General features: G+C 43.6%; 5 protein-coding genes, 1 non-coding gene and 1 pseudogene across 26 annotated transcripts; 3 read left to right on the plus strand and 4 right to left on the minus strand.

Annotated features, from left to right (window-relative positions):
• Nucleotides 1–20530: 20530 nt before the first annotated feature.
• YPEL5 (yippee like 5) lies at nucleotides 20531–37737 on the minus strand. Of its 3 annotated transcripts, none has more exons than XM_066378597.1 (3): nucleotides 37594–37737; nucleotides 24020–24184; nucleotides 20531–22412 (listed from the first exon to the last, which is right to left on the minus strand). In XM_066378597.1, the coding sequence occupies exons 2-3, from the start codon at nucleotides 24158–24160 to the stop codon at nucleotides 22188–22190; spliced, it is 366 nt and encodes a 121-aa protein (XP_066234694.1). In that variant the 5' UTR covers nucleotides 24161–24184; nucleotides 37594–37737; the 3' UTR covers nucleotides 20531–22187. The 3 variants fall into 3 exon arrangements, with proteins under 3 accessions (XP_066234694.1, XP_066234695.1, XP_066234696.1); XM_066378598.1 differs by lacking the exon at nucleotides 37594–37737 and adding an exon at nucleotides 36540–36898; XM_066378599.1 differs by lacking the exon at nucleotides 37594–37737 and adding an exon at nucleotides 36268–36323.
• Nucleotides 37738–240656: 202919 nt separating this feature from the next.
• On the plus strand, nucleotides 240657–934079 carry ALK (ALK receptor tyrosine kinase). The gene is made up of 29 exons (XM_066378600.1): nucleotides 240657–242191; nucleotides 431937–432056; nucleotides 451191–451355; nucleotides 601407–601608; nucleotides 744892–745019; nucleotides 816263–816394; nucleotides 823765–823896; nucleotides 826565–826665; nucleotides 844097–844266; nucleotides 862285–862379; nucleotides 862549–862677; nucleotides 880950–881112; nucleotides 891224–891374; nucleotides 897135–897266; nucleotides 898025–898169; nucleotides 900692–900874; nucleotides 902084–902182; nucleotides 902688–902840; nucleotides 903866–903970; nucleotides 904226–904415; nucleotides 905103–905193; nucleotides 905311–905375; nucleotides 906678–906807; nucleotides 913657–913754; nucleotides 917546–917638; nucleotides 920332–920433; nucleotides 924847–924981; nucleotides 925765–925855; nucleotides 929849–934079. The coding sequence occupies exons 1-29, from the start codon at nucleotides 241519–241521 to the stop codon at nucleotides 930530–930532; spliced, it is 4857 nt and encodes a 1618-aa protein (XP_066234697.1). The 5' UTR covers nucleotides 240657–241518; the 3' UTR covers nucleotides 930533–934079.
• On the plus strand, nucleotides 248034–251210 carry LOC136397450 (4-hydroxybenzoate polyprenyltransferase, mitochondrial-like; annotated as a pseudogene).
• On the minus strand, nucleotides 790406–790481 carry TRNAT-UGU (transfer RNA threonine (anticodon UGU)). Its single transcript has one exon. It is a non-coding gene; the product is annotated as a tRNA-Thr (tRNA).
• Nucleotides 934080–939369: 5290 nt separating the features above from the next.
• On the minus strand, nucleotides 939370–1009926 carry CLIP4 (CAP-Gly domain containing linker protein family member 4). Of its 6 annotated transcripts, XR_010750447.1 has the most exons (17): nucleotides 1009793–1009926; nucleotides 992834–992981; nucleotides 985894–986033; nucleotides 984362–984455; nucleotides 983185–983346; nucleotides 981333–981451; nucleotides 976674–976910; nucleotides 972698–972833; nucleotides 966598–966735; nucleotides 961957–962049; nucleotides 961036–961179; nucleotides 957765–957899; nucleotides 954165–954288; nucleotides 948325–948389; nucleotides 943303–943375; nucleotides 942460–942595; nucleotides 941518–941630 (listed from the first exon to the last, which is right to left on the minus strand). XR_010750447.1 is itself a non-coding variant. In XM_066378604.1 (16 exons), exons 2-16 carry the CDS (start codon nucleotides 992964–992966, stop codon nucleotides 941315–941317), a joined length of 2076 nt encoding a protein of 691 aa, XP_066234701.1. In that variant the 5' UTR covers nucleotides 992967–992981; nucleotides 1009793–1009926; the 3' UTR covers nucleotides 939370–941314. The 6 variants fall into 6 exon arrangements, 5 of the variants coding, with proteins under 5 accessions (XP_066234701.1, XP_066234698.1, XP_066234700.1 ...); XM_066378604.1 differs by lacking the exon at nucleotides 942460–942595 and having other exon boundaries at nucleotides 939370–941630; nucleotides 961990–962049; XM_066378601.1 differs by lacking the exon at nucleotides 942460–942595 and having other exon boundaries at nucleotides 939370–941630.
• A 22375-nt stretch (nucleotides 1009927–1032301) lies between these two features.
• PCARE (photoreceptor cilium actin regulator) lies at nucleotides 1032302–1052209 on the plus strand. Of its 7 annotated transcripts, none has more exons than XR_010750449.1 (5): nucleotides 1032302–1036301; nucleotides 1040562–1040828; nucleotides 1045086–1049115; nucleotides 1049719–1049949; nucleotides 1052153–1052209. XR_010750449.1 is itself a non-coding variant. In XM_066378607.1 (2 exons), the coding sequence occupies exons 1-2, from the start codon at nucleotides 1032598–1032600 to the stop codon at nucleotides 1040725–1040727; spliced, it is 3870 nt and encodes a 1289-aa protein (XP_066234704.1). In that variant the 5' UTR covers nucleotides 1032302–1032597; the 3' UTR covers nucleotides 1040728–1043990. The 7 variants fall into 7 exon arrangements, 1 of the variants encoding a protein (XP_066234704.1); XR_010750451.1 differs by lacking the exon at nucleotides 1052153–1052209 and having other exon boundaries at nucleotides 1045086–1047492; nucleotides 1048949–1049115; nucleotides 1049719–1050183; XR_010750448.1 differs by lacking the exon at nucleotides 1052153–1052209 and having other exon boundaries at nucleotides 1049719–1050183.
• An 8-nt stretch (nucleotides 1052210–1052217) lies between these two features.
• TOGARAM2 (TOG array regulator of axonemal microtubules 2) lies at nucleotides 1052218–1103169 on the minus strand. Of its 8 annotated transcripts, none has more exons than XM_066378608.1 (23): nucleotides 1103104–1103169; nucleotides 1101803–1101877; nucleotides 1095091–1095175; nucleotides 1094448–1094646; nucleotides 1093278–1093424; nucleotides 1090399–1090512; nucleotides 1088249–1088530; nucleotides 1087925–1088136; nucleotides 1086887–1087077; nucleotides 1083243–1083289; nucleotides 1080737–1080903; nucleotides 1077787–1077937; nucleotides 1077409–1077573; nucleotides 1074872–1075025; nucleotides 1074069–1074174; nucleotides 1073099–1073334; nucleotides 1071088–1071246; nucleotides 1064991–1065108; nucleotides 1064201–1064295; nucleotides 1062614–1062794; nucleotides 1061542–1061758; nucleotides 1056631–1056717; nucleotides 1052218–1052482 (listed from the first exon to the last, which is right to left on the minus strand). In XM_066378608.1, the coding sequence occupies exons 5-23, from the start codon at nucleotides 1093303–1093305 to the stop codon at nucleotides 1052226–1052228; spliced, it is 2967 nt and encodes a 988-aa protein (XP_066234705.1). In that variant the 5' UTR covers nucleotides 1093306–1093424; nucleotides 1094448–1094646; nucleotides 1095091–1095175; nucleotides 1101803–1101877; nucleotides 1103104–1103169; the 3' UTR covers nucleotides 1052218–1052225. The 8 variants fall into 8 exon arrangements, 6 of the variants coding, with proteins under 6 accessions (XP_066234705.1, XP_066234707.1, XP_066234706.1 ...); XM_066378610.1 differs by lacking the exon at nucleotides 1103104–1103169 and adding an exon at nucleotides 1102786–1102848; XM_066378609.1 differs by lacking the exon at nucleotides 1103104–1103169 and adding an exon at nucleotides 1102097–1102130.
• Between the last annotated feature and the right edge of the window lie 9835 nt (nucleotides 1103170–1113004).

Raw genomic sequence — 1113004 nt, forward strand, 5'->3', positions numbered from 1 at the left:
AAAATAGTCTCAGCCCAGAGAAAACTGCTTTACTTGGGTGCTTGCATTTCTTCTAGAAATTTCTATGCACAAACAAACAAAAGCAAGCTATAGCAACAGTTCTAACTAAGCCTCAGTTAAAAATGTAATGCATTAAAAAAACTGTCTCCACATGGTCCAGATCCGGTGTCCTAACCAAAGAAATATCCTCAATAACCAAAAGTTAATTAAAAATGATCTCAAGTTCATAGCGGTATTCTTGGAACCACATAAAAGGTCAGTCTGAGAAAATCTGGCTTTTCTCTCCCATCTACTATGCCTGCACTTTCCTGCACCTCATACTTCAAAATTCCCTGAAAAGCTCTCAGTATGAGTCCTGGTTCCTCTCCCTTTTCTCTTGTTCCTTCCTCCTCTCACATAGAAAAAGCTCATAGAAACTTCCCTGGCAAGGCAGGACCCTTCAGAGCTTTAGCAAGAGCAGGAAACTGAGTCTCTTTTAGGAGTGTGGGTGGGGAAAGGCTGGTGGCCTGCTATATACGGGAGATTACTTGATTTTCAGTAACAACAACATGAAGATGATGTTTCATGCGCCAGACTCTGTGCTCTCCTTGCATGACCTAAGTTAACGCTCACATAGACCCCCTGGGAGGAGTACTGTTATCATTCACATTTTATGGATGAAGGAACTAAGGCTCAGACAGGTTAAGTAATTGTGTTCCATCCCTTGTAATTTTAAAAGCTAGCTTATTCCAGAGGCCAGTGTTAAACCCTGGACATTAGAAGGATTCCTGCTCACTCGCGAATCAATTTTGTCCAGTTCACCTTCTCCCATTTTGATCTTTTGTGGAACCTTCCCAAAGAGATGTCTAGAGTCTAATACGCCTCCTATTAAGTCTCCCTATTAATAGCTTAAAAACTCCCTTCTTTACATCATCAGCTCCTTGGGACCATATTTAATTCCCTTCTGGGAATTCTTTCGGTACTTCTGGCTGGAGCCTAACTGAATCCATCTTACCTCCTTCTCAGCGACTAGGCTGGGAATGGAATGGCATCATGACAGTGAAAGTCTGAATGAAATCTTTCCATTCCAACCCTCTTCAAGCTTCTACACCTTAGTTATGGGGAGGAAAAGGAAAACTGGGGGAGCAAGCAGCCCTTAAATGCCCTATTTGTCATAATCCATTAACAGTGAGGTCTGCCACAGTTTAAAAATAGATCTGCAAATTCTTTGACATCCCTCTCGCCATGGAATCTAATCCTCTTTTTAACTATGGATTTAGTGACTCACTTCTAAGACACAGAATGTGGCAGAAGTGACAGTATGTGGCTTACAAGGTTAGGGCATAAAACCTGCCTGGCTTTCTCTATTGGGAGCCTTGTCCTTGGAACCCAGTTTTCCTTTTCTGAGGAAGCCCAGGGCATGTGGCGACACCACACGTCGGTTTTCTGGTCAATAGCCCGGCTAGTCCTTCAACCAACAGTCAGCATCACATCAGCCATGTGAGTGGATGAACCTGCAGATGATTCCAGCTCCAGCCTTTTCTTCGTCCTGCTAAAGCCCCAGACATGGTGGAGTGGGGACAAGCCATCCTTACTGCTCTCTGTCTGAATTTCTGAGCCATGGAAATTGTGAGAGATAATAAATTACAATTGTCTTAAGCTGCTAAGTTTTGGGTTAATTTGTTATGCAGCAATAGATGACTTATACAAAGTCACTTCCACCCCCACATCCAGTTTTTAGGGTTGTTTCACTCACACTGTGAGCTATAAGAGAGTAAATGACTGGAGTACAGTGTTCTCATTTGTTGACTGTTCTAGAAAGCAAATTAGAGACTCCTGACCAATGCTTGAGAGTCCTGGGCATGGAGCCTGCTTGTCTAGACCCCTGAGACCCAGAATGCCAGGGATCGTCCTTAAAGGGCGGAGCCAACACAACCTCCAGCTCTGACTGAGGCCTACATCTCAGATCTGGGCTCCTTTTCTCAGTCCTGGTTCTCGCTGGCCGCTAGAGTTACTTCTCTTTCTTCCTCGGTTAACTGGCATTCACATTAGATGGTATCTCAAAATAAAAATGACAGCCAGCCTGACCAGGCAGTGGCGCAGTAGATAGAGCATTGGACTGGGATGCAGAAAGACCCAGGTTCAAGACCCCGAGGTTGCCAGTTTGAGCACAGGCTCATCTGGTTTGAGCAAAAGCTCACCAGCATGGGCCCAAGGTCGCTGGCTCGAGCAAGGGGTCACTTGGTCTGCTGAAGGCCCACGGTCAAGGCACATATGAGAAAGCAATCAATGAACAACTAAGATGTTGCAACGAAAAACTGATGATTGATGCTTCTCATCTCTCTCTGTTCCTGTCTGCCTTTCCCTATCTATCCCTCTCTCTGACTCTCTCTGTCTCTGCCAGTACCCTTTGGCTTGCTAATTTTTGGCTGCATGCCATTGCAGCAAGAACTCAGTGAGGGACTTGATAGCCTTGTTCTTTGGGTCCCAGGCAGAAAGCACTTGATAATCATTTGGGAGACATTAACACTCCCCAAGTCCGTGCTGTAAGGTTAGGAATTTGACAGATCCATCCAGTTGCTATCTACCCTGCCATATGCTCACTTCAGAGCAGTGAGGACGACCCACCCAGAAATGCCCTGCTGCCAACTCCCCATTGGGTGGGGCCTTGGAAATGCTCATATGGGCAGCAGCAGCTCCCTGGCTTGGTGACTATTCCCCCTGTGCTGTTTCTGTAGCATGTTTAAACCCCTTCCCAAACCTCTTCTCTGCTCCCAGTACAACAGTACAAGGCTCCCTGCAAATCTTTCCAGAGGAAAGGAGTCTGTTCTGGTGCTTCCCAGATGTTCAGTCCCCAAGGCAGTGGTGGGGGGGGGGGGGAGCAGGTTGCTGGCCCCGAACCAGCCCGAGCAGCCGACTCTGGTTCCACATGGGAGTCTCAGAGACTTCCTCAGTTTAGTGACTCACATAATCGCTCTCCAATTGGAACATCCAGTTCTGAAACGTGCCGTCACCCAGAAATGGTCATTCCAGCCTCGGCCTCCTCTCCACAATGTCCCTTTGGCTTTCCAGTGGTGTTCCAGGAAATCTGTTCATGCGGGGTCCTCTCTCCCTCCCCTTTTAGGTGGCCAGGATGAAAATGCAATTTTGGCTCAGATCCAGGGGGATCATTTTAATTCAGGATGGGCATTGCACCTTCGTTCCAAAATCCTCAACAGCAGTCCTCTTCCCCCAGGTTGTCACACTCGCAAAGCCACCCATGTTGCAGTGTTAGAGCGGTGTAATAATTAATGAAATACAGTGTATGGTTCTACTTCATTTAATTTAATGGCTGCATCATGTACCATGGCTGTACCATAATTTGTTTAACTAATCCCCTATTGAAGAACATTAAGGTAATTATTATTGTTATTAGATGAGCTGCTGAACCTTGGAAACACACTCTTAAATGATTTTCCTCTGAAAATGAAGAAGCTGACTTTATTTTTAATCAAGCTAACCCTGCCCTTGGGATCCTGATACCCCAGCCTGAGGTTCACTGGTGTCTTCAGAGGTTGTCACAGATAGAGTGGGCCACCAAGGGTCCTGGGATGGGAAAAGGTTGACAACTCGCATGGCTTTTGAGGAACAAATTTTCAAATCAAGGAGAGTGAAGGGCAAATCTCTGAAACATCCATTGCTGAAAAAAAGGATTTGCCTCTGATCGTGATCCTCAGAATCCTTCTGTACCCAGCCATGGAATGCCTTCCTGGGCATGCTTGGGGCTGACGTTACTTCCTCTTCGATGTTCAGAAGGACTGCTTGCTATAAACAAGAGAAACCAAGAGACTGGGAGTGTCTGCACAACCACAGCCACACTGTGCTATGTGACAGCGCTTCTTAGCTAAAGGCAGCCATGTCTAGGCAGACAGGAGGGAAGCCAGAGGCCTGTGAGAACTCTCCATCCTGGGAGGAAACACTGGGCAGTGACAAAAGACCTAATCAGAGCCCAGGCCTGATGGGGAGACCACAAATAGACGGCATAGAAGCCGGACAGCTGTCAGCAATGATTGCTACGTGCCGGACACTCTTCTAAATACTATACATGTTCTGACTCCTTTAATTTCATACCAGCTACACAAGGCAGGTGCTATTATCCTCATTCTACAGATGCAGAGACTGAAGCACAAAAATGTTACTGCTAGGTAATCAGCCCAAAGTTAGTGCCTGGTGGCATTTAGACATAGCCAGGCAGTCTGACTTCTGCTCCCACCATGATGACACTGGCTGTTTTTCAAACACAGCCAAATCAGAAGCTGTGGAGAGCAGTTCAGACTAGATACAGAAACAGAGTTTCGTGACTGTCAGGGGGATTTGAGTCAGGAACTAAGGACACACCCTCTAAGAAGGGGAAACCAGGTGAGCAGGTCACCAGGACAGCCAGTAGTCCCCTGAGGACAAGGAAGCCCTTGTTCCCTGCTACCCTGGATGGATGGGACATAGCTTTGATGGGTTCCCAAGCTGCTGCTCAAGGCTCAAGTAACAGGAGCTAGTTTTTGTTTCCTAGGGCCTAAAAGAGCCTAACTAACTTGCTTTATTATGCTAATTGTGCAGATAATTGTTATGAACTAAATGGACATGAAAATAAAAAAAGAAAAGATTAGGGAAAATAAACCAGGAGCTTCTGACCAGAAGAACAGCAGATCAAAAGACAAAGGAACTCACATCTTGGGACCTTGAAGCAGACAAAGCCTTCTCTGTAGCTACAGGAGTCTGTGCATCACCCCTGCCAACTTCATTTCCATTGTGTTTCACAGGTTCAATAGTTTTTTTATGTCCTCTATTTACTTAATTGTCACATCAGTCCTATTCGGCATAGCAGATAGGTAATACAGCCTCCATTTTACAGATGAAGAAGCTGAGGCCTAGGGAGGATGGGTGGGTGGGAATTGCCCAGGGTCATGCAACTAGAGAGTTGCAGAACCAGAATTAGAATCCACTGTTTCCCAGTGGGGTGTGCGAGTCTTATCAGCTCTCTAGTGGTGAGTGTTGCATATCTTCCCAAATCCACATTGAGTCATATCACTTTGGTAGCTTGAAATCAGCCACAGTGGGAATATTTCCACCCATAGAAATCAGCCAACACTACCAATCAGGGCTCCCTTACTCCCCGTGCCACTTGTTAAACATTTATCAGTACACCACTGAAAACATCCACATCATTTCTCATTGGTGCTAAAGATAATGTTACGGCCTTTGAGGTTGCAGTTGGTGCAAAATAACCAAGGTAAGAAAGTTCTATGTTCCCAGACCGTTCAAGTTCCCCCATTTGTGGCAGCAGAAATCATAAGAAATAACATTTGTTTTGTGCTTGCTAAGTGCCAGGCTCTGTGCCATGTGCTTTATGCATTTTCAAATTTATTTTTCATCACAACTCTTTTCCATGGATGAGGACATTTAAGAAGTTAGGTAAACTGTCCCAAGTGACACACCTAGAATATGGTGAAACTGGAATTCTAATGTAGGTCTAGCCGTGTTATAAAGTACCATACCCCAGATTCTGAAAGGCACCGTGCTTCACTTCCTTGAGTTCATGTAAAGACACCCAGTCTAGATGAATTTTAAAGAGTTTTATTAAAGGAGGAGATTTATTAAATATGCTGGCCGGATACAGCTGACACAGGGCAGCAGACCCAAGTCGTGCAGTCCAAAAATTATTTCAGGGGCTGCTTATATACCCTTGATCACACACGGGTAGGGGAAAGCATGACATCATGGCAGGAGCTGACAACATTTGTTTAGGGGATACACAGAAACATTAGGACTTTCAAGGTAACACAATCAAAGATGTTTACAAATCTTTTAGGGTTCATCTTTCCTCACTAGCCTAGAGGTATTTTACTCTCAAGATTCCAGGAAGGGGGAGGAAACACAATCAATGTAAGATGGTATGTAAATTCTGCCTCCTATTGAAAGAGAGGAAGTTTCTCAGTTAACCTTTATTTTAGATTTAAAACTAAATGGCCCAGCCTGACCAAGCGGTAGCACAGTGGATAGAGCATCGGACTGGGATGCCAAGGACCCAGGTTCGAGACCCCGAGGTCACCAGCTTGAGCGCAGGTTCATCTGGTTTGAGCAAGGCTCACCAGCTTGGACCCAAGGTCGCTGGCTCGAGCAAGGGGTTACTCGGTCTGCTGAAGGCCCATGGTCAAGGCACATATGAGAAAGCAATCAATGAACAGCTAAGGTGTCGCAATGCGCAATGAAAAACTAATGATGGATGCTTCTCATCTCTCTGTTCCTGTCTGTCTGTCCCTGTCTATCCCTCTCTCTGACTCTCTCTGTCTCTGTAAAAAAACAAAACAAAACAAAAAAACAACTAAATGGCCCATTGTTCTTACAAGCCAGAAACTTCTACATTCTTCTCCTTCCACTCCCCAAAGGAAGGACGGGACAGGAAAGCCTGACAGGAAAGCCTGACCTTTCCTCCCAGAATATCAATACTAATTTTCAGCTTTTTGATACCTTACAACAGCTGAATTTCTTAATCATGGTGCCACCATCTTAGTCACCATTATTATTTCATAAGGAGAATAGACTTTCTCAGTTCTATGCATGCCTCCTTCTCCCACCTTTAAACATGTAACAGAATTATAAATAAAATCAATCAGGACACCTACTAATTTCTAACACACAATGAATATTTTAAGGGCCATCACAAATCTCAGTAAAATTCCATAACTTATTAGACCATTTCAGAAATTTATAGTCATGGCTTAGACTAGAGAGAATGTCAGAATTAATATTCTGCTCTCTTATTATTTTAAGCATTAGAGATATCTTACACGATAATTGGCTTTTAGTAGCCACAATCTAATTTAATTTATTTATGAATACCTTGTATTTATATTTCACAGATATTGTTTTAAATATTAAATCACTACATCTTGGAAAGAAATTAATTTTGTTATAGAGCAAATGATCTTCATGTCAAGGACTATAATGCTATTTTAAAAGGATATGAGGATAAAAAGATTGCTTAGGTTTCAAAGACAAAATTTGTTACATTTTGTCAGAAAATACTATAAATGCAGAACTATTTAGAGACCTAAAGTAATTATTTTGATTACTTTATCCCTGCCTGTTAATGCCCTTTTAACCTGTTGTGTCTAGAATTCATAGAGATGAGCTGGCTTGAATTAGATAACTAAGTCAGGAGGGCAGTATCACCGAGTCAACAGAGCATGGATTTGGGGTTGGTAGCAGGGACCTGGCTTCAAATACTGGATCTGCTTTTTTTCCATCTGTATGATGTGGGGTAAGTTATTGAACTCACTCTAAATATCAGTTTCCCAGTTTCAAAATAGGATCAACATATCTACCAAGCAATAGTTATGGTGAAGATAGGACTGCCTATCTAATTTGCAGGGTACAGTGCAAAATGAAAACACAGGCTCCCTTGCTCAAAAGTTATTAAGATCTGACTGGCTAGCGCAGTGGGTTAGAACATCGTCCTGATACACCAAGGTTGCGCGTTTGATCCCTGGTCAGGACACATACAAGAATCAACCAATGAGTGCATAAGTGAGTGGAACAACAACTGTTTCTCTGTCTCTCTATCTCCTTTGCTCTGTATCTAAAAAAATCAACTTTAAAAAAGTTATTAAGAATTTAACAGTAGAAGAGTAAACCAAGCGTGGACCCTTTTGAGCATGTAGCCCTTTGACTGCGTGGGTAATATGTGCCCACGCAGCTGGCCACAGGTAAGGTTTACATTAAATGCCATGGGCAAACTGTGTCCCATCTGGGAGATGCCTGAAGAATGTCCCCTATTGTGTTTTGGTTCAGTTTGCCACCATATTTTTATATAGCATGGAAAATAAATCTAATAATCACTTTTTTTTTAAGGTAGGTCAAGTTTGGCAGAATAGGTTCATAAATATCTAGCACTGACAGGGTTCAAAAGGCACAGCAGTCCCAGGCACGTGGGGCACAGGACCCAGGAGAGCCGTCCCGCCCCCAGCCTCCCTTTAGCTGTCTGTCAATGTTTGGAAGAGGGAAAGAGAACACGGGATTCTGTTTCTTAGCAAGAGGTCTTGAAACCATAAAGCTAATCACATTGAGCTTTGCACTACATTGAATTAAACTCCTAATTCTAATTTCACCAAATAGGGTTACTGGGAGAACAGGAAGTGGAGCTTGATAACTGAGTTCCTCTGTCCAGAGGGAGTCAAGAGAGAACAGAAAATCAATTTCCTCACTGCGGAGAAGTGGGTGAAGCTATTTCAAGCTGTTGGAAGCAGTCTGTTTCTTTGTAAGGAGGAGACGACCTTTCTGACCGAGACTTTTCACATAGAGAGGGGCCTAACGATTTTCTAAACATTTTTTCTTTGGAGATTCTCTTCACTGTGGGCTGCTGGAGCCTCCCCTGGTTTTCCTTGTTCTTAATCTACTTCAGGTGAGAACACCCTGGCTAGACTAGGGATTGGAGAGTGTCCCTGGTGGTGGAGGCCTTTATTAATCTCACTTAGATATTTGAGAGAGTTCTTTTTGGGGTTTTTTTTGACAGAGACAGAGAGAGTCAGAGAGAGGGATAAATAGGGACAGACAGACAGGAACAGAGAGAGATGAGAAGCATCAATCATCAGTTTTTTGGTTGAGACACCTTAGTTGTTCATTGATTGCTTTCTCATACGTGCCTTGACCGTGGGCCTTCAGCAGAACGAGTAACCCCTTGCTCGAGCCAGCAACCTTAGGTCCAAGCTGGTGAGCTTTTTTTGCTCAAACCAGATGAGCCCGCACTCAAGCTGGCAACCTCAGAGTCTCAAACCTGGGTCTTCCGCATCCCAGTCCAATGCTCTATCCACTGCACCACCGCCTGGTCAGGCTTTCTTTCTTTCTTTTCTTTCTTTCTTTTTTTTTTTTTAAACATAGGTGTCCAGCTTCTCCTCAAAGCCTACTACTTTGCCTCTCATAGCTCCTTACTTTCTTCCTTGGACCAGAAGGGACCACCCCAGCGTCTCAAGCTTTTGGGATGCTTCTCATTTTGCACACTGCTATGCACCCCCACCTGAATAACAACTTAGAATTGTATCCAGCTTCAGGGTTTTGTCACACCTCGTCCAGCTGGTAGACAGACCCAGGTCTTCACTTCAGTCTGCGCGTGTTGAAAGTGGGTGACAACAGAGGGTTGTTTTAGAAATTACTTTCACACGTGATTTCCTGGAGGGTATCTGCTCCTCCTTTACTTTTAGACTCCTCCGCAGCGGTAGCACAGTGCCTCATGTGTAGCAGGTGCTCAGTCGTTTACTGGGTGAATATATTCCTATGGCACTGTTTCTTCTGTCTATTTACTTTTAGACCATCTAGACCACAAGCCTATTGAAGCATTCATTTATAAAAATATTTATTGGGTGCCTGCCATGTGACAGGTGAATTCAAAAAACAAAAGGAATGAACATGATTAACCCCATCACTCAAACACGGGCTCTTCTACAATGACAGCATGGCCTACCCAGAGAGGAAAAGCCATTTCCTGAGTTGATGACTGTGGGTTCAGTCATCTAACAACATATCTTCCTGGAGATGGGAGTTTACTGCACTGCCGGGACGGAGATCTGGGAAGAGCAAGGGTCCTAATGCAAAACACAGGGCCGAGATTAGCTTTCAGATACTTGGTGACAATAACTACAAATCAGACTTGTTGTCAATGGGGAGCTTTCCCAAACAAGGTATAACCTGGCATCTTTGTCCATTCCGACTGCTATAACAAAAATACGATAGACTGGGCAGCTTAAACAACAAGCACTCCTTTCTCACAGTTCTGGAGCTAGAGAACACCAAGATCAAGGCGGCGGTGGATCTGGTGCTTAAACATACCACATCAGAAGAAAAAACATGCTTTCTCACAAGCCTGCTGGAAGGTGGTCCTGCCTCCCATCCAGCTCTACTGGCAGGGGAGCAGGTACCAGGAATCATTCCTGGGGTTTGGATCAGCCCACTCCCGGCACATTGATCTTTACCCTCTGAACCCTTCAGGTGACCTCTGTCTCCCAGCACCTACTGTGACTTCATACACCAATAAGAAATGGGGTGAAATATCCGGGATATGTTCTACCCCCACCACCCTCCCCTGCAGAGCTCTGCCTCTTCTGGGCCAGGGAGATGTTACAGAAGGACGTGGAAGGCCTTTAATACCCCGAGCCTCTCGCTCAGCAGAGATGAGGGCCACCAGGGCTCTCTGTTCTTTCTGCAGGGCGCAAGGAGAGCAGGCAGGCGTGCTCAGCCATCTCACTCGGCCCCCTGGCCTCCCACCAGGAACCAGAGCCTGCACTCTGACTCCGCCATCTCAACCTTGCTGTCTGGCCTTCATCAGAGCTGGCTGTCGGGTCCTCCGTTGTGGTCTCGGGCTTCACAGCTCTTCTAGTTTGGGGCAGACCCACTTATCAGGCACTTGCTCTTTGATGCTGGGCCTGGCTTTGCTAGTATGTGACAAGGGTCCCCAAAGTCTCAAGCATGTGATGGAGAGTGCCAGCTGCCCTCCTGCTGCAGGACTCTCTCGCACGCTGATCGTGAGGCAACCACAGGTTGAGTACTGACAGGGTAGGAGGCTGGGGTGCACCAGGACACTGGAGGTTACAAGACTTGTCATTCCCGCCAGTCTCTTCTTTTGCTCTTCTCAGGGGCAAATGAGTCACTTGGAAGAGACATAGAAACCCTTTCCAAACAGTACCTCATGGCACAGTGACCAGGGTCTTTGCTCAAGCCCAAGAAAAGGAGCTTCTCTGGCCACTGGGGAGTTGCACTCGAGCTTGCCCCCAAGCTTACAGCTGTGACACAGGGCTGAGTGGTGCTCTGGGCTTCCTGACCACAGAGGCAAGGGCCCGCTCTGAGCTCATCATTGCGCCAAGCTATTCCCCTGGGACCATCAGCTCTGCCTAAGAGGAGCAGGGACGGGAGGTGGCTGGCCTTTTCCTGACAGGTCTGGCATTTCCTCTGGCCCAATCCAGGTGTTCCCACTGCTTGAGGGACAGAAAAGCCCGCACAGCTGGATCAGAAAGTGGTCCGATGGTTCCCCCTGCTGTTCACATGCAAGTTTGCATGGATTTGCAGTGGAAATGCCAGCCTATTTCTCAACTGGAAGGGAGAGGAGACTAACTTTTTAAAAGCAATGCATTAGTTAATTATTGATGCATAACAAAGGAGTGGCTTAAAACAACACTAATTTATTATCTTTCCCTGTTTCTGTGGGTGTGGAGTTTGGTTTGGCTGAGCAGTTCTGGCTCTGGGTCTCCTACGAGGTAGCCATCAATGTCAGCCAGACCTACAGTCAGTCCCCTCAAGGCCTGGTTGGGCCTGAGGATCCCCTTGGTGTGTGTGTGTCGTGTTGTGGGGGCTGGGGGGACACTCGCATGGCTGGCAAGTTTGTGCCGGCTGCTGTCAGGAGGCCTCAGCGCCTCACCACGGGGCCCCTCCACAGGCTGCTTGTGCGATCTCATGGCACGAAGACTGGCTTCCAGAGCAAATGATTCAAGAAGCTAAGTGAAAATCGCAATGGCTGTTATGACTTGGCCTTGGAAGTCACACATTGTTACTTGCACTGTATTCACACAAACTAGCTGTGATTCAATATGGGAGGAAATGACAGGAGGGCATGGATCCCAGGGGATCATCATAGAGGCAGGTTGCAGCGGACACCTACCATGTGCTAGGTAGCATACAGATAATATATAACCACAACACCATAACACATAATTGGTCATTATTTTATGCTTTTGATGTATCCAGATGCTAAATACGTTCCCTGAGTTATTTCATTTACCTTCACGACAACCTGACGAGTTTGGTCCTGTTATTACACATTGGAGAGGTTAGGAAAGTGGAGCTTAGGGAGGTTAGATACTAAGGTCATACGAAGAGCAAATGGTTGGTTGAGCATTTAAGACTTTGTTCTGTGTTCACTATGCTTGAATGTCCCCCTAGGCATTTAGAGCTAACAGCCAAGGAAGCAGGTGGGCGCAGATGAGGAAACTAAAGTTCAGAGAGATCAAATATCATGATCAAGGTTACAGAATTAGTAAATGGCAAAGCCAGGAGTTGAGCAGCAGCCTGACTCCATTGTTCATGCTCTGTCCACCCCGCTGCATTGCTCCTGAACAGAGGAGAAAGACATGAAAAGAATATAAAGAACACCTAGCACCTTTGTACCTATCAGAAAGGAGCCCTCTCCTGGGCAGCTGTGGCTCTGCAGGTGCTGGGCTTGGCAAGCTCACTCCCCACTTTCCTCCTTCTCCAGGTGCTCTGGGCCAGGGCAGACACAGAGTGTGCAAGCCCCGGAGCGGGAAGGAACAGGTAGATAAATGGGAAAGGAGAATTGGTGGTAAGCATAAGAGGATGATTACATGGGAAAGAGAAAGAGGGAAGAAAAAATAATAAATGGGGAAAAAAAGGAGAAGAGAGAAAAATGACAAGATAAGGAAAGACAGGAAAAGAAAAAAACAAGAAAAACAGGCCAAGTGTGTGGGGCCAGATTAGTCCTTCCAGGCACAGGCTTGGGATCTCGGCATGTGGCTGGGAGTCCCAGCACAGCCAGCCCAGGACACAGAAAACTAACCAGGTGGCTAGAGGCCTCCTCTGACTCCTGTTCCCCATCTCCTTCCCAACTGTTACTAGTCAGGGGAGTGGGGAAAAGAAAAATGCTCCAACGTGGAGCTGGCTGGAAGACAATCTAGTTTCAGGTAAAACGGGGTGGCAGCAGGGTGAGCAGCCTCCCGGGGGACCCAGGAAGACCCAATCCAGAGGATAATCCCTAGAGTATCTGAGAGCTGATTAAGGGATTGATTAACTAGAAGATAAAACTGGAAAACAGAAGTGGTGGTTTCACCATTGTGCTTCTCTTTGTGGTTGGATCCCCAGAGCTAACAGTTTCATTGGCAGGTTCAGCTCCGACTGTTAGCAGTCATTAGTGAATTAATGTCTGCTTGCCTGTGCGTTTCAATTTGTCCGGTTTTCTTTTTCACAATAGGATTGCAGTCAGAAACCACCTGGAAATGCTGATCACTTGAAATAAGTATGAAGAGTTATGAGACTTGGAAACAGAAGGACTAGACTTGAGCCTTCATTTTCCTAGCTGTAGGTGAGGAGTCTCCACCCCACCCCGATAGCCTCAAGTGCTCCCACGATCAAGCCTCCCATGGGCTGCCTCTCCTGAAAGCTCACAGCCTCCCAGAGGCCAGTGCCTGGCCAGAGAGCAAAGTGGAAAAATCACTTTTCCTGCCTTCAGCCTCTCCCTGCTGAAGTGACTGGTCTGAAATGTATGCTTAGAAGTCAAAGCCTCCCTGGCAATAAGATCTCACATTTGCCAATTGGTTTTCTAAAAATATGTATTTGTTTATTTCACTCTTCTACTTATAACCTTTCCATGGTTTTCATCTACCTAGAGCATAAAATTCAGATTCCTGAGCATGAAGTCAGGCCCTTCAGAGACGGCTCCCTCACTACTTTTTTAGTTTTATCTTTGACCAGTTCCTGTGTACCTTATTATTTCTAGGCTTTTATTCATGAAGTTACTTCTCATTGAAAACACTTCTCCCTCTCTTCTTTACTGTCCTATTTAACCTTCAATCTGATTATCCATTCATCTGACCATCCATCCATCATTCATCCATCCTGCATCCTGAAACTACTGTGCTGTGCTTCCCTTGCTTGTCTGCACATTGAAATAACCTGGAGAGATTTGAAAAAAATACTGATCCCCTGTCCCACCTTCAGAGATTGTGACTTAATTTGTCTGGAGTGTGGCCTGGGCTTTGGAATTAATTGACCACTGCCCTACTCTGTACCAGATATTGTAATAGTCTCTGAGGACTTAAGAGATAAAAGTTGATCTAGACTAGAAATCATACTTAGAAGGGGAAACAGATCAGTAAATATATAATTACCCAACAATGCAAGTGCTGGGAAAGAGGTAAGCCGGGCTATTCTCAGGAAGGTACGGCGGGGGTGGGGGGTGGGGGGGGCACACATAACCCAGACTGGTGGGACTGAGGGACAGGTGGCCAGAGCTGCTTAGTCTTCAGGGGCAAGGAGGAGTATTCCACACAAAAAGTGGGGTAGGCATCCTAGTCAGGGGGACAAGTGAACACAGCACAGCAAGTTGGACAAAGCATGTCACTTTTCAAGGGTGGACAAGGAACTTAGCGTCATTGGAGCTTTGCAGAAGCAGGTGGGTCCTTGAAGGGAGCGGGGAGTGGGGAGCCGATGATGGGCGTGTCAGGGATGTGACAGGGGCAGACTCAGTGGCTGTGTCCGCAGGGGAGGTAGGGCAGCTGGAGAAGAGACGGCAGGAACCAAGAGGAAGGCCTTCTCTCCTCTAGGCAAGTGTCCCTCGCATCTTCTCCGCCTGCGCACTCCACCCCACAATAGAGACCCTAAATAAAGTTGACTTTGACTTCTTTTTTTTGTGTGTGTATTTTTCTGAAGCTGGAAACGGGGAGAGACAGTCAGACAGACTCCCGCATGCGCCCGACCGGGATCCACCCAGCACGCACGCCCACCAGGGGCGACGCTCTGCCCACCAGGGGGCGATGCTCTGCCCCTCCGGAGCGTCGCTCTGCTGCAACCAGAGCCACTCTAGCGCCTGGGGCAGAGGCCAAGGAGCCATCCCCAGCGCCCGGGCCATCTTTGCTCCAATGGAGCCTTGGCTGCGGGAGGGGAAGAGAGAGGCAGAGAGGAAGGAGGGAGGGGTGGAGAAGCAAATGGGTGCCTCTCCTATGTGCCCTGGCCGGGAATCGAACCCGAGTCCCCCGCACGCCAGACCGACGCTCTACCGCTGAGCCAACCGGCCAGGGCCGACTTTGACTTCTAAGCATACATTTCAGACCAGTCATGGTCAAGCACTTCCTACATACTAACTCATTTTTACCCTCACAACAGCCCTATGAAGTTAAGTGTTATTATTAGCCCCATGTTATGGACAAGGGAACTGAGGCACAGAAAGGTTAAGAAACTTTCCCAAAAGCACACAGTTATTAAGAGTCAGAGCTGGGATTCGGCACAGGCCCTCTTGCCTCAGAATCCATGCTCTTAACCAGTCTGCCTTCCAAGGCTGCTCTGAAAGCGTTATAAACATCAAGACTTTTAGCATACTCTGTTGTGGTGAGACCCCGCGCCCCAGTCTTCTCTCCGCTCCATACAGAGAGAACTTGGCTTAGTCACTTCATCTCTCCAATCCTAAATTTCCAAATGTTTAAAGTAAGAGGCTAGACTAGAGGAGGGATAGAAGCTGGGGTCCCCGAGGCCCAAAGGATAAGCTGTGTTTGGCCAATTATTTAGTTTTAAGTTGAAAGCGTCTGTCTTTAAGTGGCATAGGCTCTCCCCCTTTACGTGTAACTACCATTTTCAGCAGTCCTACACCTGGCCCACTTTCCTTATTTTAACAATCTGGCATCCAAAGGCATTTGGGGTTGAGATCACTACTCAGACAATGCCTAAATTTCAGGTCCAACGAGTACACATTTCTTTCACCTTCACTTTTCTTCTCCTTGCCTCCCCACCAATCCAACTTAAAGAACACTTTACCTGGGATGTTTCTTGAGCACTGGCTCTGAGCCTTGGCTCCCCACCTGTTAAGGAAATCCTCTACTTGGCATGGGAGTCAGATGTAAACTGGTGTTTTCTGATTGCCCTGTGCCCTGAAAATGCTGATTTATATTTGCTTCTGAAAGGGAGACAGATGAAACTTGTTTTAGAATATAAGTTTAATCCAATTTCAGAACCCACCGTACGTGGAAAGATGACTTCTATTATTTGTACTTAATATGGAAGGTTTCTTTTCTGACTTAAAAATTAATCAATTGCTGGAAGGATGAGAAACCCTTTTATCATGCTTCATGAGTTTATGTACCCTATTGGAATGTCTTTCATTTCCTGAGGCAATAATATATTCGGTATTAATACAGCGGCTCTGGAGTCTTACTGGGCTTTGTAAACATCCTCATATGGCCTCTGGGAAGTGCGTGCCAGGTGCTGTGATTAGCATATTGCCTGACATGCATCATAGGCACTCAGATATTGCTGAATAAATGATTGGGCAAATACTTTGTAGCAACTGGTACCAATCCTAGTTAAACACTCATTGAACCTCACTCAATTTATAGTAATATATATATTTTTAGATTGGCAGGTTTATAAATTTTTATACTTCTCTAAAAATTATTTTCTGTATTTTAAAGTTGAGAAAATGAGGCTTCCTGAGGTTAACCAACTTCAAAGTCACACTGTGACGTTAAATTTTCTATAATCTCAGGTTGTCATTATCAAAATAAAAGCCATTGAGAAAATGTTGAAAAAAATGTTTTTGATGTAATGGAAGCTAAAGCTTGAGATACAAAAACAAATATGGTAGAAAAAATAACATCACAATAACTAGAAACTTCTATTATTTATAGTTTCCAAAGCATTTCTTCACATCTGATTTCACATGGCTCCCACAACTCTACCCAGCTGGAGTAAAGTCATCTCACTTCAGGTTAGTAGCTAATAGCAACAATAACAGACTACCCCATATTATTCTTTTCTTAAAGACAGGTCAGACTCTCAGTTAAGAAGTAAATTTCTTGCATACTCATGCCATCTACTGGTACTTTTTTGGCAGCATGGGTTCCAGCTTATTTTATATTAAAAATCTGTTTTTCTTCAGTGTAAACTTCAGAACCACTCAAATGTTTCATTCCTCGTTACTCAACTCATTAAAAAAAATACCCCCATCCCAATCTTTGAAACTTGTTTTCTAAGAAGCGTATTCTAAAATGGCAGTCAAGACTTTCTTAGGAAAGGGACTGAAATACTTCTTCCTTCTGGCATACTGACAGGTTTTAGAAACACCTCTGAGCACTTTCCAATTGGCTTAGAACCCAGGGAAGGGAGATGGCTTAGCTAGGGACAGAAAACACTCATGGGGTTACCACGTGTTCAGAGTAACACTTCCATGTTGCCCAGTAGTTCCTGGGCGGGCTTCAGGTAGAGTGGGTTAGTTGAGAAGGTAAGAAAGGCACTTCATGGTGCCTCAAAGCCTGGAGGAGCAGGACCTTCTGGAGAAAAGATGAAGCCAACCTCCTAACTCAGGGGGGCAGGAGTAAGGTTTCTTAAACTGCACCCGTCCCTGAAAACCTCTGGTCAACCCTCAGAAACACAAACACCTTTTCTAAAACTTGCGTATTGCTATGGATATGGACCCTGAATTAGGTGAAATTTGTCTTTGTACTTTGCTTTAAATCCAGGGCCAAGAAATGACTTATTTAACTTTAGGGCAAACTGGCAGGGAAATAAACTGAGATGATATGGTATGTAAACCATTTCTCTTACACCTTTAGGGTAAACCATTTCTCTTACATCTTTAGGACTCTTTAAAAACTGAACTATTAGAGTGGTAGTGTGAAACAGGCTGAGATAAACACAGAATAAAATTGGATTTGAAAAGTAACTAGTCAATCTTAGTTAAAACTTTTTGTAGGATTCTAACTGGGGGTAAAATTAAGCTTCCTTTCTTTAAAATTTACATTAAGATTGCATTCAATGAACCTTTTACATGTCTTCCTTTGGCTCCATGGTAGTAGAAAAATAGAAGCTTCTACAATTTTTAAAAGCAAAGTAAAATATCGATTGTAGTAGATTATGAACCTTCTGTATGGCAAAAGGTCAAGGGTAACATTTTTTTTTTTTTTTTTTTTTTTTGCATTTTTCTGAAGCTGGAAACAGGGAGAGACAGTCAGACAGACTCCCGCATGCGCCCGACCGGGATCCACCCGGCACGCCCACCATGGGGTGGGGCTCTGCCCACCAGGGGGGCGATGCTCTGCCCATCCTGGGCGTCGCCATGTTGCGACCAGAGCCACTCTAGCGCCTGGGGCAGAGGCCACAGAGCCATCCCCAGTGCCCGGGCCATCTTTGCTCCAATGGAGCCTTGGCTGCGGGAGGGGAAGAGAGAGATAGAGAGGAAGGCGCGGCGGAGGGGTGGGGAAGCAAATGGGCGCTTCTCCTGTGTGCCCTGGCCGGGAATCAAACCCGGGTCCTCCGCACGCTAGGCCGACGCTCTACCGCTGAGCCAACCGGCCAGGGCGCAAGGGTAACATTTGATACACAGATTTCATGCCCTAATTTGCTTAAAGGCTTAGCAAGCACATATCAAGACTAGGAAGAACTTTGAAAGCATTCTGGTCATTCTCTCCTTTAGAGCAAAATTAGGTTATTGTGAAGGGTTGTTTAGGATTACTAAAAGAGGAATTGTTAGACCATATATTTTCCCTAAAAACACCTTTTCTAAAACAGGTTTTCAGGGCAAATATTACACTATATTCTAACAAGAACCATTTAAATGTTTTTATAATTCATACTTGAGAAAACCAAGTTTCACAGGTTAAGTTACACACTTCCCAAAGTCACCTAGCCAATAAATCACAATCAGCATTGAAGACAGGTCTTTAAAGTCTATTGATAGTTTTGAAACTTTTTCCCAGAGATATTTTTTCTATCCTGAAAAGTCAGTTTATCTCTAGCCCTGGCTGGGCAGCTCGGTTGATTAGAGCTTCATCCTGATATGTGAGTTGGGTCCCCGGTCAGGGCACATACAAGAATCAACCAATAAATGCATAAAAAAGTGGAACACTGAAACTGTTTTTTCTTTCTCTCCCCTTCCTCTTTTTTCTCTAAAAAGTCAATATATAAAGAGTTTTTAAAAGTCAGCTTATCTAACTGTTGTACTTACCCACTTTTAAGCTGTTTTACCAGGTGGAAATCACATTAATCCGTAGTTTCTTATTCACACTTCTAAGACTGTGGCCCTCTTGTGACAAATTCCTTTTACCAAGTGGTAACACACAACCAACCACACACTGAGTTTGAATAACCCTATAAATAATGATTTTCATGTACTAGCAGATAGGTTTATCTCTACCTGAGTGACTAAGTATTTGGGGAGAAAATGGGGGCATAATTCACGGTTTAACAAGGCTCCCAAGTGGTCAAATTGCAGAGGATTTAAAAAACCTAAATAGTTAGTGATGTCAAAGATCACAAAACCCCTCATGGAGCTTTTGGAATGTATATTTTACTAAATATAGCAATTTCAATTTGGAAAGTCTCAGTATATTAAAATAAAGAAGTTATATATTTCATATCCCATTTAGGATGAATATCCACCCTTTTCTCATTTCTGCTTTATTTCTATAACGTATCTTCATATCAGTGCAGAGTGCTGGCCAAACAGGTTTTCTCAGTTTAATCTTGCTGTATTCCCAATTCATACCTTCCCTAGATTAGAAATAGTTTGGGTTTTACATGGCTCCTGGTGGGTAGCTGGTCAGACATGAAATTAGTGGTTATCTGTTTAAATTGAGATATTTTTATAATTGTGGAAATGAACCATCATAAGTATGTCTCTGAATAATTTTCAAAATCGGTAGTTTCCCAGTCCTGCCCAATTAAAAATTGCCTGTGGACCAGTTTAGACTTGCATTTAAACGTCCCGTATGACGTTTATGAATAGGTAAATTTAGAAAACAGACATGGTTACTGCTATTTTTCTCCTCCAATCTCAAAACAGCTATTCACAATTGTAATTTAAATCATTACATAATTACTAACAATTTTTAAATTTAGGTTATTTAACTTAGGGTGCATCTAATATATAAAAGCACTCATGATGTTTAAGATCAAAACAGTTTACTGTCATTTACCTAAAACTAAGAGGAACTCTAGTTTTCAAAGGAAAAAGCTTATCAGTATACCTTTTAGTAACCCACTTATTATGCAGTACATTTACCTGTATTTGGTTAATCTTCCCGTTACAAAACAATTTTTTTTTTTTTTTTTTTTTTTTTTAGGCGAGAGGAGGGGAAATAGTGAGGCAGACTCCTACATGCACCCCGACCGGGATCCACCCGGCAACCTCCTCTGAAGCCAATGCTTGAGTACCAAGCTATCTTTAGTACCCGAGGCTGATGATCTAAGACCAAGCTACCCTCAGTATCTGGGGCCACACTCAAACCAACTGAGCCACTGGCTGTGGAAGAAGAGGGGGAGAAAAAGAGGGGAGAGAAGCAGATGGTCACTTTCCTGTGTGCCCTGATCTGACTGGGGATCAAACTCAGGATGTGCATACAGTCGACTAACACTCTATCCACTGAGCCACCAGACAGGGCCCCAAATCATTTTCATTAGTGGTTTCGCACCTCAAGTAAATGAGTTTGCTTTTCTGTAGAGAATCCAATCTGACTGGATCTTCCATATTGCTTGCTATGGTACCTGCCTCAGTCACTTATGTTAACCTAGCGATGTGATATATTATTTGTAGTTGTCAGCATCTGAAGCAAAATCATCTCAGAGACATTAATATTGGTAAATTCAATATCTCCAAGTGTAAATAAGGTAGCATTAACTAAGCCAGAATGTCACCTGGCACCAACTGAAGCAAGATATAGCCACTCAAAGGTATGATGTATATATTCATAGCTATAACTAAGATAATTACTAGACAAAGATCAGTAGCAGGAAATAAGTAGCAGTATTGCACCAATGCAAGACAAAATATACTTTATTGTGACAGCAAATGCACATAGTGCTATAGGTAAGACATGCTACTCGGAATCTGCATATAACAAAGGCCAGTATGAAAATGAGTAGGAATGAATATTGTTTCTTAATGCTTGAATATTTAGTCCATGGTGAAGGAAAGACAAAATTTGTGTCCACTTATCTCAAATGCAGTATTATACACCTACTTAATCAGATCCCTATGCCTCTAACCAAGAGCCCAAAGGCAAGTAAGAGAAACCTAGTCTTAATTGTACTCAGAAGTTACTTCTTAGATTAACGACAGATTTTGCTGAGGCAAATTTTCTCTCTAGACAAAAACTTAGAAATTGAGCACTCAAACATTCATTCAAATTAATCAATTTTAATGTCATTTTTTCCACAGAAACAAATACTAGACTATCTAGAAAGTTTGGATAAAGAAACATTTACATTTTAATACTTCATAATGCTGTAAATTTTGGGCTAAAATAACACCCTGAGTCAAATTTGATCCCTTTCCACTTGAAGGGACCAAGTACAGTCTCAATTTCAATAACTGAATTTCTTAGGGAAGGGCTGAGAAAATAATGCTAATGAGAGCTACTTCTTTGTTGAAACTATTAGGCTCTACAAACTTGTCAAAATCAAAGCAAAACTGAGGATAGGCTGAAATGCTTTGCAAAGCAGTATTTTTAGATAGACTGCTTCATTTCCCCCTTCTTTTAGAATAGATGCAGATGAAATGCTTTCTGCATGAATGCACAATGACATTCTGTTCAGCTGTTTTCTAAATACAATACTGTGGATTTAAACAGTATAATTTAAACAAAGTAGCATCTTACAGTCAATTTAGTGTAAGAGATGAAAAGAAATAGTACTAAGAAAATTACTTATCAAATACTCTGCTCTTTTTAAAGGTGTTTTTTAAAAGCAACACAGGACCAAAAACATTCAACTATTACTTTATTTATATTACTATGCTTAAGTTACACGGAAAGGACAACCAAGCAGTTCTGCCCCATTTCAGGAAAAGTTTCCAATCAACACCAATTACATGGTGACAAATAACCAGGAATGGTGACATCTTTGAGTCAAGACTGACAAGGAAGAATGGGCTCTGGTGCTCCAGTTCATCTCCAACAAGAATATGGCACAACGGCCAGCACAAGCCATACTAACACTGAACCTTGAGCGCTGGTCACAAATTCGGATCTCTTCTCTGAAGCTAGCAAATCAAATGAAATAACTGGGTCTAAAAAAAAAGGTTTAAAATGAAGCCCAAATAAATTTAAAAACCATGCTCTTGACCTATTTCCCTTTCAAAATTTACATAAAACACACTTTTCCACACTAATAGCCCAGATTTTTTCCCCACATAGCCCACCATGTAGCTGCAGATAGACTATTCTGCCTCGAGATGTAAGAGTAGGGAAAAAAGTAACATCATCTGCATAATATTCTCTCTATACACTGTTGTTGGATGGAAAATACAAAATTAAAAAAAGAAAGAAAGAAAGAAAAGTTCCATCTCAGATTCTCATAACCTCTTGTTCCGCAGTTCATGAATCCGACTCTGATGCTAAGGTGACAGTGTATGTAAGTAGGTTTTTGTTTTCAGTGAAGGAGACCTGGGAAAAGATGAAGTTATCTCTTTTTCTTCAAGAGTTATCAGATGGTACATGCTCCTCAAAGCCCTCACTCTCCCGAACTAGAGCGCGTTCCAGGATCACACGGCCTTCCTTATAACGCTGGCTGTCTTCAGTGGCAAACTCATAGATCCATCCCAGTTTGCTATTGCAGTTTTTACAGCTCACGTCCCGAACCATGTGGCGGCCAGTGAGCATGACTCGGTCTTGAACTTCACTGTACTGCAGATTAACTACCTAAAAAACAAGTGAAAACAAAATTGCAAAGGCGAGTCAATTATTTGCCAAAAGGTACACACAATAGTTGGTTGGTGCAGTAATAGCAAATTCAGAAAAGCAAACAGCAGTTATGTTTCTGGGTTGTAGTGAAGAGTCCTTGACTTGGAGACAAAGCGTAAGGCTGGGTTCAATTTTTATTATTCTCCATTTTATGATGAGTGCAAACCAAAGTAAAAGAACTAGTACACAACAGGTATTCCATTAAAAAGTTTGCCAAATTTGTTTCTGAAAATACAGTTTATAAACAACCAGACTGGGGAGAAGCCTATTATAGACCATATATTGCAATACAATGTTTTCAAGTGGGTTCAAAGAAACTCTAAAGAATTTCCACTGATTCTGAATACTCAACAATCCTCTATACTTTACTTTTCTGTAAAGGTCAGATAGTAAATATTTTTGGCTTTGAGGTCAATATGGTCTTTGTTGTAACTATTTAGCCTACTGTTGTAGCACAAAAACAGCCACAGATAATACATAAATGAATGAGCATGGCTGTGCATCATTAAATTTTATTTTTTAAAAATGTCTGACCTGTGGTGGCACAGTGGATAAAGCAGCAACCTGGAACACTGAGGTCACCAGTTCAAAACCCTGGGCTTGCCCAGTGAAAGCACATAGGGGAAGCAACTATGAGTTGATGCTTCCTGCTCCTCCCCGCCCCCCTGCCTGCCTTTCTCTCTCTCTCCTCTAACTAAAATGAATAAATAAAATCTTTAAAAAAACAAAGCAAAACAAAAAACAAGCCCTGGGTGCTTACTCAGTTGGTTGGGGCGTCACCCCAGTAAAACAAACAAAAACAAAAAGAGGAAGCTGGCCTGTCATAGTGTGCCAAATCCTGCCCTACACCTATCAATTCTCTGAGAGAAAAACTTGTTTCTAAATTGAACTGGGGAAGTTGAGCTGACCTGTGCACTAGTTCTGTTCCTTAGCCTAAAAGATTTGGAAATTCAACTTCGCTAGTACACATTAGACTCCAGAAGGCAGAAATCACATCAACCAATCTCAAAGCAAACCAGAAATTAAAGAAGCAGGTAGACTAGACATTTATTTGTAAATCAGGACATACTCTTCCTATTGGCAAACCTATGTAATAAACTAAATCATAATCAGAGGGATAATTGGTGACCATAAATTAGAGCAAGGCCAGTTGGTTAGACGATCCTTTTTCATTTGCATTGTCAAGCTCTGAGAGCTTAATGTAGCTATTTCCTTATAAAAATAAACCAGTGACATGGGTATGGGGACGTCTCAGCCCTTCCATAGTGTGTGAAGTCACTACAGTACTAGATCCTGAAGTCACTACTAAATCCTTAACACTGAATGTTTTTTGAATAGAGACCACTCTTCTAATTATAATCGTGGTTCAACTTCCAAGATTAAAAACTAGTAATGCCTTCCTGAGGTCCACTCAAAGACAAATTAGTGGGCAATTATTTCTATAGTTTGCAGCTCTCATTCTGAGTCTTCCTAGTATCTCCAAGCTCTGTGTAGTATTCTGGACTAATTCCAAATGTATCCACCACTCAACCCACTTAGGAAATGAAACTGATTTTCCCACAAACCTTGTTAAAAAGAAATGCTCTGCCAGTGGCGCCTGTGAACCGAGTGGAGATGAGTTCTGAGCGGTTGGTCAGAATTGTATCACAGTTTGCACAAGAAAACAGACGGGTGCCACCAATATGATCAAGGAAAATTCTGCCCATTTTTATAGCTGAGGTTCTAATGACCTAGGAGCAAATGGAAAAGGACAATAAATGCATTGTGATTAAAAAAAATTGTTAGTCTCTACTTGGTGGGGGTCATAGAGAACCATTTATGTATGTGATCTCTGCTTTGGAGTATTCAATATGTGAAATAGCTGACGCTGAATGAAAGGATCCAAAGGTCATGCACTGAACAAATAAACAGGCATACACCAGCTAAGATAGTTTAGAAGCAGTGAGCCAATGAACGAAACATGCTTAGGCAGGAAAAAGAATGGTATTACCTCTCTTTTGGTTGGTATGAAAAAAATAGGTAGAATATGGAATATCAGAAACTGATACAAAGCACAGGTAGAGAGGTGAGAAGAAAGGTTTAGCTTAAGTGTTAAGTATATATTGAGTATGCATAATTTAAGAAAAGAGTTGTGGGACATGAGTGGGATGATCAGGTAAGACTAGAAAAAGGGCAATCAGAGAATGAGTGGGTTTCTGGTCGGCACATGTAGCTATAGCCATTCAGGGGTGATGGCACTAACACTGTAGTAAGTTTGAGTCTGTGGAGCACTGTACTAGGTGATTTCAAAATCATAACTCTGTGAGGTTAACACCCCCACGTCATACATTATCCAAAGATATTAATAGGTCCAAGTTTATACAACTTTCAAGTAGAGAAAAATCGTAACTGGAATGCAACTGACCCAACTCAAAGCCAAACTTCTTTCATTACCCTATATTGCCTCCTCTTAAGAAGAGGACACAGAAGATGGTCTAAGCTTGACAGAAGGCTAGGAAAACAAGTACAGTGAAGGGAGAGGTGAGCCATTATTACATAACTTACAGTCAATAAATCATACTGATTCAATAGGTCACAGAAATGAAGAAACTGGAGGTAAGCTCTGAATCCAACTTAGATATAGATATAGTCAAGAATACACTATAAGCTTTCATTAAAAAGAGAATTTATTCCTGGGTATAGTTATCAGCTCCTGTGTTTTAAATATTTAATACTACATGTCTTTAAATGGCGTGCAGAGCTGATATAGCTGCCATTATGAAAACAAAATATAGATTCCACCTTTATAATTAGAATCCACCGTCATCTTAAATTTGGGGAAATTCCATTACAATTTTTTTTTAAAGTTCTATTCGTCTTACCTCTGTGAACTTTCTCAGCCATTAGGCAGTCCTAATGTCTTCAGAACTGTCGTTATCACAAAGGTCATTACGATTCCCGTTACACATTATAATATAAAAGTTTAATAAGGAATGAAAAACAAATGGTGACTATAATTACAATTTATAGCTGGCAAAAGGAAAACCAGTCCACAATGTCAATGAATAAACCCCGGGTAAAAACGCCAAGACCTAAGAAATGACATGTAGCTTTTCGATTACCTTTCTGCAAAAGGACAATAGCTAAGACTCACTGCCTATTTTTTTGGCTCTTAAGATGATAACATTACTTTTTCCATATTCTTAAGAACACAGTACTGTTCCACAAAGGGCAGAGGTTGCAAATTTGAGGCTCACAGGCTGAATTCACTTAGTGGTACAGGGATATAGCAGTGAACAAAACAGACCAATAACCCTTTCTCACAAAATATAAGTGGCCAGGTTTCGCCCACAGTTTTTTATTCTTAATAAAAAGCAGTTGAGTTGCCACTTAATATTTGAGAGTTCACTAAAGGACCTGTATTTTGAGTCCCCCCCCCTCAAACAATGGGGAGATCCAGCAACACAGGAATGTATTCATGTAGGTCAACAACTGACTTGAGTTGAGGTAGCTTTAACTTTCCCCACAAGGTCATTTCATTGCTCACTCTCTACTCTGCATCGTCTAATTACCTTTGACTTTTCAGTTTCAGACTTTTTTTTTTTTTTGTATTTTTCTGAAGCTGGAAACGGGGAGAGACAGTCAGACAGACTCCCGCATGTGCCTGACCGGGATCTACCCGGCACGCCCACCAGGGGGCGACGCTCTGCCCACCAGGGGACGACGCTCTGCCCCTCCGGGGCGTCGCTCTGTTGCGACCAGAGCCACTCTAGCGCCTGGGGCAGAGGCCGAGGAGCCATCCTCAGCGCCCGGGCCATCTTTGCTCCAATGGAGCCTCAGCTGCCGGAGGGGAAGAGAGAGACAGAGAGGAAGGAGAGGGGGAGGGGTGGAGAAGCAGATGGACGCTTCTCCTGTGTGCCCTGGCCAGGGATCGAACCCGGGACTTCTGCACGCCAGGCCGACGCTCCACCACTGAGCCAACCGGCCAGGGCCAGTTTAAGACTTTTTTGTGTGTGTTTTTCAGAAGTGAGAAGCGGGGAGGGTGGCAGACAGACTCCCACATGCGCACCTGACCGGGATCCACCCGGCATGCCCACCAGGGGGCGATGCTCTGCCCATCTGGGGCATTGCCTCGTTGCAACTGGAGCCATTCCAGTGCCTGAGGCAGAGGCCATGGAGCCATCCTCAGCGCCAGGGCCAACTTTTGCTCCAATGGAGCCTTGGCTGTGGGAGGGAAAGAGAGAGAGAAAGGAGAGAGGGAAGGGTGGAGAAGCAGATGGGTGCTTTCTACTGTGTGCTCTGGCTGGGAATCGAACCCAGACTTCCACACACAGGGTTGACACTCTACCACTGAGCCAACCAACCAGGGCCCAGTTTAAGACTCTTGATGTAAATAAAGTGTTGGGCAACTCTGTGAGCAGTTGATTTTAGTCATGTTTCTTAATATTGGTCCTTTAGAGTAATTCAGCCTCCAGTGTGGGTTTCTGAGACTTGTGACTTTTTCCTTCAAACTTAAATAGTATTTATATTGTAGTTAATTTCAACCATAACGTAGAACTAACTAGATGTTTTTAAATTTACAATGGCAGATATAATTCCGTGGAAAATGTACTGGATTTCAAAATGAACTTTTCCTATGCTTCTACCAACGTTCTATCTTTGGTTCAAAATTACAATATAGCGTGACCTATATTTGCTACTAGATACAGGCAAGCTCTTTAGTTCTCAGTGGGGTAGGTAGATTTAACATGATTTCATCCCCCTGCTTCAAATCCAGTTGATCTTTTACTCTGTTACCCAAGGATTTTTACTGGGTTCAATGATATGATTCATTACCAAGACCAAAAATATCAGTGTGGAATCACCCTTCCTAGTTGTGGCTGCCATTTACAGAGTCCTATATTCATATGTAAAATGTAGTTTTTATTTTATTTATTGAATAAGACTGTAGACTGTAAAATGTTTTCTTTATAAGAAAACTGTTCTTAAAGAGAGAAGCTAGAATGGCCATGGAACCTAGCAAAAGGAAGCAAAACAACACTTGCTGTCAAAGTTATTGAGAAGTATGAAAACCTCTGTAGGGTCTTTCGCTTCCAGGTGTTAAGCCTTAGCTTTGCAGGGCTATTTTCAAAACCTCCTACTGATTCACATTAGCTATGCTCTCAGGAGGCTGACATCAACCAGAAAGCCACTTTACTATGTGAGCAGCAGGTCATTAAAAAAGCAAAGACATAATACTTGAATCAGGCTTCCCTGAACCCGGATGATATAATAAACTCTTCCTTAGGCCTAGTGATTATTTAGTGTCTATACTGTATGGGACATTGCCCTTAGTATTTTACATACTTAATCTTACAATTTCTAAAGTGGGTATTTATTACCCTACCTTTGTAGAGAAATAAAGATTGTATGACTTTCTGAAACTGGTATCTGAACTACATCTTGCTCCAGTTCTTTGCATTCCTGCCTCCATGCTGACCCTGTATTCCCTATCTTGGTGGCAATTCCAATCACACTCTCCTAAACTAGAAACCCTGGCAACTTCTTAAAAGAAACTGCAAAAGCAACAATATCTTCCAAATCACTTTTGGAGGTCTTTCCTTTCTCTCCATCCTGAATGTCAATTCAAACTCTCATCACTTTTATATAAAATTCTTGGGTCAGGGAGTGTGTACTACATTATTAAATGCATCATACAATCATAGGTGCCACTTACTTTTGTGCTAAAGTAGATAGTGCTACAAAAATATGGGCAGAGACGTGTTTAAGACACCCCTAGGAGCGCATACAGAACACGAACTTTGAAACGTTTTCTTGACTGGATAATATGAGTATAGCTGATTTGTACAAAATTTTAAAAAAGCCAAAAAAAGTTTTGTTTTGTATTTTTCTGAAGTGAGAAGCAGGGAGGCAGAGAGACAGACTCCCGCATGCACCCAACCAAGATCCACCAGCCTAGCCCACCAGGGAGCGATGCTCTGCCCATCTGGGGCATTGCTCCGTTGCAACTGGAGCCATTCTAACACCTGAGGTGGAGGCCACAGAGCCATCCTCAGCACCCGGGCCAACTTTGCTCCAATAGAGCCTTGGCTGTTTAAGGGGAAGAGAGAGACAGAAAGGAGAGGGGGAGAGGTGGAGAAGCAGATGGGCGCTTCTCCTGTGTGCCCTGACTGGAAATCAAACCCGGGATGTCTACACACCAGGCCGACGCTCTACCACCAAGCCAACCGGCCTGGGCCGCCAAAAAGTTTTTAAAGGAATAACAGGCAAATTGTAAAAATTAGCCACTGTACATGTAAAATCGAATATTTTTTAGTAAATTTATGAAGCTGTGCCACCATCATCACAAACCAGCTTTAGAATCATTTCCATCATCTCTCCCAATTTCCAACAAACTCTCTGAAGTCAATCCCTCCTCCCACCGAGTCAAACATAACCATTTATCTACTTCTGACTTTTTAAAATTAAAAATATATCCCAAATATGCTAATCACCTTGCTTGAATTTAGAAGAGTTCCAAATCTCTTCAGCCATGTATTTCTAAAACATCTTAAGAGTGCCCTGCTTTCACAGATGACTAAAGTTCTGTCTTGATTCTATGGGCCACCTAACTCTATCCCTACATAATAAAATACACTTTGGTATGTATCAGTGAAGTTCAAGTTTATAATCAAAGGCCAAACTCATCACAGTTAAAGCTTTAACACGTTTTCTTCCTTTTCAATTTTCAAGCAAAAGCCAGTAATTTAATAATCTGAATTTTTATAAGTACCATTCCCAGATAATTTTATAAATATGGCCTCTTTGGTACTGCCGTTTCTTAGATCCGGGTTATTAAAATCCTTAAAAGGTTGAAATAAGAGAAGTACAAAACTTGGTTATTTAGCTGGGATCCTATTATCAGTTTATTTAAAATTACTGGGAACAGTGAGGGGTCAGGTTGAAAATACAAATGAAATTCATAGATGATATGTAGATATTTTAGTAATTTCCAACTTCCTCCACCTTCAACAAACAGCATATTTAGCAACCTAGAACTTTTAATTTCTATTTTAATAAGAGACTCTGGGAAGCAATCACAGTTTAGGACCTCTATCCTTTCACAATTTTTTTTTAAAATTTATTTAAAGGATTTACAGAGAGAGAGAGAGAGAGAGAGAGAGAGAGAGAGAGAGAGAGAGAGAATGTATGTGTGTTTAAAGGCAAAGTGTCCATTTTTTAAGGGAGAGGAAGGGAGATAGACAGACTCCCACATGTGCACCGACTGGGATCCACCCAGCAAACCCTGCCTGTGTCCAATGCTTGAATCAGCCCAGCCATCCTCAGTGCCTGGGGCAGATGCTCAAACCAATCAAGCCATTGGCTGTGAGAGGGGAAGAGAGAGAGAAGGGGGAGACAGAGGAGATGAGAAGCAGATGGTTGTTTCTCATGTGTACTCTGACTGGAGATTGAACCTGGCATGTCTGCACCTTGGGCAGATGCTCCACCCACTGAGCCAGCCGGCCAGGGCCAGGAATGTATTATTTTAATTAGACATTACAGACTACATAAATTCCTACTCTGAATCCAAACAATTTCTAAAAAAGACTATTTTTTTTAATAAATTGAGTTAATTTTTTAGAGTATGTTTAGGTTCACAGGAAAATAAGGTAGATTTCTCAAATATTCCCTGCCCCCACACATGCATAGCCTCCCTCATTATCAACATCCCTCACCACAGTGGTCCCATCTGTTACAGTTAATGAACCTACAATGACACATAATCATCCAAACACCCTAATTCACATTAGGGTTCACTCTCAGTGTACATACCATGGGTTAGGACAAATGTATGACACACACCCATCATTATGGCATCACAGTATTCTCACTGGCTTAAAAATCCCTTGTGCTCTGCCTATTCATCTTTCCCATCAACCCGATTTTTTTTACCATTTCCATAGTTTCACCTTTTCCAGAATGTCATGTAGTTGGAATCACAGACATCCAGTATGTAGCTTTTTAAAATTGGATTCTCTCATTTAAAAACAATTTGTTCAAGGTTCCTCTATGCCTTTTGATGTAGTTTACGTATCTACCTACTGAAGGACATTGTGGTTGCTTTCAAGTTTTGGCAATTGTAAGTAAAGCTGAAATGATGATTTAATTATGGATAAGAAGACATCCATGTCCAGGTTTTTGGGTAGACATGTTTTCAATTCCTTTGGGTAAATACCAAGGAGTGCAATTGCTGGATCATATATTTTGTTAGAAACCACGATACTGTCTATCAATAATCAATTAGAATTCCAGTTGTTCTCCATCTTCATGAGCATTTGGTATTGTCAGTGTTCTGGATTTTAACCATTCTAACTGGTGTGTAGTGGCATCTCACTGTTGTTTTAATTCTTATTTCTCTGATGACATATGAGGTGAAGCATCTTATCACATGCTGTTTGCCATATGTACACCTTCTTTGGTGAGGTGTCTGTTAAGGTCTTTGGCCCCCTTTTTAACCCTTTGAGTAGTATAAACCTTTATGTACGTCCTCATACCTCCTGACCATCCACAGTAAAAAAAATTTTATTCTAAAAATGTGTAAGGCAACATTAAAAAGAGGCAAATGTATGTTGTTCTTGTCTCCATAAATTGGTTATCAAACAAACATGATTTTGAGTTAATAAAACTGGAACTAATTTTATTTTTTGGAAAATAACTCACTTCTGGGAGTCAGCAAGCATGAAAAAAGCTCATTACTCAAAGGGTTAAGTGGGCTATTTTCTCATTGTTGAGTTTTGGCAAATTTTTATGTTTTGGATAATAGTCCTTTATCAGATACATCTCTTGCAAATATATTCTCCCAGTCTGTGGCCTGGCTTTCTCATTCTCTTGACATTGTCTTTCATAGAGCAGAAGTTTTAAATTTTAATACAGTACAGCGTATCAATTATTTATTTCATGGATGATGCTATTGTGTTGTCTTTAAAGTCACTGCCATACTCATGATCATATAGGTTTTATCTTTTAGGAGTTTTATAGTTTTGCATTTTTCATAGTCCTGTTATCTATTTTGAATTAATTTTTGTGAATGTGGTGTAAGGTCTGTGTCTAGGTTCAATTTTTTGCATATGGATGTATAGATATTCCACACCATTCAGCACAAAGACTATCTTTGCTCCAGTGTAATGCCTTGATTCACTGTCAAACATCAGTTGACTATATGATATTTACGTGTATCTGTTTCTGGGCTCTCAATTCTGTTTCATTAATCTATTCTGTCTATTCTTTTGCCAATACCATTATTATCTTAATCACTGTCACTTTATAGCAAGTCTAGAAGTTGGGTAATGTCAGTCTTCCAGCTTCTTTTTCTGTGTTGGCTACTCTGGGTCTTTTACCTCTCTAAGAAACTTTAGGGTCAGTTTATTGATATTCACAAGGTAGCCTGTTGGGATTTTGATTGGCACTGTACTGAATCTACAGATCAAGGTAGGAAAAACTGACATCTTGACAACACTGAGTCTTCCTATCCATGAACATGAAATCTCTCTCCATTTAGTTAGTTCTTGATTTCATTCATTAGCATTAAGAATTTTATATTTTTACTCATAATAGCACACAGTTTGTTATATATGTATACAAAAATATTTGGGGGGGGGGATGCTAATATAAATGGTATTGTTTTTAATTGCAAATTCCAATTGTTCATTGCTGGTGGTAATGCACGCAAACAAATGAAATGTTATGGTATCTTATTCTTTAGTTTGTCTTGTTGCTAGATATTTTCCTTAAAAGCAGGGGTCAGCAAACAGGGCTGTGGGCAAAATTCAGCTCACCACCTGTTTTTCTACTGTCCATGAGCTAATAATATTATACTTTTAAATGGATAGGGGGGAATAAATCAAAAGAATATTTTTGTGACACATAAAAATTACATGAAATTCAATTTCCAGTGTCCTAAATAAAATTTTATAGGAACATACCCACGCACACTTATTTATAATTAGCTGTTCTCTCAGTACAATGGCATAGTTTGGTTAATTACAACTGAAACTTAATGGTTGCAAAGATTACGATATTCACTATCCATCCACTGAAAGCGTACCAACCCCTGCCTAAAAATCTGTTCGGATAGTAAAAGCACCTTTCATTTAGAAAGCAGACAGTCTAAAAATAAACTTGGGTGGCATTCAGATTTAAGGATCAACAGAAGTATTTGAGAAGGTTAATTTAATCCTGCTCCCTTTTCTTTATGGTTTTTACTAGCTAAAATCTTTAACTCTCTGTAATCAGCTCAGCAAGTTGAAGATCAACTATAAAAAGATTATAAAAAATAGATAATATATATCCAGCTTCTGCTTTCTTCTCTCCTCACCCCCAGGATTTAAACAATATAGCTCAAATACTTGAATTTAGGAATTAGATTGCCCAAGTTCAAATCCCAGCTCTGTCCTTTAAAACCTGTGTAAACTTTGGGTAAGGTGTCCTTCCCTTCCTAATCTGTAAAATGGAAATAGTAGTATCCATCCCTGACTTGTGAGAACTGGACATAATACATTCTTAGAACAGTGCCTGGCATACAGTAAATGCTTTATTAATCTTTATTTAGGTTAATCTAGTAAAACAGAATACCTTCTTCAACATTCACCACCCCAACTTCCCTCTCCTATGAGAGATGAAGAAAACAAGGCTCAGAAAGTACATGAAACAAACAACAATCAACTGGCTTTACCACCTGTCAATTACTACAAAGCTAGGTGACCAGATGACAGAAATTACAAGCAGGAGGAAAGTCAGAAACCTTCTAAAGCACCTCAAATTCTTAGTGTCGCAGTTCTAGGTCTTAAAATATGTACTTGTCCTACCTGTAACTAATAATCTAGTTCACGTAGCCTGGCTGCTAGCTCAGTGGCCCGTGTGTGGATGTCCCAGGTTCCATTCCTGGTCAGGACACACAGGATAAGAGTTCATCTGCATCTCCATCCCTCCCCCCACCCCATCAGTCTGTCTGTCTCTCTCCATCCCTTTTTCTCTCTTCTCCTCTCCTCCTTGCAGCCAAGGCTCAATTAGAGCGAGTTGGCCAAGGGTGCTGAGGAGAGTTCCTTGGCCTGCCTCAGACGCTAAAAAAATGGCTCCAGTTGCAACAGAGCAAGGATCCTGAATGGGCAGAGCATCGCCCCCTAGTGGGCTTGCTGGGTGGATCTCAGTCTGGGAGTATGCGGGAGTCTGTCTCTGCCTCCTCTTGCCTCACTTAAAAAAAAATAGGCCCTGGCTGGTTGGCTCAGTGGTAGGTAGAGCGTCGGCCTGGCATGCAGGAGTCCCAGGTTCGATTCCCGGCCAGGGCACACAGGAGAAGCGCCCATATGCTTCTCCACCCCTCCCCCTCTCCTTCCTCTCTGTCTCTCTCTTCCCCTCCTGCAGCCAAGGCTCCACTGGAGCAAAGTTGGCCAGGGCGCTGAGAATGGCTCTATAGCCTCTGCCTCAGGCACTAGAATGGCTCTGGTTGCAACAGAGTAACACCCCAGATGGGCAGAGCATCGCCCCCTGGTGGGCATGGTGGGTGGATCCCAGTCGGGCGCATGCGGGAGTCTGTCTGACTGCCTCCCTGTTTCCAGCTTCAGAAAAATACAAAAAATAAATAAATAAATAAAATCCAGTTCACATTCATCACTGGCAAGTACAATACCCTGAAAGAGGCAGCACATTTACCAGCCCTAAAAATACCTGGGAGAATAGTAGGTATTGATTTGCATTTCTAAGGACCCTCCCATGGGAAAATACCTACTTCATAGACGTTTCCTTTGTAATAGAACAACTGAGCATTTCCACAGACCACAGGAAACACATACTACCAGAACTGAGAGGGGCTTTTCCACTGCAACAGAAGGTGGTGGTGGACAGAAGCAGGGTACAAGCCTCTTCTGCAAGGAACTAACTGCAGAAACCTAGTAAAGAAAGGGTTTTAAAGTAATCTGTCATTCAGGGGAGGTTGTTTTGCAAACAGTTCTGCTGAAATGGAAACATGCGGAAGCATGCTTGTATTTCTGGTTTTCAGTCTCTGCTCTTTCCAAAACAAAGAAAGGAACAAAACCCAAAGAACTTTTAACAGTGCTGGGTTGATTACTATAATTGATTTTAATGTTATGGTAACCTCATTAACTATTTTTATACTGATTTGTGACTAAATTCTATAAAAAACCTACACAAGAAAATAAACGAGTTTTCTCCATAAAACTAGTTTTCCAATTTTTGTACAAAAATCTCATCAAGCCAAGCTTCTGGTTACACAAGAAAGCTGTGCTTCCTTCTGTAAATTCTTTTGCAATACCTGACCAGTTTCCTCTGCTAAGTCAAATGTTATTCTGGTTGTGGAATCAGGTTTTCATTTGACAGTAATTTTATATTTTTGTTCTTGACCCTCAAATAATGCCTTTGTTGTTGTTAGATGTTTTCCAAGTTTACTGTATTTCTATAACACTTTTTGTTTAGTCATCACTAGAAAATAAGACTAGTCATGTAATTCAGTGAGTCATCTAAAACAATCCAAGTTGATAATCTCCCCAGCCTTTTGGCAAGACAAATTCAAGATCTCTTGTTTGCTGAGATGTAATACCATGGGTCAAAACAGTCTCAAACTGAATAACTGAAGTATAATTTAACTCTCTGGTGTCCTGATTCAGGTGTCAAGTAAATTCATGTCATATCTAAGATCAGTTCCTACATTACCTTTACTATGCAGGATTACCAGAGAAACTGATATCGACTTATATAGCCATTTAGTTTATTTTAAAACTTAAAATATTCTGGGCACAAATACATTTAGGATTGTCTTCACAATTCATGATTATATTTAGGATGAGCTTCATGTCTCATGGACTGGTTTTTTTTTGGAGGCTGGTAGCTAAATTCTTCTTTTTGACTTAATTTTAATCTTATTTCTCTTCCCTTTTTACTGTTTCCAAATGTTATCCTCTCTTCTACCACTTAGGTAGAGCAAAAGAAAAGGCAGATAGGTCTAGGGATAAGTCCTTAATGATCCAACCAGATATTATTTTAGAAAAACACATATGGATTTTACTAATATTTTTAGAAAAGTTGTTAAAATCTAATTTACTTAGTTCCCTATGTATAGTTAAATAATATAATTGAACACATTTCATCACCCTCTCTATAGATAAGATGGTTGTTAGAGACAATAACTTTTTAAAAAGAAAGGAAAAAAGAAAAAGTCAGCCAGTAAGTGGGCTTATAGGAGCCCACTGAGCTGGGTGAGGGCACCCTCTTAAAAGGTAGACATTAGTCCTTTCCAAAGAGCTATATTCCATCTGTGCTCCAGTGCACTCCCATAAAGATAATGGGATACGTGGAAAATATTTTGTGTGCCAAACTGCACAAGCTCCACCTTCTGTTTGTACATGCTCCAGGCCTGTTTTTGCTCCTAGCCCTGTGTCTGCCTGATAGCAATCCAAAGCCTCTTCATCTTCTAGGCCTAATCAATACCAATCCACTACATAACGTTTCCAAACTTACCGTCATCTTGCCCCATTTTTCCCCCTCCCTCCCCTCTCCAAAACATTAATATTTAACTTTGCATTGTTATTCTCAATTTCAATTGTCTATGACTATTCACTAAACTGTAAGCTTTAAGACAAAGATTCAGGATTCTTTGCAATTTCCTTCATACCTAACACAGTACAAGTATGCAATAAACTTTTAGGAAAAGAATACACCAAGACACTTCACATCTGGCACAAATATGTACACTGGAAACACTTCATGCATTTTGGTTCGTCTGTTTGAAAGCAGCTGCAACACCGCATATGTGGCTGTGCGAAATTAGCCAATATCCTATTACCACCAGTTACTTCAACAACAAGTCTAATTTTCCAGAAACACAAGGTTAGTCTGAGGTTACTTCAGGTTTTCCATCTGTCAAGGAGACCTGGAATAAAAATCCTCAGATTACCAACAGGGTTCTGTAAACAGAAAAAGTTTAAAAATAAATGAGCTGTACACTTTCCAGACTCTCCTTTGAAGGAAGGATTAATAGGCGGTGTCAGGATTAAACAGCTCTCGGTAGTAGTTCAGTTTTCCAATTCCCACTGTTCACAATACTCATTGTCCTACCTATCTCCACAGGAGCGTAGAATGAAGGAGTTGCACGAGCACGCCTGCGCTCCCACCAGCCGGGGGAAGGACGGCCAGGCCAGCCCGCAGCCCGCAGCCCAGGCTGGCCCCAGCTGATTGCGGGCACGTGACAGCGCGGGCCAATGGGGAGGGGCTGGGGCGCGGTGCGGCCTCCGGAGGCACAACAAACACCGGCCGAGACAGCTGAGCCGCCGGCTGCGCGGCCCCGCGGTCTCGCGGCCACCCAACAATCGCACCACGCCCTCCGCCAGGCGAGCGGGGACTCCCTCCCTTGGTTCGGGTGTCAGCCGATCAGGAGGAGGGCTGGGTGGCGAACGTTCATCCGGCAGGGCAGAAAACAAAAGCCCACACCGCCCGCCGCAAATGCTAGACAGCCGGGAATACAGACTGTTTAAGAGCCGGCCCCGACAGGGCGTCATCACCGCCCCACAACTCTAAGTCGAGTTCGCACTTCACTTGGGGGACAAGGCTGCAGCGATGCGACCAAAGCAGGAGGCCTCCTGCCTACCATCGCGGCGCGGAGCCTGGGGCGCGCCCCCGACACTGCGGCGGGGACGCGGCCCGTGGGGGCGGGGCAGCCGAGGGGGGTGGGGGTCGCAGGCCAAACTGTCCACGGAGGCGGCGCCGGAGGCCTCCGCCGCGTTGTGCGGGGACTCCGAGGCGGCGCCGGGGGGGAGTGGCCAAACGGGACGGTGCGGACGACGAGCTGAGGGTCGCGGCTGTGGCGGTCGCGCCGGTCGTCCCGGCTGCGCCGCGGGGGCGGGCCGACGGCGGCCGCAGCTCCCGGGCCTCACAAAGAGGAAACAGCCCAGCTAGTCTGCCCGCAGCCCCCGCAGGCCCCCCAGCCCCCGCCGCCCAGGCCCGCCCAAGGTGGTCGGAGCGGCTGCGCTGGGACCCCGAGGGTAGCGCGATGAGGAAGAACCACTTCCTTCCTGGGCCCCCGCCCCGGACCAGATTCCCGAGTGCTTCGAAGTCGCCGACCTAGGGGGCTTCCCAGCAGGCCCCGAGCCCAGCACCTGCCTGTGTTACTCACCCCGATCGGCTGTGAGCTCCGCGGCTGCCTGCGGCTTTTCCCGTCTCAGCTGGGATGAAGCCCCTCGGCCACCCTAGATTCTAGGTTTAGTCAGGCCCCGGCCTTGGCCCCGCCTCTCCCTGGTTGGGCCTCGACGTCAATCATCCACTATGGCCCCGCCCCTCGAAGCGTTGGTTCTCCCGGTTGGTCCAAAACGTTCTTCATTTTGTAGGCTCCGCCCTCTCCCCAGCACCCAGCCCCTTCCGCTGGGCTCCGCCCCTTCTCTGGTTCACCCAACCCCCATCTCCAACTCTCTGTTGCGTTGCTGCCCACCCCTCCCAGAAGTCGCAGACCCGGGGCAAGCCCTTTGCAGTTAGCCCCGCCCCTAACCCAACACCTCGGACTTGTACAGCCAATCAAAGGATAACTCTGTTCCTCTCCTGAGGCGTCCAATGTGAAGAGACTTAGGATCCACCCCCTCCCAGCTGAGAGCATACAACAAGCGTCCACGTGAGTCAGCTTCTTAAAGGAGAAGGCTCAGTCTTTCTAATTGCTGCAGCTGTGAGACCTCGCGCGTCCTCAGCGTCACCAGGTGATGGTTACGGCCTAGCTTCCTGAGGCCCAGTGATGACGAGTGAAAACAGGCTGTTTTCTAAACTAAGAAATAGTTGTCACGCACCGTGTAATTAATTCCTTTGAACTTGTTTACTTTTGCCACTTCTTATGGAGGGTCAAATTTTATTTCCAGACCCCCAAACCCTTTGAGTCTGAGCATATAGGTTGAAGTCCTGAAGAATATCTACGGAACACATGATTTTTCAAGTGTGCCCAGCTTTATTTACAATTCACTGAGTTTTCTCTTGGTAGTGGGAACTGATTATCAAAAAGAAGAGAGAAAATTCGCTCTCCTGCATGGAGAAATGATTCCTTAGGAGAGTCTGAAATTTGTTTATTAAAAGGATAGCTATTCCCTGAACCCTAATGTAAGGTTTTCCATTTCCATTCCATTAGAATTTTCCAAGTAGATACATTAATGATCTTTGGCTGACTTTCAGGATAAAGCATAAATATTGATGATACATATTTCTCAGGTAAAAAAGACTAACATTTGAAATTAATCTGCAAGGTGTATAAAGCCATCAGTAGTGGGATAGAGGTTTTGAAGCAAATCCATAGCATTTGACTCCTCATCAACCCCAAATTCACCAGTATTGTCACTTGAACATCAAAGATAAAAGGAATAATTATCTTTTGATAGGTGGAGGTTCCCGAGGGAAAAGGAAGTTTTAAATCTTTAAAATATTTTTCTCCTCATTTTTTTATTTAGCTATAATTACAAGAGTAACACATGTTCATTGTAGGAAGCTTATTCAGACTCATTCTGAACAGAGACCTCTGTCCTCTGCTTATAGCTGCATATATATCCTTCTGTTCTTCCCAAACATGCATGAAAGCATATTATACCTTTATTCTTCAACTTGATTTTTGCATTCAATATGTTATGGCCATCCTTCCACATTATATTTATATTTTCTGTACAAATTTACCTTTTTCTCCATTGCTTTCTATTGAAAAAAAATGGCTTCACCATTGTTGGGCGGATAAAATGTATCATGCTCACTTTGTTAAAGATGGCGCTGCTCACGTGGAGGCCGTTGCCCAGGTGATATTAATGTGTGTCTCTGTGGGCTGTGGGCAGGCATAATCCTTGTAGCCTGGGGCTTAGTTTTGGGATTAAGCCTTTCCCACCCTTTTTGATGTGGGGTGGTACAATCCCATCATGCCCCAGATAAGTGACTTTGTATTAGAAACTTCCCTATTTTGTATATTGGATTAAAGGTTATGAATCTACACCAGGGGTCCCCAAACTTTTTACACAGGGGGCCAGTTCACTGTCCCTCAGACTGTTGGAGGGCCGGACATTAAAAAAAAACTATGAACAAATCCCTATGCACACTGCATATATCTTATTTTAAAATAAAAAAACCAAAACAGGAACAAATACAGTATTTAAAATAAAGAACAAGTAAATTTAAATCAATAAACTGACCAGTATTTCGATGGGAACTATGCTCCTCTCACTGACCACCAATGAAAGAGGTGCCCCTTCCGAAAGTGCAGCGGGAGCCAGATAAATGGCCTCAGGGGGCCGCATGTGGCCCACGGGCCGTAGTCTGGGGACCCCTGATCTACACTATAAAATAGGGGCAGAACAGGAGCTTGCTCTCTTGGTTCCTGAGATTAGCAGAGCGGAGAGAGCAGAGAGCAGAGAAAGGCCATGTGGAGGAGGCCAGGAGAAGCAGCCAAGATGGCAGAGTGTTGAGTGAGAAGCCAGTTAGTGCAGAGTTTATGCAGAGAGAAGGAAGGAGATGGGGAACAGAGGTGAATAAGTCTGGTGAGCTAGAAACCTTTGATTCTAGGAAACTCGGATAAGTCAGTAGCTTTGTGAGCACTGAATGTGAGTGGGTTTTGGAGCCCAGTGTGTGTTTTTACTTGCCCGCCGGGTGCAAGCTAGGATTAAAGAAGATGGCTCATCAGTTTTTGGCTCCGTTTTTTCTTTACCGACTGTCCGAATCCAATGCGAACCTGCATGGGCCAGGCGGCTGTGATAGTGGCCGTGGCCACTGGCTTTACAACCATCTTTTATTAAACATTGTTCTTTTTACTGGTAGACACACAGAGATCCCTTTGTCCTTTTGTTACCAAAAATATTGCTGTAATGAACATCCATGTTAATCAAGAAAATATTTTTCCAGAATTTCTATGTATAATCTTCTGTATATAATATAATGCCTAAATCCACAGAAATGAGTTTTTCTCAGTGAACACTTGAAGTACCAAGTAAAATAATGTGGAATATTTATTTAACAAATGCATATAAAGTGTTTACTTTTACTGTCTTCAGTGCTTTAAAATTATTAACTCATTTAATTTTATAACAACGTCGGTACTGTTATTCCCATTTTACATATGAGTAAACTGAGACACCATGATTAACTTGTCCAAAGTCACACAGTAGAGTTATTGAACACATTTGTACACTTGGAAGAGAATAATAAAAATCATATTTTAGAAAGATTGAATTACATGATGGTGATGTGCACAATTAGAATCCAAATATGAGGTAAGGAGGTATTGGGCAGATAAAATATATTATGCTCACTTTGTTAAAGATGGCGCTGCCCACGTGGAGGCCATCGCCCAGGTGATATTAATGTGTGTTGGGGGCGGGCTGTGGGCAGGCAGGATCCTTGTAGTCTGGGGCTTGGTTTTAGCACTAAACCTTTCCCACCCTTTTTAATGTGGGGTGGTACAATCCCATCATGTCTCTGATAAGTGACTTTGTATTATAGACTTCCCTATTTTGTATATTGGATTAAAGGTTTTGATTTCTACACTATAAAATGGGGGCAGAACAGGAGCTTGCTCTCTTGGTTCCTGAGATTAATATTAGAGGAGAGAACAGAGAGGAGAGCAGAGAAAGGCCACGTGGAGGAGGCCAGGAGAAGCAGCCAAGATGGCAGTGTGTTGAGTGAGAAGCCAGTTTGTGCAGAGTTTGTGCAGGGAGAAGGAAGGAGTTGGGGAACAGAGGTGAATAAAGTCTGGTGAGCTAGAAACCTTTGATTCTAGGAAACTCGGATAAGTCAGTAGCTTTGTGAGCACTGAATGTGAGTGGGTTTTGGAGCCCAGTGTGTGTTTTTACTTGCCCGCCGGGTGCAAGCTAGGATTAAAGATGATGGCAACCATCAGTTTTTGGCTCCGTTTTTTCTTTACCGACTGTCCAAATCCAATGTGAACCTGCGTGGGCTAGGTGGCTGTGATGGTGGCCCTGGATACTGGCTTTACAGGAGGGCAAATAGGAGTGGAACTGAAGAGGCAGGTTTAATTTTTCCAAGAATAGCTGCACAGGACTATTTATAAATGGACAAGAAGAGAGAATTTCCAAAGATAAACCAGAGACTATCTGTTGGGCGAATAAAATGTATTATGCTCACTTTGTTAAAGATGGCGCTGCCCACATGGAGGCCGTCGCCCAGGTGATATTAATGTGTGTTGGGGGCGGGCTGTGGGCAGGCAGGATCCTTGTAGCCTGGGGCTTGGTTTTGGGATTAAGCCTTTCCCACCCTTTTTGATGTGGGGTGATACAGTCCCATCATGACCCAGATAAGTGACTTTGTATTATAGACTTCCCTATTTTGTATATTGGATGAAAGGTTATGAAGCTACACTATAAAATGGGGGCAGAACGGGAGTTTACTCTCTTGGTTCCTGAGATTATCATTAGAGGAGAGCAGAAAGAGGCCATGTGGCCAGGAGAAGCAGCCAAGATGGCGGAGTGTTGAGTGAGGGGCCAGTCTGTGCAGAGTTTGTTCAGGGAGAAGGAAAGAGATGGGGAACAGAGGTGAATAAGTCTGGTGAGCTAGAAACCTTTGATTCTAGGAAACTCGGATAAGTCAGTAGCTTTGTGAGCACTGAATGTGAGTGGGTTTTGGAGCCCAGTGTCTGTTTTACTTGCCCGCCGGGTGCAAGCTAGGATTAAAGAAGACGGCTCATCAGTTTTTGGCTCCATTTTTTCTTTACCGACTGTCCGAATCCAATGCGAACCTGCATGGGCCAGGCGGCTGTGATAGTGGCCGTGGCTTCTGGCTTTACACTATCCTAGATGACTGGCAGGTAATGATCTCCCATTGTTAGATTTATGTGGTTGGGAAGATTGATTTAGGGTGAGATGATGGGTATGAACTAAAGGTGGCATGCCCATTCCAAATAAAGAATATAGAGTTGAAGGTAACATAACAAACAGAACAATGAAAAAGAAAGGGTGAGAGATTTGAAAAATATCTTGGGCTTTTGGTTAAAGTTGTGTTACATCTATTTAATTTGGAATAAATTGGCACTTTATAATACTGACACTTCCCCATCAACAAAATAGTTCCATTTATTCAAGTGTTCTTTTATGTCTTTCATTAAAATTTCATGGTACAGCTGCCTTTATGTTTTTCATATATCTTCTTAGGATTAAATTAGGTAATATAGATTTTCTGGGGATATTATGGGTTGAATTGTGTGTCCCCTCCATTCCAATTCAGATGTTTTTGGGTTTTTTTTAATTTTGAAGAGTTTTATTGAAGGAGGAAATTTGTTAAATATGTCAGCCGCATATGGCTGACATGGGGCATAGCAGGCCCAAATTGTGCACAGAGTATATTTCAGAGGCTGGTGATATACCCTTTGACTACATACAGGTGGGGGGGGGGCATGACAGCATGACATAATCATTAACAAGATTAACATTTGTCTAGGGGATTTACAGAAAACATTAAAACTTTCAAGGTAATACAATCAAAGACATTCACAAATTCTTTCAGTATCTATCTCTCTTCCTATGCCTAGAGGTATACGTTAATCTTAGGATTCCAGGAAGGGAAGGAAAGCTAAGATTGGTGTAGGGTGGTACGTTAATTTTCCCTCTTACTGAAAGCAAAAGGAAGTTCTTCAGATAACCTTAGTCCTTTCAGAGAACTTAAAACTAAATGACCCTAGTTGTCCTTGTAAGTCAGGAGACTTCTATATTCTCCTTCCTCCATTTTCCAAAGAAAGGACAGGAAAGCCTGACATTTTCTCTCAGAATATTAATATTAATTTGCAGCTTTTTGGTACCTTACAACATTCTCCACTGGTTTTATATCCTAAGTCAAATTTTTTACGTAATTTACTGAAAAGCATGGGGCTGTTGTGTAGGGATATTAACTTATAACATGTAACAAATATTTAACAAATAGAATTATTAGCAATACAGTTTACTAAAGAAACAAATGTTACTGATCAATTTCCTATAAACTGTACAAACCTTTTGCAACTTACATAGAACTAATTGACTTTTATAACAATTTACTTTTAGTCAGAACTCTTAATTTTAAAACCTTTAACCTTTAGTGACAATTAAGCTGGCTTTTGTTTTACCCTAGTTTCCCTCTTCCCCAAAGTCTGATTAAAAAGGAGTCCTTAGTGAGCTTCTTCATTCTTTAACCGTACATAGACCAACCAGCGTCCAGTTTGTGGTTGGAGTAGGGCACACCATCTACCTTGGCAGCAGTGGGAGTCAGTCCTTGGGTGATGTACTGGATCTCCTGGCAAATGCTGGAAGTGCCTCTCAAACAGTCTGCTATTGTAAAGCCAGCAGCCAAGGCCAGGGCCAACATCAGAGCAGCCCAGCCCATGCAAGTTCACATTGGATTCGGACAGTCGGTAAAGAAATAAAGGAGCCACAAACTGGTGGGCCATAGTCTTTAATTCTAGCTTGCACCCAGTGGGCAAGTAAAAATACACACTGGGCTCCAAAACCCAGTCACATTCAGTGCTCACAAAGCCACTGACTTATCCGAGTTTCCTAGAATCAAAGGTTTCTAGCTCACCAGACTTATTCACCTCTGTTCCCCATCTCCTTCCTTATCCCAGATACAAACTCTACACAAACTGGCATCTCACTCAGCACTCTGCCATCTTGGCTGCTTCTCCTGGCCTCCTCCACGTGGGCCTTTCTCTGCTCTCCTCTGCTCTCTCCTCTAATGATCCCAGGAACCAAGAGGGCAAGTTCCTGTTCTACCCCTATTTATAGTGTAGCTTCACAACCTCTAATCCAATATACAAAATAGGGAAGTCTCTAATACAAAGTCACTTCTCTGAGGCATGATTGGATTGTACCACCCCACATCAAAAAGGGTGGGAAAGGCGTAATCCCAAAACCAAGCCCCAGGCTACAATGATCCTGCCTGCCCCCAACACACATTAATATCACCTGGGCGACGGCATCTTTAACAAAGTGAGCATAATACATTTTATCCACCCAACAGCTATGTAACCTGTAAATCCTGCAAATACTTCTCGTGTCCCTTTTTGCACAGCAAAGGCATGTCCCTGGTGGAGGTCAAGAAGCCTGGCAGGTTTTAGTTCAATGACCTTTCTTCCACTCTTGAAGGCCTTTCAGGACGCTGGAGCCTTTAAGGGTATGAGCCAAGAGCTGGTATTTTCCTGATCTCTTTTAGGCTCTATTTGCCTCTTCTGTTCCTTTCTTGGTCATTATAGACCTTAAAAGCCATGCTCAGAAGATCTTGCTGAGGGACTTGAGGGCCCTTTTTCTGTCTATATAGATTGCCAGTCCTCCATCCCAGAGGCTGAGGAAACACTTCAAACTGTCCAGAGAGGGGGCAGGAATTAGCACACTAATAAAAAGCAAGAAAAATAAGACAGACAATTAACTAGCACCCAGAATAAAGAGTTTTTGACTATAGAGGACACAAAACAAGAAGTAGGAGCCAACAGAAGAGAATAATTTCTTCAGGGGAGTAATCAGACAGAGTGCCCTGAATCTAAAGAAAGGTCTTGGATCCAAGAAAAGAGATTTTATAATTGTTGGGCTTGTTTTACAAATTTCCTTTTACTTTTGCCCAGAAATTTCTAATTTTGCATGCAAAAATTCAATTCAGGCCTTAGAAACAGACACAGTTACACATTAAACAAAAGACTTCACATACATAAATTATAAATCAAGAAATCTAAATGAGCATGCTTTACTTGTTCCAATTAAAATTACACTAGAGATATTCTCTGACAAAGAGACAAACAGATTTCTTACACAGCTCAATAGACAAAAGAAGGGATTCCACTTTCAGGGTCTTCTCAGGTGTTCTCCTAGCCATGTTCCTGGAACTTTGGCTTAGGAACCAGAGATCCCCATTCACTCAAGGGTTTTAGACAGAAACAATAAAACAAAGAATGAGATCTCAACAAACACAAAGGTGTCCCTGGAAGTCTTGAGACAAGACTGATCAGTTCAGTATTAACTCAGTCCCTACTTAGATCTGTTCCTGAGAGCACCCCTAATGTGGCACCACCAAATGTCCCCACTTAGGTCTCTCTGAGAGCACAACTAGATGCCTCCAGAAGTTTGGGGTCTCAACTCAGTTTCCACTAATTGTTTTCCTAGACAAATGTACAAATGTGCAAACAAAAATAGATGTCTCTGAAAGCCCAAGGCAAAACTGGTCAACCTGGTCAACTCAGTTCCCACTAATTGTCTCTCTAGAGTATGACTAAATGTGCAAACACAAATGGACACCTCTGGAAGCCTGCTTTCCAGAGTACAACCAGATGTATCCCAGATAACCCCAAGGCAGGATCCAAAACTCTCCACTGACTTCTCGGTCTTGGAGAGCCCAATGTGAGAGTATGACTGTGCCCAGTCCTCTACACACCAGTCCAAACTGACTAGTCACAAAACCAAACAGCAAAGTAAAAGTTCTGCTCCATCTATAAATCTTCAGAATCCCAAATCAGCAAAGCAAAGGATATGCCTTGCCTACTAATATCCGAAGTCACAATTCAGTGGAGCAAAAGATTCACCCTGCCCCAAAACCCTCGGAGTCCCAATTCAGCAAGGTAAAAGATTTTGCCTACCTACAAATCCCGGAGTCCCAAATCAAAAGATCTGCCTTACCTACTACTAATCTCTGAAGTCATAAATCAGTGAAGCAAAGGTTCTGCTTCACCTACAAATCTTCGGAGTCCCAAATCAGCAAAGCAAACCTACATAACTCCAAGGTCACAAATCAGCAAAGCAAAAATCAACCCTACCTACAAATATCCAAGGTCCAGAAACTCCTTGATCTCTCTGCCGAATTGTCAAATTTAGGAACTGGAGGTATCTGCCGAAAGACTGTCTGAACCCACTGGAGAACCAGAGCCCTGAAATGTTTCAGGGGGTGCCCCTCCTAGTAAACCAGCGAAGTCAGGCAGTCCTCCGGAGAGACCAGCCGATTCGGGGTGTCTCTACCCGGTGACACAAACACAAGATCCCAGACAAACCCCCAAATGTTATAAAGTACCATATCCCAGATTCTGAAAAGTATTGTACCTCACTTAAGTGGGTTATTGTAGAGACACCAAGTCCAAAAATGAATTTTGAGGAGTTTTATTGATTAAGCTGGCAGCATACATGGGGGATTTTTCAGACCCAAATCATGCAGCCCAAATTCAGATGTTGAAGTCAGAATGTGACTATATTTTAAGCTATTCATTGAGAGGTGATTACATTAAAATGAGGTAATTAGTGTAGGCCCTCAAACTCTGGTATCTTCATTAAAAAAAAAGGCATTAGGACACACAAAGGGACACCAGTAATGTGTGTGCATTTAGACTATGTGAAGACACAGAGAGAACACACCTGCAAGCCAAGGAAGGAGTGAAGCTTCATGGAAACCAGACCTGCTGATATCTTGATCTTGGACTTTCAGTCCCTAGAATTGTGAAAAATAAATTTATTGTTTAAGCCACCCAATCTGTGGCATCAATTTGTTGTGTCAACACTAGCCAACTGATACAGGGGATTACTGTAAATGAGAACTTCTAGTATACATTATATAGCTAGTTGGTTATTAGTTATTTTATAGGAAAATAATGATTTTATAACTTATTTACTGGATATAAAATTCTTCCGTCTGAAAATAGTCATACGTTTGCCTTTGCTTTTTATTTCTGTTTAAGTATCCTTGTATGTATATCTTTGAGTACATGTGTGACTATTTCTATCAACAAAATTCCCAGACTTTATTGCTAGTTGGTAAGCTTTCTTTTTCTTTTTAAAGAATGAGTATTTCATTTTATCAAATATCTTGTTAGTGTCTCTTGAGATAATCATGTTTTTCCCCTTATTTAATTTGTTTATATGATTTATTACATTAACCCATCTCCAACATTAAACCAGCTTTGCATTTTGGGGATAAAAAGCTCCTTCATCATTGATAGGTACTAACTCTGACATTCTTTGAGTGCATAAAATCATAAACATAGTAAACCAATACAGTTTTGTGAGATAAAAAAGTTCTGGAAATTGGTTTATACAACAATAAATATATTTAAAATTGAACTGGTACCCCACCCCCAAATGATTAAGATAATAAATGTTTTGTTTTGTGTATTTTACCAAAATTAAAAATAAACTAGGTTTTTTAATAATGAAAAAAAAGGAGAGAGGAGAGTCAGACAGATGTGATATGATGATGGAAAAGGAGGGAGAGTCAAAGTCAGACAGATGTGATGTGAGGATGGAAGCAGAGACTGGAATGACGCAGGGCCGTGAGCCAGAATGCAGGCAGCTTCTGGATGCTAGAAAAGATGAGGAAACAGAATTTGCAGTAAAGCCTCCAAAAGGAACACAACCTTGCCAACACCTTGATATTGGCCTCAGAACACCCATTTTGGACTTGTGACCTCCAGAACTGAAAGATGACAAATTTGTGTTGTCTTTAAGCCACGAAGTTTGTGGTAATTTACAGTTACAGTGGCAGCAGAAAATTATACATCACCTGATTTTCCTAAAGTCACAGTTTATATTGAGTCTTCTTATTAATTGCTTGGTGCTGTTTATAATTAGTTTTTTTTGTTTTTTTTTACAGAGACAGAGTCAGAGAGAGGGATAGACAGGGACAGACAGACAGGAATGGAGAGATGAGAAGCAGTCAATCATCACTTTCTCATTGCGCATTGCAACACCTTAGTTGTTCATTGATTGCTTTCTCATATGTGCCTTGACCGTGGGCCTTCAGCAGACCGAGTAACCCCTTGCTGGAGCCGGTGACCTTGGGTCCAAGATGGTGAGCTTTTTGCTCAAACCAGATGAGCCCGTGCTCAAGCTGGGGACCTCGAGGTCTCGAACCTGGGTCCTCGGCATCCCAGTCGGACGCTCTATCCACTGCGCCACCGCCTGGTCAGGCTATAATTAGTTTTTATTTGGTTACTGCACATAACTATATTCTTTCTAATGTGCATTATTTCTACAAGCTGGACTCACAAATGTTGAAGTGGTCAGGGAACAGAACCTCAGCCCACAAATCCCTAGCCTTTACTTGCATCAAGTGACACCAACCAAGAGGATCTTAGAATAGTCTCCCCTAAATTTATTTTAAAACCAATAATAAAATCTGAGTCCTGAGGTAAAGCTAGATAAATGTCACAAGTCAGGTGCGGCAAGTTAGCAGAATAAAATAGTAGAAAGGAACACAGGCCTTAGAGTTGTTTAGTATAAGGTCAAATTCTAGCACTGTTACTTTCTAGCCATCTCTGACCGTGATTGAGTTTCAAATTAATCACTAAAAATTGTGATAATCTTGGGGTTATTGTGAGCATCAAATAATATAACTTGTGTCAAGTGTTTAGTCAGTGTCCCTGGAACCTACTAAGTACTCAATAAGAGTTGCTGTTGTGTTATTATTATTATTATTTTAATTTAATTTTATTTATTTATATTTTACAGAGACAGAGAGTGAGTCAGAGAGAGGGATAGACAGGGACAGACAGACAGGAACGAAGAGAGATGAGTAACATCAATCATTAGTTTTTTTGTTTTTTGGGTTTTTTTTTTATTTTTTTGAAGCTGGAAACGGGGAGAGACAGTCAGACAGACTCCCGCATGCGCCCGACCGGGATCCACCTGGCACGCCCACCAGGGGGCGATGCTCTGTCCCTCCGGGGTGTCGCTCTGCCGCGACCAGAGCTACTCCAGTGCCTGGGGCAGAGGCCAAGAAGCCATCCCCAGCGCCCGGGGCCATCTTTGCTCCAATGGAGCCTTGGCTGCGGGAGGGGAAGAGAGAGACAGAGAGGAAGGAGGGGGGGGGGTGGAGAAGCAAATGGGCGCTTCTCCTATGTGCCCTGGCCAGGAATCGAACCAGAGTCCCCCACACGCCAGGCCGACGCTCTACCGCTGAGCCAACCGGCCAGGGCCAATCATTAGTTTTTCATTGCGTGTTGCAACACCTTAGTTGTTCATTGATTGCTTTCTCATATGTGCCTTGACCGCGGGCCTTCAGCAGACCAAGTAACCCCTTGCTGGAGCCAGTGACCTTGGGTTCAAGCTGGTGGGCTTTTGCTCAAATCAGATGAGTCCGCGCTCAAGCTGGCGACCTCGGGGTCTCAAACCTGGGTCCTCTGCATCCCAGTCTGACACTCTATCCACTGAGCCACTGCCTGGTCAGGCTGTTGTGTTATTATTATTTCCATGACTCTTGATTATGAAACTGAGTCCAAAGTGAGCAGGTTATGCTGTTTCTCCTATACTGTCCACATTAGAGAATGTTAAGATTACCTCACAAGCTGTGAGGCAAATGCCAGAAAACCCTCTTATGTGAATAGAGACAGTACTGAAATACTGCCAATACTCTGGCATGATTTATATCATGGGGGTGAAAGATGAGCCATTCAACTTCTTTCAAAACCTATCTGCACACAAAATGTTAAAAGCAATGGTTTCAGGGCTCTAAGCTAGATTCCTATCAATGAGATAACACACTCCAACCATTACTAATGATAATCATCTAGGAGGACACACTTCAAATGTAAAATAAACATTTAACACACCACCAAGCAGAACTATATGAAATGATATATCATAGTTACTGCAACAAGCTGGGGTTCAAGTTGCCCATCGCCACTGAGTCATGAAACTAGGGTCTGAGTGATATAAAAAGTGTTTTTTATTTAGATTGCCAGCAACCCAAGAAGGCAGGTGACTCGTGTCCAAAAGAACTGCCTCCTCAGTCTCAGGTGACTGGCCCGTGTATACATTTTGGGGAGGTTAGTGATTTATCATACAGCATGCAGGTAGTCACATAGCAGCGTGTGGGAGGTGGGAGACGGTCTGCTGGAGTGCCGCCCTGGAATGTTCTTCTGACACTGTCACAGGTCTAGCTGACGTCCTTGACATTGCTCCAGGATGGCCAAGGTCTGTGCCTCTGGGAACTTTCTGCAGGAGAACTCCCTGTATTTCTTAGACAACAAAATAAAGATTAAGATTTGTACACTAAGCTTCTAGTTATCTATAGTGCCCTTACCCCTTACAGGATATTTTGTGACTGAGCCCTTACAAGAAATTATTATAATTTAACCCCTTACATAATCTCCTATTGATTGCAACTGAAAGCTACTATTACTGAAGCCAAATTTCTAACTTTTGGGTTTTCCTATCATTTTCATGAAGAAAGGCTTTTCCCTGCAATCTCCAGTCCCAGAGAAGGATTCCAATTGGTTTGGATGGATAGGGACCAGTCACCATGACCAGATGTGCAGAGTCTTATGATTGGCAACCCCCTGACCTTTTCAGTATCATAAGGTTGGAGTTGGGGAAATGGCTGTCTTAGTGTGAGCCACTAAAACAAAATCCCATAGACTAGGTAGCTTATAAACAACAGAAACTTATTTCTCACAGTTCTGGAGGCTGGAAGTCCAAGATTTGGGTTCCAGCATGGTCAAGGGCTGAAGACAGCCCTCTTCTGGGTTGCACACTGCCAAAATCTTGTATCCTCACATGGCGTAAAGAGAGTGAGCTAGCTCTCTGGCTTCTTTTCAGGGAACTAATCCCATTCATAAGGGCTTCATCCTTATGACCTAATTACCTTCCAAAGGTTCACATCCAGATACTATCACATTGAGTACTGGGGCTTCAAAGTATGAATTTTGGTGGAGGGTGACACAAGCATTCAGTCCATAACAATGGCATTCCCCAAAAGAAGGGTGGTCCTGTTCCTGGCAGACAGAACCATATATTTTTATTGCTAAAGGCATTGTCAGAATGTATTTTAGCATCTGTTATAAAAGTTCCTTGATCAATTTGCCCTTATGCAAATGCTTAGAGACAGAAAGTGTCAATGTGCTTGGAGAAGACAGGAAAACTGAGGGACTCCATGGTTAATAGTGTGTGTGGGCAGTCTCCAGGGACCAGATTGGAAGCCTGGGCAGAGAATAGCTAGTAGATAGAGCATAAGTGCCGGTCTAAGAAATTTGGCTGAATTAGTGCATTTCTTTTAAAGTTTAATTACAGATAAATTTGTTTTTAATCTCAAAGACTTTAAAATTTTAAGACCCTTAATTCCGGCCCTGGCCGGTTGGCTCAGCGGTAGAGCGTCGGCCTGGCGTGCGGGGGACCTGGGTTCAATTCCCAGCCAGGGCACATAGGAGAAGCGCCCATTTGCTTCTCCACCCACCCTCCTTCCTCTCTGTCTCTCTCTTCCCCTCCTGCAGCCAAGGCTCCATTGGAGCAAAGATGGCCCGGGCGCTGGGGATGGCTCCTTGGCCTCTGCCCCAGGCGCTAGAGTGGCTCTGGTCGCGGCAGAGCATCGCCCCCTGGTGGGCAGAGCATCGCCCCTGGTGGGCGTGCTGGGTGGATCCCAGTCGGGCACATGCGGGAGTCTGTCTGACTGTCTCTCCCCGTTTCCAGCTTCAGGAAAAAAAAAAAAAAAAAAGATCCTTAATTCCAGGTCATTTGAAACGTATGTGTTCAGGAACAGAAACCTCACTATTGGAAAAGGAATGATTGATATATGCAATTTTATATTGAATGTTAACTCAGTGAGTCTATTAAGTCTATATTGGTGACAGGACTGGTTGGGGACTGGTGGGTTTAGGAGTTCTATCAAGATATCTGTATTAGTCAGGGTTTTCCAAATAAAGCAATAGGAGATTATATATTTATGTATGTATTTATTTATCAGTCTCTAAAAATAGATTTATGTAAGGTATTGGCTCGTGTGATTAAAGAGGCGGAGAAGCCACTCATTTGCTGTCTGCAAGCCAGAGACTTAGAAAGGCAGGTGGTGTAGTTCAAAGGGCTGAGAGCCAGAGAGATGACAGTGTGTATCCCAGTCCAAGTCTGAAGGCCTGAGAACCAGGAGTCCCGAGGACAGGAGACGATCGATGTCCCAGCTCAAACAGTAAGGCAGAGACAGGTTGATGCCAACCTTCTACTGCCTTTTTGTTCTATTCAGGCCCTCAGTGAATTGGATGATGACTGCCCACATTGGAGAGGGCAAATTGCTTTTCTCAGTCTACCAATTCAAAGTCTAATCCTTTCCAGAAACACTGTCACAGGAACACCCAGAAATAATGTTTAACCGGGTATCTGGGAATCCTGTGATTCAGTTGACACATAAAAGTAACTAGTACTTTTACATTCTTATGGTAAATCTGAATTTTAACTGGGACCAGCTGAATAAGCTTTGATCTGAAAAGATTTTATTCCACAGAGTTCATAGAAAGCTTTTTGTTTTGACAAAAGTTGTAATTATATCAGTAATCTGGGAAATGGCTTATGGCTAGCACATTTTTTTACCTCTGTAGATGTGTCCTCTGGCTCCAAAATGGACTTTGGAGAACGGGCAAATGGAGAGAGAGAGAGAGAAAGGGGGTGGGGGAGGACAGAGAGATAGAGAGGAAGGGGTGGGAGAGGGGGGAAGAGGGGAGAGAGAGAGAGAATTTCAAAGATAATGACCACATAATAAATAAAAAGATAGATCAATGCTTGTTTACCACATTGTAAATAGCCTTCTCTTTCTCCCATGCCATGGCCACTGTGTTCAACTGTATTCCTGAGAAACCTCACATCATTTTAATGAGTACCAGGCAAAGAGGGTTAACTGTACTCATGATAGCAGCTCTGTTTCACCTAGTGTGGCTTAGCTCAGTGAGAATTCTGCAGAAAGACTTCAAGCAGGGCTGAGCTTTGTGTCTTCCATGGATGTGCCATCTGAATTTCAAGACGAACACACCATGAATAATAACCAGTGACTTTTGATGGCAGTACAAGACAGTAGCAGCCTTAAAAAAAAATTCTCAGAGCATTACTATGTTGCTGTGTTGTTTCCTAGAAATCATTGAGAAATATGAGGGTTTTCTATTTTTTACCCAGTTTTTGAGTGACATATAGAATGTAGAGTAGCATTCTGTGTGACATGAGAACAAGATGAAAAGGGCTATAAATTTAACAAGGGGTGAGAAACCTCTTGTAAAGGGAAGGAAATAGCGAGAGATTTCTACAGGTTATGAAGATGTGAGGACTTTTGTAAACCAAAACAAGTAGCAAGAAATATTTAGTTAGCTCTGTTCTTTATATTGTAATGGTTTAAAATATACTCCCAAGTAAATCACAACAATGATAATGATAGCTAGTGCTTACATAGTATTTACTATGCGCTACTCAGTATTCTAAATATTTTACCCATATTTTAATTTATACAATCCGTATGAGAACTTTATGGGATGGATACTCTATTATCCCCATCTTATAAAAAGCGGCATGGGGAGGTTAAGCAGCCCACCCACAATACCTAGTAAATACAGTGGTGCCTAAATTTGTACTCAGGCACCATGGCTCCAGGCCTGTGCTCTTAACTGCTATGCCACTCTACCTGATTAGTAATTTTTCCATTTGTACAGAACTTTGAATTCTAGAAGATACTTATACACCCATTATCTAGGAGATATATCTCTATATTGAGAAGATATTTATACACATATTTAAATTCACCTTATGTATAAACAGTAGGTGAATGTTTGCAGGTTAGGACATTTGAGTCTCAAAATGATTCCAAATATCACAAAGCAAGCACCTGGCAAAGATCAGATTCAAATTCAGATCTTCTGAAATTAAGCTCACTCTCCTTCTCCTGGTCCACAATCTTCTTTTAAAATCGAGCAAGATTCTATGCCCTAGTTGGATAGCTCAGTTGGTTAAAGCATCATCCTGAAGTGCAGAGTTTGCGGTTTGATCTCTGGTCAGGGCACATCCTGTCTCTCTCTTTCTCTCACTAAAATCAATCAAAAAAAATTTTTTTTTTAAATCAAGCAAGATTCTAAACCAACAACACTATTTCTTGGAACTTAGTTTATGACAATAGTTATCCACAGATATAAGAATATATGTAAAAGAGAGTTCTTTCAAGCATTCTTTATAATACCAACAAACAAACAAACAAACAAGAGTCTGAAATGACCTAAGTGACTATCAGTAGGGAAATGGTTTGATAAATTATGGTGTAAATATAGTATGATGTCTTTTGTTTGAAGGTAGGCTTAGATGCATTGACATAGAATATTGTCTATGTAATATTTAAGTGAAATGAGCAAGTTGAAAAGAATAAATAGAGCATGAAACCATTATTTTAAAAATCCTGGCTATGTCTGTATGTTTTTATTCTTTCATTCAATAAGTATTTATCAAGCACTGACAATGTACCAAGCACTATTTTAGAAACTCGGGATGCAGAACTGAGTAAGATCAAGTCTGTGCTCCTAGTGGGCAATGGATTCTAGTGAGAGATAAATTGAACAAGTAGTTAAATACTTACAGATCATTGGAGCTCCTGAAAGAAAACTAAGCAGTGTGTAGGGTAGGGGTGGCTATTTGAAGTTGTATAGGAAGGGCTATTTGAGAAGGAGCACCATGTGCAGATGCTGAAAAAGAGTGTCCCATACAGGGGGACAGAAAATGAAAGGTTTCTGTGTGGAAGGAGCTCTATGTAGGCTAGAAGGGCTAGTGGCCTGGGACATAGGGAGTGGAAGAAAGGGTTTAAAATGGCTGGATCACAAAGGGCTAAAGGGGATGAAGATGATTCCAAGTATAGTGGGAAGTTCATGCAGTCATTTAAACTTCATTTTCACTTTGCCTTTTAAGACATTTTTTCTGACTTAGTACTCCCACATCATTAGTCATATATGTGGGTCATCCCGTAAAAGGATGTGGCCTTTGGCAAAGCAGTTTTCTTCACTGAGGTCATCTCTGGAGGGGGCTAACTGCCTGGAATGGTCTGCCAGCAGTGCTTCCAGCAGCTGGGAAAGATGTCCGTCATCCTGAAGGGTGTTCTGGGTGACACAGCCCAGCTTCTGCCACATTTAACTTTCTGTAGTGGGCTGGTGCAGAGAGCTCTGATCGCTATCTCTAAGTTGTGGACTGACCTGGGGGTTTTCGGTTCCTATTGATTTTCTGTGCTTTTGATTACTGTTTTCAAGGAAGGGGGTAAGCCTTGGATATGGCATGTATTCTTTGGCTACACAAGGCTAGATTCTAGCAATGAGAGCAAACTTCTTATCCTGTCCTTTCCCATTGTGTCTGGATCCAGCCATCTTTGCCTCAGTTTAAACTCTGTTGCTTCAAGACAGGGCTACCAATATTTAAAGACATTATTTGTGAACAGTATGAATGATATTATTGTAATTTATTGAGCAGCACTATGTCTCTGTCAATTTGTATATTTTGTTTTATTGGGAATGCTCACAACCACTTGATGTAGTAGGAATTATTATTTCTCACCTTGCAGATAAGGAAACTGAGGCTCAGAAAAATTGACTAACTTGCCCAAGCTTCCAAGAAGTAGAGTCAGAAGCAAACTCTTGTGCTTCTGCCATTGTGCCATGCCATCTGCCTCCTGCTCTCTGGGGTCTCGGGCAGCTTCATAGAGCAATTATTATGTAGTACCTTCACTCTCTGCTCTGTACAAAATGAGGCTGTCATATGCAATTTTAGTTTTGAAAAAGAATTTGGGAAAAATATTTCCAAATATTTACTTTGGTTATTTCCAGATTGTGAGGGTTTGGGGTAATTTTCTACCATACTTTTCAGTGTTTACTTAGATTTTATAAGAACCCATATTACATGAATAAAGAGGAAACAGCCTTAAAAAAATAAAGAGACAATAAAATGTTCAAAAGTGAAGTCAGCTGTCATGGTTAAGTGTGAAAAGAAAACAAAACACAAGAGTCTAAGAATAGACACAATTTATATATCCTGCCTTCATTTGTAGAAATGATTCCATTTATATATTAGATGAGTTTATATATTGCTGATTTTAAATCACTTTTTTTCTAAGTTGTAGAGCAGGGGTTGGGAACCTATGGCTCACAAGCCAGATGTGGCTCTTTTGATGGCTGCATCTGGCTCACAGACAAATCTTTAATAAAAAAAATAATAACATTAAAAATATAAAACATTCTCATGTATTACAATCCATTCATTTCCTACCGCTCATGTTCATGGTTGAGGGTGGCTGGAGCCAGTCACAGCTGTCCTCCAGGACAACACCAAATTTTTATTGGATGATGCGTAATGTACACGGGTTGTTATGAGGTCAGGAAGTAAACTTCCCTCCTTTTAATCAAGTAGTCAGCTAGCTAATTGCAGAAACCCTTTTGACAAAGAAGATGGCTAAAAGAAAAAAAGATGAGGAATATCGTACTTTTCAGCAGGAATGGACAGAGGAATTCACCTTTGTGGAGATAGCAGGTTCTGCAGTGTGTCTAATATGCAATGATAAAATTGCATCAATGAAACGGTCAAATATAAAATGGCACTTCGACACATGCCATACTACATTTGCATCAAAATATCCAGCGGGGGACAGCAGGAAGAAAGCATGTCAAGAGCTACTGTGCAGAGTGCAAGCTAGTCAAAAGCAACTCTGTGTTTGGACCCAATAAGGTGAATGGAATTCTGCTAGCTTTGCTGTTGCTTTAGCAATTGTGAGAAACGGAAAGCCATTCACGGATGGGGAGTATGCCAAAACATTCATGCTTGATGTTGCCAATGAACTTTTTGATGACTTTTCGGATAAAGACAAGATAATCAAACGAATAAAAGACATGCCTCTGTCGTCAAGAACTGTTCACAATTGTACCATCATGATGGCAAATCAAACTGAGGCAACACAAGTGAAGAACATAAATGCAGCACCATTCTTTTCTCTTGCTTTGGATGAGTCAACAGACGTAAGCCATTTATCCCAGTTCAGCGTGATTGCAAGGTATGCTGTCATTGACACACTATGTGAGGAAAGTCTTGCTGTTTTGCCTATGAAAGAGACAACAAGAGGGGAGGATTTATTCAAGTCTTTCACTGAGTTCGCTAAAGAAAAAAAATCTACCCATGGATAAACTTATTTTGGTGTGTACTGATGGTGCTCCGTGCATGGTGGGGAAAAACAGAGGATTTGTAGCACTTCTTTGTGAACATGAAAAGAGACCCATCCTAAGTTTTCACTGCATCCTACATCAGGAGGCACTTTGTGCTCAGATGTGTGGCGAGCAGCTTGGTGAAGTGATGTCGCTGATCATTCAGGTGGTCAACTTCATTGTTGCCGGAGCTTTAAATGATCACCTGTTTAAAACACTGAAGTTGGGAATAATTATCCTGGTCTGCTTCTGCACAGCAATGTGTGTTGGTTGTCAAGAGAGAAGGTGCTCAGCCGTTTCACGGCTTGTCTGAGCGAAATCTGGACTTTTCCTGAAATGAAAAACGTCGAGCATCCTGAGTTAGCTAACACTAAGTGGCTCCTGAAGTTCCACTATCTCATGGACATGGCTGAACATCTGAACCAGCTCAATGTGAAAATGCAAGGCATTGGAAATACAGTCTTATCCCTTCAACAAGCAGTGTTTGCATTTGAAAACAAGCTGGAACTCTTCATCGCCGACATTGAAACAGGTTGTTTACTACACTTTGAAAAACTGGGAGAGTTTAAAGATGCATGCACAGCAAGTGACCCTGCTCAACATCTTGATCTCTAGCAGCTAGTAGGCTTCACATCTAATCTCCTGCAGTCATTCAAAGTGCGCTTTAGAGAATTTTGTGAGCACACTCGTCTTTTTAAGTTCATCACCCATCCACATGAGTGTGCAGTGGACAGCGCTGACCTGAGTTACATCCCTGGTGTCTCCGTCAGAGATTTTGAGCTACAAGCTGCTGACCTGAAGGCCTCAGACATGTGGGTGAATCAGTTCAAGTCACTGAATGAAGATTTGGAAAGACTTGCACAACAGCAAGCAGAGTTGGTGAGCAAACACAAGTGGGGAGAAATGAAAAAAACTTCAACTGGTGGACCAGCTGATTGTCAAAACTTGGAACATGCTTCCCGTCACATACCACACACTGCAGGGTGTGAGTATTGCTGTACTGACAATTTTTGGCTCTATGTATGCATGTGAGCAGTCTTTCTCACATCTAAAGAATGTTAAGACCAACCTACGATCACGTTTAACGGATGGAAGTCTCAACGCCTGCATGAAGCTTAACCTCACCACGTATCAACCAGACTACAAAGCCATCAGCAAAACCATGCAGCACCAGAAGTCACATTAATGGTAAGAAGTACTTTATTCATCATTGGTTAGCAACAGCATAACAACATTATTAAAAAGAATTCAGAGACTTATTGTACTTTAAAAGTGTTGGTCTTACATAAAATGCACACATTTACTTGTATTTAGTGTTAAACATATTGTATGGCTCTCACAGAATTACATTTATTTATTATTATTATTTTTTCTGAAGTTGGAAACGGGGAGGCAGTCAGACAGACCCCCGCATGCACCAGACTGGGATCCACCTGACACGCCCACCAGGGGGCGATGCTCTGCCCATCTGGGGCATTGCTCTGTTGCAACCAGAGCCATTCTAGCGCCTGAGGCAGAGGCCATGGAACCATCCTCAGCACCTGGGCCAACTTTGCTCCAATGGAGCCTTGGCTGTGAGAGGAGAAGAGAGAGACAGAGAGGAAGGAGAGGGGGAGGGATGGAGAAACAGATGGGCGCTTCTCCTGTGTGCCCTGGCCGGGAATCGAACCCGGGACTCCTGCAGTGCCAAGCCGATGCTCTACCACTGAGCCAACCAGCCAGGGCCAGAATTACATTTTAAAATATGTGGCATTCATGGCTCTCTCAGCCAAAAAGATTCCCGACCCTGTTATAGAGTGTTTTCAATTCCCTGTGTAAAGTTATAATAATACATTTATTTGTACTTTACAGTTTACAAAGCATTTTATATACACTCTCCAGTTTGACCTTCCCGAGATCAATGTTCAATAGCACTGCTTGGTTTCTATTTATAAGCACTGAACCAGCTGAGATTCAGAATTTTCAGTACATTGATCATCAAAAGCCAGGGGAAAAAATCCATCTAGGACTTAAATTCATGTCTTATGACTGCTTAACCTGGTCTTCTTTCCATTGTACCAGCTTTGAATTTAGTTACTTACAAATAATTTCCATGGCTATTTGAAGTAAATTTGTTTATATAGTACTTTATTCATTCCAAAGCTAATAAGTATCTGCTATGTGCCAGGCCTCCTCCCTTCAGTGGGAGAACACAGCAGTGAACGAGACAGACAAGATCCTAGTCTCTTGTAGTTTAGAGAGTGCAGGCCAGTGGTGGGGGGTATAGGAGAGAGAACTGAATGGGATTATGCCACATGGTGGCTAGTACAATAAAGATGACAAGCACAATGCTAAGGCAGGGAAACACTATTGTGTGGGTGTAGGTTTACTTCAGGAAGGGTCTTTCTGGGGCCTTTTCTGGGAAGGGTGTTTGCACTGTACCTCGAAGAGGAAATCAGTTAATGACTGGGGGGGGGGCAGTTAGAGCATTCTAGTAAGAGGGAACCCTGAGATAAAAGCAGACATCCTGAGAGAGCAGGAATAGATTTGGTTTGTTTGAGGAACCAAAAGAAGGTCTATATGACTGGAGTGGGGGCTTTTGTGGGGACAGCGGCAGCTAAGACTTTGGCTCCTCACTTACTCTTGGCCTCCCACAGAACAGCCTCTTCCCAGAGGCTTCTGTGTGAGCCTCATGAAGTACAGAGATTGTCATTGTCCTCTTCTACTGAATTCACCACTCTTACAAGATTATAAACTCTGCCTGACTGGTGGTGGCTCAACGGATAAAGTGTCAACGTGGAATGTTGAAGTTGCTGGTTTGAAACCCTGGGCTTGCCAGGTCAAGGCACATATGAGAAGCAACTACAAGATGATGCTTCCCGTTCCCCTCCCCCTGCCTTTATCTCTCTCTCTCTTCTCTCTCTAAAATCAATAAATAAAATCTTTTTTAAAAAGATTATAAACTCTGAGAAGGCTGGAATGAGGTCTCTGTGTTATATCTAACTTCTCCACAACCCCAACCCTCCTGTCTACCCACACCCAAAAGGATTGAAGCCACGATAGATCAACAGACACAGAAGACAGGATTTGAGAAAAACATGGAGGTTAGAATCAGATGGATTTGTTGACAATAGTAAAAACTAGCAATAAATTTAGCTATGAGAAGAAAAAGGAGGCATGTGTAGACACTGCAGCTGGCTCGCTGCTGGCTCCCAGCCAGCCCTCACCATCTGGGGCCTGGTGAGAACCCCCATCCTCCAATGCTCTCCCTCATTCAGCTGAGGTGCTGGAGAGAAATGTACTCTCTTGCCGGATAGGCTGTTTGTCCATGACCTTCCTGGTTTTCGTACTGAAAGTCCTCTGTCCTAGGTTCCCATTCGGTCGCAAGTGAACTGGGATAGGAAGTCACTACACAAGGAGAGTGTAGGAGAACTTTTTTTTTTCATCCACACACTATTTCTTTAGCTCTTAATGTATGCAGCCTGTTGGATTGTGTGGCATCATCGTTCCCAGAAATTAACAGGTTAGGAGTAATGTGCTTTTGCAAACATAATTTACTTCTTTTATTCGTGCATGTTCCCTTTTGGACATTAGATGGCAGCCTCTGACCCTATGATATTCACTACAAACACTGGGAATATCACTTAACTGACCTTTTGGAAGTGCTAGCCGTCTGGGAAAACTATAAACCAGAGAATTAAGAGAAAAGCAGAATAGAATACATGTTCATAGGACAAACCAGAATAGGCACATCAGTGTGAAATGGCAAAGAGTAAAAATAAAAAATAATCAGATTTGGCTTAAAATCCTTCCAGCATATAGAATTTAGGGTGGGGAAAAAAGGCGTGTTATTTTACTGCAGAGTGGGTCTACTTTCATAATATGATCCGAATAACATCTCTGTGGTGAATAAACTGTGTAAAGGAAGGAAAATGCTAACTGGAGTTAGAGAAGCCAGATGCAAGGAATAGAACATCTTCTGGAACGATTTAATTACAGCTTTGGTTCTCTGGATGACTGAATAGCAGAATATAGGAGACATCCCTTCAGGTGTGTTTAACCAGGCTCTGCTGACTAGCTGAAGACAGGCTGACAAGCTTGGGAGGAGAGGCCTGTCTGGAGGCTGAATGACTCATACCACCTGCAGAGAGCACAGTTGCCATGAGCCTTGATCAACCTCCTTGAGGAGCTAAATTTATATTCTGAGAAAAGAACACTGGTGTTGGAGCTGGCAGGAGGGAGCAGGGAGGAGTTAGGAAAAGAGAGTGGTATTGTCTTGGGGTAGGTCCCAGTTCTTTTTTTTTCATTTTTAAAATTTATTGGGTTGACTTGATTTGACAAACTATACATTTTTCAAGTGTACAACTCAATATAACACCATCTACACCCTGCCTCATGCCCCCACCTGCCCCAAAGTCTCTTTCTGCACCCACTTTCCCCTCCCCCTTGTCCTTCTCCCTCTGTCTCTATCTGCCCTTTCTCTCTGACTATTGCCACTTTGTTGTATATCTCTATGTACTATGTGTATATGTTTTTCGGCCAATCTCTTCAGCTTTTTTGACCCAGTCCTCTCTTCCCCCTTCCCTCTGAAAGCTGACCATCTGTTCCATGTGTCCATGCCTGTTTATAATGTGTTCCTCAATTTATTCTGTTAGATTCCTCATATAAGTGAGATCATATGGTATTTGTCTTTCCTTGCCTGGCTTATTTCACTTTTGTATAATAATGGATGTTCCATCCATGCTGTTGCAAAAGGTAAGATTTCCTTCTTTTTTTATGACTATGTAGTATTCCATTGTGTAAATGTATCACAGGGTTTTTATCCACTCGTCCACTGATGGACATTTAGACTGTTTTCACAGCTTGACTATTATAAATAATGCTGCAATAAACATGGGGATACATATCTTCTTTTGAATTACTGTTTTGGGATTCCTAGCATATACTGTATTCCTAAAAGTGGAATGACTGGGTTATAAGACAGGTCTATTTTTAATTTTTTGAGGTAACTCCATACTATTTTCCATATTGGCTGCAAGGGCCTGCGTTCTTACCAGTAGTGCATGAGGGTTCCCTTTTCTCCACATTCTTGCCAGCATTTTTTGTTGGTTGATTTGTTAATGAGCACCATTCTGGCAGGTGTGAGGTGATATCTCATTGTGGTTTTAATTTGCATCTCTGATAATTACTGACCTTGAGCATTTTTTCATATGCCTATTGGCCATTTGTGTGTCCTCTTTGATGAAGTGTCTATTCAGGTCTTTTGCCCATTTTTAAATTAGATTGTTTGTCTTCCTGGTGTTGAATTTCATAAGTTTCTTACAGATTTTGGTTATTAACCCTTATTAGATGTATCAGCACATATGTTCTCCCATACAGTAGATGTCTTTTCATTTTGTTGGTTTCTTTTCCTGTGCAAAAGATTTGTAGTTTGTTATAGTCCCATTTGTTTCCTTTTTTCCCTTTATTTTGCTTGCCTGAGGAGACATATTAGCAAAAATATTGCTATGAGAGATGTCTAAGAGCCTACTGCCTGGGTTTTCTTCTAGGATTTTAATAGGTTTCCTGACTTACATTTAAGTCATTTATCCATTTTGAGTTTATTGTTGTGTATGGTGTACACAATAGAACATGGCTATAAAAAGAAGATGACAAAGAATTTCAGAGTGATGTGTATTGTTGGAATGTCTTCCAACATAGAATGTGGGCACAAAGGAAACACAGGGTTGATGGGTGGTGTGGCCAAGCAGAAGGTAGCACCAGACCAGGATTGAGAAGGTCAGGTTTGGGTAGAAAGAGCCAGGAAAGGCGTTCATGAGGAGGTTCCGAGAAAGAAGCCAGTAGTCCAGAACCAGACAGGCAGCAGGACCAGGGGGGAGCACAGCCAGGTGTTACTATTTTATTTTGAGGGAAAAGGGACCATTCTTCAGGTAGTGAAGCAGATTAAAGAAATTTTGTATTTAATCTTAGCTGCTTCACAGGCTAACAATTCAGGAGAAAGTTTAGAATAGATTAGGCCAAAGATACTTCACATTTTATTTCCAGAAGGAAATTCTCCCTCCCTCCCTTCCTTCCTTGAGAGGATTGGAGATAGTGAGGCAGACTCCCACATGTGCCCCAACTGAGATCCACTGTGGAAACCCCGTCTGGTGCCGATGCTCAGTACTGAGCTATTTTTGCACCTGAGGCTGATGCTTGGAGCAACCAAGCTATCTTCAGTGCCTAGAGCCACACTCAAACCATCTGAGCCACTGACTGTGGGAGGGGAAGAGGGAGAAAAGAGGAAGAGGAAAGGGGGAGAGAAGCAGATGGTCACTTCTCCTGTGTGCCCTGACCAGGAATGGAACCTGGGACATCCATAGGCCAGGCCAATGCTCTATCCATTGAGTCACCAGCCAGGGCAAAGGAAAACATTGCTATGCAGGACACCTATTTTATTTTTCATTTCAAGACAATCTAAAGTCCTTTAGACTAAAATAATTTATTGCTTTGGGTGCCAATTTAGCTTGCACAGATATTTGTAGAATAATTTGTGAATGAAAAACACTAGTTCTTTCTCAACCTCCTATTATAAAAAAAAAGTAAAGAAATAGAGTCAAACCCTTTTTGGTAAGTCAGCTTGTTCCCCAGGGTGAAAGTTCTTCCTTGGTTTTGATCCCCTATTCAAGCAAAGGCATCAGAGGTAGGTTTTAAGTCAGCTGAACACTGAGTTTTTATTATAACGGCTGCTTAAACATCCTTCTTAGACATCTGTATCATCTTGATGTTGGTATCTGTTGACTTGTCTTCTCTCAATGAAGTTGAGATCTTTCTGGTTTTTGGTATGTTGAGTAATTTTTTTTTTTTTTAAATCGGAACTACAACATTTTGAGTATTATTACATGATGGAACCGGATCTTACGTACTAGATGAAATCTTGTGTTAGCAGATCTTTTCTGACACTGCTTTGGTGGAGGAAAAAGGGACACTGCCTTGTTACTGCCAGGCGGGGCTGGAGATTCAGGTCCTCCTGCTTCTGTGGAACCCTGTGAGGTAGAGAGATTCCTCAATACTACTGGGCAGTGGCGGGAGTTAAGGTTCCCCAGGTGGCTTCCGCTGACACCACTGGGATGTGGGATGGGGTTGGGAGTTGGCCCCATTACCACTGAGTGGTGGTCTAAGTCCCAGCTCTCCACCAGGCCTCATCTGTTCCTTTAACACCACCCAGCAGGAAAGGGAGGGGTGCCACCTGTTGGAGGAAGAAGTCAAGGATCCCCATGTGGTCTCCAATGACCACTCCATGTGATCAGGGATGCTTGTTACGTCTCAGTGAGAATGAAAATTCCAGCTTCCCACTTAGCCTTCTCTGGCACCGCAACATTTAAGGGTAGGGCAAAAGAAGGCAGTTGGGGTGCCTTATTACAGCCTGACAGAACTGGAAGTCTAGGATCTTTTCAGCTTTTACTGGTGGGATTGGGGATGGGGCTGCAACTTCTCTGGTGTCAGGATGGAATTAAGTGGTGCTGTCTAGAAGTTTTCTGTCTTGCTGTGCTGCCCCTTTCCTAGTCCTTTGGCAAGAGAGAACAGGCTTTTCTGGGAGGTTTTTTGTCTATGCCTATTGCTGTTTCCAGGTTGCCAACTTCCCCAGTATACACTCTTGAGGCAAAAAAACAAAAACAAACCAACCCAAACAAAAACAAACAAACAAAAAAACTCCAACCAAACAAAAACCCCCAAACAAACAAAAACTCAGAGAATTCACCATTATGTGGTTATTTGGGCCCTGAAATCCCTAGTCTGTCTACCTTCTCTAACTTTGAGTCTTCTCTTACATTTACTTTAATGTCTAGGGTATTTATCTGTATTTAGCAGGAAAAAAAGGGAAAAATCTATCTATTAATATTTCGTCTTTCTGGAAATGGTAGTCCTAAAAGTCAGTTTTAACTCTAGCAGGCTATGAGTCTCTGATTCTGGAGGCCTGTGGAGTTAGTTATGGATTCAGTGTTCCAGTGGTACCTAGTGGTAGTTCAGCCCAAATGATGACTCTGTCCTGACTGCTGTGTGACCCTGGTCAAGTGATAGTCTCTCTCTGATTGTGAGTTCCAAATGTCCTGACCTAGGTTACTATTGATAGAAATGTAGGGACCTTGAATTCAGAGCATTCTTTTCTCTTCTTGCTTTTATTTACCATCAACACTGGCCCTCTTTTTTTATTATTTGTCCTTCTCTTTTGTCTTCATTTCCTTTTCTTCTTATCTTGTTTTCAATCTTTTTTTTTTCCTTGTTTTTCTGACTTTACTTGTAATGTAGGAATAAAATATCTGGCAAACCCTTGAGAGTACACCTTTTTTCTTTTGGGGGTGAGGGGAGGTGAAGGACACTGTTCTGTCATGATTCTCCTGTTTGTTCTGGCCAGTGTATTTCAGGATAGTTACTAGAGTGTTTTTCCTTGCAGATGCTTAAATAAGGTTGAAGGATTGATCGATATCCTTAGGAATTTCTGCTAAATACCAGTTGCTTTACACCCAACTTTGTTGAATATTGCCACCTTGTGGATTGAGAGGGAAACTCAGATGAGAGTAGGATACTCAAGGACAGAAGAATATTGGATAGTGTGGAAAGATGTCTCTGGAGTAAACTGCCCTTCCCTGGATGATGACTTTCTTTTCCTGATGTTATATATCAATAATTATTCTAACAAGTTTGTGGTCCTGATTCACATGCATTCTTTTAAAGGAGAGTGCTGTGGAGAGGATAAAATATAGACTTTGCAGTTCCAGAAAATTAGGGTTGAATTTCAGCTAAGCCTTGTAGGAGCTATGTGACCTTGAGAAGGTCCCCTGACATATCTGAGCCTGTGAAGGGAGTAATCTCAGGGTGATTCTTAGAAGGGCCAGGTAAGAAGAAAGTGCCCTAGGAATGTTCATTTCCTTTCTGTAGTGATGAAGGAAGAGGGTCCACTTGTGAAGTATTAAGAGAAAGGCTTCCATCTGGTCTAGGGCAGTGGTCCCCAACCTTTTTTGGGCCACGGACAAGTTTAATGCCAGAAAATATTTTCACAGACCGGCCTTTAGGGTGGGAATGGATAAATGTATCACGTGACTGAGACAAGCGTCAAGAGTGAGTCTTAGACAGATGTAACAGAGGGAATCTGGTCATTTTTTAAAAATAAAACATCGTTCAGACTTAAATATAAATAAAACAGAAATAATGTAAGTTATTTATTCTTTCTCTGCGGACCGGTACCAAATGGCCCATGGACTGGTACTGGTCCGCGGCCCGGGGGTTGGGGACCACTGGTCTAGGTGTCATGGCTGCAATTAAGGGCATTGAGTGAGAGGAGGAGGGGAACTGACATTAACTGAGGTACAGGGTGCCAGGTTCTATGCTAAGTACTTAAATGATTTCCTTTAACCCACCAACAACCTTTGTAAAAGGTATTATCCTTACTTTAGAGGTAACAAATCACATGGCAAATAAGTAGTGTAAGTGGTAGAGTCAGGTTTTGAACTCATCTGCTTTTTTATTCCTTTGTCACATTCATCTATTGAATTCTGGTTTACTCCATAACATCAGTTTAAGAGTCTGCTAAAAGGTAAAGGTGAAGGAGCTAATAATTTGTCTGCTGTCCACCAGGTTTCACTTCTTCCTCCACCATCTATCTGGTAGGAGGGTGAAGGAGGGGTTGTCTAAAGAAATTCGAGTCTGGGCTGAAGTGGGAAGCAAAGGGTGCTGAGGAGCTAAGCTGGGCTGGAAAAGCCAGAGAAGGTGAGGTCCTCAGTGAAACGTGTCTGACTGGAGAGAACTCTTTTTGGATCAGGCCTGGTATATATTCCCTGAGACCTGCAGAGGAGAGGCTTTGGGGCTGAGGTGGTCCTAGGAAATACTGGCAGACTAAAGATGTCGGGAATATTGTGACTTAGGTAGTCTTGGAGATCTCAGCTATGCTGGAGGATGTCAAAAACACTTGTCCTTAACTATGAGCTTGTTTACTATATAACTGGGGACATCACACTGGCAAAGGAAGCCCAGGAAAACTTTCAGATTGAAGGATGGCCTTGTTACAGCGGCATTGCTGGAGCAATAGCAGTGTGGGGTAAGAGGGAAGCATGAATCAGAAAAGGAACACTTTTTTTCCCCCCCAGAGACAGAGAGAGAGAGAGTCAGAGAGAGGGACAGATAGGGACAGATAGGAACGGAGAGAGATGAGAAGCATCAATCATCAGTTTTTCGTTGCGACACCTTAGTTGTTCATTGATTGCTTCCTCATATGTGCCTTGACCATGGGCCTTCAGCAGATTGAGTAATGCCTTGCTCAAGCCAGCAACCTTGGGTCCAAGCTGGTGAGCTTTGCTCAAACCAGATGAGCCCGCACTCAAACTGGCGACCTCAGGGTCTCGAACCAGGGTCCTCTGCATTCCAGTCCGACACTCTATCCACTGTGCCACCACTTGGTCAGGCGGAACACTTTAACATTTGTGTAGTACTTGCTAATTTAAATCCTGACCTGTGGTGATGCAGAGGATAAAATGTAGACCTGGAACGCTGAGGTTACTGGTTCAAAACTCCAGGCTTGCCTGGTCAAGGCACGTATAGGAGTTGATACTTTCTGCTCCTCTCCCACTTCTCTCTCTCATTCTCTCTCTTTCTCTCCTCTCTCAAAATAAATAAAAATAACTGTATAAATAAAAAGCTGTCACACATCATTTGAGCTATCATTTAACCATCAATGCGGGTTGAATTTACTATGAGTCTAGCATTGTGCAAGACCCAGAGGTTAAAATAAGGAACCTTCTGTTTTCCTAGATCTTACGGTCATCATTACAACTCTGTGAAGCGGGCAGATCAAGTATGATCCCATTTTTCAGACAGGAACACTTGTCTCAACAAGGATGTGAGATGTGCCTGCTAGTGTGTGGTAAACTGGGACCTGGACCTAGGTGCACTTGCTCAGGGCAATGCTGCTCTTTCTAGTCCTGCATGCAGAGCCTATCCCCATTCGGGCCTGTTGTGACTTTCCATTGTGGAAATATACTCAGTTCAGGCCACTGCAAAGGAGTAATCCAGCAGTGTCTATTAACACCCCAAAGACACACTGAACTATGTTCTCACAACCTGGGGAGAAGCAGTGAAGAGTGGTGAAGAGAAATAGGGTACAAGTGAGTCCCTTCTATTTATTAGCTGAAGTCCCTTCAACTATGTTTAAATAGCCTTTCTGGAATGCCCCAGAGTCCTGAAAACAAACCATTCATTCTCTTTTTTTCACTTGTCTTTTAGCATGAGCTTGGTGTTTCTTAAGCTGTCAGTTTGCTACAGAAAAGGATTGAAATCCTAAGAAGAAAGAAAAATAACTAATTCATAAACTATGTTTACTGAGATCATAATTACAAAATTACCTATATATTTATATATATTCTCACACAAACACTATCAACCTCAGCTGACTTTCCACCCTCAGTTCCTTCTCCAAATTTCATGATGAATCAGCATCCTTAATCTCTTCCATGGGTTCTAAAATACCTTGCCCCTCTTTTGCTTTGTAATATTTTCAGAGCAAAACTCTAATTTTGGTTAAATGTAATTTTCTGTCTTCTCTATGGCTGTATTTATGCAGCCAAAGATGGTTGAAAAAAAAAAATCAAAACTATGCTGATTAGTCTTATTCCAAATTCATTACTACAAAGTTCAACAGACCCATTGCTCCTGCTCAGCTGTCCTATCATATTTTCATAGTGCTTTTGCTGTCTCCCAATTTCATAGGTGATCTTTTGTTCATATTTTCTATTACTGTTTAAAAGAATATATAGCAGCTCTATTTGTAATAGTCCCAAACTGGAAACAACCAAAATACCCATCAGTTGGCAAATAGATAAACAAGCTGGTACATCCATATAATGAAATACTGCTCAACAATAAAAGGAATGAACAATTGATATAGGCATAAACATAAATGAATATCAAAATACTTAGGGGGAGTGGCAGAAGCCAAACAATAAAGAGTACATACTGGGCCCTGGCCGGTTGGCTCAGCGGTAGAGCGTCGGCCTGGCATGTGGGGGACCCGGGTTCGATTCCCAGCCAGGGCACACAGGAGAGGCGCCCATTTGCTTCTCCACCCCTCCCCCTCTCCTTCCTCTCTGTCTCTCTCTTCCCCTCCCGCAGCCAAGACTCCATTGGAGCAAAGATGGCCCGGGCGCTGGGGATGGCTCTGTGGCCTCTGCCTCAGGTGCTAGAATGGCTCTGGATGCAATAGAGCGACACCCCAGAGGGGCAGGGCATCGCCCCCTGGTGGGCATGCCGGGTGAATCCCTGTCGGGCGCATGCGGGAGTCTGTCTGACTGCCTCCCCGTTTCCAGCTTTGGAAAAATGAAAAAAAAAAAAAAAAAGAGTACATACTGTATGATTCTATTTATATAAAATTCTAGAAAATACAAATTAATCCATAGTGTCAGTGGTTGCCTGAGGGGTTGGGGGAAAGCGAAAAGGGCAGGAAGTAGGTGTGACAAAGGGTCACAGAAAATTTTGGGGAGTGCTGATGTTCACTATCTTGACAATAGGGATGATTTCATGGATGTACACAATATATCTTAAAATTTATAAAACTGTACACTTTAAATTTGTGCTATTGATTGATTACATATCAATTATACTTCAACTAAGCTCTTAAATTTTTTTTTTTCAGAAGTAGAGGATAGGCCCTGGCCAGTTTGATCAGTGGTAGAGTGTCCACCTGGCATTTGGATGTCCCGGGGTTTGATTCCTGGTCAGGGCACACAGGAGAAGTGACAATCTGCTTTTCCATACTGCCCCTCCCCTAACCCTTCTGCAGCCATGGCTGGCCTGGTTCCAGTTAGTTGGTTTGGGGCACTGAGGGTGGCTTCCTGGCGGCTGCCTCAGGCACTAAAAAAACTGGCTCAGTTGCTGAGTAACAGAGAAGGGCCCTAGCTGGGCAGAGCATCGCCCCCTAGTGGGCTTGCCCGGTGGATCCTTGCACTGGGCACATGCAGTCTCTCTGCTTCCCCTCCTCTCACTAAAAAGAAAAGAAAAAATATAGAGAACAATTTAAAATATATTTTTATTTATTGATTTCAGATAGAGGGAAAGTGAGAGAGACAGAAACCTCAGTCTGTTTCTGTGTGTTCCCTGACCAGGGATCAAACTGGCAATCTTCGAACATCAGGATGATGCTCTATCAACTGAGCTGTCTGGCCAGGGCTGAAAATAGAGAATAATTAATAAAATTTTAAAAAATCTGTCTAACCAATATAAAGACTGCTTCATGTTGACTCAGTATTTTCCTTTAGAATCTGGACAAACAGCTGAAAGACCTCCTCAAAATTTGATCTGCTTAGGAGTATCAAAATGCATGTTCAAGTCTTAGAGCTGAGATCCTCTGAATTGTTCTACATTTTGAATCTACATTGGAAATGAAACTTCACGTAATTCTGATAAAGGACACTAAAAACTGTTTCAAAAAGAAATGGTACAAACGAGGTCACTATAGAAATCATGCTAACATTTCTGGTCCTGCACTTGGGCAACCATGACTGTACCCATTCCACAGCCTGCTGAGGATAGCAAGTGCAGCGGACTGTTGTGTCACAAGAACAGGTGGTGGGGGCATGGGGTGGGGTGCACTCAACACTAAGACCTGTTCCCATAAGTCACACTGAGTACAAATAAAGAAACTTCCCATGGTTTTCCATTTTCCTACCATATTGTAGATGTAAATAGAATGCCTTTCGCATCCTATTTATATTTGAAGGTTTTTATCACCCCAATAAATTCAATAAAATATTTTAAAAATACATTTGGAGGTGTCTTCCTCTGTACTCTTCTTGTTCTCCAGTTGACCAACACCACAGATATTTCCGATTATTTCTCCCAGTGGTGTTTTCTGTAATGGCGTTCACTGCACATACTAGCCTCAGTTTACACGCAGTGAAAGATTATAACTAGTGGCCACCTCAGGTTGGTTAATAGACTCAAGTGATGTTCAACGCCTGAGGGGAGACTTGTGCTTGAAAAGAAGACGGACAGACTGCTCAGCAGCACCGCGGCCAGGACGCTGGCGCCGGCCCGGAACTTTCACGCAGGAGCTGTGGGTGCACATGGGGCGGGAAGGGCCTGCTGCACACCTCCCAGGGCCTGGGCCTCGGGCCTGTGAGCTCGGCGCATCATCCTCCGGAGGCCTGAGGTAGGGTACACGGGGATGAGGTGGACCAGCCCCGAGTGACCCTTATGACCACGCTGGAGGCTCCAGAGCCCAGCAGAGGTGAGTCGGTCGAACAGCAGATAGCGCCCTCACCCCCGAGGTAGACGACACGTGTGTTAGGGGCTTTGGTTTCCGTGGAGGAATGTTCCGGAGACCTCCAGAAGTCACTCCAGTCGTCCTCGGTCTGTTTGGCTAGAGCTGCGTGCGCCACTGGCGTGGACGTCAGAAGCGACCAAGTTTGGGGGCCCGGCTTCCGGTTCGTGCCGGTTGGGGTGGCGCTGGGCTTTGAGCAAGTGGTGTGCAGCGTGCAGGCGGCTTGGCCATTTTCTCTTCACGTCGTTTGAGCGATGTCGCCTCAGCACAGCTGCGCCTCAGCAGGCCGGGCCTGGCCCGGGTGGCCCGGTGTGGGCAGTGAGGCGGCGGCGACCTCGGTGCGCGGCTCAGCTGGGTGACCTTCCCAGTTGTGTTGTCGTTCTCTACCATAAGCCACGTCAGGACCTTGTCACACGCGGTTGAAGACCTTCCTCCTACTCCTGTGAGCCGGTGGCAGCAGGCAGAGGAGGACCGCCGCCGGCACGCGGCCCCCCTGCCCTCCGGCCGCATGTCCCCGCCGCTCCGTCGTCCGCCCGCCCGTCCGCCCCTCTCCCTTTCATCGCAGGCGCCTCCGTTTGCCGTTCTTTCTCTCCCCTCCCCTCAGTCTAGCCCGTGGCGTTGCTTCTGCAGTTCTCCTTCATTTCCAGCCCAGTTCTTTCCCCATTTTTCTCTTAACCTGATCATTCTCATTAGCATGCGAGCACGTTGGTGTACGGCCACTGACTGTTATTGAAAAACCCGCTTTTGACCCCACGTTCTCCCTTTAGATACTGTCCCATTTCTTTGATTTCATAACAGCAAGTCTCCAGAACTTTTCTAGTAAAAGAATTCATGTTCTCCACTTCCCTCTTCCCAGTCTCTCCTACACCCGAGCCGGGAAAGGCGGTGTGAGGAAGTGCTGTTTTCTGAACCCTGGGGTCAGTTGTCAGCCTTAGCTTCCTTGGCCTGTGATCAGCATCCCCGTGTCCGGAGCTCTGGTTTGTCTTCGGTCTCACTGCCTGTCCCTCAGAGCCCTCTCTCATCAGCCTCTTGATGTTGAGACACCCAGGGTTCAACCCTTGGACCTCTTGTCTTTCCTCACTCTCTGTTCTGTTCTCATGGTTGTCCAGTTCCGTGTAGTATGACAGTACTATTTATCTGCTGATGACTTACAAATGTTGACGTCCAGCCTAGACCTCTCCCCTGGGCTACATATTTGTTATTCAAATGAGGACAAAAATATCTCTATTTGGATGTCTAATAGGCATTTTAAATTTAATATGCCCGAAATAATTCCCCCATCCTAAAACCGGCTTTTCTTTCAGTCTTCTGCATCTTAATTAATGAGAACTTTGGTCTTTTCAATTCCCTAATAAAAATATTTGGCAGTCACCTTTGATTTCTTTCTGTCTCACACATTCCATTTTCAATGTCAGGACAGTATATTGGCCCTACCTTCAAAAGAGATCCAGAATTTGACCATTCTTACACTGTGACCTCTCTGATCTAAACCTTCAGCTCTCACCTTGCTTATAACAGCCTCTTAACAAGTTTCTCTTTGGGAAACCTTGTATCCATACAATTCTCAACACAGCAACCTCAGTGATCCTTTAAAACATGAGTAAGATGATATCATTCTTCTATTCATAATTTTCTAGAGGCCCCCCAGTCTTCTTCCAGTATAAAGCCAATGCCCATAAAATGGTAGATGAGGGTCAATACCATCTGCCCAATTTTACCTTTCTGTCTTTATCACCTATGCTTTCCCCCATCTTCTCTGAACCCAGCCACACAGGCTTCTGCCTTTTTAAAAAGATCTAATTGTATTTTTTAAAATTAATTGAATTTATTCGACTGACATTGGTTCATAAAACCATACAGGTTTCAAGTGTACAACTCTAAGACGCCACCTGCATACCACATTATTCACCTTCCACTCCAAGCAAATTCTTTTTCTGTCCCCATTTCCTCCTACGTTGCCTACCTCCACCTACTCTGACACCCTTTTCCCTCTGGGTATTGCCACACTGTTGTCTGCATCCATGTATTTTTTGGCTAATCCCTTCACCTTCTTTCATCAAGCCCCCTAGCCTACCTCCCCTCTGACAACTGTCAGTCTGATCCATGTTTCTGTTTCTATTTTGTTCATCAGTTCATTGTGTTCATTAGGTTCCACATATAAGTGAGATCCTGTGGTATTTGTCTTTCTCTGACTGGCTTATTTCACTTAGCATAATAATCTCCAGGTTCATCCGTGCTTTGTAAAAGGTAAGATTTCATTCTTTTTTATACCTGCATAATATTCCATTGTGTAAATGTACCACAGCTTTCTCATCGGCTCATTCACTGATGGACACCTGGGCTATTTTCAGATCTCAGCTATTGTAAATCATGCTGCAATAAATATGGGGGGACATATATTCATTTGCATTAGTGTTTTGGGATTCTTAGGATGTATTCCCAAAAGTGGATTGCTGGGTCAAAAGGTAGATTTATTTTTTATTTTTTGAGGAAACTTAAATATGCCAGGTAAGCTCCCACCTCTGAGCCTTTGCAGTGGCTCTTCCTTCTGTCTGATGTGCTTTTCTCCAGATAATCTATGTGGCTCATTTCTTTTCCTCATTTAAATCTTTGCTCAAATGTCATCTTCTAAGTAAGCCTATTTAAAATTACCACTCTTTCTTCAACTCTGATTTCTGGGACTTCTATCTTCATTGTCTACTTCTGCAGTTTTCAGTGGATATGCCACAAGAATTTTTAAACCATGCAATACCTGACACTGTTTAGTCAGGGGCACTAACCTCTTTTCCCTTAGCTTGTCAAATAAAAAAAAAAAAAGATAACAGTCAACACAACAATCATCAAAACTATACCCATTTATTTATCAGATTGGCAAAAAATAAATAAATAAATATTTTTGGGCTTGATTGGTGGTGGTGCAGTGGATTGAGCATTGGCTTGGGATGCTGTGGGCCCCAGTTTGAAACCCCCAGGGTCATGGGCTAGAGTGCGGGTTTGTCAGCTTGAGCACGGACCTGCCAGCTTGAGTGCAGGCTTGCCAATTTGAGCACAGGGTCACCGGGCTTGAGTGCGGGATCATTGACATGATCCCAAGGTCACTGGCTTGAGCAAAGGGTCACTGGCTTGGCTAAAGCCCCCTCATCCTCTACCCCCATCAGGGCACATATGAGAAACAATCAATAAACTAAAATGAAGCAACTCTGAGTTGATGCTTCTCATCTCTATCTTCCCCCTCTCTCCCTTCCTGTTTCTCTGTCTCTCAAAAAAAAAATATATATACATACATACATACATAGTGCCACAGAATTTTAGTAATTAGTTTATGTGTGCCACGAGATGAAAAAGGTTGTAAATCACTGGTTTTGTTTATTATAGCTCATATCATTTACCATCTTCTGAAATACTCAACATGTTTCTTACTTATTTTGTTCATTTTCTGTCTCTGTTAGAATATAAGCTCTAGGAGGGCAGGATTTTTATTTGTTTTGTTAACTATTGTGCCCAAGACTAGCACTTATGCCATGTAGGTTGTGTACTGCAAAACTTCCAGGTAGCTGTTCTGATGGGCCATGAAGCCTTGGTGTGGTGTTATGTGACATTCCAGGTTATAATCACTGTTAGACCACAGTGAATTGTTGTGCTGGAATTTGTGCCACATAGCACCTTGGCTGTACTAGCAGGACTAGAAAAATGCCAAGTCACATGTTAACTGCTCTACAAATAATTGTTGAATGAAAGAATGACTAAATCAGTTAATTTATTGAGGTTTCCTTTATGGTCTGATGCAAGGTCTATTTTTGTAAATGTTACATGTATGCTAAAAAATTATATTCTCTATTGTTGATTATAAAGTTCTAAATACATCAAATAGTCAATATGACCATATGATTTATTGTCCAAACTATGACATGCTTAAGAGTGAAAGGGGGGGACACTATTAATAATTAGCTAGGACAACAGGCATTAGTCAATACTATTTGGGGCAAATTAGGACATAGTGTCATTCTACAGGTAGCTCCAGTTTATTAATTGTATTGTTTTAATCTTCAATATCTTTTTTCTCTTAAAACCTGTAATGACAAATGTTAATTTATTTATTTATGTTTTGATATTCTTATATTTCACATAGTGTTTGGTGATTCTCAAACCCTTTCAAACTTGTCATTTTCTTTTGTTATAGGAAATTTATCTCCCTATTTCTTTTTTTTTTTTTTTAGATTTTTACTTATTCACTTTTGAGAAAGGAGAGAGATAGAGAGAGAGGGGAGAGGAGCAGGAAGCATCAACTCCTATGTTCCTTGAGTAGGTAAGCCCAGGGTTTTGAACCGGCGACCTCAGAGTTCCAGGTACGCTTTATCCACTGTGCCACTACAGGTCAGGCTCCTATTTCCTCAAGCATTTCATGTTTTCTTTTTTCTGAGGCCCCTATTTTCCATATGTTGACTGACTGTCTACTATCTACTTTATAGATAGTTTTTAAAAAATCTTTTATGTCCTTAATTTTTTTCTGCTATATTTTGGGACAGTTTATCAATCTAATTTTCTTTATTAAGATTTTTTTTTTGGATTTATTTATTGATTTTAGAGGAGAGAGAGAGAGAAAGGAGAGGGGAGGAGCAGGAAGCATCAACTTGTAGTAGAAACTTCTTGTATGTGCCTTGACTGGGCAAGCCCAGGGTTTCGAACTGGTGACCAGAGCATTCCAGGTCAACACTTTATCCTCAGCGCCCCGCCAGGTCAGGCCAAGCTAATTTTCAGACTCCTTTTTTTTTTCAGCTGAATTTATCCTTTCATATATTTCATCTATTGTGATATTTTTATTTCAACTATTATAATTATCAAACCTAATACTTAACAAAGTATTAAACTAATACTTTGTTTTTAAAATCTGTTTTGCATTAGTAACATCTTTACTAATCTTTACTTTTAATGTTTACTTTAAAAAATCCTTAGTTCATCTGTTCTAATATTTCTATTTCAGCTGGGTATATATTTCTTCAGTTTGTTTATTTTCTTTTGAGATTGTTGTAACTCTCTAGTGTCTAGTTTTTTTGCCTCTGGACTTACGTTCCACTGGGGATATCAGCTACTACTCTATTTGGTAATGTGCATTTTTAAAGTGTTTTTGTTTGTTTGCTTTGAGTCCTTTTGAGTTAATTATATTGTGATCAGAAAATGTGAACTATTTCATATTATATTTTGAGCTTTATAGAACTTGCTTTATGGCCTTCCTAACATGTGTCTAATTTTTATAATAGTTCAACATGAGATTGAGAAGAATGCATATTCTATCATTGATGGAGGAAGGGTTCTATAACTGTTAGATCAAGCTTGTTAATGTATTGTTAAAATTTTCTGTAATTTTGCTATTATATGAGTGATTTTTCTAATAACAGAAAGATAGATTAAAAGATTTCACTATGTTGTTGAATTTACTAATTCAGTCTATTTTTGTTTGACATACTTTGAAGATAGGTTATTAGTTGTATACAAGTATAGAACTGTTATATCTTCCTAAGGATTGAAATTTTTATCATTACATAGTGACTTTCTTTATAATAATGTTTTCTGTTAAATTGTATTTTGTATTATATTACAGTGGAGCTATCAGTTCTTCAGTTAACAGGAATGGTGTATCTTTTCTCAATTTTTTGCTTTCCAATAGTCTGTCATATTTTGGTGAATATCTTATAAATAACTTATAGTTGAATTTTGTTTGTCATCCAAAATGGCAGTCTTTTTAGCTGCTGTGTGTAACCAACTTTTATTTATTTATTTATTTATTTATTTATTTATTTATTTATTTATTTATTTGTATTTTTCTGAAGCTGGAAACGGGGAGAGACAGACAGATTCCTGCGTGCACCTGACCTGGATCCACCCGGCACACCCACCAGGGGGTGACGCTCTGCCCACCAGGGGGCAACGCTCTGTTGCGACCAGAGCCACTCTAGCACCTGGGGCAGAGGCCAAGGAGCCATCCCCAGCGCCCGGGCCATCTTTGCTCCAATGGAGCCTCGCTGCGGGAGGGGAAGAGAGAGACAGAGAGGTAGGAGAGGGGGAGGGGTGGAGAAGCAGATGGGCACTTCTCCCGTGTGCCCTGGCCAGGAATCGAACCCGGGACTTCTGCACACCAGGCCGACGCTCCACCACTGTAACCAACTTTTATTTTTATAATCACTATTATACATTATATATTTATGTATCATTTTTGGGCTTTCTATTTGCCCACATTTTAAATGCTTCTCTCTCATCCTTCCTTAGTGAGTTTAGGATACATTTACTTTTTGTTTAATTCCATTTTATCTATACTGTTTTGGAATTTGTATGCTTTCTTTATTTTTAATGATTTAATTTTTCATAGTTGCTCTTCACATTTTAGTATACATGTTTAACTTTAAATCTAAAATTATTAAACATTTTTAGCCAGACTAGGTGGTGGTGTAGTGGATAGAGCATTGGCCTGGGGTGCTGAGGACCCAAGTTCGAAACCTTGAAGTAGCTGGCTTGAGTGCAGGGTCGCTGGCTTGAGCCCAAAGGTCTCTGGTTTGAGCCAAGGGTTCACTAACTCGGCTGCAGCCCACCGGTCAAGGCACATATGAAAAAGCAATCAGTAAACACCATGGTGCCACAACTCTGAGTTGATGCTTCTCATCTTTCTATTTCTGTCTGTCCCTGTCTGTCTGTCTTTTTCTCTCTCTCTAAAAAAAAAAAAAATAAATAAAAATTATTAAGCATTTTTAGAAATTCTCTGGAAAAATACAAAGATATCATTCCACCTTAACTTTAGTCACCCTGTCCTCTATTAGATGTTTTATGTAGTGTTTTTTATTATTTTAAAATTCCACAGGTTGGATATTATTACTATACTTATACACAATTAATAGTTGTATAAATTTACCCCCATGTTTATCAGTTGTTTTTCTAACTTTTCCTTCTTGCAACACAGATGTTTTCTTCTTGAATTATTTTTAGGGGTTTCTCTAGTGAAGATAGTTTATGATAAAAACTCTTAGTATTTACTTATCTGAAAGTGTATATTGTATGAAATATGAGTTGGACTTATTTTATATGTTTTTGTATATGGATGCCTAATTGCTTCAGTACCATTTGTTGAAAATGCTTTTTTTTTCTTCATTGGATTACCTTGACAGCTTTGATGAAAATCAATTGATCATATATGTGAAGATCTATTATGTCTCTTTGCTGTTTCACTCATCTGTATGTCTAATACCAAAATATTTTGATTATAGCTTTATATCAAATTTGAAATCTGGTAATGTGTGTCCTCCAACTTTGTTCTTTCTTTTCAAAACAGTTTTGGTTAACTTGATTCCTTTTGCCTTTCTATATAAATTTTGGGATCAGCTTATCAATATCTAGAAAAATAAACCTACTATGATTTTATGTAGATTGTATTGAATATATAGGTGAATTTGGGAAGAATAGACACCTTAACAATAATGTTCTTCAGTCTACACTTACTCTTAGCCAAAAGTTGGAGTAGTGATCCTTCAGTCCTTTAATTTAAAAAGTGCCATTTAAAATACACAAATGAAATAATTAGATCTAAATTTATCAAAGTATGTGTAAAAGTTGTATGCTGTAAACTACAAAACAATGAAGAGAGAAAATCAAAGAAGACGGTTGATTAGAGATATATGCCAGTTTTTTAAATTTAATTTATTGTGTTTACATAGATTCTAGTGTTGCCCCGATTGCATCCCCCTCCATATTCCCCTCAACATATACCAGTTGTTTTAACAAAGATAATTTAATATGAAAAATTATTAACCAGATATAAATTTGTTGACTAAGTTTCTGAAAACAAACCAAAACTCTCAAGTGTTAGAGAGGCAGGAAGTACAGATACCATTCCTAAAGCTGGGAAGCAAAGGCTAGATTACTAAATCTTACAAGTTTGGAGGAGGGGCCTCATGAAGCTTAAATTTAGACCTTTGGGGAGGGAGTACCACTCATCCTCAGAGAAAGGGGCTATGAGTCTGGGATCCAGCTCTCTGGCCAGTGCTGATGTCTCTGAAGGTATAAAAGAGGCTTGTTCTGCTAGAGCTGAAAAATTGCAGACTGAATTCAGCTGCTGCCATGGGAAAGCCCTCCTGCCTGGGTGAAGAAGATGGTCATGGGAATTGGAAGTAGACAGGAAGCCAACAAGATAAAGTCTCTTCTTTCTCCATCCTTGCACTCTTCCTCTGGCACCTCCTATTGACAGAGCTGAACAGGGAACCATCTGGTAAGGCAGAAATGTGGTTTTACAGTCTCAGCCATAGCATCAGAGACCCTAGTATAGAAAGTTTAGCTTAATAACCAGAATGGTCAGAGAGCAAAGCAAATCAAGTACTAGAGTATTTATAGTATAAAAATCATGATTTTGCAGCAATTGAACTATTGACATCTATATTAAATAAAAGCAAGTTTTATATAACTCAACATAGAAAAGACTCAAGGGAAACCATGCAAGAGAAAATTAAGGGCAATTCAAAAAATTTAGAACTGTATACAGTTTATAAAAGTAGAGACATGGCACAAATACAAAGCCTTCCACTAAGTTAATAGTAAGATAGTTGTAGATAGTAAGATTAGATTTTGCAAACATTTTCTAGGCGATTTCTCACAAAAAGTATTCATTCCTTTTTAGGGTACCATTGATTGATATGTACAAGGGTACAAAATTTTTGGTTTGTGCTCAAACTTTTAATACTATGTTTTGGCAATAAATTCTCAAACCTGTGCAATTTTGATCTAGAATATTTTGTTCATATAAAAATTTCTGTGATTTTAATAAGATGTATTTAATTGTGATTATTGGACTTGGATTTTCCTCTAAGATGGCCATTGTAAATAGAGCTGCCTCAACATCCTTGGACAAGTGTTTTTGTTGAAATATGTCTTCTTCTATTTTTACTTATTTTATATTTTTTATTTGCTGATTTTAGTATCTGAGTCATTTGCAATCTAAATCTTTGCTTTTTTTAATTCATCCTTTCCTGGTGGATTGTTTTTGGTACTTTTTGTAAATTTTAGTCTGATCATATTTTGCTGACTTTGGGAAACCTGAGGGGTTTGAACAATTTTGCATTTGCATCATCTTCCAGGTACCCAGGGTGATTTTGGTTGAGTAGCACTTGAAATTAATCTTCCCTTTGGAGTTCCCTGCGTATAGATACAGTACTGTATTTTCAGACTCCTTTTAGGGGAGGGAAAGCTCATGCTTATAAATTTCTGAGTCTTTTCTTTCAACCTCAAGCTATGGCATGAGATAGACAAATTTTCCTGTCAGCTCCCATGTTGACATTTTCCTATACCTCACCCCTCCCCAAGGGTGTAGCCCTTCAGAGATCCTGGATTCAGCAGAGGTCTCACTTTCAGCTTCCAACTTGGGTCTCTCAGTGCCTGCTCATGTGTCTTCAATGGGACTATTAAAACATCACTTCTAGGGCAGTCCAAGGCTCTCTCATCAGTCTCATTTCAGTTCCTCTTTTATTTTTAGATCTTGTGGATTTCCCTTATTTTCCTATGTGCTTAGCGATACGTTAAAAGCTATTTGTTATGTCAGTTTCATACTTTTAGATATTTATAGCATGAGCTCCACTCCTGTACTCCTCAGTATACGATCATCTTTTTAGCAGAAGCACAAGTCTTCAAAATACTTTTTCACAGATTGTGTTCTGCTTTCTGCAGAGGGTATATCTCTGCTTCATGCTGCCCATTTTCCAAATTCCTATTTTTGGAGCAAGCAGCAAGTTTGCTTACTTATCAAAGAATCATGCACTGTCTCAGGTTTCTTGGATAGAATTTTAGCATTTATTTCTTTTTGGCTATCTTGGTCAGACACAGCAGAGCTGTTTACTGCCTGGTCTTACCAATAGCTAGATTTGTGTAAAGATTTCTTCCTTCTCCCCATTTCTTTTTGTTGTTGTTTTTTATGAATCTTTTTTTTCTTCTTTTTATTTATTCGGTTTTTTTTTAGAGAGAAGAGAGTGAGAGAGAAAGAGAGAGAAAGGAGGGGAGCAGGAAGCATCAACTCCCATATGTACCTTAACCAGACAAGTGCAGGGTTTTGAACCAGCGACCTCAGCATTCCAGGTCGACGCTCAATCCACTGCACCACCACATGTAAGGCCTTGTTTCTTGATGACGCCTACTGAGTTTTGAGATGTGACCCCTTCCTCATTTAGGCTGATGTTAGCCAATTTGGCCATTTGTGATAAGTGCAGACTTCTCTAGAATTGTGCATTACCCAAGGCTCTTCTCTGCCTCCACCCTTTACTTGGTCCAGTAGGCAGTTATTCTCCATCCACTGGACTTTGGGGTTTTAAGTTTTCCTAGTTTCACTGAAATTAAATTTTCTTTTCCATTTTCCATCCTTTTTGGAAAAGCAGTGTTGTGTAGCGGTGGTGTGGTGCACAGGAAAGAGCACTCCCTGAGCTGACTGTGGCGAAGGCCCTGTGCCGGGTCTGGAACAGATGTGCTGCCCTCTGGTCTTCAGTTCTCCTGAGAGAAGCTATGCTCCTGCAGTACCCTGGACCTGCCTGTCACAGCCCCATCCCATTCCATCTCTTTGTGCTTGTCTGCTTCCCTGGCTAGATTAAAAACTTCTTGAAGGCTGTTCTTACACATAGGGTGTCTGGCACAGAGGGTGCATTTTAGAAGAATTTGTTTACTGACTGACTTCAGGATTGCTCTAAGTCTGTGCATTAGGAGTTTTGGCTCCAAATGTGAGACTCTAGATACCCATCCTCTTTCCTAAGGCATCTCCTGGCTAAATCCGGGCGTGGTGTTAAGGAATAAACATTTGCTTCAGGATCAGAAGATCCACGTTTGTTAGATAAATATTAACTTCTCTATAGTTTGGTCTCCTTTTCATAAAATAGGATTGTGATAACTCTGCCTCATAAAGTTGAGTGAGGATCAAATGAGGCAATGAATGTGATGGTGGTTTAGAGACTGTCAAGCTCTCTCTTTACAGGTCTCAACATGGGAAGGAAAGAGCGGATCACCTGATCATTGTATGTTTCTCAGGGGTTAACTAATTCACCAACTGTCACTTAGCTCTAACCACCCAGCAGCCCGACTTGCCCTCCTGACCTGGTAAGCCAGAGGCAGCCCTGACTGGGTGTTGCCTAGGGTTGGTCTATCTTCTGTGCCCTGTTGAGAGGGTCAAAGTCAAGTTGTTGAGAGTCTGTAGTGATCTTCATGACCACTGGGTGTCACTCTTGGCCCTAAAATAATGTATTATCTGTCCAGTAAAATTTTCTCTTCCTGTCTTTGGTTCTGGGCATTGAGCATGAGGGGTTCAAATGTCTCGTATATTTCTAGTATGTGTCCCTTAGAGCAGTGGTCCCCAACCCCTGTGCCGCGGACCGGTACCGGTCCGTGGGCCATTTGGTACCGGTCCGCAGAGAAAGAATAAATAACTTACATTATTTTCGTTTTATTTATATTTAAGTCTGAACGATGTTTTATTTTAAAAAAATGACCAGATTCCACTCTGTTCCATCCGTCTAAGACTCACTCTTGACGCTTGTCTCGGTCACGTGATACATTTGTCCGTCCCACCCTAAGGGCCGGTCCTTGAAAATATTTTCGGACATTAAACCGGTCCATGGCCCAAAAAAGGTTGGGGACCACTGCCTTAGAGTTTTTAAATTACTGGCATTAACACTGTGAGCCCTCCTTTAGGCCTTTGCTTTCAGGTGAAGGGTGCTGTGCAATTTCAATTTATTTTTAATTTTTACCTACATTGCATGATCAGAAAGGTATTCCTATGGCCAAAATGTTTATAAACTGAATTTCAGGACCAAAAACTAATACATTTTTATAAGCCAGCATATTTTGGATTGGTCATGCCAAGTCTCCTATATCACTGTTTTCCTCAGGTTTTTGCTGTTAAAAAAATATTAAAAATTTGCTGCCTCAGTGCTACCTAGGTATTCCACAAGTAGGACGAGGGAGGAGAATCTCTGATTTTACCTTCACCACAGTCTTCCAGATGGACAAAGCCAATAGGTGCTCCATTTTAACTTTTATCTTTCTGAAGCTCTCTGGGGCATTTACTCTGCTGCTTACTCTCCTCCTTTAAAACTCTCCCTCAACTTTTGTTCATCATTTTCTCCTGGTATACTTTTTAGTTTTCTAGTTGTTTCTTCCCAGCTATCTCTCTGGGCTTCTCTGCCCTCTCACTGTTTCCTGGGTGCTCTCTTTGACTTTTGTTTTTCTACTCTACAATCTTACAACCCATTGGCTCCAAATCCAGACTTCTGACTGTTGCCATCTCCACCTGGGTGTCTCAGCTTTACATGCTAGAGGCTCACCTATTGCACTCAGAGTGTTCTGACCCCTGTTGTTTCCCCAAATGTGGGAAACTTGACTGCATAATTTGTGGTAGTTGGGGACTGCATTCTTGCCTTCCCCTAAAAAGAAAAGGAAAAAAAAAGTAGCTTTATGACCTGGCCGGGTGGCTTAATTGGTGTCCCAATACACCAAGGTTGCTGGTTTGATTCCCAATTGGGGTACAGGCAAAAATCAACCAATGAATGCATAAATAAGTGGAATAACAAATTGATGTTTCTCTCTCTCTCTCTCTCTCTCTCTCTAAAAAAATAAATTGAAGCCTGACCAGTGCTGGCGCAGTGGATAGAATGTTGACCTGGGACACTAAGGGCCGAGGTTTGAAACCCAGAGGTCGCTAGCTTGAACGTGGGCTCATCCAGCTTGAGTTCAGGCTCACCAGCTTGAGCACAGGGCTTGAGCACGGCATCAACAATATTATCGCATGGTTGCTGGTTTGAGCCCAAAGGTCACTTGCTTGAAGCCCAAGGTCACTGGCTTGAGACTAGGGTCATTGGCTTGAGCAAGGAATCAGTGGCTCTACTTGAGCCCCTGGTCAAGGCACATATGAGAAGCAATCAATGAATAACTAAAAGTGATGAAATTTGGAATTGACGCTTCTCATCTCTTTTCCTTTCTATCTCTCTCTCTCTCAAAAAGTTTAAAAATAAAATAAATTAAATCTTTTTTTCTTTTTTTATTAAGTGACAGGTGGGGAAGCAGAGATAGACTCCCACATGCACCCTGCCCAGGATCCAACTGGCATGCCCACTAGGGGGTGATGCTCTGCCCATCTGGGCCGCTGCCGCATTGCTTGGCAACTGAGCTATTTTAGCACCTGAGATGAGGTCATGGAGCCATCTTCAGTGCCTGGGGCCAACTTTGTTCAAACCATTCGCACCATGACTGCGGGAGTGGAAGAGAGAGATAGAGATAGAGAGGGGGAAGGATGGAGAAGAAGATGGTTACTTCTCCTGTGTACCCTGAATGGGAGTCGAACCCAGGACTTCCACATGCTGGGCTGATGCTCTACCACTGAGCCAAGCAGCCAAGGGCCATAAATAAATTTTAAAAAGTAGCTTTACTGTAGTATTTTTATACAATAAAATTTATTCATTTTAGGTATATAGTTTCATGAATTTCAGTGACTACCACCTCAATGAAGATATTGGCCTTAGAAAAGTGTACTATCTCCCAGTCTGTAAAATTTCTTTTTCACATTTTAGCTTTGGCTATTAGTATCCCCTCACCCTAAAAAGTTTCCTGTTGGCCATTTGCAATTGGTCCCCTTACTCTGACCCTTAGCTCCTGACAACCACTGATCTGCTTTCTGTCACTATGTTGCTTTGCCTTTTCAAGAAGTTATGAATGTAAAGTCTAATGTTATGTAGTCTTTTGTGTTTGACTTCTTTCACTTATCCTAATCATCACTTTTGACATGTGTTAAAAACCAAGCTCATCTCATGCTCCAAGCTTCTCTTGTGATAGTCCATTTATCCTGATTTCAAAGCCAGAAACCTGGGTGTTATCCTACTGAGTCCAGCTCTTTTTATTCCTCTTCCCCAACCTCCTGTCAGGGAGTTCAAGAACTTTTTTCTCTTCTGTATCTCTGATCCACCCTTCTCTTCATTCTCAAGGTTGCTGACTTAATTGACATTACATTTACTTCTTGCCTCTCCTACTGGTCTTCAGGTCTCCAGCCAAGACCTCTTCAATCTGTCCACCTCCGACCACCAGGGTAAACTTCTAAAACACAAATCTCATTGTACCACTCCCTTACTTCAGTGGCTTCTCATGGCTTCTTAGCTAATGCCACCCTCCAAGATTTGATTTATTTCTGCCTAAATCTGTATATCTTATTTTCCAGTACTTCCTCAAATACAGCCTATGCTTAGCTGTTACTTGTGATTTTCTTACAAGGGTCGTGCTCGCTCATGCCTTCATATCTTTGTACATGCTGTTCCCTTGATATGTGCTGCTCTTTTCTTCTTCATCTAACTAACTCAAACTCATTATTTCAGAACCAACCCATGTGACTTTCTCTGAAGGGACTTCTGTAGCCACAGCCCCATACTGAGTTAGGTGTCCCTCCAAAGTGTTCTCTTCATCGCATTTATTATCAGTCATGTCAGATTGTATCAGTCTATTTGTTGAGTCAGAAATCTATCTCTCCCACTAGACTCTTAAGTCATCATCGCATTTATTATCAGTCATATCAGATTGTATCAGTTTATTTGTTGAGTTAGTAATCTATCTCTCCCACTAGACTCTTAAGTTCCTTGATGAGTTTTTATTCTGTTTATCTCTGTATCCTCTGTTTCTAGAACAGGGCCAGGCACATACCATAGGTGGCATCTAATGAACATCTTCTGAATAGGGAGAAAGGAGAGAGAGATCTAGAACTTTATGAGGAGGCAGGGGTTAGGGTCAGAAAGAATTAGTGTGGAAAACAAATTCCCCTTTGTATTTGGTCTCCTCATTGGTAAATCTGCCTGTTGTGAAAGGAGGAGGAGAGGAGGGTGGGAATCATGGAGGAGAATCCAAGGGAAATGAGTATGGGAAGGCACATTCAAGTGTCTGGATCTTAGGTTCTAGCAGTCACAGTGTCCAGGGAGAGGGGACAGCTTTTTCATTTTTTAATCAGAAAGTTAAAAAAGATTTTGAGTGAAGAAAAGTGAAGAGGGAGAGTCTAAACTATGATAAAAACAAAAATAAGTATACATTTTAAAACTTCTATGAGTGAGAGTAACACCACCAAGTCCCAGACAGGGTTCTTTTGACAGCGTCTCACAATTAGATGGGTCACAAATGTCGTTTCTTACTGTGAATAATGTTTTTCAGGTTCACAGTACTTTTCCCAGCATCACTGTAACTGCACACTAATCCCAAGAAGAAGGTGGAGTTGATGTGCTGAATCCCATTGAACCAATGAAGAATAAGAAGCTGAAAGAGTCTGGCTCACTTACTCATGCCACAGAGCTGGAACTTTCCAATTACAGCTTCTGACTTCAAGCTGAAACCTTGGGCTGAGTTGCCAATATCAAGTGTATTTAGAGATGATGTGCCTGAAAAGACCTGTGGCTATTTGCAGACTCTACAATGAGGCAAGAGAGACCTGACAAAGAAGGTCCAGAGGCAGAAGCTACTGTAGGTTGGAGAGCAATCTCTGAGTCAATGAAATGTTAGGACAATTTAATATCAGATTAACAGGAGAACTGTGAGTTCCCTGAAGTCTTAATGTCTTCTAGTCACACATTCGGGCAATTGGCCAAGGAAAGTTTTGATTAGCTGGAGCTTCATGAGATGAAACATTTCCTGTGATAGTGTTTTTTTTCTTTTTAATGAAAGAGAAAAGGAAGGATTCTTTTTTTAAATTTTTCTGAAGTTGGAAATGGGGAGGCAGTCAGACAGACTCCCGCATGCGCCCGACCGGGATCCACTGGCATGCCCACCAGGGGCTGATGCTCTGCCCATCTGGGGCGTTGCTCTGTCGCAGCCAGAGCCATTCTAGTGCCTGAGGCAGAGGCCATGGAACCACCCTCAGCACCTGGGCCAACTTTGCTCCAACAGAGCCTTGGCTGCAGGAGGGGAAGAGAGAGACAGACAGGAAGGAGAGGGGGAGGGGTGGAGAAGCAGATGGGTGCTTCTCCTGTGTGCCCTGGCCGGGAATCGAACCCAGGACTCCTGCGCGCCAGGCCGACGCTTTAGCACTGAGCCAACCGGCCAGGGCCAGAAGGATTCTTAAAGGTAAAATGGATATTTATAAAAGGAAGCATTTTTTTCTTTCCCCTCTTTAAAAGATATTCTTATGTTAAGTAATGTTGAATCTTTATACTATAGTATGAATCTATCACAACATGAAAGTTTTTCTTTTGAGCAAAAGATCAGCATTTTTCTTAGTTTATAAACCCTAGATGTTAAGAGCACAGGCTTTGGCCTCACACTGGATTCAAATCTTTGCTGTACCACTTAATAGTTAGCATGATTTGCTTAATCCTTTGGTGTCTTAGGTTTGTTCCTACCTCATGGGCTTATTTAAGTATTAACTGATATCCATAGAAAACACTTAGTATATTATTAGTACTGGTAAAGTAGTAACAATGGCTTATATTTGCACGAAACTGGTTTTAACTTTTTAAAAACCCTTCTATTTCATTCTTATAACAACCCTATGAAATAGGCAGGGTGGGAATTATTGTTACTCTTTTGATGGAGGAGAAAACTGCAGCCCAGAAAGGTTAGGTGATTTGTGAAAGGTCATAGCACTAATAAAGCCTGGATGCCAGCTCAGGCTTTTTACAGAGATGATGGAATTGGGAGTTATTGCTAGGAAATGAAAAAATGGGCATGGTGGGACCTTAGCCCATCCTCTTCTTCCTGATCTGGAGTTTGCTCTAGATCTTAAGTAAGAGTCTGAACATCATCTAAGCCTCTACAAATTAGATTGTTCTGTGTCAAATCCTACTGATTGATTTTAGAAATGAAACCTTTTTTATTTTCATTGATTTCCTTTTGGGATTGTTTTGTATACATTTCTATTTTAAAGTCTTAACTAATTAGAGCTGCAGCCCAGTCTTTCAATAAATATTCATTGACTACCTACTATGTACCAGGAAATGGGCTAAGTGATTTTACACATATTTTCTCATTTAACTCACATAACTATCCCATACATTATGGCACATTGTCTCAATTTTATGAAAATGAAAATAAAAGCTGACAGATGTTGAGTAATGTACACAAACCTATTAAGGACTATCACAAGAAATTACAGGTAAATCTCTTTGATAATGATACAAAAATCCCAACAAAATAGCAAGCTGTCCCAGAAATATGTAGGAAATATATTATGACCAAGTTGGATTTATATAATAAACCAGGATTGGTTTAACATTCAGAAATTAGCCAATATAATTTACCAAATTGATGCAATAATGCAGAAAAGTCATATGGTCAGTTCAATATAAGAAGTACAACATTTGATCAAGTTCTATACTCTTTCATTACTTAAAAAGAAAACCTCTCAGCTAAGAATAAAAGGAAACTTTCTTATTCAGATAACATAAATTTACAAAAAATAATAAAAATCTATAGGAAACATATTTAATGGTGAAATTTTGAAAAATTTCTTGATACAATCAGGAAGGAAATAATAATGCCCTAGTACCACTTCTTTCCAGCATTGTACTGAAAGTCCTAGCTGGGAAATCAGTTAAGAAAAAAAAAGACAAATGAATGGAAAGGAAGAAATAAAACTCTCATTTGCAGATGACACAATTGTAAATGCAAAAACTTCAGATGATTCCACAGATGTGGGATTCCACAATTAGGTGAAATTTATAAGGTCACTGGATACAAGGTCTGTGGTCGATAGAAACTAACAATTACAAAGTGAAAATTAAAAGGCACTATTTGCAATAATGTCAAAACATCAAATACACATTAGGAATAAGTTTAAAGAAAGGCATGCAAACGTTATGTCAGATCTACTACCTCTTCAGTATGTAGAATTCCATTTAATACCACTTTTCACCAAGGTACCTGACCATTGTTTTCTGATAGGTCTGGTGTGTTCAAGAGAGAGCCTCTCTAGTTGTGTTATACTAATGGCAACACGTTTTTTCCCAAAGTAGGGAGGTGTAGTCGCTTGGTTACTTGAAAGTGGGGCTTTTAGCTGCTTTCAGTCCTCTCCTTTACAGCCCCATCCCTTACCCCAGGCACTTGAGTTTTTTGGTTTTGCCAAATTTGGAGCTTTTTGGTAGTTCTGACGTGTAAGTTGTTTTGCTTCTTGATAGCTGCTCCCTCTCCATGCTTCGTTTTCAACTCTCTCTATATTAAGTTAATATCACTTTATTTTCCAGTTTTGTTGATATATATGTATTTTTCTCTGATGTCATTCTCTTTCCTTTTTGTTCTTATGGATTCACATTTTTAAAAAATTCCATTACTGTCATTTTACTAGGGTTGAAAGAATGCATGAGTTTATTCTGCTATTTTTAACCAGAAGTTTCACATGAAGTTATAAAAAGCAAAACTAGGCAGTGTTTGTTATCTTTGATTCCTGTACAAGCCACTGAACACCTACTGTCTAATACCCTGCCTGTTTTCACAGTCCTTTTGGCTGCTCCCTCACAGGCATTTGAATTTGTTGCTGCTGGACCAGTTGATCTCTGGGGCTGAATCCACCTTGAAAGCCTGTCTTGACATTGTGTCCCAGGTGGTATTCTAAGCCTTGAGGATCTGGTATTGACTGACAGGAAGGAGACTGCAATCCCTGAGTCCCCCATCTCTCACTTTATTCATGAGGTTGTCTTTTGGGGCTTGAAAGAACACAGAGCAACTTGAACAATGCCATTAATTAAAGCATATTCTAATTGATTGGATAATCCCTAGGTAGGTAGCTGAAGTTTAGGGAAAGAAGGGATAAAGAAAATGAGAATAGGTCCAGAAATCTAGGTAGAAAACTTTCTCTCAGGCTCCTCCCAAATCCAAACACCTGATAAAAAACTTCTTATCCTATTATTTGCTGAGTGAATGGCTCTCTTTTCACCTTTCTTTGCCTTTCTTCTACCCTCAAACAACTATAGTGTTTTTTAACTGTGAGGTTGTTGAATGCAGTGACTAACTGGGGATATTTGCATTCAGATTATGCTTCTACCTTTTACCAACTCCAGTCTACCTCTCTGTACCTCAGTTTCCTCGTTTTCAAACTTTGTCAATGATAATGCCCACTCCTTATGGTTTTTGTGAGAATTAAACATAGTATAAATATATAGCCCTGGCCAGATAGCTTGTTTAGAGTGTTGTCCCCATACCCAAAGGTTGCAGGTTTGATTCTCAGTCAGGGCACATAGAGGAACAGATTGATTTTTCTGTCTCTCTCTATCCCTTCCTCTCTCTCTAAAATCCATAAATAAAATTTTAAAAACATATTAGTATATAAAATTACCTAGAACTATGCCAGCAAAATGACCTACAATGGCTCAGGGATGCAATACCCAATGTCATTAGACTTGTAACAGGTTTGCCTTCACCATTCCTGTGTAAGTTGTCCTTCTCTGTTTTGTGATGGTTAGTAGGGCAACCAGAACACTAACTCCTTAGTGTTGGCAGTTGAAATTTGTAAGTATTGCTTACCTTCAGAAATAAATTTATTGTTCAATGTTTATCTACTTTGAACATTCATAGGCTTCTGAGAATATATCTACATATTTCTAGTTTTAGAGATCCTTCATTAAAAGTTAAGCATGTGTAGTTCTGGGTAATTACTTGGTATCAATGTGATCAATACCCATTATAACACTAACATTGAATTCTCATGGCAGTATTCAGTTATCAGTGTCCATCCATGAGATACAGAATAAACTTAGATTAAATTTTTAAAAGGTTTTAATAAAAATGGAAATAGAAAATAATTCTTACAGAGAGCTTCAGATTTCTGAGGGTATCTCTGTAGACCTCAGTTTGAGAAACACTGATGTACTCTGTCAAAGGAAGGACACGAACTCCCATGTTGATTGGCATAATAGATAAACCCATGCACAACCAGTCTGCTTTTGGATGCATCTTGATAGGTAAGTAGGTTATGTTTTAAGTTACATTCTTATAACACCTGTTGACTACAGGGGAAGCTTTTGGAAGTAGAGGGTGGATAGCTTAGGGTTGCAAATTGTTCCTGGATAATCTGTGAGTAATTAATACCATATTAAGTCAAGAGACCTGTCATTTGATCCCCAGTGGAATTTTATTTTAGATTCCTGCTTAAGAACTGTGAGATAATCAATTTTTTCAGTCTGAATGCCTGGTAAACAAAATGTTTTAGTTTTTACTTTGTTATTTCTTTGGTCATTAAATGACTTCATCTGACAGTTTTATCATGTTTGTTCTAACATATAAAGTGGGGTTAATTAGCTTGTTATGACTATTAGAAGGATTCTATCCAGAGAGTCATGGAATTTCATAGTAGTATAGAAAAGAACCAGTATTTCTTAGCTGAATTGTTGCAGCAGTATCCTAACTTGTTTCCCTGCTATCACTCTTCATCTGTTCCAGTCCATTTTTCACCTAGATCAGAGTTGCTTTGTGTTGGGTTCCCTAGTAGCTTAGCCTGAACTGGGCTTTAGGTGTGCTGGTGCAAGTGATATATTGAGAGTGTTCTTGAGAGAAGGGGATTGAGGGAAACAGGAAGTGGCAGGGGGGAAAATGCAAGGACATGGTCTCAGGCCCTAGCTGAAGCTTGATCCTATGAATGATAGGGAGTGGAAATCACACCACTCAGGTGATCCAACCTTGAGGTAAAGGGCCAACCCTTTGTATGCTGTGTCAACCAGTCATTGGCTGTGGGCTCTCCAGGCTAGTGAAAAGTATGCTAAGGGCAGTTCTTCAAAGTAGGGGGAAGCTGTGAGCATTAGCAGCCAGTCCTCACAACACTGTAGGATGGGTGCTGTGCTAGGAAAGACTTTCTGGGCTGGGCATCAGCTGCACACATTATATAGTAGGTAAACCTAAAATACAAATTTGATGCTGACAGCTCATAAATTCACTTGCTTAGGAGCACACATCTAGTGCTTTGCAGAGATATATTGCCTGCCTGCATTCTTTAAAGTTTAGCTTAGCTTATATGGTATTTGGTGATTTGTCCAAAGCTATATGGTTTATAGTTAAAATGAGATTAGGTTTTTTTGGGGTATAACAAGAAAAAATATCTGAACATTTCTCATAATTCATGCAGATGGGTGGTAAGATACTTTGGGACTGGACTGGCCCTACTGGAACTGACTAGTTATAGCACAGACTCTTGAGGAAGGTAACTTGTTAATTCCCAAAAGACTATCTAATCCAGTGAGTTGGACCTAACAATGGGGTCTCTAGAAAAATGTCAATTTTATAGTCAGCTGAATAATAGAATAATTCTGGAATAGGACACAAAGGGCTCAGGCATTATCCCAAACTCTGGCCCTGTGTTAACTCACTTATTTAAACCCTATTCACTGAAAGCCATGGACTTGATAGGCTCTGTCTTGGTTAGGGTTGGCTCCTGGACTCTGTGAGGCAGGGCCCCAAAGACTTTGTTGAATAGGGCAGGGGGTGGAGGCAGGAGCTAATGGAAACTAAACTTTGAAACAAATCTTTAGTTAAGGATAGTCTTTTCAATTTAAGAAGCTTAAGTGAAGAGCTAGGTCCCAAGGGGAACTGTATTATTTTGTTACAAACTAGTTTTTCTTCATTTTGTTGAGAATTAAGCTTTTTCCTAAAGTTGCTGGATGGTTTGAATGATCTTGATAGCAATGATAGATGTGATCTGGAAGCTGGTGCCAGATTAAAGGAGCTGTCCCTGTGGTCTATATACCTGTGTGCTTTACTGGCTGGCAAATATGGCACAGAGAATTTCAAGCATAATGATTACTCAGCCAATTATCAAACCTCATTTCTAAAAGCTGTTTTCTTCAGAGCTAATATGTTTGTTCCTGACTCATTCTGATCAGTAGGGCATTGAGTTGTAAGGAACAGATTGAAAATTATTTTATTGATTTTTTTCTTTTTTCTTTACCAAAGGTGAGAATGAATTTCTCCTCCCTGAGTATTGTTTAGATACGAGTAAAACGAAGGACATTAGGAGGTTTGGGGAGAGTTGATTTGGAATCATCACTGTCTGACTTTGCTGCCCTGGCACATAATACTTGGGAAACTGCCTTGTGGAATGAAAGAATGACTTTGCTATCTAAAGGGCAAAGTCAACTTTATGGCCCCAGCTGCCTTGATCATTGGGGATTTTCTTTTTTTAAGCAAGAGAGAGAGAGACAGACCAGACAGAAATGGAGAGTGGTAAGTATTAACTTGTAGTGCAGCACTTTCTGGTTGTTCATTGATTGCTTCTCATATGTACCTAGATTGGGGCTCCAGCTGAGCCAGTGACCCCTTGCTCAAGCCAGCGACCTTTGGGCTCAAACGAGCAACATTTGGCCTCAAGCCAGCGACCATGGGGTCATCCCTGTGATCCCATGCTCAACCTGATGACTCCATGCTCAAGCTGGTGAGCCTGTGCTTAAACTGGATTAGCCCATGCTCAAGCTAGTGACCTTGGGGTTTTGACCCTGGGTCCTCATTCAGCATTCCAGGTTGATGCTCTATCCACTGCACCACCACCTACCTGGTCAGGCAACGGGAGATCTTAACTGCCTTTATAATGGGTATCCAGCAGAGGTCCCAGAGCCTCCCCAGCATCCTTGAAATTATGGTATGAGACTGCAAAGACTGCTCTCTTGGCTCAGGTTCTTTGGAATTTTCTGAATCAGAATTATTCCTTCTTCCCTGGCCCCCAAGCTTTCATCAGGAGGGAGCACGAGAAGAGCTGAATCCAGAAGAAAGCTTTCTTTACTCACAAAAGAGACGTTTGTTTCTGTTCCCTCAATTTTTTATTTCTTAGGACTCTTCCCATTTCCACTTCTAATTTGTTTTAAAAATTAACAGTGAAAATTATGGTTAGCATGTCTTTACAGGGCCCTGTTTTTTGTTACCCTGAATGATTTCTAAAGTTATTTAATTGAAAACTTTAGGTGCACTATTAGCAAACAATTACGTAGCATGCGCTGTGCTAAGTAGCTTTATACGCATTACTTCATTTAATCCTCAGTAGAACTCTGAATTAAGTTATCATAACCACCTACAATTTACACAACTGGGAAGTATTGAAACTAGAATTCAAACAAAGGCATATTGCGTAGCACTTCAGGGTTCACACTTCACTAAGAAGCTGCACTACCTCCTACCTCACTAGGAGTGAAGACATACCTAATCAGTGTGCTACTGTGGGGGCCTGGCTTTATATACAGTAGAGTCCCCAACCCCCACAATAAAGCCTTATTGTGAGATCACCATGGTGATCAGAAAAGGCTGCCAGTGCCAGGCAGCCCTGCAGAGGTTCACGTCTGACTGTTCATACCACCTCATGTGACATACCCCATTCACTGAGAACAGGTGGTAGAAGAAGACAACTCTTAAATGTAAGGAAGGATGTACTTTGGATTACAGGGAGCACTTCATCATCATGATAGAAGGAAGATGTTTTATTATCATGTTGGACTTCTGGATTACCTCTTGCTTCTTTTAGTTATAGCTGCTTAGACCTCAGCATTCTGGAAGTGGTAGAGACCCTGGAACTAGTGTTAAAAAAAGTACCCTGCTCTCCATCCCCTGGGTGCTCAGACCCCTGGGTGCTCAGACCATGAGTACCACAAGAGCAACTCTTCAATGTTATAAAAATGTTAAGAAGTGCCTGACCTGTGGTGGCGCAGTGGATAAAGCGTCAACCTGGAAATGCTGAGATTGCCGGTTCAAAACCCTGGGCTTGCCTGGTCAAGGCACATATGGGAGTTGATACTTCCAGCTTTTCCCCTCTTTCTCTCTCTCTCTCTCTCTCTCTCTCTCTCTCTCTCTCTCTCCCCCCCTGCCCCCCAAAAATGAATAAATCTAAAAAAAAAAAGTTACAGATGTACTACATTAGGTTTAATCAGTATCAGTTAATTTTGTTAGCTTGTATGTGTTTAATGTGGCCTATTAAATTCATAAGCACCCCCTATGCCTCACACATAGGTAGAGACATAAAGATAACAAAGCAGTAGTTCTCAACCCTGAATGCACAATAGAATCACTTGTAAAGTATAGCAATGCCAGGGCCCTATTTCAGACCAATTAAATCAGCATCTCTGGGCATGAGGTCCAAGCATCAGAATGTTCTCAAAGCTCTCCAGGTGATTCTAACGCAGGGGTCCCCAAACTTTTTACACAGAGGGCCAGTTCACTGTCCCTCAGACCGTTGGAGGGCCGGACTATAAAAAAAACTATGAACAAATCCCTATGCACACTGCACATATCTTATTTTAAAGTAAAAAAACAAAACGGGAACAAATACAATATTTAAAATAAAGAACAAATAAATTTAAATCAACAAACTGACCAGTATTTCAACGGGAACTACGGGCCTGCTTTTGGCTAATGAGATGGTCAATGTGCTCCTCTCACTGACCACCAATGAAAGAGGTGCCCCTTCCGGAAGTGCGGTGGGAGCCAGATAAATGGCCTCAGGGGGCCACATGTGGCCCGCGGGCCGTAGTTTGGAGACCCCTGTTCTAACGTATCCAGGCCTGAGAACCACTGTAGGCAAGCTAAGTCAACTGTGAAATTGTGCTAATAACCATGCCCTGAGTAAACTATGATACATATCGGAGCTTAAGCATTAGTGTGCAATTCAGTTGACCAGCTGGGAAGAGGTCTTGGTGGCAGAAGTTGGGTTACCCATGAAGATAGCTTTGTGGAAGCAACATAAGGGAAAGGTTGAAAAGGAGGGATAAAAGTATTGTCTGGCAGAAGGTGTGCAGTGGCTTTGAACTCGGGTGGAATAACCAGCTGAGGCTCTACAGGGGATGGTGTCAAGTGCTATAGTCCCAGCAAGGTGGTAGCATTGGTGGTATTTTTCTGTGAAGGTTTGGGGATGTAGGGGTTCAGGCACAGAAGAGTACAGCAGCTATTAGAATGATGGCAGCCTCATTGAGCAAGATCTTGCCTGACCAGGCAGTGGCGCAGTGGATAGAGTGTCAGACTGGGATGCGGAAGGACCCAGGTTCGAGACCCCAAGGTCTCCAGCTTGAGCGCGGGCTCATCTGGCTTAAGCAAAAAGCTCACCAGCTTGGACCCAAGGTCACTGGCTCGAGCAAGGGGCTACTCTGTCTGCTGAAGGCCTGCGGTCATGGCTCGTATGAGAAAGCAATCAATGAACAACTAAGGTGTCGCCACGAAAAACTGATGATTGATGCTTCTCATCTCTCTCCGTTCCTGTCTGTCTGTCCCTAGCTATCCCTCTCTTTGACTCTCTCTCTGTCCTTGTAAAAAAAAAAAAAAGATCTCAGGCACTGGAGACATAAAGGGCAATGGCAGTGAAAGCAGTTCAAGGCCGACAGCAGTAGATATGGAGCTAAGAAGGATTAGAAAGCACAGGCCTCATGGTTTTTCCAGGCAGGTCAACACATATAAAGACATCTGTTTTACCAGAATCTCTGTTGGATACTGTCTTTTGCTTTTAAATACTTTTAAAAGCATCTCTTAGAAACATTTAAAACTGCATGTGTAAGTTTATATACAATGGTAACAAATTGAGGACATTGTAGAGGATGTGGTATTCAAAATATTTGTTTGCTTGCTCTTCATAATTTATGCAACCTCCATACTATCCTCCTCCAATTCCTAACAAGAATAACAATACATTGTAATTAGCTCAGAATTACAGCCTAGAAGGAGGCAGACTATTGGAAAACTCCTAGAGGCAAAGCAGGATTTTTTGCAAAAAACTTTCATTTTTGAATCTAGACCTTGTGTCTTATGGAATCCTGACTTGTTCAAGCAGTAACAGACAAAGAAGCTAGAACAGAGTACAAAGGTATGGCTGTGTCTTCTGCATATGAATGGAGATTGTTCATTCAAGCACTTGCTTTGCTTTGAAACTTTTATGTCTGAGAGGGTAAGGAAGGCTCTATGACATTTCATGACATGGTCCCATCTCTCATCACCACATAGCTCAATGGGTGTCTCTTAATGGTCTCCAGTCCTTCCCCTCAAAGAGCCCACAATTAAGTGAAGTGAATAGAGAATGTACACAACTGTCTGTGGGACAATGCAAGTTTGTACAGCAAGATAATACTTCCTCATAGTAATGTATCTCACCATGTTGTTATGAGAATCAGTTAGCTAACATAAGTATAATGTGTAATAACAGGGTGTTAGTGTTATCAAAATTCAGGATATTGGCCTGTGGATAGAGCATCGACCTGTGACGCTGAGGTCTGAGATTTGAAACCCCAACATCACCAGCTTGAGCGTGGGTTCAACCAGCTTGAGCATGGGATTGCTGGCTTGAGAATAAGATCATTGACATGATGTCATGGTCTTAGGCTTGAGCCCCAAGGTCGTTGGTTTGAGCAAGGGGTGACTGGCTTGGCTGGAGCCCCCCTTTCCCCACCCCCCACCCTGGTCAAGACACCTATGAGAAAGCAATCAATGAACAACCAAAGTGTTGTAATTACAAGTTGATGTTTCTTATCTCTCCCTTCTTGTCTCTCTGTCTGTCTGTCTGTCAGGATATTAAGCTATATTTCAGCTGTATTGCCATATTTTTTATGTCAGAACCTGATGTCTAATGCAAAATCACCTACACTTTAGAAATGAAGTGAAGTCTATAGGAACAGAAAGTTTTTGAGCATTATGCCGAGAGGATGCTATTATAATATTTATACATGTTCTGGTTTAAATAAATTCTTTAACTATAGTCTTCTTCTATGCCTCCCTCTTTCAAGTAAAATGATGAGACCAACTTTGACATATGGAAGAATTTCTGCAGTGCAAATTATTCTGGAGCAGAGAAACAAAACATGATTTGCAAATGCTGTCAGGGAAATGATGCTTTCCAAAGGCCACAAGCTCAGCAGAGCATACATTGGTGTGTGAGGATTGTCTTGTGACTGTGCATGGCTATGAATGAAAGGACCATGGTCATGAATGTGTAAGGTACTCTACCCATGTTCTCCACCTGAATCTTTTTCTGCAGTACTCTTATGACCCAGCATTGTCACCTTGAAGTCCTCAAGAAATCAAATACTACAGGAAGCCAAATTCCTACACTCTGTCTTCCATTTGTAGACAGGATGACACCTGGTCATGCTCTCTGTAGAGCTCTCTGTTTCTGGATGCCCTGCTGAGTAGCCTAAAAAGCATCCTTAAAAGGAATGTTTGAATTATGAAGACCCTCTCTATTATGAAGAGCCACAGGCTCTTTTCTAGTGAATCTTTTTAGTCTTACTGAGCAGAAAATGACATTGGAGCAAAAAGATAAACAATGATGCTTTTATCTCACAGCACTTACAGATAGATGGACACCATGTAGGGAAATGAATCATTGCCTTGGTGACACCTTAACTAGTATTGCATAGCAGCACTGAAACAAGGATCAAACACACTACAGAACAATTGGGTATAAAACATACAAGCAGCATAATGGATAGCAGCATAGATTCTGAAGTCTGACAAAATTTGCTCTGTCACTTACCAATCAGATGATTTTGAGTAACGTATTTAACCTCTCTATACCATGGTTTCCTTAGCTGTAAAATGGGGGATAATGGTACCTATATCAGAGATATTATAAGGATTAGGTGTAATAATGCATGGAAAGGGCTTTGGCACAGGGCATGGTGTATTGTAAGCACTTGACAAATGTGAATCAAATTCTACTGAAGACCTGAAGATAGTGAAGGTAGAGCATTTGCTTTACCAACTGATGAAATAAGTAATGTCATGTCTGTAGCCAGATGGGAAGTTATAATACATAAATATTCATGTATGACTGTAGCAAGGGATTCATCTTCCACCTTCTACACCATATACAAGAATAAATTCAAAATGGATTAAAGACTTGAATGTAAGAGCTGAAAAAATAAAACTCCTAGAAGAAAACATAGGCAGTAAAATCTTGGACATTTCTCATAGCAATGTTTCTGACATACCTTCTTGGGGAAAGAAAATAAACAAAAAAATAAACAAATGGGACTACATCAAACTAAAACATTTTTGCACATCAAAGGAAACCATTAAGGCCCTGGCCAGTTGGCTCAGTGTTTAGAGCATTGACCTGGTGTACGGACGTCCTGGGTTTGATCTCTGGTCAGGGAACACATGAGAAGTGACTATTTGCTTCTCCTTCCCTTTCTCTCCCCCTTCTCTCTCTGTGTTCCCCTCTCATAGCCATTGGCTCGATTGGTTTGAGCACTGGCCCTGGGCACTGAGGAAAGCTTGGTTAATTCAAGCATCAGCCCCAGATGGGGGTTGCTGGGTGGATGGATCCCTGTCGTGGCACATGTGGCAGTCTCACTGTTTCCCCTCCTATCACTTTATTTATTTATTTATTTTTATTTTTTTGTATTTTTCTGAAGTTAGAAGCAGGGAGGCAGTCAGACAGATTCTTGCATGTGCCCAACCGGGATCCACCCGGCATGTCCACCAGGGGGCGATGTTTTGCCCATCTGGGGTGTTGCTCCCTTGTGGAAGGAGCCTTTCTAGCACCTGAGGCTGAGGCAATGGAGCCATTCTCAGCACTGGGGCCAACTTTGCTCCAATGGAGCTCTGGCTGCGGGAGGGGAAGAGAGAGACATATAGGAAGGAGAGGGGAAAGGGTGGAGACACAGATGGGTGCTTCTCCTGTGTGCCCTGACCGGGAATCAAACTCAGGACTTCCACACGCCAGGCCGACGCTCTACCGCTGAGCCAATCGGCCAGGGCTTCCCCTCCTCTCACTTTTTTTTTTTAAAAAAAGGAGATTATTAAAAGTATGAAAAGACAATTTCCTGAATGGGAGAATATCCTCACCAATTATACATTCAATGAGGGGTTAAAATGCAAAATTTTAAAGAATTCAGACAACTCAACACCAGAAAAAACAAACAATCCAATTAAAAAGTGGGCAGAAAACCTGAATAGACACTTCTTCAAAGTAAACATACAGATAGCCAACAGACATATGAAAAGGTGCTCAACATCACTAATCAGAAAAATGCAAATCCAAACCAAATGAGGTACCACTTCACTCCTGTGAGAATGGCTATCATTAATACATCAACAAATAGCAAGTGTTGCTGAGGATGTGGAGGAAAGGGAACTGTGATTACTGTTGGTTGAAGTGCGGATTGATGCAAATGCTATGGAAAACAGTGTGGAGGTTCCTCCAAAAATTGAAAATGGAATCCCCTTATAACCCAGTGATTCATTTCTGGGAATATATCTGAAGAAACCCAAAACACTAATTCACAAGAATTTATGTCCCTCTGTATATTATTTTTTGCAGCATTATTTGCAAAAGCTAAGGTATGGAAGCCATCTAAGAGCCCATCAATAGATGAGCTGTGATACATTTACACAATGAAATACAACTTGGCCATAAAAAAGAATGAAATCTGCCTGACCAGGCAGTGGCGCAGTGGATAGAGCGTCGGACTGGGATGCAGAGGACCCAGGTTTGAGACCCCGAGGTCACCAGCTTGAGCGAGGGCTCATCTGGTTTGAGCAAAAGCTCACCAGTTTGAACCTAAGGTCGCTGGCTCCAGCAAGGGGTTACTCGGTCTCCTGAAGGCCCGCGGTCAAGGCACATATGAGAAAGCAATCAATGAACAACTAAGGTATTGCAACGCGCAATGAAAAACTAATGATTGATGCTTCTCATCTCTCTCCGTTCCTGTCTGTCTGTCCCTATCTATCCCGCTATCTGATTCACTCTCTGTCTCTGTAAAAAATAAATAATAAAAATATATAAAAAATTAAAAAAAAAAAAGAGTGAAATCTTTTGCAATAGCATGGATGGACCTAGGGGGTATTATGCTAAGTGAAATAAATCAGGCAGAGAAAACCAAATACCATATGATTTCACTTTATGTGGAATATAAAAGACAAAATAAACAAAATAGAAACAGACTTATAGTTACAGATAACAGATAGATGGTTGACAGAAGGGAGGGGTTTGGGGCCTGGGTAGAAAAGGTGAAGGGATTAAGATGTACAAATTGATAGTTACAGAATAGTCACAGAGATGTAAATTACAGCATAGTGAATATTGTGGTGACTATGTATGGGGCCAGGTGGGTGCCTGAAATATCAGGGCACTCTGTAGAGTGTGTGATTGTCTAACCATTGTGCTGTACACCTGAAACTAATATAGAATATACTGAATGTAGACTGTAATTGAAAAATAAAAAAATAAAATGGAAATAAAGGGCAATAAGACTTTAGTGAGATTGAGACAGAGAGTTTGAAAGAGAGAGAGAACAAGAGAGTCAAATAACCAGTATCAGAAATGAAAAAAGGGACACAACTATAGATTTTACAAATATTGAAAGAATAATGATGTAATAGTATGAAAATTTTATGGCAACAGATTCAACAATTTAGATAAAATGGATAAATTTCTTAAAAGATACAAATTACCAAAGCACACTCATGAAGAAATAAACTGAATTGTTAATTGTTTTATTTCTATTGAGTACGTTGAATTAATGTAAACCTCAAAACCTTTGGGTGGTGAACACACAATACAGTATACAAATGATGTAATATAGAATTGTATACCTGTAACCTATATAATTTTATTAACCAGTGTGACTCCAATAAATTCAATAAAAAAAGAAGTTCAATGAGTAACACATTGAAATAATAATCTCTTTTAAGAATTATTATCGGCCTTTTAAGATGAGTAAAAACTTAGTTAACTAATGTTTATGAAATTACTATAGCTTTTAAGGAAAATCTAAAAATAGTTTATAATACTAATTTTGTATTTATTGGTGAATAAAGTATGAATATATAACAACTCATAGTATAAATATTTGGGACTTCTAATGAGCACTTTTTTGTCACTTGTGTTGTACTGTACTGTATGTTCAGAATTAGTAAATGTATGGTTTATGATATTGAATACTGAAATATATGTATCATTATAGTTAATTTTTAATTATGGTAAAAAAAAAAGGGGGGGGCACTGATAGGAAAAAAATTAAAACAGCAGAAACCTTCCATCCCAGGTAGTTTTTTATTTATTTATTTTTTTGTCTTTTTCTGAAGTGAAAAGCAGGGAGGCAAAAAGACTCTCGCACGTGCCTGACCAGGATCCACCCGGCAAACCCACTAGGGGGCGATCCTCTGCCTATCTGGGGTGTTGCTCTGTTGCAACCAGAGCCATTCTAGCACCATTGATTTTAGAGAGAGGAGAGAGAGAGAAAGAAAGGAGGGGAGGAGCAGGAAGCATCATAGTAGTTGTTTCCCATATGTGCCTTGACCACGCAAACCTGGTATTTTGAACCAGTGACCTCAGCATTCCAGGCTGCTTTATCCACTGTGCCACCACAGGTCAGGACTTATATTTCCTTATTTCAAGAATTACACTAACCAAAACAGACACAAAGACCAGTGGAACAGAATAGAGAGCCAGGAATAAAATCACAGGTATATGGGCAAATATTTTTTTGATAAAGGGGCTAAAAACACAATGGAAGACAGAATGCCTCTTCAATAAATGGCTCTGGGAAAATTGGAAAGCCACATGCAACAAAATGAAATTTGACTAGTTTGGCCCCATGCACAAAAATTAATTCAAAGTGGACCAAAGACCTAAATATAAAATCTGAATAATAAATTACATTGAAGAAAACATAGGTACTAAACTATAGACCTTGGCCATAGAGAACATTTTATGAATTTGATCCCAAAGGCAAAAATAAATGAATGGGATTTTATTAAATTCTACACAGCAGAAGAAATGAACAAAACACAAAGGCAGCCAACCAAATGGGAGATGATATTCACAAACAACATATCTGATAAAACATTAATATAAAAAATATATAAAGAACTCATAAAGCTCAACAAGAAAAAAAAAAACAAATGAGGAGAGGACCTGGACAGACACTCTCTCATAAGGATATACAAATAACAAATGGATGAAAAGATGCTTATCTTTGCTAACTATTAGAGAAATGCAAATCAAAATTACAATGAGATACCACCTCACATCAATTAGATTGGCTGTCATCAACAAGACAGGTAATAGCAAGTGTTGGAGAGGTTGGAGAAAAAGGAACCCTTATTCACTGCTGGTGTGGTCAAGTATACCGTGACAGAAAGTGCTTTGACTTTGGGTGATGGGCACACAATGGTGCAGAGGTCGGGAACCTTTTTGGCTGAGAAAGCCATGAACTTCACATGTTTTAAAATGTAATTCTGTGAGAGCCATACAATGACCCATGTACCTTACACATTATCCAATAAAAATTTGGTGTTGTCCCAGAGGACAGCTGTGATTGGCTCCAGCCACCCGCAACCATGAACATGAGTGGTAGGAAATGAATGGATTGTAAAACATGAGAATGTTTTATATTTTTAACATTATTTTTTTTATTAAAGATTTGTCTGCGAGCCAGATGCAGCCATCAAAAGAGCCACATCTGGCTTGCGAGCCATAGGTTCCCGACCCCTGCAATAGTGAATAGTTCACATGCTATGGAAATGTACACCTGAAACCTATGTTTTCCTATGGGCCAATATCACCCCATTAAATTTAGTTTCTAAATTAAAAAAAAAGAATTACTCTAAAGTTATACTGATCCAAGTCAGTATGTTATTGTCATAGGATAGATCTTTGGCAAAAAATTGAGAGTCCTGAAACAGATCACTCTTATGTGGTCAGTTGATTTTCAATAAAGATGTCAAGGTAATTCAATGATGAAAGAATGGTCTTTTCAATATGTGGTACTGGAACAATTGGTAATTTATATGGGAAAAATGGACTTTGACCCTTCAAACCATACACAGAAATTAATTTAAATGAATTAATAAGTATTAAAATCACAATATTTTTACAAGCAAACATAAAAGAAAATCAGAATTTGGGTTAGGCAAAGATTTCTTAGAACAAAAAACCCATAAATATAAAATGGATTTCATAAAAATCAAACACTTCTGTTAATAAGACAATTAAAATAAATGAAAAGCTATAGTGAGAAAACTATATGTCTGATAAAGAACTTATATACTAAAGTGTGAAGAATGCTTACAATTCAGTAAGACAAGACAATTTAAAAAATGGGCAAATGATTGAAATAGACATTTTACAAAAGATCATTTAGAAATGGGTAGGAAGCATATGAAATGATGTTCAACATTGTTGGTTACTAGGGAAATGCAAATAAAACCATAATCAGATATCACATAGACTCCCAAGATTAGCTGAAAAGATTGACAATAGTAAAGTGTTGAAAATAATATGGAACAACTTTAATTATCATTGTTAGTGAAAATGAAAAACAGCTTTCATCAAAAAAGCTTGGATTTGTTTTTTTAAATAAAATTTAAATGTACACTTACCATATGACCAGTCATAAGAAAAGATGACTACTTACTATCTATCCAAGAAACAAAAACATGACCATGCACAGAGGCATTATTCCTAATTGCCTACATTAGAAATAACCAAATATCAACCAACTGGTGAATGGAGAAACAAAATATGGAATACCCATGCAATGGAATAATACTCAGCAATAAAAAGGAAGAACTACTAATACACACAACAACATGGATGAATCTTAAAACCATCAAGATAAATAAAAGATGCCAGACACAAAAGATTCCATACCATATAATTCCATTTAGATGGAAATCTGGAAACAGCAAAACTTTGGTTGCAGAAGGTAGGTCAGTGGTTCCCTAGTACCCCCGTGGAGGGGATTGACTGCAAATAGGTACAAGGGAACTTTTTAAACAACATACTCAAAGTGGATGAATTGTAAGTAATTCATACTTTAATAAAATATTAAAAATATTACATAGAGCCACTTACACAATTACTTTTTTTAGGACTCTTACATGTTTTAGGTATGAATGCCAATATTTTGGCTACTCTGTGGTTGATTATTATTTTTAGAGAACCTTCTAGAGATCTAGAGCTCAACAGTGAGAAGAAATAGTAAACTTTTTGTGTCGTGGGCAAAGAAGAGTTGGTAAAAAACAGGAGTTGGACTAATGTTGCTTGTACATAGTTTCTGATTTGATTTCTTTCAGCCTTTTTTTCCTTCTCACTTTCCATCTTACTCCCTGTCTTTTATACACACACACACACACACACACACACACACCCATTAATAGCAATTTTGACATTTGAACCCAGAAATGAAGAGATCAAAAAGAAGTAAAACAAAACAAAACAAAAAAGCCAAAGGAAAAACTATAAACAATCTAAATGTCACTAGGGATTTTATTCAATACACTGCTTTAAGTTTATACAATGGAATAGTATGCAACCATTAAAAACCATGATATATATATATAGGGAAATGCAAATAAAACCATAATCAGATATCACATAGACACATGGATATATATATATATATATATATATATATATATATATATATATATATATGTATATATATATATATATAAAACCATGTATGTTATTAAGATTTGCACCACATGGGCAAATGTTACTTTGCTAAGCACAACATTGAGTTTGTTTCCATGACCGTGGTGGGTCCTGGTCAGGTTTAATGTGGTACCAGTAACCCTCTAAGAAATAGAAGACAATATATGTAACTGAAGTAGGATGGACCTATGAGTGCTGGCAACTTCCAATGCCAGGGGTCCTTATACTACTTCCTTTTTAAAATGCAATTCATGGACCAACCTGTCACCTGAGTCTTGTTAGACATACAGAATCTTAGTCCTTTCCCCAGTCTTACTGAATCTGCCTTTTAACAAGAGTCTCAGGTGGTTTGTATGCTCATTTAAGTTTGAGAAGGCCTGCTCTAACCTGAGTCTGTGAGCATGGCACAGAGCACCTCACTTTGGACACCCATGGAGAGCTACACTAACTCACTTGTGCCCTTTGTCTTGTGAACAAACAACTTTGCTCTGCTTGACTAGCTGGTTTGGAAGGCAACTGGTCAGTGAAAACAACATTAATGAAGTTTGAGCTACTATTCTCTCCCATCTTTGAAACAGACTAGCCTTAGTTGTCTGGACTAGCTCATATGTGATGATTCTTGATCAGCAGTTCCTAAAATGTGTCCACTGGAATACTGGTTCATTCATTTCCTCAATAACCATTTATTAAACCACAACTGTATACCCAGCTCTAGTACAAGACTAGATTTTTTGTTTGTTGTTTGTTGTTTTTAAGTGAGAGGAAGGGAGATAGATACCCACATGTGCCTCTACTGGGATCCACCGAACAACCCCCGGCTGTGGCAGATGCTCTGCCCATCTTGGGCTGATGCTTGCAACTAAGCTATTTTTAGTGCCTGAGGTGGAAGCGCCAGGGAGCCATCATCAGCACCTGTGCACCGCACTCCAATCAATAGAGCCATCACTGCAGGAGGGGAAGAGAGAGAAAGAGTGAGAGAAAGGGGATGGGGAGGGGAGGAGAAGCAGATGGTCACTTCTCCTGTGTGCCCTGACCAGGAATTAAAACTGGGACTTCCACATGCTAGGCTGATGCTCTACCACTGAGCCAACTGGCCAAGGTCAAGACTAGGTTTAAACTCAGGAACCAAACAAAATCTGTGCTTTCTTGGGGCTTATGATCTATTTGTACAAGGTATGAACAAACTTAAGAAATAGAGATGAGGGATTTGTGACCGCATATATTTATTAACTGCAGTTTTTCACATTCTGCTATATTATAGTGCATTATAAATCACCATGGGGGTGGAGAGGGTAGGGTGGGCAGAGGTTGAGACAATGTGATGCAGCATTTTTTAAAAATTGATTTGAAAAAAAATTATTTTGACAGTGGAGCATCTTTATTAAGGGGATCCTGGCAGGATTCGGGTTCTGCAGAAAAATACTTGGAAAAACAATTCCAAAATCTTTACAGTGGGTTTCTCATTGTTATTCAAGAGCTTAGTAAGATAGAAACTTATTTTTCATAAAATTCAGAAATATTTCTTCTTTACTTTCAAGTGATAATACTTTATACTGATTTAACAACTAACTTTCACTGATGCTCAAAACATGCTGACATAATGCTATGATGATGCTATGGCCAAATGAAATGAGAGGCTGGTATCTTCACTCACATGTAATAGATAATAAAATGGTGAAAGAAGGAGAAAAAAATACTGAAATAATAACTATAATAGAGTGTGACAGCAGAATTCAAAGGTGGCCCCATAACCTTCATTCCTCATGTTTCTTTTGTGGTTATGTATCTTCTATGGCAAAAGGGATTTTGCAGATGTAATTAGCTTTATTGTCAGTTGACCTTAAGATAAGTAGATTATCTGTGTGGGCCTCACCTAATCATATGGGCTTTACTAAAGGCAAAGTTTTCTCTGATTGATACCTTACCTTGATTTTAACCTGTAATATTTTAATGCTGGTGGCCGAAGCCAGGCAGGTTCACACTGGATTCGAGCAGATGGTAGAGGAACTGCAGAGCCAGAAAGCGTTTGGCCATTCCTGTTTATTAGATTCTCACAATGGTGAGAAAACAAACAGGCAGGGAAAACCATTTCTCACAATGGCAGACAAGCAATCTGCTAAAACTGCCCTGAGGGAAAGTACCTGTAGCCTTATGGTGGCTGCATACATGTGGCTTTGCCATGTGCTCATGCACTAATCATGCAAAGTGCAAGTGAGCAAGCCTAACACAGTTGTTTTCCCAACGATATCTCAAGTAGAGAACCCACCCATGCTGGCATGGATTTCTTACCTGCAGAACTGTGGGTCTGATTTTAAGCTGCTAAATTTGTGGCAGTTTGTTGCATAGCAATAGAAAACCAGAACACAGAGCAAGAAAGCAACCATGCCTCTCATTTGACAAATGAAGGAAGTGAAGCCTATGGTTCACCTAATGTGAGTGTCTTAGACTTAAAGGGGTGTCTGATGCCACTTTCTGAGGCCATTTACAACTTGAAGATGCAGTATTTCAATATTCATCTCTGCTCCTGGGAACTTCTCTGGCAGAGTGTTTTTATTACTCACATGGTATGCATTAGTCACTCCCTTGAGAGTTCATGTGTCTGATGAGGGCAGTGACTATGTCCATATGTGTATATGGAATGCTGTACAAAGATATGCACAGAAAGGAGGGGGTGGCCTCTGCGTTTTTTTATTGGAAAAATGTATGCTTTTTATTAGGATTTTGGTGATATGTGATATTATGTAACCCTAATATAACCTGCAAGGACTTCTAGGATGAGTTCATGGACTTAAGGCTGGAAGCGATTGCTCTTTTTATTAGTGAGGAAACTGACAGGAGGAGAGGGCTTATGACTTGCTCAAAGTCGCCTTGTGGAATAGTTCAGAACTTGCTTATGAATTCTGACCCACTGACTCTTGGTATACTTTTGGTATACTTTCTCCCCCCCCCCCCCTTTAAAAATAAGCCAATTATTTCTTCTCATCTGTAAAACTCTACAAAGTAGAGGAATGTAGCAGAGGAATGTTCAAAGAAAATTTCCACAATTTACTGATCCAGTAGGCTTTTATTCAGCAATTCATGAATAAGGCAGCATCCAATCTCACAGACAGAAAGGAGGTCTGAAGAACTATATAAGATGGGAGATCATATAGACCAAAGTGAGCTGTAACAACGAAGTTACACTGGTTATTTTCTGAGTGGTTAAAGCAGGGTTACTTTCTTTATATGGAACAAGGGGGAAGGCTTGGAAGCAAGTCAGGTAACTTGTGCTGATCAGCCAAGTGCTGATAGGTTGACCTAGGCTTGTCTGTTTTGGTAGAGCGGAGCATAAAACTTAGTTAAGTTTTGGTTTGCTGACCTGGGGCTCAGCATGAGCAACTCCATTTTGGGCCTAATCTGGCTACTATAAAAGGACAAAACTCTTAGTAGAATTATTCCATTTCAAGGAAGAGAAACTCATTCAAATGAACTCAAGTCCTAGGGGAGCTCCTGATAATCGAACTTGGTTTCTCACTGGGCGCAGAGGAAGTTAATGCTGTCAGCCTGTTCTGTTCTCTGCCTCTGGGGCTGCATGGGCCACTTTCTCTGCCTTTCTGAGCATGTGTTCCTATGTCTGTCTGCCCAGAGTTTGTCCTGGCCTCCAAAGGCGGAGTCTTTTAACATAAACAACCCCCACCTTGGATCCTCAGGGCTGATTGGCTGTCTCTGATTGTCCTTATTTGGTATTGCTGGGCTTTGGGTTTAGGGGGGTTGGAGGCACCTGGGATCAGGGGTTCACTCCTGGCCTGTGAGTGGGGCAGCATCTTTAAGAAGTCTATTATGGTGATAACTTTTGCAAGTGCCAGGTGAATGTGGCTTTTGTTCTGTTAAGAAACTGCTTCTGTCCTGGCAAGATACACCATATTATAAAGACCCTTCTGTTCCCGCCTGTTCTCTATAAGCCTTGTTGTCCAGAGACCATTTATGTCATTTCTTTTGTCACTTAATATTTAATTTTAGCTCTTTCCTATTGAAGCTTTTGTCTCTTCTTCTTGGATTAGAATATCCAGAGGACCTTCAGGGACAATCATTTATTTCATGGCTCTATGTGATTCCTTGAACTGTCCCTTTCTTCAAGTTTCCAAAGAGCAGTCCCAACCTCAGTATGTCCTGGCTTTGAGGGCAAGGGCCAAACAGCCATGGATGGAATGATGGTGACCAGATGGGATGATACTGGTGATATTTGTTCCAAGGGCCCACCCAACTGCTGGGCTGATGTGAATGCCAGGTGATGTCCATGAATATGATGACTGCCTGGGCTCTAGGGCCACATTCAGCCTTCTAGCTCTTCTTGTGATTCACCTTCACCGGGTCTGTTGAATCACTACAATCAGAATAAGGTACCAAAATTTGGCACTGAAATTAAGTAGCTTTCCTAGCCTAGGGACTTCATTAACTGAAGAGAGAATCAATGGCAGACCCTTTATGACCCAGGACTTCCTACTTAGTGCTCCCTAGGTTATACCATTGAAGATCAAGAGATGCTGAAATCTGGAAATGGAAACAAAAATTGTTTTTTATTGTTATACATCCCAGATACATATCTCTACGACCCAGACATATAGCTTTTATGTCAAAGTGATTTTAATCTGGTCTTTCTTTGGAAGATAGGAGAGAAACTAATGACAGATATTGTCAGCTGACTGACTTTGGTAAGTTAATAGCTATGATGTTATTAGACTCCTCACTCTGTCTTTGGGGACATATTGTATTTAGTAGCCTTGTTATTCTGTATTCACTTGCTTAATTGTATTACTGAGCAACCTAGTTTATTGTGACAAAAGTGTTCCTTTGCTTTCTCTCTTTCACATTCCTGTTTAACTTTTCTCAATTTCAGTCAACTCCTCAAAACATTGCCTGACAAGAATTCAGTTTGATTACTGTAGATTAAATGTCTGGGTTTGCTTTAGATAATCTGAGTTCTAAGCCTACTTGATTGGTAACTCATTGTGAGCTTGGGCAAGTCCCTCTGAAGAGGATAAAGATAACTTGCCTTGGCTATCACTTGGCATCAAAAGAGGCTCAGTGGTGGAGCGTCGGCCTGGCATGCAGAAGTCCCAGGTTCGATTCCTGGCCAGGGCACACAGGAGAGGCGCCCATCTGCTTCTCCACCCCTCCCCCTCTCCTTCCTCTCTGTCTCTCTCTTCCCCTCCCGCGGCTGAGGCTCCACTGGAGCAAAAGATGGCCCGGGCGCTGGGGATGGCTCCTTGGCCTCTGCCCCAGGCGCTAGAGTGGCTCTGGTTGCAACAGAGCAAAGCCCCAGATGGGCAGAGCATCGCCCCCTGGTGGGCATGTTGGGTGGATCCTGGTCAGGCGCATGCGGGGGTCTGTCTGTCTGCCTCCCCATTTCCAGCTTCAGAAAAATATATATATAAAAAAAGGGAAAACTTATCAGAAGTTACTTTACTTTTATGATTCATTGTCCTTACTTTCAGGAGTTGGCACAGTTATTACAAACAAGGGCTCTGGAGCAGACAGACATGGACTCAAATCTCAACAAAAGCATTGATTAGCCATGTGGTCTTGGGAAGTTTGTGAGTTGAGTCTCATTTTCCTTTTCTTCTGAGAAGTAGTATTGCTATTGCAATACTACTTTTTGCCTTCATGCATTGTGTTGGGGTTCAATGAGGTGATTTAGATAAAAGATAACATTCACTGTATTGCAACTTCTCTCCCATTCTATCACCTCCAGCCCCCTTACTCTTTTTTAACAGCATTCATCAATTTTTAGATTTGATATAACTTATTTATTTTGTTTAGTGTTTATCTCCATGTGCAAGTACCACAAGAGTAGGTTTTTGTTTGTTTAGTTTACCACTGTATTCCTCATGCCTAGAACAGTATCTGGCATATAGTAAGCATTGCATAAATAGTTGTAAAGTGAATGTTAAAGGCATGTGATTCTTATGGAAGAGAAAAAGATGTCAATAGACTTTTTCTGTAAAGGACCAGATAGTAAATATTTTAAGCTCTGTAGGCCAGATAGTGTTGTAACAACACAACTTGGTTGTGTAACGTGAAGCAGCACATAGCCAACACATAAACAAGTAGGTGTGGCTATGTTCCTATAAAATTTTTATTTACAAAAAGCAGGCCTTGAGTTGGATTTGATCTGTGAGCTATAGTTTGCCTGTCCCTGCTCATGGACCCATTTAGTAGCTCTGCATTCTAATGCTTCATTCCTATAAATTATTATTACAAGAACAGCCCTTGTTTGGCTTCCAATGGTAAAGAAACAAGAAAGTTGATTCATCCTGGATATTCTTTCTTTGTCCCCCAGATGCCATGTCCTCCCTTCTCCATACAATCCCTAGATGGCTTTATCCAGTCCCTTTGCCCTTTAGCTTCTGGTTGATTTCAGTGCCTCAGAGACAATGGCAGGACTCCAGAGCCTAGGAGGAGAGTTGGGGTTCTTATTCCCCCGCTCTCTCTCTGCTGGCAAGGGTTTGATTAAGACTGAGTTTCTTCCCAAAGCCCCAGCTATTTGTAGATTCCAGTTCCACTGTTTCTAGACCCAGGATACATTGTCATTTTTTGGCAAGCTCTCTTTGGTCTTTTCATACTTTTGTAAACAGTGCCTTCATTAAACTGGCTTTTCTTACGCACTTTAGAAGGGGCCATCTGTTTCCTGCCAGATCCCTGACTCATGCACTGTCCAAAGGAAGAAACACATTATGGTAGCCCCCTGCAACCTCCCTCACTCCCCGTCCACAATGGCCTGTGAGCCCTTCTCTAGCAGCAGCTTCAGAGCTCTTTTTTTTTTTGGCTGAAACCTTGTGTTTCCTCTTTTCCTGGTGGGAAGGACAGATGAGAGAGGAAACAACTTGTTATAGGTTGACAAAGAAGTGAGAGATCCTTCTTGTTTCTCAGATTCAGTGACCTCTTTTGTTGTACATTTATCAAATGTACAACATTTATTAAATGCGAGAACAGTGTCAGGATTTTTAGGTTCTAGACTCAGCCTTTTCACTTAGTACTGTATTTTTAGGCAAATTAACTTCTTTAAGCCTCATGTTATTCATCTTTAAAATGAGTATAATAATCCCTGATATACAGATTTGTATATTTGGTATGATTATAATTTAATAAAGAGAGAAAACCCCAACAAATCTAATTAATTCATAGAACGTGAAGTCTGATTTAAAAATCTTAAACATGAAAATCTGTAGGTCGTTTTTTCCTTTATTTTCTTAATTTAATTAATAAGTGTTTATTATTTTTACTATGAGAAGAAGGAATAGCATAGTCTCTGTGAACTCTACAAAGTGGCTCAAGAAGTAAGATAAAACGTATTTGAATGCACTTCGAAAACTGCCAAGTGCTATGAAGATTAGAATTATTCTTATTAATTTATTCTGTGGGTTCGAAACACTGGTTCCATGGGTTTCCCTTTTCTTGCCCAGAGGTGGACCTTTTGCCAGGCCCTTTACTCTTGGGTCCCCAAAGCTCAAGGGGATAGTACTGGAGGTTGGCAGGGACCCTGATGCTCTATCTTCTGTAGCAGTACTACTCACCCCTCAGGCGGACCCTTTGGTCTTGGGCAGCACCTATTATTCCACCAATATCTTTAGCTCCAGGCTCCAAGGTCTTTTTGCCTTCTTTGTGAGCTCAGATCCTGCTAGAGAGAAGTACCAGGCACCAGTGTCTCCTCACTACCATGTTCCTTTGCCATAGCTCTCCTGTGCATGTGCTGTGGCCCTCTGGTCTCTGAGGGAAAATGGGAGAATGGGGCACCATGGGCATTTTTCAGTGACCCTCTTTTGTTGTACATTAAAAAAATGAAAAAATAAAAAATAAATTAAAAAATGAAAGAAATGAACTACTAGTATACACAACAATATGGATGAATTTCACAAACATAATAGTGGACAAAAGAAGCCAAACTTGAAAGAGTACATACTATATGATTCCATTTACATAAGATTTATTTATTGATTTTAGAGAGAGAGGATGAGAGAGAGAGAGAGAGAAAAACATTGATTTGTTCTACTCTATTGATATATTCATTGGTTGATTCTTGTATGTGCCCTGACCAGGACTCAAACCCACAACGTTGGCCTATCCTGATGACACTCTAGCCAACTACCATATTTTCTCATGTATAAGACACACTTTTTTTGAAAAATTTGGAGTCTAAAAACTGGGTGCATCTTATACAGTGGTTGTGGCATTTCAAATGCCATAGATGGAACTGAGGACAAGGTAATATGTGAAGACAGTGATTCGTGATTAGACACAGATGAGGACCAGCTAATGGATGGGAGTTTTATAGTGATGAGTAGTTGTATGAATTTTATGATGAATAAAACTTGAGTTCAATAACTTTATGCAATACATTTTTTTTTCAAATTTCAGGCCCTCAAATTAAGGTGCTTTTTATACATGGGAGCATCTTATACATGGGGAAATATGGTAAGTTGAGCTACCTGCCCAGGGCCTCATGCAGTTTTGGATGAAACTTTTTCTTTGTGCCTGTACTACATGACGTTTTCGTATTTGCCTTCACTTATACCTCCCAAAGAAATGACTTACATATTGGTGGCCCTTGCCCCAGAAAGTTTTCTTTGTATTACAGATAAAGTTGAAGCTCCATTTTCCCTCTTTGGAGTTGGCCAGTGTCATGAAATGAATTTATGTTGTCTTTTATATTACTGTAATGTTTTCTGATTTACAAGTATGTTGTTACATTTGTGTTGTTTGATTGTTGCCATGAGAAATTTAAACATTTTTTGAAGTGTAACATACCTACGAATGTTGTACAAATCATACATTTGACAAATAGTGGTGTGTAGGGGTGCTGGTGGGAGCAGTCCACCACAGCTTTCGGCTATAAGAGGGGTTTACTTGTGGAGAAGGTAAAAATCAGAAAAGCAGTCATTCTGCTTTTAATTATCACTATGCATTGGCTAGTATAAACAGTGTCAGTGATAAAATAGTCATTCCTGCTGGGGGTGACCACTCCCATGGCCCCTCTACTTTGGTATGCCTCTTCAGTAAACACGTCTATGAACCACTACCCATCTCTAGAAATGGAATCGACCAGTGCCATGGAAGACTTCATCTGTAGTACCACAGATTTACTGTGCATGCATTTTTTTTTTTTTTTTGTATTTTTCTGAAGCTGGAAACGGGGAGAGACAGTCAGACTCCCTCATGCGCCCGACCGGAATCCACCCGGCACGCCCACCAGGGGCGACGCTCTGCCCACCAGGGGGCGATGCTCTGCCCCTCCAGGGCGTCGCTCTGCCGCGACCAGAGCCACTCTAGCGCCTGGGGCAGAAGCCAAGGAGCCATCCCCAGCGCCTGGGCCATCTTTGCTCCAATGGAGCCTTGGCTTGTGCATGCATTTTAATCTTATGTAAATGGAATCATATAGTAGGTACTCTTTCAAGTTTGGCTTCTTTTGTCCACTATTATGTTTGTGAAATTTATCCATATTGTTGTGTATACTAGTAGTTCATTTCTTTCATTTTTTTATTTTTATTTTATTTTATTTTATTTTTTTACAGGGTCAGAGAGAGTCAGAGAGAGGAATAGATAGGGACAGACAGACAGGAACAGAGAGAGATGAGAAGCATCAATCATCAGTTTTTTTTCATTGGGACTCCTTAGTTGTTCATTGATTGCTTTCTCATATGTGCCTTAACTGCGGGCCTTCAGCAGACCGAGTAACCCCTTGCTCGAGCTAGCGACTTTGGGTCCAAACTGGTGAGGTTTGTTTTTTTTTTTTTTTTGCTTAAGCCAGATGAGCCTGTGCTCAAGCTGGCGACCTTAGGGTCTCGAACCTGGGTCCTTCCACATCCCATCCCAGTCCAATGCTCTATCCACTGCGCCACCACCTGGTCAGGCTATTTTTTTATTTTTCTAAAGTGAGAAGCAGGGAGGCAGAGAGACAAGACTCTTGCATGTACCTGACCGGGATTCACCCGACAAGCCCACTAGGGGGCGATGCTCTGCCCATCTGCTCTGTTGCAACCAGAACCATTCTAGCGCCTGAGGTGGAGGCCATGGAACCAGCCCAACTTTGCTCCAATGGAGCCTTGGCTGCCAGAGGGGAAGAGAGAGAAAGGAAAGGGGGAAGGGTGGAGTAGCAGATGGATGCTTCTGTGTGCCACGGCCGGGAATCAAACCTGGGACCTCTACACACCAGGCTGATGCTCTACCACTGAGCAAACCGTCCAGGGCCTATTTCTTTTTTTGTGTGTAATATCTCGTTTTACAAATATATGGAAATTATCCATTCTTTGATTAACATTAAGGTTCATTCTGTTTGGGGGCTATGATGGACAATTCTGCTGGGATTGTTCTTATATATGTCTTATGGTATATATGTGTAGGTATTTCTATGAACATATACTTAGAAGTGGAAGCACTTAGTCACAGGGTATGTGTATCATCAACTTTAGTAGATATTTTCATTTTCTTAAAGTGGTTATGTGAATGTACATTCCCACCAGCAGTGTATGAGAGGTTCAGGCACTTCATATGCTCACCAACATTTTGTATAGTCAACTCTGAAAGTTTTAATCATTCCAGAAGTATAGTGGTATCATGTTGTGGTTTTTTTTTGTTGTTGTTTGTTTGCTTTGGTTTTTTACAGGAACAGAGAGAGAGTCAGAGAGAAGGATAGACAGACAGGAATGGAGAGAGATGGGAAGCATCAATCATTAGTGTGGTTTTTTTGTTGTGACACCTTAGTTGTTCATTGATTGCTTTCTCATATGTGCCTTGACCATGGGCCTTCAGCAGACAGAGTAACTTCTTGCTCGAGCCAGAGCCCTTGGGTCCAAGCTGGTGAGCTTTTTGCTCAAGCCAGATGAGCCTGCGCTCAAGCTGGTGACCTCAGGGTCTCGAACCTGAGTCGTCCGCATCCCAGTCCGACGCTCCATCCACTGCGCCACTGCCTGGTCAGGCCATGTTGTGTTTTTAACGTGCATTTCCTTGATCTCTAATGAGTTTAAGAAACTTTTATATGTAACCATTTGGATATCTCTTTTTGTGAAGTGCCTATTCAAGTCTTTTGTTCCATTTTTTAAATTGTGTTGTCTGTGTCATTGGTTTGCAAAAGTTATTTCTGTAATATGGATTAGATCTTTTTTCAGTTATATGTAATATCTTTTCTTCTCTCAATGTTGTGTTTTGAAGGACAGCAGTTTCTAATTTTAATGTAGCTCAATATATAATTTTTTTTCATTATGCTTAGTGCTATTTGTGTCTTGTTTAAGAAATCTTTGCCTACCACTGAGGTTAATTCTCCTATGTTATGGTCTGGAAGCTTAATTTCTTTTGCTTTTTATATCTGTAATCCACCTGGAAGTGATTTCTATATATGGTGTGAGAGAGGGATAAATATTTTTTCATGTGACTATCCAGTTTACACAGTAATTGTAAAGTGTTGATAATAACTATCCTGGTTTTGCTCTGAGTCTCACAGTTGTGAACAATTCACAATTAAATGCAATGTTTGCTGTAGCATTTATCTTTTATCAGATAAAGTTCCCTTCTGGTGGTAACTAAGTAGTTTTATTTTTTAATCATGAATTGATGTTTTTCAGATGATTTTTTTCTCATTTATTTTCCATTTATTTCTTTTCAAAGATTTTATTTATTGATTTTACAGCGGGCCAGGGAGCAAGAAGTATCAACTCATAGTTGCTTCACTTTAGTTGTTCATTGTTTGCTTGTTGTATGTGCCTTGACCTGACAAGCCCAGGGTTTTGAACCAGCAACCTCAGTGTTCCAGGTCGACGCTTTATCCACTGTGCCACCACAGGCCTGGGTCAAGCTGATTGTATTTAAATAATTTTTTAATTAAATTGGAAAAATTACATGTTTAGATTTTCAAAATGTTAAACCAGCCTTCCTTTTTGGAATAAAAGTGATTTGATTTTTTAAAAATGTTTTATTTAGACAATTAAATTTAACAGGGTGATATTAGTCATTCAGAGTATATAGATCTAGAGAAAACATCTGCACATCCTTTGGAGAGTCGATTATGTTGTATACCCATCACCCAAAGTCAAATCATCTTCTGTCACCCTATATTTTCTCTTTAAGCCCCTCCCCTTCCCCCACCCCCTCCCTTCCCCCTGGTAACCACTGCACCCCGTCTATGTCCATGAGTCTCAATTTTGTGTCCCACTTATGTATGGAATCATACAGTTCTTAGCTTTTTCTGATTTGATCTTAATGTATATTTATTCTTTGTGTGTATTGTATATTAGTCATTTAATGCTGTGGATCTTCCCCCATTTCTTTGAGGACAGGGGTTTGCCTTGCACAGATTGACACTTCTCCCCCGATAGCGCTGAGCCCTTAGGAGATGCCCAATGAATTCTTGTAGAGGTAAAATGCCAATATTCCAAGTAGAGTTTTTTCCCCTTCCTAAGATTCTCCTAGTGGCTAATGAGCAGCTCAGGAATGCTAATGAAGGGCTTCCTTTGGTTGTCTCTTGTGAGTCAGCAAATGAGCTCTGTAACTTGGAGAACCAGAAGTTAATTAGCAAGTCAGGATAGACAGACCCTGATGGAAATAAGGGAGTTTTGGTTTGTCAGAGCACAGCACTAAGAAGCTTTGAAGGTGAGACCAGGATTGAGGACATGAGGCGAAAGCAAATGGAAACCAGAGCTAGGGTTTATAAATAAACGTCAGTGCTGAAGCTCTGTAAAGGAAGCCAGAGAGACCAGAACTGTGGCTACACAGGAAGAGGAGTGGGCCCAACATCTGGGTATTGCTGACATCAGACGGGCTGTTGATTCACATCTCTCCCTTGTAGCAGAAGAGAGAAATGCAGATGTGTAAAGGTGTAAAGTGTGAACAGCTGAAGCAGATCACCTGCTAGTGGGTGATGACGGATGAGGGATTTTAGGTGCCTTATGCTCCTTGTTCATTTTTCTTCGAGACAGGATAGAAAATCTAAAACCCCATCTGCTTACAAGTTTGCTAAAATAACTCAACAGATAAATAATTTGCCAAGCAATACCATGGATAATGTTCTCCAAATGAAGTTGAATAGACTGTAGACATCAGGAAAAGATGAAAATTTTGGAGCCTTGGTTGTTGAGCTGCATAAGTGATGTCTACCATCACTGGACTGGACATGCGCTGGGTGTGCTCAGAATCCTGGAAAGGCAACTGCAGCCGGAAAAAGTATCACTCCCTTGGCTTAGGCAGATACCTAATTAGGTTAGGAGAAATGCCAAAAAGCAACCTATTGAAAGCTAACGTATTGCAAGGCAACATAAGTAAAATATGCAAAATGCCACCGAGGCAGAAGTAAGGAAGGAGTAAGGAACAGGTGCGACATAAAACGAACTTGCCAGAGAAATTTAGTTCTGTTTCCTCTTGAAATGAATTTAATCTCTCCCCCTCACCCCCACTATAGAACCTCTGTCTCCTTTACCATTTAAGACCCGGAAAATAGATTCTCTCCCACTTGGATTATAATAGTAGGTGTTTTATTAGTAATTTTGCTACAGATCTGAGGCATGGTGAGAAGCCGTGGGATGAGAAGTGTGGGGGGATTTGTATTCTGTCATAGCCTCGGGCCATCTCCCTTGCCCTCCACTCTTCTCTTTGTCTCATGCTCTTCTCTGCCTTTTCTTTCAGAAATCCTTTTTTTCCTCTTGTAGAGAAGTTTCATCCCCCTCTCTGAAGCCCTGGCACCGGTGATACCCATGTGCTATAGATAGTACATAACTAGGGGGAGCTCCTCAGGGAAGTTTACCTACCAAGGAGTCTCTCTCCCTAAGAGATTTGGTACCAGTGAAGTGGGTGTCATTTGCTTCCATTTTACACTTGAGGAGACTGAGGCCTGGAGTGAGTTTGTGAGTTGCTTAACACAGCAGAGCCGGGGTCCTAAAAGTGGTTGCTTGACTTTAAATCTCATGCTGTTTCCTCTACTCCATGCTGCTTTTCAGGGCCCCTTATAAAGATTTCAAAGCTCTTTATCTATATGATTTCTCTCTTGTAGTCAGATAGGAAGAGGGTACACTTTATCAGCCCTCATATCATATTGTTCCATAGTGTTTCTGCTTACTTTATTTAATTTAAGTCTTCCAGTAATTTCTGTAACCCCTTTCCTGAAAATAACTCTATTTTAAAAAAGAGAAGGCTGCAGCTTGGTGAGGGAAGTGGCTTGGCTAACATCCCACCACTACTAAAGAGTGGACCTGAGTCTCAAACCTAGGTCTTTGCCTCCAGTTCCACTGCTCCTTGTACCACCACATGGCAGACACTCAAAGCGAAGGGTCTGAGCTTCGTAGAGTCCTGTGATTTCCACCTGGTGTTTCAAGTTGGGTTTTAGCCTAGACCAGAAAAGATAATTAGCTCAGCCACAGATTCGGGTTTATCCTGTCCCTGTACATTCTGAGGTACTTGTTAATTGCTTTAATTGTATGATGTCAGTGTTTCAGAGGGCTGGGGAAAGGATGGAGTCTAGAAATTCAACATGTACTCATCGTATGGGTTTGAACAAGGCTTTTCATCCAAATGGGACCTATGAGATTCTATCTTTAGGAGTGACCATTAGATCATCCTTCTTGAAATACTCCAGCTCAGTTGCTTGCAAATACTCCAAATACTTCAGCTGTTTTTGACTTTGATGGTGAGTATTAATTAGAAACATAGCCTTATCCAGCCAGGAGCAAAGTTGGACATGTTGTTTGTACAGTAGAACAGGATGGAGGAGAGTAGGAAGCAGAGGATATTATTATTGTTCTCTAAGGCAGCTCCTAGAGGAGAAAACCTGGCAATGAGAGCACAGGAAGCAGTAATTGGTGATTATAATCCCGGCAATACGAACACCAAGAAATATTGTTCAGTTATTTCAGTTGAATTGCAAAATAAAATCCTAGTGGACGGGGACGCTGTTTCTATGCACTCATACCCTCTTCTTTCTTGCACTGCAGTGTTCACAGTGGAGTGCTTTCACCCTGCTTCCGAATTAATTTTCCTCAGGTACAGTTCTGACTGTTCCTCTCTTGTTTAGGAACCTGCAGGGACTCCCTCGTGTCTATAGAGTAGAGTTAACTTGGCATTCAAGTTTGCTTTACCATTCTCTCCTTCACTTGTCCATTCCTGCTTTTTCTACCTATTGTCTACACTTCCCTCTCCCACCTTGCATTTTAGCTACATGGAACCACTGGGCTTCCCACACCAGCCTTCTTTTCTTTTTCAGCTTATGCCTCTCCTTTCTTTTCTTCCTGAAAAGCCCTAACTCTTGTTTTTGCATGCTGCATTCTTTCCATGATTTTAGAACCCTGGTGAAATTGATACCTCCTTTGATTCCTTTCCTCCAACTGGATACCCCCTCTTCCTCTTCTGGACTCCCACAATACTGTGTCTTTCTTACCATAATAACCATCACCTTTTACTTTGTACTATAGTTGCTTGGTAGGGTTCCTTTTCTGCATGCTTTACCTCACATGGTCTTTGAAAGCAGGGTTAAGTTATTCCTTAACGCCTATTCTGGGGTCAGGCAGGATGCCTTGGGTAGAGTAGGCATTCACGAATGTTTGCTAAATGAAGGAATGAAGGAATAAGAGGTTTATTGAGGCAAGGGTTAGCAATCTTCGGCCCAGGCTGGCACCAAATAGTGTCAACCTGTAAGGCTGAGGTCACCAGTTTGAAACCCCGGGCTTCCTGGTTCAAGGCACATATGAGAAGCAATCAGTGAACAATTGAAGTGAAGCAACTACAATCTCACTCCCTCTCTCTAAAATTAATAAAACAGAATCTTAAAAAAATAAAAAAAAGAAAGTATGCCTTCGTGGAGCATTTCCTTCTCCCCTCTGGCAAGCAGCAATTGCTCTTTCCTGGCCAGTGTCTTGGCTTATATCCCGTGGGGGGTTATGCATCCAGGAGGCTGGTGGACACAGCACTGAATAGCAGCCAATCCTCTCTGTTTTGCTAAGCTGCCTCTACAAACCCCGCCTTCCTGTGAGGCCAAGATTAGCAGACATAGTGGTTTGGGTTAAAGAAGCAGGAAATCAGCAAGGCTTTAGGGAAAGAGCACCAGGTTGGACTTGACTTTGGCTCTGCCACACACTGGTTTGTGAGGAACATGCTGGCATCTAAGGGGCTCAGTTTCCTCTCCTGCACAGTAGAGAAAGGGGTTGGATGATCTCTGGGGTCTTTTTGAGATCAAATATTCCAGAATTCCTAATTTGAGATTCCAGATCTATGGCAAATGCTGTGCCATATCTTAAGTACCTTAAACCAGGACCAGAGGAGGCAGCTCCTGCCCCGTTGGAGCCCACAGCCTCAGCTGTAGGACTGGGCTGGATGTCATGCTGTTCTCCAGCGGGGACTCTTCAGTTACATTCCATGTCCCACTGCAGTTTGCTTTTAGTCTGCTGGGTCATGACTGCCGGCAGGACTGCCAAGCCCTGTGCACAGGAAGCACTTAATGGTCCCTCTCTGCCCGAGTCTGACTTCACCTTGCATGACACATACAGATCAGGGCACACTCATCCCCAACGAGGCCCCAGTGACCAGCTCATATCCGGGCAGCTCACTGGAGCTCCTTGATGCAGACTTGAGTCTCCCCCAGGGCAACTGAGAGCTGCATCTGTGAGTAAGCGCCTGTGTTCGCCCACTCTGCACTTCTGTCTCCCAGGGATCCCTGCACTGTTTCTAATTGCTGCATTTGCTCATGGCAAAAATGGAAATGCCTGATACCAGGTATTAGTGATCCAAGAACGAGAAATTGACTTGGGGGTTTCCATCAACTTGTGGGAAGCTTTTATTAAGTGGAGATGAACATAGACACTTAGAATTCAATAGAATGTTTGAATTGCAAGGAACCTATAAGATGATCTGGTTCAGTCAGTGGTTCTCAAACTTTTCAGGGCATCACCCAGGAAGCTTGTTAAAAATATATATTCCTGGGCCCAGCTGCAGCCCCAGTGAATAAGAATCTCTGGTGCTGGAATCTAGGAATCTGTATTTTAACAAGCTCCTTTGATATTTCTAATGTAGCTGTTCTGCAGAAAGGCATTGAGGAGCCACAGTCTAGTTTATAACAATACATTTTGGGAGCTTATTAGAAATGCAAATCTCTGGGGTGGGATCCAGCACTCTGTTTTAATAAGCCCTCCAGGTGTTGGCATGGCCAACCTGGTTAACCTGGGACTTGCCTGGTTTTAGCACTGAAACTCTGATGTTCCAGGGCCTCCCTCAGTCCTGGGAATACTGGGATGGCTGCTTCATTTTTTAGGTGACTTCTATGCCTGCTAAAGTGTAAGAGGCTCTGGAAACAATTTATTCCCCAGCTGAGGAAATGAGGGCTAGAATCTAAGCAGTTTGCCCATGGTTATGCAGTGAGTTAATGGCAGAGATGGAACAAAGCTTCCAGCCCAGAGTCCTTGCTACTCTTGGAAACATTTTGCTCTAAGTAGCTACCTCATTCTTTCCTACTTTCCAGTAGGAGCTAACCCTGGAGGAGCTCATTATGAAGTGGCAATATTTGGGGCAAATAATATGTATTCTGTGACTGTATTAAGTGAGGTGTGCAACAGAGACAGGTGTAGGTGCAATCAAACTTTAATTAATTCTTCCAGGACTTCTCTTAGCCCAGGTGGGGAAGGTGATTTACAATTTAGTGCATTCCCATTTGGCTGTAACCCCCAGTATAGCAGCATTCCTGAGATAAGAGAATCCCTAAAAAGAGATTACAGCCCAGGGATTGTGGTCCAACCAAGTCAGGATTCTTGCCTGCTTTGTTACCTCCAGGGTTTCCCCCAGAGACCCTGAGATAAATTCTAGCATGGATCCCTTTGTTCTCTCACCATTGGATGCCAAGACTTGCCAGGCTATGCCTGATTATCTACATCAGGTTTGATTTATTTATTCCAGAGTGCATTGCAATACCAATTAGCTAGGAAGGACCAATTAACAGGCCAGAAAGCTCTGTAATACAGTGGTTCTCAAACTGAGGCATGCAGCAAATTTACCGGAGAGGCTTGTAAAAAAGCTCAGATGGCTGGCCATACCCCCAGAGCTGGTTCATTGTGAGCTCCCAAGTGACTTGATCTTGTGATACTCATTATTGATGTCACCAGGCTGGCCTAACTATATAAGGCAGGGCACTAGATGATTTCTAAGGGCTCTTCTAGCAAAAGAAATTTTACTTATAAACGAAGTAGATACGGCTGTACTTTCATCATCCGTTTCCCCTTCCCCTAGACATTCTGTATGCAGGCTAATACTTGAAATCTCACAAATAGAGAACAATTGTTTTGATGTAAAGGTTTTACTTTCATTAACATATAAATATCTAAGGGTGGGGCAGGAAAAAAACTTAACATTTATTTAGAGCCTCTTTTGTTCCAGTCATCATAAGAGCAGAAATATTAAGACTTACCAGTCATTTGTACTTAAAAATCTCTCAGTCTTGGTGTCTGTGGTCTGAGACTCTCCTGATTTCCTTTCTACCTCCCTGGCCATCCTTATCAACCCCCTTCATTAGCTTCTGCTCTTCCTGATTTCTTTCTTTTCTTTTTTTTTTCTCTTTCTTCCTTTCTTTTTTTGAGACTAAGATAGGGGGAATGAGAGAGAGAGAGAGAGAGAGAGAGAGAGAGAGAGAGAGATTTTTCTTCTGGACAGAAAGAGGAAGGGAGAAAGACAGGAATTTTCATATGTGCCTTGACCAGGGGGCTCAAGCTAAGCCAGTGACCCCTTGCTCAAGCCAGTGACCTTTGGGCTCAAGCCAGTTACCTTGGGATCATGTTGATGATCCCACACTCAAGGCCTGCAACCCCACGCTCAAGCCAAATGAACCTGTGCTCAAGCCAGCGACCTCAGGGTTTCAAACCTGGGACTGCAGCATTCCAGATAGACACTCTATACTCTGTGCCACCATCGGGTCAGGTTGATTTCTTAATATTGGTGTCTCTAGGGCTTGGTCCTGGGCTTTCTCTCCTGGAGGATATCATCTCTCCCCTTAGTTTAAAACTTCGTCAATATGCTGATGACTCCCAAATTACACTCTCAGCTTGGACCTCTCCCCTCAGCTCCTGTATATTTGATGGTGTCACTTGGATGTCTGCAGATACCATAGATGAAGCATGTCTAAAGCCATATTATATATGAAAATGAAATCTATACATTTCTTTATCTCTGTGTCCTCTTCCCTAGTCTATGCCACCAACATCATCTATCTCTTGGACAGTACAATGGTCTCCTGTTTTATTCCACAGTGGCCAATGATGTTCTTAAGATGAAAAGCAGCTAGTCTCTCCCATACTGAAAAACATTTTAGAGGTTCCCTGTCCACACTTCTCACCATGGCACATAAGGCCCTGCAGGATATAGTTCTGCCTATCCCTTTAGCCTTATCTCACAACATGTTTCCCTATAAGACTATACACTTTCTTTTGGTTTTTGGAGCACAATAAACTTTGTCACATCCTTGTACATATTTTTCCCTGAGCTTGGAATCTATGTTCTTTCATTGTCTTGATGTGGCTGGCTCCTTCTAATTCTTCAGATTTCAGCCTAAACATTAAAATCTTAAAACATTCCTCTCGATAAGTATGTGCTTCATGCTTTGTCATTCTATTTTAGCATCTTGTTTACATTTGTCTTTGACCTTACAACCTGTACTTATTTTATGCTTCCATTTTGATGACTTGTGTCTTGTCTTGCTTCCCTATTGGACTCTATGCTTTGCTAGGGTGGTGATAGCGGGGAAGAAGCTGACTTCACTCCTCAGTGCACAGAGTAAACCTTTAAGAGAGTGAGTGTGAATGTATCAGATCCCTTCTGGACAGTACAATAATTCTTCCTAGGGCTACCAACCATGGGTAAGAAGGAAAGAGAGGAACAGAAGAGAAAGAGGGTTTCAGACACAGGAACCATGAGCATTGGCAACAAACAACAGGACAAACAATTCTGATTTAGACTGACATGCTATAGGTTTCTTGACTTGCCTGGACCTTTCCCAACAAGGTCCAGTCATGAGCCTGCCTGGAACATTTCACAACCCTTATTCCTGTGGGCTTTACTCTCCCATGAGCATCTCAATGGCCTCTCTTGGGGTTCTGCATGAGGGTGGCAGTAATTCAGTTCATGCTCAGATCTGTGTCTTTCCGAATAGGTTTGGGGGAAGGAAGACCTTACTTGTGGTAGAGATATGCTTATACAGAGTAGAGAGCCACCAAGAATTCCCATTGCTTCTCCACCAGTTTGCCTCTCTTATTCCTGGAATACTCATCTAAGAAAGAGTCCTATGTCCCAGCAATTAGAAAAGGCAGGAGATGTGGAAGGTAGTGTTATATATTTGAAGACTAGCAGGAAGTAGGTTCTGAGTGTGAGGGGTAAGAAAGAGTGGTGGAAACAGAGTTCTGTCTTTGAGGATGACATATCAGCTTCTTAGCTAGGCCTCGTCCTAGGTATAACACAGGTATCTTCTCATTATTTATTTGTTCATGTATTCATTCATTCAGCAAATGCTTATCTAATACTTGGAATTGGTGCTTTTCTAGGCACCACGGAGATGAAGATGAATAGGGTAATCTCTGCTCTCAAAAGTCACAAATATTCTTATATATATTATTATGGTAGAAGTAAGAAGAGTGATCCTAACCCAATCTAAAGGGTCAGAAGAAGCTTCTGGAAGGAATTACCATCTGAACTGAAACTGAAACTTTGAGTGGAAGTTAGCTAAGTGAAGAATAAGGGAAGGAGGTGTAGAAATTTACTCATTCACTCTACAAGCATTGATTTAGCCCTACTCTATGCCAGATACTGTGTTAATCATTTATCTTATTCTTTTGCAGGCCACCCAGCAAATTACAGTTGTGTGGTAAGTGCTAACCTTGGGGATGAGCAGGAAGCTATGGGAGGAGCATAGAACAGTGATTTAAAGCATGATTCTGACCAGACAGAACTGGAATTGGTTTTATATCCAACTTTCTCCACTCACTGCAACCATGAGCCAATTGCCCAAACTTCCCTTACCTCATATTTTCATCTGTACAGTGGGGGCAATGATAATACCTACTCTTGTGAGGATACAATGAAAAATATATATTAATATATTAAACATGATACCAGCATATGGTAAACAGTGATAAAAGTTATTACTATCATCATTATTATTATAGTAGATTGTGTAATTAGCCTCAATTATTTTTCCTTCTTTCCCAGTAACAAGTTAAATTTAATGGGATAACATTGGTTAATAAGAATACATAGGTTTTAGGAAAACATTTCTATAGCATTCTGAACTGTTGATTGTGGTTGTGTGCCCATCACCCAAAGTCAAATCATTTTCCATCACTGTATATTTGTCCTTCTTTATTAGATTTATATATAGGTAGCTTATAGCTTTTGTTTTTATTATAAGTAAAATCTCTTTTCTAAAATACTTTGAATTGATAAATGTTAGTTTCTAGAAAAGCCATTGATTTTTGTGTAGTTATTTTACATCTGAATACTTGATGAACTCTCTAATGAGTTTCAATAATTTTTCAATTGACTTTCTTCAATTTTTTAGTTATATAATCATATCTGTGGGTAATGATAGTTTTATTTTCTTTTAATTTTTAAAATAGCTTTTATTTCTTTTTTTTGCTTTTTTATTTTTTGCGCTATGTTGAATAATATTAGTTGCAGTGAATAATTTTTCTGCATGATACTGAAAGGTGTCTTTACCAAATTAAAGACTTTAACATCTGATTTTCTAAAAGTTTTAAGAATAATAAATAGGCCTGACTGATGGTGGCTCAGTGGATAGAGTGTCAACCTGGAATGCTGAGGACCCAGGTTCAAAACCCTCAGCTTGAGAATGGGCTCATCTGGCTTGAGTGCAGGCTCATGAGCTTGAGTGTGGGGTCACCAGCTTGAGCATGGGATCACAGACATGATTTCCTGGTCACTGACTTGAGCCCAAAGGTAGCTGTCTTGAAGCCGAAGGTTACTGGCTTGAACCCAAGGTTGCTGGCCTGAGCAAGAGGTCACTGGCTTGGCGGGAGCCCCCAGTCAAGGCATATATGAGAAACAATCAGTGAATAATTAAAGTGCCGCAACTACGAGTTGATTCTTCTTGTTTCTCCCCCTTCCTGTCTGTATCTCTCTGCTTCTCTCTTGCAAAATAATAATAATAATAATAATAATAATAATAATAATAATAAATGGATGTTAAAATGTATCAAATGCCTTATCAGAAGTTTCGGTAGTAATCAGTTTTTAAATTGAATTTATACATGTGCACATGTTAAAAAGGGAAATAACATATAAATCTTCTAATAAAACATAACTTTTCTTAACTTTATCCTCCCTCCTTTCTGCTTCCTTGAATCAACCATTTTGCAATTCTTTTGGCTATTTATTCTGAGTGTTTGCTTCTATAGTTTTTAATTATATGCTTATGCTGCTACTTTTTACTTTTGAAATATTTCCTCCACTGATTAGAAAGTTATAAACTTGGCCTGACCTGTGGTGGGGCAGTGGATAAAGTGTTAACTTGGAATGCAGAGGTGGCCAGTTAGAAACCCTGGGCTTGCCTTGTTGAGGCACATAGGGCTGTTGATGCTTTCTGCTCCTACCCTCCTTCTCTCTCTCTTTCTCTCTCTTCTCTCTAAAATGAATAAAGTTTTAAAAAATGAATTAAAAAAGAAAGTTATAAACTTTATCTTGAGTTTTCTAGGTCTTTGTTCTATTCGGACATACTAAATAAATGCATATTTTTCTAATGAAGTGTAGAGTTAATTAGTACTTACCGTATTTTTCGTTCCATAAGATGCACATTTTTTCCCCCAAAAGTGGAGGGGAAAATGCCCATGCATCTTATGGAACAAAAAAATACAGTATTTTATTAAATATTTTAACACACCATTTGGCTCAGAATATTTTTTTCCTTATTTTTCTCCTTAAAACCCTAGGTGTGTCTTATGGTCAGGTGTGTCTTATGGAACAAAAAATATGGTATATTTTTTCTCTAAATATGACAAAAAAGCATTTCTTTGCTTCACCATTATCCAAACCCCATGGTGCATGTTACTATTGACTATGATTTTGGGTTCAGATTTTTATTAAAAAAAAAACACGATTTCTTTCCTTATTTTAGAGAGAAAGAGAGATAGAAAGACAGAGAAGCATGAACTTGTTTTAACTTTGTTGTGCACTGATTGCTTCTCATATGTGCCTTGACTGGGGATTAAACTGTTGACCTTGGGCTCAAGCTGGTGACCTCAAGGTTGAGCCAGTAATCTTGGGCTCAAGCTGGCAATCCTGTGCTCAAGCCAGTGACCCTGGGCTTGAGCACAGTGACCTTGGGTTTAGAACCAGCAACCTCAATGATCCATCAGTGCTCTATCTATTGTGCCACCACTGGTCAGGCAAAATAATCAATACCTTGATTAGATTTAACAATAAGCTTTTCTGATTTCTTCCCATTTTTTATAAACATTATTTAAAATTGTTTTATTAAATATTAAGTATATGTGAAATATTTATAAAATATATATAAGGTGCAAAATAAAAATACAACAAGCACATATTAACCAAGATCCAGTGTAAAAAAAAAAAATATATATATATATATAGCCCCTAGAGTCCTATTCTCTTTGTTCAAATCCTGGGTGTACCTTTATTGACTCTGTGACAGTGGGAAATTACTTAAACTCTTTGTGCCTCAGTTTCCTAAGATAAGCATAGCTTATAGGGCTTTTATGAATGAGCTCAAAATGTAGTAGTGTTTATTTTATTTTTAAAATTTTTATTTATTGATTTTAGAGAGAGAAAAACAGAGAGAGAAACGATTTTATTTCACTTATTTATACATTCATTGGTTGATTCTTGTATGTGACTGGGAATCGAACCTGTACCCTTAGTGTATTTGGACAATGCTCTAAGCAACTGAGCTGCCAGGCCAGGGTGGGTAGTAGTGTTTAGAATAGTACGTGGTATATATTATAAGCACTATATAAATATTAGCTATTATTGTTATATAAATATACTATAATTTATTCATTTGATGGATTATGAAGATCTTTTACTGTCTCAGTGCATTCTCCAGGCTGGTGCTGTAACAATAGGAGTGCTTGACCCTGGGAAGATGGCATCTGGGTCTCTAGCAGACTCCCTTCTCTCCTAGGTGGACTGAATCCCCACTGATTTTTACCACCAGATGGTGCCCAGGCTCCTTTTCCTGTCTCTGTTGCCCGGAGTTGAAGATCTCTGCATGGGGTTCAGATCCCATGCTCCTGGGGCATTAGTTTTACAGCTGAGATATCTTTCTGGCTTCTCAGCTGCTGCACATGGGTATAGGGGCCAGCCCCTTCCGTGACTCTGCCCCTCTTACCAGTCTTTATGTGGCTTCTTCTGTAAATCCTTGGTTATATTTCAGTTCAGCTAGCCTTCAGCTGGTTATTCAGGTTGATTGCTATATAATTTAGCTGTAAGTTTGGTTTGGTGCTGGGAGGAGGTGATTACAGTGGTCCCTTGTCTATCGCAGGGGTTAGGCTCCAGAACTCCCCGTGATAGGCAAAAATCTGCGAGGTAGCAACCTTATATTTATTTCATTATTTATATATATTTTAAGGCTTAATAAACCCTCCCCACACTCTTATAAACCTTTCCCACACTCTTATAAACACTTCCTATGCTCTTAAACACTTTCTACACTCTCAAACCTATGTAATTTTAACAACATATAAAATTCTCTATGGGTACTCCCCAGTGAATATACTACAGCTTGAATGATGAAGAGGATAATGAATTAGCTGTGTACTGATGACAGTGAAGGTGATGACAACGAGATGAATGTACTGCACAGGCAAGAAGAGCACTACAGCTCATCTACTGTATGCTACATATTTTATTTTTATTTAATATTCTAATGTCTTAATATTTTTTATATTCTCTCAATTTTTTTAGGCTAGAAAATGCTATTTTACCACAAAAATAATTAAAATAATAAATATATAAAATACCTGTATACCACAGAATCCCACAATATAGCAAAAAATCTGCGATACAAAATTAGATATATATAATTTAAAAATCCGTAATACAGTGAGACTGCGAAAAATGAACGATGATATGTGGCGGAATAACTGTATAGCTTCTCCCTAAACTGCAGCCATCTTGGAATTCTCAGGCAAATCAGATACTTCAAGAGGATCTTAGTTTCTTCATCAACAGATAAGAGGTTGTATTATTATCAGTCCTTTCCAACCCCAGCATTCTGTGTTATAGAAAGCTAATATAACATGATATGAAGTAAGGAGAATTACTTCCTTGTTATGTGTTGACTCAGGAATTGTTATAGTACAGTCATGCATCAGCGCAGCTGATCTGATCGCTGTAGTTCATCCAAGGTCATCAAGCTAGCCTGTCTGCAGCCTCAGTGAAGGTAAGTGCTTGATTTCATGATTGTGGAAGATGATTGATCATATTCAAGAGCAAAGAACTCATATTAAATTCTCTGTGAGATTAAACAACATTCAAATGAGACAATTGACATGTAAAAGCAAGCTTAAATAGGTCAAGAAAAAGAGCTCTCTGCTGACACTGAAAGATTCATGAAGGTCAGATAGACTTGTGAAGAGGGGGCCCATCATCTGCGGACTGATGAAAATTTTAAACGCTGAGAAATTTGGTTTGTACAAATAGACAATTATGTGTGAGAATGATGGTTGAGTACTTAAACTGAGATGAAAGAACAGATTCATTTTGGAGAGAATGCTTGAGAAGGAAAGTTTCTGTGCAGATCGTGCTGTGCATTTGATTAACAAATTTGATTTGAAACTGCCAGAACTTGGCATTTGTCTTGGGATTTTTCGAGGGAAACTGGACATAGTAATGGAAGTTTTAGGAAAACAGCAACTGGTTAAGCAATAATACCTTCTGTCTCTGGACTACCTCTCTAGTCTACTTCATAATCACAATTCTTGATCTGGAAGCACCTATTAAAAATATGGATGATACTTATTTTACAGGTTGTTGTCAAAATAAAATGAATTTATGTTTATGAATAGGCATTGAAACTTGAAAAGCCCTCAACTTATATGATTGTTGTATTTTAGGGAGATAAGAAAAGGGGGTGAGGAGGCAGTATGGATTTTTTATCAGGTGTCATGGGTTCTAACCCCTGCTCTGTCACCCATAAATAAATCACTTAAATCCTGGAGTCTCATATTCCTTATCTGTAAAATGGGAATAACAAATCCCCACTTGCACAGGTGTGTGACTTAAAGCCAAAATGAATAATATATGGAAAGACTTTGCAAATTCTAAAGCACTATATAAGAGTGAAGAATTACAAATATAGTTGTTATTGTTCTAGACCCCGTTTTATGAAACTCAGATGCTCCAATGACAGATGAGTGGGAATACATGGATGATTACCTGCAAAGTATAGTTTTTCTTCTTGCCATCTCTCACCAATAAATACTTGATTTACATATAAAATATGGCAACCCTGAAAGCCATTAATCCAATAAATACTCATGCTGCAAAGCAGAACATTTCCCAGTCAGAGGCTCCACCTGCTCTGTGATGCTTGCCTTGTGCATGTGCTGACAGACTCATTCACTGTTCGTGCTATCTATAATGACCTTCCCCTCAGTCAGTCAACACCTGATGTAGGTGGCCACTTGGAGCAGCTTGCAGGATCTGTAAGAAACTGCAGAGAAAGGACAGACTTTGTCCTAAAGAGCTAATAAGCTAACAGTTTTCATCAGGATGATTGTCGTTTCTGCCTTGCAGCCTTCAGGTACCCTCTTCTGGTAAGAAGACCCAATTTTCCTTTTGTTAACCACCATTCCCCAACTCTTGCCAGTGTGGTGTTTGGGAGTGGCTGACCTCAGGCTCCTGCTCTAAAAGTGGGCACATAACCAAGGCCTTCTAACCATAGAGAGCCTTGACACTTGGTTCTAGGAGGGGCAAGCCAGTTTAGCTCATTGAATGTCAGGTCCAGAGCTCTTGCTCAAATATGGAGAAAAAGTCTTCTCTGAGTCTCAAGAGAACTAGAAATAGCTTCCTGGTGATATTACTGAGCACCTAGATCTAACTGGGCCTGAAGCTTACATTAGACTTTGAAGCTTAACCTGGACTTTGAAGCTTACCTCAACCAATGAATTCCTTTTATTTCCTTACTCATTTGTTGGCTCTAGTCAGAACTGAGCGTAGCCACTTTACCTGCTATGGTTGTGTTCATTCCTTCTGCCTACACATTACTTACTGGATGCCCTTTGTGTCAGGCCCTGTGCATAGAGTTTTGATGACTAAGACATGGGCTTTCTCTTCATGGAGCTATGAGAGACATGGTATTAAAATTCAATATAGTAAATATTTATATAATTAGTGATATATGTATGAGGTATTAAAGAGCATAAAGTAGAAGGCCTTAACTTATCTAAGAGTAGTAGGTTAAGTATGGAGGATCTGATTAGGTCTTCTACCTTGAGGAAGTAAACTCTGAGAGGCTACTTAAGAGTTGAGTAGGAATATCTAAGAAGTGATACAGAGGAAAGAAAACATACGCTTGTTCTTACCTTTGAGACTTGGAGTAAAATGCAGTCTCACTGACACACAATGGAAGTGGAAGAATAGTGAAAGTGATGGGATAACAGAAGGAATCCATTATCCCATGTGAGGAGTTCTCTTATCTGTGGGCTTCTCTTACGTTTTGACTTCATCTTGTAGGTCAGCGTGAAAATGTATAAAGCAAGAGAAAGTTTTCGAAGATCATACCAGCAGCTATATGGAGAATGGATTTGGGACATACTTGGAGGGAAGGAAATTGTTAACAGGCTCATCCCTACCTTCATGAGAAACCTAATCTAATTTGGAAACCAAAGAAATATTTTGCAGGTAAAATTTTAGTATTGGGGTGTCTGGATGAGAAAGAGAAATGAGTTGTCTTTTTTTTTTTTTTTTTTTTTTTTTTTTTTTTGCTTGTGTGACTAGTAAAGGTAGATGGCCAATTGAGATGATGAGTTTTATTTTGGACATGCCGAATTTAAGGTCCATGAGGGATGGTTAGACAGACACACCCACAGGGAGTTGGATATATGACTTATTAGAGAGGTCTAGTTTGGAAAGAGCATTTAGAGGTCTAGTTTGGAAAGAGACATTTAGGGATCATCAACATATAAGCCCTGGCTGGTTGGCTCAGCGGTAGAGCGTTGGCCTAGCGTGCGGAGGACCCGGGTTCGATTCCCGGCCAGGGCACACAGGAGAAGCGCCCATTTGCTTCTCCACCCCTCCGCCGCGCTTTCCTCTCTGTCTCTCTCTTCCCCTCCCGCAGCCAAGGCTCCATTGGAGCAAAGATGGCCCGGGCGCTGGGGATGGTTCTGTGGCTTCTGCCCCAGGCGCTAGAGTGGCTCTGGTCGCAACATGGCGACGCCCCGGAGGGGCAGAGCATCGCCCCCTGGTGGGCAGAGCATCGCCCCTGGTGGGCGTGCCGGGTGGATCCCGGTCGGGCGCATGCGGGAGTCTGTCTGACTGTCTCTCCCTGTTTCCAGCTTCAGAAAAATGAAAAAACAAAACAAAACAAAACAAAAAAACCATATAATTAAAATCATATCATCTAAGGAGAAAAGTTGGGTCTAAAAAGCAAAGCTTTCTGGAAGAACCCAGGATACATTAACAGTGAAGCATTGTACTAGGGTAAAAGAAGCCCTGAAAAAATGGTTGGAAAGACAGAAGCATAACCAGGAGTGTGTGCTTTCTCAGAAGTCAAGGGAATAGAGCTTCCAGATGGAGGGAGTGATCATCAGTACCACATGCAGTAGAGTATAGAAAAAAATTTGTTATCCAAAACTGCCTATGGTATTTGAGGGTCAGTAAGTCATCTAGTTACTGTAGAGAGGGTTCAGTAGAGGCAGGATGAGACTGAGAGTCAGAGCCAAGTGAGTAGAAGTTAAAAAAATAATTGTGACCACTTTTTCAGAAGTTGACCAGAAAAGACACACAAAAAATGAGATAGTAAATATACTGCTTACAAAAATTAGGGGATATTTCAAAATTAATATGAAGCTATAAAATATCCCCTAATTTTGTGAGCAGTATACAAATGGCCCTAGTATCGAGGAAGTTTTCCTCTTATGGACAGGAGGCATGTGAGCACATTTCAAGGATAACAGAAAATAGAGACCTGCCAGAAAGGAGGAAGTTGAAGGTATAAAATGAAAGCTTTGGGGATGTACTAAGAGCCTGGAGGGAACATATTTAAGGGCATATGTATAGATTGGGCTTGGGAAGGAGGAGGGCATTTTATGTCTCAATAATGGGAGGAAGTTTTTTTGAAGATGAATATGAACTTTAATAATTGGGTGGGGGAATCTTCAGAAAGAACACATTATGTCTCCCTTTCACAGAAGTAGGAAGCAAGGTGAGGCAAGTTTGGAAAGTTGAGGAAGTAGTAACCACTTAACACTTTTTTATGTGGTCGGTTGAGTCTAGTTGGTTAGGAATGGACAATGACAAAGAGATTTTCTCTTTTATTGAGATATAATTCACATACCATAAAATTTATTTTTAAGGGTGTTTTTTTTTTAATTTTTATTTTATTCATTTTAGAGAGAGAGGGAGAGAGAGAGACAGAGAGAGAGGGAGACGGGGGGAGGAGCTGGAAGCATCAACTCCCATATGTGCCTTGACCAGGCAAGCCCAGGATTTCGAACTGGCGACCTCAGCATTTCCAGGTCAACGCTTTATCCACTGCGCCACCACAGGTCAGGCAAGGGTGGTTTTTAGTATAATTGCAGTTTTGTATCTATCACCATTAATTCCAAAACATTTTAATGATTCCTCAAATAAACCCCATACCTAATAGCAGTCACTACCTATTCTCCCACCCCAATCCCTGGAAACTGCTAATATACAAATATTTTTTGTCTCTATAGATTTGCCTATTTTGGATGTTTCATATAAAGGGAATCATACAGTATGTAGTCTCTTTGTTACTGTCTTCTTTCACTTAGCATAATGTTTTCAAGGGTCATTCATGTTGTAGCTGAATAATAATAGTCTTTTAAAGTGATATTCCACATTTTGTTGATTTATTCATTAGTGATGAACTTTTGATTGGTTTTACTTTTGGACTATTATAAATAATATTTCTATAAACATTCACGTACAAGTTTTGTGGGGGCATGTTTTCTGTTCTCTTGGGTATATTCCCAGGAGTGGAATTGCTTGGTCATTTGATGCTTATATTTAACTTTTTAAGTAACTGCCAACCTATTTTCCAAAGCAAGTGTACCATTTTATTTTCTTCCTAGCAGTATAGGGTTCCAGTTTCTCCATATCTTCACCAACAGAGCTATTAATACTTTAAAAATAACTATCTTTATGGGTGTGAAGTGGTATCTCATTGTGGTTTCTGTTTGTGTTTCTCTGCTGGCTAATCACGTTGGCATATTTTCTTGTGATTATTGGCATTTATATATCCTCTTTGTAGAAATATCTATGCAAATTATTTTCATATTTTAATTATAATATGTTAAGTAATATAATTTATATTGGGTTTTATATTGTTTTTATATTGTTGTAAGAGTTATTTATATAGTCTGGATTCAAAAACCTCATCAGATATGATTTGAAAAAATTTTCTTTGATGTGGATGGTTGATATTATCCTTAGAAGCACCAACATCATTAATTTTAATATAGTACAATTTCTTTACCATTTCTTTGGTTGCTTGTGCTTTTGGTATTATATTTAAAAAGCCCTTACCTAATAATTCAAGGTCATAAAGATTTATACCTACATTTTCATCCAAGGGTTTTTATAATTTATTACCTTTAGATATTTTATTCATTTTAATTTAACTTTTTTATATAATGTGGGGTAGAGGTGCAACTTCATTCTTTTCCATGTTGATATCCAAGTGCCCTCACTTTCCCCATCCTGTACTATCTGTTGAGAAGACTGTTCCTTTCCCCACTGAATTGTCTTGGCCCCCTTATCAAAAATGAATGGACCAAAAATGGTTTCTCTCTGAATTTTCATTTCTGTTTAATTAATCTTTTTGTCTATTCTTATGCCAGTACTATAATATCTTGATTGCTGTAGCTTTGTATTAAGTTTTGAAACTGGGAAGTGAGTCTTTCAGCTTTGATCTTTATCTAGAATATTTGGGCTAATTTGGGTCCTCTACATTGCTATATAAATTTTAGGATCAGCTTTATCAAATTCCACAAAAAAGCCATCTAGGATTTTGCTAGTGGCTGTGTTAAATCTGTAGATTAATTTGGGAAGTGTTACCATCATAGTACATAATACTAAACATTCCAATCCGTGAACAAAGACATTCTTCTATTTATTTAGTTTTTTAAATGTTCAATGGTATTTTATAGTTTTTAGTGTACAAGTCTTGCACTCTTTTTGTTCAACCTATTCCTAAGAATTTTATTATTTTTGGTAAAAATGTAAATGCAATTATTTTCTTAGTTACATTTTTAGGTTGTTTATTGTTAGTATATAGAAATATAATTAATACTTATATATTGATCTTGTATCATGCAACCTTGCATGTGTATGTTTGTCTTTCTTAGCATTTTAAAAATATATTTGGTTGATCATATCATCTGCAGATGGAGATGGTTATTGTTCCTTTCTAATCAGGATGCCTTTCATTTCTTTTTCTTGCCTCATCGCTTTAGCGATAATGTTCAGTACAATGTTGAATACAATTGCAAGGATGACTATTCTTGACCTGTTTCTGATATTAGTGGTACAGTTTTCAGTCTTTCACCATTAAGTATGATGTTAGCTCTGGGTTTTTCATAGATGTTCTTTGTTATGTTGAGGAGATTTCCTTCTATTTCTAGTTTGTTGAGTGATTTTATGAAAGGGTGTAGAAATTTATCAAGTGTTTTTTCCACATCTATTGAGAAAATCATGTGGTTTATACTCTATTAATATAATATATTACATTGATTGATTTTCATACCAATTAATATGAATCAACCTTGCATCCTGGGATAAATTCTACTTACTTATGATGTATAATGCTTTTTAAAAATGTAGTTGGATTTGACTTTCTAGTATTTTATTGAGGATTTTTATGTCTATATTGCTGAGAAATATTGGTCTATAGTTTTCTTTCCTTGGGATATCTTTGTCTAGTTCTGGTGTCAGGGTAATATTGGCCTTAAGTAATGATTTGAGAATGGGAAGTATTCCCTTTTATTTTACTTTTTAGAAGAGTTTGTGAAGAATTGCTGTTAATTTATCTTTACATGATTGACTGGTAAAATCATCTGGTGCTAGGTTTCTCTTTGTGGGAAGAATTTTTATTACTAATTAAATGTCTATACTTGTTATAGGTCTATTTAGGTTTTTTTTGTTGTTTTATTTTTAGTTGGTTTTAGTAAATTTTATATTTCTAGGAAGTTTTCCATTTTATCAAGTTTATCTAATCTGTTGGCATTTGATGTTTATATTTATACTTCTTTTATTTCTATATGGTTTGTAGCAATGTTCCCTTTTTCATTTCTGCTTTTAGTAATGTGAATCTTCTTTTTTTCTTGGTCAGTCTAGTTAAAGGATGTCAATTTTGTTGATCTTTACAAAGAACCGATTTAGTTTTTTTAAATTGTCTCTATTGTTCTATTGTCTCTATTTTAAATTGTCTCTACTGTCTCTATTTTTCTATTTCATTTTTTTTGCGTTAATCTTTATTTTCTTTCTTTTGTTTACATTGGGTTTAGTGTGCACTTCTTTTTTTCAGTTTATTAAGGTGGAAATTATTAACTTAAGATCTTTTTTAATAAAGGTGTTTAAAGCTATGAATTTCCTTCTAAACATGACTTTAGCTGTACCTCAATCATTTTGTTATATTATAGTTTTGTTTTCATTTATCTGAAAGTATTTTCCCTATTCTTCTTGTGGTTTCTTTTTTGACCCTTTGGTTATTTAGGAATGTATTTTTCAATTTCCACTTATTTATGAATTTCCCAAATGGGCTTTTGTAATTGTTTTCTGATTTCATTTCATGTTATCAGAGAACATACTTAGTATGAGTTGAATCATTTGAATTTTATGTAGGCCTGATTTATGGCCTAATATATAGTCTATTCTGGAGAATATTCTTGTATATTTGAGAAGAATGTAAATTCTGCTGTTGTTGGGTGAATTGTTCTACTGATGTTTCCTTTGTTTAGGTGGTTTATAGTATTGCTCAAATCTTCTATTTTCTTGTTGATTTTCTGTCTAGTTGCTCTGTCCATTATTGCAAGTAGAATATTGAAGTCTCTGTTATTTTTGAATTGTCTATTTCTCTTTTTACTTCTATCTGTTTTTGCTTAATATATATTGAGGCTTTGTTGTTAGGTGCTAATGCATTTATTATTGTTGTATCCTCTTTGATGAATTGACTCTTTTATTATTATAAAATGTCATTTATTTTTGGTAGCAATTTTAATCTTAATATTTATTTGCTATTAGCATACTTACTCAAGCTCTCTTTTAGTTGTATATTTTTTCTTCCTTTCAACCTATTTGTATCTTTAAATTTAAAATGTGTAACGTAGCCTTGGATTATGTTTTTATATCTATTCTGTCAAAATATGCCTTTTAATTGAGGTATTTATTCCATTTATATTTAATATAATTACTAATATGGTAATTTTTATAGCTTCTGTTTTGGTATTTGGTTCTAAATGTCATGTCATTTTGTTTCTCTATTCCTCCATTAATAATTCTTTGTTAAATAATTATGGTCTAATGTACCATTTTAATTATTTATTTTTTAGTTATTTTCTTAATGGTTACCCTGGGGATTATTAACATCTTACTTTATAATAATCTATTTCAGATTAATACCAACTTTATTTTAATTATATATGAAATCTTTACTCCTATATAGGTCCATTCCCATCTCCCTCCTTTATTCTGTACTGTCATACAAATTGAATTTTTACACATCATCTGCCCTGAAACATAGATGTATAATTATTAATTATGCAGTTGTCAGATATGGTAAAAAAAAAAATAGCTACAACAAAACACATTTATTTTTCCTGTCATACTAATCAATGTTGGTTTCCTTACCATTGTTGTTAATTTTTTGTATGTATTTGAGTTATATTCTAGCATCTTTCCATTTGAGCCTGAAGGACTCTCTTTTGTATTTAAGGCAGGTCTGCTAGCAATAAATTCTGTTTTGTTCACTATTAGTGAAGTTTGCTAGGTTCAGTGAATTATTTTCAACTTCACTAATTTTTCCTTCTGTATGCTGCAATCTGTTTGAGAGCCCCTCTAGTGAATATTTTTAATTATTCAACTTTCTTTACCTTCAGAAATTTTTTTTGGTTCTTTTCATTGTGTTTGTTTATTTATTTATTTAATTGTATGGCCCCATTCTCATTCTCTCCTTAGTTCCTTAGACATGATTTTAATTTTTAAAACATATTTAATGCTTTGTTTAGCAAGAACAATTTCTGAGCTTCCTTTGGGGCAGGGAAATGGAGGCTTATAAGACTTTTACTTATCCAAGGTAATGCAGCTAATAAAAAAAATGCAGCAAGGTTGTTATTCCAGGACTGACCAACTCAAAGTTTGTTGTATTTGTTACCTATCACTTCTTTTCTTCTTCTTTTTTAAAACTCTCTGTCTTCAAAGAGCAACTTTATATCAGGTGCCAGTGATGCAAAGGCTGCAAAGATAAATAAGGTAAATAAGCCCAGATCCTGGACTCAAGGAACATTATTGAGGGGAAGAGACACACAACTAAATGAAACAGAGTAGCATAGTGTGGACCAGGAGGCCTGTTCTGGCGCTGTTGGGGTGCAGAAATGAGGGTGAATGGTGTGACCTGTGAAGGGGGGAAATTTACTTTACTCTCAGGTACTATCAGTAGGATCTGAGTTTTACCAGGTGAATAGGATGCTGGAGGTGCCTAGCAATTATGTGGTTATGTATTTTTGATGTAAGATGCCTTTTTTCTTTCTGTAAGGGTCATAACTCCTTCTTTTTGGTTTGGGAAAAGGGAAGAGCATTTGAACTTAGTTTCTTCTCTGTCTCTATTCTGGGTGCTTGACACAGAGCACAACCGAGTTTCATTGCTAGAAGGAAGGGCTGGTGCATTTAGATGGAGAGAAAAAGAGAGGTAGAAAGTGAGAGATACTTTCAGGCATATGGAGGAACTAAGGTAGCAAAAAGATTTACTGGGCCCTGGCCAGTTGGCTCAGCAGTAGAGCATCTGCCCGGCGTGTGGAAGTCCTGGGTTTGATTTCCGGCCAGGGAACACAGGAGAGGCACCCATCTGCTTCTCCCCCCTCCCCCCTCTCCCCTCTCCTTTTTCTCTGTCTCTCTCTTCCCCTCCTGCAGCCAAGGCTCCACTGGAGCAAAATTGGCCTGGGTGCTGAGGATGGCTTCATGGCCTCCACCTCAGGTGTTAGAATGGCTCTGGCTGCAGTTGAGCAATGCCCCAAATGGGCCGAGCATCACCACTGGTGGGCATGCCAGGTGGATCCCAGTCGCACGCATGCAGGAGTCTGTCTCTCTGCTTCTCCCCCACTTCTCACTTTGGAAAAATACAAAAAAAAAAATATACACACACACACACACACACACACACACACACACACACACACACACACTGGATTTGCCTTCTCCACTGTGGATTGTGGGCACAAAGCTATCACAGGTCACAACTTCAAATGCCCATAGTGCCCTGGTAAGTCACAATGAGAAAGGCCAGCAAAAAACAAAAAACAAAACAAAACAAAAAAAACCCCAAACCAAATCAACCAAACCAAATCACAACAAAAAAATGGGAGAAAGGCAAGCAAGATAGAGAAATCATGTGGCTCACTTGCACAACCTTGGTTTTCTCACTTTTGGTTTACACGTGAGGGCAAGAGATATTTTACTGTCTTCTCTCTAAATAAATGACAGAGCACACGTGAGGCTAAATGGCAACTCTCGGCTGCATTGTAGGGAAGATGATAGGGTGAGGTGGGGTATGCAATGATGGGAGAGCAGGTATCCCACCTGAGGTCAGCAGGAGTATTGGCTCAGGCAGCATGTTAACCTGCAGAAATGAGGGCCTACTTTTTCTAAATCTTCTGATTTTTCAAGAGAAGCTAGAAAGCTAAATTTTTAAAATGAAACCACTCAATAAAGATTAGGTGGGCTATTGATGCTCAGGCAAAATGTAATAAATCTGCAAGCCACTAATTGCAACTCTCATCAAATAATTTTGCAACCAAAGCCTAGTGATTTTTGCTTTGGAGATCAGTTTTAAAAGTTTATAGGAACCCAGGAGACTTTTATCCCTTAGGTAGCAAAGGAACATCTGTGGTGGAGTGAGCATCCTATCTAAGGTCAGACTGACATACCCTTACTTGGTGATCCTGGCTCCTATGTTGCACCATGCTTTATGCTCTGGTTTCCCCAGAGCCCCTTCTAAATTATTTGCTTGTAACCCTGAAGCAGATATCTTTAGAATGACTAGGGAACTTAAAAGAATGTGCCTCTCTGAGAATCTATCAGGACCATGTTGAGCAACTGAAATGTGGCTAGTTTGAATTGAGAAGTGCTGTAAATGTAAACTATATATAGGATTTCAAAGCCCTTGCTATGAAAAAAATAAGTAAAATATCTCAATCATTTTTATAACTTATATGTTAAAATGATATATATTAGTTTAAATAAAATATATTATTAAAACTAATTTGCCTGTTTTTACATTTTTTAAAATGTAGCTACAGGAAAATTTTAAATTACCTATGTAGGTCACATTATATTTTCACTGGTTGCACTGCAGTGGGTCTTCCCCATTTCTAGGATAAATTGGGAAAAGGCATTTGATCATTTCAGTCCCATCCTCATGTGGACAATCACTGTGAAGGTCATGGGAGATGATGGGGCTATTGTGAGGGGAATAACCAGGCCTATCAATGTAGGGTGTCACTTCAAGCTTTGCCTTTAATATAGGCAAATACTACATATGCCATAGAGTGGCTACTGAACCCTCAAAAGAAATGGCAGTCTAAGGGGACAACTACAGGCTGATTGCATCTTGACACATCTATTAGTTGTTATTTCCTTTTATTTTGGCCTCTGACCTTGGATTCTACCTTTCGCTACTCTCTCAGGATCTGGCACAATTTTGGACCAGGGTGGTGACCAGGGCCATTTGGGTAACAACTCTTCTGTTCTACAGTCATCGTAGAACTGAGCCAAACACTGAGTGTGTGTGAGCAGGTTCAGGGATGGTAGGATCCATCTATCACCTCATGGCCAGAGCATCAGCACGAGAGTCCCTTTACCTGGCTAGTGTTGAAGGCTGGATGGTGGCCCTAAATTTCTCTGCCTCTGGATGAGAGATTTATATTCCATTAGATCCCTGGCAGAAGTTAGGAATCTGTACAGTAGAAAACTCCTGACCCTGTGGGCCAAGGGTTATCTAGAGCAGTGGTCCCCAACCCCCGGGCCGCGGACCGGTACCGGTCTGTAGAGAAAGAATAAATAACTTACATTATTTCCATTTTATTTGTATTTAAGACTAAATGATGTTTTATTTTTTTATTTTTTTATTTTTTTTTCATTTTTCTGAAGCTGGAAACAGGGAGAGACAGTCAGACAGACTCCCGCATGCGCCCGACCGGGATCCACCCGGCACGCCCACCATGGGGCGGCGCTCTGCCCACCAGGGGGCGATGCTCTGCCCATCCTGGGCGTCGCCATATTGCGACCAGAGCCACTCTAGCGCCTGGGGCAGAGGCCAAGGAGCCATCCCCAGCGCCCGGGCCATCTTTGCTCCAATGGAGCCTTGGCTGCCGGAGGGGAAGAGAGAGACAGAGAGGAAAGCGCGGCGGAGGGGTGGAGAAGCAAATGGGCGCTTCTCCTGTGTGCCCTGGCCGGGAATCGAACCCAGGTCCTCCGCACGCTAGGCCGACGCTCTACTGCTGAGCCAACCGGCCAGGGCGATGTTTTATTTTTTAAAAATGACCAGATTCCCTCTGTTACATCCGTCTAAGACTCACTCTTGACACTTGTCTCAGTCACGTGATACATTTATCTGTTCCACCCTAAAGGCCGGTCCGTGAAAATATTTTCTGACATTAAACCGGTCCGTGGCCCAAAAAAGGTTGGGGACTACTAGAGGATACCCATGGGGCAAGGAAAACCTAGAGCCAAAGCATGCTGTGTCACCTGGGAGTGCTTGCTGAACATGAGTGCTCAGCCCTGGGTGTGCCAGCAGGAATTTTAACCAGCAGCAGAATCAAAATAGTAGGAACTAGAGTACAAGTGTCAGAAAAAACCACTAGAAGTCACTTTTTAAATCACTGTGCTACATGCTACCACCAGCAATATTGTAGTAAGGTCCCCCTTTTTGCTCTTTCTCTCCCTTCCATCCTCTCTTTCTTTTTTCTTTCTTTGTGCTGGGCATGAACCTGCCAACATGTCTTTGCAATTCATCAGAGCCCTGATTTATACCACTCAGAAGTTTTGCATGGCTGTCACCTTATTAAGATATTTATATCCTGGCAGAGTCTGAACTTGAATCTACCTTGAAGGTGTAATTGTGTGTTGCTAATGTAATGGCTGGAATTGCCCATGCAAAGAGCAACATGAGAAAGGTCACTGGAGGAATGCAAGGTCACAGAGCCACCTGAAGGGTGCTCACGGTTGATTTGCTCATTTCCTCCAATCCCAAGGAGAAGTCTCATGACAGCAGGTAGGGCTTGCAGTGGAGAATGACTCTAGCATGGGTTTGTGCGGATGGGAATGGAGAGGAGTTTATTGTGCTTTCCTAATGGCTAAAAGCCTCAGTGACAATCTGAGCACATGCACAGTAATAGCCCCAACCCAGATGCCCATAAATATGGATGAATCAATGGGAGAGGTGGTTGCTTTTCCCCTGAACACGACTTGCTATTTCCCCAGCATTAGCAAATTTATTGCAAAACAATATAGATTTTTTTTTCAGAAATAAATACAAAATACAGTTTAACTTTCTTGCATTTGATCTACTTCTAGATTCCTTGAGGTATGTAGGGTGAAAGATGTGGCTAGATCGACCGCTGTGATGCTTTTCCTCTGTCACATAGGGAAGGGTGTGCCACAGGGACTTCTGGCCCCATTGATTATATTACATTTATGAACTCAGTCAATATTTATGATGCACCTGCCATGAGATGTACCAGGTGCTAGAGGTGCAGCAGGAAACAAGACAAGCATGGAGCTGGCCCCCATGCTCACTGCCTAGCCCAGGATGTAGGCAATTGGAAACAATATACAATAGTAAGTGTTGTCAGGAAGGACATAGCATGATGCCACTGAAGTTCCCAGTTCCTCTATGAGACAATGGCTCTCCTGGCTATTGTGGGTTTTTTTCCAAAGTCTATGCTCCAAAGGGGCATGGACAAGAAAAGGGAAGAAGGTAGGGGCAAGTGTGAGCCATCTGAGAGGCTCAAGATGTTGAGGCTGCTATAGAAAAAAAGAGGATTTTAGAACATTCTCTAAGACTGTGAGGGTAAAATGTTTTCATGTTCATAAGGTAAAAGGCACCAGTGTTTGGCTCCTGAAGGTACTGCAGGGAGTAGCAGGATCTCAGGAGAGAATGACTCCTTGGGTGCCCCCAAGGAGACTGGATGTGGTACCCTGGACACTGAGATTGCCTACAAGCCCAGGACAAAGGAGACGCTCACCTTTGTGATGTTTTATGTACTTGTACAATGACCGTATCAGTGATGAACTATGGACCAGAAAACCGTTTCTCAGTGATGCACATTATGGCAGGTCCCTGGGTGAGGAAAGTATGCTCCAATAGTGACTAAAGTTAAATTTGCTATTATACCAGTGGGATGGGGGACTCAGAAAAGATTAAATTTTTATTTGAGGAGATAAAAATAATGTGAAATTTCTAATGTTCCATGTTGTAGAATAAAATTTATACCTACTACTTGTGGGGACCTCATCTAGGACCGCTAGGAATCCCAGTACAGAACATAATCTGCCCACAGATTGATTACTGTCCTAGCAGTGGGACCAATTGGTTTAGAGAAAATGACTGTTTCCCTATTGGAAAACTGGTGGGTAGAGATGAGTGTGAACTCGCAGAAGTCACAGTTGATTTGGAAAACACCATGTACTAGTGATGAAACTGAGTTTGAAAGAGTACTATAGAATACTTTAAACCTCTGTGTTGATGATACAGGGTAGTAAGTTTATACAATGTTTGGAAGGAAGAAAACACAAGTGTAGCTTTGTTAGATTACACTGATAATATTAATTCTCTGAAATTCCCAAGAGAATGCAAAGATATTTCAGACTTACAGAAGGAGAAATATAAGGCCCTATCACTGATATTATTTTAAAAAAACATAATTTATCCTCTATCCAGAATAGAAGGACATAAGACACTGATATCACCAGAATTCTAGTAAGAGAAATCTGTATTTCCCAAGGGTCATAATGACTGGAGAGCAGACATCCATGAATGATTTTAGTGGCAGTCTTTTTAGCTGGGGTACATAGGGTCTTAAAACAAAAGATGAAATGCTGAGGAGAATTAGAGGCCTGCACCCCATTTGAGGGGCCACTAAGAAGATGTGGGCTGAGTTTGCATATGACAGCTACCTCATGCTGTGCTACTTAATGGGAGGATTTATAGCCTCAGGCTCTAAGTTCCACCAGAGGGGCCCAGAGAAGTCCAAATTAATATAGGATTCCTTCCCCACCTTCCCAACATGCATACAATTTTGGTTCAGAGCCTGGGGCAGGGTGATGATTTAGATGATATAGAATGCATGGTTGGACCTCTGATTAGAAAGACTCACTTATTCATGCAATAAAAACATTTATTGAGAGCCTATTGTGTGCTGAATACTCTTGTAGGCTCTGGAGGTACACCAAGTACACAAAATCTGCCCTCATGAAGTACGGCAGATTGTATATTCCAAAAGTGACTCAATATTGTTAAGATACCTGTTCTCCCCAACTTGATCTAAAGATTTAATGCAATACAGATAAAAATCTCCAGAATTTATTTTATGGATATTGACTCTAAAGTTTATATGGAGATCCCTGGCCGGATGGCTCAGTTGGTTGGAGCATCGGCCCAAAACACAGAGGTTGCTGGTTTGATCCCTGGTCAGGGCACATACAGGAACAGATCTATGTTCCTATCTCTCCCCCCTCCTTCCTCCTCTTTTCTCTCTCACTAAAATCAATAAATAAAAATATATTTAAAGTTTATATGGAGAGGCAGAAGACTCAAAATAGCCAACATAATACTGAAGAAGAAGAAAGTCAGAGAACTGGTACTACTAATGTTAGGTACAGTAACTAAGACAGTGTGGTATTGGTGAAAAAATAAATAGATCAGTTGAACAAAAGAGCCCAGAAATAGACTTACACAAACACAGTCAACTGATCTTTGACAAAAGAACAAAGGCAATTCAATAGAGAAAGAATTACCTTTTTAACAGATGGTGCTGGGAGGACAGGACAACCACATGTTAAAAAAAAAGAATCTAGAACTGATCTTACACCTTACAAAGATTTATTCAAAGTGATTCATAGACCTAAATGCAAAATGCAAAACTATAAAACTTCTAGAAGTTAACATAGAAAATCTTGATAACCTTAGTTTTGTTAATAGTTTTTAGATATTACACCAATGTACTATCCATTGAAAGAAAAAAAAATGGATAAACTGCTGAAGTTCACTAAAATTTAAAACTTCTGCTCTGTGAAAGACACTATTAAAGAATAAAAAGATAAGCTGAAGACTAGAAAAATATCTATCTTATAAAGGACTTGTATCCAAAATATATAAATAACTCTTTAAAATCAACAGTAACAAAAACAAATAATTTAAAAATGGGCAAAAGATTTGAACAAACACCTCACTAAAGAATACATATGGCAAATAGTATGTGAAAAGATGCTCAATGTTGTTATGTCATTGAGGAATTACAAATTAAAACAACAATGAGATACCACAACAAATCTATTGGAATGGCTAAAATCTAAAAAACTGACAACACTAAATGCTGGTGAGGCTGTGGAGCAACATGAACTTGCATTTATTCCTAGTGGGAATAGAAAATGGCACGTTTGCTTAGGAAGATACTTTGTTAGTTTCTTACAAAGCTAAATGTAGTCTTTGCATATGATCTAATAATTGTGTGCCTAGGTATTCACTCAGATGAGTTGAAATTGTATGTCCACATGAAAACCTGCACATGAATGTTTACAGCAGCTTTATTCATAACTTCTAAAAACTGGAAGCAATCAAAATGTCCTTTAAAAGATGGATGGATAAAGAAATTGTGGTCCATCCATACAATGGAATATTGTTTGGTAATAAAAAGAAATGAGCTATGAAGCCACAAAAAGACATGCAAGAAACTTAAATACCTATTGCTTAGTGAAAGAAGGCAGTCTTAAAAAGCTACATATTATAAGATTTCAACTCTATGACATTCTGGAAAAGTTATTATGTTCTAAAGAAGTCCCAGCTATGTGGAGACATAATATGTTTCAGTCAATAGTGCCAGCTAATGTCCTGGATAACAAACAGCATCAGCTACTAGATATATGAGTACATGAACCTTCAGCTAATTCTATTTCTCAGTTTTCAAGATACCTTCAGCCTCCTAGTCTTCCAGCTGAGGACCCTGGTATCGAGAGCAGAAGCAAATCATCCCCACTAATTTCTGACTTACAAAATCCATGATGAGCATAATAAATGCTTGTTTGCTTTTGTTTATAACTTCATTTATAAAATAACTTATTCAGTTCACCTATGCTGAATGCCAGTAACCTATACTGAATACCAGTAATATAGCAGGCATAGCTGAGGCAGTGGACATGGAAAGTCAAGAGATACTTTATGTTAGACTTGTCATATTAAATTTTAAAAAAAGAAGAAAAAAATACTTTTGTACCACTAAATGGTGGGTGTAAAGCCAGTATCCAAGGTCAGGGCTACCATCACAGCAGCCCGGCCCATGCAGGTTCACATAGGATTCGGACAGTTGGTAAAGAAACAACAGAGCCACAAACTGGTGGGCAATAGTCTTTAATCCTAGCTTGCACCCAGTGGGCAAGTAAAAACATACACTGGGCTCCAAAACCCACTCACATTCAGTGCTCACAAAGCTACTGACTTATCCGAGTTTCCTAGAATCAAAGGTTTCTAGCTCACCAGACTTATTCACCTCTGTTCCCCGTCTCCTTCCTTCTCCCTGCATAAACTGCACAAACTGGCCTTTCACTCAACACTCCGCCATCTTGGCTGCTTCTCCTGGCCTCCTCCATGTGGCCTCCTTCTGCTCTCTGCTCTGCTCTCTCCTCTAATGATAATCTCAGGAACCAAGCGAGCAAGCTCCTATTCTGCCCCTATTTTATAGTGTAGAAATCCAAACCTTTAATCCAATATACATAATAGGGAAGTCTCTAATACAAAGTCACTTCTCTGAGGCATGATTGGATTGTACCACCCCACATCAAAAAGGGTGGGAAAGGCTTAATCCCAAAACCAAGCCCCAGGCTACAATGATCCCCAACACACATTAATATCACCTGGGCGACGGCCTCACGTGGGCAGCGCCATCTTTAAAAAAGTGAGCATAATACATTTTATCTGCCCAACAGTGGGTTAATTTGTAATAAATATTGGACCATATATCTTTTTAAAAAATGTTTATCTTACTGATTTTAGAGAGAGATAGAGAGAGAGACAGGAATATTGATCTGTTCCTGTATGTGCCCTGACCAGGATTAAACCAGAAACCTCTGTGCTTTGGGATAATGCTCTAACCACCTGAGCTATCTGGCCAAGGCTGAACCATATATCTTAATAGCAATGGATAACTAGGACATATATTTTAGCTACCATTTTGTAGGTTGATTGGTTAGAGCCTTGTTCCAATAGGCAAGATTGTGGGTTCAATCCCCAGTCAGGGCAGATACAGGAACAGATCAATGTTTCCATCTCTTTCTCTCCCTTCCTCTCTCTCTAAAATCAATAAAATAAAAACATTAAAAAAGAAAACTAATTCTTACATGGATGGCTATCAAGGAAGACTCAGAGACGAAAAACATGTAGAAAAGAGGTTTGTTTGCAAAGAAATATAAAACAATCAGAAAGACCGGTTCCCCAAATTACCAAAACAAAAACAAAACAAAAAAACCAAAACCCCCTGTGAAGCCAGTATTCATGGCCACCATCACAGCCGCCTGGCCCATGCAGGTTCGCATTAGATTTGGACAGATGGTAATGCAACAACGGAGCCACGAACTGGTGGATATTAGCTTTAATCCTAGCTTGCAACCGGTGGGCAAGTAAAAACACACTGGGCTCCAAAACCCACTCATTTAGTGCTCACAAGGCTACTGACTTATCTGAGTTTCCTCGAATCAAAAGTTTATACCTCACCAGTCTCATTCACCTCTGTTCTTCATCTCCTCTCTGCACAAAACTGCACAAACTGGTTTCTCCTTCAGCACTCCACCATCTTGGCTGCTTCTCCTCTCCTCCATGTGGCCTTACTGTGCTCTGCAACCTGCTCTCTACTCTAATGCTAATCTCAGGAACCGCAAGAGCAAGCTCCTGGTCTGCCTACTTTATAGTGCAGAAATTCAAACCTTTAATCCAATATACAAAATAGGGAAGTGTCTAATATAAAGTCACTTATCTGAGGCATGATGGGATTGCATCACCCCACATCAAAAAGGGTGGGAAAGGCTGAGTCCTAAAACCAAGCCCCAGGCTACAAGGATCCTGCCTGCCCACAGCCTGCCCCCAACACACATTAATATCACCTGGGCGATGGGCCTCCACATGGGCAGTGCCATCTTTAACAAAGTGAGCATAATATATTTTCTCTGCCCTACACCCCTCACAAATAAACTGAATTCTTGCATTAGTATCCCATGGCTGCTACAACAAAATTATCAAAAACTTAGTGACTTAAAACAACACTGATTTATTATCTTGAGTTCTGGAGGTCAGAGATTTAATATAGGTCTCATTAGGCTAAAAATCAAGGTATTGGCAGGACTGTATTCCTTCTGGAGGCTCTAGGGGAGAATCTATTTCCTTGTTTTTTTCTAGCTTCTGAAGACTGCCATGTTTCTTAGCTCACAGCCCTATTCTTCCACTTCAAAGCCCGCAACATCAGGCCATCTCTCTGGTTCTCCCTCTTTGGCGTCATAAGGACCCTTTTGATTATATTGGACCCATTCGTATAATCGGGTATAATCTTCCCATCTCAAGGTCAATTGATTAGCAACCTTCCCCTTTGTTGCATAACTTTACATATTCACAAATTCTGGGGTTTATGACATAAACATCTTTGAGGGCCATTATTCTGCCTACCAAAGTTTCAAACTAGCTTTATTATCACTTATGGGATAGAAATTTTGGTAGGTTATTTTCATTCCCTAAGGTGGTTTAGAAGTACGTTTCACACCTTTTGCATCCCTCTGCAAACTTTTTTTTTTTTTTTTTGTATTTTTCTGAAGCTGGAAACGGGGAGAGACAGTCAGACAGACTCCCGCATGCGCCCGACCGGGATCCACCCGGCACGCCCACCAGGGGCGAGGCTCTGCCCACCAGGGGGCGATGCTCTGCCCCTCCGGGGGGTCTAGTGCCCCAGGCACTAGAGCTACTCTAGTGCCTGGGGCAGAGGCCAAGGAGCCATCCCCAGCACCCGGGCCATCTTTGCTCCAATGGAGCCTTGGCTGCGGGAGGGGAAGAGAGAGACAGAGAGGAAAGGGGGGGGGGTGGAGAAGCAAATGGGCGCTTCTCCTATGTGCCCTGGCCGGGAATCGAACCCCGGTCCCCGGCACGCCAGGCCGACGCTCTACCGCTGAGCCAACCGGCCAGGGCCTGCTCTGCAAACTTTGAATGTAGATTCTCAATAAATATATATTTGTTGACTACCTCTGCCTCAAAAAAAGTGCAGGTAGGGAAAGTTAGCATATTCATATACCAATTACATTGTTCTGTGGAGAAAGAATAGTTAAGACAGTGTGCAGAGCAATTTGGGATGCAGTAACCTGCCCTTCCTGTTCTGGTTTATCTCACTGAACTCTTAGCATAACTTTGTAAAATAGATGGGAAAGGAAGTTGCAGGGAGAGTGAATGACCTCTCTGAAGTCACCCAGGAGTCACTAGACAGGCAGTCTTGAGCTCTGTCTCAGGTTTCCAATGTTTTTCTCTTGTCCACTCCAAATGTTCCAGCATTCCCTTGGCTTCTTCTTGGGCAGGTGAATTTCCTGCATGTGTCAGAATTTTATAATTGCTTGTGTTTTCTCCTTTTCTTCCTTTCCTGGCCTAGGAGATTTTTATATTCCCCACTCTGTCCTATGATTTCATTTCCAGACTGTTCTTTGTATGAAGCTTGATATTTTCAGGCATTTGCCAGGGGCCAGCCAGAGCAGCTGGGTGAGCTTTTCATCTTGCTCTCCTTTACTGCATGCAGACTCTAAATTCTGTGCTTTTATACCAGTGTGTTTGGACTGGCAACAGCTGATGAAGTCTGAACTCATTCTTAAGTCATGATCAAATTTGCAAGTGTCTTTTATCTAAAAGAATTGTCAGGGACAGAGAGAGCCAGTAGCCAACAGCCCCTTCAGTTGAGAGTTCACTAATTTAAACATTCATGTAGCTATTTAAAAATGTTTATGTAGGCCCTGGCCGGTTGGCTCAGCGGTAGAGCGTCGGCCTAGTGTGCGGAGGACCCGGGTTCGATTCCCGGCCAGGGCACACAGGAGAAGCGCCCATTTGCTTCTCCACCCCTCCGCCACGCTTTCCTCTCTGTCTCTCTCTTCCCCTCCCGCAGCCAAGGCTCCATTGGAGCAAAGATGGCCCGGGCGCTGGGGATGGCTCCTCGGCCTCTGCCCCAGGCGCTAGAGTGGCTCTGGTCGCAATATGGCGACGCCCAGGATGGGCAGAGCATCGCCCCCTGGTGGGCAGAGCGCCGCCCCATGGTGGGCGTGCCGGGTGGATCCCGGTCGGGCGCATGCGGGAGTCTGTCTGACTGTCTCTCCCTGTTTCTAGCTTCAGAAAAATGAAAAAAATAAATAAATAAATAAATAAATAAAAATGTTTATGGATATCTGTGGAGAAGTGGAATTTTTCAAGATTACTTAGCCAGTTAGCAGCAGAGGTAGGATTAGAACCTGGTCTAGTTTTCAGCACCATCAACAAACCATTGACAGAGGACATCATGGTAAGGTAGTATGGTCAGTCTATGGGGGCTGCTCATCTCCATCAGTTCTCAGATACAATTTTCTAAGCATTCTCAAATTCAGGGGTTGGTTAACACTGGGAGATATCAGGGTACAGAGGAAAGGGCAGAGCTTGGAGTGAGACCGGGGTTTGAATTCCAGCTCTACTGGTTGTTAGCTCTGTGCAAGTCAGTTAAATAATTACGAACCCTACTCTTCTTTTTTATGTAGTAAGAATATGATAACTATATTTCTAAGGCCATTGTGAGGAATAAATGATATGGTTCTGTTTTCTTTTTCTCTTGGCTATAACAGTTCATATGAAAACGTGACCGAGTATGTGACACATAGCAAGTGCTCAGTAAATACCTTCCCTCTTCCTGTCTGTAGTATATTCCTTGGCCCTGTCTCCAAAGAAAAAGGCACTGAGGACAGGTGAGGTATAACTGAAATTGTAGTTTTGGTTCTGTTGTTGTTGCCATTGATAAGATGTGGCCTATTTCTGTACATTCTGTTTTGTTTGTTTCTATCCGTAAAACGTAGGTAGCCAGGCCTACCCCTTCTAATTTCATGAGGCTTGGTGAATGTGCTAAGCTCCTAAGAAATCTATAGAACTTTGCCCTGGCTGGTTGGCTCAGCGGTAGAGCGTCGGCCTAGCGTGCGGAGGACCCGGGTTCGATTCCCGGCCAGGGCACACGGGAGAAGTGCCCATTTGCTTCTCCACCCCTCCGCCGCACCTTCCTCTCTGTCTCTCTCTTCCCCTCCCGCAGCCAAGGCTCCATTGGAGCAAAGATGGCCCGGGCGCTGGGGATGGCTCCTTGGCCTCTGCCCCAGGCGCTAGAGTGGCTCTGGTCGCAATATGGCGACGCCCAGGATGGGCAGAGCATCGCCCCATGGTGGGCAGAGCATCGCCCCTGGTGGGCGTGCCGGGTGGATCCCGGTCGGGCGCATGCGGGAGTCTGTCTGACTGCTGACTGTCTCTCTCTGTTTCCAGCTTCAGAAAATAGCAAAAAAAAAAAAAAAAAAAAGAAATCTATAGAACTTTGAGAAAAAAGAAGAGGTTCATCCTCTGATAATCACTGTACCAGTGAATAGAAAATAAGCAAATAGAGCAACTTGCCAATAATTGAGAACTGTAAATATTTCAGCATGAAATGAATTTACACTTGGTCAAAAAGCATTTGATTAATAGATTCAGGGATTTAAATCCTTTATCAGCATAATTATTATTGTTAATACACATGTATTGAACAGTGGCTATGCTCTGGTCAGGCTACAAAGAAGAGTATTTAAATACAATGCCTCCCTAATGTCTGTAGTTAAAGGAAATTGGAAAACAAGCCAAGCATGAATAAATGAGATTTACTAAGGGGAGAAGGGGCTAGGGTTAGACTCACTGCTCATGGCCCGGGGCTCAAAGTCTTAGAAATAGATGGGGAACTGGACCAAAAGAAAGCAGTGAAAATGATAAATGAGTTCCAAAGGAAAGTTAAATGCTTAAAGTTGATTCCCCTGCAGAAGAAAGGGTTCAGGTATATGAGACTTCAGCTGTCCATTGCATACTCCTCTTCTCAGCTGTTTCTTGCTCTTCCCTTCTGGACTCTTTGTGGTCAGTTTCTAGTTTACCAGACTTCAAGTCCTCTGAGGACAAGAACCATATCTTATTTGTCTTTGAATCCACTGGTGCTTGTGCCAAGTAAGGCACTTACTGCATGTTTGTTGGACCATTGAGTCATTAATTGGAGGGGAGAACGGATGTTTAGTGGTCAGGCCACAAAGTTGGCTCAGAGGAATGAGAAAGCACAGGCCATTTTTCATTACTTAAAAAAATGCCCCAAAATATTGGTGAGGGGTTGTAGTTTAGATGTTCTAGTAGACATCTGCTGGTTGCTCACCTAGCATCCATTCCTGTCCTCCCCTCTTCCTACTAGCACACTGCTCCTTCCTGTGGCTGAGGGAAAGGCTACCTCATCCTCAGCTAGTCAGTGTAATCTCCTTTTGCTTGCCTGAGTGATAACCCACGCCTAAGCTAATCAGCACATGGACATCTCTTGGCCACTCTGATTTTTTCAGGTTGGTCCAATCAGAGTAAAGCTTATTAGTCTGCTCCAAGTTTTGGTTCATGTATCTCTCTTTTCTCTGAGTGATGTACAGCATGAGTATTGTGTTGGAATCACTGCCACCACTTTGTTTCAGTCAGAGATGGAGTAAGTACGTGGATAAGGAGAAATAGAACACAATCCTGAATCAAACTGCACTGAAGACAGCTCTACATTATGCTTTTCTGTGTGAATCAATACATTCTCTTTATGTTTTCATCAGTTTGATTTGGATTGTGTTAATATTCGTGACACAGTGATTCTAAGTGATGCAGCTGTAATGCTGCCATCAAAGTTGGAAACTGAAAGGTAGTGGCATGGTGGTTAGCTCCACTGTGCTGTCACCAGCTCTGACACTGGGCAAGTTCCTTGCACTTTCTGAGGTTCAGTATTTCCCATATGCAGAGTAAGCATCATTGCTTTGTGAGGATTAAATGAGATAATGCATGTACTCTGCTAAGTGTAACGGCAGCTCAGAGGAGCGTAGCACGACAGTACTGACATAACTACACAACCTTGGAGGGCCCTGCCTGGGATTCCGAGTATAAAATGGCATAGACTGAGTTATAATTAAACTTTCTTGTCATATTTCTCTTACGTAGGCTCTGCCACCTTAAGTTCTAAGTGTCTACATCGTAGGTCAAGTTATTATTAGTAACACTGTTTATTTTATTGTGCTTTACTAATTGTATTTTAGTCAAGGTTTTCCAGAGAAATAGAACCAATAAGATGTATATGAAATAGAAACAGAGGTAGAGATATTTATATCTCTATCTATCCATCCATCCATTCATCCATCCATCCATCCATCCATCCCTCCATCTGTCTCTCAAGAGATTAATTATAAGGAATTGGTTAACAGAATTATGGAGGCTGAGAAGTCCCAAGATCCACAGTTAGCAAGCCAGAGACCTAGGAGAGCCAGTGGTATCAGTTACATTCCAAGTCCAAAGACCTGAGAATCAGGAGAGCTTATAGTATAAGTTCCAGCTTAAGGGCAGTAGAAAATTGATGTCCCAACTTAAGCCAATCTTTCACTGTGATGGGATGAGGCCCACTCACATCAGGGAGGACAATCTGTTTTACTCAGTCTATCATTTCAAATGTTAATCTCATCCAGAAACACCCTCACAGGTACTCCCAGAATATCGTTTCACCAAATATCTGGGTACGCAGTGGCACAGTCAAGGTGACATGTGGAAATTAACTATCACACTCATTAATCCAAAATATTTATTTAGTACTTCCTGTGTGCCAGGTATTGTTCTAAGCATTTCTATGGGAGAAGGAAGGAAGAAGGGAAGGGAAGGGAAGGGAAGGGAAAGGGAAGGGAAGGGAAGGGAAGGGAAGGGAAGGGAAGGGAAGGGAAGGGAAGGGAAGGGAAGGAAGGGAGGGAGAAAGGAAGGAAGGATGGAAGGAAGGAGGAAGGAAGGAAGGAAAAGGGGGAGGGAGAGAGGAAGGAAGGGAAAGAAAAGGAAAGGAAAAGAAAGGAAAGCAAAGCAAAGGAGAAAGGAGAGGAGAGGAAAGGAAAAGAGAAAAGAAGGAAAGAAAGAAAGATTCCTACTCTTATAAAGGTTTTTATGAGTCTTTTCATAGTTTAGCCAGTTTAGTTTTCTATATTGTCCCATTTAATCCTCATAATACTTCTATGAGGTTTTTGACAAGTATTATATCTTTACCATACAAAGGAGAGAAACACAAAGAAATTAATTTGTTGACTTGGTCAAGGTCACAGAACTCCTACGCAGCAGAAACAAGACTAGAATTGAAATCCCTTGAATCCAGTGTAATGCTATTTTAACTATACTGGATTTTTTTTTTAATTTTTTTATTTATTCATTTTAGAGAGGAGAGGGAGAGACAGAGAGAGAAGGAGAGAGAGGAGAGAGAGAGAGAGAGAGAGAGAGAGAAGGGGGGAAGGAGCTGGAAACATCAACTCCCATATGTGCCTTGACCAGGCAAGCCCCGGGTTTTGAACCGGCGACCTCAGCATTTCCAGGTCGACACTTTATCCACTGCGCCACCACAGATCAGGCCTATACTGGATTTTTTTTATATACCTTTTTACCTGCAGAGAGCTGCAGAGGTGAGAAGAATCAATTTATAGAATTACCTATCTCCATTCTGCAATGTGTTTAGGGACGGACAGTGTAATAAGAATGTCAAATCATGTCTAATTACTATTACTCATTTGACATCACAGTCCAACAGCCTGTTAAGCCTTTTTCCAACAGGCAACTGCATTTGAGAAACACACTTGGGCTGGCATCAGTTTACCACTTAATTTTCAACCTAATACAAGATCTTGCTTCATATAATGGCTTTCAAACATTAACATGCATGGGAACATAAAACAGTATTCTTTCTTGTTTTCCCTCCTTTTAAAATCACAAGAAAATTTTTAAGGAAGTTTTAACAAAATGCATTTGTCACTTATTAAGATGGATGGCTGGAGTGCAGCTTTCCATTACTGGAAATGGCAGAATCAAATTAGGAAATAACAATCCTCAGCATCTTCTCCAACTAGCTATTGCATAATGTGTTGGGGAAAATGCCACCTCGGCAGAAAACTGCTATTGTGAGGAACAAGGTTCTTTCCTCAAAGGAGTGTGCTTACCAGTAAGGTTCCCCTTCAGTTTGGCAAATGAAATGGCTGGGCTTAGAGTGAAGCTTCCTTGCCCAGGACACTGTTTTGGTGTTTGGAGCTTGGAGGCTGTTTCACAAAGAGGCTAAGAGAAGCTCTTATGCTATATATTTACCTAAGTCAAAGACTGGCTTTTTTATTTGGCTTTCTAAATCTCAATTTTCTCATTTTTTATTGGGCCTAACAGCACCCATTCAGAAAATATTGGATTTTGACAGCACTCTTTTGACAGTGGGGTTACCAGAAAGAACAAAACAATATGCCTGCCTCATGTTGTTACAATGCTAATGGGGACACAGTAAATAAAATTCAGAAAGTGTTTTATGCTCTCGTGATAGTAAAGCAAAGCCACAAAGTATAGAGTAGGTGGAAGAGGGGTTTATTAGAAGGAATAAAATCTTTTTCACAAGTCATGAAACCCAGGGCTTTCTTTTAGGATAGCCATTGAATTTTTATGTCTCTCGGGGGAACGCTGTACACTTAGCATTTTTGTTGTTAGAAAGGATTTTTGAGATCATTAAATTCCTCTTTCATCTAAACATAGGAGTCTGTTTTTCAATAACCCAATTAAGGATAGTGGACTAGTCACATTTTCCTAGATACATCTAGATTCAAATTTTATTTTCCGAGGAAGAAGTCAGATCAATTCAAAACATCTGTTAATCCAAGTAAATCTTTCAGCAAACATTTATTGACCCTCTACTGCAAACCAGGCAAGGTGCGAGGCACTGAGGAGAAAGCAGTGAGCGAGGTGCAGAACACCAGCAGCACACCATTCATTTCCACAGCACGTTATTGTTAGGAAGAACTTCCATACACAGGATTTTATTCTCTCAGCCATCCTACATAGTAGGCCGGACAAGTATAGTCAAGACACTTACGTTTGTCATTAGAGCTTTTCTCTAAGTATTTCTGGCTTTCTGCCTTCTGAGCATAACCCTTTTCAGGAGTTGTGCTTGTATGACATATTGTGGCTAATGAAATATGAAGGATCTTGTCACCTGTGGACAGAGGCTCTAAGAGAACCTTTCCTTCCCACTTTTGTAGTGATCATGGATGCTTGTATGCACATCATCAGCTCACTGAAAAACCACAGAGAGCAAAGATCTCTCCTGCTCCACACTGGATGTATAGTGTGAATGAGAAACTAAACATTTGCCATATTAAACTACTGAATTTTGCAGTGTTGTAACTACCTCATAACCTCGTCCCAACTAATACAACATTTCATCTGATCATCTTTACTTACTGGAAGCTATCTTTTGAAGGAATTTAATATCTTGGAGGGAGGTCCATCTTATTGCTAGAAAGTTCTAATTTTTGAGAAGTTCTTCCTTCAAAATTAAAATAATATAAGCTTTCCCATCATTCCTCCTGACTCCTCCCTTTTCCCTCTGAGATACCAAGGGAGAAGCCTACACCTCTTTCTACATGAGTTCTCTTCACATAACATGACAGCTTCATGTCTTCCCTCAAAGCTCTTCTCCAGGAGAAATGTGACAGATACCCTCAAACTGGTGCTTTGATGACACAGTTCCCAGATGCCTCACTTTTCTTGTTTCTAGTCTCTAGATACATCCTAACTTATCAGTGTAGCCTTTTGATGGGGAAACTATAATTTCAGATGTTTTATGACCATATCTCCTACAATGAAACTTCTATTTTTTATGCTCAGGTACTAAAGCTAAAAAGATTATTAAAAGAATTAATAATCTTTTAAGACAAATTCAATCATATACTTTCTGCTTAAAACCCTTTAAAATTTCCCCATTGTGTTTAAAACCTTAAATGATCCAACGGGAAGCCTACTTTTTCAGTATCTTTCCCGCACATCCCCATGTTAGTCATTTGCCTGTTTGCCCTCTGATCTATTCCCCAACCTCCCCCAGCCACACACAAACATTTCAGGGTTCCCTTGTTGGCTGGATTCCAGCTAGGTTTGGTCACTGAAGGAACCGGTGGTGGAGGAAGGGTGGAAGGGTATTTCTACTTCACCACTCTGCCTCAGATGGTATCTCCAAAAATGGCTTCATTTCTTCTGTTTCCTTGTGGCTCCAGCTCCCACCACACTGCTGTATCGTTTGTGGCCCCACTCCTGTCAGGCAGTCACCACCATGCTGTGGCCCCTGACAGATGGCTCCAGCTCTGGGCTCTAGTAACGCCACTCCTTTGTTGTCCTGGATCTCTGAGTTGCTTCCTCATCCTTTATCTTCTTAACTCTTTCATTAAAGTTATACAATTTTTTCCCACTATTACATGTCCTCTGTTTGAAATATCTTGATAGAGTTCTGTTTTCATGACTGACATCTTTCTAGCATTCTATTCTCTACCACAATAAACATTTTTTTGTTTCTTGGAATAAACCATGTTCTCTCTCACATGTCTGAAACAGTTTTATCCCTTCCTCCTAAACATGAGTAACATCCAATCATTCTTCAGTTCTGAGTGTAGCTATCTTCCCTTTGAGTGTCCTAAGCACTCCATGCTTATTTTTATCAGTGCATTCTTTTACTGTTAATTTGTGTTAACTTGAACATTTCCTTTGAAATTATGTGCTCATGGCAGACAAAGGCCCTGTCTGCCTTATTCAGTGTACTCCCAGAACCTAACTTAGTGTCTGGCTCATAGAAGATCCTCAATAAATAACTGAAGACTAAATGAATTAGCAGTATATGTAGAACATGGTTATGAACCCAGCACTATGTATTTTGAAAAGTAAATTGAGTTCCTTGGTAATTATCAATAATGTCTGGAACTTTGAGAGTGATGAGTATTTTGGTGAGGATTTGTATTGTAGCATTAATGTGCACAGAGACACGTGTTACCTTGATTTGTATTTTAAATAACTGAGAGGCAAGAAATTTCCTGACTTTTTTTGTTGTTGTTGTTGTTTTATTTTGTTTTTACTACAAAGCAGATAACCTTGGATAAAGAGTTGTTCTTGCCATTGGCTGTATCAGATGACCATACCATTGGCAATGATCTAAGATCAAGATGGGACTCGGTAAATATGTGCAGATGGGACTGATTATTGGCCAGGGGGCATCCTTTAGTACTAAGATGACTACTGGAAGTGTGGTCATGTCTGACCTGGGGTGGTACAGTGGATAAAAGCATCGACCTGGAATGCTGAGGTTGCTGGTTTGAAAACCCCGGCTTGCCCAGTCAAGGCACATATGGGAGTTGATGATTGATGATTTCTGCTCCTCCCCCCTTCTCTCTCTTTCTCTTCTCTGAAAAATTAATAAAATCTTAAAAATATATATATATAAAAAAATATAAAGGAAGTGTGGCCAGTTTTGCTGACCTTTGTTCCCACTCTTGATCAAACATCAACCCTCCAAAGGGCTCTATCACATATGGTAGTGCCACTACCATACATAATGTTTACATACTCCCTTTTCTGGTTACTCAGTTGATTCCAACAGGCTCTCCAGGGAGCCAGTGGGTCTAGAAGAAGCATGACCACCTCTGGTGCCATTGCATCTAGAAGGGATTAAGGACAGGGGAATCTATTTCCTCCTATAGGCATGATACGCCAGAGGGCCCAGGTTTGGCTCTAGCCTGTAGTATCAGTTTCATTTCAATAAAAGGTGTCTAGGCTGAGCCATTGGTGTGCTGCCTCCATGACCCAAAACATAATGGGCAGTTGGGCAAAGACTGGTCTGATAAAGTTGGGTAAAGGCTTGGCCCAGGGACTGTGAGAGCTGCCATCCATCTCCAGAGGAGCCTAGTATGTGGCCAGCCCTTGCTGTTTTAGTGGTGGGTTGTGTGAAGCTGAAGAGTTTCTTGCATTAGTAGCCCATGAGCAATTTATGGCCATCACAGGTGTTCCAGAGACTTCAGGAAGCATAAGAGGAAGTTGCTAATGCCTCTACATATTATATTTAGACATATTTTAGAGACTGTTGTTGTGGGGGGCACTTAAAGCAGGTTGATTTGCAAGTAACAACATAAATGGGCTTACGCAGAATTTGTTAGTAAGGAATAGGTTGCCTTCAAATTCAAATAAATTCAGTAAATGTTGGGCCTGCCTTAAAGCACTGGGTAACAATAAGGTAGGAGGTTATTTCTTGATCAAATCATGTCCAGAAATGTTATAGAAGTGATATAGCCTTGAATCTTATGGGGAACAATGTCTTAGTCCTAACTGGCAAAGTTATATGGCACACACAAAAAAGTTATATACCTTGTGTCCTTTGAATCTCCTGACAGGAGGGTGTCATCAGTGTGATTTCATACTTGTATAATGAGAAAATTGAATGCAGATAGGATCTTGCCTGCAAAGACTGAGTTTGATGGCAGGACTGTTAAAATACTGCATGAGGAGGTAAGTACTGTAGTCATTCAAAGATGAGGGTCAATTTTGCCCTGGTTGGTTGGCTCAGTGGTAGAGTGTCAGTCCAGCATGTGAATGTCCCGGGTTTGATTCCTGGTCAGGGAAAACAGGTGAAACACCCATCTGCTTCTCCACCCTTACCCTTCTTGCTTCTCTCTTACTCTCTCTTCCCCTCCTGCAGCCATGGCTCAATTGTAGTGAGTTGGCCCCAGGTGCTGAGGATGGCTCCATGTTCTTTGCCTCAGGTGCTAAGAAGAGCTTGGTTGCTGAGCAATGGAGCAATGCCCCAGATGGGAAGAGCATCTCCCCCTAGTGGGCTTGCGAGGGGGATCCTGGTTTGGGCACATGTGGGAATCTGTCTCTCTGCCTCCCCTCACTGAAAAAAAAAAAAGACGAGGGCCAATTTCAACTGAGATGTTGTTGAAATAAGCCCTGAAGAGAAAGTATTAGCATAATCTGTAACAGCAACATACTTCCCAGTTGCTAATTAGATGGGGTCTGTAATGTCCATATTAGGTATTGGGACCTCAATTAAGGATATCATGACATTAAGGATATGATAAACACTGTTAGGTATCGTTTATTTTCAACAGGTTTGAATACTGGCCAAATTGAGTTATTAAAGAGGAAAACAGTAGAAACAATGACTTCTTCCTTCAGTAAGTCTTTTATAATGGTTCTTAATTCCTGTAGGCATTGTTTCAAAACATATTGGACTATATTAACTATTTTAACCAGGTAGGAAGGGGGTGTGAAGTAGCTCTATGGGGTCCCATTTTGTGAAATTAATTGTAAGACTTAGATCTTATTTAAATTTTTACTCATTAAGCCAGAGTGTCCATGCACACTATAGGATATTTTAAGGCAATGAGCACTATGATCATGGGGAATTTAGATAAAATAATATTGCAGATAGTTAAGATAAGGTATACTTGTTTTCCCTATATCTCGTCTTGTAATTCCCCTAAGAGTATAGGGGGTACTTTGTTTAAATTTTGTGGGATCCCAGGTATAACTACAATTTGAGCCCAATATTGTTAAAGTTCATGAAGATTTGCCAATTTTGGGGAAACCAGTGAACCAGCAGAGAGATATAGGGGCAGTTGTTCCCAGGTGGTGGCTAGTGCCCCAGGGGAGATGCTGAGTCTCTAGCAGGCTTGTGGCAGTTGCCACTGCCTAAAATCAGGATGTTGGGTGGTGGGCCCTTGGGGTGGCAAGTGCATGGGAGTCACAGACGTCTAGAGGCAACTTGCTATATATCTGATGTAGCCTAGCAATGGAGGCCTTGCAGCTTCCCCATAGTCAGCTGTAATAAAGACTGTAACTCTTCAGCGGTTGTGCCCAAGATGAAATAATTTGAGAAATGCAGTTACTGGAATCTCCAATATTAGGCCTTTTCATAAAGATCTTGTTTTTGGAGAGACTGATTGCCTACTCCTTTATAATTCTTATTTCTTTGATTATTTTCATGGTAGGCAAACATTTACTTGGGTTTTATCTTGTTCTATATGAGCAACTAATAACTCTAGGCCATCCAGTGTTTTCTTAATAGTGGCAGCCTGGCTAAATGGGGAGATAAGGCTACCTGATAATTTTGGGGGTACACTTCTTTTTTTTTTTTGTATTTTTCTGAATTTGGAAACGGGGAGGCAGCCAGACAGACTCCTGCATGCGCCCGACCAGGATCCACCTGCATGCCCACCAGGGGGCGATGCTCTGCTCATCTGAGGTGTTGCTCTGTTGCAACCAGAGCCACTCTAGCGCCCGAGGCAGAGGCCATAGAGCCATCCTCAGCTCCTGGGCCAACTTTGCTCCAATGGAGCCTTGGCTGTGGGAGGGGAAGAGAGAGTCAGAGAGGAAGGAGAGGGGGAGGGGTGAAGAAGCAGATGGGTGCCTCTCCTGTGTGCCCTGGCCAGGAATCGAACCCGGGACTCCTGCACGCCAGGCGCTGATGCTCCACCACTGAGCCAACCGGCCAGGGCCGGGGGTACACTTCTTAAAAGTAATTGCCTTGTATAGGTACTAGCATCACAGGTCCTTCTTAGGACTAGTGAGAGCCTCTGGTCCATTGGAATAGTCAACAAAATAATAAACTCATTGTATCACATCAATTTTTTCCTGTAGCTGTTGTCCTTCCTTCAAGGTAGGTATAAGCATTTATGATGGTGGTAGTGGGATGGGATATTTTCCATGGCATGAACACTCAGTGATTAGGGGACAGACAAGAAATAGTTCTAGAATGCTGCAGACATGCATACTATGGGCTATTTCAAGAGATTAGGTGGGTTTCTTAATAAATTACTAATTTGGGGCTAATGAGTTATGCCTACTGGTTGGTATATCTCAACAGATGTTAAAGTTAATTCTGAACTACTGTTATAGAAGTACAAAAACCAATTGGTTCCCTTTTCATCTTCCCGTTGAATAAACTCTTTTAGTTAATTTTAGATTTCCAGTTAGGTCAAATCATAGACCTTTGTTTTAGTTTTCTTTACCTGAGAATTTTTTGAGTAGTTATGGGAGCACTTCAGGGCAGGTCTTGCTCTTTCCTGTCTTTAACCTTCTTTATCCAGAGAATCCCAGTCAATGTCACCAGGGGCAGAAACTCCATCCTCCACATAACCTTGCCCCACAACCTGTTTTGTAGCCATGGTGGATTTAGAGTGACTATGTAGCATCCTAATAGGTGGTGTCACTCAGAGTCTTCAGTGATCACTTTTTTTATTTTTTCAGTTTTTTTTTCCAATTTTTCAATAAATTTGTAGTCTTTTTGGTCCCTTTGGTGAAACTGGGGTGAACCATATTTGTCCATTTATTTAGGGTCTGTGCCTTGGAGCATTTCCCCTCCTATAATGCTGAGGATCAGATTTTGTGTGTGTGTGTGTGTGTGTGTGTGTGTGTGTGTGTGTGTGTGACAGAAGCAGAGAAGCAACAGTAACAGAGGCACTTTCAACCTAAGAGTCCTGGTAAGCCAGCTGCCCTTATGGAGCTTGTACCTCAATATGCCACATACTCTTCCTCACATGAGTGACCAGCTGATGGCACAGGTACATCAGTTTGTCTTTGAGTGTTCCATGAAACAGGGGTCAGCACCTGGGTGGTGGTATACACAAACAACAGTCACAGGACACAAGTCACTCACTGGGCCTAGAGTTAGTCATGGTGTATTGTGAAATCAAGACTTGCAATTTAATCTAAGACAAATACGTAGATCTGAGCCATGACACACCACTCAGGATGACTTTAAAGAGGGCACCAGTCCCATTTAGGGACTCCTGTTCTTTAATACCAATTATCAGAGCCTCTGATTTAGGTCAGTTAAATCTATAACAGAGTCTCAGAAGAACCTGGTAGATGCAGCTAGCCCAGCTCAGAGTGCAAGCTTGTGAGCAGGCAGCAGCATAGGTCAAAGGGCATACTGGCCAGTAGGCAGCAGCTCCAAGTGCATGTTTCCCAGCAGACAGCTGAGCTGGTTAGCAAGCAATAAACAAGAGAAGACCCCCAGGTGATGGTGGTCATTATTTAGCTCATCTTGCTCACAATGCCTATTGTCCTGTGGTTGTCCAAAGAGGGTAGGATCAATTCCTTATGCAGAATTAGATCGAATGTCAAGAGCGATATCAAGAGTCTACACAGACATATATAGACAATGTATTATAGAATTGTACACCTGAAACCTACATAAGTTTATTAATCGATGTCACCTCAATAAATTCAATAAAAATACACACACACACACACACAAAGAATCTACATATGCACCAAGAGAGTGGAAAAAAAATTATTTTTTATGTAATGAAGTTTTTGGGAAAGAGCAGGGTATGCACCCAAGCTGGTCTAAAATGACTTGAGTGAAACAAGGGGATAGTGGCTTTGGTTTTTAGTGTTGTTAGGATCCTAGAGCAGAGTGAGTGTGCTTGTGCATGACCAGGCTTGTGTGGTTGGAAATTCTCTGTTGAAACCCAGTGAGAAAGCAGCACTGGGGCTTTCTTATCAGCTTGCCCAAAAGGGGGGCAACAGGGAAAGAGAGAGGGGTGGGGCCCATCAAATTTAAAATATGGAGTCAAACTTTTTATTACATTAATACAAAATGTTTTATAAAATTCTAATTTTGGCTTGAAAGCTCAAATTGTATCAGTAACAATAAGTATTGTTAAGGTGTTTTCTAAGAAGTGACAGTCTCACTTTGCTTTTGACAAAGTGTCTACTAAATACTAAAGTCTGAATAATCATAGTTTGTTAGTCATTCTTTCAAGTAAAAATGGTGTTCCATGGGAAAAGTAGTCAGTGCAGCTTGCAACTCAATCACACAAGTGCTTGTCCTAAAGATAATTCCTGAACTTGGGTATGTGTCACAAGGGCTTTATTCTGACTTCCCCTTCCCTCACACAGCCTATTAAAAAGGATGTTTAGTCAGGCATCAAGATTTAATAAAAATAATCTTGTTTACTACTTTGTCAAGGAAATTTGTGAGAAACTGGCATTTTCTTTTGCCATAAATGCATGGCTATGAAGAACACAATGATTCCTAGCACAGTTTGGTAGCACAGCCTTGATTGATGGTTAGGTAGCAGTTTTGCCCCCTGTTTTCTCTGCACTGTCAGTGAAAATGTCAACTCAGTGAAAAGAGAAGGTGATGTTTCAGTATTATTATGAAACCAGTTTTGACCTTACAGTCCACCTGAAAGTTTCTCGGGGACAATCCTGCTCCCTTTCAGATGTTTGTATTCCACACTTTGAAAACTTCTGGACAAGATCAAAATCAAGTGGCAGTGATGTACACCTTGTTCTTCCAGAGGCCACAGTACAAGGATGCTATTGCATGGGACCAATAATTAGGACTAAGTGTTCAACCTAACAGCATGGATGATTTAGTAATCTCAGCTTGTCTAACCAAACTCACTCACTTAATTTGCATTATGTTCCAAACTCTATTTGGAGGAATCAATAACAAACAGTAAATCGTGGATCCTGATATGTTCCTAGATTAGTAAAGGCTGCAATAAATGATCATAAAACACTTATCAATAGGTCCTATGATAAAAGTTGTACATACTATGTGCTAAGGAGCACAGTGACTAAATTTGCACAGTGGGTTCAGGAAAGCCTTAACTAAGGATGTGATGATGTTTGAGCCAAGTTTTAAAGGAGAGTAGACATAGGTCAGGTGGGGAAAGAAAGATAGGTACTTTCAGGTAAGGGAGTGACCTGTGTAATGACATGAAGGCCAGAAAGTGAAACCTGCTAATATTTCTTTAAAAGTAACTCCAAGGGGAGATAGATGGTGATGGAGGGAAACTTGACATGGGGTGTTGAACGCACAGTGCAGTATACAGATGATGTGTTACAGAATTGTATACCTGAAACCCATATAATTTTATTAACCAATGTCACCAATAAATTCAATAAAAAGTTAAAAACAAACAAAAATAAAATTAGCTCTAACTCTGGGCTTCTATGACTTTCTCTCAGTGACCCGTTTAATCACCCCAGATCACAACCTGAGTCTTATTCTTATCTCAGCCTTTTCTTCTTTGGCTGTTCATTCATTCTTATAATATTTTCATTATATTCAATACAAGAAAAGGAAGTAGGATGTCATGAAGAAAAGAGGCTTTCTTTGAGCCTGGTGGGATGGGAGTAGCCCTGAACCAGGCTGGAGAGGGCTGGTTGGGCATGGTACGACAGTGTAGGGCTAGGTTAGGCAGGGCTGGCTGGGCTGGCTACGTAGGGTTGAGCAGAACATGAACTGAACTGAGCAGGGCTTAGCTGGGCAGGGCAGAGTTGAGAAGGACCAGACAGACCTAGGCAGAGTGAAGCTTGGCTGTGTTGTGCTGGGCAGGTCTGGGCATGGATGTCCAGACTGGGCAGAAGTCATCAGAACTGAGCAGGACTCAGCAGGACTGGGCAGCTCAGGGCAGAACTGGGCAGGGCTGCGAGGGTGGGTAGTGCAAGGCAGAGTAAAACAGAACTGGGCAGGGCTGGACAAGACTGGGAAGGTCTGTGCAGGGGAGAATGTATAGCAGAACAGGATCTTGGATTCTGGAAGGAGTTTATGAAGATGACAAATGTCCTCTGCTTCCAGCAGTCCCTAGAAACTGCAACCCCAGAACTCATCCTTCTTGAGTATCAGGAGGCTGCCTGCCCTGTTTCCATTGTGCCCATCTCATTCTAGTCTGACCTCTGCCTGGAAGACCCTTATTTTCTAGAAGACTTCTCCTTGTCCTTCAAGACCCAATCCAAATGGCACCTTGCCACCTTCTTGATGCCCCAGCTCTGCAACCTGGCTCTTCACCCACGTCTACCTTGCAGCACCAATCATTTGTATCTGTGTCATTCCTAGTGTTGGTTGAAATTCAGTCCTGTCTTTCCTGCTCATTCATTGTCATGATTGAGAGTGATCTTACTTGAATGGTCTCTCATTTGGCACACCTAATATTAGTAACAAACTATTTGTAATATGCCTCACAGTTAACATTTCAGGACACCTCTACTGGGAGCCACTTTCACAGACTAAGATAGATTTAACTAAGATTAGGGAGTAGAGTTAGAAGGGTTATTAAAAGGTCTTATTAGAAAACTGAGGCCCAGGGAGGATATTTGACTTACCAGAAGTCACCCAGAGGATTTGGGGGAGAACCTTGGCAAACTTAGTCTGACTCTTGGTCTGCTGTTTTCCCCTGCAGGACTTTTAAAACACATGTGACTTTATATCTCCAGGCACTTTAGGTAAATGACTTGGAAATCCAAGATTCTCAAAATGTGAATCAGTAACTCCCAGGATTTAGGGATTTTTAGAAACTTCCCTGGAATATCCCTGCCCAACCTAAACTCATGATCTCTTTCCCCTTAACTCTACGGGATCTCCAGGGGCTTCTTCTACTTTCAGTGGTTTTGTGTGGGCACTATTGGAGTTCCTGAAGTTGAATGAGAATCACCAAAAAACATATCCACATCAGCCTGGCCAAAAGAGGTTGGACACTGGAGTCAGGTGGACCTGGCTTTAGATCTTAGGTTCATAACTAGAATAAATCATTTACAATCTCTGAATCTCAGTTTTATAATCTGTAAATGAGATAAGCATATTTACCTCATTGGACTATCATTAGTAATACCAGAGATAGTGAATGCAAAATGCCTAGCACAAAGTAGGTGCTCAATAGACACATTTTTTGCCTTTTGCCTTCAAAGAGCCTTCAGATATCATTGAGTAGAGCCTGTTCATCCTGGGTGAGAGTTCAGAATAGCAGACTATTTAGGAATATGGGCTCTGAAATCAGACTCCAGGCCTAGTTCAAAGCTTTGCTGTCACTTACAGGCTGTGTCAACTTGCATAGATAAGCTTGTTTTCAAATTGTCCCACCTTTATATAGAACCATTGTGAAGCTTAAATGAAATAATGTATGCAAATGATTTAGCAGTGCAGTGCTTAGTACCAACCAATGCCAGCCATTACTGGCAGTATTATTACCTCATTGAAACATTGTAGACAGATGACAGTGAGAATTTTCCAAAGGCTGGGGTGCCCTGAAGCAGACCAGCATTTGCCACTTGGACCCAGCTATCTTGCCAGGCCTGCTGAGCCCTGCAGACAGCTCCCGTTTCTAGGCTTGGTCCAGTAGCAATTATGAAAACAAAGAGGGCCTCCTGAGAGCTGCCTCTCCCTCGCTGGGCATAGTGAGCCCCAGATCTGTAAAGTGCTCAGAAACACGTCTAAAAACTATGTATGTAACAGTAGCATGCTGTTAAAAAGTGAAGAGATCCTTTCCCTGCCCCCTCCCCTAACTCTGGACTCAGCCCCACTCACCCAGGATTGCTAGAGCTCTGTCGCCCTCTACCCCAAGTTCATGGGCCTTGATTAGCTTTGCAGGTGATCCCAGCCAGGATCTGCCTAATCCAAGGTTTGAAGCTTTGCCCACATGAATGTTTAATGACCATAAAGTATAGTAGACTGTCCTGAGAGGATCAAGAGTTGAGGCCACAGGCCTCAGAGGCCACAGGAGCTGGAGGAGCAGCTGCTGTTTGCATCTGCATGCTCTGCACCTACCCTTCCCCCTGTCAGTCTTGGCTGCCTCAGTGGGCTCCAAGGGGGCATGTGCTGTGCTCGCCCCTGGCACCTCATATCAGTTCCTGACACCCCCCCCCCCATGGTGAGGCAGGGGTGAGGAGGCAGGGCCACATCCATGGAATAACTGGGGAGCCACCGGCAGGACTGGGCTTGACAGGAAAGAAAGGGCCCCTATAGGAACGATGCCCTTGGCCAATTTCTGAGGAGGTCAGGGTACCAACACTGCACTTTCTCTCTTTGAGGTTCTATTCCTGGCTGGCCTTTTGAGAGTTTAGGGTGACTGAAGAATGATGAGGTCCCAAGGCATAAATTTCAAAAGAAAACATCTCTGTGGGCCTGTGAAGCACAATGAAATGAAACCACCACCTTGGAAACCATTTTTGTGCACGTTGTGTATGTATCATGTTGAGTTCTATAGCATGCCTGTGAGATAGGCAGGGCACATTTACTTCCCCAGTTTATGGATGGGGAACTGAGGTCTAGACAAGATGAGTGAAGAGCCTGATGTTGCTAACTGACTAAGGCAGGGCCAAGAGCAGAACCAGAATTTAGGTCTTCAGACTTGGTCAGTGCTCTTTCTAAGGGAGCTGGTGCCCCAGGCAGCTCTGCTAGAGGTCTCCTCTGCTCTGGGGAAATGCCCTCAGAAAGGCCTGTGACATGTGTGATGGGAGGTTGATAGGGGAGCGTAAAAAAACTCTCCCCAGTCAGCTGGGCAGCCTGGTGGTCAGTTACTCCACAGAACCTGTTTGGTCCTCTGAAGAGGGGGTACAAAAGAGCCGCTACCCAGATGTCCTGGGATATTGTGAGAATAAAATGTAACGAGTTGAGTGTGAGAGCGTTTTGTAAACTGTAAACAAAGAAATGAAAAGCATAATTACACAGAGTCATGTAAGTTGGCAAAATTTACAGAAGAAAACAAGATAAGAAGAAAGAGTGTGAAAATAGGGCTGGTTTTCTTTCCTTCTCTCTTTCCATTCTATACCTACAGGTAATCTATTCTTTTGTTTTGGAAGGTACTGAATGTTTTGTTTTTTTGGTACTGACATGTTTTATTTGATCTAGAAATCTTAAGACCAGCTGTAAGATGAAAATGATTTCCTCTAGGGTAAAACTATAATATAATTTTCTAACTTTCTTTGAACTTCAGACTTTAAGCATGTTATTATATCGATATATTTAATACTACTTTCTCTACTCCCAAGAATACAAATTAGGTATTTGTTTGCCACTATGAATTAAAATAAAAACAATTTAATGTGCAAGTGCTAATGTAATTTGCACACAGATACACTTAAAAATCACGTCCTAAAAATGTCAGACTTACCTTGAAAAAGTTTTAGTGGGGATATATTGCAAAGCAGAGGGGGATAAATGCATTATATATAAAGTTGAAAAATAGAGAAACCATATTCAATTGTAAGTGCAAGTTTAGACTCCAATAAAGGAGAATGATTATATGTTAGTAAATAATTGTTTTAAATATAGGTGTAATTGGGATTACCTCTTGGCTCACACAAAATATCATAAAACATGAGTTTTATGCAGCAGAGACATTTTGTCTCTGTTCCCATTATTCCTCATAGAATAATTTTGGAGGAAGACCTTTGCCAGTGACTGCTTGGAAAGATGTAAGGGAGTGTGGGTCAATTTCATTAACCCTTACCTGAAGAAGTAACTGAAACCTGGAGAACTTGGGTTATCCACTCTAGGTCATGCTGTTAATCAGTAGCAGAGAGGATTGGGCAGCCCAAGTGTCCTGACTTCCCAGCTTGTGCACTGGTCTCTAAAGTTTAAACACTGCTTTTCACTATTAGTTTTTGTTAGGAGTGTCATTTGGTGGTACAATCTCTCTCTCTCTCTCTCTTTTTTGTCAACCCCCTCCCTGGTTAGTTTCAGATTATGTTGCGAGGAGATCCAGCATTCTGTGAATGTCTTCACCCCAGCATGTGGGTGTGTGGCAGTAGAGAGGACTGGGGCAGCAGGTGGTGGTCAAACAGTAGGGGGGGATAGTCAATCAGTTTACCCTTACCTCCCATTTATCCAGAACTTCTCACTACATGTCGTCTAGTCTGGATTTCAGAAAAATTTTGAATTTGAAAAGAGGTTTCCATTGCCAATAAAAGAATATGAAAACTACCACTGGGAGGAAACCATGCCCGCTAGGGGAAGTGAAGGGCAGGGGCAGCTGTTGTTTCCAGCTGAGGGCAAGGAGGAGAGCCCTGTAAAGAATGGGGCAGAATGTCCTCACTTCAGGTGTGAATCTGGAGGAGTCAGGCAGCACCTGCCTCTCCCAGCTGCACTGGGAGGTTCTGTTGGCTCAGGAATCCAGAGCAGCCGCCAAATGCTGCCTCACAAACAAACAGGCTGTTTTCAGAAAATAGGACATTTGGTGTTTTAAAGGCAGCATACCCCAGCTCCCTACATGGTATGCTTACTTTTAAAGGGCACAAGATTACAGAGATGTTCAGGGCTGAATGAAAAGTTCAGACAAGTACCATCAAGCAGTTTCAAACTCCATGTTTATGAGCCTAAATCATTTATCTGAGGATCTCAAAGCACCTTACCTGGCATTAAGGGTGATTACTTCAGCTGCCCAGAGAGAAAATGGAGACAGGAGAAAGAACAGAGCCTGCGGGATGTGAGAATGAGGGCATGATGAGTCATGAATAAATCCTGGGGCTGGAGGAGAGAGACCTTGAAGCACTGTTGGAAATTTGATGGGATTTTTTCCATCCCCCCATCCCCATTGTGGAGCTTAAAACTTAGAGAGAGGAGATTATATGCCTTTGGATCTGAATTTCATTTCTTTTTCCTCAAAATATTGCCAGTGCAATAATCCTAAGGTGGAGGTTCGATGATTATTAAGAAACTTGAAAAGTAAGCACATTGCACCCTTTGAATAGTTCCTGATAAAAAGAATAAAAACTATACTGTGATTCATTTTTTACACACTGATTCTAACCTTAAAGAATTCATCGACAAAGCATCAGCAACAGATTCAGCAGCTGTAGCTGTGATGATAAGCAACAAATCTGAAATACAGGCACACCTTAGAGATACTGTGGGTTTGGTTCCAGAACACTACAATAAAGCAAATATCACAATCAAGTGAGGCACATGAATTTTTGGGTTTCCCAGTGCATATAAAAGTATGTTTACACTACACTGTGTTCTATTAGGTGTGCAATAGCATTATGTCTAAAAAATGTACATACTTTAATTTAAAAATACTTTATCACTAAAATATGCCAACCATCATCTGAGCCTTCAGTGAGTCATAATCTTTTTGCTTGTGGAGGGTCTTGCCTCATTTATTTTATTTTATTTATTTTTATTTTTTATTGACTTGAGGGAGAGAGTGAGCAAGAGAGAGAAATAGGAAGGGAGAGGGTGAAGAAGGAGAGAAATGAGAAGCATAAACTTGTAGTTGTATCACTATAGATGTTCACTGATTGCTTCTCATATGTGCCTTGACTGGGGGTGGGGAGCGTGGGGACAGATCTAATAAAACCAGTGACCCCTTGCTCAAGCCAGTGACCTTGGGCTCAAACCAGCAACCTTTGGGCTTAGGCCAGCGACCTTAGGATCCTGTCAATGATGCCATGCTCACGCCAGCAACCCCACACTCAAGCTGGCACACCCACATTCAAGCCGGTAACCTTTGGGTTTCAACCAGGAACTTCATCATCCTAACTCAGGGCTCTATCCACTGTACCACCAGAGGTCAGGCTTGATTCATTCTTGATAGCTGCTGACTGATCAGGGTAGTGGTTGATAAAGGTGGGGTAGCTGTGGCAATTTCTTAAAATATGCCAACAGTAAAGTTTCCTGCATCAATTCACTCTTCCTTTCACTTGAACATTTAGAGGCCATTGTAATGGCCTGTAGAATGTTATTAATTGACATTATTTCCATACGATTATGTCTTAGGGACTGGGAAGGCCAGAGCAGAGGGAGAGAGATGAGGAATGGCCAGTCAGTAAAGCAGACAGAACATATACAACATTTATCAATTGAGTTTGCTGTGTTATATGGGTGTTGTTTTTGATGACCCCAAACAATTACATTAGTGATGTGTCAAAGATCACTGATCACAGATGATCATAACATGCATAATAATAATGAAAAAGTTTGCAGTGTTGAAAGAATTACCAAAATGTGAAACAGAGACATGAAGTGAATAAATGCTGTTGGAAGAACGGTGCTTATAGGCTTGCTAGATACAAACCTTCAATTTGTAAAACTCACAGTATCTGCAAGATACAATATAGTGAAGCACTGTAAAACAAGGTATGCATATACATAAAAATGAAAGCTGAGAGTCCAAGAATCAATGATCACATCATAGAAAGAGGTTAGTGGGGACAACTTGTGTGCATTTCTCTAGGCTATACCAGTGGTTTTCAAGCTTTTTACACTTGGGGACCACTGACTTAGCTGGCCAAAAACAGAAACATGTAACAAAGTTTTACCTTACCATGCATGACAGTGCAACATAGTACAAGCTGATGCTTGATTTCTGAACTCCACATGTACCATGCATTGAATACTACATAAGCTTGTCTGAATGATTTTTGTCTATTGCACATGATTTGTAAATGCTCTGAATGGTGCAAAGGTTTTTTGAACGAGCCTACAAGTAGCAAAGATATCTAAGACAACCTTTATAATAGTATTTTCATTGATGATCTAGGAGACTGAAGGAGAGAGAGAGAGCATGAGCCCTGGGGAAAGAAGAGGTTGGGGAAAGGAGGCACGGGAACATGCCACTCTGGGCCATTCATCCTTGGGGTTCTATCTGGAGGTCTCAGGGGAGGATCTCAATAGAATATTCATCAGTTTTCCTCAGGATCATGGTCTCTAATGATTGGTTGGCACCAATGGAGGGGGTCATTATCATTGCAGTTGGTCCTGATGTCAGCCATGGCATTGTGCCATCTAGTTTTGCTTCTCTGGACCTGGAGCTGAAACACAGTTGAAGCCTAGATGTCATCTTCAGGGGTTAATGCTTAAGGGAGTGGCTGTGCAAGGGCTTGTAGTTTTGCCAGTTGCCAGACACATGGGACTTTCTGCCCTGGTGACCCTCTGCACCTGCTCATTGTTACTGCTCTACTCACACTGCTCTAACTGCATGCTACATAGCTTGAGACAATGAGGGAGATTTCATAATATATAAGGGTGAGTACATGTTTAATAACAGAGCCCCAAAATATATAAAACAGAATGCGGCAGAATTGAACAGAGAAATAACTCAATAATAATATTTGTAGATTTCAATACTAAATATAGGCAGAATTAATAAATATATAAAAAACTTAATCAGATATTATAGAGCATGCCGCCAAACATAGCAGAGTACACATTATTTTTTAAGTGCATTTGGAATATTCTCTAGGATAGAATTTATGTAAGACCATAAAATAAATCTTAATAAATTTATAGGATTGAAATTATACAAAATATGTTCTCCAACAATAGTGATAAATTAAAAATATACAACAGAAAAAAAATTTTAAATCCCCCAATTTTTAAAATAATCCATAGGCCAAAGGAGAAATCACAGGTGGAATTAGAAAATATCTTGAAGAGAATGAAAATAAAAAACAACATATAAAAAGTCTTAGTCTTCAGCTAAAGCAGTATTTAGAGAAAAATATATAATTTTAATATGCTTATATTAGAGAGGGAGAAAGATCCCAAGTCAACCATGTAAATCTTTACTTCAAGAATCTAGAAACAGAACAAATCAAAGTAACTGGAAGGAAGGAATTAATATATTCTCAATGTAGGAAACAGAAGAGCAATAGAGAAAAATCAATGAAACCAAAAGTTGGTTTCTTGAAAATATTTTTTTAAAGAAAAGATAAACCATTAAGCTAAACTGACCAATAAAAAAGAGAAATCACAATTTGTCAAAAAATCAGAAATGAAAAAGGGACATCATTAGAAATGCCAAAGGAATAAAAGGAATTATAAGGTTATATTCTAAACTATTTTATAACAAATTTAACAATTTAGAGAAAATGAGCAAATTTCTAGAGAGACAGAAATTGTCAAAACTGACTCAAGAATAAATAGAAAATTTGAATAGCTATACAGACAGTAAAAAATTTGAATTAGTTAAAAATTATCTCCTGAAGAAAAGGCCAGACCTAGATTAATTGAATTCCACCAAATATATGCCAATCTTACACAAACTGTTTAAGAAAATAGAGAAGGGAATACTTCTCAATTTACTCTTTGAAGCCAATATTATCTTGATACCACAGCTGGACAATGACATCACAAGGAAAGAAAACTAAAGCATTAGTCTTCATGAAAATGCAAAAATCCTTAACAAACTAAATCCAGTAACATGAAAAGGATTATGCACAGTGACCACATGGAATTTATTCTAGGAATCCAGATGGATCAGAGACTACACAAGTGCTAGAATAAAACATAGTTGAGCCTGACCAGTTGGTGGTGCAGTGGGTAGAGAGGTGACCTGGAATGCTGAGGTCCCAGCTTTGAAACCCCATGGTTGCTGGCTTGAGTGTGGGCTCATCCATTTTGAACACAGGATCACCAGCTTGAGCATGGGGTTGCTGGTTTGAGCATGGGATCGTTGACATGATGCCATGATCACTGACTTGAGCCCAAAGGTCTCTGGCTTGAAGCCCAAGGTCACTGGCTTGAGCCTAAGGTCACTGTCTTGAGTAAGGGGTCACTGGCTCAGCTGTAGCTCCTGGTCAAGGCACATATGAGAAACAATCAATGAACAACTAATGTGATGCAACTATGAGTTGATGCTTCTTGCCTCTGTCCCTTCCTCCCTCTCTCATTCTCTTCCTCTCTCTCTATAAAAAGAAGAAGAAAAAAAGGCTGAATTCTACTATGACCTGGATGTAGCTTACTGATTTCTGTTTTGAACTTTGATTATAAAATTCAGATGCACTAGTTATCTGGCCAGTTACCTCAGTCAGTTAGATAGTTGTCTGGAAACACCAAGGTTGCAGGTTTGTTCTTTAGTCAGGGCACAGAAAGGAAGTGACCAATGCATGCATAAATAAGTGCAACAACAAATGAATGTTTCTCTCTTTTCTCTTCCGTTCCTCTCTCTGTTTCTCTCTAAAAAGAAATCCAGATGCACTAAAAGAAAAGATTGATAAATTTGACTACATCAAAATTAAAAATGAACAAAACCCACATGTAGCTTCACTCATAAGAGAATTAAAATTAAAATTATGCTGCTTGACCAGGTGGTGGTGCAATGGATAGAGCATCAGAATGGGATGCAGAGGATCCAGGTTCGAAACTCTGAGGTTGCTGACTTGAGCACAGGCTTAACTGGTTTGAGCAAGGCTCACCAACTTGAGCCCAAGGTCACTGGCTCGAGCAAGAGGTCACTTGGCATATACCATGCTCATAGTTAGGAAGAATAAACATCATTAAAATGTCTATATTACCAAAAGCAATTTATAATTTCAATGCAATACCAATTAAAATACCAATGACATACTTCAAAGATATAGAACACATATTCCAAAAATTTATATGGAACCAAAAAAGAAAACGAATAGCCTCAGCAAGTTTGAAAAGGAAAAATAAAGCAGGAGGTATTACACTTCCCAATATCAAGTTATACTACAAGGCCATTGTACTCGAAACAGCCTGGTACTGGCATAAGAACAGGCATATAGATCAATGGAATAGAACAGAGAACTCAGAAATAAAGCCACAGCTTTATGGACAACTGATATTTGACAAAGGAGGTAAGAGCATACAATGGAGTAAGGCAGCCTCTTTAATAAATGGTTTTGGGAAAATTGGACATCTACCTGCAAAAAAATGAACCTAGACCATGAACTTACACCATTCACAAAAATAAACTCACAATGGATAAAAGTCTTAAATGTAAGCCATGAAACCATAGCATCTTAGAAGAAAACATAGGCAGTAAACTTTCTGACATCTCTCGCAGCGATATATTTGTCTATTTATTTCCACGGGCAAGTGAAATAAAAGGATAAACAAATGGGACTATATCAAACTAAAAAGCTTTTGCACAGCTAAAGACAATGAGAACAGAATAAAAAGACAAACTACACAATGGAAGAATATATTCCACAATACGTCTGATAAGGGGTTAATAACCAAAATTTATAAAGAACTTGTAAAACTCAACATCAGGAAGACAATCCAATCAAAAAATGGGCAAAAGAAATGAATAGACACTTCTCCAAAGAGGACATACAGATGGCCAATAGGCAGATGAAAAAATGCTCAACATCACTAGTCATTAGGGAAATGCAAATTAAAACCACAATGAGATATCACCTCACACCAGTCAGAATGGCACTCATCAACAAAACAACGCAGAATAAGTGCTGGCGAGGATGTGAAGAAAAGGGAACCCTCCTGCACTGCTGGTGGGAATGCAGACTGGTGCAGGCACTGTGAAAAACAGTATGGAGATTCCTCAAAAAATTAAAAATTGAACTGCCTTTTGACCCAGCTATCTCAGTTTTAGGAATATACCCCATGAACACCATAGCACTGTTCCAAAAGGAGAAATGCACCTCCATGTTTATGGCAGCATTGTTCACAATAGTGAAGATCTGGAAGCAGCCCAAATATCCATCAGTGGACAAGTGGATTAAAAAGCTTTGGAACATATATACTATGGAATACTACTCAGCCATAAGAAATGATGACACCGGATCATTTACAATAACATGGATGGAACTTGATAACATTATACTGAGTGAAATAAGTAAATCAGAAAAAACTAAGAACTATATGATTCCATACATAGATGGGACATAAAAATGAGACTCAGAGACATGGACAAGAATATGATGGTAATGGGGGGTGGGAGTAGAAGGAAGGGGTGGGAGGACAGAGGGGCACAAAGAAAACCAGATAGAAGGTGACGGAAGACAATTTGACGTTGGGGGTTACAAATTAATTTAGGAACAATCAGCCTGAAAAACCAACTCTGGACTACAAGAACAGCTCTCACAAACCAAGGAGCAAAGAAGAAGCCACACCAAGCCTGGTAGGGTGCGCCGAGGAGCGTTGAGTCTCCCCTGCTTACAGGAACAGAGGGGGGGTGAGGTTGAGAGCCCAGAAGGGCTTTCACTCCAAGGAAAAGAGCAGAAAATATTGCTTACAGCCACTTGCCTGGGGACCTGGGAACAAGGTGTGTTGGAAGGGCTGGCTAGTCTTCCAAAAGGAAAGGGGAGAGAGAGAGACAGACAGTGAGGGGCAGAGGAATGCATTGGATGACCTGAGAAGCTGACTCATCCAGTGCTGGAGGGGGCCATAGCTGGGGGAGGGGTTGATCCTTTCACATAACACAAGATTAAAGTGGTTCTAGGTCACCCATCTCCAGACATCTCTCCAGCTTTAATCAGCACAATAAGACACAGCTGAAAACAAGAAGTGAGGTGGAGGGGCAGTAACTCAGGTACCATGGAGATCTGAGATACACCTCCCCCTACAGATGCGGAGAAAGCATCCCGCCCCCAGAGAGAATAACTGGCATGTCAGGCCTTCAGAGTCTCAGGTTACACCCACAGCATTCCTGGATACAGTTTCAAATAAGCCCCCTGCTGAGATCAGTAAATAAGACTACCACCCTGTTAAGAAAACTGAGAAAAAAACAAAGAAATCGAGACTTCAAAGCGGCCCTACTAGAACAGCCAAATCCAACAGTGGATTACAAATAACAGCTGATGCCAACCCAAGAAGACCTAGAAATAACACAACTGAAAACTGGAGGCAGACAACACCAAGCCTAGACTCAACCAGCTCTACAAACAATATACCCAAACACACAGTCATAATGAGAAGACACAGAGGTGCAATCCAAATGAAACCCCAAGAGAAACCTCCAGGAAGTGAACTGAATGATATGGAAATAACCAAACTTCCAGATGCAGAGTTTAAAATAATGATAGTAAGGATGCTTTGGGATCTTAGAACAACAATGGATGGTCATTATGAACACCTAAATAAAGAAATAGCAAGTATAAAAAAGGACATTGAAATATTAAACAAGAATCAGTCAGAGATGACAAATACAATATCAGAAATGAAGACCTCAATGGAAGGAATTAAAAGTAGGGTGAATGAAGCTGAGGATTGAATCAACGAGTTGGAGGACAAGTTGAAAGAAGGCATGGAAGCAGAGCAGAAAAAAGAAAAGAACTCAAAAAGTCTGAGGAAACTCTTAAGAGAGCTCTGTGACAACATGAAGAGAAATAACATCTGCATCATAGGGGTTCCTGAAGAAGAAGAAAAAGAACAAGGATAGAGACTTTGTTCAATCATATCACAGCTGAAAACTTTCCTAAATTAATGTAGGAGAAACTCTCACAAGTTCAAGAAGCACAGAGAACTCCATTAAAGAGAAACCCAAAGAAATCTACACCAAGACACATCATAATTAAAATACCAAAGCTAAGTGATAAAGAGAAAATATTAAAAGCTGCTAGAGAAAAAAGGGCTATCACCTACAAAGGAGCCCCCATAAGGATGACATCTGACTTCTCAACAGAAACACTTGAGGCCAGAAGGGAATGGCAAGAAATATTTAAAGTAATGCAGAACAAGAATCTACAACCAAGACTACTTTATCCAGCAAGGCTATCATTTAAAATTGAACGAGAAATAAAAAGCTTCCCAGACAAAAACAAACAAACAAAAAAATTCAAGGAATTCATTACAACCAAACCAATGCTGCAGGAAATGTTAAGGGGCCTATTGTAAACAGATCAAAGTGGGAAAATAATATAGCAAAAGAGGAATACAACTTTAAAGAATAAAATGGCAATAAACAACTACATATCAATAATAACCTTAAATGTAAATGGATTAAATGATCCAATCAAAAGACATAGGGTAGCTGCGTGGATAAGAAAACAGGACCCATACATATGCTGTCTACAAGAGACACACCTTAAAACAAAAGATGCACATAGACTGAAGGTAAAAGGATGGAAAAAAACCATTTCATGGAAATGGAAATGAAAAAAAAGCTAGGGTAGCAATACTTATATCAGACAAAATGGACTTTAAAACAAAGGCTATAGTAAGAGATAAAGAAGGCTACTACAAAATGATAAAGGGAGCAATCCAACAGGAAGATATAACCATTATAAATATCTATGCATCTAATATAGGAGCACCTAAATATATAAAGCAGACTTTGATGGACATAAAGGACGAGATCAACAGCAATACTATAATAGTAGGGGATTTCAATACCCCACTAACATCACTACATAGATCCTCAAGAAAGAAAATTAATAAAGAAACAGACTTAAAGGACACACTAGATTAACTGGATTTAATAGATATCTTCAGAATATTTCACCCTAAAGCAGCAGAATATACATTCTTTTGAAGTGCTCATGGTACAGTCTCTAGGATAGACCACATGTTAGGGCACTAAAGTGGTCTCAACGAATTTAAGAAGATTGATATCATATCAAGCACTTTCTCTGATCATAATGGCATGAAACTAGAAATCAACCACAACAGAAAAACTCAAAAATTCTCAAACACATGAAAACTAAATAGCAGGTTGTTAAATAACGAATGGATTAACAATGAGATCAATGAAGAAATAAAAAAAATTCCTAGAAACGAACGATAATGAGCATACAACAACTCAAAATTTATGGGACACAGCAAAAGCAGTACTGAGAGGGAAGTTCATAGTACTACAGGCATACTTTAAGTAGCTAGAAAAAGCTCAAATAAACAACTTAGCCCTGCATCTAAAAGAACTAGAAAAAGAACAGCAAGTAAAACCCAGATGTAGTAGAAGAAAGGAAATAATAAATATCAGAGCAGAATTAAATGACATAGAGGCTAAAGAAACAATATAGAGGATCAATGAAACCAGGAGCTGGTTTCTTGAAAAGGTAAACAAGTTCGATGAACCTTTAACCAGACTCACCAAGAAAAAAAGAGAGGGGACTCAAATTAATAAAATTAGAAATGAGAGTAGAGAAATAACAATTGACACAACAGAAATACAAAATATTGTAAGAAAATACTATGAAGAATTGTATGCCAGAAAACTAGACAACCTAGATGAAATGGACAAATTTCTTGAAACATACAATCTTCCTAAAATCAATCTGGAAGAATCAGAAAATCTAAACAGACCGATTATAACAAATGAGATTGAAACAGTTATCAAAAAACTCCCAACAAAGAAAAGTCCTGGACCTGATGGCTTCACAGGTGAATTTTACCAAATATTCAAAGAAGAACTAACTCCTATCCTTCTTAAGCTATTTCAAAAAATTTAAGAGGAAGGAAGAATTCAAGCTCCTTTTATGAGGCATACATAATTCTGATTACAAAACCAGCTAAAGACAACACAAAGAAAGAAAATTATAGGCCAATGTCCCTGATGAATATAGATGCTGAAATCCTCAACAAAATATTAGCAAACCGGATCCAGCAATATATGAAAAAAAAATCATACACCATGATCAAGTGGGATTTATTCTGGGGAGGCAAGGCTGGTACAATATTTGCAAATCAATCCATGTGATTCATCACATAAACAAAAGAAAGAAGAAAAACCACATAATAATTTTAGTAGATGCAGAAAAAGCATTTGATAAAATCCAGCACACTTTATGATCAAAACTCTCAGGGAATACAGGGAACATACCTCAACATGATAAAGGCCATCTATGACAGACCTACATCCAACATCATACTCAATGGGCAAAAATTAAAAGCAATCTCCTTAAGATCAGGAACAAGGCAGGGGTGCCTCCTTTCACCACTGTTATTCAACATAGTCCTGGAAGTCCTAGCTACAGCAATCAGACAAGAAGAAGAAATAAAAGGCATTCAAGTTGGAAAAGAAGAAGTAAAACTATCATTATTTGGAGATGATATGATATTATATATAGAAAACCCTAAAGTCTCGGTCAGAAAACTACTGGAGCTGATAAATGAATTCAGCAAGGTGGCAGGATATAAAATTAATACTCAGAAATCAGAGGCATTTTTATACACCAACAATGAACAGTCAGAAAGAGAAATTAAGGAAACAATCCCCTTTACTATTGCAACCAAAAAAAAAAAAAAGTACCTAGGAGTAAATTCAACCAAGGAGATTAAACACTTGTACTCGGGAAATTATAAAACATTGATAAAAGAAATCAAGGAAGATACAAACAAGTGGGAGCATATACTGTGCTTATGGTTAGGAAGAATAAACATCATTAAAATGTCTATATTACTCAAAGCCATTTATAAATTCAATGCAATACCAATTAAAATACCAATGACATACTTCAAAGATATAGAACACATATTTCAAAAATTTATATGGAACCTAAAAAGAACATGAATAGCCTCAGCATTCTTGAAAAGGAAGAATAAAGCGGGAGGTAGCACACTTCCCGATATCAAGTTATACTACAAGGCCATTGTACTCGAAACAGCCTGGTACTGGCATAAGAACAGGCATATAGATTAATGGAACAGACCAGAGCCCAGAAATAAAGCCACAGCTCTATGGACAACTGATAACTGACAAAGGAGGTAAGAGCATACAATGGAGTAAGACAGCCTCTTTAATAAATGGTGTTGGGAAATTGGACATCTACCTGCAAAAAAATGAACCTAGACCATGAACTTACACCATTCACAAAAATAAACTCACAATGGATAAAAGACTTAAATGTAAGCCATGAAACCATAAGCATCTTAGAAAAAAACATAGGCATTAAACTCTCCGACATCTCTCGCAGGGATATATTTGCCGATTTATTTCCACGGGCAAGTGAAATAAAAGACAGGATAAAAAAAAGGGACTGTATCAAACTAAAAAGCTTTGCACAGCTAAAGACAATGAGTACAGAATAAAAAGACAAACTACACAATGGGAGAACGTATTTGACAATACGTCTGATAAGGGGTTAATAACCAAAATTTGTAAAGAACTTGTAATACTCAACACCAGGAAGACAAACAATCCAGTCAAAAAATGGGCAAAAGAAATGAATAGACACTTCTCCAAAGAGGACATATAGATGGCCAATAGGCAGATGAAAAAATGCTCAACATCACTAATCATTAGAGAAATGCAAATTAAAAAGGTGATATCTCTTTATGATATTAAGGAAACAATCCCCTTCACTATTGCAACCAAAAAAAATAAAGTACCTAGGAGTAAATTTAACCAAGGAGATTAAACACTTGTACTCGGAAAATTATAAAACATTGATAAAAGATATCAAGGAAGATACAAACAAGTGGGAGCATATACTGTGCTCATGGTTAGGAAGAATAAACATCATTAAAATGTCTATATTACCCAAAGTAATTTATAAGTTCAATGCAATACCAATTAAAATACCAGTCAGAATGGTGCTCATCAACAAAACAACACAGAATAAGTGCTGGTGAGGATGTGAAGAAAAGGGAACCCTCCTGCACTACTGGTGGGAATGCAGACTGGTGCAGCCACTGTGGAAAACAGTATGGAGATTCCTCAAAAAATGAAAAATCGAACTGCCTTTTGACCCAGCTATCCCAGTTTTAGAAATATACCCCAAGAACACCATAGAACTGTTCCAAAAGGAGAAATGCACCTCCATGTTTATGGCAGCATTGTTCACAATAGTGAAGATCTGGAAGCAGCCCAAATATCCATCAGTGGACAAGTGGATTAAAAAGCTTTGGAACATATATACTATGGAATACTACTCAGCCATAAGAAATGATGACACTGGATCATTTACAATAACATGGATGGAACTTGATAACATTATACTGAGTGAAATAAGTAAATCAGAAAAAAACTATGAACTATATGATTCCATACATAGATGGGACATAAAAATGAGACTCAGAGACATGGACAAGAATGTGATGGTAACAGGGGAGGGGGGGAAGGAGGGGAGGAGGGGAAGGGCACAAAGAAAACCAGATAGAGGTGACGGAAGACAATTTGACTTTGGGTGAGGGGTATGCAACATAATCAAATATCAAAATAATCTGCAGATGTTTTGTCTGAACATATGTACCCTGATTTATCAATATCACCCCATTAAAATTAATTAAAAAAAATAAAAAAGAGGCCACTTAGTCTGCAGTAGCCCCCTGGTCAAGGCACATATAAGAAAGCAATCAATGAACAACTAAGGTACCATAACAAAGAATTGATGCTTCTCATCTTTCTCTCTTTCTGTCTGTCTGTCCCTCTCTATTCCTCTCTTTGTCTCTGTTACAAAAAAAAAAAAAAATTAAATTATGCTGAGATACCATTTCTCACCCTTCAGAAATAGGATTGGAAAACAGGGACTCATTCATTGTTGGTAGAAATGTGTGACCCCTGTGGATGGAATTTGGTAATATCTAACAAAAGTTATACATATTTACCTTTGATTCAAATATTTCTTAATATGTACCTCCAACAATGAAGAATGTATGTATGAGGTTATTCATTATAGCATTTTTGTAATTGCAAGATTTTGGAAAAAGGAGACTGGTTGAATAAACTATTATACAGTACACTCACATAATATAGTACTATGCAGTTTTAAAAAAGAAAGATTTCCATAAATGGATGTGGAATGATTTCAAGGCTATACTGCCAAGTTAAAAAAAACAAACCCGCTTTTGGAAGGGAAAAGTAAGGAAAAACTTTATGGGTTTGGTTGGAATAAAGTTGGAGCATTCAATATATTTCCCATTGGTTTGAGAGAGAAAGAGAGAGAGAGAGAAGGGAGACACAAAGGAGGAGGAGCAGGAAGCATCAACTCCCATATGTGTCTTGACCAGGTAAGCCCAGGGTTTTGAACTGGCGACCTCAGCTTTCCAGGTTGAAACTTTATCCACTGCGCCATCACAGGTCTGGCTAATTGTTCCATTTTTTAGTTGTGTACTCATTGATTGCTTCTCATACGTGTCCTGACTGGGGTCAAACCCATGACCTCTGGAGTGCCGGGTTGGCTCTTTATTTCCTGAGCCAACGGACCACAGCTAAACTCATTCTCTCTCCTTCTTTTCTTGCTCCTCTTCTTCCTTCTATTTCTCTCCTATGTATGTATGTATCTACTTGCCTACCTACCTATCTACCCATCTTCATCTATCTATTCGTCCATCCATCCTAGCTCTGCCTGCTGAAGGGGCCTGAAAACAATGACTCCCAGAACCAATTAGTACACTTAGAACCCAGATATTATATTTCTTAATATTATTTTCCATCAAAAGTAACTAAGGCTCCTTGGAGAAATGACTGATCCCAGAGTTGGGACAGGAAAGGTACTAGATGGCCTGGAAAATCATGTTGTGCTAGAACATTAAAAATTGCTAATAAAAGAAAAGATGAGGACATGAAAAAGACACTGAAGGTTCCATTAACTGATGATGAATGGATAAATAAATGTGGTATAATTATACAGTGAAGTATTATTTAGCAATAAGAAGGAACAAAGTACTGATTCATGCTACAACATGGATGAACTTTGAAAACATTATGCTGAAATGAAAGATGCCAGGGGAGGGCGATGGGGGGAGGGGAGTAAAGAGGGACAAATATATATCGGATGTAAGTGGGATATAAAACTGAGACTCATGGACATAAATAAATATGAAGTGGTTACGAAGGAGTGGGAATTTGATAAACTGTGCTATGATTTTTATAAGAGGGCATTCCTGTTCTTAGGAAAGATATATTGAAATATTAAGGGAAAAGGGACAAAATATACATGACCTATTCTCAAATGGTTCAGAAAAAAGTACTCTTTCTTTCTCACTCACACATACACACACACGGTACAATGTTAAAAAATATGGGTAAGTATATAGAAGCTTTTGTTTTTCTTTAAGCTTGAAATTATTTGAAAATATAAAATGAACAAAATTAATGAGGCTAAGACTAATATCCAAGCTCAGTTAAGGCTTAGACTGAGTTATGTGTGAATTAGATTGCCCTTAGTCAAAAATCAGGGATATACCACATTTTTCATGGACTCTGGATTTTAAGATTTTGAATGACATATTTGGAAATAATATTTCCTTTAAAATAAAAAAATAGCAAAAATTAAGGTATATATGTAATGAAGCCAGCCCTCCTGGTTCACTTCCTGTCCTTCCCATCCTCAACCTCACTGCTGCTCAGAAGCAATCCTTTTGAACTTTCCTGGATTTAGTCTGGCTCGTACCATTTGCTCTATGACACACACTGACACTACTCTCAAATCAAGAAAGTGTTAGTTGACTTCCTCCTGCGATGAAGATGTAGTTATCTGCACTCTCATTATACTCTTTCCCTACCTTTAGAAGAATGATGTCACTACTTTCACTTCCTTTAGTTTACCCCCCACCAGCTTTATTGAGATATAACTAACATATAACATTGTGTAGATTTAAGGTGTGCAACATGATGATTTGATACACATATTATTGTATCGTATTGCATTGTGAAATGATTACCACATTAAGGTGAGTTAGAACATCCATCATACCTCATATAATTAATTACCTTTTGTGTGTTTGTGGGGGGGAGGACATTTAAGATTTCATCTTAGCAACTTTCAACTACCTGTATATGATACAGTATTGTTAACTATAGTCACTATGCTGTACATTAGATTCCACCAGTCCCTGGCAACCACCATTCTACTTTCAGTTTCTTTAGCTTTGAAATTTTAAATATAATCTTAATCTCCTGATAGTAAGACCATACCTCTTAACTTCCACTTTTGTAAAAGAAATACATTAAGACCCACCCCCTCCTTTTACTTTTTCTTCCTTCCCCTCTCAATTTCTGTGAGCCAAATCAAAATTTACATTGCAACAGTTGAGAGTATCTATGTTATATTTTGGAATTATATTTAAGAGTTTATTTGCCTTGAATAGGTAAGTTGATTCTAGAAGTAGAAGCCAACACAAAGCTTTGAGGTTGTTCTGAGGATGTGCTGGCTGTTTGTTGCCGAGCCAAGTACTATGCTCTGATTATATTTCTTTCTCTGTGGTTGCAATGTCTTTACTCTTGTGCAACTCAAAAGAAAAATCCTCAAATGGATTATTCTTTCTTACATTCCAACAGTTGCTCCACATAATGCTATATATAAGCTGATTTTATATTTGGGCTTTACCTTTCTTGTACTTGCCCCTCCTCGACCCCCATCCTGAAAATACAGATTGCTTTAACATTTTTCTTGTTCAGGGAAGACATGTACTACTTTTCACTTTATTTCTTTACCACTCAATCTCTGTATTGTTCAGAATCTTATTTTATTTCTTCTTCAAGGACTGTGATCTTCTGTTCTGTGTTGAAGCAGCTGCTTCATATTTGGACCATAACTTTCTTGAGAGCTTTTCATTTTTCTTGGAGTATCTAGGTGCCTACCTTTATTTCCCCATGCTTTTATGCTTTTATTATTCCTAATGTGTTTTCAAACTCTGTTCTATTGAGTCTCCATTCCCAGCTCTCCTCCTACTCTTTTTTCTTTCTTTCTTTTGAATCTTCCTTCTTGGAGGTCTCAGTCTCTGAACCATTCTTCGCTGATGTGAGACCAATTTCACAGCTATTACACTAGGACTTTTTTTTTTTTTTTTGTATTTTTCTGAAGTTGGAAACAGGGAGGCAGTCAGACAGACTCCCACATGCGCCCGACCAGGATCCACCCAGCATGCCCACCAGGGGGCAATGCTCTGCCCATCTGGGGTATTGCTCTGTTGCAACCAGAGCCATTCTAGCACCTGAGGCAGAGGCCATGGAGCCATCCTCAGTGCTCGGGCCAACTTTGCTCCAATGGAGCCTCGGCTGTGAGAGGGGAAGAGAGAGACAGAGAGGAAGGAGAGGAGAAGGGGTAGAGAAGCAGATGGGTGCTTCTCCTGTGTGCCCTGGCCGGGAATCGAACCCGAGACTCCTGCATGCCAGGCCGATGCTCTACCACTGAGCCAACTGGTCAGGGCCCACTAGGACTTTTTATATTGTTATCCTGGATTGTATCCATTATTTTCTGGATCCTGTAGTTTTTTCTACCTCTCTTTTTTATTTTCATCCCTAATTTGTTGAAGTGCATCCTAAAGTAACTTTCAAAGAGAGGATACATGAAATACTAACTTTCTGAAGGTTTGCATGTATCAAAATACTTTTACTCTTCTTTCACACTTGATTAATCAATTTTCTAGTTATAAAATTCTAGATTAAAAACATTCTTTCTTAGCCTTTCAGATATTCTTTCATTATATTCTAGAATCCAGGGTTCCTGATATAACCTAAAAAAATCTTCTTTGTACATAAACTTTCACTCTCCCCACTCTGGATAGTTTTATTAGCTTCTAGATAGGCTTGGTGGTCATGTGTCTGGATGTGGGTCAGTTTATTTCATCCTCTTTGATACTATGCTATCTCTTTTAGGAATTCTCTCAGTGCATCTAGCCTTTCTGAATTGACCACTATGTCTCTTTTCTCTCTCACATTATACATGCCTTTGGTGGTTTATTTTTTTGTTGTTGTTGTTCTCCATTCTGAAAGTAGTCTCTGACTCTATCTTCTAATGATTCTTATTTATTTATTTGCTTTGGGAAAATTATATATATATTTTTATTTCCAAAAAATTTTTATTATTCTCTAATACCATACAATGGAATACTGATCCTGTTTTATTTTCACAGTATTTTCTTGAATTCCACATGAGACAATTTTTTTTTTTTAATTTTGATATTTCTTCAGTATGCTGAAAGTTTTGCTTGTCCAGTCATTTTTTTATTGAGACTGGGAAAAGGCAGATTGGAAACTCTTTGTACTTGTCTGGATTTCTTGACTGGCAGCTTTCCTCATGGTGTGGAGTCTTGAGAACCCTCATCCTGGGGGTTCCCCAAATGCCCGAATGAAGAGGACTTTGTTTGAATGAGATGTGTTCTGTCCACTGTCTTTGGAAATAAGTTTTAATTCTCAACAGTTTTATTAACAGGGATCATTGCCCAAGCTTTCTGTCTCCAGGGTTATACAGCCACCATTATTTTGTTCTGGGAAGTTTGGACTTACCTGTGTTTTAAAATTAGACGTGACAATTTCACAGACTTTTTTTTAGTGAGAAGAGGGGAGGCAGAGACAGACTTCTACATATGCCCCCACCAGGATCCACCCAGCAAGCCCACTAGGGGGTGATGCTCTGCCCATCTGGGTCCCTTGCTCTGTTGCATCCAGAACCATTTTTTTAGCACCCGAGGTGAAGGCCATGGAGCCATCCTCAGCACCTGGGGCCATCTTGCTCATGAGCCATGACTGCAGGAGGAGAGGAGAAGAGAGATAGATAAATAGAGAGATAGAGAAAGAAAGAGAGAGAGAGAGAGAGAGAGAGAGAAGCAAGAGCGGGAGGGGTGAAGCAGATGGGTGCTTCTCCTGTGTGCCATGACCAGGAATTGAACCCGGGCACAGACATTTTTTTTTTAATGCTCTAGTAATGCATTCTGTTTTTTAACTTTTCTAGCTATAAAACTATTTATTTTTGAATTAGTGATTCTCCTTTCATCAAAAATCAGTATTGACTATTTGATAAATAATCTTGGTTTTCAGGAGCTTTCTAAATCCCTGACTTTCCTAAGGCCTAACCACAATCACGTAATCTAGGGCGCTAGCTTTGTCCTGAGCACTGCTGTCTCCGAGCCTTTGCCTTTTGTTTTCCTACTGGAATATTTCCTCCTTTCTCTTGAACTCCACCTGTTTTCTCCTCCTATATAAATTCTATCCAAGTTTCAAGGGTAGATGGATAGGCTAGTCAGACTTTTTGCTCTACCCATAGACTCTTTTTAACAGTCTCTGCCCACACCAAGCTGAGGAAGGTGGTCATTGGAGGTTCCTTAAACAACATGTACCATGTTGTACCTTGTGATACTTTTCTTCTCCCCCATCACAGCTGATTGTATGGGGCTGGAAAGGAACAAGGAAAACCAACAGATGTGATAGCAGCCTATAATGAGGTTACTTTATTTTACTTGATCAGACTGACGGTGACTAAATTGGATTCATTACTCTCTATTGGTAGTTATTTGCTAGCTAAGAAGGGTAGACAGAGTAAAACACACATGGAAAGAAGCAAACACAGACAGAAGCTGAGTCATATTAATGAACAAGTGGCCAAACAAGACAAGGAGAGTGCTTGCAGTGTCTTGGACCCTAAGTGACCTTTATCTACTCCCAGACTCTATTATCTGGGTTGTACCATGGGTCTTTCTCCCCATTAAGTCTAAGTGGAAAGTACCATATTTCCCCATTGTTGGTCAAATAAGTTTGTAAATATGATATATATGTTTACTTGCTTATAGTTTGCATTGGGTGTGGGAGACAGGCTGTAAGCTGGCAAGGTCCTTATAGCCTAAGGCTTAGTTTTAAGACTAAGCCTTTCCCACCTTTTATTTTATTGATTTTAATTTATTGTGCTTACATAGATTCTAGTGTCCCCCCCAAATGCATCTCCCCTCCCATGTTCTCCTCAACATTCCCCTTGTCCCCCTCTCCCAAAGTCCTCTCCCCTTCCCTCCAGGATTTGCTTTTCTGCTCTCTATAACGCTGAGTTATGTGTATATAATTTCACCAATCTCTTTCCCTTCTTTTATTCCATCCTATCATCCCCTTTCCCTTTGCCTGCTTTCCCTCTAGTCCTTTTGATCCCACCTCTGTCTCTATTCCGTTCCTCAGTTCACGTTGTTCATTGGATTCCTCAAATGAGTGAGGTTATACGATATTTTTTTTTCTCTGCCTGGATTATTTCACTTAACATAATAGTTTTCAGATCCATCCATGTTGTAGCAAAAGGTAAGATTTCCTTCTTTTTCATGGCCCCATAGTATTCCATTGTGTATATGTACCACCGTTTTTAATCTACTCGTCTACTTGGGCTGTTTCCAGATCTTGGCTGTTGTAAACAATGCTGCCATACGCTTATCAACAAAACAACACAGAATAAGTGCTGGCGAGGATGTGGAGAAAAGGGAACCCTCCTGCACTGCTGGTGGGAATGCAGACTGGTGCAGCCTCTGTGGAAAACAGTATGGAGATTCCTCAAAAAACTGAAAATCGAACTGCCTTTTGACCCAGCTATCCCACCTTTAGGAATATACCCCAAGGACACTATAGAACGGCTCGAAAAGGAGAAATGCACCCGCATGTTTGTGGCAGCATTGTTCACAATAGCGAAGATCTGGAAACAACCCAAGTGTCCATCAGAGGACGAGTGGATTAAAAAGCTTTGGTACATATATACTATGGAATACTACTCAGCCATAAGAAATGATGACATCGGATCATTTACAATAACATGGATGGACCTTGACAACATTATACGGAGTGAAATAAGTAAATCAGAAAAAAAACTAAGATGAATCCATACATAGAAGGGACATAAAAATGAGACTCAGAGACATGAACAAGAATGTGATGGCAACAGGGGTGGGAGGATGGGGGAGGGGGGATGGGGTGAAGAAGGAGAGAGGGGTTAGGGGAGGGGAGGGGCACAAAGAAAACCAGATAGAAGGTGACAGAAGACAATTTAACTTTGGGGGAGGGGTATACAGCACAATCAAATGTCAAAATAATCTGGAGATATTTTCTCTCAACATATGTACCCTGATTTATCAATGTCACTGCATTAAATTTAATAAAAAAAAAAACACAAAAAAACAATGCTGCCATAAACATGGGGGTGCATTTCTTCTTTTGAATTAGTGATATGGTGTTCTTGGGATATATTCCTACGAGTGGGATGGATGGGTCAAAAGGCAGTTCCATTTTTAATTTTTTGAGGAATCTCCATACTGTTTTCCACAGTGCCTGCACCAGTCTGCAGTCCCACCAGCAGTGTAGGACAGTTCCCTTTGCTCCACATCCTCGCCAGCACTTATTATGTGTTGTTTTGTTAATGAGCACCCTTCTGACTGGTGTGAGATGATATCTCATTGTCGTTTTAATTTGCATTTCTCTAATGACTAGTGATGTTGAACATTTTTTCATCTGCCTATTGACCATCTGTATATCCTCTTTGGAGAAGTGTCTATTCATTTCTTTTGCCCATTTTTTGATTGGATTGTTTATATTCTTGGTGTTGAGTTGTCCAAGTTCTATATAAATTTTGGTTATTAACCTCTTATCAGAACATATCAGAATATGTTCTCCCATTGTGTGGTTTGTCTTTTTATTTTGTTCTCATTGTCTTTAGCTGTGCAAAAGCTTTTTAGTTTGACATAGTCTCATTTATTTATCCTGTCCTTTATTTCCCTTGTCCGTGGAGATAAATCAGCAAATATATTGCTGCAAGAGATGTCAGAAAGCTTACTGCCTATGTTTTCTTCTAAGATGCTTATAGTTTCCCGAATTACATTTAAGTCTTTTCTCCATTTTGAGTTTATTTTTGTGAATGCTGTAAGTTGATGGTCTAGTTTCATCTACCTTTTTTGCAGGTAGCTGTCCAATTTTTTCAATAACCTTTGTTAAAGAGACTGTCTTTACTCCATTGTATGCTCTTACCTCCTTTGTCAAATATCAATTGTCCATAAAGGTGTGGGTTTATTTCTGGGTTCTCTGGTCTGTTCCATTGATCTATATGCCTGTTCTTATTCCAGTACCAGGCTGTTTTGAGTACAGTGGCCTTGTAGTATAACTTGATATCCGGAAGTGTGGTACCATCCACTTTATTCTTCTTTCTCAAGATTGCTGAGGCTATTCGTGTTCTTTTTTGGTTCCATATGAATTTTTGGAATATTTTTTCTGTATGTTTGAAGTATGTCATTGGTATTTTAATAGGAATTGCATTGAATTTATAAATTGCTTTGGGTAATATAGACAGTTTAATGAAGTTTATTCTTTCTATTCATGAACACGGTATATGCTTCCACTTATTTGTATCTTCCATGATTTCTTTTATCAATGTTTTATAATTTTCTGAATACAAGTCTTTAACCTTGGTTAAATTTACTCCTAGGTACTTTGTTGTTGTTTTTTTTGTTGTTGTTGTTGCAGTAGCGAAGGGGATTGTTTTTTTATTTCTCTTTCAGACAGTTTATTGTTGGTGTATAAAAATATCTCTGATTTCTGAATATAAATTTTATATCCTGTCACCTTGCTGAATTAATTTATCAGCTCCAGTAGTTTTTTGATTGAGACTTTAGGGTTTTCTATGTACAGTATCATATCATCAGCAAATAATGATAATTTTACTTCTTCTTTTCCAATTTGGATGCCTTTTATTTCTTCTTGTCTGATTGCTGTGGCTAGGACTTCCAGAACTATGTTGAATAACAGTGGTGAAAGGGGGCACCCCTGCCTTGTTCCTGATCTTAAGGAGCTTGTTTTTAATTTTTGCCCATTGAGTATGATGTTGGCTGTGGGTTTGTCATAGATGGCCTTTATCATGTTGAGGTATGTTCCCTGCATTCCCGCTTTGCTGAGAGTTTTTATCATAAAGGGTGCTGGATTTTCTCACATGCTTTTTCTGCATCTAATGTTATTATCATGTGGTTTTTCTCCTTCCTTTTGTTTATGTGATGTATCACATTGCTTGATTTGTGAATATTGTACCAGCCTTGCCTCCCTAGAATAAATCACACTTGATCATGATGTGTGATTTTTTTCATGTATTGCTGGATCCAGGTTGCTAATATTTTGTTGAGAATTTTAGCATCTAAATTCATCATTGATATTGGCCTATAGTTTTCTTTCTTTGTTTTGTCTTTGCCTGGCTTTGGAATCAGAATTATGCTTGCCTCATAAAAAGAGCTTGGAAGTATTTCCTCCTCTTGAATTTTTTGAAATAGCTTGAGAAGGATAGGAGGAGTTCGTTGTTCTTTGAATATTTGGTAGAATTTACCTGTGAAGCCATCTGGCCCAGGGCTTTTGTTTGTTGGGAGTTTTTTGATAACTGTTTTGATCTCATTTGTTATAATTGGTCTGTTTAGGTTTTCTGATTCTTCCAGATTGATTTTTTTTTTTTTTGCATTTTTCTGAAGCTGGAAACAGGGAGAGACAGTCAGACAGACTCCCACATGCACCCGACCGGGATCCACCCGGCACGCCCACCATGGGGCGATGTTCTGCCCACCAGGAGATGATGCTCTGCCCATCCTGGGCGTCGCCATGTTGTGACCAGAGCCACTCTAGTGCCTGAGGCAGAGGCCACAGAGCCATCCCCAGCGCCCGGGCCATCTTTGCCCCAATGGAGCCTTGGCTGCGGGAGGGGAAGAGAGAGACAGAGAGGAAGGCGCGGCAGAGGGGTGGAGAAGCAAATGGGCGCTTCTCCTGTGTGCCCTGGCTGGGAATCGAACCCGGGTCCTCCGCATGCTAGGCCGACGCTCTACCGCTGAGCCAACCGGCCAGGGCCAGATTGATTTTTGAAAGATTATATATTTCAAGGAATTTGTCCATTTCACCTAAGTTGCTTAATTTTTTGCTGTATAGTTCTTCATAGTATTTTCTTACAATCCTTTGTATTTCTGCTGTGTCAGTTGTTACTTCTCCACTCTCATTTCTAATTTTATTTATTTGAGTCCTTCTCTCTCTTTTTTTTTTTTTCTTTTGGTGAGTCTGGTTAAACGTTCATCAATCTTGTTTACCTTTTCAACAAACCAGCTCTTGGTTTCATTGATCCTCTGTATTATTTTTTTAGCCTGTATGTCATTTATTTCTACTCTGATATTTATTATTTCCTTCTTTCTACTTCCTCTGGGTTTTACTTGTTTTTCTTTTTCTAGTTCTTTTAGATGTAGGTTTAAATTGTTTATTTGAGCTTTTTCTAGCTTCTTGAGGTATGCCTGTAATGCTATGAACTTCCCTCTCAGGACTGCTTTTGCTGTGTCCCATAAATTTTGAGTTGTTTTATGTTCATTTTCATTTGTTTCAAGGAAATTTTTGATTTCTTCCTTGATCTCATTGTTAAGCCCTTCATTATTTAAAAACATGCTATTTAGTTTTCAGTTACTTGAGTGTTTTTCAGTTTTTCTTTTGTAGTTGATTTCTAGTTTCATGCCATTGTGATCCAAGAAGATGCTTGATATGATTTCAGTCTTTTTAAATTTATTGAGACTTGTTTTGTGTCTAACATTTGGTCTATCCTAGAGAATGTGCATGAGCACTTGAAAAGAATGTATATTCTGCTGCTTTAGGGTGAAAGGTTCTGAAGATATCTATTAAATTCAGTTGATCTAGTGTGTCCTTTAGGCCTACTGTTTCTTTGTTAATTTTTATTTTTGAGGATCTATTCAGTGCTGTTAGTGGGGTATTGAAATCCTCTACAATTATAGTATTGCTGTTGATCTCGCCCTTTATGTCCTTCAATATCTGCTTTATAAATTTAGGTGCTCCTATATTAAGTGCATAGATATTTATAATGGTTATCTCTTCCTGTTGGATTGCTCCCTTTATCATTATGTAGTGACCTTCTTTATCCCTTACTATAGTCTTTGTTTTAAAGTCTATTTTGTCAGATATAATTATTGCTACCCCCGCTTTTTTTTATTTCCATTTGCATGAAATATTTTTTCCATCACTTTAATTTCAATCTGTATGTATCTTTTGTTTTGAGGTGGGTCTCTTGTAGACAGCATATGTACAAGTCCTGTTTTCTTATCCACACAACTACCCTATGTCTTTTGATTGGAGCATTTAATCCATTTACATTTAAGGTTATTATTGAAATGCAGTTGTTTATTGCCATTTTATTCTTTAAATCTACATTCCTCTTTTACTAGATTTTCCCCCCTTTGGTCTATTTACAATAGGCCCCTTAACATTTCTTGCATCATTGGTTTGGTTGTAATGAATTCTTTGAGGGTTTTTTTTGTTATTATTTTGTCTAGGATGATTTTTATTTCTCCTTCAATTTTAAATGATAGCCTTGCTGGATAAAGAAGTTTTGGTTGTAGGTTCTTGTTCTGCATTACTTTGAATATTTTTTGCCATTCCCTTCTGGCCTCAAGTGTTTTTGTTGAGAAGTCAGATGTCATCCTTATGGGGGCTCCTTTGTAGGTGATTGACTGCTTTTCTCTGGCAGCTTTTAGTATTTTTTCTTTATCTCTTAGCTTTGGTATTTTAATTATGATGTGTCTTGGTGTAGGCGTTTTTGGGTTCCGTTTTAATAGGATTCTCTGTGCTTCTTGAACTTGTGTGACTTTTTCCTGCATCAATTTAGGGAAGTTTTCTGCTATGATTTCTTCAATCAGGTTCTCTATCCCTTGTTCTTTCTCTTCTCCTTTAGGAACCCCTATGATGAAGTGTTGTTTCTCTTCATGTTGTCACAGAGCCTTCTTAGAATTTCCTCAGACTTTTGATCCTCTTTTCTTTTTGCTGTTCTGCTTTCGTGCTTTTGCTTATCTTGTCCTCCAAATCGCTGATTTGATCCTCTGTTTTGTCCAGCCTGATTTTAATTCCTTCTAGTGTAGTCTTTATTTCCGATATTGTGTTTGTCATTTCTGTCTGTAATGTGACTGTAAATGAGGTTTTCTGTGTGGTTCCTTTAAGATGGAGCCTGGGTCTTAGAGTTCTGTCTCCCTCTCGCAAACAGTAACCTGGCTCTTCTTTCAGCTAAATACTGTCTGTATGCCTACTCTAGTCTCTGGGCCTCCAGGCTGTGGCTCCGGTCCTAGGGATGAGGGTCTAGAACTTTCTTGGAATCCCACCCTGCCATGAGAGACTCTCTGGGCCACCTCTCAATCCTGGGAGCAGGGCAGCCCTTTCTGCATCTCTGCTTTTTCTGCCAGCTCAGTGTGGTTCCTTCTGTGATGCTTGGTTATAGATTCCTCTTAGTTTATTCTAGAGTTGGTTTTTCAAGATGATTGTTCCTAAGTTAAGTTGTAATCCACTTTGGTTCTGGGAGGTGGGAGTTGTAATGTCTGCCTACTCCATTGCCATTTTCCCTCTTCCCTCCCACCCTTTTAATACTAAGATCTTCTCAAAGCTAAGCTTTTCCTCACACCCTTGACTGTTGCATGATGTGGGGTAGTGCATTCTTATGAGGAATCCCATTTATGCCTCATATAAGTAGCTTTGTATCAGAGACTTTCTTATTTGTATATTGACATAAAGGCTTTAATTTTCTATACTATAAAATGAAGCAGACCAGGGGCTCTCTCTCTCTCTCTCTCTCTCTCTTGGTTCCTGCTATCAGCATTGCAGAGGCCTCCATGATCCCTTGCCCTCTATGGCTTTTCTTGTGGCTTGCCTGCCTTGGTGAGACACCAATAAATAGAATGCCCACCATCCTCTGATTCCTTGATTTCTTTATCGTCTGCCTGAATTCAATGAAAACCTGCATGTGAATGGCCACGATGGCAGCCCCTGGCCATACACCCATGTATAAGATGCATCTTAATTTGGCGGCCTGAAATTTGGGGGAAAAAATGTATTACATAAAACTATTGAACTCAAGTTTTATTTATAAAATTCATACAACTCCTCATCACTGTCAAAACTCTCATCCATTAACTTGTTCTCATCTGTGTCTGATGACAAATTACTGTCTTCATATATTGTTTCATCCTCAGTTCCATCTATGGAATTTGAAATACTACAACCACTGTATAAGATGCACCCAGTTTTTAGAACCCAAATTTTTTGGAAAATGGTGCATATTATACATGGGGAAATATGGTATTTCCTGGTTATAGTGAGGCCTTGCTGATAGCTGGAGGTCTTTATTCTTTAGGCTTGCCTGTATTATTCATAATCACTAGCCTCCCATTGTTTGGTAGTACTGTAAGGAAGTTTCAGAACCCAGGCCAGGGGGAAACAAACCCAAAGGTGCTGTACAAAGGTCTTGTGCTCCATGAAGCTGCCACTGCAAACTTAGGGATCTCTTCTTTCTCTAAACTTGCAGAATAGTTTGAACACTGTAGACAGTCCTTACAGACAAGGCTAATGCTTCATGCTCTGGCTATCAGACATGTGCTATTATTTCTATAGGACCAGAAGAGTATGAGGACCATGCCTTGTGTACTATTATATCCTCCATTAAGCCTGGAGTGGCAGTGACCCGTGAAAACTATTCACTGAGTGTTTGCCTTAAGCAGTGATAAAAAGATTGGCAAGAAAAGGAAAGAGAATTGGAGAATAAGACTTTAACCCTTTGAGAAGTATGAACATTCATGTACATCTTCACTCAAAGGATTAACAAAAAAACTCACTACTCAAAGGGTTAATTAAATACATATTTCTGTCTGTATTCCTCTAAGCAGATGGATGCATAAATTTATTTAATGAACTTTTGGGGGGCACATTTGATGTGTATTAAGTGTTAGATATACAAAGAAAAGTAAGAATGTTATAGTTTTCTTCCTAAAGTATTCTAGTCAAATGGGAAAGAGGGAGTTATAAAGTAAAAATTACAATACAGATGTTGTGTTAACATAGTTCTCAGAAAGTAAGAGAATCCAATGTATAAACAAGGCACTTTTCACCCAAGTGGAGGAGAGATTAAGTTCCTACTACGTGTCTGCCATCTGCATAGATTAACTTAATTGGTTCTCAGAGTAAAGTGTTCATGATCTGTATAATCCAATACATCCTCTGTGCATCTTATAGGGAGCACATGGGCTCAGGGAGATTCAGGCTATGCTCTGGGTCCCACAGCCAGTCTGCAACTAAGGCATCACTTTATCTAGCTCTCCTGACTTTAAACCCTCTTACTCTTTCAAGTGTTGGGTACCTGCCATAGGTAACCGTGTCCCAGAGCTTAACCCCACTCAGATATAAAATTTGAGGCCAGAAAGTATAGGGTTTGATTTAAGACGATTGTTCTGACTATAACTCATACCCTTGGGGCCATGAGCGGAAAACAACTCACTGGTTATTGGCCTCACAAGACTCTTTTAGCCTCACAGCTAGCTTCTGTTATAAGGAGACCTGGTTTTCTCATCTGGCACCTGGCCCTCAGACCCACATGGCAGGGCCCCGGCTGCTGGGCCCAAAGGGAGGTGCATACACAGGCTCCAAACTGCAGCTCACCCGGCTGCACTAGACCTGGACTTTGCATCAGCGCTGCCTGTAAGGCTTTGTTTAATTATTGCAAAGTTGCTGACTCTAGTTTTTTATTTTCTTTTCCTTTTTTAAATTTACTTTTCTCTCTCTTTCTTCTTTTTCTTTTTTTTTTCTCTCTCTCTCCTTTTGTGTACTGGACACTTAAATTCAGCAATGGGCCTGGAAGAAGGAGTAAACATCTGTTTATCATATAATTATCAAAAGCAGTTGGCAGTTTTCAGGCCAGGGTTGTTCTGAAGCCCTTGGGAGCTCAGCCTGGCTCCAGGACAGAGGAAAATGGGGACAGATGTAAAAGGAAGGGGGCTCTGGGAGCTCTGAGGGACTGCAGAGCCACCTATTGCTACTGATCAGCAAGCCCCCAAACACCCGAACGTAAGGCAAAGGCCTGGCAGTGGTGGGGAGGGCTACACAGGCCCCAGCTGCTAGTCTGAGGAGCCCTGCAATGATGCCAGCCTTTGCAAAGTGTGGCAGCGAGGGAGGGCACGAACATGTTACATTGCCCTGAGCACAATGTGCCTTTCTTGCTATGCCACAGAGCAGAGAGAGCTTCCCCGGGAAGGCATAGCTACCTGTGCCTTTCTTGACAATTTTCCCTCAGGTTCATGTAACCCTCTTGAATGCATCACATTTGATCCCCAAACCTATCTCTTGTTAATGCTCTGAGTCAGTGGTCAGCAAACTCATTAGTCAACAGAGCCAAATATCAACAGTACAATGAATGAAATTTCTTTTGAGAGCCAATTTTTTTAAACTTAAACTATATAGGTAGGTACATTCCTTATCGAGGTAGCACCCACACGTGGTACTTTGTGGAAGAGCCACACTCAAGGGACAAAGAGCCGCATGTGGCTCGCGAGCCGCAGTTTGCCGACCAGGGCTCTGAGTGAATGACGGGTGAGTATGTCCCAAATTGGAAGAGAGAAGCTCATATTGTTCCAGGAAGGGCAGAGTGTAGGGTCAAGAACATGGGCTTGAAAATCAGAATAAGAACAATTTCAGCTCCACCTCTAACACTTCCTATGTGCACAAAGTTGGGTAAGGAGCTTAGTTTCTCTAAGCCCCAATGATCTATGCAATAGGATTTATGCTACCTACCTAGTAGTTTGTTGTGAAGATTAAATTAGATAACATTTAAGAGCACAAGATAAGCTTAGATGCTTACTAAATGGTGGCTATTATATGAGTAAGGACTCTTGGTCTTATGCATGAATAGGCTCAAGAGATATTTTCATCCTCAATGGGCCCCAGACTGAGGGTTCATGCCTGTTAGACCCTGTGCATGAACCCACATCTTTTTCCCCTTTCTGGATTTGGATAATCTTAATGATCCTAAAATACTCAATTTAAGAGTTTCTCTTTGGAACCTACCTTGACCCCTACTAGGCTGAGCCAAATGCCCTTCCTTTGGGCTTCATGGCTTGCATCATATACCACATTGTTTTGGAATGATATGTTTATATCTCTCCCACTAGGTGGTAAACTTTTAGAAGACAGGGACTATATTTTTCTCTTTGTATTTCAGCATCACTGATAGTTCATGTCAGAGAAAGGTCCATTATAAACAGAACTGATTTCAGGGTCCAAGTTCATTCAAGGTGCCTGCTGATAGCATAAACTGCACCTTTAACAGAACAGGATCAAAGGGGAGTGAAGTCTTACTCCTGCATCCCTTGTCTGAGCTGTCCATACTTGGGGCTTTTGGCAGATCTTAGCCATTAAGGGGAAGAGAACAAAATGAGAGGAGAGAAAAATAAGAAGAGAAGCAGGAAAAGGACAAGCAGATTTGTAATAGGTCCATTATAGATCTTTGCTGATTGAGCAAAATAATTGTTACTTGATTGAGCATAAAATGAGGAGAAGAGAAAGAGAAGAGTATTGGGCAGAGGACAACCAAGTACATACAGTTACCTCTGTGCCATATAGTAGGTAAGCTCCAGTGAAGTTTCAATGATGGGAGGAGAAGAGTGTGGGAGCCAGGAGCTCCAGCTTTGGAGTCATATTGTCTGATTGGGATCCCATTTCCATCAAATGGCCACTCAGTTGGCTCTTAAAACCATATTTTCTGAGTTATACAATGTGGTTAATATCTATTTTGTTGTTGTCAGGATTAAATGAGATGATCAGTATAGATCATAGTGTTTGGTACATAGTAAGTGCTCAGTAAATCATATTAATTATATAAATATTTATGATTTTTTCTGAATGTTCTGGACCTGACTCTGGAATTTCAGAAAGTTGAGGGTAAAGTGCAGTGAAGGGGAGTCCTTGGATATAGGATAATATGGCCTAGAAAAGTTCTCTTCTCCCAGTTTCTATTCATTAAGGTAATCAAAACTTTTACGGTGGACACAAGGGAATTAGCTATATGGAGAGAAAAAAATAAATACTACAACAGTGGAACTCCTAAACTCAGGTCTAAATCCCACCACTGCTCAGTTTTGTGACCTTGGACAAGTTCAATAAACTCTCTGGGTCTTCTCTCACTCATCTGTCAAATACCTGTAAAGAAATTTATCTATTAGCTCTCTCTCTCTTGCTCTCTTTGGCTACAAGAATCATTGATTCCAATATCCAGCCAAACTGAGTTGAAACATTTTTTTCCTGCTTGTCTTCATTTACTTGCTATCCTACCCAGTTGGCTGGGAGTTATAAGCTGATTAACAGGCAAAGAAAACCTCACCAAACAGGCTCTTCATAAAGGAAATTGATGGCTGAATAAATATGTTATATCCAGCACTATATATGTTTAAGTTCTTAAGTTTAAGAACCCAAAGGTTTCTGGGGCAGAGGTGGGGGAGGGACAGGTGTGGGCATAGAAACTGTAGAGCTTCCTCAGAATGCAGCATGTGGTCAGGCATGTGTGTGCATGGGCCCCTCTAAATACAAGTAGTGACTAAATAAGGCAGGGGTTTTCATCTCAGAGAAGAGAGAACCAAGAGCAAACCAGAATGATTTATTATATATACATAACCAAAGGGTTGCCTGATGGAGGAGGGTAGAGCTTCCCATGCACTCTAGGGAAGAATGATGACCAACAGGGAAGATGGCAGATTTCAGTGTAATGTAAGAAAACCCACAATTCCCTTAAAAATGGGTTGGAAAACTTTTCTGTAAAGGGACAGATAGTAGAAATTCTATGCTTTATGGGCCATAGAGTCTTGGTCACAATTACTCAATTCTGCTACTGCTGTGTGAAAGCAAACAGTACATAATAAGCAGGGCTATGTGCCAATAAAACGTTATTTACAAAAGCAGGTGGCAGGCCAGATTGAACCTATGGCCCTCATTTGCTAACCCTTGCGTTAGAGGAGCACCTGTGGGATTGGCTGGCATATGGAAGTAAGTGGTAAACTCTCCCTCCCCAAACACCACAAGAAGGACAGTGCTGCAGTAGAAGTTGAAAGGTCCTCTTAAAAGGCCAGGGTGCATACATTGCCTTGGGTGGTCTCTCCTTTAATACTAAACTCCACAATACTTAGAGGATGGACACAGGGTGAAAGCGTGGGGCCCTAAGTGTCTGTGAGGGGGCAGAGGACCTTGGAAGGAGAACCTGGGCTCATAAAACAAATTCCACCATTAGCCTGGGGCTGCTGCAGTCTCCTTTTTCACTTTTGATTCCTCTCTCTTTGGACGAATATTGTCTGAGAAGGATTTTCTCTTCTTACAATTTTAGTGATATAAGGAGGATCTCATGGAAATGGTCAATTACTAATAGAGCAGATGGGAAAAAGTTTCTTCTCTTTTGTTATTTTGGTTCCTCCTCATCCAATTTGCCTAACACACACACACACACACACACACACACACACACACACACCATCATCATCATCATCACTCACTAGTTGTGTTTACATGTTCCCGCAGACCAGCTGAATACAAACCAGATGTGTAAGAACCCAAAGGAAGCGCAGCCTGCGTGGAAAGCTGCAGCTCTGTCTCATCTCCAAGGCCTTCTTTCCATAGTTTGCTCTCCCAGGATATCATACCCATTTTGGGTTTTCTTCATAATCAGTTCAGTCTTCCTCAAAAATGTTACAGGAGTCAAAGCAGAAGGAGGGATTTCGGGTTGCTGGAAGGACTATTGTGTGTATATGCCCCACACTGCTGTCATCTGACTCCAGGCCGCCAAACCCTGCTGCGCGTGGAATGTTAAGATACCGGGCTCCTCCAGATGGTGCCAGCAGCTCCCTGTAGATCCTGTAAGAGGCCACTGATAAATCTAGTCCTTGTCAAGTTCAGCTTAGGTAGAGCCAGGCAAGATTCTAGGTTTTATCTGGCCATGCCCTTAAGTCAAGAGCCAGCTAGGCACCCTTGCAGACCCCAGCACTGAATTACCTCTTAGTCTCATGGAGTGGCTGACTGCATATTTCTAAGGCCTGGCCTGTGGGACACGGGCATTTTTGCTGTTTCAGCACCTGCAGTGTTTCAGAGTAGAATACGATGGGAGGAGAAGTCAGATCATTTGCATTCTAGTTCTGACTCCGTCATTCAGTAGATACAGGGCCTCGGGCAAATTTCAGCCTTGTGAGATGTAGGTTTCCCATCTGTGAAATGGAAATTAAAAAGTAAAAAAACAAAGTCATTACAGTACAATGGGTTTTTTTTATTCATGGGTAGTTATGTTTTATAAAGTTACCATGAACATTGAATTAGTGAATCTTGTACCAGTGTGCATAAGGGAAATAAAGTTAGGTTCCTAAAAACCTCTGGCTGTAACAGTTTAATCAATCTATTAACACATAACCTTGTCTTATATGTTTCTGTTTAAAGACATTTAATATATATTGTTGATTTGTTAATATTAAACTCATGGCCAACAGCACTGTAACTCATGCTTGAATGAAGCTAATCTAACATTAGAATTTTCTTTGTAAGGCACATCACAGCCTTCTTTCTGTGTAGGACTCCGGCACTATACTTGGGGGCTATTTAAACAGTGAAATCACCAACACAAAGCACAAAAATGAGAAAAATGTGGCACTAAATAGATGGCAACAAGGGCACTGGTTTTATAGTAGGAGAGCTGAGACAAATAGGCACCTTGTTTGACCTCAGCTGGGAATGTGTGCAAAAATTTTTGCTGCTCTGCGCATGTCTGTGAATGACAGCAAAAGTGCTGCAATAAATGATTCTTAAGGTTATAAATAAGATTTAGTGAGTAGTAGAATTTGCAAATATCAAATCTGAATAATGAGGATCCACAGTACTTCAGAGAGTCGTGAGGATCTATGGTAATCAAGTCCAAAGGATCCCGTCTAGTGTGCAGAGCCCTCAGAGACCTGTCCCTTGCCTGCTCTTCCAGCCCTTTCTGCTGCTGCTCTCTGACACATACCCAGCCATCCTGCTGCTCACTGCTCAGGAAATGCTGTTTCTTGCCTCTTTGCCCTGGCATACACTTCGATTTTTTTTTTACTAAAATGCCCTCTTTATTCTATTATTCCTCTCAAGGGATACCACTACATAGATAACCTGGTCTTCCACACAATCTGAATATTTGTCTAGAATAAAAGTATTTTATTTTTAAGATTTATTTTTTATTTTTATTTTTTGTATTTTTTTGAAGTGAGAAGCCGGGAGCGGAGAGAGATAGACTCCCGCATGCGCCTGACCAGGATCCACCCGGCATGCTCACTAGGGGGCGATGCTCTGCCCATCTGGGGCATTGCTCTGCTGCAACTGGAGCCATTCTAGCACCTGAGGTGGAGGCCATGGAGCTATCCTCAGTGCCTGGGCCAACTTTGCTCCAATGGAGCCTTGGCTGTGGGAATGGAAGAGAGTGATAGAGAGAAAGGAGAGGGGGAAGGGTAGAGAAGCAGATGGGTGCTTCTCCTGTGTGCCCTGGCCAGAAATTGAACCCAGGACTTCTATACACTGGGCCGATGCTATACCACTGAGCCAACCAGCCAGGGCCTAAGATTTATTTTTTAAGGCACATGTAAATCATGGGGCAAAGAGATGAGAATCCTCCTCTCTCCCCCAAGGACGTGTTTTTTCTATTTCTCCTAATTATCAGTCACTGGTGAATGCTGTCAGTGTCAGGGTTTGGCCGGGGGTGGGAGGAATTCCTGCTCCATTTTTTCAGGTTTTTATACTTGAGATTGGGAAACCCTCACTCCTAGCCGGTGGCTTCAAATCTGGACCTAAGTTTTTATCACATGAGGGCTTCAGAATGTTGAGGTTGGACAAGCACCATTAAAATAACATCAGAAATGTAGGCCAACCCTTTGTGTCTCAGAATGATAGTCCAGCCCTCAGCCCTTACCACCCCAGGTCCGGGCTGAGCTTCTTAGAGATATAAAACCAGTAATGCAGTGAGCACCAGGTCATTGCCTCTGAGAAGCTTGGCTAGATGCCACACCAGTTGGGTTTGGGCTCCCATCTCTTCAGCCTCTCCCTTGGACATGCTGGCTCTAATTCTACCTTTATCTGGTCCTGGGCTTGTTTCCTCTTCATTCCAGCCAGCTAATTTCCAGCTGCTCCTGGCTTTTCCTATCTGTATGAACTGCCTTTCCTCCACCCCTCCTGCCAAGGATTTGACAGTGCCATCTGACTCCAAGACAAGGTGGCTGGGTAGCAAAATAACACTGGGTTGAGAGTTAAGTAGACATGGGTTCTGGTCGTGTTCCCATCTCTTATTATCTGAGTATTCTTCTGCAAAGCCTTTATTTTCTGTGCTCCAGTTTCCCTGTCTGTTAAGTGAAAGCACTGACTAGGTCTCTGAGGCCTTTCCAACATTTACATTCCATGATGTTATGAGTCTTTGGAAGGGAGATAGGTGGGATGCACCTAATTTGTTCACAGGTGGATAAACTACCTTTGACTAGCTCCAGGGCTAATGGAAAATCTGCTCTGTTACTGGTTGAAAAAGTCCAGCCTGTGGAGATACATTTCTCCAGGCTTGATGGTGACACCTGTGTGAGTGCTGTCAACAAAAATGAAAGTTAGGCAAAGGCAAAAACAATGTAAAGGGCACATTATTTGGTTTTCAAAGTAATCTCACTTCATTTATTATAACCTTTGAAGGAGAAAAACATCTCTCAGAATATCAGAGACTGCCTTACTGCTTACTTTTCTTTTCTTTTTTTTTTTTTTTTTGTATTTTTCTGAAGTTGGAAACGGGGAGGCAGTCAGACAGACTCCTGCATGCGCCCGACCAGGATCCACCTGGCATGCCCACCAGGGGGCGATGCTCTGCCCATCTGGGGCGTCGCTCTGCCGCAATCAGAGCCATTCTAGCACCTGAGGCAGAGGCCACAGAGCCATCCTTAGCGTCCGGGCAAACTTTGCTCCAATGGAGCCTCGGCTGTGGGAGGGGAAGAGACAGACAGAGAGGAAGGAGAGAGGGAGGGATGGAGAAGCAGATGGGCGCCCCTCCTGTGTGCCCTGGCCAGGAATTGAACCCGGGACTCCTGCACGCCAGGCCAACGCTCTACCACTTAGCCAACCGGCCAAGGCCACTGCTTACTTTTCTAATGTTGTTTGGTGGTTTAGAGATTGACTCAAAAAGGAAACACAGATAGACAAATGCCTATGAATCAAGTGAAGAAAATGTTCATGAATTTGGGGCATTATATTTAAAACTAACACCACTTGATGATAGATGATAATGATAACAATAGTCAGCACACACAGAGCACATATATTGTGTGCAAGGACCTGTAGTAAGTCTATATGTATGCCATCTCATTTAATCCTCAGATACATTGTATTATTCAAGGGCACACTAATGAATAAACAACAATACAGGTACTATAAAAACCACAAACTCAGACCTGCTTAGGAGACGATCGTAATGTTAGTAATAGTATCTTACATTTATTTCCACTTTACAAGCCACTTTTCATCTATGACACCTTTTCTGTTTTGACTTTGGCAAGTCATGGAAAGGGTGGGTGTATCTCATGTTGTAGATAAGAAACTTGAAACTTGAAAAGGTAAAGTAATAGACCAGCAAACACGTAAGAAAGAACTGATGAAGAGTTCTTCAGGGGAATTACATTGGGGATTCAAGAAGGACAGTCATCATTGCAATTTCTACAACACAAAGTAAACAAAATATTTAGTCTTATATTGCAAAAGCATTTGCTTAATTGCATGCCATTTGGCTATATTAAACCTGATTTGAAAATATTTGAGACTGTGAAAGTTCCCAAAGTTCTTTAAAGAGAAATTGGTCCCCCTTCCCCTCCACAACCTGGGGCTGGTGGGACCCTGTCTTTGCCTGCCCAAAGCTCATTCCTTACGTTAGTTAAGGGAGGGGGGTGCTTTATCGTTGCAACTACTGCTAATCTCTGCCTCTAAGTAATGGCTGCTTCCTCTGCTGTGTGTGTCTTTGAAATCAGTGATCTTTGAAATTTTAGGCATGCTTGCCTAATCTTCAGCTTCTGTTACCTCAGCTGCAGCCAAGCCTTCGCCCTGGAGCTGTGAGGAGCGGGGGGATGCACAGTGAGTGGAGTCTGAGACTGAGAGGAGACTGAGATCTCCTCTCCGCTCTTCCTTTGTTCCCCCAAGGTCAGCTGCAGGGATTAGAAAAGAATAAAAGATGATCTCAGTGTGTGCACCTCCTGTTTCTGTATTCAAGAACTTTATGAACTCATTCTTTTAATCTTCTGTTACATTTCTGCTTTGTCTCAACTTGATGCCTTATGCCCTTCTGAGTAACTTTCTTCTTATTTCATCTTCTAGGTCATTCATAAGGATGTTAATCATTCAGAAGGATGGGAGTTTTCCTTACCTGGAGAATGCTTTTTCCTGAACTCATTGAAAATCTCTTTGATTTTCCCAAGAACTAGGAAAACAAAATCTAGACTAAGTGGGAAAATATCCTGTGTGAATAACATATTTATAAGCTCTGGTGTTACATCAAATCCCCACATTGTGGAGAGACCTGCTGGCCGCTCACATTGGCAGAGTAGATGATTGCCTATATAGTGTATTTTAAAGTTTGCTAGAAAAAGCTTCCTGTGTCTAAATATATTATCTTGGATTTTGCTATTACAGATATAGAGCTTAGTGTTAAATATTGCTCTCTAATGTTTGTGTCATGAGTGAAAACCTCTTTTGAAATAAGAATACTCCTACGGTGGTCTTCAGCTAGAATTATTTGTGTGGAGTCTGGATTGAGTTTTAGCAGGTACAGTAGATGTTGTTAGTAACCCATCCAGGTATTGATACAAGATTCTTACTGCTCTGCACATACTCTCAAGTTGGTCCGAAGGCTCTTTCAGGCTGCAAGAGCAGGCTTGGTCTATCTCTGAGCAGGGCAAGTCCGTGTGTGGGATAGTTAGTGCTTCCAGGAGCAGCCCTCTCCCGAGGATGGATGGGATTTCATGGGTGCACCCCCAGCCCCATCTCCCCTTGCTGGGATAATTCTTCCAGCACTTAGTCCCAGTACACAGTCTCCCAGACTTCCCCAGGGGAACAAAGCTCCAGTTTTCCACTGTGGTAATTAGTTTGATGACACACCACTCGGCTTCCTTCCCTTTCCTGTGTCTCTTTCTGTCCCCCTACTTGTGTTTTTTGGGGGTTGCTTCCCAAACTACAGTTTATTTCTTAACTCAGGGCTGCTCCTGGGGAAGCCCAAGCCTCGCCACCAGGAAACAGCACGTGGGCACACTCCATGAGGCACGAAGGACGCAGGCTGCGTCTTTCAGCTCCACTGCTCACGTCTGGGATTTTCAGTGTCATGGTAGCAGGAGACCTGCTGCCCCTCCAGGTGCTAGATCTATATTTGTGAAGGGAAAAAAGGGAAAACACCAAAAGCCAAGAGCTTCTTCACCACAGGTTTACCATTTTAAACAGGAAAGGATGCTTTCTTCAGAAAGTTCTGCCTGCACCTCTTTTGTCAGAATTGTATCACTCCACTTCCACTACAGTGGAGAGTGAGCATAGTACCCTGCCAAGCAAAGCTGGGACTCTATTGTAAAAATAAAGGGATAATGGATATCAGATATTTGTCACAGAAGTTAATGACTTATTATGTATTGCTAACATCTTAGTGTAGTGTGGGTTTATGAGATATATACTGCTCAAAGTATCTGACTAGCAGCATTGGGATTACCTGGGGCTTGTCAGAAATGCAGGATCTCAGGCCAACCCACACCTGCTAAGTCAGCATTCCGCCCCCGCCCCGAATGTGCTTTTAAAGAAGATCCTCCCCCACCCATCAAATAGATAATTTGTATGCACAAATTTGAGAATCTTTGTTTTAAATCACTTTTCTTGGTGTCAAGACAAATAAGGGGATCCCTGGCTCTTGATACCCTTGCCCAGGCCTTGCCCAGTACCTTGTCAGTGGTAATTTCTGCTGAATTATTGAATGTCATGCCAACCCAGGTTGGGGGAGAAGCTTCCTCCCTAGTCCCTCACGATCAAAGTGGTCCCCTCTCCTTTGGACAACCCCTGCTCCCCTCAGTGGCCCTTGCAATCTCTTCTCTGTATCATAGTCAGTTTTGAACATCTCTCATTGTTCCCGTGGACCAAAAACTCTAGGATCTTATCTCATTCATCTTCAGCATCATTACCACTTAATCCACTCCAAACATCCAACTGGGTGCTTTGCTAAGTTTAATTGAGCTGAATTAAACTTTCTTCTATACCTAGTTCTACCATTTTTTTTCATTGCTTTGATGATTCAGTTCTATGTTTCTTTTCTTAAAATAAAGCAACTACCACAACTAACAAAGTAGTGTTTTCTTTCTGGATTTTCCTAACATTGTTTTAAATGGCTGTGGCATTTGAATAAATAGAAAAATGTAGTACAGAGATTTCAGACATTTTTTGGCAGCAGCATTCTTTCTGCAATTGTAGAAGCTCGTTGTCTGCTTAGATTTGAGGCAAACTGCTGTGCTTTCATGAAATGGTGTGAGGGGCCTGGACCCCCAGCTATGGACCTCCCCTGCAGTGCCCCTCCTAACCCTATAGTCCTTAAATGTTTTTGATCACTGTCCACTTGCATCACTCACCCATTCACTCTTTCAGTGATGAATAGAAGTTGGTGAGGATAAAAAAAGAATTGGAGAAAAACAAAATCAACAAATTATGATAAACTTGTTGCTAGTAACACATACATATTGCATATTATTTACCTTGTAAAAGAAGAAAGTGAGCATACACAAGTCTATGTTAAAACGGAGCTGTGTGATCTTAAAACAGCCCACTGATTTTATTACACTTTGACAGAAGGTTCAAGTTATTCCAATGGCACAAATTCACAGGCAGAACATTACAAACTAAGTGTCCTTATGAAGGCAAATTAACACAGGATATAGGTGATTAATAATAAACTTTAATTATTTGAAAAATTATAGGCCTGAGGTACCATTAATGCAACTATATATCACTATATACTGTAGAGTTAACCAAATAATTGATAATATTCTAAATTGATAATAATGAAGCTAAATGAACAGCAATTTATATTTTAACAAGTCAAAAGTGGCAGCTCTTGACAACCTCACCAACTCAAAATATATAGTTGTGGTAATCTTGTTGCTAGTAAGAAATCATAGGGAGTATTACTGGCATTGTGAGCAAAACCCGGTAATACTGACGAAGACCTGCTGGTAGAAAACCACTTCCTCTAGGTTGCTGGGAAACCTGGGCAGGTTTTGCAAGGCATCCTTACTTTTCAGTGGATACTGAATTAAACTCCTCTGCAAACTTTAATGATGAGCTATTTTTAGTTTATGAATGCCAACATTTAATAACCTCAATAACTCAATTTAAGTTGTTACTAAGTAGCCCATAGTCCCATATCATGATTAAAGTCCGCAGAACAGCTCATCATTCCCTGCAAGAAAGGGAGACCTCTTAACGTTCGCCAGGCTTTGAAAATCACTGCTGTAAAGAAGGCAGAGAGACTGGCTGGAAAAATGCTTTGCTTCCCTTAGAGGAGCCTCCTTCATTATGTCCTGCTGCTGGAGATAGAAGCTAAACTCGCCAGATGGACTCCCTTGATGGGCCAGGCACACATTCCTGTCCCCAAACTTGCCTTGATGTGGTGTGACTTGCAGGGAAGTAACTGGCTGCAGTGCTGGGGCTTCATTAGCAGTCCTGGATGGCCCCAGGAGGCATGTCAGCAGGACAGTTTCTGAGTGAGTGCTCCTTAATGGGCCGAGCTCCTTTACTCTTTTTGCTTCAAGACCAATTTAAAAGCAGTTCAGCAGTTCTGTTGCTTCTCGCCACCCTTGACCCTAACCACAGGAACTGCCTGTGGGTCTCCTCATTGTTCGAAAGCCACTTTCCAAAGTGGCCCCGACTCTGCACATGTGAACAGTGGACAGTTTTAAAATATGGCTGTTTGTCGCCAGGGATGCTTGTCCTCGTGTGTGGCTGTAACTCAGGTAGGCAGCAGGTGAGACCCATGCAGCATTGGCAGGCTGTGGGGAAAGGAGGACACAGGAAGAGGGCAGAGATGAGTACAGGGTAACCAACTTTCTCTCCCCAAAATGAGAGCCAGCAGATCAGTGATGGGGCAACCAGGACGTGTGCCAGATGCCGTCTTAACTCCTGTTAGTGTTAGTATCTGACACAGTGAGGAGCAGGCATGGTGTTCTAGGACACTGAGGAATTAGAGACAGACTTGCTTTGCGCATATGGGGGTTACAGAGCCAGCCTTGGGCACAAGACTCTAGGGCTGAAAAGAACCTGTCTCCTTGTCATAGGCTCTCATAGCCCATCCCAGTTTAGGCTGATTTCTCCAAAGAAGGTTCCAAGTTACCTCATCTAATTAGTGGGCATGTCTTGCCCACTTCCTTCAGAATGTCCATTGGAATCTACCCAGGGATCATTTTTATGTGTCTCCATTTTCCTGTGAATTCATGGGAACCTGTGGAGACTCTGGGTCAAAGTAGTTTAGAAATAGTATTTGTTCCTTCTAGGGTGTCAGAGCACACTGAAATTGTTCTGGTGACAGCTTGTTGATTTAACTTGGATCTGAAAGAGTTAATGAGGAGACGTTGGACCTTCTAGGCCCCGGGGTGAATTTCTTCAGCTCTTGTGACAGCGATGGAACTGTAGGGCAATGCTTCTCCTTAGAGGTTGGTTTGCGGGTCTCTACAACCCAGGATTCTAAAGTTTGAAGCAAGCATCCCAAGCTATTCTTATGTTCATTGGGAAACACTGCTCTGAACTTTGGCTTTACAGCCTACGGAGGGATGGCATTAGCTGGTTTGGAGTCAGGATATAAAGTACGTCTGAAATGACCCTGAGTCCAAGGCTGGGATATGCTTTGTGAGTCAGAGACAGGCAAGAATTAGGGTGCTCAGGGCAGAGACAGAGCTCAGATAGATCAATGGTGTATGAATAGATTTGGGTTTGAAGATTTTCCAGGCACAGTTTTCTTTCCTTAAATGTTCCTTGAAAAGTAGCCAGGCCCCAATAATAACTTCTTTCTCAGCACCCTAAACTGAATTTTGTGTAGTGCTTCCTTTTCACTAATCCCTTTTAGAAGGAAAATGTTTAAAACATTTTATCCTGGTATTCAGGCTAGAGTTTACCACCCAATTCTGCACAGCAAACTCATTCCTCCAGTTTGAGATGTACACACACATTGTCTGGCAGGGACAGGATTGGGACCACAGTGATTGATTGGGGATCTGAAATTTTGATGGGAACATGGAGTTTGGAAATGTAAGAGTTGTAATTCAATAAAAAAGATGTATTTCTCAAGGCAAACCTCAGCTTCAGGCTTAATGGTGAGATATTAGAATCATTCCCATAAGGTCAGGAACAACACAAAGCTCTACTCCACACTCACTGTGATTTACTTTTGTTTTTGGAGAAGCTAGCCAATAAAATTTTATGAGAGAAGGAAAGTTGGTGTGAAAACCAGAGAGAATGAAGCAAAATTATCATTGTTTGCAGGTGATATAGTTGTATACTTGGAAAATCCAAGGGAATCAGCTGAAAAACTGTTGTAGGTAAGTTAAGTGTATCTAGTTAAGAAGGCTAGACACAACATGAATAGAGAAAAATCAATAGCATCCCCATATACATTGCCAAAAACAAGTTAGAAACTATTTGAAAGAAAAAACATCCCATTTACAACAGGAAAAGGAAAAAAGAACAGACATTGCAAGGAATATTCAAGAAGTACATAAAAAAATTATTAGATGTTACTTAAGTTCTTGAATATAAAGACTCAACATTATAAAGATGCAGATCTTCCTATGCTAATTTGTTAATTTTCAGTGATCTCAATAAATAAAATAACAGGATTTTTAAAAACTAGTTGAATTGGTTCTAATATTCATATGGTAAACTGAAGTAGTGAGGATAGATAAATTCTTTAAAGGGAGGATCATTGGAAAGTGGGAACAGCTTTTTACCTATTATACTCCTGGGGAGGGGTAGACAGATGAGCAGAATGTGGGAACCAGAAAGATCCAATTATAGGCAAAAAATTATTTTATTATAAAGGTGGTATTTCTATTCAGTGAGGAAAAGATAGTTTAATGAAATGAATATTGATTTTATTCAGTGAGTTCCATATAGAAAGGAAATTAAAATTTAAGTTGGATTCAAGTCTATTTTTTTACCAAAAAATCCAAATACATTAAAAAGATTAAAATTTAAAAACATAAAAATACTAAAAGAAAATATAAGATACATTTAAAAATATTCTGTGTGTGTGTGTGTGTGTTGGGGGGGGGGGAGGGGAGCTAATAATCCAGAAGCCATAAAAGAGATTGCTAATATAATACTTGCAAAATTTATTTTGCATGGTAAGATAAAATAATCAAAAGATAAAAAACAGAAATGTGCTACTTTTCTTAATATGTAAAGAAATTCTACTAATAACTAAGAAAGAACCAACAAATCTAAAGACACATGGACAAAGCACATAAGCAGAGACTTTCCAGAAAAGATACTAAAGACTTTTCAAAATAGGAAAATATACTTGTTCTATTGTTTTTTTTTGTTTTTTTGTTTTTTTTTATATAATAATTTTATTTTTTCAATGGGGTGACATCAATAAATCAGGATACATATATTCAAAGATAACAAGTCCAGGTTATCTTGTCGTTCAATTATGTTGCATACCCACCACCCAAAGTCAGATTGTCCTCTGTCACCTTCTATCTTGTTTTCTTTGTGCCCCTCCCCACCCCCTTTCCCTCTCCCATTCCCCCCTCCCCCCCGTAACCACCACACTCTTATCAATGTCTCTTAGTTTCACTATTATGTCCCACCTACGTATGGAATAATACAGTTCCTGTTTTTTTCTGATTTACTTATTTCGCTTCGTATCATGTTATCAAGATCCCACCATTTTGCTGTAAATGATCCGATGTCATCATTTCTTATGGCTGAGTAGTATTCCATAGTGTATATGTGCCACATCTTCTTTATCCAGTCATCTATTGATGGGCTTTTTGGTTGTTTCCATGTCCTGGCCACTGTGAACAATGCTGCAATAAACATGGGGCTGCATGTGTCTTTACGTATCAATGTTTCTGAGTTTTTGGGATATATACCCAGTAGAGGGATTGCTGGGTCATAAGGTAGTTCTATTTTCAGTTTTTTGAGGAACCACCATACTTTCTTCCATAATGGTTGTACTACTTTACATTCCCACCAACAGTGTATGAGGGTTCCTTTTTCTCCACAGCCTCTCCAACATTTGCTATTACCTGTCTTGCTAATAACAGCTAATCGAACAGGTGTGAGGTGGTATCTCATTGCAGTTTTGATTTGCATTTCTCTAATAGCTAAAGAAGATGAGCATCTTTTCATATATCTGTTGGCCATTTGTATTTTTCCTGGGAGAAGTGTCTATTCATATCCTCTTCCCATTTTTTTTATTGGATTGTTTGTTTGTTTGTCGTTGAGTTTTATGAGTTCTTTGTATATTTTGGATATTAGGCCCTTATCTGAGCTGTTGTTTGAAAATATCATTTCCCATTTAGTTGGCTTTCTGTTTATTTTGTTATCAGTTTCTCTTGCTGAGCAAAAACTTCTTAGTCTGATGTAGACCCATTCATTAATTTTTGCCTTCACTTCTCTTGCCTGTGGAGTCAAATTCATAAAATGCTCTTTAAAACCCAGGTCCATGAGTTGAGTACCTATGTCTTCTTCTATGTACTTAATTGTTTCAGGTCTTATGTTTAGATCTTTGATCCATTTTGAGTTAATTTTTGTACAGGGGGAGAGACTGTAGTCCAGTTTCATTCTTTTGCATGTGGCTTTCCAGTTTTCCCAGCACCATTTATTGAAGAGGCTTTCTTTTCTCCATTGTGTGTTGTTGGCCCCTTTATCAAAAATTATTTGACTATATATATGTGGTTTTATTTCTGGACTTTCTATTCTGTTCCATTGGTCTGATTGTCTATTTTTCTGCCAATACCATGCTGTTTTGATTGTTGTGGCCCTATAATATAGTTTGAAGTCAGGTATTGTAATGCCCCCAGCTTCATTCTTTTTCTTTAGGATTGCTTTGGCTATTTGGGGTTTTTTATAGTTCCATATAAATCTGATGATTTTTTGCTCTATTTCTTTAAAAAACGTCATTGGAAGTTTGATGGGAATTGCATTAAATTTGTATATTGCTTTGGGTAATATAGCCATCTTGATTATATTTATTCTTCCTAGCCAAGAACAAGGTATATTCTTCCATCTCATTATATCTTTTTCGATTTCCCTTAACAATGGTTTATAGTTTTCATTATATAAGTCCTTTACATTCTTTGTTATGTTTATTCCTAAGTATTTTATTTTTTTTGTTGCAATCGTGAAGGGGATTATTCTTTTGAGTTCATTCTCAGTTGTTTCATTGTTGGCATATAGAAAGGCTATTGACTTCTGTATGTTAATTTTGTATCCTGCGACCTTACTGTATTGGCTTATTGTTTCTAGTAGTCTTTTTGTGGATTCTTTGGGGTTTTCGATGTATAGGATCATATCATCTGCAAAAAGTGATACCTTTACTTCTTCTTTTCCGATATGGATGCCTTTTATTTCTTTGTCTTGTCTGATTGCTCTGGCTAGAACCTCTAGTACCACATTAAATAACAGTGGAGAGAGTGGACAACCCTGTCTTGTTCCTGATTTAAGGGGGAAAGCCTTCAGTTTAGTGCCATCTAATATGATGTTAGCTGATGGTTTATCATATATGGCCTTTATCATGTTGAGATATTTTCCTTCTATACCCATTTTGTTGAGAGTCTTAAACATAAAATTGTGTTGTATTTTATCGAAAGCCTTTTCTGCATCTATTGATAAGATCATGTGGTTTTTGTTCTTTGTTTTGTTGATATGGTGTATTACGTTAACCGTTTTACGTATGTTGAACCATCCTTAGGATTCTGGGATGAATCCCACTTGATCATGATGTATTATTTTTTTAATATGTTGTTGTATTCGATTTGCTAGTATTTTGTTTAGTATTTTAGCATCTGTATTCATTAGAGATATTGGTCTGTAGTTTTCTTTTTTTGTGCCATCCTTGCCTGGTTTTGGTATGAGGGTTATGTTGGCCTCATAAAATGTGTTTGGAAGTATTGCTTCTTCTTCAATTTTTTGGAAGACTTTGAGTAGAATAGGAACCAAGTCTTCTTTGAATGTTTGATAAAATTCGCTTGTATAGCCGTCAGGGCCTGGACTTTTATTTTTGGGGAGGTTTTTAATGGTTTTTTCTATGTCTTCTTTACTGATAGGTCTGTTTAGGCTTTCTGCTTCTTCTTGACTCAGTCTAGGAAGGTTGTATTGTTCTAGGAATTTATCCATTTCTTCTAGGTTGTTGAATTTAGTGGCATAAAGTTTTTCATAGTATTCTACAATAATTCTTTGTATATCTACGGTGTCCGTGGTGATTTCTCCTCTTTCATTTTGGATTTTGTTTATATGAGTTCTTTCTCTTTTTTCCTTGGTAAGTCTTGCCAAGGGTTTGTCAATTTTGTTGATCTTTTCAAAGAACCAGCTCCTTGTTCTATTAATTTTTTTCTATAGTTTTTCTGTTCTCTAATTCATTTATTTCTGCTCTGATTTTTATTATCTCCTTTCTTCGGCTGGTTTTGGGTTGTCTTTGTTCTTCTTTTTCTAGTTCCTTAAGGTGAGAAGTTAAGTGGTTCACTTGGGCTCTCTCTTGTTTGTTCATATATGCCTGAAGTGATATGAACTTCCCTCTTATTACTGCTTTTGCTGAATCCCATAGATTCTGATATGTCGTATTGTCATTTTCATTAGTCTGTATATATCTTTTGATCTCTGCACTTATTTCTTCTTTGACCCATTCATTTTTTAAAAGTATGTTGTTTAGTTTCCACATTTTTGTGGGATTTTTTTCCTCTTTTTTGCAGTTGAATTCTAGTTTCAAGGCTTTATGATCAGAAAATATGCTTGGTACAACTTCAATTTTTCTGAATTTGCTGATGTTGTTTTTGTGGCCCAACATATGGTCAATTCTTGAGAATGATCCATGTACACTGGAGAAAAATGTATACTCAGTCACTTTGGGATGAAATGTCCTGTAGATGTCTATCATATCCAGGTGCTCTAGTGTTTTGTTTAAGGCCACTATGTCTTTGTTGATTCTCTGTTTGGATGACCGATCTAGAGCCGTCAGCGGTGTATTGAGGTCTCCAAGTATGATTGTGTTTTTGTCAGTTTTTGTTTTAAGATCAATAAGTAGCTGTCTTATATATTTTGGTGCTCCTTGGTTTGGTGCATATATATTAAGAATTGTTATGTCTTCTTGATTCAGTGTTCCCTTAGCCATTATGAAATGGCCATTTTTGTCTCTGAGTACTTTTCCTGTCTTGTAGTCAGCATTATCCGATATGAGTATTGCTACACCTGCTTTTTTTTGGATGTTATTTGCTTGGAGTATTGTTTTCCAGCCTTTCACTTTGAATTTGTTTTTATCCTTGTTACTTAGATGAGTTTCCTGTAGGCAGCATACAGTTGGATTTTCTTTTTTAATCCATTCTGCTACTCTGTGCCTTTTTATTGGTGAGTTTAATCTGTTTACATTTAGTGTAATTATTGATACTTGTGAGTTCCCTATTGCCATTTTATATCTTGCTTTCTGTTAGTTTTGTGTCTTGTTTGATCCTTCTCTTTCATTTTTCTATCTTTTGTTTTTATTTGGTTGTATTCCATACATCTTTCCTCTGTTGCTATCTTTTTTATCTCATGTGCTTCTGTGGTGGTTTTTTCAATGGTGGTTACCTTTGAGTAATGAAAAGGGTCCCTACCCTGTTCATTGTAGCGAACTATTTTGTGAGTACTTTTGCACTCCATCGTCCTTTGCTACTGTTAATCTCCATCTTCTCCCCCTCTTTCTTTTTGTTGTTGTCACAGTTTAAATTTGGTTTTATTGTGTTCTTCTTGGAGCTTTTACTTGTGGCTCTGTTTTTTTTTGTTCTTTGTATCTGATTGGAGAACCCCCTTTAGTGATTCCTGGAGTGGGGGTTTTCTGATGATAAATTCCCTCATCTTTTCTGTATCTGTGAATGTTTTTATTTCTCCTTCATATTTGAAGGATAGCTTTGATGGGTATAGTATTCATGGCTGAAAGTTCCTCTCTTTCAGGACTTTAAATATTGGGGTCCACTCTCTTCTAGCTTGTAGAGTTTCTGCTGAGAAATCTGATGATAATCTAATGGGCCTTCCTTTATATGTTGTATTCTTCTTTTCCCTGGCTGCCTTGAGAATTTTTTCTTTGCTGTTGGTTTGTGTCAATTTCATTATGATATGCCTTGGAGTAGGTTTGTTGGGGTTAAGAAAACTCGGAGTTCTGTTTGCTTCTTGAACTTGAGGCTTTAGTTCTTTCCACAGGCTTGGGAAGTTCTCATCTATTATTTGTTTGAGTATGTTCTCCATTCCATTTTCTCTCTCTTCTCCCTCTGTTATACCTATTATTCTTATGTTATTCTTTTTGATGGAGTCAGATAATTCTTGTAGGGCTATCTCATTTTTTTTAATTTTTGAGTCTCTTTCTTCTTCTCTCTGCTGTGCCTCAAGTTGCTTGTCTTCTATTTCACTAATCCTCTCTTCTATCTGACCTGTTCTATTAGCTAAGCTTGTTACTTCATTTTTCAGCTCGTGAATTGAGTTTTTCATCTCTGTTTGATTTGTTTTTATAGTTTCAGTTTCCTTGGACATATATTCTTTGTGTTCGTTGAGTTGTTTTCTGAGCTCCCTAAATTGTCTTTCTGTGTTTTCTTGTATATCTCGGAGGATTTTTAGGATTTCTATCTTGAATTCTCTGTCATTTAGCTCCAAGGTTTCCAATATATTAAATTTTTTCTCCATAGATTTTTCCTCATCTAGCTGTGTTACCTCTCTTTCTTTTGTATCCATGATATTTGATTTTCTCTTCCTTAATGGCAACTGAGGGTGGTTTTGTTGATAGTATTAATGAGATTTAATAAAGAATAAAAAGTTAAAAAAATAATAAAAAAATAAAAAATCAAAAATAGTTGTTTTTTTTAAAAAAAAATTTAAAAAAAATTAATAATGAAATAAAGAGAAATAAAATAAAATAAAATTTTTTTAAAAAAGGAAATTATTCCCCCCCTCCTTTTTTCCTCTCCTCTCCTCTCCCCTCTTTCTTGAGAAAATCTTGTGGTGAACACTGAATTATAACAAACAATGCCTGTGATGGAGGGCCTGAATTGGGGAAAAGTAATAAAGGGGCAAAAAAAAAAAAAAAAAAGAAAAACAAGAAAAAGAAAAAAAAAAAAGAAAAAAAATGAGCGTATGGACCCACAAAAAGCAAATAAGGAAAAAATTTGGGTCAAGAATAAAATGATTTGCTTTTAGGTGTTGGTTGTCTAAGAGTTATGATGAGAGGAATAAGAGGAAAATGGAAAAATGGGGAGACAAATTAAAAAATTACTATTGTATTTAGTGGAACAAGAACTAGATAAAATGGAGAGCCAGGGATGGGAGCACTGCTAGTGAGTTAAAAAGGTGAAGTAAACCCCCCCAAAATGCCACAAACATAAGTTTGAGTCCCAGATAAGATAATTTGTTTGTTATTGAGGTTTGAATGAGAGGAGATGTAAAGGAGAAAGGAAGAAACTAATATAGAGGGAGAAAAGAAAGAGAGAGAGAGAAAAAAAGAGGGAACCACTAATAGAAGAAAAAAGAAAGGAGAGAGAGAGAGAGAGAGAGTTAACGGTTTTGGAGTGCAACCCTCATAGAGAGAAAGGAAGAGAAGAGAAAAGATAATGGGAGATGTAACACTTATGGGTAGTGTAGTTCAAGGAGAGGAGAGAGTAAGACCGGCAGAGAGTTAATCGGCCAAATTGGAGGAGGAAAAAAAGTATCAAGAATGAAGGTAAGAGAAACAAATGAACAAATATAATAAAATGGGATAGATTATAAAGTCTGCAGATTATTCTGGATTTTGAGAGGTTATCTTCTTGCTTTTTCTTTTCTCTCCCTCTTCCTGGTCGGTGACTCTGTACCCCGGGTTCTGCCCCTTTGGCACGCTCAGGTAGAGGTTTCAGTTGATAAGTCTCTATGGCAATGTCATGTATTGTGCTTTAGTCTCGTTGGCAGTCGAGGCTATTAGCATTTATAGGCTCCGACAGTGAGAGAGTCCGTGTTCCTGGAGCCTTTCTCCTAGTCTTTCCTTCCTCAATTAGTAGCCTGATAATCCAGCTATGGGGTTGCTGCTGCCTCTGCCTGGATAGTAAGAGGCTCAAAGAGCTGGCAACTCCCCACTCTATTTCCACTCAGCACAGGGCTCTGGGTAAGGCTCAGTCAGTCACAGCTGCTAGCATAATCAGGCGGGCTTTCCGCCCACTCAAAGACCTCTGGTTCTGTCTGCCACTCTGTCCGGTAACACAGGCGGGCGCCCACTTCCGGGGCGCTTGGAGGAAACTCTCACTCACTGGCTGCGCGCGCAGACCAGGATATCCGGCCAGCAGTCTCACGCTCTGAGTGAAATCCCCAACCGCAGGGAAAAGTTGCAGTGTTGGAACTGAGTCTGGCTCCGTCCCCGTGTGCGGCTTTTGCAAGGCGCTGGGGCGGCCCGAGATTCCACTTTGGCCCACACAAAGGCCCCTGACTCTGCCCCTCTGTGCGATAACACGGGCGCACACTGCCGAGGCACTCGGAGGAATCTCTCATTCACTATCTGTGCACGCAAACCCGGATATGAGGCCGGCCGCGTTTCCCTCTGAGTGAAACCCCCAGCAGCACGGGAAATTTCCACCGTTGGAATTAGTTCTCACTCCCTCCGGTGCGTGGCTTTCCCAGGGCGCTGGGGCTGCCCAGAGACTCTGCCCTCGGCCCACAGAAAGGCCTCTGACCCTGCCTCTTCGTGGAGCAACACGGGCACCCACTCTCAGGGCCTAGGAAGAAATCTCTTGCCCACTAACTGCGCACCAACCAGGAGACCGGGTAAAATGGCCGCCCCGCTTGTCTTTCTTTGTTTGGGTTTGGCGCGAGTGTTAGCTTGTATTGCCCGGGTTGCCACAGGATCAGTTTTTCCTCGGCTTGGATCTCCGTGCCACAGCCTGGTTCAGCCGTTTGTGCCGTGGCCTGAATCTATTCACCCCCTTTGCCCGCCTCAGTTTCTATATTCACAGTTACCAGAGAAAGCCGCCCTGTTTAGGTTAGTGAGGAAGGCGGAGCATTTCTTACTCCCTATTTCCTTCGGGGTTTGGTTATATATTTAGCCAATTTTTCACTCGACCATACCTTTGGGTGTAATGCGAAGCATCTGGAGGCTCCAAGTATAGGTTTTTCTGTTTCTGGTTGAAGATCTTGTTGAGTTTTGGGGGAGATTTATCGGAATCACTTCCTACCCCGCCATTACTCTGACGTCATCTCCTTGTTCTATTGTTAATGGGAGAAATAGAATTTAAAAAGTACAATGAGGTACCATATTTTTAACTATTGAATGTTATTGACCAAAAGTTTGATAGCATCCTATGATGGTAAAGTTGTGAGGAAGCAGTCACTCTCAACTATTTTGGGTATAAAAATTGATATATTTTCTATGGAAGGCAATTTGGCAGTACCTATTTTAAACATTAAACCTCTGAGCCAGCACGATGAATTTACTATAGAGATATACAGCAGCCCTCCCTTATCTGCAGTTTTACTTTCCACGGTTTCAGTTACCTATGGTCAAATGCAGTTTGAAAATATTAAATAGAAAATTCTAGAAATAAGCAGTTCATAAGTTTGAAATTGCACACCATTCTGAGTAGAATGATGAAATCTCATGCTATCCCATTTCTTCTCACCTGTGACATAATCATGCCTTTGTACACTTTTCCTATGGGGGGGGGGTGAGAGAGAGGGCAAAGCCACCTTTATATAACTTTCATTATAGTAAATTGTTATTTGTTCTATTTTCTAATTAGTTATTGTTTTTCATCCCTTACTGTGCCTAATTTATAAATTAAACTTTATCATAGGCATGTATGTATAGGAAAAAGCAAAACAATATGTCGAGTTTGTTTCTATCTTCAATTTCAGGCATCCATTGGGGTTCTTGCAACATAGGCTCCCAAGATAAGGGTGGTACTATTTGCATTTGAACAAAATGAAGAGAGACAACGTTATTCTATTCAATATTTTTATATAAGAGTAATAATAACACAAAGATTTGGGGGGAAAGCTATATTTTATCAATAGGAGCTGGTTGAATACATATAAAACAATTGTAAAATTGAATGAAATACAGTTAGTTAAAAACACCAAGGCTGTTTTATAGGTGTTGAGATGAAATAATCTCAAAGATATTTTATTATGTTTAAAAAAGCTACAGTATGGCATGCTATCAATTGTGTGAGTGTGTGTGTGTGTGTGTGTGTGTGTGTGTGTGTTTTAAGGCCTGAACCAACAGATCTCAAACATTTTGATCTCAGGAGGCCTTTACACCCTTAAAAATTATCAAGGATTGTCTTAGAAAATTCTAGAAACCTTAAGAATATAAACCACATATTCCATTAATATCAAAGTGATACTGTCATCACATGTCATACAGCTTCTAGAAAATGCCATTGCACACTAGTGAGAGAATAAAAGTGAAGCAAATGAATAATGTCTTTGTTATTATAAGAATAGTTTTGATCTTATGGACTCTGTGAAAGGGTCTGAGGATTCCTAGGGTTCCACTGATCTACACATATGTGATTGTATGTACATAGTAGAGTTCTGTATGAATACCTCAGAATGGGTAACAATTATTGCCGCTGGAGAAGGAAACTGGGAGCTCCAGGGAACCCCAGTGGGAGGAAGATACATTTTCACTACATAACCTTTTTTAACTTTTCAATTCTATGCGTGTGTTAGTAATTACAGTTTTTTACAAAGAAACTTAAGGTTCTGAAGAAATGAAATGCAAACAGATTTATGAGCTATAGAATTAATCAGAATCATGGACTAAGATTGATGTACATGAATATTTGTCTCAGAATTATTTATAACAGCAAAGACTTAGAAACAACTCACATATCCAATAATAGAGACTGATTAAACAAATCATGGTATATCTATACATTATAATTCTATAGTCATTAAAATAATAAATTCTTAGAATGTCCTGTGAGGTGGGAAAATATTCACAATCTAATATTAAGTTAAAAAACATAGCAGGATATAACTTTGCATGAAACAAATTATACTAATTTAAAACAACCCCAGAAGGAAATATACCAGAATTTTGAGTTATTGTTTTTGGGTAGTGAGATTATGTGTTATTTAAACCTCCATTTAAATATACTTTTGAATTTTCCAGATTTTATATAATTAATATATATCATTTTTATAATCAGAAATGAAATGCCAGGAAAGAAAAATGGAAATGATTCATTCCCAGGGCCATGAGGGATGTATAACATCGGTTACAGGTGCTGACAGAACACTGACGTATTTTTCAGGGGTATCCTGCTCCTGGCCGCTGAGGCTGAGGGGCTGTGTTTGGCCTGCAGTGATGAATGCTATCTTGGGGATGTTTGGGTCCAGGTAGCACCAGCTGTGGTGGATTGGCCTGCAATGGCATGGCTTGGCTGGAGATGCAGGTAGTGGGGAGATAGAGGAACCTGTGAATTGAAAGGAGGTGGTGATGAATTCATTACCTATTACCACACAAGTTAACACCAAATTTAGCAACCTAAAATAACAGTAAGCATGATCATCCCATAAGTCATATGAGTCAAGAATTTGGCTTACTTAAGTGGTTTTGGCTCAGTGTCTCTTATAAGGCTACTCTGAGGATACCAGTTGAGGTTACAGGCAATGAAGGCATGACTGGGGCTGGAAGATCCACTTCCAAGGTGACTTATTCACCTGCCTGGCAAGTTGTGACTGGCTGTTGGCAGGTATCCTTTTGTTCCTTGCCATGTGGACCTCTTGATAGAACTTATTGAATATCCCTATAACATGGCAGCTGGCTTCCCGTAAGCAAATGATCCAAGAAAGCCACATGTCTTTTATGACTAAACTTAGAAGTCATATACTATCATTTCCACATATCCTATTGGTGATACTGGTCAGCCCTATTCAGTATGGGAAGGCAATGCACAAGGGTGCACATATAAGGAGATGGGACCATCTTTGAGGCTGGTCACTACTGGTGGACACTTGTTGTTCAAAGTAATTGGCAAGGCTCCCGAGATTGGGTAATGCCCAGTGGCCTGGTATCCTGGACTGGTGGTGGGCTTGAGGGTCTGTTTTGCAGAGTGGATACTGATGTTTTGGGTTGTACTGAGGCTGCTAAACCACCAGGAACCATCGTACAGGTTTTGGTAGTTCGAAAGGGGAAGAATGTATCAATGAGGCTCTTCTCTTTTGGAACTAGATGGCTCTCCCTGTTTATAGGACTACTGTTACATACTGGAGGTCCAAGTATTGGTCACATATAACCTTGCATCTTGGATGCTTTGGATCAGCATGATGTAACTTTTTTTTCTCATAAATCCTTGAAAGATCTGCAAAATATGAACATTGTAGCATGCAAATTGCTATATGGAAACCTTTTATACATGAGATCACATCAGACCACATGTCCAGATTTATGGTTTTGAAATATGGTCCTTGTGGACCATAAACTGTAGGTTTCTCCAGTGCTGGCCAAATTTACCTGGGTACTCAGTCCTCATTCAGCACAGAAGTGGACTCTGGGGCTTGGTCTTAATGGGACAGACCGAGTCAGTCCTGGATAGCAAGATGAGCAGTGTGGGGTCAGATTCTCCTGACTTTAGAGAACAATATCCAGATAGGACTTATACAGGGAGTCATTGCCAGGAGGGACCAGTGAGAGGGAAAGGGCAGGCTCTCAACTTGTCTTAGTTTGATTTGCCAAGAGCAAATTCTATCCCAAAATTTCCCCCAAAGTAAGGTATTTATCATAAGGCCACAGATCTGATAGAAGCCACCATCCCTTAGGGAAGAGGACATTCTGGTGCCCCACTATTAACATGACCCAGATGTCAGTTTCACACAATGTCTTTGATTTCTAGTTCAAATTCTGGAAATGGAAGCTCAACCTAGCTAGTGATTGTTCTCTCTAGAGTCAAGTGTTCCTCTTTGGTCCAATCAGCCATGGCCTGTATCCCATGGTAATTAATGATGCTCCCTCCTAGGTGTGGGCCCAATTAGAAGAAGGGGAAAGAGAGGAAAGATGGGCATCTTTAGTTCACATCCCTGAAAAAGAGAACTAGGAATTAGCATATCTACACCTGGGCCCACAAAAGACTCTGGCCTCAGGGAAGTGAGTCAGTGGAGAACAGACTTCAGAGAAAGGTTATTGCCTGGAGAGAGGGTCCTGTAAAAACAAGGCTAAACCCAGCCCTTTAAGAAATTAGGGATAAGGTGTTTTGGTCACAGGGCAAGACAAAAATATCAGTTATTTGAAATAGGATTCAAAATAAATGTTTAGAATGAGAGTCAATTGATGCAGAGCCTTCTTATCTTAATTCTTCCTATGTAGAACTAAGATTGGTCCCTGAATCTGGTAGGGCCAGGTTCAGTCAGCTCTGGGTCTGAGTAAGAAGAGAAGGTAGGACTAGAAGGCCAGGCAGGAGAACACAGATGTGAAATGATGGATCAACTAGAACTGGCTAGTGGGAACTGTCTGTTATTTTAATCATTAAGACAACTGGACAGGTCAATTAGATGAATCCATTGTTTAGAGATTGATTTGCCTACAGTAGATCTGATTCATCACATATACATGATGACTAGGTCACAGGCCAGTGCACTAACCTGTGTTGGCCTTACATCAGAAAAAACTAAATGGAATGGATACTGTGCATTGGCTTTTCAAGAAGACTATATTGATAAACAAATCACCCTAAAAGTTTTACTCCCATTTTCCTCAGCCAAAAAGTATATTTAAAAAGACAAGAAAATATTAGGATAGCAGCAGGTGATATGATGAACACATGCTAGTTACAATAATAGTTCATGCTCTTTTTCCCTAATGTACCATGCTTTGGCAAACATAGGAATTGCTGTGAAATACATAGTGGTGTATTGTTTGCTTTGATCTCTCTTGTTTCTTCACTCTTCAGTAAATATGAGATTGTTTATAGTGTCTGAGAGAGAGCTGTCACTGCCCAGGTGTTTGAGAAGGGCTTTTTCTTTGGCTGTGTGACCTCTTATCAAGCCTTAGAATTATGAAAGTAGACTGAGCTCTTTCATTGTTTTCATGAAACACATATGCACTGATTGAGAGGCTATGGCATCTGATGGTGGCCTGGATCCTTAGTTGGCATTGGATCTCAGGGGAATTAAGGTCATTGTCTTCTGGGTAATTCCAGTCCTTTAGAACCCTCCTGGTGTAAGTTATCTAATGCAACACTTGCAGGTTTTCTCCTTTGGGAGTCAGTAGGCTATTTGCTAGATAATTCTGATTGTCTGCCTTGTGGGCCCTCTCATGAAAGGTTAGGATCATAAGAATATTTACAGTCAATAGTTGTGAGTGGAAATAATGTGCCATTTCCTGGCTGGAGTATTTTTAGTTGTCAGAACCTCCAACTTCTCAACAGTGGCTGCTCCATCAGCGTGGGTTCCTAAATGATGATGATTATAGCTCTCTGTTCATCTGAAATGAATATGGATAAATATATTTCATTTAGAAGAATATATTTCATTGTTTTTAAGTTACTGAGATTTGGGGTTTTTTGATTGTTTATTATTACAACATAACCTGGCTACCCAGACTAATACACTTTCTTTATCAAATTCTATAATAGAAGTCAAATTCTATTATTATTTATTTTATAAAACCATTAAAATTACTCATAAAGCCTGACCAGGTGGTGGCGCAGTGGATAGAGCGTCGAACTGGGATGCAAAAGACCCAGGTTTGAGACTCCGAGGTCGCCAGCTTGAGCATGGGTTCATCTGGCTTGAGCAAAAAGCTCACCAGCTTGGACTCAAGGTCGCTGGCTTGAGCAAGCAGTTACTCGGTCTGCTGAAGGCCCACGGTCAAGGCACATATGAGAAAGCATTCAATGAACAACTAAGGAGTCGCCACGAAAAACTGATGATTGATGCTTCTCATCTCTCTCCATTCTTGTCTGTCTGTCCCTATTTATCCCTCTCTCTGACTCTCTCTCTGTCTCTGTAAAAAAAATAATAATCAAATAAAGTAAAATAAAAAAATAAAATTACTCATAAAAAGAAAAAATCACCCACAATTCTGCTACCCCAAGAAGTCTACCTTTCAGTGTTTTCCTTCAATTTATTTTTTATATCTGTAATTTTTGCTTACTTGGAACCTAGACATGCATTCAATTTTGTGTCTAAGGTTATTTAATTTAATTTTATCAAGGCCTTGACTGTTTTATTCATCACAATATCTCTCCTTAGAATTTCATGTAATTTACAATAGATACCTAATAAATAATGTGTGAATTAATAACTACAAGTACTTTCTTTTTAGCTTGATGATTATTAGAAGAGATCTATGTATGACTGGTCAGCAACTGCAAGTTATAAATTTAGAGCTCAGGCCTGTCTACTAGCAGACATATCCCGTATTTCCCATGTATAAGACTCACCCTTTTGTGAAAAATTTGAGGTCTAAAAACTGGCTGCATCTTATACAGTGGTTGTAGATTTTTTAACTTGCTTTTCCCACTTTTTCATGCTTATTGTATTTGAGGTCATTGTTTCACACTTGTTACTAATATATTATGGTACGTTATGTTTTGCCATTTTCTGCCTAGAAATGGCTCAGAAAAGATTTATATACAGTGCTGAATTCAAGTTAAAAGTGATCCAGTTTACAAAAGTGAATGGAAATCGTGCTGCTGAACGTAAGTTTGGTCCTCCTCCAACTGAGAAATCAACGCGAGACTGGCTACGGGAAGAAGAAACCCTACTGAAAACACTATGGCAGAAGAAGGCCATGAGAGGCAAGTCAGCAAAATGGCCTGATTTAGAGAGGGAATTGAAGATATGGATTGAACAACAAAGGGCAATTGGAATTCCTGTGTCCACAGAGATGGTTCAGCATGAGGCAAGAAGAATTGCTGATGAAAAAGAAGATACTGATTTCAAAGGACACAATTGGTGCTTCTGGTTCATGAAACAGAATGGACTAAGCATGCGTACATGCATCAGACTTGCCCAAAAGATGCCTGAAAGCTATGAGCAGAAGGTCCTTGAATTTCATTGTTTTGTCATTCAATGTCGGAAGACACATCAGTTTGAGTTGGGACAGATTGCAAATATGAACAGAGTCCCCCTTCAATTTGATGTCCCAAGTAACAGAACTGTTGTTAAGAAGAGGGTGAAAACTAACTGTGAAGAAAAGTGGATGTGAAAAGAGCTATTATATAGTTGTTCTGGCTTGTCCTGATGGAACCAAACTGCCTCCTATGCTGATTTTCAAATGTAAAACAATGCCAAAAGAAGACATTCCTCGAGGAATGATTGACCATGTTCATGACAAGGGTTGAATGGATCAGGATGGGATGAAGATCTGGTTTGAGAAAGTTTGGAGAAGGAGACCAGGTGGCCTCTTACACAAACCCGCCCTATTGGTGCTTGATCAGTTCAAGGCACACATAACAAAAACCACAAAGATTGCTGCAGAGCAAAAAACAAAATTTGCCGTCTACCTGAAGGCTTGACATCCCAGCTTCAGCCGCTTGATGTCAGCATTAACAAACCCTTCAAAGCTGCCATGAGAGAGAGAATGGAACCAGTGAAGGAAGTCTTCTGGGGACAATTTGACACAAGCAGGAAGAGTGAAGAAACCAACTATAGGAGAAGTTTGTACCTGAATGAAAAGATCCTGGGATAATATCAAGATTGAGATAGTTGTTAGTCACTTAAGAAGTGTGGCATTTCAAATGCACTAGATGGAACTGAGAACAAGGCAATACATGAAGACAATGATTCGTCATCAGACACAGATGAAGGAAGACAAGCTAATGGATGTGAGTTTTGACAGTGATGAGGAGTTGTATGAATTTTATAAAACTTGAGTTTGATAACTTTATGTAATACTTTTTTTTTTTTTTTCAAATTTCGGGCCCCCAAATTAAGGTGTATCTTATACATGAGGAAATATGGAATATATATTTTTAAAGAATTATTTGTTTCCTTTTTCCTCTAATATTAGATCCAGGCTCTTTTCCTGGTTCCCATAGAAGTTATAATCTTCTTCTAGACCTGTCAACTCTGGTCTCCAGTCTTGGATGAGATATTTGGCTACTTGGAGAATCTCACAGTGGACATTGTTTTAAAGACTATACCTGATCCTTCTTTCAATTTGGTAGATGGGCCCAGAAAAATTAAGGGTTTTCCCAATTATAGAGCCTCTGAGAAGCAAGGTTGTGATTAAAATCCAATTTCCTGAACACAAATCCATGGTGCCTTTGAATGTTTCTACTGGGTCCCAATTCCTGCTCTTGGCTCAGGGTAAGCTACTCAGATTGTGGATTTCCAAATATATTAGTATTAAGTATCTTCAAAGTCTAGCTTCTAGGTTTTTCTCTTGCCTTTTTTTCTTTCTCCTTTTTCTTCCTCTTTTTCTTGCTCCTCTTTCTCTTTTCTTTCTTTATTTTTCTATGTCCTCTTCCTCCTCCTGCTTCTTGACCAACTATGGATGCCTAACTTAATTAACCCTATAGGACTCAGTCTGATTTTGCAGTTGCAGGGTGAGTTTTGCCTTAAGTCACACTTTCTTGATTTGAAATGCCATTCTTTTTAAACAATTCTATGATACATCATCTTTATATTATACTATATGTTCACCACCCCAAGCCAAGATTTCCATCACCATTTATCCCTCTTTCACTACTCTCTTCTACCTCCCTCACCTTCTTATAATCACCATACTGTTGTCTGTGTCTATGAGATTTTTTTTTTAATTTAATCCCTTCACTTTTTTCACCCAACTCCCTTCCTTTTTGACAGCTGTTAGTCTGTTCTCTGTATCTGCTATGTTTTCTTCTAGGATTTTTATGATTTCTAGTCTATGTTTCTATTTTGTTTGTTAATTTTGTTCATTAGATTCCACATATAAATGAAATTATATGGTACTTGTCTTTCTTGACTGGCATATTTCACTTAGCATAATACTCTCCAGATTCATCCATGCTGTTGCAAAAAGTAAGAGTTCCTTCTTTTTTTTATGGCTAACTACTATGCCATTGTGTAAATGTACCACAGCTTTTTTATACACTCATCTACTGATGGGCACTTGGGCTGCTTCCAAATCTTGGCTATTGTAAGTAACACTGCAATGAACATAGGAGTGTATATATTCTTCTAAATTAATATCTCAGGTTTTCTTGGATGTATTTCCAGAAGTGTAATTGCTGGGTCAAAAGGCAGTTCCATTTTTAATTTTTTGAGATAACTCCATACTGCTTTCTACAATAGCTGAAGCAATCTGCATTCCCACCCACAGTACAAGAGATTTCCCTTTTCTCCACATCCTTGCCAGCACTTGTTGATTTACTGATGATAGATAGCCATTCTGACAGGTGTGAGATGATATCTCATTGTGGTTTTAATTTGCATTTCTCTGATGATTAGTGATGTTGAACATCTTTGTATATGTCTATTTGTCATCTGTATGTACTCTTTGGAGAAGTGTCTATTCAGGTCCTTTGCCCAGTTCTTAGTGAGATTGTTTGCTTTTTGATGTTGAGTTTTATAAGTTTCTTATAAATTTTAAATATTAACCCCTTATCCAGATGTATTGGAGAATATGTTCTTCCATTCAGTGTATTGTGTTTTATTTTAATTTTTTAAATTTATTTATTCATTTTAGAGAAGAGAGACAGAGAGAGAGAGAGAGAGAGAGAGAGAGAGAGAGAGAGAAGGGGGGAAGAGCAGGAAGCATCAACTCCCATATGTGCCTTGACCGGGTAAGCCTAGGGTTTTGAACCGGCAATCTCAACATTCCAGGTTGATGCTTTATCCACTGCGCCACCACAGGTCAGGCCTGTTTTTCATTTTGTTGATAGTTTTCTTTGCTGTGCAAAAGCTTTTTAGTTTGATGCAGTCCCATTTGTTTATTTTTCCTTTGTTTTCCTTGCTCAAAGAGATATATTATAAAAAGTATTGCTATGAGAAATAGCTGAGATTTTACTGGTTATGTTTTCTTTAGGATTTTTATGATTTCTAGCCTGACATTTAAGTCTTTAATCAATTTTGGGTTTATTCTTGTGTGTGATGTAAGATGGTGGCCTGGTTTCATTTTTTGCACTTATCTAATTTTACCAATACCATTTGTTAAATAAACTATCTTTACCCCATTGTATTTAATTGCTTCCTTTGTCAAATATTGACTATAAAGATATGGGACTTTATTTCTGGACTATTTTGTTCCATTGATCTATATGTCTGTTTTTATGCCAGTACCATGCTTTTTTGATTACTATGACCTTGTAGTATAGTTTGATATCAGGCAGTATGATTCCTCCAACTTTGTTTTTATTTTTCAAGATTACTATGGCTATTCAAGGTCTTTTGTGTTTCATTTAAATTTTTTGGAATATTTGTTATATATAAGTAAAATATGCCATTAATATCTTGATAGGAATTGTGTGGAATCTATAGATTGCTTTGGGTAGTATGGGCATTTTAATGATGTTAATTCTTCCCTATTCATGAACACAGTATATGCTTCCAGTTATTTGTACCTTCTTTAATTTTTTTCAGTGTCCTATAATTTTCCATCCTTGCTTAAATTTATTCCTAAATACCTTATTCTTTTTAAAGTAATTGTGAATGAGATTTTTCTTAGTTTTCCTTTCTGATAGTTTATTATTGATGTATGAAAATGCAGCTGATTTCTAGATATTAATTTTGTATCCTGATATTTCACTGAATTCATTTATCAGTTCTAGTAGATTTTTGGTGGAATCTTTAGGGCCTCTATATACAGTATTATGTCATGTGCTAATAATGACCTTTTATTTCTTCCTTTCCAATTTGAATGTCTTTCATGTCTTCTTCTTATCTAACTTCTGTGGCTAGGATTTCCAGTACAATGCTGAATAAAAGTGGTGAAAGCAGACATCACTGTCTTATTCCTGATCTTGAGTATGATGTTGATTGTGGGTTTGTCATAGATAAGCTTTGTTATGTATGTTTCTTCTATTCCCACTTAGCTGAGTGTTTTTATAATAAATGGGTGCTGGATTTTATCAAATGCTTTTTCTTCATTTATTGATATGATAATGTGGTTTTTAACTTCTATTTTGCTTATGTGGTATATCACATTTATTGATTTGTAGATATTGTACCCACCTTGCATCCTTGGAATAAATCCCACTTGATCATAGTGTATGACCTTTTTAATGTGTCTCTGGATCTAGTTTGCTAATATTTTGTTGAGGATTTTAGTTAGCATTTATGTTCATTAGGGCTATTGTCCCACAATTTTCTTTCCTTGTAGTGTCTTTATCTGATTTTGGAATTAGAATAATGCTGGCCTCATAAAGTGAGCTTGGGTGTCTTTCCTCATCTTGAATTTTGTGGAACAGTTTGAGAAGGCTAGGTATCATTTCTTTCTTGAATGTTGGTAAAATTCACCTGTGAAACCATTTGGTCCTAGACTTTTGTTTTGGAGGAGGTTTTTATTTTTTGTTTTTCTGCTTCACTTTCACTAGTTGTAATCTGTTTATTCAGATTCTCTCATTCTTCCTGATTCAGTTTTAGAAGATTGTCTATTTCTATGAATTAATCCATTTCACACAAGCTGTCTAATTTTTTGGCATATACTTGTTGGTAATATTTTCTTACAAAATTTTTATTTCTTTGGTGTCAGTTGTTACTTCTCTTTCACTTCTGATTTTATTTACTTGAGTCCTCTTTTTTTCTTAATGAGTCTAGTTAAAGTTGTTTCAATTTTGTTTATCTTTTCAAAGAACCAGTTCTTGATTTCACTAATCTTTTATATTATATTTTTCAGGCTCTATTTTGTTTATTTCTTCTCAGATCTTTATTATTTTCTTACTCCTGCTCATTTTGGGCTCTATTTGTTGCTCTCTTTCAGATTTCTGTAAATGTAAAATTAGATTATTTATTTGAGATTTTTCTTATTTCTTGAGAAGGGCCTGTAATGCTATGAATTTTCCTTTTAAGACTGCTTTTGCTATGTCTCATAGATTTTGGGTTGTTTTGTTGTCATTTTCATTTGTTTCATGATATCTTTTGATATCTCTCTTTATCACATTGCTAACCCATATATTGTTTAGTAATATGTTTTTTAACCTCCATGTTTTTGCATGTTTAGGTTTTTTCTGTATGTGATTCATTTTTAGTTTCATATTATTATGGACAGAGAAGATAGTTGATATGATTTCAATCATTTGAAATTTATTGAGAATTTTTTTGTGTCTTAACATGTGGTCTATTCTAGAAAATGTTTTATGTACACTTGAAAAGAATGTATATTCTGCTTTGTGATGAAATGCTCTAAAGATATCAATTAAATCGATCTGATCTGATGTGTCATTTAAGGCTGCCATTTCCTTGTTGATTTTCTATAGGAAAACCTATCCACTGATGTCAATGTGGTGTTGAAATCCCCTACTATGATTGTGTTACTGTTAATCTCTCCCTTTATAGCCATCAAGATTTGCTTTACATGCTTAGGTGTTCCTATGTTAGGTGTATAAACGTTTACAAGGGTTATATTCTCTTTGTTGGATTGCTTTCTTTATCATTATGTAGTGTCCTTCTTTGTCTCTTACTATAGACTTTAGGTTTGTTCTTTCTGTTTTTGTTTTTGAGAAAGAAAGAGAAGGGAGATGAGAAGCATCAACTTACAGTTGCATTACTTTACTTGTTTATTGATTGATAGTCTTTATTTTAAAATCTGTTTTGTTAGATATAAGTATCGCTACCTAAGCCCCCCCCCCCCCATTTGCAAAGAAAGAATCTTAAAAGTCACAAGAAAAAGACAGTTACCAACAAGAGAGCTCCCATAAGACCATCAGCTGATTTTTCAGCAGAAACATTTCAGGCCAGAAGGGATTGTCATGAAATATTCAAAGTGGTAAAAAGCAAAGACTTACAACCAAAACTACTTTATCCAGCAAGGCTATCATTTAAAATTGAAGGAGAAATAAAGAGCTTCCCAGACAAGAAAAAGCTAAAGGATTTTTTTTTTTATCACCAAACCAGTATTAAAAGAAGTGTTAAAGGGATTGCTTTAAGAAGAAGAAGGAGGAGGAGGAGGAGGAAGATAAGGGGAAGAAGTTAATGGCAACAGAAGAACAAAGTTAAAGTAATAAAATGGCAATAAATACATACCTATCAATAATCACTTTAACTGTAAATGGCTTAAATGCTCTAATCAAAAGAATAGGGTAGCTGAATGAGTAAGAAAGAAAGACCCACATATATGCTGTCTATAAGAAAGCCACCTCAGAACCAAAGATAAAACACACAGACTAAAAGTAAAGGGATGAAATGCCATTTTTATTATTGCTTCCCTTACAGAGAAGTCAACTGCATCCTGAACTGGATCCATGTCTGCATTTCCAGATATTAGAATTTTTTTGAGGATTGTCTTGGTGCTCTCAGTGTCCAATTTAGTCCTTTTCCTTCTTGGTAACATTGTCTACTCATTTACCTCCTTCCCCAACTTAACTGCCCAAGTCTTTGGCAGATTGACTTGGTGCTGCCCACCTCATTAACTGTGTACTCAGAGCTTCCAGTATGTTGCATGCCACCCTCCCTGCCACTCCTACCCCCTCTCTCTCTTTTTGAGTTGGGTTTTAGTTTCTTTCTCTGTTTACCTCTGCCATATCATTTTCTGTCTTATGAGGTTGCCCAGGATCAGAGAGCTTGAATTTTTTACTCTGACATCCAGGTTCAAAGAATTTAAAATATCTTGTTACCTGTGTAGTCTTGTTGTTAGGAAGTTAGTCTCTCTGAGCTTCCATCTGTGATCTATAAAATAGCGATATTATTACTTCCTATCATAGTATTATTGTGGATATTAAATAAGATAATGCATGATTATATTGAAATATGCTGGCTTATAATAAGTGTACAAGACTTGTTAGCTATCATTTTTTCTCACACTTTTCATCTTTCTGTTTCTATGTCCCCTACCTGCTTCTAACTGTACTTTTGCATTGCCTGTTCTCTAGATGGCAATAATATAGAACTATCAAAATTATAGCTATCAGCATGAGGAAAAGGCCTAATTTATTCCAGCAGGATGTGCAAATTTTGGAGGAAAAGAATCACTGGTTTGAATTCAAACTCTGTTATTTATCAGGTCTACCAGAAAGTTCTTTCCGTTTCTATGGCAACAAGTTTCGACACATAAGCACATGTTTATTTGGCGCATGTGTGCCTCTCTATTTTTATCACTTAATGTATACATACTGACGTAGCAAATTAACTAAAACAAAGTTGATTCACGTTAGTCTTATGTGTGAAGCCATAGTGTACCCATGGCTACTGATAAAGTTCATTTATGCCACTGTATTTGATGCGAATTTCAACAAGAAAGAAATGCTACAGAAGCATATAGAAATTTATTGAAAGTGTTTGGTGATGGTACAGTTTCTGATAGGACATGCAGAAGATGGTTCGAAAAATTTGAAACAGGTGATTTCGACCTTTCTGATAAGCCACGTTCTGGGCGACCATCTTTGATCAATGACGATGTTGTTAAGACCATGTTGGAGCAAGATCGTTTTCTGACAACATCAGAGATCGCAGAAAGGCTTAATTCAGCTCAGCAAACCATTTTGGACCATATTCGGAAGATAGGATTGGTGTGGAAATATTCAAGATGGGTGCCACATGAATTAAGTCAGAAGAATTTGGATGATCGAGTCGTCATATGCACATCTCTGCTTGCTCAGAACAAAATTGAGCCCTTCTTGAACCGGATGATAACTGAGGATGAAATGTGGATTACCTACGAAACCATCGTAAGTAAAAGGGTATATTGTGAACCCAGAAAACCTAGCCTTTCCACCTCTAAACCAAATTTGACTCTGAATAAGAGAATGTTGTGTATATGGTGGGACATTTGAGGACCAATACATTATGAGCTTTTAAAACCGAACAAAAAGCTCAATTCGGAGAAGTATTGTCAGCAACTGGATAATTTAAAGACAGCAGTCCAAGAAAAGAGGCCGACGATGTTCAATAGGAAGAACATCATACTGCATCATGATAATGCCAGGCCACATGCTGCTTTGGGGACTCGTCAAAAATTTGCAGAACTAGGCTGGGAAATTCTGTTGCATCCACCATATTCCCCGGACTTAGCACCCTCTGACTATCACTTGTTTTTGTCCTTACAAATTTTTTGAAGGACAAAAAATTCAAAAATGAAGAAGATATCAAACAAGCACTGGTTCAATTTTTCGCATCAAAAGATAAAACATTTTTCAAAAATGGGATATACAAATTGCCCTCATGCTGGCAAGAAATCATTAATAATAATGGCAATTATATTATTTAGTAAAGTTTATTGACAGTAAGAAAAATTTGTATTTTGTTTTATTCCAAAAATGGACAGAACTTTCTGGTAGACTGTATATTTGTTGTTTGACCTTGAGCAGAATATTTTGCCTCTCTGAGCCTTAAATGTTTTGTCTCTCTAACAGAAATATTATTAATAATATATATCTTTCCCTAAAGGGTTACCATGTGACATGATACACACACACACACACACACACACACACACACACACTTTTACAGATACATATGTGTAGTGACTGATAGACTCTATCAATATTTATTTCTGTCTCCTTTTTTAAATGAACAAAAAGGGAACATTTATGAGATCTGGTGTGATTTAATCTACAGGAAGAAGCACTGTCTTTCCTTGAGGGAAATTTGGGAGAATTTAGAAAAGCATGAGAATTAATCAAGACCTCTGTGTTTACTAGGTGCAAAAACAATGAATGATCCAGCACATTATTCCATAGAATGCAAAAACCCTGGCTGCTCAGCATATCTGAAGTTTCAAGTCTCTACAGCCCCCTAGTGGCCATTGATTGTAGCAGAAGAACAAAGTTACCGACAATTATATGTAGACTAAGGGATGGAGTGGGGAGTAAAGGGACATACATTTTAGTCTTTTTAACATTTTAAATGGAAAATTATTGTTTCATCAGTGTGCCTGCCATAAAAACCTGATTAAAATCCAAATATATATGCTCACATACTAGGAAAGTATCAACCTCTTTACCACTTCCTTCCTCTTCTCTTTCTCCTCTTGCCTCCCAGCCTTCCTCCACCTTGGTAGGAGCATAATTTCTTCTCCTTAGGTCAAGTCAATATCGTCCCTTAAACTTGTAGACTCAATGTACCCAGTTTGAGTTCCAGGGAGAGGGCAGTTGCCTGTCAAGAGAGTTGCCAAACATAGAGCAGAAAGCAAGTCATTCCTAGAATTTATATTATTATTATTATTAGGTCTTCTAGTTGCCAAAAGCAATACTACAATGCTGGAAAGAACCCGGCCTGGAGAGCATGAGCCCTGCTTGACTACCACCTCCTATGGGGCAGTAGGCAAGTTACTGCAGCCTTTTGCAGCTCAGTGAGGGAGATTCAACTCTGCTCTGTGCTCTGACTCCACGAGGAAACTCTGCTACCTGCCAGGCGGTGAGCTCCTCAAGGGAGGACATTGCCTTAGCTTTAACTCCCACACTTAGCACAAGGCCTGACCATCAATCTTTGAGAAGAAGTAACTGAGGGATTTGTGTGAACCAAAGATTGTCGTTTTGCCTCTGGTTCTAGTGAACCACTTGTTATAAACAGAGCCATTATCTGAGTTGTGTGTTGGCAGCTATGAGAAAGATGAAGGGAAATAGAGACCAGAAGTTCAGCCCTTACTTCACTGAGAATAAAAAAAGCCTGCGATTCTGAACTCTCAAGGCTGTGAGCAAGAGTATTAAATTATTATTCCTTCCAGCTAAGTCACCTCTAGATCTTCTTGGCCTGTTACTCAAGGGTATGGGGGTGATGGAGATATGATCGAACAGTGGTTAAGAGCACATGTGTAAGGACTTGCGTGGCACATATGACTGTGTGATCCAAGAAAAATCAATTAAGATTTCTGCGATTCAATTTCTCATCTCTAAAACTGGAATGTAAAATATTTGTCTTGCGCAGACTGAAGGAGGTGACACATGTAAGCACTATTCTGAGAAAATGCGGGGGGACCGGCAGGCCTGAAACGTATTTATCGTAGCTGAAGAACTCTGCGAGATCACTGTCACTCCCCACCCACAATCCTGCCAACTTTCCCTGTGTAGATGGCAGACTGCAAGGTTTTCAGGAATGCGTTCAAATAATAGAAAGGTCGGAGAAGAATCTCTCAGGGCCCTAATCCAAGCTGTCTTCTGATTTGGTAATGTCACCATGCTCCTTCTTCCCCTACTTCCTACCCCTCGCCTCCAGTTTTATTTCAGAATCTGGTTTTCTGAAATCGGACCACTTAATCTCTTAAATGCATAATTAGGGAGAGTTTTTTTATTGCAAAGGCCTCTCCCATCCTCCCATTTATCTAAAACAAGCTCCTGATCACACAGAAGAGAAATAGGGCAGGGAATCTGGAGGAGGGAGAAGGAAGGAGAGGGACGAGGGGTAGAGGGAAGGCGGGGCGGGCTCTCTGCTTTTCTCAATGAATGCCGAGTCCTCTGCAGATTTGCATAGGAGCCGACACCGCCGCTCTATTGGTTGGCGGATGCAAAGGGGCGGGGCGGGCCTGCGTGGGTCTGGCCACGGCGGGAGTTGGCTTTTGAGTCCCGCCCCCGCCGTGTCCCCGCCAGCTCCCCTCGCGCTTGCGGCTCTGCCAGCTAGCTGCAAGTGGCGGGCGCCCAGGCAGATGCGATCCAGCGGCTCCGGGGGCGGCAGCGGCGGTAGCAGCTGGCACATCCCGCCGCTGCTGTCTGGAGGGTCGCGGGACACCGTGACGCCTTCCGGCCGCCCTCGGCCAGCCTACCCGAAGCTGTGGGATCTGCCGATATGTGAGGTCGGGGCAGCAAGATTTCGGGTTCTCCTGCCCTGAATGCTTTCACTCCGCTGCTGCCGCTGGGGCCGCTTCAGTGGTGCCTGAGAACTCTGAGAAGAGACGCGGGAGGAAAACAAGGACGCTGGTGCAAACTTGGCGCGGCAGCGACCTGAGCCTCCAGTTCACAGTGCCAGGACTCAATTCAAGCTCAGAAGTTCAGTGAGCGGTGTAATCTGAAGACTTCTCACTGCGGCGGGTCGAAGGAGAATACTCGAGAAAGCAGTCCTCAGCCTCGCCACACACTCCCCTTCCGCCAAGGGGTGAGGAGCCGAAAGGAGTGCAGCAGCCCTTCAGAACAGCGGACATCTGGGAGCCACGGTTCCCAGCTGGAAAGTTGCAGAGCATTGGCGACCAATCCAGAGCAGACAGACCACAGCTCAGGACGCGGGCAGGAGCGGACTGTACCCATTTGCCACCTCCCTTCAACCGTAGTAGTTTCTCTCCTACAGGAGCGCAGCGAGCTACAGAGGGGGCACGACACTCGGCAGGGCGCACAGGAGGCACAGAGTCCCAGCTGCTCAGCCCAGTGCGCTTCAGGGTCTCATGACACGCTCTGAGCTCCCAGCCCCATTTTATTGAGACTCCTGCTGGCTTCCTTGCAATTCAAGGAAAGCGAGAGAATCTAGTGCACGCGCAATTCCCCAGAGGTCAGGTGGAAGGAGCGGTTCAGGACCAAGGTCTGTTTGGAGCTACTTCCCATTTGGGAAGCGCAGGGTGAGGCTGGATTCCAGAGAGTCGGAAGACTAGTATAAATAACCTTTCTCTGGCGGGATGGGAGCCATAGGACTTCTATGGCTGCTGCTGCCTCTGCTTTCAGCAGCATCTTCGGGCCCCGGGACTGAGACCAGGACCGGCCAACGCTTGGGTTCACCTGCCGTGGGGCCAGCACTGCAGCCCCGGGAGCCGCTTAGCTACTCGCGTCTGCAGAGGAAGAGCCTGGCGGTGGACTTCGTGGTGCCCTCGCTCTTCCGTGTCTATGCCCGGGAGCTGCTGCTGCCGACGTCTCCCTTGCAGCCAAGGGCTGGCCGGCTGGAGGCGCGCGGCTCGCTGGCTCTAGATTGCGCCCCATTGCTTAGGCTAGTGGGGCCACCATCCGGAGTTTCCTGGACAGCGGGCGCCAGCTCACCAGCTCCTACACGGACGCTGTCCAGGGTGCTGAAGGGCGGCTCGGTTCGCAAGCTCCGGCGGGCCAAGCAGCTAGTGCTAGAGTTGGGAGAGGAGGCGATCCTCGAGGGCTGTGACGGGGCCCCAGAGGAGGCAACTACAGGGCTCCTCCAGTTCAACCTCAGTGAGCTGTTCAGCTGGTGGATTCGCCACGGCGAAGGACGGCTGAGGATCCGCCTGATGCCTGAGAAGAAGGCGTCGGAGGTGGGCAGAGAGGGGAAGCTGTCAGCGGCAATCCGCGCCTCCCAACCCCGCCTTCTCTTCCAGATCTTCGGCACGGGTGAGCAGCTCCCACCTGAGCTTGTCGGGATTTGGTTTTCTAGACATATCAGTTTGCAACTACTGTCAACTAACTCCCGTTTCCGAAACCTCAGCTCTGGTTCTTAGCCCCCTTTCTTCCTTCCCCACACCTTTCCCCCCATTTAGACAATATTTTCTTATTTCCTCTATGAAGGCAGTCATTCCCCAAGGGTCTTCCTTCCTCTTCAGCAGCCAAATTGGGAGAAAAGTTTTCTGCTCTTGACAGAATGTTTCCTTCTCCTGACTTATACAGGGTCCCAGCCAAAATTGGATGCCCTTCTTTGGGGGCCTCTGGGACAGTTGAAATGCCCCTATTACTTCTGTGTTCCAAGTTTAGTTCTATGATAGATCCCAAAAACTACTGCTTATCTCACCTTCCTCTTGTTCCTTTTTCTGGCCACCACAGGTTTGGGTGACGTGATACACTTTCTCAGGGAATATAGAATTCCTTGCCATATTATTGAATTCCACCCATCTCTTTTTTTCAAATGTTGGGTTACCTAGGGATTGCTTCTTCTTCACTAATTCACCCCACCAATCCCCCTATTCCAGTCTGCTATCTACTCTTAAACTCTTGTTCTTCCTCTCAAATGCCATTGGGAGAGTCCCAGAGGAACTAAGGGATGGGGACAGGAGGGAGATGAAGAGAAAGGGAGTCAAGTTGCCAAGATTGTCTTCCTTTGGGGAGTCACCATGAAGCCAGGGAGAGACATAGTTGATTTCTCATTCTCTCTCTGTCCCCTTCCTTCCCTCCAGTTCTTAGCTTGAATGTCTGTAGCAGCAGCTTTGGATGACTGTCTTTGGCAGGCCTGTTTCACTGCAGATCTCACTGCTGGAGACTCCTGAAATGAGATTTCTGTTTCATTTACTCTCATTTTCTTTCCATATTCACTGAGATTGTGTGTGTGTGGGGGGAAGGCACTCACTTCTGTCTCTTCCCACAGTGTCTTTTGACTGAAAAACCAGGTAGTTTTGAATGGGTATTTCTCTTGTAAGACCACTGGGGAAAGATTTGTGAATAAAATACACAATGTAATTGAATGAGAAAGCACAGAAAAGAAGCTCTGCCTTTTGAAAGCCTACACTAATTCCTTTGAGCAAACCCAGCATCTTTTATGTCATTCTCATCATCAGATATAAATGAAATTCTTATGCTCCACTGGTTACTAATGTCTAGTATTAATTGGATGGAAAGCATTAGAAAAAGCCCACTGTAGAGCTACAAGTATCACTCATGCTTGTCCCAGTGCACACATATATTCCCACATACACCCAGATCTCTCATGCAGCAGGGATATTCAGAAGCTAAGGTTCATCAGTTATTGTACAGTAAACATACTTGTATGTGGTCCTCAAGCAAAATATAGTCTGGATGCATATTTCAGCATTAACATTAATGGCATTGGCATCTAAAATGACCTCTTTGTGCTCAATGTTGGAATATATATTAATCCATAGTAAGAGGCAAGGTCTGATTAGTTTGATAGTGCCTTCTGTGAACTGATATAGGAGACTAATACTGTTGTCTCACTACAGGTATTTTAGTAAAGAACAGCTGTGCTTTAATGTCATCATGGCTTCTGTGGTTTATACATGCAACATTCTCTTTTAGTACCTAATGTTTTTTGTAATGGATATTTAAAAAAAAAAACTTCTCTGGGAATGTGGATTTTTTCCCCTCACTTTCCTGTCTATGAGCATGTCTAGAGCTTTCCCATCATCTCTTGTTAAATGCCCATAGGCCCTAACAATCAGATCTACTATTGTTAGGTGTTGGTAACAGGCAAATGGTGTCCTGTCTGCAGCCCTGAACTTACCTACTATAAATAGGCAGGTTGCATGAAGTTATTAGTGGGTGTCTCTGAAGAGTCACGTGCTTAGTGCATTTGAAGAATATACTCTAGTTGAGTCTTAGATAAGAGCTGAAACTGCAGAGTGGGGGAGATTCATGTAGAGAGGAGTGTGCTTTGAGAGCTTCTTTGATACTGACAGGAGGGAAGCAGTGTGAGCATCCCAAGTAGCATAGTCCATTTGGCAGCTGGACCAAGTCCTTATGCATCATTTGACACATCTAGCAATCCTGGTTTCAGAAAGAGCCAGGATTCTGCCATTAAAAAGCTGGAAATTTTGGCCAAACATTTTTCAGCAGGATGAGATCAAATGATAATTGATGAGATCAAGTAAGACACTAAGTGTAACTGGATGAGCTCCCCATGACCTCCCGAGAGACAGACAACTTATTGAAAAGCACTTCAGGCCTTGTGGTGGTCACACTTGGAACAGACTGGACTCTATCGTTCTGAGACATATGCAGTCTTCAGTTAGGCAGTTGGCCATGCAGGACTAGCCTCTTGTTTTACTACTGTCTCCTCAGCCTCATTCAGATATAGCCTCTACTGCAAGACCCTCATGGAGAGAATAGATGCACCTTGTTGTCATGGGGAAACATGATTGTGGTTTTACTTATTTTCTTGTATGAAAATTTAAGCTTAGATTTTCACACTTGGTTCGATTTTACTATTTATCATGCCTGTGAATTACAGAAAAGGCATTTAGCTCTTCTGCAACATAGATCTTCAAGTAAACAAAGGGAAAGTAGGCACAACTTAGTTTATTTCTCCCTGCTCCCGCCCAAGTGACTGGTGGTCTAGTCTTAAAGGGCACAACCATGCTGATGGGGTTATCTGTGGGGAAGGAAGAGGAAAGTATGGGTGTTCTGCCACCCCTTGTGGTTAGGGGCCTGGAGTAGCCCATTTGTCCAACTGAAGATAGCCTCCTAAATATGAGCAGGACCATGACTAGGAATGGGGTAACAATGGAAAAAGTACCTAGTCAGGACAAAGCAATATCTTTATATTGCTTGTAGTTTGGGTTGTCTGAGAGGACAAAAAGATGTCTGTGAGGCCCTATGATACATGACATGTTAATGTGTTTTTCTCTGTGAGTTGTTCTGATCTCATAATTGGGATCAGCATTTCAAAGTCTGATGCAGCTCTCCTGAGCACCCATTCATGGAAAAGAGGTAGAGAGGCAATTGTGAAGACTCTACCAATGGTAGTGCACCATCAGCCCAAACCTCAGAGAAGATGTCCACGCTTAGTAGCCTAGTCTGTAGATGGCTTTAACACCTTCTTTCTGCCATCCCCTAGGCAGAGGCCTAGAGGATGACAACTTGTGGAATGGGAAGGCCTACTTCCCTGTAAGTGCTCTCCTTCTTCCCACTCCAGGAAAGGCAATGTAGGACTGGGAACTTTCTGTGTATTCTATAGAGAGGTCTGAGCAATTTAAAATAGCTGTATGCAATCTAATACGCCTGACTCTTGACCTCACAAATCTGTCAGTCCCCTTCCCCTTTCATTTCTGGAGAGGGCAAACAAAGCGAAGGAAGGTAGAGAGGAAATTGGAGCTCCCAGAAGGTATATCAGTTATTGGAAGTGAATTGCAAGAGTTGGAACCAGTCCAGAGAAGAGCAGAGAGCTGATTTAAGAGTTGAAGGGACTGATTTATGATGAAAGATGAAAATAATTAAATATATATGACTGGGCTAAGTGGCGATGAAGAGAAACCTATGGTAACAATCTACTGGTCTCTGACGAGTGGCAGAGAAGGAGAGGAGTTATTTATTGTGTCCTGTAGAAGTAATAGGATGATACTTGCAGAAGGAAACTTCAGGTTGGGTATCAGGGAAACCTTATTTTCTGAAATTGATACTCCCCTACTATGGAATGAAATTCCAAGGGAGCAAAGAGTAAGGTGAGATGTGGGTCAGACAAGCCACAGAGTTTATAATTAATCAGTTCTGTATTTTCAAATGTTGAAAACCCACATGGACAAGGAGAGCTGGGATAGGGAACAGTGGTAGAAATCAGGATCTTTTGGAATACAATTCTTTTGCTTTTTTCAGTCTTATTCATTTTCAATTTTTAAATTATAGTTAACATGTGATATTATCTTAGTTTCAGGTGTACACCATAGTGATTAGACATCTATATAACTAACGAAGTGATCACCATGATGGGATATAACTCTTGAGAGCCTTTGAGTATTGGTATTTCCAGGGAAAAAAGAAAATAATTTCATATGTATCTTTGAAGTTGGTGGGAAATGTTTACAATTTTTTTTTTGAGAGAGAGGCAGGGAAAGAGAAACCAGTGAATTGAACTGTCAACCTCTGTGCTCTGACAAGAAAATTGTTAACGAAAAAAATATTTTGAAATTACTGGGTTTATTCTTCTCTGCTCCTGGATTAAAGACAGAGCATTTTTCTGAGGTGTCTGCATATCCAGTGGAGGAGACACATTCACCAGAGCATTAAGATGTGTGCATCATCAAATCATTGGGCAGGGCAGAAGGTACCAGGGTCTAGAGAGGATGAGATCGGTTTTAGATTTGGTGGACTCCTACTCATGACCTGAAAACACTTTGCAATGCTGAGAGTTTATATAGCTATTTGAAAGGTGAAGTTAATCTAAATCCAAATGATTCGTTCACAAGTTTATAAAAGAAAAAGAAGGAAAACTCATGAGGGGTTTGTGTGTGGGGAGGAGTGTGTTATCATTAGCAAAATGAAGGTCTTGGCAGTGAGGTTTGTCTGCTGAAGGTCGGAAGGAACTAGCCTGCAGGGAGGAGAGAGGGAGAGTTGGGTCAGCCGAAGTTGCAGTCCCTTGCCACTCTTTGGATTACTGCTTGATAAACTCACTATATGGGAATTCATCCAGCCTGACTCCTAAAGGACATTTTGCCTTTACAACCATTATTACAGTGCCATTACATTTGTATGGGACTTTACAATTTATGAAGTACTTTCACATTTTTTTTTACCAATTCTATGGTAAGCAAGGCAAGTATTTGTTTTATTTTTATAAATGGAGTAACTGAAATCTAGATGTTTGATAATAATTTTTCTAGGTGCTACAGGTAGAAAGTGGTACACCTGGAAACTTACTTAAGTATTGAGAGGTTATGAGATGCTAGATACTGTACTAGGTACTAACTAGGAACACCAATCTCCTTTTCTTCAAATGAAGACTCTGTACACTTAGGGAATAATCTCAGGGTACAGATTTTGAACAACCAAGACATGTAATAGATGAAAAACTTTAATCATTGTTAGAAGACCATTCAACAAATATTTGGTGTTCAATAGCCATGACTTAGAAAGTTTCTTAAATTTTTTGAAGCCTAGTTTCATTATTAGAAAAATAGGAATAGTAAGAGTTCCAATCTCAAGATGTTGTTAGGAGATTAAGTTAGATGATATGAACAAGTCCTTAACCCAATAAAATACATGTAATAAATATTCCATCAATATGAACTATATGATTTTCCCTACCAGAAGTAACACCCGAGCATTGCATATACCATTAGTCTGTTTGAATGGTGCCATCTGGAATTGCATAGTTCATATTTGTGGCCATATTTGGCAACCCTGGCAGCAGTGGTTACTGTGAGTTCTCCTGGTAACTGACTTCTAAATCCTAATTGATAAGAGGTGGGACCTGGTGGAAATGGGAAGAGTGACCAGGGTGGTAGTTTCTGTTTTCTTGCTGTGGGAGGCCTGTCTTTCCCAGAATTGTGAATAAGAAGAAGGATTGAGGTGTGGTATTAATTTCTATCAGCTTGTATCCTCTTGTAGGTCTTTTGACCCTGGATTCAGTCCAAAGATTTTAGCACCATATTCACAGTCCAATTCTTTTTCTTCAAGAGAAGGAAACCAAGGCTTTACTTTATAAAAGTATGAAATCTCATACTGAGAAAGAACAAGAAAACAGCATTACAGAAGAACAATTTTTCAGACAGTGGAGCTTCCCTGAGAGTGATCTATGCGGTTTAAGCTCCTCCATGCCCAGGGAGGTGCTGGGTCCCTGGCCTCAGGTAACTCCTTTGTTGTAATTAGCTGGAAGACTATACTTTCAGGGATCATTTCTATAGTTTGTAATTAGCTGGAGCTGTGCTCTTTCATTTCTAGCCTCACCATTCATTGTCAAAGTGGAAGGCAGGAGAGAAATGGAAAGTTCTAACTGGTTAAATGAACATGAGTCCATTAAGAACAGTAACCTTTGAAATTCATCATGGAAACACACAGCCTAAGGATTTGAGTGGGAGACTGCCTCAGCAAAGTGTCTCAATCTAAAAGAAGCTGGTAAGCATTGATGCTGCATTTTATAGGTGACGTTTTTCTATGAGCCATGGCTGAGCAGTTGCCTCCAAAAGAAGCACATGAACATCATGTCTGCTTGGGAGCTGATGAAGAATAGGGTGTGTTGGTGAGAATGATTATAGGTGTCCAGAAGTCACATGGAGAGAGCTGAATAAAGCTCTCAAGGAGCCCTTTTGATGCCTTCTTCCTTAGAGCTATCATGCTTCCTTCTGTCTAGGATGTGGCCAGTGTTCCATAACCTAGTAATGACCTGGTTCTTTCACACAGGTAGGAGAAGTTAAAAGAGGGTTTTGGCCTCGTGGTGAGTTAGTAAAGGGATGGGAGGTAGCATGGTACCTTTTTGGTGATACACATTTCTTAGAATAACTTTTATTTCTTCCTTTGGTAAATATTGTGATGGATTTTCCAGCTGGGCTATTCTAAGCTTCAGGTTTTTTCTCAAGAAATTCTATCAGAATCACTTGGTGATATAAAGTAGGCATTCCAGAAAGTGGAAAGTCCCAGACTGGACAGGAGAGCTCCCTTGGGGCAGACACACCCAACCACTTGTTTAATTAAAAGTCTTTTTACCTTGACCCTACCTTTATGGTTATGTAACAACCACATGCAGGTGTATGCAGAGGTAGGCAGTTAGAATTCTCTGGGATAAGGAAGAGGCTAAAGGGAGGTAACTAGTCAAAGGAAAATTTAAGCCATTGACTATGTTTTTCTTTTCTTCTTATTTATCTTTTATTCATTTTCATTGGAATATGGTTCATGAGGGTGGGCATGGGCAGGCCTTCTTTATAAATCCTTTCCACGTTCTCGGCTCAGATAATTAAAGTAAGTGTTCTGTGGCAGAGAGGACACTAGAAAAGAAGATGGAAGATTTATATTATATTTTCCTTTTATTAGCTTTGAAATCTTGTGTACCTTATGTAACCTTGTTGAGCCTCAGTGTCTTTGTTCCTAAAGGAAATAATACAAAACTTGTCTTTACTACCTCATGGAGTCTCTGTGAGGATTGTATGAGATAACTTATGTGAAAGGCTTCAGTCTGGATTATTCAGAAGTAAATATGTAAGGCAATAGAAAAGTGAATATACAATATCATAACAAATGCTAAGATTCTGTTTTATCTTCTATGGTTTCAACCATCCCTTGGCTTTAGGAGTAGCAGTACCACACCCCAGACTTGGAGGCACATCTTGGGATTCAGCAGTCATGAAAAGGGGATATGTGGTCCCTCCCCAAGGTTTCTCAAAATATGGTTTTTCTTTTTCCATTGAAGTCAATTTTCTCAGTTATAGACTTTTCTGGAAATGAATCTCTGGTATTGGGACATAAGAACCTGCATTTAACACTGGAAAATTATTTTTTTTAAAATTGAAGGATGAAAAATATAGTAAATTGCATTGACTGCATTACTCTTGTGTATAGCTTGATGATAATTCACATGTGCAACATCTAAATAATCACTGCTCAGATAAAGATACAGAAAGTTCCCTTCTGCTCTTTTCTAGTCTGTATCTGCCCCTACCCCAGGTAACTATCCTTCTGATTTTACTTTTAATTTTAAATTAAAAGTAAATGAGGCTATTCCAAATAATGGCTAGCATAAATTCTAGATTTGAGACTGAAGCCCTGCTTTTCCATTTACTGGCCCAAGGCTATTTATTTTCTTGTCTTGTACTTCATTTTTCTTATTTGTAAAGTGAGAAAAATAATACATATCTTGCAGGGTATTGTGATCATTAACAGTTGATATTCAAAACCATCAGTTTTTTTCCCTTAGTTCTTGATTATATTTCTTTCCCTTGGTGGCCAAGATGGAAACTTCAGAAATTTCTTGAAGCGGGAGGGGGGGAACATTTTTTATAAGTGAGCTCATTAACTCACAAAGGTAAAAGTAATTACATGTAATAATTTTTAGTAAATGCTTTTACTTAAAATTAATAAAATAATGTTTAATAAAACAAATATTTTTATACTTTCAAAATTAACAAATAAACTATTTGATAAATAAATAAAAATTTTTTAAAAAACCCACCAAAACCCTCTGGTCTTACATTGAGAGCAATTAAGCAAGAGAGAGAACCCCCCAACGTGCTGGGCACCAGGGCATGGGACATGCATGGGGCCTGCTTGGGGTGTTGCAGGTGTGGCTGTGGGGCTCATGAGATGGCTCCCTGGCCCCCTGGCCCTGGCCACTCTCTGCAGGGCGGGGCCCATGCTGGCCTCAGCTCAGCTTGTAGGCCTCGGTGGTCCTGGACTCAGTGCCCCGCCCACTGTAGCCCTATTTGCATCTTAGGCGGTTGGACAAGCCCTTTGGAACATGACTGCTGTATCTGCCGTGCATCTGGAGCATTGGTTTGGTCGCTGAACCAGGTTGTTTCCAGATTGGTACATGTTATCCCTTTTGGCACTGGAGCTGTTCTGATGTGTGGATCAAGCTATACTATTAATGACATGTGGGACTGGAACTACGATTAAAAGATGACAAGAACAACAAATTGCCCAATAGTTACTGGAGACATTTCAGCTTTCAGTCCTTCGTTTTTCTTGGGGGACAGCTGACCTGGCACTGGGTGTTCTTCTGTGTCTGAATTACTACAGTATAGCTCTTGAAGTAGCATGCCTACTTCTTGTCATCCCCTACCCTCTACTGAAAAGAATTACATACTGGCCTCAATTAGCCTTGGGATTCACTTTTAATTGGGAAGTATAACTTGGATGGTCTGCTGTCAACGGCTCCTGTGATCCATTTGTTTGCCTGCCTTTTTATTTAGCAAATAAAGTTAATCTAGGAATTTTTAAATCAAACTTCTATAAAACACTCTCAGGTCTTGTTACTTCATAATTAGATTTGAATGAGAGTCTTACACTATGTTAAAGAATTAAGACTTGGAAGATGAAGACTCTTCAGGATTTGAGATGACCTTGAGTATTTAAGTTGCTGCATTCTTCTGCTCATTATAATTCTTATTTGTAGTTAGGGAATTGTATGAGTTTTGGCACTTTAAAAGAAACCTGACATGTATCTCATCTAAATGAATGTCTGTAGTAAAAATAGAGTCCTTTTAGGGAAAAATAAAAACTGCCATGGAAAGTTGGGGCTTATTGTTCTTTATTGTGACATTTACTCACTGCCAAAAGCTTTAATTCAGAAAACCATTCTAGTTTTAAATATATATATAGTTATATTAGGAGAATTTAAATAGATAAAACTTTTTCCTGCTACAATTATTAAAATAATAGACAAAAAAATATAGAGAAGACAGAAGAAGATGAACAGAAATACAACCACATTTAAGAAAGAGATAAAAATGACTGAGAATGACAAAGATACAAGTAGAGAAGAAGAAGAATGTGAAAGAGGAGGCAACCCAGCAAAATGTAAGGCAGGAATTATCTCCTGGGCACTGAGATGCATAGATGCTGGAAAAGAGACCAAAGAGAATGGGGGAAAGGAGGGAAGGAGGAGGGAGGGAACATTTGATTATTGTTGACCTGGAATGATTCTGACCCAGTGTCAAAATCTGCACTCTGAATCTATGGCCAACATTATATGATGTTTATTTTCCATTTCATTGAAGTATAATTGACATACAGTAAATGCATCTATTTTAGATGTATAATTTGATTTGTTTGATAAATGTATATACCTGTGTACCCACCACACTAATTAGGATATAGAACATTTCCAGAAGGTCCTTCTTGACTTTTTGCAATGAATCTACACTTCCTGTTTTAGGCAACTTCTGATTTGATTTCTATCACAATAGGTTAGTTTTGTCTGTTTTGGAGGTTCATATAAATGGAATCATATGGCATATTCTCTTTATGTCTGGTTTCTTTCACTTAGAGCAACACTCTTATTTGTGTTTTTATGTGCATTAGTAGTTTGTTTCTTTTTATTGGTGAATAGTATTTCATTTTATGACTACACCACACTTTAAAAAATCCATTTATCTGTTGATGGACAACTGCTTCTAGTTTGTGTCTCTCATGAATAAAGCTGTTATAAATATTTTGTGTAAAAGTCATTTGTGGACATGCATTGTCATTTCTCTTAAACCAATTATTGAATTGCTAGATTGTATGGTAAATGTATGTTTAACTTTATTAAAAATTGAAAAATGTTTTCCAAGTAGTTGTACCACTTTATACTCCCAATGTATGAGAGCTCTATTTGCTCCACATCCTTGAGAATACTTGATATTGTCAAAATATGGTGGTATTTCATGACTTTATCTTTTTTGTATTAGTTATCTAATATTGCATAAGATATCAGCATAAAAGTGGCTCAAAACAATAACAACAACAACAACAACACTATATTAACTTTTATAGTTCCTATAAGTTAGGAATTTAGGAACAACTTGACTGGGTATTTTTTGCTTGACCTCTCATGAGATTGTAGTCAGATACCAGCCACTGCTGCAGTCATCTTAAAATGAGTATGCTGCAGGGTCTACCTACAATGTGCCTTGCTCATGTGGCTGGCAAGCTGATGCTGGCTATTTGTAGGAGGTGTCAGTTCTTCAGGTGGTGTTCTCTATGGGGCTACTGAAACATCTTTGTAACATGGTGTCTGGCTTCTCTTAGAATGAGCATCTATTGAGATGATCATATGATCTTTCTTTCCCCTCCCTCCCTCCTTCCTCTCTCTTTCTCTTTTCTTTTCTTTTCTTTTTTTTGTAAATATATTGCTCATAAAAATTAGGGGACATTTTAAAAATTAATATGAACCTATAAAATATCCCCTACTTTTTTGTGAGCAGTATATGATAAATTATAGTATTTGATTTTCAAATGTTGAATGAGTTTTACATTCCCAGAATAAATTCCACATAGTCATGATGTATTATCCTTTTTATGTATTGCTGAATCAGCTTACTAATATCTCATTGAGGATTTCTACATCTTTTACTCATAAATATTATTGCTTTGTAGGTTTCTTTTCTTATCTTTGATAGGCTTTAGGGTCTGGGTAATGCTGGGCTCATGAAATGAATTGGAAACTGATCCCTCTTCTGATTTTCATGGAAGAGAATTTTAACTTTCTACTTTCTTGAATTTTTATTTAGTAGAATTTGCCACTGAAGTTATCTTGGGCTGGTAATATAGTCTTTGTTGGAAAGTTTCAAATTACTAATTAGATTTTTAAATATAATTATAGGATTATTCAGATGATGTATTTTTTTAAGTGAACTTTAGCAGTTTGTATCCTTTAAGAAATTGGTTCATGTAAGTTGTTGAATTAATACAGGTTAAGTTGTTCATTATATCCTCTTATTATTTTTATGTTTTTAAGGTCAATAGTGATGTTCCCACTTTCATAATAGATATTACTGACTTTTATATCATTTCTCTCTTTGTGGTAATTCTGACTAGGTGCTTACTGATTTTATTTTACTTTTAAAATCAGCTTTCTGTGATACCAATTTCTTTTTTTTATTTCAATTTCATTGATTTCTACTCTTATTTTATTATATTTCTCTCACTTTGTTGCCTTGGATTTAATATGCTCTTCTTATTTCTAGTTTCTTAAGCTGGAAGCTTAGGTAATTGATTTGACACCTTTCTTCTTTTTCTAATATAAGCATGTAATGCAAAAATTTCCTCTAATAACTGTTTTAGCTGCATTGTAAAAATTTCATTATGTTGTAATGGAATTTCATTTATATTCAATTAAAATATTTTCTAATTTTCCATTTGGCTTTCTCTTTGACCCATGGTTATTCATGTGTGTTTTAGTTCAGGATGTTTGGGTATTTTCCAATTATCTTTCTCTTACTGATTTCTAGTTTAATTCTGACACTGTCTGAGAATATACTTGTTTTGATTTTAGTTAATTAAATATTTTAAGGTTTATTTTATGGTCTAGAGTATGATCTGTCTTGCTGAATGTTTTATGTACACTTGAAAAGAACATATTTTCTGCTGTTGTTGGGTGGAATGTTCAATCAATGTCAATTAGGTCAGTTTGGTTAATAGTGTTGTTCAGATCTTTTGTATCCTTACTGACTTTCTGTCTGTTACAGGTATTACCTATAGAGGAATACTCAAGTCTCCAAATTTTTGTCTTGCTTATTTCTCCTTGCAATTCTGTCAGTTTTGATTCATGTATTTTGAATTATTAAGTGTCTATACATTTAGGATTAAGTCTTCTCTCAATGATTTGACTCTATTATTATTTTCCCATTTTTCTTTGCACCTTTCTCCCCTCCTCTGGGACTCCAATTACACAACTGTTAGACCTTTTGATATTGTCTCATAAGCGCTTGAGGCTCTGCTAATTTATTTTTTATTTTTTCTCCTTCAGATTGGACATTTTCTATTGTCTATCTTCAAGTTTATTGACTCCTCTGTTTCCACTTTGCTGTATTTCAATTTTATATATTATGGCTTTTAGTTTAAATTTTATAATTTTAAAGATAATTTCTATTTACCTATTTAGAATTAACTTTTTGTTTATTTTCCAGAATGTTTATTTTTACCTCATAGAACACAGTTATAATAGATAGCTTCTTTAAAGTCTTAATCTGATAATACCAACATCTGGATCATCTTGTTGTTGGCATTTATTGACTATATTTCCTCTTAAGAATTAGTCATTTTTTTTTGTATATTGGTTAATTTTAAATTGTATTCAGAAAATTTGGAACATTATATTGTTTGGTCTGAGACTTGAGTGTGTTTCAAACCTTAGTTTTTTTCTTAAAGCATTTCTTATGCTGCTTTGAGTCTGTCTACACATCTACACATGCTGCTCAGAGATGAGCTGGGACCCTGGACTAGTTTCTTCACAGAATTAACATATTTCCTTCTATGGCTCTCTCCTCTTTGGGATTCTCCTTGAACTCACAATTTTACCTAGCTATACAACTTCTGCACCAAGTTCTGTTACCAAGGTTTCTCTCAGGTAAAACAGAAAGATAATAAGGAGAAACAAAACAGGGATTTTTGTCATAGTCCTCAGACTGAAGGAACCTATTTTCCTAGTCCTCTGGCCTGAAAGATGTGTTTCTATTATTAGAATTTTGGGCCCTGGCCAGTAGCTCAGTGGATAGAGTGTCAGCCCAGCATATGGACATCCCAGGTTTGATTTCCCAGTCAAGGCAAACGGGAGAAGCACACAGATTCAAGAAAGAATCTGCTTTCTTTCCTTTTCTCTCCTCCTTCTCTCCCTCTTTCCCTGCCACAACCTGTGACTCAATTGGTTTGAGCGTGGCCCCAGGCGCTGAGGATAACTCCATTGGAGCGAATCAGCCTCAGGTGCTAAAACTAGCTTAGTACTTGAGCATTGGCCCTTGATGGGGTTGCCAGGTGGATTCTGGTCAGGGGTGGGTATGTGGGATAATACTTCACTATCTCCCCTCCTCTCACCTAAAAAAGAAAAAAAAATAGAATTTTAGCTGCTAATATCATCAGCCATGCTGACTCTCCTGAGGGTTCACCATTATGAGATAAGAGAAAAAGAGAGAAGAAAAACAAAGAAAAGGATATTTTCCTTCATATTCTATGGATCACAAGGCTCCTGTTCCTTGCCTTTTTGTGGAAAGAAAGAAGCTACCCATGGCACCACAATCACAGTTTTTCTAGGTGCCCACACTTGACTCACAGATGCAAGAGAAAAGAGGTAAAAAAAAATGGAAAACTCACTTTCATATAGGTTAGTTTTTTAGATTTTGACTCTTTTCCTTAATATTCCTGGTTGTATGTACTTTTCAGAGTCTTTATATATATATATTTTATTATATATATATTTTATATATATATTATATATATATATTTTATTATATATATATATTTTTGTAGTTTGTACAGAGTGTTTGGTTGTAAGCAGCAAGAGATGTAGGATTTAGTGGGCTTACTTTATCTTGTTGCACTGGAAGTCCTTCATTTTTTTTTGAATCAGTTTCCACCAATAATATTTTTTCAATCTTTAATATTTAATGTACTATTCTTCTGTTTTTAAATTCTCTCAGTTTTTGTCTGCTGAAAGTGTCTTTATTTTTGCTTTTATTTCTGAAGATTTTCACTGGATATACTTTTTGATAACACTTTTATGATATTTTTCCATCGGTGCATGGTTTGCATTGTTTCTGGTCAGAAATCAGATGTTTCTTTATTTGTGTGTTTGCTCTCTCTCTCTCTCTCTCTCTCTCTCTCTCTCTGTATGTGTGTGTAAGAAAGTAGGACAAGCCAGAGTCAGAGGTAGGGCTGGTTTATAGAGATAGGCATTTACATTTGATGCTAAAGAAATCAGAAAGTGTTTGATTCTTGAGTAAGAGAGGTGCATGTTGACTGCATGTAGACTATAGATTCTTTAGGAAATCTTGTTTGGTCTGGGTCTCAAGTCTGGATTGTAGAGAGTTGGTAGTTGGATTAAAGCTCTAAGAAGCTGTTGTACTCGCACAAGGATGAGGCATTTAGAGCTTGGTCAAGAAATGCCCAGATATAAGAAGAACAAAAAGAAAGGAGTCAAAGGTCTAAGGTTTATGGCATGGGGACTCTGGAGATTGATGGTATTACTGATAAAGAAGACATTGGGAAAAGGGTCTAGTTTGGGGAGAGAGTGGCTGACATAATAACAATCGTAGCTGACATAATAACAATCATAGTGAGCATCCATCTGAAGATCAGGTTATCTGGTATGCACATGAAGATATGGAATGAAAGCAGGAAGAGGTGAGAGGCCCAGGCATGGGAGTTATTTATATGGACCTGGTGGTTTAATTCTTGAGAACAGATGCATTTTCCTTAGATGAAGAAAGGGGAGGAAAGGTCACAACTTGGATTTAGGAGAGTTTATGATTAGACACTGGAATGGAGTCAGTGATGTCACCAGAAAGAACTTGCTTACAAGAAGGAAGAGAGGCCATTGGATCATGTGGATCATAGAAGTTAAGGGAAGCAGATGTTTCAGAGATGGAATGGAACGGAAAGTCCATTGTGTTTGGCCCAGGGCCTTATGGAGAGCAAACATAGGCAGAAAGAAGTTTAGAGGGAGGGCTGAAGAAATCAAAGTGAAATGTGCTTATGTAATTGTTCAATCTGTGCAAGGAAGAAGAAAAGAGAAAGAAAATAAAATATCAGTGATGTTAGAGAGTTAAGCAGAATGAAGAAAAGATGTATTAAAGCTAGATGAAACTTCTTAATGTCTAAAATCAGAAGAGGAAAAGCTAAAGAGAAAGTATGTTTTAGGTGTCAGAAAAGGTGGAGATAGTTGTGTAGCAAGACCACTCAATCTGGGCATTTCATACTCTTAGGTCCTAGATGCATTCCTGTCTGCTTATGTAGTCCCTTTGTAAAATAGAGTTCCTGCCATCTCATATTTTAAATGTTTCTGGAAGATGGGAATCTCTGTTTTATGAGGCTGCTCTGTGCTTGCTGGACAGATCTGTTGGGAAAATATTTAATACTAGCTTAATTCTACTCCTCTGTAATGGTATTAGTGATAACAGCTACCATTGACAATTTCACACAGATTACTTTATTTAATCCTCACTGTAACATGGTAAGGTTGATATTATTATTCCCATTTTCCAGATAAAGAAACCGAGGCTCAGGGAGGCTAAGTAACTGGCCAGAATCATATTGCTAGTAATAAAAGCAACGGATATTTGGATATCAGCCTGTTTAACTCTATACCTATAATCTCTATAGGTTCCTAGTTCTGACTGTCATTCTGCTTCCAAGTATTGTCCTTTTCCAACCTGAGGACCCTTTAAATGTTTAAAGTCAGTTATCCCACATATCCTAAATCATTTCCTTTGTCTCCACCTTCCTATTTCCCCCCTCCTCTTTTTTTATTTGCCTTCTTTTTCTCTTCTTCTTTTTTTGCTAATTTAACAAATTGTAATTATTGATTGGCTTCAGTATATCAGACATTGTGGTAGGAGCTGCACAGATAGCAATGAATAAAACAGACCAGAGTTTTGCCCTCATGGGGTTTACAGACTGGCTAGGGAAGCATATTAAATGTGCAAATTAACAAATACATATATAATAGGAAACAATGATGAATGCTGTGAAGGAAATGAACATCTCTAGCCCGCCTTATCAATAGTCATCATATACTCTGAATTTCCAAGTGCTTACTATGCTTGCTTCTTTCCTCCTGACATCTTCTCTTAAGAGGTGGACTTCAAATGAGGACAAGTTTCCACCACTTCAATCTGATAATCTTGGTGCACAATGAGGCTCTTAACCTTGTGTTGCTATAGCGTACTGGTAGGAAAGGGCAGAAACACAGCAGGAGTGACTGGAGAGAAGGAAAATGACTCCCTTCTCTGAGACAAGAAGACAAATGTGCAGTCAAAGGACAGATTTCTCAGGAGTGGGGCCAGATGGTCTCAATATGTTTCATAAAGTATGACCAGAGGTCATGCTAAATAGGTCACTAAACCATGCATTCTATAGACTCTGCCTTTCTCTTCATGCTCCAGCCCTTCTGTACCCACACATTTTCTTGACAAATGTAGCCCAGGAAGGAAACACAGAGATTTACTAAATACATATATGTCAGCTAAGGTAGGAAGACCCTCCCCTCCGCTCTATTCCCCTCTATTCCATTCCCCTCCCCTCCATTTCTTTTCCCTCCATTCCCCTCCCCCTCCGCTCCCCTCCCCCTCCATTTCTTTCCCTTCCCCTCCATTCCCTTCCCCTCCACTCTCCTCCCCTCCATTTGCTTCCCCTCCACTTTCTTCCCCTCCATTCGCCTCCCCCTCCATTCCTCTACCCTCCATTCCCTTCCCCTCCATTCCTCTCCCCTCCATTTATTTCCCCTCCATTTTCCTCTACCTTTATCCCCCTCCCCTCTATTCCCTTCCCCTCCATTTCCTTTCCCTCCATTCTCTTCCCTTCCATTCCCCTCCCTTCCATTTCCCTCCTCTTTCCTCTACCTTCCTTTCTCTCTCCTTTTCTTTTTCCTTCCCTTCCCTTTCCTTCCCTTCCCTTCCCTTCCCTTCCCTTCCCTTCCCTTCCCTTCCCTTTCTTTTCGTTTTTTTCATAGTTTTAGTCTCAATACCATAATTTGGAAAAAATCTGGTTGGAGAAAAATATCAAGAAGTACAAATGCAGATTTGATACACCTGACCTTTCTTTTCTTCAGAATAACAAATGTCAAATAGCTTAAAATGACAGCCAGGATGGCTAGAGATTATTTATGTGCTTAAATATTTAGGGTAGAAATGTAGTTTAGATTTATGTCCAATTTACGTGAAGAGTCTGACCTGTGAGAATCATAAGCCCTATGGAGGAACCAGTATAAGAATTGATGTTTACATTTTAGAAAACAGAAAATGTGAAAAATCAGACTAGATTGAAGTGATAAATGATTCCTGATAGGCAAGAGAACCTTTGAAAACATCAAGAAAGTATTTTGCAATGCAAAACTATGTTTGGGTTCTGTATAGTGTGGCATTTCAGAGAAGGAACCACAATCCACGTGTTCTCTCGTTTGATAAAATACAAAATACTTTGTAGTATGTGCATGTTTACTTGCATCTCTTATCCTCATTTTACTGAAGACATTTTATTGTTAAAACGGAAGGAGGAAGAATTTTCTTGCTCCAGCTGTGTAAATCCTGATAGGAGCATAATCCTCCATCCTGGAGTGTAACTCTCTACTCAACCTCCTACTCAGTTATCATCAGAAGCAGCTGAGTTCCTCTTAGCGTGAAGGCTCTGAAAGGTGGTTTTGTTTAAAAAAACAAAAAACAAAAAAAAAGAACTGTGAACATTAGTTAAGCCATTTACTTCTGAAAGGACACAGTATTGCATTGTGTTAAGAAAATAGAATGGGGAGTTAGTTCTGGGTCTGGTTCTCAGTTTTAGAACTTACTAGTTAAAAGTTCTTAAGGCTGTCAGATAGTAACTGAATTTTTATGTTCTTGGTATCCTCATCTATAAAATAGAGGTTATTATAGCATTTACTTTATAGGGTTTTTTGTGTTTGTTTGTTTTTTGTTTTGTTTTTTTTACAGAGACAGAGAGAGAGTCAGAGAGAGGGATAGATAGGAACAGACAGACAGGAATGGAGAGAGATGAGAAGCATCAATCATCAGTTTTTCGCTGCGACACCTTAGTTGTTCATTGATTGCTTTCTCATATGTGCCTTGATGTGGGCCTTCAGCAGACCGAGTAACCCCTTGCTCAAGCCAGCAACCTTGGGTCCAAGCTGGTGAGCTTTTTGCTCAAGCCAGATGAACCCGCGCTCAACCTGGCGACCTTAGGGTCTCGAACCTGGGTCCTCCGCATCCCAGTCCAACACTATCCACTGTGCCACTGCCTGGTCAGACACTTTATAGGGTTTTTATGAGGAGTAAATGTGATAATTTTTAAAAAGGGTATATCACACCTGCCACATGGATAAAACACTGAAAATATCCCCCATTATCTTCTATTTTATTATTGTTTTTTATTAATAAACGGGTTTCTCCTAATTATTTTTGTGGCTTTCTTTTCATCACACCTTTGCTAAAATCTAAGTATGCTCAAAATTAGTATACCTTATAGAAAATAAGTTAAACGAGTGAAGGATTCAAAAGAAATATTTAAATATTTTAGACTAAATTAGCCTATTTGCTCAAAAAGCTAAAGTCATCAGAAAATCAGTGCCATCTCATTGTGCCTTTCCTAAGAATTCCATATGGAACCAGTAAGTCTTATTTATTTTTTAATGTCAAATAATTTTAATTAAGCCATAAGGATTATTTCTAAACTTCTTCAGATATTTATGATAAGATCTTTTACTTTCATAGCACAAAAATTCTTATTTAATTAATTAGCTATGAAATTTGAGAAACTGTGTGAGTGGAAGCAGTTGAGGCAGGGAAGAAAGTTCTAGACCAGGGGTCATTGTATAGGTTTTCATTTTAGGGTATGCTGAGTTGTTCTGTTCGAACCTGGGCAAATCAGCTAAACTTTCTAGAGTCTTAGTTTTTGTCATATGAAATAAGTGAGTTCTGATCACTATGACCCCTTTCATATGAAAATTCTGTAATTTTAACCTATTTCCAGATTAGTATTGAGGCATTATTGGGAAGATTGGATAGATGCTATTTCTGCAAATAGTTGAGAAGAGGGTCAATTAGAATTTCATAGAGCAGTGATTAGAAATTATAACCTTCTTTTATTTTTTTAATTTAAAAAAGTTTTTCTGACAGAGACAAAGAGAGAGATAGAGAGAGGAACAGATAGGGAGAGAGATGCGAAGCATCAATTCTTTATTGCAGCTCCTTAGTTGTTCAGTGATTGCCTTCTCATATGTGCCTTGATCGAGGGCTACAGCAGAGCAAGTGATCCCTTACTCAAGCCAGAGACCTTGGGTTCAAGCCAGTGACCTTAGGCTTCAAGCAAGTGACTTTTGGGTTCAAGCCAGCGACCATGAGGTCATGTCTGTGATCCCATGCTCAAGCCAGTTAACCCTTGCTCAAGTTGGTGAGCCCGCAGCTCAAGCCAGATGAGCCCACACTCAAACCGGTGGACTTGGGGTTTCGAACCTGGGTCCTCTGTGTCCCAGTCCACTGCTCTATTCACTGTGCCACTGCCTAGTCAGGCTAACCTTTTATTTTTATATGTTTTGTAACTAGCAAATTATGATAAGATCTGTTTAGCTCTAACTATTATAGGTAGAGACTATAAGATGAAAGAAATTTATTTTTATTTTCACCTCAAAGGAAAACCCAGGTATTTTGGTGCTTTTCTGGATATATAGTAAACTCACTCAAGATGCTTTGTTCTAGTTTTCTGTTTTAATCATTATAGCCAGTCAGGGACCAATTGTGCAGACAGAGATAGATAGATAGATAGATAGATAGATAGATAGATAGATAGATAGATAGATAGACAGATAAAAACTGTACTTTTTCTTCCTTATTTGTATGGTTTATCTTAGGGACAGGATTGAGGGATTAGGACATATTTGACTCATCCATGTTAGTATGAAGGACACAGGAAGTGTTCAGTAAACTGTTGCTGAATCAATGAAGAGAAGAACAAAGAATGGCTGGGGAATGAAAATGGGCTGTATTGAGAGGTCTACTTGAGCAAGTCCTGTCCATCTTTAATAACTCATGCTCCAGCGAACAGAGTGTGTATCTTACAAGTTCACTTGCTTACTTCTTACTGGCTCATTGACTTTTTCCTTAACTTCAATTCTCCTTTTAACAGATAATCATAGAGACTTCTTGTGTGTTAGGAACTTTGTAAAGTTTTATAGGGTAAGGGACAATAATTCCAAAATGTGGTCCCTGACTTTAAAGAACTTATATCAATAGTTAAATAAGAAAGACCAAAAATACAGAATTTAAAATAAAAAATTGGGGATTCAGGGCTTGACACCAGGATCAGTTAGCTTCATAATCTTCATTTAAACTCTCTTGAGTCATAGTGAAGTACAGAGCATGATTCCATCCTCACAGGGTTACTGAGAAGATTAAGTAAGATTATATATGTAGAAGGTGCTTGGTAAAATAGAAAGCACTATGAACATTACATTACCTATTTAATTAGAAAAGCGAAGAGATTATGGACTTAAAGGCTAAGTATGTTGGGGTAAAGAACATTGAGTAGGGAATGTAAGCAGCAACTTCCTGATGGAGCTGGTGCTCTCTGGGTCCTGGAGGATGAACAGCGTTTGGATAGTCAGGGCGAAAGAAGACCAGATTTCCAGCCAGGGAGAGGGGAGCATGCAGCATGAAGTGAGGGGTGCTGTATTCAGTTAAAACCAGTTCTGAAGTACTTAATATGAGCCTCATGTTTTTCTGGAACATCTTTGTTTGAAGATGAGATTTTATGTTAGAAAGTACAGTTGGATGGAGAGGATGGGATCAGGACATGACAGGAGGACCTTAAGAGAGAAAGCAAGAGTGTTTAACCTTATCATAGCAAGAAGTAGGCAGCCATCAATAGGTCTGATGTGAATAGCTTTTTAGGAATAGAATGGGTAATGGTTCATGGTCTAGATTAGTAATGTAGAGACAGGAGTCAGTCATCTGGGTTAGTGAGATAGGGAAGATTTGGAAGTTTGAAATGGCAGAGAAAAAGATGACTCCAAAGAAAACTTTATAGCCCTTGGCATCAGAGGCAGGAGAGGGAGGATTCCAAGATTTTCTAGAACTTTCTGCCTACAAAGTTAGAAAACAATAATTTATTTGATGGGAAAGAAGAATTGGGAGAGAAATGAAATTTGGGAGGAAGAGTTAAGTTCTGTTTGCACCTGGAGAGCGGATAGCTGACTCTGTGCAGCAACATCCTATAGGCCAGTGATCCCCAACCCCCGGGCCGCGGACCGGTACTGGTCCGTGGGCCATTTTGTACCGGTCCACAGAGAAAGAATAAATAACTTCCATTATTTCCGTTTTATTTATATTTAAGTCTGAACAATGTTTTATTTTTAAAAAATGACCAGATTCCCTCTGTTACATCTGTCTAAGACTCACTCTTGACACTTGTCTCGGTCACATGATACATTTATCCGTCCCACCCTAAAGGCCGGTCCATGAAAATATTTTCTGACATTAAACCGGTCCGTGGCCCAAAAAAGGTTGGGGACCACTGCTATAAGGAATTGATAATGTGAGACTAGAACTCATGTAAAAAGTCAGGACTGGGATTTAGGAATCATCAGCACAGAGACTCCTCATAAATTATGCACTTTGCTTGGAACTTAATTTCATGTTTTTTAGAAGATAAGAGAAATGAAAATCTTGCTGAATTATGGATTATACAACCATATTAAAAGTAATCCTCTCTTTCCCCCTCCCCTCTGCCTCCCTGGTGATTTTTGTGTTCTTTCTTCCCTCTGATCCACTCTCCCTTCCCCCAATACTTTATAAACTGAGAGATACACTAACCTTTATTTCTGTCAGATCAGAATATTGTCAATGAAGAGATTAAGGTGAAGGGGAATGTTCCCCAGAAGATGCTACGACCCTCCCGGCACCCTTTCCAGTCCTTCAGAGATCAGAGGGATGCAAGCTTCCTCTAGAGGAAAGCAAGCATTTGTATTTCTGGGAGGCAGTGTTTAAAAATCCAGACTCTCAGTTCCCAGGACAGTCCTGTTGTTTGATTTGCAGCTTGTCTTAAGTAAAGCACCGATTCTCAACAAGAGATGAGCTGCTTAGCAGACACTGTGATCAGATGAAGTGGAGCTTTCGGGCCTGGTGGATGGCCAGAAAGCTGGGCCTTCTCTCCTGGCACCAAGCTTTGATCTGTGGTTTGAACTGAGTTCAAACAGTGGGTACAGCACCTCGAAGTCGGATTTTCTTTAGTTTAATCTTCTTTCTCTCCCTCAAAGAGAACATTTACCCAGCAATTTGCTTAACTGTTCTCAAGCATTACCTGGCACAGAGAGTATCGGACTTGACACTAGATAAGTTAATGATGGGGAGGGGAAGTTGGAGAAATAAGATACATGGTTCCAACATTTTTTGAACATTATATGCTAGGCACTTTACAGACATTCTTTTCCTTAATCTTTATAACTGCGAAAGACAGATATTTTAATCTCTGTTTCACAAATGAGCCTCTGAGGGGTTATGTGACTTGACCACATCAGAGGGGTTAAGTTAGTTGGGATTTGGTTCCCCTAACTGGGATTAGGTTTCAAAACCTGAAGATCTTCTTGTTCCAAGCTTGTGCTTCTTTCCCATCCCTTTAGAAGTAAAAAAAAAATCTATTTAAAAAAATCTTGGTTGTGATTTTCCAGAGGCCTATGGAATGGGATGAGAATCCAGTAGTGCATGTATTCATCTGCTTCTCAGCTATGTCATTCATTTCCTTCGTTCCTCTTTTCTTCCTGCATTCTCCTGTTTTACCTCCGTCTGTCATGATGGAATGCCCTCTTTGAGTTTATCTCTCTCTCTTTCTCGGTGAGTGGGTTAATGGTGAAGGCAGAGTGGCGAAACAGTACAGTATCAAGTTATTTATTTTTCGTGGTGTCCTGTGCACCATTCATTTGACCTTCTGTGGAACCCAATCAAGGATGGGTGAATACTATAGTTTGGTTGCATTATGGATTCTGATTTTTTTTTAAAAAGACAGAGAGACATAGAGATAGACTCTTGCATGCGTCCTGACCAGGATCCACCTGGCAAGCTCCCTATGGGGTGATGCTCTGCCCATCTGGGACATTGCTTCATTGCAACCAGAGCCATTATAACACCTGAGGTGGAGGCCATGGAGCCATCCTCAGAGTCTGGGCCAACTCGCTCAAATTATTTGAGCCATGGCTGCAGGAGAGGAAGAGAGAAAAGAGAAAAGAGAGGGGTGGAGAAGCAGATGGTCACTTCTTCTGTGTGTCCTGACTGGGAATTGAACTCGGGACTTCCACATCCCAGGTCGACACTCTACCACTGAGCCAACCAGCCAGGGCTGGCTTCTGATTTTCATTTTTAACTGTGGACAGACATTGAAAGAAGTACCTACTATGTACAAGGCACAGTGAGTACAAGAAAAAAATTAGTTTGAAGTGACTAAATTGAAATTTTCTTAACATAAAATAAAGTGCTTAATGTTTGCATATTTAAGAATTATAACCCAGAGAGAAAAGGAGTAGGAAATAGAGAGAGCTTAGAAGCTAACAAGTTCCTGGGAATAAAAGGCAAGGACATTGGACCCTGGCCACCCTCCCTGGTCCACTACATCGTTCAGGTGTCCATGGCTGTCTATTAGGCAGCCTGTTTCCACAGGCAGCCCTCAGATGGCTATCCATGCAGATTCTCTACTACCCTTACAGTTTTCTTCTCATCTGAAATATAATACTTGAATGAATGGATGAATAAGCCTATGCCCAGGGTAGAACTATCTGTGCTTTCCAAGACCCCTTAATCTGGGCAAATAGGGAAAATGGAGTGGGCCAGGGCCCCTCAGAGCACACCCAGGTCAGTCAGTGCATGTTAACTATAGCCTTCCAGAAAAAATGTTGCTAGTGTGAGGATTTTACGTTAATGAGGCAGTGAGGCCAGCTGTGAAGATGAATTGAGATGATGCACATGAGTCACCATAAGTCACCACAGCACTTGGCACATGTTAAGTGCATCATAGATGCTATTTCTGCTGTGATTGTGCTTGTTTTAATCAAGATCACTCAGAATGCTTTTGGCTGCAAGTAACAAAGACCTAACAAAAAGTAGCAAAACAATCTCATGTAATAGGAGGTCCAGAGTGTGGCTCTAGGGTTTGTTAATTCAGTGGAACATGACAAACTCAAGGACCTCAGTCCTTCCCTGTCTACTCTGCCTTTCTCAGAGTTGGTAGCTGAAGAAGCTCCAGGCACCTTCACACACAGCTGTAAAGGAGCAAGTGTTTGCCCTTTGCTCATTCTTAGGAAAAAGGAATTTTTTTTACCAAAGACCTCCAGTAGATTTCCCCTTGTGTCCCAGTTGCTAGGACTGCTTCACATGACCACATAAATCCAGAGGAAATAACACAATTTACTTGGTGTTAAACTTGGAAGTGCAACAGTATCACTGGCAGGACTTGCTAAACAGACATTGCTGGGCCCCATCCCCAGTCTCCAAGTCAGGAGGTCTAGGGTAGGGCCTGAGAATTTTCATTTCTAACGAGTGCTCTCTTGGTGTGGGGACTACCCTTTGATAAGCATTGGCTAAACTATTCAGCAGTCATTCCCCAGGTTTAGGACAGTGCCCTTGATGTATATAGATGCCCCAAATCTGATCGAAGTTGAGTTTCTGTTAGCAAGAAGGTTGGAGTTATGCAAAGGGCCACCGGTTCCATATAAGGCTCTTGTTTTTCTCTGAGTTGTATCTTGTAGGGAGTTTTTCCTTCATTTGGGTCAATCTGTAGTGTCTGGATTGCATTTCCAACTCATCTGAAGATAGGAGAACTTTTACTGTCGCTCTGGTGCATAGGTTGTGGATGTCAAACATTTAGATTAGCAGAACACTGGAGGTGTTGGTGATAGTGTTTTCTTCCCCCGCTCTCTGTCCCTCCCCCATTCCTTCTCTTTCTTCTTTTTCTGCCCTGCAAACTGCAGTGTCATATGGGAGTTATACTTTCCAGATATGATTTTTTTGCCCTGCAGTGGATAAACTCATAGCCCCACCTTCCTTTGGGGGCAGCTAGGGTTGAGGGCCTTTCAGCTGGAAGCTGAGCAGCCGTAGATTCAGCCTTTACAGAGTGTGATGCTGCAGTTACTTCTAAGTGAATGCTCGTTATTGATGCTAATTGAACTTGTAGTTAATGAAAAAAATTACTTTACAGGGCTAAGTCAAGGCCAAAATTGTTATTACAGGTTAATTATTCTCCTTAAAAGGTACCATTACATCCATGATTGTTTTTTATCAGCCTTTTCTCTGGTGTTGAAAGAGATTTCTTCGAAGGCAGATTGCTGATATCATTAGTCATCTCATCTAATTCTTAATCACCAATCATTTTCCTCCAGATAAAGGTTAATCAAAGGTATGTAATTTGGATATTCTGCCTTAATTGCATTTGATCAGTTTCAAAGAAATGCTTTCTCTTCCATTTTTGGTAAGGAATGTGGGCTTTCCTGTGCTTTCAAACCTAAAATTTAGAAGAAGCAATCAAAATGGGCTCACTGAAAGAATGGGCCTGTCTGCTCCTGGTGGCAGCAGAAGAGGGACATCTCTGGGTGTCCCCAGAGCTGGGGGTGGGAGCAGGAGAAAGATTCTCTTTGGTTCTGTTGTTGGGAATCAATGCCTTAGACCAGGTAGTCAACCTTTTTATACCTACCGCCCACTTTTGTATCTCTGTTAGTAGTAAAATTTTCTAACCGCCCACTGGTTCCACAGTAATGGTGATTTATAAAGTAGGGAAGTAACTTTACTTTATAAAATTTATAAAGCAGAGTTACAGCAAGTTAAAGCATATAATAATAATTACTTACCAAGTACTTTATGTCAGATTTTCGCTAAGTTTTTGGAAAAATAAATCTTTATAAGACAACTTACTACAGTTAAATCTATCTTTTTATTTATACTTTGGTTGCTCCGCTACCACCCACCATGAAAGCTGGAATGCCCACTAGTGGGCGGTAGGGACCAGGTTGACCACCACTGCCTTAGACACTGAGTCTTCTGCTAGCCTTTCCATTCACCCTTCTCCCTTCTTTTTTTCTTTCTTTTCATTGGGAGGGGGAGCAACAACATATGAATTTAGGAGTAACATAATTCATAGCAATGCCCAATTTACCCTCACAGCTGTGTTTTTGTCACTGTGGTCTTCCCAGCACATGCCTATTGGCTGAAAAAAAGACTTTTGGGAAGAGCGATTACCTGTCTGGTAATTGACTAGATTGAGTCCTACAATTAACTATTACATTGAGATGATAAATGACTTCCTGAATTAAGCCACTGGAAGGACTGTTAAAATGCAAATATTATCTAGAAGGAATAAAATAAGAAACTATGGCCAATCATGCAACACTCATGTACTAAGACCATGAATTCTTTTCCACACTATTTAACCAGCCACCCAGTAGGTCTCTGAAGGAATGATGCAAGAGCCAGACCATGGTTGAGTCAGGCTGAGAGCCACAGTGCAGGGATTCTTGGAGCAAAACTTTCTGCTTCCATTCTCAGCTTTTTGTCTTTCAGCCAAGACTTTTAGTCATATAACTCAACTCACAGCCCATTTCCTTTTAGAGAACAGCTTTGTCTTTTAACCCTTGTTCACTTTCAGTGTCTTTCAAAAATGAAAAGATTTTTTAATGGAATCCTGGTTCACTCCAGTGTGGTCTGCTTTCCCAGGTTGTCACCCATTCACAGTGCAAAATTGTGCAGAGGAGGCCTTTCCAAGTAATAACTTTCAGGACTAATTAAGGTTTTAAATCATTCTAGAGAATTAGGATCAACCAGCAGCCCCATGTGTAGCACTGTAACTTGCCAACTCCAAATCTCATCTTATCTCCAGGCATAAAAGCCACATTAAGTTTTAAGACCTGATTCAAAAACGCATTATGGATAATGATGACACCTTGATATTAAGTCTATAGAATGGAGCCTGAGCATATGACTTGACATATTGAGATCTTACAGCTGATAGAAATGTTCAGGGTTTTACGATTTCCATTGATTGTTAAGCAAATACTACATCTTTTCATAGGACATATTGACCCCCAAAGTGCGTGCTAAGAGGAATCTATGTAAGTGGTGTGTTGTAGTGGTGGTGATGATGGTGGTGGTGGTGGTGGTGGTGATGGTGGTGGTGGGTGTGTACTTGTTTGAAGCATCACCATTCTCAGATATTGACATTTTCCCTTGTCTTCCTCTTAATGTAAAAGCAAAATACCTGAGAATTTAAAGGGAGTCCAGAGTCAAAGAATATACTGCTTTTAAAAAGTGCTTAGGGGTAAAGAATGAAACAGTATATAACATTATAGCACCTTGATGTTTTAAATTTTTATTTTTCTGCAGTAGAAGAAAATACTTTGGCTAGAAGTTATGCCTCTTGGATTCTCATTGCTTTCTCATTAATTTACTAGAAGATCTTATAAAGGTTATTGAAAGTTTTAAGAGCTAACACTTTATTGTTTTTTTGTGTTTTGTTTTGAGTTCAGTTTTGCTTCAATTTCTCATATAATTCTCCTAGCAGCCCTACAAGGGAAATACGATGACTTTTTCCATTTTACAGAGTCTTAGAGAGGTTAAGTCACTTGCCCAAGTGGGCTCCTGCTTGGAACTTGCAGACTCTCAATACCTGCATTAACCACCCTGTGCTGCTATCTTTAATCTAACAACACCACCCACAACAGCAGCTCATACTCATTGAGTACCTACTATGAGCTAGTCACTGGGAAGCGGATGGAGACAGATGTGGTCCCAACTGTCAGAGCTTGCAGACCAGGACAACTAAGTTCTTTCTGGGTTTCTTGATCTTCTGCTTAATAAAAGAGTTCAGATCCTCGACATCCCTTTCATTTGATAGTTTATGAGCATTTAAGCTGTTTGCAATGACTTCCAGTCTTCCATTTTTTTTATTAATAGTATTAGCCACACACTTTTATTGGATGATAGGCACTGTGCTAAGGGTTTCCATAGGACTACTGAATTTAGTCCTCAAATCAATCCAGGTATGAATGCAAATGAGAAATTGGAGACTCAGAAAGGTATCTTGGCCGAAGTCATTCTTTTTATAAATGGCAGAGCTGAGATTTGAATCCAGCACTATCAGTCCTAAGATTTTCTCCATATAAGCAACTTCTTGAGCTACTGCTCTTAAAATTTAATAAGCTCCATTTATTTAAATTTAACTAATTACTATTCCTACAAATATCATGGAAATACAAATCAAAGTAACCAAGTAATCTTGAAGCCAGGCAGCATTGTATACTAGAGAATTCAGACCTAGAAAGCCTCAACCCTAGCATTTGGTTTCTTTGAAGCTGAGAATGTATCCAGGCATTTCCACAGCAATAAGAATTAATATTTCACCATAGTGAATTGAACTTGGGAAACTGTTAGTTTTAAAAACAGCAACAAGAAAGAACTTGTAGTTATACACCTCTTTATATTTTCCCAGGCCCTTCCACATCTATTATCTCATTTGGAAAGAGGAATAGAATAATGGAATGAGTTGGAAGCCTGAAAATATATAAAATGATATTGAATCTGCCAGGGAGGAACTTGGAGCAATGAGAAAAAGGAACAGGGTCACTCGTCAAAAGAGATGGGCTTATCTTTAAATACCTGATCAGGAAGGCAGCTGAGCAGTAGATAAAAAAAGGCCTGTGAAGCTGAGAATAATGGAGCAATCTTTTTCTGAATGGAAACTAGCTGAAATTCCAGGGCCAGGGAAGAGGAGGGGTGGAAATATTCAGAAATTATGGCCTAAGAAGAATTCCTAAAGCTGTCAGGCAGTGGGGGATGAGAACAGCCCATCAGGGGTGGCCCAGAATAGATGGGGCTGTAAATCAAAGGGAGAAGCATTATGGCCATCACAAGACACCGCTGTGCCCTAATGGGGAGTAGGCTGAAGGATTTTATAAAGCTGGGCCTGCCTGGCTCTGGACATGATGGAATTGACTGTGTCAACCTTGGGAAGGCTTAAAATCCAACTTCTTTTTAAAAATGGCTTGGTGGGGTGCTTAGATCATTCTGAAGATCTACAAGTCATTTTCCTCCTCTCCCAAGAGCCTATTTAAAAAAAAAAGATTGTATTCTGTTGGAAGGTGGTATGTGTGTTGGAGCAGCAGAGAAGTTCTGGGTGTTCAGGCCCCTGTGTGTTCCAATTCCATCAGTGACTGTAGAGGCAGTCTGGAGTGATGGTGGTAGGAACCTGGTCTCTGGCATAGATGATCTTGGTTTCAAGTACCAGATCGGTCACATATCTGTTATGTGACCAGAACCGTCACTTCTAAGTCCTCAGGTTTTCTCAGTCTCAGTTTTATTGTGTAAAATGGGAACAAAATATCACAATTATAGCTCATTGTGAGGATCAAATAAGTTAATGATTGTAAAGGGCTTAACACAGTGTCTATTCTAGTATAGAGTAAGTGACCAGAAACAATTATGATAGGGGAAAATAGGTTCATCTCTTCAGGAGCCACAATCCAACAAATGGGAGTGTAATAGAAAGTTGTTTTTGGGTAAGGTTACATAAATGACCTCCACCTCTGGTTGTTTTATAACACTTCTTTTTCTCATTCGTCTGCTGTTGGTGCCATAGGATGGCTGCTGCTCCTCTGCTCCGGGCTGTCAGTGGGTTCATATATGCTCCACGCATCCTTCATTCTGGGATTCTGGATGAAGGGGCGTTTCTTATCTGAGCCTCGATATTTTCATGGCAAAGGAAACTGACTCAAGAGAGCTCTGAGATCCTCTGCTTGGGTTTGGTATCTTGGTATTTCTACATACATTTTGTTGCCAAAGGAAATCCTGAGGCCAAGGCCAACATCAGTGGGGCAGGGAAGTATATCTTTCAATGGGCGGTGGGAGGAGAGACTGAATATTTGCTGGAGAATAAGAGTCCATGTTAAGGGATGTGCTTGGGACCGTGACTGTGTGTACAAAGTCATTTGACAGAATCGGGGGGGGATGAGCTGAAATCAGTCAAACCACAGTTTATCCAAGCAATGGACATGCTGTCGGAGAAGAGGCTTTTGTCGAATCTCGCTCTTGGCTCTGGCATTGTGTGGAGAGAGGCTGAATATCAGGAGGACTGTACCCTAGTTGTCTCCACCACTGTTGCTCTTAGGTGTTGCTGTATCTGTGCCTTACCCTATGATATAGCAGTGACCAACTCCTTTAGCTCAGCCCTCAGGTGGCAGTTTCTGGTCTGTGTGAGTTGATGGTGAGTCAGGGCTCCCTAAGCAGTTGGGTGTAAATGTTAACACTTGTGCCAGACAGCATCAGAATCCAGCAGTTTCTTATAGTTCTCCCCAGAATCATAAAATGGCCTTCTTTATAGGCCTCAGACTTGTCATTTTAAAATGTGATGTGGTAGAGTGATTTCTAAAGCCATTTCCAGTTTCTATGGTCTATGAGCATGATGATTTGACAAGTGTTTAGGAGGCACATATGAAATACTTGATCTGAAACTTCCTAATGTATATGTGATAATTGCAACATTATATGCTCATTAGAGTTGCATTGCATTACCCACATTACTATAAAAGGGTGATTGCCACCCAGCATCCTCTCCAGGTCTCTTGTTACTCTGGGATGCTTGTTTCTCCTACGTTCACCTCTTTCAAAAACATCTGTAAGGTATACATGAGTGATCATTATTTCATTATTCTTAAAGGTGATGAGTCTATACACCCAAAGGTATGATTTTCAAATACTCATGATGTGATAGGTAAATAGAAGAAGACATTTTAGGGAAGGAAGGCCCTATTTCTTCCTTTTTAATTTCTCCTCAATATTTAAACACAGATTTATTGAAGTAGAATTGAAAGCAAAGTCCACATATTTAAAGTGTACAATTTGCTAAGTTTTCACATATAAATAAACTTGTAAAAATCATTATCATGTGAACATACCCATCACCCCGCCCCGAAAAAAAGTTTCCATCATACCTCTTGGTAATTCTTCACCTCTACTCCCCAGTTTCCAGTCAGCCACTGTTTCTGTCACAAAAGATGACTTTGCATTATCCAGACTTTACATATACTTTCTGCTTATTAACTATATTCATTATTATTACATAGGTAAATTCAAATCCCAGATATAAAAGAGTTAAATAAATCTAAATAATTCTTTTTTATTTTATAATGAATGTATTGGGGTGACATTGATTATATAGGTTCAGGTGTACAATGCTATAATACATCACCTGTACACTCTATTATGTGTTCACCACCCCAAGTCAAGTCTCCTTTCATCACCACTTATCCCCCTTTACCCTCTTCTACCTCCCCCTACGCTTCTCCCCCTGGTAATCACCAGGATGTTGTTTGTGTCTAGGAGATGTCTTTGTGGGTTTTTTGTTTGTTTGTTTTTGCTTAGTGCCTTTACCTGTTTCATCCAGCCGAGCCCTGCAACCCCTTCCCTTCTGACAGCTGTTAGTCTGTTCTCTGAGTCTGTCTCTGTTTTGTTTGTTAGTTTATTTTGTTTATTAGAGTACACATATGAGTGAAATCATATAGTACTTGTATTTCTCTGACTAACTTAATTCACTTAGTATAATGAAATCCAGGTCTAGCTATGCAGTTGCAAAAGGTAGCTGTTCACTTTTATGGCATTCATCCATTGGGATCTTAGGACTTCACTTGATCAAATGTTCTGATACAACCAAGTGGCATGAAAATTCTTCTTTTACACCAACAGTGAGTCTCCAGGCATCAAGGAAATAGTGTACTAGATATTAGAGTAAGAGTTTTCTATGGTCAAGGAACTATCTTAGAAATTGGCATGTAACTTCATATTTTTTTCCAAATGTTTTTTGAATGAAAGTGTAAAAGGTGCAAATATTGTGGGTATGTAGAGTTAAAAATTCCTTTTTGGGAAATATAAAGGAAGTCACTTATATGACTCAAACTTGACTTGTGAATTAGAGTGCTCCAGAGCTAATATGATATACTGAAAAGAAGCATTAGTAATTTCTGTTGGGTAAATTATGTCATGTTTCAAGGCCACTGGTGCCATGTGCCTCTGAGTTCTGAACTAGGTTCAGTAGTTGGAGTAGCACAGCTCCTGGGCGTTCTATATAAGACCAAACTTTTACTTGTTTTGGTTGAACAGAGGGAAAGTCCCTCTAAAGAAAATAGGTGCTACAGAGATGGTAATTTGTAGTAATTGAGATTCCAGAGGTCACTGTATTGTATCTAGAGGTTTATTATTTTTTTGACTTCTGGGTTGAATAGTATTTATTCCTTATATAAATAAGCAAAAAATAAAGTTGTATTAGCATTGATCATTAGCTAATACATAGGTTCCTTTTTAATAAAAAAATATAGTTGGTTGAACTATGTACTCTGTGCCTTTGGGACCAACCCTCAGCACCCCAGAAATAGCCTTGATAATTGGGTCACTGACTTGTATGACTAGAACACAAGGCATTGACATTTATTGTTCAGCGACTAGCTGTGTCCAATTATTGTTTGAGCATCCAGGTGATAAACTTCCAATGAGTCCTCTTCTCACAATTATCTTTTGAAATGTGTCTCTGCTCAAATGGTTAGTGGAACAAAAGATACCCAACAGGTTTTAATGATTACCTGACCTGACATCTTCATTTGCCAAACATTTTCTCTTTAGCCATTTTAAACTCCCTTGTGAAATCTAAACACAGGGATGTTTCTTTCTTTTGAAATAAAGGCTTTGAACATAGCAGTCCTTCCAGCAAACCTGAGAGAAGACTGGTTGGCTGAGATGAAAAATAAATGAAGCTACAAGGGAATAAGACAACAGAAAAGTAAGAGGCAGGATTTTGGTGCAATGGAATACACAATATAATGGGTTGCTGAAACCTTTCTTACTGAAATAGTAAGCTATGGAATGGCAGTATCAGCATCACTTGCAAATTTCTTAAAATATAGAATCCCAAGCCTTACACAGACCTGCTAAATTAGAATTTGTATTTCAACAAGATTTCCAGGGTGGTAGTTTAAAAAATTGGCTCAAATTCTTTGATACTCTTCTTACTGAGAGTTGGACATTCTATGTCCCCTCCTTTGAATCAGGGCAGGCTTGTTACTGTTTTGACCAAGAGAGTGCGGCAGAAGTGACTCTGCATGACCTTCTGAGGTAGGCCAGAGGTGGTTGTGTAGCTTTCTCCCGATTTTTTTGAGGTACTCGCTGTGGAAGAAACCCGCTGCCACACAGGAAATCTGAGCATCCTCAGCTAGCCGTGAAGCGCTTTGGTAATCTGTTCCTCCTGAGCCTAGACTTTGGCTGTGCTTACCGAAGTGCTAGACATGTGAATAAAGCCACCAGCAGCCCTCCAGACCAGCCCATCTACCAGCTGAATACCACCAGATGACCAAAGTGGATGCCACATGGAGTAGGAGAATCATCCAGCCCAGCCCTGTTGAATTTCTTAACCACAGAATTTGTGAGATATTAAAAAAATGGTGTTTTAAGTCACTATATTTTGATGGTACTTTGTTAGGCAGCAAGATACATGAAATGTATCTGTGCCAGGTGAACTATATGCCCAATAAAAATTTGGGAATCACTAAAGAAAATAACAATAATAAACCACTTAGAGAGGCATTGAGAGAAATGTGCAGAGTAGTCAAAATGCTAGGGTGGTTTATGATGTTCCTGATTTCTAGTCAGAAATGTTTCCTTTCTGTCTTTTTCTTCTCATTACTGTGCCAACCATGGCAAGTCTTATCATAAGAATTTCAAAACTGACATCTATTAGGTATTTACTCTGCCAAGCATTGAGTTAAGTGCTTTGCTGAGTTATATCAACTATTCTTTATAGCAACCTTATGAGTTAGGTATAATTATTCCTATGTTATAAATGATGGAACTGAAGCAAAAGAGGTTATATAATTTCCCGAGGTCAACCACCTGGAAGTTAGACGTAGGTCTCTCTGATTTGAATGCTTCTTCTTTTCATGTTGTACTCTCGATGACATAAGGTTGAGCAGCATTTGCCCTCAAGCCAGACAAGGCACTGTCAGCTAAGGGCACTCATCCTTCCTTCTCTTCTCTCCTGAGGGGGAATGAGCACCACTCAAAATTAATACCACTAGTCTGAGGTTTGAGTTTCATCTCTTTCTTTCTTTCTTTTTCTTTTCTTTTCTTTTTTTTTTTTTTTTGTATTTTTTCAAAGTTAGAAGCGGGGAGGCAGTCAGACAGACTCCTGCATGTGCCCGACTGGGATCCACCTGGCATGCCCACCAGGGGGCGATGCTTGGCCCATCTGGGGTGTTGCTCCCCTGCAATTGGAGCCATTCTAGCACCTGAGGCCATGGAACCGTCCTCAGCACCTGGGCCAACCTTATTCCTTGGCTGCGGGAGGGGAAGAGAGAGACAGAGAGAAAGGAGAAGGGGAGGAGTGGAGATCAGATGGGTGCTTCTCCTGTGTGCCCTGGCTGGGAATTGAACCCGGGACTCCTACACGCCAGGCTGATGCTGTACCGTTGAGCCAACTGGCCAGGGCCTCATCTTTTTCTTTTTTAATATCCCGTCTCTGATGGAGGGCTAACAAAGACCAAGATACAGGTAACTAGACAGGTACAGGACCAGGGTGCTGCGCATATGTGATGGACATTTCTTAAGCAACAGGCTCAAATGTAATTAATTGACCTAAGGGAAAATTCTGTCTTACTCTTCAAAGAATGAGTAGGTCTGAACCTAGGTTTACTCCACTGAGTATGAGTTACTCAGCTTGTCTGTATTCATCTTTTGGGAGAGAAATGTATTTTAATTTAGCATTTTTTTACAGAATATTACCGTGTGTTTGCTGAGCACCCCCACAGTGCAGTGCTGACTCTGCGGGGGGACACAGTGGTGAAAAAGACATGCCCCCTCAGGACTTCATCACGCACTAATAAATGTCACTGGGCAGAGGCCGGAGGGTGGACAGTCTGGGAAAGACAGGGAGGTTTTCTAGAGAACCTGGTCTAAGGTGGTCCTCTAGGAATGTCACAGACAAAGATAGGGGCAAGGGCGTTCAGCCAGAGGAACACTTAAAGTGCAGGCCTACAGTAAGGCAAGGACAGAGGGGTGAGAAATGGCAAAGACCTCAGTGGCTGAAGTTAGCCCGGGCTTTGTGTTCTGTGTGTAGATGGGATGAAGTTGGGGTGAGGATCCCCATTCTGTAGACCTTTCTAACAGGTAAGTAAGGGATCCTTGAATGTTTTTTTGGTTTGGTTTGGTTTTTAGAAAAAAATTCCCTGTCATTATCAACAGTAAGCTTACTTGTTTCTTCATTTATGACAAAGAAAAAAATGTTTGGGTGCTAGATAGAGTTTCTAGATTTAGAAAACACACATACATGAGGCCCAGCTAAATTTGAATTTTAGATAAACGTGTTCCCAATACTATTTGGTATATACATGTGCTAAACATTTATTCATTTATTCTTTATCTGTAATTCAGATTTAATTGGGCATCCTGTATTTTATCAGGTAGCTCTAGTAGTAGGAAAATATAAACAGCCCTTTTGACTCCTTATGTCTATTCCACAAGTGAGGTAAAACCTATTTGGTATTATCTAGGTTTTATAAATAGATGACATTTTAATTTAACCTGGTATAATAGTTTATGTCAGACATCATGTTTTGTTTATACATTATTTTGTTTCCTTTTTAAAAATGACCTGTTTATAATTTATCGCTTAATTTCATCCTCTCTGTCTTTGTTCTCCTGATTTTAACACTTTCAAGTCTGACGACCAGAGTTCTGGAAGGTGTTCTGCCTCAAACCAAGGTTTGCTTTGAGAGGGCACCAAGGCTGTCCTACTTAGAATCCTTCACAACCTTTTGCATATCATGACAAACTTAGAAAATATTCTGTTTATTTAGCAGACCTCACATAGTACCCCAATCTGCAGGTGGACAGATTGAGCGAGGGCTGTGGTGTTGGTGAGGGTCCTTACCAAGGCTACCGGAGAGCTGAGGATCAGAAATGGCAGGCGTAGCACAGAGGGGCTGCCTCACTCCAAGGACCTTTTGGATCGAGGAGCCTGTAGTTGATTCTCCCTCCAATTTCATAGAAATTATAGAGAATTTGAAGTTTCAAGACTAGGGAAAGGGGAAGAGTACACGCAGTGAAAATACAGTGATATCTTGGTTTTCCTCCATAAGCCTTCCGAAAACAATTGGCGAAATCCGAAACCAATGAAAACCGAGGCAATTCTTTCCATATGAGTCAATGTAAATTCAATTACTGTATTAGCATTCGCAATCAATAAAAAAATTACAAAAACACTGGAAAGCAATGGAATTGTTTGGCTAGATGCGTGGGGTGATGCTCACACAACAAGAAACAATGCCACACTGAGCAGGAGAACGTGTGGGTTGCCCTTTGTTATCGCAAAATTAGCAGTGAGGTCACGTGGGCACACCGACGAAACCTGAGGCAACTGACGAAAACCGAGACACATTTTTCGTGGAAAAAATCAACAAAACCCCAAACCAATGGTAACCAACGTCAATGAAAGCCGAGGTGTTATTGTAATGGTGAGAGAGTATTCCTTTTGATGTGGAGAACATGTAGGGGTTGCAAGCAGGTAAGGGATTAGGGCAAGTTTCATGGGGGGAGGTGGCATTTCATCTGAGCCTTAAAAGAGTTGTGTAGAAATTTGCCCCATTCTTGCCCCTGTAGTTTCATCCACTCTTTCAGTCCCATCATGTTACTTTGTGAAGTACAACTGCCCAACTTGTAGCAGCACACAGAGGAGCCAGGGAGACAGCCAGCAGCCTGTTGTGTCTGGATGAGCTGGCAGGGAGCCTGGTCCACAGGCACAAGTTCGCTGTGCCCACAACGCCACCATGCCCTTTGCTCCAGTCAGAACAATTGAGCTCCAGCTATCTCCCTTACTTCCTAGAAGATTCAGAATGCTGCTCTTTGAAACGTAGTAAAAGCATTAACCTGCCAATCAGAAGAAGGAAGATCACAATGAATAATAATAGCCCTGTTTTAATTATAGCTGTTTAGCAAGTTAGCAGAACAATACCAGTAACACAGTTCAACACTGAATGGGTTGGTGGCAGCTTGTTGTTTTCTCTCAGCATTCACATGGTGCCCCTGGAACTTTGCAAGGCTCAGCTCCCTTTACTGGAGGGATTGCAAGTGAGAGCTAAGCAGTCTCCATCTCTCCCTTCCCCAGCAAGGCCTTTTTTCCTTGCTGTCTTCCATGTAGTGTTTATCTCAGGCCAGGTGCATCTAGCTGGAATAGGTGGCTTCTAAGGCCAAAAGGTTGAAGGTGGACCCACATTCCATTGGGGTAGAGGCAAGAGCTAGGGTATGGAGATCCCAAGGGGAGAACCTGTTAAGCTTTTCATCCTTGGCTCATCTCTCTGTCCTGGCTAGACCTAGAATCCTACAAAGTTAGCTCTGGAAGGGACCTTCGAGATCCTCTAATTCAAAAACTTTTAAACTTTTAAGACCAGAAGAACTGCCTTCTGATCAAAAGGGGGTGGAAGGTTAGAGAAAACACTACTACAGAGCCTCCATCTTGCCCCTGGCTATAGTTGCCTGTTTGCTCATGGAACCCTTAAGACTCCTTGAAAAAATTGTTCATCATCCTCATTTTAACGTAGAGGACTAGACAAAATGCATTTTTTTTATACCCAAACAATTAGATATTGGAAAAATTAGAACACAGATCCCATCCATCCCATATATATGCCCTTATAATAAACCCACTTAGGTTATTTTTTTCAGTGCTGAAAATTTAAACCCATCTATTCATAGACTCCCAGGAATCTATAAAGGAAGAGCCTAGGTAGGTCTTGGGGTGGGGGAGAGCCCCTACATCAGTAACTTTTAGGCTGGGGTCTCTAAGTGATTTGGGGAATTGTGTATATGTGTGTGTGTTGCACGTATGGGCACTTTATTCCTTTGTTGAGAAGAGTGTTCATAGTTTTCATCAGATTTGTAACCCCTAATATTTAATAACAACTGTCCAAGGTCACTTAGCAAGTCAGTGAAGGGCTCTGACAAATCCCAAGCTCCTGCTTCCTTCCCAGATCAGATCATCACATCCTCCTGCACTGGGGCACATCCGCCTTCCCAGCTGGTTTTCCCTACTTCACAGCTAATTCCAAATGACCACAGACACAATCAAGATAAAACCTGACAGGTAGCAAGGGCGTGAGGCAGAATGGAGAGAAGCAGGTTCTTCCCCAAGGCAGCCAAGGAGAGATTTGCTCTGAGAGATGACAAAGTGGTCTTGTCATTAATGAGGCAGACATCTCTCCAAGGATGGGTCTGCAGAATAGATGGCATTTCTCCAATCCCTTTTCTGACATGACACAGCCTTTAACAGTTGCAGAAGAAATCTGTAGGACAAGGTTTCTTGGATCTGATTTAAATCGTCCATGGGACGTTGGCAGTCAGAAAAAAATCATCTCGGAAGGTAAAGAGTTGGATTAGCTTCAGATGACTATGAAGTAATACTGTACCTGTTTGAAATAATTAAGGTAACCTTTCTTTTCTCTGGCAGATTCAGCCCATGAAGTTTGGGCCTTCATAGTTATCAGATTTACAGTAAACTTATTGGCTACTTCTTACCAAAGGGAAGAGAAATTTCTCTCGAATAGACTTTGGCTTGGCAATCTTCCTTCCACTTCTGATTCATAAGTGGGCATGCCCTCCTTTGTTTCTAAGGAACAATAACTGTTGCTTTTTGGAGCAAAGGGATAGACTAAGCTGGTGCATTACAGCCACCCCATCTTTTGAGTCAGGATGAATAGACCATTGTCTAGGAGGCGAGTCCTCAAGGCCACAACTTTCCACACTGTCAGTCTGCGGGGACATGAGTGGAATTGCAGAATTGGTTTGGGAGAGAAAGGGCATTAGACCAAGGAGCTGGAGCAGAATAGTTTAAAACAGGCTGCCTGTTCACACACTATTACCAGTCATTGATGAGATAAGGATCTTGCACCAGAATGTAAATTATCTTCATCACTGAATTTGAGGGTTAGTTCAGTTGACACTTTTTTAAATTGCAAAACCTTGGAGGAGGATTCAGTGTGGTGCTGCATGCTTGGTGTGAAACCCTTATTTTGTCATAGATCAACACTTTGAGGACCACTGGTTGAAAATGAAAATATTTCTGTAAGTTTCTGGTGCCATGAAAACCAGGATGCATGTGGACAACAGCCCTCTAGGACCATGCAGGGGAATATGGGGGCCCTAGTTGACTGAACTTAAAGGATTTTATGGTTCTGGAGTCACTGTTGGCAAACAACGCTGGTAGAATTGCCTTCCCCAGGTGTTCTTGGGCCCACCAAGGTGCCCATCAGTCCTATCCTTGCCTGCTTACTGCTAGGCCCCTCTGCCTGGTTCTGCCTAACCAGCCTGTTGCTTTCCTGTGCAGCAACTTGCCCTGGCCTCTCCCTGCTCTGTCTACCAGCCTTGGCTTTTTGACTCTGGATTCCAGGCTGATTTTGTCTCCTGATGCTACTTTCCTCATTGACCCTGGGACCTTATACCCCACACAGCTGCCAACTGTAATACTCCTCAGGCCCTCAGCCCAGCTCTCTATTGGGCCTAGTGCCACTGTGTTGGCCCAATTCCCCTACGTTGGAGTTCTCTTTGCTCCCTAATCCTATGGCCAGGAAGTTCATCGTAATGATTGGCAACTGGTTCATTCTTTAGGGTGGACTGGAAATGCCAAGACCCCAGTTACCAAGGATGTTACCTGGGCCTGCTGGTAACATCCAGAATCTGAGCTGAGTGAAGTTGTATGACAAAATGCCCCAGTAGGACAGTTCATCGTATTTGCTTAGGAATGGTCAGAGATCAAAATTTAGGCTTGGAATTAAATATAGGGTTGATGGTTACCAGTTGTTGGAATTTAGACAACTCATGTGACCATGGAGTCTCAGTTTATCCAAGTGGATATGCACTTAAAATGAGGCTTGGCTCTTACAACAGTTTCCATTATAATTTCTCAACTGTGTGGAGACCTAAAGACACATGATTTTCTTCTCTGTCCTTTCTCTCCGATTTCTGCACTCTTAAACTCCTCAGTGGGTGACTGCAGCTCCACACTAATATTTCTCAGAGGCAATCAAGTCCCTTTACAAGTGGTAAACTGGTAGCTTCTTGGTAAACAAAAAGCTGTGTACTTGATTTATCCTGCAATCCAACAAAATGAAGAAGGCTTTTCATTCTGTACAATAGCAGAAAAGCCATTCTTACCAAACAATACTCTTCTCAGCTTGTCTGCCAAGTTTGGGTGGGTGGGATAATGGCTCTCACAAGGGCAGTCAGCAGGTGGGCCCCCACCCTCTGATCTGGTAGTTATGTCTTTCCTCTGGGTCTCAGAAGGAGGCCAGTGTCCTGGTGCTGGCTAGTAGGAAGAGGGACTTCCTTGCCTCACTGGGAGCCCCATGGCAACAGGTCATCTCTCAGGGGAGGCAGCCTCCGGTGTTCTCCCACCAGGGGCCACCACAAGGGGCAGCCCCAGCCCTCCTGCTCTCAGGACCTGGTTCCCAAACCACAGACGGCAGAGCCTCCATGTGGGAGCAGTGGGAAAGTGAAGGTCTTGCCCATGATTCGCCTTTACGGTCTGTGAAATTGAACCAATTATAAATCAGTGGTTCATTAAGTAAACAACTGACTGACTTACTGACCAAATGAATAAATGACCAATTAAAAATCATTTATTTAATTCCTATTGTGTGTCAGACATCATTTCAGGCACTAGGAATATGGCAATAAATGAAATGAAAAAAAGTTTCTACTCTCATGGTTTTTATATTCTAGACCAGTGGTAGTCAACCTGGTCCCTACCGCCCACTAGTAGGCATTCCAACTTTCATGGTGGACGGTAGCGGAGCAACCAAAGTATAAATAAAAAGATAGACTTAACTATAGTAAGTTGTTTTATAAAGATTTATTCTGCCAAACAGTGAAAATATGACATAAAGTACTTGGTAAGTAATTATTATTATATGCTTTAACTTGCTGTAAGTCTGCTTTATAAATTTTATAAAGTAAAGTTACTTCCCTACTTTATAAATCACCATTACTGTGGAACCCATGGGCGGTTAGAAAATTTTACTACTAACAGAGATACAAAAGTGGGCAGTAGGTATAAAAAGGTTGACTACCCCTGCTCTAGAGGAAAGAGCAGACAATACGCCAAAAAATACGTAGTGTTTTAGGAGGTGACAAGGGATGGGGAGAAAATGTCGCCTGCCTGGGAAAGTGTGGCAGTGAGGTGGGAGGTGCTGTTTTACTTGGATGGCAGGACACTTCTGTGACAAGTGATGTTAGAGCAGGAAGGGGAGTGATGTGGGAGCTGGGGCTGGAGCTGTGAGGGGCCTGCAGGAAGTTTCTCCAGGCCGAGGAGCAGCAAGTGCAGACGGTCTGAGGTCGGAGTATTTTTTGACCTACATCAGCCTCCAACTTTAGCTTATAAACAGACAAAAACAGTTACCTGCCTATTTCTGACATGTAAGGGTTGACCCCTCACGAGTCCAATGAGCAGTGACTTCATTGGACCTCTATGATTTTGCCTTATCTAGGATCTTCATATAAGTGAACTCACACAATATTTGTCCTTTTGTGTCTGGCTTATTCACTTAGCACAATGTTTCCTAGAGTCATTCCTGTTGTAGCATGTGTCAGAATTTCATTCCTCTAAGGCTGAGTCATATTCCATGGTAGGTGTATAGCACATTTTATTTAACCATTCATCAGGTGATGGACATTGGGGTTGTTTCCACCCGTTAGCTATTGTGAGTAATGCTGCTGTGCATATTGGTGTGCAAGTATCTGTTTGAGTCCCTGCTTTCAATGTTTGGAGATCTAAACTCAGAAGTGGGGTTGCGGATCATATAGTAATTTTATGTTTAACTTTTGAGGAAATACCAACTACAGGTGTGTTTTTAAAAGCTCCCTAGGTGATTAATGTGCAGCCATAGTGATAAGGGCCGACCAAAAGTGAGGACTGCTGAAAGAGTTTCATTGAAGCATAGAGAAGGACAGAGCTAGGAGTCAAGGCAGATCTTGGTAGTTAAGTGGAAGGTATTTGTATCTGTGCAAACTCACCCTCATACCATTTACTATATTGCATATCTCTGATATGAAAATTAACTGCTTGCTAGTTCAGATAGAATCCATTCTTGGACTCCCTGTTGGCTTCCTGCAGAATTTTCTGAAATGATTTCCCCTGTGAATCTCAGTTTCCTCATGTGAAAACCCCTATTATGTCTACTCCCCTCCTCTCTTCCTGACATGTTGAGGAGTGACACTGGTCATGTAGGGGCAAAATGTCTGAAGCATTCTTGAGTAATTTAAATAGTATTTTCTGTAGATGCATGTGGGCTGAAAAGTCTGTGATGTGGTAACTGTTGTAGATAAGGACTCCAGCAGGGTTGCTCACTTTCATCGTCTGAATTTTCTCATTGATTTCTGGTTCCTCTCAAGAGAAAATGTCTCATCTGATGTATCTGTTATTTCACTTAGTCCCTTTGGATGCAGCTTGTCATTGCCAAGGTTTCTTTCTAGTATGTCAGCTTTTCTTTCTAGTATGTCACACCAACAGAGCATTTTTTTGGTACTGGGCTTCAGTTGACAAATGGCAAATGTTGTTTGGTCCTGAGTGGTGGCAGTGGAGTAGGATACACTGAAGGAAGCCATACATAAGGAAATAATCTCACAATCTTTTAAAGCCACTAAAGTAATCATATCAGCAAATGCTTTGGGATGCACAAACTCTGGGGAGAAGAGGATTTGTATGTACTTTTTTTTTTTTGTATTTTTCTGAAGTGAAAAGCAGGGAGGCAGAGAGACAGACTCCTGCATGCACCTGACCCCAGCAAGCCCACTAGGGGGTGATGTTCTGCCCATCTGGGGCATTGCTCCATTGCAACCAGAGCCATTCTAGCACCTGAGGCCATAGAGCCATCCTCAGTGCCCTGGCCAACTTTGCTCCAATGGAGCCTTGGCTGTGGGAGGGGAAGAGAGAGAAAGGAGAGGGGGAGGGGTGGAGAAGCAGATGGGTGCTTCTCCTGTGCGCCCCTGTCAGGAATCGAACCTGGGACTTCCACACACCAGGCCGATACTCTACCACTGAGCCAACTGGCCAGGGCTGTACATTTCTCTTTTGTATGTAGATTTTGTCAGAAGCTATGACATAGAACAATTTTTTTTTTTCTTTTCAAGAGAGGGATAGATAGGGACAGACAGACAGGAACAGAGGGAGATGAGAAGCATCAATCATTAGTTTTTCATTGCGGCACCTTAGCTGTTCATTGATTGCTTTCTCATATGTGCCTTGACTGTGGGGCTACAGCAGACCGAGTAACGCCTTGCTCGAGTCAGCGACCTTGGATCCACACTGGTGAGCTTTGCTCAAACCAGATGAGCCCACGCTCAAACTGGAGACCTTGGGGTCTCGAACCTGGGTCTTTCCGCATCCCAGTCCGACGCTCTATCCACTGTGCCACCGCCTGGTCAGGCAACATAGAACAATTTTTATTCGTGGTTGGAGAGGTCAATGTAAGAATGATCTCTTATGGAATCTATATTTCTCCACTGCTAAATCTGGGCCATGCCAAAAGAGAGCATTACTCATGGGGAAATATCTGCTTTGTTGGGGACATTTAAAAGGTCAGGCTTTTGAAGCCCAACCTTAGAGTGGAAGTGCTTATCAGGCAACTGTGGTCTGGACTGTGAAGAAACAACAGGGTTCTGATGGTTTGGGTGGCATTTCCATCTCCAGCCAAGTGACTCCAGCTCCATGGTCTGCTGCTTTGCCCAGGAAGAGCTACTGGGAGGCATCTGCTAGCCTCCTTGCTCTCCACCCAATTCTTCATGGCCTGCACCATTTCTGTCCTCACCTTCCAGTGGGAAGTGGGGGCATGGCTGTTTGGGCAGCCACACATTCCTCCATCCTTACCAACTGTGGCTGTGTCATCGTCTTTTACCACACTCTGCACTCAAGCAGGGCAAGGACACTTGGTCCTCAGGAAAATCCTAAGAGGCAAGAAGGCCAAGTATGGAGGCCCCTATATGCAGATGAGGAAATTGAAGATCTATGTAGTATGAGACCTTGCTTAGCAGCTGGAGCTAAGATGCCTTGACCTGGAGTCCATTAATTTCCATTTATAGACCTTAGTATCCTTCTGATGTGGTGACTGTCTGTGACTCTGGGCCACTCTCAGTCTCTTTGTTTCAGTTTTCCCAAAAGGGAATTACAAAACATCCCAAGTTGTAAACCTTCAAGTTGTCAGAGACAAAACAGCATTGTTGCAATTCATGAAATCAGTTCAATAGCATGAATATAGCAACAAAATGGTTGAATATCTCTTTGGGACAAATGAACCTTGCAATTTGATCAAATTATCTTCCAGAAATATCATTTTGACTATTTTTAATACAGAAGTTACATGCTGAGTAAATGACTGTTTTTGTTATGGTACTTCTACTTCTGATAATCTCTCTCTCTTTTTTTAAGGACTAAAATTTTTTGAATGGATGTGAGGACACAAGAAAGTAACTTAATTTGGCTTCTTTGACATGCTTATTTGAGCTTTGGGCCACTGTAAATTGGGAATTAATTTCTTTCTCTCTCTCTCCCTTTCCTTCCCTTCCTTCCTTCCTTCCTTCCTTCCTTCCTTCCTTCCTTCCTTCCTTCCTTCCTTCCTTCCTTCCTTCCTTCCTTCCTCCCTCCCTCCCTCCCTCCCTCCCTCCCTCCTTTCTTTTCTTTTCTTTTCTTTTCTTTTCTTTTCTTTTCTTTTCTTTTCTTTTCTTTTCTTTTCTTTTCTTTTCTTTCTTTCTTCTTTCTTTCTTTCTTTCTTTCTTTCTTTCTTTCTTTCTTTCTTTCTTTCTTTCTTTCTTTCTTTCTTTCTTCAGTGAGAAGAGGGGAGGTAGAGACAGACTCGCATGTGCCCCAACCGGGATCCATCTGGCAAGCCCACTGGGAGTGATGCTTTGCCCATCTGGGGCATTGCCCCATTGCTCAACAACCAAGCTCTTCTTAGCACCTGAGGCAGAGGTCATGGAGCCATCCTCAGTGCCCAGAGCCAACTTGCTCCAATTGAGCCATGGCTACAGGAGGAGAAGAGAGAGACAATTGAGAGGGGGAAGGGTGGAGAAGCAGATGGGTGCTTCTCCTGTGTGCTCTGACCAGGAATCATAACCGGGACATCCACATGCCAGGCCAATGCTCTACCACTGAGCCAATTGGCAGGACCAGAAACTATTTTCTAAAAAGTTCTTCTTCAACTATCATGGATTGGAGTGTCCTGCAGAGTGTGGAGGGGGCTGGAGGTTTTCTTTATGTAAATATATTAATCCTTCTCCTGCCCTGAAAACTGTCATCCAGTGCCAGTCAGATAATGAATTTTGCCCTTCAAATATTTAGTCAGTGTATATATTTCATCCAAAAGGTAGAAAACTGGTTTGTTTGTAAGTGGCCAAAAAAAAGGCCTAGGAATGTAGTTTTGACAGGTGCACACTGCTGTCTATGAACCATAGATCAGAGTAAGCGGGGACAGAGAGCCGTAAGGAGCCTCACTGGGGTGCCTGGTGCATGTTTCTTGCTGACGTTGTTGCAAGAGTTTCAGAGTTTCAAACAGGTGACTTGTACTCCATGTGGCACATTTTCAACAGACCTTTGAAGATCTTTTCCTCCAGTCCCCTCTCTGTTTCAGTCTCTCTCAACCTCTTTAATCATGGAGTTGTTTTCATCTGCTAATTCTAATTCCTCCTTACATAGGTTCTCTTTAGTCATCACTAGTCCCTGGTAAATCTGCATATCATAGTGATTAGCCTGGGGCATAGGGATATAGCTCATAAGTTTAGCCTGTAAATAGAACTGGAGTTTAATCTCCTTATTACCATAGAAATTAAAAATTCTTCCACTCCCATGTAGGTTTGGTCCTTAGACAAGGTCTGCTAAACCCACCAACTCCTAGCAGGCTGGGAAAGCCTTGTGCTTGCTACACACTGAGCTGGCCCCTTCCTCTGAAAGGCTTCAGATGCTGCCAGCTGTTACTACTCAAGGTCCCTAGTGTATTGTGCTGGGAAATGTTGCTCCGTAAACACCATCGAGTTCCACTGCCCTTCCTTTCTCTCCAGTTACCAGTCAGTAGGAGTGAGTTCAGCTTCTGGAGCTAACCTGTAGGTGAGGGGTGATGTGGAGGAGGAAGACCCCGGCCTCGTTCCACTTCCTGAGGCATGGGATGCTGTTTGCGGGCTGGCCAGACTCGGCCTGAAGTTTCCCCTTGCTTTCCCTCATTCCCTTGTCTGTGCTGTCCTATAGAGAAAGACATTGATATTGCTGTGGTTCTGGAAACAAGTGTTAATTTAGTTTAAAAAAAATTAAAGAACACACTCCCTGCCAAGGACCAGGCTAGATGCCAAGGATCCAATGTTGATTGACTGGTCTCTGTTCCCAGAGACCTTAGGGCTCTAGGAAAGATGTCTTGGACATCCAGGGACCTGGTTTTAAGTTTTGAGTCCTCTCTTACGGGCAGTATGACTTCAGACAATAATAACAATATCAATAACCATAATAACTCCTGTTTGGAGCACTAGCTATATTCTAGGCATAATGCCAGGTGATTTCACACACATTGTCTATTTAAGTAAATTTGCCTTTTCAACTTGGATTTTTTTTTTGTATTAGATGTTTTGTCAGCCCAGCTTTTCATCCATCATAGTCCCCACACCCATGTCTTCATGGTTATGAGCAAAGATGGGCCAGCAGTTCCCTATCCTGGAATTTAAGGAATGAATTGTGTCAGGAAGGAGGGTTGAGGACAGAGAGAGAGAGAGAGAAGAATAAGAACATGAATCTGTGAGTTTCTGGGTATGTAATTGTTGCACTTCAAACTCAGCAGTCTAGGAGCAGGAGTCCGTCCATGCATGAGAAACGAATAAAGCAGATTGGTGGAGACAGAAGGTGAGAGGAGTCCAGGCCCGGGTACCAGTGTGCTGTGGATAACTAGCTGTTGACCTGTTCTCCCTTCCTGGCTGGAACTAGTAAGAATTGGCCTTCTAGTCATTATTACAAAACATCCTAAATAATACATTTCTTCTGTGCAAGAGGGAATTGTTGTCAAAATTAAATGGAACCATGTCTCTGAAGATGCTTTATAAGCTGAAAGGATTTATCTAAAATGCAAAGGATTGTTGGATGACAACGGTGGCCATGATGATGACAATGATGATGGTGATTAATATCACATGATGATAGACAAGTTAAGTAGTTTATAAGATGAGAGGTGAGGGGAGTTTTCTAGTAGAAGTCCATTGATGCTGGTGTGATCTGGTGTCAGGTGGAGTAGATTTGGATTTGGTGCTGAACCCAGTGGCTTCCATGATAACTGAGTTGCTGATCTAGAAGTTTGAGCTCAGTGAAGGTAGAACTTGGGTCAGAGAAGCACCCAGGTTCTCTCCTAAAAGATCCTCATGACCTATTGCCCTGGATCTGCCAGAATGGGTCTCCATCCTCCTTCTCAGGAGGAGAATGTGTTTCCTTCTCTTGCTCCTGGCAACCTTCACTCCTAACATTAATCCCACTATCTTGAACTAGTTCTGGCCAGCTGTTCAATAAGAGTAGGGGGTTAATTTGCAGTCTCATGGAGTACATGTTCCTTGAGCAGGTCACCTTAGGGCAGTGAGGAGGTCATGGCTATGTTGCAAAGATATCATTGAATAAAGTCACTCCAGCCATTATTTTCATTGTCAGCAGCAGAGTTCTGCCTTGGGATGACAGGGACAAACTCTTTGAACTCAGTAGCATTAGGCCAGAATGTGGCTGAAAGGACTTGGCAGATACCTCTGATATCCTTTGATGGATATCAGCCCTGCTTGATCTATGGTGTCCTTCAGGACTTAGGATGGAAGGTATTTGTCATCATGATGTAACTCACATTTGAACTGCTAACTTTATACACATCTATTCTAGGAAAAGATGGGATGTGTCCTCATAGGCTGAAGACTCTCCCATTATTAGAGATACCCTGGCACTTGAAGCCATTTTGGAGATGTGAGGAGTAATCTTTTTACCATCCAATGGATTTAACCTTTGTCTTTTTTTTCCTTTGTGTTGCTACTGTCATTAAATGAAATATTCATGGGAAAATGCCATGTAAATACATTCATTATTCACCCATTCATTCATTTATTCAACAAATGTGTGTTGACTATGTGTCAGGCACTATACTAGGATTTGTTAATACAATAGAAAGAGAAAGATAGGATTCTTGGTGTCGTATGACTTGCACTCTAGAGACAGAAACAGACACAAACTATAGCAGTAAAGTAAAATAATAATCTTATATTGAAGTGAGTGCTGTGAAGGAAATAAAGTAGGGGCAGAGACAGAGAAAAACAGAAAGGATCGACTTAAGGAGGTCAAGGAGTACTCCTCTGCCAAGACCTAAAAGAGCAGAAGGAGCCAGCCCTTCAAGAGAAGAACATTCTAGATAGAAGAAACAGCATGGGCAAGGGCCCAACGCAGGAAGAACTGGGTGTGTTCAAGACATGTAATATGCCCAGTGTGCCTGCAGTGATCTTGGGTAAGCACTTAATCATTCTTTACCTCATGTGGAAAGTGGGGATAGTAGTACTTAATATATGTTGGGTAATTATAATTATGAAATGGAATAAAGCATTGTAAATCAGGTTTTCTGAGAAGCAGATGCCAAGATAGGAGTAGGTGTGCAACATATTTATTGGGAGAAACGTGTTGAAGGATAAAGGAGAGAAAGCGAGAGAAGGTTAGAGGGTCTTTAGACCTTGGTGCAAGTCTGTCATCTATGAAGGAGACAGGGAAGGAAGGTAATTCAAGAAAGATTTGGCCAGAGTTGTCTGTTGGATAAGTCTCACATCTCAACAGGAATGGGCCTACAGTGGTATCACTGCTCTCTTAGTCACTGGCTTGGTACAGCCCAGGGAAGGGCAGGACCTTGCTGTGGACTACACGGAGCCAGAGGAATGGCTGCTAGGTTTTTTAGTCAACTGTGCTTCCTAAGATCTGAGCAATGTGTTTTCATGGCTACCATCAGTAGTGTACCTAATAGGTGTTAAAATTAAAGTGTAGCTTCTGTTATTCCCAGGAAATCTTAATAATTACTGTTTTTATCTTAACTTTGTTTTCCTGATTCCTTTTCTGTTTCCTTCTTTCCTGACTTGGCTGTTTCCTAGCCAGCCACCAGAACCTCTGGACATTACCCATCCTCATGATTAAGTTCTTAACAAGAGAGATAGCCATGTGTTGGGAGTTAAGAGATACTACTAAATTTGCCCTTTGTTTAAAAGAAACTACCACACTACCAGAAGTTCCATCGTTAAAAATTTCATCTGTTAGGATATGCCTGAAACCACAGTTTCCAAAGGGAAGATTTCAAAGACTTTTCCTTGTAGGTCTTCATTTCTGTTCTCTTCAACCCTTTGGAAACACTCAATAAATATTGTTTAACTTCTTGAAATTCTCCTCTTCTCTTTCATGGGTCTCAGCTGTTCAGATTATCTCAACCATCCTCCCCTTCCTTTGGTCCATTTCTATATTCTTTGCTGACTTTTCTCTTTCTCCCATCCTTTGGGAACCCTAAATTTCTCTTAACACTCTTTCCCTCAGAAATCTACTATGACTTCAACTAGGAACATGATTGCCAAATCAATAACTCTTAACTTTTACCTCTTCCAAGCTTTGTACCACATCTCTCAACTTTTCCATGATCACTTCTCCTAGAAGTCCTCCCAGTAACTCAGTCTTAACACGAGCAAACCATCTTCTCCTACCCCCACTGTTCCCCCTCTTGGTCTCCTGTTCACTCAGGCTGGAAATCTGGGTGCTTCCATCTTCTTGGTCACTCAAGCCTCAGATCTGGGGTACATGTTTGGCTGTTCCCTCTTCTTCCCTTCCACTTCCAATCACTCCTGAGTCTTCTATTTATTTGTTCTCCAGCTTCTTGGCCATTATTTTAGTTCAGGTTTTCTCCTTCCACCTGTGGTTTTGCCTCCTCACCAGTCTTCTTTCTGCCTGCCCCTGATTCCTTCATTTTGTTTGGAACCATCTGTTAATTATTTAACACATAGGGGTGAAGTCAAAGTGTTTTTAAATTTCTTAAGAAAGGTTTGTTCTCAGCAACTTCAGCCACTTGAAGCCTTCTTTACACATATCACTTGTGCGTAGGTCTGGGCCTCAAGTAAGAGCAGAGAACAACTTCAGCTATGAGGCTTTTTTTCAGGCCCAGCCTGGCTCCCATCTGAGACTGGGCCAAACTGCAGTCTGCACCTGACCTTTCACACGCTAAATCCTTTTGTCATTCCTGGTATCATCTTCAGAGGGATCTTATTCCCAGGGCAGTCTCCTCTGGTGGGCCAAATCTGGTTCCTAGTCCATTCCCTCCCTCCCTTACATCCTGCCCTATCCACTTAAGTTGTTAAATAAGACAAGGTGGCCATTTCCTGAGAATGTCAGAAGTTCATCTGTATCAGATCCATTGGCTGTCTAGCCCACTGTTAGTGCAAAAAAAAACCCAACAAAAACCCAAAAAACAAACTTTGTGAAAGGGTAGTTCAAGTTTTGGGTCTCAATTATTCTCAAGGAATGTTCCTCATCCTTAATTATTTCCTGTTATCCATAAAATGTTAGCAGTCCTATGATTCCACTTATATAACATTATTGAAATGAAAAAATTATAGCACTGGAGAGCAGATTAGTTGTTCCTGGGTATTGGGGATGAAGGTGGGAGGGAGGTGGGCATGGTTATAAAAGTGCAACAAGAGAAATACTTGTGATGGAAATGTTCTGTATCTTGACTGTGGTGGTGGATACAGGAACTAACATATGTGATAAAATTGCACAGAACTAAATATGCACACACATGTAGATATTCACATATAAGTACAAGTAAAACTGGGGAAATCTGACTAGGATGGTTGGATTGTATCATTATCAGTATCCTGGTTGTGCTATTGTACTATAATTATACAAGATGTTACCACTGGGAGAAACTTAGGTAAAAAGTACACCACATGATCTCTATTATTTTTTACTACTACATATGGATTTATACTTACCTCAAGATAAAAAGTTTAATTAAAAAAATGTTAGCACTCCTCGTTCTAATACTCTGTGGTGTTCGTTGAATTGAACCATTTATTCTTTTAGCTAGTTCTGTCTCTTGAGAGCAATAGATTTCATGGGATTTCTGTTCACCTAATCAGAGAATATTCTAACTTTCCAAATGTGCCTCTGGCTTCAGCTTCTCCAGTGTTCTCTTTATTCTTATAGTCACGACTTTGTAGACATCATTCACACCTCCCTCGGTGCTCTGGCCTGTGGACTGAAGAATCCCAGTAATTGTAGTACAATCTCACTGTTCCTTTGGTTGTTTATACTACTCTTCTCTGGTTTCTTACCTGTGCATTTTTTGCTTTCTAAAAGTCATGGGATCAGATCCCTACTCAGCCACAACCCAGTCATGAGTACACCTTGATTTGGTAGTCATTATGGAATGTTCTGTTTGATTTTTATTCCCCCCCTCCTCTTTTTCTTTCTTTCTTACATGTTTGGCTATGGAAATACATTAAATGGAAGTCTTTGGGGTCCAGTCTGGGACAGACTCCTAGGTGAATTCTGTGGATATTAACTGAGAACTGAGCCTTGACTCCTTTAAGTGGGAGAAAACTCCATGCTGCCTTCCCACATCTATTCAGAATCTTACAGGAGCTTTTGGCTTCTATCAGTTTGCCAATTTAATATCAAGAAAAACTTAGTATAATCCTGAAAAATCTGAATGCATACTGCACATTCCATACTCTGGGTAGTTCATAAATAAGGTAAATAAATGTAAGTCCAGTTCTAATTCCACAGAGACACACATTCACCCCTTCCAGATGTTTCCTTACTCTAGGTCAGGGTTCTGTATTTGTCAGATCCCATCCCCATAGGTCACTGCCCAGCCCACAGAGTTACACAAGGAAAACGAAGATGACTTGTCTAAAAAGTAAAACTAAGAACTGTGATCTAACTTATAACAAAATCTTAGAGGCAAAAAAGATTGAGATAATCTAATTTCTAATTCAGTACTGTACCCAACTCAAGAACTTCACTTGTTAAACAAGTGGTGAGTTCATAGCTCTTGGCCCCCAGGAGAGACACAGGTCCCTCCAACTAATGTATTTCTCTTCTAATTGATCCCCTGTCTCCTTTAGTGTCACACATGCTCATTTTTCCAGTCATTTTGTGCATGTCAGGGGTAGAAAGATGACATCACCAGTTCTTTTTGCCCACTTACATGTGTGTGTCTCCATGGAAGTATGCTTTAGTGAAAGGAGGCTGAGTTACATAAATCTGGGTTCAAATATCTATTCTGTACTTAAGAACTGGGTGACCTTTAGCAAGTGACTAACACACCTGCAGACTATTTCTTCATGTGCAAAACCTATCTCAAAAGGTTGAGACAAGAAGCGAGGTCATGTATGTAAAATACCTAGTACCTAGTAGGTACTTTATTATGAAGACGTACATTACTAGTAGTAGCTATAGTAATCCATTGAACACTTACTATATGCTAGGTACTGCTTTGAGCTCTTCACATGCAATATTTATTTTTACTCCTCATGACAACCCTATACTAAAGTTGCTATTTTTATTTTCAACTTTACAGATGAAAGAGCTGAGGCTGGGTTAAGTCACTTGCCCAAGGCCACATAGCTGGAAAATGGTGGAGACAAAATTCAACTTCAGATTTTTCTGACACTTGCAGAAGGAGTCCTAACTTACAACTTCGTGTCCATTTTCCCCTTCCTCCTTTGGAGAACCGCAGTACATTAATCAGGCAGTCGCCTCACATTTTTCTTGGGAAGAGACAGCGTATCAGTGAAGAAAATATGCATATTTTAACTGGAAAGAGCCACAATACCTCTCACTTGCTGTTTATGTAATTATTAATGAATTTCAAACTAATGTCATTTGAATTAATGGGGTCACGCATTAAAGAAACAAAACATGATTTTTAGGGTAGTTTTGACTTTCAAACTTGATGATTCTGTACACATAGCAAATTATAGGGAAATAAACAACTAAATAATTGAGAATTGCAAAGACAAAACAGAGGTTAGTTCTGATCAGGGTTATTTTAGGAAGCACAGAGCCATGACTATACTAAGATAAAATGGACACGGCCTCCATCTGGTCGGTTCTCTCTGACCTGGTGGTTTGAAAGCAAGAACCAAGGCATATAGATTTCTGTTACCATTTATTTAAAAGAAGCATGGAGACTTTCGTCAGTGTGTTGATTTCTGCTAATTAATTTTTAGAAGTTGTTTGTTCTGTTAATTTTTCCTAAAGTTCAAGGTGTAACCTTTGAATATTGACCAATTAATTAAAGGTCATGTATGGCTCTATTAATCAAGGTTTTCATCTTTACATTTCCCTTTTCCCAAGAATGTGAAGCAGCAGTCTCTTGGTAGAAAGAACAGGGGATAACTCACCTAGTATTTTCCCCAGGAAGTGAGCATAAGAGATGGCTCACTTGTGCATCTAGGGAGCAGCATTGTGCAGCATGAGCCAAGATTCAGACTGACTCTTAACCTGTGAGCTTTGGTATATTCAACTATGGAAAGTTCACAATAATACTATTATAGGGCAACTGTGAAGATGAGATGAGATTATTTATATTAAGGGCCACAGTGTCAGCTCCTTCACTGGTTCAGTCAATAAATACTCATTGAGCCCTGTGTGTGTCAGGCTTATGCCATGCACCAGGATTACAATGGGTCACATTGTTTACATGACAAATTAAGGCAGGTTTTTTTCTACCCTCAAGGACCCCACAGTCTAATGGAAAAGACAGAAAAATAGTCACAGGTAAAATATATAATTACAAAATATGATAAAGGACATGGAAAAGAATACAAATATAAAAGAATATATCAATGGGTATAAAGATTCTATTTTGCAAGATAAATCCATTCTAGGTATCTATTGTACAACATTTTGCCTTAAAAAAATCTGTTAATGGGTAAATCTCAAGGTAAGTGTTCTTAGCACAATAAGGTAAATGCATAAATTAGTGTATGTAACTACAAAAAAGTATGTATATGCATCAGTGACTTGATATTAATAAAGCATTTAGAATATTGACTGGTACAGAGGTATTTTACTCAACATACATCAGTGTATGTTGAGTAAAATAGATAAGTTCAAATATTAAGGCTTTATTCTAAGAAAGTAATCGTGGGGCCCTGGCCGGTTGGCTCAGCGGTAGAGCGTCGGCCTAGCGTGCGGAGGACCCGGGTTCGATTCCCGGCCAGGTCACATAGGAGAAGCGCCCATTTGCTTCTCCACCCCTCCGCCGCACCTTCCTCTCTGTCTCTCTCTTCCCCTCCCGCAGCCAAGGCTCCATTGGAGCAAAAATGGCCCGGGCGCTGGGGATGGCTCTGTGGCCTCTGCCTCAGGCGCTAGAGTGGCTCTGGTCGCAATATGGTGACGCCCAGGATGGGCAGAGCATCGCCCCCTGGTGGGCAGAGCGTCGCCCCTGGTGGGCGTGCCGGGTGGATCCCGGTCGGGCGCATGCGGGAGTCTGTCTGACTGTCTCTCCCTGTTTCCAGCTTCAGAAAGGTGCAAAAAAAAAAAAAAAAAAAGAAAGTAATCGTGGGATGAACAAAATTTTTTTTTTTTTTTTTTTTTTACAGAGACAGAGAGAGTCAGAGAGAGGGATAGATAGGGACAGACAGACAGGAATGAAGAGAGATGAGAAGCATCAATTATTAGTTTTTTGTTGTGACACCTTAGTTGTTCATTGATTGCTTTCTCATATGTGCCTTGACCATGGGCCTTCAGCAGACTCAGTAACCTCTTGCTCGAGCCAGCGACCTAGGGTCCAAGCTGGCGAGCTTTGCTCAAACCAGATGAGCCTGCGCTCAAGCTGGCGACCTTGAGGTCTCGAACCTGGGTCCTCCGCATCTCAGTCCGACGCTATATCCACTGCACCACCAACTGGTCAGACATAAACAAAGATTTAATTTTAAGGATGTTTAATACCAGGATTGTTAATCTAACATTGAAACCAGCCTAATGGTCCAATAGTGGATAATTGACTAAGTAAATGATATTAATCCATAATGTCACCTCAATACATTCAGTAAATTTTTAAAAGAATAAATAAATACTAGAGAACCTAGAGTGTTAATACAGATAGCGTGGATAGTGAAGGCCCCTTTGAGGAGGTGTCAGTTAAACTGCTCAGTAAGAGACTGATCCTGTGTAGGATGTGGGGGCTTTGGGGTGAGAGGGGACTATTCTGGCTAAGGGCACAGTCAATGCGAAGGCTGGGAGGTGGGGAGGGGCTTGGCAAGTCTGAAAAGTGAACCTGAAGTGAGGAGAGAACGGAAGGAGGAAGGAGAGGAATCAGAGAGGCTGGAGGGCCAGGCAGGGTCTGATCCTGCTCGATCTCCCAGGCCATCAACATGAATTGACAAGGATTTAGATTTTATTCCAAACATGAGGGGAAGCCTTTGAAGAAGTTTAAGTGGGAGAATGGCATGATCTGATTTACACGTTAAGAAGACTGCTCAGACGGCTGCCTGGAGAGTTGATGAGGAGGGGGAGGAAGGCAGAGCCTGCTAGACTAGGCAAGGCTGGGTGAGAGCTGCTGGAGGCTGGGCTGGTGTGAAAGTGGGGGGAGCCAGATGGGTGCCTTTGGGATGTTGTTTGGAGTCAGAACCAACAGTACTTGCTGATAGGTTGGTTATCCAGATGAGAGAAGTTAAAGAATTGAAGATGAAACCTGAATTCTGGTATAAAATAGGAAGAATCAAAATGTCATTAACTAAGATGGGGAAGACTGGCTTGTGGGAAGAAGCACAGAGTCCTCCCCATGGACATGTGGGGTGTGAGGCATCTGTGAAAGTCCAATGGAGAGAGAAAACAGGCTGTGGAGAAGTTGGGGTTGAGGTAGGAGTTTGGAAGTCATTATATTACTATTTAATAAGAATAGCAACTTCTAGTGTTATAAGTTTTCTCTTTAGTTCTTTAGGTATAGCCATCAAACACACCCATTAAGTGGTGTTTTATCAGGAATTGTAACTAAGTTTGGACAGTAGGGAGCATGTGTGGAGGAAGATTGCAGAGCTGTTGAAATTCCCTTCCGGGCAGGCGGCTCCTCCAGTTCCAATTTACAACTAGGATTTGAAAAATCTGTCCCATGGTGTGAGACCTTCTTGATATTCCAGAACGCACTAGCATCAGCTGTCATACTCCTAAACCTACCTGGGTTGGTCCGTCTTGGTGAACCAGGGTGATAGTGGTGAGGTTGCTGGCCTATTTTTGAGTTTGAAGGGTTAGGGAGAGCCACATAGATTACACTGCGAAGGAGACTTAGCACTAACGTATCTCCTTTGCCTGTGAGATTTATCACCTGGGTGGAAGGTTGTGATGTTTGTGGAAAGGAAGACACTGAATAAATTATTGGTCCGTTGCTGCCTTAGATCCCTTAGCATACCCCTCACCCCCACCAAGGAATCAAACTTTGTGCCACAGATCATGGCATAAATGCTACATAAATGGCCTGGAGTTGTTATTCCTGTAGAGGCACCTACGGGAGCAGAAGAGAAAACTTAGTAAGAGTTTCTGTTCTGTTCTCTTCCTGCCCCAACAAGGCAGAGGTAGCTAGAATAGAGTAATAACATGAAAAAGTTATCTTGGGTTGAAACATAAGAAAATCAGGTTCTAGCTCTCATCCTACTGCTTACTACTTGTCTGACCTTTTTGTACAAGTCCCCTGAGCATTCTGAATCTGAGCTGGTGCATCTGAGGAATAGGAGCAATCTATGCCTGCTCCTCCATATATCTAGAGCTGTATTAAGAGCAAATGAGACATGTTGAAGGTTCTTTGATAACATTAAAGTGCTAAAAAGCAAACTTTCAAAAAACAGGGGATACCTGTATTCAGCCACATTCCTGCCCTTGTGGAAGGTACAGTCTGATGAGGAGGATGAACACCAAACAAACAGTGACAAAAATGACAATAAAGGGGATAAGAAGAGGTATTATTGGAGACTTTTACAAGGGTACTACTTGGTCTTGACCAGTGGTTTTCAAAGAGTCCCCACGCCAGTAACAGCATCACCTGGGAACTGGTTAAACATACAAATTTCCAGGTTTTACCCCAAACCTACTGAATCAGAAAAGCTGAAGGCTTGTGTATTAACAAGCCCTTCAGGAGATTCTGATTTATATCCAAGATGAGCACCACTGGTCTAGGCATTCAGGAAGGCCTTTCTGAGAAAATGACTGCACTGAACCTGGAGAAATAACTAGAATTTACTCAGACAAAGAGGAGGGTGTGGCATCGCAGAGGAGGAAGACCTGAAGGAAAGTGTAGAGGCAGAGATGTGCAAGGAATTTCTCTGGGTCTGGGGAAACAGGCTGGACAGGAGTTTCAGATCACAGTAGGAAGTACTGGAAAATACTCTGGGAGGAGTGGCTGAGGCCAGAGTGTGCAACCAGGCCTAGGAGGAGGAAGCCCCCCCATCTGGCCATTTAGGGTCCCAGACTATTTGGACTCCAAATGAAGCCTTCCTGGGGTCATTGGCAAGGGCACTGCTAGAAGGCCTCAGCAGGGTAATAGGGGTCATTTTCTGCAATAGCTGCTAGAATTTTTTCTTCATCTCTTTCCCAGACTCTTGGACATCTTTGACAGTTGGTTGCTTTGCACTAATTTTTAAATTCATTTATTGAAATATGCTAATTACAGATCTTAAGTTAACAGCATAAAGAATATATATCCCACATAGGTGGGATATAAAACCAAGACTCATGGACATAGATAAAAGTGGAATGGTTACCTGGGAGGGGGGTGTTAGGGGGAGTAAAGAGGGACAACTATACCGTGACAGAAAATGATTTGACTTTGGGTGACAGGCATACAGCAAAATCAACAGTTCAAATGCTATAGAAATGTTCACCTGAAACCTATGTACTCTTATTGATCAATATCACACCTTTAAATTTAATGTGAAAATAAAAAAATCAATCAGTAAAAAATATTTTTAAAGGAATTTTTTCCTATGAACACACAGTTGTTAACCCCACCATGATCAAGAAACAGGATATTTCAGCACCCCAAAGGCCTCCCTCCACCATCATTCCCCTTTAGGTGCCTGTCTTCTACCGCTCTGACTGCTAACTGGCTTCTTTTTGTACTTCCCGGGCTCTGTTTTTGGCTTTCCAACTTTACGCTCATGAAATCTGTTATTGCCTGTAGTTGCAGACCATTCCTTCTCATTGCTGTAGGATATTCCATGTGTGAATACAGGACAGTATACTTACTCATTCCTCTGTTGATGGGCAGGTAGTTTCTAGTTTGGGGCTATTATTTTGTTGTATTTTAACCTTTGATCTGGGTCTTCCTTTTCAGTTTGCTCAGAATCCCCTTATTGTCACTAAATTTATCTCCTCTAAAACTTTGTATGTGCCTTTGGCAAAGTACATAAATATGAACGAATTCTAAATAAAGAATGAAGAGCAAGACACTGGTCATTCAAGAAAACGCAAACCGCCTTCCCTCCCTTCTCCCCCTCCCCCCATCTCTTGCTCAGGGATCCCAGGTTAAGCGAAATTGCTGCAATCTGCCCAGCAGGGCTGCCAGCCAAGCGCCTGCACAGTTGGGCCAGGTAGGTTGTTCTCAAGGGCCTGTGGAGGGTGGGAAATATTTCTTGTTCATTTTTACAAACAGCTTGGTATAGGCACTTTGTAAATGTTTCTTGAATGAATGAGTTTCTAATAAAACAAAGCACGCAGTCGCTGTGAATCTATGATGTGCTGTGTGGGCCCTGAGAATAGAGCAAGGTATGGAAATCTTCTCTTGAAGAGCTTTAAAAAAAATGGTCAAGTACTTCTCCCTATGCCAGGCACCTTAGGTGCTTTGCATCCTTGGCCTCCTTTAGTTCTTACACAGCTCTGTGGGGTAGTTGCTCTTCTAACCCCCAGGTGCGGAAGGGGAAGCTGAGGCACAGCTGACCTAAGCAGTGTGACAGGCCCAGACTCACAGTGTCATAGGTAACATTCACAGCCACAGCCAAGCTCACATCTGTGCTCTTAACTGCTATGGCTGATGTCAGATGAGCACAGCCAGCAGACAGGGTTAGGGGAGGAAGGGCAGACAGAGAGCCGTTCCCAGATGGGCCGTGAGAACCCCAGCTTTGCAAGGGAGGTGAGATTTGGGTGCGACCTGGAAGAAAGGGTAATGCTTGCTCTGGTGGAGGAAGAGAGCAGGCAGGCCCCGTGAGAGGGGGGACCAGCCTGAGCCTGCACTCGCCTGGGGCAGGGCTTGGGGATGGGATGGTGAGAGGCCCAAGGAGGTTACCGGAGCGGTGGGAGAGGCATATCCTGGTCGTACACTGAATACACACACTAGCAGGATGCTGTGGCAGGTCAGTCCACCCAGCACTGCCTGAGTCATCATTTCTTGCTCTAGGATCTCTGCGACTTGGCCGCAGTTTGGCCATCTGGCTGTCAGATCTCTGTGGGCCTGACTTCTGCATTTTCTGTGAACTCAACTTCCTCCCCACCCAGTCTCATAAGTTAGCTGCTGTCTACTGTCCCAGGACTTGGCCTTCTTTAGGGCTTCACCCGGACCCTTAGAACAAGACTGCCCCTTGCAGGATCCCAGCCTCAGGGAGCTCAGGCCCAGACCCGCCTGAGTCTCTCCCTTCCCACAGACCTGAGAGCTTAACCTGCATTCCCCATCTTGGAGAACCCCTGGACAACAAAAAGTACCCATGAACATTTATTAAGGCTTCAGAGGCTAGGTATTAAACTGCTGTGCAGAAACCCTGCCAGCTGGGAGAGCACTTCAGAATTCTCCACTCATCCCCCCTTCACCCCCAGCAATTTGATAATTATCTTGAAGACATATGGTTTGAAGGCCCATCATCTGCACAGAGCTGCTCCTTTCCTGCCCCCCTGTAAGTCTAGTTCAGTGGTTCTCAAACTAGCTCGTGAAAAAGCTTTTCTGAAGCATGTGGTAAACATGAAGCATGCATGCTGCACTTTATAGGCAGTTTATAGGCTCTTCAAGAAGAGTTTTGACTCTGATGTTTAACATTTTTCTCTGACTTTCAAAGTGAAGTCCCACTGTCCTTCTGGTTGGCTGGGAAGAAGAGTCCTATCACCTTCCAGGGGAACAAAGGCTCACTGCGCATGAGCCCCCAGGGACCCTGGCAGCTGCATCCCCAACTTTACCAGCAGCTAAGAGGACACTTCCTGAAGACTTGGAAATCCCTACCCTTAGGGAGGGATTTAAATCTGGTTGGCTCCTGTGCTGAGTCTATTATTTTTGTAGCCAGGAGTCTGTCTCCACAACAGACAGTGAGCTCATTAAAGGCAAGACTGTTTCCTCTTCTCCACTCCTCTTCTCTCTCTCCTCCTCTTTCTCCTCCTTCTCTTTCTCCTGCCTTTCCCCCTTTTACTCCCTTCTCCGTCTTCTCTGTCCTCCTTCCTCCTCTTCCCTTCTCTTTCCCTCCTTTCTGTCTTTCTCCCCTCCGGTACCTCCCCCTCCTTATTCCCTTATTCCACCGTTGAGCACAGTGCCTGGCACAGAACAGCTATTCCGTGAAGTTTGATAAATGAATGAATGAATGCCATTATTGGCTTCAAAGGAAAATTCACTTTTTTTTTTTTTTTAGTCTAGGATGCTTGGAAGTGGGTTGTCATATTCACCTTTCTGTCTTTTTCATTATTCTCTGAAAGTACAAACTCAATTTAGGCTTTAGTGAAAAATGAAGAGCATTAGACCAGCCTTTTAAAATTGCTTGGTCAGTACTTCCTGCTCGCCTGTACTTCACGGTGCTGTCATCACCCAGTAATTATAACATTAAGTATGTACCTGATCAGCAAGTTGTTTTAATTAAAATCCCCTGTTGGTTTTCTAGCACCTCAGGGCTCCGAGCACTTGTTCAGCATCTTGGACTGCTGGCAGAGTTTCAGCTCCCTGGGGGCAGAAGTGGTCTTCCAGAGGTCCTGGCCATCATGCTCACCTCTAGAAGGGACGTACCTGTCCATAGACAGGGGATGCTGATGCCCTTCAGAGAGAGGAAGCAAGCCCTGGAACCAGAGCCACTGGCGATTCCTAAACTGCCTGCAGTGAGGTCCTCCCTGTGCCGTGGCTGCTGGGGCCACCCAGCGCCTCTGCCCACCTCCCGTGCAGGGAGCCGGCAAGCGTGGCAGAGCTCCTCTGCTCCCATGCCCCTCACGTGCACGTACAGTTCACGCTCAGCAGGAGTCTGGCTCTGGAGGCAGGCGGGCCTGCTTATAAATCCTGGGCAGGGGATTTCTGCTGGGCTTCATCTCATGTGTAAAGTAGAAAAATAATAGAACCGATCTCTTGGAATTCTTGTGAGGATTAAATGATATATGTAAAGAGCTTTACATGTTTATGTGTTCCCGTCACATAATCTCTCAATAAGTAGTCTCTCCAACTACCACCACCGCTACAGTGGCAGCAGCAGGAGTAGTGTTTCCTCACAAATATCCAATAAGGAGGTTGCCCAACTTCTGATGGTCCCCAGGGGAGGATGTTGTTAGGTCGCCAAAGGAGGGACGCACGAGGCCTGATGAGTTTTATAAGAGATTTATTTATGCATCTGTGCACAGATGGGCTGAGACCCAAGCAGTGTCAGCAGCAGGAGGATGAAAAGCCCCAGCCGATATACGATGGGATTTGGTGGTATTTCCTACTGCAGGGGGAAATCTTCTGTTACTTGTGGTGGTTAAATAATGGGAGGGGGTGGTGCTGACTGAGTAACAGGATGTTCAGATAAATGATGGAGGGGTGAATAACTGGCAGGATGTTGAGGGTCGGGCAGAGGTAAGATATCCATCAGGACTGCTCAGGTGGAGAGTTACTGGAACTGACCTGGTGCTGAGTCACCTAAAGTTCAGCCTGGCTAGTTGAGGCTTTTGGTAGGAACCTAACAGATGCATCACTTTCTCGTAGTGGAGCGTGTCCTTCAGTGCGAGGGGAAGGAGATGGGTCTTGGACCGCTCAGAAGGTTATGGATGGAGAATGAAAACCTTTGTGAGGATAGACGGAACAGGCTGTGGAGATGGAGAATCTAAATATGGAGCAGTATCAATCTTTGAACACCAACACTGTGCCAGTAAAATCACTTAACGTGAATGCCTATTTCTTTCTCCCAAAGGATTATATCCTCCTCATCTATATAAACAAAAAATGATATATTACTGTTTTATTTCAATAAGTGCTTATTGGGTACTCATAGCTTGTTTAGTAGATATGATAAATATTTATTCAGCCGCTCAGTGACCTTTTGTATGTCTGCTCAAAAGATACAGTTGTGTGTAGGTGTACAATGGTGAATAGCTGAGCTGCTACACAGAAGGAGGAGACGAGGCACAGAGAGGTTGAGAGCCTTCTCAGAGGGACACAGTGGTAGAACTGTGATTGATCCCAGGCTTCTTCTCATGTACCCTCACTTCCTTTCTTCTGCACTGCACTGATGACAGTAGTCTTCACCTTCAAGGAGATTGCAGTACTTCCCTAAGGGACAAAAGTTATAAGTAACAAGTCACTGAGTGCATTCATTCATTCATTCAACAAATATTTAGTATACCTACAGAGAGCCAGGTTCTAGGATGAGTACAAGAGACAATATTTTGTTCTCATGGAGCTTATATTTTAGAGAGGAAGACTCACAATCAGTAAGCATATAAAGAGATGAACAAGGCACTTTCACATAGTGGTAAGTACTGTGAAGAAAATAAAATAGGTCCTGACCGGTTGGCTCAGTGGTAGAGCATCGGCCCAGCATGTGGAAGTTCCAGGTTCAATTCCCAGTCAGGGAACACAGGAGAAGCTCCCATCTGCTTCTCCACCCTTCCCCCTCTCCTTCCTCTCTATCTGCTTCTTCCCCTCCCATAGCCAAGGCCCCATTGGAGCAAAGTTGGCCTGGGCACTGAGGATGGCTCCATGGCCTCCACCTCAGGTGCTAGAATGGCTCCAGTTTAACAGAGCAACACCCCAGATGGGCAGAGCATCACCTAGTGGGCATGCTGGGTGGATCCTGGTTGGGCGCATGAGGGAATCTGTCTATCTGCCTCCCCACTTCTCACTTCAGAAAAATACAAAAAAATAAAGAAAAATAAAATAAAATAAAATAGGGCAACAGAACAGCAAACAGTGTGGAGAGGGGCATTGTTGCATTACACTGGCTGGTGAGAAAGAGCCCCCCAGCATGGTCTGGCTGCTGGGTAGCAGAGCAGGCAAATGCAGAGTGCTGGAGGCAGGAGTTAGAGGACATGTTCAAGAAACAGACAGGAGTCTACGGCCGCATTGTTCTGAACACGCCTGATCTTGTCTTATCAGTGAAGAAACAGACAGGAGTCAGGGTGACTGGCCTAGGAGAGGACAGTGCCAGGTGAGGGCAGAGAGACTGGCAGGGTCAGACCATGGCATTTACAAGACATCACATTCCCAAGTCCTAAATTACATTGTTTATAATCATGGTGCAAAATATATGTATGGTCCAACCTATAAGCAGTAAATTTAGACTGGACCATTGGAGAAGGCTTCCTTCATGAAGTAGGACTTACTATGAGCCTTGAATGGAAAATAAGAGTAGTGTGTTGTGCTAAAGAGAGCCCTGGCATGAACGAGGGTGTGGAGGCCTTTGGGGAGCACTTGAGAGAGCCACATTTCCCCAGATCTGCCTGGGGGCGCAGGTGCTGTGAGATGCTCCTGAACCAAAGGCTTCTGTGTTGGTCTCTAAAAATTTGGGGGAAATTATAAACTAGATTTCTTTCTCAGTTTAGAAAACTGCCATAAAGGGTTGGGGAAGTCTTGCAGCAAAGATACCTGTTTTACTTTCTGTAATCTAATGTATCCCAATCTTATTTGACCACGGAATCTTACTTATTTTCAGAACTCCTGTTAACAGCTCCTACAATTAAAGTACCAAAGAACACCCTTTGGGAATCACTGCTGAAGGAAAAGCTGGGGTTTGTGTGGGCCTGTGGGATCAGTAGTTTCAGCCTCAGAATCCGAGGATGAATGATTCACCACTTGTGCTTACGACTCTTCATGCTGATGATCCCCTCCAGTGACTCAAATCATTGAGTGTCAACTGTGCCTCTGTTGGCTCAGCTCCACTTGCTTTATTTTCACTTTGCTAGCAGGACAAGGGAGGGCCTGGAGAGAGGAACTGAGTATACATATGCATTCATAATCCCCTGGACTCAGCTGTGACTGAGCTGGTTGTGAAAATGCTCTTGAGCCTTACACAACAGCTCTGTGAACCCCCAGTGGCAATCTTTTGAAAAGGTCAATATCCACAGGCAGTAAGGGGCCTTTCATTAGAATGGGCAGTGCACGTGCGCACACATGTGTGTGTTTGAGAGAGAGAGAAAGAAGGAGAGAGAGAAGAATCAATAGGAAGATGAGTGTATTCTTTACTTTGATGCCAGCAACATCAAACTCATGGTTTCTAACTTTGAGTTGCTATTTTCCACTGGTGACAGTGACCTTTAGTTTGTCAGTTACTTAAATGACTTAATGTTGATTTTTTTTTTTTTTAAGTGAGAGGAGGGGACATAGTGACAGACTCTCTCATGTGCCCTGACCAGAATCCACACTTCAACCCCCATCTGGGCCAATGCTTGTGTAATCAGCTGAGCTATTTTTAGTGTTTGAGGCTGACGCTTGGACTAACTGAGCTATCCTCAGCTCCTGGGGCCAATGCTCCAACCCATAGAGCACTAGCTATGAGAGGGGAAGAGGGAAGAAAGCGGGAGGGAGAGGAGAAGAGGGAAGAAAGTGGGAGGGAGAGGGGAAGAGGGAAGAAAGCAGGAGAGAGAGGGGGGAAGAGGGAAGAAAGCAGGAGAGAGAGGGGAAGAGGGAGGAAGAGGGAAGGAGAGGGGAAGAGAGAAAAAAGTGGGAGGGAGAGGAGAAGAGGGAAGAAAGCAGGAGATAGGGGAAGAGGGAAGAAAGCAGGAGAGAGAGGGGAAGAGGGAAGAAAGCGGGAGGGAGAGGGGAAGAGGGAAGAAAGCAGGAGAGAGAGGGGAAGAGGGAAGAAAGCAGGAGAGAGAGGGGGGAAGAGGGAAGAAAGCAGGAGAGAGAGGGGAAGAGGGAAGAAAGCAGGAGAGAGGGGGGAAGAGGGAAGAAAGCAGGAGAGAGGGGGGAAGAGGGAAGAAAGCAGGAGGGGGGGGGAGAGGGAAGAAAGCAGGAGAGAGAGGGGAAGAGAAGCAGATGACTTCTCTTGTGTGTCCTGACTGGGAATCGAAACCTGGACATCCATATGTTGGGCCGATGCTCTATCCTCCGAGCCAGCCAGTCAGGACCTCAGATTGATCTGAGGCTCATGAGTGTTAGAGATGGAAGGGTCCCTAGTGAGAAATCATTCAGTCTACTCTCCCAGTAGCAATGAGGACAGTGGTTCTAACCTCTGGAGGATCATGTTTTTTATTCCCGTGTTGCTACACAAAACCTTCTTATCCTTTAGATAGTACTTCAGGGGTAACTTTTTCAAGAACGTTTCCTTAACTTTGTTTACCAGGTCCTATATGTCAGATTACTCATTCTATGTTCTGTTAGCACTGTGGATGTTTCCTTATAAAGTGCCTGTCACTGTTGAGTTTTATCTCTCTTTGTGAGAGTAATTAGTTGATTGATGTCTGTAGGGGTTACCCCCACTAGATGGTAAGCTTCAGAAGTCAGGGATTGGGTCTTTGGTGTCTAATGATGTGACTGACACACAGCAGGTGCTGGTTAGTAATTGTGTGTGGGATGAAGGTACGTTTCTTGTCATCAGTGTGCACTCTATCTCGAGGTAACTCATTCCATATTCCAGGGGATCTGTTGGCTTCTGGTTTTGATAACTGGCAATTTATTGATTGTGTTCATTATACTGACAAATTATGAGAGGTTTTATCCTTCTGTAGGTAAATCAATGAGCACTTCAGTTTTCACAGAGCTGTTTGCCAGGTCTCTACAATATAAATTTCCTTTAATGAATACATCTATAGGCAAAACTTGGACTTCACTCTGCCTATTCTCAGGCTGTAGGAAGGTACAATAACCACATCCATCAACAACCTCCTTCCTCCCTCCCTCCTTCCCTCCCTCCTTCCCTCCCTCCCTCCTTTCCTCTCTCCCTCCCTCCCTCCCTCTCTTCCTCTCTTCCTCTCTTTCTTTCTTTCTTTCTTTCTTTCTTTCTTTCTTTCTTTCTTTCTTTCTTTCTTTCTTTCTTTCTTTCTTTCTTTCTTTCTTCCTCCCATCCTCCTTTATGCTAGAAGTTGCATAAACATCTTCTGAAATTAAGACATTGTCCATGCACACACACACAGACACAGAAAACTCTTGAAGGAAATTATGTGTTTATGTGAACCTTGTGGGTGGGAGTGGGTGCAAAGTAGGGCAAAATTTTACTACCAAGAATTTCAATTCATAGTTGAAACCAACTGTGCATGGAGGTAGAGCACTAAGACCCCTTGCCCTCCCCCCATCCTATTCCCCTCCTCTCCACCAATACGAATTCATTGTGGCAGTATTACTCAAATCTCAAGTCCTAATATCTTTGTCACCCAATTATCCTTACATGCTCACATTTCTCTTGCCTCTGATCAAGCTATGTCCTGGGGACTTCCCCCAGTGAGAAGGAAAGATCAGGAACCTAGCTTCACAAGAAGGGAGAAGCCAATGGCCTTTCCCTTTCTCATTTCCTGCCCATAATGATAGAACACTTGCTAAAATGTTCTAAAATGTCCCCTTTTCCTCAGCCTCCCACTACTCAAATATCAATAGCCTTTGGGCCCATACTTGTCCAAGTGAAACTTACTTCCCCGCTATAAGGGAGGAATCTGGATGGAAGTAGACATGAAAAGGTATGATACCACAGCCCCAGGTGCTCAGAGCACACTGCTTGTGTTGAGACTACATAGTCGAATATAGCACTTGGCAAAACCGCTATGATGGAAATGAGCCCTGCTGCTCAGTACCTCTTCACCTTCTTCCCCATGTGGCCCAGCCCCAATGTCTGGTCTATCGTGTGGTGCCTGGAAGCTGATAGTAACCAGAGCTGCTGCCCTATTGCTATTGGAAATGTCCAGAGCCTTTACTGCTCCTTCCCTGCAGCTGCGCCTAACCTAGAAGCACAAATGTCTTCCTTGAAGAGTTGAGTATTAACCATGTGGTATAAAAAGTCCATTGTTAGAGGAAACTCCATTGGTAAAAATGTTTATTGTTAAGTGAAAAAAAAAATCCAGACACATGGAATGTATTTGTGTGCCCTGGTAGAGCACTAGAATGACGAGTGAGTCCCTAAAACACCTAATACTGCCTGAACAGTATGGTGTTTCTGTTACCTTGAGTAACAGGTTCAGACTCACCCTTAGTTGTTTTTTTTCTGAAGTGTTATGGTTGGGCTCTTGAGTTCTTATATTCATGTATCCTTCCAATAAATCCCTTGCTACTTGAGGTAACTCACTACAACCGTGAATCAATCTAGCTGGAACCTCTCCTAGCTTCCTTAATGTCGTTTCTTTTTAAAGAGAAACAACACAAGTCAAATATACTTGTTATGTTTTCCCTATCAGATTATAAACTCCTTGAGGCAGGATCCAATTCAGAGTTATCTTTCTAGCTTCTGATAAAATTTGTTAAAATAAAGAGTGAAAGGAAAGGAGGAAGGGAGGGAAGGAGCAACAGAGGGAAGGAAGAAGGAAGATAAAGGGAAAGAAAGAGGGAAGGGAGGAGAGGAGAGAAGGAGAGTGAGTAAGAAGGAAAGGGGCAGGGAGAAAAGAATGGAGGGAGGAAGGGAGCAGGTCAAGTTAGTCTGTAGTGGGCGTGTAGTGCCTACTCATCACTCTGTGCACCAGGGCTGGTGTGAGAATAGGGGGGAGGTGAGATGAGGGTGAAGGACATTTTCCATTAAGAAAGGCCAGACAAAGTCTTGATTCAGGGTTTGTTTTTGTTGTTGTTGTTTGTTTGTTTTTAGAAATTAGTTTTGGTAGCTATTTTTGGAAGCTGAGAAAATAGAAGTTTATTTTACTGCCAAGTCTGCCTTATTTCAGCTTGGCAAACACAGATTTCTTCACCCTGTTAAGTATTTGAGATGGTACTGAAATGAGCAGCACCGGCTGGGCTGCATTGACTCTGCTGAGTGCTCAGTTTGTAGAGCTCCCCACAACTCAATCAGCACAGCCCCCAGCAAAGACTTCCTGCTATTCTCCAGAAGGTCAACAGAGGGCTCCCAAGAACATTGAGCAAAATTGGGCAGAAGTCACCAGAGAGGCTCAACTATATAATTAATGGCAGTGGTTATTAATGGTTACCTAACACACAAAAGGATAGAATTGGATTCAGATGGTAAAGGTAAAAATGAAGAAAATCTTCCATTAATGCAATAGAATAATTTGCAACAGTGGGGGAATATTAGATTAATTTTTATACTGAATGAATACAGTATGTTGGATATATTGAAACCTTGAGTCTGTGCACTGTTATCTTGGGAAAAAAATCACTTAATTTCTCTAAGCCAGTGGTTCTCAACCTGTGGGTCGCAACCCTGGCGGGGGTCGAACGACCAAAACACAGGGGTTGCCTAAAGTTATCGGAAATACATATTTTATTTAAAAATATATTGTGTAATAAATATGTATTTTCCGATGGCTTTAGGCGACCCCTGTGCTTTGGTTGTTCGACCCCCACCGGGGTCGCGACCCACAGGTTGAGAACCGCTGCTCTAAACCTTAGTTTGCCTACTTAAAAAAAAGATGGAATGATACTGAAATAATGAGAGTATGGCTTTCTGAGGTCTTTTAAGGTATAACCTTTTATTACTACAACTTATAGAAACCACATTCAGAAATGATCTAACAGAAATGGCTTACTCCAGTGGTCCCCAACCTTTTTTGGGCCACGGATCAGTTTAATGTCAGAAAATATTTTCACGGACCGGCCTTTAGGGTGGGACAGATAAATGTATCACGTGACCAAGACAAGCGTCAAGAGTGAGTCTTAGTCAGATGTAACAGAGGGAATCTGGTTATTTTTAAAAAATAAAACATCGTTCAGACTTAAATATAAATAAAACAGAAATAATGTAAGTTATTTATTCTTTCTCTGCAGACCGGTACCAGATAGCCCACGGACTGGTACCGGTCTGTGGCCTGGGGGTTGGGGACCACTGGCTTACTCCAAGGCCCTGGCCAGTTGGCTCAGTGGTAGAGCATCGACCCAGTGTGTAGAAGTCCCAGGTTTAATTCCAGGCCAGGGCACACAGGAGAAGCATCCATCTGCTTCTCCACCCTTCCACCTCTTCTTTCTCTCTATTTCTCTTTTCCCTGCCTGCTTCCAAAGCTCCATTGGAGCAAAGTTGGCCTGGGTGCTGAGGATGGCTCCATAGTCTCTACCTCAGGCGCTAGAATGGCTCCAGTTGCAACAGAGCAACGCCCCCTAGTTGGCATGCTGGGTGGATTCCAGTTGGGTGCATGCAGGAGTCTGTCTCTCTGCCTTCCTGCTTCTCACTTCAGAAAAATACCAAAAAAAAAAAAAAAAGGTCTTACTCCAAAAAAAAAAAAAAAAAAAAAAAAAAGAAGGTTAATCCTGTCTACCAACACTACCAACACTAAGCTAACAAAATGGTCACTTATCTATTATACACTTAGAGTGATAGTTAGATAGAAAATGTTGTCTTCAATGACCAATAAGCTAGATACAGCTTGGTGTGGGTGAAATATTACATTAACTATAGACAAAAAGCTTAGAGATCTTGACTTTATTTACTAGCCAATCACTTTACCTCTATGAGTCTTAGCTTATCATCTACAAAGTTGGGATAATCCAAATTGCTTTACCTACTCCCAAGTGTGAAGGTCAGATAAGATAATCTAATGGAAGTACTTTGCCAACTGCAGTGTGGCACATGAACATTCAGCTATTAATAGAAGCACTAACTTATGTGGTCCAAATTTAGTGACATAGTATGTGGGAATGCCTTAATCCTTTCTTTCCTGAACCTAAGATCCCTTTAAACTGCATTATAGCCATAGTTTTGTTTTTTTTTTGTAATCTTCCAACAGAAAACAAATTAGAAAAGAGATATAGAAATATTTCTGAGGTGCAGAAACTGGTTTTGCAGATCTTAGAACTGGAAGGGAATTCAAGAGACTGGGTAAAACCAGGTGATTTGTAGCCAATATTGAGACTATATTGGAAGTAGGAACTAAGATTTGTCTTCATTCATTTATATTCATTTATTCATTCACTTCGCATTGCTTAAAGTTCTAGGAATACAAATTTGGAATTGGGGAAAGAATTAGAATCTTGCAATGATTTTTTCTATCTATTCATTCCTTCAAGCATATGTTGATATGTACCTATTTTTCAGACACCATGTGAAATGCAGAAAGCAATACAAGGTATGCAGACCATGACCCCTCCCTTGAAGGAGCACCAAACCCTGCCTGTCACATAGTAAGTGATAAAGGGATAGAGATACATAATTTTGGGTTTTTGTTGCTTTAGGATAAATGAGACATGATTTCAGGAGGTAGAATAGTGGTTAAAAACAAAACAAAAGGTTCTGGAGTTAGAAAGCTTTAGAACTAAGCCTATATCTGCTAAGTAGACTAGCTTTGTCCTCGAGCAGGTTATTTGGCTTGTTTAAACCTTGGTTTACTCTTTACTGCTGCCTATCTTGAAGAGTGGCTGTTGGCATTAAATGAGCTGATGTGTGTAAAGCACTGTGAGCAGCACATATTAGAAAACCCATAATGCATGGTAGTTATTATTGGCATCATCATCATTATTATAATATTTTTATTGACCACAATAACAAGCCAAGCTAGATTTCCAAGATAGCCACTGGGAGCCATGGAAGCTCAGAGGAAGGAACACTCAGCAAAGGCTTTGTGGGGAATGACCCTTGGGCTACAAGGATGAGAAGATTTTCCACAGACAAATGCAAGGAAAACATCATTCCAGGAGGAGTCAGAGAAGGAGAGAGATGAACAAAAGAGGGAAGCAAGAGAAAACGTGGCAAGTGTTGGGAATGGTGAGACATTTATTCTGCTATGAACAAAAAGCTCATGTTGTAATCTACTTAATGTATTCATTCTGATTTTGAAATTTCCATAAAGATATGTCTCTCTGTGTAGGAAATTGCCTCAATTATCCTAATGTGTGGCTGGTCTGAATTGGAAGGCAGTTATGTGAAATCTTGAAGATGATGAATTTTTTCTTCTGGAATTGTCAGCTACTTTTTTCTCTTTGCCAGTTTTCCATCTGGCTGGAACCTCCCACTCTTCCTAGTCATCCAGGATCTCCTTGTACTTAAAAAACAAACAAACAAAACAAACAAACAACTTCATTCATTTTTCTTAAGACCTATGTAAAATATGTTTATCGAGAAAAAATTAGAACATACAAGAAAAAACTATCTCCTTTGACCCTGATGATATTTGACCCAACCATTCCTTTAAAAACATTCTTAAAAAGGACCTGATAAACTAATTTGTAAAAGTAAAATGGTTTTCAGGGTGACCTTATTTAAGGGTCCTTTGCTTTTTGAACAGGCATAGAGCTTCAGATAAATGAATTGGAATTTCTGGCTTTCATAGTCTCACAGGAAAGCCATTTTTGGTGATAAAAGTGATACCAGGGTGTACTTAAAAAATGAAGGTATATAGTTGACCACTTACTTATACTAGATGTTGATTTTCTTTTTACTTTAAAATTTTTATATTAAAAATAATATACATACTATGAGATACACACACTTTTAGTGTACAGTTCAATGAGTTTTGACAGTTGCATGTATCTGCATAGACCTCTCTCATTCTGGTCTAGATGTAGTTTCATCACTACAGAAAGATCCCTCACACCTGCAGAGGCAACTGTTGTTGTTTCCTCAAGATAGGTTTGTTTTTCCTGTTCTAGAACTTCATACAAATAGAATGGGATAGTATGTGTTCTTTTGTGTTTGGCTTCTTCCACTTAGCATCTTTCACAAAAGTATCCTTCTGTGTCTGGTAGCTTTCACTTAGCAGAATATCTGTGCATTTACACATGTTGTGTGTATCGGTTTGTTCCTTTTTGTTGATGAATAATATTCAGTTGTATAAGGATATTACAAATTGTTTATACATTCTCTTTTTGGTGGATTTTGAGTTATTTCCAATTAAGAGTTATTATAAATAAAGTTGCTATGCACAGTCTTATACAAATCTTTGTCTCTCTAACATTGTTTTTCTATTTTTTTAACAACTTGATTATGATATACCCTGGTATAGCCTTATTTATGTTTATCTTGCTTGGGATTCATTGAAATTCTTAGTTTGTATTGTAGATTTGTATTTTTCACCAAACTTGGACAATTTTTAATCATTATTTCTTCAAATTTTTTCTGATCTTTGTGGCAGGCCTATTACATTTAGGTTATACTGCTTAATGTTTTTCATATATCATTGAGGCTTTGCCCTTTTTTTTTGTAATTCTCTGTTTTTTCCTACTTTTTAGTTTGGGTAGTTCCTATTGGCTGGTTTTCAAATTCATTGATCTTTTCTTTCACAATGTTGTCTGCTGTTAAGCCCATCCAGTGAAATTTTTATTTCAGATATTGCATTTCTTTATTCTAGAATTGCCATTAGGTTATTTTTTTTAACTTACCATTTCTCTATTGTGATTCTTTTTTTCCCTCAAGTTAATATTTTTCTTTAAATCTTTGAATATGGTCATAATATCCATTTTAAAGTCAGTGACTGCTAATTCATTCTTGCTTATTATTTTCAACCTGTTTTTACTTACTTTTCTCCTGGCGACGGATCACATTTTCTTGCTTCCTTGCCTATCTGGTTATTTTTATTGCACGTTGGATATTATTGATGCTATTTTGTTGACTGCCTTGGTTTTGTTGTCATCCTAATAATGAAATTTTGTTCTGGCTGGCAATTAATTTACTTGAGGATCAATTTAATACCTTTGAGGCTTGCTTTTAAATTTTCTTAATTAATACTTAGAGTAGCCTTGAACCTAGGACTAGCTTAGGCCTACTTGTAAATCATGGACTCAAATCATTGGGTTTCTACAGAATTAATTGAGGCTTTTATACTGTTATTGGTGAGAACTCTAATGTCTCCAAGTCCTGTGCAATCTTTAGTAGATTGGGATACAACCTCTAAGTAGATATGGAAACAGTTATTCTCTGGTACTTTTTTCTTCCTCTGGTAGATATAATTTTCCTGATCTGTGAAGTCTTACCTTGAACATATGGAACATAGTGTTCAGCCAAAGACTAAAGGAGGCTCCTATGCAGATTTGGAGATCTCCTTATTTGTATAGTTCCCTTCTATACATGTACCATACCCCACAAATTTCAGTCACCTCAGTAGCCCTGAATCACAATTTCTTTCTCCTTGGTTCAGAAAGATCTTGTTTGGGTTCCTTCTTGTGTTGCCATAGTCCAACAAATAGCTCCAGATAGAAAACTGAATCAATTGCATAACTTGTCTCATATGTTTACCTTTTCTCAGGAATCAGTTTTTTGCTACTTCCTATACAGTGTCTGAAAACAGTTATTTTGTATATATTTTTCTGGTTTTATAAACATTTTTTTAAGACTTTATTTATTCATTTTAGAGAGGTTAGAGAGAGACAGAGAGAGGGAGGAGGAGCAGGAAGCATCAACTCCCATATAGGCCTTGACCAAGCAAACCCAGGGTTTTGAACCAGTCACTGCAGCTTTCCAGGTCCATGCTCTATCCATTGCGCCACCACAGGTCAGGCTGGTTTTATAAATATTTTTATTAGAATGTATAGCTTGGTACCAGTTACTCTATCTTGAACAAGTAAAAGACCACATAGAGTAGTTCTGTTAGTCTGTTTTATCTATAGAGAAGCCAGGGCCTTCTCTAAAGATTATCTAGGATCACCATATTACCAACAGTGGCAAAGATAGGAGGATGGCAACAGTTTGCAGCACCTGGTTTCTCTCACGAACCACACAGTCCCTTGTAAAAAGGGTCTTTAAGCTGATTCTGGGGATGAATTGATATTCATAGAAACCAAACTATATTTCAGAGAGGCAACAGATCTTGGGGTTCTAAGCTTTGATTTGCTGCAATAGTCATTAGGAAAGTTTTAGTTGGATGAGGGCATGAAACTAGTACAGGACAATGAGTTGTTAGCAGAAGTGATTTGTGTGAATTCTGAGTGTAGTATTTCTTTTCATTATGTAGTGGTAACTGGCTGTGTTCAAGTTGATGGCTCAGTCATCCTGGGTCTCTGAGTGACTAAGGTGAGCAGGGACTGCCACTTAATTATTAATTCTCAATAGACAGGGAGCATGAACAAGAACTGCACCTTTGTTTTTTGTTGTTTTTTTGTATTTTTCCGAAGCTGGAAACGGGGAGAGACAGTCAGACAGACTCCCGCATGCGCCCAACTGGGATCCACCCGGCACGCCCACCAGGGGGCGATGCTCTGCCCCTCTGGGGCATTGCTCTGTTGCGACCAGAGCCACTCTAGCGCCTGGGGCAGAGGCCAAGGAGCCATCCCCAGCGCCCGGGCCATCTTTGCTCCAATGGAGCCTCGCTGCGGGAGGGGAAGAGAGAGACAGAGAGGAAGGAGAAGGGGAGGGGTGGAGAAGCAGATGGGCGCCTCTCCTGTGTGCCCTGGCCGGGAATCGAACCCAGGACCCCTTGCACACCAGGCCGACGCTCTACCACTGAGCCAACCGGCCAGGGCCTACACCTTTGTTTTAAGCCACTAAAATAAAGTGGCTTAAAACACACAACTGGGGGTTGTGTGTTTTAATTGTACAACTTCGCCTATCCTAAATTATAGAGAGAATTTAGATAAAACTTGATTGTCTTAGGTTGGTTCCACCAAAGCAGCTCCTAAGATGAAGATTAGTGTGAAAGTGACTAATTAAAGAAGCACACCCAGGGGAGGCTGCTAAAGGAGTGGGGGGAGCAGGATAGGGAAGGGAAGAGAGGAGTGTCTCAGATAACATTTCCTCGGGTGGCATGCTGCAGCCTAGTATTTCAGGGGAATCCTGGGACTTAAGTTTTGCTTAGGCGTTGTCTCAACTCAAGGCAAGAGGGTTGGGCTTTCTTATGCCCCCACACAGCCAGTGTTGTGGAGGGAAGGTAGTGCACAGAAAATGGGCAGAAGATGACACAGGGGATTTGGGTAAAGCACTGGCATGGCTCACTACTGTGGTCACGAGGGAGGAAGAAAAAGCTCTGATCTTCATTTCAGTTCTGTGCAACAGGAAGACCCTAATTTCTTACCTTTTATGAAAATGGCATGGAATACACTAACTATTATTATGTGAGGCTAGGAATGCTGGTGGTTCCAGGAGTCTCAGATGGAAAAGCCTTTTCTTATATCAGCATGTTTTGATTGCCCATAGTACAGCCACGGAGTTTTCCCCCCAAATCTTTGTAGTTTCTTCTACTTTCTCAGCCTCTTAATCAATGTAGAGCAAAAGAGAACTTCAAACTTGACCCTCAACTCCTGTTATTGATTATTTGCTCTCTGCTAGCAGGGTATGCAGACCCCTGTGCTATACAAAACAACATGGTTCACAGTTGCCTGTTTCCTTGTCCCTGCTTGATTTACTTCCTCATCAGCCTGAGTGATGCTCCTTATTTGACTTAGCTCTCAAGGCTTTGGGGAGCTTATTTAGTGGAGATAATGAAGAGCCTTTTTTTTTTTAACTAAAAGTGTTGAATGAGTTACACTGCCTTTGTGCTCCTTTGAAAGATAAAGTAACAGGAATTTTGCCTGCCACAGTCTGAAGTGGAGGTGTGTGCTGCTTTTGCAGTGGTTGATGGTGTTGTCCGTGCTGAAAGCAGATCAGGGAACTCTGGTCTTTGTATTTGGTGTGCGTGATGTGGAACGACTTCTAAATCAGGCGCTGTAAAGTGCTTTGGTACCGACTGCCACTTCGGGAATATAGAATCATAACTCTTTCCCTCTGTTTCTGGTGCTCTTCCCTCTCCATGCCCCTTTTACTTGTTGGCATTTCTGGACAAAATATTTCCTGTTGTAATCTCAGTTCTTCATCTTGATATTTAACCCAATAGAATGTCTATCATATAGGCATTATCGTGGTGTGTCAATCAACTTCATTAACTTTGGGAAATCTTTATTGGCCCCTCCCATCTGTAGAGTTTCTCCATGTTAGTTGATTCTTCTATAGAATTGTCAGCCTTTAGCTCTGTCAACCTATTTGTCAAAATAACCTGTTAAATACGTTGAGAAAATTGATGAGACTGGCTACTTGGCATTGTGTCAAGCCCATGAAGCCTGGCCTTCTCTGCTGAATTTTTCATTTTTTTTACTAATTGGGAAGGTTCTCTGTAGACAGTAAACATGCCATTTAAATTAGAACTCTCAGTCAGAAAGAAGCATTTTTCTTACATTGCCCTCTGCATAGCTTTGGCCGAAAAGTTAATGGTTTTGACCTTACCAGATGTGTGACTTTGCTGGATACATTATCTAATTTCACTAGCATTTTGGAGTCCCACCTTCCTGTTGTATATCTTAGGATATTTTAAATTACATGTCAACCATTTGTATGGCCCTTTGTAGTTTACCAAGTGCTTTTATATACCTGCCTTCATTTTATCTGCCTAACTATGTGAACTGTTGACTTTAAATTATTAAACTGTGCTCCCTGGATTAAGAAAATGAGGGCTGGGTTGGGCTGGGAAGTATAATTGATATTGCTAATGACAAAATCAATAAGGGGTCTCCAGAAACCATGTAACTAAGCTTCCAAGGACAATGGCACCAATACTGCCTAGAACTGGAGGCTGTGAGTTATGTTTGTAATTCTGAGGAAAGGGAGATGTAGGGAAGGCCTTTAGAATCAGGTGGACTTAGGCTTCAGTCCTGAATCCACCACCTTAGGTAAATTCTACATTTTAAGTCTGTTTTTCCTCATTTGAAAAATGAGAGTTAAAAATGCCTATAACATTTTAAGTGTAGCACTGTTGTGAAAATTAAATGAAACAATTCATGTGAAGCATGTGTACTATGCCTGGTACATAGTAAGTGCTTAATAGAAGGCAAGTATATTATTCCACTTACTGGATGATCCTTGTTAGGGGGACTCCTTAATTATGTTTTACTTCATTCTCTTTTAAAGAGCTCAGAATATGGTGAATGACTCTAAATTCTTCAACCTAACTGGTGAAAAGTCAGACAATAGAGTATGGCAGACCATTATGTCCAAAGACAGACCTGTTAACATGAAGAAAGCTAGATATTTTTTGTCTAGTCTTGCCCAGATTCACGGCCAAGCCTCAAGCCTGCTACATTATTTACTGGTTGACAGTTTGTTCTCACAAGGTGATGTGAGGAGTGGTGGAGGAAGATATAGACATAGGAGTACAGAGCTGTTTTCTTTCTTTCTTTTTTTTTTTCTTCATTGCTCATTCCGTCAGATACCTATAGAAATTCTGAGAGAGAAGAAGAGAATAGGGGCTTGGTGCTCATTAGCCTTCAGGGCATGAAGACTTCTAAATGGCTGAAATATAGTGGCTGCCCTAGAGGTCTTGTCTTCTAGTATACCTTTCTGTCCTGTGTAGTGCGGCTCTGCCTCCCTGCCTCAAGTACTCCCTGGTAGCTCCACCCCACCCACATTAGCCTTTCTATACTTTCTGCCTCCATTGAACATATTCTTCCTACCCTGGCACATAGTGGGTACTCCTTAAATATTTCTAGGATGGGTAGATAATGAGTGGGTGGGTGAATATTAGGAAGTTGGCACAATGGTCTATGGGTGGCCCAGTATGCTGGAGAAGCAGGGGCTGTAGCTTTCCTACTAGCTCTTGAAGCTGATTTCAGAAACATTAAGATCCCTGGGCAGAGCAGCTGCATATGTAGTACACTGAGGCATGACAGGGAAAGCTAGGGCATTGTGTAGTCCCAAGTGTGCACATACCTTACTTTCATGTGCGTTCTTCATAGTTTGCCTCTCCAAAGACAATTCATTTGGGGTTTTTTGATTGTTGTTCCCTCAGTTATCCCTTTGAGAGATTCACCTTTTCTCTTTACTCTGGTTCCTTGGTTCTGCTACGTCAGACCTTTCTCTGCTTCTTGGAGATAGTCCTGTTTGTGAGACCTCTTGCCAGGGATTGGTATGATAGGATTCTCCACTCCCAGCTTTCTTAAATTGCCACCTACTTGCCCCATATTTCTGATTTATACCTGCTTTCTGGGTCCTCCACTCTCTCCCTTCTTGTCATTAGGCCATGCCTATGGAGTTGTCCAGAATTCCAATCCAGTCTTTCCATTATGTTGAGTAAAATATCCCACATTACCTTTCCTTGCTTGTCCATGGATAGTGATAATGCAGAGGAGACATTGCCATTCAGTAGAGTAAAGATTCGCCCTTACTCAAGATTCCTTTCCTGATGGTTCTTTATAAAGTCTGTTATGTACACTGAAATCTTTGAATGGTAAGACCTTATGTAGTTGGAAAGCATTATGAAACCCCAATGTTTCTAACAGTCTCAGAATTTAGCATGTTAAAATAAAAATGGTTAGCCTTTGTAGGAAATGGTGACCATTAACCCAGATGCTCACAGATAATGCCTTGCATTCATTGTATAATAATGAGCACTGTTAAATATGGATGACCTCATTTGTCCTCCTGGCATGTGTGTCCCGTAGTTCCATAGAGAGTGACACATACATATATTGCCATTTGACATCTGGAGAAACTGTAGCCTAGACAGGTTAAATGGCTTGTATCAACAACGGAGGCTAACTATTATGTATTGAACCTTGGGAAGACACTGCATTTGATGGACTGACTTGGGTCAGCAGTTTTGGGACTGAGTCATCATGGGACACAGTGTGAAGAGTGAAAACAGAGATATTGCTGATTAGAAACTATGAGTTCAACCTGTATGGAGTCTTATACCTAAAGGCACAGGGGAAAGAAGATCTAAAATGCACTTCTCAGAGTTTCACATAAGTAAACATATTCTAGGGATCTTATTAAAATGCAAATTCTAATTCAGGAGGTCAGAGGTGAGGAACAGGACTCTGCATTCTAACATGATCTTAGGCCATGCTGATGCTATAATTAGTTACTGGATAATCTTGAATAGCCAGGGTCTCAGGAGCCCTTGGCTGGGACTGGAAAAGACCTTGCATCAATAAGACTGCTCTTAACTCAAGTCTCTTTTGAAAGCCAGTGAAGTCTTCCTACATCCTAGGTGTGGGAAGGTAGTGACTGTCAATGGAGCATTTGGTGTCCCCACATCCTGGAAATTGACCAGTGATTTTTCTCCTAGACTACATTGGCAGCAACCCTACTTTTTGGAGATTGGGAATAATTTCACCCTGCAACAATTAATTCAGTTGAAAGGATAGAGAACTCATTGCCGTTAGTGTCTGTGTGAAGGACAAAGCATGTATTTGTTCACAGAGATAAAAAGAATGATTGAAAATAAGTTTTCCTGAAGGTATTTACAGCCAAGAGCCTCACTAAAACATCCACACCATATTGGATAGAGGGGATGAGAGGCTATGTGAACACTCTCTTCAAAGTCAGAGCCAAGTCAATATTAAACTACTTGTTGGCAGCCAGCAGCTCCATGCCATGCCACTTTGGTGTGCCAAGGGAGTGATGAAGAATGTCCAGATTGGAAAGCAAAGCCTTGGGAGAGACAGCAAATTATGGCATCAACTTAATGGAAATCTCAAATCTTTACCCGGAGGCTGACAGCTCCTGTGTCCTCATAGGCTAGAGTGTTTGCTGAAACTTATAGCTCCTGAGAAGAGAGATCGAAGTCCAACAGTGAGAGGAAGCCTCACAGATAAGGGTCATACCAGACTGAAGAGCAGGTAGATGCTTGCATCCATAGTTTGGATGAACAAGCTTCAGAGAATCTAGGACACCTTGCACTGGTACCCTGGGGTTTTTCTAACACCAGAACTCAGTAGTAGCGGGATGGGTTCACTGTTCACTGATAATTAATCTAATGAAGAATGTACTTCCCTTTGTAGGTGGAAATGATCTTATTAGTGGGCCCACCTCATTCATACAATTGCAGACCTATAATCTGATTCTAAATAAACTGTCCTCAAAACAACTGTGACAAGCCTAAAGACGTATAACCTTGCTTGGTAATGATCTTAAGTATTAGGACTGAGAATAAGACATGTTCTTGCTCTCTGCTTTACAAACAGCCACCTGAGCTGCTTCCCACCCAGCTCCCTGGTCTTGTGAGGGATGCCAGAATCTACAAGTTCAGCTTCAGCCATCCCCAAAGAGTATCACTGGGTTAGTTTAGCCATATCCACCCTTCATCCCAGGGCCCCTTGCAAAGCCAGTAGTGGGAAATTTTCTTGGGCTGTGGGACTAGTTTCTCGTCAGGAACACTAAATCACTTTAGATAGGGTTTGATTCTTTCATTTAAGTCCCTGACCTTGCCCTCAGCTCACTAACAGATTGGACCAAGTACTAGAAATAATAACGAGAAAGCATCTCTAATGTGTGAACTCTGCAGAGAACTCATTGTTTGATAGCAGCTCATAAACAGAAAAGACCTGTGCATTAGAGAGCATCACGCCATTACAGTGAACCACAGGGAGCAATTGTGTTTCTTATAGGAAATGTCTGGCTTGTCCCTTCTTCTTCATAGGTCAGTGGGGTTTTGCATTAGACAGTGAACCACAAACAAGGGATTTTGAATAAATTCCTTAACCTCTCTGGACCTTGACTCCTCACATAGAAATTGATCTTGGAGGCCTTCCCTTCCAGCTCTGATGTTCTAATTTTCTTGGATTGGCAAAAGCTGTGCATGCAGACCTGCTTCAGAACTGTATGCTGTCCTGAGACTTTTACTGGTTCTCTCCGAGACTGATTTCTCTGTTAGTCTCCAACACTCAGATTTCAGTTAATATATTTGGAAGTCAATCTCCTACAAGAGTGCAGCAGCTGAAGGCAAACCTTTCTGAAATGTCCCACTATTAACATGGCCTCTTAAATGGGTTTAAAGTTTGACATCTGACTAATATCAGCAGAGCAGATGCTTGTAGAATTGTAGCCAAGAGCTTAGAGAAAAGCTTCTGAACGCCAGTTCAGTTCTGGTCCTTACGGCAAAGAAACCAGGCAGTGTCCTCTCTTCAGTGCTTAGTCAATGCTTTGGGGTCCCAAGAAGGTGGCAGGTATCCAGGAGAATGAGATCTGATTTATGGTTCTGATTAATCTTGGAGGGCAAGACAGGAATTGCTCTGGTGTCGGACTTTCTCCTGAGAGTGTAAGAGCATTATCATCCTTAGTCCTTGCACACCAGGAACGTTTGCTGCTGCTTCAAGTGCAGAAAGAGTTGCATAAACATTTTAATATTGCATGAGGCTTGTATAAGACCGACTGAGTATGTGAATGCTAAATCCTTTCACAGAAAGAGACAGAAAGGGAAAGGCTTGGTAAAGATCTAAGGTTGTCTTTTTTTTTTTTTAATCAACCAAGAGGCTGTCTCTAGTAACTCAGAATGTTTTTGTTTTGATCGTTCTTATTATAGAATTTTGTCCTAGTGATATAGCAAAGCCCATGATAAATCAAGCCCAAATGCCAAAAACTACAGGGATAATTCCTGTTTTTGCTTGATTTTTGCACACACAAAAGTTCTGTAAAATCACAGCCACTCTATCTTTCTTTTTCTTCAAGAGTTAGCGGTTTTCATTTGGATTGCGGGTACCCCAGATGAAGAGGCAGGCTTCTTGTAGATTTCAGAACTATGGACTGTTTGTCCTTTCTGCAACTATAGGGTCATGACAGAGCTTCTGCGGAAGGGGCGGCAGGGCAGCACAGGGCAGGCCAGTCCCCACTGGGTGCCTCTGCCCAGAAAGGGCCCCAGGGAGAGCAGTTGTGTAGGGAAAACTTACTTTGTTTGATTTAGCACAAGATTGAGCCATGGGTCGCCAGGCATTTTTTTTATTATTATTTATTCATTTTTTTAAGGAGGAGAGAGAGAGGGATAGAGAGAGACAGAGAGAGAGAAGGGGGGAGGAGCTGGAAGCATCAACTCCCATATGTGCCTTGACCAGGCAAGCCCAGGGTTTCGAACCAGCGACCTCAGCATTTCCAGGTCGATGCTTTATCCACTGCGCCACCACAGGTCAGGCCACGCCAGGCATTTTTAATCATGATTCCCCAGCCTCTAGAACATTTCTTATAATTACTCTCTTCCAAGCCCACCACCACTACCACCACCACCATTTATTGGTGAAACACCATTTTGTGTTTCAATTCTAGCTTCTAAATTTAATTTCTCAGATGCTTCTGCCTTTCTCCATCTTCATCCTAATCCAAATTCAAATCATCACCTGTCTGGAACACTTCACTGGTCTTCTAGTTAGTTCCCTTTATCTTCATCTAACCAATCACTGCCACACAATAGTGCTTTGTTTTTTTAAACACAAAATGATCTTTTTAAAGAAAAAAACATAGTTGCATTACAACCATGTTTAAAATCACTCAATTATCTTCTAAGGACTCCTTTCGATAGAAAACATCGTCCTCAGACTGGAGAATCAGTTTCTTTCGATCTGCATCCTGCTGTTCTCCAGCTTCAACAGCCCTCCTCCCCTGCCCTGCACTTCGTGGCCCAACCCTATTGACTTTTTTACATTCCTTGCTCTCCATACACACTTTGTGATATTTATTTAATTATCTGCCTTTCCTCCTTGACTATAGTGAGCACATCTACCAACCCACGCCCATCTTTCTCGTTGTTATGTCCCAGTGCCTAACAGAGAAACTGGCCACATAGTAGACACTCCATGTATATACATGACAAATCAATCAATGGACAGGTGAAGAGATGAAGCAGAGAGGAGTCAATGTCTGGAACAGGCACTTTCTATTGTAGCTCCTTCCATGTACAATTAATAGAGGCCATAACTGGGAGGGATCTTAGGGAGAGTATAACCAACTTTCTCATTCCATAGATTAGAGGATCAAGGCTCTGACAAGTCAAGTAATTCACCCAACATCACACAGCCCACTAGTATACGAAGACCAGAATCTAGGTCTTCCAATGTCTATTCCAATAATTTTGTATCCCTTGCTGTATAACTCCAAATATTTTTTTTATTAATTTATTGTGTTTACATAGATTCTAATGTCCCCATGTTTCACAGTACATCCCCCCTGTCCCCCTCCCTGTAACTCCCTCCCCCTTCTTTCCAGGATTTGCTTTTCTGCTCTCATCCCATCCTATCACCCTATTATCCTCTTTCCCTCTGTCCGCTTTCCTTCTGGATCCTTTGATCCCGCTTCTGTCTCTATTCCGCTCCTCATATTGTTCGTCGGATTCCTCAGATGAGTGAGGTCATATGATATTTTTCTTTCTCTGCCTGGTTTATTTCACTTAACATAATAGTTTCCAGTTCCATCCATATTGTCACAAAAAATAATATTTCCTTCTTTTTCATGGCCCCATAGTATTACACTGTGTATATGTAACACAGCTTTTTAATCCACTCATCCCCTGACTTATACTTGGGCTGTTTCTAGATCTTGGCTATTGTAAACAATGTTGCCATAAACATGGGGGTGCATTTCTCCTTTTGAATCATTGATGTGGTGTTCTTGGAATATATTCCTAAAAGTGGGATGGCTGGGTCAAAAGGCAGTTTGATTTTTAATTTTTTGAGGAATCTCCATACTGTTTTCCACAGTGGCTGCACCAGTCTGCATTCCCACCAGCAGTGCAGGAGGGTTCCCTTTTCTCCACATCCTCACCAGCACTTACTCTGTGCTGTTTTCTTGATGAGCGCCATTCTGACTGGTGTGAGGTGATATTTCATTGTGGTTTTAATTTGCATTTCTCTAATGATTAGTGATGTTGAGCATTTTTTCATCTGCCTATTGGTCATCTGTATGTCCCCTTTGGAGAACTGTCTATTTATTTCTTTTGCCCATTTTTAAAAATTTATTTATTAAATTTAATGCAGTGACATTGATAAATCAGGGTACATATGTTGAGAGAAAACATCTCTAGATTATTTTGACATTTGATTGTGCTGTATACCCCTCCCCCAAAGTTAAATTGTCTTCTGTCACCTTCTATCTGGTTTTCTTTGTGCCCCTCCCTTCCCTAAACCCCTCACTCCTTCTTCGCCCCATCCCCCCTCCCCCCACGCCCCACCCCTGTTGCCATCACATTCTTGTTCATGTCTCTGAGTCTCACTTTTTATGTCCCTTCTATGTATGGATTCATATAGTTCTTAGTTTTTTTTTCTGATTTACTCATTTCACTCCATATAATGTTTTCAAGGTCCATCCATGTTATTGTAAATGATCCGATGTCATCATTTCTTATGGCTGAGTAGTATTCCATAGTATATATGTACCAAAGCTTTTTAATCCACTCGTCCTCTGATGGACACTTGGGCTGTTTCCAGATCTTCGCTATTGTGAACAATGCTGCCACAAACATGGGGGTGCATTTCTCCTTTTGGAGCCGTTCTATGGTGTCCTTGGGGTATATTCCTAAAAGTGGGATAGCTGGGTCAAAAGGCAGTTCGATTTTCAGTTTTTTGAGGAATCTCCATACTGTTTTCCACAGTGGCTGCACCAGTCTGCATTCCCACCAGCAGTGCAGGAGGGTTCCCTTTTCTCCACATCCTTGCCAGCACTTATTCTGTGCTGTTTTCTTGATGATCGCCATTCTGGCTGGTGTGAGGTGATATCTCATTGTGGTTTTAATTTGCATTTCTCTAATGATTAGTGATGTTGAGCATTTTTTCATCTGCCTATTGGTCATCTGTATGTCCTCTTTGGAGAACTGTCTATTTATTTCTTTTGCCCATTTTTTGATTTGACTGTTTATCTTCCTGGTGTTGAGTTTTACAAGTTCTTTATAAATTTTGGTTATTAACCCTTTATCAGACGTATTGTTGAATATGTTCTCTCATTGTGTGGTTTGCCTTTTTATTTTGTTCATATTGCCTTTAGCTGTGCAAAATCTACTTAGTTTGATATAGTCCCATTTGTTTATCCTGTCCTTTATTTCCCTTGCGCGTGGAGATAAATCAGCAAATATATTGCTGCGAGTGATGTTGAAGAGCTTATTGCCTATGTTTTCCTCGAGGATGCTTATGGTTTCATGACTTACATTTAAGTCTTTTATCCAGTTTGAGTTTATTTTTGTGAATGGTGTGAGTTGGTGGTCTAGTTTCATTTTTTTGCAGGTAGCTGACCAGTTTTCCCAACACCATTTGTTAAAGAGACTGTCTTTACTCCATTGTATGCTATCACCACCCTTCTCAAGTATCAATTGTTCATAAAGATGCGGGTTTATTTCTGGGTTTACTGTTCTGTTGCATGATCTATATGCCTGTTCTTATGCCAGTACTAAGCTGTCTTGAGTACAATGGCCTTGTTAAGTATAACTTGATGTCCGAAAGTGTGATACCACCACTTTATTCTTCTTTTTCAAGATTGCTGAGGCTATTTGTGTTCTTTTTAGGTTCCATATGAATTTTTGGAATATTTGTTCTATATGTTTGAAATATGCCCTTGGTATTTTAATAGGAATTGCATTGAATTTATAAGTTGCTTTGGGTAATATGGACATTTTAATGATATTTATTCTTCTTAGCCATGTACACGGTATATGCTTCCACTTGTTTGTATCTTCCTTAATTTCTTTTATTAATGTTTTATAATTTTCCGAGTACAGGTCTTTAACCTCCTTGGTTAAATTTACTCCTAGGTATTTTATTTTATTTTTTGTTGCAATAGTGAAAGGGATTGTTTTCTTAATTTCTCTTTCAGACAGATCATTGTTGGTGTATAAAAATGCCTCTGATTTCTGAGTATTAATTTTATATCCTGCCACCTTGCTGAATTCATTTTTCAGGTCCAGTAGTTTTTTGACTGAGATGTTAGGGTTTTCTAGGTACAGAATCATATCATCAGCAAATAATGATAGTTTTATTTCTTCTTTTCCAATTTGGATGCCTTTTATTTCTTCTTCTTGTCTGATTGCTGTGGCTAGGACTTCCAGAACTATATTGAATAAGAGTGGTGAATGGGGGCACCCCTGCCTTGTTCCTGATCTTAAGGAGATTGCTTTTAACTCTTGCCCATTGAGTATGATTTTGTCTGTGGGCATGTCATAGATGGCCTTTATCATGTTGAGGTATGTTCCCTGTATTCCCACTTTGCTGAGAGTTTTGATCATAAATGGGTGCTGGATTTTATCAAATGCTTTTTCTGCATCTATTGATATTATCATGTGGTTTTTGTCCTTCCTTTTGATTCTGTGATGAATCACATTGATTGATTTGCGAATATTGTACCAGCCTTGTCTCCCCAAAATAAATTCCACTTCATCATGGTGTATGATTTTTTTCATGTATTGCTGGATCCGGTTTGCTAATATTTTGTTGAGAATTTTAGCATCTAAATTCATCAGGGATATTGGCCTATAGTTTTCTTTCTTTGTGTTGTCTTTGCCTGGTTTTGGAATCAGAATAATGCTCGCCTCATAAAAGGAGCTTGGAAGTCTTCCTTCCTCTTCAATTTTTTGAAATAGCTTGAGAAGGATAGGAGTTAGTTCTTCTTTGAATGTTTGGTAGAATTCACCTGTGAAGCCATCTGGCCCAGGGCTTTTGTTTGTTGGGAGTTTTTTGATAACTGTTTTGATCTCATTTGTTGTAATTGGTCTATTTAGGTTTTCTGATTCTTCCAGATTGATTTTTGAAAGATTTCATTTTTGAAGGAATTTTTCCATTTCACCTAGGTTGTCTAATTTTTTGGTATACAGTTCTTCATAGTACTTTCTTACAATCCTTTGTATTTCTGCTGTGTCCGTTGTTACTTCTCCACCCTCATTTCTAATTTTATTTATTTGAGTCCTTCCTCTTTTTTTCTTGGTGAGTCTGGCTAAGGGTTCATCGATCTTGTTTACTTTTTCAAAGAACCAGCTCCTGGTTTCATTGATCCTCTGTATTGTTTTTTTAGCCTCTATGTCATTTATTTCTGCTCTGATCTTTATTATTTTCTTCCTTCTACTTCCTCTAGGCTTTACTTCCTGTTTTTTTTCTAGTTCTTTTAGTTGCAGGATTAAGTTGTTTATTTGAGCATTTTCTAGCTTCTTAAGGTATGCCTGTAATGCTATGAACTTCCCTCTCAGGACTGCTTTTGCTGTGTCCCACAAATTTTGGTTGTTGTATTCTTATTTTCATTTGTTTTAAGGAAATTTTTTATTTCTTCCTTGATCTCATTGTTGACCCATTCATTGTTTAATAACATGCTATTTAGTTTCTAAGTGTTTGAGTGTTTTTCAGTTTTCCTATTGTAGTTGATTTCTAGTTTCATGCCATTGTGGTCAGAGAAGATGCTTGATATGGTTTCAATCTTCTTAAATTTGTTGAGACTCATTTTATGCCCTAATACTGTGATGATGAACCTATGACACATGTGTCTGCACTGACACACATAGCCATTTTTGATGACACGCGGCAACATGCAGCCAGGTGCAGTAGCAGAGGATAAAACATTTGCTGTGTGTAGACACTCTGTGCTGGAGGTCTGTAGGACAAAACAACAGAACTCCAGCACAGAGCATCTAGTTCTGGGACTTCCTGTTAGGCCGTTAGGGAATCTTTGACCTCACTTCCGGCCGGTGGAGCAGGGAGCAGCGGAATGCAGCAGGGGATGCATCTCTGGGGGCCCTGTGATCGCCATTACCAGCAACCACATAACCACAGCAAACATCATCCAATCTACTTCTGGGGTCTCGTGGATTTCTAATCGACCATCATTACTGAGATAAATGAGGGGTAGGCTGGGAGAGGCGAGGGCTTGTGCTATGGGTGCCATTTCCCGCCATTAGAAATAGCGGCAGCCATCTTAATTTACATAAGAAGCAACTTGCAGATTTTTTTTTTTTTTTTTTACAGAGACAGAGAGAATCAGAGAGAGGGATAGACAAGGACAGACAGACAGGAACAGAGAGATGAGAAGCATTAATTATTAGTTTTTTGTTGTGCATTGTGACACCTTAGTTGTTCATTGATTGCTTTCTCATATGTGCCTTGACTGTGGGCCTTCAGCAAACTGAGTAACCCCTTGCTTGAGCCAGTGACCTTGAGTCCAAGCTGGTGAGCTTTTGTTCAAACCAGATGAGCCCACACTCAAGCTGGGGACCTCAGGGTCTTGAACCTGGGTCCTCGGCATCCCAGCCCAATGCTTTATCCACTGCGCCACCGCCTGGTCAGGCCAACTTGCAGAATTTTTTTTTTTTTTGGTATTTCTCTGAAGCTGGAAACGGGGAGAGACAGTCAGACAGACTCCCGCATGCGCCCGACTGGGATCCACCCGGCATGCCCACCAGGGGGCGATGCTCTGCCCCTCTGGGGCATCGCTCTGTCATGACCAGAGCCACTCTAGCACCTGGGGCAGAGGCCAAGAAGCCATCCCCAGCGCCCGGGCCATCCCTGCTCCAATGGAGCCTCGGCTGCAGGAGGGGAAGAGAGAGACAGAGAGGAAGGAGAGGGGGAGGGGTGGAGAAGCAGATGGGCGCTTCTCCTGTGTGCCCTGGCTGGGAATCGAACCTGGGACTTCTGCACGCCAGGCCGACGCTCTACCACTGAGCCAAGTGGCCAGGGCCAACTTGCAGAATTTTAAGACAGCATCTGGGCTCAGGTGTTTGTCAACTTGAAGTCAAAGCTTGAGAATCTGGAAAGGTGCCGCTTGGAGAATCAAGAGGAGTGCCACTATGAAAGGGAAATTTGGAGTGCCTGGAACCGATTACCAGACACTTTTAGCACCCTGAAAAATATAACAGTGGCTTTACTCACAATATTTTTCTCTATGTACTTTTGTGAGACCTTATTCTCAGCATTAAATAATATCAAAACCAACAAAAGAAACAGATTAACAAATGAAGTTAGTAGCACTTGCTTGGGTTTGAAGTATACAAAATACTAACCTTCAATTGAAGATTTAGCCAATGAAATTCAGCAACAAAATAGTCACTAATAGGCAGGTTAGTCAAAGAATTCCCCCTCCCCCTCACTTATCTTAGTTCATGGCACCCTACACAAGTTAAATAATATCAAGACCAACAAAAGAAGCCGACTGACAGATGAACAAGGAAGTCACTAAGCAGGTAAGTTAAATAATTAGTTTTTAGTTTATTAAATACAGTTATATGTTACAATTATACATTTTTGTTATTTAAACTATAAATATCATGAAATTATGGGTTTTTTCTCGAAGTGACACACCACCCGAGTTATTCTCTGTTTTTTGGTGAATTTCGACACAACAAGCCCAAAAGATTGCTCATCACTGCCCTAATATGTGGTCTATCCTAGAGAATGTACCATAAGCATTTGAAAAGAATGTATATTCTGCTGCTTTAGGGTGAAAGGTTCTGAAGATATCTATTAAATCCAGTTGATCTAGTGTGTCCCTTAATTCTGCTGTTTCTTTGTTAATTTCCTTTCTTGAGGATCTATCCATTGATGTTAGTGGGGTATTGAAATCCCCTACAATTATAGTATTGCTGTTGATCTCGCCCTTTATGTCCATCAAAATGTGCTTTATATAATTAGGTGCTCCTATATTAGGTGCATAGATATTTATAACAGTTATCTCTTCCTGTTGGATTGCTCCCTTTATCATTATGTAGTGACCTTCTTTATCCCTTACTATAGTCTTTGTTTTAAAGTCTATTTTGTCAGATATAAGTATTGCTACCTCAGCTTTTATTTTTTCATTTCCATTTGCATGAAATATTTTTTTTCCATTCTTTTACTTTCAGTCTATTGTGTATCTTTTGTTTTGAGGTGCTTTTCCTGTATACAGCATATGTATGAGTCCTGTTTTCTTATCCATTCAGCTACCCTTTGTCTTTTGATTGGAGCATTTAATCCATTTACATTTAAGGTTATTATTGATATGTGGTTGTTTATTGCCATTTTATCCCTTAAAGTTATATTCTTCTTTTACTATATTCTTTTCCCCCTTTGTTCTGTTTACAACAGGCCCCTTAACATTTCTTGCAGCATTGGTTTGGTTGTAATGAATTCCTTGAGATTTTTTTCTTTTTGTCTGGGAAGCTTTTTATTTCTTTTTCAATTTTAAACAATAGCCTTTCTGGATGAAGAAGTTTTGGTTGTAGGCTCTTGTTCTGCATTAATTGGAATATGTCTTGCCATTCCCTTCTGGCCTCAAGTGTTTCTGTTGAGAAGTCAGATGACATCCTTATGGGGGCTTCTTTGTAGGTGATAGCCTTTTTTCTCTAGCAACTTTTAATATTTTCTCTTTATCTCTTAGCTTTGGTATTTTAATTATAATGTGTCTTGGTGTAGATTTTTTTTGGTTTCTCTTTAATGGACTTCTCTGTGCTTCTTGAACTTGTATGACTTTTTCCTGCATCAATTTAGGGAAGTTTTCAGCTATGATTTCATTGAATAAGGTCTCTATCCCTTGTTCTTTCTCTTCTTCTTCAGGAACCCCTATTATGCGGATGTTGTTTCTCTTTAGGTTGTCACAGAGCTCTCTTAGAGTTTCCTCAGACTTTTTCAGTCTCTTTGCTGCTCTGCTTTCATGCTTTCACTTATCTTGTCCTCTAAGTTTCTGATTCGATCCTCTGCTTCATCCAGCCTGCTTTTAATTCCTTCCAGTATAGTCTTCATTTCTGATATTGTGTTTGTCATTTCTGTCTGGTCCTTCTTTATGATTTCTGTGTCTTTTTTGATGCTTTCAATTTCTTTATTGAAGTGTTCATTAAGTCCATCCATTGTAGCTTTAAGATCTTTAAGCATCCTAAAAATCATTATTTTATATTCTGCATTTGGTAATTTGATTACTTCTGATTCATCCAAGACTTTATCAGAGGATTTATCTTGTTGAAACATATGACTTATGCTTGTCTGCCTACCCATTTTTCTCTATGACTTGTAGGCTTCTTCCAGCTATGATCTTCTTACCAGTAGAGCCTCTTTGAAGTCTTGATTTGTTTGTTTTCTTCTCAGTTTTCTTAACTCAGTGGTAATCTTGTTTACTGATCTCAGCAAAGGGCTTATTTGGAGCTGTATCCAGGAATGCGGTGGGTGTAACCTGAGTGTCTGAAGGCCTGATCTGCCAGCTTCTCTCCGGGGGTGGGGTGCTTCCTCTGTTTCAGTAGGGGGAGGTGTATCTCAGATCTTCATGGAGACCTGAGTTACTACCCCTCCTCCCCACTTCCTGTTTTCAGCTCTGTCTTGTTGCTCTGATGGAGCTGGAGAGCTTTCTGGAGGTGGGTCACCCAGAACCACTTTAGGGTTTGCCATGTTGAGGGATCAACCCCATCCCCTAGCAGCTATGGCCCCTCTGCACTGGATGAGTCAGCTTCTCAGGTCATCCTATGTATTTCTCTGCCCATCACCTTCTGTCTCTCTCTCCCCACTTTCCTTTTGGAAAACAAGCCAGCCTTCTCAGCACACCTCGTTCCCAGGTCCTCAGCAAGTGGCTGTGAGTGATATTTTCTGCTCTTCTCCTTGTGATGAAAGCCCTTCTGGGCTCTCAGTCTCACCCCACTTTCACTCCTGGAAGCAGGGGAGCCCCCCCACTGTGGCTCAAAGCTCCCTACCAGGCTCAGTGTGGCTTCTTCTTTGCTCCTTGGTTTTTGAGACCTGTTCTTTTAATACAAAGTTGGTTTTTCACTCTGATTGTTCCTAAATTAACTTGTAATCCAGTTTGGTGGTATGAGCTGGGAGTCTGTGCATCTGCCTACTCCACTGCCATCTTGGTTTTCCATATCTCCAAATATTTTATATTTTCCAACTTCTTTAGAACATTGGAGATGGGAGGAATCTGTCATTTTGTAAGTGAAGAACATCACTGAGGCTCCGAAAGGCAGAGGGACTTGCTCCAGGTCAGTTTTTGCAAATTGTCAAAATCTTAGAAAACAAGAAACTGGGTAGACATCAGACAGTCAGTGGTAGCTGCTTTCAAGCTGTGGTGAGGCAACCCATGAGCCAATAGCATGTAGCTTTTGATTACTTATGAGGCCAGGAGAAATGGTCAGAATTCAGATTCAGCCACATTATCTTCACATTTTCTCCCCCTCACCCCCATCTGAAGGTTTTTCTGCCTTTGTCTGCCCTCTGCCTAATTTCTCTGGCATTTAAACTCCTTAGGCTGGCTCTGTAAACCACCAGCAGATGGTAGGTAGTGATCCTACCAACAAGGTGGAATTCCAGATTTCCCCCTTGGGCTGTGGGAGACATGCTTTGGTTCCTCCATCAGCTGCATCAGAAGACACCCAGAGCCTGTGAGCTGACTTATGGGATTGCTGGGAAATACGGAAAAACTCCTTTGGACTCTTTGGGGAAAAGGACTGTGTAAATCTCAGACATCATTTTTATTTCTTCCTGTAGAAGGACTGACTTCAGGCTTAGAAGCTAAGCAAAGAGAGACTGAGAAAACTTCCCAAGATTCTTTTACCTCCTACTAGGCCATGAGGAATGTCAGGGCAATGTATGGGGTAGCCACCGTGGGGTGCCCATCAGTCCCCAAGTCCCACGTCTTTGCACATCTTTAGAAGGGCAACTGTGGGGAATAGCAGTTCACACAAGATTGATTTTCCTTTTTTAAGACTTTCCTTTTTTAAGCAGGCTGGTAGGCAGGAGATTGAGTTTCCCTCTCAGCACCCAGTGCCAACTTTGCTTGAACCATTTGAGCCATGGCTGCAGAAGGGAAAGAAAGAGAGAGAAATGGGGGCAGTGGATAGGGAGAGGAGGAGGGGTGAAGAAGCAGATGGTTGCTTCTCCTGTGTGCTCTGGCCAGGAATTGAACCTGAGACTTCTACATGCTGGGCTGACGCTCTACCACTGAGGCAGCCGGCCAGGGCACAGCAGAGTGGTTTTGGCCCAGGCAGTGTCTGACTACTGAATTTGGATTCTTAGACCTAAGTCCTAGTGGCTTTACATGCAGCCTTGGGTGAAAAAACGTGCCTCAATCTGTAATGTGTGTATGAATCCCTGGAGTCCAGAGGAACTAGTTTAAATGAATTCTGATTTAGTGGGTTCCTGTTGGTGGTTGAGATTCTGCATTTTTTCAACAGGTTCCCAGATGATGTTCATGGTAGTGGGGTGGGAACTACACTTTGAATGATGAGATGCCCCTTCTTCCTTTGGAACAAAGGTTCTCCATCCAGGTGGGACATTAGAATCACAGGGGTAGGGATAGAGTGGAGTATGGAAATATTAAAGAAACAAAGTAAAACAAAACAAAAACTCTTCTGCCCATGTTTCACCCTCAGATGTTCTATTCACTTGGTCTGGGACATCTTCCTGGGGAGGCAGTATTTTTCAAAGCACTCATTCTCATTTGCAGCTAGAGTGTAGAACCAAGGTCCTAGGGGTAAATTTGCAGCAGGACCTGACCCGTCTCATTTCCCTTTGTGGAAGCTGTGGGATGGAGGTCCCATGATGAAATCCAGTAGTATTTGGTTCAGTGTGGGATGACCCATGCTGAGGCCAGCACTATCAAACCCTTTATCTGCTGTCTAGCTGCTTGAAGGGATTGGGGACAGAGCAGCTTAGAGCTGCATCACATAGCCAATGGAATATTCTTGAAGCACTAATGGGCTTCCTTGCGTTAGGGGAGAACAGCAGGTCCTAGCCTGGAAAGCCTGCACGCTGTTCCCAACCAGCGCATGTTGGAGATGCTGCGCACGTGTGCCCAGCCAGGCTTCCTCTAACGTCTCATTTTGCATAACAGTCTTTGTTTTGTTATGCCTAAATTTGGCCTGCCCAGAAAGCGTGATTAAAATGAAAACCTAATTCTAATAGAGCTCAGAAAATGGGAGAAGGAATCTAAAAATAGGCCACAGAAAAGGGAAAAACTCAAATGGTATAATGACCAAGTTGGTTCAAACACACACACTTGCAGTAATTTCTCCTGGAGAGAGAAAACAGCAGTGACGTCCACGCAGGTGTTTGTATAATCCAGGTCACATCAAAGCTCCTGTCTGTTTTACAAATTTAAAACCCTGGGGAAAATGGAAGCAAATAGGAGATAATAAGAGGAAAAATAAGTCTTATTCCCTGCCTTTTGCACAGCAGAATTTGGTGACCCAGGAGGGTATCTGCAATGCACTTTGTACTCTGCAGAGACATGCTGGCTGGCGAGAGGAAACATGTTAATCCTCTAACACAAAGCCTGAGGAGGACTGGCCAGGGGCACTTAGGTTTGGGTTTCATTCTTTGCTTTCTGTATAATTAGATAACCCACACTTAAGAGTTCTGTTTAAACTTAACTCCATGTAAAAGGCATCCTCTATTCTCCTGGACCGTTAAGTTTTCCAGATCCAAGTTCTCAGAAATCCCTCCATTTCCTCATTAGGAGACTCTTTTTCTCTTTCTCATTTTTGTTTAATCTGTGTTTAGCTCAGCCCTACATCTCCATGGCCTTGCACAATACAAGACACATAGGAGATGCTTAGTATGATGGATGGATGGATGGATGGATGGATGGATGGATGGATGGATGGATGAATTCCTGGGAAAGTCACTTAAATTCCCTGGGCCTCTGTTCAAGTCAGTGAAATGTTGGTGGAGAAGTTTTGGGCAGATGTCCTCAAAGTTCCCTTTGTCATTTGATGTTCCATTGTGAAGGCTTTAGTTTTTCTGATTTAGCAGTCTACTCTGTGGGGATAGTGGTAAGGTGGACAGACCAGTGGTAGAAGACATGGCCCAGCCTTGTTGCTCAGAGGAGCAGAATTTGTAGTCACATTGCTTACTTATCTCACACTTTGTCCCCCCTCCTCATTTATGCCCTATGATCTATAATTTGTTCTAGCGGTTGAGTGCTGAGTGTGTTGGATCTGGGATCTTACTGCCCAGGTTTAAGTCTCAGGCCTTGCACCTTACTAGGCTATGTGACTTTGGGCAAATTACTATTCCCCCCCCCCCCCCCGTGCCTCTATCTTGTCCCCTGTAAAAGAGGGATAATAATTTTTTTTACCTTATAGGGTTGTTGTGGGGAATTAATGCATTAATACACATAAAGCTCTTTAGAACAGGACCCAAAGTAGGTACTCAATAAATGTCACCTTTTTTGTTATTACTCCCTTTCTCTTGTATATTTCTGTCTCTGCCTCTGCACCTTTATTCATGAGCTCCCACTCCTCTGCTGAAATCTGATTCATCTTTCAAGGCCCAGCCCCTCCTGGACCATAGATCACAGCCTGTCAGGCTGGGAGGAGCCATGCAGATAATTGAATTCAACCCCCTCACTTTACAGATGAGAAGTCAGAGGCACAGAGAGGTGCAGCCAGTTGCTCAAGGTCTAAGAGCCAGCTGGTGCAGCAGCAGCCACAAACCCATGGGGACCAACTTTGCAGCCAGAATTTTCCTTCCTACACTGGGCAGCCTCCCTCTTTGGAACTCAGAGCTGTTCTTTCCTTCTGGTGCTTGTCCTCTTATGAAGCCTTTTTACTACAATGTGATTAGAAATCACTTGTAGTTGAGCCTTTTTTGATTAATCTTACATCCTCATGTGCTGAGCATGTTATTTTGTCCACAGTAGGTATTTGTTATATTGATGAGCTATATTGGATTAAGAGTTCATTATTTACAAAGTACTATAATAAGATATATTGCTATCTTATTGATATAACAATGCCAAGAGGCAGGGATTATTTTTATCTCCTCTAGAGAGGAGGAAAAGGTTTAAAAAAAAAGAGAATTGCTTAGGGCCACTCAGAGGGGAACCCTTTTGTCTGCAAATGGCTCTACTCTTCCACTTGCCTGAATGAATGAATGTTACTTAATGTTTTATACAGATTGTCCTGTTTTCTTCTCTAGAAGGCCTGGATCTTATATTAAGAATTCTTTTGTGTGTGTGCGTGTGTGTGTGTGTGTGTGTGTGTGTGTGTGTGTGTGTGTGTGTGTGTGACAGCGACAGAGAGAGATAGACAGAGAGAGGGACAGGACAGACAGGAAGGGAGAGAGATGAGAAGCATCAATTCTTCGTTGTGGCACCTTAGTTGTTCATTGATTGCTTTCTCATGTGTGCCTTGATGGGCTGGGGGGTGGGGAGTGGCAACAGCTGGGGTTTCGAACTTGAGTCCCCTGCATCCCAGTTCGATGATCTATCCACTGTGTCACCGCCTGGTCAGGCACATTCTTTGTATTCTTAAAGACTCTACAGTAGCCACAGGAGGCTCACGATATGTGTTTGTTGAAGAAATTAGCAAGTTTTTACTGCTACCTCCAACCCTGAAGAGTTAGGGTCTATCTAGATACAAATATCATTGGCTGAGTGGCCTTGATCCACTTATTTACCAGACTGTGTTTCTCTTTCTTCCTCTGTACAGTGTAGTTGAAGCTATAGGCCTTCTCTCTAATTCTTGATGATGCTTTGACAGCAGGCTGGTAACTAAACGTTTATGGACCCCTCAGACTGTTTCAGCACAGAGCTGGGGAAAGAGTGTGTGTGGGCTTCAGAGGCTCAGTCTTGGGACAGAGTGTTTCAGGATTACATCAAGAAGCAAAAGTTGGGGGAAACAAGGGCAGGAGGTGGGAAGGAGGTATGCCCTGTTCCCTTGATCTTTATTTCCTTTTTTATTTCATATAGAAATGATGATACCACCACCTTAATGTTATTAAAGCAGTTGATTTCATGCAACTCTATGTGGCCTCCTCTGTGAATCCCATCAGAGAGACCTCTCCACAGTCTAACATCAGAAGGTGTCAGGACAAACCTCTCTGCTGTTGGAAGGGGACCAGCCCTTAGATGCCTCCCTCACTTCTGAGTCCCAACAAAGAGCACTGTTTAAACAGACCGTGGACCAGGAATAGTGGGCTCACTCAAAGACTTGAATGAGCAGCCCTTACTCCCTCCCTTTTCTATTTTTCTATTTTATTTATTTATCTGTATCTCTATTATTTATTTATTTATTAGTGAGAGAGACAGAGACAGAGAGAGAGACAGAGAGAGGGACAGATAGGGACAGACAGACAGGAAGGGAGAACAGATGAGAAGCATCAATTCTTCGTTGTGGCACCTTAGTTGTTCATTGATTGCTTTCTCATATGTGCCTTGACCAGGGGTCTCCAGCTGAGCCAGTGACCCCTTGTTCAAGCTAGCAACCTTGGACTTCAAGCTAGTGACCTTTGGGCTCAAGCCAGCAACCCCGGGGTCATATCTGTGACCCCACACTCAAGCCAGCAACCCCTCGCTCAAGGTGGTGAGCCCATGCTTAAGCTGGATGAGCCCACGTTCAAGCCAGAGGCCTTGGGGTTTTGAACCTGGGTCTTCTATGTCCTAGGCCAATGCCCTGTCCACTGCGCCACCACCTGGTCAGGCTATTCATTTATTTTTTAAGTGACAGGGAGGGACAGATTCCCGCATGTGCCCCAACTAGGATTTACCTAGCAACCTTTGTCTGGGGCCAATGTTTGAATCAGCTGAACCATCCTCAGCGCCTGGGGCAGATGCTCGAAACAATTGATCCGCTGGATGCAAGAGGGGAAGAGAGAGAGAAGGGGGAGATGGAGAGGAAGAGAAGCAGATAGTCACTTCTCATGTGTGTCCTAACTAAGGATCGAACCCAGAATGTCTGTAACCGGGCCAACACTCTATCTCTTGAGCTAACCATCCAGGGCCCTCCCTTCTTTTTATTTTAAAATAAATTGTAAAGTTCTATAATTGAATCCAAAAGGCTCACAAATTTAAATACCTTCTATTGTAGGTGTAGGCAATCTGTGCAATGAAATGAAAGAATGAAGAGGTAAAGGAAAGAGTCAGGGCAGGCTTAGATCTAGTCTTGTCCTGTGAGAATGTGGAACCATAAATGAAAGCTTACTATTTTTTAAGTGTCAGTAACTTATTTAAAAGAAAACAGTAAAATGTCATGTACAAACACAAAACATATAGGATAAACAGGACTGACTGCGGGGCAAAATGCAGCCTGAGCTACTGGTTTAAGTCTTTAAGAGACCCAACAGGGTGACTACATTCATGTGACTGATGCCAAAGGACCCAGCTTTGTGAGGAAGGGAAGCTTTTGAAGGTGTTCGGGGGACCAGACAGTATTTGCTACTTTGTTTTTTTTGAAGCATACACCTAAGTGGTGTTAATAGTGACTCTGTAAAGAAATACCAGGTACTATGTTAACTATTGTACAAACTTTGGCTGTTATCCTCACAACCCTGCAAGTTGACTATTATTATCTACTTTGGCAGAGTAGAAAACAAGGCTAAGAAAGCCTAAATAACTTAGCTAAAGTCACACAATTATTTTAAGTGACAGAAGTAGGATTTTATTCCAGTTTTGAATGCTGCACCAGAAATACCTAAGATTCCAGAAACAATGCACAAAACAATACATTTTTACAATTCTCTGCTCACAACTTGCAGCATGCCAGAAAGTATGTTATGCTAAAACTGGGCCTACGTGCGTCTTCATCCTTTCCTGTGTTCCAGATCGGCCCAGAGGGTCTCGAGGACTTGGCGTTCTATGGTTCCGAGGCACACCACCACTGCCGCCACTCCCATTTCCCTGCACTGACTGCTTATAGTAGTCAGGCTCTGATGTGTTCTAATTGCCTGTAATTCTCATACCAATCCTATCAAATGTGTATCAGTCCCATTTCATAAAGGAGGAAGCTGAGGCTCAGAAAAGGTGAGTGATGTGCTCAGCTTCATGCAGCTGATAAGGCAGACCCAGGATTGGGGCTAAGACGGGTCAGACTGTAACCCCTGAGCAGAGGTAGGGTGGAGGGTTGGAGAAGGGGCATGCCCTGTCACAGCAAAAGCACTACTGACTGCCTGATTTGGGCTCACAGCTCCACCACTTAAAATAAGTGGAGTGTGACGTGGACGAATCCCTTATCCTTGCTAGGCCTCAACATCTCACCTGTAAAATGGGATATCAGTAGTTCACCTACCTCCCAGGGTTATTGTTAACATCGAGGGTGGGGCAAAAGTAGGTTTACAGTTGTTCAATATAGAAAATAAGACAGTAATTAGAAAATAATAATACAAGAATAAACTATGTTTCACAAACTAACAAATGTAAACCTCTTTTGTCTCACCTTGTATATAAAGTGCTTGGAGCCAAGTTTGACACTTATTGACGAGTTCAATGCTTTATTCATTTATTTATTTTTTTAGCTCCAAACCTGTGTCTCACTCACAAGGAGGTCAGCTGCACCTTTTCACTCCCTTGCACCACTGAGGAGGGGAAGAGGCCCTAGGCTTCTGAGGGAGGCTTGAAGAGAGTCTCTCTGATGTTAAGGAAACATTAGCTTCTCCTTTCTTTCTTTCTTTCCTTAAGTTTCTTTCAGCCATGACAGCCACAGACTTAATAGAATTTAATTCACTAAAGGGTATTAGTTCTGGATATGAGTTCTAGGAGGAGTTTTTCTAGGAAGCTGCTTATGGACCTGGCAGAATAACAGCTATTTGTCACACAATTATGGATTAAAGGGTTCCATAAGGAGAACAGGCTTGAACAGTTTAGATGAGAAACTCAGAATGAGCAGGTGTGGATGCTGCAAGAGTGTGCTGTCGAGTTCAGCATCGGGTATAGGGCACAAGTCGGTCTTACCATAACAGTGTATTATTTGTGCAGAGGTGAGAGGCCTCCCATTTTTTGAGGAAACATATGCCCATATCCCAGTAAGTTCTAGGAGGTTTATTTTTTATTTTTTAAATTATTATTATTATTTTTTACAGAGACAGAGAGAGAGTCAGAGAGAGGGATAGATAGGGACAGACAGACAGGAACGGAGAGGGTTGAGAAGCATTAATCATCAGTTTTTCATTGTGACACCTTAGTTTTTCATTGATTGCTTTCTCATATGTGCCTTGACTGTGGGCCTTCAGCAGACTGAGTAGCCCCTTGCTCAAGCCAGTGACCTTGGGTCCAAGCTGGTAAGCTTTGCTCAAATCAGATGAGCCTGCGCTCAAGCTGGCAACCTCGGGGTGTCAAACCTGGGTCCTCTGCATTCCAGTCCGATGCTCTATCCACTGTGCCACCGCCTAGTCAGGCTATTTTTTATTTTTATGCTTCTTTCTTCATCTAAGTAATGAATTCATTAGGCTGTTTTGAGGAAGACATTGTCTTTGTGCTTCCAGTATAATAAGAATATTCAACTTTGAACCCTTGACACGGTTATTTTCACAACCTGCTTCCCTCCTCCATCATCCCCTTTCTAATTCCTCTTACACCTATGACCTTAGTGCCAGAGATTCTAGCTTGTGATACATCTGCTGTGATCTCCTTTGATGATTGCTGGTCAAACTGAAAGGGATGATTGGCACCTTCAATGAAATACAAGAAAGAGTACACTGACCAGAGAGGGTGGGGAGCCCCAAAAAGACATCTTTTATCTCCTTTGACATCTGGCCCAGTGTGGAACCCTTAGGAGATGCTCAGCGAACACTGGCTGGAGGAAGGCATGAACGTTTTATGCTCAGAATTGGCCACATTTACTGGGATGCTCATCAATCCTCCATCACTTCTTCAATGAAGTTTTGCAGATTGTATCTTCATCCAGAAACAATGTCTTCCAACCTGGTATCCCAAGACTTTTCTCTCTATCTCTTAAGAGAGTATCATGCTTCACATTGTGTCAGGTGTAAGTCCTGGTTTCCTGGAAGAACAACCTGGTCTTCAAGTCAGGACCAGGTTGCCCCCATCTTCATTTTCTATATAGTACCTAGCATGGAGCTTATTACTGAGGTGTGTGTGTGTGTGTGTGTGTGTGTGTGTGTGTGTGTGTGTGTGTGAACTTGAAGAGCATTTTCTCTACAAGGGTGGTCTGCATTGTAACTCTGAGCCTGGCTCTCCCACCAGATTGTGAACTTTTCCAAGCCAGTGATTGTGACTTACTCGTCTTTGTCTCCCTAGACCAGGGGTTGGGAACCTATGGCTCACAAGCCAGATGTAGCTCTTTTGATGGCTGCATCTGGCTCGAAGACAAATTTTTAATAAAAAAATAATAACGTTAAAAATATAAAACATCCATTCATTTCCTACCACTCATGTTCATGGTTGCGGGTGGCTGGAGCCAATCACAGCTGTCCTCCGGGACAACACCAAATTTTTATTGGATAATGCATAAGGTACACGGGTGGTTGTATGGCTCTCACGGAATTACATTTTAAAATATGTGGCGTTCATGGCTCTCTCAGCCAAAATGGTTCCCGACCCCTGCCCTAGACCATGGCAGAACCACACTCTCCTCACCCAGCCTTGTTCATGCCCACCCCACCCCATGCAACTGTAGTTGTCATCTCTTTAGCAGGAATGTACATTTCTACTCATCTTTCAAGACCCTGCCAGTTGCCTTGTTATGAGGTTTCAGATTAAATTTCATTTGCCTTTGGGTGAGTGATGCAAAGAAGATACTCAGCTTTTGTCAGTAGCCTGCATTTCCCTCCCCCGAGTGGTGTGTTGGAGTTCAGTTCACATGAGCCCCTGAGAGCCAATTATGCATGTCTCTTCCAGACTCTGTTTAGTGACTTTTTGTTGGTAGCTAGAAATGGACAATGGTGAGAGTATTTATACCACAGAAACTTTAAAAATCTTAAATTTATTGATGAGAAAAAGAGAAGAGGGAGAGAGAGAAATAATGATTTGTTGTTCCACTTATTTATGCATTCATTAGTTGATTCTTATGCGTGCTCTGACCAGAGATCAAATTCACAACCTTGGCATAGTGGGACAGCACTCTAATCAACTGAGCTATCCAGCTAAGGTCACCACAGAAATTGGTAAACATTACAAATCAGAGCTTATCTTTTCTCTTCTCAGTGTTGCTAAACATTTGCCAGCATACACCTCACCCTCCTGCCCTCCTACTTCCCCTGACCCCACTGTTCCTGAAGGCTTAGCCTGTGCTTACCTAACTTGGTGTGTGGAGCTGCGATGGACCCAGCATAGTGAGATACATGAAGAACTGGGTGGATGTGGACTGTGCTGTAGCCTTCTGGGTCTCATACTTTCTTCTTTCTTCACCTGTGTTCCCCTGGCAAACACCTGGTAGGCACAAGGCGGCAGGGAGGACCTGAATCACTGCAATTTTCTTTTCTTTTCATTTTTCTTTCCCTTCCCTTCCCTTCCCTTCCCTCTCTTTCCCTTCCCTTCCCTCCCCTCCCCTCCCTTCCCTCCCCTCCCCTCCCATCCCCCTTCCCACCCCTTCCTTTCTTTTCTTTTCTTTTATTTCCTTTTAATTCAGTGAAAGGAGGGGAGGCAGAGAGATAGACTCCTGCATGCACCCAACATGGATCCAGCTAGCAAGCCCACTAGATGGCGATGCTCTGCCCATCTGGGATATTGCTCTGTTGCTCAGCAACTGAGCTCTCCTTAGTGCCTGAGGTGGAGGCTGTGGAGACATCCTCAGCACATGAGGCCAACCTGCTCCAATCGAGCCATGGCTGCAGGATGATGGGAAAGAGAGAGAGAAATGAGCAAGAGAGGGGTGGAGAAGAAGCAGATGGGCGCTTTTTCTGTGTGCCCTGACTGGGAATCAAACCTGGGACATCCACACACCGGCTGACACTCTACCACTGAGCCAACTGACCAGGGCCATTACTGCAATTTAAAAATGGGGATTTTTACCTTGTCATCTTTTATATTTGTCAGGTTTTTTTCCTATTTCTGTTTTCTTTTTCCTTATATCCTTAAGTTTTTCAAGTCTTTTCTCTATTTGTTCTGTATAACTTTGCCATTTTAGCATCACGGAATCTAGGAACATTTCAACTAGAAGAAACTTAGACATTATCTATTACCCAGGAAGACAAATAGATTTTATTTCTTGTATCAAATTGAATCCATGGATTAAGGCTTACCTGTATTGTTAATCTGTATTGAAGCTCAGTGGGGATGAGAACCAGGATTGATTATTTTTTTTGTCTGCCATGAATGTGGGGTGTACAAAGCAGGACTGGCTCTGCACATGCCATATACTTGCAGACTTGGAGTTCAGTTCATCTCATGAGGTAGGTAAGAACACGGAGGATCAGAAGAGTTAAATTTCTTGCTAGGGTCATATAGCTCATAAAAAACTATCCTAGGATTTAAACCCAATCTTTTCCCAGTGCCTTATGTTGTACTTCATTTATGCAAAGACTTATGCAGCCTTAAAGGAGGAGAATAGAATCACCAAACATTTGAATGTTAAATCCAGCTCTGATCAGGAATGGAGGAGCAGAGAGATTACAGAGTTTATACCTCACCACCTTCTGCTTGGTCTTCTTGCCTTTGTGCTTCAGGGTCACCTTGTGTGAAATTAACCTGTGTTGAGAGAAGAACAGGATATTTCCTCTGTAAGGCAAACATTTAGTACCATCTCATACCCTGTCATTGAATCACATGCCTGAAGATTTGAAAGCCCTGCTTTTATGCATAGCTTTTGGAATCAGGGAACTCCCAGTTTGGAAGGACTATTACATTTGGTTTAATCCTCTTCTCTTTGAGAAATGGTTTGATCTCACAATGACCCATGAGATATTTTAAAACACCTCATGGTTGGTAATCTCCACATCTCCATTAAGAGCTATAATCTCTCTGCTTCTCTATTCCTGGTTCTGATCTGTATTTAAAGTTCAGGTATTTGCAGGAAGGACCTTGACCACTTCCTACCAAACTTCTGTCCATGGTGCTACCTCCTCATTCTACTCCTTTGTCTCATGCTCTTATATTGCAATGGAGGAGTCAAAATGTGCCTTGTCAGCCTCTTCACCTCACAACTTGGCTTCAGAATATGTGAATGTTCCTCATTTGTGTGTCACTTTACAACTCTTTTCATACCTCATCTTTTTAGACTCTAAGTTGTTCTGACTAGCTGCCATAATAAATACCTCAGATTGAGTAGTTTAAAAACAGAAATATATTTTCTCACAGTTCCAGAGACTAGAAATTCAAGATCAAGGTCCCATCTGGGTTGGATTCTGGTAAGGGTTTTCTTCCTGGTTTGTGGATGGCCACCTTCTCACTGTATTCTCACATGGTCTTTCCTCTATGCATGCACAGACAGAGAGATCTCTGGTGTCTCTTCCTTTTCTTATATAAGGACACTAATCTTATCAGAGTAAGCCTCGCCCTTATGACTTTATTTAACCTTAATTACCTTCCTAAGGGCCCTATCTCCAAATATAGTCATATTGGGAATTAGGGCTTCGACCTATGAATTCTAGGGAAATACTATTCAATCCATACCAGACCTTTAATATAAGGCTCAGGAGGTCATCAGGACAGCATTGTGATTGCCATTTTATCAGCATAGGATTTGAGGCTCAGAAAGTTGACAGTGGAGTCAATTGACTTGCACAAGGTTGCCAGGCTGATCAGTGTAGAAGCTAGGGAGAGAACCTGAGCTTCCTGACTCTGCTGTTGACCTCTTCCCATTGTTCTCCCAGATCCTCCACCACAAGTCATTCCCAACCAAAAGTACCACAGTCTTTTCTCAGTCGTTGTCTCCTTGATAACATTTAACAATATGACAATATACCCACTATTTTTTAATGATGACATCATCTCAATTAATTTAAATTGTAAAGAAGAACATTTTACCCAGAACATCACTATCTTGTAAGATCACTGTTGTTCTTCGTCTGTGTACCTTTCAGGTTTTATCCATATGTATTCATTAGCTTAGTAAGTTGGACCAGGAAATCCACAGGCTTGTCAAGCTCTTTTAACCCATCACTTGGGAGGATTCCAAAGCTGCTCACAAATGCAAGCCCATGCAGTAAAAACTGGTTACATATAGACTGTTTTTTTCCTATAAGGCCAGAATGTCCAGCAGCTACTTTATGGCTGTCTTCATGAATCAGCTGGCTAATACTAGTTGTTCTCTGGAATTTTCTGGCTTTTATGTATGTCTGTGGGAAGTAATAATTTAAGTTCAGGACAGGCCAACAGAAGACACATCAAGAGCCCAACGAAGCCTACATTCTGAGTATATCTCAAGATGGGATGTGGGTGTAATTAGAATTTCAAACACTCTGCCAAATGTCATGTACCCCTAGCATTAGGATCAGGGACTGGTAGGATGCAAGGCACCAGGAGAATATATCAAAAAGAAACAGCCCCCTCCTGCCCTTAAACCCAGCTTTGTCACTGGGAAAGAAGTGGTAAGGTCTAGTAAAATGAGTATGGATGGGGTCAGACCAACTATAGCGCACATGCCACTCTGTCATGTAGCCATTCATTCTTTCATATCCTCTCTTGTTCCAGCACAAGTTTTAAATGGCTTGCTGCCTTGCTACTTGCTATTGGGGTGACATTCATAAAATACTCTACTGATTCTCATTCTCAGTATAATGGAGATACCACCAGCCACCTCGTAAGGCTGTTTGGAGGATTAAACAAAACAATGCATAAAATTTCCAAGTAAAACATGTGGCAGATTGTAGATGCACAATAAACAGTATCCATTACTTAAGAAATGGAAATGTGTGATAGTCTTGTGTTTACAGAACCTTTTATGAGAAAATGTCCGTCATTCATATTCTTCTTTAAAATTCATATGCTCCTCGATGCAGTTTAGCTTCTGCATAAACTTTATGCTGCCCGGGCATCATCAATAAGGGACTTATCATTTCATTGGTTTGGTGAAGCAATCCCTGGAAAGGCATTAGGATTTGGGAATGGCAGGTCATTATGGATAGGGCTAAATTATTTACTTCATCAAAGTGTCTCTGGGCTTTATCATGCAGAACTGTCATAGGAAGCTGTTCATAAAGATGAATAATGGTCCCTTTAACTCAGGGATCTGAAAGGTCACTGGGGCTGTGGCAGACATATAGAGTTGTGTTTGCTGCATCCATCAAGATGCAATTGTGTATGGATGTGATGCATGGCAGGCAGTGTGAAGGTGGACTTCTGCTTCCCACTCTGTATTCTGGTCACGCTGGGCTACCATATGGAAAGGCAGCGATTAGCCCTCCAGAGGCCCAGAATTCTGTACTTATACCATTCTGTGTAGCTACTACCTCCCAGGGTGGACCATTCAGAACAACAAGGTGTTGGAGAACAGACCAGTGAGTATAGGGCAATGGCAAGCCTGTTTTTCCATTTGATGGATATCTTGGCTTGCCCTCAATTGTTATCTCCCAGGGATCTATGAAATTAATGGAAAAGGAAAAGAAAATACACCACAGTGACTTATTCTGTCATCACCATGTGACATACCCTACTTGACTCTCAGTTGTAGGTTTCTTGACCTAAGAAGGCCCTCCTGAAGAAAATCTTGGGATCCAGAAATTCAGAGAAATTATGTGGCTTCTCTGAGTTCCATATGCTTTTGGACAAGGCTGACTCTCACCTGCACTATTCCTTCAGAAGATTCCAGTGCAGGAGTGGAATACACCAACCCCATGTGCCTCTGTGGGCAAGTCATTTCCTGCTCTGGGCCCAGCATTTTTTATTCTCTAAGCTTCAGTCGTATTTGTGCCACCTCCATTATCTGTGCCCCATCTGTGTGACATGTGCTTAATATTTTCCCAGTGCACTAATATTTTATTTCAATAAATTTATTTTAAAGAAGAAACTTATGTTGTTATAGTAAGTGGATATAGAAAATATATAAAAAAATAAAATGGAAACCAAACAATGAGATTAAATTCTTGCTAGATGCTTTGGTCAAAGTCTCAACGTTTGAAGCTTGCTCTCTTTTTCTTAAAAAGAGAATTGGCAAGTGTTAGAGAAATGTTAAAGACATTGCAGCACCCAATTGAGACTATCTCTTTGAGGTACTGGGAAGGGATAAGAGAATTGAAACAAGAAGGAGCAAAATACTGACAGTGTAACTTAATGTTATTTAATAACCCGTACTTATCTCATTACAGCATTTTCTGAACCATCTACAATCATAAGTCATGTTAACAATGGCATGAATACTGTACTTTGGGGAAAAGTATATTAGGAACCTCTAGTTCTCTTCAACTCCAAAATTGTATTACTTTCATCTATTATCCCTACTGATCACCTCATTTAACCCTTTCTATTTCTATTTTCACTTCTACTACTTGCTAAACTGGCCTGCATTGCACTGGTATTTATTTAAACTGCCCACCTAGCACTTTGCACCTTCAAAAATCTTTCAAGTGCTAATTAAAAACCATTGCCACTTAAATCGGCAAATTACTGGAGTCTGGCTGCAGGCCAAGGACTGAGACTGAGAATCCCTCTACCCACCTTTCCTGGCATGCAGTGGGCTCCTGAGCACAGAGTCCTTCCTAGAGGAAGGAAACCTCCTGCACTCTTCCTGAGGGCTGCCGCCATTCTGATGAGTAATGTTTTGAAACAGATGCAAAATCAATAGCACTAGACTCACACCGCTCTGGTTATCTTCCATTGTTTTTCATTCAACCTCCCTTGGCTTCCCAGATGAGGGTCTGGGGAGAGATCCATCTCTTCCCTTGTTTCTTGTTATATCACTGTGGTAGCCACAGGGACAAGACTGACTGATGCTTCTGGGCTGTCAAGGGAGAGATAGGAAAGATAAGCTTTTCGCAGCACCTGCCAACTCACTATAACGACTCAAAGAGCTATTTGTGGATTTAAAAAAATTAACATTTTAACTGTCCTTTTCAATCTGCACGGATTGTAATCCTTGCTAAAGATCGCTCTGGAGTGAAGTTTGAAAATATTTTAGGTGGTTGGGTTATCTGAGATCTCTTTAATGTAGATAGGGGTGGTGTGTGTGTGTGTGTGTGTGTGTGTGTGTGTTCTCTGACAACCGTCTAACACAGGCCAATGACCTTTTCCTGTAAGACCCCTGCTGATTCTTTTCACCATCTTACTATAGACATTCCTCAAGTGATTTCCTCATTCTGTCTCTTAGGCACCCAGAAATGCCCCTTGCCCAGGTCTAGATGCGCCCCCTGAAGAGGGGAGAGCTGTCATGAATTAGTCTATCTCCCCATCTGATTTCTGATTGCTTCATGGTGTCACCAATTCTTCAGTACCCCCCTGGGCAACTTTAAATCCTTACCTCTCTTCTGGTCTCAGAGTTCACCTGGAAATGTCCACATTACTTGGGTAGAAATTTTGCCAGGAAAGCACATGAGAAGGATGGACTCATCCCGCCTAGGTCCCACCCAGATCAGCTGGTCAGCCACTCTGCAGTCTTCGGGCGGGTTTGTGTTTGTCCATGTGGACCTGCAGCTCTTCCCTCTCACTCCGATTCTGCCATTTTGCTGGGATGTCCCCCACTCTCTATCTCATCTTCTCTTTTCTGAACGATTTTTTTTTCTCTACCCCGTGGACATTTTCTCTTCCAATATATAACAATGTTAGTCTTTTTCAAATATTGTTTACCCTTCTAGTAGTATGAACATTCATGCACGTCCTGTTGTCTCCTGACCATCCAGAGCACGATTGTACAAAAATTTTTATTTTAAAAATGTGTAAGGCAACATTAAAAAAAGGCAAATGTATGTTCTTCTTGTTTCCATAAATTGGTTATCAAACAAACATGATTTTAAGTTAATAAAACTGTAACTGGAACTAATTTCATTTTTTGAAAAAAAACCTCCCAGGGTTCAGCGAGCCTGAAAAAACTCACTGAAAGGGTTAAGAAGCTGGTCTCAGGCTTTCACATTCCACGCCCCTCCCCCAACAACATTTACAAGAGCACGATGCACACAGTAGCTTCAGGGCTTCCCCTCAAGCTTCTGCGACCCTGCCTTCCACTTTGAAACCTCCCTAAAGCATTCAGGTCTTTTCATATGGTGACACAGCTAGAAGACAATGGAAAAGTATAGCAATACACTAGGATTTTTAATTAAACATCTGCATATTTGAAAGCCCCTGGAAGTTATTTACCTATTGAGGGCTGAGGTGGTATATAATACGATTCATGGTTAGTATCCCATGTTGGTATGGTGGGCATGCATGTGTGCATGTGTGTATATGCACACACACAGTCATACACAGGGCCCCTCCATTTTACCTTTTTATCTGCTCCTACACGCCTTGCCCAATATGCTAAACTCCTTGCAGACTGGGCTCTGTACTTCCCAGCTAGTGTCTTTGTCTAACTAAGGCAGCACTGTGAAGAGGGTGTTCAGATAAAGAATGAAACAGGAGGTAAAGAGACAAAGACAGAGGGGTGGGCGAAACCAGTAGCTTGATACACACAAACAATGGCTGAAAAAGGTGGTAATGGAAGAAAATTGCTCCCTGGAACTAATGCCTATATGTACGGTTCCTGTCTTGTAGTCCTTGATGTGTGTGAGCCTCCTTATCTGTTCTCTCAGCTACTTGCCACAGCCACTCTGTGAAGTTGAGGAGTGGGCACTATTCTTGCCTCTTTTTATAGGTGATGAATCTAAGAAACAGAGAGCATAGACATATTCTGGAAGATCAGAGGTAGACTAATGGGCCAGCACTCTTGCCCCTGATGAGCACCTTCAACCCAGTGCTGGCATTTTCTTTTAGCAAATGGAAAGCAGCAGAGGTATGGTGGGAGCCACAGGCCCTACCTCCCTGTCAGGACGCTATTAGCGCAGCAGCCACTCTGAACTTCTGTTGCCTTAATGGCTGAATGCAGACAGTCATCCTGGCCTGACCTACCTCATATGGCCATGGTCATAAGCCACGTATGAGGTAAGGGTATAAAGTTCTTTGTGACTTAAAAGAGTTCTGTGCCAATGTAAGGCTTTGGGGGATAATTCATCACCTGCGCCAGGTCCACCCCAGTTCTCAGAGACCTCATTAGTTGCAAATGGAATAGAATGGCATCAGGGAACAGGGTGCTGGCTGCTCTGTCTGTACCCAACCTGTGACCCCGTCCCATCTGTCTGTGGAGCCAGGAGCCACAGGCAGGCACCTGTAATGTTCACTTGGAAATGTGTCTGTAAATGCAATAGTTAGCTCTTGGAAGATGAGATTACTGTTCTGAGAATGTTCTAACTGCTGGCTTCATAGATAGGCAGTCTTTTAAATTTGCAATGCAGTAATGAGGGGAAAAAAGAAATTTAGTTTTCCTGGTTTGCCTCTGAGTATTGCCTAATTGTCTTGAAAAACAATTGATGTGGTATTTCTTACTCAGCTTCTAATACTAAGCATTACATATGTTATGTCTCCCAGCTTACTTATCTGCTGTTGCTGTTGCTTAGGGAAGGTTAATTTCTCCTCAGTCTGAGTTGCTTGTCTCCTGAAAATGCTGCCTTTAAGGGACATTGAGGCTGAGCCCATATGGATGAATGGGGACATGGAGAGCTATGTGATTTACTGAGACAGAGAAAATTTGGACCCCCGTGCCCCATCCTCAACTTCCAAGCTTGGGATCCCATTATCTATGTGTATAACTGTCTTCAATCTACATTTCACTATGTAGACAACCCAAGACAATGTTTATTCTCCATGAATGAATCAACCCTGGTACAGTTCATTTATTTCTCTTATTAGGATGAAAGACGGTTTCCACATGATGGATCTTATCAAACATACAGCAGTCTGAATTAATAATCAAACAGGTGAAGACCAGCACCCTGACAGCCAAGGCTATTTTTCTCTTTAAACAAAGCCAGAGACAGTTAACACTCTCTAATTTTCCACACCTTGGCTGAAAAATCCCCCAAACACGATAGTAGGGGTAGTGGACTTGTGCAAACAACCAATTATTGTTTTAAAGAAGTTAATAACCAATTACTGGTCATTTAATTATTATTAAACAACCAGTTAAATTCAAGCAAACAAAGGTTTGCTTGACTATATTCAGCTTTTCCATAATAGCTGTGGGAGCTTGATCTCTTCTGGCTCATTCCCTGCCCCAGTCAGCTGCCTAATGAGCTACGCTGTTCAGAACCTCATGTTAATGGAGTTGTGGTGATGGCAGATATCTTTGGTCTGAATTATGTGGACATTTGCCCAAACTACCACTTTGTTTTGCTGGCACGGACACAGCTCATTGAGAATGAGTACTGTATCTCCCTGAGATTACTTTAAAAAAAGATTTGGCATTTAATATAAGCAATTCCTCACTTGCATTACAGTTTGAACCTTTTAGATAATTAAGAAAAAATTCCTTTGAATACCTCTTAACTATTTTTAAAAGTTCTTTTTTAAAAAAATAAAACCATTTCGGTCATTTGCACATTCAAGGGGAAACGGAGAAACTGGACGTAAGCCAGAATGCATGGTCTGGGAGTTGGCGTAGGGGGATGGCTAGAACCGTTTCCAGTGTGCTTTGGATCTCTGTATTGGTTTTCAACCCCACCTCCTTCTTTGCCACTGTTACAAACCACAACTGCTAACCAAACAAATTAGTTTCAGTGTTTTGTTTCTTTCCCTCTTTCCAGTGTAGGTACAAGAGAATAGAGCAATAATCCAAATACCATATTGGCAGAGGGAGATGGGAAAAGCAGAGATCCTGAATAGTCTACCAACTTGATAATCAGCCCCTGAATACAGAATTGGCTATAAAGCATTTTCCTTGCCTCTCTCTTCACTTTTCTCTCTCCTCTCCTCTCTTTCTCTCTTCTCTCCTCTTTCCTCTCTCTTCCCCTTTCCCCTCTACCTCTCCTCCCCTCCTCTCACCTCCTGTCCTTCCCCTTCCCTCTCTATAAAGGAGAGATACCCACCACAACAACCAAACAACCAACTGTAAACTTTCTCCTCTCATTCAGTCTTCATATTTGACTGAGCTTAAGTGGGTGACTACTTTGGGAGACATGTGTGGGTTTCTTATGTGCCTGAGCAAAACATATTTGATCTTTTTTTTTTTTTAATATTTTATTTATTGATTTTTTAGAGAGAGAGGAGTGAGAGAGAGAGACAGAGAGAGAGAGAAGGGGGAGGAGCAGGAAGCATCAACTCCCATATGTGCCTTGACCAGGCAAGCCCAAGGTTTCGAACCGGTGACCTCAGTGTTCCAGGTCGACGCTTTATCCCACTGCGCCACCACAGGTCAGGCCAATATTTGATCTTAATTATGTTTGGGAGATTTTATTTTTTGTTTCAAAAAACCAAGTAAACATTCAAACCAAGTAAACATTTAAAGCAGAACTATTATCTTTGGTAGTACAGTTTACCTTACAGCACTAGGGGTAGGTGTTGATTTGGAATTTAATTATCATCACTTTTATTGCCCTTCTAGATGTGAGGTTCAAAAGTTGTTAACTCTGTCACATTCTAAACTGGTTTGCCCTGCAACCATATTAACAGTGCTGTAGTAAAAAGACGATGGATATAGGAATCAAGCGACCTGGATCACAGAGCTAGTACAATAAATAGCTGTGATTCCAAGCTATGATTTCTCCACCTTGAGTTCCTCAATATGAAATGATGGGTTATTGGAAGATTTCTAGAGAACTCTTAACTTTAATGGTGTATACACCCAGAAAATGTGTTTCTTTCCTGCTGGAAAAAAATAATCAGTAAGAAGGAATGAAAACAGAAAATGAAGAAGTTAAGGGAAGAAAAGAAGTAAAAAAGAAGGAATAGAAGCACATTTCTATTGAAGTGGCTGTGTGGTTCCTCTGATCCCTGAAGGCTGGAGGTAACAGCAACATACACAATACACAATGCAGGGAAAACCTACATTCATCTTGGAGCTGAATTCACAATCATTAAAAGTAAATGAGAAAATTGAAATGTTGCTCAGAATAGGTAGTAACTGGAATGCTTTAAAAAAACAACAAGCAATAAATGACTAGTCATTGAGCTTAAAAATTCTGTGAGTTTTTCAAATTAGGTTCAATGAAGGGGAACTGGAAACTGGGAAAACAAATGGGTTATTGTTTCCCATGATTCTTGTTTTTTTCTCTTACTCTTAATGGCAGATATTTCTCACACCACCTTCTAGTTATTATATATAGTTCCTTTTCCTCCATCATCCAGGTGGGGGAGGGGTCTCCCTGAACTCCATAGTCTTCACTGAGTTAAAGGTTGTACCAATCTTGCCATATGAGGGTTTGTGGGTCCTTGGGAGAGCTGCTTCAGAAGCAGCAGCTTCTCTGGGGTACCAGAAGGCAGCACATGCCTTTAGGTTGTGCTACCCCTAGCTGTGAGTAAGACCCACCTGAATCTCAATGTGTGTGTGGAGAGAGAAGAGGGGCTTCCGGGGAATATGGGAACCAATAGCATGGACATTCCCAGCTGCAAAGTTCTGCTCTGTCACTACATAGGAGTTTCAAAAGGAATAAGCTGTGAGTTAGCTCCCCAGGTTGTCTTGCTCAGGACCTAGAGGCCTCAACCCTTGAGGGAGGTCCCTTCTGCCTGCATTCCTTGCTGTTAGGAGCTGAAGGGACCAGAGTTGATCTAAAAGGACTATTTATTTATTTTAAAGAGAAGTGGAGAGAGAGAGAGAAACATCAGTTTGTTGTTCCACTTATTTATGCATTCATTGGTTGATTCTTGATGGGTGTCCTCATCCTTGGTGGTCATCATTTTTAGAGTACTGATGGCACCACTCACAGTGGATACAGTTATTGCTTTGCATATTCATCTCTCTTATTTGGAGGAAGGGCCTTTGTCTTCTTTTTCAGCCTAAGGCTACACAGCACCTGGCACTGAGAAAATTTTGAACACAAGTGTAGTGAGTAATAGGATCTACTGGCCCCAGCTGAGACCATTGGCATCATTCCATTTTGGGTCTACTGTTGCATTTCTGTGCAGTTAAATTTGATTTGTTAATGAGTTTCTTTTCCACCATTTTGAAGTACTCTTTTTTTTGTATTTTTCCTAAGTGAGAGGAGGGGAGGCAGACAGACAGACTCCTGCATGCACCTGATCGGGATCCACTTGGCATGCCCACCAGGGGATGATGTTTGGTCCCTCTGGGGCATTACTCCGCTGCCATCAGAGCCATTCTAGTGCTTGAGGTGGAGGCCATGGAGCCATCCTCAGCGTGGGCCATCTTTGCTCCAATGGAGCCTTGGCTGCAGGAGGGGAAGAAAGAGACAGAGAGGAAGGGGTGGGGGGAGAAGCAGATGGGCGCTTCTCCTGTATGCCCTGGCTGGGAAATGGACCCAGGACTTCCACATGCTGGGCCAACATTCTACCACTGAGCCAACTGGCCAGGGCTGAAGTATTCTTTTATAATGATTTCTTATCCATTTCTCTATTTCTTTTGCTTTCTGGCGAACTGCTCTCTAACTTAAAAACAAACAAAAAATAAACCTCAAATACTAAGGTTTTTAAAGTGATGCATGGTATTCTTCCCAACCCATCGCTTCCCTACAGCCATGTTCAGTAGCCTCTTTGCCACCCTGGATGGACCATTCAAGAGGTTCCTTTCTTTTCTTTTCTTTTTCTTTCTTTCTTTCTTTCTTTCTTTCTTTCTTTCTTTCTTTCTTTCTTTCTTTCTTTCTTTCTTTCTTTCTTTCTTTCTTTCTTTCTGGTTCCTTTCTTTTCTTTCTTTCTTTCTTTCTTTCTTTCTTTCTTTCTTTCTTTCTTTCTTTCTTTCTTTCTTTCTTTCTTTCTTGTTCCTTTCTTTTCTTTCTTTCTTTCTTTCTTTCTTTCTTTCTTTCTTTCTTTCTTTCTTTCTTTCTTTCTTTCTTTCTTTCTTTCTTTCTTTCTTTCTTTCTTTCTTGTTCCTTTCTTTTCTTTCTTTCTTTCTTTCTTTCTTTCTTTCTTTCTTTCTTTCTTTCTTTCTTTCTTTCTTTTCCTTCCTTCCTTCCTTCCTTCCTTCCTTCCTTCCTTCCTTCCTTCCTTCCTTCCTTCCTTCCTTCCTTCCTTCCTTCCTTCCTTCTCTCTCTCTCTTTCTCTCAAATTAGTCTAGAAGTTTCTGAAATGTTTATTCTTTAGTTGAAAGATAAGTGAAGTGAAAAAATATATAGAGAATATATATGGAAACTTTGTTGGTTCTATTTTAATCTGGCAAGTGAGAAATGACACATCAAAAATAGCTAGCTGGGCCCTGGCTGGTTGGCTCAGCAGTAGAGCATCGGCCTGGCGTGCGGGGGACCCGGGTTCGATTCCCGGCCAGGGCGCATAGGAGAAGTGCCCATTTGCTTCTCCACCCCCCCTCCTTCCTCTCTGTCTCTCTCTTCCCCTCCCGCAGCCAAGGCTCCATTGGAGCAAAGATGGCCCAGGCGCTGGGGATGGCTCCTTGGCCAATGCCCCAGGTGCTAGAGTGGCTCTGGTCGCGGCAGAGCGACGCCCTGGAGGGGCAGAGCATCGCCCCCTGGTGGGCAGAGCGTTGCCCCTGGTGGGCGTGCCGGGTGGATCCCGGTCGGGCACATGCGGGAGTCTGTCTGACTGTCTCTCCCCATTTGCAGCTTCAGAAAAATTAAAAAAAAATTTAATTAATTAATTAAAAATAAATAAATAAATAAATAAAAATAGCTAGCTGGCTTGCATAAGAAAAATTAACATTATTAAAATGTCCGTACAACCCAATGCAATGTATAAATTCAATGCAATCCTTATCCAAATACCAATGTTGTTTTTCACAGAACTAGAACAAATAATTCAAAATTTTATATAGACCCCAGAAGGTTACAAATAGCCATGGCAATCTTGAGAAAGAAGAACAAAGTCAGAGGTATCACACTACCTAATATCCAGCTACACTACAAGGCCATAGTAATCAAAACAGCATGGTGCTGGCATAAGACAGACACAGCTCAATTGAAGAGAATAGAGAGCAAAGAAATAAACCTATGCCTATATGGTTAATTAATATATGACAAAGGAGGCAAGGGCACACAATGGGGTAAAGATAGCCTATTCAATAAATGGTGTTGGGAAAATTGGACAGATGCATGCAAAAATAATTAAAAATAAAAATAAAACTAGACCACCTTCTTGTACCATATACAAGACTAAATTTAAAGTGGATTTAAGACTTAAATTTTTTACTTGAAACCATAAAACTCCTAGAAGAAAATATAGGCAGGCTCTGGCTGGTTGGCTCAGTGGTAGAGCGTTGACCAGCGTGCGGAAGTCCCAGGTCCGATTCCCGGCCAGGGCACACAGCAGAGGCACCCATCTGCTTCTCTACCCCTCCCCCTCTCCTTCCTCTCTGTCTCTCTCTTCCCCTCCTGCAGCCGAGGCCCCATTGGAGCAAAAGATGGCCCGGGCGCTGGGGATGACTCCTTGGCCTCTGCCCCAGGCGCTAGAGTGGCTCTGGTCGTGACAGAGCGACGCCCCAGATGGGCAGAGCATCGCCCCCTGGTGGGCGTGCTGGGTGGATCCCGGTCGGGCGCATGTGGGAGTCTGTCTGACTGTCTCTCCCCATTTCCAGCTTCAGAAAAATACAAAAAAAAAAAAAAAAAAAAAAAAGAAAGAAAAGAAAATATAGGCAGTATAATCTCTGACATTTCTCTTAGCAATATTTTTTCTGATATTATGTCCTTGGGCAAAGTAAACAAAAGAAAATGGGACTACACCAACTAAAAAGTTTTTGCACAGTGAAGTAAATCATTAACAACCTAATGAATGGAAGAAGCTATTACCAATGGTACACCTGATAGGGAGTTAATATTCAAAAGGTACAAAGAATTTATACAACTTAACACCAAAGAAACAAACAATCCAATTAAAAAATGGGCAGAGGACCTGAATAGACACTTCTCCAAAGAGAACATACAGACATATGAAAAGATGCCCAACATCACTAATCATCAGAGAAATGCAAATTAAAACCACAGTGAGCTACTACTTCACACCTGTTAGAATGCTTATCATCAATAAATCCACAAAGTGTTGATGAGGATGTAGATAAAAAGGAAGCTTTGTTCACTGTTGGTGTGATTGCTAAATTGGTGCAGCCACTATGGAAAAAGTATGGAGGTTCCTCAGAAAAAGAAAAATGGAACTGTCTTATAACTCAGGGAATAGACTTCTGGAAATATATCTGAAGAAATCTGAAACACCAATTTAAAAGAATATATGCACTCCAATGTTCATTGCAGCATTATTTACAATAAGCAAGATAAGGAGGCAGCCCAAGTGCCCATCAATGATAGATGAGTGAGTAAAAAGTGGTGGGGACATACATACAATGGAATATTACTTGGCCATAAAAAGGAATGAAATTTTACCTTTTATGACAGCATAGATAGACCTAGAGGGTATTATACTAAGTGAAATAAGTTAGAGAAAGATAAACACTATATGATTTCACTTATATGTGAAATCTAAAGAACAAAATAGAAACAGAGTCATAGACACAGAGATCAGACTGATGGTTGTAAAAGGGGAGGGAGACTAGGGGGACTGGATGAAAAAGGTGAAGGTATTAAGAAGTACAAATCGGCACTTACAAAATAGTCACAGGGATGTAAAGTACAGCGAATAATGTTGTAATAACTATGTATAGTGCCAAGTGGGCACTTAAAATATCAGTAGGGCCACTTTGTAAAGTATATGATTGTCTAACCCCTATGTCGTACACCTGAAACTAATACAAAATAATATTGAATGTAAATTGTAATTGAAAAATTAAAAAAATATAGCCATGGGTTCAGATTTCAGACATTTTTACACCCTCTCATTTTACTGATTTCTTACAATAGCTCTGTAAGGTAGGTGAAATAAATCTTTTTAATATTCTCATTTTACAGGTGGTGAACCTAAAACTCAGAAAGGCTTAACGATTCACTCAAATTCTCAGGGATAGTAAGCTCAGAGGCAGGACTAGAGCCAGGGCCCCTGCCTGAACACATTATTCCCAACACTACCCCAGGTGGCAACCCCACACTCTTCGGATTTCTCCCTCTCTCCCCCCCCTTTTTTTTTCCAGATAAAGGGTGCAGGAAAGTCATCATTCTTCCCTTGCTGGGACCAAGCTTTCTGAACACAATCTGCTTAGGGGAAGGATAAAGGTTTCTTTACGTAAGTGGAGTTTGAAGGATGAATGGAGTTATTTGAGTTATTATCATTCCACTTTTGGATGTCCCTGAAGGCATGGCAGGTTCCAGATATGGTGGCAACTTATAAACATGATCAAGGATCATCTCCTGCTTCTTGTGAGCTTTATTATTCCTTAAATACATAGGAAAGCACCTTCTAGAAAGAGCTGGCACTAGAAACAGGGAATTTTGTAATTTGTGACGGGAAGACCAAATTCTACATGTTTTCTGTCCAACACAAAATCTATGTCATGTGATTTCTAAATCCTGACTATTCTCATTCCAACAATATTTGAATCTACAATTTTGTAACTTCAACAAAACAAAAACCTAATTCCTTAGGTTTCCTTTTAATGAGACTTATGTGGATTACTATGTATGAACCTATGGCTGAGTGCACTTGACTATCCCAAAATGAAGGGGAGCTGGTAAAGGCACTGATTTAACAATAACACACCCACAATACTTTCACACATGAGCACAGAAAGGGGGATTTGGCTATGTTGTACTAACCAAATTGGGTGGCAATAATTCCACCTTTGAGCTTGTTTCCTGGTTAGCTATAAAGGCTACTGGGAGGTGTGGGAAATCTCTCTATTCGCCCTCACCTTCCCAGATCAGTGTTTGATGGCAATACAATGCAATGCTCAACCTCAAGATACCTGGTTACTAACCCTCAGGCAGCTTGCCCTGCTGTAAGTCTTGCTCACATGGAGATCCAAAAACTCACTACCTCATTGTCTTCTGCAGACAGTCCTATTGTGCCCCTTAGTTGGCTGGGACTAAAGCCATACTTGACTCAAACTCTTAGACGAGGGACTGCATGAATGAACAAGTCTAGTCCTTTGATGAAAGTGAAAAATACTTCACATTTCTCTGTTCTTTTTTATATTAGATTCAACAGATATTTATTGAGCACCTACAGTATACATGGATATAGACATAAGTATGATTCACTGATCTTAAAAAGATTTAAAATCTAAGAGTAGACAAATAACTAGTCAGTACGTGTAAGTAGTTCAATCACTCAATTGTAAGTACTTCTATACCAACATTGTTCTAGGTATTTGGGCTATATTAATGAATGAGACAGACATGGTCCCTGCTTTCAGGAAGTCTATTGTCCAGAAAGAAAGTGAGACAATTAAACAAGTAACAGTAGTAAGAAATAAATGAGTTAGTGGATGGGGGGATGAGAGGGTGGTCTGGGATCTCATAGACAGGGTGACTATTCTAATCAATGGGTTCTTCAGAGAGTTTCAAAGGCAGGAAATCAAATATAATTGGCGATGGAGAGGCAGAGATCAGAGGATGCTTCAAGGAGAGGCATATGAAAAGAATCTATGCTAGCTCAGTGAACAGTAGCAGGAGGACAGCATTTCTGATGGAGGAGATAGCAGGAAAGAAGGCAGAGATGGGAAAGCGGAGAATGTGCTCAAAAAAGAGTATTAGCTATACTGGTTAGAATAGAGTATGTACCCAGTCATGGAAACAGGACTTAAAAGAAGTTACAGGACAAATTGTTTTTAATTTATTTAAAAATGATTCAAATTTAAAGAAAAATTGCTAGAATAATGTGTATAAACCATCATATGCACTTTCACTAGAGTTTCCAATTCTTAACATTTTGCTATATTCCCCCTCTTACTATATATGTACACTTAACTATATACCTATATATTATATGTATATATGTGTATCTGAATATAATTTTGGTTATTACCATTGAACCATTTGATAGTAAGGTGTAGACATCATTACCCTGTGTGCAGCTCCTAAAATCAAACCAACAGGATTTTATTTGCACTTACTATTTCACATTAAAAAAAACAACAACTTACTGAGAGACAACTCAACTGCCTTTCCCTCCGCTATGATATCCATCATAAACTATTTCTACTTCCCTACAGCCTCACCCCAACACCCTCAGGTTCCCTTTAAAGCATTTTCATCTCCTCCTTCATCCTTCGGAGCCTTGAAATGAACAGCTGCTGAATAGCCAGGTCGCTTGGAGAAAAAGAACAAGTTTAAACAACTCCCGAGTAGTTCTCAGTCTCTGCTGGGTCGAAGCAGACAGGGCCATCTGTGCTTTCTCTCATATCTCAGGACCTGAAAGAAAATATTCTATGGGGCTTAGGAGAAAATGACATAAAATGAATCCATTCTGCTGTCAGAGATCATAATGAAACTGAAGAAGAGGTACAAAATCAATTCATTCTTATTATAATTTTCAGATTGCCATCTTTCCGTTTATTCAATGTGGGTCTGATGGCTCAAATTGGTCTTTGGGATATTTAAGGTGTTTTTTTGGTCCCTTAATATTGGCTTATCAGTTCTAGTAATTTTACCTCCCAGAGCGAAATTGGCTGCTAGCATTTGGAGGAAATCTGTGCTGTATTTTTTCATAAGTTTTGCTGATCGTTACCCACCAGGCTACAGTAAATGTGCTTCTGGCTTATTAGGAAGACAGCTATGGAAACTGGAGGCTTTATCACAAAAATCTCTGGTCATTACAGGACCTCTTCCCCAGCGGAGAGAGCCTTTGTCAAGCATTTATTTATTTTTCTTTCTGCATAATACCTCAGATTTCCTGTTTAGAGGAAATATTCCCATTTGGCTGCTAGGATAGAAGGGGAAAGTGAGGCCTGTGACAAGTGATCCTTTTATTCCCCCTTCAAGACCATGTGTGTGGACTTCAGAGAGCCAGTAAGCAGAAAAAAAAGAGAGAAAGGATGTCTGAGTCTGAAAACCCAAACCCGTTTTTCTTGCATTGCAAAGTAATAACTGGAATGTGCATCTATGTTGTTAATTATAAAATAATATATAGTAATTTTAAATAATTGAAAAAAATAGAGAAGAAAACAATTATCAATAATTCTACCCACCAAAAATAACTACTTTTTAATAAGTTATTATTTCCTGTCAGTCTTTATTTTGTGAGTTTTAAACAGAGTTGAAAATACATTCCACATAACATTTCTAGGGTATTTTCATCTAATATTACATAAACTCTTAATAGACATCTTTTTAGAGGTTACATAATAACATCCTGTGAATGTCTATATTTACTTAATAATTTTATTTCAGGCAGCTAGTTTGCTTCCTAATTGTTCTGGGGTTTTTCTTTGTTGTTTTGTTTTGTTTTCCTACAATTATTGGAGCAATGAATATCCTTATGCAAAAAGTTTTTATGTGTATATCAGATCACTTTCTTGAGATTGATTTCAATAAGTTAAATTACTGGGTCAAAAGATGGGCACATTGTAGGGACTATCTCTATTTGTCTTCAGAGAGTTTTTTAAATGCTCTGCTACAACAATGTTACTCCCACTAGCAGTGTGTGAGAATGCTCATAGCAATGAACACTTACTGGAACGATTACTTTAAAATATATATGTTAATTTAATTAGTAAAGAAAAGATACTATCATATTTTAAATGGCAATTTGTTGCTTTCTAGTAAGTTTGAAGAAATGTTTATGATTTTTAGCAATTTGTGTGTATGTATACATATGAATTTTCTACATATTCATAGAATTTTTAACTGCTAGCTTTAGCTTTTTTCCTTTTAAATTATTTGGATAATATCAGGAGTAACCCTCTGTCTACTATGTTTGTTATAGATTTTGTTCAGTTCAAAACGTTTTAGATAATTTTTATGCAGTTTAAAAATCTTACATCGTCAGTTGTGTTCTTTTTCCTTTTCTTTTTTCCTGGCATTTAATCTTATAAAGCCCTCTCTTATCTAGAGATGCCTGAAGTGCTACTTTGTATTTCTATTGAGTTTTGTTATAGATTAGCACTTTTTTTTTTTTACACTTTATTCTATCTGCCTTTTATTGTGGTGGATGATTTAAATTGAGGTTCCCCAAGTAGTTAACCAGTGGTTCCAACTATACTTATTGATTACTCTTACCACACTTCTAAACTGAGCTATTCAACTTATTACATATCAAATTCTCTTATGTAGATCTGGGTTTGTTTCCGGAGTCTCCATTCAAAACAGTCCCACTGGTCTGTTTTTGTGTCAGCATCAACTTTTTAAGAATTCAAACTTTACAGAATATTCTAATGTATGGTAAGAAAATCCCTCATCCATTAATTTTTTTTCTCCCCCAAAACGGTTAAGACCATTTAAAACTATTTATTGCAACAGGAATTTTAGAATCCTTTTTCCAAGTTCCAAGGAAACCTATTGGTGTTTCGGTTAGAATTGCTAAACCTGTATATGAACCCAGCTTTCTTCAAGGTTCCAAGTTCACTTTTATTTCTTCACTCATATTATGGTGAGAATTGCTGACTCCTAAACACGAAATACTAAATACTGATTTTCAGATCACTTGGTGCATCTGAATTACCCCAGTTGTTTGGAGAAAGCTCTGAAATGGAATGTTTTAATTCCCTAGAATTTCAATGATTAATTATTAATTACAAAATTAAATTATGAAAGTCTGTCTTTGGGTTTATATTGTACAAAACATAAAAACTAGTTGAATGTAAGTCAAAGGATGATGAGTTGCGGGGGGAAAAAAGACCTGGCTTACCAGGTGCCTTCATTCCCACCTGGGCAGAGTGACTGTGACTTGGAAATCCCTGACATTAAGTCTGATAATATCAACCAATGGTTCCCCATTTATGGTACAGAGATTGGAAGCTAAATAGTTATTGAGCTATGGTAAATATTTTACTAGCTGCTTTTTTATGTGTTATCTAATAAAAGAAAATAAGGTTCAGGAAAGGAAGATACTTGCCTGGAGGTCACGGAGGTTGTAAAAGGTGAAGCAAGATACAAATTCACATTTCCTAGTCTCTAGAGTCCTTGTGATCCATTCCATTTCCCATCGCCGGTGCACTGGCAGGACTAATGTGTAGGTTCATAAACAAAGATTATTTCGCCTGTTCCAATTTCAATGTATCAGAAGTAGCACAGAGAGTAATATTTTAGAAATAGAGCCCCACTGATGACTATTTACTCTTGGAAAAGGCTCACAAGATTTATCTTTTATCTCTGTTAGATGGAAGTAAGTTCACAAAGACTCGGGCCACAAAGGGTTCTACTGGCATGTGCTTGAAGACCAGAAAATTCTGCATAAATTAACATTTTTAAGTCCAGTCCATGTCAGCAGTGATTGCACAGACTTGTCTCATGAAGTCTTGACCTGGCATCTAGTCTTAAGAAGAGCAGATCTTCTTTAATCTATTTTCCACTCTGCTGCTCTCCATACAGGCTAGATAGTCTAATTATGGCAGATGCAGGGTTGTGAACTGTGGTTTATTCTTCCTAAAAAAATGACATTAATGTTGCTGTAATCATTCTTTAGCTGCATATATTAGAGATGCCTTCCCCAGAGCCTCAAACACTTTGCAAATATGATCTCATTAACCCACATGCCAACCTTCTGTGGTAGGTCAGACATCTTGGTGGCATTTGGGTATTGAATTATGCAAACAGAAAGTGGTCTTTTCAGAGCTGTTCTCCAGCTTGGGATGGGATCAAGATTAACAGGGAATCTTAGAATTGTGCGGGGCCCTTGATATGACTTGATCCAACATCCTTGTTAAATTAAAGGGAAACTGAGGTCCAGAGGGGATTATGTCACTAAATTTTTCAATCATGGCTATATGTTAGTATCACCTGGGAAGCTTTAAAAATATATTCTATTGTCCAGGCTCCACCCCAGACCAATTTAATCAGTGTCTCTGGTCTCTTATTCCATCAATGATTTTGAAAGCTTTGTGGATGATTCCAGTGAGTAGCCAGAGTTGAGATTTAGCTAGACAAAGGCAAACTGAAGGGTTGTAGTCTAAGGATCTGCCCAAGGCTTCCCTTTGTCATTCTATGTCATACAGTTTGCCTTGTGACAAAAGTTTTTGAGATTAACAATCCAGGCTGGTGTCTTGGATATAGGAAATATTTGGAGTAATTTCTTAGTTTTTCACTTTGTTTCACCAACAGAGGCACATTGTAAAGCTATGGTGACATGATGCTGAAGTAACTGTGTTATTCTGCCAACCTAGTCAATCAACTGGTCAGTTTACTGGATGGACTCAGTCAGATCAGTTTGTTGGCTGTCTCAGTCATTTCATATAGAATGATCTTCCTAGTTGTCTAAGTGTAGACATTAGTTTTCTAGACCTTGCCTTTTATAGAACATGTGAGGATATTTATTTTTTATTTGAGGTCAGTGCTAGGGATTCTCAGCATTAGCCGTGTAAAAGAATGAAGTCCAATTCTCTGGTACTTTATGGGTTAAAAATTCAAGAGTTTATCACAGTGCCCATAGTAGGTGTTTGACAAACGGTAACATATATTATACTCTCATTGCATTGGGATAGTGTATGACCTAGACACAGACCCAGACAAGTACACAGACTATACCAGTAGGATGCTTCCTTTTAGACTTGGCTATTTGCAAAACTTGGCTAAAGTTCAGTGTGGGAAGAAGAAGCAACCAGATTAAAAGTAGTTGTACAGAAAGTGAAATTAGTTGAGGAATGGGAAAAACCAAATATATAAACAAGAAATTTCAGTTACTCTTATTTTTTAGTTTTACATGAGGTATACTCCTGCTCCTGAGCTCTCTAGCTCCTGAAGTGAAAGCCCCTTGACCCTGAAATTTAGAATCACTTCTAACCCCCAGCTCAGTAGCTCTGTGTGTCCCTTTTCTTTTATTATTTTTGATAGTAAGCTGGTGTCATTGAGGTCCTGCCTGGACCTGTGATCTGTGCCCAGTAACTTCAGTGTCACTTGGTCCCGATGAACCCTCTCCTGTCTCTTATCCAGGAACTCGCCTTTGTCTCGTACCCCACCACCCCCCTTTCCCTTTCCTGTCAGCTCCTCAGTCCCTACACAGTCTACCGTTCTCCTGGCCCAGGAATCCTGCCTGTGCATCACACAGGCTCCCCAAGGCAGCCTGTCGGAGGGGCCTCTCTGTTTCAGCAGTTAGACCTCTTCCTTCCTTGATGAAGAATATGTTAATGTGTCTGCAGGAACATGCCCTCACTGCCTGCCTTCCACGGCACTCTAGCCCTTCTTGTTGTGAAACCTGTCATGACAGGTGCTATGGCTACATGACTAGATCCTGAGCCACATCACTGAGGCATTTGACAATTTATCACTAGGCCCCTTAATCTAAACAGCTCTTTCACCATCAGATGGCTGGATGAGCTAAGACAACTCTATTTGTTGTCCCTAAAGACAGGTCACAGTCTATAGACCAGGCAGAGCTACGAAGCAGATCTCTTATCAACTGTAATCATTGCTTGCTTTCAAGAAACTCTCTTGCCTTAGTACAAATCCTTAATGTCTACAGCAGATGATGACGTGTTTCCATTTCACAAATAGGCTTACATGCCACACCTAACCCATATTTTCAATACAAACACTTTCATTAAAGTCATGGATTCTAATATCATTTTACCTGGATTAATGCTTTAATGGGAGTGCACCACCATCAGATGGATTACTGTGGTGCCAATTTGCCCTACCTTAGGCCTGAGTACCAAAGGCGATCATTGGTGACTTTGATACCATTTTTTCTTTGGTGCGGGGGCATTGTCAGTTACTTTCTGCCTCTCCCTCAGAGAACCATTTAAATGTTGCCCCCCTTTTTTATGATTTTAATTTGTGTTTACATAGATTCAAGTGTCCCACCGAATATATCTCCCCTCCCACCCTCTTATTCCCCCTCAGCCCCCCTGGCCTTCCCCCCTTCCCTCCAGGATTTGCTGTCCTGTTCTCTATAATGCTGTGTTATGTATATATAATTTCATTCATCTCTTTCCCTTCTCTGATCGATCTGATCTTCTCTTCTGCTTTCCCTCTGACCACTTTCCCTCTGGTCCCTTTGATCCCGCCTCTGTCTCTATTCCGCTCCTCAGTTCACATTGTTCATTGGATTCCTCAAAATGAGTGAGGTCATATGGTATTTTTCTTTCCCTGCCTGGCTTATTTCACTTAGCATAATAGTTTCCAGGTCCATCCATGTTGTTGCGAAAGGTAAGATTTCCTTATTCCTCATAGCAGCGTAGTATTCCGTTGTGATTATGTTGCCCCTTAGGGAACCTACCCTGTTCTCTCACAGCACTATATTTTTACAGTTGCTCCTCCCTTTCTCTGGAATGTCCTTTTTCCATTCTCTTCCTGGCCAATTCTTACTCATCTTTCAAACCTTAACCCCAATTTCAACTCTGCCCTAAAGCCTTGCCCAGGCTGTCCTCCTCCCTATGCCTGTACCTTTCATTTGCATACATCCCATGGCCCACCTGTATTTCTTTGAACTCTTGAAGGAGAAGCATCACTTGGCTTCACATACATGATATATACAGTATGAGCACAGAAAGTGTTTTGATAACAGGGAATAAATATAAGTGCAAAGTAACAAACACCAGGCCTTGTATTACTGTCTGTGGCTTCTGATTCAACCATGGAAAAACATTAAGTGGCTTAAAGAGTGAAGCACTAATTTATTCATCTTTGTGTCCTTCATCTGACACCTCGCACTGTAGCTAGTACATAGTAGTACATAATGCATGTTTTCTAGATCAGTGGTCCCCAACCTTCTTTGGGCCACAGATCGGTTTAATGTCAGAAAATATTTTCACGGACCGGCCTTTAGGGTGGGACGGATAAATGTATCACGTGACCGAGACAAGCGTCAAGAGTGAGTCTTAGATGGATGTAACAGAGAGAATCTGGTCACTTTTTAAAAATAAAACATCATTCAGACTTAAATATAAATAAAACACAAATAATGTAAGTTATTTATTCTTTCTCTGTGGACCAGTACCAAATGGCCCATGGGCCGGTACCTGTCTGCGGCCCGAGGGTTGGGGACCACTGCTCTAGATGAATGGACCATCATCAGATGGATTACCATGGTACCAGTGTGTCCTACCAGAAAGTGATAAGTTGCTTGGGTTAAATTGAACCTGATGTGGACTATGCAGGAAACTGGACTTCAGGAGACTTTTCTTTTTGTTAGTGGGTGTCCATCCCTTTTGAAAGCTCCCAGAACAATCCTTGGGGCATTTGTCTTACAAACTCAAGAAGAAGGAAAGAAAGGATCTTTCACTTGCATTTAGTTTTCACCTGGACTTCATGCTCCCACCACTGAGACTCTTAGTCCTCCAGTTGGTGTCTTTGTGTTATTCTCATTGAAGTCTAATTTCCTAACTGCGTGCCTGGTACACACTCAGTGCTTTATAAATGTTTATTCAAGGAATGCCCATGTTATGATCTCTACATCACTCAAGGAAGCCTTCTAGCACCATCTCTCCTAATACACATTTTGTTTAACATCGATCATGATGGATGCCATTTCCTCTCTAGACAAAATTATTTGTTTGGATGTAACTCACTTGCCTTAGGATTGTCCTCAAAAAAGAATTCCTGATAGTTGTGCTAATGTTCAGTTAAATGGGATGAGGTGGTTTCCATGTTCATGGGTTGGAAACTGCTGCTGTGTTGGTTCATGGGTAATGGTTAGAGCTGGGGGTGCAGCTCTGTCCTTTCAGGGTTCTATAGAATTTTCAAATAATGTGAGGGAAAGAAATGAAAGATTGGATGGAAGGCGGGGGGGGGGGGAGGGGGACTAAGTGAGGCAAAGAAAACGAATATGAAAAAACTCTCCAAAGGACACAAAACTGAGTGGTATTCATCATTAAAGAGAGGAGCATCAATCATTCCCAGTCTCATTTTATTTTTATTGTATGTGTGAGTGAAGAAGCAAGTAGAAATGACAATGGTGAATAACTTTTAAAAGCCACTTTATCCAGAAACAGTGAATAAAAAAAGATATTTAATTCTATTCTTACAGATAGAGTAAAAAGAAATCTATCCACTTTAATAAAACATTGTCCCCCTGGGTGGATGGAATTCCTTTGAACCTTTCCTGTGCTCCGTAATATCAAGGGAATGAAAGATAAGCAGTAGTCAGAACCCGTAGGGAAGTGCCCGTGGGGAACCGGAGTGGGGGCAGGGTGGTTCCTGGCTGCAGTTCGGGCTATATTCTTTATCCTGCTGCAATATTCATTTCATCCTCATCTGCTTTCTTTCTGGGTCTTAGCCTCTTCGGCTGCACAAATTTGCATGCTTTGCTTCTTGTTTTACACATTTTCCCAAATCACGTGAACTTATATCCATGTAACTCTCTTTTGTTAATGCAAGGCTGGGTGAAAGTCTGTGGGCAAATGGAGCTTTTGTAAATTTAACCATCTTTTAAATGTACTTGGGAGTTTTCTATTTAACAGAAACCAGGTTGGAGTCTTGCACAAAATGAGAAAGACTTTAACAATCTCACTCACACACTAGTTTGTCTGCTCAGAGAGGCTTTTTCTTTTTTAAATCACCAATTTTCTGAAAGCTGAGGCTGACTTTCCTGAAGCTATGAATAGGTGTCTGCAGTTTGTAAGACATCAGTGTACTCTTCTGAAACAGCTCTGATCTCTCCCCTCCCCTCACTTACTGTCAGGAAGTGCCTGGGACAGAACTGTTTCTTCCTTATATCTAACACCTTCTATCTATTAACACATGTGCACTCAGATTTTCTGCCGTGCTTGGAGGCAGAGCAGGTAGGGCCCATGGAGAGCCATGGGAGAATTTGTGGCAAGAGTCTAGACCAATGGTTTTCAACAGCTATTCCACGGATCTGTGCCTATCCACCAGAAATTCTTCATACAACATCAGAGTGGTTAGCTCTTTCTCAGACTGGCAGCAGTCCTCGGATTAGTGGTTAAAAACAACTGGTCTAGACTGGGCTCTCCATATTACTAAGCAAGTGCTTGTCCCTCTTTTTGCCATAGTGGGATTCATCCTAAAACATGATATTTTGGTCTATGATTTAGGGCAGGGGTCCCCAAACTACGGCCCACGGGCCGCATGCGGCCCCCTGAGGCCATTTATCCGGCCCCTGCCGCACTTCCAGAAGGGGTACCTCTTTCATTGGTGGTCAGTGAGAGGAGCATAGTTCCCATTGAAATACTGGTCAGTTTGTTGATTTAAATTTACTTGTTCTTTATTTTAAATATTGTATTTGTTCCTGTTTTGTTTTTGTTTTTTTTACTTTAAAATAAGATATGTGCAGTGTGCATAGGGATTTGTTCATAGTTTTTTTTATAGTCTGGCCCTCCAATGGTCTGAGGGACAGTGAACTGGCCCCTGTGTAAAAAGTTTGGGGACCCCTGATTTAGGGTATGTTCACCTTTATCCTCTCCTTCTATATTAAGGGTACATTCAAAACTGCTAATGGATGAGGATGATGCCTTTGTGGATTTTTGATAAGTCCTCTACTTGAACTACACTGTATAAACTGAAGCACTGGTCTCCTTCTAAACAATTGGGAGAATGGTTTAGGAGGTAGTATACTATCACAGTTCTTGGATTCAAACATGGTCTAATTAATTATTAGCAGTGTGAACTTGGACCAGTTTCTTAACCTCCATGAATCTCATCTGTAAGATGGATATTTAATACTAACCTCAGAAAGCTGTGGATATTAGAGAAAATGTATATATAGCATGGTAGGTAGGTGCCAAATAAATAGAAGCGACCATCGTTACTATTTATTAGCACAAAAGTTATTTTGACCTCATCTTTGTTTCATCTTTACCACCCTGCTCCGCCTTTCCATTTTCTGTTATTATACTTCTCATGTGTTTGCCGAAAGACATCTTCTATTTTGCGTCTCCTCATTAATAGTTTCTCTCTCTCTCATTCTCTCTCTCTCACTCTGTTACTTTCAGTCTTGCTCTTCTTCACATCTAATGTTATTATATTCGCATTCTTTCTTCTAAGAATCTCAACATGTCAAAGCTAAAATAGCCTCTGGAGATTTCTAGATCCAGCTCTTGCGTGTCAGCTAAGACAACGGAAGGCCAAGGAAATGTACATATACACAACACCGGGTGGTGGAATCCTGGAGAACTCGGGTGTATGCTCGTTTTACCTGCTCCTTTATGAGGCTGTCCCTGGGGCTGGCTGTGTGAGAGACGTCCGTCCCTGAGGAGCCTGGTAAGGATGGGGATATTACAGTTCTCAGTCTCCCGAAGGGATAATGTTTTTTTCTCTTTATTTTCTAACCCCTCAGGAACATTTTATATTTCAAAGCTCTTTGATAAAATAACTAAACCAGCTCATCTCCTGGGGCAGCAAACCTCAGCTGAGATTTCTTATGAAATTCTCTTGTCGGACTAGGGGGTATTTACTTTTTTTTTTTCAGTTATATAAAGGTCTACAATGCTCAGCGTGGATAGTACATCATGAATGAACAATAGTAGGCCTTTGATCTAATTTGTGTGTGTGTCTGCTTTCTTAGTAATAAGTGTGCTTTTGTTATGAGACTGGTTGACACTTACTGAGTTTGCTTTTCAGAGGTCCATGCTGAGTTGGGAGCGGCTGAAGATGTGTTCTCTTTTCATAGTCCTATAGCAGAGCTGTGACTTGACACATAATTGGATATTGTTGCTTAGGCCCGTTCAATATTCTGGGCATTGAAGAGAGAGAAAATTGTGTTCTATCTGGGAGAATAGCAGTATCCAAACTATGTGTCAGGTGACAATTTAGCATAGTAGTGCCTAATATGATCCATCACAAAGGAAAGAAGAATTATTGATTATGATGCTGAAAAGAGAAAACACACCCTGGGGAAAAAGATAGAAAAAAAGGGAGCTTATAATATAGCGTGCTGTCTTTAAGTCATTGCCCTTGAGTAATGACATATGCTTTGCACTGATTCAGGTTTCTCTGAATCGGTCTGGAAATGGAGCCCAACACCTCTACCATCAAAGGCATCGGGACTGGTGTTAAAGAAATCCTCGGCCTGCCATTCAAAGCCTTCCATGTTTTGTCCTTTTCATAACTTTTTATTCTTATTCTGAACAGACGCTCCCTTGCATCTTGTTTTTCAGTCTTCCTGACCTATGAACAGTCCTCCAACACTCCATTGTAATATCTAGCCTGTGGGCCTTTGCCCCAGGCTCCTCTACATAGAATATTCCCTTGCCTCCATATAAACTAAAAAAAAATTGAGTTTTGCAAATTCCATTTAAATTCGTCTCTAAAATATTACTGTCTCTGTTATTCAGACTCCCTTATTTCTCCATTTATTTCTTTTATGCTTTTTTTGTATTTAATTGTTTTAAACATAGTAGTCAAATGAAGAGCGATAGAAAAAAATAAAATATAGACTAGTGTCTGTGATAGAGAGTCTCAGGAAATGGTTACCAACAAGGTTTTTCTACCCTGTACGTACTTGCTACTCCAACCCATCAAGAAGTCGAGTCTGTTTTCCTTTCCTTACATCTGGACAGACTTTGTGATTTGCTCTGACAAACAGAAAATAGTGGAAGTGACAAGCTCAGACTCCTGAGTCCAGGCCTAACGGAGACCGGCATCTTTTTCTGCCTTCTGTTAAAGCCAGATACTTTGTATGAAAATGAACTACTGGCCACCATATTGTGAAGAAGCCAAGCCAGTCATGTGGAGAGATCACATGGATGAACACAGCTAGGGAATCCCTCTTAGAATTTGCAGGCTGCCTCAGCCATCAGCTAGCTGCTGTGATTTCCTCCAGCCAGTGACATGTGGAACAAAAGGACCTCTTGATGAAGCTCAACCACCCATCCTAAAATCTATTACTTTGTAATTGTTTTAAGCCATTACTACATTAAGAAATGGTTTCCTCCTCAGTAGTAGAAAACCAGAAAATTTTTACCTGCTTATTATATAATTTAGAAAAAGAAAGTTTTACACCTGAAAGATTGGAAATAGCGAGCAAACAAGTCAGTGATTACCTATAAATACATTTTTAAAATACTATCTTTTACTATTAACTGATCATTATTACAATTTATTATTGGTTGATTGAAAATCCTGTCAACACTCCTTGTAAACCTAAATGACCAGTCAGTTTACTCTGTGCCTTATTTTAATTCTCATTGAAATGGGAATATGATAATACTGTCTACCTTGCAGATCAAAAATAATAATATTGTCTACCTCATAGATCTATCATGGGGGGTTAAATAAGTTAGTGATTGTAACATTCTCAACACAGTGCCTGATTGAAGTGAGGTTCTATTAAGTGTTTGCAATTATGATTATTATATAAAAATGTCTAATAGGAAGAAAGTGGCTAGGAAATCATCACTCCAGGTGAGGCTCAAGAGATTAAGCATTCTTTTGATATCTAGTGCTGAAAATTAACCTTGTTTGCTTCTCTGAAGACCTTCTATAGTTTCTCTCATGTTTTTCCTTTTGATTTGCCATTAAAAAAATTTCACAATCAAATTTATATTAAGCTGTTGCAACTGTATGGAATCTTAAGGCCTGGTTATCTTTTTTTAGTTTGGAAGGAGTTTGCAACTCGTAAAAAGCAAAAAGTGTGAATGGTTGGATTTTAAATAAATTTTGGTTTTGAATCTGTCCAAATTGTTTCTTTTGCAAACGGTATGCAAATATGAGCTAAGAGTTAAAATATGTTTATATAACATATGCAGACGAAGCTTTCTGGTTTATTGGATAATGTAATTTGTAAAATGTTATATGTAGTTTTCTCATTAAAATCATATTGCTAATTATAAAAAAAAAAAGAAAGCTGTTTTTAGTCATTTTAATGAATAGCAGAGTGGCTCACACAGCGGGACACCCCTCTGGAATGTGACTGAGGGCGCTCTGCAGAAGGCCTGGGGGAAGGAACTGGCATGGGCATCAGGCAAGCCATTCTTCTGTGTTCTGGCAAAGGGCGGTGCCAGAGCGGCTCTGGGGAGTGATAGTGGTTGTTGAGACTCTCACTTCAGTGCAGGTCACTGGTTCAATCCAGACCCTAACTGTTGGAAATTGTTACAGCTTGATGTCTGATGGGAAATTAGGTCCAGGCCTTCAGTCAGCTTCCTAAACGTGTTCGCTGTAATTGGTCTCCCTTCCTGAAAGACTGCCGAAGGCTGTGAAGGGCAGTGGGCGCAAACTGCTCTGAGGCCAGGAGGGATTCTGCTGGGATGGGGAGGGGCCGACTCGGCGCAGCACAGACACTCAAGGAGGTGTAGTGGAGGGAGGAAAATGCCTCCTTTGTTCCTCCGGCTCCTGCAAGTGGGAGGGCTGCAGGGACACTGGGGCCAGGCTTCAGGCAGACCAGCTTGGGGACATCAGACAGAGCGTTGGACTGAGCTCCATGAAGAAACTCATGCCTGACCCACAGGCCTCCTTGCCTCTTTGATTCACCTCTTTCCATTCCCCCTTCCCCTCTCCTGACTTCAGAGAGTCCTAATCTAATTTGGGGCAAGGGAGCATGTTTGTGAGCTAGCTTCTGAATCCCTTTCTTTAGCCTCTAGCCCTTCGGGTCTTAGGTTGTTGCAAAGCCCAAGCTCTTGTATAGCAAAACTTTGGCTCTCAGATTTTAACCAGCCTTCCTGTTTTTTCTACTATTGTCCCCCTCCCCTGATGCAGGAAATAGGAATGGGGAGTGTCAGTTGGTAAGAGGAAAGGTATAGATAAAAAGCCCATCAGTCATTATCTTCAGCTGTCACCCTGTTCTGCTTCATTACATGTTTCTTTCAACACTTACCATATTTCTCAGGTTTTGAAGCCTGCACCCGGGTTAGCAGGTGGACCCAACTCTGAGTCCTTCAGCTTCTTGTCAAGAAGGAATGCTTTCTGTGGCAATTCACAAAATCCAAAGGCTCTGCGAAGGTCTATTTTATAGAGTGAGATAGGAGATAAAACACAGGAGGCGGAGGAAAGAACCCATGATAAACCTGGCTGGGTCTAATATTTTATGACTTTACAACATTTTGGTCATAAGCATGTGAGATGAGAGGGAAAGAAACTCAATACAGCTCCTCTCCCATCATAACAAGTAGGCAGAGTCATTTTTATCTTGGTACGATAATTTATTTGTTTGCTTTTCATATTGAAATGTCATGTCTCTTTGCAGATGACCTGTTTCTAAAAAGTGTGCCTACCATGTCAGTGGTGTGATTGCGGGCCTGTTCTCTCCCCTCCATGGAGGCGGGGAGCCTGGTTTCTGGCCTGGATGGCCCACAGAGGCTGGGGAAACTAGCATGCTAGAGCAGTTGGTGAGCCTGTGAGAAACCAAGACCGTGGCTTCCACCTTCTTGGTTTACAAATCTCTGGAGTACAGGATTTGTGCAAAGCTTAAAAGCTGAGGTACAGTTTTTTGAGAGAATGGCCCTGCCAAGACAGAGGATGGGATGGAAAACAAAGATGGTGTTTTCCGAACAAGCTGCTGCATTTGTACTCAGTCTCAGAAGGAGGCGGATGAGTTTTAAATGTTTGTGTGTAACTTTCCCCTTCGTTACGTCTTGAGCTCCATGGAGGCAGTGTCTGAATCGTTTGTGTTCCCTTCATTCCTAGCAGCTGCCAGCCACACAGTAGGTGCACAGAAAACACCTGCTGGAAGAGTAACTGAAGGGGCAGAACACGGTATGGGCAGTTCTATCTTTTCTGAAGATGATGGTTGGCTGCCGTGACATATTTTTTAGTCATTTCCTCTCTGGCCTTTTCTTCAAACTACACTTAAGCATGCAGAAAGTCATCTAAGAACATTTTGCTGAGTAGGCAAGAAACATCTAAAAACTTAGAACTTAGGCTATCATCTGATGATAAGGCCAAAGCTTAGTCAACAGAAAGGATGTCAGAGATATTTGGAAAGCCTTTTGCCCACGCCACCTTCCTCGAGCAACACGGGCTCTTCCTGTGGCGTCCGTTGTGCTACAACCCACGAGTAGTGCTACATGGCCCGTCACCTTCAGCGGAGGGTGCTCTCAGACCTCCCTCAAGTGTCCAGGGATTCGTTTTCCCTAGCTGGCTTCCTCTCGCATAATCCTGAACCCCAGTGACCCTGTCGTGATGCTGTTAGGGCCAATTAATAGTCTTTTAAAATAAGCTTTGCCCTTTGAAAGCCAACCCCTAAGTACTTTGCATCCCTTTTCTGTTTGAAAAGTTCAGTTCTGTTCAATGCTGAAGTCTAAAAATACCCAAGTGAGTGGGAGGCCCAAAGCCTGCAGTTCCAAGCTGCTCTAGGAGGTGAGGGTCTCTGGGGCTTGACAATGAACTCATGTGCTGAATTAACTCATCATCTATCTCCATACCTTCAGGAAATGGTCTTCGTGAGAGACAGAGTAGGAAAGTGAACGTTCTGTCACCTGGCAAGCTCAACTCCACAGAGGGCACTAAGATCCTGAAAATTGTTGAGATGCCGAAGTCAAAAATTGCTGCCACATGACTCAAATTTCTTTTTTTCTTCTCAAGATGGATGCAGTGTGTAGACAGTATTGACTGCAGATCAATTGATAATCTTCAGTCTGTGTTTCTGAATGTGCTGTGGAGATCAGGAATCAATACCCATTGTCTTCAGGGCTGGAATGCTTGATCCACAATTGACTCTGGTTATCTGGTTCTCAGCATTACCAAGATCAAGGAGCCAGAACCGAAAGCCCCATAAATGAAAGACTGTTCCTGAGTGTGAGTGAAGTAATATGCTTGTCACCTTTGCTTATATAATTGTCCCCAAATGGGTAGCAGAGGCCTAATTGCTGCTTTGACTCCATGTCCTTGGAGAATAAAGGCATAGGGAGTTAGATGCATGCTCTTCAAACACTAAGCTTCTTACACTCTGTTTGTTTCTTCTGTCTAATTAAAGTTACCTTCTACACTTGATTGGTTTTTAAGGCCTGATATTTGGTGATTAAATCTTTATTCTAACAATTGGGAGGCACTTCTCTGAGTGACTTAGCATGTGATATATTATTTGCAGAACCAAAGGCTGGCTTCCCTGGAGAGCTGCTCTTGCAGGATTTAATGTCTGAGTGACTATTTGGACCACCCACCACGGATTCTGCAGATAGAATCATGTGGATTCATATCAGGAATCCATGGGCCTGGTATGGGAGAGCCTTGGTTTGAATTAGGATTCAGGAGGCCAGGTTTGCTGCTTAGCAAGGCTGTTCTTCTAGAACTCCTCAAGGTCTTCAAAGATGCAGTTGATCCTTGTCTACCTGTTATAGCCAAAGAAGCACGGCAGTGTTAGTATTAGAGAATGTCCTGCCCCCACCATCATAGTGGACACTGAGATCAGTCCCTGGGCCTCTGCTAAGCCTCCGTGGTGCAGAGAGTGCTTGACGGTAGGATGCTGGAGGATCTTGGGATGCACACAGCTTTCAAACTGGACTTGCAAAGACTCCACAGGTAAATCATCTCCACTTGGCCTTTCCTGGTAGCCCAGTTGAACCTCCATGAAACTTTGCTCTATTGCATGTGCTTTCAATCAGGAAAACCTGTGGCAGGATGCTTTGGGGAGGGGGGGGCTACCAAAATGATTATTGTAACCCTTCCCCTTACCTCATAAGAATAGGCTCTCTTTCCTATTCAAGTTTGTTAGATTTTTTGAAGGATGGAGTTTTAATGTGATATTTTCCAGGGAAATAGAGAAAAGGTGGTTGTGATACCTTTCAAGTACCATAGAAAGGTGGCTGCTAGGGAGATGGCAGCCATTTTAAAGAGGGAGATCACTGTTTTACCTCTTCCTTCCTGCTTTACTTCTGCTGCCCTCCCAACACATGCACGCGCACTCGCGTGTGCACGCGCGCATGCACACACACACACCCACACACGCTGGCACACACACTTGCATGCACACACATAATCTGCAAAGCCAGTGAATCTCAGCTGACTAGGAATACACACAGTATTGTCATTCTGGTCCATTCTTACTCTGATGGGAAGACATCTCCAAGCCTGACATTTGAACTGAAATTTATTCAGCAACAGTGGCCATTTCTGGCAGCCTAGTCCAACTACATAAGACATTCTTTATTTGTTTGAGAGTGTTTTCAGTCTTTATCCTCACATGTGAGTCCAGAGTGATGCTTATGAGAGGCTAAATTACTGCCACCAACCTGATCTGATTTACTGTGAGGTGATTAGCTCTGCCACCTGACACTGAGACTGTGGAGAGCATCCTAATGTGTTTGTATTTCCGGTACTGTGAATGCAAATGATTTAGGGGGATTCTATCTAGACTTTTTATCCTTCCCCGAGGACTTCCCTGGGAAGGATAACTGGAGCTACTGAAGACCAGCTGTAGTCATTCTGATGGGTTCGTAAGCTTCATCAGCAGCACCACCTGACTGGAGCTGAGGTGTCCTCCTGCCCCAGGAGTCCTTCCGCATCAGAGCTTCATTGATTTCACCAGGTGGAGGACTGGGCTGGTGTTTGGGGCAGCAGGAAAAACAAGCAGCCTATAGGAATGACTCCCGAAACTGTATTGTTCTGGAAGCTCCTGCTGAGATGGTCAGCTCAGATGCGTGGGGCAGTCAGAGCTGCAAGAGTCTCTAGTTATTTCCTACACTGTTGCAGTCTGAGGACTGGAGGCATCAACATCAGCCGGGAGCTTGGGAGCATGCAGAATCTCGGACCCCAACCTAGACATGCCATGCCGAGTGAGCCTGCACTTTAACAAGGGCCCCAGGTGGTCTGCAGGCGGGTTAGAGAAAACAGCCAATCAGCTCCCTCATCTTAGGGGCTATTCTTTTTTTTTTTTTTTTTTGTATTTTTTTCCTGAAGCTGGAAACGGGGAGAGACAGACAGACTCCCGCATGCGCCCAACTGTGATCCACCCGGCACGCCCACCAGGGGCAACGCTCTGCCCACCAGGGGGCGATGCTCTGCCCCTCCAGGCATTGCTCTGCCGTGACCAGAGCCACTCTAGCGCCTGGGGCAGAGGCCAAGGAGCCATCCCCAGCGCCCGGGCCATCTTTGCTCCAATGGAGCCTTGGCTTCGGGAGGGGAAGAGAGAGACAGAGAGGAAGGAGGGGGGGGTGGAGAAGCAAATGGGCGCTTCTCCTATGTGCCCTGGCTGGGAATCGAACCCGGGTTATGGGCTATTCTTTTAATAACTGTCCCTCTGCAGCATGTTGCACTGAGAAAACATACATTTGGGGAACAGAAGGAAGCAAGCCTGCAGGAATCTGCAGCGTGGGTTTCTGACTCTGGGGTCTCGGTGGCAGAGGGACCAAAGAACCCAGCTGTAGGCAAAGGAGTAGATGGTGACTCGACAGGGTACAGTGAGAGGTCTGAGTGGACAGAGACTTCTTTGACATCCATTCTCCTCTTTTCCTACAAACCAGCTGCCACTGACCTCATGAGTACCTACTTCTAGGCTGGGTGATGATTTTAAAGGACCCTGGTCCCTCAGAAATTTATGGTGAATCCATTTCCCTACTCCTGCCATAAAGTTAAAAATAAAATAACAGTAAGCTGTAAAACAGGTATAAAAAATACTGAGAAATCCTAATTTTTCCCTTAGTAAATATTTTGGTCCTTGTTTTAAAATAGCAAATGCAAGTTTTGTGTGATGCCCAGCATTGTTGGTGCCCAGGCTTGCCCACTGCACCCTTGTTGTACCCTCACTGCACTTTGAGGTGATTCATTCCAGATACAAGATGAGGAGACTAAGGTCCTAGTTCTGTGGCTCCCTCCCCGTGACAGAGCCAGTTAATAGTAGATAGAGGTCCAGAACCTGGTTTTGGGGGTTCAACCTGGAGAGATGTTTCTACTCGGGTCACAAGTAATCCTAGGCCCACCTCGGCACAGCTGGTGCCCTGAAAGAATCATGAAGATACTATTGGTTTCCAGGGCTTGACACACACTTGGATCTGTTTTGAATTGATCCACATCTTAGTGTTTGGATGCTGATGAAAAGCAGACCTGGAAAAAGCCAACTAGTCATTTAACTGCTAGCATTCACTATGCACTTGACAAGGATCAGAGGGACAAATTGGCTCCCTGACAGACCCACAGGGGGCATGTCCCAAGGTATGGGTTTCTGACAGATTCACTCAGAAAGTGAGAGTACCCTGGAGGGAAAGGGAGAAGCTGCCTTCCTAAATACTGTCCTCAACCTCTTGTCCACTGCTATGTCCCACTCAATACCGAGTCAGGGTTGGAATTGAAAGGACTGGAGAGGGAGTTAGGAGTCTTGGCTGCTTGTAGACTTGTCAGTATAATTTTTGATGAACATATTTCTTGCCCATGATTAAAGGGCCAGCTTACCTATCAAATGTCTTGTTGGCAATAAGCTCTCTTTTCCAAAATTCCACTGCTTTTTTAAAATTCCAGCTAAAGGATATATACCTACATATATATTACTCACACAGAGACATATATATAAGGTCTACCGGAAAGTTCTGTCTGTTTTTATCACAACAAGTTTTGACACGTAAGCACATGTTTATTTGGTGAATGTGTGCCTCTCTATTTTTATCACTTAATGTATACATACTGACATAGCAAATGAACTAAAACAAAGTTGATTCACGTTAGTCTTATGTGTGAAGCCATAGTGTACCCATGGCTACTGATAAAGTTCACTTACGCCACTTTAATTTTTACAAATTTCAACAAGGAAGAAATGCTACAGAAGCATATTTGTCACATCCACCATATTCCCTGGACTTAGCACCCTCCGACTATCACTTGTTTTTGTCCTTACAAAATTTTTTGAAGGGCAAAAAATTTTAAAATGAAGAAGATATCAAACAAGCACTGGTTCAATTTTTCACATCAAAAGATAAAACATTTTTCAAAAATGGGATATACAAATTGTCCTCACGCTGGCAAGAAATCATTAATAATAATGGCAATTATATTATTTAATAAAGTTTATTGACGGTAAGATAAATGTGTATTTTGTTTTATTCCAAAAATGGACAGAACTTTCTGGTAGACCTTATATATTATACTTAGCACCTCCTTAAAAAGTATGATATATAAACTTTGTGCCATGCCTAGCACCATGACTGGCAAGGAGAAGATGATCGACATATATTTAATTTAGTGAAGGGTTTGTGATACCGCCAATCATGTGGTTCACTGCTTCAAAAGTGGAAATTTGAAAATGTCCTTCTCCATACCTTTCACGTGTACTCTGTCAGACCTGGAACTTCTCTGGTCTTTGAACAGTCATGGGACTTTTTCAAAATGATCAAGGATTTGTGAAACATCCCATGACACCAAGACTTATTTTGGTTTGACCTACATGGTTCTATGGTTCTTCTTCAATTCATCTTCCTTCCTCCCTTCCTTCCTTCCTTCCTTCCTTCCTTCCTTCCTTCCTTCCTTCCTTCCTTCCTTCCTTCCTTCCTTCCTTCCTTCCTTCCTTCCTTCCTTCCTTCTCTTCCTCCCTTCCTCTCTTTCTTTCTTTCTTTCTTTCTTTCTTTCTTTCTTTCTTTCTTTCTTTCTTTCTTTCTTTCTTTCTTTCTTTCTCTCTCTTTTTTCTTTCTTTCTTTCTTTCTTTCTTTCTTTCTTTCTTTCTTTCTTTCTTTCTTTCTTTCTTTCTTTCTTTCTTTCTTTCTCCCTCCCTCCCTCTTTCCCTTCCTCCTTTACTTCCTTCTTTTTTTTTTTTTATTCAGTAAGAGGAGGGGAGGCAGAGAGACAGACTTCCACATGTGCCCTGACCAGGATCCACCCAGTAAGCTGTCTGGGTTGTTGCTCCGTTGCTTAACAATTGAGTTCTTCTTAGCACCTGAGGCAGAGACCATGGAGCCATCCTCAGCACCCGGCACCAGATTGCTCCAATTAAGCCATGAATGCAGGAGGAGAAGAGAGAGAGAGAGAAGCGAGAGGGGGAGGGATAGAAAGGCAGATGGTAACTTTTCCTGTGTGCCTTGACCAAGAATTGAACACAGGACATCTACATGCCAGGGTGACACTCTACCGTTGAGCCAACTGGCTGAGGCCAGTTCAACATTTTTTCAATGAAAACTTTGAACTACAGCAATTACTCATTCTAATATTCATTGGGTGGTTACCACATTCCAACAAGGAGGCTAAGTAACTCTACTTAATTTAATTCTACACTAGCCAATGGCTCAGTGCTGTAATTATACACATTTTACAGATTAAATAACTGTCTCAGAGTCACCCATTTAGTAAGTGAGGAAGCATGGATTTGAACCCAAAGAAGTCTGTCTAAAAGAGGAAAGTTATTAACCGTTGTGCTTCTATAGGTGTATGGAACCCTTTTCTCTCCCCCCCTCTCTCTTTCTCTCTTTCTCTCTCTCTCTTTTTTACCTCCACCTTTTTTGCAGGGGAGGGAGACTACTTACATCCTACATGGTGGGCCAGGTTTCCAACTATGAGGAAGAGACATAATATTTTAGTCCTTCATTTCATCCCTCCATGTGGTTTTCAGTTGGTTAGGAAGGCTTTTCTTATCTCCTAGTGGCATGGTTATCTCTAGTTCCTTGGGTTAGCAAACTAATAAGACACTGTCACTTTCCTTTAGGTCAACTGTCTTGGTAACAGAAATAGTGAGCTTCTGAAACAGTACCCTGACTTCCAAGTTAGAGAATGGTTTTTCTCAGAGTTAATCAAGACCTGAGCATTAGAAGGGATTTTAAAGACCCTTGTGTCCAAATCCCCATATAATATATGAGTCCCCTTTATAACCTTCCGCCAAGCATCATGTTGTATTTTGGTTTCTCTTTTAGTCATACAAAAGTGTCCTTGTGCTTGTTGGCACTCCCAATGATTATATGAGCATCTAGCTTAATTACATCTAGAAAGAAATCCCTTCTTTTCAATTATAGAATGATTAATAATGTAAATTTAAATTAACCCATCCCCAAGTCAAAATTTTGAAATTATCTTTTTTAGCAACTCTTTAGTGAAGTTCATTTATTGATTTTTCCTGAGAGTACAATTGTGTCATCCATTTTCAAAAAGAGGACATGTAAACACAATCAAAACTGTTTAATTGATGTCTCCAGTTTTTATACTTTTCTGGTTCACAGAGTGGTGCCTTTTGCATTCTGTTGGAAGAAATTTCTCTATTTTTACCTCTTAGGCCTGTTTCAGAGTCCAAGTGTCAGCATTTTATGGAAAGAGCACTAAGCTAGAAGCCAAAATGCCTGAGTGAGTCCTAGGTTGAATTCTGCCCTGGGACCTTGGTTAAGGCATTAACCTTTGGGAATCCTAGTTTGATTCTCAGGAAAATGGGCATTCTGCCAGCTCTGCCCTTGTCATAGCATTGTTGAAAGGCTCAAAATGCACGTAAGAGCTCTCAGTAAACTGTAACACAGGATGGCAAATACAAGGCCAAAGCCCTGGATTCCCAGAATGGTTACAAAGTGGGTAAGTATGGAGATGGGGGACCAGAGAGCAAGAGAGCCTCAAACTCTCAACCTGACAGTTGACTCTTGTCTATTCAGAATGTGTATCTGCAGATGTCTGGGAGGGGTTGAGGTTAAGTTGCCTCCGAGAGGAACATTCCCATCACTCAGAAATATGTCAGCCAGGAAATTCAAAGCAGCAGGGGGGAGAAAATCAGCTGAAAGCAATTTGTACCAATTTAATGAACACTAATTAAGAATCCTGTTTGTGTAGCATAAACCTTATCTGGGCCATTTTAGGAGGGGCCATTGGCTAGAGAGGTGTGTCACTCCAGCCATCGCTGTACATTGGCAACTTATTTGTAACTTTTAGATGTTTTCCTCAACAGGACTAGTTCTTAGTTGGCTATTACATATGAGATCGTGCTTTTCCAAAGATTTTTATATCTGGTGCCATCTTAGTTCTAATACCTTCTCTTTAAAGAAGTCCTCATATTAAAGAAGTCCACAGTTCCTCTTCTTTCCCCTTGTTTCCTTCAAGATTTTAAATTAATATTTTCTTTCTTTTGAAGTCCTATTTTTTATGATGCTTTTTAAAAAAGAATAGAATTTCATAAGAAAATTCATGAAACTAAATTTAGCCAAAAAGGCATAATGCTTAATGCAGTAAATCATTCAGTTCTTATTTCCATCACCTATCCCAATGGATGAATGGTTTACTTGTATTTCTTTAAAAAATAACTAATCAGTTATCAATTGTTTAAAATTCTATGCCAAAGGAATACATTTTATATAGTGAGTTTTGCCTTCTGTGGGCATCAATGCCAGTGTCCTTTGGGAAAACCCATCAAATTGCTAATTGGTGAAGTCAGAGCTGAGACTCACCCACTGGCCAGAGGATTCCTCTTCTCAAGTAGCAGAGAATAAAGAGGTGATGATAGAGGTCACTTTCAAGAACATAGGCCCTGAGGAATTATTGGTCAATCCTCTGTTTCTAGTTAGGATTTTTATTCCTCAATCCTGAGCAATAGCTATAGGTTCAGTGTTGTGCTGAACCTATAGTTTAAAGTTGTAAATGTTTCACTGCTGACACTCTGAAAAGAAAGAAAAAGAGAGAAAGAGGGTATGTCCCTGAATATACACAAACATTTACTATCAACTTTACTGATCTAAAAGATGTATAGTGCATACTTTTCAAATAATAAAAAAATACTCTTTTTCTTTGTAAATTCACGTTGATTTTCACAGAATGCTTGTGTTGCTTTTTGCCAAAAATTTTATTTGTACCCAACATATGGTTGTAATTTAACAGCAAATGGTGTAGTTATGACATCAATGCTGTTTGATATTATTATTTATATTAACAAGTAAGACAAACAGGAAATGATAAGATGTAGGTTGGAACTCCAGCACACTGTTACATGAATCCCACTGTTCTTGAGCTCTGAGAAGGAAGAAGCTTTCCCAAGTCTAAGTCAAAGCCCTCATATTGCATGTTAAGCCAGTCCTCTGCTTTGAACATGAGAACAGGGAGGAAAACTCTATTATCACCTGTGAGAGTGAAGGGCACCTAAATGGAGACTCAGTCTTTATTTTTAACATTCTAATATTTTATCAAACTTTATACATACCCATAGTTTTAAAAACAGTGTGCAAGCCTTGTCATGAAACACAGCAGTCCACTGTCCCCCGCTCTCTGTTTCTTCTCACCAGAGAGACTTCCTTCAACTCATTTAGCTGATTTTGGGGGACAGATAGCTCTATATCTCTAAATAACATGATTATATTGTTATTTCTTGGTTTTGTGTTTAAAATAATCTATTGGCTTCCCACTATGATGGGTGAGGAATGGATTCTTTCATGCTCCAATAACCCCGCCACCCTCCCCAACTCCCCTGCTCTACTATACGTGCCAAGATGTACATTTCTTTCCCCTCCATCCTCCCAATAGTGTTACATTTTAATTTTGTCCAAATCAATATTCACTGTTTATATTATATGGCAATGCAAATGATATTGATGTCTTAGCCTTTACTTTTCTTTCATGCACACTCTTATTTTCCCTGGAGGTTTTGTTTTGTTTTATATTTACATTTAGATTACATTATATTCTTTTATATTTGCTTAGTTTCCTCTGAATTTATCACCGTTTCAACCCCAAACTCTCTGCTAGCTGTCTAAACGTGCTCTCCATATGTCAGAAGCCCAGACTCTGTAGCCAATCTCATTTTTTTTTTTTTTTTTTTTAAAGAAATCTCTTCTGGAGCTCTCTACCCTGCTCTGACCTGGATGGATGGGTTACCCATCCCACCCCCCGGCACCCGGGGCCCTCCCTCTGCCTCATTCTGGGAATTCCCTTTGTCTCCACTATGTCAGACCTCACTGACACTGGTGGAGCACAGCCACACGCAGTTTCCTGAGAATGGTTACAGGGAGATGGAACATGAAGCCTTGTGTATCTGACAGAGCCATTATTTTACCTTTACATTTGATTAGTAACTTCTCTGAGTGTAGAATTCTAGGTTGGAAGTCATTTCTCTCCAGATTTTTAAAGCCATCATTCCATTATTTTCTAGCTTCTAGCATTGCTATTAAATTCAAAGCCATTCAGAATCACAATCTTTGGAATGGGATGTTTTATTCTTCTCTCCCTGGAAGTTTATTTGATTGTGTCTTTGTGCTGTGTTCTAAAATTTCACGACACTGCGACTTTTGAGTTTATTTTATCTATTCTGTTATATGGACCTCGTTACTCTGGAAAGCCATGTGTTTCAGTTTATGGACATTTCCTTGAATAATTTTGTGGTTCATTTGTTTCCTCCATTGTGTGTGTGTATGTGTGTGTTATTTTTTCTTTTTTGTTGTTTGCATGTTGGGTATTGTGGACTTGCCATTTATTTTTATCTTTCCTCTTCTATTTTCTGTCTCTTTATCTTATAACCCTCTGTTGACTTTTTCCATTTCTATTGTAATATTTTTAATTTCACCAGCCTTGTTTTATTCTGTTCTTTTTTTATATATTATCCAGTTTTTCATAAATGCAATATATCTTCTTTTGTATCTCTCAGGATATTAAATAATTCTAAATATAGGATAGTTTTTAGCATAATCCCTACTAGGTTGCATTTGTCCTATTTGTTTCATTTAATTTCCATCTTTCATGTTAGAGACTTTCCTCAAATGTACATGAACTCTAGTTTCTGTGTTTTTTTTTTCTTTTTAAAATATTTTATTGATTTTTTAGAGAGAGGAGTGAAGGGAGACAGACACAGGAACATTGATCTGCCCCTGTATGTGCCCTGACCAGGGATCAAACCAGCAACCTCTGTGCTTTAAGACAATGCTCTAATCAACTGAGCTATCCAGACACGGAACTAGTTTCTGCTCATCTTAAGAGAAGTGCTCAGATGCTGTCTAGAAGTTCCAAGCTTGCCACTGGGCTCAACTGTAGGGTGTGGCTGGGCTATTTTGCTGGATAACCTCAATTTCAGTGTCTTTAGATCTTTCCTCTTGAGTTGTGTAAGTGCTTCTGGAAAATTCTCCCAGTCTTCTGTTTGCATGTTTAGGCCTAATGGCCACATTTGTAGAAACCTAATAAGGAAGAGAGCTGGAGATCTCAGCATTTGGGGCACCAATACTCACGTTCACACCTTCTCTCTGCGTCCAGTACTCTGCCCTCTTCCTCCTGTTGTGCCTGGTGTCCACAGGCAGTGACCTCTTCTCCCAGTCCAGAGAGCAAACACACCTCTTGCTCCTGATGGAAATGGGGAGGTAATTTGTGGATCCCATTGCTTCTCAGGTAGACTTGGATCAATTTCTTTACATAGTTCCCCTCCTTCCCATACCCGCAGAGGTAGCAGAGTCACTTTTTCAGGGGATCTTCTGAGAAAATAGGGCTGCTTCTAAGCCGTCACACTGTAAATTGAGGATACAGCTTTCTCACTTCTCTTAAATCAGTTGGATGCTAGTCTAGTCATCCGTTTGCTGCCCAGTTTCCAAAATGTTTCCCTTTCTTTCTCATTCTCTTTGTCATTACACGGTTATGCACCCTTTTCTTCCCCAGCATTTCAGTGTACATTAATTTCATTGTGCCTCTTTCTGTGTTATAGTTCATTGTAAATCTGTCTTATCTCTCCTCTGAAGAGGAAGTTCCTCTGAAGGAAGAGATGCATCCCACATATTTGATAGCCCTCAGTACTTAGCAGGGAGAGATAGCCGTGCTGAAGTGTTCCTACCCTAAGGTCAGCTCAGTGACCCTGCTTGGCCGGGGCTGGGAGTGGAGGCTCAGACACCAGAGGGCCCATTCTCTGTCCTCAAGGAGCTTGCTATTGGGTAATGTTTTTCTCCCTTTGCCCATAGGGAGTCTAGTTATGACTGTGGGCATCTCAGTGGTGGAAGAGGGAAGTGATGGCTCTAGTCACAAGCTTTCCTTGCCTCCCTTGATCAGAAGAGAGTCATAGCAAGAGGTGAAAGCCCAGACAAAGAGACACAACACTCTGTAGACTGGTCAGAAAAGGAATGGCTGAAGTGACGATGAAAGTTGAGAGGCTCCAACCCCTTTCCATATTCTCCTTTGCCTTTTTTATATGAAAGATGGTATTCTGATTAGAAAGTAATACAGTTCATCTGGGAAATTTGAGAAATAAAGTATAGAGAAAATATTTAAAGTATTAACCTTACCACTTTTAAAAATTTTGGTATAATTATGTGAGTGTATATACACATAAATATACATAATATATATTATACATAAATATATACAAGGTTGGGCAAAAGCAGTTTTACAGTTATTTGTATGGAATATAATACAATAATAAATAATAATAAAAAAATAAACTGTTTTGCATACTCATAACTGTAAACCTACTTCTGCCCCACTCTCTGTATATACATATATACACATATATAATTTAATGAATTGGGTATCATACTGAATACAGTATTAAATGCTACTTTTTTATACTCAGAATTTTTTTATATCAGTTTCCTTTGAAAGCATGATACTATTTATTTATTTATATTGAGAAAATTAAATTTAACAGGGTGACATTGGTCAACAAGAATACATAGATTTTGGGCAAACATCTCCACATCATTTGGAACAGTTGATTATATTGTATATATCCATCATCCAAAGTCAAATCATCCTCTATCACTGTATATTTGTCCCTCTTTACTCCCTTCCCTTCACCCCATCTCCCACCCCTCCCCCCCTGGTAACCACTGCACTCTTATCTATGTCCATGAGTCTCAATTTTATATCCCACCTATGTGTGAAATCATACGGTTCTTAGCTTTTTCTGATTTACCTATTTCACTCCAGTATAATGTTATCAATGTCCATCCATGTTGTCATAAATGATACTATGTCATTGTTTCTCATGGCTGAGTAGTGTTCTATTGTATATATGTACTGCATCTTCTTTATCCAACCCTTTATCGAAGGGCACTTTGGTTGTTTCCATGTCTTGGCCACTGTGAATAAGAAAACATGATTCTTAATGAGTGCAAAATTTTACTGTGTGGATATTTTTTGCATTTTAAACTATTAAGCTTTTGCCCTGTCCGGTTGGCTCAGTGGCAGAGCATCGGCCCATTGAGTGGAGGTCCTGGGTTTGATTCCTGACTAAGACACACAGGAGAAGTGCCCATTTGCTTTTCCACCCTTCCCCCTCTCCTTTCTCTCTATCTCTCTCTTCCCCTCCTGCAGCCAAGTCTTCACTGGAGCAGGTTGGCTCAGGTGCTGAGGATGGCACTGTGGCTGCCGCCTCATGCCCTAAAATGGCTCTGGTTGCAATGGAGCAGTGACCCCAGATGGGCAGAGCATTGCCCCCTAGTGGGCTTGCCAGGTGGATCTCAGTCGGGTGCATGTGGAAGTCTGTCTCTGCCTCCCTGCTTCTCACTTAAGAAAGAAAGAAAGAAATAAACTAGGCTTTTAAAATTTTTCATTATTATAAATAACGCTTTAATTATGTTTATTTAGAGATTATAGAAATGGAGTTACTGGATTATAGGGAATGGACAGTTTTAAAGAGGTTAATTTATATTATCAAATTGCTCCCCCTTAAAGTTGCACTCATATATAGTACCATTAGTGGAAGATAAAAGAAACTATTTCTCTAGTCCCTTACACAATGTGTGTGTGTGTGTGTGTGTGTGTGTGTGAGTGTGTGTGTATATTTCACAAGCAAATTGCATTTTTTAAATTTGAAATTTCATATTTGGTTAAACTATTGCCATTCTTATATTTTTAGATATTAGGTAACTTTTTAAAATTGCTATTTTATTAATTTTTCTCAATTTAATATTTCATGGTTTATTATTTTTAATTTATTATTAGGAACTCTATATATCAATGTTATTAACCTTTTGTTGTGCCTTTTCCTGCAGTTGTTTCCTGTTTTGCTTTTGACATCTCTGACATAGAAATTAGTAGATTTGATGCAATCAAACCTATCATTTTGCAATTTTTTCTTGCTTTATACCAAGAAAGTATATCGAGTAGATTTTCTGAACCAGACACAAGTAGCTCTATTTTTCCAAAAATCATCAGATTTTTCTGCAGTTGTTCAATTACCATTTATTAGGCTCACACCTACTTGGAATCTGAAGGCTGGTTTGGATACTGAATGGGAAGATCAGGCTTTTTAGAGCTCTGGGTCCCTTTGTTAAATCTGTTCATTCTCCCCATGCCACTGTTCAGAGAGAGGACTTGCTAGCTTCTGGAGGAACCATAGACCTCACCACAAGTGTCTTCAGATATTTAAACCATGAAAATTTACAGGTAGCCCCTTGGGACACTCCAGTCTATATTTACCTTAATTTGAAAGTCTAGGATCCTGCAGAGAAGACATACTGAAACAAGAAGTAGCAAAGCCTGCTCCAGGCACCCACTGACAGGCTGACAGTAGCAAGTCATTTTGCTCTCCTGTAGCTACCTAATGAGTGATCCTCGTGACTTCCCCAGATTGGGGCCAGGAGATGAGCAATGTTCTTGGGAGTTATGTCCTTTCATCTTGCCTGTTTGACATCCCTGTTGACAGGACACGAGATGCTGGGCCAGATGGCACTAGGCACATTCTACAGATGAGTGGCAGGAGTCCAGGTGTGCTGAGCTGGGGGAGGAGGCAGGGAGAAACTGGGCATTTCATCACTGGAGCGTACCAGAAAGAACAGTTCCAGCTGGGATCTGTCTCTTCTCAAGAGCCTGAGTGATTGATGTTTTAAACAGAGTCTGAGATGCCTGTTTCACTAAGGGTTCAGGAAAAATGAATACATGCATCCTAATGACTTCATCTGCCATTATGAAGAGAGAAAGCACAGTGTATGGTGGAAAGAATCCTATGCTAGGATTCAGAGGCCCTGGATTCTACTACCTCATAGAGTGACCAACCATCCTGCTTTGATGGGTTGCCCAGGACACAGGACATTTCATTTTAAAATTGCAACAGTCCTAAGCAAACCAGGATGGTTGGTCTGCTTATCCAGCTATGTGGCCTTGATGATGTCATTTATCCTGCTTAGCCTGTCTCTTGACGTCTTTATCCCTGCTCTGCTGTTAAAGAGTTGAAGAAAGGATCACCAAGGTATGGAGAGGTAGAGCAATTTACAAGTTGTATTACCTTGATCAGGTTACTTAACCTCTTTAAGTCTGACCCTACTTCTTGGCCTCTACAATGAGGGTAATACCTCATCAAATTACTGCGCGAATAGAATGAAAAAAAAAAGTGAATTACTGATGATAGTGCCTGGCACATGGTAGGCCTTATTAAGTGTTAGCTGTGGAGCTTATTTTCAGTGCAAGCAGAACATTGCAAAAGTAGACTACACTTACAAAATAGAACAGACTCAGAGATACAGAAAATAGATGGCTTGCTGACCGAGGGGAGGGGGTTGGAAGGCTGGGTGGAAAAGATGAAGGGATTAAGAAAAATGAAAACTAATCTCATAGACATAGACAACAGTATGGTGATTACTAGAGGGAAAAAGAGTAGGGGGTAGAAGAAGGTAAAGGGGAGATAAATGGTGATGGAAGGAGACTTGACTTGTGGTGAGCACACAGTGCAATATACAGATGATGTGTTATAAAATTATACACCTGAAACCTATATAATCTTATTAACCAATGTCACCCTAATGAAGTCAATATATGATATATATATATCATATATGGATATATATATTTGTGTATATATATATATTTAAAGTAGGCTACACTTACATCATTATTCCTGGAAGAACCCTTGGATTTAGGAGAGTCCGCTCCACCATCTGGGTGAATTGCTCTCATCCTGTGGAGTCGGGATTCTCAGAAAGCCAGGGTATACAGTGGGTTCTAGAAGAACCTGTTGGAGGCTGGGCTCGAGGCAAGTTATTAGCCACTCTTAGAAGCTGGCATTAAAGATCTCCTCCTCTTCCCTGGACATGTGTTCCAGTTCTGTCAAGGGAAGTTCCATTCGTCTCATTAGAAAGTAAATGCTACGGGGGAGATGGGAAGTATATATAGCAAGGGTTTTACTTAACAATCATTTAGTAACTCCAGTTCTGCTCCATGCCTGATACAAGTTGTTATGCACACAAAAGTTGAGGAATGGGTTACAAAGAAGGGTATAGAGTTTCCACATTTCATTTGAAATGACATGTATATTTTACAGTGGTGTGTTAGAACCAGCTCATACAAGCTAAAAAGAACCAGTTATTAGTATCTCTTCCCAAGTTCCTGTTCAGTGACATTATTCTGGTAGCTTGAATTCAGCCGAGTGGAAGTATTTATTAAGGAAATTTGCAAATACTACACATCAGGGCTTTTTGTTATTAATAGAGAGCAACTTGTTCATTTTTTTAGCACATCACTATGTATATATATATTCAGAGGAAAGCCTAGGCATCACAGGGCAGTAAGATTAGAGGTGATTTCTTATCTGTATTTTTCAAGTTTTTTAAGTCAGCATATATTACGCAGGTAATTTTTTAAAATTAAAACAAAAAAAATGGGCTTAGTCTGGCAGCATTGTCATGATGAGGGAAGGGAGAGGGAAACTAATTAGAAGATTATTTTGACAATCCTGGGAGAACTCTTGAGAGTCTAGGATAAGGCCCTACTAGACGGGGAGTGTTGCATGAAGATTTCTGAAGCCATCCTGTAACTTCAAAGGCTCTCAGTCATTTTCAGGTGAGAAACTACATGGAGAATGGATACTTGGCCAACATTTTTATACAACCAACCCAAGGAAAAATCAGAAACAAATGTCATGAAAATAAAGCATCCATAGCTTTGAATGTAATTACTGACCTTCATTCTAGCCCAGAATTTCAAATCCTCTACCAATTACATTATTATTGAAACTGATGGCAAAAAGCAAGTTGGCTAGACTTCAATGTCTCTGCTCTTGGGAGTTCCCATGGACCCTACAGGAATAGATCAAGCCAGTGACAGAACAAAAGGCATAAGCAGACAAGGTCCATTATCCATTTTTACATCTGTTGTGCCTTGCCCAATGCCTGGCACAGCGTGAGTTCTCAAAGAATGTCTGATGAATCCATGGGTAAAGGATGGGCCAGCTCCTGTGCTGTGCTGGTAAATGTTGAACAACCAGCTCACTGAAGAAAAAATTTCCTAATTTGCCATTTGTAGTATAAATACTCTTATCATGGCCACTTTCAAGCTATAAGTGCGAAGTCACTGAACTTGGGGTTGGGAAGAGATCGGCACGGTGGGCTTTTGAGGTCCTGTGGGAGCAGGCTCCAGCACACCACTGCCCACTTTGTACTTAGGCCTCTAGTCACTGTGACCAGGAACCTCTCTGGCTGGACCCACCTTTCCCTGCTTTCTTGGAGAGCTCTGCTTTGCTCCCAGCCCTGTAGTCATTCCAAGGCCTCTTCCTGACCTTGAGAAAACTTGCAGTGAATGGTGTGTTCCCTGAATAGAGTCTAGAAGTCCAGGGATTGACACCAAATAAGGAATCCATTGGAAACATTGGATTAGGGTTGAGAGAAATCTGGGTTCTGGTCATAGCGGACAAAAGAAGGTCAAGGAGGTATCTGGTTTTGCCTGTTCCTCGGTGAGTAGTGGTTTCTACCTCCCAAGGTGGCTGTGAGGACAAAATAAATAAGTTCCTACTGGAGGGAGTTATTGAGGAGCCCTGAAAGTGGGTAGGTAACCCTGGAAGTCATTTCTTTCCCTCTTCCTTTATTTTCTCCTTCTCTCATTTGCATCCTTCTCCCCAAACTGGCCCAGCTCTTACTGTATGGGAACAGGAGCTAAGATTTCTATTTTAGTGTCCTGGGATTAGGGTACCTGGGTTAAGGTTTCAGGGATCTCGGGAGTCTGAGACAAATCATACACAAGGTGTGGAGCATAGCCCTGAAGACTGATGGGAAAGGAACAGCAGGACAGAGCTCTCAGCCCTTCTGCTGCAGCCAGTGACCTGTCAGTCTGGCCAGCTGCTGTGAAGACAGCAGAGGACTATGAGCTCCTCCAAGGCAGCTGGTCGCCAATGGCCAATAAACATGGGGCTGAGCCTGGCTTATGGAGAAACATTTAATTTCCTGATTTATGAAGCACTCATTTTTATTAACTGTTCTATTTTATTAGGCCTCATTCATGATTTGGGAAAATCCCTATCCTTATGGTTTTTAATGCCAACATCACCATTCAAGCAGAGTGATGTTCAAAGGTCACATGTCTGGGAGAAAAGATGACTCTCAAAGTACTAGAGGAGATAATGGCATTTATGATCATTGTAATAACACTGTTTTGATGCTCACCATGACCTAACCCTGGCATTTATGATCATTGTAATAACAGTGTTTTGATGCTCACCGTGACCTAACCCTGGATTGGTGCCTTATATTGTCATCTAAATCTCAAAGCAACCCTATTTGATGGATAGCACTACCTCCATTACACAGATGAATAAATTGAGGTTTAGCGAAGGTATGCAACTTGCCCGATACCACACAGCTAGAAAGTGCTGGTACCAGGCCCATTCCCACCCCAGAGCCCATTATTGAGGCACAGCCTGATATTCTTGGAGGCAGGCAGGGGCTTACAGATCTCCCCTCCAGCCTGCTGTGTGGCACCTCTGGCCAGTTGCCTTAGCCTCCTTGTATCCTCATTTCCTCTTCTGTTTCACAGTTTAGAGCACAGTGGGATATGTCTCCAAGAGCTGCTACATTTTTAGGGCGAAAATCATCTCAACCATGACTGAGTCCTGAGTCTTTATTTTTTCCCTCTCTCTCCTGAAACATGAATCTGGCCTGATGCTTTTCTCTTGTCAGGTGGATTGAGGGCTACAAGTCGTTCTGCTATATACACTCATGGGGAGACCGCAAAAAGCAACCCTCTGCTCAGCTATTAAAATAACCTTCCCTCTGTAATGGATTAGTTATTTCAGCAATGAGGCCCATTTGAAGGGAGATTATGAGATAATTGACTGTCAAACAGTTGAGCAATGTTAAGGTCAATTGTAGTGGAGGTCAATTCATTTGAACAATGGGCTTGCTTCTGACAGGCCTCATAATGTTGATAATAATAACTTTGGTTTAATGGAAGTGTTCAGTGATGTTAGAGAAGAATGACCTATTAGATGTTCAGATTAAATATTGTCTAAACTGAGTAGATTTTGGAGATGGTTTGGTCATAGCAAATGCAAAATCTTCGGCTAGGGAAAACCAACTTTAAAGAACAGCTGGATTTCATATTAAAGGCAAATGATTCTCTTTCTCCCTTTACCTATTGACTTGAATTTATACTGTGCCGACCGTAATTATTCCCCAACTCTATATTTATAGCTTCTCATTTGCATTTTCCAGAATAATTAAGAATTTAACCTAGAATGGGCCATTTTTGAGTAGAGGTGAATGCTTTCTGATTTTTAAATGAACCGTCTAAATTAGATACTAAATATACATTGTATTCTCCTTGCCTCCTGCTTAGAGTCCTTCTAAACTTCCGGACTCATTACTGGGACCAAGGGGAGAGATTGCTCACCCCATCCAGAGTCTGTCTCTGTCTGGGAGAGTGACTCTCATCTGCAGAGGACGAGCTGTTTTACAAACAGGACCCTCCACCTGTGGCTGTGTAGGGCCAGAGGACACGCCCTGCAGTCTCTATGATGGGGTCACCGAGAGACCGTGCAGGGAGTGCGCAGCAGACAACGGGGGGGGGGGGCAGCTCCGCAGTCTTTGCCTCAGTTCCCCTGGAAATCACTGCCAATCCCGTGTGCTTTGCTGGCCAGTCCTGGCTCTTCCTTGTGCTATTAAAGGGTGTGTGTCTCCAGGGGTCTAACTCGGCACACCCCTTGAGTAACACTGCCCTGCAGCTTCAGCTGAGAAGGAGGGCCTACTTCTCTGTGAGGAATGACAGTCTTTGTTATGGTCCCCTTTCTGCACAGGAGGTCTGAGGTTCCAAGGGGTAAGAAACATGCCCACATCACAAGAGGGCCAGAAAAACACATTTCTCTCTGCCATAAATGTCTGCTTACTCTCCCGCCCACATTTATAAACAGATGCCTCGTAGGGGTGTCGTCTCCCTGAGTTTGGTTTTTGTTAATGAGTAGGGTGGGGGACCACTAAGGCCAAGCTGACCCTGCAGCTGCGGGATTCTGTAATGTGACAACAATGTTTCTAAGAGAAGGGAGGTGTTCTCTCTGGGCAGGTGGGCCCTGTGCCCCCAGGCTGGCATGATCAGTGCTGCAGAGATCATCCCTCAGAGCTTTCCAGAAAGCAATTATCAAAACAATTTTCTAATATCAAGGAGGAAAAAAATAATACTCATACATGCTCAATGACTAGACCTGCCCTGCAAACCTTCTAGGTCAGTGGTCCCCAACCTTTTTTGGGCCACGGACCAGTTTAATGTCAGAAAATATTTTCACAGACCGGCCTTTAGGGTGGGACGGATAAATGTATCACGTGACCGAGACAAGCGTCAAGAGTGAGTCTTACATGGATGGAACAGAGGGAATCTGGTCATTTTTAAAAAATAAAACATTGTTCAGACTTAAATATAAATAAAGCAGAAATAATGTAAGTTATTTATTCTTTCTCTGCGGACCGGTACCAAATGGCCCACGGACCGGTACCGGTCCACGGCCCGGGGGTTGAGGACCACTGTTCTAGGTGACTCTCCTTTAAAATTCATCTTCCCACTTTCTGGCTGGACAGACTGAGGACAAGCATCCTGCCTGGCCTGACACATCTTGGTGACTGAGTAAAATACCTGTAGCTTAACCCCACTTCCTGCAGTAGAAAAAGGGTTTACCTTCCTGAGAATGACAGGCAGGGGTTTCCAAAAATCCTGTAATACTTCCTTTGTTTTGGTTTCAAACATGCTGTTGATAACAGCTGTTACCAATGTACAGTGTGTTTACTGTTGAGTAATTATGTTTGCTTTCATATTGGCAAAGTTATTATTTGCACTCTTAGGAGCGGTGGCCATCTTGTGTGCACAAATGATTTAATGTGACAATGACTTTTGATTTTGAAAACAGTGACTTATTGGTACTTTCATCTGCAATATTGTTAAGTAAATACTCAGATCGGTTCATCATTAGTGGCTTTTTCCAGCTACAAATTTCACAAGATCATGAAACCCAAAGGACCAGATTAAGAAAAGAGAGAGAGAAATTATGGACATCTCTCTTATCATGACTTTGAATTCTTTCCAAAAGCCATAGAATGTTTCTGATTTAAAACAGCCTGATTGGTCAGGTATCTTTCATTTCTCTAGAACTTCCTAAGTACCCGGTGGAGGGTTCATTCCATAGCGTTGCTTGGCTGTTTTGTTATTACTTTCCGTTTCTCATACACCAGGCACCACGCAGTTAGCTAAATCACCCACTAAATTGCTTAAATGGAAAGGCAGACAGAAAACCTAAGTTAGGTGAAAGATGATGAATATTCTCAAGGAACAGAAAGGTACAGTAATGAAGAGAAAGGTCTGGTGTGAAGATTCTGTAGACTTGCATTCAAATTGGTTAACTTTAGAAAGAGATGAGGCTGGCAAGCAACGAGGAGACGGCTTCAACACACAGGGGGTGGCACATGAAAGAATTCCACTGGGCAAATATTCTAGTGCCTTCATTATGTACAAAAAGAGTGGGTTGAAGAAAAGAGGGAGACCTGCTTTGAATCCTTGGAGAAGTCAAACTGGAGGACAGTGCACACCAAGCATATAAAGAGGTGGTGGTTTCTGAGCATATGAAAGGGCCTGGGAAGGCATGGTGAGAACAAAAGGGAAACGAGGCTTCGCCTCTGAGGCTTTTCCAGGCAAATCTGCAGTGCCTGGAAAATGGAAAACTTGATGGTCTGACTGAGGAGGGGTTGCATTTTTTGCCGAAGCCTTTTTATTTAGGAGGATAAGAGTGAGAGAAGGAGTAGAGGCCAGGAGGGGTCACCCAGGGGGACAGGTGATGAATGAGGCAGGAACAGAACCCGGGGAGAGGAAGTCCGGGAGAGTGATAGGGACCTGGACGCCAGCACACAGGGGTACAGGAGAGAAAGGAGCCAGGGAGACTGGTCCACAGGTGCAAATCCCGCTTATCTCTGATACATCACACGACGTAGAAGCACTGGGGTCAGTTCACGATCCCAGATGCAGCTAGGGCGAGCCTGGTCCTCAGAAAAGGTTGAGGACCGCTGTTCTAGATCAAGGATTAGAAACTGCAGTTGGCATGCCCTGTGAGCTGAGATGGTTTTTACGTTTTCATAGAGTTGTTAAAAACATGCAACAACAACCAAAGGCAAAGAAGAGTATTTGCCAAGAGACTGTATGTGGCTTTCAAAACTCAAAATATTAACTAGCTGATCCTTTGAAGAAAACGTTTACCTACCTCTGCTCTAAAGGATTTTGGCATGTTTAAGAAAAGCCCAAAGTCTATTATGGCTTATAGGTAGTATTGACAGATCTGGCATAACAGTTGGTATAGCAAGAGCATGGGCTCTGGAATCGGACTGCCTAAGTTCAAATCCCAGCTCTGCCACTTACATAGCTGAGTGGGCAGTTGACCATTCTATGCCCCAGGTTTGTCATCTGTAAAATGGGGATGATGGGCACCAGAATAGTGCCTGGCACTAGTAAGAGTATTGGGAGCATCAGCTGTTACTACGTCATCTTGCTCCAGGCTACCCCTCTGACTTCACCCCTGCTGCTCTCCGCTCCCAGACTTTACTCCAGCTACAGTGATACTCTGGCCTTTCCCAGACCCTGCCACATGGGCTCCTGCCTTAAAGCCTTTGCACCCAGTATCCTGTGCCTCGAATTCTCTCCTTTACAATATTCCTTGGTGGCCACTTGCCCCGTGCATGCAGAATTCTGCTTAAGAGGCCTCCCCTGGCCCCCTATCCCTCCCAGCCCTTTACTCTGCTTTCCTTTGTCGTTATAGCTTTTTACACTCGCTGACATTGTACCTCTATGCTATTGCTCTGGTCTATGTCCCCACTAGAAAGCAGTTTCCTGGGGGCGGGATCCTGCTGGTCATTTACTTGCTCCTCACCCCCAACACTGACATTTGTATCTGACATTTATTTGAAGAATAAATGAATTAATAAATAATGGATTGTACTTCCATGTGGCACTTAGTTCAGCATTCCAAGACGGTTAAAGCAGTCAACATGTGTTTAGGAGGGTCTTCTACCACGGGGAAGAGAGCCACGGTGTTCTTCCACTGACAAACTGTGGGCAAGTTAGTTACCCTCAGTTCTTTCATGTACAGAATTGAGAGGTGGGTATTAATATGTGCCTCATGAAGTTAATAAGAGAGTTATATGAAAAGGGGTATAATGTGCTAGGTTTGTTGCCTGCCACAGGCGGGGCCCCCAGCAATGGTGAGCACCCATCTCCCACATCCCACTTCTCAAACCCAGCCTTCTCCTTCTTGGCAGGATCCATTCTGATAAGAAGGAAGACTTCAGCTTGGCATTTTCCATTGTGTGCCCTTTGAGCCTCAGTACTCTGGGTAGTCTGCAGAAATAGAGGACATGGTAAAGTAAGTCTCCAGAGAAGCCTTCTGCTAAACCTCAAGGTTCCTTCCAAAGCACCAACCAGTGAATTTGTCTCAGCACACAGCCTTCTGGTGAAGTTGTTTTGTGATGCAATATAGGTCCTCATGTAGGGCCACTCATCTGTGGAGAGTTGGCCTATGAGTATAGGGTTGAGGTGTTTTGGAGAGAAGCAGGTTCATTTTTTTAAAAAGTCCATGAGGGGAGGCAGGGCTAAGAAACTGACATCCCATGGACAGGGAGTTGGCTACAACTTTGGAATGAAATCACCTCGTTGTGGACAATTACCAGAAGACCCCTCACAAACCCTCCCCACTGGCCCACGAGAACCCCCATCCCAAAGTTAAAGCTGTTAGAGAAGCTCCAGTTGGAGAAACTACTTCATAAACCTTTCTTCAGAGGTGACCAAGCTCAGTTCACCTGTTCACACACCCACCATACCAGTTCTGGGGTAGAGTCTGGAAGAGAAGACCTTGCCATTTGTACATTTTTCCTGGCCCAGAAGGAAGGTGCTCAGTAGCTCCTAGACTGAGGGAATAGTTGTCCTGCACATTTCTGTACTACTGCTCCTCAAATCAATTTAGAAGCTGCTGTGGTTAGGAAAATCTAAACTCATTTAGTTTTGTTTTGTTTTTATTGGTGAATAATATCATTGACTACAAACATACACTTTTCAACATGCATGAGTTGACAAAAATGTTTAGCCTTAGAATAGATCTTCATTCCCAAATAGGTTTGGAACGCTGCTTTAGAATATTTAGTATTCTCTCCTCCGAGATGAAGAAACGGTCAGGGAGTGGCTGGCTTCTGCCCACAGTCAGTGAGGGTGAGCAGGGAATGTATGTCTTAGTTCATGGCCAGTGTGATGAGTCACCCTCCAAACTGCTCTGTTCTCCAAACCTCCCTTTGCAAGGAGTCGCACCTGGGGAAGAAAGGGTGCTGTGCTTTGCACTCTGCCAGGCTTGCTCATGATTGCCTCAGTGGCCTGGACTCAGTGCTGGGCTGCGTTCTCTGATAAGCCCTCTCCTTTGGTTGGGTTGGCAGCATCTTGCAAGGTGCATGGAAGAGCAGCAAGAGCATTGCATTAGGAGTCAGACAGTCTGGGTTCTAATCCAGCTGAGCTACTTGTTACCCTTGTGGCTTGGAGCCAGTCACTTAGTCGTTTTTGTTTGTTTGTTCCAATGCTCACATCTGTATAATGGGGGGGTGGGGGCTCTCCCTTGTGTTCCTTACAAAATGCTGTAACAGTAACAAAATGTCAAACACTTTGAAAACATTTAAAGCAATTCAGCCAGCTTCAGGCTGTGACTGTATTTAGGTGTTAATGCCATAAAGCAAATGTTTTCATTTCTTTCGGTGTGTTTAGCATCAGATCTGTGGCCTGAAGTTATCAAAAATTGACCAGAAAAAGTTTCTTGGAGTCTTTCAAGGGCACCCAGTTATGGTTCAGTTGAGTTTAAACCTTGGGAAGCTGCAGGATGAAATTGGAAATCGCCCTGGGTAATGTAGAGCCAAATTGGGCCTTAGAGCAGGTAGCAGGGTGACTTATTTTTTAATGTTTCCAACATGAAAGAACACAATTGATTTTTTTCCTCTCTAATCCTTCCAACTCCCTAGCTTTTATTGTTTCTAAAATAAGATAAACCAAGCAGGTGTTATTTCAGCTCTGTAAACAATCTTTATTTTTCTGGCAGATAGGAATAGAAATTGAGATGGAGACCAGGCTTGCTGGAGGGGGAAACAAGGTAATCAAGGAAATCATTGATCTCCAGACTCCTACCACTTCTGCAAACGTTGGCAGTGGTCGTGCTCCCCTCCTCCCAACACACCCTGCAGTCTTTGTGGATACTCCGTGAACCCTCGAGCCTCTGGCAGCGAAATCTTCAAATGCTCTGGTTCTTACAGGGATCAAATCATACTCATTATTTTCTAAGATTAGTGGCTGCTCCAAAAATGACTTCACTTTCTCAATCCAGGCAAATAATTGTCAGATGATTTTATTTTAATGGTTCGGTGCTAGGAACACTGCAGGGTTTCCATTTTATTGCACGTTCTGAAATTCTCAACCTGTTTCTCCTCTTTTTGTGTGTTTCTGCCATGGGCGGAACTAAGTTAGCTTCAATGGCCTTTTCTGAGTCGGCAGACCCTCAGCAGTATGTTGACAAGAAGAGGAAGACGGAATGGGCCTGGCAGAGGGGACAGGCGCTTTGTCGTGGGCATGGAGCACACACAGCCCCACTCCCTGTATCCTCAGGACCAGGGGCAGCTGGACACGTGTGACACGGAGGATATCCCCTTAGACTCCACCTGCAGGCTCTGGCAGACACCCAGCGACCAAGCCTCAGCCCCTGTTCCAACTCGGAATCCCCTTGCTCAGCCTTGGGTGTCTGTCCCTCGACTCTCGGGGACTGAGGTTGGTGTAGCTGGCTGGATAACAATACTGATTTTCTGTATTCCTCCCTTGCAGAGCCATTGTACATGTTGGCAGTATATGAGGGAGAAGCGGCAGGGTATATAGCATAGGTAAAGTCTACAGCGGCAGGTGAGGTGGTGGTCACTTGGGGCAATTACCTTAGCTTTCCAAGTCTGTTTCCTTATTTCTACAAAGGGGAGAGTATTGCCTATACCACACGAATCTCAAAAATGTTAGTTATGTTTATCATCATTGTTATTTTATGGTTTTTTATGACAATATCTCTAGGATTTATACATATTGTCATCAACAAAAGTTAGAACTTGTGGACAAACAAGAAGACAAATCTGTATATCTACGGTGTCCGTGGTGATTTCTCCTCTTTCATTTTGGATTTTGTTTATATGAGTTCTTTCTCTTTTTTCCTTGGTAAATCTTGCCAAGGGTTTGTCAACCTACTCAATGGGAGAAGATAATCACTTCAGTGTTTCATAATTGCATGATCACTCAGAAGAGATTTTAACACAGTGATTCTCAAAATTTGCTTCATGTTAAAATCATCTAGGGTAGGGGTGGGGAACCTATGGCTCGCGAGCCAGATGTGGCTCTAGCTTGCAGACAAATCTTTAATAAAAAAAAAATATTAAAAATATAAAACATAAAAAAAAAAAAAAAAGAAGACAAATCTGAAACCAGAAACTGTCCCCAAAGAATCTAGAACACAAGGACAAGATGAACATTCCCTCTGCCTCTTGGCTACATGTTACCTGATGGATGGCAGTTCCTGCCTCAGAACTGTCTCTAAGCTTTGGCAAATTGGGGCCTCACCCAGGCAGGGCCTGGCAATTAGAATCTTGTGCTACCTCGGAACCAGTTGTCTGGTGTAATTCATCAACTCAGGGCAGCAGAAGGCAAGAGGAGCAGAAAGTGCAATCGTTACCCAGATATAACAAAGAGGCTGAGATGCTCATATCCCATAAGCACGAGGCCCAGTGCTTTCACCACCACCGAGGTCACAGGGCAGGCTGAACCCAAATAAAACTACTTCACCTGTTCCGCTCCATGTCCACGTGTTCCCTGAGGTGCTCTCTGTCAGGACAGCTGTTCTCTGGAAGCTGCCTCTTTCCTGAAATACTTCTCAAGACTAGTTTTTCTTGGTAGGGAGCCCTTATTTCTTCTGGCTAAGGCTGTCCTTAAGATATCAATATGAACCTGCTTTCAAGTGTCTGGGGCTGTTTTAGGGGAGGGGGCCCACAGCTCTAAATACCCCAGGTCCTAGGGAGAATATATTCCCATCCCTTGGAACAAGAGGACTCATTTATCTTGTTCCCTCGTCTTGTTGGAATCTGGGGAAGGACTCAATGAACTTCAAAGTGTTATCTGGTTTCCATATAGACAAGCTGTTGGGTTAAACCAAAATTTCCCTTATGTGGGTTAATAAATGATTGAGCTCATGAGGTTGGAGGTATTTGGGACATAGAGGAAGCCATGATCTCTTTTTCCCTGGAAACTGAGAGGGAAAATGGGGTCCCATCACACTGGGTAGGAGCTTCCCTCATTCTCAGCATAACTGATCATTCCTTGGGTTATTATAGGGATTAAATGTGATAATATTCATGGAGTGCTAGCAGAGTATCTGACTCATAGTAAGAATTTCGTTAAGATCATTATTATTATAAATGATTCTTCTCTAGTGGGGCTTGAGGGTGTAGACCTATGCCCCTAGCATCCTAGAGGTCAAGAATTGATCTTAAGATAGTCACAGTCTAGGATCATTGTTTCATTCATTCATTTGTTCATCCAATATTTAACACTTTCTCTGTACTAGGCACTATTTTAGGCATTTGGTATAAATGAATAAGATAGTGATTGTCTTTCTCCTCATGGAGGTTACTTACAGCCTAGGAGAGGAAACAAACAATGAACAAGTGACCAAACTGATTTGTAATTACAGATTGGGATGAACAATGTGAAGGAAACAGACAACGGGCAGTGATAGAACATGCGTTGTTCAGGAGCTCCTTCTGATAGGGTGATCAGGGCAGGTCTTTTTGAGAAGGGGACATTTAAGCCTGTCCTGAATGATGAAAAAGATCCAGCCAAGCAAAAGTCTCCTGATTACTTCATTAGACAGTTTCGCCAGGAGTACTCCATCCAAGTGGAGAGTCCCAGTTTTCTTCTTGTCTGACAAGAAGTAGACTTCGCCAGCAACTGTGACAGTTTTGCTAATTTTATTGCATATCACATCCCAAGTTAGGATGTTGCACCATGTATTTAGTCAGAGTTCACCACAGAAATAAAACCAATAGGATATGTATGAGATTCTGATAAGGAATTGGCTCATACAGCTATGGAGGCTGAGAAGTTCCATGCTCTGCCAACTGCACATTGGAAACCCAGGAAAGCCGGTGGTGTTAATTTCAGTCTGAATCCTAATGCCTAAGAACCAGGAGCACCCTCGATGGTAGAAGTTCCAGCTCAAGGGTAAGAGAAGACTGAAGTCTCAGTTCAGACAGTTAGCAAGAGAGAGAAAGTATTACCTTCTTCCCCCTTTTTGTCCTATTCACTGGATTGTATGATGCCCACCATATTGAGGAGGGCCATTTGCTTTACTCAGTCCACCAATTCAAATATTAATCTCTTCCAGACACACCTGCACAGACACAACCAAAATAATGCTTAATCAAATAGCTGGGCGTCCCTTGGCTAGGTCAAGTTGACACATAAAATTATCCATCGTTCATCACCAGGATACAGTTACTGCCCACTGATGAAGTGCAGCTTGGGAGGAGAGAATGAGCTTTAGACTCAGACCTAGAGTGGAACCTTTCTCTGCCATTTCCTAGTTGGGTGAGCTTAAGCCAGTTCATTCTCAGGGTCTGAGTTTCCTCACCTGTAAAACCAGAGTGTGGTTTCTGTTGTCATTAGGAATGAAATTGAAATGAGATAAGGCATATAAAATGTTTACTATAATGACTTTTATAAGGCAGGGACAGGTAAGCAAGTTTTTCTATGGGGTTATCTAAAATAGTGGAAACCCTCCCCTATTCGCTAACCTATGTGGCAGTGGAAGAAGTCTTTGGCTATATGGTGGCTTTAGAGCATGTCTGCTGACTCTTTGACACTCCTGCCTTCTCCTTGAAAGTGGGCTTCCTGGGTAACTTACACCTACTAGACTGCACAGAAGTAACATCGAATGACTTCTGAGGCTACATTGGGAAAGGTTAGAGCTTCCAGCTGGCTTCCTCTCTCTCTTTTGGGATGGCCCCACCCAAACCTTGGAACCTGACCACCAAGCTGTGAAGAAGCCAAGCGGCCACATGGAAAGGCCACTTCTAGGTGTTCCAGCCACTGCCCTGGGTGATGTCCCAGCCAAGAGCCAGCACCAACCACCTGACCTGGGAGTGAATGAGCCTTTGGATGATTCCAGCCCCCAGTCTTCGAATGCCCCAGCTGACTCTGAGTGCAGCAGGGATAAGCTGCCCCTGCCAAAGCCTGCCCACTGACAATTTGTGGGAAAAATAGATGTTCTCTTTGTTTTAATCCCTGAATATTGGAGTGGTTTGCTACATGGCAACAGATAACTGGAAAAACACACTTCCCTGTATTGGTGCATCCTGCACCCTACTCAGAGCCTTTACCATTTCCCTGGGTCCAAAGTAGCAGAGATATTAAGAAGGACACTGTACTGTAGTGGGATCTTGCTTCTTTCACCAACACCCTGCAAAGTTTCAGGCAAATAGTTTCTCCTCTGTGGGCCTCTGTTCCCTCCATTGTGGTGACTTTGGATTAGATACTCTCTCAGGAATTGGCTAGTCCCAAGATCATGTAGGAAACTGATAAGGAAATAGGAAAAAATGATAGCTTTTGGTATTTTGGATTGCAAGCCTAAATTTTACATGCTGTAGTATAGAAATCTACTGTTCTCTTAACAGTTTTCTTTGTGAATTTTCCATCAGAGAACGCAGTCTAAGTAAGCACTTTTGATTTGAGAAGGAGATTTTGCCTCTCTCAAGACCGCCACATGAACCATGAAATGGGCTCGATGGGAGCCTCATGGGCCTGTCCTGATCCAATTGTCTAGTAATTCTCATGGAGTCCCATTGGAACCTGTGCCCTGAAGAGGCCTGCCATCCCAGGGTCCCATTTCACACCTGTGAATTCTCTTAAAGTTTAAACCAAGTCTGGCCAACAGAGTGTTCAGCCGCATCTGTTGAGTGGTTTCTGGCAGATGGTCTCTAAAAGGGTGCTGTGTGGTTTATCATTTCAGTTTCTTCTGAAGAAGGACTTAAAGTCAATTTAGGGGTCATGCTCAAGGATTCTGTCAAAACTACAGGCTCCTAGTCAAACAGGAATCAGTCCTCAGGGGCTCTCTAAGGACAGAGCGAGAGAGATCTGGGCCATTCCGAGGCTCCTTGTTCTCACCCTCCTCTTCTGTCAAGGGGCTGGCTTTCCTTTTGAGAAGTCTGTCGTCTCCTTCATTTATTCTTGAATTTCATGCCGCTGAGGTAAGCTTGCTCTATCCTCCATACGTCACTCCTGTTGTGGGCTGGCCTCTGCGATAAACAAAAGCGAGCCTGAAAAGAGATGCTTTGAAAACCGGGTCACCACGCCTAACATCACATCTCTAATGAAGCAGAAAGAGCTGTTGTAATTAAAGGAAACTTCTGGGCAAGCTTTGGAGGCAGAGGGGGCGGGGGAGGGGGTTGTGGAGGCTTCAGTGATCTCAGCTAGTTTATCCATATGAAAAAATGGGTTTGTTTGTTTCTCTCTCCCCACCCCCGCCAACCCCACCCATGGATAGGCAGCTCATGAGACTTCCTGTCAGAAAAAGTTAATACTAAGAGCCCAGCAAGAACGCAGCTTGTTTTTCTTGGTCTGTTTAAGGCTGCTAAGATTGGATTGTATCCCTGTGACATGGGTTTTCTCTCCTTCAACTGCCTAGAGCTTGGCCATTGGTGTGATACTGGCAGAGATGTTGCCAAATTGCAAGACTTGCTTGGTGTTGGGAGTCCTTAACTGAAGGCTGGCCCATGTATGTGAAGGGCTCTGTTCAGCAGCCAGGCTTTGCAGCTGTCACCCTGGAGGGGGCTGCAGCTGTGTATAGGGTTGGCCCTTGTTCTGGGATGCTCTATCTGTCACAGAGCAAAGGAAAGGAAGAAACATGCAGTTCTGCTCATATGGCTGGAATGAGAGAGTAGATCAGGTTTGATATGCCAGCAGTCTCTTGCCAGGGGTCCCTTGTCCTAAGCAGTGGTTGTTGGCTTCTGTTGGTTGGAGAACTAGATTAAGGGATCAGCATCCCATGATGGATCCCTAACTGGGTGAAGGATCTAAGATGTGGATACAAAGGCTGTAGGCAAGATCAGTGCCGGGAGGAACCTTGGCAACCAGTTATTCTAGCCTCTCTGTATTACAAATGCAGAGTGTGAGGAAGCACAGTCTGAGATTTATAGCCAGGAAGTGATTCGCCCACAGCCTGGGACAGAGGCAAGGCTGCTGGCCTCCACTCAACTCCAGCTCAGGTCTCAGTTCAGTTGCAGCCTGTAAATGCAGGCCCTTGATCACAGGGGTGACTGAGGAGTAGTTAGCACCATTACCTCATACCTGAGTGTTTGCCCTATGAGTATTTGTCACCAGTGACACCTTACTATTAAAGATGGCACCTCACATAATGAACCTTGCCCTGCGGTCTCCTCCAGCAAAATACCCTTTCTGCCCAGTTCATCTGTAGCCACGCAGGCCCTGCTTGTGGTGAGGCTGAATAGAAACAGGCTCTGCCATGTGGTAGAGATGTCTTAAGTCCCAGGGGAACCCTGTGTCAGTGAAGCTGTTTGTGTGGAGAAGCCCGTGTGCTCATTGATACGGGAGGCAGGTTTTAGGTTTTGTTGCAAAAGTATTGTGTGTTTTTTTCATGGATGATGAAAGCTTCTGAGTCCTGGCACTCTGGGTAAGTGGTTCTCCTCTTCACTCCAGTTCCTGCTCCAAACCCCCTTTGGACCCAGTCAAGTAACTGTCAGGCTTTGCCAACTTGAGTCCCTCTGTAGCTACAGAGGAGCCCTGCAGCTTGAATCTGATTCTATTGTAGGGCACCTTCAGCTTGCCCTGGAGATTTTTGTAAGAGGATAGAGGCCAAAGAGGCTTTTGTCTGGAAAGACTTACCACAAATGATTCTCTAATTCTAAGACAGGGGTCAAGCTTGACCCTTACGAGTTTCCCAGTGACCAGGTAAATGCCACTAGGGGAAACATGGCTGATTAGCTTTGTTAACCAAGCAGCTTAACTTAAAAGGCTCAGAATGGATTGGACCTCTTTTTCAGATTTTTTTTGTGTGTGTGTATGTGTGTGAAGATTGATTGACTTCAGTATGCCAATTATAGAAATATTTTAAGATCAAATATACTATGTTAGCATAATTTGTCTATTTTATTTGACATTTAATATTGACAGTTTTCATTACCATTTAGAACCCAATACTTTCTCTCATTTTTAAAATGCTTGTTTCACTAGCCCATCAAGTCAGTAAGATGTTATCATGATCTGAAGAGAAGAGAACAGTCTTTCTGTCAGTCTGACTATCCCTCTGTCTGTCTTACTAAGTGTCCATCTGTCTGTTGTCCCTTTGTCTGTTCTTTCTATCTTCTATCTGTCTGAAACTGTCCCTTTCCTTCCCTGTCTTCTTCCAACCCTTCCTTCGCTACTTACTTTTTTATTGAATGAGTATTTGATCTCTTACTATGCAGAAAACATTATCTTTTGTTAATTCATGAAGCTGCTAGAACTCCTTTGTACCAATGTGGAGCTTAGTGGTCAAGTAAACTGGCACTTCAGAGATGAGGCCAGAAAACTTCTCAATGTCAGTGGAATGAGAGACTTGAAACACCAGTCTCTAACCTCACACCAAAATGCGATAGCTCTCTGAAGTTCTACTGAATTAGAGAATAAATATGGCTGATGTGGGCACTCAATAAATGTTTGCTGAATTGAATATAATAAAAATGATAAAAGATGTTCCAAATGCATTTTTTAAAACTTTATTACATGTACTGAAAGATTTTTTTGACATTTTATCTCTGTTCCTCGTTATATTTCTAGCAGCAGACACATATGATGATAGGATTCCTTGCATTGCCATGTTGTGAATCAGCTAGCTTGCAGAGTCAAAGCCCGTGCTGGCCTCCAATAATTTGATTCTAATGAGAGAAGAGAGACTCACATTAAAGCAAGCATTGATATGTGCTTGGCATTTCCAATACACAGCTCATATAATCTTTTAATAGTCATATAAGGCAGACTTTTCATCCCCATTAAATTTTTTAACAGACAAAAAAAATTGAGACTCAAATATGTTCATTAATCCACCTCAATCACATACCTAGTAAATAGTCAAATAGAAATGTAAATTCAGGTTTATCAAACTTTACAAAATTGGTAACCATGTGTTCTCCACACTTTTCTGTGCTCCCTTGAAATCACATGTCACAGAAATTATTTTTTGGTATTTTTGGATTTGTGTTATCAATAGAAAATATCTTTTCATGTTCTAAGTTAGAATTATTTCATTTGAGTCTCATGAAATTTTAAGTATAAATCTTTAAATATAGCGAATGGCTCATGGTATTCTTACCATGTTTTAGCTTTAAGTCCAAGTCACTCTTTAATGAATTTATTTTCAATAGATAAGTGAGTTTAACAGTCCCTATTTGATCATTTCAGTTTTTCATTTGACAGCTTTTCTTTATGTTGAAGAGTCCTAAGATCGTACTTAAACTTGAGGCATACTCAAATCATGCCTCAAATTTTTCTTGGTCTTAAAAACCTGGGCAACCTATTCTAAATAATTAGGGTTGATACATGAGCTGCTTTATGGTCACCCTATAATTCAGGAGTGACAACAAAGTAGCAGATGACCCTGCAAGTTAAAGAATTTGCTCAGTGGGCTTGTGAGCTAAATTATGCTGTCAGGACATGAACATGGAAGCCTATTTTATGATAAAAAGTAATGATACATAGAATTTGAGCATGATTCTTCTGCAAAAAGAACATGTAAATTTGTAATGTGTCATTTATTTTTCAACAAAATCCATTTAACTGTTCTTTTTCTATTGATGCTGGCTCCTGGCTCTATGACGGCCAGGGCCATTTGGATGTGAAACTTAGTTTTAGGTCTGCAGCACCCAAGTATTTGGGCGGTATTGATGAGTAAATGAATGGGTGTAATACAACGTTGAGCTCCTTCTTGACCTGAGGCACTTTAGAAGCTGCTGCCAAAGCCATCTCTCTACTTTGCTATTGCTGGTGATCTCTCAACTTCTCAGTTCCTCCCATGCCAACATTGGGGCTTTAAGGCTGTCCAGGCTTGCACTTTTGCCCTTGGCCCTGCTTGTGCTTGTTTTTTGTCCTCTCACTCTCCTCAGGACCCTTCTGTTCCTCCTGGGGCTCACTCCAACTCCAACCATTTCCCACCTTCCATGCAGACAATACTTTGCTATTCTGGGGAAGTAGCCCAGGATATTTCCCGGTGGTAGATACTCAGGGAGGATTATGTAAAAGGAAACAGATACGAGGTTGGGAAGGATGGTAGAGGTAATGCCTCCCAGTAAACTCTTCTTTTCTGGGCAAACTTTGCTCATGACAGATGTCCCTGCCACCTGCTGCTTTGCTTTGGACTCCCTAGCTTGTCGATTCTTTTCCTAAAATAATGCCAAGAACTGAATGCAATATTATCTATGTACTTTGCCCATTGCACAGCCCAGGGGAGTCACTGCTACCCACAGTCTGGTGGTTTTGCTGCTAGTGGTGTCACTTAAAATTGGAATTAATGTCTTTTTAGCTGCCATGTTGCATTGCTGCTATGTAAGAGCTTAGGGCGCTCACACATCCAGACTTGTTTTTTTTTTTATTTGATACATAAAATGTTGTAAAATCAGCACCAACTGCAACACTCCAAAATGCATTCTAGAGTTGTATAGAAGATATTTTTATATTAAAAAAGTGACTCACATTTAACAGAGTATCATGTAAACAAACATATAAAGCTACCTATAATTACATCATGCAAAAATATCTGCCACTAACAGCTTAACGTATAGCCTTTCAATCTGTATTCTATGTATTTATCTCTAATTACCACTTTTAATATTTTTTCCCAAATTAAAAGCATACTGTATTGTTTTATAACCCACCTTTTTTATTTAATGTATTATAAAAATATTTCTATATCAATAAGTAAATTTCTACAAGATTCTTTGGATAATATTCTAATTTTAAGTATAACCACAGTATACTTTCATCTCCTCTTATAGATCTAATTGTTTCCGATCTTTAGGTGTTATCAAGGAACATCATTGGGGCTAACCTTTATGCACATTTATAGTTATTTCCTTGGGGTGTTTCTCAAATCAGAAATCAATAGATAAGTCATTTTAAGACTTTCGTTACATAGACAATTGATACTTTGGAAACTTTAATGAGTATTACATTTTATCTGAATTTGGCTTAATTTCAAATTTTGACTGTTTTCTGTTTTATCAGTTATCACTACAAATTTGATAAGCAATTCTTTCATGTCTTGTCATTGATTTTTTTCAAAAAGATATTACATAAGATAAGGTCACTCATTCTGCAAATATTTTTCAAAAGTTAACACTGAATAAGGCACTGTTAGATTCTGGGGTAAAGCAATTAGAAATTCAAGAGTGAATTAGCCTTAATCTTGGTCCTTTTTTATTTACTTAATACAAGAAGCATTGTTCCAGCCTGACCAGGTGGTGGTGCAGTGGATAGAGTGTCAGACTGGGACTCAGAGGACTCAGGTTTGAAACCCAGAGGTCACCGGCTTGAGCGCTGGCTTATCCAGCTTGAGTATAAGCTCACCAGCTTGAACACGGGGTTGCTGGCTTGAGTGTGGGATCATAGACATGACCCCATTGTCGCTGGCTAGATCCCAAAGGACGCTGGCTTGAGCCCAAGGTCTGGCTTGAGCAAGGGGTCACTCACTCTGCTGTAGCTCCCCCCTCCCCCATCAACGTCAAGGCACATATGAGAAAGCAACCAATGAACAACTAAGGAGCTACAATGAAGAATTGATGCTTCTCATCTCTCTCCCTTCCTGTCTGTCTATCCCTATCTGTCCCTCTCTCTGTCACAAAAAAAGCATTGTTCCAGTAATAAACATTTGAGACTTTTACATTGAATTTTTCCCTTTCTTAATGCACTAAATGTTACTTTGTGAATTTTTTCTTTTTTTGTATTTTTCTGAAGTTGGAAACAGAGAGGCAGTCAGACAGACTCCCACATGCTCCCGACCAGGATCCACCCAGTACGCCCACCAGGAGGCGATGCTCTGCCCATCTGAGGCATTGCTCTGTTGCAACCAGAACCATTCTAGCACCTGAGGCAGAGGCCACAGAGCCATCCTCAGTGCCCGGGCCAACTTTGCTCCAATGGAGCCTTGGCTGTGGAAGGGGAAGAGAGAGACAGAGAGGAAGGAGAGAGGGAGGGGTGGAGACGCAGATGGGCGCTTCTCCTGTGTGCCCTGGCCGGGAATCAAACTCAGGACTTCCACACGCCAGGCCGACGCTTCTACCGCTAAGCCAACTGGCCAGGGCCTACTTTGTGAATTTTTAAAAAATGATTTAATGGCTTTTACTTGGTTTTAATGCTGCCCATTCTTTTTTTTAAAATTTATTTATTTTTATTTAAAATTTCTTTTAACATTTTATTTATTGATTTTTAGAGAGAAGAGAGAGAGAGAGAAAGGGGGAAGCAGGAAGCATCAACTCATAGTAGTTGCTTCTTATATGTGCCTTGACTGGGCAAGGCTACAGTTTTAAACCAGTGGCCTTAGCATTCCAGGTTGACACTTTATCCACTGTGTCACCACAGGTCAGGCTAAACTTATTTATTTTTTAATTGATTGATCTTAGAGAGAGAGAGAGAGGCATTCTTTTGTTGTTCCATTTAGTGTGGTTAGCTCAGTGTTGTCCTGAAATTTTTAAATACATTGTCAAAATGGAAATACGTAAGGGTAATTTGACATGAGCATGACTTCCTTTTTTTCTAAACTGGATTTTTTTTTAAAGGCACATGCTTATCTTAGTAAATGAGAAAAATTCAGAAAAGTATAAAAAAATAAAATAAGTGACCAGACAATTGATGTTAATTGGTATATTTTCTTTCAGGTATTTTCTTTGTATATATTTTTTACAGAGCTGAGATTATATATATATATAATTTTCCAAACATGTAATATAAATATTTCCTTATGTTGTGAAAAGCTCTTTGAAAACATTATCTCTAATGGCTTCATGACATTCCATCATGGAAACAAATTAAATATATAGAGTTTGGTGGTTAATAGTGAAAACTCTGGAGTAAGGTTGCACAGGTTCTGGTCCTGATGTTTCCATGGGTTAGATTAACTTGTGATTTCAGGCAAATTACTCAACTTTTCTGTGGTTCAGTTTTTGTTATGCAAAATGGAATATTCATTATCTCTATTTTTTAAGGTTTTTATGAGGAATACATAAGATAATTAAAGTAAAGCTTAAACTAGCACCTGGCACATAATGAGCATGTACTAGAAGTTTTTACTATTATTTTCCTAATTATTTTAACTATTGCTAGATATTTAAGTTGTCCACAATTGAGATAGCATTTCTTATTGTAAAATTACTGAAGAATATAATTGTTCACAAAAATTTTTATTTATAACTTCAGAATTTCTTTTAGGGTAGAATCAAAGTCAATGGTATGAACACTCTTCAGATGCACTTGTCTACGGTACAGTACAGTTTGTTATTCTCAGCGGGGAGACAGTCACGCCCAAACTAAAATCAACTGTGGGACTTTCCAGCTCTGCTCTCCTCCTCTCCCTGCCCATCCTCATCCTCCCTCCCTCAGACGACAAGAGAAAGTCAACATCTCTAGAGCTTTTGAAACTCTTATTCTCCTAATATCTTCATATGTAAACTGAGGATATCACTATGTACTTCCTAGAGTTATTGTGATAAATAAATAAAATGATGCATGTGTATAGGGCTTTATACACAGTAAGCACTCATTGTTAGCCTTTATTACATTATGTTATAAATAAATAAATTTATAATTTATATTCCTTCTAGAAATGTGTAAAATTATTTATTTTATGACCCCTTTTGTATCAGTGTTGGGCATGATTATTTTAAAATGTTAGGAGCTCTGTGTCTTTATTTTAAATTAATTGAAACTGTTTAAATTATTAACTATTATTTTTAAATGTTTTCTAGTTCAGTAAGCAAAAAGTAGTATTTCAAAGTTTTGATTTGCTTTCCTTTGGTTACTGTTGGAGTTGAATTTTTCTTAAAAATTAATTAGCCATTTGTATTTCTGTATGTGAGTATGTGTCAGAAAGAGGGAAGTTGAGAGAGAGAGAGAGAGAGATCAGGATTAATTTATTTTACACGGGTCTTGATTTTGTACTTTCACTTTTGGGGGGCAGGGGATGTGGCAGAGTATTGCTCTTTTGATAATAAGGATGTTGTTCTTAGTCTGAGCAGGCTTCCCCAAACTACGGCCCGTGGGCCACATGCGGCCCCCTGAGGCCATTTATCCGGCCCCCCACCACACTTCCAGAAGGGGCACCTCTTTCATTGGTGGTCAGTGAGAGGAGCACTGTATGTGGCAGCCCTCCAATGGTCTGAGGGACAGTGAACTGGTCCCCTGTGTAAAAAGTTTGGGGACCCTTATTATCACTATTGAACTAGTTTTGTCTCCTTATGGTCAGTATATGTTTCTAAAGGTTTCTAAGTCATCTGTTTAATTATCCATTTTAGAATTTTACCAGAGATCATTGTGAACGTTATAAGTCAGTGGTCCCTGAACTCCATCTTATTTTCCCATTAAAAAAAAAAAAAATCTGAGAACATTAGTCAATTTTCTATCTCTGGCCCAACTTGAAACCTTCATGATTATTCAGAGCTTCCCAAAGGTGATGGGATTTTCTGCAGCACTTTTTGCTTGGACTTGAATGTGGGTAGACGGGATGACTATAAAGAGCACAGATAACTGGATTACAGTCAATGAATCTGGGACCCATGATCAGAAGGAGGCTGACACCTGGGCTCAGTCTTTGTTCTATGTGCTTTGCCCCTTCTTGCTCTTCAGGTTTCCCCCACTCACCACTACACACACACACACACACACACACACACACACACACACACACACACTTGGATCCCTAACTTGTTTTCCCATGACTGAGTTCTCAACTTGGTAACATGATTTATCTTTACTGGCTTCCAGACTGACAAGGTAGCTGACACTCTCCGTTCCTTGTGAGCATCAGACCTTCAAGTTCAGGCCATCTACTGTTAGCCTCTCTGATGTTGATTGGCCAAGGGTCTATCAGGATCTGTAGGCCAAGCTCCCCCTGCCACCTGTCCTGAGAGAGTACCTCTAACTCCTCCGGTCCTCTCCACGTAGCCTTCAAAAGCTGCCCCATCCCTGTAGCTATTTGGATGCCCACAAAACTCATATTCTCCCTTGCAGGGATCATGTGGACTTCTACGTGAAATTTTAGAATTCAGACCACATAATGGCTAGGCCCAAATTTTGTCCAGCATTTACTTAATTTACTATAATGATAATAAGTTATTATTTATGGTAATATAAATAGCATTTACTGAACACTAACTCTATGCTAGGTGTTATGCTAAGATGTTCATAAGCACTCTCTCATCACATCTTCAAGGCAAGCATGTAAGGTTGGTTCTATTATTGTTCCTGCATCAGAGAGGAAGAAAGCAAAGCTTAGAAATATTATAGCTCACCTAAGGTCACACTGGTGGCAGTAAGTGTTGGACCTATGAGTTGATTTCCAGTCAACCTTATGTTTAAGCCCATGATCTAAACTCCAAGATGATATGGCACCATCTGGGATTCCCCATCTGACTTCCTCTTCCTAATCTAGTTTATAACCCCTTCTATTTACCTATTTGTCTCTACAAACAATGACAGTTCAAATCTGGGAGAGATGCTGGCTGCCATTTTATTCTGCCGGGGTGATATCAAGTTTTCTCCTCCCTGATCCTACTTGTAATTCCTGCATGACTTCTGGGGAACGTAGCTGGGTTACTCTTCATCAGTGGCCCCCTTGTAGGGAGCCAATTGCATGTCTTCTCTTTGGTGTCACACTCTCCTATTGGCTCTGAGTGCATTTCCTTCTGCTCACTTCCTGGCTTCCTTGCTGCTGTCCCTGGAAGTCTGCTTCACACCCTAGCTTCTCTCTATTTCTCTTATGTTCATTCCATACTGACAGCTAGCCTGTGGGTTAGGAGCTCTGTGTTTTTAGCTTTGGGGACTCTCTGACATTAGCAGCTCAGAAGCATGCCTTCCTCAAGTCTTTTCACTTCAAGAGTCGCATAAACCTATTGTGGATATAATTGCTACTGATCTTGGATAGGAAAACTGCATAGATTAGATCTATAAATGTAGACAGTAAGGAAACCATATATAGAGCTTCTAGGGTGAGTGCTAACAGTTATTGCATCCCATGCCCCTGTCCAGTTCAGAGTCTGCACCTCCAATATACTCTCAGTGAATTTCAATATACCTCGAAAAGTAAGTTTTATATCTGGTTATTATATTCCTCTAACTTTCATATTCTGATTACAACTTCTCAGTAGTGGCATATTTAATAGTAATGGTTTCTACTATTTGCAAATGTCTCCAAATTCATGATATGCAGCAAATTGTCATTTTGCTGAAATAAGAATTTGAAAGTCTCATACTATTAGGCTGGGTGTGGTCACAAATTACTTAATGAGTGATTGTTATTTTATGCCTCCTGTGGCAGTTTTATGAAGGTAACGATATGTAACAGCACTATTCAAGGATGTAGGGATTCCAGAAGTCTACACGTATCTGCACAGGAAACAAGTGTTTACCCCATGTGCAAGGCCCAGGGCAAAGTGATGCTTCCCCTCTCAACCCAGTGCGAATCTGCTGTCAAATTTGAACAATTAACAGGGAAGTGACTTCACCTTTCTACAACACCTTTCTACAACACCTTTCCAGGTCATTGTCGGAATGTTCCTGGAAGTCAGGCAAGCTCTCTATGCAGTTGTTAGCAATAAAAGTAGTGTTATCCAATTAGCCCATGTTTTATTCACTTGCTCCAAATATTTTTAATGCTTACTGCTTCTCTTGAGGTAGATTGGTATAGGGCATGTTATCCTGATGATAATGAAAGCCTTTGGTTTGCATTTGGAGATACAGTGGTACCTTGAGATACAAATTTAATTCGTTCTGTAACCGAGCTTGTAAGTCAGTCAACTCGTATATCAAGCTGCCTATACTGGACCCATGCACCAACACACCAACTAGCGGCAGCTTCCTGAATCATGACTCGTATCTCTGAATTTTGCTTGGATCTCAAACAAAAATGCAGACCGAGTCACAGCTCATATCTTAAAAAAAAATTTGTATGTTGGTCTGTTCATATCTCAAGATACCACTGTATTTGGGAACTCTGGAAATATTTAATGTTCTGTAGATGCTACTTGAGTATAACTTTTACATTTCAAATATAACCTTTTATTCAGCAAGCAAGAAAGCTTAGTTTCAGATATCCCTGGTAGAGCAGCCATAGCGCCCCTGGGCTCCCAGAATTGCCCAAGACAGCAAGACCTGGGAAGTCTTGGGGAGATAGAGTGTCACTTGTGGAAAAAGAGTCCATTATCTTGAAGCCACTCCTGGAATCATTGTCAAAAGCAATTTCTCAGAGTTAATGCTCAAACCTTAGAAGGCTCCTCCTGCCATTATGATTGAAGGGGCAAGGGAGGGAGCCAAGCCATCTTGGTCGGCAAGTGTCATCAGTCATGATGAGCCACTAATCCTGATGAGACTTCTGATAAGACTCTGGTATGATGACAGATGAGGCCGTGGATAGCAGTTAACTCAGTCATTTGTAATCATTACTTTTTGGCCATTCAGTAACCATCCTGTGAAATTATTTTCTGCATTTCTCAGAGTAGAAAAAGGAGCCGAGCTGTTACCTGGTGAAGCAGCCCAACAGCTACAAATGCTTGAAGGGAATGTTCTAGGCTCCATCAGATCCAACTTAAAACCCTTCCTCACCCAGATTACCTGCACTGTCTCTTGGCAGTGTGTATTGGTTATGCATGTGCTACAGATGACCAGCAGGTGTGGACGAGACACCAAACTGTTGAACCCTTCTGCACTCTGGGAGGCTGTGTTGGGCCAGGAGTGACTGAAGCACTTGGTCCAGTTGTCTCTAACTAGATAGCTTCTTTTAGTTACCCCAGTGGGCCATACAAGTATTACTATTTTCTCTGTGTGTCATAATATGAAAAAAGGTTAGGAAGCACTGACTTAACCTCTTTGGTTTTCGTTTTCCTCCTTTTATTCAACAAGCAAGACAGCTTAGTTTCAGATATCCCTGGTAGGGCAGCATTGTGCCCCTGTGCTGCCCCGAATCACTAATAAACCTACTGTGGATATAATTGCTACTGATCTCGGTTAGGAAAACTGCATAGATTAGATCTACAAATGTAGACAGCGAGGAAACCATAGATAGAGCCCCTCTGTAAGTGGGGCTTTTAAAAATTATCCTACAGGCTTTGGCTGGTTAGTTCAGTCATTTTGAGTGTTGTCCTGAAACACCAAGGTTGCAGATTTGATCCCTACTCAGGGCACATATGGGAAGTGACCAGTGAGAGCACAACTAAATGGAACAACAAATGAATGGTTCTCTTTCTCTCTCTCTCCCTTCTTCTCTCTGTTTCTCTAAAATCAATCAATCAATAAAATTATCTTACAAGACCATTGTGAGGATCAAAGACTTAAATGCATGTGAGGGGGCTTTAAGAGCTTCCATACTTTTATTAGGTGTTATTACTGGCCACAGAGAGATAGGACTGTGTCTCCAGTTTACCGTCTTTGGCTGTGCCTTTGAGAGTGCTATAGAATACCACTTGTTTTTTAAAGTTTATTTTTAAATTAAATTTATTGGGGTGACACTGGTTAACACATTCATATAGGTTTTAGGTGCCCAATTCTACAACACATCTCTGTATACCGTATTGTGTGTTCATCCCCTCAAGTCAAGTCTTCATCCATCATCATTAGACAGACTTATAGATAGAGAGCAGGCTGACCACTGTCGCAGGGTGGGCATGGGCTGGGTCTGGGGAAGGGGGATGGAGGGATTGATCAGAAAAAGACAATGAAAAGATAAAAAAATTATGGACATGGACAACAATGCAGGAATTCCATCTTTAAAAATCTCAAGTCATGAAATCAATGCACTGCATCTTTTATTGAAGTATAGATTTTGTTTCTTGTGACTTCCTTTAAGGCATCTACTAAAGCAGAAATTCCTTGCCTGCCTGCCCAGTGATGCTGAGGATATAGAGCATCTTCCTTCCGTGGTCTATCTGCATTTACTCCCCAAACTCTCTCAAGTCTACCCAGGCTCAAGCCTTCCTTCCCACTAAAAACTGGCTTTGCTCCCTCTTAGCCTGTGTTGCCTTTAAATGCAGGTCCATGCCCCGGGCCAAGAGCATCTCTAGTTTCCATGGTTTCAGCATCTGTGCTGTAGGGTATAAGCTGGGTGGTGTTGACCCCTCAGCTAGTTCTGAAGAACGACTACGCCTCTCTCCTCTCAGCCCTGCAGACAGAGAGATCTCATGGACCGAGAGGAACTCCCTTCTGTCCTTCTCACCAGGCCTTAAGCCAAATGTTACCTTGATAAATGTGTGAAAACCAAGTCACAAAACAATATACCATAAAATGTAACACTTGTTTTGTTGGTGCTGGAGGTATGAATCATATTTGATTTCTTCTTTAGGCCTTCCTGATTGTTTCAGATTTTCTATAGTGAAGCTGAGAATGTATTAAATTATATTTTTAAGGGATGCACTCAAGATGTGTTTCATGAAGGCAAATAATAGCCTGACATGCCTTCATACTTGCTGGCTCAAAATTACTGCCTCTGCTTCCAGAGCCGGGAGATGGGAGGGGTGGACGGCGGGAGGGAGGGAGAGAGGCAGCAACGTGGGCCATTGAATCTCCTCTCTGCAGACATTGCTCTGGCAGCAAATTCCAGAGAGCTTGTCTATGTGGGGGCAGCTGGACTCCCATGCTTTCCCCAAGGTGTTTTATGGCCTTTTCACAATGGTACTTTGAATAACTTTTTAGTTATTCAAAGATGATTTCTCTCTCTGCACTTTTCTTCTGTGTTTCTGCCCATTCCTTATCTTATGGTTAGCTTCTTCATTATCTCTGCTTTTAACTTCCTCCTTCTTTTTCTCTCTTTTCCAGCCCCCTTCCTTAATGCTCTTCACCTAATATTTAAAGCCAAATAAAGCATGGCGGTGAGAAAGAAAGGATTTGATTATGTTGGATGGGCCATGGGGGTTAGGGGGTGGGATACAAAAACAGATTTATCATTTGGAGCTAGGTGGCTGCAAGAGTGGTTCCAGGGCCAGTTTTATCCCTTTACTTCTCTAGAAGGTAATTTAATTTTCAGATGTGTAACAACTGACATATATTCATTTAACTTCATCTTTAAGGTTAGGGAGGATTGCCTGAGAAATTGATGCTTAAGCTAGGTCCTAAAGTAGATAAATAGAGTAAACTAGTTAAAGAGAGTGGGACGGGATGGGAATCCAGGGAGGACATTTGGCCTCAGCCAGGAGGATGCTGCAGATATCTGTGATCTAATCTGTCTTTCTGCTGTGTGTAATTCAATGTCCCTGTACTCCGGGGAATCAGCATCATCTCTGAGAGCTTCTGAATTAATCAGTGGCATCACTGCTTAGTCCATGTACTAGGGATCCTCAGTAATACCTCACCTTTTTTGTTGGTGATTTAGGAGCAGGTGCTCTGGACTGAGACAGACTTGGGCTTGAATAACCCCTGCCCTGTCTGACCTCCTGCCTCCTCCCAAACCCTTTGAATAGTTAACTCTACTCTTTAGGACCCCAGCTCAAGCCTCAGTTTCTCAAGCAGTCCTCCCCTAGCCTTGATGATGGAGTCATATTCCACCTTTATACATTCTCATAGGATGATAGGTCTAGCCTTTACAACACATCCCAACATTGGGACGCTGCAGGATTTGTGAGGTTGGACTGCTGTCTACCACCCTACCACACTCTAAGCTTCGCAGCTTATCAGCTCTAAGAGGGCAATGTTTAATTCTGCTCATTAATGCATCCTAACTGCCAAGAACAGAGCTTGGCACATAGGAGATACTCAATAAGTACTCATCAAATGAATTAATTACTCTTAGCTCCATACCTTTTGACTGTAGGACCTTAAGCAAGTTATTTAAACTCTCTGAGCCTCAGGTCCCCCAAGGAAATAGGGATAATTATCCTTCATTCAGAAAACTGTGAGATTTACATGGACAGTGGTTGTAAAGCACCCAGTATGGGGCGTGTATACCTAATAGGCACACACATGAAGTACTTCTTTCATCCCTGAGTCATCCAGAGTAGAAGTTTAAAGATTTAAAGACTAACTACACATGTACGACTATTTCTTTCCCATCCTCCCTTCCTTGGTACGGTGAGGCACAGAATGAAGGGTCAGATCAGATTCTTGATTTTTCACTAATGAAGATGACCTTGGTAAAGCATTGGTCCTTCCTGTGTTTCAGCTTCCTCATATATGTGATGAGAAGACATAGATAAATGGTCTCTACAGTCTTTCCCGACTCTCCCCCTGGGTCTCTGCACAGGGGTCAAGGGTAACATTGACCATGGTTATTCTTCTCAGTACAAGATGAATGGAAGCCAAACAGAAATGCAGCATCAGAACAGAGAGAAGGAAATTAGGTTATTGGCCTATCTATTTTTAATACAAGCCGAGTTTATTTTAGTAATACAAGTGAAGAATGTTTTAAAATATTTCATCGTGACAATGCCCTTTGGTAACAGCGCAAGGATTTCTGGTGTATCTTCCTTCAAAAGAGCCTGAGGGCTTTGTACATCCTGTCTCATTAATTCTCAGAGTGTCCCTAAAGTTGGATAGGAAAGCATGATGAGTTCTGTTTTATATGCAGAGAAACAAAGCTCCCAAAACGTTAAGTAGCTTACCCAAGGTCGCATGGTAACATCACTGTTCCCAGGAACCCAGGTCCCTATCTGGCACACCAGCCTGTTAGAGCATTCTGCTTCTAGTCTCTGGAAATGTGCCCAGCCATGGGTGAGGTCCTGGTTCTGAGCAGCGTGATATTTGAAGTGTGGTTTCCTGGAGGATAGACGACTCTTTTCTGAAATGAGAGGGGTGACAAGTAGATAAAGGGGGATTGAAAAGGCTAGAAGTTAGTAGAAAGTTTTCCCCTCTTTTTCTCCTTCCATCCCAAACATTCTTTCCCTGGACCAGCTAAGGCCCCATCTCAAGGGCCAAGCGTTAGATTTGGTTTCCATGGTAACAGTGCTAGCTGAGCTTGAGGCTCCAGAGAGCCAGGTGCATTGACTGGAGGTGTGCGATTCTAGGTCACCTTTCTGGCTGACCTGAAGGGATTCTGTCTTCCTCAGTTAGGAGAATGTTGCAGGCATTTGCAATCTAATCAATCTTTCTGCTGTATTTAACTCGGTGTAGCTATACTCCGGGGCAATCAACATCATTTCCCAGAGATCTGTGTGAGAGACTGGCAATTCTGGTTGGGCCACGTATCAGGGCTCCTCAGCCGTGTGTCCTATCCTGGTTCTCACTAGCTCTGTGACAGGGCAGTTGGGCTTTCTGGGCCTCAATCTTCCCGTTTATAAAAGGGGTCAACTAAGAGGACTGTTGTGAGGATTATGACAGTGAATGGCGCTGAAAGGCCTCTGTGAGTCATCGGTCCCGATGAGCGTGTAATGGTAGCTACTCTTCTGTGCTCGCTTATTCTTGGGAAAGTGAGCCATGACCTTCTCTTTGGTCACCTGGTAACTGTCTTTTCCTAAATTGAAACATCAAGTCCAGAAAAGGCCAGTTGTTTCTGGATAGCTTGTAGCTTCTTGTCTGACTTCCCCAGAGACTGGGGGTCTCGCTGGCAGATGGTTATCCCCACAGGCACTCCCTTGCTGAGAAATGTCTTTCACTGATGGACCTGGTTTTCCAGGCTGCCAGGTCTTTGTGTCACTTGCAGTATATTAATTATTTAGTGCCTGGTGAAGCTCTCTGAGATCACAAGATAAAAGGCCTGGTGGCAGTTCAGTGTCTTCCTTTTGATTATTATTCTAGTCAACATATATTGGGGGGAGAAAATAGACTTGAGGTGACAGTGAGGTGAATTTCTTAAAGAGTACAAGCAAGACACAAAAATGAACCCTGAACTGATAGTCATGTTGCCCTGCTAATGGAGACATTCTGGCCTGGTGTGCGTGTGTGTGCGTGTGCGTGCGTGTGCGTGTGCGTGTGCGTGTGTGTGTGTGTGTGTGTGTGTGTAGAATCAGGCTACCTGGAGACTGATAGCCTCTTAAGTGCCCTCTTGGGTCAGTACAAGTGTCAGTTAGTCGTCCTTTACTGCCACCCAGACACCCTGAGACCCCCCCTGGCTAGGTAGGTAAGATCAGTGACCAGGAATACTTGGAGCAGAGTTCTAGTGCAAGAGGGGACACTGCAGGGTTCACAAGCCAGGCAGAAGCACTTGTTTGGGAAAGTGAGGTCATCTCTACATAAGTAAAAAGGTAGCAACTTGGGACACAAATTCTGAAGGGGTGGCATCAAATGTTACATTACCTTTATTATCTGGTAGCCTATGTAGACATAGTCAAGAGATGCCTCTGATTTGACCCTGACCTTGATCTTGGGAAGTATATTTTATATGAGACTGAACAGTGGCCCCCATGAAAAGTTTTTCTCTACTTTCTTCTAAATATGTGAGCTTGAGATTTGTAAGTGAAATTAATATGCTATTATACTCCATTGTATCGGGATCAACCAAAGTAGCTTGAACAACATGTTTGATAAATGGCTTAAATGTCACTGTCATAAGTGACAATAAGCAGTGGCGGTTAAGGAGGCAGATAGGCCCAGTTCAAGTTTTGCTTTGGCTCACACTGAATCCCAGTTTGACTACTTTGATGAGGCTTCAGCTCAGGGAAAATGGAGAATCTTGGAGAAGGTAGGATTTGGATTGGCCTTTAAGAAAGGGTAGGATTTAGGAAAGCCGGGGATGAAGAAGGACATGTTAGGCAGAGATCAGCTTGGCCAAAAGTTTGGAGACTAATGAATAATTGAAACCATAGAATGTGACAGATCCTGAGTGGGGAAAAAAGGCTGAAAAAGTAAGAAGTGGCCAAAATGTGAAGCTTCCAATTTCAGCTATTTCCGCTATAACCACTTTGTTATTCCCTCTTGGTGTGGGTCTGGTCTACCCTGCAGGTAACCCTCCTTTCAAGGGGCCATGGTAACAGTTTCCTTCCTATCACCCTCAATAGTCCTTAATGCTGAGCCTGGGGAGGAGTGCTGCCTTTATTAGCTGACAGATGTGGCTCACCATAGAATGAACTCAGTAGGTATACACAGGTTCTTTTGGGGTTGGGGAAGAGGCAAGAAACATGTCAAAATGATGACTTTCGACTGTGTAAAAGAATGCTATACCAGATAATTTTGCTTCAGGACTTGAACTACTGAAAGAGTGCAGCCCTTCCCTGGCAGAGCAGGAGTAGGGCTTGGAGGAAGGTAAGGTGAGGCAGGCATTTAGTTCCATTCAAATTCCGCCCCTAACACTAATAGCTCCTCACTGAATGAGCCAGCTGTGGGAATGTGAAAGCCAGCTATGGAGACCTGACAGTGCGTGAATGGGAGAATGGGAGAGGACCCTAGTGAACAGCTAGCTCAGCTCCTCATTTTCCAGGCCTAGAGAAGGTGTGGGAGGTCTCTGTGTTTAGGACAAAGGCCACATCTGCTAACTCTCCTTTTTTGTTCATTCTGAAAATCATCTCTCTGTTTTTCAGACTAAATCAACAACCTGTTACAACTTCAACATCACTGCTGACTCTAGTAGTCATATAAATTTACTGAGAAGGTTTCTTTGGCTAAACAGGTACAGGCTAAACATAGTGAATACTGAACTGGTTCCTAGGGCTGCCAGCCCCAGACGGGAGGCCCGCTCTGTGCACCCGGCCTCGCTGCGCCTGCTCACCACCACCGTTTGCCGTTCGGGCTACTATTTATTTGGCCACATTAAGCTTTGCTTTGTGTGACACAAAATCATTGTACAAGAATGCATTATTAAGTGTGTTTTCAAATATGGGGGAAAACTAGCAGGCTGTCACTGATTGTTTTATTGTTGGAAGGAAAATAAATAATTAAAGTGTGTACAAGGCAAGGCAGGAGCAGTTCCAAGGACTGTTTAGAAGAGAGGCTTTTTTACATTTTATTGATGTAGATTTGTAAAACATGCTTACTAGTAAACCCAGGGCATTTGTGTAAATAACCATCGCAAACCCATAACTTTTTATTCTTTATGCCAACACACGTATGATATATTCACTATATTATGTACATTGGCTTAGGACTAAACAGACACAGAATGAGACATGTAAAAATAAAGACTTGAAATAGAGATATTGCCAACTGGCTTGACATTGGGGAGCAGAGATGGTGGACAGTTGGCAGAGCTAAGAACTAACTACTAAATAATAGAGAACCAGCTTTTTGGGAGCACTTTAGATTTCTGGATATTGTATTCAAGATCCCAGATATAGGATATGAACCAAGATTCTCATTTGTTTTAGATTCTGAAGCAGAGATAGGAGCATAAAACTTGAAGGATGGCATGACCAATATTTGAAGAGTACATCATGCACACATTCTCATCTGGCCCTTATAAAACCTTGAATGTTAGTCAAAAGCACATTGTTCTCATTCTTATCTTTGTCAGAGCATTGGGGTTCCACAGAATATATGATTAGCCTACAGTTCAACAGCTAATTAGTACTAGAGCTAATAATTTTCTCAAGGGCTCTGGTTTCATTCATTTGACAAGTATTTATTGAGTGCCTACTATGTGCCAAGCATGGGTTGTAGCAGTGATTAGTAGAGAAGATACACAATACAGAAATTAATATAAATATTATATAAGAAACAATAACTGCAGCACAAGGGGATAAAGAGTAGCTAGCTTGTGGAGAGTGATTTTTCCCCACAGGGTGAGAAGGAAGCTATTTCTGAGGAGGTGACACCAGGCTGAGACCTGGGTGGAGCGAGGGGAGGCTCATGTGTGTCTGGAGGAAGGAGCTTTCCAGGCTGGGAGCAGCGCCGTGGAGTGCGCTCACGAGTCTGAGGGACAGCAAGGAGGCCGTGGGGCTGGAGCGCCATGAGCAAGGGGAAGATGGTTAGGAATGAGGTCACATGGAGACTTCAAGGGGGAGGCAATGGCAAGAAATGCAAAAGCTGTTCAGGGCGGAAGTGTCAACCTAACTGCTGAGCGGAGAACCCCCTACAGGTGAGCAATAGTAGAAGTAGGGGCTCCCATAGCAGCAGTCAGGGTGAACGGTGATGTGGGAAGGATGAAAAGGGGTAAAATTCAGGGAAAGCTTTGTTGGTGGATTGATGTGGGGTGTGCGAAAGATTCCCATGAGGTTTTTGGCCCAAGCAATCACTTTCTGAAATGGGGAATACTTGAGATATAGGTGGTGTGACATAAGTGTTTATTTTGCACGTGTTAAGTTTGAAATACTTATCAGGCAATGAAATGAAGACTCCAAACTGCAGTTGGATATCCGTGTTATTGTTCAGGGGGGAGAGGTTGGGCCTGGAGATAGAAACGTGGTAGCACTAGTATTTAAATTCTACTTAAATTTGTGAAACTGAATGAGATTATTTTGGGAGTGAGTTTAGATAGAGAAAAGGCCCAAGCTTCTCAATTTTTAACAATTATCTAATAATAAAACAGAGGTCCTCCCATCCCCTGAATAAAAAAACAAAGCTGAGTTTGTCTACATGTCAGGCAAGGAGAAATTCACTGTGAGTAGTTCTCTAAGGAAGAGAAGTCAGAGTTGTAAAGCCATAGGAAGGGGGTTACATGATGGTTATGCTAATTCAAACTGAACATCAGCACTTTGGAGAGGAGAGAGTGAGTTTATAAGTCTGTATCTGACTGGTTAAAACAAGTCTCTTGTTAGTTGCAGTCCACGAAGAGTCTTGTTTCCTGGGGTCACTTGGAATTCATGGTCTTGGATGTTTGTCTGCTGGTTAAAGCCACTGTAATGAAATACAACATTCAGCCATGAAATCTCCTAGACACTTGCAGCTGGAAAGTGGAGAATGTTCGTTTCGTACAGCCTGGAAAGTGGGAAGGACCTGGCAAAGAGTAGTAAAGAGGACCTGGCACCGAATTAGGAGGCAAGGACCATGGCAACCAGAGACCATGTGGTCACCAAGACGCGAGGAATCCAAGAAGCAGGGTGGTTGGCAGGGTCCAGTGCTGCTGAGAGGTCTAGTCAGATAAGGACTGAGAGGCGGTGTCCACTGTATCTGCAACTTGAGGTTGCTGGTGACCTTGACGTGGAGTAGTGGAAACAATATTTTACTGAGTAAAATGGAAAATGGGAGGGAAGAAGTGGAGACAGGAGCGTAGACAAGTCTTTTAAGAGATTAATCTGGGAGAAAGAGCAGGGTAATGGGACAACAGCTGAAGGGGACTACGAAGGTCAAGGACATTTTTTCTTTCTTTTACTTACGATGCATATGTTTGCCGCCGATGAGACTGACTTAGCAGAGAGGGAAACTGTTGATGTAGGAGAAAGGGAGGACTATTGCAAGAGCAGATTCCTTGAGAAGGATGAGATTAGCACCCAGTGGAGAGGCTGCCACTACTCCCGAGTACACAGTATAAAACAGGAGAAAGGGTATAGAGAAATTGACACCTGTAAGTTGGTAGATTTGCTTCCCTTTTCTCAATGAAATAAGCAAGGTTACTGGCCGAGAATGTGAAGAAATGGAGGGAACCATAGGTTTGAGGGGGAAGGGGAAGTTGGAAGTGGTGGTACAGAAGAAAAGGAAGGTATATCCAGCTCATCGGGGAATGCGGTAGGATTTCTGGGCAGTCCTGAGAGTTCTCGTAAGGTTTGTGGTTACGAATTTAAAGCAAGACTTGTCAGCATTGTGACATGCAGATTCCTCCTCCCTTTCTGTTTCCCTCCTCTCCCACCACCACATTCAGCTGCGCAGGACAGTTGTGAAGGAGGAAAGAGGCTAAGGAGTTGCATTGTTTGCAAGGGAATTGTTATGGTGGGGAACCCCGGATTCTACTGAGGACGTGAGGAGGTGGGGCACTGGGGGAAAGAGTTGTGTCAGGAAGTTGGGGTTTCACCCTGCAGTGCCAGGAAAGGGCTCGGGGGTGGGGGAACCTACAACAATGTTACCTAGCCTATCAATAACGCCCTCAAGCCAGAGTACATTTCTTTGATTTTCTCACCTCCAGTGGTGGTGGCAGCGGCCTCAGGCCTTGGAGAACCTGAAAGCTCATGCTTCCACTTCCTCCTTTGCTTTCCTTTCTCCCCCCTCTTCCCTAACAGCCGAGATACACCCTGCTTCAGCCAGCGGGTCTTAATTCCCACCTGCATCCCATACGCAGTTCCGGTCAGGCCCATTGCGCTCTGATAGTCACAGTTTCAGAGGGAGGCACCAAGAAACAAGCCTTTCTCTGTGCACGTGGCTGCATCTCCCGGCATCCCTTTCTCTACGCCGGGGTGGAGATGGGAGGGTATGAATGTGAAGGGACCACGAGCCCCTTGCCTGCACTTGTTACCTACAGAGGTACTTCCTTCTTTATATTCGAAATTTATAAATACTCTATGAACCTTGACTAGAACTCACATCCAGTGGTTTTCAGCCTTTTTACATTTGGGAACCAGTGAAAACAGGAGAATTATTTCCAGGACCGCTAAGGCAGAAATCACCCTGTGCATAGTGAATTTGACTAAGATCATTGGTTAACTCTTTTGTGGATGGGCACAAAATTTCTGGTGTACCGATCCATGGGCCAGCAGTTGAAAGACACTGCGGCATCTGTCTCAGTGATTCTGATATTGGAAAACAACTTCTTTCATGCTGGCGTGTTTTCCTCGCGCGTTTCCTTATCGGGAGGCTTTGGTCGATCTCTCTGTTTGTACCCCAGCCTCATCCAGTAAATCACCACTTACCTTCCTCTGAGGATCATGTGAGCTCAGCCTGCTGGCAGAAATTCTAGGAGTTCCTGTAAGGGCGAGATAAAATTTCTGCTTTCTCTCCAGTATTCAACTTTGAAGAGGCCCAATAATTTATTAGCATTTTTTGATACAAAATGCTTTAAGCTTATCTTTAGGGATGACCCACAGTGACACCCATGGTTTTTTACTGGGCCATGATTCAGTCCTCAGAGCCCTTTCTTTTGAATGATTTCAGATATTTTTCTTTTATCCCTGAATATATAACCTGGCCCTTGTCCATATTAAAAGTCATCTGTCATTCTGTGGCCACTCGCAGATTCATAACTGCTTCCTGAAGTCTAGCCCCATCTGCTTGGTGCTTCACATCCAGGAAGAAGTCAATACCATTCCCAAACTATAGTTTAAGAAAAATGACCTCACTTGGAAATCAGGAAATATAGCTAGGCTTGGTCTTCCTGTTGCTTCAAAATTACTTAAAATTTGAGCTATACTGATGACTCAGGCATAGAAGTGCGAATTTTTATTCACATGGAGGTCATTGTGGAGGTAAGTTGCCAGTCTTCTCAGACCCCTCACACTGTTGTCCTGTTTTGGAGCTCAGTGGTGACCTCTGACCTTAGCCCTTGCCCTGTAGGGGCCCTGAATGTCCCTAGGGCTGTAGAAGAACACCCTGCACTAGTGTGTGGGGGTCCATGAAGGGTGATGAAAAAGCTGTGGGCAAGAGCATCAGACCAACCTGATCCCTTGCCTGTTTGTTGGATGGCCGTGGTCAGAATATCAAACCTCTATCCACAGTTTCCTGGCTACAAAATGAGGACCAACAATAGTACTTATTCACAAGGTGGTTGTAGGAAGTGAATGTAATCACACATTTAAAGCACTTAGCATAGTGCCTGGTCTGTATGTGTTCAGTTCATATTGTTAATTATTTTAAAGTCTAATAAACTCAAGCCTGCCTCCAAGTAGACCTATCCGGCCCCGGGCCTCACCTCTCAGCCCCATTGCCCAGTTTCTAAAACAGACGTCTGCGAGAGTGAAATGAGGCGGTTTCTCTCCGAAACTTACTGGCATAGCTCCCAACCCCCTTCAGTGCCTTTCCTCTGAGCCATTTTGTAGAAATGCTACCAGAAAGATGTATCCGGGCTACACATTTATTTACTAAACAGAACTTATCCTCAAACCCTTCCTTCTTTAACAGAAAAAGCTTTGCCTGCCATAAACATTAGCAAATAGTGATTGAGTTGGGGATTTCAGGGAAGAACTGCATAAGAGCATGTAATGCATGGTGATTTGATTTGTAGATTAATTTAATTGTTTAAAATTCTAATAAACTTTAGCCTGCCCTCAAGTAGACCAATTTGGCCTTGGGTGAAATTACTTTTCACCACACAAACCCACTTGAGGTACTGTTATGCAAAGGGATAATATTGCCTTTGCTCCTTTCCTCTCAATCCTTTTTCTCTTATGCAAATGAGAAACTGGAATCCTCTGGGGCTTTTTGGACTCTTGGCTCTGTGGAAAAACCCATCACCTTGCTTTTTTTAAAAATAATATAATTGTCAAAAACTCGTAACTTCTGAGTGCTGTTTCAACCCTCTCATTGATAAAAGAATAACCCAAGCAAAGAACATTTAATGAAGTTACAATTCTGAACATAGAGTAGAAGCATTATTTGCATGAGATGAATTGAAGTTCTCTATACAGTTTCACAAGTTCTTACAGGCAGGATAAATAACCTTTGGATTGGACTAGTGGGCCAACCCATTAAGTAGCCTGGCTTCTAGTTCATCTCCCAGAGATCTTCAGCATGGTCTCGATCACAAGATTCAGGCTTCTTGGATTTGGCTACCCTTGGTAGAAATGTACATTAGGATGCTAAGGTCAATTCAGTGTTCTAGTGGCTCAGTCTTTTTCCCCTCATTTCCCAATGGATGTCATGAAAGCCTTTTATGAACTTTTTTTTATAAGAGTGACAGCTAAAAGACACATTCCCGAGTACATGGATTATTATTCTCTTTGTTTTTATGTCCAGGTCCCAGCTCCTTAGAGTCACCAACAAATCTGCCTTCTTTTCCTCCTGATTCTTTTGCATGGAATCTGACCTGGATAATGAAAGATTCCTTCCCTTTCCTGTCTCATCGCAGCCGATATGGTAAGTAGAATTTTGATAGTTATTTGTGATGCACAATCGCCATCTTAAAATTAAGGAAGCTGTGAATTTCAGTTTGTTATACATCTTCTTCATGGATTCCTCAACCCACTCTACCCAAAGGGAGTCTTTCTGTGTCCTTCGTCTTCCATCAGCACCAGACTTGTCCTCTCCAGACTCACATTCTATGTCCTGAAGGAAATTAATGGCTTTGTTGCTGCCGTATCTCTTTGCTCCCAACCTTTATGGTATTCCCAACATCCCCTTGCCAATCATTAGATGTAATGCTTATTTGCATTTTACAGTGATTTTGCAGATAACAGGGTTCTAACCCATGAGTGTTTCTAATGATGATGCTTTCTTGATAGGAGATTGTTATTATGAGGGTTGCAGGTCTTCTGGGCCCCAAGATACCTTGAAGGTAACTAACCTGTCCCTAGATATTATTTCAGGTCACTTGATTCCGCAGCAATCTCAGGGGTAAGGAGGCCAGGCCCCATTTCGTTTTTACAGATGTAGAAACTAAACTTGATAAGATCACACAGAGTAGATTCTCTAACTACAGAACTGGAATTCTTCCCTTATGCCCACCTTGTCCCCCAGGGTCTGCCTGCTCAGCCAGGTTTTATCCTAGGAGCCCGTGGAGAGCCATATTTAGGTCATAATAGGATTCTTTATTCTCTGTGCTCATCCTGACAGCTTATAGGAGCTGGGCCTCTACAGAGGAAAGAGCAGCTTTGGAGGAGAGCTGATGTATTTCCAGGTGGACATTTTTTCTTTTCTTGAACTCCTCTAGAGTGAGCCCCATGAGGGCAGGCCCTAAGCTGTGGTTGTTCCTCACTTTATCCCATCACATAGAAGATATTCATAAAAGTTGTGCATGGGAAATAAAAGTAGAAGGCTTCCAGGGATGGAACTCACTCATCAGGCCAGATTAAATTAAGTTTTTATGAACCCAGTGCAGCTCTGAGTTCTAGATCCCTTCTGGGCGTGTTGGCTTATTCCTGAAACTCAGTCTCTGCCCTTGGGCCTGAACTTTTTAAAATGCACCTAACAGAGATCTTCCACTTGCTGCTGTCCCTCATCCATTATGCAGTTAGTCTTGGTTAATATTAGCTATACCTTTCATTTCAAATTAAAAAAAAATAAATACATCAAATACCCTAGGGCAGTTTAGGATTATACTCTGCTGGGATGTTTCCTGCTAGTCCAAAGCCTCCCTCGTGGGAGAGGAAGATCAGTAGTTGTCAGGAGATCCAAGATAAGAATCACTAAGTGATTTTATTTAAACCAGACACTGAATGTCATCTTATAATAAGAGCAAGTGTCTATAAATAATTGAAATCTGGTCCTTTGTATCGTTATTGCCTTTTAACCAGATTTGTGATAAAACTTGTCTTTGGATAAAATGTTTGAAGTCACTCAGTATCTCTACAAGATGACAACTTTTATAAAATGCAGACTGTCCAAAAAAGGCAGGTTTACCTCCTGCATGACACAGAGGACATTGCGCTGGTTCTCGGTGGAGTGTCCAGAGAGAAGTTGCAGGTTGAGAGGAGAAAGTCACCAGAGGTTATCTAGCGGCTGGCCCTGATACCTGCTTCCTCTCCCCGGGCCTCATCTTCCTCATCTGTAAAGTTAGTGTGGAGTAGCATGCCGCCTTGGGGCAAAGGAGTAGATCTGGAGGATTCCCAAGGTCCCTTTCAAACACTTCTTGTCACCTAAAATCCTCATGATCTCCCTTCTTGAGAGAGGGGAGGACCCAAACCATTGGCCAGACATAGCCCAGATGCTCCATGGGGATGCCAGAGTCGGCACTGCCATTGCTGCGGACTCACAGGGAGGGAAGAGCTAAGTGTTGGTTGGTGGTTCCTTGACTGAGGGCAGTGGTGATTTCAGAGCCTCTTCATCATCTTAGTATATTTAATGAGCTGAATTAAAGACCCACCTACCCCCACCACCATCTCTGTGAGCCTGTTTAATGCCAGATACTGGAGGCAATATTAATACCACACTGAGTAAGACTTACTCCTGCTCTCTCAGAGCTCAGAAGAGAGAAATAATTCTGTAGGCAGCTAGGCTCATTGCCACAAAGATGCCCAGAGCACAGAGGTTGAGGACTCACCCTGAGACCTACTGCAGAGCAAACAAGGCTGAGACTCCTGTCCTTTTAAGGCTGTTTGTGGAGGCTCAGTGCATATGTCTCTGTAACCAAAGAGGCCACGAGGCTGGGTCAGTGGTGATAAATTCATACCTTTCAGCTTCCTACCATGAAAGACATTTTAAGAAATGTTAACAACTTCATTAATTTTAAGACCTCAAACTTGGGCAGAGAAATTTGACTGGAAAATTGCCGCCTGAAGGGATAGTTCTTTAGACAGTGAGAAGTAACTAAATCTCACTGCGGGCACTTGTGTGATAATGTTTGGTGCCTGGCTGGCTGTCTGCACCTGCATTCTGGGAAGGAGTCATGAAGGTTGACAAGAGTAGGCATCAGCAACCTGACCACAGGCATTGAGACGGACAGCGGCGGGCCAGCCCTCTCCGGCAAGCTGCCCCATCTTGAATTGAGTATAACTTTCTTTTCACCAGTGTTTTATGAGGAGAGAAGACGTGGAAAGAGGCTAATAAGATTTACTCACCCCCAGCTTATAATTATCTGTTTGAGGAAAAAATTTGACCTTCCTTTTTGAAGTCTCCCTTTATTTCTTCTAATTTACTTTGGGCCTTTTATGTTGTGTAAAATATATTCTCTTCAGTGACATTTGGTATCAGATTTTAGTTCTTTCTCGCCTCTTGTCTTGAATGACAGGAGCCTGCTAATTTTATCATTGACAAGCAGAGAGCTGCACAGTCATCCCCCTAGGCTTTGAAGGAGGGAGGACATCTGAAGAAAGACTTTTTTCCTTTTATCACCAGTTCTTATGCCTTAGGACCTATTTATAGGCTTGACTACAAAGATTGGTCCCTAACTACCTACCCAGATAAAAAGCTGTTCCATCCATCCAGTAGTTCCAGGTGCTAAGAGATTAAGGCTACTGTGTGTATGTGTGTGTGTGTGTGGGGGGTATCAATAACTCACTGGGAACCCCTGAGATCTAGAGCCACAGAACAGGTGGTATCCTGCCCAATTGTAATTCATGTTGACCCACTCTGGTGTGGGAAGAATCAGATCAACATTTAAAGAGAATAACATAAACCAAAGTTTATGGCCCAGATGAAGAGAAGAAATAATTTTCATGTATATAAAAAAAAGTTTAATACTTTATGAAACTGTTTTATACCCTCTTTCTCACTTAAGCTTGTTACAAAATCGTGGTGGGTGGACATTATTTTATATAACATTTTTTATAGAAATGTAAATTGAAGGCCAAAGAAGTTTATTGATGTGCCCCCAAGTTATGGAGCAGGTGAACAGTTAGAAAAGACTGAACTCATATTTTCTAACTCCGAGTTGAGTGCTCTTTCTACCACATCACAAAGTTAATTCAAAGTAAAGTCTGCTATTAATGAGAGGACTCTCATTTCCTAGATAACCTATTGTTTGTACCAAATGACAAGTTTGATATTTAAGATCTGGGGTGCTATAGGACCAAGACTTGATGACCATAAATTGAGACTGTCCCAGGCAGGCTAGATAATTTACCTCTTCCTAAATATAGGTATAGGCCTTTTGGCACCATGGTCCATCTTATATCCTCCAGCATAGACTATGGTCTCTGTTATTTGTTGAATTGTGGCCCCCCAAAAAATATATTGAACTCTGAACCCTTAATACCTGTGAATGTGATCTTATTTGGAAATAGGGTGTTTGCAGATGTAATAAAGTTTGTTCATACTGGATTAGAGTAAGTCCTAATTCAGTATAACTGGTGTCCTTATAATAAGAGTAAACAGACACAGACACACAGACACATACACAGAATGAGCACCATGTAAAGATGGAGGCAGAGATTAGAGTGATGCAGCTACAAGCTAAGGAATGCCGAAGATTGCTGCAGGCACCAAAAGCTATGAGAAAGGCATGGGACACCTTCTCCCCTAGAGCTGCCCAAGAGCATGGACGTGGCGATACCTGGATTTTGGACTTCTGGACTCTGGAACTGAGAGAGAATAAATTCCATTGTTTTAAGTCCTCCAGTTTGTAGTACTTTGTTATGGTAGCTCTAATAAACTAAAGCAATTCTTCATTCCCTAGTCCTCCAATATCCAGAGCATTAACTCCTGGAAAAGAAAGCTCCCTCTCAGCACCCTAATATCAGAGTACAACAAAGTCACTTTTGGACTTTAAATAAAAGTTCTATTAAAACTTTCTCTGCTTTCAAGCCCATGGGACCATCCAATTTAAGGACTGGTGCTTTTGGAATGAAAGAAATATTCGACTTTTTAATTACTTTCGCTGCTGCCACTACCATCGTCACCAGTCCTGTTAATATATCAATTCCTTTTACTGAAAAGATGGGGTAAATTAAATATATTTCTCCCTCAAAAAATAGTCAACCTACCACAGAATCAAAAATGGAAAAGAAAAAGGCCCATCAGTCCCTGGTAGGATTTGTTTCAGAGCTCTGACGGGAAGTCAGCTTGATCACATTTCTGAAATTACCTATTTAATGTGGCTGGCGGGATCAGCCATTCCATCCTCCAGAGCCTGGCATTGGGGCAGAGCAGCTCCTAGCTCCCTTGCGGACCACTGTCAGGGCTCAAAGCTTTCTTACCACTTCTTCTGCGCTGACAGGCCAGGACTCTGTGTTCTTTTCCCACCCCTGTTCCACTGAGCTGGGAAGTCAGCTTCTTTCCTCGCCCCTGCCTCTGTATTTTTATCTACAGCATGGTAAGCAAAAGGCCTGTGAATGCATTCACCACAAAAGCTGAGTCCCAAAAGGGACAGCAATGCAGGCAGTCATACAAGACCAAGGGCAGGAAACATCTGTCACCCTGAGGACCTCTGGCCTGCTGGGAGCCAGTGAACTCAATCCATGGATATTAAATAAAAAGCAGTTGGTTTAGGTGTTTCAAGGAGAGACTTGTTTAAAATGTTGCATTTAATCATATCTCTTACCTTTAAAATGAAGACACATAGATTCATTCAACAAATACCAACAATTTATCTCTATGTTAGTGGCAGATTGAGTAAAAAGAAGCAGAAAGGAAACAAGTCAGGTTAAAACATAATAAATGGCTAACCAGCTGATACAAGGACAAGAAAAGCAAATCAGAAGAGATCCATTTTAGCAGTTGTCACAGCCAGAGAGGCAAAAGCATTGACAAAAGAGAAAGAAAGAGAGAGAAACTGAGAGCAAGAGAGACAGGCCAACAAGCATGGAAAGGATCAGTCAGGGCTGTCTGGGCTTCTGTCCATGAGTTCTTTCTCCTGCCCACATGGTCTCAGCTTTCAGCCCTGGACAGGCAAATCCCTAATGCTTGGGCCAATTTTGACCTCCCTCCTGAGGGTCATTTTTGCATCCCTACCTACATGCATCATTTCCCCCTTAGTGTGTCTCTGGCACCACATAGATGGGAGGGTGGATATATAGATTCTTTGAGTACCAACTGTGTGCCTGGTTCTGCTCTAAGCATAAGAGTGACAGACAAGTAGGACACACTGCCTTCCCTCAAGGAGCTCTCAAGGAAGAGGCAGACCTTCTCACTCCATGACAAATGCAGTAACGGAGGCATGTGCAAATCTCCCTTAAAACACGGAGCCAGGCAGTTCTGCAGAAGACATTCTGGAGACGAGAATGGGTGAGCTGGGCCTTGGACCCCAGGATCCACTGAGAACAGTGAGAACAGCATTCAAGGCAAAGAGAATGAATGTGAAAAATGATGGCATTTAAAAAATAACACTAGGGTGGTATCATCCCCCTCTTGAAATCAGAAAAGATTCTGATTTGTGCAGGGAATGGTCATTTCCTGAACATGTCAAATTCTCCAAGAGTCCCATTTGATGATGCCCGTTCTCACAAAACCTGGGACTTCCCTGAGTATGTCTTTTCAACCAAATCACTTTACCAGTTTGTATTTTATTCCTTTTATGGCCCAAGTGTAAACTAGGTCACCTGATAAAACAATCATAGATGAGTCTAATTTACCTAACTGAAAAGCAGAGATGTTAAATGTCACTTTTATTAAGGTGACCAACTTTTTTACAATGAAAAGGAGGACAAAAATAAATTGAGGAAAACAATATCATAAATAAAAGAAACATTTTATTCATTGCAACAGTAATACACTATAATATGATAAATGCATAATAAAAACATTGATAATATTTTATATTGTAATTATGCCTGCATGCCTATTAATTTTTAATAAAAATTATAAGAGAAAAGTACTCATTTAGATGCAAATATGTCACATCACATGCAATGGATTGATTCTGCATCGATGGAATACGGACATTTACAGATTAGTCAGTCTTTCCAATATCAAAAAGTAGGACATGTAGGAGGACACTTTTCGAGGGAGGATGGAATTTACAAAAGAAGGACTGTCCTCTCTAAAGGAGGACGATTGATCACCTTACATCTATCTACCCATCCATCTATCTATCATCTATATATCTATCACTCATACACTCACCCAATGGGTGTTTACAATTTGCCAAACTCTTTGCCCCTGCCTTTCATAGAGATTACAGCTTATTTCACTTTTATCACAGTTCTAAGGTGGTCCCAGACACCTATCTGGAAGGTGCTTTTTAAAAACTTGACATGTGATTATTTTAATATGTGTGTGCAGTACTCCTGGGTCTGAGGAACCATCAAACCTAATAGGGAGATTTGCTGGGGAAATAAGGCTTTTCAATTTTGGCAGAGACATAGTATGCCTGTTCATTTTAGTGGAGCTCCTTTTTGGAAACCATGTAGGGAACATTTATAGCCAGCAGCTGGTGACCACATTAACCCCAAATTATAATCGCCTGCAAGGTTGTGGACTTCATTTATCCCATTTTACACCAAGGAAGGTTATATAATGTATCTTTCTGCAGTACTTCAATTATCTGATGCCACAGTTTTTCTCATATCGTAGTTATTCATGGTCTTGAAACATCGTGATTCCTTTACTATAAGCTCTTAGAGGTCAAGGAATTCACGTCTTGATCCACTTTGCATCCCTAGTACATAATCCAGTGTTTTGTCTTCAGATGGGCTCTTAATAAATATATACTAGATGGAATTGCAGCGTTTGCTGAACAATCCAGAGGCAAACTAGGAGTTTATGCAGATCTCCCAATTCCCAACCTGGAGCTTTACAACCCCTGAGCGTCTCTGTTTTATTAAAGGATAGGGATGTTCCCAACAGCCTTCTTATTCCTAAAGTCATATTAATTGGTTTTGGGAAAAACCTCTGTCTAAAGGGAGATTGGTAACTGGGCTGGACATACTTTGGTTTAAATTCAAAGCTGTGACCCTTAACCACTTTGCAAAAGCTTACCCTTTCTCTTAACCTAAAAGAAACAGATTCAGTAGACATGAGTGAGCTGAGGAATTTTTGTTTTGACAGCTTTGGGACATCTGAGATATTATATACCGAGCATTTCTAACCAGCCTATAAAGACATATGTCCAAGACATATCCAGGAAAATGGCTGATCAAAAGTGAGAAAAATGAGAGGAAATCCTCTTAAAATGAAATGTTTTGTCAAAAGCAACCTTGGATACAAAATTTTATGTCAGAAGAGACCTCAGATTAATAGGACCTTTGTCCATTTGAGTAGATGACTAGAATAATTTGGTCTATGAGAAATTTATCGACATAGTGAGCTGTCAGGATCCACAGCAGTCTGGTCAAATAGCCTTATCCTACAAAGAGGAACATAGGCACAGAAAGGTCAGTGATCTGCCTAGGGCTGGTGGCAAAGCTGAGATTCAAACCCAGGCCATCTGTTTGGCAGAGCCCATGTGTAACTCCTCTATAGCAGAGGCACAGGAAATGGCTCATATTTTCTCAGTAATTGAACTACAAAGCACTTCTTCACATGCTGCTTTACCCATCTCATCACTTTATTCCTCGGGTCTCCGGCAGCCCTGTGGGTTTGTGCTGTCTTAAGGATTGCATCAGTGTCATGTCAATACCATCCTGGTGTGGGTGGGCCCATGTCCAGGCTCGGTCTAGTTTCCTCATTATTACTGGAGAGCTTCTTTAAAAATAAGATTCTGGAGTCTGGGGGCTGTAGGACTATGTTTGGGAACCATAGGTCTTTCATTCAACTCTTCATTGCTTATTTAAGTCTCCTTTGTAGGACATCCAAGCCAGTGGTCATCTAGCCTCTGTCTGAAAGCAAAGCACAGAACAGTGGGGGAGACACTTACATTGAGATTTGAGATGTGGAATTCATTCCTAGCTCTGATTCTTGTGAGTTATTTATTACCTTTAGCTAGTAAAACCCTCTTTTTGATTCTGTCACCTGAAAATGGGAATGTTCATGCTTCCTAATTGACAACATCACTGTAAAGACTGTGAGGACAGATTTCCATGAGCCCAGAGCACAAGTGCCTTCTAAGAGGAATGAGACCCATTCTAGTCAGAGGCCAGTAGCCTGCATTTGGTGGCATGGCTCTTTTTGCTAGATGTTTTTCCTTTAAACTGTTTAAGCCCCTAATTTTTTCCCTTTGCAACCTGAAAGCACTTTATCTTTAACCATAATAGTATCCAAGCTAGGATTTAATTCTGTGCAGTTCAACTTCAAAATTTATATAACTACAAAATTTGTATTATTACAAAAAATAAGCAATACTAGTTCCCCACCTGCCTGAAATAACCTTATTTTTTCCTCTGTCCTTAACAAACGACCTAGCTAAACCTTTACCATCTATAGAATTTTTTTTCACTCTTTGAGATGCAGTCCATTTAACCTCTGGTCCTCCCAGGCAGTAAGTCTCTCTTGTCCTATGTCCCCATGGCCTCACTGTGTCTGCTTACTATAAGAGTCAAGTGTAAATAAGTCTGTCTCCTCCATTGGAGTGGGAATTCCCATAAAGCACAAGGTCTGTGCTAGGGCAACTTGGTATCTGCTTGTTTTTTGAGATTGGCATCAGAGAAGAACTCCATATTCACCTCCAACCCCCAGCAGCTCCTCACCGGCAGGAACAGAAGAGTAAGTGGGGAGGGCCATTTCGCATGTTTTGAGGTGAAACCTATGACTAACAGCCTCCTCTGGTTGTTGTGGATGTCCCATGACTCAGAGCTGTCTTCCAGCCTTCTGGTCTCAGGAATTATCTCATTTGGATGGTGGTCATGCTGAGCAGTAAACATACTACTAGGGTTTCTGTCATGCTCTCTGGAGCCCGCTTCATTCTGTTAGAGACCCCACATGGACGGTTGGGTTGCTTCCATGGATGCTTTCTGGAAATCCCAGGCAGAGAACTGGACTGGAAGATCAATCTGAGTTGTGGTCTCCACTCTCTTACTTCTCCAGACCGTAGGCTATTCCACTTTGGCCAAATCACTTCACCCTCCTAAGTGTCAATTTTTCCATCTGTAAAATGAGAAGGCTGGGCTAGTTACTTCAGAATGCTTACAGTTTTAATTTTCAGTGTTCTGTTCTGGGATGAAGAGCAAAATCCCACTTGTTTATTCTGCAATAATGTTATGGAATAACACTGTTATGGCCACAGATAAGAGAAACGAGAATTAAGCTTTGGGTGCCTATCTCCCACCATGTGGGCATGCATGCTCTAGCCTCTTCCAAGGCAGTTTCCTGAGGCGGTGTTTATATCATTGATTCATTGAAGGAGACTTGGCCCTTCTTCACTGCAGCTTGATTATAAGTGAGCTAAACAGATGTCTTGAATTGGGTGATTGGTTCGCAGATGCATTCTAGGGAGCAAGCTGATGGAAAGAGAATGATTTCAGTTCCAGGGCCCCATGACAGATGAATAGTGGTTGTGGGAGGGGCAGGCAGGGGCTAGGTTTGCCACTTAGTTTTTATGAAGTGACTGACCAGATGTTGACGGCAGCTGGTGTAGTAATACCAAAGGTGACTGGTGGGCTAAGTGCCCCTTTAGGAGATAACCTAGAAAGGGGACTAGAAGCCCCTAATTATTTGAGCCTGGGCTGAAATCAGGACTCTTGGGATTCTGCTGACTGGCTGGAGCTAAGTTGGAGAGCTTGTTTCAGCCATCTGCTCAAAAGGTGAAACTGGTCTTAGGATGATGGGGATGGAAGAGACTTGAGAATCATTTTATTTCCCCATTTCTTTTTTTCAGATGAGGAACTGAGTCCTAGAGAGGTTAGATGATTTGCATGAGTCACGCCACAGAGCCAGGGTTAGAGTCCAACTCTTCTTACTCCAGGGCTAGTGTGACTTCAATTCCAAAGAGAAACTTTGATCAGCACATCAAAAAGCAAAGAATGAGTAAGGAATTTCAACAAGGTTTGACATAGTCAGGTTTCTGCCTTCAGTGCTGGGCACACACCCCTTTAACTCTCCTATGTCATGGCTGAGCTCTGATGCCACCTGAACAGCCACTGTGATGACGGCTGTCATTTCATAGTAAAGCATGTGCGAGTCACCGCACGGGCACATACAGGTTTGATGTATGTACTGCGTTTAATCCTCCTCACGATTCCCTGAGCTGGTTCCTGCTTTAATCTCCATTTTACAGATGCAACAGTGAGGCACAGAAAATTAAAGTTATTTACCCTGAGATATGCATCTAGTAAAGTGACAGAGTCGAGCTTTCACCTTAGGCAAACTCCATGCAGCATCTATGCTCCTAGTTACTCCCGGACACCTGGGTGTCCCCTGCAGGCTGGATATGAAACAGAGCAAGGGGGGGATACCTGTTCTAGTCAACGTCTCCCTGGGTCTTCCAGGGGTGAGTCAGCTTCTCCCTCAGTTCCCAGTGGTAAATCCGAAGCTCAGGGAGATGAAGGTGACAAGGACATCCATACACAGTATCTCATAGTTAAGAAACCACTTCCACATTCATTTCTTTATTTGGGCATCACAGCAGATATTATTTTTATTAGCATCATTATTCTGATAAATATCTCATGTTTATACGCAAGAAAACCAAAACTGAAATGGCTAAATGAATTGCTCAATAGCTTAGGCTGTCTGGCCCAGAATTGGAAAAGTTTCCAAGAATTCTCTAGTGATCTTTCTCCTTCACTCCTAAGCCACTGCTTCCCCCTCTCTCTGTCCTCACTGAATCTTCTGGCCTGTGCACAGACCTACTCTCTAGCAGGGAGCTTCCAGTAACCATCAAAAAGCATCCTGTTGGCAGAAGAGTACATAATTCTTTCATGTATTGTTTGTCTGTTACCCATAACTTTGGTGATGATGATGATGATGATGACAATTAAAATCACAGGGTTAGGGCCCTGGCCGGTTGGCTCAGTGATAAAGCATCAGCCTGGTGTGCAGAAGTCCCGGGTTCGATTCCCGGCCAGGGCACACAAGAGAAGTTCCCATCTGCTTCTCCACCCCTCCCCCTCTCCTTCCTCTCTGTCTCTCTCTTCCCCTCCCATAGCCGAGGCTCCATTGGAGCAAAGTTTGCCCAGGCGCTGAGGGTGGCTCTGTGGCCTCTGCCTAAGGTACTAGAATGGCTCTGGTTGCAACAGAGCGACACCCCAGATGGGCAGAGCATCGCCCCCTGGTGGGCATGCCAGGTGGATCCCGGTCAGGCACATGCGGGAGTCTGTCTGACTTCCTCCCAGTTTCCAACTTCAGAAAAATAAAAAATAAATCACAAGGTTAGGAACCAGATTTTATTACCAATTTTGTAACCCACCCACTGTACATCTTTGGACGAGCTCCATCATGTCTCTAGGCCTCAGTTTCTCAATACCAGGTGGTCCTCAAGGTCTCTCGTGACCCTGAAAGCCAACAATTAGGAAGTTCTGGAGAATTGCTTAAGAAAAGGAGACCCTGACTTGTGCCTCAGGATTGGTGGCAGCCTAGGATGTTCCCTTGAACTGTATACAGTCTTTAAGGACTGACAGTGTTTTGAGAACGCTGATTTCTGGGGCTCATTAAAATGGTCTTTAGCTTCAGAGATGAAGCTCTAGCATATGGCTTATAAGAGAATTGCCACATGTGCATGATGCTTCATATGGCTCTTTGTTGAATACACAAATTAGTCTTGTCTGGGGCACATCAGCATTTGTATATGCCAACCATGAGGCAATCCAGCCTCAGCTTAAATGTGCCAGTGAGTTGAGCCTGAGAAGTGAGGTCTGGTGATTTAGTAACTGATGTTCAGCCTAGCTCAGGCCTGGTACTGCCTGGAGCCGTGGCATTTGGCAAGGCCTCCACGCTGTGTGTGAGGGACTCTGACCAGCCACCTGGCCGGAGAACAGCCTTTCTTCATGCCTGGGTCTTGTTTTTTTTTTCATCTGTCTGATGGGAGAAGCAATTGACCTCAAATGTCATTTCAAGTTTTAAGAACCTCTGACTCTATGAATATCACCTAAAGGCAGACATGCCAACCTTCCATGGTATAAGAGAATACTCAGGGAATGGTCCTCTGCCATCGGTTGAAATGCTGTATGTAAATACAGTTTCTCATGGTAAACTTGACATTGTGTTCAGAAAGGGCATGACTGTGCGAATTCTGAACCAGCTAATGTGCACTGGGAATTTCTCCATTCCAAGCACATGCATCATTAATTGAGTCCTCCCAGCAGTTCTGGAAAGTTAGAGTTATCACTGAGATGACTGAGGCTCAGAGTGAGAAAGAGAGCACCCCCCCCCCCCCATACCAGACAGAGGACAGTTGGCAGAATTGGAGTCAAATTTTAGGTCTTGTGCTCCATCTCTAAGAAAGAACCATGATGATATTAAGGTCACTTAATGAATTAACACAAATGGGTATCGATACATTGGAAAAGATTGTAAGGCTGGGTGGTACCATAGAGACCACCATTTAACAAACGAAGTGGTGTCAGGCCCAACATCAAGGCCATCTGCATCTGGCCGTTAAATTTCAGGTCAAGGAAACTAGAGATAAATAAAATCACAATCATGCTGCCATATTTTAAACTAGCAGCAAACTTGAGAGTTCTCTGGTTTCAGATGTAGATCCCATAGCCAAGTATCCAGTGAGAAGTTCTGTCTGGGGCCCATGATGGCCGTACAGACCTTGCACACTCCACCCTCAGTTTCTGCTACTGGGGCCCCTAGCCTTACCCAAGAAACAGAGCAGATACCCTGGAACATGTCAGGAAACCGAGGTGGGAACTTGGACCCTGGGCTTTACTGTGCATGTAGCCTTGGCTTCCTGAGCCGCACAACCGCTGGGGTTAAGTAGGACCTGAATTGTGGAACTGTGTACTCCGACTCACTGCTCGCTAAGGCATCTCAGGTTCACCTTGTACAGGTGGTATCAGGTCCTTTAAAGCTAGCTCAGATGCTCTGGCTCCTGTCCTGCCTCCAGCTTGATCCTGCTTGTCCCTCCATGGAGACAAGCCTGTCCTGCCTCATTGCAGGTCTCAACCCCTGTTAGTTCCTGTGGCTCTGAATGAGGGGAGCTATTTCTGCTACCGTCTTGATTCATAATTCTATGTTTGTGAGAAACTGACCTCAAGGCCTCGGGCATCCCAAAGAGGAAGCAGATCAGTGATATCCTACTCACTCACTTCCTGTCTTGGTAACCTTAGATGTCGCTTCACTTCTCAAAGCCCCAGGGTCTTCCTCTGTTAAATGGGGACAAGATTCCTGCCTAGGTCGTAGGGATTAAATAAGGTAACGGTGTAGGGTTCCTGGAGTAGCATCTGGCCACAGAAAACTCTCAGGAAAAGTTAGCAGTTCTGAAAATATTCTCCAAGACCTTTATGGGGCTCCTCCCCTCATGGCTTGGGGCTCATCTATGAACACACACCCAGAGCTGACAGAGACAAGAACTCATGTCTGACTCAGGCTCCCCTTCTGAGACACTTGTAATAAGAGACAAAGTAGAAAAGGGTGAGTATCCATGGGATTGATAAACCTGAGTTCCTCTCTTTTTTTGTTACTGGTTCTCACTCTATAATATTTGCTTCCAAATCTTATTATAGGCTGAGACTGAAGGACATTAACCAGTGGGTCCCTGGGACCTTCCCCAGGGCAGCTGCTTTAAAGGCGCCTGCCACCTGTAGTCATCTGGAAACTGGTCAGCCTTTGAACGAGCATCTTAAAAACTAAAGGGGGTTGCTTGTCCTCTAACTTCAAATTGACCAAGGTGATTGAAGATACCAGCGGGAGGTCTGTGGGTTTCCAGGGTCAAGATCAAGAAGACACAAAAGGCCTTAACTCAAAGGATATTTTGGAGCACAAGGCTAGTCTGGAAACAAAGAACTGTTGGGTTTTCTAAGCCTGACTAAGGGAAGATCTGTGTGTCCCGAGTGCACCTCATCGCCCCACTATCCTTCCATGGTGTTACGGACAGTGCCTAGAACCTCGTGCAGTCTCCTCCACGTGGGTCAGGCTGGGACGGCCCCCATTCTGCCTGGGCATAGGCCTTGGGTGTGCCTGCTCTGATAGCCTCACATATACTTAGAGGGTAGATTTCCACCTGCAGACTCAGTGTCAGAGTGGGTGGTCACTGCCACCTCTGCAGCCAAGGGGATTTGATAAAGGAACTGGGCATCTCTCTGGGCAAGGTCACCCCAGGGTTTCCTGACCAGTTACCATAACAGCCCTATAAATAACTGCATTTTATAGTAGGACAACGTCTGAAGCTGACTGCTAATGAATTCAGTTTTTTAAATGTGACTTATACTCTGGAAGGGATTCAAAATATCCTTTAAATATAGGTACAGACTGATAAAAAGGCATGAAAATACACACACACACACACACACTCACCCTGGAACAATCATCTGTAAAACTTACCTGAACTTCCCTTCATAATTCTCTGAGAATTTTGAGATAAACTGAGTCCCCACTGAGTGTGATGCCCGTTAGCCTCCTCCATGGGGAATCTGCTTCTAGGGATGGGAACAAGCCCTCATTTAGAGGAACACAGTGAAAGTGCCTGACTGACAGTCGAGGTTTTGTTGTGCTGGCCCAGAAAGAGTCCTTAGAAAAAAATGACCTTCTGAGATGGAGAGCACCGTAGAGGGCGTATGCTTGGCTTCTTTCATTTTTCAAATGCACGACGCTGGGGAGCAGACCTGCTGAGGCCCCGCAGCTGCTGTTGGCAGGTCCGCGCCTGACACTGTCCTCACTGCCCTGCCAAGACCTTTCCCTTCACAGCAGTTGACTCCCAGCAGGCGAACTGTTTGTTTCCAGGAGATTCCTTCGCCTTATCTTTCTTTCATGATGGGCGTGGCTAGTAGGAAGGTAGTTGAGATTTCAACCATGAGATCAGCAGGTTTTGGAAAGTGTGTCTTTTCCTCATTGCATTTTTCAATGGTTAGATTCTTCTGGGTCGTAATGGGTACATAATATAAGGTTGAGTTCTCTGTATTTTTCTCAAGATCAAAGTCACTTTGCAAAATGGGCCTGGCACAGAGGAAATATCCATCTGTCCCCCTAGGGTAGTAGAAAAGCCTTTGCAGACCTGAAGAGAGGTCGCAGACTTTGGGCCTAATAACCAAAATGCAACAGTGGGCTGAGAGTTTAAAGCTGTGGAGGTGTGATGGAAAATGCCAGGATCTTCGTCATTATCCAGCCCTGGGCCACATTCTGGTTCTGCCTCAGGGAAGTCCTTGGATCTTTGGGCAAGTTGAACAAACTTTCTGAGCCTCAGTTTTCTCCTTTCTAGAGTGATGTCCTTCACATCTCATTGTCTTTCTGCATGGAAGATAGTGACGTAAGGAAATACCTGCGTTGTGACTGGCAGATAGCTGGGACTCAGTGAATGTATTTCCTATCCCTCCCCTTGGGAGTGGACCTGCCTCTGCCGTCGGGTTATTTAAGGCCAGGGGTCCCCAAACTACGGCCCGTGGGCCACATGCGGCCCCCTGAGGCCATTTATCTGGCCCCCCGCCGCACTTCCGGAAGGGGTACCTCTTTCATTGGTGGTCAGTGAGAGACACAAAGCATGGCATCGCTCACATACAGTACTACTTCCAGTGATGTGGGATGCATGCCTCACGGCTCCGGAAGCACATCACATCACTTGTTACATCTAGCAGTGACAAATATGGAACCAGAGATTGACCATCTCATTAGCCAAAAGCAGGCCCGTAGTTCCCATTGAAATACTGGTCAGTTTATTGATTTAAATTTACTTGTTCTTTACTTTAAATATTGTATTTGTTCCTGTTTTGTTTTTTTACTTTAAAATAAGATATGTGCAGTGTGCATAGGGATTTGTTCATAGTTTTTTTTATAGTCTGGCCCTCCAATGGTCTGAGGGACAGTGAACTGGCCCCCTTTGTAAAAAGTTTGGGGACCCCTGTTTAAGGCTAAACACTTCACTGAAGCTCTGATCCCTCGGAGACTGAGGGACTCTCCCTGAGGGACTGAGTCAGAGGAGGGTTGAGGAGAGAGATTCAGGAAGCACCCAGGCCTAGAACCTCAAAAAGATCCAAGGAAAATGCGACGTAACCTGGTGTTTTTAGGAAAGACGCACCCCAGGTATGACAGTGCGAGAGGCACTAGGGCTGGCTCGGGAGAAGGAAACCCACTCTGATGTTTTACGAGAAATTAACTAAGAATCTAGAAAAGCCCAATTTAATTTCACCCCAAATGAACATTAATGTTAACTACATTTCTATTTAAAGCCAAAGAATACAGCTTCGATAGCTAAAGGAAGGCCTCCTTGGAGGTTTATCAAAATAAATCTATTTCGTAATTGGAGTGTCTGCCTACCCTGTTTCACTGGGCAGGGTCTGGTCTACACACAGCCAATCGTTAGACTCTCCAGAGTTCAAAGATCTCAGGATTGGTGACACTTGAAAATGGGATTATATATTCTGTTTCCTGTTTATCTAATATGCACACAAGACACATGTGTGGCAGTGCCTGGGAATGCACACCACACCTCTGTCCCAGATAGAAATAGGATGATTTTAATTGGAGGAAAAAAATTAAAATAGAGGATGGGCCACAGAAGTAGAGGCTTTGCAAAAGATACCAATAATTGTCAATGTGGTTTGGGGGTGGCCAGTAACTTTCTCTCCCGTCTTCTGACTTGATCATTCCCAAATGTGAATGTGTCTTTTTGGCCCTTCCCAGAAGAGCCAGATTTAGTGGCTAGCCCTTTCATTATGAGGATGATTTTTTGTGTTACAGAGGACAAAATGTTGGATCAGTTTTCTTCTTGCACTCTGCTATCACAATTAGATGCCTGGCAAGAAAGTCTTGAAGATTAAGGCAGCAGCCTACAGGATACCAATTCAGAGCAGCAGCTCAGCTCCCAGAGGCACATAGAAAGCCTTAAAGGCTGATAAAATATGTAGGCAGCATGTGTTATGTCAACTCAAACAAGGCTAGCTCTGCCTGTTTGAGCTTGCCATTATAAAGGTGAACTGTCTGAATTGTGAAAGGGTGAGTGGTGTTAACCTTCGGACCAGAAGAATAGCAGCTCCCGGAGAGCAGCTGGTATGTAAATCTCTACTGGCCAAGAAGAAGAAAGATACTTAATACAAGTGTAATTGAAGAGTTCCACCCCACCCACCCCCAATTTATATAGTTTGGCTGGTGTCAATGGGAATTATTTTACTCCCACTCCAGGGCAGGGCTAGATGTGTATGGGTTTGACAGTCCAGTGACCAGCTGCCTGCACTAGACTTGGCCCCACTTCTCTGTGTCCTCAAATTCTCAACACCAGACTCATCTTGGAGAACAAGATGGCAGTAGCCCCAGAATCAGCTCTTAAAATGCACAGTGATAATCGGGACTTAGCACTCATTAGTACCATCACACAGATTGATTTCTCAGAACGTCACATCAGTGTGGCGCTTTAGAAGACAGCTAGTCTGGGTCTCATTCTGAGGAGCTTGAAGCCCAGTGAGGTTAAGTGGCTTATTCAAGGTAACCAGCAAGTCAGTGGCAGAGCTGGAGCTGGAACCCAGGTTTCACTGGGTTCTTGTTTCTAGAATCGTGTGGTTTAAACCCCTTTTCCTGCAGTTGAGAAAGCCAAGTTCCACACATGAGAAGATACTGACCCGGCCTGGACACCACCAAATTCCCCCCAAATTCCAGTCCAGTGGTTTGTCCTTTATATCACATTCTTTCTTTTTTTCGTGTCTCCACGCTTAAGGGAGACAATCTTAAAGGTGGATGAATAATTTACATTTTGGCATATTTCTATTGATGTATCAGCTAGCATTGAGCTCCTTCCAGGTAGAAAGGACTTCACCCACTTTGGGTAATGCACAACAAGTAAGGAAGGGAAAGAGAAGGTCAGTGTACCCTAAAAGTAGGGCAAACATGGTTGACTTGCACACAAGGGTGATTCTCCCCTAAAGAAGCCCAGAGAAAGATTCATAAAGCATCCTGGGGAATGACCTCTTCCTGCCTCTCTTCTCTCTTTCTCCTTTCCCAGGGCCTTTCCCCTTCCCTCCTAAGACAGAATAAAGCTGAATTAGCTAGAGAGCCTTGGCCCTCTTCTCTGGAGAGTGGTTGAAGGGTAGACAATAGGGCTGGCAAGCAGGGCAGGGAGTAAGATTTACATTCCCTTTGGCTTCTCAGATAGGGCAGGACCTAACCAGGACTTTTCCTGAGCGTGATGGACTGGGCGCATGTATATAGATGATGTATTATTCTGCTTCTTCTTACAGCAAACTCCAGAAGTAGATGTTATCATCCCCAATGTACAGGGGTGGAAAAGAGGCCAGAGAGGTAAATTTTATTTCCTAGAGTCACCCAGCTGGTAAATGGCAGAGCTGGACTTAGACTCGGACCTATCTGGATGCAAAGCCAAGCTTTCCCACTCTGCCTCAGGCCGTCTCCGTGTCAGCAGGTGGCCTCCTAGGCTGCAGGGCTTTTCATGGTCCAGCCTGTTAGCTCTTTTTTTTTTTTTACCTGCCTTTTCTGAGGATACCTCCCATAATCTGAGTCATACAAAGAATGCCTTTTTCTGTCTTAGTCCCCTTTGCACCAATATGGAGCCCAGCCGTCTGTGAAGTTGACGACTTGCCACCATTGGATAGGGTGAAGGTTTGTGTGAGATGGAGGTCAACTTGCTGGAGTGGAGGAGTGGGGCTGGAGGGTCACGTCTGGGAAACATTCTGCACTGACCGCCGGCTGTTGTTGCAGGTCTGGAGTGCAGCTTTGACTTCCCCTGTGAGCTGGAGTACTCTCCTCCGCTGCACGACCTGGGGAACCAGAGCTGGTCCTGGCGCCGCGTCCCCTCCGAGGAGGCTTCCCAGATGGACCTGCTGAATGGGCCCGAGGCAGAGCATTCCAAAGAGATGCCCAGAGGTAAGGGCGGAGGCCACCACAAAGTGCTCTAAGTGGGCCAGGATGGGGCTGGAATGTCAATTTCTGTTTGAAATTCTAAGACTTCCCACCCCTGCTCTATCCCATTTCCTTTGAAACCAGCTTTTTTTTAATCTATGCCTCTTCGTGTCTTCTCGGGCTGTGCAAAGAAGACGAGGGTGCAAGTCCAATTTCAAGACCAATCCAACCCTTTATTCTCTTACCAACTAAAGGAAACAGGGTTGCATGACTGTCTTTCATGCAGATTTCCCAATGTGAGATGTAGGAAAGTTCTGATCTATTTGTCCATTTGGAACAGGGTTGCCAGATAAAATACAAGACAACCAGTGAATGACTTTTTCATTTATCTCACATAATAGTTGGGACTGACATACTCTTTAAAAGTTATTCCAGTTATACTAAAAAATCAAATTTAATTGAGTGCCCTGTACTTTTATTTGCTAAATCTGGCAATCCTAATTTGGAAGGTATTGTTAACTGGGTTAAGTGTTCGTTTCAAAGCTATCAATGAATATTAGTAGTTTTCCAAGGTGCTTCTGATAGTCCTGAGCTATTTATGAACATCCCCTTCTGAATTATCAGAGACTGGAAAAGGTAGGCTCTGGAAAAGCAGTGGCTGCTTGTTAAATATTGGCTGAGTTTTTAAAGGGATGTGGAGGCACTAAGCCCTACTCCGCCATCAGGTCTCTCTAAAGCAAATCTTAGAGCTCCTAACTCCTTGGACACAGACAATTGCTGACTTGGAATTGACAGCCTATTTCTGGCTCATAGGGAGAGATAATAACTGACTCGGTTCTTTCCGTTTTCACAGCCCTTTCCCCTGTACCGTCACACTGGATCCCAATTTTATGAGGGGACAGTGAAGATGAAAAAGCTAGGACTCAGAAAGAGGAAGTGGCTCACTAAAGCTCACACAGCTTGTATGTGTGGGTCCCAGTCTAGATGTCTGTTGTGATGTGTCCTGGGCAAGATCAATTTCTACCGCATTTTGTTTCTTCTTTATAGAAAATGTTATGACAAGAGCCTGCCCTGGGCCCATTTTTTGGGGGTGATTATCTCAGGCTCATGTTATTGGGGATCTAACAGGAACAGGGCTCAAGTAAGCTCATGGGAGGTCTTAGGGTCAGGCTTCTTCATCAGCCTTGAACCCTGAAGTGAGAGACCTTTTTTTCTGCACACTGTCCCAGCCTGACCTTTTCTTTCTTTGTGACTCTCTAAATTGCCAGACCTTGATTTATATTTTAAGCTGCTTTCACCTGGATATTGATGGGGGGGGGGGGGTGTTTGTTATGTAGGTGAGTGGCTCTTAACCCATAGTGCGTCCAAGTCTTCTGGAGAAAGTATAAAAATACTGCCTAGGTCCCTCAGTCTGAGCATCTGATTCAGTAGATCTAAGATCGAGTCTAGAAATCTGTGTATTTCTAAATTGTTATTATAAAATGTAGCATATGCAAAAAAGTAGATATATAAACATGGATTAAAGATTACAATAAAATCACCACTTGTATTCTCACCACCAAGTGTAAGAATTTGAATGTGGCCCATCCTTTACAATCTCTTCTGCCCCCGCCTATATCAAAAATCTCTTCCTCTCTCAGAGATAACCACTGTCCTGCATATTGTGTTCATCGTTCATTTGCTTTAGTTTATGGCCTCACCACTTATATATGTAGCCCCAAACAACATATGGACTAGGTTATGAACTGTTACATTAATGGTATGATACTGTTTTATGATTTGTCCATTTTGATGTATGTCACGGTGGTTCATTTGTTTTGCATCCATTGCATGAAAATACTACAATTTATCTCTTCTACTCTCATTAGATACTTGGGTTGTTTCCAGGTTTTTGCTATTACTAACAACACTAATGTAAGCATGTTTGTACATGCTTTGGTATATGCGCATGTCTAAGAGTTTTCCTAGAGTATAGCTCTAGAAATGGGATTTCTATTCTTCCATAGGACTGTACATCCTGACAAGTGTCTGGTATTATCAGACTGTCATTTGGTTCATGTGGTAGTTGAAATACAGTATCTCATTGCAGCTTCCATTTCCATGGGACTGTTTTATTTTATGTTTTCATAAAATTGATGTTATCCTCTGTTCAGATTTACTCCCATTCAACCTCCCCTAAGGCTATCTCTGGATCCAAATTCCCAAACTCCAGAAATAGTCCTGGCAATCCATGCATTTTTCATCATTGTAGGGTTTTTGTTTGATAACTATTGAATTGTGATCACAGTTCAGTGAGATCAGGAGAGAGAGAGAGACAAGTATCAATTGTACATGAACTTTGTGGACTCAGACCTTATAACTTTGAAATCTAGTGCTTTAAAAATTTTGAACAATCTTTAAAAAAGTGCCAATAGATTGTATATTGATACTCTGTGCCAATGTGATCTTGTGATTTCTGACATATGCATGTTACACTGAATTCTGTGGACAATGAAAGGGAGAAGGAGTAGAAGGAAGAACACTCATTTATCAGTATGAAAATATATCAGTGTCTTTAGGTTTTTATAAAGCTGGGTTCCAAGAATCAGGGCATGTACTGAATGTGAACCTTTTTCCATTAGATAAATCAGTCAAGATTGGAATGTCCATTTTTTAAATAATTGTTGCCAACTTCTATCTCCCTGAAAAATCATTGCTCTTTCCAACATGGTAGTATGTCATATCACTAGGATTATAATGTGAATGACTATGACAAACACCGCTATAGATACACCAGTCTTCTTTGTCAAAGTCTTTAGTGAACAAACATCCAAATACAATTTGGAGAAATCTCACCACTGTCAGAAACTTGTGTTTATTTTTCCTGGGATATAACAAGGGGATCTTTGCTCACACAGCCTGGATCAGTCTTAGAAACAAGGGACATAGCCTCCCAGATTTCATAAGTACACTTCTGGAATGTCACTGAGAGGTATCCAGAACTTTTAGTGATGGGCTGCTCATTTCTTTTGGAGTCAACTAATTACATCACGACCTGTCCCCTGAAATAGGCTTGTTCCTCATGAAGCAGGCTGATGTATCTTAATGTCCCTTGATCTTCAGAGAAAGAGGTAAAAGTGAAGGGAGAGAAAGTGACATACCCAATCTGCACAATGGCAAAGCAAGGATCCACGTTCCAGTGCTAACTCCCAACTCTTTAGAATCTCGTTTTCTCTGTCATTTTGGTAGAAAGTATACTGGTAGTAGAGAGAAGGAGTGATGGGTGCCCTTCGGGCTAGTGTTGTCACTAGGGTTCTTTTAAACTCAACATTTATTGGTTAGGTGGTATTTAGACTCTATTGCCATATTTCTTGTCAGGTGATATAGAATGACCAGAAAAAAAAGCAGTGAGATAATACCAATCATAGGTAATAAACTTAAGATTATAAATTCTGTATGATTTTAATTTATGGCCCTAGTGGATGAGAATAATAAGGGAGATACAATTCAAAGCAGCAAGATAATAAAAAAATGACAATCTTGATGGAGCACAACATTATAAATTAATAAAGTCTTGAGGAATCATCAGATTGAGGCATTCTATGACTTTTCAAGAAGTCCCAGGGGCATACTTGATTTCTGCTTCTTCTGGTGTTTCGGAATGTAGTCAAAGGAACATATTTTTCTTCTCCAGAAAGATAAGATTTTATCTTCAGCATGCACCCTAATTTTAAAATAGAAAACGGATTAGTATTCCCTCCTCAAAATCCCTCCCAGCCCCTCACTTATATGCATATACAAGAAGAATCGAGTAGACTCATTCGGCAGGGGCCTGACTCTTCCTGTATCAACTCAACTTTCTTCCAGGGCACTGATTCTCAAGGTTTTTTTGTTTTGTTGTTGTTGTTGTTGTTGTTTTTTGGTGGAGGGCTTAGTTGGAACTCTGCTACTGAGATTCTTCTATTTATCAAGATTACTTTGTTTCCAAAGGTTGAGAAACACTGTCATAAGGCTCTGAAATGGCTAAGAATGCTGCCACAGAGGAGTAGGGTCCTGCCAATGCCAGATTGGGGTTATCCAGACTTTTGGTCCACTCCTGTTAGTCCTTTGTGTGTTAGTTCCTTGTAGCAGATAAAAAAATTAATATAAACTGGGTGGCTTAAAACACCAGAAATGTATCGTCTCCCAGTTCTGGAAGCCAGCAGTCCAAAATCAAATGTTGGAAGGGTCAGTATTTCTGAAGGCTCTGCAGGAAAATCCATTCCATGACTCTTTCCTGGTTTCTGTTGATTGCTGGTAGGTAGTACGTGGTGTTCCTTGGCTTGTAGACACAGCACTCCAATTTCTGTCTCTATCTTTTCATGTCATTCTCCTCTATGTCTCTGTGTTTCAAATCTGTTTCCTATGGGGCCTCACCTTCATTAATTGTCTGGCAGTACATTTAAAAGGTTAGGGCATTGCTCACATACCAGTGATGCTGAGGAGACTTGCTCTGCTCTATGGCACAACCAAGTTGTATCCACTATGGTATCTGTTAAGGGCTTTGCCTTCAGAGGAGTCTTGGGAAGCCCACTCTCACCTATATCTTCTTTGTAGATGGAGAGAGTGAGGGGTCCTGCCTAAGGCGCCACAGCATGAAATATGCCATCCAGGCTACAGAGTAGTGCAATTAGAGTGAAAAGGTGGGGTAAGGTTATTCTAACCAGCACTGCCTTTTTAGAAATGGGGGAAGAAAATAAAAAGCTTATTTTGCTTAGGATAATTATCTCTAGGTCCAAAAATAAACTAACAAACAAAATAGAATCAGACTCACAGATACAGAGAACAAACTGACAGCTATCACAGGGGATGAGGGTTGGGGTATGTGTGGAAAAGGTGGTAAGATTAAGCAAAGAAAGAAACAAAAACTGACTGACACAGACAACAGTGTGGGGAGTGCAGTAGGGAAAAGGGGTGTGGTAAGGGGAGGGAAGTAGGGGAGAGTAGATGGTGATGGAGGGAGACTTTACGTGGGGTGGTGAGCACACCTTGCAGTGTACAGGTGATGTGTTATACAACTCTGCACCTGAAACTATATTATTTTATTAACCAATGTCACCTCAATAAATTTTATAAAAATTAAACAAAGAAAAACAAACAAACAAAAAAACCCACAAGAAATAAAAAGAGTACTGTGCTGAGTCAGAAGTATGTAGTGCATCTGCCACTGGCTGGCATGCGACTTTTGGCCTCAGTGTTACAATTGGTAAATTGAGTGGGTCAGACTGAATAAGCTCTAAGAGCATATGAATCTGTCTTTTTGATTTCCTTACTTTCTCATTAGGAACCTATTCTTAGTGTTTGTTATCTGGAGATTTTAGCCTCAGTTGTGAGTACATAAAACAGAGTTTATTCTTGTATTATTATTTATTATTTTCCATACGAACAACTGCAAACCTACTTTTGCCCCACTTGGTATATATCAAATGGTTCAGATAAGACATATCTTAAAGAAATATGGGCTCTAAGAAAAGCCATGAACTGCTCTGAAATTCTACTTGAAAAGAATTGAAGGAAAGCTCTGGCCTTGCAAAGAGAAATAAATAAAATTCTCTTGAATGGGGATAACTACAGTGTAATTCTACTTAAAATGGAAAGATAATCTTTACTCATTCAAGATGGAAAAAGACCGGTTCAGTGTAAGTTGAGATCTGTGGGTAATTTTACCTCTGTGGCCCTCTTTCCTGATTCATTATAAATACCAATGGAAATAATACCCCAGAGCCCACTCCGTAAACAGGAAAATGGCATCATAGTGTAGCGTGTAGCCCAGTCAGGCTGCAGTCACCCCAGCCATGGCAGACTGAAGCAAGGTTTCTGCTCTGTTTCGATTTAAGAAACATGACCCTATAAGACTGGGGTTGTATTCATCCCAGGTATCCATGTACAACATTTCTTGGAGTATTTTTCAATTTAGGACTCTTTAGGCATGACAAAAGAATTTGTTGAGAATGACCGAACCCTCACCCACAATGGTAACCGTACACATTCCCAAATGGGATTATAAGCACTGCAGATTGCATGTGTTCAGATCTCAGTGTCCAGGTCTCCCCACTAAACGGATGGTAAATCCTTTAACCTGGTTGGCTATGGTGATAGTCCAGGTTACTTTTATCTAATGCAGTATGATTTATTTTGATTCTTTCCACTTCTTCCTTTAAAATTTTTAGTACTAGTTGCTAGTCATGCTTGATTGATGCACATTTCTTGGATATTGGGTCTTTCTTAGTTGATTTATACTGAAGCTGCTTTTATTTGGGAATATGCTAACACTGGGTTTACTTGTTAATGAAGCTGGTTGCTTGCATGGTGTGGCAGCTCCCTGTGTCTCCGTTACGGAGTGAGTTCCTTGGCCTGAACCTTTGTTGTCTTTGGCAACTGTCTTCTCTCTGATGTGATCAGCATTTTTGTACCTGCAAGCAATGGAAGAGGTATTTGAAATATGCTGGTAATAAGGAATTATTTATTCCTTACACATAAAATGAGAGTGATTTTCTCATTGTAAAGTAGGTAGACATTAAATTCACTTCGGCAACAACAGCATAGCATGCTCTTGTTTAATACCCTTGTCTCCAATATTGCTTGGGCTATGCAAATATAAAGTATTATTAATGTATCATTCCTTACATCATATACTCCCCCTCTCCTGAGGACTCTTTTCTTTATTTATTAACCCGATGTGCTTGTGTGTTTCTGCCTGAAAGGTGACCATTGCTCAGCGGTGGGCGTGCACTCAGGGAGCCGAGCGCGGGGGTGCTTAGGGCAGCTGCTGCTTCCCCCACGTCCAAGCTCTTGCTGCAGATTATACCCTATTTAGACTCTTAATTATAAGTTATATCAAGAACATTGAGACTATAAAAATTGGAACAATTAAAAGCATTAAAGCTCTCAAAATGAGGGCCAGGGAGAAGGTAAGGGTCTCAGTGCTGGTGTGGCAGTCCTCCGGAGCACCTGCATAGAGCGCTTTAGTTCCTCCTCTTACTTGTTCTGTCTCTTGCTTTTCCCTCCTTCTTCTATCCCTGTGTCTTCTTTTTCTCTTCCTTCCTCAACCTCCTTTTCTCCTCAAAGGCCAAATGCATCCTTCCCATCTACAACTCTGGAAGCAGACGGCTCAGCAGGACTGGCCGGCACATAGGCTGAAAGTGGGCTTCCCTTACCTAAAAAGACAAAGTCAGACTTGGTGGTCTTTTGTGTGACATGTGTATAAGGACAAATATGAGAAACAGAACTTGCTAGAGAAACAGGAGAGTTAGGCAAATTCTGTTTTCTTGTCTTTTCTTTGTTTTTTTTCTATTTTCTTGTCTTTTTTGTTTGTTTCCTTTTAAGCAAATTCTGGAAGTCCCCTGCTCTATGAGGAAATAATTTTTAAAACCTCACGCATAGAAAAATAAGCTGAGTTGATGGGTTTCTTTATTCCTGAGGTTGAAAGCAAGACCAAAAATCAGTGTCCTTCAGAAGGAAACCAGGAGCCCAGACTGAGTGAAAGGAGGACCCAGAAGAGGTCCTGTGTCTTTCAGAGGCTTTAGACATTGAGTTTCTGCAGGAAGCCTAATTAGCAATATTCTTCCCAACACTACCAGCAGCAGCAGCAGCAACTTTTTAAAACAACCTTTTAAAAATTCACTTTTCTATAAACGTATGAGTAAAGTCAAAGAGCCCATTTACCTGGAAAATAGAAAGAAAAAATAAAGTGAAAACAGAGGAGGAAAAACCAAAGAGCATGAGACTGATATGGAACTTTTGTGTGAGCATGTTGGGCCAGCCCAACATAAGGCCATAGCCTGAACCGAGAAGAGCTTGGATTGCAGGGAGGGAAGGCCACAGGAGCCGATGCTCAGGGACCTACTAAGCTGTCTGGCACCTCTATGTTGATGGGGAAAACCTGCCTCCTCTAGGTGGATGTAGCCAGTGCCAACTCAAGCAGAGCATGAGCTGAATCGCAGCCCCACTCACCCATTCACTCAGCGTATTTGTGCAGGGCACACATCACCCAGCTCTGTGCAGTGACCCTGTCATGTTTCTCAAGGGTTTACGTTATGCCAAGCACTTATCGTACATTGCCTTATATCAGGGGTCCCCAAACTTTTTACACAGGGGGCCAGTTCACCATCCCTCAGACCGTTGGAGGGCCGGACTACAAAAAAAACTATGAACAAATCCCTATGCAACTGCACATATCTTATTTTAAAGTAAAAAAACAAAACGGGAAGAAATACAATATTTAAAATAACAAACAAGTAAATTTAAATCAACAAACTGACCAGTATTTCAGTGGGAACTATGCTCCTCCACTGACCACCTATGAAAGAGGTGCCCCTTCCAGAAGTGCGGCGGGGGCCAGATAAATGGCCTCAGGGGGCCGCATGTGGCCCGCGGGCCGTAGTTTGGGGACCCCTGCCTTATATGATTCTTACAATAACTCCATAAAATAGTTTCACAAACAGCGATAGCCATGTTCCAGACTAATGAGATTCAAAAGAAATAAGGTGAGAAAGAACTTTCAACTATGGCCAAGTGAAGAGATTGGCAATTCTCCCCCAAAAAGCAATTAGAAAGCCGTATAAAGTTACAAAAACATAATTTGAGCGCTCTATACATTGGCCAAATGATTCCACATATGAGTGTTGTGATTGCCAGAGGATGGAGAGATGGAGAAGGATATAGGGAGACTAAATGGTGATGGACAAAGATTTGACTTGGGGGATGAACACACAATACGTTAAAGAAAGATGTGTTGTAGAATTAGGAACCTGAAACCTGTATAATTGTGTTAAACAGTGTCATCTCAATAAATTAAATTAAAAAAAACTGATCAAATGAATATAACAATCTGAAACACATTTGTGCTTAAGAAATTGCTGAACCTCTATCTTCCCTGTAGTGTGTGGTTGTAGATAAGATCCAGGAAGAACCATCGGAGGCAATATCATTCTGACCTGGTGCTTCTCCTGTCTACCTCACTCAGTCTGCAGAGTAGAGCATACCATGAAGATCAAAAGCTTCTATGTCACAGATGAAGAGGGCTCACTTGATTTAAAGGAGGAGACAAAGTATATGCCAAGTAGAATGTGGGTGAAGGTGATTTCATGGTTGAGGCAGGCATATTCAATGAGATTATATATATTTCCAATGGAGATGGGAAAGGGTCCAGCTAGCCACAACCTTCTCACTAACCCTGACTGTGTGTTTATGCAGAGGAGACATGAAAGAGACTATTGGATGCACTTCTTTATCTATATACAGATTTATTGGTGAAAGACAGAAGTCTTACCGGTACAAGGTGATGGAGCACATCCTCTTTCGAAACACTGTAGACCACTAAGCTACACACAGATGTCCTGTATAGGAAACCAGGCTAAAAAAAAAAAATCAGAAGAAAAACATATTTAAAAAAGATGCAGATATAGCTCAGCCAAGTTATTAAGCCTAGAAACTTAAGAAAGAAATAAAGCAAAAGAGCAACAACAAAAAGATCAACAACAATCTTTTTTTTTTTTTCTGTATTTTTCTGAAGCCGGAAACGGGGACAGACAGTCAGACAGACTCCCGCATGTGCCCGACCAGGATCCACCCAGCACGCCCACCAGGGGGTGACGCTCTGCCCACCAGAGGGTGATGCTCTGCCCCTCCGGGGCGTCGCTCTGCTGCAACCAGAGCCACTCCAGTGCCTGGGGCAGAGGCTGAGGAGCCATCCCCAGCGCCCGGGCCATCTTTGCTCCAGTGGAGCCTCGGCTGCAGGAGGGGAAGAGAGAGACAGAGAGGAAGGAGAAGGGGAGGGGTGGAGAAGCAGATGGGCGCTTCTCCTGTGTGCCCTGGCCGGGAATCGAACCCGGGACTTCTGCACGCCAGGCCGAGGCTCTACCACTGAGCCAACCAGCCAGGGCCCAACAACAATCTTTAGAGGAGAAGATTGAAATAGAAAGTTGCTAGCAGAATTGGCTCATAATAAATACTGAAGTAAGTCCTTCAGGCTGAAGTGAAATCATACCAGGAGAGAACTTGAAGAATACCAGAAATAGTAGATATGTGGTTTGTGTAAAAGACTGAATAAATATGTTTTTTCTTATTTCTTTTCTTAATATCTTTGAAAAACATAAAATTATATAAATGTACAACTACAAAGCTATGATGTTTGGCTGACACATATATAGAAGTAACGTATATGGCAATAATAGCACAAAGGGTAGGAAATGGAATGCAGTTATATTGGAGCAAAGCATCTATATTTTACTGGAGTTGAGTTAGTATTAATCTGAAGTACACTGTGATAAATTCAGATGCATATAGTATATAGCAGCCACCAAGAAAATAACTCCAAAAAATGTTAAAAAAAAGAAAAAAATCAATAGAAGTTATTAAATGGTACACTGAAAAATACTTGGCAAGTAGGAATAACAGAACAAAAATGATAAGAAATATATAAAAAATAAATAGCAAAAAGACTAAATGCAAAGCCAACCAAATCACTAGTTATTTAAATACATATAAAGAGTCCAAACAGTCCAATCAAAAGACTGAGATTATCAGATTAGATTTAAAAAGAAAGACCCAATTATATGCTTTCAACAAGAGGTGCACCATTGATTCAAAGATGTTGAAAGTAAAAGGATAGAAAAATGATACCATGCAAACATTAACCATAATAGAATGGGAGTAACCACATTACTATTAGACAAACAGACTTTAAAACATGAAATATTACTAAGGGAGAGATGGACACTTAATAATGATAAAAGAGGCCATTACCAAGAAGATATAATAATTATAAATATATATGTATTTAACAGTAGAGCCTCAAAACACATGAAGCAAAATTGTTATAACTTAAAGGAGAAATAGAATTTAACAGTCATAATTGGAGATTTCAATTACCCATGCCCAACAATGAATAGAAATGATAGAAGACTTGAACAATACTATCAACTAACCGGATCTAACTGAAAAATATAAGACATTCTACCCAAGGACTATAGGAAACATTCCTTTTAAGTGTAAGAAAACTTTCTCCAGAATAGACCACATGCTAGGCTGTAAAACAAATCTCAATAATAGAATTCATACAAAATATGATCTCCAAACACAATGGAATAAATTAGAAGTTAACAACAGAAGTTTGTAAAATTCATGAATATTAGGAAATTAAATAATCAATGCATAAAAGAAGAAATCACAAGGGAGATTAGAAAATAGTTTAACTAAATAAAAATAAAATATATCAAAACTTATGGGACAGAGCTTTAAAAATGCTTAGAGAGAAATGTATAGCTTTAAATGCTTATATTAGAAAAAAATAAGTCTCAAATCTAAACCTAAGCTTCCATTTCAAGAAACAAACAAAAACCAATGGAAACCTGAAGCATGCAGAGGAAAAGAAACAAAGATTAAAGCAGAAATCAATGAAATAGGAAACAGAAAAAGCAGTAGTGAAGCTAATGAAACCAAAAGTTGGTTCTTGGAAAAGATTGACAAACCTTTAATTAGACTAACTAATGAGAAAACAGGAGAAAGAAGACAAAACAAATTTCCAAAATCAGGAATGAAAATGATTCATTGCTCACCCTAAATAAATTAAATGATTATAAGGATATATTACAAATACATTTTTGCCAATATATTAGACAACTTAGATGAAATGGACAAATACTTAGACACAAATTGCCAGAATTAATAAGAAACAAAAAATTTTGACAGACCTAACACAACAAATAAATAACTTATTTTAGTAACTAAAATCTTCCCACAAAAAAAAGCCCAAACCCAGACGTCTTTGATGGTGAGTTCTATCAAGCATTTAAGGAACAAATAAAACTAATTCTTAATATACTCTTTAAGAAAGTAGAGGAATGAACACCCAACTCATTCTGGAAAACCACTTACTTTTCCCCGAACTACAGCTAGAAAAAGGCATCACAAAGAAAGAAAGCCACTTCTCAATATTCCTTATGTGCAAAGATACAAAACTTCTTCACAAAATATTAGCAAACAAAATCCAGCAGCATATAAAAAGGGTGATACTGTGGTGAACTGGAATTTATCCAGAAATGCAAAATTGGTTTAACATCTACAAAGCAATCAAGGCAGTACACCATATTGATAGGATAAAGGACACAAAACATATGATCATCACAATAGAAACAGAAAAGGTATTTGATAAATTCCAACACCCATTTATGATAAAAACTCTCTCTACAAACTAGAAAAGAAAGGAATTTCTGAAACCTGAAAAACAGTATCTTTGAAAAATCTCTACCTAACTGCGTGCTCAGTGAAAGACTGAAAGCTTTCCCCCATGTCTGGGAACAAGGCGAGGATTTCTGCTTTCATCACTTCTGTTCAACATTAAACTCAGCCAGTGCAATAAGAAAAGGAAAGAGAGAAAGATGAAAGAAGGGAGGGAGTGAGGGAGGGAAAGAGAAAGGGAGAAATGGAAGGTATTAAGATTGAAAAGAAAAAAAGTAAAACTTTTCCTTAGCAGTAAACATGGTCTTTTATTTAGAAAATCTAAAAGAATTAATAAAAAACTTAACAGAACAAATAAATGAATATATCAATATCATAAGATACAAAATCAATACACAAAAACTCAATTATATTTCTTTGTTTAACAGCAGACAATTTCTAAAAGGAAATTAAGAAAATGTACACAACAAAGGCATCAAAAAGAAGAAAATAGGAATAGATTTAGCACAAGAGGTGTAAGCCTCGCACACTGAGAATTATAGAGCATTGCTGAAAGCAATTAAGGATAATATAAACCAAAAGAGAAACATTACATTTTCATGGATTAGAAAACTCAATGGTGTACGATGGCATTTCTCACCAAATTGATCTGTAAATTTAATGCAATTTCTATCAGAATCCCAGAAGGCCTTTTCTTTTGTAGCCTAAAATGTGTATGAAAGTACAATCTGACCTAGAATAAATAAGACAGTCTTAAAAAAAAAAATTGGAGGACTTATGTTACCTGATTTTAAAACTTAATATAAATCCAAAGTAATAGAGACAGTGAAATACCAGGACAAGGAGAGGTATATATATATATATATATATATATATATATATATATATATATATATATATATATATATATATATATATATATATATCTCAAATGGAACAGAATTGAGAGTCCAAAAAAAATTTTTATGTTCATGATTATTTGATTTTTGATGAGGGTGCCTGGGCAATTCAACATAGGAAGGATAGTCTTTTCAAGAAATAGTGCTGGGATAATTATATATTCATATACCAAAAAACAAACAAACAAAACCCTTAGACTCTTACCTTATAACATACACAAAAAGCAATTCATTGTAAATCGTAGATTTACATCTAAGAGCTAAAACTAGAAATAAAAATCAGGAAAAAAATGTTTGTGATTTTATGTTGGCAACATACTTCTTAGGTATGACACTAAAATCATAGTCAATAAATGAAAATTTGATAAATTATACCTTCTCAAAATTCAAAATATTTGTGTTTAAAATACAGCATTAAGAAAATGAAACAACAGGCCACAGGCTGGAAGAAAACATTTGCAAATCACATATATAATATAAAGGACTTGTATTCATAATATGTAAATAACTCATAATTCAATAATAAGACTAAGACTCCAATTAAAGATGACAGTCATCTCGTGCATTTCAAAGGGTTTTAGTGAGAATTAAACAAAATAATTTACTGATGCTTTTTTTTGACATGTTTGGGATATAGTAAATAGTAAATGGCTGCAATAGTTATGATCAGAAAGGTTATAACTATTTTATGAATAAGCTGAGTTCTAACAAAGTTACCTTTACATAAAAATGAGACTAAGAGACATGGACAAGAGTGTGGTGGTTACCAGGGGTGGGGGGAGGGAGGACAGGGGGAGAGTTAGGGGGAGGGGGAGGGGCACAGAGAACTAGATAGAGGGTGGCGAAGGACAATCTGACTTTGGGCGAGGGGTATGCAACATAATTTAATGACAAAATAACCTAGACATGTTTTCTTTGAATATATGTACCCTGATTTATTAATGTCATCCCATTACCATTAATAAAAATTTATTTTAAAAAAAAAAACAAAACAAAAAACAAAAAACAAAAAAACAAAGTTACCTTTACAGAACATGTGTTCCCAGAACAAGCTGGAATTGTGTTGTCTGTTGCCCTTTTTTACGAATATCACAGGAGACAGCAAACGAGTAGGTATAAGAGCATCTTTAATTCAGATTGCAGCAACTTGAGAAGGCTGGTAACTCCCGTCCAAAAGAACTGCCTTAACACTCCTGGCGCTGGTGGTTTTTATAGGGTACAGAGGCTGTTAGTAATTGTGTAAGGGGGGGGGGGGAAAGTGCGTGTAGTTAGTCATGTAACAATATGCAAGAGGTGGAGGTTCAGTTGCAGGATTGTCTCTTCTGCAAGTTCTTCTGATGTAACACTGCTACCCAGCATGGTCCTACCTGGTGTCCTTGACATTGCTCCGGAACAGCCAGGGTCGTCATGCCTCTGGGAACTTCTGCAAGAGAACTCCCTGTATTTCTTAGGCAACAAAATAAAGATTAAGGTTTGTGAACTAAGCTCCTAGTAATCTTCAGAACCTTAACTCCTTGCAGGAAATTCTGTGACTCAGTCCTTAAAAGAAATTATTGTGATTTAACCTCTTACACTTGCCAAAGGACTACTTAGGGTATAAGCAGTAGCATGAACCAAGTTCAGCCTTCAATGTCCAAAGAGGATCTAGAAGATTCCACAGTGAATGTCGTGCAGGGTAAGTGAAAGGTGCTTCTCTGAGCCATTCTGTCATGCAAGATGACCAAAGATGAGGCTTCCTTCAGTGTCTGTCCCATCGAGTTCTGCTCATAGGGGAGTTTGGGGGGCGTGGAAGAGGAAGAAGCAACCTGCTTTTAGTGGGCAACAGTCGTGGTCTGACAGTTCTCACCCGTTCTCTCACTTGTTTTTTCACTGATTGTTTAAGCATTATTGTCAGTATTATTAGGCATAGAGAAAAATTGAAAACTACTTTAAATGTCCATTAACAGAGACCAACCAAATTAGGATTTATTCATACAAATGTAATTGCAAAATTAATACATATTTATTATGAAAAAAATTTAGAGATATACAGGTACTGACATGGACGATATTGATAGTTAAATTAAGAACATAGGTTATAAAACAGTATGCATATCATAGCCTCATTTTGGTTTGTATTTTTTTATTTAAGTATAGAAAATATCCTGGAAGCATATACATCAAACCATATCACTAGTTCCTTCTGGAAAGTGGAATTTTGGTTGGAAAGCCAAGGGGAGAAAAAAATTCTGTGTCATTAGAATGTTTTCATATATTTCTTTTGAAATTAGAAACTTAAAAAAAATGCATAACATTTAAAAATATTATTTCAAAATTCTTATTTATTTCCCATTAAAAAAAGAAATTTAAATAAAGGGACTTACTTGAAGTCACATAGCTAGTAAGGGGCACACTCAGGATTTGAACTCAAATTTGTGCCCTGTCTACCATACCATCCTCCTTTTGAAGGGACCTGGATCAGAAATGAGGAAAGTGCTTCCTGAGCGTAAGGTTGTGAGTTATTGATTCAGTTACCAAAAGAGATCTCAGCTTCTCTTGTTTGGGAGACAGTGAATAATGGACAGTAGTCTCAAATAGCTCAGGAAGGTGATGAGAGCCTTGTGAAGAAATAAGGGCATTGACCGAGTGACTCCTGGAAGCCCCTTTTGTATTCTTCTGTGATTTGACAGAATAAGGAAATATCATTTTGTTGATAGTATCAAATTAGGTAGCAGACTTTCAAAGCATCAAGGGAAAAAGGGACCTAGAAACGACCATCTAGTAATTCAATCCCTGTTAAAATAGTGGAACAAATATTAAGAGGAAAAAATACTATCTAGGATAATGGAATTATGAGCAATAAGCATTATGGGTTTTAAAAGAACAAATCATGCCAGACAAAGTTGATTGCTTTTTTGATTAGTAGACTAAGGGAATAGAGTAGATGTAATATATCTTGATTTTAGCTAAAGGTTTGATAGTGTCTCGTGAAATTTTACTCAGGAAATTAATTGAAAATGGCCCAGAGATGGGCACTGTTGCGTGAACCTCAGCATGGCGGCGGGATGCGGAAGGGAATGAGATACGAGGAAGCGTCACAGGGGGGAGATGTGGGGCGGGAAGGTTCAGGTCAAGGGTCAGTTCTATTTAATTATTTCATTACTTCTCAGGAAGAAAAGGAGGCAGCTCTTTACGTGAGTGAAATTTATAGTATGTCTTATCTGTGTGTTTTAATGAAAAAAAATCCTTTGAAAGCTAGCAGGTCTACCTTGTTTCTAATCACAGGTGTAGCCTCATTCTGGGTCCCAAGAGAAGTCCTGTGGATGTAAACAATATCATAATGAACTTTAATTCTAATTCTGAGTGATGAGTAAGTGCAATGGCTTTAGCTAAGAGCCCCACCTACCTTTGTCACCACAGCCTTACCCTGCATAGGCACCCTCTCAACCCACAATACCTAGGAGGCCTCCAACACCTTGGAGCCCAGCACTCAAACCTATAATCACATACTTAATACCTACTATTTGTCAGGCCTGTGGTAAACACAAAGAACAAAGATGTCATAAATGCATAAGACATAAAGGATAGTTCATGGTTTAGAGTAGGGGGCAGAAACATTAAACCAGTAATGATTATTGCTGTGATCAAATTTTAAACAACATTTTGTGGAAATACAGAGAAGGCCAAAAGTAATAGTAGATGGAGGAGAAGGAGAGTTTGGTAGAGTCAGAGGTTGCTGAGGCTAGCTTCGAAGAGGAGTTGATATTTTATCAGAGGCTGAAAGGAAGGGTAGATTTTTATATAAGATAGAGAAGGAAAGGGCCATTTAGCCAGAGGATGGAAACTAGTGAGTGAACTTGGACATGTTACTAAACCTCTGTAAATGATCTTTAAAACTCTAACAGTAATCACATCAGTTTTAAATGTTTTGTGAGATGAAGTAACAGGTTGTCTATGTAGAACATGGCACTGCGCAAAGCAGAGTAGAGATTCGCAGTTGGAAGCCATTGTGGGAGGGGACAATGGGCAGTGTGAGGTGTTGTAGTGAGACGTGAGGATGAAAAGACAGGTTTCATCTTGTGAAAAAGTATCTTAAAGGTCACATTAGGGAATCCAGACTTTATGAGGCAGACAATAAGTAGAACTTTAATGAGCTTATATTTATAAAATGAGCTCTGTTTATAGTGTACTTTTTTTTTTTTTTAAAGATTTTATTTATCCATTTTTATTGGGGAGAGAGAGAAGGGAGAGAGAGGGAGAGAGAGAGGAAAGAGATAGAGAGAACAGGGGGAGGAGCAGGAAGCATCAACTCCCATATGTACCTTGACCAGGCAAGCCCAGGGTTTTGAACTGGCAACCTCAGCATTCCAGGTCGATGCTTTATCCACTGTGCCACCACAGGTCTGAGCTCTGTTTATAAACAGAGGGTTGACTTTACCAGATCTTGTTTTACCAAGATCACTCTGACAGTGATGGAGGAGGAATATGAGGAAAGAGTGGCCAGGTAAGAGGCTACTCAAGTAGTCAGCTGACAGATGAAGACCCAACCAGAGCTGTCACAGTGGAAGTAGAAAGAAGGCTTTGAATCTGAGATCTGTCTTGATAGCTGAAGAAAAGAGAATCAATATTGATTTAATTATATAGTTCAGGCAACTGGATATTTAGTATTAGTAATACTACAGTCTACAAAGTGGAGCTCAGACACAGCAGACCATGAGTGGGTTTTTTATCAACCCAAGGGAAGTTTCTCTGGACGTATGCAAATCAAGGCTCTGAACTATGGTGGAGATGTGGTTCTCATCATCACTACCTTTGCTTGTGGGAGTCAAGTCTTGATAGGCTGACCCTGGGCTGTCTTTCCTGGATCTCAGAAACATTGGCAATTTGAGCAGCATTTTTGTAGGACAAACATCTGGAGGTTTTACCTGGGGAAGAATTGGAAAAGCTATACTAAGTAAACAAAGAATGAAGAAAACAAAGGAGTTTTCAGAGATATAACTCTCCTCTTTTTCTTCCAATCTTATTTAGTTGTTTCAATTAATGAACATTTTTTAAAATCAGTCTCAGGGTGCTTTTAGCCAAACATTTTATTATTTCTCTAGTTCACATATAGGCAAACACAGGAGAGAAGCCTTATAAATATCCTGACCTGAAACATATCAGATTATAGACTAGACCTATTGTATTTGGTATGATTTTCCTCATCTTAAATCTTAAACAAAAGAGAATGAAACTAGTTTAAGATACTGCCTGATTCATTGAAACCTGTTGTAAAAAGATATTAAATATCTTTTAGAACAGCAATTTTCAACCTTTTTCATCTTATGGCACACATAAACTAATTAATAAAATTCTGTGGCACTTCAAAAATATATATTTTTGCTAATCTGACAACAAATAGGTATAATTTTGATTCATTCCCACCAGGCAGCTCTTGTTGTACTGACTGTCGTCATTTTTTTATTTGCCAACCTAAGGGAAAAGAGGTCAGTGCCCCTCACTAAATAGTCAGCTATAGCGTGTTTTAAAAATTCTTGCGGCACTCTGCTTAGAAATCACTGTCTTAGATCTATGATACCACTGTGAATCACCCAGGATTCAATGCGATCCTCCGGCAATGGTCCTCACGGGTTAAACTCAATGCAGTGAGAGTGCCGGGATGGCCCAGCTGTCATCACTGCCTGTGCTGTTTTTTGGGTAAAAGTTGCCAGGAGAGTGGGGGAGGGAGTGAAGGAGGACAGTGGAAAGGAGAAGGGGAGGGAGAGCAATCATTTTTGGACCAAAATTTTTTTTTCAACCTCTTCCTTTAAAGCTTTGACTGATTATGTTTACTTTGACTCACCTGAAGTGATTAATAAGAGCATAGCTTCATGAAAGAATATTGTGTCAGTGTAATCAAGACATTTTTACTTAAACTTTTTCAATGTCCCCAAGATATAATCACTAGGTCATTTTGGAATCATGTTTTATGGTTGCTCAGGAAGATGAATATTATGAGTTTCAATGGGGAAATTAGGCCCATAGTTTAGTCTGCTCTGATTTATGAATTGCCCTTTAAGAAAATATAGTGGGAGCTGTGCATGGACTTATGCAAAGTCAATGTTGTTCAGAGATGTGCTCAGTGCAGAAATATTAGTCTGACAGTCAAACTTCCTATGAGTCGATGTATCAATGTACAAATCTCTAGTTTCTTGTCGGTCATCAAGCTCTTAAGCACCTTGTAGCTACTGAGCAATCTTCTAGGCCAAGGATCGGGAACCTTTTTGGCTGAGAGAGCCATGAATGCCACATATTTTAAAATATAATTCCATGAGAGCCATACAATGACCCATGTACATTATGCATAATTTGGTGTTGTCCCGGAGCACAGCTGTGATTGGCTCCAGCCACTCACAGCCATGAACATGAGCGGTAGGAAATGAATGGATTGTAATACATGAGAATGTTTTATATTTTTAACATTATTATTTTTTTTATTAAAGATTTGTCTGCGAGCCAGATGTAGCCATCAAAAGAGCCACATCTGGCTCGCGAGCCATAAGGTTCCCGACCCCTGTTCTGGGCCTAGTGAGAAGTACATCGTAGTATAAGACATGATTCTTGTTCTGAGGAGTCATCAAAGTGATGTATGTTACAAACATGTGATAAGGGTCAAAATTGTATTATGAAAGCTGCCACACAAATTCCTCTGGGGAGGAAACTCTCTTGATTTGGTAAAATACCTTTGAACGGATTGCTTGAAGGGTAGGTAACAGATCTCAAGTCAAGGCTGTTCATATGTTCCGATGAAAATAATGAGAGGACATTTTCTGAAAAGAGAGGGAGGGGAGGGATGACCACTGAAACCATATTATTTTTCATTGCTCAGAACTTTAAAATGTATTTATTTAATTTTAAATTTTATTTTTCAATGACAGTTTATATTAACTTATATTAACTTTTATGAAGTTTACATTCACTGTTATTTGGTATTAGTTTCAGGGGTACAGCATAGTGGTTAGACAATCATATATTTCACAAAGTGGTTCTACTGATATTTCAAGTACCCACCCAGCACCATAGATAGTTATCATATTATTGACTATATGCTGTGCTTTTCACCCCATGACTATTCTGTAACTACCAATTTGTATTTCTTAATCCCTTCACCTCTTTTACCCAGCCCCCCAATCACCCTCCCCTCTGGCAGCCATCAGTCTGTTCTCTACGAGTCTGTTTCTGTTTTGTTTGTCCAGGAAGAGCCATTCAGGAAAAGACAGAAAATAATGGGAAGGAGAAAATTCCAAAGGGAAAAAGGGAAGCGCCCTTTGGTGTAGTTGTGCACACTCTTGACCAGAAGGAAAGTTCCAGCCCTCCCTGGCTTCCTGCTTGCTGCCTTCTCCCCTCTCCCTCAGTTCTATCTCTCTATTTCTGCTCTTTTTCTTTTTCCCCAGTCTTCTTCTTGTTTCTTTCATCTCCCTTTTGCTCTTACTTCCTCCTATGTGGCTTTCTTCCTTTGCTTCAACATCATACCCCATCTCTTGGAAAGAAAAGAGGGGAGACCAGTAAGCACTGGTCTGAGGGTTGACAGAGCTGGGTGGATTGCATCCAGGGGGTGGCCCTGCTTCCCCTGGGCATCTTCTCGATAAGAGGGGCCTCTGGAGGGAGCAGCTGAGACCTGCGTTGGCCACTCTTCTTGAACTATTTGTTCCCGACTCCTCTGAACAAATTGGGCACAGATGACTCAGACTTTAAAATGTTCTTTGGTCTGTGTTCACAGTTAGTCTGCGTACTTTCTTTATTCATCTGGTCCAGCATCTCTGGGACCAGAGTTTAATCATAACAACCAGTCAGCATGTTTTGGGGTCTGTGGCCAGAGCCCAGGCTGGGCCCCAGACTGGGAAGACTCCTGATGCCTCCATTTTCTATGGTACATCAGAGACATGCTTGTTCAAGTCAACTCTTCCTTCCAAAATTGTACATATTAGAGGACTTAAATTTATGATGTCCTAGGATGGCAGTGTTGAACTTTTTGAAACATATATTTTACATATAGATATATGAGATATATTCTATAATACAGAAAATGAGGATATGTAAGAAAGGGCCATGTGAAGATGAGGAAAAGGGAGAAGGCACAGAATAGGAGAGAAGAAATGAGACAAAGTGAGATGGAAGAGGAAGAAGGAGGGAGGAAGGGGAAGAGATTAATCAAGTTGCTTATATTAACTTTTATGAAAATTAAGACCCCAAAATAAAAATATGTACATGCATTTATAAATACTTACATATATACATACATACATACATACATACATACATAGATTAAATTTTTATAAACAGCCACACCTACTTTACAAATGAACATTGAGTTAGAATGAATTGTTCCTGAAGACAGGTATTATACATGGAAAGATGGGTTGGTTTTTATTTTGGTGTCTACCTAGTGGGCTGGTGGAATTTTTTTGTTTGCTTTCTTGCTTGCTTGTTTAATATCTAGATTCTAGTATCAGCCCTGAGAGACTAGGTAATTCACTTTATCACTCTGAATGTTCAGCTTCCTGAAGTAGAACATGGCAGTTTGAATGTGTCACCTTCTGAAGGGGCTGCTCATGTAAAGCATGTGGCCAGCTTTTGTGAAGCAGTCCAGGCCCTATGCAGTGCTCAGTCACAGACAGCAGTGGCAGAAGAGACCCCAAGAATAAGTCCCACCCCCAGAATAGACCAAACTAAAGGGCCGGCATCTCCTTGGTCCACTTTCCCAAAGCAGAGGAGCCTGTTCCCCGATGCAGCGATGCTTAGCCACACAGACTTGCCTAGCCTAGGGACTGTCAGCAGCTGATTTGTCATGGGACATGAAGTGCTGTCTATAAATGCAACACTTATTTCATTAAGTAGCATTGTTCTGTTCAGACTGCAAATCTCCCTTTCAGCCACTAGTTCTTTTGTTTGAATGGGTTTAGAGGATCCCAAACATTCCTGTAACTACCTGCAGCAGACTTGACAATGAATGTATGAGCTGGGGGAGGTAGGAGGGGGAAACCACAGCTCAGGAGCACATGGATAGGCATTAAAGCTTAGGCTTTGAATTCACAGTCCCTTATTCAAGAGGAGGTGGAGGGAAGGCAGTTCTGAAAGCCCAGTAAGATGTATATGGTCACTTGAGATAATGAGTCCCTCCCCAATTTTATTTTTTCTTTTTGCTGAAAACATTATAATTTTGAATAAAATATAAGCAATTTGAAAACCACAGCAGCTAAGCAGTAGCTTAAACTGGCTCAAAGAGGGGATTAAACTTACGGTTCCTGCGTTAGTGTAGTTTGAGTCACTTCATCTTGGTCTGTTCTGAGGGTGAATATGTAATAAATATTATATATGTGTATCACATATTATACAGTGCACATAATTAAGAAAATTTGCATCAAATAATCTACCCTAGAAAGTAAATATACTACATGAATATACATGCTAAACAAAATGACATTCATCGATCTTGTGCATTACATGTCTTAAAAAAGAAAAAAACGCTAATATTTTTGAGGCCAGGTCAACCTCTGTACAAATATGTGGGTGTTTTATTCGAGCTCTTTCTTAGCCTTGGGCACCGATCTCTGAAGAGGTTCTAAACCAGGCCTCTGGTTTCTATCTGAAAGTACATTCAGTAGTATTTGGCAAATGCCTGACATTTCTCCGAGAAAGGATATATTTATTAACTCAAATTTCCTGATGCTAGAAGCAGTGCCAAATGAGCATATTTCCATGCAGGTAGGCGGTTCAGGTGAGCTAGGAGAAGCCTGAAGAAGGTGAGCAACTTTACCATAGCTCTAGATCTCTTCACTGGGGGAGATGGGCCTACAGTCTGGACTAGAACTTCTGCAATCTCTACAGACGTCGTTGCACCATAGCATTCTACTTCTCTTTTGAATGATGGACGTAGAGGTGGACATGACCTCATTCTAAGTATTTTGGTTTTCTTTGTATCTCGTGGAATTACAGTTTTTGGCCAGGCTAGAGGGCTCATGGGAGGAAGGGACAGAAAGAGTGTGGCAGCTCATGCTTTTTGGCCTTGTAGTTGTCCCTACTTAATCCCAGAACCAGGACATATGCATGGACCTGGGACACTCCTATCATCCCTCCAGCTGTTCATCTGAGTGAGACAGATGATCCAGCCTGCAAGTGACCTGAAGTGACTGGCAAAAATTAATTAACTTGCTGCGGAACTAATAATAAGCTGCCGGTTTGTTTTTTCTTTTCCTAACACCAGTTGCCAAAGAGTTTTTCATTAGAGAGCTGAATGCTTCCTTTGTAACCAGAATAACCTCATTAGTTACAGTCCCATCATGGCTGAAGAGTTAGACAACAAATCACTGTCTCCTCTTCAGCCACTGTGACCTAACTTGTCATCTTTCATTGTCTTACTGGGAGGAGTTTCTCTCCACCCCCAACATTCTCCATTCCTTCCTCAAGGTCCCTTTCAGCAGTGACTTTCAAACATGTCTGCTTACAGTTTTTTCATTGCCAGCGGAGCTGTTTTGTGTTTACTGACCTGGGCACTTGCTCCATGTTCATATTCCCAGACTCCTCAGCTTCCTTGCCCAGCCACCTTTGGTTGGTGCTCTGCCATTTTCATTCATATTTACAGGTTGCTTCACAATGTGCACATTAGTTTGAAAGACTTCTTTAGTCTTCACAGCAACCTTACTACGCTGTCACCTTTCACAGATGAGGTCACTGAGGCTCACAGAGGTCACACTTCTATTGGAAGGGGAACCATGTCTGAAGAACAGGACTTCTGACTGCAAGTCAGTGCTCTCTCTGACCCACCACAGTGGCCCTCGGCACTTTGTTTCCCTGTGTCCTTTGCAGTCTGGAGTTCCCGTTCCCTGTCCCCACTTTCTTTTACCTAGGGTCCACTGCTCCTTTCTGTAAGACTTTTGAGGCAACTGTCCCAAATGCACCATGACTAGATGGCAGGGCAGGGGCACTGGATTGCAAAGGATCTACCCAGTTGGCTCATTCTCCATAGGACTTAAGAAATCTTGCTTTAAGCTGGCAGCTTACCTAAACTGACATCCTAGTCCTTGGTGGATACTTTGTGTGAGTGCACAGTGAGGACAAGAAAATGAGGAGGCCACCCAGGAAGACATTGTGCTCTTTATATAACTGGGAAGAGACTCCTAAGATTTCTTTCTTGAACAATTCTATCCCATGCTAAAAAGGGCTGGAGAAGAGGACCAGCGACAATGGTGTATGTCTATGATGGGGACTCATGGGCCAAAACTCCAGATCTTCCTTTGCATAGAGTTCAGTGTTGTTCCTCCTCCTTTACTGGATGCTGAGTCTCCTCACAAAGATTGCTGACTTGGGTTCAGACGGCCAGCTATAATTCCTGGTTTTACTGTTAACTTGTTTGAACACATTAATTAATCTCCCTGTGTTTCAGATTCCTCCTGTGTAAAGTTAAGACAGTATTAATCTTGACCTTATAGAGCTGTATTAAATAAATTAATATAGTATGTTGCATAGAAATGCTTGGTATATAGTAACTAATAAATATTAGATAGTATTATTATATTCATTAGTAATTGAGATACTAACTTTTTTCTTTTACCATGTTCACGTGGGTATGGGACAAAATGGATGTACGTATGTTAGCCAAGTTTTAAAACATGCTTAATGGTCATTGGTTCTCCTCTTAGTGCTCTGCAACATAGAAATATAAAGTACTTGATTTAGGATGGCTTAAATTTTTTTTTTCTAATATTAGAGTTGAAAGAGGCTCTAGGCTCTCTCTCTTTATATACATCTCTGAGACTGTTATATATCATTCACTCAATCCCTCTACTATTCCAATAAGGACATGGGACTTTTGTCTTTAAGAACTTTATATGTAAACTTTATATTTATTAGGTTGGATTGTCTTTAAGTAGTTAATGTAAAAATTTACATTTGTAAAATTCGGTTTTTGTCATGTATGTTCCCACAAGTTTTGATAATACATGCAACTGTGAAACCACCACCACAAGCAAGAAATAAAAGTTTTGCACATTAAAAATTCCTGTCATGCTTGCACTATTTAAATCTGTACATATACATATGCTTTAGACCACCAAACGAAATTATATGGTCTTAGAGGAAGAAGTCTATTGCTAGAGGTAGAAACAGAGATAGAGAAAAAGAGAGAAATATAGAGTTAGAGATAGAAATAAGAAGTGAAGATAAAGTTAGAGACAATTTGAATAGAGATGATAGAGGCATTTAGTAGAATGAACACTCAATTTCTTTGACCCAGTCTGCAGTTTTTATATGATTATATGTCAATCAGTAGAGAAATGCAAGAAGTATTGAGAAACTTGAGATTCAATCCAGCATTTTTCTAAATTGTTTAAACTCAATCCCTTGGGAAAAAATATAGATACAAAGAGTATCTATTTTTAATGAACCTGATCTCTGAAACTAGTCGAACCGTTACACTGTACGGTGAAGGTAATGGAGTGCAAGGATTATGGCCAAAGAACCCAGAGAGCTATCTTTTTGCCTCATGTGATTATTGCTGAGCCTCCTTGGACACAGCTCAGAATAACCAGAGGGAGGACTTTTTGAGTTCTTCATGGAATCTGTTTTTAGAATTATGTGGATCCTCTAAAATATTATATACTTATGTTCAGTATCTTTTCCAGCATTCAGGAGACTGGCTTAAAGAAACACCCTCGTGTATTATCATTTACTTTTTCTTTAGACATCTTGATATCTTTCCAAAATCACGGAAGCTCAAAACAATTCAATTAGGTCCACAAAATGCAGTTCCCAGTTTTTCTTGATGTCCACTTTATTAAGTCTACCATTTTTGGCACCTACCAACATTTCTACAGCATCCCAAAGTTACCACTTTTCCACCTACAGGAGCATTCTGAGATTACTTTTATCTAATCCAGATATAAACAACCTTCCTAGACTTTGAAGGGTGACAAGTCAGAGACAAATATGGCTTGTTCTCTTTGGGGTTTTTTATCTTTCCTTATTTTTATTTTTTGCACTTTTAGTACTTTTTAACGTTTCTCTGAATTTTATTTCTGGAAACCCATATCTAGTTTTTAGCAGCTAAGATTCATTAAACTTCTTGAAGATGTCTCTAGTTGGTGGAACAAAAGACCTTGTTTTATTGGCCTATAGTAAGCTAGCAATGACAGAGGCAGCCAGTTTATCATCTTTTCTTTATTAACAGATGTCAAAGTAATTGATGAAGGCTTTTTTTCTCCCAACCTCTAGTAAATTTTTTAAATTCATTGATTCTGGGACATTTCAGTTCACTTGCTGACAGTGTCTTAAGAAGTAGAATGTGACTATAATCAATTTTCATTATCATTGTGTAGCTAATAGGGCTAAAAATAAGAACTCATAATTTGCTATGGCATGATTGATTATCCAAGAAGAATATGGAAATAGTGTCTTTTAATATGCCTGGAGAGTTACATTAGACCATTAAAATTTTTATCCTCAAAACATATCACTTCCTATCATTTTCTGTCTACTAATAAAACAACTCAAGGCTCATAACATCATTATTTTTCTGGCTCTTAATGTCAATGGGTGATCTCCAGTTGCAATGTTTATATTCGTGTTCCCAGTCTACAAACTCTTCACCCAAGCTTCTTTTTATTTTCATCATCCTTGTTTCTCTTGGAATAATTGAAAGAAGCCATGCTACACTTGGAAAACCCAAAGCAGCTTCATAGTGTCCTGACTCTGTTTTTGTAAGTTCTCCCTAGACCACAAGTAGGTAGTCCGGAGGATGGGATTCATCACAGAGTCCCTGGGGTTGTGTGGTACAAACAGAAATTTGAAGATCACATGGTCTCATGAACAAAGTACTGGGCTGAGAATAAGGTGACATTGGGTATAGTCCCAAATCTGTTCCATCATTTAGGCCAACTCTTTTAATCTTTGAAACCTCAGCTCCTTCATATATAAAATGAAAACTAATACCTGTCCTGTCTCACAGAGTTGTCGGGATATGCCAAGGATACAACATTCATAAGTTTTCATTATAACTGAAATTCTATATATTATTTATACTACTCCTCATATTCTTTCTCTCCCTTTTCTGCATCTTCCATTCCTCACATTGTACATCTTCCCTGATTCCTTCACCTTCCAATAAAACTATTGTTAACTTTTGCTCCTGTCTAATATTTATTGAACACCTACACATATCTGGTCCTTTGGGATGTTTTGAAGCATTTAATCCTCACAATAACTCTGTGGAGTGCTTATTACCATGGTCTTTTACAGACAAGAGATGATGTTTGAATTAAGTTAACTTAGGTAAGCAAGTGGCAGAGTCACGATTTGAATTGAGACTATCTATGTGAGGGCATTGTTCCTCAGTGAGGTTTTCTCAAGTTTAAAGAAATTTCTATTTCTTGGCCTGGTCTAATTAAAAGATGAAATGTGATTCACTCAAAGGCAGAGATAGACAAAGGAACAGAAATTAAAGAAAGCTCCACATGTGTGAATTGGAGGCTTTCCCCTCCCTCTTTAGCCTTGATGTTTCTTGTGCCCTTTAAGCTGTCCAGGAAACTTTTATTATGGGTCAGGGTAGCTCTCATTGGGACACCTTTACCTTTCTCCTCTTTGATTTTCAATTACTCTTATACAAAGAAAATTTCTTATCACTTATTAACTGCCCTCGACCATTTTTCACTCTGCTATGGGAAAGAAACCCTAAGCCAAGAGTTTCTAGCTTGAGGACTCCTTATGCCTGGGGAGCCACGATAAGGAATCCCAAAATCTGCCTGTGGACTAAAAAGAAAAAATACCTTATACCTCTAGGTGCTATTTTTCAAAAATTATATTGAAGCAATAATTAAGAACAAAAATACAAACTTATTTAAGAGCATCACTAAATTTACAGGACAGAAACTCTCTTAATTCACTTCCACTTTACCAACTCACTGTATTAAACCACTCCCTCTGTGAGGCACCCTGATTGATGACTGTAGTAGCCGGAACATTCGAGGTTGGCTGGCTTTTTTTCTACTGTACCTGTCTGCTGCCATCAGTTAAGATGTTAGCTCCCTAAAAGTCCACTGTATTTGTTCTCAAAGATATTATGGTAATTATAAAATTCAATTACGATGTGGGAAAAGAGCTATTGTTTCTATGAAAATGCAGTTAATACTTTGGAAAGATTCAATAAAGGCAAGCCACTAAATAAATAAGTTGCTGCTGACCGAGGCAGGGCCACCCAGAAAGGCTCTGCAGTTGTCACTGCGCAGCTCTGAGGAGTGCTCTGGAGGATGCCCCTTGAGTCGCACAGGACACAACTGCAAAGCAATGCACAGAGCCTTTGCTTTAGGAGTGAGATGACGAAGTTTGGGAAGAAGAGTATTCATATCTTTAAGAAGTCTCTACTTAAAATGATCTGCAAATCTTTTTAGGTTTTTATTCCTCTTTACATAAACCCAAATGAGAAATTATAGACAACATATTGTCTTAAGGCTATGGTGAGAAGCTAAGAAAGATGACTCATAAACAGAGGTTTCCAAGACCTTGGCCTTGGTCCTACATCAAAACACTGGTATATGAATATATATAAGTGTTTTCTAGTTAAGCTAGAATGTTTAATATATCTTATTTTATGATTCTTTGACTTAACTTCCTTTTTTGATTAATACATGAACTGCTAGTCCCTGGGGAACCTAGCCTTTGCTTGTTTTACATATTCTCAACCAGCAGATACCCAAAGAACAGCCACCATTATGTTAAGAAGTATGGTCTGTAAAAAGTTTTGAAGTTACAAAGGAAGTGTGTCTTGGTAGCACTCAGCTGGGTCTTAACCGAGTACAGTTTTGAAGTTACAAAGGAAGTGTGTCTTGGTAGCACTCAGCTGGGTCTTAAGCGAGTACAGGGCTGGATGATGCTGTCATTGTCAGAGGGGACTGAGATTCCTGCAAACACCCATAGCAGTTTCTGTGTATGCCACACACTCCTGAGTGGCCCAGCCCACTGTTGTTCCAAGAGCTCCAAGTCACTGTGAGGCGACCAGCAGACTCTGCATTCTCCATAATTATACCCAATTTTCCAATTGAATTATTGCATGATTTAATTCGTTGGCTGCATCTGGAGAGCATCAGCACTGTGCAGCTGTTGCAGCTTCAAGAGCTAATTGTTGCTAAGCACATTAAAAGTAGCCCTATTGCAATGCACTGGAATCAGACGGGGAGGGGTGCAAACTTTCACTTCCCATTGTTTCTGTGGTTGAATCATCACCCAAAGAGCCTGAGGGGGTAGAAAACATTTAAGCCCTGTTAACATGGAGACCTCATCTGGTATGGTTACTGTCACTGGATGAATGCCCTTAAGTGAATCAGACATATCTAGATACCAAAATACAGAGAGACCTGAAAGCTTTATTTGGTATTTCTCAAAGCATCATGATAAATAAGATTAGGTCACAAACTATGGACCTTGGTAAAGAGGAGGCAGTGCATCATAAAAAAAAAAAAAGTATTAGGAAGCCAATTTTGATGAGGCACTAAGGCATCCGAAGACCCTAAACCTTAGTTTCAATGAGAAGTAACCCATATACCTGCCACCATACCCATATGTTAAATTTACCTTTATATATCTCCATAGAGCATCTACTATGTGTATACTCATGTGAAGGCTTGCTTCAGTCTAAATATTTCCTAATGTTCATTTTCAATCTATTGTTATTTGGTATCTGAAAGACATTGTTTGGACATTGCCTTTCTTTAGTCCCTTCTCTGTAGTTCTAAGGATGTGTAGTTTGATTCCCAAAGAGTCTCAGTCTTCTGCCGAAAATTAGGAATTTACACATAGTCTCTATATCTTATGTGAAAGATAAAAATTATGAATTTATTAAAAATATCAAAGATATAACATTTTAACTGAAGGCTGGCAGGGAAAGAAAGCAGGTATTGGGGGAAACATATGTAATAGCTAAAGGATACAGTGTATCCTTTTTTCAACTGAAAAAAAAAATAGAAGGATCCAAAATAGAACTTAAGAACAGAATTCAGGAGACAAGCAAAGGTGAGATGCTGGGTGGATTAAGGGAGAGTATGTATCTGAATGGTGAGATTCTGGAACTGGTTCCTCCCCCACTCCTCTAGGCTTGAGAATAATGCCAGTCAGGCTTATGCCCTCCTACCCAGGAATGAAAGCAGAAGGTTTCTCTTTTAGAAGCCCTGTCAAGCTCAAGAGAAATATCTAATAGTATTGACATGGGGGAGCCTTTATGCAATGGTTAGATCTTGGCCTGATCACACTCCTGTAAAATTTACAAGGCAACAACCCTAACTCATGCACACAGAGATTCCAATTGGCTTTTATTTTTTTCTCAATATTGAAAAAGAAAGGATAACTAAAGATCACCAGACATTTAATAATAGTTTTGTTAAAATAAAAAACAAAACGAAAACAGACCAAAACCAAGTAGAAAATCAAAACAAAGAGTTTTCTCAGAGTCAATGAAGGAAGAGGAATAAACTTTGAACACTCACATGCATGCACATTATAATCTCAAAAAGTGCCCAGCATTATTAATTCTAAAATATAAAAGTCATATATAATAGCACATAATTGTAAAATTTTGAAACACTAAAGAATAAGAAAAGATTGTACATCTTTTATAGGAAAAAAATACAGATCATATACAAAAAATAGGGAACCAGAATAGTTATGCCTTCACATCTGTAATTTTGGATTCTAAGAAGTCCAATGAACAAATGCCTTTAAAATATTAAAGGAAATGATTATCAGCTTAGAATTCTATACCCAGCCAAACTGTCATTAAATGTGAAGTTAAAATAAAGATACTTTCAGAAAAGCAAAGTCTGTAGAAATTTACCTTTTATGCACCCCTAATTAAAAAGGTACTGGAGGATGTGCCACATGGAAATAAAGGAATAAAACAAGGAATAAGAAAACATAGGAACCAGAAAACAGAAGATTCATTGCATAAGAGAGACAGAGAAAATTCCCAGAATAATGGTGAAAAGAAGTCTTGGGGTGTACTGAAAGTGTAGCATGCTACAACACAGATGAACATACAGTCATTATACTAAGTGATATAACCTAGTCACCGATTGACAAATACTGTATGAGTCCACTTTTATGGGATCTAGAGTAGTCAAGTTCATAGAGACAGAAAGTAGAATGCTGCCTTCCTAGGGCTAGGAGGATGGGGAGATAGGAAATTATGTGTTAATGAGTATAAAATGGGAATTTCAGTTTGAGAAGAAGAAAAAATTCTGGAGGTGGATATTGGTGATGATTGCACAATTGTACTTAATTGTACTTAATGTCACTGAAATCTGCACTGAAAAATAGCTAAAGAGGTAAATTTTATATTGTGTATATTTTATGACAATTAAAAAGAAAAAGAATTGTGTTTGCTCTGGGGAGTGGGAATCAGAAGGGAGGAGCAACTGCTTACTGTTAAAAGCCTAGAATAGTAATTGACTTTTTTTTTTTTTAGTAATTGAGTTTTTAAACTGTATATGTATAATACTTTAATTTTAAAACCCCTAAAACTAAGTTTTTATTGCAATAGGCATTGTAGGCAAAGAGAACTATGTGAAAAAATCATGCAGCCATGAAACAGCATGGAGTGAACCATAAGAGTTTCCATTTTCCTAGAGGGTATTGAATGGCCATAAGAAAGAGCTGGGGCCTTGTTCGCCAGGCTAGTGTTTCCCCCAGCATAGTGGGTACTTACAGATGTACAAAATGGTCTTTGTCATTTGAATAGTTATATATTTAATTTTAAGGTTACCTTCTATTCATAACAAATGACACTGGTTTCCAGTTTATGGTGGTAGTAATAATAGTACTATAGATTTCTTAAACTAGATTTAAGTTTATAAATGTGAGGTGATTTTAAGAAAACCATTAAGTGAATAGGCACACTCACTCATTCATTCCTTCATTCATACCACAACTATTTATTCAACACATACATGCGGCAATCTGTTCTCTGCACTGGAGACCCATCAGTGCACAGAGCTGACATGAATTTCTGCTTTCCTGATGCTCAGATTTTCATGAAAAGAGATTTAAAAATATGTAAAATATAAATGTGTTAAAAGAGAGTAAGTGATATAAGGAATAATAAACCTGGGTGGGAGAGGGAGAATAATAAAGCTGGGAAGGCAAGATTGGTGGGTATAATTTTTTAATGGATAGCCAGTTAAAGCTTTGTGTAAGGGTTGACATTTGAGCACACTTGGGGGAGGTCAGGTAATGAGCCATGCAGACATTTGGGAGAAGAACATTGAGGGAGAGGGAATAGCAACACAAAGGCCTTGAGGCAGGAGAATCAGGAATGAGGAATAGCCAGGAAGCTTATGTGTCTAGAATGAGGGTAAGCCAGCAGGAGAGTGGCAGGAGTTGAGTGCAGGGAGGTGTGGGGGCGGCAAGTGTACAGGGTCTTATAGACCATTCATTATAAGTACTTTGGCTTTTACTCTCAGAGAAATGGAAGGCCTTTGGAGGGTTTGGAGCAAAGGGGTGATATATTCTAACTTAAGTTTTAAAAGGATCCCTTTAGCTAGTATGTTGAGACTAGACTACATACCGTGCAACTAGGTCTGAGCCAGCGAGATGTGTAGAAGGTATTTGCAAGAATGCAGGAAAGTTTAAAAGGTAACTTGAATCAGATGCTAGCAGGACAGGAGGTAAGATGTTATTAGATTTGAGGAATATTCTGGAGGTAGAGTGAGTGATTTGAATGTGGAAGGTGAGAGAGAGAAAGGAAACAACTGAGGCCAATGCTTTGGGCCTGGAAGAATGGGGTTGTAACTAAGTAGGGTTTTGAAAAACTGAATAGATCAAGTTTATGTGGGTGGATTATGAATTTAGGTTTTGTCTGAATTTAGAAAATTTAGACATCTCTTAGATGTCCATGTGGAGCTCGTAGGAAGACAGAGATACATGGGCCTGGAATTCAGGGGAGTGGTCTGGGCTGAGATCCAATTCTGGGGTCTTCACTAGGAAGAGGAAATTCCTCGGGGAATGAGTATAGCCAAACAACAGAGATCCAAAGGTTGAGCCCCAGGGAACTCCACCATTAGAAAGTTGGGGAGATGAGGAGGAACAGCTGAAGAGATTCAAGAGAGAGGACAGTGAGGGCCTGACCTATGGTGGCGCAGTGGATCAAGCACAGACCTGGAACGCTGAGGTCGCCAGTTCAAAACCCTGGGCTTGCCCGGCCAAGGCACGTATGGGAGTTGATGCTTCCTGCTCCTTCCCCCCCTCCTGTCTCTCTCACTCTCTACCTCTCTCTCTGTCTCTCTTCTCTAAAATAAATGAATGAATGAATTTTTTTTTTTTTTTTTAAAGAGAGAGGACAGTGAGGTAGGAAGGAAACCAAGATGTTTTCCTGTGTTCTGGAAATCAAGAAATGAAAGTATGGAAATGGGAAGATCTTCTGTGAACTAATGCTGCTGATGGCCCAAGGAGAGGATCTGAGGACTGACAACACGGAGATGACTAATGACCTTGACAGCTGCAGCTTGGGGGAGAGTGGGGCCAGGCCTGACTGAGATCATAATTGCTGACTCAGTCCATGAGCACTGGGTCAGTGTACTCATTTGTCAGGTGAGGAGGTTTGAACTAGAAGATCTATGAAGCTCCTTTTAGCTCCAAATTTGTAAGATTTTATGATGATTCTAATGGTACAGGTTTTATTTTTTTTTTTTTGAGAAACATACCACGAAAGTGTTTGGAATTGGAAATGTGTGGGGCTTTTCTTTCCTCGGAGTGAGGAGGAAGTGAGTGGAAATGCAGGACATTCTGCAAGCTGACCATTGGGTCTCATGTGAAAAAAGCCAAGTTAGTTCCTAGTTTGTTTCAAACAATTTCACACACACACACACACACACACACACACACACACACACACACATTTTCTGACTTTTCCCACAAGGAAAGATACCTCATTTACATTTGTATTTTTGTGTTTGTTTTGTGTGTAATAATGATCCCATTTAATTAAGATTTCCAGACTCTCATTAAACAGAGTTGGTCTGGGTGATTTCCTTGAAGGAAGGCTTTGCACTTCGGTAACTCCACCTCTCCCATGGATTCACCTACCTACTACCACCTGGTGGTAGCAAAAATATTACAAAAGAGAGCAGAAGAGGAAAAGCAAAGAGCCTTTCTTAGTCTTCTGCTTTCAAGGATTTGTCCTAGGTCTTTCCAGGCTATATTGACCTGGTGAAACCTCCAAGGCTTCTGAGGCAGTGGTATCTGCCTGACCCCATGGAGATCTGACCCGTGGGGCTTGGCAGGGAGCCCTTGCACCTACAGTCAATGAGATCCACACATGCAGAATATTTACCGAATATTCTTGGAGGACTGAACCATGTAAGTGAGGGCCATTAAAATTAATCCTGGCTTTCTGAAACCACTTTAACTCTCTGTTTAAGAAGTTATCTCTGCAAGCAGGGTTTTTATAATTACCTTTATGAAGAAGTACTTTTAGAAAACTTTTTAGTAGAGGTTGAGGTTTTATATTTTAAGGTCTTTCTTTTGTATCAAAAACAAACTGTGAGCATATCTGGTTGCTAAGGGATATAAAACTTCTTTAAATTATCAGGAAACATTAGCTAACAACTGGATTCCTACATGAATGGAGAAGATTCTGCTATTCCTAGAGGAAAAGAAACAAAGCAAAGCCAAAAAAGCCTTTAATTTGGAAAAGAAAAAAAGTTATTACGATTTACTCTGCTGATGCAAAGACATATGAACATGACTATAATCTCTCTGTGCTTCTGAAACCACAGGGAAAACTGGAAGCAGCTCTCAGCGAGAAATAATAAAAGATAACAGGAAACAGCCAGATTTTATCACTGTAGCACCCACATCCCCTCCTCCGCTGATCTTCCTGAGCCAGCTCTGTCTGAGCTACAAGACAGAGAGCCAGTTATGAATGACATTGAGGAGAAGGGAGACTTTCCCTGAAGAAGGCTATGTTGTTGTCCTGAACAACCTTAGGATTCAACACCAAATCAAATGAGTGGGATAAAGATATCGGAGTTTCTCTTAATAAAGGAAGCGATTAAATACCACATGTATTTAAGATCACTTCAGAAGATAATTTTACATTGGATGTTTATTTCTTGAAATAGTTCTGTATAAATACATGAAAGCTTTAAATTGCACTAGGTAATATTTGAATGGCAGTTTCTCTAATCGTGACAGTGGATGAGAGGAAACAGGCAGGCTCATACTAATGATGGAGCCCTAGTCATACTACAGTGCAATTTTATAATTTAATATGGGAAGAACTGAAGCCGCAGGCAGGCCAAGGAAATTAGTAGGAGTGCCAAATTATCATTTATTTGGCATTGGAAAGGAGAAGATGTGACATATTTGAGTGATGTCATAGAGAGTGAAACTGCTGGTCTTCATAATCTCCTTCCTGTCACAGTGGAAACTCATAGAATTCGACTGTGGATCTCCTGGCCTGCTCCTCTCTAATTTAGATGCAAACTCAAGGCCAGAGAAGTAGGATTATCTACCCTAAGTCGCAGGGAAATTAATACAGAACTAAGACCAGAGTCTGGGTTTCCCAAGCTAGTGTTCTTCCTAATTCTTCAAGGGCATCTTTAAGCCCTTTGTGAAATGTAAGACTGAAAGGGATTGTCTGAATGAGAAGTTTGAAAGAGATTGGCAGGGAAAACTGTTGAGAAGGATGGACAGGTGGGGAGGGTAAGTAGATGAGATAGAATGTTCAGTGCCGCCGTATTGATTTTAGAACTTCCAGCATCACACCCTTGCTGCTGTCCTCTTCCTTATCTCTCTCCTGTCTCTTTCAATCCCATGGCCCTAACTCTCATCTTTAGAATGGTGGTCCTAAATCACTGCCTTCAATCTTTTCCAGTCTCCAGTTAGATATTTCTAATTGCCTGCTTTATATTTCCTCCCGGACTGCCACTGGCATCTGAATTTACTGAATTTACTGCCTTGACTTCAAGATGACAATCTTGATTTCCTAATTAGTACCACCATCCTGCCAGACACTGAGTTACAAACTTTTAACATTACTGTGACTTGTTTTTCTTCCTTGCAAACCCCTAGTGAACTGCAAGCTAGTTAGATGCTGGTTGTCGATCTTGTGACCTTTATACAGTGTGTCCGTAAAGTCATGGTGCACTTTTGACCGGTCACAGGAAAGCAACAAAAGACGATAGAGGATACTTTTCAAGGGAGGACATAACTTACAAAAGAAGGATTATCCTCCCTAAAGGAGGATGGATGGTCATCTTAGTAATGGGGGATGGGTGGTTGAGGTGATGGTGTTATATTGAGTGGGACACTCGAATCCATGTTAATACAATAAATTAAAATTAATAAAATTTTAAAAAATTAAAAATAAAATTCACATACTACCTTTAAAAAAGAACAATCATGACTTCTGGATAAGAAAGTTCAGAAAAAGGACTACAATAACGATGGGATTTTTCATAGCATGGAAGCCTTGGGGAAAAAAAATGCCTTACGTCAATCTTACTAAGCATAATTTTCTCACCTACCATTCATCTTCCTCAAACATTAGCATGTCCTCCTTTTTGATATTGGAAGACTATTCTGTAAATGTCTGTATTCAATTGATGCAGAGTCAATCCATTGCGTGTGATATGATGTATTTGTATCTAAATGAGTACTTTTTCCTTACAATTATTATTAAAAATTAACAGGCATGTAAACATAATTACAATATAAAATATTACAAATGTTTTTATTATGCATTTATCATATGTGTATTATTGTTGCAATGAATAAAATGTTTCTTTTATTTACAAAAAAAAAGACAATAGAAATGTGAAATCTGCACCAAATAAAAGGAAAACCCTCCCAGTTTCATACCTATTCAGTGCAGTTTGATGTGGGCTCACACACAGATTTTTTAGGGCTCCTTAGGTAGCTATCCCGTATAGCCTCTACAGACTCGTCACTGACTCATGGCCTACCAGAACGGGGTTTCTCCACCAAACTGCCGGTTTCCTTCAACTGCTTATCCCACCCAGTAATGTTATTCCTATGTGGTGGCGCTTTGTTATAAACGCGCTGATATTCACGTTGCACTTTGGTCACAGATTCGAATTTAGTGAGTCACAGAACACACTGAACTTTCCTCTGTACTGTCCACATCTCGACTGGCATGGCCGTGGGCTGCTCTGCTGTATACACAGTGTTATTTCATCATCTGTGCATGCGCACATGCTGCCACATCATCTTACAGAAACTGAGAGGGTTTTCCTTTTATTTGGTACAGATTTTACATTTCTATCATCTTTTGTTGCTTTCCTGTGACCAGTCAAAAGTGCACCATGACTTTCCGGACACACTGTATCACTGTATTTCTTGCCCCTATGCCCTCTTCATTGCCTGCCCTTAGCTCATGCCTTCATAGCCCTAAGCCTTTTATATACCCTTCTGGGCTTTCAATACCCAATGCCCTATCATCAGGATTTTGCTCCAACATCTCAGACTTGGCTGAGTCACTTCCCTGTGGAGAAATCCAGTTTAGAGGCTCCTATTGCTAATAAAATAAAAAATTAGCCTAACATCTAAAACACCCACAATTGTTCCAGCAGATTTTTCCATCACTTTGTCTTCATACAGGGGCCACTTAAGTCAACTTTGCTAGATTAGCTGTTCTCTAATTCTAATGTGGTAACCACCAGGCCTTTGGGGTGCTGTTCTCTTTGTTGCTGATGTCTTTCTTTTCCAGTGCCACCCCTGGAAATTTAAAGCCTACCTATACCCTTTTCAATATGCATATTTCAAACCCACTGTGACCCCCCCCCAAGAAATTATTAGTCCAGAGCAGGAGCTCTGTGATCACACAAGCTGGGTTCAAATCCTAGCCAAACCACTATCAACTGTATAACCTGAGGAATGGTCTGCGGTTTAAATGTTGTTTCACCAAGTTTCTGAAAAGAAGTGAAGAAAGACCCAGCCTGCCAGGAAGGGGTGCTGTGGAGGCAGCCCCCAGTATATCAGGGCTCCTGCCCACTCCTTACTCTCACATCAGAGAAGGAGCACCTGGCTCCAGGCCCCACAGAGAAGCTGGGGAGGTCCTGGAGGAGGTGGGTCACATCAAGGCAGGATCTGGCTGGCTCCAGCACTCAGCTTTGAGCAGGCTCTGGCCTGCAGGATCCTGGAAGGCTCCAAGTGGCCTGCATGGCTGGCGCCCAGGCTGGGTGAGCTCTGGTAAATGGGGCTGCCACAGTGCTGAACAGTCCCTGCATTGTGGCCCAGATGGGGCCAAACACCTGCATCTCACTGCAGGAAGTCTGGACGCTAAGAAGTCCAGAAAGGGCTGGCTGGCCATTGAGGCCACACTCTTTGCCTTTTGAGGTCGTCTCTTCACACATTAGACTTGAGTGAGCACCTTTCTCTGTAACGTGTCCCAGGGGATGTCACAAGCACCTGCCTGAACAGTTAGTTCAGTGCGTACTAGACCTTGAGAGGAGTCAGAAGCTAGGGAGAAGCTCTCCCTGTTTTGTACTCTATTCTGTTTGTTTGGCACACAGCCGGCTCTATATGGGCCATATGCTTTGTAAGTTGTGTCTCTCATCCCACTGCTGTCCTGTGCCCATGGCCATCAGCCAGTGATTTTTTTCTGTCTGCTGTGATGATGTCCCACCTGGCCAGGACCACCCCACTGCCCCCACGTCTGCCCTCCACTCTGGTCACAGACTGTTCCACCAGGATGGTATACTTTTCACAGCTGGCTTTAACATCAAGCTGAGGAGGTGGCATCTAATCTGCAGGCCACGTGCTCCCCTCTGGGGATCCTCCTCATGGTGAATTGGAAGGACCCTCCAAAGAAGGTCATGCTGTCTGCTTGTAATTGCATGATGTTTGAACACTCCAGAAGCATAAATAGCCCTCCTGCAGGGCACAAATTTATTCTCCCACGTCCACCACCTAAGTAGGTAGTCAAGGCTGTGAAGATGGCACCATTCACTGTCATCCCACTTTCTTGCCCAAAGGAGATGGATGTGAAGGTCCAAGAAGATCTCTAAAAAGGGAGGGCAAAGAACAAAAAGGATCACCTAGAGGCCAATGGACAGGATGATTGGAACAGCCCCCATAGCAGTAGGAATATACCACTGATATCTAGGCTCCTGAGTACCCGTGAAGTCCTCACTCTCCTCCAGAGCAGTCCTGAGCCTCTGGGCCTCCATCCCAAGTACCCATGGGCAGCGTGAGTGAGAATGCCCAGACGTCTCCCATGTGCTCCTTCTCCGAAGGCCTGGGGTCACAAGCTCATACAGCCCTGTGAGTTGTCCTGCCTCCTCTGCAGCCGGACTGAGAAGCAGCAGTGCTCTCTGACTCAACCGCACACTGCTCACTGCTGCCGGAGAGATGCGTTAAGGAAGTGCGGCGTGAAGACCATCTGCCCAGCTTTCTAGGGTCACTGATGCTGGGTGAGGAAGTGCATGGTTGAAAGCCTTCACACATCCCATTAGGAAGATCCTCTCCACTAGAATCTGTCAGCAATAAGCCCTGCAGGTGCAAAGTTTCCACACCACTTTTGCTGCCGCTGCGAGTGGGGTTGAGGTGAGCGGCCTACACCTCCTAAGCATAGCTGTTAACAAGAACCTGGGCACCTCGGAGGACAGTGAGTGTCAGCGGGACAAGAGGGCAAGGGGAGGGCATGGCTGCCTGCAGTGCCGTGCGGCCTGCCCCTTCTTTCTCTCCACCTGGCTAGGTGACTGCAGACACCCTGCCCCGACCACTCACGCTTGGCAGGTTCCTGCTACTACTACCAGCTTGGCTGGCCTATCTTCCTGGCCCCAGACCGTTTGTCCTTCCACCTCCTCTGACACCGTGTATTGATCAGGAAATGAGCAGCACTCTCCTCTTGCTGCTTTTGGAAGCTCTTGCTCAGAGTAACTTATGTATGTGCTCTGGACATGACAAATGGTAGCCTTACATTTGGGACACCTGCCCAGAGATTCATAAGAGCCACCAACAAATTCTACCACAAATCTCAATGAATTAGGAGCAGATCTTCCTCTGCAAACTGTGTATGACCATGAATGGACTTTGCTCCACTGCAAAGGGCCTAAGCCCCTTTAAGTGAAACTCAACCTGCTATTGGTTAATCTACTGATGGTCACATATCAGACCAGAGGAACACATCTTGGGGTTCTCTTGTGTTGTATGTGGTGGGGGGTGGGGTGAGTGTGTGAGTGTGTGCATTGGAGGGCTCTTATATTTCCCACATTGTGTGTGTGTGTATGTATACACACAATATATATATATACATATCTATAAACACACACACACACACACACACACACAATCTTGTTCTTGTTTTAAAAAAAAAATTATTATTTTTCCCCAACCAAAAGGAATCCCTCCTTTGGCTTTCTCCCAAATCATTTTATCTCATTCTCTTTTGAAATCTTCACTTTTCACTTTCTATTAGGTATTATTGTTCCTGAAGTTTAAATCCCTAATAAAGTGTGAGCTCCCTAACAGCAGAGACAGGTTTAATTTAATCTCACCTAGTCCGTTACATGAGACTCACACAGTAGGTGCTCAATTAATGTTAGTTGAATTAATGACCCGATGAATGCTAATGAATAAGTTTCTGAAGACAGGCAAATTGATGCGAGTAGGGACATAAGAATGGAAAGAGATGGAGTTTATTCGTATACTACTGACAAAAAGGTTATTGTGGTTGTTGTTGCTTACTTAATTTGCCTTTTTTAAAACAGTAGATGAAAAGGTGAGATCCAGGTCTGAGGGGGGAAACTGCGGAACATAGCCCAGGATGAGAAAGACCCAGTTGAAAGGGAAGTTGAAAGGCAGAAGAATATACAATACCCCTTTGGAGAAATTTATGCGGACCCAGTTTCGAAGTCAACTCCTGATTATCTACTATTTATATATTTTAAAGAAATATGCACAGATTTTAGTGCTTCTTGTTTTATTTGTCTCCCAATATATGCATGAGCCAGCACAATCCAGGACTTGATTTACCTTTGCTGATTCGGCTTCTTTTCTCCAAGCTTATTTATGGCCGTGAGAGAGGCGTTGTGTCCTTGCTGATAAAGGACAACCAGTATTCTACGCTCGGCTGCCAAGCTCTGTACAACTCCTAGAAAGTTGATTTCTTCCCCAGCGGCCGAGTTTTCCTGAACTTTAGGGAATGAAGACCATGTGTGGAAGGTAGAGTCCTAGACTAGAGCGTCTACAGTTTTAATGTGTACTTAATCTCCTGGGACTTTGTTAAAAATGTAGATTCTGATTCAGCAGACCTGAAGTAAGGACCTGAGATTCCGTGTGTCTAACAAGCTCTCCCCCTGAGTAGCTTGGTAGTAGGGTCCTAGACTTTTGAAAATAGAAAGAGTCTTAGAACTCAGCCAAGATTGATTGTAGGACTGATTGTTAGAGTCCCTGAGGAACATTGGAGAATACAGATACCCGGACTCCATACTCAGAGTCTTGGATAGGGCCCCGGCAGGTGAGTTTTTAATAAGCTCCCTAGTTCATTATGATGTACAACAGATATCATCTGCTCCCCTCACCCAATGCAGTAGGGGTGGCGAAACTGAGGCCCAGAGACTAACTCCTTGAATTCCATGAAGAGAGTCTGTTAATATGGAAGGGGTTTTCCTGAAAAAATAATCCCTGTGCATCTTGCTACCCCGAGGGAAAGTTTCCCTTTAAAGCCACAGAAGTCACTGCATCCTATATATATTTTATTTCTTAAAATCTAACACGCACACACAAACAATTATTTTCTGACTCTTTTAGAATGATAAATACTCTAGAATATTTTAGTTTCATCATAATGGTAGGGGTTGGCAGTGGTGGTGGTAAGGAATGGCTATTAAGCAATTATGCTATTCAAACACATCATCATTATTATTACCGTGATGAGTGGACTCATTATAACTGAACAACAGAAGCATGAATGACTTTGCATTGTTATTAGTGTCTGTCTCATGGCCCCTGCCTTCCCCAGGGGCTCTTGTGTTCAGCAGATATGATTCACGATGTACCGTACTTGCAGTGCTAAACTTGCAAGCAATTGGATTGATATTCGGAATCCAATGTAGTCATCTTTTCTTTTCTGGTGCTGACCTATTTATTATTCATTCAAGACTCTTCCAAGTACCCTAATGTTAGGGAGACTGTGGTCCTTCTGCCTCATTCTTGTTGTCCTCCCATCCTTTCCTTTCACACAGCAGCTAGTGATCATCAGAACTGTGAACTGGCATTATAATTCCCTTGCTCCAAACCTGCCAGTGGCTGCCTGTTTCTCTCAGGATAATATAAAAGTCCTTGGCGAGGCTTTCCAGGCACTTAATAAACTGTGCCACTTCCTATGAACAGCCTCGTTACCAGCCACTCTCCCTCTCCCTCTCGCCATACTGTTTTGAGCTTCTGGAATGTTCTCACATCTCTTGCCTAGGAACTTTATACATGCTTGTCTTCCCGTTTCTAAGATTCCTTCCCCCGTTAGGTCCTTTTCATCCTTCAGTTCTTAGCATAAATTTCTGTTTCTCCGGGAGCCTTCCGTGACCACCAGCCTAAACTAACACTCCCGGTCCATCCCTTCCACAACGCCAGGTGCCCCTCCACTGGAGACAGTACACCAGTAATTACTTACTCAATGTCTTTCTTCTCTCACTCATGATAAGCCTCAAGAGGACATGGCTGCCCTTTGAAGCTAATTCCCTATGGTTTCACACATATCTGGCTCAGTAGTTATTTGTTGGAGGAGTGAGTGTAAGACCAGGCACCGGAATTGACCACACAGAATCACAGGAACCTACAAGGAAACAGAGGCATTGGGCTTGCCCCTGTCTGTTCCCGAGTTTGGTTCTATCTTCTTTTTTTTTCCAGTATTTACACGTCCCCCTAATATGTTTTAAAAAACTCTTAAGTGGGCCCTGGCTGGTTGGCTCAGCAGTAGAGCGTCGGCCTGGCGTGCGGGGGACCCAGGTTCGATTCCCGGCCAGGGCACATAGGAGAAGCTCCCATCTGCTTCTCCACCCCCCCTTCCTCTCTGTCTCTCTCTTCCCCTCCTGCAGCCAAGGCTCCATTGGAGCAAAGATGGCCCGGGTGCTGGGGATGGCTCCTTGGCCTCTGCCCCAGGCACTAGAGTGGCTCTGGTTGCGGCAGAGCGATGCCCTGGAGGGGCAGAGCATTGCCCCCTGGTGGGCAGAGCGTCGCCCCTGGTGGGTGTGCCGGGTGGATCCCGGTCGGGCGGATCCCAGTCGGGTGCATGCGGGAGTCTGTCTCTCCCCGTTTCCGGCTTCAGAAAAATACAAAAAACAAACAAACAAACAAACAAAAACCTCTTAAGTGATTAAAATATTTTATTATTAAATTGAACATCAAAACCCGACATATTGGATATATGTTTCCTGGAACGGCTGCTTCAGTGTTACTCAGAATACAGGGGTGAGGCTGTGCAGAGCCCAGAACTAGACTCTGTGGACATGTTGTTGAGGATGCTGTTTGCTGTGGCACTTGGTGTCCCGTTATCGAAAGGCCCGCCCAAGAAATGGCTCCTTTAGATTTGTGTCAGGAAGAACTTTGCCTCCATCAGAAATTGTTGAGTATCTTCCTTATGTCCACTGAATTTGTGCACACTTTTTGCTCTTAACTTCCTGCCAGGACGTTCAGAGCCAGTGTCTCAGCTCAACTTTTGTAACCTGTGGAAACCTACTTGCTCACTTACTTGCAATATAACTTTGCCCTGGTCTCAATTTTCTATTCTAAATTTATTTTCTGTGGTCTTGATTTTTTAAATTATTTATAACTTTTTACCTTAGAATATGAAGCCTTATTAGCTTCCTCAGATCCATAGTGGAAGGAGGTATTGGATATATGAAAGAAAGAGATTCATGAAACTCTGAGGTGCATTCCCTTTAAAGGCAGAGGCTTGTTTTCTGCGGGCCGCATTGGCAGGACCAGTGAACAGAGAGAATCCTGCTGGTAGGAGTGTTCCTTAGCTATGCAGAGAGACGTGGCAGGGTTTCTGGGAGAGGGAACCCTTTGGGAACAGCTTATCGAGGTGGTTTTGTTTCTGATCTCTTGCCAAAGCTATCCTCAGGTGACCCACTTCTGTGTGAGTAACTCTGTCCTGTTTGAAGTCAGAATCCTTTTCTGGGGAGTGTTTAAATAGGGTGAGTCTTGTAATCTCTCCTGAAATTCTGTGTGAAAGCTAGATTTCCATTGGTATAAAGGTCCTCTACTATAAGGTGAGAATTAGGGTGTTTTTGTTGGCAAGTGTCCAACATTGCAGTGGAAACCCTATTTACTCTATGAGGGCATTCCTTGGCTGCACGGCTCCAAGCTCTCCTCTGCTGTTAACCACCTTTTCTGTATGTGAGTAATTACCCTCTACCACTCTCCTAGAAGGACTCTTGTGATTTCGGATTTATGACTTGGATAATCCAGAATAATCTCACCGTGTCAGGATCCTTAATTCAGTCACGTCTGCAAAGACCCTTTTTCTTTGTAAAGTAATATTTAATTTACAAGTTCCAGGAATTAGAACCTGATATTTTGGGATGGTCATTATTAATTTCTCCTATAAATCTATATATCAATTTGGAAAAATTGACATCTTTACTATGATGAGTCTTCTATTTCATGAACTTGCTATGTCTTTCCACCTACATATTTATATCTTCACTGATATCTTTCATCAGCATTGTCAGTTTTCACCACACAAGCTCTGTACAGGCTTTGGTAGATTTACACCTAAGTACTGAACTGAGAAGTATACCTCTTCTATTTTCTGGAAGGAATTATGTGGGCTTGGTGCTCATTCTTCTTTAAATGTTTGGTAGAACTCACCAGTGAAACCATTGGGGCCTGGAGTTTTCTTTTTTGGGAACTTTTAAATGATGAATTCAATTTCTTTAATTATTATAGGGCTATTTACATTATCTATTTTATATTAGGTAAGTTGTGATAGTTTGTGTTTTTAATAATTGGTCAATTTAACCTATATTGTTAAATTGATTTGTGTAGAATAGTTTGTAGTACTTTCTTACTACCCTTTTGATGCATGTGGGGTCTGTATTATCCTTGTTTGAATCCTCATATTGGTAATTTGCATTTTCTCTTTTCTTTCTTCCTTATTCTTGCTTAGAAGTTTATCAATTTCATTGATATTTTCAAAGAACCAATTCTATATTTTATTGATTATTTTTTTTAATTATTTTTTAAATTTTTCTTCCGTCACCTTCTATCTGATTTTCTTTGTGCCCCTCCCCTCCCCCCACCTCGTCCCTCTCCTCCCCCCCCATAACCAACATACTCTTGTCCATGTCTATGTTTTTTTGTTTGTTTTTATTTTTATTGATCTCTACCCTTACATTTATTATGCCCTTCCTTCAGTTTGCTTTGGGTTTATTATTTTTTTTGTTTCTTGCATTAGGAGCATAGATTATTGATTTAAGAATTTTATTTTTTTCTAATATAAGCATTTGGTTCTATAAAATTTCCTTTCCGCACTGCTTTAGTTGTCTCCCACAAATTTTGATATGTTGTTTTCTCATTTTCATTCAGCTCAGTATATTTTTAAACTTCTGTTGAGACTTTATCTTTTATCCATGGGCTGTTTTTGACATGGGTAACACTATCCTATACCTTCTGAACACAACCAAGTGGAGCCTCTTTATATTCTAAAGATCATTTTTAACATGATAATTGTTATGACTATAATTAAACAGATTTTACCAGAGGAAGAAATGAGAAATGAAGCCTATTAAACCCATGAGTTGAGTCATCATGAACTTAATTTATCCACAGCCCAAGGTGCAGTATGTACCCTTGCTGTATTGGTCTGCTAGGGCTGCCATATCAAAATACCGTAGACTGGAGTGGGGTGGGGATGGGGGCTTAAACAACAGATTTTCTCCACAGAGAAAATAAATTTAAAAAATAGAGATTTAGTTCTGTCATAGCTCTGGTGGCTAGTAGTCCAAGATCAGAGTGTCAGAATGGTGGGTTAATGATTAGAGCCCTTTTCCTGTCTTGCCAGGACAGGAAACCTGTGGCCCCCAGAGAGAGATACACACACACAGAGATCTTCCCATTGTAAGGCCACCAATCCTATTGTATTAGGGCCCCACCTTTAATTACCTTTTAAACCTATTTATTTAACCTTATTGAACCTTACTTATTTAACAGTAATCACCTCTTCAGTTACCTAAATTTAACCTTACTTGCATCCTAAATTATCTAAATTTAACCTTAATTACTTCTCCAAAAACAGTCACAGTGCAGGTTAGTTATGAATTTGGAGGATGACACACAGTTCACTTGGTGGGACCTGCAGTCTCTCCAGCACCACACCCTGAGCGGAGAGCCTCCCTCTCTCTCAGCTCTCACGGGTTCAGTTTGGCATCACTTACCTTTATTGACTCCGTACTCTGTGCGAAGCTCTGCGTCGGACGGCAGGGAGGTATGAGAGGAGCAGTTCCGGCCCTGTAGTTTATCACCAGTTCCAAGGAGAGACGTGCAGAAACTCTATCCAGGAGGCAGCACTAAGAGACAGACCTGGACTCAGCTGAGGGCTCCTCCACTTGGTGTCAGACCTGTGCAACTCACTTATTTCCACTTTTATCTGCTAATTAGAAACAATCTCTATTCTGCTTGCCTCAAATGTTAAGATGATTAAATGACAAATGCATGAAATATGTAGGTGTAACACACTAAAGCATTATGCCAAGTGGTCATATGGGAGAAAATGGTGATTTGAGTTTTGTTGCTAGAGCAGAGGGTACGTGGATCAATGGAGAGGAAACTGAGGCAGGGTACACAGGATGAGACTAGATGCTGGAGGGCACTGAGGGCTATGTTGCAAGAGCTGATCTTCATTCTTAAAATAGGTTAAAGGTGAAGTTAAATGCATATCTATTATAACAGCTTTTAGAAAACCTTAAAGTCCATTTTCTGTTGATGCCCTGTCCTTTTGCACATGTTTAAATCTCATTTTTAGAGATTAAAAAAAAAGAGAGAGAGAAAAAGAAGCTCAGAGAGATTAACTAAGGTCAGACAGCTAGTAACTAGCAGAGCCGGGATTTCTAACTCCTATTTCAGTCCTCAGTCTGCTGCCCCACCAGATACTCTGGGAATGCATGAGCATCCCTACATGGAATATGGACTTAAAGCTCATTTTCACACTCATGGATTTACTCATATTAACAGAGTCACAAGTAAGGGCTCCCCTGTGTCAGCAAAACTTCCCTGATTGATCTGAATGAACTCTTCAACTTAGAAAGAGTTCACAACTCCTACCCAGAGTGATTATGAATGCTGGGTTTCCTTTTATTTGTCCAAGTTTTAGAGTTTATCTGCATCACCCTCATCATAAGATATGGTGCAGCCTGACCTGTGGTGGCGCAGTGGGATAAAGCGTCGACCTGGAAATGCTGAGGTCGCCGGTTCAAAACCCTGAGCTTGCCTGGTCAAGGCACATATGGGAGTTGATGCTTCCAGCTCCTCCCCCCTTCTCTCTCTCTCTGTCTCTCCTCTCTCTCTCTCTCTCTCTCTGTCTCTCCCTCTCCTCTCTAAAAATGGATAAATAAATTAATTAATTAATTAAATTAAAAAAAAAGATATGGTGCAAAAGCATGTCATCATTGTCCAGTGACATCTACTAATGAAAGTTTCTGAAATGAATCTTAATGAACCACATTTATGAGGCAGAAAATGCATAACTGCTTTTAGAACTTTAAAGCTCTGTATATAACTGTAAGAGCTTGTTATTCTTTTACATTTCTACCTAGTTTCTGTATATCTAGTGAAGTTTCATTTCATCTATAGACCTGTAAATTGGGACAGACAGACAGGAAGGGAGAGAGATGCAAATCATCAAGTCTTCATTGCTGCACCTTAGTTGTTCATTAATTGCTTTCTCATATGTGCCTTGACCTGGGGGGGGGGGCTGCAGCAGAGCAAGTGACCCCTTGCTCAAGTCAGTGACCTTGGGCTGCAAGTCAGCGACCTTTGGGCTTGAGCTAGCAACCATGGGGTCATGTCTATGATCCCACACTTAAGCCAGCAACCCTGTGTTCAAGCTGGTGAGCCCACGCTCAAGCTGGATAAGCCCACACTCAAGCCAGCAATCTCGGGGTTTTAAACCTGAGTCCTCTGAGTCCCAGTCCTATGCTCTATCCTTTGCACCACTGCCTGGTCAGGCTGAACTGGCATTTTTATTTGAATATCTTGAAGATTTACACTGCTTGATCCTCATCTTTCATAAAGAACATAAAGTACCATGTATTACACAAAGCACACCTAAATACATCTATCTGAGGAGAGATTAGTAATGGATCCTCGATTAATAATAGCCATTGTGATGCTGGTCTTATAAAATTAGCCCACTAGAAAAAATAGATATCAATAAGTAACTAGCTCGTGAACTCTGCAGTGTGAATGCCAAAGCTCCTCCAAGACACAGATAACCAAATTTCAAAATATAACCTGTGATAACTGCTGTATATATTTCCTGTGAAAATGGATCTTTGTTAAGATAGGAAAGCATTAATCTAGGAGGACCACTAATAGTGGGTGGTTTGTATAACATATTTTTGTGATACTGTTAAGAACAACATTTAAAAAATTATATTAAAATTGTAAATACCTGGTACAGTCAGGTACTTAATGATTGCCAACCTTGATTCCATCTCTCTTTTCCTTCTCTGCTTTCAGTAAAACCTTAATAGTTTCTTCTCATTTATACTAGGTTTTGGTGTCAAAGTCCCTAAGCAATCATATAACTCCCTGGCGCTTGGAATTAGAGGCACTGTAGTTAGGCTTAATATTACTTGCAAAAAAAAAAAAGTGAAATAAATTTTTTTTTACTTACGATGGCTCTATTAATACCAGAAAACTCCTAAGGTCACCTTTTAGCTATTGTTTTACTTCCTCTTTTTTTTTTTTTTTTTGTGAAGAGGAGGGAATTAATTTTCCCCCTAGTGGCTTTGAAAAAAGCCAGAGAGAAAAGGTACCCGCAATCCTCTCTGGTTACGTCCCTGTGTATCCCCAAGTACTGTTCTTCAACCAAGTGTCCTTTCACCTCACCCTCGTCCATGCCCGTTGCCAGCCCTTTAAGGTACATATGGCCATTCACGTTCACTCAAGTTTCAGTCTAGATTCTGAATTGTAGTTGTGGTGTCTGAGGGAAACAAGTAACATGAGCTACCTAAAGAAATAATGTTTTATTATTTAGTATGAAAGCGCTTTTATTGGCAATGGTGGGAAATAGAATGAGAACTGTATTTTGGGTATACTACTGCCTCTAGGGTACACCATCATTGTATAGGTCTAGGAATGTGAGGCAGCACCAAATGGGTTTGGAGTCAGGCTGACTCACATTCAAGTCCTGACCTGTCACCTGCCATGGTATAACTTACTGCTCTAGGCTTCCATCTTTAAAATAGGAATAATAATATATTCACCTCAAAGGGTTATCAGGATTTACCAAATCATGTATGTAAAGGACTTAGAATAGAGCCAGGCAACACAATAATATTAAACATTGTCGTTGTTGTTGAAAGACAGATAGTGATTACTAAGTGGACAGCAGTGCCTTGTACCTGGTTTCTTGGAATCTACTTGGTTTAACAGGAAGACTTATGAGAGCAATTTAAAGTTATTCAATTTAAGATTCTTCTATAAACCTTAGCTTTGAAAATCCTAAAAGAAAAATCGGACTACTATGTGGGCAAATTTAATATTCCATTTCAAGAAAGATTTAAAAAAACAAAACAAAACCCTCCTGTTGTAGTTCATTGTATATTTGTCCACATTATCATAGATGTCTGCTTGATAAAACACCTGTAGTTGGAAAACAGTTCTCTGCTTAACAATTCTTTCCTTAGACTCTTGAACTTCCTGGCACGTCTATGTATTATTGTTACTTTGTAAAAAACAATAAAGGTTTAAATATTTGATATGACAAATTAGTTTAATCAGAGTTAATAGACTGTAGTCCCATGGATTCGCTTTTAAAGTGAGGCTTCTTTAGTACCCGGAAACACATGTCGGGGGGCAGTTCTCACATGGTGCCCAGTCTAGGTCTGACTTCACTGCACACATAGCTACCCAGGGAGCCCTGTGCCCTCTTGAAATCACAACTTACAGCTTTCCCTTGGAGCATATAACTTTGCCTTCCAAACACTTCCACGACAGTCTTAAGCTCCATTTCTATTTTGGTTCCTTGCATCTTCTCTACATTAGACAGAATAACTGCTCCTTGTACCTGGGGTCGTATCTATTTGCGGGTTGCTCCAGGTGTTGTGGAGAGAAAAACCACAGTGTTGAACATCCTAAATCTGTATCATGCAACTCTTTTATTATGTATGGTACTTTTTATGGTATTTTTTTTAAAGAACAGATTTTTCTCTTTTAAAGCTTTATTAATTTAAAAGTTATTTGCATTTAATTCCTTGGGATTATAAATGAACTATTTTAGCAAACAGGTTTTGCTGTCTGGTCTCTGTCAAACATTTGGTTTTAGTAATTAAGGTGGCCAGACATATTTTTCTGACTCAAGCGTTTTAAACAGAATGTCACTAAGTTTTCAAACAGAACTGTAAACCAGCTTCTTTATAACACAACCTAGTATTTGCTATGCAACAACAAGTAGCTACAGTACCATCCTTGTGAAGCAGCACAACTGAACTCTGGCCAAGAACACCCCGCCATATGGTTCCTCCAGCTCGTGAGTTCAGCTGAAATCCTGAAGCATTCTCCCGGTAACTGTGGCTGCCTGTACACTTAAATCCCATGAAGTCATGAAAAATTGAAGTGAAGGGAAAATTAGTTATATAACATGTTTTAATGGGGAATGTATGTGATTCATCCTGAATGTACTAAGATTATATAGGAAAGTGTACATTTTTCTTACAGTTTTGTAGGACGATTTAATGCTCAAAGATTGCACGTTGACAAAGGTAGAATGCTTGCAGTGAATCATAAGAGGCCTAAATGGTGCTTTTATTGTATTTTGAGGTCTCCAGGAAACATATCTCTGAAATCATAATGGAAGTCAAAGGGAAAAGAATGTAGCTTAATGCACACTTTTTAACTTAACACATAGCTATTTGGGGACTGCCTGAGATAGATAAAGTAAGATCAAGCTTTACTGAATTTACCAATTTTTCATCTAAAGAATTCTTAAGCTAAGCCCTGTTGATTTCTCAACTGAATGCTGAAAAGGAATTAATGGCATTTCCCAACCTAAATCAAGGTTTGATGCTTTAAAGATTATTTCGCTCCTTTTCCCTTTTTCAGCACTTTCTTTCAACTTGGGCCCTTGGCAGTGCCATCTAAAACGGAACACGCTAAACTTTTCTGTCTTTGTACACGCGAGATCTCTTCTTGCTTAGATGGTAATGAATAAATTACTCTCTGCAGCCTGACAGAAGATGAATTGTTTAGCACTTATTATGCAGCCATTTACTTTAAGCCCTGATTACAGTTCAATTCATATTTGATTCATAGAACTTGAAGTATTCATCATTCCACCCTCTCCCCCTCCCTTCAAAGGTCCTGAGACATCTTCCTGTTGTAACAAACAAGACGTGACTCATGCCTTCTCCTTCCTCCCTCCTGCTGGGGGTCTTAGCAATAAACCAGCTGAGGCTCGTGTGTGAGAAATGAGACTTAAGCTGGATGGATCAAATGCTTCACAGTTCCCCGGCCCCCACCAGTTCACGCAACCTAAATACAATAATCATCCGCCTTTAATAAATCAGAAAGTGGACGTGGGCTACCTGCCATCTAACGCAGAAATGTAGAGAAAACACACTGAGTGGTGTTCTGGGGGAGAGGGAGTGCAGAGCCGGCCAGTATTCGTCCTTGCAAACAGCCCTGCCTTTAGAATGCATGAAGTGATGTGTTGTTCTCTCTGGTTGCTGTGTAGAGGGCGGCCGGGGCCGGAGAACAGAGGAGAATTTTCTGTTGCAATTGGGCTAGAAAGAAGTCTTTTATAAAACAGAGCTGTGTTGGTCTGGGAAAGGCTGCTGCACGCCTTCCCGAGAGCGTCTCGCCCAGCTGAGCCTCCTCGCGTCCGCCGGGCCTCAGAGCCTCGGCGGCGCCTAGTGTTAAGCATCATTAGGGGATGATGGGCATGATCACCTGACGCTGGTCTCTTTTGGAAATTGTAGCCAGGCTCCTAGAAGCAGGCCTAATAACAGCAGTGGGTAGCTTGCAGGTGGCTTGGAGGAGCCCGGGCTGCAGGGAGGTTTGCCAGCTGTGGAAGGAATGAGAGGAGCTCTTTCTTCAACACCTCCACCATCATCTCTGGCAGAGATGGAGGCCCATCTAGGTAGAAGGCAACCATGTTCAAAGCAGAAGAGTAGAGTGGAAAAATCATACTATCTTTGTCCTCTTGGAATGCTATAACAAAATATTACCGAGAGGGAGCTGAACAGCAGATATTTATTTCTCATGGTTCTGGAGGCTGGGAAGTCCGAGAGCAGAGCACAGACTGGTCAGGGTTGGGGAGGCCCCTTCCTGGCTTGCACATGGTTGCCTTCTGGCCATGTCTTCACATGAAAGAGAGAGAAAGAGCTCTGGTCTCGTCTTTTCTTTTCTTTTTTTAAAATTAAATTTATTGGGGTGACATTGGTTAATAACGTCATATAGAAAACATTTATTTGCAAAGATATATGCACCTCCTCTTCTTCTCAGAAGGACAATAATCTCTTCATGTGGGCCCTAGTCTCATGACCTCCTCTAAGTCTAATTGCCTCCCAAAGGTCTCACCTCTTAATACCACCACAGTGGGGTTAGGGTTTCAACATATGAATGGGGGCACACACATTCTGTTCCTAACACATTTCATCAGCACTGCTCCAGAGCCCCGTGCTACTGCGCACAGCTCTGCCTTTGTATGGGTCGTTTCCTCTGCCAGAAGCACCTTCGTCTACCTGTCCTCTTGGCAAACCCATGTTTTAAGATGCAGTGTGAGGGGCCCTCAAAGCCCTCCCAGCCTGACCCTCGATCCCAGGTGGAACATATAGCCCCATGTGTCTGGGCCCGGCAGCAGTCAGAGGTTTGCAGGGCAGAGGAGTGGGTGCAACAAGATGGCTTGACAGTCGGAAAAATGGGTTCTCACACTCGCTCTGCCGTTTACCAGTTTACTTAGGTCTCCTCCTCTAATCACCACTTTTCTAATCTATTACATTAAGGTAATTATTGGTGCTACTTTTCCGGGCTGTTGAGAAAATCACATTAACACCTAAAGGTGAAGAGCTTTGTAAATGATCAGATATTTGACTCAAACCATTTGGAAAGTTTTAGGAATACATAAATATGTACGTATGCATCCACATGTATGGGTAGTCTTCCTCTACTTATGGATTTTGAAGTCAGAGTTACTTTTGAGGTAGAATTCCCACTCCTTTCTAGCTATGTAATCTTTAATGATTAATTTTCTCATTTGCAAAATCAAAAATATAAATACAAGTTGTTGGTGAGGATGACTTAAAGTAGTGACGTAGCCTAGCACAGGGCCTACAGACTATCAATGCTCATCCTTGTATCCCACACAGCCCCCAACAGGCCACTCCGACCGGATGCTGCTCATGTCCAGACCACTACACTGGTGGCCATACACCCCACACAGTGCGGGCCTATCTGTTACCTTTTTCCTGGGTGTCGATCTCATTACCCCTGCCTCATCTAACACCAGCCTCTGCCTACAGTGAACACTCTTCCTATAAGTATCAGTTGAATGGATGTCCTATTTATAGTGCCTTGGAGTGGAGGCTGGGAAGGAACACAGGAGCCATGAGTCTCAGGTGCTGAGTAATGGTGATGGCATCATTGGTGTCCACCTCACACTGCTCGGCAGGAACCAGTTCCTCCAGAGCAAGGTCTGCTCTTTCCTCTGCAGGTCTGAGCGCCAAAGTGGCACAGGGGCCCTCCTCATCCCACCTTTCCTGCCTCTCCACAGCCCTCACTCCTCTTAGAATTTTCCTCACTCATCTACAGACATTAAATCTTCCTTTGCAACACAGAAACATTTTTGTGCTAGAGCTCAAGGAAGTCTGGGTGGCTGGTTCTGTTTTCATAAAATACCTCAAGTCAGATGGATTTAGAAGAAACTTAGGGGTACCCTTCCCTGTGTCCCTGAAACAGGCACAACACTGCCTCTCCTCACACAGCCCCACCTGAGCAGTTCCCCCAGGACTTGGCTGAGGGTTCCTACTACCAGGGAGCCAGAGCGGGCCTGGTGTTGACCACAGGGTGAATCCTTGTCCCTCGCCCCAGCCCTCCAACACTGAGTGAGAATATTTTGCAAACTGAAAGCAGGAGACATGGTTTGACAAAGGATTTTTTTTCCTTTCTAGTGAATTGATTTCTTTCTATGAAGAGTCTTGCTAAGGTATAAACATCCAAACCCATATGTTGCACATTACAGTGAATACACTTTATTGAAAAGGAAAAAGAATACATGAGCAGAAATACAATTTTGGCTTTATGTGTATCTATCTGTGTGTGCATCAGATAACTTAGTATTTAAACATTTTTATTCAAGACAGCTCCAGAATATTTAACCCAACAACTGTTGTAAATATGGTTTGCAAGCAGACATTTGAAGATTTATATATTATGATTAATGTACAACCTTTCTATTTAAAATATTTTTCTGTTGTAAAGGTGGTATAAACACATTTATAGAAAATTTTAAATAGAGAAAAAAAGTCATTTGTGTATTTGTAATGTTAAAAAAAAAAGCAATAGCAGTTTGTTTATTTTCTTCAAAACTCTGGATGAATTTTATACCATAGTGGCAAAGAGCACAATCTCTGGACACAGACTGGGTTCAAATCCAGGCTCTGTCACTTACTAGCTATATGATTTAGGACAAGTTACTCAACCTTTCTGTCATTCTGTCCCCATGATATATAAAATGGAGGTATTAATAGCACGGTTAAAAGAGGTATTCGTGGCATTTGCTAAAGAACAGTAATGCAGACTCGATCAAAGAGATCCTACTACAATGGGGTTGGTAGTAGTGGAGGGAGATTGGGCTCAGCTCTGAATACAAGAAAAAGTGAGACTTCACAGCCAAGTAACCAGGTGGGGGTCAGTGAATGAAAAGTTATTAAGAGGAAACGTCTGAGGTAAAGGAGAATTCTGACCTAAAAGGATTCTTGCTGAAAGCAGGTCAGGGCGATCAAACATCACCTGGGAGTTGGTGGAGAGTGAGGAACTGGATCAAATATTGAGGGTGAGAAGATTTTAAGGAGTTCTGGCTAAGCTGACTTAGCAGGGTTCTTACTAGAATTGGACTCGACAAAGAAGGACATAAGAGCCCAAGTTTGGGCCCAGTTGAAAAAAGAACTCAGAAGGAGAGAATCTTTGTGAGTACCTACCAGAGAGCATTGTAAGAATTTAAGAAGTTAATATATGTGAAGTATTAAAATGGGCCACCAATATGTGTTAGCTATTATTTTTACTTTACATAGTCATAATCATTCAATATATATACATTTTTCATCTTGTTCACCCAATGTTTTATCATAATTCTTTTCCACATTTGACATAGGTTTTCACAACCATGAATTTTAATGGTTGCAGAACATTGTATCAGATTGCAATTGGACCATTCCTCTATAATTGGATATTTAAGTTCCTTGCAGATCATTTCTATTTTAAACAATGCTTCCCTGACTATTGTATGGTGATCTCTTTTTCATGGTTAATATTATTCCCTGAGACTAGATTCCCAGAAGAGAGTGCCACAGGGTCAAAGGCTGTAAAGTTGCTATTGCTCATGCTACAGCGTGCCAAATGGCTTTCCAAGGGCCTTAATCGATTTATAGTTCCACCACAAACTAGAAGGTGAGTGCTTCAACTCACCCTTACCAGAATTGAGTTCTATCATTTTTTAATCAGCAAATTTAACAGGTAAAAAAAAAAAGGTTCATTCACAATAAATACTTTTTTTATATCTATCATCTATCTATCTATCTATCTATCTATCTATCTTTCTATATCAGTGTTTCATAGGTTCAGGGACTAGGTCTCACACTGGGGATGCCAACATGGAGACTGCTGATTCTGCCTATGCTCTAGAGGAGGAACCTGGATACTAGACTAACAGTTACAACCAGAATGACAAGTGCTGCAGGGTGCAGGGGCGGGGCCCTCCCCTAACCTGGGAAGTCATGGATGTCATGGAAGGGGTGGGCTTGAGTTTAGTCTTGAAAGAATAATAGTGGTTAGCTAGGTGGAAAGGCCCACGAAGGCTCGGTAATCCCACACCAAGGAATCAGCATGTGGGGAGCAGGTGTGGGGGTTGGCACACTTTGGGAACTACAAGAGATTGGATAGAGGTATGTTTGAAGGAGTGTTGAGAGATGAGGCTGGGACCAGCTCATGCAGAGAAGCCAGGCTCTATGAAAGTCACCATCTTTAAAGCTTGTTTATTTGTTTTGATAAGAAAACCAGTCTCAGCAGAACCCTGCAAGAGTGTCTGACTGCATATGATCAAGTTTGCCAACTAGATCACAGTATTAAATGGTAAAGTAATTCAGCCATATTGATGTTTCATTAAATAAAGTTAACCTGTAAACTGCGAGTATTGCTGCTTCACTAAGTAAGGTTAACCTGTATTGAGGCCCATGTGGCAGAGTCGTGAGGCAAGCAGAAATGATATTCAGGGTCTTCCCACCAGGGTCTTCCCACCACGCCATCCACCCCTTTCTTGTCCCTCCCCTCCTGCCTGATTCCCACCACAGATCTGGCGACATGCCCTGCCCCATTCCTCATTACGTGATCTCTCAGTACCATGGAGGATAGTCGGGACAAATTCTTTCACACTGAGACGCTAGTGACTAGTTAAGAGCTCCAGTCCTCACCTCTCCAGAAACACTGAATTTTAAAAGAGGTCACTTGTAGATAGAAATTTCTGCACCCCCAAAATCTCCAGTAGGAGAATTTTAGGCCAGGAGGCAGGCCATTGGAGGGCTATTTAAGGTCCGGCTGGGCAAACAGTGCTTTCTCAGCCCCTTCTATCATCCGACAGAAGAGAGAAACTGTGTGCAAGTCCTGACTTTCTGTCTCGCTGCTCAGGGCCAACTTCAGCCTCAGAATACCAGCCTTCATTGTGTCTTCTGGGTGGAGTGTGGAATCAGTGTGCTGGGCTAGAGTGTGCCTGGTGAGCAGCTGTCTCTGAAAGCTGGTCAGAACGAGGACAATGACCAGTGCCTGGGAGAAGGAGGTCTTCTGCAAAATGGCCGCATTCTGTAGTCTCAACCTCACCTATATTTTAGCCCTGGAAGAAAAAACCTGATATTTTCCCACATCTTCTAGGTAGCAAAAAAGAGAAGAAAAAGGAATCATCTCAGATAGTACTTTTTTTCTGACTTCAGGAAAACAGTGTAATTCCCTCCCAAAAGATTTTCTGGATCTTAAATATCAGCTCAAACATTTATGCATGAAAAATTAGAGGCCATGAATGATGCATGCGTTCTGGAAGGCCTGCTCATAAATCTCCCGGCCCCCTTGGAAAGCCCCAGGACAGAGCCAGAGCCTCGTTTCCAGCGCCTGTTTGGCAGCCACCCGGGGTGAAATTTTCTGTTTGTTTCCGACTTGCTGGCCTTTGCATATCCAGCCCTCCCTTGTGGCAGATAAGTCTGCTATTATCTTGTCTGAGATATTGTTCTTTTACTTGACCAGATTATAGCACAATTGTTAGTTTGCTCTTTAATAATACTACTTCACAGGGGATTTGTAAGGATTAATGAAGAATGTTTGAAAACCACTTTGAATTTGTATGCACTCTTCCTACAGAGGCTCTGGGGTTATTATTTCCTAGTGTTTATACTGTATCTTCCGTGTAAGAAGTTTTAAATGCTCAGCAAACATTTGGATCCATTTCAATTAGATAATGAAGCTATTGACAGTTAGAGCTGAGGGGACCCTGGAGAGATCTAGTCCTACCTGCAGACTGGAGAGATGAGGGGAAGCCTCAGGCCTCAAGGGCTGACTCCACATGCCCAGAAACACACAGCTGCTTAGAGGTAGAACGGGTGCCCCGACACCTTGTTCACTTCTTCAGGTTGGTTACGGATTGAACTCTGCCCCTCCAAAAATTTACATGTTGAAGTTTTAACCACCCAATACTTCAGAATGTGATCTGATGTAGAAATACGGCTGTTGCAGATGTAATTAAGATGAGGTCCTTTTGAAGGAGTGTGGACTCTTAATCCAATATGACTTGTTTCCTCATACAAGGGGGAAATCTGGACGCTGGCAAACAGAGGGAGAACAGCATGTGAACATTGGGACGGCCACTGTAGACCAAGGACAGAGGCCTGGAAGGGATGCTTACCTTATAGCCCTCAGAAGGATCCAACTCCTGTCAATACCTTGATTTTGACCTTCAGCTTCCAGAATTGTGAGACAATACATTTCTGTCCTTTAAGCCTCCCAGTTTGTGGCACTTCTTTATAGTAGCCCAAACAAAGAATCACAAAGTCTTCCCTACTTTTAATACTAATTGTTGCTATTTAGCACATTAAGAAATCAAGACAGGAAGAAAGGGAGCACTTGGTCCAAGGCTGGAAAGCCGAGGAATGAACCTGGAAACCCAGCCGCTCTCCCCAGGATGTCTCTTGGGGCTGCTGTAGCTGGCCTGCCGAGCTGGATGTCCTTTGGAGGCCTTCACCGTGGGTATAGCACATGATACAGCCCCTAGTGATGTGCCAGGGGCCAGGGGCCCCTTCCTGGCAGTCCATGGAGTTTCTTCCTCTCTTTGGAAGGCAGCAGCACAGCAGAGCGGGGCAGCAGCCTAGGGATCCTCACTACGTGTTTGACAATCTGGGAGGGATCTTCACCTCTGAATGGATGGAGATAGTTTCTGAAAGTCTCCGTGTTAGTGAGACACTAGGAGTTCAGAATCCATTCTTCTGGGATAAAGCACACCATACATTAGGGTAGGTCCCCAGGCCAGTCCACAAAGCCCGTGTAAATCGTACTGTTCTAGAAGCTGTATAGTGGCCGCAGTGCTTTCTGCTGAAGAAGTCACAGTGTTATTGAAGAGGGCTTTTTCAGTGGGGCCATCAGGCTGGCAGGCAGACTGTGAGGATGTAAAGGAGAGAAGGGGTAAAGAATGAGTTTCCTCAGAATCCACATTCATAAAAGGAGGAAGAGGAGGGTTCAACAAACCCAAGGAAGTGTGAGGAGTTTTTGTTTGTTTGTTTGTTTGTTTTGGTTTGGGTTGGGTTTTTTGGGATTTTTTTAACCATACTGGAATAACTGGAGCACATTTGAAAACTGGAAAAGTAGCCAGCTCCATGAAATCATGAATGAACCCAGAGGAGGCCCAGAAGAGGACAGCATTTGCCCAAGGCCACAGGGCAAGTGCGTGTCAGAAAGGGGGCTCCTGGCTGCCAACCCAGGCTCTCAGCAGTGCAGAGATTGAGCCAACTTCAGTCCATTGCCTCCAAAGGCTCCTAACACTTACTTGGCATTATTATAAGTCAATTAGCTTTTTAGAAAAAAACTTAAATATATTTGACCTCATCTAAAACAATAATATTAACAAAATTATGGGTTTGATGTGCTAACTGTGTAATTTTATTCTTAATACATACTCAAATAAATGCATAACAATTTTTAGAGTGTTTTATTTTTCAATCATCTTGCACATCGCTGGTAGTAACCACTTACCTGTTCCTTAGTCTGGACAACTGAACCGGAGACAACAGGTGATGGGCACAGGAGAACTAGGGGCAGGAGTAGTATCTTCAAATCCTAGAAGAGAAAGAGTACACAGGGTAGGAACATAGGGGGAGGGGTTAGCTCTGGAGAGGAGGAGGGACCCTCTTCCCCCAAAACGAGGGCAGATGAGTTCAGGAACAGAGCACCATTGAAATGGTGGTGGGAGAAGATGACAGAGCTCATGCTCACTGACCTTGATTTTTTCAACAAAGCAGTATAACAAACTGATGACAACTTGAAAGGAGCACCGAGCTTTAGATTTTAAATTAAAATTGTATTTTAGTCCCCTGATATTCAACCTTGTTTGTCAAAGGGCAGAGGCAAGCTGTGTTCAGAAAAAAATGGTTGGACTTTGAACTTCAACTGTGATTCTTAAAACTCTACTGTAATTGCTTCTGGATTGGATTTTGAGGTTGACCTTTGATCGGAAACATTGGTTTCCTAAGATGAGGCTTCTCCCTGAGTAAACGCTTGTTTGATTGCTCTGAACTGGGTTGAATGTGGGTCAGAGACTAGGAGCAGCTGCTAAGGCACTGGCCCAGCCCTTACTTGGCGGTTTACTATGTTGACCCTGACGAAGGAGAGTGATGCATGTACTGGGGCAGACTCTCTACCACCTCTTTCATTTGACCCAAACCACCCACCTGTAGTCACCATAAAAGGGCAGCTCTTCCTGGCCCTATCATGATGCCAGGAAGGAAGAGTTATCACATGACTGTGCAAGCACTGCCTTTTCAACCAGGATCTAGGTAGCCAAAGTCCACAACCTCTTTACCCCTGGAAGAGAGGAAAGATAATGGCAATAATCATTGGCATGTACTGCTAAAGAGGAGTGATTCTGACACTTGTTAAAATGGTAAGGAAACTGTATTTAAGACTTGTAATAGGGGCGAGAGATCAGGTTCAATTCTGAATACAAGAAAGGCATATGGGGATTTACAAGCCAAGGATCTGGGTGAGAGGATCAGTGGAGGGAAAATTACTAAGAAGAGACATCGAGGGTAGAGGGATTCTTGCTAAAACTGGGCAAGGCAGGACCAAGACAGGATAGGGCCCGAAGGAGGCTTTGTCAGGAAGTGCTCAGAGGAGCCTGACTAAAGTTAGGTTAGGTCAAGGAAAGTCCTTGTCAGTACTGAGCACTCCCTGGCACTGGGCAATGTCACATCCAAAAAAAATATTGCTAAGCTCAGTATCATCCAGCAGCCCCTCTGTGGGTATATAGCCAAAGGAGCTGAAGTCAGGATCACAAAGAACTGGCTTTACTCCCATGTTTATTATAGCATGATTCACAATAACCAACATACAGAAACAATCTAAATGTCCTTTGATGGATGCACTGATAAAGAAAATGTGTATATACATTCAATGAAATATTATTTTCAACCTTAAAAAAGAGGGAAATCACTTGTGACAGCATGAATAGAGCTGGAAGACATTATGCTAAGTGAAATAAGCCCGACACAGAAAGACCTATACTGAACCATCTCACTTATAAATGGAATCTAACATAGTCAAACTCATAAAAGCAGTGAGTAGAACAGTGGTTGCCAGGGACTGGGGGAGAGGGAAATGGGGTGATGGTGGCCAAAGGGTACAAGTTTTGATTATGTAGAATGAGTTCTTCTGGAGATCTAATGTACAGCGTGGTGACAATAGTTAACAATATTGTATTGCATACTTGAAATTTGTGCAGAGGATACACCTTAAATCTTCTTGCTGTGTGTATGCGCGCGCACACACACACACACACACACACACACACACAGAGCTAACTATGTAGAGGTGATGAATATGTTAATTGCTTGATTGTGGTGGTCTTTTCAAATGTATACATATGTCAAATGTATACATATTTAAAACATCAAGTTGCTCATCTTAAATATATACAGTTTTTATATATCAAAGATATCTTAACAAAGCTTGAAAAAACACAATGAAACTGAAAGAGGGCGTATTAAGCCATTAGCACTCATCAGCACCTGCTGTGAGTCCTCCATCAGCCTTGTTACCAGCCCAGGTCCTGAGTGCACCCTGGGAGCCATGGTGATGTGAAGCTGGAGGGAAAGAAAGTATGAAGATTAATGAGACCCCAACTCTGCTAGTAAGAAGCTTCCTGGTCTAGGATTGGGGGTGGGGGCAGGGCAGAGAGTATTGACGACAATGATGATTATAAAATACAACAAGAGCTCTGATAATAATAATAAAATTTATTAGCATTTACTATGAGCCAGAAACTGTTTCTAAGCACTTAATATAATTAAAGCATTAGTAAAACATCAGTGTGGTAAGTAGTATTATTATCCTCATTTTTTGATGAGAGAACTGAGGCACAGACAGATTAAATAACTTGCCTAAGGTCAGAACTTGGAGAAACATGGAATTGGAATTTGATCCCAGGCTGTCCGGTACTAGAGCACTGCACAAGACCGAAGTTGGCAATGAGAGTGGGGTTGGCTAATGAAAAACACACAGAGGAGGTGACATTTTATCTTAAAAAGTGAGTATCATTTAACCACATAGGAAAGAGGAGAACAGAAAACAGCATTCTTAAAAGTCCTGAGCAAGAGCACAGATGCTTGGGGTCTTCTTGAAGAAAAAAATTATTTGTGACACTTTATAAAAAATGATAAGGCAGACTTTATTCAAGACTGTTGCAATAGGGGTTTTACAGTAAGGGACAAAGATTGGGCTGAACCCAGAATACAACAAGGAAAATTATGAATTTGTAACCAAGGAGGGGGGTTGGGAGAGATGGAAAAGAGGAAACTTCAGGGATAAGGGGGGATGCTGCCTGAACAGACATGATAGGGGTCTTGCTAAAGGCAGGCCAGGGTGATCAGATATTGCGGAAGAGGGATTTTGGGTAAACCATCTTAACGGGATTCTGACTGAGTTGGGCTTTTGGAGGATGGGGTCCTGTTGAGCTCAGAGGAGCCTGACTAAAGTTTGGTCAGGGAGAGGATAATCGTCAGCCTGAATCGTTTGGAGTAGATCAAATATGTTAGAGAGGAGAACCTTGAAGAGAAGAGACAAGCTAGGTGAGTCTGCTGTGGGGAGGGGTGTAGAATGGAGAGGGGAGGGAACTGACTCTAACTGAGTCCTTACTGATGGCCTGACACTGTGCCAGGCCTTGAAATAACTTAAAGAGTTGCGTTTTTTATTAAATTTTCAGCTTTATTGACACATAACATTGTGGTAAGTTTAAGGGGTATGACTTGATTTGATACACTTAATGCATTGCAAAATGATAGTGCAGTAGTATCAGCTACCACCTCCATTGCACATGATTACCACTTCTTTTTCAGTGGTAGGCACATTGGAGATCTACTCTTTTAGCAGCGTTCAAGTATATGATACAGTATTATTAGCTATAATCACATGCGGTATATAAGATCCCCAGACTTTCTGAATTGTATAACTAAAGTTTGTACCCTCTGAGCAACATCTCCCCACTCCCCCCCCCCAACTCTGGGCAGCCACTACTCTACTCCCTGTTCCTCCAAGTTAGTCTATTTCAGATTTCACATGTAAATGAAATCATACAGTATTTGTCTTTTTCCGTCTTATTTCACTTAGCATAATGCCCTCAAGCTACATCCATGTTGTCCAAAATGGCAAGATTTCCTTCTTTCCCCTGGCTGAATAATATTCTATTTTATATATACACCATATCATCTTTATCCATTCATTCACTAATGAACACTTAGGTTGGTTCCATATCCTGGTTATTGTGAGAAAGGCTGCAAAAAACATGGAAATGCAGATGTCTTTTCAATACTCTGTTTTCATTTTGAAATCAGATAAAATTTGATCAAACGGTGGACATTATTCTCCCTGTTGAGCAAACCCAACCTCTAAGAGGTCGAGTGATACAGAGCTGGCAAGTGACAGAGCTGGGATTAGGAACCAGGTCCATGATTCCACCCCGAGAACCTCCTACAAGGGTTGCTGTCAGGGAGGGTTTGGGGAGGAGGGTGGCCCTGGTCAGCAGGTGTCTAAGGATCCAGGGTCCCAAGAATAAGAGGGCACTGGGATAGGGAAGGAACCACAGACAGGCAGAAGGAAACCACCACTGCTCCCGGCTCCTCTCCACTCCCCGATTCCTGGCATCCTGGTGAGTCTCCTACAGCTTCGGCTGCGTGGGCTGGATCAACACTGGTTGGATGGTGGAGTTAGGCAGCAAATACCTCCTGGCTTCTGCATCACTGCCCTTCGGTCCCTGAGCTGTAGAGCTCACCTTCTCCCTGACTGGCTAGAAGTGGCTCTGTCTTTACTTAGCCAGAGGAAAGAGCAAGTCCAGCTGAATCCACACAAAGCTAAGTCACCAGGTTACCCCAGGGGAGGAGTAAATCGATCTTGATAATCGCATTTGGCTGTATTCGAGCCATTTTGCTTGGACAGTGCAAATTTATTTTATGGTATAAAATGCTGTTTATTTGTTGTGAAAAAACATTGAACTTCAGCCTACTACCTGGGGTTAAGAATCTCTGTTCCGTGGAGAACAGGGTTTTATTTTCTTAGTGGAGGGGATGTAGGTGTGTAAGGTGCTTATGTACTTATGTGATACATGCCTCCGCTGATGTCCACAACAGGGACGAACGGTGTCCAAGCCAATTAACTGTTTCCACTTACATTCGTATTTCCAAGCTAAATTTTTTTTTTTACAGGAAGGGGTTACTCTTTGAAAGGAAGTGTCAACATCTGAAAATATTAGCTAATTTGACTTCCTGAGGAGCAGTGCAAAAGAGATTGAAGTGTTTTATTGTGTTAAGTCTCAAATAAACCTGGACAATTAAAAATAGACAGGGAGCCAAAACTAATTAAAAGGAGAAGAGAATGAGAAATGCCAGGCATCTGGGATAAATTTATTATTGCAGTTGAGCACTAAATTTAGCTGGAGGCTTCCTTTTGGCTCAGGCATTCAAAAAATAATTTGGGTTAATAAAGTGATTTAGGTTCATTTACTGAAAGTGACCAATGACTACAATCATGACAGAACACTTATGACTACACAACGAGCTTGGGAAATTGAAATGTAAACAGGACTAAAATTGGATCTCCATGTTCTTTCTTTCTGCTGAAGGTTGTGTTTAATGCTGTACCCAATACCCTCTGTGCTCTGACCACCACTGTGTGAGCACACCCAGAGTGAGAGGTCGTGCTCCCTGAGTTTTATATTTGTTTTGATTCCTTCCTTCCCCAAATGGTCTATCCTTGTTCTGAGGGAGATGTGTGTTATGGAACTCTAAAATTCCACAGGCATTCGTGGGAGTGTCAGAGAGAGCCAGAGCTGACTAATAGTTATAGTAGGAAAGGCCGATTTCACTCAGGGACACAATTGCAATAGCAGGAAAGAGACCTCAGTATACAACTGGGCTCAATTCCAAACTCGACAAGGAAAAGTGGGGATTTGTAGCCAAAATCAGTTTGCAGGTGGAAAATTACAAAGAGATAGGATAATTCTTGTTACCCTGACCTAACAGAATTCTTGCTAAAGGCAGGCTAAGGTAATCACATATTACCTGAAGGACAGTGGGGATGAATAATTTGGTCAGCTCATGTGGGTGGCAGATTCTGGCCAAACCGACTTGATAGAATTCTTACTAAAATTGAGTTTTGCAGACCCGATAGGGATGGACACGAGTGGTCATGGTCTAGAGGGCTTCGAGGAGCCTGATTAGAGGTAGGTCAAGGAGAGTCAACCCTCAGTGAGAACACTGTGGCTCTCTCATCCCCACTCCCCTCCCTCACTTGGTGAGCTAAACAGCCTAGAGCAGTGCCATGTGGACTCCTCCACAGCAGGGCCAGCCTTCAGGGCTTGGGCTGGGGACGGGGAGGGGAGAGATGAGAAGAGCAGTGGCTGGAGAGAAGGACCACAGAGAGAACTGTCCTCCACACAGGTGATTCCCCGGCAGCTGGCTCAGTGCTGGCCGATCCCATGATAACTTTGGGAACCAGAGAGAAATTATCCTCATTGGAAGTAGAATCCCTACTTCGTCTTCAGTGTAGAAGCCTGAAATGTGGGCATAACTGCCATGAATGAGTGAGACCGAAAAAGCAGTGAAATGAAGCCTATCAATCATCCCGATAAGGATTTAAAAAGGCAAAAACAAAACTTGGAGCTGAAATGACCGGGCAGAGCACTCCTGAGATGATGCCGACAAAGGTTTTATTAAAGGCACAAGGCATTAACCAGACCATTAACAGGAAGGCAGTGGGCGGGGTAGGAGGAGGAAGCACGGTTCTGCTGTCTGTCAAGTCCTCGTGCTGCCTTCCTCAGCCACGCGCTCTTGGGCGAGTTGTCCTGCCGGGGTCTGCTCCAGTAGGGAGGTATTGGCTCTGATGCTGCAGTGGGAGGACCTATTGTCTGCCTGCTGTTTGCATATTTACTTATTTACTCAATCTCTACCTTCCTCCAGGTAAGAGTTAAAATGGTTGACATAACCATTTAATCAAACTGCCAACTTCAAACAAACAGACAAAAGCAGGACATTAAAACCCCACCTATATCACATGGTTATAGTAAGAATTGAATGAGTACTGTTTTGAGGATGTTTACTTTTTTTCTTTTATTTTTTTGTATTTTTCTGAAGTGAGAAGTGGGGAGGCAGACAGACCCCCGCATGCGCCCAACCAGGATCCACCCAGCATGCCCACTAGGGGGTGATGCTCTGCCCATCTGGGGTGTTACTCCGTTAAACTGGAGCCATACTAGTGCCTGAGGCAGAGGCCATGGAGCCCTCCTGAGCGCCCAGGCCAACTTTGCTCCAATGGAGCCTTGGCTGTAGAGGGAAAGAGAGAGATGGAGAGAAAGGAGAGAGGGAAGGGTGGAGAAGCAGATGGGCACTTCTCCTGTGTGTCCTGACCGGGAATTGAACCCCGGACTTCTACATGCCGGTCCGATATTCTACCGCTGAGCCAACTGGGCAGGGGTGAGAATGTTTACTTTTTGGATGGGCACATACTACCTACTCGGTGAATGTGTATTCTAGTCTGAAGTGAAACACTGTGGCTTCTGCCCACAACACCCCAAAGAGAGCCAGGGAAAATGGCTCTTGCAGCAGCTCCCCTTCCCTATGCATGACACATCACCCCACACTGTCCCCCTCGAGGCCTGTGACTCTGACAGGGCTCTTTGCTGCCATTCCTCTGCTGCCCACCCATCCCTGGAGGCTGTCCGGTGAATAGTGTTTGGTCTCATGGGCGGCCTTTTCCCACCAGCCCCTCTCCCACACTCTACCATTGTTAGTGACTCAGGTCACATGAAGGAAACTTCTGTTCTTCCCTAGGAGCTGAAGCCTGAGAAATGGGCTCCAACAGGGATTTGGGAGAATCAGTTAATGCTTCCAGACACCTCAAATAAATTTTTCAGTGGGGTCCTGGAGAAAGTACAGTGTCAGCAACTCCAGACTGATTTTAGTATAAGTGAAATGTATTCAAGTAACAAAATTCACAAGCAGACCTAGAGCGTGATTTTAGCTAGTCATTTTTTAAATTATTGTTGAGAGGCAGAATCTAGTTACAGAGAAATGATTTGGTGCCAAAGCCCAGGCTCTAGCTGTAAAATGAGATACAGGGCAACATTTGCCCAATGACCTTTTCCTTCCACAGGACAATTAATAGATCTTATTTTTGTAGCGCTCTGATCTTGTCAGTTTAAATCCAGCTTGCTGACCAAACTGGAGAGAAACCTTTGTCTCCAGCAGACCAAGCGCTCTCGCCTGCTGCTGCCTGGTGAGTTTGCTGGCTGGTGTGAGTGGAGTTTTAGTTTTATCAGGCCAGCAGCAGAGTGGAAATAATAAACACGAGATTTGAATGAAGGGAAAGCAGAAAATAGAACTCATCTAATAAGAATGAAATCCTTTAAATGAAAGTGCAGCTTTCTCAATAATAGGAATTCTAATGTTGTTGGAGTCATTGTTATAATAGCTTTCTCCAGAGTATTCAGTACATTAGGGGATCCAACTCAGAGCAAAGGACCAGCAGCCCCGAATCATTCGCCCACTGAGCCATCTGGGGAGTCAGTCATCCGCCATCCATTCACTTGGTGTCCCCATCCATATCCATATCCTGGTAATGGTGATACTTAGACTCCTATTGAAATCTGTGGGTAAACAGAAATATTTACTAACTTATGTGTGGTTCAGCAGCCAACAGAGTTATGCTGGTATCTAGGTCCAAGATTAACGGAATAAGTAAAATTTTTTTTCCATGCTCACAGGCCTATTGAAAGACCTGACAAATGAAAGGGGAGACTTACATGAAACTAGGTCTCAAAGACAAAACCAGGACCCACGTGTAGAGGCTTTAGGGCCGGTTTGGACTCAACCTGAGGAAAGGTATATGAGAGTGAATATGTTTTGTTTCTAAAGGGCTCAAGTGGAGATGATCCACATGCCACAAATATTTCAAGGGTCACTGCATTGGTGAAAAATAGTAGAATTATGACATTCAAGATACCATCTGAAACTAGGTTCTAAGATGTTATCCACTTTGAATGTGTAGATGACTGAAGGAAGACTCCTGAAACAATGGTGCTTAACATTTTTCTTCTGTGGGCCACCAGGATGGGGTAAAGATCTCTACGGGGCCCCTTCCCTTCCCTGCTTGTGGGTGTGTGACAGAATTCTCTCAAATTGGGAGGGTAGGCTTGCAGTGCTTTGGACTAGACACAAGTGAAGATGAACAAAATTAGATCTCTTTGCTTAGATAAGTATGAGCATTAAAAATTGGAAATGCAAATATGAGAGACCAGCCACTAGTTACTGGGGCTTCTCCTAAGTCACACAAGGTAACCACTTGTTAACAGTTATAGTTTAGAGAGCCAAAGAAGTTGCCTTGAATGTGAGGTATAAATTCATTTCCCACTGCAGAATTCTTTAAGAATTGTACCAAACAAAGGATTAATAGCTATTTAAAAACAGACATCTTCTCGGTCTGCAAGGGTCATTATGATGGTGGTAATAAGGGGCCATTAAAAGAACCTCGCCTAGAGATCCAAGGACTGGGTTGCCGTTGTCTGTTCAAAGTAAGTCTTCTCTCCTAAGGACAGAAATGGAGCCTGTGTCCCACCATCCATTTCAGTGCTTGACACTTAGTAGACACTCAATAAATGATCAGGTTTCTAATAATTGCCATGCAATTTGAGGCAAAAAGACCCTTAGCTATGAAATCATGTTGAACTCTATGACCCCAAGATGGACAAACACACCTCTATTCATTATCCTAAAATATATATTTACTCAGTGCCAAATGTGTGTCTTTTAGGGTTCCAGGCCCTGGGATTAGACCAAAAAAGTCCCTGTCTTCATGAAACTTATGTTCTAGTGAGAAGAGATAAACAACTAACAAATAACTAAACAGGTATAGAGGCTATCAGACGGTAATTGTGTGCTAAGAAAGTAAAAAAAAAAAAAAAAAAGACCTTGGCTGGTTGGCTCAGTGACAGAACATCAGCCCAGCGTGTGGATGTCCCAGGTTCCATTCCCAGTTAGTGCACACAGGAGAAGCGCCCAACTTCTTCTCCACCCCTCCCTCTCTCGCTTCCACCCCCTCCTTTCTTCTCCTCCTGCAGCCATGGCTCAATTGGACCAAGTTGGCCCCAAGCATTGAGGATGGCCCCATGGCCTCTGCCTCAGGCACAAAGAAGAGCTCGGTTGCTGAGCAACAGAACTACACCCCATATAGGCAGAGCATTGTTCCCTAGTGGGCTTGCCAGGTGGATCCTGGTTCAGCTCATGCGGGAGTCTGTGTCTGCCTCCCTTTCTCTCACTGAAAAAAAAAATGGTAAGGGAACAGTTGTAGGCAGGGATGATGGGATAAGGGTTGTTATTTATACATAAATTCATGGAAGGTGATCAGGGAGGACCATACTGATAATGTGAGAGTTTAGAAACATGAAAGAAGTGAATCAAGCGAATTTCTGGAGAAAGAACCTTCTAAACTGAGGATGGGGATGGAAATGGGGGAGTCACTGGAAGTTAAAGTCGTGAGACAAGCTGCGATCACCTAGAGAAAGTGTAGCCAGAGAAAAGCATTCCACTGAGGGGTATTGCACACTTCAGCACTTAGAGGTCAGGGAGATGAGGGTGAGCCACTGAGCAGCTGAGAAGGAGGTGCTGGTGAGGTAGGAGGAGGACAAAGGAGAGTGGGATCCCACAAACCAAGAGAAGGAAGTGTTTTGGGGAGGGAGGATCATTATCTGTGTAGAATGCTACAGATATTTTAAGTATGGTGACTGAACCTTGACCATTGGGTTTAGCCACACAGAGGTCATGGTGACCTTGACAAGAACCATTTCAGGGGAATGGTGAGGGCTAAAGCCTGATCAGAGTACATTCTAGAGTGAGAAGGATGGGGGTTGGGGAAGGGAGTACAGACAGTGCTTTAGAGGAATTCTACTGTAAACATCTGCAAGGAAGTGGGTGGTAGCTGCGTGGGGTTCCGGAAAGGGTTCTGTTTTATGTTGGATATGAAGATAGTATGTTCTTTGCTCATAAGAATGATCCAATAAAGAGAAAATATGATGACCTTGGAGGGACAAACCTCTGGCCCACTGAGGCTTCTCCCCAACTTTTGGTGTTGCCACCTTCTCAGGGAGACAGGCACTACGCCCTTGTACCACGCTGGTCTAAGGGGAGCACCACAGCCCTCCCCTGAGATTCCATCAGCATAACTGTCACCAGACTGGAAAATCCAAGCAAGGCTCATCCACAGGCTTGGAAGAAAACTAGAAAGAAAATCAATTCAAAGACCTGTAATAACAAGATTGGTGCTTCGCCGGGTGTGCTCCTTGCGCTCCAGGGAATGTTGATAGGGTCAAGTGAGTCTGAGGAATGCTGAGTTAAACAAAGTTAAACAGGCGCGTGCTGCAAGACTTCTTGGAGCCTTTAGAAAAGGCCAGGGAGTCTGGTGTGAAGAACTCCCCCAAACCTATTTGGGGGAGTATCATATAGGTAATAGTGTAGTAGATCAGGGGTGGCAGACTTCTGTAAAGGGCTACAGATGAAATATTTTAAGCTTTGGGGGCCACAGTCTCTGTGGAAACTACTCAACTCTGCTCCTGTTGAACAAAAGCAACTATAGACAATAGGGAAATAGATGGGCGTGGCTTAGTTTCAAAAAATTTTTATTTATAATCATCAGCTGGATTTGGCCTGAAAGCTATGGTAGTTTGCCAATCAATGAATCAAATAATCTGCCTCATAAGATGAACTCATTCTCCTTCAGTGTAACTACCCACAGGGAAGCCCAGTTCCTAGCTACCTCTATGTGGCAGAGGCTATTCTTTCTCTTCCACTTAAGAGCATTCTCACACAAAATTTTTAAACTTTAGCATGAAGATACAAGACCCGAAATGGCCCATCTGGATTCTGTTTTCTTTCTGGAGTCCTGCTATTTCCATACGATTGACCAGGAATATCCACTCTTTATGCTGTGTCCACAAGACAACTGTTGTCTTTAAACTGAAAGCAGTTCTTAATGACTCAGTTAGTGGCTATTCAGGAGGCAGGCCTCTCACCTCCTTGCCTCTCCTCATGTCTTCCTTCCTGGGAGCAGGCATGGAAGGGAAGGGAGTGAGCACCTTCCACGCCGCTGCCTGTTGTCTCTGTTGAAAGCTTAGTGGAAAAGGGAGACTTGGAATCATATCATATGAAGAATGTTTAGAAAATATTTGCTTCTTGCATCTGAAAAAAGAAAACTAGTAAGGTATGGGAAGGTAGCAATGTGAGTGGGAGGTGGGGACAGGTAGAATGGTGGCGGGGCTGTTTCAAAGGAAAATTAAATTTTTCCTTTGGGATCCAAGGGATGGAACTAAGACCATCAGGTTGGACTTACTGGGAGGAAATTTCAGCTGATTATCAGGAGTCATCTAGATTTTGTCAGAGGTGAGGAGGTGTCATCAATGGGTCATTCAAACAGAGGCTGTGGAGAAGATACACAAATTCCTCTCCACAGATTGTGCAGATTGGCTGGTGTCTTAGCTTGAGATGCTACAATAAAATATCATAGATTGGGGGACTTGTACATATACATCTGTTTCTCCTAGTCTGGAGGCTGAGAATCTAAGATTAGGGTGCTGGCAGGTTAGGCATTGGATGAGCACTTTCTATCTGACTTGCAGTCAGTCACCTTTTCTCCGGCTATGTCCACAAATGGTAGAGAGGAAAAGAGAGCTCTGGTCTCGCTTTCTGTTCTTTTTTTTTTTTTTTTTTTTGTATTTTTCTGAAGCTGGAAATGAGGAGGCAGTCAGACAGACTCCCACATGCGCCCGACTGGGATCTACCTGGCACGCCCACCAGGGGGCGATGCTCTGCCCATCTGGGGCGTGGCTCTGTCGCGACCAGAGCCACTCTAGCGCCTGAGGCAGAGGCCAAGGAGCCATCCCCAGCGCCCGGGCCATCTTTTGCCCCAATGGAGCCTCGGCTGCGGGAGGGGAAGAGTGAGACAGAGAGGAAGGAGAGGGGGAGGGGTGGAGAAGCAGATGGGCGCCTCTCCTGTGTGCCCTGGCTGGGAATCGAACCTAGGACTTCCGCACGCCAGGCCGACGCTCTACCACTGAGCCAACCAGCCAGGGCCTTGCTTTCTGTTCTTAAAAGGACACTAATCCCTTCATAGCAGCCCAACCTTCATGACCTTATCCAAACCTAATTAAAAGGTCCCACCTCCTAATATCATCCCATTGAAGGGTAAAGCGGCAACATAGAAATTTTAATAGGAGACAAATATTCAGTCCATAATGGCTGGATAACCTTTTAAGGCCCCTTCCAATCCTGAGAGTTTATGAGATCAAAGTTATTAACTCAAGCTCATTTTCCCTGTGCTATAGATTATTGTCTTTCCCATAGCTTCTTCAAAAAACTACCCTGGCTCCTGTTGTCATTAAACATCACCTGTATTTATTAGTTGTAGTGAAATATGCCAGAGTATCGCCTCAGCAATGATTGACAGGAGTATTCACTGACATTCAAGAGATTTGAATTAACACCAGTGTCGCCACCTTAACATTGTTCTGGTTTGAGCAGGGTGAGCTGAAGCAAGGCACTCTAATCCAGGGACGTTTGTCTGCACAGGACTGTAGTTTTGTTCCCATGTCAGCGATGTAAGCAGGGACAAAAGCAAGATCTGAAGGAAGAGCGATGTGGCGTCAGAACATGAAACTCCTGGGGTAATTGCATTTTGTAATAGAACGGTCACCAACCTCAGCTTCCCCACAGACGTAACACATCAGGCCTCTTTTCACCAGAAACGCGCTTATCCCTGTAAGTGTCTTTTCTCAGGGAGGGTGTTCAAAGTGGCTTTTCACAAAGCACCTTTAATCCCAGGTCCTTGGGATAATTACCTATGTGGATACCCTGAAAACCAGCTGAGAGGGGGCTGGGTTAGATTCTGGACCATGGGGTGCAGTTCTGTTACACTTTGGGGAAATCCAATAAGTGGAAACCCTGCAGGACTTTCCAAGGTCTGAGTTTCATCCCTGACACGGGCCTGAACTTGAACATTCCCCTTCTTTTCTTTCTCTGTCTGCTGTAACTCCCCAACTCTGCCATGGTAATGTGAGAACAGCCAGAGTTGATATGCTAATGATAAGAATGGCTATGCTACAATTTACTTCTTGTACGAAATTTGGATTTCTTATCATTTTCAATGTCGTGAAATACTGTTCTTCTTTTGATTTTTCCAACCATTTAAAATTGTAAAACTGTTCCAAGGTCTTGGGTCACACAAGAACGGATGGGGGCCAGATTTGTCCCGGCGGCTGCACTTTGCCACCTGTGTGCTTGGCTTGGGTACACCCAGGTGATGGCGATAGACTTAGTCTCAGCCTCAGGATACTTATTGTTGGTGGGAGAGGTAGATATTAAACAAGTAATTCAAAATATCTTTATGTAATTACTAGTTGCATAGGAAGGACAGTAAAGGATGTAATTAGGAAATATAACAGGGAAATATTTAAATTGAGGAATCAGCAAGTGAAATGAGAACCGAGACCCAAGGGTGAGTGATACTTAGCCAGGGAAGAGAGGATAATGGAGGAAGCATTCCAGGCAGAGTGCAATCATAGCTCAAACTGATACACTGAGTAGTGGCCTTATCCTTCTAGCAGGCCTGTCAGGTGAATCAATGCTCTGGGCAGTTTTCAGAGAGAAAGTGGTGCCCCGCTGTGAAAGAATGTTGTCTCAGAATGTGACACAGGGGAAGATATTCCCTGTTACTTTCCTTATTGCTATCGTGTATTTTCACAGAGGTGCTGGCCTCTTTATCCTGATCTTAGCCCCATTATTCCTCCTCTGGGAGACACATGGGGGGCAGGGACATTATGAAGCAGAACAGGAACTTTGTACAAGTGAAGTCAGGTGCCCGGAGTTCTAGATTCATTTCCGCCACACTCGGTCATGTGGTTCTAGGCACATCACTAAACTTTGCCTGAACTGAAAAATAAAGGACTTTCATATGCAGTGTCTCCGAGCAGATGTCCTAGGACTTGCTCCAGGTTTCTTCAGGGCAGCCCCGTTTGTATCTGTTTTATATATTAAGGAGTTCTTTCAGAACTGGAGCTCCATAAATGGTCACTGGACTTGATGACTGCTGTGTCCTCCCAGGCCTGCCCTCCTTGATTCTATGATAAGAGTCTCTTCTCCAAGGTTGTCCATGTTGGATTCCAAACTAGGAGGCAACCTAGGTTTGGGGGCTCCCTGGGCAAGTGTACTGTGGGAGCGCCCATCCAAGCTCTCTGCAGTGAGGTGCTGGGGAAATCAGGGAAACTATAAACCCCATCCAGCTGGCAGAGTATTAGGGAAGGAACTAGGATTCCTATCAGGGTTGTTCAGCTTTGTATGACATCAGTGGCACCACAGGCAGTTAGTGACATCAACTGGGTGGCAGGCCTTTACCTTCCCAGTAAATCAGCACCGACGGCAAGAAGCTTATGCCCCAGAGAATGTTGAGTCAGGCTGAGTTCCTGCCCCCTCGCACCTCCGGGTGCCATCAGAGCTTCTCTCCCCCTGGGTCCTGAGGGGCCAACAAGCTTCACCTTGGGGTCTGGTGGGACATCAAGCCAGCAATGGCAGGACAAGGTGCTGGAGCCTGTTTCGTGAAATCTGCAGAAACCGTGTTCTGAGGCACCTGAGCCCAGCATTGCTCCTCTGGACATTTTTTCTTTAGAGGGTCTCTTCCCAAGCTCCCCTCACTCTGCAGAACACTCGAGAAGCTAAGTGAGCCCCGTAATTCTGTCTTCTCCCCATGCAGCCATCACACTGAGAAAACCTCCCTGGTACCTGTGACGCCACCACCCAGAAGAACGAAGTGTTCAGAATCCAGGCCTTGGGGTGCCGCTCCTTCCCCAGGAGATCCCCCACCTCGGCCCCCACTCTGGCTTCACAGCACAGTCAGCAAAGTCTTCTTATTCATATCCTTGCAGTGGAGACTCAAGCTGACCCTAACAGGTGGGCCGAGGAGGCATGATTCTCCCCACTGACACATGGAGAAACTGAGACACCGGGATCAGGTTATTAAGCAGGGATGGAGCTACATGCAGTGTCCAAGGTCTTTTTTTTTTTTTTTTTTTTTTTTGTATTTTTCTGAAGCTGGAAACGGGGAGAGACAGTCAGACAGACTCCCGCATGCGCCCGACCGGGATCCACCCGGCACGCCCACCAGGGGTGCCGCTCTGCCCACCAGGAGGCGATGCTCTGCCCCTCCGGGGCGTCGCTTTGCCGCGACCAGAGCCACTCTAGCGCCTGGGGCAGAGGCCAAGGAGCCATCCCCAGCGCCCAGGCCATCTTTGCTCCAATGGAGCCTTGGCTGCGGGAGGGGAAGAGAGAGACAGAGAGGAAGGGGGGGGTGGAGAAGCAAATGGGCGCTTCTCCTATGTGCCCTGGCCGGGAATCGAACCCGGGTCCCCCGCATGCCAGGCCGACGCTCTACTGCTGAGCCAACCAGCCAGGGCCCCAAGGTCTTGATTAGGTATGAAATTCGTATTTGTGAAGTGCTTAGCCCCAGTCTGGGGCCTGCTGCTACATCTTGTCCCCCTCCCACCCCCCGATGATTTCTGTATTGCTCCGGAGGCCTTTAGCCAAGCTCTGAATTGCCTAGTTTGAAATTTCTCTTAGAAGGAGCATCAGACAGAGAAAATTTCTCTACATACAGACACAACTATGTGCAAATGCAATTCTGGTTGTTTTGAACTATTTTACAGTGAATTTGAACTTCAGAAATAAGTGCTTTCTGAGGAATTATAAAATAGGTCACAAACTCAATTCTGAAAACTTTAACCAAATATAATCAGTGACCCAAGCAGCCCTCTCTCTTTCCACCTAGATGGATGTCCCTCTGGGCCTGCCTTTTAAGGAATTTGCCATTATGCTTTAGTAGAGACACTTAGCCCTTGCTTAATTCTCCATGCTCAGCTACCTATTTTCAGATATGTGACCTGGCTCCTGCCCGCCTCCCACCCACCACCACGTCTCCCTGCTGCACTGATTTCTGTTCTGTACATTTACTGCCTCAGCTCTGAAAGTGTCCTCAGCCCCTCCTTCTGAATCATCTTATCCTGCTGTTCCGCTCCCACCAAGTTCAGTCCTGCCTGAATCCTCGGAGCTCCTGGGGACACCACATAGTGCAGCCTACACTCTCACCACGGGGGCCTTCACGTGGCGGCTCCACGGCCGGCGGGGCAGCTCCGCTCTGCTGCCAGCGCGTTGCGGAGTCTGCTGCCCTCCTCCCCACCTCTCCTCTGGTTTCTCCTCAGACGCCAGGAGTTATGCCTTCAGCCTCCACATTTACAGTATTTCCCACAGAAATGGTGATTTAATTTTCTTCTTCTTTTACAGCCTGTATTTCAAAAAATTTTATATATTTTCTTTTTTGGAACCACTTCTTCATATTCCATGCTTTGTATTTTCCTCCACGGATGAAGTTGCCTCTTTGGTTTGACTCCCCTTGGATGTGTGGTGTGGTTCTGAGCCCTGTGCTCACGGTGCGATGCAACTTGGGCCCTGCTCTCAGGTGACCGGAGCTTGCCTAACCTAGATACAGATATTCAGCCCGACATCACCACCACCCAACCTGGGGAAGATTGGGGGCAGGGGTAGGCGACTACACAAACTTAGTCCTGTAACAGGATGAGGGCTGTGACCCAGCCCCCAGCCTCATGAGGATGGTCTTGGCTCGATGTCGGTAAGAAGCATTGACCCTATTGCTTATGATGGGTTTCCTCTGTCCTCTTCCTTCTTGAGGTTTACATAATCCCTATTTTAGTCTAATGAAAACTCTCTTTCTTGTTTTTGAGTATGGATTTATGTTTGTTAACTCTCATACACAAGTATATTTCTCCTTTCCTGTGTTTGGTGCGGAAAATGAGGAGTCAACTTATGTTTAGTTTGCCATCTTGAACAGAAAATTTAAGTTCAAGTTCAAATTCTACCCTTCTGGTCCAGGCAGTTCCCTGAGAACCTGCATTTTCCTGTAAGCCACGCAGACAAAGTTCTAGTCACCTCCTTGTCCCCCAAGAGCAGACTCGTTCAACAGCTTAATCTAAAAGCCCCCTTGGTACGTCATCATTCCTTAATGCTTCCTTAATGACAAGTCCTTAGCCTCTGCTAAGGGATTTTTCAGCTAAAGACGCGTCAAGTGAGGGAGCTGCCGTCCTGCTCCTTGCTGGCAGTCCCTCATTGACTTTGGAACATTAAAAAGTACTTAAGAGCTCACAGTTTTATTTTATCTCATCTGGGATTGTCCCTTATACTAAGGATGTTCTTGTTACACCATAGGCTTTCCAATTACATAGCGCTCCTCTAGGACAGAGTGTAATATTTTTTTTTGCAGAGTCAGATATTTAAGTGAATTTTATTGTCAGGTTCTCTTTGTAGTCATTTTAAAGCCAGCCACTGTTTCTTAAGCTACCTCTGAGGGTAACTTATCTACTGATGACACAGCTATATCTTTTTATAGTGTTCCATACCATACAGCTTAAGTGCCTGGACATCGTTATTTTAAAATGCAGATGATTTTTTTTTATCTGTGATTTTCTCTGTCATTTTATATGTAGTTTAAGGTGTTTATATATTTTGTAATAAGGAACAGGAGACATGGCTTAAGGTACCTTATCATTTAAAACATAGTATTTATTTGTATAATACAAATGATATGTTTGTATTCTGTTATAAAAGCAATTCATGCCATTAGAGAATGTTCATAAACCACATAAAATGTATAAATTAAGAAAATAAAAATTATTAATAATCCCATTAATCAGAGGTTATCAATTACTATTTATATTATAGAACATTTCCTTCCAGTCTTTGAAATCCATATATCTATGGTTTTTAAATCCAGAGACAGATACCCTTTGCTCTCTAAATCAGTTGATGCTCTCTTCATTTTTTCTAAGGTGGTGAAGCCAGACATTCTCCTAGTATCTCTAATAAGAGGTATTAGGATGAGAACAATATGCTTTAAGATAATGTAGTGCCTAGTGTCACCCCAGTATTCTACACTGGGTCCTGATGCTCTTGTCCATGTCTGAAAAATAAAAACAAAAATGTGTTCCCTACTTATTTTTTAAAATGCATTTTTCAATTGCAGTTGACATACAATATCATATTAGTGCCAACATAGTGATTAGACTTATAACCCATGTGGTCACCCTATGAGTCTAGTGACCATATGACACCATACAGTTACTACAATGGTATTGACTACTGTTTCCTTTTTAAATACTACCCTCTGAACCACACATTTTTCTATATAAAGTGAGGAGCCAGAGCAGGTGGTAAAACTTTGGCCCAGCCTCCCCCGTGGACACTCATTGGTACCACCACTCTTCTCACACAAACAGTGCTCAGCCTCCCTCCTGGCCAGCCCCCCAGCCCTGCGCCCTGCCCTCCCTGCGCCCTGCCTGCCCTCCCCTGCCCTCCCTGCGCCCCTGCCTGCCCTCCCCTGCCCTCCCTGCGCCCTGCCTGCCCTGCCTGCCCTGCACCCTGCCTGCCCTCCCCTGCCCTCCCTGCGCCCTGCCTGCCCTGCACTCTGCCTGCCCTGCACTCTGCCTGCCCTCCCCTGCCCTCCCTGCGCCCCTGCCTGCCCTGCCTGCCCTGCACCCTGCCTGCCCTCCCCTGCCCTCCCTGCGCCCCTGCCTACCCTCCCTGCCTGCCCTGCACCCCTGCCTGCCCTTCCTGCCCTGCGCCCCTGCCTGCCCTGCACCCCTGCCTGCCCTTCCTGCCCTGCGCCCCTGCCTGCCCTGCACCCTGCCTACCCTCCCTGCCTGCCCTGCACCCCTGCTTGCCTGCCCTGCGCCCCTGCCTGCCCTGCCTGCCCTCCCCTGCCTGCCCTGCGCCCCTGCCTGCCCTGCGCCCTGCCTACCCTCCCTGCCTGCCCTCCCCTGCCTGCCCTGCGCCCCTGCCTGCCCTGCGCCCTGCCTACCCTCCCTGCCTGCCCTGCGCCCCTGCCTGCCCTGCGCCCTGCCTACCCTCCCTGCCTGCCCTGCACCCCTGCCTGCCCTCCCCTGCCTGCCCTGCACCCTGCCTGCCCTGCGCCCCTGCCTGCCCTGCGCCCCTGCCTGCCCTGCACCCTGCCTGCCCTGCGCCCCTGCCTGCCCTGCACCCTGCCTGCCCTCCCCTGCCTGCCCTCCCCTGCCTGCCCTGCACCCTGCCTGCCCTGCGCCCCTGCCTGCCCTGCGCCCCTGCCTGCCCTGCACCCTGCCTGCCCTGCGCCCCTGCCTGCCCTGCACCCTGCCTGCCCTGCGCCCCTGCCTGCCCTGCACCCTGCCTGCCCTGCGCCCTGCCTGCCCTCCCCTGCCTGCCCTGCGCCCCTGCCTGCCCTGCACCCTGCCTGCCCTGCGCCCTGCCTGCCCTCCCCTGCCTGCCCTGCGCCCCTGCCTGCCCTCCCCTGCCTGCCCTGCGCCCCTGCCTGCCCTCCCCTGCCTGCCCTGCACCCTGCCTGCCCTCCCCTGCCTGCCCTGCACCCTGCCTGCCCTCCCCTGCCTGCCCTGCACCCTGCCTGCCCTCCCCTGCCTGCCCTGCGCCCCTGCCTGCCCTGCGCCCCTGCCTGCCCTGCACCCTGCCTGCCCTGCGCCCCTGCCTGCCCTGCACCCTGCCTGCCCTGCGCCCTGCCTGCCCTCCCCTGCCTGCCCTGCGCCCCTGCCTGCCCTCCCCTGCCTGCCCTGCGCCCCTGCCTGCCCTCCCCTGCCTGCCCTGCACCCTGCCTGCCCTCCCCTGCCTGCCCTGCACCCTGCCTGCCCTCCCCTGCCTGCCCTGCACCCTGCCTGCCCTCCCCTGCCTGCCCTGCGCCCCTGCCTGCCCTGCGCCCCTGCCTGCCCTGCACCCTGCCTACCCTCCCTGCCTGCCCTGCGCCCTGCCTGCCTGGCTGTCCTCTCACTCCCTCCAGAGCTGTCTGCCTCTCCTCATCTGCTAAAGAGAAGAGAGAGCTCTTCAGGAGCTTTCAAGGTTTTAATTAAACACGACTCCAGTCGAGCAGCAGTACATATTAAAACTTTTATTAAAAACACTGCTAAGGCTCCACGTTAATCAGGAGCCGCATCTTCCCTTAATGGACAGAATTACTCATTAGATCATTAGAATCAGTTGAGACCTCTCATCTGTCAGATTTTTTCCCCTTAATGCAAACTCTGTATGAGTCACTCTCATGTTACGAATTAATAAATTTATTATTATTTGATTGGTTGTGTAATTTTAAGGAAAGGGCACCTGGCTTTGTGGAGAATTCTGACCACACCATGGCAAATGGAGCGACTCGGCACCAAATTAGCAGCATTGATTCATATTCTTATTTGATTTATCGTCTCTCACATGCTCTGAAGCACAACAGATATGATGGCTCTGGGGATGAGCACTAAATCTCCTCTCCCTCACCACCTTGTTGACAGGAGCTCCTTAAGCAGAGTCTGATTTGTGAGCCTGGCCAGCCTTGCTGTCCATTACTTCTGTCACTGTGAGTCAGGGGGTGGGATTTCCAAGAGACTGCCCCTTTTCTCCCAATTTCCTTCGTCTAACTTTTAATAATGGTCTCATACTTCCCAGGCACTTTTCTGTGGCTTTAAAGAGTTTCACTGATCTGTCTTATTCCCAGTCTTGGAGTGAGTGGTATTTTCCTGTCCATTTTGAAGTTGAGGGATGCTAAGAGATATAAGGACTGACTGGCCCATAGTGATACAAATTAAAGATCCAGTGACCTAGACTGAAATGTTCCCTCTGTGGAGGAATTCGGTACCCGGCAGGGGCCTTCAACCTCACCACAGGGCGATGGTGAAAGACCTCAGGGAACCCTTCAAGAGGTCTGACCTCACTCAAGGCACAGTGGTCAGTATGCACTCCAGAAGGATTCCGGGGACGGTTCCCACATGCTCTCAATGCTCCTTATTAGGATGGAGGGCCTGCCCCATGTGCCTGGGCAATTTTCAAATGGCCAGAGGCTTTGTCACCGTGTCAGCATTCTTCTAGAGTCTGTTTTCTCAAACACTCTGTTGCCTGCAGCCAGTGCCTTATTGTTAGAGTTTCCTGCTGGTTCCATGATCAAGTCATAAATCCTTAACATGGCTGAGTTCCTCAGAAACTGGCCCTGGTCACCTCTCTAGACCCCCTCTCTCCTCATCTCCCAGCAATTCTGAACTTCTGTCATTTCTTTAGATGTCTATATTTTCCTCTTCAGTCTTGCATGTTACTTCCCCTACCTGGAACACTTTGAGATAAGGAAAGATGGTTTGGGGAAAGGGATAGCTGTTTTGGACACGCTGAGTGAAGGTGAAAGCAAAACATTCAAGATGCCTACAAACTACTAAAAATATAAGACATGGGGAATTCAAGAGATTAAGATTTAAGCTGTGGACTTAAGACTCATTTTCAGAGATAGGAAAATTGAAGCCATCAGTTAGAATATAAGGAGAAGTGCATAGGACCAATAACAGAGCCCCTAGTTGGGTTTGGGGGAAGAAAAATTCTGTCAGAAAGGTAGGGTAGAAACAGGTCTAACTGAGGGAAATCAGAGGTAAGAGAAAAATCAAAGTAATGTGTGATCTGAAGCAAGAGAGTGGAGCTAACATTTGTTGAGTGTCTGGTAAGTACCAACACTCTGTTAGGTTATTTGTATGCATGCAGCTGAAATTCAAACCTAAGGCTTATGCTTTCTCCAACATATCACCTGAGAGAGCATTCCAGTGCAAATATTACAGAGAAATCAATAGGATGAAGATTGAGAATAGTCATTGAATCTAGCTAAGGAAATCATTGATAATTATCAACAGATAATTATCTGTTGAAATGAAGTCTAGTTTTCATTAATATTTATCATCTTTGGGATATACCAGAAGCATTGGACTAGAAAGACATAGGTTTTATTCTTAACACTTTCATTAACTGGAGAAGTAACTAATGCATTTGACCTCAGTTTTCAGAGCTATGGAATGAAGTATATTCTTTTTTTTTTTTTTTTTCTGAAGCTGGAAACGGGGAGAGACAGTCAGACAGACTCCCGCATGCGCCCGACCGGGATCCACCCGGCACGCCCACCAGGGGGCAACGCTCTGCCCACCAAGGGGCGACGCTCTGCCCACCAGGGGGCGATGCTCTGCCCCTCTGGGGCGTCGCTCTGTTGCAACCAGAGCCACTCTAGCGCCTGGGGCAGAGGCCAAGGAGCCATCCCCAGCGCCCGGGCCATCCTTGCTCCAATGGAGCCTTGGCTGCGGGAGGGGAAGAGAGAGACAGAGAAGAAGGAGAGGGGGAGGGGCAGAGAAGCAGATGGGTGCTTCTCCTGTGTGCCCTGGCCAGGAATTGAACCCGGGACCTCTGCATGCCAGGCCGACGCTCTACCACTGAGCCAACCGGCCAGGGCCAAAGTATATTCTTAAAGGATTTGGTCCTTCATGTCTTAGTGGGATCCATAATACTAATTTATTAAATTTTCCTAGAAATGTATGTACCTGGCATACTACTATGTGAGGCAGACACAGTCCCTGTGTTTTTCACTATTGTGTCCACAGAACCTAGAATGGTATCTGGAATATAGTAGGCATTAACTATATACCTGTTAAATAAGTAAATTCAAATCATTTCTTATTCATCTAAAACAAAAGTATAGGCATTATCATATTGGAAACCTGTATAGTTTAAGGGAGTATATTAAAATCAAACTTTAAAAATAATAGGTAAAAATTGCTGAAATTCTTACGGTGAATATTCAGATATAATTTCATTCCAGTTATAAAAGAATGTGAAACTATAATTGAAGTTGAGGAGTTGAGCAAAGAAGTGTGAGAATCACTGGCCTAAACTGCTGTACTTTTGAGGTATTAAAAATCAGAATGATGTAAGTTAATCTAAGTCTTTGCCAATTATTGATAGTGCGGTAGGGTGCCGAGACTATTTGGAAAACAAACTGCAATGAGAATAGGTTGGTGCTGTGTTTGGGCTGAACATTTTATATGACATATACTACAGCCCGGAAGATACAGATCACTTACCTGTACTTACTAATGTTCGCTTTCTCTTTGTAGAAACAACTTATTTCTGGATATATATATATATATATATATATATATATATATATATATATCTTCTGTTTGTGATAGGGCATTTTGAAAATACAGAACTAAAGAGAGAATAAAATAGAAATTCCCTACAACCCTAGCTAGTAGCGATGTCCTGTTTTACTATTTTGTAATGTTCTTTCCGTCTGCTCTCTAGGATACTAGTTTTTCATATAGCCCCTCAGAGCTGAGGCCAACTTGTCCATTGGTGGTAGACTGACAACTGGGGGGCCAGCTATCTCTGGTGAACTCTCCGCACGCACCTCCACCCTCTGGTCAATAAGGACTGGGCCGTTCTCGAGGCTCCCAGGGTCTGAGTGAGGGAACGTTCTCTTTTACCCACACCTCCTGCACACAGTCCTAGCCCCATGTTCTCATTGTCCAGTCAGCTCGTGGCTCCTGGAGCACGAGATACCTCATTTTAGACCATGGTTCACTCCTATCAGCGTTCAGGGCTCTCTCATCAGTTCCAGAATTCTCTCAGCTCCAGAGAACCTTTTCCCTGTGCTTCATTGCACTCTATACCTCCTCACTCTACCTCACATTCATTTCATGCATGTGTTCAGTTTTAAAATGTATAAATTTCCTCTTTTACTTGAAAATGTTTTGTTTTCTCTCTCTTCCTTTTCCTCTCCTCCCCTCATTTTTTTTTTTTTGTTGTTGTTGTTGTTGAGAGAGACTCAAAGTCTGTTACAACATCACAAAGTTACCTCAAACTCTTCACGAGGTAAGTGAATTATGAATGAGGTAGCCACCGTTCAGTGTCCTAACTTGGCTCACTCTGAAACCAACATATACTTTAGCAAAAGCAAAATTGCTTTCAAATATCTGAACAGCAAAATGAAAAAGGAAAAATTATCTTAATATTTTCTAATATTGAAATATTATGCTTCATGTAATCTATATATTCAAATGTTCATCTACTTGGCATCACACTGAAAAGATATCTGGATAAAGGATAGATTGTTCACTTTTCCTCCAGATGTTTTGATAATGTAAAAAGAGATTTAGATGCATGACTTCTTTTCCATTTTAAATTATTTCTTGTAAAAACTCTATTCCTTCAGTTTCTTCCTTTTGATTTTTATCAGGGACTTGTTTTTTTCAGTCTCTTCGGTTCCCTGTTTTTGATTAGAAAACTAGAAGTCCCCACTCCACTGTGTTTTTTTCTAAGAGAAGCAAAGAAGAAGAAAAAATCCCAACTTTTCAATAACTTGTATATCCATACCTCCAATGCTGAGCTGGTGATCGTTTAATAAGTGGTTCTGAAAAGAGAGGGCAGACCTCATTTGTAGTGCTTGCCTATTTCCATGGTGTAAATCCTCTCACCACAGCTAATTTTAAGCTACTGACATGATTTTTACTGAATGTGGAGTTGGAAAGATAGGCCCCATTAATGGTATTTCTCCATACAATATGTATGTAAATATATAACCTCAAAAACACAGGAACTAATAAATAATTAGGAAGTGGTTAATTTTGATATTTTGATCATTTTTGTTTTTCATTTAATTTATTTAATTCAGAATTTCTCAACCTTGGTACTGTTGACATTTTGGGCTAAACTGGAGGCTACCCTGTGCATGTAGGATCTTCGGCAGCTTCCCTGGCCTCTACCCATAAGAGACCAGTGGCACAGTCCTGTGTGACAACCAAACACTTCTCTGGGCGTTGCCAAATGTCTCCTGGGTTACAGAATCACCCCCAGTGAGAAATAGTGAATTGTAAATTTACACTTTTTTATTTTAATAATGGCTGTATTTCACAGTCTTTTTTTCAAAATTCCTAAAAATTTAACAATCAACTCTTGCTCACCCACCATTACTTCTCCCTTATTCTGAGAATTGATGGTTCACCACGGTCACATAGTCTATGAGGGGGAATAAAAGCGGCTCTACTCTCTGACCATTTGGGTTTATGCATTTAACCACTGAGTTCTTCTCATCCCTATATGCAGAGCAACATCTTTCTTTCATCATGTGGTTGGTTTTCTTTGAATGAAAGGAAAAAGAGCGTCTTGGCTGACTGCCTCCTTTTCTTCCAAACTGGACTTTGTTTAGTGCACCGCTTTAGAGTTCCCTCTAAGGTGAACGTGATTTTCTGCTCAGCCAAACTTAGGACCCTCCCAGAGGTCCTTATGTGCTTTCCAAGGAAGCCAGCTTTGGAGTGGGAGGCGAAGGGCAGAGAATGAATGGGGAAGAGGACGCTAAGACAGTGTTGGGCGGTGATTGAATGATAAAGGGCCAACTCCCATTTTCAAGAGAGACTATGTCCTGGAATAAGAAATTCTAGCCTGTCCCCATCTCTCTACCATAGGGGAACTGGAGCTGGATTGTGAAAAATGTGAACTAAGCTCTGCCAAGCTAGGGGATGAAGTGGGAGTTAGCAGTGTGGGGCAATTCCTGTTTCATCTATAGTCAGTGTAGTCAGTGAGGTTAGCCTTTGCAGATATATGAAATCATCTCCAACCATTTCCCTTTCTGGGCTCTTCCTGACCTCCTGAGGTCTTCATATTTTGCTCGCACCAAATGCCTGCTGGCCCTTCTCAGACTAAAGCTACCCATAACTCCTACTGCACCTGCCAGCCAGGCACAGAGCAACATAACCTGTGGACTAATGCGTCTCAACCTGTGAGGGACGATTTATAACCCTGCTGTCCTCTATGTGTCAGTGGTATTTATTCCATTACTGGTACACTTTGCCTAGCCTCCTAGGATATATTAGTGTCTTAGAGCTGCTATAACAAATGGCCACAAACTGGGTGGCTTAAAACAACAAAAATTGATTTTCCCATAGGTCTGCAGGCCAGAGTCTGAAGCTGAATTGCCAAATAGGCTGTTATCTCTTAAGGCTCTAGGAGAGAATCCTGTCTCATAGCTTCTGGCGGCCCCTGGTGTTTCTTGGCTCATGCCAATACAGCTCCAGTCTCTGCTTCTGCCATCATATGTCTTTCTTCCCTGTGTTCCACATTCCCCTCTCTTGTCTCTTAGAAAGGCACCAGTCATTAGATTCAGGGTCCAACCTAATTGCATCTGCAAAGACCCCATTTCCAAATCAGGTCATCTCCACAGGCACTGGAGTTTAGGACTAACACATACTTTTTTTTGGTATTTTTCTGAAGTGAGAAGCAGAGAGGCAGAGAGACAGACTCCTGCATGCACCTGACCAGGATCCACCTGGCATGCCCACCAGGGGGTGATGCTCTGCCCATCTGGGGCATTGCTCCATTGCAACCAGAGCCATGAGGCAGAGGCCATGGAGCCATCCTCAGCGCCCAGGCCAATATTGCTCCAGTGGAGCATTGGCTGTGGGAGAGGAAGAGAGAGATAGAGAGAAAGGAGAGAGGGAAGGGTGGAGAAGCAGATGGGCACTTCTCCTGTGTGCCCTGGCTGAGAATCGAACCCGGGACTTTCACATGCTGAGCCAATGCTCTACCGCTGAGCCAACTGGCCAAGGTCTAACATGCATCTTTTTGAGGGACACTGTTCATCCCACGGCAGGGGGATGAAGACTAAGAGTTTTTTCTCCTGCTTCGTAAGTCATACAATTTGGCCACCCAACTCAAAACTAGCCATGGCGTGAAGAGAAGGTGACTGTGGCTTTTAGCTATCCCTCTCTCTGGGTGTATGGACACCTCCTTCTCCTACCAGTCTCATGTTGGGGAGGTAGTTCTGATACTGCAAGGCCTGTTTAAGCCAAGGAAGGGTAAGAAGCAGAGAGGGCTTGCAGGGCTGGCTCAGGCCTGACCTGAGAGAAGCAAGGAGTGGGATCCCAGGGTGCACAGTGCCTCACAACCAAGTGCCAAGAGCAACAGGGTGATGTGTCTGCACTGGAGCCGGTGGCTGTGGTGTCACAGGAACAAAGGATGGGGATTAGGAGGGATATACAGATAAGGCAGAGACGTGGAAAGAGCAAACGGTACTTTGAGATCCCTCTGAGCACCAGCTCTTGTGGACTCAGGGGGTCTTGGCCTCTTTTCTACCCTCATCCATTCCCTCTGGCCGTCTCAGGGCTGGTTCTCCAGTAACGACTTCTCCAGCCTTAAATGTTGATAGGTAAAAGGATCTGAAGGCAAAAAACGATAAAGACCAACTCATGAGAAAATACGGCAGAAGGAATAAAACCCAGAATAAATTCAGGTCCTAAAAATGCTAGCAACAGGCCAAGAGGTTTGTTTTAGCTCTAATCACAGTGAAGTGAGGGGGCCCAGGCCACCTTGGGAATACATACAACTAACATTCTGGGAATTGATTACTTTTGAAAAAAAAATTCTTTTTCTTCCTTCTTCTACTAGGTTCCCTCCTTCCTTTTCTTCCACTTCTCTCTCTTTCTCTAATTCTCTCTCTGTGTCTCTCCTTCCTTCCTTGTCTCCCTTTTTTCTCTAACCTTTATTAAGAAAAATCCAAAACACAGATACTAGGGGTTGCTTTGGAGCCCTATGTTTAAATTCTGTCTCTAAATTCTGACAGAGCCCAGCCGTCACCTGTACTCCTCTGGTGTTTTACAGTCTCCTGTCTCTCTGGACCCCACTATTAATGACCCCGCCCCTGCTTCTCAGTGTAATCCGAGAGGTGGCCACAACCACCGTCTGAGCCCGGCCCTCCACAGGCCTCTCTGTCTCCTGTCTATGCTTCCCTTTGTTTCCCATACTGGCTGTGGCGTGCTAGGTGCTTTGGAATGTAGGCCAAATATTCTTTGAGATTCCAAATTTAAAAGAAGCTTTAATCTTGGAAATTCTTTCCGGTGACTAAAAGATATGAGAGAAGAATTTAGCTTGTCAGAATGAGGAATTCCATTCTGACCTAATAAATAAAGCTGATTTAGATGACTTAGGTGTTTTGTTTCAATGTGAATGTTACTGAACATGAACATGAGTTTGGATGTAAAAAACTCAACCTTTAAAACTAACCAACTGAAAACAAACTCTGGAACCAAGCATGACATGGGGCATGCCAAAGTGGAACAGCGATTTAAAATAGGTTTGCCTCAGGAGGTTTTTAAACCATGAAACACCTGACTATTTAGTCAGGGGCACTGCCCTCTTTTCCCATAGATTGTCAAATAAAAATCAGTCAACACAACAATAACCATACAGTGTGAATGAATCAAAAGAATGCAGGGAGACCTGAAGATGGCAGCGGAGTAGGTAGATGCACAGACTCCCAGCTCACACCACCAAACTGGATTACAAATTAATTTAAGAACAATCAGTGTGAAAAACCAACTCTGGACTACAAGAACAGCTCTAAAAAAACCAAGGAGCAAAGAAGAAGCCACACCAAGCCTGGTAGGGAGTGCCAATGCATGGTGGGTCTCCCCTGAAAGTAGGAACAGAGGGGTGGTGAAGCTGAGAGCCCAGAAGGGCTCTCACTCCAAGGAAAAGAGCAGAAAATAACTCTCACAGCCACTTGCCTGGGGACCTGGGAATGAGGTATATCGAAAGGGCTGGCTTGTCTGCCAAAAGGAAAGGGGAGAGAGAGAGACAGATGGTGAGGGGCAGAGGACTGCATGGGATGACCTGAGAAGCTGACTCATCCAGTGCTTGAGGCAGCCATAGTTGGGGGAAGGGTTGATCCTTCCACACAATACAAGACTAAAGTGGTTCTGGGTCACTCATCTCCAGACATCTCTCCAGCTCCAATCAGCACAACAAGACACAGCTGAAAACAAGAAGTGGGGAGGAGGGGCGGTAACTCAGATCTCTATGGAAATCTGAGATACACCTCCCCCTACTGAAGCAGAGAAAGCATCCCACCCCCAGAGAGAGTAACTGACAGATCAGGACTTCAGAGTCTCAGGTTATACCCATGGAGTTCCTGGATAGTTTCAAATAAGCCCCCTGCTGAGATCAGTAAACAAGACTACCACCATGTTAAGAAAACTGAGAAGAAAACAAACAAATCAAGACTTCAAAGTGGCTCTACTAGAAAAGCCAAATCCAACAGTGGATTACAAATAACAGCTGATGCCAACCCAAGAAGACCTAGAAATAACACAACTGAAAATTGCAGGCAGACAACACCAAGCCTAGACTCAACCAGCTCTACAAACAATACACCCAAACACACAGACATAATAAGAACACAGAGAAGTGCATTCGAAATGAAACCCCAAGAGAAACCTTCAGGAAATGAACTGAGTGATATGGAAATAACCAAACTTCTGGATGCAGAATTTAAAATAATGATTGTTAGGATGCTTAGGGATCTTAGAACAACAATGGACAGTCATTATGGACACCTAAATAAAGAAATAGCAAGTATAAAAAAGGACATTGAAATATTAAAAAAAATCAATTGGAGATGACAAATACAATATCAGAAATGAAGACCACAATGGAAGGAATTCAAAACAGGATGGATGAAGCTGAGAATTGAATCAGCGAGTTGAAGGACAAGTTGAATGAAGGCATGGAAAGCAGAGCAGAAAAAAGAAAAGAGACTCAAAAAGTCTGAGGAAACTCTAAGAGAGCTCTGTGACAACATAAAGAGAAATAACATCTGCATCATAGGGATTCCTGAAGAAGAAGAGAAAGAACAAGGGATAGAGACTTTGTTCAATCATATCATAGCTGAAAACTTCCCTAAATTAATGTGGGAAAAACTCTCACAAGTTCAAGAAGCACAGAGAACTCCATTAAAGAGAAACCCAAAGAAATCTACACCAAGACACATCATAATTAAAATACCAAAGCTAAGTGATAAAGAGAAAATATTAAAAGCTGCTAGAGAAAAAAAGGCTATCGCCTACAAAGGAGCCCCCATAAGGATGACACCCGACTTCTTACACTTGAGGCCAGAAGGAAATGGCAAGAAATATTCAAAGTAATGCAGAACAAGAGCCTACAACTAAGACTACTTTATCCAGCAAGGCTATCATTTAAAATTGAAAGAGAAATAAAAAGCTTCCCAGACCAAAAAAAAAACTCAAGGAATTCAATACAACCAAACCAATGCTGCAGGAAATGTTAAGGGGCCTGTTGTAAAGAATAAAATGTTAGGGGGCCAGCTTTAAAGAATAAAATGGCAATAAACAACTACATATCAATAATACCCTTAAATGTAAATGGATTAAATGATCCAATCAAAAGACATAAGGTAGCTGCATGGATGAGAAAACAGGACCAGTACATATGCTGTCTACAAGAGACACACCTTAAAACAAAAGATGCACATAGACTGAAGGTAAGAGGATGGAAAAAAATATTTCATGCAAATGGAAATGAAAAAAAAGCTGGGGTAGCAATACTTATATCAAAATGGACTTTAAGACAAAGGATATAGTAAGAGATAAAGAAAGCCACTACATAATGATAAAGGGAGCAATCCAAAAGGAAGATATAACCATTATAAATATCTATGCACCTAATATAGGAGCATCTAAATATATAAAGCAGACTTTGATAGATATAAAGGGTGAGATCAACAGCAATACTATCATAGTAGGGGATTTCAATACCACACTAACATCACTAGATAAAACCTCAAGATAGAAAATTAACAAAGAAACAGCAGACTTAAAGGACACACTAGATCAACTGGATTTAATAGATATCTTCAGAACCTTTCACCCTAAAGCAGCAGAATATACATTCTTTTCAAGTGCTCATTGTACATTCTCTAGGATAGACCACATGTTAGGGCACAAAAGTGGTATCAACAAATTTATGAAGACTGAAATCATATCAAGCATTTTCTCTGATCACAATGGCATGAAGCTAGAAATGAACCACAACAGAAAAACTCATAAATTCTCAAACACATGGAAATTAAATAGTAGGTTGTTAAATAACGAATGGATTAACAATGAGATCAGAGAAGAAATAAAAAAAAATCCTAGAAACGAATGATAATGAGCATACAACAACTCAAATTTTATGGGACACAGCAAAAGCAGTACTGAGAGGGAAGTTCATAGCACTACAGGCATACTTTAAGAAGCCAGAAAAAGCTCAAATAAACAACTTAACCCTAAATCTAAAAGAACAGCAAGTAAAGCCCAGATGTAGTAGAAGGAAGGAAATAATAAAGATCAGAGAGGAAATAAATGACAATAGAGGCTAAAGAAACAATACAGAGGATAAATGAAACCAGGAGCTGGTTCTTTGAAAAGGTAAAAAAGATCAATGAGCCTTTAACTAGAATCACCAAGAAAAAAAGAGAGAGGACTCAAATAAATCTAGAAATAAGAGTGGAGAAATAACAACTGACACAACAGAAATACAAAATATTGTAAGGAAATACTATGAAGAACTGTATGCCAATAAACTAAACAACATAGATGAAAAGGAAAAATTCCTTGAAATATACAATCTTCCAAAAATCAATCTGGAAGAATCAGAAAACCTAAACAGACCGATTACAACAAATTAGATCAAAACAGTTATCAAAAAAACTCCCAAAAAAGAAAAGTCCTGGGCCTGATGGCTTCACAAGTGAATTGTACCAAATATTCAAAGAAGAACTAACTCCTATCCTTCTCAAATTATTTCAAAAAATTCAAGAGGAAGGAAGACTTCCAAGCTCCTTTTATGAGGTGAGCATAATTCTGATTCCAAAACCAGGCAAAGACAACACAAAGAAAGAAAATTATAGGCCAATATCCCTGATGAATATAGATGCTAAAATCCTCAACAAAATATTAGCAAACCAGATCCAGCAATATATGAAAAAAATCATACACCATGGTGAAGTGGGATTTATTCTGAGGAGGCAAGACTAGTACAATATTCACAAATCAATCAATGTGATTCATCACATAAACAAAAGGAAGGAGAAAAATCACATGATAATTTCAATAGATGCAGAAAAAGCATTTGATAAAATCCAGCACCCATTCATGATCAAAACTCTCAGCAAAGTGGGAATACAGGGAACATACCTCAACATGATAAAGGCCATCTATGACAAACCCACAGCCAACATCATACTCTATGGGCAAAAATTAAAAGCAATCCCCTTAAGATCAGGAACAAGGCAGGGGTGCCCCCTTTCAGCACTCTTATTTAACATAGTTCTGGAAGTCCTAGCCACAGCAATCAGACAACAAGAAGAAATAAAAGGCATCCAAATTGGAAAAAAAGAAGTAAAACTATCATTATTTGCAGATGATATGATATTGTATATAGAAAACCCTAAAGTTTCAGTAAAAAAACTACTGGACCTGATAAATGAATTCAGCAAGGTGGCAGGTTATAAAATTAATACTCAGAAATCAGAGGCATTTTTATATACCAACAATGAACTGTCAGAAAGAGAAATTAAGGAAACAATCCCCTTCACTATTGCAAGCAAAAAAATAAAGCACTTAGAAGTAAATTTAACCAAGGAGATTAAAGACTTGTACTCAGAAAATTATAAAACATTGATAAAAGAAATCAAGGAAGATACAAACAAGTGGAAGCATATACCGTGCTCATGGTTAGGAAGAACAAACATCATTAAAATGTTTATATTACCCAAAGCAATGTAAAATTCAATGCAATACCAATTAAAAATACCAATGACATATTTCAAAGATATAGAACACATATTCCAAAAATTTATATGGAACCAAAAAAGAATATGAATAGCCTCAGCAATCTTGAAAAGGAAGAATAAAGCGGGAGGTATCACACTTCCCGATATCAAGTTATACTACAAGGCCATTGTACTCAAAACAGCCTGGTACTGGCATAAGAACAGCCATATAGATCAATGGAGCAGAACAAAGAACCCAGAAATAAACCCACAGCTTTATGGACAACTGATATTTGAGAAAGGAGGTAAGAGCATACAATGGAGTAAAGACAGCCTCTTTAATAAATGGTGTTGGGAAAATTGGACATCTACCTGAAAAAAATGAAAAAATGAAACTAGACCACCAACTTACACCATTTTTAAAAATAAACTCAAAATGGATAAAATACTTAAATGTAAGCCATAAAACCATAAGCATCTTAGAAGAAAACATAGACAGTAGGCTCTCCAACATCTCTCGCAGCAATATATAATATTTGCCGGTTTACCTCCACGGGCAAGTGTAATAAAAGACAGGATAAACAAATGAGACTATATCAAACTAAAAAGCTTTTACACAAAGACAATAAGAACAGAATAAAAAGACAAACTACAGAGTGGGAGAACATATTCGATAATACATCTGATAAGGGGTTAATAACCAAAATTTATAAAGAACTTGTAAAACTCAACACTAGGAAAACAAACAATCCAATCAAAAAATAGGCAAAAGAAATGAATAGACATTTCGCCAAAGAGGACATACAGATGGCCAATAGGCATATGAAAAAATGCTCAACATCACTAATCATTAGAGAAATGCAAATTAAAACCACAATGAGATATCACCTCACACCAGTCAGAATGGCGCTCATCAACAAAACAACACAGAATAAGTGTTGGTGAGGATGTGGAGAAAAGGGAACCCTCCTGCACTGCTGGTGGGAATGCAGACTGGTGCAGCCATTGTGGAAAACAGTATGGAGATTTCTCAAAAAATTAAAAATTGAACTGCCTTTTGACCCAGCTATCCCACTTTTAAGAATATACCCCAAGAACACCATAGCACTGTTCCAAAAGGAGAAATGCACCCCCATGTTTATGGCAGCATTGTTCACAATAGCGAAGATCTGGAAACAGCCCAAGTGTCCATCAGTGGACAAGGGAATTAAAAAGCTTTGGTACATATACACTATGGAATACTACTCAGCCTTAAGAAATGATGACATCGGATCATTTACAACAACAAGGATGGACCTTGTTAACATTATACTGAGTGAAATAAGTAAATCAGAAAAAACTAAGAACTATGTGATTCCATACATAGATGGGACATAAAAATGAGACTCAGAGACATGGACAAGAGGGTGGTGGTTATCGGGGTGGGGGGGGTACAGGGAGGGGCACAAAGAAAACCAGATATAAGTTGATGGAAGACAATTTGACTTTGGGTGAGGGGTATGCAACATAATCAAATGTCAAAATAACCTGGAGATGTTTTCTCTGAACATATGTACCCTGATTTATCAATGTCACTCCGTTAAAATTAACAATAACAAAAAAAGAATGCATATTATTTTTGTCAGATCAGCAAAAAATATAATTTTTGGTGTGCCACAGAATTTTAGTAATTAGTTTATATGTACCGTGAGATGAAAAAGGTTGAAAATTGCTGATATAGACTAATTAATGCACTACAAATTAGTGCCCAATTTTCAAGGGATTAAAATATAATAAGACTACCAACAATATTATGTTTATAATAATTAAATTGTTACATGATGAAGAACGCTTGTGTTTATTTTAGAGTGCCTCTAGTCATAATTATGCACATCAGTCTCCATTGCCTGTAGATGAAGGCATATGTCGGCTGGTGAAATAATCCTGTCGGTGACGAACCCGACAAGCTAGCTATGACTGTGGCTGGATGGTGTTCCAGGGGCAATTCCTTTCTAACGTGCTCAATAGTATCTTATTTCCGGCACCTAGAGAGTTTCACTCGATGGCCCCCAGTGTCCTTGCAGAGTTGTAATTTGAGAGGCATGCTACAGGGTACTTGGCTGTTTATGTTCTGCTAGAGAGCTTTTACCTGGCACAGAGATAACCATCCACTCCCTGGCCACCAATTCTGTCTTTGTAGAAATACTGTACACCAGTTCTATGAATATGTTTTGGACTCTTGATCTGCATTATGATCTGAAAATAGCTAATTCTTTCGTAAAATGGAGAAAGTGCAACTTTTGGTGTCTATATCGTAGCTCCAAGTAAGTACAATGATGGCAGAGTTACCCAGGGCTTTGGGGTATTGTTGTCATGGTCACAGCCTGAAGATAGCAGGCTGTGAGGTTTTGATGTTTCTCTGACACCTCTGATACTAAAAGTTGCATGGTGTAGCAAAACCGACAAATTTCAGGAGTCTGAAGCTCTCCCTTAGAGTCGCAGCTCTACTGCTTGAGCAAGTAGCTCGGTCTCCGCTCCTCAGTGGGCTGCATGTGCAAACTGAGGACCATCACATTTTTCCTGAACCCGTTCTTATGCACAGTTGTTGTGAAGACCTTTCCTCACCTATAAAATGATGAGGATAGATTAGGTTAGAGGTTTTTCATCTTCTCCCATCAGGCAGGTCTGGGACATTGGTGACAATTTGTTCTACACGCAAACTTCACCTGTCATTCATGTTGCAGCAGACTTTCTCTCTAAGAGAGCAGATCAGACTGCAAGTGAGGCAGAACAGCATTCTTAGAAAAGCATCAAATCTGATCTAATATATAAATAGGCATAAATCATTGCAAGCTTTGGTTGTTTATCATCAGTAGCAAATTACTTAGGTTACACCTCATCCATTGCCGCTCCATGGTTGAAAACAACAGTGATAAGATTTCTTCTACCCCTAAAGATCTCAAGCCTCATGCCTGTGCTCAGGTTATATAACGGTAAATGCTGAAAATGACGATACCAAATGTATACAAAGATAAGGAATCTAATAGAGCCCCCTCCTTGAGGAGACCAAGGGGCTTGCCACCAGCACCCAGGTATGTTCATGTAGGGGACAGAATAGCGTAGGGTCAGCTATAACCTGCAGTCCAAGTCTAGCCCACGAGTGAAGGATGGCTGGCTATTACATTGCAAATGATTGGGGGGGGGGGATATCAAAAGAAGAAAACTATTTTGTAACTCATAAAAATGATATGAAATTAAAATTTCTTTACACATTAAAAAGTTTGGTTGGAACACAGTCAAGCTCATTTGTGTCTATATTGTCTATGGCTACTTTCCCTGCAGCAACTGGGTTGAATAGTTGCAAGAGACTGTCTGGCCCATAGGGCCTAAAATATTCAGTCTAATTCATTTTAGAAAATGATTTCCATCTCCTAGAATACAATGTAACTCACCTACTTCATCTCTTCCTCCACAGTTAGGGTAACTGCATAATTTATTAACCAAACTGAGACCTTTTTTGAGAATGTCATAGTCATATTTGGGCTGCTCTAACAAACGCCACATTAGTAGTGTATAATGAACAAAAATTCATTTCACAGAGTTCTAAAGATTAGAGGTCTGAGATCAGGATGCCAGTCCAGCATGGTCAGGTGAGGGCTTTCTTCGTGGGTCCAGACTCCTTGTTGTATCCCTACAAGGCAGAAGGGGCTAGGAAGCTCTGTGGGGTCTCTTTTAGAAGGGCACTAATCCCATTTATGGGGGTGGAGCCTTCCTAAAGGCCTGCCTCCTAATATCATCCCGTGGAGCATTAGAATTTCAACATATGAATTTTGGAGAGACACAACTTTCAGATCACAGTAGAGAGTGACAGAAGAATGATATGCATAAACTAAGACAGAACTGGGAAATCTGGGACACATGATCACCCTACTTGAAATCTTCAGTATGAACAAACTAACATAAATTTGTCCAGGGCAGGGACAGAGAGCTCTGTCGGCCCAAACCCTAAGGAATTCATTCTCTGGCTTCCTGAACAAAAAGGGACAGTTGACCTTCCCTCTTTCCCCTATCCCACACCCTCATTGTTTAAGCAATATTTTGATATTTCTATATGTTATTGCTTTTGGAATGATAAGCTACTTAAAAAAAAAAAGCTTTTATTTTTAACACATAAGAGAATACTGAACACAACATAAACACAGTCTGTCACCTTTATTCAAGTTTTTGAAGTTTACTAAAAATATGTCCATCACCCAAGCCTCTAGTAATTTGTGTGGACAGGAATGAAGGAAGTCAAAGAAAGAAGTGTAAAGCTGCTGACAGTTATGCATTTTCAAGAAAACCAAAAGCAAAATGCTAAGTATTTGCCGCAGGTCAGCAAATTGACAGATTAACATGTGGTTGAACTGAAAAGCGAAGTGGTTTTCAGAGTCTGGGACTTTGGATCCTGCAACTAGTTCATTTCAGGGAAACAGACAAAGAAAAACCTGATTTATTTGGGAGAGGTAGAAGGAGAAGTGATCTCTCAGAAAAGTCCTATCACCCTGGGCTTATATTTCATTTTGAAGTCAGTGCTTTGAATTGTACTTAAAAATAAGTTATAGCTCAAGCCAGTTATAAAAGATCAAGCGACAGCCAGGGGTCAGAGGTCTGCTGTACCGGGAGACCAGGGACGTGGTGTCTGAGCCCTGGTCTGAAGTTTGGGAACATCCTGCTCCTTCTCTATGTAAGAGGAAACATAATACTGCCCCTCCAGTTGCCCTAGAGATCGCCTAACTCAGTGGTCCCCAACATTTTTTGGGCCACGGACTGGTTTAATGTCAGAAAATATTTTCACGGACCAACCTTTAGGGTGGGACAGATAAATGCACAAAATAAAATTATGTGACCGGCGTAAAAACTGTGGTATTTTTAAATATAATTGTCGAACTTATGAGACAAGCATCAAGAGTGAGTCTTAGATGGATGTAACAGAGGGAATCTGGTTATTTTTTAAAAATAAAATATCGTTCAGACTTAAATATAAATAAAACGGAAATAATGTAAGTTATTTATTCCTTCTCTGCGGACTGGTACCAAATGGCCCATGGACCGGTACTGGTCTGCGGCCCGGGGGTTAGGGACCACTGGCCTAACTCACCACTGGTCTGTGGGAGGGAGGCTGCCTTGCAGGCTAGGAGAGGCAAGAACAGGAAGACACAGGTGCAAAGCGCTAATCTAGGCCCTATCCTCATGGGCAGGTAAGCCTGGACCCACCTTAGCCTCAGGGATCGCCTGTTGGAAGACTCCTCTATCCTAGACTTTGTCTCATTGAGTCTGGGACACTTAAAGTCTGGAATAATAATCACTCTAACTCTGGGAACAACTCAAGGATTTCCCTCCACTGGCTTTGGGTTTTGTTTGTTTGTTGCAACCTAGTAGACAGAAAAGGGATACATATATAAGGGTGAAATTTGGTTGGGTCCTGTCTATAGATGCTGAAGGCATTGTCTATTTTTTGAGAGATGGCGATGAAAGGATTCACTGATTCACTTCCAGTCGTCTTCAGAAGGTGTTACCAGTGTTACTTTCTGCAGAGACACCAGCCTACATGAACAATGGCAGTGTCCCTATTTCCCAGGTTAGAGAACAGAACCATGACCCCCGAGGGGCTTGGAGAGGACCAACACATTCCCATGGGCTCAGGCCTCAAGCCTTCAACACAAGATCAGTATATACCAAAATAAATTTTACCTAAGTTTAGTTAAATTTAAAACATCAAAGCATTTTTTTGAAAGTTCAACATATATGGGTAGTTATTTTATCCTCAAATTATATGAGAATTAAAATAAATTGAATAAATGTGTTGATTACATAAGAATTAAAATTCTGTAATCTGAAATTATAAAAAATTAAAACATATTTTCCAAAAATATACAGTAAAAGAGTTGACATATTTAATATATATAAAAAATCTCACATAAATAAAGCATTGATGCCCCCAAAAGAAAAATGGGCAATTAATTGGAAGCAAAGTTCAAAGAAAAATACATGGAAAATATTAATAAAGAGTTTTAAAATAATTCAGATTCTAGTAATCAAAAGTGCAAATTAAAAAATAAATTGTTTTTGGCCCTGGCTGGTTGGCTCAGCGGTAGAGCGTCGGCCTGGCATGCGGGGGACCCGGGTTCGATTCCCGGCCAGGGCACATAGGAGAAGCACCCATTTGCTTCTCCACCCCCCCTTCCTCTCTGTCTCTCTCTTCCCCTCCTACAGCCAAGGCTCCATTGGAGCAAAGATGGCCCGGGCGCTGGGGATGGCTCCTTGGCCTCTGCCCCAGGCGCTAGAGTGGCTCTGGGCGGCAGAGCGACACCCCGGAGGGGCAGAGCATCGCCCCCTGGTGGGCAGAGCATCACCCCTGGTGGGCATGCTGGGTGGATCCCGGTCGGGCGCATACGGGAGTCTGTCTGACTGTCTCTCCCCGTTTCCAGCTTCAGAAAAATACAAAAAAAAAAATAAAATAAATAATAATAATAATAATAATAAATTGTTTTCAACTCTAAAATAAGCAAAGTTTTTAAAAAGATACCAACACAACAATGTCAGTAGACTTATGATGAAATAGGCATGCTTCCTGTTCTGCTACCAGGAACGTGTACTGCGACAGTAATTTTGGAAAGCAGTTGTACAGTATTTATTAAAAACATTAAAAATGTTTATATTCCTTAACCTATAACTTCTCTTAGAAATCTATCCTAAAATAATAATTAGAAACTTGTAAAAATAAATATTCTGGACAGATTTTTAATACATATTATTTATAACAGCAAACAAAAAAAAAACAAAACTCAGAAAACATGCTAAAACCCCTCAAATAAGTGTTAAATATAGAAAATATTTAAGGTCACAGAATATTAAATATTGTAAGTGAAAAAAGTAAGATACAAACATGTATTGTCCTATGTGATTCCAATATTTTTTAAATGATTGACAGGAAATACAGCAAAACATTAGCAGTGGGTAACTTTAGGTGTTGGTTGACAGTCAATTTTTACTTTCTTTGCATTATCATGTAAAATGAGCATTTATAAAGTTTTTAATTATGCATTTATTCCAAAAAGAACTTGGAGTTTAAAAATATGAATAAGTGAGCCTGGTAAAATGCATTAAAAATAATTAAACATTATGATGAAGTAAAAAATGTGAATAAGAAAATTACTGTGGGTCTTGGAATGTCCCTGGTACAAAAACAATGTCATGTATTACAATGTACTTGGAAGCCACAGCTTTGCCTGTAGGCGTCCTAGCAGCCCTCACAGAGCAGGACGTGCTTTCAGTGACAGGAGTCACAGTATTTCTCAAGTAAAACCAAACCAATTGCTTAATAAAGATATGTGTGTTCTGAAATTGACCAAATAGGAATGTTTTACACGAGTCCTTAAAGAGACCAACAAGTACTGTCATCTGAATAATAATCCCAGCAATGCATTGAATGCAGCATTATTTACTATTTAAATATGGGCTGATGTCACCACATCCAGGTGTAAATCAGAAAAGCAATTCTAACTTCTTTGCAAAATTTCTGTTAAGATCCAGATGGACCAACCATTAGTCTTTCTCAGATTTTACCTGGGAAAAACTCCCAAGGAACATTTATTGCTTTTAAAAGCAGAGAAAAATAATTTAACAAATAATAAAAGAGGAAGCTCCCTGTATGGTGGAGTGACTGCGCGTGTGTGAGGCTTCTTGCGGATTCACTATGTCCTTGTCCTTGCATGGAATCCTACTAGATTTGACTCCAGGATGGTTCTTAGGGACCCATTCTCAAAGACCCCACTCAGATTTGGTTTGGGGGGGCAGCTGTCTTTTGAACTTCTACCCCTCTAACCCCACCCCATCTTGGCTGTGCGGTTAGCACTCTGCTTCCTACTGCTCTGGGGCCAAAGTCCAACAAAGACACAACTACTTTTATTGTTATACCATGGCTGGAGTTGCTAGGATGCAGAGCTTGGGAACGTGGTGAGACCTTGATAGACAGAGAGTAAATAAATCAGATCTCTAATTAAATTTACATGAGAAATAAAGAGGTTGTCTCATTTATTTAGTAAACAAATTTAGGCAGATAATGAGATTTCCACTGGAGGTCTAACAAAGCCCCAGAGGCATATGCCAGCACTCACCCTGTTAGCTTTCTGTGTTCTCTGTACAAGAGTTTATCCTGGCTGTGTGTGCAAGAGAGGGGACAAGTGGCCAGCAGCAAGGAAGAGGCATTCCTGGTACGTACAGGGCTCTGTCCTTCCATTTGTGGCCACAGAAGAAAGCAGAGAATAGCACTCAAGAAAGGGTTTTTTTAGGGAAGAAGGATGCAGGTTTCTCATGGGAATTGGAACTAGAAAAGGATGAGAATGGATGCTGCATTTTTACCTCAATGTTAAAATCAGAAAAGTAAAGTCGAGAGAGGTTGGAATTAAAATCCAGATGTGACTGAGTCCGTGTTCCCGGAGCAGGGCTCTGCTGTGAGTGCAGGTCTAGCAGAGAGCCAGGACTCCTATTGCACAGCCAAAGCTTTCTTGAATGAACAGAGAGGCAGGCTGGGGGATTTCCCACTGACCAGCAGCATGACCTTAAGCAAATCATCCCACATCTGTGTGACTTAATTTCTTCATCTTTAAACAGAGAATAATAATGGTGGAAGGATCACTATATTGTGAGACTTGGAATGCTGTTGAAATGATAAAGAATGATGCAAATGTTTGGTGTTAATATTGTAAGTAACAGCAGGAAGCGGAGTGCAGTGGGAAGAACAGTTAGTTTCTCTGGAGGAAGAAGAGTGCTGGGCCTGCATTCTGACTTTCTGTTTTTCGCTTGTGTGAACATGACATTGGAAAAAATTCTGTTTGTCCAATTCAGTCTGTCTGTCTTTCTTTGTACCCATATCTTGTCTTCTCTCTCTCTCTCTCTCTCTCTCTCTCTCTCTCTCTCTCTCTCTCTGAAACAAATGCCTTGGAAAGAGTCTGGATGCCAGACTTCAGACAGTCGTATTCCCCAGAACTTCTGTGCAGGTGATCATTCTTTAGCACCAACAAGGAAACTAACAAAATAAGATGGCCTCCCAGTGTCCCTTTAATTTGCGAGCCTCTGTAGCCCTGCAAAAGCCTAGCAGATACAGGACAGGCAAGAATGTCCAGGAATGAGCATCTGAAAAATGTAGCACTTTCATGTCTATCACCAAAACCCAAGGCCCCAGCTTTAGGTCCTAGTTATCGACTGGTCCTATTGCTCTTCCCTCAAACTCACCCCGTTATTAAAATACAGGACAAAACCCCTTCTGCATTTAGGGAAACACACACACACAGGAGGCAAGTGAGATTTACATTCTTCCAGGATTTGGGATGGAGTTCCTAGGGTCTCCTCGAACCTCCCCGCCCCTCCACAAGCCCTCCAGCTTGTCTCCGCAAGTCCATTCCCTTCTGCTGCACCTGCGCAGTGTTTTGTGTCGACCACTCTTAGGCACTCTTCCCGTTCTCTCCTCCAGATAGTTTGTGCAGATCTTCTCTCTAGAAAGTGCAAACAGCCCACAGTCAGGGATGGCATGCAGACACTTGTATGTCTTCACCACACTGGCCCTATGCTTTGCGAACAGACAGGGACTTTTTCGGTGAGTGTTTAGACTTGAGTCTGGGAGGAGGGGGAGGGACAGAATTGCACAGGGACCAGTAGCTGCTCTGCAGGGGCACCACACATCGCCCACACCCATGCCTCCCTCATCCTGGCCCTTCACCCCTCTCTCTGCTTAGTGATGAGGAAATGAGGCAGGGTGGGCGGTTAGGCCTCATTGGCCAAAAACTTGGCAGAGCCAAATCTACTGCTCACAGAAATTAGGGGATATTTCAAAATGAATATGAAGCGATAAAATATCCCCTAATTTTTGTGAGCAGTGTACCAGTCTTCTCAGGAATCATTTCATATTGGAAAGAAGAAGAAACAAGAGACCTCTAATGCTGGTGGTAGAGGCCAGGCAGGTTCTCACTGAATTCGGGCAGACAGTAGAGAAACTGTGGAGCCAGAAAGCATAGGGCCATTTTCATTTACTGGAGGCTCACAGAAACAGGCGAGCGAATAAACAACAAAAGGAAAAGAGCTAATAAATGAAGGAAAATCTGCTTTTCACAGTGGAAGGCAAGGGAGCAGAGAAAACTGCGCCTCACGGTGGCAGGAGAGCGATCTGGGAGCATCAGCATCCTGGGGAAGCACCCCCGGCCTTCGATAGGCTCTGCACTCGTGCCTCTGCCACGTGCTCACACACTATTCGAGCAATGCGCTTGCAGCCAGTAAACCCGCGAGCAAGCCTAACACAGCTGTTTTCCTGAAAAGACTCTTTCCTGATTTGGGATTCCAGGGGCTGGGCTCCCTGCATCACCCTCACTGCCTGGTCATTCTAGACAGGCATCATTTCCTGGAGCTCTGGGTCTTGGTCCTAGTGACTCCCACCTCTAGCCTTGACCTGCAGCCTCTGGACATCATGGTGCCCCCAGCCTCTCCTCCTCAAGTGTTCTGACAACGGGGTGGTAAGCACAGGCTACAGGCTGCTGAGAAATGGGTATAGCAAAGTGGTCCTAGCTGCTGTTTCCCAGGCTCTGAGGCTACGGTTGGATTCCACCAGGTAAGACCCTCTGAGCTGTGCTGTGCACGGGCTCTACTCCACGCAGCTCTTGGCAGACGTACATGTGAGGCCTCAGAGGTGTGTGGGAGACTCTGACCTTGGGGAAAGGCACCAGATGTTCTCCAGTACTGATTCATCCCTTAGTCCTGCCCTGACCCTCCTTTCTCTCTGCCTGAGACGTGAGGGAACTGAGACAGGAAAGGCATTTAAGGCATCAATCACTCAGCAAAACACGACAGAGCTGACCACGGCTGAGCCCGAGGCATGAGCTTGCCGTCCAGCCTCTAACTCATCACTGCTGCTGGACAACAGGATGGCGTAGCAGCCCCAAACCACGTCAGGGCCTGTTTTTGTTCAAGCTGAACTGAACTGTCGCATGCATGGCAACTTGCCCCTCCACATCTGTTTAGCGTAATTTAAAAATCATAGCCCCTGCACCTACACTGATCGGCACCACATGTTGTTCATCTTCCTCATTATCCCAAATTAAAGTGTGGCCTGGCGTCTGGATTCTCTGCATTGGCTGTAATAACGGAGCTCTAATCTAAGAAAGCTTACGGAATCGGAGGGGAATCATGTAAACCCGATTTCCACGTGATCGCAGCAAAAGAAACCTTCACTGTGTCTGAGCCTGAAATCCCAGGCTTTGGTGAAAATCTGCTCAGCCGCCAGCGCTGGCCTCGCGGTTTGGCTCCCGTGCGTGATGGAGAGCGAGCAGGAGCGAGAGAGGACACCAGAGCGAGTGCATCTGGGCTTCATTAGTTGCAATGTAATTTACAAAAGGCAGCTTTTCAGATGTTGGGATAATCAGCAGGCTGTTATCGAGGTAGCGCACGGTAATCACGGGTTGACATGAGCAATCCATGCTCAGTGAGATAAATGGGTTTGACTGGCAGAGCAGTGGTTGGACTTTAATAAAAAACAAATTGAATTTTTTTTTCCTGTGGCTTAATATAAGAATCATCTGGACATATGCATAAAACCCAGCAGCACAAACCTCAAGCAGAAAGAAAATGCCCCAGTGCAGGGTCTCCGAGCCAGTTCCTGCATTATAAATTCTATGGATGTTTGGGCAGTGGTGAAACAGGGGTGGGTGGGGTGAGGAGGAGAAAGCAATGCAGGGACCTCTCGGCCCAATCCCAGCATAAATCACATAATAATGGACAAGTAATTTAATACCATTCTGAAGCCTCAGAGTGAATCATTGCTTTTTCCTACAATGAGTCTGGGCTCTGGTGAGCGAAAAACTTGAAGCTGTTGACTCCGAGAATTATGCCCGCTTTGGGGGTGATATATCCATGTGCCTAGCCTGGTCAAGACTGAAGTTTTGCTGAGGGGGCTGCTACCCTTCCCTCTACATGCCCAGTATCCAAGTACAGGGAACTGCCTTCAGTCTGTCCCAGGTGCTGTCTCCACACCCCTAAGAGCTCCGTGGGGGCCCTCCCATTCCTCGAAGCAGCTGTTTCATAGCCTGACTGGGTGGCTCTGTGCATGGTTTTCAAGTCTAGCACGGGGCAGGTGCTCTTGGATAAACTGCCTCAGAATGGCTTGCATAGCGGAGTTTGTTTGCAGGGCAGAGAGGAAAAGAGCAAAATGCCAGCCAAGAGTACAGAGGACATTGGTGAGATGTACAGGAGGCTACTGAAGCTTTCTTTGCATGTAACAATCAGTACACGTGGTCATCAAAGCTGGGCTGAACATTTTTTATGATGTCATGCCTGTGTGGATCAAAATGTTACCTTTTTGAAGGTCAAATTAAGCCATAGGATCTTGAAGTCACCTGAAGCTAGCGAAGATAGAAAGGGGCAGTGAGAGACCTATTTTTAAAATATAGCCATTCGTGCAAGGATGAGGTCATTGTTAAAGATCAGAGAGAGAGCCTAGGAGTCTAAAGCTGGAGGGATTTTGGAAATAATCTGTCCTTATATGAGGAGACTCAAAGACAAAATTATTTGCTCAAAGTCACATGACAAATTTTCTGCGGACTCAGGGCTAGAACCTTGAGCTCTGGGCTCTTTGGTGGTGTTTTGTATCCTGTAGTCCCAGACCCGCTCATCAGGGCTACCTACAGATGCTGAAGGAGGGACCTGGCAAACCAAGCACTCCCCGAACATTACGCTGCAGGTAACCGCTGCTTCTCCAAGAGCGCATTTCCGTATCTACATTAGACTCCCTCCACTTCCCACGTGGCTGACCATGACTACACGGCCTGGCCTCTCCAGCCATGAAAGCACAGAGAGAGCACTCAGACTTCCTGAAGGACAGGAGGAAGAGGAAGAGCTCAATTAGCCTGCTGGGATCTGCACTAACCAGTTGAGTGACCTTAGGCAAATCTCAACTCTCTGGACTTCAGGCTCCTTTGATTAAAATGTGGACATGGAATAAACCATCCCTGGGCCTGAGTGGCAGTTTTTGTTTTGCTGCAGTGGAACCCTTTTATTCTAGGCGAACCCATCATTGGCCACCCACCCCAGCATTAAGAAAGAGATGGAGTGGAGTGGTTCTGGTTGCCTTCTCTATCTCCTCTGCACCCCCAAACAGGCCCTGTGGTCCCTTCTCAAGCTCAGGACTCTGCAGAGCACGGTTAGAAAAACAATGGAATAAACTGTCTCAAAGCCCTATCAGCTTTAACAGTCTGGACTCAGGTGTCTGAACAGAGACCATATTAATACAGGGTACAGTACCCTGCGAGCCTACCCTGAGCTATTGCAGATCAAGAGTCTCTCTTGCTTCTCTTGCCCAGAGCAAAGAGCCCAGTGCAGCTAGGGATGCCACCCTGCACCTGCCCACCTCTGTCTGCCTCTCCTTGGGGACCTGCTGCCTCTCGCTTGGCTAGACCCTGAATCAAAAGCAGCACAGCTCCAGGATTGCTAGCCTGTCCTGTAAGGAGAGAGGACTTGGGTGTCTGGAGAATTAGGTTAGACAGGGGTCCCCAAACTATGGCCCGCGGACCGCATGTGGCCCCCTGAGGCCATTTATCCAGCCCCCGCCACACTTCCGGAAGGGGCACCTCTTTCATTGGTTGTCAGTGAGAGGAGCTCCTGGAGTACTGTATGTGGCGGCGTCGCTCATGTACAGTACTACTTCCAATGACACAGGACACACGCGTCATGGCTCCAGAAGTGCGTCATATCACTTGTTACGGCTAGCAGTGACAAATATGGAACTGAACATTGACCATCTCATTAGCCAAAAGCAGGCCCATAGTTCCCATTGAAATACTGGTCAGTTTGTTGATTTAAATTTACTTGTTCTTTATTTTAAATATTGTATTTGTTTCCGTTTTGTTTTTTTACTTTAAAATAAGATATGTGCAGTGTGCACAGGGATTTGTTCATAGTTGTTTTTTTTTATAGTCCGGCCCTTCAACGGTCTGAGGGACGGTGAACTGGCCCCCTGTGCAAAAAGTTTGGGGACCCCTGGGTTAGATATTTAAGTTGCTAAAAAAAACTCATCATCACCTGCCAAGTCTTGTGAGAACTGGGCCAGAGATTCTCCAAGCACATGATTTGCTCTTGGATCGGTGTTTTGGGCCACCTGGGAACCAAGTGGTTGTGAGGAGCCCTCCTGTATTTGCAGGGGGGTTGCACGTGCCAGAACAATGGGCACAGGATGGGCAGTGTGCACAGAGCTGCAGCTTCCCCTCGGACCAGGTCCTGCTCTCCTCTCTCTACCTTTACTGTTCTTCCTCCATCTCGGCCCCAGATTGTCTCTGGGTGGACTCGCCAACCCACCCCGACACCCATATATTATTAACTTTGTTATTTTAGGCAACTAGGCATACTCCTAGCACTAGACTGCTCACTAAATCCCTTCTTGCCTTTTTTCACACCTCAGGAAGTTAGGGGGTGTGGCTTATTCAGGGATTGCTGGGCGCTGGCACAGGGCATAAGGTGACCACCACAAATGCCATCTGCTTTAAGCTCATCTGAAGTAGATTATGTCTAAGCGAGGAAACTGAGGCTCAGAGGGGTAAAATGACTCAAAGAGAATAAAGGGTAGGCCCAAGATTTGCACTCAAATACATATACCAGGATTCTTTCACAAACTTCCACCGCCACCTTATGCAGGCACATAGATGAAGTCTCTATCTTCCCGGAGGTGAGGGTGCTGACAGGCAGCTAGGAAGTTTGAACCCCGACAGAGCACCTGCTGAGGGCGCCTGGCCCTCCCTCACCGCGCTGGCACTGACTGTGGGGGGGGGCGGGGCTGCCGGGCTGGCCTGCACTCTGAGCAAGCGGAGCGCGCAGGGTGGTAGGAAGCTGGGGGAGGAGGACAGGGAGCAGCACCCGGACTGGGGCCCGGAGCGCGCAGGGTGGCGGGAAGCTGGGGGAGGAGGACAGGGAGCAGCACCCGGACTGGGGCCCGGAGCGCGCAGGGTGGCGGGAAGCTGGGGGAGGAGGACAGGGAGCATCACCCGGACTGGGGCCCGGAGCGCGCAGGGTGGCGGGAAGCTGGGGGAGGAGGACAGGGAGCACCACCCGGACTGGGGCCCGGAGCGCGCAGGGTGGTAGGGAGCTGGGGGAGGAGGACAGGGAGCGGCACCCGGACTGGGGCCCGGAGCGCGCAGGGTGGCAGGGAGCTGGGGGAGGAGGACAGGGAGCGGCACCCGGACTGGGGCCCGGAGCGCGCAGGGTGGCAGGGAGCTGGGGGAGGAGGACAGGGAGCACCACCCGGACTGGGGCCCGGAGCACACAGGGTGGCGGGAAGCTGGGGGAGGAGGACAGGGAGCGGCACCCGGACTGGGGCCCTGAGCGCGCAGGGTGGCGGGAAGCTGGGGGAGGAGGACAGGGAGCACCACCCGGACTGGGGCCCGGAGCACACAGGGTGGTAGGGAGCTGGGGGAGGAGGACAGGGAGCGGCACCCGGACTGGGGCCCGGAGCACACAGGGTGGTAGGGAGCTGGGGGAGGAGGACAGGGAGCGGCACCCGGACTGGGGCCCGGAGCGCGCAGGGTGGCGGGAAGCTGGGGGAGGAGGACAGGGAGCGGCACCCGGACTGGGGCCCGGAGCGCACAGGGTGGTAGGGAGCTGGGGGAGGAGGACAGGGAGCATCACCCGGACTGGGGCCGCAGCCGCAGCTACAGAGCCGGCAGGAAGAGGATGTGGAGATGGTCCCTGGCTCAGAGAGCTTAAAGGGCAGGTTGAGTTTGGGGAAAACACACTTGTAAACCAGATTATTTCTAAATATTTAGGGATTATTTAGGGATGTATAGGCAACCCCTGTTTCCTTTTTTCAGCCCATCAATATCTCTGTTTCATTTCACAGTCTGTAAAGTGTCCCGCTATTTCAGCTTAGTCTTGAGCAGCGAGTCCATCAGCCTCAGTGCCCGACCCTGCACCCTGTACATCATGTACCTCTAACAGAAAAGGGGCTCACTGTAGGCTCTGGCCTGAAGTTTCTCCTCATTGAGGTGGATGAAGGGAAGTTCAGTGAGACAGGTGGGGGCCTTTAGGCATGTCTTGTGTGGGCAGGCTGAAGAAGTGTGCTAAGTGTTCTAAATAAACCATTCTCCTGGCAGCCCCAGTAGATTAGGGTACGCCTTACAGGAGAACATTGGCCAGGCCCCCTGATGTGAAGCCCTCTGGACTCCATTCTGTTTGCTTTTTGGTGAGCCTGGCACTAGGCGGACTGGACCACCAGAAACTCCATTTCGGGCCACAGCACTGCAGAAGAGCAATCTTCTGCCCAGAAACTTTCCGGAGGGCTGGAAACTCACTTATCTGCTGGCAAAATTGCCAGCTTGGGGATTCAGCGCTGCTTCTCTGCAAAAACAGGCGCTGAATTACTCCACACTTAACAAATGGTTGCCCTGCTCTACTAAAGCTGCCAACACAAACTGAATTGTATTTTTTCATTGGTGTGTACAGTGGGTGTGCTCTAAAGCCAGCACTAATTTCCCCCAAGCAAGATAAATGCACAGACCCGAGCCTTCCTGCTTGCTTTCTGTCTCATTCTAGCAAATTAAAATGTCACAGAGCTACAGTGATCCTTTAGGAATCCCAGTCAATGGGGGGAGGGGGTATTGTGGGGGAGGGGAGGCTAGCATTTGATCCCATGCCTTAACCACCACTCCAAGAACTCTGGGGAATGAAAAGTGGTAAAACCTGGTTAAAACGCTCCCAGCTTGCTATAAAGTAAGAGTCTGTAGAAGGCAGTGTGGGTGGAATACTGCAAGAAGCAAAAAGCTATTATTCTGGCAGTGTTCTTAAGAGTTCTTTTTACTTCCCTGGTATCCTCTCATGGATTTTTCCCCGGCTCACTCTTCTAACCAACCACAATCGATTTTGTTTAATTGAGTTCTATGAAAATTTTCACCCAGAGTGGCCACTTCGTGAATCAGAGTTCATCAGCAAACAAAGTTCACACGATCAGAAACAGTGTTTGATTTCGAGAGGCTCTCAGAGGGGAACGGCGGCCGGGAACTAACGAGACTGTGTGCAGCTGGCGGCTGCCGTGTGTGCCGCCCCCCACTTCTCTGAAGTCGAGAAGGACGCGGCGGTAGCATAGCACCTGGTTTTCACACGCTCCCTTTCTCACGGGCATTAAGGGGCACTGCCGCAAGCTCGCCCCCATCCTGAACGTGTCCTCCCGGGCGTCCCGTGTTGAGAGCAGAGACACAGGCCCATAGGAAGCTCCTGAGGACCTGAGCAGCGGCTAAGAGAGAAACCAAGGCCAGCAGCCCCTCCAGCCCCCGACCAGCAAAACGGTAGGAGCGCTGAGCTCAGAGCAGATCTGGGGAGCTTTCCCTCTTCCTGCCCACGTGCCCAGAGGTCAGGCTTCTCTCACCAAATCTTCATTAGCAAGGGTCTGCAAAGGGGCATTTCCTCTGAAAGCAGTCAGGAGATATAGTTTAGAGGCCGAAATGAGATTTCTGGGACATTTCAATGGTTAATAGGTCCAGTGGGACCAAAGAGATGAAATTGTAGCTTCCCTAGGAAATTCAAGATAAATGGTGGCCAACCACGCACCCTTACGGTGAAAAGCAGAGAATGCCAATAAAAGCAGGCAGGAGCCCATCATAAGGATAGTCAACCCCTCATGCATGTTTCAGTTTAAAGGACTTTTTTTATATTTACTTTTACTTTTTACATCTTATTCATTTCTAGAGAGAGAGGAGAGAGGGGGAGAGAGAGATAGAGAGAGAGAGAGAAGGAGGGAGAGGGAGAGAGAAAGAGAAGAAGTGAAGAAAGCATCAACTCGCATATGTGCCTTGACCAGGCAAGCCCAGGGTTTCAAACTGGCGACCTCAGCATTCCAGGTTGACGCTTTATCCTCTGCACCACCACAGATCAGGCATGCATGTTATAGTTTAGAGAGAGCCTTCATAGTATTGATCTCATTCAACATCCTGGGACTGGACCAGGAGGAGGGTGTCCTAGCCTTGCTTTACAAGTCAGAAGGCTGTGGCTCAGAGAGATTGAGCAGCAAGAGCAAGTCTCTTGAGCACAGCTGGGGTCCAAACATAGCTCTCCTAATGCTACTAACCACTGCACCACACTCCCCCCTCCGCACAAGAATCGAAACAGTGGTGCTTCTTAGCTCTGCACCAGCATTAATGAGTGCTGAAGGAAGTTTTCACATGAAGTGTTTCGTCCACGGACTCCACTCCCTCAAGGCCTTTGCACTTGGCGTTCACAGTGCCTGAAATTCTCTCCCCCATGTGTCCAGTCTGCCTCCGGCCATCCCTCAGGTCTCTGCTCCAGTGCCAGTTCACCAGTGAGGTCTTTCCTTACCAGCCCCCATGTCCACCGAATTTATCCTCCTTACTCCCTTAAAGTTTCCCCTAGCATTTCTCACTAATTGTCAGTGGTCAGCGTCCCTCCTCTGAGCCCAGCCTGAGAGCTGAGACCTGGCCATACTCCTTCTATCCCAGCATCTAGATTAGGAGTGGCGTTTTCTATGCAGAGCTGGGTAAGTAAATGTTTTAGGCTTTGGGGGCCGTAGAGTCTGTTACAACTGTTCAACTCTGTCATTGTAGCATGAAAGCAGCCATGACAACATGTATGCACATGGGCATGACTGTCTCTCAATAATACTTAATTTATGAACACTGAAATCTGAATTTCCTACAACTTTTATGTGTCATGAAATATTCTTTTCTCCAACCCTTTTATTCTAAAATGTAAAAAGCACTTTTACCTGCAGGCCATACGAAACGGTGTTGGGCTGGCCCCGACCTTCCAGCCATAGTTTGCTGACCTCTGGTCTAGATCAGTGGCTGGCATAGAGGAGGCATGTGGTAAGTAATTGCCGAATGAGGAACTCAACAAATACAGAACAACCATATCATGCAATTGCTTTAAGTAGCAAGTGATCGGCCATCGGGTGTTTCTGAAGCAGTTGGGTGCCATGAGGGGTGCTGTGGAGCCACACTTGGCCCTACACTCAGAACCCATGGTCTTCTTTTACGTTAAGGGAAGGGAGGGGAAGGAGGGAGCTGTAGAAGCTGTCCATCAATTCAAGAGGAAGCCAGGGAACTATCCCATCTTCCCTGAAGCTAACCCAGAGATTGGGCCCCCTTAATAGAAACCTCTTTGGACATATGGAGAGACAATGATGACCTCAGAAGCCATAGCCTGAGGGGAGCAGTGTCATCCTGGGGGCCTGGTTCTCTAGAGAGACATGGCAGAACACTTCCCATTGGCGTGCATAGATAACTGCAGTGCTTGTGTCTGGAGCTGAGCCAAGGAACGCACCAGGCACTATGGGAGGGCAGGGGTAGAGGCCCCTCCCACGGCCTGCAGAAGCAGGGTGGGTCAGAGGCACTTTGTCAGTAGGAGATAGCTGAGAGAAGCCTTCATTCATACATTCACCTACCATGTGTTGAGAGGCACTGGATTGGATAGGAGCTAAAGATAAAGACAGGCATGAGCTTTGCCTTTGAAGAACTCACAGTTTAATAGACATTAACTATCCTGTTATTAAATAGGTGGTAGGTGCTATGGAGGATGCTATGAGAATATGATAGGCACCCAGGTTAGGTGCCAACGGGGGTATGGGTTCATCTGACAGACAAGGTGGGGAGGGACAGGTCAGGCATGAGGACATGTGCAAATACCCAGTGGCATGAAGCAGCCATCAGTGTGGCTGCACTGTGAGCTTTGTGCGGGAAGTGGGAGTAAGGACCCTCCCATGAGGGGGTGCCCAGCTCACCCAGGACCTTGTGTACTGTGCTGAGGAGTGTAGGTTCAATCCTGAAGTCTAACATTTTTTATTTGAATGGTGGCCAGTCACCTCTCTGGATGGGCTAAAATCTTGAGTTCTCTCCATCAAGGGCAGGAGACCTCTCGTCAAATCTGCCTCACAGGTCTATTTCCAAGAAAAGAAATCCCTATCTATACTTAGGGCTGAATAAACCCAGAATGGCTTTAAGTGACATCAGCCAAGTTATTCTAAACAAAGTACCACAAATTTGTAAACAATACTCTCTACCCAGGCCTTTAAAATGGGATGTGACTCTACCCACTTTGCAAGATGAAAAGTTTGGAGTTGTCTCCAGTGACTGTGAGGATGAGATGATTTCCCTCACATGGCCTCTTAACCGTGTGTCGCTCATTCTGGTAGGGTCAGCCTGTTCCTCGTGTGTTGCTCATTCTGGTAGGGTCAGCGTGTTCCTCGTCTGGGTCTTATTCGTGTTTGCCGGTGTTCTTGTTTATAAAGCACCCCTGTGTGGCTGAGCCCCTGTGGGCATTCCGGGTGGCTCTGCATAGGCCTCCCTTGGTCTGTCCCTCTGCAGGGTATTTCTTTTCGTCATTCATCCTCGGGGTGGAAAGGACGCAGGTGACGTCATCCCTCTCCCATGGCTGTGGGCCTGCAGCTTCCTCTGTGCTCCTCTGTTCCGCCTGTTCTCCCCTAGCTATCTCCTCCCTCTCTTTTTTGCCCTTCCCTCCTCCCTGAGTCTCTGCTTCATAATTATACAAACTACAAACAGAAGATTTTATTATTTTGTTGTAATTTGGAAAGATTTTATGTTTCCTGCTTCCAGTTTAAAAGGCTGATGGGAGAACAGAATTATACTCCTCTCTCAGAAACAGGTAAATAAGTTTTTCTTTGTTGATGAGCCTTCATTGGATAAAACATTCACCATCTGCTCTCTGCACGAGTATGCCCTATGCCAGGGAACTCCGTTCTCATCAGAATCACTCTGAGCAGCCAGCTGGCCTGTTGAGAGAGTGAGAAGTCTGAAAGAGTGAGCTGTGTTCGTCAGAGGCACCGAGGACATTACCCTGGCATCGGGGTTACCAAGTTCTGAGAAAGCTTTCTGCAGGGGCCCAGCCTGAGATCCCACTGCCTCTGAGACTGGTTCCACCTCCACGGGAAGCCCTGTGGTCTGGGACTGGGTGACCTATGAGCCCTTTCATCCCAGAGCACTTCCACAAGCACAGACACTTTCTGTTCAAATGTTTCCCTCTTCACACACGACACTCCTAGAATTTTCACATCCTTGAGCACCGGCTGTCCTATCTGAGCAAACTCACCAAGCTCCCTGGAGAAGAGGTCCTTAAAAAAGAAACCAATTTCATATGCAAAGATGGCTTCATGTGCATATATTCATTCTTCCTTAAGCATCATCTTCCAGGTCTAATATCTCTCTCTGTAATATCTTGAGGATCCATCTTAGTTGTTTATCTTCTCTCTCCTTTTAGAAATGTTAGAATCCTAGGTTTTAATAGTTGTTTCCTTGATATAAGGAGTTTAATTGTGCAGCTCTTAGCATGCCCTAGAGAGTCTAATGAGAAATAAATAATCCTGAATAGCCTCCCTTAGGAGTGAAGGCTAAACTCTTTACCCAGAGGCTCTTGTTACGGAGATTCGCTAATTGTTTCAACAATGGTAGACTATTCCCCAATTAAGTAGGAAGTTCCTTCAGGGCTGGGGTAATTTCTTGTCCCACTAGGGTATTCCCTTCAGGCCTTAGCACAGGGCTTGGGCAGAGAAAGGATTCCGTGTTGGCCCCGGGAGGCCCTTTCGTTGCCCCTGATTGAGCAGTGGCTAAGGAACTCTACCAGTTTTCTTATTGCCTCCATGTCCTCAGTAAACAAAGACACTGTCTCTGGACTTCATTTGGGGGAAGAAAAAAGAATGGAAGTCACATTTACTGAGCGTGAGTAACACCCTGTGCTAAGTACTTTTGCATCTGCTATTCCCCCCAATCTCTGTGAGACACATTTTAGTATCCATCCCATTTTGTAGACAAAGAAACTGAGGCTCAGTAAGTAAAACTGAGTGACTTACCCAAGTAACATAGTTGCTACATGATAGACATGGGCTAGCAACAGGGAAGGATCTAGAAAGGCAGTGGTAAGGACACAGTAGGTGGTAGTCACTATTCCTGCCCCCGCTGTGGTTATAATGCTAGGCCTTTTGATTTCCAAGCTCAGGCCCCTAGGATGAGTGAGAAGAAACATGCATAATTAAAATAGGAAAAGGAGCTTCACACACACATGAAATTTAAGTACCACATTTCCCCATGTATAAGACACACCCTTTCCCGGAAAATTTGGGATCTAAAAACTGGGTGCATCTTATACAGTGGTTGTAGATTTTTTTTACTTGCATTTTCTGCTCTTTCACGCTTGTTGTCTTTTTTTTTTTCAAATTTCAAGCCCCCAAATTAAGGTGAATCTTATACATGGAAGTATCTTATACATGGGGAAATACGGTAGTTTAAGCCCTATCAGGTGCCAAGTCAGCCCGTGTCCAAAGTGAAGCCCTGTGGCCACTTAGCCTCTGGCCTTCCCCCCTGGGGTGGAAGGCGGGGTCCTGCGGAGTGCTTGGCCTATAGTCTCTAGAGAAAGATTCACTCCCCCTCCACTCTCCATGACAAGGAGTGGGAAGAACCAGCATAGTTTTGGAGAATGCTCGGTGGGCCCCATCTACAGGCTGCACATAAGAGCCAGGATAAGGAGAGGTCACCCTTCATGGCCATGCCACTGCCAAGCAGTTGCCTTTCCCACCTAGCTCCATTGAGAAAATATTAGCAACACACATCGATTTTAGGACCCAAAGGGAAGAAGGGCTTTCCCCTAAATTCAAGCTAGCTTTTTCCTCTCTTGACTGTTTCAGCCCACCAGGAGCACCACCCACATTGTCTCTTCCTTTACATCGAGGCTGTGGGATCAGTGAGCAGGTAGTACAGGGGCCGTCAGGAGGCACTTGGTGCCCAAGTTCCAGTGGCTGGGCTTTGCCTGTGGACCAGGAGGAGCCTCAACTGGACAGGCCTGCCCTACACTTTGAGTCATCCACCAGAATTGCCGAATGACAACCAGTTCACCATTTGCTTTCCCCTGCCCCCTCTCGTTTCTAGACTTAGGCAGTGACACTAGTTGCCACTACAAGATGTGGCAGTGGAGCCTGACCAGGCAGTGGCGCAGTGGATGGAGCATCAGACTGGGACGCAGAGGAGCCAGGTTCGAACCCCAAGGTCACCAGCTTGAGCACGGGCTCATCTGGTTTGAGCAAGGCTCACCAGCTTGGACCCAAGGTCACTGGCTTGAGCAAGGGGTCACTCAGTCTGCTATAGCCCCCCGGTCAAAGCACATATAAGAAAGCGATTAATGAACAACTAAGGTGCCACAATGAAGAATTGATGCTTCTTATCTCTCTCCCTTCCAGTCTGTCTGTCCCTCTTTCTGTCTCTGTCACACACAAAAAAGAAAAAAACAAACAAAAAAAAATGTGGCAGTGGAAAAAAAGATTTCTGTGCTGTTGACAAAAGAGGACAGGCACTGTGTTCAGTCGGCTGTGGGAGAGACTGAATTATGTACACTGCCTTTGTCAGTCATTGTGAAAGGTGATTTCATTGCTGAGTTTTACATTTTCCATTAATTAATCACTTTCTCAGTTCAGTGCTCCTCAGCTAGGCGTGAACGCACGGTAGAGCCATTTTGGAGGGGCTGGTGGGGGACTTGACTTTGGCCCTGCTGCTCCCAGGGACATATGGATGCTTTCGTGTTTCTGTTTTCCTGTGCTTTCTTTGGCTGTGTGCTGGCGCAGATATTGGATGTTTCATTTAAGACTCGAGTCTCACCCAAACTGTCTGCAATTGAATATGTCACGACATATGTATACATGAGTAAATCACCTCTGTGTCATCTTTCTCAACGTTCTGTTATTAAAGCCCATTGTTCACGGTAAAATATTCCTCCAAGAGCTGGCAGGAGGTGCACACATCCCAGAGCCTAGTATTTAGCACTAGTAGGCTGAGCCTTCCTCTGAAACTTACCTAGTAGTTGAGAAAATGTAGCAGAATGAATCAGAAAAGTGCTTTCTTGGAAATGGAATGAGATTTAGACTAGAAAGGAGATTCTGAAAAAGAGCTGACATTTTACCTGAACTCTCCAGATAATTGCTTCGTCTTTTGCACTTCGCTTGGGAAGTAGAAACCTGGCTAGACTTGCCAGGGAACAGTCGTAACTTGTTTCTGGGAGTCTGTGTGGTACTGCATAAGGAAGAGATGTGCAAATTTTCAGAACTTCAGAACTTCTACAAGTGCAGCAGTAAGTTGATGTTATGTGATTGTGAAACTTCCGTCTGCAGACGCTGGGGTAAGAGTCTTTGAAATATCACTCCTCCTGGAAAAAGTGTCGATGTCAAGGAGACACCCGAGTGCCTCCCATGTGCCAGGCCCAGGACAGGTAGGTGCAGGGCATGCGGAGAACGTGGGCTTGACCCCTGTCCACTGATGAGTGACTGCACCGAGATGGAAAATGTCAGTATGTTCCGCTTGTTGGCTCTCGACAAGGCCAGTATTTCTGGACTCTGGTCACACGATCCTACCATATCAATAAGCAATAGGTAATCAAACTGTCGGCAAGGATGTTCTGAGCATCTGTTGAGTCCTTAATGCTGTGGGAATACGGAGACAGTAAGACAGCACAGTGGTGTTACCTAGTTTCTGTTGGCCTTGGTCACTGACAGGCTGGCTTTTCCTAAGGCCCCTCCTACACTATGACTTCTTCATTTACATCAAGCCACACCAAGAGTTTGTTGCTTTTTTTAAAAATTGCTTCTATAATTTATTTTGATTAAAATAACATATTCATTTGTGAAAAAAAAATGAATAAGCATAAAAAAAGTACTCCTAACTTTATGACCTAAGGATTACCATGTTTAATATTTTGGTGCCTGTCCTTCCAGGCCCTTTTTCTATGTGTATATTTACATAGATAGTTCCTATATCATACCACAGTTTTGTGAACTTTTTTATTACATAAGGATATGTCACAACCATCCTCCAGGCCACTAACTGCCCCTTCCAGCCTTCTCTCCCGTTCCCGTTATATTCATGATTTACTTCACTTAATCGGCCCCCTTTTTAGGCTGTTTCTCCTGTTTTTCTTTGCTAGGATAACCAATATTTTTTTAGAATATTCTGGAAAATAAATTTTTACTCATCTTCATATGATTTCCATTAAATAAATTTTGAGGTTTGAATTGCTGGGTCTAATAAGCGTGTTGCCAAATTTTGAGGTTCTTTCTAAATTTTCCTCCGGAAATCTTCAGCCAATTTACGTTCCTACCAACAACATATGCAACAACTTGTTTCTCCACATTCTTGCCTTGGTTTCTTGCAAGGATTAATTTCTTAACAATTTGAGAGTGTTTGGAGGATACCCTGTCCCCAAATATTATCCGAGTTCTGTGTAGATCCATCGGTATAGCAAGAGCATTTTATTTCTTGTACTGGGATAAAGCATGTTGATTTTGCTATTACAGTTTTCTTAAATATAATGAGGCAAGCTAGCAGTGTTTGCTTGATGCTCTAGGGAGGTCAGGGTAAACCCAAGATGTCCAGACAAAGCATGATGCAGCCAGTCATCCTAATAATTGATTAGGATTCAGCAGGGTGAGTGACCAGCATCTACAGGCCAGAATAAATTGGGTGGCCCATGAAGTGATTCCGGCGGGGTGGCTCTGGCTCGGTCCTTCTCCTGTTTTCCTGGCCTAGCTTTCCTTCCTGCAAGCTTGTAGCTCCAGCAAGGGACACCACACTCACTTTTCTGTAAAGGGCAGTTTCATTATCAGAAGAATTTTCCCAGGCGGAAATGCTGACTTGGTGTTCATACACAAAGTTTTGATTAATAACAGGTTCCACACCTGCCTGTAGGCACCATAGACTTTCCCTCTTTCCTTCCTTCCTTCCTTTCTTCTTTCTTCCTTCTTCTTCTTCTTCTTCTTCCTCTTTCTTTTCTTCTTCCTCTTCCTCTTCTTTCTCCTCCTCCTCCTCTTCCTCCTCTTCCTTCTTCTCCACCTTCCCCTTCCTCCTCCTCCTCTTCTTCTTCCCCTCCTTCTTCTTCCCCTCCTCCTTCTTCTTCTTCTTCTTCTTCTTCTTCTTCTTCTTCTTCTTCTTCTTCTTCTTCTTCTTCTTCTTCTTCTTCTTCTTCTTCTTCCACTCTAATTCAATCTCACCAAGTACTGAACTCATATTGCATAAGGTAATAAAATCCTTTTAGGAATAAAACAGAGTTTACTTGAGAATAACAATCTATCAGTTCTGCAAAGTGCTGTGTCATTGCCACTGTGCCCTAGTGATGGGGGGAGGGGAGGCTGGCTGCCTCTGTCCACGGCCCTGATTTTCGAGGTGGTGAACCAGGGAAAGGTGATTAGGAGAGCTGGGCACCGCCCAGGGAGTTCTCCTCCAAATTATGGCCTGGGCAGGAGATCCCCAGGGCTCCTGTCATTGTTTAAACTCTGTTGTTTTTCACTCAGTAGCTGTCAACTACTACTTTTCCATAAGCCACTTGCTTGATGCTTGGTTTTTAACACCTCATTCTTTTACTCTGCCTCCCTTTGCTCTGACCACCCTCCCCTCACTAACCCTAAGTTTCCCTTAGGCTTGCAAAGCAGCTAAGGAGGGTTTTAGGGTATCTAGATCTATATATCTATATCTACATTTATATCTTGATATTTATATCCACCTCTATATCTATCTATCTATCTATCTATCATCTATCTATTTCTATCTATCTATCTATCTATCTATCTATCTATCTATCTATCTATCTATCTATCTATCTATCTACCTATCTATCATGCTTACTATCTAACTACTTTCATGTTTATCATTAGGAAGCTACCTGCTAGTAAGACTTAGGTTCAGTCTTTCTGTCCTTAGACTTGTCTTTGCCTCAGTTTTGTCATTTGCAGAAAACTGGTATAATAATCTCTCCCAGGGATTTATGTAAGGATTACATGAGACTATATTAAGTCATCCGTCATGCAGGGCTACAACAGCACATGACCCCAGAGGGCACAGTTCACATTATCACTAGAGTTGTGTGGTACAATTGTCCCTCCTCCAGCTTCATGCCTGGCCCAGAGTAAGCGATCAGTAAATGGAAGCTGTGGTTATTATTGTTGTTATTATTATTTTCTATTTCTTTCTGAAAACGGCCTCAAGTTGTTAGGCTAGACTATTATCCCTAAAGGGTGTTTTAATGAGTACCCGTGGTTATACATAGCCTACAAGCCTGGGGCCCCCCTGTGAGGTTAAGTGTCCTGCTTCTCTGGAAAGATCCATGAATGGTAGACCCGAAGGCAGACAAAATCTTCTAAGGAAGAAAGCAGTGTGCCTTTGAGGGCTCATCATGTGTTCATTGTTCAGGCAGAGCAGCCTTGTAGAAATGGTACTTGTACCTGAAAATGAAACTAGTTGCCTTGTCTGAGCTGCCCTAGAATTCCCATCAGCAGGGTGCTGAGGCTTACCTGGAGCCCTTCGGTCAGATGCTGTGGTCAGAGTTTGGAACTGTTCTATCAAAATGTACAATCCCGGACCTCTTGTAGAAACAATGCTTTTCAACACTTCATCCCAGGGGTACCCAAATATATCTGTATGTTAGGATTTCCTGGAAAAATTTCCCAGGACACACCCACCAATTAGTCACAATCTTGGAAATGGGACACAGTCACCAGTGCTTTTTAAAGCCACCAGGTGATTCCCACAGGAGACCAGTGGGGAAGCACTGGTTTAGTCTAAGGTGGAAAGAAGGTTTTAGGAGCCCACCATGGTCCCTGCCTGCCATCATCTGGTTTACCATAGTGCTTCCTCCCCTAAGTACGGTTGCTGGGAAATTTCCTGTAATGTTTGTCATTCCATTGATCATGATACCGTTTTATTTTCCTCTAAGGCCACCTTGTCACATGCTTCCTGGGCACAGCATCTAATATGTGTTCTCCTGGTGTTGGGCAAACAAGTATGTTAGACTTCCTTGCTTGTACTTGGCCTGATTAGAGCACGGGGCAGCACCACGTGTGTATAGTCTACGTGGGGCTGCAGGTGCTGGCCCTCAGGGCAGCAGATTGTAGATTGCTGATTGCCTGCTGCCACTGGGAAGGGCCATTTTTTGCTATTGTTAGCAGGAAAAGGGGTCCCTGGCCCCGGCCTGCTTCGGCAGCCCAGAGAGAGAGAGAGAGAGAGAGAGAGAGAGAGAGAGAAGTGGTTCCGCCTGCCTGCTTCCTTGTCTGCTGTTGCAAGACTCTAAGAAACAGAGCGGCTCACCATCCTTTGGCTTCGCAGTTCCTTTACTGTCTGCCCAAATCTAATGTGACCCTGCATGGCCAAGGCTACCAGCCCTACACTTGGGCGGAACTCAGAGGAAGCTTTGCAAACACCATAGTCAGAGCCTTAAGAGAAACTAAAGGAGAGTAGTTTTCAGTCACTCTACCCTCTGCAGGCAGGACTCCTTTCCCTGGCCTCTGTGATAAAGCGAGAAGGCACAGGGGTCATCTCAGATCAAACCCTGGAAGAACCATGGAGAAATCAAGTATAGCAGCACAAACGCAACAGAACACAGAGCAACACCCAAAGATGACAAGAGTCTCTGACATAGAGCAGTGCTTCAGATGCGACCTCTACTCTTGGGGCCTGATCCTCGCTCGTCATAGTCATGCTCTCAGTGTTCTGCCGTCCCCGCGTTCTGCCATTCATTCCAGGCCTCTGCAAATATGGGTGCTTTTTATTATTTTCATTTAAGGGGAAAGTGGAGAAAAAAAGAGTAGATAGGAGGATAGGCTGAGGCATCCCCTCGAGATGACTGTGACAGTGTCAGGAAATCTTGAAAGAGATGGACATTTTGCCACATGGTTTTATTAGACCTAGGAAGCAGCACTCCGCCCCCTTCCCTAGGGACAGGAAGTGGTGGAGACCTCCATGCCAGGCACAGGGCTAGGTGTTCTTTGCTCCTTTGTTTTTTTGGAACACCCATTTCACAGTGTCTGCTTTTCTGTTGATTTCATTTTATTTTGATTTTGATAGTTAATATGTAGGTAAGTAATAGAAAGTGCCTGTCACTCCTTGAGATTGGCCTCTGAGAGCCCAAGTTGGAAAAGTCTGTTTTCAGTGTTCAGATGAATTATCCCCTGGAGGTTGTATTACCTGGGGGAAAGGAGGGGAGGGCAAGCATGCCTCACATCAGAAAGGGCTGTTTGTTTGCATGTTACAAAAGCATCAGTTGCTTTCCCTGCTTATCCCTTCGAGCCTCTGGTGTCTACCTGTGGAATTTTGTTAATTTCAGAAGGAAGGAGACAGGATCCATGTGAGCATTGTCACTGTGGAGGCCATGGGAGAGGTTTTGAAAATGGTCCCAGTCTATAAATAATCTCAAGATCAGACAGGAAAACCTAGTATTCCTCAGTTTTTCTGGTACTTCCCAGCCCAACCTCAAGGCTCCATCGCCCTGGAGTCCAGAGATCTTTTCTGAACAGCAATCAATGTCCCCCCTTCCACTTTGTAATTCAAGTTGCCTCATTGTAAAAAATAAATAAAAAGTGTTAAAATGTTAATGATAAACCATATGCAGTGGCACCCTACCTACCTAGATATCTAGCACAGAGTAAGCATTCTATGTACATAAATTGAATTTGAAATAAATCGTCTTTGGAGAGAGATGTGTGTAATTAAGCTGGCTAAGAAGCAACCACCTTCTACCTGTGTTCTGGGCCCTGTGCCAACACAAGGGAGTCACACAGGTGAGCAAAGCAACGTGAGACCCAGTTTCAGTTCACAACGTGGAATTTCAATGGCCTCTCCAGGCAGATGTGATTTGCATTTGATCTGGGCTTATCTTTGGGAACCAAGTCATTTCCCCAAATAGAATGTACCATACCCAAGACAGACCAAGCCCTTTCAGATCTGCTAAGCTCTTTGCTGAGTACATTGTCATTTCGCCAATGTCCCCAAACTTTGATCCCTGGAACACTTGATGAAAGGCTGATAGTGAAGAAATAAGTTAGAATAATGAGAATTCTTTTCTCTGCCCACAATCCCTCCATTCTCATAAATTGGGTCCACATTCACTCAGATGAGAATTTTGTGAAGTGCCATACTCAAACATGAAAATTTTGCAGATGAAAATTTTCAGAAACCTAGCTTTACTTCTTTTTTCCTCTTCCCTCTCTACTTTCCAATTGTTCCGCTATTGAGCCAATGCAGTGTGGTGATTGCGGTACTAGGAATATAATGGCCTTATCAAGACATGTAATCGTCCGGCTGGACTCAGCCCTAGGCAGACACCATCTGGAGGATGAGCACTGGGAGCCTCCACATTTTAAAGGGGATATTGACAAACTTGTACAGAGATGGTTACAGGCCTGGGGAGGGGGCCAAGCCAGGAACAGATCAAGAAACTGGGAATATATTAAGGTGACCAACTTTTTTATAATGGAAAGGAGGACAAAAATAAATTGAAGAAAACAATATCGTAAATAAAAGAAACATTTTATTCATTGCAACAATAATACACTATACTATAAATGCATAATAAAAACATAATATTTTATATTGTAATTATACTTACATGCCTATTAATTTTTTTTATTTTTTTTTGTATTTTTCTGAAGCTGGAAATGGGGAGAGACAGTCAGACAGACTCCCGCATGTGCCCGACTGGGATCCACCCGGCCCGCCCACCAGGGGCGATGCTCTGCCCACCAGGGGGCGATGCTCTACCCCTCTGAGGCGTCGCTCTGCTGCGACCAGAGCCACTCTAGCGCCTGGGGCAGAGGCCAAGGAGCCATCCCCAGCACCCGGGCCATCTTTGCTCCAATGGAGCCTTGGCTGCGGGAGGGGAAGAGAGAGACAGAGAGGAAGGAGGGAGAGGGGTGGAGAAGCAAATGGGTGCTTCTCCTATGTGCCCTGGCTGGGAATCGAACCCGGGTCCCCCGCACGCCAGGCCGACGCTCTACCGCTGAGCCAACCGGCCAGGGTGTCTATTAATTTTTAATAGTAATTGTAAGGAAAAAGTATTCATTTTGAAACAAATACATCACATCACACACAATGGATCAACTCTGCATTGATGGAATACGGACATTTACAGATTAGTCTTCCAATATCAAAAAGGAGGACATGTAGGAGGACACTTTTTGAGGGAAGGTGGAACTTACAAAAGAAGGACTGTTGTCCCTAAAGGAGGACGATTGGTCCCCTTAATATATGGTGTAGAAAAGAGAGAGCTTAGAGATCCTGATAATTGTTTTAAAATAGTGGAAAGATCATTGTGTGGGAGAGGATAGATTTATCAGTCTTTTCTAGCTGGCAGAATACAACCCATAAGTGGACATTAGAGAGCAGCAAGTTTGAGCTTGGACTAGGAAAGACATCTCCCAGTTAAAGCTTGTCCAACACAGAAGGAGCTGTCTCGCAGCTGAAGGGACTCTCCAACAGCAGCTAGACCACACCAGGGAGAGCAGAGGGGACTCCTGCCCTGGCTGGAGGAGGACCACAAAGTTCACATGGCCAGTAGGAGCTCGTGGTTCCTCTTGTCCATCTCTTCCTCCTTCTCTTTCCTTGAATCCAGAGTTCATTGTTAGTGCCTGTGGAGCAAGGCCCTGGATCTGTGACTCTAATGCTGGCCTATATTAGAATCGCTTTGAAAATCTTTCAAAATATTATTTTTGAAACTCTACCCCAGACTAGTTAAATAAAAATATCTGGGGATGGGGCCCAGGAATCCACGTGCTTTTAAAGGTCTCCAGGTAAGCCTAATGAAGAGCCTGATCCGGGAACCAGACGAGGAGCGAGTGTGATACTAACCCTGTTCTCCTCACCTTACCCCAGCCCCTAACATCCACTAGTGTAACGAGGAGCGAGTGTGATACTAACCCTGTTCTCCTCACCTTACCCCGGCCCCTAACATCCACTAGTGTAACATACTGTATGATAGTATTTAAAAAAAGAAAATTTAGTTTTGTCTCAATAGATCAGTAGTACTTAAGCTTAGATCCTCCTAGATGGTTTTGGTATTTTATATCCTTATATTATTTTAACAGGTAACACTAGCATTGAGAGGTATAAAGGGTATGTGGACATGTGAAGGTACAATGAAGGCGACCCATCTTCAGACATGCTGGATGCTCTACTGACCCTGAACTTGGTTTCCCCTTTGACCTCAGTGCCTTAACTGGCAAAAGGCTCTACCTTCCTCCATGCCCAGCCCAACACCTCTCTTCCAGTCCCCAGAGTACTGTTCTTTAGTCAGTGGCCCAAACAGCTGCAATCCAAGCAGTTTGCCCCTGTTTTAGAGTCTATTGAAGGATGCAGGCATTCTGTTTACTTATGAGAGTGGTCGTGAGCTGGGAAGAGAGAAAGCACATTCTATGAAATTGAATAGAGGTGTGTATGGGGATTGCTTAGTTTGGTATCATGGAACCTTCTCATAGATATACAATGGAAGCAACATATATAATTTGAAAGTTTCTAGTAGCCACATTTTAAAAAGTAAAAGTGAACAGGTGAAATTAGTTTTATTACATTTTATTTAACCTAACATATCTCAAAAATTATAGATAATGGAGTATAACATATTTCAAAATTTCCTATTTTAGGTATAAGATTCAATGATTTTCAATAGCATTACAGACTTATGCAACCATCACCATAATCTAATTTTAAAACAATTTCATCATGCCAAAAAGAAGGGTTAGGCCATTTGTAATTATTCTTGGTTCCCATCCCCAGCCCCAATTAATCACTAATGCATTTCTAGTCTCTATAGCTTTAAAAGTAATCATAAAATAGGAAGTGTTTTGGCACTAGCGGGTTGGCTCAATGGTAGAGCATCAGCCTGGCGTGTGGATGTCCTGGGTTCCATTCCCAGTCAGGGAACACAGGAGAAACAACTATCTGCTTCTCCACCCCTCCCCTTCCTCTCTCTCTTTCTCTCACTCTCTTTTTCCCTCTCTCTCTCTCTCTCTCTACCCCTTACCGCAACTATAGCTCAATTAGTTTGAGTGATTTGGCCCTGGGCACTGAGGATGGCTCTGTGGCCTTAGCCTTAGTTGCTAAAAATAGCTCAGTTGCTGAGCAACAGAGCAGCAGTCCACATGGGCAGAACATTGCCGCGTAGGGGGTTTGCCCGGTGGATCCCAGTTGGGGTACATGTGGGAATCAGTCTCTCTGCCTCCCCTGCTCACACTTAGTTAAAAAAAAATACAGGTGGCCTTTTGTGTTTGGCTTCTTTTACTTAATATAATGCTTTTGACATTCATTCCTGTTGTAGCATGTATCAGTACTTTGTTCCTTTCTATTGCTGAATAATATTCCATTTTATGAATATGCCTTACTGCATTTATCCATTCATCACTTAATGGACATTTGAGTTATTTTTAGTCTTTGGCTATTACATATGAATAAAATTGGTATGGACATTCATGTACAAATCTTTGTTTAGACACGTTTTCAAAGCTCTTGGGTAGGTTCCTAAGAATGGCATTGCTAGGTATATGTCGACTCTATGTTTAACATTTTAAGAAATTTCAAAACTGCTTTTTAAATAATGAAATATTTTACATTAAAAAAAAAAAACCAAAGTCTTCAAAATCTGTTGTGTATTTTACACTTATAACACAGTTCATTTTGGACTAGCCACATTCCAAAAGCTCAATAGCCACATGGGGTTTGGGGACATTGCATTGGACAGTATAGATCAAGAGTGTCTCTGCACAGGCATTCTATTCAAATCCCAAACCAGGTCAGAAGAGTGTGTTTTGCAGATTAACACTCGCACACACGCATATATATACTCACACGCATATATATCACACACGCAAAGCAGCTCCACCCTCATTACTCTTTTTCATGATTTATTCATTTGCCTTTACTGAATGTTGCAATAATTAGATTGTGCTAAATAAATATGTTTTACAATAATTTATCCATGGCTTGCTGAAATTTCTCATGGAACCAAAGGTGATAAATTAATGGAAGTATATCCCCCAAAATGAAGATAAAGAACCTCATTAAAGGTTTGTGGCAAATATTAAGAATGTGGAAAGACAACAAAGATTAGAAAGCTGAACGTATTAAAAATCGTGTCCTAATTCTGGAGATCTCTGTTACTTGTCGCTGATAAGTGTAAGGCCAGTGATTCTCTGTTGCTCCATTGGAAGGAGTTTGGGGATACTTCTCTTACTTACTCCATCACTCCTACCCAATTATCCAAGATCCCAAGATGTTTGGTCTTTGGCTCTCTGAATCCCTAACAAATAGCCTTGGGTATAGTTCTGAGTCTTTAAAACCACCTACAGATACAGGTCCCAAAGCCATCGGATGGGTCCCCTTTAATATACAGATTCCTGGATAGGCTGCTTGGGGTCTTCTGTACCACTTCAGGTGGCTAAGCTAAAGAACATAGACTTTTCAGATTCTCTCTTTGCTTTCAGATCTGGGTAGACCTGCCTGAATCCTTCAAAATGTATCAGGTACTGGGTGTATATTGCCTAGATAATTTTCCCACCTATACATGTATATGGTAGTGTTTATGGACAGAAATTTATAAGATATTCTTTTAAAATTTTCAACTTTGATTTATTAAAGCAATTAATAGATTATTTCACACTTCTAAACCAAAATTCTATAAGTTTAATTCAATGTCACTTATGAGTATCTGCTGTGCCAGGACTGGGATAAATGTTTGGAAGAATGAATAAATAAATTAAGGCTGAATAGATGAATTGTTGATTTCATACCCATGGGTTGAATACAGACTAGTTAGAAACATGGTACACAGTTATAATGCACTAAGTTTTAAAACATATTATACACAGAGTTATAGCCATAGGAAAGGAAAACAAGACTAACCTTGTTTGAGGAAGTTGAAAAAAGCATACAGAAGAAGGCAATCTTTGAATAGGATTTAAGCATGAATAGGAGATTTCTGGGTGGAGAAAGGGCAGAGAGGATGGTCTGTCGAGTTATAGGAATGACACCTTGGAGAGCAGCGACCAGCTCTATGAATTCAGGGCTGGGTCATGGAATCAACTAATGGAACTGAGGTCAGGAAGGTATGAAAAGGATGTTAAACCAGGCAAAATTATTAGGTTTTATTCTAGGTAAGGATGGGAGTAAAAAAGCCTCATGGAAGAGGCAGAGTGAAAGCATTTAACCAAGGACTAACCCTGAGATGAGCAGGAATGTGTCAGCATGGAATCAGACATTTCCAATTCTAAGAGTCCTTTTAGATCTAAGGTTCCCTAATTCTGTGAATGATCTGACGTGTTATAATACACCATAAGCAGACAAACATAATGAAAACAAAGACGAAATAAGCCCATGATTACGGATACATGTGTAGTATTTATAGGTGCCATAAAAAAGGAAGAACTTTTCATGTCAGATTTTGTTGGCATTAGTTTTTTCCAGCAACCAAAATAATTTTTGAAACCAAAGGACTCAAGTGGGGAATCCAGTACAGATATTGCTGGCCAGCCAGAGATGGAGGAAAGAGATGACCTTTCATCCCTTTAAAGGCGGTGAGGACTCCTTTCCCAGAGGGCACCTTAGCCAGGGGTTCAAAACAGAAGCGTATGTAGGCTCAGACTCCCTGAGTCACCTCGGAGTGAAGACATAGGAGACTGGACATAAGCCAGTGTCTAACCTTAACTCACAGCCTCAGATATCAGCATCCATTGCTTTACAACTCTTTGGCATCTGTGACCTGTGCCTTTTGTTTTGTTCTTGCTTTTCTTTTTACTATACTCTGTGTTCCCTGAGGACAAGGAGGACACATTCATGGCTTTAGAGATACCCCCCCAACACATACACACACAGACTCAAAATAATGTTGTGTATAGTAGATGCTTAAAACTATTTCATGACCTAATAAATGACGGAAACTGCTTTTATTTCAGGGCCTTTGGTCAGTTTTGTCTTGTGCCCAGCTGTTAGTTAAGGGATTGAAGTAAAGGATGCTGATATGCCTTTGCTCCTCATTTTTAGTCTGTCAACCTACTGAAACATTCCTCTCGCCATGTACCCCGGGATCTGAGATCAGTGAGCTCTGAGCCCTGATGATCTGACTGGAATTATTTTAAAAGTAGTTTTCTAAGAGAGTCAGCGTCCTGGCTAGATAGAAAATGCCTACATTTCTCATGACCATTTGGTTCCTGAAAACCAAGCAGTTTCAGTATGTCTTAGTGTTCCAAATGGACTATTTGATGATCTGCTCTAGGCTACTTACAAGCAGAATTTAGAGGATATGTATCCATTTCAGAGTTATTCTGTTTCTTTATTGTCTTCATTTTTCTATTAAAAATGGCTAAGTTTGCTGGTTTATAGCCATCAATCAGTCAGTGAACAGGTACCCGTCTAGAACCTACACAGTACTTAGAGAACACAGTATACGCTATTTTATCATGTCTTTGTATGATAAACCTTCCTATCAGTGAAATAGACCACATGCTGCATGAAATATTGTGAGATAATAAAACTGAAACTCTTCTAAATGTACTTCTGATTTAACCAGTTAGTATTAAAAGAAGGAAGAAATCAAAATATGGAAATGTAATTTATTATAAGTTATCTGGAAGAGAGATATTCACAACTTATAACATAAGCTAAACTGTGTAAGTTTAGACTCCAAATGGAGGCTAACTCAGGTCCCTTGAGGCCTAGTAACAAATGAGAAGCCTCACAAATGTCATCAGTGTAAACCTGTGCAGGTAGAATGTTGATCAGAAAACCTTAAACTGAACATTACTTCCAGGTTTAAATGAAACCGGGATAGTTCTTATAGGTCCCAAATCACTTCAAAACCTGAGGCTTCTTGATAATAACTTTTTTATTTAAAGAATGAAACTATGAAATCACAGTGGCTGACTTTCTAATCCCTCTACCTGGCCCACCCCCATTCAGGTCCCTATTATAGTGACTGTGACCTTGAGAATTTGTCCCTGCTGCGTTTCTTGTATCCCTCATCATTGAAAGTTGTCCTGACAGCAACACAAGTGCTCAGGACACTCTTGTTTGCAGTAGTAATAACTGTGTTGACAGTAATAATGAGAGTGAACTGTTATAAGCCCTTGCTGTGTACCAGAGAGTATGCTAAGTGCTTTTACATGGCCTTCCTCTGTGAATCTTCACCACAGCTCTCTGAGAGTGTCCTATTACTGTCCCTATTTTATCAATGCCATAGAGATGCTGTGTACCTCATCCTACAGTAAGATCACACAGCAAGGAATCAAGCCGGGATTTGGCCCAGATGATCGGAGCTGTAAGCGCTGGGCCATCACCAGCCGAGGCTACAACATCTCCCAGGGACGTTCTCAAGTACTAGCTGGGCCATCCCAGGTATGGAGCTCCGATGCCAGGTTCCCCTGGGGGCCGATGTAGACCTGTCCTCACCGTGGGAACACAGCTGCTCAGGATTCCAATCCCCCTCTCCTGTGTAAGGATTCTTTAGCTTGGCTCCTCGGACAGTTTCTTTCTGTACAAACCTATACATTTAATCGGTGGGAAGCCACTTTTTCATTTACAACCAAAAGCTTTTTGTTCTAAATCTTATTTAGAAATATTTAAAAGTATTTCTTTAATCCGAAGAGAACTGACTGATCTTTGGTCCTTCTTGTCTTCTTCTTTTGATTTTTGAAACCAAAAGCAGATTGTCTGTTCCCAGTTCAGAAGCACTGGGCTTAAATTGAATCCTCATAGTTCTGTGGCTAGTGAGATTACCAAACAGATTCCAGGAGCCCGATCTGATGTCCTAATCCAAAATCAAATCCCTGCAGCAGCCTGGAGGACGAAGTAGTGGAGGGAAGAGGGCCACTGCCCCCATCCTCAGTGAGGGGCACTGGGGAGTGTGAGAGCACACGGCCCCCTGAGGGCAAAGCAGGTACTCAAATCCAGCTCATTATTGCCACCCAAAAAAACAGGCCTGGTGTTGCCAGATCTCCCTCTTCCCCCCACCCCAGAGCAGCTGGATATGCGGATATTTGTGTGATTGACGTTTCCTGACTTTTCAGCACTGACTACCAATCCAAATTTAAAAGCTAGTGCTGGTCAAGACTTGGGCCACAGGAAAGCCCTCCACGGACAATGGGCACTGAGGGCTATTTTCAATCTTCTTCCTAAGCCTTCTACAGGCCTGACTTTTTTAAAAAAGATTTTATTTATTTATTTTAGAGAGAGGAGAGAGAGAGAGAGAGAGAGAGAAAGGGGTCAGAAGGAACAGGAAGCACCAATGCATAGTAATTTCTTGTATGTGCCTTGCCCGGGGTTTTGAACCTGGGACTTCAGCTTGCCAGGTCAATGCTTTATCCCCTGAACCACCACAGGTCAGGCAGGCCTGATTATTGTTTTGTAATTTAGATCTCACTTGAAATTTAAGGCTTTTTCTCTCCCTAGCTCTAATAGCTAAAAGTCCTAAATAAAGCTCAATTTATAACATAAAATTCAGTGGCTACACTTACTTAGTTTTTCCTGTTTTATTTTCTTACTTTATGATTTATAGGAATATAATTATGCTTGTAAGTTCCATCCAAAGATCCATAAAGCAACTGGTATACCTTTACATAAAGTGATTATTCTTATCAAATAGTATTGAAAGCAATACTATTAAAAGCCGTTATAGAGCATTCAAGTTCATAAATATAAAAAGGCAAATTGGTAAACCTTATATATAAGATTTAAAAGCATAAAATTGCACAAATTTTTTGCATTAAAAACAAAATTAAATGACAAAGAAAAATGGGAGTACTTTCTTTTAGCAAATATAATGGACAAAGGGTTAATGGCCTCACTTTAAAAAGTTCTCACAAATCAGCAAGGAAAACACTAAGCCTCCTATAGATTACTGAACAAAAGAAATGAACAGACAATTTACAAAAGAGGAAAATAACTAATTAAGGAACATATGGAGAAAAGACTCAACTTCACTAGTAATTAAAGAAATGCAAATTGAAACAACAAATGTAATTCCCAGTGCAGGCAACAGCGCAAGGAAACAGGTAGCTCTGTGCATTGCTAATAGACGGTATAGAAAGCCTTGTTGGTAAGCAGTTATTTAATGTAAATCAAGAGTTGAGTTCTATTAAGCTAATACTGAGTTCCTTGTCTGTGCTAGGAATGGGTGTATGCAGATGACAAAGGCCCCACTTCCCCTGGTGAGTGAGTGAGCATGTCCTGTGCTGGGGAGACACAGGCCATCCTGTCAGGAGGTGGTGAAGGCAGAGGCATCCACAGCATGTGGCAATGCAGGAGTAGGACCATAGCTCAGCCTGGAGGGTTTGGAAGGATTATTTGAAGAAATGATCCTGAGCTGAGTCTTAAAGGATGACTAAATTTAGCTGGATGAAGAAAAGCAATGAGAAGGAAGAAAAGAAGAGAGGTAATGTCTGCAAAAGGGGTCTGAAACAAGGTGGCACCTGCTGCAGAATGGAGGTGAGGCAGAGGCCGGGTGGGAGGCTGCGGAGGGAGTCGGCTGGCGGTGTGAGCTCCCCCCCAGAGCCAGCTACAGGTATAGAAGCAGGGAAAGGACACAGTCAGAGAAGTGGGTTGTTTGTTTTTTTAATTCTGCATAAAAGTTAGTGTGGTTATTTTTCTAATTTAAAATGTAACAGATGAAAACAAACAACCCAATTAAAAATTGGACAAAAGACTTGAATAGACATTTCTCCAAAGAATAAAGAAGATATACAAATGGCCAATCAGCACATGAAAAGATGCTCAACATCACAGTCATTAGGGAAATGCAAATCGAAACCACAGTGAGATACCACTTCATATTCTTAGGATGGCTATTTATTTTAAAAGTAAAATAACATTGGTGAGTGTTTAGATAAATTTGAATTGTTGCACATTGTTGATGGGAGTGTAAAATAGTGAAATCACCCCGGAAAACAACTTGTCAGTTCCTCAAAAGGTTACACTTAGAATTACCACATGAACCAGCAAGGTCACTTCTAGTATAGACCCAAAAGAATTGAAAGGAGGGACTCATACAGATACTTGTACACCCATGTTCATGGCAACATTACTCACAATAGCCAATAAGGTAGAAAAACAACCCTACTATGAACCAGCCAATGAAAGGATAAATGTTCACATATAAATGTGATATATATACATTCATAAATTTGAATATTATTCAACTTTAAAAAGAAATAAAATTCTGACAGATAACATAGATAAACCTTGAAGAAAGTATGCTAAGTGAAATAATCCAATCACAAAAGAACAAATACTGTATGATTGCACTTATAGTAATCAACTTCCTAGACAGAAAGTAGAGTAGAGGCTTACAGGGGGGAGCAGGGGAAGGAGTAATGGGGAGTTTTTATTGGGGATGACGAAAAAGTTCTAGCATTGGATAGTGGTGATAGTTGTACAACGTTGGAAATGTCACTGAATTATACACTTAATAGTTAAAATAGTGAATTTTATGTTATGTTTATTTTACTACATAAAAAAATACAAAAAAGTAACAGATGTTTTGGAAAATTTGGAAAAGGATATGGAAAAACATTTTACCATCCAGAGTTACCCATTTTACTTTTTGGTGACTACTCTCAAATGTTTTATTTTATTTTTTTTAAGAGAGAGAGAGAGAGAGAATGACATACAGGGACAAACAGAAAGAAAGGGAGAGAGATGAGAAGTATCAGTTCTTCGGTGTGGCACCTTAGTCCTTCATTATTGCTTTTTTATATGTGCCTTGACCGGGGTGGCGGTGGGCTCCAGCCGAGCCAGTGACCCCTTGCTCAAGCCAGCGACTTTGGGCTTAAGCCAATGACCATGGGTCATGTCTATGAGCCCACGCTCAAACTGGAGACCCCGTGCTCAAGTTAAGAAGCCCGTGCTGGAGCCAGATGAGCCACACTCAAGCTGGCAACCTCAGGGTTTCGAACCTGGGTCCTCCGCATCCCAGACCGATGCTCTACCCACTGCACTACAACCTCAACAGGCATGTTTTCTTTTTCAAATACATATTTTTATATATGTTATATTTACTAAATTGAAGTGATACTATCCAAGCTGTTTTGTGACTGCCTTTTTCATCTAATGATAGTGAACATCCTAGGTGTGTATACAACAGTGGTTAAGGGTGTAAGCCCTGTAGACAGACTGCCAGGTTTGTGTCTTGGTTCCACTGTTTATTGGGCTCCCAACTGTGTGGCCCTGAGAGGTCACTGAACCCTCTAAGCTTATTTTCCCCTCAGTAAAAAGGAAATGACAATAATAGTACCAAACACATTGGGTTGTTAAGGATTAAACTAGATCCTAAGTATGTATAAGCACAGTGACTGGTACTCAGTAACAGAAAGCTATTGTTATTATCATTTATGGTTAATATTCATCATCCTTGCCTATTCTTTAAGACAACGTATCTTATGGTGTACTATCGCATGGGTACACCGTACATTCCTTAGTTAATCTCAAATGTCCAACATTTACCATTTCTAAATATTTGTTCATATAATTAATGCTGAAAAACTTTGCAAAGAAGTATTTATAGAAAGCTCTTAAAAAAAAAGCAAATTCTTAGAAAGAGAATTGTTGGGTCAAAAGTAAGCACAGTTTAAAGCTTCTGATATATGTTGGTAGACTGCCCCTCAAGGTAGACTGCATGTTGAAAAGAACAACTTTCTGTGTAATAGCAAAAAAATTGGAAACAACTTAGTTGTCTAAACTAAAGAAATAGTTTAAATGTGATGTTCACTTATAGGAATATTATACAAGTATTTATAAATATTTTTCAAAGCATAAAGCATACATATAAGAATAAAAATATGCTATGACATTATTTTAAGTAAAAGAATGAGTAAAAAGAAAGTATTTTTAATGTAATAATAATTTTTAAAAAATCCATGAATATGGAGGAAGAACAAACAAAAAGTTTGAGTAATACAGGTAGATCTAAAATGGTATTTTATCATTTTTTTCCTAAATTGCATTTAATGTGTATACAGTGTTGATAACAAAGGAACAATAATTTAACTTGGAATTATGATTTGTTTCTGTATTTTAAGACTGTTACTGAAATTTAGTTTCACATTGCAAATAGATATTTAAATAATAAGCACCCATAGTAAGGAAGCCCATATTTCACTTCCCTGGTTGGAAGTTTTTTAGATACAGAGTCACCTTCTTGAGCCTTATTTATATATTCAAAAATAGGAGCTTGGAGATTTCTTCTGTGTTGTGTGGCATCAGCAGCAAGGTCAGCAGCCATTATGGTATTTCCCAAAGGAAATTAATCTAACAGGACTTTGGGAGATACAGCTAAGTGTTACCTAAACAGAGCACAGCTGCTTTTGTGAAGGCCTCAGTCGGGGTAAGGCCCTAAGTGTGCAGTCATCTGCATGGACTTCCTAGACTCTGGGCTCCTCAGTCTATGCCACCTTGAGGCGATCGGCAGGTTAACAGATATCTCTGAGCCTCAGTTTTCTCATCTAAAAGGTGGGTATAATAATCCTATCCACACCTTATTGGGTTGTTATAAAATCGAATGCAGTAAATCTTATAAGATGTAAACCTGGTGTCCAGGACTTGTTAATCATTCATGGAATGTTAGCCAATAAATGTAACTGAATAAACATTACTATCATCCAGTTCACTCACTGTTTTTCAGGGACAGTAACTTGTAATTCAGGGGGAAGAGTAATGGATTTGGAGTTAAATGACCTGAACTGTCATAGTAGTTGAAGGATTGACTCATTCAGTGGCCTATGGCATGATACCTAATAACCCTTAGAGAAGCATGTTTGTTTGTTTTTTAAGTAAGAGGATGGGAGGCAGAGACAGACTTCTACTAGTGCCCAGACCGAGATCCACCCGGCAAGCCCCCTAGGTTGATGCTCTGCCTGCCTGGGGATTTTGCTCCATTGCTCAGCAACCTAGTTTTTCTTAGGGCCTGAGGTGGAAGCCATGGAATTATCCTCAGCATCCGGGGCCAACTTGCTCCAATTGAGCCATGCCTGCGGGAGAGGGCATGTGAAAAGAGGAGGGGTGGAGAAGCAGATGGTTATTTCCCCTGTATGCTCTGACTAGGAATCAAACCCAGGACATCCACACACCAGACTGACACTCCACCACTGAGCCAACCGGCCAGGACCGAGAACTGCTTTTAAAGAGAAACATACTATAACCTAAAAATCTAATTTTGGATTTTCTAGAAACCATATACAAAAAGTAAAATGAAACAGGTGAACTGAATTTTAATAACATTTTATTTAAACAAACATCCAATATTATCATTTTAAAGTATAATCAATATAAAAATTATTCATAAAATATTGTATCTTTTCTATACTAAATCTTTGAAATCCAGCATGCATTTTATACTTACAGTATATTTCAATTTGTAGGTGGAAATGAAAAAAAACCTTCCAAACCTGTAAAAAAAAATTTTCTGAGTTTATTTGAGCCAAACTGTTGACAGTTGCCAGGAAGCAAAGTCTCAATGGATTGAGAATATGCTCCAGCAAATGGAAGTTTCACCACTTATTTTATGTTAGAATCAAAGGGGAAGACAAGGGGGGGTTACATGAAATTGATTGGTGATAGATTAGGGAGGTGGGAGAAATGAAAGCAGGGAAATCTCTGGGATTGGATAAAAGTGAAAATGTATCCTCTAAAACCTCTCTTACCTAGGGAGGCACAACACAGGAAAGTTAATTAACATGATAGTAATAACAGTGAAAGGGTATATTGGTCCCTGCTCTGGTGGGATGCCTGTCCTGAGGGGGCAGAAAAAGATTACCCCACACCTCAAAGGCATGTTGTCAGGTACATTATTGCAGATGGCAGAGGCAACAGACAGGCTTCAAAGCAAACATTGACCTTCATTAAGATAGAGAATAACTCCCTAGGATATGACTAACCATAAACTGCATTTAGTTGGAAAGGTTTGATTTAAGCCATCCTGTGTTTACCTTAGTTCCTTGAGTTCACAAGGCCATTGTAGGCTTTCCCTGAGCTTGTCAGGTTCAGTTCTTGGCTACATCTTGATTTATTTAAAAAAAAATTTTTTTTTTGTCCATATAGGTTATTATTTTACCTGAAATGTTTGATCTGTTTTTTTTTTTTTTTTTTTTGTATTTTTCCGAAGCTAGAAACGGGGAGAAACAGTCAGACAGACTCCCGCATGCGCCCGACCGGGATCCACCCAGCAAGCCCACCAGGGGCAACGCTCTGCCCACCAGGGGGCGATGCTCTGCCCTTCCAGGAGCATCGCTCTGCCGCGACCAGATCCACTCTAGAGCCTGGGGCAGAGGCCAAGGAGCCATCCCCAGCGCCCAGGCCATCTTTGCTCCAATGGAGCCTTGGCTGCGGGAGGGGAAGAGAGAGACAGAGAGGAAGGAGGGGGGGAGGGGTGGAGAAGCAGATGGGCGCTTCTCCTGTGTGCCCTGGCCGGGAATCGAACCCGGGACTTCTGCACGCCAGGCCTATGCTCTACCACTGAGCCAACCGGCCAGGACCTGATCTGTATTTTATAAACTTTATAGCTGAAAAATTAGATTCACATGCTCAAGTTGTTCCAAACATATTTGTCTGATAACCAAATCAAGTTTCAGTGTTTTCATTTAAATTAATTAAAATTAAATAAAATGAAGAATTCAGTTACTTAGTTGCATCAGACACATTTCCAGTACTCAGTAGCCACATGTAGCTAGTGGCTGCTAGACTAGACACAGTTACAATGGGGGATAACATCTATTTCACCGAGTTATTATAAGATATAAGAGTTTTGTAAATCATATAATGCTGTCCAAATAGATTACTTCTCCCAATTTACCTAATCAGAGGTGGCTCAGGGACCCAGTTAGGCCAGTGTAATTTCCATAAAATACATTTGAAGTTTGAACAATACTCAATGAGCCCTTCAATTTTATTTTTAAACTGTGATCCACAGTGAGAAATAGATCTTACATAAAAACATGGTATATGTAAATTTCTATGTGTGTACATGTACATATGAGTTAGCAGCCATTATTTCCCAAAGGAACATTACAATATGGATATTTTAAATTTCATTTTATTTTTTTTGTCCTCCCAATCCCCTCCTCCTTCCCCTTCTCTTCCTTTTTGTTTAATGTTGGTCATGACCCACTAAACTGATTTCATGGTCCACTAATGGGTTACAAACTGCAATTTGAAAAACACTGATCTTAAGAGTCTTAAACTTACAAGCATTTTAAAAGTCGATCTGTTTTGTGTTGCAAATAATGCCCCTTCAATAGATACCCATCAATTCAAAAGGGAAAAATATTCTCCTCAGTATAAATAAGAAGAACGATTATAGATAAGATACAAGGAAGCAAGCAAATTACCCACTTTTTTGGTTAAGTATCCTTTCTTTATCCTTTCAGCAAATGTTTATGAAGGAAGCGCTGTCCCTGTCATTGTGTTGGGCACCAGACAGCTGGCCCAACGCAGACAAGATCCCTGCTCACAGAGCATCAGCTGCAAAACAACTAAAGTCCTCGCTACAGTGGCTGAGTCAAGTAGAAATTTTGAGTGTTTTTGTTTTATTTTTCACATAAGATGAAGACCAGAGGCACGCAGTGGTGCAGATGTCCAACAACACCATTAGTGACTCAACTCCAATTACCTTTCTATTCCATTTGCTCACACTTGTCACTTCATGGTCACAAGGCAGCTGCCACATCTCCAGGCACTGTGTTCATGCTCTAGGCAAGAGAAGAAAGAAGCAGCGAGGGGAAGTTTCCCTGAATTCTTCAGCATATGGGGTTACCAGATAAGATATAGAATGTCCAGTTAAATGTGAGTTTCAGAAAAATAATGTTTTTAGTATTATTCATACTGAAAAATTATTCATTATTTATCTGGAATTCACATTTAACTCAGTGTCCTGTATTTTTATTGCTAACTCTGGCAACCCTAAGAGCACAATTCTGCTTACATTTCACTGGCCAGACCTGTGTTATATGGCCAATCAAATCAATTTTTAATATCCAGTCTCAATAAGAGAGAAAGGCAAGAGAGAAGGAAGTTGATCAGGAAGTTGGGTGAGCCAACCCATGGAGTCTGCTACTGGTCAGTTCCCCTCTGATCTTCCTTGTAGACCAGAGTAAGGAATTGAGATTTTAATCTATGACCAGTGGGAAGCCATCAAAGAGTTTAAAACAATATAATGATTAAATTATATTTAAGAAGATGGGTCTAGCTACTGTGTGCAGAATACAGGGGGTCCTCAGGTTACGACAGTTTCGTTCCTACTACAGTGATGTAACATGGATTTTGATGTAAGTTGAAACACACCCTAGCCTAACACAAACGGAACACTTGTGCTTTTAACGGTTCGGAATGGCATAGGTAAGCCAACTGGGGGACGCTGACTCCCTCCATTTTCCTGTTACTGCATATTCTTCCACCACGCACAAACCAGTTCTACACGTAGTCCATAAGTTCAACTCTAACTGCATAAGCCGAAACACTCACATTTCAATTTTTAAAAGTTTTTATGGGAGTGAGCATCATAAACTCAAGATGTTGTATGTCAAGACTGTCATAACCCAAGAACCCCCTGTATATGGGAGAGGGTAAGTAAGAAGTAGGAAGACCAGTTAAAGGAAGCCCAAATCGTCCTAGAACCTTTGAGAACTCAGCCTCGCCATCTTGCCACGCCTGGCCGGCACATACCTCACCTTCCTATAAGTGATTTTCTTGTTCTAAAAAAGAGTTGAGAGGAATGGTGTACTTACTGGTGCTCCATGCTTTCCCAGAGCGGCATGCTGGTGGACAGTGGTGTTCCCTGGCTCTTCAGCTGCATGGCTCACTTGTCAGTGTTTGCACATGTTTTGTTATCTTTCTTAAACGGGGGGGGGGGGGGGGGGGGGGTGTCTGAAAGCCATGGTACATGGAATGTCAGAACTTACTGTTACAAAGCTGAAATCTGTGAGGCTCCCACAAGGAATACGGTTTTAGCTCTGGTTTCCTTCTATTTGTGCCTTTTATTTAAAAATTGTTTTTTAATTTAAAAAAGTCAATAAAATTCAAAAAGATAATGAAGTCTGCTACCTCTTAGCAAAATTTAAAAAGTAACATGGAAGATTTTTAAATCCTGATGTCTGAGACTTAGAGCAAAAATTGAGCAGTCTGATTCCAGAGCTAAGAATCCATATGGGAAGGGGAAAGCTCCACGCGTGCTTCTTCCTCTCCCGTGGATTCTGTTCCGCCAACGGCAGGCTGGTCCCTCCTTCCTTTCCTTCCCCCGCCACAGACTCTGTCATCTCCCCCCTCCCGTTTTTCATTGAATTAAATCAATTGTGTAGTTTTCATTCTGCTTCTCCTTTCTCCCTCTAGTCAGATCAAGTGCCTTTCTATTTTCCTTGAGGATTACTAAAAGGAGCTCTTAAGGAAAGAAGGGTTTCCCAGCATTTTAGCTTCTGTTTTCTTCTATTTATTTGCTTTGCCTATTATTTTTATTATTGTTGCTGTTATTGCTGACACCCCAGGACACACATGCAGTATTTAGAGATTATTGGCTTTTTCCCTTTATCCTAAATGAGATCTGTTGGCTGAAAACACACACACACACACACGCACACACACACACACACACACACACACACCATACATATACAGTTGACCTGTGAACGAGTGAGGGTTAGGGATGCTAACCTCTCACGAAGTCAAAAATCCATGTATAACTACAGTGAGCCCTGTACATATGTGGACTCCCAACCACAGAGTTGACTCTTGAACAAGGAGGATTTGAACTGCACAGGTCTATTGAACTGCAGTCAATTGAAAAAACTCCCCATATAAACGGACCTGTACTATTCAATCCCATGTTGCTCAAGGGTCAACTGTAAATATATGTAGGTGCATATATGTAATAGATATAGCTATAACACATGAAACACACAAATATACATGTATTTACCATGTACACACATAAACATATTTTACCATTTCTAGGAAAATTTTTCTCAGGTAACTTGAATCTGAGAGGTGATTTACAGAATACCAGCAAACATGTGAATGTACTACTACTTTCGGCTGCGACTGAACTCATTATGTTAGGATTAATAATACTGTCAGGAAAAATCAACCCCCTCTGTTTCTCTTTCCTCCCTTAATGAACACACTTGGTTTTTCTAATCATTTGATTTCAAACACTGATACCATTTCTCTTTGACGTGTTTCCCAAAGAGGGTGTAGAAAAGCGATAAACCAAGGTCTTGGTGGTAGAGGGCAGCAGGACTCATTCCATATATTTGACATCGCGGCAGAGGGAGACAGTAAACTGCACAGATAAGACCCGAGGGACCCAGTCCTAATGTAGCTCGGCTACCCAGGCGTATTTCTTCACCTCATTGGCCCGAATGTCCTCACCTGCAGGGTAAAAAGGTTTCAGTAAATGATTCCCAGGACCTCTAGGTCTTTGAAGTTCTGGGGTCCTTTCTGAGTTACTCCACTATTAGGCAAAGCATGCCAATAAGGATCAAAATTCTACTCTCAGATCTAACGCCTGAATTGAGGCTACGTAGGTAGTAGAATTAGAATTTGTAAAATAAACAATAAAGGAACACTTTCAGTGGCCCCAGTTTGCTCTGGCCACTTCATAAGACCACATGAACAGAGGAGACACTTAATACTGCCTAGCCATTGAGGGCCACACTAAGATCCTGAGAGTGATCTCCAAAGGAGGACTACTCTGTCTGGGTCCTACCTGCCCAGACCTTAGTGTGATCTCTGGGGACAGACAGATGGGTAGCCAGGGGACCTACAGGGACTGTTCATCAGAGTTGTGAGACTGCAGAGAAAGGAAGGCGATGCTGAGGCAACTGCGGATCAAAAGCATGGGACATATGGCTGGAAACGTCATCGAGTTCTATCACAGGCAGGCAGAGACTGGGCTTTCCCCTGAATAGGGAATGGAAACCTTGCTTCTAAGCCCAGATCCACCACTAATGTGCAGTATGACCTTAAGCAAGTCCTTCACTTCTGTGCTGCTTGGTTTGCTCCCCCATACAGCAAGTGGTTAGGCTGTGTAACCACTGCGTTTGTTTCTAGCTCTGACATTTTCAAAGTCAGATATGGAATGGAGCATTTTTAAGCCACCTCCGGTAAAGAGACCACTGCAGTAACTCAGAGGGGCCTTTCCAAAAGCATTATTCTGCCATGGGGAGCTTTGCCATTGATGAGAGGACAGTTTGAAAGTCAAACAGAGAAGACTTAAGGTCTAAGAGATGATGTAAATGTAGATATACATGTAGATATATTACTCCCCCCCCCCCCCCCGAATACCCTTTTTTATTCATGATATTTTTTTCCTGTCTTTCTGCAAATATTCCCTGGAGCAGAAATAGATTAGAGAAGGGTTTCCAAACCATATTACATGGTACATTATACATAATGGCAAAAGAGTTCTGTGCCCAAAGGAGTTTGGGAAATCTTCATTTTATATTCCACTCTTGAAGAGTCACAACTCTTACTGGTATATTAAGGTTCTAAGAAGTCCTGCAGTAAAAGAGCCGATTTCCTTTTGTTAAACCCAGTAATCTTCCAACTTGCTTGATCCCAGAGCTTTCTCGTGATACCCATTCACGTCTTGTGGGCTGGTGCTCTGTGGCGCATGCTCTGGGGGTGGCTCAGCACTGTTTCCCATGCCTCACACTGCGTTCCTTTTGTCCGCATCCAGCCCATTAAACTTCTGCTGTTCCTTAGTTTCCACCTGACATGAATGGCATGACGATCACTTGAATAAGTAATAGCTTATAGTAACGATCTAATAGTTTAATTGCAATATGAACAATTAGCCAATAGTACCAGAATCATGTGTGATTTATTAAGATGGAAATAGTCCATTCATACATTTGTTTATTCATATTCTCACTCAAAAAATGATTAAGAGGCTTCTGGTTCTGAATGGGGGATTGAGCACACATTTGTCTCCTCTCCTGCAGGCCCGCTCAAGCGATAATAAAGGATTTAGGGGAGGAGTAAATTCTGAATGGCAGACAGAACAGGAGGGGAGCCGTGAGTGATTTCTAGGGCACAAAGAGGAGATGGAAGTGATGGATGGAGCAAATATAGTGGCTAGAGCTGCGAGGATCCAAAAGGGGGTTCGAGCAGAGGGGGAGCCCGTCTGCCGGGAGGCACTAGAAGGAGCCCTGAGAAGGCACCTCCGGAAGAAAGTCTGAGACTGAGGAGAAAGAATGAACCGCTGGTGTGGTTAACCCCTGTGGGCTCCAGCACCTTTTCAAGCCTGGTTTTTCAGACTAAAAGATAGCAGGATGCTTAACCACAGAGGAAAGAAAAAGGCAGATGTTCTGTAAAAATCCAAGTGGACTGAAAGAACTACGGCTGCTCGGAGGAGCCGAGTGTGCCCAGAGTGACGCACCCACCGTGCTGGTGTTGGAGAGCGGATGCCTGTAAAGTCACCTGTGCCTGATAGTCACTGTCAGGCCAGTTCTGACATAGGGACTGTGGGTGATGTACATGCAGAGACAGATGTTCCATCTGCATTCCCAGTCTCTGCTGTGTAAATATAAGGGGCTGATCCAGAATATCGAACATGTGGTTAAAAACTAATTCAACTAAGAAAACGTTAATCTTACTGGCTTTATTCAATGATTTATGAATTAGGCGGCATCTCATCTAGCAAATAGAAAGGACCTCCAATCACTGTACGAAATGAAAGACTGTGATATTCAGAAGGGGGTGGGACAAGGAAGTTGTACTAGGCAAAAAGCAGACTGGTTGTGAAAGGTCACTTTCCTTTAGGAGCCAGCAGGGTCATTCAGACAGATGACCTTATCAGTGCTGACCAGACAATTCCAGAATGACTAAGATTCCATTCCCAGAGAAGCTAAAGCTGTTACTAACTTAGGAATTAAGTCTCAGTTTGGTGATATGGAGCTTGGCACAAGTGACCCCATTTGGGGCCTGTTGTCTCTTTTTTAACAACATGAGTAGCCCATCAGCATGAAAAAGAAATATCAACATAAAAGAATGACCCCAGAGAAAACAAAGATAAATTAGGTGGCAGAGGTTAAGGTGAATGATAAAGCTCCTCAGAAAGACTCAAGACTGAGAAGGGGGGGGGGGGATGAAAATATCAGAGAAATAATAAAATAAACTTAATCAAAGATGGAAGATGTATGTGTTTTCTGATCAAAAGAGCCCACCAAGGCCCTGGCCGATTGGCTCAGTGGTAGAGTGTCAGCCTGGCGTGCAGGAGTCCTGGGTTCGGTTCCCGGCCAGGGCACACAGGAGAAGCACCCATCTGCTTCTCCACCCCTCCCCCTCTCCTTCCTCTCTGTCTGTCTCTTCCCCTCCCACAGCCGAGGCTCCACTGGAGCAAAGATGGCCCAGGTGCTGAGGATGGCTCTGTGGCCTCTGCCTCAGGCGCTAGGATGGCTCTGGATGCAACAGAGCAACGCCCCAGAGGGGCAGAGCATCACCCCCTGGTGGGCAAAGCATCGCCCCCTGGTGGGCGTGTCGGGTGGATCCCGGTCAGGCGCATGCGGGAGTCTGTCTGACTGCCTCCTGTTTCCAGCTTCGGAAAAATGCAAAAAAAAAAAAAAAAAAAAAAAAAGCGCCCACCAAATGGCACAGGAATTTCTATAGAGAGGCATACCTAGACACATGATAGTGAAATGTCAGCACCTCGGTATTACAGATCCTGAAAGATTCCAAAGAGAAGAAAACACATCGACTACAAAGAAAGTAGCAGTCAATCCAGCCTCAGACCTCTCAGTCACTGATGCTCTAGCCAGCACTGAAGCCAGGCTTTCAAACTTCTGCGGCATATTTTCTAGTCTAGAAACTATGGCCAGCAAAGCTATCAACCAAGTGTGAAGACAACATAGAGATATTTCAAAGATTCAAATATTCACAAAGGAGTTTCACCCTGAGGAAGTTTCCTGGGGATGGTGGGACTAATGGAAGTGTCCCAGTGAGAAAAAATTCCGGAATAACAGCTGTCCTGGAAGCCCAGAAAGCAGCAGGTACAAATGAAAATGGGGAGTGAGTATCTTCAAGAAGGGAGAGATTTTCAAGGAGTACATAGAAGCGTTCATGATATGGTGAAAAAGGCAAATAGAAAATAAAGAAAAAGGAAGAAAGAAAGAAGATAGAAAATAAAGAAAAAAAACAATTAGAAATTTTCTGGAAAAACAAACTGTACAAGGAAGTTCTGATTCAAATATAAGGCAAGTTAAAATGTGCCGCAGTTTTGACAAGTGGCTATGTAAGACAGAGAGTGGGGGTGGGAGGGTTTTCATTAGACTTTGATCTTGATGCTGGAAACACTCTCCATGGAGTGGGATGTATTATTGGACCTATAGAGAAGATTATAAATATAACCCTTATTCACTGTCATGCAAAAATATAGTCATCAGTGTACAAGATCTGCATATTGATTTTCAATACTTAGAATCAACCTGTACACAAACACAAAGCTGAGCCATACCTCCACGACCTTGACAATGGAAAGGAAAAGCACAGCTGGCTTGGGAGGTAGACGGGGAAGAGGAAAAGTGCACGAAGGACAGGAAGACGAATCGCTTCATTTTCTAGTGTGGAGAGTCAGTGATACTGTCCAAAGCTAATGGAACAAGTAATAAATTTGCCATGTGACATTAAAAAGGTAAGTAATTAAAAAGTACAAAGGAATTTAAAAATCAAGTATTAGAAGGATTTTTCTTATTGTACCATCAATGAAAGGAACCTAAAGTTATTGCACCACCAACAAATAACACTATGATCATAATATATAGAGTCACAAAAGCCAAAGAAATTAGAAATCTTTGGAAATGTTGGCGAGACTTGGTGAGAAGAGCATGATTTGGGAACATTTTTAAAAATTATTATTATAAGCTATTCTGAACAATTTTATTCCTTGCCGTGTGTATATATTACTTTGATTTTTAGAAGTTGTTGAATACTTGCCATGTGGCAAGCATTGTATTGCTCCAGACATTCAGAAGTGCTGGCCTTAGAGCAGGAACACCCACAGAAACAAATGAAGCTAGTATAGGACCTCTTCCCAGGGATGTATCTGTGCAAGACATTGGAAGCGAGCAAGTAGGGAAGAGAATCACAGTTCACAGAGAATTTGGCCAATTGAAACTTTTGGTAAAGAATCCCCAGAGAGGTGAATTAGGAGAGGAAGTCTTTAGGACTTGGGGGCTTGGAGAATTGACCGAGTTCCTTTAGATTAATAACAGTCTAGGCAGGCAGATAGAATTACTGACAGTTTGGAGCTGTAGGGTCCTTAGAGACACTCCATCCAGTCCTTTCATTTTACAAACAAAGGAAGCTTGGTAGTGGTAGAGCTAGGGCTCAAATTCTGTCCTGATTCCAAGTTTAGTGATGGATAAAAGGAGCTCCAGATTAAGGCATTCCTTGAAGAAGGAGATCACCATTTATCAATGCCTACTGAGCACCAGGAATTTTATGCATATTATTTAATTTAATCTCCATAACAGCCATCTGAGGTAGGCTATACCTATATTGAATTTGAGCAAACTTTAAAGAGTTTAAGTAATCTGCCTAACGCTTAGAACTAGAGAGAGACAGACCCTGGATATACTAATAGAGTCTCTGACTTCAAGGTTCATGGCCCTTGGCTTCTGACTTATAATTTGAGCCCAGTTGGCTGATATGAGAGCAACACATCCCTGTATTGGTGACCCAAGGTAAAAATAATAACCATTTCATATTTGATCGTCAAACACAAGAACACCATCCAATTACGAGGGAAGCCCAATCCAGGCCTAGCACTGTATAAACAAAGCTTTTGATCTGCTTCCCTGTTCCCCTGTGGCCCACAGTGGGGGAAGGTCTGTGAGCTGCCAGGCCATCCTTCTTAATTAGAAGGGACCCCAGGAGACTTCAGGTAACCCCGAGCTATTCTGAGCAAAATAAACAGGAAACAGAAAAGAAGGAGAGGAGAGATAAATTCTCACTGACTTTAAAAGATTTATACTGACATTATTCCAAGGAGCTTATGAAATGTATATATATATATATATATATATATATATATATATATATATATATATATATATATTTTTTTTTTTTTTGGTAGAGGAAAGCTGTTGACGAAGAGATAGCTCCCCACTATAAAGTTCAGTCTCTTATTGATAGTCCAGTTGCACAAAATAAAATTCATATAAACATCATCTCACATATTAGAAGTGAAAAAATCATCCATCTTCCAGCCAGCTTTGAAAGAGTCCCATTATTAAGGTTCTGAATTACAAGGACAGAATTTACATGTTTGCATACCCAGGAGGGGGGCGGTGGGGCAGGAAGACCATAAGCCCTAGTGCCCTCCACTTCATTTTCTCCGCAGGAACTTGAGTTTCCAGGTGTGTGGGTGTGTGGGTGTGTGTCTGTCTGTCTATCTGCACGTGTCTGTGTGCACACGTGCACATCCATGTACTCTTTCTGAGAAGGGGGATACCTCCTTTCCTTCAGGAGCTCCAAAACTGGTTTCAATTCAACTTTCCACCAAGTTGAATACATCAGAGTACGATCTCAGACCAGGGCACCTTTTGTGGTTTTATCCTAACTCCAGATCATGCCCCCAAAGTGTCTGAAGCAAGACTCTGCCCCAGAGGGGTGTCCAGAACACTCACCTGCTCTGGACAGATCCATTAGTACAATATTGAAAACCCCAGTGAGTCCCAGAGTCTCCCCAACACAGCACTTTTGCTTACAACAGTAACATACCAAACACATCATGTTTTACATTTAGTCACAATCTAGCCTGCTGTGGACTGGTGGAGTAGGATGAGCCTCAGTCGGTGCTGAGCCCCCCTTTCTCCCACTGTACCAGATTAATCTTCCTGAAGCATCACTCTGATGAAGTCACTGTCCACAAAATGAAGATGAACATCTTCATCCAGGAATTAAATATTCTCTGTGGTCCGGCCCCCTGACCCCACCCCAGCCTGTCCCATTTCTCAGCCTTCTCTTCATGTACCTTACTCTGTAGCCAAACACCACCACACACTTTCTGCATGTGTGCCCCTCTATTCCTGCACAGCGGGTTCTTCTAATACCTTTTTTTTTTTTTTTTTTTGCCCTTGAAGACCTAGCTCACAGGTCATATTCTTTATGAACCTTCACAATTGAACTTAATGTCTCTTTCATGGAGCCTCACAATGTGCTTTCCCTGTACGTGTCTTCTGACTTCAGAACCGTTACTTTTGATGGTAGTTACTGCAGACATCTCATCACCTCTCCTAGACCTGAATGAAGGTCATGTCTGTGTCCCCAGGGCAGAACCAGGACTTGAATGTTTGCTCAGAGTAAGCATCCACTAAATGAAATTTGAGGGCAGAAAAGAGTGAGTAAGGAAGTCAGAAAAAAAGTGGGTTCAGTTCAGTACAATCTGCCCGTCCATTTCCCTTCCCACCCTCTCAGTTCCTGAGCTGTACAGCTTGGCCACAGGGCACCCTGATCCATAGTTTAGGATTAAGGGTACTGTGGGGGTAATGGGAAAGGTACAGGAGAAAGAGCACTGGGTAGGAGTCAGAGATCTGGAGTTTGGTCTGGAGTTTTTCCATCCTGATGTCCAGTCTGCTTCTGTAGACAATCAAGGGGATTATATTACATGATCATTAAGTCCTTTTTAATGCCGAGTCTTTGATTCTAATCCTTTTATTTTACCTCTGTACCCATGACAAAAATGTTTCCCCATTGTATATAAAACAGGGCCATAATACAGATTATTTTACTCAGGGTTATATAACACTTTTCAAAAGCCCATATGCCATGTTAAAACTTCCTCACAATTACAGAGGGTTCAGTTTTCAGGACTGACCTATGTCCCCCGTCCAGCTCAGAAACAGTCTTCTGCTGACCTCATCCTGGTTTTACCCAGAAGTCACATTTCCCTACTTCCAGAATATTGTAAATCTCCAATCCTGACACAATACCTTCTCTTTGAAAACTGCTTTGCTTCTCATAGGAACCCCACCCCCCTTTTTAAATCTACATGATTCTCTGTTGCAAGAGGAGCGGCATCTAATGGTCCAAAACTTCAATGCAGAAGTGTGGCAAGTAAAATTAATGCATCAGAAGGAATACCTGGAACAATAAAATGGTTATATGCTTTTATGCTGACAGTAATCCCCATGGATATAAGTGTCTTACAGGTCACTTGGCCAGTGCTCCTGGAATCAGGGTTGGCTTTCCCCAGAGGGAGACTCTCACAGGCATGGCACCGGGGGGATTTGTAGGGCTTTCTTTGTGGAGACCAGTTGCAAATTCACATGGCTCATAGACTCAAGAGCAGAAATGAATCTTAAGAGATTACTATGTTCACCCAACCCTTCTTACCTTGTTTTATAAATGGAAAATTGAAAACTGAGAAAGTCAGCTCTTTGCCCAAGATCACCCAGCTAGTAAGCAAAAGCATAGAAGCCACGATCTTAACTGCTACATAATAAGTGACCCAAATACTTCTTTTCCAAGCCACCCACCTCTCAAGGAAAACCTTGAACCTCTCATAACTGTTTGAGAGCCTAGAGCCAACCCCTCCATTACTCTGAATGGTCCAGCAATGATAAATTGAGTCTCAAGTTTGCTTGACCATGATGTGGAGCACTCAGGTCAAAGCTCTGATTTAAATTGTGACCTCCGGGGTGGCTTGAGATGCCTGGAGTGTCCTGGTCTGTGGGATGTGAAGGTCCCCTACATTGATGTCTTTATGGCACTGATGTCCTGGCTCCATTATTGTTATGCTTATGGAGGGAGTGACCCTGTTAGGCTGTTCCCCTCCACCAGGATGTAAATCGATAAGAACGTCTTAGTATAAGACATTGGGTTGGGTTTCCGATTCTGGTCATCACTCTCTGGAGATTAGGTAATGAACGCTCTCCTTTTCCTGTTTCCTATGGCTCTTTGTTAATTGTGCCTATTGGCTGGCAGGCATCTGTGAGCTGTCATCTCTAGTTTAACTTAGAAGAGAGTTGAAATCAAATAATTGGTTATTTAACAGGGTGCTTGCTTCTTACCCAAAATGGGGTGACATGCTCTCCATACTTACCTCACATAATCCTCACGAACACCCTTCGAAATATATATATTCCCATTCTGTAGGTGAAGAACCTGAGACTCGAGGACATAGAGCTAATCAGTAGGGACACTAAGGGAGAACCTTAGTCTGCCTGACTGTCAGGCCCAAGTCCTCAGTCACTGTTCTCTTGCTTCGGGTTGTAGTTGTTACAAAGACAATTTAAGAGCGGGGAAGGGGCTGGTGTGTGCAAAGAACAATAAACACTCCCAGCATGCGGGAGAGCGATGAACACTCCCAGCACGTGGACTTTGATGCCGTTGGTCTCTGTGGTCTCTAAATGCTGCCTCAGAGCCGCTCCGGATCAACCTGCCTGGGCACACCCACAGTCACTTTCCCCGTCTCTCGGCAGGCTCCTTCCTCCTCCTCAACACCTCAGCGAACTCCAAGCACACCATCTTGAGCCCGTGGATGAGGAGCAGCAGCGAGCACTGCAGGCTGGCCGTCTCCGTGCACAGGCACCTGCAGCCTTCCGGGAGGTACGTTGCCCAGCTGCTGCCCCACAACGAGGCCGGAAGAGAGATCCTCCTGGTTCCCACCCCGGGGAAGCACGGGTAAGTCCTTTCCCATTCCAAAATCCATTGCGTCCAAGGTGATTTGGCTTTTGGCTGCAAATTTCCAGTCTGTGTCATGTACTTAAAACTCACAATTGCCCTTTAATAGGTAGGGACCAGATTGAGCCATAACTGCTAATATTCCCTGTATAGTGTCTCAGACACTGGTCTGTGGGGCCCTCTGGCTACCCAGGCTGGAGGCCCTTCCAGAGGCCAGAGGACCAGCTGGCAGAGCGGATATTAAAGCTATTCATTTCCCAAAATCGAGATGGAGCCAAGGAGAGTGCTAAAAGGCTGAAATAAAAATAATTTAATATGCTGGAAAGTGGGTTTTTTTACCACAGAACTTTGGCTGGAAGGGAAAAAGCAAACTATTGTAGCCACCCAAGCAGATTCTACAGGAGTGTGGGGCCCCAGAGCAGAGATGTTCAGGGAGACCACAATGGTGTCGATTCAATAGAGATTGGAACAACATTGAAGTCACACCCAATACTCTGCCAGCGAACCCCTCTAGGCTTCCAGAAGATACTTCCAGAAGATCTATAACTAACCTGCTTAGTTAATGATCCATCATACCTCTAGAAATGATGACATTGGAAAGCCAACTTGAATCTGGACAATTCTGTGCCTGCCTTTTCTTCCTCATTCCATCAGTGTAAACACTTTAAGATCCCAGTTTTAATGTCCCCAGATCTGATTAATTTATAATCAGTAAGGGTGAGAGATCCCTCTTTATTTGCAGGAGAAAGACCTCTAATTTCTAGCTAAGCTAGACTTAGCTTCTCTCTAAGAAAATAGCTTTCAGAAGGGTTCCATCTGAACGATGATGTTACCTGTACTCCACCTCCATGGTGTGCTGGTTGGGGGAGGGGTGATTCTGCCTGCTGCTTTTTCAGTAAAGCTGTATGGCCTTCTTAGTAATTTCTTAAAGGTCTCCACCACACTCCCCAGCTACTGACCCATCTGTATTTAGTTGTGCTTCAAACAGCTACAAGCGGTTACAATCCCAGCAAGAATGAAATTTTGGCTTCAAGAAGGATGCTCTTCCCACACCTAAACTCATATCCATCTTCTTGCCTCTGAAATGCCTACAGGGGCTGGCAGGGAAGACCCCCGCCACCAAAGACCCCTTGCTCTGTTTATCAGAAGTCAGGAATGTTGGGTGTCTGGGCTTCCCATTGCATTGAGTGAGCTGTCTTCTGGGGCCAAGCCTCCCTCTAGCCTGGCCTCCCTTTCTGGTGAGAAGCCCAGGTGGTCAGCCCTCCCACCCATGGGCGGGGCTGCTGGTGGCCTCAGCTACAGTGCCACGCCATAGGTATTGCTCAACCTCATGAGCTGTTTATTCTGACTTCTCCATCCAACACTCCTGCCCTACTAAGCCCACCAGAGACCAGAGAGTGCTGCTTAGGGCTCTTGGGACGTCAGGCAATTGATCAGTTGTTGAGTTGCTGAGTCAGGGGTGGGGGGACTTACCGAGATCACAGGGGAAGGTGGACTCAGCTGGGAATGTGTATGAGTGTGAGAGGAAGATGCCAGGGGGGTTTCAGCACTTCTTGGGCAGCAGGGCCTGGCCTGCATGGCACGGTCAGAGAGACAGTAGCTCCTCAGCGTGACAGCTCTGGGGGCTTACTAAGAGCTTCCCCTCTTTATTCTCCTATGCTTATCCTGCCAAGTGAGTTCTCACTTAACAGATGAGAAAACTGAGATGGAGAGACAGAATGGGAAGTGAAATGGTCCAAGATTGACTCCAGGTCTCCCCTTTCCTCACTGGTGCTCTTTCCAGGAGAGCCAGGGCCTCTCAGCAGAAGCTCGGGGGGAAGGGCGGCGTCAGGAAGGAGGAACCGGAAGGTGAAGAAACCTTGCAAAAAGAGATGATCTAGCTTCTTTGGCTCCTTAAGACAGATGGGCCCAGGGGGTGTGTGATGGCAATCTTTCTTCCATGTGTGGTGAGAACAAGGAGACCAAGACTGTATGGGATGGGCAGGCTGTGAGTTCTCCTGAGGCTGCCTGCCCCCTGTCTCAGGGTCTATCCCACTGGACAATGCGTTTCCTTCCCATGGTGTCTCTTCCTTCACCAGGACTGCTCTGCCCTCTGGAAGGTGGGAGTTGAAGCAGGATAATGGGAGCATGAGTGCTAAGGCGAGGCCGCTAACCTGATGGCTTTGCCTGGGGCTGCCCCTACATTTATAGAAGCTTTGCCTGAGGCTGGGTTCTGGGCGTGACTGTGCAGAGGTGTTCTCCCCTAGCCACCTTGGAATTGTTGATGAGCAGTAGTGATTCTACATTTCATTTAAAGACGCCTGAGCCAGTCTCCTTGTGTCCAACAAGATCTGCCCCCCACCCCGGCATCTTGGCAAACTGCAGGACACAGGTACTCGTCCAGCAATTCAGAGAGCTCTGGGCATTTGTGTTTAGCTGGATCCGGGTTGCTCAGCCTTGGCATTATTGACATCTAGGGCCAGACAGTTCTTTTTGTGGACATTGTCCTGTACATGGTCTCCAGGTTCTTAGGCCTCTACCCACTAGATGCTAATAGGACATTCCCTGGTTGTGATAAAAAAAAATGTCTCCAGACATTGCCAGATGTCCTGGGGGAGAGGGGGAGCAAAATCATCCTCATTGAGAACCACTGAAATAAACAGCATTTTAGAGCTGAGAGAAACCATGGGATTTACCTGGTTCAACTTCGTCAGTTTACAACTGTGGGAACTGGAGCCCAGGAGAAAGAAGGGACTTGCTCCATGTAACATGGTGAGTGTCAGTGTCGATAGGCAAGTGTCCTTTGCCCTGCACTCACATGTATGTGCCAACCACTGGAATAAGTCCTGGGTTACAAAGATATGGAATGCCCAATCCCTACTCTTGAATAATAATAACTATTGCTAACACGTAATAAGCACTTCCTAGATGTGCTAGCCACACTGCTGTGCATTTGACATGCATTTTCTTATTTAATACTCAACAACACAATGAAGCAGGTACTGTTCTTAGTTTCCAGTTTATAGATGAGGAAATTCAGTGAGGTAAAAAAACTTGCCCGAGGTCACTGGCTAGATAGGTTAGAAGGGTCTAACCAGCCTGACTTCATACTATTTTTTACCCATTGCTGGAAAAGCTCAATTAGCACTGCAGAAAATATTACTATGCTATGACTGAAAGGCTTGACTCTAAGTCACGGTTCACTATTTACTCATCAGTTCAGTGAACAACATTTATTGGCTGTCTTCTGTTTATTAGGATTATAGAGGGGTGCGGGACACAAAAGGCCGGCTTTTGATGCTCCACCACAGGACGTCCTATGAAAGAGTTCTGTGACTTTAGGTAAACCCCATCTCCTCCCAAACCTCAGTTTCCACATCTGTAACGTGGGGATATGCTGGTCCTGATCACGTGGTGCTGTGGGGCCAATGCAATAAAGATGTTTGGGGTCTGCACACTCTGAGCTGGATGCGAACGTAAGAGGCCATTAGTACTTGATCAGCTCTGCTCTGCTCACAATTTGGGCACAGAAGATTGAGACTCATCTGCTCTCTGATTATGGGTCAGTGTCAGTCTCAAGAACCCTCTGATTTTGAGATCCTGGGCTGTTCGTGTCTCTGGAAGCTCGTCCCTTTTAATGTCAGAGATGTCTCCAACAGCACAGTCCTCCGTGTGGCAAGGGGGACACAGTGAAATCCTGGTGGTGATGACAGTGATGATTACAAATGAGGCTGGCTTCTCCTCAGAACAGAACATGGTGGTTTGGGGACTGCTGTTTGGAAAATGACATTCAGTGTTTATAGTAATAAGGGAAGAAGTTGTCATAGCATAGTCGGCTGGGGACATCCTGACGCAGAGAAGTGGGCTGAGGAACAAGCCAGAGAGGCCATCTAGCCCTCAGAAGCCTGGCGTCGTGAGCAGGTAACGTCAGGCGAGCAGCAGTCTGCTGGGAGACGCTAGCGGCAGGCAAGGCGGCCGGGGAATCCCAGCAGCTGCTCCCGTCCTTCTCCTGGAAAGCAGTAGCGCGTGTGAGGGCTAATGAATCACAGGGAGTGAGTGCACTTCTGCCAAAATGGCCTGGCTTTGGTCAGGGACTCCCAGGGGACAGATGACAATGACAAGTGCCCAGCCTGTTCATCTGCTCATCTAGCCAGCCAGAATGGCCACGGAAGCTAGGAAGCAGAGAAATGGGATGTCAAACAGCCCAGCCCCACTCGCCCCAGAATCCAGCAGGCATAGCACAGGACATCTTAACTAGAAATTAGAAGCTACAAAGTTCCCATGAATTAAGTGAATATGATAATACCTTTTTTATATAGTGAGTTATGAAATGGCATAAGGAAAATGGCTCACAATTTGCCCAATTGTAGTAGATACTTAATACATGCTAGATCCTTTCCAGTTCATGCATTTATTTAACAACCATGGATGGAGCGCCGCCCATGTAATAGGTGCTGGGAGTACAGTTGAAGACGACACAGGCACGACTTTCAGGGAGGATCCAGTAAGGAACAATACAGACAGAATAACAAGAGCACGTGCCTGTGCAGTGTTTGAAGTTGGGTCTCAGAGATGTGAATGGGCCGAGCAGAGATCCCTGGCCAGCAGAGCCAGCCCGGGCAGCTTGGGAGCCCGGCTCCCGCCTCTGCCCCCTGGGCTTCCCTGCCTTTCTGCAGAAAGGTGTTCTAGAAAGAGCAATCCAGTAGCAGTTGGCAGTGTGAAATCAATGCCTTCCGAGACTCACAGACACAAGGTCGAGGGCTGGTGTGTCCGTCGGGAGGAGCAACCCTCCAGAGCTCCTTCCGGGACACCCATGGCAAGTTTTCCTTCCTCCCCGAGCACGCGGCTTTCTCCTGCAGCCTCAGGTGTCTGGGGACTTTATTATGTGTGACCAGAACTGCACAGCGTGTAGAGGGAAGAATTGGGCCCTGAGGGGATAGAAGTTGCCAATCATTGGAATTAACAATACTTGAAAAGATGTTTTAAACCTGGAGGATTTGGTGATGCTCAGGCTTGAGCCAGGAAAAGCTGTCAGGGCATTTCATGGCCCAAACAAGGCTCATTCCGGAGGGGCAGAGAAACAGGCAAATCCTCAGCACAAAGCTTCACCTTTCCGCTCTCACGGTAGACTTGAGTTCCATTTCCCTGCTGACTTCCTGATTTGGGGGCAGGGGGTCCAAGCCGGGAGGCCTGATGTGATGAAGGTCAAAGCGCTCCCTCCAGGCTCAGCTAGGACTCCTGGCCCAGCCCTCCTGTGCTCTGTCTCCCGCCAAACAGCTGTATTGAGACATCCTGAAACTTACTGCTTTTAGATTAAAATCTGTGGACAACCACCCCAGATGAAGTAAAACCAGTGTCAGCGTTGGGACCCCACATGGCTGCCACGTGTAGGTAAACCAGTCACTGCTGATCAAAGATCCCAGGTGTAAACAGTAACAATCCTAATGGGAGACCTGCCAAAGTAATCTAAGCCAAAGTAATTTAACCAGTGGTGGGATTCAAATACTTTAACAACTGGTTCTCTGCCCTAATGACCGTTTTAAGAATAAAAAAACAATATACCAAAAGGTAGTTTATTATTTCATGCATTCGATATTTAAATAAGAATAATAAAAGAGGTACACAAACCTAGATTATGTTATAAGAAAGAATTTTAAAATATTAATGAAAAAATATTAAATATACCTGACAAAAAACAATACAACTGTTATTTAAGGTATTTCCATATTGCTTCTTGATTGGCGTCCTCACTTGCTATTTTTTTTCACCTGTGGACGGAATGAACATTACTACGGGCACTTCGAATACGCTGTTGCGCAGATGGACTTGAAAAAAGAGTAAGGAATATAAATTTGTGATTTCCAAATTGGGCGGTTGCCTAGGCGCCCACCTTAGAGAGAGTCCTGATTACAAGTGCCATTTTAACAACCAGTTCGCTGAACTCAACAAAAAATTAGGTGTCGGTTCTGTCAAACTGGTGCGAACTGGCTGATTGCCACCACCGAATTGAACCCAAAGTGTGTCAGGAGGTGTGGCTTCAGTCTCGGTTCCACCGCTAACTGGCAGCGTGCCTCTGGATCAGCCACAGCCCCCTTCCCAGCCTCGGCTCCTTACCCTGTAACACAGAGCTTCCAGCCGCTTGCTCCCTCTCCCTTCCTTTATCCTGCAGTCCCCACCTCAGGTGCCACTCAGGTCTGGGGCAGCAGGGCCAGGCTCCTGCTCTTTGCCCACCGTGCAAACTGAAGTTACCCACCGCTGACCCACAGAGACTTTCTGCCACTGATGTACAGAAGCCTGAATTTTCCTGTAAATAGGCCAGCTGGTCTCAGCAGGCCGAGTGAGGAGGAAGCTCAGGATAGGGCAACATAGAAAGATGCCACAAGGAATCTGCTTCTGAAAAAGTGTCTGACTGCCTTTGCCAAGCCACATTGGGTTGAACTGCAGGCGGCCCAGAGCGATGTGCATGTCCGGCCAGGGTGGGGAAACCAGCAGCCTCTGGCTTCGACATTGCCCAGCCGAAGCTCTCCTTGCATACTGCCTGCATGACAAGCAGATTGGAAATAAAAAAGGTGATCACTTATTGAAATTGATGCCCTCGAGTGGCAGTGTCGCAATGATTTAATTTCAGGCCCAGCGTTTTCTCACTTTCAAAGTCGTTCATAGTGTCGGCTTCTCCCGTTTTCCCCTTGGTCTGAGTAACATACCGATAAATATACAATAAGGGCTTTAATGTCTGGGTGATTTACACTAAAAAGAGAAAGTCACTCAAAGGCTTTAAAGATAATTTTTAAAAGCCTTAAAATGCACACTTAGGTTAGTCAGGGGCATATTTCCCAGGCACGGGAACAGTTGTGAAGCTAGGAGTTCTCTGAGCTTAGTGCAGTCATGAGGCCTGGGTCCTGAGCATGCTAGGGGGTAGCTCCCACACACAGTGTGAGCTTGGGCAAGTCTGTGAATCCCTATGAGTCTCAGTTTTCCTATCTGTAAAATGGTAATGCTTGGCCCACCCCACAGGTTTGTTGTGAAGATTAAATTAGATAACACACAGAGTGGGTGTTAGTTGTGCTTCCCCCCACCCAGGGCCACTTCCCTCCCGGTTGCCCCCCGAAGGGGTCTGGGCCGGCCTTCTCCAGGCTGCTCTGGGTGGTGGAAGAATGGGAGAAAGGAGAACCAAATTGACCAATCTTACACCCCATTCTTGGAGTAACCACCTGTGTTCTCTAAGTATGACACCAAAGTACCAGTCCCACTAACTACACCTGGATTTACCATATTTCTCACTCCTATAAGTAGTAACACTGAAACCACTACTAAAATGCCAGTCCTCCCTAGAGCACCTGGATTTTAAGCCATTAATAGGGTGGTTCACAAGCTTCGGAGGTACTAATCAGAACCATGCATTCTACAAAATTCATATGACTAAGTCTCATCCCAAGTGATCTGATCTTATCAGCCTTGGGAAGGGGCATGAGCGTATGCATTTTCAAAGGTGCCACAGGGATTCTGGTATGCATTGAAAATTAGGAACTACAGCTAACATCTCTGCTTTAATTGGTCAATAACAAAAGCTGGTGGCTTCATTATAGCCATTTGCTAGATAGCAAGGAGAAAGTCGAAAAGAAAGCTTGAAGAAGCAAGATGGACTTGATTGCAGTATGGAGAGTCACACAGGTAGGCAGGCTATGACAAATTTTTCCAACTCTTGCCTGGTCCTGCCTGTGCAGCCCCCAGGCTGGGTGGCTGGGATATATCTAAGGCCATGTGGGACTGGTCTCTACTTGTAGGTCTACTCAGGACCTACCTGTTATTTTCTTTCTGAAAACACTGTGGCTTTTAAGGCCAATGGGGTCTGAGAGGAATACAGATAGACTAGAGAGACCAAGATCTTTTAGTGCAGAGGGAGCCTCATCTTCCCATGCATCCATCCATCCATCCATCCATCCACCCACCCATCCATCCATCCATCCACCCATCCATCCATCCACCCACCCATCCATCCATCCACCCACCCATCCATCCATCCATCCATCCACCCACCCACCCATCCATCCATCCATCCATCCACCACCCACCCACCATTCATCCATCCATCCATCCACCACCCACCCACCATTCATCCATCCATCCATCCACCATCCACCATCGACCTTTGTTTTTCAAAATGTCACATGATGACTCTCATCTAGGCCCCTGGTTAACAGAAGGGCCATTGCACTCCTCCTTGTTCTCATAAGACAGCCACTATGCTAATATTTATGGTGAATATCTGTATAGTGCATGTTCAGGTAGCTAGGTGCATCAGTGTCTACCAACTCATTTCATCTTCACTGATATTCGTTGCATACATTATTGTCCTGATTTTACAAATGAGTAAACTGAATCTCAAAGAGTTTCCCTTCATTTCCTCTTATACTTGCTTATAGTCATGGGTAACACATAGGGGAACACACATTTTGGGAGTCTTTATTTTCTCATGTCGTTTCCTCAAATAGGCCTTACCATTGAACCCTGATATCATGCCTGGCCCTGAGAAAACTGAGACCTGTTGTCATCAGTCAGGAAAAGCTCTTTGTAAGAAGAATCATCTGATTCTGGTCATCTAATTCTAGACCATAGGCCTTGAAGGTAAAGACCTCGGCTTGTATGTCTTATTGCCCACAGTACCTAGCACATAGTAGGTGGTCTGTGTTAGGTGAATAAACACCAGATCTATTTATAGTAGTTCTACAATGCTCTTCTCGAAGCTAAGCTCTGGTCTAAAAATGAAGTCCCAGTCCAAGATCACAGAAGAGTCTCCCATCTATGACAAGTTGAAAATTATTTTCACCCGCCCTCTGCCCAAGCCCGGGGATAGATGTATAACCTCCCCAGGGCTCAGGAAGCAGCTGTCAGAGTGCACCTGAACTGTGAAGGTTGCCACTAAGTACAAAGGACAATTCCTTCCCTGGCAGGTACAACTTTTACTCACGGTTGCTTTCATTGACGGGCGTCAAGAAAAATAAATGAAAAGACCATTGGCTTCTGCCAGCTTTGACCTTCGAGATTTGACAGCCCAGGGATTGGAGTAGGGCTCTTTTGAGCTGGTTGCTTTCATTTTCCCACTCTGCCCTGGATATTTGATGGATTGTACACTAGGAAAATGAGAGAATTGTGAATACCTGTAACCCCTTGGCTTGTCAGAATGACATGTTGGCAAACCCCATAAAGATAAATATATGTTGTATACAAAGAGAGGTCAAAATGCATAGAGAAAACCACTTCTCATCTCAGCAGTATTTACTAAGCCTCACTTTGTCCCAGTATGGAGGGAGATATTGAATAGAGGTGGAGGAATTTAGGCAGGAGACCACTGGTATCAAGGAATTCACTCATTGATTTCAGCATGTGTTTTGTCAACAACTGTTTATGAGTCTTAGGCGCTGGTTGGACTCTGATGACTCATCTTGCTTTAGGAGTGCACAGTGAAGGTTGGCATTGGATGACAAGGGACAGTACGATGCTATGCGGGAAGGGCTGTAACGAGTGTGTGTGTGGGTGTCACAGGGGTGCACGGGAGAACGTGCCTGAGTGCACTGGTGGCTGGCAGGCACGCTGGTGCAGAGAAGACAGCTTGAGCTGGCTCTGGCAGGAAGAGGGGAGTGGTCAGCTGCACGATGAGGGAAGGATCCCACACTGGGCGGGCGTGCGTGCCCAGCTTGGCAGCCCAAGGCAGTGGGGACACGCCGTGTCTGCACCATCCTCAGGATTGTCTCTCAGCTTCTCTGCCCCAGCCCAGTTTCTCAGAGTGCTCACACTTTCTTGTGGCAACAAAACCTGTCCCCTCCCCACCAAGGCAGTCTCCAAACAGAAAAGTCTCGTCCCTGGACCCCCCACACACTCCCCTTCCATATGTCTTCTTGTAGCAGATGTCCTGCGACAAGTGCTGAAAAGATTTCACGCTGGGTTCAGGGGCCTTTTCCAATTGCTCCTTCTCTCTGGTAGGACCCTCCTCCCAGATAAGGACTCCAGTTCCTATAGACCAGGGGTAGTCAATCTTTTTATACCTACCGCCCACTTTTGTATCTCTATTAGTAGTAAAATTTTCTAACCACCCACCATTCTGTGTGTGGTGATTTATAAAGTAGGGAAGTAACTTTACTTTATAAAATTTATAAAGCAGAGTTACAACAAGTTAAAGCATAGAATAATAATTACTTACCAAGTACTTTATGTTGGATTTTCGCTAAGTTTGGCAGAATAAATCTTTATAAAACAACTTACTATAGTTAAATCTATCTTTTTATTTATACTTTGGTTGCTCCGCTACCGCTCACCATGAAAGCTGGAATGCCCACTAGAGGGCGGTAGGGACCAGGTTGACCACCACTGCTATAGAAGGTCCATGTATGCAGATATTTTCCACCCCCCCCACCCCCCACCCCCCCACCCTGCACTCGCAATTTCAGCGTACAAGCTAGTCCCACTTTTTGGTTACAATTGGCCTAGACCCCAGGACTCCCTGTCCCTCCTTTCCTCCCCCTTTGCAGGAAGAGTAGCTGAAGTTTGTTATTCTTGGTGAATTGCCCTTTATGCCTTTTCCACAAAAACCTTTATCCATTTTTCAGTACCCAGTTCCATGTCCCCTTCTCTGACAAGCCCCTTTGGGGTTTCTCAAGTGGCCTTGTCCCTGTGGGTCTTGTGGTGGCCCGGCTACCAGCCTGCGTCTCCCGCTAGCCAACAGGGACCCAGTGGCCTTTCACTGCTGGCTTCTGAGTGCCAACACACAAAGGACAGGGAGAGTGAGGCGCTGGCTGGGGATTGGCCTGGACCTGCAGCCCCAGTAGGAACCCTGTCCTTTCCTGAATCCCCCTTCATCTGAATAATAATAACAACAGCAGTGAGGAGGCGGAGAAATGTCTTAGTCTGCTGGGCTGCTCAAACAAAATACTACTGACTGAGTAGCTTATAAACAGAAGATATTTACCTCCCACGGTTTTGGAGCCTGCAAGTCCAAGATCACATGCCAGCATGGTTGTGTTCTGGTAAGGACCCCCTCCTGGTTCTCTGTGGGTACCTCTGCGCGCAGTCCTCACATGGAGGAAGAGGGTAGAGCTCTCTGGAGCCTCTTTTGTAAGGATCACCCTCAAGGATCAATTCCCAAAGGCCCCACCTCCTAAATCATCACCTTGGGGATTAGGTTTCATATGAATTTGGGGGACACATTGAGACAATAGCAAGGGAAAAGGGACATAGTTAGTGCTTTCTCTGTGGTGCCAGGAATTGTTCTCAGTGCCTTCTGTGTGTCCTCTTACGTACTACTGTGCTTACCGCCGCTCAGTGAGGGAAGCACTTGTCTTACCTGCGTTTTACAGACACAGAGCTGAGGCTCAGGGAGGTTACGTAACTTGCCCAGAGTCACACAGCTCGCAAGGAACAGCCTGGACTTGAACCCAAGACCGTCTAGCTCCACAGTCCAGTCTTAATCAGTATGCTGTGGGCCCTCTAATCACCAACCAAAAATTAATAATGTATTATTATTTATGTATAAGTATTAATTATCGTTTATTCTTAAAAAATACCCAGCTGCATATTTTCTATGGTGTAGATGTAATCATTTCCACCCTAGATAAAGGGAGAATTCTGAGGCCCCTGACCCATAGAAGAAGCACATTCTGGTGAGCAGGCAGCCCTGAGAACAGGGAATAGAAAGCGTTATGCCTGGACCTCCAGAAAGTTATACAAAGGTCAACCAAAGAGCATGGTGTTGGTTCCCCTGTTTCCTGAAGTTCCGAGGCAATCCGGCTCCCTCCCCTGCAGATGCAGGTCTCTGTCTATGGCCAGGAAGCAGAATCAGGTGATGGAATCATCAGCTCTTTTATTTATAATGGAAAAAGTGTAGGCAACCAGTGCTGACGGCACGTGAGTAAGGAGACACCATGACCCGCTAATGGCTCAGCTCGGCCGTGCACTCGCTCCTCAGAGCACCCTCCTGGTTTCCCTTACCTGGCCTGCTCCTGCGTTTTCTAGTTTCCCCCTTGGTTTTGTTTATAGTACCGCACTCACATATCTAGCAAAATTTTTTGCTTTTTATAACAGAAATGCATTTTCTTATGGTTCAGAGCTTTAGTTAAAAGCTATATCAACCATGGGATTTCACATTTAAAAGGCTTTACAAAATCTACACACGGATTTGGTGCAGTGTTTATTCTGAGAGGATTTTACATCGCTGAGCTCCTAAGAGGAGTATTCCCACTACTATACTGCTCACAAAAATTAGGGGATATTTCAAAATGAATATGAAGTGATAAAAGAAGCATTTGATTTTTTTTTATTAAACAAGAACATCAGAAAAGCAAAAAAGTCAAAGAAAGTTGATTATGCAAATGAGATGCAAAACCAACTTTTATTTCATTGGTGAAAATGCACTATATATAAATATATAAAAGGCTGAAAGTACTGGAGTATCTACATGTTCCCTGATCCCCTAATTTTTCTGAGCAGCGTACTTTCAAACTACTGATAGCTTTCCCTTGCCAGTGGGTCAGTCTTACAGTGGGCAGATGGGGGACAGCATTCGGGAAGCCACTGCTTATTAACTGAGCGCAGGCTGAGCCCAGGCACCGGAACTGGCCTTACTAGTAGGCTGGATATGGCTCGAGACCATTTGCAGAAGAGCACAAGGTTTCCTGAGGGTCAGGGCCTTCCTCCACCTAACAGGGCGGCATGATGCGACTGACTGGTAAACACTGGGGATCTGGGAGAGGACTGGGTGCTGTGCTGTCTCTCCTTGGCCTCTTTTCTTGACTCAGATTTTCAGTTTATCTGAAGGATTGTGAAGCTCTTCTGTAGTGTTCATTCTGTGACATGTTCCTTGAAGTCTTTGAGAATGATACCTTCAGTGACTCTTCCTGGGCATTAGGAAGTCCCAAAATGGAACAAACCAAGGCCTTGATGAGAAAACTGGCAGGTGAACATTGTACACTATTAGTCTTCTGCTTCACACCCTTCAGTGAACCTCTATGAAACAGAAAACGAGGCTGAGCACCTTATTATCATATTAGCATGACACATAACCCTGATCTGACCCCACCCCTCTTGAGGCTGGCTTACCCATTCCTTTGGACCCACTCTTCATTTATATCAAACTACTCACAGTTGCCCCAAGTGAAACAAGTTGTTTCCAGCCCTCTTGCCTTATCCCACCTCCCTGACCACCAAGTACAATTCCTCTTCTCTTTCAAGGAACAATCTCTTAGCTCTCACACCTTTTCCGAGAGCCCAGCCGCACTCCGAGCAGGGCTGATGGCTCCATCCATGTGCACCAACTTCTGTTGGCTGTTCCATGTCTCTGCTAGAGCTCTCAGCTGCACCACAGTTGTTCCTTCATGGGTCTTCCCTACTAACTAGGCTCCTTAAAAATAGAGTTGGGCTTTATTTATCACTGTATCTCTAGTGCCTAGCACAGGACCTAACTCATAGCATGTGTTTAAGAAGTGGTTGTGGCCTGACCAGGTGATGGCACAGTGGATAGAGTGTCAGACTGGGACACAGTGACCCCAGGTTCTAAACCCAGAGGTCACAGGCTGAAGCGTGGGCTCACCAGCTTGAGCACAGGGTCGCTGGCTTGAGCATAGGATCATAGATATGACACCATAGTCACTGGCTTGAGCCCGAAGGTCACTGGCTTGAAGCCCAAGGTCACTGGCTTGAACCCAAAGTCACTGGCTTGAGCAAGGGGTCACTTGCTCTGCTGTAGCCTACTGGTCAAGGCACATATGGGAAAACAATCAATGAATAAGCAATCAACAAACAACTAAGATGCTGTAATGAAGAATTGATGCTTATCTCTCTCTCTTCCTGTCTGTCTGTCCCTATCTGACTCTCTGGCAAAAAAAAAAAAAAAAAGAAAAAGAAAAAAAGAAATGGTTATGAAATGAACAAACCTCCAAGTTAATTAGACCAGGGACTCTTTGAGAACTTGAGATATGGTTTTAAGAGACAAAATGCATCTAGAAAGCTCTTGACCAAAATTTCATCCCCATCCTCTATAGAAACCCACTTCCTTCTACCTATTCCCTGGTAATGACTGTCTGCGTCACTTCCATTTGTAGCTGTAATCATTCACACTGCTAAGCAAATGCTGGATACTTTAGCCTTGAAATAAGATGGTTCCCAGGCTTTCTGATTGCCCTCTCTGTTGATCCTTTTAGCCCCTCCTATTTTCCAGGTAATTTCATATATATATATCCCCTGTATAGTTTCTATTCTTCCACAGGAGACTTCTACTGTGTATTTTACCCTAAATTTCTCCCTCTCCTTACTCTACTGCTCTTTACATCCCCACTTAAGCACACTGATTCCTGTTGAGTTCTTTATCTTTTCAGACAAGCTAGAATGCATTCCAATTGCATTCTCTCCAACTGTTTCTTAAATATTCCCTCATTAGTTTTTTTTTCTCTCCCAGGACTAAACTTCCTTCCTAACTGCATGAAATTCTACTCATTATTCCACTGGCTGTTTACCTGCAGGCCTCACAGTGACAGCTCTCTCTGGAGGTTTCCCGCCTGGTCACTTTCCATAGGGATCCTCTTGGTGCCCATTGAGTGGTCGTCCTCTCAGTAGACCCAGATGGTTTCCACTTCTAAAAATCCTCATTTGCCTATCAACCTTCTTTTTTGTTTGTTTGTTTTTTTGTTTTTGCTTTTGTGTCAGAGGCAGAGAGAGACGGAGAGAGGGACAGATAGGGACAAACAGACAGGAAGGGAGAGAGATGAGATAAGAACATTAATTCTTCGTTGCCGGCTCCTTAGTCTCCTCAGTTGTTCATTGACTGCTTTCTCATATGGGCGTTGACAGTGGGGACAGGGGTGGAGCAGCAGAGCAAGTGACCTCTTGCTCAAGCCAGCGACCTTGGGCTCAAGCCAGCGACCATGGGGTCATGTCCATGATCCCATGCTCAAGCCAGCAGCCCCGCACTTAAGCTGGATGAGCCCACTCTCAAGCCAGTGACCTGCATCCTAGTCCGACACTCTATACTCTATCCACTGTGCCACTGCCTGGTCAGGCTTAGCTTTCTTGACCAACCTTCTGATACCTTATCTGACTTAAGGCTGGTGTCTAGGTTTAGGGAGCTGGTGGCAGCAAGTTCATTGTGTATGGAACTGACCCAGGAAATTCAGTCATAGGCAAAGCTGGAGTTCAGATGAAAATAAAAACTCCTGTATTTCACTGTACGTTCATGGACCTTGAGTCCTCGGCCTTCTTCTGTGGCTGCCTCTCCAGTTTCACATTCCCACATGACTGTTTGCATGAAGATGGGTTAAGGGCATAGTGTGTATAGCTAACAGAACTTGAAAAACTAGTTGTCATAGAATCACTGAGCAGAAAAGAACCTTAGAAGATTAACTCCTTTACCCCCACCAAACCAGTGCAGGAGTCTCTTCCAAAGTTAATCAGGCCTCAGCTCACCGGGCTCCACCAGTAGGGTGCTCATTGTCTTGCAAAGACCATCCCACCAAGAGGCAGCTTTACTTCTTCCATGGGTAAGAACTTGCTAATAGCCCACTGGCTTTGTAACCTTGCGGAGAGTTACTATCTCTAAACAGTTATTTAATTTCTTCAAGCCTCCTGTGTTTCATCCATAAAATGGGAATAGTAATACCTACCTTGTAGGAGTCTTGCAAGGAGATTTGCTTTTAACATTGGGTAGCTAAAATGTACCGAGTGTTTACCATGTTCTTAGCCCTAAGGCATAGAATTGCATTTAACACCACAATTTCCCTATGAATACTATGATGACGGGTACAAGGCTCCTCAAATAATTTGAGCAGACAACATACCTTAGTTCCTTCTCCTGTTTCATCATTCTCCCGTTGGTCCTCTATTTCTCCTCTGAAATCACATAGAACAATCTGCTTCATCCCAACAGGGCAGTTTTTCTTTCTTTTGAGGATACTTATCATGAATCTTTTTAATTTTTTCCCCTGGGGCTAAAAAATTTTAATTTCTATAACATTTTCCAGAGCCACATTCTTCCAATGTGATCTTACCAGCGAAGAGGTCAGGAGTCTGTTCTTCAGTGACTGGAAACCCCTACCCCCTGCCGAAGCCTCAGCTTGCTCCATCCTGCTGTCTGAGCCCAGGCCCCCTGAAGTTGACACCATTAGGAACCAGGGAGGCTGTAGGAGCATTTCACCAGAATCATGTCTTACAACATTTGCATCTTCTCTTCCTGATGGAGAGTCCTCAAGTTTCTTTTGCAAGCAAAGGCCTTTTGTGTTCGCTGTTGACATTCCCCAAAACGTCTGAGTCAGAAAGAAATTTAATTCTGTCCCCAGCTTTCACGTCATTTTGCTTTGTTTGTCATCCTAGTGGCCCGCCAGCTTTGCCCCTTTGTTCCCCTAATTGCCAGAGACATTTTTCTACTGGGTAAATTGCATCAGGCCCACTGCAAAATGAATCAATTTGGGAAGAGTATGAGCTGCACTGTTGTCTTAAGTGTGCATTAACATTTAGATACGTTATTTAAAACGGGCCTGGGGTTAGTGCCAGGGAGACAGCCTCATGACTATTCTGACTCATTCTCTACAGCCAGACTCCACAGCAGAAAACTGGGGAAGCCTGTGACCCAGCCCAGCTCTGTGTAATTTTCCGTCTGTCTAGGGAGGGCTTGAACTAGGTGAGATCTTTTAAGAGCTCAGATTTGGGAACTTGATTGACAAACTGAGATTGACTTGGTGATCTCAGAGTGAAACACAGCCAGGAGCCGGAGACAGTGAGGAGGAGAGATTCTCTTTCTCTCTCATCGTATATCAGGCAAGCCATGACATCTAGGTTTAAGTACAAATCAGACAGCCAGGAGTCTTTGACAGTAAAATAAAGCACACACAAAGAGACAAAAGACTCCAGCCAACATTCTCTAGTATAAAAATTAAACAATGTCCTGGAAACCAGTGAAAAAGAGGAGCTGCAATCCAGATGATTATGTGGTGATTCAATGAGCCAATTCTTTTATCATCCAGAAAGTCAGGTAGTATCTCTCTTGGTAGAGCAGAAGGTTTCGAAATCGGAGAGTGGCAACACCAGGACAATTGCCTGATTTATGCTTTTTCAATCACCTGGGCTCATGGCCTAAACTGGTAATGGACTCCATCCATCAAAAAATTATTCCATCTGGCATCCTAGTTTCTGAAGAAATCTGGACGTCTTCATAGAGAATTGGCTAAATGATATAATGTGTGTGAAAGCCCTTCGCACAGTGCCGCAGTAAGAGGTGGTTGAATCACTTCAGTCTATTTTAATTTTATGTTCAGAAATATAATGGTGCATTAGATACATAAGAGAAATAAAACATCAATTGTATAATGCCATAATTAAGGTCCCAAAGCCCTGAGATGCACAACTATGAGGATTGTAAAAATGGCATTAGCCCTGGCTAGTGGCTCAGTGGATAGAGTATTGGTCTGGCATATGGACATCCCAGGTTTGACTCCTAGTTAATGCTCACAGGAGAAGTGACCATCCGATTCTCTCCCCCTTCCTCTCCCCCTTCTCTTCCTCTTCTCCTCCCATAGCTGGTGGCTCCACTAGTTCAAGTGTGGCCCTGGGCACTGAGGATGGCTGTGTTAGTTTGAGTGTGTCAGCCTCAGGTGCTAAAAATAGCTTGATTGATTCAAGCATCAGCCCTAGATGGGGTTGCCAAGTACATCCTAGTCAGGGTGCATACAGGAGTCTGTCTCACTATCTTTCTTCTTCGGGAGACTTTCCTGGACACCTCTGTCCCTGGACATCTCTTCTGTCTTAGTCTCTAAGGCCCTTAGGAATAGCTCTAATTCATGGAAACTCAGTAACTGTGTACATTTCTGCTGATTTCTCCCAACAGAGTCTGAACTTCATGCAAGCATACACTGTACTTTCATTTTGGTGTCCCCCAAATCCAAAACAAGTGCCTGACAGAATAGGTTCTCAATAAAAGTTTGTTGACTGAGAAATTAGAACTTAAAACATATTGCTGCTATCCAAGTTGAAGTAGATGATGAGGAAGGGTATCTTACACCATCATGCTGGGTAAGAATAAAGCAGTAGGGTCCTTGACTAGAGACAGAAAAAAACACATAGAGATTATTACTACCCAGCTTGTTGCCTGAAAATAACAGTAACTGTGACTTATAGCACTTACTACATATATGGTGAGCATTATTCTAAGTGCCCTTACCTATATTTACTTATTTCATCTTCACAACAGTCCCATGAGGTGACATATCATTATTATCCCATTTTACGGATGGAGACACTGAACTTGCCCACAGTTTTATAGCTGGTAATGATCAGAGCTGGAATTTGAAACCACAGGGTCTGGCTTCAGAGCCCATGACCAGCACACTGTATGATATGACCTCTCTAAAAGAGATCTGAAGAGGTGACTCCCCGCTGCCCAAGGGAGTTCACCAGTGGCCCTGTCAGGCGATGTGTGAGGTGAACAGAGGCAGACACCAGTGAGAAGAGACTGTATCTTCTACATGCTCCATATAAAACAGCATCTTCGCTGCCTGCCAAGGACCACCCCACTCCCTGCGGGATGGAGAAGTGGACCCCTTAATTCAGCCACATTAGGCCCTGGGAGGAGGATGCTGTGCTTGGAGCTGCTTCAAATGGAGAGCAGAGCTCTTGGAGGGTTTTGTTGCAGCTGGAGAGAAGCTTCCTGCATAGCCCTGCGTTCTGAGGATGTGGGGGGGGGAGGGTCAGGCCCACGCTCCACCCAAACTCCCCGCGCTGCACTTAGTCATTTCCTTCTAATCGTAGGTGAAATTAAATAACAAACTACTAAGAGGAGGATACAGACCGTATTATTGGATAAACTGAGGCAAGATGGGAATAAGAAAGTCTGCGTGCCTTCCGCTGCTGTGTGGGACTCAGGGGACCCAGGCTCCAGCTCTCTCGTGGCAGGGCCCCGCTGAACTCACTGGGTCCTGCTCCCTGCTCGGCCCTGCCCTTCACAGTCAGGCTTGACCTGGTCTTTCACATCTGTGGGAACAGGATTTCCAAAAGCTGTAAAGGAAAAGTGAAAAAAATCCATTTTCCAATTGGCTTATGAAAAAATCCTCCCCTAATTGAACTTTGCCCTCTTGCTTTTGCCTTCTGATGCCTGAACTTAATTGCATTTAAACAGGAAGCTGCTATGATCAGAGAATTCAGTTACATCTGCATCTTCTGTGCTAAAGCGTTGTTACCATATGCTCCTAAAGCTGTAGGTTGATTTTGACGAGAGCAATGCAATTCCCACCAGTCTTGCTATAATTAGTTGTCTGCTTACCTGATCGAGGAAAGAAAGTTATTTATTAATTTCCAGTTCGTAAGGAAAATCAACAAATGTGTTTCCCACAACCACATGATTGCACCCGACCTCGCTGCCGTGGGGAGATCACGCCCCTGGGCTTGCCCCCTTTCCTCTTTCCTTCCAGGTGGCCCTTGTCTTGGTCTTCCTTTACTCATTCAGTGAATACTAATCACGATGAGTATTCCTCTATTATGTGCCGGAAAAATGTGTTGGGTGGTTGGAATAGCGCGGGGAACAACCAGAAACAATTGCTGTCATTCTACAGGGGGAGTGACCATACATTACTGATTGCGTTTATAATCGTGAAATTACCATAGTGATACATAATGGAGGAGTGCAGGCTTCTGTGGCTCGTCTAAGAGGGCACCTGACCCAGACTGAGGAGTCAGAGAAGCCTTCCCAAAGAAGGGCATTGGAACTGAAGTCTGAAGAGAGAGCTGTTGTAAGACAAAGTGGCAAGACTCCTTCTGGGGTGGGAGAAGCATATAAAGACCCTGAAGGGAAAGAGATGACATTTTTGAGGAAATCAAGGAAAACCGATGCATCTGGGCCTGGAAGCAAAGAGAGGCCCGCTGGAGACGAGGATGGGCTGAAAGACGGGCAGAACAGGCACGGTTAGGGTCACAACTAGGGTTTCCTTAAGAGCCAAGGAACAGCTGATGTCGTGTTTCAGGGACAGGACTGAGACTGAATTGGAGATAGGACAGCAGTTGGTACGGAGACCCCAGATGTTGGCAGCAGCCCAGAGGACTGGAGAGTGAGGTATAGAGAGACATGAACAGGCTTGCACTTACTTATGTACGATGTGTAATAGACAGGTCCATTGTTGGATATAGGTGAGAAAGAGAGGAAATCTTTTTTGCCTTGATCAGTTAGATAAATGTAGCCATTCACTAAACCAGGCAAAAATGAGGGAGGCACAGCCAGGGAGAGGAAAGGAGAAAGTTCAGCACGTACGTGTTGAGTTTTTAGACGTGGATGTGCAGGTGGACATGGGGGACCTGGAGCTCAGAGAAAAGATTTGGGCTGGACAAAAAGAAATAGGATTTGTTGGCATATTGGCATGACCTTGGGGCTAATGGAAGGGTTTTTAAAATGCCTGGGAAATTAACTGGTAATAAGTCATAGACCTAAGTGTAAAATCTAAGCTATAGAGGGTCCTCAAATAACGTCATTTCTCCATAACATCGATGAAAGAAAAACTTGCCTGCCATCCTGGGCCACTGTCTGTGTGGGGTCGGCGTGTTTGCCCCATGCCTGCATGGGCTTTCTCCAGGGACTCTGGTCGGAACTGGGGGTGTATCTGGTGTACCTAAGTTGTCCCAGTCTGCGCTTGTGTATGAGTGGGTGGGCCGGCAGTGGGAGGATGTTCGGCCAAGATGAGTTCTTGCCTTGTTCCTGAGCTTCGGGGACAGCCTCCTGCCACCCACTGCCCTGAAGAAGAATAAGCATGTTGGAAAAGAATTATCTTATTTGTTTCTATTAATCTTTCTCAAACGTATGCATAGCTTACATTTATTTCAGTTTTAATATTAGAAGTATTTGAGGTTCTTTGTTTAGAAGATTGGTGATATTTTTGTGACCAGACAGATGCCACAGGAACTTAATTCTCATATCAATTAGCCTAGGGTACAGTTGGTTTTGTTATATTTCAGTTCTCATATAGTCACAGTTTCCAAGAAACAATTGATGATGTTAAGTGAGGATCTAGTGTATAAGATTTCTAGAAGAAAATTTCTGCCACTTATGTAAGCAAACATTTCTTAGCATACAAAAAGCATAAACAATAAAACAAAATACTAATCAATTAGAAATCATCAGAATTAAAAGCTTGCTCTCAAAGGATTTCATTTAAAAAATGAAAAGTTTAGCCTTGGCCGGTTGGCTCAGTGGTAGAGTATTAGCCCAGGTTTGATTCCCACTAGGGCACACAGGAGAAGCGCCCATCTGCTTCTCCACCCCTCCCCCTCTCCTTCCTCTCTATTTCTCTTCCCCTCCCACAGCCAAGGCTCCATTGGAGCAAAGTTGGCCTGGGCACTGAGGACAGACAGCTCCATGGCCGCCACCTCGAGTGCTAGAATAGCTCCAGTTGCAACAGAGCAAAACCCCAGATGGGCAGAGCATCGCCCCCTAGTGGGCATGAGGGTGGATCTCTGTCAGATGCATGCGGCAGTCTGTCTGCCTCCCTGCTTCTCACTTCAGAAAAAATACCCCAAAAAAAGAAAAAAGAAAAGTTCACAGAATTGGAGAAAATATTGAGAAGCCAGGAACAAAGATCATATAATCTGTGCTTCCGTTCACATAAAATTCCAGAAAATGCAAACTGATCTACTAATCTCCAGTGACAGAACACAGGGCAGTGGTGGCCTGTGGAGTGGGCAGGACTGATGGCCGAGAGGCAGAGACCTTTTACAGAATGGTGGGGAGACAGTGGAAATGCTCTATATTTTGAATGTGGTTATGGTTTCATGGTATAACAACTGTCAAAACTTATATTGTACCCTTTAAATGGATGCCATTTATTGCATAAAAATTATACCTTAAAAAAGCTGATTAAAAAAAGAAACCTAGTGAGAAAATAGAGTGGGAAGACGAGGTGGTGAGAGGAAAAGCGGGAAGCTGCTTGCGTGTGGGCAGATCGAGGAGCTGGAGTGTGAAGCGTGGTCAGAGGTGGCAGCGGAGGGACAGAGAGATCAAGGCCACTTACTCATGTCCCATTTGTCCCTCTGTCTGACATGCATGGCTCATATACAGCAGTCAGGATGGAGCCCCGGATTCACCAACTGCCTCCCTCTTGAAGGGTTCCCAGGATGCTGTACTTCAACCTACTCAGCTCTCTTTTTTTCTCAACTCCATAAAGCTGTCTAGACTACAGAATAACACTCCAGTGTCTCATCTGATCAGATAATGCCTCTAGGTTGCTACACTCGATTCTTTGTTTCCTTAGCCTATCAATATCCAGTGTGATCTTTACTTACAAATTGTTTTTGTAGGTGTTTCTGGGTTCCCCCAAGACTTCTCTCACTACTATTATTGAATTTTTGGTATCAAAATATTGTTCATATTGAGTACTAGTAACATCCTGGGAAGTGAGTCTTATTAACCAGTTTACAAGGCAGAAAACAACCAAGGCTCAGGGAAATTAAGCAACTTCCCAAAGCAGTAGAACTGGGATTTGAATTTAGGTCTTTGTGAGTTTTGCATTATCGTTTCTTTCAGAGTTCTAAGGCTAGTTTGTAGACACCATAGTCACTTCCAATTGGGGCATGTTTTGTACTTATTTTGCACACCTTTGCAACTGGTATAGCGCTAAACATGTTGCAGATGCTAAACAAATATTAATTCATTGCTTGATTCCCACAGCTTATACTTTTATGGTTTAAAATTGCAACCATTTGCCATCAGTAACTCTACAAGGGCTTTAAGAGTGGCAATTAAACCCTGGCCGGGCCCTGGCCGGTTGGCTCAGCGGTAGAGCATCGGCCTGGCGTGCGGGGGACCTGGGTTCGATTCCCGGCCAGGGCACATAGGAGAAGCACCCATTTGCTTCTCCACCCCCCCTCCTTCCTCTCTGTCTCTCTCTTCCCCTCCCGCAGCCAAGGCTCCATTGGAGCAAAGATAGCCCGGGCACTGGGGATGGCTCCTTGGCCTCTGCCCCAGGCACTAGAGTGGCTCTGGTCGTGGCAGAGCCCCGCCCCAGAGGGGCAGAGCATCGCCCCCTGGTGGGCAGAGCGTCGCCCCTGGTGGGCGTGCCGGGTGGATCCCGGTCGGGCGCATCCAGGAGTCTGTCTGACTGTCTCTCCCCGTTTCCAGCTTCAGAAAAATACAAAATAAAAATAAAAAAAAATAAACCCTGGCCAGTTGGCTTAGCAGTAGAGTATCGGACCAGTGTGTAGAAGTCCTGGGTTCAATTCCCAGCCAGGGCACACAAGAGAAGTGCCCATCTGCTTCTCCACCCTTCCCCCTCCCTCCTCTCTGTCTCTCTCTTCCCCTCCCGCAGCCAAGGCTCCATTAGAGCAAAGTTGGTCCGGGTGCTGAGGATGGCTCCATGGCCTCTGCCTCAGGCGCTAGAATGGCTCCGGTTGCAACAGAGTGGCGCCCCAGATGGGCAGAGCATCACCCCCAGTGGGCTTGCCGAGTGGATCCTGGTCAGGTGCATGTGGGATTCAGCTTGACTGCCTCACCGCTTCTCACTTCAGAAACACATACACACACACACACACACACACACACACACACACACAAGTGGCAATTACTAGGTACATATCCTCCTTGCTGGAGCAGATTAAGGAATTCATTAAAGGGGTCCCAGGCTTTTTGTCTCTGCAGGGATGGGAGAGGTCAGCTTCCTTCTTTCTGCTCATCTCAGCTGTCATTTTACCTTTCCTGGGACTTCTTTCCCTTCCTTTCAAGCAAAGCCACAGTACTATTGTGGCCAAGCTGTCCCAGACCAGTGTGGGAGATTCCATTCACAATCATGATCCCATAGGGAATTCTGGAGCAGAGAGTGGTGACTGGTACTGTTTCTTGGCCTTTCTTCTTCTGATTGGAAAGTCGTAAGTCCCAAATTTTAAATACAAATTAATCATAATTGCTAAACATAACAACTACATTTTGGCCCTGGCTGGTTGGCTCCATGATAGTCGGCCTGGTGTGTAGCTGTCCTGGGTTTGAGTCCTGGTCAGGGCACATAGGAGAAGTGATCATCTGCTTCTCTACGTCTCCCCATTCTCTTTTCTCTCTCTCTCTCTCTCTCTCTCCCCCTCCCACAGCCATGGCTTGATTCAAGCAAGTTGGCTCCAGGCACTGAGGATGGCTTCGTGGCCTCTGCCTCAGGTGCTAAAAAAAAAAAAAAAGTGGCTTTGTTGCTGAGCAATGGAGCATCAGCCCCAGATGGACAGAGCATCGCCCACTAGTGGGCATGCCAGGTGGATCCCAGTCGGGGCACATGCAGGAGTCTATCCTTCTGCCTCCCCTCCTCTCACTTAAAAAACAAACAAACAGAAAACAACAAAAAAAAACAACTACCTTTCAATGCCTTGCAAATAAAGCCCCTCTCCAGTTCTTTTCCTCCTTCTTGCCCTCCCTCTCTTTTTAACTGTCTCTCTCCAACCCTACCTTCTTTTTGGTTCTCTAATGTCCCCAAAACTCAGCATTATAATTGCTTACCTAAAAGGCTTTTTTTAGTTGTAAAAGGTATTGTATTAGAAATGCATTGGAACTAGATTCCAAATATATGCCTTTGATTTTTGCATAATTTAGAATGAGTCACTGTTCTTTGATGAATCAATGGGAAAGGGGGGTAAGGATTCATTCATGAATGAAGGTTTCCAAGGATTCTTGAGGACTCAGAGTGAGACACTTGCCTAGAAGATAGAAAAACCCTTTTCTTTCAGATTTCAGAGCTTATATTCAGTGACAAGCATAAGAGTAGGAGGGAGTGAAAGGGATTGGACAAGTGAGTACAGAAGATTTTTCTATCTAATTTACTCTCAAATCAGCCTTCTCATAGTTGAAGGAATCCCTGTTCTTCTTAAGCCTTTCTATATTGGCAACACTTTTTAAAAATAACCTTTTTTAATGGAAAGAGGAAAATCAAGGATATTTTGATGATGCTTCAGAGAGAGATGAAGCTGAAATCAGTAATGCTGGTAAAGGTCAAAGTCCAAATTATATAAATGCCGAATACCCCATGTTTGGCCAGCAGTGGCAGCCGTCGCGACCATGCACATGCAGGTTCTCATTGGATGCGGACAGACAGTAAAGAGACAGTGGAGCCAAAAAATGGTGGGCCAATCCTTTATTCAAGTCTCGTACTGCTGATGAGCAACACACAGGGAAAACACTTCCCTTTCACTCAGGGCTCCCAAAGCCACTGACACATTCTCCAGTTCCAAAGGCCCCACCAGTCTCAGCGGAGCTCGCAAAAGCCCCTGACCTCTAGTTCCCCATCTGCGCACCTTTTCCTTCTCTGCCAATGTGCTTTCCTCCTCAGCACCCTGCGTTCTCTCTGTTCTCACTCTGCAAACATGGCTTCTCTCTTCTCCTCCTCCTTCTCTCTCTTTTCAAAACTTTCTGGCAGGAAAACCTCTCCTCCAATAAACATTAGCAAAACAATGGCCCTTCCCAAGCAGGGAAGGTAATTTGCAATTTCACAGATCACATATACCTGGCACTGCCCAGCCCCCAATGCAAACTATAAGCGAGCAAACATAAAAATCGTATTTTACAAACTTATTTGACCAGCACCCCCAAATTGCTGTAAGTTGTTTATAAACATTCACAAAAAGCAGTGCTTTTTTCCCTAGATGCTTTCATTACAAGGAAGCCTCCTGCACATGACCATCGGCCCTGTGGAGTGTGTGTGTGTCCCAGAAACATGGCTTGACTATTTCTCTTCCCTGGTGGTTCAGACATGAAGGTATCAGCACATACTACTATATCACATTAGGAGCTTTTTTTTCTTTTTATGAAAATAAAAATACCGACTGAATCAGAAACACCAAGGGAGGAGCTGGGAAGCTCTTTAATAATGCGCCCCAGATGACTCCTTGGGAAACAGGCATTGGATGGTCTAAAGCAGAGCTTCTCAAGGTTTGTTGCACATATGGATTACCTCGTTAAAATGCAGATTCGCTTTCAGCAGGTCAGGGATGGAGCTGAAAATCTGCATTTGTAACAAGTTCGCAGGCAATGCTGATGCTGCTCCAGCCATTCTGAGTAGCAAGGGTCCAAAGGAAATGCATCTGAATGTCCACACACACGCAGTAATTGAAGCAAGAGGTGAACAATTAGAGAGAGTCCAGTGCACCTCTGCTCTCCTGGCTGAGCTGATGAGTGAGAGTGGAAATGAATCTCAGTTCTCTAAAGGGCCAGCCAGGCCCTACAGGGCGACAGTTTTTTAGTGCATTCACCAAGTTCAAGATCAGCCCTTCAGTTTTGCAGGGCCAGACATGCTCAGGACTCAGGCTCATTGTACTCCCAAAAGACATATGTAAGTCATATACGCTAAGTTTTAAATGCCCAATAAAACATGTAGTGTGCCTGACCAGGTGGTGGCGCAGTGGATAGAGCGTCGGACTGGGATGCGGAAGGACCCAGGTTCGAGAACCCGAGGTTGCCAACTTGAGCGTGGGCTCATCTGGCTTGAGCAAAGAGCTCACCAGCTTAGACCCAAGGTTGGTGGCTCCAGCAGGGGATTACTCGGTCTGCTGAAGGCCCGCGGTCAAGGCACATGTGAGAAAGCAATCAATGAACAACTAAGAAGTCGCAACGCGCAACGAGAAACTGATGATTGATGCTTCTCATCTCTCTCCGTTCCTGTCTGTCTGTCCCTGTCTATCTCTGCCTCTGTAAAAAAAAAAACAAAAAACATGTAGGGATTGGTGAGATCCTCTTTGACCACCAGTGTATTCTCTGCCTACAGCCAGATCCGTATGGGCAGCCAAACATCAGATTATAGTCAGTACAGTCAGCAGGTGGTTTGGCACGTGGGCCTTCAGAAGTGTCAGCTGAGTGATTTTAGTGGCCTCTCACTCTACCATAGGGACATACCTAAGTTATGACTCAATCAGCATGGCCTGCCTTTCCTGCTCCTAATTTGAGAAGTTTTTGCTTTTTAGTTTTTGGGTTCAACTCATTTCTTCATCCCTCAAACACGACATCTTCCTAGGGTGCCAGGGGCTGTGTGGGACAATGAGGTCACAGAAATGTGAGTGAAAAGTGAGTCCCACTCCCCTGATTTGCCTCTCAAAGCCATTCTGTCTTCTCTTTTCCAAAAAATAATTTTTAATCTTTAAAAACATTAACCCTTTGAGCAGTACGAATGTTCATGTGCGTTCTCATGCCTCCTGGCCATCCAGAGTAAGATCGGTTTATTTTTAAAATGTGTAAGGCACCATTTAAAAAGGGCAAATGTATGTTTTTCTTGTTTCCATAAATTGGTTATCAAACAAATAAGGTTTTAAGTTAATAAAACTGGAACTGGAACTAATTTCATTTTTTGAAAAAAAAAAAAAAAAAAAGAACACTCCTGGGGGTCAGCAAGCATGAAAAAACTCACTACTCAAAAGATTAATAATGGTAAAATATGCATAAAATCGACACCTTAAATATTTTTAAGTGCACAATTCAGTTGTGTACTTTGTGTGCATTGTTGTGCAACCATCATTACTATCCCTCTCCAAACTTCTTCATCATCCCAAACTGAACCACTGTACCCATCAAACACTAACTCCTCATTCCCCCCACCCTTCCCCAGTAATCACCATTCTACTTTCTGTCTCTGAATTTCACTCTTCGGGTACCTCATATAAGTGGAATCACACAGTATTTATTATTTTGTAACTGGCCTATTGCACTGAGCATAATGTCCTCAAGGTCCATCCATGTTGTAGCATATGTCAGAATTTTCTTCCTTTTAAAGGCTGAATAATAATTCATTGAATGTATATACCACATTGTGTTTATCCATTCATCTGTCAATGGGTATTTAAGTTGCTTCTAGATGTTGGCTATTGTGAATAGTCCTGCTATGAACATGTTTATATTAATATCTCTCTGTGACCTACTTTCAATTTTTTGGCATATAGACCCACAAGTGGAATTAGTGGGTCATTCAAATGCTAATTCTATTTTTCATTTTTTGCAGAATGGCCATCCATACTATTCCCATAGTGGTTGCACCATTTTACATTTCCATCAAAAATGCACAAGGGTTCCAATATCTCCATTTCCTTGCCACCAATTGAAGTCACTTCCTCAGCTATAAACTGGGTCATTGCCACATGTCCCACCTGAAATACTCTCTCAGTCTTCTCTGCTCGTGCCAAATCCTTCTCAATATCTGAAGCCAAGTCCCACATTTTCTGAAATGTCAAATATCAGCAGCAGCTGATGCACTCACCTTGTCTCTGCCTGAGACCACATTCCCTAGCTGATGAATGTATCCTTCTCTAATCACCTCCTGTTGCTCCAGATAGAGATCATGTTCCATGCTCCTTGGCTAAACCTAGCAGTAAAAGCATTTACTGTGTGTTGTAACTTATTTAAGAGAATAATATAAAGAAGTATACAGACTCTGAAAAGAGGGATCAAATGCTCAAAGCTTGGTTCCTGATCTGAGAACCTAACGCGGAGAAAAGAAACTGGGTCCAGCTGTCCCAGACCATTGTCTCTGGTGGAGACTTACTAGGACTCTCTCTGCCTCCTGCTCAGCCAAACATCTTTCCCACAGCCCCGTCCCCTTGGAGGGCACTGACCCTGACGATCATCAGGAGAGGAGAGGTACTGCTGCAGGAAGATTGACTGGGGTGGAGTAACCACAAATGGCCGCAAACCAGAATTTATTAGTTCCAAGGATTGCTGTGAAAGCACATGTGGGTTTTGTTACAATGTCTACAGCTACTTACTTACACAGGGCTCAGTTTCCTTCAGCCTGTGGTGAATGTCAGTAAACGGCCCCATCTGGGCTGGCTGCCAACCAAACAAATGTTTCTTTATTTCCCAATTAATATACCATCCTTTGAGCTTGAAATCCTCCAGACTTCTCACTGTGTTCTCTTTCGAGAGGCTACAGGACCCCTTGGCTGCCTTCTATTCTATAGAAGGATCTGAACTGGACTAGGGTTGACCTCTTCAAAGGGTGGCTTCTCTTCTCTGACATGTGTCATGGCTGTTGGTGTGCCTGGTTTTCCCTGCACCCCTTTATCAGTGTGAAGTAACAACCTGAAGCCCGTAGCCACCACAGACAGGTGAGGTGGTGGAGGGCCCAGTTCTAGTGTCCTTTCAGGCTCTTCCATTTAGAATGGAATTCCAGTCATGTCAGGAGTGCTGCCTGACACAGAGCTCCTCCCAGACTCCTCAGGACCGGCCAGAAGGAGACGTATGGGACATTTAGCACAACTTCCAGCCCTTTGAAGCCCCTGCCAAGTGGTTGTCAGTCTATTTGAACTTAGGTGACAGAGAACTCACCGCCCCCAAGACAGTTTAATCATCTCTAGACAGCACATTCATTCTGGGGCCACTGATGTCCCAGGTGTCTACTGAGAAGGACTGGGGACACACCCAGGGAGAAGCCACTTGCTCGGCTCCTGTGTATCAACAAGTCTCTGGACACCCTGCCCCTTCCTGGTAGCCCTGAGAAGCTATGCTCAAGGCAGTGTGTGGCCTGGGTGCCCCAGATGGTTTAAAACACTGCCATCAGGGTGCCCACCTTGTAGGGAATTCATCAACCTTCCCACCTTGAGAGCCAAAGAGCCTCCCAGCTGCTTTCTAATTGTGCCCCATCAAAGACCCCAAAGGTTCTGGAGTTACTCTGGGCCTAGCTGGCCTTCCTAACCCTGCTTTAATTATTAACCCCTGGCCCTGGCTAGTTGGCTCAGCATTAGAGTGTCAGACCAGTGTGTGGAAGTTCCGGGCTCGATTCCTAGTCAGGGCACACAGGAGAAGTGCCCATCTGCTTCTCCACCTTTCCCCCTCTCCTTTCTATCTCTCTTTCCCTCCGCAGCCAAGGCTCCTTTGGAGCAAAGTTGGCCCAGACTCTGAGGATGGTTCTGGCCGCAACAGAGCAACGCCCTAGATGGGCAGAGCATTGCCCCCCTCCCCCATGGGTTTGCCGGGTGGATCCCGGTCGGGCGCATGTGGGAGTCTGTCTGACTGCCTCCTTGCTTCTAACTTTGGGGAAAATAATAATAATAATAACCCCTTTCAGACAGGAACCACTTTTTTTTTTTTTTTTTAATTCTGACAGAGCCGGATACCTGAGGTGTCAGCAGCCTAGGGACTCTGCCTAGACCCTCATCACTTCTTTTCTTGACTGTTACAGTCATCCTGCACTCTCTCCCTGACCCCACTCTCCACCCAATGTGGCCATGTTCTTCTACTCGGCATCACTCAGTGGCTCCCATCCTCCTGTGGGATTATGGCCAGTCCTGCTGCCAAGCCTCTAGGGCTTCAGTTTCCCCATGTTACTCGCCCCGGGCTGCCTTTTCCACCATCTCAGAAAGAGGGCACCATCCAAACGTTGCCCAAGGCTGTAATCCTCATCTCTTTCTTTCAGCCTCTCCTCACATCCACCCATCAATTCTGCCTCCAAAATATATACTTATCTACTTTCTTCCTGTCTCCCTGCATCCTGGTCCAAGTCACCATCATCTCGCACCCAGATCATAGCAATAGCCTTCTAACTGGCTGTCCTGCTTCCACCCTCACTCCTTCTAATTCACTCTCTACACACAGGGTTTACAGCTATGAGTACGCAAAACAGAGCTTATGCTTGTATTATTATTTATTAAGTATTATATTTATTATTATTAGCCTACTTTTGCCCAACCTATAGTAGCCAGGGTAAACTAAAAATATAGATCAAATTATGTTATCTCATTATAAAATTTTTTTAATTTATATTTTTAAAATTAATTTTAATGGGGTAACATTGATAAATCAGGGTACATATGTTCAGAGAAAACATCTCCAGGTTATTTTCACATTTGATTATGCTGCATTCCCATCACCCAAAATCCAATTGTCTTCCATAACCTTCTAACTGGTTTTCTTTGTGCCCCTCCCCTCCCCCAAACCTCTCCCTCTCCTTCCCCTCACCCTGTAACCACCACACTCTTGTCCATGTCTCTGAGTCTCATTTTTATGTCCCACCTATGTATGGAATCATATAGTCTTAGTTTTTTCTGATTTACTTATTTCACTCAGTATAATGTTATCAAGGTCCATCCATGTTGTTGTAAATGATCCGATGTCATTATTTTTTATGGCTGAGTAGTATTCCATAGTATATATGTACCAAAGCTTTTTAATCCACTCGTCCACTGATGAACACTTGGGCTGTTTCCAGATCTTCGCTATTGTGAACAATGCTGCCATAAATATGGGGGTGCATTTCTTCTTTTGAAACAGTGCTATGCTATTCTTGGGGTATATTCCTAAAAGTGGGATAGCTGGGTCAAAAGGCAGTTCGATTTTTAATTTTTTGAGGAATTCTCCATACTGTTTTCCCACTGGCTGCACCAGTCTGCATTCCCACCAGCAGTGCAGGGGGGTTCCCTTTTCTCCACATCCTCACCAGCACTTATTCTGTGTTGTTTTGTCGATGAGTGCCATTCTGACTGGTGTGAGGTGATATCTCATTGTGGTTTTAATTTGCATTTCTCTAATGATTAGTGATGTTGAGCATTTTTTCATATGCCTATTGGCCATCTGTATATCCTCTTTGGAGAAGTGTCTATTCATTTCTTTTGCCCATTTTTTGATTGGATTGTTTGTCTTCCTGGTGATGAGTTTTACAAGTTCTTTATAAATTTTGGTTATTAACCCCTTATCAGATGTATTGTCAAATATGTGCTCCCATTGTGTAGTTTGTCTTTTTATTCTGTTCTTATTGTCTTTAGCTGCACAAAAGCTTTTTAGTTTAATATAGTCCCATTCGTTTATCCCGTCTTTTATTTCACTTGCCCGTGGAGATAAATCGGCAAATATATCGCTGCGAGAGATGTCAGAGAGCTTACTGCCTATGTTTTCTTTTAAGATGCTTAGGTTTTATGACTTACATTTAAGTCTTTTATCCATTTTGAGTTTATTTTTGAAAATGGTATAAGTTGGTGGTCTAGTTTCATTTTTTTGCAGGTAGCTGTCCAATTTTCCCAACACCATTTGTTGAAGAGGCTGTCTTTACTCCACTGTATGCTCTTACCTCCTTTGTCAAATATCAGTTGTTCATAAAGCTGTGGGTTTATTTCTGGGTTCTCTGTTCTGTTCCATTGATCTATATGCCTGTTCTTATGCCAGTACCAGGATGTTTTGAGTACAATGGCCCTGTAGTATAACTTGATATCCGGAAGTGTGATACCTCCTGCTTTATTCTTCCTTTTCAAGATTGCTGAGGCTATTTGTGTTCTCTTTTGGTTCCATAAAAATTTTTGGAATATATGTTCTATATCTTTGAAGTAAGTCATGGGTATTTTAATTGGTATTGCATTAAATTTATAAATTGCTTTGGGTAATATAGACATTTTAATGATGTTTATTCTTCCTAACCATGAGCAAGGTGTATGCTTCCACTTGTTTTTATCTTCCCTGATTTCATTTATCAATGTTTCATAATTTTCTGAATACAAGTCTTTAATCTCCCTGGTTAACTTTATTCCTAGGTACTTTATTTTTTTGGTTGCAATGGTGAAGGGGCTTGCTTCTTTAATTTCTCTTTCTGACAGTTCATTGTTAGTGTATAAAAATGCCTCTGATTTCTGAATATTCATTTTATATCCTACCACCTTGCTGAATTCATTTATCACATCCAGTAGTTTTTTGACTGAGACTTTAGGGTTTTCTATATACAATATCATATCATCTGTAAATAATGATAGTTTTACTTCTTCTTTTCCAATTTGGATGCCTTTCATTTCTTTTTCTTGTCTGATTGCTGTGGCTAGGACTTCCAGAACTATGTTGAATAACAGTGGTGAAAGGGTGCACTCCTGCCTTGTTCCTGATCTTAAGGAGATTGCTTTTAATTTTTGCCCATTGAGGATGATGTTGGCTGTGGGTTTGTCATAGATGGCCTTTATCATATTGAGGTATGTTCCCTGTATTCCCACTTTGCTGAGAGTTTTGATCATGAATGGGTGCTGGATTTTATCAAATGCTTTTTCTGCATCTATTGAAATTATCATGTGGTTCTCTCCTTCCTTTTGTTTATGTGATGAATCACATTGATTGATTTCAGAATATTGTACCAGCCTTGCCTCCCCAGAATAAATCCCACTTGATCATGGTGTATGATTTTTTTTCATATATTGCTGGATCTGGTTTGCTAATATTTTGTTGAGGATTTTAGCATCTAAATTCATCAGGGATATTGGCCTATAATTTTCTATGTGTTGTCTTTGCCTGGTTTTGGAATCAGAATTATGCTCGCCTCATAAAAGGAGCTTGGAAGTCTTCCTTCCTCTTGAATTTTTTGAAATAGCTTGAGAAGAATAGGAGTTAGTTCTTCTTTGAATATTTGGTAGAATTCACTTGTGAAGCCATCAGGCCCATGAATTTTCTTTGTTGGGAGTTTTTTGATAACTGTTTCAATCTCATTTGTTATAATCGGTCTGTTTAGGTTTTCTGATTCTTCTAGATAAATTTTTGGAAGATTGTATGTTTCAAGGAATTTGTCCATTTCATCTAGGTTGTCTAGTTTTTTGGCATACAGTTCTTCATAGTATTTTCTTACAATATTTTGTATTTCTGTTGTGTCAGTTGTTATTTCTCCACTCTCATTTCTAATTTTATTAGAGTCCTCTTTCTTTTTTTCTTGGTGAGTCTGGTTAAAGGTTCATCGATCTTTTTTACCTTTTCAAAGAACCAGCTCCTGGTTTCATTGATCCTCTGTATTGTTTCTTTAGCCTCTATGTCATTTATTTCTGCTCTGATCTGTATTATTTCCTTCCTTCTCCTACCTCTGGGCTTTACTTGCTGTTCTTTTTCTAGTTCTTTTAGATGTAGGGTCAAGTTGTTTATTTGAGCTTTTTCTAGCTTCTTGAGGTATGCCTGTAGTGCTATGAACTTCCCTCTCAGGACTGCTTTTGCTCTGTTCCATAAATTTTGAGTTGATGTATGCTTATTATCGTTCACTTCTAGGAATTTTTTTATTTTATTTTTTATCTCATTGTTAACCCATTCGTTATTAAATAACATGCTATTTAGTTTCTAAGTGTTTGAGTATTTTTCAGTTTTTCTGTTGTGGTTGATTTCTAGTTTCATGCGATTGTGATCAGAGAAAGTGCTTTATATGATTTCAATTTTCTTAAATTTGTTGAGACTGCTTTTGTGCCCTAACATGTGGTCTATTCTAGAGAATGTACCATGAGCACTTGAAAAGAATCTATATTCTGATGCTTCAGGGTGTAAGGTTCTGAAGATATCTATTAAATTGAGTTGACCTAGTATGTCCTTTAAGTCTGCTGTTTCTTTGTTAACATTTTTTTTTGAGGATCTATCTAATGATGTTAGTGGGGTATTGAAATCCCCTACTATTATAGTATTACTGTTGATCTTGCCCTTTAAATCCATCAAAGTCTGCTTTATATATTTAGGTGCTCCTATATTAGGTGTATAGATATTACAGTGGTTATATCTTCCTGTTGGATTGCTCCCTTTATCATTATGTAGTGACTTTCTTTATCTCTTACTATAGTCTTTGTTTTAAAGTCAATTTTGTCTGATATAAGTATTGCTACCCCGCTATTTTTCATTTCCATTTGCATGAAATTTTTTCCATCCCTTTATCTTTAGTCTATGTGCATCTTTTTTTTTAAGGTGTGTCTCTTATAGACAGCATATGTATGGGTCCTTTATTCTTATCCATGCAGCTACCCTATATCTTTTGATTGGATCATTTAATCCATTTACATTTAAGGTTATTATTGATATGTAGTTGTTTATTGCCATTTTATTCTTTAAAACTGTATTCCTCTTTTCCTATATTCTTTTTTCTCTTTGATCTGTTTACCACAGGCCCCTTAGCATTTCTTGCAGCATTGGTTTGGTTGTAGTGAATTCCTTGAGTTTTTTTTTTGTCTGGAAAGCTCTTTATTTCTCCTTCAATTTTAAACCATAGCCTTGCTGGATAAAGTAGTCTTGGTTGTAGGTTCTTGTTCTGCATTACTTTAAATATTTCTTGCCATTCCCTTCCGGCCTCAAGTGTTTCTATTGAGAAGTTGGAAGTCATTCTTATGGGGGCTCCTTTGTAGGTAATGGCCTTTTTTTCTCTATCAGTTTTTAATATTTTCTCTTTATCACTTAGCTTTGGTATTTTAATTATGATGTATCTTGGTGTAGATTTCTTTGGGTTTCTCTTTAATGGAGTTCTCTGTGCTTCTTGATCTTGTGAAACGGTTTCCTGCCTTAATTTAGGGAAGTTTTCAGCTATGATTTGTTTGAACAAAGTCTCTATCCCTTATTCTTTCTCTTCTTCTTCAGGAACCCCTATGATGCATATGTTATTTCTCTTGATGTTGTCACAGAGATCTCTTAGAGTTTCCTCAGACTTTTTGAGTCTCTTTTCTTTTTCCTGCTCTGCTTCCATGCCTTCATTTATCTTGCCCTCTAACTCACTGATCCGATTCTCAGCTTCATCTATCCAGCTTTTAATTCCTTCCATTATGTTCTTCATTTCTAATATTGTATTTGTCATTTCTTACTGATTCTTTTTTATTATTTCAATGTCCTTTTTTGTATTTGGTATCTATTTAGGTGTTTGTAACAACCATCTATTGTTGTTCTAAGATCTTTGAGCATCCTAACAATCATTATTTTAAACTCTGCATCTGGTAATTTAGTTATATCTGACTCATTGAGGTCCTTTCTGGGGATTTCTCTTGATTCATTTTTGTTGCATTTCTCTGCCTTCTCATTTTGTCTGTGTAAAAGAAAGTTTTGGCCACTGGAGTCCACTGGGTGTGGCCTCTGTGTTCCCTAGGTGTGGTCTGTCTGCAGGCCCTCTACCCCCTCTGCTGCTGCTGCTGCCTAGGGCATTCGGGTATGGGCATTGCCGGTGCCAGCCCACTGGGGCTGTTGCTGTGTTTTCTGCTTCTTCTTCATGGGAGTGTCTGTGATCATGTGCTCGGGTGTATAAGCCTTGGTGTTCTCGGCCTTTGCCCCATACCCGCAGGTGGGGTTATGCACTGCGCCTGGGCTGCAAACCTCGGCCTGGAGGGTTGGGGTAAGCATCTTTGCTCAGCTGTAGGGGTCTCCCTTATTCTGGGCTTTCGCCCCGCCCCTGCAGGAGAAGCCCACTTGTGGGATGGCTGCAAGCCTTGGCTCCATGGGCAGGGTGGGGCTGCGTGCCCATGCTCAGTTGTGGGACTCCACCTGTTCTGGGCTTTTGCTCCACTCCTGCAGGAGGAGCTGGCTCCCATGTCAGGCCACAAGCCTCAGTTCCACGGGCCTCATTATAAAAATTTTTAATGGCTTCCTATTGGCTTTATAGTAAAATCTTGCCCAAAAGCTCTGTCTGACCTAGTTTCACCCACATGTCTGACCCTCTCTCTTAACATTCTCCCCATAGTAACTGTCCATCTGTGTCTCCTGACCACAGGCCATTTATACTTACTGTTCCCCTCGCATGAACCACCCTTTCCTTGGTTTGAAACTATCATCTTCAGCTCATCCTTAGGCTGGAACATCTCCTCCATCGCAGTGCTTGTTCTGATCTGCTTTTCTCTGTCATAGCACATGTTGAGTTCCTTCCCACAGCTCACAGTTGGGTAATTTATCAACGTATTTGGTTCCTTGCTTGCTCTCTAACTCCCACACTAGAAAGAAAACACCATGAGAGAAAAGACTTCCTCTCTCTGGTTAAAGCCACTGCATAAACAGCACCAGACACAGTTCATAGTACTCAGTCAGCGCTCCAGAAATGTGTTAATTTAATGCTAGGTGACTCTAGCCCTGCTACTTCTCCAGTCTTTCTTCTCAGCCACTCTCATCCCTATACCCACATTCCAGCCGTGCTGACAGGAAGTCCCTGATGATGCAGGCTTTCCACCTCTGTTCCTTTGCACATGTCCCTGGGCTTGCATTCTTAAGCCACTGCATTTATCTAGAAAATTCCTTCAGCCATTATTCCACAAAGCCTTTCCAGCATCACCAAGAAAAGTTAGTCCCCCTGACCTCCATGTGCCACAGTTTGGTGCCCATGCCACTATTCTTGCTTTTGGCAACGTTGTCGTCCAGATTCATTTCCATATTCTTATCCTCCATGAGCTGTGATATCCCTGAGGAAAGAGCTCATGTCTTCTCCAGCTCTTCAACCTTCACCCAAATCAGCCACAGAACCTGTACAGAACATATTAGTAAATCAACAAACATTTGTTGAAAAGATGAATGAATTAAGTAGAAGAGCAGCCTCTGCATATAAATTCAATAGTCCAGATGACTAATCCCAGTTCACTGGTAATTCAGTTGACTCACAGTGTTACTGTGTGTCTCAGCTTCTTCACCTGTAACTTGGGAATAATGATTCATTATCTATCTATCTTGTAAGATTAGTTTAAGAATAGAATAAAACAAAGTAGTAGAATAAAATAAAATAGTAAATTTGAAAATAGTTTGAATATTTTAAGTTTCCTGGACTTCAAAAATATTTATCGAGCCCTTATGCAAATACAGAGACATAATCCCTTAAAGGGTTCTAATTCTTCAAGAGGTTATTAATATTCATTTCCTGCCCACCATAAAGACATGTCTACCTCTTGCTGTCTCGGTTCTTGGTCTCAGCATCTCTGCATCTTTGGTCAACCCTTTGCCTTTGGATTCACTATGTACCTGTATCAGCTGTTTTCTTGGCGACTTCCGCATGCTTTCCAGCTGTAATCATGGCTTAAGGTTTTCCTTCCTGATCCTGGTTCCATTTCAGGAAAACTGTCAGCAGTACACATAGTATCAGGCTCATCCGTCTGTGTAAGAGATAATGTAATTCTAAGACAATATTTAACAATGTGGGACAAGGCATAAACTCAATATGTTTTCAGGCAGAAGAGAAAAAAAGTATGTCCCCCATCTCATTAATCACAATAAGAATGAGGGATGGGGCAGATATCCAGGCCGGTGCTGTTCCCTCCAAGTTAATCTGTCTTAATACTAGGTCCTTGATAAAAGAATGCCCATGTCGTTGTTCTGCTTGTTCAATAGCAATTTACATTGGGGAGCTCAAGATTTATGGAGTAATAGGAGCCTCTCGGTAATAAAAACTTGAGTGATCCATGCTGTGTTTGGAGGCAACTTCTACTGCAAACACTCTCTGGGGGTGAAATTTCAAGAGAAAGATTTCAAAGTATGTATTTAAAAAACTGATCTATTCACAAGTGCGTGTTGGGTTCATTCATTCACTCCTTCAACAAATTTTTACTGGGCACCACCTCTGAGCAAGTTCTGTGAAGGGTTTGGGGTTGCCAAAGGAGCCAGCGATGGTCTGTATCCTGAAGGGAGTCTCATTTGGGTAGATGCAACTTATACTCAATAATGAGAACACCACATGGACTGTAAACTCCACAGGGACGTCGTTCACTTTTCAGTGTATACTTGTGAAACTGGCACAGAGAAACTCATTGTAAATTTGTTAAATGACAAGTGCCTATCAAGAGTTGAATGGATAAACAAAGTATAGTACATACATGCAATGGAATATTCAGCCTTAAAAACTAAGGAAATCTTGACACATGTCATAGCCTGGATGAACTTGACACCATTATGCTAAGTGAAATAAGCCACTCACAAAAGGACAAATACTATATCAGTCAATTTATATGAGGTATCTAGAGAGGTCAAATTAATAGTGACCCAAAGCGGAATGTTTCCCAGAGGCTGAGAGTAGAAAGAAATGTGGAGTTTGTGTTTAATGGGTATAGTCTCCGTTTTGCAAGATAAAAAAGTTCTGGAGATGGACGGTGGTGATGATTTTATACCAAAGTGAATGTACTTAATACCACTGAAATGTACACTAAAAACTAGTTAAGATGGTAAATTTTATGTTATGTATATTTCACCACAACAATAACTACAAAAAGTTTAAGAGCTAGCAAGAAGTCCAGAGAGAGCTAAGCAGGAGAGGCAATGGAGCATTACACAGAGAAGGGTTCATTGAGAGGACACATGCTTTTCCCAGAGAGAGAGGAAAAAGAGGGCAAAGAATTGTGCTGAGTACACACTCCACAAGTGTCAGGGAAGGGAGGCCAAGAGAACATTGGTCAGAACTTGAAGGAGCAGTGGGCCAATTAGGAACATGGGAATGGAGGGTAGAGAATTCCAATGAGGGTCTTTTAGAGGATGACAGCAGTTGACCAAAGCCTTTGCATTTGACAAATAGGAGGTAACAGGTGACCCCTGGTAGAACATCTTCAGGTAACTGAGCATAGCAATGAGGCTGCAGAGGGTTCAATATCAGGTAAGTGTAGAATAAGACATTGAAATTTAATAATGCAAAAGAATGATGGTAAAACTTGAAGGAGGCAATTGTGAGGGGGTGGAGAAAAAGACTTAGCAAAAGACAAAGGGATTGAAAGAAAAGGAGAAATATTCAGGAACTATCTAGAATGGCTGGAAAGGAAGGAGGAGTTGGACAACTTGGTTTTTTGCTTTAAAACAAGAGTGCAGGATAAGAAGATGGAGGACGTGTCAGGAAAAAGTAAGGGGGATGAAAGGAGCTGAAGGGCTCCTGGTGGGTAGCCCGGTCTCGTCCGGGAGGCAGGGAGCAAGACCGAGGGCTGAGGGCGGGAAGACACAAGTCCCATGGAGCAGAGTTACCGGGTTCACAGCTGAGTTGTAGGGCATGGGTCAGGCACAAAGAAGAAAGCATTGGATCTAGCTGGGGTTAGAGCCCCTGTGCAAATAGGGAGACTGGTGTGCCCTGAGGCATGAGTGCCGAGCTGCTGGATACCTGAAGGAAGATTGGCCCAGTGGAGATGGGTGAGACAAGGTCAGCATCAGGCCAGGCACAGACCTCCTCAGGATAGGCAAGAACATGGATAAAGCCAATGTCCATGAAGACCAGGCTGATAGAAGGAAATCAGGATCCAAGGAAGCTAAGAGGATGTGAACTCAGGGACTAGAGTTCATGATAAGTGTGCAGAGATGGTTCTGGATGAAAGAGAAGGTGGGCCACGATGAAGGAAATGAAGAGGTAGCCTCGCAGTCCAAAATCATGGTTGAAGAGTACCAGGGTGTAGGAGAGTGGTGCTGACAAACCGGCAGCATCCACGTTTAATTCCAAAAACGGTGAGGTTCGAGTATTTGTGGAATGTCATAATGTCCCTAGTGATGGTGAGGGGGTGATGAGGTGGAGACAAGTGTTAGATGAATAAGAAAAGCAACTATTTGGGAGAGAAGAGAGTGTGAAGAGGAAGGTTTATTTGGTTGGCAAGGACAGAAAGCAGAAAAGCTCACTGATTGAGTTGTGGCAATGGGGACATGAGGACACCAGGAGACCTGGTCAGTCAGCCCAGAAGGAGGAGATGGGCCAGGAGCATGGATCGGCTTCCACTAAAGAGGAGCTCACTGTGGGATAAGCAGAGCTCACTCATGAAGGAAGAAGGGTTGGAGGGAGAACGCTGGAATTTGGATTTAAGACTTGAGCAATAATTATGAATAAACCAGATGAAGAGTCAGGTTGGAGGGATGAAAGAGGATTCCAGAGGGATGGAGTCATTGCCCTGGAAACCTGAGTTAGGAAAGCATCAAAATTCCAGGCGTCCACGAAACTAGGTTTGCATGAAACTAGGAAGTCAACCTTCAACCTGAATGTGGAGAGGACTTCTGGGAAGGAGATTCCAGAAGATGTTGGATTCTGAAGAGCCACAAAACTGGCATGACAAGCATATATCTTGAGAATGGATGACTCCTGCTTTTAATGCACAGGCCTGCCAGTCAGATACCAGGATTCTCATCCCAACTGCCACCAGCCAGCTTTCTGAACTTTATAGCAAGCCTTGTTTATGAGAGTAAATGGACTTATTGTGAGTCTTGAACTCCTTTTCCGCAAAAAGGGTATTAGGAGTAGGTAGGTTCTCTTCTGGCTTCAAAATTCAGTGATCCCGTGAATCTGTGTCCTTGACCTCTTCATGCCACCGTTTCTGCCTGAGTTCATTTATAGTGATGATCCAACTGTGCTCTCTCCACTGGTGGGAGGGACAGACACTCAGTAAGAAAAAGTGGAAGCCCTTGGCTGAAAAATAATGTCGTTACAGACTTATCTCAATCGGGGTAGCTGCTATCACAAACACCTCCTTCCTACAAATTGGACAGATGAGCAGAAGGCTGTGGCATGGCAAGTGGAGCCAGGCTGGATTGAGGGACTCCTCCCCTCAGCAGGGTGTTCCACTGAAGTTCCCAACCTGCACGCCTGCGCCCCTGGTGTCAATCCTCATGGCATCAGATGTGTCATTGACACTGAGTCAGCACTCCCATAGTACAGATGAAGAAGTCAGAGTGCAGAACGCCTCAGCGATTCCCCTATGTTTAGGGGCTCTCCACACACACATCCCAACCCTCCATGCTTAGATTTCTGAAAAGGGTTGCACATCAGAACTATTCTGTTTTGGTTTCTGTGTATTTTACATCAATGAGTATTTCCTTACCTAAATGGTTTATCACTGAATGGAGTCTATCGCCCTCTTACCACCAGCCTGATAACCATGCCCCCCTTCCCACTTTTCAAACCATATTTGAACATTAATCATATTACCTACAGTCAGAATGCCATCTACTCTGGAAGGAATATAGCTGCAATATTAGGAGAGTATACAATAAATACTGAAACCCATAATTCTTTATCATCCTCTCGGCTCCTAGATGCACTTACTGAAATGCATTTGGCCAAATAAGAAGGGGGTCGGGGGAAGAAAAATGAATCCTAAAGAAGTTAATAGTAATAGCATAAAAATTGCATTTTGACTTATACTATTATTATTTATAAATGATAGTATTATAAAGCTATCAAGAGCTCTTAATTAGGTTTGTGGAGGAGTGTTTTTGTGTTTGTTTGTTTGTTGTTTTTTGGACTTAAGAGAGAGAAAAAAATGTAAATTTACTTTCTGGACCAGGAGAGCAATAATCATTTTATGACTATATTCATTTTCTTAGACTCATATGAAAAAGGTGACCAGGGACTAGTTATAGCAGATGATCATGCTTTATTTGTCAAGGCCCCCTCCATGACCAAAACAATATGGTTTGTGGAGTTCCCACGTGAACCTAGTATTGAACCTAAACAGCAGAAAAAGATACTGTCTTCAAGGGATTTGCCTTCTTGATGGGAATACAGGACCTAGACACATAAAAGTTATAATTAGTTTTATAGAGACTTACAAATCACCAACTGCTGATTAGTTGTGAGCAACAGAGCACGGGTCTGTGTAGAGTGCATAGAAGAGAGAAGAGAGAGTCATGGTGGATTAGTGGGGTCTGCTGTGACAGGGCAGAGAATGTCATGGTACCTAAGGCAAATACTTGCCATCTCTAGTCTAAGAGATGCCCACTGATTAGGTTATTAAACCAGGGTTGAATTAAAGAACTTCCATAAACTCATATTGTTGTTTTTGGTGAAGCTAGAAGAGGATCATATGAGGAAAAGGGGTCCCTCAAGACATTTTATTTTCATCTGTTATAACACTATCATAATATATCAATTTTAGCAGAGCAAGCCACTCTACCACCACCTTCTAGAAAATCATCCTGAAAAAAAACAAAGCTCTGTAGCATCTATGATGTAAATGCCTTAAATGTGACATCCTTGTGCAGGGTACATACAGACTGCGCAGCTACATACAGTGACCATGAACCAGGCTTTGAATCGAGGTGGCCTGTGTTAGTGAGGGGCGGCACAGAGGAAAGCCAGTGAGGGTGAGAGCGCCTGGACATCTTGCCTAAAGAGCTTGGATCTGACATAATAGATAATGAGCAAAAAGGCTGATTATATGCCTATGCTCTCCTTAAATCAACTATTTATAGGTTGAATACCAAAATAGTTTCACATCCTGTGAAGCACATTACACTTTTTAAAATACTTCAAGTAAGTTATTTTATTTGATCCCTGTGTGTGCATCTCTGTGAGATCCCAAAGCAAAGAACCATCATCAGTTGGGAGGTGGATGTCAGAGCCGGATCTTTTCAGAAAAAGCATGTAGATTGGGCTCTTTTCTTCAACTAAGTTTGGATTCTCTTCACTGAAACTTAAATGTGCATTTCATTATTGAATTTATCAGCATCTCAAATAGACGTGCTAAACCATAGCTCCATATATTGTATGTACCAGCATAATTAATTACACTGGGACACCTCCTGACAACCTTTTCTAGGGACTGAGAAAAAAAAAAGACTAAACACAAGAAAACAGGGAAATCTGGGACAGTTTTCTATGTGTTCCTCATGAGCTTCTTCAGTTTGAATTCTTTTTATAGCTGAGTGGCCTTGAACAAGTCACTTGCTGCGTTTCCTCCCCATTGAAATGAGGATGAAATAAATGGCCTTTATCATTCAAGGTTGCAGGAGGAAATAGATGGCAGGTTCAAACTGGATAATTTAAGGTGTTTAAGAAAGGAGAGTCTGTACAAAGCTGTGAGCAGGGTCGAGCCGCAGCCCAGGGCCAGTACTCATGGGACATGCCTGCCCCAGACCTGGAGGGACGGGGTGACGTGGTTCCTAGAATGCAGAGGGAGAGCACTGTGGAGGGAAGGCTGCCATAAGTGGGGCAGTGACCTTTGCTGGGTGACAGACATTATGGCCACGCTGCAGCTGGGGAGGTAGAGAAATACGTTCTCTAATGCCACTGTCCCCCCTCATCCCTCTGTGATGCTGCCCACAGCCAAACCCACCCAGAAGCCAAAAACCAAGGGAGCTGGGTATGCTCCATGCAGCTCAGCCTCTGGCAGCTCAAGCAGGGAGGAGAAGGACAAAGAGCAGGTCTGGCGGTAGGCAGGAGATACCAGTGCACCCCACACGTCCACCTCAGCAGTGTGAACCTACTTGATGTACATCAGCCATCGCCATCCTGTCCTCTTATGCGTGCCAAATGGAAGTGTGTTAGGAAAATTTTGAGTGGAAGATTGCTAGTGACTTGTGGAAAATATAGCAGAACACATGGAGTTCTTTTTATTAGATGAGCGAAATATGTTTACAGAATGAATAAATAAATAAAAGAAAGAAAATATATACATCCAACTAGTCTAACAGCAAGGAACTATGAGACCACACACACACACACACACACACGCACACTCACACACTAAAGAGATTTAAGCCTCTCACAATAGCACGGAGTGTACCAAGCACTAAGTAAATCCTGAGATTCCAGTCTTAGGACAAAATTACTGAGGTACCTGAGCGAAGAGTCCAATGTCACAAGTCCAGGCAGCCCTGGAATCCTAGGATTGTCGATCTGGGAAGGGCTTGAGGGAGCAGCTTTTCCACCCACTGCTTTCTGTCCCAGGTTGGGGTGGCTCAGGTGGCAGAAGCACCTGGTCGGCACCCACTTGGGGAGAACAGAACCCGTGCTGGAGCCATGCCCGGCCCCCACGTTCACCAGCCCTCTTTAGGACTCGGTGCTTCACTCCAGTGTCTCAATCCTTGTGGCAAACTCCTAGCATTCGCCTCTCATCACATATTTCTCCCTCAGCTTCTGGTCAAGTTTTTTTTTTTAACCTGTGTTCCCCTCAACATTAATAGAGACCCCAAATAGATCAATACTGGGTCTGAAGACTTGAAGACTGAGGCTGTTCTTGATGATGTTATTGCTATAAATAATTTTTTTTTTTTTTTTTTTTTTTTCATTTTTCTGAAGCTGGAAACGGGGAGAGACAGTCAGACAGACTCCCGCATGCGCCCGACCGGGATCCACCCGGCACGCCCACCAGGGGCGACGCTCTGCCCACCAGGGGGCGATGCTCTGCCCATCCTGGGCGTCGCCATATTGCGACCAGAGCCACTCTAGCGCCTGGGGCAGAGGCCACAGAGCCATCCCCAGCGCCCGGGCCATCTTTGCTCCAATGGAGCCTTGGCTGCGGGAGAGGAAGAGAGAGACAGAGAGGAAAGTGCGGCGGAGGGGTGGAGAAGCAAATGGGCGCTTCTCCTGTGTGCCCTGGCCGGGAATCGAACCCGGGTCCTCCGCACGCTAGGCCGACGCTCTACCGCTGAGCCAACCAGCCAGGGCGCTATAAATAATTTTTAAAACTGCCATTTCTTCAGCCCCTCCCGAGTGCTGGGCTCGGTCCAGATGATCTCACAGACCTTATCTCAGCTAACCCTCCCCAGTCCCATCAGCTTGATGCTGCTGCTGCTTCCTCAGACGAGGACCCTGGGACACTTCCCCCAGACGCTGAGCAACCTGCTGAAGATCCCATAACAACTTGGTGGGAGACCAGTGATTCTCTCTGCACTGTCCCCGCTGCCTCCCCTGGGCTCTGCCGAAGTCACAGACCTTCCAAGGTGGAAAGAACCTGCCGCTTCCCCACATGTGCGGCCAGTTTATCCTGGCAGTGGGGCCTTGCAAAGAGGGGCTCTGTGGGCTGCATCACTTACCTCTGCATGGCACCTCTCAGGGAGCCTTGTTCGGCCTCCTTACAAAGCGCACGCCCGAGACTGGGTGCTGAGGACGGGAGGCCACTGCGTTCATCCGGAGCTTACTTTGTTCTGTGCTTTAGATGGGCCACGTTATGTAATCCACTCACAGTCTTGTGAAATAGGAGTTATTCCTGTTGTACAGATGCGGAGTAAAGAATGAGGTCAGTTCTGCTTTGAAAGCTAGTGTTCTTCTCATTGTCTACTGCTCCCTCAGATAATGAAAGAAAGAAAAAAAAAGGGCAAACAGGAGAGCTTTGGAGATCCTATCAGTTAACCTTCCACTGATTCAGGGACCACGAGAACACTCCGACTAGAGCCACCCTGCCCTTCCAAGGCAGCTCATTCTGCTATGGGACACCTGGAGAAAACATTCTCTGATACAATTCACCTCTGGCTTAGGCTGGTTTGGGGGACAGAGTTTTGGAATGAGAGGAAACCAGGGCCTGGATCAGAGGAGTCCTGGAAGCAACCGGAGACACCAAAATCTCAGGAGTGAGCTCCTCGGGAAGAGCCATTAGAATCCTGACCGGCAAGCCTTCCGGCCCTCATCCAGTGTTGGATAAAAACCTGCAAGAGGACAGGGCAGAGGACAGAGAGACATTAATCCACACTCCTTTGCTGTTGACGCTAAGTAACTGTAAATCCACTTAATGCTGTTATCAACCAATCCACATCTATCTTATTACTTGGAAGGGTAGCAGGAAAGATTTCATCAACAGCTGAAATGAGATGCATGCTCTTGACCGCATTACTCCCAGCCAGCCGTGTGCCAAGGCTATCAGAAGAGAAAACAAAATTGGTTTGCAAGCCTGGGTCTGAGTTTACCCGTGGTGGCTTTTCAGTGGTTCCTACATTCTTTCCTGAATCCTCCCAAACCATCCGGTTAGAAATCTGTTTTAAATTTTGGCCAAGGATCTATGCCAATATTGTGACTATGAAGTTGATTTTTTTAAAAATCCAAACACTTACTTAGATCTAATCTGCAACAGGCACCTATATAACCAGATAGCCTTCGGTAACTGCCAGATCGTCTTTGAGAACTTTTATAATTAGAAGTTAGTCTCCCATTTGTACTCTTTGCTTTGTTCTGAGGCAGAATCACTGGACCAAAGTGAAGTCATCAAAAGGTTTGCTAAGCGCTCACCGTGTGCCACACACCGAGCCAGGCACTAGGGAAACCCAGATGAATAGAAGCCAGTTTAGGCCAATGCAGTGTCTCAGCCTAAGGCCCTAATTTCGTTCCATGTCTAATACCTTTCCCCACTTGTTTAAAACCACCAAGGACCTGCATCGTTGTGCCTTCTTTCCTCAAGGGCAGAAGCTGCATTTTATTTCTCGGTGCATCCCTAGTGGCGAGCCTTCATGTCATCCAGTACACCAGTGTGCCTGTAACAATGATGGCAGTGTCGATGATGGTTGGGGCAAGAAGGCACCGTCTAAAGACAAATGAATTTCTGATTCAGAAGGAAAGAGTTATGGAAACATATTAAATATAGTGTTGCCAATTAATATGATTGAGTATTAAAATAAATCCTGCAATACTATAGCCTGGAGTGATAACTGTAGCATATACTTCTAGTCAAGACAAGGGTGAAAATTTTCATGATTAGCTTTTGATTAATTCTACTAGATAGATATTTCATCTATAGCCTATACATTTGTTCTTAAAGATTTAATTGCTTGTGCAATTTATAAGAATTAGAATTGCTATTATGTAAATTAATTTTCAGCATTCAGTTCACCTTTAAGGTAATTAAATTAAGTGTGGTTAGTTAAGAATATTGGCTATCTATGAAAAGCCCCTGAGAAATTTTGGCTTGCTCAGATGAGAAGGCAGCCTTCTATGTGTCTTCTCCCTCCTTTTGTATTTCTCTTAGGGCCTGAGTCCTCCATCTTCCCTCCCCTGCTCCTCCCCGCCTCTCTCCTTACTGCTGGCTCTCCCTAAATTATCAAGGAAAGAAGGATACATGTTGAGTGGAAGAAACAACCTGTTTCAGAAACAAGCTCCATTGTTTCCAGGAGAAACCGGAGGAATTCATGTTCCTTGCTGAGATGCTCCTTCCTCTCTTCAATTACTTGATTTTCCAATTTTGATGGAATAATGTTGCTCATGATATGTGAATTCAACTTGAAATTTTGAATCAAAGCTCAGCTGTGTGTCTAGCAGGTCAGGAAACTGACCTTCCCCTTCCTGTCTCCTGGAATAAATAAGAAATGTCCCATGTTAGTAGTAGCATAGGATGGGTGGCAGTAGACAGAGTTTGGACTCTTGAGGTAGACAAGCTTGGCTTTCAGACAGTCCAGTTGTATTTATTCCTTCATTCAGCAAATGCTTACTGAATACCTGCTATGGTCCTGGCCCTATTCTGAGCATTGGGGAGAAACTAGTGGATTACTCAGGAAAACCTGATTGCACAGTGGCTTTGAACCTGCACTGCATATCTTACTAGCTGTGCAGCACATTGGACATGTGTCTTCAATTCTCTGAGCACCAATTTCTTCATCCATAAAATAGGAATATTAAGAATAAGATTGTTAAAATAATAAAATAAGATGATGTTTACCGCCTGACCAGACAGTGGCACAGTGGATAGAGCATCGGACTGGGATGCAGAGGACCCAGGTTCGAAGCCCTGAGGTCGCTGGCTTGAACGTGAGCTCATCTGGCTTGATCATGGGATCATAGACATGACCTCATGGTTGCTGGCTTGAGCCCAATGTCACTGGCTTGAAGCCCAAGGTTGCTGGCTTGAGCCAGGGGTCACTTGCTCTGCTGTAGCCCCCCAGTCAAGGCACATATGAAAAAGCAGTCAATGAACAACTTTGGAGACTAAGGAGCTGCAATGAAAAATTGATGCTTCTCATCTCTCTCCCTTCCTGACTGTCTGTCCTTATCTGTCCCTCTCTCTATTTCTCTCTCTGTCTCTGTCACACACACACACACACACAAAAAGATGATGTTTATTAAATACTTATACCAGAGATCTTAATCCTGGGTCCATGGAGCCTTAGAAGACTATGGATAGAATTGAAAGGTCTATGAACTTGTATGGAAAAAATTATATCTTTAATGTTACTACTTGTAATGAAGTTTAACATTTCTTCCATTGTCAATGTAGGCAACAAATTTATAGTTGTAGTAGTCTATGTGATTTTGTCACAAGTACAAATCTCATTACAGTTGTTGCAGAGCCATGAAATACTGCTTAAGTTCGTCACTTTAAATTTACAGATATTAGATCTGCCATGAGATATTATTATTAAATGTATTAAGAGGCATACACAGTATTATAACTTTTTATATATTGATAAATATATATTTTGGTATAGTTGGTTTCCTTTGTAGCCCTATGTATTTAATTTTATATATTTGAAAACATTACTCTATGAAGGGGTCCATGGGCTTCAGCAGACTGCCAAAGGCGTCCATGGGACACATGACAAGAGAAAGACACCTGTCTTAGTGCCCACGATAGTGGTTCTCATACTTGACCGTATGTCAAAATCTCCTGAAGAGTTTGTTAAAACACAAATCGCTGTCCTCCACCTCTACATTTCTGACACAGTAGGTCTGTGGCTAGGCCTGATAATTTTCATTTCTAATAAGTTCTCAGGTGAAGTTAATGCTACTGATTCAGAGACCACAGTCTGAGAACCCTGGCCGAGTGTATAATAAGTGTTTAAGTGTTGTTTCTCCCCCACATTGGCCTAGCACGTGAACACTTTCAGGGCATTGGAATGCTAGCAAATACTCCAGAGCAACACATGAATGCACCATCTGACTGCCGGACATTAGCCCCTCCTTTGCCCATGGCTAGGGTCATATGACCCTGCTGATTGTAAGCTCAATTCCTTCTCTGCCTCTAGCTCCAATTCTGACTTAGGCAGGGGCAACTTAAGAGGTATTGAATATTCTGAGATTTAGTATCAAGTCATATTTGTTGCCTAGTCAGCTCTAACCCTTTGTCCCTTGTGCCCTGTCCCCAGGGATGATTCCAAGCTTTTGCTTTATTCTACACAAGGCCCTGACTCAGAACCTAGGCCCTGTTAGACAAGTTCCTGCCCCCACACATTCATTGGTTGGCTCTTATACGTGCCCTCACCAAGGATCAAACCCACAACCTTGGTGTACAGGATGATGCTCTAACTGAACTACCTGGTCAGGGCTTCTAATTCTTCTTTAAGTGGACTTAAAAAACAAACAAACAAAAAACCCAGAAGATGACCAGTTGTGAGTTTTTCTTTGGTGCATTTTTTCTTCTCAGAGCACTAATCCAGTGACCCCAGTGATGATTGGTACTGAATTGGCTAATAATGTGATATTCTTTTCCTTTGTTTCATGAAACCAAAATCTGAGCTTAGACAGGTCAAGAGCCTTCCCAGATGGAGGAGGTCCAGGCTGTGATCAAAAGTGCTCAACTCACTTCACTTTCCTGCTAAGTCTACTGGTATTTCCACTTCCAACTTCCTCATCTCCCTTCAAAGATAATCATGGTTCTGGGACTCCACTGGGTCTAAACAATTTAATGTTCTCCCTATACCATTATTACTAAATAAGAAGTGAAGATCTGAGTAAATTATGAAGAAAACATTTTTAGGTGTCTTTTTCTCTATTCTTTGCTTTTTCAACCAACTTAAGTATATAGTATAATTTATAAAATATGACCATGACAGCTATCTGGATTCTTACCAATATTATGTGGCCCAAACTAACTGTACAGCTCCGATGTGATCAGTCATGCTGGGGGAACTGCTTGACGTACCCTGAATTAGTGCTGCTCTGTTCCAGTGTGTCTGTGATTAATTAGATGTTTAGGAGAGCTGGGGAGTCACCCATGTTTGGAGTCTCAGGTTGGGGAGATTAGGAAGTGATCCCAGAATTTTGCTGAATATAACAGCATGATGAAACACAACTTATGTAACAGGAAGTAGCAAGTGGTAGATAGAGCATGGTGACAGATTATCAGGGAATGAATGACAGGAACTTGTCAATTACCCAAGAAGCAGCCTACAAAACTAAGAGAATGCACATAGTTGAACCTTTTACATAAGGATATATTGGATGTGAGTGCGATCTGGCTGCGACATCTGTCACCCCATTGATCGCCAGGGTTGATTTGGCTGATCTGGCTGGCTAGGCGGGTGTCCCCTTCCTCCCTCACCGCTCCATGTACGTCTCTCCCGAAGCTGCGCGCTCGGTCGAAGAGGACGACCTTCCCCGCTAGAGGAGAGAACCATTCTTCGGTCAAGGGTATACGAGTAGCTGCACTCCCCTGCTAGAACCTCCAAACAAGTCTCAAGCTACATAAGGATATATCGATAGCATCTGTTTTGCCTGGAGTATGGTCCTGGGATTTCCTAGAACTACACATAAGAAGATTCCTACTGCTATGAAATCTAGTCTAAGCAGGGCAGGCAGAATGTGGAAGCTGTTGGTATGATGTGTGTCTATGTGTCTATGCATGTGTTTATAACTACAGGAGGTGCTCAGGTTGACACAGTTCCATTCCTACAACAATGACATAACCCAAATTTCAGTGTAAGTCAAAACAGACCCTAACCTAAGTTGCTTACCTATCTTAACACAGTTGTAAAATCATAACCAGAACATAGAAACACAACTAAGCCACAGAAAAAGAATACTGTGTATTCTTCCACCACACGCAACCAAACTAGTTCACCCACATAATCCATAAGTACAATTCTAACGGTGTAAGCCGAAACACTTACATCTCAATTTTAAAAAGTTTTTATGGAAGTGAGTGTCGTAAACTTGAAATATCATATGTTGAGACTGTCATAACCTGAGGACCCCCTGTATTATGGAAGAGTCCAACAGAAACAAAAATGGCAATTAAAGTGAACACCAAAATATCTTCAACTGAGTGGGTCTCTCTTGCCTTTGAATATGGACTGAGCTCTAGGAACAAGCACAGGGTAGCATGCAGCCCAGAGGGAGGGGGCAAGCACATACTGTGAGTGACCCCATCTGTGACCCTGATTCTGTCTCAGGTTACGGACAGTTGGGTTAGCAAATGGACAGGAAATTAAATGAAATAATTTTATCTAGTAAGGTGACTAACACATAGTAGGCACTAAACAAATTAAACAAATGTCTCCCTGTCCCCTGAATCATCTACTGTGAACCATTTTTCAGATTAGGAAACTGAACCTCAGAGAGATTAAGTGATCCGCCCAAGGTCACAGAGCTATTAATTACAGAGACAAGACTCCCAGCGTTGAATCTGGTGCTGTGAACACTAAACTACCTTGCCTCCCATTTTCCATTTGTATGGATGAACCATCCTAGGTAGAGTCCTTGCTTCAGCTACAGTTGGAGTTCGTAAATAGCACCATCCTAATCGGTGCAATCACCTTTCCTCAAAGTCCAAACTGGGACTTGGACAAACAGTCCCACCTTATTATCTAACCTGAATCCTGGCCCCTGAGTTGCAGATTCAGTCACAGCCGTGACAGCTGTCCTGGGGTCGGCCACTCCCTCCCACACCGCGGCCCCACCTCATGCTCAGCTGCTGCCCTCCATGGGGCAGAGAGCTGATCCGAAGCTCCCGCACAAGCTGATTTGTTTATTTCTGTCCCTTTGGGGCCTTTATGCTAAACCGGCAACCTTAGAAATCCAATTTTTGTCTACTTTTTTTGATGACTCCAAAGATGAGATAGTTGAAGTATTGCTTTTTAATTAATTCTACTACTCTGAAGCTCAAAACACATAGTCCTGCTAATAACTGTCCACTCTGACTCTACCAGAAAATGGATATGGACCTGCTAGTTGGCATTGTTTTTGGTCATTGTTATTCTCTTAGGACTCTGCTTTAGAAAAACTTGCATTTAAAAAATATTTCTGTCATTTAATTCCATAGGCAGTTGATTTAAGCTTCCTTTTTTTCCATTAAGTGAAAATTAAATTAAGCTCATTATTGTATTAGACAGGCATTGATTGTACTCACTTTGGTTTTAATTAAATGCTACTATTCATTATTTCCTCCTGTGTAGTGCTTTTAATTTTCTTTGGTACATAATTTGGGGTAACGACAATATCAGTAAATTATTTCCCATAAATAATATTCAAAGAGAAAGATGTACAAAACACACTGTGAAAGCCATTTGAAGATATTTGCTTATTGTTTTAAATTTACTGGCAGGATATATATCAGGGGATATTTTTCCATGTTGCTCCTTTGTGATAAAACAGGGCATGCCCATATCTCTCTAAGCAGGTCCAACTTTTGCAGTTAATGGCTGACTTCAAGATGCCATTGATCTTAAAAATGTGCTGACTTTATGTGTAACACTGAAGTTATAGGCCAGGGGGTAGATGTTTGAATTTAAGTCTAAGAACATTATCACAAAGGTTCAGAAAAATGTCCAAGAAAGCTTATTTAGTTTTTCTATGACATTTGCAAAGCACTCGTTTCATACCAAACAGTCTCCCAGCCCCTGGAAATGCATGGAATTAGATAGCGAACCACCGGCCTCGTCCTTCAAGTGCTTGTTCTAAAGGGCAGAACATAATATAATATGTACTGACTTCAGCCCTCCAGGAAAACGAGAATCCCCACTAACCTGCTGACAGTGGCTACTCTTGCTATCCTAGTCCAGTTCTCTTTCCAGATGCAAGTGTTTATTTCTTCCTAGTTCCTGCCCTTTGCGTTTCCTCCTGGAGACCAACTGTGTAGTCATAGCTGAGTGAAATAGAAGTGGGCGGGTCCAAAGCACGGCTGTAAAACTAGCCGGGCTGCCAAGGGCACTCCTCAGCCGCCTCCATCCCTATCTGTGTCCCCTCCAGGCATCAATGGACACACTCCTGGGGAGCTTCTTTTTGTGGGCTATCATGCAGAAATAAAGAACTTGGCTTCTCCAAAGACCGGGTCTCGCCCTGGCCGGTTGGCTCAGTGGTAGAGCGTCGGCCTGGCATGCAGAAGTCCCGGGTTCGATTCCTGGCCAGGGCACACAGAAGATGCGCCCATCTGCTTCTCCACCCCCCCCTCCTTCCTCTCTGTCTCTCTCCTCCCCTCCCGCAGCTGAGGCTCCATTGGAGCAAGGGTGGCCCGGGCGCTGGAGATGCCTCCATGGTCTCTGCCTCAGGCACTAGAATGGCTCTGGTCACAACATAGCGACGCCCCAAATGGGCAGAACATCGCCCCCTGGTGGGTGTGCCGGATGAATCCCGGTCGGGCGCATGCGGGAGTCTATCTGACTGCCTCCCCGTTTCCAGCTTCAGAAAAATACAAAACAAAACAAAAACAAAAACAAAAAAACAAAGACCGGGTCTCTGGGCTTTTCAGGTTTGGTTTGGTTTTGGTTTGCCTTTTGCTTTGCTTTCCCTTCTCAAGCAGCTCCTGCTGTCTGGTGCTCCATCTCAGCGTAGGTTTAAAACATAAGGCGAACTTTTCCTAGGTGTTCCCCATTCTCATTCTTCATTTCCAGCCTTGACTTCTGTTCTTTCTTACTAATCCACCCTGATTCGATAGTTTCTCCCTCGGATATAGGCATAGACCTCTTTCTCCCCTATTTCTCCTTGACCTTGAAACAAGTAGGATTTATGCCTGTGCTCCAAGTCCATTTTCAGATACAGAGTCCTAGAACTATATACTGTTAGAAGTAAGAGACTAAAAACTCTCAGAGACCAATACTTCCCTTTTATAAACCAAGCCCTGAACAATGGGGTAAATTCTCCCCACCCCTGGCAATGCTGGTCTCAAACCACGTCTTTCTCAAGGAAGGAGGCAGTGGCTGGTCAGGATGAACCCAGGGTTTACACTAAAGGTTTATACTCTGTCCATTGAGGTCTGTGGTCACAGGCAGGAAGGGAAAGTCACACTGGCTTGATTAGGTTTTCCAACAGCTACTGTGCTGAGCATAGTCCTTCTTCTAAGGCAGGTAGGATATGGGGCAATTAATTACTTCCTCTTTTTTATGCAAGGGGGGGAGAACTGAGGCTTTAGAGCCTTTGAAAAGGAATCCACAAGTCATCCCATTGCTAAGTTTTAAAGAATACTTGACTCTCTTTTATGCATATAAAACAACAACTATATCTATAATCCTTCCTTTTACTTATTACTCTCCTGGGCAGGAAAGCTGTGAACCATGTAAAAAGTGACAGCTGGAGAGAGATGTCCAGGAAGCCATAGTTAAGCTGCACAAAGAAGGAAACTTTAGAATCAAAAACTAGGATAGACAATGAGGCCAAAACCATTTTTAGGTGAAGGAATTGAAGTCAAACAAAGTAGCTTTACCAAAGGCAGAGATTCTAGAAAGCTAAAGAGAAGATAGGACCCCAGGTCTGTCAGGGACAGAAGAATAGGGGAAGGCTGGCCTTTCTTTATGTAATGTGTGCTAATAAAATAGTATGTACTGGTATAAGTTTGGGCTTTTTTTTGTAAAATCATATGATTTGTGAAGTCTGTTATGTGAGTTTACAGTTTACAGGAATCCTGTGATAAAGACTGAAAACATTTTCCCCTTTCCCATTGCTTCTTTATTTTAAATCTGAGTTTGTCTACAGAGGAGTTGCTTAAAGCCAACAATATTGGCAATACAATGAATTCTTACTTGAGTTTGTTTTCTTATGAAGATGCAATGATGAAATGGTAAAATATTTAAAGCACTGAACTACAGATCAGAAATTCAAGTTCTAGTCCAGATACACCACAAACCAGCTGCATGGCCTCAAGGGAGTCACTGAGCCTTCATGGGCAGCTATAGTCTCACTAGCTATTCTAGAATAATCTCTAAGATTATTCTTTATCAAATCTGAAGCTTCTCTTCAGACATAGGAGCACAAGCTCCTGTGAGAGGAAGACACCTAAGTGCTGTGTGGGGTGACTCAAGGGCCACACTGAATCTCTTTTTCCTTCTTTGAGGCCTTGCCACTCCAAGTGTGGTCCTTACACCAGCAGCAGTGGCATCACCTGGGATCTCATTAGAACTTCAGAATCTCAGGCCTCACCCAGACCTGCTGAATCAGACTCTTCATTTTAACAAGTCCTCTAAGAGACTACGCCTCACATTCAAGTTTGAAAAGCATTGACTTAGGATACCTCCTTCGGCTTCCCAGATGACAGATACATGGCTTTCCTTAGAGCGTCCTCCGTGCCCACTCTTGCACCCACCTGTGTGCAGGTGAAGTGCCTGGTGGGCGCTCACCTGACCCAGCAGCCCCCATTCTGCTCACCTCCTGTGTCTGACTGGGCCTTCCTCCTGGCCGGTGAGTACAGTAAGTGTATCATTGGCTGACAACATCCAGGAACGTTAAGGTGTCCCTGGGGTCATGGGACAATAAAAGGCAGAGGCAAGAACTATTAAAAGACAACCTAACATCACTTACTTTAGGGATGATAAATAGTTCTAGACAACTCAGCAAACTGGAATTACTTCCAAGAAAAGGGTTAAGTTATGTCTAAAGAGTTGTTATACTAGTTTTTCTAGTTTAAGAGTGAAAAAGATAAAAGGCAAATAAAAGAATAAGTATATGGACAGGCAATTCACAAGAGAAAAGGTAGAACTGTCAATAAATCCATGAAAAGATGTTCGACCTCAGGAAATTTGAATTAAAGCAATGGGATATCATTTAATACCTCTCAATATAATTTTTATCCTTTTAAAAATAATATTTTACTTTTAATTGTAAAATATTGCAGACATACAAAAAATAATATGTCAAGTATAACAAACACCCTTGCACCCACCATGTAGAATTAATAGATTTAACAGTTTGCCCCGTTGACTTTGGTTTTATCCCATTTAATAAAGTGAAAGGCTCATTCCATTTCCCCCTCTGTCTTCTCCATCACTCTCCTGAAGTTGCTGGGTGTCATTCCAATTGGACTTTTTACTTCTCCTGTATATGAATGTGTCCATAGTCAATGCATAGGCTTGTTTGATCACACATATATGTATTTTGGATCTTGTATTTCTTCAGTCAATATTATTTTGGGGACTTTGTGTGTTGAAGTATATAGAGTTTATGCATTCTTTTTTTCTTCTTTTGTGTATGTGAAAGAGAGAAGGACAGACAGATAGAAAGGGAGAGAGATGAGAAACATCAACTCATAGTTGCAGCACCTTAGTTGTTCATTGATTGCTTTCTCATATGTGCCTGACTGGGGGGCTCCAGCTGAGCCAGTGACCCCTTGCTCAAGCCAGTGACCTTTGGGTTCAGACTAGCAACCATGGGGTCATTTCTATGATCCCATGCTCAAGCCAGCAACCCTGTACTCAAGCCAGGTGAGCCCATGCTTTAAGCCAGCAACCTTGGGGTTTCAAACCTGGGTCCTCAGCATTGGCTGATGCTCTATCCGCTGTGCCAACACCTGGTCAGGTTATGCATTCTTTATAAACTGCTGTTTAATATTTAACTGAATGAATAAAATTCTTAAGGACAGTCAAGGTGAACAGAATGAGAAAGTCTGTTTAGAAAAAAAAAACACAGTTTAGTTATGTGTCTACTGCATTTTAGGTTAAAGATTTTCTGTACCAGATTCCAAGAATCCCATGGCCCTGTGCCTCTACCACTATGAGAACTGAAAGAATGTTCTCCTACACATCTTCTTAACTTCTCCCAAGATCATTGCCAGAGCAGAAGCACCCATGGGTAGTGACAGAAGGACCGAAGACAAGGCAGCCCCCAGGGCTACAGCCAGGCTGCCTCCACACACCCTCTGTCTCACCCTGTGGTCTGCAGTCCAAGTGCGTGGCTGGAGTAGGTGCAACTCCCGGAATCCAACCATACGTGAAGAGAATGCAAACACTTTATTGCTACAATTTATCCTAAAGGAGGTTTGCAAGGCCACCTGCTTTAGATTTATGATGCGACACCCAGAAATTTCATGTACTGTATTTCTCATTTATGGGCCTCATTTTAGTTAAGAGAAAAGAAGCTTTCTAGTGCAAAAACACCCTAAAGCTTTGGTAAAATGGGGTAGTTAATTGATTCCAAAACCACTTAGTGGGTGAAGAGTGAGTTTCGATCTGCATGTTCAAGTGTCCCCTGGACCTGCTTCTCAGCTCCCTCCTAGATCTCAGTGACAAAGCTATGCAAGGAGAAAGCTGTAGGATTTGAGCCCTTAAATCCCACAGCTCTCTCAGGCAGGCCTGGGGGCTAGAGAGCTCAGGGTGGAAGCTCTTCCCCCAATAACCTAATGGCACAAATTGATTGCACAAGCCAATGACTCATTCTAGTAGGTCTTTAAGAGCCCTTAAAGCACGAAATAAATGCTCTACTTCAAAGTCTCTCACAGGTGGGCTTGGAGTAAGGGGGCAGTGTAAAGAAGGCTGCAGCCACCAGGCAGCCCACACGTCCATGCTGCTTGCACACGTCCACTCTTCTTCACACGTCCATGCTGCTTGCACATGCACACACAGAGGACAGCGTCTACCCTGCCTTTCTTGGAAGGGGCTTGTGTGACTCCTGGCAAACAAAGAGTGTGAGAGCCATTTTGAAGCTCTATTGAACTTTGTACGAGATAAGGATCATTATAGTCATGTGTATAGTAAAAACTGGTTTGTTGATTGAGTCTAAAAGGAACATGGAGTGAGCTGTCTTCCCCTAGAGCAGGGGTCCCCAAAATACAGCCCGTTGGCCGCATGCGGCCCCCTGAGGCCATTTATCCAGCCCCCACCGCAATTCCGGAAGGGGCACCTCTTTCATTGGTGGTCAGTGAGAGGAGCATAGTCCCTATTGAAATACTGGTCAGTTTGTTGATTTAAATTTACTTGTTCTTTATTTTAAATATTGTATTTGTTCCCATTTGGTTTTTTACTTTAAAATAAGATATGTGCAGTGTGCATAGGGATTTGTTCATAGGTTTTTTTTATAGTCCAGCCCTCCAATGGCCTGAGTGACAGTGAACTGGCCCCCTGTGTAAAAAGTTTGGGGACCACTGCCCTAGAGATTACAGAAGAGACATGCATCATATTCATATGTATTTTTCAGTTTTGTATTTATGAACTTAATATTAATGTCCACATGTGTGTTTGTATCCATCTTTGTGGTTATATTAATATTCATATTTCTATCTATTCGGTCTGGAACCCAAATCAAGGGACCTGGGGAGTTCTGAGAAGATGGAAACGAGGCCTCTTCATTTCCTAATGGACGGAGGAGCGTACCAAGCAGGGCAGCACTTTACCCAGCTTATGAATACTGAGCTTGTATTTGGGAAAAATAGTCTTTTTCTTTTTTGTTTAAAATCAATGTTTTATGTGCTAGCAAAAGGTCTTCCTTTGCCTTGCCAATGTGCTCCTGCACAATTACTCCAGCTAGAACCCGAGTGTGTGGGTTGTAAATCACATTCAGATTCAGCTTCTATTTTCTCACCACCATCCTTGTGCCAGCCGGGTAACCAATCTGCCCGAAGTCATCCAGCCACACCTGAGGTCCCCACACTTCTCACTGCCCTTACCACACGGAGCCCCTCTCTCCTTCGTGTCTCTTCACAACCCCCATGCCTGCCATCGGCCATCACACACCTCTAACCCTGGTGGCCCGTCGGGATCTATCGCCCTCACAGCTGCTCAGCCCCAGAGCAAAAAGAGCTGGAACCTTTGAGGTCATCCTTTCGGTTTGTGACCTTCAAATTCTGGGAGCCGCTTTGGGTTATTAGGAATCATATAATGTCTCTAAAGAAACAGCCTGATCCTGAGAGGGGTACTTACAGACTTGCTTAGCCAGGAAGGAAAGAAAATCTATATCAATTGAATATACATTGTGTGCCAGGCACTCTACTGGGTAATTTCATGGTTTCTATCTTCCTAAATCCTCACAACTAGAGGGGTGGATACTGTGGTTTATTTTGTGATATGGCATCGTAGAAATGTTAATGGGCTTCAGACCACAAGGTGCAGAAGTCACAGAGCAGCTATCTCTGTTGCAAGCTGCTGCCTCTGGCTAGTCGGATAAGGTGGTACTAAGCATATTGATGACAGTTAGGTAATTTCCAGTCTCTGTCACCCACTCAAATTTTCTGTGCCAAGAATGATCTCCCTGCTCTTGTTCATATACCCAAACCTTACCCAACCTCCACTGCTCAGCTCAACTCTCCCTCATGGGTCAACTCTTCCTGTGGACACCCACAACCTTTAAAAACTGGGTGTCCCTCCTGAATCTTTTGTCCACCACATGGTAAATGGGAACCCTGCCTACCCATTACTCTGTCAAGCCCCTAAAGCAGGGGTCGGGAACCTTTATGGCTGAGAGAGCCATGAACGCCACATATTTTAAAATGTAATTCCAAGAGAGCCATACAAAGACCTGTGGATGTTAGACATTATCCAATAAAAATTTGGTGTTGTCCCAGAGGACAGCTGTGATTGGCTCCAGCCACCTGCAACCATGAACATGAGTGGTAGAAAATGAATGGATTGTAATACATGAGAATGTTTTATATTTTTAACATTATTTTTTTTTATTAAAGATTTGTCTGCGAGCCAGATGCAGCCATCAAAAGAGCTACATCTGGCTCGCGAGCTATAAGTTCCCGACCCCTGCCCTAAAGGAACTTTAAGTATGGTCCTGATGACATTCATCTATGGTCCCTCATTTGGCTGGAATTCCATTATTAGCATTCATTTGTTTGGCTCAAGAGTTTATCATCACTAATATGGGGAGTAATGCACCAAGTCTTAACAAGCATTTACAAGTGATCTCACTTTATGAAAGCAGTTTTGGTAAGAAGAGTGCCATTGACATTGCTCAAGGACAATTAGACAGAGAACTGCAGGCGGGAGGAGGAGGTAGAGCTGGAGTGGTGTGAGGAAGGTCAAAGTTGGCCTCACCCTCTTCTCAAGTTTGCATAAAGACCACGCAGGTAGTTCCTGACTGACTAGTCAAAGATTCCAGAATAGAAGAAATAGAAGAATTCTTAAGGATCATCTAGTCCTGTTCCTAGAGATTACAGGAAAAGAGACTAAGGCCCAAAAGAGGCAGCTCTCCTCTTTTTAAGTCACAGATCTGACTATGCCATTCCCAAATTGCAAACTCTCAGCGAAAGTTTGCTATTGGCCACGAAAGCCAGCCTCGAGCCAAGCCTCAGCCTCATGCATGACGCACACCCATCAGCACGTGCAGATTTGACTTTCCCTTCCATTCAGTACAGCTAGTGCTCAACTTACAACCACAGTTGGTTCCGACAGACTGGCCGTAACATGATTTGGTCGTAAGTTGAGTAGGCTATATGTACAGTACTGTGAAATGATGTTATAAAAATCTTTAAGTCATATTTTATCATAATTTTCTTTCATTATTGTTATATATCATAATTTTCTTTGTTCATTTTATGCCATTTATATCATCTCTACACCATTTTGTTTCTTATTTTTACATTCATCAGGTTTAAGTAAAACTCTGCATTACCAGTACAACTAGTTTAATATTTGCAAAACATACAAAACTACAAAATACAGGTGCATACAAAAATACAAAATACAGGCATAAAAAATACCATAGGAAACATTTTCCCAATTGCAAAACATATCAAAATATATATCCAAGACACAAAACACAAATTGCTGTACCGAGTCTGGGATAACAGTTTAAATGGTGGACGTGGAGATGGTAGTGCTGCCAGAAGCTGGTCGGCACTGTCGTACGCCCAGCTGGGCAACACTTGTGCTGCCAGACGCGGAGCAGTCGTGGCTAGCGATTGTGGTCGTAAAGTCAAATGGTCGTAAGTTGCATAAGTCGTAAGTCGATCAATACCTGTACATACTTTTCAGTACCTAGTATCTTCCAGCTCCTTTAAAAACCAACTGAAATGTGATTTCCTCAGCAGTTTCTTCATTATTCCTAGTCTAATAAGCCCTTCCCACACAGAAACCCCTGTACTATTCTTTTACAGTATTTGTCACCATTTATAACGAAACATTATTGTTGTATATTTCTATTAAAGTCTGCTCCTTCCACCGGGACCAGACTATAAACTTCATGAGACAGGGAAGTCTGTTCACCATAGAAAAATGTATCAATTGTCAGATACATAGTAGGCATTCAATAAACACTTATAAAGTGAATGAATAAATGGACTGTGTTAGGGGCTGCAGGTCTAGCAAACATTAAGCCAGGCATGGACTCTGGCCTCACAGAACTTACAGTTCATCAAGGTAGGAAGAGGAGACGAAGCAGAGTTATCAGTGGGGCTGGAGGGGAGACGCTGCTGCTCACCACTGGGGGAGACACCACCCCTGCTCTGCCCTTCCCCTTTCCCGTCTACTCCTGAAGCAGATTAGCGTGTGGATGAGTGAGAGTGGGGTGCTTAGTGACCGATTTGAATCTACTCCAAAGTAAATTAACTATAAAAAGGCAGATCAGTCAATACATGAAGAGTCATTAGTAATGAATTATTAGAAACCCATCTCACAACTAATTTCTGCAGTGTGACAACAGAGGGAAGAGGCTACTAATGGGATCTGAGTACTGCCGAGGGCCCACGGGCTCCTTTGCAGTCTGCATGCTTGTCTCTTCAGTCCCTCTCACCACCTCCTCCCCCTGGACGCCCTCATGCACAGAAGTTCCAGCCCATGTGCCGCACTTTCCTGTGCCTTCACTCCCTCCCAGGGAGGCCTGCCTTAGCTTCCACCTGGCCTTCCACCTGGCCTTCCACCTGGACAGACCTCCTGGCTTCCACCTGGCCTTCCACCTGGATAGACCTCCTGGCTTCCACCTGGCCTTCCACCTGGACAGACCTCCTGGCTTCCACCTGGCCTTCCACCTGGATAGACCTCCTGGCTTCCACCTGGCCTTCCACCTGGACAGACCTCCTGGCTTCCACCTGGCCTTCCACCTGGTCTTCACCTGGATAGACCTCCTGACTTCCGGGGTGGCTCCCTCCCTCCCTCTTCTGTGCTCCCACTTCTGCCTGCCTGTTCCATGGCCTTGGTCACTAGGGTACAGGAGCTACATCCATATACACGATTGTTTCTGGATAGCGAGATTATGTGTGGTTTTTATTTCCTTCTTGATACTACTTTCAGGTGTTTTCTCTTTTTCTACAATGTGTGTTTCCTACAGTTACCTCTATAAATGGAAAAAAATTGCTGATGTTTAAAGAATATTTTGGTTATTTTATATCTGCTACTCCCACTTTACTGTGGGATCATCAGGGCCAGAAACCAGGTCTGTTTTGTTTTATCTTCAAGGCTTAGAACTTACCATGTGCTCCTTGTGTGTCAGGTGAATGGGTGAATGAATGCTTGGGTGGGATGCAAAGGGCAGCAGTGGCATCGACAGCTAAAGACGTGGATGCGAACCTCTGTTCATCATCTGGAAAGGGAGGGAAAAATCTGTTGGCCTCTGCACCATAAATTAATATTGTTCCCAGGGCGCCTTGTGACCATTCTCTCACACAGCAAACACTGGCGGGCATGCAGCGGGCCCGCAGGGTGTCTGCCCCACTGTGCCGGCCTGTCTGTCTAAGGCAGTTCTACATAGAGCAACAGAGACTTCCCTTTCATTGTAGTTGTGAGACTTGATGTCACCGGTCACATTTGCTGCCTGTCTGGAATTTTATAGACATGCTTTCTCTGTTTATTGTGATGTCAGTTTGCACAATTTCTCTTCAGGCGCTCAGAGCCTTTCAAGCATGAAGCTCCCGGAGATGAATGAGCCTTTATCGGGGGCTCAGTACTCTCTACGCAGTGGGAGCCGCTGTGCTCTCGGCGGTCTTCAGTTTCCAGCCAGATTTTCCAAACCTTTGACTGAGAGGCCAGGGCCAAGTGGAGGCTGGCCCCGGGGGTCCACCCTTATCTCCATAGTGCCAGCCCTGACTCAGCCAATAAGATGGAAAAGTAAAGGTGGTGACAGTCAGCAGCTGCCCTCCCTGCCCCGTGCTGGCTGGAAGGGCCTGGAGATGCCGTCTCCTGCAGCTGACCTGCTGCAGCCCATCAGCGTGGGGGCCTGGGGAACAGGGAGCTCTGCCCAGTGGGGGAAGTGGGGGGCTCTGGGATGAGACTGAAGAGGCAGATTCTGCCACCTACATGGCACTGGGTAGGAGACAACCTCTGGGAGCCTATTTCCTCATCACTCAGATGGGCCAGTGTTACCTGAGATGATGTGGAGCGCGTGCTGGACCTTCCACACAGGAGGTCCTTGTCTTTCAGTGCCTCCTCTGGCTTTCCGAGTCCCAGGCTGTCCCGGATGTGCCTCTGGCTCGGCAAAGGAGGGGATTTCTCCAGGACCCGCTGCTGGACCTCCGATCTTGCCTACCGATTTCTTTACTGTGCCTTTTTTCATTTTTTAAAATTGATTGTTGTTGACTTACAATATCATCAGTTTTAAATTTATTTAGTTGATTAACAATATTAGTTTCAGGTAATTTAACATAGCAACCAGACATTTATATACCTTACAAAGTGATCACCCCAATAAGTCTAGCACCGATCTGGCACCGTAATAGTTATTGCTATATTATTGGCTATATTTCCTATGCTGTACTTTACATCCCCATGACTGATTTCATAGATGCTTCTTCGCCACTCCCTCCCCTCTCGGGTTGAGGTTGGGCACTGGCGCTTCAGGGAGTGAGCTGGAGGAATCAAAGCTGGAGTTGATGGCGAGTGGGATGGAGAGGGGGGGACTTCCGACTAGGCAGAGGAGCCGGGGAGGCTGCTTCTGCACAGACTTTAAGGGTTCCATAAGGTCTCCCTTCAAAGTGACACCAAAGCCTGAGCTCTGACAAGTGACAAGATTGTCAAAGCGCTTTGAAGATAATTAGTTCAGGCTTTTGTGCTCTTCTGTCTTTGCTTTTCAGCTTGATCTAATGAATCAGCCCTCCCTGTGGCCATCTTTCCCCACCCCACCCCCAGTTTTGTTCCTCTAGAAAAACCATCTGAACTAAACTTCCCCAAATCTAATGGAATAAGAAATTAATTCAGGAGTAATTTTCTATGCTGCAGTGCTGTCTTATGAAAAAGCATATTCCTGAATTCACAATTTTTCCCCAGAGGCAAAATAGTCAGATAGTGTTGCTGTAGAGTTAGTTACATGGTTGTAAGTGGAACCCTATATATGATACTTGCATAGAGTCCCCTCCCTGGGCATTTGGGCAAACACACACGTCTGCCTAGGAACAAAAAGTCATCACAGTTGACCCCCGAGCCATCACTCATTTTTAAAAACATTTTAAAACTCAGCCCTGGCCGGTTGGCTCAGCGGTAGAGCGTCGGCCTAGCGTGCGGAGGATCCAGGTTCGATTCCCGGCCAGGGCACACAGGAGAAGCGCTCATTTGCTTCTCCACCCCTCTGCCGCGCTTTCCTCTCTGTCTCTCTCTTCCCCTCCCGAAGCCAAGGCTCCATTGGAGCAAAGATGGCCCGGGCACTGGGGATGGCTCTGTGGCCTCTGCCTCAGGCGCTAGAGTGGCTCTGGTCGCAACATGGCGACGCCCCGGAGGGGCAGAGCATCGCCCCCTGGTGGGCAGAGCATCGCCCCTGGTGGGCGTGCCGGGTGGATCCTGGTCGGGCGCATGCGGGAGTCTGTCTGACTGTCTCTCCCTGTTTCCAGCTTCAGAAAAATGAAAAACAAAAAACAAAAAACAACAACAACAACAAAAAAAACATTTTAAAACTCTTTTTATGAAATGTAATATATATACACCAAAACCACACACCAGTGGATGAAATTTTACAAAATGAAATCATTTATATAACTACCACACAGACCAACACCTATAACGTTGGCAGCGTGTAAGAAGCCTCCCTATTCCCACTCTATTCATTACAGATCCCTTAAAGATAATTATTACTTGGACTTCTTTTCCTTTGCTCAGGTTTTTCTGCTTTAAAAATGTATTTAACTTTATATGAATAAGTATATAAATAGTATGAATTATTTTGTATTTGTGAGATATTTGCATTTAGTTGCATGTAGCAGTACTTCAATTTTCATTGTTGTGTAACTTTCCATTGTATAAACAGACCGCCTCTATCCAATGAATTTGGTCGTTTTTGTACATGTCTTTTGCTGCACATACGTATGCATTTCTTTTGCATATTTACTTAGCAGGGTCAAAAATGTGTATGCATTCGGCTTTAATTGATATTGCCACACAGTCTGTCAGAGTGGTTGTACCAGTTTACACCCCTCTAGCAATGTATGAGATGTCCAGCTGCTCCATACTCTCAACAACTTGGTAGGGTCAGTGGTCGGTTTGGGGGAGGGTGTAGTTTTTTCTGTTGTGATTGTTTGTCTTTAACCATTTTGGTAGATGTGAAGCAGTATTTCACTGTGGATCTAATTTGCATTTCTCTGATGAATAAAGATGTTGACCACTTCTTTATATTGGACCTGTGCAAATCTTTTGCTCTTTTGTTGTTATTATTGTATTATCTATATTTTTCATATTGATTCTAGGAGTTTTTTATATATTCTGAACAAAAGTCATTTATTAGATTATGCATTGTAAATATTAAAAATATTTCCTCCAGTTTGTGGTTTGCCTTTCCATTTACCTAATAATATTTTCTAATGAGAAGTTTTTAATTTTTAGGAAGTCCCACTTACTATTTTCCTATGATTAGCACATTTTGTGTCCTGGTTAAGAAACCTTTACTTATGTCAGCATCATGTCATATTCTCCCATGTCCTCTTCAAGAAGCTGTATTGTTTTGCTTTTCATATAAATAGTCCATATATCTGACACAATTTGTTGAAAAGATCATATTTCCCTGTGGCATTACAATGGCAGCGTTGTTATTAAGCAGGTGATTGTGAGTGTGGGTTTGTTTCTGGACTTTATTCAGTTGGCCTCTGTGTTTCTGTCTTTGCATTAATAGCACTGTTTTACTTAATGTAGCCTTATAACCTATCTTGATGTCTGGCACTCTAAGTGCTCCCATTTTGTTCTTCAAGATTATCTTTGCCATGTTTAGCCCTTTACAGTTCCATGTACATTTTGGAATCATCTCACATTTTTTAAAAACCTGCTGAGATTTTTCATTGGAATTGCATTGAACCTATAGATTAATTTGAGGAGAACTGACATTCTTAACAATATTGAGTCTTCCAATCCATTAGCATAATAGAGGCTTCCATTTATTTAGGCCTTCCTTAATTTCCCTTAGTAATATTTTGTAGTTTTCTTTGTGTTCTTGCCAATTTTCTTTAGATTTATTCCTTTGTGGTTTTTAAATGCTTTTGAAAAGGTGTCTTAAAATATTTTATTTTCTTTTGTGACTAGAATTTAAAAATACAGTTTTTTGTACATTGGCTTTGCATCCAAAAACCATGCTAAATTTATTTCTTGATTCTAGAAGTTTATAGATTATTTTGGATTTTCTACCCTATTTTATGCCAAACTTGATAGTTTTATTTTCTTTTCTAAAGAGTGTGCCTTTCTTTATTATTATTATTATTATTGCCTATATTTTTGGCAAAGAAAACCAGTAAAATATATTTTAGAAGTGGTGATAATGAGTAACATTATTTCATTCCTTAACTCAAAAGGAAGCTTTCAGTGTCTCATCATTAGCTATGATGTTAGCTGTGGATTTTCAAAGATGTCACTTATCAGAGTGAGGAATTTTCCTCTGTTTCAGTTCCTATGATTGCATCCCAAAACCTAGTGGCAAAAGATAATGATTGCCTATTTTCACAGACTCTGAGGGTCAGAAATTTAGACAAGAACAGTAGGAAAGGCTTGTCTCTGCTTCACAATGTTTGCCTGGGGTCTCGGCTACAAGACCAAAGGTTAGGGGATGCAATCATTTGAAAGCCAGTTCATGCATCTGGTGGTTGATGCTAGCTGTCAGCTAGGGGCCTCTGCACTTGAGCTTCCCTCTGTAGTCCATCCATACAGACTAATTGAGCTTTCTTGTGCATGGTGAATGGGTTCCATGGTGGGTGATTTGTGAGACAGCTGGTGGGAGCTGCATTCCCCTTGGTCATCTAGTCTCAAAAGTCACATAGTGTCATTCCCACTGCATTCTTTTCAACAGGATAGTCACAGAATCCTGCAAGCTCTGGAAGAGCCTGTGGAAATAGAAATGTTGCTGTGGCCATTTTTGGAAAATACAGTCTGCCACAACTTCTATTCCTACTGTGCTGGGGTTTTAATCATGAATGGGTGATGAATTGTATCAAATACTCTGCATCTCTATCTAGTCATCTGTATAATATTTTTTTCTTTTTTAAAGCAATGTAGTGAATTATACTGATTGAATTTTGAGAATTAACCAACCTTATATCCTGTAATAAGCCCAACTTGCTGTGCTGGATTCTCCATTTTCTGTGCAACTCACATTGCCTCGTTCAGCTTTTGTTTATAACTTTTGCATCTATGTTCATGAGACAGATTGGCCTGTAATTTTTTTTGTGTGTGAGCCTTCTTAGCTTTTGTTATTGAAATTATACTAATTTATAAAAGAAGATAAGAAGTATTCCTTTTTATTTTTTCTGCTATAAGTTTGTGCGAAATTGGTCTTACTCCATGTTTAAATATTTGGAAGAATTCACTGATCAAGCCATCTTGGGCTTGAATAATCTTTGCAAAAAAGTATCCTATTAACTTGTTAGTTATATATTCTTTTACTACTATCTGTTGTTACCTAGGAATCATTAGAATAGATCTTAAGTTAGTATGTTTATCATTCCTGAACAACTACCTAAATTCCATATACTGGATGACTTTAAATTGCTTTGACATTTTATAGCTCAGTATGGGCTATATTGTGTAACATTTTAATGTATTCTGCTGTTTTGGGTGAAGAGTCCTGTAAAGCTGAGCTAGGTCACACTGAATGATATTGTTAGGCACATCAAGGATGACACTGTTATTGTTATCTTTTGTCCTTCTGTTGTCATTTATTTTATTGCTACAAATATTTTCTCTCAAGGCATATTACTGTGTTAAACAGTCAAAATTCATTTAAATGTTTCCCCATATTTTCCCTTTTCAATGCTTTTTGGTCCTTTGTATTACTGTGCATGCGTCTGGGCTGTTTGCTTGCACCTCATTAGCCTCCTTAACATTTCTTTCAGTGAAAGTCTGTAGGAAAAACACCTCTCAGCTGTGTCTTCTGAAAATTTCTTTATTTTACCATCGTTTTTGAAGACTATTTTCACTGGGTAAATAATTTTTAGCTGACAGTCATTTTCCTTCTAGATTTAACATATTCACTCTCTTCCCTTCTGACCTTCATTGCTTTTTTAAAAAGTCAGTTTTCAACTTTGTTGATGCTTCTTTGGAAGTAATGTATTTTTCTTTCTGGCTATTTTAAAGATTTCTTTTTGTCTTTGATTTTCAACAGCTTTATCATGATGTGACTGAATGTGTGTTTCTTTATATTTACTCTGTTTGAGGGTTATGAAGAAACTAGATGTTTTTGTTAATTAAGAAATATTGTCAGCCAGTATTTTTTCAGATATTCTTGCCTTTGGCATTTCCTCTCTCTGTCTATTTTAGACATTTTTTGTGTGTCTTATATGTCTCTTGGACTCCTCTGTATTTTCCATCTTTTTTATTCTCCCTGTAATTCAGTCCGGATATTTTCTACTGACCTCTCTTCTAGTTTACAGATTCTTTCTTCTGCTATATCTAATCTATGAAACCCATCTATTGTATTATTTTTCACATATTCTATTTTTCACTTCTAGAATTTCCGCTGTATTCTTATGTCAAAGATTCATGTTCTCAGATGAAATCCTTTATATTTTATCATTACCTTGAATATATTATTCAGGTATTTATTTTTAAAGTGTGTATTTGATAACTTCACCACCAGACTTCAAAGTCTGTTTTTCTATGTTGTTTTTTTTATCTTGGCTTTGGGTCACTTAACTCTGATTTTTTTCATTACTGGTAATATTTTCTAGAATTCTAGAGGCTCTGGATGACATTGTTGCTCTTCAGAGAAGTTTTCTTTTGGCAGGCATATCACATTGATTCCATCAGTTAGTAGATGATCCAGGGCAGTGGGGTCTCAGTGAAATGCGAGATAGAAGTGGCAGGAGTCAGCAATTTATTGAAAACCAGGGACTGGAGGAAAAGGGTGATTAAGATTGACAAGAGAAAAGAAATCAAACTAAGCTGGAAACCTCAGCAATAAAGAGGTTGGAGCAATTAAGAAAGTTGCAAGAAAGGCTCAAATTAGAGAAGAATAAGAAGGGATTTGATTGCCGTGGAGTTGGGGCATGCATGTGAAAGGGTGTTGGAGCTGGACAGAACCAGTGATTTTAGCTTCTTGGGAAAGAAACCTTGCAATACAAGTCAAAAATTAAAGTGAGAGGGACCTTATCAAAATACTTAGGCTAATAAAAGCTTTCTATCCTAAGACCACGTGCTACTTTTTTATTTGCTATTCCTGTAAACATTTCTGGCTCTTTTCAGTCCCTGTCCGTTTCGAGGCTCTGGGTATTGAGAAGTCAATTGGACACAAGATAATGACTGATGGTCACTGTTTCAGATAATTTCCTACATTAGCCCAGCATATCCACAGATGTGGATAGAGTGAACACTCATCTTTGCACCATCTTGTTGATGAGTTGCCTGCTCCTTCCCTCGAACTGACAGTGAGAGTCGCTTCCTTAAGAAAGCTTTTCAGCACAGTCTCCATCCTCTCAGGCCTTGTTAGTGCTACCTACTCCCAAGGCCCTTCAGTCTGTGCCGTTAATGTTGAAGCAATTACCGCAGGTTGTTTCATGCCAAGTCTGTTTGAACCAGGAACTTTTCATCTGGACAGACAGGTATGTTCAGGAACTTGTATTGTGCTCATATCTCCAGCAAGCTAACATGCTTCTAGTCTGTAGCTCCATGATTCCCGAGTTTCACTCCAAACTGTATCTATATACCCACCAATGCTCAGCACTGATCTAGATTGGCAGTTCTCAATCATTTTTGTCTCTGGATCACTTGACACTTTTAAAAATTAATGAGGATCAAAAATAAAAAATAATAAAATAATAAAATTTTAAAAATAAAAATTAAAGAGGATCCCAAAGAAGTTTGTTCATGTGAGTTAAAGTTATTTATTTTATCATATTAGATATTAACTTGAGAATTTTTTAAATTTCTCTATTAATTAATTTTCAAATAATGATAAGCCCGTTGAATACTAACATAAATAACACATTTTAAAGAAAAGCAATTATATTTACCAAAAATCTAAAACAAATTTGTATTTTTGCAAATCTCTTTAATGTCTGGCTTAGTAGAAATCATGTTGCCTCTAGAAAATGCTATTATATTCTCATGAGACAATGAGAATAAAAAAGGCAAATGATATCTAAATACCATTATAAAAATATATTTCATAATTAAGAAAAAAATAACAATTTTTGCCTCTGCTAACCCCCTGAGACTCAGGAACCTCCAGTCCCTGAGTCACACTTTGAGCAGCTCTCATCGAGCTGATAGGCTTTTAGATCAGAAAGAGTGAGAGGGTTCGAGTTCTGGTCTTAAACCTGGCTCTTCTTTTTAAAAGGTCCTCTTAGCTTTTTAAAATCAGAATTATTAGTGTATTGGAACTCTTTTAAGTGACAGCAACCTCAGGTAAACTAAATAAAAAAGGAAGATTAATTGGTTCATGTAACTGAAAAGTCTAAAACAATAGAACTGGGCTTCAGACTCTACTGGGCCTCAAGAATTCTCTAGAACGTGGACAGTAAGAGGGCTTGTTCACTGCATCTCCCCAAGGCCAAGCATAGTGCTAAACACAAAGTAAGCACCTGATATATGTCTGCTGATTTATTAAACAATACATTGATTGCTGTTATCAGGACTCTGTTTCCATTCTTCAGCTTTGCTTACCTTTTATATTTTCTATTATCAGTAAGACTCCCTGGCAAGAGAGCCCCTGGTAGCTCTGGTCCAACATGGTTCTTAGTTCTCATAACCCCAGAGAAAGTCATCCCTTCCATCACACAGCACCCATTTTATACACTGAAAGGAAAGTTACTGTCTCTTCTTGGGCCATGTGCTCAAGCTGAATCAATTATTGTATGTTAGTGGAATGGGTATTACCAGCTTAGAAGAAGAGGAGGGGTGAAATTATTAACAGTCCCACCAGTATCAAATTAAGTGAAAATGTGGCAGTTCCCAAAAATAAGGCACACTGAGCATACATCACACAAAATTACAGATGTTCGCTAAAGATATTATAATAATCTCTCAACAAATGGCTTATATAATCAAGTATAAACTCAAATTATGTATAATTTGAGGTCTGGTCTCTTCAGTAATCCAAACAGAGAACTGTCTGTCGGCCAAGTTAACAATTGAGGGATTGACTTGTGATTATTTGATTTAGTTTTAGTCACCGAGCCTCAGAACAGACCGCAGGCTTTTTCTACTTCACTTTTGCCAGATGTAAAGTGTGTGAGAGCTTTGCTGTTATCTGCCATGCCCTTCAGAAATCATCAGTGATTGCTTGTTACCTAAAGAGTCTCAAATTCTCAAGGACTTTAGGTCATCTTAGTGGTTCCATGGTTCCCAGCCTTTTCAAAATCGAGTAGCCCTTTTAATGACTCCCATGTAGTAGAAGTTAATTGTTAGTCACAATATTAATTGGTTAAAAAAAAAACATAATGGTTAAAAAAAACTCATGATGTCCTATAATTTAATAACACTCTAAATTAAATGTGCATCACTTCGTTTGGGTAGCTCAGTTGGTTAGAGCATCGTCCCGATACACCAAGGTTGCAGGTTCAATCCCTGGTCAGAGCACATATGAGAATCAAGCAATGAATGGATAAATAAGTGAAACAGCAAATCAATGCCTCTCTCTCTCAAAAAAAAATTAAGAAATCAAAATTTAAAATAAATTTGCATTATGAGAGCATACACATGTATTTGAAAATTGTTCTACATATATTTGAGACATTTAACATTCAAAAGAAGTTTGGTGTGTGTTATCCATAACTCTCTGGGCATAGAATGACAACAACTATTGAAAACTAAGATATCAGCATTGTTATAGGGGTTTGGAAATTCTTTTCTGAGGTCTGTACTAATGTTTTCATGGCTTTCTAGAGAGTAAGGAAGACATTCACATGGTCCCCAGAAGCCCTGGGATCATCAACAGCTTTGGGTTACCCGAATTTATTTTATTCCATTTTAGTTCCACCTGTGTTTTACTAGCTATACTCTTTGTTTTTATATCATAGTGGGTATTCTAGGGTTTTTCTTAAAGTTATTACAACATACCTTTAAATAACATTAATTCACATGTTATGTAAAATTGTTATATTGGTGTATGTCCAATCTCCACCCTCCAGCGTTGGTGCTATTGTTTCACATTTTAATTCTACATATATTAGAAACCCCACAATATTATTGTTCTTATTTTTGCTTTAAAACAGTCAAATCTTTTACATTGAAAACGAGACAAAATATTTCTTATATTTACCTGAATATTTACCCATATCTGGCATTCTTCATTCCTTTGTGTAGATCCAAATTTTTATCTGAAATCAATTTTCCTTCTGCCTGAATAACTTCCTTTAACATGTCTTTATATCAAAAATCTCTATCAGCTTTGGTTTGTCTACAAAACTCTTTATTTTGCCTTAATTTTCAAAATGTTTTTGCTAGATATAGAATTTAAAGTTGACAGTTTTTCTTTCAGCATTTTAAAGATGTTGCTGTATTGTCTTTTGGCCTGAATGACTTTAGACAAGTTGACTGTACATAATGTATTCTTGAATCTGATGCTTTAATGATTGTCTTTTTATGACTGTTTTTAACTAATTTGAGTATGATGGGTCTTGATGTAATTTTCTTTGTGTTTCTTCAGTTTGGAGTTCCTTGAACATCTTGGATCTGTGGATTTATAGTTTTCAACAAATTTGGAAATCCTACTGCTGTCATTTTTTTAATAGTCCCTTTCTGGGACTTCAATTACACATGTTAGATTAGACTGTTTGATAACTGTCTCATAGCTCACTGATGTTGTGTTAATCGTTTTTTAGTCTTGTTCTCTCTGAGCTTCATTTTGTATAGTTTTATGCTGCTTTACATCATTGAGTATATATATAATAGCTGTTGTAAGATCATTTTCTACTAATTCTATTATCTCTATCACTTCTGGGTTTGTTTCCATTGACTGATATTTCTCATGATTATGAGTAATATTTTCTTCATACTTGAATGCCTGATAATTTTTGGTTGGGTGCTGGACATTGTGATTTTACATTGTTGAAAGCTGGATATTTGCTCAATTCCCTTAAAGAGTTTTGGATTTAGTTTTGATGGGCAGTTAAGCAACTTGCAGATCAGTTTGATCCTTTCAAGGGCTGCCTTTAAGTTCTGCTGTGTCAGGTCCAGAGTAGTCTTTATTCCGGGACTAATTTAATGCTACCACTACTAAAGTGTAATTTTTCTGAGGACTCTAATGAATGGTATTATTAGATCTCTCCAATCTGGCTGATTAGGACACAGACTATTTATAGTCTTGGTTCTGGGAATTGTTCATCCTATTGTTTTCTGGTGGTTCTTTCATTGTCCTGTGTGATTTTCTCTCATGCATGCATGAATTAGTACTCAGCCAAAGATTCTAGAGGAATCCTCTACAGACTTCCAGGGCTTGAGCTCTCCCTCCTTCCCTTTCCACCCCACCCCTCAGCTTCCTCACTAATCTCTTTCTTGAAAACTATAGGTATTTGGGCCTCCCTAAACTCCCATTCTGCCTTCTCAATTCAGCAAAGTCACCATGCTGTTTGGGTTTCCTCTTTCTGGACTGCAACATGGAAGCTGCTGGGGAAATTATAAGGCTCCCCTCATTCATTCTGTTCTTTCATGGAGCACAGTCCTATGCTGTATGTTGTGAAATGTCTGATGCCCACCACTTTATAAGGACTTTCAGTTTTTTAATTGGTTATGACAGGAGGCAAATCCCTGTAGTAGGGATTAATCCTAATGGGCAAAGTAGAAGTCTCCATGAGAAGCTTAAAATAAACCAAAGCAACATAGACATCTACATTAAAATGTTTTTATTTCCATATGAAAAATACCACTCCTGCCATTGTGAATTTCTGAACATCAGTCATCATTTGCTATGAAATTTCAAGTGAAGGGAATATTTGGAATAGCTCTGCTTGCTATAGGAGTCAGTCTAAGACCAGGGAGTGCATAAGTACTAATTTTCTTAGATATTTCACACTTAGAAGAGGAGAGAGCCTCTAAATTTCCCGTTAAACTTCATCTGAAATCTTAAAGAAGCAAATAAAATTTGCTCTCATTACATGTTCTTGGTTTATTATTGTTAGCATGTTAGTTTTAGGTCAAATTTATGGTGTAGATTTTTATGTTTATATGTTGTATGACTACGTTGATTATACAGAAAGCCCAAATGTGCTATAATATGTTCAATATATTTATTCTCTTTTTAGAGAACATGGGTCATCATTTTATTATTTCAAATGTTATGTCTTATTCTTGTATCTTGTTATTGTCTATATTTATAATCAATTGGTTCATTTTTATGACATAATCTTTATGGGGAAAATAGGAATCATTTGGTAATAATTTGTTTTAGAACATTTTTTAGGGACATATTTTAGCAAAAAGTAGCCTTTGCTTTAAACAGTTTTAATCTAACCCTTGCATTTTTTCTCAATATGGTGTGTCTATGTCTTGTCTATTCAAGTAGGTAACAAATAAGCTGAGAACCATAATCAAGTGTTGTTATTCTTTGTATCTACAATGCCTTACGTATAAGAGCAAAGAAATATGGCATAATGCTATTTTATTTTAAACTGTTTTTGAATGAACAGAACCCTTTTCTTTAAAATAGATCTTATATTGCCTGACCAGGTGGTGGCGCAGTAGATAGAGTGTCGACCTGGAACACTGAGGACCCAGGTTTGAAACCCAAGGTCACTGGTTTGAGTGCAGGGTTGCCTGCTGCTTGAGCGTGGGATCTTAGACATGACCCCATGATCGTTGACTTGAACCCAAGGTCACTGGCTTGAGCAGAGGTTCACTGGCTCAGCTGGATCCCACCCTCCAATCAAGGCATATATGAGAAAGCAATCAATGAACAGCTAAAGTGCTGCATCAACAAATTAATGTTTCTTATCTTTCTCCCTTCCTGTCTGTCTGTCCTTATCTCTCTTTCTCTCTCTTCCTCTTAAAATATATATGTATATCTTTTTTTAAAATTTTCTTTTTTTAAAATATTTTATTTGTAACTTTATTCAGGTTTTTTTAGAGAGAGAGACAGAGAGAGAGAGAGAGAGAGAGAGAGAGAGAAGGGAAAGGAGCAGAAAGCATCAACTCTCACATATGCCTTGGCCAGGCAAGCCCAGGGTTTTGAACCAGCGACCTCAGCATTCCCAGGTCGACACTTTATCCACTGCACCACCACAGGTCAGGCTATATATGTATATCTTATATGAAAGTTCAATTTTTAAAATCAATTAACAAGAATTCTTCTGTTGAGGTGGAATAAGGAGCCCAGACCCCAACTCTTCTACTCCCATTACCAGGTAGTCACTGGAACCCCACTATTGTCAAATGAGGCTTCAGAGTCAATGGTTTATAAGTCAGTCTGAGTTCAAATTCAGGATCCACTAATTTCTTGACAGATTGTAAGCAAATTAGTTAACCTCTCTGAGGCTATTTTCTATAAAACCAAGATCTCAATAATTTTAATACTTCTGTATCAGTTAAGAACGCTTTTAGCTAAAAGTAGCAGAGAAAGTACAATTTATACTGACCTAAATAGGCTTATTTTTCTTAATTAAAAAGAAGTTCAGATGTAGTTGCTGAAGTTTTATCCTTATGCTTGTTGCTTCAAGGTCACAGATGGCTGCTTATTTGTGAGTTCCAGAAAGAAAGAATAGGAAAAGGCATCTGCCTAAGGAAGTTTCTTTATTTCTTCTTTCTTTTTTTAAATTTAGGAATGGAAATTCTCCCCAGAATACTTCTTTTGATATCTTATTAACTAGAAAATGCCCATCTTTAGCCAATTATTTGCCAAAAGTAAGGAATTTGAACCAATCAAAAATGTTCCCTGGGGATGGAATAAGGGGTCCACGCTCCCGGGGTCCGTAGGCTCTCTAGCCCCACGCGTTAACACACCAGGGTCCTGTTGGCAGGGAGAAGCGGCAGAAGAGGAGTGCTCACTGGTGTCTGCCATCTCTGCCCCCGTATCTGCCTCGTGGCTGGTGTCAGCTTCAAATGGGGGTGTGTGTGAAAGTGATCTTTACTCTATATCGGCACCATAGAAATTTGGTTTTTCATCATGTTAACCTCTTAATGAATGTTTGAGAAATGAATGCTGGGGAAATTTTCCATTGAGAGTAAGAATGGTATTGAAAGTCCCACGTCAGTGCTTATCAAAGTGTGTTCCCATGATATCCCCATGTCCTACATTAGAACAATTGATAATTAAAAATATAAAGTTCACCTGAAGGTGAACTTTTAGGTGGGTCCCAGGAACCTATAAGAATCACATTTCCCAAGTGATTCTTACATGCTCTAAAATGGAAAAACATGGCTCTGCATGCCTGGGAACAGCCCCATGAGGTAGAAGCAGGTATTCTTGGGTAGCTGTGCACCTGCAGTGGGCATTCAGAGACACGACAGGGAGCAACACCAAACAAAGGAGCAGACTGCTGAACAGCCCCTTCCACAACATAAGCGCTCAAGAATGTGACAACTTTTAATATCAATATTATTGACAATATTCTCCAGCATCAGGGGACCTAGATCTTAATGGATGCCTCAGCTATGGTTCAGTTGCTCAGTCACCATCTGTGAAATGAAGTCACTGTCACTCAAGTCTGCTAGCAGTAGACAACACTGAAGTCTCCTAATTCAATCCACAGGGGACAATAGGAAGTTTCCAATGCATTCTATAAGTCAATAAGAAATTTTAAGCCTCAGTTTGTTTTGAAGGTAAGACTGACATACTATCTATAAAGGGTATAGAGTCCCTTAAAAGAAAGACAGCCTAAAACAAATGTAAGCTGTAATGACTAGCGTCATCTCCTCATTCCGGAGTGTTGGGAAAGCCAGATGATAAATTACTACAAAACCCTTGGCAGAATGCTGGAAAGTTCTACATAACATAGCGTAGCATATCTAAAGCTAAGTGTCTGTGTGATTGAGCAGATGCTTTCCTGGCTGATTTCAAAACAAATTAATCAGCTTAGAGATGATCATTCTAGCTTATGTATCCCAAGTTACATAAATGAGCCTGAAATTATTGGTCAAATGCAAATATGTATACATGCACATATACACATACACATTTAAATTTATGTGTATGTGTGTGCATATACATACACATTTATACATGTATATGTAAATTTATTTTTATATATACACATGCACATTATAAAAATACTATGGGTGACACATGCTCAATGTGGTTATTGGTTTAAAAAGTAAATTGCTTGTCTCTATTTGTTATTCTTTGAACCTTTTTCCTACAAGCTGAGTACACCCCTAAGGCTTGCATAAAGGCTATTGGTAAGTAGAGTGTCTAAGACCTTCCTAAAATGTTGGTAGTACCTTCAAGATGCTGAAAAGTTAAAATTGGGCAGGGAAGAAAGTATATGAAAATACAGAGGATATTTTTTTCAACCTTGGACAAGTTACCTAACATCTTTCAACCTTAGTTTTCTCATTCATGAGGTGGGAATAATAACACCAGCATCAAAATATTATTATGGAAATAGAACAGAATAATGTATAGAAAGCACCTAGTGCAGTCTCTAACAATATAGTAGGCCCTTTATAAACCACTGTCATTTTACTTTTATTACTCCCCACTTAGACATGGAGTGATGTGAGCCCAGGTTTCCTTATTCCTAGTGTTCAAAGGCACCATCTGAGAAAGAGGGACATGGTTAAGATACAGCACATCAGTGACAGAATTCCAGTCCACCCTGGCAAGATGCGCTGTAGGGCTCAGACCAGGCCTGGGCTGCTGCTGGGAGAATTCTCCTTGAGACCCACAGGCTGCAGCCTGCCACCCAACATGATGTACTGAAAGCTGGATTTGGAAGAAGCCCTAGATGAGCACTCTTTGGCATCATTTCTTAGAAGTCCAGGAGCCTGCCCTTCAATTTACCTCCTCCCCCTGTTTCTGAAGGTCACCTGAGCATTCGGTGGGTAGGTGTAGTGACTCTCCACCCAGAAACATCCTTCAGCAAGGTGGGTGAGATTCTGGTTCCCACGCTTGAATCATGCTGGCGCTGAAACACTGTTGGCCCCGTGGTCTAGGCAGGTGAGGATACTTCCCTTCTCTTTTGAGACCTTTTCCATTTTAAACTCAAGCTGTGCCTTTCTGCATTCAATTTGCTTCAAGAAGTGGGTTATTCTTAAAGCATAAGATGAAAAGAAGCAGGGTCTCAAGACTGAGCTATGACTAATGTTGTCCCTCCTTGCACTGATTTTTTTAGAAAGGTAGAGAGAGAGAGAGAGAGAGAGAGAGAGAGAGAGAGAGAGAGAGAGGAATGGAAAGAGAAGGGAAGGGAGAGAGAGAGAGAGAGAGAGAAGCATCAACCCATTGTTTCTTGTTCCATTTAGTTGTGTACGTTATCCCTCTCTCAGTGTGATCATCTTTGTGTAGAAATGTTATTATTCTATATCATGTCCCTCTGTGTAGCCACTTTGTAGTTATATTCTCCTGACTAAGAAGCCAAAAAGAGGCTCCATGTAAATTTCTTGGAGAAGGAAATCCATTTGTTGAATGACTACTATGTGACAGGCATTGTTCTAGAAATTTTGCATGTGACATCTACTTTAATCTTTAAAATGACCCTGCATGGTAAGTGGTAATATTCCCCCCCCCTTTTTTTTTACAGAGACAGAGACAGAGTCAGAGAGCAGGATAGATAGGGACAGACAGTAATGAAGAGAGATGAGAAGCATCAATCATCAGTTTTTCATTGTGACACCTTAGTTGTTCATTGATTGCTTTCTCATATGTGCCTTGACCGTGGGGCTACAGCAGACCAAGTAACCCCTTGCTCGAGCCAGAAACCTTGGGTCTAAGTTGGTGAACTTTACTCAAACCAGATGAGCCCGTGCTCAAGCTGGCGACCTCGGGGTCTCGAACCTGGGTCCTCTGCATCCCAGTCCAAAGCTCTATCCACTGTGCAACCACTGGTCAGGTGATATATTCCCATTTTTTTATTGTGGTAAAATATACATAACATAAGCTTACCATTTTTACCATCTAAAGTATAAAGTTCAGTGGCATTTCTATTTTTGTGCAACCATCACCATCATTCATTCCCATTAAACTCTAACCCCTTGTTTCCCACTCCTCCCAGTCCCTGAAAACCATCATTCCATGTCTCTACAAATTTGACTACTCTAGGTACCTCATATAGGTGGAATCATACACTATTTGTCCTTTCATGATTGTTTTATTTTACTTAGCTTAATTGCTTCAAGGTTTATCCATGTTGTAACTCGTGTCAGAATTTTTTTTTACTTCTTAAGGTTAAATAGTATTCCATTATGTACTATTTATCCATTCATCTATTTAAGGGCATTTGAGTTGTTTCCACCATTTGGTTTTGGTGAATAATGTGATGAACGTTGGTGTGTAAGTATCTGCTTGAGTCCCTTCTTTCATTTATCTTGAGTATATAGCTAGGAGTGGAATGGCTGGGTCATATGGTAATTCCATGTTCAACTTTTTGAGGAACTGCCAAACTGTTTTCTGTAGCAACTGCACCATTTGCCATGCCTACCAACAATGCACTAGGGTTTCGATTTCTCCACATCCTTGTCAACACTTGTCATTTTCTGGTTGTTGTCATTTGATAATAGCCATCCTAATGAATTTAGAGTGATATCCCCATATTATTGGTGAGGAAGCTGAGATTCACAAATGAGGGGTAGCTTGGTTAACAGGCTGTTAGTAAGCAAAAGAGACTCAATTCTAATCCAGACTCTCAGACCTTAAACTTTTTGCTGTATTTCTTGCATCAACGTGATACTGGGAACAGAGGGCCCTGGGGAAAGCCACAGAGCAGAGGGTCCATTTAAGAGAAGAACTTAGGCCCTAGCTGGTTAGCTCAATCACTTAAGAGCATCATCCCAAAACAAGGTTGTAGGTTCAATCCCTAGTCAGTGCACACATGGGAAGCAACTAATGAATTCACAACTGAGTGGAGCAACAAATGAATGCTTCCCTTCCCTCTCTCCTCTCTCTCCATTCGTGTGTGTGTGTGTGTGTGTGTGTGTGTGTGTGTGTGTGTGTGTGTGTGTGACAGAGACAGAAACAGAAGGACAGATAGGGAGAGACAGACAGGAAGGGAGAGAGATGAGAAGCATCAGTTCTTCGCTGTGGCACCTTAGTTGTTCATTGATTGCTTTCTCATATGTGCCTTGACTGGGGGCTACAGCAGACTGAGTGACCCCTTGCTCAAGCCAGCGACCTTGGGTTCAAGCTGGTGAGCCTTGCTCAAACCAGATGAACCTGCACTCAAGCTGGTGACCTCAGGGTCCTCTGCATCCCAGTCCAACGCTCTATCCACTGCACCATCGCCTGGTCAGGGCTTTCTCTGTATCTTAAAAAAATAAAATTAACCCCTGGCCAGATGGCTCAGATGGTTGGAGCATCTTCCCAGAGCATGGAAGTTGTCAGTTCAATTTCCCAGTCAGGGCACATACAGGAGCAACATGATGTTCCTGTCTCCCCTGCCTCTCTCAGAGAGAGAGAGAGAAAGAGAGAGAGGGGGAGAGAGAGAGAGAGAGAGAAGAGCCTGGTTGACGCTGTTTTCATTTGAAGAGCCACCCAAGGGTGGACAGGCTGTTTCCATGATGTAATTACCTGGTTAAGAGCACAGCTAAGAACTTTAGTTTCTACAGTTATAAAGAGAGGCTTGTGGATTCCCACTTCTGTTACTTCTTTTGATCAGTCAAGTGGTGTTTGACCTTTTCTTTCCTGCATCCTGGCTAAGGTTCCAACATTGTGCATGTTTGTTTCTGTGGCCAATTAGATTTTTTTGATTGTGGAGCTAACAAACAGTTCTTATTTGAAAAATCAAGACTGACAAAAAGAGGGACACAGAAAGAAAAACAGTCAAATTGAAGCAGTGAGGGAGAAAAAGAGGATTGTGAGATTGATGCTATTAGCATCCAGTTAAACAGCTCTCATGTCTCTCCCTGGTACAGAGGACAAGAGACTCCAATAGGAGACCAGACTTATGGCCCCACCCTGCCGCCCTCCCGGGGTTGAAGAGGGCTTCCATATCTTTATCCTCTAACACAGGGGTCCCCAACCCCTGGGCTGTGGACCGGTTCTGGTCCGTGGGCCATTTGGTACCGGTCTGCAGAGAAAGAATAAATAACTTACATTATTTCCGTTTTATTTATATTTAAGTCTGAATGATGTTTTATTTTTAAAAAATGACCAGATTCCCTCTGTTACACCCGTCTAAGACTCACTCTTGATGCTTGTCTCGGTCACGTGATACATTTATCTGTCCCACCCTAAAGGCCGGTCCGTGAAAATATCTTCTGACATTAAACTGGTCCGTGGCCCAAAAAAGGTTGGGGACCACTGCTCTAACAGATGGCTCAGCTAAGGCTCAGACAGGGCAAATGTCTTGAATGAGATCCCACAGCTAACACTGTAGGCGAGGCAAGCCAGAGTGGCAGTCTAATGACAGCCCTGTGGGCTTTCTGCACCCTGTGTCCGCTGGCCTCCTGCTTTTGAACTTCGTGAAAGAGACCATGGTTAAGGGCTCCTTTCTCTTAAAGTCTAGTCTGTCTTACCTGTTATCAGCAGCATGAAAGAGGGGTCAAAGCAGTGTAGAGTTTAGATTGGATGATGTCTGAGACCCTTTTCAAGAACTTGGAGAAAGAAGAGCTAGGCTTGAGTTTCTGGCCTCATGACTTTGGTACTGCGCAAATTAAGACCAGTCACTTCACCTCTCTGAGCTGGAGCTGCCTCATCTGTGAAGCATAAATATTAACTTAATGAAAAAGGAAGTATATAAGTAAGTGATAAGCACACAATTAGCAGTTGATGTAGAATTAAAATACTACTAAATAATGAGGTTTTGTTTCTTCTATGGGAAACACACTCCAAATTTTGAGCCCTTGTTAATATCCTTAGATTTGGAGGACAGCACAGCAAGTATTCTAAGATGGGTTGTTTCACAGAATTGATTTTATTCCAATTTCCAGCAATCTATAGAAACTCACTTCCCCACAGCCACAAGATCCAGACCTTAAGACCGTGTCACTGGTATTCAGTGGTTATTAACCTGCCCACCAAAAGCTGAATAATTCTCTTGGGAGGGCATCACATGGGTTAATTTAACCATTTCATTTAATCTAATCATTGACTACTTTAGTTAAATAGAATTCAGTAAGTATGTTTGGAATACCTAGAATGTGGGCACTAGGTTCTGGGGACACAAAGATAAGTAACTGCAGCCCCTGCCTGAGGGAGAGCCCATGCCTTTGTGTTGTCATGGCGTGTGATGGTGCTGGGAGTGAGCATTTCTCCTGAGCAGACAGGAATGTTGTGTTTCACATCTTCTTCTAAGGACGCCTCAAACTTCCCAAAGCTGCATGTTCCCTTCTTCCCACACATCCTCCATCTCTTCTTCCTCCCCTCACCAGTTTCTCTTTTTCTTTATTCTGTTCTTTTTTCATTCTTATCCTTTCTCCCATTCACAAATATACTACTCACAAAGATTAGGGGTTATTTCAAAATGAATATGAAGTGATAAAATATCCCCTAATTTTCGTGAGCAGTGTAGTTAATACCAACCATGTAGGAGGAACTGTTCTAGAACAGGAGCAATAAGCCCCTGCTCTCAAAAAGCTGGTAGCCTGACCTGTGGTGGCGCAGTGGATCAAGCACCGACCTGGAATGCTGAGGTCGCAGGTTCAAAACCCTGGGCTTGCCCGGTCAAGGTACATATGGGAGTTGATGCTTCCTGCTCCTTTCCCTTCTCTCTCTCTCTCTCTCTCAAAAATGAATAAAAAAAATTTTAAAGCTTATATTTTTAATAAAACACTTAATTTGAGATAATGTTAGACATATAAAAGTTGCAAAAATAGTAGAATTCCAACATGCCCTCCACCTAAGTTCCCCTTTTGCCAACATCTTATGTCACCACAGTATAAATACTGAAACCAAGAAATTAACATTGATACAATTCTATTAGCTCTTCTGCATAGAAAAAACTAGGCTTTTCCCAGTTTTCCTTACCCCTTTTTTCTGATCCAGGACCCAGTCTAGGGGGTTCTGTATCGTGTTTGGTTGTCATGTCTCCTTGGTTTTCTCCAGTCTCTGTCATGACCTGACACTTTTTAATAGAACTGCTCAGGTATTTTGTAGAATGTCACTCAATTTGGGTTGTTCTAATGTTTTCTTGAGATTAGACTGAGGTGCTACAGTATTGGGAGGAGATAATATTATCCTTCTCAGGGATAATATGAAGGGGGACATGATGTCAAAGTGTCTTACCACTGGTGTTGTCAGTCCTGGGTTATACTTGGAGAGGCTCACACTTGGGCAGGGTGGTGTCTGGTCGTAATTTTTTTCTGACATGATCACTGTTTTCTCCTTTGTAATTAATTAATATTTTGTCAGGCAATATCTTGGGACTATGCAAATGTCCTCTTCCTTATCATGCTTTCGCCCACTGGTTTTATTACACACTTTTAGTGCTTCCTTACTCGAGTAGTTTACCTTTTATTAAGAGGAGTTAGATAGTAAAAATGTAATCAAATAAATAGGATGATTTTATATGGTGAAAGTTGTAAAGAAAATATAATATGGAATGACAGAATGAGAGGTCTACTTTAAATGGCACATCAGGAAAGTCCTTTCTAAGGAGGTGACATTTGAGCTGGGACCTGAATGACAAAAACCCAGCTGAATGACATCTAAGAGAAATACACTCCAGGCAAAGCACACAGCAAGAACAAGAGCTGGTACGCCAGAAGGAGCAAGGCCTGATGGACGCAGGAAATAAACCGGGCACGGCTGGAGTGGAGTAAATAGGGATGAAGTGATGGGAGCCAAGGATACAGAAGCAGGCAGAGGCAGAGCAGGTGAACCCCAAAGGCAGAGAGAGAGTTTGGAAGTGTCTGGCCAGTGGCTGCCACAGTCGTGGCCATGCAGGTTCCTACTGGATTTGGGCAGATGGTAAAGAAACAGTGGAGCAAAAAAAATGGTGGGCCATTCCGTTTATTAAAGTCTCGCACCGGCAGACAAGCAAGCAGGCAGGGAAGACCACTTCCCTCTCGTTCAGAGCTCCCAAAGCCCTGACACATTCTCTGGCTCCACAACCCGGAAGATCTTCTCCTGTTCCTCCTGGAACCAAAGGCCCCCACTGGCCTCAGCGGAGCTCCCAAAGCCCCTCAGCTTCGGCTCCACATCTGGTCTCCTTCTCCTCTTCCTACAGCACCCAAACTGGGGAAAAACCCTTCTCCAGCAAACATTAGCAATACCAGGGCCCCCACAAGCACAAAAGTAATTCTCAATATGCAATCTGCCGCCCTGAGGGCAAGCACCGCAGCCTTTCACAGACCTCAGACAGATGGTGCTGCCCAGGCCAATGCAAAATATAAGCGAGCAAATCTAAAAAACACATTTTACAAACTGATTTGCCCAACAGAAAGTTTTCTAAGTGCAGTGCAACTTTCGTCATTAAATGTGTTCTCTTTCTGTGTTGTCCCGCATGGAATTCACTAGCCACATCAGCCACTTAAATTTAAATTCTGACTCATTGATATCAAATCAAACAAAAATTGAATTGAGCCCCTTAGTCACACTAGCCACATGTTTAAGTGCTTCGTAGTCACCATTGCAGCACAGGGCTGCCCTACTGGCTCACAGATATAGAGCATTTCATTCATGGCGGAAAGTTCTGTTGGACAGTGCTGCTGTGTACGCCTTCAGGGAGCCATTCGTTATTTGTTTCTAAGGGAGAGTGAGTTATGGCCCCTGCTCTCCAATAACTTCAAGGTTAGTAGACAAATATGCAAATAAGCACAACACCAACTGGCATGTAGTAAGACAAGAAAAACTTCTGTAGGATTTGGATGAAGCATTCACAACTGGAAGGTCAGAAAAGGCTTCACGGAGAAGCTGCGCTTGGCTATCCATGGGCCCTATAATTGAAAAAGGCCTTGGGGCCAGGCTAAGGAGTTTTATCTTTGTCATGTGAGGAACTGTTAATGGTTTTTACCAAAGGAGTAACCTATCAGAGCTGTACTTCAGAATGATGGGTGGGTCTGCGGTGAATGAGGAGAACTGTGGCTGGGGAGAAGGACCGCAAGCAGAGGGCTGGAAAGTCCTTGTAGGAGAGCAGGCGTGAGGTCGTTCCTTTTCCAGCAAACATTTTTCTACAACCGAGAAGCGTTCTCAGGCACAGAAAGATAGTCTTCTTGCAATATAACAGTCAGTATTAAACTTTGAGATGGGAAAATATTTTCTCTTGATAACTAGTAAACATCTTCTAAAACCATAGTGTAAATACTGAAACTATGGAATGATTATTAACATACAAGACCATAGGATTTGATTCTGAGAGTTCATAAACAGGTGCTCTTTGTGAATGTTTATTCACCCAAAGCAGAGTTTCTTAAACTTTAGTGTTCATAAAAATTGCATGGACAGTTTGTTACGATGCAGAGCACTGGGCCTCACCCAGAGGTTCCGGCTTAATGGGATGGGGCTTAGGGACCAGAATGAACAATTGTCTGAAAAGCACCCGAGAAATACTGCCCAGTCCCATTTCCTTTTAAGCCTCTATCCTGAAATTAAGATTCCCCTTCTCATTATTTATAGGCTGTAGCTCTGCAGATATTAAAAAGAAAAAAAGTGTTCCTTTCCCATTAGGCCCTTTTCTCCCACACCCTTGAAATAATAGATTTAAGAGAACTGTAACATATTTTGCCACTTATAATTTCTTTTTATTTTACCCACTTATAATAGGCTTACAGAAGCATCCTTTCATTTTCCTCTTCTTTCCTAAGTGCTGATGGCCAGAGCTTGATCTGTCTCCCTCCACTACATAGCCTTATGCTGATATTTATCTTGCTTTGCCCTGTCTTCCCTATACAACTGAAAACCCTGTGAGGACAAGGACCCTGCTAGAGTCACTTCCATGAACCCTGCAGGGCTTGGCAAGTGTCTGCAGATCACCAGTGACACATGTGTGGTTCTCAGACCTCTGGCCCAACTGGTATCACAAGTGTTTTTTACTATCCTTGCCAAACTGGAGTTGTTATCAAAGCCATTTCACAGATGAGATGATCAAATCTCAGAGGGCTTAAGTGTCATCCTCAAGGGTGCATACACAGCAAATATCTGAGGGTTTTTGAACCTAGGACTCTGAGCCCAGGATCCCACAGTGTTTTGCTTTTCTTCACTACATGGTCCCAGACAAAGTAGGTGTTTGGTGACTCTGATGTCCTTTCCCTGGGGTCATAGGAGCCCTGTTGCCAAGGTAGGAGCAGGGAGAGTGACAGCATCTTCCCCTTTGCCCTCTTTGGGTTTTGCTTGCTGTCATCCACTTCCAATTCTGGCGCTCTCTCTTCTTATTTCTCCAGTGCCATCTGCCCAGCACAACCTGCACTGACAGGCAGCTGTTCCATTAGCCCATCTTCAGGAGGAGAGTTCCCAATTCACAGGTACATGGGGAGTCCAGAGAGTGATAATTATAGACCTTTCTTCCAATGCCACACGAGTAGGGAGCTTTTACAATTTAATGTGGCCCCTTTCTTCCAAATATGTCCTGTTGCAGACAAAATGCTTGCAAAAAGAGCCTCCAGACTTCCTCTAGTAATCCATACCTCTGTGGAACAGATGCGGCTTTGACACAAGAGCCTCATTTGCTCAGACAGCTCCTGTAGGGAAGCAACTGGGGAGGGAACCAACATCCGAGAGCCTCCAGGTCCTGCACCCAGATCCTGCTCCAGATGAAGTGCACTCAGGTTGCATATGCAGGTGAAGCGATTTAGGTCTGGGTTAAGAACAGAAAAGTGCCTACCTCTTGACTGTCAGACCCTACATTAATGGAGACCCCAACACAACGGCTAGGCAGACACCAACGTGCATATCTCTTAATAAAGAATTTGCAAAACAGCTTGAAGAAAATGAAGGAAATATGCAGCTCTTAGGGACTGACACCAAAGCCACCACTTTAGGAGGACTGCTCTGCTTCCAATTACCCACCCACCCACTACAGATGCTTTCCAGAGGATGTTGTTCTCCAGGGCCCCCAGATGACCTTGTTTAGACCTTCATTTACCATAGTAAATTCAAATTAGTTGATTAGGTGCCTGGTTCCTTATGCTGTGAGAGCAGGTCCCAGATCTTATCCACGTATTTCTAGATCCTGGTTCTGGCACCTAGTAGGTGCTCAATATTTGTTCAGCTAATTAATGTACAAATAAATTAATGGCATGGCAACTGTCTGCAACTGTTGGAAGATTGTCGTGCAAAGAGGGATTGTTTTTAAAAAAAAAAAAGAGGGATTGTTTACCTTCTGTGCAGTAGTGGGCAGTACTAGGATCAAACAGCAGGCGCTATAATTTTAACAACATAAAGTAGAGGATTTTGTTTGTGTTGTTTTGTTCTGTTTTGTTTTTTAACAATCTGGACAGTGAGAGTTGACATGAGTTAACTCTCTTGGGGAGGCAGTGAGATCCCCACTATGGAAGGGGTTTAAGCTGGAAACTGGAAGAGAATATGCAAAGATGCCCGTGAGAGGATTCAGGCATGGGTGTTTGGATGGGTGGCTGGTCTAGACACCTTTAAAGTTTCTTCTAACCTTGAGACTAATTTCAGGATTTGCTTTCATTCACCTGCAGGGCTGCTTTATTGGCCTGAATATATATGGGGATATTTTTCATCTTCCAAAGTAATTTGAAGGTAGCCTTTCCACTTACCTAAGGAGCTTTTGGTGGGTAGCATGGATTGACTTATTGTGGGGCTGACTTGCATGTTGCATGATTCACTGTGCTCTATCGATGCCCCCAAACACGTATATCATTGTGTCTGCTGTTCCAAGATGACACTGTTATTTCCCACCTGTGCAAATACAGCTGTAAAAAATGATGCATGGCCAGCCATCCCTTCCCCAGAGTGTAGACAGAGAGCACACGCCCTCTGGCTTAACACACCCATGAGGCACAGACACCATCTCCTGAATTTCAACAGTCATTTTCAAGCCCGGTAAGAAGAGAGAGAATTGCAAATGAACTCACATTACCACCACACCAAACCAGCCTCCCTCTTAAATTACTTTGTATATTAAATCTGTGGACTACAGAAGGCCCTGCATTCTCTGTGGCTTCCTAGAAAATCAAAAAGGTTTCCAGCCATTTCAGCAAACAAGCAAGCTCTGAGCCGTCTTTCTTTGTTACAAATTTGATTCAAACTGTGTCCGCTAGCAGAGAAATACAAAGGGAAAAAAAGGCAGTGTGGTATAACTTTGAAAATTATAACAAGCACCATGGGAAAGAATAATAAAGCATAACTTGCTGCATCTGGCCTAAAATTTATAAAGAAAACAATACTGCAGGGAAACAAAAATGTTACTCTTCTATGTCATTAAAAAAATAGTTTCACCTCTCTTTCATTTTTGCTCACACTTTTACTTGGCCAGTTGTGAAATTGTATCAAAAGCAACATCAATTTCTCCCCATCCCTCTGTTAGGCAATAAATACACTTGTGCTGAAAATTCCCACAAATGTAAGCAGCCCAGACGTTGAGGCAGGTTGAGAGCGGTCAGACCCTCCGTCCCAGACAGTTTGTGTGGGGGGGTTTCCAGCTAGGAAGCCAAACCAGCACTTTCCCTGGAGGACCTGTGCCATTGAACCTGACATTTCAAGTGGCCCCTGTGTTCAAGGTGAAACCCTCCGCCTCTCCCCCAGCCACCCTCTTTTTACCAAAGGGGCCTCTGAGTTGTGTCATCTCCTAATAGAAACAGACTGTGGAGAGAACAGGGCCAGACTTCATTTTCTTTTCTTTTATGTGTGCTCAGCAAACCAGGACCAGTTCTATTATATTTTGTTCATTCGGGGCAATTATCTTGGACTGCATGATAATAAACACATTGGATTTCCCCTCTCCTGAAGACACTGCTTGCTGTGCTGCTCAGAATAATTTCCCAGCCTGACAAAAGCACCACATGTCAGCAGACCTGTCCTGTGCTCACTCTCCATCCCCATCCTACTTAGATACTCTGGTGGCTTCATCTGAATGCTCCCTGCCCAAGAGTGGGTGTACCTACCAGAGAGGTTTCTGCAAGCAATCGTAATGGGCTGCACTCACAAACAGCAGCAGGTGACCTCTGGACAGGAAACGGGGGGCTGCCCCCACAGGGGCTGTGCCCGTTCGCTCCTTCAGCCCAGTGTGGCAGGCAGGAGGTGGCCGGGTAGCGTATCAGGGTTGCAGCTGTGCTGTGTCCATGAGGAGTGAACCAAACAGGGGGCATCTTGGTGGCAGAGTCAAAGGACACTGGGTTTCGGGGCACAGCGAGAGAGCCACTTCACCTCGCTTTTCTATAGCCGGGCTCCTCCAGGGATGTTAAAAGTACTGATGCCTGGGCCTCACCCCCCCCCCCAAGATTCTGTTTAATTTGTTGGGGTGAAGCCCAAGCCCTGAAAGGTTTCAAATCTGCCCAGGTGAGGTGAGTGTGCAGCGAAGGATGAGGACCTTTGTCTACACTCTGGTGGAGTGGAAGGAGGCTGCACAGCGCCCAACCCGGAGTCAATAGACAGTATGCATGCGATGCTCTCATTACTAGTATTATTGTTAATCCAAAGGCTGGGTGTACACCCTGGGAGCATCTAGACTGTAATCCAGGGGTCCCCAAACTATGGCCCGTGGGCCGCATGCGGCCCCCTGAGGCCATTTATCTGGCTCCCACCGCACTTCCAGAAGGGGCACCTCTTTCATTGGTGGTCAGTGAGAGGAGCATAGTTCCCATTGAAATACTGGTCAGTTTGTTGATTTAAATTTACTTGTTCTTTATTTTAAATATTGTATTTGTTCCCATTTTGTTTTTTTACTTTAAAATAAGATATGTGCAGTGTGCATAGGGATTTGTTCATAGTTTTTTATAGTCTGGCCCTCCAACGGTCTGAGGGACAGTGAACTGGCCCCCTGTGTAAAAAGTTTGGGGACCCCTGCTGTAATCCCTGGAGAGCATGGCCTTGTTCCAGACTTTAGTGTCCCCTTACTAGTTCCCCCCTAAGGTAGATGTTCCATCAACATAACATGATTTGTTAAAAGAAAAATATCCATTTTTTCTTACGCTTATGGCTGTGAGCCATGACCTATCTCCATCTAAAATAAAGAGTCGGAGAATTGGGGCAGGACACCTGAGTTCCTGTGCTAGTTCCACTCCCCTGATCAAGTTCCTTCCCTTCTCCTGGCCTCATAAACCCATTTATAGAACAAGGGTGTTGGATTATGTGCTTATTTACTAATGACTCACCTGCTCTGTCTGCCTTTGGAAGCATAAGTTAACAAAACACTCCTGTTTATTCGTCGCCAGGAGCAATGATACAGAGCTCTATGTATTTGGGAAATAAGCAACATCCGAGGCACAGAGCAGGAGACAGGGTCAACGTATTTGGGATAGTAAATAGTACATACTAAGCACCTGGGAAAAACAGGGATTATGTGAAGAGGGAAAGGGGGAAGAGTCTGATGGAAAGGCCAATTAGATCTATGTTGTAAAGTCTTGAGTACCTCGGTCAGGTATTTGAACTTTGTTCAGAACCAAACCGGACACCCCCCATGAATACGTGCCTAGAAACTGATGCCCCAGCTGTGTTTGAACAGCCAACTCTGGCATTTGCATTATCAGGGAGGCGCTTAAGGGAGGGCTCATACCTCACATCTCTTCCGGTCCTTCAGTGCCTGCACCACCATTGTTGAGCGGTTGATGAACGGAAGACTTTGTGGAAGTGATGTCACAAGACTGACAAGAACAGGAACCACACTAACTGTAGGTTCTCTATATTTTTAAAAGCATCTGGAAGGGTCACGAAGTTAAAAATATTCTTATGCTTATATAAACAGCCTTCGGCCACCAGATTTCTAAACCAACACAGGGACACTATTTGCACATTATTTTGCATGGAATATAGTCATTTACATACATTTGCATAGTGCTCTCAAAAAGCCTTAATTCCAAGTAAGTCAAATAAAATAAATTAGTGTAATCCATTGCCTTTGTATGGCAGCACAGCTTGGGGATCTTGGTAGTGACGTCACTAGTGGCTGGAAGAGCAAAGAGCACGCTTTTAGGAAGCCATGACCACCCCTAGCTCAGCATATCCGGGGGTCAACAGACACAAGTCTGAGCACAGGGAACTCTTTTGGGCAGGTTATAGTCTCAAACCTCTGGACAGCGCTCTGTAGTTCACATGTTCCATTTACATAACTTATTTAAGCCTCGAAAAAATCTGTGTGCTTGGTAGGGCTGGATGGTTATGAGCTTTTAATAAGTAAGGGGATTAGCAAAGTGGAGTGACTCGCTCATGACACACAAGTAAATGGTCTTGGTCCTCAGAGTCCTGCTTCTCTGAAAATTGATCTGGAGTTCCCCTGAGAAGGGGTGAAATGTCCCCATTTTCTGCTAATCCGGCATCTCCTCTTGAGCCACCACACTGCCACTGAGAAATTGTACAAGGAAACCCCTAATGGCTCCGGGACGGCGTTGCCTCGCCTGTGATGCAGCTGGCCTTAAGTAATTACTTTTTTATTGTTTGAGACAGTTATTTGAAAGTTATGGTAATGGGGTGAACATATAAGCAGCTTACAGTTTACTAGGACATTAATTCTCTGGGGATGATTTCTTTTTCCTTCAGAGCTCTATGGGACCTTTCCCATTGCATTATGCAGAATTTGTTTTTACTTTTTCTCCCTATGATCTACTACCACTGATCCACCCTTGTCTAATTATTAACTTCCATATTTACTAAGATATATTTAGGCATATATATATCTGGATGTATCTTAGCAAATATAGGAAAAAATATATAGGGGTGGGCAAAAGGAGGTTTACAGTTGCATTGTGACATTCTTTTTGAGTTAAAGCTATTGTAATAATCATAAACTGCATGTCTTTTTCCATATGGACAACTGTAAACCTTCTTTAGCCCACCCCTGTATATAGGTGTATGTATGTGTGTACATATACACACATATATGGTTTCTGCTGCAGATCTCACACAGGACGACTTCTGGTCTGGGAAGTGGTGTTCAGCAGCGGCCCAGATACACAGAATGGGAAGTCGGAGTCAAATCATAAGCTTTGGACAAACAGAGCTCAGCTCAAATCCTGACTCCTTCATCTCTGATCATGTGATCTTAGCCTTTTTGAACTTCAGTTTCTTCATCTGTAAGGTGATGATATATTTGTACCCCCTAGAAGCTCACACCCATTCTTTGCGGTTGATCCTGTGAGTTTGGGTGAGCCCGGCCTGGATGGGCTTGGGCAGACTAAGGGGTCAGCTGCTACAGCCTGCAGGCCTGGGAGGCAGAAAATGCTCCTCGAGACACAGTGCCTATGGCCCGCAATGAAAACATTTTAATTTCTTTTAGAATCAGAAGGAGGAAAAATGAACTTTTATGTTGAATAAAGTTTTAGTAGAATATTAATATATTTGTCTGTATACCAATGCAATTCATTATAAGATAGGATTTTTAACATTTGTGTGTGTGAGTAGAGCAAGGGTTCCATGAAGGCATAAGTACCTGTCCCTTGAATGCTCCTGCCTGACCCTCCGCCCTGGGCAACCATTCTTCATCTGTTCATTTATTGTACAAAGTGGCGGCCATGAATGACTCGGCCCCTAACACCTCAAGATGCCTAACAGGAACCATCTTTCTGAGAATGTCATTTATATCAAAATGACCACTGGTTTTTCCACACTCAGCTACTTGCTTGCCCTGCCTCTTGCTCCAGCAGGTGTCATCCACCTTCCCCAGCGTCCTTGCGTTCCTGCCCACAGCCCCTAACTTCCCCAAGCCAAGCAAGAGAGTGGACAGAGGGGAGTTGCTTGGGTAACCAGAAGCTCTGACTGTTATGTTATTCCATGGCACACCTTTGCTCCCTGCCCTCTTCATTCAGGAACTGTTTGAGCAGCATAAGTAAATACTTTAATAGCAACCACACTGTTCTTTACTGTGGCTTATTTAACACAAACTGTCGAGAAAATAGGAGAACCAAAGACATTTTATAATGTGACTTTCTCCTTTCTGTGACTCCACTTCTCCATCTGCAAATTGGGGTTAATAAGAGCAGCCTTGCAGGAGCAAGAGCAAAGAGAACAAAATTACAATTGAGGAGGTGCAGAATGCCGGCAGAAGGAACATTCTAGCTGAAGTAGAAGTTGTTATTACCTTGATTCTCAGTGAGCTCAAGCTTCTCGGAGTGCCCGTGGCATAAGGACGACCTGTGTTTATAGGACTAAACGTCCTCCTCCACCGCCTCCCTGAATTACCATTAATTAATTTCATCACGACTGACAAGGCTGATTTTCAGTTGCTCTCAGTCCATACCCATGACCTGGGCAAGGCAGAGTGAGCAGAAACTGGTTCAGCATGGAGACTTAGCAGTGCCCCTTCCCAACCATTTCTGAAATCCTTGCTCAATCTTCTGGCAGTCCTGAAGTCTAAGGAACAGGAGGAGAAAAGGAAGGTAACGATGTCATGGCGAGAAAGGACACTCTCAGCTGTCTGAGTGTCACTTCAGGACTGCACCCTCATTCTCCACCGCAGGGTCATTCTTCGAGCAGGATGCAGAAAGGGCTACCCAACCCCCTGCATCCCTGTTAAATTGTAACTACGATATGGCACCTAACCTTAGCCAGTGGTGGAGTCATAGCTTTTTCCCTTTCGTGTTCTGAGTTAGAATCAGAGGTCTTTGACCTTGGAACGGACATGTAAATCATTTGTCCAACACTGTCTTTTTATAGATGCAATTGAAGCCCAGGAGCTTAAGAGGCTTGTCTAAGTTCATGCAGTAAAGAAGTCAGAACTAAAACTCGTGAGCGCGCACACACATGCGCACACACACACGCACACATACATTTCCATGAGCTTGGGAGTCTAGGTGTGCGTTCATGACGTTATTCATCCTTACAGCAACCAGACCTGGAAAACAAGGAATGAAGAAGCTGAAACTCAAAAAGCTAAGGTGGAATATTCAAGGTCATCCAGGTTGTTGTTGCAAAGCTGGTATAAAACCCAGTCTCCTAACATCAGATACTACAACCCCATACACACATACACACTGACTTCAAGCCAACTGTCCAGAGCTCATGGCAATCACTGCTGTGAAAGAGCCAGGATTCCCATCTATATTTATAGGAAAACTTCTGGCTTTACTGCATTCGTGCTTAGGAATCTCAACATTTTGTGTTAATTTATCAGAGGAGAGAGGGTAACAATGGAGTTGATGGGCAACCTGTGTAATTAATACCCCAGAATTCCCAGTACTATAAGGTTTTTTGATTCAGTGCATTCTCCTCACAGATGCTCTTTTTACTGGTCAAGTGGCATTGCCACGAGGATTATAATGGAGGGAAAAGATTCCTGCCGGGGAGAATAGAGGGTGGGCATGATTTGGGTTTGTCATTTGTGATCTTAGGTATGGTTTGTTGTACCTACAAGCCTGCCTCCTGTAAAAATTTGAATGATGAAACCAGCAAGTTCCAGACAAGGAGTAGGACATCTGCTTCTCAATTAGTGCTAATTTAGCTTGTTTGGAAATGATTTGTGCCTCTACAAGACTGCATAACTGAAAGTTGTTTTCTTTCCTGTGACCGTAACCTTTTACTCTCCTCACAATAGGCCAGATGGAGGCATCGGAGGGGCCTTGCTGGGCTACAGAGGAACGATGGGTATTCCCATTCCTGCCAATGTTCAACAAAGACATTGCTACTCCTTAATCTTAGTACAATCATGATAACAAGACTGAGGTCTTGAGAAACATCCAGACCCTTCCAAAGCACTTCATAGAAGCACATAATTGGCTCTTCTGTGGTGGTTAAAATAGGGCTGATGTTCAGATGGTACACGTTACTATGACTGTGCTGGTTATCAAAACATTGTTGTATTTCCAGTCAGTGAGGAAATAGCCACTTCTCCAGGCCCTGCAAGTGCCCCATGACTTCCCCGTCTGCCCCAGACTTGAGAAGCCCAGGTGAGGACCAATAAGGAGCTGTCCTGGCCCCTCCACTATTCCAGTCCAGCCCTCCTGGCGGCTCTGCACCTGCCCCATTCCCGCATGTCCCCCAGCCAGAGAGGCACTCCCCCACTGAAGGAGGGAGCATCCCTGCCAGTTCGAGTGGGCCCCAGCAGGCAAACGCCCATTCTGTGGGTCCCCCTGAGGCACTCTAAGTGACTGGTTGCTAAATGATTTTAATGTCATACTATGTGTTCAAACTCCTTAGTGAGGTACACGGGGAAGTCAATGCTTTTCATAGCGGCCTCTGCAGGTGTGGCGCCCTCTTACTGGCCGTGCAGTTGACATGGGTAAGCCCAGGAGCACGGCGTGCTAAGCTCTGCCTCTTACAGTGATTGAGTGGATGATGCTAGAGGCTTCCTGCCCAAACAAGGCCAAGCTGAGGTCAAGTGTGATGGGGAGTAAAAGTCCAAAGTCACTACTGAATCCATAAGCTCTTGATCCAAGAGTTACCAGCCAGGGCTCCAAGCCAAACAGGAATCAGAGGAACAGGGGAAGCCAGAGGGAATGAGAAATTAACAAAGTCTCATTGTTACTGCCCCTCAATCAGAGTCCATGGACACACAAGTGTCTGTGAGTTCTCTATAAAAATTTGAGTGATTTATTTTCATTTTGGTAATCTAATAGAAAGTTATTTTCACTTCCACTTTTGGGCTTATGAGTTCAATCACTTTGGTATCAAAGAATGGTACTTTAATTGTCATGACGTGAAAAAAAGAAGTGAGGCAAACTTGGTGAAGATTCACACCCTTGATAGCCAAAGGACCACAGGGCACCCTGAGAAGAGAAGGGTTTGCAGCAGCTGACATAGCAAAAACCCAGGAGAACTGAAGCATCACACAATCCATGCAGTGCGTGCGGCATGTCAACCCGAAAGCCCTGTGTGCGTTTCCGGGGCTGCTGTAACCAAGTGCCGTGGAGCAGATGGCTGCTCCTCCACGGTATTGCAGGCCGGATCCTGAGTCGAGGTGTCAGCTTGCTGTGGGGGCTGTTACCCTTGGCGTTCTTTGGCCTACAGCTGCATCCCTCCAAATCTCTGTCTCTGTCATCCCCAACCTTCTCTCTGTGTGTCTTTACTTTTTTCTTCTGATAAGGACACCAGTCATAGTGGATTAGGGCAGTGGTCCCCAACCTTTTTTGGGCCACGGACCAGTTTAATGTCAGAAAATATTTTCACGGACCAGCCTTTAGGGTGGGACAGATAAATGTATCACGTGACTGAGACAAGCGTCAAGAATGAGTCTTAGACGGATGTAACAGAGAGAATCTGGTCATTTTTAAAAAATGAAACATCATTCAGACTTAAATATAAATAAAATGGAAATAATATAAGTTATTTATTCTTTCTCTGTGGACTGGTACCGGTCTGTGGCCCAGGGGTTGGGGACCACTGCATTAGGGTCCACCTAATGACCTAATCTTAACTCAATTACATGTGCGGAGACTCTATATAAGGTCACATTCACAGGTACTGGGAGTTAGGACTTCAAAATATCTTTTTGGAGGACACAATTCAGCTCATAGAGAACCTGAGTGGGAACAATCTGTGCTCTAGTTGTCTTGTGAGGAATGATATTGTTTCAGCACATAGCACCTTCCATCCCACTGAATTGATCTGTTCGTTTGAATTGCATGGGCTTGTACATTTATTTGTATTTAGCTTGTAAGTAATTATTGGGTTGTTTGTTTTTTTTTTTGGTTTTAATAGTCATGCAAGAGCTGTAAGTGTAAGTATAAGGAGTTTTTACCCGTTTTTATGTTGGACATTTTAACATAACATTATCATACCAATAGTTTGTCAGCTCAGGTAGTCCTTGACAATTTTCCTTTGTCCTTTTGAAAGTAGCTGTATGTTGTTTCAGTACTAGAGCCCCTGGGGTCTAGATGAAATCTAGATGAATTCTAGATGTGAGAAGAGACAGTGTCCTTTTTCCAAAATGTGTATATATGAGTAGATATATTAAAAGTAACTTGCCTGGGTATATGATCAGATTTCAAGTTCTCTGAAGGCCTGTGTACCTCATGTGACCAGCATATGCCCCCTAGATAAATGTTGGGTTTGGCATGGCCTGGAACCAAGGTCAGTTCCTTTAGGGTCTCCTCCCCTACCCCATGCCTCTCAGTGGTAATAGCTGGGTCAGAGAGGAGGGAGATTCTGGCTTGAGTCCCACAGGAAGAGATCCTCTGGAGATAGCCAAGCTCCAGAAAGCTGAAGGTCTCTGGAACCCTAGAGAAGAACTAGTGTCTAGGACAAGTCCACAGCTCACCTCCCCCAGAATCAATAGGAGTCCCAGGAAACACTGACCTACTCTATTGACCATCGTGGCCCTGAAGACAACTTGGCTCTCAATGCTCCAAAAAGAGAACCCAAATGTCAGTTCAAGGTGTTCGCTTCATGCTTTTTGATCTGGAAACAGATAGATAGACTGTAGATGGAATTATCAGCTTCAACTAAGTATGCCTATATTCAGACCCCGGGGTGTGGGGATTGAATTTGGGAGAGTGGACTTATGCCACTTGTAGCAAATCATGAATTTTATTTTGCTCTCTTTCTGTTTTTATTTATTTATTTTTTTAGTTTTAACTCCAAAATATTTAAACCCTATTCTTTAAAAAATATTAAACTAACTTATTTCCTCAAAAATCTGTGATTAAAATGGATATTTCTGAGAAAGATAGTTGAACCTCTCATTTCCTTCTCACCCGTGTGAACAGAATGTAAGTCAGAAGGTTCAACTAGAATTAAATGACAGTTTTATTCAAGAGTCTTAAGATTTACGAAGCAGAAACACTTCCAAATAACACCCGGAGTGGTTCAAAAAAAGAGAGAAAAGTTGAAAATAAAAAGCACATTCTCAGGATGAATCAGTCCTGCATTCTTGGCCTCCTCTGGGTTGGTCTGAAATGGTAATCTTCCAGGTGTCAGGTGGTCTGGACACATGAACACTTTTTCCTAAATTCCTCACATGAACATTCTTTTCTGACTTCTTCAAAGGATTGTCTCTAGGATATATATAATCTCCAAGCATTGATGCACAACTGAAAAGTTCAAAAGTTTAAGTCTTCAGGCTAAAATAAATTTAAATCTATTCCTCATGTTTCACCCCATTCTGATTGAAGGAATTTGTGTCTTCACTCTATCCTCAGCTGTAGTCTGCAGTTGAAGATGCACTAAGTGAAAGTTGAAGAGCTTTTTTCTTCTATGACCAGTGAAGGAGGAAAAACACTGACTAATTGTAACAGAGTCAAGTGCATAGTTTCTCTTCCTCCATCTTTTTCAAGCTTGTTTTGTTCCCATGGCTTCAGGCTAAAGGCTCCTGCTTTGTCTTGTATATAGACATGCTAATCATTAATGGAACTGTGCTTGAAGCTTGACTCTTTCAACAATAGCCATTCCACTTCCCTTTCCCTTGACATAAAAGAACCCTGAACTCTGTACTTAAATGGATTTGAGGGGATTAGGTCTCCCATCTTCTTGGTTGATGCCTTCTCAATCAACAAACCTTTCCTTACTCTAAACCAGGGAAAGTCAACATTTTTATACCTACCACCCACTTTTGTATCTCTGTTAGTAGTAAAATTTTCTAACCGCCCCCCCCCTCCCCCGGTTCCACAGAAATGGTGATTTATAAAGTAGGGAAGTAACTTTACTTTATAAAATTTATAAAGCAGAGTTACAGCAAGTTAAAGCATATAATAATAATTACTTACCAAGTACTTTATGTCGGATTTTTGCTAAGTTTGGCAGAATAAATCTTTATAAAACAACTTACTGTAGTTAAATCTATCTTTTTATTTATACTTTGGTTGCTCCGCTACCACCCACCATGAAAGTTGGAATACCCACTAGTGAGCGGTAGGGACCAGGTTGACTACCACTGCTCTAAACTCTAATGTTTTGAGTTTGGGCCTTCTGAAGAGTCAGGCACATAGACTTTAGACCTATAACATAAGGAGCAAGAAGACTTGGCTCAAGACTCAATTCTAGTACTTAATAGACCTTTGAACTAACAATCTATCTAACCATACTGAACTTCAATTTTCTAATCTGGAAAATGGGTATAATAATACCTGCCTGTCTTCCAAATTGCCATGAAGATCAAAAAAGATAATGGGTATAAAAGCTTTTTAAAATGTGAGATATTTTTGCCACTTATCAATATCCTTTATGCAAATACCACCAGGAACATACCTGTAGTTGATTAAACAAGTTGGCTTTACTACTGGTTCAGTGTTGTAGAACAAACATCATGGGAACCATGGGGTGTCTTAGTAAGAGGAAGTTAGAAAGAAACTATTGTAGGGTTTGGGCTGTGGTTGGATGATTTGATGTGTAGGATTTGATGTGGTTGGTCTAGGGAAGCAGGGATTTGCTTTAAACTGGATGCTGACAGAAAGTGGGACCATATATTTTGGTATCAATAAATATTCTCTGTTGGGAGGAAAAACTGGAATGAATATAAAGCTGTAATAGTAACTGTTATGGAGAAATTCATCTGGGGTGTTTGGTATTTTGTATGCACCACAGTGATTTTGTTTGTTTGTTTGTGCTTAGAAGTGGCCTCACTTTATCTCATTTTATGGTGGTCTCACAGTAACTTTGAGCTCAGTATTATGTATTCAAATCTGACAGGAGAATAACATGGCTGAGCTATGAGTGCCAGGCCAGCTTCTGAATCTCAGGGGCTGCTTTGTAATGCTTTTTAACATCATACATGTTCAAACCAACAGATTCTCTGTCAAACATTGGGCCCCCATAGGGTTTCAAGAATAGATGTACTCAGAGTAGGTAAGAGAATGAAGAAGGGAGGGACAAAAACAAGGAGGAAGAAATGAGAAATCTAAAGGGGGAAATAAGTTGTTGTAAGACTGTAGTATGTTTGCACGTCCACCAAGGCTCCAACGATCAGAAGAAGAACTCAAATGGATTGAGCTGATTTCATTTTATAATCAGCCCAAAGATCATCCTAGAAAACACCAAAGCCACATCTGTTTTCTTAAAGGGGCACCAGTTTAATCAGATCCTGGGATTAACTATAGATTTGGCCCTAACTTCCTTTCCCGTTCTCCCTGAATTCCATGTCACATAGATTGGGGACTGTGCTTCCTAGACGGCATAAGGAGGATTCCAGAGCCATTTTCTCCTCTGGCTGGTCTATGATCAGAGCGCACAGATGTTTCATAAAACTTAAAATGACTAAGTCATTTACCTTGGGAGTCTAATCAAGCAGGTTTAAAGAATTTCAAGGTATCGAGGAACCACAAGTGCAGAGTGAAAATTGAATTGCGGTCAGAAATACAATTTGGCCATTAAAAGCTGAACTTGATGGGCTAATAGAGAGTTATCAGCTGATGAGCGGATATCAATATGATGGCAACAAAATTGGCCTCTGTTGAAACGAGCTCTACTCAAAGACCCCATGATGCCTGGTAGAAGATGAACTCTTGATACCTGCTATATCTCAGTTAATAGCTTCAGTTGAATCAGAATAATTTAAAGGGGCTAATGAGAATGATGTAGGAGAAGAGTTTGGAGGTGATCATTTGATTTGGAGATATCATTTGAAAGATGATGACATTATGAAACTGGTCCCCTGGGGAGCAGGCGGTAAGAGCGGGGAAGTGAGAAGGAAGCAGAGGTTTCTGCCTCCTTTCTGTAAGTTCACCATGTCCACACAGACAGGAAGACATCACAAAATTGGTTGACAGTTATTAATAAAAAATTTTAAATGACTATCCGATTTCTCAGGAGTTGATTTTATAATGTATGTATTCTGCACTTTTCTTGTATTACTAGAAAAGTTCTCTGGCTCTACTTGCTATACCTTTTTGGCCCCTTGTTACCATTTCTTTTTTGGACCAAAATTATACTCAAAGCCAATCTTTGCATTATTAAGGCCATGTCTTATACAGAAAAAAAAAAAAAAATGCCTAAGGCAGGTGGGAAATTAAGTGGTGAATGAGTAAGAGGAAAGAATCTTAATGGCCAAATGGATCCTACCTCTGTACTTGTTTTAGTCTGCTCAGGCTGCTATAAATAGAATACCACAGGCTGGGTGACTTAAACAACAATTTCTCACAGTTCTGGAGACTAGAAAGTCCAAAATCAAGGCACCAGCATTTCCATGTCTGATGAGCGCCCACTTCCTGGTCTGCTGATGGCTGCTTTCTTGCCCTACCCTCAGATGGTGAAGAGAGGAAGTTCTGGTCTCTTCATTCCCTTGGAAGGCCTCCAATCTTACTATAATAGCTCCATCCTCATGTTCTAATCCTCTATATTGTCTCTAGAGTCACCTTCACCTGTATTCAAACCTTAGCTCCAGCTTTGATGACCTCTGTGACCTTGGATTGACTTCATAAAACCATTCCAAACTTCTGTATTCTTATCGTTGTATGGGGAGGGGACAATACTTCAATCTGTTACTGCCAGCACTAGGTAAGATCATGGATATGAAAGCACCTGGCACCTGGTACTTGGTTCAAATACTTTTTGATGTTATGTTATTCTCAGTAATCCTTTTGTTTATCGCTCTCAGCAGGGCCACTTTTGACAGAAGCATAAAGTCATTACTCTTGAAGTAGATTCAACAGAGTGGTTTTGATGGTGCTGAACATTCCTGTGAGTCTTTCTCTTGAGAAATGAGCTTTGAAGTTCTGGGTAAGAGAGTTCAGTGGCTCCTCAGGATTTAATCATTTGAGTATCTGGCACAGAGTAAGCTCAACACATATATATTATACTATTTTGTATAATACTAGAGACCATTTGTTTTCTTTAATTGATTAGTTCGTGACCACTATGTTTTGGGTGAAAGCCACAGAAATCTGTTGATAGAAATGGTAATGGCCTGACCTGTGGTGGCGCAGTGGATAAAGCGTCGACCTGGAAATGCTGAGGTCGCCAGTTCGAAACCCTGGGCTTGCCTGGTCAAGGCACATATGGGAGTTGATGCTTCCAGCTCCTCCCCCCTTCTCTCTCTCTGTCTCTCTCTCCTCTCTCTCTCTCTCCTCTCTAAAAAAAATGAATAAATAAAATAAAAATAAAGAAATGGTAATGGCTCACTAAATTGGGAGCTTCCAAGGGCATTGCTTGGTATAAGGCAGGTGCTTTCTTGCTGTACTGGCCTACCAACCAAGAGATCTGGGTGCGTCAATAGTTGTGTGAACTTGGGTAAATCAGTTCAGTTCTGTAGGTCTTCGTTTTCTTATCTACAAATGACAGCTTGGGGATGAAAGATTTCTGTTATTCTTTCCCATTCTAATGATCTGTGATCCAAAATTGACTGTTCCCTTGTAAGTGGATTCTCCAATTACCTAATAGGAAAAGATACAATTGCCTCATCACTCAACCTTAAGCCCACGAATGTCCATTAGAATTAGAAGGCAAGTCTCCATTGTAAGTGGGTGTTATAATGTTGGGGACTGATCGATGCCTTTCCTTTGTGGGTGAAGTGTTATTTTGATAAATGCCTATCTCATGAATTCAATCATGTGGTTTGTCAGCACTCCTCAAACTCTAAAGACTAAACTACTGTTATTACTTATTGACTGATTTAGAGCCAGGTCAAAGAAACAAGTCCCAAATGTTGACCACTGAAATATTTATGATGCAACTAGTGTTGCTTCCAAGTAATGCACACTATGTTCAGGAAGAAATACATTATGACTAGGCAGTACTTAAATTGATGACCACACTTCCATTTTAACCATGCAAATCATTCATCAGAGAGCAAGCAATATAAATTTGATATCCCTAGGAGACAAAGCAAGTGTGGGAATAGGCTTTTGGATGGATTCTACTTTCTCAGCTTTCAGAAGAGGAATAAGCTATCCCAATATTCCATCATAGCCCAATCCCATTCTCCTTATTCCAGTATGTTTCTCCATCTTTTTTTTACAGGTCAATGTGCCTACTTGAAATGTGTCATATAGGTATATAAGATTGAGATTAGGAGTTTAAAAAAATATCCAGTTTAAAATATTATGCATTTCCTTTCTAACCAAGGATAATACATTGGCGATTCTTATACAGGTGCAAGTGACTAAGTCATATGGAAAACATCCCTTACAAAACTGCAGGCAAAAGCATGTGTCCTTATGCCTGCCGCTTTTCCATGCTTTACAAAAGCACGTTGACTGGTTCTGACTATTGGGAGGTTGGGGTCAAAAAAGCTTTAAGTTTTAAAATATCTTGTAAATATTCCATTAAACTTTGCCTAAGAAATCCAGAAATTCTTGATTGGAATTGCCAACAGGATAGGGTTGATATTGCAGGTAGAAGTCATTTGGGCTATACTGCCCTAAGTAATGAAGAAGGGAAAAGATGCATTTTCTTCTCACCTTTAACAAAAGAGTAAGGTTCATCAGTTCGTGAGCAAGCACTTCCTAGTCACCTGCTTTGAACAAGGCCTCTGGGTAAGCACTTTGGGAAAACGTAGTTAGTTGAAATTTGATATTCTCTCAGATATAGTAATAAGCCTCCTAATACCAGCCTTAAATCTCTTAATACAAATTCTCTAGAATCTTGCTACTCAAAGTATGATCAATATCAGTATTTATTGGGAGTTTGTTAGGGATACAAAAAAAAAATCTCCAGCCCCACCCTGAACCCACTGAATCAGAATCTGTATTTTAACAAAATCCTTCTATCACCCACATGTACATTAGAGTTTTTTTAAAGATTTTATTTATTTATTTATTTTTAGAAGAGAGAGAAAGGGGGACAGAGGAGAAGCGGGAAGCATTACCTCATAGTAACTGCTTCTCGTATGTGCCTTGACCGGGCAAGCCTGGGATTTCAAACTGGCGACCTCAGCATTCCAGGTCGGCCTTTTATTCACTGAGTCACCACAAGTCAGGCTTTTTTTTTAGGTGTTTTTTTTTCTTTAAGATCTTATTTTATTGATTTTAAGAGAAAGGAGAGATGGTTGGGAGGGGGGTATGGTTCAAGAAGTACCAACTCATAGTTGCTTCACTTTAGTTGTTCATTGGTTGCTTGTTGTATGTGCCGTGACCATGCAAGCCCAGAGCTTCAAACCAGAGACCTCAGCATTCTAGGTTGATGCTTGATCCACTGCGCCACCACAGGTCAGGCACATTAAAGTTTAAGAAGCACTGTTGTAGATCACAGGAGTCCAAGAAACAGCACTTAGCCAATCAGTGAGTACCAATAGGGGGCATCCTGGAGTTCTACCGTGCACCCAGTATTGTCATAACAGCCTCTTCCAGTGATTAAATATTGCCTGGTTGTTTGGAAAATAATTAGGGATTTTTAGGGTCCAATAAAGAAGACATTTTTTGTAGATTATGTAAAAATCATAGATGATACAGTGAGGAAGATGCTACTGACTACTATTTCTTTGTGATAGAGATAAGGAAACCTCATAGGTAGTGAGTAGGAGAGCTGGGGCTAGAACTGAGTTTTCTGAACTTATTATCTATTGCTTATTCGCCTCCACTTCATTGAGAAATGAAGACAGAGGCTGAAGGGCATTTGGATGAGTCACAAATCAATTGCTACACAATGGATCAGAGATGTCAGTAAAAAATAGACTACATCTATTTACCATTGAGCAATCCATTGCTTAGAGATAAATTCTTCAGTGGAGAAAACAGAATTATGAGAACATGGCCATCTTGTACCATAATTAGTGCCATGGTGAGTCAGGGACAGCATGGACACTGACCAAGTTTAATCATCAAATGAATGACCTGGTTATCATACAAACTAAGATTATTTGTCCCCCAGGAAATGTGTGTCAGACAGAGGCCAACCTGTAACCTAGGCCCCAGGGATTGAGGGAATCTTCTTAAAGTCCTTTTTGTGCTAGAATGCAACTCCATCCTTCAAGAGCCAAAATGCTGCCTCCTCATAAATGGGCCAGAACATTCCCTTCTCTATTGGTCTAGAAGCTCCTAAAGACAGAATGCATATCCAACTTATATTTGGGTCCCCAAAACACCTCGGACCTAGTAAACCCTTAGTCCCTCTTTGCTTGGTGGAACATTTAGGAGGATTATTTCATAATTCACATATTGACTCAGCTTCCATCACAAGAATGGCTGTAAGAACTCTGGAGAGCCCTAAGTCTTCTAGCAACCATTACCAGGGGGACACACCTACCTGAACACCTCCCAAATCTCTGATGTTCTTCTTGCTTGCCTTTGGTGTGGTACACACACTTGTCAGTTGGCTGAGTCAAGAGACAAGCGGACAGCTTACACAGAATCCTAAGCAAAAATAAAGGTTTGACCAAAGGTTTGATTTGTCAGTTCTCATATGCCTAGAATAAATCATTATGAACAAAAATAAATAAATCACTTCAGTGGTTTTTATTTGTGATTTGGTTTTGGCTAAAATTCAGAGTGGTTGGTTACAGGCATCAAGAGGGTTGGCTCCCATATCCCACTTAATCCGTTAGCCTGCAGGTCTGCTTTCACACTGTGTGTTCTGTCTTGTAGACATAGCCTTAAATACACATTAATGACTCTTCAGGGATGTAGCCTGAGAGCATGTTATCTTCCCAAATTTATCATGTGGTTTGAGTTTCCAACTGCTTAAGTCCTTTCGGGTTTGATATCAGAAATCATTTGATTGAATCACCTAAATCAAATTTCCTTCACTTTTTTCCCCAGCTTATTGTTGTCCTTTCTGGTTCGTAGCTTATAATGATTCTCTTGTGTCTAGCATCTCCAAATCTGTCCTTTGTGGGAATGATTATGTTTCCAAGAACTCTTAATTTTATCCCCCAGTCATGGAGCAGGGGGTGGGGGGGCTTCTCTTTGCAGTGCAGCCTCCTTGCTTCACCTTGCATGTCAGCCCGGCCACAGGCAACTGGATGCTGACAGCGTCCCGGTTCTGCCCTGGCTGCTGCTTTCCTCCCAAAGCCCTCAGCAGAGGGGCGCTGAGACACAGGCCTCAGGAGCTTTGTCTGGAAACTTGCATCAGAGTACATGGGAAATCACACACCATATGTGGCCTATGACTGGCCCCCTTCATGGTTTTTGTCCATTCCTTAAATAGTACTCATTAATTGCTCTCTTTATGTCAGGCAATGAACATCTATCATAGTCTGGGCATGCCCGTAGATTCCATTTTATCTTCAGAATTGACATCTTAGCTTTTCTTTTCTCTTCATTTTATTTTTCAGAAGTTCCTCTAGTGCTGGGGTTTGGAAAACTATGACCCACAAGGCAGCCACCTGTTTTTATAAAAAAAATATATATATATTACTGGAACACAGCTATGCTTATCTATTACATATTTTTCTATAGCTGTTTTCATGCTGTGAATGGCAAAGTTGAGTAGTTATAAAAGACTGCTTGACCCTTAAACTTAAAATATTTACTATGTGGCCAGGAAAAGTCTCCCTATCATTGGCTTACAGCATGTTTTACACATGCTGTTTATATGTGTAAAATTGGTTTATATGTTTTATTATTGAGTTGTAAGAGTTCTGTATATAGTCTAGACACAAGCCCCTTATCAGATACATGATTTGCAAATATTTTCTCCCACTGTGTAGGTTATCTTTTCACCTTCCTGATGGTACCCTCCACAGCATGAAAGTTTTTAATTTTGATGAACTTCAATTTCTCTATTTCTCTTTCTTTTGCTGCTTGTACTTTTTGCATAAGATCTACGAATCCATTGCTAAATCTGAGGTTATAAAGAATTCCCCATTTCCAGAAATTTAATAGCTTTAGCCCTTATGTTTAAGTCTTTGAACATTTTGAGTTAACTTTTGTGAGGTAAGGGTGTAACATCGTTGCTTTTGCATTGGATATTCAGTTGTCTCCACAACATTTTTTGCAAAGACTATTCTTTCCCCCATTCAGTTGTTTTGGTACCCTCTTTAATTAGCCATCAATGTTAAGGTTGCTTTCAATTCTATTTCATTATTCTATGCATTTATTCTTATGCCAGTACTGCATTGTCTTGAATACTGGTGCATTGTAGTAAGTTTGAAATCAGAAAATACAAGTTCTCCAACAGAAACAAAAACAAAGGTTTGACCAAAGGTTTGATTTGTCAGTTCTCATATGCCTAGAATAAATCATTATGAACAAAAATAAACAAATCACTTTAGTGTCTTATTTTGTTTATATTAGAGACTTTTTTGGCTATTCAGAGTACCTCGCAATTCATATGAATTTTAGGATCACCTTGTCATTTTTTTACCGGAAAGTCATCTGTGATTCTGATAGAGATAGCACTCTGGAAAAGAATGTATAATCTGATATTTTGGGATGAAATGTTCTGTAAATGTCTATGTCTATTATGTCCATTTGGTCTGTGTGTTGTTTAAGGCCTATAAATCTTTATTGATTTTGTGTTTAGATGATCTATCTAAAGCCATCCAAAGTTTATTTAAAGTCAATGGTGTGTTGAGATCTCTAACTATGACTGCATTTTTGTCTGTTTCCATTTTTAGATCTGTTAGTAGATGTCTTATATTTTTTGGTGCTTCCTGATTCGGTGCATATATATTAAAAAGTGTTATGTCTTCTTGACATAGTGTTCCCTTTATCATTATGAAAAGTCCATCTTTGTCTCTTGAAGTCTGTATTGTTAGATATAAGTATGGCTACACCTGTTTTTATTTGGGTATATTTTTCCAGCTTAATTTTAGTGTGTTGTATTTTTGAAATTAAAGTGAATCTTCTGTAGACAACATGTAGATGGATCTTGTTTATATTTTATTTTTTTATCCCCAGTTTGATCATCTCTGCCTTTTAATTGGATTGTTTAATCTATTCACATTTAATGTTGTAATTGTTATACATAGGTTTACATCGAGCCATTTATCTTGTTTTCCCTATATGTCTCATGTATTTTTTGTTCTTTTTATCTCTTACTCTTTTTTATTAAGTGACTATTTTCTAGAGTAACATATTAATTTTACTTAATACTTTTTCTTATATTCTTATATTTTTTCTTTGATTTGAAGGAGCAAGAGAGGAAAGAAGAGAGAGAGAAGCATCTAGTCATTTCACTTAGTTGTACCATTTAGTTGTACTCATTGATTGCTTCTCCTACATGCCCTGATGGGGCGTCAAACCCAGGATGTCTGGTGCACCCAGTTGGCATTATTCACCAAGCCACTTGGCCAAGGCCTCTTATATTCTTTTGAGTTATTTTCTTAGTAATTGCTATAAGGTTTACCATATGCATCTTAATTTATCAGAATCTACCTCAGATTTATAGTGACCTAATATCAGTGAAATATAGAAATTTTACTTATATAGGTCTATTCTTCCTTTTTTCTATGCTGTTATTGTTATACATATTATATATATATTTATGTTGCAAACTTAAATACATTGTTATGATTATTACTTTATATAATTTTAAAAGGCTGGGAGAACTAAAAAGCAAGTCTGTAATCATAATGTTAGTTATATTAATCTTATTTACTATTTCTCTTAATTCGTTTTTGTGAATTAAAATTACCATCTAGTCGCATTTTGTTATTCCATTACGACATTGTTGCACCATCTCCTATGTATTTTGTACTGTTATCAAAAATATTACATCTCTATATATTATAGGCCCAACAATATAATTATATACATATTGTTTTATACAAGTGCTTTTAAAATCATTTAAGAGAAGGAAGGAGAAAAATATTCATTTGTACTGTCTTTTATAATTACATACTTACCATTGTCAGCATTCTTTGTTTGTGTGTGTGGAATTACTGTCTGGTGTTACTTGTTTTAAGGCTGAATAACTTTCTTTATTATTTCTTGTAAGGCATGTCTACTAGCAACAAATTTTCTTCATTTTTTTTTTTAAATCTGGAAAGGATTTTACTTAACCTTTACTTTTGAAAGATAGTGTTGCTGTATATAAGATTCTTGGTTGACTTTTTTTCCCCCCAGTACTTTGAATATATCTTTCTACTGCCTCTAGATTTCATTGTTTCTGATGAGAATGCAGCTGTTAATTTTATTGGGGCATTTTTTTTTAGGTAATGAGTCATTTTTCTCTTGCTGCCTTTAAGAATTTTCCTTTGTCTTTTGCTTTTAGCATTTTTACTGTAATGAGCCTGTATGTGGATATTATAGGTTGAATTGTGTCTCCTTCAAAAAAGCTATATTGAGGTTCTAATTCCCAGTATTTATTTGGCTTTAGTGAAGTCCCCCCCCCCCCCACTATGTGAAGCATCTGATGTGACTTTTTAGAGGGTATTTTCTTGGTCATGCTAAGATGACATCTTACAATGACAGTGGTTTTAACAGGGTGCTCTTTGTCACTTTCCCTGTTCTCTGTTAAGCTGTTTGCCTTTGTTGACATCACATCCAGCTATTGGCTTCCACTAATTATTAGTTGATTGTTCTATTATTTCTGGCAAAGCTCTGAGGCATATATTTTGCTCCAAGTCTGATCCAATTCAATTTGGGTCCCTTTTCAGTGTTTGAAGTTTCTTTTGAACTCAGATGGGAGTTTCTTAGATGTCTCTTTCCCCAGTTATCTATGGTGAAATAGCTGGCCTCCTGTTTAGTTTCTTGCTCTTATGATTCTACCAGTCTCCTCTCAATTATTTGCCACTGAAATCAGCATTAATTTTGAAAGCATCTTAAGGCTTGAATTTTTCCACAGTATTTCAATAGAGTCAGTTCCTTTGCAGAAAACTTTAGAGATCTTTCTTTTTATGCTTGCCATTCTTTGGAGTTGGGGGCATAAAATAGTGCCTATTTCTCTTAGAGTGATGCTCTGCTTTATGGTCAAAATGCTGGATGAGGTTAGTAGCTTCTCTTCTTCTCAACTTGATTCTCCCAGCTTGGAACTTCTATCGTAGAATGAGCTGTGGTGAGCCCAATTGGGACCCCAGTATTATCAGTGTGCCATACCTGATTTAGAGCCTCCCACACTCTGAGTGGGGGCTGGATGGAGTAAGGGAACCCTGACCTATTGACCAGATTCATCTGGAATGTAATCTCTGCCACATGTCGCTAAGGGAGATAAAAAACACTGGTGGCTTGCATTTTCTGGGAAGGTACCAGAACCTATATTGGAAGCTGAGAGGACAGGGAGCCCTGTCTTAACCTGCCTGGAGTGGAGTTTTCATCATATTGAATAGGAGGGAAGGCAGTTCACAAGTCACAAGTTCTTACTGTTCTTACTTAGTTTTAGTAGATTTTTTTTTTTTTTACTAAATGTTTTGTTTTCCCATTTGCTATATGCCCTTAAAACAATTTCTAGAGACTTTAAAATGGTTGGGTTTTTAAAAATAAGTTTTACCACTTCCGTTTGATTCACTGGGGAGCAGGTCTTCAGAGCTCCTCATGTCACCATTCCAAAGTGGAACCCCTCCGGCATTGTTTATTTCTCTTTCTCATACCAGATGGTGAGCTCCTTTAGAATAAGAGAGGTGTCCAAATAATAATTGCTATCTACTTTTGGTCTGTTCCCAAAACTATGTTGTTCTGTGAATATTATTTCTAGTCCCCTCAATAGCAAGTTGGTTATTATTACCACTTCACAAGTAAGGATAGTGAGGTTTAAGAGGTGAAGTAACTTGCCTAAAATCTCACCATTAGTCAGTGTTGGAGTCAAGCACCTAAACCAAGTGTCTCTAAAGTCTGCTTCCATTGTATTTCTAGCACCTGGCATAGTGTGTGGGAGCAGTACAGTGCTGGGTAAATAAATGAAAAAAATATGAATGAATGAATCAGTGAACTCTTAGGTACAAGAAGCCTAAGAATATATATATTGGCACACAGCTACTCTCAGCTCTTTTCACATTTTGCTTTCAGGCTAACTGATGTACCTCAGTGACCTCTCTGACTTTGCCAACTAGTTCATTTGCCTTAATGGCAATCATAATGTATAAGAACAACTTTAATCTTAAATTCATTAAATTATATCAATGGATATTATATAGCTGCAATGTTCAGGAAGTATAATACTAAGCTCTCTGGAATTTGCAAAAGGTCTTTGCTTCAAGTTTATTTCAGTGACAGAGTACAGTGGTATATTTTTGTACTATTGGATTTTTTGCATAATTCATCAGTTTGGCTATTTTTAGTTCAGTCATCTTTAAAGCTGTATTGTTAAGAAATTCAGGTCAGATATACCATTCACAGAATTATATGTAAGTCTCTTTTTGACAATTATATTGCTCTGGTGGACACCCTAAAAATTGAGTCAGTAGCTTCATTCCTAAAGTGAGCTTTATTTTCAAGTTCCACTTTTTCTTTTTTCCTCCTTTTTTGGTTTTGGAATTAAATTTTCATTACCCAAGTAACAACATGAATGTATTCACCTTGTGAAAATCTCTATGGCTGTGTGTGTGGGGGGGGGGGGGGGGAGAGGTGGAGGGAACAAAGAGAGGGAAGAGAGAGAGTTATAAAAAAAAAAGGCCTGAAAATATATATTACAGACTCAATATATTAGTTGCCTCTTGGGATGGAAATGAGAAGGAGAAGGGAGCCTGTGGTCAGAGAGAACACTGGGCTTATCTGCAATGTTTTAATATTTTACAAGGAGGAATGATCCTCCTCCTCTCTTGTTCCCTTTCCTTACTGATTCTTAGTTCACGTATGTGAAATTTATTTCAGGGGTGGGCAAAATTAGGTTTACAACTGTGAGTAAGCAAAACACGGAGTCTATTCTTGTTTTATTATTTATTAACTATTGTATTATTTTTCATACTAACAACTGTAAACCTACTTTTGCCCACCCCTGTATATATACCACCACATGTGTATGAGGTAAAATCAGCCCAAACCTACTAGTGGACTCCCATGTCCTAAAGAATCGTTCACCCCTTCTCAATTGTTCTCTCCTGAGTAGGAGAAATAAGATGTTGTTGCCCTTGCCTATGCCTTTTTCATCTACAATGCACATTTTCTATTAGCTTGGTCTGTTGCAGTTTATGGCAGTTTTATTGCTTAGATTATTTGCCAGCAAACTCCAGCTTGGTCTTGAAGAAACAGAAAGACTTGATGAGGTACTCCTACAGGCATATTCTGTTACCAATAGCAAGCTGCTTCCTTGCTTGGAGACGAGCTGGGGCAGCCTGGGGAAGACAGATTGGGGCATGGCACAATCCAGGCATGCATTTCGGCCATCTCCTCAATTGGCATTAATTGCTCCTATGTCATTAATCACAAAAGGATGCAGACTGTTGATTAGGTCAATGGAGTGCGGTGGAGAGAGCAAGAACTTTGGGGTTTCACTCCTGATGCTACATCTCTGGCTGAAGCCTCATTGGCAAGTCACAGTTTCTTTCAAATAAGTTTTGGTTTCTCCCTTCGCCTCCCCCTCCTCACACTCTTTTTCCTCCTCCTCTTCTTTCTTCTAGAATTAAATGAAATCCCTTTGAAAGAGCCTAGTTCCATTAATGCTGGGGCACATAGAGGTATTCTGTGATTGACTGCCAGATCTTTCCCTGTGCTAAAAGGGAGATTTTTGTCTCTTTCTGTCATTAATGTGCCCTCTATTTCTCCTTCTAAAAATATGGCAGCAGTCTTCACCTGTGCGCATCTCCTATGGCATTGTTAGTGACACTTAACAGGTTAGGTCACTTAGATCGAATAGAGATTAAATGCAGGAAAAAAATAAAGTACCAAATGCTGTTCTGATTGAGGTTTGGAGTTGTTACAGACCCAGGCACCACTTCTGAAGCAGTTCCTGAAAAAGCTTTTAAGATGAAAGATTTCTACTATCTGTAGGAGGAGTAAGATAGGACTCCTTGAGGAGTAATAACCCCAGGCCATGCCAAATGTTTCCATTCTTTAGAATGGGGACTCTTGTAAAGAAACATTAGCTGGCAAGAGATGTTATTGGCATTTCTTATTTCCATATGCTATAAAGGATATCTAACAAGTCTCAAAAAAAAAACTAAACTAAATAAAAACTTTTTGAGTGGCGTGTTGCTTTCATCAAGTATTCCCTCAGAAGCTACGCTGGGCAGCTGGAGAAGGGAGTGTCACCCCCATCTAGCACCTCAGGAAACACCCAACCCTACTGACACCTACCAGTGGTCTCAAACTCATTAGTCAACAGAGCCAAATATCAACAGTACAACGATTGAAATTTCTTTTGAGAGCCAAATTTTTTAAACTTAAACTGCATAGGTAGGTACATTCCTTATCAAGGTAGCGCCCGCACATGGTATTGTGTGGAAGAGCCACACTCAAGGGGCCGAAGAGCCGCATGTGGCTCGCGAGCCACAGTTTGCTGACCACTGACCTAGGCAATGCTCACTATTTGTGTAAAAAGCCTGGGACTAGACAGGCCTCCAGAGGGTCAGAGCCAGGTTTTCTCTGAGTGAGTAGGTCCCTCCCAGTGGGGCCTGCAGTCAGTCATTGTTGAGGCAGTCCCTTTGCCAATGGGGACAGCATTTTCCATTAGTGAGAAAGTCAAGGGACACTTGTAACCTTCCTGGATTTCACTTGATTTTAAACTTGCTGGGTAGTTTTAGGGTCTTCTGAAATGAACTTGACTATCATTGGAGTCAGCCTTTAACTTCTATGCTCCTAGCCTACAGGGACAGAGACACCCGCCTCCAGGTTTCTAACAGACTGGCCTGGTTTTTATCCCAGACTCTCATTCCCTCACCTTTCCTCATGGACAGAGCCCAGAGAGCCTTATCAAAACAAAGTTGTCTGGGAGAATTCTAGAATGGAGTTCTCCTGAAAGCTAATCCTAAATAATCTTAGCAGTTAAGAGAAAGGAGAAGTTGTCTAAAAATGAATTTTTTTTTCTAAAATTTCAAAAAAACAAAGGCTCTTCCTCAAGAGTTTACAGTAGGGTGTTTTATAGAGTTTATGCTGTGCAGAATGGAGCTTTGCAAAGAGCTTCAAATATAAGGGCTCTTCTTTATGCCGACCGTGACCATGATCTGGGCAGAGGTTGCTCAGGGTGCCTGACCACAGCCTGGCATTCAGGATTCTCTTGCCTGTTTCACACTCTCTGGCTTTCTGAGACATAGAGGCAGCCAGGCTGAGCATGAAACAGTGAACCAGGAGTCAAGATCCTTACCTCTAATCCAGTGCCCTTCTCTGATGGGGTCAGAAAGCCCAGTCACCCACTCACAGACTGTTAGAAGGGGAAGGCACCTTAGAAATAATGTGCACAGCCCTGTTTTTTAAAGGAAACAGGCCCAGAGAGACCAAATGGCTTCCCAAATGCCTCATCCCCCACTACGTCCCTCAGGGGTCACGTTCATTTTAATGTTCTCAGCCACCAGCATGCTTCCTGACAAACAGTAGGTGCTCAACTAATGCTGAGTGAATGAGAGAGTATGCACTGTGTTGGTGGCTCAGTGGTAGAGCTGAAATGAGCATACAAGACTCTTTCCTACCCCCAATCACTCCTCAGCACTACTTATCTGCACATTCAAGCACAGTCCCTTGGAGCCAAACAGGGACTCACAAATGGTAGCCTCCTGGCTGCACTCAGTCTGGGCAGCCCACCCCTCGGTGCTCTGCTCACTTCCAGATTGGGGGGCTGCGCCTTGCAGCACCAGCAGAAGATACCCATTGACTTAGGAAATGGATTGGAGCCACTTTCCCCTTTGAACACCAGCCAAAGGCAACCGACAGTGCATTTCTGCCCGAGCCACCCTGGGCTGGACATGGACTAAGTGAGTCAAGAGGTGTCCTGAGCCACCAGCAGCCCCCTTGGTCATTGCTTTCTTTTTTTTTTTTTTCTTTTTTTCTTTTTTTGTATTTTTCTGAAGCTGGAAATGGGGAGAGACAGTCAGACAGACTCCCGCATGCGCCCAACCAGGATCCACCCGGCATGCCCACCAGGGGTGATGCTCTGCCCCTCCAGGGCGTCGCTTTGCTGCGACCAGAGCCACTCTAGCGCCTGGGGCAGAGGCCAAGGAGCCATCCCCAGCGCCTGGACCATCTTTGCTCCAATGGAGCCTTGGCTGCGGGAGGGGAAGAGAGAGACAGAGAGGAAGGAGGGGGTGGGGGGTGGAGAAGCAAATGGGCGCTTCTCCTATGTGCCCTGGCCGGGAATCGAACCCGGGTCCCCCGCACGCCAGGCCGACGCTGTACCGCTGAGCCAACCGGCCAGGGTGGTCATTGCTTTCTTGATAAGTTCCTGAGGGAGGAGGGTGTGCAGCCTCCATATCACTCCCGCTGCTTCTGCTGCCCTTCTGGGCGTGTCGTCGCAAAGCAGAGGGGGCAGGTTTGTAGGTATAAAAGTAAGGTCTGACCAGCATCCCATTTCCCCAGACTTTTTAATAACAGGCTGCAGGGCTAGCATTTCTCCTCTCTGTGGTTATCGGTTTCTTTTTGCAAAGCAAGACATTTCCGTGAAGGGCGCGGAGACTGTAAGGCAGGTCATAAAGGGTGACAAAGCAGAAAGAGCCACCCGCAGTCTCCTCTGCTGGCGATTCACGCTGCCTGGTTATTCATCTGCACAGGAGTCGCGGGCCTCACTCTTAAATGGCTCCATTCATGATGATTGACTTTGGAAATCTGCCTGTGCCTTTTGCAGAATGTTAAGCAGGAGAGGATTTTTCTTCTTCTTTGAACCAGCTATGTAAGGAAGCTCTGGTCTCACAGGCTGGCAGGAAGAATCAACCCGCAGGGGGAATGCTCCTCGATTGAGAAAAACCACTGAATAAATATGGTAATGAACCTGAGGGCAGTTGTGTCAGGGTGAAATGGATGACTTTCCATACTCAGGTATTGTTCTGAACAATTTTAAGCGGCATCTAAAACCTTCAAATACCAGTAAAAGTTTGTTTTATTAACATAACATCACATGTCTACTGACTATCTTTGGTCCCTTCATTACAGAGGCTGAGGAAGAGCTGAACTTAAACACTGCTTTATAGAAGTGCAACAGCAGGGGCATTAGTATAATGCCTTGAAGGCCTTTCCAGTGTGGGCCCCACCTTCCTCGTCAAACTATCACCACCCTAGTGCAAGCCTTATTATCCCCCCAAAGCCTGACCTTCGGTTTCCCATCATGGATCTGTCTCCACTCTTCTCAGTCCCCTTATCCCTAACTATCTTTATTATTGATGCCAAGACACTTTTTTTCTTATGGGCCACTTTAATTACGTAACTTTCTTGATGAATCTAAACCTTCATAAACTCCCTACTGACCCAATCAAAAACCCAACCCCTTCATAGAGCAAGTAAGATCTTTTGCTTTGTTTCAAACTAACCTTCTACAATCTCCATGCCAGATAAGCAAGTTCACTCCTCATTTTTAGCCAACCTTCACACCTTCCCACTCTGTGTGACTTTTATTATGAATGGTCCTCCCCCTGGAAGGCCCTCACCCAGCTTTCTGTTGGATTGGCCTATAGCCATTCAGGCACCTGGCGCAGATTGTGAGGTCGGGCAGAAGAGCTGGTTCTGCACCCATCCCATTCTCCCACTGCTGACCTGTGGTCTCTGGGCCAGTGTCCTCAACACAGTAGTCCTGATGAGGGAGTCTGCTCATTCCAATCCTATGGGATTGAAGCAGCACCGTACCATCCTGAGGTAACCCCCTTGCCCACTGTCTCCTGAAGGGCAGCAGGGTAGAGATCCACAGAGTCACAGGCATCAGGGTAGAGGTGGGGGAGGCTAATGACCTGAGTTTAGACTTCGTCTTATGCTAAAAGGATAAAGAGTTCTTAAGGAGAGTATGCCAGGTTAGGTGACCAAATAGAGCTTCAGCAGAAGAAACTAGATTAGGGATAAAGCACACACTTTGGGGGCAAGGTGGAACGGTAATGAGTTTGAATCAGCTCAGCATACTAACAGTGTGCCTCGGGTTGTTAGGCATTAGTGTCTTTCTCAATTGATTGGGGACACTTCCTCTGGAAGGCTGTGATAGATAATTTGAAACATAGAGCAAAAGTCTAGTTTACAATAAAAGGTACCTATTATATATATATATATATATATGTGTGTGTGTGTGTGTGTGTGTGTGTGTGTGTGTGTGTGTGTATGTGTGTGTGTGTGTGTGTGTGTGTGTGTGTGTATTCAGACCTAGCATGTCAGCACCATGGCATTCTGGGTAGTCATTTATTAGCGAGGGAAGGGGAAGCTTAACTGTGAATAGAAACATGATTTTGTTTTGTGTATATGTGTGAGTGGGTATGTCTGCATATGTGCATGAGCTCATATCCTCAGTATACACATATCCTATGTATATATGCATGTATGTTCATGCCCCTGGGCCTGGAGCATTTCCTGAAGAGACTGGAGGTTTGATAACCTCCCTTCTTATACAGCTTGCCTTGAATGTGGCACCTTGAGAATCCCAGTTATAGACTCTGGTCTCAAAACCATCGGGAAAGACAAGCTTCACAAACATTGTCTCATTAGTTCTGTAAAACCTTACTAATTTACCATAATTGTGGGGAAGGATTGTTTGTATGTGGGAAATGTCTGAAAGGGTCCTGCTTTAATAAATAGACAGGACTTCTTTGTAATTAGTGATGCTACTTGTACACAAGCAGTCAATGTGCTCAAGTCCTTAAAAATAGTTCTCCTAAGTGGGTTGCACATTCTCACTGTCATCTTGAAGCTGCTAAAGCTAGGAGTGACCTGAGAGCAAAGGTCCTTTATTTGCCTCCTTATATCCAAGTAAACAACAATCTAACAGATGGCCAGAGGGACTGAACTAGACAGAGCATGGAGAGAGGGAGACAGCGGCATAGCTGAGAGTTTTTGCAAGAGTCAGGATTTAAAAGACCTAAATTCTAATCCCAGTTTAGTACCCAAACTGTCAAATTACCGTACCTTTCTATGTGTTGGCTTCTCATCACTCAAATGAAATTGTTTAGCTAAATGGTCTCTGAGTGCTTTTAAATTATAGCATTTGAGAACTGTAAGAGTTTCTAGAGACCATCTGATTCAACTCCTTGATTTACATGTGAAGATAGTGAGGGATTCTTTCCATACTAAGATCCTCGAGGGTTCCTGAATTACAAATTAGGAAGATTGAACATATGTTTAAAGATGTGTATAACTGAGATAAAGGCTCAGGCAAGAGAGTGGGACTGGAAGAACTTGACCCAGGTAAAGGTTCAAGCGAAGAATAGATGAACAGCTAACAGGGTACGTGGAGAATGGACAAACAGAGAAGCCAGAAACTGGGTAGAGAAATGGGCAACAGAGCAAGAGAATCCAGAGCTCAGAAAGCAAAATAGGTCTGGGGTCACCAACAGAACAAACAGGCAGGCTGGAAGCTCCCTAGGAATCTAGGACCCAGAGAAGAGTCTTGGCAAAGAAAAACAAAACTCAGAAAAAATATTGAGCTACACCCAGGGCATCAAAGAAGAGGATGGGGCTCAATTGACCCATCTAATGGTAGTAATTACAAGGCTAGAAGTCCAAAAGCATCTTCTCTGATTAAAAGGAAATCAAAGAAGTCCTGGACTTGTGAATTATTTCCTACTCTCTGGAAACATGTAGAATAATGGATGGAGGATTGGCTGATTGATTGAAGGGAGCTCCATGTGGTGGAGGGCACTCAGGTAGAAATGGCTCAAAGGAGCAGGAAATGCAGTGCTGACAGTCCAGGTGAGTCATCGGATCAGAGCTAAAGCCAAAGATCTGAAAGTCATCTCCACAGAAGCAGTGTTGAACCTATGAGAATGGCCAAGCTCTCTGCAGAGAGAGAGAAAGAGAAAGGTCAAAGATGATCTTGTGAGCACGCCCATTCTAGCTGGGCAAATAAATTAAAAAATGACCTATCCTTTCATCCTTCTAGAGACTAATAGTGAAGTATATATTGAAGACGGGTGAGATAAAGGATAGGTGGCATTTTAGAGGACACAAGAATAAATATGGGCTTTCCTTCTTAAGTTGCATATTATCAGATTCACCTGTCTGTGCCTCTCCTTCACTTACATTATTGTTCATGGATGAGATGGTATTGCCATTGTCTTCAAAATGCAAACAACAACAAAACAAGTCTCAAGTTTGCTTTTCCTTCACAGAGTGTGGGTTGCGATATGGAAGCCACAGAAATAAATCGGCCTCTCGATATGGAGCTTTGTTTCCTTCTACCTGGGCAGTTCCATTCCAAAGAAGACACCAACAAATCCAACTTTTTTCTTGATTCAGTTTTCTAACAGAATCTTCATGCTCAAAACTGGTGACCTTGAGGTAGTCAGCTAGTACAGCAATCTCAGAAAGGTCTGCATGCCTCTCTTCTCAGCCTAAAATTCATGGCACTAAAAATTACTTACCCATCCCCCATTTTGTTGGGTTCTTTTTTTTTTTTTTTTTTTTCCTTTTCTTTTATTAATAAAGAACTATTCCAGGAGAGATGAAATAGCTTGCTCAAGGTCATTAGTGGATGTATAATGGACTATATAGTATTTTTAAAATCACAGTATTGTATGAGCCCCTTCTAAAATAGGATATTTCATGCATTCCTATAATATATTCTTATCTCTCTAGGGAACTCCAAACTCCAGGTTAAAAGTGCAGACTAGTTCCAGGTGACTGGTGACAGGGACTTGTCTCCTGACGAGCCTGGTTGAGGTGTGCTGTGCACTCCTGTCCCATTGGCACACATCCTGGGCTCCGGTTGCCCTCATGGCCCCTCCCACCCTAAGTGCCATCTAGGTTCTATATAAGAGGTTTTTTCCTGGACACCTTTGCTTCCAGGAATCTTCCCAGATCCTACCTCATGGCCTACACATTTTTTCTCCTTTGGCCATGCTGCTATCTCTCTCTGTGTCCAATTGTAAGGGTCTATGTGGATTTTTGCTCTCCAAGGCCACCCCGCCAAGAATTGGCCTTGATTTGGTTCACCTCCTTTCTCAGATCCACACTCATCTAGAAGGTAAGGAAGACAAAGATAGAGGGGTTTACCAGATGATGTGATGGCTGGGCCACCATGACATGGCACATGGGGAGAGAAGTGACTCAGCAGTAAGAGGGCACACCCCTGAGAAGCTCTGAATAGAACATGGGGCAGAAAAGGCTACTGGGTCAAAAAAAGAAGGTGTGAGGACTTGATCCATAGCATGTGGGAACTGGGAAGACCTAGGTAGTCCTAGATCTACCCCCTTATTTTACAAATAAAGGAGAGACCAAGTCCGAGAGACCCAAAGGGTCTCATCTGGTTCCATGTGGATCAGGAGGCAGTACCAGTCATGGTTAAGAGCAGTGGTTTTAAGTCAGGTAGATCCAGGTCTTTGGTCAAAAACTCCACATCTGTTACTAGCTGTATCACCTAACTTCCCTCAATTTCTGTTTCCTCATCATGATAGACCTCCCTCATATAGTTGCGGTGAAGGTTGAATGAAGGAATCAATATAAAGTGCTTAACATGTTATTTGACATCTAATGAGAATTCAGTAAATGTTAGCTGTCATTAGGAACAAAGGTGGAATTAGAAACTCAGGTCTCCTGAATACCTCATCTAAGATGTTACATATCTACCCAAGGAAACGAATTCAATTCACAGGTTTATCAATGGTGGAGAATATGTTCTGCTAAGAAGATAAAGAACTGCCTCAGATCAGAAAATTGTGAATTCTAGTCAATTAGAAATACTGGCTGGAGAGTTTAGGGACAGTTCTGCCTGCCCAGGATTGAACATGGTGCATAGGTGATGTGTGTAGACTCCACATGCAAAATAAGATATGCATCTAACAGGGACAACTGACCATCAGAGTGTGCCTGGGTTGGGGGAGCCTCTGTATCACTATTCAAGCCAGTTTTCTCTGCTATTTCTTGAAATTCTGTTACAACTTCTTCATGTAGGAGGTCCATGAATTGGGCAGCCCTCTCTGCTCTACACAGCCTCCATAAATCAGTAGAAGTACAATCAGTGACCAGTGGCCTTAACTTCAGAGCTGTTTTCATCCCCCAGGCTGAGGCCTCTGTGCCAAAGAGGATCTTCATGTTTACTGAAGGCAAATGAGAATGGGCTGGGAATTGATTCAGCTTAGAGCCGCATAGATTCTTGTTCCACCTCAAATTTTAAGGAGACTCGGTGCAAAGGAGTTCTGGGCAAGAGAAATGAAGAATGGAGAGGTGTGGGAGAGGGGCTTCAGGGACTCAGAGTTTCCTGGGGAAGATAGGAAGACACAGGGTGGCAAATTTTGTGGACTAATGGGTTTCTTCCTTTGGCCTTTTCTACGGAAGGTGCCCCAGTCTTCCCTAAATTGCATCCCAGAGAACAGTAGGGGTTGACTTGTCCCAAGGTCATACTCATCAGTGACAGGGGTGAAGAAATATCACTCTGAGTCTCATTGGCTGTGTAATTATTCAAATGCTTTGCTTATAATACAATCACAGCTCTTAACTCTGATTATTGGCATCATCAACATCATCTATTAATGAATGTTGAACTCCTCTGGGTACAGGGCATTGTACAAGACACTAAATGGTGCCAGATGCAGATTCAGAAAATGAAAGACAGCAAAGAGCAGCAAGTGGACCAAACAGGGCGTCCTTCTGAGTAGCAAGATCTAAGTCAGCCTGAAGCCATTTGTGTGAGCTAATCTGAAAGGGCCAGGGCCTCCTAAATTCTGGAAAGATATTAATTATTCCAGAAGTCTTCTTTATTATTTCTGTCTTCATTATTTCTAGCTGCCTACTTTTAAGCAGAAGTATTTAAACTTCCATTCATTTTCCTCTTGATCCCTTCTGTTAAATAAACTTTCTCTTCATCACCTATCAGCCTCTCCCGGTGTGGCCCTCAGCAGGGGGAGAACACGCAGAAATCTAACAGCACAAAATAAATAGGTAAAAGAGGACTTGCCTCCAAATTGGCCAAACCTTCAGTGTTTGCACAGTGGTGCCTTGCTACCTGGAGTTTCCACATGATGCTACCTTAGGAACTCAGCACAAAGTGAGGAGACAGACTTTGCTGAAAATGCCGCCACCCCTGCATGAAGCGCGTGCAACACGCTGCAGAGCTCCAAACATCTGTTCTGCCTCTTTTTGTGCGTGTGCTTTTAAGCTGATGGTGGGAGAGAGCCTGCCAGAAACGTCTGAGTTTTCACCAAAGACATATTGTAGGTTAGAAGGCAGACGGCTGCTGTTGTATTGAAAACCTGTTCGTCAGAGTTTCCGAGAAGAACAGATATGAAAGGTTCAAACGAACCCTTCAGGGTTTCTCCATCCAACTAGACCTGAAGCGCTGCCTCTCATTAGTCTGTAACGAACAACAAAGAAAATGCGTTGCTGGCTAATTATTGTGTAGGATGGCAGATGCCGAGCAGAGAAAAAGCCCTCAGAGTCACGTCATTTAAAGGGACACTGTCAAAAAGAAAAAAAAAATTTGACGTTTTGACCTGTAACAATATCTACTTTTTGTTAAACTTGAATTACCATTGTTTCTGTCTTGGGGAGTTGAACTTTAAACTCTGGAACGAGCAGGTGAGGGAATCTGATTTTTGTTCCCCCACAAAAAAATGATCATCCCTGCTCCCTGGAGCTGGAGGAAAGGACTTGCGAGCTGCTTTTCCACGTGTCACTATGTCTGTCAGGAATGTCTTTCCTCTGCCCCTCCTCCCTTCAAATTTCCCTTTTACCAATTATAGTCTTGCATCACATGACATCATGGTCAATGCTGCATCGCATATACGCCAGTGGTCTCATAAGTTAATAACGGACTGAATGAACTGAAAAGGGAAGAAATTTTCCCCCTGTTGGGAGCAATACCTAGGGCTTAGCAGTAGATTTCATCTCCCAGCACCTCGGTTTTGTGTACACAGGTTAAATCCCGTCGGGCAGCCACTGACCTGTCCCAGTACAGAGGATCTTGTCCCCACTGTGCTACATACCCAGAGGGCCCCCCAGCCCTCCCAGATCTAGCCTGATGGGTTCAGAGTGCATTGCATTCTTTGTTGAGGAGCTGAGGTCCTGTACAAGGACACAGATCCACGGGAACTATTTTAGCAAGTTTAAGTGCCACTGCCGCTTTAGTAAAAGATTTCTGTGGTTGTGCAGAGCCGGCTTGTCCCTGTACCTTAGAAACGTTTTCAGTCTGTAATGATGTAAAGCATAGATATATTTTATTCCATCAAGTTAATGTCAATAGTCAGTGGAATCAAAACTCATTTACAAAGTCAAAATATCGAGTACGCAGTTCTACACCCTCTCCATATTACACACCCTCTTTTTCGGGTGTGTGAATACCACAAAATTCTTTAACCTGACCATTGCTCCAACATACAATAGCCAGATGCCCTCTGTTCCTTCATCTCTCCGTCTTGATCTCCCATTCCTCCTGATCCTCAGTCCCCCTTTACGTCCTCCTGACAGTCTCCGTTATGGTGATCTACACCTGACCCAGTCCGTTTCTCTGACAGTCTCCGTTATGGTGATCTACACCTGACCCAGTCCGTTTCTCTTCAGTGTGTCCAGTCAGTCCAGCCCACATCTCTCTTCATGGAGCAGAATTGACAGCTTTGATGTTCTGCTTCTGGCCCTGTCAGGGGCGGGCTTGTGGGACAGTATTTATGAAGTCCACGGGTTTGTAGCTTAGGAGCAGCAGCCTATCCCATTTCAACTACCTGTGTAGGCTATCCCATTAGGTTTGTGTGAGTGCACTCTATGATGTTTCCACAATGGTGAAATTGCTAACAACGCATTTCTCAGAAGTTGTTGCTTTTTTAGTGACTCATAACTGGAGTTAATTAATCCTGTCCCATGCTAGACAAAATCCCGTAGTTTAAAATTTCTCAGCACATGTGAATTCTTGACTATAAGTTCCTTTGGGGCAGGAACTATGTCTCGTCATCCATATCTAGTACCTACCATATGCCTGGCGCATACTATAATCAATAAGTGTTTGTTGAATTCAGTAAAATTGCTGATACGTGCCTTGGGCTTATATGTTTCTTATTCCATACTGCCTCTTTAGTCTTCACAAACAAAAACTCCTTAAGGGTAGGACTCTTGTCTTACTTTTCCTACTGGTAGAAGACTTGCGATAGATTTATATAACAGGTTTTCTACATACCAGATGGCCATGGTAATTGTTGATTAAAGCCAGTTTTTTATACCAACTCAGCGTGAACATTAAAGTGTCCTATTGGAGTAAATAGTTATATGCTCTCTATATGCAATGGAACTAGGCTAGTCTGTGAGTAGATTTTCTCTTATAACCAATTTAGCTTTATTAATTTAAATGCAAGGATCTTAATACTGTATTTTTAGGATTCTCTTTACTTCAGGAGTCAATCAAAAACTGTTTGAATGTAAAAGTGTTAACCCCAGTCAAATTCTAAACAAGGTGCTGAAGAAGTGGTTTTGGAACTTTTAGAAAAGAATGCGGTGATTCCAAGAGCCGAGAGAGGCTTACCACCTAAAACAAGTCCCAGGAAACACCTTCTCCACTGAGGTCTGGAGACGAGTAGGACAAGGGAATATGGCAGACACGTACTATCTCAGCTTATGAAACATGAGGCAGTGCTTCCCCTTGATATTCTGGAAGGTGGGTGTGCAACAAGGACACTTGGAAACAAAGAGACACAGTGAGTGAGCTTTGTCCATCTGGAAGGGGTCTCTAATAAAAACAGTAAAGGGCTCTGCTTTGATCTTTGCCTCTTTCATGTTCTTAATGCATGTCTGAGATGCCAGCAGAGAGAGAACCTAACATTCGTTCAGTTCTACCACATCCCAGCCACTGTGCTAAAAGCTGTGTGTTCACTACCTGGTTCCACAGGAGGCTTGGTCTGCTGATGGCGCCAAGCTTGGTAGGAGAGCTAATTCCTCAGATAACAGATCCTAAATTCCAGAAACTAAGTCAGCTAAAACTTGCTGCAAGAAATGTCATTGTTCTATATTCAGGTTCAAAATAATTAGCTGCTTTGAGCCACAACCTCTAAGGTCTGGAACTTTGGGTTTGGAAGCAGTTTGTGAGAAAAGGCTATGGGTAAGCTGAAGAAGGGTAGGGAGAGGGGCTGCAATTGATCACACATTGACATAGAGCCACGCCTGAGATGATGATAGGCAGAGCTCGAATCCCAGGAAGGGCTGACCCTAGTGTTTCCTGCCTGGCCAAACCCGCACACTGTCCTGCATCAGCCTAGCTTCCAGGTGCTGCAAGGAGTGTCAGGAATCACCGAGCTATATTGTTGTTAACAACTTTTCAGGGAATCAACTTGAAGTCCAAAGAAGAATGACCACATCAAGACGAGTACCAGGAACCAAAACAATAGAAACCTGTTGCAACATATATTTTCAAAGCACTCTCCTATTCATTCTACCATTTAATTCCTCCAACAATCCTAGGAAGGGGCTAATTAAATGGAGGAACCATCCGCAGAGGTGGAATGACTTGCCTAACGCTCCCCAGCCAGAATCTCTGGACTGTCAATGCTGTGCTCTTGCTTGGCGCCCTGCTGTCTGTCCACAACAGCTCCAGCCCACCCCCCACCCGGCCACTGCTCCCTGCATGGCCTGGCCTGGGGCACCCACATAGCAGGCCAAGGCCATGTGCACCTCTGACTTTCAGCAGCACTTGGGCTGGAGTTGCTGGGGAATGGCTCTGCCAGGTTTTCGCTCAGCACGTTCCCTGCCTTCACTCATCTCTCCTGAGGTGAGGGATGTAAAACACAGCCCAACGGGAACCTGCAGCTCCTCCTCCTCGTGGTTCCGCCTCCCCTTGGTTCTGCCTCCCTGTCCTTCAGAGCTGCCCCTACTCACAGAAACAATGCCCTGATTATCATTCATTATTTCTACTTCTTCGTATTAAAACCCTTTTAATATGGCATTGCAGACCATTGGGGAGTTTTAAATTTCATGTCAGACCAGGATTTATGGGCCTGTTTTGAAATTTTACCTCTGGGCTCCATAATTGCAATTCCCTTTTAATCGTTCTCTTGGACACCTTTGTTAAAAGATTTCAATTATTGCCCTGGCCAGATAGCTCGGTTGGTTAGAGTTTTGCTCCAAAGCACAAAGGTTGCCAGTTCACTTCTTAGTCAGGGCACATACAGGAACAGACCGATATTCCTGTTTCTCTCTCTCCTTTTCTCTCTTTCTAAAATCAATACATTAAAAAAAAAAAAAGCCTTCGAGTATTTCCACACAGTAGCCCCTGGGATTGGGCTGATCTGAATGTCCTAACTTGTGTCTCCTCTTTTGGAGTCCTGCTCGGGAGACTTTAGCCACCTGTCTGGTTTAAAGATACCAGATCTGACAAGCAGTCCCACCAAGGAGCCTGGGCTTCTTAGAAAAGGAATCTTCCCTCGCAAGGAGCTTTGAGTCTAGGAATTGCCCCCTCCTCGCTCCCCAGTAGGAAGCAAGAGATTAATGCATTAGGATGGACACATTTGCCCGTGCTTGTTGTGAAAGCTGTACAGTTCTGAGAATGTGCAAATGCATATTGGGAATCTTTCCCTGGAGAGTCGCTTCAAAGAATATAATGCAGAGAGCCAGGCGGGAGGCGCAGAGAGGGTTGAGTCCCTCCTCTGAGCCTTCAAGGGCCCTGTGATGCTTTTGGGAAAGTAAAAGCGGTCTGAGGTGCTGTGCAGTGTAGGAAAGGGACCCCTACCATCACCAAGGACAGGGTGAGGATGTCAGCTGGCACCAGCCTGCGAAGGGCAGCTGTGTGACAGAGGGGAGGGAAGAGCTGGAGTGGCTGCAGGCTCCCGGAGATGCAGGGGATCGGGGTGCCGTGGAGGGGGTGGAGGCAGCGTGCTGGGGGTGCGGCGTAGCTGGACGAGCCACCTTGGAGACGTCATTCAGTGCGGGACAACAATTTGCATGGGAAGGATGCGTAACCCTGCATCCAGAATCACCAGCTGCTGAAAGAGGTTTAATTATGAACCAAAATCATCTTCTGCTGCATGGGGGAGGCTTGGGAGAGAAAGAAAAACAGAACAAAACAAGACTAAGGGCCTCAGACATGGATGCTCAAAGTCCTGTCCTTAGGTAAAGGAGCCAAGAGGGAACGAAACGCCCGAGCCTTGGCAGGGAGATGCCCTGGGCTCTCTGTCAACAGCCCTTCACAGGCAGCACAAGGGCTTGCTCGCGCCGGCTGGCATGGCCTGTTAGAAGGTGGTGAATGGGCCGCACCAGAGCAAGAAGAGCCTTCATCACTCAGTGTTCTCCTGCTCTTCTAATGCGACCAGACTAAGCTGGTGCATCTCCAAACTGCCATCTCCCCACGAGCATGCAGAATGGTTAACATGGCTTCTTATTAAGGTATTACAGTCTACTAATATTTAGTATCAGATTAACAAGATTACATATGCATGCTCAAAAGATTTTTATAATAGAGGAAAGTAAGTGATAAAATCTTTTAGATTTGATGAGGTACTTAATACCAAAGGACTCGGTGATATAAGGTTTCATTCAGCACGGGGCCCCAGCCCTTGTCCTACCCCAACGCACATACCTACAAACATATACAGAGTCTCTGCTCTTTTCCTGTCTACCAAACAGGTTCCATTTCCTTCTGCTCCCCATACCTGTTTCTCATTGTAAGATGGTGACAGTCATGTGTCATTCCTGTCCTATAAGAACTGATGTTTATTCTTACTCATATAAAAATGCCAGGGAAGGAGGACACTCCCAATGCCATTTGTCCCAGCCACACACATACATGCTTCTGCCAAAAAAGATGGTTCTAGAAGGTCAAGTTCAACATGTACCAACACCAAGCAGACTATGGCAGCCAACCAGATACTTGGAGGCCTTTCCTGCTTCCAGTATCTTCAAGAGATGGATAGGAAAGCCCCCGCCTTGGAATCTCAAGACCAAGCTGTAGCACATCCTAGCGAGTCCTCTGAGCAAGCCCTGTGACCCTTCGCTCCGCACTGGCTGGCTCTGTGATTAAGGGGATACGAGCACCTGTGTGCTTATCGCCCAGGGTGGCTGGAAGAATCAGATGAGACGGAGTGTGGAGACACGGAGCCCCCTCAGAGGGAAGCCAGTGTGCTGAGGCAGAGGCCCCACAGCTGTCCCATGGCACTTGCGCTGTGACCCTGAGCATGTGGACTGAGGGTCCATCTTTGCCCTGAGCCCATCTCAGGTTTAAATCTCCTGATGCATGTAGTGAGTCCTGGACTCTGCACATAGTGGGCCCTCAAAACTACTCTGTGTCCACTGTCTCTCAGATACCTCTCTGCTCTGAAGTTGTGGGACTTCTGAGTATCTGAAGCCATCCTCCCTACAGTTCAGCAGCCCAGACTGCGTTCTGCTCCTTTGGTAAGCTGGGGCATGCAGGGACAGCTATGGACTTAGAGTCTGACAGGCCTGGGTTTGCCTCTCAGCCCTATTACTTACTAAGTCAAGAACAAGATAACTCCTGCTGGAATCTCAGTTTCCTCATCTGTATAATGGGGTAATAGCTTCTATCTTACAGCTCCTAAGAGGTTAAGTGAGATAGCTGTGAAGAGTTCATTCACAGTGTCTGGCACATCATTGGCCTCCTAGGAGTGGTAGTAGTTATAATAATTAGAATGATTCAATAACAATATTACAGTTTATTACCATCATTGCTTGATTTCCAAAGCCAGAGATGCTTGCAGACCACAGGTCCCTTCCACACTTTCCAGGATCTATCCATAGCAGCACCTGCGAGCATGCAGATCCTGTGAGCATGGAGATGTATGTCCACCTCCTACATGGTGCAGAGGCCACTAGCCCCTTGAATCAAAGGCTTGGACTGTTTTGAATGATGTCTCTGAACCTGCTCTGAGCTGTTGGCACAGCTTTGGAACCACCCCCAGAGCTCGTACAATCCAGAAGGCTCTTCTTAGCCTTTGTCACAGGCCGTTCCTAAAGTCCTCTGTCCTTTGAAGATGCTAACAGAGGGAGCAGAGGACATCTGCCCTCCCTCTTGACTTCAGGAGAAACGTGCCACACAACTGGATAGGGTCCAGATTCCACGGTCTGTCGGTAAACGCCCTGAGCCAAGAGGTGGGTTTTACTGCCTCATCCCCAGCAGTAAGCTTTTGTTTACTCTTTGGAGATTTCTGCTCGGTTTGGCTTTACCAATACTGTACTGCAGGCTTTCCAGTGAACACTTATAATACAGTGGGTACCAGGCAGCCCTTCCTAAGATACTTTGTGTCCATCTCTTGGGAGGCAGGTAAAGGAAGACGGGCTGTTCCTATCTTGTCGGGAACAGTTCCTCAAGCCTTTAGTGATTAAATACAGGGTGCGCAAAAGCAGGCTTCAGTTGTGAGTACGCAAAACAGTTTATTTTTCGTTTGTTTGTTGTTGTTTTTTTGACAGAGACCGAGTCGGAGAGAGGGACAGATAGAGACAGACAGACAGACAGGAAGGGAGAGAGATGAGAAGCATCAATTCTTTATTATAACATCTTAGTTGTTTGTTGATTGCTTGTTCATTGATTGCTTTCTCATATATGCCTTGACTGGGGGCTATAGCAGAGAAAGTGATCCCTTGCTCAAGCCAGGACTTAAGCCAGTGACCTTTGGGCTCAAGCCAGTGACCATGGGGTCATGTCTATGATCCCATGCTCAAGCCAGCGACCCCACACTCAAGCTGGTGACCCTGTGCTCAAGCCGGATGAGCCCTACTCAAACCAGCAACCTCAGGGTCTTGAACCTGGGTCTTGTCCTGTGCTCTTTCTGGCCCCAAGAAAAATGGGGTTCCTTTGTGAGAAATGACTTATAGTCTCAGCAGTCTATGGGCTGCCTGTCATGAGCTGGTCCTCACATAGAAAGATGATGCCATTCATCAATAGTGAGTAATAGGGCTGAGAGGCAGCAACCTCAGTCTTGAACCTGGGTCCTCCATGTCCCAGTCTGACACTCTATCCACTGCGCCACCACCTGGTCAGGCTATGCTTGTTTTATTATTCATTAATTATTATTCTCCATATGAACAAATGTAAACCTGCTTTTGCCCCACCCTATGTATTACTGAAGGAGTGAACCAACAGCAACAACAGAAACAAAGAACAAAACAAAACAGAAAATTGCAACTTCCACTCTACAGGGTCAGGGATAGTGTCGAAGAATTCTGAGTGTTCAGGGCTTTCTTACTGTAAATATTCAAAGTCCAAGAGGAGTCAGGAGAGGGAGTGAAGGCTGGACTCCTGTGTGGCGATTCTTGCCCAGCATCCCTCAAAAATTCTAGCTCATTATTTTGAGCTCACCCTCTAATGTCACATAAAAATTGGTAGTGGCAGTTCTGGCCCAGAAATTGGCTCCCAGGTGAACACATCGCTGGCACCATCGCAGGGCTCTGCAGCAGCGCTGTCTGCTGCGTGCCGGAAAGCTCCCCCGTGGCTGGCCTGGCAGAAGCCTGCGGTCCAAACTGCATTAGCTTCCTGGAGCATGGACTAAAGGTCCCAGCATCACCTGGGCGAATCGAATGGAGCGTGGTTCCTGGGCTTCAGCAGACGCTTTCTCGCATCGTTCTGCCGTAGAGCCTCCCCAAAGGCGACGGTGATATATTCACCTGGGAGGCAGAGATGACTGTGTAGAAAAATGTCCTGTGCTCTTTCTGGCCCCAAGAAAAATGGGGTTCCTTTGTGAGAAATGACTTATAGTCTCAGCAGTCTATGGGCTGCCTGTCATGAGCTGGTCCTCACATAGAAAGATGATGCTATTCATCAATAGTAAGTAAAAGTAATTTAAAATGTGTTTCTCCACTTAGTGGGGATGGTTTGGAACTAGGCACCAGTATTAGTTTGCTAAGGCTACCAGAACAAAGTACCACAAAGTGGGTGGCTACCCAGCAGGGCTCTATTATCTCCCGGTTCTGGAGGCTGGACATCCATGTTCAAGGCTGTGGCAGGCTCAGTTCCTTCTGAGGGCTGCGAGGAAGATGTGTTCCCTCTTTCCCGCACCCCACCCGCTTCAGTGGTCTGTCAGTGGTCTTTGGAATTCCTTGGCTTGTAGCTGCACCCCCCAATCTGTCTGCATCCTCACATGGGTTCTGCCTGTGTGCACATCTGTCTATACGCCCACGTTTCCCCTTCGAATGGCATTGTCGTACTGGGTTACGGCCCATTCTAATGATCTCATTTTAACTTGGTTACCTTTATGAAGACCCTATTTCCAGGTCACATTCTGATGCACTGGAGGTTAGGACCTCAACATATCGTTTTGGGGAACACTGTTCCGTGAGGGGAAACCATGTGGTTTCCAAGATTCACGCGAGTCGTACGTCTCTCAAGCACACAGTAATGTCAGTATAGGAGCTGCGTACGGGCCAGCGAACCCCTCTGCACCAAGGGGCTCAGGACATGATCCATCGGTGCCTCTGCAGTTTCCTCCACGTCCCTGATGGCCACACCAGCAAAAAGGCAGGAGAGAAGCAGCATGTGGAATGAGGGGGGGAGGTCGTCTCTGATAGGTGCCAGCCTGTGGGCTGTCTTTACCCTCCTTCCCAGGCCCCTTCAGCCTTTTCCAGCTCAGCTGACCACTATCCAGCCCCAGGACTTGCTTACAGGGAGGGCTGCAGTTTATAGCCAGGTCTGCCCTACCATATAAAGTTTTAGCACACTTGCTTGACTTGGCCAGAGATTTATGACTGAAGCAGACCCTCTGAGCTGAGCATCAGCATTTTGCTTGGTTCATAGGCTTGCGTATTGAACCAATCAATACATTAATGCATTAAATGGCATTTAGGTTAGCTCTTTAGGGAGCAGGATGGGCGGCTGGATATCATTTAAGCATGAGCAGGGAGGACTCCGTGGAGGCCTGGGGAATCCTGGGCGTTGAGCTCTGAGGTGGGGTGCAGGATAAAAGCTGCCCGTTCAGCCTCACTCAGGACTCAGGGCTGAAGCTGGAGGCAGGCTGGGATGAAGGAGAGGGATCCTGCAGGAACAGCCACATTTCAGTCTCGATATTGTCTGCCTCCTTCTCCCTGAGGAGCGTGTACTTAAGTAATAATAATAAAGAACTGACTCATTGAGGGGGCTTGAAAGAAAAGATTGTATTTGAAAAGAACAGATGATGCTAAGAAGTTATAGGAAGGAAGAGAGTTAGGAAGCCAAATTTCAGGTTCCCCCTGACTACTGGGGGGTGATGTGCCCAGACCTTCTTATGGGAAGAGTTAGAAAGGCAAATGGTCACCTAGAACTTTTGAGAAAACTCGCCACCCACCTGCTGGAGAGATTGTCGGACAAATCTGCAGAGTGGAGACTCCTGAGAACTCTGTGCCCACTTCTGTAACTTTAAATAATTTCTGGTTTGCCATCCCTAACCAAACCCTCTCTCCTCTCACTTCCCTGCCCAGAATTCAGCTGAGTCCCCCTCCCCGACAGCCTCCCACCCCCGATAAGGGATGGTCCAGTGCTGCTGGAGGAGACCGTGGCCTGCATGGGACCTAATCCAAGACTCAGACAAACCTCAGGGTTCGCAGGGTCGCTGCTCTTGAATTGAAGATTTCTTTTTGTTCACTTTGGCCTAGATCCCTGATCGGCAAACTGTAGCTTGCGAGCCACATGCGGCTCTTTCACCCCTTGAGTGTGGCTCTTCCACAAAATACCATGTGTGGGCGCTACCTCTATAAGGAATGTACCTACCTATATAGTTTAAGTTTAAAAAATTTGGCTTTCAAAAGAAATTTCAATTGTTGAACTGTTGATATTTGGCTCTGTTGACTAATGAGTTTACCAACCACTAGCCTAGGTGATCACTGTCCCTTCCTTTAAAAAGAAGAAGTACTAGTGAATCCTCTATGTATTTCTTTATACAAATGAGAACAAAGAAGAAGCCCTCCTAGACAACAAGCTTAGGAGCAATAGTCACTTGGGAATCAACTTCCAAAAGACTAAGACCTTTACTTCCAGTGTGGGTCTGTGGATGGAGTTCTGCACTGTCTTTCTGTGTAAATCACATTCGTGATACCACCACATCCAGGATTTTTAGTTTTAGTTTCTCTAAAACGGAATTTTAGAACACTTATGAACTAATTTGAAGGCTTTCTAGATTTTTAAGACTTTTTTTCCCTATCTTTTCTATTGCCCCATTCATTCCTAATTAAACAATAATTATCCTTAGTGACTTACCACTTTGAGTCTTTACAAAATAATTCAAATTTTTCTTGCTCATGTCACAGCAATGTAATGAGTACAACTGTCATGAAGAGGCCGGGGAACAAGCGTAAGTGCCTCTCAGTAAGTGTAGAACTGAAGTGGTATAAATATAGGGGCGGAAGGTGTCGGAGGACTAGAGAGTAACCTGGATCATCCAGTTAACCTCGGTACTCAGAGGGCACAGGGTGCTTTCTGGAATATAGAATGTAGAGATTGTGCTAACCTAGCAAGCACATTGGTCAGACGGAGGCCAGTAAAGAACACTTGGACTGTGACTTTTCCTTACACCTGTAGCTCTGATAAGTCTACTCCTACCCACCCCCCTGATTTAGGGGCCAGGGCTGTAGCGATGGACTCTCAGTTTCCTCTTGCTGGCCTGATACATAGAATGAAGGAAAAAATCCCAGCTGGGGACCAGGTGGATGCCTGCCTCCCACAAGCCTGTGGACTCCGGCCTCCGTTATGATGATGTGGAACTGGAGCAGAGAAGCAACAGCGTAGCCTGGGGCAACACTGGGGAGAAGCCAAAATATTTCTTAAACGGATCCTTTTCGGAGTACTGCTCTTTTTCAAATACCCACTAAAATATTCTTCTAAAAGTAAATAAATAAGTGAAGTATTTACATCTAACAAATTTCTACCTTCCCACATAAAAAGTACAAGAGTTTTGAAGATAAATAGCCTTAGGTTCACATTACCTCTAGTAAATGGGTACCTTTTGCCACATGGGCAAGTTATAGAAACTCTCTGAGCCTCAATTTTCTTGTTTATAAAATGGGAATGATAATATCTGTCTCATACATTTATTATAAAAAATTAAATGAGATAAAGCAAAATAGCTGCCTTTAACCCTTTCTGGAATGACGTGAAATGTAAACATACACAGACAAACAAGTTGTGTTTCAAGAGCCTGATACAAAGTTCCCTGGGGTGTCTGCATCTTTACATCTATCTTTATCTCCACCTGAGGGAGTGAAAGGAGTCCCAAAGGTCTGGGTGCTCTGGGGTGAGTGGTTCTTCCCAATCCCTGGAATATCATTGTATGTTCCCATTTCACCCTCTTGTAAGGTCATCTGTCACTCAAGGTTTAGTAATCAAAAGTAACACTAACATCAAAACAGCATTAGCTAATGCTTATTGAGTGTTAGCTAAATACTCTACATGGCTTAACCCATGTAGTCTTCACAACATCCCTCTAAGTTTCTATTACCATCCCTGCTTCTTAATGACAGAACACAGGCACAGATAGGTTAGGATAGGCAGCTGACCAGAGGTCACAGCCAATAGGAGGCAGAATTAAGATTTTAAAGTAGGAAGTCTGGCTCCAAGGTTTGAGCTCTTAATATATTTCTCTTGAAGGAAGGAAGGAAAGGGGAAGGGAGGGTGTTACAGAAGAAAGAAGGAGAAAAGTTAAGAAGAAAGGAATAAAGGGAAGGAGGAAGGAAGGAAGGAAGGAAGGAAGGAAGGAAGGAAGGAAGGAAGGAAGGAAGGAAGGAAGGAAGGAAGGAAGGAAGGGAGGGAGGGAGGGAGGGAGGGAGGGAGGGAGGGAGGGAGGGAGGAAGGGATGGGATGGAGAAAGCAAAATTAAAAGTTAAAGAGAGGGGCCAGGGCAATGAACCCAAGACCATTCATTCATTTTTTCTTAGCTCAAAAGCATGAGAAAAGAATTAGGGAAAACGCACTGTGGGAGCACCTTCTTAGCCCCCCGCCCCAGGGAGGCCAGGCTATGTTCCAGGTCTGTGTAGCCCATACAGCATCTCTGATGAAAACCAAACCTGCTTCCCAGCAGCCCGTGCTCAGGCCTCGCGGAGCCCACCTGTGCCCCGCCCGCCGTCCCTGTCTCAGAGCCCCCTGTGCTCCCGCTGCTCTCCTCCTGCAGAGCCAGAAGCACCCTCCACCCAGGGCAGCTCTCTCCACTGGGAGCCGCAGCCTGAACCAGCCTGGAACTCCATCCAGATTTCATCCTCTCCAGGGCACATTTATCCAGCTCCTGGGAAATTTTGAAGGGTGAAGGAATAACAAAGTCAAGGCTGCTTGGATAAAAGACCCTGTGCCACATACCAAGTGTTATTATTATTACAGAAAATTAACTAGCAACAAAGAACTCCACACTAGAATTTACATTGATCTGGCTTTTTTTCCTCCTTGCTATCTCCCATAAAAATGCTTTAAATGCAGGCTGATTTAATGGAAACAATAAAAAATAGTGCTGAATGGTTTATATGTGCTGCAGAATTACTACAAGGTATATTTTAAGAAAAACTTGAAATTTATGTGGGTTTTTTTTTCTCTAAGATAAGATCAGGGAGAGAAGTGTGATTGCCGTTGTGTATTTCCCCTGTGTTGATCTAGAGGAGCTCCCACAGGCTCAGCTTCTTGTTTCTAACAGATCTTTACAACTTCACACTCACATCTGGACACTTGTCAAGAGAGGGTCTTACCAAAGAGACGCAGAAGAATGTCAGCTGTGTGGCCCGAGCCTTAACAGGATTACTCCCGGTCATAATGATAATCGTGCGACAGAGCTCTACGTGAAAGGGATAAGGCTGCTTGTCTAATTTATGTGGGTCCCATCATCCTCAGCCTAACCCTTGAGCTTGGCTGTCCTGGCCAGGTAGTTAGGCACCACCTGAATGACTAAGTTATGGTGACTACTTCAGCGCATGAGAATGGCCACATCTTTTAGTTTCAGGTCCCCTACCTTGTTCACCGGGGCTAGAACTTGAAACAAAGCTTCAAAGAGATGAGGTTTCTCAGCTCAAGAAGCCTTGAAAGGCAGTTTAAGACTGTGTTTATAAAGGCTATGGAGCCATACTGACCTGGGTTTAAAACTCAGCTAAAAGCAGAGCATACAGTAGGTCTTCAATAAATTTAACTGTTGTCAATCATGTTATTAATACTGTTATTATTGGTATTGTTGCTACTGTTAATATTCACTTTGACTTGGTTCACAGAAGACGTGCCTTGTAGAGAACAACCATGCATTAAGCGGGACCACACCTAGTTGAACACTCAGATTGCCTCCATGTCTCAGTCACTATGATTCCTTTGCTGGGTTCTAGGTAGACAAATAAGAACTGATCTGATGGCCTTGCTTATTGTTTAAAAGGGGGCTGTGGATGAATGGGGAGCCAAGAGCTGTGTGATGAACCAACTCCCAAGCTTCCTTCAGCTCCCAAATTTCCCCAGCCCTTAGGTTCCTCCTAACAGGGAAGCCATCATTGTCACTGGAATGGATAAAAGCTACTGATAATGAATTCACATATACTTTCAGATTAACTCAGCTTCACTACAATATAAATTTTGGCCAATAATGTCAGAATCTTACCTGATTTAACAGAAATCAGTTTATGCATTTGCTCTCTCATTCAACGTATATTTATTGAGCATCTATGATATATCAGGCACTGAAGGCACAATAATGAATGATCCACCAATCCTGGCTTTAAGGAGGTTGGAAGTGGATGGGTAAAACACAGGGACCTCCTTCCTATAAAGGCCAATGGAAAACATAGACTCCTGCCAGACTGGACCGCCTATTCTCTGAACACAGCCTGTTTGTCTGTTTGACCTCTGCTCTTGTGCTCACGCCATCCTATTTTACTGCATTGCCCTTTTCCCAGTTCCTGCCCGCTCTTCATAACCCATTCATTGTCAAGGGTCACCTCTCCTCCTCCCCCAGTCTGAGACACTATTTTGCCCTCTAGTATATAGTATTTAAGGAACTTACATAGCTCTTCTGTACTGCCATTCACTATACATTTTGGTAAATACTTTTACTCTTTCTCACTAGTCTGTAAGCCCCTGGAATGCAAAGCTAAGTCATAACCCTGTAGGATCCTCAGAGCACTTAATACTTTTCTAGTATTAAGTAAGAATGCACCAATCAAACCTGAAATTGGAATTCACCAGGATGTAACTGAGATCTAGGCAGGAAGCATCTTCCCACCTGCTACGGGAAGACGCAGAGGCACACGAGGACTTTGCTATAAGCAACGTGGGTGCTTTGAGGATCTGGCAGAAGACTGACCTGCGATTCCAGTCCAATCCCAATACGTTTCATTGTCAGGGTATTTCAACACAGTTTCTTGGGGTTGTGCTTAACCTATGAAGATTCTTTAAGAATATCTTTGGACTAAACAAATAGGTTGGCTGCTGTTCATAAATTACAAATGTCTCTCTCACTTCATTTTACCCACACTCCTTTCCCCCCCCTGAATCTCTTAAGTGAGTGGAGATGCGGTCGTTCATGGACCCATGCCATTTCATGAAAATAGTTGTGGTCTTCTGTAAGAATAGCTCCTGCTTATTGAGCCCCAATGAAGATGTTCCTCCGCATATATCCTTCTCATAAATCCTCACAATACAGCAAGCTAGGTCTTAGGACTTCTACCTGAAAAATAACGAAACTGAGGATCAGAGAAGTTAAATCATTTGCCTAAGGTCACTTAGCTAGTAAATAATGAAGCTGAGCACGGAACCTCAGCCTCGTGGTGTTATAACAGCTAAAACCATGTCGGCGAGGCGTTCATTGAAGAGCATGAAGGGTGTGAGGCTCCCTTTTGTGGGCTAGCCCTACATTAACAGTATGCCTACTGGAATATCACACAGCCACAAAATAATACACCTTCCTCTCTATCTTGTCACCTGTTGTCTATGGCCCTCACATGCTGTCAGAAGTGCTCATTTCATTATGGGCTTGAAATAACTTGGTGCCTTTGTCTTCCCAAGACGACTGCCAGCCCCTCTGTCTCATCGGTAGCTTGCCTCACATCCGACTGCCAGACAATTTCCTTTGTGTTCAGAGACTAACCCAGTGCTGGCGGTGGGAGCCTTAAAGGTGCTTTTTGTTTCCAGGTCTGAGCTGCTTCTGATGTTTTGTTCTGTGTATGCGTTTTCTGATACTCTGTTTTCCTGTCTGGCTGACCTACCTATCCTCAAACCCCAGCCTGGTGAGCCCTCTAGCAATGCTAGGTAGACCTCTCCTTTGCTATCTCTGCGATTCCAGTGATATGAAAAGCAACCTGGTGCTTAGACTGGTCCTTAGTTTGCATTATCCCTCATTCTGGCAGTCTGGGAGCAATAATATACTTGATTTAAATCTGAGTTCTGCGGGTAACCAAATGGGTGACCTTAGGCAGTCTCTCCATTTCGCGGAGGGGCTGGGAGTGCATCTCTTTGCAGAAATAAATCTGTGATTTTTTTTTAACTAATAACTCTTCTTCCACCTTCTGTGGAATATTATTTGTCCATTGCAGCTTTCAGTATTTCATAAAGTATTTTGTCACTAGGACTCCTGCAATCTGTAAGAGAAGTTATAGGCATCAGATAAGCAAGGGACCTTGGAGAACTTTAAATTCAATGCCCACATTTTGCCAATGAAGACACTAAATCCCAGGAGGGGCAGGGCCATGATCTAGCCCATACACACCCAGGATGGAGTCTGTGCCTCACTCCCAATCGAGGGCCCTTGGCATACTACTTCTGGCCTCTGGGTCAGAAATGTACCTTGATATTCACAAACCAACTCTCTTGCTTTTATTGGCGGCTTTCATTTATTCATTATGTTTGAAACCACTCAGCAAAAATGCGGGGCCGGCCCTGGCCAGTTGGCTCAGTGGTAGAGCGTCGGCCTGGCGTGCAGAAGTCCCGGGTTCGATTCCCAGCCAGGGCACACAGGAGAAGCGCCCATCTGCTTCTCCACCCCTCCCCCTCTCCTTCCTCTCTGTCTCTCTCTTCCACTCCCGCAGCCAAGGCTCCATTAGAGCAAAGATGGCCCAGGCGCGCTGGGGATGGCTCTGTGGCCTCTGCCTCAGGCGCTAGAGTGGCTCTGGATGCAACAGAGCAATGCCCCAGATGGGCAGAGCATCGCCCCCTGGTGGGCGTGCCAGGTGGATCCCAGTCGGGCACATGCAGGAATCTGACTGCCTCCCCGTTTCCAGCTTCAGAAAAATACAAAAAAAAAAAAAAAAAATGCGGGGCCAGTTTTTCCCCTCAGCAGATACACACAAAATTGAAGAAACTTTTCTGACTACTAATACAATTGGTCAGAAAACCCCGAATGCCAGGCATTTCAAGTGCCTTGTTCCAAGTCATCAGACAACTGAGGGACAGAACGGAGCTGGAAGTGGAAGGCTTCAGGGAGACGCTGGAAGGTAATGGATGGCTACAGGCTGTCCATCCATGCAGTTTCCGTCTTCCCAAAGTCCAGAGGGAAGCCCACACTGTCAGAGTGATTGAGTGAAGTGTCATTGCTAAGAAGTTCTCAAGTCCCAAGCACATGGATGTGGCCACACACTGGTTTCTAGGAGACTCTAGGTCAGAGCACAACCTTCCCCTTTTCGAGCATTGGTCCAGGCAGCCAGCTAAAGAGGAAAACAAAACCCTAATGAGCAACTTCCATGACCGCCGGGATGTAAGTAAAGAAAATGGAGGCAAACAGAAGAGAGAACTTGGGTTTGTTTTTCATGGGGGTTTTGGCTGTCTCTTAAACAAATCTGACCCTAGGTATAAGCTTGCCCTTTTCTGGTCCCAACTTCCCCGGTTATAAAATACATGTTTGGCAACTGCTCTGAAAGTTATTAAAGTTGCAGCAGTAAACTATGGGAGGCCAGAGAATTTCAGACAAAAGTTATTGCATCAGTAACTCAGAAACTGTTTCTAAAACTCCTGACACATTTATCTAGAGGGCTAGGGCCAATACAGAAATGGAAATCATTGTCAAGGGCCACTGTGTACCTGGAGTTAAAATCCATCATTCCTCAGAGCAGAGAGCTAAGATTTTGGCAGAATATGAATAGTCAGTCATGCCTTTCACCATCATCTTTCCTCAAAAATAAGGTCCTTTATTTTTTAGAAGAACAAGAAAAATTCTAATGTCTTTGTTTGTTTGTTTTTTCCATAAGAACCGCTTGTTTACTTTTTCTTTTCAAATATCTCTTTCTTTGACAACCCCACATTTAAACCAGAAGGCCTCCTTGTCCTTATTCAATTTCCCTGGTTTTATTTTGGATAGAAAACCTGCTGGGTACAGTAACAGAGAACAAACTTTACAATAGCAATAATCTCTTCCACAGCATCCATTGTGGGGAAACTTAATACACTTTTATTAAATGGCTGCGGATGGGGCTCCGGTGGTCTGAATTAACTACAGAGGAGGATAGCCAGGGAACGGAACTACCCTCTTCACTCGGCAGACTCCCAGGGCAGCCCAGCATCAGGGCAGGGACCAGAGACTTGAAACTGCCGTCCAGGAATGCCCACTGACAGACCATTGATTGTCTCAGGTGCCTTTATCACCGAAAGTTAGCGAAGGCAGAAAGGCTTAATGGATTTCAGGGTTGCGAGTAAATGGAGAAATGGGCCCTCAGATTCACTATTGGAGGGTTGGCAACATGACTCAGAGTTTTAAATGTACGTGCACTTTGACTCAGGTTGCAAGAATTTGTCCAAAGGCAGTATCTACAGAAGTATACAGGGTTAGCTTCAGCATGACCATAAAGAGGAAAAGTCAGGAACAATGCACAAATCATTAAAAATGCAATCATTGAACTGATCCTGTAGTCTATATTTATTGTCTCATAACAATAAAACATGACGAGACATGCCATTGAGTAGGAAAGTATAGTCAGAGAGAGCATATGTAGTATAGTCTCATCTGCATACAACTAGGGCTGAAAGGCTGTTCACAGAGATGTTGACAGTGGTATCTCTGAGTAATGAACTTCTAGGTGACTTCTACTTTTCTTTATCAACTTTTCTGAATTATTGGACTATCACCATTTTTTTAATAATAAATATCACTTTTTACTTCTGGGAAGGATTCTTTAGTTCTTTAAATAAAAAAAAAGAAACCTAATCTTTCCTTAAATTCTTCACACTGGCATTGCCAGACCTGAGCCCACCCTAGAGGTAAGACGATATGAAACATTGACGAGTCTGTGTGTGGACAGTCATGCCCGTTATCTGCAAGGGTTGTGTTCCAAGTGAATGTCTGAAATTGTAGATAGTACCTTATATATGGGGGGTTTTTTTGTATGTTTTCAAAGTGAGAAGCGGGGGCGGGGGGGAGGCAGACAGACTCCCTCATGTGCCGACTGGGATCCACCAGCATACCCACCAGGGGGCGGTACTCGACCCATCTGGGGCTTTGCTCCACTGCAATCTGAGCCATTAGAGCACCTGAGGTGGAGGCCATGAGGCCATCCTCAGCGCACTGGCCAACTTTGCTCCAATGGAGCCTTGACTGTGGGAGGAGAAGAGAGAGATAGAGAAAAAGGAGAGGTGGAAGGGTGGAGAAGCAGATGGGCGCTTCTCCTGTGTGCCTTGGCTGGGAATCAAACCTGGGACTTCCACACTACCAATGAGCCAACCAGCCAGGGCTGTATGTTTTTTCTATACATATATACCTATGATAAAGTTTAATTTATAATCTAGGCACAATAACAGATTAACTACTTTAATAACATACAATAGTTATAACAATATACTGTGATACAAGTCTTGTGAATGGCTTTGGGCAATTATTAAATAAAATAAAAATTAGTGGAACACAAGCACTATGATACCATGACAGCTGGTCTAATAACCTAGACGGCTGCCAAGGGACTAACTGGAAGGCAGTCACGCAGGGACACAGGCTTCTCAAAGGGATGACTCACACCCTGGGCGGACAGAGGACAGTGTGGGATTTCATCAAGCTACTTAGATCAATGCACAGTTTAAAACTTATACATTGTTTATTTCTAGAATTTTCCACTTAATATGGGTAACAAACTACAGAAAGCAAAACCGTGGCTAAGGGAGGACCACTGCATACGTATATCAAAACTGATCCATTTGTACGCTTTACGTCATCAAATTGCGCACTTTTAGTACATGCAATCAGTTGTACGTCAAGTACATCTCAATAAAATTCTTTTTCTTTAAAAGGAAAGAAAATAGGAAATAGTCCATATAGTTTCCATTCTCTACACAAAATTGTCAAAATAACTATATATTTATTTTAAAACCTGAATCAATGTTGGAAAGCAAATTTGATGTTCCAATCAGTGACAGGAGGCTATTCCAAGAGGTTAATAGTCTGAGTGGGGTGCAAAAATGTTCATTTAGTTCACTCTCTGTTATCCTGTGGTGTCAGTGTCCTTGGTTATAGATGGTGCAAAGCTCGCCGTCTGACCTGCTTGTGTCTTTTCCTGTTTGCACCTTTTGCAGAGTCCATGTCAATCTCGGGTACCTTTCACCCCAGGATGCATGCTTCAGTGCACTTTAATTTACCTGCAGTCTAGAAGGAGCCCTTGCAAGCCTCCCTTAAGTAACCGTATAGCAGATCTGAGGATTCCAAGACTTTGGGATCAGATAAAATTCTGAAAACCAAGCATTCTTTCCAGATGCAATTGTGAATAGTCAGATAAATGTTTGAAAGACTGTTCCTTCACTCTGCTGCCAGGTTTTCTCAAGTACATATATTCTTTTCCTGTAAGACTGGCTACAGAAATAGTCCATAGGTTGGTAATGACCTAAAGAGAATATGACAAAAAGAAAAAAAGAAAGAAAAAACCCACCAGTGGCCGCAATGGCTTTGAAAATTGGGTCTCTGAGTTAGCTGGCCAGAGGAAACTAATGCTTGTGTGCTGGTCTCGGGGCCTGTCTGCTCCGAGTCATTTAGGGTTCCACCTCTTGCTGGCAGGTAGGTGCCCTTGAAGAACATGGGCCCTGAAGTCACTGCAGGAGCAGGCGCTCTCTGCAGGTGAAGCCTGCTTCTCATCACTGTCTTTCTATGCTTTCCCCCTCTGCTTCTCGATGCCACCAGCTGGACAGTGCTGCAGGGAAGAATTGGGCGCCCAGAGAACCCCTTCCGAGTGGCCCTGGAATACATCTCAAGTGGAAACCGAAGTTTGTCTGCAGTGGACTTCTTTGCCCTGAAGAACTGCAGCGAAGGTATCTTAGTCTGGCTTTCCCTTTTGCTCCTTGGTAGCTTATTGTCTTAAGTGTGTCAGTAACCTGTCGCCATGATGATTAGCTGGGAACATGCATCCCTATATAGAAAAGTCAACAGTGCGTAGAGGCTTGTTCTGCATATCATCAAGTGCTTCATAGCCCAGAGGGTCAGTTCTCCAAGATTGAGTATGATATTATACTGTACTCCTTAATTTAAAACTTCATCCCATAGAACAGGGGTCGGGAACCTATGGCTCGCGAGCCAGATGTGACTCTTTTGATGACTGCATCTGGCTCGCAGACAAATCTTTAACAAAAAACATAATGTTAAAAATATAAAACATTCTCATGTATTACAATCCATTCATTTCCTACCGCTCATGTTCATGGTTGCTGGTGGCTGGAGCCAATCACAGCTGTCCTCCGGGACAACACCAAATTTTTATTGGATAATGTGTAACATATACGGGTCGTTGTATGGCTCTCATGGTATTACATTTTAAAATATGTGGCGTTCATGGCTCTCTCAGCCAAAAAGTTTCCCAACCCCTGCCATAGAATATAGTCTTTATTAGATAACGTATTATCTCAAATTCTCTGGCTGCTGAATGAATTACTTGTTTTTGTAATTTTTTTATTGTGGGAAATTTAAAATGTATACAAATAAATAGTGATGCAAATAATTCTCATATACTTTCAACTCAGTTTCAGTAATTGTCCACATTCTCCCATTTTTGTATCACCCATATCTCTACCCACTCCTTCCCACACACCAACTTGATAATGATTATATGATTATATACTTTGTTTTTTTCCAAGGCAAAATTTACAACTAAGGATTTTTAATGATTTATTTTAAGCTATTATTAAGGGACACCACAGGAAATGGTTATATGTCAAATTTTTCACTTATTTAGTAAAAAACCATTAGAGCCACTGTGTCATCAAATTCCTTTTGCGTAAGTCTCAGATTGTGAATTTATTTCGAGACGGCATCTCTCTCCTGAAGCATAGTTTATTGTTTCTTTTTCTTTTGGCCTTTGTTGCCAGGGAACTCTGAACTGAATCACAGTAATTATATCTGTGTAGTTTTTTGATAAGTGTATTTCCCCCTCCCTCTTCAGAATTTTTGACCTTCTGTTCTTGTTTCCAAGATCATATTTTTAATGTATCTTTTTACTACATATTGCCTCAATTCTGATTAGTAAGCAAGACGAAATGGATCATCAGTAGACATATGAGGCTGATCTTCCCGTGAGCCTTCAGAAGGCTTATGATTGTAAACACCCTGGGTTGTTTCCCAAAGGGTGCAAGAGACACATCTAGGAGGCTCTTCAGGAAGAAGTTGATTTCTTGACTGCCGTTCTCCGGCTGTGCTTGCTCTGCCCAGAGGTTCACTGGGGAGCAGGCCCTGACCTGAGCCAGGGAATCTGTGGTGTGAGAGGCTCATGAATGAAGTGTGGACAGGAAGGAAACCTGTGGCACTCACAGAGCTAAATTCTCAATTTAACTTCTCATCACCAGCCATGAAGGCCCGTGACACACGGCCATCAACAGTATGTAGAGGCCTGGGTTTAAATCTTGTGCTCCTGGAGCTTGTATATGAGAGACTTCCTCAGGCAGGGAGCGGCTCTGGCCACCCAGCTCCTTAGGCTGCTGTGAAGAAAATTCATTGCTTGTTTTGCAAGAACTTGTACAAAGTGTGTGTGTTTTTTATTTCTTTAATCAAAACTGATTTATGTGTAGGGGAAAGAAAAATCACCATAATGTGATCGATTGAACTTCAGTTCAAGTTGAAAAGGTAGTTAACCTGTGATATGAGGCAATGTACAAGAAACATGTGGTTTGGGAGTAAGCCAGGAGCTTGTACAAATGTTTCCGCACTCATGAACTGGGGGATTTGTGAGCGCCTCTGGACGCCATCCATCCTCGCAGATGTCGAGCGCCTGTGTACCGTCCAAAGAGGCCATGTGTTGAAATGGAACCAGTTAACAGGAATGTGACAAGGAGAAGGTATCAGTTCACAGGATTGCTCTAACCTCATTTGAACAAAATCAGAATCCCTTCTGATGAGCCTACCAATCTCCAAATATCAGGCTTAGCACAATTATTCCTGCAAAAATTATTTGTACTTTTGATCAAGGATCTCAACCAGTTGTGCAAGTATTTTTCTTTCTTGCCCCTCCCTTTTTCCTACAAAATCCTTCTTCTGTAGCTTATGTTGCAATTTCAGTGAGTCTGTTGTAGAGTTTAAAAGGCCAGTTTCCTGTCTGCCTCTCTACTCCTATGAAATCAAGAAAGTTGACTTCTCTAATTTTCTCTAATGGTCCAGAGAGTGTTTTTTCTGACTGGACTTTTTCTTAGTGGAGGGAGAAAAGAAGTTTGCCTCTGATTCTCCAGGGTAGGTGGATTTCCCAGGAGACCTGGGAAGATTCCAATGGTCTAGCTACCTTCCTTCAGAGGTCCTAGGTCTAAGAACAGCGGGGGTCATGGGGAAGCAGATGTTCTCTGCACTGCTTCTCTGGTGTGAACTCTTGTGGCCACCAGGGCTGTGGAGGGAGGGCTCAATGTGGATGTGTAAGGCAGAGAGCAGAAAGGCACCAAGTGATCCCAGTGTTTCCTGAGTATTTCTAACTCTTCCTCCCATGGCAGAAAAAAATTCAGGTGCACATCAGTTAGTGTAGAAAAAAAAAAGACATAAGAAGCATCCTAAAATTATACTTAAAAGAAGGAGTTATTTTGTAGACACACTCAAGGCCTATTTGATGTAGGCAAATGTCTATGTTTTCTAACTTTGGTTAAGTCATGAAGAGGAGGTGAGACGTATCTCTGAGAAGGGTGAACAGGGCCGGTGAAATGCTAATGAGGATCGTAGAGAGGTCTACAAGATATCTGGTCTATTTTCTGATGGTAACTTGGTCTCCTCGTATGAGCACAGACAGAGCATAGAGGGAAACACATCTGTGGAACTCTACAGCTCTCCCTTGGCTCACATGAAGAGACGGACAGTTTTAGTTAATCCACAAAAACCCTTACAGGTGATGCAGAAACAGTTCTCCCTGCATAGGAGACTATCTGTGGGTATCATCAAAGCAGAAGACATGCCTCTTTCTTCTCTGGATCCTGACACCTGTCACAGTGTATAACAGTTAATAGGCGTTCAGTTAATAAGCAACAAAAGCTAACATCAACAGAGTACTTACGATGTACAAAGGCAAAGACAGGTGAGTTATCTCATGTGAGCTTTACAGTAATGCTATGTATTCAGCAGGGAGGCTGTCATAATCCTCATTACCTATAAAGGGTTATTGCACTAACTTTTCTAGCTTAGGAAAGAGGAGGAATCCAAGGTATGAAATACAGTCTCACCTCCATGAACACCTTAAAACACGTCTCAAAAGAGTTAGAGATTCACAGATCTCTTAACCTCTCTGGGCCTAAAATGAGAGCATTTGAATTAGATTTATGGTCTTCAAATATTTTTAGAGCCTGAACCCTTAATCTAAAGTCTTATATAGAAGTCCATTATATAAAATTACAGGAGCAGAGCTGCCCTAGGGGAGGTGAGAGCAGGGAGCTTCGAATCCACTTATTCCACGGCCCTTGACATCGCTTACACACACAGCGTTTTATGAAGTACAGTTTGACAACCCCCGGACAGTTTGGTTTTCAACCCTCCTATTAACTCCAGCTTTTTGAACTTATAATTCTGGACTTACATAAAATATGAAAGCCAAAAATAGTTATATTAACCATTCCTCCTTTAAATGATCTTACTAAGCACAGGGCTATTATACTTTGAATACAGGCCATTTTTCAAGGCAGGTTCTTGTCCCAGTGGGTCCTGGCTTTGAAATGCTAGGTATGGAGCTAATATGAATGTTTCCAGTAAAAATTTGTAGCACTTCCCAGTCTTGTCCCCTCTCTCGCCCGCTCCACCATAGACAATGATAGACAGTGGAGGATATCTGCCTTAGGCCAAGAAGAGACAAGAGGAAATGAATGAAGCTGAACAAACAGATTCTAACCTTTGGCCAGCCACGTGGAACCAAGTAGCATCTAGAGCAGGCTCCAGAATCCAGCTGGGCAAAGTCAAGGATAACCTCAGATGCTCCTGGCAGCCTGGTCCAAGGTGGGCATTTTCTGTTCCTACAGCAAGGCACCAGCAGAATCCTCCATCTGTACTTGTAAAAGTCTCTTACTATGGTACCCTGTCTTGGGGCTGCCAGCAGAAAAATCTGTATGTAGTAGGCTCATCCATCCGTCCACCCACCCATCCATGCATTCATTCATTAAATAGACATTTACTGAGAAAATACCAAGCTGAATGCATATGGACAATAATAGAAACGTGTTGCTTTAAGAGTGTTGTTATGGCTTTAAGATCTCCATTCTACTCTGCACAGAAATTTCTCCCCAAAGGCCATCCTTGGCTTACAGTTAGTTTTCCCTTGAGATATTGAATAGTTGCTCCAGTGGTAGAGATTCCTTCTCCCAACTAGTGTCTTTGTACCTTTTCTTTTTTTTTTTTTTATTGTATTTATTTTTAATGGGGTGACATCAGTAAATCAAGATACATATATTCAAAGATACCATGTCCAGGTTATCTTATCGTTCAATTATGTTGCATACCCATCACCCAAAGTCAGATTGTCCTGTCACCCTCTATCTAGTTCTCTTTGTGCCCCTCTCCCTCTCCCCCCTCCCCCCTCCCCCCGTAACCACCACACTCTTATCAATGTCTCTTGGTCTCACTTTTATGTCCCATCTACGTATGGAATAATGCAGTTCCTGGTTTTTTCTGATTTACTTATTTCACTCCGTATAATGTTGTCAAGATCCCACCATTTTGCTATAAATGATACGATGTCATCATTTCTTATGGCTGAGTACTATTCCATAGTGTATATGTGCCACATCTTCTTTATCCAGTCATCTATTGATGGGCTTTTTGGTTGTTTCCATGTCCTGGCCACTGTGAACAATGCTGCAATGAACATGGGGCTGCATGTGTCTTTACGAGTCAATATTTCTGAGTTTTTGGGGTATATACCCAGTAGAGGGATTGCTGGGTCATAAGGTAGTTCTATTTTCAGTTTTTTGAGGAACCACCATACTTTCTTCCATAATGGTTGTACTACTTTACATTCCCACCAACAGTGGATGAGGGTTCCTTTTTCTCCACAACCTCTCCAACATTTGCTATTACCTGTCTTGTTAATAATAGCTAGTCTAACAGGTGTGAGGTGGTATCTCATTGCAGTTTTGATTTGCATTTCTCTAATAACTAAAGAAGATGAGTATCTTTTCATATATCTGTTGGCCATTTGTATTTCTTCCTGGGAGAACTGTCTGTTCATATCCTCTTCCCATTTTTTTATTGGATTGTTTGTTTGTTTGTTGTTGAGTTTTATGAGTTCTTTGTATATTTTGGATATTAGGCCCTTATCTGAGCAGGTGTTTAAAAATATCATTTCCCAATTAGTTGGCTATCTGTTTATCTTGTTATCAATTTCTCTTGCTGAGCAAAAACTTCTTAGTCTGATGTAGTCCCATTCATTAATTTTTGCCTTCACTTCTCTTGCCTGTGGAGTCAAATTCATAAAATGCTCTTTAAAGCCCAGGTCCATGAGTTTGGTACCTATGTCTTCTTCTATGTACTTTATTGTTTCAGGTCTTATGTTTAGATCTTTGATCCATTTTGAGTTAATTTTAGTACAGGGGGACAAACTGTAGTCCAGCTTCATTCTTTTGCATGTGGCTTTCCAGTTTTCCCAGCACCATTTGTTGAAGAGGCTTTCTTTTCTCCATTGTGTGTTCTTAGCCCCTTTATCAAAAATTATTTGACTATATATATGTGGTTTTATTTCTGGGCTTTCTATTCTGTTCCATTGGTCTGAGTGTCTATTTTTCTGCCAATACCATGTTGTTTTGATTGTCGTGGCCCTATAATAGAGTTTGAAGTCAGGTATTGTAATGCCCCCAGCTTCATTCCTTTTCTTTAGGATTCCTTTGGCTATTCGGGGTTTTTTATAGTTCCATATAAATCTGATTATTTTTTGCTCCATTTCTTTAAAAAATGTCATTGGGATTTTGATGGGAATTGCATTAAATTTGTATATAGCTTTGGGTAATATGGCCATCTTGATTATATTTATTCTACCTAACCAAGAACAAGGAATATTCTTCCATCTCATAATGTCCTTTTCGATTTCCCTTAACAATGGTTTATAGTTTTCATTGTATAAGTCCTTTACATTCTTTGTTATGTTTATTCCTAGGTATTTTATTTTTTTTTGTTGCAATCGTGAAGGGGATTATTCTTTTGAGTTCGTTCTCAGTTGTTTCATTGTTGGCATATAGAAAGGCTATTGACTTCTGTATGTTAATTTTGTATCCTGCGACCTTACTGTATTGGCTTATTTTTTCTAGAAGTCTTTTTGTGGATTCTTTGGGGTTTTCGATGTATAGGATCATATCATCTGCAAAAAGTGATACCTTTACTTCTTCTTTTCCGATATGGATGCCTTTTATTTCTTTGTCTTGTCTGATTGCTGTGGCAAGAACCTCTAGTACCACATTAAATAAGAGTGGAGAGAGTGGACAACCCTGTCTTGTTCCTGATTTAAGGGGGAAAGCCTTCAGTTTTGTGCCATTTAGTATGATGTTAGCTGATGGTTTATCATATATGGCCTTTATCATGTTGAGATATTTTCCTTCTAAACCCATTTTGTTGAGAGTCTTAAACATAAAATTGTGTTGTATTTTATCAAAAGCCTTTTCTGCATCTATTGATAATATCATGTGGTTCTTGTTCTTTGTTTTGTTGATATGGTGTATTATGTTAACCGTTTTACGTATGTTGAACCATCCTTGAGATTCTGGGATGAATCCCACTTGATCATGATGTATTATTTTTTTAATATGTTGTTGTATTCGATTTGCTAGTATTTTGTTTAGTATTTTAGCATCTGTATTCATTAGAGATATTGGTCTGTAGTTTTCTTTTTTTGTGCCATCCTTGCCTGGTTTTGGTATAAGGGTTATGTTTGCCTCATAAAATGTGTTTGGAAGTATTGCTTCTTCTTCAATTTTTTGGAAGACTTTCAGTAGAATAGGAACCAAGTCTTCTTTGAAGGTTTGATAAAATTCGCTGGTATAGCCGTCTGGGCCTGGACTTTTATTTTTGGGGAGGTTTTTAATGGTTTTTTCTATTTCTTCTATACTAATAGGTCTGTTTAGGCTTTCTGCTTCTTCTTGACTCAGTCTAGGAAGGTTGTATTGTTCTAGGAATTTATCCATTTCTTCTAGGTTGTTGAATTTAGTGGCATAAAGTTTTTCATAGTATTCTACAATAATTCTTTGTATATCTACGATGTCCGTGGTGATTTCTCCTCTTTCATTTTGGATTTTGTTTATATGAGTTCTTTCTCTTTTTTCCTTGGTAAGTCTTGGTTTGTCAATTTTGTTGATTTTTTCAAAGAACCAGCTCCTTGTTCTATTAATTTTTTCTATAGTTTTTCTGTTCTCTATTTCATTTATTTCTGCTCTGATTTTTATTATCTCCTTTCTTCGGCTGGTTTTGGGTTGTCTTTGTTCTTCATTTTCTAGTTCCTTAAGGTGTGAAGTTAAGTGGTTCACTTGGGCTCACTCTTGTTTGTTCATATAGGCCTGAAGTGATATGAACTTCCCTCTTATCACTGCTTTTGCTGCATCCCATAGATTCTGATATGTCGTATTGTCATTTTCATTTGTCTGTATATATCTTTTGATCTCTGCACTTATTTCTTCTTTGACCCATTCATTCTTTAAAAGTATGTTGTTTAGTTTCCACATTTTTGTGGGATTTTTTCCCTCTTTTTTGCTGTTGAATTCTAGTTTCAAGGCTTTATGATCAGAAAATATTCTTGGAACAACTTCAATTTTTCTGAATTTGCTGATGTTGTTTTTGTGGCCCAACATATGGTCTATTCTTGAGAATGATCCATGTACATTGGAGAAAAATGTATACTCAGTCACTTTGGGATGAAATGTCCTGTAGATGTCTATCATATCCAGGTGCTCTAGTGTTTTGTTTAAGGCCGCTATATCTTTGTTGATTCTCTGTTTGGATGACCAATCTAGAGCTAACAGCGGTGTATTGAGGTCTCCAAGTATGATTGTATTTTTGTCAGTTTTTGTTTTAAGGTCAATAAGTAGCTGTCTTATATATTTTGGTGCTCCTTGGTTTGGTGCATATATATTAAGAATTGTTATGTCTTCTTGATTCAGTGTCCCCTTAGCCATTATGAAATGGCCATTTTTGTCTCTGAGTACTTTTGCTGTCTTGTAGTCAGCATCATCAGATATGAGTATTGCTACGCCTGCTTTTTTGTGAATGTTATTTGCTTGGAGCATTGTTTTCCAGCCTTTCACTTTGAATTTGTTTTTATCCTTGTTACTTAGATGAGTTTCTTGTAGGCAGCATACATTTGGATTTTCTTTTTTGATCCATTCGGCTACTCTGTGCCTTTTTATTGGTGAGTTTAATCCGTTTACATTTAGTGTAATTATTGACACTTGTGAGTTCCTCATTGCCATTTTATAGATTGCTTCCTGTTAGTTTTGTGCCTTGTTTGATTCTTCTCTTTCGTTTTTCTATCTTTTGTTTTTATTTGGTTGTGTTCCATACATATTTCCTCTGTTGCTATCTTTTTTAAATCATGTGCTTCTGTGGTGGTTTTTTCAATGGTGGTTACCATTAAGTAATGAAAAGGGTTCCTACCCTGTTCATTGTAGTGCACTATTTTGTGAGTACTTTTGCACTCCATCGCTCTTTGCTACTGTTAATCTCCATCCTCTCCCCCCCTTTCTTATTGTTGTCACAGTTTAAAGTTGGTTTTGTTATGTTCTTCTTGGAGCTTTTACTTGTGGCTTTGTTGTTGTTGTTTTTTTATTCTTTGTATCTGATTGGAGAACCCCCTTTAGTATTTCCTGGAGTGGGGGTTTTCTGGTGATAAACTCTCTCATCTTTTCTGTATCTGTGAATGTTTTTATTTCTCCTTCATATTTGAAGGATAGCTTTGATGGGTATAGTATTTGTGGCTGAAAGTTCCTCTCTTTCAAGACTTTAAATATTGGGGTCCACTCTCTTCTAGCTTGTAGAGTTTCTGTTGAGAAATCTGATGATAATCTAATGGGCCTTCCTTTATATGTTGTATTCTTCTTTTCCCTGTCTGCCTTGAGAATTTTTTCTTTGCAGTTGGTTTGTGCCAATTTTATTATGATGTGCCTTGAAGTAGGTTTGTTGGGGTTAAGAAAACTTGGAGTTCTGTTTGCTTCTAGAATTTGAGGTTTTAGTTCTTTCCACAGGCTTGGGAAGTTCTCATCTATTATTTGTTTGAGTATGTTCTCCATTCCATTTTCTCTCTCTTCTCCCTCTGATATATCTATTATTCTTATGTTATTCTTTTTGATGGAGTCAGATAATTCCTGTAGGGCTATCTCATTTTTTTAAATTTTTGAATCTCTTTCTTCTTCTCCTTGTTGAGCCTCAAGTTGCTTGTCTTCTATTTCACTAATTCTCTCTTCTATCTGGCCTGTTCTATTAGCTAAGCTTGTTACCTTATTTTTCAGCTCATGAATTGAGTTTTTCATCTCTGTTTGATTTGTTTTTATAGTTTCAATTTCCTTGGAGATATACTCTTTGTGTTCATCGAGTTGTTTTCTGAGCTCCCTAAATTGCCTTTCTGTGTTTTCTTGTATATCTCTGAGTATTTTTAGGATTTCTATTTTAAATTCTCTGTCATTTAACTCCAAGGTTTCCAATATCTTAAATTTTTTCTCCATAGATTTTTCCTCATCTCTCTGTGTTACCTCTCTTTCTTTTGTATCCATGATATTCAATTTTCTCTTCTTTAATGGCATCTGAGGGTGGTTTTCTTGATAGTATTAATGAGATTTTATAAGGAATAAAAGGATAAAAAAATAAAAATAAAAATAAAAAATTGCATTTTTTTAAAAAAAATTAATCATTAAATAAAGAAAAATAAAATAAGATAAAAATTTGAGAAAAAAAAGGGAATAATTCCTTCCCCTCCTTTTTTCCTCTCCTCTCCTCTCCCCTCTTTTTTGAGAAAATCTTGTGATGAACTGTGAATTATATTGTACTAAATAGAACAAACAATACCTGTAGTGGAGGGCCTGAATTGGGGAGAAGTAATATAGGGGTAAAGGAAAAAGAAAAAAAAATAAAATAAAATAAAATAAAAAAATATTTATATATAAAAAAGGGGGGGGGAGCAGTATAGACCCACAAAAAGCAAATTAGGAAAAAATTTGGGTCAAGAATAAAATGATTTGCTTTTAGGTGTTGGCTGACTCAGAGTTATGATGAGAGGAATAAGAGGGAAACAGGAAAAAGGGGTGGAAAATTAAAAAATTACTATTGTATTTAGTGGAACAAGAACTAGATAAAATGGAGAGCCAGGGATGGGAGCACTGCTAATGTGTTAAAAAGGCGAAGTAAAAACCCTCCAAAATGCCACAAACTTAAGTTTGAGTCCCAGATAAGATAATTTGTTCGTTATTGAGGTTTGAATGAGAGAAGACATAAAGGAGAGAGGAAGAGACTAATATAGAGGGAGGAAAGAGAGAGAGAGAGAGAGAGAGAAAAGATGGAACCACTTAAAGAAGAAAAAAGAAAAAGGAGGAGAGAGAAAGAGAGAGTTAGGGGTTTTGGATTGCAACCCTCATAGAGAGAGAGGAGGAGGAAAGAAAAGATAATGGGAGATGTAACACTTATGGGTAGTGTAGTTCAAAGAGAGGCGAGAGTAAGACTGAGAGAGAATTAAATGACCAAATTGGAGTAGAAAAAAAAAAAATCAAGAATGAAGAAAAGAGACACGGACGAACAAATATAATAAAATGGGATAGGTTATAAAGTCTGCAAATTCTTGATTTTGAGAGGTTGTCGTCTTGCTTTTTCTTTTCTGTCTTTCTGGTCGGTGACTTTGTACCCTGGGTTCTGCCCCTGTGGCACGCTCTGGAAGAGGTTTGCAGTTGATAATTCTCTATGGCGATGTCATGTATTGGGCTTCAGTCTCGTTGGCAGTCGAGGCTCGTTAGTGTTTATTGTTTATAGGCTCCAACAGTGAGAGGATCTCTCACTGTGAGAGTGTTCCTGGAGCCTCTCTCCTAGTTTTTCCTTCCACAATTAGAAGCCTGATAATCCAGCTATGGGGTTGCTGCTGCCTCTGCCTGGATAGTAAGAGTCTCAAAGAGCTGGCAACTCCCCACTCTATTCCCACTCAGCACAGGGCTCTGAGTAAGGCTCAGTCAGTCAGAGCTGCTAGCATAATCAGTCGTGGCTTCCTCCCACTCAGAGACCTCTGGCTCTGCCCCTCTGTGGGATAACTCGGGTGCCCACTCCTGAGGCGTTCGGAGGAATCTCTTGCCCACTCTCCGTGCGCACCCACCAGGATGTCAGACCAGACAGGTCACACTTCGAGTGAAATCCCTACCCACATGGAAAAGATCGAGCTTTGGAATTGGCTTTCGCTCTATCCCCATGTGGCTTTCCCAGGGGGCTAGGGCTGCCTGAGATTCCGCTCCTGGCCCGCTCACAGACCTCTGACTCTGCTCCTCTGTGGGAAAAACACGGGCGCCTACCCCTGAGGAGTTCAGAGGAATCTCCTGTCCACTTTTCGTGCGTGCGCCCTGACCAGAATATCAGGCTCAGGCAGGACGCCTCTCACTCTGAGAAAGCCCTCTGCCCACACGGAAAAGTTACTGGGTTGGAATTGGCTTTCGCTCTGTCCCCGTGTGGCTTTCCCAGGGCGCTGGGGCTTCCGCTCCTGGCCCGCTCACAGGCCTCTGACTCTGCTCCTCTGTGGGAAAACACGGGCGCCCAACCCAGAGGACTTCGGAGGAATCTCCTGCCCACTCTCCGTGCGTGCGCGCTGACCAGATTATGAGGCTCAGGAGGGACGCCTCTCGCTCCGAGAAAGCCCTCCTCCCGCACAGAAAAGTTCCGCCGTTGGAGTTGGCTCCAGCTCCCTCCCCATGCCCGGTCCCCTCAGGGCGCTGGGGCTCCTAGGAGATGCTGCTTTTTGCCCACACAGAGGCCTCTGACTCTGCTTCTCTGTGGGTTAGCACGGGCTGCGCCCACCCCTGAAGTGTTCGTAGGAATCTCTTTCCCACTAACCACGCGCGCGCCAACCAGGAGATGCGGAAAATGGCTGCCCCACTTGTCTTTCTTTGTCTGGGTTTGGCACGCGAGTTAGCTTGAATTGCCCAGGTTTTTCCACGGCTTGGATCTCCGTGCCACAGCCTGGTTTGGCTGTTTGTACCGCGGCCTGGATCTATTCACTCCCTATGCCCGCCTTAGTTTCTATATTCTCAGTTCTCAATGAAAGCCATCCTGTTTGGATTAGAGAGGAAGGCGGAGCATTTCTTACTCCTTATTTCCCCTGGGGTTTGACCATATATTTAGCCAATCTTTCCCTCGATCCTACCTTTGGGTGTGTTGTGAAGCATCTGAAGACTCCAAGGATAGGTTTTTCTGTTTCTGGTTGAAGAACTTGTTGAGTTTATGGGGAGATTTTCGGTATTGCTTCCTACCGCGCCATCACTCTGACGTCATCCCCCTGTACCTTTTCAAAAAGACCACAGAGTGAGCCACAAACTAACAGTCAGGATTTAAGTCTCCTTTCCACCTCTTATTTGCCATAGACTAGCCAATTCTTCAGATCAAAGGAATATTAAAGGCCTCCCCCAGAATGGCAAACTCATAGTCCTTTAATTTAAAATAGGAATAACAATATGTCAGTGGTTCCCCAAAACTGACCTCAATCATGAGGGTCAATGAGAAGACGGCTTTGGAGGTGCACTGTAGATTATGCCCTGGGCTACCTGGCCTCTCTGGGCCACACCTGGCCTGGAGCCTTAAAAAGCACAGCTGCTCCCCACCATGCTGCTCAGTTTCTCGTGGAGAAAATACTATTCACAAAAGTAATTAGGCTCTTCTGATTCCTCCTGCAAAGCTTTGTGATGTTAATGCCAAAGGGGTGATGAGAGCCAGAACATTGCCAACCTGAGACTGGCACCAAGGTGGTTTGTCCTGGATTGGTCACTTCAAGGGACTGAATCAGCTCTGCCGTGGTGGGCTCTCCGGCTTGGAAGTGAAAGCCACAGAGAAATCGTGGCCACATCCTTGCACCCTCTTTTAGTTCTCATGTGTCCTCTAGGTGGGGGTGAACCTCGTTTCAAAACACTTCCTTTTTCACTCCCTCTGTCTAAAACTTCCTGCCCATGTTTATCTGTGGACTGTACTGTTTAGAAGATAAGCATTTCCTGGCCAGTTGGCTCAGTGGTAGAGCGTCGGCCTGGCGTGCGGGGGACCCGGGTTCGATTCCTGGCCAGGGCACATAGGAGAGGCGCCCATTTGCTTCTCCATCCCCCCCCTTCCTCTCTGTCTCTCTCTTTCCCTCCCATAGCCAAGGCTCCATTGGAGCAAAGATGGCCCGGGCGCTGGGGATGGCTCCTTGGCCTCTGCCCCAGGCGCTAGAGTGGCTCTGGTCGTGGCAGAGCGACGCCCCGGAGGGGCAGAGTATCGCCCCCTGGTGGGCAGAGCGTCGCCCCTGATGGACGTGCCGGGTGGATCCCGGTCGGGTGCATGCGGGAGTCTGTATGTCTGTCTCTCCCCGTTTCCAGCTTCAGAAAAATACAAAAAAAAAAAAAAAAAGAAGATAAGCATTAAACTGATGATTTCATCAGTAGCCACTGAGGCCTACTCACAGTGCCCAGACACCTGCCCACCTCCAGCCTTAGTTCTAGCTACGGCCCACGGAGAGTGCTCTCACCCCCTGCCTTTCATTCCGCCTGTCATTCCTGCACAGCTTTCGTATTTCAGCTCAAATACTGTCTTCTCAAAGCACTCTCAGCTCAGAACTGTTTCCCTACATTTCTATTTTAGAACAGTTTACTTCTTTCCAGAGTTATTTGCGTCCCACTCAATAGATGCTAAGTCCTAGAATCAAAGACTGCATCTTCTTTTTTAATCTCTGTATTCAAATAATTATAAACTCACAGCACTTGTCTCATGGTAAGCACTGAATACAGGTATTCTTGTGACAGTGTAAGAGAGAGATTATAGGTTTGGAGTAAGGTAGAATGAATGTCCGATTCCAGCTTGATCACTTACAACAGTGGTGGTCAGCCTGGTCCCTACCGCCCACTAGGGGGCGCTCCAGCTTTCATGGTGGGCGGTAGCGGAGCAACCAAAGTATAAATAAGAGGATAGATTTAACTATAGTAAGTTGTTTTATAAAGATTTATTCTGCCAAACTTAGTGAAAATCCGACATAAAGTACTTGGTAAATAATTATTATTATATGCTTTAACTTGCTGTAACTCTGCTTTATAAATTTTATAAAGTAAAGTTACTTCCCTACTTTATAAATCACCATTACTGTGGAACCGGTGGGCGGTTAGAAAATTTTGCTACTAACAGAGATACAAAAGTGGGCGGTAAGTATAAAAAGGTTGATTTGACTATCTCTGACTTAACAATCTTTTGAGCTTAATAGAATTTTTTAAAGTCTTGATTTTTCCCATCAGTAGATGAGGTTAATAATATGTAATTACAGGTTTGTTGGAAATTTAAAACTGATATTGTGTCCAGAATCCCCAACACAGTGCTTGGCACAGTAAATACCGTCATCCTCTCTGTCCTGTGTCCCCTGACTGAGCCTGAGCTGCATAATTCTGCACAACCACCGAGGATGTGCTTGCAGGTTCACACCCACGTTCTACACTCTGATTTTGAAGGCAGCTTCTTCTCTTCCCCACTCCCTACAGTCTATGCTTATATCTCTAATAAAGTCATTTTTTTCCTGGGTGACAGGGTGCACAGAATTCATTGTACCAAGAAGAGGAGTGGAACTGTTGAATCCTGTGGGGATGGTTGGAAGCCAGAGGAGAGCCTAGTGCTCCTTTGACCTCTTTATCACGCGGCCTTCCTAGGCAGACTGAGCACAGGGTCTAATGCAGCCAGGCCCTGAGCTGGTAGAACAAGGGGAGGGGCCTGGCCGGATAGCTCAGTTGGTTAGTATTGTCCTGAGGAGCAGAGGTTGCCGGTTCAATCCCCAAGAGGATACATACAGGAACAGTTTGATGTTCCTGTCTCCCTCTCTCTCTCCCTCTCTCACTGAAATCAATAAAAAAAAATTATTTTTAAAGAACAAAGGAAGGGTTTTGCCAGTCTCCCTTTCCCTGCAGCGTCTGACTGCTGCTGGCAAAATGGTCTAACTTTGGAATGGCTTATTCATATTCACTAATAAAGCCAATCAAAAATGCCCCACAAAGTGCTTAGGAACAATAATGATCACAGGGGCGACTATTTTAAATACTCGACCATTGAAAATCACCTGGAAATGGTGGCAGACACAAAGGTTCTTAAGTATAAATAAATAAGAAATAAGGATCTAGTGTGCTGAGGTCATTGTACTCCCAGAAGAAAATTACTTTCAAATTACAACTACATAAAAGAAATAATTGAAAAGATTAATCACACTAAAATAATTGGTCTATTTTACAAGTAATTTGGAGCAGCATTCAGTCATTGACATCGATGTCTAGTGGTAAAAATAGTAATGAATTTCATTCTCTAATGTATTTATTTTATTAATGGTACTAAATGGTGTTGTTACTGCTTATAAATATTTCATAACTCATAATTCACTAAATGTTCAAAGAATTTCCAGAAGTATTTATTAGTTTTAAGTAACTCTTAGTATTCAATATGCAATCGACACTCTGCCTAGGTAATTAAAAGAATTATTGTTTTGGGTAATGGGAGTCTCTTTGAATGTGGAGGATTAAACCCCGTCATTAACCAGACCTGGTGATAAAGGAGGGTTTGGTGAAGCTGTGCCCCCCCCACTGGGCCTCTGAGCCCCCCACCCCAGCCATTCCTCGAGATCAGTGGCTGTGAGGAGAAGGTGAGCCGGGATAAATTAATTCCAGAGATGATAAGAGAAAGGTCAGTTCAGACATTGGTTTCAATCCACCACCTCTCCCACACCCTCTCCATCTTCCTGAAACAACTGACAGCAGAATTCATACATCCCAACCTCACCTCCTGTCTGCTTCTTTCATTCTTTGACAGAGGCCTTAATGAGTGAAACAGGCAAAAGGATGCAGCAGAAAGGAAAGCAAAGGCCACTGCATCGTGGACAGTGGAGAGAGAACAGGGTCTGGATAAAACAGACATGGATTTGAATGCTAACTCAGTTGTTTGGGTGCTAAGTGTCCATTGCAGCCTGCCGTACTAGATAAGTCATGTATGAAATGAAGACAACTGTACCTCCCCTGGGTCCGTGGGAGGCTTAAATATTACAGTGTGACACAGTGCCTGCAGCCTAGTGGGCAATTAGATAGTGCTAGTTCCATCCCTCCCAAAATCAGAGTGTATCATGGTGGTGAACACCATGTGGCCTTGGCAACTCTTAATTGACCATGGTACAAAGAATTGATACGAGTCACTGAGAAACACTGGACTAACTGAATTGTTCAGCTCAGGGGCCTGGTGAGGTGTAAGGATGCTCCCGGAGGAGGGATGGACAACTCTGCTCAGTGCTCTGCCCCGTAGGTCTGAGATCAGGCTGCCTCCAAAGCCTTGTCCACACGGGAACTGGATAAACGCATTTGGCTGAGGGCAAATTGGGTGGGTCCAGGATCCAACAGAGCGTTAGGATAACAGTTATTTTCGCATTTGGACACTTGTATCTCAAGGATTTGTAGTTGTGTCTGGGAATGTGCAAACCCACAGATTCAACAGAGCTTTGATTTTACCAAAAGATTGTGGAGTGGAGGGCCATTTTGATATTTAAACTAGCATGGCTATATACTGCAATCCAACGCCACCTCACACAGATTTTAAGATGAAGCAGGGGTTTGAACCCTTTGAGTAGTGAGTTTTTTCATGCTCGCTGACCCCTGGGAGTGAGGGGTTTTTTTTGAAAAAATGAAATTAGTTCCAGTTACAGTTTTATTAACTTAAAATTATGTTTGTTTGACAACCAATTTATGGAAATAAGAAGAACATACGTTTGCCTTTTTTTTAATGTTGCCTTACATGTTTTTAAAATAAAAATTTTTGTTACACTCATACTCTGGATGGTCAGGAGGCACAAGGACGCACATGAACGTTCATACTACTTGAAGGGTTAAAGACATTTCCTGCTCATAGTGCTCCCCAGGTTCTAGGACGTGTCTTCACCCTTCTCTGCCAGCTGGGGCACATCAGTGGGGATGTTGGGAAGCACCACTGCAGGGAGACAGACAGACACGGGCAAGAGAAGGAGGTACAGCCAGGTCGGGGGCGCTGGAGCCGAAGGATAGGTACCCTCTCAGTGCAAGCCGTAGGCGGGCGATGGGAGGCAGAGCCCCAAGGTGACACCAGAGACCAGACGTGGGACCCTAACCACCAAGTCAGGCAGAGAAGGGCTCAGTTCCTAAAACCGAGGTACAAGGTCAGGGCCAGAGTAACCAAATATTAGATTTTAAAGTCTCCTGTGGATTGGCCTAAAGCTTCTTAAAATTTCCCAAGGACAGAATTATTCTCAGAGTTGGTTTTCTTTTGTTTTCCTATGTTTTACTTGACAAGAAACACAGGGAGGGGGACTAAACTTTTATCTAGAGAGCTGGCAGGTATTTTAATTTCTCTCCACCCAGACCGCTGGACAGAACTCCTCCCACCCGGAGCTATGGGCCCGAATACGGAAGTCCTCCCGATGGGAGTCCGTGATCAAGGGCCCAGGGATCCGCGTGCGGGCTGATGGGCAGAGATGGGGGCACGAGAGGGCGCACTGCTTGGATACGATGCTTTTCCTGTTCTTGCTAATGGTTATATTGACATTTTTGGTATTATCTGCCTTCGAGTTACACTGCAGACATGGGTTCTGTGGAACTTCAGCTTGCTCTCTAGTTGTGGTCTGTTTGCGAAGGCGTCGCTGGGATGCAGTTGCTGGGCAGCTGCCCGGGAGGCTCCGCAATGCAGCGCTTGAAACTCACAGAGCCCCTGGTCTGCGCGACCCCTCCCCGTCTCCCTCCAATACTGGGACGTCCTCTGAGCAGCATTTGGGTGGGTGTATGGGCTTTTGCATTGTGCTGCTTCTGCTCTTTCATTTAGCTCTTAGCCAGCATTTTGTGTCTATAAAACGCTTAACAAACATTGACTAATTATTCCTCATTAATCATTCATGCAACTGGTAGTCCAGGGTCTTATCATTTCCTTCAAGAACAGGGGTGTAATATCCTGTCTGGATCCCAAGTCACCTTCAGGGGGTTGATGGGGCCGTCATGGCAGCACTGGGATCCCCCCAAGCTCACCGGGGGAGTAGGGCCAGAAGGTGGGCACGGGCTCTGTGAGGCTGCAACCTCACTAGGATGCCTTTCTGCTCTAATGAACAGGAAGGACGCGCCACGTCGCTGGCCAATGGCAGCTGAGAGGCAATAAGCTTTAATTAGAGGCTTCTTCCTGGAAATTCACTTGGACATAATAAGTCTGTTGTCTTAAAAGGCCCACAGAGGTTGAATGCCTCAACCTCCTTTTGCTTTTATAAGCTGATCCTTTCAATCATCTGTGAAAGGTAAATATAATGAAAACACTGGCTCTTTTAGCTCCTCAGTGCTACAGGCAGCCTGTCTGTCGGTTTGCAGTTCAGAAACACACAGCAGGGCCGATGAATGAGCTGCCACAGCTGGGAACAGCAGTAGAACGACCCATAGGGAAGGTCACTTTGGTCTGGGAATGGCGAAAGCTCCCTACACTTCACTCCCCAGAGGTCAAGGAGAACCTGTGAGTAGCCAAACACCTCTGTCCTGTAGAATTGGGCTTATGGGTATATGAAGCTGGGGTGAGAAATTCCTTGGGTTACATTATGTGGATTAGAATGGAAAACAAAATTATAAGGAGAGATGGTCTCTATTTTCCTTCTTACCTTACCATCTTTCTTTCTTGTTGGTGCACACACCCAATCTTACTTGCTGGCTTTTTCACGCTGTCTCCCGGTATGTGTGTGTACTGCTGTTAGAGGGCTGTCTTGTCCATTCACTGTCATTTTCCTGGTATGGCCCTTTGCCCATTTCTCTCTCCACCTGTAACCTGTGGCTGTATGCAATGCCAAAGCATTTACCCAATTCACAGAGTTATGCCATTTGTTTACTCTGTGTGATAATAAATAAGAAAAGGCACATGGATCATTTCTCTTCTAAAATATTTGTTTTGGCATCTGATGAACAGCCTCTCCCTAAATCTCCACACCCCCAGCCTCTCTTCCCTCTGCTTCTCCCTGACTCTGCATATCTTTGTCCTTTTGCTTGTCTATTAACTCAGTGGTCCCCAACCTTTTTTGGGCCACAGACCAGTTTAATGTCAGAAAATATTTTCACAGACCAGCCTTTAGGGTGGGACGGATAAATGTATCACGTGACCGAGACAAGCGTCAAGAGTGAGTCTTAGACAGATGTAACAGAGGGAATCTGGTCATTTTTTAAAAATAAAACATCGTTCAGACTTAAATATAAATAAAATGGAAATAATGTAAGTTATTTATTCTTTCTCTGCGGACTGATACCAAATGGCCCACGGACTGATACCGGTCCGTGGCCCAGGGGCTGGGGACCACTGTATTAACTCATTCTCACTTCTCAGCTTTCTTCCTCTCCTGATAGGAAGGGAAGGAACCGGGTCGTGGAACTGGTCATCTGATTGCTGTGGCCACGCCTTGATTCAGCAAAGCCTACTCCCCTCCCACTGTAGGACAGGTCCTAGGCCCTGTACCCGTGGACAGGGCCCGATCTGGGGTGTGCACTCATGGAATCTTCTTCTCTTTTCTTCCTTACTTGAGCATAGAATTTCTCCTCCTTTTCCCGTCACCTATTATTCCGCCTTTCCCTTCATGTGCTTGTCATTCCCTTAATAGGAGACGTCACCCCCCACATATACATGTATGCATACACACGCACACACACACTCACAAGCATACATGGGCACATGAACAATGAGGGATTTGTGGGGCGTTTGGATGTAGTGATCCTGCAGAGAGCCCTAGGGGGAAGACCACACACAGCCTTCAATTGGAGAATGAGGTCTTTCCTAAGGCTGGGCTCCTTCCTGGTGACCATCATACAGCAGAGGCAAGGACCTAGGTAGATGAGATAGTTCAGCATTGTCCTCGAGGGGTTATGAAGTTAAGTTAGAGTGAGCTCCTGGGTAATGGGCGTTAAGGTGGCACTCAGTACATGGGAAACACAAGAAGCTAGGAAGAAGTCTTGGGAAAACTCTGAGCAGCCTAGCCCAGAGGTTAAGCTCCTCTGTACTGGATGGAGGCTTTCTCCCTTGTCTTTCCCAGTCCTTAGTAAAGTGCCATTGAACACTTCAGCTTACCGTGGTTGTAGTCCAAGAGTTTTGTCTGGGCTTTGGCCAGGGTTTTAAAGGATTTAAACATCGCTCCTTTAAACAGCACCAAATTGATGATGGCAGGAGTGATCCATAGGATTCTCCAAGGAAATGACAAATCCAGAAAAAGAAGAACAGGAGGGAAGAAACAAAGGAGAGATAGAGAAAAAGGCTGTGCAGGCTACTCACTCCCCCCTCATGTGCCAAACGTGGAGTTTCTGTGCTTGCACGGGCGAAGGAAGGTGACATCTCCCTGCCTGGTGACTGTCCAGATGTATAAACTGGGCCCCCCGTTTCACCACCACCTGGTAACGAACCCCACACGGGAACGCATGTCACCAGAACCAAGACAGGAGACTTCAGTAAAGAGCACACACTCTGGGGTTTGTAAAACTCATATTTGCATTTCTGTGTTATTATATCCAGTGCCACTTCATCAGAAGCCGCACTGATTTATGAGATACCACCATCTCTCATCACTGGTTTTTGCTTTTCAGAGAAAAGCAAGAGAAAGTCACACAGTCACCATTTGATGGAACATTTAGTCAAGCATAGAACTCGCCCTGGCTCAGCCCAGCCCTTGGTCTAGAGCGCAGACAAGCCTGTTGAGTGTGGTAGAGAAGCAGCCATTGCTCTCTGCAGAGCTTGAGCAAGGCTCGAATGCGGGTGGGTCGCTCCGGACTACAACCTGTTTGACTTCCACCTGTGCTGTTTTTTGCTATGTTGCAAGTCTTCCACCTCATGTCTGCATCCCTAAATTCATAGGAGCTCATGAATTTCTGCAGAGCATTGAATGAGTGAATGACCAAATGAGTTGAGAGGGAGTGGTGTGGGAAAGTGTCTATGACTGCAGAGTGGAAAATTGACATCAGTAGCTAGAAAAAGCAAACAGGCGAATGCATCAGTATTGCAGATGATTTCAGATATCCCCATAGTCAGTTAAGGGCCTTCTCCTTTGCCTGCATAGGCAGAGACAAGCCGGTAGCACACACTTAAATTCCAGATTCTCCCACCTAAATAATGATACTAACGCTTAATAATAACAGTAGTAGCAAGTGTGGGCCTTCCAGTCAACATCATCTAGAAACTTCTTCCCCAAGTCTCTGGGCTCTGCCAGGACCCCCCAGGGAGGGGATGAGAGATGTGCGCACCTCCACGTGACTGCTTCAGGTAGAATCCTGCGGTTGCTCTGAGGATGTTACCACAGAACCAGACAGCAAAGGCACTTGAATCACTGTGTTTGTCAACCCTTGCTTTCTGGGGCTTCAGTTAACAATAAATTCTTCACTTTTGAAAATCACAAGTTTCATATAACTTAGCATCTGGGAAGGGCCTCAAGCATTTTATTTTATTTTTTGTCTTCCCTCCTCTCCAATTTTACAGATTGGCAGACTGAGGCCCAAAGAAGTTACAGTTCTATAATTATCGAGTGGCCAAGTCACGACCTTTTTACCTCCTATTTGATTTTTTCTTCAAACTCTCCTGCTCCTTCTCAGACTTGGAAAGATTAGAAAGTGACTTTAGCATCTATATAGTCTGTTTCCCACTCCATGGGAGCTTCATGCCAGGGCCTCACGTCCAGCAGGGCCTCACGTCCAACGGGGCCTGGCATAGACCAGGTGCTCAGCCCATGGTCTTTACTGAAATAAATGGAATACATAGCATCCTGATAAAGGTTTAGGGTGATGAGCACACTGGAACTTATACCTCAGCCTCTATTTTCAAGGAGAGGACCAGCCCCCACTCAGCCCCATGTAAGAGGAAACGTGCGAAGAGAGCTGTGGTGGAGGAAGAAAACCCAGACCGATTGTGATAGAAAGGAATCAGCCCATTGGAAAGGATTTTAAACATCATAAAGAGGATGTAAATTTTACAGTCTTCATGTGAAAATTAAAAATTAAACTTAATGTAGCTCTTAGGAGAACCCTCCACATTTCCACTGATGGTGGACAGCTTAATTTAAGCCAGTTCTAAAAGTCAACTCTGACACGGGGGTTTCCTTGATCCCTTTGGATAGATATTCTGACAGTTCAGAATTCTGTCCTTGTGCATTCTCCTTCCCATTCATCTGCGGAGTGAGAAAAATGAGAAGGCTTTTATGCCACCTGGTGATGAAGAGCTGTCCATTCTGGCCTCCCAGAAAGACTCACTCCCTGTTGGTCTTTGGTCATCAGGCCAACCCCATGAGGGTGACTGAGGGAGTCCCTGTTTGCAAGGCAGCTGGTCCGCAAGGACTGCTCCAGCTCTTTCCACAGCCCTCCAAAGGTCTGCCCACGCCGTCTCGGCCACCTCTGGCAGCTGGTCCGCAAGGACTGCTCCTGCTCTCTCCGCAGCCCTCCAAAGGTCTGCCCACGCCGTCTCGGCCACCTCTGGCAGCTGGTCCGCAAGGACTGCTCCTGCTCTCTCCGCAGCCCTCCAAAGGTCTGCCCACGCTGTCTCGGCCACCTCCGGGCCCGTCGGAAGGCGCTGAGACTCTTCAACACTATCCCACGCTGCTCTGGACTCTGGGATGCTCTCTACCCACAAACTCCCAGCTGCCCCTTCTGCTCCCCTGATCTGTTCAGCAGCCCAGAGCTAACCCAGGGCACACAGGTCTTTTTGCTTCTAAGTCCCCTCAACCTTTCTGTTCTTTCTCTCCTTCCTGCACCCCCACCAGGCCGAGTCCCAGGTAAGACTCGCACCGACCATGTTGCCCTAACAGGGCTCCTCGTTGGCTCTCCTTCTCTAACCATCTCCCGACCAGTGCCCTGAGCCCCAGCTCTCCTTTCTCCATATCACTGAGGAAGAGCCCGGCAGGGACCCCACGTGGGGTTTCCACGTCCTTGACCGTGACAACCAGGGCGCAGGTAGGGAGTGATACTTGTCTCTTCCCCAAGGACAGTGTGTCCTTTGGAAAGAACTGGCAGGATTTCTATCAGAACTGACTTTCTCTCCGGGCAAACATGTCAGGGCTTCCCCTCTTCTAGGCAGTGACGTGCAGCCCATGGCGAGCCAGCCTCCTTAGCCGGCCCTTCTCCAGATCAACCCTGCCCTCATCTCAGAGAAGTTTCCATGCTCCTCATGCTGTGCCGCTCCCCTTCCCAGGAGGGAGCAGGGAGGCGTTCCTGAAACCAGAGCCTGTCAGCATGCCAGGTGTTATCGTTACCTCAGCTGGGCATATTTCCCCTGGTCTGAATATACCAGGTGTCTGCTACGAAGGTCAAGTAGCTATCTTACATGTATGTATCTGGATAGAAAGCCTCCCTTTAATTAATCTGTAATCATGAAATACTCCAATTCAATGTAGAACATTAACTCAGCAATATTTAGATTTTTCCCATTTTGATTCTGTGTTTATAGCCATAATAATGAGAAACTATGAGACTGAGTGACATTTTTAAGGACTTAAATTTATTTCAGCAAGACCATTAGAATTTCATAATTCCACTCCCAAAGTGGGAAGAAAAAGTATGCCTCGTGTGGGAGAGAGCGCCAGTTCTTGCGGGAGCCACCCCAGATTCTAGTGAAGGCATTATAGTCTCCTGATGCTTTCCGCAGTCTGCAATCTGCTCTCCTCTATGCGCTTCTTAATAACCTTCCTGAAGAGATGGCCGAGACTGAATGCTTGGCTCAGATTGTACCAGCTCGCCAAGAATCCTGCTTTCAGAGGTGGAAATGATGAATTGAAGAGTTAATAATTTTGATTTTTTTTTTAAGTGTGTTCATCACTGAGGTCCCTGGGCTTGTGCACAAAGATTAAGAAACTATTCTCTCAGAAAAATGGACTGAGTAACCTGTATGTAGGTCAAGCCCACTGCATTGCAGTCTAGACAAGCATGTAGTCCTGCGTCTTAGATCCAGAGGTGGTAGTGGTCCAGTGAGCTCCTAGTCCTAGAGTACACGTGCTGGTGGAAGAGATGGTCTCATGAGGGTGTGAGAGAAAAGGCCAGGTGACTTCCACATACACTTTGAAGTCAAGAGACCAACCTCTTTGGGGCTGAGAGGTGTGAGCTCAAAGAAGCATCACTTCATGGAAAAGGCCATACCTCCAGTTACCTGGATATACTATTTTCCAAGAAATAGCCCAGCAGCATGGATAAAGGCCCCCTCAGAAGAAAACCACAGAGGGTCTGAATTCCCAGGGAAGAGATGTCCCCAAGAGCCAGTGATTTCCTGTTAGTGCACACACCAGGTTCTGTCTGAGAAGATATCCCTAAACCCCACATTTTAGAAAAACATTCTAGATCAGTGGTCCCCAACCTTTTTTGGGCCACGGACCGGTTTAATGTCAGAAAATATTTTCATGGACTGGCCTTTAGGGTGGGATGGATAAATGCACAAAATAAAATTATGCGACCGGCGTAAAAACTGCGGTATTTTTAAATATAATTGTCGAACTTACGAGACAAGCGTCAACAGTGAGTCTTAGACGGATGTAACAGAGGGAATCTAGTCATTTTTTAAAAATAAAACATTGTTCAGACTTAAATATAAATAAAACGAAAATAATGTAAGTTATTTATTCTTTCTCTGTGGACTGGTACCAAATGGCCCACGGCCCGGTACCGGTCCGCGGCCCAGGGGTTGGGGACCACTGTTCTAGATAACCAGCATGAAAGAAAGACTGAGGCTAACCCACTTCTATGGGGGCCCCTGGAGAGGGGAAGAGACAGGTGAAAAGAAACAGAAGGGAAGGAAAAGGAAGAAGGAGAAGAAGAAAGGGAGGCATGGATGTTGATAGAAGATTCAGTAAAACGTCTTTCCGGAATGGTGGTGATGTGATGGAAACACTAGGTGGGGAGTTACTGCTTGTGCTAACCCAGGTAAATGGGAACCAGTAGAAGAGACATTATATATGCCTGACACTTGCATTCAGTGTGGGATTTGTGTGTGTGTGGGGGGGGGAGGGTTGGGGGGTTGCATCTGCTCTGTTACTGGCACTGTGCTAAGTAGGTCCTGGACAATATAAATATGAAAGCAACTAAGCTAAGTTTCCCCACCTTAAAGATCTCAGTCTAGTAAGTAAGATAGACGTGGAAGAAAGTGATTACAACACAGTGAGGTGAATGCAGCGAAAGATGTTTCACAGAGCCACAGAAGCATGGAGAATGGAGTGGCTAACTCAGGGCCTGCATAAAGGAAGGTCGTCCTACATGCTAGAGAGAGGGAGCTCCACAATGGAGGAACACAGAAAGTCTTCTCCTCTTATGAGACCCATCCAGTTCCACGAGCCTCCCTGGCCCTCCTTCCTTTCCCCAGTAGACTTGATCCACTCCCCTGCTGGGAACACATTCCTCCTCTCATAGTCTTTCCTCACCTTGTCACACATCACACACTCTGCCTCCTTCTAATATACTGTAAGCTCCTTGCATGTAAGGACCATGTTTTATTCATATGTGCATCCTAAAGCACCTAAAATATTGATGTAGAATATTGTGTGCCAGATTGTTGGTTGCTAGTAAGTGTTGGGAAGGAAGGAAAGAAGGAAGGCCTCCTTCTAATAGCTCCTTCTCCAGGAGTTTTTTCCTCCCATTTTCTTCTAATTCTCCTCTCCATTCATCCCTCTTTCTCTGCTTTCATCCTTTTCTCCATCATTCTCTTCTCTAATTTCTCATCCTTCTAACTTCACAGCACTGTAGTGGGGGTCGGGGGTCTGCTCCGGATGAAGTGAGGAAAGGATGACCCAAGTGGAATTTTTTTTTCCAAGGCAACCTGTCTGTGCAGCTTTAGGTCAGTGCAGAGCAAAGAAAAGTCAGGCTCGGTGCCTCCAGAGCCTTTTACTTTTGGGTGTCGGTAGCAGTGGAAAGGCCATAATATCCAAGGAACATGTGGCCAGTCTATTTTGAGAGTTTCCAGACCAAAGCAAGAGTCATAGAGACCTCATGCTCTGCTCATTAAGACACCACATGGTAACCTCCAACTGCAGACCCCAAGGGAATCACCTATCCCAGCCTCCTCACATTGCAGCTTAGGAAACCCAAGCACCAGAGAAACTAGGTGACTTACCCAAGGTCACACAGCAAGTCCCAGCTGAAGCAGCCCCAGAAGCCCATCCACAACTAACCCAGTGTTCTCTTCCCATGACGCACCACCTCTCACCCCGGTGATACATTTCCTGCATGCCAGGATCGATGCAGATGACACACGCATACACGGGGAGTCATTCTTCCTGCTGAGAAATGCATCCTGTGATGGAGAGGAAGGTGACAGCTGTTTAATAGCAGCTCTGTGGGATGGTTCTGGACTTAGAATGTGGAATATTATCTCCCACTAATGCGTTAGGGGAAGCACAGGGAAACAGAATGTAATTATCCAAATGGCTGTTTTTCCCGGATACTATAACTAATTCTCCCGCCCTGGTGAATAATGCTGAGGGGTCTTTAACAATTAGTTTATGCCCCGTCTGAAAGCTGTCACCACTCCTAATAGCATGGGGACCTGTTTTGCCAGTCAGGGGTACCGATTTGAGACTGCCTCAGCGATCAGCCGGCAGGTTCATCAGTTTACTGAGCGCTCCGGGGAGAATCTCAGCAACAAGGATGGTCCGGGAGACTTCGCTGCTCAGCTCCCGCCCACGTGGCCTCCGGGCCCGCCCTCCAATCCGGTCATTCTCCTCCGCTCCTCTTTGTCTTTCTCAGAGCCCCTGGCAGCCTCTTTGGTTCCAACTCTAGTGGCGGGGGCACACAGGGTAGGAATTTAGAGAAGCACTATTCTTAGAAGAACCCTGAATAAGTAGGCTTCCTCCCACCTCTCTTTAAACAAACCTCATATGCACGCATCTCAACTATAAAGCACATAAATTAAGTATAATTAATTCATCTCATCAACCTAGAAACAACTTCTCCTCCTCGAAATGTCTGCAGGCTTTTGCTTTCGCCACCATTATGGTACTTCTGTTTCACCACAAGCCCCAGCTCTCTGTGCTCCTGTCACACCTGCCCTGGGATTCCTTGTCTTTGAGGCTAAGAGTCAATCAATCACTTCTGTGTCTGCAGCACCTGACACCGACCACAGAACCATACACAGGGAAGATGCCCAATGAGTAAAACCTTACCGTGACATAACTGACAAAAGCCTGTTTAATACGTGGCTTTAGGAAAAGGTATCCATCATGTGCAGGGGGAGCTTTGTGTAAGAAGCTCTGGGTGAGGTGTGCCTTTTGCACTTCCTGCTCTCCAAAGGCCAGGTGAGGACACAGAGGCTAGACCTGTGATGGGAGAAGGTTGGCTGGCCAAGTTCAAGACAGCCTGCAAACTCCGCAGCAGCTCCTTATTCAGAAAGAAAGGGACCAGAGCCAACTTCTGCTGAATGGAGCCTAGAACCCAGAAGACTTGCTCATGGCCATGTAGACTCTTTCCCGTAGGGAGGGTCAGGGGGCTGAGAAGGCCAAAGACATTTGAGCTAAGCCGGAAAAGCCACAACTTGGCTTTAAATCTGGTCAGGCATTCAGACTGTGGACACTCGATAAAGAAGGGGCTGAAAGGCACGTCTTGTTCCTCATACTGACGAAGAAGCAGTTGGATGAGGTCTGCAAAGATGGAGGTACCACCAAAGGGCCAACCTGCATAAACTCTATGTTAGGTAAAATTTTCTCCCGACAGAGAAAGGAGGTGAGAGGCAGTGAGCTCAGCCGGCCAGATGCCCTGCTCAGGAGATTTTCCGCTTGGGGACCAACTGGACAGCCTGACTCCCTCCTGGCTGATGCAGCTTGCTGACCATACGCTGAGAGGTCTTATGAATTGAGTCTCTGGAAGTCCGGCTAGAGTGGGTATTGATCCCAAAGTCACCCTCAGGTGGAACAGCCATAAATTACCAGTCAGCCTTTATTATGTGAGAGACATTCACATGCTAAGAGTTTGACTTCCTCCCTTTTATTACCCTAATGAAATACCATGACTTTGACCTAACCACAAGAAAGTATCCAGTGAAAAGGGAACAGGATTTCTGGGCTAATTGACTAAGTTCCTCACTAAGAAGGAACTAACCTGCCAGGAACACTGCTGTTTGTGGGGATCAATCTGGAAACTGCATGGCACAGCTTCTCTGAAACTGGAAGGGATGAAGTCCAGAGCTGGGCTGATGTGGGTTATCCTTCTACATATTACATATTCCTAGCATCTGGTGTGGGTCATGCTTTTACATATTCCTAACATATTTGTGTGTGTGTGTGTGTGTGTGTGTGTGTGTGAATATATATTACAGTATATATAGACTGATATATATATTTTTCCCCTGAAGCTAGAAGTGAGGAGGCAGTCAGACAGATTCCTGCATGAGCCTGACAGGGATCCACCCAGCATGCGCACCAAGGGGTGATGCTCTGCCCATCTGGGGCGTTGTTCCTTTGCAGCTGGAGCCATTCTAGCACCCGAGGCAGAGGCCGTGGAGCCATCCTCAGCACCCGGGCCAACCTTGCTCCAGTGGAGCCTTGGCTGCGGGAAAAGAAGAGAGAGATAGAGAGGAAGGAGGGGGGAAGGGTGGAGAAGCAGATGGGCACTTCTCCTGTGTGCCCTGACCAGGAATCAAACCCGGGATCTCCACACGCTGGGCCAACGCTCCACCGCTGAGCCAACTGGCCAGGGCCTTCCTAGCATATTCTTAATTGTTTATCTCATCATTGAAAACAAACTGTGCCAGAACCATTTATTTATTAATCCCCTAAACAGTTATTAATCATCCGTGGATGTTCACAAGAGGGAATGGCTGGTCCTCGCAGAGCTTGTCTGATAGAGAAGGAGAGGGCTTTGTGACAACTAATTACAATGGAGTGAAGTACCACCTGGGGGAAGAACAGGGAAATAAATGAGCAGGTGATTCCAAGTGGGAGCTATGGCATTGGTGCTGCCTCTGACTGAGACCCACACAGTTTATTGTATGGAGATGAAGATGAAAAGCTGCACAGAAAGGTGGATACCCACGGGCAGAGGAAATCCACATTGGAGAGAACTGGTGAACAATCAACTTTCCTGACGCTTGAGCAAACTTAAGATTGAAACATTTCCCCGGAGCCCTTAGAAGGATGAGCTGTCAGCCGGATTGCTTCCTGGGGGCCATGTGTTGGGAGACTTTTATTCTTACTTGGAAACAAACAAGACCGAGAACACTGAATAGAAGCAGGCTGACTCCCTAACATTTTGCATGAGGCTCAGATATTTATCTGAGTTAGATGTTTTCTCATCTTTATTTTTTACCTCGGACCAGAACGTTGATTGAAAATTACAGAATTTGATCAGTCCTATCAGTCACTATTCAGAGATTTAAATTTCCAAATAAATAGGATAAAATATCTTATGAGGACATTATTGCTTATTTCAGAAAACGACGTTTAGAACATCTATCTCGGAACAGTTGTTCTTTTCTTTTGCAACATTTGTAGGTATCCTTTCATAAGTAATTCACGAAGTAACAAAATCTTCAAAGGCACCGTGACAAACTCGCTGTCATAGTGGTTGAGGACTCTGGCTCTGGGGTCTGCCGTTCTGGGCTCAAGTCTCCTTTCTGCTATTTACCAGCATTGTGAACTCGGCCAGTTCCTCTGCTTCTCTTACCCTCAATTCATCCATCTGTAAACTAGCGATAATAACCAGTGATGGGATTCAAATAATTTAACAGCCAATTCTCTGCCCTAATGACCATTTTAAGTATAAAAAAATATATACCAAAAGGTATTTTATTATTTCATGCATTTAATACTTAAATAAGAACAATAAAAGAGGTACACAAAACTAGATTATGTTATAAGAAAGAGTTTTAAACTATTAATAAAAAATATTAAATAATACCTGACAAAAAACAATAAAACTGTTATTTAAGATATTTCCATATTGCTTCTTGGTTGGCACCCTCACTTGCAATTTTTTTCACCTATGGATGGAATGAACATTACTACAGGCACTTAGAATACGCTGTTGTACAGATGAAAGTTTAAAAAGAGTAAGGAACGTAAATTTGTGATTTCCACAGTGGGCGGCTGCCCAGGTGCCCACCTCAGAGAGAACCCTGATTACAAGTGCCATTTTAACAACCGGTTCACCTAATTCAACAACTTAGATATTAGTTCTGCCCAACCTATGTGAACCGGCTGAATCCCCCCACTGATAATAATGGCATAGAGATGCCAAGTAGAGTAAATAAAATACTGTATATTTTGTTTTTCGCAGTGATTAATACATAGGGAGATTTGATAACTAACAACTGTTCTTTTTAAGGGCCCAGGAAGGGCCAAGCCATTGAGCTATCAAGTCTTTTAGAAATTGAGGGGACAGTCTGTGAGATATACCCCTTGACCACCATATGGAACAAAACTCTTCCCACCGACCCCAACAGGAGACCATGTTAATTAGCTGCATATTCTAAAGGAGGTCACTAACGCGAAGGAACGTACCAGCCAATCCCAGCTGGAGCTCGGCACTTGGCATGAGAAACTTTGAATATTCCAAAGGACAGGGCGCCAGAGGGTTGTCACATCACTCATCTATGATCAGAGGGACAGAAGGGGAGTTCTGTTTGGCTCTGCTATGGTCCTAAATAGAACAGGCCTCAGTCATGAAAGTTTTCCAGAACTGCTGAGACTTCCAGAACAATGTAACTGGCCTTCCTAGAAGCTAGAAGCAGCGTTGTGACATTCTGTGTGAGGGAAGAGAGACCATTCTCCCTGGAATAGTCACAGAAGTCTTCTAAGATGCACATCACAGGTGGGGCCTGGCTGGGCTGAAACTCGGTCCAAAGTGAAGGGTGAACCAGGTGCAGAGACAGTGAGGATGGAGGTGAGGAGGGGATGAGGGCAGAGCACTAGCTACCAGCAAGAGCGCCACCATCACCCTGCTGACCCAGATCCAGGCCTGACCAGGCACCAGCCTGTGCTCAGCCCCTCAGCGGGGTTATCTCACACTCCCCAGTGTAACCCCCGGGGTAGCACATTATCCCAATTTAGATACAGAGCCAGAGGCTGTCATTAGAGCTCATGTGTAAAAACAAAGGTGAGAGCCCAGGCCCGACTGAATCTTTTTATTCAATTTGAGGGGGAAAAGCCTGGGGCTTGCTTAGCAAACTGAGTGGCGTGGGGTGCTGAGGGTCTGGAGGTGGGACTGGGACTTTTAGGGGAAAGATAGACCTGGAACTGTCCACATGGGTTACACATGGCGGGGAAGGCTTTGGTGCTCGGCTTTCAGCTCACCCGTAGGTATTCTTTACCCTTGGCCGAGCTCCGGTCCTGGCTCGCCCGTCCGAAGCAGCCCGATGGACAGCACCCAGCAGCTGCCGAGGAGCCGTGCTGCGTGCAGGGCCCAGACAGTACACTTGCTCTTCCTTATTTATCTGGATGTCATTTTCAGCACAGTTGAATGATTCCACCACCAACGGTGGGGTCTGCTCAAGTTTGAGGTTTCTGAGGTAGAGTTGTCATTTATTCATTCAGCCAACTCTGAGTAAGCAGTTTCTCCTGAATTCCAGGACAGAGGCAGCAAAGCACAGGAGAGGGTAGACGGAATACTCAGATCTCTCAACTAATGCTTTAGTGAAAGTGTTAGTTGATTTACTAATATTTTTTTTACTTGGCAATGTTTCCCCCAAATTATATCTGATGTGGAAAAGCAACAAAGCAAAGAAGGTAAGAGTGTGAGTTAAGAGTCAGACTGCCTGAGTCCAAATCCTGGTGCCACCCTTATTAGCTGTGTGATGTGAGGTCAGTTACTTGATGTCTCTGAACTGCACCTGCCTCCTCTGCAAAAAAGTAGTTAATAATAATCCTACTCAGTGTCATAGGAGGTCGAGTGGGTCAATACTGTAGAGCCTCGGCACACAGCCGGCACCTGATTGCTGCTCTGGAAAGGTCAGTTACTGTTGTTCTAGGGAACAGACCAAAAGGCAGTGCCGCCAGGTTGCAGCATGACTGAGGGGCCGGCAATTCTACCCGTTCAGCCTCTACCCACGCTCCCCGCAGAGGCTCTCGTGGTACCTGGGGGCCCTGGGCAGTGGTAAACTAGCGGATGGTTAACAACAGGCTCTCCAGAGGGGTTGGAGAGAGGGAGCCCTGATTTCAGAATTTGCTAATGGCTGCCTTGTAAGCCCTCCCGATAGTGAAAATTGTAAGCTACCACCCTGAGGTCAGCCACTGCGCACAGACTTAGGAAGAGACGCAGGCACACAACTGGCTTCAGCGCCCACTGACCCGGGACTTGGGAGCCTGGTGCGGATCCCTCCTGGCTCTGGCTTTGTATAGTCTGCCTCAGGGCCCCCAAACTGTGCGGGTAATGGCAGGCGAACACCAGGGAACGGGCAGAGTACAGAGCAGGCGCCGATTCGGGAGAATTCAGCCTCTTGGTTTTGTGCCCAATCCAAAAGGTAATGTGTCTGACAGTTCAGTGACTCTTAATTAGATGAGATTGAATCAGCAGAACTGCTTCCTGTGGCTAAAAGGCTTTCCCTTCGAGTGCAGCCATTCAATTACTGCAGGGCCCATTGGGCAATGAGCCGCAGCTGAGGGAAGGGAGTGTGGGGTAACGGCACGTGTGGCAGAGACCTTCAAGGATGTGAGTGCGCACCTGGTGTATATGCATGTGTGTGTGTGGGGGGGATATGCATGTGTATGGTGTGTGGTGTGTGCATGTGTGTGCGTGTGTGTGTATGTGTGTGCATGTGTGTGTGGGGAGAGTACGGGCCAGGACGGGCTGAGCTCCTGGGATTTACAGACTCAGCAGTTACCCAGTACATGTTCACCTGAGGACCAGAAAGACCACCTAGAAAAGCACTACACTGGGAACCAGGGGCCTGAGTGTAGGCCCAACATTGTGTGACTGTGTTTCCCCTTCTGAAAATATGAAAATCATCATGCCCACCATGCCTTCATCACAGGAATATTGTGCAAACAAGTGAAATAATATCTGTGAACGCTATTCGGGTGGAAAGGGTTAAGCCCTACTCATCAGAAAAGTGGTAAAGGCCCTGGCCGGTTGGCTCAGCGGTGAGCGTCGGCCTGGCATGCGGGGGACCCGAGTTCGATTCCCGGCCAGGGCACATAGGAGAAGGGCCCATTTGCCCCTCCTTCCTCTCTGTCTCTCTCTTCCCCTCCCGCAGCCAAGGCTCCATTGGAGCAAAGATGGCCCGGGCACTGGGGATGGCTCCTTGGCCTCTGCCCCTGGCGCTAGAGTGGCTCTGGTCACGGCAAAGCAACGCCCCAGAGGGGCAGAGCATCGCCCCCTGGTGGGCAGAGCGTTGCCCCCTGGTGGGCGTGCTGGGTGGATCCCGGTCGGGCGCATGCAGGAGTCTGTCTGACTGTCTCTCCCCATTTCCAGCTTCAAAAAAGAAAAAAAGAAAAAAAAAAAAAAGAAAAGTGGTAAAGCTGCCGGGGCTTGGCCAAAGGCCTCTGGAACCAGTCAGTTGCTAGGGCCAGCATCAGACGCCCACTCATGTCACCACTGAGAAAAGTGGGAGCATGGTAAGGGTATCCACAGCCTAGCACTGGAACAGAAAGCGATGGATGCCAAGAAAGCAACACTGTATCTTCTCGAAGGAGATGTGAGAGCATCTCCTCTTTCCCATGGGTTAGGGCTCAATAAAACCGCTGAGTTTTAGCTTTTTCCATGTCTACAATTGGGGTAATGAGGAGAAAGGCTGAAGAATAATGTGAAGAGTGTGTGTGTGTGTGTGTGTGTGCGCGTGCACACACATATAGGGGTGCCCATGCACAGCTCCTGCTCCTGGTGGGGTGCTGCCCTGCTCCCCTGCTCTGATAAGCAGCTAACCTGGCCCCACACCCGCCCTGAGACCTCGAGGCCAAGCCCGAGCAGCACGCCTCAGTTTCAAATTCTGAAGGAAAGTACCTGACTGGACCAGATGGGTCTTTTGAGCAAGGCCACATCAGTTCGGGCTGCTAGGCCTGTGGGAGGGCTGCTCTTCAATCATGGCCAGAAAGGGGTCACATACAGCACAGAGAACTAGCCACTTAAGAGGGGGCAGCTTCTTTAGAAGCCAGAGCAGGGAGCGGGCCACACTCGGCCTCTCTGAACCGCCTGCCTTACTTAGACATCCTTCGGTCTTTTCACGGCCCTACAGACTCAGAAATGAGCTCTGAAGGATCTTGTGACGGGCACATGGCAGCAGCCGGAAAGTCATACGCAAGGTGCTCCGTGGGAGGCTGGGCTGGGACTGCAGGGCTGGGAGTGAGAGGAACGCCTTGGTCTCGGCCTGAGGCTCACCTGTGAATAGGCCCAATGGCTGTCCCTTGTCTAAAGTTTCAGCACTTGCTTATTTCTCTCCTTACCTTTGAGGCTCCTTGTCCTAATCAGGCGAAAAGAAGTAAAAGTGTTTTCTTTGTGGAGTTGGAGTGTTTATAAGATATTCAGCAGTGCTTATATGTATTAGCTTGAATCATATGAAATTGCCATGTCCATGGTTCCAAAGTGGCCCCAGGTCAGCAATTTCAGCCTAATGGCAAGTTTTCAATAAACACTTTCCCTCAGCCCCTCACTCCACCACGACCTCCTCCACCGGAAAAGATTGAAACCTCGACACTCACTCACAGCTCAGTGCAGGTGTGCAATGCAGACAGGGGCGGGGCTCACCTCAGACAGCACTTTGCAGGTCCCCGCCCTCTGCCCTCAGGAGAGGGGGCTTGCTGTTAATGGCGCTAGATGGAGACTTAGCAGGGCAACAGGAGCTCTGGGTTCTCAGGCCGGAAAATTCCAGAGATGAGTCTTTTCTGTTCAGTTACATCATTTTTTTCTTCCTCTCCTACCTTGAAATCGGGGAGATTGTAAATGTAAATATACAAAAAGTGAAAAATTGATGGTTGATTGACAGGAGTGAGCAGTGTATCCAGCTCTTTCTCTTCCCTTGGAGATGCGCCCAGCCAGCCTTGCAGATTCGTCAGCCAGCGTCGCCCTGCAGCTCTTGCACAGGCAGGGCGTGGGGGTGAGGGCAGGAAGGATGGGGGGCCAGGGGACTCGGAACTAGTCCCCTTCCCCCTCCAGGGCTCACGCTTCCCAGCTGCAGAGTGAGTAATGAGTCAGGTGCACCCTTGCTGCTGTTCAGCCCCAGCGCTCTCTGAGACGGGGAGGGGGGCATAGGCAGATGACCTGGAGTGAGGGAGGACGGCCAAGGGAGCCCAGTGCCAACTGTGCCAGTGAACGAGTGGTCCATGTCCATCTACCCCACAGCCTGACCCTTTCTCACTCTGCCCTCTCCCCCAGGCGCTGTCGGGCTCTGCCCTCCCCCCTGCCCCTCCCCCACAGTCCCTCCTATTCCTCACTGCCCCCAGCCTCTCTTCTCTTTCCTCTCACCCATTACAGTCTTGATTCCTTGTGGCTGCTGCTCTATAGATGGGTCTGGGAGAGCCTGCATTGCTGATTGCTGATTAAGTATTCAGTATCATAATGTCAACCCTCCCGGGCCTTGGTTTCCCCATCTGACATAGTGCCCTCTGTGCCTTTGCTTTAGTGTGTTTAATGTTGCCACCGCACAGGCACATTTTGGGCGAGGCTGGGGAGGACCTCGAGTAGGGGCTCCCAGGCTGCACTGCCCTCGAGACCTTGAGGACCCCTCAGGGGGAGACAGGTTCACGTGGCTCCCCCAGCACCGCCAGCCCCCACGTGGCTCTCAAAGACACCTCTGGCTTTCCTTTTTCCCAACCATTTTTACAGCTAATAATAGTAGTAAGTGTGCGCCACTTGTGACAGCTCCCCAAGGGCTTCCACACAGGCGTATCCTCTGCTCTTCCCAGAGTCCTCACTGGCTCAGGTCAGCAGTAGGGGAGGTGAGGGTGCAGCCCAGACATGCAGTGGGTGGCTAGTGCTCAGCACAGCTGGAACCAGAGCCGAGGTCGCCGACTCCTGGTCTGTGCCTTGTCCGTGATTCCGCACCACCACACCGAGACAGTTGTCAACTCCAACTTCTTACACTGCGGGAAGCTGGAAGAGATGGTGGCTGCCAAGGTTAGGGGCGCTGAGGCCAGGGCCGAGGAGGTCCTGAATGCCTGCGGCTGCAGGGACCCCAACAGGACACTTCTTGGCTCTTAATGCCAACACCTGCTCTTCATTTGAACAGCCCCAGTTGTGTCACTCCTCTCTTTGACTCTCCTTCCAGCGAGAACCTTCCCTTCAGGAGTGCACGTCTGCCTCCCGCCCACCCCCTCCTCCCACTGAGCTAACTGGGTGTGCCTGGCCCGCCGTGGCCTCTCCAATCTGACTCCACTTTGACTTCTTGGCTGCAGTTGTAGCCATACATCATCAAGTCTTTCCGTGTGTTTAGCCAGATTTCCCAAGTTGGGAATCTGATCACTCTAGCATATTTCTCTGGGTCAGACCACATAAGTCACAAGTGATGGCCGCCTTGGAATTGCTTGTCCTGGCTCAATCAGACATGGCAGGAGCGGTGCTGGGTGGCACTGTAGAGAGGAACTCGGGCAGCAAAGCAGAAGGGTGATGTATCCAGCACGGACGGGCATGTCGCTCGCGCCCTGGCCTTTGCCTGGGATGCCTTCCCTTCTCCCCTTATCAGATGAGAGATTTATCATGGCCCCACGTGAGTGTGACTCCCTGTGAAGCCTTCAGGGAGAATGAGTCAGTCTTCCCTTAAACATCCATATACCTCTCCTCAGTTTTCATGTCTTAACCTCCCTAGGAATATAAGATCCCAAGAGAATGAAAGTATTTTTGACCTATCTTTAATAATTCTACATATTAATTTTTTAAAGCTCTAATATAACTCAGTATTTCCAAACACTGTTGGGATGAAAAGTGCCCCATCTTCAAATACATGTAATGAATGTTAATTTTTAAACTGCTGCCCAGATTTTTTTTAGTGCAGGACTTTTCAGAGTGCTTAATGTGCTCATGCACCGTGCATATCGCTGCGACAAAAGTAGAATACGTAGGCTTTCTGTACTTATTGCCATGAAATTACCTTTTTGATGAAGCACCAAAATCAGCCCCCAGAACCACTGCTTTCTGCCAAACACCATTTGGGAGACACCAGTGTAGCAGAAGTTGCTCCAAGTCAGAGGTAGACAAGTCATAGCTCAAATCTGGCTCTGACCACTTAACTTCTGCAGGCAAAGAGGATAGCACCTCCTCCCAGGGCTGGTGGAGATGAAATGACATGCAGTGCAGGCAGAGTGGCTTACCCAGCAGCTGGCACGGAGCAGGCTCTCAGTACGTGGCCACCCCTGCCTCTTGGTGCTCGTACCCCGTAGAGTTTACTCCCGAGCCCACATTGTGGAGGGGCGGTCTCAGAAGTGCAGCCTGAGCCCACATTCTGGAGGGGCGGTCTCAGACGTGCAGCCTGAGCCCACATTGTGGAGGGGCGGTCTCAGAAGTGCAGCCTGAGCCCACATTCTGGAGGGGCGGTCTCAGAAGTGCAGCCTGAGCTCACATTCTGGAGGGGCAATCTCAGAAGTGCAGCCTGAGCCCACATTCTGGAGGGGCGGTCTCAGAAGTGCAGCCTGAGCCCACATTCTGGAGGGGCGGTCTCAGAAGTGCAGCCTGAGCCCACATTCTGGAGGGGCGGTCTCAGAAGTGCAGCCTGAGCCCACATTGTGGAGGGGCGGTCTCAGAAGTGCAGCCTGAGCCCACATTGTGGAGGGGCGGTCTCAGAAGTGCAGCCTGAGCCCACATTGTGGAGGGGCGGTCTCAGAAGTGCAGCCTGAGCCCACATTGTGGAGGGGCGGTCTCAGAAGTGCAGCCTGAGCCCACATTCTGGAGGGGCGGTCTCAGAAGTGCAGCCTGAGCCCACATTGTGGAGGGGCGGTCTCAGAAGTGCAGCCTGAGCCCACATTCTGGAGGGGCGGTCTCAGAAGTGCAGCCTGAGCCCACATTCTGGAGGGGCGGTCTCAGAAGTGCAGCCTGAGCCCACATTCTGGAGGGGCGGTCTCAGAAGTGCAGCCTGAGCCCACATTCTGGAGGGGCGGTCTCAGAAGTGCAGCCTGAGCCCACATTGTGGAGGGGCGGTCTCAGAAGTGCAGCCTGAGCCCACATTGTGGAGGGGCGGTCTCAGAAGTGCAGCCTGAGCCCACATTGTGGAGGGGCGGTCTCAGAAGTGCAGCCTGAGCCCACATTGTGGAGGGGCGGTCTCAGAAGTGCAGCCTGAGCCCACATTCTGGAGGGGCGGTCTCAGAAGTGCAGCCTGAGCCCACATTGTGGAGGGGCTGTCTCAGAAGTGCAGCCTGAGCCCACATTGTGGAGGGGCGGTCTCAGAAGTGCAGCCTGAGCCCACATTCTGGAGGGGCGGTCTCAGAAGTGCAGCCTGAGCCCACATTGTGGAGGGGCGGTCTCAGAAGTGCAGCCTGAGCCCACATTGTGGAGGGGCGGTCTCAGAAGTGCAGCCTGAGCCCACATTCTGGAGGGGCGGTCTCAGAAGTGCAGCCTGAGCCCACATTCTGGAGGGGCGGTCTCAGAAGTGCAGCCTGAGCCCACATTCTGGAGGGGCGGTCTCAGAAGCGCAGCCCCGCGAAGAGTCTGGGAGGCTTCCGATAGCTGACAGAGACCAGCAGGCCGCGCCTGCAGCAGCCACCCTGACTCGGACGCAGCTCAGTGCAGAGGTCTTCCCAGGATCTCCACATCTGCCCATCTCCCTACCGGAACCAGAGGTCACCGATGGACCACTAACTTCCTTCTGGCCACGACAAGTGCCCCAGGGCTGGGCCATGATAAAGCACTCTCATCTAGCACACTGAACGGAATACTGAAGTCGCTGTCCTCTATGGTTTCTGTCTCATCACCAGCATGTCCGATAGACCTGCCATGGCATGCCCTGGAGTTGGGCAGCCGAACAGTTCTGATCCTGATGGGACAGATAGGACAAGAATTATTTATACCTATCTTACAGATATGAAAAGCAAGCCCCAGAAAGAATAGCCCGGATAACTGAGCCTTTGCCTTAAGATCAACTGTTTCCCAGCCTTCCTGCTGGACATGCTCATCCTGACTCTTGATCCCCCTCCGGGGCCCTGGGGCCTGCCTGGCTCCCCCATGGGGTGTGATGCTCTGTCTCTGATTCCTCCATTGCTGGAGCCACACCACCAGCCAGGCCCCTCCTGAACAGCCCTCTCTGGTAGTCATGGTGACAGGGGCCTTGCCAACACTGGTCCTTTCTGGCTGGCTTCTCACCTTACTTCCCCCAGGCCTCGCCGTATACCCCGGGCTGCTCTCGGGTGTTGAGTGTATAAGCCATGTCTTCATCCCTCTTCCTGCTCAAATGGCCCCTCTCCATCTCCTGGCCAACCTATACACATCCTTCGTGACACCTGCAAGGTGCCACCTGCAAGAACAGAAAAAAATGAAAGGAGAGGCCACCAGCCATGGCACAGGCTGCCACCGATTCTTGCATTGGAGGGTTGCAAACAGCCCCGGTACAGTAGACCCCTGCTTCCTGAATGTGGAGTTGTTTTGTGTCTAAATGAACCTCTCTCTTCATCCGCTGCCCCCTACCCTGGTCAGTGCCATGCCAATTGCCTCTGCATAATGCACTGTGATCTCCCCACTGTGATTCCTAATAGACTGCAAAGCCAGGGAATCTCAGTCTATGAGGCAGCAATCACAAGCAAACAGTTTGAAGTGACTTTCGCTGGATGAGGCCACAGTCAAACAGAGGCCGAACCCCAGGCTGAGGCCTATTGTGAAGACTTCAGTCAGAATGGGGTCAAGAATGAAAGGACAGGCTGTGCCGCAGGCCAGGGAAACGCCTGCTCCCTGGTAACAAGGATCAGCTCCCCGCAGGAGAAAGCCGACTCCACTGTCTCCTCCAGGCCCGTGGAGAAGGCAGCCCTGCAGCCCATTTCATCAGGGGCCGACCGTCCCCAGGCTGTGCTTGGGCCAGGCAACCCTGGGGCTTGATGGGAGCGGGCCGATTTGCTCTTCCCAAAGACCTGACAAAGAAGGTCTTCTTATCGTCCCCAGAGCACACACGAGAAACTGTGTGTCTCAGGATGAGCTGCTTGCTCAGCTTACAGTGATTGTGCGATGGGGCAGCATCCAACTCAGGCAGCCCAGGACCCATGGAGGTGTCCGCACTGGAAGTGGGCCCCTTCGATGGAGCATCTCAGGGCACACTATTACCATGGAGAGAGCGCTGAGTGAGGAGTCCATCCTGACAGAGGGCACTGTTAGTCAAGGAAAGCAGGCTCCCTTCAGACCTGCCTGTTCTTTTTGTGTGATCTGGACCAGAACCAAACCTCTCGTGGTTCTATAACTACCCCACAGAATTATGACAAGGACTGAATCTCAGCATCATGTCAATGTGCTTAGGAAACCACGATGTTGACCATATGAGCCATTCGTACTTGCTGTCATATCATATGAATAAACAGTATGTGAGGAACCCTGGTCCTGCCACTAACTAGCTAACCGAAATGTCCCAACTGGCTCTGTGACTTGGTACCGCTGAGCTTGAGCTTTTCAACCACAGAGTGACACGACTGATGCATGGCCTCCTTCTCGCCTTACTTCCTACTGACCTGATGGGCCAAGTTGTTCAGAGACCCCATGAGCTGAGTCCGTGGTGCCCTGAGGACACGCAGCACAGCCTATGAATGGGAAGCATTATTATGATGAGCACTGTGCTGAGATGCCCTCTCCAGAGCTGCCAGCCCTTTACAGACTCTGTTTATTCATCCTGATAAGCAGACCCAGATGGGCCATCCTGGGGGACCATCTGGCTGGGGAGAGGTGCCAAGGCAGCTGCAGAGCGATGGGAGATTCTGGCTCACGGGGGTGAGGGTGGAATCCTGTAATCCATGCTTTCAGCACCCACCCAACCTGGCAGTGACCATGTTGCCTCTCAGAGAAGAGAGTGAACTTCTTCACCCCCAAATGTCCCCTTGTTTAGGGGGGACAAGTGCACTTGTCCAGTTCGTCAGCCCACATCAGGTTCATGGGAAAGTCTTCAAGGTGACACAGAAAACCCCCAAAGTCTTGCAGCCAAACCCAAGGTACAGTTCTAGGATCAGCACCATCAGAATCGGCATAATTGGAAATGCAAGTTAGCAGGCTCTGTCCTGGTGCTGCCGAACCAGAAAGTCTGGGGGTTGTAAGAAGCACCGTGTTGATGCATGCCGCAGTTTGAGAACCACCCCTGTGGAGGAAATGCCAGTTTCGTCTGAGGCTCGTGGAGGGCACTCTGCAGACGCAGAAGGTTCGCTTTGTGGCAGCTCGTTTTCTGAGCAGTCATTGGTCCCCGGGCTGGGCCTGGAAGGCAGTGGAGGGGAATGCCCCGCCCCCTCTCCTCCCCTAAGTTCACCTTACTCTCCAGGTAGTCCCTGCATCTTAGGAGTGAAGAGGACCACAAGTCAGTTCATTTATAATTAATAAGAGGTAAGAGGAGACAGGCTTTCTGAATTCTTTGCTTTGGGGCTCAGAATCTGGACCTAGATCTCCCCTCTGCCCTTTAAGAAAGGTGCCAAGGTCTTAGCTGCAGGCACACCCCAGCAGCTTGGAGCATCAGCCCCGTCACCTCCTCCCCTGCCCACATATACCGCATCACGTCCAAACCAAATGATTATCTGGTTATCTTTGCTTAGAGAGAAATGAAGGGAGGGAGAGAGAGAAACATCCATTTGTTTTTCCACTTATTCAGTCATTAGTTGATTCTTGTATGTGCCCTGACCAGGGATCTAACCCACAACCTTGATGTATTGGGATGATGCTCTAACCAACTGAGCTACTCAGCCAGGGCCTGATTATCTTTAGTGGTTCGGTTCAGTATTTCTCCCAAGTGCTAATGGAACTGCTCTCACCTCTCATTGTTAAGCAGAAAAGTCTGCTCTTGACAGGTAGCTCCAGGTTAATTAATAACTGGAATTTGAGCAGAAGCAAGCAGGCATTCTGTTTAGTCTAGAATTCTCCCCCGTTTACTGTCAAATCTGACTTGGAAACCTAAGGGGGGAAAACCATGCCATGTCTCATTTATCTCTGCAGTCCCATATGGCATTTGGAAGATGCTCTGTAGCTATTTTGATTCAGGGCAGTCTGCCCTGGGTTCAGCAGAGTGTTAGCGGCAGAGCCTGGGTTGAAGGAACACAGAGCTCAGTGCTGGGCTGTGACCTTGTTGTGGCAGCAGTGCCTGCCAGGATGGGGCTCTGACTCCTGAGGCAGGTCAGGGAGAGCTTAGCCCTGGCCTGGGACAAGCAGGAATTGCAAACAGGGCAATGTCAGCATTGGCCGAGGCGATAACCAAATGCCATTCCACCATTTCCATTATGAGGGGTCTCTGTGCCCATCAGGAGGCAAGGGGCAGGAGAAAGCCCCAGATTTGGATGCTGAAAGACAGCTCTAGAATGAAACAATTGGGTGGCCTTTCATAAGTTACCAAATCCTGAAAAGTTGTTTCTCATCTGGAATATGGAAAGAGGGAAAGCTACGTCCCGGGGTTGCTGTGACTCCAGGGAGCTATCATCTATGCAGCACCTTCTCACATAGGGTCACTTCCTCCTCTCTGCTCCTCTTAGGACGCAATACTTTGAGGTAAGGATATAAGCATGTTAGAGTCATAAAATTTGAGGAGAACATGTTCCAAATTCGTTGCATCAGGGCTTGCAGAGTTAGTGAAAAATGGAATGGCCTGGCTCCACCGATCTGTGGAGTTAGGCTGGTGCCCAGACTAATGGTGGCCACTGGCTTCTCAGAAGTTTGTCATGAGGCCCTCCCTGGGAAGTCACCAACTTCACACAGATGTCTCCCCATTACAACCTCCAGCCTACCCTCCAGGGTCTGGGCTCTGAGTTCAGCAGATGGCATGATCAAGAATGGAGGAGGAGACACAGAAGAGTTGGTATCGTATGATTCCATTGATCTAAAATACAAACTAATGTAGAGTGACAAAGCGCAGACCAGAAGTGCCTGGGCCCAGAGACATAGGAAGGGCACGGACTGCAAAGGTCATGAGGAGTTCCCTGGGGGTGATGGAGAGGTTCTGCATTTTTTATTGTGCTGATGATTTCGCCACTGTCTACCACAGTCTTGCTGCCTGGTCAACATGTCCGCCATTAGCACAGAAGCCCACCTGGCAAGCCAGAATTTAGCAAAGGGAAGCTACTAGGGCTTCAGATGAATGGTCAGGGTTCTTCTCCTCATGCAGGGACAGAGGATCCCACCCTTAGAATATTCTAGAAGGTCTATTGGACTGGCACCCAGAAGGTCACAATTCTAGTCCCTCTCTACCCCTTACCTCCTACCTGACCTTGAACCGGCTTCCTCATCCATAAAATCAGGTGACAGTAACATGTCATAGAGTGTTGTCAGGATCAGATGAAATTAGTTAAGTTTTTGAGCTTCAAGAAATGGAGAGTGCTGAGCAAGATCTTTTATTCTGAGTTGCTCTTCCAGGGGCCAAGTGAAGTCAGGGGAGAGGTACAGACCAAGCCTGAACATCAGGGCAAGAAACTACGAGTGCAATTATCCCACTGATTGTAACAGCCCCAGGAAGCATGTTGCACAGTGAATGACCAGCTCTTGGGGACTGCCTGGCTGGGTCAGCTGCCTCTGGTTCATTCATCTCCTCCCAGTTCAGAGATTCTGACAGATGGACGCAGGAATTGCTTCCTAGTTCAGTGAGTGAAATGGATGCAGAGAATAGTTTACGGTTACCCTGAGCCAGTAAATCCAGGCTCCTCTGCACTGTGATGTGTCTGGAACACATTAAATCTGGCATAAGACAAAACATAAAATATAGCAAAGTTTAGTTGATTTGTTAATTTAGTTGTCAATGGAAATCAGATGTCGAGATTCACTGCAGTGCAAAGTGGCAATTTGTGCCTCTGTTAAAAGCACGGTCTAAACCGTGATTTAGAACCCTTGCCAGGGCACGATGGGAGCCTCGGGGAGGCGGTAGCCCTGAGAGGTGTCGGCAGCTTGGCAGCTCAGCCTTGGGAGGTCCATCTCCTCATCCCCACCTCTGGCCTCACTTGTGTCAGCAGGAGGTTCTCAGGGAGCTGTGGGTCAGGGTGTAAATGAAGTATGGATCACTAAAAATAAAGCAGAGACTTCATTCAAATGTTACCTTCCTATGGATCATTTTTTTCCCTCTAAAAATGGATGGAAACCCTGTCCTGCCTGCCTCCTGGAGTGAGTGTAAGGCAGTAATGAGATAATCGTGGTGAAAGTGCTTTGAAGAGTTTCATGAATAGAAACATGGGGTGAATAGGCATCCTCTGCATGGAGGCTTAGGTCTAGGGAGAGAGAGAGGGGACTCTTCTTTCAGAATAACTACTTCCTTTTCTCTGGTTTTAAAAGTTATATATGCCCATTACAGATCACATAAATTCAGAAAGGCAGAAAAAAGAAAACTCAAAGCATTCATAATCCTCCAGTTCAGAGGTAACCTTGTTAACAAGTTGATATATGCGCTCTAATATTCCTCTCTGTGTATAGAAATGGGTTTACCCATGCTGTTCCAACAGACTTAGATACGGGTGTGGGAGCAGGGGGAGGGAGAGTTAATTTATCAGAAAAATACCTCATGTTAGTAAAACTTCTTCAAAAACATCTTTGTGTGAGACAGGTGTGCCAGCCTTTATTATCATTACCGTATCACAGCTCGTTTCTTAGTTAGTGCTTTTATGCTATTATAATCTATTATGAGTATTTTGGGGTCTAAGTGCCTGTATAACTCTCTTTCCTCAAGGATGCTTTCCTAGAAGTGCAACTTTGAGGTTTAAGAGGCTGAATAAAAGTGTTTGGGGTTTGTTGGGTTTTTTTGTATTTTTCTGAAGTTGGAAACGGGGAGGCAGTCAGACAGACTCCCGCATGCGCCCGACTGGGATCCACCTGGCATGCCCACCAGGGGGCGATGCTCTACCCATCTGGGGCGTCGCTCTGTTGCAACCAGAGTCATTCTAGCACCTGAGGCAGAGGCCATGGAGCCATCCTCAGCGCCCGGGCCAACTTTGCTCCAATGGAGCCTTGGCTGCGGGAGGGGAAGAGAGACAGAGAGGAAGGAGAGGGGGAGGATGGAGAAGCAGATGGGCGCTTCTCCTGTGTGCCCTGGCTGGGAATCGAACCCAGTACTCCTGCACACAAGGCCGACGTTCTACCACTGAGCCAACCAGCCAGGGCCAAGGCTGAACAAAAGTTTTAAGATTCTCAAAACATATTGCCAAACTTTTCTAGAAAATTTATATCAGTTCATGTTCTCACCAGAAATATGTAAAAGTTCCTAACTCACAATATCTTTTTTAGTACTGAATATTATTTTGAAATCTTTGCTAATTTGATGCAGCCCGATTTAAAAAATCTAACCCTTAATTAACTTATCTGCTTCAGAGATAGCACAATAAAAAAGCTGTGGTACATTTACACAATGGAATACCACTTGGCTGAAAAAAAGAAGGAAATCTTAACCTTTGTGACAGCATGGATGGACCTGGAGAGTATTATGCTGAGCGAAATAAGGTAGTCAGAGGAAGACAAATACCGTATGTATGACCTCACTTATATGAGAAATTTAATGAACAAAATAAACCGATAACAAAATAGAAATAGAAGCATAGATATGTAGAACAGACTGACAGCTGTCAGGGGGAGAGGGGTTGGGGATTAAGCAAAAATAAGAAGAGTAGCTTTGCCATCAGTAAAATGGACTTTATCAGAAGTTCTAACTAGTGGCCCTCGCCTTCCCTTCCTTTCTGAAACTTAAACCCAGAGTGGTGCACACAGAGGTCTCCAGCACCAGACTGCTGGTGATTAGTTCACCACCGCTTCCCATTCCCTCCCTCCTTCTACCATTGATGGGCAGGAGACCTCGGAGGTTGACATGACTACCGCAAGAAACAGGCTGCTAAACACAAAGACGCTCTGTGCCTACTTTCTGACATGTCTGAGCGTATTTTCTTTGCTGATCCTACTTTTCATGAGACATCCCAGGCTGACAGATCTGGCCCGGGGGATAACTTGGATGAGTTGTAGTCATCGACACTGGTGGTGCTTGCTGGTCCTTGGCCCGGAGTCTTCGCTGGGCAAGAAGGCAGCACGTTGGCAATGCTCCAGGGATACCCAGAAATGGCTCTGCTGCTGCTTCACGTTCAGGATAAAACTGCAGAGCTGCCCAAACCCCCCAGGTCTGAGCCAGCATCCTCCCTCCCGAACCTGGCACCTGCCCTGTCCTCTTTGCCACACCAAGTGCTTCAACAGAGAACCCAGGGCGGGGCGAGGGGCAGTGAAGAGCAGCCCCATCCGGCCCTGCAGTTGTCTGCCAGGAGGCAGGTGTGTGCTGAGCAGGTGAGGGCAGCTCTTGTCGGCCCAGAGAGCTCAGTTGACAACGCAGGCCAGTGACTGCCAATCTGAGCTCGGAACAGAGCTTCCTGCCCATTCTTCTCTTCGGTAAGATGGAGTCCCAGGGGAGACTGGAGAGGGAAATGTTACAAACCAGCCTCTCTCTGGCTGCTTTCCTAAACTCTACTTATCTTTACAATTACCCAGAAAAATAAAAAAAAAAGGCATTTTTTCTCAGAAGAAGAAACTGAGCCTCAGAGAGGTTGGACCATCCAAGGTCACACAAATAGTAAGTGGCCAAGCTGAGCTTGAACTTGATCTGCTAATTCCAGAACCTTCAGTCCCCTCACTCACTGTGCTCTGAAGGAAGCAGGCAGAGCTGGCTGTGGCTGGGAAGACCGTGTGTCATCTCTACCATGGCACTCACCACAAGGGAAGCAGGATCCAAGAAGTGATGTGGACATCTGCCTCTCTCCAGACACCAGGACACGGCCACGCTAGGGGTGACCGGTTTCACAAACTGCTGGCATGTATTGCAGATGGCATCGAGGAAGATTGGACCCTTGGAACAGAGAAGGGGAAAGAGCATCCCTCCTTCCTCTTGGCTTCACTAAGAATCCACAACACATAAACCTTTGCAGTGACTACCGCTGTGGAGCCATCTGCTCTCAGAGCCCCAAGGACCACCACCCTTGCGACACGGAGCTGGAAGAGCAAAACAGGGAGGAGCTGGTGATGGGGCAGCGGAGTTCGCGGGGACCAGAGCCAGCTCGCTCTCCACACCGCACCCTCTGCAGGCAGCCTGCCAGCTCCTCCCACAGCCCTGCCTTCCCAGCATGCCCCTCACCTGAGCGCCACCCGGACATGTCCCCCTGAGCCACAGTAGCAACCCTCTTGGCACTCCCCAAGCTCCCTGATGCAGTCCTGCCTCCTGAGCCTCCTTAACATCACAGCAGCTGCCCTGTGAGGCCCTGCAGGCCCTGCAAGAGGAAGCAGGATGGGTGGCCAAAGTCACTGCCCCTGGCCCGTTCCGGCTGGCACAGCCTCCTCCTCTTGCCTGCCTCTGCAGATGACGGCCCACTTTGCCCAGGTGTTAGTCTCAGTGCCGCCTCACGCTGCTGCTTCTCATCCCACAGTCCCTTCCTAACGTTCTGCCTTTGAAATGGCTCTCACCAGCCGCCTCCTCCCCACTCCACACCCTGTGCTGACCCAGACCTCCCTGGACTCCTTCAATGACCCTCTGGCCACCAACGTCTCCAGCCCACTCCCACCCCATGCCTTTCTCCACACCCTTAGGATGTCTCCTGCTCTGGTCCTGTCCTGTCTGAAAGTATTGATATTTTATATATTCATTGTCACCTATGGGCTTGCAGTCCACAATACTCCTTTTTGTTTATTCTGGCGCTCCTAAAATGACCTTTTCCACCTTGGTGGGTCTAGCATATTAAAAGCATGGACTTCAGGCCCTGGCTGGTTGGTTCAGTGGTAGAGCATCGGCCTGGCGTGTAGAAGTCCCGGGTTCAATTCCCGGCCAGGGCACACAGGAGAGGCGCCCATCTGCTTCTCCACCCCTCCCCCTCTCCTTCCTCTCTGTCTCTCTCTTCCCCTCCCGCAGCCAAGGCTCCATTGGAGCAAAGATGGCCCGGGCGCTGGGGATGGCTCCTTGGCCTCTGCCCCAGGCGCTAGAGTGGCTCTGGTCACAGCAGAGCGACGCCCCGGAGGGGCAGAGTGTCACCCCCTGGTGGGCGTGCCGCATGGATCCCGGTCGGGCGCATGCGGGAATCTGTCTGTCTCTCCCCGTTTCCAACTTCAGAAAAATACAAAAAAAAAAAAAAGAGCATGGACTTCAGAGTCAGGCAGATCTGCTCAGATCTGGGCTTTGCCGATACTTTATAGCCTCGAAAATGACTTTACAAACCCTTGGATCTCAGTTTCCTTCTCAGTCCAGCAGAGATGACAGCTACTTCATACGTTGCTGTATAATACTGATAAAGCCCGAGCTCTGTGGTCTGTCACTCAAGGCTTTCATGAATGACAGTTTGTCCCTTCCCCAGATCACCCAGACAACCTGCTGTTCCCTGAGCATCCGTCCTCTGCCTGGGACTCCCTCGTCCTTTCTCCTTGTCCGATGAACTCCCGTCAATTCTTTGAGCAAAACTCAAGTGTCACCTGTTTTCTAGAGCCTTCCTTTGTCTCATAGTTAGACACCTGTCCTCTTTATGCCTGTCATTCATATGTTTCAGTTATCTATGAACAAATACTCAGAGTGTGGCTGTAAAACAACTTCTATATTTTGTGGGACAAGAGTTCAGTCAGGGCTCAGCTAGGTCACTTTTCATATCATGTGGCATTGATGGAGGCCACACAGTGGCATCCAGCCAACAGGGCCAGTGGTGGGCACGGCCCAGCCTGGCCTTGCTCACCTGTCTGCTACATTAGCAAAGACGGGTGGGAGGCTGGCTTGACAAGGCCGTCCTCTGAGAGCCCACCCTCGACGTCTTCAGCAGGGCAGCCTCTGGGTGATCATACTTCTTACATGGAAGCTTCAGGTTCCACAGCCGAATGCCTCTATGACAAAGAAGGGAGCTGCATAGCTGTTTTGTGATCTAGCCTCAAAAGTCTCATGGTGGCTTCCAACACATGCTATTAATAGTCCAAGCAGTTACAAGCCTGCCTAGATTCCGGGGGAGAAGACAGATCTTCACCTCTCAGTAATTCTGTCAAGAGGATTATTAAACATTTTCCAGATGTTTTAAAACTGTCACAACACATACCTATTTTAGCAACTAATATTAGCCCACCTATCTGCACCAACCTACAGGATGGCCTCCAGGATGTAGGCTACGCTTTCTTCGTCGTCTACCATTTGTTGAACACTCACTGCGTCCCGGGCACTAAGGCATATCTGTAGTTTTTCTAAACCTTGAAGCAATCCTGCAAGATAGGTTCTGAAGTTCAAGGCGGTCAAGTACTTTGTACAAGACCAACGGTTGGAGTCAGAATTCAGTTTTGGTCCATCTATCTCCAAAACCAGTCCTCCTTCCGTAGCCTCTGCCTATGCTCAGCAGATTACAAAGGCCAGTGGGGACTCAGGACGGCCACACAGTGAAACACTTCCCGTCGGGGCCGTTTAAGACCTGTCATCCTCGCACTCCCGGGAGTTCCATGACAGAAGCACTTCCTGCTCTGGAACTTTCCTGAACTGAGAGGATGCCTGTGTCGCCCCCTGTGACCTGGCAGGTCCGCCGGCGACCTGTGGGCACGAACAGCCGTATAGGAGTCCTGACAGCCCTCTCCCATCAAGTCTTGTCTGTTTTCTCACCTATTTTCTCTAAAAGAAATCGTAAACTCTGTTCTGTGGCACTTCGCTCTCAAGCACATAGTACATGGCGGGAATCCCCTGAGAGTTCAGGAAATACTCATAAAAATGGAAATGGAACCCTGTGCTCGTGGACCTGCTGGGCCTGGAGCAGCCCTTGGCAGGATGTGTCCCACATTTAACAGCAAGAGTGGGGGCTGAGAGGATTCTCGCCGAGCCGGGAGCCTCCCGCAGGCTTTCCAATCTGTCACCCACATGTATCACTATTACCAGACCCGCCTCCCCCACCCTGGCACCTTCCTCCGACGTGTGGAGTCCTCTCCTCTGTTCCCTGTTGTTGGCTGAGACCTTGACCCGCACACAGCTCAGGGGGAATAAAGGCCCCTTAGAGCTCATCTGGACCGACCCTATCAGCTCACAGGTAAACAGTCTTCAGGTGAGCGAGGGCACATGCGCAGTCCAGCGCCGCTCAGCCCATACACGGCCGTGTCAGACAGGCCTGCAGCCTCCGCACTCCCAGCCGGTGCACTCAGGCTGTGTCTGCTGCTCACACCAGCCTGTCCCGCCGGAAGCCGGACGGGAGGGGGGTTAAGAGGAAAGGTCAGAGAAGAACTGAGCTCCTCGCTGCACCACAACCACCACAACCACCGGCGTCTCGTTAGGCCGTACTGTTGTCTTCTTGCCCAGCATCTTAATTAGGGCTTATTTGCAAGGCCAGTCGTCTTTTTAATTGTGGTAAAATACGTATCAGATAAAATTCACCATCTTAAGCCATTTTTAAGAGTACACTTCAGTTGTGTTAAAAATATTTATGGTGTGCGACCAATTTCCAAAATGTTTTCATCTTGCAAAATTGTAATTCTGAGGGCCCTGGCCGGTTGGCTAAGCGGTAGAGCGTCGGCCTAGCGTGCGGAGGACCCGGGTTCGATTCCCGGCCAGGGCACACAGGAGAAGCGCCCATTTGCTTCTCCACCCCTCCGCCGCGCTTTCCTCTCTGTCTCTCTCTTCCCCTCCCGCAGCCAAGGCTCCATTGGAGCAAAGATGGCCCGGGCGCTGGGGATGGCTCTGTGGCCTCTGCCTCAGGCGCTAGAGTGGCTCTGGTGAGCATCGCCCCCTGGTGGGCAGAGCGTCGCCCCATGGTGGGCGTGCCGGGTAGATCCCGGTCGGGCGCATGCGGGAGTCTGTCTGACTGTCTCTCCCTGTTTCCAGCTTCAGAAAAATGAAAAAATAAATAAATAAAAATTCTTTTAAAATTGTAATTCTGTACTCATTAAACAATTCACTGTTCTTCCCTTTCCAATATTTCACTATCTGTCTCTATGAATTCCAGGCACCTGTATAAGTAGAATCAGGCAGTATTTGTCTTTTTGTGGCTGGTTTATTTCACTAGCATAATGTCCTCAAAGTTCATCCGTGTTGTAGCATGTGGCAGAATTTCCTTCTTCTTTAGGGTTGACTAATATTCCATTGTACAGATACATCACATTTTGTTTATCTATTCATCTGTTGATGGACATCAGTGTTCTTTCTATTTCTTGGCTTTTGAGAACAGTGCTGCTGTGAACATAGATATAAAAATATCTCTTCAAAACCCTGATTTCAATTTTTTAAATATATTTATATGCCCAGAGGTAAACTGCTGGATCATATGGTCATTCTATTTTGAATTTTTTGAGCAACCACCACAATATTTTTTTAATTAAATTTAATGCAGTGACATTGATAAATCAGGGTACATATGTTGAGAGAAAACATCTCCAGATTATTTTGACATTTGGTTGTGCTGCATACCCCTCCCCCAAACTCAAATTGTCTTCTGTCACCTGGTTTTCTTTGTGCCCCTCCCCTCCCCCATGGCCTCTCCCCTTCCTCGCCCCATCCCTCCTCCCCCCACCCTCCCACCCCCGTTGCCATCACATTCTTGTTCATGTCTCTGAGTCTCATCTATGTATAGATTCATATAGTTCTTAGTTTTTTCTGATTTACTTATTTCACTCTGTATAATGTTATCAAGGTCCATCCATGTTATTGTAAATGATCTGATGTCATCATTTCTTATGGCTGAGCAGTATTCCATAGTATATATGTACCAAAGCTTTTTAATCCACTCGTTCTCTGACGGACACTTGGGCTGTTTCCAGATCTTCGCTATTGTGAACAATGCTGCCACAAACATGGGGGTGCATTTCTCCTTTTGGAGCCGTTCTATGGTGTTCTTGGGGTATATTCCTAAAAGTGGGATAGCTGGGTCAAAAGGCAGTTCGATTTTCAGATTTTTGAGAAATCTCCATACTGTTTTCCACAGTGGCTGCACCAGTCTGCATTCCCAACAGCAGTGCAGGAGGGTTCCCTTTTCTCCAAATCCTCGCCAGCATTTACTCTGTGTTGTTTTGTTGATGAGCACCATTCTGGTTGGTGTGAGGTGATATCTCATTGTGGTTTTAATTTGCATTTCTCTAATGATTAGTGATGTTGAGCATTTTTTCATATGCCCTATTGGCCATATGTATGTCCTCTTTGGTGAAGTGTCTATTCATTTCTTTTTCCCATTTTTTGATTGGACTGTTTGTTTTCCTGGTGTTGAAATTTACAAGTTCTTAATAAATTTTGGTTATTAACCCCTTATCAGACATATTGTCAAATATGTTCTCTCATTGTGTAGTTTGCCTTTTTATTCTGTTCTTATTGTCTTTAGCTGCGCAAAAGCTTTTTAGTTTGATATAGTCCCATTTGTTTATCCTGTCTTTTATTTCCCTTCTCCATGGAGATAAATCAGCAAATATATTGCTCCGAGAGATGTCAGAGAGCTTCCTGCCTATGTTTCCTTCTAAGATGCTTATAGTTTCACAGCCTACATTTAAGTCTTTTATCCATTTTGAGTTTATTTTTGTGATTGGTGTAAGCTGGTGATCTAGTTTCATTTTTTTGCAGGTAGCTGTCCAATTTTCCCAACACCATTTGATAAAGAGGCTGTCTTTACTCCATTGTATTTCCTTACCTCCTTTGTCAAATATCAGTTGTCCATAGAGCTGTGGGTTTATTTCTGGGTTCTCTATTCTGTTCCATTGATCTATATGCCTGTTCTTATGCCAGTATCAGGCTGTTTTGAGTACAATGGCCTTGTAGTATAACTTGATATCCGGAAGTGTGATACCTCCCATTTTATTCTTCTTTTTTAAGATTGCTGAGGCTATTCGTGTTCCTTTTTGGTTCCGTATAAATTTTTGGAATATGTGATCTATATCTTTGAAGTATATCATTGGTATTTTAATTGGCATTGCATTGAATTTATAGATTGCTTTGGGTAATATAGACATTTTAATGATGTTTATTCTTCCTAACCATGAGCACGGTATATGCTTCCACTTGTTTGTATCTTCCTTGATTTCTTTTATCAATGCTTTGTAATTTTCCGAGTACAAGTCTTTAGTCTCTTTGGTTAAGCTTACTCCTAGGTACTTTATTTTTTTGGTTGTAATAGTGAAGGGGATTGTTTTCTTAATTTCTCTTTCTGACTGTTCATTGTTGGCATATAAGAATGCCTCTGATTTCTGAGTATTGCTTTTATATCCTGCCACTTTGCTGAATTCATTTATCAGGTCCAGTAGTTTTTTGACTGAGACTTTAGGGTTTTCTATATACAATATCATATCATCTGCAATTAATGATAGTTTTACTTCTTCTTTTCCAACTTGAATGCCTTTTATTTCTTCTTGTTGTCTGATTGCTGTGGCTAGGACTTCCAGGACTATGTTAAATAAGAGTGGTGAAAGGGGGCACCCCTGCCTTGTTCCTGATCTTAAGGGGATTGCTTTTAATTTTTGCCCATTGAGTATGATGTTGGCTGTGGGTTTGTCATAGATGGCTTTTATCATGTTGAGGTATGTTCCCTGTATTCCCACTTTGCTGAGAGTTTTGATCATGAATGGGTGCTGGATTTTATCAAATGCTTTTTCTGCATCTATTGAAATTACCATATGGTTTTTCTCCTTCTTTTTGTTTATGTGATGAATTACATTAATTGATTTACAAATATTGTACCAACCTTGCCTCCCCAGAATAAATCCCACTTGATCATGGTGTATGATTTTTTCCATATATTGTTGGATCTGGTTTGCTAATATTTTGTTGAGGATTTTAGCATCTATATTCATCAGAGATATTGGCCTATAATTTTCTTTCTTTGTGTTGTCTTTGCCTGGTTTTGGAATCAGAATTATGCTCGCCTCATAAAAGGAGCTTGGAAGTCTTCCTTCCTCTTGAATTTTTTGAAATAGGTTGAGAAGGATAGGAGTTAGTTCTTCTTTGAATATTTGGTAGAATTCAGTTGTGAAGCCATCAGGCCCTGGACTTTTCTTTGTTGGGAGTTTTTTGATAACTGTTTTGATCTCATTTGGTGTAATCGGTCTGTTTAGGTTTTCTGATTCTTCCAGATTAATTTTTGGAAGATTGTATGTTTCAAGGAATTTGTCCATTTCATCTAGGTTGTCTAGTTTTTTGGCATACAGTTCTTCATAGTATTTTCTTACAATACTTTGTATTTCTGTTGTGTCAGTTGTTATTTCTCCGCTCTCATTTCTAATTTTATTTATTTGAGTCCTCTCTCTCTTTTTCTTGGTGAGTCTAGTTAAAGGTTCATCAATCTTGTTTACCTTTTCAAAGAACCAGCTCCTAGTTTCATTGATCCTCTGTATTGTTTCTTTAGCCTCTATGTCATTTATTTCTGCTCGGATCTTTATTATTTCCTTCCTTCTACTACATTTGGGCTTTACTTGCTGTTCTTTTTCTAGTTCTTTTACATGCAGGGTTAAGTTGTTTATTTGAGCTTTTTCTAGCTTCTTAAAGTGTGCCTGTAGTGCTATGAACTTCCCTCTCAGGACTGCTTTTGCTGTGTCCCATAAATTTTGAGTTGTTGTATGCTCATTGTCATTCGTTTCTGAGAGTTTTTTTTATTTATTCTTTGATCTCATTCTTAATCCATTCGTTATTTAACAACCTGCTATTTAGTTTCCATGTGTTTGAGAATTTTTAAGTTTTTCTGTTGTGGTTCATTTCTAGTTTCATGCCATTGTGATCGGAGAAAGTGTTTGATATGATTTCAATCTTCTTAAATTTGTTGAGACCACTTTTGTGCCCTAACATGTGGTCTATCCTAGAGAATGTACCATGAGCACTTGAAAAGAATGTATATTCTACTGCTTTAGGGTGAAAGGTTCTGAAGATATCTATTAAATCGAGTTGATCTAGTGTGTCCAATAAGTCTGCTGTTTCTTTGTTAATTTTCTTTCTTGAGGATCTATCTAGTGATGTTAGTGGGGTATTGAAATCTCCTACTATTATAGTATTGCTGTTGATCTCGCCCTTTAAATCCATCAAAGTCTGCTTTATATATTTAGGTGTTCCTATATTAGATGCATAGATATTTATAATAGTTATATCTTCCTGTTGGATTACTCTCTTTATCATTATGTAGTGGCCTTCTTTATCTCTTACTATATCCTTTGTTTTAAAGTCCAATTTGTCTGATATAAGTATTGCTACTCCAGCTTTTTTTTCATTTCCATTTGCATGAAATGTTTTTTCCATCCTTTTACCTTCAATCTATGTGTATCTTTTGTTCTAAGGTGTGTCTCTTGTAGACAGCATATGTATAGGTCCTGTTTTCTTATCCACGCAGCTACCCTATGTCTTTTGATTGGGTCATTTAATCCATTTACATTTATGTTTATTATTGATATGTAGTTGTTTATTGCCATTTTATTCTTTAAAGCTGTATTCCTTTTTTGCTATATTCTTTTCCCACTTTGATCTGTTTACAACAGGCCCCTTAACATTTCCTGTAGCATTGGTTTGGTTGTAATGAATTCCTTGAGTTGTTTTTTGTCTGGGAAGCTTTTTATTTCTCCTTCGATTTTAAATTATAGCCTTGCTGGATAAAGTAGTCTTGGTTGTAGGTTTTTGTTCTGCATTACTTTGAATATTTCTTGCCATTTCCTTCTGGCCTCACGTGTTTCTGTTGAGCCCTGGCCGGTTGGCTCAGTGGTAGAGCGTCGGCCTGGCGTGCAGGAGTCCCGGGTTCAATTCCCAGCCAGGGCACAGAGGAGAAGTGCCCATCTGCTTCTCCACCCCTCCCCCTCTCCTTTCTTTCTGTCTCTTTCTTCTCCTCCCGCAGCTGAGGCTCCATTGGAGCAAAGATGGCCCGGGCGCTGAGGATGGCTCTGTGGCCTCTGCCTCAGGTGTTAGAATGGCTCTGGATGCAACAGAGCGATGGCCTAGATGGGCATAGTATCGCCCCCTGGTGGGCATGCCAGGTCGATCCTGGCCGGGCGCATGCGGGAGTCTGTCTGACTGCCTCCCCGTTTCCAGCTTCGGAAAAATGGGGAAAAAAAAGTGTTTTTGTGAGAAGTCAGATGTCATTCTTATGGGGGCTCCTTTGTAGGTGATAGCTTTTTTTTCTCTTGCAGCTTTTAATATTTTCTCTTTATCACTTAGCTTTGGTATTTTAATTATGATGTGTCTTGGTGTAGGTTTCTTTGGGTTTCTCTTTAATGGAGTCCTCTGTGCTTCTTGAACTTGTGAGAGTTTCTCCTGCATTAATTTAGGGAAGTTTTCAGCTATGAAATGATTGAACAAAGTCTCTATCCCTTGTTCTTTTTCTTCTTCTTCAGGAACCCCTATGATGCGGATGTTATTTCTCTTCATATTGTCACAGAGCTCTCTAAGAGTTTCCTCAGACTTTTTGAGTCTCTTTTCTTTTTTCTTCTCTGCTTTCATGCCTTCATTCCAGTTATCCTCCAACTCGCTGATTCGATCCTCAGCTCTATCTATCCTGTTTTTAATTCCTTCCATTATGGTCTTTATTTCTGATATTGTATTTGTCATCTCCGACTGATTTTTTTTTAATACTTGCTATTTCTTTATTTAGGTGTTCATAATGACCATCCATTGTTGTTCTAAGATCCCTAAGCATCCTTACAATCATTATTTTGAACTCCGCACCTGGAAGTTTGATTATTTCCATATCACTCAGTTCATCTCCTGAAGGCTTCTCTTGTGGTTTCATTTGGATTGCACTTTTTTGTCTTCTCATTGTCTGTGTTTGGGTGTTTTGTTTGTAGAGTAGGTTGAGTCTAGGCTTGGTGTTGTCTGCCTCCAATTTTCAGTTGTGTTATTTCTAGGTCTTCTTGGGTTGGTATCAGATGTTATTTGTAATCCACTTTTGGATTTGGGCAGCTTTGAAGTCTTGATTTGTTTGTTTTCTTAACAGGTGGTAGTCTTGTTTACTGATCTCAGCAGGGGGCTTCCTTGAAACTGTATCCAGGAATGCAATGGGTGTAACCTGAGACTCTGAAGGCCTCTTCCACCAACTAATCTCTCTGGGGGCAGGGTGTTTTTCAGCTTCAGTAGAGGGAGGTATATCTCAGATCTCCATGGAGACCTGAGTTACTGCCCCTCCTCCCCACTTCTTGTTTCCAGCTGTGTCTTGTTGCACTGATCGGAGCTGGAGAGTTGTCTGGAGATCTCTGATCCAAAAGCAATTCAGTACTGTTTTTTGGAAGGATCAGTCCCTCCCCCAGCTATGGCTGCCTCCACACAGATGAGTCAGCTTTTTTAGGTCATCTCCTGCATTCCTTAGCCCCTCACAGTCTGTCCCTCTCTCTCTCATTTCCACTTGGGAGATAAACTGGTCTTTTCAACACACATCGCTCCCTGGTCGCCAGGCAAGTGGCTATGAGCAGTATTTTCTGCTCTTTTCCCTGAAGTGAGATCCCCTCTGGGCTCTCAGCCTCACCCCCCACCCTTCTGTTCCTGTAAGCAAGGGAGATTCAGGCGCTCCCTACCAGGTTTGTTGTGGCTTCTTCTTTGATCCTTGGTTTTTGAGAGCTGTTCTTATAGTCCAGAGTTGGGTTTTTACACTGATTTTTCCTAAATTGATTTGTATTCCAGTTTGGTGGTGAGAGCTGAGCATCTGTGCGTCCGCCTACTCCGCTGCCATCTTCAGGTCTCCCACCACAATATTTTTAATCATGGCTGTACCATTTTACATTCCTGCCAACAGTGAATGGGATTCCAATTTGTTTGCTATAGCCCACCAACACTTGTTTTTCCCATGTTCTTATAGTAGCCATTCTAAATCACTTTCTTCCTGCATAAATATGTTCATTCAAAGAATCAGGTAAAAGGTAATAAACACACACAAGGAAAATGGTTGGTACAGAGTAAGTACCCATTGAATATTATTTCTTATAATTTTTATTCATCCTTCCTCCCTGCCTATAATCCAACTTCCTTTTCAATAGGTTTGTACCAATTTTGTGGTTCTGAGAAGGTCAGACCCTGATACGAGAGCCTTAGAAAAGAATTAGAAACTAAAAAATATAAAGACATTCTTGACACCTAGCCAAATCAAGTGACCTGGATCTTTCCCTAGAAGTCTCTGCCTCCTTTCCACATTTCCTTGTCTATCAAACTGAATAACATGGAAGCTCTTCACATTTCCTTTCAGGAAATCCTGCTTCCTCCTGACTCTGACTTCAGGTAGATTGCTTGGGGCCTGGCCTCAGCCTCCCTCCTGGTTTTGAGCCTCAGTGGGCAGTATTTTCTGACAGTCTCCCAGCCTCTCACCACTTACTGAGTTGGCCATCACGTTTCCCTCTGTGTGCGGCTGGCTCCCAGGGGCCGTGCTGGCTGCAGCTCCATTAACCGCCCAGTTAGTGCTCAGCTGTGCGTGTGAGTGTGCAGCCGTCTTCCCAAATGGAGCTGGCAGTGCTGAGCAAGGTCTTTAGAAACAGAGAAGACCACAATCACTGCAGTGAGCCTCTTTTGTGATTGGCTTTTGTATGCACAGATCCCAGCTTTGTACACGTGTGGCCATGGGGATTGGGACAACATGGAAGTCCTCTTCAGTTGCATGCCTTCGTTCTGAAGTACCAATTCTAAATTGTGAATAGTACATAAATCCTGCTTCTGAATTCATTGCCCCAAATAATTTACGAAAGAGATATTTTTTAACTATTCTTTTAACACACTTTTATTGAGATCCCCCTATACGTCAGGCACTGTACTAGGAACTGGAGATCCAGCAGTGAAAACATTGCTTGGGAGGGTGAAAGACTAGCGCCAAACTAACAAGGAAAGTGTCTATTGCCCAAGACTAAGTAGCCAGGAGGAACAACCACCAGGGAACAGAGGTAGGAAGTGTCTGTGCTCTGGGACAGAGGCAGGGAGAGACTGTGGATAAGGTCACCAGGTCACCAGGAAAAGCCGCCCTGAGAAGGTGACATTTCAGTAAAGACAAGCAGGTGAGGGACTGAGACTTGTATGGCTTTGGTGAGATTCTATATGAATGTCAGGTAGCTCATAATAACCAGCTCATTCGCTGGTTCTCAGTGGTTTACGAAGTACTATTCTATAACTATCTCCTTTGACCCAACAATCTCCACAAGATGAGACCTTTGCCTGGCCCAGGAAACAAACTATGAATTATAATATTCAGTTCCCATCTGTTCCCCTGTGCCTGGACGTTGTCTCTGCACCTACCTGGTATAGCATTCCCCTAAGAACACTTGTATCAGCCCTTTGAGGGACAGGTACCCTGTGCAGGACCCCAGGCAGCCTCACTCTCACCCCTTCCCGCCTGCGGTGCTGCTGGCTTCCTCTCCCCAGCCTGAGCTCGGCTGCTGCACACATTTTTCTGGTGCTCCACCAGCTCATGGTCCACCGTCCTCCCTCTCAGTTATTCCTGGCCTTTCTCCTGGTGGGTCCAGCATATTGAGTAAGAGCATGGGCTCCAGAGTCAGGCAGACATAAAATTCTGCCTCTAGGACTTTGGGAATATCTTTATAAATCCTTAGGTCCTAGTGATCTTCTCAATAAAATGGAGACCATTAACAACTATTTCATGTAGTTGCTCTAAGGTCTAAATAAAATAATGCATATAAAGTTTTTAAAATGGTACCTGCAAGATTATAAGTACTCAATAAATGGTGAGGGTGGTCATTATTGTTACGAATTGATACCTGCATCAGTTCCCAATGGCCTCCCTCTCTTCAGCAAGCAGAACCTTCCACCATGGCTACCGTGGGTTGAGTGGAGGCAAGATGACCTCGCAACTGTCTTCAAGGGGCCAGATGCACCCGGCTCCCTTCGGCAGAGGTGCCTCAAGAGGCCACTCTTGTGATTGGTGCCCTGCTGCTACTCCTCCGGTCTGCATGGGCCCTGCAAATCTTGGCCCTCTGTCCCGCACAGCTGTCCCCATCGCATAATCTGTGTGGCCCTCAGTAGTCCCAGCAGTAGCTGTCATTTATTTGTGATTGGCATTAATTCTCCAAGGCATGATCGGAATTGTTCATTGTTTACTGAAAACACAAGAGGAGAAACAGCATATTTTATGGGGCGCTGTGGTGCAGAATGGTTAAATGTCACTGCTTTTCAGGGAGACAAATGGTAAATTGTACACAGAGGTCATTTATAATATTAAAAATAATATTATTGCTCTGTCTTTTCAGCAAAGCAATGAAGATAAATGTCGAGTAGGGAAACCTTGGGAAAAGGATCGTGCAACAAAATAAAGGGCCTGTGGAGGGTACGAAGAAATAAGAAAATTTTTACTTTTTTCAGAGAGCTCAGCCATAGAAATGAAACATATTCAGCTTTCCTACTAATGGCCTGAGGGAATCTCAGTGGTTCTTCGTAAGTTTATGTGGAGACTGACTTTGTCCAGGGCAGTGGGGTTTTGAAGCAAACCCTCACTGGCTCTGTCATGTCGGCGGCCAGCCATGGCTTTGTCTTAGTACCACCCTGATGTCGCCATCGCTCCCACCCTCTCCAAGCCACCAGCCCTCCGTCAGGGTCACCTCCAGCATGTAATTCCCATCACTCACTCCTCCCCATCTCCGACGTTACTGGCCCGTGCGAGCTGCCTTCCTCCCTCACTTGGTCAGTTACAGCCCATGCAAAATGGTTTTTCCACTTCCATCACTCTATCCGATCCATTTTCTCTAAATTGCTCAGAATGATCATTTTTATATAAAAAAAACAACTAATCAGGACCCTGGCTGGTTGGCTCAGTGGTAGAGAGTTGCCTGGCATATGGAAGTCCTGGGTTCGACACAGGAGAAGCGCCCATCTGCTTCTCCACCCTTCCCCCTTTCCTTTTTCTCTATCTCTCTCTTCCCCACCCTCAGTCAAGGCTCCATTGGAGCCAAGTTTGCCCGGGCACTGAGGATGGCTCCATGGCCTCCGTCTCAGGTGTAGAATGGCTCTGGTTACAACGGAGCAATGCCTCAGATGGGCTGAGCATCACCCCCTGGTGGGCATGCTGGGTGGATCCCAGTCAGGTGCATGCGGGAGTCTATCTGCCTCCCCGCTTCTAACTTAGGAAAAATACAAAAACAAACAAACAAAAACTAATTAGCTTGACCTGTGGTAGTGCAGTGGATGAAGCGTTGACCTGGAATGCTGAGGTTGCTGGTTTGAAACCCTGTACTTGTCTGGTCAGGTACATATGGGAGTTGATGCTTCCTGCTCCTCCCCCCTCCTTTCTCTCTCTCTCTCCCTCTCTCTCTCATTCTCACTCCCCTCCCTAAAATGAATAAATTTATTTTTAAAATTTTGAAAAATCTAATTAAATAGTTTTCAGTCTCTTATCTAAACTCCTTCAGCAAAACCCACACCCCTTACAACCCACACCCCTTACTGCAGCCTGCAAGGTCCTGTCTGATTGGGCCTCTGCCCCCCACCTCCTCTCCCAGTCCTCGTGACCATTTGTGGCCCTCTTGAGCCACACTGGTCTTTGCTATGTTTCTAGATCTTTAGTGTTTTTCCACTACCCGAGTGCTATAATTCCTGCTTCTCCATAGCCTCTTTGCATGGTTAACTATCTCTTATTCTTCAGTATCCACTCAAATATCACCTTCCTGGAGGAAACTCAGGTTGCCTAGCTATCAAACTAGTTGCCCATGGTACCCTCTGTTCACTACCTTAACCCCAATGCCAGGCTCTTAGGAGAAGCTCTGAACATAGTTGTGTAGTAATCCAAAAAGTAAATGGTATGGGGGTGGGGGCATGGGAGGGGGTGCAATTTCTATGGTATAAGCTAGACTCTAGGAATTAGCAATTCCTTTGAGGAATTAGCAATTTCCAGAATGCAATGAAATTCCACCTCACCCCATTTGTCTACGTAAACATGGTGATATATTTTGCACTCCTTTGCCGTACATTCATTAGTGCTCACTGCATGCCCGACACTCTACAAGAGGTAAAGTAAGATGGACCACCTGCCTCAAAGAATTTAGCATTTCATGGGAGAAGCTAGCAGTGCAGACTCATCATGCAATAGGGTGAGGTGTGTGCACAGTTAAAAATGTGTAATGATTACCAGAGCACCCCAGAGGAAGTCAGTCACATGTTTTCCTTAAAGGAAAAAGAACAAGCCATTGGGGAAAGTGACAGCTGGGTTAGGAGGAATTGTTCAAATGGAGAAGATGGTTGTAGACAAAGATTATAAGTACTCAATAAATGGTGAGTACACCATTGTGTACTCAGGTTACACAAAGGCAGTTGTGATTGCTGCATGTGCATGACACTGCAAGTCACGGTGTTTACCTAAAGATGCAAAGACACTGAGCAAGTGGCGCTGGGCCAGCAGGCTGTGCTGGGGCAGAGCCTCGATGGGGCTGGAGTGCTGTGGACACCAGCACAGGCGTATGGTCAGATTAGCACCTCGGAGTTGGGCTCAGAGAGCTAACTCTGCTTGTGGGGTGACTCCAGGGACAATCTTGAAAACTCATCATTGCAACTTACTTTTCATAGCTATTCTTGCATTGAAAATTATTATTGGATTTGTTTCTATCATCATTTTGCCGATAGGTATGGCCCCGTAGATGGTCACCCGTACTCTGGGATGTGAGGGATTCCGAAAGGTGCTGTCTGTCCCTAAGATCTGGCTTGTCTAACCCCCTTATTGATCCCTTTCAGCAACCCTCCATGGCACATGCTTCCAAACCTCTTGGGGTACTATATAAAATTAGCTCATAGGCACCCCACATACCATTTATATATATACTTTTATTGAATCCTCACCAAAAATCCTATAAATTAGACAGCATCCATGATTTACAGAAGGGAAGAACCTCATGAACTGTCACCGTCCACACCGCTAGCTAGTAGAAGAGGGGGCTGGAACCGGGTAATATTTTCCCTACACCTTAGGGGGCACATCAATACAAACTAAACAAAGCAATAGCGTGGGCCGCTGAAGGAAGAACAGATGCGGAATCTGGGTGTGAAAGGAACCCTGCCGACCCTGGACCCAGGAGGGGGTGGTCCCAGGGAGGGTGCTTGGGGGCCGGGAAGCTTGAGATTCTTCCAAGGGAAGGAGAAACTGAAAGCCCATTCATTACTCTAATGCTGGAAGTGTCCAGACTTCGGTGTACCCAGTTGTCATGCAAGGAGTTTGTAGAACATGCTGGTCCCAGGGTTCCACCCCCAGATGTTCTGACTGGAGGTCTGCAGGGGCCCAGAAAGCAGCGTGGTTAACAAGTTCCTGTGTGCCTTTGTTGCAGAGGGTCTGTGGACACCCCCCCAACGCAGTAGCCTAAGCCCGTGGTGAGTGTGGCTCTAGAGGTTCCACAAATGGGGGAGCTGAGCCAGAAGAGAAGTGCCTTGCTCATGGCCCAGAGGCTTGTAAGCAGAGCTAGGCCTCCATCCAGCCCTCTCCGTTCCCCACCCGTGCTTTCTGGCCCAGCCCACCGTCGGCCTCCACGGCTAGCCCTCTCCTCGCCCATTTACATTTTGAGTAGGAACCCAAGATGCCAGTTCTTTAATGAGGCTGTCCACACAACAATTTATGAGGCCCAAAGCCCTCGGCAAGACTGGTCTCTGCCAGGCTTAATTTACACAGTTCGCAGGCCTTCCATTACCGTCGGCACGGTAGTCACAGCTGTTAGCCTGTGCATGCTGTGTGACTGCATCCTCATCGTGTCACCATCCATTCCCATGTTTCTGGGCTTGTTTACCCTTCAGTACCTGATTCTCCTCATCCTGGGAATCAGTGAGTTTCTCCCGGAGGGAACGTGGCCCAGCCCACTCCTGACCTTCTTGTCCTCTAGAAGCCAGGCTCCTCCCACACGTCACACCCCCTTGTCTCTAATGTAATAGTGAGACACCCCCCTCACGGAAGCAGCATTCAATTTTCCCCCTTTAACGAGTGTCATTGCTTAGGCAACAGCAAGCATGTGGGAGATAGTCCAAAAGCTGATACAAATGTGCCTTTTTAAATGCCACATAAATCACCTTAATTAAAAATTAATTAAGTGACCTAAAATTTGACATTCATTTAAAAAAGAAATTTGAGTAAGGAGAGTTGTGTATATTTTTGTAGCATCACATCTCCAAGACATGATTGAAGGAGGGGAGTGTGTTGGGTTTCTGCTTTGAATGCACAATTAGGGAAAAGGAATCATTCCCAACGGGTGAACCCAATAAGTCACTCATGATGTGGAACAGCGGTTCGTGTAACCTGACCTGGGCCACACGTGTCTCAGATGCAAATATGAACTGATCTGTGCTGCACTGGAGAGTAGATAAATGGGCAAACAAATGTGGCATGTTGTTTCAGGAGACACGGTCCAGGACACAAGTGACAGATGACTAGGATGGGAGAAGCTAACGTGAAGCAACGAAAGGCAGCTTGCTGGGCAAGAGGCTCGCTAAAGATGCATGGGAGGGAAGAAGGCTTCAGGGAGAGTCATTAAATAGTCTGCATTAATAAGGGTGGCACTAACTATATCAAATCAGCCTTACAGACACACAGCCACCAACAGCCATTGCCCAGAACCCCAGAATCCAGATGTTGCAGATGGATGGTGGTCTTAAAGGTTGGGTCTGAGGCTCCACCCTCATTGTACTGAGGACAGTAGAGGTAAAGGAGGTAACCAAGACACATAAGTGCTCACGGGCAGATCTTCCAGCCCTCCGAGGAAGTGGTTCTCAACCCGATGCCCATGGGAATCACTCAGGTAGCTTCTAAAACCACCAATGCTGAGAGCCTGTCCTTCTACTGATTTCATTGGTCCAAGTGGAGCCTGAAGACCAACCGTATTTCGAACTTCCCAAGTGATTCGCATGGGCACTCAGGGCGCTGCTCCAAAGGCTGACCTGATCCGAGCCGTGGAGAGGAGCTCCGCCTAGACCGTCTGACCAGGTGCTGGGCCTGCCCCTGTGGCTTACTCGCTGTGAGACCACAAGCAAAGCACCGTCCGAGAAACACTGCATTTTGTAGTGCCTTACTGCTTAGAAAGCATTTCTCTGTACATTATTTAGTCTCCCGAATCCTTGATCTTCCAATTAATCAAATGGGAATAATAATAATTGTTCTACCATTTTTTATGAGGTTCAAACAAGGAAGGATTAGGAAAGCACACTGTAAGCTACGAAGGTGCTATGCAGAGGTAAAGAACAGTGATAAGTTTCTGCCCCCAGTGACTTACATCATCATTCTGGGAAGGACTACTATTTAAAAGATAGTAAATAAATTCCCACAGAGAAGACTCTTACTAACAAAAGATCCCTCTGCACCAACTCCCCCCAGAGTGGCTGAATCTCAGATATCCCTAAGCTTTCTGTGATTAGGACATTTGGTGTTTCATGGTCGCCAGGATCCCTGGCACCTATGGGTGGAAAGCATCAAGAAGTGCCAGCAGGAAGATCTGTTGCCGCTGAGGCAGGATATGACCACCCCGGGCCTCAGGTTATCACAGTCTATAAGCCAGAATGATCATTTTACAATCACAGAGAGGATGCTGTTTAAGAAACTCAGGCTCTTGATTAAAACCATCACCAAGGGTACTTCCTTCCTTGGAATTTATGGGACCCATAAAAAAAGAACTTGAGAAGACAGAGAGGTTGTTTTTTGTTGTGCCTCATTAGTTTTGAATTTGGGCTGGCAGTAGAGATCAGAGTGCCAGGCATACATCTGATTGAATCTCTCACCAGCATGAAGTTTCCCATGGTATGGAGCAGGGGTCCCCAAACTACGGCCCGCGGGCTGCATGCGGCCCCCTGAGGCCATTTATCCGGCCTTCGCTGCACTTCCAGAAGGGGCGCCTCTTTCATTGGTGGTCAGTGAGAGGAGCATAGTTCCCATTGAAATACTGGTCAGTTTGTTGATTTAAATTTACTTGTTCTTTATTTTAAATATTGTATTTGTTCCCGTTTTGTTTTTTTACTTTAAAATAAGATATGTGCAGTGTGCATAGGGATTTGTTCATAGTTTTTTTTTATAGCCTGGCCCTCCAGTGGTCTGAGGAACAGTGAACTGGCCCCCTGTGTAAAAAGTTTGGGGACCCCTGGTATGGAAGAAGCACTACCAGGCAGCCGCGTCTCCAGCTGGGGGAGGGGGTGGGGACGACTTGTAGAAGCAGAATTGATGGAGACAGCTCTCTGGGCTGAGGCTGGGCTTCATCTGAGAAAGGAGAGGTTTGGAGAAAAAGTCTGGGGCATCCAGAGAGTGAGGGCAGCCCTCCCTTCCCACCACTGGCCCTCTCCTTTGTCAAGGGTAGGGGGGAAGGGTGGGATGCCAACCTCCTGCCCTTCTGTACTCACAGTCACTGCTCCTGAAGACACCCGTCACCCGGGCATTGCCCCCTCCTAAACAGACACAGCACAGAGGATAGAGAACAAGATGTCAAAAATGTTAGTTGTCACCAGTCCCTCACCAAACCGTGTAACCACGCTCTGCCTTTGTATTCTCAACGATAGAGCAGGTATAATAAAACTTTCCACATATAATACATTGATAGTTCAGTTCCCAAATGTTAGGGTGCGGAGATCTCTATACAGGATATTGTTGCAGACTCATGAGGGTAAGACTTGATACCTCCCTTCCCATCCACCGCGATTAATGCAAGAAGTACTGAGCGATAGGAGTCCAAGGGAAAGGATGCTTAGTGGAGGAGAGAATGGGAGAATCCACAAAAATGTCAGAGATGAAAGGGCGAGGTCCCGTTCCCCATTCCTGACAGATAAGATGAGGGAGGGTGGCCCGCACACAACCAGTATTGTGTGGGACAAACTCTCTAAGCATACATGCAGAAACAAGAAACCACCAAGGAAAATATGGATAGATTTGTATTATGTACAGACTCAAAACTCCTGCATAGCAAGATACCTTGTAAACAACGAAAGTACGTATAAAATACTGGGAGAAATTGTCAACTATATAATAAATAGTTTCGCATCCTTATTCACAATCTCATACAATTCTGCATGGAAAACTGAAGAACCTAATGGTAAATTGGCAGGTGGAAGTCGACAATGTAAAAGTAAAATAAAGCTAACAACGTGTGAAAAAAAAATATTCAGCCTCACTAACTACCAAAGAAATACAAAATAAAACAGCAGGGAAATAGCATTGGTGAAAAATAAAAATCATGATAATATTCAGGGTTGGCCAGGATGGGGTAAAGAGGGCGTGCGTGTATGAACACAGCCGGAGAGAGTGTAAATTGGATTAACTTCTAGAAAGCAATTTGGCGGTGTGTATCAAGGGCCTTTAAAATGTTTGCACCCTTTGATTCGGTAATTCCACTTCTGGGAATCTATCCGATGAAGATCATCTGAAATGCAGGCAAAGGTTTATGTTCAAAAATATTCTTCAAAGAGTTATTATAAGTAGTCAAACAATCAGTCATTGACTACTGTTTAAATAAATGGTGGTACATATTGCCAAGTATTGTAGCCATGAAAAGGTATTCTTCTGGAGAGTCTTTGGAAAAGTTCATGGTATTATTTAATTCTTTTTAAGGCATATATACCTATGGCACAACTACACACACTTTAAAAGAATAGACAAAAAATAAATTCGGAGATGTTAAAAATGATGGCCTCTGGGTAGTGAGATTCTGGGCATTGCTTTTGTTTATGTTTACCTGTTTCCCACTTTATACAATAGGCATATGTTTCTAAAAATGAAGGAAAGTAAAAGAAACTGTAAGACACATTCAGGGAATGACAAGTCATTAGTGTATGAAACATGCACATGTCATGAAAACACACAATGAGAAACAGGCCTAATCATAAGGAGTGAATAAAACACAACACGGCTTTACATGCATGGCACAGGCTGAGGAAAACAACAAGATTTTTTTATTTTGCTTATACTTTCTTCATTAGGGTTGGGAGCAAGGGTAATAAAGTCTTACTTATATATAAGGGTCCAATATAAGACATAATTTTTGAAAACTAAAAATCATCAAGTAACTGTGAAGACTGTTTCTTTCCTAAACACCTTTACCTTGTAAGGGGCAGAGAGGACAGGCAGTGTCACTAGGCAGGTGGGCCCACAGCTGAAGTGGACACACCAGTCGGGTCCTCACAGGGGCACCCAGCTGGAGGCCACCTGCCTGCCACTGTGCCTCACCCTCACTTAAATCAGCAACTTCCCCTTAGTAAGTGAAAATAGCAGAGTGGCCCTGTCCTCGTAGTTAGGAGGTGCAAGTGAGCAGGCAAGCAAAGCGCTGGCCCTGTGCTGGGCGGGGAGCAGGTGCACTCTATGATGCCAGTTACCCTTGCTGAGACCTTGATTCCTGCTTCAAAGCCCGCAGCCGCTCCGGAGAGCCCCGCGGCCTCCCTTCGGGGAGGGACGCCCCGCTGCAGGGAAGACTGAACCTTCCAGGGACCAACAGCAGCTCCGTAGAAGCATTTTACTTCCCAGCTCCCCAGGGGACGGGACTGACCAGCTGTGCATTTCCCTGCATTTGGAATTTAGAACGATTTGGAGCAAACACTGGCTTAGCCTGTCTTGAGGCACAGGGACAGATAGGGGTGGCCTTTTCCCTTCTGTGTGAGGAAGAAAGGGGCAGAGGTGACCAGTCCGGGGAGCCACAGAGGTCTAGTCACACAAGTTAAGGACCAGAGTTGATCTGAAGCTATGCCGGGTTTCAGGTGACCAGGTCCTCGCTGGCTGACAGCAGCTGGAGCCAGGTTAGGTGGTGTGTTCCTATCCTGTGGCTCTTGTAACAAGCCTGTGGCGCAGAACAACACAAATGCATTCTCTCAGAGCGCTGTGCCGTTCTGAGGGCAGAAGTCTGAGGCAGTCTCACTGGGCACAAGCCACGCCCACAGAGCCGGCCCTCTCGGAGGCCCTATGGGGTGGGGGTGGGGGTCCGCATCCTCACCCTCCACGGCTCCCAGTGGCCACAGCCTTACTAGGCTTATGACTCCAAACACTCGCTGCCATCTTCACAGCCCCTGCTTCTCACTTTGACTTTCTTACTGATTTCTTTAAGGACTTTGTGATTACACCTGGATAATCCAGAATAACCTCCCCTATCTAAAGATCCTTAATTTAGTCATATTAGTGAAGTCTCTTTTACCTCATGAAGTAACGTATTTGCAGGTTTGAGGGATGGGGATGTGGGTTCATTGTTCAGCCAGCCACAGGTAGGTAACCCAAGGTGCGGGCTTCCTGTGCCCCCTCGTAGGGGCCAGGCAGTGGCTGGGCCGGGGTGGGGGCACACATGGAGACTCACACAGCTTGGTGAGAAGGTGGAAACACACTCCTGAGCTGGTTCCAGAGTCAGGCTGCCTGGCACTGATGCACAGGGTTCGTGGGGAGAGACAGACAGGTGAGACATGGAAGGAACTGTGGACTCAGATCTCAAAGGACCTTGGGGCGCTGCGTTAAGCATATGGGTGTGATTCCCTGTGGAGAACAAGGCTGTTTTCCATATCTGGGGTTTATGGAGAATGCCCAGCCAGGCAGGAGGCCTGGCGACAAGGCCCTCGGCCACCTGCTGACAAAATGAGCCTTGTCTGGACTAGCCTGGAAGAGGGGCACATGGCCACCCCCAGCGCTCCCTTCCGTGAGATGGAGAGAGTGGCTTTGCAGTTGGACACATGGGACCTGGATCCCATTTACCAGCTGACCTCAGGTCACTCACTGAAGCTCTGTGACTCAGTGTCCCACTTAGGAAATGGACACTGCTAAGACTTGCCTCACTTCTTCACAGAGCCAGATGTGCTGAGGCACACAGGGGGATCCTAGGCGTAAACTGGTGGACTTGGTGAGTTTCCACGCTATTGGGAACAATCCAACAAACCGGAAAATCATGGAATTTTAGGTATTAAAAGTCATCTAACCCGGAGAGTCCCACATCACAACCAGCTGGGCGATTTTATTAAAATAAAATTTAATAAAGACCAGTCTAATATCGCAGCCAGGGTTGGAGCCCCCCCTGCCCACACACACACACACACGAGGCTCAGAGAAGCTGCAGGGCTTGGCCAGGGGCAGTCCTGGTTCATTCTCGCCACCCCCACCTGGGCACTGGGGTGATGGGTGGGGTGGGGAGACTCTTGAGCCACCAGCCGCCACGGGGGTGGAGCTGGGCAAGAGGACAGAGCGCCAGGCAGCCAGACTTGGGGTGGGCCATTCCTGCTCATTCCCACAAGGGCTCCCCCATTCCACACCGACTGGTGACAGGGACAGGTGATGCCATCAGAAGCACCAGCCAGGCCCTTGTTGGGTGGTCCCAGGCAAAGTACCCATTGAGTAGGGCACGCCAGGCCAGGTCAGTCTACTCTTCCCTGAAGCCTGGCTCTCTTGGGTCACAGGTTAATTATCATAATGTATTGTTCTTCATACAGAAACAAATAACTGCGAACATGTTCATTATAAACTGCCCCCTCTCCCATCCTCTACTGGATAATACAATTTATCTAGAATTTCAGAACTGCACTAGACTTTAGAAATATGGTCAAAACTCCTTCTTTTGTAAATGAAGAGATGGGGGCCAGACAGAGAAGGGATGAGGTCAGCATCACACAGCCAGTCATGGAGGAGCCGGCCCAGCGCCCGGGCCTCACCGTGGTCTTGTATTCCACAACCAAGAGCACTGCATGCTTCTGGAGTCACTGGTGGTGGAATCTAGGGTCAAGAACACAGGGACATACGCTGGACCACATATTTCCCTTGATACCCCAAATTTGATCTTGAAGGTAGAGTTATCTGAGTGCAGATGAGGCCCCACCAACAGGCTGCCGACCTGGCAAATAAAGCCATGGATTTGAGGACCCCAGACTGTTGGGGGGACATGGACCAAACTTCGGCCACTCTACTACTTCCCGTCACTAGAAAAGGAGATCCCCAGGGGGCTGGGGGTGGTTAGTGTTTAGACTTCCTCTCGGTGTCCTGGTGTGGCCCTGGGTGTGGCCACGTTGAGATGCTGGTGTCTTAGGCTATTGGGATGTGAACATCAGGGCCACCGAAACTGACCAGGGGTATGTGTCTCTGTGTGCTCTCCAGGAACATCCCCGGGCTCAAAGATGGCCCTGCAGAGTTCCTTCACTTGCTGGAACGGGACGGTCCTCCAGCTCGGGCAGGCCTGCGACTTCCACCGGGACTGCGCCCAGGGAGAAGACGAGGGCCAGCTGTGCAGTGAGTAGCTGGGGCTGCCCCCACCTCACCCGAACCCATGCTCACCTCCCTCTCCTGCCCCCCTCGCCCCATGCTCTGGGATTTGGACAGCCTTCCTTACATCCAGTGCCACGTGTGTCTCTTCTCAGTGGCAACTTCCAAAAGCTGTACAGTCTTCAAGAGACAGAGCTAAGATCTGTGGTCTGGAAATAGCATATAAGTTAAGAACCAAACAAGATCTTATAAGCTACGCTGTCAGCCTGCTCATGCACAGGGAAAATGTTCAGGCCACAGCCCAGCTCTGTAACAGGACCTTAGAGCCCTCCATGACCAGACTTCCCTCACTTCTCCATCCTTATCTCTCATCACCCACCTGCCTCTCTCATCCTTCCAATCCTTTGTGGACCCCGGCTCCAGCCGTATCAGACCGCTTCTTAGCTCCCTCGTGCCTCTGTGCCTTTGTCTATGTGGCAGTCCTTGCCCGGGATGCCCGTCCCTTCTCAAGTCACATCCGTCTCAAGACTCGCCTCGAGAGTGGACTCTTCTGGGAAGCCTCCTCTGACCATCCCCCACAAGCCGCTTCTTCTCTCTCTGGACCTCCTCCTCCAGTTCAGTGTATTCTCCATCCACCATAACGTGCATTATTTTATACAGCTTTGTTTGAGAAATCGTTCACATGCCATACAATTCACCCACTTAGAGTATACAATTCAGTGTTTTTAGCATAGTCACAAGGTTGTTCAACCATCACCACAATCTAGTTTCAGGACATTTTTATCACTCCACTAAGAAACCCCTAGAAATCTTTCCTTACTTTTCTCCATCTATGCCCCCTCTATGGGCCCTCAGTAACCACTAATCTACCTCCGTTTCTATAGATTTGCCAATTCTGGCCATTTCATATAAACAGAATCATATAATATGTGGTCTTTTGTGATTAACTTCTTCCAATTAGCATAATGTTTCCCAGGGCCAAACATGTTTCTGCTTGTATTGTCCTTCACGTATTTTCATTGCTGAATTATATTTCACTGTATAGATATACCACATTTTGTTCATCCTTTCATCAATTGATGCGTATTTGGGTTGTTTCCACTTTGGGGCTATCATGAATAATGTTGCTGTGAACATTTGTGTGTAAGTGTTTGTGTGGGCAGATGTTTTTATTTCTCTTGGGTATATATATATATATATAGGGGTAGAATATATATATAGGGGTAGAATTGCTGGGTCACATGGTAACTCTATATTTAACAGTTTGAGGAACTGCCAAGCTGTTTTCCAAAGTGGCTGCACCATCTTACATTCCCACCAGTACTGTATCATGGTTCTAACTTCTCCACATTTTTGCCAACGTTTATTGTTATCTGCCTTACTGTTTTAGCTATCTGAGTGGGTGCGCATGGATTACATTTCATGAAAGTGGTTTCCATGTTTCTCTTCTTCTCTGTGAGCAGGTTGAGTATGGTACCCTTCCCTATTCTGATATCTCAAGTGATTCCTGGCACACCTGACTCTCTATTGATTAAAATGAATAAATGAGTTGGGGAGACTTGGGCTTCACAGAGGAAAACAAGTTTCCTCTGAGGTCTCCCTGCCCTTCAGCAGCAGAGTGAGACTCCCAGCCCAGTGCTCACTCCATCTACTTCAATACAGTGTCGTCAGTAGCTGTTTGACTAGAAGTAAACACTCTAGAGGTTTTTACATCTTTTCCAGGATGTGAGCTCAGAACACATATAATGTGAGCTTGACAATGTGCTAGATCCCGGAGCAGAGAGGAGTAACACAGCACGTGCCCCTGAAGCGCTGAAAACCCAGCGCGGGGCAGGACGGGAAACCACAGCACTGCGGCTGGAAGGATGCCACGGACGTGCGTCTGGGCGCTGTGGTCCAGACACGGCAGCAAACGCCTCGCCCATTCCCTACCAGCCCCAAGACACTGGCCTGCAAATCGCTTTAAAAAGTTAACAGTTTCCCAGGTCATCTGGAGGACAGATTTTCCCTTGGGAGAAAAACGGTTTTATTTATTCTCTTTTAAATGAACTATAAAGAAATCCATTTTTCAACTTGAAAACTACCTTTTATGCAAAATATTCCAGTGAAGTTTTCCAATAATCATGGAATTGTGGTTGTTTAGAGAAAACCCAGTAAAGGGCGACAGGTAAGAGCTTCGCTGGTCCCACACTGGCTCCAGCCCTTCCCACGGAGCTCTCACTGGATGCACGGACCACAGTGAAACCGGCCCCCACTCGGCCCCGGCAGACGCCCATGCCCCTCTCTTGCATTATTTGTCTTGGCAGTGTTTCCAGCAGTGCCTCTGAGCCGTGTGATTTTGCTTTTGCCTTTTTAAAGGTTTTTGATACCAACTCCCCAGCAGGGACATGGGTCAGGCAGGCTGTGCCCTGATTTACAGTTGGGAAAATGAAAGCACAGAGAAGGTAATTGATTTGTTCGGGTCACACAGCACGCCAGGGAGGGAGCCATGATTAGAGCACTGAGCCTGCGGGATCCAGCCCAGTACTGTGAGCTCAGGGCATTTTCCCACCACTCTGGGACTTGCCATTAACGTGCTTCCAGGACCAACTCCAAGCTTGAGGGCAGCCCGGCTCCAGTCGGAGGGCAGGCGCCTGGGGCCTTGTGGCCTTTTCAGCCACACTTGAACAGCTGCTCTGACCAGCTGTCAGAATGACAGCTCCACCCTGGAGAATACCCCCACCAAGTTCTTTGCTACAGAAATTGGTTCCTAGGAAAAGAAGTTTAATTCAGAAAGAGGGTTATTTCAATCTTTTTGCCACTCTGATCTTGGAAATATCTTAGCAAATACCCTTTTTCTTATTCGTGTGCCCCATTCCCTCTGGCATATTTGCCGTCTTCCCCATGGCATTGACTGGTGTTGATTCTGAAAACCATCCCCATGAAGATAACAATAATAATAATGGCTAACATTTACTATGTACTCGGAGCTTCTCCAAACACTTTTCGTGTATTAACAATCCTATGTGATGCTATAAAACCCATCTTAGAGATGAACCTGAAGCCATGATCAAACCATTAGCCAGTGGCCGAGCAGTGATTCAGAGTCAGTCTGCCTCCAAAGCCCACTCTCTGAACCACTACGAGCAAAGCACAACCCTAGCTGCACATCCACTCAGGGAGAAAGAACCAGGAGAAAGTCAGAGAAGGGGCAGGGCTCTGCCCCCACCTTCCTGGGAGAGGGAAGGGGTTGGGGGTAAGATCGTTCCTCCCCACCCCTGGTCCTCAAGTTCCTCATTTGTAATGAGTTGAAACAGAATGCCCACTGATGTGTTGATGTCCATAATGCCTTTAGGACAATATTTTTTTTACCTCACCTGGTCATTCCCAGGTAGCCTGGAACCTATTAGAGTGTTTCCTCTGAGCAGGTGTTGGCCTATTGGGCATGTCCAGGTCTTCTAAGGAACCCCCATGAGGGTCACCAGTCTTGGTCCAGGTTAGTCAGCCTTGCCATGGTTGGAATTTGAAGGGAAATTCAGGGTGTATCCCATCAACTCTCAGCCTCAACTCCACATCCTCCTGGAAGGAGTTCAGCACACATACCTTCCCCACACATATTCATTCAAATCATCAGGCTCAACCCTGAGCAACAGTTCTGTCTGAGATCAGGAGGTAACCTGAAATAAAGGTGGTGGCGTTGTTCTTGCCCTCCTCCAACCATCCAATCATGAATGTGTCCGTTCACACCCTGTCCTCCAAACCCATGCACCATCCTCCTTCCTCCTTCCAACTACGCCAACCCAAGTGAGACATCCAGGAGGCAACAGCTCACCTAAGGGTGTCTTCACTCCCTGTGTGTCGAACAATAGCTTCTATGGCATGACTCCCCAGAAAGGGGTGAGGCGTTCCCGCTCCATCCCCCGGAGACTCATCAATTCACCAGGTATTTGCAAGTAGCTTACTTCCCCTGCATGTCCTCAGTAATCTCATCTGTTTGGCGGGGATACTTTGCCTGCCAGGCAAAAACAGGTTGTTGTTTTTTTTATGTTTCTTTATTGTGAAATAAAACATGTTGGTTGTAAAATATTTGAAAAATCTAGAAATGTACGTAGGAGAAAATAACTGTTGCCCATAATCCTCCCTCTCAGACATTCAGAGATAACCATAATATTTTGATGTATTTCTTCTAACATTCTTTCCCATGACTCGATATTTTCAAGGAGATGTATAACACGTATTTATCAAAAATGTTAACAGAGTTGTCACGCAGGAGGGGAGAGAAGTGGTGTCATTTGGCCTGGAGTTTACACTTGGCAGTTCCTTCTACTGTTGCTGAGGTCACATCTCTGTGACTCCACAAATTTGTCTCTCTTAGAGTGGAATCAGGTGTCATAATTGCCACATGTTGCAGGATTGATTGACCCCCACACTGCCCCGTTTGGCCGTCCAGCCAATGAAATCCCTGGCTGCGGCCCAAGAAGAGGGCGGGGTAGAGCAGTGCTTCTCCGGCGTGGGAACCACCTGGAGAACGTTTGAAATGCAGATCCTGATTGGAGGGATGGGAATGGGGCGGGGGACCTGAGACTCCACACTTCTAACAGTTTCACAGGTGATGCGGATGTGGCTGGCCCCTGGACCACATTTTGAATGGCAAAGGGTTAGAGAACAAAACTCACTCTCATTTCATTCAGCAACTAAGTATTGAGATCCCACAATGTGCCAAGCACTGCACAGGTGCTTGGGGCGAATGAGAGGAGAAAGGGATGATCAGAGGAGGCGTTGACAGTAGACCCAACCCTGTGTGCCAATGTTGTGCTCAGCACTCGGCCTTAGCAGCAATTTTCCAAACCAGGCCCAATGCACCAAGGGCCTTTGCTCTGATGCCCACGCCCACCAGCTTCCTTAGGAGTGGCTTCTTGCTGAGCACATGCCCCAGTGTGCTCGCAGTAGTGGAAACCTTGTCACCTCCCCCTCCCGCTGCCCTTCGAGGTTTTAATTAGCACATAAATTGTTCATTGACCGATCTTCCTACCTGCTGAAAAGAAAGACTCTTCCAATCCCAGCTCACCCTGGATCCTATGCCAGCTAGAACAAGGATGGGCTTCTAGAAGGTGCAGAACACCAGGCTCTCCTCCTTCCTGTTCAGGAGGAAGGCAGAGGCGGAGCTACCTGAGTCATTTCCCGAAAGGCAGCTGGGGGCCTATCCCCACCTCCAGGGCAGTGTTGGCTGTTGTAGTGCCTCCCCTGGCGAGCTCCCCTGCCCGGGTGTGGAGGACAGACCATAACCCCACTACCACTCTGTATTTGCTCAACTCGGTTTACCAAATGTTTCCACACTCTTTATTTTGTCCTCAAAACAGCCCTGTGGAATGGACACTAATATTACCCCACTGTACAGCTGAGGGCGCTAAGGCTCTGAGGAAGGAGCTGACTTGCCTAAGGCCACACAGCAGGAGGAGGTGAGGCTAGGACTAGAGCCCAGGTCTCCATTCCAGGGCTGATGCGGCACCAGCACCCACCAGACAAGGTCTCTGCCTCACCTCCTAGAAGGGAGGAAAGAGTGACATGCCATGCGGGCCCCCGCCAGCCCTGCCCCCTCCTTCGGGCCGGAACCTGGAACCTGCTGGAATCTTCCATCGTAGTTCCTGGTTAAAACACGCATGTAAAGGACACTTCATGGAAGGTCACCAGTTAGTTTTTGCAAAAGAAGTGGATGTGGGATCCCTTGAGGGGGGCATAAAAAATAAAATAGAAAGATCTCCTTAGCTTTTGGATTTTTAATCAGAGGAACATGCAGGGCTTGGGGGAAAATGATTTCTTCAGGGGGGTATAAATGGGAAGAGATGCTCAAAGCCAGTGACAGCCTGTTTTAATTTATAATCCTGCCTCTGTGCGAAATGCACAGAGAATCAGGGAGAAATGAGTGATAATTCATGAAGGTGCTGTCACAGCCAGGAAGCATCAGGGCCTCTTTGTTAGCCTTCGCCGCCACGAGGGCTGAGACAGAGGGAGGGCACAGAGCAGCGGGTTCAGCGGAGAGCACCTTCCCTCCTCCACAGACACAGCCCTGCTGCTCCTCCATGGCTGGCCAGGGGCGGCTGGCACTGTCACAAAGCCTGGGCTGGTCCTCTCAGGGCTAAGCGCTTTCCCTCTGCCTTTCTCCAGAGCAAGCTGGAGAACGTAAGCCCTCTCTAATCCTCTCCCCTTTCCTCCTTCCTCTGTGGGCAGCAGGGAAATAGATGGTCTAGAGAGCTGACTGTGGCCTCTTTGGTGGGACCCGAGGTCAGTCTGATGCAGAGAAAGGATAATGAGGCCCTTTATGCTGAGCCAACAGATGATATAAAGAGGTCCCGGGGACTGAGATTGCTTGGTCAGGGTAGGTGAGGTTATGCTGGGGTAGTAAACCATCCCGAATTTCAGGGTCTTACCATAACATTTACAGGCCCTGTCGGCTGGGGGTGGGGGCGGGGCCTCTGCCGCATGGCACCTCTCAGGGCCCCGGGCTGGGGGTGGGGGCGGGGCCTCTGCCGCATGGCACCTCTCAGGGCCCCGGGCTGGGGGTGGGGGCGGGGCCTCTGCCGTATGGCACCTCTCAGGGCCCCGGGCTGGGGGTGGGGGCGGGGCCTCTGCCGCATGGCACCTCTCAGGGCCCCGGGCTGGCAGCGACCCCATCCTCACAGGGCAGCATCCCCAGGAACAGGGGCTCTCCTCAACCCCTCCAGCAGGGAAGGGGGAGACGGAAGAACACACAGCACAAGGGCTTCTCACAGCCCCAACCCAGAGGAGACCATGTCACTTCCGCTCGTGTTTCATTGTCCAGAACTGCTCCTGCGGCTTCACTAACTGCAAGGGGGTTGGGATTTAATAAAGGGGACCAAAATGAAAGCTCTGAGCCAATGCGTCTCTGCAGACAGGGCAATTTAAGGGACCCAAACCAACTCCTGGCCAACAATGACACTGATACTGGGATTGACCATTAGAAGTGTAGTCCAGTGAGTTACACATTGGCTTCTCCTGGAGCCATGTTCATTGTGGATCTATGTCTAGAACACAGAAATAGAAGAGCTAGGTTCATGTCCCCGCTGGGTTACCTAGTGGCTATGTGACCTTGGTTAGGTTGCTTAACATCTCTGAGCCTCTGCTTTGTCATATCTAAACTGGATTAACAGTACCCATTGCCGTGGAGTTATTACTATTTTTTTTTTCCTGAAGATTAGAAAATTGTAAACCAGCACATGCACAAGTTAGGGATTGGTGACTCTCTTCATTGTGATCAGTATCATTAGACTTTAAGGGTCTGGCTGGGGAGCTATTATTAGTGAGGATAATTTGGTCACACCTGGCTAGTTATACTTGACTTTGGCATTTTTGCATTTAGCCTTCCTGGAAATGACTGTGTCCCTGTGGTCTCCCCGCAGGTAAACTCCCTGCTGGTTTTTACTGCAGTTTCGAGGATGGCTTCTGTGGCTGGTCCCAAGGCACAGTCTCACCCCACACGCCCCAGTGGCAGGTCAAGACTCTAAAGGAGGCCTGGTTCCAGGAACACCAAGGTATTGCCACTCCCTTTTTCTCCCCTTGGTGCCCACCTGGCCAGATGAGAGACCTAGGGCACCACCCCAGGGTAGCTGGACCTTGCCCCACCTTGCAGGGAAAACCCAGTGGCTATCTAGAGCTTGCCCAGGAGTGCTCCCACACGGCTCCCTCTTCAGACCCTCCTGGGCATTCAGATGATTAAATCAGGCCCAGATACTGACCAGGTGGTGGTGCAGTGAATAGAGCATAGGCCTGGGATGCAGAGGGCCCAGGTCTGAAACCCCGAGGTCGCTGCCTTGAGTGTGGTCTCATCTAGCTTGAGCCTGGGCTCACCAGCTTGAGTGAGGGGTCACTGGCTTTAGTGTGGGATCATTAACATGACCCCAAGGTCACTGGCTTGAGCAAGGGGTCACTCACTCTGCTGAAGCAGCCCTGACAAGGAACATATGAGAAAGCAATCAATGAACAACTAAGGTGCCACAACAAAGAGTTGATGCTTCTCATCTCTCTCCCTTCCTGTCTATCTGTCCCTATCTGTCCCTCTCTGTGTCTCTCTCACACACACAAAAAAAATTTAGGCCCAGGTAGATGTCACCTTTTGCTCCTTAAAATGAGAAACAGCACTAGCTGAAAGATAAGAATAACAGCAGCAACAACCATAATGATCCATTCATACAAGTATTTGTTGAGACCTACTATGTGTCCAGCCCATTGCTCCTTGAGAGGTAATGCAATCTGTAGCCCTCTTTATGACTGGGGAGGCTGAGGCACAGGGAGACTTTTGTCATTTGCAATCGGTAAACCTTGTCCCACATCTGGTCCACTCCCTGCAGCCTGGCCTCCTCAGCCACACCCCCACCTTCACCTGCGGCTTAACCGGGCAACGCCCTCCCTCCCTGGGCCATAACCTCCCCCGACCCATGCCTGAAGGCCAGAGGGGCAAACAAAGGGCCTGCACACACCCAGGAGGTGGCCACCCACACCTGGCTGAGCTGACTCTACACGTGGAGACACTGGCCCTGCTGGGGTCAGAGAGGGTGAGGGAGGCCAGCAGGTCAGTGTGGCCAGCACAGCTCTGAGAGTCAGGCTACTGGGAAGGCCAGACCATCCAGCGTGGGCCCAGCCTTGTGCTGTCCCCGGAGTGAGGCCTGGGCAGGCCCCGGGGCCCCCCTCTCTGCAGGGTGGGGCTTGAGGGCGGGCCTCACTCCCTCTCCCCTCCCTGCATTTGCTTGCTTTCTGTGGAGCTGGAGACCCTCAAAAAAGAATCCCTCTCTTTCCAGAAGATCACAGGTTCTATGGATTTCTTCAAGAATTAATCATTATTGTTATAAAAGTGTGACAGTGGACAACTACACAGAGCCCGTGCAGTCTGCTCTCGGTCCTCAGAGCTAGCTGCATCTGAGTGTGTGGGCTTCGGCCGTGAGGAGGGCGGCCAAGTTATTGCAGCCAGGGGAGCATTCTGTAGATGTGGGAAACACCAGATGGGGAGGCCCGAGAGCCCCGCTTCTCCTCCCAGCCTCCTTGGCACACCGCCCTGTCCTCAGCACCCTGCCTGCAGGATCAGAGAGGGAGACAGAGCACAAAGCTAGACATGACCTTTATGGCTCTGCAGTCCCCGGCAGCACCCAGAGCAAATAAATGACCGGCACGTGTTCAACACCTCGAATGCCTCCTAAAGTAACTTGTCCACTGACTGCTCTGATCACAGACCAGCTTTCCTTACCTCAAGATAAGCTCTACCTTTCTGTAAATTCTACTCATAGGTCATGGTTTCTGCCTCCCGGAGCCCCACAGAACTCAGCTACAGCCTTTCCCACATAGGCAGCCCTAAAGATATTTGAAGACAACCACTGTGACCCACACACCGTAGGAGGTCCTGTCTCTCCCCAGTCACATAACCCCCTCAACTTGATCCTTCCTGAAGGGTGGGCAGCATGCTTTCTAAGATTTCTGGCCCATCCTGGCTACTCTGCTCTGGACCCACCTGAATGTGCTACTTGGTAGTAACTCAGTAACAGACTTTGCTAAGAGACAGAGAGAAGTAGAGATGAATGAGTGAAGTCCTGCATAGCGTTCGGCGGGGTGCCTCGGAGCTGCGGGCTCACTCCAGCACCTGTCTCCATGGCACCGACTGTCTGCAGACTGCCCTGTGGGTCCTGGCGGTTCACAGTGCTCCTTCCACCACCATGTGGGCTGCTGCTCAGATCTCTAAGGTTTCCAGGCAGGTTAGTGCTTAGAAAACACAACACATGAGTCTTCCTGGTCAGGACCTGTGGCACAGGATGACCTGGGCTCCAGAAGGAGGAGCAGAGAGTGACGGTCGGTCATAGAGACCATTGGTGGGCAAAGCACTAGCAAGACTGGAAGTGGAGAGTGGTGTGCTTCAGGCTGCTCCTGGTCTATGGGCTAACGCTGGTGACCTTGAGAGGTCAGGATGCAACAGCTCAGACACATGCTGCCAAGACATCACAAGCCCTTAGAACGAAGACCTGTGCATAGCCCAGTTTTGTTGACAGTGACAAGTAGGCTGTCTTATCCAATGCAGGCAGCAGAAAGCCACGACCTCAAAGATGTTCCAAGACTGGAGAAGATTCTCCCATTAACCTCGCACTTACTAACTCTGCACCCCGGGGCCCTTCAGTACATGATGCTGGTGCATTTCTGACTCTTTCCTTCTCTGCCCAGGCCACGCCCTGCTGCTCAGCACCACTGAGGTCCCCACTGCTGAGAGTGCCACAGTGACTAGTGCCACGTTTCCCGCGCCGATGAAGAACTCTCCGTGCGAGGCAAGTTTCAATGTTCCCCTAGTTGTCTGAATTCTCCTCCCCCTCCACTCTGCACATCCTGATGAACCCAAACGATGAGTCAGGCTCCCTGTTCTTCTGGAGGGAGGACAATACGGACTTTTTTTTTTTTTTTTTTTTTTGCCATCTACTAGGCAGAGAGTACCCACCAGCGTGGTAAAGCCCCATCTGCAGAGACTCTTACCTTAAACACCCATACTCACCAGCCCGGAGCTATTTGCAGTAGGACCTTGAGTTAAGCAAACCAGAAAATACTTCCAAGGCATCCTGGGGTGGGGAGGGGGTGTAACAGTGATTTGCAAAAGACTTTTTACTGATTCCCTTTTAAAAATAGCAATCTTTTGTTAGACATTTCAAATGTTACAAAGCATCAAAAATTTGATTTACATGAATTCACTAAGACATCAATGGCATGCAGCAGGGGCCTTCCGGAGTCACCTTTCCAGATGGTTCCTGTAACTGTTACCGGTTTAGGGCGAGGAAGGAGGGAGAGGTATTATGTTTCCTGGCATAAGGTCATATTCTCCAGGGACCAAGAAATGACTCTGACCCCAACAAGGCCCAGTGCTTAAGCCCATGGGTTCTGGAATCAGCTAACTCAGTCCAAGCCAGGTTCCACCCCCGATTACCTGTACAGTTTGTTTGGGCAGCTGCTAACCTCTCAGGTCCCTGTTTCCTCATGTGGTGGGGAGGCAATAAGAGTGCCTGCCTCAAGGAGGTGAGAATTAAATAGATTAATGTGTGTAAAGGGCTTATCACAACATCTGGCCCAGATGAGGCACCACAGGAGTGAGCCTGGCACCCGTAAGGGAGGAGAAGGGGGCCCTTGCTCTCTGGGAGAGCTGGCCACGCCTGTGCCCCGCCCAACACTTTGTATAGATTTAGTTCTCTCTGGAATTCCTTGCTGGCTTGATTGAGGAATAGCTATCAGCCCTCTGAGCAAGCTGTTTCCCTTCAGGTTGTGGACATTGTGAAGCTGACGCTCACTCTGCCCTGTGGCAGGAGCAGTCCCAGGGTGTGCGGCTCTGGCCAGCAGCTCCCCGCCAAGGTCACAGGCAGACTCAACCTTCCAGGCCTTTCTTGTGAAATGAAAATTCACAGACATAAAACAAGTGAAAATGGAAAAGATGTATCAATGATTTTTTTTTAATTAAAAGAGTGATCAAATGAAATCTAAGGCTCCCCTCTCAATAAGCAAATGGGCTTGTGATGTGCTGTTTGTAGCAGCCTCACCCCTGGTTTGACTTTTTAACTCAACATCTGTCCGTCTCTCTCATCCTCTTCTAGTCTGTGTTATTGACTAGATTTTATTTATTTTTTTTTTATTTTTTTATTTTTGTATTTTATGAAGTTGGAAACGGGGAGGCAGTCAGACTCCTGCATGCGCCCGACCCGGAACCACCTGGCATGCCCACCAGGGGGCAATGCTCTGCCCATCTGGGGCATTGCTCTATTGCAACCAGAGCCATTCTAGTGCCTGAGGCAGAGGCCATAGAGCCATCCTCAGCGCCTGAGCCAACTTTGCTCCCATGGAGCCTTGGCTGCGGGAGGGGAAAAGAGAGACAGAGAGGAAGGAGGGGGGGAGGGGGGGAGAAGCAGATGGGTGCTTCTCCTGTGTGCCCTGGCCGGGAATTGAACCCGGGACTCCTGCATGCCAGGCCGATGTTCTACCACTGAGCCTACCAGCCAGGGCCTTGACTAGATTTTATGTATCTCTGTGAACTACCTTAAATCCTTTTAGGAAGAAGGCAGGGTGCAAATAGACTGATTACATGAAATTGTGTTTGAGAAACCACGCTTTCTGATGCAGAGGGTGGAATTAGTCACCACTGATATTCCTCAGAGCAGGCGCAAAGGAAGAAGGCTTCTTAAGAGGAAATCTAAACGAGGGGAGGGGGTTGGCCCACCTGGGAGGTGAGGGGGTCCTTAAAAGCATTTGATCTTGAAATTTACTCTTCACTGGATTTTAGTAGAGCCTGGTTTTAGAAAAAGAAATATCAAGGTAAAAAGGATATTTTTCTAACACTTCATCATTTCTCTAATAACCTTTGGGTTGATCAATAGCTTAAATAGGTGTTTTGTTTTCTGGGCCTGTTTTGTTTTTCCTCCAGCCACATTTGCTCTCGGCTGTTTCTGCTGTTCGCTGCCCTTCCGCAGAACTCGGCAGAGCAGGAGTGATGAAGGGAGGCGGTGGGTCCCCCGCCCCTTTCACAGCGGCTTCGTTTTCGGTTTTCAGACCATTCATCCAGCGCTGATGGGTCTTAAATTCCCCATGTTGGGGGAAGTGTCAGAAAAATAAATAACCAAAATAGAAATATGCATTTCCAAGGTTGTAAGCCTTGCCATTTATTTTGTCCAAATCCTAAATGCAGAAGGCAGGAAGTTGATTTTCTCCTCCTGGGCTGGCTGAATGTCAGTGACAGGGAAACGGATGTTGCATTGCTGTGTGTGTGAGGTTGCCTTCAAGCCCACGGGCCTACAGGGGCCTCTGTCAGCTGTAGGGCCCAAGCGCAGGACGGTGGGCACCAGATAGAGCCCTGGCAGTCTCCGTGAGGGTCAGGTCCACAGTCCAGCAGCGGGCCATGCTGAGCTCCAGAACTGACACCTGCCACCGAGTGTCTCTTCAAAACCAGACCAGTCCTGGCTCATGGGAACACTAGGGAGTTAAAGTAATTGAAGAATATCACCAAATGCTTTTTTTAATAAACCCCACAATCATCAGCGGACTCCTGAGGGGAAGTGGTGTCACCTTCAATGTATTTCCATGAAAATCTAGGTACAAGCTAACTATAGTAGTAGGTCTGTGGTTGCAGTCACTTATAAAATGTAATAAATGCAGACTCTTGGGCCCTACCCGGGACCCCCTGAATGGCATCACTGAGCAGAACCCAGCATCTGCATCTTCAGACCCCACCCTCCATGATTTGGATGCACACTAAAATTGAGAGTGATTGGCCACGGTGTTCTTGCCAATCATGATTGAAATTTATTCTGAGCCCATGCTTAGAGTTTTCCTCCAGTTCTTGTGGCCCCAAATAGTGACATATAATTTGCCTTTGGAAGGATGAGTCAGAGAAGAAATTAGAAACGACAAGGTAGGGGGCAGAGGCAGTAGAGACTGAAGGGGCCGGGAGAGCACCCACCAGAGTCCGTGGGAGCCAGGTCAGGTGCCCACCGATGATGGAGACATAGGCAGGGAGTGCCTCTGTGCCAGCCAGCTTCAGCTCTGTCCTCCAGATGCCCGCAGCCACCCCAGCCGGCTGCCTCTGGCTGGGCGGGCCATGTGCAGGCCCTGCCTGCTCCCTTGCTCTGCCCAGTTGCATATGGGTCATGAATATTTAAAGACCTCTGCCTAGTCCAGCCTACTACCCCATCCCCACCAGCTATTCTCTGTGGGACACTGGGGAGTCACTTACAATATAGTATTCAGATTTTATTTTATTTTTATTTTGCTGAGCTCTGGTTCAAATAATTAAAGCTGCCACCGGGGAGGGGAGCCTTGCAGTGACTTTATGTGTCACTTGCTGTCAGACCTGCTTGCGTCCCCTCAGCTGGGGGATGCACTTGGCTGCGTCTAGCATTGCAGCTGCTGGTGATGAGGAGGATGACGGGAGAGTGGCAGCCGGCGCGCCCGGCCCCTGCCTTTCACACATCCTGGAAGCCTGAATGTCTCAACAAGCCCCGTGTGCTTTGAGAGTCTATTTTCTTTGAATAGCCTGCCTGTGACCTGAATATTTTAAACCGTGTTCTCAGGACAGAACAAGACCTTTGGGGGAGGGAATTGAGCTTCCCTTATTCTCTTTACTTCTTCAAAACATGGAAGCAGTCTTCCTCCTAAATGAGCTGCAGGAATGAAAGGGACCCAGGAAGCAGAGACCCACCTGACTGGTGGTGAGGCCTAGAGCAGGTCCATTCCCAGCTGCTGGTTATCTGACCTTACCAGAATGGCAGCCACCTCTGTCCTCTCCCTACACATGTGTGTACCCACCCACACACACATGTGTACACACACACACACCTCACACTGGGATCCTGGAACATGGCTGGGCCTTTCTGTCCCTGACATCAGCCATCTGGTGATAAAAGGGTCAGTTTGATTAGCCACTCAGGGCAGAAGGTGACCCATGGGCTCCCCCGTGGCAGTATGGGCTCTCTGGCTTACTGGGGAAGAGGCCCCCACTCAGTGTCATTAAAACCAGCAAATGTGGCCCAGAGGGATATGGGAGAGGAAGCTGGCATCTGGACTTGCCCTCTGCTCCTGCTCAGCCCTGCTCAAAGCCCCACGGAGAGGAAGCCCCCCGCAGGAGGGAGCCTGCCTGCGCTCACGCGTAGCTGGCCAGCGGTGCAGCACACTGCCCTTAGGACACAGGGGCATCTCCCCTTCCCCCAAGGAGCCTCGTGAGTGGGACAGCAGCAGTACATGAAGGGACAACAGAGAAAGGAGAGGAAGACTAGACTGAAGTCACCATGGTGGTGGTGGTGGGGGTCTGGGAATGACCCAGAGCAGAGCATCACACACACCCCGTTTCCGAAGCCCAGAGGAAGAGCTCCAGAACCAGCTTCGCTCTGAAGTCCAAAGGCCTCCCCACCTGTGTGACCTCACTCTGTCCCCCCCCCCCCAACCCCAGTCACCATTAAGCCCATAGATAGTGTGTTCAGCTGCCCCCACTTTGGAAATGTTTGGCTTTTCCAAAGCCCCACTGGATGGGTAAGAGATTCGGAACCCCACTTTCAGAGTCTTAACTGCAACCATTTCACACACCTGTAATAACATTACTGCTATAAGAATGCCCTATACAGTCATCAAAGACTGCAAAGACCGTCTACCTGCCTGACTCAGTCCCCTGAGGTGATTGAAATCCTCTGCAGACTACTGAGAGGAACAAGCCTCAGAGGGCAGGAGATGCCTCAAGGTCACAAGCTCAGGCACACAGAAAGCAGGACTCAAACCCTAGTCCCCGCCATCTAAGGTAGCTGCTCAGTGGCCTTCTCTGGGGAGTCAGGAGGCAGCACCCCCAGGACAAGCAGGGCGGGCAGCTTCAGGGACTGGACCAGAGAAGCAGCACGCAGACGCCTGGCGGGAGGCTGAGGGAGGGGAGGGCGCAGAGGGTCCTCAGTCAGGCCGTGAGCCAGCAGGTGCTCATTTCAAGCACACCGTGTGGCCAGCCACGCCAGAGACAGACCTCAAGAGTCTGGGATCTCTGTAGAGTATTTGTTCAGCAGGAAAGTTAAGAATACTTCTTTTCAATATGACAAGTCTTGGTCTCCGGGTTACTTATGGATCACTCAGCTGCATTACATTAAAAAACAGTCCCAAATCCTTAGCTAGAACCTTCAAATGCCCTAGGAGAAAGAAACCTTCCCTTAGTCAGGGGACTGAGGGAAGGGACCCTTTGTAACTGTTAAGCCAACTTAGGGAGCGTTTTTAAACTATTGATCCCTTATTATGTGGCTGGCCCTGTGCTAAACATTCCACTTGCTTTATCTCATTACCAAAACAGACCTGTGAAAGATGGCTACTCCCGTTTACCGCTGCAGAACCTGCAGCTTACAGAGCTTCCATGCCTTGCCCGAGGTCACCTTGCTAGCAGAGTCAGAGCCAGGATTCACACCAGGTGTGTCCCCCTCCAAAGTCAAATCTGAACACACTCTAAGGTCCCTGAACTTGACTTAGGTACCTGAGTTTGATTCTCATCTCTGCCACTTATGAGCCATAAGCAAGTCACTTCCTCTATCAGGGGATTAAAAAAATACTGATTTTACTTGCAAGGATCAAATAAAAATGCAAAAGCTGTACTCTCTGCAATACTTTATGAATGGCAGTGATTATTATTATTACCACCCTCTTCTTATTCTGCAGACATGAAGAAGGGATTGCAAAGACAGTCAGACATTGTGTGTGTTCTTACTTCTCCTCGGGGTCAATTGGCAATGTGCCAGCAGGTTGGGAACATTATTTTGCCCAGTGCCTAGCTTTAGCATTAGCATAGCACCAGGGGGATGTGCCCAATGAATCCACTTGATCAATAGTTAATTTTAATTAATTAATTGGGCAACCCCTCAGCTCTAAGCATGACCCTGGTCCAGGGTGAGAGCTAACAAGGAGACTCCTCATTGATCCTCAAGGATCCCCCTGAGATTTCTGAGCCCAAAGAATTCTTAGCTCAGGACCTGAACTGGGAGGCTGCTGGACCCTAGCATCTGTCACCTCTTACCGGGATGTGGTTGATGCTGCCAGGACACATGCTAATGGCCCAAAGTAATCAACAGCAATTGTTATTGCAGTCGGACATAATTAATTTAAAACCTTTGAGCTATTCAAAATTAATACCTCAGCCATGACATGATGAGACAAATGAAGAATTACTGTCCAGGCTCATGCATGTGAGTGAAATCCTCCCGGGCATTTGGCAGAGGCTCCAGTCCCCTTCAAATTCCACATGCCAACCTGGACCCCGTGGCTCCCACTGCTGACTGTGACAGCATGTTCAGGTGGCCAGATATGGAAGGACGATGCTGAAAGCACAGACTCCCCCCAGCTGGCAAAGAATAAATAGTCCCTGGGTGCCCACTGCCCGGCGGACGCTCCTGTGCCGGGACTCCCTTCTCTTCCCGGTGCTGTCTGTGAAATAGGTAGCGTTGCACTGAGCCGACTCGACTGTGTTCCCCAGCCAGAGACTCACAGAGCCCTGTCACAGCATCATCCCTGTCACACACAGAGAAACTGAGGCACAGAGGAGGCTGTTAGCCCAAGATCACAGCACCGCAGTGCAACTCAAAGGAAAGCATCATCCTTTATCCTTTTCTTCCCATGTGACTGGAAAGATAATTTTCCAGGTGAACCTGGAAGACAAAACACTAGACTCAAATGTTTAATACAGTATCCTTCACCCTGCCTTACTGGTTTTCTGTGAATTGTTTATCTCCAACCTGGTGTGCCCTGCCTATTCTTTCCAATGCAGGAGAAAGGAGCTAACACTGAGCAAAAGAATTTGCTAAGCTGGGCACAGTCTTATTAAAGTCTTCTAGTATTTCTATAAGGAGAGTACAGTTGGCCCCATTGTACAGATGAAAGCTGAGGCCCTGAGAAACTGTATCGCATAGGAAGACAGAGCCACTAGGATTTCCGAGCCCCCACGCTGTCCCCAGCACGACCCCAGCCCTTCCCCAGCCCCCACCCCCCCTTGGTCTTCCTCACAAAGCCCGCAGTTCAGGGCAAAAGGTGGCACTCTCTCCTGCTTTCCGACAACATCGGAATTCTCCCTTGCCACTTTGTTTAATATAGTGTTTATTGTTTTTTCTGATTACAAAAAGTGCCCTATGTTTATTATAGAACATTAGGAAAATACAGGAAAGAATGAAGAAGGGAATTGAAATTACCTGCAGTCTTACTCCCCAAAGATAACCTCTATTACCACACTGGTACATTTCCTTCCAGACAGATAAATGCCGAATTGAGCAGAGTGATAGATAAACGGTTTATACAGCTAGTCTCATACCACTTCAGCATCTAGTGTTTGCTTTCTTAATATTATATTTTTCTATATCAATATTATTCTTCATAAACATGCTTTTAATCGCTTTGTACCCTAAATGTGTTGGATTGCTTTGTTCTTGTTGTCAAAAGGAATAGATGTTCATTATAAAAAATTTTTGAAAAGACCAAAAAGGAAAGAAAACCTGTAACTCCATAACCTGGCCAGCCAGGGATCCTACAGCGGTTGTTTTTCTATGAAGGCCTCGCAGTTTCTTGCTGCGGACGTCCCTGGTGGGGTGTCCTCTGGCCTCAGTGTGGTGCCTCCAGAACGAGGAGACGTGGGATGCTGTGTTCAGGCAGGGTCTCAGTCTTTTGTCTCCTACCAGGAACCCAGCATTTCTTAAGCCTCCATAATTGCGAGTATTTGCCAGTGTATTTGATTTGCTTGTTATCAGAAATCTGCATCTGGCCTGCTTCTCGCTGTGTTGAGTTGATTTTTCATTAGGCTATTTATAGCTAGAGAGTTGGTGTTTCTTTTTGCCAGGTGATTTAGGAGATGGCGTACAAAAACACTAGGTTTTGCAGTGAGTCAATAACTCTCAGTTACAGTCAGAAAGAGGCCATGTTGAAATCAAGGAACTTTTAAAATTACAAGTTCACACGCAGAATCACGGACCTGCGGCATCGTAGGTCGGGAGGGATGCTTAGTCTCCACTGAGAGCTTGGATGCCCCTGATGAAAACCCCAGTCGTGGTCCTTTGGCAGTTACAGGATGTGGGGGCTGTCCAGGAACTACCCACCATCTGCCTCAAACAAGCACATCTTTGAGCCTTTCTATCTGTTAAAAACCATTTCCAAAAAAAAAACAACTCCTTTCATTAAAGTGAAATACACACTAGAGCAGGGGTCCCCAAACTACGGCCCGCGGGCCGCATGCGGCCCCCTGAGGCCATTTAACCGGCCCCCGCCGCACTTCCAGAAGGGGCACCTCTTTCATTGGTGGTCAGTGAGAGGAGCATAGTTCCCATTGAAATACTGGTCAGTTTGTTGATTTAAATTTACTTGTTCTTTATTTTAAATATTGTATTTGTTCCCGTTTTTTTGTTGTTGTTGTTGTTTTACTTTAAAATAAGATATGTGCAGTGTGCATAGGGATTTGTTCATAGTTCTTTTATAGTCCGGCCCTCCAATGGTCTGAAGGACAGTGAACTGGCCCCCTGTGTAAAAAGTGTGGGGACCCCTGCACTAGAGGGTCCATGTGTGGCTTTGTCTCTACTGCAGGAATCCATGCAGCCTTTCAGGAATTCAAAGAAAGACAGCACCTCCCCCATAGCATTCCCTACATTTGGGGGTGCAGCATACAGAATGGACATTATTTGATACCTCTGACACTCTTTTGTCCAACTTCAGCCTAAATTCCATACTGCCATATTTTTTATGGGTTCAAGAGACTGTTACGAAGTTGCCGCGAGGTATGCACAGCAAACGCTGGGCACATGCTAGACATAAAATTGCCATAATTACCTCTGGGGGAGGAGAGGGCCATGAGAGAAATAATCGCATTAGGCCCAGCCACAATGCTGCTCTGCTTTACATACAGAACTTTAATTAATAAAATGACAAACACTGGTAGCACGTAATTGCCCAGCCTATCAGGGCCCCGGCGAGCGGAGGGAGAACAGGCCCTTGTGAGCGGCCGGCTGGAGCCAGAGACGTAATTGCTGGGGGCATACTCCAAGCATTGTCTCTTCTCACTTGTCTCATTTGCTGTCTGCGTATAACAGAGTTTATTAGTCAAAAGCTGTCCTTTATAACCTATATGTATTAGGGCGTGTCTAGAAGGATCAAAAATTGTATTGTTAAAGGTCCCAACAAGTGTAATTTCTCATAAATATTATTTAGGATGTGTATAAGATTTCCCACATTTGTGCAAACATACATATACACATATTTACACATATACACATATATGACTGTTAATTGTTTGTCTGAGACAGTGGTTATAAATGGTTTAAAATCCACTGTCTCCCTAATTCCCCCAATATGAAGAAATTTCTGGGAGAAGATCTTGTTAAAATACGAATTCTGCTTGAGCAGGTCTAGGGCTAGGGCGGGGCCTGAGGCCCTGAGTTCCTAGTAAGCCCCCGCGCTGCTGGTCTACAGACCACACTTGAGCAACCAGGTCTAGAAAACCTTCAAAAACATCCCGAATGATTTAAGTGCATATCACTACAATGTGTTACATGTATATACCACCGTAGACATGGTGGAAGGATCACAGAACAGTGTGGAATCCAGGTCTGCAGCATGTGGACTCAGTGATCATGGGTGACCCGCTGAACCTATCTAAGCTTCAGAGTCTGCGTCTGAAAAAAGGGTGTGATAACACCTCCAGGAATGGGTGTGATAATAGTGGTACTCATTGTGTCAGATGAGGCAGCGTATGTACACATGCCTAGCACAGCTCTCTAGTATTCAATAAATAGTCAATTGCTTTATCCGACAGGCCACCCAGGTAGAACTTGGGTCTTGTTAGGATCAAACTCCAAGAGTGTTATTGTCCACTCTGGGTACCTGAACAGTGACCCTCAAGATCAAGCCAGGTGTACCTGGCAAGGGTACCTACCCATTGGGACTCAAAGGGATTCTTTAACGTAGGAAAGTGGAAGTCTCTGACAGGGACTTGAGCCTGTGATCTGTTCTGGGAACCACAGGTAGTTGCCCTATTTATTTAAATATAAGTAATTAATAAGGGCTATTCGGTAAGAATTGACATCAGTCCTTCAGTTCTTCTGCTTACAAAATTGGTGAAAACCATACAGTTCTGGTCCCGGCTGCATCTCAGGCCAGGCCTGCTGCCCAGCCCAGGGAGCTCTTCCTCTCAGGGCTGTTCCCATTCTTCACCAGGGGGGAGGTGGAGCCACGTAAAGGCCTTCAGGTGAGGATCGTGTCCTCCCCTACAGGAAAAAACACTGCTCCTACACCTTGGCAATGGAGGGCACACTGTAAGCCATTTGTTTAGTGACTAAGAATTGCCTCTCACTCCAAGTCCGAGGTGAAAACGGAGCCTTCGCTGTGAAGGCCAGGCTGCTGCCTGCAGTAAGTCGTCCATCTCCACAGTGGTCTCAACTGCGGCTGCGCTTTAGAATCACCCAGGGAGATTTGAAAAACTGCTGGTGGCCACGACCCACCCAAGGCCAATTAAATCAGTCTCTGAGGTGGAGCCCAGACCTGGGCACCCTGGAAGACTCCCCAGGTGATTCTAACTTGCAGCCCAAACAGAACTTGATTTTATTAAAAACCAAGTTTATTGAAAACCACTGACTTAACCATGTCATGCAACATGTGAGGTCTGCTGCCATATCTTTCCCTCACTCGGCCTTTACAACCACCTTGTAAGGCCGGCAGGGGAGGTATGGCTATTATCACAGGTTTGTCTACAAGAAAACAGGCTCAGAGAGGGTAAGTGGTGGCCTTAAAGTCACCCAGTTAATTCACTTTGGCCTCAGAGCCAAAACTCCAAGTTATCCCACTGTCAATAAACAAGGAAACAAGGATAGTTTGACAAGCCACCACAGAATGGCTGTTGATACAAAGGGAAGCTGCTTCCAGTACATTCTAGAAAGGAAGTGGGATGAGTCTTGGAAGCAATGGTCCAGGCCCCAGGGGCAGTCGTCTGTCTAGGTCCGTGCTGCTCTGCAGATTCCGATGCAGTAGGTCTGGGACTGGGCCAGAGATTCTGCATCTCTAATGAGGCCCCAGGTAATGCTGATGGTACTAGCCTGAAGGTCACACTCTGAGTAGCAGAGTCCTGGCTGATCCTGAGAGGCAGGATCTGGAATGACTATGGGTCACCACAGGGGAGGAGTAGGCCAAGTGCGAGACAGCTTGTCATCTGGGGGAAGAATGACATCTGCCTGGATGTGTCACCCTACCACATACTCAGTGGATGGGGAAAAAAAATAAGACCACAAAACAAACTGTGCTGGCCACTCACTGGCTGCCAGTGTACAATCTTATTCCTAATCTTCCGTTTCTGTTTCTAGAGCAAGACTTTGCTGAACCTCAAACAATGCAGACTTTGTCTTGAGTTTGGCTATAGATATGTTTTCTGCTATAAACCTGGATGATAATATTATAAGATGAAAGGAAAGTCAAATTGTTCATTTTCCTGTTTATCCATAACACTAAACAGTTGGGTCAAATCGTTGTCTTGACCCAAGTCCTGGCTGTATTATGTCAAATGTCTTGACTTTTTTGTGTCTTCACTGTCAAGTGGCCTTTCTTACTTCTCCTTTGCTATGCTCAACACTATTGCAATTACTCATTTAAATTCAGACCCCCTGGCTAGAAGATAAGCAATGTGAGGAGAGGGGAAGATATGCTTAATGTACTGCACAGAATAGCTCCACAGAAAATCTTTGTGGAATGAATGTGTGATTATCTTCCTTAACGACTGATACCAAGAGGGAGCCTTGCAAACCTCCTCAAAAGCTTAGGATGCCATTCTTAGCACCATCATTGCCCAGGTGGACCAGCCAAAAATATACAGTGCAGGAAGACGGAGGAGGCTCAGCAGTCAGCCGGTCAGTGTCCCCTGGGCTGGCAGGACAGGGCTACCTCTCACCGGCGTGCTCATGGCACTAGCAGGCTCTACTTCAGACTGAAAGTTTCCTAAAAGGAGCTGAGAACTGGGCAGTTTTGATTACAGCCCGTTGGCTACAAAATGGGTGGATCCTCTCCCCTTTCCTGGAACCTGACCCCTAGATTCAGGACAGCGCCATGGAGCTTCACGGGGCAGAAAGTTGGTTTCTGTCTCGGAGAGGGCGGCCTGGTACAGACAGGAGTGTCTTCCTATAAATGTGTGCATGTGTACATCCATTCTGACCTTGACCCCTCCTGCCATGTGCCCTCACTTGACAACTACTGTGAATTCAAGATGGGGGTCCAGAGGCAAGACAAGGTAGCAGGACCATGTCCTGCAATGGTCCCAGCAGCCTCCGTTACAAGATGTCAGAGGAGGCGGAGACAATTTCTGAGATAGGCAATAATGAAAGGCTCCCCAGAAAGAAAGTAGGGTCAGTCATTCTAAAGTGGAGAGAAGGAAAGAGCGGGTAGAAGAAATGGAAGAATCAAAAGCAAGAAGCAGGAAAATGCAAGGTTGGCACAAAGTTGGTAGGGTGGGGGGAGAACCCACATTATCAGCCTGGCGTGTAGACTGCTGGGTGGAAACGGGCAGACCCACTGCTGCTCCGCTTGCTCTAGGGAGTGCGGAGGGCTCCTCAGACACTTCAGAACACAAAACACACAAAACACAAGCTTATTTAAAAATCAAAATGCCCATCTGCTCAAGATTTCAATCTTTCTTTCAAAGTCAAGGCTTCTTTCCCTCTCCTCCACGCTCCCCACCACACCTGTTGCCAATGAAAAGCCTGAACTCAGGGCCAGGGTGGCCGTTGACCTCTCCTTCTTCACCCAGCTCCCTCCCCTCTGTGCCTTGCTGACTTCTAGCCTGTCCTTGAGGTCTTCAGTGCAGGGAGGGAGAAGGGGTTAGGGGAGCAGGAAAGCTCTAACTTGACTAGGCCTGTTATGGTCAACGTATCTGACATTGGTGACAAATGTTTCTCACAGGGACACTTGTGTGCTTTCTTTGGAGATCCGCCTTTGTCCTCAACCCTTCCCCTGTGGCTGGGAATCTTTCACGTTGACTGGGACATCCGTATCTCCATTCCAGTGGTCACTTATTCCTGCTTCCGCCCTTGGGCAGTTCTGCAGCTTCTTTCTGCTGAGTTCTCTTTACCCCTGCAGGTGGCCTTCTCAGACTAGATCTAAAGTGACTTACGTGGTCTCCCTTGTGCGTGGCTCACCGTGGTCCATGTGCAACCCCCGTGCACTTCCTTGCCCCGGCAAACCCGGGGAGTACAGGCCACCCAGTGCTGCCACTTCTCCTCTGTCCTGCCACCAGAGCAGCTAACCAGCCCCTTGTTCAGACTTCAGTTTTTCCAGGAAGGAGGTGGACACTAACCCACTGTGCTCCTCGAACTGCAGGGGCCAACTCTCAAATGCTCCGTGCAGTACCACTGAAACTGTTCTCTCTTGACTTGGGATGAGGAGGGATCCTATGGCCAAGGGTGCACATACCAAAAGCACATTCTAATCGTAAACCACCAACTCTTTATGTCCAGAATATGGACGGGGGATTAAGAATGATGCAACTCATCTCCATCTACCTCTCCTGGGAGTTCTGTATCATTGTGCTTTTGGATTTCCTTTGAAATGTGGTCTTTAATGAATCAGTGCTTTGGCTAAAATTCCTTTTTAACATTTTGTTACATTATTTATTATCTTATTTAATTGTCACAATAACCCTGTAAAGTAGATAAACTTATTCCCATCTTAGAGATGAGAGAACTGAGCTTCAAAATGACCAAAGTTGCAAGAACTGGTTTTGAATCCAGATCTCTCTGACTCTAGAGCTCTTAGACCATTCTAGAATAGAAGATACATGTAGTTTAGCATAAATGCTAGATAAATATTCATTAAATTAAGAAAAGTGTATTTGCTTGGATTGTAAAGGAGTGTGAATGCCTTGCTAGTCATTGGGAGGGGTGAGAAATCATTGAAGAATCCCAGTCGCAATGTTAAACAGGAAACTGACAGATATACAATACACAGGAAGTTAGAAGGGAGACTGAGTGGCGAGAGAAAGGCACTTCAGGCTATGGGAAGAGGTCAAAGAATAAGTTATAAAGGACATGGTGAGTGTTGCCTTGTTGGAGTAATGAGGATAAAGCCAGGCAGAAAGACATTAGAGAGATGGGTGAAAAGGAAATAGAAGCAGCAGTTACGCACCAGTTATCCAAGATGTTAACATCTGAATGGAGGTACAGAAACAGGCTGCAAGCCAGAGGAGCTAGCAGGATCAAATACGGGCTGTTTTTCCAGGATGGGTGAAGCCTTGTCTTATTTGTAGACAGGAGAGTTAGAAGATAGAGAGACTCTGGAGGTGCTCAAGGAAGAACTAAGGTAGAACCAGGACTAAGAGGAAGTGAAACGATAGGGGTTCACACAGAAGAAATGAAGGACACACTTTCCTCTAAGATAGGAAAAGAAGAGAGAAGATCGACAAAGAGACAAGCTGGAAAGAAAAAAGGGGCTGAAGGAGATCACACCTGATTTAGTCAACTATCAGGAAGGTAGAAACAGCATAATGGATTGGGAGGTGAGGACCAAGAAGGGACATCATCGGTGTCTGAGGAAGCGCCCGAGCCACCCAGTGTGCTATGTGTGCTTAGACATCAACTGTGGAAACCAACAGGAGGTGAATAATACCACCAGCCGTCAGGGCTTTGAGGCTCAATGGTCTAATTTCACTGAAGTCCAACTAATCAATATTCTGCGGCCAAGAAGCAAAAGGAGAGAAAGCATGTGGCCAGCATTATCTCTAGCTGGGCACAGCAGGGCATGGGCTGAGGGCTGAGGGGTCCAGGGAGCAAGGGTAGGATTAAAATTTCCAGTCATGGCATCCATATTGCACAAGAAAGCCAAGGAGGGTCAGGAAAAGAAATGAACAGTTTTGTTAAATTATCCTGGGAGTTCTCAGTGGAGACAAGAATTTGCTGCATGCATTTGGGGAAATGGGAAAAGTATAGTGAAGAGGTAAAGGTTGCAGATGAGGCTTTTCTGACTCAGGGTCTCAGAAGTAGAACAGCGCTTGGGCACCCCAATGCCAGGTGTGGCCTGGGGTTGTATTACAACATAGTGGAAGTCTTCTGCATAAGTGCCTCATGCTAAGTACCCTCTCTGATCCAATTGTGAGACAGCCACGAGCTCAGGGACTGGGAGACAGAGTGTAAAGCCAGTAGCCATGGCCACCATCACAGCCGCCTGGCCCGTGCAGGTTCACATTTGATTCAGACAGACGGTAATTAAACAACAGAGCCAAGAACTGGTGAGCCATTACCTTTAATCCTAGCTTGCACCCAGCAGGCAAGAAATACACACAGTGGGAAAACACTTCCCTTTCCATTCAGAGCTCCCAAAGCCACTGACTTATCCGAGTTTCCTAGAATCAAAGGTTTGTACCTCACCAGCCTTATTCACCTCTGTTTCCCATCTCCTCTCTGCACAAACTGGCTTCTCCTTTATCACGCTGCCATCTTGGCTGCTTCTCCTCTCCTCCACGTGGCCTTTCTCTGCTCTCCTCCAGCATGGGCTCCTCTGCTCATTCTATAGTATAGAAATCAAAACCTTTAATCCAATATACAAACAAGGAAGTCTCTGATACAAAGCCACTTATCTGAGGCATAAATAGGATTCCTCATAAGAGTGCACCACCCCCTATCATGCAACAGTCAAGGGTGTGGGGAAAAGCCCAGGCTTAAAACTAAGCCGTAGGCTATAAGGACCCCACCCGCTCACAGCCTGTCTCCCACATCCAATGCAAACCATAAGCGAGCAAACATATACATCATATTTGCAAACCTATTTGACCCACACAGAGTATCAGTGATTTACAAAGAAAAATATCTTTTAACAACTAGAATCAGAGAGAAAGGGGCATCCTGGCCGATGAGTGCTCCAGCTTGCATCAGGCAGATTTTACCTTGTTTGCTACAATAACCAATGTTTTATTACAAGATCTGAACAGGAATATTTGGGGCAATGCTGCTGCGAACCAGCACGGCTAGTAATTCCAGGTCCTGAGGGAGAACAGCGCGGAATTAATAGATTCACTGAGGAAAGAGGATGGGATCGGGAGGCCTCTGCAATGCTGATGGCAAGATCAGAGAGAGAGAGCCCCCGGTCTTTGCTTTATTATATAGCGTAGACAATAAAGTCTTTAAGCCAATATACAAATAGGAAAGTCTCTGATACAAAGCCACTTATCTGAGGCAAAAATGGGATTCCTCATAAGAATGCACCACCCCACATCATGCAACAGTCAAGAGTGTGGAGAAAAACTTAGTGTTGAAAAGATCTTAGTATTAAAAGATCTAAGTATTAGGAGATCTTAGTGTTAAAAGAGTGGGAAAGGCTTAGTCTTAAACTAAGCCTTAGGCTATAACAACCTTGCCTGTTTCCCAAACAATGTTATGCTATAGTTGTCCTAACTTTCAAATGTTGTTTATAGATTGTTTCTGTCAAAGATACAACCTCTATTACTTTAAACACAAAGACCAGAGACCTTGTTTATAATCTACCCTGCCTCTGGGCATGACTGTACTTAAACGTTCTTAGAAATATATATTAGCTACATTTCCCTTTCATATGTCTAGGGAACAATGCCATAGAACCCTTTAATAACAAATACATACTGGATACATATGACTGTGGCTTCCTTTTGGCCAAGTGGGCATTCTCATTCTGAAAGACAGCCATATTAAAAGATCTTAATATGGAGATTTTTGTCTCACCTTTGCCTACCAACGGCCATAGGTATCAAGTCACAGGGTCTTCCATTAGCTAGCACATGACATGGTACCCTTTAAATAAGATTATTAACATCTTTGGGGAAGAAATCAAAATCTATGCTATCCACATCACTAAAAGAGATTGAGTCACAAAATTGTTGGCTCACAGTTACGAAGTGAATTGGGGCCACAGACAAGAATGTTTGGGTCTTCTTTAGAAAGTTCGTTTAATACCTCCATTAATCTCAATGCCACCTTAGAGGCAGAATCTCAGGAAATTTAGAGTGATGAGCTCTATCTCAACAAAATTCCAAAACTGCCCATTGTTGCCCCTGCCCAGCTCCTTGACCCTTAATTAAAGCCCTCCGGGAAACAGCAAGCACAGGTATTGGGCACCCAGTTCTTGGCACTGGGCTGACCTCGGCTGAGTCTCCAGCGAAAGCCTTTAGGGTTGAGAATTGCAGAAAGGAGACCTCCAGCTTCCCTCCAACCTCACACCCTCTGGCTCCTCTCTCCCTTGCAGCTCCGAATGTCCTGGCTCGTGCGCGGAGTCTTGCGGGGAAACGTCTCCTTGGTGCTGGTGGAGAACAAAACCGGGAAGGAGCAGAGCAGGACGGTCTGGCACGTGGCCACTAACGAAGGCTTGAGCCTGTGGCAGTGGACGGTGCTGCCGCTCCTCGATGTGGCTGACAGGTGGGCCTCTACCATCCCCCTAGCCCCCTTTTCCTCATCAGCCAAAATGCAGAAGGGGGGCAAGTCTTCCCCCCATCCTCTCTACCCAAGACACACTCCCAGATGTGCACCTGCACATTAACACACACATGCACACACACACAGACACACACACTTTCTGCAGGCTTACAGAGAACCAAGTTTCTCCAAAGGATGTCAGTGCTAATGAGCATTCACCCCCCACAAGACATCCCTGGCCTGATTGTGTCTGTCGGAAGAAATAAAAGGGAACAACTCGTGTCACTCCCAAATAATAATCAGGCTTCATATGTATACAGCACTTTCTCTTACTTAATGGATTTTCCTTACTTTCCCACTTGACTGCTCATTCCTTAATTAGCAACAACAAAGCCTGCCGCGCAGGTTGGCCAGGCCTTACCACCTCCCCACTCCTGCCCCTGACGAGGGAGGACACTGAGAACCAGAAGTGAAGTGCCAGCAAGCTGGCATCTGAGTGAGGCCGGGCGCTGGGGTTGATCTGAGTAATCAGAGGAGTGTGTCTACCACAAGCCTTGCTTTCTAATTAGTGTGCCTCTAATGACCTTTGTGCCCTTGAACTTCTCCGGGTCTCAGTTTCCTCGTCTTCAAACGGAGAGGGTCAGACTGGAGGACCTTACTCCGTGTGGAATGAAATGGCGCAGTGACCGCTGAGTGTAGCTGCCACTAGTCTGCCCAGGATGGCCCCAGACTGCCACCTGCAGTCGGCCTGGAGCAAGCCATGCCTGAGCCAATGGCCCAGCGCAGCCGCTCACAGGACACTCCGCTGTGTCATATGGAACCCTAGGCCAGGGGTCCCCAAACTACGGCCCGTGGGCCGCATGCAGCCCCCTGAGGCCATTTATCCGGCCCCCTGCCGCACTTCCAGAAGGGGCACCTCTTTCATTGGTGCTCAGTGAGAGGAGCACATTGACCATCTCATTAGCCAAAAGCAGGCCCATAGTTCCCATTGAAATACTGGTCAGTTTGTTTATTTAAATTTACTTGTTCTTTATTTTAAATATCGTATTTGTTCCCATTTTGTTTTTTACTTTAAAATAAGATATATGCAGTATGCATAGGGATTTGTTCATGGTTTTTTTTATAGTCCGGCCCTCCAGCGGTCTGAGGGACAGTGAACTGGCCCCCTGTGTAAAAAGTTTGGGGACCTCTGCTAGACGATTGGTGCTGATCTGTGCCCGACCAAAAATGGGCCAGGGGTCGTTTCTATAAGGGGACAGATGAATGGGTATGGAAAGGTAAAAGCCATCTCTAATAGGCTAAACATCAAACCCTACAAACCAGAGCAGCCTCTGCGTTGGCCTCCTAAAATACATTTAAATAGCCGTCCCTGTAGATCCACCTTCAAAAATGAGGGCTGAGGGCCTAAGACAAGCAGGGGGTGACTGCAGTTGGTGCACAGCTTTGTAAATATAAAGATGGCTCTCAAGTTCCCCACCCAGACTTCGCAGAGTCTGCTATTTCCAAGAGCGCATAAATCGGGCTGCGCTGTCAGAGGAAGGAGCCATGGTCCTCCCTCAGTGCCAGCTTCCATCCCTTCAATGTCTGTGGGTTAAAGATCAAAGCCTTTGGACATCCTGAGGCTCAGTGTCCCCAGAACAAATGGATTTAATTAAGGTGAAGGAAGGGGCAGAGCGGGCGCTCCCCACCATCAACTCGCCTCTTGTCCCCGGGGATGTGGGGGCTGTCTGCAGTGGATGGAGAGCAGGAGGGGTCCCGGAGCCTTCCCTACTGGGAGATGCTAAATTAACTCAGATGAATCAAAAGGGTTTTTTCTCCTGGATCCAGCAAGTGTTCTCTCTTTCATAGCCACTTCCGGGCATGTACAGCAAGTGAGATGTTGACTTTGTCCGCTTCCACACACTGGAGTCTTGTGCAAGGAGACTTTGTTCTCAGCCTCCCTCCTCCCATTAGGGCTGTTTGCCAGACCAACGTTTCCAATATTGACAAGACCAAACTCTCCAGTGGGGACTCAGACAAAGGCCAGCTTGGTTTGATGATGCCTCATGACCTAGTAAGTGTGTGGTTACAGAACATATGAGTGCCCCGTTCTCAGGGAGGCCGCCCCCACCCGGTCCAGAACTGGAGAAGATGTAGGCAGTGTCAAGACCTAGAGGCAGACAGAGCTGCCGTAGGACTAAGCACGGGGCTTCCACTTGCTAAAATCCAGCTAGACTGTGGATGTGACTGGCCCATAAAACAAATGAAGCCACAAGAGTATAGGCTTTAGACTCAGAAAACCCCAAGTTTAAAAACTGGCTCAGCCACTTACAGATTGTGTGACTTCAGCCAATCACTAAACCTCTCTGAGTCTCAGCGTTTATGTCTATAAAATGAGTATAATAACATAGAATTATTATGATAACATTATAGGATTATTATGGGACTAAATAAAATTACTATCAAAAGCATATATATATATATATATATATAGTAGATAACAATGAGTTTTATTTCCCATGTCCTTCGTTCTCATCCTTAAGTTATGTAGCCTCAGATAGTTTATTGACTAAATAGCACAAATCACAACCACTGATCTTCCAAGTCAAGCCATGTTCTGTAAGCGTCCTGGGGAAGGAAAGTGCTTGGGGAACTGCCTGGCCCACAGTAAATGCTTAGTCAGTATTTAATAATAATCATAATAGTAATAAAATATGAATAATAAATCTCTCCACCTAATGCCTCAGAAAAGGGCAGGAGGGCCAATTTAGCAATAATCAGCCATCCAACCCTAAGATGGAATGAGGGTTCTTATGAGTTTGTTGTCACCGTTGCTCTGTAGACTTCTTGTAAGTCTCTGATGGAGGAGAACCAAGAGACAGCCTTCCCTCTTTATCCAGGGAGAGTGAGCTGTGGCTGCCTGTATTGCCAGAACTGAAAATGGGAGGGAGGAAAAGGTAGAGGAAGGAAATAAATAAGGGAATGCGAAAAGGAAAACAGATAAAAGACAAAGATAGACGAACAGTTCCCTTGCTCCTGAGCTGGAGGCGGGTGTTCGCACCTTGAACCACCTGTCCACATCCCAGAAGCATCGCTGGACAGGTCCTGGCTGCGCTCATCAGTACCCAACTCCCGGACAGCGTCCAGCCGTGGTCCTGGAAGAGGCGGGAACTTTAGTCCCTGTGCCTTCTCAAATCACCTTTTACTCCTAAGTGCCCCAACTGCCACATAATAGAAAGTTTGTTAAGCACTTTATCTGGGCTTACAGGTTATCCCTAGGAGCTCCCACACTCTAGACACTGGACATAGGCCCTAGGCACGACACAAAACTAGCCTAAGCCATTTTCCTTTTGCCTCGAGATGGCAGTGACCTCCCAGCTTGTCTCCTGGCCTATGTTTTGTTGACCCTGCCAATCCAGTCTGTCCCAGGCATCTGGAATAAACTTTATAAAATGTAAATCTAATCATTTTTCTGTTCTAAAAGTCCTTCAGTGGCTTCCCGTGGTTTTTAGGGTGCCTTTCAAACTCCTTTAATAAATACTTTATTTAGGGTAATCTGTCCAACCCTAAGTTCACCAACCCTTTTTTATCCCATTCTTCCTCTATTGTCCTACCTGGTAACCTCACTGAACTGCTTTCAACTCAGCTGTACCATGCTGAGTTCTTACTTCCAGGCTTTGGTACCAGCCACTCTCTTCACCTGAATGTTCTTCCTGTTTCTCTCACCTCCCTAACTACCACTCTTCCCTCATTTCATAAGAGAAGCCTTCCTGGACCCCTGGACCATGTAGTAAACCTACAGTATACTCATTCAAGTAATAACTTGTTACTCTTTATTATATATCTGCTTTTTCAATATCTGAATATATACCAACAAGGGAGGGATCAGACCTGTCTTAAATACCCCTCTTGCCTGAACATTAATACCATGCTTAACTTATAGTATGCCTAGTAAATAAGTTGACAGAATGAATTGAGGGAAATTGCATGTATTTCCCAATTCTAGCTGAATTAACAGAACTTTACTTGTTGGACTCCATCTAACATTCCTCCTCTGTTCAACCTTTGTCTAACAAACGTAAAACCACATTATTGTAAATACTATTGCAAAGTATTCTTAATATCAACATGACAGTGTGTCTCATCAGATAAACCCTCTCCTCCAAGTAGCACTTTTTACTCTTGTGACAAGGAATTCTCCTTAGAGACTTGCCTGGTACCTGTGCTTCCTTTGTCTCTGGTCACTGTCCTGTCATAATCTCTTTCTATGAGAGACTTCAGTCTTAATTGTGCATCCTGCTTTTTGTGAGTAGGCAGATCTAGAGCCGAGCACTTGAGAGCAAAGACTATATTCATATTGCTGCTACCACACAGCAGTCCTTCTGCAAAGACTCGAAGAATATGCCATAGATATATGAAGGCTGATGACAGGGAGACATTGATCCATGGGATGATGTTTCTTCTGTCCATTTACAAACAGGCAAAGTGATAGCAATAATGTCCTAGTCTGCATCATTATGAAATGGATTAACTGCACAACCATACTATAAAGGGTGACAAGAAAAATCTCTAAGAGCAGTGCCCAAGGTGTCTGAACAGTGGCAACATCCCTGGAATACAGATATGTGCTCTCAAGGTCATTTTGAAGGACAGCATCAATTTAAATATTGGCTTGATGGGTACTTAAAGTTATCTCACTGCTTTATATCCACCTCATATAACTAGTTTTCATCATTTTTTTTCCCCACTTCACCATCTCCCCTCCCACCTAATTGCCACTCTCTGTTGGAATTAATTCTTTCTCTTTCTCAAAATGGAAGAAAGGCAAGTTCTCTCCTCTTATTCTAAATGTCAGTCTCTTGCAGGGACAGATTCTAAGTTTCCCTCTTTATAATCATATATCTCACTAAATGAAACAATGTTCCACAACATCCTAAACTCTGACATGGTTGTAGAGCAAAAGCAGATGCTGAGTTCAACTCATTACAAGATGGATTTGGAAATACTGTGGATCAAATCATGTCCCACAAATCACTGCAGTCGTACAGCCAAATAGAAAGTTTATAACTTATCACATGTGAGCAGGCTGTATTCCCTCTGCATTATCATTATAAAGACTTTTAGCTATGCACTATATACGGAGTCTAACAAGAAAAAATGTCCCCTCTGGAGATATTTAGATTTCCTGTTCCCTTTGCATCCTTTGCCCTAAACGACAAGTGGTAGCTATGTTTCACAAATGTGTCTTTCAAATGGGATCGGTGCAACGCAGAGTTATGTCTTCAGATACTTAGACCAGAAATTCCACCAAGCCAAGGTTGTTCTCCAATTCCATTCTCATTTCTCATCCACAGAATCCCTTTTATACGGGCGCAATCAATAACAGTACTCTCCCTTTGTGTGCCATCTTTCTGTGATGAGAAAGGCATGAGAGGGCCATTTTCATTACGACATATTCTTACCTGAGCAGATATTTCCAATAAATCTTGGTTTGCAGGTCTAGACACACCTCTAAAAAAAGTTGTACTTAATTCAAATATTTATAAATTGAACCATATCTTTCCCACAGAGCCGGGGAAGCATTCTAAATATTATAGTAATGATTAGCACTACCATTTGTTGGGTCCTCACTGCATCAGTCACTCTTACAAGCACTCAACATTTTAGGATTTCATCCTAAAATCGCCCCCTTGGAATAGATACTATAATTAATCCTCTTTTTTCATAAGAGGTCTCAGAGATCTAACAAGGTAGAATAATTTTCCCTTATCCTTAGGCCGGCCTGCTTCCCACGGACTCACCTGCGGAAATGAGCGCCCAGCGCATGTAGTAGAAAACTTGATTAATGGTAACCATGTGGTTAACAAAATAGTTGGGTTTGGATTACTTTAGGCCACACCTCTTACTCATTTTGAGTTAGCCTTTTCCTTTGCTTCGTCCACCCCTGAAATCCGTCACCTTCATTCCCCAGCGCCAGCTCCTGCTGAAGCCTGCTCCCCGCCCAACCTCACTGCCTGCCTCCTCCTCTCACACCTCCAGCCGGAAGGACCGCCCCGTTCCTTCCGGGCACAGCGGCCCCGCCCCACAGGCCTTTCTAAATCACTGTTCTAGCATGCCCTTGACTAGCTCCACTCCAACCCTAGAGCGTAAGTTCTGATCGACATTTTTTATAATATATTTGCATATATTTTAATGTGCCATGTCAAACAAAAGCACAAAAATAAAATACACTTAATTACACATTTAATGAATCAGCCTTTGTAGAGAATAAAGCTCACTACCACAAGGACTGACACAGAAAGTCCAGGCCCCACAGTGGCTACACTGCCCCTAGAAGGCGGCACAGGACCAGGCCGTGCTGGGGTCTCCATCCTCTGCCCGCCTCCCCTAGCCCCCAAGTTTCCATTCGTGGCTGCTTTGCCTTCCCCCCTGTCCTTCTCTGGGGAGGAGAGATGATTTCAGAGGAGTGGATGTCACACTCTGGAACACACACCCCAAGCCAGCACCTGCTGAACAGGTCGCTCAGACTGTCACAGCACCCCCGAACCCCCGCAGCTGAACAGGTCGCTCAGACTGTCACAGCACCCCCGAACCCCCGCAGCTGAACAGGTCGCTCAGACTATCACAGCACCCCCGAACCCCCGCAGCTGAACAGGTCGCTCAGACTGTCACAGCACCCCCGAACCCCCGCAGCTGAACAGGTCGCTCAGGCTGTCACAGCACCCCCGAACCCCCGCAGCTGAACAGGTCGCTCAGACTATCACAGCACCCCCGAACCCCCGCAGCTGAACAGGTCGCTCAGGCTGTCACAGCACCCCCGAACCCCCGCAGCTGAACAGGTCGCTCAGGCTGTCACAGCACCCCCGAACCCCCGCAGCTGAACAGGTCGCTCAGGCTGTCACAGCACCCCCGAACCCCCGCAGCTGAACAGGTCGCTCAGACTGTCACAGCACCCCCGAACCCCCGCAGCTGAACAGGTCGCTCAGACTGTCACAGCACCCCCGAACCCTCACAGCTGAACAGGTCGCTCAGACTGTCACAGCACCCCCGAAACCCCACAGCTGAACAGGTCGCTCAGGCTGTCACAGCACCCCCGAACCCCCGCAGCTGAACAGGTCGCTCAGACTATCACAGCACCCCCGAACCCCCGCAGCTGAACAGGTCGCTCAGACTGTCACAGCACCCCCGAACCCCCGCAGCTGAACAGGTCGCTCAGACTGTCACAGCACCCCCGAACCCCCGCAGCTGAACAGGTCGCTCAGGCTGTCACAGCACCCCCGAACCCCCGCAGCTGAACAGGTCGCTCAGACTGTCACAGCACCCCCGAACCCCCGCAGCTGAACAGGTCGCTCAGACTGTCACAGCACCCCCGAACCCTCACAGCTGAACAGGTCGCTCAGGCTGTCACAGCACCCCCGAACCCCCGCAGCTGAACAGGTCGCTCAGGCTGTCACAGCACCCCCGAACCCCCGCACTCTGTGCCCTTGTTGTCCCCACCCACAGCAGGCACATGCCTTTCTTCTCTGGTGCTTTACTCCTTCACAACCTGAGGTGCCCACACTGTCCCCCACTGCTGGGGAGTTAGGGCCAGTGTCACCCCCATTTTCAGGAAAGAAGGCTGAGGCACACAGGTTAAATCAAGGACCTGCCGGTAATTCACGTAGAGGCTCCTCGAAGCACCTGCTTCCACCTCCTTTCACTTCTCCAGAAAGTACCTATGAGGATTCTCAAGTGTGAAACATTACTGACCTCGAAAATCATCCAGGAATTATGTACTTATTTATCTAACTGATACTCGCAGTCCTACTCAGTGCCCAGACAAGCAGCACGGCACAGCCCTCTAGGAGCGCCATCTGTTGGAGGAAGCTGGCAGGAGAGACTGCCGCACCGAGGGCCTTAGGGCTGGAGCCCGGAGGCAAGGAGCAAGAATGGCATGGAAACAGTTGGGACCCCTCACTTCCAACAGGCACCCTCCCGTAGACAGTTTGGGGTCTCCTTCTGCCATATTCCCCCACGCTGACAGAAACAGAGGACAACGACTGTCCTCCTGGGCGAGCCTGTGTTTGTTCATTCACTCACCATTAACTGGTTCACATCAGGGACTCACTCTGGGAGCAGCCCCACAGGCTCCAAGGTCAGGGACGGGTTGGGGGAGGGGAAGACCTCAAGGCTCTACTTTCCCACAGTGCTGTCTGCTCCTCCTGCAGGGAGTCTGTCTGACTGCCCTGAGTCTCCATACCCAGGCAAAGCCCAGACCTTCTAGGGCCTTCCTCACAGTGGGGGAAGAAAACAAAAGGTGCTCTGGCCCCTAACCAGCTGTCGCAGCACAAGGGTCCCTTCCTGAAGTTGCAGGTGCTGAGGACCTCAACATGCTTATTATCATTAGGCTGAGTCAGTTCTTCGAACTGAGAGAAAATGGTGGACTCCAGTGCAATTTTGGCCAAGTAAGGTGACTTGCTCTGACTAAACTCATCAGGTTGATGAGAACAGGGAATTTGCCTTTGTTCTTCTTACCTTCCCAGAGGAGGTAGGAAGTAGCGTCGCAGAGCCCTCACCCCTAAATCTGTGCTGCCTCACTCAGGCACGTCCCTCGTCCTGGAGTGGTGCAGAGTGTTCAATGGGGAAGGGCACCTTGGAGTCCCGCAGCCAACCAAGGGCTAATGTTCCTCATCACCCACCTCCGGGACTGGGCCGGCCATCAACCCAGCCACCCTCAGTGCATTGAGCACATCTGAGTGGCTAGGCTTGTGCCACATATGTTAGCTGGGGTGGGTGGGGTAAGACTGCCCAAAGTAACATTAAACCTACAATCCTCTGCACAAATAGAGATGTATTTCTTGCTCATGTGAAATCCAAAATGAATGTGCTGGTTGGTGGGTGGCCTTCCATCTGGTCATTCAGGGACCCAGGCTCTTTCTCCCTGCGGTTCCACCCTTTTATCCAGTTTTGGAATCCCTGGCATTCGGACAGCCGATGGAGAAAGAGCATGGGGGTGGAAGGCCTTGTATAGGAAGATTTTTATGAGTCATTGTTTCAGTTCATTGATGAGAATTCAGTCACATGGCTACACTTAACTATAAGGGATGCTGGAGAATGTAGTCTAGCTGTGCTCAGAAGAAAGGAAATGGATTTAGTGAGAGGAAAAACAGATGTTGTGTCATGATATAAGCCAATGTGTACAGTCCCCATCTCTGAACGCCTGTCATAGTGTCACTTGAGAATACTGATTCCTTATTTAGCTACTCTGAGCATTGATCAGTCTTGAATCTGGACCCCATACACAGAGATTCTAATTCAGTAGATCACATATTGGGCCTAGGACTATACCTATATAATTCCCTAGGTTATACTGATGCCTGACCACATTGGGAAGTCGCTGGCATGAAATGTCAAATTCAGCTATCTTGTGGGCAAGATAGGAAATTAAGTAACTGGAGAAGTGTTATTACCTGTCACATTGCCAGCAAACATATATTAAGCCCCAACAAGTGCAGAAGATGGAAGAGGATGTATGACCCAGCCTCTTGCTGCATCACAGGGCCTCTTGCTGGGTCACAGGGAGACAAAGCATATGCATTGAGGGGCAAACAGAAACACAGAGAGCCATTGTGCAGGGTCCCACAGAGCACGGCCAGTATTCAAATGGCACAGGGACCTCCCTGTGTTGGGGGGGTTGTCATGAAGAAAATGGGATGATTACAGGAGGGAACTCGAGGAAAATTTAAGTCTTAGGGAAATGTAAACGGGACAGGCCATTCCAAAGTAGCGTATCAGGATGAGCCGAGGCTTGGAGCAGGATGTGGTACGTGACTTCAACTAGGCTGTGGCAGAGAATCCTGAGCAGTCACCCTGAGAGAGGGGGAATATGGATAGTGAACCACGTGTTTGGACCCTAGGCTGTGAGGATAGAGAGGCACTGAGCACAGAGATGGGCAGAGGATCAGAAACCAGAGCATGGAGACTGTGGAAGGCTCTTGTGAGGGACCAAATGTAAAATGATGTGTGCCTCAAAGTGGAGCTCAGAAAGGGGGAAGAGGAGTTGGAGGAGAAGAGGTCCCTTCTGCTACTGCCTTCCAAATGGCACCATGGCCCAGGACGGCATTGGGTCGGCCCTCTGAGAAGAGGGGTAAAGATGTGGCTAGTGGCTCAGCAACACAGTGTGCAACAAGGCATTGATATATACCAGTCAATCATTCATAACTCCGGGAGGATCTGGCCTTGTTTCTTTCTCAGAAAATATCCCAGATCATTGGAGCAGGGAGTAGATCAGCAATTCTGAGCTTTAAATCCTATTTCTAACACTGATTTTCTGTGACGTTTGGGACAGGTTGTTGCTTCTGACTGCTAAGTTTCCACAATCAAGAATGCAGAGCAGTGAGACAGATCCAGCCTATGAGCCTGGTTTAGGAAGTAGTTGCTCCAAATGGCAATAAGTGAACCCCTTTAGAATAATGGGATGTTCAGATCTGCTCAAGATTTTCTTGATAATATCCACAGCTCAGTTTACAAGTCAACAGATGCCTATGTTTTTCATAACTCTTAATTCCTCTGAAAATGTAGCCCTGTGTTTTCAGCCCCTTCTCTCTTCAGGCATGAAAGGTTAGAATTTAAGGGGTAACTTAGTTGCTGATCTTTGAAGCAAAGCAGAGTCCAGTTCTCTACATGCTATTCTCCAAGAACCTCATTGACATTCATGGTGTTCATCCTGACCCCCATGCAGATAAATCATTGTCTTTACTTCCACCTGCGTCCTAGCCTGGGTTTCCAGCTGCCCAATTGGCATCCCACCCCCACCTTGAACATAACTCCCACAACCACACCTGCCCCTGCATGGCCACTGCTCTACCGTTCTCCTAGGCATTCAGTTTTTCAAAGTCTTTCTTGACTTCTCTCTCATAGCTCAGATTCAATATTTTCCCATATTGTGTATATCAGTCTTTTTCAACCGCTATTCTGTGGGGTAGACTATAGCTCTATGAGGGAAGAACTAAAAGGGACTTTAGAGATCCCCTAGACAGTGAATAATGTGAATTACAAATTCCTCAAGGTCAAGATCCATGTGTTATGTATCTCTGTACTTCCAGCTGTAGACATGGTGCCTGACTCATACAAAGTGCTCAAATAATCTTTGCGCAAAGGCAGAGAGAGGGAGATAATGTAACTTATAATACTACCTAGTGAAACATAGTTTATTTAATGTAATATAAAACAGAAACAATGAACTTGAATCTCCCATGTTAAAGAAAGATGTCCAGTGTGAAAATACCCACGTGACAGATTTTTTTAAAGCCGAGGTGGTTCTGACCAAGCTTCAGTGGCTCACCCAGGGTCCCACCAAGTATACAGCCCAGTCTTCACTCCACTCTACCTTTTGAAACTCAGCCTCCTCCAAACAGAAAAGGCTGCTGATTCACCCACATAAAGATTCTTTTGTGAGGGGAGAAAAAGCCATTTCTCTTGTATCTTTTCACCATTGGAAATGCCACTCTCTGGCACCATCTCAGCCCTCCAAGCTACACCGCAGCAGAGGATAGTGGAAGAGGCCAGTTTTGGGGATGTGTGTGTGTCTGAGGAAGGCGGAGTGGACATGGGGACTTCTAGGAGAAAAACGGATGCAGGCACTTTCTCGCTCTGGACAGCCCGGCAGGTCCCCAGTTGCTCCAAGGGACTCACGTACATCCCCATATTATGGCGTACGTAAGAAACTAAGTGAGATTAAAGAATTTCGATACTTCTGAGAGGGATAAGGAGAGCAGTTGCCTGGGATGTGAGAGGCCTGACTCCCCACCTCATCCCCACTGCTGTCCCTGTGGAACCAGGCAAGTCAAATGACACTCCCAAGAAGTTCCTGCTCTTTCTTCTTTGCTGGCCTTCCAGATGTAACCTAGCTTTGGTACCTCTGATAGGAACGCCCTTCTCCCCCACCCCCAAGTATTGTACATTACTTTCTCTCCCCAGGTTACTGCATACATTGGAGCCTGTGGGGCAGGTATTCTGTGCACAAGCACCTCCCCTGCAGGGCTAGGGCTCTGGAAGCAAGTCATCCGCCTTCCTCCTTTTCCCCCTCAAAGCCTGGGGCTGGGGAGAGCTCAGTATACTCTACTTGACCCAAAATAAAAGCATGAATGTGCCAAATGGGACCTTGCTAGAGAAGGGCTTCTTCCACCCTGCAGCCTGGGGGATGCCCTCGCGGAGGGCTTTCCTGGTTGGTGGTGTGCCCGGGCAAACATGGGAACCAGCTGTCCTTTAGTCCCAGCCTCCAGAACTGAGCGCAGCCAGCCAATGTCTGGAAGCCTGGGACCGGAATGTTGAAGAGTCTGAGTGATTCTTCTCCTTCCCTCGGCATGACTAAAAATTCACTTTCTCCCTTATTCTACCCCCGAGGGCTCCCTGCTCATTGTGAAAAGTCTCTGATGTCCCTTGGACACCCTGGAGTCATTCTCGGTGTCTTCGTGACATTAAGCCCAGAAGGGAAACCAAGTCAGGAGGTGGAAATTATGTATACTTCTTAGAGTGAGGGAGAAGGTGCTCCCGGCTGAGTCTGGCCTGGACTGCGCCGCCGTCCCCGCTGCACTGCGCAGGAGCGGAAGTCCGAGACTGAGGGCGCACGTGTCCAGACCAGCCACATTGTTCCCAGCCAAGGCTGGTCTCAGGAACCCAAACTGGCCATCGGCCCCTCCTCTTTACCAGTAATGAAGTCAATTACGCAGATAATAGGACAGGCTCGGCAAGGCTCTTTCATCACATACATTATTCTACTAGAAATGCAGGCTGCGACCCAAGCTTTGTGACAGTCCATTTTAGAAGACTTCTGCAGAGCAAATCAGGTGTGCAGTGAGAAATTGGAAAAGGTGGTTTCCTCTGCAGTCTGCCAGCTCCATTCTAAGCAGCCGGAGCCCAGACGAGCCCAGCTGCGAGAAGGGATCGGCGCACCCCCTCCTTCCAAGCCCACTGAGTGGTTGACGGGGAATCTCAGACATGGTGCCCATCTGTCAAATGCCTTTTACCAGTCCAGAAATTCTGTCTTGCCCTCTCTCCAAATCATCCCTGTTCCCTCAGTCCACATTCAGACACACACTTTTTTTGTCAGCTACTTAAAATCATTACGTGAATTTAATTAGGTTTGTCAATCCCTACGGATGGCAGGGTGGCAAATAAGGCATTACATTCAATGTCCATTAACAGTCTGTTGTCTGCACGAGATCGAGCATTTTTTCGAGCTGTGCGTGAGCAGCATCAGCACTTTCTATGCAGAGATCTGCCCAGTGAGCCTGGGGGATGCCCAATTCCCAAACCACTTCTCTAAGCCTGGCCCACTGCCCAAATGGCCACCTCCCAGAATCCCCTGGGGCCAACTCGCAACAGGCCTCTTTGTAAAGCTGAACAACACAGAGTCAAAGGATCGGTTCTTCATGAAAAGCCAGGCTCCAACCAAGACCTCTAGACAGGTCTATTTAGGCAACAAGCTTCCAACACCTCTGGCTGGAAAAAAAGAGAAAAGCAACAACCTATTCAATTAAAAGTGTCTTCTTTAGAGAAACCAAAAGAGCTGAGCAGGTGTAAATTATTGAGGGCCTGGGAGGGACATCTCCAATGCCAAGGGCTAGAAAGAGGGGGCTCAGTTGCCATGTTCATAAGTGGCACAGATCAGGAGGGAGCTGCCCACGGAGAGGGAGGGCAAGGCCTCTAGCCATGGGGGCTCAGCTTCCTGTTCCCCCACACAGCTCTGGCTTTGGGGTAGGGGGGCAGAGTCACCTGTGTGTTCGTTAGAACCACCTGGCCCCTGCGATCCTGGCAGTAATGGACCTGGTTTTCCCTCAAACCCAGAGCAGTTCACCTGGTACGTGTTAGGACTTTGCCTCAGACCCAGAGCCCTCCACCCACTACATGCTAGCACTTTGCCTTGGTCCTAGAGTGGTCCGTCTGGGGCCTGCTAGAACTCAGGACCTGAGGCATGGCTGACTCTGAAGAGTAAGTTGGTAGCATCACTTTTTGGCGGGGATGGTGGTGAGGAGGAAAATCAACAGGAAAGACTGGCTGGGCTGAAAGGACTCTGAGAGCCTGGGGAAGTCACCCGTCTCTAGCTCAGAGATGTGAACAGAGCCAGAGCAACCTCTTCTTCCCCTAAGGTGCTGATACTGACCCAACTGGGTGCCATCAAAGTGGAGAAGCCCGAATCCGGGTGGCCCAGGCCACCTCTCGGCCAGTGCCCCCATGGAAAAGAAACTCCTAGATTGGTTCTGCTGCCCCCTTCCTACCCCATAACCTACCATCCCCCATCCCCAAACTGCCTCTGCTTCACCCTTGCCCTCCCCACACCCTTTGTCCCACCTGTCCCTTCCTCGTAGCTGCTGGAGTCTGGGGCATGTGGGGAAGGGTTGGCTTCCTGCGTAGATAGAGGCAGCATCTCATGTTTACATCTGATTCGACATCTGATCGAGTCTTCCCTGATTGTTGTGAGTGTTCCTGACTCAAAATATGTGCAATTCCCAGTGTCAATCAAACGCTTTTAAACAGCAGCTGCCACTGCCATTGCCTCACAGAGCACTTTAGAAACTCTTCTGCTTAGAAACCGTTCCAGCCCTGGCTTGCATCATGTCATCCAAGCTAAGGGCGGCTGGTTAGATCTCTGTAGCTCTAACCCCTCAATAATAAAGAAGGTAGGAGGGGAGATGTTCAGTGAATGGGCTCATTTAGGGGGAAATAGGGATTTTTATCCCCTCCCCTTATGCTTGATAGGCACACATATGTAATTACTGGCTCAGGCACCCCAGGCCCCAGGGATGGCACACACGTGATGAAGCTCAGCACTGAACTCAGCGCCCAGCATGGCCCCTTGGCCTACGGGAGTCAGGCTAGGAGATGACGCAGAGCAGAGAATCAGAGAGGTGGGCGGCGGCCCCGACCCCCTGCTGTGCAGGAGCACAAGGTAGCTCTGGCCTCTGATAGCCACCTGCCAGGATTCTTTGCACTCCCTCACCCAGGAAACTGCTGTAAAGAGAACAAGATAGCCGTAGTAGGGCCCTCGTTGGCCACTGGAGAATCCTAGGCCTGGCTGTGTCCAAGGTTACGTAGGCTCAAGCCAGGAACTCATCTATGGACCGTGTTCCCCATGGAGATCTGGGGAACCAGAGCTGTAACCTTGCCAACATTCGGTGAAACCCGCTGCAGGTGTGTGAAACGCACGTGCCTCTCACCATCTGTGCCTCCTTTTATACCCCTCGCTCGAGCCAGCGCCCTGTCTTGCTCTGACACACTCCTCACTCCATGGAGCTCCTCCATGGCCCTCTCCTCACGGCCTCCCCACCCCCACCCCACATCCACATCTTTGAGGACTTTTCTCTCTTCAACACCAACATAAATGCCACTTCTGTGAAGTGCTTCCCATCTCCCCGGCCTGGTGGAATTCCTCCTTCCTCTGAGTTCTCAGAGCATTGTATCCACATCTCGTGTGGCATTTCCCTCCTTCCACCATATTCTGCGCTGACATACATATGCACCGTTCACCTCTCCTCTAGACTGTAAGCAACTTGAATATGGTGTTCCTGTTGGATTTATCTTAGACTCCCTCATAGGCCTTAGAAGGGGCCCAATACAAGATCAGTGTGTTTGAAATGAAACCTGCTTGATAGGCACTTATCAAGCTCATAATGAAAGATGCCTCCCACTTCCCTCAGGCACACTCACCCAGCATGCCCACATGTCCCAGAGCAGGATTTGGGGATTTTCCACTGAACGCTTCTCAATCCACACCCGACCAACCACCAGCCTTCTTGCTGGTCTATCCTGACTAAAGGGGATAGGGCCTGAAGGGCACCAGTGGGCTTGGCCATGGGTACAACAGATTTAGACATTTTCTCTTTAGAATTGAACCAGATTCGGGTGCTCTAATTCAGAATTGTAAACAAGAGGAATTATTTGTGAATGGCCAGATTTCACAAGATGGATAAAAGCATAAACAATTTTGTTACATAATTCAATTAAGAATAATCAATCACAGCCTGACCGGATGGTGCCATAGTGGATAGAACATTGGACTGGGATGCAGAGGACCCAGGTTCGAGACCCTGAGGTCACCAGCTTGAGTGCGGGCTCATCTGGCTTGAGAAAAAAAAAAAAAAAGCTCACCAGCTTGAACCCAAGGCCACTGGCTCCAGCAAGAGGTTACTGGGTCTGCTGAAGGCCACAGTCAAGGCACATAGGAGAAAGCAATCAATGAACAACTAAGATGTCGGAACAAAAAACTGATGATTGTGATTGATGCTTCTCATCTCTCTCTGTTCCTGTCTGTCTATTAGACAAAAGTTTACTTTTGACTTCAAGTCTTTCCCTACAGGAAGCAGTAATTGTTCTCTGGCTAGGAATAACCAAACCAGTGTCTAAACCACATACGTGATGATCAGAGGTTGTCTGCTCAGGGGCATAAGGGGCTTCCAGCCCAGGTGGCAGGAGGGCGGTGCTGCCCTCCACACGAATCATGAGTGAGCTTCCTGTCTCCCGCACGTTTCTCTCCCAGGGGCTCGCCCATCTGGTAACAGGTAACATTCTGTGTCCTCTATCCTGCCGTCCCCACACAGCAGTCTCCACTCCCGCCAACGCCCCGCCTCTCTGCCCTTGCAGTCCCTAGCTGCCAGCATGCTGCTGTCTGAGTTCCCTCTCTCTCCTTTTCCTTCTAGCAGCTTTATCAAGCTATAATTTGCAGACCACATTATTCACCTGATTTAGTTGTACACACCAGTGACTTTTAGCAGATGTGCAGAGTTGTACAAAGAGCATCACAATCTAATTTTAGAATAGTTTCACCACCCCTAAAAGAGCCCTGGTATTGGTTTACAGACAATACTGTGGTCCCAGCTGTAGGCAGCCATTAATCGGCTTTCTGTCTCTATAGATTTGCCTATTCCAGGCATTTCATAGACTATAAATGGAGCTACTTATATGAATGGAATCATGAGGTCTTTAACTTATTGTTTGGCTTTTTTAACTTAGCATCATGTTTTTGAGGGGCATCCTTTTCACAGCCTGTATCCTAGTCCATTCTTTAATACCGGAGAGTAGCATTCCGTAGTATGACCATTCACATGTGGTTTATTCAGTCGCCCGAGACAGGGGTTCCCTCTCTTGATGTTTTAACATCCACACAGAGTCTGCATACACTCCTGCAGGGCATTCTGGATTGACTTTCTGAGGGGGGTGGGGAGATTTTAAAGTTCTCTGGCAACTCTCAGGCCAGGGCAGGAAAGAGCTGGTTGGCTGACAGCCTTCCAGGAGGTTGGCTCCCCAGGAGACAAATGAACCCAATGTGTTTTCTGTTCCTCCACCCTAAGCCTTCCCTGGCTACAGCCCTAGGACTTGACCCTGCAAGGCTATGAAAGAGGTGGGAGCGATAATAGTGCAGTGGGCTTCCTGTTAATCCTTGTGGCCCACTCTGTGTTGTTTACAAACATCCACAAGTCATTTAATATTTAACAACCAATTGGGCACTACACAGGCCAACCTCAGGAGGAACTGACGCGGGACACCACACCCCCGCAGTGTGAATGGTTGGCCTTTTGGTCACTGGATACTGGGGAAACCAAGGGGCACCAGGGAAAAGCCCGGCTGTCTGGAGCAACAGGTGGGGAACTCTCAAAGGACAGTGGCTCTTTATCAGTTGGTACAGAAGCATTTTTATATTTTAACAATGACTTCAACTTTACCAGGGAGTACCAGCTGAATAGCAAGCCTAACCATTTCTACCTACCCTGCACACCCAGAAAGGGAGAGGTCTCCTCAGAGTTTCCAGGAGTCCCAGACCCAAGCCCCAGACTCCATTGTCCCATAGGGGGTGACACACAGAACAGCCCCTCAAAAAAGGGCAGTGCTCTGTGCTGGAGTAGCAGGGGGTAATGTGGATGCTGCCGGGGGACAGCCACTCTGAGACAGGAGGCTGATGAAACGAATCATGAGCATGGTGTCAGCACCCATCTGCTGGCTGCTGAGTCCTAAGACACGGCCAGGGCGGGCGGTTCCTCACACACACTCCTCTTAACACACGTACAGGTTCTGGCTGCAGATTGTTGCCTGGTGGGGACAAGGATCCAGAGCCACCGTGGCTTTTGACAATATCTCCATCAGCCTGGACTGCTACCTCACCAGTGAGTTCACCCTGCCCCTGGCACTTGCTGCCCAGCCCCGACTCCCCCAGGCCTCACTGTCCCTCCTTGACCTCGGCCCACTTTCCCCGACCTGCCTTGGAGCACACTCCTCCCTCTCCCGAGAACCGAGCTTCCCTTAACTCAGCTGATGGGGTCTTCTCTGTTCTAGTCAGTGGGGATGACAAGATGCTGCAGAACACAGCACCCAAGTCCAGAAACCTGTTTGAGAGAAACCCAAACAAGGAGGCGAAACGCTGGGAAAACGCACCAAGAGAGAACCCCATCTTTGACCCTACAGGTAAGGGATCAGCTTACAAATTTGAGCAAGTCAGTTTTTGTTGCAAAAGACAGAAGAAAGCTATGTGCTATGATTGGGGTGGGGAGCTAAGTTTAAAGAATTACATATTGATCTATAGAAAGTACATTCCCTACACTCTGGCTAGGGAGCTCCAAGAGGAAGCTATCTGCTTCTCTTAGGACCTGGGCAAAGGGGGCTTCTGGAAGCGGAAGTTGTGCAGAGGAGCCTCTGTCCTCCGGGTCCTGGATGCCTAGGTCCCGCCCCAGCCAGGAGAACCAAGCTGGAGCCCCCTCCTCAGCTCTGTCCCTTGGAACCAACCACTCTCCATTTCCTGAACAAATAAATCAAACCTTCCATCAGGTTTTTTTCCCCTCACAAAGAGGGTTGGGCCCAGGGTCAAGGTTACCTGTTGCACTAAAGGCAGGCTAGCCCATCAGGGCTAAAGCCCCAAAAGCCTCAGGTTTGACACATTTCCCCACAGTTTCACTCCAGGCCTCCTCAGCCTCGGGCCCTAAGCAGTGTGACTTCTTAGCAGAGGCAAATTAAGGTTGGTTGAGGCCCCGGGCGCAGAAGAAAATATTGGGCCCCTTACATTAGAAAAAAATGTAAAGTTGGGGTTTTGCGGGGCCCTTCAGAAGTTGGGGCCCAGGGCGTGTGCCTTGTCCACCTGCCCTTAAATCTACCTCTGCTTCTCAGCCACTCTTTGTACCAGAGGAAATCTCAGCAGGGTCAGCTCTGTGAGCCTAGCCCGGAGAAGCTAATGGAGGCCGTGGGGCCTGACACCAGCAGGTCAAGGGGTCCCCCAGGTGAGCGGCTGGGTCCGGGCACGTGAGGCCTTTCCCAACATGAGTAACCTGGAGGAGCAGGTGTACAGTACACGATTCACCCACACTCCTTTTCCTATAACACGTAATTCTTTACTAAAATAATGACAATTAAATGATAAATCTTTCATTTCTATTTATAAATGTAAAATCCTTGTTTAATGTTAAATACAAAAAAAAAAAAAGGTAGAAGCTTATACCTTTCTACTAAATTCATTGACTCTCAACATATTTAGTAAATATTAGCTTTGCTTTGCTTTTGAAGACATCCTCTCCTTTCTCTCCTCCAAAAAGCTGCCCCGTGCTGACTCCTGCCTGATCTAGCAGCCACCAGACCAGGGAAAGAGTTCATTGCTTTCCCATCACTTCTCCCCTTTCCTCTTTCCATCTTTAACCAGAACCTCAAAATACCTTTGTGTTTTTCCACATAAAGAGGAACTTGGCCTCATAAACTGCAGTCTCTGTTTTCCAACCCGGACTCGTAGCGCATGGTTCGTGGAAACGTCTTAACATGAGGGAGGCAGCCCACTGTGGATGGTTCAAGGGCCTCCTCACCACCCCATCCCACCCACGGCCCTCCATCAACCACTGCCTCCTGCGAGAAGTTCCGGGCATGCTAAACAACATCCAGGCCACCGCCCCGCCTGACCACCAGCGCTGATTACATAGCAGGGGGTCCAGAAACACTTATTGATTGACCGGTGGGCACTTAATGCTTGCGCTCAGTTCTCATATGTTGGCTGCTGGCTCCCCTGCTGCCAGCATTTAGGAATCAGCCATCCACCCTGCCTGACTCACGGGTTTATTGCCATATAACTCCCACTGTCCCTAAAAGGCGAATCGATCAGGGCCTGGCCAATGGCCATTCAGACTAATGAAATCACACAGCGACTCAGAAGCAGAGATGCTCCCCTACCCCCTCCAGATAAAATTAGAAGCGAGTGGCTGCCTGAGAGGCTGGAGGTGACAAAGGCTGGAACGCTGCTTCCTGTACCATGCAGCCCCTGCCTCCGAGCTGAAGTGACGGGCAAGTGGCTCTGGCTCAGCCTTCTGTCCCCAGACCCCTCCTGGAGTAACCCCGGTTCAAAGGGAAGAGGACACTGCGCTTTCGTCGGCTCCTTGGGAAGGCTTTAGAGAACCGAATAAAGAGCCAGTGCTCTCCCATGGCCACATCTGGGCACAGCTCAGGCGAGGGAGAAGATGAAGGAGAAGATGGCAGGCTCCCAACCCGCTTCCCCGCTGTGTGTCAGCCTTGGGAGCCTCTCTTCCCCAGCCTGACAGCTCTCACAGCCCCACCTTGCTGTAGACCCTACTGGTGTGTGCGGGGTGCCTTTGTCTTTATCAGGAGGATTTATAGGGGAGGGGAGCAGGGCCCCCTTCCCCCACCACCACCAGACAAAGTCCACTGGGCCCTCCGAATCAGCACTTAGCCAGGACTCAGCCCCGTGGTTCAGGAGAACAGGCCGGCCACCCCCGTGTCCACGTTGAGGCCTACTCCTGCCGGCTTTGATCTGGACCCAGCCAGTTCCCACACACTCCCTCCGAAGGCAGAGCAGTGCTCAGAGATGCTGAGCAGAACAAGGTCCAGTTCAGGAGCTCAAGAAACTCACAGATTAGAAAAGGAGAGTACGCGTAGACAAATAATTAAAGCTGAGTTACACGCCTACAGTGAAAAAAGTGTCAGGCAGAGGAGGAGGGACCTGGGGGAAGAGAGGTCCAGCGGGCTCATGGGAGGCCAAGGTCAGGACCACGCCCACTCAGAAATAATCACCAGGGCAAACGCTGGCCTGGCACCCATCCCCCACGGCCCAGCACAACAGACAGGGTCAGCTCATACTCTTCTGCAGCTTCTGGTCAGGGGAGCCAAGTGGTCTGGGAACCGGCAGATCATAGCCTGCAACTTGAAGCTTCACCCAAAGTCGAGCTCCTACCTGGGAGGCCCCAGGAGAGAAAGGGAGGACTGGGGCCTGGGAGGGAAAGGAAAGGGATAATCAGTGAGCACGCCTGACCTTGGGCTAGGGTGACCCATGTGTCAAGTCCTCACATCCTCACTGTGGCCCAGGGACAAGTGCTGCGGTTCCCATGATAGGGGTGAGGAAGGTGATTGAGAAGGATGGAAGTGGCCCACAGCTGCTCAGGGGACCGGGATGTAGCCCTGAAATCTTCATTTTTGCAGCCAGCTAAGCTGCTTCTGAGAAGCCAAGTCTCCAATCAGAGGTCAACACCAAAAATGGAAAGGCGGGTAGCACGTCCCAGAAGAGAGCCCCTCCATGACCAGTAAACAAATCAATTGTCGGAGGAGACAAGATAATAAGATTTTCTCCTGAAGTTCAGCGCTGTCCGTTTCTGCGGGGCTGGAGCAGGGCAGCTGGTGGCCTTTCAGCTGTGCTCTTGGCAGGCAGAGCAGCTCCTGGAAACGCAAAGGCGGTTTCGGAAGGCAGTCACTCGCAAAGCTTCCAAGTTTCCCTAAATATGCCTCGCTTCCCCAGCCAGTCCTCCCTCGAGGGCCCCTCGCCCACGGGGGACTGCGCCTCCCGGCAGGGAAGGCCCATCCAGGTGCCTTACAACGTGTTCTTGGAAGCCTGAGTCACTTGAGCTAATCAGGAAAAAAGTGAGAGGGAAAATTACATTTGTCAGCTTTGCACATAGAATTACACTAACCAAATGGTTGGGATAATGCAATCACAGAGCTCCAGAGCACTCTCTCTCTCGCTAATGAACATTAGGGGTGAGGAGGTGCCAGCAGGCTCTGCCATCCTGTCTCTCTCTAAAAGCTGTGTTAAGGACAAGCAGGACCCACAAGGCCCGGTGACCCTGCCTCAGCTTCCTTACCCCTCTCCTACAAGCTCACCGGGTTGTGTAGGGAGAGAGGAGGTGAGTCAGCTCGGTTTCACCGAGAATCAGCCTAAACCTGGGGCCCGACCCACAAGTAACCATAACTCATAGGGTCCTCGCTGCAAACCACCGTCTTGCCTCTGAGTTGGTTGGTGACAGTTGGTTTGCCATTTTCTGAGTGCACTTCTCTTGCCAAACTGGGGTGGGGGCAATTGAGAATATGTAAGATCATGAAAAGAACACCGGAACTGGAGCCCGAGCCACTGGGCCGGGCCATGGCGAGCCTGCACCGGCCAGCCATGACCCTGCGGCAGTCCAGCCTCCTCACGCCTGCCATCCCCTAGTCTGGCACCTGGACGCGTCAGCGAACTCGCAGGCAACAGAGCTCGTGGAAGAGCGGCTACTGTGAAAACAGACATGGGCCGAAAAATTGGTATTTTTAAAAGCGAAGGTTTGAAGTAGGGCGTCTCCTGGTCCCCCCGCCCCGACCCTGCTCATGGTTCTGAGGGGCGAAGGGAGAGGCGGCAGGGAGCCAGAGCTTCATTTGGCCCACCTCTCTAATTAACCCCTGGCACCGCTGATGTGCCCAGCAGTAAGGGTGACAGACTGTCCATTCTCACATACGCCCCTGAGATTCATGAACAGTTGCCAATTCCAATGAGAAAGTTTTATGAGTTTCATATAAATTGATTGGGTCTATTTCTGCTAAATGCATTATCCATTCACCACAGAACAACTATTAGAGTTAATAGAATTTGTAGCTAGAGCCATTGCGTTCCGAGCATGCCCTTCTAGGGATGACGGCATGGTTGGAAGGCAGGCTCAGCGCACTGCCCTTTCATTCCGGGGGTCCTAGTTTCCATCGCGTCTGCGCAGGCCCTGCATGCCCAGCCACGCCCCCTTCAGCAGCACGGCCAATAGGAAGGATTTACTCAGTTCCTAAATAAATAAATACATTCTAACCCAATTTCAAAAGTCCTGCCATCTTATCCCTGTTGGCACTGCAGGCAACCCCATGCCAGGTCAGGGGCAGAGGGAGCTGGGGTTCCTGCTGTAGCCATGGCTGTTCACTGTGTGCCAGTCTGGGAGGCAGGAGGCCCCAGGCGTTGGAAGGACAGGGGGCAGGTAAGGGTAGGAGGGCCGGGAAGCACCATGCACTCTGAGGGGACTCACACTCGACTGTTGGTTTCACTACATCGTTAACAGTGTTCCCCAGAAATGCCCAGGGGCGGGACCAGCAGTGAGTGCGTCGGCCGTGGGTGGCCTAGATCCAGCCCAGGGTTTCTCCATGTATGCCCTCACAGCATCTGCTCTTGTCACCTGCCTGGAGAAAGGGGACCACCCTCAAGTGCTGCTCATTAACAATACAGATTCCTGGGCCCCGCAGATCTGTGGAATCTGAATGTCTGAGAATGGGAGGCCAAACTCTGCATTTTTAATGAGCTCTCAAGGGAAGCCTGCTTTGAAACAAAGTTTTAGGAACCCCAGATGGCAGCTCAGCTTCCTCAATACAGATGAGGAGCCTGGTTCTTGGGAAGCTGAGGAGGTGGTCTCAGAGCCACATGGCATACATGTAAGGTTTCAGCTCTTAGACAGCCAAGGCACGCATGACGCCGTTTCCTCTTTACATGGCAGTAAGCACCAGTCACTGAGCGGGGCTGCGTGCCAGCAACTGTGGGCAGCTCTTTCGTGCACATCGTCTCATTCATTGATACTTTGGCACAGTCCCCTTTTACAGATGCAGTAACTGAGTCCCACAGAGCCTACATAACTCTGCCCTAGTTATACAACTGATGCGAAAAGCTAAAGAATAGGTTTTTTTAAGTCACGCCGAACAATTTTCTAAGCCAGATAACATTTGGAAGGGCACAGTTGTGATAAAGAAATTTTAAAGGAGTCCCACTGTTGAAAAGGCCTCCTAGAGGAATCTCTCATCTCTGGAACCCTGTTTCTAATGTCAGTTTTTGCATAAACAGAGCACATGTGCATCTTTACTAATATTCAGAACAGTGCTCTAGGCACACAGTGCGCCCTCGCACAAATAAGAGGGCTGATAATTACAGCTAATTGGCGTCCCTCTGTGCCCCCCAGCTGTCACTGGTGCACGGATGGCCCTTTGTTGACACCCATTCAATTGGGGGTAGCAACTCTAAGAGATGGGCAGGCATGGGGCCACAGATACGATCCTTGGAAACTGTTAGGACACTGATCATTTTCCTGCTCAGCTGGTCTTCTGTTTCACCAAGTGCTTCATGTTCTTGCTTACTTTACTAATTTTGGACTCTCAGCTATTTATAGCAAGCAAACTAGTGGTGACGCAGGAAGCTCCAGCTTTAACAAGGCTCATGGGCCTCCTGCCACTGCGGCAGGCTGGCACCCTCCCAGTTAGGATGTCACTCTTCATTTGGGTGCGTCTCCTTCCTCAAACACGACTTGCTCCAGGAGAGAGGTGGCGTGGAACTAATTCATGATTCGTGATCCCCATTACTCATGTTAAGGAGTCTCTCAGCGCAAGCGGCTGTGCACCTAGAGACTGGTCAGCCTCCCTAACGGTGGCCAGCACCAAGCAAGGCCCAAGGGCTGCTTGGTTCCCGAGGGAGAGAAAACACGTCCACAGGGACCTAGTGATGGTGACAGGTTAGAACTGAAGGAGCCCCAGGCAGAATGCCCACCTGCAACAGAGCTTCCCAGGGGAACGTTCCCTGTTTGCAGGTTGCCTCCTTTCACCTGTACATGTGCACCGTTACTAAGCACAGTCAGTGTATCTCATCTGATCCTTCCAGGACCCCCAGGGTCCCCAGGTTTAGACATCACTATCAGGAAGCAATAGGGCATAGTTCCTAAGAACACAGACTATCTTTGTTCAAGTCCCAGCTATGCCACTTAGTTTAAGCCACTCCTGTCTCCTTCTGTGCCTTTGTTTCCCCACCTGAAAACATGGTGCTTGTATTCTTACTGTTTACAGCTCATAGGTTTGATGAAAGGAGCATATGAGTGAATACGTGAGCCATGGCTGTTTCTCCTATTTTAGAATTTAGGAAACAGAATCAGAAAGGTTATATGACTTGCCCCCCCCCCTCAGTGAAGTGCAAAGCCAGGCTCCAGACTCGCTTCAGTTCACTCCAAAGTCTTCCCGCCCTAACCCCACGTCCCCTGGGTACAGCCCCAAGTGCTGCCCAGATGCTGACCGCAGGATGGGAGAAGCTCTTGCTGCTTCCTGATCAACCTATTTGTTTCCTCTTTTCATTTAGGAGATTTGATGCAGCATTCAGTGCAGAAAACATCATTGCTTTCTAGTCAGTGTTTTCACAAGTCCCTGAATCCCAAGTCTAAAAAAAAAAAAAAAAAAAATACATAGAGCTGAGTTTATTTATTTATTTATTTATTTATTTATATTTTTTGAGGAGGAGAGATAGTGAGACAGACTGTCACATGTGCCCCGGCCAGGATCCACCTGGAAACCCCATCTGGGGCAGTGCTTGAATCAACAGAACTATTTTTAAAGCCTGAGGCTGATGAGCTCAGATCAGCTGAGCTATCTTCATGGCCAGGGCCAACACTTGAACCAATCAAGCCACTGGCTGAAGGAAGGAAAGAGAGAGAGAAATGGGAGAGGGTGGGGGAGAGAAGCATATGTTGCTTCTCTTGTGTGCCCTGACCGAGGATCAAACCCGGGGTGCCTATATGCCAGGCCGACACTCTCCCCACTGAGCCAAACGGCCAGGGCTGAGCTGAATTTATTTTAACTAGCATGTGCTATGTCCCTCTGTGTCAAACCCCGTGCTGCTGCGTGGGCTGCAGCTGGGACTGAGCCGAGTGCCACTTCGGAAAACAGTTCTACCAAACCTGGTTTCACATAAGCCCCATGTGAAGCCACTGTTACCCCAGCACAGGAAAGACTCCGGTTCCCTCTCCTGTTTCTCATCACACACCCTTGAAATTAGGACAGGACTTTTACTCTGTGGCCCCAACTTTATCCTGCCCTGGAGGGTGAGAAGGTCTTCATCCAAGATGGGCGCTCTACAAATTATACTGAACAGATCATCCTTTTTAAGAAGAAATCCAGTGTCCTTTCAGAAAGCCAGGAATCAATAACGTTACTTTAGGACTGGCTGACCCTGGATCCCACTGGAGAAATATGTAGCATTTTCCAACTCTGACAGACTCTAAATCACCTCGCGAACCTCCAGTCTAACACTGTAGACTAGTGGTTGGGATTATGGCAAGCTGGCGACAACGTGCCTTAACGCCATGCGTGGCTCCTCTCCGCAATGGAGAGCACTCATTGTCTTTCCCGGCTGGCCTGAGAAAACATGTTGTTTTCTCCCATTTGCTCCAGTGAAAGGTTACATAAGAGGAAGACAATAAATGATCCAGGAACTCCGGTCTCAGCATGCCTTGATTAAGATCATTTAGCTTCCAGACTAGCCGAACACAAAAGGCCCCTCCATGCATGCAAGTGCATTAAGCACTTATTATTTGAAAAGTCCACTTTTAATTATCGTCCTTCTCCCAGACTTGCTGGGTCTGCCAGCAAAACAACCCAGCATCCCCTCGGAGCCTATTCAGTTCTCCGCTTGTTGCAGCAAAGCGTCCGTGGTCCTGGACAGATGCGATTTAGTTTCAGTTCATCTGGGCCTGGAGCTGGAGAGAGGAGCTAGGAGGAGAAAGGCTGAAATGTGAACTCTAGATCACAAGAGGGGATCCCTCCCACTTGCTCCTTCACTGCAAAGAGGAAAAGCAACAAGAGGTGGAGTTGCCTTACCCATCGCTGCGGGAGGCGAGAGGGTGCTGGGAAGAGCTCGGCACAGCCAGCCCTCCACGTTGGGTGCTCTCACCAAAGAGAAGGAGGCCAAAGGACGTGCTGGTTGCTGGGCAGGGGCTTTGGAGTGACTGGATGGTTATTGCTTTGTAACAGATGACCATAAATGTAGTGGCTTAAATTAACACACATTTGTTATATTAGTTTCTGTGGGTCAGGAAACCAGCAACAGCACAGCTGGGTCTTCAGCTTCATAATTTCTCATAAGGTGACAATCAAGGTGTCAGCCAGGGTTAGGGTCTTATCTGAAAGTGCAAACAGGGAGGCAGTCACCACTCTAAGCTCACGTGGCTGTTGGCAGTTCCTGGAGAAGCCAGTAAGGGCAGAGGGGGAAGGAGGGCTGGGGGAGAGAGAGGGGAAGTATGAACAGGGGTGGGCAAAAGTAGTTTAATAATAAGAAAAATACAATAATAAATGAATAAATAATATAAGAATACACTGTGTTTTGTGTACTCACAACTATGAACTTACTTTTGCCCACCCCCGTATAGAGAGACAGCTAACAAGATGAAAGTTACAATCTTATGTAACACAATGGCAAAAATGCCTTTGCTGTATTCAGTTAGTCAGAAGCAAACCACAGGTATGCACATACTTAAAGGGAGGGGATTATGCAAGGATGTGACTACCAGGAGGCAGAGATTATTAGAGTCTGTGTTAGAGCCCACAGAGACAAATAGTCACAAAGCACCTGCTGAATGCCAGATCACAGCAAGATAAGTAGATCCTCAAAGAATCCTAGAGACCAAAGTTCCAGCTGTGCAACTTCAGGAGAATCAAGTACCCTGGACCTCAGTTGTCCCCTCGTCCATATAGAAGGGATAATAATTACCTGCCACAGTCTTTCTCAGAGTTGGCTATTGGAGTGAGCAAATGAGATCATTTCTAACAGGCCTTGAAAAGTACAAAAGAATATATTAATATCAAATGTTCTGTGATATTATTAGCATTGTTATTAAAATGAACCAACTCACCCATCCTTCCTATATTGCCTTCTATAGGTTCTCATTATACTCACATTCCTCCTCCTTCCCAGCCTATGAGCTGTGCACTCCAGTTAATGCATGTGTGTATGTTCTGGGTATATTTTCTCAATAATGATTGCAAAAGTTTCAAGCAAATTCCATTTTCTAGCCCTTTAAACCTTGCCATGTTTAAAAAAAAATGGGGGATAAGCATTTTGCATTTTGAATTCTCTCTTGTTCTATCAGTTCTCCCAATCCAACGGATCATCAATTTGCAATTAAAACCTTCAAACTCCACTTGGGGGAAATAAATGACTTGTGTGAGTGCTAGAAGATTGTCCAAAAAGACCCACTCATCGATATAAATTGAAAGAGGGTTTTAGTCTCTTAAATTTATCAAGATTTTGGTCATAACAGGGACTCCAGAACTTTGTCCAGGAGATTTTTCAAACAAATCCCAGCTGATTGGATCTGGGAGGACTGATTTGGTTTTTATAGTGAATATTGAGAGTTACGTATAATAGTGTGAGAGCAAGTTTTATTCATTTAATTATTGTTTATTGAGTAACTGCCACTCTGGCTGCATTGCAGGCAGGAATAAGGGAGAAGTATCTCTTCCCTTCTTCTCTCTCAGCCTCTAGTCTTATATACTTGGTCTTCTCTTCTTGGTCCACCATTTGCTTCTACTTGCTCCACCCACTACTTGTCCTTCTGTCCTCGATTATTTGCATTCCCCTCTTTTTCATGTGTCCCTGCTCTCCAGTTTATGTTAGAGGGTCTGGGACCCGGACCCAGGAGCCAGGACATTTGTTCTTCCTAGCTCCAAATCACTAGACCACGTGGGCTGCCTGCACCTCCACCTGCCCATCTGCCAGAAGTGTGACAGTTGCAAAGGCCTTGTAAGGATTTCCTCCTTCATGACTTACAACCAAACAATAAGCGAGAACAACTAAGAATGAAGCAGAGGGGGGGGCTGGCCTTCCACACTGCTGCCTCTCTCTCAGGAGCCAGTGGACCTTACAACAAGCAGCAGCAATCCTGCTAATCTAACCCCGGTGGCCAAGCATCAGCCCAAGGCTTTCTCTCTCCCATCTGGGGACGAGAGCAAAGAAGGGAAGAAATCAATGACACTTTCCGCCCAAGTGGAGAAGAGCTTGGATTTGAACCACCCCCACTCCCCATATAAGCCTCCAAACCAAATTTATTATGTGTAACCAGCAGATGCGTGAGCCCACAGCTCCCATGTCAATATCAAATACTTTATTAACACAACTCTGGCCTGGGGCCAACTTGGGGATAACCAAATTAGCCCCAAGCCGTCCCTTAACTTAATTTTTACAGTTCTACTTTTAGGAGAGTGTTTTTTCCTGTGACCTTTCTCTTCTGTCATATGTTACTGACTTTCCCTCGGGGAGCAGAGGGTGACTGAGAACACGGCACAGCAGCGGTCACAGGAGCCATTAAAACCCCCCTCAGATTGCCAGGTGTCATTGCTATTTAGGGTAATTCAGTTCTGGAAGCACTTTTATCTCAGCATCCCTGACTCGTTGCCCTGTTGATGGGGAGCTGACTCCCTAGGAGGCTCCTCTCCCTGTAACGATGTCTGCCTCCCGGCAGAGGGGGACTCGGCCTCTGGTCTTTGTTCCTGGGAGCCCTCAGCATTGTCAGGCATCCTGGCTAGGGGACCGGTGTGAGAGCAAAGGAGACAAAGACGTAAACGTGGAAAAGCAATTGCGTGTGTGGACACAGCTAGTTCAAAAGATAGGGCTGCCGTTATAATTACTGATGTTACCGCCTGCCAACTTCTCATCAGAAAAACAAAAACCAAGATAGAAATGACCAGAAAGCCTTGGACAAATGAATGAGGCATGTATGTTGTTGCGTGCACACGAGCACATGCATATGCTCACAAATAAATTCCATCTGAGAAACAAACGAGAGCATCCTGGGAGACTCCTCAGCTGAAAACGGCGGTGCTGAACAAGCAAGGCGCGTGTCCCGGGCCCCAGGTTTGCTCTGTAATCGCAGCCATGTTTTTACTGTTTCTACATGGCTGCCTGTCTTATGAGATAAAAGTAGTTGTTCTTCCTCCTTTCCTATCTGCTGCCCTAGCATGGTTTTACCTGTGTCCTGACATGGAGGTGCTGCGTAAATGCACTGATATAACATGATATAACAGCAGGTTCTAGGCCATGGTCACTGGAGATGTCAACGAGGTGAAATCTGAAAAACCCTGCAGTCCCAGGAATAGAAATGCAGGTTGGGACTGCCCAGATAGATGGCATTAAGGGTTAATCATAGCAAATGACCTCAAGTGATTCCTACACTAAGGTTTTATCAAGGATTCTGGGACAATGCAGTGACGGCAGGGACAGCATAGTGTTTTTTATCTCTCTGAATCCTTACATCAATACAAAGCAACCACATGTCAAAACTGAAAGCCCATGGAGAGATGCAGCAAAAGGTTTTATAAGATGTGCCCCTCCAACCTCAAAGTGCAAGTGGGCGAGGACAAAGCACAACCACAAGACCTGCACAGCGTCAACACTTGAACAAGGGAAAATGAGCAGCAGGGGCCTACCAACCTGAGGACAGGAGAAACCCAGAGTGGTTGCTGGGGATGGCAGAAAGCCAGTCTGAGAACAGCGTCTGAAATTGGGAGAGGCTTTGCCCAGCTCAGTGGCATGTGAGTGCCAGGGACCCGTGGTAAGATCAGAAGGAACCAGAGCAGTCTGGCCACCAAGCCTCCTTTCCAGGAAAGAGCCCACACTAAGAAGAAATGTCTGGGACTGAAATCAATACCGAGTAAAATAGGGATAATAGAGGCCCTGGCCGGTTGGCTTAGCAGTAGAGCGTCGGGGGACCCGGGTTCGATTCCCGGCCAGGGCACATAGGAGAAGCGCCCATTTGCTTCTCCACCCTCCCTCCTTCCTCTCTGTCTCTCTCTTCCCCTACCGCAGCCGAGAGCGACCCCCCGGACAGAGCATCGCCCCCTGGGGCAGAGCGTCGCCCCTGGTGGGCGTGCCGGGTGGATCCTGGTCGGGCACATGCGGGAGTCTGTCTGACTGTCTCTCCCCGTTTCCAGCTTCAGAAAAATACAAAAAAAAAAAAAATAGGGATAATAGAGACTAAAAAATTAGAGGGTTTCCAGACAAAAGTGGGGGAAAGAAACAGAGCCAGAAGCCTAAAAAGGCAAACTGCTGTGTTTTTAAACACTATTTAAAAGAAGAAGTAGAATAGAGGAATCTCTGTGAAGTTAGAAAATCTCCTGAATTATAAAAGTTCTAGAAAACGAATTTTATATAAAAATGTGTAACAGATAAGTTTTTAAGATCAAATCACATACAAAATTATAATAAGAATGTTAAAAGAGCACAGAAGACAGACTAACACCTGTACAGAAAAATGAAAGCATACCAAAAAGACATGCCCACAGAAGAGAGCAAAATTACAACCTTCTATTTCAAAATGAGCTAACTGACAGTAAGACAATGATACAGGACATAAAAAATAATGTGTCAGTATTATAAAGGATGGGGAAATAGGTGGTAGAATTCATAAAAGAATGTAAACTAAAAGGAAAAAATAATTCAGAGATTAAAACTAAATTGCAAGAAACACAAGAGCAAAGAAACACAACAGTTAATGCCTGACAGGAAATAGAAGGTAAAAAGAGAAAAAAAAAATTTTAATAAAAAATATGACATATGTTAAAGCCAAGCAAAGAAGATCCAACATATAGATAACAGGAGTGCCTGAAGACAAAAAACAAAGAGGTGGAGAAAAACAAAAAGCTAAAGCTGTACTTCAAGAAGAATGTTCTTACTGAAATTACTTATTAAAAGATTGCTCCATGTATCTGAGAATATTGACACAGAAGGAGCAATACCAAGGAATATTCTAATAAAATCACCAAACCTTCAAAGAAAAAAAACGCTTTAGGCACCTAAGAAAAAAAAGCAAGTGATTTATTAGAGAATAAAATCTAGATTATCATCAGGTTTTTACAATAATACTTTATGCCAGAAGAAGATAGAGTAGCACATGGCACAAGCGTAAAAAATATTATCAACATCCAAGAACTCAAAAAATATTACTCCCATGTGTACTTCCTAAAGAATCTACTTGAAAACAAGCTTCAGACAACCAAAATGACTACAGATATATCAGCATGACCAATGTGAGGATCAAACCCATGGTACTTACAGAAGGAAGACTGAGGGCTAAAGAGGAAAAAGACCACATGTAAAGCAATATGCCCAAAGAGTAAAGGTAGATAGAATACAACTTCAAGGAGTTACAGGAGAATAGAGAGCACATACATATGTATTTTTTAAAATTTAACAGATTTCCATTTTTATATTGATGATGGTATTATTGTATGTAGTAGTATTGTTACTCTGATACAATTGTGTGTATAATGAAGGATAAAGTAAATGAGTAATTATAGAATATCCTAATTCTATTAGAATATTCCCAAGAACCAAGATTCTCAGTGTAGAAAAAGAAATACAGATTAATATAGAAGAGGTTAAATTTAAAACTCTGTAGCCCTGAGTTTGAATTAGAAGTATCCATGAGAGCTCATGAGGAGGTGTCTTGTCATATACACGTGTGTCTGTTTCATAGATGTGTATGTTTATACTGATACACAAGTACATATATATGCACATATATATTTTCTAAGAAGCCTGCGAACAATAAGGGTCTATAGGCTTCAGATTGTGCAATTAAAATATATTGCTCACAAAAACTAGGATTTATTTCAAAATGAATATGAAGCGATAAAATATCCCTGATTTTTGTGAGCAGCGTACCTTTTTCCAAAGAAACAAAAGCTTTGGAGAAAATGGCTGAATCCAGGTCTAGAGGAGGTACATTTTTATCATCCCAGATAGCAAGGAAGCAAAAGAACTCAGGAGACTTACCCCTGACCAAAAAGGTGACAACATGAGCTTCTAAAGGGTAACGGATTAATTAGAACTCAAAAATATGTTTAAATTCAAAGATTCATATCATATATAAACAACTAATTGGTCAACTTTAGAGAAGGATAGAAAGCCAATTCATTATCTTGAAAACTATAAACAAGGAGAAAGAATTGAGTATTTATCCTGTCTCTCTTATATGGGTAACCAAATAGTAAATGAGAAGGAAGCATCCCTCCACTAATAAATAAATGTTTTAATAAATAAGAAAAAAGATGTAGTTTGAGTATCATTATTTTGCAACTCCCAATAAGCAAATGAGCCTATGCATTAAGCTTCAACAACTGCTACCATCCAAAGAAAAGCAGTGATCAGATACATAGAAGGGGGCACTGCCCATTGTTTAAGGAGTTGAGACAGAAGGTAGAAATGTTTTAAACTCACAATGGCTACACTATGTACATTATTTCATTTTGCCCTAATAGGGAGAAAAATTATTAATTTTCATTATGTATTCAAAAAGGGTTAATTTTTCCAGTTTACAGTAAAGAATGGCATTGTCTGCATTATGGATGATGAATGATTATATTTACTTGGATTTCGGTCACAATTTTATATAATGGGATCTGTGATGGCCATCAAAATGGTTCGATAGTGGCCTGGCCAGTTGGCTCAGCAATAGAATGTTGGCCCAGTGTGTGGAGGTCCTGGGTTCAATTCCCGGCCAGGGCACACAGGAGAAGCACCCATTTGCTTCTCCACCCCTCCCCCTCTCCTTTCTCTCTATCTCTCTCTTCCCCTCCTGCAGCCAAGGCTCCACTGGAGCAAAATTGACCCGGGCTCTGAGGATGACTCCATGGCCTCCAACCCAGGCAGTAGAATGGCTCTGGTTACAGCAGAGCAACGCCCCAGATGGGCAGAGCATCACCCCCTGGTGGGCATGCCGAGTGGATCCCAGTTGGGCTCATGCAGGAGTCTGTCTGACTGCCTTCCTGCTTGTAACTTCGGAAAAATACAAAAACAAAAACAAAACAAAAAAAAATGCTTCGATAGGCCACAGGTCCCATGAAGTTCAGCTCAGTCAACAAATGGGGTAAATTTCCATTCCAAGGAGCAGAATCAAATGGTACAAAAGGTCCACATGAGCCATTGAGTGCTCTTCTGTGGCACAACCACTAGGCCTTGGACATGAGGCAGATCCTTATTATTGTGACTAATTGTGATAGTTGAGAACTTATTTTCCTTTGTATCACACTTTTGTTCCTTTGCATTCAGTTGAGCAGATGAGACGGCTTAGCAGCAGTAATAAAATCAATACAGTCACTCTCTAGCCTATTATTATTACTTTCTTTAGCATTGTGCTGCATATTACTAATTGATTTGTTTCTTCTTAGAGGATTCTACAATATACTTAAAGTAAAACCCAGTGCTTAATGGATTTTTCTTTACTCAAATGTCTATCACCAGTCAGTATTTTGATGTTTGTGGGTAAAATTTTGAAATATATATATATATATATATATATATATATATATATATATATATACACACACACACACACACACACACACACACACACACACATACATATATAGACAATATATATAATATAAATATACAGATATTCAGATATATAAAATACATATATATAATCACACTTGTCTGATCAAATGAAATACATATTTATATATAATTTTAAATATATATTAGATATATACTTTTTTTATTTCTAGGACTGAAGTAACTAAATGAGCCACCAGCCTCCATCCAGATCGGTGAGGCTGAGGCTGAGGCTGCCCCTGAACCCTGGGTGTGTGCTACAGGCTCCGACTGGGCCTGTAGAATAGTCTTGGAAGAGCAAGAGATCATGGGAGGAGTAGATTTTTCAACCTGTTTATTTGAGCTCTTCTTTTTCTCCCCACCCCCATCCTCATCCTCAACTCACTAAGTTTACACTCCCAGGTGCTGCTGGCGAGGGGTCCGTCCACATTCACAGACACTCCCCTGGCCACACTTCCTGTCGTCAGCAACAGCCCAGCCTTGGGTGTAGGCATTGCCACAACTCACAGTTTTAGAGTTCTGAACTTCGCAGGGACCTTTCATATCCCTTGCTTCCTGTAATCTTAATGCCAATCCAGCCCCTTTTACAGATGAAGGAGTTCGATCCAGGTCCTATGGTCAGTAAGTGATGAGGCTGCCCCCAAACCCAGGTGGAATTCTTGTCCTTCCACTTCACCCCCCCCCCCCCAGTGGCACAGCCCATGCACAGGACCTGGGCAGGAGGGCACATCTGCTAAATGCCTTCATTCAAGAGTTAGAATTTTGAATTAGCAGGTTACCCCTTTATAATACAAATGAATAAGAAAATTAACATGCAGCCCTCCTTGTCCTTGAAACAACGGTTTCAGAAACCAAATAGAAATCAACGTCTTAATTTGGAAAAAAAAAAAAAAGAAGGAAAAGCTTTAAAAGGTGTTGAGCACTCAGCTTTGAGTAGCTGTATACATAGGACTCCCCACTAGAACTTGGGTCTTCTGAACTTGGACCAGGGCAGTGTCACTAAAGTTAACCACAGCTGGCCAGGTTAACAAGACTGCCCAGTGTAATCTCAGCCGCTTGCTTATAACTAGTAGCTTATATTAACCTTTCATTTTTGCTTTTTACATCATTAAATTATTTGAAAGTTTTCCAAAACATTTCACTTTAACATTTTAGTGAACAAAGTTGTCTATGCCCAAATTAATCTTTCCATGATTTCCTCTATATAGGTAGAATTCAGCTTAACCTCTTTAAAGAGAAGTGATTTCTTCAATCCAATAATGAGCCTTTTATATTTGAAGTAAAAGCCATTTATCAAGAACATAGTTTTTAAAAGTTTTTATGGGTTATAAAAAAGTTAGAATTCCGGCCAACATGAACTCTGACAACTCCCCAAGATACAGCCTGCAGGGCTCAGCGATAGAAAGTTTGAAAGGCAATGGCCCAGTGGCAGAGGCGTGGGGTGTGCTAAGTGTTCAGAAGCACCCTCGAAGGTCATGTAGGGCCACAGGCCGCTCTAGCTGAGGGCAGAGCCTCAGGCAGAAATAAGGAGCTTGGAAAAGAGCACACACAGACTATGTTACCTGCTTCCCCGTTTTCTACACTGTTTCATCAAGAGCCCAAAAGCTGATTTCATTGCATTTCTATGCCCAAATAGTTATTAATAAAGAGGCTGAGCCCTTTTGAGGCCTGACAAATAGGCAGACACCAGCCAGGGGTGCAAGTGTGCCTACGCCCACCACTGTCCTGGGTCCCTGGGCCAGTGGGGGGTCGTGGAGCTGACTCTGTCTAGTTTACTCTCGTGATCTTCTCCAAGCTAAGAGGCTCCTATGTGAAAATGCCAAATCTGTGGGAATGAGTCAGGCGCAGGCACAGTGGCACAGGTTAAATGCCTGCTGTTTGCCCAGCACTGCGCTGAACTTGACAAGAACCCAGGAGAGGACCCAGCCACAGCCGGTGCCTGTCTCACCCGAAAGGGATCTTCTCTCCCTCCTCTGCCTCTGACAGCATTTTTCTTGTTGCCTCTGCTGTAGTCGGTTGCATCCTTTTTGGTCTCCCTTAGTAGGCTGTGAGCTTCTTAGTTCCAGGGACCAAGGCTGCTCCATCTGTGTCCCCCCACCCCCCCACGCATCGTTCATCTGACCCAGGGCCTGGCACATAGACGGCCCTCAGCAGTCTCCAGGTTGAATGGCTGAGGCTGAGCGGTGTCTCTTGCCCCAATCAGGCACCCTCCCTTCCACCCCTGGGATGAATGGAGCCATGGAGCAGACAGCTCGGAGGCAGCCCAGGCTGCCCACAGAGGAGGGCGGCCCGGCCAAGCCAGTGACTGTCTTTGACTGTCTTTCCTCTTGTGCCGCAGTTCACTGGCTGTTCACCACCTGCGGGGCCAGCGGGCCCCTCGGCCCCACGCAGGCCCAGTGCAACAACGCCTACCGGAACACCAACCTGAGCGTGGTGGTGGGGAGCGAGGGCCCACTGAAAGGCATCCAGACCTGGAAGGTGCCAGCCACCGACACCTACAGGTGCGTACGGGGAGGGGGGAGCCGAGGGCCAGACTCACCCTCCTGAAGGGACCGGGGTCCTGCCTCGGGGCTCTGAGTGCGTGTCTGTGGGGTGCCTGGGAGGCACAGAGGTTCAGAGGCCTCAGACTCGGGCCCATAGTTGGGTGTAAAGACTGCAGATGGGGGGATTTGAGATAAGGGAATATGGCAGCACAGGAAGATATGCCCTCTATTCCCCAAGGAGCCCACAGACAGTGAAGACGATATCCATGTGTGAGCTAGCTTTAGAACATTGTTGATCTTTATTAATTACAACCATCATTATAATGGGCTATTCTGTAAATATTCCTTGATGCTATTCCGGTGAGGCAGTGCAGGTAAAAACGTTTGGGAAACAAAAGTATGATGCACGTGAAAGATGATGTTATTATCTTTGAGCTTTCTTTTCTGGGACTTCACTTCTCGAGTAAAGGGGCTGTGCTCAGTGTCTTGTCCAGTGTCCAACCCCAAGGTCACAGCATCCACCTGAGCAAGGCCAGGTTGGAGGGCCAGGCTAGTGGTCCCCTGGGCCACTTTGTGATCATGACACTAAGCAAAGCTGATAATAGAGCATAGACCAGTGGTCCTCATCACTGGTGGGTATCGGAATGACTAGAGGGCTGATCAAAACAAATTGCTGCACCTCCTCTCGGACTGTCTGACTTCATAGGTTTGAAGTGAGGTCTGAGAATAAGAGTTTCCAAGTTCCCAGTGATGCTGGGGCAGCCCCTGAGAACCACTGAGTGAGGTCAGTTTCCTGACTGTGGTCCTTACACAGCTCTGTGACATGGGCAAGGACGGTGCTGCAGTCCTCATTTTACAAGTAAGGACACTGAGGCTCAGAGAGGAGCCTGCCACTGTTCAGAAACCGCCTCCAGCCCCAGAACCTCTGAGGCACAGCCTCACTGTGTCCTTCTGCCACATAGCCAGGCTGTTTGAACAGGAAGCGCCATAAATCTGTCCCTGTCATTGCGATTGCCCCCACCCTGGCCAAATGCACCTCCTTCCTGTCCTGCGGCCCCCAATGCCCAGCATGTCCTCAGCCCCTGGGGAGGAAGGAGGTGTCTCAAGTTGCCCTGTTTTCTGTGGCAGTCCCACTCCTGGAACCTTAGTGTAGGAGCGTTTCAGGGAGAGCCCTAAGTGCTTTTTAAATAACACTCTAGGCAGAAACGCAATTAACAAGGTTCAGCTGCGATCAGATTAGCTGTTCTAGGTCCCACACATGCCCAGCAAGTGGCCAAAGACACAGGCCGCCACTCCGGGCTGGCCGGGCCTCCCGCCCCTGCCCGCTGGATTTCCGTGGGCCATTGCTGTCCCAGATCAGGAGAGGATCCTGGGAGAAGGGGGTGAATACTTGTAGAGGATCCGCTGGGTATTCCTCTTTTCAGTGATGAGGCAGGGTTACTCCTGACATTCCCCTGTTTCCAAGTGAGGAGACTGGGGCCAGAGAGGCTTTGCAGCAGACCCGAGGCCACACGATCAGAGACAGCATTGCCAGGGACACATTGATCCCGCAGACAGTAGTTTCTGACTTTTCTGCTTCTGGAAACTTTTCTGACTTCCTCCGATGGACCCCATGTTTTGAAAGATTTTGCCTGCCAAACTGCACTAGTAAATAATTAATTTATTTCCCTTTGTTGTTAATTACAGTTACAGCTGTGTCTAAGTCTAGCCAGGTCCCTGATCTGTATGCCACCCTGAGTTGATGTAAGCCCAGCCCAAATCGGAGAGTGTTTCCATTCCTCTCTGCGGAATAGTGAGACTAGCTGGCAGCCCCCGGCACTGCCTGGTGAACGCTGATTGGAAGCACACGCAAGGGGCCATTTTTCTGTTGGAGCAGGACACTATGAAGTGTCCAGATTGGTAAACCCCATTTTGATCACTGGACTCTGTTGAACGGGCCTGAGATAGCACCATATCAAAATGGAACCAAAAAGCACCGGGTTGGAGTTATTGTTGTTGAAGCTTTGTTTCTTAGCCAATTAAAGGCTGTAGCAGATACAGTCATCCTTCTGTTTCCGGGGGGAATTGGTTCCAGGACTCCCTTTGGATACCCAAGCCCAAGGATGCTCAAGTCCCTTATATGAAATGTCCTAATGTTTGCATATAAATTATACATATCCTTCCATATAATTTAAGTCATCTCTAGATTACTTACAATACCTAATAAAATGAAAATGCTTATAAATAGTTGTTATATTGTTTAGGGAATAACTACAAAAAAAATGTCTGTACATCGTCAATACAGAGGCAGCCATTTGTACTATACCACTCACAAAATCAGGGGGTATTTCAAAATGAATATGAAGCAGTAAAATATCCCCTAATTTTTGTGAGCAGTATACACTGTGCATGTCATCAGCAAGGTAACATTTTTTTCAGATGTTTTCGATCCATGGTTGGTTGAATTCACATATGTGGAAACCACTAATACAGAGGGTCAACTATTTCTGACCTTCACTTTATCCTTGATCTTGGATAAGGCTCTGGGTTTGGATGTTTATGTCTACTGGCCACTTTACCTAGTATTCAAATAAGGAAAAGTTTAATGATCTGCTTTTTAGACCACATCAAAGTGTCCCCAAGTCAGAATATCCATGTTAAGGAGTCAGGTGCCCTTTTTCTGGACGATGGTTTTTTCATATTGACTAATTTTTATTTAGTGAGTGCAGTTCATCTGGTGAAAGAAACATAGGACACATCAGAGGACATGAGAAAAAGGTTCTTGGAAACAAAAAGGTTGGAAGCATTCTTTGTGGAATCTACTCCTGGAAGTGTGGGCACTCGACTAGTGCTGTCTGGCTGCCGCCAGAGGTCTGACACTGTTATTGCCTCAGCTGACTTCTCTCCTTACGGGTCAAAGAGGTGAAGGAAGGGGAACTAATCCTTATCAAACACCCTCTATATGCAGAGGTGAGGCCATCACTGCTAGGGCTCTCTCGGGGATGCATACAGGTGAAAGCACCCCCACTCTTAACTGATCATTTTCCTGGGCCCATCGCCCACCGTCTACAGCTTTGCCCATTGCCACGCACCACAAAGAGAGAGGCCCAGAAAGAGGGAGAGGAGGGCGCGGTGGGGGAGATTGGTGGGGCCATCGGGTGCAGCGCCCAAACCCCCACCCCTCCCACCCTCCTCTTCCTGCCCTGGGCACCCCGCTCCCCTGGATTTGCCACTTCCTCCATCAAAACTGTACAGGTGATGCAGTCAGCTCCCTCCAGGTGCGTGTGTCCTGGTGTGCAGACCTGCTTTGCAAATCTCAGTAGGCCATATTAAGCACCTATTAGGACACTGTGCCTGACACTAATTATATAAAGGCGAATAAGATGCACCCCCTGCCAAGGGGAGCCCCATCCATGGGGATGGTGGGCGTAGCATGTCAGTGTAAGGCAGGAAGTGCAGGGTGGAGGCTTGGCAAAGCCTGGCAGTCAGGGGCTGGGGCGGAGGCCTGAGTGCACGAGTGGCTTCCACAGGAGAGAGAACCCTGAATTTAGTCTCAGAGGTGATGAGTTGTCTCCAAAGAAGAGGGGAGGGCTTCCTGGTGGACAGAGTGCCAGGGGCAAAGCCAGGCCTGCCAGTTAAGGCCACCAGGCCCTGGGGCAGGAACGCCACCTGGCAAGTGCCTCTAGCTCCCTCTGGTGACAGCATGGGGTGTCACTGAGAGAAACAAGCCTGGAGGCAGGGAGAGCAGATGGAAGGCTGAGGGTCACCCAGGCAGGAGTTAGAAGGGGCTGCATCCGGGCAGGGAAATGTGGGTGGAGAGGGGACGCGGGCCCGGGAAGTGTTGGCGAGGAGGATTCGGAGGACTGGGGGTGGGGGTGGGGGATGACATCCAGGCTTGGGGCTGAGGACGCCAAGACAACGAGTGACTGCTACCATCTCAGGGAGCCTGATTAGGAAGGGCAGGCACGGATAAAGGTAATGGCGAGAAGAACACATAATTAAGGATCACTTCTGGGTCTCAGTTCTGAGTGTGCTTCATGGGGGTTGGGGCTGAAGTGACACAACGAGCATCCATTACGGCTCTGTGCTGAGGGGGCGAGATCCTTGGCCTCGCCGTATAATGGAGACAGCGCCACCAGAGCCCCGCTTCGAAGGTCCTGGGATTCAGTGTGATCCTGTGCGTGACATCCCCACACAGAGGGCGATGCCATCTCTCTCTCTTCCTGCAGCCTGTCTTTCTTCCTTTCTCTCTTCCTTCCTTCCGATCCCTCCAAGGCTTAGCCCCCTTCCCAGCCCTGAGTCCTCCCCCCACTTCGTGCATGCACACACACATACACCCGCACACACGAGTGCACACACATACACACATAGCCTGTAAAAGCATTTGTCACGCACAGCCCACAGCTTCTGATGGCAGTTCTCTCATGGTCCAGTTGTTCCTCAGACATAATGTACAGGAGGCCCCAGATCCCGGCTGCAGCTGGCAACCCTGCCAGCTGACCTGGGCCACAGCTGCTTCTGCCGGTCTCCATCACTGACACACATTTCCTCCCCTGGCTCCAGGGACCAGCAAGTACAGCAGGAGACACCATCATGTCAGCCAATCCACAAACAGCCATGAAACTCCTACTGTGCGCAAGGCACTGAGTAGGTGCTGCGGGACTTAGAGAGAGGACTGAGACTCAGGAGCATTGCAGTCTTTGCCAAGACCACAGGGCAGAAGTTAAAAAAACAGTCCATAATACCAGTAAAGTTCTAGAAATTATAGAAGAGAGACACCATGATGATTGATTGTCAGAGTAAGTGTGCAGCTAGTCATCGCCATGAGGAACACAGAGCAGAGAAAATCGGGAGAGAGCAATTGTGCAAAGATTGATGGGCTGCAGGCAGAATGGAGTTTGGGTCTAATTTCCGCCACGTGCATCATGTGACCTTGAAAGTGTACCTTTCCCTGTCTACAGCGGCCCCATCCATAGGACGGGTTGTAGAGAGGGGTCACTGAAATCTCATTCAGCTCTGATATTCCTAGGCCCTGAGGGCTGCCCTGGTCAGGCAGGTTGTAGGGGAGACATGCACCCTTCCCCATGGGTGCAATCTGGACTAGAACTTGGGCAGTAAGGAAAAGGTGTCTTGACACCTGGCCCTTCCCTGCTGCCCCCCGGGGTGTCTTCTGATGGCTCAAATGACCTCTCTGGATAATCCGACTGTATGTCGGAACAGGACTTTCCCAGTGACCCAGCTCTGACACTCTCCCACGCCTTCTGTGCTCTCGTACTTACCCTGTAGGCTAGGATAGGCAGGGCGGCTCTCACTGTCCTGATTTCATGGAGGAAACTGAGACTCAGAGGAAGGAGAGCCACTTGGCCAGGCTCCCGCTGGGAATTAGAGGCAGAGCCCAGCATGGGATGCAGGAAAGACAGGAGGTGCTTCGTGCTTCTCCAAGCGGGTCTGCTCACTGCTTCCCCTGCGCCCCACCCCCAGCGTCCCCGTGGGGCGGGGTCCCAGGCAGCCACCAAAGCCTGGGGCTGCACGCCAGCTGTGCTCTCATTTCAGGACCCAGCAGGCAGCCGCTTTGATTTGCTGCTAATTCTTTATCTAAAAAAGATTCACAACTCAATTACAGCAGGTAACAATGGCTCACAGTCAATAATACAAAACGCAAACCCAATAAACATTCATTTTGACCAGGGGCCATGGACTTAGATGAGGGAAAACAAAACAAAACAAAACAAAATACAGCATCAGCTTGTTGAGAACAGTATCTCGTAATTTCCAGTAAATTGGAATGACTGCAAGTCATACTCCCCACTTGAGTGGCAGGTAAATTAATTTGTCATTTGTCAACCATCAAAAATAAATTGTTTACAAGGGATGGGGAGAAAGCCTCAGAGATTCCACTGGGGTTATGACAAGTTAGTGTGACACTTTTCATAGGGTTTGGGGCCAGCGGAAGTGCCAAGGCTGGCCCGCGTCCCACTGGCTCTCTACAGAGGAGGGGCCTGGGTGAAATGAACAGCCTTGACCTCCAACCCCCTTGGCCACACCCTGCTCTACTGTTGCTCTCTAGAAATCAGGAGCTCATTAACTCTTCCTCCCAGAAGTCACCCCTGGAGAGGAGTAGACAAGCTTTGCCATAGGGAAACATCAGACAGAAGCTACTATTTGTCCCTCACTGGCTACCCTCCAGGCACTGAATTAGGCCCCTTGCAGACATTATCTCATTTAATTCTCACAACAATCCTTCGGAGTAGATATTTCGTATTATCTCTCTTATAGAGATGAGGAAACTGGAGCTTAGAGAGAGTAAGCAACCTACCCAAGGGCACCCAGCTAGTGAGTAGCACTGGCAGAGTCAGGGCCAGGAGAGGTCAGCAAGGTGCCTTGGACACTGAATTTAAGGAGGCATTGTCTCTCAGGGCCACTTGAGTGCAGGGTCAGCACTGGGAGCTGGGTGCCTCTCGCCTCAGCTCGGGCCTGGCCCTGAGTCACTGAGCTGGGATTGGCATCCGGGTCTGTCTGCGTCCCAGCCCGTGTTTTTCTCATCGCGACGCATCCTGCACTAGAGATCAGCCTTCTCGTAGCAGCTAGGAGCGGCCAAGGAGTGAAGCTCAGTGGTGGGGTCGCAGCTGTCAGCGGGCTGACGACTGGGCCACCACTTCCCAGGACCCCTGCAGTTAGTTAGCACAGACAGGGAGTTGTCTGTTGCCCATGACTTTGAGCAAGTCCATAATTCAGGTTAAAATGCGAGGCTGAGGCCATCACACAAGAAAGTAGAATCTGGCTGTTGACACCTGGTCATCAAGCTCTCTGCCTGCTGTGGGATCTATCAAGCTGCCCACAGCCAAAGTCCCACCCTGTACTTGCCATCGGCTTGCAGTCTTTTCAAATACACGTACTTACCCCCACAAGGGCCAGGGTCCTTGTTTTCATTTCTCTCCTTGGGAGGGAAAGCTGAGGCTCAGAGAGGTTAACCAAGCTGCCCAAGTCACACAGCCAGCAGAGCAGAGCTCCGGCCACTTTCCATCCCACCACATTGCCAAGAACTCGGTCGTGACCTAGACGAGGCTGGCGTTTGGACTTGGTTGGGGGTGAGAGAAATAAGAAAGATGACTGGGGCGGGGGGAGTGTCAGGAACAAACAAATTTAAAAATATAACAATTTGGCTAAATTTAAACATGTGAAAGAGTTCAGAATGATTTATAATATATGTAGATCGATGCAAATAACTATGCAAATGTGCATAAAATTATGAGAAGGGTACAGCTTACCTGAGCCATAAGCAGGAGCGGGTAGGACAAGGACTCCTTCTCAAGCAGCAGTTTCCTGAGCGCCCCTTCAGGTTGAAATGACTTCCTTGTGCAGCCTGGCAGACCCCAGGACGGAGCAGGCCGTCCACGCTGCTGTCTCTGAAGTCTACACAGAGGGTCTCTGGAACCCACACCCCCACAGCGCTGCCCGCTGCCCCGGGCTTCCCTTCTCTGCGCTAGAATTCTCAGCTTTCCTCTCCCTAATAAGCCTTTCTCTTTTTTCTGCTTTTTAATTGCCTTTATCACTTTCTCCATTTCTAATGGGTCAAGAGCAAGGTTTTGGCTGAGGGTCTGAGTGAATTAGGATGAGCCGGCGGCTGCTCCCACTATTCTCAGCGTGCATCCACCGAAGGCTCTGTGAGGGGAAACGTGGGAGTGTGGACCAGGGTCTGCCAGAGGCCTCAGATTCGTTACTTAATCCCTCTGAGACTGTTTCCTCACGTATCAAGAGCAATGACTAACAGCTACTGTTTATGGCTTATGGTGGGGGGGCACAAGCGTTCATGCGCAGCACAGTGTAGGATGCTCAGGCCTGGGCCCCTCCCACCCTGGGTCCCTCCCACTCTGGGCCCCTCCCACCCCCTCCCACCCTGGGCCCCTCCCACCTCCTCACCCTCTGCATCCCTACAGCCCCTGACTCCCCGCCGCAGCCACCTGCTGCAGGCACACCCCCCCCCCCAAGCTTTCCTCCCTCTTCACTTCCTTTCACATGAGCCTGACTCCTACCCTCCCCCTCTTTCTGCTTGTCTGAGAGCCCGGCCTATCTATCACCTCCACCATGAAGCCAACTTCAAACCTTCACCCCACACACCCCACAACCATCCAAGATCTCCATGCCTGTCACAGTCTCTGTCTCCCTTCTGGGCCCTGAGCACCTCATGGCCCTAATTTTGTGCAGAGAGTTCCCACTTTCTCTGAGTTTTCACCCATTATCTTCTTTTGATGTTGAACCCCCACTACCCTATGAGTTTGGAAAGTAAGATATGATTCTTACTTGACTAGGAAAGAAGTTGGGATTCTAAGAGGATGTACAGCTAGGAAATGGCCCACTCTAATTATGGCCCTTCCATGTCGCCTCCCCAGAATGGCTACCCTGATGGTGTGATCTCTCTCTCTCTTTTTTTTTCTAAAGTGAGAAGTGGGGAGGCAGAGAGACAGACTCCTGCATGTACCTGACCAGGATCTACCTGGCATGCCCACCAGGGGGCGATGCTCTGCCCATCTGGGGTGTTGCTCTGTTGCAACTAGAGCCATTCTAGCACCTGAGACAGAGGCCATGGAGCTGTCCTCAGCGCCCAGGCCAACTTTGCTCCAATGGAGCCTTGGCTGTGGGAGGGGAAGAGAAAGAGAGAAAGAAGAGAGGGAAGGGTGGAGAAGCAGATGGGTGCTTCTCTTGTGTGCCCTGACCAGGAATCGAACCCAGGACTTCAACATGCCAGACCAAAGCTCTGCCACTCAGCCAACCAACCAGGGCTTGATCTCTCTTTTCATGAGTGTTATCACCTCCCTACTTTTCTTTGCAAGCCCCTTGACAGTCTGGAGCCTGTCTCAGGTCTCCTCTTGGGCACAAAACTTCATGCCATGCGAGCTCATGGTGCGCTTCAATCAGTGCCTGGCCACAGACAGGGCCACGGGCACCAGACTTGCCTCTGCACTGCATGGAGACCTCAGCTCCTCGCCTGCCACGTAGCAGTCAGTCAGCCCTCTAGGCTTGTCTCTGCAGAGCAGGCCTGAGCTCCGCCTCAGGGGGCCCCCACGAGTGCCTCACTCACTTGGCCCGTAGGGAGTTTCCTAGAATTATAGGAGAGGCCACTCTGTGTGCACATGAGCAAAGCCACCTTGCATCTCTTCCCAGAGGCTTTTTATAAAGGACCCTGTGGCTGAGTACACAGGGACATGAAAACCTCTGAGTCCCCTTCCCTGGGAGCTGGTCCCGGGCAGGCATTTGCGGCTGGTATGCTAGCTGTCTTCCAGACATGCTCCTCTTGGTTCACCAACTGAGTTACTTTTCCCCACCCTTGCTTGACTTTATCTCAACAACCTAAGAGGCAGCGGAAATAATCCCACATCCCCACACTGTTTTTCTTTCCCTTGTCCGCACACAGACTACCCAGGAGTTCCTGGTGGGACAGGAACACATGGTGTGTGTTTGTCGACACCACCTCCTCAATCACTCCACGTGGAACCTCTTGTGTCTAGACCCCATGGGCAGACTTTAAACTTCCTACCAAGTCACTTCCTCCCGATTCCACTATAAATAATAATAATAATAATAATAATAATAAATAAGCAAACAAAGAGATACTTTTCAGTGCTTATTATTTGCCAGTCACAATTCTGAGACTGCATGTCTCAATTCCTTCAATCCTGACAGCACACATGGGCTAGAAGGTGGGTTCTCTTATTATCCCATCTTACCGATGTGGAACAGCGATACTAAGTTACTTGTCTGAGTCCACATGAGTCCTTTGACTTGGGTCAGGGAGATAAATCCACAATGGGGAAATCCCAGGAATTCAGAATGCCTTCACCCCAACACCCCACATCAATACGGACTCTCTCCCTCCTCCCTCTCCTTTTCCCTCCCCCTCTCTTGCACCCCTTTACTAGTTCTTTACCTTCTAAGCTTTGCCAATGAGGCAATTCACCGTCCCTCTCCAGACTTGACTGTCCTCTCCTGACTGTGAGACGGGAAACTTCCCCGCTGACCTCATGGCCGATGCAGGGGAGAACTACAGGGACCAATATGTTGGTGCCCTTGGCCCACCGGAAGCTGCCCGTGGGCAGGAAGGGAGTCAGTCTTCATCCCATGGCAGAAGCCCATGTGCTTTGTCCCATTGCAGCATCTCGGGCTATGGAGCGGCTGGCGGGAAAGGCGGGAGGAACGCCATGATGCGGTCCCACGGAGTGTCTGTGCTGGGCATCTTCAACCTGGAGAAGGACGACACACTGTACATCCTGGTCGGGCAGCAGGGGGAAGATGCCTGCCCCAGCGTAAGTGCCCAGAGCAGGGCTTTCTCCTCCGCATGCCCCCCAGGACCCAGCTGGGCCCCTGGGAAGGCACCAACTCCCAACAGGCTCCTTCTGGGAGCTCCTCCTCAAAGACGGCAGGACCCTCCCCTCCAGCCTGCAAATCCCTCTCCCTTTCTCAGGGCCATTTGGGTGCATGAGAAAGCTGGTGGTGTGGCTGTTGGGGTTTTGCGTCCCTGCAGGGACCAAGGCCGAGGCACTGGTTTCCCGAGTGACCCTTAAAACTGAAGAGCTGAATCCTATTTGAATGAGCAAATGGTCATTCCCTTTAACCGAAGTATGAGTTGAAGACACTTCCTGCTCTTTCTTGCTAGGGCACCATTGTCTTTAAGCCATATTATTACCATCAGAGAAATACTAGGTTACACACATTTTTTTGTTCAGCTCTTAAGCACATATATGTCCATAATTGCTTAGAACAAGGTCTGAAAGATGCAGAGAACAGTGGCTGTTTCTGGGGAGGGGGCTGGAGTTGAGGGTGCTTTATCAGTAATGTCTGATCTGGTTACAGAAAGAATGCATTCATATAGTATTTATTATTTGTGTGATTAAAACTCTAAAAAATGTAAAGCATGGATCAGAGCTGGAAGACCATGCAGGCCTCTCTTCCATTTTACAGATGAGACAATAGAGATCACTGAGGCAAAGGGACTTGTTCAAAGTCACTCACAACACAGCACAGAATAGGGTCGGGTTCCTGTTTTTGCTGTGCCCCACGCTAGCTTGGGCCTCGGTTTTTATGGCCTTTTTTTCTTTCCCATGTATATAGCCCATCACTTGACAAGCCAGGTGGCCATTCTGTGCAGCCCCAGAGATGGCTGTCATCCTGATTTCCTACTCTGCTGGGTGTCCAGCTGTCAGACGTGGAGGGCTCCAACAGCAGGAGTTCAGAAAGCCAGCAGTGGTCTAAAATTGCAGGAAGAATGAGAAAGTGAAGACAAGCACAGCAGCAGCCCCGCCCCCAAACTCCCAGCACCCCGCTGTTCAGCTGTTTAACTCTTGCCTGCGGGAGAAGTGGGCCCCTGGCCAGAACTGGGCACCCGCAGGCCTGTGGCCTTCGGCCCGCCCCACCCTCACCTGAAGCACAGCTTTCACTGGGGGCCGGGGGGGGGGGGGGGAGCGCCTTGGAGGACAGATGAGGGAACAGTGGCTACTGAGAAAGCAATTCCATGCCACAGAATAAACTCAGGGCTTCCAAGAGCAACGTACTGGGCCCGGAGCAAAGCACAGCCCCCGCCCCCCAACTTCCACGGCATGGGGTTAAAACAAAGTGAGCTTCACAGGTACAACCTTGTGGAAGGAAGATCTGGACTCCAACTTTATTTAGCAACTATAATCAGGACTTTCCAACCTGATGTAATATATTAAGTCATTAAATTACAGGCTGTTGTAATTTTCACGGGAATTTATTGAGTACTAATGTAATTCTTTCATCTAAGCAGAAAGATTGCATTGACTTTTGCAAGGGACTTTTGCTTGATTGGATTGTAATCAGTTATGTCTTTTTACAGGACCGCGTCCTTTAAAAAAAAATTCAATTGTAATCTACTTGTTCCTCTGGGTTACTGCACTTTATCATTTCATTAATCAACCTACTTGCTCTCAAACTGTGGATGGCAAGGAGAGTTCCGGAGTCATTTCCCCGCCAGGAACAGAGGGCAGCCCCCTCTGCTGGTCGGGCCAGGCGTAGCATGGGCTTGGGGAAAGAATTGTTCTCCCCTCTGGCTCCGCACCTCCAACCCCCAGGAGTCAGTCCCTGGGAGGGGGAAGGAAGACTGTTTACAGGCACTTCCTCAGTCTTAAATTCTCCAAAATGGTGTCTAGAGAGGATCTTCTAGAAGACCAAGTGGACTTTAAGAATTAAGCAGCAGGATTTGGCAGTTTTGCTGGTTCAGCTGCACATCCATGTAGAGTCGCTAATCCTGCATACTTGGCCACCCGAGCCTGGAAAGGGCTCCAGCTGCTGGAAGCCCCACGTAGGCATCCCTCCGCACCTGCTTCTCCGGTTCCTCCCTGGACTCAGCTGGTGGGATGAATGACTCAGGGCTTCTTGACGTCAGCACCATCGACATTCTGGAGCAGATAATTCTCTGGGGTGTGGGCTGGCCTGTGCACTGCAGGTGGCTGAGCAGCATTCCTGGCCTTCACCCACCAGATGCCAGTAGCATTCCCCAGTAATGACAACCAAAACTGCATCCAGACATTTCCAAATGTGCCCAAGGGAGCAAAAGCACTGATCTAAATGTAAAATCTCACCATACCCGCCACTCGCAATACAAATATTGTGAGTGTGCTGCTCACACCCAGACAGCTCCCGGTTCATTCAACCATATTCAACAAATATTTTTTGAATGCATATTATATGTCCATCACTAGGAACTTGGGATATATATATGAACAAAAGAAATATCTTTGCTCACGTTCGTGTTGGGAGTGGAGGGACGAACAGACAATAGCTCTAGTTCATCAGTTTGTTAGTTATCAGGGTGTCCAAAAGTGAGAGAGTATAAGGAAGTAGGGAAGGGGAGTCAGAGGGACCAGATTTGGGGGGCAGCTTGCAATTTTAAACAGGGTGGTCGAGGAAAGCCGATGGGGAAAGTGACAGTTGAGTAGAGTCCTGAAAGGAGAGAGGGACTGAGCCAGGTAAAGATCTTGGGAGTCCAGCAGAGCAGAGTCCCGGCGGTGGGGGCAGCCTGGTGTGGAGTGCCGGAGGGGGGGGGGTGAGAAGCGAGGTCAGAGGTAATGGGCACCTCGGGCCATTGTAAGGTCATGTTTAAGCCGTGGGAGGGTTTTGAGCAGAATAGTGAGAACAGTGACCTGATGCAATGTGAGATCTAAAGGCTCACTTCTGTGGCAAAGTAGGGAATAGACCACATGGGCCCAGGGGAAGAGGCAGGCAACACATCCAGCGGCTGTTACATTAATCCCAGCAGGAGATGGTGGCCAGGACCGGGACGGTAACAGCAGAAGTGGTGAAAAATGGTTGAATTCTGGGCATATTTTGAATGTAAAATCCAGAAGGATGTCCTGCTCGACTAGATGATGAACTGAGAGGAAGAAAGGCTCGAGGGTGACCCCCAGAGTTGTGCCTGAGCCGCTGGCCGCTGCCCCCACCTGAGCAGAGGACGCTGTGGAAAGCGCGGGTTTGGGCCGGACCAGGAGCTCAGAGCAGAGGCTGAGCCAGAGAGCTCTGTCTGGAGGACAGCCAGATGGGACTTCCCGTAGACAACAGGCGACGTGCCACTGGCATTCAGGAGAGAGGTCTAGAGTGGACCTATGAATTCGGGATAAATCAGCATCCAGTTGCCTAGGGAACCAAGCAGATTGAGAAGACTGAGGACTGAGCTCCAGGGGTCCCAACAGGGGAAAGAAGATGGACCAGCAAGAAAGCTGAGGAGGAGGAGCCCGGGAAGCGGGTAGCAATTCAAGAGGATGCAGCGTGCTGGAGGCCACGTGAAGAAACGATATTATGAAGACGTGATCGACTACACCTAATGCTGCTGCTAGAAGGGTCACTCAGGATGCGGACTGGATTAGCAAGATGCAGAATCAGACATTTCCCCACCCCACCCCATTCCAATTTAAAGGCGATGCCCTAGCAGGGGCAGCAGGGGGTGAGCAGGGTCTGGGCTCTAGTTACACACCCACCATCACCCAGCCCAACTGTACCGCCCTCCCGCTCCTGCAGGCTCCAACCATTTGCAGATTCTGTTCATAGAAAGCGGGCATCCCCAAGGGCCAGAGGCCCCACCGCTGCCAGGCAGAGGAGAGGGAGAAAAGGCAGGGTCTGAGGGGGTTGACCGCTGGGTCAGACTGGGCAGCCCCCTGATTTACAGAGGAGCAGGCAGCTCCAGGGAGGTGAGGGGCCTCAGCTAGTGCGGCTCAACTAGCCCCTGGCAGAGCGTGTCAGGTAGACTGGACCCTGTGTCCTCTGCTCTGCTCCGCCCAGCTGACAGCCCACATTCCCGTCCCCTGACCCAGGGCTTGGGCTCATGGCCTCCCCGGACAGCAGTTAGCAGGGTTTCCTTCCAGCAGTACCCCCCCAGCCCCCCAGGCCCTGCACAGCACTGCACATACACGGGAGAAATGTCAGCTTTCTACAATAACAATTCACAGCCTTCCACCCACACTAAATCCACGCTAAAAAAATATCAAATTATTTCCATCATTAAATCCAAAATGCCATAAAACAAATTGCATCTCAGCTATTTATCTGGAAATTTCTCTATACTCATCGCTGGCACCCCTGAGTGCGTTAGCATGAGGAGTGGCTCAAGATAAATTGCCACATCCACTGGCTGGTTAAACAGCAGCATTCGGTGCAAATTTGATGTTTTATTGGCCTCTTTTCTATTAAGTAAAAGAAAAGTCATTTTCCTTTGAGGTCAGGTTGATGTTTGGAGAGTTCATCTTAGCTGCTGTGGCTGATAAGCAAAATGGGTATTCTTGAAACGCTCTTCGTTCAGGGATTCCAGGGTGTGTGTCAGCACACCCCAGGGACTCCCAGATGCCTGGGCTCACGCCCGGACCATGTGTGGGCCTAGAAGTGAATCCCAATAAAACAGAAGCCGTTTATTCAGTCCCTAACACATGTAAGACGCTACCGTGGACGCTGTCCTCTACCACACGCAACCTGTGGTGTCTTTAGTCCCGTTCCACACTGCGGGTCAGAGAGTGAGTGCCTCCTCCACAGTTGTTCAGGGGTGTCTGACTGCCTCCAGGGTCCACCCCGTACTCAATGGCAGACCTAGAGAGCTCTGCTGAGGGCCATGCCAGGGGATTTTTCGGAGGCAAGAAATGGGAGGAATGAGTTGCCCAAAATGGAGACACAACTTTCCCAAAGATGAGCTGGGAATAAAATCCAAGTGCTCCCTCCCACTGGTTTTTTCTCTTTCCAGGACGTACCAAAATGGCTTTGAAAACCTTGATGGCTCCCACTACCCAGGGAATGAAGCCCAGCTCCTCCCGAATTGCATCCAAGGCCCCTGCCATGATCTGACTGTCCAGTTTAATTCCTCTGCTCACCCCCACTTACACTCCCTCCAGCCCCATCTCACCACTTAGGACCTTTGTCATCCCCCCTTCAGAGGTCAGGGTCCTCCTGAACCACCTCTCTGTCCTAAGGTGGACCTTTCTGAGCCAAAAGACTCCTTGGTTTTTCCCCAAATACCCCGCTCACCTGCTGGGTTCATGCTGCTCTTTCCCCCTAGAATGTCCTAACTTGCCCTCGCTCTCTGTGTTTAAAAAGCTCATATCAGATGTAGCATACAACATAGGAAATTCAGTCAATAATATCATAATACCTTTGTATGGTGAGAAATGGTTACTAGACGTAACATGGTGAACACTTCCTAAGATATATAAATGTCAAATCACTATGTTGCATTCCTGAAACTAATATGATGTAATTTTTAAAAAACTCTTCTTCTCTATCCTTCAAGGCCCAAGTAAATGCCACCCCCTACAGGCAGTCCTCCCTGATTACCAGTCAGCAACAAAGGCTCACTCAACCTCCCCCAACTTTTCATGCATTTTCCAACTAAGCTATCCTCGTAGTCTTTGCTAATACTGCCTGAGTGACAGTTATATGGGTATATTTTTTGGTCTCTTCAACTCATCTGTAAGCTATTTGAGAGATATACCCTATCTTTAAACATAAAAGATCTGTCTGATGGGTAGTAGAGTATCTTGGACACAAACCTGAGGTGCTTTTTGTTTCTGCAGACAAACCGATTAATCCAGAAAGTCTGCATTGGGGAGAACAATGTGGTAGAAGAAGAAATCCGCCTGAACAGAAGTGTGCACGAATGGGCAGGAGGGGGCGGCGGAGGAGGAGGAGCCACCTACGTGTTTAAGGTGAGGTGGGCTGTGCCAGCTCCCCAAGGGCAGTGACTTCTGTGTGTCATGGGGTTGGGGCCTCACAAGAGCCCTGGGAACCAAATGCCACTTAGTGACGTAAAAGATGAGGAAGCCGAGGCCTAGAGGGATGCGGGGCTCACTGTCTGTCCAGGAAAGGGGTTCTCTTGCAGAGTTCCCGAGGTCCCCTGAGCACTCCTCTGTCCCTAGGGTGAGCTTTTCCGGCATTATCGCAGGCAGGCCAGAAAGTATGGCCAGTGGCTTCCTGCTAGGTTCTCCCACAGAGACAGTGATGCTGAGGGCTTACTCCTGAGGCTGTGGGTGTCCCAGCCAGACAGGAAGGAGAGAGTGAAGAGATCTGCTCTACCACCAGCCCCCAAACCTCTGTGAGGCTTTCAGAAAGGGCTGTGTGAGCAGCCTCTACGACTGAGCCCCTCAGATGGTTCTGCTTCTCCGATTGAGCCCTGACTGTGTAGGAGCAGGGGAGGGGGAGCTGGGTGCGAGCTGCTGGGTTGTTGTGTCACGAGTCCGGAGCCCTCTCCGACTGAGCCCTGACTGTGTAGGAGCAGGGGAGGGGGAGTTGGGTGCGAGCTGCTGGGTTGTTGTGTCACGAGTCCGGAGCCCTCAGACCTCCACCGAGATGTCCCCTGCTGCTGAGCAGACACTAGGACACCTTAAACATTTGAACCAGGACTCTGGGGTCCCCGGAGCGGAAGCCCCAACTCGGTTTGTTCATCTCTGGATGTCTCTCCGGCCAGATGAAGGACGGCGTGCCGGTGCCCCTGATCATTGCGGCTGGCGGCGGGGGCAGGGCCTACGGGGCCAAGACAGACACCTTCCACCCCGAGAGACTGGAGAACAACTCCTCGGTTCTAGGACTCAATGGCTATTCTGGGGCCGCAGGTAAAGTGGTGCTCGCTTGTCCTTGTTCACAACATTCTCCCAGGACTGTGAAAGCGCCAGCTCAGCCAGTGGCCATCACAGCCTGTGGACATCTAAGTCACGGGTACTTGCGAGGCTCTGATACAGCAGCCGGGGAGGAAGGGCAGGCTACATCTCTGGGCACCAGAGACCGCCTGGCTGACATGAGGTTTGGACTTGTGGGTCGTCACTGAGAAACGATGACAAGCACCGGTATTCAGACTGCCAGCCCTGTGCTCCCTGCATTTAACCAAGTGCAGTTGGAGGTGAACAGATGGAAGAAATCGGGTAGAGGCAGGCCCTCCAGACTCCGTGGTCCCTCGCTCCAGGCCAGGGCTGCCAACTCACAGCTCCTCCCTGGGAAAGCTCTTTCTGGAATCTTCGTGGCTGGGCCCTCTGTGCTGGTTGGCGAGATCCAGCCACACACACAGGGGACGGACATAGAAGGGGGTGTGGGTTCTCTGATTCTCCCGAAATCAGCCATCTCTAAAGAGAAAATGCAATGCCTTTTTGTATTTTCTTTTATCCATAATCAGAATGAGGGAGAATTTTTGAAGGATTTGAAATTTGAGATGAGTTAAAGCAAATACTCAAACTTTCTCTTTAATCAGGAGCTGACTAGGGTTAGAAGGAAGTAGAACTAGCTAATGGGTGCACAGTGAAGAATTGCCCCCAGCAATAGTTCTAGATCCCCTCACTCTGCTACAGATTTAATAACTTACGAAGCATTTCCGCATCTATTATGCATGTGCTTTTCAAAACAACACTGTAGGGTTTGCCAGAGAGATATTATTATTCCCATTTTATAAGAGTCGGTGAGCTCATAGAAAGTTAGTACCTTTTTTTCTCAACATGGCCAAACTCATACTCAATCCATGTTTTTAATAAAAAGAAAACAATTGTTGATTTATTTTTATGTCCATTATTTTCTTCCCCACACATTCGCTTGAAGGCTGCTAGGTGGAGTGGGGTCAGAAACCGCCCGAGCTGGGGACGTAAGAGAGGGGTGGGGCGGGAAGGTGGGCAGACACGGCCCCAGGCCCAGCTCAGCCTCACGGACTTACGATGCTCATGACTCTGCGTGGACGCTGCCAGCATTCACTTCCGGTCCCTAATGGAGCAGGGACCTTCCCTCCTCTGCCTGACATCAACAACCACGAAACCTAAGCACTTCTGTAACTTCCAAAGGTGACAGAAGGTCCACATAGCTTGCCTGGGGGCCGTGACTGGTTCTATTTGTCCCCATTCTAGACCCAAGCTTATTCCAGACATGCATTGTCTGAAACCTGTCTCCCTGTTTGTAGCATAGCAGTCATTTCTATCCACAGCTCCCCACCACCACCACCACCACATACGCACACACCTAGCCTCCCTCTACTGCCCCCTCTGGGTCCAAAAGAACCTCCCAGGCCAGTTAATACTTAGGGTTCCAGCAGGGCCACGCACTGCTGCTTCTCCAGGGGCCCAGCACGGAGCGTCTGCTAGAGCGGAAAGGGCTTGGTGCCTGTGGAGTAGGCGGCTTGTTGGAATGTCCTAAGAGACGATATTGAGGGAAAGAAGGCCCTGGAACCTCAAGGGGGCAGCAGGGAAGATTTATGTGGTTGGCCTGTGGCCTGAAGATAAAGTTGCATGCCACCTAAACTCTGGGAACAGCACTTCCGTTGCCGGAGTTCAAAGCAGCCCCAGGCCATGGGAAGCACAGCCTCCGTGGCTGCCACCCTTGCCAGGGTATATCACTCACCCTCTTCCCCACCCTCGCTGCCCCTGACCTTGGAGCAGTGCCTTGGAAGCAGGCAGGCAAGACGCTGCCTGAGCGTCAGAGCAGGGGGCCTTCCGCACCTGTGCCCTGCCTCCCAGTGCCCAGTGAGCCCTGCGCTTGGAGGTTTATGGAGCATTTCACACGCTCACTGCCTCCTTTGATCCAAACATCAACCCGCTGAGCCGAGTCTTATTATCCTCAAGTTACAGGCGCTGAATGAGGAAGCCCTTGCCCAGGAAACAGCAAAGCCCGTTGGGAGTCCGGTGCCCAGCCCAGGGTTCCTGCACGCAGCTTCTCCGCAGCAACCTCGGCAGGGTTTCGACAGTGGCTGCCCAGGGCCTGTGGTCCTGGTTCTTGTTGCAATGGGCAGCAGCGAATGAAGCAACGGCCCAGCATTTTAGGAGCTGGTGGGCCCGGAGAGAAGGCAGGGGCACAAGTTGAGCTGTTGTCGTGCTGCCTGGCCCACACCGGCCCATTCCTAGCCCAGCACCCTCGGGGCTTGGGGCCCCCAGCCTGACTCAGGCCTCGCCCATCACGACACTGAGCTGGAGCCAAAGCAGGTCTCTTTAGGACGAAGGCCATGCTCCTGGTCCTCCAGCTATGGTCTCTGGCCCCCAGACCGCAGTGAAGACAGGACTCCCGTGCCCCCTCAAAGAGCACCTCCTCCTGCCTCCTTTGCCAGATCCAGCGCTGCCCTAACCCGGTCTGCAGCCTCACCCGGGGTTTTCTCTGTCTCTCCCTGCAGGTGGCGGAGGTGGCTGGAATGATAGCACTTCCTTGCTCTGGTCTGGAAAGTCTTTGCTGGAGGGTGCCGCCGGAGGACATTCCTGCCCCCAGGCCATGAAGAAGTGGGGGTGGGAGACACGAGGGGGTTTCGGAGGGGGTGGAGGGGGGTGCTCCTCAGGTGGAGGAGGCGGAGGATATATAGGTAAAGATGATTTGTGTTCAAGGTGTCACCCCCCCCCTTAGTCCTAGGCACTTTACCTTCCTGTCCTCTCCCCGCCCAGCCCCCGCCTGCCCTCCCCTGGCCGCGGAGTGTGGACTGTGATGTAGTGTGCACGCCTCCCCCTCAGCCCGCGGGCCAGCCAGAGGCAGGGTGCTGGCTCTCGAGCCAGCATCCCGCCTCAAGGCTTCCATAGCGACAGCATCAAGGTCCCGTGTGACTCTTGATGGCCCCAAAGCCGATTCTATAGAGGCTTTGGCTGCCCAGACTATTCTCCGAGCCACCCCGGAGGATGTGCTGGCTTGAAAACCTTGGAGGCCAGACTTCTCAACCCCGTGCCCCCCGTGGATGGCCTGGCCCACATCCCTGCCAAGCCAGCTCCCTGCGGGCCTGGCTTGTGGCTCCCAGCCTCAAGGACACCTCGCTTTCCCTTCCTTGCCCCAGCCCACCAGCTCCAGAACGGCACCACTCTCCATGCTGATGGGCGCTGCTCCTGAGGGCAGCTGTGGGCAGCCCGGCCCTTGAGCGAGCCACTGGCCGCTGGCCCCGCTCTCTGGGGCAAGAGCGGAGCAGAAGAGCCTTCTGAAGCTGAGAGGCTGGGAAACGGTGACTCCACCGTCCCCACAGATTAGGACACAATGCATGCACACGCTGTGATGTTCTGTCTGTGTTTCGCTTTACACTGTGTAAGATGCTTGTGTTAACCAGATGCTCCATTTTCCAAGCCCTGGGCGGGTGGACGGAGTCCAAGGGGGGAGCCCAGAGATAACCCAGTCCCAGCTGAATGGAGGAACAGGAGCCTAAAGGCACAGGGGCCCTAACCCCCCATGTCCCAACCCTGACCCAATGGAACTGGAGAGCAGCCCCTCCGTGCTGCTACTCTGGCCAGTGCCGGAAGAGACTAGAACTTTTCTGGCTCTTGTTCAAAAGCACTTCTTCCTACAGGCCCCCTGTAGAGGGGGTACTCCCCGGGGGGAGCTCGCCTGGACCTGGAGGGGAAGGTGGCCCCACACCCAGCATCTGCTGAGCCACTCCCAGAGCACCCCTGTGCCCTGAGCCTCCCTTCCCTCCCCATCGCCCCGCCCTTCCAGGCCCCTCACTGACCCCCCTGCATGACCTGCTGACTGACGCACACCTGTGTTCAGACTTGGGCACCCACCTCTCTGCGTTAAATTCTTCTCTGGTTTGCCACAGGCGGCAACGCAGCCTCAAACAATGACCCTGAGATGGACGGGGAGGACGGGGTGTCCTTCATCAGTCCCCTGGGCATCCTGTACACCCCGGCTTTAAAAGGTACCCCCTCTGCCAGGGGCAGAACCAACTTCCTTGGCCAGTTCTCCCAGCTAAAAACCTCAGGGCCGCAGACAGAAGCCCAGGATACAAAGGCATGATTGTGGGTCGCTTGCAGACGAGGCTTCCTGGTACCCGTCTCACTGAGTTTTATGGAAGTCAGGAGGTGTGGTCTAAATGGACACAGAGGCAGAAGACTATCAGGCAGCCCAGCCCTAGAAAATGCAACAGTAATAGGCCCTGTACTTGTACCAGCTACCTAAGGATCAGGCGTCTGGACCCTCCCACCCACCTACATAAACGCACCCAACATCTTCCTTCTGAACTCTGCTCACCAGACGCACCGGGGACTTTCCTATGCAAGGCAGGGCTGCAGTGGCAGTGGGACAGTGACAGGGACCAGAGACCCACACTGACCAGCTGGAGATAAAGCACAGAGTCTGGGAAGGGGACGCAGGGCGGCCTTCACAGGCTCAGCCCGAGGCTAACCCTCCCTCCTTGTCGACAGTGATGGAAGGCCACGGGGAAGTGAATATTAAACATTACCTAAACTGCAGCCACTGTGAGGTAGATGAGTGCCACATGGACCCCGAGAGCCATAAGGTCATCTGCTTCTGTGACCACGGGACCGTGCTGGCTGAGGACGGTGTCTCTTGCATTGGTAAGGGATTGGGGGTGGGTACCCAGAGATTGAGCCGCAGCTGGTTGCCATGGTTCTGGGACACATTGGACACAGTTTTGTAAACTTTCCGAGCCACCCCCCACTTGGTCTGCCCCCAGCATGAATTCTCTGAGAACGAGGCAGACAGACCTGAGTGTGAAAGATGGGTCATAACTCACGAAGGAGTCTTAAGTCATCTGGTCCCACCCCTAGCCCAGGGCGTGGGACTCACATCCCCACCACGGGGCCATCCCCATCCATTTCGGCTGGAACACCCCCAGTCGGGGACCTGGACACGCCCAAGGCACACTCTTCCTGCAGGAGTTCTGGAGCCAGACCCCATTCCTTCCAGCCCCCACTCCTCCGGTCCCTGCTGGCCACAGCCTTGCTAGCGTGTTCTCCCCTGCAAGTGCTCTCCTCATGGAATGGCCCTTGTGTCTCAATCCAATCACACAGGACGCAGTTTTATGTCTCTTCTCCATCTTGGTGTCCCACTGCTGTAGTCTTTCCATTGTCAATGTCCCTTTTGAAATGCAGTGTCCGGACCAATGCTACTCAGTGTGGTCTGTGCCGGTGTGGAGCCTGGGACCCTCCCTCCTGCTCTGTGGGCACAGTGCTCTCGAGGCCACAGGAAGTGGTCCAGCCTCCGAGTGTTACTGCGGGCACACTCTGCTGGGTCACACTGAGACCACTGTCACCCAAGGCCCCTGAGTCTCTTCTATAACCAGCTTGGCTCAGCTTTTACCCTCAGCCTATCATTGTGCAGTTGGTGCTTTGGACTAATGTCCAGAATTGTCTGTTTAGACCTGTCACATGCTTCCTCCACCCCAGAGCTGCAGTAAGCTGTAGGACCGGGACAGACCTGCTCGTGCCCCTGGTCCTGTGAGAAGAAAGGTGGACAAGGTCCCCAGGGATGAGAGGAGCAGGCAGCTTTTGTCCTGGCCGGGGAGGGCGTTTCTGACTCAGGGCCCACTCCAAGGCGAATCAGCGTGCTCATGGGTGTGTCGTGGGGACCTGTCTTCCAGTGTCGCCCACCCCAGAGCCCCGCCTGCCACTCTCGCTGATCCTCTCCGTAGTGACCTCCGCACTCGTGGCCGCCCTTGTCCTGGCCTTCTCTGGCATCATGATTGGTGAGTGTGCCGTAGCCCATCTTTTCCATTTTATACATTAAGCTTTACGTTAACTTTAAATAATCTTTTGATCAAAAGTACATATTCACGGCTAAAATAATTTTGTTAGTACTGTATTATTAAGTGTGATAGAATGGTTAAGATCTCAGAGGAGATGGAGATCAGGAAGGCTTCCTGAAGGAGGCGGCCTTTGCTGGGCTTCACGGGTTGGGCTGCCTCGTGCAGGCCACCTTGAGGCTGACCTCCATCTGTCAGCAGTGTACCGCCGGAAGCACCAGGAGCTGCAAGCCATGCAGATGGAGCTGCAGAGCCCCGAATACAAGCTGAGCAAGCTCCGCACCTCAACCATCATGACCGACTACAACCCCAACTACTGCTTTGCCGGCAAGACCTCCTCCATCAGCGACCTGAAGGAGGTGCCGCGGAAAAACATCACGCTTATTCGGTGAGTGCTCCTGCCACGCTCAGGGAAGGGGGGTGTTCCAGGGGGCAGGATGTCATCCCAGCACCATGGATTTTTCTAGTCACAGGAGCCCAGCGAAGCTACCCTAGGGCACCCCCAGCCCTCCCAGAGGGAAAAGGTCTAACATTCAGGGCCATTTGCAGGGTACTTAATCACTTAACACCCTTTATATTCATGGGGTTTGTTCAATGAAAGGATGACTAGAGGGGAGGAGCCAGTACTCTCCTCAAAATCCGCATGAGGCCCGTCCCTGAGCCTCCTGGCCCCGCCTCCTGCTGATGGAGTGAAGTGCCAACCCCCTTAGTTCCCAGAGCCCCCTGTGCTGGTCTCTCACTCACTGAGCACCCTCCGCAGTCTGTCCCTCCCGCCCCTGGGAGCGCAGGCCTCCGGGCAGGGTCTTAGTCACCCCCACGTCCCTGGCCAATGAGAGACTCAAATCTTCATCGAAGGAATGTTCAGCCATTGTCACGAATCCCAAGCTGGAACATCTCTTGCTGGTTTTCAGATAAAGCAATGGAGGCCTGGGGTGGAGTCACAAAGCCAGGCTGAGGGTGTGACTGTTGAATGTGTGCGTGCCCCTCTGCCCCTCGCGGGCAACCACTGCCTGTGCCCCGACCTCTTTCCTGTGGCCTGACCCTCCTGCCTCCTTTTGCCTTCTCCTTTGCACAGGGGTCTGGGCCACGGTGCATTTGGCGAGGTGTATGAAGGTCAGGTGTCTGGAACGCCCAGCGACCCGAGCCCCCTGCAAGTGGCTGTGAAGGTAAGAGGGGCTCCCGCAAGGGCCTGGCCTTGGCCAGCGGTCTCTGAAGGAAGGCCGCACGGCCTGCTGACGGCCCCTCGCTCCTGCTGCTAAAGGCCTCCTCTCGTTCTGTGCCAGACGCTGCCGGAGGTGTGCTCTGAACAGGACGAGCTGGATTTCCTCATGGAAGCCCTGATCATCAGGTAGCGTCACAGGGGCCCCGGCTCCCGTGGACGTGCTCCTAACAGGTGTCTCCCCGGGAAACGTCCTCCAGCATGCCCCTCCCTCTCCAGCAGGAGAGGCCCCCAATTCCTAGCACGTCTTACAGAGTGGAACAGCCTCACATGGCTGTCTTGGAGAAAAAACCTCTGATCTAACAGTCCAACTGATACCTCTCTGCACCCAACTGGTATCCCTGTGCCATCGATCTTTCCTTGTCCCTTCCTCTTAAGCAGAGCGTGCTAGTTTGTGACAGTGGAAGCTACCATCTCCCTCCAGGTAACTCCTCTGCCTGGCCTTTCACCAACCCCAGCCCTCACACCTCGTGCCCCTAACGCGATGCCAGGCCACCCCACCTTGGTCCATGCAGCAGGCCTGCACCCTTCCATTTGCGGCTGGGGCCCCTCGCTGGGGGTCCCAGAGTTCAGGGCTGACAGAGGATCACTTGAAGGAGGACGCAGGGCTTTGACCTTGAGGTCCGGCCAGGCTCATGGCCTCCTGTTGTACTGGGGAGCTCAGGCCTCCTGACAGGCTGGGGCAGCCTGGGGTCCCCCTGGGCAGGAATGGCAGAGGGAAGGCGCCCAAGTGTGCATGTGACATATCTGCAACGTCTGGAGTCGCAGGCGGACAAACAGCAGACTATGCAGTGTGCTTTAAAAATAACTTATTTTCTGATTATACATATAATACATGATTATTGAATAAAACTTGGAAAGTATAAGATTATGTGAAGAAGACCCAAGTCACTCAGTCTCACTACTTGACAATAGCTAACCACCCTTTCATTGTAACTCTGCGTGTGTGTGTTTGCGCCACGTGGGGTTCCCGGCCTCACTGCCCTGTGCGCCCTCTGCAGTGGGACCCCTGTGCCCCTCGCTCTCGGTCTCTTTCACATGACATCACCTGGCAGGTCTCACACAGTCCCTGTGAGTTCCTCCAGCTTCTGCCTGAGGCCTGCCTCGGAGGACTTGGACGTGAATCCACACTCCAGTCTCCCAGAGAGACCCTGGACGCTCTCCTGTCTCCCCCCCCACTTTCTCACCCTAGTGTCTGTGCAGGGTCCTCCCACCTCCAACCAAACGCTCTCCTGCAGGCTGAGCTCCTGCCGGGCCTGTGCTCTGGTTCTGCCACCTGCTCAGGGACGAGATAGTCCTCGTGGTGGCTCAGCAAGGGACCCCTGCTGCCAGCGTTTACAGAACACATTTACATATTGTGGCTGCTTTCCCCACTTAAGATTTTCCCAGACTTGGCTCAGTTAAATTTGCTTACCGCCCTCTGCTCTGCAGCAAATTCAATCACCAGAACATCGTGCGCTGTATCGGAGTGAGCCTGCAAGCCCTGCCCCGCTTCATCCTGCTGGAGCTCATGGCGGGAGGAGACCTCAAGTCCTTCCTCCGGGAGACCCGCCCTCGCCCGGTGAGTGGCCCAGTCTTTCCTCAGTGCTGTGCCAAGGAACAGAACGGGCTAAAGGAGCGAGAGTGGGCAGCCTGGGAAGCAACTACCTGGGGGTGGGGTGGGCAAGGGAGTCAGCCCCTGGGCATGGATCTGGGGCAGTGGGGGGTGGGCAAGGGAGTCAGCCCCTGGGCATGGATCTGGGGCAGTGGCGGGTGGGCAAGGGAGTCAGCCCCTGGGCATGGATCTGGGGCAGTGGCGGGTGGGCAAGGGAGTCAGCCCCTGGGCGTGGATCTGGGGCAGTGGCGGGTGGGCAAGGGAGTCAGCCCCTGGGCGTGGATCTGGGGCAGTGGCCAAAAGAGAACAAACAATGTGGACAGCAGTCCTGGGAGCTCATTCAAGGCTTGTGCAATGGGTTCTCCAGCCTGATCCTTTTTTATGGCCTGCTGATTATGGAAAACCAAACTAGGATCCGCACACAGAGGGATGTTTATGCCAACCAGGTTGCTAACGGGGTGGGTCAATCCACTCGTCCTGAACCCAACTGCCGTTTCTCAAATGGCAACATCTGACCTTGTAGTTTTACTATCAAAATAAAGTGCTGAAATATTTAGGACGGTGCTACATGTGTATTAGAGTTGAAGGGCTGGAGCTGGGGACGGTGCAGAGACCGAGATGGAACCAGGAGTGCCACACCCAGCCCTGCTTGGCCATAGACAACCATGTGGTTTAGGGCAGACCAGCCAATCTCACGTCAGTGTCTGCGATGTGAGGCCCAAGGGCTGGACTGGAGCATCTTGAACATGGTTCTAAATTTTAAAATGCAGCACACTGGGTGGACCTAGAATCCAGCTACCCACTCTTGTCTTGCTGGGGTCTTCAGAAGGCCCTGAGCACCAGGAAGGGGAACAGAGCAGACCCCTGAGTTAGGGCCTGGCTTCCCGGAGCTGCTGCTGGACTCCAGGGAAGACTGGTACCCTCCACACCCCCAGGAATAACTGAAAGACTGACAGACACTCTACTACAGAACGCCCAGAATGGAACATCCTGCTTTCACTCTAGTGGTGGCAGAAACCTTGAAAGGTCACACCTGCTCCTCATCCCCAGTCAGGCTGAATTTAGAATATCTTAGTCTTAGGAGCCTCTATACCATTCCCGCAAGCCCCTGGGTGATCCAACTTGGCATTTAAGAATCCCATCTAACTCCTTGAAAAGATGAGTATGTGTGCACCTGGGCACACCTGGCAGGAGGACGTAGGGGAAAGGAAGACTAACCCATTTCATAACAGTCCTCGTTGGCATTATTATCCTCCTCATCGCTTTCACATTTCTCTGAACAGCTCTCTGAAGTAAACAGCGTAGATCTTTTGCAGATGAGAGAACTGTGGCTCAGAGAGGTTATATGGTTTGCCACACAGGACGTGGAAGAGCTGGGACCAGAACTCAGGACTTACGACTCTCGATTCAGTGATTTTGCCAACCTACTGTGTTTTTTTTTTCCCCCCCAATGATCTGCTTTGAGAAGCCATGGACTGCCAAGGTGAGGCTGGCTCGTTGAGGGCCAGCACCCAGAGCCACACAGGCATCTCGGCCAGGGTCTGAGCACCACCTCCAAGGCTTTCCCGTCGCTGCCTGTCAGGGTAGAGCCTTTGGCCCTGTGCCCCGAGACTCTCAGCAGTGCTTGGCAGAGATCCAACGGGGACACGTGGCATACACTTTGGGAAGAGACACAGCTCTGATTTTCCCGCTGGACTTTCCTGAGGCTTGAAGAAAAGGAAGTATTGTACATGCAAAGGAGAGATCTGGGATCTGCACAGGGGACCCAGGACCCCTCACTCGGCAAGTGCGAGGCCCTTGGTGGCCAGGGTAGGGCAAGAGTGAGGCGTGCAGCTTCTCTGTCTTTTGAAGATGAAGGATAATTTGAATATTTTCCCCAAAAAACAAAGTACTGACAAGGAAAGGCAAATCATCAAGGAAAGGCAAAGTCTCCCACCACCTCCCACCCCCCAGGGTCATCATGAGAGGTTCAGAGCAGGAGCCTGCTGCCACGTTCTAACCTCTAACGGCAGGCACTGCCCCCAAGATGCCCCGAACCATGAAACGGTCAACTCTCTTGCAAGAGCCCCCTCTGAGAGTCAGGATTCCACCCGCCAGATCCACCCAGCCTTGGCCCCGTTCTCGCTTCCTGCGGCTGTCCTTGCCCGCCTGCGCTGGAGACTCACAGCACCTGAGTCATCCTTCTGACCCCATTGCTCCCACCCATCGCGGGTGAGCTGGCCCTCCTGAGATACCTGCCACGGCGGTGAATTACAGTGTCTGGCTGCAGCCCTGCAGAGGGACCCCGTGCAAATGTGCTTGTAGCAGCAGCTTCCCTGGAGGGTCTAGATGAGCTGGGTGTCCTGCATGGGTTCTGAGAGCCACAGAGTTCATCTCAGGAAGGTGGGGATCTGGTTGACTGTGAGAAAGGAATGTGATTTGAGTCAACAGAGGAGGCTCATAGCAGCATTCGCTATATGTAATGAAGAAGGGAGAGATGGCTAATGATATCAGGGCTGGAGGAATTGAGGATAGAGTTGTGTCTCCAGGCTGTGGAACTCACTGGATTCAAAGGCATGAATACCACCAGTTCATTTGTTGGAATCCTCAGAGACCCTCAGGGCCAACATGATGACCTACTGTGTGCATGCCCTCATCTGGGCATTCAGAAGCAGACTAGGTCTCTGTGCTCACTTCCCCACTCCTGGAACTCAGCAATTCCATAGACTTTCAGGATCAAAGGACCTCAGAGGTGGTCTAAGAGGCCCTGGCTTCAGATAGCGTGTGTATGGACATGAAGTAACAGACAGGTGTACAGATGCAGCGGACAGAATGGATGCCCAGGCTAACCACATTCATCATGGAAACGAAATTCATGGTTAACTGATGAAACATCACTTGATGTTTCCCACCTCTTCTGTAAGTAAGGTCCCTTTAAATGTAAAAAAAAAAAAAAATTTTGCAGATCCTATCTTTACTTAACAAATATTTATTGAGGGTTTAATATATACCAGATATAGGCTAATCACTGTTTTTTAAGTATACATTGGTTCAATCAATAATGACAAAAGCCATTAAGGAGGCAATAATCTCTTTATTCACCATGGCAGTCATCACCCATAGCAGTGTCTGTCTGTGTGGGGAACATGGTGCCGTCTGTGGTAATAGCTCTCGGGAACATTCACAGGTGACTCTTTGGATCCCAGAGGTCCCAGTGTGCAGGAGAGAAGCTCTGATCTGGACTGATGCTCAGGTTTAGATCTTTGCCTAGTTCTGCAATACCAGTGCTGGCTCCAAATGCACAAAGGGGCCTTTGGTGTCCGTGGCAAGTCCGCCACGTGAGGAGCCAGGAAATACACGGGGCCACCAGCATTAACACTCACCCCTTTTCACGTGGTTTTTCGATGCTTTTTATATTTCATGTTCCCTGTCTGCATTTGCTTCTTCCTTTCACCTTTTTCTCTCATTCTTCTATGTGTCAGTTTTATAAACCACTGTTTTTCACTTGGTAAAACAGTTCCTACCCCATCCTATGAGTCTTCATCTCTAAATGATTCAGGATATTCCCCTTAAGAAAAGACTAGAGCCTGACCTGTGGTGGCGCAGTGGATTAAAGCGTCGACCTGGAAATGCTGAGGTCGCCGGTTCGAAACCCTGGGCTTGCCTAGTCAAGGCACATATGGGAGTTGATGCTTCCAGCTCCTCCCCCCTTCTCTCTCTCTGTCTCTCCTTTCTCTCTCTCTCTCTCTCTCTCTCTCTCTCCCTCTCCTCTCTAAAAAAAAAAAAGAATAAATAAAAAAAAATTAAAAAAAAAAAAGAAAAGACTAGATATCCATATTATTCTGTTTTTCATTATTTATATATATCTTATCCTTTGGGAATAGCCCCTCTGAAGCTATGGCCAAAGAAATCATTCCACCTCTCTGGATCTGTTTTCTCACCTACAAAGTAAGACATTGGTCTGAACAGTGTCCCCGAAAGAAACACTAGTACCTAAGGTGTCCCCTGCTCACTCATGTGCTTGAAAGAAATCTGGGGCCAAATTCTAGAGCCATGAGAGGCTCCCCTCACTGGATCTTATGCATCATATATATAACAAAGACCCTGGCAATTCCTGTGACAACGACCCTATTTAACACAGGGATTCCCACACCTCTTGGGTCAAATTCCATCCCACAAGCCCACTTAAGAAACACTGGACAAGATCCTCCCTGTGAACCCTGGACAGGATACACCCATAACCACGATGGCCTGAGGGATGTCACAGGGCCCGAGGCTGCCAGAGGAAATGCCCCACTCAGTGGCAGGCTGCGGGGCTCTGGTGGGGGTGGGGGGACTTTGATTCCTGCTCTGCCCAGGATGGATACAAAGAGCACTGAGCACACAGGCTGTGCTCTGCACGGCTACTTTAAGCATCAGGTTTGCCACACCATACGCCCTTCCCCTGCCCCCCACCCCCCACACACACACACCACGATTGCCGACTGTCTGCGTCTGTGCAGTGTGATTAGTGGAGTGGTTAATTTGCTCTGAGCAGCCACAGATAGGAAGCGCAGATAAACCCGGCCCCGGGGTAACACCCGGGAAGATTTCTCCCTGCAGCCTGCCGGGCTCACGGAACCTCTGTGACATCAAAGGTCCCATCCTGAGTGATGGGGCAACACAGAGACTGGGGAAGCCAGGAGCGTGTCCTCCTTTAATCGGAACAGAAAGCCTTTTCCTGAGGAGAGAAAAAGATATTTCTAATACTAGAGCAAGATGGCTGAATATTTCCCTCAGAAGTACATGTACCTCTTTTTCCCAGGAAATGGGCACTGTCTCTCTCGTAGTACCCAGTATTTCTGACCCTAACAAGGCCCCTGGAGAAACCACACACACGGACCATTTCCCAAGGCCTCCGCGGCCCTCTCACCACAACCCCGATGATAACTGCACGTCCCTTAGGAAGCACTCCCTCTGTGCCTCTCTGTGCGTCCTCCTAGTGCCATGCCACTCCGCAGATGAGGACACTGTGGCTTGGAGAGTGACAAAGCAGTTAGCCCCAGGTCACACAGCCAGTGCGGGACAAGCAGGGATGGAACCCAGGTCAGCTCAACGGACTGTGAAATAGCTGCCCCTGCATGCGTGTGTGCTATTCGCTCTGTTACTGTGCTCACGTATGCCATCCCTTCTCTGACAGGCCCCCCTGAGAAGCTTAACTTGAACTTGAATCCTGCCTCCCCCAGCCCAGATCCTTAAGACTTGCTCAGGGCACTTTCAGATCCACCCTGTTAGCTGTGTGACCTAGCATGCGACACTTAGCCTCTCTGAGCCCTCAGCCTTCTCTTCTTTAATAAAAAGGTAACAGTGCCTGACCAGGCGGTAGCGCAGTGGATAGAGCATCAGACTGGGATGCGGAGGACCCAGGTTCGAGACCTCGAGGTTGCCAGCTTGAGCGCGGGCTCATCTGGTTTGAGCAAAGCTTACCAGCTTGGACCCAAGGTCGCTGGCTCGAGCAAGGGGTTACTTGGTCTGCTGAAGGCCCACAGTCAAGGCACATATGAGAAAGCAATCAATGAATGCCTAAGATGTCACAACGAAAAACTGATGATTGATGCTTCTCATCTCTCTCCGTTCCTGTCTGTCTGTCCCTATCTATCCCTCTCTCTGACTCTCTCTCTGTCTCTTTAAAAAAACAAACAAACAACAAAAAAAAAACCCCAGAGGTAACAGTCTCTTCCCTACCGACAACAAAGGAGGTTGTGGTTGCATCAGAGAGATCATGTACTTGGACTTGTTTTATTGCACGTAAGGCAGGGCCTGGTGTTCCACAGGCAGACTTTCTACGTTGTCCCCTCCAGAATGAAGCATGACTCCTCTCCACCTCCCCAGACCCACACCCACCCACACCATTACTCCAAGGCGTCCTGGGGAGGCCCTGACCTGTGGCGCAGAAACGCCCCCGGCATCTAGGTAAATCCTAGTTCATGTATAATCATCCAACCCCCCCCCCCAATATTTATTGAACCACTACAGTGTGCCAAGCCCTGTGCTGGATACCGCAGAGGTGGACACTGAAGTCCCTGCCCGGGGACCTCAAGGTTTACTTGGGAACGTGGTAAAATACACAGAACAACAAAGGAAATATGACACTGCATATGACAAGCTGCCGTAGCCTTGGCGGATTTAGGAATTAAAGAGACACCAACATAGGATGTTGTCGCCTTCAGAAAAGGCTTCCGGGCACACGGGTTGTCCAGGTGGGCTTGTCCAGGTGGGGATGGCCGTACCCTGGGCGGCCCACCCGGGCGGGCAATGTTCTCAGGTTCAGAACAGCCTGAGTCTCTTCTGTTGCCCAGCATTTCCCCAGAGCTCCCTCTTTTCTTTTCCAGTCCGCATTAGGTCCGGATATTCTTAGAGAAAATCCATATTTTAAAACATTTAGAGAATTTTGAAAACAACATTATCCCCCTGGATTTTCTCACAGGTTTGTTTGTAAGTTTGGGGGTCCCGGTGCTTGTGGAGATTGAGGTGGAAGAATCGGTGGGGGGGGGGAGGGTCACCTGGCCCATCCCGGCTGCCCGGAGCCAGGCCTGACTGCTCCTTTGCTCACCTGAGCTTGGTGAAACCTGCAAATGCCACACCCACCTGGAGTGATTGGCTCATCTGTCTGGGCTGAGGCCCCGGCATCTGTATTGATTTAAAACTGCCAGGAGAATTTCTAATGTGCAGCCAGGGCGGGGACCCCCCAGGGATGGTGAGTCTGGGTCTGGCCTCCTTGTGAACACTTGAAGCTAGTGTTTCAGGCCTTCTCCCCCAGGAACTTCTCACCAGTGGGTCGTTTCTGTCTCCCCGCAGAACCAGCCCTCCTCCCTGGCCATGCTGGACCTCCTGCATGTGGCTCGGGACATTGCCTGCGGCTGCCAGTACTTAGAGGAAAATCACTTCATCCACAGGTGAGTCAAAATGCCTGCCCTACCCCCACCTCTCACCTCCTGCCTTCTGCACGCCTCCTTACCGTCAGGGGCCAGTCTTTCTTTGTCTTTAAGATGACTACTTACTCTATCAGGGCTCCACCTGCCCCATCTGTAAAATGGATATTATAAAATATCCATTCACACCAGTGCTGAAGACCTAGATGAGCTGTTTTGACCTCCTGTGGGGCCCCCTGCCTGGATCTTGCAGTGAAACCATCAAGTCCTGTATCACTTTAAGGCTCCCTCTTCCAGAAAACAGCTCCTTAAGGAAATTAAAGGAGTTCATATTTTCATGTATTTGATGAGAGAACCTCAAAAGCAAGAATCCTGTTTATTCATATTTGCATCCCTGCCATATAATGAGGCACAAGAAATGTTTGTCAGATAAATTAATTTCTTCTAAAATACCTGGAAACAAGCATAATGATTATTTTATTTACTTCTACACTTCGTTTCTTCTGCTGTGTAAGATCCTTGTGTTTACATGGTGTCTGGGCTGCAACCTGAAGCTCACAGGTGATGATATAGATGTCATAGATTACTCTGACCTCTTCCCACATGGGTGTTCATAGCTTTCTCAGCTGACAGCTTAATTCTGAAATCTGAAAAGTCAAATAGATTGTTCAGCTGTTTGCAACGCTCTTCCTAACAATTCCTTATAATTGAGTAAATAACAACTTGGTGAATTAACAATTATTTAACTCCCGTCTTCAAAGAGGATAAGGCATATTCCTAACACTTAGAACACGTGAGTACAAAGTAGAAAATGGAGCTCTGCATCAGGTCAGAAGTAGCAAAGCATGAAAGGAGACAGGAAGCTCTGCTGTCTCCCTGATAAAAATGGGGGAATTAAAGATCAAGGCCTACGCTCACCAGGTGCCCAAAGTCATTCCCCAAACAAGGCAGTAAGCTCTACGGGGGGGCTCATCCTGTTACTGTCACTTCATTGTTTGGTCTTCAGTTCTTCCTCTTGACTGTAAACCTTTCCACCACGTGGACGACTTTTCTGGACAGAAGTAACAGAAGCAGAGGAGGGGCCGGGGGCAACCCTTTATGTTCTGGCTCAAAGCTACCCCCTCCGTTTCCAAACGTGGGTCAGTCCTGCCACGGCTGTTCTCACCCTTTCTGTTGTGCCCAGAACTTTCCACGTCTCAGCTCTGGGTTCTGTTGTTGCTCGGACACGACAAGGTTGTGCTCTTTGTGGAATTCGTCCTTGGTTGCAGCTGCCTTGGCACCTGTGGCTATGTCCTTTCACCCTGGACTCATCTGAGGGCGACCTGTGCAGTCACCTTGGAGACTTCAGATGTCTCCCTCTGCTTGTCCCTGAGATCTTATCTGCTTCATCTCCTGCGTTAGAGCGTATGGACTCCGGCTGAGGGATCCTATCCATCTTTCCCCTGACGTTTTGAAATCTGCTTCCCTAGAGCCGTGAGGCGTTGGACCATATCCAATGCTCTGTTATTAGAGATAATAAAATAACAGGATCACATTCTCTCAAGATTTCTGTCGCTGTCAAATCTATAAATAGTTACTGAAGGTCAGAATTTGATCCCAGAGTAATAGTGTGTTGCTCCTTTTATCTGTTTTGAGAAATGAGATGGCCAAAGATAAATCAATATATCAGAGGGTCTGCTTTATAAGCAAAAGGCGACTTCTAGCAGAGACTGGCCATCTCAACCAAGCTTTTCTTCTGGGTAAATTAGCATCAGGGAAGCATCTGTTGCAGCTCTGGCTGGCTGGAAGGTCTGTGGCTCACTCCCACAGAAGTACCACCTCCAATTCCCTCTCCTCCACCTCTATCCTCTGGGTGATGCCCAGCTTCCAAGCAAGCGCACCGCCCAAATGCAGCATGGACTCCCTCACCAGATCACACTCCCATTTTTCTACTAGAGCTGTTTCCTTTGGTTATAGTTTATTACCATTTCAAGACTATGTGTCATTCTTCCGACTCTTGGTGTGTTCTATGATACTGTATTTATTTTCTTGCCATTAAATTCAATATCACTATTTTAAGCAACCATTCTATGCACAGCAGCATAAAGACCTTTCTGGAGCCATAAATATTGTTCCTGGTCTACTTCGCTGTATTTCTCTTTGGAAGTAATGGCTATATATTTCACTATTTTTCTTCTTTCTGATGTCATACATGTAATGCTTGTATAGTTTTATTAGGGCATTTTATGCTCCATTGCTCCTCCAATTTCAACATAAACCTCTGGATCAGACCAGTGGTATTAACAAAATCCATCTCCCTCTCTGGCCCATCGTCCTAGTATCCTAAGCCATGACCCCCAGTCCAGATCCTATTTCTAAATACTACCCAGTTGTTTATTTTTGATGTTCTTCTTGACCTCCATGAAGCAAGTCAAAAATATGAAAACAGCAACTGTAACAGTGGTGGGATTCAGCCGGTTCACACCGGTTCAGCAGACCCGATACCTAATTTTTTGTTGAGTTTGGCAAACCACTTGTAATCGGGGTGCTCTCTAAGGTGGGCACCTGGGCAGCCGCCCAATGTGGAAACCACAAGTTTACATTCCTTACTCTTTTCTAACGTTCATCTGCACCCATAGTAATGTTCATTCCATCCATAGGTAAAAAAAAAAAAATGCAAGTGAGAATGCCAATCAAGAAGCAATATGGAAATACCTTAAATAACAGTTTTATTGTTTTTTGTCAGGTGTTATTTAATATTTTTTCATTAATATTTTAAAATTCTTTCTTATAACATAGTCTAGTTTTATATACCTCTATTATTGTTATTTAAGTATGTATTAAATGCATGAAATAATAAACTGCCTTTTGATATATTGTTTTTTTATACTTAAAACGGTCATTAGGGCAGAGAACCAGTTGTTAAGTTATTTGAATCCCACCACTGATCTGTGGCCCCCAAGAACTACAACTTATTTTTCAGTCCTGAACTTGAATATTATCAGAGCCCACTCCAGACCCCTCTGGCCACTCCCTCCGTTCCTGCGTGCATGGCAGAATGGGCACTCGAGCAGCCAGTGGGTAGAAGCTGAGTCCTGGCAAGTCCTGGGCGTGCCTTATGGGCACCCAAAGTGTGGCAACAGAGAAGACAAGACAACTTCGTAGCTTGAAAGAAGTGACTCTTTAGCCATGTAGCTATGATGCAGACAGCTTAGCAAAGGCTTTAGGTAAAGTCATGGCTGTAAGAACCATAAAGGCTTATTCATAAAGAAAGTGACAAATATTTGGGACTGCCTGAACCTACTCAAATTTGACATCATGGAAACCACGCTGTTCCAGAAGCCGCCCTCAGACAACTGACAGAAACCAACCAGCAATCTGTACAAACAATAGCCTGAGGACAAGTGGCATTTTTTATGTCCCTGTGTTACTGCTCTTAGCATAATTTGTTTAATAAAATGAAGATAATGATAGTACCCTGTATCTCCTAGGGTTGTTATGAGAATTAGATATGAAGCACTTAGAACAATACTTAGTACATAGTAAAAGGCCAATAAATTCTAGTTTCTATTACAGTTATTTTTATATTATTATCCTATTAAACACTCTCCAGCCTCTCCCTAATTATTTCCCATTTCCCTGTTAGCTCTGTGGCCTAGAGTTGGCATAGCTATTTCTTGTTGATGTAAATTACAATGTAGTGAAGGAAGTATGGAGCTGGGAAGGGAACTGTTTGAACTTCAGATTAGAGGCGAAAATCCTAGTGATGAATCCTATACATTCATTTTCCCAGGGATAAAATCAGGAGATTCATTTTCTCATTTGTTTCTTCTCAGGGACATTGCTGCCAGGAACTGCCTCTTGACCTGCTCAGGCCCCGGAAGAGTAGCCAAGATTGGGGACTTTGGGATGGCCCGAGACATCTATAGGTGAGTCAATACTGCCATCTCCATCTTGGCCCGCCCCCTCTAGAGAATGGGATGTACTGCCTGTGCCCTAAATCATCCCTGGTGCCTTGTCAACTTGCCATCTAAAATTTTATTAAGTTCCTTTTCATGGCCTGGCCTGTAGTGGCACAGTGGATAAAGCATCACCCTAGAATGCTGAGGTCACCCGTTCAAAATCCTGGGCTTGGCTGCTCAAGGCATATATAGGAAGTGGCTACTACGAGTTGATGCTTACCTCTGTTCTCTCCTCTTTCTCTCTCTCCCTCCCATCTAAAAATCAATAAATAGAATATTAGAAAAGAAAAATTTCCTTTTCACAATACAGGAAACCTTAAGTAGTTTCTACACCTGAAGTCTAAATCTGGAATCACATTGCCCACCATGATTGACACACCAAGTTCTTAATGAGGTCGTCTCTCTGGTTCTGATGCTCCAACCCTAACACATTCTGAGACACAGAAAAACTTGGATGCACAATATGGAAAAAGTTTCTAAGTAAACATGAACTCAGGAATTAGAAATGGCCTCAGCTTCCACCACGCCAGGCCAGCGCAGCCCCGAGCTGACAGGATGCTGGCCCACCCGCAGTCGCCCTCAGCACACTAGGAGACACAGGGTGGCGGTAAAGCCCGCAGCTGCTTCACTCAGCTTTGTGTCTTGTTCTCTGTAATAGTCTCAAGGCTACATTTTGGCCCTGGCCAGCTAGCTCAGTGGTAGAGTGTCAGCCTGGCATGTGGAAGTCCCAGGGTCAATTCCCAGTTAGGGCACACAGGAGAAGTGCCCATCTGCTTCTCCACCTTTTCCCCCTCTCCTCTATCTCTCTCTTCCCCTCCTGCAGCCAAGGCTCCATTGGAGCAAAAGTTGGCCCAGGGCACTGAGGACAGCTCCATGGCCTCTGCCTCAGGTGCTAGAATGGCTCTGGTTGCAACAGAGCAATGCCCCAGATGGGCAGAGCATTGCTCCCCGGTGGGCATGCTGGGTGGATCCTGGTCAGGCGCATGCGGGAGTCTGTCTCTCTGCTTCCCTGCTTCTCACTTCAGAAAAATGCAGAAAAAAAAAAAAAAAAAAAAAAAGTCTCAAGGCTGCATTTTAAATGTAAAATAATTTTTAATTAAAAAAATACTTCTATCACACTTGATCTCACGTTACTTCTTTATCTAATTATTTACAACAGTCTCTTGCTCCAGGAGCTGAACTAGTCGTTCATGGTATGGTCATTAATCACACTTTCCCTAACCCAGAGACTGAGCAGAAATGGTCATGTAGACCTTTCAGTCTTCGGAGAGTGAGGGAGACCCTGAAGCCCTCCGTCAGAACTGGCAGCCATCCTGGGGCGGGGGTAGGGTGGTGCTGATGCCCCCCTCCAACCACAGGGGAGCAGCACGTGGAAGAGGCTGAGTTAGCAATGTTCTTGACCACAGTCGGCCACCACCGACCCCTCCACACTGCCTGCTTGCTGCACTTTGCCTTCGCCTACCACCCAAAGTCTCAGCGCTCCTTCCCTGCTATCTCAGAGCGCGCCTGTGGTCCACAATACAAAAGGCACGACTTAGGACCCCTTCCGTCCATCCTCAGTGCTGACAGCCCCCCAGCTCTAGGCTTCACCACCCCAGCGTACCCACGGTCCCTGTTCCCACATGCGCTGTGCAACCTCAGCTGTAGGGGACGGGCTTCCAGGAGAGCATCTACGCCTCTTCGTCAGCCCCTCTGTGACAGGGACCCTGTGCCTGACCCCTGCCTCAAGCAGAACAAATCAATTTCTCATCCGAGTCACAGAGTTTCCTACATACTGACATCATTACATGTGTTGTTATGTACTGTGGTTGTTCTTATGACTGTTTCCTCCACTAAACCTGTCTCTGGAAGTCTTATTTATGTCCTCACCACATGGCAGAGTACCTGATACATTCCAAACGCTCAGTATGTGTTTGTGGGAGTAATTAATTAATCGAGGCAGCTTGTGGGGAAGCTGCCTACGCTAGCGCATCCTGGCGGGAGAACTCAGGGCTAGGGGTGGAGCCTGTGTCAAAGGTGTATGAATTAATTTATTAGTGTTTATCGGTGAGTCGATTTAATAACATCACTGACAAACACTAATAAATTAATTCATCCTTTTGACACCCGCTCCAGCCCTAGCCCTGCGTTCCCTGCCAGGGTGTGTTGCACGAAGCAGCCGCCCCACCCCACCCCCACCCGCTGCCCAGTTGCCCAGCTGCCCGAGTGTTTGCGGAGTGCCTGCGTTGGACTGAGCACTGTGTGCTAGGCGGAGCCGGCGTGAGTGGCACCGCCCGCTCTCACTGCCTCCACTGTAGATCCTGCGTTACTGTGGATCCTCAGGAACAGGCTACACTTACCATGTTGGAGGGGTGTTAGTCATTGTCAGTTACAGTAAACAAAAGCCATCAGGGAAATCGAACCATCTCTGCTGGGTATTTTAGCCATTGTGTAGATCTTTTCTTTTATGCCTCCAGTGGGCAGTTTAATTTCTGATTAAATGACAGCAAATTTCTTAACCAAATGATCTGTGTTCCCTTGTTCTCCTCCTCAATCACAGAACCCTCACTAATTCCAGTCCTTTAATGGGTAGAACTTGTTGCCACTTTCTCAAGTTGCCTAGAGCTTCTGCTCATAGCCACCTCCAGAATTGAGTTCGGTTTTCTTCTCCTCCCCCACAGAGCTAGCTACTACCGAAAGGGAGGCTGTGCAATGCTGCCCGTGAAGTGGATGCCCCCAGAGGCCTTCATGGAAGGAATATTTACATCCAAAACAGACACGTGGTGAGTCTTTCTGTGGCCCTCCTCCATGTCTCACCATGGGCTATAAGGGGGATCCCACACTCAGCAGGGGGGGCCCTGTGTCAGGGGAAGGGTCAGAGGAGGAACGTCAGTGCACCTGGACAAGTGGCCTTCGAATGCTAGCAGACATCAGAATCGTTGGAAAGGTCTGTTAAAACAGAATGCTGGGCCCCACCCTGAGAGTTTCTGATTCAGAAGATTTGGGGTCAGGCTGAGAATCTGCATTTCTTACAAGTTCCCAGGTGATGCTGATACTGCTGGCTGGGGGACCCCCACTGAGAGCCACACATAATTTCTTGTTCATAATAACAAAGTTGGATTTATTCCAGGAGTACAATATTGAGTTAAAATTAGAAAATTGTGGCTGGTTAGTTCAGTTGGTTTGGGCATCGTCACAATACACCAAATTTGCGGATTCGATCCCCATCAGGGCACATACAAGAATTAATCAGTGAATGCATAAATAAGTGGAACAACACTTATTCTCCCTCTCATTCTCTCTCCCTCTCTCTCTCTCTCCCTCTCTCCCTCCCTCTCTCCTTCCCTCTCTCTACCTCTCACCCCTCTCTCTGCCTCTCCCTCTCTCTGCCTCACCCTCTCTATCTCTTTCTCCCTCTCTCTCTCTCCCTCTCTCCCTCTCTTTCTCCCTCTCTCCCTCCCTCTCTCCCTCCCTCTCTCTACCTATCCCTCTCTCTCTGCCTCTCCCTCTCTCTGCCTCTCCCTCTCTTTCTCTCCCTCTCTCTCTACCTCTCCCTCTCTCTTTCTCCCTCTCTCTCTCTCTCTGCTTCTCCCTCTCTCTGCCTCACCCTCTCTCTCTCCCTCTCTCTCTCTGCCTCTCCCTCTCTCTCTCTCCCTCTCTCTGCCTCACCCTCTCTCTCTCCCTCTCTCTCTCTGCCTCTCCCTCTCTCTATCTCCCTCTCTCTACCTCTCCCTCTCTCTCTCTCTTTCTCCCTCTCTCTCCCCCTCTCTCTGCCTCTCCCTCTCTCTCTCTCCCTCTCTCTCTACCTCTCCCTCTCTCTCTCTTTCTCCCTCTCTCTCCTCCTCTCTCTGCCTCTCCCCCTCTCTCTCTCCCTCTCTCTGCCTCACCCTCTTTCTCTCCCTCTCTCTCTGCCTCTCCCTCTCTCTCTCTCTCTCTCTCTCTCCCTTTTCCTTTCACCCTCTCTCCAGAGCGTAATCGTCCTGTGTCACTGAGACTGTCTCCTTGACCAACATCTCCCCACTTGTCCCTCCCCCAGCCCCTGGCACCCACCATTCTGCTCTCTGCTTCTATAATTCCACTTATAAGTAAGATCATGCAGTGCATCTCTTTCTGCGTCTGGCTGATTTCACTTAGCATGATGCCCTCCATGTTGTTGAAAAGGCAGAATATCCTTCTCTTTAAGGCTAAAAAAATATCTATTTTATATATATGCATGATTTAAAAAAGGTATTCCTTTTAGTTATATACACACACATGTATTCATATTTATTGATTTGTGTGTTAATATATGTATTAGTATGTATGTACTAAGCTATTAATCCAGACAGCTAGTTATTAATATTAATAATCACATTAAGTAATCAAAAGGATAAATATAGTCACATACCACCTTTTCTTTATCCATTCATCATCCACTGACAGGCACTCATTAGGTGGTTATTGTGAATAACACTGCGGTTAACATTGGAGTGCAGCCTTCTCTTTGAGATACTGATCCGTTTTCTTTGCACAGATACCCAGAAGGGGGCCTTCTGGGTCATAAAGTAGTTCTGTTTTTAACTTCGCCTCATCCTAACTCAGTGGCTAAGTGAGGTCCTGCGTCACCTGGGAACTTATTAGGAACAAATTCTCAGCCCCACCTCAAGCTAAGGAAACAGAAACTCTGTGGGTGAGCCCCACATTCATTTTAACGAGCCCTCCAGGTGGTTCCTATGTGCACCAGCATTAGAGCACCACCAGCCTACCCTCTCCAATACCGGGCAGCAATTTAGGTAATGAAGTCATTGTTCTGAACACACGCATCTCCTATGACCCAGCAATTCTAGTGCTAAGTGTCCAATTAGGGGGAGAATGACACAAATAGACTTGTGCAAGGATGTTTATTTGCATCATTATTCACAATAGAGAAAAAGCTAAAACAGCCTAACGATCCCTCAAGTAGGGAGCTTTTAAAAAAAGACTGGTATACTTATATCATGGGAAATTATTCGGCAGTATAAAAGAACACACTTCACCTACGTGTATCAACATGGGTAAACCTCAAAAATAACATTTAGTGGCAGGGGGGACAAGTTCCAAAAAGGAGCTTGGTATTATTTATGCATAATTTCACAATATAAAAATTAAGTCTATGATATAGAAACTTTATAGTTTATGCTTTCACACATTGTGTTAAAAAAATAAACATACAGGAGAAGTATACCTGCTAACGTCAGCGGAGGGAAGAGCAGAGCGAGGAGGCGGGGCTTGCCTGCTTCTACTTTATCTCTCCAAAAAGAGAAGGAGAACTGACACAGTGCAAAATGTTAACATCTGGATACATAGGTCTCCATTACTTTTCCTCTTGAAAGTTTAGATTATTTCATAAAATGCTTTAAAAACAAATCACATAACCTCCGATGCTAATAACTGCTGGAAGCACGGTAGAGCGCTGGGATGAAGGGACCGGAGGAGGGAAACTGTTTCCGTGTGAAGGGTCAGGAAGGCTCCAGAGAGCAGGGGTCACTTGGTCACTCCAACACCTGAATGACAGCAAGCACAGCAGGCAGAGATCTGAGAGGAAGGCTTTCCAGGCAGACTTTGAGGATTGAAAACCAGTTCATGGCTGGAGCTGGCGAGCTCAGGGGCCAGTGGTAGAGATGGCAAGGGCAGGCAGAGGCAGAACATGGAGGGCCTTAGGACCCAGGTTAGGGAGTCTGGATCTCATTCTGAGCACGATAAGGATCCCTCTGGAGAGTGGGAAGCAAGAATATGACATGATCTCTTTTAAAAAAAATTCTTAGCTGTGGTACATATATACAATAGAATACTAGGGGGCCATGAAAAAGAAGGAAATCTTACCTTTTGCGACAACATGGATGGACATGGAAACTATTATGTTAAGTGAAATAAGCCAGGCAGAAAAAGAAAAATATATGACCTCACTCGTTTGAGGAATCCAATGAACAATGTGAACTGAGGAATGGAATTGAGACAGAGGAGGGATCAAAGGGACCAGAGGGAAAGAGAACAGAGGGAAAGGGGATGATAGGATGGGATAAACCTGAAGGGAAGGGGGGAAGGCGCTGTGGGGAGGGGGGATGCATTCGGGGCAACACTAGAATCTATGTGTAAACACAATAAATTAAAATCAATTTAAAAAAATTCTTGCTGCCATTGAAAACAGACTGGAGTAGGACAGGTGAAGAGGGGAGACCAATCGGAATACACTGAGCATTTCTAGTAGATAAGAGATGAGAGGGGCCGGGCCTAGCCGCAGCAGTGGGAGCCATTAGAAGTGGTCAGATGCAAGCTCAGTCTAGAATAGTTAACCCGACTGCGGAAGCCTGGATATGAAGCGGGGATGTGGGAAAGGGTGAGATGGAGGACAATGGCTAAGTTTGCAGCTTGCGCCAGCAGTTGAACGATGGGGCCACTGAGCTGGGAGGAATGAAGTAGGAGAGGTTTGGGCGCAGAAAGAGCACTCAGTGTTGTGAGAGTGTCTGGTGTGTTCTCACACAATGTTCTTGTGCATTCTCGCACGATGCTGGTTGACGATCAGAGTGACACACTCGGAAGTCAAGTGGACAGTTATGTGCAAGAATTTTTCAGTGTTAGTTTTCTTTTGATCAAGTCATTTCATTAGGATTATCCTACAATTTACTAGGTTATTCTAATCCTACATTTAAGGGAATTTACCCTAAGCAAATTGTCCTTTTAAAAAATGCACAAAGATGCTCATCACAGTATTTTAAATAGTTTAAAAATTGAAACAATACGTATATGATATGTCAAATTATGGCAAAACTACTCAGTGAAATGTTTTATAGCCATTTGAAATTCTATTTATAAAATGTTCGTATTAGCACAGAAAGTGTGCTATAATGGAATTTGCAAAACAAAAATCAAGGTTCAAAACTGCATATTGAATATAATTGCAATTATGTAAAAAAAAATCTAAGCACAGAAACTTGACTGGAACAAAAACAATAACATGCTATTAGTGGTTATCTTTTTACGGAGCGTGCTTATGGCTTTCTCATTCTTTTATTTTTCTCCATATTAAGAACTCTTTATTGTGGAAAATGTGTAATAAAAAATTAAAATCTTCCATCTGTGACTGTGTATGTCCATGTGTGTATATATGTGTGTGTGTCCATGTGTGCTCACGTGTGTATCACGTGATATCACATCTGTGTCTCCTGTCCCGTGCGCAGGTCCTTTGGCGTGCTGCTGTGGGAAATCTTTTCTCTTGGATATATGCCATACCCTAGCAAAAGCAACCAGGAAGTCCTGGAGTTCGTCACCAGCGGAGGACGGATGGACCCACCTAAGAACTGCCCTGGGCCTGTGTATGACTCTTTCAGGAACATTTCTACAAGTTACTAAGCACAGTTCTCTTTTTCAAAAAAATATCTGCAGCCACATATGCTTTTTTAAGATGAATGGGCAGGTGGCTGATCTCACTTAATAGGCCCCGAGAAAGAAATGTGTCTGTGATGCCAACAAGATGGGTTAGTCTCCTGGTCCCCAAAGCAAGGTCACACCCGAAAAGGTATCCTTTCCTGCCTCGGAGGCTGTGGACTCACCAAGCTCACACTTCTCAAGGAATCTGTGTCCTGGCCTCCACCCCTTCTGCCCAACACCGCTGGACTTAGGTCCCCCAAGTACAGAGTGGGGCAAAAGCAGGGTGACAGTAACGAACTCTGTGTTTCGCATACTCACAGCTGTAGCCCTTCTCCGCCCCGCCCTCTTGTTCCGTTCCCGGGTTCTCTGCTGCCCTGTCTGGCATCCCTCACCTGCTACTCGCAAGCAAGGCAGATGGGCAGTATCGTTAGAATATTCCTCCCCGGAGGTGACTTTAATCAGGAAGGGAATGAGAGGAGCCCTATTTAATGGAAACACCGAATGGCTGTGTTCATGAGCGTGGGTATTATACCTTTCATACCTGGCATGATTCCTTGGCCCATCAGCAGAGGGCAGCATATGCCAACCACATTGGACCTAGATGGGTTGCCACTCTCAAAGACAGTGCCACGCCCTGGTCCCATTTAGAAAAGTGCTAGGAGAAAAAAAATTTTTTTTTTCATCCTTGTTTCTCCGGATTTTAAGTAATGTGCCTATTCTTCTTTTAGATACAGGATAATGACCCAGTGCTGGCAACATCAGCCTGAAGACAGGCCCAACTTTGCCATCATTTTGGAGAGGATTGAATACTGCACACAGGTATAAATACTTTCTCCCTTAATCAGCATTTATGTGGAAAAGTCATAAAGATGGCAAATGCCAAAATGTGAAATAGAAGTTAAACCAGCCAGAAAATCTGAGTTATGGTCATGAAAATGAATGTTAATTATCTCTCAAGTGGCATGATTGGTGTCTCAGTTTGTGTGTTTTATAGTAAATACTAGTAACAGCCACTTCGCTGGCACGGGACACAGTGGCAGACCCTCAGCGATATCAGGGAATCAATTCAATGCACAAGGATAACTAAATCTCTCCTGGGCACCTAATGTTTTATTAAGTAAAACTGGAGCCTCAAACAAGTATGGAAAACACCTGCTCTCGAGTAGTTTGTAGCCTGGCTGGAGAAATAATGCCGTGATGTAATTAACAGTACAGGACTGTTCATTGCACGTCCAGTGGGGTATGTTAGCGGGACTGACAGAAGGAAAGGTCAGAATGATCTGGAGAAATTTTAAGTCGGCATTAGGAGAGCGTCTGTAATACATGGGTCACTTTCCATGTATTTCATTTCATCCTCCTGGAGGTACATAAAATATCCCCATTTCCCAGATGAGGAGCCGAGGCTCTGAGAACTCCTGCTGGCCCCAGTGTAGATCCCTCTCCCGTGTCCTTCAGTAAGGACACTAAGGATTCCATCTTCTTCCCCATTTTCAGTTGATGCCTCCTATCCTGGAGAGGCTACCAAGAGAGGCTCCCTTCAGTGTCCCTCCGACTTTGCACCCACACCCCTTCTCACCACCGTCCTGCAGTGTCAGAGGGGTGGCGTCCCTCCTGCCCCGGGAGGAGAACCCCTCCCCCGGCACCGCCGGCTGCCCCTCCGGCTTCCATCTGGCTGTTATCGCCTCTCCACTGCACCTGCTTTCCTTCCCTCTCCCGTCCGCATTCTTCCAGGGTATCCCATTGTGCAGAATGTTTTAGAAATCAGACAGCCACTCCCTCCCTGAATTCCCTCATCCGAGTTGTGACAAGAGACATATGCATTTTCAAACTATTGTCATTTCCTAGCCTCATGATTCCATCTTTCAGATCCTTTGAGTAGGTGGACTGGCATCTATCTATCTGAACAGACTTCATTTATCAAGTTACTCAGGGGTTTTTTCAGAAAACTTTATCTTCAATGGTTTAGGTTATTATGTTGTAATATTAGTGGAATATACCACTTAAATACTGGGTGAGGCAAAGGTAGGTTTATAGTTGTGAGTATAAGAAGCACAGAGTTTATTCTTGTAGTATTGTTTACTGGGGAACAAAATTTTTGTTGTATTCACAAAAACACTTGTTCTTACCTAATTTGAGTACGCTGATCTCAAATCTGACATTAGTTTTTCTCTGTAAGCTACAGGTTTTTTTGCAATTCAAGATTTTAGGTTTTTATTTTAGTGTAAAATTTTCAACATTTAGTTTAACATAATGAAGTAGAATGTCTTCTTGGGCATCATCTTTGTGAAAATATAATAATTTATAAATATATGCAGTAAATGCACTAATACACTAAAAGATATGATTGCATCAGAATTTGTCTACAATTTCAAAATAGAACATATTAAAACAATTATTTTAGTCATAAAATTTGTGCAAAACTTATTTAAATTCTATTCAGGCAAAAATTTGCATTTGTAGCTCTTGCGTTTGTGTACTTGTTGAGGACAATCTCATTTGATGCTCCAGCAGTAGTCTGCTCATCACTAACAGCTCCAAGATTTTTGGGAAACTTATCAAGGTGACTGTTCAGGAAGTGAATCTTAATGCTCATGTTACATCCAGTGTCGTAGAAAGCCAACAACATCCTTTGAACCAGAAGTTCATAGTTTTCTGCTTTTTTTGTTGCCAATGAAGTTCTTTGTAACTGCCACAAAAGACTGCCATGCTGCTTTCTCCTCCTTATCCATCTTCCTGGCAAATTCTTCATCATGTATGAGGTTTCGAATTTGAGGTCCATCAAATACACCTGCTTTTATCTTCTTGAAAGACAAGGCAGGAAAAGCAGAAATAATATATTGAAAGCATTCACTTTCTCTATTTAAAGCCTGAACAAACTGCTTCATTAAGCCAAGTTTGATGTGAAGTGGGGGGAAATGATCCTGTCTCGATTAACTACAGGTTCATTCACAATATTTTGCATCCCTACTTCCAGAGCTTCACATTTCGGCCACTCCTTCTGTGTCCAGTGTTTCTCCCGAGCTCGGTTGTCCCACAAACACAGAAAGCAAGGATACTTCATGAAACCTCTCTGTTGTTTTAGCAGGAAATTTACATTTTAAGATCCACATAAATGATCCAGTTATGCTCTTCATACTTCAGAAAGTCGAGGACAATTTTTATGTCATTATACTCTTCTTGCAGATGAGTTGAATAACCAAGTGGAACCGCTGAAAATAGGCAATATATGCACATGTCACAAATGATGAAATATTGTGCCTTTGACGTTGAAGTGTGTAACAACCACATATATAACAGATGGTGTCAGGACTATTCTTACATTTACGCCTACTCGAAGAAGCCATGATTCAATCTTAAAATAAAATAAGAGGGTGTTTTTATCAGATAATAATTTTTTACATTTAAAAACAACCACAATTATGTAAAAGTGATGTTTGTAAAACATTAATTGCCTTGTGGTAATGTTCAATCCAAGAGTCGTTGCCCTTTAACTCCAATTTAAAAACCAATGCATGCCATTAACTGTAACAAAAAGAAATTAAAATTTCATAAAAACTAGAGCATGCACCAAAAGACAGATTTCAGATTTGGAATCAGCAATGCAGAAATATATAGAAACAGTTCTAAAACCTCATGCAACAGAAAATGAAAAAAAAAAAATTGTTCCCCAGTGTTATTGTGTTGTTTTCCAATATGAACAACTGTAAACCTACTTTTGGCACACCCTGAATATATACTTTGGAGTAATTTTTCTCCAAAATATATACTTAGTTCTTAAAAACAAGTGGTTCCATACAGCGCATTTGGAATGACTATAGACATTAATAATTAACAGGAAAGGAACTAAAATATAAAAGAGAATCAGAAGGTAGTTATTTTTTATTCTTAAACTCTTACTGATGAGTACTGGACCAATGTGCTTTTTCTGTTAAACTGCAGTAATGGTTTTCCCAATTTGCATAAAATATTAAGGAATTAAATTTCCCCAACTTTAAATTTCCTTCCACAAATTTTCCTCAAATCTCTAGCAGCTGCTTTTGCTTTTCTGTGTTACAATCTATGGCTGTAAAAACGACCTAGCTCAATGTTGGTTGTGTAAATGGTGTTCCTCATAACACCTGAGTATTTCCTGGGTTTCACAAAGGGCCTCATCCTATCAACTAGTTAAAGAACCACTGCACTGTGCTATCTGACACGTGATGATATGATGATGTAACATAGAAAAAGGTATAATCACGCATAGCCCATCCAAACATGAGAAGAATGGGAGGTGGCCAGGGAGAGTACAAGAGATAAACCTGTAACAACGTGGTGTGGAGTGTGGTCCCCCTCCTCCCTTCCCAGCCCTTCACCCCCCTCACACACACATGTATTCCTAGAGTCAAACACATAGAATTTCCTTTTTAGTTTAAAAAATTTTATTGGGAATAGATTGGAATAATTTTTAAACTAATTTATATATATATATATATATATATATATATATATATATATATATATATATATATATATATATATGTTTTATTTTTTTTTAATTCACTGATCTGTAATATTTGCCCAGTAGTGGTCTCTGCAGTGGTCCTGAGCCCAGCCCTCTGCTGCCCCAGAAAGTAGGCCTTTCCCAGCTCAGGAAAAGATGACTTCCCATTGGTTTCTTATTCTCCAGGGGCTATAAATTAATCTACTCCCCAAAGACATTGGTTTCCTCGTCTGTAAGATAAGTCTGGATGAGCTCACCGCTCAGGTATCTTCCAAGTCTAACATTCTGTGTCTGTGATTGAGTTCTAATCAGTTCCCTCCTCCTACCTGTAGGATCCAGATGTGATCAACACTGCTTTGCCAATCGAATACGGCCCACTCATGGAAGAGGAGGAGAAGGTGCCCGTGAGGCCCAAAGACCCGGAGGGAATGCCTCCTCTCCTGGCCGCTCCAGCAGCGAAGGGGGAGGACGCGCAGGCCCCCGCTGCCCCAGCCCCGCTGCCGGCCGCTGCCTCGGGCAAAGCTCCGAAGAAACCCACCGCAGCGGAGGTGTCTGTCCGAGTCCCCAGGGGGCCAGCCGTGGGAGGGGGACACATTAATATGGCCTTCTCTCAGTCCAACCCGCCATCCGAGCTGCCCAAAGTCCAGAGATCCAGAAACAAGCCAACCAGCCTATGGAACCCCACCTACGGCTCTTGGTTCACGGAGAAACCTGCCAGGAAGAGCAACCCTCCAGCCAAGAAGGAGCAGCAGGAGAGGGGGGTCCTGGGGCGCCAGGGCAGCTGTCCCGCGCCCCCGGGCGGCGCCGCGGGCAGAGTGCCTGCCGCCTCCCTGCTCCTGGAGCCGTCCTCTCTGACTGCCAGCATGAAGGACGTGCCTCTGTTCAGGCTGCGTCACTTCCCGTGTGGAAATGTCAACTATGGCTACCAGCAGCAGGGCTTGCCGCTAGAGGCCACCACTGCCCCCGGCGCGAGTCACTACGAAGACACCCTAATGAAAAACCAGCCTGGGCCCTGACAGCCCATTGGCACCCAGCGCTTTCCCTCGGGAACCCCAAGCCCACGGAGGGGGGACAGGTCACAGCTCCTCCGCCAACCAGAGACCAAATGTCCCTTTTCATTTTGTGCCAACTCGTCTGGAAGTGTCACACAAAAAAGCTGTATTTTCAAAAATGCTTTTGAAAGGTTTTGAGCATGGGTTCATCCTGTTCTTTCAAAAGAAGAAAATATCATAAAGACAAGTGGGAAACGCAGGGCCCGGAGCCGGCTGCGTGCGGTCTGTGCACGGTCGCTGCACACGCCTCACACTTCCCTCCCGCCACGTGCACTCCGCTTCGTGCCGCCGGAAGCAGTTGCTCGTGTGTTCCACACGTGGACTCATAGATGTTTCGTTGTCATGCTGATGTGGACCTGGACCACTTGAGGGGAGAGGGAACAGAGATCAAGGACTCGTTTGTAATGAGTCAGCATGGGGAGAGACATGCTTTATTTGGAAGAGAAAAATTCATAGGCAACTAATGGAAACGTCCCACGTTAGATGACATTTAAACAACTTCTACTGGGCTGGTTCATCACTGATCGTAAAAATGTGAATAGTGATAGTATAGAAAAAACATGTACATACTCCTCTGAATGAAATGCAGACATGTGAGGTGCTTTGAGTAGGATAAAACCCCAGTGCAGATCCAGAAATTGAAAAGCATTCTATTAATATACCTCATGCCTTAAGAAAAACCCTCCTACTAAAAGTGAACAACTGAGTGTGAGGTTTCCCACTGGATTGAAAGCTGAAGACTTAAATTATTTGAAAACTTTCCACTAATTAAACTCTGATCATTTAAAAATAAAAATTTGAAGCAGCAGTGACACATCGAAGCATAGAAATGTGGGCATGATGTCAATCCATCGTAAGCCAAACCTAACCGTTTCAATCATGAAAGCGACCAAACTGACGTTTCCACTTGTAGTGATAGATGGGTCCCTGGAGCGCCAGGCCCTCCGGTGGACCTGAGTAGAGGTACAAACACAGCACCCCTCCCGCCAGTGCGCACCGGCGTTTTCTCTCCCTGACCACACGGTCCCATCACACATGGAAACCCAGATTTGTTGAAATATGCATAGCATAATGTGCATCGCTACCGGGTGCAGATTAAAACCAACAATTTTTCCTGATGGGGGGGTCAGTGAGTAAAGGCATTAAAGGAGTGCTGAGGTTGACAGTGGTAGGAGTTCTGAACTTGGTTTTCACAAATGAAATTCATTTTCACAAAAATGAACTGAGAATCTTCCATTTTGCACACGCACTTATGCCACAGTGCTTCCCTTTATCAGTAAGTGCTCATCTCAGTCCTTTCCGCTTCGCCTCCATGCTCACCCCATGTCTTTGCTGGTGGCAGCTGTGCCAGAGCGTCCCCCTGGGAGGAAAGTACTTCATACTGGCTGGACTCTAAGCATCCCCAAGCAAAAGACTAGGTGTCCACCTGCCTTCCCCCCCCCCCCCAGCCTTCCTTACATCAGAAGCATCACTTTGGATGTGGGAAAGCCGTTCTGCCCCAGACAATACTAGACCCATGTCCACTCCTGTGGCAGAAGCTCTGGACGCCACATTTTCCCACTGTCTTAACTGCTACATGGTCTCGTCAGATGTAATACACTCATCTCTAAATAACCATATCAGGAAAGTTTTGGCTCAGGCCAGGTGCAAAAGTAAATAAGTAGTCCAATTATACAAACATTAATCTAGCTCATAAAGCACCCAAAGGGGCCTCCAAACCACATTTTGAGAAACAGTCTCCTAAAAGATGACAACAGAGGAACTGTCCAAAACTGAGAACCATTTCATTTTACATTTGTTATACCAGTAACCAATTAAACAGGGAGCATGCTATACAATTCAATAGCTGGTTCTTTATTGTTATTAATGGGGGGGGCTATCCCTTTCTCTTCTTAAAAACTATAAATCATCACATTTTCAGGTTGTGCCTTACAACAATTTACATGTCAAGTTCAAATGACAGTCAAGTCTCAAAAGCTATATGCACAGATAGGTAAATAAACAAGTCCACGCTGAGGTATGATGACCTCAAGACGTTCTGTGTGACCCACTGCGAGCCCAGGTATCAGCACACCATTCATCTGGACCACTGTCCACTCACTGTGGCTCCGGCCATATGGCAGCAGCAGTTCCTACAGATGCTGTGGATTCTCGTAGTCACTGTGATAGAAAGTCCCACTTAGAGCATAACAGGCACAATTAAAGTTTGCAGGGCCCTGTTAATTAAACCATAAGCTAGAATAATTATTTCTATTACATGTCTATAAAGAAGCTCATCAAGAGTTCATAGCCATTCCATCGGGGAATCGGTAGTTTGTGAGGAGTGACCAGTTACTGAAATGTGCACCTCAAAATTAGAGAAAATCAAAATAGCAGGAATAAACTTCCTTTTTTTTAAAGAGCATGCTCTACTGAGTAGTGGAAAGCCTGGATCGTCTTCTTCCAGCTAGGGTGTGAGTCCTGGCTTTCTCAGGTCACTGGGCCGCCTGTACCTCAGTATTTCTGTAAACAAAACGAGGGCAGGCACTCCCTTCCTCACTGGCCCTTGGGACGATTACAGCCTGTGAGAAAGCACAAGCCCTCCCCCACCGCTGAGTTCCCAAGTGGTCCGGGTGGGGGTGGGGAGAATTGCAGTCAGTGTCTGTGCACCCCAGTCCTCTTGACCACCATAACTCAGTGGAGGTTTTTATTCCCACCCATGCATTGTCCCTGGCTCATATTTGACTTTATCTGTCACCTGTTTAGTGACAGTAACAAGAACCCTACCAGAACCAAGTCCTTTTTGAGTCGAAGGCTGAATGTAAAACTCCCTACCACACTTAGAACTGTTATCCCAGGCCCTGGCCAGTTGTCTCAGTTGATAGAGCGTTGGCCCGGTGTGCAGACATCCCAGGTTCAATCCTTGGTCGGGACACACATGAGAAGTGACCATCTGCTTCTCTTCTCCTCTTGCAGCTAGTGGTTCAATTGGTCCAAGCATCAGCCTCAGGTGCTGAGGGTAGCTCTGTTGATTCAAGCATGGGCCCCAGACAGAGGTTGCCCGGTGAATCCAGGGTGCATGTGGGAGTCTGTCTTACTATCTCTTCTCCTTTCACTTTGGGGGGGAAAAAGCATCCCAGAAAGAAAGATGTTTAGTCAATTTGAGTAAGGCTTTTTTAAAAGAATTTCTGCCATCTCCATATAATACTGGTAAACTCTACAGCTATAAGATATTATGTAACTGCAGATTAATTTTATTCCACTAAGAAATTCTCAGTGATCAGGCTAATAGATTTTCTCCAGTAATAGCAGGATTAAAATTCATTTGAGCTTTGTAGACCTGAAACAGACGTATGTGAATTCAGACTGCCTTGAGTAAGAGTCCTGTGACAAGATCATAAAATTGTATAAAGTGTGTTGTCAATCTGTCTTTAGCTAGTGATTTTTTAAATGGGTCCCCAAAGACCCATTTACAATTTGACTTTGCTAATTTTCCTGCAGCCGAGTTCCTCACGTTGTGTGAATATACAAAACCAAACCTGCACTCCTGTCATCCTCCACAAAATGCCCTAAAGTGAAGATGACTAAGAAACAGGCTCCTCTGCTACCATTCTGTTTTCATTTGGTATTCCAAGTAGATGTATCTAATTTTTAATGCACTACTCATGTACAAAACTATTCTTAGCTCTAGCTTAGCTTTTTTCCCCTCTCTTTGAAAGAAGCAGGGAGAGCAAGACAGGAACACTGAGCTGCTCCTGTATGTGTTCTAACTCGGGAATCGAACTGGCAACCTTTGCACTCTGGGACGACGCTCCAATCAACTGAGCGATCTGAACAGGGCTCTTTTTTTTTTTAGAGACAGAGAGAGGAAGGGAGAGAGATGGCAGAGGGAAGGGAAGCATTCATTTGTTGTTCCACTCAGTCATGCATTAATTGGCTCCTTTCCGTGTCTATCCTGACCGGAGCTCAAGCCCACGACCTTGTTGTTTTGGGAGGACGCACTTACCCGACTAAGCGAACTGGCCAGGGCCACTAGCTTAGCAACTTTAAAACACCAGAAAAGCTAAGACTAAGAACAGACTATTACCTCCAACTGCTGGGAGGGAGGAGCACGAACCATCACTATAAAACTAAAGCAAAGCCTTTCCTCTCTCCAGGGCGAAGTAAATGTGTTACCCTCCCATGGAAGGGCAGCACTACCAGGCTCACCTCAAAAACAATGCAAGGACCAACATCTGTTTGCAGTGCCCTTCCACGTCCACTTCTTTGGTCCCTCTGCCTGACACACTCTCAGGAGGTCTCCCCACTCTCTGTTGCTCTAAGGCCTGCTGCCTCTTTAAAAGCAATTATCCCACCATCTCCAGGCTCAGCAGGCGCCTACCAGCTGGTAGTAGTTGAAAGGCCATCTTATTAAATGAACTCTCACTAAGCCTTAGCAACTAATGTCTTAGTGCTCCCTGCACTAGTTACATTTTACGAGAGGTCATTTTCCAATATAGAGGAAGCAGACTGATAAAACTTCAGATGAATATAATATTTTGGTTTAGCACTCATTAATTACTTAAGAAACAGCAAGCAGACTGGGCAGGAGTTGAGAGACCCAGGTGTTAGACCACAAGTATCTATAGATGGAGGCAAAAGTGGGCTTACAGTTTGAATGGAAACTAATAATAATAAACACTAACAGAAGAATAAACTGTGTTTCACAGACACACAACTGTGAGCCTACTTTTGCCCCACCCTGTATATGACTCAAGCAAGTTACACTCATTTAAAAATATAAGCAGTTTAGTCTCAAAGGCTCCTTCCAACTCGGAAGTCTGTGATTTTGTAAGACTTCCCTGTGTAAGGTAAATTCCTACCAACTATGGGACATGACTGGTGTGTGTGTGCACACGTGTGTGTGTGTGTGTGTGCTTTTTCTTGACCTTGACTCAATTCATTTAGGGCCAAAGCCAATTAATTCAGTGCACAATCCCAGGGAGCCAAATTATATTTAAGCTTTACATGGAAGTAGACCAGAAAGACGATCAATAAGTTTACTGTTTATCCTTTCTTTTCAAAGATTTCTTTAACAAATCATAAAGTCATGAACAAAGCAAAATGAAGTTAATCGGGGTGAGTCCCTGGCAGAAGCAAAATTATAAAACTTACCTTTTGAAGGTTGTCCCTCCCCACACCTATATCTGACGATAGATCTGATACACTTTCTGTCGGTTGTGAGTGTACACCTCCTGGGGTCCATCCCAAAGTGAATATGCCCAGAATACGGATGGCATATGACTGAGAGGAGGAGTTGTCTGGGTCAGGCGTCCCTGAACAGGCGTCCTGGTGCCATTATGATGAGACATTCATTAGTAACAGGAGTCTGCTCTCCTAACTGCCATAGAATCGGATAGAATCCCTCTTTTTCAGCCTCACAGAGACTCCCACTGCCACTGGATGGCGATTTTTGGAAACCTGTTGTGAACGATTTGGCTTTATAGGAGATCCAGACTCCCAAAATAACCCACTAAGAGATAATACTGGGAAGATTGCAGGCAAGTTATCTATATTTTAGTGCACCAAAAAGTGGAGAAAAATTTTTTTTAATTTTTTTGCATTATTTTCAAGTAATATTTATAGAGTATTTCACAGTTTTCAGCAGAAGTAATATTAAAGACAGAAATTCCTTTTCCTGCAGGAAGCAGCTGGTGATGTTTTGTAAAGGACAAGGGACTAAAGCAGAACGCTACCCTGGACTCCCCTTTGTCACAAAGGGGGGTGGGCGGGAGACCTCGAGATCTCATGCTACTTCCTAATGCCTTAGGCTCTATCTGGCCCCTTCACGAAAAGGATTGTTTGAGAAAGTTACATTTTAACTAATACATATAATCTATTGGAATTCTTATTAGAAACTATTTTTATCAGCAGGTGCACCTTGCTCTTCTACTCTACTTATTGTCCAGAGTACAAAGTCCACTTTTCCCTGCTATCAATGTGGGACTTGTTAAAACTATTAAAATTCATTTCAAAATCCATTTTAGGATGTTTTCCCCAAAATGCTGGATAGTAACACCTATCCTTCATAACAAGAACTGTCAGGGACAGCCACTGTCATTAACACTTGACTGAGATTTAAGCTGAATCCAGAAGTCATATTGAGAACGAATAAAAAGAACAGCCCTAAAGCTACGTGTGTAATTTTAACATGATTTATATTTCCGTGTCAGTCTGTTTTGATTTGTTACATGAAAAATAATGAGTTCAGTCTTCAAGATGAACTCTGTTCAGGCATGACAAACTCTGTTAGGCCAGAGTTGAAAGAATTTAACCTCTGTGAGATTTGACGCAAGTCAAGAACACAGCACCTGGCTCTTTAAACTGCCTGCACTTTAGAGAGGCTTCAAGTTCCAATTCAGTACAAGTAGATGTCTGAGACTCTCCATTTAATTTTATTTATCCAATTCAACTCACTCTGACTCCGTACCCACTTGTCAGACCACAATCCTCCCGACCAAGAAGCTGAAGGGGTGAGCGCGTGTGTAAATACCTAAATACTTATAGCAACAACACCCTCTCTGTCTGGGTTCGTTTAGGGTTTTAGAGCTGAACTCAAACCAAATTTTTGAGTGTTTTTCAAATGACACCACTGATCACTGGGAACAAGTTCTAGTTTAAGCTAATAGCCTCAATTTAAACACCTAAAATATCTTGACTGATACAATTCGAAACCTACTGCCCACCTCAGCGCCGCCACGCCCACACTTCCCTGTTTTCACTGTAGAGTAAGTGATGGAACTCGCTGCTGCTTCATGAAAACTCTATCCACTGTAAGACGCTCTAAAGGGGTAAGAGGGAAAAGGGTCCCCGCACCCCAGTGCCTTTCTCCCCAAGGGAGAGGCTATAAGCAGAGAGTTTCACTTTTCCCAGGCATAATGAAAACCCGCTGTTGTAACATGTGCCCGGCACGCCAACTCCTCCACACACACCTCTTTTTCCCTCCTGTAACAAGGAACATTAGCAAAAATGGTAGAAGTTCTTTTTGCCTATGCAAAGGCATCTTACCCCGCTTGTAATAAACTCTTGACATGTCCAACTTGTTCAGCCTACACACAAGCTTCATTAGGAATGTCTGCTGTATATTCAAGCAGCTGATGTGATATTGTTTGTAAATAAGGGTCTCTGTATGTACCAAGGGGTATCATTAAACAATTATTAAAAATACGTGTGATAATGTGAGTTTTATATTAACTAATGTATTCGAATTTTCAGTTAAGTGTAGTGAAGCAAAAGGCATGAAGAAAAATAAAAAGTAAATTCTCCTGCTGGCTTGCAATATGGTGATACATATTATACATCTATGAATAACTCACTTAGATAACAAATGACAAGTGGTTGTTAACTTATGCAGATCTGTTTCTTAATAATATTTCTTAACACAGTAGGTCTCTAGTCATCGGTCATTGTGGCTTAAATAACATCCTCACATACTCTACATAGGCAGGTCCAAAATAAAACTCTGAAATAGAGTGCTTGGACCCAAGCCCAGGGCTATGCACACTCAGGTGAGCTCCAGTTCACTCTCCATGTTAGAGCACACCTATCACTTTGTTCTCTAAATGATCATCACAGAAACACGGGAATTCAGAGCCGGCCCCAGGGAAAACATAAAGGCGGACGCCTTTATCAATGGTTGGCAAACTCATTAGTCAACAGAGCCAAATATCAACAGTACAACGATTGAAATTTCTTTTGAGAGCCAAATTTTTTAAACTTAAACTATATAGGTAAGTACATTGTTATTAACTTAATTAGAGTGGAATACCCTGTGAGGAAGAGCCACATTCAAGGGGCCAAAGAGCTGCATGTGGCTCGCGAGCTGCAGTTTGCCGACCACTGCTTAGGTGATCCTGCTATGTCTTTATTGTCCCCTTGTCTACTCCTGACACCCAACATTTCCTGTCTTCATCAGGTCACTATTTTGGGGTAAAGCTGGGCTACACGATGCAAACCTTTCTTGCCCTCTTACCTCCCTTGCCTAGAAAAGCCTCCGGTTCCGCAGCCAGCTCTCTGGAGGCCCGTCTGAAGCTCGTGGACAGTCTCTCCGCTGCAAGCCCCCGGCAGCCTGCCCTGCCTCTGTTCATGCTGTGAACATTACCAAGCACCTCCGAGGAGCCAAATATCATTCCAGGTGTCAGGAGCATCGCGATGAGCAAAACAGCCAAATACCCACCCATCGACCCAGCGAGGGAAGAGAGATAACAAGCAAAACATTTACCGTGACCAAGGGTGCCAAATGCTCAGGAGAAAAATTAAATATGAAGGGGGGTAGGGAGTTCAGAAGAGGCTGGTGAGGGACTCACACCAACATTACGTGTCTCGGTTCAGAGTCAACAAACATCTGTTATCTGAACACTTGGAAGTACTTTAAAATATTTCCACCAAATTACCCTAAAATACTGAAACAAAGTTTTTAGTAGAATGTAGATAACTTACATATTTTTAAAAATCTGAATTCAAAGTGTTCTATCCCACCTTAAACAAACAAATGAAATCCCACTGGTTGACAGTTAAGCAATTTTAGAAAACTGTAGAAACACATTATTTTCTTAAATGGCTCTCTGTCCATCAAAACAACAGAACAAGGGGTGGCTAGAAACATAACTTTACTTGTTAAGTAGAAAGTATGACCCTTTTTAAGACTCTTTACCGGGACAGGGCAAATCCAAGTCATTACTGTACGGAATGAAAAGTTTAAGTAGTAAGCATCTGTACTGAGTTCCTGAGACGAGCAGAGCAGCAGGCAGGTGACACAAATGACTAGATGCCCTTCCAAAACCAAAACAGCTTCCCTCTTTATTAATGCTCAAGAAGTGAACTTTGACATTTAATAAGCAAAACACAAATGAAAACACCAAATTTGTATGTATAGTATCTGTAAACATACACATTACACAGATTTAATAATCCTAATCTAAACATGAGAACAATTGGTTCTCTGATCTCAAAATAAATTCAGTGTTGGCATTGTTGTTTCTGACTTACAGTGTTTTATATTTAACAAGAAGAATTATAGACACCCCAGTTCAGTATAATCAATGAATTTCATGTTAAGGTATAAATAGAGTCTTTAAGAAATAAGCTATGTAATAAAATAAGTTTACTTTTGAATAGTAGTCATTTTCTTCAATCAATAAAAATATTCTTTGATTATAAAGCAGCCTTATTTTGCAAATGTATTTCAGGAAAATAGTTCTAGCAATATTCGAAGTGCCACACTTCTTTTTAAAAAGGCAGCAAAACAACAGAATTTTGATTTTAAATAGTATATTGCAAAAGAGTTCAACGTATTATTTCTAAGCACAAAGTGAGCTCCATTCTGAAGGATGATTTTAATATTATAAAGCAAACTGTTCCACTATTTCTATTGTAGTTTAAGGTCTAAATATCTACAATTAGAGATAAATCATTACACATATAGGACCATAAACTTCAATACGTATCCACAACACAAAGGTTTTGCATTATTACAACACTCTGTTATGAAGCTTTACTTGTTAACATGTGCTCAATAAAGAAAATAAAAACATGATACAGTTCTGTAGCTTTATAACACGATGAATTTGCAACAATTGAAAATACAAAAACAGCAACAATAGCAAACACCAACTTTACGAATAAGAAAAGAAAAAACCTCGAGAAATCATAAACATTTAGATGAATAACTACTACATTCTTCCTAATATAGCATAATTTGCACTCTTCTCTTAAATATAAAATTTTAATGCCTTTCATATTCCAGGAGAAAATGATGGCAAAGATGAAAGTGCATCATGTTTTAAAAGTGCTTCATGTGTGTGCGCGTACGTGTGCGCACGCGTGCATGGGTGTGTGTTTTAGAGATAGGTCCAATCAGGAAGTTAAATAAGTATGTGCAAAAAATTCCAATGACTTGAATTCATAAACCTAGTCCATCCAGATGAGGGCGTCACCAACACAGTATAGTCTGAGGTTATACACTTTGTACAGAGGAAGAGCATGAGCCACAGATCAGGGAGCCACGCGCTAGCCTCAGCCCCGTTATCCAACTAGTCAGTGATCACAAGTAAGAACTGCTTTAGACTCCCATTTCTGCACTTGGCAATGGACGACAGGCTGAGTTCAAGAGGCTTGAAGGCCCCATGCAACTCCAAGATTCTAACATATCTTTAGATGAGGCACTCTAAAAGGGCAAATCATTTTGCCCCAAAATATGAAAAATACACTAGTCACAGAGCTACTATTGTTCTCTTATTGTACTTACTAGTGCAGAAATAAAAACCCCAAAAATATTTGACAGAAAAAGGTAATATGAACATCATACATAAACCAAAACAAGCGAAAACCTTCCCAGCTGTGGCATATGAAAAATCCAGTATCGGGTGCAAAAATGAAACAGTAAGCATCATCAGCTGGTCACCTAATGGCACGTTGTTTCCTAAGTCTCAGGATTTTCTTGGATCGAAAGCTTCCAAAACTTTTTTAAAATGCTTATTTCAAAGCTGTTTTAAGAGAACCATGATTCCCACAGTCCATATAGTGGGCTTTTCAAAGGAGCCTCTGTGAATTATCACCGTTTTTAAAAACACAGCCATATTTTCAAACATTTTAAATGGCTAAAGAAAGTCGACATTTGCCACGGACTCTATTTTATGTCATGTATGTATGTATGTGTGTGTATCCATGTATGTATACACTCATGCATACACTCCCTCTTGCGCTCACTGAATACTCCAGCAGTTTCATTCAACAGTTCTCATCCACAAGCTTTGACCCATTTATTCCCCGATAGGTAACTCGGCTCGGCCTAACTAAAACGCCGTGGTTTGGCCTACAGGTGAAATAGCGCGTGTCACCCACTGCTCCGTCGTTCTTCCCCTTGGCGCTCCGGAGCTCAAGTCCCAGCCAGATGCCGGCAGCAAAGTCGGTGGGGCCCACGTAGCGCACGGTGCCCATCTCGTTGGAGCTGGTGAGGAGGACCTGGGCGCCCTCGTGCAGCCGGGCGCCCCCGTCCGCGCCGGCTGCCGTGCTGCTCCAGCTGCGCCGCAGGGCCGACTTGGACCTGCGCGGGGAAGGAAGATGCTCAGTGCCCGAGCCAAGCACGCGTGCCCTCCTGTTCATCCCGCTGCCTGTGCACAACTCAGTCGCAAAACAGATTATTTTATGTTCACAATTTTTTTATTCTAAATAGCAATATTAGACTATACTACTGTTTGATATTTTAAGCTTTTCGCTATTGTAATACTACACTAATCTGGATTTAAGATGTGTGTGTGTGTGTGTGTATACAGTTGACCCCTGAACCAGCCAGCATCTAACATCTTTCTTTTGTTCCTTACAACACTGATCACCATACATTTTGGTCATATATTCTATAAATAACAAATAACTTTTAAAATTGAGTTTTTAATCTCAAAAGTATACATATAAACATATATGTATTTCAAACTGGTACTAAGACTCAGTCTGTAGAAGTCAGTAAAGCTTCATTTTTATTTTCACAGAAAACATACAGGTCCTGATACTGTCTATTCACACCAACAGGTCACCTTGTGCATAAGCACGCGTGTGCGTGTGCTCAGACCGCCCTTTCCTCCCCCTTTCTCTGCAGCACGTGCTCCTGCCACCAACCTCTCCACACTGGCTCTGACACCTGCCCCCCTTCAGAACCCTGGTTGTCTCTTCTTACCAGCTGCTTCTATTCTGCCTGAGCACTCCTGAATATCTTCAGTAAACTGGAGCATACAGTTACTGCCCTTAAACTCGTTCAGCTGCTCAAGTGAGGAAATAAATTTCAAAATTCTCAAATTTAGTGAAGGTTTTAAGGAAGGAGAGAAAACAAACACCCACCCAACCCTGCTAAACAATACCTAGTGTGCCTCAGGACCTACCCGTCAGGGCCATCAAGTGAAATTTCAGATCTTGGCGAAGCCTCCCAGTTACTTCTGCCAGATGACAGAAATGCTGTTGCTCAGCTGACGGTCAAGGTCTTGTGCTTGGGCTCTAACTTCTAGTGGCCTCTAGGTCCTAGTATTTAAGCAAGGATATGCACTTCCCTACTCAGGAACCACTTTCCCCCCCCAGGACATTGTTTATAGATTCATTGGAAGGATTTAAAATTAAGAAAAGAACTCCTTAACCCAAACAGTCTAGATGAGCCTGACATTCATCTAAAAGTAAAACAGTTTCTAAAAGTCTTAGAAAACTGTTAGGGGAAGAGATGTGGGCGTGGGATAAATAAATGTAAACAAGAAAGAGAAAAGAAGATTCTCTCTACAAGAAACAAACAGACAGAAACTCACTGAGTGTACAACTCCAGAAGACGTGGGAGTTTTTAAAGAGTTAGATTACTTTATGCAAATGAGCCTGACATCTCTTCATTGTATTGCTGAAATTACTACAGCAAATCTGACTAATTAATTAAACAGTTAAAAAAATTAATCTACCCTATTCAATGACAACACAAAATATAAATTCTTCCAACTTTTATTAATGGTACTAAACAAATGTGAAAATATATGCAGTACAGTCCTTTAGTCACTGCTGACATTTTTAATTGAGCTTTTAGAGGAGGGGGAAAGAACTCCTATCAACATACTTATCACACCTTTTTTTTTTCTAAGTGCTAAAATTCTACCACACAATGTAGAAGTAAAAATTCCACTTTTCTTCCTTCACAGAATACTGCCATGTTCCTCTCGAATGGGGTTTTCCTAAATCTTCTTAATACTCACTTGGCAAAAGCATTTCTCCTGTTGATCTCTTTTTGGGAAGAAGCGGAAGTTGTACTGAAGCTTCTCCTAAAACCTAAATATGAAAGTCAGGATCAGAAGAGGACAAACAAAGCACCAACTGGCAGAGACCTTATTAAAGCTTTTCTTGTATCACTTCTTCTGTAGCTGTTCTGTTAGCTCAAATGTTTCTTTGGAAACAGAAAGCAAAGAAAATAAGTACATACAGGATATAAAAGCAGTTTAGATTTCATGACAAATTTTTATCTTACCTCTCACACACAATGCACGTATATGAATAAGTTAAGATTGAGACATTACTTTTGGAAGTTTGATTATAAAATTTCTTGAAAATCAAACAACACTGAATAAAGGTGAATCTTCTTTTCTCAAATATTAATCTTGATAAATCATACAAAAAGGATTAAATGGTTTAAAGACATTCTCACTAAATAGATCCAATTTATAAAATACTAAATAACAAATTTCAGACCTTCTGATTGCTGTCATCCCCAAATGACAGGGTAATTTTTAAAATAGATTTCACAAAAGGTAAAGTTCTATAAAAGATGTTTTTAAAAAGAATGGGATTCCTAGTCTGCAGTTAACAGCAGACCAGATGGGCTGAATGAATCTTTTTATTTTTTTACAGAGACAGAGAGAGAGAGTCAGAGAGAAGGATAGACAGGGACAGACAGACAGGAATGGATAGATGAGAAGCATCAATTATTAGTTTTTTGTTGCACATTGCGACACCTTAGTTGTTCATTGATTGCTTTCTCATATGTGCCTTGATCGTGGGCCTTCAGCAGACCAAGTAACCCCTTGCTCGAGCCAGCGACCTTGGGTCCAAGCTAGTGAGCTTTTGCTCAAACCAGATGAGCTCGTGCTCAAGCTGGCGACCTTGGGGTCTCGAACCTGGGTCCTCGGCATCCCAGTCCGACGCTCTATGCACTGCGCCACCTCCTAGTCAGGCTGAATGAATCTCTTGATTAAAATGTGTATAATTTAACACAACAGTAATATTTTTAATACTCTTGAGCTGAAACAAAAGCCACAGTTTCAAAGAGGCCAAACCCAAAAAAGAGAAACCACGAGAGATAACCAAGAAAGCAGTCTACCATCCTGTATCACCAGATGCTGCTGATGGCCCAGGAGACAGGGTGGCACAGGCGGCTTGGGGCTGGCCAACGGGCTCCTCACAAGCCTCTGGTTATAGTGAGGTCCTCAAGCAACTCACCCTCAATGTGAGGTTATATATGAAAAACAAACTAAAACACCATTTGGAGAGAGACAAAGGAAAACCGGCTTGTGCCAACCTTAATGCTCAGAAAAAAAAAGCACAATTTCCTCCCCTCAAAAGTTGTAATCATAAGCAAATTTCATTTTATCTGTGTATCATTAAAAAAAGAAAATCTGCAGAGGCTACAAATTAAAACAGTCCCAGGCTGGCAGTGCCTCCAGACAGCCGGCAGAAGTAAGTATAATCTTCTCTGGAGGCGTCAGCCTGGCCTCGGAAATCCCTGCACATCCAATTCCGAGTAGGGAAAGCATCTCACAGTCATGAACTGCAAAACTCCCACGTGTAAAAGGCGCCATGAGCTCAGCGCAACAGAAACAGATGGCCGGGCAGATTCACAAAGACGTCAAATGTTGAATTATTTAACATAAAATAAAAGATAACATTTAAAATGTTTAAAAACATAAAAGAAAAACTTGAAAATATGGGGAAAGAATAAGTGACAATAAGTATCAACCAAACAGATGTGCCAAAAAAAATTGAAAGGAAAATTTTATAATAAAAAACTTTGTGGTTGGATTAAGTAGCAGATTGAACATCGCTGAAGAAAGAACCAGGAAATGAAAAGGCTTATCTGAAGATATCCAGATGCTGACGAGACAGACAAAATAGTGGAAAGGACAAAAGAGGCATAAGAAAGTGAGAATGTCTACTATACTACCCATCAGAGTTTCAGAAATATATAATAAAGAGAAAGACGGAGAAAATATGTTAAGCATATGGACAAGAATTTTTATAGAATGATTCAATACTGATTCCCAGATCCAAGAAGACCCATGATACCAAATGGGATAAACAAAAGAAATCCCTACCTAGGCACATCACAGTGAAACTGTACAACACAAAGGAAATAGAGACCTTTAAAAGCTTTATCAAAGAGAAGAGAGAAATCATAGCAACAGGGATCAGACAGACTTATAGCTGACTTCTCAAGAAAAATAACCGGAGACACAAAACAGTGGAATCATATTGTCCCTGTGCAGAGAGAAAATATCTTTCAAAATAAAATTTTCAGTAAGTTTTCGTTTTACCCAGTAAAACTATCCTTAGGAAAGACAAACAAAAACTGAGAGACTTTGCTACCACAAACCCTTTCTAAAAGAACTCTGAAAGAATATACCTGAGGTAGAAACAAAATGATCCCAAGTGGTAGCTTTGAGGATTAATGATTAGAGATATTTTTAAATACGTGAGCAAATTAAATAAATGTTGATTATACAAAAAAAAAACATAATAAAAAATTTGTGGGAAAATAAAATAGAAAACTCAGTTTCTAAAAAGTTTCCATTATTTAAGAAATAGTAAACATATAATTATTTCAGATTTTCTGAAGTATGTATGTCAAAGTACCTACAGTAATTATTAAGAAGCACAATTATAGGTATAACTTTCATATAAGTAAGTAAAATGGAATAAAAGGGAGTAGGAATATAACCAGAATTACATCAAGAAAGAAAAATAATTTAAGTATAAAAATGTTGCAAAATATAAACAAAATAAAATAGCATAAATAAATACAAAGAAAGCTGATAGACGATAAAAAGATTACAAAAGCAATACCATTACCATCAACACCCAGAAGTGAAATAATGTGGGTGTGAATCTAATAAAACATATAAATAATCTATATGAAGGAAACCATAAAACTCCAGTGAAAGAAATTAAGACCTAAATAAATGGAAAGGTATTCCATGTTCATGGGTAGGAAGACACAAAGTTAAGAAATCAGTTCTTCACAATTTGAGTTATACATATAATATAATCCCAATCAAAATTTCAGCAAATTAGTTTGTGGACATCAACAAATGTAAAGTTTATATGGGGCAAAAGATCAAAGTTAGAGGACTAACACTACTTAAAAGAATACTATAAAGCTACAGTTAACAAAACAGTGTGATATTAGCAAAAAAAAAAAAAAAAAAAGACAAACAGATCAATGGACCAGAATAGAGAGTCCAGAACTATATATACAAATACAGTTCACTGATCTTAGACAAAAGAGCAAAGGAACTTCAGTGGAGAAAAGACAGTCTTTTCACAAATGGTGATGGAACAACTAGATATTCACATGCAAAAAAATTTTAATCTAGACATAGACCTTACTTACCCTTTTCATATAAAATTAACTCAATGGGTCACAAATCTAAATACAAAATGTACAACTACAAAACTCTTAGAAGATAACATAGGAGAAAATCAGGGTGACCGGAGTTTGGTGAGGATGCTTTAGATAGAACACCAAAAACACAATCCATGAAAGAAAAAAAAATGATAACTTGGACTTAAGTACAATTAAAAACTTCTGCTGTGAGAGACACTATTAAGACAATGAAAAGACAAGCCACAGACTGAAAGAAAATATTTGCTAAACCATTCTGAGAAAAGTCTAGTATCCAAAATATACAAAGAACACTTAAAGCACAACAATAAGAAAACAACAGACACACGTTAAAAGTAGACAAAAGCTCTGAATGAACAACTCACCAAAGAAGATGTACTGATGGCAAATAAGCATCTGCAAAGGCCCTCACTGTATGCCCTCCCAACTCATCTGTTGAAATCATAATCCCCTATATCTCAGAATGTGATTGTATGTGGAGATAGGGCCTTTACAGGGGTGGATTAAAGTTTAAAGTTGTAGTTAAGTTAAAATGAGATCATAGGGTGAGCCCTAAACCAATATATGACTGGTGTTTTTATAAGAAGAGATCTGGATACAGACGTACCAGAGGAAAAGACCATGTGAAGACACAGGAGGAAGACAACCATCCACAAGGCAAGAAGAAAAGCCTTAGAAAAAAACAACCCTGCTAACACCTTGACCTTGGACTTAAAGCCTCCAGAAATTTGAGAAAATAAATTTCTGTTGTTTGACCCACTCCATCTGTGGTACTCTGTTAGGCTGTTAGGCTAGCCCCATCAAACTAATGACATCATACGTCACTAGGAATTGAAAATTAAAATGAGACACTACTTCACACCTATTCTTGTAGAATGGTGAAAATTCATAAGCCATAAAGTTAAAACCTCAACAGATACTTAAGGATTGGTATTATATAAATCACTCTTTCACAGACGGCTATCCGTATGAAGAAAAATACGATTAGATCCTTACTATACACAAAATCCATTTTCAGTGAATTGACAAATATAAAAAGCAATAAATAAAAACTTTCAGGAAGCAATGCAGAAAAACATTTTAATGGTGTCTCTTCTAGGAAAAGATTTCTTAAAGCAAAACATGCAGAACACAATGGTTTGCTTTTTGACTAAAAATTAAGAACTGCTCATCACAATATAGCAGAAGTGGGGGAGACAAGGAAAAACTGGGCAAGATCTTTGCAACAAAACTGACAAAATGTTAGAATCCAAAATATATACAGAAACCTAAAAATTAATGAAATAAATACCTACAACCAAAAGAAAAATGAGCAAGAGACTTGAGCAGGTACATTATAAAAGAAAAAACGAGTAAGGCTCATAACCATGAAAACAGGCTCAACCTCATTTGTCACCTGAAAAATGCACATTTTAAAAAAACTTTATTTCGAAAATTTAAACTACAATGAGATACCATTTAAATCCGTCAGATGGACAAAGACTTCTAAATCAAATAAGACTAGTACTGATGAGAAGAGCAGACTCACATCCACTGTTCAATAAAATGTTTAAATAAATAAAAGCAAAGGAATAATTATTAGGGACATAAAACAGTATAGTCTTACCAGGATAAGAATGATTCTGTTTATTTGAAGAAATTTCTGACAGTGTATCCAGGGAATCTGTTACTCTGTGAATAAAACAAGTAATGCAAACCTCATTAGAAGTTGCTGGTCTTCCGATTTAAGATGGGCTCTTAACTGAGGTTTTCACACTGATGGTATTTCTTATTTCACTCATTCAACAAATATTTATTGAGCATTGATCATGAGCCGGGAATAAACTTAAATCTAGCATCAGAGGCAGACAATGATCAAACAAAAGATACCCTTGTTATCTAAGAATAATCAGTAAAGAAAAAGCTAAAGTGCATTCTCTTAAAATAGACCTGATTTTACTTCTTTGGAACTTTATCTTCAAAGATAAAACTAAAAAATATGAAAATAAATTTATTTCAAGTTAAATTTAATAAATGTTAAGATTATAATTATAAAAACACCACATTCTTACATTTTTTTTAAAAAAGGTATCTGCTGAATCCAGTGATGGGATTCAAATAATTTAACAACCAGTTCTCTGCCCTAATGACCATATTAAGTATAAAAAAATTATATAATGAAAGGTAGTTTGTTATTTTATGCATTTAATACTTAAATAAGAATAAAAGAGGTACACAAAACTAGATTGTTATAAGAAAGTTTTAAAATATTAATAAAAAATATTAAATAACACCTGAAAAAAAACATATTTCCATATTGCTTCTTGATTGGTGTTCTCACTTGCTATTTTTTTCACCTGTGGATGGAATGAACATTACTACAGGTGCTTAGAATACACTGTTGCGCAGAGAACATTAAAAAAGAGTAAGGAATGTAAATACGTGATTTCCACATTGGGCAGCTGCCCAGGTGCCCACCGTAGAGAGAACCCTGATTACAAGTGGCATTTTAACAACAGGTTTGCCAAACTCAACAGAAAATTAGATATTGGTTCTGCCAAACCGGTGTGAACCAGCTGAATCCCACCTCTGGCTGAGTCAGTATGTGTGTGATTTTTCTGACAAAATTATATGGCTAATACAATTCAACATTTTTTACTTTATATGTGACTCTAAGCACAACTCAAAGGTCACTTTCCTGACAGGTTTGTCTATTTTTTAATATTCAAATCATTATTTTTAAAAGGCCAATCCTAACAGCCTCATCTGCTCTTGCTTGTTTACTGACTGAAAGCTGCAAAGCCTTCACTCTGTCAATCACTTCCTCCAGCACACTGCGGTACCACGGAGAAGCCCTGGGATTCCTGCCACGCCTTGTGATTCCTGCCGTATTTGCTGTGATTCGTATGCATCTTTCTTACATGATTTCCAACACCGAGCAACCAATGACAGACTGATAAACACAAAAAATATGACTTGATGAAAAGGACAAATATTGAATTAAGTGGTGATGGATAGTTGAGAGCTTAATTCTAAAAGAGATCATTTTATTAGTTATAAGAACCTATGAGTGAGAACTAGGAATAAGAAAACTAATACTATACTGATGACTGCTTGGGCAAAGATGATAGATGATAGATAGATAGATAGATAGATAGATAGATAGGTAAACAGATTGATAGTTTTCTTAGAATTTCTCTAAAGAAGTATTGGTTGATTTATATGTTAATAGAAGAAAAAGTATAAACTAGATGAAAGTTGAGTGTTAGCAGATAGCCATCCGAGCAGAGGAAATAACACGTGCAAAGATGCTGAGACAGGAGGCACATTTCTTAAATAGAAGGGGGGGTGGTAACTACAATCTGGGAGGAGCACTGTGCCAGGTGTGATTGTGACTGGGTGCTGCTTTATCAAGACTGTCTTCACACAGTCCCTAGTTTAAAATTAAGTGGTATCTTTTTATTGATTGCTGGATTGATTTGAGAGAGAGAAGAAGGGAGAGAGAAACATCTATCGGTTCCTGTATGTGCCCTCAGCGGGGATTGAACTAGCAACCTCTGCATATTGGGACGATGCTCTAACCAACAGACCTATCCAGCCAGGGTGATCAGTATTATCTTTAAAGAGCTCCAAAACTGGTTTAAACAAGAAACTCCTCAAAATCAGGGACCATGTCTGTTTTATTTGCTTATAGACTGCCTAGCACAGCACAAAGTGCTAAAAGACACTTAATAGTATTTGATGGTGATGAATGAGACAATCAGAAGATGACAGGAAGACAGCTGGATCGTGACAGCACTTTATTTAGAGAGAGAGCCTTGTTTCTTTTAAGAAGAGCCTGTTTTTAAATGAATCACCTTAAAGAAGACCAAATAGAAGGCAAGAAAAAAAAAAAAACAAATTAGAAAACGTGTTCCATTAACAAAGCGAGAAAAAGATGAAATCGTGAAAAAGAAATTGGCTTTACAATATAAGGAGAAGAAGAGCTGTCACAGCACAAAAAACACTGCACTCGATGTGATCAATACTTACTGTGCCTACAACATGCCATACTGGGTAATCAAACATGAAATAGAGAGCCCTGTCCTCAGGACCAGCAGACAAATGCAGCCTGAGAGAGACTGTAGTGATGTGTTAAAGCAGATTTATCCAAAGTAATATGAGAAGCCAGAAAACTGTCACTCAGCATAGATTTTACTCCCAAATCAATCATTTATAAGATACAGGGCCTAAAGACAGACACTGAGCCTCTTTTAGCCATTACCAGACTACCTGGGCTCAAATCCCTACTTGGTAGCTGTGCACAACTGCACAAGTCACTTAACCTCTCTGTGCCTTACTTCCCTCTTCTGTGGAATAGGGATAACGATAGTACCTGACCCACGAGGTTGCTGCTGCAATACGTGTGGATTGCCTAAGGCAGTGCCAGCATATATAAGTGCAACAGAGTGAGATGCTCAACCTCTCTGACTCCATCTTCTTTAAGCCTGCTGTGTTCTTGCATACAAACATGCTAATTAGAGGAAATCTGTTGGCAGCTTGAGTTTTTACAAAAATAGCCCCTTGCTAGAAGGTGCCTCATCTGAGGAGATGCGGAAAATCAGTACAATAATAATGATTGTTTATCAAAGATTTAGAGAAGCTTCATGATGAGATTCAAATCAACTGGGGTCCAGAGACTCGGAACAGAAAGGTTTCTGGTCTTCCTGGACCCCTGCTGGTACTCAGATATCTTCAGTAGTCAATCACCCCTTGTCCTCCCATTTTCCCTTCCCTTGACATTAAAGAAGCCTGCACTCTGCACTTTCTTAAGATAGATGTGAGGAATTACTACGGCTCCCATCTTCTCAGTTGGTGCCTTCTCCATCAATAAACCTTTTTCATGCTCCAAACTCTGACCTTTTGGGTTTGGGCCTTTCAAAGAGTTGGGCACACAGACTTTGGACCAATAACAAAATCTAATCTCTAGCTATGACCTCTTTTTCTTTATTTATAAAATAACAACAACAACAACAACAAAAATACCCTGCAACCTGTCTAAAAGCAAGGGCTTAGAAAAAATCCACAAAATAAAAAACCCAGGCTGAGTCCAGCTGCAACGTTCACTAATGTAGGAGATCAAAATATGCCACCCTGGCATGAGGATTATTGTCAGCTGAAGACCTGTGAGAATTAGCAAATGCAGGGAGAGGCTCTCTCTGTGCTCTGTCTGCCAAAAGCGGACCCTCCAACAAAAGAACTCCATTACCGTAAGTCCCCTCCCGAGGAGTATCATCATGCAGAGAAGACTGACTGGCTCTTATCCCAGGAGAGGAGACCAGAAGTCAACACCACACCCAGACAGACAGTCACAAACTACACACCAGACAGACACTATAACAAACTATCATATCTCCCATCCATGTTCCTAAGGACTCACTTATCTTTCCTGACAATCATGTGCACTGCCCCCCCCCGGCCCGCCCCGCCCCCCCCAATTATAATAGTCTAGAAATGTTCCAACCTCACCACTCCTTTGGGTATTCACTTCTTTCTGTGATGCCCCTTGCATGTGAAAATAACACTTAATAATTTCTATTGTATTTTCTCCTGTTCATCTATCTGTTGTCAGTTTAATTCCCAGACCCACCTCCCAGTCCATCTCATCTACTTATCCTAAAGGCAGGGGAAATTTTTTTCCTCCCCCACACTAGCTCTAAGACTTTAGCTACAATTACCTTATCTTCTCAAAGTTGCTTCACCTGCAAAATGGGGGTGCTCATAACCCCGCTGCGTTTGGGGGGATTAATGAGACGTGCATCCAGAGGGCACTGCACAGAGCCTGCCGCTTAGTCATGCTCGACACACGTCTGAAATAGCTATCGTCATTTCCCAGCTCCCTTGACCAAATACTTATCAGAACGGAATAAAGCGACATTTAATTGAAGACGCTCTATAAACTGCAAAGCATGATATGTTGAATGCTATCTTATCATAAATAATAAAAAGATTACATCAAGTACATCACAGAAGAAAATTAATATAAAAGTTACAAGTAATTATTCAATCGGAAAAACAAAGTGAGAAAGAAAGTGAATATAAAAACTGCTGCGTGCGTCAGGAGGTTGGTGCACAGCCTGGCTGGACGTGACCTTGGGGGAGACTCCCAGGGGGTGACTGCAGACCTGTGCTCTTGCATGTGGTCACAGTCCGTGTCACTTCCTGTTTAAAGATTAGCGCCCCACGTCCCATCCATGGAGAGCATACCGGGACCACCTCTCTCAGCGTATAAGTCATTCTACAAAACAGTACCTGGAATTTCATGACAAGTTAGCTTCTGCTCAATTTACTTTTTTAAAACCAGAGTCGCTGGTTACACAAGTGTCCTAGCTTAAGAAGAGACACCGAGGAGGAATGTTATACACAAATCCTTGAAGCTTCACTTCCTCAGGAAGATTGACTGCCTGTCTATTTTTGAAAACTAAAGAAATCAGAGGGAAAAAAGCCATTTTGGTTCCATTAGGTTTGCAGGAGGATGAATGGGGTGCCTGAAGCAATCAGAGAGCATTTTCGCTTTTGTTTGCATGACAGATTAAGCTTGCTGCTCTCTCTGTTCTTAGCAGCGAATGCCACTTCTAATAGCCTACACGGACTCTTAGGGCTTGCAAATGAGGAATAAAGGAGGTTTTTAAAATTGCAAATCTTCAGCAAAGCAAATTTAGCTTCCCATGAGCCCTCACTGCCAGAGGAGGTGTCTGGTTAACCCCCTAAAAGAAGACAGGAGTGGCAGTCAGTGCACGTCTTCAATATAAAAATAAGGACTCTAACTACAGTGTGTCCGTAAAGTCATGGTGCACTTTTGACCGGTCACTGGAAAGCAACAAAAGACGATAGAAATGTGAAATCTGCACCAAATAAAAGGAAAACCCTCCCAGTTTCTGTAGGATGATGTGGCAGCATGTGTGCATGCGCAGATGATGATGTAACACCGTGTATACAGAGGAGCGGCCCACGGCCATGCCAGTCGAGATGTGGACAGTACAGAGGAACGTTCAGTGTGTTCTGTGGCTCGCTAAATTCGAATCCGTGGCCAAAGTGCAACATGAATATTGGCACGTTTATAACGAAGCGCCACCACATAGGAATAACATTACTCGGTGGGATAAGCAGTTGAAAAAAACCAGCAGTTTGGTGAAGAAACCTCGTTCTGGTAGGCCATCAGTCAGTGATGAGTCTGTAGAGGCTATACGGGATAGCTATCTAAGAAGCCCTAAAAAATCTGTGTGTGAGCCCACATTGAACTGCACTGAATAGGTATGAAACTGGGAGAGTTTTCCTTTTATTTGGTGCAGATTTCACATTTCTATCGTCTTTTGTTGCTTTCCTGTGACAGGTCAAAAGTGCACCATGACTTTACGGACACACTGTATAAACCATGGTAAGTTACAAGAGGCTCTGTGAATAAACACAGATTCTGGCTTTCCTCACCTTTGTACCCTTGAGGGGGGAGCAAATATTCCATATCTCGGAGAACAGCTGAAGTACTGCACACCTCCAACAGAACCGTCATTCTTGCCGTGGGGCTTCTCAAGCTCTATCCCGTACCAATATCCTAGAAGAAGAACAGTCGGTTTGAAAGGCATCCGCCCTGTAGCCAGACTGTGATCTGCTACACACACCCGAAGTCTAGATGGCTTCGCATTTTCACGGGTGACCAAAATGAGGAGTGGTTGTCATGATCACTCAGCTTCCAAATAGTAAGATTTGAAAAGTTGAGAAAAAAAAAAAAAAAACAGGGAAAATATTTTACAGGCTTGATTTGCAGAGTTGTACATTGAAAGAGAAATCTAAAATGCATGAACACAAATTTGGCAAGGATTAGCTGTAAAGCAAGTAGTACAGGACCAAAATACGTGTACAAGCTACAATGACATGTACAAGTTACGCCCTTGCCTGCGTAACACGGGGTGTGTCGGTGAGGGAAGTGCAGGCTGACACTGGCACGGGGTGGGCAAGGGTAGGTTTACAGTTGTGAGTATGTGAAACACAGAATTTATTCTTGTTATTATTTATTAATTATTGTATTGTTTTCCAAACAAACAGTAAACCCACTTTTGCCACACCCTGTATAAATGAACGTGCAATCTTTTCATTGTGCCCTGTCAATATTAGAACATCACCAACAGTTCCTAAATAATTAACAAAGGACAAAAATAATATGGAAGATATGACTAGACAACATGGTGATTCTTTTTCTCTTCTCCCCCCCCCCCCACTCAGGATGAAAGAATTAGTCTTTTTAACCTAAATTTAAAAATTTTAGGTTAGCTAAGAGGAAGAATTTTCGAAAAGTATCTATAAGGGCCCACTCTGAGAAAGTCACAGGATTTCCTTTTCCGGAGAGCCTCAGATTACAGCAGGGCGCCTGCTTTTGTTGTGGAGAACACGAGGTCAACGGACAAATGCTCTGAAAGATTCTCCAACTGAGGGCACAAGACCAGCTACAAGTACCTAACAATCCATTCAGTTTTTCTTTTTATTTAAAAGAACAGTACAGTGGTAATTGTAATTTGGTCTCTTACAATCAGTATGAAAAAACAAAGATATAGGTATTGAGACACATACTAAAAATTATAAATTCCAAACTATAAAAATGCTGTGTCTTTCAGATTACTAGTTCAAAGAGTCCATTATAATAATGTCTAAAAAGACAACCTGGAAGTTCTTAGTATTTCTCCCTCTTATGTTCAAAAAGATGACCCCTGAGCCCATTTCCAAATACTGGAGTTGGGACTGGCGAGATTAAGGGCATGACCATGTCTTTATATTTAAGCAGTCCCACTAGGCACAAGCAGAGAGCAGTGCACACCAGCCAACTGCTCGGCCAGAACCAAGGCCCTGAAAGCAGGTATCACAGTTCTGAACGTCCCTGACCAGGGTGGCCTGGTTGCCACTGTTATTTCCTGAGGGCCAGACTTTACAATTTTCCAAGTTGTACTTCCTCTGCCTTTGATGCTTTTCTGTATTATAATTTTTTGCATTTTCCAATTTTCATATCCCCTATAACTGCTACCTGTTTACCATTTAACTCTTGAAAATGTGTAACACACAACAGAAAGACATTATGAGGAGTGTTAACAACAGTGAGTACATATTGTCAGGCAGAGGTGAGATATGAGTGCCTTCCCATTTAAATGGTAATATTCCTTCCCAGGTGACACTGGTAAAAATGCTGAAGAGGTTACACAAGCCCTGTCTCAGGTCTAGTGCCTATCGCCTGCACAGAGCCTTGCCATGACCCCTGGGCTACGGAACTGAACTATGCAACTTCTGATGCCACGAGAAACATATGCTACTGCTCTCTAAAAGGCAGAATGACTTTTATTATATTTGCTAATTATTCCCCAAATTTCTAAATGCTTCACACTAGGAATTTAAAACTTAAAAGGCACACTAAACGATGAACTGTATCCAGCTAATCATCAAATCACTCCAGCCTCGTCTAACATAATCACAGAAAGGAAACTCAAAAGACACACAGTGATAGTGAAAAATAAACCTCCCTGTGGGATTCCTAAGCTTTTATTTGAGAATTATATTAAGGACATCCTAACTACCCAGAGGCCTAAGAGAAACAGGAATTATAAAACACACAGCCCTCTCAAATCAATGAGTTGGACTGCAATTATAAGTGATATTAACGAAACGACGGTGCTGGGAGATATATCGTTCTCCATGGTTCACTCATACTTCTGCATGTTCTATGGACAGAGGCACTGACGGGCTTTTCATGAACGTCCCTACAGAGGACGGCCTTGGGGGAGAGAGGCCAAGTCTTCCCCAGGACAAATAACAGGCATGCTTCTGTCTGGGGTAAGTCAGGTTGTCTGAGCTCACAGCTCCTCTCCTACAAGCAGACCACCGAGACTGCAGCTGTCGCCTGGCTCTCTCTACCTCACCCTCTGGGACCTAGGGCTCAGGGAGCAACTGCAAAAACAAAATGGTGACACTCTAGCTACTGGCATAGTGAGCACTCAAGTCCTTGGTCTCTGACCCAGGAGCCCAACATCTTCTGCCAGCACCTATGAACCCGTGCCAATCTAACTTGTTAGCCTGCAAATAGGGTAGAATCTCAGACCCTTCACAGTTCTTGACAGACTGCTATGAACTTTCTTAAAAATCAATGTTCAGTGTCATCCCAACAAATTAAAGAAAAAAATCAATGTTCTAGGTCCCTGGTCAGCAAACTGGGGCTCGCGAGCCACATGCGGCTCTTTGGCCCCTTGAGTGTGGCTCGTCCACAAAATACCTCGTGCGGGAGCTACCTCGATAAGGAATGTACCTACCTATATAGTTTAAGTTTAAAAAATTTGGCTCTCAAAAGAATTTCAATCATTGTACTGTTGATATTTGGCTCTGTTGACTAATGAGTTTGCCGACCACTGTTCTAAATAACCTGGTCCTTACATGCTGTAATGCCAACACGGGTCAACACAGCACATTGCTATTTAAAACATACGAACATGGTTTCATTCAACTGGCTTCTACTTGAAGTTACAGTCACTAAAAGTACTAAAGAAAAATAGCCTTTAGTTTTAGAAACACAATTTAAGTCTAGATTGGAATTAATAAACATGCAAGTGTGTGTGTTTTAAGGTCCCAAGGTATGCAAAAGCATTGTCATTTTTCTTTAAAGCCTGTGTGCCTGTCTCTCCAACCCACTCTGATAAAGGCTGTTTGTGGTAAACTCATTATCTGCTCATTTTCCAGATTATCCTCAGCAAAATTCTAATCCTAAAATGTTTTCTCTGTTATTAAGCACACTCAGCAATCACTGAGGGTAAAACTGGAGAGTGACAACTAATTTTAACAGTAGGCAATTTAAAATACAATTGGCAAGAAAAACTTATGGATACCAGTCAACCTGCGTACAGTCTGCATTTTAATCACTGTTTTGCATTTTCTGTGCCAAAGCTACCAACTGTTAATCAAAAATTCTCTATAATTAAGCGGTGTTTACATGTAACATTTTAAACCTTTTGAATTCCAAAGAATTCAAATTGAAGGAAGAATATGCAGAGGAGTTACCTGGAGCAAAGTTTGTCGTCCCAAAGAACCTGATGGTGCCAACTCTCTGGCCAACCACCAACACTCTCTCCCCAAGCTGGAGCTCTCCTTCACAGCGGGAACTGTCTGCTGCAGATGTCGCTGAGGAGTTCAAACCTGTTTAATTGGTTGGTGGAGAAAGGGGACAAGGCAGGAAAAGAGGAGGAAAAAAAAGAAAGGGGAAAAAAACTCAAAAAACACAGTAGCCAAAAAAAAAATCACTGTGTATTTTAACCAGTCTAGTTGGTTGGAGATTTCAGTATACGATGCCTTCCGTTTCTTGCATGTGAGGTTAAGCTACTCAACGGAAGCAGGAAGGGTTTCCTGAGAAAATTACAGCCATGGGAATTTAACACGCGATCCCTTGTCAACTCTGCCTAGATTGCCTGGGCACCCTCTCCGAGCACTGAGGTCAGCACGCCTTTTCTGCCAAGGGCTGGACAGTAAATAGTTTAGGCTCTGTCACACCTACTCAACTCTGCTGTTGCAGCACAAGAGCAGACACAGACAGAACAGACCTGGCGTGTTCCAACAAAACTTTATTTACAAAACAGGTGGTAGGCTGGATTCAGCCCATGGGCAGTCCTTGGCCAACGGTAAAATGCTACAGTGATCGGCGTTCACTGGGACTCAGTGTAAGTGATACACCCAGCAGTGCGACTTGAAAGCAAAATTGCTGTCAGGTTCCAATGACTCCAAACTGATTTCCTTATTAGGAACAAAACCATTCCCTCTCTCCCTGATTCAAACCTAAACCCTACAATGCCCACTACTAGCTGTTCGATCCTAGCAGAGAAGAAGTGGGCCCTCGAGGCTCCTCCCATCAGTCCATGAACAGGTTTGAACAACTGGTATCTGCGGAGACCTAGAGAACCCCACGAAAGGGCATGGCTGAGGACAAGTCATGCTGTTAACGGGGAGGGGAGGGGGGGGGGCACGACTAAAACCACGGCAAGAAACGAGCAACATAAACCCAGAGAGGAGAAGGAAGGGGCAGGGGGTCTGGGTAAGCACAGCACTGAGAAGTCCCAGGCCCTCACAATGACTTCTATTTCCTTAGCGCTTCACAGTTCATCAAGTGTTGTAATTATAACTATGGATAAGATATAAACTCATAATTAACTAAAACATGGTGTTCACAGGTAGCAGGTGGCACACCTGGATTAAAACCCAGACCCTGTGACTAGGAATCCTCAGATCTGTCCCCACACTGTCCGTAGACAACAGACCAAAGACAAGTCCTACAATGGGACACGACCCAGCTGAGGACACAGACTTCCTCCTCTCCCCTTCCCCTAAGCCATTCTTTCTGCTCTTTCTCCTTCACTCTCTATCATGACATACCAACAGTGTCCACTGCCATAGTCCACATTGCCCTCAAATGCAGATCTCTAGAGAAAGTGGAATACAACTCACTCTAGAAAAATCCCTACGGCACTGTCTCTGGGCTCCAAACAAGGGCTCCCTCTCGTGGCTGTCCCAGTCTCTCTCCCATTCCTTTTACAAGTGCCTCTTCCTCACCCACCTGATACCTTTCTTTATTGTTATGTATGCACAGCACTCAAATTTATAAAAAAAAAGGGGGGGGGGCTAAATATTAAGCACAGTAGGGAGGAAAAGGTAATTCTATACTGACATATAAGTTTTAGAATCAGGTAACTGTCAAAAGCCCAAATTCCAAACAAAGGAGGCCTTAAAGTATCAATAAAATGAGGACCAACTGGATTGTGGCATCACTGCCTGGGCCCACCGACCCCCCAGCATCACAGGGACACTGGCTATGGGGAGGGGATTCTGCAAACCAAATGCTCCGGGGAAACAGTTCAGCCAGAAGTTCTAGGTTCTCTATTTCCAGAGCCCAACTTCTGGGCTAATTACAGTAATGTTCCTGTTGAGGGTTTGTTTGCTGTTATTGTTTTTCCATATAATAATAAAGAGTTTGAAAAGAAAAAAATCCTGTCATGAGAATTTTCTATAATAAAATATTGGTTCAGTGCCAGTTTTAGTAGTACTAGAAAAAAGAATCTGGTAGTTATTACAAAGTTCATTAAAAACGATTTATGCCAAAATGACTTCACTTCCTTTCTGGTCAAGTTTGCTATACAGATAAACAAGTGAACAGCAATCAATTTAAGATATGATGATTTCAACAAGAAGTTTGTTAAGCGTTTTGCATATCTTCACACACAACCGAGGCAATGTGGACAGAACGAGAGTGTGCCAGGCCCGCGGGGGTTACACCGAGGGAACAGGTCACCCCCCAGCCGGGCAGAGAGCCCGAGCCTCCCCCACAGGGTGCCGAACACTCACCTGCATAAAAACAGGAAGCGTGCCTTTTAACCATAAAGAGGACACAAAAGCATGTGAATAAGCTACTTAATACACGTGATGTGAGAAACACAATTCAGAGGGATGAAACCTCTAACATGAAATTAAATGAAAATAAATGGAAAGTCCTACACCGAGGAGCAACACAAAGAGCACCAGCAAGAGGCTCCCTCTGAGCCAGTAACAGTGTGGGCGCCAAGCTCACGAGCAGCCGCAGACCGTACTTGACCTGAGAGGCAACAGTTCAGCTCTCTGCTGTTGCAGGGAGAGGTCTGGAGACCCTGCAGCGAGAGGGCAAGCTGAGGACCCCTGGGCGGAGACACAGCGCACCCGCAGCAGAGGAAGTGCCAGGCAGGCCCGAGAGCGAAGCCCAGGCGAGCCCCTTACCGCCTGCCCTGTGCACCGTGACTTACCTCCCTAAGCCTCAGTTCCCCCGTTCATAAAATGAGAGCGGTAACAATAGTACCTGCTCCAGGGGGTTGTTTTGAGAATTAAATGCAAAAAAGTTTATGAAGTGCCTAGAATAGAACCTGAAATAATAAATATACTATACATGTTAGTTTTCATTAGGTGTATGCTAGAAAAGAAATAAGGAAGATAGCAAGCCACACATTTCCACTTATCTGAGGATGTATCATGAATGAATCTTGCAGGCTTGGAGGCCTCAGACACCATGGGGAATAGAAGTGACCCGGGCAAGGAAGGTGGCGTGAGCAGGGCAGGAGGAGAAAGGCTAAGGATTCCGGGGTACGCTTAAGGGAAGGGAGGCTGGGGGTGGGTGGGTGGAGGGGACAAGGAAGGGCCAAGCAGTTCAATCTGACTGAAGTAAAGGGTTCCTTCTACACTATTAAAAAGAGCAAATCTACTTACAAACAAACCAAGATAAAAAACACCAAGAAAGCCTGGGTGAAAAAGCCATAGATACCAGCACTGGCTCTAGATGACACAGATGGGCTTTTGCTCAGTGTCTTCTTGCTGTTGCTCCGCGCACTCAGCTTCTTGGGGTTGCTCTGTCTGTGTTCCAGAGAAGATGCGGAGGACAAGCTGCTGATGGACCCGGGCAGGTTCACTGCAACAGGTAAAGGGGAAGCATACATACATCACAGGGCTGAAGACAGGGAGTGAACCAATGAGCCACTTTTCCAGGTAAATCCTTCTGAAATGTTCCACTTAGCTTCTCCAATTGTGGATTAATTACCTAGTTTTGAATTAAATGCCTGGTTTCATCCAAATATCTAAAAGATTTTACAACCCAAGCAACTGTATTTTGAAGATCCACACTATACGGTGCAATCTTACACAGGACAATGTCGTCTCACCGACTGACTTAAACTGCCTACCCATTCTAAGGACTGCTCTCTCGCCTCTCACTATAGATGGGACAGTAGAAACCCATCTCATTTATCCAAATGTTATTATGTTTTAAGGTAACAAAGTCTAATATTAAAATGTTGTGAGCTAACTTGAAAGGAAGCAGGACCACTTCTGAATTTTCTATTCACGCTCCCCTTGCTTCGCCCAGTGACTCGATAGCGAAGGGCAACTTTCCGTCTTCTCACCAAGCCACCTACACCACGTCAATTCCTTTCCCTCTCTTCACACAGCCCGGTAGTGCTCGAATGCAAGTGTACACAAGAATCATAGTGCAGGATTATATATATATAAGAACTATAAATACACTGTAGTATGAGCTGCTCAGGGGCTTTTCAAGGATAAATTTTTACTATAATGGTTTTTCCTTGGACAACTTTTAAAATTTAGCCCCCATAAAAGCTATATCGTTATACTATCTTAAAGGTCCATGGTGAAATTAAATGTGGAGCACAGAAGTGATCAAGTGTATTACCATCTTTCTCTGTTACCGTTCTCATTTCCTCACCGGGAGGCAGTAACGAGAGCGCTGGCTCCGAAGCGCTGTCCTTTTTGGATGGCGTTAATCCTGAAACACGGAAACGAAATGCCGTCAGCAGGAAGACTTCTGTTTAACATTAAACATAAAAATGTACTTTCTCCTTCAAGCACAGGCATCCCTCATTACCTAAATCGTATCCACTTCTGAAAACACGCTGGAGAATAAATTCACAGACCACAGGGGCCAATAATTCATTATTCAAAGGGGAAAAAATGCATTCCTATCCATCAGAAAACCCCAATTTCCCCAACTATCTCTAAAGTATCTTTCAAACCTTTTCAACACTCCATTAAGGAATTCTAAATAATATAAAGCATTTACAACACGGCTCTGTCATTGTTTGATACTTAATGCACTCATTAATGTGTTTGTACGATGCTAGCCGTTTAAGCAACCCTGACAGAGCTGAGATATGACTCGCACTCTTGCTAGGACTTGCAAACAATTTACATGATTTTCCTGACGTGTGCATGGAAATCCATTATAGCAGATTCTCTATTTAAATAGTGAATTTGGGGTAAAAATTTTTTTACAAATAATTAGAGCAACTACTCATTTAAGTGAGAGTCAGATAGTAAGAAATCTTGAACTCTCTGCCACTGGTATTCTGAAAATGATTACCCCACTCTCAATACACCCAGCTCCCACAAAAAACTCACTCAAAAAAAAATCCAACAGGCCCTGGCCATTTGGCTCAGTGGTAGAGCATTGGCCTGGCGTGCAGAAGTCCCGGGTTTGATTCCTGGCCAGGGCACACAGGAGAAGCGCCCATCTGCTTCTCCACCCCTCCCCCTCTCCTTCCTTTCTGTCTCTTCCCCTCCCGCAGCCGAGGCTCCATTGGAGCAAAGATGGCCCCGGCGCTGGGGATGGCTCCTTGGCCTCTGCCCCAGGCGCTAGAGTGGCTCTGGTCCAACAGAGTGACGCCCCGGAGGGGCAGAGCATCGCCTCCTGGTGGGCAGAGCGTCGCCCCCTGGTGGGCGTGCCGGGTGGATCCCGGTTGGGCACATGCGGGAGTCTGTCTGACTGTCTCTCCCCGTTTCCAGCTTCAGAAAAATACAAAAAACAAACAAACAAAAAAAAAAACCCCAACAAATCATGAACACTCAACCTTATGAAGATTCCAGTTTCAATTCTACAGAACCAAGTTATGTAAATAATAAACCTAGGGGACTACACTCAGTCTTAATTCCAGCAAGCATCCATTCCAACTGCAGCATGTTGGGTGAAGAACTTAGCCCTAAAGAGAACCTTTCCAATTTGGTGAGGTAGAAAGACACGGACGAATAGCTCAAATAGGAAGACATTTTTATAAAAGCACTAGCATAAGAGGAGGAGACAATAATTACAGCTACAAAGATAAATGAATGTCTCAACAAGATCACATTTTGAGATGCGTCTTGAGGCATGTCAGATTTCTTCTAGAGAATACTGGAGGTATGGTCAGAAAGAATTGGGGGTAGGCATTCTGGATGAACAGAAAGAAAAAAAAATTCCTAAAGAGAGGGTCAGAGAAGGATGAGAAGCTTTGCTGGAATAAAGAGTTCCCTGGGAATGGGGGGGAAAGTAAACAGGACAGAGAAGTCACAGTAAAATCTTAGAAGGGATCGTGCTGGCTAAGGAACGGGAATTCTTCAGTAAGAAACGAGCCACTAGTAGGTTTGAAAAGGAGGACAGACGGGACCAGTTACAGGTGAATGGCATGGCCCCGACAGCGAAGTTTAGAGGGAAACTAGAGCAGGAGAGACCGGAAGCAGAGACCAGTTAGAGGCCATTGCACAGGCCAGGAGTGAGGCTCAGAACTACACGTGTGGGAACTGAAGGGACAGGTAGGCAGGAGAGACCTGGTGAAGGCAAAGGGTGAGTTTCTTATTTTCCAGTTCTAAAATAGCCATTTGGTCCTTTCTTTATATTTAAATTTTTGTTGATATAAACTGGAGATTCACATACAGTTGTAAAAAAAAAAGTGAATAAATAAAGGGAGACCTCTTGTACACTATGCCTAGTTTCCCCCAAGGCTAGCATTTTACAAAGTGATAGTATAATATAGCCAGGATACTGACATTGAAACAATCCACCAAGCTTAGATTACCTGTTTTATGTGTATTTGCGAGTGTGTGCATGCGCACATGCATGTGTGCACGCGTGTACGTGTGTGTAAGCATGAATCATTTGGATCTTTTTATATCCCCATTTCTCTGCTGACACTTTCCATTGTCTAAGGAGTGTTCCACCTTAATTCTTAGAACATTGGTTAAGAACTTTTTATCCGATAAATAACCTCTATCATCTCAGGACTGGCATCTTTTGTCTTTTTCCTTGAGAGATGTTGAGATTTTCCTGGTTATTCATCTTTTGAGCAATTTGGATTGCATCCTATAGATCATGAATATTATGCTATAGCAGTGGTTTTCAACCTTTTCCCACTTGGGTACTGGTGAAAATAGGAGAATTATTTGGGGGACCGCTAAGGCAGAAATCACCCTGAGCATAAGTGAATTTGACTAAGATTACTGGTTCTATAATCTCCATACAACATCAGGGTGGTTAACTCTTTTGCAGACCAGCACTAAATTTCTGGCAGACTGGTAGTTGAAAAACACTGTGACACTGGGTTTTGTTTAAATCCTACGGAGAATGTTGTTTTGTTTTGTGTTAGCGAGCAGCTGACCCAGTTAGGTTCAGGCTGAAAGTTTGTATCTACCTTCTGTGACTGGGGTTCCAATGTCAGTTCAGTTGCCAAAGCCTTTTTGGGAGCCATCTCATGTGTCGTGCCACCCAGCGTCAGTCTGGGACTCGGGCAAACCCATGCATGCTCAACTTGGGAGTAAGCCCAAGACTTCACACCAACATTTAAAGGTCACTTCCATGAGCTCCCTCCCTCCATGGTCTTCATGACGCCTCCTGCTCCTAGGGGGTGTCTGTCTAGGCTTTAATTTCTCTGCTCTGTCCTACAGTCTCCTGAGCCAGACTCTGCCTCGGGGCCAAGCAGTGAGAGAAAAAAGAAAAATGCACGGGGATTCCATGCATGTTCTTGGGACCACAGTTTCCCTGGTCAGAGACCAGGCTCTCCTCCATAGGGGCCGGGGGCCTGTTCCCTCCACTGCTGCTGTTGCACCAGCAGGACTGCCAGGGGTAGGGGTGGGAGAGAACCAGAGGGGCAGGGGAGGGGGCAGGGAGGAGCACTCCAGAGAGCAAGCAAGGAACTTCCTCCACTTTCCGTCCAGTGGGGGCCGGGCCCCTTTCCCACCTCCCTCCCGTCTGCTGCCAACCTTGGGGCTTCAGCCTAAAGGATTCCATTTCCAAGAGCTTCAAAAAGTATGCGGCACCTAGGAATAGACCCAACAGAACAGGTGCAAAATATCTACAGAGAAAGTTACAAAATCTTGTTAAGATATTTTTGAAAGACCTAACTAACTCGACATCCTAAGCTCATAAGCAAAAGACAGGTGACTGTAAAGATGTCAGTTCTTCCTACCCTGATTTAAAGTTTAAATGCAATACCCATTAAAACTTCAACAAATGTATTTTAAAAGAAACTTAACAGATTCTCCTAAAATTCATACGGAGTGTGATTTCTAAGGGCCCACATCAGGAAGACACTGTTCAGTCAGCTTTCCTCCATCGGATATCAAGTAGCATGTTGTAAAGCTGCAGTAATTAGGAAATGTAGTATTGACACAGGGCTAGTCAAACAGCCCAATGAAATGGATTAGAAAGGCCAACCAAATTCCTGGACAAAATCCCTTAATCTCAGCAGAAAACCTTTTTGCGTCAAGAATTAATGAGTTAGCGAGTATGTATCGAGCTCCTATTTTGTGTTGTGTGCTATAGTGCCTACGAAAATACAAAATACTCTCACAGTCCGTTTAAAGTTTAAAATTTTGCTGAAAGGATAAAAGATCTGGCCATCAAAGGAGTCAGAGGACAAAACCCAAGATCACAAATAATAGGTTGTACGGATAGAAGTGTGGACAGGGTTAGGGAACAAAGAGACAAAAGTCATCGGGGGAGCTTCCATGGAGAAACGAGATCTGAAAAAGGAAGTAAGAATGGCAGCCCCTCCAAAGGCAGAAGTCAAATGACTGCCCTCCCGAACGGGCATGAGACGGTGTTCGGGGAAGACAGATCGCAGGACCAGTGAGACGGTACCCACCACGTGCGGCTGCAGAAGCGGCGAGATGGCATCAGAGAGAGGACTCTGACGGCCGGTTTCAAGAGTCAGGACATTTTCTGATAAAAATACAAGTCACTAAAATTATTGACTATGTGACAAACAGAGAGCTAGTTGTATAAAGATTGACTAGAGGTGTAAAATCTAGCTTTGAGGTTAGATTGGGGAGGGGCTCATAAAGGTATGGAGATAATGGGAAAGAAAAAGGACAAATCTGAAATACTCTTGTCAGGAATTAAAATTTTAAACTAAGACCTATAAAACATCAAGATGCAAATTTCATTACATCCAGGTTTCACAGTTAGGTAGCAAAAAAAAAAAGTGTGACACAATCTAAAGATAAGACATTCCACAAATAAAATTAAAATGCTGAAGAAGGTATTTAACTTCCTGGTTTGACCTACCAGTATTTACTTTGGCCGTTACATGGGCTACATCTGCTCTCTGGGACCTGGTGAGAGGCACGGCTCTTGTAGAAGGAGTGTGGGTGTTCTTTCTTCGCTCTTTTGCTTTACTTATCTTTGAAAGAGGTGCAAAAATGCCTACGGAAGAATGTTGAATTTTAGTGGCAAGCAGTTAAAAGCATTTCCAAAAACGGGGCCAGGACAACTACTTAGTAACATAACGCTTCATGTTCTTCTTCGGTGCCTACTCAGTTTCCGAGACAGAAAGGAAGACACAGGAAATGCCCTCAAAGAGCTTACAATCCAGTTGTCAAGACTAAAAACACATAATAATTTAAGAATCACATACAAGGCATATCCATCAGATAGTAAGTGAAACAGGGAAAAGAGAAATGAGTCAAGGTTAGCAGTTTTTCATTGCAATTATTTCTGGCTAAGCTATTGACAAAAAGTGTACTATATAATATAAAAACTGCTCTTCTGTGTCACTTTATCTTTACTTCTTTTCAGACTTATATTTTCTCATATTAAAGTTTTTTATGTCCATGTTTTATCTCTCTTCAAGCCTGTACCGCTTTAGAAGACAAAATTCAATATTACTCAACTCTGCATTCCCCCACTGCACCAAATTACAGTGCCTTACACGGAGCAGGGAGATCAAAAGTCCTCTGAGTGCAAAACAGAATCTTCCCTGAATGCCTTGCCCTCAGCTCCTGATGGTCAGAAACGATACAGTGTGTGCTAGGGAAGGGAGGCACACAGGGACCTGGGGAGGTGGCTGGGAGCACAGGATTCCATTGAAAAAAAGGAGGTTATCCAGGCAAAAAAAAATCTAGTATCAGTATTTTTTAAAAGAAAAGTCCTTTTAATATTACACTCTTCCATTGAGTGTTTATAGCCTAACAAAAACATCATGAGTAAAATGCAATCTATTACAAACAACTTGTTTTAAAATAGGATTGCAGAAATGCTCAAGACTCTATAAAAAGCGAGCACTTCGTTAACTGCTAACAGGTATAACAAATGCCAGCTATGATACTTTTCTGCCGACCCTGAAACTGTCTCCTCTCCGGGATAATGCCTCCTGATTTCCCCACCTCTCCGATTTACACACAATGTTCTCTCTTCTCTCTCCCACCTATCCAATGGTCCTCAACTTTCTATTCTTTACTTTGCCAAATACACACACACACACACATATGCATGCAATTTCTAGTTTACTACTATGACTCATTTTGGAAATTAAGCGTAAAAAAATAATCCAAATGGGAAGAAAAGACTATATACCTGAATATATCATTATTTCAACAGTATTTATAAATAGAAATAATAATTTTTGGCAATAGGAAGAATGAATTAACTATATCTATGAACTATAATATTACCATTCATAAGTAAAACAATAAAGTATTATATAAAAATATGAAGAGTATATCAAGAAAATAAAAATTAAGTTATATATGATGACATTATGATTATACATGTGAGAAATAATGTGGATATAAAAAGGAGTACAGAAAATTAGAAACTAAAACATTTATGAGAGAAAACTATTAATTATTTTTCAAATCTTTATCAATAACAAAAATGTTCAATGAATACTCTAAAAAACTATGTGGTTTTTCTTTCAAAGTCTTACTAGAAAAAAATCCATGCAATAAAGTATATTTGTTTTAATAAAATAAATATTTAATCACATGGCTTTAAAGATTTCTATAACATACAAAATGTCATCTATATAGTTCTTACTCTTGTTCTTATTTTTAATTAAGCAAAGCATTTGGGAGAACCAAAACTAATTTTAAAGTAATGACTGGATACTATTAAAACCCAAAGTAACATAGCATATCGGCTAACCTTCCTATTCAGTAACTTGTACTAATCAAAGTATTGATGGGATTTTCTCAGATCTTGACCTATAATTGTAAGGCTTAAGTAAAAATAAACACATAAGGAATAGAAGAGCAATACATTTCCAGAGAAACATGGCCCATTTGTTTACCAAAAGTTCTTCCCAAAACTCTACTAGCATATATGTGTTTAACATGTGTGTTTAACTCCTTTTGCCCAAAACTTCACTAAAATATAAGTAAGCAATAAAAGCAGAAAGAGACTTGACTTAGGATGGTGAACGTGAGGTACAGTGCACAGATAATGTATTATGAAGTGGTACACGTGAAGCCTAAGTAGTTTTATTAATGAATAGCACCCCAATAAATTCAAATATTTTTTAAAAAGTGGCATAAACTATGCCTGTTTTGTAAAGCTGGGCTGGAACGCAGCCACGATGTTTGTTTACATACTATCTAAGGCCCCTTGTTCAGTGTAACAGGAGAGCTGAGTAGTTGCAGCAAGAGACTAGGGACCAGAAAGCCTTAAATATTAACAGTCTGGCCCTTTACAGAAAAAGCCTGTCGTACTGCTTTAGACAGTAAAGTATCACCTACAAAATACTGAGAGAATATGGATTCCAACCTCACATTCTTTATCCCACCAAACAAGCATATGAAGTGTGAGGGTAGGAATAAACACTGTTTTACCATAAAAGGTCTCAAGAACTTTACCTCCCATGAGTCCTCTGTCAGAAAAGATACTGAAGAATGTGCTCCACCAAGACAAAAAGAAAACAAACAAAAGAAACTGACTTAGAAAAATACCAGCACCAAATCGTTCTCTGTGTTTGAATTTATATCTAGTACAAAGTCAAAAGACAGCTAAAATTAGAAAAATAAAGAAAGCTTCACAGCCTGACCTGTGGTGGCGCAGTGGATAAAGTGTCAACCTGGAAACGCTGAGGTTGCCGGTTCAAAACCCTGGGCTTGCCTGGTCAAGGCATATATGGGAGTTGATGCTTTCTGCTCCTCCCCCCTTCTCTCTCTTTCTCTCTCTCTCTCCCCCCTCTCTATAATGAATAAATAAAATCTTAAAAAAAAAAAGAAAGCTTCACATAAATGTATCACTTACAGATGTAAGTATGAATATCAGAAGCTACAGCTAAAGGAGCTGAAAAGCAGCTTGTCTTGTCTCTCAAGAGCAGGCAGGCCTCAGGGTCAGGGAAGGGCAAGCCAAGGGAGGGTTTAGTTGTTGTTATTAATAAACCTTACAGTAACAAGTTGGCTTATTAAACTAGGGACATGTATTCACCTTGGTAATTAATAAAAGACATAAAACACTATTACCAATATTAGAATTTATTATAAAATTTTCATGACTGCCCAAACTTAGAAAACAGCCGAGATGTCCTTCAGTGGGTGAGTGGATTAACTGTGGTTCATCCCAACAACAGAATTATTCAGCAGTAAAAAGATATGAACCATCAAACCATGAGAAGACACAGAGGAAACATAAATGCTTATGACTGAGCAAAAGAAGCCAAAGTGAAAAGGCTTCATACATACTGTATAATTCCAATGATGTGACATTCTGGGAAAGGCAAAACTACTGAAACAGTAAAAAGATCAGTAGTTGCCAAGGATCGTGGGGGAAGGGAGGAACAGGCACCACACAGAGGCCTTTTTTTTTTTCTGAAGTTGGAAACGGGGAGGCAGTCAGACAGTCTATCGCATGTGCCAGACTGGGATCCACCCAGCATGCCCACCAGGAGGCAATGCTCCGCCCATCTGGGGCATCGCTCTGTTGCAACCAGAGCCATTCTAGTGCCTGAGGCAAGAGGCCACAGAGCCATCCTCAGCGCCCGGGCCAACTTTGCTCCAATGGAGCCTTGGCTGCGGGAGGGGAAGAGAGAGACAGAGAGGAAGGAGAGGGGGAGGGGTGGAGAAGCAGATGGGCGCCCCTCCTGTGTGCCCTGGCTGGGAATTGAACCCGGGACTCCTGCACGCCAGGCTGATGCTCTACCACTGAGCCAACCAGCCAGGGCCCAAAGGCCTTTTCAGGGCAGTAAAAATACTGTGTGCGATACTATACCGGTAGATACCTGACATTATACATTTGGACAAATGTATAACCCACAGAATATACAATACAAAGAGTGAGCCCTAACGTAAACTGCAGACTTAGTGATTATGACGTTGCTCTGTTGCTTGGCAACTAAACTATCTTAGTGCCTGAGGTGAGGCCATGGAGCCATCCTCAGCACCCAGGGCCAACTTGCTTGAATGAGCCATGGTTCCAGGAGGAGTAGAGAGGGAGAAGGGTGGAGAAGCAAATGAGCACTTCTGTGTGCCCTGACAAGAAATCAAACCCAGGACTTCCACACACTGGAGCCAACATTCTACCGCTGAGCAAACCACTCAGGACCAGACCAGTAAATTCTTTGGCTTCTGTCTAACCAGGGGATTCTTCACCATTCCCGCCCCTGCCTCTCCGGCCCCACCTCAAATCATTAGCATTGACTTGGCTCAGAAGACCAAGCTGGCTCTGAAAGAAGGTTACTCCTGCTTTATACATAACCCAACACGTGATTCTTGTTGTCCTCCCCCCAATCTACCTCTAAGTCTGTAAAGGAGGACAGAGGCACGGTTCTTGGGGTATCAGGTTTTGTCCTAACCAAGCATGCCTCTCCTCCTGAGACTGGGGGAGCCCAAATGCATTCTATTATGATATACTCATTTCCCAGGCATCTGACTGACTTCTGCCATGTGTGTTGCTAATGGCTTTGATCCTGCATTTAGTCTGCTTGACAGTTGCCAGAATTAGCTAATAGAGGACTATTAAAATTAAATTCTTAATCTCTCATAACTAACCAAATAAATTGCAAATAGGTTAAGTAATGTAGTTTAAAAATCAAAACATTCAAAAGAATAAAATACATAACTATTAGATTAGGAAGATCTAAGCTTAAAAGCAATGTAAGAAATTATTTTTTTAAGACTTTATTCATTATAGAGAGAAGAGAGAGATAGTAAAAGAAGGAGGTAGGAGCAGGAAGCATCAACTCTCCTATGTGCCTTAATGGGGCAAGCCCAGGGTTTCGAACCAGCGACCTCAGTGTTCCAGGTTGACACTTTATCCACTGCGCCACCACAGGTCAGGAATAAGAAATTATAAAGGAAAAGTATTTTAACTATATAAAACGATATGTTCAAAAACCCTGCAAATGAAATTCAAAGGCAAATGACAAACTAAACAAAATATCTGTAATAAATATAAGGACTTAATATCTTAAATATGTATTTAAATTTTTTAAAACTCTTACCAGTTTAAAAAAATTAATATACAAATTTTAATGAACAAATAATATAAATATTTCTTGCCAATTTCCATGATAACATGAAAAATACATAAATTACAATAAAATATTCAAGTGTTTTATCCACCACAATCAAAGAAATATGAATTCAAACAGAAATTTTCACCTATCAAATTAGAAAATTTAAAGGAAATGAAGACATAAAAATCACAATATTTAAAGATTTGGGGAAATTATATTGGCTGTCATGTAAAAGTGCAGAATGTATTATATATAATCCAAATTTCATGAAAAAATTAAACAGAAAAACATATACAGTTAGTTTTTTCCTCTTTCTCCTTTTTTTAATGTTTTCCAAATCTTGTACAATGAGCATTTTTATAAACAAAAATAGTAATAATAGACCAAAATAATGAGGCTCCATGTTAAGTTTATGACAAAAGAAAACTGGTCGTTTTGATAAATGTGTAACATCTAGCAAACAGCTAACACTGTCTGAGTGCATACAGGGAATCAAGCACTATTTTAGATGCTTTATATATTTACCAACACATGTAATCCTCACGTGAATTCTTGGGGTCTTGTTCTCGTTTTACAGAAGATAAATCGAGGCAGAAGAAGAGAAAAAGGACACATAACTGGTAGGTACAGGAGCTGAGATCCAATTTTTCACGTCTTCAACCTCCAGAGTTCTGTATTTCCTTCATAATAAAGCCCTTCACTCGGTCATGATACGACCGTGAGCAGGATTGTAGGGAGGTCTAAGGAGCTGCATGTGCTCCCGGTGAGATACCATCTCCCAGTCACTACACAGCTCACAGCAAGATAAAAGCAGCCCCTTCATTTATTACATAAGTAACCCTGGGGGGGAGCATATTTTAAAACCATAAAAGAGTAAAAATTTGATTATTTTAACTTAATGATCATTAAGAGAGGCAGGCTCTTCCTTACCATATTTGGGGGCACATTTAAAGTACTGCACTTTCCCGACACTCCCGTTGTTCTTTCCTTCCGGTTCATCCAGCTCGATGCCAGCCCACTGCCCGCTTGCAAATTCAGTTGCTCCACAAAATCTTAATGTTTCAACCTACGGAAAGTATGAATTAGAATAACTTTTGAGTATCAGTAGCAATTCTAGGTGTCCTACTCTTGCAACTTTGCCATAGAAGTTTAAAAAAAAATCCATTCTCTCAAAGTAGAGTTTAGAATAAAGAAATTACCAGGGATAAAAAGAGACATTAAATAATGATAAGTGAGTTAATTCAGCAAGAAGAGTCCTAAATCTGTATGTACCAAACAACAGAGATTCAATTCAAAACATACTAAGTAAAAATTGATAAAGCTGAAAAGAGAAACAGACAAGCCCACAATTACAGTTGGAGACTACAATCTACCTCTCAGTAACAAACAGGCCAAGTAGGCAAGAAATTAGTGAGAATATAGCTAAGCAAACTTGATAAAACTGACATGTAGAAAACACCGCACCCAAAACAGCAGGATACAAACGAAAAAGAAGAGAAATCATACACCATATGTTCTAGACCACAATGAATCAAACCAGAAACCTCTTAATAGAAAGATATATGGAAAATCTGCAAATATTTGGAAATTAAACAATATTCTTTTAAATTATCCAAGGCCCAAGAGAAAATCACAGGGAAATTAGAAAATATTTTGAATTGAATAAAAATGGTAATACAATATATCAAAACATATGGGATACAGCAAAAGCAGTGCTAACAGGGAAATTTATTGTATTAAAATGCTGTATTAGGAAAAGTACAAGTCAATGAGATAAGCTTCTACCTTAATTAACTAGACAGTGAAGACCTAAAGCAAGCAAAAGGAAGGAAATAATACAAGTAAGTAATTAAGAACAAATAGGTTAATAAACTTTCAGTTGGAGATCAAGGGGAGATACAAACAAGACACAAATTACAAACATCTCGAGTGAAAGAGGAACATCATTCCCTTCCCTAGGTCAGTTAAAGAGTAGTCACAAATACCATGAATAATTCTATGCCTATAAATTTAACAAATGAGATGAAATGTTCTTGTTTCTTAAAAGATACAAACTGTTAAAGCTCACACCTGTACTAAATTTGTAGTTAAAAATCCTTTTTTAAAAAATTCCAGACTCAAAAGGATTTACTGGTGTATTCTACCAGAATTTGAGTAAAAAGAAGACCAGTTTTCTATAAACTCTTCTAGAATATAAAAATAGAAGAACCAAATCCCAACTAATTTTATGAAGCCACCATTACCTTGATACCCAGACCAGTAAAAGACAATACAAGAAAACTATAGACCAATCAATATCCCTCATGAACACAGACACAAGAATCCTCAAGAAAACAACAGCCAATTAAAGCCAGCAACATACAGAAAGGATAATACATCATGACTAAGTGAGGTTGATCATGAGAATGAAAGGCTATTTCCACATTTGAGAATTAATGTGGAAATTCATCATATCCACAGACCAAAGGTGAAGGGAACTTTGACTTAATAATAATAATAAAAAAAGCCTGTGGCAAATTTCAACATCCTTTCATAATAATATTCAAACAAACAAACAAACAAACAAAAACCTCACAGCAACTAGGAATAGATGGCAACTTTCTCATCTTAATAAAAGATAGTAATACAAAATCTAAGCTGACAATTATCATACTTAATGAAAGGCAGTACTTTCCTCATAAGCCTGGGAACAGAATGAGAATGTTGGCTCTCCCCATTTCTATTTATCCTAGGCGATGAAATAGGTGAGAAAAATAAAAGGCAGACAGGTTGGAAAGCAGTAAAAACATCTCTATTCAAAGACAGCATGAGTGTTTACACAGGCTGTTTCAAAGAATCCACAAAAAAACAGGCCAATAGAACTTAATAAATTTGGCAAGGTTACAGGGTACATGGTCAATATACAAAAATGAATTGTATTTTCAATATGCCAGCAATGACCAATTGGAAAATGAAGTTTCAAAAACACCACTGTTTATAATAGCACCAAAGATCATGAAAAGCTTAGGTATAAATCTAACAAAGTATATGCAATATCTATAAGCTTAAAACTACAAAGCTGATGAAATAAACCAAAGGCCTATTAAATAGAGAAATAGAGAGTATTTGTGATTGAAAGATTCGACATTTTTAAGATGTCAATTCTCCTCAACCTGATCTATGTTTAAAATTACTCCATTTGAAATCCCAGCAATTTTTATAAAAATCTATAAGCTGATTCTAAAATGTCTATGGAAAGGCAAAGGAACTGAAAAAGAAAAAAAAATTAAAGGTCTATAAACATCTGATGGCAAGAATTGCTATAAAGCTACGGCAATCATGACAGAATAGAACTGAAGAAAGGATAAGCATTAATCAATGGAGCAAAACAGAATCCAGAAATATATTCACACATGTACGGTCAATTGACACAGAAGTAAAGGCAATTCAAAAGAGAATACTCTTTTCAAAAAATGGTGCTGTAACAAATGGATGAATGGAAGGAGGGAAGAAAGAAAAGAGAAGGTAAGGGGAGAAGGAAAGAAAGAGAGGGAGAGGAAGAGGGAGGGACCTCCAGCTACACCTAGTACTTTATACAAAAATTAACTCAAAATTAGATATAAAAATAAATGTGAAACCTAAAATTATAAAATCCTGGAAGAAAACATAGTAATTTCTTAGATATACTTAAACACACAATCCACAAAAGAAAAAGTTGATAAAACGGACTTATATCAAAATTTTAAATGTCTGTTCTTTGGAAATGAAAAGCCAGGCAACAGATTGAGAGAAAATAAAACTCTCACAAGACTGGAAACAGGATGGCAAAGTTAACCCAGCTGACTGGTATATGCACGCTCATTATATGCTTCTGCTTTTGTATAGCTTTAAATGATCCAAATAAGAAGGAAAATAAAACAACAGAGGAACTCTTCCAAAAGCGCATTTTCAGACACAAGACAGGAATACTAAAGAAGCGGAATGTTAATCCTAAATTAGAAAAATGTCCTGTTTCATAATTTCCTGATGCTTTAGCTCCACAGACAGGACAATGAAAAACTAACGAACGTCCTATGACCGTGTTCTTTTGAAAGTCAGTAAATGCCATTCTCAGCATAATAGTTTGTTTATAGCTTCTAATCCTTTGTGAAGCAATTTTCTCAGTAAACCAAACTTCCAAATTTTAGTGTTTTCTGAGAAATGCGAACCTCCCTCCCCACAAGCCTACCCAAATATTTAGATGTAACTATGTTAGAAAATTCAATATGCAAGCAGGGATTCCCCATTCCATTCTCCATAACCACCAAATTCTAAACAAACAGAACGACAGCAACAAGAACAAAAACCACACCCGTCACATATGAGGTATTAAAAAAAGAAAATGGCAACAAGCAAATGCCGTAAAGAAGCGGGGGCTTTGGGGCATCTTCAGTGGGGGGGAGGGGTGGCGGGGTCCTCTTTCCCACATACATTTGTATTATGAAGTTAAAATTCTATCTCAGAGTTCACCATCTGTGGGTTCTCACAGTCGGACGCCCACGAGGGGCGAGGTCCCCTTGCTCTACGACTGTGACATACAGTCGTTGTGGGAGAACCACCGCTGGGGGGCGGGGGGGGGGGGGGTTGCTAGGAGAAACCCCAGGCTCGACCACGCCCCTCAGTTCCATCGATGCTCTACTACAGTCTGCTCATTTCCCATCCAAATAAAGATGTCTTCATTATTAAGTTCAGACTGTTCATATTCTTAAACCATACTTAATGTGAGTGTGCATGTTGGTTTCCCATTTTCCACTAAGTATCTTTCTACCTACACACTGAACTTTTTTACAGACTCCAAACTGACCACAGTGACTGCAGCCTTGGCACACGGACTGCGGACACAATGAGCTTGGGCGCAGCCCTTAGCCCCTGGAGTTCCTTACTATACCTTCTGTCCTGCAATAACCACACGGTCCCCCAGCTTCAGGCCGGCAGATCTGAGTACTGCCTTGCTGGCGGCATGATCCTGACTGGGAAGCGCGGGCTTGAGGACGTCGCATGCCAGGGGCACCGCATCCAGCAGCATCTGCTTGATCTCCTTGGCAATGGCCGCGGCATCGGCCATTTCCAGCGGCATTTCCACTGGGTCTGGAACCACGTCAGCAGGCATCTCTCCCTTGTCGTTCTGCAAACAAGGAGAAAACTTTTCACTGCACACCTTCTGGAGACTCTACACAGTCATTCAAAATGAACATCTCCCCCGTGCCAGACACCGTTCTAAGTGCTAAAGGTGCCGCATGAAGAACACAAATGGCCCTGCCCTTACAGAGCACATTCTGGTGGGAAAGACAGACTCGAAAGAAGTAAAACACATGGTGCATTAATGGTGAAAAGTGGTAGCGCAGGGACGGGGAGCAGAGGACACAGCACAGAGGTGACTGTTCATGTAGAGTGGTCAGGGAAGGCCTCAGCGCTGATGTGCCATGACGCAGAGGCCGGGGAGATAAGCGGGGACATGCAGGTGAGCATTCGGCGCTCTGGAGAGCAAGTGCTAAGGCCATGAGTCACCGCATGCCACCGCACAGGTTTGGGGAAGGCGGCTTTGGAGACAGAAGTCACAGGGCTGACTGGCTTTCCAACCCCAGATCCGAGGCTCTCCCCTCCTCCACAGCTGCCACCTGGGCTCTGTGACCTCAACCCCTACTGCCCACTGATGGAGTGGCTCAGATTTCAGGAATAGAAGCTACATATAGTTTCCACACTTTTCAAATTTGGGATCAGAATCAAGAAACAGCGCTGTTCTCACTATGAAGGACACACTGCGTCCCGGAACTCTGCAACCAAATGAAACGGGTCAGTTACCAGCCCACTGACCTTTGCACACTGTTTACACAATTAAACCCTACTATATAAATCACCTCATTTGGTTCTCACACTGAAAACCAGTTTGTGAATTAAACAGCTAAAGATCCTTGCCCGTTAAGAATTTATCACAGGATAATTGGTGGTAGGAGAGCCAATCACCAACTAAACAAACAAAATACTACTAACACTGCCAGTTTGCCAATGAGAAATAAAAAACTCGGAATTTAGGAAAACGAATCCAGATTGTAATCTTTTAACATGCTGAATCAGGATTCTTTGGCTAAGAAACTTTTTTCTCTTTTCTTCTCCACTGAAAATTATCTTCAAGTGATCCAATATGGTGAAGATAAGTTCACAATTGCAACGTTTTGTTTAAAATTCAAGTCAGTTTGGTCCCAAGTAAAAATACGATAAGGAGATGTTATCACATTTCTAGGATGGTAATGGGCTATTTTAATCCCAGACTTCAAAGAAAAAACGCAAAGTACAATGAAGATATGTGTAGCATTAATGTACTCAATAAAAAGAAAGTTAAGAACCATATGATTTCACTCATATGTGGGATATAAAACTCAAAGCAACAAATGAACAAATAAGAAAAACTCACGGACACAGACAACAGTATAGCTGTTATTGAGGGAAAGGGGAGGAGGGTTAGTAAAAGGAAAAGGGGCCAAATATATAATGATGGGAGATCTGACTCTAGATGGTGGGCACACAATGCAATATGAAGATCATGTATCACAGAAATGTACACTTGAAACTGATAGACAAAATGGCTTAGTCGTCATCTTGAGAACAATGCAGGCCCAAAGGAGAAAGAAGGACCAGACTGGCTTACTTAGTGACCCAATTCAAACCTCTCTTGCTGATAAGGGACAGTTGAGTCAAGGTACAAACAGATTTTGAGGAGCTGTGGCGCCACTCCAATCCACAAAAAGAGAGAACTGTCTCGCACCAGCAGATGCAGCAACATCTTTGGGCTTTTGCCCAAAGCCCCTTAACTAATCCATATAAACCAGGGGTAGTCAACCTTTTTATACCTACTGCCCACTTTCGTATCTCTGTTAGTAGTAAAATTTTCTAACCGCCCACCGGTTCCACAGTAATGGTGATTTTTAAAGTAGGGAAGTAACTTTACTTTATAAAATTTATAAAGCAGAGTTACAGCAAGTTAAAGCATATAATAATAATTATCGTACTTACCAAGTACTTTATGTCGGATTTTCGCTAAGTTTGGCAGAATAAATCTTTATAAAACAACTTACTATATAGTTAAATCTATCTTTTTATTTATACTTTGGTTGCTCCGCTACCACCCACCATGAAAGCTGGAACGCCCACTAGTGGGCGGTAGGGACCAGGTTGACCACCACTGGGATAAACCCTGCCCTATCCCTACCTCAGGGCTGACGCCCTTGGCTGGTCTCAGCCGCTTGCACCCAGGCATTTTTAAAATAAATTTTCTTTTTGGAACACACTAACCCCGTGTTTTTGTTCCAGCCTACAGTTTCTGCCTCTCAGAAACCTATAGAATCTTACTAAACAATGTCACCCCAATAAATTTTACCTTAAAAGAGATAAAAATTTTTTAAAAAATACCTAGACTGATAAGTTGTAAACAATAGTTATAATGAATATTTTATTCATATATTTAAGGCCTCACCTTTCTAAAGTAAGTCACATACTTGTGTTGATTCATATAAAATTTAGCAATGAAAATTCCTGTTAAGAAAAATACTAAAAAAAAATAATGATTATGTAATTCTAACATAAGAAGGTGTTTTCATGATTAATTACAGAATTCCCTTTTTCTCTAAAATAGTGGTGATCAGAGCATGATTCAACAGCTACTGCTGACCCATATGTGGACTGATTTTTTTTCTTAAGTACTAATCTTTAAAATATAGTAATCTAGCCCTGGCTGGTTGGCTCAGCAGTACAGCATCGGCCCGGCGTGTGGAAGTCCGGGGTTCGATTCCCAGTCAGGGCACACAGGAGATGCGCCCATCTGTTTCTCCACCCTTCCCCCTCTCCTTCCTCTCTGTTTCTCTCTTCCCCTCCTACAGCCATAGCTCCATGGGAGCAAAGTTGGCCCGGGCACTGAGAATAGTTCCATAGCCTTCACCTCAGGTGCTAGAATGGCTCCGGCTGCAACAGAGCAAAGCCCCAGATGGGCAGAGCATCACCCCCTGGTCGACATGCCGGGCTGATCTCAGTCAGGTGCATGCAGGTGTCTGTCTGACTGCCTCCCCGCTTCTAACTTCAAAAAAATACAGAAAAAAATATATATATAGTACTCTGTTATTATTCTGGTCTGAATTCGTAATTTACCTCAATGACATACCTCACTGCATCTTACTAAATTCAAAATACTCTATTAATGGGGTTTTGTTGACAGCCATACTAGCGAAAACAAACGCTAGTCCCCTCATATCCAGCCAAACTGAATTGTCACCTCCTAGCCTGTGTACAGGCTACTGTTTCTGCCTGAAATGCTTGTCTCACCTCCCTCCTGTACATATATGGTTAATTCTTAACTGAATTTGACCACTCAATGTCGCCTCCACCAAGAAGCCGTGGATAGACCCCCTCCTACGTGGGTGCACACGCCGCCTGACCTGCTAACACTAAACTTAACACATTACAGCAAAACTGACTGCTTACTTGTCCATCCTCCCTTCTCGACTATGTTCTTTTTTAAAGACAAAGACTTTTACCTTATTTACTATTGTTTTCTCCCAGTGTCCAATAAACAATAGGGAAGAAAGAAGGGAAGGAGAAAGGGAGGGAAGAAAGGAGTGAAGGAGGCAGTGAGGGAGGGAAGGAAGAAATAACTAATTGATGGGATTAAACAGAAAGAACGGTGGCAATAAAAAGACTGGATGAGGGGAAAGAAAGGAAACCAGGGAGGAAGAGAGAAACTTTTGCAAAGATTCCCTCACCACCCGCCCCATCAAGCGCAGACACAGACCCACGCAGGATTCCCTGCCAGAGCAGGGCACTGTCATTAATGTAAGAGAAAAGAACACTGAGAGCCACTTTTGTGAAGACAGTAAAACACCAAAGGATTTAAAGATTATCAAATTCAATCCAGTGAGGTAACTTTGTAAATCAGTAATGTTACCATGGAAAACACATTTTCTCCTTTAATTTGATTTTTAAGGTTCACTCCATTCTTAAATGTGCATTTTTTAAATTGTCTGGAATAAAAATTTCTTACCAAAAGAAATTAAAATATAATTTAATACAGAACTATAACTTTAACATTTGCATTTGTATTTGAGAATTAACTTTTATAAATATATCAAAAGCCTAAATGAAAGACCCTTCAACTCAAAGATGATGGTATTTTAAGGAGCATTTTACTTTGTTGAATGAAAGTTTTGTAGAGCTTATCACTGAAATTCACTGCTTTGCCTTCAATTCATTTGAGACAAAGTTTATCATCATTACTTTTTTTTTTTAATTGACTTGAAAGGGGGGGGGGGGGAGAGAGAGAGACCGGAACATCAATCTGCTCCTGTATGTGTCCTGACCAGGGATCGAACAGGCAACCTCTGCACTTTGAGACGATGCTTTAACCAACCAAGCTATCAGGCCAGGGCCCTTCATTACTTTTTATATGGGACACAAAATATAAATTATTTGCTTACATAAGAGTTCAGTAACAACATCTAGATTCAACTTTTCACTGGGAGATAAAGTTAGATGTTTTAATGCTTTTAATTTAACCTCTTACCCTAAATGCAGGATTTGCTCCAAGCTCCAATAAGCATTTCACTGTTCCTGCGCACAGGTTATAGGCGGCGATGTGCAGTGCGGTTCCAAAATTAAAGTCACTGCAAGTGGCATCCACATCTGAAATCAAACATTATAAGTATATTAACTAAAATTTTAAATTCAGCTATTATAATGCAAAAGGAGACAGGCTGGAGGTTTTTGGCGGTATGGCTGGAGAGAGGAGCTATATTAGCCAATTTTTGAATCTTAAATCAACCCTGTAGAAGCAACATTTCACAATGGAACAAAATTTTCATATTACAATTTGGTTAACCAGTTTTTTTCTTAGTATTAGACAACTTCATTATACAATGAATTAATATTATCATCGGTTTTCCAACTATCACAAACTAAACCATATTGAAAGCAATTAATGGTAATAATTTATGTTTGTAGCAATGATTATCTTAATACAATCCTCATTAAACCTCTCATATATTTACCATGATGACTACAAGGCAGTGGTCAGGTTATGTCAGGGCCAGAAAACAATGGCCCATGAGCCATATCAAACTCACCATCTATTTTTGTAAATAAAGTTTTATTGGAACACAGTCACACACATTTATTTACATATTCTCTATGGCTATGTTCATGCCACAGCTGCAGAATCTTGTAGTTGCAACAGAGACCAAAAATAGCCTAAAATATCTACTATCAAACCCTTTACATAAAAAAATGGTAGGTAAAAAACAATGCAGAATTTTCACACCAGGAAGAAGTTAAAGACTAAATAAAAATATAAATGACTACATACTGTACTCATTCATAATACTTTATTCAACAAATGAATTTGGACTTCATTATGAGAAAAACAATCCTGCAATTCTAAGGATATTTTAATAACTTTCAATAAGTCATCATGATGCTATCCATAGACAAAGGAAGTTCTCCAAATCTGGAAATCCCATTTAGAATGTTTTCTATAACAAGAATTTAATACCTTTGGCTCTGCTAATCCTACCTTATGATCTAATCACACAACCCCACATGCCTCACCTACAACTAAAACCACCCAGATATGCTCAAGACAAACTCTCCTAAGTTATTAAAGACATTATGCTTATTAGGAGGAGTCTTTCCTCCTAATATTATTCAAAAAGTGAAAAGGTAAATGTTAAAGAGAAAATGGATATCTATACAAAGCTGAAGTTCGACACATACTGAAAAAGCTTATCCACTGAATCTATAAAACAAGTCTTCCGCCTTTAACTAAAAGTTAATGCTATGGCTCTTGCTCTTGTATTTTTCTCAAAAGAAAACTGACCCCCTGAGAGGACCACAGAGAAAGTCAAAACACTAGAACTGTAATGTAGACAATTCTGATGGTCAGGTTTAGGATATCAACATCAAGCTAGGAAGACAAGAGAAAAAACTGACAATGTAGCCTTTCATAGAATCACAGAATTTTAGAACTGAATACCACCTAAAATAAATACTCTTTATAATTTCAATCCTTATCCCAGAAGGCTTTATTGCTCTATCTCGGCCTACTCAGATAAGACAGAAGAATTATAAAGCACAAAGATTCAATTACACTTTATAAAATTCATGTTATACTGGAAAATCTGCAGAGATATAAAAACCCAGAGAACACTTTTTATTTTGTATCTCTTTATACTGAGAGTTTTTGTGAAAGAAGAGTAATTAAACTTCAAAACAGAAAGTTTAAACTATTTTTGAAAAAAAAATGAGATGGGAGGTCATATGGGACAAGATGAAATAGAAGGAAAAATCACTTTCAATTATCATTTTTATGCCATAATAAAATGTTCAATTAGTTACATCTTATGGTATCTTATAGTACTTGCCTTTTGGTTTAGATGTCTTCAAAATCACCCTGACAAGCTCAGGAACATCAAAATAAGCAGCATAGTGCAAAGCATTCATATTTGTCCAGCGACTCCGCAAACTAACATCTGCTCCCAGATCAATAAGTTGAGTTGCAAATTTTACTGCTGTATCAACATCACCTAAGGAAGGGTTTCTACATTATTTTTCTTCAGTACAAATTTAAATTCCAATGGCTGGCTATCCACTACCTCATTTTAAAAAAACCAAAGCAAACTAGTATACACTGAATATACACTAATTCCTCAAAAATTTCACTTACAAGGAATTTATTCTAAGAAAATAAGCATACTCAGGGGTATGGATAAACATGTGGCTGTAAAGATGTTCATCACAGCACTTTTCATTATAAATAAAATCTGAAACAACCTACAAGTACAATAATAAGAACTCAGATAAATTATGACACATCCATAGGATAGAATACTATAAAGCCCTTAAAAACTACGTACTGGACCAGTGCTACTTAGAGTGTGCTCTGTGGACCACTGCTGGTACCAAACTACAATTTGTTTGTACTTTTCATAACCTCTTTCTTTTTCTTATGTAAACATTTCTTATGGATATCTTAATTAAAATGTCACTTTATGCCTTTTGAAAATATTTTGGCTTGTACATTATATGTCTTTATTTTTCTATTATAATTTTATTTTTACTTTATTTTACAAAAGTTTTAGTCAATAATATATTGCAAAAAAACCCTTTATCATCAATATTTTAAGAAATATTATATCAGATTATTGAAACACAGAGAGACAGTCATAACAGTTAAATAAGTCAGGTTTACACAATGGTAAAGCAAAGAAGCATAGCAATTTTGAAAATATGAGCATATCCTATTATGTGGAAACAGAAAGACAGACCTGAAGACTGGGGTCTGTAGGAATTAGGTTGCCTGGAAACCTGAGCTTGGAGCCAGAAAGGTTGGGGGGAGCAAGGAGGCTATTAAGACCACCGTAAGAAAAGGAATGAAAGGTAACAAGGTCTCTGGAAGGACCTAACTGCATCCTCACCTGTTTAGGGATGATCATCATCAGAGCTAGATGCCCTGCCAGAGACAGTGGGTGGCACTGACACAGCTTAAACAAGCACCAATACAGACGTGCTAAGCAATGGCTAGATTCACCACATACTTACCAATACCATGAGCTCCAGATTTGCAAGTATAATGGAGAAGAGTCATATCTGTCAATCCGTCTCTGTCATTCACATTGCAACCTCTCTTAAGAATCTGAGGAAACCAAGGAAGATTGCAACATTGTTGGGGACTGAAATATAAACAAGGTGTTTTTATATCTAAGGGACAGAGGTGCTGGGCCTAACCACCCATCTCACCTGCCCAGTTAACAAAGAGTTAACCTGATTACTGCTTGTCCCAACCATATTCTCCAGAGGAGGCTGGAAGCTAGTTTCTTTTTTTTTTTTTTTTTTCAAATTTATTCATTTTTAGAGAGGAGAGAGAGAGGGAGAGAGAGAGACAGAGAGGGAGAGAGAGGAGAGAGAGACAAAGAGAGAGAAGGGGGGAGGAGCTGGAAGCATCAACTCCCATATGTGCCTTGACCAGGCAAGCCCAGGGTTTCGAACCGGCGACCTCAGCATTTCCAGGTCGATACTTTATCCACTGCGCCACCACAGGTCAGGCGAAGCTAGTTTCTTATTGGTGTAAAGTTAGATCTAAGTGGTATGGTGGGGGTTGTCCTTGAGTTGTCTTGGAAACAACTGAATTGCTAATGGACCACGTTTTTTCCCTGAATAAAGACGGATGCTCCTTTGGGGGCCGCCATTGCATCGGCTTAGGAACAGTAGTGACTGTTCACCGTGCGGTCCTCCCGAACCCATCTTTATGTATATATCTTTAATTCTCTGTCTATCATTTATTTAATTCCATACCTTTTCCCGTTTGAGGACCCCGTAGTAGACTAGTTGTGGCTGGATCGCTACCCAATATGACTACTGAAGTCAATTGATTTCAAACCAGCGCTGGGCCACCAACTTAGTCCATCTTATCTGAATTTGTTCTCGACAAAATATGCAGATAGAACTGGCTTCTCTTAAGGATAAATTTTAAATCTGCACCCAACAGTAATGAACACTGAACTTTTTAACAGACTTAAGGAAATTGTTAGAGAGTATTTCAAGTTCATCTAGCACTCCAAATATGTTCCTTCACTTCTCAAAGAGCATCATGGTATTTGAGAAAAGGATAAGCTCTCTCCTGCTACACTATGCTGGTCAAGGAGCCCAGTTATTCTTTTGTCCCACTTTCAAAACATATTTTTTTTAATTCTACAAAAGCCTAGATCTTTAAACAAACCACCCAAAAGTATAGATAAAGCATGATGGTAATCAAGTACTCTTATGAAAGAATTTTTTAAAGTTTACAAAATTAATCTGTACAAGAAAGAAAATATGAAAAATGCCTGCTCCCACAGGGAGTCTATAGTGTCAGCAGTCCAGGTGTGAGCAAGGGCGGGGCATGAGGGACTGATGGGAAGGATGGATCGCATTCACTCACGGCTCCATGAGACACCTGGAGTCAAAGAACAAACGTCAGACTCTTTAAAAGGTTTTCCCTTGACCGCCATCTTTCCAGTTAGATGGGGGCGGGAGGGATCTATGTGGTTTAACAATCCTAACAATGCCAAACTTAAAAGGTAAAAATGCCTTACCTCATTTCCAATAATGTCGATGTTTTGCTGGACCTGAGGCACCCACTGTCTTAAAATGGCAAATAATTCCGATACAGAAGTTTTGGGATCAAAGAGGATTTCCTGACAGGCTGTATCATTAGGATCAAAGAAAGAAAACTCTGAAATAAAAATGGTGTAAATTAAATTTACTAAAAATTGCACATAAATATTGATATGTTAAAAATAATAAACAGTATGACTGGAGTTTAAATGACACAAATATTCTGGATGCTAGAAAAAGCAATTCTCAAAAGCAAAGTCAAAATGGCCAAAAAGTCAATTTACCATACCACCTTTTATTATAAATGAGACAAAAACAGCAGTGTGCAGACCCTGACCTCAAACCCTGAGCTCACCAAAAATTACTTCTAAGGCAGAGAAAATGTGTCAGCTTTTATCAAAAGTTTCACCTCTCAAAACATAAACATGGCATGAAGAGTAAGTCCACAACAAAACAAATGAATGAGATAGCTAAATCATGAATTCATAAAGAAAGGTCTCAAAAAACACTGACCAATAAATTAAGTTGCAGAATGATATACAATATCTATCATTTACATAAAATTATAAGTACACAAAACAAGACTGCATATTGTTTACAGATAGATACTCACATATAAAAGTATAATAATATGGTTTGGAATAGTCATACTAAATATGAGATAGTAGTTACCTCTGGGGAGCAAGGGGAGTAGGATCAGAAAGGAAAATGGAGAAAATTTCACCTTGATCTTTAAAGTTTTATTTCACTTAATTAAAAAACAAGAGCTAAAGGAAAGATAGGCAAAATGCTAATAGTTGTTCATTCTGATGGTGGTCATGTGTAATATACATTTTTGTGATCACTCTTTTTCACATTTGTGAATAATTTCCTATTTTTAAAAAAATGAAATACAATGAGAATATTCAATACACAATAACAATAAAAGTAACAAACATGCCAGTAAATTTTTGAGAATTTATTGAAAAAAAAAAAACTAAAGGGGGAGGGTGATTTAAATGGAGAGAGACACACCATGTTCCTGCACTGGAAGACAAAATATTGAAAGCTATCAATTTCCCTAAGAATGTTATTTAAAATAATTTCAAATCTAATCAAACTCTCACCAGGATTTATTTGTAGGAAGAAACAGTCAGAATTACTCTACTGCTCATCTGTGCCAGAGCTTCTCACACATGAATGTAGATAGGAATCACCTAGGGACCTTGCTACAATGTAGATTCTAATCCAGTGAGTCTCAGGTGGGGCCTGGGATTGCATTTCTAACAAGCTCCCAGTGACGCCAATGCTACTAGACTAAGAGCCACACTGGGAATAGCAAAGATCTAGAAAATAAATGTAAGAGAAAGAAGCAAAAATATGTGAACCAAGAAGAATAATGACTAGCCCAACAAATACTGACACATGTAACAGTGCTTCATAATTATATACTGAGGTAATGTCAATAGCAGAATCATTTAAATAATAATAATAAATAATAATAAGTTATACTTATCAAGTGCTTAATGGGGCCTAGGACTATTATACACAGGGTGAGGCAAAAGTAAGTTTACCGTTGTAAGAAAAATACAGCCTTTATTCTTGTGTTATTATTTATTAATTACTGTGTTATTTTCCATACAAACAACTGTAAACCTACTTTTGCCCCATCCTGTACATTTTATATGTATTACTTTATTTCATCCTCATAACAACCATATGAGGTAGGTATTGTTATTCTCATGTGATCATAAAAGAAACAAGGTAATAGAGAAAATAATATGCCCACGATTACACAACTGGTAAGTGGCTGAGCCAGAATTAAAGCCAGGCTGACCTATAATCATAAGCTCTACATTATACTGCATATGAACAAACATAACTATGTCCAAATTTTAATCTTCCGTACAGCAAGAAAAAAAGTTTTAATCAGAAGAAAGTAAGGGTAGGGTGAATGGGGAGAAACTCCTGTTTCAAGTCAAAATAGAGTAATGGCAATTAGATCTGCCTTTCCATCGGAAAAAAAAAGAAGGAAATAGGTGAAACACAGATTCGAAGACACTGGACATCAGGCAGTGAAGTATAGTGACCCCTAAGAGACAGGATACAAATAAGGTATTACAATTGCCCCAGGCTTCTGCCTTGAGAGTTTCCAGCCATAGTGAAGAGAAAGGGAAACCAAGAAAAAGCCCAGTATTGGCCCTGGCCAGATGGCTCAGTGGCAGAGGCGTCAGCCTGGTGTGTGGAAGTCCTGGGTTTGATTCCCAATCAGGGCACACAGGAGAAGCAACTATCTGCTTCTCCAGCCCGCCTCCTCAGTCTCTTTTCTATCATTCTCTTCCCCCCATGGCTCGAATGATTCAAGCAAAGCTGGCCCTGGGCACTGAGAATGGCTCCATGGCCTCACCTTAGGCACTAAAATAGCTTGGTTTCCAAGCAGCAGAGTAGTGTCTCAGACAGGCCAAGCATCACCTGGTAGGGGGCTTGCCAGGTGATCCCAGTCACAGTACATGCAGGAGTCTGTCTCTCTGCCTCCCTGCCTCTCTTAATAAGAAAAAGAAAAACATCCCAGCAGACTTCTGAGTTGAGGAGACAAAGCTGAAAGCCCAAGTAAATCAGGCAGCTGGAATGCACAGGGCAGAGGGTTAGAGAGGAGAGAGATGCCCAGCAAGAGAACCTTAGAGACGTGTGGAGGGCCTCCCTCGAGTATTTAACATAAGCTTGTGAGGAAACACCTGAAGTAAGGGAAAGAACACTCAAAAAGGATTAGAGGGATTAATGCCCAGTACTCTTAAAGGCCTAAACCCACCAAAAAAATAAACGGAAAAAAGTTCACATGGCAGTCAGTAGAGCACTAACTAGTGAAAACTATTATAATTAGCCCCACTCCAGAAACACCTAACAAATCATAAGCAAAACCTAAAAGGATGAAACTATTTCCGAGTAACTTAACAGCATCCCAGAAGCTCAAGAATGTTTATAGGAATACAAAAATATCCAGTGCCCCAAAAGGCAAAATTCAAAATGTCTAGCATTCAATCAAAGATTACCAGGCATACAAGGGAAATACCTGACCCATAATCAGGGAAATAATAAGTTAAAACAGACCAAGAGTTGACACAAATATTATAATTAAGAGAAAAGAACATTAAAACCACAATGATACTGTATTCTCAATGTTCAAAATGTTAAATAAAGACACGGACAATATAAAAACCCAAATTAAACTTTAGAGATGAAAAACTACATCTGAGATGAAAACTACACTGGATGAGCTCATTAGCTGATTAGACACTGTAGAATAAAAGATTAATGAACTTGAAGACATAGCAACAGAAACTATCCAAAATGAAACAGAGGAAAACAACTTTTAAAATATGAACAAAGTACTAGTAAGCTGTGGGACAACATGAGTGGTCTAATATTCATGTAACTGGACCCTCTGAAAGGGGGGGAGGGCAGAAAAAATATGTGAAGAAATAATGATTACCCAAACTTGATGAAACATGAAACCCAGAGATCTAAGATATTTAACAGGCCTCAGGCAGAGGTAATCAATAAATACCTATATTAGCCCTAGTGATGGGACCTGGATGGGTAGGTAGCTCAGTTGGTTAAAGCATTGTCCCTATACGCCAAGGTTGTGGGCTCAAACCGTGGCCAGGGCACATGTGAGAATCAACCAATGAATGCACACATAAGTGGAACAACAGATCAAATCTGTCCCTCTCCCCCCCTTTATTCTTTCTCTAGAATAAATAATATTTTTAATTACACCAAGGCAATCATAGTAAAATTACTCAAAACTAAAAGAGAAAATCTTAAAAGCAGGCAAGAGAAACAAAAAAGACAGCAAGTTTCTTGTCCAAAACAATGCAAGTGAGAACAGTGGAGCAACATCTTCAAGTACTGAAAGGAAAGTCTATCAAACTTGAATTCTATATTCAGCAAATATATTTTTTAAAAGAGAATGTGACATAAAGATGTCAGACATATAAAAGCTAAAAGGACTCCTCACCAGCAGACCTGCGCTACAAGAAACTGTAAAGGAAGCCCTCCGGGCAGAAGGAAAAAGGTTCCAAATGGCAATCTGGATCTGCACAAAGGAATGAAAGCACAGGACACGGTAAGTACATGCACAAATACGATTTTTTTATTAGTATTAGTTAAATCTATTTAAGAGATGACTCACTATTTAAGCAAGAATAATAACAATGTATTGTGAGGTTTAGTAGCATAAATGTGTTCTGTGTAAACTGGCTCTGAAGGCATTCAAAGCAAAAAAGGTTCCAAAAATCTTTGCATAAGGGTGAGAAAGAACATCTAGTCTTGCAGTACAACCACCTTGAGAGTGAGCACCGAGCTGCACGTCTAAGCTCCGGTTTGGTTTTCCTTGTTTCTTCATTTTAATCTTAGTCTCACATTCAATAGCTCCCATAACACTTAGGATAAAACACAATTCCTTACCAATGCCTAAATGACCCTGCATTTTCTGGCTCATGCCTTCCTTTCCAGCTTCATCTCCTACTAGTCTGCCCCGGTGTCACTTTGCTTCTCAGCCACAGTGGCCTTCCATTAATTCTTAGGATCTACCAGAATCCTTTCCCCAACTCTGAGCCTGTGATTTCCTGGTCTTCTGCCTGGAACCCCTGGAACACTTCTCTCCGGGCTCTTCTCAAAACCATCTTCCTCTGACTCTTCGGATGAACACCTAATCTAAGATAGCCACTCGGCCCCATTATCCTCTGTCACACACCCTGCTTCTTTTCTCCACAGAACTCATTATAATTTATAATAGTTATATTGTGTTTATTCATTTGTCTGTCTATTGTCTGTTTCCCTACTAGAACATCTGTCTTGGTCACTGTGCTATCCTCAGCATCTAAGACAGCACCTAATAGTGGTCGGCAAACCGCGGCTCGCGAGCCACATGCAGCTCAATCAGATTGAGGACGTTTTTAGCAAAGGTCAGTTTAGGAGTACCCTAATTAAGTTAATAACAATGTACCTACCTATATAGTTTAAGTTTAAAAAATTTGGCTCTCAAAAGAAATTTCAATCGTTGTACTGTTGATATTTGGCTCTGCTGACTAATGAGTTTGCCAACCACTGACCTAGCACATAACAGACCCTCAATAACTATAATTCTGGATGTCACTTTTTAAGGGGGCCCTGACTACAGCATACTAAAAGGAAAACAACTAGAATGAAAAGGGTCTAGAAATTCTGACAACGAGAAACTCCTGAAGGAACCAGAAAGGTGTACAGACTAAAAATATTCAAATTATCTTCAAATATTTAAAAGCTATTGTAAAGAAGTGTGTGCTCCATATATCAAACTAACACCAAATGGCCAAAGTTTCAAAAAGATATACTTTGAGTCCATATTAAAAAAACCATTTCATCACAACTAAAACTTTTACTAATGAAATGAACTATTTCATTAGTTTCCCACTGTTGACAATATCTAAGTGACTAAATGATTATCTGTCGAAGAGCCTGAAAATAGAACTTCTATAGTACTGAAAATTAAGTAGGGAAAGTTGAACTGCAGGTCCATCCAGACACTAAAAATCTATAATTCTAAGCATACAGTCAATGCTTAATTTCCATTATACAAAGGGGTCAATATCCATTATCATCTTTCATTCAATATATTTATTCAACATACACAGACTAAGTAACTAATATCAATAAATGACTATATTAGCTCCAATGAGATAAACAAAAACAACATGATTCCTACTCCATCACAAAGACTTATTGTCTATGAAAGGAAATAAGACAATTATGACTGAAGATAGATGAAGTACTCTGCTTAGGGCAAGGTAAAAAGAGCTTTAGTTCAAAGTGTTTCCCGTATAACTGATTTTGTTATAACTGGCAATAAATCCAGTCAATTTGTGTAAAAGCTGCAAATAACTCCCAGGTTCTAAACACAGGTTTTATGTAATACTTTTAATGATTTCAAGGTAAGCCTATGTAGAATCTGAACATATGAAAATAGCTTATTTGAAAATGAAGTTATTAGAATAGATATGGCTAAAAAGACAAATTCCCAATCCAATAATTTTATATTAATTAAAATTTGCATTAACTCTCTGTCCAACGATGATTTGAAATGGTCACTCAGTATTTTACTTGAAAAACTCTAATTCGGAAATGTAACACATCTATCAAGTTTATCTCCTGGTTTTCTTTTATTCCTTTATCAACTGATTATATACAGTCTCAGAAAAATAAGTTTAAATAGATAAAAAATTAGATTACTTCTTAATTTATATTTTACTGAGACTTAAATGAACCAATTTAAATAGGAACCAAACTCAGGTAAAAATCTCACCCTCTCTGCTTTTTTTTTTTTTTAAGTTTTACTATATTTTATTTGTGTACACATTGATAATTACAACAGCAGATGACTGAGACAGGGTCTAAATTAGGCTTGCATGTGTACTGAAATTTGTCATTACGTTGTCCCCTAGGTTTGGGTCATTTTAAGAGTGATTATTTAGTGTGTTAATTAGAATCCTAGCATTTTGGAGACAGCAGGGCCCCTGGAAATGACTAGTTGACAGTGCCTTCATGTCATTTTTTTAGTATATGACTTTCTTAAACAAGTCAGTACATGTAACCAAAATAAATACATCAATAGCAGAAGAATGCTGGATGTCTAAGCATCACTGCATTCTAAAAATAAGATCATCTAAATCTATTATGGTGCTTAAAATGAACATTTTTACATAATAAAAATGCTGATAGCAGAAATAAAACGTTTAGTTTAAGAGACAGAAAAAGCAATTGTAGTTTTGAAAAAAGAAAACCCTAGCAGTTTTATGAAAACCACAGCAAACTGTTTTAGGAAAAATTGTGAGTGTAGAAAAGGCATAATACAAGTCAAGTTACCAGTTCATAGAAAATGAGGACAGGGACTTAACATACCACAGTCTGAAGGCATTGGTGCTGCAGAAATGGAAAAAATCACTGGCGTGTCAGAACCTGAAAATAAAAACGGGTATCTTCCAATCAAAGAAGTTCCTTCTAATGGAAAATCCGGAAGGTCCTCTATGGTCATCTTCTAGAAAGCCACCTTTAAAGAGAGAAGGGGAGAAAGCATATCTATTATATCTGTATGCAACCTAGAATGATTGCCTTCAATCACAGAAAAGCCTACATTCTACTAATATGTAATTTACTGACATTTTCAACTTCAACCTTCAAGAATCTCTTTTAGAGAGGAAGGGGGAAAAAACTTCCTTTTAGCAAACTGTTGTTAAAGAATACACATTACTTCACACTTACCACCTACAGAGTCAGCATCACATGTAATCTCTCTAAACAAAGCTCAGGAGTAATATTATTTCCCAATAATAGATGAAAACATTTTTAAATGCTGAGCTAATCCAAATGGGTGACGTTCTCTTTACTCACAGCACAAACAAGGGCACATTGTCCCTTGTCAATGGGCCTTTAAGTTCCCATGGCATCTGACACAGGTTATACCATCCGTCAGCCAGTAGTTCCTGCCATGTGCAATCACATAAAAATAATCCAGTTTAGGATAGTCTCATTATTTCCTGACATCCCAGATGACTTTAGTGAAAATTATTGCATCGATCATACAAATCTAAGAGGTTACCGACGTGGTTCCAATTCTTAACAACGCACAGGATCTGGTTGGTCTATCCCGGCAGAGATGGAAGGCCACGCCCTGTACAGCCTATCCTGATACTACCTCTTTTTCCCAGTGCTTTGAATAAATTTGCTCTAAATGAGAATGGTGTGTGAAATATTGTGCATCTTGATATCTGTTTTTAAATATAAACAGAAAACCATATTACAAAACTATGTGAAAATGATTTTTTTATAGTTTATTTCGGTTAGAAAGAATAGAATAAGTAAAAATAGCTGAGGCCCTGGCCGGTTGGCTCAGCGGTAGAGCGTCGGCCTGGCGTGCGGGGGACCCGGGTTCGATTCCCGGCCAGGGCACATAGGAGAAGCGCCCATTTGCTTCTCCACCCCCCCTCCTTCCTCTCTGTCTCTCTCTTCCCCTCCGGCAGCCAAGGCTCCATTGGAGCAAAGATGGCCCGGGCGCTGGGGATGGCTCCTTGGCCTCTGCCCCAGGCGCTAGAGTGGCTCTGGACACAGCAGAGCGATGCCCCGGATGGGAAGAGCATTGCCCCCTAGTGGGCAGAGCATCGCCCCTGGTGGGCGTGCCGGGTGGTTCCCGGTCAGGCGCATGCGGGAGTCTGTCTGACTGTCTCTCCCCATTTCCAGCTTCAGAAAAATAAAAAAAATAAAAAATAAAAAAAAAAAAGCTGATAGCTTATCCTAGTAGATTATGCCATGCAAGGTATTACCCAATGTATGGTTAACCAGCCCTATATTTAACTTAATCATCTCTATCCTCACCTCCCTTCTCTAAAGAAACAGTCAGCTCCCCAAGGTAACTGGTTCCTTTCCAACTTGACTGACAGGTCTTCTGAATGCTAAGCAGGAACAGGTCAAGAGTAAGATGCTCTCTTTTTTCTCATATGGTGCATGTTTATATGGACATAAATGTTATTATTCATGAAATAACCTAAGTCAGTGCCACTATGTTAAAGGTATTCAAGTTTTCATGGACACTAAAATTACTTGCCACTCAAAACTCTGAGTCATTTTGAAATTCACCTTGCCAAATAAACAGAAAAATTAACAAGGAATTGGTGTCAAGCAGCATGGCAATCTTCCTTAAGTACTATCAAGTCCGAAAAGTAACACCACAAAGATAGCTCTCCTTCAACACTACAGCTTCTCAGTGTGGAAGTAACTCAGAATTTCTACTTGTTGGCCTCTAGTCGTTTGGCAGTAAGTTTGGGCGAAATATTCCATTCCAAGTATGAAGCCACCTTTAAAGTCAAGGAACAGAAATAAAATTTAATAAATATATAACCACTATGTACAAGATACTACACTACTCTAGATGTTTCAAAAAATACAAAAATGAGTAACAGATGGTCCATGCTTACAATCTAGTAGGGTGAATAAAATAGCACTAATTACTGCAGATAAGTGATTTTCAATCAGTGTGCCACAAGAATTTTTTTTTTTAATAATTATTTTTTATTTATTCATTTTAGAGGAGAGAGAGAGATAGATAGATAGATAGAGAGAGAGAGAGAGAGAGAGAGAGAAGGGGGGGAGGAGCAGGAAGCTTCAACTCCCATATGTGCCTTGACCGGGCAAGCCCAGGGTTTTGAACCGGCGACCTCAGCATTCCAGGTCAACGCTTTATCCACTGCACCACCACAGGTCAGGCTACCACAAGAATTTTTAAGACATGCCATACCTGACTATTTAGTCAGGGGCACTGACCTCTTTTCCCTTAGACCAGGGGTCCCCAAACTTTTTACACAGGGGGCCAATTCACTGTCCCTCAGACCATTGGAGGGCTGGACTATAAAAAAAACTATGAACAAATCCCTATGCACACTACACGTATCTTATTTTAAAGTAAAAAAACAAAATGGGGACAAATACAATATTTAAAATAAAGAACAAGTAAATTTAAATCAACAAACTGACCAGTATTTCAATGGGAACTATGGGTCTGACTTTGGCTAATGAGATGGTCAATGTCTGGTTCCATATTTGTCACTGCTAGCCATAACAAGTGATATGACACGCTTCCGGAGCCGTGACACGTGCATCCCGCGTCACCGTAAGTAGTACTGTACGTGAGCGACACCGCGCTTTGCGGCGCTGCCACATACAGTACTCCAGGAGCACAGATCCTGTGCTCCTCTCACTGACCACCAATGAAAGAGGTGCCCCTTCTGGAAGTGCGACGAGGACTGGATAAATGGCCTCAGGGGGCCACGTGCAGCCCGCGGGCCATAGTTTGGGGACCCCTGCCTTAGACTGTCAAATAAAAAAATGACAACAGTCAACACAACAATAGCTGTCTGGTGTGAGTGAGTCAAAATTATACCTACTTTTTGCTGTGCTGTAGGATTTTAGTAATCAGTTTATGTTAGCCATGAGATGAAAAAGGTTGAAGACTGCTGCTAAAGATAATGAAACAGAATGGGATTTGTTCCATAACAAAGCACAAGCAGCATGTCCCATGGCAGGTCCTGGGAATCAGAAATGGTGCAGGAAAGAAGGCATCTCCTAGGACAGGTCTTGAAAAATGACCCTCAGAAATTGGGGCAGAAATTTAATAGGGGAGCATGTTAAAGGAAAAGTAGGCTGGAATGCATGCTACGTCCAGGAAACCAGTCAGAGGTAAGGCTGAGAAGGCTTTTTTAGGGCTATACTCGGGGGTGCTTTAAATACCTGATCAAAAACCAAACCACTTAATTCCATGAGCACTGGGAAAACACTGATTATCCAAAGAGGAGAGTATCCTATAATTCAAGCTGTGTTCTAGGAAGATTAACCTGACTACAATCACACTTTGAGATGTAGTCATGTTCTTTTATACTCATAATTCTTCAGCAAATTGTAAAACTCTTCTGAGTTGGTTAAGAGGAGCCATGTTTCAAATTCTCCTTTCAAAGAGTGGGAGAATTCTCCATTCAAAAACATTTTTTAAAAGTGATCCCCAAAGCACCTTTCATTTCCTTGTAGACTGTTGAGATTCTTAGAGAACTGTATCGTACACAACTATCACCTGCCACAGGAATTCATTAGTGACTTACATATACTTAATAAACATTCAAGTCCTAGACTCAAGGTAGAAAAATGATTCATTCAACAAAATGTAACCAGCTTCGTTTTACTGTTAGCTACTTCAAGCCCAGAGAAGCTACAATATTACCTAACCAATATAGTGAACATTCTCTGTATTTTGTCTTAACTGCATTTTTTCCCAGTCCCATTTCCTTTCCTTCATTAAAACCCAACATTTTACATTTTGTCCCACCAAAGAAAACTATACACCTCTACAAACTCCTGTATAGTCTTAGAATCCTTTCCTAAAAGCAATTTCTAGATGCAAAGATCCCTGACACCTTGGAATATTGGTCAAACTTGAAGATCTACTGATCTAAATTGAGTACATACTTTCATTTCAAATTCAACTGTGGTTAACTGATGATAACAGACTACGCAAAGTAAGCCTAAGATTAAAAAAAAAAAAGTTGTGGCAAAAATGCACCTGTGGGAACCAGTCAGAGGCAGATACTGTGTAAGCACCCTTCGGTCACCTCAGCCCGTGGCCGGGCCTTCAGTGAGGACTGTGTTCAGACAGTGGAAGTAGCTTGAAGTCCAATGTTAATAAGGAAAACACATGGGCAGTTTTGCTTATATTTTTCCCTTGATCAAAAATATAGAGCCCCAGAGGGCGACAAGATGGTGAGGGAGTAGGCAAATGTACAACTTTCACCTCCCAGAACCAAAGTGGATTACAACTTAATTTTAAGAACCATCATCTGGAAAAACCAACTTTGGACTAAACTAAGAGGACTCTTCAACCAAGGATCACTGAAGAAGCCACACTGAGATTGGTAGGAAAAGCAGAAACACGGAGAGGGCTGCCCAGCTTCCTGGAGCGAACGGCAGTCCGGAGAGACTCGCGTGGCAGAAAGTGAGTTTAGTGGAGAGGGGAGGGTCCTGAATCCCAGGAACAAAGCCCCAGCCTGCAGCCCCAGAGCAGGGGTAGGGAAACATTTTGGCTGAGAGAGCCACGAATGTCACATATTTTAAAATGTAATTTCGTGAGAGCCATACAATATGCTCTCACGTGTACTTTACGCATTATCCAATAAAAATTTGGTGTTGTCCTAGAGAGGACAGCCGTGACTGGCTCCAGCCACCTGCAACCATAAAAATGAGCGGTAGGAAATGAATGGGTTGTAATACATGAGAATGTTTTTATATTTTTAATGTTATTTTTTTTTTAAAGATTTGTCTGTGAGCCAGATGCAGCCATCACAAGAGCCACATCTGGCTCATGAGCTATAGTTTCCCAACCCCTCCCCAGAGCCTAGAAGAGGCCTACGGACAGTATTTAGCTGCGAAACAAGTCAGGATACTGTTTGTGAGAAAAAGACAGAGATCTCAGACCCAGGATTATTCTTAAAGGGACCGTGCAGAAAACCTCTCTCACAACCACTCACCCGGGACTCCAGGGGACGGGGAGAGAGGAGAGGACCGGAACAGCGGGAAGAGAGTGTAATCTAGAAGGCACAGGGAGAAACACTTTGAGAGACAGCCACCCTAACCCCTAGGCTGAGTCACTCCCCAAATCTGAAGCGAATATTTCTCCTGGAAACAGCAATACCAGCAAAGGGAAGCAGGACACCAGCCAAACAAGCTCTCCCGCGGCACTCAGAGCAGAGTTGCTTAGAAGGAGGGAGCTTTCGGGATTACAGTAGTGAGCCTTAGGGTCTGAGCTGCAGCGCCCCCACCCACATGGCTGAGAGCTTGCTGGAGGGTGAGTAGCTGTGGGAGGCGCAGAAGCGCGGTTCTGTTGGCAAGGGCAGAAGCCAGCTGGCCACCACTGAGGCCCAGGTATGAGCTCAGTCTTGCCTGGCAGTGGCAGAGGGGACAGGCGAAAGTGGTCAGGCCCAGCTGCGGGCCGCCTGCAATCCAGCGTGCGGAGGAAGGGCAGAAGGGGCAGAGACTGGGTGCTGAGCAAGGGCACAGGCGTGCAGCCTCGCCTAGCCTGCAGAACCGAGGCTTGTGGCCCAACATTTGAGCCAGCTCCTCCTATAGGAGCAGGGCAAAAGCCCGGAATCAGGCAGAGTCCCACAGATGAGCATTGGCACGCAGCAGAGCGAAAGCCTAGAATTAGGCAGAGACCTGCAGCTGAGCAAAGGTGCTCACCCCTGCCCTCAGGGACAAGGCTTTTAGGCCCTTAAGGCACATAACCCCACCCGCAGGGGCGGGGCAAAGGCCTTGGCCACCGAAGCTTATAGCGTGTGGTCACAGCCCCTCCCGTGGAGGAGAGGCGGAAACCACCACAGTGGGCTGGCACTGACAATGCCTAGGCAGCAGTAGCAGAGGGGTAGTGGGCCTGCAGACAGACCACACCTAGAGAACACAGAGGCCACACCCAGTGAACTCCAGTGGCCAAAACCTTCTTATACAAAGACAAAATGGGAAGGCAGAGAAATGCAACACAAATGAATCAAGAGTAATCCCCAGAAAAGGACCTGAATGAGTCAAATATAACCCAATTACCAGATGCAGAGTTTAAAATAACAATTGTTAGGATGCTCAAAGATCTTAGAACAACAATAGATGGTCATTACAAACACCTAAATAAAGAGATAGCATATATAAAAAAGGACATTGAAATAATAAAAAAGAATCAGTCAGAAATGACAAATACAATATCAGAAATGAAGGAGTTAAAAGCAGGATAGATGAAGCAGAGGATCGAATTAGTGAATCAGAGGACAAGATAAATGAAGGCATGGAAGCAGAGCAGCAAAAAGAAAAGAGACTCAAAAAGTCTGAGAAAACTCTAAGAGAGCTCTGTGACAACATAAAGAGAAATAACATCTGCATCATAGAGGTTCCTGAAGAAGAAGAGAAAGAACAAGGGATAGAGACTTTGTTCACTCATATCATAGCTGAAATCCTCCCTACATTAAGGCAGGAAAACATCTCACAAGTTCAAGAAGCACAGAGAACTCCATTAAAGAGAAACCCAAAGAAATCTACATCAAGACACATCATAATTAAAATACCAAAGCTAAGTGATAAAGAGAAAATATTAAAAGCTGCTAGAGAAAAAAAGACTATCACCTACAAAGGAGCCCCCATAAGGATGACATCCAACTTCTCAATAGAAACACTTGAGGCCAGAAGGGAATGGCAACAAATATTCAAAGTAATGCAGAACAAGAGCCTACAACCAAGACTACTTTATCCAGCAAGGCTATCATTTGAAATTGAAGGAGAAATAAAAAGCTTCCCAGACCAAAAAAAAAAAAACAAAAAAAAAAACCTCAAGGAATTCACTACAACCAAACCAATGCTGCAAGAAATGCTAAGGGGCCTGTTGTAAACAGATCAAAGGGGAAAAAGAATATAATAAAAGAGGAATACGCTTTAAAAAATAAAATGGCAATAAACAACTACATATCAATAACTATCTTAAATTTAAATGGATTAAATGATTCTATCAAAAGACATAGGGTAGCCCTGGCAGGTTGGCTCAGTGGTAGAGCGTCAGCCTGGCGTGTAGGAGTCCCGGGTTGAATTCCCGGCCAGAGCACGCGGGAGAAGCATCCATCTGTTTCTCTACCCCTCCCCCTCTCCTTCCTCTCTGTCTCTCTCTTCCCCTCCCGCAGCCAAAGGCTCCATTGGAGCAAAGTTGGCCCGGGCGCTGAGGATGGCTCCATGGCCTCTACGTCAGGTGCTAGAATGGCTCTGGTTGCAACAGGGCAAAGCCCCAGATGGGCAGAGCATCACCACCTCGTGGGCATGCCGGGTAGATCCCGGTCGGGCGCTTGCGGGAGTCTGTCTGACTGCCTCCCCGTTTCCAACTTCACAAAAATACAAAAAAAAAAAAAAAAAAAAGACATAGGGTAGCTGTGTGGATAAGAAAACAGGACCCATACATATGCTGTCTACAAGAAACACACCTTAAAACAAAAGATGCACATAGACTGAAGGTAAAAGGATAGAAAAAAAATATTTCACACAAATGGAAATGAAAAAAAAGCTAGGGTAGCAATACTTATATCAGACAAAATGGACTTTAAAACAAAGGCTATATATAGTAAGAGATAAAGAAGGTCACTACATAATGATAAAGGGAGCAATCCAACAGGAAGATATAACCATTATAAATATCTACTCACCTAATATAGGAGCACCTAAATATATAAAGCAGACTTTGATGGATATAAAGGGCAAGATCAATAACAATACTATAATAGTAGGGGATTTCAATACCCCACTAACATCACTAGATAGACCCTAAAGAAAGAAAATTAACAAAGAAACAGCAGACTTAAAGGACACACTAGATCAACTCGATTTAATAGATATCTTCAGAACCTTTCATCCTAAAGCAGCAGAAAATACATTCCTTTCAAGTGCTCATGGTACATTCTCTAGGATAGACCACATGTTAGGGCACAAAAGCGGTCTCAATAAATTTAAGAAGATTGAAATCATATCGAGCATTTTCTCTGATCACAATGGCATGAAACTAGAAATCAACCACAGAAAAATTAAAAAATACTCAAACACTTGGAAACTAAATAGCATGATATTAAATAACAAATGGGTTAACAATGAGATTAAAGAAGAAATAAAAAATTTCCTAGAAATGAATGATAATGACCATACATCAGCTCAAAATTTATGAGACACAGCAAAAGAAGTCCTGAGGGAAGTTCATAGTACTACAGGCATACCTTAAGAAGCTAGAAAAAGCTCAAATAAACAACTTGACCCTACATCTAAAAGAACTAGAAAAAGAACAGCAAGTAAATCCCAGAGGTAGTAGAAGGAAGGAAATAATAAAGATCAGAGCAGAAATAAATGACATAGAGGCTAAAGAAACAATAGAGAGGATTAATGAAACCAGGAGTGGTTCTTTGAAAAGGTAAACAAGATCGATGAACCTTTAACCAGACTCACTAAGAAAAAAAGAGAGAGGACTCAAATAAATAAAATTAGAAATAAGAGTGGAGAAATAACAACTGACACAATAGATATACAAAATATTGTAAGAAAATACCGCCTGACCAGGCAGTGGCACAGTGGATAGAGCATCGAACTGGGATGCAGAGGACCCAGATTCGAGACCCCAAGGTTGCCAGCTTGAGCGCAGGTTCATCTGGTTTGAGCAAAAAGCTCACCAGCTTGGACTCAAGGTTGCTGGCTCGAGCAAGGGGTTACTCGGTCTGCTGAAGGCCCACGGTCAAGGCACATATGAGAAAGCAATCAATGAACAACTAAGGTGTTGCAACGAAAAACTGATGATTGATGCTTCTCATCTCTCTCTGTTCCTATCTGTCTGTCCCTGTCTATCCCTCTATCTGACTCTCTCTCTGTCTCTTGTCTACAAGGCCATTGTACTCAAAACAGCCTGGTACTGGCATAAGAACAGGCATATAGATCAATGGAATAGAACAGAGAACCCAGAAATAAACCCACACCTTTTATGGACAACTGATATTTGACAAAGGAGGTAAGAGCACACAGTGGAGTAAAGACAGCCTCTTCAACAAATGGTGTTGGGAAAATTGGACAGCTACCTGCAAAAAAATGAAACTAGACCACCAACTTACACCATTCACAAAAATAAACTCAAAATGGATAAAAGACTTAAATGTAAGCCGTGAAATCATAAGCATCTTAGAAGAAAACATAGGCAGTAAGCTCTCTGACATCTCTTGCAGCAATATATTTGCTGATTTATCTCCATGGGCAAGTGAAATAAAAGACAGGATAAACAAATGGGACTATATCAAACTAAAAAAGCTTTTGCACAGCTAAAGACAATAAGAACAGAATAAAAAGTCATACTACACAATGGGAGAACATATTCAACAATACATCTGATAAGGAGTTAATAACCAAAATTTATCATATAAAGAACTTGTAAAACTCAACACCAGGAAGACAAACAATCCAATCCAAAAATGGGCAAAAGAAATGAATAGACACTTCTCCAAAGAGGACATACAGATGGCCAATAGGCATATGAAAAAATGTTCAACATCACTAATCATTAGAGAAATGCAAATTAAAGCCACAATGAGATATCACCTCACACTAGTCAGAATGGCGCTCATCAACAAAACAACACAGAATAAGTGCTGGCAAGGATGTGGAGAAAAGGGAACCCTCCTGCACTGCTGGTGGGAAGGCAGACTGGTACAGCCACTGTGGAAAACAGTATGGAGATTCCTCAAAAAATTAAAAATCAAACTGCCTTTTGACCCAGCTATCCCACTTTTAGGAATATACCCCAAGAACACCATAAAAAGGAGAAATGCACCCCGATGTTTATGGCAGCATTGTTCACAATAGCGAAAATCTGGAAACAGCCCAAGTGTCCATCAGTGGACAAGTGGATTAAAAAGCTTTGGTACATATCAATATATACTATGGAATACTACTCAGCCATAAGAAATGATGACATCAGATCATTTACAATGACATGGATGGACCTTGATAACATTATACTGAATGAAATAAGTAAATCAGAAAATACTAAGAACTATAAGATTCCATACATAGGTGGGACATAAAAACGAGACTCAGGACACATGGACAAGAGTGTGGTGGTTAACGGGGGGGGGGGGGGGGCACAAAGAAAACCAGATAGAAGGTGACGGAAGACAATTTGACTTTGGGTGATGGGAATGCAGCATAATCAAATGTCAAAATAACCTGGAGATGTTTTCTCTGAACATATGTACCCTGATTTATCAATGTCACCCCATTAAAATTAATAATAAAAAATATATATAGAAAGGGGCCCTGGCCAGTTGGCTCAGTGGTAGAGCATCAGCCCCATGTATGGATGTCCCGGGTTCAATTCCCGGTCAGGGCACACAGGAGAAATGCCCATCTGCTTCTCCTCTCCTTCTCCCTCTCACATCTCTCTCTCTCTCTCCCCCCCTCCTGCAGCCATGACTTGATTGGAGTAAGGTGGCCCAGGCACTGAGGATGTCTCCACGACCTCAGCTTTAGGCACTAATAAGAGCTCAGTTGCTGAGCAATGGAGCAATGCCCCAGATGGTTGGAGCATCGCCCCCTAGTGGGCTTACTAAGTGGATCCCAGTCAGGGTGCATGTGGGAGTCTGTCTCTGCCTCCCCTTCTCTCACTGAATAATAAAATATATATATATGGAGGGAAGGAGGGAGGGGGGGGGGAGAGAGAGAGAGAGAGAGAGAGAGAGAGAGAGAGAGAGAAGTGTCTTCCCACAGTGTTGTGAATTCGGGTCTGCTCTCATCTCTGCAGTGAGCAGCCTGCCCGGGACAGGACAACTCTACATCTGGCTGATGCCAATGGCTATCCAAGAGTGGTAACACTCCTAGCAGACAGGAAATGCCTGTTGGACCTCTATGACAACAAAAGCAGTACAGCTGTGATGAAGGCCAACAATGCCGGGAAGAGGAACGTGCAACTATACTGCTAGAGCACGGAGCTGATCCAAACGTAATGCACATCCATGGCAACACTGCCCTCCACTATGCTATCCTGGGTCAAAATCCAGCTATAGTAGCAAAGCTGCCTTCATACAAGGCAAATGTTGAAGCGAGCAACAAGGATAACCTCACACCACTTTCACTTGCTAAAAGTGAAAACAAAGAGCGGACAGTGGAACCTTTATTACATAGGACCTTTATTACCTAGCAGTCCAAAGTCAATCGGCTGGAAAGCCTTCCCAGCAAACCTGGCACTAATGATTCCTGGGACGAAGACCTTGATTTGGATCCCAAAGAAGCAGCAAGTAGTCCACAGAATGAAACAAATAAGAACTGGACTGATGTTGATGGAGGACACAAAAGTAACAGTGGTGATAAAATGTCAGCATTAGGATTAGGAGAAGACAAAGATGTAGAATCACCTTGGGATTCTGAGAGTTCCTTTGCAAGGTGTCCACAGAAGCAGGCTGATCACTTATCCAAGGCTGCAGATCAAAGAGGAAAAAAAATATACTAAATGGACAAGTAGACGATTCTCCTAAAAAAATATTCTCATTAGGAGCCTACCGTCGAAGTAAAAGGTCCTGTCCCTGACAAAGCAGTAGGAATGAGTCATGCACAACCGCCCAGATCAGATTTGCCAACAGAACTAGACGAGATCGGGCGCGTTCAGGGTGGTATGCCGTAGACCAGAACTAGAGTTGGAAATAACATAGGAAGAGCAAGAAAGGCTTGGGAGTGGGGGGGCAGAGGAGGAGATAACCACCCACAGATTAAAGGGACTCTTCAAAGTTACAACAAGGAAGGTAAATGAATATGAAAATGAAAGCTTAGTTTCCTGGAGGTATAGAACCAATTCAAACAGAAATGGTGTTGGGCAGATAAAATATTGATATATTATGCTCACTTTGTTAAAGATGGCACTGCCCATGTGGAAGCCTATTGCCCAGGTGATGATATTAGTTGCCCTTCTTACTTGGGATGAGCGTGATTATATTAATGTGTGTTGGGGCGGGCTGTGGGCAGGCAGGATCCTTGTAGGCTGGGGCTTGGTTTTGGGACTAAGTCTTTCCCACCCTTTTTGATGTGGGGTGGGGCACTCTCATGAGGGATCCCATTATGCCTCAGATAAGTGACTTTGTATCAGACTTCCTTGTTTGTATATTGGATTAAAGGTTTTGATTTCTACAATATAAAGTGGGGCAGACCGAGAGCTTGCTCTCTCGGTTCCTGAGACTAGCATTAGTGGAGAGAGCAGAGAGAGGAGAGCAGAGAAACACCACATGGAGGAGGCCATGAGAAGCAGCCAAGATGGTGGAGTGCTCAGGGAGAAGCTAGTTTGTGCAGAGTTTGTGTAGAGAGAAGGAGATGGGAAACAGAGGTGAATAAGGCTGGTGAGGTAGATACTTTTGATTCTAGGAAACTCGGATAAGTCAGTGGCTTTGGGAGCCCTGAATGGAAAGGGAAATGTTTTCCTACTGTGTGTATTTCTTGCCCACCAGGTGCAAGCTAGGATTAAAGCTAATGGCCCACCAGTTCTTGGCTCCGTTGTTTTATTACCGTCTGTCTGAATCAGATGAGAACCTGATTCGCATCTGATTCGCATCGGCCAGGCGGCTGTGACGGTAGCCGTGGCTACTGGCTTTACAAATGGATATTCAGATTAATATGTTAAAAGATAAAGTAATCTTTGCCTGACCTGTGGTGGTGCCTGACCTGGCATGCTGAGGTGGCTGGTTCAAAACCCTGGGTTTATCCAGTCAGGCACATAGGAGAAGCAACCATGACTTGATGCTTCATATTCCTCCACCCCAGACCCTGTCTCTCTCTCTAAAAATAAATAAATAAAATCTTAAAAAATAAAAAATTGTCCCTAAGTAGCCATGTATATAACATGCAGTAAGTAGACGCAAATTCCCAAAACTTGGGTTTATATAGAAATCCCATCCTACTCCATCACCCCAAATCAGCTCTAAGCAAAAGCATCTTGTAGCATGGCTAAAATAGCTCATGATTTCTCAAGGACTACTGGATGCCCTAACACAGAATGGTGGTGAGCAGAGAGGCCCACTAACTTCTACAGAGTAGTTGTTGAAGGCTATTAAGACCTCACTAAGGAATCGCACTGAGGCCAAGAGATGCCAAAGTTTTTTTAGAATATGGTTCAAAGGCGCATCCTTGAGCTATTCAACTAACAGGAAGTCCAAGCTGTGTCCTCACAAGTTGGGATCATGAGGGCCTCTCAGCTGTGAGTCATCAAGGGATACCCAAAAAAGTAATCCAAGAAAAATAAGCATTTAAAATATGTCACCAATAATTCATTTACATGAATCTGTTTAACACTAAGCAGAGATTTGCAGCATCGGATGCTTAGTTAGCTCTCAGCCCTAGGGAAAATACAAAGAATACTTGCCCTCAAGAAGATTACTTACTCATTGAACAAATATTCTTACTAAATTTTAGGCTGGGCATAGCAAAGGCAAAGAAAATAGATAAGCCCTTGCGCACATGTAGATTACAGCCTAGTGTAGGATTCCTACAACAAAGCCATAATTACCATATAAATGTAGTAAGTGCTGGATTCAAGAAGGCCAGTGAAGACTTCCTGAGGGGCTAATAATTTAAAACTGTGGTGCCCAAACTGGTAGCTTCTAGGTGTACGCAGTTATTTATTTCAAATTAAAATTTTAGTTCCTCCATTCCTCTAGCCCCCGAACAGAGTCCTCAAAATCCACATGTGGCTAGCGGCCATCACGGTGAACACTGCAGAAAGACTTCCCTCATTGCAGGAAGTTCTACTGAGCATCACAAAAGGAGAGCTGTGCTGCTCAAAGTCAGGATGAAAATACAATATCCAGATGCCTAAAACAACAAGAAACAAAGGCTGACAAGTGAAACAAGCCTGTAACAGCACAGTTAATTATACATAATTAACAAGAAAATAGTAAGCCTAAAAGTAACCAGATATTTGCAGGTTTAAACTGGGAAAAAGCGTTAAGTGGGTTCTGTCACATAAAGATCACTAGCACAGGTTTCAATACTACAGTTATTATAAGCAATAAAAGACACTATAAAAGAACACTTTTTTAAAAGGCCTTGCTGGTGGGAACTGTAGCTGGTAACCCCAAATGTCAAATAATATACTATGTATCAAACCTTTTATAACATATTAACACTGATGACATTTTGACATCCAGTCTTACAGCTCAGGTAGTCCATATCAAATGCAAGCATTTAAAAATGCATATTCATGTTAGCAAAATAAGATAGGACCAGCAAGGTTTTTGTAGCATAAAAATGCAAAAAGCTAGACTTCTGCCATTTTCCCTTCTCTGCTTTCCCTCCTAGTTGCTGCATGTCCTGCACCACGTGATCTGCCATTTAGACGACTTACTTCAACTGTGCCCAAAATTCCTAAATGACAAATGTCAATGCAAAAGTGAAGTACAACTAAAGGATTTGGGGGATGTTTCTACAGCAGAGGGTGGTTACTGAAACATTTGAAAGGCACCAATCCATATTATGATATTGCTACAATATGAACCACAGTCTAGCTGGGAGCATAACGCAACTTATCACCCCATGAGAATATCATTCTCGGCTACATATCAAAACAGTTTCTCAGAGTTTAAATCTAAATTGCCTGTACAGTCTCTGGATGAATGAACAACCTGACATCTAATTTAAAAGAAGGCTGTTATTATAAACCTATAGATTTAATCCACAAGAATGCTGTCTAAACCACGTCTGTTTAAGACAGGTCTCAAAGCAAGTGTCTCTCCAAACTTCCCTTCTCAATTCTCACGGTTCAGAATTAAGGAATCCTGGGGTAGCAAAAGACTGGAGGCAAAATCACTTGATTTAGTTTTGAATTGCCACTGGCAAAAGGTTTCTTAATTTAAGAAGCAAGGGGAGATCTGAAGAGGCCCATTTCAGGAAAAAGACGAAGGAGGGGCCGTGCACAGCACACTGGTGAGTGCAGGAGGCAGGGGCGCCGGGACAGTCGTGGTTGGCGCCGCAGAGCTCCGCCGCGGGTTCCGGCCCATCCTACACACCGCGCTGCCTCGCAGCCTCGGGTGAAACCATTCGTGAGAGACGGAAACGGCAACCCACGTCCCCGCCTGCGGGCCACGCCGCCCTAGGGAGGCCTCCGGGAGCCGGTGACAGCGGTGCGCACCGGCGGCGACCGCGGGGCTCCGGCTGGCCCCCGAGCTTCCGCGCGGCCCTCCCGGAACCGCCGACCGCCCCACGGACACCCGCGCCCCCCGCCCACGCGGCCTGGAGTCCCCGCGCGCTCCCTCCCACCTGCCTCTTCGGTCTCTCCGGGCGGCGAGCTGGAAGCGGGGCGCGGGGGAAAGGCCGAGAGGCGCGCTCCTCCGCCCGGCGCCGATCTCGGGTGGCCGCCGCGGGGCCTCCCGCCGCGTCGCTCCCGGACTCCGTGGACCCCTCCCGCCGGCCGCCTCCGCGCGCGCCGGAGCCGGGCCCCACGCGGGCTCTGCGCGCGCTCAGTGCGGACGCCTGGGCCGCGCGCAGGCCGCGTCCCGGAGCTGGCGCGCACGCCCGTGGGGGTGGCGGGCGGAGGCGAGGGCGCGCGCCTGCACTCCGGCCTCCCGCCGGCACCCCCGGCCTCTAGGCGGACAGAAGTGAGCCCGAGGTTAGGGCCCTGTGAGAGTACTTCAAGGGTTAACCTTGTGTGGAGGTGGCGCGGCTGTGACATTTCCAGCTTAGCCCGAGGCCAGCTCCCGGCTCTGGGAGGAACGCCGCCTGGCCCAGGGCAGTGAGTGGGGAAGCAGCTGTGGCATGCTGGACAGACACTCTTCCACAAAGCCTTTGGCCATCCAAATCTGACCTGCCTCCTGGGCTAAACACACTCCCACCACCTTCCTACGGGTAGGAACCGTGTCTTACCCACTTTGGGTTCCCCTAGCCCCGTGCACAGCTCGAGCTGGTAACAATGTAAAAAGCGTAGTCAGTGCCATACCCTAAGTTGAATAGTAATTATACCCCAGGGTGTCAGTATAGAGGCGAAGTGAGTAGTCATCCCAGAAGTTCATTTCCCGCCTGCTTTGCGCCCCTCTCACCCCCTTCTATCCTGGTTCCCTTCTCCGTCCCCTCCGTCCCCCAAGAACCAGAAAGTGGAGAAACTGGGACAACTGACAGACTTGAATGCTGGCATCCTGGTTCTCCATCACCTTGGAAGGAAAGGTGTTACTTGACAATGAGTCCCCTTAAAAAAGAAGCTTAATGAGTCCATTGTTTTCCCATGACAGGTTTTTTAACAACTCTGAGGCCTCTTTGTTCTGGCTTCTGATAAACAAATTACTACACACTGTACTTTCATGTTCACCAAGCACCATGCCAGGCAATACCTGCTGCTGAATGAATGCCCATCCACGTCTCTACAAGAACAGAGGTGCCACTCGGGGTATGCTGGAGCATCTTTTCCTGTTAGAATCATCGACTCCAGGAACTAGAAAGGGCTACCCACCCCTCTCTAGTTGCTTGAGTCTCCCTTGCAACATCCTCCCACCAAATGGCCATAGTTGAACACCTCCAGTAAACAGGAATTCACTTCCTTTGAGAGCAGTCATTTTATCTTTGATCCACCTTGTTGAAAAATTCTTCCTACCTTTGGAGCTAAAATCCAGCTCCCTGCATGTCCTCCTTATTGAGTTGTTTCTGCCCCAGGGCACTTCCAGATCAGTTCTGGCTTTAATTCAGAGTACCCAGGACAAACATTCTGTGTCTCTTAGGCAGCTCCTTATATGACATGGTTATGGCCCCACTCACCTGCATGATGAGGGACTCTGGATGAAGCATCTTAGCTTGTCTAGAGCTCAGAACGGTTTTCCTGTTGAGTACAGAGAAGAGAGAAACTGCCACCTCTTTCTATGCTTCTATTAGCATGGCTCAAAATATCAAAGTAGTTGTTTGCAGCAGTCACGTCACATTGTTGAATGGGGTGGGGCATACTGTCAACTAAAACCCATAGCACTTGTGCAATATTTAAATACCATGACCATCCCACAGGCCCTGGTCAGCTGCCAGGGACTCTGTCTCTGCAGGTTTAGCATCTTCCTACTCTCTCAGGGATGATAATGTGACGCAGATGCTTCCTTCTCCCTGGGAGAGAGGAGACCACCTCCTTTTCCCTGCTCTCTTCATACTCTGTTCTTGTCTGACCCTGCCCTCCTCTCTTAAGGGTTAAAAGAAAGAAGGCCAGGGCCTAGCCGCATAGCTCCATTGGTTAGAACACCATACCAATACACCAAGGTTGCTGGTTTGATCCCCAGCCAGTGCACATGCAGGAATCAACCAATGAGTGCATGGATGGCTAGAGCAATGAATCTGTTTCTCACTCTCTTTCCCTGCCTCTTGCTCTAAAATCAATAAATAAATTTTAAAAAAATAAAAGAAAAAAAGAATGAAAGCCATCTGCCCTTGGTTGCTTAGCCTCTATAAAAGTTCCCTAGAGTCAGTGAGCCACAGAAACTCACAAAGATCTGTGTGTAACAGGAGGTACTATTGGTGAAGTTTCCACAGGTATACAGTTTACTTTTATTGCTGATTTAAATTATTTCTCTGAGATACCACTTTTAGTAAATGACAGGGTGTGGCTAGCTGAGTTGTTCTTAATGATAATAAAAGTCTCTGTTACAAGCAGCCAGGCCACTGCCTTTTTCTGCTATACCCAAAGACCATGGACTACACTTTGGCAAATTCCCAGGATACCAAACCATTAGAGAGTCTTTCACTTACCACATTGGCTTTACTCAAAAAACTAAAGCTATTCCCAAGAAAATCATCAAGAATGCAAGTGCCCATCGGAGTTGTACTTCCTGGAACACTCCGTGGGTCATATAAGTCTTAGAACCAGATATTGCCACGTTAACAATTGGACTGAGCAATGATATGGGGCCAGAACTTGACCTTGAACCTTCCACCAGGGTAGATAAGAAGGCACATGGGGATTTTGTCCAGATGCAGCTGCTGAGATTAAATTATGTATTTTTTCTCTTTTTTTAAAGATTTTATTTATTTATTTTAGAGAGGAGAGAGAGAGAGGGAGGAGGAGCAGGAAGCATCAACTCCCATATGTGCCTTGACCAGGTAAACCCAGGGTTTTGAACCAGCATTCTGGGTCACACTTAATCCACTGTGCAACCACAGGTCAGTGAGATTGAATTATATCTGAAGGTAAAAGGTTCCTGGACAGTGCAGCAACAAAACACAGTCCCAGGAGGTAATAAGCACTGGTGATCAGCATCAGTGTGGAGAAGGGCCATACTGACCGACCACTGACCACCGTATGGTCCTTTATCTATGGGATCTTACATGCCTTCACTTTACAAATGAAGAAACAGACTCCAGGAGGCTGCTCCATGTGCCCTGGGGCAGAAATAAGATTCAAACCTAAGTCCTGTCTAATATCAAGGCCTATTTTGACCCACTAGTTTGCATTATTTACACAGGATTCTTTGGGCATTCAGGACATAGAAATGCAGCATTGAGCATCAGGGATCGTTCAGAAATTCAGGCCCACAATCAGAAAACCAGCATCAAGAAGGTCTGCTGGCAGCTAGCAGGACCCCAAAGCACGAGAAAATGGTCAGGGGGAATAAGAAAAGAAGACAGTGTCACTGCTCTTACATGGAAGGGAGGAAGAAAGAACTCTGTTTCCAGAATCTGAGTAACAGGGCATTAGGGCCAGGAGAGACATCCAGCTGTCAGAATTGGGTGCCAGATTAGAGCCCAACTAGCAGAGGTAGTTAAATGCAAAATATCAGAGTACTAAGTAGAGCTCCTAAAATATTTCTATTTGCAGATGATATAACCATTAGCCTGGAAAACCCAACAGAATCAACCATTAGAAGTAATAAGTGAGCTCAACAAGGTTGCCAAGTACAAAAGCAATTTCTAAAAATCGATAGTTTCTTCTACATCAGCAGTAAGCAACCGGGAAATATAATAAGCAATAGCAGACCATTCAGAATAGCAATTAAACTCTAAAGCGTAATATCCAGGAACTAACTAACTGCTTGCAAGAACTTTAGGGAGAAAATTGTACAACTCTATTTAAGGACATACAAGAAAATTGAATAAATGAAGATATACCATGGATAGGATGACTTTACATTTAACTGTTCATTAAATCTCTAAATTTACTGTTATAATACCAAAATTCCAGCAGGAACTCAAAGTCTAAAAATTTCAAAAAACTTACAAAATATATGAGGAAAATAAATTTTGAAATAGTTAAGTGAATTTTGAAAAGCAGGAGCAAAGAGAAGAAACCCAGACACTATGTCATTACCACATAGTGATAAAAAATGCATGGTACTAGTATAGGATCACAAAGAACAGTGAGACAGAATAGAGGACTCCTAATTCTCTATTCTGAGAAGTCTCCTGGGACCTCAATATTTGTGGAAACATAAATCAATGAAAAAACCCATAAATTATTTAGAAGACAGTGCTGGGGAAACTGGCTGACTTTATGAAGAAAACATGAAGTTGGATTTCCCATATCCACCACACACAAAGATGAACTCCAGGTGGATTAAAGACCTGCATTTGAAAGGTAGTGAAGAAAATGTAAGAGAACATCTTTATGAATGTAGGGTGGGGAATTAACTACAAAAGCACAAACCTTAAACAAAAGACTGGGAGATTTGACTACCTTGCAAGTTCTCTCTGCAGTAAAGAATACCATAGAAAAAGTCAACAGACTGCTGACACATTGGGGAGGCTATGTATATGTGGTATGTTCAAAAGCAGCTAGGATTAATACCTAAAATATATAAGGAACTTTTGCAAATCAACAACAAAAAAAGTCAGAAAGCTCCATATAAACATGAGAAAAGGATAAGAATAAGCAACTGACAGAGGGGAAAGCCAGAATGGCAAGGAACCATGGGAGAGATGCTCAAACTCACTAGCAATGAGAGACTAGAAATGCAAACAGTCTTACATTACCTCTAGCCCACCAGTAGGCTGGTATATGGTTAAAAGCCAGTTTGGGGTGGGGGAGTCTTGGTTTATAGTGTCTGCCAATGCCCACAGTGCAAATCCTCTCACCCAGGCCACCAGGGTGAGGTCTCTGAACAAGGAGTTGGGAAGAAATGTGTTCAATTCATTCTCAAGAGTCAGCTCCAACCCAACCAACTGCTTTACCCACGAGGTTGGCAAAAAAAATTAAAAAGATCATCTCAAATATTGGCACTGATGTGGGGAAATGGAAAACCTGGTGTATTGCTGATGGGACTTTAAACAGGTAAATATATTCCGTAGAGCAATCTGGCAGTATTGAAAAAAATTATCAGTGTGGTTTGTGAATCAGCAATCACCCTCTTAAATATGCCTGAGAGAAACCATTACAATGGTCTTGTAGGCACCTTCTTCATGTGACTTCCAGGAGGGCATTCTCTCATTTACTAGGTGACATTATCCAGTCCATAGCTTTAAATACCATCTCTATTTTCATGACTGCAAAGTTTCTATCTTCAACCATGAACTTCAGACCTACATTCATTCAACTGCTGACTCAGCTTCTAATCCATAGGGTAAAATAAGCATCTTAAATATAACACGTTCAAAATAGAATCTTTCCCCATAGCTTTTACATGTCATAAATGACAACTCAATTCTTCTGTTTGCTCACTGCAGCCATCCTTTCTTTCAGGTTTCTGGATTCCCCAAAGTCCTCTTTCCCATTCCTCAAAAAATTTCATGACATTATTTATGGATAAAGACATTCATCAATACCACTGAAATCCCTATAAATCAATTACCCCTGGGGACCCTAGGAACTTTCTTCTACTGTTAACTGGGCTTGCTTCCCTCTGACCTGTCTCCTCTGCTATCTCAGGGCTTCCCTGAGGACTACCCGCTGAAACAGACCACAAACCACAGTCCTCACTAGCCTCCTCTGAATCTGCGGTTCCCATTCCTGGTTGCACGTTTGAATCTCCAAGATATCTTCCACAAAATAAGCCCTAAAGTCCCCCTCAAACATACCAATTCAACTGATCTAATTTAAATTCATGCTATTCTGTAAGTTTATTCTTTTTTGTTAGCCTAGTTCCCAAGAAGATACTAACATGAATTTTTCAAACCCAACTTGTTCTAGGCGAGGAACAGCTAGCTTTCCAGGACCTCCCGCTGGTGCCACTCCCAAATACCACGTGACGTGACCAAGTACTTTTAAAAGTCTTCTTTACAGGCAAATATAAAGGAAGAAGGAACAAAGGGAATGTTTCATGGCATCAGGATCACAACTGCCACCATTGTATAAGAACTAGGTTTTTTCCCTACTGGCCACCCAAGTTTTTGGCCAAGACACCTCCAGAAACATCTCTGGCACACAACAATGGCATCAAGCCAGTTTCCACCAGGATGTTAGTTAAGCATAAAGGAGTATTGTGGACAACACCATGAGGATGCAGCCAGGTCCAAAATGTGGGAACTTCTACAGGGCAAATAACCCAATTCTTACAACCAAAAAATAGCTAAGAGAAACTGGTGTAGATCAAAAGAGACACAAGAGCTCTGTCTGTAACTTATAATGCAGACCCTGCTTGGATCTTGTCTCAAAAAAGTGTAAAAATATTCTTGACACAATTGAAGGAAATGTAACCCAAATTGGAAATTAAATGATATCAAGACATTTTTGTTAATTTTATTAGATGTGATAATGATATTATGACTACATTTTTATTAAAAGTTCACATCTGTTAGAGATTCATACTGAAGTATTCATGATAAAATGTTTAATGTCTGGAATTTGCTTTAAAGTGCTCCATTAAAAGCAAGCGTGTGGCCTGACCAGGTGGTGGCGTAGTGGATAGAGTGTCAGACTGGGACACAGAGGACCCAGGTTCAAAACCCCGAGGTTGCCAGTTTGAGCTCTGGGCTCATCTGGTTTGAGCAAGGCTCACCACATTGAGCCCAACGTCACTGGCTTGAGCAAAGGGTCAATCGGTCTGCTGAACCCACCCCTAACAAGGCACATGTGAGAAAGCAATCAATGAACAACTGAGGTGCTGCAAGGAAGAATTGATGCTTGTCATCTCTCCCTTCCTGTCTGTCCCTATCTTTCCCTCTCTCTGTCTCTGTCACTAAATAAATAAATAAAAATGGAATAGATATTCTTAAAAAAAAAAAAAAAGCAAGCATGTGGTGCCAATGAAATAAATACTATGTGGCTGTAATAACAAAGAAAATCTTACCTTTACCTTTCACAATAGTACAGATGGACCTGGAGATTATTATGCTAAGTGAAATAAGCCAGTCAGAGAAAGACAAATATCATATGATCTCACTTACATGCAGAATCTAATGAACGCAATAAGCTCAGGAACAAATTAGATACGGAGGCATGGACACATGGAAAAGATGGATAGCGGTTGCAGGTGGAGAGGTGACTGGATGAAAGAAGGTGAAGGGATTAGTCTGTGTGTTACATATATATAACACATAGACAGAAAACGGTGGCAATAGCCAGAGGGAAAGAGGGGTGAGGTAGGTGGAGATGAGTAAAAGGGGAGGAGGAATGGGAATGGAGAGAGACTTTGCTTGGGGCAGAGGATGCACAATGTGGTGTGTAAATGGTGTTATATTGAATAGTACACTTGAAACCTGTATAGTTTTACAAACCAATGTCATCCAAATAAATACTTTTTTTAAAAAAAAAGTGTGTGGTGGGAATGTAAATTGGTCCAACCACTATGGCAAACAATATAGAGGTTCCTCAAAAAATTTAAAATAGCCTGACGAGGCAGTGGCGCAGTGGATAGAGCATCGGACTGGGATGCAGAGGACCCAGGTTCAAGACCCCGAGGTCGCCAGCTTGAGCATGGGCTCATCTGGTTTGAGCAAAAGTTCACCAGCTTGGACCCAAGGTCCCTGGCTCAAGCAAGGGGTTACTCGGTCTGCTGAAGGCCCACGGTAAAGGCACATATGAGAAAGCAATCAATGAACAACTAAGGTGTCACAACGCGCAACAAAAAACTAATAATTGATATTTCTCATCTCTCCCTTCCTGTCTGTCTGTCCCTGTCTATCCCTCTCTCTGACTCTCTCTTTGACTCTGAAAAAAAATTAAAATAGATCTACCATACAACTTAGTGAGTCCACTTCTGGTATATACCCAAAGGAAATTAAAACAAGATTTCAATGATATATACACATTCCTATGTTTATCACAGCATTATTCACAATAGCCAAGATGTGGAAACAACCCAAACACCTGTCAATGGGTGAATGGATAAAAAAGATATGTTACATATACAGGCATAGCTCATTCTATTGCACTTAGCTTTACTGAGCTTCACAAATATTGTGTTGTTGTTTTTTTAAGGCAAGAATCTCCACTAGCAAAAAGATCATGACTTGCTGTATGCTATACTTGCTCTATTGTGGTGTCTGGTACCGAACACACAGCATCCATTTGCATCAACATGGATGGACCTTGAGCACATTATGCTAAGTGAGATAAGCCAGAGAAAGACAATACTGTATGATATAACTTATATGTGGAATCTAAAAAAGTTAAACCTGTTAAAATAAAAAGAGAGAGAGAGAGAGAATAAAATGGTAGTTACCAGGGGATTGGTGGGGATGGGGGATGGAGAATGAGGGTGAGATGCCAGTGATGGTGTCTAAGGGTATAAACTTGTCATTGAAAAGTAAGTAAACCATAGAGCTCCAATGTGTAATAAAATGAATATAGACAATAATATTGTATTGTAATTATGTAATGTGATATCATTACATCGGCAATCACATTACCATATATGAGTTTATCAAAGTAGAACACTGTGTACCTTAAACTTACACAATGTTACATGTTGAACTTATTCAATAAAAAAATGTGTAGTTGAAGGGATAAATAAATAAAGAATAACAAAATATTGATAATTATTAAAGCTAAATGATGCGTATATTATTCTTTTTCTCTTTTGCATAAATTTGATTTTTTTCCATACTAAAAAGTCTTGAAAGAAAAGGCTTCCAGAGGGCAGTCACTGCTATATCCTCAGTACCTAGAACAGTATCGGGCACACAGTACAAATTCAACAAATATTTATTAGTGGGCCTGGTCCTTTAAGATTTCAGTCTCAGTAAAGAGAGACTATTACCATATTTTTTGCTTCATAAGACGCACTTTTTTTCCCAAAAAAACTGGAGGGGAAAATGCCCATGCATCTTATGGAGTGAAAAATACAGTATTTTATTAAATATTTTAACACACCATTTGGTTCAGAATATTTTTTTTCTTATTTTTCTCCTTAAAACCTTAGATGTGTCTTATGGTCAGGTGTTTCTTATGGAGTGAAAAATACGGTATGTCCTAAGAATTTAGACATTACATAAGTTGCCTTTGTATCACTTGCATGCACACACTCTAAAATGGGAAGCATTCATACCTCACTAAAGCTCCATCAAGTTGTCTTTCCAGCAGCTTTTTACAAAACCAATACAGTTTCCTCCCTGTTCACTGTAAATCAGCAGCTGCCTTAATAGCATCTTTTTTTATATATAAATTTTTATTAATGTTAATGGGATGACATTAATAATTCTTAATAGCATCTTGATTAGGGGTTGAAAGAACATCAGACACCCCCCCCCCAGCTGCCGCAGAGTGGGTAGAGCAGTTTGCATCCTGCAAACAATGGCTCAAATGACTCACCTAACAAAGAAAGCCATTGACAAACCAATTAGCTTGTTCTGAGTCATGAGAAAGTCTCCTTTGTGACAAAAACAACATTGATAATAAGATCAGTTTTGACATTTCTCATCTCACTATATTTACAACAGCAGGGAACAAACAGTTGAGGTAAACATAAATGTGAATTGCTTTTGTAGATTCAACCCAAGAAGGGTTCAACCCAAGAAGAATAAGTTATAATCTTTCTTTTAAAGGACCATCAAACTATATCATAAAATATCTGCATTATCATTAAGATAATCAACAACCAGAAGTCACTGAATTGCACTTTGAAAGGCAACCAAATTGCATATTGGTCCATCGAATGACCAGAAATACACTGAGTGCCTACTACCTAAAGGGCAGCATGGGGGTGCTTAGCATGGTGTTAAGATTCGCTCTTTGGTTTTTTGTAAAGGAGGGTAACTGTCATGGCTGCAACTGTGGGACACCTGAGATGGAACGTCAGAATCATCCTGCCCTAGCTCTGTAAGCCTAGCAAACCACTTACACTCTCAGAGCCTTAGTCTGCTCCTTTGTAAAATGAGATAAAAAATCCCTGCCTCCAAATGGTGTCATACGCTCTCTCTAGTCCTGACTCAAAGTAAGTGCTCAATAAATAGCTGGGTGAAAACTATAGTGTGTGGTCATGAGAAAAGGATATCAACCACCTCTACTAAAGAAACAGTGTCAGTACTAGGGATTTCCCAAAAGGGAGTGTGCATCACACAATGGGGTAATCAGGAAAGGCTTCAAGGAAGAGAGACATTTTGAGCCAAGTGGGAAGGATAATGTGATCCAGTTATATATACAAATGAGGAGCTAGCATTTACTGAGTGCTTAGTATGAGATGTGTGTTGTTCCAAGCATTTGTGTGAATTGTTTTACTCCTGATGGAGAAATATCATTTTACTGCATGTAGTCAGGTAACTTGCCCAAACCACAACGTAAGCAGCAGAACCAGAATTGAACTCAGGCAGTCTAATTCGAGAAATTAAGCTCTTAGACATGACCCCATGGTTGCTGGCTTGAGCCCAAAGGTGGCTGGCTTGAAGCCCAAGGTCACTGGCTTGAGCAAGGGGTCACGGGCTCAGCTGGAACACTCCCACGGTCAAGGCGTGTACGAGAAAACAATCAACGAACAACTAAAGTGTCACAATAATGAGTTGATGCTTCTCATCTCTCTCCCTTTCTGTCTGTCTATCCCTGTCTATTCCTCTCAAGAGAGAGAGAGAGAGAGGGAGAGAGAGAGAAATTAAGCTCTTAACCCTGACACTTTGCAAGACAAAGGCTTGGAGGCAAAAAAAATGAAATGTGTGTTTGGAGGAGAGTTGGAGACTAGCCGGAGCAGATGCTATGGAACAGACTGGAAAGTTAGGCTGGGCCTTGACCAGGAATGGCCTCAACCATCCTATGGGGGAAAGCCACCATGAGCTTCTCAAGAAGAAAACACTAAGGACTCTGTTAGTATTCTTCAAAATGGAAAGTCCTGCCTAAACTTTATGCCCCATATTTGGTGTGCTCTCTTAAACTCATGAAACAAAAGCATATTTTAAAATTCAAGCATTTAAAAGTGAAATTTAGCAACAAAAAATAAAGTTGCCTTGAGAGTCTTAGCCTTGATCAATTCAATTTAAATAAATATTTTAAAAATAGCAAGTGATCTTTACAAATGACTTCTCCACAGACAGCTTAGTTTTTATATTTAACATACGCTCTATGTCCTGCATTCAAAATAAAGTTGAGACAAGTTATACAGGTGCCCCTGTGGGATGGAAATCTATTGTTTCTGCCTTTTCTGTCACACCTCGTTAACCACTCAGCAGCATAACAATAACACCTAATCTATCATTGGGTTACATTGCCACTGGGTTATTATATATATATATTATAATGTTATAATATAATCTTTTGGAAATGTGCCCATTGTTCAAAGGCAGTCCCAGCAAAGAGAACACCAGCCACTCAGCTTCCTTGGGCGCTGTCCATTCGTTGAGGTGCTGATGGGCTTGCTGCCCACCCAATATGCACTCTACTCCTTGGTACCACGGTTTCTGCTTCTCCAGCCTTCCCATGTCTTAACTTAGACTTCAAAGCAGGGGGTCTCTCTAAGTTCTGCTTGTCAAGTGAGGCACCACACACCTATCAAGGAGCTGCATTTTCACCAATTTTGAAGAATTATTGCTAGTAACAATAGCCTCGCATCTTTGCAAGCAGTGCCGAGTGACATCATGGACACTGGCTGTGTCTAAGATTGGCCATTCAAGCACACTAGACCACCCCGTCTTCAGCTCTTGCAATCCAAAGAGGTGTAGCCATTGAGGGGAGCTCCTGGTCCTCATTTTTCAAGCACTTCTAAGTTACCGGTAAATATATATCATTAGTTATCACCTTGTCCTTAGGAACTCTATAACTTAACCAAGAAAAAAAATTAAAATGCGTAGCAGGAGAGACTCCCAAGCTTTAACGTCAGACATGTAAGGTTAGCCCAGAACTGAGAGGGGTCCCCGGAAAAGGCACTTGCCACATTAGAACCAGAACAGTGCCAGGTATATCCGAACAAGTTGGTCACCCTACAAACAGATCAAAGTTCAACTTTAATTAGCTTTGGGACCTTGAACAAATAAAATAACCTCTCAAAGAGCCAGCTTCTTTGTTTATAAAATGGACATTATAGTAGTACTTACTTTTTTACATATATCTTATAAGAATTCAATAAACTATTGTATAAAAAAACTAAGTACAGATCATGATATTAAATAAATGTTCAGTAAGTATTAATACTATGTAATCAAAAAGTATAAGGTAGAAAACTGAATTTTATATTTTAGGAAATAAAAGAAGGAGATAGGGGAGAATTGGGTCATTAAGAAAAGGTTCCATAGTGGTAGGGCTGACAGGTAAGATACAGGGTACCCAATTAAATATGAATTTCAGAAAAACAACAGGTATTATATTTTTTAGCAGAAGCATATATCATATTTCTAAAAGCCTTTGTTATTTATCAAAATTCAAATTTAACTGAATATATGGTGTTTTATTTTCTTATAATGGCAACCCTGCATAGAGGAAGTAGAAGCTAAATTGTTCTTTGGAGGAAGAGAGAAAAAATGCAAGGCAGGAAGAGAGGAATATGAGCAGCAGTGGGTGGATCAGAGACGGGAGTGATGCACAGAACAGTCTCACAGTTTTTAGAGGGAACACTTTGAGATCCAGCCCAATGAGCCTGGATTTGATACAAGGTGGATGGGAGCGCGAGAGGTAAGGTACTGAGGTCCCAGAGTGAAGGGGGAATCAACAGAAAGAGATGTTGCAGAGAAAGAGTGAGTGAAACTTGATGAAGGGAAAGAATGCACCCAATGTTTGAACCCAAGTCACTGTGAGAGAGGCTATCCAGCCAGTGAGATCGCTGTCTTTGTAGTCAGGCAGGGGCCTGAACTCAAGGTGAGCATTAGGTGTGGGAGAAAGAGTTGGATGTAGAGAGATATCGTAAAGGAAAGTGATGTCTGAAGAAGGCAGTGTCTAAAGTTCTGAAGATGAATATGTCCTTTCACTATGAAAATGCTCTCAAATCTCCGTCATGTCATTATTGGTGACCTGAATAACCAATTACTGTATTGCCCCATGTATAAGATGCATCTTTTTCCAAAAAATTTGGGGTCTAAAAACTGAGTGCATCTTATACAGTGGTTGTAGATTTTTTACTTGCATTTTCTGCTTTTTCATGCTTATTTTTGTGCTCGTTGAAGACAGTGATTTGTCATCAGACACAGATGAGGACAAATTAATGGCTGGGCATTTTGACAGTGATGAGGAGTTGTATGAATTTTATGATGAATAAAACTTGAGTTCAATAACTTTATGTAATGCATTTTCTTTTTCAAATTTTGGGTCCCAAGGTGTGTCTTATACATGGAGAAATATGGTACACGGAATGCTAGAGAAGCTTCTTGAAGTAAGTTAACTCAGAGCAGGAAAAAAAAAATTAGGGCATTTCATGGCCTCTTTTTTCTCCCCTTAGTGATGAGAAGAGGATAAACAATGGAATTTGTCTGTTTTCCATTTTACTTTCTCCTCTCCTGAGAGAACCCTAGGGTTCTCCCACCCACCAGAAATGGCGGAGCTCTTTAAAGGGTGAGTTCAATGCAGCCAACTAGTGAGGAGCCTGGGAAGCTTAGGACAACTTCCCCTGGGGTCCGCATTGCTGGTTTTGACCTCCTGGGCAGGTTTCGTTTATCCTAATGTGTGTACATAAAATTCTCCTCTTGTGGCAAATGGAAAGCTACAGCCCCATTTGGTAGCTTTTCCCCAGGAGGGCACTGCTCCTCCTTAGAAATGCTCTCTGGCACGAGCCTTTCATTCTGGTTCAAAAAAGCAAATGGTTTAGCATATCTGCCTTGAGGTATATATGAAACCCAACCCAATAGTCTAAAAGAACCAGACCCAAAGGATCTGCTTAGAAAGTCGACTGCGAGCTCTTTATCAAGTTCTGATTACACACACTCACGTTCTTCGAGATCATTTTCTCCTCTGCCGATGTGACCAAGCCGGTCCCTTCAGCATCTCCACCGCTGTGTCCCTGGACAGGCCAGTCCTACTGCTCAGATTTCGCCCATAGTCTACGTCCACCTATCCAGGTCCTGCTGCCCTTCTGGAACCTTCCTACATCTCACTTCTTCCTCTGAGAGCTAGCTTCCTAATTACTCCAAACCACACTAATTTCTCCTTTTCTCTAAGAAAGGACATGTTTAAAAAACCCAATCATATACGGGGGAATATGTGCGGGGGAAAAGAGAGTTATAGGAATTCTCTGTACTGTTGGCTCAATCTTACATAAATGTAAAACTGCTCTTAAAAAAATAAAGTCTTTCACAAAAATTAACTCAAAATGGATGATAGTCATAAATGTAAAATGCAAAACTATAAAACTTCCAGGAGATAACATAGGAGAACATCAGGGGGATCTTGCATTTAACAATGACTTTTAGATACAACGCCAAATACACGATCCATGGAAGAAAAAATTAACAAGTTAGATTTTATTAGAATTTAAAACTTTTGTTCTACAAAAGACTGTTAACAGAATGAAAAGGCAGTCATAGGCTGGGAGAAACTCTTTGCAAAACATCTATCTGATGAAGGACTTGTACCCAAAACATACAAAGAACTCCTAGAATTCAACGATAAGAAAACAACCCAGCCTGACCTGTGGTGGTGCAGTGGATGAAGCGTTGACCTGGAATGCTGAGGTCACCAGTTTGAAACCCTGGGCTTGCCTGGTCAAGGCACATACAGGAAGCAACTACTATGAGTTGATGCTTCCTGCTTCTCCCCAACCCTTTCTCTCTCTCTCTCTCTCTCTCTCTCTCTCTCTCTCTCTCTCTCTAAAAAAAAGAAAACAACCCAACTAGAAAAATAGTCAAAAGATCTTAACAGACCTCACCAAAGAAGATATATAGATAACAAGTAACCATATTAAAAGATGCTCAACATTATATGCTATTAGCAAATTACAAATTAAAACAACACTAAGATATCATTAAAGACCTATTAGAATGGCTCAAATCCTAAACACTGACAATTCCAAATTCTGGCAAGGACAAGGAATAACAAGAACTCTCATATATTGCTGATATAAATGAAAAATAATACCAGCCACATCGGAACAGTTTTACAAAGCTAAGTATAGTCTTAGCAATCTCGCTCCTAAGTATTTACCCAAGTAATTTGAAAACTTATGTCCACTCAAAAACATAAGTGGACATGTTTTTATGCACATGAAAGTTTATAGCAGCTTTACTCATAATTACTAAAAATTGAAAACAACCAAAATGTTCAATAAGTGAATGAATAAACAAACTGTGGTATATCCATGCAATGGAATATTATTCAGCAATAAAAAGTAATGATCCATGAAGCTATGAAAAGACTTGGAGGAACTTCAAATATATATGTATTTTTAAGTCAGAGAAGCCAGTCTGAAAGGCTACATACTACATTGTTTCAAGTTCATTCTGGAAAAGATAAAACTAGATACAATGAAAGATCAGTGGTTGCGAGATGGGGGGGTGAGCAGGGGGAGTAGGGGGAAGATTTTTAGGGCAGTGAAACTATTCTGTATGATACTGTAATGGTGGGTACATGCCATAGTGCATTTGCCCGAACCCGTAGATTGTGCAAAATAAGTCATCTCCATATACACTGTGGACTTTAGTTAGTAATATTGTATCAATATCAGTTCATCAATTGCAAAAAGAAAAAAAATGGATTGTGAAGCATTTTTAATACTCCATTAAGGTTTTTAACACTGAACTGACTTTGTACTTTTTGATATAAAATAAGCCTAAATTGCCTCACAGTTTATGTTCAGTTGCTGAAACCCATGTTCATTTGTCTAAAGTAGCAGATTGCTTTGCCCAAGATACTCGCCTGTGCCTTAGAAGAAATTAGGTCTCATCAGAGGCCTGGGTGGGTACAAGATTCATTCTCTAATCAAACTTACCCAAACCATGCCACCATCTCCTGAATGTCCGCAGGGGGGAAAAAAATGTTTCAATTCCTCATGGGTCCTCCTCAGCAAGAGTGCAAATTATTTAGAGTGTTGGGAGTGTATGGAAATAGCTGTGCTCATAATGGGCTCCTTTGGGCCCAGAGGCAGATTCCAATTACAGAAAGCCAGGGTGGTGGTGGCAGGCTTTGACTTGCCTCCCTGTGGTGGATCCTCCCCTGAGTGCACCAGCCTGCTTCCCTACAGGCAGCAAATACTTAATAATGACATTGCCTGTGGTGCTATGGATACCAGATTTAAAGGGCCAGAGACCACTGCAGCAGTGGCAGAGGTGGGGAAGAAGCCCAGGGAGCTGAAAACACTCTCCCAAAGGAAGCCAGACCCATGCTGCCCCACTCCCCAAGCTCCTGACAATTCCACTGCTTCCCCGGGGCACTGGGAATCTCATACTCTGCAATGCCCTGCAATCTCATACCTCCCCCTTTTGGTCAGGAGTTCTAATCCACACTGGGCCACCTCCAAACTTTAGGAATGTATTTGTTCCACTAGCAACTGTTAGCTTTACTTTCTGATATCAAGAGAATGTTTGAACAGAAAGGTGAAGGATTTCGTCATAATTTCTGATAAGACACCGTGTTGACCTTTTGCATTACCTGTAATTGTGGGAGCCTGGACAAATTTCACCATCGCAGACTCAAGCCAGCAAAAATGTCGTTTTCTCTGTTTTCCTGTAATTGAATGTAATTTCTGCCTTGAGCCTCTACTCTGCCTCAAAGCACAGAAAATTTTAATCTGGTCACTCTCGTATAAACTCATGCACATTCAGTCATTTCTTACTTAGTTAATTTAAGTTTATAATTTAGTCACAATTGGGTTTAAAACCCTGTTTCCTTTCCCCTCTCTTTCTCTTCCCTGAAATCGAGTCTCAGTTCTCAAGGGCTTGTCTGAGGAGCTCACTTCTTGGTCTTCATCTGTCCCGTCTTACTCTGGGCATGAGTTGTGCTCTCTTTAGAGGTGTCCCGGGTGGTCCAGAGGACCAAGGGGGGTTCTCACTAGTCCTCTCCAGTGACAGGGCAACCCAGCCTCACCTGGTCCCCACACCTCATCGGGGCTGAGCCCCTGGCTCTCTCTCCTTCTCTGTTAAATTTCATTCTCCATGGAAGCCTTCAGGACATCATGATTGTCCTCTTGTGCTACTCTGACCTGTGGGAGACTGGGGCCAACAACTTCCCATCCCTTTGTACCTAGATACGCCCCACCACCATTCCAACCAGGCCACATATGACGGTGATGACAATGACGTGAGGCATTTCTCCCCAGGCGTGCTGGCTTGCTCTCTCCCCGGCCTCAGGTGTGGCCCAGGAACAGGGCACAGGTATCCATTCTCCGGGACCCTCCAGATGAAGCCGTGAGATCAGAGGGGGCCCAGAGAGTCCCACACTCACACACACCCCGGGCTGCTCTCCAGCCGCATTCCCATTCCGAGCTCCGAGCTCCGGAGGTGTTTCTTAACCAGGGGGGACCCGGCGCAGCAGGGTGACTGCTCTGTTCATCTCCTCCAAAGCCCTCGGAGAACTTTCTGTCTTAGAACTGCGTGGGCCTTTGCCTAGCAGTCCGTGATTCGATGGCTTGGTCTCCATGTCTTCACTGAAAGGCTTTTCCGACCTGGCGGTGGGGAAGGGACTGCGAGACAGTGCTGAAACCCGGGAGTGCAGGTGGCGGAGGGCACAGCTGTGACCACTCCCGCCGCATCCCAGTCTGCCACACACAGTCTGCTTTCCTTCCGTTCATTATTTTTACCTTGTGAACTACAACCAACAGTAATTAGACTAACTTTACTTTATGACAGAAATTAACTCGGGAAAAAAAATTCTAAACGAGATTGTTCTAAAAATATTTTCAGGAAATAGCTACTTGGTGAAATGCATGGTTGTGGCAGCCCCACCGCCCCCAAGTCCTTATCACGCTATTCTGACTGCTCATTTGGATATGTAAATCACTGAAGGGTGATGATCAAATTAGACTCTGTACCGGCTAACCACACCTCTTACCCACCTTCACCTTACAGTTCATCTCTCCCTGTGCGCTCACTTACACATTTTCAGTCATCCCATTAGTTTGCCCCCAGTGGTCCTGAAGAACTTAGTATCACAGGTCAGCCAGTTCACTCTCATTCTGAGAATTCTTTAAAACATTTGAACCAGCCCCAGAAATCCCTAAGACAGGCCATAATCCATCTTGAAATGTATCTGTTGTTAACAGTTCCAGAGACAAAGTTTAAACTGGTCATGTTCTCCCATTTCCTGGGGGCTCAACTTTTAAAAATAATAATAACTCCCTAAATATAAATTTGTCCAAATATTTTACAAAGTGTAAATTTAGCTTTTTAAAATATAACAACAAAGAAATTATGAAGGAAAAAAAAAAGACTGAAAGAGTTGATTATATGAGATGAAAACTTCTGTAATCCCCCCCAAAAAATCACAAACAAAATTAAAAGGCAAGCCTGACCAAGCTGTGGAGCAGTGGATAGAGCATCAATCTGGGATGCTGAGGACCCAGGTTTGAAACCCTGAGGTTGCTGGCTTGAGCATGGGCTCATCTAGCTTGAGTGCAAGCTCACCAGCATGAGCATGGACTCACCAGCTTGAGCATGAGATCATAGACATAACCCCAAATGTCACTGGCTTGAAGCCCAAAGTTGCTGGCTTGAGCAAGGGGTCACTTTCTCTGCAGGAGCAAGTCACATAGGAGAAGTAATCAATGAACAACAATAAAAAAATTGATACTTCTCATCTCTCTCCCTTTCTGTCTGTCTGTATCTGTCTGTCCCTCTCTCTCTCTCTAAAAAACAAAAAACAAAAAAAAAGGAAAACTATACCGGCAACATGGCAACATATAAGACCAATTAAAATGTTAATATCCTGAAAATTACCCAAACATAGATAAACAGCCCAATTTTTAAAAATAAACAAAGATGTTCAAGTAAATGCTGAAAGAAAATATGTAAATGTCCAACAAAACATATATTTTTTTTTTTTCTTGCAGAGAGAGAGAGAAAGAGAGAGACAGGGAGATGAGAAGTATCAACTGATAGTTGTGTCACTTAAGTTGTCCATTGATTTCTTCTCATACGTGCCTTGACCCAGGGGCTCAAGCCGAGCTAGTGGACTCTTGCTCTAGCCAGCAACCTTGGACTTCAAGCCAACAACCTTGGGATCATGCATGTTGCTGACCCTGTGCACAAGCTGGGTGACCTCAGGGTTTCAAATTGGGGACCTCAGCATCCCAGGTGGGAGCTCTATCCACTGCACCACCACCAGTCAGGCACAAAACATGTTTAAAATAGAAAAACTCTTTAATAAATTTATAAATGCAAATTAAAATGAGCTGCTATTTTCCTCTTTCAGATCAGAAGAATTTTTCTAAAGGATATGCTGGCAAGTTTGCAATAAAGTAGATGTTTTCACATGGCTGGTAGGAATTTCATCTGGTACAATCTTTCTGGAAAGTAATTTTCACAATTTGTAGCAAAGCTTTAAAAATGTTTAAATTGAGGGAAAGCATAACTCCCCACTCTAAATCTGGCTGTTCACAGTAGTGGCAAAGAGAACAGTAGAGAAAGGTGGGGGATAACTTTGCAGTTGAGCAACCTGACACATACTACATCAGCTAGGTGATCAAGGTCAACATCAGCCGTCATAAATCATGCTGATAGTATGTACTCTTAATATCATGTAATAAAAATGGTACATTACCTCTGTGATCTTCCTCCCAAAAACCCAAAACCCCAATCTAATCATGAGAAACACTTCAGACAAATCCCAATTGAGGGACAACCTATAATATGACCGGTAATTCTCACAACTGCCAAGGTCGTCAAAAACAAGGCCAGTCTGAGACACTGTCATAGCCAAAAGGAGCCTAAGGAATCATGACATCTAAATGTAACGTGTTGTTATGGACAGAATCCTGAAACAGAAAAACGACATTAGGTAAAAACTAACGAAATCTGAATAAAGTGTAGACTTTGGTGAATAATTATGTATCAGTATTGATTTGTTAATTGTATCAAAGATGCTAATAAGAGAGAAAACTGTGTAGGGGATGAGCAACTCTGGATGTGTTGCTCTGAGGTATATAACAGTAGCCAGACTAATGTTTCAATGATGGTTAAAGATTCTCCTAAGCAAAGCAGAGGAGGTAAGCTAGTGAAGTGAAATCTGGAATCTGGAACACAGTGCCTAGAACACGAGCACTAGCTCCCTGTTCCTGCCAGCTCACTACAGTACTTGCTTGTTTTTTGCCTGTTCATTCCACTTCTGGACCAGGGAATTGTGTTGCAAAAAGCATCCCTTCAGATCTGATCAGGGATGCCCTCGGCCTTGGCTAGTGAGAAAATTTTCTTAGCTCTTATGATTCAGGAGTGATCACTGATGAAGCTGATAGAACTTGGGATATAAGACTTTCTTTTCAGATTGCTTTAATGACCTCCAGTTTGGGCTCAAAACTGATGCCACATTAAAACTATCTTTTGCTGATCAATTAGTTCCGGGCCACGTGAAATATAAATGCTGAAGGGCAAGGACAAGCTCCTGGTAGACTAATGTTTACTCTACAAAGTTATACTTTGAATGTCACAGTTTAACCTATGATATGTCCAGTGACTTTTTGAACATGGAACCTAATTTTTCTGTCCTTGAATGTGAACTATACTTAGTGATTGGGTCCTAAAAAAAAACAAAATAGAATATGGAGAATGTGAAAGTGTACGACTTCTAAGATTAGGACAGTACTTGCTCCTTGCTCTTTCTTGAACTACTTGCTCTGGGTGAAGCCAGCTGCCATGTTGTGAGGACACTCAACTAGCCTTATGGAGAGGTCCACGTGACAAGCAACTGAAGCCTCCTGCAAACACTGAGCAAAGAATAAACAGTCATGTTTATTCTGATCTACCTTGGAACCAGCCTCATTGAAGCCTTCTGATAACTGCAGCCCTAGCTGACATCTTGACTGCAACCTCATGAGAGACCCTTAGCTAGAACCACCTGGTGAGCTGCTCCCAAATTCTTGACCCACAGAAACAGGTTTCACATTGAGATAATGTTTGCTGTTCTAATCTGCTAAATTTGGGGGTAATGTGTTCTGTAACAATAGACAACTAACACAGGGACCCTTCCCCAAAACCATGAGCATTATAGCTGGGACTCTGTTAGGCACAAAGTGAAGCATACAATACATACATTTTAGTTAAGGGAGTGTGTTCGTGTGTGTGTGTGTGTGTGTGTGTGTGTGTTCACATACACAGAAAAAAGCACACAACTTAAGTGTGCAAGTCAAAGAATTTTTACATTTATGTATATATATATATATATTGTGTGTATATATATATATATATTGTGTGTGTATATATATATATATATATTGTGTGTGTGTATATATATATATATATATGTAACCACCACCCAGGTCAAGATACAGAATATCTTCATTGCCCTAATAAACTTCCTCATGCCCAGATGGCTTAACTCTTCCCAGAGGTAGCCACTTTTCTGAGTTCTACAACTAGAGATTAGATTTGCATGTTTTTGAACTTTATATAAATGGAATCATTCAGTATGTGCTCTGCAATGTCTGCCTTTCTTCACTCAGCAAAATAAAATTTAAATTTATGTTGTTACATGTTTCAACACTTTGTTCCTTTTATTGCTGGGAAGTATTCTATTGTATAATTATGCCAAATTACTTTCCCTGTTGATAGACATTTGACTTATTTCCAATTTGAGGCTACTGTGAATAAAGCTAATATGACTATTCTCGTACCAGCCCCTTTTGTGGGCTTATACGTTCAGTACTCTTGGGTAAACTCTTAGGAGTGGAATTGATGGGTCATAAGGTGGGGGTATGTTTAACTGTCTATCCATTTCCCAAAGCAGTTGGCTCATTTTACATTCCCACTCAGAGTAAATTTTTATTTTCACTTGAAGCAAAACTAGCTTGAAAAGAAAGAAAAAAAACAAAAGTTCATCTTAATGAAAAATGAGTGACAATGAATAAAGAGCTTTCTAGATTATCTGGAAGAGGCAAGAAAGCCAGTCCACAGGCACAGAGCTATCTGACAGCTGAACCTCCTGGCAAATACTTTCCTTTGGATCATTGGTTTGAAATCATTTTAGCCACTTAGATCAAAGGTTTTCACAAAGACAATTCGTGCAGAGACCCAAATCCTGGGAGGAAAGGAATTTACATAACAAACCCTTGTGTTAAATGGAAGAGGAAAGAATCTTCCCTCCTGGTGCTCCTGTTTACTGGGCCAGCCCAGCCCAGTGACAAGTCAAACAACTCCATGAGGCCCAACACAGCTTGACCCCAGGCACTGAGTCAGCCTGTGTTCCCTAGGAGTTCTGTTTCAAACAAACAGATCAGAGAACTAGATGAATGATGTGCTCTGGGCATAGGGCTGCGACCGGCACCAGGCCCAGAAGCCAGTCTGTGGCTTGCTCACAGCACACGCAGTACCTGTGAGCCCTTTCTGTTTCTGAAACCCCGGGCACCCACAGTGTTATTTTCACTGGTTGTACCGAGCTCAGTAAGAGGAAATAAAAACTAGAAAGCCAGAATACCAACTCCAATCTCAGCAACTTCGGAAGATACTCAATGAATTTTATTTTCTATTAAGAGACTTAAAAATTGCTATAAGCTACCTATCCGGAAATAAAGAAATGGTAAAAAACAGAAGCTCCTCTTGGGCCTGGATGCTGCAGAGCAGAGGAGTGACACCGTGAGGACCTAGAGAACTCGCGCAGCAGCGGCGTGCTGAGCCGCGGGCCCTTGTCACAGACGCGGAATGCCAAAACCCTGGATCCAGCAATGCAAGCCCACCAGCGGGCAATTATTTTCAGACAATGCAGGAAAGGACTGGGTGTTGTCCTGGACAAACTAATGAATTTTCTCATGACTTTTATTATTACAGTGGCCTAGATGCCGGGGGAAAAGAACAGGAAATTCCTTTTCTTTTCTGAGGGCCTACTACTTACTTGCCAGGCACTGCGCCAAGCACTTAAGCATTAATTAATTCCCACAACAGCTCCATGAAGTAGGTACCATCACCCCCATGTCAAAGATGCACTTTGCCGCAAGGAAGTTAAAACACATGTGGAAGTTCCCCCAGCTAAACGGCAGAGGCAGGATTTTATTTTTAGGAGTCAGGATTTAAACCCGAGTCTCCCTATCCCTTCTCCCTACTTTACTCACAGCAAATAAAAGTTAAAAAGAGTTTTTAAATGGGCAGCTGCTACCCTTAACCACAGGCGAGAGTGCCATGCTCAGATAGACTTGAAGTTGTACTTGAAAAGGAAAATACACGTTTTTCGTACGTTCTACTCGTACCGACCAAATGGCTCACCAGTGCTCAGTTTCAGCTTGTATTTCTATAAGGAAGGTTTAATAAAAATCCTCATCCTGTGAGGATCTTGTGTCCCTGAGCCTCTGTGGTCCATAGCGACTGGCCTTGAGCTTTGTATATCAGTGAGTTTTTCTGCTTTCTCCTCCAAACCAAGGAGGATGGCTTCTCTGTTCTTTAACTCACTCCTCTAGTGTCAAGGAAATGCCACCATGCCTTCTTTATTCACCATCTTATTTACAGTTCTCCAACACGAGGGTAGCGGTGTATTGCTAAGCCGCCCAAACAAGAATGTATGGCTTCTATTACTGTCTATTGTGCGGTTCAGGGTCTTCTTGATAATAACAGGTTGGAGCACACTTGGCTGGTTTGCCCTTATTAAACTGCAAAGGTCACTCCTCTGCCAGGAAATGTCACTGGGGAGCCCTTGCTGCTTTTCCACAAACGTGTCTCCTCCAGAGCCCTCCGCAATTACGGCTCATTTCTCTAGGTTTCATATGGCAGGCGTCTGAACAGAATTAAAAGCATAAGCACGTGCAAAAATAATCCGCTTCCCAAGATAGTAAATGCTGAGAAGTTCTATATTAGAACGCACTGTGAGTGCTGACTGGCTAGGGCATGATTAACCTAATAGGCTTAAAGTTCCACTTGCCATCCACATCTGTCAGGGCTCGAGCAAAACACAGGCCCCTAATCCACGAGCCTGAGGTCCTTTACAATTGCCCCGCTGCTCACTAACAGCAGAGGGTTCAAAACTTAAACAACACAGGACAGCAGGCACCGCTACCTCTACACGGTGGGGCCAGGGACGTAAGAAAGCCCGTGCCGAGTTGAGGACATGGTGCCATGGACGTCAAAGGATCCTGGCCTGGAAACTGCCTGGATGGACTAGTAAGCCTGCCTTTTGCTGCTATTTCAAATAGGATTCCCTGGAAATCATGAAGGTTGCGGGTGGGAGATGACGACAGGCTGAAATCATGGGGTGTACACCTTCCCACAGCGACATTGTTAACAGCGTGGCTAAGAGTGGCATCCAGTTTTTCAAAAAGCCCAGAGCACTTCGGCCAGGGAATCCGGGGGGCAGTGGAAGATGCTCCATTCCTTTGCTGGTTCAGAGCTCCACCTGCTATGACTCTGGGGGGGACTTGTCCCAGGAACAGAAGCAGACAGAGGCGCAGTCAGGTCCCAGATGGACCCAAACCATGGCTGAAGGTCATTGTCAGCTCACAAGAGATTCCACTGCAGGCAAAAAGAAAGATCTGCAAGGGCTGATCCCAGAAACCAAAACCTCCCCTTCCCAGCTGAATAAATCCCAAAGCCACATGGCTAAGGACATTCCTTTCAAGACACAGAGCTCCCACGGCTCACAGGGGGCAGCCTTTTCTGGGGAAGAGAGTGCAGGAAGTTATACTCAGGAGCCCTCCATATGGGAAAGAAAGCCAAAAAGCCACAGGTCAAGGCAAAAGGATCTTCATTGCCAAGCCACCCTTCCCGCTCACGGGTCTGAAGGCCAAGTGGACTTTCCGGAGCCCCTCGTGAAGGCCCATCAGCACGCTTACACCTACCTACACTCCTGCCTCTCCAAATACGAAGCAATCCTGAGCCTCACCCATCAGGCCACCCAGACCCAGGAGCTGCTGCAGCCCATGGTCAGCTTCCTGCTGCTGCGCTTTGATGAGGTCAACCAGCTCTTGGGGGAGATCTCCAAGGATGGGGAAGTGCTCCTGCAGGAAGTTAGGGAGGACCTGGCTTGGCCGTTGAGGAAAGGGGAGCCCCAGGAGCAGCCAGATCTCCTGCAACAGCTCCTGCAGTACACGGTCAGCAGGCTGCAGGTGCTCAGTGGCACGGTGGCCTCCCTCACCGGCGGTGTCCTGGAGAGCTCCAGCACCCACCTGCAGGCCTCGGTGAGCCACCTGGAAAACAAGCTGAGCACGAAGAGGGGCGTGGATGAACGCCTCCTGAGGGCCCTGGGGCAGCTAGAGAGCTTGGTGAGCGGCCACAGTGACCCCGGGGCACAGGGTCTACCCTTGTGCTCTGAGGACAGTGGCATTGGTGCAGACAATGAGTCTGTGAACCTAGTGGACAAGCTGGGCAAGCAGGCCAGCTGGGACTCAATGTCAGAGCCTGCAGAATGGAAGCCAGGGACCTCAGCCACAGAGGGGGCCAGGCCCTTGGGACACACCTGCCAGCAGAGCCCATCCTGGATGGGTTCAGACCGGCCCCAGGACTGCCCGCTCTCAAGGCCTTCTATGGCAAAGGTTCAGCCAGCAGCACAGGGCGGAGCAGGAGGCCTGGGCTCCTCCATCTCAGGCCCAGAGAACGCCACCTCCAGGCCTCTGGGGCCTGGCAAAAGCAATTCATGTGACTCCCTTGGGGCCGGGATCTCTGTAGAAGCACATCTTTCTAAAGGCTCTGGGTTGATGGACACTCCATCCCCCAGCAAAGGGGAGGACAGCAGTACAGAGGAGGAGGAAAGCGATTTCCATCCAAGGCCACGGTCCTCACCTGCTGGCCCAGAAAGCCCATTTCAGCCACACCCCAGGAGGCTTAGGAGCCCCCAAGCCCAGGAAATTATTCTCAAGATGAAGAAAGCAATCAGTGAAAGAATCAAGTTTGTCCCTGTGTCTTCTGGGCACCAGGATTGGGCCGAGGAGGAGGAGGGGACAGTGGTCCCACCAAGACCTAGCACGGTCAGTGGCAGCAGGAGGGCCCCCATGAGGCAGAGGAGGTCCCAGTCAGAGTCAGGTCTGAAAAGCCATGTGGAGGAGACCCCCCTCCAGGAGCTGCAGAGAGCCCAGAGAGACCTCAGCCAGCGGCTGGAGGCATTCTACGCCCTGGGTGCACAATGCCAGGGGCGGAGCGGGGGGCAGGTTCTGCGGAGCGGTGGGCAGGCTCTGCAGCCCGGAGCAGCATCTCTGAAGCCCAGCCACCACTGCAGGGTCGCCCCGAGCAGCTCCATCAGCAAGCTGAAGGCTTCTCTGACCAAGAACTTCAGCATTTTACCAAGTCAGGACAAGAGCATTCTGCAGAAATGCAGCTCCCTCCGCCCTGAGGGTGAATGGCCTTGGCAGGGGGACGCGGAGGGGGTTCCAAGTGCCACTGCACCAGGGGAGAGAGCCAGCGAGGCCCCCCGAGCTGAAAACTGGCGCTCCGGGGGCCGTCCTACCAGAACATCAGTCAAGAAACTCATTGAAACTTTCAGTCCCACTGAGAGTTCACAGGGACGGGGGGAGTCCAAAGACTCTAGGCTGAGCCCCTGTCTCAGGAAGTGGGGGGTCCCCATCCTGCCCTCCAGGTTTCCCATCTACAGGGGGCTTGCCCCCTTGTATCCAAAGCCCCAAATTTCTCCAGCAGCATGCCGAGGCTCTCCCATGGTGGGCGCAGGCTGGAGGCCCTTAGCGCCTGTCTTAACCCCGCTGCTGTCAGCGTCCAGGAGTGAGGACCCCCACTGGGAGACAGAGGGCGACCCAGAGCAGCTCCCGCCACCACCACTGGAAATCCTGATGGACAAATCCTTCACTTCTCTGGAGCCCCCCGAAAGCCACGAGCCAGCAGAGTGCTCTCCTGAAGGGACCCACGTGCCAGGGCTGGGAGGGGCTGGCCCTGCCCAGAGAACATGGGCTTCTCCACAGCTAGGAGCCTCCACGAGCCCCACCGACCTGCTGCCCAGCAGGAGCACCGCCACCCCCACCCGGCCCTGCAGCACGGGGTCAGGGAGCAGTGGGAGCGGCTGCAACCCTGGAAAGCAGGCCTTGGACCTCAGCCCTCCGCCAGCAGGCAGCCGACACCCAGAGGTGGAGGGCAGCGGGGCTCAGCGTCAGGCACAGGCAGGCAGGGCCGCCAGCCTGTCCAAGCCGCCCCGGAAGGCAGTCCCCTGGCCCCATCCCAACCACACGGCTGGGCAGGGCAGGACCTCGGAACCCAGCCTGCCCAGACAAACTCGGGGGCAGAGCCAAGAGAGAAGCTCCCCGCTGGTCAGGAAGGCTTCTCCTACGAGGGCACACGGGGCACCCAGAGCAGAGAAGAGGCCCCCAAGCCTTCTCTTGTCTCACAGACCTGCTCAGTCAAATGTCCCATCTGTACATGGGTTCCCTAGCCCAACAACCAGTCCTCTGTCGAGCCCCAGGGCACTAAGCCCCCCAACAGTAACAAAAGGAGCTTCCCCCCAACACCAGCACAAGCTGCCTAGCCCTCCCCCTGAGAACCCACTGGCTCAGCACAAGATCTGCAACCCCACTGTCCAGTGCACAGAAGCAAGTTCCCCTGCCTCTGGCCCCTCTCTGTTCCCGCCAGTGTCCCCCCCTCAGGGGCACAAAGAAACAAGAGATTCTGAAGATGGTCAGGCAGCCGTAGCCAAAGCATCTGGGAACACATGTCCCATCTTCTGCCCAGCCACCTCTTCTCTGTTTGAAGCTAAATCGCCATTCTCAACAGCCCACCCACTCACCCCGTGGCTGCCACCTGAAGCTGGGGTCCCTCGTGGGGCCTCCACAGGATGCTGGAGGAGCAACTCAGGGCCACGGCTGAGGGCGGGCTCGCAGCGGGGAATGACTCTGTGCGCCCTCAACCCTCAACCCTTTGTCAGAAGGATAGCTTCCAACCGCCAGCCGGGAGTCCACCTTCGCCTGCCTGTCCCCAGCACCACCAGCAATGCTTGTGAGCCCCTGCCTGGCCAGAGCAGGTAAGGAGGGTCCTCGGCCATGCCCCTCAGTTACTGGAGTAGAGCCAATGGGATCATCCGGGTTGGTAGCTTTCAAACTGTTCTAAGAGATAAAGCGATTAGTAAAAAGGGTCTAGAAAAGCCCAGCCTCCCCTCCTCCCATCAGCCCCCCCAAACCCCTGAGTAACTGTGCCTTCATCTGTCGCTTGTTTCAGGCTCCTGACACTTTAATTGTAAAGAGGCTCACCTGGATTTAAAATAAAGTTTAAAGCAATGAAGTTAGTCCAGCCACACACAAACTTTTATTTAACATGCGGGGAAACTGAGATAAAGTGACTTGCCCCCTCGTGGAGTCACTGTCACTCTGCCTAGAACCAGCAGCCTGACTTCTGTCATCCCTGGTTTACTTCAGCAGACCAGCATCTAAGGGGGAGGTTCTCGACCTTGTTGCAGCCCCAGGACCCCTTTAAACTCTTAAAAACTATTAAGAACCCAGGAGAGTCTTCGTGTATGTGGATTGGCTCCCTCTCTGTTTACTGTGTCATAAATTAAAAGTAAGAAATGTTTGAAATATTTATTAATTAAGTTTTAAAGACAAACATGACCCCATTCTAGGTCAACTTGAATAATATATTCTTATAAAAGTTAACTATATTCCCCACAACAACAAAAAATTTAGTGGCGAGGGGTACTGTCTTATATTTTTGCAAATCTCTTTAGTGTGTGGCTTCTCAGCTCTGTCCCTGCTGTCAGTCTGCTGGGATCTCACACCTCATGTAGACAGGAAAACTCTTCTCTACGCTCACGGAAGAGTGGGTAAGGAAGGCCAATAACATCTCAGGATTATTATTAAAATAGTTTTGACCTCACAGACCCCTTCATCGGAAAGTGTCCCGATGAAAGGGCCCTCCTTGACCTCAGCAGGCGGAGTTCTAAGGGTGCTTTCTCATGAAGGCAGCTGACTTGTGTGTCACTGGCCCAGCCACGCAGACAGGCCTGGGCTCCCGACTGCCATGGGCCGGGAGCCAGGGGATAGCCTGTGTGAGCACTGAGTAGCCGGGTACGCTCAAATGACCGCTTTCCAGAACATATAGAGAAATGTGTCTTTTCCAGACCGTGACATGGAGAAACAACGTAACTCTGAGGCCTGAGAGAGTAACTCTTATCAGTGTGTCTCGATATCAGACCAGACAGAGCTCAACCAGCATGCGGCCCTGCTGCCTGGTGCTGCCCACACCTGTGTAAATCAGCAGTTAACTTCTGCCAGAGTGATCCGGGTTACAGACTTCACAATCTGCCGAGGCATAAATGGTCATTTTTTTACAAAGTACTCGGCAGTCAATTTTAAATAAAGATATTACTCGGGAAAGTTTGCGCGTTATTATAGCTATATAAACTTCCTCAGCCACTTGAAAGAAATGAAGTATTGATTATTTTTTGCAAGAATCTTAATGTAACATTGCTTTTTTCTTAAATCTAAAATGAACTTCCTACAGCACAGTGCCTTTCATCTGAGAACCTCTATAAATGTTAATGCATTATTCCTCACACCAGCCACTTATTTGGTTATTAGATTTCTAAAGCCGTGCCCTTCAGCAGAGGCGCCGGAAAGAACAGGGACAATAAAACGGCATTAATTAAAAATACTAACATTTTAAAACAGCGGGAGCAAAATAAAGCAACATAAAATTGTTCAGGAAGAAAATAATGCCCTTCTCCTGGCTTTTTCTCAGAAGAGGGCACCCTAAAAGGTTGTTTTATGTCCTGAATTTCAGAACTTGGGGATACTGGGTGGGCATGGGGCAGTACTTGTAGCTTGAAAGAGAGAGGAGGATTCATAAACAGGTACTTCCCCAAGGTCATGTGGAAGGTCATATAATGACTCACACCCATACTGGGTATGGGTCTCCTGGTAAGATCACCCCTTGGAGCCGTTCCCAACTGCAACTGTGCTCCCAGGGCTGTGATGGGGAAATGCCCACTCCCCGCCCTCCGTCCCCCCGCCCCCATACACACAATCCTATAAAGTTGGCATCTGGGAGCAGAAGCCACGCCAGCTGTAAGCGTTTTCCACTCTGTAGATGACAAGCATTTTTTTCCTGCCCTCCTGCATATGGGAAACCATACCAGGAAACTGCAACAAGCCAACAAGCCTGTTCCAGAGAGCCAGAAACTGCTCCAAACAGGCTGGTCCTCAAGCAGGGACTTGCAGGGACAGAACCACGCCCATGGGACCTGGCCGCCGAGGCAGGCTCACAGGATGAACTGGCCTGCAGCTGGTGTTGACCTCCTTCAGGTCATCCCGTGCTGGGCACAGCCCTTTTTATTTAAAAAAAAAAAATTGATGATGCTTCTATCTTCCTGCTCTTGGGGCTTGGGGGTTGGGGACAGTCCTTGGAGGTATGCCCAGGAAGCTCAGTTACTGAGCTGTGACTGTTATTTACATGTTGAATTCCCTGGTGGAGGTGCCAGTCTCCAGGTCTCTGCATGCTGGGGGACTGTGAGCATTCAAGAAGGGTCCCAAATTGCTCCCCAAAATTTGGTGCTTTCCATGTTTGCTAATACTGGACCTTCTCAGGAAGGTCTCTCTGCAGAACACCCCCCTCCCCGTTGCCTGGATCAGCCTGTCTCCCCGACAGTTCTGGGAACAGGTAGAACCACAGCCACATGGTGGCAACCAGGAAAATCGACCCCCTAACCTAGGCTAGGGGGTTCCACGTAGATGTGGAACCTGGTTGGGATTGGGAAAGACACGGTTCTAGGAAATAAATCATTTATCAGACTTTGGAGTCAGCGTCCACCAACACTGTGTGCCACAGTCTCTCCTCTGGGCACGCCCCTCCCACTCCTGCCAGCCAGTGGGGGTGCAGCAGGGGGTTCTGGAGGAAGTGTGTCCTGCTCCAGGGCTACAGAGAGAGGAAGGTGTGAGCTGTGGCCCACAAACCACAGTGGGCCCTGCAGGGGCCTAGGATGAGGCCAGATTCCAATACAGATGAGACTGGCTCTAAGGACCACGGTGGGTTCCTAACCACCAGAAAATCATGTATATGTGCCAGCCTGACACCCACCCCTCCTCACCCTCTATTTCTGCCACCTCAATCTTGGTAGGATCCAAACTCAAGCTTGTCTTGCACTGGTCTGACATCCCACATACACTTACCCCCACGGAGCTGCATAGTAGAGCTCAGGGAGCAGTCAAGAACGTGCTGTCACAGATAGAAGGGCCCTCCTGACTGTGTATGTGGGGCCTGGGTCTTATCCTGGCCCTAAGGCGACTGATGGAGAGGCTCTGACCCTCAGGTGCCCACCGGCATTATGAAAAGGTGGTCCCAAGGGTCCTTTCTAGGTGTGACTTCCTATTCATGCTACAAAGCAGCACCAGCATGACAGCTGGCCATTTTTTGAGCGCTTATCACATGCTAGTTAACATGCCAAGAGCTTTAAACGCTTCATCCAATACTGATACCTTTGAGTGTCGTATGAGATGGGTACTATTGTTATCTTCATTTTACAAAGAAGAGAATCAGAGAGGATAATTAGCATGCTACAGGTCCCACAGCTAGTAAGTGGAAGAAGCAGGACTTGAACTCAGACAGCCAGACTCCAACCTCCACGCAGTAACCGTAAGGCTAGCCTATCAGCACACAGCCCATGTGGCTTTCTGAGCTGGTCCCCCTTCTAGCCCAAGCTTGCTCCATGCTTCTGACCACTCCCCATTCTGGGCTCCCAATGCACACTGTCCCTCCCCACTCAAAGCCCCTCTCACTGTATCGCCAGCAGCCAGGAAGGTCTGTTCTAGCCAAATGCCAGCCTGGCCAACCAGTATCCATGTTACTGCATTCAGGAAGGGGGTAGCAGTGAGCAAAGCAGGGCAGGAGGGCTGTTATTGTTGGTGTTGCTTTGAATTCAGCTAGCGAGCCTAGCCCTTTCTTCAATAAGAAGCGCTTTAAAAACTAAAACAAATAAAGGCCCATTCCCAGAGCTCCTGAGGCAGTGGCTTTGTTCAGAGCAGCAGGACTCTGGGCACGAGAGGAAGAACAGGATTCAGCCTGTCAGTCCAAATGCCAGGAGCTTGGCCTCCATGCGGCTTGGCCACAGCAGGCATGCACAGGACTGCACCAGCCAGGTACACCTGACACAGAAAGGCAGAGGCCTGCAGCAGGGGGCCACCGAGCCCATGGGTGGGACAGGCTGGGAGGGACAGAGAGGCAGAATGGAGACAGGGGTGGGGCCACAGGAACAGTAGATTGTTTGATCTGCGCTTGTCCTTTCTCTTGGCAGCAGCAGTGAGGAGAGCCCCAGGAAGGACATGGAGCGGTGGAGCAGCACCTGTGCCCCGGAGCCGAGGGTCAGCGGGGCGGCCTCTCCCCCAGAGCTCTGCGTGCTGGGCCATGGGCTGCAACGGGAGGCCCGCGCCGGCCGCGCCCCGCAGAAGGAAGCGGCCTGAGAGGCAAAGGGTGGCAGCCAAGCGTCAGGCTGCTCCATGGATGGCGGGCCTACCACACTCCGAGGTGTCCTGGAAAGGCCTGGAAGGTGCGCTGCCAGCAGGTCTGCAAAATTATGAACAAGCACTGTCTTCAGTCCCAGCTCCTGGTTTGCCTTGGGGTCCAGAAGTTAACTATAACTCTGGATCCCACAATGATGCTCTTAATCCTTCAAGTATGGCCTTAGTTTAGGGGGGAAGTGTGTTTCTCACATGCTTGACGGGCCAGGTGTTGCACCTGAGTCGGTCTCGGAAATCATTCTATCTTCACAACAACAGATGGAGCAGAAAGCATCCTCCCAGTTTGCCGGTGAGGAAACCAAAGCACCCCCCACCCAATGACTTGCCTGAGGTCACACAGCAAAACTCTGAGCAGGTGTGGGGGCACTAGAATCTTTTGTCTCCCGTTACATTTCATTGCTCAAGAGCATTCCATCACTCCATCTACCTAAAGCAGGAATGGTTGTGCAAATGGTGGGAAAGCTTTGGTTTTTAAGGTGGAATACTGGCATAGTATCCAGGCCCCCAGTCTGAGCGTTGGTTAGAAGCAGGTTGCTCCAGAGGTGAAAAGACCGAGGTGGGACTAAGACCATGGTCCCACCCGCCCTCCTTCCCCTCCTCCTTCCACAGCTCAGTTCCAGAGCCCTAAACACAAAGCTGCTGCCTGCCTGCTCATGCAGCCCTGTCACCTCTGAGGCTAGGTGTATGGTCAAATGATCCACCCCACCGTCCACGAGCCTCTCAGACCCAGTGGGCACTCCCAAGCTTCCCAAACAAGGCAGCCTATTCTCCAAGCCCCGTGGGGGCTGGAGCTCAGCAGGATGTGCGGCTAAGGTCTCATACACCTGTGCCATCTCCCCCAAGGGCTTCTTGACCACCTTTATCGGAGTCACTTGCAGAACTTCCTCTGGAGTTGAAATTGAAGTGGAGAAATAAATGGTCGTTTGTGCCAAAAACACTCACTTCTGCTAGAATGAGCAGAAGCAGATCTTGGAAATTTTCCATTGGAGGCTGTGGAGTGCTTTCTATTTAGAAAAGAATTCACAGTGATTGGGCGATTTGATGCCGGCTCAGTGGGTTGTCACGAGACAAGAATTCTCACCCACGGGGTGCAGCAGGGAGGCAGCCCTCCAGATCTGCTGCAGTCCTGAGTTTTTAAGTTTGGGAAAATTATAGACTTCAAGTTCTTTCTTGTTGAAATAGGTCATGACTCAAGAACATGTTAAACTGGGTCCTTGGGGACTCAGCTCCCCACTCCCCGGGGTATGCCATGAGTCCAAGTAAATGAATACCACTTCAACTTGTCCAGTTACTATTAAAATAGGGGTGACAGAAGCACCCAAGGAACAGTGACTAAACTACCAAGAGGGGCCACCACCGCCCCCTATGGGTCGCGTCTGTGCCCACCCAGCTGTGTGCTCACGTTTGCCTTGCATTGGTATGGTCAGAGCACCGCTCAGGCGGCAGCAGGATGGGTTCCAGGGCCCAGCCACACCCACGTGCGTGTGGGTGGACCCTGGGAACCGCTTGAGCTGCAGGAAATGGGAGGAAGTTCAGCGGGCCGGGCAGGGCAGGGCTGAGGTAAGGGTGTGAGAACACCAGGCTTAGGAAAACCTGCTTGACATAGAACTGTGCAGTCTGTCTATACGGTTAGGCCTGCAGCATGAGTAACAGGCGGGGTGGGGGGCTGGCTAGGCTGGGCACGCAGGAAGCAAGCAGTGTGGAGAGATCCAGCTCCTAGGCCAGGGGACTGGTCAGAAAGGGGAGCCCGCCCTGCGCTAGGGTTTAGGGGCAGGAATCCTGGAGGTCTGAAGAGACAAAGCAGAACCCCAGCTGCAGGGAGACTGCACAGGTACATGGTTGATGAGACCAGGATACAATGTGGGGGGCAGAACCATGGGGACAATAAAAAGTCTAGTGACTAGAACCAGGATAGAAGCAGGAGCCAGACCCACAGAAAGGAGAAGTGAGTCTGAGTGTCAAGCCCAGGCCCCTGAAAGGTCTCATCTTAGAGGCTCGGGGCTGGCTGAGTGTGTTCGTGGGGGCTGAATGCACTTGGCTGTAGCAATGGGAGCGGCACGTGGACAAGTGGGAGCCAGGCAGCGTATTAGATCGTGGAGGAGGTCAACATCAGAGAGACTCTGGGAGAGTCTGGAATGAGCCATTGCTGCCCTCCATGAGTGTGCCTGGTAGGAGGCTCTCTGATGAAGGGCTGTCCCCTTCCCCAAGCAAGGCTAGTAAGCGGCAGCCAACACCCTCTCCCGAGCTGCAGGCAGGAGTCCTGCCGTCAGCCGTGGAGCAGTTCATGCCTCCTCATCCCTCAGCCCCGACGTGTGCCAGGACAGAGAGAGGCTCTGCCGGGTATCCCCATGTGTGATACAATGACAGGTCCCAGGAGCTTCCAGGCTCAGGCAGCAGGGACAGCGAGCTCGTGTAGATGTAGTGTTGCCCAAAGACACAGAGGCTTCAAGAATCCCAAATCTGCTTCCCTGGGGCACATGCAGAGGGGTCAAAGGTGAAGCAGGGCCAAGCCAGCACAGGAGCAGATAGGCCAAAGATATGCTTTTTTGGCTACCACCCAAACTACCAGGTTTAGCCCAAATTATTTGCGAATTAGACTTTTTTGCAAAAGAAATTAAATCCACCACAATGGACAGCTTGTGTGCCATCAGCTCAGTTGAGGGCTCCTGGAGACCAGGCCTTTCTTTTGTCTGCCCATGTCCTGGGTTCTGCCTTGGAGAGCACAACACTGGTGGCCATGAGGACAAGCCCACTTCCACAGCTTCTCAGATGGGTCACTCTTCCCCTCCCAAGAACCTCATCCTTGCTGGGCCCAATCTACTTCCCGTGCTCAAGGGAGAAGGGGAGGCAGGGTTTTTGTTTTGTCTTTTTAAGTTAATTAAGCCATCAACCCAACCACTGAGGACTCAAGAGTCTGCACTTTTCCTTCACAGGGTTAGAAACCAAGAAATGCTGGGTATAAGGACAAAAGGGAGCCCCCAACAAGAGATCCATCTAAGGAGTACATACTACCTCCGTATTCTTATTTGGGCCAACCTTTTCCGGGTTATACGGCCTTCTTCCCCCAGACCCATGGACCTCCGAGCTGCTGAGAGGGTGGTACTCAGCCAGCTCTTCACCCAGCACATCAGTCACACAGCTAATAGCTTAGCTCCAGGGGAGAAACACATTTTCCACTTTCATCAAAAGGATTCATGAGCCTGACCAGGCGGTGGCACAGTGGATAGAGCGTCGGACTGGGATGCGGAAGGACCCAGGTTCGAGACCCCGAGGTCGCCAGCTTGAGCGTGGGCTGATCTGGCTTGAGCAAAAGCTCACCAGCTTGGACCCAAGGTTGCTGGCTCGAGCAAGGGGTTACTTGGTCTGCTGAAGGCCTGCGGTCAAGGCACATATGAGAAAGCAATCAATGAACAACTAAGATGTCACAATGAAAAACTGAAGATTGATGCTTCTCATCTCTCTCCGTTCCTGTCTGTCTGTCCCTATCTATCCCTCTCTCTGACTCTATCTCTGTCCCTGTATATATAAAAAAAGGATTCATGAAGTGTCTGACCAGTCAGTGGTGGCACAGTGGATAAAGCGTCAAGCTGAAATGCTGAGATCCCACGTTCAAAACCACCAGGTCACTAGCTTGAGCATGGGTTCATCCAGCTTGAGCAAAGGCTCACCAGCTTGAGCTCAGGGTCACTGGCTTGAGCATGAGATCATAGACATGATCCCACGGTTACGGGCTTGAAGCTCAAGGTTGCTGACTTGAGCCCAAGGTCGCTGACTCGAGCAAGGGGTCACTGGCTCTGCTGTAGCCCCCGCCCCCAGTCACAGCACATGTGAGAAAGCAATCAATGAACAGCTAAGGTGCCTCAACTATGAGCTGATGCTTCTCATCTCTCTCCCTTTTTATCTCTCTCTCTCTCTAAAAAAGAAAAAAGAAAAAAAAGAAAAAGGATTCATGAAGAAAAGAAGCAAATATAATATTCTGGCAGAACAGTGTTAGCTTTTTGCAAGTATAAATAGAGTATTGAAGATGAACTGTGACTTCCCACCACCGCGCAGGGCTGAGTGGTTGTTTACTGCACACACCCTCTATTTCCCTTCCTCACATCACAGACCCCGCTCAGAACCTCAAGTAATCCTCGTGAATAGAAAATGCAGGGCAGACAGATCAGAGACTTTTCTTTCATTATGAAGAGCTTATGTCTGACAAGACTCGCCTCATAAACCCCACAACACGAATGAAAGGGATTTTAAGAAATACGTCCTTTTGTTTTTCTAAAATAAACCAGTGTTTTTTGCTTATCTAGGGGGAGCTGGTGCAGTGAATTATAAGTGTCAACATGTTCATCAATTGATCATCCGGTTGATGGCTTCCAGGCTGCCAACACCCACCCCATCTTCCACAGGCCAGCTTTTCAAAGAGACTAGATTTGTAAGTAGCCCCCCATCAAAGACTTGGTTGAACTGCCACAAGGTCGATGTGTTCTGAGCCTGTATTCACCAAACATGCTGTACTGTGCGTGCTTCACTCCCTGTGCCTACCTGAAGTTTACACAAAGCTCCGTCAATCCATCCTGTGTTTATGAAATATAATTAAAGATGTGTTCCACACGCAGAGGGGTAAACAGTTCATTCTCCCGGCACTCAATGAAGGACCGCGGACACTGCTGGCGTGATGGCGCTCATGGACACCAGAAAGTAGCCGCTGGTGGTCTGTGGGCCCTGCATCAGGTGACTGTAGAATTTGACTGATGTAGGAGCCCAGGTTCTGAGTGCTGTAACTCCAGACCGCCTGCAGTCTAGCACACACATCAACAATCAGTGTTGGCTGGGGTTGTGGCACGAGCAGGACTCAGGTAATGCCCACAGACAAACCTGACAGGCCTACACTGGAGGAAGAAGGAAGAAACCGGGAGGAGGAAGAGGGGATGTGGTGAGTGTGACCGTCACAGTCACCGTTGGGAGCCAGAGTTGATCACACTCCTCTTGGTTGGAATTAGGACACAGGAGCTGAGGCCTGACACCTTCACCGCCCTACTCTGTGACCTGGCTTCTTTCCCCAACTATCTTTTGAGCCACCTTGGAGAACAGGACTCATCATAATCTCTCTGCCATCCCTGCACTTCAAGGTTGTGACTAAGAGAGGAACTCAGGACCATTTCCCCCTCCTTCTATGTCTGCGCTTTGATCCTTGCGGGAAGTTAGAAACGGCTGTGACACTCAGCTAGCATTGACTTCCATCTCTGAAGGACTGATTCTGTGTCTCTAAGTGGAAAGACTTTAAAACATTTTGCTTCCAATCACAACTACATTATGTCAAGTATACCAAGCAGGGAAAAGCAAATTAAGCTCATGACTCTCCCATTTATTCCCCTGTTGGGTCATGTGTGATCTGCCCATGATGGCGGAAGCGACTTGAGTGCCTTCTGAACAGCAGGTTTACTGAGATTAGGCTCAAATTCATCATTACACCTTCACTTTGTTGGCAACGCTGCTTTTTCAAAACACAATCATCTGCATTGTTTCATTAGATCATTTAAAAATCCTATGATATGAAATAAACAAGTATTTTTTCAATACCTTTTACAAAAAAAAAAAAAAGTAAGCTAAGAAATGTCAAATGTCTTTTTCCAAAGACACATTGCCAGCTACTGGCAGGGCAGGTCCCCCAGCCCTGGCCCATCTGGGACCTGACACCTACTGAGAGCAGTAGTTAGATTACTCTGGGGGCTCAGCCCTAGAAAAAGTACCACAGCCTTCTTTGGAAGAAATTCTCAGTTGTTTTTTTGTTTGTTTGTTTGTTTTCTTTCAGGGACAGAGAGAGGGATAGATAGGGACAGACAGGAATGGAGAGAGATGAGAAGCATCAATCATCAGTTTTTTGTTGCAACACCTTAGTTGTTCATTGATTGCTTTCTCATATGTGCCTTGACCGCGGGCCTTCAGCAGACCAAGTAACCCCTTGCTCAAGCCAGCGACCTTGGGTCTAAGCTGGTGAGCTTTTTGCTTAAGCCAGATGAGCCCGCGCTCAAGCTGGCAACCTTGGGGTCTCGAACCTGGCTCCTCCGCATCCCAGATCGATGCTCTATCCACTGCGCCACCGCCTGGAGGGGCAAAATTCTCAGTTTTCTACAACAATTTCAAATAGAATATTATTTTTTATATCCAGCTATATTTTTAGCCATTCCTATTGAACTAGCTTGCATGAAAACATAAAACATAATATTAAAGAAAATTAAAAAAAAATTTTTTTCTTAACCTCTCCTCATCCCTCCCACATATGCATATATAAAACATACTTTTTAAGAAAAATAGTGAAGTCTTTTTCCCCCAGAAAATCTTTGTTTTTCATTACCATGAACCCCAAAACGGGCTTCCTGGTGACATCTGCCCCTGAAAGAGCAGGTGACACAGGAGACAGAGCCTACATTTTATTGCCCGTACCCCAAAGTGGGAAAACCAGTGGATGAGACGGAAAGGAAAAGAAGACCCCGGGAAACAGATTGTCTTCATGAAAATTATTTATCTAGTTATTTTTCCTCCTTTGGAAGAAGACAAGAATGGCTGTGTTTACAAAACCTGGTGACTTTAAAGCTACTGTTTGGTTAACAGCTTCTGACACCAGCCCAGGAGGTACTGGATCACTTTCTGGATATAAAAATTCTCAAGGAGAACCCAAGGTGATGCTAATAACAGCTGTCAACCCACACAGAGGTAATTATAAAGCCATGATGAAAACAAAACAAAACCTTCTCCACTGAAACACCAGGTGACAGGATTCGGAGAAGCCCAGAATAAGCTCCAGTGATGACAAGGACCAAACTGAAACCCCTGAGTGTCCCTGACTCAGAAACCCCTGCCGGCGAGCGGCCTGTGTGCCCAGCCAGGAGTAGGCGGTTAGGGCACCACTTCTCCAACCTGCCCAGTCCCAGGAATCGGTCTCAGGAATCGCCGGGCTGCTTGATAATTAATTTGCAGACTCCCCTGCTCCTTGCTCCAGAGGCAGATCTGCAGCTAAGACTAAGAATCTGAATTTTTAACCAGCACCCCTATGCCCGTCTCCCTCCCTCCATCCGTCCCTCCTCTCCAAGCAATTATTTTCATCAACCACATTTGGGAAATACTGGTTTACGGATACTGACTCCCAGGTGTGGGCTAGCCTGAAAACCTAACCATGCTGAGAGCGTTCAGGCTGAGGCAGAGGTTCTTGACCCTGAAGGTGTGTAGGAGTGACCGCGGGTTCTGGTTCATTAGGTCTGGGATGTGACCCAGGGCTCTGTACTTTAACAAACGCCGCAGGTGCTGCTGTTGTCAATGGGCCACGGCCTGTACACCTTCCCCATCCTGCAGCCTCCATTCACAGCTTACCTGTGGCCTCCCCTTTCTCCCAGTATAAAGTTTTTCTACTCGGCCAGCCGGACCTTGAATCTCTGCCAATACACAAGCGATCCTGACTGACTCCTTTACTATGTAGAGCAAGCTCTGAATGAAGTCGTGACTTCTCTCATTTGGCTGGTCTTCATCTATTTCCACAAATCCTATCTTGTCCAAGTGTCCCCAGCATGCCCTGGTGACCAGAGCAGACCAAACAGACACTCTCTGCCTTCAAGTGTTTAGGGCCAGACTAACTTCAGAAGACCATGGGATTTCAATTGGTCCAATCAAAGGGCTCAGACTGACACCATTTAAGGAGGTAAATATATCCTAAAGCCACTTTGAAATCAAACAGACACTGAGCACAAATCCAAGGTACAGCCACTTCCCAGCTGTGTCTTAGGGCCTGGTCCCCACAATGTGGTCCCCATCAGACCAGCAGGATCAGTGTCACCTGGCGGCTTCTTGAAAAAGCAGAAGCTCAGGCCCCACCCCAGACCTGCTGAATGAGAATGCACACTTGAACAAGATTCCCAGAGGTTCCCATGCACTGGTGGAGGTCACTGACCAAGTAGCTCTGAGGCCCCGTTTCCTCCCCGGGAAATGGGGAAAATCGTATCTTCCTTAAGAGACATCCAGAAGGGTGACAGCCTGGGAAGACTGCAGACACTCGGGGAGAGGCTGGCTCCTCCTCTCGTCTCTCCTTCTTGGAGCCCTGTTTTCTTCCATCTGTTGCCAGGAGAACAGATCATCTTCTTTACCCTCATCATGTCTTCCTTTCTTTCCCTAAGAGCAGAACTGGGTTATAATAAAGGAAAATGCTCTCAGCAAGAACGTGCCCTGCGAGCCTCCCCACCATTCTGCCCCCAGCTGGTCAGACGAGGCAGGGAGGGGAGAGGGCACACCAGCCTGGAGAAGAGCTTCCCAGCTTCCCAGCAGAGGTGGCTGTGAGGGCCATGTCAGGTAAGGAGACCATGGCTATTGAGAGCTGACAGTCGCCCAAAGGGTGCAAACAGCCCTAAATCCCAGCAAAGAGGTGAACAGGCTCTGTCCTCTGAAACAAGCCCAGCAGAGTGGGTCTCAGGCTCCACGAAGCCCCAGGCACGTTATTCTTCCAACCCCACAAGCAGCACAAGTCACAAGACCCTGATCCTAGCTGCTCCTAAAGCTATGACCCCAAAAATATAATGGCCAGTGTTCCAGGGCTTCCTGGGCTCTTGGCCGTATGCTAAGTGCTTTACAAGGTCATCTCATTAATCATGACGATAGCCCAGTGAAGATGGGCATTGTTGTCATCTTCTCCCCCACCCACCTATCACACACACACACACACACACACACACACACACACAGGATTGATAAGAAAAGATCAGAGAGGTTGATAAGTGTGTCCAAGGCTACATATCCCAGTAAGCAACAGAGCCTGGAATTCAGCATCTCTGACACCAGTGCCTGACCTTAGTCCCTCCCTCCAACCCCAGGACACCCTGCGGCTTCCCGGACAGAAACGGAGAGGGCCAAAGCCAGTGCTATCTTTCTATACCTTCTATTTTGCTGTGCTTTCAGAATTTGGCCACCCATTGGGATTACTGGAAGAGAATAATAATAATAATATTAAGAGAGGGGAGAAGAGAAGAAGAGAAGAGAAGAGAAGACAAAGCTGTCTGGGCCCCACCCCAAACCAACTGAATCAAAATCCCCAGGTATGGGGCCCAGACAGCAGAATTTTTTTAAATCTCACCAGGTGATTCTGAAGCACAGAAGGTAGGAGAGGAAGCCGAGAAAACAAGACAAGAGGTGAGCCTGTAGGAAAGTTTTCCTAAAATCTCAAAAGTTGCAATTGATGAGAAAGGAAGTCCTAAGCAGTTACCTGTTCTCAAACAAGTCTTTGACCCCTGAGAGAGAGAGAGAGAGAGAGAGAGAGAGAGAGAGAGACATCCCATAGCCAGAGGCTATATTCCCACCCCACAAAGCATCTAGGTAGAGTTTCTGGTCACACACACAACCAAGCAAAGAATGGTGCTCTGCCCCCCCCCCCCAGCTCCCAGGGCGATCTCTCTTCCCCGTGACTGGCCTTCCATAGGCCCCATTCCTGCAGGCACGCCCAGGTCACTAGTGCACTGACTTCACCAGCACCCCTACCTAGATTACAACCTGAAATCGTGAAGGAAAACAGAACCACGCAAAGATTTATTCTTTGCTTTTCAGCTATTTGCAGTTGTTTAGCCCAGGGAATGGGAAACTTTGGGATTGAAAATGTACGTGGAAGATAGGACAGGAAAGCAGGGGGACAGGACAATGATGTTGGGCTTAATTTCTGTCCTCAGATCCCTGCCAGACTCTGCGTCCCTGGGTTCCTACAACTCTAAAAAAAAAAAGCCCTGAAATTTCCTGAGAGGTTCTATGCTCTTGATAAGAAGAAAATTTAATCTCCTAACCAAATCCCAAATGTTTGCTCAGACTCCCAGCAAACAGAACCAATTAAATAGTGTAAAACTAAACAAACATTTAAAATCATACTTTTGAGCATCTTTGATGGCTCCCTGTCCAGAGGCCTTTAACCTGGTTCAGACAGACTCAAAAAAAGAGCAAGGTGGTAGCCAGGAAGCCCCCGCTGGGGTCACACTTAGGTAAGAAGTGCTCACACGAAGGCTAGAGTTACCCAAAGTCACACAGAAGCTGCCTGTTAAAACCCAAACCCCAGGATGGCTATGTGCTGCCCAGGGTCACCCGGGGCATTGGTGGGGTGGGGCTGGAGCAGCCCAGTTACACCTGGCAGCATGGGCAACATGGGAACGTGGCCTCCTTGGCCCTGTGTGGAGATACAGAGGTGAGTCAGTTTGGGGCTTCCCACCTGCTCTAGCCTAGCTCCCCAGAACGGGCTCAGAACAGCGATGCCCTGCTCTGCAATGGTGACAGCGGACAGAAAACTTGCTAGCGTCAGGCTGGGGCCTCAGCGCTTCCCCTCTGGAGCTGCCCCTGTGTGTTGCCGGGGATCTGGGCTCCCTGGCTGGGACTGGGACTCTATCCACCAGCCTTTCACTTACTCACGTGTTTGAGATAATGACCTGAGCTCTGATTCCTCCTGGTCACACCACTGTCAACCTGCCACTGGTCCTAGTCAAGGCAGGGCCACTCTTCCTGTGTGCAAAGTCCAAGCCCCGGACGTCGCCTCTCACAGCCGGGGCGCTGCTTCCCTGGCTGCTCCACCAGCAGGCAGCACCTCCTCTCGGCCTCCTCCTGTCCTGGCCCGGCCTGACCCGACACCCCTCTCCGGCTTCGTGATCCAGCCCAGCTGGAGGAGCCGCGCAGCCTCTGACCTCACGTGGCATCTGCGGACCGTGGAGAACTGTGGGCTTCAACTATGGTGTTTCAAGTGCCAAGCACCATCTTGTCCTCTGCAGAACCAGCCTGGAGGTCAGCTCCCAGAGGAAGCTTTTAGTAATGCAGATGTCAAATTCTCCTTGCCTTTTGATAAGCTGGCTAGCTTTCATTAGGAGGTTTGCATAGGACCAACCAACATGGCACTGAAAAGTTTGTTAGGCAGAAGCACAATGCCCCTCAAAGCTGTTTGTCACACTCACCTCAAATCAGGCCACTGACAAATGGGCTGGAATGGAATGACCGACTCAGGGTCCTGAGGCTGGGGGGGGGGGGGGGGGGCCGGCTGCTCCAAGATGGGAGGCTCTACCTGAAGGTGTCCTGTAGGTTTGTGCTACCCTTTGTCCCTAAGTCTTTGTCTCAGTATTACCTACAGCTGGTTTTGCCATCGTCGTGTGTTGTTGTGTTTGTCACAAACTGAGTTATCAGAAAATTCTCTGAGGTTAAAAAAGTGAAAGATAAGGAAAACCTTAGAAAAATAAATCATCCTTTTATTTCTACTTCAAAATATACTATGTACATCTGGAATGCAAAGGGAAAGTAGACCGGGAGATTATGCCATCATAAACATAAAATGAGTTAAAAAGTAATGACCGCCCGTTTCACATCTGTCTCTCAGCCATGAGAAGGGCGTGAGCTGCCCGAGTCCTGTTGTGGGGTGCCACCCCTCTGTGGGCGATCCTGCGGCTGCCTCACCGGGATCCTGTGTCTAAGAGCTCCTGGAGCGTTCTGAGGGCTTGCTTCGGCTGTCCAGCGGCCAAGCCCTGCAGCCGGGGGCCCATCTGCTCCTGGAGGCAGCGGGACAGCCGGCACACCGCTGCGCGGACGTTCCCGCCGTGCCCAGGCAGGACGCCGTTCCCCGTCATGTTGTTCAGGAAGTACCAGAGGACCGGAAGGACGTGGCGCTCCACGGCCTGGGGCTTTCGGGGGTACACTGAGGCCACCAGCACTGTCATACAGAAAGAAAGAGGGAGAGTTACCTGAGTCTGGTACTCTCTTCCTCTCTCACTGCCCTCTGTTGGGACACCCACTCTGTCCTCAAAGGCCAGGCAGCCCAGCAGGGCCGGCTGATCCATTAGATACAGCACCTGGGTGGGCCTCTTAACCTGTTGGGGGGTCCATGAACATGTTTTAACTTCTTTGAAAATCAAAGAAAATATAAAGGTATCACTTGGTTTATTTTTGTGTTTATACCACCCAGACATAATATACAACTCTTAATGTCTGTTTAATGGAGGAAGGAGTATGCAAAAGCAAAGTTCTTGGGGCCCATAACAGACATAGTGGGCCCCTGCAGTCCAGGGGAGAGAAAGAGGCAGACACCCCTGGATGCTGTCCTGTCTCCGCTATACTCTAGCTGTGGGGGCGTGAGAAAGCCATCCAACCTTTCTGAGCCTGTTCCCTAATCTGGAAAGATCATAATCCTGCACCAAACTCTCGCGATTGTTACAGATTAGATAATAATAAATGTGTGTGAAAGGCCTAAGCAAGTGGGCAGGTGACAAATAGTAGCTAGTACTGGTATTGCTTAAATCCACATAACCACCCAGTGTCTGGATGCCACCCCTCACTGTGAGACCACCAACAATTCAGGAGGTGTGAACGTGCTCCATAAACCATCATTCCATGAGGAACACCCCCCAGATCTGGTTACCCATGGCCGCCTACTTTCTTTAAACCCCAGAAAACCCAGAAGCAGGCTAAACCTGTGGGCAACCCCTCCATCACAGAGTAATGCTGGGGCTACCCCAGATGTCAAAGCCACATCAAGGGCTGCCGAAATCACCCTGGAGGGGGGCGCGGTCTACTTCTGCAGTCAGCGTCAGCCGCCCCCCCTCCCCGTTAATCTGCGGCCTCGGTGCTTGTGTTACAGGCAGTGTGCCCTGCCTGTCGACCTGCTGCGGAGAGGCGCCCGGGAAGGCAGATGACACTGAGAGCACTGCTTTGTTTAGTTACAGGGCAAAGAAACTGGAAGGTTCCTGTGCAGAGAAGCGCCTGAGAAACTAACAAGGCCTCAGTCAGGGCTCAGTGGCACAGCGTGACTCCATTCATTCTCAAGCATCCCGAGACGCTGGATGCTGGCCCGCTTCTCAGAGGTAGAGGAAGGAACCGGGCTCGGGGGTCAGTGCTGGCCCAAGACCACACAGCCCACAGGGGCAGAGCAGGGAACAGAGGCCAGCGCTGCTCCGAAGTCCACACTCCCTCCACCGTGGTGCCCCCCAAGCCTCTACAGGATCTGCATTTCAGAGGCTACCCAGAGTTTTATTTTTAGTGAAACCCCCCAGTTTGTCCTTCCCTTATCAGCTTAACGTCACCTTATCCCCCGGGGTATCTTTGGGGGGGGGGGGGGCATGGGGCCTTGCTGATTGTAGAGCTGGCCTGAGAGAGTGGGGAACCAGAGAAAATGGGCCACCCCCCGCAACTCAGCCCCCCACTCTCACAGGGCCCTTTCCATGGGACTGTGTACACTAACTCTCAGGCATGTATGTGGGGGTTCCTCGGGGGCTCCCCAGTGTTACACAGCCCTCAGGAGTAAAGGTGGTCCTCCTTCCTGGGGAAGGCAGGCCTGCAGCCAGTGAGTCAGCCCAGCCATGTCAGGCGTTCAGTGGGAAGGTCTCCCAGGGGAGGGGAGCCTCAAGCAGCTTCATAAAGCGGGGTGAGTGCTGGGAACAGGCTGAGAAGGGAGGGCGTGGTCGGCGGGAGAACCCCCACCCCCACCCCCCAGTCAGAGCAAGGGCAAAGCAACAAGCAGGGAAGTCAGAACAGGCAGCACAAAGGAACCAAAGAAAATGATCCTGGTTGGCTACCTACTCTGAATACCTGTATCTCAAAGGTTTAACTCTCTATCTACAAACAAAGGTGAAAACTTCCCCAAGAACCAGGCCCAGGCAGGACCTGCCCCAGCAGAGCTCCCTTCCCTGTCTGGCAGCCACACTGAGTCCTCTCCCTCCCAACAGGGAGGCATTAATCCTGCCCACCTGAGTTCCACATTCCCAGGGCATAGGGAGGGGGTCACCTGGCGGATGGGTGGGTCTCTCAAGCTGGCAGAGACGGGCAGAGGCCCTTCTGGGAGTCTTCGTGAGGAAGAAAACCCCATTAAACTTAAGTATAAAAGGCAACTGAATTAGCAAAAGATTTGCTCCTGTTAAGCTGGGCTATTATTAGTTTACACCTCACGTCAATTGAAATTTTCTTCTGTGTTCTTGGCTGACATCTAGTTAACAAAAGAGCTACACAGAAATTCTTGCTTTTGGGGTCTCTTGGAAATAGATGGGAAATGTATACAGAAACTAGATCACCTAAAGTGAAAAAGCGTCCACCTCTGGGCCCCATAAATGACCCATACAAGGAGAGGTAGGCTTTTGCCTAGAAAACACAAATTTTGAGCAACAGATAGGGTTCCTTGTCTGGTACCCAAGGTGTTCTCAGTTATGTGGCCTCATTCTCACCCCAGGGCACCCACAGCATGGCACTGTGGCTGCATCGTGGGCACCAGCCCTGCCTCATTCGCCTCACCTGCTTGGGGAAGGCCTGGTACCTGGATGGAGGTAAGGGGACACTCCAAGGTCACTGGGAGAACAGAACCAGGTCAAGCAGCAAGGCCAGGAGCAAGAGATGGGGTGGCGGAGGAGCTGGAGTGATGCCCGCAGCCAGGCACCCTGAAGGCCCGATGCTGAGAGGCCCTGGCTGGGTCGGCAGGCAGGGTTGGGCCCAGTGTGCGGTGTGCCCTTTAGAGGCTGCTGGAACCAGGCAGGAGGGCAGGGGAGAAGGGGGGCAGAGGAAGTGATGGGGGCCAGAACCAAGGGGGCATCGCCCAGGCGGAGGAAGAGGATAGAGAAGGGCTTTGCAGGCCGGGAGCCACAGGTGAGCAGGCCAAGGTGAGAGCACGGGAGACCAGCCTCTGCATGGAGGGTGGCACGCTGGCCCCTAGGAGGCAAAGGCCAGGGTCACCCGGGGCCAGGCAGCCCGGCTCAGGGGCTGAGGGCTTGGCTCTGCAGCCACGCTCCTGGGGACAAATCCTGGATTACTTGCCCAGGGACCTTGGGCACTTAATCTTCCTGAGCTCTGTTTTCCTTATTTCTACTAAAGGGATAATGATGGAACCCTCCTTATGGGGTTCTTATGAGGATTAATAATCCAGGACATGTAATTGGGGGTGGTGGAAGGAGGCCGAGTCTAGAAGAGGGTCGGGCAGGGACAGGCCTTGTGAGCCACTCCAGGGAGCCTGGTCACTCTCCTGAGTCTGCTGGGAGGCCACGCATGGATTTAAGCAGCGGGGGTGAGGGTGGGGGTGGAGAATAAATAATCCATCACATTTTAGGGGACCCTCAGGAGTCCAGAAAACAGACTGAGTCCTGCCTCCTTTCTAGACGGGACCTTAGTCAGATATGAAAGAGGCTTTCAGCAAGCAAGAAAGATGATAAAACCAATTTAAGTAACCTGCCCGAGGTCAGAGTCAAGCGGGTGGCAGATGGGTCCGTCCACCCCCAAGCCTGTGTCCAAATCCATGCCCGGATCCAAGAGTCCCAGGAGAAGGTTCCAGCACTGGACTGAAATCCCTCGAGGCCAATGCTGCAAACTCAAAGCAGACATAAGCCTGGGGCAAGCTTTCCTGGGCTGAAGCTTGAACAAGGCAGAGCAGATTCAGGCTGAGGCCCCCTCCCTGCATCATACAGTCCTGGGCAGCTGGCAGAGGGGCCCCTGGGGTGAAATCCAGCCCGTGCTCCACCGGCCAGGCTGTACATGCCCAAGAAGAGGCACTTTAATCGTCACGACAAGGCTGCTGCTGGCCAAGCCATGGACCCACAAGGCGGTGTCTGCCCAGAGGGTCAGGTGTCCTATGGGCTAGTGACAGAGAGGAAGAAAGGCTTCATGGTTTCTTAGGAACTATTTTGGTTAGGTACAAACCCTCTCCATTGTGCCGAAACAAAGGTCATCTTCTGGTAATGTGAGGAGTATCTTTAAAACACAGATTATCAAAATTTTTAAATGGCCTGTCATTATTTTTGGTCTGAGATAAGTGGGGTCAAGCACACGCCTGGAGAGAAGAATGGAGGTCGACTGGAAGGCGGTGGGGGCATGTCTGGGGGTGCTCACCCGACAGGCGGTCCGTGACATCAAGCACTGCGCGGCCACTCAGGAAACGCACCCGCCCGGCAAACGCTTGTAGGAGGCAAAGGTTGTCTGAAAGAGACAGAGCGTGCCCGTGGCCACCACACTGTGGCCGGAGCAGAGGCGCCAGTGCAGAGCCAGGCATCCGCGACGCCTACCGGGGGGCGAGGCCCTTTGGGGGCTGACTGAGTGTTTCCAGGCCACAACGGGGCCACGTTAGAAAGTGAATGTACACAGGTTGTCTGGGGAAGTGAGGGGCCTGATGGAGTTAAAGGGGCTCCAAACAGGCCTCATTTCCTCCCACAGATCTCCTTCCGATTGTCAATTGTCAGCACTCACCCCAAAGTCCCTCTCTACAGAGGGGTGGAGCCCGGGGGTCTCGCACCTGCCCCACCCAGCCAAACTCTGAAGCCACTGGGCCACACTGTCCTCCAGCCACTGAAAGGCCAGAGGAGGACTTTGAAGAATGTGTAATAAACATGGTAGCAGATGGCCACCAGCAGCAAAGAAATTGGAATCAAACTGAACTCCTGACAATAAGCTTCAGGGTTATGACATCATAATTCAATAAGCTCAGTAAGTTATGATATCACACAGCCGAATTCTCTGTGGCCACCAAAACTAGGCCTGTTCATCACAGGTAAAACCTGGGAATGATGCACCTGAACAGAAAATGCAAGCCATGGGGTAGCAGGTGACCGAGCTGAGAACAGTGACACAAGTGTGCAGTTATATGCTCATGCTTTGCAGTTTTAAAAAGCTCAGGATGCAAACTCACATGTGTGATACAATCACAACCATGCATACAAACAGGAACAGAAAAATATCTATAATAAAAAATGCCAAATGTTAATAAGGGTTTATTTTAGTGAGGTTTTTTTCTCCCTTCTGATGCTTTTCATTTTTTTCTCAATAATTAATAAATATACTTTTACAGTGGTGGAAAGTAAACTTTATGTTTTTAAATTAACTATAAAGACTACATAATAGCATGGGAAACTGATAGGGTTAAATGAAAGATACAAAGTCAAAATTGTATTGTTACAATTTTAACCAGGGAAACCTATGCATGTAGACAAGAAACAGGAGATAAAGAGGGATGTTTTTAAGCAGTCGGTATATTAGAGGGGAACTATGAATAATTTGTAAATTTCATTAACAATATGATATTGCTCATAAAATCTATGTAAGATTATAACTTTTTTTTGATTGATTTTTTTTTAAGAGAAAGAGGGAGAGAAAAAATGTCAATTTGCTATTGCATTTATTTATGCATTCACTGGTTGATTCTTGTAGGTGCCCTGACCAGTAACCCAATCTATAACCTTGGCATATCAGGACAAGGCTCTAACCAACTGAGCTGCCCAGCCAGACTAAAATAATAACTTTAAAGTCAGATGTTCACTGTACATCTGAAGTCACCATTTCCATCTGCTCTGTCCAGCACTGGCTAGGGGCTATGATAAGAGAATTCTGGCGCTTAGAAGCCTAAATGTGGAGGTCTGACAGCAGCGGGTGAGCTGTCAGCAGTCTGATGTTTTAATGGCAACATTTCTTCTGTGACTCACCCAATAGCAGAGCCCAAAGAACCCGCCAGTCAGCTCAGGAACTGCCTTGATACCTGGACTAATACCCCTAAAATCAGAAGGTCTCAGCCAGAGGTCCCCAAACTTTTTACACAGGGGGCCAGTTCACTGTCCCTCAGACCATTGGAGGGCTGCCACATACAGTGCTCCTCTCACTGACCACCAATGAAAGAAGTGCCCCTTCCGGGAGTGCGGCGGGGGGCCGGATAAATGGCCTCAGGGGGCCACATGCGGCCCGCAGGGCCGTAGTTTGGGGATGCCTGGCAGCACTGAGTAGAGAAGGTGCTACTTCAGCCTCACCCTCGGAGAGGGCCCACGCAGGCAAGGACAAGGGCAGAAGTCGGGGAGCAAGGTGCCCAACATGTCTCCTTCCTCACCATCCCCTCAAAAGGGCACATGGCAGAAATTCCACCAATTCTGCCAAACAACACACCACTGTGTCTTTAAAAAAAAACAACCCAAAAACCTAGAAGAGATGTGGTGGCTGATGGATGGACTTTCTCCCCGAGTCCCGGAATGAAGAGGGGCCCAAGTAGCCGCCTGAGAAGCCAGCCTCCCCATCTGGCCGTGTGGTCTGGGCTTTGTGCCAGCTGACGGCGTATCCAGGCCGTGCTCTCAGTGCCCTCGGCCCGTGTCGAGCAGGAAACAAGTAGAGTACGCTGAGCTCTTGCTTTATGATGTTTCACATTTCAGTATTTCACAGCATTTCATGGATTCTCTCCAACTTGGAGCCCAGGAGCCCCAGGGGGCAGGAAGAAGCAGGCTTGGGAGAAAGCAGCCTCTGCTCAGAGGGCTCCAGGAGGGGCTGCACGGTGCTCTGAGTCCCCCAGGAACCACTGGGGCCACCAGGCTCAGCCTGGGTGACATGAGGTAAGATTTACACCCCTTCTCTTCTGTCCCACCTGCCCCACCTCTGCCTCTACCTCTAAGCCCCCTGGACAGTGGGGTATTTAGTTCCATGCATCCTTCTCACCCTCTGCAGACCAGGCTCTGGCCGTTCCAGACATGACCATTATTCCTGGAAAGAGTTTGCGTCTACCACTGGCATGGTCTAGCAGTGATAAATTCTCCTTGTTGGCAACATAAATCCCTTCCGTTCTGACCTAGGAGGATACAGAGATTGGCTCACCACTTCACAGTTAAGAATGCTTCCAAAACCAGTGCTGCTGGTGGAGCTGAGAGGGTGTGGCTCGCAGCAAAGGCACATGGCCCTCCCTGAGCACAGTGCCACACCTGTTCAAAGTGACATGGAGCCAAGAGCCTGAGCTTCACCCTCTGGGCCCCACGGGAGCCTCTGCCAGGGATTTACTGGGCATCGCCATCCCTCGGAGGCCAACCCCATCCATTTCAGCCTAGTGCCGAACCAGGGAGTAGCGAGGAAGACGGTTCTCCTCATGCCCGATTCCATTATCCCTGCGCCATGGCCTCTGGCTGATGGACCAGAGGGGGCACTGTCAGCCACACGCAAGGACACCCTGACCAGGGAAGAAACAAGAACTCCAGGCGTCTTCCTGGAAACTGCACCTGCCTCAAGGTGTGGCCAGACCACAAAAGCAGGCCATCCCAGACCCCCTTTTCAGGGCGCCCAGCCCAGGTGCCTATAGCAAGGCCCCAAATAGAACAGGCCGAGTCTTGGTGGACAATGTGAGACACGGGATTCTGCAGCCTGAAGCTTCAGAGCTCTCACGTGCTCAAGGAGCCTGGCCCAGTGGCCAACGGAAAGGAAAACAGCCGGCAGGGAAGAGTTGAGAGCTCCTCTCCCCAGACCAGGGCGCTTATCCTCCTCAAATAGCTAAAGCCTATTTGCCTGGTGTAGGTTTCCCAATAAATCCAGGTCCTGCGGTGATTTACCAAGAGCCTTCGTTATCAGCAACAGCAATCTCCCTCGCCCACAGCAGCACTGAGAACAAGCCGTCATTTAGAGCTGGATTTATATTGTTTGTTCTACAGCAACAAACCCAGCAAATCATAAATTCCCTCTGAGATGAAGAGAGGAAATTGACAATATTTATGAACTCGAGAGGCGGAGGAGGGCCTGGTCAAGCCTTTGATTTGTAACTGAAACTTCTCTGGAGGCTCCAGCCAAGGACATGGTGCGGCTCTAGCCAGAGGGAGCTGGGCTCAGGCCAGGGTGTGAGGATGAGGCTGGGGGTGGGGTACGTGTGCCAGGCAGGGGATGCTCTGTGGGTGCTAAAGACAGGATGATGCTCTCTGCTCATCAGGACATGCAGCAAGCAACAAGGCCCACAAAGGCGGTCCTCAGATCATAAGCTTTCTTGCATCAAAGCAAGACCAGTTTGTGAAAATTCATGATTCTACTCTTTGGGACATCAGTCTATGCATGAACCACATTCTCACATATACTGAAAGTGGTGAACTTGCACTTCAGCCTGTGTACTAAATACACTAAATATCACCTTCAAATAATCTATAAAGGAATAGAAAACAGAAGCATATGCACCCAAAATTCCACCTAATGTTCAAGAAACAAGATGTGATATGGCAAAGCCCTAGGGAACTGGGGAGCTCTCTCCTTTCCTGTTGTCTCTCCCACAGCGCCCTCCTTTTTCTTTTTATTCCTCCCCAACCCCACTCCAATTTCACTCCCCACCCCTCACACCGAACCCCTCCCACCCGAAGCTCTGGCCCCAAGCAATTTTAATAAAAGCTAATTGTCATCCATTTTACACTCACAGAGCTGGCAGGACCTCAGCCTGACTCCCATGCCAGACAACCGAGGTGGCCAGCCACCCAGGCCTGCTGACCCATCAGCTCTGTCCTCTCCGACAGGCCTTCCTGTGGTCTCACTGGCGTCCCACCAGGTCCCCAAACAAGCCACGTTCCCTGCTGTCATCTATACAACTAAGAAATTGTTGACAAATCTTCCCAACTCCTTCCTGGCAATCCTGACCTGTGTTTCCTTCAATACCCTGTTGGCTCACTCACTGTGGTGCTGTGGGACCTTGGGTGGGTCATTTACATCACGTGTACTAATGGAGGTGAGACTACATCACCTCCACATCACCTCTACTTCTCACTGAGGCACACATGTGGCTGTGACATGGGAAAGCTGCCAGGCAAGAACCTCAGAGGCCCCGCTGTCCACCCTTGGCTGCCCACCCCTGCCCTACACAGCCTCCAGGAAAACATGTAACCGGAGACTTTCGCAGCTCTGCGGGTTCCCTGAGCAGGAAGGGGCGGGGGAGGAGGCAGGAAGGGCAGGCCCCGCCCCGCCCCGCCCCCACTGGGACGGCACTAGGGAGGCAGCTACTGCGCACCGAGCAGCGACAGCGCAGAAGAGAGGGCTCACCCAGGCTCTCAATCATCGCGTCCAGGGCAGTCCCAGCAGCAGCATAAATCCCCGAGTTCTTGGAGTTGAGATTGTCTGCAACGGCGATGATGGTGGAGAGCAGCATGGGCTGCAGGCTCTCTCTGAGGAGCGGGATCATCTTGGCGAGGGACTCTAGCGCCCACTGGTTCACTTTCTTGTTGGAATCCTGAAGCCTTGGGGTGAAAGCATCAAAGACCTATTGAGGGAACAGAGACCAAGAGCCCATGGGAACCCAGGGCTGGGCGAGGTCCTACAGTCCAGCCAACTACCCTCAGCAGGGATCCCTGACAGAGGTCATCAACCTGGGCCAGAACATTCTCAGTGACTAAGAGTTTGCCTCCGCAAGGGGGGTGGGGGCACAAGAGGGAAGAACAACCCTATATTGAGCGCCCCTGGTGTACCAAGAGTGAGAGCGTCTTGTTAAGTACTCTGCACTCTCTCCAGAAATGATCCTAAGAACTCATTAGGCATATGTTATCATCCTCACTTCACCATTAAAAACAAAACAAACATGGAGGCTGAAAGAAGTTAAACCACTTGCCCAGATCACACAGCTAGTAGGAAGGAAACATGAATGGAAACCCAGGTCTGCTGACCCCATGCCTGCGTCTTAACTACGCACTATGTGGCTTGACTGCCCACAGCCTGGCTCCTGGAAGAAGTGTCTGCTCCATTTTCCAGCCTGTGGAAGGCCTGTGCCTACTCCTAACCCATCCAGCCCAGTCCCCTGGCCAACAACATGCTCTGTCCACACATCATATACACGGCTAGACCAGTAGTGGCCCTTGGCCACAGCATCCTTCACTTCTGCCCTCCTCCCCAGAAATCTTCAAGAGGACTAAGAGATGCCCAGGACACCTCTGAGTGGTCCCAAAGTGCCTGGTAGGCACTTCCCCTCGTCCCCTTCAGCCATTCCCAAGTAGCCTTAGAGTGTGACCACAGCAACTGGATAGCAAATTCTCTGGCGCCATGAATAACCCTGTTCCAAGATTTCCAAATTGAAAGTGCGCCCATGGGTGAGACAGGTGGGGGAGGGGGGGGGAGCACTCACCTGGACCAGGTTGGCGGTGATGAGCTCTGGCGTGGCCTTGCAGTGCCCGAGGAGCTGCCCCACACCTTCCATCCGGGACTGGGGGTCCTTGGCCTCCAGCAGCCGTGTCAGCTCCCGCAGCTGCTCCACCATCTCCAAGCCACCCCGCTTGGAAGAGCGCAGCCCCGCCAGCCTCGGGCCACTGGAGCCAAGCCCAAGTAGAAGGGGTATCTGACCTGGGCAGCCCCAGGGGATGGACACAACCCTTATCCTGGGCCCCCTCCCACAGACAGGTGGGGCTGGGGAATGCTGCAAACCCCTTTCCTCAGGAGACAATAATATGGTTGCCTAGCACCCCAGGGGCCAGGGGCCGGCTCTTCCTGCCTTTTCTTCTCTTTTCAGAAGACAGGGGAAGAATGGGGGAGAAAGCTTGGAGTGAGGGGGTTGGGAAGATCTTGCTAGGGGCTTGACTCCTGCCCCTGGTTGTCTGGGTCCTGCTCATGGTCCTCCAGTAACTAGGAAATGTTAAGAAGCCCTGTTCTCTTGGGCTGGGATCACATGCCCCTCATACCCCCTGGCCCGGTCCAGCCAGTATGAGGGCAGTTCGTACAGAACTCCTAGCCCCACCCCAGCTCTGAGCCTGGGTCTCTGAACTCATGCCCTCACCCGAGCCCCACCAGCCAGAGCCCCACATCACCCACTCTGTCATTCACACCTACCCCCCACACTCTTGGCCTACTGAGTGCCCAGACCTGAGAACAGTGAGATGAGAGAGATGGTCTTTGTCCTAAGGGCTCACAGACCAGTGGGAGACAGAACAGCTAAGTCAATGGGCTGCCAGAGGACTGAAGAATGGAGACAATTTGTCCACCCAGAGGACAGGGGCACAGAGCGTCAGAGAGCTTCTGGGAGAAGGTGGCAGCTGAGCTGGGTCACGTGGAATCTTGTAAATAGGCGCCCATGGCCCAGCATAAGGCAGCAATCAGCAGAGGCACAGGCACAGCAGAGAGAGAGTGTGGAGGGGCGGGAACACCAGCCGCCCTGGTCTGGCTGAGAGGATGTGTGGAGACTGAGCAGGAAGTGCTCTTGAAGAGATGGGTAGGGGCTTCCCTGGGGTCCCTGCTAAGGAGTTCAGATGTAGTCCTCCCAGAGTTTAAGTTTTAGGCACAGGAGACCTTTGGATCCTGCTTGGTTTCTAACTCCTCCTAACAGCCACCCTCTAGCTCCTTCTCCTCTGCCTTTGTCCCAACTCTGCCTCCAACCTGTTCCCAGGAGGCGCTCTGCTGGTGAAAGGATCTGCTGCTCTGAGTGAATGGAGAAGCGCTGAGTTCACAGGGAGCCTGACCGATGGCACGTCCCACCAATGCTAGTGGAAGCGCACCCCCTCGGCCAAGAGTTCGGGAACCCACCTCCACCTGCAGAGGTTCCTGAGCCCAGGCTTTGGTCTCCCCGAGATGTGGGTGGGGGAGCACACCCTATTAATTCTTCTGCCGTGCTGCAGACCCAGTGGGTCTCAGCCATACCCCAGGTACACAGCCCCTCCCAGAGTGACCTGCCTCCACCAGCAGCCTTGGAGGCGGAGCCCCAGAGACACGACAGTGACCGTACCTGTCCTCAGGGGGAAGCCCATTCTCACACACCCCCAGGCTCCTAGACACCTTGCGGCCTTTGGCAGATGGCAGTTCATCACTATCTTCTAGTCCCTTGAAAAATACAGACATGGAACTTGAACCAAAAGGAGTAGCCTGCACAGAGCTACCAGGCACTCCAGCTAGGCCAGTGGTCCCCAACCTTTTTTGGGCCACGGACCGGTTTAATGTCAGAAAATATTTTCACGGACTTGGCCTTTAGGGTAGGACGGATAAATTTATCACGTGACCGAGACAAGTGTCAAGAGTGAGTCTTAGACGGATGTAACAGGGAATCTGGTCATTTTTAAAAAATAAAACATTGTTCAGACTTAAATATAAATAAAACGGAAATAATGTAAGTTAATTATTCTTTCTCTGCAGACCGATACCAAATGGCCCACGGACCGGTACCGGTCCGCAGCCCGGGGGTTGGGGACCACTAAGCTAGGCCATCACCTCTCCCATCGAGGAGCCCCCAACCCCTGGGCACCACTGAGCTTTCCAGAGTGCTGGTAGGTGGGGGCAAGTGATGGGGGAAGAGCCCCAGTTCACGGACAAAGATGTGGAGGCCCAGGGAGGCTCAAGGGACACAAGCAGTGAGGGGCAGAGCCAGGCTGAACAAAGGACAAGGAAAGCCCATTTACCTGACCCAGGGAGTCACGGGTGGGATAAAAGCCGCTGCAGTGCAGGCCCCACCCCAGACGAGCATGAGGGCTGCCGGGCTCAGCTTTGGTCCCCCACCCACGGCCCGCTCACACTCATCTCACCCGCTGTTTGATGGCCGCCATGACCTTCCGCAAGTCGTGGGATGGGAGGGACTGTTTCAGAAATGCATCAAACTTGGTGTTCGACATCAGGATGTTCACCATCTTCCGGCCGTAAAACCTGTCACAGGAAGAAGAGCAAGATGAAGGATCAGCCACGGAAATGCATCGTCAATTTGCTTTACAACTGCCCGTAATTTTCTAATTATAGTAAGAGAGTTCTTAATGCTTTTTCTAATTTTAACAATAATCCTTACTCAGTTAAAACTAGATTCATTAAAAAAAAACCACCATTCATATCCCATTACCAAGAGAAAAACCACTATTAAAGTTTTACATGATTTCTTACAGTCTTTTCCCATGTATATACATTTATTTGATAACAGAATGTATATACTATATGCACGTATATGTATCCAGCTTTTTTCATTTTTATCATTAATCATCTTCCCATGTCACCCTTTTTGATAGCTACATAATATTTCATTAAATGGCTATACCAAAATGTATATAACTTTTTTCTAGAGTGGGACATTTAGAAGTCTGAGGAAGGGTACCTTTGGGTCAGTATAGGAGGGACTGGTCAACTCCACCTGGTGAATAGTGGTGAGTGGGGAAGGGAATCAAAGAGGGCTTCATAGAGGAGGTGACCCTTAGGTTGGGACTCAAAAGGTGAGCAGGAGTTCACAAGTAGACAAGATTGGGGAGTAAATTGGAGGAGGGGGTCCATTCTGGGTCCATAAGACAGCCCACCGCATCATCGGGTACGTACTTGGAGAAAGGCAGGTAGGGACTGGACTCAGGAACAGAACAGGCTGGGGAAGAAGGTAGGACCAGCTTAGGGAGATGGGAAGCAGTTGGGCTTTGGCCTGCAGGCAGCGGGAAGCTGAGGAAGGATCCAATTTATACTTCAATTAAAATGTCTCTGACCGACCAGGTGGTGGCGCAGTGGATAGAGCATCGGACTGGGAAGCCGAGGACCCAGGTTCAAGACCCCAAGGTCGCCAGCTTGAGTGTGGGCTCATCTGGTTTGAGCAAGGCTCACCAGCTTGAGCCCAAGGTGGCTGGCTTGAGCAAGGAGCCACTTGGTCTGCTGTAGCCCCACATTCAAGCCACATATGAGAAATCAATCAATGAACAACTAAGGAACCTCAATGAAGAATTGATGTTTCTCATCTCTCTCCATTCCTGTTTGTCTGTCCCTATCTGTCCCTCTCTCTGACTCTCTCTGTCTCTGACACACACACACACACACACACACACACACACACACACACACACACACACACACACGTCTCTGACAGCAGTGTGGGATCTTTAGGGATGAGACCTACTGCCTACGAAAGTAGTGTAGGCAAGCAATGATAAAGGCCTGGAGTAAGGCAGTGGAGTGAGGGTAAGGAGCGGTGATCAGATTTAAGAGCTGCTAAGAAAGTTGAAACTGCAGGACTTGGTAGCTGACTAGAGGTAGAGCATGAAACATCGAGAATGGTCATATTTTGCTCATCCAAAGGATTTATTGATAGTAAAATGCACCACCAATCTGTTTTCCACCAAGGAAAAAACAGAAAAAGAAAACACTGACAATGTTCAATGCCTTCAGTGACACTGTGTCAGATGTGAAAACAACCCTTTCACTTGCTGCCTCAGAAACAGAAGGTGACATTACTTGTGGGCAGTGTCCTTCCTTAAGTCGGGTAAAGTATTTGGTGATTGCTTTGCAAGAAAATGTGGAATCCTGGTCACTCCTTCAATGATGAATGTTTGCATTAATATATAATGTATGCTCCCATCACTCTGTTTTCATGCCTTTTCTCATATGCAATAACTTCTCATTTCAATGCTGAGCTATAGTGTAATATTTCTAAGACATTTTAAATAGCAATTAAACTCAACAATTCCCCACAGAGCATCTGCAGTGACTTCTTAAAGTAAATATGAAAGGCTAACAGGCAAAGAAAGGCTCATAGTGTGGTTCCTACAGTGTAATTTTTAATTCAAAGGTTGATACCGTGAGCAATGATGATCAAGTTTGCAAAGGTGCAGATAGTAAAACCTAAGTCATAATTGCTCCCTGGTCGATAACTCTAAGATGCTCTGATTGTAACATATTAAAATGTGGGGAGGAAATGTGTGCCTTAGAATCAATGAAGTATGAAATTCCCCATTCTGCATCTTAGATGACTCAGTAAATAATAGTGACTTTGAACGAAAGGGTACACAGCCGAAGAAACAGGCATGGGGAGAAGGCAATGAGTTCGTTTAGGGACACTTTGCCCTGAAGATGACAGTTGGACATCCTGGTGATGGGTCCTATGGAGGCATCAGAAATATGGGGCTGAGAGAGTGTGGGCTGGAGCCCGAGGTTGGGAAGCATCAGCATTTGCTATGGCTGGAGCCACTGGAAATGATGACACCATTCAGGGAAACTTACAAGAAAGATCAGAACGGAAAGATTAGATAGAGCTGGAGTGATATTAGACTGATTCATACCCCCCACCAACAATTAAAATCAATGAAACAAAGCCTTCTTCTTTCCGGACAAAATTGCTCATTTCAGTAAAAGGCAATACCATTCATCCAGCTGTTCGGTTTACAAGCCTGAATGTCATCTTTGCTCCCTCTTGGAAAGCCTCACCACCCACTTCCTGTTACTTCTGCCTTCAAAATATACCCAAATCTATGTCTCCTCCCCCAGCAGCCTCCAGCTCTTCTGGCCTAGACTGTGGGGTACCATCAGTCTGGTGTCCCTTCTCCACCCTGCCCACCCTCTCCCACTATCAATCTTCCAGTGAGCAGCCAGAGAGTTTTGTTGTTGTTGTTTTTGTAAAAGGCTGACAAGCATACAAAGAAACACCCAAACAGTAATCACAAAAAGCAAATAGCACTCTGAAAAATGAGCTGGCACTTTTATCCATTAGATTAGTGAAAATTGGAGATCCAGATATTGCACAGTTGTAAGGACATAGACACACCTTGGGAACTGCAGAAGGGGGCAGAGGGAGAGCATGCAGGGAGGGGCAGAGGGAGAACATGCAGGGAGGGGCAGAGGGAGAGCATGCAGGAGGGGGCAGAGGGAGAGCATGCAGGAGGGGCAGAGGGAGAGCATGCAGGAGGGGGCAGAGGGAGAGCATGCAGGGAGGGGGCAGAGGGAGAGCATGCAGGAGGGGCAGAGGGAGAGCATGCAGGAGGGGCAGAGGGAGAGCATGCAGGGAGGGGCAGAGGGAGAGCATGCAGGAAGGGGCAGAGGGAGAGCATGCAGGAGGGGCAGAGGGATAGCATGCAGGAGGGGCAGAGGGAGAGCATGCAGGGAGGGGCAGAGGGAGAGCATGCAGGAGGGGCAGAGGGAGAGCATGCAGGGGGGGCAGAGGGAGAGCATGCAGGAGGGGCAGAGGGAGAGCATGCAGGGGGGGGCAGAGGGAGAGCATGCAGGGAGGGATCAGAGGGAGAGCATGCAGGGAGGGGCAGAGGGAGAGCATGCAGGGAGGGGCAGAGGGAGAGCATGCAGGGAGGGGCAGAGGGAGAGCATGCAGGAGGGGGCAGAGGGAGAGCATGCAGGAGGGGCAGAGGGAGAACATGCAGGGAGGGGCAGAGGGAGAGCATGCAGGAGGGATCAGAGGGAGAGCATGCAGGGAGGGGCAGAGGGAGAGCATGCAGGAGGGGGCAGAGGGAGAGCATGCAGGGAGGGGCAGAGGGAGAGCATGCAGGAGGGGGCAGAGGGAGAGCATGCAGGAGGGGCAAGAGGGAGAGCATGCAGGGAGGGGCAGAGGGAGAGCATGCAGGGAGGGGCAGAGGGAGAGCATGCAGGAGGGGGCAGAGGGAGAGCATGCAGGGAGGGGCAGAGGGAGAGCATGCAGGAGGGGCAGAGGGAGAGCATGCAGGAGGGGGCAGAGGGAGAGCATGCAGGAGCGGGCAGAGGGAGAGCATGCAGGAGGGATCAGAGGGAGAGCATGCAGGGAGGGGCAGAGGGAGAGCATGCAGGGGGGGGCAGAGGGAGAGCATGCAGGAGGGGGCAGAGGGAGAGCATGCAGGAGGGGCAGAGGGAGAGCATGCAGGGAGGGGCAGAGGGAGAGCATGCCAGGAGGGGCAGAGGGAGAGCATGCAGGGAGGGGGCAGAGGGAGAGCATGCAGGAGGGGCAGAGGGAGAGCATGCAGGAGGGGGCAGAGGGAGAGTATGCAGGGAGGGGCAGAGGGAGAGCATGCAGGAGGGTCAGAGGGAGAGCATGCAGGGAGGGGCAGAGGGAGAGCATGCAGGGAGGGGCAGAGGGAGAGCATGCAGGAGGGGCAGAGGGAGAGCATGCAGGGAGGGGCAGAGGGAGAGCATGCAGGGAGGGGCAGAGGGAGAGCATGCAGGGGGGGGCAGAGGGAGAGCATGCAGGGAGGGGCAGAGGGAGAGCATGCAGGAGGGGGCAGAGGGAGAGCATGCAGGAGGGGGCAGAGGGAGAGCATGCAGTGAGGGGCAGAGGGAGAGCATGCAGGAGGGGCAGAGGGAGAGCATGCAGGGAGGGGCAGAGGGAGAGCATGCAGGGGGGCAGAGGGAGAGCATGCAGGGGGGGCAGAGGGAGGGCATGCAGGGAGGGGCAGAGGGAGACATGCAGGAGGGGGCAGAGGGAGAGCATGCAGGAGGGGCAGAGGGAGAGCATGCAGGAGGGGGCAGAGGGAGAGCATGCAGGGAGGGGCAGAGGGAGAGCATGCAGGGAGGGGCAGAGGGAGAGCATGCAGGAGGGGGCAGAGGGAGAGCATGCAGGAGGGGCAGAGGGAGAGCATGCAGGGAGGGGCAGAGGGAGAGCATGCAGGAGGGGGCAGAGGGAGAGCATGCAGGAGGGGCAGAGGGAGAGCATGCAGGAGGGGGCAGAGGGAGAGCATGCAGGAGGGGCAGAGGGAGAGCATGCAGGGAGGGGCAGAGGGAGAGCATGCATGGAGGGGCAGAGAGAGAGCATGCAGATGGGATCAGAGGGAGAGCATGCAGGAGTGCTCCTGGGAATGCTTGGGTTGCTTATGTGGACACATGTCCGGGACCACAGTACTCCTCCTGGGCATATTCCCTAGGACATTAATTACCCCCTAGCTTCATCAGGGGACACTTTTGAGTCCACAGGTATGGGAGAGTAGGAGGAACACCATGCATGAAATCCCTCCACTGTGTCCCCTCAGGCAGTCTCCAAGAGTGCCCCTGCCTAGGATCAACACAGAAAGCAATTTGGATGTGTCCTCTGGGGCCATACAAGATTTGGCACACTCAGTCCCCAGACATGGTGACAGTGTGCTGTGAACTAAGAAGTGTGATCAGCTAGATCAACCCCAAGTTTAAAATCATCTATTATCACCTTGTGTTCCTAGTAGAAAGTCCTCCAGTGGCTTCCAGTCACACAGACACAATGCTAGCTCCTGAACATGGCTATGAGGCCCTCCACGGCCCAGCCCTCGCTGCCTCGTTGCCCACCGCTCCCTCTCACTCACCATGCTCCGCCTGGCCTCACCCTCCCTTCCTTACTCCCATCCGAGGGCCCTTATACCATTTCCTTTGTCTGGGACACTCATACCCCAGATCCTCAAAGAGCTGAGTTTTCAATTCAAATGTCACTCTTTAGAAAGCTCTCTCCTAGCTCGCAATCTAATGTAGCCCCCCCCCCATTCTCCGTTACATCTTGGTTTTCCCTATATATCTCTTATCTGTATCTAAAATTACCATAACTTTTTGTTTATTGTCCATCTATCCCACTAGCAGGCAAACTCTGAGACAGCAGAGGCCTAATTTTTGTTATTCACTGTCATCCATAATAATAAAAAGAGTGCTCATTAACTATCTCTTGAGGAGATGAAGAAAAGGTGCTCACAGAGAATGGAGCCGGGAGGGAGGAGGGTCAGGACAAGATCAGAGCTGCGGTGGCCGGAGAGAGAAGGGGAGATGGGGACTGGAGGTGGCAGGCCTGACGATGACGATGGGGAGAGATGGGACACATTTGTAAGGACACAGCCCTGTGCCTCCACATGGCCCCGGGGATGCTGAGCTGTGTGGGCCAGGGCAGGTTGGTTGCCTTATTTACCCTGCCCTGCCCTGGCTGGGTCAGCAGGCCCCGGGCCACTGGCCCTGCATTACCTGGCGTCCTGGTTGGAGTCCTGGGCCAGCCTCACCAAGTTGTGCACCAGCATGTCTATACTGTCCCTGGTGCCCGAGAGAAGCTTCTCGGCACCTATCTGCTCCAGCACAGCTGACAGGTGCACAGCAGTGCATTTCCGGACCAAGGGGTTTCTGTGACTGAAAAAAAAAAACAAAACACAGCCGCAGTCCAGGCTCAGTCAGGAATGGAGTGTGGGGCCCCCAGACTGGTGCACATAGGCCTGCAGTCGTGCCTCCATGCTTCACACTGTGATGGGCTCCAAGTCCTGTCCCATGTGGGCTAAGGGGCGTCTCTGGGGAAAGAGCAGACTCTTTCTGACAATGGAACTGAGAATGATGACAGCAACAGCAAGACAGGGAAGAACAAGTGAAGCCACTTGGTGTTCCCTAGATATACCTGTGCCCACTGTTCTCTGTGCCTTTCTGAGCCTGCAGTCTGCCTTTGTCTAAATGCACATCCCCATCTTTTCTCCACCTAGAAAGATACTACCCATTCAGCTTCTCCTCTGCCTTCCCTAGCCTCCCAGGCAGACCTACATGCTCCCTGGGGCAGCACTGTCCCTGTCCCCGCGGAAGTACAGGTACAGCCCTGGGGCCTCCCGGTCAGACTGGACTCCCAGGGAGTGGGCAGCTGGTCTCCCTCTCAGGTGAATCCCCAGTGCCCGCTGAAGCCTGGCCCTTGCCAACACTTGGGAGGAGCTCACTGCCCATCTGTTGAGCTGAGACAGGAGGGAGGGGCAGGAGGGTGATGGATGATTCGGTAGTCCTAACAGAGGGACCCTGGAACCTGACAAGAGAACCCCTTCAGGATGTCACCTCTTTCTTTTTCACCTCTCTCAAGCAGGGTCTGTGTCCACAGCCCATTGACAGCTCTCGCCCCTTCCCCTGCCCCTTCTGAGCTCTTCCCAGTACAATACAAGGAACACTCTGGGCTCTCCTAGTCTATGTGGTCCGGGCACTAGCACCAGTAGCACCTGAGTCAGAATCTGTATTTTAGAAAGATCCCCAGGAATGTGAGGCTCCCCTGAGGACACCTGACCCTGGTTCCTACAACAGTGGTCAATTATCCAGACTGTAGTGAGGGCACCTCTGTGCAAGGTCCCCTACTGAGCACCTTCAACCCCCTACCTCCTCAGCTCCAGAAGCTACTATTATCATCATCTTGCAGGGGACAAAGCTGAGGCGAAGAGAGGAATTCAGGAAAACATGCAATTAATTTCTCCCAAGTTAATAACAGCCATCGTAAGCACCAGATAAATGTTAGGTGAGGGCAGGCCCTGTTCTAAATGCTCTTTCATGAATCAAATCATTTAGTCCTCATTTTACAGATGAGGAAACGGAGGCACAGGGAAGTTCAATAACCATGATGTGCACCCAGGTCACACCCACCCAGAGCCCCTCACCCTGAGCACGGGCGGCAGGAGGCCTGCTGGTGGCTCACCACGCCCCGGTCTACCCGAGAGGCCCCCCTGCAGGTGCGCCAGGGCGGGCTGTGGGTGAAACTGCTTTGCCCTCTGGGAGGAAGGGCTTGAGAAACGCTTTTGGTTTTGCTTTTGGTTTTTCTACAAGGCGAGAGCAAACCGGCTGCAGCCGGAGTCAGCCCCTGTCTCCTCCCCAGGAGAAGGCCAGGCAGTGCCAGCTGGAGACAGACTCTGAGCCTTGCTCTCCTGAAGGCCCAGATTTCGTCAGAAATGTCCCTCCCCTGGTACCAGCGGAAGGCTGCCTCTGCAGGCCGCTCTTTGGGGACTTGATCATCGCCACTATTAGCTCCTCGGCTTCAAACAGAACCAAGCACCTCTCCCTTTTCAGCCCGAGCTCAGGGCTGCTCTGAGCTCATTCATCACCTGGCTCAGGAAAGGTGCAACAGAGCCCACCTGGAGCTCTGCCGGCTAAAGGTGTGAACCGCTTGCCCTCCTCCCCAGACCCCTCCTCCTGTCCCAGGGCTGCTCTCCTCTCCTCCCCTTCCTGGATCACCCCCACCCTCACATACTAGATGCCCACAGAGGTGAGGGCCACCAGGGATCGGGCCGGGGTCACGTGCTCCACCATGGCCCCCAGGGACCGGTTGGCTGCTCTCTGGATGAAGTCGCTGGTGTTCCCCATCTTCTGCAGCAAGCAGCGGGCAATCTCTTCAGCCTCCTGGTCCATATTCTTCTTCAAGGCCCGGAAGAGGTCTCCCAGGGTGCTGATGGCCAGACGGGACACCTTGGAGCGGAGGTTGCTGACCTTGAAGAGAGATGGGGAAGAGACCCTGTCAGGGGCTCCAGAACATGCCGAGGATGGGGCCCTGTGCTAACCCTACTGGCTGCTACACCCTCACCCCAGGCCTAGGCCGCACCAGGCTGGCAACAAACACTGTGCAGCAGCTCTGAGCAAAACAGTCCCATGTAAAATGTGTGTGTGTGTGTGTGTATACATATATATATATATTGCTGTTGTTATCATCATAATTACTAATTTCATCATTATCATCTGAAATTTGTACAACAGTCTTCAAAGCACTTCTACAAATAATGTTCAGTTTGATCTTCACAAAGCCCCTCCCCACACTGGAACAATCTAAGCGGTTGGGGGCATGGCCTCCATCTGTGATGAGATGCATCTTATTGTCCATCTGGGCCCAGCCCAGCCCCGCCCCAGGGAGAAAGGCTCGGGAAACACTACAACCGCCCTAAAACTGGAGATCTGGTCAGAACACTCCATCCTTCCTCTGGCATTTTGAGTACAGAGGACAAGGCAGGGCTGTGACATAAAAATAAGGACACCCAGGGCCTCAGATTTCCAATCTGAGAAATGGGCGGCTACCTCCCACCTCAGTGGGTAAGGGTTGAGAAATAAGTAGGAGACATTCCCGGTCCAAGGAGCCTTGGGCTGCTCCCTGGCTGATATGTGACCCAGGGCAGAGGGACTGGCTGGGGTGGGCAGGGTGCGTAGTACACAGGCTGTCTGGGAGGCCTCACCTCCCTGGTCACGGCCAAGGACACGTCGTGCAGCCTCCCAGCGAGGACCTCCGAGTGCCAGGCTGCCAGGCGCTGGGTGATCACCAGGCCCTTCTCCTTCATGTGCCTGAGAAGCAAGCCCAGGCCCATCACAGGCAGGCGGGGAGGGGCAGCCCCGCTCCTGCTGCAGACCGGGGCGCCCACACCGCCACCCTCCTCTCTCCACAGCACAGTGGGGTTTGACGGCCCCGAGGGTTCCTGGTGTAACACCCAGGCTGAAGTCTGAATAGTCCAGTGAGTGCATTGCATGGGGGCCCCTGGATCCGCCTCACCCGAGAGGGAGGCCTAGACCTGGGCCCACACCTGGCATAAGCCGTGCCTTCAGTAGAAGGTGCTTGAACATGCGGCCTGGTGACGGGGCCGGGGGGCGGGTTCCCGCAAATGCTCTGGACCCCAAGTCGTGGCGCTGCTCACGGCTAAGATTGTGTGTCCAGCAGCGCAGTGGTAGGAACACTGGGAACAGACTGAAGTTGATTTAGAGAAATCAAGGGCTGTGACCTTCCTAAAGCCTCTTAAAGAAGTGTTGTGGAGCCAAGCTGACACTTGCCATGCCTGGCTCTGGGTGCCACAGAGCAGTACACGGGCTGTTGGAGGTCACAGGGCAGAGAGAGGAGGCTCACACACACTCACTCACTCGCACACACTGCCTTCCACGGGACCAGGCCCTAGCAGTGGGCCCTAGCAGGGGAGTGGGGGTGGGGAGTAGGAGCTAGTCTACAGCTCTCCCCTGGTCACAGCACAGGAAGGCGAAGGTGTCACCTCACCAGTCACTGCTGTCGAGGCACTGGAGGGCATCCATCAACCCCAGCTCCGGGTTCGAGAAAGGCCTCAACTCCCTAAAGGCTCGAAGATCCATCTCCTCCTCCTCTCCTTCCCACTCAGGGGACCCCAGAGTCAGCACCGCAGGTAATGAGTTAGCTGCACTCACAGAAGAGAAAAGGAACACGGGAGCTCTCACCAGGAGGACCGAGGCTTGGCCACGGAGGCAGACGGCTAGTGGAAGCAGGGACAACAAAAACAGGGCGGCGCCTGCATGGTCAAGACATGGCCTGAGGCAGAGAAGTCCTGCTCTCCGGGCCTTCCACTGCTTGGGTAGGACAAAGTTCTAGTTGATAAGAACCAACACTCCTAAGAGATTTAGGAAGAAGTTTACAATATCATCTAGTTTACAAAGAAGGCTTGTGCTAGAACCCTTTTTTAAAAAGTATTTCTGAATGCCATTAAAACAGCTTTTTTCCAAGAAGAATCTGAACAATTTGTTTCTGCTTCAACAAATCTTTGGAAAATTAAAAAAAAAAAAAAATGAAAAAGAAGAGTGGCCACACTTGCAAGGACTGACAATAAGCGCAGATGTTGTTTAAAAATCAGATCGTGCCCTGGCTGGTTGGCTCAGTGGTAGAGCGTCGGCCTGGTGTGCGGGGGACCCGGGTTCGATTCCCGGCCAGGGCACATAGGAGAAGCGCCCATTTGCTTCTCCACCCCCTCCCCCTCCTTCCTCTCTGTCTCTCTCTTCCCCTCCCGCAGCCAAGGCTCCATTGGAGCAAAGATGGCCCGGGCGCTGGGGATGGCTCCTTGGCCTCTGCCCCAGGCGCTAGAGTGGCTCTGGTCACGGCAGAGCATCGCCCCCTGGTGGGCAGAGCGTGGCCTCTGGTGGGCGTGCCGGGTGGATCCTGGTCGGGCGCATGCGGGAGTCTGTCTGACTGTCTCTCCCCATTTCCAGCTTCAGAAAAATACCAAAAAAAAAATACAAAAAAATAAAAAAATAAAAAAAATAAAATAAAAATCAGATCGTGTTTTCTAGGCCCTCCTTCCCTGGGGCAGATGCTGGGATCATAAGTCCTCCGACAGGAAGGCAGTGTAGAGCCCGTCTACCTGTCCACTGTGTGGGCACCAGAGGGCGAGAGAAGCTGGCTCCCCCCCTCCCAGCAACCCCCTTCCCCGCCAACAGTCTCAGCTCCTGCAGCAGCAGAGCCAGGACAGGGTCTCTGAATCCGGAGCCCCCACAGCCACATGTCACTTCCCCTCTGCTGGCATTCCCTGGAGGTCCTGGGCGAATCTGAGCTGAGGGGCAGTCCTTTACTTAAAGCCAAACACAAAGATTCGTTCCTACATTCTCTCCTCAGCTCTGTGCTGGCACAAGAGTCATTAGCCAAAGTCTTAGTGCCTATGGGCCACAATCATCTTGGGTGACCTTGGATGACCTTGAGCCTCTGGATCTCAGTTCTGCTGTATACAATAAGTATGGTGGGTTAGAGGGATTACTATTTCTTATGTAGCAACCATTCAGTTACCACCCTCATGTTTCGTTTTGTTTTTTGTTTTTGCCATATCTCTTAATTAAACCACTTTTCAAAATCCTATATAAGTTGATTTTAAAGGGAAATTTAAGTCACTGCCACAATTGGTAAACTGACATTATTTGTCACAAAAGATGGTAAATATTCACAGTAAAAGTAAAAGAACGTTATAAACCTTAGCTATAAAATTGTGGCCAGCTTCTGATGTCTCAAGCCTGAAGGAAGACCTCTGTTTACAAAGGATATTCACAGGTCTTAACGACAAGCTAAAAGCAGCACCAAATGAGGATTCCCACTTGAGGAGCCCAGCGGAGAGAAGTGAGTCAGGATCACTCTGGCACCGACACAGGGGACGCTCTGCCCGCCCACCCATGTCTCACCACAGCCCACATGTAAAAACACCCTGAACCACGTTGTCAAATGTTCCTTAATGACAAAATCTTTTTAAGTGAAACTTCACATGGCTTCCCAGTGTACAAAAAGGCGAGGCAAACGGACGTTCCTCTGGCAGAGTGGGGACAGAGCCTCCTTTGTCCCTTGGTCCCTTCCTGAACATCCCAGAGAATGTTTGGGTCCTCAAACCCAGTCTGTCCTCAGCACTGCCCGGCCCTGACAGCTCACGAGGCAACGTGCAGGAGCCCGAGAAGGCCAAGCAGCCTTCCCAGGAGCCTCTCTTCTTCCCAGCATTTCCAGCTACTTCTGCGGATGCTGTTCCCCAGTATCTGCGGCACTATGCACTGGTCAGTCCTCTAGGGCATGTCACACAGGCTGGGCACACCTGTCCAGGCACCCACAGTCCCAGGGCTGATATCCTGGGTCCCCAGCCTGGACCAGCAATGCTTTTGACCCGCAGACTCTGTTCCTCTCTCTGGTGAGGGGACCACCACCCCTACTCTAACATGGGCAGAGCAGAACAGCACAGTGCCCCGTTGCCATGCCCACCGCATCCAAAGGCAGCCCAGCACGAGGGACATGGCGCCCCCAGCCAGTGGTCTGGGCCCCACCTGAGGCATGGCGGGCGAAGCTGGACTCCTGCTTGCTGACGGGGATGCTGGGCAGTGAGGCCCGGTCGGCTCGCTTCCTCAGGCTGACGCCGACGATGTTTCTGCGTGGACCGCCTATCCCAGTGGGCACAGACCGGGTCGCCCTGCCCCGGAGGGGGAGGAGGCCTGTGGAGGCAGAGAGAGTCCTAAGATGGAGCCGGTTCTGTCTGTCCCCCAGCCCCCACGTCCTCCCTAAGAGCAGGCTAGAGCGAACAGTGGTGGCTCCCCGCCAGTCTCAGGGTGGGGAGAGCGGGGAGCTCTGGCAGCCTCTCTTTTGACAAAGGTGTTGGCCAAGAAGTCTCCCCAGCTTGAGGGAAGCCCGCCCCCAGGTACCGGTACCTTCCTTCATCAGGGCTCTCCGGGCGCCCAGGCTCTGGGGCGCAGGCTCCCCCTCCCGCGCCGGCTCCTTCGCCCTCTGGAACGTCTCCACCTCCCTCGTCTGCTTCAGCCGCATCTTCTCCTGGGTGGACTTGGAGATGGTGACCTGGATCTGGGGCAAGGTCAAAGCAAACTCCATTACCCTTCCCCAGCTGTGCTTTCTGTCCCTCATTCATTCAGTCGTGTGATGATTACTGTTCTAGGAATAAACAAAACGGCAGAGACCTTGCTCCCAATAAGCTTCCACGGTCAGGAAAGAGCAGGGGCCAGAGAACAGACAGACCAGTCTCTAATGTCAGGCAATGTGTGTCAGCAGGAAAGTAAGGGACAGAGGGTGACAGGGCTTCTGTTTTAGGTAGGAGGGCCGGGGGGACCAAGTGAGGAGGTGATGTGTGGACGGAGATGAAATGAGGGAGGAGTCCATGCAGAATCTGAGACGTGCTCTAAGCAGGACAGTGAATGAGGAGGCCCCAGGCCGGAGTGCGCTGGGCATGCTGGGAGCAGCGAGGAGGACACTGAACAGAGCGCCCAAGTCAGAGGATGACGGGACATGGGCTGGAGGTGGCAGGGCTGGGGCAGGAGCGAGAGTGCACTGGGGGCTCTGGTCCATTCTGAGGACTTGGGCTTCTCCTCTGAAGGACACAGCGGGCCACTGGAGGTTCTGAGCAGAGAAGTGACATGATCTGACTTCCATCGGGGCGGGGAAGGGGTGGTGGTTCTAAGTGTTTTTTATAACTTATTTTGAAATAATTTGAGACTTACAAGAAGCTGCAAAAATAGAACCAAGAGTTCCCATGTGATGGGGTGACGGTTTTGCACGAGGGTAATGGGAATCGGGATGGCAGACTGGACAGTTCTGACCGTTGTAAAGTAGAACCTGCTAGTTGGTCGGAAGGTGGTGGGTTACTGTTAAGCTGATTAAAGTAGAGCTTGCTGCTCTCGCTGATGTGTGAGCTGTGCAGTGCAAGGAAGAGGGGGCAGCATGGGCCTGAGACTTTGGCTGGAGCAGCTGGGTGGCTGGGGTTGCCTCTTACTCCCACTCACTAAGAGGAGACACTGGGAAAGGAGGTTTGGGAGGTGAGGTTTCAACTATTAAGTTTTGGACAAGTTAAGTCTGAAAGTAAATTTGATACCTAAATGGGAATGGTGAATATCTACCTACCTACCTATCTATCCATCCATCCATTCATCCATCCATCCATCCATCCATCCATCCATCCATCCATCCATCTACACTGCTCATAAAACTTAGGGGATCAGCGTACATGCAGATAGTCCAGTACTTTCAGCCTTTTGTATAGTGCATTTTCACCAATGAAATAAAAGTTGGTTTGCATCTCATTTGCATAATCAAACAACTTTCTTTGACTTGTTTGCTTTTCTGATGTTTTTGTTTAATAAAAAAATGTTTCTTTTTTTTATTGCTTCATATTCATTTTGAAATATCCCTTAATTTTGTGAGCAGTACATAGATACTTGATGTCAGGGGAGGGTCCAGGCTGAAAGTCCATGGCATATAGATGGCACTAAATGCCACGATTGGGTCAGGTCCTAGGGGTCAGTATAAAAGGGTAAGAGGCCAGAGGTCCAAGCTCTGGGGGCCTCCCGCACACAGAGGTCAGCGAGTGAAGAGGGCCCAGCAAAGAGGACAAGGGAAGGGCTGCCTCTGTTGTAGGCGGAGAACCAAGGAAGACACCACCCCCTTGCTCCATCCCTAGGTGGAGAATTTTAGCAGGATGAGCTAAAAATGCCACTGATGGGTCAGTTAAAAGAGGACTGTGATGAGCCACACCTGCGAAGGTGGCGGTCACCAGTGGCCTCAGAGTGGGCAGTTTAGTGGGGCAGTGGGGACTGAAGCCTGAGAGTAATGAACTCAGCAGAGAATGGGGTCTGCTTTTCCAGAGAATTGTTCTGGTTTGCTTTGGTTTGGTTTCATTGTTTTGTTAAGATGAAAGAAATAACGGAGAGCAAGAAGCTGACAGCAGTGTCAGAATGTCAAGGGGAATATTGTTTATGCAAGAGAAGGAACAAAACACTAGAGTTGGAATATCAGATGAACTGAGCTAGAACAATCAGAGATGGTGGTGAGCGAATAGGATGCTTGAACTTGAGATGTCGACAACGGGCCGAAGTTATTGGCAGTGCCAAGGTCTGCCGTGTGACCAGGGGAGTGAGTGGAGAAGGTGAGGGGGGAGGGGTGGGATCACTTCACAGCACTGAATTACTCTTCCTTGGTTGCATGGTCTGTCGTCCTCGCTGGAGTGGCAGGACCGTGGGCCTGGACCTTATCATCACCATCACTGGATTCCAGTCCTAACGTAGTACATACCCACAGCAGCCCTTCAAGATATGTTGCACGTTTATATCTCAGTTTCAAAGGAGCACAAGTCCCCAGAACAGTCCCTCTCCCAGCTTTACTAAATTCATTCAGACCGGGGAAGAGAATCATCCTGGCCAAGGTCACCTTGGAAGTGCCAGCTATTTGTCAGCCTGTCAAGCACAGCCTTTGGCTGATCTGTCTCAGTCAGTCAGCTGCCTCACCGTTGCTATCTTGGGTGTTGGCTCAAATTACTCGGCTTGGTTCACCTAAGCCCCTCTGTACTCTCCTCCACATCCTGCTTCCTCCTGAACCGGTGTGACCCCCTTCTGCCCTCCTGGCCTCCTTCATCGCTGCCCTCTGTACTCTTCCCTTCACCTGGTCCCCCTCACCCTCTCTCCCTTTCTCTCTTGTTTCTCTTCTTTTCTTTGGCCTGTTCCCCAAGGCCATCTGCCGGTTCTAGCCTTAAATACTAGAGGCTCTTCCTTGCTTTCACCAAGCTGGACCCACATTGGTATATTCCTAAAACATGCTCGCATTCAGCCAGCGGTCCACTCTGACCTTGACCTCCTCCTCTCTTCTCTTTCCAGATACCTTGGTGCTGCTCTCCTTCTGGTCGTCTTCTTTTAGCAAGGCGTGTGCTTCTTTGGTATGGCCGAAGGAGAAGGCTGTCAGTGTAGGAGCGGACTGAGATGAAGGCAGAGCCGGCTTCTCAGGGGCAGCAGACCTGTCTTTGATGGGCACGGCCAAAGGTTTTGGCTCTGAGGAGTCAAGAACGAGAATGGAACTGAGGACACACAGCACCCTGAAGCAGGAGCCGTCCCTTGGGAAGCCCTGAAGCTCTGTGATCCTATGATTGATGTAACATTTTGCTCCCTAAGCCTCTCACCCTCAATTCTTCTGCCTGACACTTCCTGGATAGAGGAAGACTCAAGTTAAATTTACTCTACAGAGGTGCACTGACAGGCACAGTACAGGCCGTCCAAACACTGATACCCTCCTCCTTTGACTCATCCATTCATCCATCCATTCATTTATTCAACAATTACTGCACACCTAATTCTAATACAGAAAAGGGCAGGAGGACACTGGGCGAGAAACAGGCTCATCAGATCTGTTATCTGTGGTTGAAGATGCCTCCTGAGAATAGAATCTGTCTTACCTGGGAGGCATGGACCTCAGGAGAAAACAAAGTGAGGCCCCTGGGCATTGTGTGCTGCCGTGCACCTGTCTGAGACCACGACACAGCATGAAGGGACCAGAGCACTGATGTTGATCCAGTCCTCTCATTCTATAGATGGGAAAGTGGAGACCCAGCGACCTCGGGGTGCTCTTGTGATTGGGAAAATACAGATTCCCTTCCAAAGGACATCAAACCCACCATATTTCTTTGTTAATTCTATATTTTCCCAATCAAATGATTTTAAAAGTGCATTTCTTATCATGGGAGCAGGGACAGTGTAAGTTTGTTAGTTTTCTTTTAATGAAAGAAATGTTAACCAGTTTTTCCTGCTCACAAAGTTTGGAGCTCACCGGCCTTGGGTGAACCTGCAAATCAGGGGTCTGCTGGGATGGGGGCCACCATCTGGGGCTGCGGAGGCTGGAAAGAATGTGTGAGTCTGGGGTCCCGCCGAGCTCCCAGGTCACCCTGGCCCTTTGCCTGGCCCCTGCCTTCTGTGCCAGGAGCACTTGAAGCCCTGGAGAAGGACTGATGGCCCAGGAGGAGGAGGGGCTGATGAAGCTTCCATCTGCCCAGAAGTAAGAGGTGGGGCAGAGGACATACGTGTCCAGGTGCCAAATGACCAGGGCAAGGATGCCACAAGGTTTGAGAAAGCCCTCCACTTTGGACAATCTCACATGAGCCCCTATGTACCAGGGCATTACGTGTACTGGGCTATGTTACCCCCAGTTGGCCGCTGGAGGATTGGGGAGCCCTTTAAGGACTTTGCTGTTTTGTGTCACCTCCTCCTCACCTACACCTTCAGGAGATACCTAGAAAGCCTTGTTTGAGCAGCTGGCCCCGCCCCGGGCTCGTGACGACCTGGTTCCTCAGGCAGCAGCAGGTCAGGAAGACCAGGGAGTGGGAACAGACTGGCATCTCCCGCCCCAAACCCCACACAGGCCTTCTCAGGGCAGCTCTTAAGGGACACGCAGGGTGCCAGTGTGCGTCACACCAGACAGCTGGCACTCACCCCGCCTGGGAAGGGGGGACGCAGCTGCCATAGAGGTTTCCATGCCAGGACTGCCTCTAGGGCCCAGCTGCAAAGCCTGACCCAAAGGCCTCTTGGGCAACAGCCTGCTCATCGCCAACGGACCCACCTGCTGAGCTGATTACGAGAGTGACCCCGCGGGAAGCTGGACTGGGAGTCCGCCCCTCCTGCTGGTCAGCACAGCAGCTGCCTCCAGCCCCCATGGCATGTGGCTGGGCTCAGGGTGCTCTGCCAAGGTGCCCTCACCTAACCTGCCCAGGGCTCAGCTCCCAGTCAGCACGCCCGCCTCTCCACAGCTAGCTCCTCAGGTTGGAGAGCCCCCTCCCTTGTCTAAAGCCTGGCGGCAGGTCAGCCTCCAGCCCGGCCCCCTGCCTCCCTTTCAGCCCTATTCCCCTGACACTGAAACCCTCTGCCAACCTAGGGTTTGTGGGATGTGGTATAACTCTCGCCATCCGGGGAGGAATGCTCCCCTGTATTTGTTTATAGCTGTGCAGGGGCAGCCGCACGATGTGTCGATGTGTCGAGAGCGCCAGTTTTGGAGCCCTGAGAACCGGGTGACGGGCCGGCCGGCTGCCTCCCACATGCAGAGACCAGGAGGGGTCCGGCTCACTGGGCCTCCATCATCCGCTCATCAGAGAGAGACGGGGACAGCGCCCTCTCTCTCACATGGGTCATCATGAAGCTGCACACACTGGTGCCCATTAACATGCTGGCACAAGCCGGGGACACCAGTGTGGCACGACAGATGCCATCAGGGTCCCCGTCCGTGAAATGGGGGACTTGGGTCCGGCAGCTCTCCGGTCCCCTCTGGCCCTAATTCTGATCCCATGATCCAGCCCAGGACCCCGAGAGTTGAATGACAAGTGGGGGTGCACATGGAGAGTACATACCCAGAGATTTAGGGGTCTTCTCCCGAGGCCTACTCTCCCGAACCAGTCTTAAAAGAATGGGGGAGAAAAAAGCACCATGAGCAACGGCAAGGGAGAGCTGCTGCTGTGAGAATCCCGGGGTGGGGAGTTCTGGGCGGGGAGACAGCGAGGTGGGGGGCCCTGTGCAGGGGGCTGTCGGGGTCCCTGTAAAGAGGCTCTTGGCCAGAGATTCAAAGCTGCAGTAATGCAGCTCCTTCCGTGAACCCAAAGGCCAGTTGAGTGTCCAGACTCAGCTCTGAGCTCATTTCCTGGCTGCATGGACCCTCGACTCCCCAGGAGGAAGTCTACACGGAAACCTCAGTCCTGCTGTAACCACAGTAGATAAGGGTTAGATCTCCGGGCTCACAGCAGACTGAGCTCAAGTCCTCCAAACTGACCCCCACACATGAGAGCTGGAGCTCTAAATTCCCTTCCTCTTGTTAGTAATCCCTACTCCCCTGCACCCCAGGTCTAGAGGGATGGCCCCCTTCGCTTCTGATGGGAAACCCCTACTGTTTGTCCTAGAGCTTTGATCCCAATCTGCCTGCAAGAAAGGAGGCTGGGCATTCCCTGTGCTGGTTTTAATTGTAATTTTTTAAATAGGCAGCAGCATTTATTCATTCAACAGATATTTGTTAAAGACCGCTTATGCACTGAGCCCAGAGCATCAGTAAACTGGAGGACAAGCCTGCCCTCACTGAGCTCACACTTCCGTGAACACCAGTTATGCACTATCCAACGCAGCTTTCCTCTTCTCAGTGGGGAAACGCATGGGTACTGGAACTCGCTGGGGTTTGACAGGGTGACAAACCACAACAAGAGAACTGGGATGCAACATCCAATGTTCTGGCCTTAGAGGATTCACTCAGTCGAATGACCCAGGTGGGGTGGCCAGAGCACAGGCAGTAGGAGAACCCACTTCAGGGCCTGCCCAGATCCCAGGGACGCCTATCCCAGGAGACTGTGGATGTCAGGGGGATCTTGCAGCTCCTTAAATGCCTTGGTCACACCTCTCACCCTCCTCCATCTTGAAAACTCTCCCACAGCCTTCAAAACTCAGCTCAGGCCTCACCTCCTCCAAGAAGTCTTCCCAGCCTTATTGAGATCGTTTTCCACTGGACTCCCCAGAATGACAAGCAGCCCTCCATCTTAGCACTTAATTCACTGGACTTTGAGTCAATCGTTTACTTGTAAATCTCTCTAATGAGCAACTAGAACACACATACTTGTCTGATTTGGCTTTGTTTCCACAGCATCTGGCACAGTGCCTGGCACATAATAGGTATTTAATAGCTTTAAAGTGAGTAAACGAGTAAATGGATGGATGCATGGATGGATGCATGGATGAGAGAAGTGGTAACGAAGACTCCTCTTACCCATTTGCTAGAAAAACTCACAGAGCCAATGAAGAGAGATCTATGTCACAACCAGACAGCAAACGGGCAGATATTATGTGGCTATCTGTCCAGGTACCAAGCTTGGCAGTACAGGAGCCACAGAGATTTTGAGATTATGGCCCAGCCATCTAGTGCTCCAAGTTAAAGAATAGAATGAGATTTAAATAACAGTTGAACAAATCAACAAAAGGGTGTGGTGCAACCCATGGGCCACACTGTGTGAGGACAGTGCAGAGAAGGTATGTCCCTCCTTGCCTCCCCAAGGGAAGCAGGGAAGATCTTAGAGTGAGGGCACAGGTGGGACTGCAGCTTGAAGAACAGTAGGGACTGGATGGGGGAGGGGGCAAGGGTGAAGGGCTCATACTGGGGCTCCCGGGATGGAGGAAGGGAGGTGCCATTCAGTGCCCAGCATGCCCACAGGGGTCTGGAATGGTGGGAAGGTTCCTGAAGAGCAGCACAGGAGAAAGAGTGTGGACCCTTGAAGGTCAGACCAAGGAGACTCAGCTTGAAGCTGCTGGCACCAGGAAGTCAATAAAAGTGAAGTGCAGAGAAGAGGTGTATGGGGTGGGGGTGGAAACAGAGATTAGACTGTGGGGCCAACGGGCTGCAAGAAGGGAGGGTAAGAGCTCTGGGGGTGTGGGGGATGCCACAGGAGAGCAGTAAGTGCAAACTGAGGAAAGGCAGGGTCAAGGGTGGGGTAGGAACTTTTGATTTCTTCTTGTTTGAGAAAGACCCGATGGGACGTGGCAGTTCGTCAGGGACAGGAGGCCACAGGAGCCGGAGTCGGAGATGATGCGGAAAGGGGAAGCTGAATGAGAATGCCCGCAGCATGGCGGACATCGGCAGGTCGTGGGAGGGAGGTGGTTTGGGGAGGCGTGCGGTGCTCCGTGGTGCTGCAGGGAGGGTGGCACATCCTCCCTCCCTCCTCTGACGGTGGACCTGCCCAGCAGAGGGGGTAGAAGAGGAGCGAGGCTCTGGGGAGGCCTCAGTCAGAGCAGGGGCTGTGGAAGTCACCCACACAGCTAAGATCCCAGCGAAGGACCAGGAGATGGGAGACAGAGCCCTGGGACGAGCTCCAGAAATGGCCTCATTTAAGAGATAAATGGACAAGGGCATCCAGGAGACTGCCGGGAAGGTTGAGAAGCAGCATGAGTGAGGAAGGAGAAGAGTTCAAGGGCATCAACAGGTTAAACAACACAAAGAAGTTAAAAGCAAAGTGATGGAAGGAAAGGCCGCCAGTCTGGAGCCAGAGAGTCATTCTGTCATGCTAGCCTCTCAGAAGGGAGGACGGGGCAGATGTCTGAGCAGAAAGGAAGAGGCAGAACCTCATGGCGAGGAAGGAGAGATCAGTGGAGCATCTAGACTACTGTTTGGGATTCAAGCAGAGAGCTCAAATTCAGGAGCAGGTCCACCGACAGGTTCCCACACTCCAACAGGGTTGGGGAAAGACGGGGACATGTGAATGGACAGAGGGGAGGCAGCATGGGAGACAGGATGAAAAGCTTAAGAGAAATGGAAGAATTTGGGACAACAGGCCCCAATGAAATGGGAGAAAAGTAAGTCACATCAGGAACTCAACTGTGACCTATGCTGGGCAAGCCAAGCTGTGGGTGCTTCTCTCTCTCTCTCTCTCTCTCTCTTCTCCTCTCTCTCTCTCTCTCTCTCTCTCTCATACAAGCTCTAACATCAGTCTGGACTGACCACCACAGGGATGTGCCTGGCCAGCTGCAGAATATCTTCTGTCCTGATTACACCCATAAACCCAGGTTCGTCACAACACAGGAAGCCTCTACCCCATTGGATCCCAACTATTTTTGGATATGAAGATCCTTTCTGAGCTTTGTGGACTACTCCCTGCTGGCTGCCTCAGACACAGGACAATGCTGTATTTTCAGTATCCATTTATTAAGAGAAGACATAATAACAAAGAGCTATCATGAATTCAATAGAGCTTTAAAATGATCTGTATTTTATTTGTCACTGCACACACCAGGAAAGGGACAGGAGAGAGTTAGAGGCTGAGGCACTGGGGGGAGTCAAGGATGAGACCGGGATCCCAATGCTGCAGCCTCCCCAGGTTTGTGGCTCATGGATGGGGACCCTGCCCTTCATGTGCCCGGTCCCCCAGAGCTCTGCCCTGGCATGGAGGTCCAGCCACGGAGACCCCAAGCAGATCTGGGGGATAGAGGAGAGAGGACTGCAAGGTAGGTGTGACTTAGGGCTGCTTACCGTGTAGGGCGAGGGCCCAGGCCCATGAGGACGTCCTGGCCCGGAGGCAAGAGGCTGGGAAGGGAGCCGGTTGTGCAGGAGGAGGTCCCTGCAGGCACCCCAGCCTTTGGGATGGGCGGAATCACAATGCCCCCCAGGGACTTGTACATCTTCTGGTCACTGCAGTGCAGGTATTGCCGGGAGATCTGCACCTGGGAGCAGGAGTGGGGGGAGGTCTGGTCCACAGAAACACACACACACACACACACACACACACACACACACACACCCCGAAGCTCACCTCCTAGGCCCCTCACGCAGGGCAGTCCCTTCTACCAGGAGCCACCTGGGCAGTGGTACGGGGATGTGTCCTCTGGTTTGTCTTCCAGCCACACACCCTGGGACCCCGGAAAGCTCACTGGTTCCTCACCACTCCAGGTGACAAGGCTGGTAGAGGGTTCCCTCATCCCTGCTCCAACCCCCTTTCTCATTATTATTTGTTTTTCTGTTCTTATTGCAGGAAAATCCTACAACACTAGAGCTGGAAAGGATCTTCAAAAGCATCTGGTCCAAGCCTCTCTTTTTATGGATGTGCATACTGGGGCCCAGAGAGGGAAGTGAGTTGGCCAAGATCACACAGCCTGTGAGGAGCAGAGTAGAAACCAGAGCCCAAGCACCTCATCCAGCATTCTTTCCCCGCTGCAACACTCCTTTGCCTTAAGTGGACAGGGTCAAAAAATGAGGAACTCTGGAGCAGGTAGACAAGATAAGGCCTAGGGGCCACCGAGGGCAGGACAGATGGTCACACAGCCAGTGCTTGAACTGGAGCTCAGGACCTCTGGGGCAGCCACCCAGAGCTCCCAGGCCAGCTAGAACAGTTTGGGACACTGTGAGGAAAGACGAGACGAGAGCCTCAAGCCCCTCCCAATGCTGTCCCTCCCTTCCCCCAAGGGCAGCGCCTGAGTCACCTCTGGAGAAGCTTGGGGCTCGGGAAACTGCTGGATGAAGGATGGGAAGAAGGACAGAGAGGCCAGACTCAGAGTAGCAGAGTCTCCTTACCTCCTGGACACTGGGTGTCCCTGCCTGGAGCCCCTGACTGCTCCCAGGATGGTCTAGGCGCGTCTCCTTGGTTCCACTGGCCTCAGGGGTGGTGGGGATGCTCTGGATGGGAGGCATTGGCCTGGGCACCCTCAGCAACCTCTGGGAGGTGGCCCGGGGGATGGCACTCCTCAGGGGAGCTCCTTTGGGGCCTCCCCCAGGATCCAGAGAGGCTGCATGGGGTGGGAATGGAGAATCAGTTACTCCCAGGAGCTCAGAGAGTAGGGGTAATTCCGAAGCTGGCCCAGGGCGGGTGAAAGGCTGGTGGCCGGGCCCAAGGCTCACCTTGGGGAGAAGCTGCTAAGCCCTCTGACAGCCTCCTCTTCTTGAGCTTGTCCTTGATCTGGGTGGTGTCCCGGGCCGCACTGCTGGCCTCTGACTCCAGCGAGGGAAGAGGCGTCAGGGAGTGGGGCCCCTGAGACGGGGCTCCCAGGTTCCCGGGGTGGCCATTCCTGGACTGCCAGCCCCTCAGGGGAGCATCCAGCTTGAAGCTGCCAGGGTCCCCATGTTCAATCAAGAGCTGTGATGGCTTCTCCAGCAGGATACTGGGCATTGGCTGGAGGGAAGCTGAGGGAGACAGAGGCAAGAGTGGCTCGGCACACAGAGCCCAGGGTGGCACGAGGCACCAGCAAACTCTGTGGTGCTGCCTCCTTGGAAGTAGTCGATTGCCCAGAATCCAGTCACTCAACGCCACAGCCGCTCTTGGATCAATTCGTTCACTCAGCAGCGTCCAGGAAGCACCTAACGTGAACAAGGCCTGCATGGTGAGGCAGACAGAGTGCGAAAGGGGTGGGAGGCGATCAGCAGCCCTATCACAGCTCAGACGAGAGGCCAGAAACACTCAGGGAAGGCCTTCTGCTCAGAGACCACCACCCACCAGTCTCCAGGATCCAACCAACTCATTCAGGATTACAGGGCACCTGGTGTAAACCAAGCACAGGTGGAAAAGAGGCATTCAGAATCAGAACAAATCGCCCTCGTAGGCAGACACCAGTCCATCCAACTACTCCTTCAATAAACACTCAGTGCCCGGTACATGCCAAGCACTGCCCAGGCCGTTGGAAATACAGAGACTTCGTTTTTTAATGCAAGTTCTTTTTCTAATGTTACCTAGAACAAATGATTTGAAAATAATTTTTGATATTACCATGAGAACACACAGGCCACAGTAAAACCCTTTTGAGATTTTACAATCTTCTGAATCTTTTTCTTTCTTAGGTATTAAAACATTTTAACAATATTATTCCAAAACAGAATCGCTACTTAGTTACTTCCCAGGGTTTTTTTTTTTTCTTTAGCATCTTAGAGTGCATATTATTTCATTCTAAAGTCCCATCCAACATAGCCCTTATGACAGTTTAGGAATAAAACAAATGTAGAATTACATCTAATTTATATTCTACTTGCGCGAACCACAGTCTTTATCACTAAAAGGCTTTCAATCTATTAGAGAAATAAGATATGTTTCCAAACTGGCTGCATTACAGGGTAAGATATGAGCCACAGAGAGATAGCAGCAAGATGCTTGGTGCACGTGGAGGCGGAGGAGGGAGAGGGGGGAGGAGGGAGGGGAGGGGGGAGGAGGGAGGGGGGGAGGGTCTGGAAAACCTTCATGAAGTGAAGTGTTCGCACCAGGCCTTGATAGATCCTGGACCACAGCAGGGTGGGGATGGGGAGTGAGGAGGGGGTGTTGCAAACAGACCAGCTTTCAGAATCTCCATCCCACACATAGCTCTTCTTGGAGCACCTTGGTGTAAACTGTGAGACCCTGATGCCCAGGCCACCGATGCTGGCTTGGTGCTGGCACCAGACCCAAGGAAAGCTGGACTAGGTGCCAGCCAAGGCCCACAAGGGGACTGGCCTGAAAGAGGACAAGTAACCGGCTCAGATGATCTGAAACCCTGGAACTGGGGCTCTGCAGAGAAAGCCGTCCATGGTCAGAAGCTAAAGCAGAAAGTCGAAGCTGAGTGGTGTCCTGAAAATCCCTGCCCTGGCCGCTGTCATGACACGGGTGCCACTGCCCCACCCCCGGGCTGGACGCCACATATCAGCCCAGGCCCTTGTCTACCTAGGGTTTCCCTGGTTTCCAGGAGAGCCAGGCACATGCTGAGTTCCCCCATTCCCTGTTCTGAGGGTCCCCCTCTGTACACCTCTGACCTCTGAGACACAGAATTGAAAGGCCCACCTACAACCAAAGGGCGTTTTCAGCAGGGACCTCAGTGAAAGTCACAGCTGCTGGGAGCTGGAGGCCACGCCAGGCATCCAAGCACAGGCACCTCCTCCTCCAGGAGGAGGCCCACACCCTGCTCTGTGGTCACCAGCCCCGGCTGGGCAGCTGCTGGCTGCAATCCCCCATTCTCTGCCCATAGACCCCAGGGAGGCCGTCCAGGGCCCTTGGTGTGGCTGAGACACCGGGCCAGGTCCTCCAATCTCACCTTCTCCATCAGCCTGCAGGCTGGAGTTGTGGCTTCCTTCTGGGAGTGCACGGGGCCCCGAGCTGGTCCGAGGGACGTTCCCACAGTACACGGCCACTGGAGCCAGACCCTTGGCTACGGACAGAATCGCAAGGAAAGTGACATCTTAGAGTCCTCTGAGACCAGCACTGGGGAACAGACTGCCCGAGCACACTGCCCCTCAGGGTCTCTGCGGCCCAGCCCCCCAAACCAGAGCCTGGCCCTCAGCTGGGGGCCTGCCACCCCAAGCCCAGCCACCAGGCACTGGGAACCTCCCAAAGCCCATGACCCCGCTCCTCCCACCTCCTGGCCTGGCTGCTCCCTCTCTCCTCATGCAATCTGCCTTCTCCTTCCCAGCTCTGCTCAAACCCACCGCCGCCACCATACCTTCATGGTCTCCCTTCCCCCAACAGCTCTGGTCCCCACCTCTGTCCACTGCACATCTCCCACCAGCTGCTCTCACTGGGCCTCCCCTTCCTGGTCATGCTTTCAATCATCACTCTCATGCAGGAGCCCCTTAACATGTGTCTTTGGCTCTGACCCCCTCTCACCCTGGGTAGCAGAGCAGAGAGATCATTACCTGCTCAGCCCCTGTCCTGGGAGGCCCGAGTACCTCATCGGGGTCCTACACGGATCCTTCCTCTTCTCCCCTAAAGTCCCCGGCTCTCAGAGGGCACCATCCACCCACTGCACATACTTAGTAAGAGCTTCTCTGTCAGGGACGCAGCCCTCACAGCCCCCAGTGATACAGCACAGGGAAGGGTGACTCAGTCCTCCAGGGGAATGAGAGTCTGATGGGGGGGCAATGAGCAATGACAGAGTGGGGGCTGTGAGCCCCCCTGCGGGCGGGGACAAGCAGGCCCTCCCAGGGGAGAGACAGTATATATACAGTCAGATATACAGGAGGGGAGACTCAGCTACGCTCCCGCTCCTCTAAGAGGCCTGCGTCCCCTCAGGGCCCCACAGCACCCGGCACACCTCCGGGCACACCTCCGGCTCACGCTCTTCCCTCCTGGCCTCTCCCGCCTGCCCTGCGGCAGCCTTAGTCATCCCGAGCCCCGGAGCTCAGCTGGCGCATCAGGGTTTGCACCTTCGTGGCTCCGCGCCCCCCACACACCTGGGGACCAGGCACAGACCCTAACCGACCGTCAGGAAGGTGAAAACCCAGCAGGCCCACCCCCAAGGTGGGAGACCCCTACACCAGGAGTCAGAGTCTGGGTTCCCATCCTCTTTCTGTCCCCTGTGTGACCTTGGGGAAATAAGTTACCTTCTGTGAGTCCGGTTCCCAGATCAGTAAAATAAGAGTGTTAGTGTTGACAGGACCAGGGGCCTATATGACCACATGTTCATTCTGTTTCTAGACGTCTAGATTTTTCTTAAGCCTTCAGCACCTCCCACTCCCCTGTAAGAAGCTAACACCTGCAGGATCTGAGGTAGTACTAAATTAAGTGGCTGTTTCCACAGGAATATCCAAGCCCAGGGTGCTCTGTGCTGACAGAATGGGGTCTTCCCGAACCGCTCGGGCAGTCGAGGTCCCTGCATTCCTTCCCGTGCTCACCTGGCCTCTGCCCCAGCCTCTCCAGGGAACAGCTGACCTCCCCCTCACTGGTACCCACCCCATCTGAGGCAAGACCCATGGGCCCCCTCGCTCTCCAGGGGAAACTGAGACTCACACAGCTGCTCCCAGAGGCAGTGCCAGGCCTGGAGCCCTGTCCCCTGACACTGTGCCCACATGCAGTTCCCACCCTCCTGCCTGTCAGCTGAGGATGCGGGGACACAGCCCTCCCTGCGGCCCCAGCCCACATCCTCTGACCATCCTCATTCCCCCACCACAGAATGGGGCAGGCTCTCAGAGTAGGCCAAGCTCAGGCTGAGTCCCTAAAACATTCTGAGCTATTCCCCAGGACAGGGAGTCCCAGACAGCAAGCCAAATGAGGGCCAGTGTCAGCCCAAGGAGAGCTGGGTCCGATGGGAGGCCACTGGGCTACACCTCCCACAGGGGTGGGATTCAGCTGGTTTGCACCGGTTTGGCAGAACCAATACCTAAGTTTTTGTTGAGTTTGGTGAACCGGTTGTTAAAATGGCACTTGTTGCCCATGCCCAGCGTGGAGAAGGGCCTGGGACCCTGTTCAGAGGCAGCAGCTACTTTCTGGGTCGTGGTGCATACAGTGCACCTGTTATCAGGGTTTTCTCTAAGGTGGGCACCTGGGCAGCCGCCCAATGTGGAAATCACAAATTTACATTCCTTACTCTTTTTTTTTTTTTTAGAAAGGAGAGAGAGAGGGAGAGACAGAGAGGGGAGAGAAAGGGGGAGGAGCAGGAAGCATCAACTCCCATATGTGCCTTGACCAGGCCAGCCCAGTGTTTCGAACCGGCGACCTCAGCATTTCCAGGTCGACGCTTTATCCACTGCGCCACCACAGGTCAGGCCATTCCTTACTCTTTTAACGTTCATCTGCGCAACAGCGTGTTCTAAGCACCCATAGTAATGTTCATTCCGTCCATAGATGAAAAAAAAATTGCAAGTGAGGATGCCAATCAAGACGCAATATGGAAATATTTTAAATAACAGGTTTATTGTTTTTTGTCAGGTATATTTAATATTTTTTCATTAATATTTTAAAACTCATAACATAATCTAGTTTGTTATAACCATCTTTCATTGCTCTCATTTAAGTATTAAATGCATGAAATAATAAACTACCTTTCAGTATACCATCTTTTTATACTTAAAATGGTCATTAGGGTGGAGAACTGGTTGTGAAATTATTTGAATCTCACCTTGATCTCCCAGGTAGAGCTTTGTCCCCAGGAACATCCAAAGAAGATCCTGACCCACACCCTCCCTTGAGGCCCCTTACCTGGGGGGACAATGTCACGGTTGCCCATGCCCGGCGTGGAGAAGGGCCTGGGACGCTGTCCAGAGGCAGCAGCTGCTTTCTGGGTCGTGGTGCATACAGTGCTCAAGGGTCTAAAGGATGTTCGCGCCCTGTGAACATCCAGGACCTCTGGTGGGGAGGAGCAGAGAGAAGTCAGTACACACAAATCACATGCTTCTTAAACACTTCTCAGAAAGCCTATCAGGAGCGAAACAGAGCATTCTATAGTAAAATCTGCCACTGCACCAAAGGACACTTGGCCTCTTTGGACACTTCAAAGTTTCCAAGTGTCAAGGCCACGTGCCTGTGGCCAGAGTTCATTATGAAGAATGACAAGGAAATCCACAAAGCTGGCTTTGCCTGTGGCTTTGACCTTAGGGTCTCAGGGACGGTGGTATTTACCAAGGGAGGATCTGGCACTGTTTCTCCCTCAGTTTCTCTCTTCTTCAGAAACCCATCACTCTGCGGGATGCCCCAGCAGCTCATTAGGAACGTCCAGCGTTGTGACCCTGAGCGTCCCTCAAGGGCACCTCCCAGGAACCCCCTCTCCAGTGTTCTTTCAGGGCTAGCCTGTCTCTACCCGCCTGAAGTCCTTGTCCCCGTTCTCACTTCACCAAGCCAAACCTCCGACCCTCTCGGCCACTTTGTTGTCCTGTGGCTGCTGGCGGACTGCTGCAACCCTCCTCCCAGCCCCCCTTAAACCTCTGGGGTCAGCCATCGGCTCTCACCCTCAGCCGAACTTCACTCTCTATGTGACAAGGGTCTCACCACAGACAGTGTGACTTCATCCAATTTTATCAATTTTCTGCTGAGACAATGGCGGCCCACTTTTACCCTGACAGATACGGAGCTGGGTAGCCAGAGCTATCAGTGATAAAGTCAGGGGTAAAGGTTGCGTCTACTTCTAAAAGGCCACCAAGTTCTCCTCTACAGAAGCTCCCTCAAGATATCACCAGGGGACAAGGCAGGATGCAGTGCCAACTCCCTTTGGTTGAGCAAGAAATCCCAGCTCAGGAACTGAGAGGACCTGCCCTCTGTCTGGAAAGCAGCCTGGCCCCAGCCCCTCCCAGGCCCCAGAGGCAAAGCAGCGCCTAGCAGCCCTTCCAGTCAAACAGGGGTTCCAGCCCAGCCCTCGCCTGGTCTCACGCTTACCACCTCCAGCTGCTCGGGTTCCCTGTCTGAAGAGAACTTTCCTCACAAGCCAGGGGACCACCGACTACAGGGATGAGGACTTGGCCCCATGGTAGTGACAAGCAGCCAGAATGTCCCTGAGACATAGCATTTCTCCCAAGCGAGGTGGTGGAAGAGTCTACTCCGCAGGTCCCAACACCCCACTCCTCGCCCCTGTGGGCTGGGAAAGAGACAAGGGAGGGGTAAGGCGGCTGCTTCCAGGAAAGCCCAGCAGGAATGTTCCCGGAAGGACAGACCTCCCACAGCTGAATAAAACAGAGAAGCTGGAGGCCAGGCTTTGAGGCAACAAGGTTGCCGGCCCACAGCCTCCTGCTACCTGAGGCTAACTCTCTGTGCAAATTACATGTAGACAAGCGGTATTTAGCTACAGCTCTTGTTCTCAGTCTTGGACACAGCTAAGAATCACCTGGGAACTGATTAAAATGATAAATTCCACAGCCCTACCTCAGGCCCCTGATGAATTTATCTTGTAGGGATCAGGCCACAAGGAGCTGTTTGTTTTTTCCTTAACTCTTAGGTGATTGTGATGTTCAAATAGGTTTGAGAATGACTGGGCTGTACAGTTCAGATTCACTTTTATTAAGATCCCAGTCCTATTTCTCACCTTCAGCTGTCAAAGTGGTAATGTCTGCTTCAGTTTCCCCAAAGTGATCACTCTCCAGCAAGCTACAGAGTTGGTCTGGAGCTGCCTGAAAGTACAGATAACCTGAGGCTCAGTAGCCACCTCTATGGCAAAGGGCCTTCTGAACAAGACTGTCCCCCACCCCACCCACCACAACTTCTCAGCAGGCAAGAGTGCCCACACTACCCCATGCCCTGGGGGGTGCCAGTAGCACAGAAAGGAAACCTGGGCCCACTTCACAGCCTGCCAAGGCGACCCAGGTCCTCTCAGGTCCTCAGGGTCTAAAGTGCAGGATCTTCCTGACTGGTGGTGGCACAGTGGACAGAGCGTTGACCTGGGATGCTGAGGTCTCAGGTTCAAATCCCCAAGGTCACCAGCTTGAGCATGGGCTCATCCAGCTCGAGCGCAGGGTCACCGGCTTTAGTGTCAGATCATTGACATGACCCAGTGGTCACTGGCTTGAACCCAAAGGTGACTGGCTTAAAGCCCCAGGTCACTGGCTTGAGCCCAAGGTCATTGGCTTGAGCAAAGGGTCAATGGTGTGACTTGAGCTCCCGGGTCAAAGCACATATGAGAAACAATCAATGAACAATTCAAGTGCTACAACTGCGAGTTGATGCTTCTTATCTCTCTCCCTTCCTGCTTCTCTCTCTATCTCTCTCTAAAAATAAAATAAAAATAAAAATGAAGTGCAGGATCTCCTAGGTACGTGCCCAACTTGGAGGTGGCCACAGCTGCATACGGACAAATAACCATCTCTTATGTCAGGTGAGAGCAATGGGTGGCACCTCCCCAGGAAAGCACTGGGGCCCAGGACCTGATGGAAACGTAAAGATCCGTGTCCAAACTATAAAAAGTAGAATCAGAAATTTCAGCCCAGATGTAGACAAAGCTTTGAAGTTCAGTATGGACAGCACTTAATGCCTGACCTCCAAGGCACAATTCTCTAAGTCCCCCTCTGTACCTGGCACTCTTCTGAGCGCCACGGAGTGACTGTCCCCTTTTGGAAGAGCCAGGCTCTGACCTAAAGGGCTATAGTCAGTGGGTTCTGGGAACCAGGATTCTGTCCTCACTCCCTGATGCTCTGGACTGCCCAACCTGGTGGATCCTCCACCTGGGCCTCAGTTTCCAGCTCAGGGAACGTGGTGACCCGAGGTAACTGAACCTTGTCCACTCCTTCCACTGAAGATATGACTACAGAGGTCCCATGGTGACCAGTACCACAAGAATGAAGAAAGGTGACAGAAGGGACTCAGGTTTCAAGTGGAAAAAAACCAAAAGCTAGAACTGGCCCAGTCAAGAATGTCAACCCAAGGACAAAAATCCCAACCACCCCTGTTCCTTGCACAGCCTGTGGGGAGCAGTGTCCTGCTCCACGTCTGCCTGGCTTCCCGAGGAACTAGCAGAGACCCGTCCTGAGTGAGCAGCCCTCAGACAGGAGGGCGGGGAAAGGTGTGGTGGGGCGGGGGGGGGGGGGGTGTCCAAGGAGGGAGGGCGGGGAAAGGTCTGGCGGGGGGGGGGGGGGGCCAAGGAGGGAGGGCGGGAGGGAAAGGGCCTGATGACAGCAGCCCCGCCTGCCCCCCCAGGGCTGCCGCCCCCCAGCTCCTCTCCCCGTGGGCGTGACACTGCCCACCTCTCGGTGTAGAGACCTCTGAGGGACTGGGCTCCAGAGTCAGGGTTCTCTTCTCCTCAGACATGTCTGGTGGGAATCACAGTGCCCGCCTCAAGGTGAGCAGAGAAAAGGAGGGGAAGGTAGGCAGAGATAATGAACCTAGTTTTGAACTAAAAAATATGTCTCCCATGAAAATACCCTCTGAAGAGAGGCTCAGACCTATTGTAGGTGCCTCTCCCATCCTGCACCCAGGGCCCAGAAGGCTTCTGAGAGGCTCCGTGGGACCCTTAGAGCTTGGGCTTTGGGGTCAGACCACTGGGTTGGAGACCTGCCCTTGCCCCTCTTGTATTAACTTGGGAAATTTTTTTTTTTCTTTTACAGAGACAGAGAGAGAGTCAGAGAGAGGGATAGGCAGGGACAGACAGACAGACAGGAATGAAGAGATGAGAAGCATCAATCATTAGTTTCTCGTTGCGTGTTGCGACACCTTAGTTGTTCATTGATTGCTTTCTCATACGTGCCTTGACCGTGGGCCTTCAGCAGACCGAGTAACCCCTTGCTTGAGCCAGGGACCTTGGGCTCAAGCTGGTGAGCTTTTGCTCAAACCAGATGAGCCTGCGCTCAAGCTGGTGACCTCGGGGTCTCGAACCTGGGTCTTCCGCATCCCAGTCCGACGCTTTACCCACTGCGCCACCGCCTGGTCAGTCTAACTTGGGAGATTTATTCAATTCCTGAGCTTTGGTTTCTTCATCTGAAAAAAAGGGGGGGGGGGCGGTCCTAATAATGGGTATTGTTGGGATTAAATAAAGTCATGCATAAAAATAATTTAGGACCATATGGGTACAGAGCAGCTGCTCAATAATGTCAGGTCTGAACTCTGCCGCCTCCGTCCCCACACATGCTCACACGTGCCCACCCACACTATCTTTAGAGTTATGGCGGGCCATTCCTCCATTCCTACAAGACAGACCCAGGTGGCACAGGCCACGCTCACGAGGAGGAGACAGACGGGTCTATAGAGTAACAGGCTCACTAGCTGGACCCCGACCTGCTGCAGCTCTCTCTCACCCGCAGCTCTGCAGCCGAGTGAGCGCTCAGGGCCGCGCTGCCACGGGTGCTCGGCCGTGGGCAGAGATGGGCACACATGGCACAGCAGTGCCGTCTGACTAGGCACCGGGAGGCCTGCCACAGAACAGCAGCCTCCCCGCTGGGCTTGGGAGGAAGCAGGACCTGGAGGGTGGGAAGTGGGGAAGCATTCCAGGCCGAGGCCACGGTCTGGGTCTGGGCGAAGGCATGAAGGAAGGAACGGCCATCTAGGAAGGCGACGGGGGCCGGGAGCGGAGACCTGGGAAGCCCAGCAGAGAGCGTGGGCCTGGTTCTGCGGGCAAAGGGAACTCTGAAGAGTTTTCAAGGAGAGGAATGTCATTATCTGACCTGTGTTTCCCTGCAGACCCTTTGAGTGGGAGCTGGGAGGGACTTTCTAGGGAAGGGGGGGTTTTGACAAATTTTAGAACTGAAACTTAAACACCACAAGCCCAGCCTCTGGAGTAGGCACAGAGAAAATATATCACCTGACCAAGATTTGCCACTAGTCATTGGCAGAGTTCAGACTGGGTAGCGTATCCCATCCTGTAGCTCAGGCTGCCGCCCTGAGGGTGGAGAGTCACCACCCAGCCCTCTGCTCACCATACACACACCACGTCCCTCCACCCGGCTCACCGACACCCCAGGAGCCAGCCAGCTGTAGACCTCTGGGGAAAACTTGATATTCTCAGGTGCCTTATTGCCCTCTGAGCTCCTGCAGTCCGTCTACCCTGGAAGTCTGAAATCCACTCACTCATTCAACCATATGTTAGGTACTAGGATACAAAAGGGAGTAAGACTAAATTTCAGGACCAGTGAGCTGGGTGACTCCAGGCATGTTACCAAACCTCTCTGAGCCCCAATCTTTAACTGCAAAAATGGAGGTAATACCAGTTGCACTTCAATATTGTATCCTGCCCGAAACTGCACGGCTGCTGGCCAGGGCTTGGAAGCCTGTTGCCCACCCAGAGATTTCCATCAGCAAGGTCTGAGCTGCCCTAGAGTTTGAACACAATTCAGGAGTCTTAAACAAAAAGCCAGTCCACTGCCGCTAGAGTCTAGACGGCTTCCTGTGTGGTTTGGCTGTTTGGGATACCTACTCAGGAGCTGGAGCTCCGGTCTTCAGACTGCAGCCTGCGAACACTGACAGGCACCAGAAGGGACTGGGAAGGAATACAACATCTTTTCCAATCAGAGTCTCAGCAAAGTCTTTTTGACCATGCCTAGCATCGAAATGTCTGCCACACCAGGAAAGGGCTCTTGACAAAGGTCTCTTTGCAAGAAGCCTGGAAGGTGTCAGGCCCGTTTTTCAGTGGCCCCAGGAGAAAGCCGACTGCTCTTGACCAAGAGCTGGAATCTTACATGAGCCTCTCCCAGGTATACACCACGTTTTTCCTAGAAACTGGAATGGTTTCGGTCAAGGGCCTTTTGTTTCCGTCCTAATTTTACTGAAAGGAAACCCAGGGCCCAGGAAGGAATGGCAGGCTGAACTGAGAACCAGGCATTTTGAAGCAGAGACAAAGTAGAAATCTCAGACTTCCAGACAGCTGCTCAGGAGCCCAGGTCTGCAGCTAAAGGACCAATGGCAGAGAAATTACGTGGGTAAGTGATTGGTGTCCCAAGGAGGGCAATAGGGGGGTAGGGGCAGAGGGGCGGGAAGGCAGAGAGAGAAACAGAGGTCAGGAAACAGCACGAGGCCGGGGGGAGGGTCCCTGAGAGAGAAGAGATGGGGGTGGGGGGCACCAAGAGGAAGGGAAGGAGGGAGGAAGAGAGACAAGTGCAGGAACTTGACCTGCTGGTAACCAGGGAGATACAAATGAAGTTGGAATGAGATGCTGCCACCAGTCTGCAAAGATTGGCAAAAATTAAGACTACAGACAACGCCGGGCACTGATGACGTGCAGAGCAGAGTGGCTGTCACACACGGCAGGTGAGGGGCAAGAGGACACGACCACTTAGGAGAGCGGTCTGGCTTTATAATCAAGTTACAGCTGTGCGAACCCTACACCCAGCAATTCCACTCTTAGGTGTCTACCCCAGAGAAAACCTTGCACATGAGAACCAAGAAAGAAGTCCGAGAATGTTCATAGCGGTTCTGTTGATAACAGTCAAAAACTATAAATAATCCCAATGCCCAACAGGAAAATGGAGAAATAAATCATAGTGTACTCAATGCCACAGAACATTCCAGCAATGAAAATAAACAAACCACTGCTCTACTCATCACCATGGATGTCTGCCTCTACAATGTACTGTTCAATGAAAGAAGCCAGACACAAAAGACCCCGTAGAGTATGATTCAGTCTGTATAAAGTTCAAAGGAAGACAGCTGTCTACTTCTAGACCTGGATGGTGGTGGCTGCGCAGACAATCACTGCAGAATCCTTCTTTAAACTGCGAGTTTCATACATTCTTGTCTTCAAGAAACTGAGCCTAAAACAAATAATAAGGCCCTGGCCAGTTGGCTCAGCGGTGGAGCGCCGGCCTGGCGTGCGGGGGACCCGGGTTCGATTCCCGGCCAGGGCACATAGGAGAAGCGCCCATTTGCTTCTCCACCCCCCCCTTCCTCTCTGTCTCTCTCTTCCCCTCCCGCAGCCAAGGCTCCATTGGAGCAAAGATGGCCCAGGCGCTGGGGATGGCTCCTTGGCCTCTGCCCCAGGCGCTAGAGTGGCTCTGGTCGCGGCAGAGCGATGCCCCGGAGGGGCAGAGCATCGCCCCCTGGTGGGCAGAGCGTTGCCCCTGGTGGGTGTGCCGAGTGGATCCCAGTAGGGCGCGTGCGGGAGTCTGTCTGACTGTCTCTCCCCGTTTCCAGCTTCAGGAAAAAAAAAAAAAAAAGATAAAACAAATAATAAACTTCCAAGCATCCATGCGAGTGAGCAGAGGCTGGTGCCTCTGAGGTGGCCCTTGCTGCCAAGGGAGACCTTCAGAGGTGGGTCTCCAGAGCTCAGCTGGATCGCTCCCCATTGCTGGCTCCTCCTACATTCCTCTTCCTCAGGTCCACAGCTGCGACAGACTGGCCTGGGGGGGGGAGGGGGGGCACAGCTCCTGCCCTGCCCGCTGTGGTGGAGGGCAATGCAGGCTCCTCCAGCTCAGGCCCAGCCCACCTACTGGCCCCGGCACCCCCGCCTGGGCCTGGGCACCACCGTGCTCTACGACCTGCCTCAGTGATGCACCAACAGAGCACGGCCACTCAGTGCCCTGGAGCAGATGCCAGCCCTTGAGGTCCCCAGCCACCATGAGCCCTTGTCCTGAAGAAGGGGTTCCCAAAACTAGTATTTTGGGGGGACCCGAAACCTGCCGTGGAGAGGAACACGATCACCTCTATGACAATAAGGGCAGCAACAAAAGCAGCTTCCTGTTGGCACAGGGGCTAACACACCAGATCCCCTCCCTCCTACCTCCACACCTCATGAGCCGCCCGAGGGAGGGTTCCTTAGCCCCCACTTTACAGGGCAGGAAACTGAGGCTCAGATTGATAAGAGACTTGTTCCACCCAGCCAGTAAGAGGTGGGGTCGGAATTCCCACCCGGAGCAGAGCTCCTCCACCGCCTGCCTATGCCTGGGCACCTGTGCCCCTGAACACAGAGCCTTCCGCGCCGTGCACCCATCCCTCTCGGCATACATCATAGCCCTGGGCGCTACCACGGAGCCCTGGCTGGCTGGTGGGCTATGCTGCGTGCATTTTGCTGCCAAACAGAGAGCTGTGAGAGAGGCATGGCTGGGGCGCGGGCAGCCCAGGGCAGCCCCTCCTCCCTGGGCTCACAGGTTCAGAGAGCAGCAGTCCCATCCCCTCCTCCAGCGCTGATGCTGAAGGCTCAGAGAGAGGAAAGGACTGGCTCACAGTCACACAGCCTCCATTTCGTGGCATGAGGCCTTTCCCCTCACAGCACCCTTTGACCTTGCTCCAGAACAGGTCCTTGAGGTCCCTCCAAGGACTTCAGGTGCCCCAATCCACTGCCCATTCCCCTCCCCCTACAAACAACTTGGTGGACACATCACCTCCGACTACTCCTCCAGAGGCCAAACCCCTGTCACCGGAGAAAGCCAGCTTCCACGGTCTCTCCGCAGACGGTGCTGTTGTAGGGTCCAAGGAGGAAAGGACAGGATGGGCCCACACCTGGCCTGCCCTGGCCCACCTGGCCTGCCCTGGCCCCACACCTGGCCTGCCCTGGCCCACCTGGCCTGCCCTGGCCCACCTGGCCTGCCCTGGCCCGCCCTGGCCCGCCCTGGCCTGCCCTGGCCCACCTGGCCTGCTCTGGCCTGCCCTGGCCCACCTGGCCTACCCTGGCCCACCTGGCCTGCCCTGGCCCCGGCCCAGCCTCACAGCCCTGGCCTGCCCTGGCCCACCTGGCCTGCCCTGGCCCGCCCTGGCCCACCTGGCCTGCCCTGGCCCACCTGGCCTGCCCTGGCCCCACCTGGCCTGCCCTGGCCCCACACCTGGCCTGCCCTGGCCCACCTGGCCTGCCCTGGCCCCACACCTGGCCTGCCCTGGCCCCACACCTGGCCTGCCCTGGCCCACCTGGCCTGCCCTGGCCCGCCCTGGCCCGCCCTGGCCTGCCCTGGCCCGCCCTGGCCTGCCCTGGCCTGCCCTGGCCCACCTGGCCTGCCCTGGCCCCACACCTGGCCTGCCCTGGCCCACCTGGCCTGCCCTGGCCCCACACCTGGCCTGCCCTGGCCCACCTGGCCTGCCCTGGCCCCACACCTGGCCTGCCCTGGCCCACCTGGCCTGCCCTGGCCCGCCCTGGCCCGCCCTGGCCTGCCCTGGCCCACCTGGCCTGCCCTGGCCCGCCCTGGCCCACCTGGCCTGCCCTGGCCCCACCTGGCCTGCCCTGGCCCACCTGGCCTACCCTGGCCCACCTGGCCTGCCCTGGCCCCGGCCCAGCATCACAGCCCTGGCCTGCCCTGGCCCACCTGGCCTGCCCTGGCCCGCCCTGGCCCACCTGGCCTGCCCTGGCCCCACCTGGCCTGCCCTGGCCCCACACCTGGCCTGCCCTGGCCCACCTGGCCTGCCCTGGCCCCGGCCCAGCCTCACAGTCCTGGCCCGCCCTGGCCCACCTGGCCCGCCCTGGCCCACCTGGCCTGCCCTGGCCCCACACCTGGCCTGCCCTGGCCCCACACCTGGCCTGCCCTGGCCCCACACCTGGCCTGCCCTGGCCCCACCTGGCTTGCCTTGGCCCACCTGGCCTGCCCTGGCCACACCTGGCCTGCTCTGGCCCCACACCTGGCCTGCCCTGGCCCACCTGGCCTGCCCTGGCCCCACACCTGGCCTGCCCTGGCCCACCTGGCCTGCCCTGGCCCACCTGGCCTGCCCTGGCCCCGGCCCAGCCTCACAGCCCTGGGCTGCAGGTGTCCTGTCTGGGCAGGGGCTGGGCACAGCTGCCTGCCCTGCCGCTGGCGTGCGTCTTCCCTCTGCCAGGCACTCCTTGAATAAACAAGGCTGCATAGCAACCACTGCTCCAAAGGAGCCCACAGCTCCCTGCATGGGGGAGAGGGAGCCAGGAGACGGTTCCCCTTGGCCTCATTCCCTCCGGGGCTCACCCAGCACTGGGGACTCACAGGAGGCCAACCTGTCCTTTGGAATCACCAGAGGGAGAGAGAGAGCCGGGCCGCACTGCATGGTGACCAAAGAGGGAGCACATGACAGACTTCGGGCAGGGAGGCCATGGGCAGTTAACCCCTGATTTTGCTGCAGTTGGCTCCTAGGCCCAATTACGGTTCAGCTCTCATGCTGCTCGTAGAGGCAGAAGGGCAGATGGTGTGATCATCTACCAGGGGTCTCCAAACTTTTTACACAGGGGTCCAGTTCACTGTCCCTCAGACCATTGGAGGGCCGCCACATACAGTGCTCTTCTCACTGACCACCAATGAAAGAGGTGTTCCTTTCGGAAGTGCTGCAGGGGGCTGGATAAATGGCCTCAGGCGGCTACATGAGGCCCGTGGACATAGTTTGGGGATGCCTGAAGGCCTTAGCAGCAGGCAGAGCTGGATTTGAATCCTGATCCTGCTGCTTCCAGCTTTATGACCTCTGGCCAGTGCTTAACTTTCCTCAACCTCAGTTTTCTCATCTATAAAATGGGGATAACAAAGGTACTGACTTGATAAGGTTGCTGTAAGAATTAAATAGGGCATGTAACAGGCTTGTGGTTATGTCTAGCCCACTAGTAGTAAACCTGGTTCCTACCGCCCACTAGTGGGCGTTCCAGCTTTCATGGTGGGCGGTAGCGGAGCAACCAAAGTATAAATAAAAAGATAGATTTAACTATAGTAAGTTGTTTTAGAAAGATTTATTCTGCCAAACTTGCAAAAATCTGACATAAAGTACTTGGTAAGTAATTATTATTATATGCTTTAACTTGTTGTAACTCTGCTTTATAAATTTTATAAAGTAAAGTTACTTCCCTACTTTATAAGTCACCATTACTGTGGAACCGGTGGGAAGTTAGAAAATTTTACTACTGGCCCTGGCCGGTTGGCTCAGCGGTGGAGCATCGGCCTGGCGTGTGGGGGACCCAGGTTCGATTCCCGGCCAGGGCACATGGGGGGAGTGCCCATTTGCTTCTCCACCCCCCCCTTCCTCTCTGTCTCTCTCTTCCCCTCCCGCAGCCAAGGCTCCATTGAAGCGGAGATGGCCCAGGCGCTGGGGATGGCTCCTTGGCCTCTACCCCAGGCGCTAGAGTGGCTCTGGTCGCGGCAGAGCGATGCCCCAGAGGGGCAGAGTGTCGCCCCCTGGTGGGCAGAGCATCACTCCTGGTGGGCGTGCCGGGTGGATCCCGGTCGGTTGCATGCGGGAGTCTGTCTGACTGTCTCTCCCCGTTTCCAGCTATGGAAAAATACAAAAAAAAAAAAAAAGAAAGAAAGAAAATTTTACTACTAACAGAGATACAAAAGTGGGCGGTAGGTATAAAACGGTTGACTACCCCTGGTCTAGCCCATAGCAGGCCCTCCATCACCTTTCCCCAGAAATACTTGGCTAGCAGAAAGCCTGTGGCTTCCTGCACAACCAGATTCCACAGCCCAACTCTTGGAAGATTTGAACCTTAGTTCATTGAGCCTGGGCCCTTAGACAGATATACGTAGGCTAGCATCTCCCTCCTCAAATGGTAACTGTTCCCATTCCTTACCCTTACCCTCTAACCCTCACATAATAACTTGAGAATCAGAGCTTCCAAAATTCAGATCTGATGGTCACTCTCCAAACAGACACCCCTCTTGGCTCCCAGTATCCTTGGGGTAATGATTGCACTCAGCACCCTGGCTGACAAGCCCCTCCAACCTAGCCCCTTCTCTGTCTCTTCTTGCTCCCCTCACTCGCACCCTGACCCTGCCCAACTATCAAATATAAAACATTTCCTGAACCTGCCTGTGCCACACTCTGTGCCAGATGCTAGCAATGCAGAGAGACCACAGTCTGCTTTCAGGAGCCGAGTGATGGAGAGAAACCCTAACAGGTGCATTTCTGTACTTTTCTACATTATCTACTAGAGAAGTGCATTTTGCACAGCCCTTGAGAGCTCTGCCCTGCAGAGTTCAGTAGAGAGTGGAACCTCCACCCCTACCCACTGACAATGAGGCAAGGCATGACAGTGTGAGGTGGTGCTATGCTTTTCCTGGGATAGTGTCAGTGGGGCCTGATGAAGAACTGAACATCCATCCCCACTTGGATCTGAGGACTATACTATACCTAACAGGGTGACTGCCTGCCAGAAAGATTAACTAGGATCTAGAGTCTCACAACATAACACCTAATGTTCAGGATACAACTGAAAATTACTTATCATGTTGAGAAGAAGGAAAATCTCATCTTAAATGAGAAAAGACTGTCAATGATGCAACCTTAAGGTGACACAGATGTTTGGATTATCTAACAAGGATTTTAAAGCAGTCATAAAATGGTTTGATGAGCAATCATGTACATGCTTGAAATACATAAAAAATAGAAAGTCTCGGCCTGACCTGTGGTGGCGCAGTGGATAAAGCATCGACCTGGAAATGCTGAGGTCGCCGGTTTGAAACCCTGGGTTTGCCTGGTCAAGGCACATATGGGAGTTGATGCTTCCAGCTCCTCCCCTGTCTCTCTCTGTCTCTCTCTCTCTATCCCTCTCTCTCTCCTCTCTAAAATGGATAAATAAAATAAAATTAAAAAACCTCAAAAATAGAAAGTCTCAGCAAAGAAACAGATATAAAAAACCAACAGAAATTTTAGAACTGAAAAGTACAACTGAAACAAGCAACTCAATATGACAGAAGAAAGAATGGTAAACTTGAAGATAAAACAATTACTCAATATGAATAACAGAGAAAAAAGACCAAAAAGAAATTAACAGAGCCTCAGGGACCTGTAGGACTATAACCAAAGACCTAACATTTGTACTACTTAAGTGAAAAGGAAAAAGAATGTGGGGCTAAAAAAAGTATTCAGAGAAATTATGGCCAAAATCTTTCCAGACTTAATGAAATACGTTAATCCATGGATTCAAGAAGTTCAGCAAATACCAAATGAAATAAACCCAAAGAAATCCAGATTAGTGCACATCAAAATCAAAGTTTAGAAAACTAAAGACAAAGAAAAAAATCTTGAAAGAAAAACACCTGTCAACCCAGAATTCTGTACCCAGCAAAAATATCCTTTGGGAATAAAGATACAATCAAGACATTCTTAGATGAATGTGAAAGGTGAAGAACTTGTACCATTAGGCTATCATAAGTGAATAGCTAAAGGTAGTACTTCAAACAGAAAGAAAATGATAAAAGAAAGAAGTTTGAAACATCAGGAATAAAGAACAAGGAAAAGAGTAAAATACAGGAAAATGTAATAGATTGGTTTTTTTCCTCCCTGGAGTAGGGCAGGTGCATAGGGTGGGACAATGTTCCAAAAGCTTGGAAATCCCAAGCACAACTCACACAATTAGACATTATCAAGGGATAGAGTAAAGAAGTATATTTGAGAAATTTTGAGTCAAGCAACTCTCAAGTCCTACTGCTGAATGCTAGCTGTGGGCTTATAAAGGTCCTTTATTGTTTAAAACAACTTGTGGAGGGTTTTCTATTACTTGAAGATGGCAGCTTCCTAACTGACAAGGCAGCTTACTGAGACTTTCCATCCAGTCAGAGACTCTTGTGCTGAGAAGACTAACATGGAAAGCCTGGACAGATCTTCTTTATTGGGGCAATACCTAATGCAACCATGTGAACACAGATCACGTCCTTGGTGTGGACCTGTGTGGCATGAACAGACAAATCAAGGAAACTTTCCCCATCGAATGAGTTGCTTCTCTAGGAAAAAGGCAAGCAGGGGAGAACAGACTTGACCCTTCTGGACCAGAGACTGGGGCAGGTGCTGCTCTGGGCTCTGAAGGGGAATGCTGAGTCTGTTCAGATCAGCTTCTCCTCACCACACTGTGGGAAGGATACCAGCAAACTCCAGCCCACCCAGAAGAAAAGGTGAAGCACTCTGGACCGCATCATGTAAGGAACAGTGAAGATCTAGAGAGCTTCCCTCGCAGGGGAAGGTGTGGGCTCCATTGATCCTCTGTGGGGATAACAAGCCACAGTGGACTGGACTAGGTCACATAGTTCCAGAGGCCAGGGCACTAATTAATGTGTGTACAGGAGGATGGATTTCCTAACACTTAGCAAATAGCTTCCTCAGGAGGCAATGAACTCTCCAACCTTAGGGATGTTCAAGAAACCAGACAGCAACCTTCCAAGATGTTTAACAGAGATCCAGGCTCCCTCCACTCACCTCCTACTCCCCAACCCCACTAAGATCTTTTCCAACCCCATGATTCTCTAGCAGGGGGGAAATGGCACATACAGTCCCCTGCATTTCAGGTGGCTATGCTTCATTCCAACTACATTCTGGAATCACGCTATTGGCGAGACCTGCTCCAGGACCAGTGGGAATCTCCAGCCTAGCCATTCCCTAGGTCTGTTTGTGGAACAAATGTGAATACAAAAAAAAAAAATATTTTAAAGAAAGTTTGGGAAACACAAGCTTAAATAATGCTGAACTAGTTTTTTAACTATACCATATCGCAGGGCTTTTAATACAAGTTGTGACAAAACTAGGTTTATAAAAAAATAAAAAAATAAAATAAATAAAATAAAATAAAAAGTAGGTTTATAGGTGTGAGTATGTGAAACAGTGTTTATTCTTGTATTTTTTTTTATTACTTATTGTATTATTTTCCATACGAACAACTATAAACCTACTTTTACCCCACCCTGTGTGTTCTATGTATTGTAATGCAGTGGTCCCCAACCTTTTTTGGGCCACGGACCCATTTAATGTCAGAAAATATTTTCTTGGACCGGCCTTTAGGGTGGGACAGATAAATGTATCACGTGACTGAGACAAGCGTCAAAAGTGAGTCTTAGACGGATGTAACAGAGGGAATCTGGTCATTTTTTAAAAATAAAACATCGTTCAGACTTAAATATAAATAAAACGGAAATAATGTAAGTTATTTATTCTTTCTCTGCAGACTGGTACCAAATGGCCCACAGACCAGTACCGGTCCGCAGCCCGGGGGTTGGGGACCACTGTTGTAATGTGCCTATAAGGGTCAGAGCATGAAGCAATTTCCAAATCTATATGACCACTGACCCCTTTGTTCATGAAATAGTTCTTAGGACCAGAGTTTTAGGGCACATACGATGCAAAACTATGTTCTGATGTCTCAAAGTTTCCAAGGCCACTAGCTCAGAACTTGAGCCCAACCAAATAACTCAAATCATATTTTGCCTCTGGGGACCATCAGGACAAATCAGATCTCAGGAAAGATGCCCAGATGAGTCGGAGTGTGTCGCTCCCTCTCCAGTTGGTCCCAGAATGTCATTGCTTCCCTCCAGAAAGGTCCGTAGAAGAAAAAGGGGAAGAAAAATTTGTCAGAGAAAAAAACACCTTGAGCAGATATAAAAGCAGCCTCACAGGTGAGAAGAGAGGGAATGTGTCTGCCCACCCTCAGAAAGCTGATCGAGGACCTCCCCACCACCACAAGCAATTTTTTCTCAAAAAAGTGTTAACTATCACCAAATACAAGCTTTTAGGAGCAATTTCAAGGCCCCTGTGGAATATGACTGACAAACACTTCCCTGAGCCTCCCACATGTTACCTGAGGAGCGGGCTTCACGGGATTTTTCAAAGGCGAGAAGTCCCAGCTCTGGATCTGCAGTTTTCGGGCCTGCTGGTCCCAGCGCCTGCCTCACGGAAGCAGTCAGGGCTCCCTGGGAGGGAGGAGGAGGAGACACTCACATCCTCTCGGCAGAGACAAGCCAGGGCGTCCTGAGGGAGAGCCAGGCTGATGGTCTCTGGGCACTGGCTCTGTTGGATGTGGATGGAGAGAAAAGACTTTCGTTTCTCATTGTTCCCCTGGGTGACAGTTGCCATGGATATAAATCAATTTTTGGTACCTATTAGTCATCAGTTGAATGTAAAGAGGGAGCTCTTCCTGAATGAGGTCATTCAGAGACATACAGCAGAGACAGCAAGCTCATGTCTGCCGAGGGAGGGAACTCTTATCACCCCCACATTACAGAGGAGGAAACTGAGGGTCAGAGAGGCCTCCCAGCCAGCAGAGGTAAGCCAGGATTAAAATCCAGCTTATCTAGTTCCATAGTTTTGTGCTGTCAGGACTTCTGGGGTCCAGACCCAGCTCTGTCCCTCCGGCCACATGCAAATCATTAAATGTCTCTGTTCCCCATTTTCTCATCTCTCAAAAGGGAATAAAAATATTTTCCCTGCTCTTGTTCCAGGACTGGTATAAGAATCATGTCAAAGGTAATCCAAATTTAGGGAAACAAAAAAAAGAAAGGAAATTAACATTCATTAATCACCTACTATGTCCCAGAACAATTACTTATAATGTTACTTACAATGACTTATTTCTAATTCTGCAAGAAAGATAAGGAACCTAAGAGGAAAGCCATGTATTAAAGACCTCATAGTCAGGAAGGCCAAGAGTCTGGATTTGAACAGAGGTTTATTGTATCTGGTTCTAAAACTTTTGGTTTTTTATTTGTTTTTGTACCCTAAGACGTCATGGGTACAAAAAGAACCCAGTAGCATTGATAACCCAAGTGCCCTGGGAACGCAAGTCTTCAGGCATCCTCATTTGTCCCACCAGTGTGAGCATGTCCTGCCTCACTGGCTGCACTCTGGAAAAGTGTCACCCTAGCCCCAGACGGCCTACCCCCGAATCCTCTACAGCACCCACTGCTCAGTCCCACATCCTGTCACACAGTTACAGATCCAGTACCGTCATGGGGCTAACACCAGAACCGAAGATCACGTAGCCAATCTCAACCTCAGAGGCGGCCTGTGTGCAAACCTAGCAAAGCTCCTGAGGCCAGCTGGAATCCTCCTGAAGCCCCTCTGTGCACACAGGCACACTGCAAATAGCAATGGCAGGTCCTTCTGGTGAGATCAAAGAGCAAATATTCTGTGCTCCTCTCTTGCTGATCTTCCTGGAGCTCACAGAGCTGCCAGGAGATGGCCTCATCCACCCCAGAGGCAGGGTGAGCCTGCTTGGGGGACCCTCTGACATACTCTGACCAAAGCAGAAGCAATGGCTCTCTAAGAACCCTGTGGGTGACATGAAGGAGTGCTTCCGCCAGAAGCACATCCGGGTGCACACTTTTCTTAGGATGCATGTGGGTTGGAGGAGGAGGACAAAGACATAAGGGACCAAGATACTCTCCACCAAACAGACACTGTGAGGAAAAGGGCACACTCAGGGAGGGGAGAGAGAAAGGGAAGGGAGAGAGAGAGAGAGAGAAAAAAAACAGAGACAGAAACAGGGGAAGAATAGCTATATCAGAGGACATCTCTGAGTGTAGAAGCCACGGTGGTCACGTCTAGAATTTGCAGCGTTATTTTAAAAATAATAATAACAATTTAACTGTTAAAAAGAAAGGTCCTAGCTAGACAATAGATGAAGACAGAGAGAACAAATGGGCTTGGGGATGGAAGAGGTGGTTTCGTACTCGATCCTCTGCTGGCTCTATGGTCTTAAACTAGTTTCGGAACACCACTGAGGTTTCTTACTGAACACCACATGGTGCTAAGCCACCAGACCCATGACAAACATCTCACCTTCACAGCCCTTTCTGAGCTGCACTTATCTTCATTTTGTGGATGAGCAAATTGACACTCTAAGAAGGTAAGTGGCTTGCCAACGGTCACAGAGTAAGCGCCAGAGTATGAGTCCTCACCGCTCTAATTCCAAAGCTTTTGCCTTAATTTTTTTTTTTTTAAGAAAATACAGGCTGCCTCTGATAGGGCCAGTTTTAAGCCATTTCATGACAAGAGCTACAGTGCTTTAGTGTACAGGGGTCCTCCGGTTACGACAGTCTCAACATACAATGTTTTGAGTTTACGATGCTCACTTCCAGAAAAACTTTAAAAAATTGAGATGTGAGTGTTTCAGCTATTATGGATGACTTGCAACACTATAGGCAGATTTTGGAAGAAAAGAAGTCATCAACCTTCCAGACTAGCCTGGAACAATTCTTTAAGAAGGTAGAGCGGCCTGCAACAGATCCTGTACCCTCTACATTAGCTGCTTCTCGAGATGAAACACCTGTAATACAGGTAGAATCATCTCCAGTGTCTCCTGCATGTTCCTTAGGCAATCCTGACTCACCTGACCCAGTGTCTCAGCACCTTCTGCAGGTCCTCCTGCCTCTCCAGCTTCCCCCTCCCAATAAGTCACTCTCTACCACCTTGCAATGCCCCTTCCAGTGTGCAAGCCACCACAAGAATAAAGGTAAGGAATTTTTTTACACTCATTTTTTTTGTCATTTTTTCTTCTACTACAGTATAGTACACAGTACAATATATTTATATCCTTTTCCTTTTTCTGTAGCTTAATTGTGTTTTTATGTTCTAGATTCTGATTTTTAAGTGTGTTAGGATAGGTAAGTGACTTAGGCTAGGGTGTATTTCAACTTACACCAAAACTCAGGTTATGTCACTGTTGTAGGAACAGAACTGTGTTATAACCTGAGAACCCCTATGTGTGTGCGCGCGTGTGTATTTATTTATTTATGTATTTATTTTAGCTAAGTAGCCTATTTGGTTTTGTTAACATTAAAAAATTGAAATTAATAATCAATAGAGACTTGGACAAATTCCTTGAAATCTGACAATCCTTAAAAACGTTCTGACTTTGTCTACTTAATGCATTTAATGACGGGCTTAAGATTGCAATGTCAAATCTTTCTCTCTCTCTCTCTTTCTCAACTAAAACATTTTCTCTTACAAAGTTTTGCATTTGCAGACATGCAGATTTAAAAAAATAATAGGACCAGAGGGAAAGTAGACAGAGGGAAAGGGGATGATAGGAAGAGATGAGAAAAGGGAAAGAGATTGGTGAAATTATGCACACACAACACAACGTTATAGAGAGCAGAAAAGCTAATACTGGAAGGAAAAGGGGAGGGCATTGCGGGGAGAGGGGAAGAAGGAACACGGGGGAGGGGGGACGCATTCGAGGGGACACTAGAATCTATGTAAACACAATACATTAAAATTTAAAAAATAATAATGGTTTTTATTTACACTTAGAATTTCTCAAGTCCAGGGTCATGCAAATGTCTCTGAAATGCAATAGGCGCTCCCCAGAAACTCAGGGGCTGTCACATGCAGAGGAAAAATGGGCACCATTTGTCCTGCGTTCTTGGGAGTAGGCAGCTGTTATAAACCACCGCTGTGGTGAGGATAGTATGGTCTTATGTTTGTGTTTATAGCTACATATGCACATCGAAAAATCTGGAAGAATATATGCTAAAACATTATTTCTGTTTACTGGTGGGGATTATGGATGATTTTTACTTCAGTTGGCATTTCAAGGTTTTCCATCATGAACATAGATTATTTATGTGTATTTTTAAATTACTATAATAAAGACTGTAGCCACATAAAAAAGATAAATAAGCAAAAGTTAAATGAGACTTCTCCTTCTGACGTGAAGGAATAACATAGACCAAATTTATCCTCCCACAACAAACAATTAGAAAACCAGACAAAATATGTATATGAAACAGTTATTTTCAGACTCCGGACAACAGGCAGGACTGTGGTGTTGGAGAGAGAGGAAACCGGTGACATAAGGCCCACAGGAGCCAGCGCCCTGCGCTTGGAGGCGCAGTCCAAACCACAGAGCAGGGAAGGGGCTCCCCACCCGCCACGCTGAGGAGACA

This window comes from Saccopteryx leptura, chromosome 3 (genome assembly GCF_036850995.1).
Source record: "Saccopteryx leptura isolate mSacLep1 chromosome 3, mSacLep1_pri_phased_curated, whole genome shotgun sequence".
Taxonomy (NCBI): Eukaryota; Metazoa; Chordata; class Mammalia; order Chiroptera; family Emballonuridae; genus Saccopteryx; species Saccopteryx leptura.

What these genes read in the sequence shown, in the direction of transcription:
- YPEL5 (XM_066378597.1), bottom strand. Translation starts at nt 24,160, where the DNA reads ATGGGCAGAATTTTCCTTGATCATATTGGTGGCACCCGTCTGTTTTCT. An exon ending in GAGCATTTCTTTTTAACAAG is followed by an intron (nt 22,413 to 24,019) that starts GTTTGTGGGAAA and finishes CTTGTTTTTTAG; the next exon opens with GTAGTTAATCTGCAGTACAG.
- ALK (XM_066378600.1), top strand. Translation starts at nt 241,519, where the DNA reads ATGGGAGCCATAGGACTTCTATGGCTGCTGCTGCCTCTGCTTTCAGCA. An exon ending in CCTGGACTGCTACCTCACCA is followed by an intron (nt 862,380 to 862,548) that starts GTGAGTTCACCC and finishes TCTCTGTTCTAG; the next exon opens with TCAGTGGGGATGACAAGATG. An exon ending in GAGCCACCTACGTGTTTAAG is followed by an intron (nt 897,267 to 898,024) that starts GTGAGGTGGGCT and finishes CTCTCCGGCCAG; the next exon opens with ATGAAGGACGGCGTGCCGGT.
- CLIP4 (XM_066378601.1), bottom strand. Translation starts at nt 992,966, where the DNA reads ATGACCATAGAGGACCTTCCGGATTTTCCATTAGAAGGAACTTCTTTG. An exon ending in GAGCAAATCCTGCATTTAGG is followed by an intron (nt 976,911 to 981,332) that starts GTAAGAGGTTAA and finishes CCTTGTTTGCAG; the next exon opens with AACGACAAGGGAGAGATGCC. An exon ending in AACGGTAACAGAGAAAGATG is followed by an intron (nt 961,180 to 961,956) that starts GTAATACACTTG and finishes TACCTGTTGCAG; the next exon opens with TGAACCTGCCCGGGTCCATC.
- PCARE (XM_066378607.1), top strand. Translation starts at nt 1,032,598, where the DNA reads ATGGGGTGTACACCTTCCCACAGCGACATTGTTAACAGCGTGGCTAAG. An exon ending in CCCCTGCCTGGCCAGAGCAG is followed by an intron (nt 1,036,302 to 1,040,561) that starts GTAAGGAGGGTC and finishes TTCTCTTGGCAG; the next exon opens with CAGCAGTGAGGAGAGCCCCA.
- TOGARAM2 (XM_066378608.1), bottom strand. Translation starts at nt 1,093,305, where the DNA reads ATGGGCAACCGTGACATTGTCCCCCCAG. An exon ending in GAGAGCCCTGATGAAGGAAG is followed by an intron (nt 1,077,574 to 1,077,786) that starts GTACCGGTACCT and finishes CTGCCTCCACAG; the next exon opens with GCCTCCTCCCCCTCCGGGGC. An exon ending in GGGCTTCCCCCTGAGGACAG is followed by an intron (nt 1,062,795 to 1,064,200) that starts GTACGGTCACTG and finishes GCTTGGCTCCAG; the next exon opens with TGGCCCGAGGCTGGCGGGGC.